Source organism: Pogona vitticeps, chromosome 1 (assembly GCF_051106095.1).
Source record: "Pogona vitticeps strain Pit_001003342236 chromosome 1, PviZW2.1, whole genome shotgun sequence".
NCBI classification, from domain to species: Eukaryota; Metazoa; Chordata; class Lepidosauria; order Squamata; family Agamidae; genus Pogona; species Pogona vitticeps.
This window is the reverse complement of record NC_135783.1, coordinates 60,009,250-61,149,152: the sequence shown is the minus strand read 5'-3', so window position 1 is coordinate 61,149,152 and position 1,139,903 is coordinate 60,009,250. Positions and strand designations below refer to the sequence as shown.

At 41.2% G+C, this 1,139,903-nt stretch overlaps 11 protein-coding genes and 4 long non-coding RNA genes across 25 annotated transcripts; 7 read left to right on the top strand and 8 right to left on the bottom strand.

Moving 5' to 3' along the window:
- Positions 1–17,508: 17,508 nt before the first annotated feature.
- On the top strand, positions 17,509–35,492 carry CCSAP (centriole, cilia and spindle associated protein). 2 transcript variants are annotated; one of them, XR_002299954.3, is made up of 4 exons: positions 17,509–17,985; positions 23,067–23,353; positions 25,283–25,467; positions 31,315–35,492. XR_002299954.3 is itself a non-coding variant. In XM_020786582.3 (3 exons), exons 1-3 carry the CDS (start codon positions 17,625–17,627, stop codon positions 31,486–31,488), a joined length of 822 nt encoding a protein of 273 aa, XP_020642241.3. In that variant the 5' UTR covers positions 17,514–17,624; the 3' UTR covers positions 31,489–35,492. The 2 variants fall into 2 exon arrangements, 1 of the variants encoding a protein (XP_020642241.3); XM_020786582.3 differs by lacking the exon at positions 25,283–25,467 and having other exon boundaries at positions 17,514–17,985.
- Positions 35,493–36,817: 1,325 nt separating this feature from the next.
- RAB4A (RAB4A, member RAS oncogene family) lies at positions 36,818–56,845 on the bottom strand. 3 transcript variants are annotated; one of them, XR_013540490.1, is made up of 10 exons: positions 56,578–56,845; positions 52,898–52,978; positions 51,466–51,580; positions 50,649–50,711; positions 49,291–49,445; positions 48,431–48,526; positions 47,279–47,425; positions 46,550–46,579; positions 45,625–45,661; positions 36,818–41,678 (listed from the first exon to the last, which is right to left on the bottom strand). XR_013540490.1 is itself a non-coding variant. In XM_020786613.3 (8 exons), exons 1-7 carry the CDS (start codon positions 56,606–56,608, stop codon positions 47,310–47,312), a joined length of 657 nt encoding a protein of 218 aa, XP_020642272.2. In that variant the 5' UTR covers positions 56,609–56,832; the 3' UTR covers positions 36,818–41,678; positions 47,279–47,309. The 3 variants fall into 3 exon arrangements, 1 of the variants encoding a protein (XP_020642272.2); XR_013540489.1 differs by having other exon boundaries at positions 45,625–46,579; XM_020786613.3 differs by lacking the exons at positions 45,625–45,661; positions 46,550–46,579 and having other exon boundaries at positions 56,578–56,832.
- A 50-nt stretch (positions 56,846–56,895) lies between these two features.
- Positions 56,896–58,207, top strand: LOC140705588 (uncharacterized). The gene is made up of 2 exons (XR_012084975.2): positions 56,896–56,993; positions 57,708–58,207. It is a non-coding gene; the product is annotated as an uncharacterized LOC140705588 (long non-coding RNA).
- A 253,465-nt stretch (positions 58,208–311,672) lies between these two features.
- On the bottom strand, positions 311,673–323,576 carry RHOU (ras homolog family member U). Its single transcript, XM_072993609.2, has 3 exons — positions 322,821–323,576; positions 320,010–320,068; positions 311,673–316,768 (listed from the first exon to the last, which is right to left on the bottom strand). Exons 1-3 carry the CDS (start codon positions 323,113–323,115, stop codon positions 316,313–316,315), a joined length of 810 nt encoding a protein of 269 aa, XP_072849710.1. The 5' UTR covers positions 323,116–323,576; the 3' UTR covers positions 311,673–316,312.
- A 36,365-nt stretch (positions 323,577–359,941) lies between these two features.
- Positions 359,942–366,201, bottom strand: EXOC8 (exocyst complex component 8). Its single transcript, XM_020786627.3, has 2 exons — positions 364,522–366,201; positions 359,942–363,034 (listed from the first exon to the last, which is right to left on the bottom strand). Exons 1-2 carry the CDS (start codon positions 366,091–366,093, stop codon positions 362,426–362,428), a joined length of 2,181 nt encoding a protein of 726 aa, XP_020642286.3. The 5' UTR covers positions 366,094–366,201; the 3' UTR covers positions 359,942–362,425.
- Positions 366,202–366,242: 41 nt separating this feature from the next.
- On the top strand, positions 366,243–374,108 carry SPRTN (SprT-like N-terminal domain). Of its 2 annotated transcripts, none has more exons than XM_078383158.1 (5): positions 366,243–366,328; positions 368,425–368,524; positions 370,470–370,598; positions 371,234–371,492; positions 371,911–374,108. In XM_078383158.1, the coding sequence occupies exons 1-5, from the start codon at positions 366,258–366,260 to the stop codon at positions 372,630–372,632; spliced, it is 1,281 nt and encodes a 426-aa protein (XP_078239284.1). In that variant the 5' UTR covers positions 366,243–366,257; the 3' UTR covers positions 372,633–374,108. The 2 variants fall into 2 exon arrangements, with proteins under 2 accessions (XP_078239284.1, XP_020642299.2); XM_020786640.3 differs by lacking the exon at positions 366,243–366,328 and adding an exon at positions 366,346–366,742.
- Positions 374,109–388,638: 14,530 nt separating this feature from the next.
- EGLN1 (egl-9 family hypoxia inducible factor 1) lies at positions 388,639–419,107 on the bottom strand. The gene is made up of 5 exons (XM_020786651.3): positions 417,576–419,107; positions 398,485–398,604; positions 394,632–394,768; positions 393,000–393,067; positions 388,639–391,130 (listed from the first exon to the last, which is right to left on the bottom strand). The coding sequence occupies exons 1-5, from the start codon at positions 418,575–418,577 to the stop codon at positions 391,066–391,068; spliced, it is 1,392 nt and encodes a 463-aa protein (XP_020642310.2). The 5' UTR covers positions 418,578–419,107; the 3' UTR covers positions 388,639–391,065.
- Positions 419,108–431,765: 12,658 nt separating this feature from the next.
- LOC140705582 (uncharacterized) lies at positions 431,766–437,052 on the bottom strand. Its single transcript, XM_078383157.1, has 3 exons — positions 436,832–437,052; positions 433,161–433,288; positions 431,766–432,059 (listed from the first exon to the last, which is right to left on the bottom strand). The coding sequence occupies exons 1-3, from the start codon at positions 437,050–437,052 to the stop codon at positions 432,019–432,021; spliced, it is 390 nt and encodes a 129-aa protein (XP_078239283.1). The 3' UTR covers positions 431,766–432,018.
- TSNAX (translin associated factor X) lies at positions 433,283–460,284 on the top strand. 3 transcript variants are annotated; one of them, XM_072993563.2, is made up of 6 exons: positions 433,283–436,884; positions 440,556–440,663; positions 441,238–441,352; positions 444,017–444,147; positions 454,550–454,674; positions 457,803–460,284. In XM_072993563.2, the coding sequence occupies exons 2-6, from the start codon at positions 440,651–440,653 to the stop codon at positions 458,178–458,180; spliced, it is 762 nt and encodes a 253-aa protein (XP_072849664.1). In that variant the 5' UTR covers positions 433,283–436,884; positions 440,556–440,650; the 3' UTR covers positions 458,181–460,284. The 3 variants fall into 3 exon arrangements, with proteins under 3 accessions (XP_072849664.1, XP_020642337.1, XP_020642320.3); XM_020786678.3 differs by having other exon boundaries at positions 433,283–436,917; XM_020786661.3 differs by lacking the exon at positions 433,283–436,884 and adding an exon at positions 436,932–437,066.
- Positions 460,285–464,360: 4,076 nt separating this feature from the next.
- On the top strand, positions 464,361–688,660 carry DISC1 (DISC1 scaffold protein). Of its 3 annotated transcripts, XM_078383154.1 has the most exons (13): positions 464,361–469,577; positions 484,986–485,062; positions 495,117–496,162; positions 498,593–498,662; positions 533,384–533,531; positions 534,867–534,996; positions 538,129–538,364; positions 546,519–546,573; positions 556,958–557,060; positions 565,577–565,765; positions 625,889–625,949; positions 648,809–649,079; positions 687,036–688,660. In XM_078383154.1, exons 1-13 carry the CDS (start codon positions 469,210–469,212, stop codon positions 687,189–687,191), a joined length of 2,910 nt encoding a protein of 969 aa, XP_078239280.1. In that variant the 5' UTR covers positions 464,361–469,209; the 3' UTR covers positions 687,192–688,660. The 3 variants fall into 3 exon arrangements, with proteins under 3 accessions (XP_078239280.1, XP_078239281.1, XP_078239282.1); XM_078383155.1 differs by lacking the exons at positions 648,809–649,079; positions 687,036–688,660 and adding an exon at positions 630,977–635,921; XM_078383156.1 differs by lacking the exon at positions 484,986–485,062 and having other exon boundaries at positions 469,348–469,577.
- Positions 477,555–492,803, bottom strand: LOC144585889 (uncharacterized). Its single transcript, XR_013540487.1, has 2 exons — positions 492,664–492,803; positions 477,555–479,828 (listed from the first exon to the last, which is right to left on the bottom strand). It is a non-coding gene; the product is annotated as an uncharacterized LOC144585889 (long non-coding RNA).
- LOC144585886 (uncharacterized) lies at positions 652,111–1,050,664 on the bottom strand. The gene is made up of 2 exons (XM_078383153.1): positions 1,050,559–1,050,664; positions 652,111–658,308 (listed from the first exon to the last, which is right to left on the bottom strand). Exon 2 carries the CDS (start codon positions 657,334–657,336, stop codon positions 652,918–652,920), a length of 4,419 nt encoding a protein of 1,472 aa, XP_078239279.1. The 5' UTR covers positions 657,337–658,308; positions 1,050,559–1,050,664; the 3' UTR covers positions 652,111–652,917.
- Positions 689,056–704,298, top strand: LOC144585888 (uncharacterized). The gene is made up of 4 exons (XR_013540486.1): positions 689,056–689,514; positions 690,178–690,256; positions 696,220–696,361; positions 700,830–704,298. It is a non-coding gene; the product is annotated as an uncharacterized LOC144585888 (long non-coding RNA).
- On the top strand, positions 726,742–731,703 carry LOC144585887 (uncharacterized). The gene is made up of 2 exons (XR_013540485.1): positions 726,742–727,526; positions 731,429–731,703. It is a non-coding gene; the product is annotated as an uncharacterized LOC144585887 (long non-coding RNA).
- SIPA1L2 (signal induced proliferation associated 1 like 2) lies at positions 1,019,972–1,133,693 on the bottom strand. Of its 3 annotated transcripts, none has more exons than XM_020786762.3 (21): positions 1,132,232–1,133,693; positions 1,111,367–1,111,500; positions 1,108,527–1,108,715; positions 1,105,203–1,105,377; positions 1,102,707–1,102,810; positions 1,092,112–1,092,269; positions 1,089,407–1,089,983; positions 1,081,522–1,081,796; positions 1,065,963–1,066,220; positions 1,060,732–1,060,827; positions 1,060,152–1,060,255; positions 1,058,067–1,058,170; positions 1,043,556–1,043,941; positions 1,040,977–1,041,201; positions 1,038,331–1,038,481; positions 1,036,255–1,036,474; positions 1,033,124–1,033,255; positions 1,030,081–1,030,134; positions 1,029,078–1,029,195; positions 1,025,590–1,025,671; positions 1,019,972–1,021,192 (listed from the first exon to the last, which is right to left on the bottom strand). In XM_020786762.3, exons 1-21 carry the CDS (start codon positions 1,133,691–1,133,693, stop codon positions 1,021,046–1,021,048), a joined length of 5,151 nt encoding a protein of 1,716 aa, XP_020642421.3. In that variant the 3' UTR covers positions 1,019,972–1,021,045. The 3 variants fall into 3 exon arrangements, with proteins under 3 accessions (XP_020642421.3, XP_020642428.3, XP_072849581.2); XM_020786769.3 differs by having other exon boundaries at positions 1,060,732–1,060,815; XM_072993480.2 differs by lacking the exon at positions 1,030,081–1,030,134 and having other exon boundaries at positions 1,060,732–1,060,815.
- Positions 1,133,694–1,139,903: the final 6,210 nt, after the last annotated feature.

Sequence of the window (1,139,903 nt, the reverse complement as noted above, 5' to 3'; positions counted from 1 at the left end):
AGCATCTGCAGGGGTGAGCTTGGAACCAATCCCCCAAAGATGGGGGTGGTGGTCATACAGTATATTGTTTTTCAGATTCCCTAATCCCTGACCATTGCCTATTTTAGTTGGAGCTAATGAGAGGGCACCATATGCACCATTATTGACCCATAACAATATTGTATGTGTCACATATCAGCACATAACAATAGCAATAACCAGATTAGAGTTATCCTCTCTTGAACTGCATGATTGTTGATTGGTAAACAATGATGACAACAAATCACTATGTGGGGTGTGTTACATACAGCACTGATGTTACCTGTCTGTCATGGGTTTGGAGGGAAAGTTCCATCCTATGGGGAGTGGAAGGCGGGACATCAGGAGGAGGGGCTGTATTGTATAAATATGTGATGCCTGTGTGGTGAGAGAAGAGACACTGAGAGATGCTGAGAGACACTGGGATGTGACGAAGCAGCAGCTGGGAAGAAGAAGCTGTTGTGGGAGTCTGTGTGTCAGACAGGGTACTACTGTGTGTCAGAGTACCAACCTGATAGGTTCAGGTGTCTGTTGGTTAGCCAGAACTGATAGGTTCAGGGTCTGTGCTTTAAGTTAAGGTTCTGGGTGAACCAAACTGTATGCTTGTATGAGTGAGAATAAGCCACGTTACTTTATTTTATTCACCTGATTATTTTATTTTCCTGTGTGTATTTAAAATAAACCTTATTCTTTTATTGTTTAAAAATCCATCCCTGGTCTGTGTGACTTCTTACAGGGAATGGTTGGTGGCAGCTTAGTGTAACCTGTGTGGCAGATCCCAGTAGGTCTGGGTTTGTCACATTGATTGGTGTCCAGCGGGTGGGATACGACTGGTCCAGTTGTCCAGTGGTCCAGCAAAGCCTTGGCAAGTGTGCCCAGAGCAAGGGGGGTCTAGTCAGGGACAGTCTGAGGCGCGTAGGTAATCTTCTAGGTGTACCTCACGGGGAGGTGCGCTAGTAGAAGAACGTGCCAACTGGGGAGACTTAGATTAAGGTGCTCTGAGGCAGCCTAGTTTTGGCGGGAAAAAGCTGAGGCAAAACTGGGTAGTAACAGCGAGCTAGCTTGCCAGCTGAGAGGCCCAGCAGAGGGGGGTAGGCTCTGACTCGATACTGTTGCAAGTTAGTGCTGAAGAACAGCAGCAATCTCTAGGGAGAGCTGGTTCTGAGGCAAAAAGGAAAAAAGTGGTCGTTTTATTTTGAGGCTTGACTTTTTAAAGCAGCCTGTTCTGAGGGGGGATTATGCCCTTGACTCGAAGCCAGATGGCAGAAATGAGTGATGTGAAAGACCCCCAGATTGACCAAGGTTCTGAGGATGAATTTGGCTCAGTGCAGGGTGACAGCACAGGAGAGCAGAACCCAGAACTTAGAAAATTGCTCATAGCCCAACAGCATGAACTGAGGATGAGGCAATTTGAAGTGGAGGAAAGATTAGAGAGAGAAAGAAGGGAGGAAAGGGAAAGGCAAATTGAAATGGAGGAAAGGGAAAGAGAGAAACAAAGGCAATTTGAATTAGAGAGAGAGAGAATGGAGAGGGAGGAAAGATTGGAGAGAGAGAGAATGGCGTTTGAATTAAGAAAACTGGAACTGATGAACCAGAACAATAATAATAATAGGGATTCTGAGGGAGGCCAATTGTCTAAGGCTGACCTGAAGAAATTCCCTGTGTACCACAAGGGAGATTGTCCTGAGGTGTTCTTTTCCTTAGTGGAAAGAGCGTTTGTGGACTTCTCAGTGAGGGAAACTGAGAAGATGACCATCATGCGGTCTTTAATCAGTGGTAGCCTGGCTGAGGTTTATGCCGAGATGCCTGAGGAACTGATGAAAGATTTTGCAGAGTTTAAAAAACTGGTGTTTGCCAGACATGGGATAAATGCAGAGCAGCTGAGACAAAGATTCAGGTCCCTCACAAAAAAACCAGAACAGACTTTTACCCAAGTGGGGGCCCAATTGGTGAGGCTGCTTGAGAAATGGCTATCGCAGGAGGGGACAGAGACCTATGAGCAACTTAAAGACTTAATAGCACTGGAACAGTTCTATTCAGTCCTGCAGGGGGAATTGAAATTCCAGGTGAGGGAAAGGAAACCGAAATCTGTGGCAGCAGCCGCAGAGATCGCAGATTTTATTTCCCAAATAAGAAAGCCCTTGGGTGAGGGGAAATCTGTAGGTAAACCCAAAGAAACCTACAGCAAGTACTCTCAGGGACCAGGGAAAAGCCAGCAAGGGGGAGGGGCCCATGGTGAAGGGAAGCCCTCAGACATGAAACAAAGACCTCAGATTTTGGAGGGAAAACCAAAACAAGATGAGAGAGAATCAAAATACACCAGAAAATGTTATTTCTGTCAGGGAAAGGGTCATCTAATCTCAGAGTGTCAGAAATTAAAGCAGCTAAAAGGAATGGTGCCTCAGGAGTCTAGTGGGACCAAGCCAAAAGCTGTGTTCTGTGTCCAGAAAGAGCAAGGCTCAGTGTCACAGAGGGAGCCGGTTGCCATGACTACTCAGTCTGGAACAGCTACCTCTGCTGATCAGGCTGAGGAAAATGGTCCTCTTGTGGGGGTAAAACGCTGCTTGCTGATAAAAACAGATTCTCAGTTGTTTGAGACAGCAGGGGTGGACGTAGGAATACTTGACCGTCAGTATAGGGGGCTGCGGGACACGTGTTCCCAGGTAACCCTGTGCCATCCAGATATCATTCCTAGGGAGTTTATGATCCCAAATGAGAGCATGAAGGTGGCAGGGATTGAGGGGCAGATAATCTCTCTGCCAGTAGCAGAGGTACCTGTCAACTTTCAAGGCTGGAGGGGAGTTTGGCGGCTAGCAATTTCATCGACTCTGCCAGCAGCCGTGCTCGTGGGAAATGACCTGGCTGAACATGTGAAACGGGTGCTAGTGATTACACGCTCACAAGCCACCACAGGGACAGTTCAGGGGGGTAATGATGAGCCAGAGACGGAAGCAGAGGGGAGTTCAGAAGCTGTGGTGGAAACCTTAACCACAGACAGCAGATTTGGACAGGAGCAAAAGGCAGACGCCACTCTCCAAAAGTGTTTTGAACAGGTGACTGACGCCCAGCTAACACCTGAAACCCCAGTGAGATTTCTGGAGAAAAAGGGGATTTTATATAGAGAGACCCTGAGGAATATCTCAAAAGGGGGAGATGGGATCAGAAGTCAGCTGGTGGTACCTGAAAAGTATCGCCCCATGATCTTACAAAGGGGTCACTCTGACATGTTTGCTGCACACTTAGGGGTGAAAGGGCCCCTTGATTTGATCAAGCAAGATTGGGAGCAGATCACCCAGGATGACCCACAAGACGTTGTGACATACATAGACACCTTGATGAATGACCTAAGGAGAAATCTAGAGCTGGCAGCAGAAAACCTGCAAGCTCAGAAGGTCAGACAGAAAACATGGTATGACCAAAAAGCTAGAGAGAGGCACTTTGACCCAGGGGAGGAAGTGCTTTGGCTTAGGCCCTGCAGAGAGAATAAACTGCAGCTCAAATGGGCAGGACCATATAGGGTCATTTCCAAGATGTCAGACCTGAACTACCTAATAGAGCAGGAGGAGAACCAAGCAAGGAGGGTGGTTCATGTGAATGCCCTAAAACCCTACTACAGAGGGGAACAGAGGGTTTTATTCGCGATAAAATCAGCTGAGAGTGAGGAAGCTGAATTACCCTTCTGGGAGGGTAGAGGGGAAATAAAATACAACCCAGAGGAGGTAAAGATCAGTCCTGCACTCACCCAAGACCAGCAGCAAGAACTAAAAATGCTGCTTAGTAAATATCAACAGGTGTTTTCCAACAAGCCGGGGATAGTGAAGGGAGTGATGCATCGGATCCACACAGGGGATGCACCCCCGCAGGCAGTATCCCCATACCGAGTAACGGGACCCTACAGGGACAAGGTGCGGAAGGAGCTGGACGAAATGCTGAGGGAGAACATAATCGTCCCCTCTTCTAGTCCTTGGTCCTCTCCGATAGTCCTTGTGGACAAGCCTGATGGGAGCATTAGGTTTTGTGTCGATTACAGGAAATTAAACCGTGTAACCACTCCTGATGCCTACCCAATGCCCAGGCTAGACAACCTGATTGAAACCATAGGGGGTTGTCGGTTCATCTCATCATTGGACCTGGTAAAGGGATATTGGCAATTAAGAATTGATCCCAGGGATCAAGAAAAGACTGCCTTTTGCAGCCCTTTTGGTCTCTATGAGTTTCGAGTCCTGAGCTTTGGTCTCAGAAATGCACCAGCCACATTCCAAAGGCTGATGGACCAGACCTTGGCAGGGCTCAGTGACTTTACAGTGGCCTACATTGACGACATAGGGATCTTCAGTAATACCTGGGAAGATCACCTGATACACCTGGAGTTAGTGCTGCAGAGGTTAAGTGCAGCAGGGCTAACAGTAAAGGCCAGCAAGTGTCAGCTGGGTAGCCCAGAAATAAAATACTTGGGTCACATGGTAGGGGGAGGAATGATAAAACCCCTGGAGGCCAAAATAGAAGCTGTTCGTGATTGGCCTAGACCCAACACCAAGAAAAAAGTCAAATCATTTCTTGGGTTGGTGGGCTACTACAGAAAGTTCATCCCGAGGTTTAGCGAGATTGCGGCTCCGCTGACCGATCTGACGAGGAAGAAGGCTGATGACCGCATCCCGTGGACCAGCGACTGTGAGGCGGCGTTCCAGAGGTTGAAGGAGGCGTTAATCAACTATCCTGTCCTGCGTGCTCCAGACTTCGACCGGGAGTTCATCATCTACACCGATGCGTCTAACAGCGGGGTAGGAGCAGTTCTGTGCCAGGAGGATGAGAATGGTGACCAGCATCCAGTGTCCTACCTGAGTAGGAAACTTCAAAAAGGTGAGAGACATTTGGCAACCGTGGAGAAGGAGTGTTTGGCCATAGTCTACGCGATCCAGAAGGCCAAGCCTTACATCTGGGGAAGACATTTTATTCTGTGTACTGACCATTCACCATTGCAATGGTTAAAGACAATGAAAACCCACAATAGCAAACTTATGAGGTGGGCTTTAAATCTACAGGACTATGACTTTGAAGTGAAGGTGGTCAGAGGGTCAGTGAACTGTGTTGCTGACGCCTTATCAAGAAGACCTGAAGATTGAAGACGGCGAAAGAACATGGACTATATGTATATAATGATGACAAAAAGTAAAATGTACCTGGTTTTGAATTTGGTTTGTATGAATAAAGGTAAATGGATGTATTGTATATGGTAAATGTTTAAATGCATAATTGCTATGGTTAACTTAGAGTGTAAGTATGAGTAAGTATAATATGGTATGTATAACTGTTGTTGTGTATTTTATACAGGTTGTTTTTTGGTGAAAAGCACGTTAGCTTTCCCCCTACAAAACAACTTATAAAGAGGGGAGGTGTTACATACAGCACTGATGTTACCTGTCTGTCATGGGTTTGGAGGGAAAGTTCCATCCTATGGGGAGTGGAAGGCGGGACATCAGGAGGAGGGGCTGTATTGTATAAATATGTGATGCCTGTGTGGTGAGAGAAGAGACACTGAGAGATGCTGAGAGACACTGGGATGTGACGAAGCAGCAGCTGGGAAGAAGAAGCTGTTGTGGGAGTCTGTGTGTCAGACAGGGTACTACTGTGTGTCAGAGTACCAACCTGATAGGTTCAGGTGTCTGTTGGTTAGCCAGAACTGATAGGTTCAGGGTCTGTGCTTTAAGTTAAGGTTCTGGGTGAACCAAACTGTATGCTTGTATGAGTGAGAATAAGCCACGTTACTTTATTTTATTCACCTGATTATTTTATTTTCCTGTGTGTATTTAAAATAAACCTTATTCTTTTATTGTTTAAAAATCCATCCCTGGTCTGTGTGACTTCTTACAGGGAATGGTTGGTGGCAGCTTAGTGTAACCTGTGTGGCAGATCCCAGTAGGTCTGGGTTTGTCACAGGGTGCTCACAGGTAGTCTAGCTAGTGCTGGAGTTTGGAACTTGGGTACAGTATCTCCAACTCCTCTATGATCAGCTGAAAGTCAAATGGCTGTACTCCCCCCACCCCCACCCCCATGGCATAGTTTGATAAAATCCAGATTTCTACAAAGAATAATTTCATTACAGAGCTTTGTTATAACTCAGGGATAATGACAAGAATCTAAAGGTTAGAGGCTATATCCAGTTGTTAGACTTAACTATAGTAGACCAAATGAACGAATTAGACTTGTTATGTTACCACATATAATTCTCATTGATTCCATGAGTCTTCTCTAGCTGAGAACAACAAGTGGATTTAGGCCTAATAATTCCTCTATTTATACTCTCTCTCGTCTATCAGAGCAAAAGGCTGGGATCTTTGAGGAATGGTCTTCTTCAGGGATTTGCTGGTTGTTGCCTGAAGAGGGGAATGAAACCTATACCTCTGGTATTCCAAAAGCATCCATCAACATAGAACTTCACCAGAGGCAGGGAAAATCTTAAACCCTCCTCTTGCCTGCTATTGTTACACAGAAGTATTCCATCCATTTTTATAATCCATTCCAGGAATTGATATGGAGAGATGAAAGAGGTATTTACTCTTCCTTGGGAGCAAAGAACACTCACTTCAAACAGATGCTATATTTAGAGCCTTGATTTGCTTTTATTGTGTTGATTTACACTTGACTTTGTAAAGAGGCTGTTCATTCTTGAGGGTGACTAAAGAGCCGGGTTAGGCGAGGTAGCACAATTGGGATTGATTGCTAAAAGAGGCAAACCATAGGCAACAGAGCAGCCTCCCCAATCCTGACACTCTTCAAATACGCAGGCAGCGGTTCTCCCACCCTTGATCTGAGTGAATAGAAGAATGAAATTATGCCCCTCCAGCATCAAATGTAATTCCACTCTCAGTAAGTACAAACTGGCTCTAGTTAGGACTTCCTAGACCTCATGCTTAAAAAAAATCTAAGTATTCTGATACTAAATATTATCAAAGATATTGGACACAATACAGAAAATATGAAACTGGTGTTTTAATGCTTTGCACAGTATTTACATCTTGTTGATTTCATTGCTACATGGAAGGAGTCTAATGTTCTTTGAATTGCTGCACTCCCTTCTTCCCCACGAAACATAACCTGCAGCTTCTGATCCCCCAATTGGGCTCTTTTTCAAGAGAGCTATTTGGCCTTTCCCTATTTTAGGCCACCCATCCATGCTTTTCTGTTGCTGACAGAAGCAGCTTGCATTTTGCTAAACCACATGGGGGCATCTCTTTGCCCCACGCCCACTTCCTTCCATACTACCCTTTATGATACAGAACCCAGCTGTTCTCATCGCTTATCCTTTGCACTGCAAGTAGACAAAGCAGGTCATGACTGCAAACCAGCACAATTACATGGAGCCTTCCTAGAAATGTGTGACTCTGAGAAATATGATTTCTTGGGCATTTATTTTCTCCCTGAATGGTTTTGTTTTGTAGGGTGGCTTAGAAAGATGAACAAGTGGGTCTTAGATGAAATTAAACCTGAATTATCTTTGGAGGCAAAATGAATAAATAAATATATGTTGAAACTGAGACTATCCTACTTTGGGCACATCATGAGAAGGCAAGATTCTCTGGAAAATACAGTACAATAATGCTGGGAAATGTGGAATGCAGCAGGAAAAGAGGAAAACCCAACACAAGATGAACTGACTCCCTAAAGGAGTTTACAAGAACTGAGCAGGGTGGTTGAGGACAGGACATTTTGGAGATCACTCATTGATAAGGTCTCCATAAGTTGGAGGTGACTTGAGGGTGCATAACAATGACACATGGCTTTCATGCTTTTTGGGTATAACTGTTTATCATAGTTGGAACTGGAAATGATGTCAATTTCACTGACACTATGAGAATCAGGGTTGTCCCAAGAACTTCTGTCACTGAAGACAGAGTACCAAAGAGAATCCACCTACACAGCAATGAGGATGTATTCTCGAAGGCTTTCACGGCCGGGATCCAATGGTGGTTGTAGGTTTTTCAGGCTGTTTGGCCATGTTCTGAAGATTGTTCTTCCTAACATTTTGCCAGTCTCTGTGGCCGGCATCTTCAGAGGACAGGAGTCAGAATCCTGTCCTCTGAAGATGCCAGCCACAGAGACTGATAAAACGTTAGGAAGAACAATCTTCAGAACATGGCCAAACAGCCAGAAAAACCTACAACAACCAGCAGTGAGAATATTTTGACACAAGGGGCAGAAATTCCCATAAGCCCCCTGGCAGTCAATTCCAATTTATGGCAGCCATTTCTTAGGATTTTAGGTAGCAAATACACAGAAGTGGTTTACCATTCTCTTCTTCCTGGGGGAATCCTGAGACTATGCAGCTTGTCCAAGGCAACGCAGGCTTGCTCTTCTCCCAGGAGGCACAGTGGTGAATCAAACTCCCAATGTCGGGCTCTGGAGCCAGATATGTAAACCACTGAGCTGTCCAGCCAGCTTTTGCTAACCCTTTCAAATTGTCTTGTAATTGTTTTATTATGCAATTCATTGAGAAGTGCTTTGTAATTATAAACCTGAAAAATAAACAGTGAACTGTTGACTTCAGCTAAGTGGATCGTGTCATAAACTTGGTAGAGAAAAAACAGATACCTTGAGCTCCTATTATTTCCTTCAGTACTAGTGACAACACTCTACAGTATAATCCTGAATGCAGCTGTATGTGCTTTGTGGGAAGAAAAGAAAATGAAAGTCTCAAGAGGACCTCAAGTGGTTATGCTTGGAATTGACCACCAATACAAGATGTTGATTTATCCTCAGAGATTTAAATTAAAACAAAACATTCTGTATTGGATGTGGATACTGGCATATTTAATTGAACATTTTAGTACAGTTTAATCTGGATCCAGTCCAATGCTTGCAACAGTTGTACACTGCATAACGATACCTAGAACCTGTTCACTTATAGAAAGCCAAGTCCCAGTATTTGCATTTCACAGGGTTTTATCAATTTCCATGGGTGAACAGGATGCATTATTTCAGTATATTGTGCTGAGAATGTTTTATGGGTATAAATGTCTTAACTGCCCTCACGTTCAGTGTCATTCAGGGAATTTTGAAATGACTCCCAACCCCATTCAATTTATAACTCTCCTCTGGTTTTCTGCTACATTTCTGTCCCCAGCTCCAACACAGAAAATCTACAAATGAAGAAAAGATTCTATAATTGCACAGTGACTTTTGATGCATAGTGCTGGGAGCATGGGAAGCTTATAGACCAGAATGGGGAAGGCGGGTTGCTTCATGTCAAATTTTTGAGGACACCCCCTGTCCTGGTCATGAGCTAAGAGCCCTCTATTTGGAAGCATGCACAACATCCCAGGGTGTGAGTTGGGGGGTGTTATATCTAAGACAGCTCAAATGGTGAACCCGATCATTTGTTGCTGATTCTCCTTCACGTCCTCTGTGAATGCACACTAATGGGTTATTCTGCGCCTGAGCAGGAAAAGTCGGAAGCTTCTATAGCTTTAAGAGCTCTGTGCTGGACCTCCCATGGAGATTACATCACACAAGCATGCCAGTTCCGTTTCCTGCCGCTGCTGTGTTCAGCACGGTCAGAGCTTCTCTCTCTCTCCTGTGTTGTAAAATATATAAAAAATGGTCTGACTGACCTCCCATTTGAATTTTGGCACTGTACTGACTTCTGTTTGGACTGTGAGTTATTGTTCAAGGAAAAGGAACTTCCATTTAAGCGCTGTGCTGTTTGCAATGCGAAGTTCTTGACAAAGGACGGCCATTCCAGCTGCCTCTTTTGTCTGGGGAAGGGCCATAAGCCGGCTTTTTGTGCCCACTGTAAAGCCTTTACAAAGCCTGCTCTTAAGCGCAGGCAGGACAGGATTACAGCCTTCCTCTGGTCCAAATCCTTGGACCCGCCTGCCATGGCCCCCAAGAGCACTGCCGTCTGAGGCATCCTTAGGGCGCTCTCCTTCGAGACTGAGGAAGGCTTTCTCTGGGTCGAGATCAACAGTCTCCACCTCTGCGTCGAGACCTCCCTTGAGCCTGACAAAGACCAAGAAGAAGCACCCAGCTGCATCAGCCACTTCAGCCCCTCCAGCGCTTCTCCTCCCTGCCGTTGAGCTTACGGAATTACCACCTGAGCTCATACCACCGTCGAGCCTGACTGCTCCAGCTTCCCCAGCTGATAGCCTTCCAGCTCTATCTTCCAGGGCTTCCCCTCGAGCTCGTTCGGTAACCCCTGTGCCCGAACCTATGGAGCCTGCCGGGAAGAAAAAGAAGACCAGGCACCTTGAGCCCGAGGCACCTCCACCTCCATTGGCTCCAGCTCAGCCTCTGTTGAGCTCAATAACGGTCGGGCTCAGTGCAGCTAATCTGCCTCCCTTTGATGTCACGTCATTCCTTGCCTTTCAGCAATGGCAAACCTTCTGCAAGCAGTTTCAGCAGTTTTCAACTTATGCTGCAGAAGGCTTCCAAGGACCAGCTCTGCTCTTCCTCAGCCTTTCCAAGTTCATCATCTGCAGGCCACCCAAGGGGCATCTTTGGCTGGTGACACTGCCACTACTTGCCTCTCCGTACAGCGCCCCCGTCTTCCACCATAGTGGAACCTCCTTGTGCTGATCCAAGTGACTTTTTGGACTTTGGCTCAGATGAAGAGTTGGAAGAGGATTCTCCTGGCCCGTCCCCAGGCCGCAGCCCATTCCTACATTCATCCTCGGGCTCTGATGAAGAAGCCAGGCAGAGGCACCTCTGTCAGGCACTCCAGCTACTGGGTCCCCTACAGTTGACAGCCACCCTCCTTCCCTAATCAGAAAACTACAACGCCTATACCCAGCTGGTCAGGCGTATTGCGGAGCTCCTCGACTTGGCTGTGGTACAACATTCTTTACCCAAACCAGACAAGGTGTTTGAGGACATGGTTAAAGACCAGCTTGCGCCTATCAACCTGGCGTTCATCCCCTCCCTTCTCAGTTTGGCAAAGGAGATGTGGTCCAGACCGTTGGCGTCACTGCAGGTTCCTCGACGCATGGAGAATCTTTACAAGATTCATGGAGACGACACGGAATTTCTCCAGTTACATCCCACCCTCAACTCCTGGGTGGTCAATGCGTCTCAACCCACCACTCGAGCCAGAGCGAACCTCATGCCGTCTGACAAAGAAGGCAAAAAGCTTGATATGCTGGGCCACAGGCAGTACTCTTTCGCCACTTTTGCCCTCCGTGTCGCGAACTACCTGGTGGCAATGGCAGCATATCATCGCCACCTGTGGAATTTGGCTCATCCTGCCCTCAATGCAGCTCTGGAAGACCTAAAGACAGCAGCTCTTGCAAGCCACCAGGAAGCTCTCTCCCTTGTGTGCCAGGAAAGGGAGGCGGCGAGGTATTTGGTAGACATCTCCTCCAAGCAGCTGATCACCGCAGTTGCTCTGAGGAGGCATACCTGGCCCAGGTCTGCCAACCTCATGGAGGACATTAAGGCCAAGGTCAAGGATCTTCCTTTCGATGTGAAAGGACTCTTTGACCCCACAACTGATGACATGCTGAAAAGCCTCATTGACCATCGCAAGATGGCCAAGACCATTGCGGCACCGTCCACCTCCAAGGGCACGTGGCGTAGGTCTTACTCTTCCAGACCTTATGATAGATCCAGATACCAGCAGGGCTCTTATTGCAGCCAGTCCCACAGCAGTCCAGACAACCGAAACAGCGCCAACAATCTTGTCAGAAGGACCCCAAACCTAAACAACAGGTTTAACCTGCTGCGGCTACCAGCACCCTTATTGTCAAGTGTTCGTCTAGCACAATTTTTTGATGCCTGGAGGGCTATCACCTCCAACTCTTGGGTTCTCACCATCATCGCCACCAGTTATGCTATTGAGTTTTATTTCTTGCCTTGCACGGGGGTTCTGAGAGACACGGCCTCTTCTCCTATTCTGTGTGAAGAGGTGCAGAAGCTACTCTCTAAGGATGCCATTATGTTGATAGAAAACCTGGACATCCTTGTCAGCTTTTTCTCTTGGTACTTTATTATCCCTAAGAAAGATGGTGGCCTTCAGCCCATCCTAGATTTCAGGCCCTTGAATTTCTACATTATGCCGAAAAGCTTCCAAATGGTCTCTCTAGACGCCACAATCCAGATGCTCAGACAAGGGGACTGGTTTGTGCTCATTGATCTCAAGGATGCTTATTTCCATATTAGTATCTGTCCTGAGTTCCACCAGTTCCTCTGATTTTCTCTAGATGGTGTAACCTATGAGTTCAAGGCTCTCCCATTTGGGGTGTCTATGCCGCCAAGGGTATTTACAAAATGTGTTGCCCTGGTGGCTGCTTACCTCCGACTGCAAGGCATCACAGTCTTCCCCTACTTAGATGATTGATTGCTGGTAGTGTCGTCTGCTGAAAAATTGTGTGTTTATTTGCACATTTGCTATTTTAAACAACAAGTAAACATAATGTTTAATAGAGGCATCTAATTTTAGTTAAACATGGCATATAAATTTATATTCTTGCATTGTCTGGGGAACACCTTGAACATCAATATTAATTTTTGGGTTCAGTTCTAAAACATTTTCTGGGCCATGAAATGGCACTCCTTTCAAATATTAGATCTCCTCTATAGAGAATTAGTGCAGGGAAATCGCCCCAGAGGGAGACCACAGGTGTGATACAAGGATATCTGCAAGCGGGATCTGAAGGCCTTAGGAATGGACCTCAACAGATGGGAAATCTTGACATCTGAGCATTCAGCCTGGAGGCAGGCAGTGCATCTCCCGATCTGAAGAGACACTTTTCCAGCAGGCTGAGGTAAAGAAGCAGTCCCAAAACCAGCAAAATCAATTTGGAGCTGAACAGGAGACAGATTGTATTTGTCTTCAGTGTGAAATGGATTGTCACTCTCGAATTGGACTTCTCAGCCACACTAGATGCTGTTCCAAGTCCTTTATTCAGAGCATGTTACCTTAGTCTCTTGAGGCTTAAGGATGCCTAATCTAATCTAATCAAAGATTATAATGAATGTATGATGAGCTGTGATTAGTATGTACCTACATGCTTAAAAATACAGAACAGTATGTTAAAAAGATCTATACTTGAGGAGATCACATAATTTTTCAATTTTCAGAGCAAAGATGGACTTTCTGTAATCTGACAACAGATGGAAGAGCTGAAGAGGAATTCCACAATTATAATGACTGGATGCTGCTGTTGTTTGGATGCTGTTTTAAAACTGATCTAATAAAACATGCCAGTTTGACATTATATATCCAGTGTGCAAGTATATTAATCTAAACTTGTGTTTCCTGCATTTGTTTCCATTCATCTTTCATTATTTTTTATCTCTTTTTCTTTGTTCTGTTTTGTCCCTGTTTATTTGTTCTTTTATCATACTATAAATTGTAAGCCCTCTGTAGCAGAAACCTCCCATTTCTACTTATGCTGCAAAGCAGAGGCGGCCCATTTGTTGTGCCCGATGGCTAAATTTCCCTTATAAAGTTACTTTGGGCACATCATGAGAAGAAAGGACTTGGCATAAGACAATCACGTGAGGAAAATCTGAAGGCAACAGGAACAGAGGATGAGCAACTATGAGATGGATTGACTTGACAAGATCTCAGTTTGCAAGACCCAAGCAGGGCTGTTTATATCAAGATGTTTTGAATGTCACTCATTCATAAGGTCACTATGAGTTAGAGGTGACTTGACGGCACAGAACAGAACAGCAGCAAACTTGCTAGCAGCCAAAGAATCACTCCCAATAATACTGTTTGGTGGTTCATGATTGGCGAGGTAGGGGAAGTCCATTCTCCCCACTTGAGACTGAAAACCTGATGAAATGTGGTGTTGGAGGAGAGAAGCCTTTACTTCTGCAAAATATTACATTTTCCCTAGAGTACAAAGGCTGGCTGGATAGCTCAGTGGTTTAGGTATCTGGCTGGGGAGCCAGAAGTTGGGAATTGGTTCCCCACTGTGCTTCCTTTGGGTAGAACAAACCTGTGTGGCCGTGGGCTAGCTGCACCATCCCAGGGTGCCTGCAAGAAGAAGGGAATGGTAAACCACTTCTGTGTATTCTCTCCCTAGAAAACCTAAGAAAAGGTTGCCATAAGTTGGAATCTACAACAGCACACAATTATTCTTCTTATTCTTAGAAAAGGGACTGTTTTGTAGCAGTTTTCTCTCCAATTTGTCCTTGCTGTGATGACTGTGGGTGTGTTTCCATGAGCAACAGCGGCACCTACTGCAATGTGAGGAGTGACACAACTCATCACCCGACCCATTGCTTATTTTAGAAAAACATTACTCAAGTAAGCAGTCACACATCAGCAGAGGCAGGTAGGCATTCCCTCACCCAGTGCCTTGTCCCCATGCTATTCATTCTGTCGAGAATGCCTCCAAATCAGGGGGAGGCTAGAGATCAGAAGGAGGGGAATACAGGTGGACCCCTCTAACTCCAGTAATGAGGCAGGGAGGGGAGGGCAGTCTGGATGTCCCCTGTGCTTGAGGTGGGGCAGCTCTGGCCAATGAAGCAGGCTTAAGAAGCAGCCAGCAGCCACAATGATACTAATTGCTTTTGTTGTTTTCTATTTTATAGGCGGTGTAGTCTTTCCTCTCTGGACCATTGCTGACCTTAGCCATTTTTTTAAAAAGTGGGAATTACCATAAGAAGGGTTGTGATTTCCTGCACCATAAAATGAAATATCAAACTCAATAGTGTAAGACAGAGGCTAGAGCAAGTTTGCTCACAAAATGATCCAGTGTTCCTATATGGCTCCTTAACATCCAAATCTCCAGACTGCGCTGATTTTAAAACAAGAAATGTAAAGAAGTGTGTTGTACTTTCAAATCTTTCAAATCTATCAGAAAGATTTGGATATCCTGTACAACCCAGACAATGTAGTTGCTGACCTTGAGCCAGACATCCTGGAGAGTGAAGTCAAGTGGGCCTTAGAAAGCCTGGCTAACAACAAGTCCAGTGGAGGTGATGGCATTCCAGTTGAACTATTTAAAATCTTAAAAGATGATGCTGTTAAGGTGCTACATTCAATATGCCAGCAAGTTTGGAAAACCCAACAGTGGCCAGAGGATTGGAAAAGATCAGTCTACATCCCAATCCCAAAGAAAGGCAGTGCCAAAGAATGCTCCAACTACCGCACAATTGCACTCATTTCACACGCTAGCAAGGTTATGCTCAAAATCCTGCAAGGTAGACTTCAGCAGTATGTGGACCGAGAACTCCCAGAAGTACAAGCTGGATTCCGAAGAGGCAGAGGAACTAGAGACCAAATTGCTAACTTGCGCTGGATTATGGAGAAAGCCAGAGAGTTCCAGAAAAATATCTACTTCTGCTTCATTGACTATGCAAAAGCCTTTGACTGTGTGGACCACAGCAAACTATGGCAAGTTCTTAAAGAAATGGGAGTGCCTGACCACCTTATCTACCTCCTGAGGAACCTATATGTGGGACAGGAAGCAACAGTTAGAACTGGACATGGAACAACTGATTGGTTCAAAATTGGGAAAGGAGTACGACAAGGCTGTATATTGTCCCCCAGCTTATTTAACTTGTATGCAGAATACATCATGCGGAAGGCTGGACTGGAGGAATCCCAAACCGGAATTAAGATTGCCGGAAGAAATATCAACAACCTCAGATATGCAGATGATACCACTCTGACGGCAGAAAGTGAGGAGGAATTAAAGAACCTTGTAATGAGAGTGAAAGAGGAGAGTGCAAAAAACGGTCTGAAACTCAACATCAAAAAAACGAAGATCATGGCCACTGGTCCCATCACCTCCTGGGAAATAGAAGGGGAAGACATGGAGGCAGTGACAGATTTTATTTTCCTGGGCTCCATGATCACTGCAGATGGAGACAGCAGCCACGAAATTAAAAGACGCCTTCTTCTTGGGAGGAAAGCGATGACAAATCTTGACAGCATCTTGAAAAGCAGAGACATCACATTGCCAACAAAAGTCCAAATAGTCAAAGCTATGGTTTTTCCTGTAGTGATGCATGGAAGTGAGAGCTGGACCATAATGAAAGCAGACTGCCGAAGAATTGATGCCTTTGAATTGTGGTACTGGAGGAGGCTCTTGAGAATCCCCTGGACTGCAAGGAGAACAAACCTATCAATTCTAAAGGAAATCAACCCTGAGTGCTCACTGGAAGGACAGATCCTGAAGCTGAGGCTCCAGTACTTTGGCCATCTCATGAGAAGAAAAGACTCCTTGGAAAAAACCTTGATGTTAGGAAAGTGTGACGGCAAGAGGAGAAGGGGACGACTGAGGATGAGATGGCTGGACAGTATCTGCGAAGCAACCAACATGAATTTGACACAACTCCGGGAGGCAGTGGAAGATAGGAGGGCATGGCGTGCTCTAGTCCATGGGGTCACGAAGAGTCGGACACGACTAAACGACGATGATGTGCTGTACTTTCACTTATAACAATGGATTCAAATTTGCTGAATTTAGGCAGGGCTTAAAGAAATGTAGACAGACAGATTGTGAGGTTTAATATATCGCTGGGGTAGCAATACTGTAATCTCTCTCTCCAGGGAATGCAATAATATGCATTGGGGGTATCAGTTTATTTAAAATATAGTGTTGGAGGAGATTTGTGGATGCTATTGACTGTCAGAAAGACAAACAAGTGGGTCCTAGAACAAATCAAGCCTGAACTATCTCTGGCAGCAAAAATGATGAAACTGAGGCTACCCTACTGCGGGCACATCACAAGAAGGCACGACTAGATGGAAAAAATGATGATGCTGGGAAAAATTGAAAGCATCACAGAAAGAAGAGCAAATACTGTGTGAGATGCATGGACAGCAAAGGAATCAGGCCTTAAGTTTCCAAGAGGGGAGTAGAGCTGCTAAAGATAAGACATTTTGGAGATCATTCGTTCCTAGAGTTGCCAATCGCCACGGGTCGGAGACGATTGAGAACAAATAGCAACAACTGGGAATCTTGTTCTATGACTTGGGAATTATCACAGCTGGGCGTCTGCTTCTTTCCACCTCTCTGACCGTTTTAAATAACGGTGCTTTGAATATAGAGCTTCCTTTACTTTACAAGGGAATTGAGAAGACAGAAAGCGAATAACCTCTACGGAAGGAAACCCCCTGTTTTGACGCTTTATTTAAAGGCTCAAAACCGACACCTTGGCTTGGGGAGGGGAGCAACAAACCCACGCAAGCGCGCAAACATCAGCGACCGCGTCTAGTGTGCCTTTTATGCAAGCAGACGACATTACAAGCGGCTACAAGATAGTGGCTGAAAACATCAGTACTACTGTATCGCAGAGAAGCGCCCGCGCAGGGTTTTAAACCAACTCAAACGTCACCCAGCGAAAGAGGTTGGAGCCTAAGGTTGCCGCCTTTGAGCACCGCTCGGCCCCAAGGCACTCCTCCGATAGGTTCGTCGAACAGGGAGGTGCCGCCTTTGATGTTTTTAAAGAGCCTCTGAACCTCGTTTATGACGTACGACAGAGGCTGCAAGTCGCGCACCCATTGGCTGAGGCGGGCGGAGGCGGATATCGAACGTCGCTGTTTGTGTTCAAACGTTCCAGCGGGAGGTGGGGCGAAGGGCGCTCTCCGCTTGGGAGGCCGGCGAGTCCTGGCTGCGGGGCGACGCGCGTGGCCCGAGCGCGCTCCCACCATGGTGCCCTCGCGGTGCGTGAAAAGCGAGTACATGAAGCGCTTCAAGGAGCCGAAATGGGAGGCGTGCGGCCCCTGCTACCAGGAGCTGCTGCGCTACCGCTTGAGCCGGCGCATCTTGGAGCAGACGCACCGGCCTTGGTTCTGGGACGGCTGGGAGCAGGACAGCAGCCTCAGCAGCGGCAGCGCGGGCTCCTCGTCGCCCCCGGGCGCTTCTAGCCCCCAGGCTGCCCAGCAGCGAGAGGAGGAAGCCGCGGTCACCCCTGGGAAAGCGGAGGCGCACGGAGAGCCGGGACAGGACAGGACCGGTGGATCTGCGGAAGCTGGAATATACAGCCCGGTCGGACCTTTGCGCGGATCTGGTATGTTTTCCAGTCCCGCTTGAAAGGGACCGTGCGCGTGTGTGCGGGGGGGTGGCTGGGAGCATATTTCTGGAATGACCTTGAAGGAGTCGCTAGCTTTCCCCTCCGCTGACGCGGGCGGAGGCAGTCGGTTGATGCTGGGAGCCGGCTGGCCCCGTGAGTCGCTGTGGAGCACGCAGGGAGGGAGGGAGGGCGAGCATCGCTGCTTGTCCCTCTTCTGCCCTCGCTGGATCTTGATGTTTCTGCAGCCAAGGCGAGAAAAGAGGGAACTCCTCGTCTTTCCAAGAATCTGAACAGCCGAGAGAGGCTCGGCTTGGCGTCCGGGTTGCTGCTCCAGCGTTTCTGCGCGCCGCTGCTGGTGATAGGAAAGCGGAGGGCGCAAGGACCCAGCGGGCGCGTTTGCACCGTTTTGGCGCCTTAGCCATCTGCCTGGGAACGGGCGAAGGCGGATCTGCCCCCGTTGGTTTCGTCGCCGAGCGCAGGCTTGGTTGCCTCGCCTGCAGCCGGAGGCGACGCGCGTGCCCACCCTCGTTGGCGGAAGCCCCTGGAAGAAGCTCGAGGGGGGGAAAAACACACGCCTTTCTGGGCCGGGGAGGCGGAGAGAGAAAGAGGGAAAAGGCCGGGGAGGCGGCCTCCGCCCGAACTGCTCGCCAGGCCTCCCTGAGCACGAACTGGCAGGTTCTCACGTTCACACCTCGCCTTCTCTCGTGCCGCCTCGAGCAAGGCTCGGAAGGCTTCGCAGCAGGGCGACGTGCCGGGTTTGCTTCTCCCGCGTTCACTCGCCGGCCAGCGAGAGAGAGAGAGCCCCCCCCCGCTCTTGGCACCAGAGTCGCGATTTATTTCAGCAGCTTTCTATTCAGAGGCATTACTCCAGAACAGCTGGCTTAACCCGCAGCCCCATCCTGTGCAGAGTGATGGTTAAAGTCAGTGGAAATCAGTAGGCTTAGCTGTGGGTGATTTTGGATAAAAAATGAGCCTCTGTCTTGATTCACTTCCAGCAGCCTTACAACCTTTCTGCCTTAAAGGAAGCTTTCGATCATAATCTTAGTGAAATATAGGAGCCAGAATCCTACCATACTACGGTATATCAGTCCTCTTCGAATGTTTTGGTTGGTACAGAATGGCTCCATCTCGGGGATTGGAATGTTGATAGTGTATTAGCCAAGTATTGTTAGCTATCATAAGCTTTAGGTAGTGGTTTCCACTGACCTCATCATTAATGTTTTAAAGTCTCTAAACGGGGGTGGCTAAAATGTAGCCCAAGAGCCATGTTTTTCAATCCCTGGACCTTGCTCTGTCTCTCTTTTCATGCCCCTTGGCAAATTGCTCACCCTTTTCCCTACTCCACTGGACCTGTTTCCTGCTGGGCCTCCCCACATCTCCTTTTGCACAGCAGCAGATATTTACTTACAGGTCGTTTAGGTTTTTGGTGATTTATACCCATTTTAGGGGCGATGGCAGCCCAAAGTGGGTCACACATGCAAAAAATTGGCCTCCATGCTCACCAGAGTTACTTTTCCCTGCTCTCATATTATGTACTTTCTGAAAATATGTTTGGGCTCCTTTCAGGATGGAATCTTCTCAAGACAACTTAGAAAAAAGTCCCCTTAAATATCACAGTTTCAACCTTTAAAACTGTACTTTAAAAAATCCAACCTCCATTTATATTACCTATAATTCATCAAGTCAGCACAGTAGCAGTATAAAAAGCAGTAGGCCAGCATCATAATCAGTAAGGTAATCTAAAAGCCTCTCACAGCAGTGGGGAGAAAAAACACAGATGTGCATCTGTTTCAAAAGATGGAAAGTAGATACTTTAAAACATGTTTCCATTTATTCCAGAAAGTATCTTTTGTGTTTTGTTGGCTTTTTTTAATTGACCCATGCAATGGAGGATTTTAATGTCACTAATGTTTTTTTCTATACCACGTACTACTGATAATATTAATAGCAATTCTGCCCTTTAGCTTAGATAATATGGTGAACTACTTAGTAAGCAGCAAACGCAGGCCAGTCACTGCATGACAGCTTGACACAGTTAAGTGTGCTTTTTTCTATGTAGGTAATTCATGGATTTGCAACCAAATTTTGGGATGGTCCCACTTTACTATCACTTCGGTGTGTGTAAAAGGGTTGTGTGACTCTTGCTTTACAAGAATGGTTGGTAGTGACATCCTGTGTATGCTTTGTGTTCAGAAAAGAGTCTCAGTTGTGTTGGTGATTCCCACAGTGATCTACAGCTGCTTACGTAAGTGGTTGCCATGGTGTCAGGCATCTTTAAAATTGCATAAGCTTTTTATTTTCCAGCCAAAAATAAGACAGTGACAGTGGAAATGTCTGTTGCATGCTAACAGGAATTCTATGTGAGGCCCAAGATGTCATTGTTGTACCAGCGGCTGATAGGAGTTGTGTGCGTCTGTAAGATATATGTCATAACCACTCTTGGTCTGTCCTCTTCTAGAGATAAAGCATCACACTTGAATGCTCTATTACAGTGGTTCTCAACCTTGGGTCCCCACATGTTCTTGAACTGCAACTCCCTGAAGCCTTCATCACTGGCCAAGATTTCTGGGAGCTGTAGTCCAGGAACATTTGGGACTCAAGGCTGAGAACCACTGGAGTATTATAGCTCTCTTCACTGATGCACTTCCTTTGTGGGTGTATCAACAGGCCAACGTCACTGTCTGGGTTGATGTCTTTTTAAAGCAGTGCTGCTTCCCAGAGTGTGGTCTTTGAAAGTAGTGACACAATGGAGACCTTAAATCAGATACTCTGTTGAAGATTCATGTGTACTAATCTGCAGTATATGAGGCTACAAGAAATACAGTGGGGCCTCGCTTAACGGCGATAATCCATTCCAGGAAAATCGCAGTTAAGCAAAAACATCGTAAAGCAAAAATAAAAAGCCCATTGAAACGCATTTAAAACCTTTCAATGTGTTCCAATGGGCTTAAAACTCACCGTCCAGCGAAGATCCTCCATACGGCGTTCATTTTCGCTGCCTGTATAGAGAGGAATCCGTCCCTAAACACAGCAGGGAGCCATTTTATTTACCTGGCAGCCATTTTGAAACCATCGATCAGGTGTTGAAAAATCATCGTTTTGCAAAGAATTGGATCCCGAAGCCGGGAACCGATCATCGCAAAGCAAAATTTTCCCATTTAGACCATCATTTTGCGATTGCAAAAAGATCATCGTAAAGCGGATTCGTCGTAATGTGGGGCAATCGTAAAGTGAGGCACCACTGTAGTTGATTTCAGCTACAGAGAAGAACAAGATGGGCACACCATCCCATGGATCCATGATAGTATCTGTGTTTCTAAGACCATTGGCTTTTTAAAAAGTTTATCTTGTGAATTGTTGTGCCTGGGGAGGTATATAGCACCCTAATTGTGTGACCTGTCCACACAAAGCACATGCTACAATGATTCTTCCCCTACCCACTCCTATAATTGATTGCTGAAACCATGGCCAAAGTAACAACAATGGTGGGGCAGGTCTCAACACTTCTATATCTAGAATGCCAGTTGATAAAAAACCTCCCCCTTTCTGTATACCTGAACAAAGGACATACAGATTGAGTGTGACCCACCCTGTACTTCTTAAAGACATTCTTTCCCACACTATCTCTGGTTCTGTGCCATTATATGTGTCTCTGGACCTCCATTTAAAACCAAAAAGGCCAGTGAATGAAGGATGACATTGTAGTGCCCTAATTGTGAGACCTATTTACTGAAAGGTTCATACAGTAATTATCCTTTCACAGTCATACACATGCTCAATCCTAACATTGTGACAATATTACAGTAAAATCTAATCAGGCAGAGTGTGGGAACAAGAAGGCTATTCCAAATCACAAAAAGTCTATCTAAGGAGTGATGACAGTCTGTCTCTTCACCCTACAGCTCCACAAAATGCCTGGCAGAGTAATTGCAAGGGGATATTTATACCTCATGGGATTACCTCAGTCTGATCCTTCCATGGTTGGAGTGGCCAGAGGAGATTTTGGGCTTTATTGTGGGTTCATCTGTCATTTGCCTTTTTCCTTGATTCCAGCAGCCTAGGTAACGGTTCCTGTATTACTTTTGATTTCCTCAGTTCTAATCACCAAACATCATTTTAAGTTTATGAATGCTCCATTCATCTCAAGAAGTGTTCTTAGACACTCAAAAGCTTGTTATTTTATTTGTTTTATTTGCAAGCCACCTTTCTGTTGGTAAGGGGACCCAAAGCAGCTCATAATATGAGAGCAAGTCATACTAAAAACACAATAAATTACAAGGTTAAACAACAAAAAAGCCTACATTGCTACCATATTTTCCCCGTATTTTTCCGTGTATAAGACGATACTGTTCTCTAAAATATTTAGATTGAGGGTCATCTTATACATGGAAGTAAGGGGGAGGAATCAAAGCGCTTTGATTCCTGCTTTCCCCCTCCACTTTTCGTGAAGATAGTGGAGGGGGTAAAGCACTTTCCTTGCAAGAAAGTGGAGGGGGAAACAATCAAAGCACTTTGATCAAAGCACCCCTCCAGAAAACTGGGTGTGGGTGTCTTATACATGGGGGTGTCGTATACATGGAAAAATATAGTAATATAAAATTAATTAACAATACAATTATAAAAAAAGCATTTCAAAACTGTAAAAACACACTTAGAAAAGCAGATTCAGGGTTTAATTGTCATTATTAAAAGCCTACCTGAAGAGGCAGGTCAAAAATAGTCTAATTAGCTTAACATTTTAATTTGTTTTTAATTCTACCTTTATTTCATATCCATCTATAATTTTAAATTCTGCAGTGTTCTGATATGAATAAAGAAAAAATGTGACCCATGGCTTGGGGGGGGGAGCATATGTTGTTAAAGGATCCAAAACCTAAGGGTTTTAATATTGTATTTGAAGATGACTCTTCCTTCTGTTATGATTGTGAATATTTGAGAGTGCTGATCTCCTACAGATTACCCATTTTACTTTCTGTGTTCTTATGGTTTATATCAATCAAAAAACTGATATTGCAGTGATCAGCTGCAAGAGTTGTGTATATTATTGGCAGCCTATCAACCTTCTTCTAATCTTCCAGATGAAGAAGCAAAAGAAAAAGCTGAAGAAAAGCCTGAGGTTGACCAAGAGGAAAGGAAGCCGGCAGTGAAAGAGCCTGACAAGTCAACTAGTCAAGCACAGCGACTCCCTGCAGGTCGGAGTGTTTTAGGTGGACGCACTGACAGAAGACGGCTGAAAAGTCCTCAAAAGACAGATACGACAAAGGAAATACGACACCCATTTGCTTTGTACGCCTGGGGGGAAAAACAGACTAACACAGGCAATCAGAAGACACACAATGTCTGTGCATCTGCTTCAGAGAATGAAGTAAGCCCGTTGAAAGAACACGCTTGGGTTTTGTATCTCCATCTGCCCCCCATATCAGGTTCGGCTAGGTACATTCTGAACATATGCTCCCTGTTTAAACCTCTCTAGGCTCCCAAGATTTGTTTGTTTCCTAAAGTACATTTTTGCCCATAAGTTAAGGTATGGAACCTTTTTCAGTCGAAGGGCTAGAGTTTTTGGAGTGGGTGGGTGGGCATCCTCGTAGTGATAAGGCAAAAGGATGGGACCAATGGTAGCAGTATATTTTAGCAGAGAAGTTTTCCTATCAATGACCAAGCATTAGGAGAAATGATTTAATCTTTTAGAGTGGGAAAGCCTATTTGAAAGCAGGTAACCCACAAAATGATGATGTCGTGAAGGAGGAGGCGGTATGATCTTCTAGGGAAGACTGGGTGGGGCTCCGTGACCTGAGGTTTCCCCTCCTCTGCCTTTTTTCATATGCCTCACAACAGGCATTGACTGGCTCAGCATGTCTTCTTATTTTTTTTAATGTTTCCTCTGAAAGAAGCTTTGGAGTGTATACTCCTTGGCACACATGGGATAACAGTTGAACTAGTTAGCTGCTAAGCTGCCTTCGTGTACCTCTTCCAAAAGAGCGGGCACATTTCTCTCCTCCGTCTAGGTAAGAGGCAACCAGTGGGTGTACCTAGTTTGCTTTTGTGGTTGGGCTGGCCAGAGTTTAGAAAAGTTACTTTTCTTTTTGCCACACCGAGTTCTTCCAAGGTTGGCTGGTGGATTCTGTGGCAATCTTTAAAAAAGCAACTTTCTCCAGCCATGGGCTGGACTTGCCTAATTTTCTGACCCATGTTTATTGGCTGAAATATTATGCCATTATGCAAAAAATTTGGAAGCAACTTTTGGAAGCTAATTGCCTTAAGAAATCTCTGTAGACATCATCTGATACATACTGTCCCATGCAAGTCAGCATGCAATAGGTAAGGTCTATGGAGATGCTTTAAAAAGCGTGCTTTAACCTGTGGCAGTTCACCTCTAAAGGTTACCCTGTTTCCATAGCAGGATTTGAGCCATTATGTTTGCTCAGCTGCCCGTATACTTGCAGAAGAGTAGGTTCTGTTGGCAATTGCACCTCCTCCTCCTTTAGGTTTGTAATTCTCAATCTCGGCATACCCTTCTGGATTATTTTGGTACTTGCGCTGTCCAAACTATTGCGCTTTTTGTAGTTTTCCCTAACTACCAGAGGGCCCTTGCTTCTCTGACCAGTGGTGACATTCTGAGAAGGGGAAGAAAGTGGACTTCCTGTGAAGTAGTTATTCTGGAATAGAGGGGGGGGGGGTAACCTGCCTGCAACACACTCTGTCGTGTTCAGAGAGGGTGAGTCAGGAGTCAGTGATCATCTGTAAATGTCTTCCTGTATTGATTGTAACAAACCATGAAGACTGAAGCCTTTGGTGGAGTGGCAAATGTCTAACTTTTGATATGTTGGCCTTTTGTCAACTGTCTGGTGCTCAGGCATGATGGTAGTTGGTGTTCATAATCATCTGAGGACCATTAGCTCCTGCCTCTGCCGTGCAAGGTAGTTACAAAACATGTCTTCTCCAGCCTTCGTTTCTTAGATGACAATTGTAGAACTGCAGAGCTGGAAGAAGCCTGATGGATCATTGAGTCCAGTCCCTGTCAAGGAGGCACAGCAGGGAATCAAACTCCCAACCTCTGGCTCCTCAGCCAGACGCCTAAACCTCCGAGCAGTCCAGAATGCGTGGTCCCCCAGATGTCAAATCACAACCCCCATACCTCTTACCATGTGCTGTGCTTGCTAGGACTGATGGGAAGAACCATCCAACAACAGCTGGAGAGCCCCAGGTTCACCACCCCAGATGTACAGATTGCACCGAGCAGTACTTGTGAATGTATTGTAATGCTGTTTCTTTTTCTTTCTGGCTGCCATTTTAGTGCTGCTGTGGAAGGAACGCTCGAGGCTAGAAAATGTGACCTGTCCCTTATCAGAGGGAGGGAGAAAGCAATATCTTTATAAAGCGGCAGGCAGTTAGCATCAAGTGTCCCAAGACAGACAGAACCGAGTTTAGGAATGGCACAAAGAGTTGATGTACATCATGGTAGGCTCCTGGAACGAGCTAGTAAGTTCATGCAAAGTGCTGCTGATTTGCAGAATGTGTGATTCCATAGAAAAGTTCATTCCTGTACAGTATTACAGAATGAACCACAGAAACCAAGTTTTTTTTAAAAAAAGCATACAATGCATAGTTGTCAAACTTGAATGCTGTGCTTCAGTAAGAATGCTTACTGAAATGAGCAAAACGATCTGCCTTTTAGAATTGAATATCCAAAAATACATAAAGATGAGGGATAAGAAATGTAGCCCTCCAGATGTTATTGCATCACAATTCATGTTATCCCAGAGAGCATACCAATAGGTGATCATAGATAAAGGTTCCCCTCGACATTTAGTCCAGTCGTGTCCGACTCTAGGGGGCGCTGCTCATCCTCATTTCCAAGCCATGGAGCCAGCGTTTGTCTCTAGGCCGTTTCTGTGGCCAGCGTGACTAGACACGGAATGCCATTACCTTCCCACCGAGGTGGTACCTATTTATCTACTCGCATTTTGCATGCAAAAGGTGCTGGGACAAGCGACGGGAGCTCACTCCGCCATGTGGATTCGATCTTACGACTGCTAGTCTTCTGACCTCGCAGCACAAAGGCTTCTGCGGTTTAACCTGCAGTGCCACCACATCCCTGTGACCATATCATGGCTTACTAAACTAGGACATTAATTGTTTACTAAGAAAAATATCTTTGTGACCAGCCCCAACCCAAGCTTGTCACTTTTTAAAACAACTTTCCATTAATATGTTTGACACTCACCATTAAATACACCAGACCCAGTGGTTAAAGAATGAAAATAATATATATTTTTATTAAAGAGTAACATCAGCTTAGGAATGGACCTAAGCTTCAGTTCTTCAGTTAAAACAACCCAATAACAACCCCCCTCCTTTAGTTACACTCTCCTTCTCATCATATTCCAGCCCTCCAGCTCCTTCCTCCTTCAGGCTCCAGGACAGGCTTGCTACATGCACCACCCAGCCAGTTGCTTTCTTTCCCTGTTACCAAGCAGATTGGTCAGGGTTCCTGTCGCAGACATTAATTAAGGTGGGGCTGTAGCTTAATGCTAGAGCATGTACTTTGAATGCAGATGGCCTGAGATTTGGTCACCAGCATCTCCCAGTAACAATGGGACCGAACCCTGCCCCAAACCCTAGGATACCACTTCTAGTCAGAATTCACAGTACTGAGCTAGATGGACCAATATCTGACTTGGCATAAAGCAGTTTTCCTGTGTTCCTAACAAGTTACCTTTTTGCTTCTGTAGGCAGTCTCTTTGCTTCTCCATTTGCATGAACCAGCAATCAAGCCAGGACATATTCCGTTAACTATGTTTCATTCAAACTTAGGAAACTGATTATTAGTTTCAGAACAAGCCCAGATATTGAACCATGGCCTGAAGTTGGTTGTATAATCTGGTTTGTTCCCAAGCCATAACTTATCCTCTCTTTATAGTTTCCCATTCTAGAGGCAGAAGACTATAGTTAACAGAGACTTCCTGGCTTGTCTGCCTATTTATGCAAAAGAACTGTTGTCAAAAGATAATCCCCATTTTAGCATATTAAGTTGACATGCAACAGAAGTCAGTCTGATACATCATTTTAGAACCTTCATTTGCCATCTTAATGGAAGCAAAAATATCTATAGTTGAGGGCCGCTGACTCTGAATTGGCATTTTTAGTGGTGTTTTATAGGTGTCCTGTTGTCACCAACCCAATGAAAAGCTGATGATTGGATATTTGATATGTGAAATAAATGGACAAATGGATTTACTTAGAAAAGTAGTATATTTTACTTTTCACTCCATAGATCTCTCAAATAGATGTTGCTAAACAGCAGTACCCCTGAATACAAATGTATGAACTTTTAAAAAGTGAACAACAGTATAAACCTGTTCTTAAATAAGACTAGGTAGCAAAAAAGTGCTTAAAAGTTGGCAACCCACAATAAAAGTTAATTGCTAATGCAGACATTGCTAAAATGCAGACAGATTAAAACTGTTTCAACCTAGTGCTGAAACTTTGTCTTGTGACAAGTGAACAATCCTAAAGAGGAAGCCTATAATTGGGACATTATTATACAGCTATATCTCTTTTAAACCACTTATTTAAACTATGAAGGCAGAGGCATGCAGAAAATGATATCAGAAGATATAATGAAGGTGGGTCCATAGGGAAGCAGGCAGCCCTTCTTTGCAGGAAGGATTCCTAATACCCTTCAGAGTCACCGCCAGTCCAAGGTGGAAACACTGGCTTTGAGGGACCATAGATCTGATCCAGTATAGGAATCGCTGTCTTCCTGTAGAATGAGAAATGGCCATTTGCTGCAATAAGAGAGCAAGCAATTAATGCATCTGGATCTATTGCAGGCGCAGTTATCTTCAGCCATGAAAACAGTTTGATTTCTTCAAAACTGCTAATGATGTACCCTATTCTGCCAGAACCTAGTATAATAAAAGGACAGTTTGCACCACGCATAAAGTAACTGAGTAAATTTGGGAGTATAGAAATATTCCTGTAGAGGACAAAGATTTTGCAGTTTAGAATCTTAGCTTCCTACAAGAAATACATTTTTAACAGACACAACCAAAGACTTTATGCTTAAGACTGACATTTTCAGCCTTTTTTTGGCCATGGCCATAAATGCAAAATGCAAATAATATAGGCCGAAACAGGATTCGGTAAATCACATAATGAAACTCATAAGATGGTGTCGGAAAAATTGTTTCCATTTTTTGTGGCCCCCTTCAAATGGCCCTCTGTTGCTTAAGGAGGCAGATGGTACAACTGTCGTGTAGTGAAGGAAGAACACGGACATTGCTTTCTACAGCACAAGGGCAGGGGTGTAGGAGGCTGGGAGATGACGAGCAAGTTATGTTTCCTGTAAAGACTTTTTTGCTTCCATTGAGAGTCATATATTCTCTTGTCCTGCCATGCTGCATCCAGCAAAAGAAAAATGGGCACTTGAAAACTAGCACAATGGATGACATGCATATCATTGGGGAAAAAAGAAAAGAAATGGGAGTGTTCCTGTTGCTTTAGCCCATTTTATAAGCAGTCTTGAATAAAAAACTCTGAAATTACCATATTTTTTCCATGTACAAAACTATACTTTTGTCTAAAATCTTTAAAAATTGAGGGTCATCTTATACATGGAAGTAAGCTAAGGAGAGAAAAAACAAGTAGAGGGGAAAGCAGGGATTAATGCGGTGCAGTGCGTTGATCCCTTTCCCCCTACACTTGCTAAGCCCCACTTAGATTTCTTAATTTTGGGTTAGAAAAGTGGTGGGCGTCTTATACACGGAAAAGTACAGTACATTTTTCTAGTGCTTAATACATGTACCTGGAAAACCCTAGAAAGGTGTCACCATAAAACAGGATTGACTTGATGGCACAGGATAATGATGATTTATCTGTGCAAAATAGGGTTAAAAGTCTGTGTCGCCTTAGAACAGAATCTATCAACATAACTGTCCCTCCAGTTCTAAAGCTTTATTTAAACGTGGGTCTTGAATAACCTGGCTGCAATCAATCGGTAACAATAGTAATAATTTTGAATATCAGTAGTATAGGCATTCAATCCTTGATCTATATTTTTATCTTTAATTTTCATTGCTCAGGGTATGTAAGAGTCTGTTGTTTTTATTGCAGAACATTCAATTGTTTTTGCCTTCATATTCATAAATCACTTTGAGGACTTTACTAGCTGGTGGGAGGTATACAAATATTTGAAATACAGTATTAAATAATAACGACTGTTACTGTTACTGTTACAAACACATTGGATAGTCTCTGTTATAGAGCTGTAAATGGGAGGCAGTCCGATGGCACTAATGAATGTTCACGTTAAAAGGTAATCTGGAACAGACATACAGTCACGGCCAAAAATATTGGCACCCTTGCAATTTTGTCAAAAAATGCAACCCTTCTCTCTGAAAATTGTTGCAGTTGAAAATGTTTTGGTACTCACATGTTCATTTCTTTGGTTTGTGTTGGAACAACACACACACACACACACACACACACACACACACACACACACACACACACACACACACACACACACACACACACACACACACACACACACACACACACACACACACACACACACACACACACACACACACACACACAACAGAAGAAAAGTCAAATCTGATACAATTCAACACAGAAACCCAAAAATGCACTGGCCAAAATTATTGGCACCCTGTCTAAATTGTAAGAAATAATTGCTTTTCAAGCATGTGATGCTCCTTTAATTTGTATTTAGGCACACCTGTGGTCAACTTGTGACCAGTTAAGAGTGAGAAAAGTTGACTCAACCTTTGTGTTGTGTGTGAGCATGGAGAAAAGAATGAAGTGTAAAGAGTTGTCTGTGGATTTGAGAGAAAAATTGTGGAAAAACATTGATAATCTCAAGGCTACAAGTCCATCTCCAGAGATCTTAATGTTCCTGTGTCCACTGTGCGCAATATCAAGAGGTTTACAGCCCATGGCACTGTAGCTAACTTACCTGGACGTGAAGAGCAGAATTACTGAAAAATTACAACGAAGTGTTGTGCAAAAGGTGGATATAGAACCCAGATTAACTTCCCAACAAATTCAAGCTGATCTGCAGACACAGGGTACAACAGTGTCAGCTCTCACTATGCGTCACCATCTGAATGAAAAGGGACGCTATGGTAGGAGACCCAGGAGGACACCACTGCTGACACAAAGGCATAAAAAAGCAAGACTGGAGTGTGTCAAAACTTATGTGACAAAACCACAATTCTTTTGGGAGAACATACTGTGGACAGAGACAAAAGTAGAGCTTTTTGGTAAAGGACATCATGGCACTGTTTACAGAAAAAGAAATGAGGCATTCAAAGAAAAGAACATAGCCCCTACAGTCAAACATGGTGGAGGTTCAAAGATGTTTTGGAGTTGCTTTGCTGCTTCTGGCACTGGATGTCTTGACTGTGTGAATGGTATCATGAAATCTGATGATTGCCAAAGAATTTTGGGGCACAACGTAGTGCCCGGTGTCAGAAAGCTGCACCTCCACCAGAGGTCATGAGTCTTCCTGTAAGACAACGACCCGAAACACACTTCAAAAAGCACTCCAAAATGGTTACAAACAAAGTGCTGGAGAGTTCTGAAATGGCCAGCAATGAGTCCAGATCTGAATTCCATAGAACACCTGTGGAGAGATAGCTGAACAGCAGTTGGGAGAAGGCATCCTTCAAATCTGAAGGTCCTGGAGCAGTTTGCAAAAGAAGAGTGGTCCAGAATTCCAGTAGAGAGGTGTAAGAAGCTCATTCATGGTTACAGGAAGCCATTGATTTCAGTTATTTTTTCCAAACGGGGTGCTACCAAATAATTTTGGCCAGTGCATTTTTGGGTTTCTGTGTGAGATTGTATCAGATTTGACTTTTCTTCAGTTTTTTTGTGTTGTTCCAACGCAAACCAAAGAAATGAACATGTGAGTACCCAAACATTTGCAACTGCAACAATTTTCAGAGAGAAGGGTTGCATTTTCTGACAGAATTGCAAGGGTGCCAATATTTTTGGCCGTGACTGTAGCTATAGATGACCAGAGAAATATAATATCTGTGAACACCCAGGATAGCATATAGACTCGACATATTTTACCTACTGTTGGATTCATGGTGGCCACTGTATAATGCTGGAGCAGTGGTGCTCTGCTTTTAGGTCTGTAAATATAAAGGAAATGTACGTTCTCTCTTGCTATAAAGGCAAACTATATAATGCAAATTACATTGTAACTCAGATAAATCTATGCATCAATCTCATGATCCAAATATCCTGGAGCTTTAAGTTTTATCTCACTGGTTGACACTTCCATGTCTCTGTCAGATTCATGAGTCTGCGTTAAGAGCAAAGAACAAAAGGCAAGTGGAGAAAAGGAAGCTGTCCCAGAGACAGATTCGTTCAACAGAGGTCGAGAGAAACTGGAGAGCGAAACCATCTGGACCAGACAATCCCTGGATGACTGAATACATGAGGTGTTACTCGGCACGAGCCCGGTGATTCAAAACTTGAGCGGACCCCACCTTTTTGTTTTAATTTCAGAAATAGTACTGGGAAACAACTACGACACTGCAGCAAAATTCCAAACTACCTATGCAAGATTTTTACAAAAGGATTTTTTATTAGGTAGTTTGTTACATTTGTTTATATTTTGGCTATTTATATTGGCTGTAGTGCAAAGAACTGGTACCATACTGATGGACGGGAATGGGAACTTTGTTTGCCAGTAGAGATTCCCTCTTACCTTTTTCAAAAACATGTGGGCCAAGAAATTTGCCCGTGGACCTTCAGGTGACAAGCTATAAAAGGTTGTACAGTGAACTGTTTTATTCAAAGAACTCAGAAGGGATTCCTTTACAAATGTTTAAATCTTTGTTGATTACTGAACTCGTCAGTTCTAATCCACAGAAATTTGGTTTCCATAATGACACACTGTGAGTTAGTTACAATTAAAAATGTTCTTGGTTTTGAGGGCCAGGGACATTTTAAAAATCAGGTATGTAAACACCATTATGTTTTCTACTTATTTTAATTAACTTGCAGTGGTTTGTCTGGGTCAGTGCAACTTGTGACCTCACAAGCCAAAAGATACCCCTGAGCCATTGAGTGTGGCTGTCTATATGTTACATCCCAGCTCTCATCAGCACTGCCAGCATAGCTGGTAATGAATGAATGATGTTGGGAGTCATAGCCCAGTAACACCTAGAGGGTCACATTTCCCCATTCTTGCTCCGTGGAGTCCACTCTTGAGCCTCTGTAACTCTGCTGTTGCAAGTCATCCCGAGTCTGCAAAAATGGGGGAGTGATGGTTGGCAAGTCTTAAGCTGTGGAGGCCTGAGTATGCAGGTTATTATACAGCTGTCTGTAAAGTGTTAGAGATCTGAAAATGTTGGGGGGATTTACAGAAAATTCTCTCCAGTTTTTGTTAAATATATGTGACATATTCAGGTTTACATTCCAGTTGTGGATTTCGTGGCCATCTGGAATTGAAGATTTTGGTGCAATAGGTAAGTAATGTGCTATGATTGTATTTTGGAACTGTATTAATTTGCTGTCATGATCTTACTGTACCAAATGAGATAGACAATCATGAATTAAGTAGTGGGAATCAGTTCAGTAATTTGCAGCAAGTAACACAGACTTGGTGCCACTGAACTAAGATTTCTTTTTGTTGTCTTTTGATAATGTTTCATTTTGTAACCAGTTTTGTTTAGTGAGCTTCTGCAATAGTGAACATTTACTAATATTTGTACTTTGAAATGGACTTTTCTACTGGTCTCACCGAACCAGTGTACATTCCTTAATATATGTTGAGTGCTCAGGTTGACAGTACAGATTATATTCTTTTCCAGTCTTAACACATGCCCATGTTTCCCCCCAAACTAAGTCTGTGGAAAAGCAAATAAGCCTTTGATGATCATGAAAATGTTAATAATCTGATACAGTTCAGAGTTTGTTTTGAGAGACTGTCTGCCACGTTTATTGCCAAGCTCTAAAGTGATGTTTTTAAAGCAGCTTTGAATGGCATTTGTGGAGTACAATGGCTATCTGGAGATTTTAAAGAATGTTTTGGCTTCAGTAACAAAACTCCTGCACAACTATGGAATTAATGTCTTAGCAGAACTTCAGTATCTTTTTTTAATGACCAATGCATTGTGTCTTTTCCTGCTGACTATGTTGGATATCCTTACCCATAACTTTTGGTTTCTTTCCAAAAATAGATGGATTTGTTGGAACCCTAGTCTTTCAGCTGATAAAATGAAAGAACTTGACTTTAAAAATAAACCATTCGCTTAATGTTCAGGTGTGAGTTTGGTAGCCAGAATATTACCACCCAACCAAATCAAAGTAGCCATTTGTGAACTCCAAACCATTTTGATAGAGTACCATACAAAAATGTTTAAGAGGGAAATGCCCTATACGAATGCTATTGGGGAAAGAAGCGCAGAACAGCCTGCTGCTCTCTGGAGTCAGTGGCATGGAAAGGATTTAAAATGGAATGGGAGGAGGAATGGGTGACTGGGGACGATACAGAATTTTTATGGATGACTGGGAACAGGAATATCCCAGCCTGCAACATCTGTGGGTCCTATTTTTCAATTTCCCTCCTTTTAGTAGTACATGAAGAACGTTCTTATGGCTTAAAGGCCATTTTTCTTAAGTGGTAGTAGTCTAATTCTACTTAAAGGGAGTGTTCATTTATACATCTAGCCAGTCAGAATAAAGTTCCGCAAACATGACAACCATGATGGGCAGATACTGGAAAAAGGATGGCTTTCTCCTTTTCTAAAGCTTGCTAATTGTTGTGCTGGAGATTTTTTTTTCAAAGTAGAGTTATAATGTGTTAAAACTCTGGCTATGCTCTGTGACTTGATTAATTCAGAGAAACAGTAACAGGTGCTGAAATGATTTGTCTTTCTGGTAAAGGAGCATGTACATATTTCTGTCTCACTTACATTTGGATTATCTGCCTCTCACATCTTTACAGTGGAAAACTACCATCCAAATTCATCAGTGCATAAGCTTTCTTTTAGAGGTAAAGATGAAGGAGAGTGAGTAGAACTACTTGGCTGAGCAAATCTTAAAATTGTGGGCACTGTCACAAAATGAATGGAATGCTTTGTAATAATTCTCTCCTTGGAAGCATGGAAACCTGCATCATCTCTTTGTGTCTTCAATAAATCTGGATCAGTATACCCTTCATTTGCCGAATGCACAATACACCCAAATGCACCAATGACACTTTGCAGTTTCAGCACAGTTGGAGTTTCTGCCAATTTGACAAATTCTTTCTCATATTAATATGTGAGACTGTAAAATAACATTCTGCAATACTTCAGTGTTTGTAGTTTCACATGTACCTCATAGCATGATCAAATGACTTTAATGGCAGCTATCACAGGTGAAAATTTAGATTTCTCTCTTAAAATAAGAGAGCTAATGCCCAACATATTTGTATTTAGGTCCTCCGCTCCCCCAAACATCTTGGCTAGAGAGGGGGATGCTTTTAAAGATAACAACCAGCTAACCTCTCTACTCATAGATACCAACCAATCTTCTCAGTAGGAGACTACCTAGCTGCGCAACTATAGCTTACTGCTGTATAGAGTTGTGCCTTGGATTGGAACATCAACCTGACAACAGTATTAAAGAATTAAAATGGAGCATCTCAGATGTCATCTAAAACTGACCAGCAGGGAAGAAAGTAATGTAACTTCCTATGGTTGGCACAAGAATATTAGTATTAACACTGCCAACCTTCTGCTGGTTGGTTGAAAATGACTCTGGTTGAAACTTTCCTGGAAATTTGTCCCCTTAGCTCTCATACTCCTGCAAGGGCCTTTGCCCTATTTCTTCGAGATTTTAAGCAATAAATATTACTGAGAACCATTTCTGTACAAGACTGGCACTTAAGAGGGTTTCTGTTACATATCAGAAGACTAGATTTTCTGTGCTTCTGTATGTACAGAGAAAAATTATTCTTGTGGTATGAGATACAAAATGGTGAACACATCATGCAAATAACTGCCAACTTCTTAGTAAGTACATGTTTACACCCTCTGCCCCCAACTATGTCAGGTTGTGACTTGAGGTTGGCTAAATCAAGCTATACTGATACTGCATGCTACCTGGAAAAACCCAAAGAATTCATATCGTGGCAATGAACAGCTGAAATCTGACTAAAATCTTGGGAGTGTTGCTGTTTAAACAGGTATTTATTAGCCATTATGGGGATACACAGCAGTAAAGCCATAAATTCAGTTCCTATTCCTACATGTAATCCCTGGAAAACCAAGGGGTTAGGGTATGTCAGAGGTGCATTTCACTTTTGTAAGCACTAGAATCACTTTAGAGAAAAGTGTGGAAAAAATAAAGCTTGAAGCAATATGTGACTTAGAACATGTCTTAAACAGCACTTGCTTTTTCTAATGTTTTGTGTTCTTTATATTTAATTGTACTTGCTATGACTTTGTACAAGTGAATAAAATGGATTTGGAAAGTTAGTTCGACCATTTTTTTGATAAGTGTCATGGGTCTGAACCTAGCTAAACGTAGTGGTTCACAATTACAGGAGGGTGACAGCAGTTTTCATGCATTTTGTAAGATGATACCAGCTAATTTACCTATGTTAAATCTGAAGTTCAGCAGTAAGTAGCTATGGATGTACTTAATGACATTCCAACGTACACATTTTAACAGTGGCTTCATACATGAATGGAAAGCTCCCTAGTGCCAGCAATGTTTGCTAAAAACTTAATAGAAATTACTGCTACTAATATGTTAGCATATTTTACTAAAAAACCTTGGGCAGAACATTCCATCCATAAACAGAAATCATTTTATTAGAACTTCCAATTCTTATACTGGAAAAATTGAAAGTTTGTCGTGGAGGGGTAGCCTTTCATCAGATTTCTTGTCAAGAGCACACTATCTTTTAGTGTGGTGTTTGAGCCGTTTTTAGTATTTGTACTTACTGTTAGCTTTAATATTGTCTTCTAATGATGTAACTTGCTTTGCATCCTTTTAAGGAGCAATGTGAGGTGAAAAATATTTTAAATAATAAATTTACAACTCTTTCTACCGTGTCTTTTAGAAAACAAATTAAGGTGGAGTTTGTTTTTGATTTCCAAAAGGAGAGAGAATTCCCCACAAGGTGGGATTACCTAAAACTGTATACCCGAGATTCATATATTCACAATGGACTAACTCACTACCATCATCCATATAAAAGAGCACAGAAAAATGCCATGTTGTTTGCAGAAATATGCTACACTAACCTACGGCCACCTTTTCTTGCCCTTCTCAGGTGAACTCACATAATTTCTCCGATTCAACACTGCTGTGATACTATCATCATCATCATAACCACCTCTGAAGGGCAGAGCTTAATAATAAAGGAGAGACAAAACAATATGCTTCCTAAATAATCTGACATTATTCCATACAAGATAGAAAATGTGTTACCACCCACAAATAACGTAAAAAGCAACAAAGCTTTTGTAAAACAGGCATGGTAAATAATGAAGCCCTTTAAAGTCCTCAAAAAAAGGAATCTAGAAATGTTATACACATGTTTACATAATTGTCAGGTGTTGCTTCACTGCCCTCAAAGCTTTCCCAAGCCAAAAATCAGAGACTGTGCATATAGTTAAAGATTTTTTCTTAACCTTTGAGGGACTATCTTAGATGTGTGATTTTGCAGAAGGGCACCTTAGCATTCATTTACATATACTTGGACAGGATGACCGTTGGAAAAGGTTAATCAGCTAATCACTCTCTTCATCCACATCACTGCCAAGCTCGCTAGATGGCTGAAAAGAAACCCACATTTAATACATTTAAATAAAACCTTTTATTCATTTCAGTGACATTCCTCTGATGACATAAACCAGCATAGTAAAATCTTTACAGTATAGAAATCATGCAGTTTACTAATGTATACTAATACTACGTAAATGCACTTTTTAGAAGCAGTTAAATGCCCAGGGCATGTATGTATTGTCTTGAGGCTCAACCGTAGTAACACTGTTTAAGCTCCTGGAGTTTCTCTGGGAAACCAAGCCACTACAAGTAGTAACACTTGAATTGCTTTGAAAACCTACATTAACTACTCCAGTGATGTAGCAAGAGTGTGCTGCTAGAGTTTTTAAATCTTTATGGGTGGAACTATATACTTTAAGGGAAATACTGGGTTTCAAATCCTTTTGTCCACCACACAAAGGGGAAAATGAGGCATTTGCAGAGGATTTTTTTTCACAATTTTTTTCTTAAAGTTCCCAAGTTAAGCTCCAGAAAGACACTTAAAGTGAGAGCAATCTGAGGTGAAAATCTGGGGACATGATATGAAGACTTCCCTATAGATTCCTCCCAATCCTGCATTTATGCTAATGTTTAGGAAATGTGTTTGGAGGTATGAGGAGAGCTATCTGCTTTTATAGTTCACTTCTATATGAATTTTCTTAGAAGAAAGCAAAATTACAATCAAGTATTTCCAGTTACACGTGTACAGGATGGCAGACTTATTGTATTAACATTAGATGATGTAGAAAATCTTAGAACTGCTATTCATTAAATCCTAATTAGGTTTTCTCCTCTATATTTCATGGTTTATGAATAACCACTTCTTGCATTAATTTGGGATGAATATGTAGTAAGACTGCTTGTGTCTGACTCTAATGGCAAGCTGAAAAAAAAGGACACCCTCAGAAAGAATATATGCAACCAGATTATGTCTACACAAACAGTAAGGCAAGATCTCCTGAGCTCTCCAGCCTACTGGAAAATAGCAAAAGGGAAGACCAGGTTCAGCATTCATGTTGACATATCTTTTGTTTTTTCACCACCCTCAGTGTTTGGTAATTGCATTTCTCGGCACACAGTCTTTTACAACAGAGGACAGGAGTGTATTTGTTCTAGATCACTGGTTCTTAACCTTGGGTTACTTAGGAGTTTTGGACTGCAACTCCCAGAAGCCTTCACCAGCTGTCCTGACTGGGGTTTCTGGGAGTTGCAGTTCAAAAGCATCCGAATAACGAAGGTTAAGAACCACTGTTCTAGATCCCTACTTTTCATAGAGTGCATTACTATTTCATAGTCTCCATTTAGAGAAGAAAATAATTTGCCAGTATGAAACAGAACAAAATGCAAAGTAAGGTGTAGGAACATTACGGAGTAGCACATTCCTCCACTGTACACAGCTGTGTAAATTTTTTTGTATTTCACCACTAATTAGTGCAACATTCTCCTTTATACAGTGGTGCCTCGCTTAGCGATGTTAATCCGTGCAGCAAAAATCACTGCTAACCGAAAACATTGCTAAGCGATTTTTAAAAGCCCATAGGAATGCATTGAAACCCCTTCAATGTGTTCCTATGGGCAAAAAACTCACCTTTAAGCGAAAATCCTCCATACGGCAGCCATTTTCTCTGCCCAGTATGTGAGGAATCCGTCCCAAAACAGCGGGCGGCCATTTTGGAACCGCCGATCAGCTGTAGGAAAACAATTGCTATGCGATAATTGGTAAGCGAAACAGCTTACCAATCATCGCAAAGCGATTTTTTCCTATTTAAAACATTGCAATGCGATCGCTTTTTCGATCGCAAATTCTTCGTCACTAAGCGGTTTCGTCAAACGGGGTGCTCGTTAAGCAAGGCACCACTGTATTACTGTTTCTAATTTAAGAAGCAAATATAGTATTATGATAGTTACAGAGAGGGAAGAAATAGGAAGCTTCAAGTCATATGTAGGAAAATAACCCGGACTCCAGGAATTGGGCTTTAGGGAAATACTTACCAAGCTTCTTTGGAATTGTTTTTGGCATGGATACATGTAAAATTTAAAAGCACACAATAAAAACACCACACATACACAAGGAAGAATATTCCCTGAAATCACTTCTGATCAACTAAGACATCCATGCAGCATATTTTATATACCCATGCGATACACGTAATACACACCAATAGAGATATTGCATGCTAGCAACTTTCCACTGCTTTAAATTTATGTCCATACAGTACTTCATGTCTCCCCCCCCCCACACACAACACTGTTAATTATTTTACTGGTATCAGTATACTTTATTCTTCAGTGTTGACTTTGAAATGAATTAGCCCCTTCTACTGAAGGTTCTCATTGATTTCAAAGCTCTCCAGTGTCCTTTCTGTGTTCTAATCCATAACCAGCTGCTCATCCCAATCGCACATGTGTGTGTGTGAAAACTCAACCAAGGGCCTACATTGTATTGTGAAAGGGCAAATTAAATAAGAACTTTCAAAAACCATGAGGCGTTTCCCAAGTCTTTTTTGCTGCACTACAACCACAGAAACTATCAGTTTGATAGGCTCTGTATGAACCTCTCTTGTAACAACCTATCCAATAATTAAAACAGTCCTTATATGTTCTGCTTTGGTTATCTCTGCCAGGAAAGCTTAGGTGGGGGGGTAAGCAATATAAAACTGTTTTGTTGTTAGTTCATTGTACCTAGGGAAATCCTCTCTAATTATTATACTTGCCAAAATCGTCTTTGGCACTCAGACTTTTGGCATTTGCCTTTTTTGTTCTTGCATTTTTATTTGCTTTTGTTATTCAGCGTGGTGATTTTTGGCTGGCAATTTTTTTTACTCACAGTATCTGAAGTATTTTATCTGCAATGTAATGATGTTCGTAGTTTTATCTGCTGTTTCTGGTTTTACTGTTTTGTTTCACCAATTTGTTTCCATACCTTCCCTTGAATGTTGATAGTAGAAAAGCATCATACAAATATTTTGATCAAGTATATTTAAATCAGTGCAGCTCTTAAGGAAAGTTTGACTCTTTCCTTGCAGGCCAGTCCCCCCCTCCCAAGTTACTCTGCATATTCTCTGAAGGGTAGAAAACTGCTTGGGATGAGTCAGGCAGTGGTTTTGATTAGAAAAAATAAAATGCAACCAGATTGCAGCCTCTCAGGTACATAAACATACAAAGACAGTTCCTTCAAAATACTACATTCAAATAAGGTTTCCTACTGTATCTGTAAGCCAAATGACTTTATCAGTAGACAATAGTATAAACCCCTGCATTCGTTTCAGTAGGACCCAGGGAAAGAACAGAAACAGCAATCTTTAGCTGAAGATACAAAATATTTTTCCTAGCTGAAATAATCATGCTGCCACCTTGGAATCAATAGCCTGGATCCTGTTCAAACTATTCACATAATGGTCTGCTGCATGAGCTGTTCAACATTTTTCTTCCTTGCTATCAAGGTATGTGGGAACCAGGGAACCAAGGTATGTGGGAACAGCACTGACTCCTACTGGCCCAATGACAAGCTCAGGAATCCAGAATTCTGCTACTGTGGAATTCTGCAGTAGCACAATGTTCTATACCACCAGCAATCAACAGAATTCCAACCATAAATCCCCCATGCAACACAAAAAGCCTATGTGCAGCTTCTGAGTTTCCTTATTGTAGAATTACAGCCATAAATGTTCATATTCTGTTACTGTTGGTTGTTAAACACTATAGCTAAGAAATTTCATAGAGGCCAAGTTACATACAACCCCAATTCAAGGTTTCCAGGTAAACCTCCAGTCCCTGTACTAGGCACAGTGAAAGTCAACGGAATATTTTCTTTCATAGTAGCATGGGATAATTTTCATGAAGAGAGTTCTTTGTGGAAGTTTCAGGTCCATTTATAACATCTCAAACATGGGTTAATTGCTGCCATTTACTGTGTTGCATTTCTAAGATTACAAAATTGTGGAAGCTGACAACACTTTGTAAACACTGTAAATTTTGAAGCAATCTTTTTACACACACACTATATATATATATATATACTACTTTTCAGATTGCTTCTTTCCACAGAGGTTTATAAACTGGAAATTATTTTTCTTTAAAAAAATCAGATAATAGTGATTCACAAGTTCAAATACTGCTCTTGGATGGCAAAACAAGTCGGCATTATCTTTCACTCAAAAAATACAGTTAGTTATCATTTAGGATGTAAAAAGTAAGAATTTACCAAGGCAAGATCAGACAGGAGTAAGCTCTCTGAGTTCAGTATTATTTTTATACACTATCCTTGACAAAGTGACTGAAATACAAATAATAATTATCAGGAAATCAGACAGCTATGTTTCATTTAAAAAACCTATGTCTTCAATATAGCAGATTAAACTTGTGACCTAAGTTTTCCCAAAAAGAAACAAAAACCCAAAACCAAATAAGAATGTGGCAAATAAAACAGTGACAGTCAATGCCAGTAGCATTCAATGTCAACTCAATAAATATAAACTACAATACAAAAAAAAAATTTAAAAAGTATGAAAACATGATAATGCCTACCAAGTAAAAATTTTAGATTTAAAAGTAAACAAACAGCTGTTAGTGCAATATTATGTCAGTATAGCATGTTTTGGAAATTTAATAGTGATGTTAATGAACCAAAATATACAACAGAAAACATATACAGGCATTCTAATTTTAGTATTGTCCACTGAATTACCAGTTTTTCTTTTTTCTTTCTTTCTTTCTTTTTGCAGTCTTGTTGTGCTAAGTGCACACTTCTGGAAGCCATTCTATAGTACTTTTGTTTTTAAAAAAGATATTGTATGTGGTCTTCTTTGTTGAATCAAAAAGGAGTTCTAAGACTGCAAAGTCTTGAAGCCATGACAGTTTTTTAATGAAATTGTTGTTTGGAAAGACAGCTGAAAAAATAAAAAGTATTGATTATTAACCCAGTATGGTATAGTGCACTGGTTCTTAACCTTGAGTTACTCAGGAGTTTTGGACTGCAACTCCCAGAAACCTTCACCACCAGCTGTCCTGACTGGGGTTTCTGGGAGTTGCAGTTCAGAAGCATCCGGGTAACAAAGGTTAAGAACCACTGGTATAGTGGACAGAGTGATGGACTACGACTCTGGGGAACCAGGATTCAAAATCTCCACTTGGCCATGTAAACTCGGTGAGTGAGTGGACCAGGTAAAATAACTCCTTAAATATCTCAATTACCTTGAACTTATTTATTAGGGCTGCTCTAAGTAAGTTCTGACTTGATAGCACATAACTAATTATGAAGTCATTTGACGGGGGACCCCTCTGAACCTATCAGGAATTCCTTCTGAATAAAGCCACAGTGTCATGACATATTTCAAGACTGCCCTTTGGGCTAGGAATAAGGTGGGGCTCAAGGTCATGGTGGCCAATGTATGTCCTTGCAGAAACATGCATGATCTAAAGAGCCTCTACAACAGTTCAGAAAATTCATAACTGTCCTCTGACCATTCAGATTATCAAATATGTAGTACCAATTCAGGTTTTTCCCTTTATTTCTTCAAAACCAGACTGCCTTCTTTTATAGCTGCTATCAGGCTACATCCAGCAGGATTCACCCTCCTCTGGCAGCCTCTAATGTCACTGTGGCATCTGCCCAGGTCATGAATATTTACGTGCTATTTGCATAGACCAATGGGAGTGCTGGGGGTGGAGTTACGAGATACAAGAGACTCACAGAGATAGAAGATTGAGAGAGTTTTGGAGCTTGGGCGGGTAGCAAGGGAAAGTGCCGCACTGCATGAGCAGCAACAGCCTACTTGTGCAATGCTGGATGGAATCCCATAGTGTTCACCACAGTTGTCCCACTGACAGAGTAAAGAAACCCTTTTGTAGAAATAAACAAATAGTACCATTAAATCTGTGGTACAATGTACCATTTTGTGGCACAGGTATACATTCTGTTTAGATACTGTGGCACTCCCACACCCCAGTCTGTACAAACTGAGAATCAACATTTACGTTCAAATAGTGTTTAGGATTATGTTATTCAGCTCGCAAAAACAAAACAACACATCAATATCCAATAGACTTTAAGATCCAATCTAAAAAAGTGACCTAGATTAATTATTTTCCCTTGGAACATACTGTAGTTTTCCATGTGTAAGATGATACTTTTGTCTAAAATCATTAGACTGAAAATTTAGGGTCATCTTATACACAGAAGTAAGCTGAGGAGAGAACAAAATGGCCCATACCTTGCCTTGCAAACAGGGTTCCTTCAGTCACAAGGCTTAGCTTCCTCCAATCATGAGCCTTATGTAACTGACATCAGCTGAACAAACCAACTGGAACACATCTTGTTGGAGGTAGAGCATGTAGGCAGTGCTCAGATGCAACAGGGACAGTACTGGTATGTAAATGTTACCTAATTACTAAATAAAAATGATTCTGTTTTATGTTTAAAATATTGATTTCTTAATTTGGGGTTAGAAGTCTTATACATGGTGGTGTCTTATACATGGAAAATATGGTATGTTTCAAATCCTACCGTCTAATTGTGACTATGCTTGAAATCAGTGGTTCCCGAACTGGGGTCCCCAAATGTTTTTGGACTGCAACTCCCAGAAATCCTGGCCAGCACAGCAAGTGGTGAAGGCTTCTGGGAACTGAGAGGCCGTAGCTGCCAGATGGGTAGTGTGGTGTCTGCCCAAGTCATGAATATTCATATAATATCTGCATGGACCAATGAGAGTACTGAAGAGGTAGAGTCATGAGATATAAGATTCTCTGCAGGAGGAGGGGGAGATTAAATTGGAGTTTTGAAGAGAGTTGAGAAGGAAGGTTTTGGGAATTGGGAGTTTGGAGTGGAGAGAGAGAGGGGGTTGGCAGTTGAGGGTGGATGAAGTGGGATGTTTGGTTAAGAGTTAAAGACATTGATTGTACCTTCATCACCTGTATTAATAGACAACTTCTATTTGGTTCTATTTAAAATGACACATGGCCTGGACCTCTATTACTGTACATTAATAACACTTAATGCTGATGTAATCAACTGGTGGCAACTGAAAGCCACATAGCTTGCACCCTGTGTTTGGTGAAACAATCAAGGGATAGGTGGGCATGTGACAGGTGGTATATAAATCAAATAAACCAACCAACCAACCATGGCTCTAAACTAGTGGCATCTAATATTGGATTTTCAGGAGTTGTAGAACTGTAACTCCCCAAACCTGACTACTGGACATGCTGGCTAGGGAGTTTATTTATTTATATCCTGCCGGTTTAGTGCTAGTGCTCCTCTGGGCAGTTTACAGATTAAAACTAAAACCCCACCAGACCCCATACGTTCAATATTCACAGGTATGGATCTAACATTTATGCCATTAAAATATCAAAAGAGGGGAAAAATTAAAAATCAGTACTAACGGCATCCAAGATATAAGTTATTGAAGACAGCTTTGTAGAATTCTGAATTCAGTAATTTCCTGAACATCAAGGAGGAAGGAGCCTGGTGTATCTCATTTAATAGCTTATTCAAAAGAATGTGGCCACCACCAAAAGTTGAAATTGCTGCATCTCAGCTCCCCAAAGCATCTGCCAGCATGGTTAATCGTCAGAGATTTTGGAAGTTACAATTCAACATCTGGGCACTGCAGTTGGGAACCATTACTCGACAACATGTCAAATTAACCTCACAGATACATAAAAGTGGTAAGACTTACAATGGAGGCAACTATGCCATTGTTGCCACAAGGCAAGCTAAGAAGTGTAGATTTTCCATGTTCAGTTTTTAAAATGCCATGAAGAAACACACTGCATATTTGGAACACTGACAATCCAGTATTTACGACCTGATACTTAACTGAAATGCTAGTACTAAATATGGCTGCCTTGTGTTTACAAATCTGCCCGTTCGCATAGGTAACCAATAGTTCCATACAGTAGGCTGGTAAAAGCAGCACAGATATTTCCATCCTATTTTTCCAGTCTTTTGGGGTTCTGAGAAAGGGAAGACAATGTTCTCTCCTTTGCCTGCTTCAGTAGAAGGCTTCAACAAACAAAACACTACCCTGTATTTCCACAGAGGTATGCATGGTGGCTAGTCAAACCCTTACACAGTTTATAAAAAACAGCAGCAAGAAGTAAGAAATGCAACCAGTATACTTATAGTAATGGTGGGAAGAATGAGGTGGGGGATTGCTTTTCTCAGGCTTCGCTCCTCTTCCGATCCCTGCTCGGGCATAGGAAGAGAAGGGAAGAGGAGGACTCAAGACAGTGGGGGTGGGAGATCGCTTGGGTCCCCCTTCCCTCCTCTTCCTATGCCTGAGCTGGGATAGGAAGAGGAGCAAAGCCTGATCTCAGTGGAAAGAAATAAGGGAGAATAACAAAAGAGGAAAAACAAGAGATCTCTTCCAGACAATCCAAGAAATCAAAGGAAATTTAAGAGTAGGCATATTGGATGATCAACAGGGAAGCACACAATCTAATCAGAAGACAAGAGAAGATAGAAACAGTATGCTAGGACCTGTACAGAAGAGGTAAAAGGATAACAGACTTCTCTGAAGAAGAATCTTATGCTGAACCTGCAGTTCTAGAAAGTAAATTGAAAGCTGCTCTGAAAGCACTAGGAAGAAAATCACCAGGGGTAGACAGAATACTGATAAATCTGTGTCAAGTCACAGAGACTGAATCTGCCAAAATTATAATAAGAATATGTCAACAAATATGAAAAATAAAACAATGGCCTACAGACTGGAAAAATATATATTCCAATCTTCAAGAAAGGAGATGTCAAGGACTGCAATAACTATAGGACTGTTGCTTTAATTTTCCACACAAGCAAAGTGATACTGAACATATTGTAACAAAGGCTTTTACCTTATATTGAGTGAGAAATGCCTGTTCAAGTTGGATTCTGAAAAGGAAGAGTCACTTGAGATCATATTGCAAACATACATTGGCTACTGGAGTGCACCAAAGAATTTCAGAAGAACAGTCTGTGTGTTATAGACTACAGCAAAGTCTTTGACTGTGTGGATCATAAGAAACTATAGGTTGTTCTTTTTTTAAAAGTGTGCCACTTGATCATCCTGGTGCTTAACCTGTATTGTGGACAAGATGCTGCTGTTAGGACAGAATACGGAGAGTCAGAATGGTTTCCTGTAGACAAAGGTGTCAGACAAGGATGTGTTTTATGTCCTTATCTGTTCAATCTGTATGTAGAGCATATCATATAGAAAGCCAGATGGAGGAGTGAAAATTGGTGGAATAACAATAATTAAGATATGCAAATAACACCATCTTACTAGCAGAAAGCAGCAATTACTTGAAATTACTTTAGTAAAAGGGAGAGAAGAAAGTGCCAAAGCAGGACCGCAGTTGAACATTAAGACCAAAACCATCATTACAGAAGAACTACACAACTTACCATAGACAATGAAGGAACTGAAATAGATTTTGTATACCTTGGTTCAACCGCCAAGAGTGTAGCCAAGAAATTAGAAGAAGACTGAGATGCAGAAGAGCAGCAATGAAGTAACTAGAAAAGATCATCAAACATAAGGATGTGCCACTGGAGACCAAGACCACAATCATCCATACTCTTGCATTTCCAATAACCATATATGGGTTGAAAGCAGGACAGTAAAGCAAGCTGACAGAAAAAAATCGATTCATTTGAAATGTTGTGCTGGGGGGGGGGAGAGAGCTTTGAGGATACCCTGAACTGTTAGAAAGACAAATGAGTAAGTTCTAGATCAAATCAAGCCTGAACCATCTCTGGAGGCAAAATGTTGAAACTTACTTTGGGCACATCATGAGAAGATAGGATTCTCTGGAAAAGACAATAAAGCAAAGTATGCAGTGTATATGCTGTACCATAGTAACTGAAGCACTGTCTGGGTGGTTTACAATTTAATTATGCAGGCTACACATTTATCCCACAGTGAGCCGAGTACTCAATTTACTGACCTGGGAAGGATGGAAGGATGGGTCAACTCTGAGTTGGCTACCTGAGCCCATCGGTACTGAACTCAGGTTGTGAGCAGAGTCGTTGACTGCACTACTGCAGTTTAAAAATTGTGTTAAAGCTCCTAATAATGCTGGGAAAGGTTCAGGGTAATAAGAAAAGAGGAAGATCAAATACGAGATGGATTGACTCCATAAACTTTAAAGAAACTACAGCTGTGAGTTTCCAAGAACTGAGTAAGGTTGTTGAGGACAGGACATTCTAAAGATCATTCATTCACCGTCACTGCAGGTCAGAGACAACTTGATGGTACTTAACAGGAGCGGAGACCTGCCATTCCCATACACTGTAACTCACCTAACAACCTGCCCCCCCCCCAAAAAAAACCCTTTATGGACCACAGACTCTTTGAAGAAGTTTTGGGGCAGCTCTAAAGGCTGCAGGGGAGACAAAGTAAAATCTATTGCACTGCTGCCAATGCAAATTTAGACTGTTTTTTTCTAAGCACCATATTGGTCTTTTCTGTAAATGAAAAATAAAGCACTAAAAATTTTGAATACGTACCCTTTTACTTAAAATGAATTGTTCTTTGTTTCTAGCAGCCACATTCTTGAACACTCTGAGCTTGTGTTCTTCGAGGAGATCGCAGCTGTCTCAAGGCAGCATCTCCATACTGAATACCTGAGCCCATCCTTTCTGGATCCAGTTCACCTGATTAAACAGAAAACAATTTCTTCTTTGTCTTCTTAAATAATATCATTAATTACCGATATAACTTAGTTAAAACCTAGTAGAGATCTCTCTTCATACCCATTACAGTTAAATCTGAAGTTTCTGAACAATATTTTTAAAATATACAATTTTATATTCTAATAGCTTTTAGTAACAGAAGCACCATTATTTGTAACCTTTAATATCTTGGCTCTGGTTTTTAAGGATCAATAAGCAAACTGCACCAGCTCAATCTGTAACGCAGGACTACAGTGATTGTGTCACTGTAGCTAAAAGTCAAATAAGAGGCAAGAGTACAGGGGTAGTAAGAGTCAGAGATCAGAGGCAGTGGGAGGTCCAGCTTAAACACAATAATTTTGAAATTTCTTTCAGTTTATCATTAATATTATTAATTATCTCACATACTATAATAATCAATTACTAACAAACCATTTACAGAAATGCCATATATTTGAGACCTATCAAAATGTTTCTACATTATCCACTAGCATTATAAGTAGATAGAAAAAACATTTTTGGGTTAGAGCTTCATAATGACCTCAGGTTTCTTCTGCAATGGAAAACAGGTTGAACAATGAAAACAGCTTTGAAAGGACAGCTTATTAAATCTGAGATTTAAATGTTTTAGTTGATTCATGTATACTTGGATAAACTTATTTCATTAACATATTTGTTAAAAGACATCGGCAAAAACTAGGTGCTACTTTATGATGATGGAAAAAAGCACAGCCAGATCCAAAGCACTTTATAATTAGCTTCTGTATTGTACTAGCCCAATCCTGTTGCTTAGCCCAGTAAATTTCACCAGAGTAGGCCCATTTGAATCAATAAAACTTAGGAGTTAATTCAATAAGTTCCCATTGAGTCAATCGGTCTACTCTAGTATAGTTTACTATACTAAACAAGAAGATTTTGGCCACTGTGCCTACTTATTATTAGTCAAACATATTTCACATTTTTGAAAATTGGATTGTGATTAAGTACCTGACTCAATTTTATTAAGTATTTTTCTTGCACATTGTACAAAGGCCTCTTCGACATTCTCCCCTGTCAATGCACTTGTTTCCAAAAACATCAGCTCTGCAAGAGACAAAAAAGTATACAGCATGTCTGTCTTTAATGTTCAAAATGACGGCTTAAAGAACACTCAGGAAACATGTGACACAGTGCCACTTCTGAAGCTGAAAAACTCTAGTCTTACCTACTTCTATAGTGGGAGACTACCCAGCAATTATATATTAAATTTCTCACCTATTAATGGCTATATAGAGACAGTACATAAGTACACTCTCATCATGCAAGGTGCTTAACACTGTTTCTTAGTGTGCCACTCCTGCTGCTGCTGAACCTCACAATCTATCCCATGAAGGAAGACTGTCCATAATCTGAAGGGATGACTTTTCAAGAAATTACAACAGAGAATAGGAAGCATCTACAGCTTGGGGTAGTCTTCTGCTCATGAAAAATATAGATGCAAGCTGGTGTGTTTAACATAATTCTGGTATACATTTCTAAATTGCTTTAATAATCATTGTTAATAATTATGTGCCGTCAATTCTAACTTATGGCAACCCTTTCCAGTGTTTTCTAGGTAGAGAATACTCAGAAGTGGTTTACCATTCCCTTCTTCTCGAGGTGCCCCAAGTGAAGCTAATTAAAACTCTATGAAACAAATTAAAATATTTATATCCCACCTTGATATAACACTTTTAACAGAGTGTGTGTGAAACACTGCTTATGTCACTGGAAGCCTGGCCAGTAATGAAACCAGCAGGGCAACACATGTGGAAAGGAGGCTAGGGAAAACTAGACATGGGAAAAACCAAACAATTATAAACACTCACCATTTTCTTGAGCAAATCTGGATGCTTCCAAAAAAGTGACTTCCCTATCTCCATCAAGATCCTTTTTGTTTCCACACAGTATTATTACAATATTCTGACTTGCTAGCATCCTTGCATCCGTCAGCCAGTTAGTAAGTGCATTGTAGGTTTCCCGACTGAATCACAAAACACAATTTATCAGATTTTTAATTACAAATGTGCCCTAAATGGTGCTTCAAATCACTCCTGGTCTACAACTATAACTAACTGGATATTCCACAGTGCACCTTCATGTTCGGTTTGAGAGAGAATACAGCGGTAGAAAAAAGTTGCTGCACTTTCTCTTGTACGTGACTAAAGTCTGCAGAGGAGCTACTGTACAGCAGGAGTGGTACAGCTTTGGATTACCTATGACTTGAAGAGGACAGGCTGCAGCTTGGCAGATGACAGGCAAATACTATGGACTGCTATGTGTTTAGTCACACACCTGGCCTGTACCAATTCATCGAGGAACCAAAGGCAAGGGCAAGAGTAATCATTAAGAGTCTAGGCCAAAGTGCACGTTCCTCACAAAGTTATTTCAGTGCTGATCAGAAACCTTGTGAGGACTGAAATACTTATGAAACATATGCATTCTAGGTCATGTTCATAAGTATAAGGGGCACTTTGTTCTGAGGTGTTGACTGCAGTGTGATTGATATGGCTCTAGGACCAGTGCAATGATAAAACTGGGATCTAAGAATAGGAGGAGTTTCTAAAGAGGATCACCAATGTCCAAAGACGAAGGCAAGAAAAAATCTCAATGATAAACAATGTATGGTCCAAGAGATTCCTCATTCTACTATCCGTGCAAGTTTTGATTCCTGCACCTCACTCTTCTAGGAAGCTTGATGTCTCAAGACTCTTGCTAGAGCAAGCACCCTCACCCATTATGTATTGTATATAAATCAGCTGCTATACTAAAGAATACAGAAGCTTGAACATAAATGAATATAAATGAAATTTCTAAGGAAATACAACTTGGGCATTGTGTTGTGGTAGATGAAGTGAGACAGAACCTAATTTCTGTTGCTGGGAATCATCATTGAACCAATCAGTTCTGCTCAGATGATACTAGATCTGTGAAAGTGAACACGTTTATATTTGAGAGGTTTCAAAGTTCATTTCCTTACACTTAACAGACCTCTCTGGTAGCTATAAACTGCAAGAGTAAGAATACAAGTGAGCTTTACATTAGAGAGTTCTGTGTTATTAACTTAGAGCAGAGAAGAGACTATGAAAGCTGAACCTATCTGCATTGTCTCAAAGAAGAATGCCTCAGGAAGAGCAAAATACAGTTTATCTATACTTAAACACTACAGTCATATCTCTTTTTTTACCTGGTAATGTCATAAACAAGCAGGGCACCTGCAGCACCTCTATAGTAGCTTCGTGTTACAGATCTGCAAATACAAGTTTATGCATTATAAGAAAGCAGCAAGCCATGTGTGTGCTGTTTATTTAAATTATTATCGTTCAATGTGTGCCTAAAGATCTTAAGTACAGATAATGAAACAGCACAACTTGTGCACTACTGTATATCAGTGCCCAACAAGTAAGCCTGGATAACTGGACCCCAAAAGTCAAATTACAACCTGGCATATCAAGCAGATTTCGGGGGGGGGGGGAATTCTATAGCTAGAGTACCACAGCAAAGAAGGCCTTCTGTCCGTATCATCAAATTATGTATTGTTCCCTCTGGTGGGACATAGTGGAGGGGCTATGTTCTACACAGTGCTAAAATTATATAGAAACTACTGTGTCCACTTCATATCAGATGAAGGCACGATCGAGCCAAGTTAAGCAGCTTCAAGCCTCATCAGTTTCCACAGGATATATGCTTAATTCTCCAGACAAAAGCAGTACAATTTAAAAATGCTTTCTTGCTGGCTGGGCCATGTCTAGGATTTTATCAATAGCCACAATGTGTCTGCTGTCTTAGAACTTCCGAAATTAGATAAAGTCTGACAGATTTGTTACTCAGGACATTTTAGTTAATAACATTTAAGGATATTAAGAATATTTAAAAATTGCTTAAGAAGGCATCAAGCAACTTCCAAAATACTCTTCATCATATCATGGGTCTGCCTTTAGTTAACTGCATCTCAGCCAACATATTATGCTATAAAATATCAAGCAAATTACATGGGAAAATACCTGAATCGTTCTTGTCCAGCTGTATCCCATATCTGTAATTTTACATATTTACCTCCTACATTTATTATTTTTGAACCAAACTCCACTCCTATGGTATGATTTGAATCATCTTTGACTGCAACAGAGAAAGCCACAATTAGTATTCAAGTGCAATTCAAAGACATGTTTTTATATCATTTGGAATACTAGCATTTTCAGTATCTTCTTTTACCACAATCAAAGCAGTGATTTGCTCATTTATTTGAAAGAGACTTTGCATACCAGAAATGCTTAAAGACATGGCTATAATTAAGGATAGGACTTTTGGAGAAACAAAGACCTCTCAGCCCCACCATTTGGTGGGTGCTATTCTGGCACCACTTCTTTTTGCCCTCTGAAAAGCATCCAGGGTACCTTTGCAAGTCACAAGGAATCCTTGTGAAAAGTACCCGGGGACTACTTTTCAGAAGCAGCAGCACCAGAATGACAGGGAGGCCAGACGGCTGCTCTATCTCCTGCTATTTGAAAGTTCCCAGTCCCATAACTGAGTGTGTGTGGGGGTTCCCACCAAGTTGAAGGACTAAGAATTATTTTCTCCTAAAAGTTTGATCCCTAGCTATCATGCTTTCTTTACAAGCATTTTAACAACAAGGACACACAAATTTAGCACATGGGCTAACTTGTAAATACCATGATCGGATACCATTCTGATTCATTGATTTATATACTTTGTGTTGTAACACAGTTTTGTTCAGCTTGCAGGCAAATCAAGGGAATAATGGTCCAAGCTTCGACAGTGATAGCATGTTCTTATATGACCTTACATAGAAAATTATCTAAGGTAGATCAAATGTAATACAACAGGCAGAATTCTGGTTGCATCGTTCAGTATAAATCAGACTCAGGCACCAGAAATAAGCTATTTAAATAAACTGAAAGCTTCCTCTATACCTCCCCCCCAGTCCCAATCCTTTGCTAAGTCTTCGTTTTGCCCTAGGGAAGCCTTTAAGAGCCTCACAACTGAGAGGGGAACCTTCGATAGTCAAAAATCAATACCAGATTACTGGAAGTGGGATTGGGACCACTAATGGTGATCTGGCAGCAATTTTTTACTATTAAAGGCTCCCCCAGGGCAATGGGGAGCTGACAGGGGAATAAGAAGCTTTAGATTCATTTACATTGATTTTTCCCAGTGCCTAAATCTGGTTCACAGTGGCGTAACTATGTGAACAGGATTTTTCTCAATGGAACTTAAACTGAATTAAATATGCAGAAGATTTCTGCATAACTCCTCAACTATCAGCACTATAGTTTGAGAACAGTTCAGTCAAATAAAGCCCGAAAAACCCACAACCACCATTAAATCTCAAAATGCTTCTAACTACTTTTGTTAAAAATCAATATGGACTACAATAGTTGCAGAAGAAATAAATTGTTCTTTAATCACACTTACATTTCTTTTCAATAAACTGATGAAGCAAACAGGATTTGCCTGTTCCAGCATTTCCAATGACCAAAAATTTAAATAGGAAATCTGAAATAAATAAATACTCAAATAAGTGTATTTAAATATCATGCTATTACTATTTTAAAACAACAAGAAACACCAAATATTAGGGACAGACAACAGTTAAGAAAAGGCCACAACCGGAAAAAGTTGTGAGCACCAGGGATATGTTACTTCTTTTGTTTTTGGTTTGACTCCAAATTCCAGAATTCTCTAGCTTCAATATGGTATTATCTTCTTTTAAGAACTGCTCAAAGTTCTCAGACATATCTAGTATCCGATGATCTGCAGAATAATAATGCATCTCACAATATATCAAACTGATACAATCATCATCTAGTATCCCTTGCTGAAAATAGTTGCAAGATTGATACACAAAATGGAAGGTCAGTCAGCACCTGCAGTGATACATAATGCACTGACTCTTTTAATCATCAAATGTTAGTAAACAATCCGATCACTTGTCATAATTTCCGCAATCCCAAAATTTGCTGCTGCTACCAGTGGGAAAGATTTAAGAGCCAAAAACTAGAAGTGTGTGTAAGAAACAAGTACATATAACCTTTTAAAAATGTGGCTTTTTATTGGCCCAAAGCCCATTCCAGTCCCCATGCTTGCAGTTATATTCATCTGTTCCCAAGCTTTGCCAATACAATCAGAACTTTACTAAAAATGTATCTGACACAACTACAGAAAAAACATCATGGCATTACAATGTGCCAGAGGTTCACATGAATCTTACATTTGTCTAGAAGTAGCACTTCTTGTTCAAAATCACTGTGGGAAAACTTGTTTGTATGTTTTACTTTGCACAGTGAAATGAAAGCAATTCTTACGCCTGTTATCTCTTCACGGTTTAAATGTCTCAACTCTGCTTTCAGCTTCTTCTTTCCAGATGAGAAAAGACAAACGCAAACAAAGCTTTGAAAGGCACTTCATTACAAGGCTTATTCTCTCTTTTTCCCTCACTGACAAAGAAGCTTTGAGCTCCAAGATTCTGGTGAGCTATCTGGTCTCTCACCCTAGAGAAGTCTGTTGTTACTAGGAATGATTCAAGAATAAAAATGCAGGCAAGAAAGACTACTCAGCCAGTCTTAGAACAGTAAGAAATTGGGTCTTCAGACAAGAACCTTACAACAGAGATGTGAATGTCACAAGATGCATAACTATAATATGACACACACCCAAGAATGCAAAAAATGAGCATTAACTGTTTTATTCAGAAATAGCTTTTAAAGAGTAGAGATGTTCGGAAGAAACAAAAACAGATAAAGTACAATCCATTGCCTTTAGAGTGTTTAAAGCATCAGACAAATACATAATGAAATTTATGGGATACTGCCAAAACATAATGGGTCAGTATGCAACTACTGTACTAGGATTTTAGATCTTATTTCTTCCATGCACAAAATGTGTTTGATCAAAACATATTAAGATAAACAAATAAGGCATAAACATTGCAAGGACATCAATATAATCAAAGTCATTATCCAGAAAGACAAAAGTTTTGTAATGAAATCAGGCAAAGTACTGATCAGAGGTTTTAACCATGGTGTGCAGAGAACGAAGTGTATAACCCATTCTTACTAAACCCACAGGGTATTAAAACCTGCCATACAGAGGCAGATCTACTGCCTGCTCTGCAAGGCAAATAAAGGAACTCTGCAATATATTACAGCTAGTTCAGAAAGACACTTGTATTGCATATCCTTATACACTTCAGTGATATTTATGTCTAGCTTTGTCTCTTCACTTGTTCTTACATGTACGTATTAAAAGTACAATGAGATACAGCAGGGCTCATTCAGAGAGTACTGTTTCTAGCTGGGTGAGAAGTTTCAGAGGCAGCCTCAAAATCTGTTGCACTTGGAACCAAACAACACAACCATTATTTCACCAACTTTCTAGATACGGAATAGAATGGTGAATAGAATATTCATTTTGCCCCAGGTGACCCTAGGCAGATGTCTATTCAGACTACATAGTTTATGGCAGTGGGAAAGGAACCTTTGGTTCCTGCATAAGCATATTACAATTTCCACAGTCCTTTATGATTTGCATACTGGATGAGCCTAATGGGGCAGTAAGATAAAACACCTGGAGAATCAAAAGTTTCCCACTCCTGGCTTATTCAAAAGTCACTTTTCAAATATTGTATAATAAAGTAATCTCCTAAATTATGCAACAGATAAAGAGCATCACTAAATGTAGCAAATGATGAGGTGCAAACTGATCAAACTAAGAAAGACTGAAAACTAGGATAATTTAACGATCTCAAACATGAAAGAAACATCACAGTATGTCCAACAATACTCCACCAAACCACCCAAAATAAAGACTGCTTCAACATATTCAGCTGGCTGGATAACTCAGTGAGTTAGCTGTTCCACTAACTCAGTTTCTAGCTGCTGGAGTCTGAGGTTAGGAATTCACTTCCTCACTGTGCCTCTCAGAACAGCCATCCTGTGTGGCCTTGGGTAAGCTGCACAGTCACAGGGCACCCCCAGGAGAAAGAAATGATAACCCACTTCTGAGTACTACTTAGACAGCCTTGCAAAGGGTTGCCATGTCAGATCTTACTTGACGGCATGCAGTTTTTATTATTCAGCACATCCACCCAGACATGATATATAAGATCAAACTTATTTCTAAGCTCAAGCAGACCATTTAAGATTGAGAGCTCTTCTTGAGGGTATCAAAATGACCCACTTCTCCAGATTATTACAGAAAAAGGAACTTCCTCCAAAAAACGTTACTTTATCCAAAGCAAAAACTATCATTTACTGGAGCTATAGTTCTTCATGTAAAGTAGTGATCTTCCACTGGAACATCAGGACCTATAAACTGGTCACTGCCTACTGTAACATGGGTTGCAACAGCAGCACTACTGATATGCAATTAAAAAGTGGAACCTACAAATGCAGGTCTGCACTGAAAATCAACCCAGATCAGAAAAGAGCTTATAGAGAATCAAATCTCTCCCTATGCAGATAACACTGATTTGTCATTCAAGATTGTTAGGAATAATCACACAAATGCAAGAGTAGGTGATGCCTTTTACTGGACCACTAAAAATAAAACAAACAGCAAGTCTGATATCACCTACTCTTCAATTTGTGTAATCTTCGGACCACACTGGCCCTTTCCCTGTTTGTTAGGAATCGTGCATGTGAAGGGGCTGACGTGCTACGGATTATTACTATCCAGGTTACGTGAGTTAATGCTCCCAAGCACGCTCGCCCTTTATCCCCTTTCCTCAAAAATCAGTGACAGCATATGGATACAGCACAAGACGGCCATCATATAAAAACAAGCGGGGTGGTGGTGCGGAGAAGAACAGTTGCAAGACCCTCAAGGCGGCAGGTTTTGAGCAGCTTAGGAATCGCACGGAGAAGAAACGCCAGGTATTCTTCTGTCCAGGATGGGGGAATCTGTATCCCTCGCAAGGCATCCCACGTCCAGCAACGGCAGAAGGGCAGCTTCCCCTCCAGGGCGGAGAGGGGGCCCCCCGCAAGCCCTCCGTTCCCTCCCAGATCAACAGCCCAAGGCAGCCCCGCCTCGGCCCCTTTTTCTCCCAAAGGCCCCCCCTCCCCGCCGAGCCCCACCCTCGGCCAGCCCCTCCCTACCGTAGGTCTCGGACATGGCTGTCTGCGACATTTTGGAAGACGGCGAGGCGGCGGCCGTTCCTCTCCTCCGCCACCGCGGCTCGGGCCAGTAGGGCTTGGGGGGCCCTCCGTCAGGCCACGGCCCTAAAAATGGCAAAAAACCCCCAAACACCGCCGGAGACCCTCCGTTGTAACCAGGCGCTAAAAGCCAAAGGGAAGGAGGAGGAGGAGGAGGGGACGGGGGGGGAGGCAGAAAAGCACCTCAGAGAAGCCGTACGAAAAAGCGCCGCTCTGAGCCTGCGCACATAGCTCCTCCCACTTCGCCCCGCCCTTCGGAGGAAGCAGCCGGCGGGTCTACGCAAGCGCGCCGGCGCGCCAACGGCTCTCCCTCATCAAAACAAACCGCACGTGCAGCGGCGGCGTTGAAGTGGGAAAGGGTATGGGTTTAACCGCACGTGACCGGTGGGGGGGGGGTTTCAACGCGGCATTTGTTTGGCTCGAAAGCAGAAACCAATCTGGGTTTCAGATTTCCTTCAGTGGGAGCTGCTAGATAGAGATCTGGTATTCTGGGCCCATCACGAGAAGACAAGACTCCTGGAGAACAGAATACAGTAAAGCTTTAAAAAGTTGAAGGCAGTAGAAATAGAGGAAGAGACCAGGGATGAGGTGGATTGACTCATGGAAGCCACGGGGTCTTGAACATGGCTGTGAATAATACGAGCTTTTGCTAACAGGTATTTGTAGGATCGCCATGGGTTGGATGCAACTAGACTGTGCATAACATCGGCTGGAAATAGAAAAGATCTAGAAACTAGGACGTTCAGAGCTTTATCATGCTAAAATAAATCTATTAAAGATTTCAGTGAGGTAGCAGTGATAATTTGTTTCAGCATCTATACAAAAATTAAATCAAAAGTAATGTGGCTCCTTAAATTTCTGTTAAAGAGCCACTGAAGACTTCGCAGGACTTTTGATTCTCTCTGCAAAGCTATGGGAGAATGTCTTTCACAGGTGATGGTAAAGTGCTTTCAACTTGGATTACCTACACATCTATTTATATTTATCGTATAGAATAGGTTTTTTTGTTTTCTCTGTGTTCCCACCCTGTTCCTATTTTTAAAGTATGATTTTATTTTTATCCTGTGTTTCAGCCACAGAATCCCTGAAGGTGACTTGTGGGTATGATGTGTCATCAGCTCACTTCCTACTTATGAAAACCCTATGAGTCAACAGCCCTGCTCAGGTGTTGCTGGCAAGGAGGGGACCACAGTGTTCTTGTTGGTGTCAATCCATTTCATATTAGGTTTTTGTCTTACTGCCTTCAACTTTCCTTAACATTAGAGTCTTTCCCAGTAAGTTTTACCTCCTCATGATATTCTTTAAATTTATGTATATATATTTACTTAGTTATTTTACCTCCTAGTCAGAATTCAGGCTTGATTTGTTCTAGAACCACCTTGTATACATAAATGATTTTGAATATGTGTACCAAACTACATTTCTGCTGCTGACACTGTAGCGACAGGATGAGGAATAAGCCTCTTCTGCCAGGTGAACCTTCTTCTGCCTGATAGCCATTTTATGTCTGATGAAGTGGACTTGTCCATGAAAGCTCACATTAAAAAAATAAAGCCTTTAAGGTGCCACCATATCTTGGTGAGGTTTTTTTACTTTTTATTTTGCTTGTACCTATAATAACTTCTTTAGCTAGCTAATCTGAACATCTGTTGACAGAGGGATCTTCCTGCAGAATTTCTTGGCTGATTAAGATCTGTTGGCAGAAGAGCTGAATAGTGAGCAGAGCAAGGAGAGAGCTGAAGTTGTGTCTGATCACACCCCAAACTAAACTGGGTTGGGATTCAGTGCAGTAGCAGCTGGCTAAGTGTTGGCTCAGCTGCTTTCAGTTCCATCACCCTCACAGAAACATTTGGTAGGGACAAAGGAGAGGTTCCTCTCTGTTGCTGCTCTCAAATTCTGGAACTCCCTCTGTGTGGGGAGGGGGGGGAAGCTGGTCCCATCTTTGCTGTCCTTCTGCAAGCAAAGACCTTTCTCTTGAGGCATGCTTTCCTTTAAATCAGGGGTCCCCAACTCCTGGGCCACAGACTGGGACTGGTCTGTGGCCTTGGAAGGACTGTGCCACCGAAACAGATTTTTGAGGGCTGTGTACTCATGCACACCCATGCACACATGACCCACCTGCACAAACACAAACATGAACACAGCTTGCACACATGCACAGATGGACACCCGCCACCCCTACTGATCCTTGGGAGAATGGTCTTCAACTAAACCGGTCCCTGATGTCAAAAAGGTTGGGAGCCCCTGCTTTAAATGACTGGTTGACCAAGGGGATTTTAAAAAGGGATTATTGCATCCTGTTGTTTTACTTGTGTTTTAAATATTGCTTTTGTTTACGAGTTTTAATCTGATCTTTGTTTCAAATATTTCAAAAATTTATTATTTTAGCTATTTAACTTTGTTTCTTTAATTCTGTAAACCACCTTGGATCCTTTAAAACAGGGGTCCTCAACTCCTGGTCTGTAGGCTTGCCAGAAATGGGCCGCGGAGACAGATCTCCGCTCACCTGGCGGGCGTGTTGTGCTTGTGGGTGGGTGTGTTGCACTTGCCCCTCTGCATCCGTGAGTGCGGGGGTACACCCCCCCAACCGGTCCGTGGTTCCAAAAATGTTGGGGCCCGCTGCTTTAAGAGAATGTCGGCATATGAATGGATGGATAAATGAATGAATGAATCTCAGGATAGTACTTATAAAAAATAATAATTACGTGCTGTTAAGTCAAAAGGTGACCCTTTCAGAGTTTTCTGGGTATAGATTACTCTGAAGTGGTTTACCATTCCCTTCTTCTGGGAGCCCGCTGTAACTGGGCAGCTTGCCCAAGGCTATATCTGCAGGCTTTCCTCCTGGGAGGCACAGTGGGCAATCAAATTCTCAATCTCTGGCTACACAGCCAGATGCCTAACTCACTAAGCATCTCTTAAAATAAAACTGGAATTAGAAAGATCATGGATACCAGCTTTTCCTTGCTGCTCCCTTCTGTTTTGGTATGGAAACACTATAGATCAATCACAACTACACTAAAATCTTCAAAATTTTTGGTTGCTGTTAATTTGTTCCCACAAGGGAAGAGTTTAAAATGAATTAAGAAATCCTTCTCCAAACACTGGATGTGTCAATCACTGAGATTACTTCATGGATTAAAACCCCTAAAAGATGGAGATAAACTTGCCAATTACAAAATGGGCAGCTAGAATAGAAACTGTGCATATTGTTGTACATCTAAGCTTCTAGAAGGGCTTGACCCTTTTTAAAACAACGAAGGCTGGATATTTAGAGGCTATGATTTATCTGGGAGGGAAAAAAATCTCTTTTCTGGATGCCCTATTCACATTACTAGAAATTGTTTTTATTACTACAGGAGGCATAGTTTGAAAATATAATGTAATTAATATAAGTCTGTGCTTCTTAAAAAGCAGAGACATCACCTTGTTGACAAAGGTCCGCATAGTCAAAGCTATGGTTTTTCCAGTAGCAATGTATGGAAGTGAGAGCTGGACCATAAAGAAGGCTGCCTGCCAAAGAACTGATGCTTTTGAATTGTGGTGCTGGAGGAGAATCTTGAGAGTCCCCTGGACTGCAAGGAGATCAAACCTATCCATTCTGAAGGAAATCAACCCGGACTGCTCACTGGAAAGACAGATCCTGAAGCTGAGGCTCCAATACTTTGGCCATCTCATGAGAAGAGAAGACTCCCTGGAATAGACCCTGATGTTGGGAAAAGTGTGAAGGCAAGAGGAGAAGAGAACAACAGAGAACAAGATGGATGGACAGTGTCATTGAAGCTACCAACATGAATTTGACCCAACTCCGGGAGGCAGTGGAAGACAGGAGGGTCTGGCGTGCTCTGGTCCATGGGGTCACAAAGAGTCGGACACGACTAAACGACTAAACACAACATGTTTCTTAACTAACTACCAAATATAATACGTTGTTGTCTTCCATTATTTTCCTCCACAATTGTTAGACTCATCTTTAGTACAAGACTCAAACTCAAAGAAAAAAACTGTTAATATTCTCTGTACCAACACACATTATTCTTCTGCTGTCCCCCTTAATCATGGTACTGCTCACAGTTGGTCTTTACAATGCAACAAAAAAACCCTCTCCTTTTAGTTCTTGCTTTATATTCTTTCTCTTGTGGAAATGTTTACAAACCAGACTTCAACAGAACTAAACACCAAACAGGTCGTAAATTACTGTACATGGGTGATTGCAATCACACATTGCTGAGTCAGTGTGGCTATCCAGAATATTAGCCTGGTTGTTTAGAAACAGAAAAAGAGAGAATGTGTTATTGAGTTGTTGTTTGTCTTTGGAAACAGAGAGGGAGGGAGAGAGTATTTTGACTAATTGTGAAATTTTTGCCCTCAGTTCTGTTAGGCTCCAAATTTCCAACTATAGCCTTTTTAAGATTAACATTGTAGGATGCTCCCAAGAGAAAATTCATGTCATGCATCCTGAAGGTGGCACCATAGGGCTGCTTCTAAAAGATACTCTGGCTAGAAAATCTATGGGGATGAGGATTAGCTAGACCAGAGTTTGGAAATGTTAATTTTTTTGGACTGCAAGTCCCAGCTACCCTCTCAGCTATGCCGTTTGGGGGATTCTGGTATTTGTCTAACAAAGTAATATTTCCAAGTTGCAAGCCAGACATTAAAGGAGAATTCCCTACTTTATTTTTCTTGCTGTAATATTAAAGAGAGATGGTCCGGGCATCATATGTAGAATGGGAGAGGGAAGATTTATTACCTGCTGACTTTCTTCTCTAGATTCCTTCCTTGTTACTGGGATATCCAGGAGAGTCTTGTCAGCCTTCCTTCTAGAAGTGGTTTCTTCTAGAAGGAATTGGCATATTTGTGTGTGTATTTCTAAACTTGGCAGCAATTTTCCTCAGGGTCTTAGACACAGCACTTCCATATCAACTTGTACCAGATTACTTTATATTAGACATGTCAGAAATTGAACATGGGGCCTGTGTTTTTGAAAATCGGGTGCTCTTGCTCTGAGCTTGCAAGCTGATATAGAAAGACTGGGAAAGTTTTGCAACAGTACCCCTACATACAGAAATAAAATGTTGCAATATAAGCCTTTTGAAACGCTGGACTGTGGTTCAAACAGTGGACCAAGCCGGCAGGAAAGCTTAGGTTCAGAATAAGTACAGTAGCAATTTGTATCAAAAGCAGAGTTGTTACACTTTGCATTTCTACTTTGTCTCTTGCTTTTTAAAATAAACATTCTCATTTCAACTAAAATTGCCCAGTACTATATTTACATTTCCACATTTGGTTTTTCAATCTTCCGTGTTCATTCTCCGCTCCCCTTTTGAAATTAAACGTCTGACGAGATGTGACTTTTGGATGATAGCCGTTTTCCATAAAGAATGTATGTGGCTGCTTTCCCCCCATGGGGCCTCCTGTAACATATCCTTTGTCCCTTTATAAAGCAAAAGATTGTGCTAATAGGACAGAGCAGCTCTAGGACATAAAACAGCAGTGAAGATGGCCAGTTACTCATCACCAGAAAAAAAGGATATAAGTCACCAGAGAAAGAAAAGGAGTGAGACACAGATCTGAACATATGTATATGTGCTAATATATACACATAACTGTGACATTAGAAATAATTATCTTGGCCAGTTTTAAGGTCTGTTATTATATTTTATTTTTAAAATCATAGCTTGACTGCATGGCCTTTAACATAGTGGACATCTTCAAATAAAGGGCTCTTATGATATTTTGGAAATGTCTCATGATATTCTTGTGGACAGGCTGGGAAAATGTGGACTAGAAGATGCTACCTTTAAGTGGATTTGTAGCTGGTTAATAAGCTGTACTCACTGAGTGCTCACCACTGGTTCCTTGATGAGAAATGATGAGTTGGATGTCAGAAGGGCTCTGTTCAATGTCTATATAAATAACATGGTTGAGAATGTGGAAGGGATGTTTATCAAATTCACAAGGGACATCAGACTGGGAAGGGTAGCTGCTAAGGTGGATAAAAATCAATGATTTTGTAAATTCAAATTGATATAAATCACAATTTTAATTTAAAAGCCTCAGTTTTTTATTTAAATTGTCAAGAAAATCTAATTTTGTAAATATTTAAAACATGATTTAAATCAAATCCACCCTTTTACCTGCTACTCCAGAAGATATAGCTGGGATTCAAGACAACTTTAACAGATTGGAAAACTGAGAAAAAAGGAAAGTCCATTTCAGTGGGGAAAATGTAAAGTTCTACATTTAGGGAGGGAAATTCAGATCCACAAATGCAACACAGCTGACAGTAGTAAATGTGAAATGGATCAAGGGTCTTATCAGACTACAAACTAAATGTGAGACAACAGTGTGACAGTTTGGCAGAAAAAGCGAATGCAGCATTACACTACATCAATTTAAGTATAGTGTCCAGATAAAGGGAAACTAAAATATAATGAACAATTCTGGGGAAACACAATTTAAGAAGGATGTTCAGAGGCTGGTACATGTGTAGAGAAGAGTGACTAGCCCAGTGAAAGAATGGTTGAGGGGGTTAGATACAGAAGACTGAGAGGCAGTATAACTGCCATCATCACGTACCATCATTTCTTCTCTAGCTCCCAGAGGGTAGGACCTGAAGTAATGGATACAAATTATGAGGAAGAAGATTGTGCCTAAATGTTAGGAAGAACATCTTAACAGTAGGAGCTGTTAGACAGTGGAAAGGGACCTTGGAGGCTGGAGGATTCTCTTTCATGGGTGATTTTAAAATAGAAGTTTGCAAGAGATGTTCTAGCTGTGGATTTCCTTCTTTGGAAGGGATTTGCATCCAGGGATCCTTGGGGTCCTTTGCAGCTTATCAATTCTATGATTCTCTGACAGCCTGCCAAATAAAGGACTGTTTAAGATGTCTGTGGGTCATCTTAAAAGCGATGGTTATTATGCGACACTCTTGAGTAACACAGAGTAGTGAGGGGGAAATCTTTTGACCTTTATAAACCAACACCAGTTTATTTATCCACATTAGAGAAACAAAGTGCAACTGTTGGCTAAACTTCAACCTTGACAGACTGTGGGCTGTTACCAGCATTGTAAAAACATCAAGCCCTGCTTTATTTTATGGGAAGGGAGGGAGATTGTATTTCTTTTTTTTCTTTTTCTTTTTTTTTTTTAGTGGTTGGTTTGGGACAATGACCTGCTGGAAGGTTTATTTTCTATTCCTCATGCATATGCACTTTTCTTCTTTTCAGTCAAATTCTGTCCCTTGGGACCTAGTTTTATTTTGGCAAGTTTTTATGCTTTAAAAGGCACGAATGGACAGATTCTTATTAAAACTTGTAAAAAGGTAGCAAAGTGGTGTACGTGCATATGTGCACTGACTGTGAGAAAAGTAAATGAAAGTCCAAACCTCTTTATACTGAAAATGGATGCATCTTCCTTCTCTTTTGAAGGATACAATGATAGCCAACATCAAAGATGGACTGATCCATCTCCTAACCATTTTGCAAAGCTTGTAGTATATCCCACCATATTTCAGTCAATATGGTATAAGAAGTTTGGCCACCTTTTTTTGGAGGGTGGAGAGAAATCACAGGATGTGCTGGCTGCAAGATTTTGTAGTCAAAAAAGGTAACTTTCTCAAAGCACAGGGGGAGAAGAAGCTTTCAAGTTGTGTGGAAGGGCCTATTAGTAAGGCCAAAGAGCCTGTCCAAAACATGGTGATGATGCATAGCAAAAAGGAATTGCTGTCAGGTTTTTAAAATGAGATATATTATTTGAATTAATCGTAACATCTGCAAATGTTGGAGAACTAATGAGTCACTATATCCAGTTTTGCAGCTGGACTTTTTAGCTGCCATCATTTGGAGACAGTTCTCTGAAAGAAAAATTCTGGTAAATCATTTCTAGCCTGTTTTGAACGGCTGCTTCCTAGAAATTGTGGTAAAAGCTTTAGAGTTTGGTTCATATTTTTCTGATGTGGTCAAGGTGATACATATTTTTATCTCTGTAATTCATATCCTATAGTGGGGGCTTCGATTATCAACTCTGTGCATAAAAGAACAGCTCTAGGTATGCTTTAAAGCCTGTGGGACCCCATGTGTCGAGGGGAATGTGCTGCTGCCTGGATCACCACTCTATCAGAGTAACATCACCATCGGAAGAGGAGGAGGCATCTGTAATCTCTAAACATGGGCCAAGAGGTTGTGGCTCACATGGAAAGGGACAGGAGCCTCACTCCTTCAGACAGATGCAATTCCACAGTTATGAAAATAGTGAAAGGGAATGGGGCTGGTGTGTCCCCCTCAACGTGTACGGGCTGCACACATTTTAAAACATGACTGAATAGGGCCATTGTGTCTTACTTGATAAAATTCAGTCAATTTACGGACAAGGGAGCATCGGTTAAGTCCACCCTGCATTCTCATGTGTCACCTTCCCTAATGATAGGCCTTCCACTACAGTGGCCATAATCCCCATGCTGCCGGAGGATGGTGAGAGTTGTAGTTCAAACATAGTAGGGGATACTACATTCTGGAAGGCTGTTCTAGACTCTTACGAATGACCACAACAGTTCTGTGACCAAACGTGAAGCTGCTGCTTTACACAAAAAGTCTTTTCAGGCATTCCAAAGCAAAGTAGGCTAAAAGCAAAGGAAGGGAAGTTCACTCATTCTGCTCCTTATTTGTTGCTTCCTTAGCTCTCCACAACCTTCTGGAGGAGCAAGCTTCCTCTTAAAGAGGTGTCCCATGCAGTTGAAAACACACAGATTTTCCAATATTCCAAATCACATCAGGAACTTCCATGGATAGGAAAGTTCTCCACTTCAGAAAGTTACCCTCTAAGTGCAGAAGGATATAGAACCAGCCATAAAGGTGAGATGGGACTAGCGTGCTGCTGCTTCTCATACCTTGTGGGGAATCTGATCAGAGGCTGGAAATGTTGCTTTTGTTACAGTAAAAGTTCAGTTTAGTTCAGACTGAAACCTGGCGTGGATTAGGTGTCAGGCTTCAGTCATGAAATCAGCTAACCCACTCCGGCTTTTAGTCTGAACTTTGCAGGAGCTGGCAGAGTACTAAAACCTATCCCCCCATGTGTTCTGCATTTTTAAATAACTCCTGTAAAGTTCAGATTAAAATCCAGAACAGAGTCACTGTCGCTGCAATACTAGAATCTGGAGTACAGTACTGCTTCCCAAATTCTTCAGGTGGTATAGCTAGTGTATTTTAGGAGGTATAATCTAAACAGGGCAACATTTCACACTCTTCGGTCAGATTTCTAACAGCAGAAGAGGATTTTAAGGAGACCAGCATTTTCTGTACCAGCAGCAGCTTTCTCCAAGATCAGGGCAGAGATACTATGTCTTTCTAGAGCCTTTTAACTAGATGTTACAGAAGGGATCTTGCACATGGAAAATATGGACTCTATTGCTTCTCAATTGTGCTTGCTGTCTTCTCAACAAACTAGATCTCCTCTATCCCCATAACCAAAATTATGAATACATACTTGGATGTTGTGTACCCTTGTACCCCAACATAATTCCTTTACACCTTTTTCTAGCTCTCTAGCAGTCACAAAAAATAGTTCTGCTTCTTTTGTCAGTCCCACTTGAGTAATAAACCTTATGTTGGGAATCTTCACCGTTGAGGTCTATTATATATTTCAACCCCTGCTGTATTATTTTTCTGTTGCAGGTTTAGAAGTGTGGAACTGGTGCAGTGGTTAATTTAAAAGTTCAAGTGCTCATTGTGACGGTCTCCACAGCCAGTCCTTTCCAAAAAGCATCCTAAAATTCAGGCAGCTGGATTTCATATAAACAAATGATCTTTGGTAACTAAATACTTCTAATTGCCCATTCAAAATCAAACCAGCCTCAAATGCTTTGTAGCAGGACAATATACTGTTGCTGGGAATAACCTTTTTTTCTCTCAGCCATGGTGAGGGTTGCAGCTAAACTCAGGTGGAACATGGAGTTCTAAGGGAGGGGACAGATCCTGTCATAGTTCCTGCTATTCAGAGGTTCCCAGGTCTTCAGTCCAACATGCCCTAGCTCCATTACACCACTGACCTGTAATTATACCTTCCTTTCTTTCAAGGGCACATTTCTTTTTTAAGTTAAAAACCTACATTTAGAAACTTATGCAAGGCTAATGGGGGACTTTTCTGAGATTGTGCCAGTTTTGAGAATATCATTAGAAAGTACGTTTCTCATTTACCTCTTAGATCTCCAATCATCTTTCTGGAAATAAGTGAAAGAATGCTGCTAGAAACTTGCCTCAGTTATGTTCATGTGCTCAGCACACAGGTGAATGCATGCATGCATGCATGCATACACACACAGACATGGGACCATTGGGGGGGGAGGCACTTCCTTAAGTGTTCTGCATCCTATTGCTCTCATGAGTCACGAAAGGAAAATTTTGATTTTCATTCTGAAATTAAATGCTCTATGCTTCTAAAACTATGCTGTGGGCCACAGTGGAGTTTTTCTACCATGCCCCCAGACACCATGCCATTTTAAAATTGTGTTTAACATAACATCCAAGCTGAGAAAAAGTCCTAGAAAGTTGACTGTCTATTGTGTAGCTTTTTAAATTGGTTGTATTGCTGAGTCCCTTATATAACTAGAAGGTCATGGCTCATGAAGCTCTTTCTTGTACATCTCTGCATGAATGGCAAGTGTTCCATGCTTGTGACAAAGAGAGCAAGACTGAAGTTTCTGAAGGAAATATCAACATAGCTTTGCAGATTACTCAGGGGAATGCCCCCTATATTCTTATGTTCAATAACATGCCAGTATAAGCCTTTTGGGACAGCTTATTCTTCCCTTGCACCCATGATTGAGCCTTTCACTTACACAGTCTCTGGACTTGTCCTGAGTCTCTCTCTTTATTTTTCCAGTGCTAACTTGTACAATTATTTCCCAAGCCATTTTGAAATTTGAAGCTAGCAATGCAAACGTTTGATCTTAACCTTTTAAAAAATTGACTTGAGATTAACGCACAGACTAGAAAGCAGCACTTCTGTTGCATGCAGGTCTCCATCACTCAAAGTGCAAAGATGCTCCTGTAGCAACCAACTTTTTAAAATATGTGCTGGCAAACAGCAGCATCATTTCTTCTGCCAGCAACAGTGCTCTGTCCTCCTGTTAAGCTTGGCAGACTGCTGTTACCATCATTTCTCACTACTCATTTTGAAAGGGATACCCAGCTGGTCAAAATAATCCAGGACACACAACTTAATTTGCAAATACGCTTCCAGTCTGACCTATAAAGCTCAAAATGGCTTGGGACCTGTTTATTTGAAGGAGTCCTTCTCCCTATAGAAACCTGCCCAGTCACTAGGATCTGCTGAGGAGGCCCTCTTCTGCATCCAACCATTGAGAAGAGTTAATTATATAGAGACAGAGGGGAGCGTAATTCTTTGCTGTGGCACCATGGCTGTGGAAGTACTGACTGGTGCCAACACTGGCATCATTTCAGCACCACGTCAAAACATGCCTATTTATTGGAGCCTTTGCGGGGTTGAGGATGTTGGCCTGCACAGATTTTAATGCAATGTTTTATTTTAATGTTTTAATTGTATATGTTTTAAACTTTTTAATTCTAATTCTTTAAAGACTTTATTTTTCAAATGGCCTTCTATGGTTCTGTAACCCGCCCTGAGATCTTGTGATATCAAGGAGGTATAAATGTTGTAAACAAACAAACATTTTTAACCTTGAGGGTTTGAATCCACTGTTGGGGGATGGGGGGGCTGCACCATACAAAACTATATGCACACATAACATTCTTCTCCCCCAAATGTTGACACATCTCAGCACACATAAATACATGCAAATCAGCCCCACTGCTACCATCTATGTGATTCAAGAACTAAAGGAAACCAACGGTTGGGACTGAAGGATCACTGGAGGATAGATGAAATTCTATACCACTCCCATTCACCACCAATCTCAAAATCTCAAGGGAGGATCAGATCACCTTTTAAGGCTGTATCTCCTCCTCTTACAAAATTGTGCCTCCAAGCAATGCAAATCTATCAGTGCTAAACGCTTGGCACAACGAGCATGGAAGCATCGCTAGTGAGCTTTGGTCCAAGTGGTATCAGAGTCAAATTCACAATTATATGCAATATGCATATATACCTGTTGCTGAAAATATGGTACTCCATGTGTCTGAAAAAGCCGACGGTAATCCACAAAAACTCACGCCAAAGGCAACCTTAGCCTTGAAGACATTTATTTATTTATTTATTTAAAATATTTTTATCCCACTTTTCTCCTTTAAAAGAACCCAAGATACAAGACTATGGTTTCCTTCCCCCTGCCTTTTAATTAAACAAGTAACAGTACGTGTTCAGTTGATCCATAGTACTGTTTTTTGTTTTTTTATTCTTACACCCCACATGTCTGTTATGTCATGACAATTTTGACCTTGAGAAACAAACTATGAGGATAAAACAAACTGATGATAAAAACCTGTAATGTTGCTGAGACAAGGCTAATGAACCAAGGGACAAGGAAACCAGCTGATGACTTCTGGGAATGACATCTAAATGAAACAAATGTTTTATAAGAGTGCAATTTGCAAGGGGTAGACAGGGGGGTGGGATCAACCATCTCCCTTGGGCCCTGTAATGTCATCAGTACTTCTTGATCTTATTTGGAAATGCCTGTTCTTCTATCTAGTGACACACCACAGCTGGGCTGTTACTGTCACTTTGCTACTGTGCATCTGTTTTGGGAAATAGAAGGTGAGCAGACATACACATTTGCCAAGTTTTATTGGGGGTTCCTTCTTGGCACCCAGTGGCTAGAACAGATGGCTTGTAGATTTTCTATAGCACACATTGGTCTGTGTGATTGGATCTTCACAGCCTGTTTCATAATTGTTGTCTCCCTTGAGATACCAAACACCATTGTGAGCAGACTCCTGGGTTTGTACAAAGATTGATACTATGGTGTAAAGAAAATCATCTCACACTTAACATCAAAAAAACTAAAGAACTCATAATTGATTTTAGGAGGAAGAGAAATATACATTTACCACTGTACATAAACGGTGAGGAAGTGGAGAGAGTTGGTAGTTTTAAATTTCTGGGTACTTACATCTCAGAGGACCTCTCATGGACTATAAATGCCAACATGCTAATAAAGAAGGCACAGAAGAGGCTGTATTTCCTGAGAATGCTCGGGAAGTTAAATTTATCACAGCATTTACTTCTGTCCTACTACCGTAGCACCATTGAGAGTGTCCTAACTTATGGCATTCTGGCATGGTTTGGGAGTAGCTCTGTAGCGGACAAAAAAGCTCTACAGAGAACCATTAAAATTGCCCAGAATATCATCGGGCTCCAGCTACCAACCCTGGATGACATCTTCACATCCCGCTGTCTGAGGAAGTCACACAGCATCCTGAGAGACTCTTCCCATCCTGCTTATAACTTTTTTGAACTTTTACTGTCTGGCAGAAGATATAGAACAATTAAGACTCAGACCACACGTTTTCTGAATAGTTTTTATCCCAGAGCTATAATTGCAATTAATAATGAGCTTAAAGGCCACCAGTAGTGAATAATTAGTTGGACTGTGTTACTTGGCCTGCGGTGTAGATGTTTGTATTTTTAGTGGGGGACTTCTAGTGGGTGGGGAGTGTTTGGGGAATGTTATGTGTGTGCATGTGTCTGGTCTCTGGGTGTCTGTGAATTTCGTTGTATGGTATACTGTGTATATACTTACAATGACAATAAATTATATTATTATTATTATTATTATTATTATTATTATTATTATTATTATTATTATTATTATTATTATTATTATTATTATTATTATTATTATTATTATTATTATTATTATTATTATTATTATTATTAATTTGAGCTCCTCAATATTTTCTGTAGACCTAGAGAATGAACTATCACATTTATTTTACCTTCTGAATTGGGGAACATGACATTCTCCTCAGTGATGTGACTAGGTGATGTGTTGATAGACTGCAGTGGTGATAAATGACCGTCAGAAGACTCAGTTAAAAATAAGCCTTCTGATATGTGGATGGTTGTACACAGCTTATCTATGCCGACCCAGAGGTTTTTGTTCTTTTTTTTTCACTGTTATGGCACCTGAGAGCCTATCAAGGCTATTGCTACCTTTTAGAAATTCCTCCTTCCTTGCACTCTGTCCCCCACCCCAAACAAAATGTTCTTTACTTTAACATGGATCATTCTGCACATGGTATGGGATAACAAACATATAAACATCTCCTTCAAAACAGTTGCGTTCCGAGCAACCAGAAGTCTTTGTCTGCTTCTCTTTGGCAAAAAGAAAACCACAAGATAGCTAGAAGTAGAAACTTTTGACAAAAGTCTTGTCCCTGGGAAAGTCTGGAGAATGAGCTGATACTATTGCCTAATGGTAGGGATGAAAATTGTGATCAGACGGTGAAAAAAGATTGTGTCTTGTTAGACGGGAAAAAGTTGCTTTGCTGGGAGTGGTCTCCCTTAAAGCAAACCTTGCATCTATTTGGGAGTTGCTCCAGCCTGGGTCAAAACAAACAAACAAAACAAACAAACAAACAAACACAGTCACCATGTTGCTGGACCAAAAAGGATCAGGGTGAGGCTGGCTTGTGATCTGCTGTGCATTGTGTGATCACTAGGAAATAGTTTTCACTGGACTGTGCCACAAGTGGTCCAAAATGCAAGATTTTTCTGTGTCTGATCACACCCACAGCTCTGCTTTGACAAGTTCCCAGTCAGGTGCTGAAAATTTTCAGTGCATATGTTTTCATGCTCCTCTCTCAACTCTCATCTTATTCAAGCAGCACTAGGGACTCATAGGAGTGCAATGGACAGAGTGTTCAACTTTGCCTCTCTCCAAAATTCACCGGTGATCAATATTTTTGCCAGGATTGCAAGGAAGAAGGCCTTATTTGCTGGGGGTCACAGGGAAAATGTGCACGGCCCTTGTCCTTCCTTTTTTTCTTTCTTTTAAGGATACAATTGTAAGCAAGAGGATTACTAGTTTGTCTGTTTTGATTCATTACACAAATCACTGTAGTAGGAGGGAATTTTTACTTTTGTTTTGAGAGGCTTGGCACAATAAATAGAAGTGACAGGCTGCAACTCATCAAGTGCTGCTATATGTGTGATAGGCAAGGAAGATATTAGCATAAGACTGGATGAGTGTTAAAATACCTTTCAGCAAAAGGGAGGGAGGAAAGAGAACAGCTTCTGAGACAGAGATACAGTGCAAGGGTCTACCCCAATTCTTCTGCAAGTTTCCATCTTCAAGTAAAGGCATGTTAACTCAGTCGTGTAATTCTCTGTCTGGCTGCATGGATTAAATTGGCCAGGCCACTTTCCACAGGAACTAAGTTTCAATTCAGGAAGTACATTGAAATGGCATGTTTGAAATTAATGGAGGAAGGAGTGATAAGAAGTTTTACTTGAGGCATGGCACAAGGTGAGGTGGCCTGTGCAGTTTCAGGAAACCGTTGCAGAGAGATTGTTGAAGTAAATGTTTGATTATCACCAGAGGACTTTGAATTCCAAAGCCATGTCATTTCTTTCTTCCCTCTCTGGGCCCACACGCCAACTCACACCTGTTTGTAGGTTTCACTCTCTGATATACAGTACATTTTAAAATAAGTGTTGTCTGTTGTGCATACGTTCTAGAATTTTCAAAGCTGGATTTCAGCTGAGCCAATTTGCCAAAACTACATCTAAAAATTGGCAAATCATGGGCTACTACATGCTGTTTTCTGCTGTTGCCTCAGCAGTTTCTTAAGTTTTCTCATGAAGACCATGCCATTGATTTCTCAGGTCCAGTGTTCTTTCTCTGGAGACAGGCAATACTTGATCAGACAAAAGAAAGTGCGAAGAGAATTCCATTTCAATTTATTTCTAGTCAGAATTTGTGAAAACACACAGCATTCAGTGGGAGTAAAATTACAGATTTGCCCAGTCTTACAAGAAAATAGATTTTATTCTTACTTTCTTTACTAATCATTATACTAGGAACATAGAAAAGTTCAGTTTACCAATACTGTAGAAGGAAACAGAAATCTGCTGGTAGATTTTAAAAAATCAGAAATAAGGATTTTTAGCCTTAATCTTATCACCAATCTCTGCACCTTTTTAAAAGAGCTTTATTATCACATTCAGCATTAAACTGAGTTTGAAAATAATGATTTACAAGTGATGTAATTATCTCTAATGGGTTACTTTTTCAGTAATAAGAGTCAATGAAAGTACATTTCAAAAATAATGAAACTAGTGGGTGGAAAGTAAACTATTTCATTGTGTTAAGTTATGTTTTTGACTTTTAAACTCTACATTTAAAATATTTATTTATTTATTTATTTATTTGATTTATACCCCGGCTATCTGGCCCACCGGACCACTCTAGGCGGCTTCCAATATAAAATCAGATAATAAAAACACAGACAAATATATAATAATCAAACAGCAACAGCAGTAAAATAAAGAAGGAAAAGTAAGAGAGAAATCAAGAATTGGCTGGAGGGAAGGCCTGGATAAATAACCATGTTTTTAGTTGGGTTTTAAAGGTGCCCAGCGTGGGGGCCACGCGAATCTCCAGAGGGAGATTGTTCCAGAGGCGAGGAGCCACCGCCGAGAAGGCCCAGTTTCGTGTTTTCTCCTTCTGGGCCTCTCTCGGCATCAGGCTCCTCAGCCTCACCTCCTGACTCGTGCGGGTGATCCGGGTAGACCTTGGTGGGAGGAGTTTTTTTTCAAATTTTATCCCATTCTCTTTGCATTTTAGTTTTTTTTTCAAATAATGAAAAGTAAAAGCAATGTGCAGTACAGGAAGTAAAAAGACTTTTTACATTGCAATGAGTAATGAACAATGAATTTACTTTTAAAACATATAACAAGTAAAGAAAATGAATTACATTTTGAAAGTAACTTTCCAAGTCATTATATTAAACATAATTGCCAGTCTCCTGTTTGCTAAGACTTGTATGTGATATGGCCTGTTCTGTGCACAGTTCCTTATTTCCTATATTAATCCAGGAATTATTTCACAAGTAGGAAGCCCTGTTGTTTTCAACCAGGGGTTCTTCTATATATGTGACTGCAAGCCAGAAATCTCCAGAGCAAACATGTAGTGGTCTGGTCATGGAGCTGTGATGTCTGCATTCGTAAACATGATCATGCCCTTTATAACTGCTTATCTTTCCTAGAATTCAGTGGTACTCCTGAGCAGGACTTGGAAAAGGTCCTTATTTGAACTGCAGCTTCCAGAATCCAGGGGTCATTCTGGCTGCAGAATGATGGGTGTTCTAGTCCAGAAAAGTACAGTAAATTCTTCCAAGCTCCGCTCAGGTACAAATGTTTTTAGGAGCAGACTGTACATGTTCTGGCAATGACTGTAAAATATTTAATTTCCACAGACAGGTATATTGTTATGACATTTAATGGACATATCTTGAAACAACGAAAGAATGGTTGGAAGAACTGGTTGTTGGAAGATAGCTCTCCAGGGGACAATTGTATAGACATGTAGTTGGCATTAGTCACATGGAACTTTGCAGAAGTAGGTATTTGTACAATTGCACTGTTTTTTTCAATTCTAAATGAAAGTCTGCAACAGGCAATAGCCATAGGAATGAACACAACCTGCAGGAATGTGCACTGCAAGACATTGCAAAGAACAGGTCTCATTAAAGTCATTTAATGCCTCCCCCTCCCCTTTAGAAAGCATTAGTAATGGAAAACCTGACACAAAGCTAATATTCAAAGGGGCGGGGGAAGGGGAAGAACTTTAAACATTCAGTGGAACATTCTGCCATCTAAGCCAGAAAAATGGGATGTTAATTAATCATAATAAATCTGGCATACATTGTATACCAAGAATGAAGGAAAGAGAGAGAGAGAGCGAGAGAGTTCCATACGTAATACAGAACTGTAACCATGAAATAGGGTATCATAAAGCAAATCCAAGATGGGGAAAAAAGAACAAACATAATTTTGACATTGGAGAAAGAAGTGTTTGGAAATTTGCTTCTAAAAACTAATCACCACAGTATGATTTTTGAGGGAGAAACATAGAATCGTAGAATTTCAGGGTCTGTAGGAATCTGAAGGGTTATCAAGTCCAAGGCCAGCCAATTCAGGAATCCCTGGCTAAAGCACTGTTGACAGATGATCATCCAAAAGCCCACCAGCTTCCAAAATGGCCCATTCCACTATTTAACAGCTCTTGCCATTTGGAATGTCTTCTCAACGTTTAGTTGGCAACTCTTCTTCTTGTCATTTGAATCCATTGGATCAATTCCAACTTTTGGTGCAGCGGAAAAGAAACTTGCCCCCATCTTCCACGTGGCAAACCTTCAGATATCTAAAGAGCACTTGGACATTTGTAAGTTCTAAGATATGGTTACTGATTTGAGGTGATAACCAAAGTTAATAACATTATGGTCCCAGGATGGTGTATAACAGGACAGGCATCGTCCATCCCTTAGGGGTCCAGTAGACCTGGAGCTTCACAAGACCTCCCCACACCCATATTAATGGGTTTTGGGAGGCTGTTTAGCTCAAAAATATCTTTATGAACAATAGGAGATTTGGGAGACAAGTTTACCATGCTTTAGCAAGTAATGAATGAATGAACAAAATTAAAATTTTAAAAATTGGCTACTAGATGGTACTTTTTTCCAGTTTTAACCCCCCCCCCCCTTTTTAATAAGAAAATATGGATCATGGATACTCTAAGGTCCAAAGGATAGGCATATTCAGCCCCTGGATCTCTTTGCTGCAACTTTACTTGACTCAAGGAAGTGTGTTTGTTCCCTTGTGATACCTTAAAAACTAGCAAATTTGGCATGAGCTTTCATGGACTCCAGCCCACTTTATCCAACATTAGTTGGCTGCAGTACAAGAAAATATATGCCAAGTAACACTTTTTAGTCTTTAAAATACTACAAAACGCTGTGATTTCTGCTGCAGCTGTGTTCCTGGAAAGTGTTGCCTCTTGTAAACAGAGACAGCTGAAGAGGGCTCTGTGTCAGGGTTCACTGTGATTTGAGGACTCAACCAGGGGGAAGCCATTGGACTTGTATCTGATACTCCTCAAAATTTCTGGATTGCTAAATAGGGTTGCTAAAGGCACAGAAAGGATATGACAAGGGGGGGATTAAAGTCTGGCAATGCCTTATAGGGTTCCCATGAGCCCTAAGCCCATGAGCACAAAATAATAAAATGGAATAGGGAGAAGAGACTGAGGGAAGCTGTCTGCAAGAAGGAGGTAGAGCAAGATGGAACTGAATGGAGTGAAAACATTCCTTTTCAAAATCTTGTATTTTAGAAAGAGGAGAGGAGTTAAGCAAAGACACTTCAGCTTAAATTTCCCTTGAGCATGGGTTCCTGCAAAAGTGCAGATTGCAAGAGCTGTTCTGCCTCCTGTGCATGGAAGTGGCTATACCAACCAGGGTATTACATTTCCCAGAATCCCCCAGCTAGCATGAACACTAAGAGTGCAGGCTGGCGATTTTTCAAGTTATAGTCCAGAATCATCCTGTCCTAACCCATTCTGCTTCGAAACAGTATTTAATGCATCAATAAAATGGGGTAGTGCTGTCCTGTAATGTTTTCCCTCTTCAAGACTCTGAATAGAAGTTTCCAGAGTTGATAAATCAGGAGCGTACTTAAAACAGAAGGCAAGCTGAGTTCCTGAGTATCCAGGTATGCAGGTCAAGGTCAGCTTTCTCACTAGAGCTGAATGAATGCATGGCCTCCAGGTGAAACCTTTGATAAGAAACCTGATAAGGAAAACTTCGCATCTTCTGCACATAACTATCTGATGAACTCTTGAGCAATGCAATTATGTAAAAGAAAAATGGATTAGTGACAATTCTGGGCAAGATAGAAAATGCAGGAAATCCTAAGTGAAGGCATGATGAAGAACAGTTTCTGTTTGGTTTCCATAGTTATTAACAATTCTATGCTGTTTTTTAAAATGTACTTTTAGCTTGTCCAATAAATAACATCATCTTATCTCCGTTTTGAAAAGATGTAATTTATTGAGTACCTGTATAATATCAATAACATAAAATGGCCTAATCTATCACACAGAGCTGAACTCGAGTCTCTGAAGGACACAGAAAATGTTAAAAGATTTTTTTTAAAAAAAAAGCAAAACAAAACAAAAACCCAGCAACCTGTACCATATTCATCTTTTACACAGAAGACCCACAATTTCTACAATATGGATTAATCAGAGCACTTTCACAGTCTAAATAATGGAGTACATTTCAATAAATCATTCATGCACAAATGGCTACAATTATAACTGCTGGCCATCAAGTCAATTCTGACTTACAATGCCCCATTCTAGGGTTTTCTGATTACTCAAAAGTGGGTTACCATTTCTTTCTCCCAACCCCTGGCTCTGCAGTTGGATATTTATCCCACTGACCTGTCCAGCCAGCTGTTTTTGTTGTTGTTATATGCCATCAAGTTGCCCCTGACTTATGGCGACCCCATGAATGAGAGATCTCCAATATGTCCTGTAGGTCTTCAATACGCTGTTTCCACCTTCTCTTTATTTTCTCCTGATCAAACAGAGTGCAGCCCTATTCATCATTCAGTATCCTAATCTAGGTTTAAATTTCCCTTTGATTTCTTTTCTTTGGTCTTCTGGAAGCGATTTCTTGTTTTCCCCTTTTGTTGTTCCCTTCTGTTCTTTGTGTTGGTTATTGTAATCATTCTCTTTGTCTCTATGTGACAGGTACAAAAAATGTATTCACGGTTTTGACCCTATTTCTGTCACCTTTTGATTTTGCTTCTTTCCCATCCTTTACAATACAGTATTAAGTATTTCTTCCTATATCCATCTAGGTCTTTCTCTTGTTTTTACCACAGGAATTGCCTTTTTGTATTCTTCCTTAATAGTATTTCTGATTTTATTCCACAGTTCTTCTGGTGCATGGTCAATTGCGTTTAGTGATATAAATCTGTTCTTTGGATTAATCAAGAATGTTGTTTAAATTATATTTAGTGTTCTTTTTCAGCTTTAATGTTGGATAGTAACTGTTTGTGACCTGTTCCAGGTCTTGTTTTGGCAGAGAGAATACAGCTTCTTCATCTCCTGCTTCCAATTATGTAGCTTGTTTGATTTCCATAGTGACCATATGATGTTGACCATGTATACGACTGTCTGTTCAGTTGCTTGAAGCATGCATTGGCAATAAACAGATTGCTATCCTCTTAGAACTCTATGAGGCATTCTCCTGTTTCATTTCTTTCTGCTAGGCCAAAGTTTCAACAAAACATTTGGTTCTGCTTTGTTCCCTATTTTTGCATTCCAGTCACCTATGATTATATGCATGTTTTATTTTGGTATGTGACCAATTTCCTCCTAGATGCATGGATGTAAATAAGTTTGTCTGGAATGCCCCAGTAGGAGAGATGAAAACTTTGAGCCTGGTCAGCTTCTGTGGGAGGAATAGAGGTGTGTGGGTAGTACCACCTTATTCTCAGGTAGCAAAACAGCTGCATCTGGCCCTTCAATTCAGCAAAGTATTTGGGGCTAACTCTGTCTATTAACAATACAACTGAAGACTATTCACGTTTTTGCAAACAGATAGGCAGATCAGTAAAGATTTTTGTGCAATGCATATTCTGCTGAGACCTCCTCTCCCCAAAAATGGGAGTTAGTCTTGATGCAGATGGTAACAAAAACAGCCTGGAAGAGGGAGCTTGCCTAGGACACAAGTAAATGTTTTCGGGTTTTGTTTTTGTGTTTGGCTAATCCTGACATTGCAGTAGTATAGTGAAGGGGATGCCAAGACTGGTTAGAGATGTTCCTGCCACCTGTAACAGGTAATCAGAGAAATGACCATGCTGCCATTAAAGCAGCTCCTATTAATAGAAAAGTAGACTACTATGTGTAGCTGTACAAGTTCCTGTTCCCCACATCCATATGCACAAAGAGATAAAAAGCAGGGCTGGGCATGGCTCTCTTGATTCATTCTGGAGGCCATCTTGGAGCACTGGAACATGTCCCAAGTGAGCGTGGAGAAATTTGTGTTGCATTTGATTGGATCTGTGCTCTTTTACCAAATTCATGTATAAAGCATTGACTTGCACTGGAATCAAAAGCTGCAACTTTTTTTGTTTTGTTTGTTTTTGCACTGATGGATGTAAAATTTAGAAAAATGACATATCCTAAATAGGAATGCAAACTTGCCAAACTTCAGACAGCTAGCATACTAGCCACATTGAAAAATATGTTTGCAAATGTCCCCCCCCCCTTAACTGGTAGGCTAAAAGTATCACAAAAATAGAAGAAAAAAAGAAGAAAGTGTTGTGGCACCTTAACAACTAGCAGATCCCCCCCCCTCAAGTATAAGCTTCCACATGGATTATATAATCCAGTGTCTCAGGTACACACAGTGTAATTGGCTACAGGTTTATATGTAAATAAGACATAGCAATATGGTGGGACCCTCATGAGTTGGGGGGAAAAGATGCCATTTGCACTGTGGCATTATGAATACCAGGTATGAATACCACTAATGAACCTTCAGAGTACTAATTGAACACAGATCCTGCTAACAAGTGAAGTGATCAACTGGTGTATCAATTAGTAGGAGATTTTATTTGCACTTTAGATGGAGTTGTAAGTGTAGATTTATGTCAAGGAAAAGAACTTTTTTGCTACAGTATAACTATGCACAAGATTGTAGATAAAACTAGTTGTGACAATTGCCTTTTCCCCCTGCCTTTTTACCTCCGGAGGTCTCAAAGGGCTTCCTCCGATGTCGGGGGGGGGGGAGCCCTTGGAGACCTCCGAAGGCACCAATTGCTCCATTCGCAAAAATTGGCATCGACTTGCGGACGGAGGCTTGGCCTCCAAAGGCAAAAAGGCAGGGGGAAAGGGCAGGAAATTTGAATTTCCTGCCCTTTTCCCCTGCCTTTTTTCTTTCGTAAGTCGAGACTCCGTTCGCAAGTCGATGCCAACTTTTGCGAATGGAGCCATTCATAAGTCAAAATGTTCGTAGTGGAACGTCCATAAGTCGAGGTCCCACTGTATTATGATGGTGTTTTGTATGAAATGTTCCCTGTATGTTCCATTGTTCATAAAGGCAAAGTGTAAGGTTTTCTGTCATGAAACAATTTTTTTCTTGGGGGGAAGAATGTGATGATTGCCCATGGCACTCATGCTATTCATATTCATGAGCTGATTTGCATAAACCTATGAGAGGACTGGAGAGGTGGAGTCAGCAACTACATGAGGTTTGGTGGGAGAAGGTGGCATCACATAGGGCTGGTTAGTCAGATACTGAGAGAGATAAAGCTGGTTAGGAAATTACGTAGAGAAGGTGGCAATGATATAGCAAGAGAAAAGAAGTCTGTACTAAGAGAACTGTTGATGATTTGCTTGTGTATAATGTTTATCTGAGAAACTTCGGTTATTATTCAATCTGCTTCACTTCAATAAATGTGTTCTGTTTCTGTTCACAAGACAAGTGTCCTGACAAATGTCGTTTATATTGTGGATTGAGGTAATCCACTGGTGGCAGCAAGAGGAAAACGTGATGTGAGCCTTTGTGAGGAAAAGACAATCAGGAGCCACAAGGGCGAACACCACACTAGTATATTAAAAGAGAGAGAGAGAGAGAGAGCTAAGTGTCCCAGTCTTTATTGAATCTTCTTGATATACATTGAAATTTATGAATACAGATCAATTCACTTCTCTATCCATCCATTTATTATTTTTTGTCTCACAATATGCATTTCCCCCCAATATATTGATCTAAGATAGCTTAAGTATTTTAAATACAGATGGAGCTAAAAACACACCCATCCTATGGCCTAAATGCATAGCAGAAGGGCAACTATGTAAGTTTCCCCTTTACACTAGTAGGCTTTCTGGTGCCCAACCAGTGGTGTGACTGATCTCACAACCAGGCATGCAATGCAGAGCTTGCTTGTATGACCACCTTCTACTCTGCATTTGGACAACAAGATAATTAACAATAATAAAGTGTGGTCAAGTTGATTCTGACTTGCAGTGATCTTTTCCAGAGTGTTCTAGGTATAGATTACTTGAAAGTGGTTTACCATTCCTTTCTTTTGCAGGTGCCCTGTGATTGCGTAGTTTGTCCAGGGTGACACAGCCTGGCCCTTTTCCCGGGAGGCACAGTGAGGAATTAAACTCCTTACCTCTGACTCTGCAGCCAGGCACTCCAGCCCAGCAAGCTCCTGGCCACTAAATAATAATATTTAAAAACAATTAGACACATTACCGTTTGGTGCTCTTTGGTTGTTTCTGGTTTATAGAGATCCTATGAATTAATGACTTCGAAGGGTCCTGTCATTAGCACCTCTGCTAATGTCTTGCAAACTTCAGGCCATAGTTTCCCTTGTTGAGTTAATCCGTCTCATGTCAGGTCTTCCTCTTTTCTTACTGCCTCCCAATTTTTCCTAGCATTATTGTCTGTTTCAACGCGAGTTGTCTTCTCATGATGTGTCCAAACTATGATAGTCTTACAGATGCACTCATTTTAAAACAGCCACTGAATTAAAAACAATTAAAAATTACATTAAAGGCACTTTAGAAAGTAAAAACACCACAAACAACAACTTCACTGCATACTCAGCAATGGCTTTGTGCTTTGTACTATAACTCCAAATCAAGTAGGATTTTCCCCAGTATATTTCTGCGGAAAGAAAAGGCTGGAGGGAAAATGATATTCCATCTCTAGCCAGCTTGATCTTTTCCCTCTCCAGCTGCTGAATGAGGGCATTCTTTTTCAATCAGCTTGTTCTCTAAAACAGGGCAATGTATTTGTGGTATCAGGCAGTGGGACGATCTGCTTTGCGATGACTTCAGCGCACAAGGTTGTGTGTGTGGGAGAGAAGGGGTAAGAATGGGAGGGAACCAGGGCAGGCATTCATTCAGTGTTAAGTAAAAATTGCGGCCACACAGATGCAAGTTCTGAAGATCTGATATCACAAAAGGGGAGGACAAGGAGGAAGAGAAAGACGCCCTCCTTCACAAGGGTTTTCAGAGTCTGCACATTCATTTGAATGAGGGCAAGGAGGAGAAGGTGTTCTCCACTCCAATTTTGTGGTGCAATGCCTTGTACCACACCAGACTCTTTCACCCATCGTCCTTGTCCATCTTCATTGGCAGCAGCTTTCCAGTGGTCTCAAGCACAGAGAGAAAAGTCCTTCCTCAGCACCTTCTACCAGATTTTTTTAAACAGAACATGGGAAGGATTGAACCTGGCACCTGAGTTCTGGCTCATCCTTATAAATATTCATTATCCTAGTATATAATCTGTGTAGGCTAGCATAATGTCTGGAAGATAGAAGAACATGTGGAATGTAGAATAGTCCCCACATGGCTTGAGAGTATAAGGCATGCAGAACTAGCATGACCAACACTTGGACTTGAAAACATTCTGTCAAGAAGTATATTTACTTTTGCATTGAATTCAAGGCCCAGTTAACTCAGACCCTCACATTCTGGTGGGTTTAATGGAGGGGGTACCATTTGCTGTTCCACCAGGACTGCCACTAGCAGCAAAACACCACTGGCCAGCCTTCTGGGACTGGGTTCTTTCTCCTTTTGCAACAGGGTTGGGCAAAGAGTGGTTCCCTGGCCTGTGTTTTACATCCCCCTTTCCTCTCAGAAAACTGGGGATGTGGTGGCGCTGCGGGCTAAACCACAGAAGCCTGTGCTGCAGGGTCAGAAGACCAAGCAGTTGTAAGATCGAATCCACGGGACGGAGTGAGCACCCGTCGCTTGTCTCAGCTCCTGCCAACCTAGCGGTTCGAAAGCGTGCAAATGCGAGTAGATAAATAGGGACCACCTCGGTGGGAAGGTAAACGGCGTTCCGTGTCTAAGTCGCACTGGCCATTTGACCACGGAAAATTGTCTTTCTTTCTTTCTTTCTTTCTTTCTTTCTTTCTTTCTTTCTTTCTTTCTTTATTTATTTATTTATTTATTTATTTATTTATTTATTTATTTATTTATATCCCGCCTATCTAGCCAATTAGACCACTCTAGGCGGCTTACAACAAGAAACATTTGGAGGGTGCCATTGTTGTCTTTTGGAACCTTATGCGGATTTTTTTGGCCATGCTATTTCCTCTTCTGCCCTGCCTGCATATTTATAAATTAAACTAGAAATAAAAGGACTGGTATGCTCAGTAAATCTGATTCTGAAAGGAGAAACTGCAGTCTCAGGATGTAAAGAAATTTATCAAAGTTTATTTCCATTTTAAATGTCCCAACGTGTTTCAGCCTGAATTTACAGTCTGCCTTAGGGGCTGTACAAATAAAACAAAAATAAAACATAGAAAAAGACAGCCCATTAACATTTTTACATTTTTGATTTTTTTTACATTAAAATGCATATAGCCATCTAAAACTTTAATACACTGTAAATTATTCACAAAAGAGAATATTTATCCAGCATAAAATTAATTACATTTTATTGACAAATATGGCCATTATATTTTATACATACGGTTAATGTTTTTTTTTCTCTCTTTTTGGTCTGTACCTAGCTCCAATAGATTGCTTAGGCCATAGTGGGAGAAAGGTTTCCTTTTGATAGACATTATTGTACCCAGCTGTTTTTCAGTGTCACTCTGATTAATCCGCATTTACAGTTTTGTGCTGTAGATGCAGTCCAGACATGCAGTGATAGAATTGTGTTAAAAAGGGAGATTGCCTGGATATTGAGAGACTCAGTATATTGGCTCGCAAAGGTTTAAATCTGTGGTGTCCAACCTTGGCCCTCCAGATGTTCTTAGACTACAGCTTCCAGAAGCCTTCACCACCACCTCTGCTGGCCAGGATTTCTGGGAGTTGAAGTCTAAGAACATCTGGAGGGCCAAGGTTGGACACCACTGGTTTAAATGAAGAATTAGTTTCTAGATTAGCACTACCAAGACAGTATAATTCTCTATCCTTCAAAAGAAGTCAGCCCTGGGTCAACAGTGCCAACTCTGGCATATTTCACCACACAAGGGTCTAGAGAGCATTAGCAGGATGAATTAACTTCATTAAACTTTCCTGGAAATTAGAGATTACAGACATTAAGAGGTGTGTGCGTGCATGTATGTGCGTAGGCAACACCAATCTTGTGCTGGGATTTGGGAGGGCCTTGCTCACAGAGACGTGTAGAGATGAACAGCTGAACTCAAGTTAAGGGGGAGGGCTCAGAAGCCCTGTTGGGACTCAAAATGCCACTTGGACAGATGGGGCTGGTGAAAAGAGGCAGCTGTCTCCCAAAGTTGGCATATGTGTGAAAGATGGGCTTTTAACATTTCACTTGGAATCTCAAATGTCTGAAGTGGCATTAAGAATCTCCTCTTCTCCATGGGAAATATTGAAAATAACAAGAGAATATGTTCTTATTCCTGAATGTTTACATATTTACCGGTATTAAAAACATATTTATCCCATCTTTATCTTTAAAAGGACCCATGCCCTTACACATTTTAATTTTAACAATAAACTCCTCTACATACCAGCCTAAATTCAATTGCTCAGTTCAACCACAGTAGACCCAGTGAATTAACTGCTAAATGACACTTTTGTAAATCCCATTTCTTCAGTGGACGTGCTCTAATTGAAAGTAGCATATCAGTGTAGCCCACTGATTCCTGCATTTGCCCCACTAATTTTGACAAACCTTCCTCGGAAGACCACTTATTATATTTGAAATCAAAGTACTTATGGCTTTATTGGAACATTATTCTGAGAAAATGATCACAGAATTAGGCTGAACATAAACAGCAAACAGGAGCAGCATAGTAAAAAGTGTCTTTTCTAAGCCAAATCATTCAAGAAAGCAAAACAACTAGATAAATAGAATAAAAAAGAATTCAAAATTTGGCTGTATTGTCATGAGGTAATGTCCTTTCATTCACCTTCATTGTCCATATAATGACTAGCATTTGTTTCATGAGCTGGCACAAGGGTTAATTTAAACATTTGATTCCTTTTCAAAGTCTGCCCTAGCAGCTTTAAAAATATTTGGTTTGGTTGTGAAGTCATCTATGACTCTTTGTGACCCCATGGACCACAGCACACCAGGCCCTCCAGTCTTCCACTGCCTCCCGGAGTTTGGTCAAATTCATGTTGGTAGCTTCAATGACACTGTCCATTTATCTTGTCCTCTTTTGTCCCTTTCTCCTCTTGCCCTCACACTTTACCAACATCAGGATCTTTTCCAGGGAATCTTTTCTTCTCATGCGATGGCCAAAGTATTGGAGCCTCAGCTTCAGGATTTGTCCTTCCAGTGAGCACTCAGGGTTGATTTCCTTCAAAATGGATAGCTGTGTTCTCCTTGCAGTCCAGGGGACTCTCAAGAGTATCCTCCAGCACCACAATTCAAAAGCATCATTTCTTCAGTGGTCAACCTTCTTTATGGTCCAGCCCTCATTTCCATACATCACTATTGGAAAAAACCATAGCTTTGACTATGCGGACCTTTGTCGGCAAGGTGATGTCTCTGCTTTTTAAGATGTTGTCTAAGTTTGTCATCGCTTTCCTCCCAAGAAGCAGGCGTCTTTTAATCTCGTGGCTGCTGTCACCATCTGCAGTGATCAGGGAGCCCAAGAAAGTAAAATCTGTTACTACCTCCATATCTTCCCCTTCTATTTGCCAGGAGGTGATGGGACCAGTGGCCATGATCTTTTTTTTTTAATGTTGAGCTTCAGACTGTTTTTTGCACTCTCCTCTTTCACCCTCATTACAAGGTTCTTTAATTCCTCCTCACTTTCTGCCATCAGAGTGGTATCATCTGCATATCGGAGGTTGTTGATATTTCTTCCGGCAATCTTAATTCCGGCTTGGGATTCCTCCAGTCCAGCCTCCCGCATGATGTATTCTGCATATAAGTTAAATAAACAGGGAGACAATATACAGTCTTGTCGCACTCCTTTCCCAATTTTGAACCAATCAATTGTTCCATATCCAGTTCTACCTGTTGCTTTCTGTTCCACATATAGATTTCTCAGGAGGTAAATAAGGTGGTCAGGCACTCCCATTTCTTTAAGGACTTGCCATAGTTTGCTGTGGTCCACACAAAGGCTTTTGCATAGTCAATGAAGCAGAAGTAGATATTTTTCTGGAACTCTCTGGCTTTCTCCATCATCCAGCACATGTTAGTAATTTGGTCTCTAGTTCCTCTGTCCCTTCGAAATCCAGCTTCTACTTCTGGGAGTTCTTGGTCCACATACTGCTGAAGCCTACCTTGTAGGATTTTGAGCACAACCTTGCTAGTGTGTGAAATGAGTGCAATTGTGCGGTAGTTGGAGCATTCTTTGGCACTGCCTTTCTTTGGGATTGGGATGTAGACTGATCTTTTCTAATCTTCTGGCCACTGCTGAGTTTTCCAAACTTGCTGGCCTATTGAGTGTAGCACCTTAACAGCATCATCTTTTAAGATTTTAAATAGTTCAACTGGAATGCCATCACCTCCACTGGCCTTGTTGTTAGCCATGCTTTCTAAGGCCCACTTGATTTCACTCTGCAGGATGTCTGGCTCAAGGTCAGCAATCAAACTATCTGGATTGTCCGGGACAGCCAGATCTTTCTGGTATAATTCCTCTGTGTATTCTTGCCACCTTTTCTTGATGTCTTCTGCTTCTGTTAGGTCCCTCCCATTTTTGTCCTTTATCATGTCCATCTTTGCACAAAATGTTCCTTTATGTTTCTATCCATGGAGTTTTCTTGGCAAAGATGCTGGAGTGGCTTGCCAGTTCCTGCTCCAGGTGGATCATGTTCAATCAGAACTCTCCACTATGATCTCTCCGTCTTGGGTGTCCCTGCACGGCATAGCCCATAGCTTCTCTGAATTATTCAAGCCCCTTTGCCACGACGAGGCAGCAATCCATTAAGGGGATCCGTAGTTTACCCCTAGAGTAAATTCTATTTTTCTTGTTGCTAGTAGTTTTGATCTTATGTATTTGTCTCAATACAGAAATAGAGACGTTGCAGTGTGCCTCTAATCCCTTCCTTCTCATTAGAGACATTTAAAAAAAGAAATTAGTGAAATTTCTCAAGCCAGAGGCTGAACAACAAAGAGAATAAAGCTTAGGACAATTATTTCATATTTAACATACTTTCAGATGACATGTTTTTGATTCCAAGCATCAACTTATTTTGGCGTTTGCTGCTTAATCGGCCTCAATGATTGTCAGCACTCAGGCAGCTATTCATTGTTTTCTACAGTGGTTGACCTAAAACGATGGGGAAGCTAGTATGGGGCTGTCAGTTGACATGAATTACAAATGACCACAATAAATCCCCTTGTTTGCTATTGTTGAATGTGCTCTAAACCAGAGATGGCCTAGTTCAATATTCTCCACAGCTGCTGTATCATCCATACAGCTGAGTTACCAAAGATGTATTATTATGACCCTGCCAGACAATCCTCCCAGAGCTTAAACAAGAAGTGAACCGATTCCACAGACCCAGGACCCTCGAGAGTACAGACGCTCGAGCTCTCAAGTATGATCAACACAGCCCTAGAGTTTCACAAAGAGGCTGCCAACCTGCAGCTCTTGGGAGTGAGATTACCTGAAGACTGCTGGCTTAGGTGTGAATCCAGCAAGGGGAGCATATGGATGGCTTCAAGAAATGACTTCTCGTGAATAAGGGCTCTTTGGGAGTAAGAGATCTTCTTGAGTGAAGGATACTCATCCCAGGATTTAATGCTGACATTCCTATACCTGAGGTCTAAAAGGGGTGTGAGAAACATAGATACTTCAGACTTTGCAAAATTAAACTTCTGTAAACCATGTCTACCCTGATCCTTAGAGCTGTTCTGGCCTGATGTCATGGCTCTCCAAGTGAGTTCTATGGTGAGAATTAGCTGAAACCACCAGAATCTGACACGGGGACTGGCGGAAGCTGCTAGGTTGAACAGACCCTGAACCTTCAGAGCGTTAGCTTTTGCACCAATAGATCCTTCTGTTGGCATATTTCTGAGATGAGGCAGCACTATACCTAGAAAACCTTAGAAAGGATCACCTTACCACATTCACTACCGCTTGCATATTTTTCAGTGTGGATTGCATTGAAAGCAAGTAGCTGAGACCAAACTGTAAGTCACAAGTAAGGAACAAGGATTCAGGGCCAAGTCAGAAGCCAAGCAACCAAGTACAGTATATAGGAATATACCAAAGTTTAGGGGAAAAAATCTGCTGGAGAAGCAAGATCCAACTGCAACAGGAAACTTCCTTTAGAGCAGGATTCTCTATCTAAAAGGGATGGACAATGCCAGCTGGAAGGTGTGTGTCTGTAGTTATCTGCAGACACACACCTTCCAGCTGGCATTGTCCATCCCTTTTAGATAGAGAATCCTGCTCTAAAGGAAGTTTCCTGTTGCAGTTGGATCTTGCTTCTCCAGCAGATTTTTTCCCCTAAACTTTGGTATATTCCTATATACTGTACTTGGTTGCTTGGCTTCTGCACGTCAGTGGTTTAAACAGTAGGGAGCTGTTATGTCCTCCATGGGCTACACATCCCTGATTTCGATACTCAAACTGTCCAGTAACTACTTGGTTGAATTGGATTCAATCAAGAATGTTTAGCCAGAGCTCAGGAAAAATTATTTAAACAACAACAAGCTAACTAATTATTTACTAAACAAAAACCTAATTAAAACTCCCAGAATTTTTCCGCCAGGGATTCTGGGAGTGTTAATTTTTAAAAGTAACTTTTCCAAGCTCTTCTTCGAGTTCACGTTGGGCACGTTCTGTGATGCCACACCAGCTCTCAGCACAATCGTGTGCCTTGCGTGCAAGGATGAGGCTCTGTTGTTGTCCTCTTTGTTTATCCATGTGTTCAGGTTTGGGTCTAGCAGCTGTGGTGTCAGGATGATTTTTCCACTGCTCTGCCAGAGGCCTCTGCTATGACCTCAGGGTAAACTTTCCCTGTGAGCACATTTTTGAAAGGTATTGTGAATTGAAGTCGACATCTTACCTGAAATATTTAACCACAAATTACCTGTGAAAAAATCAAGTAGCCACTGGGAAAATCACCCTGTTCCCCTTATCTGGCCAGTCACTGCAGTTAATGACCACTGCCTAACCTGATGTGCTGGCTCCGAACAGCAGCTTTTTTGGTGGGGGTCAATGTGTAGCCTGCATAATTAACTTGTAAACTGCCCAGAGAGTGCTTTAAGCACTACAGGGGTGGTATATAAGCAGCAAACTTTGCTTTCTGCAGTTCTGAGATGATGATGATGATGATGATGATGATGATGATGATGATGATGATGATGATGATGATGATGATGATGATGATGATGATGATGATGATGATGGTTTGGACTACTGAGTTGAGTATTCCACAACCAGCATGGTTAATGGCCATCTTGGTTAGTGTCTTCTGGGAGTTGTTGTGCAAAAAAAAGTAACTTTTAAAGTTATCCTGCTCTCCATGTTCTATCTCTCTTGTTCAAAAGAGCTCCAGTCCTGGGCAAAGCATGGCCCTCTTATATATGTATGTTTTCGTTTACCATATTCAGACCTGGAGAGGCATTGACCTTTCCACTAGTTTTTCCACTAGTTTTTAAAACTGAGAATGCTTAGAACAGGCTTACTAGCAAGAGCATTGTAAAGTAGAAACATTGTTGCGGCTTTGTGGCAAGAAGGAAGATGTTTGCAAGGAATAAAAGCAAACAAGCAGACTTGTTTTAAAGGAAGTAATTGAATCCTCCAGAAAGTGACATTTTGCCATGTATCTCTAAAGAATTAGCATACAGTTTTGTAAGGCGAAATTCAAAGTATTTGTGCATTACAAAAGCACAGAGCAGCTGTGTTTATCCCAGCACTGAGTGCTTTCTGTAAACATTCTCTCAGGATTTCTGAGACCAGGCTGCTCTTGACACAAGTCTTCAAAGGGGAAATCAGTTCCAGGTCTGGGGCAGTTTGAACTTTTGACCCTGTCAGTCAGGACTCAATTAGCTGACTCTCAGGAGGAGAACTTTTAACTTCTTCCTGGCCAAACAGCCATTGGTGCTGGCAAAGGGACTCTGTGTCTGGTTGTAAAAATATTTTAAAATATATTTAAAAATTAATATTTTTTAATTTATTAATTCATTCATCCATTCAATTTGTATCCCGCTCCAATTAGTATCACAGCACTACTCTGGGTGGGTTACAATATATGAAATAGAAAACAAAAATAGAAACAGAGATATTAAAACTAACAGTAACTCTAAAATAGAACAAATATTCAGAAGCTTCCACATTTACGCTACAAAATTACAGTTTTTTTGCTTTGTGGATAGGAATGGTCTTACTCAATGTTAGCAGAGCTTTGGTACCTATATTCTGTCATAGTCTCAACATTCCATCCATCTTTTTACTATACAATTGCCTGGTAATTAAAAAAGAACTCCAAAGATGCTATGTGTCATTAAGTTACTTGGTTCTGATGTGGGGGTGGCTATATGAGTTAATATCCTTAACAGCTCTGCTCAGACATTGCAAACTAACAGATCTCATATTAGGTTGTTCTCTTTTCCTACTGCCTCCTGTCTTCCTAGCAACATTGTTTTTTCTAATACATTCTGCTCAGGTCTTTCAAACGAACAGCTGTGATTCCCTTTATTGAGACAATCTGTCTCATATTAGTTGCTTACTACCATTCACATGTGTAAAAAAACAGCCAACAGCTTTGTGTTTGGGTGAATGGCAGCTGACTGATGAAAAAAGGACTCAGCTTCTGGGATTCTCCCTTGCTTGCTGCCACTTTGTGAATGCTAGTGAGCAGAAGAGATTACCCTGTAGACCAGGGGTCCCCAACCCCTGGTCCATGACCCAGCAGCAGTCTGCAGCCTAGGCAGGACCGGGCTGTGGACACAGATCTCTTGCCCCCTGTGAGCACCACCCCTGCAAGCACACCCCTTGCACGTGCATGAGCATACTCTGCCCCCTGTGAGCACAACATGTCCCCTGCAAGGACGATACCACGCACATGTGTGTGAGTACAACACCTCCCCCACATATGCAACATGGCCCCTGCAAGTGTGACACCCCTGTGAGCACAACACGCTGCTCGCGAGCGCAACACGCCCCCTGCCCAAGAATGCCATGCCCCTTCCAACCGGACTGCAGTTGGGAAAAGCTTGGAGACCACTGCTGTAGACCATCTTGACTGCTGCCATTGGTGTTGTGAACATTCAGGCTGCCCTTTGCTATGTAAAGCTTGGTGTCATTTTTCCTGCTGGCAATGCAGGGCACAATATTTTGCAACAATATTGGGCATTTTTCTGGCTTTTTGAATCGTGGATACAGAAGCAGGACATCCCACATTAATAAATCTGAGGGTGGTTTTTATTTTTAAGAATTACATTTTAAAACTAGTGTTCCTAATATTGAAGCACAGGGACTGCCTAGATGGGAAACTGCCTGCAGCCACAGTTTCAACTGCCACTTTACATAAGAGCAAAGAAAATATTTGTAAAAATGTAATTTAAGCGATTCAGCACCTGAGCCATGGTCTAGCGGGGGGGGGGGAATCACTTCCCTGAACCTTTGCAGATGAGCAGGGGAAGGGTTCAATGTGCCAATATTCTGATGTGGCTCTTTTAGGAAGTTACTTCATGATACTGAAAACTGACAGTGGAAGGCACCTTGCCAGTTTTTGTTGCAGAGTTTTGAATTTTGGTTAAAATCCCTCCAGTTGTGCAGAAGATTTACAGGTCAGCATAGCTTCAAGTTCCCTAGAGTAATCCACTCCTTTTTCTCATAAATTGGCACTGATAATCTTAATAATTCACTCTGAAGCATTACTTGTAGAAAAAAATAAAAACATTTCATTTATGCACAGTTGAACAGATCAAACAGCAAACTGACAAACATGCCTGACTTTCAGCAAACAGACTTCAACAGACTCACTGCTTCCAACAGACAAAGGAGAGGGGGGAAAAGCACTGAGCAGAGAGTCAGGACACTCTTTGAATTCATAGGCAGCAGGGAACAATGGTTACTGCTGGATAGATTTACAGTCAAACCCCCCACCCAGAAATGCTCTTCCCAACTAAATCTGCTAAAGGCAGCATGCAAGGTTGCAAATAGTCCAACAGCCTTGACAGCTGCAAGGTTCAATTTCAGTCTGTTTCCAGGGATTGCATACATTGGAAATGGACCAAACTAGAGCACACCTACCTGCACCATAATAGAAACCCCTGACAGGCACTCTAAAAGGTGCAGGTAAGGGTGCTCTGGGGATGGATTGGTTTGTTGTAGTGATTAGGTTGCCTGTGCTGTTGCGGTCCTACAGAAGCAGGATATTGATTTGTTAGATGTTTTTGAGTGGAGTGTGAAGCTCAAACAGTGCATGATGATATTGACAGGCCACTTTTGTTTAACCTGGATCTGCCACAAACGTACGTAAAGTGGAATCAAAGAACATTCAAAAAATGCCAGGTAAATTAGGGTCTCAGCAGTACTAAGGCGGGGCTGCCCAATATATCATCCACCAAGGCAAACACAATCCATGATCTGCAATAGCAGCTCAGCAGAAGTCAGATTAAACTTCTGTTTCTGCATTTGCCTGCCTGGCACATCTGTTCCTGTGTTCCTACGACTGTCCTGTGTTAATGAGGTCCAGAAGAAGAAATAAGGGTTATACGGTACCATACCATGAGCCATAGATGAATGGGGCTGATAATAAATCAACATAAGGGACCCCTGGTTGAGGATGGCCATGGCACCACTAGACAGATGGTCATAGCTCTAGCATCAGACAAGGCAGCTGGCTTAGGCAGTGGATGCTGAGGAACAACAACGCCAGTCCTCCTAGCAAACCGACAAACACGACTGACTTTCAGCAAACAGGCTTCAACAGACAAAAGGGAGGGAAAAAGCACTGAGCAGAGAGTCAGGGCACTTTGAATTCAGTCCTCCTATCGGCATGCATTAGGACTAGAGAACAGACAGTTATTTCTCCTTCTCTTTTCTCTTGCCAGTTGGGAGATTCTGGGAGTCGTAGTTCAAAGAGTGAAATTTTCTAAGATCTGCCCTGATCTTGCAAATTTTCAGCAGAAATCTTGCTAAGCACATATAAGTGAAATCCTCTCTTCACACACTGAAAGGCATAGTACGTACAGCTGCTCTATTGCCATCTGGTGTGTGTGAATTAGGAAACAGTTGTGAAAATTAGCGGGGGGGGGGATGGTCAGTCAAATCATTTGGCAGAAGGAAAAACCGGAAGTTTGCATGCCCACCCACTCTGAGTATATAGATTTAAAATAAAAAACAACAACCTTCACATTTTCTAATGATATATTTCACGTTATGTTTAGTTTGGTCTTTATATACTGTATGCAGAATGTCGCATCTTTCCAAAGGAATTGGGAAGAAGACTTGAAGATCTTTCTTCAAAGGGGCCATCAACAGGAACTCAACAGGTGCATCTCCTTGTTAAGAAAAAACACACCAGGTGAATTTCTGCTTGTGCTGCTATGAAAAGCACAAAACACCCTCTGAAGCCCATCAGCAATAGGCTGCTCTTTCCAGATCTGTTCACCTTCCAGTTCCCATTGGGCAAGGAGACCCAAATCAAGGTGTTAATTAGGATGCTACTTTGTATGTAGACATTCTTAACTTAGCTGCAGTATGGATTCAAAAGCAGTCTATGAATTTGGGAGAATGTTTTTAGACTTGCTTAAATGATGTGCTAAAAAATAATAATAGCTGAATTGATGTAAAGTTGGCAGAGGACTGAAAGCTTATCTTGTCTCTGCCATCCTTGCTATTCCTCCCCCTTCTGTTTCTATGGTTTCTTTGCATTCAAAGAGACAAGCAAGGAGGAAGGGACACTTCCTAAAGCTTACACTTTACATACAAGCCTTTCAACAATGTTTCCATTGTGACATAGAACAAAAATGGCCAGAGTCTGATACCGTTGAACTGCAGACCTAGATTTTCTACCAGCTTTTATGGATTGCTTTCCAGTGCTTCCTAGGTTTGGCACTGCTTTCTAATCAAACTAATTTATCAACCACTGTGCTTTTGTCTCCCTAATGTGCCAGAGGGTATAACCCAATAGAAAGATGTATTGGGCTGATTAAAATCCACCAAAATGCCATATTTCAGGCATTCAAGGAAGCATGTGGATGGAAATCTTCCCAGGTCTTATCTGGCTCTAGGGCCAAAGAAATACCTAGGCAATCCAGAGAGGGACTCAGGCTGCAAGATACAGGAAGTTACTGCTTTGAGAAAGGTCACCCTTGTTCGGAACCAAAAAAAGTGTTTTTAATGACAACAAAACAGCCATTTAAGAGAGATGCAGCTTCTATAATGGGTATATGATGTGAAGAAAGTTGTCCCTGTTGAATTTTTGCATGCTATTCAAGGAACCGTAGCAACAGCATCTCTTCCAGGCAGGCAGCTTTACCATCAGGCAGAATGAGGTGAGGGGGCCTCCTCTGGCAACAGACTTGAGGCACCAAATTGTTGGTTGCATACTGTGTCGTTTACTCTATTTTTACTACCAGGGAAGTGAAGGAGTGTTGAGAGGAGGTGCTAGAGACATCATCTGCATCAGGAGCAGCCAGCTTGGGGTGTGATGTGCCTTGACATGGCTGAGTTGGGTCACCATTTACTGCTTTGCCTCAGTCAGCAAAATGGCTCCGTCCATTCAGTCCAAAGACTCGAATGCACACATCTTTACCTTTTATACAGGACTTTGTAGAAACCCATGTGTTGAATTAAATGTTGCTAGTATTCAGGGCTATGGGAAAGCACTTGCTCCCTGAGAAAAGGACAAGGTGGTACTCCACTGCTGCTCCCAGAAGCAGACTGATGGTTCCATGCTGTCCTCTGAAGATGCTGGCCACAGAGACTAGCGAAACGTTAGGAAGAACAGCCTTCAGAACACGGCCATAGAGCCCGAAAAACCCACAACAACCATTCCATCTCATTTCCTTATGAGTGACATGACATCCTCCATCACACATGAGACCAACAGGCTAATTTAGGAAATATGTGGCAGGCCATGTGGCGCCCACAGTTCTGTCCTCAAACATCTTGCTAACTCTCCTAGTCTTCCATCTTGCTGTCTCAGGCAAGTGCCTCTGTCTGTCTCATGACAGGCCAGCCCTGTGCTTACCTATAAATACAACCAGACCAGAGACAGACCTATTGCCTCAGTTACAATCATCACCCTGGCAACTTACTGCAAGGCTTGCTCAACATTAGCTGACTTCATCCTCTACTAGGTTTCCAGATTTCCTATCAATCTGCCTGCATCCTTCATAAAACCCTCTTTGAAGAACTGCTTAGTTTCAGACTTTGAGTCAAACTGTACAAGACGGTTAGCACATCACTAGAAATCATTGGCAAGTTTTCCTTCCAGGGATGTCATTCCTTCAGCTCTTCACAGCTAAACAGTCAACTTACAAATGTGCTAAATGTATTATATACTTTGAGACTTAGGCTGTGACTACACTGGCAAGCTGAGTAGCTTTCATTCACAGCCTGGATTATGGTTGAATCCATAGTCAGTGATCACACAGGGCCTGCAGATTGATTTGGGAGTTCAGTGTTCATCCTTGATGCAATGCAATTCACATTTCAGCTCATAGTCCGTCCGTCCGTCCGTCCGTCCTTCCTTCCTTCCTTCCGTCCGTCCGTCCTTCCTTCCTTCCTTCCTTCCTTCCTTCCTTCCTTCCTTCCTTCCTTCCTTCCTTCCTTCCTTCCTTCCTTCCTTCCTTCCTTCCTTCCTTCCTTCCTTCCTTCCTTCCTTCCTTCCTTCCTTCCTTCCTTCCTTCCTTCCTTCCTATGCTCCATCTGTCAAGATGTGAAATTTTATATGCATAATGTGTTAAAATAATTAAGGGTCTGTAAAATAAAAAGCAGCCCTGAAAATGTACATTGTGCTTTTAAAATGTTGTTTCAATGGCTGTAAAAGTCCCTGTAAGACAATCAGCCAGCTCTCCAGCCAAGTCTGGAAGCAAGATCATTGTACAGTAACATTGGCTTGCAAAAGAATCTCCTTCATGGTTGACAGGTGAGAATAAACATAAACAAAGGGTGTGGGGGGGGGGGTTGAAATAACCCTCTTAAGAGTCCTGAGGAGAGAACAGAGTACTTGATACCTCAGTGAGTTAGTCCATCAGCATTTTTAGCCCATAGCATTTTGTCTACCTGGTAAAGTCAGACCCAAGGAGCTTACTTACACCCAGTGCAATCTGCTTCCCTGGCAGATGAACCCATCTGTTGGTGAAAACTAGAGTTCTTACCTGCTATATCCATTATTTGCCTCACCTGTACTTTATGGAAGTCATATTTTGTCATCCCAGGAAAAGCAATAGAAATTTCCATTTTTTTTTTTACCATATAGTGAGCTCCAGTAAGTTACTATACTAGCAAAATTCAGTTGTTTACATTTGAAGGCAAATGTAAACATCTGAAAGAAATAGAAATATAGGGGGGCATTGAATTACAGCTTAAAATATCTGACTGCAACTTAAGTTTAGCTTTCATATATGTTTAAGCATCTGTGCCCACAGTTTTCCATAGCTACAAGATTTTAGGATGTTTTGAACTACTTTGAGGTATTTTTGTGCATATGGAACATAGAAACAATGGAGATAAATAAAGCTTGTTGAATCGGACAAGCTGATGTTGCTTGGAATCATTGCAGCAATGAAAAAAGATTTATACCTTGATGCCCAGATGAATTTTGGTATGATTAAAAATGGTTGTCTGATTTCATTCTGGAATTAACTCCAAATGGGATAACCAGCAGCTGTTAAAAACACAGGCTTCTGATTTTGTTTTTCCCTAGAGGTCTATAAATTTCTATAGTGCTCTTAGGAAGCTGTTCAGGCATCAGACTGTGTGAACTGACATGACCTCTGCTGATGCTTTCATGGCTCACTGTCCAGCCACTTGGTTTTGAAAGGGTTGTACAGTGTTCCAAAAAAGGTGGCAGCATACTTTTTAACATGTACAGGAATTGCATATTTTTGTACGGGAATATCTTTAATTTTGTTTGAGTTGTTTCTGGTGATTTTTGCAATTTGAAAAATATGTTTCTTGTCCAGAGGTGCTCTAGCATTTAACTGGTATATCAATACCAGTAATAAAGTGATAAGGTGATATCGCACTGTGGCATCCACCCTGGTCATGAATATTACTGTGATATCTGCATAGACCAATGGGAGTGATGGAGGGGCGGAGTGATGAGATATAAGAGACGCAGCAGGAGAAGGGGGAGTTTAGTCAGGGAGATTGAGAGTTTAGAGAGTTTTGGAGTTTGGGTGAGGGAGTGGTGGTTGAGAGTGGATGAAGGAGGATGTTAAGAGTTAACAACATTGCTTGAACTATCGTCATCTGTAACAATCAACAATTCCTGTTTGGTTCTTTTAAAATGACACATTGCCTGGACCTTTGTGATTAATAATAAACAATGTTGATGTAATCAACTGGTGGCAGCTGAAAGACACGTAGCGTGAGTTCTTAGTTTGGTGAAACAATCGGGGGCCACGTTGTGGGATCGTGACAAGCACTAATCTCATATATGTAAAAAGATGTGTGGTTTTACTTCATCCTACCACCAGAATGGTGCTCCTGAGGATGGGGATGCATGTCACAACTATCTCAAGTCCTGCCCCTGCCCTCAAGTCCTGGCTCCTTCATGTTTGTGTGCCCATAGTTCAGGACTGGCACTTATACATAGAATGATCACTTTCATTGCAGTTTAAGGAGATAGATGATTCCCTTCTTTTTTTGTTATTTAAAAAAGATGATATAGTGACCTTTGTGGAATTCTTAGGGGTTTATAATCTGACAACACAGACTGGTCTTTTTTTGCTGTTTCCGTAGTAATCACTACCATTTAGTTGAAAGGAATCCTGTTTTTAAAATTAAATTTCCATGTGAAAACAATGGCATAAATGGCAGGGAAAATGTCAGCTCTGTAACATTCCAAGGCTAGTTGGATCTTTGTTTTCCACTGTGGAGCTCTTCTGGATACTGATGAAAGTGTTATCTTGGGTAAACAAAAGCTGCAAATTGTTATTAGAAAGAAGGATCCTTTAAAATATTTTTATTTTCTCACATTTACTTTAAAAAAAAGAACTAAAATTGTTCCCTCTAAGTATGCCGTTAACTTCAGTTCCCTCACAGTCTATCAGCAAAAGCTGAGTTGATTTATCTGCGGATGAAAGTGATTAAGGGGGTTCATACAAGGTAAGATGCCTTCTGAGATATGTCCTAAGAAGTACTTGGTTTGTGAAATATGGTGAGAGGAACAAAAAGAATGAAAGATTGGGGCGGAGGGGGAGAATATTTGAACAGGCACAGTTAATCCTTTCAGCTAGCAATCAATATTGGACTTAAAATGGCAAAAGAGCTTAGAAGTAATTCAAAATTCAATTTCTCTCCATGCCTTTGAAGTCATCACATAACTGTTATTACCAGCTCTGTATGGTCATACAGACTTCCCTTCCAATAATCGTTGTGTTTGTTTTATTTGGTTATTAAATGCTCAAGCTGCAGGCCAAAAGTTTGGGTCTTTGCCTTTAGGATTTTTTAAAAAAATAAAACAAATAAAGAGGAAAGCTTTCAGAGTAGCAGAACCATGCAGACAAACACATTTCCTTTTGTTGATTTATTTAGGTAAAAAACTACTGTTACTATTCTAGTGTTTACTATTTCTATTGCACTAGATCCTGTACAGATACTTATTGAATGATATCAGTGATTACATAAATCCTGTCCTGGAGATGAAATCTCAGAGTAAGTATATACAGTAGTTGGAGCAGATTATTTACTGTAATGTATTATAAAGTTGTTCTAAGTTCTAACCACTGCAGTGTGGTGTAGTGGACAGAGTAATGGGCTTGGTTTCAGGAGGCCTGAATCTGAATCTGCCATGGAAAATCTCTGGTGGGTAGAATTGGTAAAGCCACTCCTTAAATATCTCACTTACCTTGAAAGCCCTATTAGGCTCACTGCAAGTCAGTTCCAACCTGACAGCATAGAACAAAACCACTACGTAGTTATAGTTGATAAGAGGTTTCTATATTACTGCCCCAGTAGAAAGTAATGTCAAGGTGATGGTTTTGATGGTGGTGGTTTTTGTCAACCTTTTCATTATAGCTATTATTCAGTGATGCTGCACTTTTATCTCTCAAATCCTCTGAAAACGTGAAGTAATACTTGTGTCTTTTACTCAAGTGGACAATTTAGAGTGGCAATTATGGGGTAAAATATTTCAAGTCCCCCCCCCATATGAATGGTACTAGCTCTTAGTTAACATAACTGATCCCAGAATTGTAGTTTTAGAAAAGGTAGCCACATTAGTTTCTACAAGCATATAGGCAAAATCCAAAGAAACAAAACAAGACCAAATTATGTGTCAACTTAAAGACTATTACACTTTAATGCAGACCTGGGCAAAGTGCGGCTCGAGGGCCACATACGGCCCGCGAGCTGCTCCTGTCCGGCCCGCGGACAGTTTTGAACATCAAAACCATTTATAGCTTTTTGACTAAAGTTGATCGGTTGCTTATCTTTAGCATATCGCAAAAAAACTCTTTAGTATTTGTGAAGATTAACAAGTTTAAAATAAAAACAATCATAACATCACTGTTTCATTTTATTTTAAAGTAAAGTTGGTTCAGCCCGCGAACACAGTTCAGATTTTTCATGTGGCCCCCCTATAGAAATTAATTGCCCACCCCTGCTTTAATGTGAGCTTTCATGGACAAGTCCACTTCATCAGATGTACGGAAACATTTTTTCCACATGTCTGAAGAAGTAGACTTCTCCACAAAAGCTCACATTAAAATGTAATAGTCATTGCCACATGGTTTTGTTTTGTTTGTTTGGATTTTGCCTGATATGATCCAAGGGGAAAACATTGAACAGTATACAAACAACTCATGAGGAGAAAAACTCATAGTATGCAGAACCAGTCTCTCTGGCAACTCTCTCACCCTTGTAAATGTATATGGTTTCGTCTTAGAGATTCAGCTACAGTTCTGATGTTCTAAAATGTAAGGAAACTTAAAGAACAGGTCAGTCTCTCTTACCCAAAACATGGGCATGTTAATGCTCCCTTCTTGTACTTTAACTTCAATGGCAAGCAGACACTACTGCATAATCCCTCAAGTCACTGCACTGTCCTATATAGCTCAGCATTAGGGGGAGGATTTGTATGACATTTCACATTTTCTCTGCAACCTACATATGAACCAATAAGCAAATTCAAACATGTTTATGTGTAATCTGACCTTTCTCACCAGATTATTCATAAACATGTTCATCATAGGCATCCTTCAGTCTCGAGAGACTATGGTAACATGCTCTGTATCGAGGAGTGTCCTCTCTAGAGCATGAAGCCTGGGTAAAGTAATATGGAGGATAGGCTGTTACCCAAGCAGCAGATCCCCTCTCTCCATGTTGCTGAAATGGTCCAATGGAAAGGCAAGAGCCAATACAACTGGTTCCATTTCAAACTCACCCATAAACTCAAAAATATGCTGAAGGAAAAAAAATCACATCATAGAAATCCTTCCCCTATTCATGGAAAGCTGAAATGAGATACAGCTTTTGAGAGAGTGGATGAAGGACATCTACAACATCTACAAACAACAGATTGTAGCGCAGTTCTATCCACAGTTAAATAATATTTGCTGGTCTAATCCTCGAAGGAAAAAAAGTATACTTTTGTTTAATGAGCTCAATCCTGGGCAAATAGAATTTTCTTTTCTTTAAGAAATCAGTGAGTAGACCCTGCCTCTTGTGTTTACTTGGGATGGAAGTTAAGGTCCAAAGCATGTATCGGTGGCTTTGTTTTGGGGTTCATAATTTGTAGTCTGGATTTCCTTGCTTTGGGGGTATACAGTAGCTTCAACTATAATCTTTTTTTCTTTTAACTGAACCCTCCCTTTTGGAGGAGGGTTACATATGGCTGTTTATATCTGTGCAGAGTGAGCAAACCCCAGCATTGTACATGACTATTAATGGCTATAAAGAATTGTAAAATTTTGGACAGGGTTTTCTGTAAAGGTAAGGCATCATATTAAAGGTAGATGCTGTATATTATGTGTTCGCTTGTTTTTTCTTAAACATTCCCTCTGATCTGATATGTATATAGATTATCACCAGGTCATTCTAAGGAGCATAAAAGAAAAACCAGGTGCCCATAAGTAAAGTGTGCAAGAGAGCACAAAAAGGTCATGTGATTAAGAGCGAGACCTTTTCTTTGTTGTTCACAGATTCCATAAGGTTTAATGCCGGAAGGGGCAATTTATAATTACCTAGCCTGAGCTGCTACATGTCACAGGTCACAGAATTTGACCCACCCATTTTTGCGTCAGCTTCAGCCATTTCAGAAGGAAACCCAGCGTTTCTTTCAAAGATACAGTCCTGTTTTCAGGACTACCAGTTATGAAACTTTCACTAGAAGCTCTGCAAAAAACCCTTTCCATGCTTAATGTTTCATCATTTTCTCCCCCTCTGAGCTGAATTTGGTCTTCTCACATGTTTATCCAAATAAATCCTGTCATCCTGCTCTGCTGACAGATCTTCACAGACTCAAGTACAGGAATTCATGCTGTTAAATGATCATTTTCTGACACATCCTTCAGTATTCCATACATGTTCAGCAATGCGTTTCAGCTATTTATGTAGGATAGTTCCACACAAGAGAACAAACAAATACACACACATACATGAAAATCATAAGGAAATATTCTGAGAAAAACACAAGTATAGAAATAACCCACCTGGTCTAGAGATCCCCGTGAAAGAATGGATAGTCTGAGAAGTTTATCCCAGCATTCTCTGTGACAAAGCTGGGACTCCAGAATGCTGAGTATGTACCTCTCACTCTGTAACTTAAATATTAACTTGATATCAGTTTAGCTGCTAATATCTTCCATGGGAAGAATCCTGGTAATTATAATATGATGAAAGCTCCCAGCCATTGTATTTGTTTATCTGGTTGTGACATTTGTATGCATCCACATATTGTGCAATTCTCCAGGTGGTGGGCGATAAATACATCCACCTCAGATGGTGCCTCAGATGAGGGAATGATGATCAAACAGCTTTATGAGTCTACTGTAAGCTGCAGTTAAGAACAAAGAAGGGTAAGATTCAGAATAAGAAACACTCTAATCAAAATTCCTTTATAAATCCAATACTGCATTTTTCATTTAAACATGGGTGAGGATCTCTGAGTTAGCAGCTATTGTTTAGTGCAAAGAATAAAATATTTCAGAATATAATCTTTGTGTATCTGATTATTCTATTTTGCTACATTTATTGTTTTCTCTAAGTCTTTATTTTCAGAATTGGAGAGGTGTTCCCAGCCACCACCACCCATGGTGCATGCATGTATGCTATATACTTCAGTCTTTTTAGTTTACATCAGGTGCATGATGGTAAGGTACTGCCTATGTAGGCAGTTGTAGAATTCATGTATTTTTGAAGACGTGTTGTTTTGTGCAGTTGACAGGCACTGCTATTTTTCAGAATTTTGCTTTAAAAACTAGATCTCGTTATGTGTTTTGTATTGTACAGATCTATCTTCTTATACAGTCACATCAGCGCAAAAGCCAAGCAGAACGCCACACCAACATTAAGATTAGTTCTGAAGTCAAAATTAAATGAAGTTGTGTGGGATGTTACCACGGTTGGATTATGATGATGTCTGAAGGACAGATGTTTAACCTCAACATTACTTTTGACATGGTATAAACTGTAGCATTGCTCGGCAGCAAAGTCATCTTGAAGGGCAAGATAGTACAATCTCATTCATGACTTTTAGTCTTAGCTAAGGAGCTTGATGTGATTGAGAATGACTCCAGGTCTGTTGTTATAATTAGGAATTAGCCTTTAGCCACAGGCCTTTTTCCTTTGGTGGGGGTTGATGGAAGTCCAGGAAGCCTTACATCTCAGCATGATATTTCCTAAAGCCCCTCCAGTTCCTGCTGTTAAGTTTACACCAAATGATTCTGCGGCTTAAGATGGAACCTGTATTGACACTGCATTTTCTTTCTCCATTATTTTTTATTTATTTATTTATTTATTTGATTTTTACCCCGCCCCTCTAGACCATGTCTACTCGGGGCGGCTTACAAAATAAAACAAAACAGTATAAAAATATATAAAATCATAAAATTACATATTTCAATTTAAAACAATTAATTTAAAGAGAGGATTACCAAGATGGAATAGCCAAAAAAAAGAGAGAGAAACAGAGAAAAAGACTTAATTGACTGGAGGGAAGGCCTTCTTAAATAACCAAGTTTTTAACTGGCTTTTAAAAACACCCAGCGAGGGTGCCAGCCGAATTTCTGTTGGGAGGGCATTCCACAGCCAAGGGGCCACCGCCGAGAAGGCCCGGTTTCTTGTTTTTTCCTTCCGGGCCTCTCTCGGCGTCAGACCCCTCAGCCGCCCCTGCTGGCTATATCGGGTGATCCGGGTAGATCTGGGTGGGAGAAGACGATCTGCCAAATATTGAGGTCCCAAACCGTTTAGGGCTTTATAAGTGATCATTAGCACTTTGAAGTCAATGCGGAAACGGATGGGCAACCAGTGCAAAGCAGCCAGGGTGGGGGAGATATGCTGGTGTTTTCTCACCCCACTAAGGAGCCTGGCTGCTGCATTCTGGACCATCTGAAGTTTCCGCGTCAGCCTCAAAGGCAGCCCCACGTAGAGTGCATTACAATGGTCTAATCTCGAGATTACGAGCACATGGACTAGAGTAGTGAGGGCCCCCCGATCAAGATATGGTCGCAGCTGGGCAATCCGCCATAGATTAGCATAATCACAATATTCAGTTCATAAATATCATGGTGCGCACTTCCCAATACTGAACTTCCATCAATACTGTCTCAGACAGATATCAGATCTTCTTCCTTCAAGTTCATGGATTTAAACGTTGAAGAAAATGTGGTATTATTGGAAGCATAAAATATCCAGTATATGTTTATTGGTTTTCCTGTTTTTAAATTTGTAAACTGCCTAGAGTAGACCTTTTGTCTAGATCGGCAGGGTAGAAGACTAATAAAATAAAATAAATACAGCAACATTACCTTTTTAACTTGCTGTAGCTTGAGATGGGCAGCTTGAGTGGGTGTGGGGACCAATTTTCTACCCTGAGCACATTCTGGGGGCCCCACCGACCATCACAAATTGGAGGACAGGGGCAGAAGCAAAGCAAACCAAACCAAAACAAAAACTAAACCCACAGTGACTTGAAAATGATTTTGGAAAATGAGAGTTTTTAGGTGTTAAATGGTACAGGTGAACTCTGACCTCTTGAAAAGGTGGGCACAAAGCCACTTCTTTTCTGGAAAAAGAGTTATTTAAAGAAGGTCTGAGGACTGATTTTAAAAAGCATCTCAACCAATCCTGGAATACTGGGTAAAATTTTTTGTCATTACAGAAAATCTGTAATAGTAAGAATCCAGTTGCAGAGATAAAAGTAGTAAGAATGTATCTTATCAGCTGGACAGGATTTCCAAAGTGGCTTTTAAAACATGGTTTGGGGCGCAACAGGCATAAAAAAGTTTAAAGAGACCTCACAGAATATTCTGACAAATTAAATAGTTTATTGGATCAAGGTAACAAAATGAAATAATGATATTTTATAGACAGTAAATCTGTGGCTACAAAAACCAAAATACCTGGGGCAGATATATTTTCAAGCAGATTAAGGAGGCTGCTTCAAATAGATCTGCGTGTTATGAAAGAGCAGCAACCTGCTGGTTGTTTAAGTCATTATCATTGCATTTTAACTGATACATTTGAGAAAATGGACTTTTGGGATTTTTCTGCCTCCTGTATCATAATAATTTGCCTGGCCTTGGGTATTATGATTTGGTGAGACAGGAAAGTGACTGGGCCAGTCCTGCAATTTACAAGACAGTACCACGTCACCCATAATATGTTGCTAACAAGAGGGCAACCATATACTGTATATAAAAAAAAGCCACTCTGCTAAATGCCCGAGTGAGCTCGGCTGAGAGTGAAACACACCTTAATAGACTATGTGTGATGGTGGTGCTTCATATGCTGCATTTTTCAGTGCTCCATTAGTTGCATTGTCCTTGAAAGTTAAAAAAGAAATCTTTGATTTTGCAAAAGGGTTTGTTATGACCTTAGTTCGCTTATAATCCTTGGTTGCATTATAGGATTTTGCAGTACTACTTGATGAACACTGTCATAGGCAGTTAAGAGGTCAACAAAGGCCTCTCCTGTGATTTTCCTAGTTTCAAAGCTGTCCTCAGTATGTTGCATTAAATATGTTCTACAGTTCTTCCCAGGTCAAAAGCTAGGCTCTTATAGGATGAGAAGTGGCTCTACTACTTCCTCAAGATAGTTAAGAATCACTGCTGAAATCCTGTTGCTTAGCATAGTAAATTTCAGCTACAGTTGGCCGACTGAATCAGTGGAAATCAAAGAGGAGATGACTTACCAAATCATCACTGATTCAGTGGGTCTACATGTGAGTTACCATGCTAACCAGTAGGATTTCAGCAGTTCCTTCCAGGAATTGACAAAGTAGTGAGGCTGGCCTAATTTTTTTGGATCTCTGAGTTCTTTACTAGGTTTGTCTACATACAAAATACATACATCGGAACACGGATTGCCATAGCGATGGTTTATGTATTTTTCGCATGATGTAACATCCTGGAGGACACATTGCTTTTGTAAACTGAGATGATAAACAGGAGAAGGAGAATTGCCCAGCAATATCTGGGGCAACCTGGGCAGGAACTGATAATCAAGCAAGAAAACAGAGAATTGAAAATCGGAGTGGGCAGGCATGGACTTCACATAAAAGGACTGACACAGGGGAGAAACCACATAAATGCATGTTACATTGGTAGACATCAAAGAAAACATGCAGGGGAGAAACTGTATCCATGTATGGAATGTGGAAACAGCTTCAGTCAGAACAAGAGCCTCCATATATACAAAATAACTCACACTGGGGAGAAACCACATAAATGCATGGAATGTGGAAAGAAGAAAGTTTAAAACTCAACAAAACTTGGCTCCCAGCACTGAAAAATACAGCATGCAAAAGGTCAAAGAACTCAACCCAGCCACAAGGACCGGTGATCACTGCACACAATAGACCAGCTAACGACATCCATCAATCACAGTGACAGATAATCTCTCCTCCTTATCACAACAATACACCCACAACAAAAACACACTGATCACCATAATCACCCATCTCCTGAAAAGGACAAAAGCTGATCTCACAGCCATAAATACTCAACTCCCAAAAAAACTGCACCTGAGCACAGAGTGCTGTCCTCTGAAGATGCCAGCCACAGAGACTGGCGAAATGTTAGGAAGAACAACCTTCAGAATACGGCCAAAGAGCCTGAAAAACCCACAACAACCATTAGATCCCAGCCATGAAAGTCTTCGTGAATACAGTGAATCTGTTTGTTTTTGCAAATTCAAGTAAATGAATACAGCAAATGCAAGTGTAATTGCAAATTATAGTCATTAAGGAACCCTAATAGCTTGAGGGAATCATTAAGGGATGACAGTGTTCCCATGGTAGGGACTAATTATAATTTCAATGCTAGTTTTTATTAATTTCAACGCAGGACACTTTGTACTGTATTACTACAAAACTTTCAAAAATCAGAGCTTCAGAGCTGTTCCTGATATGTAAATTATTTTTAATGGCTCCTAGAGATGCACAGTAGGCACAGACCATGGGAGATAATAGTACCACTCTATTCTGCTTTGTCCAGTCTCACCTGGAACACTGGTCCAGTTCTGAGCCTCACAGCTTAAGAATATTGTCAAGCTGGACCAGAATGACAGAATGTCTGGAAGTGAAACCTTGTGTTTAGCTCTGCAGCTGGGTGCCTAAACCACTGAGCTATCCAGCAGTGTATCTCATTTATCTAGGATAGCACTGCTTTAATAGGAAAATATATTTTAAGAATGTAAAATGATATATTACATGAAAATAGAGGGGAGTTTTCATCATCCCTTTCAATGCCACAACCCACTAAATATGTCACAGGGTTGTCACCACAGATACCACTGACCACAGCTCTATTTTGCTGTGTACTAACCTTCCACACAGACTACAGAATGGGATAATTAGGAATGCTCCAAATCTTGCCAAAAGAACCATAGACCTGGCACTGTGCCAAAAAGGAGTGGGGCAGCTCTAAAAAGGAGCAGGATGGATCCCTCTAAGTCAAAATGTGTGTGGATGCCATAATTTGATTTGAACTAAACAGCACCAAAAGTGATCCAAATAGTGAGCTATATGCCAGTCTGGACATGTTCTGAATTCCCCCCCCCCCCCAATTCCCTAATGGCCACAACGCATCAGAAACAAGTGTGTCTCAACAGATAAATCGTTGTGGTCTTCCCTCAACCAAACAGATTAAATGCATTCATTGATGGGGCAGCTTGCAATCTGAGGTGGGGGATGCCTCACCTGGCAATTTCAGGTTGAGCTGAAACCTATTCAGACTATATGTTGGGCTACTCAAGGGCAGCTCATGGAGCAGGATGTAGGGCATTCCATTACAATATTTTGAGGAGTTTTGCCCTACCTTATTTACAAGTCATCTATCAGACTGGCTGTGCTCACTGGTTAAAATTGCTCCCTCCCCTCAGTTAATCAAATACAACTAATTGAATAATTCACTGACTAATTTATTCATTAAACGAATTAAAGCTTGGACACCTAGTTCCTACAAAAGCTGCTATCTACCCAGGTGTCTGTCTATCTGTGCATGTAAAAACCAGCATTTGAGTGGTTCCTTCCACATTTCCTAGGTTCAAACACACTACTCTTGTTATTGGAAGGGAGGGAAATTGTGACTAGAAGTTTGCATAGCAGGGCGTACTGTGGGATTATTTGTTTCCGGTGAGCTTTGGATACCCTCCCAATGACCTTTATGTGATACAGCTGCAAATAATTGCAATTATTCTAAGGAAAAAGGAGAGGAGCAATGTTCAGTTAGTGCTTTCAGAACTAGAATATGGCTCTGGGGTTAATAGCAGTGCCTTTGCATATACATATTGCTTCACTGTGACATTAAAGTAACAAGATTTCACCAACCTACCCACATCCTCTGTGATCTTTCTGACTGGGATTTCAATTAAACAATGGTCAACTATTTTCTTTTGAAGGGCACAGGGAAAAATCATCTGTTTATTTTTCACTGTGCCACAGTAAGATACTTGATGAGATGAACAGCTGTTTGGTGTATAAAAATGGAAGAGATGGATGCTTCATATAGCATGGCATTACTGTTGGCCTCTAGAATTACACTGGGGGAGAGGTTATAGAAATACATTGCTGCCAGCTTTCTCTTCCTTCCTTCCTTCCTTCCTTCCAGAACAAAAATATGTCCTTTGTATGATATGGCAAGTTGTACTTCCAACTGTGGTTTCTACTGCCATTGTGATTGATGATGAAACCAGTGATAACAATTTTTAAGAAGGTTTTGAGGATAATCCACCCATTTTTAGGAATTAAGCAACAATGAATTGCTGAGTTATTTAAATGTTATTGCTTGTGAATGTCAGTGCCTCTTGCACTCTTAAAGATGCTCACAAGGACGTACTTAGAACTTTGGCCAGAAACTAATTGATGAGTTACACTTGCCTAAGCAAAATAGCATAGGTCACAACAGTGAATTGCCACTACTTTTCAAGATGCTGGTTGTGTTTCTGGGCATGAACAAAATTTTCTGATTTGCTGGATGACCAAGAACATGACCAACCCCCATAAATTAGGAGCAGTCTGCTGCCATAGCATGCACCATTTCACTTGCAAAAGCATATGTCACCAACTAGATTCTGGTTACTAAGTTAGATAACTGAGGTCACAAACCATATGCCATACTTTACTTGCAAAGCAGTGTTGAGAGAGTACAGCTTAAAGCAAAGAACAACCTAAACCTTCTCAGAAAGAAAGCTCCCAGCTATCACTGGAGCAGGAATATGAAGTTTGGTCTAGTTAAACCTCAAAGCGACTTTCTCCCAGTTACATCCCATTCAAGTATTTGTTAGATGCTTCCAAGGCAGGTAGAACTCCCGCAGTGGACAATTATGGTATTTGTAGTCCAGAAAACCCCATCCCTAATACTGTATGATGGGTACAGTTACTCATCTCTGATTCACTTAAGCTGATTACCAGAGATAAGAAGAAAGTTGTAATATCTTGAAAATATCCAACCTCAGTGAAGGTTGGTTCATATTCTGAGCAGAGGCAAAAGTTCTCCCAATCTATACAACATTTGGCAGCTGGTAAGAAGATGCATATAAAATAAATGTCTTGCTTTAAAAATACTCCTGCACACATATTTTAAAATATGATATCTAAGGGAGAAGGCTATGTTAACTCCTCTTTACATACTACTTTTCTGGGTACAGGATTTCAATCAAGTAAGCATATAGCTACATACCTGCAGCAGAAAGCAGTACACTCCAGGAAGATGTTTACTTGAGGGCAGATTGTGACTGGATCTGGGCCACACCTCCCTCAGAGTGATGGGTGGCGCTCACACACCCCCCATCCCAGTCCATAAGCTGCTCCTGTGCTCACAACTTGACTCCTCTGACTGCTGTGTAACAGCTGCACTGGGACCAGGACAGCTTTGGGCTGCCTTTCATGACATGCTGGAAAAACTAGGAGTGTAGTATACCCATGCAAATCTCTATGACCTATAATTTATTGCAGGAGAACTACTCACAACAGACAATTATTTGAGACAGGTGGTAGCAAATGTCTTTTCCTAACAGGCAGAAGCAAAATGATAGCCTCTCATTCTAGAGAAAGAGGAAGAGTTTTTAATGGGCGGAAGAGGGAGTCATACCAGCACTATTTTTTGTAAAGAAATGTTGGCATTTGACAAACTAATTGTATGTTTAACGAATACAGAGATATATTCCCTTTTATAAGGTATTGGGAGGATGGCCTTTGGGAAAAGAATGAAACGAAATGGAGTTATGCATATGCAGAGGCAGAAGGGGCAATCAGAATCATGGAAAAATATCATAGAATTTAAAAATAATTACTGTATTGTAATGACAGTGTTTGCTAATATCAACTGCTCTGCAGCTTTGAGGGGATTACAAATGAAAGTGTGCCAAGCAGTTATTGCAAAATTTGTGGAATCACTTCAGATGCTAGATTAATCTAGTAGCAGAATGAGGTAGTTTTGTCCCAAGTTGACAGATAAGTACCTCAGGTGTTGTAACAGACAACACCTTGATCCAAAGAAAAATCCAAAGGACAACAAAAACCAAAAAGAAAACAACAAAAAAAGATGAAAAGACAAAAATGTGTGGCCCCTTAAAGGCAAACTATTATATTTTAATGTGGGCTTTTGTGGATCATGTCCACTTCTTTGGATGTATGGAATAAAAGAAAGTACTGTATAAGATGAAATATCAAATTCACAAGTAAAATATTCAAAACATCATTGGCTTTAAGATTCTTCAGTGTGCAGCAGTTATTCCTTCCTTCCTTCCTTCCTTCCTTCCTTCCTTCCTTCCTTCCTTCCTTCCTTCCTTATTTATTTATTTATTTATTTATTTATTTATTTATTTATTTATTTATTTATTTATTTATTTATTTATTTATTTATTTATAATGCCACCCAGAGTGGTCGACCAGATTTATTTATTTATTTATTTATTTATTTATTTATTTATTTATTTATTTATTTATTTATTTATTTATTTATTTATTTATTTATTCATTCATTCATTTATTCATTTATTCATTTATTCATTTATTCATTTATTCATTTATTCATTTATTTATTTTTACAACACTTTTCTCCATAAAAAGAATCCAAGGAAGCTTACCACATTGAAAGACAATATTTAAACTTGTAAACAATGAGTATACAACAGTACTTATCATTAAAATGCAACATTTAAAGCTAAGAACAGTGAGTATAAAGAAGCAGCTTCATGGTCTGAGTTCTATTGTAAACATTCCCGCAGGAGACAGATAACCAGGCAAGAGCAAAAAAGAGGAGGCAGACGGGCTGGGGGTTATGTGAGATGTAACACAGACTAAGCTTCAAAAGTAGGATACTTCAACAAGCTGTTTGAACTGAAGTGGTAGAGTTGGCTACTTCACTCCTCTTGCCTATATACTCATACAGAGTGCTAAGGGGCTGAAAGTCAATATTCTGCAGCCTCTGGCCTTGCAGTGTATTAACCATGCTTGAACTTTTCGAACCCAGGGGTTAGAGAGTCACATTTAAAAAGTAATTAGTTGCAGTTATAGGCCTGAGCAGCCTCCCTCACGTGTTAGTTACTGTTATACTTGCAAGTTGAAAGGTGGTCTTTGCTAAATCTTTTCTCAAAAAGTACTAAAAATAATTATTTTCCTTTGAATGCAGCAGCATGACGTATAGCACAGGCCATGTGATGCTCCCACTTCACAATGCAGTGAGTTCACACCTTTATAAACTGTTACAGTTGTACCACAAAAGGAGTGACAGTATCCCTCATTAAGTTATGAATGGTACTGGAACTTAGCTCTACCATTCTTGATATGGGGGAAAAAGTCGAGTGCAACATAACACAACTAATTTCTTCGAAGCCCTGCTTGAACTTCTCCAACAGTAGAGGAATCCATGTGCTTTACTCACTTTGTGATTAAAAAGTACAGAATACCAGCTTTCCAACAAAGCTGTAGTATAGCTATGGAGAACCATTTGTCTTTCTGATGTCTTGGCCTGAGACTCCCATCTACCCCACCCAGCATAGTTAGTGGTAAAGGGTTGAGAAATTGTGGTTCAAAACATTTAGAAAATCAGAGGTTCCTCATTCCTGTGGTAGCCGATGTAAGACTTTGGGCTATATTTCAAGTTCTTACCATAAATTCAGCTTCATCTTTTGTTTCTTTTGAAGTACACAACACTTTAACTTACTGTGGGACCCTGAACAATGTGCAAAGAGATGTTTCTGCACCGTTTTCTCAGTGGGTGCTCTGGTACTAAAATTCACCCCACCTCAAATGTGCAGGCCTGTATTTTCAAACAGTCAGTCAGTCAGTCAGTCAGTCAGTCAGTCAATCAGACAGACAGGCAGGCAGGCAGGCAGGCAGGCAGGCAGGCAGGCAGGCAGGCAGGCAGGCAGACAGACAGACAGACAGACAGACATGTCAATTATGGAATTTCTCAGGGCCACAGCCAGCATCACCATAATTTATTTTATTTATTTATTTAACTTATATGCCACCCACACTACCCAAAAGTCTCTGGGTGGCTTGGAGTTATTCCTTGAGAATGGTTCTTTATAAGCAAAGCTTCAAAAAGTTACCTTTTTGGATGGTAGTCCTCTCAGCCAGCATGGCTACTGGCAACACAACCCTGTCTGAGGGAATGTGGCAATGGGTTCAAAGAAAGAAATTTTTCTGGATGATAGGGATTTGTGGATGAATGTAGGCAGCTTTGTACTGCTTCTTCCTAAGGTGAAAGGTCCCATTGGAGTGGTTTGAATGAGGGTTTGGGATTTGGAAATCTAGCTTGAGATTGCATCACTTTGGTCTTCCACCATGTATACACACAAACACACAATGAGTCAAGTGTTGCATGTCAAAGCATGAGCTTACTTCCCCAGATTTATTACAAGTCACTTCCCGCCAACCTCCTCTGCACATCTTTTATCTTGAGGCTGAAGGATTAAGAGGTCCTCCTACACAAGGCTCTTTCTGGAAATGGGATGCAACCCAGGGGACTTCTGTTGGATTCTACCTGAGACTGACTTTTCAGGTTCATACTTATTGCAAGCAATGGGAACACAATACAGCCCAGCAATATACATTTATATTTTTCTACATCAGGCAGAATGGCTCTAAGCTGTTGAAGCTTTGGCGATAGATGTTCTGGAGCTTGGCATCTCCAGGGCTGGGGTTTGCTCCAGTCTGTCAGATGTGTCACTGTGATAGGAAGATACAGCCAGCAATCCTCTTTAGCCTGAATTGTCAGTAGGGATCAGAGTGATCCTCTTTCTCATATTAATGCCCTGAAAGCAAACTGGTCACTGTCCTGGCCATCAGAGCATAAAACTAGATTAAGAAGGTAGTGCTTCTACAGCTGAAGTCAAAAAGGGGTGGGGGCGGGGGGGGCGGGAAGGGAGAGGCAGCTTGTGTAAATGCGTGAGGCGTAACTCACTTAGGAGACCGCAATTAGATAAGATGCCAGTTTCTACAACAAAATAAGAAAACTAATCCATCTCTCATGCCTTTCAAAAGGATATTTAAATGTTATGATCAGTAAAATAAAACGTGCTTTGACAACTGTAAAATTCTATACCAGTAAAAAACTTCCCCACCTAGTTCCTTTAAAAAACTACACATGAGGCGATGAGTACATCTTTTTATACTTTACATTGACAGCAGGGAGATCTGACCTATGAAATGTGAGGTGAAAATTCGACTGCTATATTATATGAGATGCTTTTGCCCTTAATATGTATTGAGTGGTATGAGCATAAGCTACAGGAAATCTCAGGTTCTCTCTCCCCCTTCCTGTTTCTCTAGGGGTCTGAGATCTGAAGCTTTCATTTCAGCAAAGTTTATTGTGTTGTCTGAACCCTAACTTTTGATTATACTCAACTAAAGTTTGCTGAAGAAAACCAACTTCACATTCAATGATCTGTGTTTGACTTATTTGAACAAATAATAGTTAAATTTAACCACAGTTTTCCTGGGTTCAGACCTAATGACAAGATACTGTACAGTTTATCTAAAATGGAAACAAAAAAAATTTAAGGCCTCATCATCACATTGAAAGAAGAAATAGGAGCATATAAACTGAAGGCTCATTAAACTGATTTTCCTAATGTTAAATCCTACCTTAACATGCTCTCATCACATGCAGAAGAAATATCCAGATGAAATTTTATAGTAAGGTGTTCATTCAAAACTGGGATTACAGGGGAAATGTTGAACTGTGCCCAAATATTCTAAAGCAATACAGATTACAGAGCAATGTATAGTTCTCTAGATTAGAAATGTGCAGTATACCAGAGAGAAGGTACAAGTTTGTTGATTCAAAACTACTATAGCTCAAGCTATAGTATTGCTTGGCTTGTAGTTTCTGTTATCAAAGTCTTTCAACTTCAGCATCATGGCACATTGCACTTTTCTTGCATAAAGTTTACCTCTGTGTAAGAAAATTCAGATATGATGTGTGAAAACAGTTCTTAGTGCCACATGTATAAGGTCAGAGATCATAGAAATGTCTTTCCACTTTTTTCTTTTATATTCCCATATTTAATGCATGTGATTCCTGTTTTGCACATGTAAACTGGTGAAGAAAACCGGTGTTAAATGATGTACTATGTTTTTGATAGTACAGCTAATGTTATATGACTTGCTTTTAGATAAGGCTTTTATCATACAATTATGCTGCCTCAAAATGAAACTTTAGGTTCTGGATGTCACTGTGCTCTGTTGAGAGCCTTTTTATGTTTTCTCACCATTTCTTCTTTCATTTTATTGCCCCATTCACACATACAGAAAAATCAATTAAAGAGGGAAAAGTGGCATAGCACTATGTCTTTTCAATGGTACAGCCAGGAGCTGTGAATGTCTGATGGTACTCCAGCATCTAAAACTGCCTAACTGTGCTACAGGTCACTTTTCAAACGTGAAAGTTTGAAAGTTGAGTACGCTCATGTCTGACACCTATGGTTTAGTATTTGGCCTGTAAACTATGCAGAGAATATTTATCCACTTATATTAAATCGGCGAAGAGAATTGTTGTTCCCCTACCTCATTAATAAAGTTATTGTTCCTTTCTCTGCCATGAAGAATAATTCTCAATGAGTAGCTTTACAAATGAAATAATAATCATGTTAAAACGGACTATGATGCTAGAGTTGGCTGTTTCTATGCAATCAGCGTAATGGATATTATTCCAACCAATAAGGCAGCAAGATGTGCTTGGCCATGGGACATACTCACCACCAAGATTAAATGATTGCTGTTTACAAGTGAGTCATGGTGATGGGAGCAAAGAACAGAAACTTGGCAGAAGCAGGTATCTGCCTAGGGAAGAAGTCAAAAAGGGCCTGCTCTACAGCTGGGAAAACAGATGTTTATCCTGAATATATTTTCCAGATCCTGTTTGTTCTAAGGTGATCATAATTCTCTTATAAGAAGTAGCGTGGTGTAACAATTAAAGCATTAGCCAGTATTGCCTTCCAACCCAGATCCCAGATCAGCCACAGGGAAGATGGGGAGTCTGTGGTAAAAGTCTGGGACAAGGTCTCTGGAGAACTCGCTTGACTTCTCGTCTCCACTTGGCCATGAAGCTCACCTTAGGTCAATCACACTCTCTTACCCTGACAGATTTGTTGTGAGGCTAAAGTAAGCAGGTAAAGTAGATGGTGTAAACTTCCCAGAATATAGCACTGACTTGATATGACTACTGAAGAAAGTTCAAGCATATTAGAAATGTTTTACCTATTTAATTTAGAGATATTTGAAAATATTTTAAAATGATTTTAAGAATTGTTTTTAAAGGTGGTTTTTAATATTGTTGTATGTTTAGTCTTTTAAAATGTTGATTCTCATAGTATTTTAATAGTGATTACTGTGTACTTTTAATTGGATGTGAGCCACCTTGAGTCCTTATGGGAAGAAAGGTGGTGCACAGAAAAAACAAATAAATAAAAAGAAAGTGCAAAAGCAGGATTACAGTTGAACAATAACAGCACTAAAATCATCACTACAGAAGAATATGTGTAATTTCAATAATAACAATGAAGACCTTGCAATTATGAAAGATTTTCTATAACTTCATTCAATCATCAATCCGAATAAATATTGCAGCAAAAAAAATCAGAAGAAGATGAAGACTTTGATGAACAGTTAGGGAGGAACTGGAAAAATCCTGGCCCATAAGAATGTGTTGATGAACAGAAAGGCCAAGATCTCTCATACTATGGTATTTCCACATAAGATCTACAGATGTGAAAAGCAAGACAGTGAAGGAAGGTGACAGCAGACAAATAAAATTTATTTATTCACAATGTGGTTTTGTAGATACTGTGGACTGTCATAAAGACAAATAAGTGGGTTCTGGATGGAATCAAACTTCTCTAGAAGGGAAAGTAAAATCTGAGGTGTTCACACTGTGGACATGCCACAAGAAGGCAAAACGCGCTGGACAAGACAAAAATAAGTTATAATACAAAAAGAGGAGGCTCCAATATGAGATGTACTGGTTTTATTTTAAAAAAGTGCCAGTACTTAGAAAACTCTTGAAAGGGTCACCCTTTGCCAGAAATATGACTTAACTTGTTGTTTTTATTATGCTTATCATTAGTCTCTTTCTACGAGGGACTGGAGATATCTGACAGGTTAATTTTCTCCTGCATACGAACTTGTATGTTTGTGCCATCCAAGAGAGTACAGAGAGTGGAGGAGCTGTCAAACCATTTTTTTTAAAGTTGGGGAAGTTGGGCCCAGAGGAATATAGCTACTGGGGAACCAAGCTTGGACTCCCGTAGTCCACATAGGTGACCCTTTGGCCACCCCTGGCCTGCAAGCGGAAACGTCTAACTGTGCAAGGAAATCCCTCTCCCTAGGTTTTAAAGGGTGGGGGTGCCCCCCCCCAGTTTTGTTTTGTGCCTGTATTTATATGCAACACTTGGCAGTCAGTCTTATCTGTCTTTCTACAAATTGGGCGGAATATGAATGTCAGACTGAGGAGCCCCTCACACCCTTGCTGGTGTATATTGCTGGCATATGGCATACTGAACCCAATTTACGAAGCTTGTTCCAAGAAGCTCGGGGCTGAAAGAGAGCACTGTTCTCAGCCAAGCTGATCTGTTGCAAACACAGCATCATTCTGTTGCATGACCTGGATGCAATGAAGAATGAGTCACCGTTGGGAACATCTGTCCTATCTGTAGGCTTTCTCTTGCAGAACAGGAGCTGATATTTGATATCACCTCTGGCCTTTTTGCTCTCAGAATGGCAATGAGTAAGAGTATACTGGAGCTTCTATTGATCAATGCCTTATTTATTTCGGGCTTTTACTAGTCATTGCGCAAAAGCGGCATCAAAACATGTAAGCCACATTGTCCTTTATTATTAAAACATTCTCTTTTTCTCACTCTCTTCCTAATACTCTTTTTTCTTCCTTGCTTGTTGTCTTTTCTTTCACCATCATTTCCTCATCAGTCATGCATTTTTATCCACAATATTATAGTACTTGATGCCCAGAGAAATAAAAGGGACCAATAATAATAATAAAAAAGATACACTACCAAGTTATTTATTTATTTAAGTTTAATACTGCCCAACTTAGTGTCAAAGCATGACTCTGCACAGGGAGCAAAAGAAAACGTAAGTAACAAACAATCAGACAAAAATATAAAAATTAATAACACAATATAGCAAATAAAAACCAAAGGGGAAAAAAAATCATCTGGCGACAATCCAACATAGGTCCATAATTATTTCCTCAGTGGAAGAATATTTCTAAAGGCTTCTTTGGTAAAGTTCTGCCTTAGCCAGTTTGGCTAAGTGAAGGGGCATTGCACAACGAAGGGGCCACCTCCGAGAAGGCTACGTTTTTAGTAGACGTTCTTTAGGCCTCTCTCAGAGTGACCATCTTAAGAAATGTGGTCTGGGAGGAACTGCTTAATTGGGCAGTTATCCTTTGAGAGAGGTGCTCCAACAGGTAACAAGGTCCCAAATCATTCGGGGCTTTATATGTCAAAACAAAAACCCTTGTTTTATTAGAGATTCAAGGCAAAACTTAGGTGAAACTTACTTAAGCTGGTGGTCATTAGTATAAAGTTGTAGGTATGAAAAGAAAATAGCTGGCCATTTAGTTGAATCTTTCACACTGTTTTTCTCTACCAACAAGGCAGTATCAGGGTTGCTGGTGACATGTGCAGTCTCTCATATGTCTAAGGCACACATACACACCCATTTTTGGCAGTTATTCAACCTTATTGTTGGTTCCGCCTTCAAGTAGGAACCAACTTATAGAGACACTAAAAGGGCTTTCAAGATAAGTGAGATATTTAAGGAGTGCTTGTATGAGTGGTCGAACAAGACCAGATAGGCGGGATAGAAATCAAATAAATAAATAAAATAAATAAATAAATATGAGTTCCACACCACAAGTGAGCTTTCATGGCTGACTGAGGATTTGAACCCAGGTCTCCTGAGTCCTAGTCTGTCACTCTATCCACTATACAACACTTGGTGACCATATTTATCCTTGGTCTACCCTTTTTTCTACGTAGTCTAAGAACCTGCACTTAGATAACATATTGCTGCCAGTTGGGGAGCAAAAATCTAATTTTCTCTCTAATCCCTAATTTTGTACACCTTTTTTTTTTTTTTTTTTTGTATTTGCGTGATATCCCTTCACCAGGAACCCTAGCTTTCACACCCTCCATGACATGGGTAGAAACAGCCCACTGTTGCTGGGAAGGCTGCAATGTAACCTTCTAAATGTGTCTGGATGATTCTGCTGGGCTCTTGGTCTTTATCCAGCCTGAATAGGATTTGCAATTGCCAAGCACCTGGCAATGGACGCACTTCAAACAAAGTAATGTCACAGCTGATGTACCACTGGTGGTCATTTTTATAAGCCCCCAGTCACTGCAGAGGAAGAGAACATTTACGAGTGTCAGCTGTTTGCTATACATTTCTGCTTCCCTGCCTAGTAGCAATATTGACATATGGTCTCTGGATGTTCAATTAATGGAGAAATGTTGGTGTTTCGTTAAGCAGTTTGTCAGTGGGATGCCAGTTGCCTTAATCCAGGTACCTTGTTACCTTAATTAAAACTGAAATTCAGCTTTGATCAAATAGAACTTTATTGCATAAACTGTTTCAATACTCCATTGTCTGGCTCTTTCCCTTTGCTGTGGATGAAAAGGATTTGTATTTCACACTGGGCAGGAAGTCTTATTTAAATGTTTCCTGGTTTTGATCTCCTTAGGGGGAATTAATTTGTATTCTTGCTTGGAAAAAAAAAACTAACAAGGGGCATGGCAATCAGATTATCAAGTCATTTAAACAGCCATAATGTGAGCCATTGGGCTAATGGGTTACACACCGAGATTTTGTGTCCTGACCCATTTTCGTGGAGGTGTGGAAATGTATAGGGAGAATGACATAAAAATAAATTTAATAAAATATTTTTTGTCCTACATGTTATAGAAGTTACCAGGTTCTGCATAGGACATCAGGAAATTGGTTCTAGGCTTTAAAGGCCAGGGATGACTCTGTCCACAGGGTCACAAAAAGAAAAAAAAGGCCCTGTACTGTTATCAGCAGAAAACCTTTAGTGGACTGTGCCACATTTCCACTCAGACAAATGGATAAGAAAGCTGTCATTTCACAGAGTTTTACAGGTCCCCTTGTTTACTTTTTTTTTTGCACTGTTTGTGCCAATCTGTAGCTACTTCTCTCCCTGCACATTACAGTAATTTAGTGGTTTTATTTAAAAGGATTTATTCGTGTGGCGATCCAAGCAATGAAGGTATCACACAGGCAGCATGTCATCATGCAGCAAATCAGATCTGGCAACATAGTGATGATGTCACAAAGCAAAATCAGAATAAAGGCACATCACATTGCCTTCACTTGGAACAGGCTTCTTAATAAGAGTTGCTTGGTACCTAACCTATTTGTGTGATTACAAGACAAATCCATAGCAAAATGAGGATACTTCATCTGCCCTCCCTCCATTCTATGTGCACAAGCTGAAGAGATATTCGAGCACCAGTGATCAAAAAAACCATGCAGCTCCACCGGAGTGAGGGCAGCAGAGGTTAGGGATTGCTGGCAAGAAAGTATGGCATACACAGCTCTAACCTCCAATAGCTTGCTGCAGTTCTCCTCTCTCCACTCTGCCGAGTTGTATGGCCAGCCACACAACTGACATAGAAATGTCATACAGTGACTGTGCCACTCAACACACTCTTTCCTGCCAACCATGGGAAATTGAGGCCCTCTAGGTGTTATCAGACTGCAGTTCCTACCAATCCTAGCTAGCTAGGAGCCACCCCGAGAGAGGTCAAAAGAACATCGACTAGAAACCCAGTGTTCTTGGTGGTGGCCCCTTCATTGTGGAATGCCCTTCCATTGAGTTGCATCAGGTCCCCTCCCCTAGCATCTTCAGAAAACTGGCTAAGGCAGTACTTTACAAAGAAGCCTTTAGAAATATTCTTCCACTGAGGGAATAATTATGGACCTATATTGGATTGTTGCTAGATGATTTTTTCCCTTTAGTTTTTATTTGCTATGTTGTGTTAACCAATTTTTTAAAAATTATCATCATAGTTTATTATCACCAGTGGTGGGAGATCTTGGAACAGGTAGTCCAACAATATCTGGAGGGTCCCAGTTGCCTATCCTTGTTCTTCACTAGTGTTGATTGATAAGAGATGAATGATGAACTAGAAAAAAAGCTTGCTGCACCAAAGGTTGTGCAACTAGCCATCTTGTTTCCTAAATCTTTTTCTTTGCTTCTGAAAAGTCATCAAAAAACAAAGTGAGCAGCTGGCTGGATAGCTCAGTGAGTTGGAGCAGCTGGCCATGTACCCAGGGCTGAGGAATCTGAGGTCCCATACTGCTCTCCAGGTGGTGTGGCTTTGGGTAAGCTGCAAAGACCCACAGAGCCAGCATAAGGAAGGACTGATCAACCACTTCTGAATACCTAGAAAATCCTGGCAAGGATCACAACAAGTTGGAATTGACTTAATAGCACAAGATTAGCTATTAATGCTGTGAGGAATGTGTGGGGAGCTAGATTTGGATTTAGGATTCTGCATTTGAAACAAAATTTGGAGTTAGAAGTTGTAGGGATGGATACTCAATGCATGTTTAGTTTCAACACAGCTGATGAATTCAGCTAAAGCTGTTATCAAGATTAACTGCCTTTACTGAGGAATCTGGTACAGTATTTCCATAAAACAGGTCTATCTGTTAGAGGAGACAGCAGATATAATAGATTTATTTTGAACCAGGCCTATGAGCTGCTGGACATTGTGGTTTTCTGTAGCAGGTTTTGGTGAAGACTTTATTATCAAGTCTTTGAACCATTTTTGTAATCTGTGATGATTTCATTATTAGTCATACACCTAGGTAAGAAGTTTATTTGGGCTCAAAGTTCTGGGGGTGCAATGAAGGAGAACACAACGTTTGGCAAGGGAGAGGCAAAAGGGTGTGATTTTTTAAACAGAGGTTTGAGAGTCACTCTAACTTGGCTAATTTGGTTAGAAGTTATTTACAGAGAAATTTAATCATTAACAGACTCCTAGGCCTCCTATTCAAGCTCCCTCGTACACAGAGACCCTGCTTTTCTGCCTCTAGCCCTGGCACTATCCTCCTACAGTCATGGGCCAAAATACAGAAAATTGTTGCAGTTGCAAATGTTTTCTTTCTCTCTCTCTCTCTCTCTCTCTCTCTCTCTCTCTCTCTCACACACACACACACACACACACACACACACACACACAGGCACAGGCACAGGCACAGACACACAGACACACAGACACACACACACACACCAGAGAAAAAGAGTCAAATCTGATACAATCCCACACAGAAACCCAAAAATGCACTGGCCAAAATTATTGGCACCCTTAACTTAATATTTTGTAGCACACCCTTTGGAAAAAATACCTGAAATCAATTGCTTCCCATAACCATGAATGAGTTTCTTACATTTCTCTACTGGAATTTTGGACCACTCTTCTTTTGCAAACTGCTCCAGGACCTTCATATTTGAAGGATGCCTTCTCCCAACTGCTGTTTGGAGATCTCTCCACAGGTGTTCTATGGAATTCAGATCTGGACTCACTGCTGGCCATTTCAGAACTCTCCAGTGCTTTGTTTGTAACCATTTCTGACTGCTTTTTGAAGTGTGTTTTGGGTCATAATCCTGCTGGTGGAGACGCAGCTTTCTGACACTGGCCACTACGATGCGCCACAAAATTCTTTAGTAATCATCAAATTTCATGATACCGTTCACACAGTCAAGGGCATCCAGTGCCAGAAGCAGCAAAGCAACCCTAAAACATCTTTGAACCTCCACCATGTTTGACTGTAGGGACTGTGTTCTTTTCTTTGAAGGCCTCATTTCTTTTTCTGTAAACAGTGCCATGATGTCCTTTACCAAAAAGCTCTACTTTTGTCTCATCTGTCCACAGTACTTCTCCCAGAAAGATTGTGGTTTTGTCAAATACGTTTTGGCACACTCCAGTCTTGCTTTTTTATGCCTTTGTGTCAGCAGTGGTGTCCTCCTGGGTCTCCTACCATAGTGTCCCTTTTCATTCAGATGGCAATGGATAGTGCGAGCTGACACTGTTGTACTCTGTGTCTGCAGATCAGATTGAATTTGTTGGGAAGTTAATCTGGGTTCTATATCCACCTTTTGCACAACACTTTGTTGTAATTTTTCAGTAATTTTGCTCTTCCGTCCACATCCAGGGAGGTTAGTTACAGTGCCATAGGCTGTAAACCTTTTGATATTGCACACAGTGGATACAGGAACATTAAGATCTCTGGAGATTGACCTATAGCCTTGAGATTGTTGATGTTTTTCCACAATTTTTCACCAAATCCACAGACAACTCTTTATACTTCATTCTTTTCTCCATGCTCAGTGTCACACACAACACAAAGGTTGAGTCAACTTTTCTCCATCTGAACTGGTTGCAAATGTGATTACTATATTGTCCACACCTCTTACTTGTGACAGGTGTGCCAATATACAAATTAAAGGAGCATCACATGTTTGAAAAGCAATTATTTCTTATAATTTAGACAGGGTGCATTTTTGGGTTTCTGTGTGGGATTGTATCAGATTTGACTCTTCTCTGTTTTTTTTGTTGTTGTTGTTCCAACACAAACCAAAGAAATGAACATGTGAGTATCAAAACATTTGCAGCTGCAACAATTTTCTGAGAGAAGGGTTGCATTTTCTGACAGAATTGCAAGGGTGCCAATATTTTTGGCCACGACTGTATGTTTACCTCCCAGAGTGCTTCTTTTCAAATGGTAGCAATTCCTTGAAGCAATATCACCACATAGAGCATGGAAAAGTTACTGTTTTGCACAAGTGCTGCCATCATCTTCCAGTCAAAATGTAGCCGTGCTGACTGGACCTTGTACTTTGAGCTGTAATTTTAAAAAGTAACATTTCCAAGCTCTTTGTGGAGCATGATAGTTGGTATGCCATGAGCATATCTCACATGGTCACTGTTGTGCATTGCTGGTACAACTTTTTTTTAAAAAGTTCTTTCATAACCAAGTTGCTTGTTAAAAGAAAGAAAAAAGCACATGCAATTACTGTTTTGATTGTCCATCAGCTGGGTTTGTTCTGAAGAAGAAAAGGATGCTCTTGAAATACCAATTAATAGTAAGAACAAAGCATGCACAAGTTGAAAGGTTGCATAGGAAGCAATCGTATTCAAATCTTGAATTCTATGTTAATAGGGTAGTTGCTGCTAATTACATAAGAAGTCCCCTGTGAGGATAGCTTGTAAGAAAACAGGAGAAGGATAATGTCTACAAGAATGAAATTGCTTTTTTTGGTGGTGGTGGGGAGGGGTGCTCACTATAGCTCAGTGGGCAATGTATTTGCCTCTAGGCTAGAAAGCCCTAGATTAAGCTCCTGACTGGGAACTTGCATATGCCACTTAAAGTGACCCTTTCAGATCAAGTGGAATCTGGCAGCTGCATTAGTGCCTCTGAGAAAGCTCTGGTGGTGTGTCTTGCAGAGATGACAGGTCTTGCTTTGCCAGAATCAATGAGGTGTGTCTTTTGGGCCGGGGGGGGGGGGGGGGAATGGCTTTGAGCCAGGGTGGTATATCCAGCTACGTTTAGGAGGCAAATGGTACTGTAGCTGTATCCTTTTGGTCTAACTCAACTTTCCTTGGATGGATACAATCAATTGTTTTCAAACTGAATCAACCAGGCATTCTTCCACATACCTTTGAGATGCAGGTGAGCTTCTTTGTTACTAATGCTGATTGTCCTTAAAAGTCCCATGTACCCAGTCAACTAATGCTAGTCATCCTGAATGTTATTGGCAATATTTTATCTCAGTGCCTTTCATAGGTGTTAGTCTGTAAAAACTTTTCATGCAAAACCCAAATGCTAGAATATATATAAAAATTTAAAAAGAGACAAAAAACCATGTCACCTTAAAAACTAATTTTTATATTTTAATATGAGCTTTCATGGACAGGTCCACTCCTTCAGACACATCGAGTGGAATGCAGTAACATATGGACTTCACAAGTAAAAAATTCATGCCGGCTTTGAGAGTCAGTGGTGTTTGGTTGCATCTCACACGTGCAGTAATCACCATAAGCACAAGTTTCTTACAGTATTTGATATTTAGGTGATCAGAGTAGAGCTGACTAGTGCCATAGCTATTTAGCAGGAGTAGGTACGCTGCCAGCTTGTCATTAGGTAACAACAACAACAATAACAACAATAATGTGCTGTCAAGTCAATGTTGGTTATGGTGACCCTTTCAGGGTTTTCCTAGTAGAGAGTACTCAGAAGTGATTTACTATTCCTTTCTTCTGAGGGGTGCCCTGGAACTGTGTAGCTTGCCCTATGTAGCTTTCCCATGCCATGAGCTGCCTCTTCTCTCTGGAGGCACAGTTGTTGAATCAAACTCCCAACCTCTGGCTCTACAGCCAGATACCTAAACCACTGAATTATCCAGCCAGTTCAGGTAAGAATAAAAAAGTATGTTTATTGCTTCAGGTAACGTGTTCAGGGATAGTGCTGGAGAAAGAGTCCTAAAATTCCTTACAAAGACCCATAAAATTGCCTTATGTGTGTGCAGATCTGCGTAGGCATTTTGGAGAAACCTTGAGAGTCTGCCTCTTTGTAGCTGGGAAGAAGAAGAAGCAGGCCTCAAGGAGGAAATCTTCCTAAGAGCAGCAATCTAAATATAGATCAAGAAATACAGATTTTACTTCTATCCCCATCCTCCACCCCCAGTTCAGTTCACTAACTACATGCATTGGTACAATGATGCTGACTATAGCTGATAGGGGTTACTGTTCAACAACATCTGGAGGAACAAATTTTCCAGCCTTGTATGGTCTTCCACTTAGAACAGATGATCAAGCAGAGGCTGATTAATCACACTTTCTTCTCCACAACCTCCAGAAATGTGAGACTGCCAGGGGACTCTGAATGACCTACTGCCCCAGGAGAGAAGGATGCATAAAGATCTCCCAGGCCCTGTAGTCTCTTCTTTAAAACCTTCCTATTTTGGGAGGGATGTTGGACAGGAGAGGAGCCACACTGAAGAACAGCTTATTATGTATTACCTCTTCCTAATCTCGAAAATAGGAGGACAGGAGGGCCTGGCGTGCTCTGGTCCATGAAGAGTCGGACACGACTGAACGACTAAACAACAAATAATCTCGAAAAGGCTATGCATGTGTGAATGGAGTTTGAATAAGAAACATTCTTGCATTCGTGTAAATCCCATACAAGATGGTTTTAAAAAGATCAGTGCAAAATGCATTAAAGTGTTCATGAGGGGAAGGGGAAAAACTTACTAAGAAATGACAGCAGCATTTATTAGTGGGTAGAATGGGGGAATGCCATTTGGGAATAATCAAAAGAAGCCAAGGCACAGCTCAGAAATAACAAACAGATGTCATAAGGTAGGAAACAAGGCATTATTTAGCTAGCAGAATTCATATACCAGCCCTAGTTTAGCACGAAGTACCTATAAAGCACCAGAGTGCTCTCATAAACCTGTGTGACCCATGTAGAGCCCACATGTGTTGAGTGAACCAATTAAATTGTTATAAATCAAGCCTTCGCACTCCAGTGAGACAAAGAAGTCTTAGTGTTCCTGTGGTTTGGAGAACAAAGTGAAACGAAAGCCAACAGTCACACAACAAACTTCACTTTTCCTAATGGGGCCATGGCTGGAAGGTACTTACATGTGCACAGGGAAGGTCACAGTGTGAATAAGCACAATTAAGCTGTGTGTTGGCAGACAAATTACCAGGGCTCGATTTTAAAGGAAAAAGGAAACACACTTCCACAACCGTGTAAGCTTGGAGATAACAATCACACTCTGTTGCTGCTGCTGCTGCTGCTGTTGTTACCTTAGTTGTGGCTGAATCTTATTGAAACCAATGGAACCAAACTGAGGGAAGAAATGGAGAAAGCTGGAACTCAGTGGTACAGTACTCTTTGTGTATATAGGAGGTATCAGGTTTAGTTCCTGGTGTCTATAGATAATACTGGGAAAGATATTTGCAGTGCTGATCCAGCTGGACCAAGAGTTTGACTCAGTAGAAGATGGCTTCCAATACATCCTCATGCTCCCCAAAGCACCAACTATTTGCAGTGTGATTTGGTCATGACACGTTTTAGCTTAGACTAGAGATATGCGAATGCGGCTCTCCAGATTACAGCTGCTTGAGAATTGTGAGAGATGGTTGTTGTGGGTTGCTGTCCTCTGAAGATGCCGGCCACAGAGACTGGCGAAACGTTAGAAAGAACAACCTTCAGAACACGGCCAAAGAGCCCGAAAAACCCACAACAACCATTAGATCCCGGCTGTGAAAGCCTTCGCGAAAACTAAAACTATTTAAAATCAATTAAAATAGTAGTGCAGTTTACAAAAAGCTTCCATTATCAACATTTCATCAGTTAACAATTTCCTGGTTTACCTATGGGCAGTTTCTATCATTATCTACCAGGGTCAACGATCTAAGCAGTGCTGAGGTCTCTTTTTTTCAGATTTTCTGCCAGGCCAATTTTGGCCATACTCCTAAGGGGGCAGGGGGTGAGGCCTATGAAGCTCATTTCCAAAATGCGTGTTTGATTAATTTTAATACAGTGGCTATGTACTATAATAGTTGCTAAAATGTGCTTTTGTTTACCTAAAATGGATTTAACATTTTTTTAAAAAGTCTTCCTTGTGTACTCTGATGGCTAAAATTTAAAAATAAATAAAAAAAACAATGTATGGAATATATGGATTCAATGAACACTGTCCTCTAAAATATAGCCAAATTCCAACCCCCCAACAAGATCCAGGGGATTTTTTTTTTTTAGCTATTCAGTTTATTTTTAAAAGATTTTTTTGCCATGGGAGGCTGGCAGCTTCAGAGCATCAGAGATTCTGAGAAGGGTAAAAATGGCCACAAAGGTGACATGAAGCCCATTGGATTTACACTACCACAGCGTTTTAAGATTCCCTTATGTCTTTATCATTTCAGGCCTTCACCTCAGACCTATTTGATAGGCAGTTTTGCTGTCGTCTTTTCCACAGGACAGTTCTATGATTTTTATCACAGACCAAGGGCAATCTAGACTAATTTTGATTTACACATAAATAACCATAAGGAGGGACATCATGGACCTTGAAGCTTCCTGTCCCCAGTTCATACCTGGACTTCGGGCTAAGCAGGGATCTCAGTCATAGGCCACCTGGACACACTTATTTCATGTACTATAACCCTATGTAAACTATAACAAATATTTCTAATTCTCTGTGGTACATATAAAGTAACATATGTACTTTAATGCAAACTGGTTTCATCTTATTTTTGCTGCATGTCATGTTTTAGGCAACATGTAAGGGGCCAGTCTTTAGGGCAGGACAGGGCAACTGGGGTTGTGCCCCAGGGTGCCTAGATTCAGAAGGTGCAGAAATCTAGGTGCTGTTGTAGAAGAGTTAGCTATGTTAGCCTGTGCCAGCATATCAGGCAAAACAAAAATAAAGAAGACAAAATTGTTGTGAGCCTCGTAGCACAGCGGTTAAACTCCTGTACTGCAGCCAAAACTGTGCTCACGACCTGGGGTTCAATCCCAGGTAGCAGGCTCAAGGTTGACTCAGCCTTCTAGCCTTCCGAGGTTGGTAAAATGAGTACCCAGCTCGCTGTGGGGGCAATGTGTAGCCTGCATAATTAACTTGTAAACCGCCCAGAGAATGCTTGAAGCACTATGGGGCGGTATATAAGCAGCACACTTTGCTTTTTAAAGACTAACTGCTATATTTTAATGTGAGGTTTCCTGGACACGTTTACTGCTTCAGGCATAAGGATCTGAACTCTAGATGTGAATCAACTGGTGAGTGTTAGGAAAATAAACAGCAGTGCCTCCCAGCCCTATTTACTTTCCTTCTCATTGAAAGTAGAAACTCTCTCTTTCTTTGCGGGGCAGAGGAGGGGGAGCACCAAATTCTCTTCCTCCTTTCTTTTGGTGGCAGTTCATGTCCTTAACTCAGCACATAGTGGGTGGGAGACCCTGCCATTTGCCCCGGGTGCCAACATTTCTAGTTACAACTCTGGTAGTAGGTCACTCGTATTTCCATTTTATGGACAGAGAACCCAGGCCCACATGTGGTGCAACTAAATCCAGGAATTGGAAATTGAGCCTCTGTAAAGACAGATGTGCTAAAGTAACCAAAAACCTCCTTTGAGCCTATCTGTTGCCATTCCTGCAAACATGTGGATGGAGTTAATGTTGAACAGAATATGGAAATAAGGCATTTCAAAACTGACAGTTCAGTTTACTGAACGTACGTTTTAGATTTGTATCACAGACATGGGAAATCCCGAGGCTGATTTAAGGCTCATTTGTGAAAAAAATATTCTCAGCTTTATGCCCTCTTTTGTGGACCACCATGTCAGTTCTATCCCACAAGGGTTTGGGGTGTGCCCCCAATCCATTATGATTAAAGATGCCATACTTACATTCTCATGATGATAAAGCTTGTAAGCTGGATCTTTAAATGAGGGCCATCCATGAAGATTCCCCTACAAAAGGGAAGGGAAAATCAAAATATTTCCCAGTCCAGTTTTGGGAGAGTGCCCAGTTCAGCAACTGCTTATCTGGAGCCTGAGATATAAAAACATATACTAGTGTTATGACTAATTTCTTTGCATTGCATCTGTACTATCCAGGGTGCTTTCTTCAGCTGCAAAGATGGCTACCATGTGAGGAACAAAGGCTGTGCTCTATGCTGTGGTGACAACCTGAGCTCCTTCCTGGATGCTTCACATTTTGTTCTTCTGCTCACTCCCTTAATCTGGGTGCTCATGAGAAAGGAGATAAATAAGGTAACTCCTTGCTAAAATTTCTTTGGGGAGTTGGGGAGCCATTGTTGCAATAACTAAGGTATAATTAAGTTGCATTATGATTACATCATGGGGACGTGGTGGCGCTGTGGGCTAAACCGCAGAAGCCTGTGCTGCAGGGTCAGAAGATCCGGCAGTCGTAAGATCGAATCCACGCAACGGAATGAGCACCCGTCGCTTGTCCCAGCTCCCGCCAACCTAGCGGTTCAAAAGCATGCAAATGCGAGTAGATAAATAGGGACCACCTCGGTGGGAAGGTAAACAGCGTTCCGTGTCTAAATCACACTGGCCATGTGACCACGGAAGATTGTCTTTGGACAAAACGCTGGCTCTATGGCTTGAAGAGCGGGATGAGCGCCGCCCCCTAGAGTCGGACACGACTGGACAAAAATTGTCAAGGGGAACCTTTACCTTTTATGATTACATCATGAGAGTAGCTTCATTCTTTCTGGTTTAACTATAACTGTTTTAGTTATATTTGTAGTTATAGAGGATATTTAGCCTCACTACTAAGGCATGTGTTGTATCGCAGTCCAGCAGTTTATTGCATTCTGGTGTTTTAAAATGTAACTAAAAATAATTATTTACTTTTTGATAACAAAAAAGCAAAGTGTTACCTTTTAAAAATGGCAACTAAAATGGCAATTAACTCCTTTCTCAGGCCTTTTGTTGTTTAGTCGTTTAGTTGCGTCCGACTCTTCGTGACCCCATGGACCAGAGCATGCCAGGTCCTCCTGTCTTCCACTGCCTCCCGGAGTTGGGTCAAATTCATGTTGGTAGCTTCAATGACACTGTCAATCCATCTCGTCCTCTGTCGTCCCCTTTTCCTCTTTCCTTCACTCTTTCCCAACATCAGGGTCTTTTCCATGGAGTCCTCTCTTCTTACGAGATGGCCAAAGTATTGGAGCCTCAGCTTCTCAGGCCTTTACATGGTAACTACAACTACAGTGTTATCAACCTTTGTAATGTGCGCCTAATTGTGGGGTAGAAAATGACAGAATGCAGAGATAAATATCCGTATTATGCAGCTGCATCTTTTTTGTACTGCTTTAATTGTTTCATCCTAATTAATATTGAAATTCGTACATTAGAGAGATATTTAGAGTTCTATGCTGTGGGATAACTGAAAGCCAGTGTACTGTCAAGGGTAAAGTATCAGATGGGATGTGGAGGGGGGGGTGAGGGATGAGGCAATTGTAAACTGCTCCTCAAAAAGACTATTAGGTTGGAAGTGATGTGGTGGCACATTACAGCAATAACAAGGGGGATGACCTGGACATCTAGTTGCCTCTCTAGCTGACAGGTCAGAGAAGCACCAATAATAATCTGCATTAATATGGGCAAGGTAAATAAGAAGGAAGCTAATGGGCATGGTGAGATCCAGCTTTTAGGGGGCACTGGGCAAAGTGCTGTTCGGCAGGACCTCTTCTATGGAGTTCTCCCCCTCCAACCAGCAGTCTTTTGTGGTGGAAGTACAAGCAGTAGCAGGCAATGTGTTAATGAAATTTCTATTTCAATATCCCACAGAGGCTCTGATTAAGTAGTGCTATGGGGCAGTGTGGTTATTTTAAGATATTGGTTCTCAAATCCAGCTGCCTGCCATATTTTTCCCCAAAGTAAACACTCATCAGCAGAAGTACAGGCAGTGAAGCCTACTCAGGTGCTGGGACTTCAGCCATTGTCCAAGGACTCTGGGTGCTGAAAATGGTCCTGCTATAGGACAATGACTGCTTTCCCCCCCTCTCACATGGCTTTTTATTTTTAAAACGCACATCCCAATTTCAGGCAAAGCCCAGCTTCCAGTCATGCAAAGATAAAGTGCTGCTTTAATGAGGCCCCCCATCTGTTACCTCAGAGTTAAGAGGGAAAACCAGCCGATGGTAAATGGAACTGACAGCTCCTGAGGAAACCTTGACATCCTTGAAAGTTGGAGAAAACAGTAGAAACATAGCTTACAATTAGTGACTCATGACAGGTCCAACAAACCTCCTTCTATTAACACAATTAGAGTCAATGTCATGAGAGGACCAATGCTTGCATGAACTAAAGGCCTCCATTATACCAAGGAGTTTGTTACAGATTTAGCAGTTGGTAGCATTAAAATGGAGAAAATGGTCAGAATTCCGAGGGGTGGTTTTGCTGCCATGTCTCCTTCTACCAGCAGAACTGGAGAAGGGGCATTTGCCCCCTTCAGCTCCCTCACTGGTGATTCCTCAAAATTTGCTTCAGAGGGCCTTCAGTATTAGTTTTCAGACTGTTTACTGGGAAGGCAGAAAAAGCAAGGAAGGGAAAGAAAATTGAGCTGTACTGTCAGTAAATGGCAATGTTGTCTATAACAACAGATTAAATTAAGTCCCTTATGTGGCAAAGTTAGAAAGGCCTTTAAATCAACTTATGCCTACCTAAGGTATGCAAATTTGTGTTTTTGAAGTATCAGAATTCCTGATGCAGCTGTGTTGCCAATGGAATTCTGGAAAATAATTATCATCACCATCAGGGCCGGACTAGGACCAAAAATCGGCCCTGGCATTTACCGCCTCGCCGCCCCCGCCCCCCGAGCGCCCGCCAAGCCTCTCCCCGGCGGCATCATCGCCCGCGGCCTGGCACCCCCCGAGCCCCTCGCCTGCGCGGGCGGCCGCCACGCCCAGGGAAGGAGCCCCCGCCGCGCCGCCCTTTGCCCCACCGCCGCCGCCACCATGGCCGTGCCCGCCCCGCCCCTGCGCGGCTCCTCCTCCTTCTCCTGGGTGGCCGCCCCCGCCCCGCCCCGCCCCTCCCATCGCAGGCCGCCCCCGAGGAGCCCCCGTTCGCGGCCGAGAAGGGTCGCTCCTGCCCGCCCCAGCTCTCCCGCTCCCGGCAGGCCCGCAGGAGCGCCCCGATGGCGAGGGGGTCCCAGCAGGCGCGCGTCGAGCCCGCCTCAGCTGCCTCCGTCCTCGGCCGGCCGGCCGGCTGAGGTGGCCGCGAGGAGAGCCTTCGCCGGCTCCTTCCTTCCTTCCCCAAACCGGCCATTCTGACCATCGGCCGTTCTGGCATTTGCCAGAACTGCCAGATGGCCAGATGAGATTCTCCATCATCCTAGAACTGAAGCAATGGAAGAGATCCTATGGATCATGGAGTCCAGGAGGCACAGTGGGGAACTGAACTCCCAGTCTCTGGCTCTGCAGTCAGATGCCTAAACCACTGAACTATCCAGCAGTTTTGTTGTCCAAAACCCACAAATCTGTACACCTCTAATACCTTCCTAATTACCATCTGCTGCCTCCTTCCCTTTTTCTCATGCTGTACACAGTGCCCTTCAGTGAAACATATGCTACAAAGGCATGTCCTTGTCTCAGGTTGCTTGGAAGTAACCTTTTGATGGCAGAGAACTCATCAAAGGAGAAGGACAGAAAGGAAGAAGGAATTCAATATAAAAGCTACAGTTCACAAAACTATATTTCAGTTTATATAGTGCTACTCTCTATATAAAAAAACCTACACAAAAGTTAATCCTATTCATTTCAGTGTAATGCATTTCCAGTTAAGTAGATATAAGACTACAGCCTTAGGCTTTCTTTAATTTTGGGAGCAAGGTTTAAACTAGACTTTTCTAATACAGATTGAGGATTATGGCTTAATCTGAAAGCAGTCATTTCGTACCTTGTTAGGCTTTAAATACCTCACCAAAGTCCAGCAAAGATAAACTTTACACACACAAATCACACAGTGGGAAATACTTCGAAGAATTGGAAAGTTTTGCTTGCATCATGCCCTCTATTTTAAAAGATGAACTTCTTTCTTTCTTTCCTTCTTTCCTTCCCTTCCCTTCCTTTGCAGCATATTTTCTGCTAAATAAACATGGTGCAAGCTTATATAATTGGGGAGGGCAAGCTTTCAGAGTAATACTTGTTGGCCCCAAGAACCTGCCCCGCTAGTACCTAGCTTTCTCATTCTGCTCCTCTCCTCCACCCATAACTTACAAGCTACAATATCAGTTACCAGTATTTTTCCATAAACATTTTCTTTAAAACTACGGATGTGTTATGCGATTAAGCCACAGCAAAAATAGGAAGAGATTATATGCATGGGAAAATACTGAACACATCCAAATATCTTTCACTGTACTGTATCTGTAATAAGTTTGAACACTTCATATTCTTCATATTCCTATCAGTTTAATGAAACATATGATCCACCACGACTAGATAGGCGGGATATAAATTAAATAAATAATAAAATAATAATAATTCATTGCCACAGAGCTTTTATACTGTTTTCATAGCAGAAAAAAATCTTGATCAGTGTAAATACAAAAGACACCACAGTTCTATGCATGTATATGCAGGAACATATATTTAATTATACTTTCTGAAATGAGGAAATGCATAAACCAAGAAAAGCAAATAATAGACAAATAAAATCAACATGGCAGAAGAATAACCCTGGGGTGATATATCTTTTAATTTTTTTAAAAAAAGACCTTTAAAAAATGTTTTAAAAGAGCAGTAGGACTCTGATCAAGAGGTAAGCACCTCTTTGTACACAAAATATAAATGCTATTATTCTCTTGCTGCTGGTGGACTGAGGAGATCAGAGATAACAACACTGAAGATAAAAATCCATAGAGTCTTTTTGTAAAAACCAGGAGGGCCTGAATCATAGGAATTTGCTCAGTATGACTCCCAAACAGAGGACACCTCAAACTCCATGTACAAAGATTTCCACTGCACCAGTACAAAAGTGAACCAGGATGCTGAAGGACTCACTCGGGACCTTATGCCATGTTGAAATATGCAGGATGAAGGAAATGCCTTTGGATGTCAGTGAAGCAGCATTGTGCAGAGGGTTGTACTTGGGGGGGGGGTTGCTCAGTGCTTTGGAATGAATATGGAGAACCTGCTGAACAAGCATTAACTTGAAAGTAAATATATTGTTAAACAGTGGAGCAAGCACTTGAAACAACTGAATCTGGGCATGTTCTGAGTTGTTACCTAGGAACAGATCTGAGCTGTGCGGCTGACGGATTCTACGAGTTATATTTTTTTGGGGGGGGGGACTTTCCCAAATCTGTTCAGGATGCTGATCAGATGTAAAACTACTGGTTTCTAAACATTGCACTTAGTTATATAGGCTTCTGACTGCTTTATTCTAATATTTTAAAGAATATTAATTTAAAATTCCATTTTATATTCCATTTTGCAGTCATTTATTTGAATTGATATTTGCACACTACTGCAACTCATCCAGGAAGGATATTCATTCATGTGTGCATTTATTTTTGTAGCTGAAGCTCAGCACTGATACAGATTTACCTTATGTTTTGTTTGCTTGCATGGGGAAGAAGAGTTAACAGGAAATGAAATTTTTTATTAATCATTGACACCAAAGACGACAGTGATAGTATGAAATGAAATACATATATTCAAATAAAACCAGACAGTATCAGAATCAAAATCAAGGGAAACTTTGCAAATTACTTTGGGGGGAAAATCACCACTATTTTGAACACCAAAGAACATTCCCCCCCACCTACCAGAGGAACATTCTGTATCACACAATGTGATACTCAATTACTATATTTTGTTGTTGTTGTTGTTTGAACCTTGTTGCTTTTCTTCCTGGAATTTTCATGAAGGGCAGAATTGAAACAGGAATGGAATAAGTAACAGAAAACTTATTCTCTCAGTGTGACTCCTGATGTAGCCAAAAACAGCAGACAGGTGGGGGGTTGGTTTACAGATATACAAAAATGTATTTAAAGAAAACTTAAGGGTGGAAGTTCCCCATAGAAACAGCTCAGCAGGACTAATGATCTCAGTGGTCTCATAATGACTGTTGAGAGAAATGGAAAATGGGATCAAGCACTGTATCCTAGAAAAGAGCATGGTTGTTTATTTGAATCCTAAACTCCACATTGCATGTGAAAGTGAGGATCATTGAACTCAGTAGGGCTTACTTCTCAGTAGACCTTCGTGGAACACTATTAGCTCTAGGAAGGTCTGCTGCATGATCATTTTGCGCTATTAGAGTACAATGTAAAATTGCCATTTCAGATTTGAATAAGTGGCTCTTTATGGCCTTCCATAAAGCAAAACATCATTTATGACCATGAGTAGAATCCTCTGTTTTCCCCTCTTATGTATGTTTGTTCTTTCCCCAGCTTTTCCACCACAAGGAGGTATTCACTATGCCCTTAGGCATGCAGAAATCCCATTACTTTAAACAGAGCAGTTTCTGGCTCACGGAACTGCATACATGGTGTGCTATGCCTGTGGAGCATCACACTGTCCCAAAGGTTCACTCTGCAGAGCTATGCTGGTAAGGTTTTTTTTTTTAACAAAACCATGACATACGCTGATTGCTCTGCGCCTAGCATTCTGTAATACAGTTGGCAGAAGCCCTAACAAGACAATTAGGCTCTTTTTAGTCCTTCAATGCATTAAGAAAGAATGAACCTGAAACACAGTCTGTAATGACCTGTTGCTTTCCCTGCCATTACGTGTGATTCTTCCACACTCGCCTTGCCTGTATATGTTCCCAAACACAGAATGGCTGGATTTGTGAACCTGGCCTATTCTCTTCTTATCAGAACTGTGATTTTCCGAGGTATAATAGCAGGTCTTGAAATAATGTGGTATGCACAAACACTCAGATTTCAAAATTCTCACGTTTCTTTTTTACCCCGAACCATAACATAATATAAATGTGTGCATTGCACATACATCTTCCTATCATTACAGAAACTACTGGCAGGTGATGTATTTGGGTACCCTGGAAGATTGCAACGATGTTGCAGGTAATGCAGAATGTGCAAGCAACACAGCTCCAAACAACAAAGCAAATGATGTTAATCTTTTTAGCTGCAGAAAAGGCCTTTGATAATGTCAACTGGGAGTTTATGTTGCTGCAATGAAGATGTGAGCAGAAGGGAATTTTCTACAAACAATTAAAGCAATATATACTAAAAAGAAAGGCAAGATTCAAATCAATGGTCAAGTAACCGAAAACATTCAAATTGAACAAGGCACAAGGCAGGGTTGTCCACTCTCCCCATTATTATTTATGCTAATATTTGTTGTTGTTTAGTCATTAAGTTGTGTCTGACTCTTCATATGTGGTGGTCATGAGAAGAAGCAAGAAAAATGTGTATACAGGTTTGGGAAATGGTAAAAGAGATTGTTCAACAAAAATCAAGTTTTAAACCTGAAATGTTATAATTGAATATAGTGCCAGAAATTATTGGTAAGAAAATAAAATACGTCGTTGTTGTTTAGTTGTTAAGTCATGTCTGACTCTTCGTGATCCCATGGACCAGAGCATGCCAGACCCTCCAGTCTTCCACTGCCTCCTGGATTTGGGTCAAATTCATGTGGGTAGCTTCGATGACACTGTCCAACAATCTTGTCCTCTATCGTCCCCTTCTCCTCTTGCCTTCACACTTTCCCAACATCAGGGTCTTTTTCAGGGAGTCTTCTCTTCTCATGAGATGGCCAAAGTATTGGAGCCTCAGCTTCAGGATCTGTCCTTCCAGTGAGCACTCAGGGTTGATTTCCTTAAGAATGGATAGTTTTTTTCTCCTTGCAGTCTAGGGGACTCTCAAGAGTCTCCTCCAGTACCACAATTCAAAGCATAAAATTCTTCGGTGGTCAGCCTTCCTACTGTATATATTTACAGCAGCTAGGTTACTCTGGGCCCAATAATGGAAGAATGTGGAGACACCAACGTTGGATGAGTTATTAAAGAAGCTATTGGATATTGCAGAATTAGATATGCTTTCAGAGGCACTACGGGATCAACCAAGAGACTTTGTAAAGTTGATGTATAGTTGGGCCCAGAAAAAGACAGGAACTTAAGGGGGAATCAGGTTATAGCGAACCAGTGCTCCCCGGAGTCCTTTGAAGATACTCCGATAACCATAAGACAGTGAAATTTCTGATCCATAGGGAAAGGATAGATGTTTAGTTTGTAATGTTTTAGAGTCTTAATGTTTTAAAGTTTATATGAATAAACAAGCAAACAAATAAACAAAAACCAAACAACAACAGCAACAGCAACAACACAGCTCCAAAAAGGGGCATAATTGCTGATAATAAATATGCTGATACTCTGGTATTTAGCTTTTTCTTCCTACAGCATTTTTGGATATGGCCCTAGATTACTTGAGACTTCAGGCTACTTCCTTCAGAATAACACATCTGGGGGGAAAAGTCAGAGCAAGCTGGCTTTTGATGATGTCCCTTGTATACTGAGATGGATAGCTTTGGGTTCATTATTGGAGTACAGTGGGGTCTTGACTTGAGAACTTAATCCGTATTGGAAGGCGGTTCTCAAGTCAAAAAGTCTGTAAGTCAAGTCTCCATTGACCTACAGTGCATTGAAAACCGATTAATCCCGTAACAGGCCGTTTTTGTTCCATTTTGGTTTTTTTCTGGTCTGTAAGTCAAATCTCAGTCTGCAAGTCAAACCTAAATTTTGCGGCCAGAGAAGTCTGTAACTCAAAAAGTCTGTAAGTCAAGCCGTCTGTAAGTCAAGGGTCCACTGTACCCTTATATATGATATCCTGATATATTTGTAGTTTTTAGTATCCTTTCCTTTTATTTGTTTTATTTTCCATGTACTGTATCTGAAAGAATGTCGCTCCCTGCCAATGACTTTTCATCTGATCCAGAAGCTCATCTCATTGTTGTGCCACTGGAGACCAGATTGTCTCAAGATGTTACCTGAAGCAAATGTGGCATCTTCTCTTCTGTGTATGGGAGCTAGTTGGTCAAATACCTCAATATTACTACAAGCCTTGCTCTCCACCACACCTGCCCAAGGTCTTGAAGAGGAACTGTTTAGGCAGCATGACTTGATAACTCCCAATATCTGTTGTCTGAGCTGTTACCTCACTCTGTCTAAGGGTAGAGCCAATCCTGACTATAGAATTACATTGGGTGATGATGCCATTTCTCCAAGGTGCCACCCAGATTTTGAAATGTCTTTTTCGGCATGTTGTATTCTTGGTGAGAACTTTTCTGACCTTTCACAGTCAATCTCACTTAGCTACCTGTAGATTTTACTATAATTTATGAGTATGTTTGCTCAGTTTTATTTTTCTGTTCATTTATTAGTTTTATTGGGTCCTTCTATACTGTATTTGATTGTTTTAATATTCAAATCTGAATTTATTGTGCACTGCACAATTTAAAATAAATGGACATATATGAAATATAGGTAAAGTTAAAAACAAATTATTGACCAGAAGTAGGCTACTTCAATACCATTATCTCGACCATTTGCTAGATCTTCTTTTGTACATGTGATGAGGCATAAATCACATGTACATAAATGCTGTGTTGATTTAATTTCTACAGAGTCATGGAAAATTTATCCTGTATCAAAGCAGTCCCATTTTACTTGATTATTCTTTGACCTTCCTACTTTGCTTCAAAGTCTATTAAGTGATTTCCAGACAGCCCAGCGAGAGTCTTGTACCAGAGGGAAATACTCTTCAGCATTCATCCATATGACAAGGTATGTTGTTTTTGTTCTCTCTAGTTTTTGCTTCCAGTTTATTTTGAGCCTGAGATGTGTGCAGAACACATTTTCTTGATTTTAGCCATCTTCTAGGATGATCTTGGGTCCCCATATGTTCTTGGCCTAAAACTCTCAGAAGCTTTCACCACTAGCTGTGCTGGCCAGGATTTCTGACAGTTGTAGTCCAAGAACATCTAGGGACCCAACATTGGGAAGCACTGGTCTAGGGGGTCGGTGTCCATGAAGTGGTTGGGTTTGGTAAAAAATCATAATGAGCGAGAGAAGCAACAGATATATGACATATATTGTCCATTTTGTTGAAAAGAGAAGCTGCTAGTAAAAGACTGATGTGGAGCTGGCAAAGATCTTCTGGGTTTATTCATTTTTTATTATTTTCATGGCAGTGCAAAGAGACCAGCTGCTCTGTGATTAAATCTTAAGAATTCCTAAGTGAATTTCAAGTGTTGTTTTATTCTGCAATATCTACAGCAATTACCTCTTGTGCCCCAAAACCTACAATATGTCTGTTTCTACTAGAAGTCCATTTAGGTTTGAAGCCTGAAGCACAGAGATATATTTGAAATAATCATCCCCTATACCTAAGGGGGGGAGGAACTATTGGGTCCATGTGCTGACTAGATCATATATATCAAATATGGGCAGTGGTAAATGATAAAAGACAGGAGGAGATAGTCAACGGCCCTTTGTCTGATGGGAAAGGAAGGCATGAATTATACCTACTGAGTAAAGGAAGCTGCTGCTACTCATAAAGAGTTTATACTGAAATAAACAAGAGTGTGCTCGACACATTGATGAGAGTTTGAAGAGAATTTTTGGGACTTTTAAAGGATCCCAGTTGTGATTTTAAGTCCAGTACAAAAGAACAATGAAAGAACAGTGGGGATGTGTCTTGACATGGGGGGGCAAATAAATATGCTAATCTGGGCCACACATTGACATGTTGCTGCCTGAGGCAAATGACAAGAGAGTGTCCTATCACATCTACTCCACATGAATAAGCTGACTTGATCAGTAGTGGAATTAACTCTGGCAAATGGGTCCCTGATGTATCTGAGGGGCATGTGCCTGTTTGGGGGTGCAGGATAGGCTCTGTAGCACAACACCTCTGATCTTCAAAAGATGGAAAGGCCATTGCTGCCTCCCCTCTGCCATCTGCTCTCATTCTGCAGATGGTAGGGCCATTCCTGATGATCACTCAGAAACAGAATGCATCAGTGGAGTATTCAAAAGGTGCTGTAAGGAGTTGAGTAAGGGAAATGCTGGCTTCCTCAGAATCAGCATGAAACTGAGATGTAAATCCTTCCTTGTTTTGTTCACATTTGCGAAAATAAGAAACAGCAACAATTTCATCTGAGATGGTGAGATGTTTTCTGATGTTTAAAAATGAGAGCTCTCACATTTGGAGAAAGATTTTTGTGGCTATTGCACAAATTGAACAAAACTATGACTGTTGTAAAGGTAAAGGTAAAGGTTCCCCTTGACATTTTCAGTCCAATCGTGTCCGACTCGAGGGGGCAGTGCTCATCCCGTTTTCAAGCCGTAGAGCCAGCACTTGTCTGAAGACAGTTTCCCTTGTCACGTGGCCAGCGTGACTTGGGAACGCCTTTTTTTACTCTTCCCACCAAGGTGGTCCCTATTTATCTACTCGCATTTGTATGCTTTCGAACTGCTAGGTTGGCGAGGAGCTGGGACAAAGTGATGGGAGCTCACTCCGTCACGTGGATTCGATCTTATGACTGCTGGTCTTCTGACCCTGCAGCACAGGCTTCTGCGGTTTAGCCCGCAGCACCACCACGGCCCCTATGAGTGTTGTATGGATTGCTAAAAATTGGAAGCACTGAATGGGTGATTTGCATCCATTCAATGAAGCAGTCATATCTATACTTGCTCTCTGTGTGTGTGTGTGTGCACAGAGACATTTTACATAGCTTATAGAAAGCATGGTGATCCCATGCAGCCCCACCTCCTTGCCTTGTTTTTTTTCTCCTATGAAAGAACACTCACAGAGGTTAGGAATTTTGCTGCTTAAGGTGTCGAGAAGGCCTGTATCCATGAGAACAAATCATTTTGTGAGGATTCATTGAATCACTAGCATGACATTTTTGGCATATTCTGTAAGCTCAAGTTCTTCTGCCCATCCCTTGCATGTTGCTTCATCACTTGGAAACCTTTGCAACCAGTTATTGGTGTTCTAGTGGTTTTAAAAACGCCTCTAATCAAAACCGAGTGCTTTTTCAACTTACAGAGAGTGCCAAGACGGAAAGAGACTCAATGGCTTCAAAGTGTGAAATCTGGAGAGGAAAACCAAGCTATAAAGAGCTTAACCTTATAGACAACCATGTTAAATGAGAGGCCGTTGGGAACAGCACTCATGAACACACATTTTGGGAAACCAAGCTAACTCCCAGCTGTGCCCTTATTTCTCTCACCCCTTGAGCAGGCATTCTCTTGCAACTTGGCTTCCTTTATAGAAATCACAGCTGATAATAACTGTTGTTTTGACATATTTCAGGGATTTTATCAAAACATACAATGAAAAGGAAAAGAAAATAAATTAACGAAAATAAACTAGAGGAAACTTAAAAGCCCCGAGTCTAAAATAGAAGTTATTTTTGTAATTATGTAGAATACAAGATTGGGGCCATTTTTTCCTGAAAGAATGAAAACATTATCTATATTTTATTCAAATAAAATTAATTTGATTAATTCAAAATTAATATTATTATTAAAAAAGTCTCAGTTTCCTTTTGGATGTTATTTCCTCTAATGTGAAGTTAACATGTGGGTTCATGGTGATTTTTCCTATTTAAAAAAGCCTTACATACTAATAATAAATACAATAGTTGTACTGCTAGACTCTGCACTGTAATTTATTTTATAATTGTTATTAACTCAACCTAATTTAATTTTTACACAATTCCACTGCATGCAAATATAATGAATTATCTTTGAAATATAATTCAGTTTTATTCAAAATGAGTTGAAAACAGTTTCATTTTTCTTCCCCAGCTTCACAGGGTTGAGGGCTACCTGCTTTTAATTTTTTAAATAACTTAAATTTAATAGAGAACACTGAGATGCAAATTCCTACTGAACACTGAAAAACTTAGGTAAGCTGAAGATATATACTCACAACAGCCTGTTCCCATCCTTCTGCCTCCTAGCCCCAAACCAGTCTCCAGCCTTTTTAAAAAACTTCATAAATTAAAATTGTCCATAGAAAATTTTAATTGACTCCATAGTTAATTTTGAATTAAAATGGAATTACATTAGGTAATTCAGATACCAGTACTCTGTATTTTAAAAGTGTGTTCTGCATATGTGTAGAATCCAAATACTTACTTTTTTTTTCAATAAAGGCTATTTTTACTTGATTCTGTCACTCTTGACAGCTACATTAAACACTGTAAAGGCAAACAACAAGTCTTCTCTGACATGAAGAAAAGTCATCATAACATTGTGGTCAAAATTCCTTAGCTATGCCTGCATAGCTTGTGTGAACAGTTGCAAAATTTGCACCAAGTCATATCCAACAAGCAGTTCTGCAGGTGCAGTTGAGCAACTTAGTGTGCAATCAGTTGTGCAATCAAGCACACACTGTACACTGCCTGGGCATAATTTCCTTTGAATTTCCACTGGCGTAATTTATGCTATGGCAGTGCAATAGCTGGATTTCAGCCTATGAATAGCATATTCTGCCTAGGATAATCTCTGTGTAATAACTGAAGTCAGCACATGTTGATTTTCATCTGAATTCAGATTCTGCATTCTTATTTGATATAATCTCCATACTTGAATGCAATGATTCCCAAACTTGAGGCTTCAGATGTTCTTGGCTTACAGCTCCCCAAAGTTCTACCTAAACAATGGTGCACAGTGATTAAACTGTAGTACTGCAGTCAAGCCTCTTGTGAGACCAGGGGCAAGAGAAAGGAGCCTTTCACTGGAGTGCTGTCTCTTCCACAGAGAATGTAAAGAGAAGTACAGACCTCGCCCACTCCAGCCCCCAGAAGAACAGAACAAAGGGGAACTGACACCAGGGACTTGGAGAGAGAGTTAACAGTTAACAGTAGCAGGAATGGAGAGAAGGAAGAGGGTGGAGATTGAGGTGGGGACAGCAGAAATAAAAGAGAGGGAGAACCTGTTGCCACCAGGTTGGGAATGGGTTTGGCTACAAGACCCGTGGACCAGAGAATGGGAACGTCTGCGATTACCTGAGCAGGAGGCTGATTATTGGCAGAGAAGAGAGATCCCCCCCAGACTATCTTATTGGGGTGAGGCCAAACCCCAAGAGTGGCGGAGGAGACTGGGGGAGGAAAAGGAGAAGGTGGAAAGGGAAAAAAAGAGAAAGGCTAGCATGGAGGGTGGAAGAGATGGGGAGGAGAGATTACCGAGAGGACCCTGGTCGACCGTCTCCCCAACAAGAAGTGCCAGGTGGACCGATCTCACAGAAGACAACACCATTCCCTTATTGGAAGGAGAGGTCAGAGAGGTTCTGAAGGATGAAGCAATGACAGGCTGGCCGGGCCCCTGGAACACTAACGAAACCAATCTATTCCTTAATGACACTTGGGTACCCCTGTCAGACCCGTTGGTGGCAGGAGAGAAGTTCTGGAACAATTTTATGGACACTGATTTCTTGTTGAATACTCCAATAAAACTTTCCCCTGTTTCAAAGATTAAAAAGCCTCCAGATTTCATTGTGGAGATGAGAGACTCGAACCCCGAACCCTCACACCTCTGCTCAATAACTGAGTTCAATCCCAACAGATTCAGATAGCTGGCTCAAGGTTGGGTGAGCCCTCCATCCTTCCAAGGTTGGTAAAATGAGTACCCAGTTCATTTGGGCACAACATGTAAACTGCCCAGAAAATGATTTAGAAACAGCCACCGTCGCCAGCACCAATGGTCAGAGCTCCTGGAAGCTGTAGCCCAAGAGTATAAGGGGCCCCAACTGAGAACCACTGCTTGAATTCATCAGTATGGATTTCCCATCTTTTCAGCTTTTCTTCAAAATAACATGCAATCAAATCCAAATCCACTTTTCCTATTTCATCATAACCAACAGAAAAAGTATTGAACATGTATTTAAAATGAACAGAGAAATTGTCCATATTTTGACTAAAGGAAAAACAAAATCCAACAAGAACAGCTGTGTGCCAAGACAACCAGGCATTAATTTGAATTGTTAATCTGACAGTACAGATTTCTGGCTCTGGCATCTGCATACTGACTCCCATGGACCGTAGAAATTCACCTGCAGAGAGCATCCCCCCCCCACACACATTACTTGCATTCATTTGCGTCATTTCATTTGGAAATATTCATTGCCCCCCCCCCGTTCTCCATATGACAGCAGATTTACAATCCTGTGTATAGTGAAGCCTGTAACCAATGACATCATGCAGAAAGCATTTGAAACACAGTGCAGTGCAAAGGCAGCTGTGCTAGGAGAAATTAGAAGAATGGACCTCCGGAGGTTTCCCTTTTTGCCTTGAGGGCATCATACCCCTATACCTGCCCTCCTTTCGGAGGGCATTTCTGATCACTACTAAATTAAATGGTTTCAAGAGAGGTAATATTCTGCCATTTTCAGACCTGTGCCAAAAGAAATTATCTTCTGGTAGAGAAGCAGGGGTGGGGTTCTAATTTTTAAATGATGAAAAATATCTTGATATAAAAGAAACAGAGGAAAAGATGGTGGCGTATGGAGCTAATGTTTGTATATTATGAAGCAATCATTCTGACAGTAGTATAGGGAAAGTAATTTCAATCAGGATTTGTGTTTAGAAGCTAATCAAGGTTGGGCTTGGTTCCTGTTTTGGTGGGGGACCACCAGAAAATTCCAGGGATCTACAGTTAGGACTAGGAAAGAGTTTTGACTGACACCACAGAAAGTTGCTTCCAATCAGAGGGGAACAGCATTTTATATTGTATCCAAAAATATAGTAAATCAAGGAACAACCCAGTTTTCTCTGGACAACAGCATGATGGCTACAAAGAAGCTTACCCTATGTGTCCTCCTAGACCTGACAACGTCAGGATCTCAAAACTCCGCTTAGTCATCTTTAATGGTACATGCATGTGCAAATACATTGTGACTGCAGAATAGGTGTGTGTGTGGGGGGGATACAAGCAAAGGCAATGACTGTCTCCATAAGAACCTTCACATAATTCTTCCATATTGCATTTTCCCTTTTTATTTCTTCATAGTTTTAATATGCCGGGTAGGTGGGGCTCGTCAGCCATGGAAGGCAGCCCATCTAGGAGAAGGAAAACTCCTATTTCAAACCTCCACTGCCTTGTGGCTATATCCACTCATGGAAAAGGCTTCAGGAGTTAACCTCGAGGCAAAATCCAGAGCTGGAGTCCCGAAGGCAGCATGTGTCGTTCTGCCAACTCCTGCGACATTGCTGGAACCAGTTGTATTGGCTCTTGCCTTTCCATTGGATCATTTCAGCAATGTGGAGAGGGGGGATCTGCTGCTTGGGTAACAGCCTATCCTCCATATTACCTTACCCGGGCTTCATGCTCTGGAGAGGACACTCCTCGATTCAGAGCATGTTACCATAGTCTCTTGAGACTGAAGGATGCCTATACTAGTTTTAATATAAATATCTTCCGGCTGAGTGTCCAGATTAGCCCTCGGATATCCTTGTAACCAAAAGATGGAAGACGATCACTTCTAGATAGTTGAAAACATTTCTGACTAGGTTTTTGTAAATCCAGTTTGTCTTTTGTAATTATCTCTTACGTATTCATTTGAGTAGCACTACATTCCCTCCCTGATCATTTCAATAAACAGTGAACTGTGTATTGACTTCATTATGAATTGCTGATGTAGCATTGTCAGATCTGAGTCTTCTGTGTGTATTTTGGCAGAAACAGAAGTATTTCCACCTCTACATGCATGCTGACTTGCCAAAATACTCAGTGATTCCTTGGGAGCTTGAAACCACTAACAAAATTTAATGTTGAACACCGATTACACACCTGTGTGTGGTCTCTTCCTTTGTTAAGTGACACCTTTGTACAGTATATGGGAAAGCAAATCCACTAAAGTTTGGAGATGCCAATCAGCAAGACATATCACTAAATTAATCAGGTTAAAGGTTTCCAGAGTCTTCTGCTTGTAAGTATTAATATGAGGTTTCTGGCAGGGAAATAAGTCCATTCTCAGCACTTCAGTACTCAAACACAATCAGATTTGAGTGATGAAATTGACTCATAGGTCATTTTGAGATGGGATGCTCAGATAAATTTCTGAATTGCCTATGATTCAAAATCAAGTGTGGGTGGCAGGAGGGAAGGAGCGATATTACATTACTTAGCACCTACATTTCACTGGAAATCTCTTTTCTGGATGAATGTCCTTGAGAAATGCATGCCCAACCAGAAGCTTTCCAACAGAAGACTTGTATAAAGTTTTGTCTAAAGGTAAGTCGAACTGAGTCTCATGTAGCCTACTCCAAGAGAAGCATGCACAGAATGATAGCTTGTTGCGTGTGGAAATATTAGTCATCTTCTTCAGTGACCTGACTCACCCAGCACTCATCAGTGTAAAACTGTGAAAGCTAAGCAGTTTACATTAAATATTATTCATGATTGCTCTGTCCAGGCCTTGGAACACCCTGTTTCAAAGACACCTTATTTCAAAAGCTTCTGTGTTTGTGCAATCAATATGCAAACAAACCCTGGTGTTTACTTCTTGATGACCAGTGATCAAGCAAAAGCAAGTTCTTTACCTTGTGAAGCTGAGAAACGGTGGAGGATAATCCAATGTCCTTTACTTCCTAAAGGAGATATCATGCCTCAGGTGTCCAGCAGCTGCCTGGATATGGAATCAGAGCCTGAGGAGCCAGACTTCAGAGCTATCCTGAACAACTCCCCAAACTTGAGGCCTCCATGCCTGCAACATCTGTGGCATCCTCAGGCCTGACTTCAGTCACTAGGTTAGGTGCCTGCTTCCAGTGGCGCCATGACCCCAGGAGCAGGTACTCCAATGCAGTGGTGTGCTAGGAAGGAGCTCCTGAAGAGGCTAGAGGCTGGGGATCTGTCCCTTGAAGGTTTCTTACTTGGAGGGAAGGGAGATAGAGTTGGGGGTGGGTGGGGGAATATTCTAATTAGCAAGCCAACTGAGAGTGAGATCAGAGACCTGGAAAGGTATTCATCCCATCCCCTCGCAGGGATTGCTTCACAGGGAGCAATCTCCCTTAAAGCAACCCTTCCATCAATCACTCCACCCTTGCCTCCAAAACAGTAGTCCTAGACCTGGACCAAAAAAGGTTCAGCTTGGGCACTGGAGTGCAAACACATCACACAGGACCATTACACAAGTGGTTGAAAAAGTGATTCCACCCTAAGTGCGGGGTGGTTAGAAAAACCATCCCCAGTTCGTTACAGAATTGTACTCAGAGAATCTTTATCAATGGTTCATTCTTGAACTGGGAGGAAGTAATAAGTGCTGCAAGACTCAGTCCTGGGTGCAGTACTCTTCAGTCTTTTTTTATTATTATTATTAATGACTTGGAGGAGGAGATGCAGGAAATCTTTATCAGATCTGCAGATGACATAACACTGGGTGAACTAGCTAACACTCTGAACATCAGAAACAAAACCAAAAAGATCTTGATGGGCTTGAGCACTGGGCTCAAAACAACACAGTAAAATTTAACAGGGATAAGTTCTGCACCTAGCAAGGGAAAACCAAAGGCACAGTTACAAGACGGAGGATACCTGGCTCAGCAAACTATATGTAAGAAGGATCTTTGAATTTTTGTACATTACAAGCTGAGTGTGAGCGAACAGTGAGATACAGCTGCAAAAAAAGGCAAATGCTGTTTTAGGCTGGATTAACAAAAGTGTATTCTCCAAATCCCATGAAGTGGTAGTTCCCATCTATTCAGTTTAGGTTAGGCTTAATCTAGAGTACTGTATCCAGTTCTCAACACCACACTTTAAGAAGGATTCACACAAAACAGGTTCAAAGGAGGGTAACAAGAATGATCAAGGGAGTGGAAACTAAGCCCAGTGACTGAAAGAACTGGGCATGTTTAGACTTGAGAAAAGAAGATTCAGAGTAGATGTGACTGCGCTCTTCAAACACTTTGTATACATCATACAGAGGACAGACTGGCTCTGTCCTCAATTTTTTAAAGAGGCAGGACACTCCAATTGGCTTATGTTACAAGAAGCCAGATTTCAGCTGAGTATCAGGAAAATCTTCCTAACTGTTAGAGCAAGATGACAATGGAACCAATTACCTCAGGAGGTTGTGAAGGCTCTAGCACTGGAGGCATCCAAGAGAATGTTAGACAGCCTTCTGCCACATATACTGTGACTTAGATTCCTGCATTGAACAGGAGGTTTGACTCGATGGCCCTTCCAGCTCCATTATCCTATAATTCTAGGCACGAACCAGCAGTATAGGATGCAGTTCCAATCATCCTTGGAGCAAAGTGCTCATTAAGTGTTGCTGCCTGAATCCTTCAGCCCCACACAAAATACAACGGCAGCTGTGCTTCCTGTTAGAAAACAGTTGTCCTGCCTTGTTTGGCCTGAAGACTGTAATAGCACCATTGCCTCCCTGTGATTTGACCAGGGACTGTCACTGCCTGGTAGAGGTAGAAAGATGCATAAATGGAGAAAGATTGCCGGTCCCCATAAAGACGCACCTAAAGAGGAATGTTTTTTTTTTCTGAGAGATTTCCTGTACTAACTGTTGAATGAATTCCAGAGATGTTATGTATCCTGCAGAAATGAAGAGCTATTTCTGCCCTGGGCATGGATCAATCCAAAAAGCATTTGCAATTATACAGAATGCTTAGAAGAGCAATTTATTTTATTTTTGCCTCTACTGAAGTAAGGAAAAATTCCCAAGAAGGAAACTGACCCAAGTTTCATTCTTGGGAATTTAACCTGGATCTCTTTCCGCCTCCTGTAGTCACTCAGCAGGACATCAACAGATTGGTCTTATTCAAGTGGTATAACACTTATTTTCTGAGTAAACATCGATGGGAGCTCCTTGCTTCATCTCCTCCATCTTTGCTTCCTTCATGCAGTGATGGAGAATAAATCTGAAGGGGAGAAGCTCCTTCTCACATATAGGCTTTCTGCATGGGCAAGAGCCCTGTGGAATCCTGGTTCATGCTCAAGTGTAAAGTCCGCATGTGAGGAAACCAGCATTGTTCCCTTTACCAAAATGCAGAAAATAGAGATGTGAGGGAGGAGCACCACTGAAAAAGCAAAACTTAAAACAGAACAGCAGACCTGATTTCTCCAGAACAGGTTTGCAGCTGCAGACTGCAACATCTGGGACACGTGCCAGCCCAAACTCAGCTTTGTTTCAATTGGCAAGGATCTCTGTATGTTCAGTGTTGGTGTTGTTTAGATAAGGATGCCCTCCCCCTATACAGAAAAACATCAATTCCCCAAATAAACATATTTCTTTCTAAATAAATGCAAAGCACTGAGGAAGTCATGGTTAAAACATCCTTTCTAATACAAAGCAAGGTCATTAGTTGGGAATGAGCTGTAAATGTGACAGTACCAAGGACAGGATTTGAATTAAGCTCCCAAGGCTGTATGAATGAGTTGCTGGAGATTTTTTTTTTTTAATGATCCCTCCTAGGCCATCAACTTTTGTCTGACATGATGTCAGAATGACACATTAATTCTGGAAATCGGAGAAAGTCTACAAAACTAACACTCTTAGAGTCAGTGCAACCTATCTTAAAGGCAGCTTTGGATTGCAAATGAGGTTGGTAGAAGCTTTCTTTAACTCAATCAGCACTACAAGTAACAACAGCAAACTTGCAGGGCTGCAACTCAAGCTATATCAAGATGATTATTCCTTTTAAAAAAAGGCTGGTAATATAAACTGGGTGAAAGATTCAGTAGGTAGCTGTTTCTACAGTTATAGTTATATTTGCTCCTCCTGCAAGGGAAGGATTTTTATCTGAATGTTTGCCTGTATTGTTGTTTTTTATATAAATCCTGCACTAGAAATCAATTGCTTCATTGAGGGATGAACTTTAAAGCCCTAATATATATATATCAGGGCTTTAAAGTTCATTCCCTACATCAATAGATCCCAGAGCTATGACTGGTAAAATAATCATTAAAAAAATCTAACAGTCCAAATATTTTAAAACAATTTAAAACACATTGAAAGCTATCTAAATAGGCTAACTTCATAGGTTAGATTTCCATGTGTTTTGTTTGTTTTGTTTTTATAGGCAAGTTCTCTGTACTCTAAAGAGGAATTGTCTGGAAAAGAATGTACCCCAGGCAGTCCAAGGCCTTGATCACACGAAGGAAATGTTTTCTCTTTCTTCCAATACTTTCCATAATTCTGTTGTACTTATTCTTGGTCACGTGGTATATGTACTGAGGTGAGCGTCCCAATACCTTCCCACACTAATGATTTATGTCCTTTTTGAATCATTATGGCCAGCTACATCATGGTACACATTCATTTTCTCACTTTATATAAAAATCAAGGGGCTGAATTGTGCCTTGATTTATTGATATATTAGGAAGGGGTTTCTGTTTGGGAACATGTCCTCTGTTGTGCTGGCTCTCCTGCAGAATTGCATTGGTCCATCTGCTACCCCTACCATCTCCTCTGCCTTTCAGCTTAATCTGCCATTTCTTCCCCCCCCCCCGCAGCCCCCCCCATATGACTGTCTCTTCACAATGACTGGTGAAAAGTGGTGTGTTGAAATGCTGGTGCTGCTCTGTGACAAACATTTACCAATATATCGATGTACTGGCCTTGAAAAATAATAATAAGAAAATACATGCCACAATAATGGTGGCCACCTTCCTGGCTTCGATTTGAAAAGAAGCAGGGCAGGTCATGTGCATAGGCAATTCCAGTAAAAAAAATGCACCAATACAATAGAGGTACAAAAGAACACAACTTTCCCAGGATGTTGAAAATAAATTGCAGTTACGCCGCTGTCTGGGAAAATGTTTCGAGTGTGCATCATGTGACCAGAAAAAAAAGTGATGATCTAACTGGGGGCTAACTAGAGAATATTTCCCTCGAGTGACCAGGACCAAAGTTCTGTTCATCTAAATTGGCTGTAGTCAGGTGTTTTCTCATGAATCTGCTCATTCTTAATTTTTCTTCCACAATGAGATAAATTCTTTTCCAGTCATTCCTTGTTGAAGAGTTAGGTAGTTCTTCATCTTGTATGAGCCCTTATTAACTGGACAAGCTTAATTTGTACCACAGGCGGAACCATTAATCATTAATAAGTCCCCTTTAGTAAGCTTTCTGTTATATGGTTCCTCTCTTAATACAGGGCCTTAGCTTTGGCACAGTTACTTTCTTGGAGCACATTTCCCAGAATCCCCTGGTCAATATGACCATGGCTGGGGGAATTCTGCAAGCAGTATTCTATAAAAGTAATTTAGTTACATCCCAGTTGGATTACAGTAACACCTTCTACGTGGGGCTGCCTTTGGAAACTGTTCAAAATCTCCAGCAGGTCCAAAGTGCTGCGGCCAGATTATTAACTGGGGAACATATAAATCCCCTGTTACAGCAGCTCCATTGGCTGCCAATCCGTTTCTGGCCACAATTCAAAGTGCTGGTTTTAACATATAAAGCCCTCAATGGCTTAGGTGCACATCTTCCTTTATGAGCCTACTCAGGTGTTCAAGATCATCAGGAGAGTCCTGATCTATCACGGTCTCACCACCTTTATAGGTGGTTTTGGTGGGGACACAGGAGAGGGCCTTTTCTGTTGCTGCTCCCAGACTCTGGAACTCCCTCCCACAGGAGGCCAAGCTGGCCCCATCTGTCCTGTCCTTTTGCAAGCAAAGACCTTTCTCTTCAGACAGGCTTTCCTTTAAATGTCTGGTTGACCAAGTGCATTCTTTAAATATATCATTTTATTCGGTTCTTGTTCTTTTTATGAGTTTTAATATGATATTTATATAAAGCTTTTTTAAATTACTGTAACAATTTATTATTGATTTTTAACTTTGTTTCTTTTAACAGTATTAGCTGCCTTGGATCTTTAGGAGAAAAGCAGCATATAAATAAATAAATAAATTTAGCTGAGCTGAAGACAACCTGACATTATTTACAGTACAATGCAATAGTAATTATGTTTCATCAAGTCGATTTGGACTTACAGTTATTATTCTCAGGGCTTTCTAGACACAAACAGTTCAAAACTGGTTTCATGTCCTCTTCTTCTGGGATTGTGTAGCGTGCCTAAGGCCACAAAAGCTGGCTCCTAGGAGACACAGTTGGTGTAATACCTCAACAATGCCTTGGTACAATAAATGTGATAGAGAAGACTGCCCCGAATATTTGGAAGCTTCTCTCTGTGTAACTGGAGCAGAATGGAGAAATTGGTCTAATGCGCTCTTCACCACTTTTTAACTGCATCAGATTTCTTTTCTGTGCCAATGGATTCCTGGATGGACTTGATCGAAAGCAGAAGCAGGTGCTTCCTGAAATCTCTGTCATCCCTTGAGGTAGGATAGCACAAGGCCCTAAGGGGTTGTGCCTCAGTCCAGACAAATTTGTGGGGTGCTGGAGCAGGTGGAATGCCCAGATTATGCAAATCCATGGATGTTTCAAATGTGCAATGAATATATAATTTTTTCTTCCTCTTTCTTGTGTGCTCAGTTATTGTTATACAGTATATTGATTTCCCCTTTCTTATGAATTTATCTGGCCAGAACTGGATTCCTCATAAAGTCTTATTCATCTCTGGGGCATTTTTGGCAAGCGGTTGATACCAGTATGCTGCCAGAGGCAGAGGCGCATAACTAATCCCTAAACACAATAAACTGGTTTCTTGGTGGATTACGTTCAATATATTAAACACATCTTTGCTGATTGTTTGTCTGTGTAATGAGGCAGCCAGGGCTTTGTATAACATGATCATATTAATAAACATGATTTCCTTTAAATAATGGATAGAGCTAAATGTGCTGTTGACTCAAATAAACACTGACAAGGTAAAATTTGTGTTTTACGAGAATTTGAAGGCTCTACCTACTGACAAAAGTTCTGAATTTTTCTATGCTCTGAACTGATTATGGGCAGAGTTTGGAGATAAATTACTCATTGGTAACAAGTAATGTAACAAAACTTTAATTAACTCACAAAAGTCTAAAATGATATACAGTTGAGAAATATACACACATGGTGAAGATAAAAGATGAAAAAACACATACATTAAAATGCAAACAAAATATGCACTTTTAAGAACTGCAAAACTATTATATTATAGCAGGAATTTTCTTGTAGATAGGGAAAAATTCTTATAACTTGATGCAAAGAAAGCAGTGGAGACTAAATTTAGATTAAATTAAGTGAAATCATGACTAAGAAATTGTCACATTACTAGTCACATTCCTGAAGCAAATCCAACCGAAGCCCCTCCCTACACCTCCTTACTCTGAAAATCATTCCTTTTTATCCAAGGTGATTGTCATAATATAGGCTGGTTGTAACAACAACAACAACAACAGCAGCAGCAGCAGCAGCAGCAGCAGCAGCAGCAACAACAACAACAACAACAGTAATAGTAACAGTAATAGTAACAGTAACAGTAATAGTAATAGTAATAGTAATAGTAATAAAAATAAAGGAATGACTGAAAATGCAGTAGTCCATTTCAACATGCTAAATGTGTGCAACATCAATACCAGAAGAAGAAGAAGAAGAATTACGTAGCTGGCAATGCTGGCAATATTGATTGTAGATTATGAATTATTTCCAGCTTTTCTGGGTCCTTCCATAACAACATCCATAATTTAATAACATTATGAAGGACTAAAATATGCAATATTTTAGGAGAGGCATTTGATTAGGGATGGCATAAAAATTCATTTCAGTTTGGTTTTGATTTCAACATTTATCCATTTTGCTCCCTGGTTCCACAACACTGAGGCCAGAACCACTGCTCCTTTATTGTGCTAGCTAATTAATATTGTTATTTGTCTTCACTGATCCTTTTGCCTATAAGCTTTATATAGAAACAAAGCAAGTCCCTATACTCATTACGTTTATTTAGAATTTACTGGTAGAGTAGAGCAGCCTCATGCTGAGTTTGTTGTGTCTATTAAACAGGAGTGATGATTACTCTGGAGAATGGTAGTAAGACAAAAGAAAAAAAAGAAGAGGAGGAGGGGGGAAAAGAAGAAGAAATGGAAGCCTAAAGAAGACCCATGGAATCAATGGGAGCTTGGTTAAGTCAACACTTATTTTATGAATGCTGAATTGTGTTGTTTCAGCTCATCTACTCTTGGGCCTATGATGGATATACAAGCAGTTGTTCGAGATTCAGCCATGAGCTTGGATACCCAGCTTTTGGAAGCAGCCACAAGTGTGTTTGCACAGTGAACGCTAGTGTACCACTTGTGCCCGTTCCTGGATAAATCTGATCTGGCCATCGTGAGGCATGCTTGACTTGCATTTCACTTGGATTACACATGGTAAAGACATGGGACAGGACCTTCTTGGTAGTGCCCCCTGGGCTATGGAACCTCCAAAAGAGACTAGGTTTGCCCCCCCCTTCCATTGACAGGCAAAGACTTTGGTTTGTATAGCCAGGCCTTTGATCAATTAAATGATGAGGAAGGGACTTTTAATAAGCAGGTGTTTTATTTCTTTGTATTCCCATTGTTTTAAAAAGGTTTTAAAATCATATTATTTCAGTATTGCTTTAATGTGGTACTAGATTTAATAGTGTATCAATGTTGCATGTTTAAAGTATTTATTTATTTATTCTATTTATATCCCACCTATCTGGTCTTGTGACCACTCTAGGCGGCTTACAAACACATGAAACAACAAATAAAAATATAACAAAAAGAAATTATTACGTCAAATAGCAGTACCTCAAGATGGAGGGGGGGAAGGACTTTTAAATGATGATAGCTATCAAAAAGAGTCAGGCTGATTCACAATTGCGAGTGCATTGTGTCATCACCTGAAAATAGATTAAACCTGACCATTCCAAAATAGGCCCAAAGCATGAAATAATGCACAATCTGATCACACCCTTAGTATTGCTTACCCACTGGCCAGCAGTGATTCTCTGGCACATCAGATGGGAATATTTCCCAGTCCTCATTGGAAATGCCAGGGATATGACATTTTGGTTCCAAAGGAATGGTTCTCCCAGGGAGACATGGGGTTTTCCGTCAGAAAACAGTGCAAGGTAACACCACAGAAAGATGGCTTTTGCACCTAAGCAAAAACTACAGCTGAAGCCTTCAGATAATAATACAAAAAAGCTTGCATTTTCTCACTGACCCTCTCTCAAATCTTCCGCCTAAGCTTCTGAAGTTCAACACATTCTTCTTCCACCTTCACCGACCCTCACCCCCATGTGTAATGAGTGTGATACATTAACACAAAAGTTGAAAGCAGCCATGGTCTGGATCCAATCTATTTGTTTGCTCTTGGTGGAAAGAACAGCTTTGGTTCAGGGATTTCCAGCTGGTAAAACTTTCACTCTGTAAATTCAGTGTGAAACAAATGGGCTCCTTGCAATGATGTCCTGGAAAATTTTCAAAGAAGCCGGCATGTCAGATGTATCCAATTAGTAGGGGGTTGTGGCAGGACGCAAAGGTCTGGAGGGAACAGGAGAGGGAATAGTTCAAGTATGTATATGTATGTGCTGGGGGGGGGGTCATGCAGAGTGGACTCATTGAAAGTATCTCTCTCCTCACCTCAACTAAACTTTAATTTGGTTCCATTGTTCTGGTAATAAATAAATTGAAATAAATTGAAGTTACAATGGATAGAACTACAGCACAGTCCTGTGCATGTTTGCTTAGAAGTAAGCCTTAGTGACCCCTTCATGGATTGCTGCCTTGTCGTGGCGAAGCGGCTTGAGTAACTCAGAGAAGCTATGGACTATGCCGTGCAGGGCCACCCAAGACAGACAGGACATAGTGGAGAGTTCAGACTAAACGCAATCCACCTGGAGTTGGAAATGGCAATGCCACTCCAGTATCTTTGCCAAGAACGCCCTATGATCAGAAACAAAAGGCTAAAAGATATGACGCTGGAAGATGGGACCCTCAGGTCGAAAGGCGTCCCACATGCTACTGAGGAAGAGCGGAGGACAAGTACAAGTAGCTCCAGAGCTAATGAAGTGGTTGGGCCAAAGCCGAAAGGACGGTCAGCTGCAGATGTGCCTGGAAGTGAAAGGAAAGTCCAATGCTGCAAAGAAAAATACTGCATAGGAACCTGGAATGTAAGATCTATGAACCTTGGTAAGCTGGATGTGGTCAAACAGGAGACGGCAAGAATAAACATTGACATCCTGGGCATCAGTGAACTAAAATGGACAGGAATGGGCGAATTCAGCTCAGATGATTATCATATCTACTATTGTGGGCAAAAATCCCGTAGAAGGAATGGAGTAGCCCTCATAGTCTACAAAAGAGTGGGAAAAGCTGCAATGGGATACAATCTCAAAAATGATAGAATGATGTCAATACGAATCCAAGGCAGACCTCTCAACATCACAATAATCCAAGTTTATGCACCAACCACCATGGCTGAGAAGACTGAAATTGAACGATTTTAAGAAGATTTACAACACCTTCTAGAACTGACACCAAAGAAAGATGTTCTTCTCATTCTAGGGAACTGGAATGCTAAAGTAGGGAGCCAAGAGATAAAAGGAACAACAGGGAAGTTTGGCCTTGGAGTTCAGAATGAAACAGGGCAAAGGCTAATAGAATTTTGTCAAGAGAAGAATCTGGTCATCACAAACACTGTTTTCCAACAACACAAGAGGCGACTCTATAAATGGAAATCACCAGATGGGCAATATCGAAATCAGATTGATTATATTCTCTGCAGCCAAAGATGGAGAAGCTCTATACAGTCAGCAAAAACAAGACCTGGAGCTGACTGCGGCTCTGATCATCAGCTTCTCATAGCAAAATTCAAGCTTAAACTGAAGAGAGTAGGAAAAACCACTGGGCTACTCAGGTGTACGGTAATCTAAACCAAATCCCTTATGAATATGCAGTGGAAGTAAAAAACAGATTTAAGGAACTAGATTTGGTGGATAGAGTGCCTGAAGAACTTTGGATAGAGACTCGTAACATTGTACAGGAGGCAGCAACAAAAACCATCCCAAAGAAAAGGAAATGCAAGAAAGCAAAGTGGCTGTCCAACAAGGCCTTAGAAATAGTAGAGAGGAGAAGGGAAACAAAATGCAAGGGAGATAGGGAAAGTTACAGAAAATTGAATGCAGATTTCCAAAGAATAGCAAAGAGAGACAAGAGGGCCTTCTTAAATGAACAGTGAAAAGAAATAGAGGAAAATAACAGAAAAGGAAAAACCAGAGATCTGTTCAGGAAAATTGGAGATATTAGAGGAACATTTTGTGCAAAGATGGACATGATAAAGGACAAAAATGGGAGGGACCTAACAGAAGCAGAAGACATCAAGAAGAGGTGGCAAGAATACACAGAGGAATTATATCAGAAAGATTTGGATATCCCGGACAACCCAGACAATGCAGTTGCTGACCTTGAGCCAGACATCCTGGAGAGTGAAGTCAAGTGGGCCTTAGAAAACCTGGCTAACAAGACCAGTGGAGGTGATGACATTCCAGTTGAACTATCTTAAAAGATGATGCTGTTAAGGTGCTACATTCAATATGCCAGCAAGTTTGGAAAACTCAACAGTGGCCAGAGGATTGGAAAAGATCAGTCTACATCCCAATCCCAAAGAAAGACAGTGCCAAAGAATGCTCCAACTACCGTACAATTGCACTCATCTCACACGCTAGCAAGGTTATGCTCAAAATCGTACAAGGTAGGCTTCAGCAGTATGTGGACTGAGAACTCCCATAAGTACAAGCTGGATTCCAAACGGGCAGAGGAACTAGAGACCAAATTGCTAACATGCGCTGGATGATGGAGAAAGCCAGAGAGTTCCAGATAAATATCTACTTCGGTTTCATTGACTATGCAAAAGCCTTTGACGGTGTGGACCACAGCAAACTATGGAAAGTCCTTATAGAAATGGGAGTGCCTGACCACCTTATCCATCTCCTAAGAAACCTATATGTGGGACAGGAAGCAACAGTTAGAACTGGATACGGAACAAATGATTGGTTCAAAATTGGGAAAGGAGTACGACAACGCTGTATATTGTCCCCCAGCTTATTTAACTTATATGCAGAATGCATCATGCGGAAGGCTGGACTGGAGGAATCTCAAGCCGGAATTAAGTTTGCCGGAAGAAGTATCAACAACCTCTGATATGCAGATGATACCACTCTGATGGCAGAAAGTAAGGAGGAATTAAAGAACCTTGTAATGAGGGTGAAAGAGGAGAGTGCAAAAAACGGACTGAAACTCAACATCAAAAAAACTAAGATCATGGCCACTGGTCCCATCATCTCCTGGGAAATAGAAGGGGAAGATATGGAGGCAGTGACAGATTTTACTTTTTTGGGCTCCATGATCACTGCAGATGGAGACAGCAGCCACAAAATTAAAAGACGCTTGCTTCTTGGGAGGAAAGCGATGACAAACCTTGACAGCATCTTAAAAAGCAGAGACATCACCTTGCCAACAAAAGTCCGAATAGTCAAAGTATGGTTTTTCCAGTAGTGATGTATGGAAGTGAGAGCTGGACCATAAAGAAAGCAGACCGCCAAAGAATTTATGCCTTTGAATTGTAGCGCTGGAGGAGGCTCTTGAGAGTCCCCTGGACTGCAAGGAGAACAAACCTATCAATTCTAAAGGAAATCAACCCTGAGTGGTCACTGGAAGGACAGATCCTGAAGCTGAGGCTCCAGTACTTTGGCCATCTCATGAGAAGAGAAGACTCCTTGGAAAAGACCTTGATGTTATGAAAGTGTGATGGCAAGAGGAGAAGGGGACCACCGAGGATGAGATGGCTGGACAGTGTCTGCGAAGCAACCAACATGAATTTGACACAACTACGTTAGGCAGTGGAAGATATGAGTGCCTGGTGTGCTCTGGTCCATGGGGTCACAAAGAGTCGGACACGACTAAACGACTAAACAACGGCAACGACGAAGCCTTAGTGAAAGCAGGAGGAGAAGGGGAGGACAGAGGATGAGATGGTTGAACAGTGTCATTGAAGCAACCATAATGAATTTGACCCAACTCCGGGAGGCAGTGGAAGACAGGAGGGCCTGGTGTTGCTCTGGTCCATGGGGTCATGAAGAGTGGGACACGACTAAACGACTAAACAACAACAACAACAAAGCCTTATTAAGCTGAATGTGGTGTACTCTGAAGTAAATCAACAAGGAACACAAAACAAAAGCAAAAAAAAAAATAAGTGACTTAAGAAGACAAAGATGTTGTATCTCCTTAAAGACTAAGGTAAAGGTAAAGGTTCCCCTTGACAATTTTTGTCCAGTCGTGTTCGACTCTAGGGGGCGGTGCTCATCCCCGTTTCCAAGCCATAGAGCCAGCGTTTTGTCCAAAGACAATCTTCCGTGGTCACATGGCCAGTGCGACTTAGACACGGAATGCTGTTACCTTCCCACCGAAGTGGTCCCTATTTACTTGCATTTGCATGCTTTCGAACCGCTAGGTTGGCGGGAGCTGGGACAAGTGACGGGCGCTCACTCCGTTCCGTGGATTCGATCTTACGACTGCTTGGTCTTCTGACCCTGCAGCACAGACTTCTGCGGTTTAGCCCACAGCGCCACCACGTCCCTCCTTAAAGACTAACTGCTCTGTTTTAATGTGAGCTTTTATGGACAAGTCCACTTCCTCAGACATAAGAATGAAAATACAGAGCTGGTATGGTAAAACAGTCATGCAGGGCTCTAAGATAAATGGATGTGGTGCTTGCTAGATTCAAACTGCATTTCACATTTAGTGATGATATAGCCCCCCTGTTTGGTATTCAGTTTCTTCTTTTTGAGTAAATGTTGCTCTCATTTCATTTCTCTCCATGAATTTAATTGTGATGTACCATTTTTAGTTTTGTTCATGTGTGTCATTTTCTAGAGTTATTTGTTTACATGCCCAAGTTTGTCATATGATGACTTCCTATTTGTAGCTGACAAAAATCATTTTTGCCCTACCCCCTCTTATATGGGAGGGGGTAGAACTGGTAAAACAATTCCTTAAATATCTTAAATATCAGCACTACAGGTAGAATTCTGATGATACGCAATATCCATTATTACTCTTCATGGAGAAGGGAATATATCTTGTGGAAAGGATGCATTCATGCTAATATTTACCATTTTAGATGCTTAAAAAATCCCCTAGGAGTATTCAAACTCACTTGTGGCAGGAACAAATCCTGGGATAGTAGTTCCCATATAAAAGCCAGAGCAGTGATTTCAGTGGTTCCCAATCTTGGGTTCCTAGAGCTTGCTAGACAACAACTCCTAGAATCTCCAGTCTTTGGCCATACCAGTTGTGAACTTTGGGAACTCTAATCCAAGAGGATCTGGGGACTTTACGGAGGAATCACTGGTCTAAAGAGCATTGAGCAATGGTGAAAGGCTGTAACACATGTTCTGTGGCTACAGAAGGTCCTGAGTTCAGTCCCCAACATCTGAAAGCAAAGCACGGAAAAACTCCTACCTACAACTCTAGGGCAATGCTACCAGACCTTCATCAACAGTGGTCTGACTCGGTATACAGAAGCTTCCTGCTTCTCCCAGTTTCTCAGCATCGCATCGTAACAATCATGTGAGGTAATTGAATTGGTGACTGGCCAGATTTGTTACCTAGTTTTCCAGTTTCCTTCCCTTCACAAAAGTCATTTCTATTTTATCTTTCATTGTCAAAACACTTCAAGCTTTTCATAGTATTTTATGAGACAACCACTGGCACTTTAAAATGTTGATGCTTTTGAGTAACACCAGGCTATTTTTCAGGCAGACATGGTGAGAGCAGGATTAAACAGAATGGATTGTTTGTGTGAACTGTCTAATACGTGTTTACAGGATTGTTCTTTCAAGAAAGCTCCACATAATCTATAAATATATCAGCAAGCTTTCATGCCCCACCGCCACCCCACGTCTGGAAAGCTGTACAAGAACTGGTCCAGTCGCAGTTAGTAACCATGTAACTAGGCAGATTAAGCATGCAGAGGTACAACTGTTGCTTCAGCTGCATGAACCAGATGGTTCTCCACAAAACTGGAGTTGTTGCTAGCTTATGAACAAAGCAGGACAGATCATAACAGTTACTAATTTGCTGTAGTTCCTCTGATAAATTTAAACCGGATGCTGCTTCTCAGAGTTAAGTTCTCTTAGCCATCATACTTTGCAGCTGTCTGAGAACTAAGCCAGAGACAAGGAATCAAAGTCTGGGAGTTTTTGGAAAGGATGAACATCAGGGTTTTACATTTTAGATGGGTTTTAGTTTAGGAAAACAATAAAAACCCCAAAGTTTTAATGAAAGATCAGTTTTAAACATCAGTAATCTGGCCAGACAACAGCAGGATAAAGAGAGTGTTTGATGTAAAATCAGGGTCATGCCCTGAAAATCAGAGACAGATTTTTGAGAGGGTTGTGTGTGAGCCATTAAAAACGAAAAAGAAACCTGAGACAGGCTCCTCCAGAGCTTCTAAGGCCTTTGCTCTGCTCCATCTCTCTTCTGTGAACAGTCAAGACCCTCTTGTGTCACGGTCTCAGCGTTGTCAGAGGAAAGAGTGCTCCACAATGTATGGGAAATCAAGGAGATTACTGAAAAAGTTCAATTTGATCATGAATCTCAGATGCACAAAGGAAGTTCCTGTTTTCAAAAGTGCCGTTCTTAGAAGAGATGAAAAGATTGCACACTTAACAGCAATCTTTTTGCCTGCTTCAGACTCAGGGGGCAATCAGAGGAGCATATAGATGAGCTGGAATTATTGTTCAAGTGCAAGAAAAAATAAAGTGCACCAAATATAAAAATCTTTAAATGCAATCTGAATTGTTCTAAATTCCCCTGTCTAACTCAGAGCACAAAAAAGAAACCCACAAATAACAGAACACTAGTCATTCATCGTTCCCTCCCCTGATTATTAGAAGAAGTTGAAAAACATTTGGGAAGAAAAATTAAAATATGATGATATGTGATTGTGAGGGCTCCATGTGCTGTCCTATTAATGGACCTCACAGATCTCCTGCCATGAGACATGTGTCCTCTTCACACACCAGGCCTTCTAGAACAAATGTAATTCCAGTTTTCTGGAAAGCAGACTATGCAAACCAGGAGTCAGCCTTAACCTTTCCTCCCTCTTTCCTTGTTGGATTATAAGCACGTTTAGTATTACTGGTAGAACAATGTTCTGTTTAGTATTATCTGCACAGCCAGGCATGTTAATGTTAACCATAGTCAATAAGAATCCATCTTAAGAAGAAGCTTATTTAAAGCTTTGCTGCAAGTGAGTATTTGTGCTGAAAGAAGAATCTGTCCCCTGATGCAGGGGATTTCCCTTACTGGAATAAGACATTCTTCTTATCTTCTTTCTTTTGCCTACCGTAAGATCTGTATCTCTGCATGAGCTGATTTCCCCACCCTCAGATATTGGAGATGTGCAGAGCTACGTGGGAGGAAAGAAATTATGTACTCTTCCTTTTTTCAGTGAAAACACCTATTTAGATTCTAGCCCTGTTTCCTGATCCTGGTTAACACAGGCATACTAGACTGAAAGGAAGGCCATCTTCCTTTAGTGGGGAAGGAACAGTTACACTAGCAGAGAGCCCGTTTCACTAAAAGTAAGTTGGTGAAACAGTGGTCAGAGGTGAGTATCTGTGGCCCTGCAGATGTTGCTAAAGTGCAACTCCCATCAGACCAAGTCCAAACAGCCTGAGTTGCAGCCTGAGAATACCTGGAAGGACCTCATGGCCCACCCCTGCTTTTAGACTGAGGACATGATTCTACCTCTCCCTCTCCACTTGTCCTGACCATTAATGAATACCTGTTGTTAATGCCCTAAAGGCCTAAATGGCTGCCATTGTCTTCTGTGGAGAAATGAAACCATTCCTTGTTGGATTCTAACATGCACTATGCTTATTCAGGTGGGAAGTTAACAGTGTAGTAAAGTTTGGGAAATGGTGAGCCTTAATGAACAAATGAGCTGGGCTTTGTTTTTGTTTTCAGAAGAGTAACTGGGCTGCACGCTTGCATTCCAAAGATCTTAGTAACAGTTGCAACCACCGGTCTGTCTACTGGGTTTTGGAGCAGTCGTCATGTTATATGGATCATGCCAATTCTATAACACCATGTCAAAATGAATACAGCCAAAACTGACGTGTTCCATAAGCTTAGATCACCAATGGCTTAGATCACTGCATGACAGTTTTCCTATATAAATGCCATCTTTCAGTCAGTTCCATTTCTGCTTCCCCTTCCAAGGCATGGTGCATACTGGCAAGGCCTAGATATTTACCCAGAAATGAACGTGTTAGTTTTTAAAGAACTGAGCAACATGGAAACATATATCTTTAATAAATGAATATCATGGCTCCTCTTTAATCTCAATTGGATTTAATAAGCTTTCCTTGTGACATCTTTTCCTTTGCATTAACAAGCTTTGCATAAGATTTAATCTAGACTGTGATTCCTTTCACCCTCTGGCTGCTGTTTTAGAATATTAATGGCAGGGTAAATACTCAGTTCTTGAGAGCAATTGCTGATGCACCACCTAGCAAAACTCAGTCCCCATTTTTGAACTAGTATGGGAAGTTAATTCTCTGGCTTATTTCATTAAGACTGCCATTTGGCAGGCTTTCATTACAGATTGTCCATTTCTTATTTAAATTAAATTAATATGTATCTGCAGTTTAGTAATCACATCTGCACATCTTTCTCCTTCCCATTCTCTGGGGCACGCTTAATCCCATGGTCCATGGGCATTGTCACTCATTAGGAAATCAATCTCATATTGGCCACAGATCAGGGCCCTGTGCCATGTGAAATGTAATACTAGAGGTGCAAAGACCACCCCATGTCCCACCAAAGATGGGGAACAGCTGGCCTGTGGTTTTCATGTGCTTTGCTGGGGTTTCCTCTGGTGTCAGCTACCCGTGAATAATTGGAACTATTGCAAAGCAGCATCTCACAAACTCCAGCACAGATAGTTTGTCTAGAAAGATACAGTGAATGGCGTTGGAAGAAATCACAGGCCAGTCAACAGAGTTTCACTCTGCTATCGCTCTCTCTCTCCTGGCAAAGTCACCCTTAAGGCAGTTTTCTTGCCAAATCAGGCCCAGAAGCCTACTGAAAGAGCTATGGAAAAGACCTCAGGCAGCAAATTTTGAATGGCAGGAAAGAGCATCAAATGGTTACTTATTTACTATAAGGAAGTAAATGTGTAACTGCCAACAGGTAAATATATTGTTTCAAGGGACTAATGTATTACTGCACTTACTCCTGGGAGGGCTTTTGGGATTTTCTGCCTCGAAAGCCCCATTAGGGTCTCTGTAAATAGATTCCAACTTGGGGCACATAACAAACTCAGGGTTTTATGCAGCTTGAACTGGGTGGAAGCATTTGCTGCACCCACCTCCGTTAATGAAATGTCTTTTACAATTTACATGACCTCAGAACCAGGCTGAATGGGGAGACTGCTGCTGATTTCAGAGCCCCATATGCCCATGCATACCAATTTTAGGTGAAACTGCTCCCATGATGTAGGCCTAAAGGCCTAGAAAATAGGCCCGGTTTAGTTTGTTTAGTTTAGAATTCTGTTGTTTTTGTCACAGGCAAAATTCCCCTCTTACCAACCACAGAGGACTTCAGTCACTTCGTGTGAGAAGCTGAGAGGCCTTGGCTACATGCAAGCATTCTACACAAAGCTTGGGATGGTTACTTTTTTTGGGCTGCAACTCCCAAAATTCCCCTGCCAGCATGGGTACTGTTGTCAAAAAACTAAACTAAACAACACCCCCACCCCACATTTCCAGGTTCTGGTTCTACACAGGTAAAAGGAGTGGCACCCATAAGAATTTTTTTTGGAAAGTCAAGTCAGAGCATACCTTAGTTTTGGTCTCCCAAACTGATATCTCAAATCATGCAATTGTTAATGTAAGTTAGGCTTCATGTGTGGTCCTCTTTTGTTATCTTTCTCTTTAAGGGCTGAGGTGCACATGTGATAAATCTCTACTCCCAACTAGTATTGTTTGCAGACATGTCTGCTGGTGTCATCAGAGTGCATTTGGAGTGCTTTATCTGTTAAACTCATTGAGCAAGTTACTTCCATTCCAGAGCTGGAAAAAGTTATTCCTATTTTCTGAGAGATGTCGTCCTAAAAAGTCATTTCCCAAGCTGCACTAATCTCATTAGACATTGCATGGTTTGTGTTAGTGTCCAGCTAGAGTCCTGGCTTGTAAAAATTAACCGGACATATAATAAATTGCACTTTTAACCAGTACCACCACCACCACCCCCATGATCCACAGACACTAAAATATCCAAATAATAAAAACAAGAATACTGGCAACAAAAATCAAGTTTGCTTCAAAAATAACACTGGTCAGAAGGAAGAGGCTAGTGGTTAGGGAACATTTTTTTGGCATTACAAAGTCAATTTGAAACATGTCTGCCCTGCTTAGACCAACCTTCTGTTACTGTTAGTTATCAATGGCAGCAGCACGCCATTATATTCATTTGTCTTTATAGTAAGCTTCCCAACTTTCCATATATTTTTGAGCAAAATCAGCATGCTGGTAAATGTGTTGTGTTCTCTTTCCACCCCTAGTTTACCACGCTGAAGTTTGCCCCCTTTTCCATCTAGGCTAAGTTCCACAGCTGGAATTTGTGCACTTTTGGGGTGTGTGTGTGTGTGTGTGTGTCTGTGTGTGTCTGTGTGTGTCTGTGTGTGTGTGTGTGTGTGTGTGTATGCACTTTGGTGTAGTGGATACAGCAATGGAAACACAGCTTTGGATTCCTGCTAGGCCATGGAAACCTATATGGGAGGGGGTAGAACTGGTAAAACCATTCCTTAAAAATCTCACTTTGAAGGTCTGACTCAGGTCACTATAAATTTGGTTCTCGCCTCAGGGCACACATATACATAGGGAGGAAAGTGTGAAAAATGAAAAACATATTTTGAACCACAATTCTCAGAAGATACCTGCCAGTACACGTATTAGTCCAAAAGAGTAACTTTTTCTATGTTTATGAGGTGGAGGAGATAGTGAAATTTCAGCTTTCTGGATTCTACATGCCTTTTTAGTTCTGAACATTGGTCTTCTATCCCTCCCCCCCCCCTTTTAAATTTCATTGGGGAAGACCTAAAGTTTTCACAAATATGTCAGGCTTCCTCATGTGTCATCTGTGCTATATTCTCCCAGTAAACAAACCTTTCAAATTTTTAGTGAATTAGAGTTGAATGTTTTGTTTATTGTGAAGCATAAACCAGACATAATTTTCAGGACAATTCAAATTTTATTGTAAATGTGTTTCAGGGATTTAATAAAAAGGATCAATCAGAAAAACACTAGGTCTGTGCTAAAGCAATAAAGAATACAAGCCAGTTGTGAAACTAATTTGGTATAGGAATCCATTCATGGATTCAGCTGAGCTGTCTAGAATAAACTTTTATAGGGGGCTAAAAGAATTGTTCCACAGACTTTAAGAAGAATGTTAGTCATTGATTTATTTGACAGGATAGTCTACAATCCCACAACAGGTACATGTGTATTAGTTTTTTGCTATGAGTAGGCATAATCCATAATGAAATCTTTTTGTAGCTGATTGTTTGAAAATACAAATACATATATAGCACTAATTTCCACCCCCTTTTTGGTAGTTTTATTTTATTCATCCATTCATTTATATATTAGATTTATTTTCCTTCTTTCTCCCAGATGACTTTCATAACAGTTTAATACCATAATAGATCAATGTACAATAAAATGACAAACTTTAAAATGGAATCAAATTCAGGTACACTGTATAGTTAAAATATGCGCAGAATTCTCTTGTGCAAACAGCATAACATTTGAAGACAAATTGTCTGAAGTTAAGAAATCACTGTAGACGCTGTCAGCTGTACACTGAGGCTACAGGCACACTGTCAATAAGAACTGTGTTTAAGTGTCACTTAAATCAATTTACATTTTATCATTCACACAACACAAAGGTGAAATCGATTTGTACGATTTCGTATGGGCTGTAAAGATAGTTTTTTTTTTAGCTGGCCAGCAGCGGCTTTTAAAAATACTTCACTTCTAAAATCTATTCAATTCAATGTGGTTTGGTGGAAATTAGTTGGTTTCAGTGGTGTAGAAGCCAAAACTGGCTTAAATCACCAAAATTAAAACATCCATTCAACGCATGTGAACGCAGCCACCGGTTTAAATACTATATGATTTGAACATGAGTTTTGAAAAGTCTGAACAGAAATTGATTCAAATTGCCAGTGTGACCACAACTTTACTTTTAAAAAACCCTTCAAGAATAGTGTGCTCCGTAAACAGAAAGGAGATGAGATGATTCCAGCAATATAAATACTGACAAGAACTGTTGGCTAGCTCAGTGGTTTAATCTTTGTGGAACCAGAGGTTGGAAGTTTGATTTTCCACCGTGTTTCTTTGACAGGGGCTGGACTCAATGATCCATAGTATCTCTTCCAACTTTGCAGTTCTAAGATTATTATTAAAACCAGTTTAATTCACCAGAATTAAATCTGTTTCAATTTAGTGCATGTGAATGTGGCAACCAGGTTAAATACCTTGTTACTTGAACCAGATTTTTTAAAAGTCTGTACAGAAATCATTTCAAATTGCTAATGTGACCGCAGCTGTAGTCAAACAACTCTGTATGCAATTGGTAGTGTCTAGAGATGTGGGTATTCGTATACAAATACCAATATCCCCATGCAGCTGAAATTAACAAGGGTCCGTCCCCTAGGGCTGGACCGTGCACTCACACATCCAGCGGCAGTGGCCTCGCTCATCCTTCCAATCACTCCCGGAGTCCCACTCTCTTGCTTCTCGGCTAGCCATTCCAGGTAAAGGGAGGGAGGATGAGTCTCCCTGCACGACTCTCAAGTATTTGTATTCGAATACCCCCATCTCTAATAGTGTCTATGGATATCTTAACCTAGGACAATTCTCCTCCAAAAATTATGTGGTTTGCATTGTGTCAGCATAACAAAGTAACAAGAGTTGTGCTAATTAAAACTTGTTTTTCGGGCTCTTTGGCCATGTTCTGAAGGTTGTTCTTCCTAACATTTCGCCAGTCTCTGTGGCCGGCATCTTCAGAGGACAGCAGAAACGTTAGGAAGAACAACCTTCAGAACACGGCCAAAGAACTCGAAATACCCACAACAACCATTAGATCCCGGCCGTGAAAGCCTTCGCGAAAACTAAAACTATTTAAAATCAATTAAAATAGTAGTGCAGTACTAGTTTCATATCCTAATTTTTCTCTAATCAGCTCAAGATAATATAACATCTCTCTTACAGGGCAATCCGATAAAAATGTGGGAAATATTATGGATTTGGGACAGGCTGGTTCACATTTTTTTCTTCTGACCACAAGGCACAAAGGGAAATGTGAATCAGTCTGGAGCTTCCCTTATAAATCTGTAGTTCTCCCGTTCTGCTGCTGGGTGTGTGTGTGTGTGTTCTACTTTTTTTAAAAAAAGAATTCTCTTTCATTGGTTCAGGTCTGTGACCTCTTGAGCCAATGCAGAACAAGGTGAATGAGCCACATGTATACACACAAAAGGGTGCTTTGCTGGTGCTCTCTTTGAATTCAAAGACTGGAAGAAACAATTGGTTAGTGCTGAATAGATAATCACCTCTGTCCAGAAAAGTCCTTCCCTGCAGTCACTCAAAATGCAGTCAGCATGCAAGGTTGCAAATAAAACTTCAACATAATAAAGATCACATTTCTTGCTATCCCAGTTTTAATGCAATTTATCTCTTTCAGGGAACCATAAGAGCATCATTTCATGCACCTCTGGTGCAGCTTTATTGTCATGCGTTTTGTTGAGTTTGGCTAATTTGGCTCAACAGATTAGCACAGCAAGATCCTGTCCATTGTAAAAGGTGGTGTAATAGAGATCTATCAAACAGGACTTCTATTGAGACTTCAGGTCCAAGTCTTTATGCACCCTGTTCCAGGGCTTTCCTGGTCAGAGGCATTTCTCTTCAAAAAACAAAGCTTTCTGAAATGAGCTTTCATTGATCAGAATATAAATCAGACATGCCACAGATATAAAATCCATTAAAATATATGCACTGCCTAGGGAAGAGCCCTGTGGTGAACTAAAAGGATTCTCTGCATAAGCATGTGACCTCTCTAAAACATATATGGGCTGGTGATCTTGCTTCCATCCAAGTCGACAAGAAGAGTATAAGAAATTTTGCAGGTCCTTACTTTTAAAAGAGTGACACCAGCTCTCCCACACTGTCACTTAAAGTGAATAGGAAAAGCTTCCGTTTAGACAAATCTGTTGCATACAAGCTGACGAAAACACTGTTTGTGGCTACCACGGAGCCCAGGAGCAACCTTATTAACGTTTCACCAGTCTCTGTGGCTGGCATCTTCAGAGGACAGGAATAGCACGCTGTGCTCTGGTGCAGTTGGTTGGAGAGTTGAGTATTTATAGCTGTGGGTTCAGCTTTTTTCCTATTCAAGAGATGGGTGATAATGGTGATCAGTGTGTTTTTGTTGTGGGGATACTGTTGTGATATCTGTCACTGGGCTTGATGGGTGTCGTTAGCTGGTCTTTTTTGTGTAGTGATCACCAGTCCTTGTGGCTGGGTAGAGTTCATGACCTTTTGCAGCCTGTATTTTTCAGTGCTGGTAGCCAAGCTTTATTCAGTTTAAAACTTTCTTCTTTTTTGTTGAAACTCTGCTGATGTTTGTGGATTTCAATGGCTTCCCTGTGCAGTCTAATGTAATGATTGCAGGTGTTGTCCAGTATTTCAGTATTTTGACAAGCTGGACATGAAACTCTGTCCTCTGAAGATGCCGGCCACAGAGACTGGCAAAACGTTAGGAAGAACAACCTTCAGAACACAGCCAAAGAACCCAAAATCCCACAACAATCAATAGATCCTGGCCGTGAAAGCCTTCGCGAATACATAATATGTTATGCTTCCTTAAAAATACCTAGGCTGTACTCTTTACGCTCTGACCAAAACATAAAATCAGCAATATTCAGATTCTATGTTGTGATTTACAGGACGTTTACTGGACCACAAAGCACATTCAGCTTTGTGAACTGGAATGAAATGGAGAGAGTTACGTGCATGAAATGCACTAACTTCTACTGCTCCATTTGTGACCACAAGAATTACTGAAGATGGAATTGACTAGATATGACACTAAATATCTCCTACAGGAAACAAGCTGATGATTGATTATTTGCTTGTATTGGTTCACCTAAATGTGAACACTCCTACTGCTTTTAATTTAAAAATAGTGTCAGGATAGGGAACCTTTGGTCCTTCAGATTTTGATGCACTATTATGCCCATCATACCTCATCATTGGCCAAGGTTGCTAGAGCTGATGGAAACTTATCATTCAACAATTTTATTTATTTTATTTAAAATATCTTCTAGTTCACCTTTCTCCTTAAAAAGGACCCAAGATGGCTTATCTCAATAAAGGGCAATATTTTAAAGCTAACAACAAGTATACAATTAGTAAAAAGGACTAAAAATAATACCATATCAAAAAGAATAAGGAACGGCAACTTACTCAAGTCCAAATAGACTGGCTCTGCTCAGAGGAGGAACAGAGGGAAATAACCCTCCCAGTGTCTGGTTGCGCAGCCAGATACCTAAGCCTTTGACCTCTGCAGTCAGCTGACGGTTACAAGCACACCATAAGGTGTCCTAAACAAAGCCCTGTCTTGCAATTGTGCCATCCCATTTCCTTTTAGTACCATCTTTGGGGTGAGCACACCCCTAATTGATTCCAGACCACCCTTGCTCTGATTTTTATAATATGCATGGGCATCCTTTAAAAAGAAATTCAGTATTAATATTGACTGTGCAACTTTTCCTAGTAGAAATTCATGCTAAATCCACCATGAACATAATACATAAACATGAGTCAAACAGAGAGCATGTATTTACGTTCCATTTATCCAGAATTCATAAATGTTTTACATCAGCGTCTTCGCTGTAGTTAGGAATTAAATGCTTATATCAAGGTCAACCCTTCCTCGGGTAGGAAACTGAAGCGGAAGACTTATAGATGTGAGATTATTACTGGGAGGGTTAATTAGCACTTGAATCTGGGTCAAAAGCAGCATATTTGATCCTTCAGCTAATAATATATATGTGCCAAAAGCTTTATTTACAATGAACTGGGATTTTCCCAGTCCTACTAAAATTCAATCAGAATGAAAGACCAACATTTACTCAAGCAGTCATTGATGTCTAACATCCATGTTCACTGATAAAGATTCTGGGAAAACTGAAGAATATTCTAAATAGGCAGGCATAATAGACCAGTTTCAAATTATGATTTAAATAATATTCCTGAAGAATTTAAAGACCATGTAAAGAAGAGATTTGGAATAGTCAACTCAACTGACCGCAGACCAGAAGAACTGTGGACCAAAACCTGAAATACAGGCAGAGAGGACAGTAAGAAAACTCTTCCTGCAGTCAAATGAAAAGAAAAGCCTTGTCACAGGAATGACAAAATGTTTACATTGTTAAGAAGAAAGAGTAAAAGTTGACAAAAAAAGAGAGGGGGCAACATTTAAATGTAGCTTTCTGCAACTTAATAGAGGGATGAAGAAAACTTATACTTGTTGCAAAGAAGAGGGCACCAAAAAGGAAAAACAAGCTGAACATTAAGAAAATAAGAATAATATCTACAGAACTTTAGTGACAACAATAGAAGCAGAAATCATAAAAGACTTTTGCATATCAGTTCAACCATCATTCCAAATGCAAACTGTGGCCATGAAACCAGTTGAAGACTAATGGCTACATTGGGAAATACTGTATTATGGGAAATGGGTTGGGACTGGAATAGTCATATTCATATCATTTCCCATTGACACAACATACAGCCTAGTGTTTCTTCCCATCCAATTTTTTTTCCTTCTGCCACTGGGATACCTGCTTTTTTTTGTAGTGGATGCATTTGCATTGGTTCAGATTGTGTGATCATTTGAGCTGATATGGAGGGGGTTGTAGCTGTTCAGCTTCAAGCCCTTCAGCCAGCTACAGTGGCAGTGAGAGAGACAGGGCAGCAAGAAACTGGCTGTTGGTGCTTTTTTTAAAAAAATCATCTCCCCCACCCACCCACACTCCTGCCTGGGTCTGCTTGTTTTCTTCTTCTCTTCCTTTTCCATTCCAGTCCTTTCTTTCTTTTGTAAGGGTTTGTTGGTGTTGTGCTATGACACCTAAATGACCAGAAGAGAAAAAAGAGCAAGGAATCAGTAGATCATAAGAAGAGCCCTGCTGGATCATCTAGTCCAGCTTCCTGTATCTCACAGTGAGCCCCACCAGATGCCCCTGGGAGCACACAAGACAACTAGATACCTGTCTGCTGATACTACTCCCCTGCATCTGCCATTTTGAAGTACCTTCCTTTTAAGCCTGAGGGTTATATATCCCCATCATGGCTTGTAACCTGCGATGGACTTGCAATGGACTTTTTCCTCCAGCAGAGAGAAGAGGAAATTATTCATCATCTTTGTTTGCAACTTGTTGAAGTAACTCTACCCTGGATTGCAAGAAAGGCAAATAAATGGGTGAACTCTCAGTAGCAGCAAAAATAACTTGATTGAAGTTATCATATATGAATGTACCATGAGAAGACAATACTTACTGAGAGTAATGTTAGGAAAGGTGGATGACAGTAGGAAGAACACAAAACATGAGATGGGTTGAGCCAATAAAGGTAGCCACAGCCCTTGCTTTGCAAAATCTGAACACGACCATTAATGACAGGACAGTTTGTAGTTCATTAACTAAGACTTACCAGCGCACAGCAACAGGGACAACCATAGTAGCCCATTGTGTAACCTCAGTAGTTCATTTTGCAGATGTTCAAAAAGATAAAAATTATATGAAGTTAAACAGCTCAAGCCACCATCCAACCAAATTTTCTATCATTTTGTGCATGCATCATTCACATTGGAGTACAGTAGAGTATACAGGGAACAAACCATAGACTAATACTTGTGGGGATGTCTAAGCATGAAAAACCTGCATAATGAAAGAAGATGTGGGGGAGGATGTCTTTTTGTCTTAATAACACAAGAAGAGATACACCAATAAAAGATTAGCCAGGGAGCTTGACATTTGCTCTGGGAGGCATCTGTGAAATAATTTGAAGGCTCATGATGGAAGAATATACAGGAAAGCCTGGTCTGATTTAAAAAGGCCAGCACACATTAAGCCACAGGGAGGTCAGGTTGTGCTTAAGTAGCTTGCTGGAAGTCTTTGAAGATACCCCTGCCATGATAGATAAGGGGAGTTTAGTGGACTTAGAATATTGTGATTGCCCAGAACCATCAAATAGGATTCTTGGTGGGAGATTAATGGCTATGGCATGCGCATGTTTAAAGGAACAGAACAAGAGACAATACAGTCAGCCCTATGAAAATACGCTTAAAGCAGAAATTAAGAGTGAGGCTCCATAAGGGTTTAAACCGTAAGTTTAAGCTATTGCTCCCATTATACCTTTCCATTGGCCAATCCAGCTGTGGTTGAAGGGAACTGGATAGAGCATCTGGGGAGCCACAGATTTCCCAAGCATGGTTTAAGTTTGCTGGTCTGAAGTTTGGTGGACAGAATTTTGATTCACCTCTTTTTTGTCATCTGGTGATGGAAAATCATGTGATTTACGGAAACCCCTGTCATAATAGTTAACTGTCTATCATCAAACTGCTTTAAGGCAATACTTTCATACTGAAGACTCGTGACCCACTCATTTTGCATTTGCCAACATTCAGAGAATGTCCACTGTTGACTATAACTGGCATGTGTTTCCATGTCCTTTGGTAGCTATTGTAGAACTAATACTTGGGAACCACCATAGTGCTAAACTCTGCCCCAACATACAAAGTAGTACAAAAAAATAAATAAATGTTGCTTTTGCAGTGTAGAAAAAGGCATAGGAACTCATGGGTGAGGGGAGAATGGTACAAAGAGAGCGGAAGGGAAAACCATTTGGCTGTCAGGGAATTTCCGCTAAATATCACTGTACAACACACCCTTTAAGTGAAACGAAAGTTTTGTCTGATAGATTTAATTTTATAATTAACTAAATCAACTCATCTATTAAGCAGAGGTGAGTTTTGCAATTAAGGCTATCTGCCCAATTGTAAAAGGTTTACTCAATAAACCATGCAGTGTTTAATGGGACTTCCCTTTTCGTATATATCCCTAGGATGTTGTGAATTGCCAACTGGTTAAGGCCAGCATATATTTGTATACATGTTTAGACTCTTGTGGGACCAGCTTTCTGTTTGAAAACCAGGATGTTGGGATGATCGCTAAGATTTTTGTTCTTCATTTTTAAAGTCGCAACCAGCAACATGTTCACTTTTTAGCATGCTTGAATTCTATGTTCTCTGTCACAGCATGTTAAAGTTACCCTTTTAGATAGCAGTTTTCAGAATCCCCCAACTAGCATGATCACTGGCTATGTTGGCCAGAGGATTCTGGGAAGTGTACTCCAGAAAAGCAGCTTTACCAACATCTGATAGACAGACACACAGTCACACAGATACACACAGCAATACAAACAAACACAAACAAGCTGGTGTTCTCATTGCCTGACAGGTACTTTGTCAGATCTGTTGATGTAATTGACTTGAACATCAGATACCTTGAAGCTACTTATTTTGTCGCCTTGCTGTATCTCTCAGTTTCAGCTACATTAATTGTCAGAGAGGAGGCCAGTTTGACTGTAATTCACTATTTGAGAGGAATGAAAAGGCTAATTTTCTCCCACAGGCCTTCATTATCTCCCGCAGACCTACAGGAAAAACTCTGCAAAGCATAATTATCACTCCTTTCCAGATCATTTTGCCTGAACGCACTCTCCTCCTTTCTTTACAATAAAGTCTCTTATCAGATGTCATAATGGAGAAATAAGAGAGGACATGTATTGCTTTAAAATGTATTATATGTGTCAAACTGCTCCAAAGACAGTAAGACCCATATGGAAAGAAAAAGGTAGGATTACAGAGGCTGCCTGGCTGGGTGCTTAGTTCCCTTTCCCTCACTCAGTGGGAAGTTCACAGTAGAAATTGCCATATCAGGTTCTCCCAGACAAAAGGGTACAGGTTTGCTGTGGATGTGCTGCTCCATATAAATTTGAATCTTAAATCTGTGTAATCTCAGTTGTGAATGGACTACTCAGTGTTTGCTGTTCAAGTGCTGAATTTCTCTTCCCCCCCCCCCATGAAGCACCTGCTTTTTCTATGCTCCAGGTGTAACCTACAGCCAATCCAAGAACACAAAAGGTACACATGAATAATGTTCAATTGATTTTATTAGCTTCCAAAAGTGGTGAAAAATTCCAGGAGAGCATCTAAATGTAGGTGCAAAACACAGTGCAGGATGAGAATTAATCTTTAACTCATTGATCTACTGTACCTGGTAGCTGAGACTCAACTTTAGTAGGAATAAAGACTAAAGTGTGGGGCCTTATCTGTTAAAATTATACACTCTGTTTATGACTTATGTCTTACTGATTTCTCTTATGGGATTATGATTATTATTATGATAAGAAATATGAAGTTATTTGGTCATTTCCCAAACAATTATGAAAATGGTAAGACAGCCCTGGTTGCCTAATGCAGTGGTTCTTACCATGGGCGATAATGCCCCCCAGGGGGCGATTTCATTTTTCAGGGGGGCGGTAGAACGAAAAGGGGCGGCGTGGGGGCGCTGGAGCAGAAGGGGGGCGGTAGGGGGGCACTGGAGCAAGCCAAACCTGTGAAGATGGCTGCAGCCTTTTTACAGTATGCATGAATATATATTTTCCTCCAATTTAATTTAGTTTCAGACTTTTTGTCTTGAAATTTTTAGTTCCTGCATTTGTTTTTATGCCCTTTTTATATTTCTTTTTGCGTCTTAAAATTCACTTGCAACTAAATCATTAAATGTTACTTTTTGGGGGGCATTTCATTTTCTTGGAATTTAATTTTGTTTTCAGGGGTCATTGGATTTAAGTGTCATAAATAAATAAATAAATAAATAAATAAATAAATAAATAAATAAATAAATAAATAAATAAATAAATAAATCACCGCGGGGAGGGGGGCGATGATAACTTCCTCAATGGCTCAAGGGGGTGTTTCTTTCAAAAAGGTTAAGAACCACTGGCCTAATGCATTGAGCAGTTTTTAAAAATGCCACGAGGATGCACCAATTCACTCAAAGCATTATGTGATTGCTCCAGTTTTATAATAAGAGAGTTTGGCCTTACAATATTGCCACAGGTTCCAATATTTGTGTTTAGAGAAAGTTCCAGAAAAGATGTTTCTGGAAAATGGTCTGTAAATACAGATGGATCAGAAGACAAAATCGTTAACAAAGCAGGGGCCTGTTGCTGAATCCCACTAAAGTCCATTGCAAAACTTCCGTTGACCTCAGTGGTTCTGGGATTGATTTGCTTGAAGTTTGTGTTAGGGAAAATGACACAATGAGCCCTGTAGAGTTCCCAGAATAATTTCACATCTGACTCTTGTAAAGGACTGCTCACAAACACAGCCCAGCCAAATTTACATAGCTGTAGCGTGAGGCAGACATCCATTTATTTATTAACTTACTCTTATTTTTGCTTGTTCTGCAAAAGCAAAGACACAAGAGCCAAATGTCGCCACTCGCAACTAGCAAATCTAGAGGCTCCTTCCAAAGAAGCAGCTGTGTTTATTAGTAGAAGGCACGCATAAAAGTGACACAGAGACCAGCCATTTCTTAATTGCTATTGTTGGGTGGGTGCCTTTCCCTGCTTGTTTCCCCCCCTTCAGCATGTCTTCTCTGCTCTGTTTCACCTAGTCACTTTTGTGTGTCAAGAATGGCTGCAGGATGTGGATAGCAGGTTCACATAGAGAACCATGCAGCAGTACATTAGTTTTAATTGTTTGTTAATTACCATAAAATAAAATGTATCCAAACTGGAGCATGGAATAGCAGAGAACCGAAGAAGCATGGCCCTATTAGCTTCAGAATACCTGAAATGATAGCCCCCAAAACACCTTTTCCCTAATTTCCAAATCATATGGAGACAGGATTCTGTCAAGTCTGGATTCACACCATCAGTCCATCTAGCCTAGTGTTGTCCAATCCATGTGGCAGCAACTTGCCAAAGAAACAGACAGAGAGATGATTTCTCCAGCCCTACTAGCTTGGGGCACAGTGGTTAAACTGCAGTATTGCAGTGAAAACTCTGCTCATGACCTGAATTTGAACCTTGGCTCAGGTAGCTGGCTCAAGGTTGACTCAACTTTCTATCCTTCTAAGGTTGGTATTATGAGTGCCTAGCTCACGGGGGCGGGCGGGCAGAATGGAATATGTAACCTGTATAATTAAAAATGGTAAACTGCCCAGAGAGTGTCTTAAGTGCTATGGGGCAGTATATCAGTAGCACACACATTAACTCCAGGCCAAATAAGATATTTTTAAACAAATAAGTGAATGATTATGTGTCAATGACTGCCCTCTGTAAACATTCTATGATTCTGTGAATAAAATGTGCTTGCTTGCTTTATATTCTCTCTATTGCCCAAAACTGGGACTCACAGTGGTTCAGCAAAATGAACTTTAAAAAAAAGGCCCAGACTAAAACAGCTCAGATTATTATTATTGCACAACTAGAGCAAACCTATTGACTCATCAGTTGACTTACCATTCAGCAATTGATTCCATGAGTATACTTTCTGTTGAGACTAGTAATGGGATTCTCTCCTGTAAGATTAAGACACCGTGAAATGAATTGTAACATTCAAAGTGGATAGAATTAAAAGCAATTCAAAGCACAGGAAATTACCCTTCTGTAGCAACAAGTTAGTTGCCAGAAGGCCCCCATCAATAAAAACAAGTTTAGTCTGTTAGTGGAAAGACAACAAAATTAGACGCAAAATTAGCCACATGTAGAATCCTTGAGTCATGCTGGTTGCACATCTTTGTAGACTGATCTCAGGCACTCACAGTAACTTAGTTATTTCTCAGGGGAATGTTAATTAACATAGAAAGAAAAAGGAAGTGTGGAGGTGGAGTCAGTTTGTTTTCAAGAAACTTTTAATTATACAGTTATGTGAATTCTAGTAGGGAATTATCTGAATCATGTATAATGAACACCCTAATGTTTATTCAACAAATAAAAGGAACAATCAACTGAATAAAATATGAATCCATATGGCAGACTATAATATTACTGGAATGTGTGGTTTCAGAAGTGTTCCTAACATTTAAACAGAGAAGTACTCCGCTGGGAAGACAGTCGGTGGTTCCACAGAGTATGGTGTCTTCTGAAAGACTGCAGTCTGTTTCTCCCACATGACTCGCCTGAGTCTTTGAGATCTTTGGGAGAGGGAGTTTTTTCTCTTGGTTCTGCCACCATCAGAAAATACATTTTCCCAAGCTTTTGTTTTATTAAGTTGTTCCCCAATCCTGATCTTATTCTTCCCTGCACATTTCAGACAAAGCTGCTAGGTGTGCATGCTGCTCAGCACTGGTCAGATCTGAGGAGTGCAACTACATGACACAGTTATACTACCTCCATACCACTTTAATTGTGATGCCTCCATCCTGCAGAATCCTGGGAACTATAGTTTGATGAGATACACTGTCTGCTGGATAGCTCAGTGGTTTAGGTTTCTGGCTATGGAGCCAGAGTTTAAGAGTTCAGTTCCACACTGTGCTTCCTTGATAAGGGTTGGACTCAATGATCCATAGAGTCCCTTCCAGCTCTACAGATCTACCAATACTATTATATTATTAATTTTCAACTGTAGTTCAGAGAAATAAATTTAAGGTTCTTTAACAGAGACGTCTGAGTGTCAAAATACAGAGCCCAAAATTCTGCAGGATGGAGCTAAACTGGTAAAAAACCAACTATAACTAGGCAAGGTAGATATGCTCTTAATCTCAATGTAGATATACTCTACAGTGGGCCAAGATACAGTGGTGCTTTGACTTACGAACACCCCTACATATGAACATTTCAACTTACAAACAGCTCCATTCGCAAAAGTTCGCTTCGACTTGCGAACGGAGCTTTGACTTACAAACAACAAAAAAAGCGGGGAAAGCGGGAAATGGGCTTCGGACTTCCTGGTACTGCCTGGTACTGTAATTTTAAAATGTAAACATTGGTTTAAAAGGTGCTTGGTTTGGTTTAAAGCTGCTTGGTTTTAAAGGTATTTTGTTTAAAAGGTGTTCATTCTCTCACTCCCTCCTTTCCTGCCCTTTTTAAACCTAAGTCCTCTTAGGTTAAAAAAAAATTCTCCCCCTAGTGGTAGAGGACGGATTAACTGGTTTTGCATTAGTTCCTAGGGGAACTAATGCTTCGAGTTACAAATGGCACCTCTACATACAAACAAAAAGCAGCCGGAACGGATTAATCGGTTTTCAATGCATTCCTATGGGAAATGCTGATTTGACTTACGAACTTTTCAATTTACGAACATCTTCTGGGACAGATTAAGTTCGTAAGTCGAGGTACCACTGTACCACAGATTTTTCTAGGTGCACTGCAGCAGCCTGCCAAAGTGTTGCCATCATAATCATCAAACACATTTCTCATAAAATACTCTATGCACTGGACAATAATACTAAATTCAATTAAATGTAAAGATGCGCAACCTCAACATGATAAAGGAAACATAAGCAGAAGTAATAATGTAAGAGCAAAAGCAAATAACCCATTCCAGTGAAAACACTTTCAAATAAGCCACATTTTAAGCCCATTTCCAAGAGTATAGGGTGGTATCATAGTGGCTACCTCAACCTACAGAAAATTGTTTCAGAAATTGAAATGAAAGTGAGCAAGGTGTGGATGGAGCATGCTGCAAAGACACACACAGCATACATTCCTAGTCCTTATCAAATATATCTCAGTTGTTACTGTGGTTTTTGCATTCCATTTTTTTCACCCCACTATCTACAATATTTTCTTCCCTCACCCACCCACATATAAATATAAACCTGCCATCTGAGGGTAAGCCTTCATAAATTTCATGAAAGTCTTTAGTCCAAGAAAATTTACCAATCTATGGTAAATTCTTCATTATTTATCATCCTTATGGTTAAATGAGCTGGCTGGATAGCTCTGTGTTTTAGGTATCTGGCCGTGAAGCCAGTGGTTTAGAAGTTTGATTCCCAACTGTGCTTCCTGTGAGTAGAGACAGTCTGTGTGGCCTTAGACAAGTTGCACACTCCTAGAGTAACCGCAAAAGGGAATGGTAAAGCCCTTCTAAATATTCTCTACCTGGAAAACCCCGAAAAGGGGCACCATAGGTCAGAATGATGATGATGGTTATGGTTAAATCCAGCAGTGTTTTCTGCTAAGATAAGGTGAAAAGGCTCCAAGAGAAAAGTGATCCAGAGAGAGCTAGCTAGTAGTGATGAATTTAGGTTCAAATCCGAACCTCTGCATTTCCTGAGAATTTAATTGAGGGTGTCTGGGCAGATCACAGTCTCTGCTTGTCAATTTCTGTTCCCCCCTTCCCCGCCCAGTGGTCAAAAGGGGAATATTATACAATAATGATCAAGATGATAAGCCTTTAAGACTTGTTTGAAAACTTCAAAGCCAACATTTCAAATAAGATTCCAGAAAAGTAAAAAACCAACCAACTCCCCCCCAAGCCCTCCCCCAAAATCCACAGGTGGGTACATTAGGGTTATAGAAGTGTTTTGCATCATGATAACAAGATATTTATTAATGACAGGATTAATCAGAAAATGGAAAGGGATCATTATGTGGATGTGCTGTTCCCAAAACCGCCTGGGTAGCCTGCCCTAAATATTTCCTAATTGCATAACTTAATGTATTTTAAAAACTAGGTGGCTGGAAAACTGCAGTCCCTTTGTGTTCCTTCACATGATCTACGTAGAAGAAATGGAGTAGCCCTCATAGTCAACAAAAGAGTGAGAAAAGCTGTACTGGGATACAATCTCAAAAATGATAGAATGATTTCAATACAAGTCCAAGGCAGATCTTTCAACATCACAGTAATCCAAGTTTATGCACCAACCACCAATGCTGAAGAGGCTGAAATTGACCAATTCTATGAAGACTTACAACACCTTCTAGAACAGACACCAAAGACGTTCTTGTCATTTTAGTGGATTGGAATGCTAAAGTATGGAGTCAAGAGGTAAAGGGAACAACAGGTAAGTTTGGCTTGGAGTCGAAAACGAAGCAGGGCAAAAGCTAATAGAGTTTTGTCAAGAGAACAAGCTGGTCATCACAAACACTCTTTCCCAACAACACAAGGGGTGACTCTACACATGGACATCACCAGATCGTGCGTTTCGTTTAGTCGTTTAGTCATGTCCGACTCTTCGTGACCCCATGGACCAGAGCACGCCAGGCCCTCCTATCTTCCACTGCCTCCCGGAGTTGGGTCAGATTCATGTTGGTTGCTTCGGTGACACTGTCCAACCATCTCATCCTCTGTCGCCCCCTTCTCCTCTTGCCTTCACACTTTCCCAACATTAAGGTCTTTTCCAGGGAGTCCTCTCTTCTCATGAGATGGCCAAAGTATTGGAGCCTCAGCTTCAGGATCTGTCCTTCCAGTGAGTACTCAGGGTTATTTTCCTTCAAAATGGATAGGTTTCTTCTCCTTGCAGTCTCCTCCAGCACCACAATTCAAAAGCATCAATTCTTCGGCGGTCAGCCTTCTTTATGGTCCAGCTCTCACTTCCATACATCGCTACTGGAAAAACCATAGCTTTCACTATGCGGACCTTTGTTGTCAAGGTGATATCTCTGCTTTTTAAGATGTTGTCTAGGTTTGTCACTGCTTTCCTCCCAAGAAGCAGGTGTCTTTTAATTTCATGGCTGCTGTCACCATCTGCAGTGATCATGGAGCCCAGGTTTTCTCCATAATCCAGCGGATGTTAGCAATTTGGCCTCTAGTTCCTCTGCTCCTTCAAAATCCAGCTTGTACCTCTAGGAGTTCTTGGTCCACATACTGCTGAAGCCTACCTAGTTGGATTTTGAGCATAACCTTGCTAGTGTGTGAAATGAGTGCAACTGTATGGTAGTTGAAGAAACCTATCCATTTTGAAGGAAAATAACCCTGAGTACTCACTGGAAGGACAGATCCTGAAGCTGAGGCTCCAATACTTTGGCCATCTCATGAGTAGAGAAGACTCCCTGGAAAAGACCCTGATGTTGGGAAAGAGTGAAGGCAAGAGGAGAAGGGGATGACAGAGGATGAGATGGTTGGACAGTGTCATCGAAGCAACCAACATGAATTTGACCCAACTCCTGGAGGCAGTGGAAGACAGGAGGGCCTGGCGTGCTCTGTTCCACGGGTCATGAAGAGTCAGACACAACTTAACAACTAAACAAGAGCATGCAAACAGACCTCTCCCTATACTTCTTCCTTACTTCCTTCTCAGACAGAGATAAGACTTTGCATACCACATATTTCTTCCATCTGGAACTTCACAGCAATAAAGGTAGTCATTTGGGTAGATAAAAATTGTGTGCTTACTAAACCTGGACTGCTTGAAACAGAAAGTACTTAGGGGCAAATATGTCAGAATGTGTATATTGTGCGGGCACCAGGAATCAGCAGTCCAAAAGTCAACTGAAAAGCTAGTGGTGCCCCAGAGAAAAAAATTATAGCTATGCAACTGGGTCTTTTCCTGGCTCTTTGAATTGTGGGTACAGAAGCACAGTATACCACATTCATAAACAAGTTTTTTTTTTAAAAAAGTATTGATCTATTTCTAATGTTGCAGGTAGGTGGCCCAGTTATTTTGGTCTTGGGACCCTATATCTGGCCAATTTACATAGATCCATTTTCAGGAAGAACGCTTTGCCTCTAGATATTTGCAAACCTAAATGTGTCTTCCCAGAGTCCAACTGAGCCAAATGCAACTTACTACAGGGTAAGCAGGCACAGGACTGCTTCCGCCCCCCCCAAGAGTGCTTCTGAATTAGGCTTTTAGTACCACCACAAACAAAGATATGTTCTCAGTATAAAAGTTCCAATGATATCAATGAAAGAAGTCTTGTGTATAATAACACCACATACAAATCTTGGCACAGGTCAGGCTTTTGCCCATCAAAGCAAGAATATAGGAAGCTTCTCTCTGTGTTTAGTAAGTTGGCAGCAAATTCAATGGCCCTAGGGCCCAATGAAAATGAAACAACTGTGGCTCAAGAGAAATTAAGCCTTAAATTTATAAACAGCTGTACATTAGGCACACAGAGGCAGCCACTTCCCTCAGGCAGTGTATTTTTGCAGTGCATCCTAGCCATGGATCCGCATGATTTGAATGTAAGATATTCCCCAAACCTCTCCAACTCTAATTCCTCCATTACAGTAGGGGTGTGAGAGGTAAGACGGTAAGCTTCTTTGAGCAGGCATGCTCTCTCTCTCTCTCTCCACTTATATTGTGAAAATAAGTATCCATGGCATGCTGGTAATCATGAGGCTTGTCTCAGAGAATGAGTTGCAGTGCCAGGAATGGTTGTGCTCCCCTGAATCTCCAGACTCAGGGAGATAAACCTCAGGGCCAGTGGTGGAAGGGAAGGAACAGAAGTCTCATTTACTGCTATGGGGTGTCCATAGTGTTTGAGTACACACCTCTGACCCTCTCTGAATTGGCACCAGGGCTCACTGGCTTCCTATACCGCTGACATGTAACATATTTAGGAGGCAGTACAGGGCATCCACAATGCCTCTCACATTCATTAACACATGTATGCATGGACATTATTTTGCCATTGTTAAGACTCCTGCCTTCTGTGACATCACAAGGCCCCACAGCATGAACTCAAAAAATCTACCCCATGCCATTTGGCTCTAAGGGGAAAGATGCTCCCATGACAGCCCAGAAAACACTTGGTAACCATTTCTGAAAAATACTTTTATTGGTTTTTGAAAAGAGGCTAAACAGGATTCCCGGCCCTCAGCAGAGACAGCCTGATTTAGCTCCAGCAGGATGCCCACACTGTGGTCCTTCGCATCATCACCCTGGGGAAGAGGAAGCTCCTGGCCCTGCAAGACAAAGAGAGAGAAAAACACCAACTAAGGGGCGAGCTCATTCACCACCGTCAGCCAGCTTCAAACCAGACACATCCACCGACCAAAGTTCTAGCAACTTCATCCCGAAGTTCCACCTGCCAACATTCACTGGCTTCCACCAGGAATATCCGCCCATTCATCTCTTCCACTCTGCTTCTGAAGCCAGCCTCTGCCAGCTCCCAAATGCTTGGGTCACACACACACCCCGGCGACATCCCCACGGAATGCCAGCCAGCCCCATTCACTCCACCACTCATACACACACACACACACACACACACACACACCCGGGCTTCCATCCACTGATATTCACCAAGCTTCCGCCAGCTGGTTTCAGGAGGCTAATTTCCACTGGCTTCATCCGCCAACCTCTGCCAGCCTCCATCTTGAGACATCAGCCAGCTTCCGCCGGCAGATTCCACCAGCTTCTGTCTGCCAATGTCCACCAGCTTCCCCCTGGTCCATCACCGACATCGGCCAGCTTCAAGCCCAGATCTCCGCCAGCTTCAAGCTGCTGACTCGCAAGCTCCCTTAGCAAGTTCAATAGAGAACTTGCCTGGCTGAGAAGGTCTGTGTCTTCAGCAGCCACTCTCTTGCTGGACTGCTCCCTGGCCGCTGTCCTCTCCTCTGGTCTCCTGCCCTGCTTCTCAAGCCCCTTTTATCTGCAAGCAGAGAGGTGGGTCTCCTGTGATGTCATAAAGGCCCAAGAGCATGTGGTGAGTTGCCAAGGCAGCAGCACCAGCAGCTCCCTCAGGATTGGCCGAGTCCTGGTGATGATGTCAAAAATCTCTCTGAGAGTAAATCTCCCCCTTTTTGGCCTTCGGATATTGTTCTAGGTTGATGTCCCAAAAAATAACTTTTGGGGCCCAACCCCTGAATCTCCCATCCAGCATGTACACCAAAAGGAACATTCCCAGGGTTGAGATAGGGAAAAAATTAAAAATAATAAATGAATAAGGAAAGACACAATCACAGAAATGTAGCCCTGGACCCATGGTTGACTCTTTTCAGATATTTTTTCTTGCCCCTGCTATGAAAAAGATATTATAAGGAGTCATTAATATATAAAAATATATTAGGTATTTTAAACACATAGCAGTATTGTAACAGCATCCAGGAAGTTTTCACTGATGCAGCTGTTTTTCAAAGATGCTCCCAGACTTTGGAACTCCCACCCACCGTTGCACAGGCTGTCCTCATCTTTCCTGTCCTTTCACAAGCAGGTGAAGACCTTTCTCTTCAGGCAACCTTTCCCTCAGTGAATGGTCACCTGACTAGGGTTTTTGAATGGGCTGTTTAGCCTGATTGCTTTGAATGTGTTTTTGGTGTTGCTTTTGTTTATTAATTTTTAGTGTGGTATTTGTCAGCAGTTCCTCCAGACTGCTTTTTAAACTGTGGCTGTCAGGGACTGAACCTGCAACTGCCTGCGCGTCAGCCTTGGAGCCAGCCTCTGAACTGGGTTTCTGCCTTCGTGTTCTCCCTTGCTGATGCCAGCTTTGGATTTACGTGGTTTTAAGTTATGGATTTCAGCCAATAAATGTAACTATTACAGGTGCATGCACACGGGCCCTTGCCTAAGGTCTGTGCAACTTGCCTTGGCTAATTGCAAGGTGCTATGGCATGTCTTGGTCACATCCTTGTTCATGTGCCTGATTGTGCAACCAGGATATACCCCAGCACTTCATCAATTAGCTGCAAGTAGCCAAGGCAAGTTATGCAAACCTTATGCAAGCCCCAATAATAAGATTCCAGCTAAAATGCCTTTAAATAGAAAGTGGTTCCTTTCTGTCTCCCTTTCAGCATTGAGCACATTCTTTCAAAAGTGCTTCAGAGAGTCAGGTAGACATCTCTCTGTCTGGACATACTTTCTGTGACAACCCCAGACCTACTGGAGTATGCCACACTTTAATTAAGCTGCCACCAACCATTCCCTATAAGGAGTCACACAGACCAGGAATGGATTTTTAACAAACAAAAGAACAAGGTTTATTTAAATAACAAACAGGGTAAATAAAAAGATCAAGTAAATAAGATACTGTAACGTGGCTTAGTCTCAATCATACATACAACAGTTTGGTTCACACAGAACACTTTAAAGTAAAGCACAGACCCTGAACCTATCAGTTCTGGCTACCTATAAAGAAACCTGAACCTATCAGGTAGGTACTGACTGACACACAGTTGTACCCAGTCTGACACACAGACTCCAACTCCTAACTCTCCACACAAGCTCCCAAATATATATACAGTACAGCTCCTCCTCCTGATGTCCCGCCTTCCACTCCCCATAGGATGGAACTTTCCCTCCAAACCCATGACAGACAGGTACCATCAGTGCTGTATGTAACACCTCCCCTCTTTATAAGTTGTTTTGCAGGGGAAAAGCTAAAGTGCTTTTCTCCAAAAAAACAACCAGGATCAAAACACACAAAAACAGATATACAATAACACAATCCCATACTTACACTCTAGGTTAAACATATCAATTAGGCATTTAAACATTCATATTTACAATACATTAAGTTACCTTTATTAATACAAACCAAGACTGATCAATAGACAGGTACAATTAACTTTTGGTCACCAAAATATACATAGTCCATATTTCTTCGCCGTCTTCACTCTTCGGGTCTTCTTGACAAGGCGTCAGCAACACAGTTCATTGACCCTCTGACCACCTTCACTTCAAAGTCATAATCTTGCAGATTTAAAGCCCACCTCATAAGTTTACTATTGTGGGTTTTCATTGTCTTTAACCACTGCAGTGGTGAGTGGTCAGTGCACAGAATAAAATGTCTTCCCCAGATGTAAGGCTTGGCCTTCTGGATCGCGTATACTATGGCCAGGCACTCCTTTTCCACGGTTGCCAAATGTCTCTCACCTTTCTGGAGTTTCCTACTCAGGTAGGACACTGGATGCTGGTCACCATTTTCATCCTCCTGGCAAAGAACTGCTCCTACCCCGCTGTTAGACGCATCGGTGTAGATGATGAACTCCCGGTCGAAGTCTGGAGCACGCAGCACTGGATAATTGATGAGCGCCTCCTTCAACCTCCGGAATGCCTCCTCACAGTCGCTGGTCCACGGGATGCGGTCATCAGACTTCTTCCGCGTCAGATCGGTCAGCGGAGTCGCCATCTCGCTAAACCTCGGAATGAACTTTCTGTAGTAGCCCACCAACCCAAGAAATGATTTGACTTTTTCCTTGGTGTTGGGTCTGGTCCAATCACGAACGGCTTCTATCTTGGCCTCTAGGGGTTTGATCACTCCTTTCACTATCCCCGGCTTAATTGAAAAACCCTTATGATATTTAGTGAGCAGCACTTTTAGTTCTTGCTGCTGGTCTTGGGTGAGTGCAGGACTGATCTTCACCTCATCTGGGTTGTATTTCACTTCCCCTCTACCCTCCCAGAAAGGTAATTCAGCTTCCTCACTCTCAGCTGCTTTTATCGCAAATAAAACCCTCTGTTCCCCTCTGTAGTAGGGTTTCAGGGCATTCACATGTACCACCCTCCTTGCTTGGTGTTCCTCCTGCTCTATAAGGTAGTTCAGGTCCGACATCTTGGAAATGACCCTATATGGTCCTGCCCATTTGAGCTGCAGTTTGTTCTCTTTGCAGGGCCTAAGCCAAAGCACTTCCTCCCCTGGGTTAAAGTGCCTCTCCCTGGCTTTCTGCTCATACCAGGTTTTCTGTCTGACCTTCTGAGCTTGCAGGTTTTCTGCTGCTAGTTCTAGATTTCTCTTCAGGTCAATCATTAAAGAGTCTATATATGTCACAACGTCTTGTGGGTCATCCTGGGTGATCTGCTCCCAATTTTGCTTGATTAAATCAAGTGGCCCTTTCACCCTTCTCCCAAACAAAAGTTCAAACGGACTGAACCCGGTACTGGCTTGTGGCACTGATCGATAAGCAAACAAAAGGGATTGCAGCTTCTGGTCCCAATTGTTTGGATTCTCTGCCAAGTAAGCCCTAATCATGCGCATCAGAGTCCCATTGAACTTCTCCGTTAACCCATTACTTTCGGGGTGATAGGCAGTGGTTTCCTTGTATTTAATTCCACAGATTTGCCATAACCGTTTCATGAGCTTTGCTGTAAACGATGTGCCCAAATCTGTGATTATCTCTGAGGCAAATCCCATCCTGGACATATACCCCACCAAGGCATCTGCCACTGTGTTAGTTTCAATGTTAGTCAAGGGAATGGCTTCGGGGTACCTTGTGGCATGGTCCACAATGGTGAGAATGAACCGGTTCCCCCTCTTTGTGGCCTTGGGCAAAGGTCCCACAATATCCACTCCTATACATTTGAACGGGGTGTCAATCACAGGCAAAGGGCACAACTTCGCTTTGGTCCTGTCACGGTTATTCCCCTGCCTCTGACACACATCACATTGTTTACAGAACTCCTTGATCTGCTTCCCTATTTCAGGCCAGTAAAAATTTTGTGTGATTCTCTGCTGGGTTTTGTTCACCCCTAAGTGTGTAGCAAACATGTCAGAGTGCCCCCTTTGTAAGATCATGGGGCGATACTTTTCAGGTACCACTAGCTGACTTCTGATCCCATCTCCCCCTTTTGAGATATTCATCAGGGTCTCTCTATATAAAATTCCCTTTTTCTCACGAAATCTTGCTGGGGTTTCAGGTGTTAACTGGGTGTCTGTCACCTTTTCAAAACACTTTCGGAGAGTGGCGTCTGCCTTTTGCTCTTGGCCAAATTTGCTGTCTGTGGTTAAGGTTTCTACCACAGCTTCGGGACTACCCTCATCTGCTTCAGCCTCGGGCTCTCCAGTACCCCCCTGAACTGTCCCCGTGGTGGCTTGTGAGCGTGTAATCACTAGCACCCGTTTCACATGTTCAGCCAGGTCATTTCCCACGAGCACGGCTGCTGGCAGAGTCGATGAAATCGCTAGCCGCCAAACTCCCCTCCAGCCTTGAAAGCTCACAGGTACCTCAGCTACTGGCAGTGAGATCACCTGTCCCTCAATCCCTGCCACCTTCAAGCTCTCATTTGGGATTATATACTTCCCAGGAATAATGTCTGGATGGCACAGGGTCACCTGGGAACAAGTATCCCTTAGCCCCCTATACTGATGGTCAAGTATTCCTACGTCCACCCCTGCGGTCTCAAACAACTGCGAATCTGTCCTCACTAGTAAGCAGCGCTTGACCTCCACAAGAGGACCAGTTTCCCCAGCCTGATCAGCAGATGTAACTGTTCCAGATTGAGTAGCCATGGCAACAGGCTCCCTCAGTGACAAGGAGCTTTGCTCTGTCTGGACACAGAACACAGCTTTTGGCTTGGTTCCACTCAAATCATGAGGCAAATTTCCCTTTAGCTGCTTTAATTTCTCACACTCTGAGATCAGATGGCCCTTTCCTTGACAGAAATAACATTTTCTGCTGTATTTTGAGTCTTTCTCATCTGTTTTTGGTTTTCCCTCCAAAATCTGAGGTCTTTGTGGTTTCATGTCTGAGGGCTTCCCTTCAACATGGGCCCCTCCCCCTTGCTAGTTTTTCCCTGGTCCCTGAGAGTAGTTGCTGTAGGTTTCTTTGGGTTTACCTACAGATTTCCCCTCAGCACCTAAGGGCTTTCTTATTTGGTAAATAAAATCTGCGATCTCTGCCGCCTCTGTCACAGATTTCGGTTTCCTCTCCCTCACCTGGAACTTCAGTTCCCCATGCAGGACTGAATAAAACTGTTCCAGCGCTATCAGGTCTTTGAGCTGCTGGAAGGTCTCTGTCCCCTCCTGAGACAGCCATTTCTCTAGCAACCTCACCAGTCTTTCTTCTCTTTCCATTCTCTCTGTCTGGACATACTTTCTGATTCATATACTGTGTTTTCCATTTCCAAGATCACTCCCACTGTGGAAGAGTATATATATACACTTCCCACCAGTCCATTGCTGACATTGGCCAGCTTCAAGCCCAGATCTCCGCCAGCTTCAAGCTGCTGACTCACAAGCCCGCTTAGCAAGTTCAATAGAGAACTTGCCTGGTTGAGAAGGTCTGTGTCCCCAGCAGCCACTCTCTTGCTGGACTGCTCTCTGGCCGCTGTCCTCTCCTCTAGTCTCCTGCCCTGCCTCTCAAGACCCTTTTATCTGCAAGCAGAGAGGTGGGGCCCCCTGTGATGTCATAAAGGCCCAAGAGCATGGGGTGAGTTGCCAAGGCAGCAGCAGCAGCAACAGCAGCCCCCTCGGGATTGGCCGAGTCCTGGTGATGATGTCAACAATCCCTCTGATTGTTAGAATAAATCTCCCCTATTTGGCCTTTGGGTTTTGTTCTAGGCTGGTGCTCAGAAGACTTACTTTTGGGTTCACAACCTCCAGAATCCAGCATGTTGGTTAGACTTCTGTTTCTCTCAGTCTGGACATACTCTGTTTTCCAGTTCCAAGATGAATCCCAGTGTGGAAGTGTGTACATATATAGTATGCTATGCATACAGAATGTTTCCAAAATGCTGAAATCAAGCCACACACCTACCCACATAAGAAGGGGAATGTATTATGAGGAGCTGATATTCATAAAGCCTTCCAATTATTCCCTGCACTCCCTCATCCAAGTCATTAATAAAAATGTTGAAGAGCCCAGGACTGAGACTTGGGGAACGTCAGTTGTTACCTTTTGCCAGTTTAGAAAGGAGCCATTGATAAGAACTTCCTGAGTACAATTGTGTTTTCCAGTTTCAAGATGTATTATCAGTAATCTGCAGCCTCCATTTTTTTGTGTTAAATATGACCTGTCCACATAACTTTTTGGATGTAGTGTTTGATGCGTGTTCATTAGTTTCCGTGTTTTTTGATCCAATTCTTCTAATACATTTTGGGTCCAATCTATTATTCCAGCTGGATATCTAATTACTGGAACTGCCCGTGTGTTTATGGCTTTGATTGTATTTCCACCGTTTAATTTTGATTTTAAGATTTTCCACATCTTTTGAAATATTCCCTTTCTGTCAGTTCTTTAACTTTTGTGTGCAGGATATTGTCTGCTTCTAGTATTCCAAGGTATTTATAATTTTCATCACTTGATAGTGATTTTATAATACTGTCATTTTTAAACTCAATTCCATCTAAGTTTTGGATCTTGTCACTGTATATAGACAGAACCGCACATTTGTCAATTCCAAATTGAATATCTTCACTAAATATCCACACTCTGTTTAGCAGTAATTCTATCACCGTGAAACTTTTTGCATATAATTTTAGGTCATCCATGTATAACAGATGATTGATTTTTTTCCTGCTTGTTCTGAAATATGGTAGCCAAATCCAGTTTTATTTAAAATTATTGACATGGGGGTTAGTGAGATGTTAAATGGCAGTGGTGATAGTGAAGCCCCTTCAAGTATGTATTCCTCTTTTGATGCTAACTTCCCCAATTTCTTCACCATAGGCCATTAAGACAGTTTTCCATTTTTCCATGTTTTTCTTGAGGAACTTCTGAATATTTTTACTAATCCAAAAAATGTTTAGGCAGGTGTTAATCCAGCTGTGTGGCAATGAGTCAAATGTCTTTTTTATAGACTATTGAGGCCATGTTAAGATTTGTTCTTTGTCTTTTTGCATTCTTTAGTATTGTTTTATCAATAAGCAGCTGATCTTTCGTGCTTCTTGCCTTTTTAAAGTTTTCTTTCTATTCAGTTGGGTATATGTAGAGAGTTTTCAATTAAATAAGTATTTATTGATTTTGCAAGTACTCCTGTGAAGACCTTGAACATTATTGGAAGGCATGTAATTGGTCAATAATTACTGGGTACATTACCCTTTTGATGATATTTTATTATCAGAAATGTGTGGAACAACAACAACAACAACAACAACAACAACAACAACAACAACAACAACAACAACAATAACAATAATAATAATAATAATAATAATAATAATAATAATAATAATAATAATAATAATAATAATAATAATAATAATAATAATAATAATAATAATAATAATAATAATGATTCACTGAACATGAATGATTGAAATGTGTACCTCCTGCCAAAGCCTTTACTGGTAATTTGGGCATCCAGTCTTGTATTGCCTTAGTAGTATACGATTGACACACACAGGATAGAAGATAGAGGAATAGAGGAGTGGCAGACAAATGTCTAGATCCGAGCAGTACATGGGAATATTGGTCCTGTGGTGAGACACTCCCCCACCCCCCATTTTCATGTTTCTTTCTGTCTAGGGAGATGTGGCTGGAGGTGGTATAAATACTTGGTGAGGCTGGGTTTGTGCCATTCCATTAGCAACTGTCAGTGGATGGGATCATATCCTTCCAGTAGCAACATTTTATGCCTTGTCAATTTCAGTACCCTGGACCACAGCCTGGTTGAACACACACACACCCCGCCCTTGCATCTTGTCAGGACTTTGCCTCCTGATCCAAGAAATCCTCTCCCTGGAGAATGGTCTTTTCTCTGCTCAATATGTTGTTGTTACTGCTGTTGCTGCTGCTGCTGTTCTTGCTGTTGTTCTTGCTGTTGTTGTTGTTGTTGTTGTTGTTGTGATATTCTGCTATTAATTTTGGCAATCATAAATGATACTTTGAAATGCCTGAAATTGTAAAATGATGTAAAAGGAAATTTACAGTGATATTCTGTATAGCCTGGACCATATTACATGCTGACAAGGAATAAAAAATATATGTTCTGAGCAACATACTCAGCCAGGTACATTCCATTTCTTCTCTTTCCATTGTCATTTTCCTCACAGACCGCAATATGAAGATGAGTAGGGGCCTGCTTGTATGTAGACAGGAACCTCACCTCTTCATACATGTCATATTATTATTTATTTATCTAGTTGACTTTTATATCACCCATCTGGCTGCTGGGGCCACTCTGGGTGGTTTACAACAGATAAACAATAATAGAGACAGTAAACACAATAACAATAACAATCAAAATCAAAATTAAACATTAACTAAACATAAACAAGAAACAAAATAAAAACTTTTTTAAAGTAAGGTAGTTTAAAGACAAGAGGGCAGAACAGGTAGTATAAAATGCTGAAACTACCACTGTGTTAAGATATTGAAATTTTAGTATGTTGCCAAGATCCAGGTAAAGTACTGACAGAATATGGATTTAAAGTTACAGAATTCAGAATCAAAGAATGCCCAAATTAACAATGCTAATTTAAAAAAAATTAAAATTCACCATTAGAAAAAATTCTACCTTCCCCTTCAAAAGCTTTCTTCATTTAGCAAGATAATTAAAAGTGAGATATCCAGCATGCACTGGGTACCCAGTATGGTGCAATGCAGTGGTTCTTAACCTTTTCTTTACCATGGGCCCCCTTTTGTTGTCACAGAGCACCAAGACTTGACTCAAGATTTAAAACCCTAAAGTGCATCAAATATTTGTTTTGAACAGGATGCACCCTCATCAACATAATCAGTTCTTTTACATTTCAAATTAAGCCAGTGCTCTATTCTGATGTATTGTTATGAAATTCACTATGATAATATTGAAAGTCATTTTACCTAACAATAACCAAATGGTTTTATCAGCAGAAACTGAAGAAGAAACACAATCATGAAATGTTACATGGTGTCTCTGAGTCACTCAGCATCATTCACTTGCATGTTCTCACCGTGTGCAGAAATATCAAACAGTTATTTGCTATCAAACAGTTATTTTCATAACCAATTTTTACTTTTGTTTGTTTTTAATGGAGATTAGAATAGTTAACTTTTACACACAAACAAGCCAGGGAAATTAAGATTTATTTATTTATTTATTTATTTATTTATTTATTTCTTTCTTTCTTTCTTTCTTTCTTTCTTTCTTTCTTTCTTTCTTTCTTTCTTCCAAATTTCATAACACTTCTTCAAGCCTTCGTGGGCCTCCTATGAGGACATTGTGGCCCCTGGGGGGGGGGTGTCTGTGGACCACAGCTTAGGAACCTATTGGTATAATAGAGTGATGGAGTAGTACTCAGGAGGCCTGGGTTCAAATCCCTGCTGAACCATGGAAACTCACTGGGAGTGTGGAACTGGTAAAACCACTCCTCAGATGTCTCACTTACCTCTAAAGCCGTATTAGAGTTGCTATAAATCAGTTCTGACTTGATGGCAGATAACAGCAACAATTTAGAGGGAGGGAGAATCACTTTGTTGTTGACATGATTAAAAGACTGGAAGTCAGAATTCATTGCCAACTTTTTGCAAATCACCCCATGTTCTCTGGATCTGCTTTTTTGCCAACCATGTTTTAATTAATGATTTGTCTTTGTTTGAGGATTACTGAATGATCTGAGAAACAGACATTCATTTCAGTGTGATTGGTTGAGTTGACAGCAAAATGTGCCAAGATGGGATTCTCAGAAGCAGGAAGCATAGAATGTGACATCAAAGGTGGGATCACAGAGGTAGAAACGGGTTCAAAGCTAGAATGGCAGTGTCATCTTAACAATTAATTGGCAACTATAAATCTGAGATTATATTGCAAAGTTAATTTGCATCACCCAAGAGACAGCATGTCAGAAAATTGCAGACTTGAGGGTTCAGGGAAGATACAACTTATCGGTATATACATACGAAAAAAGCCATGTGACAAGTCTGAATGCATTTCTTATGGATATTTGGGAAAGTCAACATCAGACTAAAGATGGATTAAGCTGCAATCCTATATTCATTTACTTCAGAGTAAGTCTCATATGTAGACACCTGGAAACAATGGTTACATGTTTGGACTAGATGTGTAAATTGGAGCACACTGGAGTGGGCTAAAAAGAGTCACTAAAATCATGTAGAGATGTGATAAGTCATTTGATATGATCTTTGCATCCACATAGCATATGCACCTCAAGTGATCCTACTGTATTTAGCTGGCCTCCCTCCCTTTAAAGAGAGAGAGAGAGAGAGAGAGAGAAAGAAAGAAAGAAAGAAAGAAAGAAAGAAAGAAAGAAAGAAAGAAAGAAAGAAAGAAAGAAAAAGAAAAACCTTCCTTGACCCTTCCTTTCCTCCTCCTTACAAAATAAAGTTCTCACATTTTTAATTTTTTTGTAAAAGATATAGCAAACCAGCACTTCTCTAAACTTCCTCTCCTCCTCCATGAATGTGAAGAAAGAAGAAGCAAAAGGCTTTAAAAAAGAACAAACTTCCTCCCTCTCCCCACCCATAGAAGAGCAGAGGAAGTTTTTAATTTCCCAATTTTGTTAAATCGTTAAGCCTCTTAACGATATTGGGAAACTATCTGCTTTGGTTTACTTCCAGTGATCGTATGTGCTGCAACCAAAGCAAAATAGAACAATCCTACCTGCACCTAAGAAAAAGTAGCCCCTGAAAAGGAACCAAAAAGGTGTGGGTAGGAACGCTCTAGGGACAGGTTGGCCTACGCTGGCACTTACGTTGTGTGGCTTCTGGGAACAAGCACTTTCCTCGAGTGGGCTAAACAGTAGGACAAATAAATCCCTATGCAGTTGTATCCTAAAGCTCTTCTGAGTGTGAGGGGGTTTTATTTTTATTTTTTAAAATAAGACATCTAATTTTGTCCCTTCTGTGGAAAACTAATAGGCTCAAATATTTCCTCCACACACACACACACACACACACACACACAGAGTGCATTTCTACAGACTACCTGTCCCAGACTGCATTTTCTTATCTGTTTTTGCCTATTGGTTCAGGTATGCCTGAAACTGTTGTCCCCCAAAACTGCTGGAGGATAAATTCTGAGAACTAACAACTTCCTTTGTGAAGGAGTGAAGAGAACTGGCAGAGGTTGAGTGTCTCCATTCATTCCCACTGCCTGCCGCACTTGGAAGTGCAGAAGGACCCTGGAGAGCCTTGGCACACTTAAAAGTAGCACCAAGGCTTTGAACCCTGAAAAAAAAGCAGGAGGGTGGAGTTGACCCCTTAACAGGTGGAGGTCCGGGGGGGGGGGAGGTGCTACAGTCAACAGATCAGCAAATAGAGAGCCCATTATTAAACAGAGTTGCTAGGAAGTTCTGGGTACCTATTGCATCAAGACAAGCTCCTTTCGGTCCTCTCAGAAAAGTCAGCTTTAAGTTGGGTCAGCAAGAACTGGCTTGCACTATCTCCAGGCACCTCTGTCATTAGAAAATGAAAGATCACTCCAGCCACTCTTGTCAGACAAGGGCTATGAGTTTGTGTTGAATATATATATTCCGGTTTGTTGTCAGTATCCATGTCAGTCTTAAAATTGCAAAACTGGAAGCGACCGAAAGGATCATCAAGTGCAGTCCCTGTCAAGAAGGTCCAGTGGGGAATTAAACTCCCAACCTCTGGCTCCGCAGCCAGATACCTAAACTATTCAGCAGTTCCTCAGTTCAGTCTCTTTTTTCCATACTCTAGATCCTGACCAGTTTGAAAACTGTTAGTGCTTTCTGGTTACTACCTCACATTTTATGTGGCCAAACAGTAGTCTTATCATCACACCTCCAGCCTCTTGGATACTCACTACAGATGGGCACAAATCAGAAACATTATGATTTTTTGTTTGTTTGTGATTCATCAAGGTTAATGAATCACAAATTACAAATTTCAAAATTTTTTCTCAATTCACTTTTTACTTTAAAACCATATAACTCTCCTCCCCCCTGAACCTAGCGACACTAAATTCCAGGGAAACTTCACTGACTCTCCTCTAAAAGCCCTGAAAGTTTGAAGTTTGGGTTTCAGACATCCAAGTTATATACTCACAAGGAGAGCCCCTGTAGCATTCACCCCTTGTTATGCAAAATAAGTCATGTATTATTCATGTATTAGGGGCAAAGGTGGTTGAGAGGCGGAGCTGAGTTAAAAGGCGGAGCCTGAGAGGAGGAGTCAGTCAAGAGTCAGACAGGAGAGAGTCAGGAGTGACTTAGTCAGAGGCAGAGGCAGAAGAGATAGAGATTGAGTTAGAGACTGGTTAAGATCATTGGATAGAGAAGGTGTAAATTATATAGCAAGATAATAGTATGTACTTCTGAAGAACTTCTATTACTATTAAATTGCCTTAACTTTAATAAATAAGTTTTGTTTGCATTCACAATACAAGTGTCTGATCAAATGTCATTTATTTTGTGGATTGAGGGAATCCACTGGTGGCAGTGAAAGGAAAACACAACTGGAACCTTTGTGAGGACACAAAATGTAGGTGCTTCAAGGAGGTGAACGTCACAGCCCGCCCCCAGGAAAGTTTCTCCCAGGCACTCAGAGACACCAAAACCACAGAGAAATTTCTACTCGCTCTCCTCTACAGTCCCTCCAAGTTTGGTGAAGATTGGTTCCAGACATCTACATTATACATCCACAAAATGGTTCCTCCCCAGAAAAGTGCCCTTTAGCAGTTGGCTTGGGGAAACCCAATCTTTACCAAACTAGGATGGATTGTAGAAGAGAGTAATGGGAAGCTTTTTTGATTTTGATGTCTCTAGGTGCCGGGGGGGGGGGCTTGTATAACTCAAGACATTTCAATCTGTTTTCATGAATTAATAGTCTCAATAGCAGAAGATAACTGAGTGATAACTTGGGGGCACAGAAACTCCTGAAGGTTATCTGGTGGAGGATCTTGTTTGAAATGTGTACCTCTGGACAAGCTTGAGAACAGTAAACCACTTTTCAGTACTTTATACTTAGGAAACCTTACAAAACCATTGTCTTGTTCATATATAATAATTTAATGGTAGTCCGCAACCTTCTGCGTGAGGCAGGGCATCTTTGATCATACACATATGGTATGGTCAGTAAAGAAGGAAGTAATATGGGAGAGGACCCTTTAAAAGGTTCTGTCTCTTTTATGACATGATGTTCCATGAGAACTTCATTGCATGAAGGATGTTGCCTGTGAGTGACAGCTTTGTATGAAGACACAGAATAAATAAATTTGATTTCTCTGAGAGCGGTGGGCTACTTCCTCATAAAGCACATCCTTTTGGACCGCTTCAAACCGGACATGGTGTACTCAAGGCAAGATTTAAAAGGCATTGGGACGGCTGTCTGACACACTTCAGTCTGACTGCCATCAAGTCACCAGATAAGGGGATGTTGGGAGAAAACTGAGTTCAAAAAGTCAGTAAATAAAACCTAAATCAAGCCCCTGAAATGGACCCTTACACTGCTTAATATTAACAATAATAGAAAGAAGGTGGAAGAAGAGAAGGAGGAAGAAACAAAAGGAAAAAACAACATAAAAAACTTTCTTTTTAAAAAAGGATATTGATATGTGGAGGATTTTACAGCAGAGCTAACTCTTATAAAAGCAACCTGCAGAGATTATCGTCGGGCACTATTGGGAAATAAGCAGCTATCCAAGAGAAGTCATTCGATGGAGAAGGTAGAGGGGCTGTGTGCCACCCCTGTCATATGTTTCTGCTGCTTTAGAAATACAGAGGACGTGGAAGGACACTGGGGCTGCTGCCAAGCAATACACAGGTAATCCCTGTGGCTTTCTGAGGTGGAGGAGAGCAGATGGCTCCAGAACCTCTGTTTAAGAGGGACTGGAGAGAGGATCCAGTTTCCTTACTTATTCCAAGATGCCAAAATTCCTAAGGTCATCTTCAGGACAGGAGAAGATGAGGTCAGTGTAACAATATATTTAGAAATCTGCTTTAGAGAAGCAGACTTCACAGTATCATCTGCTGAACAAAATCAGTGGGCTGTTATTACAATTAAAGAAGAAAGTGCATTGGAACAGGATAGTGTTTTTTACCACAGAATACTGGCCATTGGAGCATGTGCTGTGCACACTTCCATGTAAAATGTTCACGTATATCTATTATGTGTCATTAATCGAAACCAATTTATACTGACTCTAATAGGGTTGTCAAAGTGAGATATTTAAGGGGCTGCTTTATGAGTTCCACACACCCCAGTAGGCTTCCATGGTTGAGCGAGGATTCAAATCCAAGTCTCCTCAAATACAAGACTTGCTGGAAAAGTTGAATGCAGTAGGAAAAGATGAAGACCAAATACATATTGTATTAACTCAATAAAAGGAACCATATCCTTGAGTTTGCAGTAGCTGAACAGAGTTGTTAATGATAAGACACTTTGGAAGTCACTTATTCACATGGTCACCAAAATATGGAGACAATTTGATGGCATATAGCAACACAACAGGTGTGCTATCCAACTACTCATTGTGAATGGATACATTTAGGGTCTCTGACTGCCCTCCTGACCTGGTTCTTTATCTTCTAATCAGATTTGGACTGAGTAACCTTTCAAATGGGTGACAGCATTAGAGAAAGATTGACCTCCGGTGGCCCTCCAAATGGAGGACTGTCCTCTCTAAAAGATAGAATGTGGCTAGTCTAACTGCAGTGCCTAAAGATGAAGGTTAACCTCCCCACTACAGTTCCAATGTAAACCACCTTGTCTCCACTCTTGACTCCTCTAGAAGTTGCTCTTAAGCTCAAGAGGACATGAGACATCTGGAATAGTGGAAGATAATGTCCAGGTTCAACTGCATCTCACATACATTCTAGTGGCTTGTTATTATGTATTAATTTCATGAGAAGCTTCAGTATTAGCAAGATCTATCAGTCAACTGAGACATACTTTGATGTATATAGATAATGTTGTTGTGTCCAGTAAACAAACACAAGAAAACTGATGTGTACCTGCCAGTACACCAATCATACACATACCTCTTTGAAGGTAAATTCCAATAACATTGGAGAAATGTCCTCCGAACTAAGTGTTCACAGGCAGGCAGTCTTTCAGACCACACAGAACAGGAGTAGGCCCTTTGTGACCTCTCTGGTGTTTGACTGCAACTCCCATCACTCCTTACCAGCACAGGCAGTAGCCAATAAGAACTACAGACTTGCAGCTTTTGAAGGGCTGCAAGTTGCCTGCCCTTAACACAATCCATTTAGACATGAGAAAAATAAGTATTTTAAATAAAAAGAATGTATGTTCAAAGCCACCTTGAGTCCCAGTCATGGGACAAAAGTGACATATAAATACAATAAATAAATTTTCTTGATTTGTTAAAGTCAACAGCAGAACAAAATTACCACCAAGATCATTGATGTGGGCAGCAGCAGGAGAGATGTCCTCAACCAGAAGTGGACTTATATTGTTTGTCTCTTGTTATTTTTCTGATGAACTGGTGTAGCAACAATATTAAGAACTGAAGTATTTTATGTACATTAGATAACTACAGTTAACTGCCCCCGCTGTGATGTACTTCATTTAATATTCTATGTAATTACCCTAGTCGTAAAGAATGTTATTAGGTATTAATGTGGATATCATATGACATTCCATAGGAAACCCACTATAGCTCAGTAATAATTAATGCACCATTAACACCTTTAGTGTTTCATCATTATTAATTTGACATTAAAATTAATGAGGCTATGTTAAGTAAGCATGTGTCAGCAACTATGCAAAACATCCTTCTCAAGGAAAAAGGAAATGATGAAAACTGATAATTCCCAACTGGCATTTTAAGCCTCACCAAGGAGTTCTTTTATTTATTCTAATACGTTGTGCTTTTTTAAAACCCTGCCTTTCTAGGTCTATGCATCACCCAAGGCTGTTTACTTTAATTAAAATTTATTTCTAATATTTCAGATTGTTGGGCTGTGTTTTGTTTGAATATTAAATTGTTTTTGGAGCATTGTTGAGCATTTTGAGTTTCTTCCAAGGTGATATCATTGATCGTACCCATCCTGAAACCTATTCTTGGACAGAGGTTAGAAACAAACAAACATCCGTAAGATACAACAGTTTCAGATATCATAAATGTCACTGTTAAATGAACTGTGGAAGTACTATGCATCCGGAGCCACCAGCCCTTCCTGGTCTTGTCCACAGTGTTCCCCTGCCAAGGGAAGGAAAACGTCACTGGCCATTACCTCTTTCTTCTCATCCATGTCAAAGAAAATGATACAGCCAGACACAGCCTTCAGCCTACTGCAAGCTACAAGGCTCTGAGGAAAAAGATATTGGGGCACAGGTGGGTTTTCCATCATTACTCCCAGGAAGAGAGACAAGAATACTGGATCAACTAGTTATGCAGATAGTGTTGTCAGGAAAGTTTTGGCTTAGACTGCAGTCTCCACTTCCATGAAGAAGGATTTTTAGCAAGTGAGGGGTTATACTTCACAGGGTCTGGAAAGGACATATTTGCTAAGAGTCCTCCAAGCCTGGTCAGGATGGCTTTGAAATTAATTCTGCTGGGGAGGGAAGGGGTATTCTAGAGGACAGGAAGACAAAAGTTATTGGAAGGTCAGTGATGCATCTATTAAGCTCTAAAGCCCTATAGAACTCCCTATAGAACTGCACCTACCAGGGAGCCTTATGACAGCCAGGCAGCACTGGGGCAGCTTCCTTTAGTAGCATGGACCAATTTATCCAGGTGAGCAAACCTAGGTGTGCCTGTAGTTGTGGGTCTCTGGGCTGGAATTCCTAGATTTCTGTCAGGGGAATTCTTGGAGAATTTTGGGATGTGGAGGAAAAACCAACAAGAAACGGCACATCTCTATTGAGCATGTTTCGTCTGGGGAAGAAAAGACTTGGAGTCAATATGATAGCCATCTTCAAATGTTGGGCAGGGGAGGAAGAAATGGAAAATGGAGAAGATGGTATACTTTTGGCTGGGGTGGCAACAATACATGGAAACCCCGTATGATGGCCCTCACTTCCGTGAATTTATCTTACTTCTCTTTAAAGCTGTCCAAGCTGGCAGTGCTTGCTAGATTTTGTGGCAATGAATTCCACACTTTAACAATTGCTGTATGAAGGCCTACTTCCTTCAATTTGTTCTCAATTTGTCATTCAGCTCCATGGATGATAATGGGCTCTAGATTATGAGAAAGCAAGGAAAACTATTCCATATCTACTTTTCTCACACTGTGCATAATTGGATGAATCTCTATCATGAATCCTCTTACCTCCCTTTTGTCTAAGCAAAAAGCAGTCCAAATGTTAAAACTCCTCTTTTGTCTTTGAGGAGTTGCTCCTCCACACCCTTGACCCATTTTAATTTACTGGAGAATTTACACTTTGCTCACCATGGTTTTTTTTTTCTTTGAAGGAGAGGTTTTTGTTGTTGTTGTTAAATGGCATGTTGCATGGGGGGAACGAGTTGGTGCAGTTCATTTAAATGGCAACTTTCTTCTCCTGAGACTTCCTGGGGTGATAATAAAGTACTGTATTTTTTTGCTGGAGGGACCTTTGACAGGAGGAGGGACATGAGCTGTAAAAGTGGATGTGGGTGGAGGAGTAGCATAAAGCTTCAGGATTGCATTTTGCTGACTCCTACATTACAAGGTGAGAAAAACCCTGTGTTCTTTGGCCAGAATATTGGAAGCTGTGAGAAGACACACTTCTCATTAAACAACTGAGAAAAACATGGCCTTTTTCCTGTCTCTCTTTGAATAAGTAAAATGGTTACAGTCTGCCCTTTTCGAGGTGTCCTTTTCATTTTAAACAAAAGCTAAACATTCAAGGAATATTCCACACAGTTTCTGCTTTCCCCACTGCTATAGCTACCGCTGTAACAGGAGCATTTAGCATTACAATGAAAGAAAATAGCCTTGTTCATTTACCACAGGAGGGGAGGGAGCCTTGAGAAAATCTCCGTGTCTGCTTAATCTACCCCACAGTTTTAGTGTGAGCTTAAAAGAAACCAAAACATCACAGAACTCCTGAGGGTGGAAGAGGAAAGAAATACAAAAGTAAACAGAGGTAAATAAAATTGCTGTACAGTGGTGCCCCGCATAGCGACAATAATCCGTGCAGCAAAAATCGTCGCTATACTGATTCGTCGCTATGCGAAAAAAAGTCCATAGGAATGCATTAAAACCCGTTTAATGCATTCCTATGGGCAAAAAACTCACCTTAAAGTGAAAATCCTCCATACAGCGGCCATTTTCACTGCCCGGTAAGTGAGGAATCTGGGCAAAAACACAGTGGGTGGCCATTTTATTTACCCAACGGCCATTTTGGAACCGCCGATCAGCTGTTCTAAAAACATCGCTATGCGAAAATCGGTAAGCGAAATAGCTTACCGATCATCGCAAAGCAATTTTTTACCATTTTAATCATTGCAATGTGATCGCTTTTGCAATCACAAAAACCAAATCGCTATGCGGATTCGTCGTTAACTGGGGCGCTTGTTAAGCAAAGCACCACTGTATATCTAAATAGGGTCTAAATGAACTGGGCCCTTGATCATCTTTCAAGCATTATTTCTGGCAGAGCAAATCAGACGGGCAGGGGTGGTAGTGGGATGGCAGAAAATGGCACCTAGATTAGCAAATAGCAGCCAGAGGATAATTTTCTATAACAAATATGTACACTTATTCTGAATCAAGAGCATATTAAGGACTGGGGCCCTGCAAGTGTTTTTCCTTCAAAATAAAAAGTCTGAAACTCATTTATAATCTTTTTGTTAGGTTTCGCACATAAATAGACCAATTTAGAGACAGATGTGTCAATGTATATTCTAAGGAAGATATGGTCAGAATTTATATTTTAGTGGAAAATGTGCACAATTTAAAAGATCTTTTCTGGCATTTTAAAAAAATGTACCAAAATTGGAATAGAACAGTTTTATGACTGAGCACCACTGAAAATGATGCAGCTCAAGAATGCGCCTTTCCATCCATAATTCCCGCAATCACTCATAGCTCTGTAGCTTTGTATGACTATATTGTTGGCGTATTGTTCTTTCAAACATCTGGGTTACTAAATGGCAAGCCTACTGAATGTGAGTGTTGAGTGTTCCAGTGAAAAACTCTTCCATGATTTCAAATTTAAAAACATGTTTATAATTAAAACATGCTCAAGCTAGCACAAGTAGTTGTTTCAAGATTCTAAACACTGTGAAAACCAGGATAAGGTTGTACAGTGTGAGCAAATGGACTTCACATTGAATAAACTGAACCTATATACCAAGTTCCTATTGATACAGTAGATCTATTCTAGCAAGGAACTAACAATTGGATTTAAGCCAGTTTTGGGCTGTGCCATCTGGTTGTGGGAATAATTTTTCAGTTATTAATACACGTATAAGAATTGTCTTGCTATAAAAATTGTGTGCTTTAGGAGCAGCTTCTGAATAGCTCTTTAAAAAAACCTTCCCTTGCTAAAGGAGGGAGAGAGATTGCCACTTGTGAAATGAAGAGATGGTTAAATAGTGACAGAAGAAAGTGCTTTGTTATAGTATCAAAGCTTCTCAGGGGAGGTGACAGCTTAACTACCATCTAAACTACCTTCAATTCCTCTCCTCTCTGGTGCAGCTGGCACAGAAAATGTCAGAAACCCCAGGGGGAGATGTTTACTGACACTTTTCCATAGATATAAGTGTCACTAGCAGCGTCAATTACAGAAAAAGCCCAAGAAAACTTATCTTTTGAGGACTAGGCCAGCAAGATTGCCTTCATGCTGGTTTTCAGAACCTTGAAACTATAAAATCTGTAGTTTTATAATATTTATGGGTCAGAACCATTTGCTACATAGGAAGCACTTTTCCTCTCATTTAAGCACTTAGTTGAGAGATTTTCATTCATGCTAGTTTTGATTAGGCAGGTTTGCTTTAAATATAAAATCAGCATATCAGTGCATTATTTATATGTGAAGACAATTTGCAAGGTGGGAAACAGTAATCGCTCTGCTACGAGCAGCTGCCTGTTGCAACAGATTTCATATTTAAAATAAGTCAAGCCTGCTGTGATAATATGCTCTTATAGCTAGGGCCTGAAAAACTTCAACATTCTGCCTGTTTTTCATGTTTATAAACAGTGAGAGAGAATTTCTTTTTAAATTATGCTATTTCAACATTTGTTTTTGTATTATGCTAAGTAGTTTCCTGGCCAAAACATTGGTTATTTTGGGTGTGCTCAGTGCTGAAAGTGGAGGCAAACTGATGTAAAATTACTGTAAAGCTTACTTACTAAGAAGCCAAAGGGTGAAAGCAAAAGCCCATGTCATGTTTCCTGTTTGCTTCTTAACATAGTTTCCCTGATACAGTTAAGCTGAAAGCTGGTCTGACCTTGCAAGTGGGAAGAGATGGGGATCATCAAAAGGCACAATATAATGATGTTAGAATATTAAGAGTATAATTCTAACCAGTCAAAATGGGTGAAGGCCAGCTGAGCTGACATTGAGGTGGTGCTGAATCCAAACCCTACAAGCTGTGTTGGAAATATTCAGGGCTGTCATTGTCCGGGCCTAACTGTGTGCCAATATTGCAGCTACAGTGGGGTCTTGACTTAAGAGCGGCTCGAGTTAAGAACATTTTGACTTAAGAACCACTCTCATAGGAAAATATTGACTTGACTTACATACTTAGATTTGAGTTAAGAACTGAAAAAAAACACGTGGGAGGCAGGGAAAGAGCAAAATTTGAACTTTCAGTTAACTGTTGGCCAGTGAAAAGGGTGCCTGTCTGCTTCCTCACTCCTCCCAGCGTTTAGAGAGTGGATTGGGAGACAGTCTTCAGACTGCCTGGTACTGAACTGCCTGGACTGTATTTTCCCTGCCTTCCCTGAACCTTTCTTGACCTAAGAAAAAAAGAAACAAAATATCCCCCTCTAGTGGTCGAAGGCACAATAGCAGCTTCCCATTAGTTTCTATGGACGGAAAAGAGCAGATACGGATCAAATGGTTTTCAATGTATTCCTATGGGAAATGCAGATTTGACCTGAGAACTTTTTGACTTGAGAACCACCTTCCAATACGGATTAAGGTCTCAAGTCAAGACCCCACTGTATGTCTCTGGGTTGAAAATGGTTTGGATATGGTGTAATTCAGTTTCTCCCTCACCTGCTCATCTCCCTTCTCTCTCTCATTTTGGCTCTTCTTTCAGTTGATGATACATCATCTCTGAGATCAGTCGACACAAGGTTAGTTATGAAAGCACAAGTGCATTTCTGCCAGCCTGAGGAGGTTTCTGTTCTTCTAAACCCTCTAGAGTTGGTGCATCTTTGAGATTTAATTGTATTGTCTGTCAACAGTGCTAAATTATGGGGAAAATCAACATGGCAACACTATGTAACATCTAGCTGAGAGAAACTGAGTGGCACCCAGAAGGTTTCATGAAGGAATGGAGACTTGAATCTTTTGAGTCCTAGTTCAATACCCTAACCAACATACCACAAACTTTAATTTTAAACAGTTTTTGATATGTCAACAACTCAGCAGAGTCATGCTTCGTCTGCATTTGTTACTGAATGGTCCGTGGTTTTCAGGTGCATTAGGAAAATCTGGTTAATAGGCCACTGGAAACAATAGCGGGTTGTGGTCAGGCAGCTGGCACCACAGGTAAGTATTCCTTTGCTGCTCTAGTACTTCAAAACTACAACTGAGAAACTGAACAGCTTTTCCTGTGGCAGAATCGGCCCTCTAATTGTAAGTATATGTGTGTTTTAAGGGAATAGGGTTATTGAAATGTGAAAGTTTCTTATTCGTGTCACAAACTTAACTTGGGGAAAATACTCTTTTTTTTACTATAATTCCCAGTATCTCTTTAACTTTTCAAAGCGCTAGGAATCAGCATCATACAGTCTGGCTCTTGATACAAACTTTCATGTCTGGATTTTGTTTTTGCTAAAGAAGTCAGTTTCACATAGATTTAATGCCTTGGGAACACCCTGTGCTAATATTTAGTGTTAAGTTTTTGTGAGTTTGCACACAGCAGATTGTGAGTTTAAAATACCACATAGATTATGAATAATATTCTCCCCTGATATATACATGTGTGCCAGCAGACAAAAGAATAATCATTCAGTCATTGTAAACTTTAAGAATATTTACTTTAAAGCTAACAATTGTTGAATATTTTGACAGTATAGGCTTGATTTGCGCTTGAAAGACTCAACATCTTCGTTACTAACATACTAACAGCAGAAACCTAGCAGCAGACAGCCCTAACAGAAAACTAGCATAGTAACAGATAAGGCTCATACTAACTGACACTTTTTCATACATCTGACAGTTAACCCTCTAAGCAACTATTCACTGACACTAGACACAATTTGATTCATTACATGTGTTCTCTTATGTAAGCAATACAGCTCATTCATTTTCATATGCACATACACATGCCGGGTGGCATAATTCTTTTTCATATTCTAACACTTAGAACATCCTGTGACTATCTCCTCCTTGAGACTTGGCAATCCTCTTACCAGGAGTTACTGTAGAAGCAGGGTGGGGTGAGGGAGGTGGTGGCCACCACCAGAGATGTAATTAGCCATTTTGACACCTGGGACAAGTGGCACCATCAACCACTCACTCCATTGTGCAGCATGGATGCAAGCCCCCTATGAAAAAGAAAACAATGTAGAGTACCCCCAAAGGAAAATGAAGTTTACGCTTTCAAAATATGTAAAATAAATAGGGCTGGAAGTTGTTGTGGTTTATTTTTCTAACATTCACTATTCAATTCAGTTCTAGACTTTGGTACCCTCTAAGCTTAGATGTGTTGGGGCAAGACCTCAGCTGATCCACCCTTGTTACCACATTACCTATTTAGCAGGATGATTCTCGTGGCTACAAAGCATCTTAAACAAATAGTTTCATTTACTGATTTTGTTTCAAAGTACATTAATCCCCCAGTTGGATTATACTGATATATTTAAAATCAGTTTTTAAGCATACCATCAAGCCAGTGAGTCTAAGCAAAATTAGAATAAAGATAATACTTGCAATATAAGGGCACAAGGTCCAGAGAAGACCATTCCAGATGTCTCTTCTTATCTAAATAAGGTGGAATTATGGCTGAAACATCCTTTCTGGTTTCTTTCAGATCCTAGAATGTATTTCATAAAATGGTCCTTAATCTGAAGTGGGTGATTAGCATTTATGTACTAGATAAGGATATTAAAAGCCAATTTGTTTTAAAGCATGGGAAAGCAAAAGTGGAATTGTTCACATTTCACATTAAATTCAATTTCCAGTCATTTCACAAACACCAATGCATATGTACACACAGGCATATGCCTCTCCAGATAAATAGTGTTTTTTTTCCTATTTATTTACACTGAGAATTCCTGAAAGAAAGAAAAAAGAAGAGAAAAATGCAAATCTCTTGTAATGAAGAAAGAAGGAGTCCATACTTATGGATCACCCTCTTTGGAGAAGCAGGTGATGGTAGCTATTTTAGTGAAGGTTGTTTCCACACACACCACAAAAGTCATATCATTTTTCTCCCTCCCTTGGAAATCAAAGGAAGTAGAAATCCGGCACAAACAGGGCATGAAAAAAGACCCAGCAAACCATCCCCATGACTTTATTCAATTAGATATTAAATGCTTGGAACAATGTTCCATTTCGCCAACAGCTGTATACAATCATTTGCAGTATTGAGGCCAGGATAATTGGCATGTTATAAGTTTTTCCCTCAGCTTTTTGGCATCCCTTTGAATGAAAACCACACTGAAGGAGGAAGTACTTGGAGCAAGGGGAGTAGACATTTTGCATCTTGAGGCAAATTTTAGGGCAATGTGTATTATAATACACACCCAAAGAAGTTTCGGTAAATAAGCAGTTTTGTGGGCAGTTTTAAAGAGAATTCCTGCCAGAAACTGAAGGGGAAAAAACCAATTAATTTGCTCATACCTGCTCTGGGAAAAATTATTAATTCAAATGGGACTACTCTGCCACTTACTGTGCTAAAGTAAGTCACAGAGTAGGCCCATGTGTATCAGTGTTGATTCAGTGGTCCTAGTCTAGTGCAATTTACTACACGGAGTAACAGGATTTTGGCCGATGTTCTTGCAGTTATCTTTTTAGGCAAAACAATAGACATTTTTTCCTGTTCAGTCTTTCCAGCTTTACTATTTGATTCCTTTCTCAGTGTTTTGAATTATTTCACGAATTAAAAGCCTGTGATCATTATATAGAACAAGAGCAAGAAATGAAATTGGGGAGATTGATAAGTATTGAATGCAGAGAAGGCTGTGCTTCTTTTCATGTTTGAGAATCATCGTCATCAATACTATTAAAACAGAACGTCTATCTCTCTATCTTTTTTTTTTACACAATAGTTCCACATGACTTTATCCCAGATCCAGAAAACAACCCAGTCTCTCTCCCAGTTTATTCCTGAAGTGGGACCAGGCCCTGAGGGAAACAATTAGAAGGAAATGGGGAGGAAGAGTACAAAGAAAGAGAAACAGCTGATGGAGTAATTTGTCTCTCTGACCCACACAAAACTGATACTATTGCCAGATACTTGTAAGTGCACCTCAAGTGTTCTGAAGATCCTACAGATATTATCTAAATAACCTTACCAATGTCATACCTTACCTGTAAGGTATGACATTGTTCCTCCCCTCATATAGCAGGTAGTGGAATGAAGCTGAGATAACAAGGGTTTGCTGAAGGTCCCCCTTAAGTTTACTGTATTGATGAGGTGAGCTATGAACCAGGAATCCCTGAATTATGGCTGGCTTATTTGTTTGTTAATACTCTACCGTTCTCTTTAAAAAGAACCCAATGTGGCTTACATCATTAAAAGACAATTTCTGAAGGTAAAAATAAGTATACAAATATTTAAAAGGAGCAAACAAATAAATGGTAAACAAAAGCAGTACTAAATAACCTTTCAAAGCAGTAATGCATAACATTCCATTTAAAAATCCCACTCAGCTACTGACAGATGCTTGCCTGAAAGCTTGTTTAGAACCTATATCCCTTGCTATCAAGCTGAAGTTTTTTTATTTCAGCACTGCTAACAACAATGGTACCCACTGTATTTAACAAAAAAGGCATTTGCCTTTTTTGTAGCCACATCACACTGTTGGCTCATATTTAGCTTGCAATCTATGACAATTCCAAGATCAGAGGGACTGGTGACAGGTGATACATTTATAGGCCACTAATAATATTTTTTTAATCATATAAAATGCAAGCTTTTCTGGGTAAATCACATGATCATAAGGATTGCTGGCATCATCTCCAGGACTCAGCCAATCCCGAGGGGGCTGCTGCTGCCTTGGGAAACCAACTGCATTCTCCTGGGTCTTTGTGACCTCACAGGAGCCCCACCTCTCTGCTGGCAGATAAAAGGGGCTTGGTGGGTAGAGTAGGAGACCAGAGGAGAGGACAGCGGCCAGAGGGCAGTCCAGCAGAGAGAGCAGAGACTGCTGTTGCAGGGGACCCAGCCCTTCTGTGCAAGGCAAGTTCTCTTGCAAAAGCAGATGAACCTGCTAAGTGGGCTTGCGAGTTATCAGCTTGAGGTTGGCGGAGATCCATGGCTTGAAGCTGGCTGATGTCGGTGATGGACCGGGGGAAGTCGGTGGATGTTGGCAGACAGAAGCTGGTGGAATCTACCTGCGGAAGCTGGCTGAGGCCGCAAGGCGGAAGCTTGCAGAGGTTGGCTGATGAAACCAGTGGACGTTAGCCTCCTGAAACCAGCTGGCGGAAGTTTGGTGGATATCGGTGGATGGAAGCTCGGGCGTGTGTGTGAATGGCTGGTGGAGTGAAGGTGTGTGTGTGTGTGTCAGGGGGGTTGGCTTGTGTGTGTGTGTGTGTGAGAGAGAGAATGTGTGAATGTGTATAAATGTGTGTGTTCCATGGGATGTCGCCGGGGCATGTGTGTAACCCAAGCATTCGGGAGCTGGCGGAAGGTGGCTTCAGAAGCAGGGTGGAAGAGATGAATGGATGGATATTCCTGGTGGAAGCCAGTGGATGTTGGCAGGCAGAACTTCGGGATGAAGTTGCCAAAACATTGGTCGGTGGATACGCCTGGGTTAAAGTTGGTTGACAGCCGTGGATGACCTTGCCCCTTAGTTGGTTTTCTCTCTCTCTCTCTCTCTCTCTCTCTCTCTCTCTCTCTTGCAGGGCCAAAAGTGTCCTCTTCCCCAGGGGGATGTGAGGGACCAGAAGGCAGGCATCCTGCTGGAGCTGAGCCAGGCTGTCTCCACTGTGGACTGGGATACCCGTTTAGCCCCTTTTCAAAAACTAAAAAAAGTATTTTTCAGAAATAGTCCTGAAGTGATGTCTAGTTTGTCAGGGGCTCTCATGGGAGCATCTTCGCCATCCCCTCATTATATCTGGGGCCCAATGCCTGGGGTGGATCTTTGTGAAGTCATGGTGTGGGGCCTTGTGATGTCACTCGTTCCACTGTAAGATAAACAGACTGAATAGTCATGTTAATTTTGAAAATGGAGGAAGTTCTAGCTCACTGGCTTGTTTCTTTTCTTTTCCTGAAATCCAAGTCTGGTTTACTCTGCAGCCTTGATCCCTCCCAGCTTTCTTTGGCTGAAGTATGGTCCACACAGCAGTGATTGGGCTTCAGATTCTGGTTAGCTCTTTTGCTGCTTTCTCAGTTTTCACAGTGAGTCTCCTCTCACCCCAGTTGCCTAGCAATTGCAAGAGGCACTCCCATTCCACATCTGACTGGTTTGAAGAGTGGAGGTAAAGGACATTCTGCACTTTATCGGGGAACTGTAAAGGCTGAAAAGAAGGTGCAGGAAAGGGAAAGGGGGCAGGGCACCTTGCAGATAGCAAAATCCCACTTTCAATGCCAAGGCTGTGGACAAATGTCTGCATTGTTCATTGGGCCATCTGGACCTCAGTGTACTGCTCTTGGCAGTTTGCTTCACAAAGCATAGAGTACACAATGCTAAATAGCCAACAGTACAAAATTAAAGAACTGACAAAGCAGAAGTTTGGTTGTAATGCAGTGACTTTGCACTGAGATGCAAATTCCCTAATGGCAAGTCCCCAAGGAAGGCCATTGGGATCAATCACTATACAGTGGTGCCCCGTATAGCGAGGTTAATCCGTTCCGGATTAACCTTCGCTATACGAAAACATCGCTGTGCGGGGCAGGAAAACCTATTGGAACGCATTAAACTTAGTTTAGTGCGTTCCAATAAGTGTAAACTTACCCCCTCCAGCGATGTTTTCGCTCCGGCGGCCATTTTGGAGCCGCCGATCAGCTGATCGGCAGCTCCAAAATGGCCACCGGATGACCCGAAATGGCCCCTATCAGCGTTTTCGCGCCCTCCCCTTGCTTACGGAGGTCGCGAAAACGCTGCGGGGGGGCATATCGGGCCATCCGCGGCCATTTTGGAGCCGCCGATCAGCTGTTCGGCGGCTCCAAAATGGCCGCCGGAGCCCCAATCGTCGCAAAGCGAGTGCGGCGATTGGGGCTGATCCGTATAGCGATCCCCAAAAAGGGATCGCTATATGGATTTTTCGTTAAACGGTGCACTCGTTAAGCGAGGCACCACTGTAAAGGGAATTGAGAAAATTATTGAAGACTATCCATCAATCTAATCAAAATTTCACAAAGGAAGGAAAAGTCTGGATTTCCCCTCCCCAGCTGCATTGATATAAATGTAGATTAATATTAAATGCTTGCACATGACTATTTAGAAGGAAGTCCCATTGAGTACAAAAAGGCTTACAAAATGTATATATACATATAGAATTGTCTCCTAAATTAACAATCACTGACCAGAATCATGTTCATGTTTGCATAACTTGCCACATTCAGTGGCTCAGGAGCACACCTGGTCAAGCCTCCAGCTGCACAACCGAAATGTACTCCAGCACCACAGCAAGTTACATAAACCTTGTGTGAATATCAGCAGGATTCTATCTATCTATCTATCTATCTATCTATCTATCTATCTATCTATCTATCTATCTATCTATCTATCTATCTATCTATCTATCTATCTATCTATCTATCTATCTGTCTATCTGTCTATCTATCTATCTATCTATCTATCTATCTATCTATCTATCTATCTATCTATCTATCTATCTTATCTATCTATCTATCTATCTATCTATCTATCTATCTATCTATCTATCTATTTATTTATTTATTTATTGACTTTGTACCCCGCCCACTTAGTCAACTGACTACTCTGGGTGGCTAACAACATATAAAATAAACAATTTAAAATATAGAACAAGTAATACATCAATAGACAACAACTCAAGATGAAAGAACAAAATAAATCAAGAAGTGGCTAGAGGGAAGGCTTGCCTAAATAGCCAGGTTTCTGGCTGTTTATTCTTCATTGTCACTATATGTTTGTTTGTTCGTTTTCTTTCATTATGAGATCACTATTTTTTGACTTTTACTCCTGTTTCTGTCGGTTTTCCGGCAGAGCTTAGAAAACCTTGTGTGTGTTTTTTTGGACTAGAGCCTCCTAAGCTGTTCTTGCTGGCTGGAGCACTGTGGGAATTGTTCAAACTAGCCATTTTTCTGAATTTTGTATTCTAAGAAACTGACACAATTTCCCCCCCCCCTTTTATACAGAAACTAAAAGGGAGAATCTTTACACAGCATCCATCATGCTCAATTTGCTTAGGATCAAGATGAAAAGCTCTTGAAATTCCAGTTTTCTGAAGCCTTACAGCAAGTGGATGCTAATTTTCTCCAGACCAGACTAATTACTTTTTTTTAAAATGTAACATTGTTGTATCACCTTAATTGTGTTTTTAAGGGGAAAATGTAAACAACCTTTCTTCACTGCAAATTGTGAATCTGGTCAAAATTTATAGGATGAGATTTAAATAATATCAGTATTTCACTTGGTCTCAACAGCCTAAGACTTGCAAAAACATTTCATTTAAGGATGTGATTATACAGCAGAAAAATGTGAGTAGATCTTCTCTGACATCACACCCAGGAGGTCAGGCTTTCTCATATTAATTCCTTCCACACCAACCACATAGCAGAGAGAGGGAAGGAAATTCAAACTCAGCCTTGTTTGCAGCTTATTAAGGTAGCTTTGCTCTGGACATCCAGATTTGCAGGAGGCACAGCTATAGCTGAATTAACTTAATGAGGATTTAAATGGCAGACACCTTCCATACTGCCCTGTCTCACTCTGCTGCTGCTGCTGTAGTTGGGTGGAATGACTTCAAATGAAATAGCTACAAAGCCATATATTGGCTCACGGAATCACTGTTAAAAAAGTATAAACCCCAGTGGTGGAGAAAAAAAACTATTGCTTGGGCGGGGGGGGGGGGGGGGGAGATTCCAGGCTGATTTGTATTGTCTTGTATGTCGTATAGGCAATGGAAAATAATATGCATCTGACCATTCCTATCTCAGAGCATTTCCCACATCAGTGTAGCCCCCTATTATATATATATATATGTTTATATGTGTGATGAGAATATATATTGAAATGCTTATGAATAATTTTAAACCCATGGAGTCCAACACATTGTGTCACTACACCAAACAGGTCTGGGTCTCTCAGGGTGTGGGACCAACATGACTGCAAAATGCCTTGCACAGAAGATATTGCATTACCAAGATCTGTGGGAAACAACACAAAAAGTGGCCTCCTTTCTCAAGGGTGACTGGCCATAGAAAAAACTCTGCATCTCAAAAGGTCTCTGATGTGCAGAATACTCTTTGAGGGAGTATAAATCAACCTTTACACTTTCTCAGGCCCCTGCCCATACCTACCTGAGTGTTACAAAATTACTTTGGTTTAAATAAACATTCTCTCCAGGCCTTTAAGTGACAAAGTGAATTGTTGTTTATGGAAAAAAAGGAAATACCTGCAAAGGGTAAACTTATCTGAGAGATCAGGACATCTTTGCCACCTCTCTGGATTCAAGAATGGCCAGATACAGCCGGGGACAGGGTTCCTGTACCTTTAACAACTGGATCAAAGAGGGAAATTCAGCCCATGAGGCTTGCACATCAACCTGCTGCAACACCTGATTTCACACCACTGTTTAAGGAGCTCTGTCCTCTTTTTGACATGGCCACTGTACTGCAACCTAGACTGGACAAGACCCAGGCACAGGCAAATCATGACAACAGCAAGGGGGCACCCCATGAAATTTCAGGCTTGCCTCCCTGCTTGATCTTTGAGCCATCCTGGGGTATGTATTTATTGATATGATTTGATTTGATATCTGCCCTGCCTTTCTTCCAGTAGAGGGTCCCAGCTTAAACACAAATATTAAAACAATTAAAATGCAATAAATGAAAAGACAGTTGAACATATTCATCATTAGAAGATACTAAATAAAATATTCTTAAAAACAATCTGATTTGTTTCATTTAATTTAATTTCATTTAAGTATGGCAACTCGCTACCAATTTTCATTTACTTGGCTGCAGACCCTCTTCTTTCTCTTCTGGAATCAAAGGTGAGCTTATGTGTGTGATATATTAAAATGATGCACAGACTGTCTAGATGATGCATGTGAATAATGATACAGAGAATATTCTGCAAACCTGAAGCAGATATTCATACACCTTGGGGCTGAATTCAGACAGCAGCTGAATCCAACAGTACATCACAGCTAGAATAAATCCATTAAATCAACACAATTTATGGAGGAGTTGACTCACCAAATCCTCATTGATTCAATGGGCCTACTCTAGTGGCAGCTTACTAATGGATTTCAGCGATTATGTTTCCCATTTGCCAAGCTAAATACATTCAAATTCACAGTCCATTCCCAGTTCCAAACTACGGTCAAGTACGATCACCAATCTCTCGTACAGCATCTTGTTTCTTTATAACACTTCAAAAATCAGATTAATTGGACTCTTTTCAAAAGTGTCTATTATGAACACAAACTGATTTTTCAGCCTTTAAATCAACAAAAAATTAAAGTCAGTAAGCCAAGAGATAAAGAGAAAAATAGTGTAAAAATTAGATAGTACATTGGGTTTGACAGAAAATACTTGGTGATGATAATACAATATACTTTTCACAAGTTAAATTAAGTTTCAACTTATATTGCTTCTGGTGGTCTCTTGCCACTGGATAGAAGAACAAGGTTAAAAGTAAATCCAAAACCAAGAAAACAATACTCAAGAAAGCAGAATAAAATGCAAACAGTGACAACTTGTGCTGTTTCTCTCCATCATTACTTAACAGAGGAGAAAAATAAGCCCTCTACCTTCTCAACATGAATATGCTGGCAAAGAAGACCTTACAGAAGATTTGTGTGTAATTAATTTTTATTTTACTTTGCTCAGTTTTCCTCTCCTCTATGTTTCATCTGTTACTTTCCAGATCCGAGTTTCCTAGCCCTTATTCTGATTCAAAAATTGCCCTGTCTGTGTATGACCCAGCAAAACATCTGCAGAGTTTAAACATATGCTTATTTATCACTTATTTTGCTATTAAGTTCATAACATTCAATGTGTTGAGTTTAGATTCTCAATTGGTGGGCTAGCAGGGGTGAAAGCTTGTGGGCTGAATTATGCAACAGACGTTAGTTCAAATATAATCAATGACATTTTGTGGTTAGGTTGACAGAAGTCAAGTTTAATGTAAGACAATAAAAAGACTGCCCCGAGGACCCAACAGACTGAGGGTCTTTTTATCCTTCCACCACTGTGACACAGATGTGATCTGCAGGACAGAAGACTTTAAAAATCAAATTAGGTATAGCACATCCATCATTTTGACATAACTACGCAATAGCAATGAGGTGCTAAGCTAATATAATGAATAATAATTTTTGAGCAAATCAAGTGGTTCTTGCCACCGGTCACTTTGTTTAGTGACCACTAATAGATTTAGGCCATCCAATGATAATTCATACTGCATGTACAAATGTAAGAAAAAAAGCTATAATAATTAAAACAAATCTTCCTCCCAAGTTATTCGACTGGCTGGGTGGCACACTGGTTAGAATGCTGGACTACGACTCAGAAAGCCTGGATTCAAATCTCCAACTTGGCCATGAGCTAACTTGATGGCCTTGGGTTAGTCACACTTGCTCAACTTGAGCTACCTCATAGGGTTGTTGTGCAGACAAACTGGGGAAGAGAAGAGCCATATATATATATTTTTAGTTCATATAATAGATATAATAAATAAGTCATCCCCTCCTTAAAAAGAAACAACCAAACCCAGTTCAGCTCAATCTGGCAGAAAGCCTCAACACAGACTGCCAGACAAGGTCATCTTTTCTAACTACCCTCACTTGAACAGGACTCTGTTGAAGCAGTAACTTTGCACTGAGAATTAGGATGATGTCAGCACCATTCCATATGAGAAGTTGCAGTATGGTTGTGCCAAGTTTAAGTATGCCAGATTATCTGTCTAAAAGCAGGGATCAGCTGGGATAAGTTTGGTCCACAAAGCCATGCAGCAACTTCATGAAATGTACATCTTAATACATATTTTACCACATCCTGAAGAAAGTGAGTGCAGTGGGGTTGGTGTGAGTGTTGAAAGAGAACTGCAGATACATGTTTTTAAATCTCTGCTCAGCTCTAGTGTTCAGTGGGTGGCTGTGAACCAACTCTTTCTCTGTGCCTTAACTTGCTCCATGGAGTGGTACTATTAAGTGCTATAACCTCATGAACTATTACTAAGCTCTCAGACGATAGAGGAGACAAATGTGTGTGATGTGATAAATATCAAACTGACCACATTTCGGAAATATCCAGAAGGCACTACCTTGCATAGGATCTCCTTCTGGTTATTATGTCCCACAGTAAATTAATTCCCTCTTCCTATTCGTCTTCTCTGCTGTTTTGCAGAGTTCTTTTACCACACATGTCTTGATCTGTCTGTAATTCTGAACTCACATTAGCAGGATGCCAACAGCATGCCATTGTTAGTATACTGAATGTGTAAAACAACCACCACCAAACTGTATCATAACACAGGACAAGCATACTGTACAGGGAATTCATTCCTGTTTCTCGTTGCAGCACACAAGCAGAGAGGTGTGGCTCTCTTTGAAATTAGAGGCAGAAAAGGAATAATTGGTTACTGCTGGATTGACTGACCGTCACAACAGCCCAGAAAGGTCCCTCCCAGCTAAACCTATTGAAGGCAGCATATGAAATTAAAATAGCTCCAATGGTACCTCCTTGCAGGGACCACCAGTATCTATAGGACAAAGCACTCCACCTCTGAAAATTAAAAACAACAATAATTAATACCCATACAAAATAAATTCTTTCTCTTTTTGTGGAGAGACCGACTGCCCTGGTAGTGTAACGTTTATCATTCATGTTGTCAAAGACATCAGCTACTTAAGGAATTATTGACATGACTGTAGAAATAATCCACATTATATTTGCTTCAGAAGATGTACAGCTTACAAATTGGATTGTCCGTCCTTCCTTCCTTCCTTCCTTCCTTCCTTCCTTCCTTCCTTCCTTCCTTCCTTCCTTCCTTCCTTCCTTTCATGAAAACATAAAAAAAAAGTTACCAAAGGCTTCTTTGGAAAGCTCAGCTCTCATCCATTCCCTGAAGGTCAGAGGGAAGGGATGCTGGTGAACATCAACAGGCAAAGCGTTCCATAGTGTTGCAGCCACCATCGAAAAAGCCCAGTTCCTCCAGGGAACTCTCGGGGTGACCACTCACATGCCTGGGTAGACAGAGTGGCCTGGGTAGATGACCTTAGGGAGAGATGCTCGGGCAAGTAGTGAGGCCACAAACCGTGAAGGACTTTGAATTTTAATTTGGCACAGAAGCAAACAGGTAGCCAATGCAGGTGAGCCAAGAGCTGGGAGATGAGATCATCCCTCCTTGCTCCCGATACTAGCCTGGCCACTATATTTTGCACCTGCTGAAACATCAGTGTCACATTCGAAGGCAGCCCCACATACAGAGCATTGCAATAGTTGATCCTAGAGATTAACAATGCACGGAGCAGTGTGATTAGGGAGTTCCTGTCCAGAAAGGGCTACAACTATGCAATCTTCCAATGGATATTTTTGTTTCTGGCAAACCAATTTTATACATAAGCCAATTTTGGGTAATATAAGTTTTATTTGATTCAGGTGGTATGCTCTGCGTGTGTTAAAGCCTAATCTAACCCATTTTCTAAACCTCCCATTGATATTAATGGGTTTGTTCTAATGACCAAACCTAAACCCAGCTCATTATTTAACTCTCCTACAATAATTATGCAACACATGCAACCTCACCCCGCTTCAACGACAACAAAACCTAGTTCATAGAAAGATCTGCAAGTATGCTCTGTGAAATATCCTGCTAGGTTATTCTCTAGTTTGCAGTAATAACTGGGATATTCTGTGTGGTCTAGTAGATAGAGTGACCAACTAGGACTCAGGAAGTCTACATCTGGATCCCCATTCAGCCATGGAAATTCATTGTGGGTGGTTTGGAACTGTTAAAGCCACTCCTGAGGTATCTCACTTACGTTGAAAGACATATTAAGATTATTCTAAGTCAATTCCAATTTGACATAACAACAAATGGCTAACTAGACTGCTCCATTTGTGCTTATCACATCTCCATTTGACACAACTCAGGTAAACACATGAACTTTCTCCAGTGAAAACAATGTGTTTGAGTTAAGGTAGGGAGTTATGAAAGGTTCTGTCTGTGGTGGTGATCTATCAGTGAAGATGACTTATTTACACATTCAAGCCATGGCTGAATCTTGGTTATTACACCTGTGTGAATTGGCCTTCACTATTCTGTGCATTTATAGGAGTATCAGAGAGTGTAAGGCACGGATGATACGTAGATGATGAAAAGATGCTTATGGAAAAGGCATAGCTACAGCTCTTTTCAGTTGTAGTTTCGCTCCAGTGTGAGAAGCACTATATTCATCAAGGTCAATTAACTCATACTACTTCCCTAGCTTAGTTAAAATGCTCTGTCATGAAGACGGGAAGTGACATAATTGTGCAATTCCCCTTGCAAAGTGTCCTCCTTTTACTGGTGGAGCTGACATTCTATCTTACTGAATTTCACTAACTGCCGATTACAAATGACTTGGAATTCAAATGAAGTGCTCTACACGCAAGAAATTTTTTTAGTACAGTATCTCTTTTATTACCTCCCCTAAACTATATTTCTTATCTTGTTACTTTTTAATTTTTTTCCAATGGTATTCAGGAGACAAAGCGTTCACAGAGAGGATGGAAATTAAAAGAAAACACTCAGTGTTGTGAAACAGTCTGAACTAGAAGGAGTGGATGGAGGCCCCAAGAGGTCACTCACTGGACATCATCCATCTGGTGTTCTTCTCATGCACAACACTCATCTAAATCTAACTCAGCAGCATTTGCTCATTAGAAAGGCATGGGTTTTTTTTTTATGGCATCAACTTGTTTTCTTTTAGGCAGATAGTCAGTATCACCATTGGACTGGGAAGCCACCCAAGCGGAAACCCATAAAGCTTAAAGCTCTCATCTTTGTCAGGAGTACAATACTTAATAAATTGCAAGCAACAAAAATGTTAACAGATTATGTTTGTGCTGATTGAAAGAGAAGTAGCTGGCTGAGCATTCAAGGAGAGCGGATGCCACCAGAATGCTCACTGTTGCAAACATTCATGCTGAACAAACTGCTACTTAACCTACTCTTGCATTAACTTTCATACAATTTCAGTAATAGTTACTGTTTTCTGTAAACCCCAACCAAATAAATACTACCTGACTACAGTTATGCTGTAGGGGATGTGGTGGCGCTGCGGGATAAACCGCAGAAGCCTGTGCTGCAGGGTCAGAAGACCAAGCAGTCGTAAGATCGAATCCACGCAACGGAGTGTGTGCCCGTCGCTTGTCCCAGCTCTCGCCAACCTAGCGGTTCGAAAGCATGCAAATGCAAGTAGATAAATAGGGACCACTTCGGTGGGAAGGTAACAGCGTTCCGTGTCTAAGTCGCACTAGCCATGTGACCACGGAAAGATTGTCTTCGGACAAAATGCTGGCTCTATGGCTTGGAAACGGGGATGAGCACCGCCCCCTAGAGTCGAACACGACTGGACAAAAATTGTCAAGGGGGAACCTTTACCTTTACCTTTTTACAGTTATGCTGGAGAACAGGGTGTCCGAGGAGTTGACTTCATGGCACCCCTCTTCCTTCCCCATTATTCACAGACCTCCCAATTCAACTCAGGAGCTCAGTGGCAGAGCACTTGTGTTGGATTCAAAATGTTTCAAGTTTGGTCACTGATGACATGCAGTTGGACTGAAATCCTAGAGAACAAGACTTTCAGCAAGTTCTCCCATGATATCCTTGTGGCCAAGCTGGCCAATATAGGCTCGGTGCTCCTGCTTTTACATAGATTTTCAGCTATTTCACTGGTTAAAGGAAAGAATATTGACCAACAGTTCCTCCTCATCCTGCAGAGGTACAATGTGGTGTGCCAGTATTCTGTCATGAGCCAGATGTTGTTCAATATCTTTATAAGATATTGAAGGCAAAGATAGGTTAAGGCAACTAGAAAATCATAATCACAAGCTAGCATTTGATGCCATATAGATCTTTGTCTGGCTGTGCACCACAGAGCTGAGAACGGAGCTGAAAAAAACCATTAAATGTCGAAAAACATGTTCAGGTCACATTTCTTTGTTGAAGGTAAGTTTCAGAATGGGAAGATTTATGAGAGATCAAAAGCTAGCTTATGATTGTGATTTTTTCTTTCTTTAGCGATTTAATCAAAGTATCACCAACACTGGTTGTTGTAGGCTTTTTGCGCTGTCCACCACACTACACCAGAACACAGACAGAGTTCTAACTCCAGTCCTCTGAAGATGCTGGCCACAGAGACTGGTGAAACATTAGGAAGAAAAACCTCCAGAACATGGCCAAACAGCCCTAAAAACCTACAACAACCATTGGATCCCAGCCATGAAAGCCTTCGAGAATTCTTATCACCAACATTCCATTTAAGTTTCTGTCCCACTGTGCAGGAGCCTCACTTTGTGTGGGGGGGGTGGGTGGGTGGGGCTTCATTCAAAATCAGAAGTAAACAAACTGCCTGCGGGCTGTCTGTGCATAACCCTTATGGATCTCTGGGCAAGTGCCCACAGCTTAGAGGGAACATTAAGTATCACCCATCCTTGTCTTTGGATTTCATACAAAGACCACATAGCTCCCTCTGCTTCTGTTTAAATTGAATGACTAGAGGGGGTGCTCATTAAATCTGCAGATGACATCAAATTACCCCATTAGGAATGATTCCCACTTCAAAAAACAATCTAGGATTCAAGATCACCTTAGCAGATGGGAGAAACAAAATCAAAAGAGGGGAGGGAAAAAAATTCAGATGCATAAATACAGGATGGGTAGCCATTGGCTTGGCAGCAGTGCATGTAGGAATGATCTTTTCCCACTCATTTGAACACTTCCCATCAGAAAGCTCTTGCTCCCTTATTACAAATCCAAATGAACAAAAACTCATCTTATTAGGGCTGATCTAGATGGGGCATTTGTTGCTCAAAATTTACCTGACTAACCCCCCCCAAATTCCCAGGTATTCTCTTGCCATCCAGATTGTGGGTTGATTTTGCACGGTGGCACTTCCCCAGACCCCACCCTCAGTTTTTAAGAGTAAAATAGAAAATGTCAGGAGTTGGTAGCAACAGAGGAGGAGGCATCAAAAGAAACCAAGGCAGAGCAAGGAGCAAGGCAAGCAGGGAGGCCTGAGGGAAGCATGTGCAACAGTGGCGAAGGATGTGGACAGGAAGAGGAGGTGCTGGGAAGCTACAGTGCTCACCATCATCAGCAGAGGAGGCATCAGAGGTGGTGGCAGCATCAACAGCAGTGGGCACAGTGAGAGTTGTCAAGAGGTGGTGGCACAGGGACAAGAGAGGAGGGAGATGCGGGATGCATCAGGATGCAAATACTGGAAATCGCTGGGATAAAAGGAAGTAGAAATTACCAATAATTACCAGAACACCTGGAGAAGCTCTTGGGTAGTTTTTGAAGGAGTAGAGGTTCATGTGACAAACACATTGAATCAAGACAGTCCTCATGTTATCAGAAAAACACTGATAAAATCAGTGCAAAACCTGGCGCAAGTACCAGAACAAAGGCTCTGTGCAGATGAACCCTCAACCATAACACTGTGTGGAAGAATGCCCTATGTGGGATCACAATACTGCATACAAGTGAGAACTGATATTCACCACATTTCCCTGTTTTGACTCCTATCCTCCTCCTGTCTTCCTTGTTATATCCTAACCATCATCTAGCCATGTGGATAAGATTTTTTAAAAGGTGTGGATCTAAATAAAAGCCTCTAACTTGTGGGGAATTGAAAGACCACCCAGGCATTATCATCCTTGGATACAGAAGAAGCTCTCGTGCTGTTTTGTAATAAAAGCACACTTTCCTCCATCCAATTGAAAGGCACTGGGTGGAACCTGGCTTTGGCAGGGATCTGGAATGTTTGCAACAGCAGTATTTTCAACTGTACTATTAGTGTTGCAAAAGACAGATCATCAGCAGTAAACGGTCATTAAATACTGGGGGCTTTGAAAACATTCTGTAAGAATTGTCCTTACTTGGAAATTAACCATTGCAGGGAATAAACTGGTATTTAACAACCCACTCACTGAAAGTTCATAAAGAAACCAAACTGAAACAGGGGTTTATGACCATGGAAATTGAGAGGGTGACCTTTTCAGCAATCTTTTCTATACCTCAGTTGCTAAGAATGTTTCTGTAATGGACACTAATGACCAGAAGATGCTGGGTTAAATGAGTAGTTTAGCTTTAGATTACTAATGTCACTGAGTACTCTGCCCCCAGTTTGAATGGCAGCAAAACAATGTCTGAAAGAGATAGTGAAGGAGACAGATGGTCTTGGAACTGTGAGGAAAAGGTACCAAAGCTATCCTGCTTGCATTTAAGGGACTGCTGCTGTACAGACCAACAGCAGTGCCTGTCTGGATGCTTGTTTATTTCTCCACAGACAGTAAACACCATGCCCTCTCCCTTCACAAAAGGGCATGACCCCTGAGGAAGCCGCCCCTGGACATTTCTCAGGGAACTACAAAGTGTGAAAGACATGGTCTGCAAACCCTGGGAAGATGACCTTTGTCACAATGATACTAGGAAGGTAATGATTATTTTATCTACTGAGGCTATGGATTAATTTGAGATCAAATGGTTGGATTCAAAATTTGGGATAGTTCTCAACAAAGTTCTACCTAGGTAGGATCAAAATCACTCATGAAAATGAAAAGCAGTGTTTCTGCAAATGGTTCCTTGTTGTCCAACAATGGCAGATTAATTAAAGCTCCATACACAATGCATGAATAACAAATATCCTTTAGCACATTAAGAGCCAATAAATTTTAATTGGCATACACTTAAATGGATTTTTGCCCATGTCTTCAAATACACTAACAACTCTGTTGCAACAATATAACGATCTTTAAGGTGCCACAAGGTTTTTGTCTTTTTAATTTTTAATTTTTCTTTTGTTTTTGACTGATACATATTGTTGCAACAGCCTAACATGGCTTAATGGCTTGTTGTTGTTTTTTAATAAGCTGTCAAGTTCCTCCAACCTATGGAGACCCTAATAGGATTTTCAACACAAATGAGATGTTCAAGAATGCCCCTGCAGTCCTCTTGTGAGGTTCCATTCCATAGCCAAGCAAGGATTTGAAGTCAGGTCTCTTGAGTCCTACTCTGGCACTCTGTCCACCTTATCACACTGGCTCCTGTTACGCTCAGCAGCCAGGAAATGTATATCATACATTCTTCTTACACCACCATGTTCATAGAGCTCCTAATCCCCCAAATTAAAAGTGACAGCAATTCTTTCATATAGCATGCCTTGACCCTCAGGCAAGAAAGGGGGAAAATCCAACATATGTTGTTTGATTAGAAGCAAAACCCAATCAAAACATACTTGGAGGAATAGAGGTTAGAAGAGGTGTTTTTTCATTTTTGTTTTACTGCAATGCTCAGAATACCACTACATCCCAAAGAAAAGACAGCCCAACATGTACAGTAAGTATTATTACAGCATGTCACCATGCTGCTGAGGAATTCTGGAATCTGTAGTTCAAATGGTAACTTTTCCAACCTCTAGCAGGGGCTTGAGCATCTGCTTAAAAACAGAGGCACAGGGCTAGGCTGGAAGCATCTCTATGATGCCACCTGTCTTGGCCTCTGACTGGCTGCTGGCATACACAAACGGAATGCCATGGCACTAGCAACCATGATGATACTTAGCCGTATTACTCTCACCTGCCAAATGTTAGGCAGCTGTGGCTCCAAAGCCATCACTTGTGCCAGTGCTATACGTCTTCCATATCTCTTCTCTAATGGAGGAGTTGAATACTGCTAAGTGGCTTTTAAAGAAGTTAGGTTCTGCCTAGCTCACTGAAAAGTTACTTTTTGGACTGCATGCTCTGGTGGCCATCCTGGAGGATTCTGAGAGTTGCAATCTTTAAAAGTAACTTTTCAAAGCTCTAGTTCTGAATAAAGGCACTCTAACATCTAATGAAGAGCACAGAAGGAATTCTAGCATGCCTCGAGATGCAACCCCTCCACCTTACTGGCCCACCTTCTTGCCGTTGAGAACCACCATAACATCAAGCATTTGGTAAGTCTAGTCTTCATGGACTGGTTCTATTGCAAAGGCAAAGGTAAAGGTAAAGGTAAAAGTTCCTCTTGGCATTTAGTCCAGTTGTGTCCGACTCTAGGGCGTGGTGCTCATCCCCGTTTTCAAACCATAGAGCCAGCGTTTGTCCGAAGACAGTTTCCGTGTTCATGTGCATTTGCATACTTTTGAACTGCTAGGTTGGCAGGAGCTGGGACAAGTGACGGGAGCTCACTCTGTCACATTGATTCCATCTTACAACTGTTGGTCTTCTGACCTTGCAGCACAGAGGCTTCTGCGGTTTAACTCGCAGCACCACCACGTCCCTCTTTACTCCACTGCTCAGACTACCACTACATCCCAAAGAAAAGACAGCCCTTCACAAATTTAGAGCTATTTAGATGTTGCTTATCTATGGACATGGTCTGAGAAAATGATCATGCATTAGAGGTCAGTGAACTTTTAATATATAATTGATATTAGGAGCCTAGTGCATGGAAATTAAATTCTTAGGCCATTTCCTGATGCTTACTATCTACAAAAGGCGGGGGGATGTCCATTCAGAGAAGGTCAAGCTGCAGAGCAAGAGAATTTTGCACTATGGTGCAAAAGTGAAAATATTTTAAAAATAAAAAGAAGGAAAACAATGGAACAGCCAATATTTTCTCTGCCTTCCACCTACTGCGCTTTCTCCCCCTTTCCTCTTTGCCACATGCAGATTTTCAACCCAATGCTTTCTAATTTTTAAAATATACTGTATTTTTTACTTTTCCCTTCTGCACTACAGTGCAAAAGTGATAATATTTTAAAAATTAAAAAGCAGAATGAAGTGTCTTCTCTGTCCTCTCCCTGTCTACTTCACTATCCCCTCACTTCTTGTTTTTTAATCCTCATTTCCCCCTCCTAGTTTAAAAAAAACACGAACAAACAGAAAACAGGAACAACTGATAGCCCAGGAAAACTAAATAGGAGCAGCAGGAAATCTGGAGAGGTGAAGACTGACCAGAAAACATGCATAAGTAAACATCACCAAAGCCACCAATTCACAAAGTGCAGAGATCAGCACTCATCAATTCGGCCCTGGGTGTAGCACCCCCATCACATCCTGCAGTGGAACTAATCAAAGCAAGTCGGAACAAAAAGGCACATAACCAAGCAGCAGTCCTTTTAAAAAAAAAAAAAATCTGTAAAGCAAGGACTGTTTTTGGTCCAATGTGGGCCCTGGTGACACTAGTTTTAGCCCTGCATCATGTGGATACTGGGATGCAGTGCTAATATTATGGATGAGACGAAAGTTGAGCAAATGCTTAGTGTCAATGATGGGCCCTTAGTGGGAAATCTGGGAGATAGTTAGGTGAAGAAATAAAACACTTTATGTACTAATTGTGTATAATGCTATAGAATAGTCTCCTCCCAAGTCAACACCCCACTTATGTGTAGGATTACAATTGCTCCCCAAGCCCGGAAATAACGACGCAGACAACTAACTTGGGTTTAAATATGGGCCACACTTTATTAATGCTAAATTAATTCAACCAAGTAAAGAACCAGTTCCAAACTTGAGGGGGCCTGCGGTAGTGTGGGGAAATAACTCCAAATACTTCCTTATTAGTCAATGGGCGAGTCCCAGGCCCCAGGTTCCAGCCATCCGATGACAGAAGGAACCTCTAAGGCCTACTAACACCCCGAACCTCTAGCCATCGCATTTGATGACCTTTGGTTCGAAAGTGTGCAAGCACCTCAGTCGCCTTCGGTCCTGTAATCGCACGATCCGCAGAAACCGTCAGGACTGGGGCGTAGTTAATTTTTAATAATTACCAAAGGGAGACACCGTGACAACCAGTTATTCCCGCACTACCTGCCCGTGTGACCGATTATAAAGATCCATCATCAAAATTTTTGCCCAAATAAGAAACCCCTTTCCAGTGTGGGATAGGCGAAAAATCCCCCCATCCACCAGCCAATCAGGATAGAGGTCAAAAATTCCTATCCGGCCCCAAAAAACAGGCGACCAAAATCACACTAGAAAAAGGGTTGGGCGGGTGGGTGCCAAAAGCGAAAGAGAAAGGCATCCCGGGCTGGCGCTCTTTTATAGCGTCACGGCCCGGGCTTAACATCACGTGGCCCCTGCTGTTGGCTGCGTCCTTCCAGGCCGGGAGAGCAAAAGGGGCGCACGGAGCTCAACGGCGCGAACAGACGCCGTTCGCGCGCGTGCGTACTTCTCATTAACTCTTAGGGGATGAGCTGGAAACAGCCCTTAATCCCAAGGGACAATGAAGTCTAGGGGAAGCAGGAAGTCTAGAAGCCAGACTGGAGAAGGCTGAGGTGACAATCCTCCCCCAAACTCGTTTTAATGGATTTATTAATACAGAGGATACCCTGGAAGAGAGCAGGACACTTTATTGCTTCCAGTAACTGAACAACAGCAATGTGTGGCATTGCAGAAACTGGTGTGTTGCTTAGTTTAAGAGTAAATGGCTGTCTGGGGGAGGGGTATCTGGTTCATTTGTTAAACTTTAAATTATGACTGTTTTATGGCTCTCTTGATTTAACCCAGGCTGGGTATTTGACAGTAGCTAATATAGATTTTCTAATTTCACAAGAGAAAGCACAAATGCACATGGTGATTTTACATCATGTGTGGAAATCCTATTTGACCAGATCCACATTTTAATCTTACTTGGATTTTGTAGCTTCAGAATTAAAACAAGTTAAACACTTACATTCTCACTTTCATATTGTGGCTACATCCTGGTGAAATAATATTTATTTCTTTAGAAATGCTACCAATGAAAATTCCAGAGGGATCTCTCTTGGAGGGCATTGCAAAAGGAGACCAATGACATCACTATGGATTTGTTGTTGTTTGCTCATTTAGTTGTGTCCGACTCTTCGTGACTCCATGGATCAGAGCATGCCAGGCCCTCCTGTCTTCCACTGCCTCACAGGGTTTGGTCAAAGTCATCTTGGTAGCTTTGGTGACACTGTCCAACCATCTCGTCCTCTGTCATCCCCTTCTCCTCTTACCTTCACACTCTCCCAACATCAGGGTCTTTTCCAGGGAGTCGTCTCTCCTCATGAGATGGCCAAAGTACTGGAGCCTCAGCTTCAGGATCTGTCCTTCCAGTGAGCACTCAGAGTTGATTTCCTTCAAAATGGATAGCTGTGTTCTCCTTCCACTCCAGCACCACAATTCAAAAGTATCAATTCTTCGGCGGTCAGCCTTCCTTATGGTCCAGCTCTCATTTCCATACATCGCTATTGGAAAAACCATTGCTTTGAGTCTACGGATCTTTGTCAGCAAGGTGATGTCTTTGCTTTTTAAGATACTGTCTAGGTTTGTCATCGCTTTCCTCCCAAGAAGCAGGCGTCTTTTAATTTCGTGGCTGCTGTCACCATCTGCAGTGATCATGGAGCCCAAGAAAGTAAAATCTGTCACTGCCTCCATATCTTCCCCTTCTATTTCCCAGGAGGTGATGGGACCAGTGGCCATGATCTTAGTTTTTTTGGTGTTGAGCTTCAGACCATTTTTGGCACTCTCCTCTTTCACCCTCATTAAGAGGTTCTTTAATTCCTCCTCACTTTCCGCCATCAGAAATTATACTAGAAAGATCTGGATGTCCTGGACAACCCAGATGGTGTGGTTGCTGAACTTGACTCAGACATCCTGAAGAATGAAGTCAAGTGGGCCCAAGAAAGCCTGGCTAACAATAAGGCCAGTGGAGGTGATGGCATTCCAGTTGAACTATTTAAAATCTTAAAAGATGAAACTATTAAGGTCTTACACTCAATATGCTAGCAAGTATGAAAAACTCAGCAGTGGCCAGAGGATTGGAAGAGATGAGTCTACATCCCAATCCCAAAGAAGGGCAGTGCCAAAGAATGCTCCAACTACCGTACAATTGCACTAATCTCACACGCTAGCAAGGTTATGCTCAAAATCCTACAAGGTAGGCTTCAGCAGTATGTGGACTGAGAACTCCTAGAAGTATAAGCTGCATTTTGAAGGGGCAGAGGAACTAGAGACCACATTACTAATATGCGCTGGATTATGGAAAAAGCCAGAGAGTTCCAGAAAAACATCTACTTCTGCTTCATTGACTACACAAAAGCCTTTGACTGTGTGGATCACCGCAGGCTATGGCAAGTCCTTAAAGAAATGGGAATGCCTGACTGTGGATAGTGCCCCCCAAAGAAGATCCTACGATGATGACCAAGCATGAACCTAATGGAGCAGGAGTTCTTGCAGCTTGATGGGTCCTTAAGACATTTAGTGTTTAAAAGTTCACAAAAACCATTTGAATCCGACTCAGAAAGTGGCTGGCAATCAGCATACTTGACACAGCCCTAAAGTGATGTGGGCAAACCGGTAAGTACCAGTATGCAGTCTATCTTGCACTTATCAGAGTTTCCACACTGTTTTCAAAGGTAGCCCTATATATGATGTATTGCAGTAATCAAGGTAGGAGCTGACAAGTGCAACCGGATAGCTGCAAACCGATTACCTTTGTCTTGGTAGATGGTTTATCGGCCTATGCTGATAAAAGGCACTGGATCCCACTTGGCCCTCCTGAATTACAGAGTCCAAACACTGATTCTGGATAGTCACTGCCTTACCTGCATTAGATAAAAAGGAAAGAGGGCATTGAGGTTCATCTGGAAACAATGTCTCTTTCTCCCTGCTCTCTACAGACAACTTCCTCCAGCTATTTCATGTAGGTATCAAAAGCAAGGGGCACAGAATAGAACCTGGGGGTGGAGGGGACACCAGAACTGTGTTCCCATGGGAGAGAACAACAGTTTCCCAAACTACTGTCTGAATTAGTCATCTAAAATAGGAGAGAGCCACTGTGAAAAAGTGACTCTAACACCCAATTTAGACAGCTTTTACAGAAAGATACCACAGTCACTGTTGGCCAGTGGCCATGTTGAGTGAATTAGTCTGGACTAAACACGGGCACTTTCTATTCATTTCACTGTGGAAATGAATATTAGCCCAATCCTGCCCAGTCCCACCCCCCAGAACTGGCCAGGCCAATTACTGGGCTCCGTGTGGTGCTCAGCTCCATTGTTGTCGTTGTTGCACCAATCACAGAAGCAGCTCAGAGGGTTCTTCCCTGCCTCCCTGTGCAGCTAACCACTCATCAGCTGAGTGGGGAGACTCCTGCCTCCATGCCACAGTGGTCAGCTGCACAGGGAGGCAGAAAAGGGTGGGATTGGGCTGCTGTGTCACCTGTGTGTGACAGTTTGGATTCGTTTCCCCAGGAAAACAAATACAAAGTGCCCATGTCTAGTCTGGACTTACAATGCAAAAACTCAATTTTTCCAGACTCTCTAACCCAGTGTACGTAGGTGACGGTGGTGACAGCTACCAGTATGACATTTTCTTACCATATTCATCACTTTTCTCACACCAAAATCAATGTGAAGTACCTATGCTTATGTAAAGCTGAATCTTGAGCTGCTCCCAATTCACAAAGCAGAATGGGAATGCTACTTTGTGGTGTCTGGTGATTACTTTACAAGATCAAATAATAATCAGTTTGATACGCGATAGCAGTCAGTGAGAGAACCCCACTGTTGATTTCTCACCACCCCAGCTGTGGAGCAAACCATAAAAGATTTAAATGCTGATGCACAGAAATATAAACCAGTCTTCAGCAAACTCAGATCACCTGACTAATGTGTTCTCATTCAAGAATACAATAAACCAAAGCAGCTGGCAAAAAAAAAAGCACATCAAGAGACAGGAAAAGTCTCCTGAGGGGCAGAAGAACTAAATGGTGGTGCGAGATCATCATAATAGTTGCTATTAGACAGAAGAGGCTTATGGGGTGGGGAGGGGAGACAAAGGGGAAGAGGACAATAAAATCTTTATTTTCTATGAATAAAACATGACTTCGTTCAGACTGCAGTGAAAGGAGGATTTCTTATGCCGATTTTGCAGTAGATACTGTATTTGCTTTCATGAAAAGGAGATTTTGCTTTGTGTGTGTATAATTATGAACACAACATTAATGATTTTATCATCGTTAATGCTGTGTGCATAATTACCATTACTGCTTTCATAATCAGATTGTAAATGTCACTACCACTTGGGTGTCATATTTGACCACTCATCTTTTGTCATGAATAGCCGCTGCACCTCAGTTTTCGCAGATATAACCAATGTAACATGCTTTAGGGCAAGGTGCTGTTACCACCTGAAATCAAGAGGACCCTGGAATTCTTATATTTGGCTGCAGTGTGCCCATTTTGTGATGATGAAATGTGAAAGTTGATTAGGGCTTTGCATCCACAATAGCAGCCTAGAGGAATTTCCCTGGGTTCAATTTTTCACACTTTTTCCTCTTGCTCCCAGTTTCTCACTTTGAGTGAAAAGAAGTATCTACAGGTGTCAAATAATTCTGGATACACTGGCTGAAATCCAGTATTAATTTAAGACTAGAATAAGCCCATTAAATTAATGGAACTTGCAAAGGTGTTGATTCACCAGTTCCCTTCTGAGTCAGTCACCCTACACTAGATGCAATTTACTACTGGATTTCATTCAACTACTGTTTCTTTATACTGCAGTCTTACGGATGGAATGCTAACCAAATCAAAAAAGCATTGGAAACAAAACATTTAACTTAAGTAGCAAAATGATTTGGAGCCTCAATAACTTTGTTTTGCTCAGCTGTTCTTCTCCAGAGATTGCTTCAAGCTATTGTGTCACCCTGTTTCAACATCAGCCTTCAGATGTCTCAAAGAGTCCTTTATGCTGTGTGGTCAGGTGGTCCATAAAAATCAACCAAATGACTTTGTCATATCTAGAGTAGGAGTTCCAGTCATAAAGAGTTCCTACCACAATCCGGTGCATGGTCCAGTCTAGGTAACCCAGAACTTATATCTTGGATCTCATGAAGCAGACTATGGTCTATGGAATCTTACCTCATAATAATTGTATTATGTTGATTTTTAATATGCTGTAAATAGCCTCATTTTTATGTAACAACAGATTAGCACAGTCAGCCTCTGGAAGTTAATATCTATGGTGGCTTCCCAAACCCAAATAGTGGCCACAATTCAGCTGCCAAAATTCAAAGATCTGGAATGTCTTCCTATACCTGCACAGCAGATCATATTCAGCCCCTGCCTTGACTTCCCCATCCCAGAATCAGTTTCTAAGCCTTAATCTTGCACGTGCATTAACATTTGGTTTTTCAGTGATTGGAGAGTCCAGGGGAGATGTTAAATGTTGTTGGGGAGTTCAACTGTTACTCGTCATCTTTTCTGGCACCAGCAGCTTGACCTTTTAGAGTTCCTTTTTCCTCAGTCCAAATTGGTAAGAGTCTTTGGTTAAAAACTTTTTAACCTCCTGAATGCCAGATGGATCTGTGAGGGACTCTTTGCTCTGCTCTCTAGACATCTCAGAATAGCATAACTATTTCTGATTCAGTCTGGTTTTGCTCTGTTGTTCTGAAGAGTAATTTGCCACTGTGTGAGCAATTATTACAGCCTTTCATCACAAAGGTCACCTCAGAATAAGTTAACAAGCTGCATGAACTTCACTTAAATTCTTAACAGCTCTCAATCACTCTCATCAGAATGTGTGAACTATTTCCACTGAAAAACATTGTATTTGAATCAGCATCTGGCAATGAAGAATGGAATCAGGCAATCTACAGAGGTTGACTCACACATGCAAGGCACCACTTGATCCTACCATCTGCCAGTGATGCATGAAACCTTCTTCCTATCATTTTTTTTGAATGAATCTCTGTACATTTAGGTGGCCCACTTAATTGTGCCTATTGTGAAATGGTTCTTCTAGCTTGATTAAGGGAAATTTGCACCCTAGACATTTAAAACCATTTGAGGTGTATCCTTTCCCTTTCAGAGGTGACTGACAGGACCCAGCATGAACAAGCCATGTGAATGACTAGGAGAAACATACTCATTTTTGTAACAGAATTGTGTATGAGTAGTTGTGCCAGCACAATCCCCTAAGGACCAGAAAAATCATGGACTTAGTTCAGCAGGAGGCAACCTTTGGTTCAAGGGCTGGATGGAACCTGGGCACACATTTTTACAGCCAATCTTCACTTTTGGAAGCCTTCAGGAGTGGTGATATTTCTTTAAAACAGTGGTTCCCAACCTTGGGTCCCCAGATGTTCTTAGACTGAAACTCTCAGAAGTCTTCACCAGCCAGCCAGGATTTCTGGGAGCTGTAGTCCAAGAACACCCAAGGACCCAAAGTTGGGAGCCACTGCTTTAAAACAAAGTGCAGAATCCCCTGCACCTTCTTTTGTCCCCAAATAGCACTTTTTTTTTCACAATGGAAAGTAGACTTTCAACCATTTTCAGTTTCTTTTTTGGGGCATTGTGTGGTCTATGATGGGTCCAGAGTGATTAAAAATTAGCCTCCCAAACCAACAAAGCTACACACGCTATCTGAGATGGACCAATAACTGGGACAATCCTGAGTAAATTTGCGTGGTGTTTTTGCCTCGTTTTTCCCAAGCAGGTTGGTTATAATAAATATGGCTATTGTGTGCCGTTGTTCCTCATGTTTACTGTCATTCTTGTTCTACTTTATCCTCTGCTCAGTTTTCACAAGGATTTTAATAATCACATTTTATTTCTTCAGTGCAACTATAAACTTTCTGGACAGCTTCCTGACATTTGTTCCCTGCCTGCCTTTTCATTAAGGAGGAAAATGCAACTCTGTTGATTATCTTATGCTAAGTTAATAGAGTGCTCTTTCAAAAAGAGCCCAAGTAGCTTTAAAGAGAGAAACTGGTGACACCCCCCCCTTCTCCCTCCCTCCCATGGCTTCTGTTTTCCCCCAATCCCTTCAGCCTCTTCTGAGATAGCAGCTGCAGGATAGCCTTCCTCACCATGATTCCAACTGTGGCAAATTGTCCTGAAATCATGTATGGTTTCATGATGTGAAAGGCGCAAGCAGGATTAGTGAGAGGTCTGTGCTTCCTGTAACACAAGGCCCCTGTTCTCAGAGGAAAGGGGGCTGGTCCTTCTCTCCTGCCGTGGCTGCCAGCTGCCTGGCCTTACGTAATTCTTTCTGCTGTTCCAGTTTGATGAGGATCACCTACTTCTGACTTTGCTGTGGGATTTCCCACCCACTTACTATCTTTTCTCACTATCCTGCAACCTATGAACACTGTTACATTCAGGAAATAATATACCATCAGAAGAATCTTTTAGTTCTGAGCATGCAGAGTGTTGAAAAATAGTTTTCATTTGGCTCAGAAAAACAGGGGGAACCAAACTGAATTGCTTAGGGGTGGAATTCATCAACCACCATTAGATTAATAAAACTCTTTTGTTAGTCTGCTGCTACAGCAGGCCCACTGAATCAATGAGACTTGCATTGTTATTGGCGTTACAAATCCTGATCATTTGTTGGATCCACTATATTTTGCACTAATGGATGGATTTTGTATTAAAATCTTACCAGTCAGTTATTTCAAAGTATTGTTGTTTATGACACGTCTTGGTCACTCTGTATGATGATCTTTGCCGGGAGAGAGACGGGTGAGTGTGACCCTGTTGATACTCCTGGACTGCTCAGCAGCTTTTGACACCGTCAACCATGGTGTCCTTCTGAATAGGCTGGCTGGGTTGAAAGTTAGGGACACCGCTTTACGGTGGTTCCTCTTCTTCCTGGCTGACCATGTCCAGAAGGTGGTGCTGGGGGAGAGTTGCTCTGCTCCATGATGTTTATGTCATGGGGTTCCTCAGGGCTCGATACTGTCCCCCATGCTGTTTAACATCTACATGGAACTGCTGGGAGAGGTCATCAGGAGGTTTGGACTGAGGAATCAGCGATATGCTGATGACACTCAGCTCTACCTCTCGTTTTCCACCAATCCAGGTGAGGTGGTTTCTGTGCTGAACTCTAGTCTGGACCCGATAACAGACTGGGTCGTTGTTTAGTCATTTAGTCATGTCCGCCATGGACCAGAGCACACCAGGCCCTCCTATCTTCCACTGCCTCCCGGAGTTATGTCAAATTGTCCAACTGTCTCATCCTCTGTTGTCCCCTTCTCCTCTTGCCTTCACACTTTCCCAACATCAAGGTCTTTTCCAAGGAGTCTTCTCTTCTCATAAGAAATGGACTGGATGAGGGTTAATAAATTGAAACCCAATCCAGACAAGACGAAAGTGCTGTTGGTGGATGCTTCGCTGGACAGGCTAGAGGGCAATTTCTCTGCCCTAAATGGGGTTGCACTCCCCCTAAGGGACAGAGTCCACAGCCTGGGGGTGCTCCTGGACCCAGGTTTAACTCTGGAAGCCCAGGTGGACTCGGTGGCCAAGGGCGCCTTCCTTCAGCTCCAGAAATTATACCAGCTACAGCCTACCTGGATGAGTAGAGTCTTATGCCAGTTACACATGCACTGGTAACATCCCGTGTAGATTACTGCAATACGCTCTACATAGGGCTGCCTTTGAAGATGGTCTGGTGACTGGGACTGGTTCAGAATCAAGCTGCATGGCTGGCGAGTGGTGGGGCCACTAAGGAACACATCAGGCCGATTCTGTTCAAATTACATTGGTTACCAAGTGTTTGTTTTGACATATAAAGCCCTAAACGGCTTGGGACCTGGACACCTGAAGGACAGCCTCCTTCCATATGAACCTACCCAGCAATTAAGATCTAGCCAGGGGGCCCTCCTGAAGCCATCCCTCAAGGAGGTAAGAGGAATGGCTTGTAGACAAAGGGCCTTTTTGGCAGCTGCCCCCAGACTATGGAACGCCCTCCCGAGTGAGATTCCTCTGGTGCCAACATTGATAACGTTTTGGTGCCAAGTCAAAACCTTCCTGTCCAAGAATTTTTTTTATTTGAAATAATACCAGCTGTGGCTCCTGGTGGCAATTTTTAGAGTACTGTATTTTAAATTGTATTTTAATTGTTTTATCTTTTTATCTTTTTACTATATTTAAATTGTTGTAAGACGCCCAGAGACCTTTGAGTATTGTGGTATCGTGGATAGAGTGACAGACTATGACTTTGGAGAATAGGATTCAAATCTCTACTCAGCCATAGAAACCAGCTGGGGGAGTTGAACTGGTAAAACCACTCCTTAAATACCTCACTTACCTTGAAAACTCTGTTAGGGTTGCCATAAATTGATTCTGACTGGACAGCAGGTACAACAAGGAGAAAGGTGGGGTAAAAATATTTTGTATGTATGTATGTATGTATGTATGTATGTATGTATGTACGTACTTACGTACTTACGTACTTACGTACTTACGTACTTACGTACTTACGTACGTACGTACAGTGGTGCCTTTCAAAGTAAAGTATTTTATAAATAGTTGTTGTGGGTTTTTCGGGCTCTTTGGCTGTGTTCTGAAGGTTGTTCTTCCTAACGTTTCGCCAGTCTCTGTGGCCAGCATCTTCAGAGGACAGCACTCTGTACAAATTAATCTTTTAATTTAATTTTATTTTATTTTAATTCCATTTTGAAGGAAATCAACACCGAGTGCTCACTGGAAGGACAGATCCTGAAGCTGTGGCTCCAATACTTTGGACATGAGAAGAGAAGGCTCCCTGGAAAAGACCCTGATGTTGGGAAAGTGTGAAGGCAAGAGGAGAAGGGGACGACAGAGGATGAGATGGTTGGACAGTGTCATCGAAGCAACCAACATGAATTTGACCAAACTCCGGGAGGCAGTGGAAGACAGGAGGGCCTGGCGTGCTCTGGTCCATGGGGTCACGAAACGTCGGACATGACCACCTAGAGTGGTCATAAGACCAGATGGGTGGGGCATAAATAAATAAATAAATAAATAAATAAATAAATAAATAAATAAATAAATAAATAAATAAATAAATTCATGGATTTCCTGGGTGGAATACTGGATAGAGTGATGGACCAGGCCTCTGGAGCAGGGTTCAAATATCCACCCAGCCATGGAAGCACACTGGGGGACTGGAACTGGTAAAATCACTCCTTCAATATCTCACTTGCCTTGAAAGTCCTGTCAGGGTTGCTATAAGCTGGTTCTGATTTGACAGCACAGAATGCACACACACAATTATTTCTGCATCTAGGTGTACAAATTAATACATGCTATGATTATGTAATCTATATCCCTTTTTGAGAGATAAATCACGTCTTTGGATAAGAATGCATAAATGCTTACCAAACATATGTGAGAGCAGATGCATGTGTACTAACACTGCCTCTCCACCACCTCCTGTCATCCCCCCCACACACACACTATGAGTTGGAGGGTGAATGTCTGCAGTTTACTGAGGGCAGGAAAATAGAGAAGGACTGCTTCTAATACACCTTGCTGAGCCCTCAGATCCAATTCTGCTTAGCTTGTTCTTCTGCCGTCTCCTCTGTCATGTACTTTTGAATTTCCTGGAGCTTTGGGAACACAGTGAATGCTCTTCAGCAGGGATCTCAGAGATGAAAAGGAGACAGAACCACACTTGTGAAAAGACGCCTAACCACGATCCTTTGTACTGGGGTTTAAGAAACTGCCAGGATTACTACTGGATTACATATGAGCAATCTGCAGTATATACGTTGCAGAGCTTCCATGCACAAAATGGGTCTAAAATAAAAGTAATCTTTACCTAAACAGACATAGAAAGCAAAATAGGGTGCAGAATTAGGCCAGTACATTTTGTTGGAAAAGAACCTCTAGGAAACAGATTGGGATTTTGAAAATACCTTTCTTTGACCTTTGTTAGATGGGAAACATCAAGCTCTAGTTACTGCTGTGAGAAGGGGAGACATAGCAAGGATCTCTGGTTGCTGGTGTGTCCTTGGATACAGTTGTCAGGACTTTTAGGATTACAGATTTAAAAAGACTGTAAGAGTTGCAGTCCTGCAGTTTGAGGAAGGCTGCTGAGCTCAGCTTTTGGTCACTAGAGGAAAATCTGCTATGCCCAGGGGGATCTCTTCCAGTATGAGTCCTACGTCCAGGATTATAGTGGCAACAGCAAGAAGGATTCAAAGGAAAGCATCCAGAATAAAATAGTCAACCTGCCTCTAAACTACTATACAATCAGAAAGCAAAGACATCTTTATAACTTGGCATTTGACAGTTTTTGACAACCCTTGACATTTATTTTCAGGATGGTGGAAATTATGGCAGACATGACTTCCCCTGCCCCTTAAAAGCAAAGAGGTACCATTTTTCTGTTCGGTGTCAAGTGCCATTCTATGTTGCAGCAGGCACATGGCATGCTAACACCCATAAAAATCGCTGTGAACCTGTCAAAGCTCTTCACTGAGTGAAATTGCTTTCTCAGTGTGCATGATTCTCAAATACAAAATATATATGATAATAGTATTGACTGTGTAAAAGCAAGTGTGAAACCCTAAAATGAGTAAATAAAGTACAGAACCAATGTTTAATGTGAAATTTGGGCTGTTGCAACCGCTCATTACTAACCTGCTCATACATTTGTAATTTGCTTTTTTCATTATAAGTGACAACCTCCATGTTGCATTTTATGGTATTTTCAGTGAACCCATCATCATAGCCTTTAGGCATCAAGGTTTATTATATCCTTGGATAATTTAAAAAGAGAAAAGAGAGAAACAAGCCATGCTAGTTTTTTTCTTCCAGAAATGTCATATAGAATTGTATATCCAAGGGGTACAATTCCTATTGTATCTCCATCACAAATAGAGTTATTGACAGAATGTTTGTATGAATGTATTCACATTTTAAATGGTGGTACTGTATGCATTTCAAATCTACATTTTTATGAGTCTGAAAGAATACTTTAATTTGAATTATTCTATACCCATTGCAATTCCTAAATATATCTGTTGGTCAAGAAGAGCAACAGATGATGGTGGCAATGATGATTAATTCTGTAGCAGTCTTAGGGCTAACAAATTTTATTTGACATAAAAGTTCACTAATCCCAGTACATTTCATCAGATGAAAGGATATGTCAGCAAAAGCTGCTGCCAAATGACTCTTTTGTCAGTTTTAAATGGAAGATGTCACAAGGCACTTTCTTGTTTTTACTGCAACAGAAATGGCTACCCCACAACCACTTACTTGTAAAACCAGGCAAACCAACACGGCATGCAGTCAATTGGGCTTTACAATATTCTCCACTGGCATTTAAAATCAAACACATTACTGTATATTTAAACGTTGGTCCATTGTTCAAGATCTATCATGTTGTCAGTCCCACCCCACTATTGATTTACTAAAACCAGAAATATCAAGGACCAAATTATTCAATCTGATTTAGCTGGACATCAACTCCTGGCACCTGTGTTAAGAGGTCACTTCAATTGTGGACATTGCAAGGCTTGCAGCCTCTCACTAAATGTAAAGTGTTTATACATCCGGAAGGATTATATACCATCCACTTAACCATTTCAGTACCTGCTGCACCAATAATGTGATATACGCTCATGCCCCAAAATATACGGTATGCATGGATGAACACTAGACCCCTCAAAGTATGTATTCTTGAACACTGCTCCCGCATTAGGAAAAAAAAATCCAGGAGGCTCTTCTAGTGCAACATTTCCTTACCAAAATCATTCTGACGAGGATCTTAGATTTTGTGTGATTTACAAACATATTAAACATCAATTTTCCCATACTGACATCCACAGAATTTTCTGTCAAAAAGAGGCTTTTTGGATACATAGATTGCACTCACTTAGCCCAGAAGAACTAAACAACAACTTAGACCTTTCAGCATTTTTAGGGAGTTACACAATAAAGAGGAAGGTCCCTATAAGAAATTTTGTAGCCAACAGGGGGTATAAATTACTTTGATTTCTGGGAAGGATTTACAGCAGAGAACTGTAAATACGGTTTATTATCTAACGGTTTATATACGGTTTAAGAGGATGCTAGCATGTGGAACTGAATTATATTGTAAGTAAGATACTGTTTACATTATTTAATAGTGGGAGAGTATGACCACCAAAATGAGGTCTATTATTATTATGTTGGAAAACTATTTTAGGTTCATGAATGTTCCTGTTTCTAGCATCTTGGAGGTCCAAGGGATATCTTCTGAAGAAGTAAAAATACCACAAAACGAGCTTAGTGGACAATTATTTATGCTCGGAGCTCGTCAAATTACCCCAAGGATGCAAGACCTTGACTACATATTTGAACAGACTTTTTATTCAACACTTCCAGACCCTTGACCAGTGATGGCGAACCTATGGCACGTGTGCCACAGCTGGCACACACAACCCTTTCTATGGGCACACGAGCCATTAGTTGCTGGATCACTACTCCCTCCCTGCAGCCAAACCTGCAGAGGCGGCTGCAGCCGTAGTGCTGGCACTTCGACAGGTGGCGGGCCAGAATCTGGAGCAGCTGGTGCTGGTGATGGATCCGTAATGGGGTCTCGAGGCACCCTGGTGCCCCGGATTCCACCTTCCGCTGTCACTGCCCAAGACCTTGATTTTCTATGAGTAGGGACACTATACTGCACACATTTGCATTGGAGAACTTTATCATATTATTTACTTGCTTAGTATTAGTGTTAATATATATTGTTTGATGGTTTGCTATAAGTTGTTGATACAATTTTGTTGATACCTTTATATATCAGATACTAATGCTCTTTGTTCAGCTGCAATACGGAGTTTCCTGTGTTTTGTTTATCTTCTATTCTGTACTCTCTAGATTTTGATAAGGGTTATTTCAGGCAGCAGAATAACTTGGGCCAGCCTTGTTTGGAGCTGCATTCCTATTTAAAGGGCATTTCCTGCAGCTGCCGCACCATTTCTCTTTCCTTCCTGTTTCTTATTAGCTTCATTCAGCTTTAACCATTCATCAATCATTCATTTTCTACCATGGCATGGGAAGGGCACGGTAAAGTGGGCATAATATGGGGTTAAAAAAATGGGACAGCCAGACTGAGTAGAGATGTACTACAGCTAGCCCAAGCCATTTTGCTGCCTGAGGTGGAGAATGAAATAGTGCCTGCCTAGTGGATTCACTCAGGTCAAAGTTCACTTTACCTATGGCCTGCCCAATCATTTGGCACACACAGCAGAAAATCCCACAAGCACTTCCTGTTTTTTACAGTCCTGCCTGCTGCCCATGGTTTGAGTGGCTGGAAAGGACCTTTCTGGGCTGCGTTGACTGTCAGCAGCCTCTATTCTGTTTCATGCAGAAATTGCCAGTACAAATCTCTCTCTCTCTCTCTCTCTCTCTCTCTCTCTCTCTCTCTCTCTCTCTCTCTCTCTCTCTCTCTCACACACACACACACACACACACACACACACACACACACACACACATCAGTGAAACCTTCTGTGCTACATCAAAGTTTGAAAAAATTGAGGGATAAATTAACAATAAAATACCCATGTTTTTAAAGCGCTGCAGTAACAAAGCGTAGACTCCTTATTTTAAGTAATGAATATAAAAATTGCTCTTTGACCCTTGGGAGATTTCTGCCATATCAGTACTGTCCACTTTGTGGAAAGATTAAGTATGCTATAAATCAAGGCTTCTTCAATGCTGAAATCAGGCAACAAAAGCCTAAACAGCACTCTTTGTCTATTTGTTCCCAGTGTCCCTGTTGGTTTGCTCAAGGAATGCTCTAAAACAAACTTCATTGGCAAAGTATTTTATGAAGAGAAGATTAATTTCATACTCTCCTTCAACTGCCTATGATTTGCTTTTGGGGCTAGGAGAATGATAAGCATTTCCATCCAGGGAGTTCAGTCCTGATCTTAATTTAAAAGTTTAGGAAACTCCAATAAAATTAAAATGCACCAAAGAACTGAATACAAGCCCGCACTGTTTGAAGGAGGCTAGCAAATGGCATTGATTAAATACTGAAAACAAGGATTAAAGAACATTGAGAGCCGACACAGGGCAGGCATACACCATACTATTGACCTATTCCATATGTGCCTGCTATTGTTCAGGTCCACTATATGACAATCTGCTGGCTGCTTGCTGGGTATGGCTTCTTTATGCTTTTCTTCCTCTGTGCTGCTGCTGAGATGGTGAGCCTCTAAAACTGAGTATTTACACATGAATTGTGCAAAGCATTCCCTATGTGACTTGGGAAGCTAAGTAGCATATATATATATATACATGTGTGTATAACGCAGCTGTCCAGATATAAGATTGACTGTGATTATTAGCTAGAGCCATGCTGGGGTGACGGGGAAGTGTTTTTATTACACCAGATATTAAGTTCTAGCCACAGGGATAGACCTGACTTAACTCATAAATTGCTGGCTTTGATCTGCTCCCGGATAAGGGATTGTAGCTCTCTGACAGGGCACATGGTTTGCATGCAGATGGTCCTGTGCCGGATGTAATCCTTGGGCTCTCCAGTTAAAAGGGTCAGGTAGGAGTTGAATAGAAGACGTCTGTCCATTGAAGACTTTAGAGAACTCTGGCCAGTCAGAGTAGACGACTTCTACACACAATGGACACATAAACCATTTTAGCAGATAATTTTAATCTTTTTCATGTTTACATGTCTTAATCTTTTAATTGTATTTTAAATCATATACTGTTTAATTTATATCTTAATATTTTTCTTATGTTTTTTAATTGTGTGAATTTTAATGTTGTGAGCCGCTTTGGGTCCCTTGTTGGGAGAAATGCATCATCATCACAACAACAACAACTTCTCTTGTAAAAAGCAACTTCCAAAGTGCTTCCAAAATTATTGAATGTCATAACAAATTGCCATTTCTCTCAATCAGCTCCTGTTTTAAAGGTTAAAAACAAGTAAAAATCATAAAAGACAATTCCAATGAAAACTTGGTTAACAAAGTGGGAATCACCATCTCTCCCTGCTCTTGATTTTACAACTATTATTGTTATAAATCATTTTACATACTTTGCTTTAACAACCCAGTAAGGTTTTATTTTCCCTATGAAATGTAAAGTGGGCTTCCCTGCTTATCTTGAATTGTGCCTCCAGACAAATTAGAAGCCAGCACAGATTTTGTTTAGTTGCAAAGGCTTTACCACAGCTCCTCCTCAGATATTAAAACTAGTCTTTTTCAGTAGGGACGTGGTGGCGATGCAGGTTAAACTGCAGAAGCCTCTGTGCTGTAAGGTCTGTAGATCTTCAGCTGTAAGATTGAATCCACGTGACGGAGTGAGCGCCCGTCGCTTGTCCCAGCTCCCGCCAACCTAGCGGTTCGAAAGCATGCAAATGCAAGGTGATTAATAGGGACCACCTCGGTGGGAAGGTAACAGCGTTCTGTGTCTAAGTCGCACTGGCCATGTGACCACGGAAGATTGTCTTCGGACAAAACGCTGGCTCTATGGCTTGGAAACGGGGATGAGCACCGCCCGCTAGAGTCGAACATGACTGGACAAAAATTGTCAAGGGGAACCTTTACCTTTACCTTTTTCAGTAGCACGATAAACCTCTTCCGGAATTATCAAAATATATCATCTAATGCCAGACAGCTTTAGTAACTCTATGTGTTTTGGTGGGAATGTCCATGAGTTCTCTTCTGCAGATGACAGGCCTTTGTTTGAAGGCTGTTTCCAGATCAAGTTTGATTTAAAGATGGAGAACCATCAAGAGGCTGGGCGAGGACCTTTAAGTTGTCCATCCACAGTGAGCACTGAGACATCAGACTCAGCTGGTACGTGGATCATTGACTGATAGCCTTTCCTGTTTGGTTGAGATGTATAGTAAATGATTTTTATTATTATTATTATTATTTTGCATCTGTACATTTAAATGAGCACATGCAGCTTTCTGGAAATTGCTGTCCTCTTCTTTCCTCCTTGTGTGATGTGTCTGTCCTCTTTCTGGTGGTGTATAAGTGGCCATCCGAACCTCAGGACTATTCCTTTCTTGAAATTTGAGGTAGGCGAACATCACATACAATCAGAAATATGCAGGCAAATCAGGAATAGGCAGGGCACAACTAGTCCCCTGAAAATAAAATAAGCTTGCCCAGTTTCACTATAGCATATGTGGCAGAGGAGTAAAATATTAGGAAGGTAAATGCAGAGCATTGGTTGTGATTATCAAAGGCCCTGTCAGGAAGTGAATAGAGGCTTTGTGTGTCAGCTGCTGCTGTCATAAACCAAGGCCACCCTCAGCCACAGCCCACCCCAAGCACTTTCCTTGATAGCAGCTCTTTAATTGCTTGCTCAGTTGGTGGCTTGGATGCAAATGCAAATGCTGGCTCTTTTGTGCTCCCCTTGGAGAAAGGCTCCCCCATCCCCCACTCTCTTGACTCATAATAAGGGGAGGGACAGAAAAGAGAGTGGGTTTAATGAGGAAGCCAATTGGTGGAAATACAGATTAACCAAAAGCAAGATTCAGGAGGAAACTCTAAGGTTTGAGCCCTCTCCTCCAATAAATGGAGAAGCTTCCCCGCATATCCCATAAACTGCTTTTTGCAAGACCAAATTACTCATCCGTCTCAGGTGTATCTGCTAGGATTAGAAGCAATTCTCTCTCTCTCTCTCTCTCTCTCTCTCTCTCCTGATTTCAGTCTCTTACATAAGGAAGAGGAAAAACAATAGCCATGGAGTCCATGAGTAGAAATAAAATTCTGGGTACACTAACACCTCTATTGGATGACACACAAGTCTACAGAGAAGAGAAGGACTGTAAAACCAACACTGTTGTTTTTCACTGAATGTACAAACTCTCTTGTAAACAGCCTGTCTTCAAGAACAATGATCATTTCATCTGGCCAGATATTTGGGACTTTAAGCCGATATAAGAGTTCTGGAGAATTCAAAAGCTCACTCTGTTTGTAATCTTTCAGTGATCCAATTAAGGTATTATACAAATCCAGATCCCCCACCCCATTAGATAGGGGTTATTGTAGATACTGCACTGAGCAGATGCTAGGTTCAGATTATCTTGAAGCAATATTGGCCTGACTCTTCAGAAGAGTGAGGAAGCTGCCTCGGATGGCAGATGAAGGGGGGGGGCAGTAGTTGTATGCCCCCAGAATTTCTTCCCTTAGTTTTTGGCTTTTCTTGAAACACAGAGCTGTGTGTGATGCATGGAAGATCTTGTGCCCCCCCCCCCAAATTAGTTTGCTGCCCTTACATTTGGTGAGGTGATACTATACAGTCATCAGGGATGAAAAAAAATTGAATTGCCACTCCAGTCAGTTTCTACACATGGAATAGGTGGGGTGCCATTTTGTCAGTTGTCTCAGAAAACAAACTGTCTTGAGCTAGTCATCCTTCCAAGATTCCTTTTAATTCTGAGTTTCTCTGTTTCCGTGGTTCTTTTGTTAAAGAATGTGATCTATCTCAGATCTACAACCCCACCCCAAAGCAAGAATCCTTCCTAGTTTTGGTAGATGGTTACCAGGTCTTACCTAGGAACGTGGTGGCGCTGTGGGCTAAACTGCAGAAGCCTGTGCTGCAGGGTCAGAAGACCAGCAGTCGTAAGATTGAATCCACGTGACAGAGCGAGCTCCTGTCACTTGTCCCAGCTCCTCGCCAACCTAGCAGTTCAAAAGCATGCAAATGTGAGTAGATAAATAGGTACCACCTTGGTGGAAAGGTAAAACGGCGTTCCCTAGTCACGCTGGCCACATGGCAATGGAAACTGTCTTCAGACAAGCGCTGGCTCTACGGCTTGAAAACGGGGATGAGCACTACCCCCTAGAGTCGGACACGACTGGACTAAAAATGTAAAGGGGAACCTTTACCTTTACCTAGCAGGTCTTAGAGCACTGGGTGAGGTTTCAGGTAACTGCTATGCTTCCCAGTGTCACCAAGCAGGGACAGAAGGTTCTGGATAAGCAGCACTGGAGGAGGAGGAGAACATTCCCTTGTTCCTTTGTCTTTAAACTCTGGGTCCCCTTCTTCATCCATTACCATCAGGGGATTACTAGCTTAGTGTGAAGGTGCTTGTATAATGCTTGCTTCCCTATCAGCCTTTGCCTGCCCTGCCTCTGTGACATCACAAACCCTTAGGACATCATAAGGGCCATTCTTGAAATTTAATGGATGCAGTGCGATACTGCAACCTGGCAACCCTAGTTAGAGCTGGGTAACAAAGTGTTTAAGATGATAAGCTGTGTGATATGAAACCCACCCACCCCCAGTTCAAATCTCAGCTTAACCCTGGCTCATAAAATAGCTTTAAGTAAGCTATTCTCTTATCTTTTATCCTCAGCCATCCCTACTTTGACCTGCATGAAGTCGTATTCCAGTAAGACTGGCCCGTGTCTTGCAGAGCTGACAATGGCAATTTGTGTGAAGAATTTCAAGGAGTTAGAAAGGGTGTTAAATAGATGTTGAATATGATTTATGGATCACTTGAATTTCTGTTCTATTTTACACTCAACACTTTCCAATACACATACTAAATGCAAAAAGTGGTGATTCTTCCATTTTTAAACTTCCACACATATGCATGTTTATCAAGTTTGCATGGAAATAGCTTTGAATAACTTCATGCTCTATATATACAAGCAGAATATTAGTGTGATTAGCAGCTGAATGATTGCATGATGGTTGGTGGGTGTGATTAGCATGTAGTGGGGAGGAGGCTGGTCTGTGGACAAGTTTAGAGCAGGGTTCTGAGTTGAGAAGGGACATGGTGGTGCTGTGGATTAAAGCATAGAAGCCTCTGTGCTGCAAGGTCAGAAGACCAGCAATCGTAAGATTGAATACACGCAACGGAGTGAGCTCCCGTCGCTTGTCCCAGCTCCTGTCAATCTAGCAGTTCGAAAGCATGTAAAAATACAAGTAGATAAATAGGTACCACCTCGGTGGGAAGGTAACAGTGTTCCATGTCTAGTCGCGCTGGCAATGTGACCATGGAAACTGTATTCGGACAAATGCTGGCTCTAAGGCTTGGAAATGGGGATGAGCACCGCGCCCTACAGTCAGACACGACTGGACTAAATGTCAAGGGGAACCTTTACTTTTACCTCTGAGTTGAGAATTAGAGACAGAAAGAAGTGTGTTTTTCGAGTCAGTCAAGAGAAATGGTCTGTGCTAACATTTTTTTAAGACAAAGTATTTTAATGAGAGCCTGGAATGTATGTCTCAGAAGTTGTTTTAATCCTGACACATGAAAAGAGTATGTTTATATTTCAATATTGTTTTACCCTTTACCCTGAACCCTAACTTCCCCTTCATACCACTTACCTGTGGTCCATCAATAAAATCCTTTTTTGTTTGTTTAAGCCAAACTCTGCTCCATATTTGTTTCATATTAAACTAAAAATAAGTTAAGCAGACTACAGACAACAGTAAACCCATGTCACACAAAACTGTGGATTACCAGTAGAACAAAAGTTATTAACTAAGACAGAAAAACTCTTTCATTGAATACCTGAATATAAAGGATTGGGACAAGAGGACTCTGGCTAGGGGACAATAGAAGGGGCAACCCCTAAATCCTCAGCAGTGGTTTTGAAGGGTGGTTGTCCTTTCAGATTAATACCTTCCCTGGCGGCATCAAAGAGTGGTAGCCGGGTTTAAGGCAATAGAAGTTGCCAAGGAGGTGCATGCAACTACCAGAGGAGTGTATAACCTGCTAATCTGAAAATTACAGACAGAGGGTGTGACTACATTGCATTATGCTCCTTCAGTTACTCTGGGTTTAACGCAATGAAAATTGATTCAACATTTCCCAACTTCATGCAGCAGAAACTCACGCTTTTCTTAGAGGAATCATTCATTTTTAAAAGAATTTTTAAAAATTGCTTTCCATTGCACTGTTTTTTGACCCAATTTTCATTGCATGAACAGGTGTGTCACTGTATTCTTCCTGTGTGGGCATTAACTGTGCTGATGTCTTGGTGATGTGTTTAGGTGATGCAGGATGCTGCCCCATTGGGAAATCAGTAATAATACCTGCTGTTTGAACTGTTTCTTCTTTTATTTTTATTTTTTTAAAGAAAGTGTTTGACTTTAGTGCTGCATCACATAGCATTGGAGTCTTGCTGGCTTGTTATTGACATGTGGTTTGCGTTCCATCTGGTGACTACAGCTGATCTGTATGAACAATATGCCAGCTCGTTACTTTTCCTTCTTTTTTTCTTTTTCTTAGATCTGCATTCTTTTTGGACTGGCTTGTTTTATTTTTGTAATGGCTTTTTTATTGTTGCATTTGCATGCTCTGCCAACCTTATTGCACAGGCTGGTCTATAGTTAATAGCAAATTGTCAAAGGAGATGAGAGGCAATTTTCAATTGCAGAAAAACACACTATCTGCAATACTGATGCAGCACTATGCCACTTGGAATTTTAAAAAGGAAAAACATTATTGCAAATTTGAAAGCATTGAAAAAAAGAAACTCCTACTGCAAATGTTTGGAAAAGCAGAAACTCCAGACAAGACAGTTATTGACAATGACGGATTGCAATGGGGAGTAGAACAGACTGATGGGTAGAACAAAGTGTATATCTGGATTTGTTTAAGGTTATTTAAAGAGTGGTGTGTTCCCTGCACCAAAACAACCTAGTTCAATTGAGGATGTCTCATGAGGATGGGAACAGCTACACAAAGACCACATGACATGAATCAATACAATAATATCCTGAGACAATTCTCAGATTTTTTAGGAAATACAGAAGCAATCTGAGTGATTGGACGATAAAATAAGTGAAATTTGAATCCAGAATACCCAATGAGCTTTTATCCAGTAGATAAAAGGAACAGGACCAATCCACTCTGTTAATATAGATCAAATTTTCTGAGAGAATTGATATGAGTGGCGAGATGTTTCTAAATTTTTATTTAATGATTGATTGAATAAACACTTTCTCAACATGATTTGAAAGATATAAATGACACAAAGTGCTCGTGCTTAACTTTCTGAGATACTTAGCATTCAGCCCATAACAAAAAACAAAACAAAACAAAATGGTTGATGCAAAAAAGTAATAAATCTAGAATTTCCCATTATATTACAACAGTCTTACCGGCTTGCTAATGATAGAAGTACAGTAGTAGTCTAATACATCTGGAGGTCACCAAGTTGGGGAAGGCTGCATTAAAGTCATGCATCAGTTAACACATATAGAACCTACCAACTGACTGCTATGGAAGGCTATAGATTGAGATTATGTCTTTTATTGTATTGCGCAGCTTGTGCAGAGTTGAGACTTCTTCTTGTACTACAACTGCTGCCATGCTCGCTGAAATATTCTGGGAGACCAAAAAAGAAACATCTCTTCTCCCGGAGTTTGTAGGACAACTTACCATTGCAAGAACACAATGATGTTTAGATTTCCAGTACTTCATGCCTTTTCTCTCTGGGAGTGATATTACACTACAGAAAGGAAAATGCAGTTCCCAAGGGTGTTTTCATGTCTTTTACAAGTAAAATGAGAATGGGACTTAAAGGTTGGATTATTATTTTTTCATATATTCTAGCTACTACTATTCCATAAACATGTGTTCTTTGCTTGGAGTGGCCAAGAACTAATTAGTAAAAAATTATAAATTCCCAGATCTCAGACTTAAGTGAAGTATCCTGATAAGTGGGAGGAAATGGGGTTTTGAAAGATGTAATAGCATGTAGGTCATAAATATAATTTATCATAGAGTTGTCTGTTATTCACTTAATCAAGGGTTACCATGTTCCAGTGCTCCAAATCAATGCAACCTAATCTGTGTAATAATCAAATTCAACAAAATGTGGCTCCCAGCTCTCAAAAATACAGCGTGCAAGAGGTCAAGGAACTCTATGCAGCCACAAGGACAGGGGATCACTACACACAAAAGACCAGCTAATGACACCCATCAACCACAGTGACAGATAATCTCTTCTCCTTATTACAACAATACACCCACAACAAGACACACTAATCACTCATCTATAGAAAAAAGACAAAGCCTATCTCACAGCCATAAATACTGCACTCCCAAGCCAACTACACCAGAGCACAGAGTGCTGTCCTCTGAAGATGCCGGCCACAGAGACTGGTGAAACATTAGGAAGAACAACCTTCAGAACACGGCCAAAGAGCCCGAAAAACCCACAACAACCAGTATGCAAATTGTTGATATTATGTAAATTGGGTGCATTTTTCCTGCCAGTATGTTTCATCCTTGGCACTGTTTATACTGTATAGTGACCATTGGCTAGAGAGAGCCAATATATTGCAAGCATCAGAGTGCTAGATCTGGAACAGAAACCTTGACTCAGTCATAAAGCTTACCTTGCCGTTCTTTGCAACCAGTTTCTTCTCATGACAAAAAGTTTTCCAGATCCATGAGAATTCCATGGGAATCCCCCCCCCCTCAATGGTCTGCTACTGCCTGATATGCAGGGGGGGAAACATACAGTGAAGTGACATCTAACTGTAGACAACACAAGAAAACATCTAATGTGTAGTTTGTTTCATTTGAAATCTAAGATTCAGCTCATTCTTCCCTCTTGCAAACACTGTTGCTGGGAGCAGAATCTTTTTTTTTCAACACTGGAGATAGGACAGTGTCTTCACCACTTATGAAAGCATCTGATTAACTCAGAGATTTGTAGCACCCCTTGCTACTGCCTCCCCAACATGTGCTGCCTGAGGGGGCTGCCTCTATTTGTCTAACAGTAGAACCGGCTATACTGCTGAGGTTTGATTAGCAACAATACACAAATACCAGTGTTTTGCAAGCTGGTACTCACTACCTAGAAAATCCTGGAAAGGGTAGCCGTAAGTCAGAACTGACTTGATGGCACACAATTATTATTATTAATGAAGTGACCTAATTCATACCTCACAGACTAAGATGTAGATTGGAATATAGTCATATTTCTGATGCCACCCTTCTCTGAATTTGCTATAAAATTCTCTGCTCAAATGTTATGTATAAAAACGTACCTGTTAGGGAAAGCTGTACATAAAAATGTGTAGGTTAGAGGAAACTGCATATGAAATGCATGTATTAGGTGAAAGTCTGAACACAAATAATATGCAGAAGTTTTCAGCTTTTTAAAAAAATATATACACTGATGTAAAATTTGAACAGAATGGAGTTATGGTTACAAGTGATGAAATTTGGAAATAGACTTGTTCATGCATCCCTACTTACACATTCCTGCAAAAAGGCCCACCTGCAATGGCAATTATAGTTCATTAGTATAATTTGTAGAACATGCCATATGCAAAGCTGGATTAGATTCTGATGAAGGATGAGTGAATGCTGGTGGAAGAAACATCTGTAATTTAAGATATGCATATGATATTATCTTACTGGCAAAATGCAGTAGTGACTTGAAATGACTCATGATGAAGGTGAAAAAAAGGAAGTGTAGGAAAAAGACTGTAGCCAAAAAATCATGGTTTCAGAAAAAAAATACATAACTTGAAATTGTTAAAGGTTTTGTGTAGCTTGGTTCAATCATCAATCCAAATGGAGACTGTGGGCAAGAAATCAGAAGGCGACTGAGAGTGGCAGCTATGAAGAAACTAGAAAAGACCATCAAGTGTAAGGATGTGCATTGGAGTTGAAGACTTAGATCATCAATACGAATGTATTCCCAATCACCATGCATGGATGTGAAAGGTGGACAGTGAAGGAAGCTGAGGGGGGGAAATGCCTCGTTTGAAATGTGGGGCTGGAGGAGAGCTTTGTGGACACCCTGGACTGCCAGAAAGATAAACAAATGGACCTTATATCAAGCCAGAACGCTCCCTAGAAGCAAAAATGATTGAACTGAGGCTATTCTATGTTGGGTACATCGTGAGAAGACAAGTCTTGATAGAAAAGACAAAATTGCTTTTAAAAGTTGAAAGCACTCGGAAAAGCGAAAGACCAAATAAGAGAAGAATTGATTCAATTTTAAAAGCCATGGGCCTGAGTTTTCAAGATGTGAGCAGGAGGTTTTGGAGATCACTCATTCACAGGGCAGCCATAAATCTGAGGCAATTTGACAGCACATCACAGCAACAGTCTAATGTGCTTTAATTATTTTAACTAGGCCTGCTTTTTAAAGTGCAGGTGCTCATGGCAGCAGTTCCTATAGCCAGCTTTCCCCTTCCCCAAAGGAGAGATTAGAAAATGCAGGCAACTAGGTCATTGAAAATAATTAAAGGAGGAGTAGGTTATTTGTAAAGTTAATGGCTCTTAATTGCCCATTCAAACCACTCTCCTACACTTTGCATTGTAATAGGGGTAACTTGCAGCACTGTACTGTTCCTGGGGAAATCTGTTTCTCTCTTAGCTATGGCAAAGATTGTAGCTAAGCTCTGAGGGATCAGGAAAGCCTGAGAGGGTGGATGCCCTAGTCCTTCCTGCTCAGAACATAATGGGACTTCCATCATGCAAGCTGTGACACCACTACACCAGAAGCAAGACATGGCTGGATCTGAGTCAGCTTCATTGCCCAACAAGCCACAAAACAGAAAAGCACAGGGCTCATAACATTTCCATACCTTTCCCATTATTTGGTTAACAAATAGCTTTAAAACTACAAAATAATTATTTCATCCTGTATTTTAAGAGCCATGAAAGTCCAGGACCTGTTTTTCTTTAAAAACATGCTAAATTAGTTGAAAAGGAGAGTGTGAGAAGAGCATTGTCAAAGCACAGGCACCAGGGAAAGCCTGAAATGTGATCCCCATCAAACGGTCCTGCAAATGTTATTGTGCTTCCTCTTCTCTCACACACATGTGCAAGTTTAAATAAAGCAGGAGCAATTTAAAATACACTCTTCCCTACCAAACCCTTACTGAATGTAAACAAAAGATTAAACCGAAAAGGTCCAGATGTACTTTGTGTCAATTGCTGGATGATTTCTCTCTCTCCCTGAAATGGAAACCCTTATACATTTAAAATAAGCCACATCACTTAAAAAAGCAAGCTAAGATCTTAGCAATTTTTAAAATGAGGAGGGAGATCATGTCCGTACAGAAACTGGTGATCGATTGCTACAGCTATTCTATAGCTGGGTTGGATTGGCTTTAATTATGTGTGGGTTGCTTTAATGGAATAATAAACAAATAAAGTGCAGGTATGTAGACTGCTGTGTGATTAAAAAAAACCACACACAAACTCTAATATAATTCCTTTGGCATGTATTATGTGACTGAAATATTTACTTCCTACCATTTCATTTGGTGAAAAATCTGAAGTGAAGGGTTGAAGAAGCCAAATCATTCATTCCAGGAGAGAATATCCTTCTGCATAATTGGCCAAGTAATCTTGCATTTGTTTGTTTGTTTACTATATGTCCTACCTTTCTCCAATGAGTTCACAGAGTACATAGTTCTCCGTTCCCTAACTTTTAACTTATAGAATGATAGACTAATTGAGTTGGACGTGCTCCATAAGGCCAACCATCGAATCCAACCCCCCCCCCCCCGCTCAACCCCCTTCACCACAGCCCTGTGAGGTGGGTCTGGAGGAGAGGCTGTGAATGGCCCCGTGGCACACAATCAGTTTCATGATTCAGTGGACGTCTGAATCTGATTCTTGTGAGCCTGAATCCAACAGTCTAACCTCTCTTCAAAGAAATACTGCCAGGCTTCCCAGGGCTGGGCATCTGCCTGCTTCTCCATGCTCAGCTTGTAAATCTGTAAGTAAACAGGCCTTGCAAAAAAAAAAAAAAAAAAAGCACTGTGGCCCCAACAGTCTCTCCTGGGAAAGAAAAGAGAAAAACAACAACAACTGAATCTTCCCATTGCTCTTTTGAAGTCATTGAGCTTGAAAGAGTGTTTAAAGCTGAATGCAGAAGGAGAACAAAACAGCTGAAGTGGCCACCTCCCCCATCATCTTGACGAATGTTCTTCAGTTTACAGAACAGAGTGTATGCAAAATATTGGGCTCAATTCCTACAGTATACAAAATAAAAAAGAAAGAGGCAGTTTCCCCTGGCCCAATAAGCAGAAGCACTGTCTGGTTCCCAAACATCTGTGTGTTCTTATTGCTCAAGGAAGTGTCTAATACAATCCAGAAAGTGATTTTTTTTTCTTTTTTAAAAATGTCAGGCTTCTAGCTCCCCTCTCCCCTCCTGTGTCATCTTAGTTCTAATGCTCAGTCTCCTGCCAGATGCTAACAATTAGCTGTGTAAGCCAGGGGTCCATCTAAGGGGTGAAGTGGAAGGAGTAAGCAGAGCCGCCACTTTGGTGCTGGTGACATGGAAAGGCTGGAGAAACTACAAATAGGCAGAAGCTGGGACTGCCTCTCTTTCAGCTGGTTTATTGCAATCAGGAATAGATAGATCACGAGGGTGAAGCCAGAACTCTGAAGAAGCCATTTGGGTAGCGTTTATGTCCTTTCTAGCAGTCTAAACATTCTGAACCCCTGCTTCCCATCCTTCTTGCAAGGGGTGTTGCTCTGCAGACATATTTTAGGGCAGGCCAGGAACGCTACAACCTATCCAAAAAGCTATTAAATATGAAGGGTCGGGGGGGGGGGAAGGCTTCCTTCTGAAAAGTCTCGCTCAGACAAAAACAACAAAAAGGAACACATGCTTGCACAAAGCAAATTGACAGGGCCAATTAGTTAGGTGGAAAGGTTTTCTGAGGCCCATATCACAATAACATGAAGACTCACCAGCATAAGGTGCCTCTGTGCCTAGAAGCAAACAATGGAATCGTACGAAAAGGAAGCAGGCCTAGGGTGCTTGTATCCTTCACATGTTTATTTTATAATAACTGAATGGGGTATGCCCTAATCAAGCAAAGCTAAGTGTGCTACTTATATACCACCCCATAGTGCTTAAAATATTCTCTGGGCAGTTTTCAGTTTATTTATGCAGGCTGCACATTGCCGCCACTGCCCTCCCCCCCGCCAGCTGGGTACTTATTTATCAACCTTGGAAGGGTGGAAGGCTGAGTAAACCCGGAGCCAGGTACTTGAACCCATTGGGATCAAACTCAGGTCGTGAGCAGAGGCTTGACTGCAGTACTGCAATTTAACCACTGGGCCACAAGGCTCCTCCAAGAATACCATCCAAGGATCATTCACTGAAGTTGGATGGTGAGGGATTCAGGAAATACAGAAGGGAGTACAGTACATCTTTGTTCTCTATCAGGGCATGAAAAGTTCCTTTTGATGCTTTTTTGTAAATAAGGTAATAGTCCATATAATTGTTATTTCTCCCATATAATGAACTACATTTATTCATTTATCATTGCTGCTTTATGGCTAAGAATGCTTTCTTGCAGCATTTTGAGAGGATTTCCCCCATCCATGGTTGTTACAATTTTGGGAAGTTTCCTCTGCAAAAAAAAAAAGTGCACTAAGAATGAAATCCTTTTCTGAAGATTATCTGGAAAGAATTCCAAGTTAAAATCCTTGTTTCCTCATGACACTGACTTGGCTTTGACCAAGTCACTGAGAACTGAATCTGGCATAATATGAAATAATTGTTTTAAGTGCTATCAGGTCACTTCTGATTTACAGCAACCCTAATACTGTATCTGAGATACATGAGACATACAACGAGGGGTTTGCCACCCCCACTGCCACTGCCACCACTTCATGAATCTCCATGACTGCGCGTGGATTTCCACCCAGGCTTCCTGAGTCCTTGCCTGACACTTTATTCACGACACCACACTGTCTTTCAATAAAATATGTTAAAACTTATTGCGCCAGTAGAGACAATGCTCTTTAAACAAACACTTGACTCTGCTGTTGCTAACTTTTATTTAATTGCAGTTTTGTGTGTGTGTGTGTGTGTGTGTGTGTGTGTGTGTGTGTGTGTGTGTGTGTGTGTGTGTGTGTGTGTGTGTGTGTGAGAGAGAGAGAGAGAGAGAGAGAGAGAGAGAGAGAGAGAGAGAGATCTGCTGTATTTAGCTTCTTAAACCATTTTTAATTATTGCTGTATTCAGTTTTAATATATATTGTGCAGCTGCTGAATACTTAGTGTGCTAGCTTTTTTCTTCTAAACAAGAACCACAGGCTGGAGGCTTAAATCACATTGGAGCTATGTTGCATGCGTTTTACTATTCCCTTCACCCTGTGATATTAAAGATGCACAGACACACACATATTCCAGCCCGTATTTGCCCCAGATTCTGGGTTTCCATTGCCTACCTTAATATCTTACTGGACTGTTGCACAGGCAAAATGAGAAAAAAAAAAGCAGTGAAACAAGCCCTGAGGTGGGAAATAAATACAAACGCATTGATAAGGGACATAAATAAATATTCTACCGCAGCTCCTTCGTCTTTATGTTCAGGAAATGATTGAAAACAGAAATATTCAAAGCTGCCTTCAATAACTGAGTCTCCCAGATGCAGTTAATATTAATATTTTATTCTTTTCTTTTTCTCTTTTCTTTTTGTATGGCTTTTGTTTAACCACCACATTGTTGTATGTATTGTTATGAGGGGTCTGTGAGATTTTTAACTGCTAACTTGTAAAATGCCCAGAGTAGTGCTTGTCTTAATGGGATAGTATATAAATCAAATAAATAAATAAATGTCCCTTGAGCTACCCAAGCTAATTTCTATGCAAAGTGCTGAAGTCCCTTCAACTTGTGGTGCTGGGGGACCTCAACGTAGGACCAGTTCAGCACTTCACATCCTTTTTATATTTAAAATGCTTATATCAAGTTTTGAACTGGCATAGTACTATGTACTTCAATGGAGCACTAAAATAGAAACAAAAAAGGAAGAGTTTGGACTATAGGACTTTCTGCAATCTAAAGCCCATTGTACTCGGCAAACCTTGCTGACCGTACAGACACTCTTTGCTGTGACCCAGGTGATCACATATGCCAAATTGAATAAAATAAAGTGCAACCAGAATCAATTCAAAATAAAACAACTCCCAAGTGGGCACCCCTCCCCAGCCAAAAAATAAAAATAGAAAAATGTACATTTAGGGATACCTCATGTATTTTAAATTCAATTTCAATCATGCCAAACCGAACACAAAAACAGTATTTAGTATAGCTGCACCCTCATTTATAGAAAGCTTCAATGTGCCATTACAATCGTACTACTCAAAAATAGTTCTCCAAGCTCTGCTCGCAGTGGCTCTGGATACCATGGCCAGATTGGAGAAGGATGCTGTATGTCACAAGAAGCCCGTAAAGGACTGCGAGATTACACGGTGATAATGGGACAGTGGCAGGTAATATCTATACAAAACAGCTGTTCATCTCATTCAGAAGACTCACCACCTGCAACATTTTTAAAGGAAACCTTCTCATGTGGTGGATTTCTCTCTAGAGATTGTCCTTCCCCATGTGTCTGTGGAAGTTCCTCAAGGGAGGGAGGTATTAATTCTTGTTTTACAAAGCTCAAAATACCTTTAGGTTGCAAGACATGCTGCAGTTCTCTACTGGTGTGTGCCTCTTAGATCACAGTGAATCCATACTGCTGAATATGAATGAGGTCTCTGTGGGGATGGGGTGGAGGGAGGGGAATCCTTAGCTGCCAGGTAACTTTCAGTTCCTGACCCCCTTCCATAACCATTATTTGGAGCAGTCCTGCTTCCTTTGAGAATGTATGAGCATACTATTTACCACATTTGGACCTCAAAAAAAGTCCTATTCGGGTGCCCTACAGCCTGGTGCTATTACTCCATGTAGAGGGGAGCACCAAGCCCTGATGATGCCATCATCATGGTCCTAGTGGTTATAGTACTAGTACTGAAGAGCAGAGGTTCTAGCCTTTGTGAAGTGTCTAAAAGTGAGGAAGGATCCCGGAAAAAACTATACAGGAACAAGACTATTTTCCTCTGCAGACCTGATACTGCAACTGTGAAGAATGTGACAAGGGACTGCGTGGGGCTTAGCATACTCCTCTCAGTTTGCTCACGATGTCAGATAATAGAACTTTGAGTAGGGTTGAAGTCTCAGCTTTCTTCTGAAAATGTCCTTCCCAATCTCAGAGTGCAGAAAAGTAACTTTTTTGGTGGTAGAAGGTTCCCCCCCTAAAGATCTCAAAGGCCAGGGAGGGGGATCATATGGGGAGACATGGTCCTTCCGTTCTTTCTCCCTTTTAGGATTAAGAACAGATTTTTTTTTGCTTAAATATAATCATACTATAAAATCAATACTTCAATTGTACTACTACATCCTATTGTTCTGTGGATAACATAGTAATAATATAAAACAGAAGTATTCTCATGTGCAACCCTCTCCGCCCCCAAAATACCAAAGAATCCTGCCCCAATCCTTATTAACAAATACAGTACTTATGGTAGTGTGGCATGTAAAAAAATATTGTTTATGCAATAAATTGCTACATTTTATGTAAAGCCTGCTCATACTTGCCATACTGTCTGCTTGTTAAAACCAAGTTCCACCATTCTTCCCTGCAACTGTTGCAGGAATCGTCATAGAATTGGAGAATAATTGAGTTGGAAGGGGCCTGTGAGGCCATCAAGTCCAACCCCTTGCTCAATGAAGAAATCCAAACCAAAGCAGATCTGACAAATGCTTGACCAATTTTCTCTTGAATGCCTCCAGCATTGTAGCACTTCCCACTTCCCAAGGTAATTGTGTCCATTCTAGTACTACTCTAACAGTTAAGATGTTTTTTTCCTGATATTCAGCCTAAATCTGGCTTCCTATAACTCGAGCCCATTATTACATGTCCTGCACTCTGGGATGATTGAGAACAGATACTGACCCTCCTCTGTATGACTACCTTTCAAGTATTTTTCGGTTCCATGGCTAGACTCTTTCTTTTTGAGATGTTTCTGAAAGACATAGGATCACCTATGAAAACAGTGTCTATATATCTAGGTGTCCTGGCTAACAACTGTGAAAAGATTTGAAGACCACTGCCTGATGCATTTTTCTTCTGGACAAGTTGGTGGTGAGTCTGTGGTTAATGAGTGAACAGTGATCTGAATGAGTCACTACCATATAAAGATGTAAAATGAAGGAATAAGTTCCTTGAATAAAGTGACACATCTACATGTTGAAAATATCATCTGTACAGTTTGGGCAGCCCATTGACTTCAACAGGGCATGCTACCATATACTGTATGTATGCACTGAATCATAACCTCAGTCTGCAAGTTCTCAAAATGTATGAATCTCATTTGCATTCTATTATACACCTCCCAATGTAAATGCATATAAATATATGCACATATAAAAATAACTGCAATAAAATTGCATCCCAATATATAAAAATAGTGGGTCACTTTCTGGGAACCATCTATTTGTGCTTCTGGATTGAGTTTCTTTGAATTGAAACACAGCTTCATAAGAAGGATTTTAAAAACATTGCTTTGAAACAAAGACTTGATATATATCTGTAAGCCTCTTCTTTAATGAAGAATTTTTTAGGTTTGGTAGCCTGCGAATAAGCCAGCTGCTTCTGAAGGAAGTTTATTGTGGAAGATTAATTGAGACCCTTAGCTGAAACAAATCGCTTGACTGTTTATTGAAACTTCCAGCCAGGGAGAACAAAAGGCAACTCTTTCAGAGAACTGTAGTAGAAGATGAAATCTAAATGTCTCCCAGTGTATCAGCTACATCAAGGGCAGGGTTTACATGCCTCTGAATCACCCCCATCCCATTTCCATCCTGAATTGAAGAAATTCTTCCTCCCATCAAATTATTCCAAACCAAGAAAATCCCTAGCAAAATAACAAACCCAAAATCCTACCCTTTTAAATGAAAACTGCCTTTGATTTATTACCTGTGGTTTGGCAAATCTGTTTCAGCAAGCTACAGGCAATTGTAAGTCAACACTATGTTGGTTATATTAATGAAGGTGGCTCATATGTGCTTGATAGCAGCCCGCAGACCACCATGAATGAAGCAAAGAAGAAAGAATGCCAAATTAACCCTTTGGACTACTCTTCAGACAAAAATATAATTAGGGTGTATCAGAATCTGCTCCCACGTATTTATTGACAAATACATAGTATAATTTGAGTGATAAAGAAGATTGTGCTTGCTCTGGAGAAAGTATGTTTAGGACTGGGAAGAGCCTTATTAATATCCCCTGTGCCAGTTGTTGCCTTCAGTTTGTTTTTTGTTACACTTCCTACTGTGTCTTTAACATGAGGATGACAAATTGAAAGGAAATAGTTGACATTTTCCCCATTAGTTGTTCTTTATGTCAGATCATCCTATATCCTACAAGAGCAGGATCAGGTTTTTGTTTTACTAAAAGACCACCAGCCTGAGTTTTTAAAAATAATTTTTCTTTTACTGTAGTTTAGAAGAAAGCTCCTTCATCCTAACAGTGTTGTCCATTTAGTTCTGTTCTGTTTAAGGGTGATGGCATCTCTTCAACTGATAGTCACCTCTTTCTGTTCCTCACAAATTTCCTGCTGATGACTAGACAGAAAGCTCCAGGAAAATCAACTTGTCTGTTTGTCTCTGTTTGTTTGTTTTCAGTTTTAGGATGTTGTTGTTTTGGGTCTCATCTTGGTTGTCAGCTTAGCAATGGAGGGTCTTACTAATTCATACAACCAAAGGCAGCTCCTCACTCTCCTAGGTAGATACATTGGCAGTGGGGTGGGTGGACTCTCATAGACAACCTGTTTCTCTCAGCAGGCTGCAGTCCTTAAGCCTTTTTTTGTCAATAAATCCACTTAAATCAAGCAAAATATGAGTGTCTCATGGTATTAAATGAAAGTATCTGCCAAGTATATTAAGCCAAGTATCTGAATTTATTTTCAGGCCTTTACAAGGCAATGGAAAATAGATACTGCAATTCAGCAGTAAATGAAATCTAATATGAGGCAATACAATTGTATTAGGGGAATTGCCTTAGTACAAAATCCTATATTTATTTGTTGGCAGCATTTCCACTGTGAAACCGGTGCAGCACCTAAAGGTTAAGGTTTATAAATATCACTGGAGCCATACTCATTTCTCACCTGCAGAATCCATGAAGCCAAACTTCAGGATATGAAATTCACAGATTTTGGTTGGCTTTCCAGCAGTTCTTTTGAAAGGACGTTTGGGGTGATAGAAAGCAGAAGTTTTTGTGTGAGTGGGGGATCAGTGATAGGACTCTCTGGAGCAATATCTCAGTAAAGTAAAATAAGTGGGAAAGGAGGAACAAGCAAGATGGTCATCTTAAAATATGCAACTTAATAAAAGAAAACCACGATCGCCCCCAAATAAATCTGAAATGTGGTCAGCTGCCATGTTTCAGATTTATTGGGGGGAGGCAATTTTCTCTCACTAAATTGTTTATATTTTAAAATGACCATTTAGCTTGTTCCTCCTTTCCCGCTTATTTTAATGGCTGTGCTGGCTGAGATTTTGTGGAAGCAGTCAACTGAAAAAGTAAGTTTTCCACGCTTGGTATTTCAGTGACTTTCAGCATTCACCAATGTGTCTGTGAGTCTTTACATTCACTATGACTGATTGGTTGGTTGGTTTTAAAATATTCCATGCCTCCCATGGCAAAGGAGTTCCACCAAATCTGTGTTAAGGATGACTTACCTGGGACTTACCTGTACACTTGCCTTGCCATTTGTGAATACAATGACTGCCGCTGATAAGACTTATCTCGTACAGCTCAGGCATACCTTTTGCCCTGTATACATTTATGTATACAGTCGCCTGAATAGATTTATGTCCAGAATACCACTCTTCTCTCATTTACATCAGTACAAATCCAAAGGAATGCCAATGCATAGCTGACCCATAGCCATGTTAGAAGAACAGTCTCCTGGTGTATTCTTGCTATCTAAAACAACTGGTACCAAGTGTCACTACGTAAACAATCAGGGCAAAGGAGAAGGGGGTGGGCCAAGGTTAAATATCTCTTTCCCTTTACAAGACCACCTACATAACATTGCAAAGGCTCTGCAACAAAAATAATCTGTCACAATTTCCAGTGCTGGGGAAAATATAAACAAGTTAAGTGTGCTGTTAAAAAGAACATCTGGGGGAACACCAGGCAGGGATGTCAGCTGTTTTTGCAAGCTGCTTTTCAGGCAGGAGCCTCCCTGCTGAGTTTCGTGTCTCTTCTGTCTTCTTCTGCCTTGATTCTGTTGACTAAGGACTGATACAAACACATCTAAATGGCTATTGAAGCCCTTTCTGTGTATTATTAATTTGGAATTGAAAGAAGGCCGATAGCAGCTTTCAGTGTGATACAAGCAGATATACATGCCATCAGAGACGTCATTGCTTTCAAAATCCCTGGTAGGCTTTGCACAAACATTTGTGTGCTTTTGATGTTGATTGAGTTGGCTTCATGCCATTGCCAAAAAAAACAGAAAGAAAAAGAAGAGAACATTGTTATAGCAATTCATAATATAAAATGAGGAGTGGATAGTAGAAACCCATAATCAGCGCACAAGACTTATTGAAGACGTGAGCTATACACTATGGAAATCATGCTGTGTATATATTTAAATATGTACCTATTATATCTAACATTTATATTAGATATGTGTGTTTGTATGTATAACAGATTAGAAGTAAGTAGGTACAATTAATATAATTACCCATACCATTTTTTTTGTCATGGGTCATGTGACAAGTAGTTATCAAATCACAGTAGCATGTATTTTTTTCCCATTCAGGTAAATGTGTGTGGCCCCATTCCAGATCAGAATCATCATATACAAGCAGGAAGGGTTTAAACCTTCACCAGCTGGATTTAACTTAAAAAGTAACCCTCATCCCAATGGTGGTTGTGGGGGAAAAAAGAGGTTACTAACCTGTAACCATGGTTCTTCAAGTGGTCCTCTATGAATCCACATGAATGGATTAATCTGCACCTGCGCAGGACCTTTTGGAACTTTCTAGAGCTTAAAAATTTGTGATTAGTAGGACATTCCCCATGGAGTGCATGCTCCAATCACCTGAAGTCCTCTCAGTTCCTAAAATGTCCACCACTGTCAGAAAGGTAAATAGAGGTAACAATGTGACAGGTGGAACATGTGCATTCGCAGAGGACCACTTGAAGAACCATGGTTGCAGGTAAGTAACCTCTATTTCTTCTTCATGGTCTCTGTGAATGCACACGAATGGGTGACTAGCAAGCTCACTTACTGGTTGGTGGGACATCACATCAAAAGTGAAGTAAGAACAGCTCTGCCGAAACCAAGATCATTCTTGGCCCTGACGTCCAGCCGATAGTGAATGACAAATGCTGAGGGTGTAGACCAGGTGGCAGTTCAACAAATGATAGAGACATCAATACCATGAAGAAAGGTGGTAGAGGTAGAGACAGCCCTGGTGGAATGAGCTTTAATCGTGTCTGGTGGTGGTTTACCTGCTAGCTCATAGGTCAAAGAAATAGTCTGAACTATCCATCCGGACAGAGTCTGTGATGAGGCTGGGGAATCCTTGTGTGAGCCCTGATGACAGATGAAAAGACGGGGAGACTTCCTGAAAGTCTTTGTTCTGGGCACATAAAAGGCTAGGGAGTGTCTGACATCCAGAGTATGAAGCAAGTGCTCTAGATCTGATGTCAGAGAAGGGAAGAGAGAAGGGAGGATGAGAGGTTGATTGAGGTGAAAGTCAGAAACAACCTTAGGTAGGAAGGAAACATCTGGATACAGAGTAACTTTGTCAGGATGAAATTATAGGCAAGGGGCATCAGCTCTGAGAGCTGCCAACTTGCTAGCTCTTCTAGCAGATGTAATGGCAACCAGGAACAGAGGTTTGAAGAAGAGAAGCTTGAAATTGGTAGTGGCAAGTGACTCGAAAGGAAGGTGAGTAAGAGCATGGAGGATGATTTGGAGTGACCATTGTGGTAGTGATGGTCTCTGAGGAGGACGAATGTTGTGGAGGCCCCGGATAAATCTTTGTTTTGTTTCTTTTATCTTCCCAACTGGAAGCTGAATGCTATACTGGGAGTGTGTTTTGACACCTCAACTGTATAACAACATGCATTTACTCTAGCCAAGATAATTACCTAGACTTAGCTGTTTTTATTTTGATTAGAAATTGTAAAGTTATTTAAACATTGTAATCATCTGAAAATACTAATACTTAAGCATAAAAGCTACAACTGTATCCTAATGAAACTTTATTTTCTTAATAAAACAAATATAATTCTTCAACACAGGACTAGTCTCTTGATACAGCAGGACTATAACTAAATCCAGGGTGGATGAAAGAAGATTAACAGTGGCTACTGTAAATAGAGGTCCTACTGTCCTGATTTATAAAGCTGGTGTGTATTCTAAGGAAACACATAGCCTATGTTTTATTGCTTTGGAAGCAATCAAGATTACTTTTAAGGTTCAGGCTTGTCTATGGGGCTTACTACACACCTCTGAGGCCTACAGCAGTGGTCCCCAACCTTGGGCCTCCAGATGTTCTTGGACTTCAACTCCCAGAAATTCTGGCCAACAGAGGTGGTGGTGAAGGCTTCTGGGAGTTGTAGTCCAAGAACATCTGGAGGCCCAAAGTTGGGGACCACTGGCCTACATGACCTATCTCGGGAAATAACGGTTTTGCACCCACAGTGACTCCCTGACCAAGATCATTGTCTCTTTAGGGAGACAGGATCGTTACACTTGGTAACAAAAGGCACAAAATGGTGGGGGGAGGTGGGAGGGAACAAAATGACTGGCTTCAGCTCCTAGGGCAATGGTTGAGTAGCCAAGGTGTTCTTGAACAGCAACTCCCAGAAACCTCCCCAGCAGAACTAGTGGTGAAGGCTTCTGGGGAATACAGACCAGGAACACCTGGGTTACCCAAGGGTAGGAAACCATCCTAGAGTGTAGGTGGCCTGCAGAAATCTTAAAACAGGAGCATTCTAGCTAGGTGATGAGGATACACTGCGAAACATGGCTACAGGTTCCAGACATTCTCTGTAGAACTTTCAAGCGAGCCGTATTTGATTAAGTCGAAGGCGAAAGTAAGAGATAAAAGTAAGGATAAAATATAAGCCCATTGAAACACTGAGATTTGAACTAGGCAGAGGAGATTGAACATATGACCGGTTAATTGCACTTTGTACATGGAAATTGTTTTTCCTCCATTTAATCTTTCAGCCCACTGCTGCAGGAAACAGTTGTGTGTTTTTTAATTGTTAGGCGCCCAATGGTCCATGGACATTAGTCAGAGAATGCTGGCCATCTTGTTCAGCTATGGAGGTAACTGTTCATAAACGCACATACACCCGCCCACCCCATTCAATGGAAGCTGAGAGCACTGGTGCAGGCAGGGGTGCACCCTCTGAGGTGTGAAGAGCAGCACTGTGGCAACAAGCCCAATGCCATCCTGTTACAACACTCATGGGGGAGGGAGGAGATGCAGAAGGAGGGCCAAAAGTGTACTTTCCCCCTACTGCTGCCTGCCTGAAAACTCTAGCTGCTCCTCAGCATTTATATAACTAACCGAGGTAAATCTGGGGTGTGCAGGCAGGTGGCAGCAATAGCCAGTTCAGGCATTAGAGAGTCCCCCTTCCTTTACTCCATCCCCTAAACTGACTGACTGACAATTGGCTGATGGCTAGGATGGCCCTGGAGGCTGCTACCCATTGTTGCTGGTCAGGTGAAATTCATAGCGGTCAGGGGCAAGCTATCTCAAGGACTGCATCTCCCATGATGAGCCTGCTCAAAAGTTAAAATAATCAGTAAAGGCCTTTCTCTTGGTCTTATCACCTTCACAGATACGTTTGATGGGGCCCTCTCCTGTGACTCCACACTTAGGATGGTTTATTGAGCCAGTCAGAAAGCTCAGTGCCACACACAGGGACACCTGCGTTTTAGCCATGCAGAAGGCTAATCTGAACTGGAGCAATCTACAGGGGTGCCTAAGGATTCCTCTTTCGTGCCACCTGAATATGTACAATATATTGCATACAAATTCCAGTCGTGCAAAAGCAAAGGATGTCCAATCATATTAAGTTCCTTTAAAATTCTTTATTTCTCCACCAAGGGAAACCAAGAAGTTCCAGCTGGAGATAATTGGTTTCTTCCTCTTCCTCTTCCTCTTCCTCTTCCTCTTCCTCTTCCTCTTCCTCTTCCTCTTCCTCTTCCTCTTCCTCTTCCTCTTCTTCTTCTTCTTCTTCTTCTTCTTCTTCTTCTTCCTCTTCCTCTTCCTCTTCCTCTTCCTCTTCCTCTTCCTCTTCCTCTTCTTCTTCTTCTGGTGTGAATGATGGAGCAGATGGCTAGTGCTTCTACCAGTTGCAATGCTGGAGGTGGAGATTGCAATGGACTGTTCCAGCCATGTCAAACTCTTCTCTTCACTCTCACCAGCTGTCAACTCCCTTCTGCCGTTAGTGGCTGCAGGCAGGCAGTAGATATATATTGCAAGCACTGACGTTGCTGATCTGTAAGAATTCCTACACTTCCCTGCTGAGGACTAAGTCCTGGCAATTAATGACATAGTGGCACTGAATTTTTTAACAGCAATCTGGCTGGAGACAAAGATGGAATTTGCTTGCTACAACAAGAAAACATTTGCCTTTGTGGCCTGACCCATCACCAGGAGTATACTAAAAACTACCACAGTGGAAGGCAATGAGGAACAAAGGTGGGAAGCAGATGACAGAAAGGCATTTGCTCTGGGATCAGCTGATGATGGGAACAAAGGAAGAGAGGCTCTAGGCTAGGCTATGTTATGGATCAAACCTCATCAGACTGAGGGGCCAGTGTGGACACTGACACCAAAGCAATTTGCAGTCTCTCTGTGATCAGCTAATCCAAACAGAAGCAAAGTCCCAGTAAATGAGAAATATAAAAGTGAAAAGATCTTTTATTACACAGAGAGATGTCAGTGGCCAAGATGGGTGTGATATTCTGGAGGGTGTCTAAAAATGAAACATTTTCAAGCTCTTGTATCATGCAAAATTATGTTGTGCCTGATCTGCAGCCCACGTGGTTACCTAAGAATGTACACCACCTGCAGGAATTATTATTGGGGAAAATGTAATTTTTCCATAAAGGTGACTGATAAAACTGAAAGACGAGGATGCATTTATTGTGCATCAAAACTAACATTTGGTAAAAGTTCTTAAGCCCTCATAGTCAACAAAAGAGTCGGAAAACCTGTACTGGGATACAATCTCAAAAATGATAGAATGATTTCAATACGAATCCACGGCAGACCTTTCAACATCACAGTAATGCAAATTTATGCACCAACCACCAATGCTGAAGAGGCTGAAACTGACCAATTTTAGGAAGACTTACAACACCTTCTAGAACTGATACCAAAGAAAGATGTTCTTGTCATTATAGGGGACTGGAATGCTAAAGTAGGGAGTCAAGAGAAAAAAGGAAGAACAGGGAAGTTTGGCTTTGGAGTTCAAAATGAAGCAGGGCAAAGGCTAATATTTATTTGTTTGTTTGTTTGTTTGTTTGTTTGTTTGTTTGTTTGTTTGTTTGTTTGTTTGTTTGTTTGTTTGTTTGTTTGTTTGTTTTACTAGATTTATACCCCGCCCATCTAGACTGGGTCTACTCTGGGCAGCATTACAAAATTTTAAAACAATAGAACCAATAAATATGTAAAAATCCAAGATGTAAAAATGTAAATATTAAGATGCAGCAGGAGGGAAAGCCTGCCTGAATAATCATGTCTTATCTCTAAAGATGCCCAGAGAGGGAGCTAGGCGGATCTCTACGGGCAAGTTGTTCCAGAGGCGAGGGGCCACTGCCGAGAAGGCCCAGTTCCTCGTTCTTTCCTTCCGGGCCTCCCTCGGAGTTAGGCCCCTCAGTCGCCCAGCCTGGCTGGAATCAGTGTCTCTGGCAGAACTGGGTGGGAGAAGGCGCTCTGCCAGATATTGAGGTCCTAAACTGTTTAGGGCTTTATAAGTAATCCTAAGAACTTTGAAATCAATACTGTCAAGAGAACAAGCTGGTCATCATAAACACTCTTTTCCAACAACACAAAAGGCGACTCTACACATGGACATCACCAGATGAGCAGTACCAAAACCAGATTGATTATGTTCTCTGCAGCCAAAGATGGAGAAGCTCTATACAGTCAGCAAAAACAAGACCTGGAGCTGATTGTGGCTCTGATAATCAGCTTTTTATAACAAAACTCAAGCTTAAATTGAAGAAAAGTAGTGAAAACCACTGGGCTAGTCAGGTATAATCTAAACCAAATCGCTTATGAATACACAGTGGAAGTAAAGAACAGATTTAAGGAAGTCAATTTGGTGGACAGAGTGCCTGAAGAACTGTGGATGGAGACTCGTAACATTGTACAGGAGGCAGCAAGAAAAATCATCCCAAAGAAAAGGAAATGCAAGAAAGCAAAGTGGCTGTCCAATGAGGCCTTACAAATAGCAGAGAAGAGAAGGGAAAGAAAATGCAAGGGAGATAGGGAAAGTTACAGAAAATGGAATGCTGGCTTCCAAAGAATAGCAAGGAGAGACAAGACGGCCTTCTTAAATTAACAGTGCAAAGAAATAGAGGAAAATAACAGAAAAGGAAAAACCAGAGATCTGTTCAAGAAAATTGGAGATATTAAAGGAACCTTTTGTGCAAAGATGGACATGATAAAGGACTAAAATGGGAGGGACCTAACAGAAGCAGAAGACATCAAGAAGAGGTAGCAAAAATGCACAGATGAATTATACCAGAAAGATCTGGATGTCCCAGACAACCCAGATAGTGTGGTTGCTGACCTTGAGCCAGACATCCTGGAGAGGGAAGTCAAGTGGATCTTAGAAAGCATGGCTAACAACAAGGCCAGTGGAGGTGATGGCATTCCAGTGGAACTATTTAAAATCTGAAAAGATGAAACTATTAAGGTGCTACACTCAATATGCCAGCAAGTGTGGGAAACTCAGCAGTGGCCAGAGGATTGGAAAAGATCAGTCTACATCCCAATCCCAAAGAAGGGCAGTGCCAAAGAATGCTCCAACTACCGTACAATTGCACTCATTTCACACGTTAGCAAGGTTATGAATCCCAAGGTGGAATTAAGATTGCTGGGAAAAATATCAACAACCTCAGATATGCAGATGGTACCACTCTGGTGGCAGAAAGTGAGGAGGAATTAAAGAACCTCTTAATGAGGGTGAAAGAGGAGAGTGCCAAAAATGGTCTGAAGCTCAACATAAAAAAACCCTAAGATCATGGCCACTGGTCCCATCACCTCCTGGGAAATAGAAGGGGAAGATATGGAGGCAGTGACAGATTTTACTTTCTTGGGCTCCATGATCACTGCAGATGATGACAGCAGCCACAAAATTAAAAGACACCTGCTTCTTGGGAGGAAAGCAATGACAAACCTCGACAGCATCTTAAAAAGCAGAGACATCACCTTGCCGACAAAGGTCCGCATAGTCAAAGCTATGGTTTTTCCAGTAGCAATGTATGGAAGTGAGAGCTGGACTATAAAGAAGGCTGACTGCTGAAGAATTGATACTTTTGAATTCTGGGGCTGGAGGAGACTCTTGAGAGTCCCCTGGACTGCATAGAGAACAAACCTATCTATTTTGATGGAAATCAATCCTGAGTGCTCACTGGAAGGACAGATCCTGAAGGTGAGGCTCCAATACTTTGGCCATCTCATGAGAAGACTCCCTGGAAAAGACCCTGATGCTGGGCAAGTGTGACGGCAAGAGGAGAAGGGGACTACAGAGGACGAGATGGTTGGACAGTGTCATCAAAACTACCAACATGAATTTGACTCCACTCTGGGAGGCAGTGGGGAGGCAGTGGAAGACAGGTGTGCCTGACCTGCTCTGGTCCATGGAATCATGAAGAGTTGGACATGACTTAATTACGAAACAAAAAAAGTTCTTAAAGGAACAATAGCTATTAAATAAGGAAATATGTACTTTGAACTAATGTCTTGTCACTGTTGTTGAAGCAACTGCCACATCACCAGAGGTCACTGAAAGGACCTCTATAACCTGATTTACATATTGTTGTACAGCTCTCCCTTCTCTGACCAGGTTCATTTATTACTTAATTGGGTGTTGTAAAAAAAAAAGGCTGAGCAGTTAGGTTGTGCTCTTTTCTTTCCTGAATACCCCTTTCCCTCTGTGTGAGTCATTCTGACCACAGCTGTTCTGAGCAGTGTGTTGGGCTAACCCCCTCTCAAGTAAAGCTGAGGTCAAAAGTTGGAAAACACTGTTAATCTTCACTGCTGTTTAAAGTCTACAAGAGAGAGAGAAAAAAGAACTGGCTGTATTTGTTAATCTCTACCTTGAAGTCTTAAGAGAATATGTTATATTAATTATAATCCTCAAAATGTGGTATTCCTCAAAACCTACACTGAAGTTTTATAGTGTGCTTAACTTTTGGCACAATCTTAATTGTGTAACCAACAGATAAAAAAGTTAATACCCAAATAATAAAACAATATAGGATTGCTAGAAAAGCAGGAGATAGGCTTAGGGAAATGGACAATATTGGATCTGAGGTAGATGTAATAGGAATCTTGACTTAATCTAAAGCAGGCCCTGGGACAGACTAACATGGCTACTCTTTTGGAAATTGACTCTTTTGGAAATCTGGCAGTTATATTGCTGTGGTACCACTATAACATTTGAGGACTGTACAGCAAAATTTTATCAAACATTTTTGGAGGGACATCAAACTTCTAGGTTCTCAGTTTACTCTGAGAGGACCAAGCTGGATCTGCGCATAACAAAGAACAAGTACTCGCAGAGGTAGAGGACTCTAAAGAAAATGTGGGCAGAAGGCTGTTAAGAAAATCTGTACTCTCAGTGGCAATCACACATGGGTTTTAATTCTCCAGCAGGCTGTCTTTTACATAAGGGGTCATGCACTCAGTTTCACAGCTAGTGTGTGATCATGCAAAGGAGAGCTCATCAGAAGGAGGGGGCAGACACTGGTGTGATTGCTCTACCATATTTGCATAAACCAAAAGGACTCTAAGATATACCGTTTCTGCAGGAGAGCCCAAATTATGAAATTCATATCTTAGATTCGACATGGACCGCTACAGAATGGATTTATGCACGCTATTCCTACCTGCTTTGGTTTTATTGTTTTATGCCCTGTTATCTGTGGATGAATTCAGATGGAATGATATCCCCCACCCCATATCATAACTGATGCTTCTTGGAATCAGGAGAGGACAGATCTTCCAAGAGTTTCTAACCACACTTATTCGCAAAATGCCACTTTGCTCTAAGAAGTCAGCATCTTTAAAAAAATTATTCCAAATTATTTCAAAAACCTTGAATAAATTATTTGAAATTATCTTCTCTGCTGGACTGTTGTTGTTTACAGTAGATTAGTGAAATCACTGAAAGTTTCTGATCTGAGCCCTTTATGGTAGAGGCTTAATCCACTGCTATTCTGCTTTGAAACTCCTCTGTCTTTCACAATAGCCTTTTCAGAAATAAGGAAGAGTCTCTTTAATCCTTAAAGGAAAGATCTTCTATGCTGGATTTTCATTTTGGTTGGTTGATCAGATGCTTGGTTAATGAATTAGCCCTAATCTTCTGGCCCAAGAAGTTCTTGCCTCCTGGGGTGAACAGAAAAAGAAGAGGACAGGTTTCCTCTGCCTTTAATAGTTGTATGAAGGAAGAAATTTCAGTATATATCGCTTGCATTAAAAGCTGGTGTTGTGCCTTCAAGTCAGATCCAAATTACAGTAAATAGGGGTTTTAAGGAAAGCAAGATATTTAAGGCATGGTATTACCAGTTTCATACACTCAGCGAATTACTGTGGCTGAGTGGGGATTCAAACCCAGGCCTCGCAGTGGGCATTCCATTAAAAGCTGTACCTGCTGAAATTTCCTCTTTTAGGAAAATATTAAGGAATTCTTTCCTTGTTTTGATCTAGTCAACCTATTGCCACCTGAATTCTACCCTAGTAGGGGACACCAATAGGGGGCATTTCTTTACAAAATCAAACCAGGATTTATGTCACTGTTTGTCACTGCTGATATTGATTAATCATGTGTGCCATCTGGACAGCAGGAAAATACTGATACAATCAATGCATAGTATATATAGGGGAACAAATGCTCTTTCTGGATTATCCCTCAGTTTCACGTATATTATACTGCATGAGGTAACACTTTTTGGGCTTCGCATGTTGTAAAAATGTTAATGTTACCCTTCAACATAACTCTCCAGTCTTCCTTATACAATAGATAACACACGCACAATAACACAGCAACGATATCAATAATTATCAGAAGAAGGCAGTTTAATTAGAAAGATTTAAAGAAACCTAAGAGATTCAATCTGTGAAGAGGTCACTGGAGGTGGCCCAACAGGCTCTATACAGTAGATTAGTACATACTGTATGGTACAGAGGGAAAGGCAGCTACGAACACCTTATAGGCAATGAAATGTTGCCCCTGCTCCTGGATCTGTTCCCTCTGCTAGCTGGGTTGCCAAAAATAAGCACTGTCAAACTGTCAAACACAAATAGGATAACTGTGGAAGTTTTGAAGCAGAATTTGGAATGGTAAATTAATTCCTTCCCCCAAACAGGTCCCAGAATGCCCTCCATCATGCCCACAGCCAAGTTCTTTTTGAAAGTGCCAACTCACCTACAGCATCTTTGAAACCGGAGCTCAGATTTGTTTGGATGGAATGTAAAAAGACTGGGCAACACACCTATGAAGACAAAGCACTCTGCCCACAACTGGGATGGAGCAGGTTTACAAAAGAAATCCCCCATCACCACCTTTACGTTTCCCTGTTCCTCACGTTGGGAAATTTGTAAATGCAGCTGGAGACCTATGTAAAATATTGATCTGGAGTCTTGTGCTTCTTGCATCTCTGCCGTTTCCATTTCATTTTGTAGCCCAGGGCCTTCCATCCTGATTAGAAGTGTCCCTCGAGACTGAGATTCACTGACTGGTCATTGATCTAGAAATGAAACTCATTGACTCATAAATATAATTCACTAAAAATAAAAGCAGTGCCCTCTTTGATGGAATTCTATTTGTTTGTTCTGCCTAGCTGTCCAAGCTGAGGTCCCATTTTGCCAGATGTGACTCCAACAAAACAAAAGGCAAGAAAAGTGGGGGGGGGGATAGTTCTACGTTGCAACATGTTCATTTTCTAACAATGTATTCAGGCTGAAGAAACACACTAGAATTACTCATTTAGATCATGTCATTTCAGATTAATTGCCTCAACGTTCCCTTCTGCAGAGCTGGATTGGTCAATATGTCAAACCAGCCAAAAGTATTCATTACAACGATGGGCTAACAATAGCCCTTGAGACTACAGCAACTTTCCTCTTGAACAACCGCCAGGTGATTTTCGCCAAGAAAAGATGGGCAGAAATCCAGAGCCATGGCAAAAGAAACAGAATAAACAAGAATTCCCATGCCATTTGCCATGTCCGCAGATAAAATTAATGGGCATGTCCCAGCCAAAGCGTTTCTAAGCTTCAGTGACTTCAAGGGAGAAAGAATTAAGCATCTGCTTACATCTCCCACACTAAAACCAATTGTATCAGAGGAAGTTGTGTACGAGGTGACCAATTAACATGTGTGAAAACTGATCATTGTGCATTTTCACCATGTATCATGGAAAATGTACGCACAACATGTCCATGAAGATGAATGGTAAACATTTCCCCATTGATATGGGTACTCTTCTACAGGCTTTGAAAGGTATGCATATGCATATCTCAACAAAATTCTGTAAAATTATCCAGGCTTTATGCATGATCTCTGACAGGCCTTGGGGAATGTGATGTGCTTATCTTGACAGGGCTCTGCATAATCTCTGCATAATGTGCACAGTTTCCACCAGGCTAGGAGGCATATTCATATTTCAACAGTTTTTTCTAAATCATTCACCTAACATTATCAAAACACAAACACACCTCAAAGTGCCTAAGATAAGTGTGTTTAAGTTCAAGTCACCTTTAAAATGTAATGGCTAAGACTGAGAAGACAGTTGAACATGGGCCTTCCTGAGCTAATGCTCTAATCAGCAAAACAAACTACAGTTATGTTTGCTACAGAACCAAAATGCATAAAATTGTATCTGAAGTTGTTAAGTTTTGCTAGAACAAGACCCATAAAGCTATGGACACTCTGGTCCTCTTCTGTCTCTCCCCACTTAATAAAATAGTTACATAGCTCTCTAGTACGTGAAATGTACATTTCTAAAAAGACCTGAGCATTTCACTGTTCTCTTTCTGCAACAGAGCTGTGTGTTACACAATGTACTTGCGAAGTTCACATATTATAAATACATGTATGAAAACAGCAGCCACTCATCTCCTCCACCACTTAGCATAAGACAACAAAGACTGAATAAGGTTCTTGTTGTTTAAATATGTCCCCCCCCCCATATTTACTAGATCTATTTTTAGATTCCTACTCATAGATGCTCTATCTTCTTCCCTAATCTTGGTTACTTCTTCCTGCTTCTTGCCCTGCTATCTTCACTAGGGAGAGCAACAGATCTGCAAGCACATATGCCAGTTCTAAGCACTTCCATTATTATTCTCCCCCTGCATGATCCTTCAAATGGATTCTTTGCCATAATAAAGAGTAAACTGGGATTGTTGGAGGGGGCTTGCTCCAGCTCCCTCTTGAGCTTGACAAGGTTCAGGAGCTTGAATCTCTAGACTAGCTATTTCTATTGAATAGTCACATATCCTTTATTAGGCCACTGCACTTTGTCCCTCAAATACTAAATGGTTCTATCATTTATGCGACTGTGTCTGAAATTCCCCTGGCCCTGCAGGCAGCTGCCAATGAAGATGCGTGAATGAGAAAACTCAAGAGTGCAAGGAAAACAAACCAGACATTACTAGGGGGAAAGGGAAGGAGAGACATGATATGACTAATTTCAACAACAGTAGCAGAGAATTGTGTTGCGTGCTTACCTGTACAAGAGAAGGGCAACCAAGTCTGCTAAAATGCAGCAATCTAAGTAAGCCCTTATGCCCAGTGTGGTATAAAGTAACAGGTTAGAACTCAGAAGGCCTGAGTTTTATTTCCCATTCAACCATGGAAGCTCACTGGGAGTGTGGAACTGGTAAAAAAAAAAAAAAAAAAAAACTCTTCTTAAATATCTCAGTTACCTATTTGGGTTGCTGGAAGTCAGTTCCAACTTGACAGCACACAACAACAAAATACAGTGGTGCCTCAACTTACGAACTTAATTGGTTCTAACTCGAAATTGGTCATAACTCGAAATGGTCATAAGTCGAAGCACCATTTCCCATAGGAATGCACTGAAATGCAATTAGTCCATTCTGGCCGAAGAAGAAATCACCAACCCCCCCCCCCCCGAAACACTGCAAGACCCATCGGAAATGTGATTCATCCATTCCGGCCAAAGGGGGGGGGGGAAGAGAAATGCAAGCAAAGTGTGCAAAAGCCATCGGAAACTCCCAAAAAAGCAATGCAGAAAGCAAGCAAACCGTGCAAGACCCATCGGAAATGCAAAAAAAGCTAAGCAAAAAGCAAACAACCCCCCAAGGCCCATCAGAAATGGGGGGGGCAAAAAGCAATAAATCCCCCAAGACCTATCGGGAATCGGGGGAAAACCCAAAAAGCAAACAAACCCTCCAAGACCCATTGGAAATGGGGGGGCTCCAAAAAGCAAACAAACCCCCAAGATGGGGGGAAAACACACACCAAAAAAACCCACAAACCCCACAACACCCATCACAGCATAGAAACATAATCCCACCACCCAGCCCAAAACCACACTGCAAAACCCACCCAGAACAGTTTTTAAAAAGCAGAAAGCAGCACCTTACCATACTAGGAAGTCTGAGGCCTCCTCCGATTGCACTCACTCTAACCTTTGGGGTGAAAGAGCTACAAAGAAGCAGCCTCTTCGCCTACCAGCAGTTAGCAATTTGAATTCCCCGCCTTTCCCCTCCCCCCTGCCTTTTGTTGTTGTTGTTGTTGTTGTTGTTGTTGTAACTCGACGCTCCAGCCGCAAGTCAAAGCAATATTTTGCGACCGGAGCTGGTTGTAACTCGAAATGGTCATAAGTCGGGATGTTCTTAAATTGAGGCACCACTGTAAGCTCTAAGCCGTGGGAAAAAGGTAAGACAATGTGTTTGGGCTGGCCAGCCTATGATGGCATACGTATATGCAAACACTTGGTTTTTTTCAGAGGAAGCATGACTATTGCCAAGCAGTTTAGGGAACATGTGGCAAACATTTTAATCACAAACCACTCTGGATAGCGATATCTGGAAAGCAACCGCAGATCATTGACACAGTAAATCAGAACTGAAGCACATTTTAAAAGCAATTTTGATTGTTTTGAATGGGCTCTGAAATCAGCTGCACAAACACCACTCCTTTATGGGACCAAAGCCAGATTCAAAGACTGTTTGAATGGTTGTATTTTACAAATCCTTCAACATGTGGGAGGAATTATAAGAACAATAACAAGAGATTAAATTCAGTTTTGGCTAGCAGTGCTCAAATGGTCTTCAAACAGGCAAGTCTCAGACTCACAATTCTATTACAATTTTCAGCTGAGGGTCTCCAAAGGCATTTATAGGTCTGAACATATCACAGAGCTTGGGGCATCCCATGGCCCAATGATAAATGGTAAAAGCTGAAGTACAGGAAAGTTTAGTGGCTTGCTAGAGGCCACACAAGAAGTGTTTGCTCAGCCAAAAATTATGATTTATAGGTCAACTCTAGGCCAACTCCACACTGCGGCAATGTTTCCCTAATTTTTTACTTTATAGTAAGCATAAATATATAATCATGAGTCAATGCTAATCAAATAAGTATGTTCTTAGAAAACCTGCAGATGCACCCTTGTGTTCCATTCGTCATGTCTAATCCAGGGGTTGGTTTCAGCATGATGATGTCTTTTCAGTCCTCTCTAACTTTGAATGATGGAAGAGACAAGAAATGGTAGGAAATCTTTGGTCGTATTTAAAGTAACCTCTCCAAAGTTGGACCACAGTTTCCACAATCCAAGACAGCATGCCCAGTAATCAGAATGATTGGAGTTGTAGTCCAAACAACTAATGCATTACATTAGAAATGTCAGGCAGATTTGAAAGAGGGGAAAAATGGTGCCTTATACAACTGTTTTAGATCACTACAATTAAGTAGCGATTTCTAATTCATTCATTCACTTATTCATTCATTCATCCAATATTTGATCTTGCCTTCATGTAGGACTCAAGGTTATTCACAACATAAATTAAAACAGATGAAGTTAAAAGGACAAGTTATAATATTAGAAAATAATTCACTAAGTCATCAATTTTTAAAAAAACATTGAGTTAAAACAATTTAAAATCCATTTAACAAGAACAAAAAAAGGAGTAACATGCACCTTCCTCAACAACCAGTGAACGGCCAAATTGCTATTTGTGTGACAAGGCTTTTACCTGCCCATGGAAGGAGAGAAGGAAGGGTGGCAGCCTAGCCTCTTTTGGAATGAAGTGCCACTGCCTGAGAGCAGTCACCAAAAAGGCCCTCTCTTGTCTTCTCACCAAACAGTCCTAAGAGGTTGGCAGGACTGAGGAAAATGCTCCCCCCAAAGATCTCAAGAGCACATGGGAAGACAAATGTCCTTCAGAAAGAATAGCCTTAGCTGTGGGCATGATGGTGATTACAAATTCTTCCCTGACTTATGCTCATTCAGTTGATTACTTGAAGAGATCCCATATGCATACAGCTCACTTTCTGAGAATTACCTAACAGTATACACTGAGCCTGCAGATGTACATTTTTCCAAGTACACAGAATCTGTTGATGTCTAACTATACAGTACATGTAGGTCAGGTCAGGAGAGGGCCTGCTTCTACAAGGTGGTACTCTAGTCTGTACACCTTCCTTATACATGGTCACATCATCTGACCAAAGGGTTTATGATAATCTATTTATCCACATAAGTACAAGCTGAGCTGCTACTGGGTGTAAGGAAGAAAATTAAAGGCAGATAGTACTAGAACCATAGTAACCCCATTCCAACATTTCTAGTAAAAACTGCTCTTCAGCCAGAAGTCTTTTAGCTACCTGATAGTCTAAATGCCTTTATGTGCCCTTATCTTCAATCTTCCTTTGTCTCTTCGCAGGGACAAAAGCAGGTAACTTTTGTTCCAGATACTTTGATTACCTGATGTCCCATTTTTAACTTCATGGGACCACACCAAGGGGAGCAGTTTTGCATAAATAATAGAATGATATGTCTGCAACAGTATGAAAAGGCAGACTGGTCTGCTGGAGTTCAATGCTAGACATAAAGATGGAATAGAATTGTATCAATGCAATTTTGGAAGAATTTTTTATTCATTCATGTGAAATGCTGAGATATTACTCTGTACAGAGGCACCTCAAGCATAATATACACTCTTCCCAAGGATTCTTATCCAGTTAGAGTTGTTCCTTCTGAAACTATAGAGATGGCCTGCCAGAAACTCTTATGTCACAGCAATGTCATTTTTTTTCTTTTGCAACTTCTTCTTTCTTTGATGTTTGCCATATTCTGCAAAATAGTACTATTTTTCAGACTAAAAGATGTTCACATGGACAAGCATCCTGTGAGCTTTCAGTTCGCATAGAATTCTATTATAAGGTAGATCAGAGATTTCCAACCTTGGGGTAATCAAGGTGTTCTTAGACTGCAACTCCCAGAAATTCCAGCCAGCATAGCTGGTGGTAAAGGCTTCTGGGAATGGTAGTTCAAAAACACCTGGGTTACCCAAGGTTGGGAACCACTGAGCTAGATGTTCCCTTAAAAGTGTGAAGGGATGTTGATGTTGCAACAGTTGTATGACATTAAGCCATTACATGCAGCTTGTTTGAGTCTTATGATTCTACTAGAGGCAGTTTTTATAAATATACTTACTACAGAATTGTGTCCTATCTTAAAATCTCAGGTAATCCACACTGGGACAGAAAAAATACAGAAAACCTACCAAGCACTATAATAGAAAACAGAGCTTCACTTCTTTGGCTAAATCTGAGAGCTTATGGAACGAGACATCAATAAACTGACATGGGTATTTAAACATAGTAGTTCTGTCATTTTCGAAAAGCTCTAGAGGGATGAAGCTGGTGGTTTAAAGGACAGATCCCATCTATTGTTCAGCTCAGCTATAATTTAGTGGTCAGGAAATATAGCGGAGAGACCAAACTTCATCTTCAAGATGCTAACAACCCAGGACTTTGGAAAATTACTTTTTTAGACACAAATATATATATCTCCCTATCACCTTATTGCTAGGTCCTTGTTATTATTTCCCACAATTATTTCCCATAAAAAGATTAGCAGAGGCTGGACCAGAGAAAGAAGGAAGGATTGGCAGAGGTGGGACCAGAGGAAGGAAGGAAAGAAGGGGGGTTGTGGGCTGGAATACTGTACAAATCACATCACATCCAGCATGAATGGAGATCCCCCCAAATCAATCTGCAACCCCTGTGTGAACACTAAATGCAATTTCAAATGTAATATAGCCTGCAAATCAAACTGTAATAATTTTTTCTATGGAGTGGCACCCACAGTAGAAGCTGCAGGAAAAGCCAGTTAAAAGTGAATGAAATGGGAGCCAATATCACTGAAGAAACTATTATCTCTTGCCCTTTTCCAAAACTGCCTTCATTTCTGTACACGCAGAACTTAAAAATATTTTAAAGGCAAGATAATTGAGTGAACAGCATTTGATTGGCTGATAGAACATCTGATGTTTGTATTTCAAGCATGGGAAGAAATAATGACCTCATTCCAAGGAAAGGGAAACATGTATTGTGATTCTGGATTTGTTTGTTTGTTTGTCTGTAAAATGTGGAGCCTAAGGGACAGAAAAAGCAGGGAACAGGATAAGAGACTTAAATTGATCAATCATTTATGTAAATAAAAAAAAAGTATGTTGCCTAAAATGATACAAAATTTCTGCCCTGATTCCGTCAAATGTTAATACATAACACAAATTAAAAAGAGAAATTGAAATATCCTTTCAGGGGAGTCTGGCCCTATTCTCATTATACATAAAATAGATTTAGCTGTGAAGCTTGTCCCCAAGTAAATGTGTAGTTTTTAATATATGTTTTTGTTTCAATTACTGTACATCTAGCTTTCCTCAATATATGGCTTGCTTCTTCCCCATTTTGTCTCATAGCAATCCCATGGGCTGCTCACACTGCTTACACAATGTGTAATTGGTCCAAGGTCACCTTGTGGTGTTCAGTCCCAGGTGTCTGAGGAAATGGACTCATCCATGGAAGTTCACATTAAAACATAGCAGATAAGGTTTAAAGCGTCACAATGTTTTTGTTTTCTTTATTTTTTTTCATTTGTTTTAGCCTGATGGCCAGGTGGGGAATTTCATGTTCTCCCGAGTTCTACTCCAAAACTCTAATCACTATACCACACAAATTATCTTCAATATGCATAGTTTCTGCTTGGTCTTATTTACGTTCATTTGAACATCACTTCCCTTGTATTCCCTAGGTTATATACATAGGGAAGTGTCAGAGGCACAGTTACTTAGACATAAGCATTACAAATTCACTTCTGAGTGAACTGCGTAGGACTGATTCTGACGATTCTACTATTTATAATGGATATATATTCTCTGTCTTGTCTACTAGAGGCAATGTACCTCAATAATGATTCAACAGAACTCAACTGTAGCTTAGAAGGTAAGAAAAACATAGATTTCCTAACTGGAAAATGAAGTTGATTTGACTACTAAACCAGGGAAAGGAGTTAATCTCCTGTCCTACTCATTGTTACACATATATGTCACACAAGACGATAGAATAAGAAGGATTCACTGCTGAAATCCTGTTGGCACAGATCAACATGCACAAGGCTGATGATAGTGTCAGCAATGGCCTTTTATTGCTAATTAAAAGTTTTCATTCCATTGCCCCCCCCAAGGTACCTTCTTGGAATCCCTTTTATCCTGGGGAAGACCTTGGAAATCTCAGGACTGAAAATCACCACTGCTAGGATCAGAACTGTTTGCATAGATTTTAATATATTGAGGATTTCCCACTCCTGTCTCAAGGCTGCAAAGGTTTCCTTGGGATGAAAAGGATCCTTAGGGAGCCACAGAACTGGGCTCATGGGGGATTGGAAACTGCAGCAATAAAAGTCTGCAGCTGATGACATCACCAATCTTGTAGGGCAGAGCTGCACCAATAGGATTTCAACCACTAACACTCACAAGTAGACCCAGCAATGAATGTTGCTGTGCAGTTACCGTGTTTCCCTGAAAGTAAGATTGGATCTTATATTAAGTTTTGCTCTAAAAAACGCATTAGGGCTTATTTTCAGGATATGTTTTATTTATTTTTTTCATGTACAACAATCTACATTTATTCAAATAGTCATGTCATCTTCTTCTGGTTGCTGCACAGTGGTGGAGGGCAGGATTTCACTTAACTGGGGCTTATTTTGGGATTAGGGCTTCTATCATGAGCATCCTGAAAAATCATGCTAGGGCTTATTTTCAGGTTAGGTCTTATTTTCAGGGAAACAGGGTATGCTCTATTTCTATTTATTTAACTTATATGCCACCCACACTACCTAAAGGTCTCTGGGTGGGTTACAACATTTAAAATACAATAAAAAGACAAAATACTTAAAATGCAATTAAAATATATACTCTAAAAATGCCATCAGGACCCACAGCTGATATTATTTCAATTAAAAGTCTTCTGGAACAGAAAGGTTTTGACCTGGTGCCGAAATGTCATCAGCGTCAGCGCCAGACGAATCTCAGTTGGGATGGCATTCCATAGTCTGGGGGCAGCTGCCGAAAAGGCCCTTTCTCTACAAGCCATCCCTCTTACCTCCTTGAGGGATGGCTCTTTGAAAAGGGCCCCCTGGCTGGATCTTAACTGCCGGGTAGGCTCATATGGAAGGAGGCCGTCCTTCAGATATCCAGGTTGATATCCTTCAGGTATCCAGGATGGAAGCAAATGGTTGAAAGCTCTTTATTGCTTCCATCTCCTCTTCCCACCTCCTTTTCCCATTTTCTCCCTGATAACATTGCATTCCATGAACATACTTAGTTTTATGTATTGGCGAAGGCTTTCACGGCCGGGATCTAATGGTTGTTGTGGGTTTTTCGGGCTCTTTGGCCGTGTTCTTAAGGTTGTTCTTCCTAACGTTTCGCCAGTCTCTGTGGCTGGCATCTTCAGAGGACAGCACTCCCAAGCCAACTACACCAGAGCACAGAGTGCTGTCCTCTGAAGATGCCAGCCACAGAGACTGGCGAAACGTTAGGGAGAACAACCTTCAGAACACAGCCAAAGAGCCCGAAAAACCCACAACAACCATACTTAGTTTTCCTTAGACTGACCCAAATTCTCTTTAGGACTACCTTCCACAGTTCTATCATCATCATCATCGTGATTATCATCATCACTATTTATTTAATAACGATTATTATTGTTTGCTCTTCTGGAAACTCTGGGGTTTCCCCAAGCATGTTGGCATTTCCACCTCACATTAAAATTTTGCCCTGAGGATTATTTTTTAGGGATTAATTTGTTATTGATATACTGTATACACTACATATGACATAGAAATAAGTGTACTAACCAATGTGTACCCTTCCAGATGCTGTTGGGCTGAAACTCCCATGAGCCCTAGACAATGGAATGAATGTCAAGAGACAGCAGAATTGTCTAGAAACATCTGGAGGACCACTAGTTGTCCACTCCTGAACTAAAGTAACAGTAGAAGCCAGCCATTGAAAATGTATCTGGTGGTTGCAGAACAGCACACATTTGCTTCCTAGGCAAGTCCCACCATTTGATGGGTAAAAGGACATCTTTGCTCATCCCCTGATCTGTGTTGTATCCCTGCTCACTGCTAGATTAGCACAACAAGCACTGCCAGTATTTAAACAAAGGCTTAAATGCTACTGGCATTTGATGTTACAAACAGATATTAAATCCACAATAGCCATGTGTCTTCCCTGCTGCCTCTACACCAAAGAAGTACAATTGTCCTTTTGTAGAAGTTTTTTTGGTGTTGTTTTCTCATGATTGTATGATAATATGTGTAAAGGACTTAGACAAATAAAAGCAACTGTGTTTGCTTTTCACAGAGAATGGCTTTAGATGTGTCCCAAGGAGACACCAAGTGATAATTGGATCCCCTGGCCTGTCTGTAAATTAATCTAATTAAAAATAGAAACAATGCATTTCTATAGGTGATGCTAGTCTGAATAGTTTCTGGATCATGATCTGTTGGGTCTTACAAAAACTCATTTGCTATCCTTTGCTGTAATCAGTAAAAGTCTTAATAAAGGACACACAGAAGAAAAGGTCACAAAAGAAGTCATTCTTTTGTTGAGCTAATTAGAGTTCCAAGTGCTGGAAATGAACTTTTTCACAACACAGAATCCTTCATTAATATTTTTAAAAACCAGAACTGTAAAATGATGGTACATGCTCAGGAGAATGTTACCCAGATTAGAAACAGTGCTCTTTTCAAGAGGATTCAACTGAAATGAGTCTATAAATATGGTACATCTCTCTGCATTACTGAATAAACAGGGACTTCAATGAGGGGCATATATAGGATACAGAAGAAGATGTGGCTTCCCAATTTTAGCATATCTTTCTCTTCTCTCCCCCCCTTTCCCAAATCCTGTGATTGTTTTATAAATTGTTTTATACAGTAATCCTGTAGCCATGCCTATGTTCATTTGATGATTTTCCTCTGCTGATTGTGATCTGGGAGCATTCCTATGGTTTTGTAATCAAATGCTGTCCCATAGGCTGTGCTAAGTCATAGCCTTCTCGTGGGGAGAAGAAGCAGGAATTATTTAGAGCAAATAAATGTACCTTATTAAAAATATATATATATACTTTATAGGAAAAAATAAGCACTAGCCATACACTTGCAAAATAATAATAATGGGGTTGAGTGTGTAATAGCACTTCATATTTAAAGTTGGGCCCTTTGTGTGAGGAAAGTTATCTAGGGACACAATTTGCAACACAAAAGCAGGTGACTGCTTTTGTTTCATCATGGACACAGAGGCATGGCCCTCTCAGACTCCTTCCCTGAGGCCTGTAATTGGAGCCCAGTGGCTATCTCAGTGCTGATAGCCATACAGCCTTAGTTCCTCCTGGCCTGGCCAAACTGCACGTCCTCCATGTCACCGTGTCAAGAGCTATTTGTGTAGAAGCAGCTGTCTGCAGCAGCTTCGCTAGGAGCACTCATCTCCTGCCCATCTCCTGCTCCCTTGGGTTAGATGAGTCACAACAACCGCCATTAACTACGTAAGTGACCTCTTTGGGTTTTTCTTTATCATAGTTTCAGTACCTCAGGAGTTTCTCACCTCTTGTGAAAAATTATCTTCTCAGGATAAGAGCTAGTCCAGAGAGATGCTTATCTTTCCCTGCACTAAGGTCCTTGGCATTTGCCCAATAAAATAGCAGTAACAGAAATACATTTTTTTCCTGATATCAACCAACATAGAGTCCTCTAGTCCTTAAAGACCAGAAATGTTTATCTGGCATAAGCTTTCAGAGATTACAGCATAGCCCAGGTTTTCAGATTTCTGGGCCAGAGTCCATGAAAGTTGCCTCTTTAAGGTGCCACAAGACACTGTGCTGTTTTAATGTCTTGATATTTAAACATCCAAGATCTATACTAATGAAGTACTTCTTCATTTAAAAGTGGTTAATATTTTTAACAACATTGAGACAAGATGTATTATTATTATTATTATTATTATTATTATTATTATTATTATTATTATTATTATTATTATTATTATTATTATTATTATTATTATTATTATTATTATTATTATTATTATTATTATTATTATTATTATTATTATTATTATTATTAATTTGATTTACATCCCACCCATCTGGTATATCATACCACTATATGAAGCTGGAGATTCCTGTTTGAATGTCTCCTCACTCTCCCTCCCCACCTGCAATATGTGATAACAGTGGTCTATTAGACAAAGCTGTGCTAGAGTTACTGAGGTAAAATATGCAGTGCAAATTCTGAAATGTTATAAACATATATAACGTAAGTCTAACTAACCTGACTTCTACCATAAAGAAAGATTACGTTTTCACAAAACCTTCACTACAGTCATGTATCCAATTTTATAGAGGACAGTCCTCTATATGAAATGAACAGTATGAAAAGAGACACTGGACACAACCTGAAATGATTGTACTTGTTGGGAGGAAACAGGAACAGAGTGGGTAGCATCACACACAGCTTCAGCCCTAGGAGACAGAGACCATAGCAAACGAGAGTTCTGTTACACTCCTTATTAAAATAAACTTAAAATTTGGTTTGAAACTGACCTTGTTTGATTTTCCACAAAGAAAAGCAAAGAAGTTTCCATTGGTACAAGCAAAAGAAATCCAAAGAGCAAATGGAGGGCCTGAACCACTAGATAGATTAAGCCTGCAAACTTAGATCCTTGCCTGGCCTGGACAACCTAGGAAGAGTATTATAATGTAAACATTTCAGTGGCAGATAAAGAAGAAGATGTCAAAATTTGAACTATTTTTATATATGATTGGAGAAAGCAGGGAAGAAATAAGGAAGTCACCATGTGCAAATTCCTGAAGCATACTGTCAAAACAACATTGGATACATTAATGGGTTGTTTTGATGTACTGGAATAATGAAACCATGGAAAGATACAGTTCTAGTTTTAACCTGGAACTAAGTACCGTGTTTCCCTGAAAATAAGGCAGGGTCTTATATTAATTTTTGCTCCAAAAAACGCATTAGGACATATTTTCAGGGGATGCACAACAATCTACATTTATTCAAATACAGTCATGTCATCTTCTTCTGGTTGCTACAGAATGGTGGAGGGCAGGTTTTCAACTAGGGCTTATTTTGGGGGTAGGGCTTATATTACGAGCATCCTGAAAAATCATACTAGGGCTTATTTTCAGGGAAACAGGGTAACAGGAGCACAAAAGAATATTGTACCAGTTTAAAGATGTTAGAAGGCAGATCCATTTTTGAAGAATACAGAGACTCTCTAATAAGGAATCAACTAATATGGCAAGTGAAAGAGGGGTTGTTGAGGGAAGCTGACCTGAGTTTAGAGAGAAACTTGGACATTTGCATGGCAGCTGAATTGTCCAAAGGTGGGGAGAGATCCCTGGAAAGGTTGAAAATGGAGCCCAGTGGTGCAATACTGAAGAAAGAGAGGGAGAAACAAACACAAGGACAATAGTGTGAACATAATATAGCAATGAATAGTATTATGGGAGGGTACATGCCAAGGGGGGAAAGAGACTTAGAATATGGAAAGAAATGCTACAACCATGACAGATTTAATCACTTTGCATTCAATTCTGTCAAAACAGAAAGAGCTCAGAACTAGCTTGTGAGCTATAAATAAAAGAGGTGACAGTAAATGTGAAGACTTTAGTATATAAGTAACAGCTGATATAATAAATACATTATAGGAAAAGCCGACAGGGCCTCAGGCAGAACTCTATGCACCCATGTGCTTGAGGGATAAAGCAGTGCCCTTCCAATTAGAGTGTGAATCCACTTGCAACATTATCCCCATTTGCCCAGTGAAACCCAATATACAAACAGAATAATCTAACCAGCTTCTAAGAACATGTGATAATCTATTAAATAAATTTAAATAATATATTGACTGTGAACCAGAAGAACTGAGGAATGAAACAAAATATACTAGAAAAGACTATTCATATGTACTGTATTCTATAAGAAATGGGTGTTCCTCAATACTGCATTATCTGTGTTATGGACAAGAAAGTACTGTTATGACAGAATATGGAGAAACAGATTTTTTTTCCGCACAAGGGGGTATTTCATCTCCCTATCTGTTTAATGGAAATGATACCAGATTACTGGCATTAAGCAGCAATGACCTGAAACAAATTCTGATTAAAGTAAAAGAAGAAGTGCAAAAGCAGGACTTCATTTGAAGAAGAAGAAAAATCATGATTACAGAAAAATTAAACTACTTTAATGTTGACCATGAAGAAAGTGAAGTTGTTAAAGATTGTATAGGTACATATAAGGCTGGCACAGATTAACATGGTTACTTCTTCTACAACTACAGCTGTGTGAAAGATTTTGTATACAGTACTTTAGTTAAATAATCAATCCAAACAAAGATTGTAGCCAAGAAATCAGAAGGCTGAAATTGAGAAGGTTAGCAATAGAGGAACTAGAAAAGGTGAACAAATGTAAGGACATTTCATTAGTGAGCAAAGCCAAAATTATCCAAACTACTGCATTCCCAATCACTGTGTATGGAGGTGAAAGCTGGACAGTGAAGAAGGAAAAAACCGATTCATTTGAAATACGGTGCTGGAGGAGAGCTTTGCAGATATGCTGGACTGCCAGAAAGATGAACAAGTAGTTCTCAGATCAAATCAAATCTGAATTCTGCCTACAAGCAAAAATGATGAAATGGAGGCTGTCATGCTTTCAACACATCATGAGGAAACAAGACTTATTGGAAAAGACAATAATGCTTGGGGGACGGTGGAATTAAAGGCATAAAGAAAAGAGGCAGACCAAACAGTAGATGGGTTGACGCCATAAAGGATGCCACAGCTTTGAGTCTACAAGAGCTGAGCAGGGCTGTTAATGACAGGACATTTTGGCAGTCAATATTTCATAGGATCACCATAAGGTAGAGAAGACTTGGTGACACATAACAACTACAAATCATACTATATCAGAACTAATGGGAAAATGCAGATTCAAAATTGATGATAAATAAATTGATGACCAAGAAGCAGCACTATATTTGGGCCTTAAGGCAGTGCAGGTAATGAAAAGTGGAATTAAGAAATTATTCAGAGGGAATTCAGAAATGTGTTTGAGGGAGATGGAAAGCTAGATCGCATTTGTATAATTCAGATTAATTCAAGTGTGAAGCCAATCAAGTTGTGAAACAGGAAAGTGCCAATAACCTTGGTAGAACCTCAGAAAGAAGAACTGCAGAGCTAAAAAGGTAGTTCATTATACAGTTAAGGGAGAAAAGCACAGACTAGCTAAGCAGTAAAATCATAATGTACATACATCCAAAGTATTTAAATAAAGCCCTGGAAAGAAGCCACTTTCCATTACCTACTATTGAAGAAATACTGCCAGATTTCACTAAAGAAAGCTAATCCTCAGTCTATGATGTCAAAAATGGATTCCAGTGCTCAGAGCTTGATGAAGAATCTAATTATTGGCCAACAGTTGCCACACTCTTTGGAATAGATCACTGGCTGAGAATGCCAGTTTGTATCAGTTTTGTTCCCGGGGTCTTCCAGAGCAGATTGATGCATAATTAGGAAGGGCCATTAAGAGTCTGGACAAGAGCAGATAACATGATAGTGGGAGTGAGACAATGACCTATAGCAAGTACAGCAGGACCATGACTGTGAGTTACGATTTATGAACAGATGCATGAAAAATTAATATTGAACAAGATGGGAGGAACAAAAGAAAGCAAAGCATGCTGCTTATAGAACCATACCATACCAACCTCAGAGTGTCAGTAAGTAGTTCCAGAGACTAGTAAGAGCAGTATAAAAAAGCCAGGACCCCAGAATGTCAAGAAAATCAGAGATCTCTGGGAATTACCAATCACACAGCTAAGTTTCCTAGCTACCTTTCTGAGCATTGTGATTTCCTGAGACAGCTGATATATTGAGTCCTCACGAGGAGAAAGGTGGCTTGAAGCCACTCATACCTCAGTATGATGCATCAGATACAGGTCTAGAAGCTACTATGTTGGACAGTCAGTTGTCTTTGACAGCAGAACCTTGTGAAACCCAGAATGGGTTATGTCCAAACTTAAAAAAGAACTGCTTGCATTATTATTATTATTATTATTATTATTATTATTATTATTATTATTATTATTATTATTATTATTATTATTATTATTATTATTATTATTATTATTATTATTATTATTATTATTATAAATGAAGAAATGAAGAAATGTCCTTAGTACACATATGGACTCACGATAGACTTCCAGACAGATCACAATCCTCTGAAAAAATAAAAAGAGAAAGAACATAATTCAGTGTACTGAAACGTCGACACTACATGACAATGCACCTACAGGACTATGACCATCAACTCAACTACATATTGTCCTGACAAAGACAACATGTTCCAAGGAATAAAACAAATGGCCCAGAGAAAAAGAACCGATAGCATAATTCTTGCAGATACAGCATGAACTGTGAGTACAGATAGGATTATGGTTGAAGGAGGAAGAGCAGCTATATAGGAAACTCTTCAGACAAAAATCACGCACAAAGTACAGTATACAAATCATCGTTGGGATTGAAGGATATCTGCAATAGGCCAGGAAAGCAGTATACTGACCAGGAATGAATGGATGATTGAAAACCTTCATGAAGAAATGTGAAGTCAAGTGTGTCTTGGAATGATATCTATGCTCCTCCATCACCAACTTTGTAGGACTGACCCCAGCCCTTCAGACCTGAGCATTAGCCCTGCTCAAAGAGGCTTGAATGAGGTGAGCCTGCAGTGCATGCTGGGAATTGAAAAGCCTTTTGCTCCACCTGACTCTCCTGCTCATCCCAGTGTGGCACTGGTGGCACATTGAAGGGAGAGGGGACCTGGGTGGGAAGATGCCTCTGGGCCTCACCTGAGGCATGGAGGGGGAAGGCAAGAAGGGCAAAGAAAGGAGAGGGAGGGGAACTGGGGAGTGTGAGGGGCACAGGGGGCCTGTGGGAGGAAATGTTTATTTGGGCTTGAGGGGAGGGGCTCTTCACTGAGGACACATGAAGGGAGGGTCATTTCCACCCCAAAAAAAGTAAATTAAACTCAAAATATATTGACTTTTTTCCTTCTCAAGTTTTATCTGGTAGAGACATATTTAAACACACACCCCATAATTATGTATTATTACATTTATATTAATATATTAGGTTAGAATTACATTATGAAAAATCTATATTTAATTTGTTTTGTTTACCCCATTAAAATGCCTTTTATGCAAACATGACGGGTGTCACAGGTTATTTGGCTTTATAAAATGGGGTCACAACTTGAAAAAGTCTGGGAGACATTGGCCTAACTAGACAACAATACTAAAATAAGATAACCCATGATCACATCAGTTACAGCTGCACACTGAAAAAATCCAGCTTGATTTAATAGAAGGCATCAGACACAGCAGTTGATTACATAAATTTCAATAAATCTCAACCTAACCTATCTCACACATTACTATGGGCATAAAAAAGAAGAGTGTTTACCAACTTGAGCTCCTCAGAGGACTAAATACTGAATTGGATATTGGAAATAAATTTAAGGGAAGAGACATCCTGTTGTATTTCTAATTTACTATAGAGAATTGATACTATGTGCTTGTTGTACAACCTGTAACTCACATAGAACATAATTTATGGAACATAAAATAACTATTGTTTTCTACTGGTGAAAGACCAGGGTAAATAAGACAGATATTTGGATTAAGATGCAGAATGTGATCAAATGTGCAGTACTTGCATGGCCAAATTTATTTGATGGACAGCACTTAATATACTTTTCTTAATTTGCGAGCAGATTAGATCAGTATTGTCAGGAGCCACTGGGAGAACCACATTTATCACAGTCCTACAACCCATGGCTTAGACATGGTAAAGAGGAGCAAGAGAACCTCCCTTCTTTCTGAACTCTTCCCTCCAACTGTCTGTTCCAATTGCTGCTCATCTTTAAGAAGAGGAAAGAGAAGAACAAAACATAGGAAATTGTTGTTGTTGTTGTTGTTGTTGTTGTTGTTGTTGTTGTTGTTGTTGTTGTTGTTGTTAGTACTAGTTCCAGAATTCTGGGAAATATAGTAAAAAATAAATAAATTTCCCAAGCTGTGGAGAAGGAGTGTGCTACTCATGGGAGGGAAACAAACTGGCAGCCTGATACATTTGTAAGTTTGTCTTTTCTTTCACCTATGAAATTTGTCCTAATTAAACAAAACAAAACAGAAAGCACTTATACTTTAGGTCAATGAACAAAGCTGCGCACATTTCCATAAGATCTGATATGTTGCCTCATCCAAGACATTCAAGACGTTTATGGACCCTCTGCCTTACAGATGATGTACAAGGCGAAAACCTTGTATGATGAAAATAACATAATGGAAAATTAGGATAGTCAAACAGAACTCTCTCATCTGAACTACTCTCAGATAGAAAACAAAATTTGGGCTTTTTCCCCTTCCAAAGGCCGAAGCAGAGTATCATAGGTCCTAATTAATACCATCACTTCTGAGGACTGAGTGATACATAGAAATATCACTACATTACAGTACTTTGTTCAGTGTAAAAGCTGAATCACATAGTAAATTTATGGGAGTTGCTACAGCATATCCACGATGGAAGAAGAGGCCTCTGGTATTGTTAATATTTGATGAGATATTCTGAAGGCTGAAGAGATTCATGAACTCCATTTCACTCATTTGGGTTTTCTAAGTGTCTCTTTCCCCTCAAATAGAAAAAGAGACTCTAGCATCAAATAGAAATTGTTTAGCTAACACTGGACCAAGGAGAGAGAAGGCTATGCAGCTGAAAGGTGTACCTTCTCTCGCTGCCCATCCTGTATGTTTTCAGCCACAAAATATTACCAGAAGGTGTGTGCTTCAGGAAAACAAACAGGGTCCAAATAAAACAAGAAGTAAGCATAGAGGGAAGTCATTGCCCATTCGTTTTTAAAGGACTAGGTGAGAGGTCCTTCTCCGGATGGGTAAAGAAGGGAAATGTGAACCTCTAAAGGTAATAGGTCTAACATTTAAAAGCATGTAGCAGATTTCAGTGTTATTTGGAGCATGTAGCTCAGTAGTAGAGCATGTGCTTAGCATGTAGAAGATCCAGGTTCAACCTCCAGCAACAACATTTTGCAGATACACATGTCAATTAGCATATGCAATTTTTATACAGAGCAGTGTCCCTTTCTGCTTTCTTTTATAGTTCTATGTAAGTGGCTACTCTACTGGTTGTCCGGCTCCTGTTTTTCAGGTCTTCTTGCTTACAAATCACTGACAAAGAATCCCTCCGTCCCTCACTCCCTTTGTATCTCTCTTCCCCCTCCCCCATGCTCTGGAATGTTTCAAATAAAAGTTGTCAAAAAAACTAACATTAATTTTTTTAAAAATGTGAAATTAAAATTATAGGTAGCATCAGGTACAGAAGACAGTATCCATGGGTGCAGTGGCATCCGTGGCCACCGTGTTGTCCCATGTAGATATACAGAGCCAGATGGGCTGAGGGTCTGTTTTAAAACAACTGCCTTTCTTCCTATGACCTCATTGCAATCAGTTGAAACATATTGTCAGGAGCCCTTGGGAAAACTGCATCTTTCATATATTCCAAGCCAAATCATACTGTTAACCATCTGAGAAGAGTTTTAAAGAGCTCTCCCATTTCTTCTTATACTTCCCGACCCCCATCTCCATCCTTGTGCAATGCCTACCCAATCCTTCAAGGATCTTACACTTATATGCACCCAAAGAGCTAAAACACACTGGAAAGAAATAATGCTTCCATTGGACAAATTAGACCCTCGTATAATGTTTATGATCATACGGAGCTACACTGAGTCAAATGTTTTGCTAATATAATCAGGCAGCACTTCACATGATTTCCAGCCAGATTGTAAGAATGGAGAATCTGCCTGTTATTTTTTAGTACTGTACGTATGTAGCTTTTCCATATTCTGTCTCCTACCCCAGTCTTTTACAGTGTTTCCTTCTTCTTTTTTTCTTTAGAACAATTTAAATAAATAAGCTTGTTTTGCAGTTTTTTGGAATAGGATTTAGATTATGTTTCTGATGTCATGGTATGAGCAATATTGGAGATGCAAAGCTTATACTACATGAATGGTATTATCCTGTGACATGTATATCATTAAAATGCAGTTGGAGTGGGCCTATGAGGTCATTGAGACCAACCCCCTGCTCAATACAGTAATCCAAATCAAAATATATCTGACAGATCATTCTCAAATTTTCTCTTGAATGCCATTGGAGCACTCACCACTTTCCAAGACAATTGCCTCTGTTGTAGTAGTGCTGTAACAGTTAGAATGTTCATCCTGATATTCAACTGAAATCTGGCTTCTTGCAACCTGAGCCCATTATTACATGTCTTGCATTCTGGGATGATTGAGAGCAGATCCTGCCTCTCCTCTGTATGACTAACAGTGGGGACAGAAGGCAGAGGGCAGCAGGTGCAGCTTTGGAAGCCCCGGATTTTTTTTCTTTGGCTGGAACAAATTAAATGGTTTTCAATACATTCCCATGGGAAATGGACCCTCAACCTACAGAATTTTCAACCTGTGGCCACAGTTCCAATACGGATTAATTCCATAAATCGAGGGTCCATTGTACCCCCCATCTCTAGTAGATAGTGGTTCTGAGAATTCTTCAGCCAGCTTCTTCAATACTGTACTCATATAGTTCATCTGGCCCTGAAGATTTTAGCTTGTTCAAAGCAATGTATTCTATCCCCTCCACTTGTATTTCACATTTTGCCTGAAGAACCATAGTCTGTCATTTGGAAAAAGACTGAGCTACAGTAGAAATGTAGCCATTTGAAGAGACCCTTGTCCAGCAGCCGAGGCAAAGAGGCAGTCACAAAAGCAGCAAAATCAGGGAGTTGGATGGGGTACAGATTGTATTTGTCTTCCGTGTGGGATTGTCACTCGAATTGGCCTCCTCAGCCACACTAGACGCTTTTCCAAGACCTCTATTCAGAGCAGGTTACCATAGTCTCTAGAGACTGAAGGATGCCTAACTAACAGTAGGAATAAAGCAAATCTGTCTTTTCTTTATCATCTGTTATCATTGGTGTGGTTTCTAGTCCCTTGAGCAGTTGAGCCACTATTTCTTTTCTCTGTCTTTTGCTATGCAAGTACCTGAAGAATGCTTTTTGGTGTTGTTGCTTTTAGTATCTCTTACTAACCTCATCTCATTCCTAACACCATCCCTGCAATTCTTTGTTACTTGTCTGTACTCTTCTTTGTGGCCTGGCCTTCCTTCTACTCCATAATCTCTTCTCTTCACAATACCTGTTACCTTTTTACTTCTTTCTCTTTGCCTATGAGTGCTCTTTCCTTTGCCTTGTCTGCCTTCAAGGATGCTGGGAAAGTCCACTAATACATAATTGAGAAAGTGGACTTTTCCACGAAAGCTCACATTAAAATATAGCAGTTAGTCTATAAAGTGCCACAACATTATTTTTTTTCTTTTGTTTTTGCCTGATATGCTAGCACAGGCTAACACAGCTATCACATTTAATATATAAATATGTTCAGAAACCAAAACTTTTGTTAGGGGCCTCCCCCACTGAACTGCCCCATCAAACCCCTGCTCATTTGCTCCCTGGGGTCTGTTTCAGCTTTATTCCTTTGTTGCACTTTGTTATGAGTCAGCAAACAGAATGGTATGTGAACATCCTAAATTTTGTTGCTTTTGATTGCTGATGATCTCAGATAAACAATATTGTAAATGTTTCAAAGGAGGCTGTACAATCCTGCTTTTCAGACATACAGCAGTGAAAGCTGACAAAAAAGGTCTTAAAGTATTTAGCCTAATAAATGTGTCACCTTTATATGGCATTTGGACCTTGAATTAGATTTCTATTTCTGGGATTGTTTACTACTGTATTTCTAGATATTTACATAACATTTTTGTAAGACTGTCAGCATTCACTTACCTCCATACAAAGGATTGTGATACCATGTATGAACTCACATGGCAATGTTTTTTTATTAGAGATCAGCTGAAATCCTGTTGGCATAACTTATACCAAAAAAGGCTGATAACATCAACAGCAAGTGGTGACTCCTCAGAACATTTTCAATTTCTGTACTAAAATTCCTGTCCTGGGGACTGTGGGATGAGATGAGATGGGAAGACTTTAACTATCAAAAACTAACAAAAACCAGCATCAGTAAAATCATTGAGCAAGCAGTGACTTTCCATGATTCCACTGACTGCTCAGACCTCACTAAAGGTTACTGGCAGATACCTTTAAGGGAGGAGGACATGGAGAAGACCTCCTTTGTAACACCTAAAGGGTTGTTTTAATTCAAAAAAATGCCGTTCAGATTACATGATCCAGTCGAGTTGAGTGTACATTCAAATAAAGCAGTTAATATGGAAGAAATGGACTCCCCTCCTTGTCTCTTTCCCGCCTTTACCACCCAACCCCCCCCCCCGGCTGAAGACGGACCTTGTCACAACAGCAGATGTTATATTTATATTTCTGCCCATTTCCCACTACTTCTGCCTATCTATCTGCCTTTCCTCCAAGTCTGCTATTTATATCATGGTATCATGACTCCATTAGGTGTATCTTAATTGGATATCCTAATTCCACCTGTCTCTTTGTACACATTTCATGTGGTAGCAATAGACTCCACTGTATGGACAATGCAGTGATAGCAAAAAGGTTGCTTAGCATGGTAAATCAGACTAGAGTAGGCCTACTGAATCAATGGAAATCTGGTAAATTAACTCCTCCATAAGTTCTATTGTTTCAAATGAGCCTGCTCTATGACTTGCTCTAGCATAGTAAGTGGCAGTTCGAGCAGGCCAATCTGAACCAATGGAATTTATGGATGAGTTAACTCACCAAATACCCATTGATTAAATGGGCTCACTTTAGAGTGATTTACTATGCAAAGCAACAAATTTTTGGCCATTGTGCTACCTCTATAGGCTTGCCATTTAATGCACTAATGACACTGAACTAGATTAACTGTCATCTGATTAACAAAATGTTATTATCTAAATGAGCTTAACCCATGATAAAGCAGCCTTCAGCAGAAAGTACCACGTTTCTGAGTTTTGTATGAAATCTTTTTCTGCATTTCTGAGCTACAACATGAGTGTGTCATGCTTTCTCCCTTTGGGAAGAGATCAGGAATAAGATCTGAATAAGGCAGATGTTTGTCATCTTGACTAATGAACATTGAGAAGCACTTGCATACCACAGAGCTGAGCACAGAATTAAAATCTAAATAAAAGTTTCCAATAGATACTATTTGATGAAGCATAAGCTTACTTCAGTTTGAAAACATGCTGAATTTTGTGCAGACTTTTTTGTTGTTGCTGGAAAGCAAATGTGATTTTTTGATACCACTTCTGCAAAATATAAAAATGCCACTACTGTATATGGATAAAAATCTCAAAGAAAAAACATGCCCATTATAAAAATAAAGTACCCTAAGATAAAAGGTAGTAGGCAAAGAGGAAGACTTAATATGAGGTGGATTTATTATGTAAAGGAAGCCACAGCCTTGAGTTTGCAATATGAGCTGGGCTGCTGATGGTAGGACATTTTGAAGTAATTCGTACATAGGGTCAGCATTAAGTTGGAAACAATTTGAAAACACATAACAATAATAAGGTAAAAAGCCACCACTATGAAAATATTCTCATGATTTTGTAAAAAATTGCACACATGCATTTACTCTCAAATACCAATATGCATAATTTTTTTAAAAAAAGTTCTCCTTATTTTCAGAAGAACCACTGCATGTTTGGATTTGTCAAGGGCAGTTGTTTCAAATCTGCAGAAAAAATCTGTTATTCAGCCATTCATCTGCCTGCCAGTATTTTCACCCTTAAAAGTAGGAACGCCCCACATACATACCACCCAAGGGTTCTTTAGGGATAAATGGTAACACGACTATGGGCCAGCCTCCAAGAAACCTGGCTAGAAATCTCTGCCTTCCTTCAAACGATATAGACATTGGCTATCATCTATGCTGTATATCATAACTAAGACAGAAATATCAGCAATAAAATACAACTGAGGTATTGCCTAAGAGAACTATGGCAAGTCTTGGAGACACTCTGAGGGAGGGAGACTAAAAGGGCAAAATCCAGTGTTACACCTACTGACACATTCGAATTAATTGGAGTTATTTATTTTATATCCTGTCATTTTCCATAGTGCAGCACTCAAGGTGGCTCACAATATAAATTAAATCCAGTAGAGGTAAAAACACAACAGCTGAAATCCTGTTGCACAGTTATACAAATGGCGTAACTTGTGGAAGTGAATTTCCATAATTAAGAAATCTCTACGGATGACTCATTGTTCAATAGGTAAGGTCCATAGAGATTACTTAACTTACAGCAATTCAATTCCAAAAGTCATACCATTTGTGTAACTGTGCAACAGGATTTCAGCCAATATGTTAAAACACATTAAAATAAGTTAACAAAAAAACACTCAGCAAAAAGGTGGGTCTCTCTTTGGATTTCAAAACTGGAAGGAACAATTGGGTAGTGTGGACAGATAGACAATCAGTCCAGGCAGAAATATCACTCTGTATGATGTGCTGTAATAGTTATCATTTTTTAAAAAACTTTTTTTTTCCTCATCTTAAAGGGCCTGCAGTCGAATCCACTGGCATGAATTCAGTTGCTTGTAGTTTCTTGACCATCTTTTTAAGATGAGGCAAAGAAGAGATTTTTTAAAAAAATGCAACTGATGCAGCACTTCAGTAATAGTAACAGTCTTAATTTTTTTTTTTAACTTCCTTAGCCCCTCTGTGGAACAGAAGTGGTTGTGGCATCCGCCCAGGTCATGAATATTCATATGCTATTTGCATAGGCCAATGGGAGTGCAGGAGGGACAAGTCACTAGATATAAGAGACTAAGCAGGAGGAAGAGGCATTGAGATAGGGTTTTTGAGATAGAGAGATTTGGAGTTTGGGCTGGAGAGTGGGGGTTGAGAGTGGATGAAGGAGAATGTTTGTTTAAGAGTTAACAACATTGCTTGTTCTGTGAACACCTGTATCAATAAATAATTTCTATTTGGTTCTTTTAAAATGACATATGGCCTGGATCTTGATTATTAATAATAGGTATTGTTGATGAAATCAAGTCGTGGCACCTGAAGGACACGTAGTGTGAGCTCTTTGTTTGGTGAAACAATCAGGGGCCACATGGGAATCGTGACAGTGATTAATTACCCAATATCCTGAAATGGCTCACTTTTATTAAGCCACTTCACAATATTGGCAAATTCAAACTAAAAGGCTCGCTTTGGGTCAGTTCTAGCAACCACACACTGAAACAGATCCAAACCAGGGCGATCCCAACCACACAAAAAAATAGAAGCCTCTGACAGGGGTTCAGAAAAGTATGGATAGAACCACCCTTGAGAGCAGACTGGTTCACTTCAATAAAGAGATTGTCTGATTGCCGTCTTAAAGAACAAAGCATCCCATTCCTGCAGTGGACAAAACAGCAGGCTAAATGCCCATGTACTCAGCCTCTAGGATTCAATAAACCTGGATTCGAATTTCTGCTCAGCCACAAAAACTCACTGGGAGAGGGTAGAACAGATAAAACTGCTTCTTAAATATCTCACTTGCCTGGAAAGACCTGTTGGAAGCCCTGGTTGCTTTAGATGGATTTCAACTTGATGGTGCATAACACAAACACAATCAGGGTATTACTCCAGAATGGATTGGGGGGGGGTGTTTGATAGTGTACACAGGTTTATAGTTTTGCTAGCTTAGCAGAGTTGCACAGGAGTAGCTCTGTATTTTCAGCACAAATGAGACCTTCAATTTCACCTAAACTTGCCAGATTGCATAAGGGAGGCTTCCCCCACTGATTGTTTAGAAGAGGAAGCAAATGGCAAATGACATCAGGGCCTTTGTTATCCAACTGGCTACTTGCAGAACAAGGCTATCTATCCCAGCTCAGTTACTGAATGGCTAATAAATGAGCCTTTTACTTAGCTAATGAGGGTTACATGCCGCTGAGAATGACCCAGCACTAGCTAATCTTTATCAGCTGCAGCGAGCAGGAAGGGGCTGGGGAAAAGGGATATCAAATTGCTCCGGCAAAGCTGTTAATGGAAAAAATTAAAACACCAGAACAGAAGGCAGAACAATTTTTTATGGATGTAATTTCTACTCCTTCTTCTCCCTTTAATATTGTATTATCTGTCTTTCTATAAATCTTGTTAAATAGTTGTAGCTTGGGAAGCACTACCTCTTCTCCCCCCCTCTCTCATTCTCTCTCTCCCCCCTCCCTCTCCCTCCCTCCCTCTCTCTCTCTCACACACACACACCCCAGAGGGAGTAAGGAACAAATATCATAATCCAGTGGTGGTGTTTCCCAAGAAAGCCATTGTGGTATAGTGGCGGGAGTGTTGGACTAGGATTTGGGGGATTTGGGATGAAATTCCCACTCCGGTATCTGTAATGTAGTTCCACTGAGATCCACTAGTGTTCCAAAGAATTGATGCAGGCAGACCGAACAATCACATTTGCAAAAGTGCAAGGACTGATCACAAAATAGAACAGCCTAATTTGAAAACAGGATATATGCAAATACTTTGCATCATGTAAGGAATTTCCTCTTTTAATGATGAGTAGTTTCTAAGTCATGAGTAGTTTGGACCTCACTTGACTGACTTTAGGCAAGAAACTCCCTCTTCGCTGTACCTACCTCAGAGGGCTGTTGTGAGGATTAAACGGAAGAAAGGAGACCCAAGTATGCTGCCTTGAGCTTCTTAGAGGAAAATCAGTATAAAGGAATAACTAACAAATAACAAGTAATGTAATGTGGTAAAACCAGTTTTAAAAGATTTGTTGGAGACAGTGCAGAAATACCAGAACTAGCTTCAGCGGATGAATGGCAAAGTACTTTGGAGTACATGAATCAAATGGAAGAGCTGATCTCCTTTTCTAAATGAGCAACATGAAGGTGGCAGTGTTATTTAATATGCTGTTTCCTTATCAAGAGCTGGCACACCTCATTGAGCTAGAGCTCCTGGCTGCAGAGCCAATGGCTGGGAGTTTGAATCCCCACAGTGCCTCTTGCAAAAAGGGCCAACTGAGACCATCCAGAGCATGTATGGTTTAAGACCACTTCTGAGTAGTTTATACCATAAAAAAACTCTGGAAGGGTCACCATACATTGGAATTTACTTGATGACATGTAATCGTTATTATTTCTTATCAAGTGGTAGGTTAGGAAATGAGTGCTTGCTAATGGCAAAAGCTAGGGAATAAACGGAATATTATTTCAGGCAGAAATAGCAATCTGCTCGTAGAACCGTGGACAATTATCAGTCCCTGGCACTGCTTCAGGGAATAATAATGCTACAAAGCACACCACCAGCACATGCAAAATGGAACAAAACTCTTACTACCTTAAAGATTCCTAAAGTCCACAAATTTGCACCAGATTTCATCAGTGAGACAACAGGTGTTTCCAGACAGGTCCTCACTGTGTAGCTGTTCTATATTTTTCTCTGTAGCAGATTTGTGTGGGCCCGAAGTGCCTTCAACCACGAGCTTGTCAATTTTCCTTCTAATGTTAAAATGTTAATGTGATATTGCGATGAAGAGCAAAATCAACTATTCTGTGCACATGCTATTAAATGTGTTGTGCATGCACACCATGCAGAATCTTTTTCCCTTAAAAAAGAAGGGAGAAATTAAAATCTCAGAAGCGGCTCCAGTTGAGCCAGTAGTGCTGTGTTGCTGCATTTAATTTGTTGTCATTGTCGTTGTGTGCAGTTGTAACCCCCATGAAATATTGGTTCAGCCCAAAAGAATGAGACAAAAAAAGAGCAGGGGTACGAGTAAGTTATTTGAATCAAAAAGAGCAGGAGAGGTGAAGAAGCCAGAGCTGCTGTTGCCACTTAGACTGCTAAGGCCCTTGTCACTTTGATCTAGGTATAATTCCTATCTGTTTGTGTTGGAGGAGTGCATCCACGTAGTAAATACATGTGGATGCAATTCAATTGACCTTTTATCCTAGGGTTTTGAAGACTGTTCATGTTGAGCTGATTTTTCTCTGATAGGGATACCCAACCCAGTTGAGGATGATATCTTGGATTTTTGTCTGAATTTAGATTCAAAAGTACCCTTGAACTTTGCAATTCTATAAGCAGCTTCTGTGTAAGTGCTGTTGCCAAGGCCTTGGGTGCACAAATTGTAGCATATCGTTGTTACAATTGTTTGTGCTATCTGTTATATAACTGTAAATAATAGACTAATTTTGTGAAATTGTGTTTTCAAGCTTCGTCAATAGATATCTAAGTAAACGAACAGCCCCATAGAACTCAAAAGTGTTACATAGTCAAATCACCTCGGACTTAATGGTGATCCTACCAATCCGTGATCTTCAAAATCCCTGTTTTTTTTAACAGCCTTGCTTAGCTATTGAAAGGTCAGTTAATGAGACATGGCTCAATGTAAACATCTGTCATTACATTTTGAAAAGACATGTGAATATGGTTCTTGAATGCCTAGTCTATAAGGATTTTTTTTTTAAAAAAAGAATGTAGAGAGGTGGTCTCAAGACAACATCTCTACCTCCTGTGGATCTTGTGCTTTGCGTAGACAGCTTGGTAAGAACAAGGTGAGCGATATCGCACAGTCTGGGAGACTAAACATGCTGTTATGTACAGCCAGGGGAGATACACACAATACTTGACTTGTAAACAGAAAGATACAGATACAGGAGGTCTGGCTACATTATGTTTTGCTGTGTTACTTCACTTTTCTACTCTGTCTAACATTTCCTTCATCTCCTTTGTGGGTCACACATCTGGGCCTCGTTTTCTGTCTGGCAACTAGAGTTAAGCAGCTGAGATAAATACATAACTGTTTTCTGAAAGAATGGCTCCTTCCTCTCTTTGTCATTTGTTATCTTCTGGAGAAGAAAGTTAATTCAGAAGTTACTTCAAAAGTCTTTTGAAAAGGGCCAGGATTCTATCTCAATTAGGACAGAGAGAGATCTGTGCTGTTTCTTCAAGATGTCAGCAATTGTTACTTCTGCATATGCATTTGGGGCCTTCTTATCAGGCCTGCACTGGAGGCTTCACCTCTCAGCTAGCTTGTCCCATTTTTTATCAGTGTCAGCAAAAGTCACCCCAGATGATTGCTGCTGAGGGGGTGAGAAATGAAAATATATGCATATAGGGTTCATTTTGAAGAGGAGGGGAAAAAACAGCATGCTGCTGTTATGGCAAGGTTAGGCCAAGCAAGAAATACATGCAGACTGCGTGAAAGCCATACGAGAGGGACAAAATGCCACTTTTAATTACACATAAACATAACCAGGCCTTGAAATAGCAAGTTGGAGAGAGTGAGACAAACAAATCCTACTGAGAGAAGAGGGGAAAAGGAAGTGGGGCAGCTCGGAGTACACATTTGCTACTAACACATTAATAATAATAATAATAATAATAATAATAATAATAATAATAATAATAATAATAATAATAATAATAATAATAATAATAATAATAATAATAATAATAATAATAATAATAATAATAATAATAATAATAATAATAGTGTGTACTCAAGTCAATTCTGACTTATGACCTTTTTCATGATTTTCTAGGTAGAGAGTGTTGCAGAGTTTTGAATTTTGGTTAAATTTCTCTAGATGCACTGCAGGAGTGCAGGGATTCATAGAGCAGAATACCTTTAAGTTCCCCAGCTTAGGCCACTCCTATTTCTCATCTACTAGCACTTACAGTTTCAGTAACTCTGAGACTGAGACATTAATCTCTGAATGTCTCTGAATCTGAGACATTAATAGTAGAAAGAATAAAAACCACTTTCTTTATATACACAGAAAACTGACAAAACATGGCTGCCTTCAACAAACAGACCTCAACAAACTCACTGCTTCCAACAGACAAAGGAGCCGGGTTGCGGGGGGTGGGGGGCTCTTAGCAGAGAACTGTTCTCTCTCTTTGAATTCAGAGGCAGAGAAGGAATGATTGATTAGTGCTGGATAGATTAACCGCCACCCCAGCCCAGAAAGGTCCCTCCCAGCTATATCTACTAGAGGCAACATGCAAAGTTGCAAAAACTTCAACAGAGAGTACTCAGAAGTGGTTTGCCATTCCCTTCTTCTGGGGACATCCTGGGACTGTGCAGCTTGACCAAGGCTGGCTCTTCTGGGATGCACAGTGGGGAACTAAACTCCCAAGTTCCGGCTCTGCAGGCAGATACCTAATTCGCTGAGCTATCCAGCCAACAAAAACACAATAATGCTATTTAAAAGCACTAGGATCCACTGAGGTTAAATAATAATTTGCAGATGACATTGGTAGACTATCAGCATGTTGTCCATAGTTGATGGAAGAGTCACAACAGGGTTCTATACATTTGACTTCCGCATAGCAATGGAGTAGCCCTGTATCCATCCTCTGCCTTTCACTGCCTTTTGCCTAGCTATTTACATTTCCCCCCTCTTTCTTTGTGCTAGTTGTGTAGTGGTATAAGTTGGAGTACAATTGTTCATTGTGACAATTGCCATAGTATGGCCTCCAAGAAGAATCCAGAAATCCTGGGCAGCTGTAGTGATCCATATCAACAAATCATTCAAACAGTTTTCATCTCCACCAAAAGCAGGTCTTTTGTCAAGCTAATGAGTCTTAGTTAAGCATTCAAGACCAAGACACACCAAAATACTTTGAAAGGATAATTCACAACAATACAGTGATCCTGGGGAAATCAACATCTTATCTCTCACACATTATGAGAGTACAGAGAAGCCTGATGTGATGGAGGTAAGAAATGATATCTCATCAAAAGGTCCCAGGGTTGTGATTATATGAGCCTTAACTCTGCTACAAGTACTGCTTATTACCCAGGGATATATATATTTGCTCATTTATGAAGGTTTATACTGAAATAAACAGACATCTGTTGAACGCTTATACCACTAAGGTTATATGGAGTAGTCTGACTCTGAGGCTGGGCTCCTACTCCTACAGAGGAACTCTCCATCAGCATAACAATGCTGGATTCTGAGGCTTCCTCACAGGCAAACATAAACTGGGCTGCTGTATATCTCATTACACAAGGGAGAAAACAGCCTGGTCACATGCACAACTGCCCCTCCTTAAGCAAGTAGTTTGACTGAGAAGGATTCCAGGATGTGTGAATCAGGTTTCTGCCTGATCACACTGCTTCAATGGGAGCAACCGCCCTGAAAGCAGCCCTTTCGTCTTTCGGGGAGTCACTCCAGCCTGGTCCCCAAAAAAGTAAGAGTCCTACAGCTGGACCAAATAGTTCCAGCTTGGGCATGAATCATGGTTGGGATGGAGTGCGTTTCCCTGTACATAATGTGATTGCTGGGAAGTAGATTGCACCATACCATTCCCCAGGAGGCCCAAATTGCGATCTGTTTCCCTGTGTAATCTCACCCTCAGTAAAAGAGCATAATTTCTAAGTAAACCATAGTTCAGGTAGACCTTGCAACATTGTCTACTTGAAAACCCTTACCCTCAAACTTAAATCTGCCTGAACGAACTGTTAACTTACTCAGTGGTAATGGAAATGCATTCTGCATATGCTCAAGATCATCTCTTTGGTGAGTCATACATAGGGCAGTCAAGGTATTATCGAAGACAGTGGTTCTTAACGTGGGTGATAATGCCCCCCAGGGGGCGATTTCATTTTTCAGGGGGGCAGTAGAACGAAAAGGGGCGGCGTGGGGGCGCTGGAGCAGAAGGGGGGCAGTAGGGGGGCACTGGAGCAAACCAAACCTGTGAAGATGGCTACAGCCTTTTTACAGTGTGCATGAATATATATTTTCCTCCAATCTTAATTTAGTTTAGAGTTTTTGTCTTGAAAGTTTTAGTTCCTGCACTGCAGTTTGTTTTTATGCCCTTTTTAATATTTCTTTTTGCGTCTTAAAATTCGCTTGCAACTAAATCATTAAATGTTACTTTTTTGGGGCATTTCATTTTCTTGGAATTGAATTTTGTTTTCAGGGGTCATTGGATTTAAGTGTCATAAATAAATAAATAAATAAATAAATAAATAAACAAACAAACAAACAAACAAACAAACAAACAAACAAATAAATAAATAAATAAAAAGATATCACCGTGGGGAGGGGGGCGATGATAACTTCCTCAATGGCTCAAGGGGGCGTTTCTTTCAAAAAGGTTAAGAACCACTGATCGAAGACACAGGGAATCTTATTGTAGAAGACATTACTCATACATTGTAAGGTGAAGATAAAGGTTCCCCGTGACATTTAGTCCAGCCATGTCTGGCTCTAGGGGGCAGTGCTCATCCCCGTTTCCAGGCCACAGAGCCAGCGTTTGTTTGTAGACAGTTTCCGTACTCAAATGGCCAGTGTGACTAGACACGGAATGGCGTTAGCTTCCCACCGAGGTGGTACCTATTTATCTACTTGCATTTTTAGATGCTTTCGAACTGCTAGGTTGGCAGGAGCTGGGACCCGTGACGGGAGCTCACTCCGTAGTGTGGATTCAATCTTATGACTGCTGGTCTTCTGACCTTGCAGTACAGAGGCTTCTGTCGTTTAATCCGCAGCGTCACCACGTCCCGTACATTGTACTTCTATGCAATATTTGGGTTTAAAAGAGAGAGAGAATGAAGAAGAATTTTCCACTAGGTCATGCTCAGAAAGATGTTTGGTCTAACCCGCCCAGAGGATCCAACCAAACAACAATAAAAATAATTATATTAATCATAATGGTGTAGGATAAATAGAAACGACTTTAATCTGATTTTTCAATTGTCTACACTTTTGACATTCTCTTGCAAAGCGACAGCATGGGTTTTATTTAGCCCAAGACAGTACAGGCAGGGCACGGAAAGGCTTCAGGCCATAATAACAAAGGCATAATAACAGTTTCCGATTCTCATTAGCCAGGCATTTCACTCGTATAACCCACAAAACAAATAATGGTGCCATATAATGTGTTTGAGGGTTGTCGTGTTTTTTTAAAAACCACTCGATGTAGCTGTCGTTGTTGCTGATTTATGGGACTTACGTAACTGAATGAGGAAAAAATAAAATCCGTGCTGCATATTGAAGCTTCAGCACTGGCTTTTTTTGCCCTTCAGTCAGAAACCTTTATCCTGAAATGGTGAAGGAGATCAGAGCAGCAAATGCCATCTGGGCCAAGCAGGCAGCTCAGCTCTCCTTCTCCTGCTATGCTTTTTGAAGATGAGCAACAACTAATGAGAAACAAACTAGGTACTCTTCTCCTGAAATGTGAAGACAAGTGTCTGTGTTCCTGTTCAAAGCCTTTACCGTCTAAGCTAGCGAAGCAGCAGCAGAAATCTCCCTCGTTCCAATATTATTTTTCTCAAGCACAAAGCCAGTAATGCTACAATATTAAACAAAACTAAGCCCAAGGAAGGATGACGCATGTTCCCCTCCTTCCACACTTCAGTATCATTCAAGTCCTTGGAGAGGTCTGCCACAGAGTCTGAGAGCCCTCAATCAAGGATAGAGTGGTGAATCTTGAACTGTAGTTACTCGGGGATGATAGTCCCCAAAGCCATGCCCCAAAGAAAAGCGCCCAGATGCAAACAACATATATAAACCTGGGTGGATTCTGAATCCCTTCCCTACATGCATTGATTTAACATCCCTTTCACAATCTGTCTTATATCCTGTTTCTGCCCCAACTAAAACAGACCCATTGACTTACCGTGTTGACTTACGGTGCAGCAGTTGATTCAACAACTCTATTCTTAGTTGGGGCTAGCAATAGGATACCATCCTTTGTATTTAGCAAACACAATTTGCAGTTCAATGTATATGCATAAGCATACATAGGTGTAACAGCCACCAGTTTCTTAATATTTTCTTAAAAAAAACCCCACAACACTTGCTGTTGCCATGATGGTCCCTTTGAGAGAGAGCAACACACACAACCCTGCCCCCAAGCAGGGCTTTAAAAAGAACCAGTGCTATAAAGTCATGAATGAGGAAGCTGAAGAAGCTGAGCATTTTGTTGACAAATGCAACCATGATCTACATGTTTGCTCACTCTTTCACACCCACACATTGTTTTAAACCATTATTCTGACTTGATCACCTGTAAAAAAAAAAAGATTTAGGTGCTGAGCTCCCATATCAGCAGCAGATGATTCCTAGCAACTCCTTGGCCATATGTGCTGATAGAGAGAGGCCTCTGGGTCTCACTCCCTTCTCCTTTTCAGACTCGTTCGTTCGTTTAGTCGTTTAGTTGTGTCCGACCCTTCGTGACCCCCTTGGACCAGAGCACGCCAGGCCCTCCTATCTTCCACTGCCTCCCGGAGTTGGGTCAGATTCATGTTGGTTGCTTCGGTGACACTGTCCAACCATCTCATCCTCTGTCGTCCCCTTCTCCTCTTGCCTTCACACTACAAGCAGCTTTCAGACTACAAGCAGCTTTCTAACATAGGCCTATATGAGAAGGTGGACTAGCCAACATCATCATGAGATGGAAACTTTGCAGGGTGCAATTCTTTGCAAGATGGATCTTCGCATCCTCTCTTATATAGACCTTCCTTGGTTGGAAAGGCTCCTCCTACCTAAACTGCTGTTTGGCAAGTCTTAAAGGCAGGATGTGTATTTCTGACTTAGACATTCTCCTCTCAAGGTCTATTTGGTAAGACATGTTAGACGGTTGCCTGAGGGGCCAGATACACGGAGGTAGCCACAAAATATCTGAGAGAAGTGCCCCAAAGCTTGCTCTGCACCCCAAGCCAAAAATCAAAGCTTTTCTCAGCTCTGATGGGAGAAGTTATGGTGCTTCCAACTGCTCCGTTATCCTAACAACAAGGCTTAAGTACTAGGGATGGGTAAAATTGTTATTTGGGTGGATTTTTGTCACACTTTCCCGAAATTTTCAAGATTCAAATTGGGAAAAAGCAAAAAGTGCAAATTTGCTTGTTTGTTGGGTTGAGTAAAAAGTATCACAATTTATCAAAATTTATAAGATCTGAATGTGAGAAAAAGCTATTTTTTCATTCTTATTAAATACTGGTCTTGCCAGTTCGAACTTGATATGAAAGAGGGCAGTGGATGCCTTATCAGACATGGAATTCTATCACAAGCACATGTGTTTTGTTTTGAAGCAGTAACCCAAAAGTCACCTTGGGGCAAGACAATACTCCTGAGAATCAAAAGCTAGCCATGTCCCTCCTTCCTGGTTACTGCTTCTCAAAGCACGTGGTTTTAATATAAAATGCCAGCTCAAGAATGTTCATCCATCACAAAATGACAAAGGCTTTAGTGTTCCTGGGAAACCTTATTTACAATGGACTTACTTCAATGCATTCTTATCAGCCTCAGCTCCCATTTCACCCAATATTTCAGCCATGGCGGCTGAAAAGGTCTTTTGATCACACCACCATGCACATGTACAAAGCTACCACAGGGCAGAACACAGCCAGGCCTCACTAATCCAAACCTGGTAAAGTCCAGATGTTATACTGATGCACATCTGAGCAGCTCTTACACTTTTGCAAAAGAGATGGGGGAAATGTCAGAAGTATATTGTTAGCCTTTGAATGAAAACAGAGTTGGCTGGAAGTTCACAGGGAAATAGGAATGTGGACTTTCTGACCAAGGCCTGATCACATTTCAAAGATGTAGAGATCACCAATTATTTGCGTGAGTTAAGTTGAAACATGTAAATCATGTCCAATATGATTCAGTAGCAGGTATATGCCAGAAATGAAAGAGATTGTTTACACTTCAAACATCCACCTATCTGTGTTTTCTTTGGACAAAGTGCCAAGGTAAACACCATGCCTTCCTGGGGCCTTCGCTTTCTGTCATATCCATAGAAAGTCTAACAAACAGCAAGCTTGGCTAGGTCAAGATAAAATATTGTTCAGCTCTCCCCAAAAGAAATGTTAGGCAAAGAGTTGAAGTCTACAAGAGAAGAGGGGAAGTTGACAGAAAGAGAATTCCCATTCCCTACATTTCTTGAGAGTCCCCTGGACTCCAAGGAGAACAAACATCCATTCTAAAGGAAATCAACCCTGAGTGCTCACTGGAAGGACAGATCCTGAAGCTGAGGCTCCAATACTTTGGCCATCTGATGAGAAGAGAAGACTCCCTGGAAAAGACTCTGATGTTGGGAAAGTGTGACGACAGAGGATGAGATGGTTGGACAGTGTCATTGAAGCGACCAACATGAATTTGACACAACTTCGGGAGGCAGTGGAAGACAGGAGGGCCTGGCGTGCTCTGGTCCATGGGGCCACAGAGTCGGACACAACTAAACAACTAAACAACAACAACACCCTGGTGGTGTCCCCTGGAAAACCTCTCTGGAAGGGCAGGTAGGAGCCTTTAGAACAAACTGAGATAAAGAATGTGGTGAAGGAGTAATTGTCTAGAAACAGATCAAGATGCTCCTCGTGATTTTGACTGACTTTCTCTTGTTACTCCTCTGTCTTGCATACAGGGGAGAGTTGATGAGGAGAACAGGTATGTATATGAAAAAGGAAGAGGAATGGTTCAGTTCAAGTGTGTACAATAGGGAGGGAGAGAGGCAGCCAGGTAGAATTTATTCAGTTCTGGAGACTCAGAGTCCTTGAGTTCTAGGGTCTTGATAACAATAGTGTATAGTAATAGTAGAATGGTCACATGTCCTCTTCAGAAAACAGTCCTCCATTTGAAGGGCTGCCAGAGACATGTCCTTCTTTTGAATGTGTCCTCCTTTTCAATGGCTGCAGAGTCCAAGTCTGATATGAAGACCAAGAACTGTAAGCAAGGAAAGAGATCTGATACCTTGAGGTTACCCATCTGCAGTTGGCAATTCAGCAGTAGGCTCAGCAGCCACACAAGCTGCCTGATCACAGTCTCCCCTACTCAAGTAAGATCCATTGCAGTTCTGCCTAAATGATAAAAATTGTTTCCAATTTGCACATATTAATTAGCATATTCATTTTTATGCAGATCATTGACCTTTTTGTGTTCTTCTTTGGATTGCCCATCCTAACAGAGAGCTAACACGATTTTTCAAGGATGATTCCTCACATGGCTACAAGGTCCACCGAAATAAAGTATGTATTGGCAAGTTTTGAGGTACTCAAAGGTTTTCTAAAGAACCCTCCCCCAGCAAAAAAGATCCTAAGGGGAAGAATCTTTGATACAAGCAAATAGGGACTGAGCATGTTTAATTACCTAAGAAAACTGGAACTGTTTATGGAGTAGTATAGAAACCAAACTCATTTCACACGTTAGCAAGGTTATGCTCAAAATCCTACAAGGTAGGCTTCAACCTTATCCATCTCTCAGGAGACCACCTTATCCATCTCCTGAGAAATCTATATGTGGGACAGGAAGCAATAGTTAGAACTGGATATGGAACAACTGATTGGTTCAAAATTGGGAAAGGAGTACAAGGCTGTATATTGTCTCCCTGTTTATTTAATTTATATGCAGAATACATCATGCGAAAGGCCGGACTGGAAGAATCCCAAGACGGAATTAAGATTGCCAGAAGATATATCAACAACCTCCGATATGCAGATGATACCACTCTGATGGCAGAAAGTGAGGAGGAATTAAAGAACCTCTTAATGAGGGTGAAAGAGGAGAGTGCAAAAAGCGGTCTGAAGCTCAACATAAAAAAAAAAACAACCCTAAGATCATGGCCAATGGTCCAAACACCGCCTGGTAAATAGAAGGGGAAGATATAGAGGCAGTGACAGATTTTACTTTCTTGGGCTCCATGATCACTGCAGATGGTGACAGCAGCTACAAAATTAAGAGACGCCTGCTTTTTGAAAGTGATGACAAACCTAGACAACATCTTAAAAAGCAGAGACATCACCTTGCCGACAAAAGTCCGCATAGTCAAAGCAATCAAAAGTTTACTTGACCATGGACATTTGAGACTCAGGCTGATGCGAGATTGGGTCCCTCACATTCCATAACTACAAGAAACTTTCTAATCAACTGCATCATATCAGCTTAAGAAGAGAAATTAAGCATTCAGATGGAAGAGACCGATTTGGAAGTAGAGACTATCCCAGACCGCAGTTCTGAAGGAAACATGCCTTTCCATTTCTGCTACAAATTGGAGAGCTGATAGTGCAATCGGCACAAACCTATTTTAAGATTTTAAGAACAGGAAACACTGTGTACGATTCTAAGTAGCAACAATGAAAGTGACAGCAGCCCGTGAAATGCACCCCTCAGGACATACAAGTAGGCTCACACTGGCTGAGGGTTATGTAAGCAGAGATCACCAGACTGTGTCTGCAGCAGAGGGGGCACAATCTGTAAAACTGGCAGACAATCAGGATTTATTGGGCCAAACGAATCATTTATATTGTTCTCACCAAGAGCTTCTGTGTATAAGTTACACTTGTGAAAAAAAATGTACATAAGGCACATAGGATTACAGACTACAAGCTGAGATCTCCTCCAAGGAACTTCTCACATTTGCAGAATTATTGGCAAATTTTGAAAAGGAAAATTCCTTCTAAGTCTAGAAAAGATGCAATGGGTCCTGTAGCACAGAAGTCCACAACCCCTGGTCAGCAGCCTGGTGCCAGTCCATGGGCTGAGCCAAACTGGGCCACAGAGACAGACCTTCCGCCCCATCCCCCTGCACTCACCCCTGCAGAGCTGATTTGCGCATGCGCACATGCTCGACCGTGCCCATGCAAGCCCCATACTGCCATTTGTGCATGCACACAAGCGCCCACACAAGCACTGCGCCACTGTTTGCACATGCAGCATGCACTCGTTCATGCATGCGCACGAGGGTGCCCTGCCTTCCCCAGCCAGTCCACGGGGTGAAAAAGATTGGGACCCCTGCTGTAGCATATCTACAGTGTTATTACTGTATTTTTCCATCTATAAGACGCCCCCATGCATAAGATGCCCCCCCTTTCTAACCAAAAATTAAAACAATTTAGCTGAGTATTCAGCCTCTGGGCTTAGAACGCTCAGACATTACGAGTCCCTGTTGAATCTGAGCCTACAGGCTCCACCTCCAACGAGGTGTGTTTCAATTGGTTTGCACAGCATCAGTTGGCATCAGTTACATAAGGCTTGTGATTGGAGGAAATTAAGTCTCCTGACTGTAGGAAGCTAAGCCTCCTGATTGGAGGCAGCCTGTTTGCAGAGGCAAGGTATGGGCTGTTTTGTTCTCTCCTCAGCTTACTTCGTTGTATAAGACGACCCTCAATTTTTGTGTAATGATTTTAGACAAAAGTATAGTCTTATACAAAGAAAAATACAGTAAATCATGTTATTTCTACGTACCAAGAAACAAAGCTTATTAAAAGTTATAGTGCTTTTTTTCAAACCCAGAACTGTTGCTATGTTTAAAAACAGTGGTTTCCAGACCTTATGAAACTGGCTTCTTATTTATGGAATACATGGTTCTGAGTCCTGCACTTTGTGCCCCTGCATTTCAAATAAAAGCAAGATCTGGAAAGATTCTTTACAATTATGCATGTTTTCAACTTCTGATTATCTTCTTTAAAAAGACCATATTTCATTCCCGTGTTACAGAGGCACAGCAAAGAGGCATGGGGAGGGATATTGGACTTTATATTCATAGTAGTATCCATACACATAGAGATAATATAAAAGTACTGGATGTAGGATTCAGAAAAACAGATGTTAACTCATAGCCATAATGCATTTATTGTTGACCAAATGTAACCAAGTTAATGTACATACAATTGCTGTGCAAATGAGGAAATGATTTTCCAGGCTGTGGCACTGCCTGAGCCAACTTATTTTTATTGATCAAGGCTCGTTTGAATCCAGTAATGGTTTCCACTACAATTTAAAGGTTTCAGCAGATACTGCTTGTAACACTCGAGTCCCACACATTCAAAAAAATATATCAATATTAATTTACTCAGCTCTCTTGTGGGGAACAGTGTAGTGAATTTTATCAACAATTTTATCACTATTTTTGTATCTCCCAGAATCCTCCAGTACAGCTACTGGCCATGTTGGCTGGGAATTCTGGGAAATGTAGTCCTTGTTGTTGTTTAGTCGTTTCTGACTCTTCATGACCCCATGGACCAGAGCACGCCAGGCCCTCCTATCTTCCACTGTCTCCTGGAGTTGTGTCAAATTCATGTTGGTTCCTTTGAGGACACTGTCCAACCATCTCCCCCAATTTCTATTTTGCCTGCTTTATTTTTTATTTACTCTCTTGTTTATACCTGTCTTTCAATGAGTTCAAGGCAATGTACACAACTCTCCTCCGCCTACTTTGTCCTCACCAGGCTTCTGCAGGATAGGCCAGGTTAAGAGACTCCAAGTCACCATAGTGAGCTCATGGCTTCATGGAACTAGAACCCAGATTTCCTGGTCCCAGTCTGGCACTCCAGCCTATACAATAGTGGTTCTCCTTATGAGATCATTAGATGAATACACTTGATTTGGTCGCAGGTTTGGGGAATGTAGTAGTATGAACTTTTAAAAAACCTTTTACTATCAGATTATCTATGATTGTTGCCAATGGTAAAACGTCTGGATATGCGTTCCCATCTATGCACCCAAGGGCCTAATCTAAATATAGATATTTTTCCTAATGAATGAATGAATCCTTTATTACGGTCAAAGACCAGTTGGTTTTGATTCATTTTATGTACCTCGATCAAAATGTCATTAATGATATTAAACTTGACGCAGAAGCATGATAATACTCTTTTAACACATGGTAGGAAGTGCAGATTTTAGGAAGAAATGTCAACAAAATAAGCACTATTTTAGAATTTGAGCTTTTCCTTTTTTATCCCTGACTTTTCCCTGTCACTCTCTTGAGGGCCCTCCCCCCACCATTTTTTTATCATTTATATGAGGCTTTAAAGTCACATTTATAAAGATGGAAGACCTTAACATAAAGTATAAGCTCTAGGCAAGACTGGAGATAAACAGACTTGTCTCTCTCCAATTCCATCTGAAAGAACCGTGTGCATTGTGGATTATTCTTTTTTTATTATTTACATTTATCTGTGAACTGCAGCCAGTACTCCATTGCTAGAGTAAGGCCATTGACTTAATGAGATTCACATAAAATGCTGCTTTATCATTCAGCAATTGATTCAGCAGGACTAATCTAGCTGGGACTAGCAACAGCAGTATTTGCCGATATGTTTACTATATGCCTAAAGATAAAAAAAGTTATGTTACCACTTTAGTCAGGCAGGAGAGGGGTGGGGCAATTTAAAGTTACTATCAAACATTAAAAATTGAGAAGACATTCCATCTGGGCTAGAACAAAAAAATAAGTGCCAGCAACACATTTGAAGACGGCGCCCACACTCTCAACTCATTCTTTTCTATTTCAATATCAGAGTACCAAAATTGCATCCACGGGACCACGTGAGGCCCCCCCAAAGGCTGATTTTTACATTGACAGCCTCCTTTTGTCTAGCCATAAAAGATGAATGTCACCTCCTGGAACCCTCTGGGAGCGGTGATTCACTTTTCCAAGAGGCCACAGGATCCTTACTATACCATTTAACATCACCAAATACCCATTCCTCATGACGTGTTTCAGTTTAGTGGGGGTTTTGTTTTTGGCCTTTTTGAGCAGTCTGTATATAGTACTTGGAGGGCATCACGTCAACCCCTGAACTCACCAATGCATCCCCAACTCCTGTTCTACATGCAAGAGCCATGATCAATCTTGAACTTATGGTGCTTCCCCTTTCCCTGCATGGATGAGGTAATGAACCGTAGTTTTTGAACCATCTACAATTTGTGTAATCTAAGACAATTATAATTCCAAAAAAAAAGATAGCAAGTGATAAGAAGCCACTGTGGTTTGATCCTTGCTTAGTCTCTCTAGCCAGGATTTAAAAGTGAAAGTCCCCAAGTTCAGATGCAACAGGAAACTGTGGCTAGTTTTGAAGAAACTTCGAGTAACTTCTGGTTTCATTTGTGTACCCCTACTTTCACTTTTCCAAGTTTTTGTGGGGCTGCCAGAGAATCTCAGGAATAGAAAACTGGCTTCTGGACCTGCCAAACTTGCCCATGCTTGGTATAAAATCTAAAAGACATTTGTGATATTTGCTTAGCACACAGAAAGATGAGGAGAACAGAGGGAATCCACGAGGCCAACACTTTCCATAGCCTGTTCACCCAGCAAAAAAAACAATGGCTTCTCATTATGGCTGTACCAAGCGCACCAATGCAAAAGAACCATGGAATAAAATGGGAAAGCAACATTAAAATTAAGAACAGGAAAATCAGACTTAAAAAAAAAACACAAAACTTAAAATTCCCAGATTGCAAAGATCAAGGTTCAGGTTTCAGTCCCATTTAGGCCTACCTGCGTTAAGCATAATTCAGTTTTGCATTACTTGATATAGAACAGGAATTAACATGGAGAAATATGTGAGTAGATAATTTTCTGCATTTCAGATCCACCTCAGTTTATCTACTACAAGGGGAGACAATTTAGCCAAAATTCAATTTTTATTCTTTGAATGATCTGAGAAGGGATTCAAGCCAGCAAAAAAAGTACTGCAAGTCAACCAGTGTCCATTTTGTTCAACACAGCATGGAAGACCGTATGAAACCTACACCAACCATATTGTCCCGGCCATTATGACTACTGGCAGCCTGCCTTCTTCACCTCTTTTTAAACATTTTAACTACTATATGAAAACTGGCAGAAAAGGATTTCACATGTTATGAATCATCGCCCATTCATAACCATGGAATTAAGACACTCCAGTACAGTACGCTTTTTACTTAGAAGAAATCTCCACTGACTTCAGTGGATGGCTTTCCTCGTATTTAAGACTAATCATGTTTTCACATTCCACCTTTCCCTACATTGACAAGTAGCACAATGGCTCCATTTCGAATGCATAATTGTGCAGTATTGGGCTATGGGAGGAAAGATAATGCAATTAACTGGAAGGCTTTCACAGAAAACATGATTACATGGAATTAAATCAGCCTCACCCAACCTGATGCCCTGCAGATGTTTTGGACTACAACTACAGTCATTCATATTTGCTATGCCTGGTGGGACTGATGGCTGGGGAAAGGCTGACTTCAACTACTGTATTTTATATATATACAGTGGTGCCTCGCTTAACGAGCGCACTGTAGAATGACGAATCCGCATAGCGAGGGTTTTTTTTCGATCGCAACTGCGATCGCAAAGCAATGGCCCCAATGGGCGAAACTCGCATAGCGAAGGTCGGTAAGCGTTTCGCTTACCAACCTTCGCTTTGCGACCCACGGATCAGCTGTTCGGCAGCTCCAAAATGGCCGCCGGAAGCCCCGAAATGGCAGCGTGCAGCGTTTTCGCGCCCTCGGTAAGCGAGGGGAGGGCGCGAAAATGGCTGCCGGCCACAGGAAAACATCGCTGAACGGTGAGTTTTCGGCCCATTTGGAACGCATTAAACATCGTGGGTTTTCTTGATCCGTTCAGCGATGTTTTCACATAGCGAGGGTTAATCCGGAACGGATTAACCTCGCTATGCGAGGCACCACTGTATATATATATATATATATATAAAGGATGCCCATCATTTTGTTAAACTGATTTTAAAATGAACTGTCATGGGGTCTCTATAAATAGAAAAGCAGCCAATTACTATTGAAAATATATCTTTTATAAGGAACCAGACATGCATATTATACCACGTAAGAGATCTGTTAAGTCAGGGGGTCTACAAAGAAGATGCAGTTATGTAAGCAACTCACTGTATTAAGACATCCCTACACTGTGCATGAAGTAGGCATCTCACTGTAAATAAAATACATAGGATTTACGTGCAGAATCTTGCTACTGCAGCAACGTTATAAATGTTTCTGGAATGCGCTGGACAATTTCTGAAGACCACAAGATTGAAAAGGCAGATGGGAAGCACTTTTCCAAGCAAAATGTCATAAGAGGCACACATGTTCTAAAGTCACTTTGCAGATATCCGTCCTTCAATAGCCCTTTACCATTCTCCAGGTCGCTTTTGTAAGAAAACTCCAGTGTTCTGGTTTTGCACATAGTTTTATGCCTCTGTACAGCTTTAAGTTTCACAAAGAGCTGGGCCAGCTACCCTTGACAAAAAAAGAAACTCTATTGCTAGTGGTGAAAACCCTCTGCCTGACAAAAAGCAAGCCACTACCTCTCCCATCTCCACTGAAAACGGATGCCTTTAGCAGCATGTATGATGTTGGAATGTAGTCCACACACTCTGGAATATAGAGATTTTTGAGCTAATATAGCTTCAAAACTGCTCTTAGTATCAGACTGCCTTTTCTCCCCCCTAGGCCTTTGCAACAACTACTATACAAAACAGCAGTACTTCTTCCACCAGGATTTGGAAAGGTTTTTCATTTTGTCCGGAGTCCTGCTTTTTGATTTCTTTGGCTGCTGTTGGGTATCCGAGTACTGGATGCCGGCAACAATGGCTGCATCAAAGACTTCTTTGAGGTTTTTCTGAGTCAGAGCGGAGCACTCAATGTAAGAGGCGGCTTTTATTTCCTCGGCACAGAGCCTTGCCGTCTCCTCCGCCACCGGCTTCTCTTTGCATTTGTCCAGTTCAATGAGGACTTTGACGTCCTCCCGGAGGTCCGACTGAGTCCCGACAAGGATAATCGGTGCTTTGGGGCAGTGGCAGCGGATTTCAGGGACCCACTTTTCACTCACATTCTGGAAGGAAGATGGACTCATGACACTGAAGCACAGCAAAAAGATGTCTGCATTGGTGTAGCAAAGTGGCCGAAGCTTGTCAAACTCATCCTGCATGAAAAAAAGGAAAAGTAATGTGAATATCCAGAGGCAAGTTTGTTCAGCTGGAAGAGGATGTTCAAAGCTCTACAGTGCAAATCTGGGGAGAGAAAAGTCTATCTCCCTCACCTACTGAGAAATTATTGTTAATTCCTCAAAATTCTGCACTTAAGAATATCCAGTTTTTAAGGAAATCCCATTTGCCATCAATGCTAAAAAGTGTATCAGATTTTTAAAAAAAGAAAAGTAAATTAAACAAGCTGGTGATTGCAGCTATTTTTAAAGCACTGTCCAAGTTGCTATGCTGGACTCACGCTATTCCCAGCCAACATGGACAATGCTGGTGTGGGAGTGATGGGACTTAAAAAGTCCAAAGCATCCTGACCACAACAAATGAGCGAAATTGCTATTTAGCATAAAGACAACAGACCTACAGAGGGGAACTACACCATATGGGACATCACCTGGGATTACACTAGTGCAGAATGCAGTAGGGGGCTACACAGACAAATGCTACCCTGTGTTGCTGTTCTTTACAAACCCACCAACAAATAGCTAATCAGGAAGAAAACAATGGCTGGAAACCATATTTCAAGAGGCAAGCTTTCCAAAGGCAAAGAGGGAGTCGTACCAGGAGACATGATCTGTCAATCATCTGATTCACCTCCTATATGTATGGCACAGCCCTAGAAGATCTGTCCCACAGAAATGATGATATAGTAAACTATTGCAGCACATGGAGGTAGAAGAGAAGCAACAAGCACAAAGGAGAAATGTGAGCAGCTCAAGGCAATGGGATTGCTAAAAGGTAACTTTCATTTTTCTGCGGTGGAAATCTTCAGAAAGGATGGTGGGTTTTTATTTCACTTAGTGTTTGCATTAATGAGAGCATACTGAATGAAACCTATAAATCAGTGCTTCCCAACCTAGGGCCCCCAGATGTTCTTAGACTACAACTCCAAAAATCCTGGCCAGTACAGCTAGTGGTGAAGGCTTCCGGGTGTTTTAGTTCAAGAACATTTGGGAACTTCCCCTCAGTGACTGGCTGCCAGAGTGGGGTTTATAAACTGATTGTTGTGCCTTACTGCCTTGAATGTGTTTTTGGTGTTGCCTTTGTTTACCATTTCTTAGAATGGTGTTTGTTTGATCCTTTTAAATATTTCTATACTCATTTTTAATCTTTAAATACTGTCTTTTAATGATGTCAGCCCCCTTGGATCCTTTTTAAGGAGAACGGCGGGGCAAAAATATTTTAAAAATAAATCTTATAATGTGACACATTTGCAAAGGGTAAAATGCAGCTCTCTGATGGACAAGGCAGGGCCAAAAACTCTGACATACTGGCCATCATCTAGCCGCCTAAGATACTGATAGCACTGCAGTACAGTTTCAGTAGGATGATAAAATAGTTTTTAGATTCATATTTGTTATGCCATGTAATCATCACCTGCCTTTTCTAAGAGAAACTCGGGAAGGTTCAGAATGCTTTACAGACCACCTGAATAAAGAGCATCTTTCCTCCTCACTCCCTTTTGTGTTGCCTCTGCCCCACCTCTTGCCCTAAGCTACTTATCTTTTCTGGTAACTCTTTCTACAAAGCACTGTTTCTATTCTTCCATGTTTGTTTGTTTTCAGTTGGTGCCTTCAACTAAATAATGCTCAACCAAATTAAAAGCAAGAACATTGGCTGCCAGGGAAGCAAAGATTAACTCCAGGATAAAAACATGGCAGCCCTGACTTCCTTAACAGATAGGATTTGCCTCAACGGTGGTGGCATTTTAGTGAGAATTCAGCCAGTTTCTCAGTCTTAAACTGACAAGCACAAAGAGCAAACAGAATCTAACATGCCTCTTCCAGTGCCAACACCCTGTCGACAAACTAATGCTTATGTGTTCATTTGTACTGCAGGATCTGAGATGATGTTTTGGGATGTTTTTGAAGGGGTAAACCGTGCAATTCTTCTATATGCATTTAAGAAACTGCCACAGATTCCTCTTCCACTTGAATAAATTTCTTTTCTGGTGCATTGGCAAAGAGAGATGCTGGTTCACGAGGCAACTATCACAAAAACAGGCCTAATTAGCTCCCTTCTTTCAGAAACTTAAGCCCCTCAGGAAGCAAGCGCAAGCCAAAGACTGCTGCCACTTGGCTGAGGAAGCCGACGTGGAATTCAAACATGCTGTACCCAGGCCACAGCTGTGTGTTTTCTCCAAGAACTGATGTTAAAATTATTTGCCCAACTAAGAGCTTGCTCGTATGATCTCGTAACAGCCAAAACTCACAGTCCATGCTAGACCTGACAATATTCTTTTGCCTGAAATAGGAATGAGTTTGCATGGCTGAAGACTGCCTTCTCCCTGGAATCTACTGAAGATGGTCTCACCACCAAAATTCAGCAGACAACCCCAACCTTGCCGCCACCACAGCTGCTAGTAACATTTTGTGGCAACTACAGTAGCCGTCTATGGTGCAAAAGGATGGCTGGATGACTACTGGCATCACAGAGTCCTAAGAGACCACAGGGCAGAGGGTCTTTTCTCTGCTCAAATCAAGATAAAAGAAGAAGGGGGGGGGAGGAACAGAAGACATACATCAAATTAAATTGTAGATGGTTCTCCCATTACCACCCTGACAAATGTATAGTTACACTCTGCTCTTTCCTGTGCCATGCAGTTAAGCAGAAGCTGCAAAATGGAGTATTTATCACCAGTAGGAAATGGCCTCAGGAAAGGAAGACTAGGCCATTTTCATCAGTGAGCAGGATCAACAATGAAACTCTCTGGATCTAATTAAGATATGAGAGAAATCTAGCAAAATCACACACAACTTGTTGAAAATTATAAATTAGTGAAACAGAGATAAGGGGAAACTGATCCTCTTTTTTACAGAAAGCTAAACGAGGATTTAACAGCCTGGGCACTGTATTAATTAATTAATTAATTGATTTATACCCCACCCATCTGGTTTATAATCATACCCAGTGTGATGCAGTGAATAGAGTAATGGACTCGGGAGACCTGTGTTCAAATCCTTACTTTGTCATGGAAGCTCAAAAGGATGGGGGTTAGGGACTGGGAAAACCAATGCTTAAATATCTCACTTGCTTTGAAATCCATATTAGGGTCACTATAAGTTGGTTCTGACTTAACTATTTCAAAAAGGCCCAAAATTATTTTCTATTAAAACACTGAATACAACTTAAGACAACAACATTTAAATTAAGGTCATGCTTAAAATAGACAGTTTTACTGACCTGGCCAGCTGTGTCACAAAGCTGGAGCCTCACCGGTCGGCCATCTACAGATACAACCGCTGAAATTAAAGAAGAAGGGGGGAAAAACGAATGAAACTTTTACCCATTAATGAAAAGTTAAGTCCTTCCTCACCCTGTTTCTCATTTACCTTTTAAGCATCTCCAATTTAACAGTCTATGGAACTCAAAGCAGCCTCTCCCTCAACTTCTCTGGCCAAAAATTTTTTACACTCCAACTGACAAGCAGAAGATCGCTGAACCATTCCTGGCACACACACAAAAAAGAGAGTTGACCCTAAGAACCAAGCTGGGTTTCCCCCCACACTCTAACCTTAACTTACTCAAAGATTAGTTTTCTTGTCACGTTTCTGTTTTTAAAGCCCTGGCACAAAGGCAACCCTGGAAACCTCCCCTTGCTTTAAATCACAGGGAAGACAATGCAAATATTTACATGTTTCCCCTCAGGGAAGTGCTTCTCCTTTTCTCACTCCTTTGAATTCTGACTAGGGAATTTATCATTCCAGAAAAAAAAGCTTGCTACATAACCACCTACAAGCACAGTGTGCCAAGCAGGGCATTGTTAGGGCCTTTGCATTAGTGAACAGTGAATTTCATGGTTTGTTTTAATTTTTCTTTTCTGGGTTTGTTTGGTTCTCTGATAAGACCACAACAGCTACTGTCCAAAAGGTATGATTTATCCGTTTTCAAGAGTGCTGGAAAATTGTGCCCCCAGGGACGTAAAAACATCAATGTTTAGCTTCAGATTCAAACCACTTGCTGTTCACACACAGCAACAAGATGCCCCCAAACAAATGAAGCCAAGCGTTCTCTCATAACCTTGCCCCCTCCCCACATATCCAAGTCCCCTAACTAGCACCTACTTGCTTTGGAATAGTTCTCATTAATCACAATAGAAATATACTTGCAGGATTGGATTGCACATCAGACTGGTGTAAGCTACTTTATAGGAGGGATAGACCACCCTCAGGTGGCCTGAGGCTTAAAGATCTTGCCTGTCCCTCAAAGCTTAATGTCTCAGTCTTTCGCATTATAGCAAACAAGTCCTTGCATCTCCTCTGCAGCTTAACTCAGTAATGCTTGAAGGACAGCTACATGTACAAACACAAAACAGTCAAGACTGGACTGGGGCTCCCAATTCCATGGATGGGTTGCCCATTTTATCATGTGTTTTTAGAAGAGTTTGAAAATGTTACTTTTTGTACTACAACTTCCAGAATTCTCCAGCCAGATGGCTGGGGAATTATGGGAATGGTAGTCCAAAAAGTAACATTTCCAGATCTCTGCTTTTCAGTCAGATGGAGGCCCTTCAGTTATTGCAGAAATATACTGTCACCACAGGCCTATCTTTTCTACAAAATGCGAAGTGACACTGAAATTTCTGTCCCAAAGAGAAATGACCAGAACGAGGATCCAGCAGTTTCCCACGTCATGCTCACCAACTTTACTTGAATAATCTGGAAGTGACAGGGATATTTAATGAAAACTAGAGCAAAAGGCCATCGTTCCACATGGAGGGGATGAGGTGGGAATCAGCAGAGATCTAAACTAAAGGGGAGGAGGGGGAGCAGCCTTGGAGAAGAGACTTACTTTCCCCCCTTCTAAACCCATCTAAAAGGATAAGGATTATGAGGCAACCAAGAGGATTTGCAAGACGACAGGAAAGTGTGATGTCCTGGGAAAACGAAGAACCGCTTTATCCATGGACACACAGCACACTCAGCACAGTTCCTCTGTTCCTGGGATAAACTGAATCCCTACAAGCTATGCATGCTCTGCCCCCAAAGAAGTGCATAGGAGACAAGACAATCTGTGCCCTGTTTCCACCAGCACTAATAAGAATTTTGAAGATCTCAGTTATTCTTCTCTCCAAGTTTCTAGCCCTCATGACCAGAAACTGTTGGGAAATATGAAAATAAGCGGTGGATGTTAGGAAATCACCCAGGAAGGAAGACAAGAAAAGGGAAAAAGCTGCAGTCCTACACTCACTTACCTGAACACATTGGGACTTTATTTCACAAAAAAATATGCAAAAGCTTATGCTTCACACTTCTATTGTTTCAAAGTTCCCGTGAATGCCTGCAAGAGGCTTTTCGCCCTGTCCTCGGAATAAGCCCAGGGTGGCCAGCTCTCTAGGCTCAGCTATACGTGGGACACACAGGCGCCTACTATGGAACGTGCAAGACCTTCCGTCCTATTGTTAGGGAGTCACTAAGGGACATGAGACCGGTAGGAGAGGTGGAAAGATTAGCCCGGGTTTCTCTGATCCTGGCATCCCTTTTCTTCCTCCCGAAAAGGGGGCCAAAGACTGAACTGCTTTCCGTATCATATTTCCCGCTCAGAGCAAAAAACGTCAATTTGATCTACTGGGATCTTTGACGCGCCCTTCCACCTGCCCACCTCCCACACACACACACCCCTTCCCTTCGGTGGCAAGCCCCTTCCTTCCCTCGCCGTCAGCTTCCCCTCTTGCGGATCCAAGGGAGATTTAAGCCCGGCCGTTCCCCGTACGGGACTTCCAACCGACGGGTCGCCGCCCCTTCCAGAGCTGGAAGATCGAAATCAACCACCGGAGAGGCGCCGGGGGGGGAGGGAGGAAGGGCTCTGAAGCGAGGGGCTCCCCCGGGAACGATCCTGGACCAGCGCTCGAGGGTAAGAGGAGGAGGGGGGGCGCTTCTCCGCCTTCCAGGAGCAGCGCTCAAGGCTCAGTTCCACGGAGTCCCTAAGATCTAGCCACGCGTGAAATTCTCCCTCGCGGGAAGCCCCTTCCGCCGCCCCCCCCCGATCCCTTACCTGAAAAATTGTCGAAGGCGGTGGGGATATACTCCGTGGGGTAGCCGTTGGTGGTGTAGCTCACCACCAGGCTGGTCTTGCCCACCGCGCCGTCGCCCACCAGCACACACTTGAGGCTGCGCCGGGGGTCGGCGCCCGCGCCCCCACCAGCTCCGCCGGCCCGGCAGCGGCCGCCCAAAGCGGCCCCGAACGCCGCTGCCCGGCTGCTGCGGACCCGGCGCGGCGGCACCGGCGGCACCTCGCCCGGCAGCGGCTTGCTGATGTAGCCGCTTTCTCCTTCTTGTTGCGGCGGCATCCGCCCGGCCTCCCCGGCCCCGGCGCGGGCGCGGGAGACCCCCGAGGACCACAACGGGAGCCGCGGAGGCTGAGCCACCGGGGGCCGCGGTGGGGGGCGCGGCGAGGAGACGGGGGCGCGCCCCAGATGGACGGTGGCAGTCTTTGCAGAAGGGGCGCCCAGCTCCCTCCTCCTCCTCTCAGCTTTAGGTCCACCGGCGGCGCCGGGCGCTCGACGAGGCTGCTTCTCCTCCGGCGCGATGGCGCTCTCCGCCCCACACTTGCAGGCGGCCACGGCGGAGGCTGCGGCTGCTGCTGCTGCTGCTCCTGCTCCTGCTGCTGCCGCCGCCGCTACGACTCCCGCCTGCCAGGCGGTCCGCCGCGAGATGACATAATCCAGAAGGCGGCAGCGGGAGAGCGAGCCGAAGAGGGTGGAGCAGGCTGGCAGGGGGCGGGGCCCGGCGGGGAGGAGGCGCCCGGCAGGCGGTGCTCGTGGACGGCCGGAGCCAATCTGCCCCGGCGAGCGCCTGGTACCAGGCTCCAGGAGACGCCGCCAATTGTGGACGGCACATGGCGGGGCTTCTCATTGGTCGATCTACTTCCCTTTCGAATGCTAGGGGGACCAATGCGGTCTTATCGATTGCGCGGAAGGCGAGCCCGCCCCCTGCCGGAGGATGCTGGTCATACTTAGGACGCCGCTGGTCTTTTCTGTGCGAAGCGCTGCTCCTTGTTGGGTCTCCTAAAACTTTCATAAACGCAACAAAGCGTCTTCGTCAAGACTAAAAAGTCTTTTGAGTTGCCTGAGGTGGTTCCAAATAAAATGCAGTCTAAAAGGTTTTTTTCTCCAAAAGTCAGACCAAGATGGATCTGCCCTACCAAGATTAAAAGTTGTCCCAGTAGACAGAGAATTCATATTTCCAATGGTGATGGGACAGGAAAACTCACGAAGGCAGGTATGGGGCACAGTAGTAACTGAAGGTAACACTGCCAGAGAATGTTTCACGGTCGCCAGCTGTGACACTCAAGCGAATACTTGTTAGTACTATGCAGCACGCAGCAATGCTAAATTGTCTCTGAATATTTCTTACTTCAAAAATCCTATGATGAGACAATCCAAAATGTAGCCAGAGAGTACTGGAAGGTGAGACTTCCAGATCAAAAGCCTCTCAGTCCAACACTGGGGAAGCGCAAAGGTCACGTATGTATTATTAGCACTGTCAGTAATGAACTCTGGGAGGAAACTTTTGAGCCCACTGAGAACCAACTAACTTTTGCATTAAATGTTCTCCTTATATTAATTTTTTTAAATAAAAAGTTGAGACAAAACCCTTAAAAAACACTGGTCTGTGCTTTCCACTTAAAGAACAGAGAAAAAGAGAGGATGCTCCAACTTAGCTGGAAATGCAAAATATTTGAGTTTCACTCTAAAATCAAATCTTGAACTACAAAAAAAAAACATTGTCTAGAGGCCAAAGAAGAAAGTTGCTTCCAGAAATAAAATACTTAGGAAACTGGGTGGGTTAAAATGGGGTGCACACCTACCCTGTTTCCCTGAAAATAAGACCTAACCTGAAAATAAGCTCTAGTATGATTTTTCAGGATGCTCATAATATAAGCCCTACCCCTCTAAACCCCAGTTAAGTGAAATTCTGCCCTCCGCCACTGTGCAACAACCAGAAGAAGATGACATGACTGCATTTGAATAAATGTAGATTGTTGCACACGAAAAAACAATAAAACATCCCCTGAAAATAAGCCCTAATACATTTTGGAGCAAAATTTAATATAAGACCTTGTCTTATTTTTGGAAACATGGTACAAACAATAAGAACATCTTTGTCACTGTGCTACTGCACCACAGAATATGCTAGCACTGCATGGAATAAATAAGCATATGTCAAACAAGTGGATGTAGCTCTTAATAAACCATGCAGGATTATTACTGGCTGCTTGAAACCTACTCCCATAAAATCTGTTATTTGGCTGGCATTGCCCCTCTGAGAGTACGTTGAGAAGTGCTAACAAATAATTAATGAAATAAGGTAATACAGAACCAAACCCATCCATTTAATGGACACCAACACTCTAGATCAGAGCCCCCCAACTCCTGGTCCACGGACCAGTCCCTGTCCATGGCCTTGCGAGGACTGGGCCACAGAGATAAATCTCCTGCCCCTCCCCCACATGCACGGATACACACACAGCCCCTCCCATGCACGCCCCCTCCCACTAACATACGGACACACCCACGCCCCCATACGCATGCCCCCCACGAATGCCCACACAGCCGCTCCCATGCACGCACAGATGGATGCACGCATGGCCCCTCCCACGCACACATGGACACCTCCACGTCCACATGCCTGCATGCTAAACCAGTCCGTGGAGGCAAAAAGGTTGTGGACCACTGCTCTAGACAACAGTTAAAATCAAGGAAAAGTTTTCTGCACATGTCTCAAGCTCCACAAGAGACTAGGCTGAACCTATGGAGAACAAACACAATACACTTTGCCAAATGGATGAATGCTGAAGAGTGTCTCCCACGAAGACAGGACTCTAGAGCTGGATCATCTGTTAAGTCATTTGATAGACTTCAAAGTGAAGTAGAAAGATCAAAGAATAATCAAGTAAAAGGGGACAACTTGGATACAGGACAAATTTTCTGTGACTGTGGAGAAATTCAATCAATGCCTCACTTGTGTACAAGCAATTTTTGCTTTACCATGTGTATAAAAGAAATGGCCAAGATAACACTATTGAAGTAGCCTGTTTCTTGTAAAAAAACAGTCTAATTATCCAAACACGTTAATTTGTTTTAAATTTTACCTTTATTTCATATATGTCTATATTTTAAATTGTGCAACGCTCTAATACGAATAAAGCAAGCTAGCAACCACATAGATTAAAGCCAATGAGACTTCTAGTGGTCAATGAGTGTGGAGGTGAAAGGAAAATCAGATGCTGCACCACATTTAATTGGAAGTATGAATTGAGGTAAACCCAAAAACATAAAGCGAGAATGTTCAAACATTGCAGTACCTGGTGGCCTGGAATAGGGCAGTTGGATTATTACAGTTGGAGTGTTTTACTCTGGCAATGACAAAATTGCAGAAGAAATGTTGTGGCTCTTATACTGAGGCATGATGTAACACATGTAGTTAGGGGCTATAATACAAAGTTTGATCAGATAATACTTGTCAGACGTTTTGTAAAACATATGACCACAATCATCATTCAGGTCTGTGATTCAACTACAGTTTTGAGTACTCTATACTAGAGATGGGCATGAACTTTAGTACCAGTTCAACAGGCAAACCTACGCTCCTGCTGGGGATTGGTTGAACAACTGAAAAGGAGGAGGAGAGGAGAGTGCTCTGACTGGTAAGTGGGTCATTCGCTGGGGAGGTAGTGGAAGGGAACATGGGGAACCTGTGGTGCCACACATACAAATCAGATCTATCTACCTAGAAAACTCTGGAATGGGTCTCCATAAGTCAGAATTGACTTGATGGCACATTGTTGTTGTCATCAGAAGACTGTGATAGTACAAATTGTTCTGAGCTACAGAGACTGGAGCTGGCTGGATAGATCCGTGATTTAGGTATCTGGGGTTCGGACTTTGATTCCCCACTGTGTTTCCCAGGGGAAAGGTAACCCTGTGTAACCTTGGAAAGGCTACACTGTCCCTGAGAGCCCCCAAAAGAAGGGACTGGTAAACAACTTCTGAGTACTCTGTACCTCAAAAACCCTGTAAAGGGTTAGGATTGGCTTGACACCTCATTGCTATTGCTATTACAGAGGCTGAATCTATCAAAATCCTAACAAGAATATGCCAATATATATGGAAAATAAAACAATGTTTTACAGACTGGAAACATTAAATTACATTCCAGTCCTCAAGAAAAGACATGCCAAAATAGCTATAAGACCATTGTATTAATCTCCTATGTGAGCAAAATAATGCTCACCATTTTGAAACAAATGCTTTTATGATGTATGGAATGAGCAATGCAAGATTTTCAAGCTGGATTCTAAAAAGGAAGAGGCATTAGATATATTATAAATATACATTAGCTAATGGAGAGTGCCAAAGAATTTCAGAAAAACATCAGTCTATGTCTTATGAATTACAGCAAAGCTTTTTCTTGTGGGAATAATTAAAATGTGGATGTTTTTTGTTTTTGTTTTTTTAATGTCAGTGAAAAAAGCCGACAGGAAAAAATTGATTCATTTGAAATGTGATGGTGGTGGAGAGCTTTGCAGATACGTAGATGGCTAAAAAGACAAGGAAAACGCCCGATTCTCTCTACAGGCAAAAAATGATAAAACTGAAGCTGTCCTACTTTGAGGACATAATGAGAAGGCAAGAGTCACTGGAAAAGACCACAATGCCAGGAAAAATGTTAGGCAACAGGAAAAGAAGAAGATCAAATATGAGCTGGATCAACTCCATAAAGGAAGCCACATCTTTGAGCTTACAAGACCTGAGCAGGACTGTTAATGGCAGGGCATACTGGAGTTCACTCATTCATAGGATCACCCTAAGTCAGAAGTGATTTGATAGCACATGACAACGTTAGTTGTCCATATCTGCAGATCTTCTCCTGCTTTGGCACCTTCTGTTCTATCTTCATGGACTTCCCAAACTGGCAATCTTTGCCTTGACAGAAAAATAACAAAATGTTTTGTGACATCTTGATGACCAACACCTTATGGGTGACATACGTGTTGCAAATGGCTAGTTTCCGATAACTAATGCTTATAATTCATCACTTTATCCAATAAGGGGAAAGACTTCACTGTGTTGTAACTCAACAGAGAATAATGTAATACATAGTCCAGAGTTTGGCCTCACTAAATCACTGATAAGGAGTATTCCATGGTTCAGGTGTTGGCTTTTGTTCTTGCATCCTGCTCTGTTGCGGATTTGGAGACAACAGTGAGGTGAATGGGAACAGAATGTGGTTTTATTACAGGCCAGTAGCTTGCAGCATTCAGATTCGTTTTTAAATAACTACAAGTAGCAATTTCAGTTACCTTGGGGAAATAGGAAAGTGTTTTTTAAATTGCAACCATAAAGGTAATGAATTACTATCCCAGGCTTTGGTGCTATCATGGTAATTAATTACTTTTTAAAAGTTACTTTTCAGGTTCTGGACTACATGTTAGAGTATTTTCTTGGAGTAGCTGAGTTTTGGGAGGTATCTAAACAATTTTAGTAAGGAATTGGCCATTTGTCTACAAAATTTGATGCCACACTGAACATAACAGGGCATCTTTGGAGGTGCCACAAGATTCTTTGCCATCTTTGTAGACACATATTAAAATCTTGAATATGTTTTCTGAGAACTAAAATCCCTTGCCCTTACTCTTTGGGGTGTGCCACATTGCAGAAGTGTGAGATATTCTAAAATAAATGGACAACATAAGAAAAAAAAGTGTCATTACAACAAAAGGCAACTGGCAAACCCCCACCACCACCACCACCACCATCTGCACATATGTAGTGTGCCGGAGTGAAATGCTTTTTTTCATCTTCGTTTTCCAGGCCATTTCCACTTCTTATCATCCTTTTCTTCTCCCCCACTCCTCAAGGCTTAGCAGTGAAGCTGTCTAATCTTATCAAAATTCAGCCTGTTTCACAGAGGAAAAGCAAGTTTCTTAGCCAGTTTATCAGCATTAATGAGACAAATATATGAAGCAATGTGCTTTAGTGCAGAAGACATTTTTTAAAAATGGGGGCAGGGAGGGGGATCACAGTGGTTTTATTTTTTCATATACTTTTCCCTCTCTATTTCCAGACGTTATGGGGAGGGCTCCCTGGCTTGCTACAGAACAATAAGGATGTCACCTACAACTGTCAGCTATGTTTTCAGAAGATGGGAGACAATTTATTATGGTTGACTTTTACCCAGAAGAGGAAAAACCATGATGACTTTGCATGTGATATATGAATGCTCAGGAAAACATAAACGTTCCAGGATATAATATAAATATTTTATAAGGGCTGAAATCCTGTCATGTAGGTATGCCTGCATAACTCAAGGTTGTACAAGCAGCAGCGAAATTTGTGCCAGGGCAGAGGTCTATCCAACAAGCAGCTCTGCAGGTCCATTACACAACCAGATGTACAGTGAATTGTGCAGACTGATGCACAATCAGGTATGCATAGTAGACTGTCCAAGCATAACCCCTTGCAACCTTCTGCAGGTGTAACTTTATGTGATAAGTACAATAAGATTTTAGCCAAAATTTATTATTAACAAACTGCCATCGTCACTTGATCCCATATTTTCAACCTATGCAGCAACTGCTCTTGAGGCCTGTGTGTGCCTTTGTGTCTGTCAAGATATGACAGAAAAATGTGCAGTTGATATACTGCGGAAAGCAGGGTTTTGTTTCCTGTAATGTGAAACAAAGCCCTCAGGGATGATGATATTAGTGCTGTGGGAACATTTCTCCCGTGTTGATTTTGACCCTTTTCAAATCAGTTTGGTAGGAGAGAAATTCTCTTTTTAAAAGAATTTGAAAGGAGGGGAAATTTCAGAGAAATTTATGAGGTGGGTCAGTGTCTCCGTTTGCCTTGGCTGTTATAGTACAATCACCTCGGTGGCAACCAACAGTCCCCCTACCCCCAACCCACCCCTGCCTCCCACATTTCGATTAAAGCCCAGGACAAGACTTCATATGATAACTCTGTCCACTGGACTTTTTTTTTCAATTCAGGAAGTGTGGGCAGCCAAGGAAATTGCAGAGGAATGATGAGATGGGTAATAGGAAAAACAAATGCAGGACCCTGGCCTTCTTGCATTCTTAAGGCAAGCTCAAAAATACAGTATAACCAAAAGAAATTCTAAAGGGCACAAAGAAGGAGGAAGAAAAATTGACGTTTCTTTCATGAGGAAATAAAGCTTTGAGGAAACTGATTGAAGAGGTTGATCCAGACAGGATATATATATTTTTAAGGATTTCAAGGCAGCACTAAAACAGACTATTGCTAGGTCACTTAGGAAATATAACTTAAAAAAAAAAAAACCAGAAGAGGTGCAAATTGCCAGTTAGCACCTTGTTAGCAACTTAAGGCAGCTGCTGACTCCTGCAAATTGCCAGCTAGACAAACACAGTAATTTCACCCAGGGAAACCTGATTTGATAAATTGCTAATCATAGCTGATCAAAGCATATTTTCTCCCTTGTGTAGCCACAGTTACTCACTGTATGGGGAATCCAAACAAAACACTTCCCTTTTGTATTCCTCCACTACTTCTTCCGTCTTTCTTCTTAACACAGAAAATCCATCAAGAAAGAAAAGATATAACTACTGCTTCATGGGCTGCCATGTTTCATGTGTTCCTCCCTCTGGAAGCAACATTTATATAAGGCCAACCCAATGGTTTATTCCTGTGACTGGCTGGTGCCTTGTGTTCTCTGCATATGCTATGCAGCAATTTTGGGGTGTGCAGGGAGGGATCCTCAGGTAGGCCTCTGTGGGTTGTTCCCAAATAGAGTGCTCCTTGTCCTCTCCACCTGTTGCTTTGCCAGTTTAACGTATGTGTACTTTTTTTGGAGCTGAAACTCCACATTACTGCAAGCAATCCATTATGCTTTCTCTATACAGTATACCACTGACAAAATGTTGAACTCTTCGGCTCCTTTCCCTCACGTCCCACACTAGGTACTTTCTAATACAGTATATATACAATATATATATTATATATATATGTGACCATGCATTGTGTCATTTCATTTGCTCCCACAGGAATCTTCTAGTTCAAATGTCTTCTTTGACTGATCAACCTCGTGTAGTCTGTCCCATTAAGCTTTTTGTCTGGTTTTCCTTGCTTGTTACTTTTTCTGAGTATCAATAGAGTACTTTGTCTCTTCTAATTATTTTTTGCATTTCCCTTCTCCCCCAAACCTCCTCCTTCTGTGCATTTCAGTTTTATTTTTCCAGCTGCTGTTTTTCTCTACTTCAGTTTTCCATTTTTCTTAATGTTTGAGGTTTTTATTCTTCCCAAGCCCTCCCATCACTTAAGATCAGTTTTCTTTGTATACCTTTCCTCCCTTCCACTGAATGTGGGGCATCTTCTTCTTCCTTCTTGAAGTCTTGAGAGATATCTCACATTTAGCAGCACACTGCAGTGGTTACAGACTTGGCCTTGGGCCCAGGCAATCTGGTTCAAATCTCTACTTCAAGTGTGACTGCATGGTCAATTACTGCAGGATTTGCTCCACTTATAAACTAGGCGAAGTCAACGTATTTTTTACTGACGGCATGACACAAAGGCGAATTTGAATTGGTCCATCCTTTTTTCTCTGCTGTTGGGAGGCTTTGAAATTTTCAAGCATGAATGATTTGAATAGGCTTTTTTCTCTGTGGTTAGTTGTGATACTAACCACCGTCTTGTATAGACGGGTGCATGTCTGTGGGTAGTGTATAGGTGACACAGGCAGTTGGGGTCCCCAGGCCTGAGGGGACATGCAAAAGCAAAGCACCATAATTAGAATCTGAGAGTTCATATTCCTAAATCTTGCCAAATACAGTAAACTTCAAATAATGTGAGAAGGTCCTTTTGTTGTGAATCAAAAGCATAGTGCTCTTATTTACTTAATTGAGAGATGTTTTGTTGTGAATCAAAAGCATAGTGCTCTTATTTACTTAATTGAGAGATGTGAAAGTGGACTTTAAAAATTTATCATGCCAATAGTTTTAAAAGCGTATGTGACCAGAGATGAGGTAATGTCTGCATGCCTTACTTGAAAGATAAGGAAAAGAGGTACAGATGGGAAGTGGAAGTGGTAATCCCTGTTATGGAATCATTCTGATGTGTGAATCATGATGTATTTTGCAAAATAACTCTTCAAACCTTTGATGTTCTGTACTCTTAGATTGTTAAGTACCTTTCCATGTTATTTTTTATTGAAAAGTTTTTAAGAAATGCAGTAGTCTGAAGCTTTATAGGAGAAAGTGGCTTCACAGCGAACCATAAAAGGGTCAGCAGAGGAAGGAAAGATCAGCAGAGGTGAGACCACAGCAAGGAGAGGAAGAAGGGGGGCTGTGGGCTGGAATGCAACTCACAGGACATTCAGTAAGAATAGTGAACTCCCAAATCAATTATGTGAGCACTAGAACTGGGAACAAATATAAAAATGAATTGTAATATTGGTTGAATATTGCCGATTCATCAGATATTTGTCCCTTTGTATTTGTCCATTCCAAAGACCCTGACAAATATAACTTATATCCATCTATTCATAGTGGATTCCATGCCTGCCTATGTCCCATGGATCAGCTGTTCCTCGGGGGCACAGGCAGAGAGGGAAGGCTAGGCTTCTAGAAGAGAAACCTTAGCTGATGTTTGCAAAAACAGCAGAGTCAGCCGGCTGCCCGAAGGGAAGTCGCTCAATATCTTTGCAAAGCGGGGATGTGTGTGTTTCCCTTTCGGCAGCAAGGCTTGTCCTGTCTACTTATGCGCCTGCAGATCAGCTGTTCGACTGGCGCTACAGAATGGAACCTAGGCTGCCAGAATGGAAACTACTGTTCCAGCAGCCTAGCTTCAGTTCCAGCAGAGGTGGCAAGAGGAAGAGGCAGAGACGGCAGTGGTGGCGGCGGCAGCAGGACAAGGTAGGCAGGCAGGGGCAGTGGGAAAGGAGTGGGAGGGCAGGCTGTGGGGATGGGGGGGGGGTCAGCTTTATTTTCCCCAGACAGCCATGGGCCAATTCATGGTTCATCAGTTCACCATGGGAAAGTTCATGGTTCCACCATTTTGGCAGTTTGTCCCTATCTCTACCTTGTTTCCCTGAAAATAAGACCTAACATGAAAATAAGCCCTAGTATGATTTTTTTCAGGATGCTTGTAATATAAGCCCTACCCCCAAAATAAGCCCCAGTTAAGTGAAACACTGCCCTCCACCACTGTGCAGCAACCAGAAGATGACATCACTGTATTTGAATAAATGTAGATTGTTGTCCATGGGGGAAAAAACATCCCCTGGAAATAAGCCCTAATATCTTTTTTTGGAGCAAAAGTTAATATAAGACCCTGTCTTATTTTCGGACAAATACAGTAGTGAGCACTGATTGCGATTACAAACATAATACAGGCCACAAATCAAACTGCAGAAAGCCAAATCAGAACACTTGCCTGAGCCTTTCTAGTATAGTCACACCCTGAGACATGAAACTTACTGTGGGGTGTTTCACCAATCACGGTCTCTCAATCTGAACTACTTCACAGGCTTGTTATTAGGAGGAGGGAGAAGAGGGGATCCACAGCTTGTTTGAGGATGTCAGGAGAAAGCTGACACAGCTCACAACTGTACCATGTTTATTCTCCCTCTCCTCCACCCAAATTTCATTTTCTCAGACTGTAATTGTTCAATTACTCAGTCATAGTGTCTTTAATTTATCTTGTTTTCTTCTTCTCCGCAAGCCTTCTTTGCTCTCTGCATCCGAACTTGCTTCCAACCACCAATGCCAACACCTGTTTTCACTGTTTTCTTCAGCTCACACTTTCCATTCCTGTGTGCATTGGGGATTTTAATTACTTTCTAACCTCTGCCCTTCTTTCCAAATCAGATTTCCCTGTGGCCACACACTGAACATGGAACATCTCTCATTCTCCTCTAAAGTCTTGTTTCTCTATCACACAGTACTTCAAGGAGGAATGAAAGATGTTTCACATTCAATGTGGTGTGCAACCCCCAAAATGAAAATGAATTTCACAGTTCAGCCTCCTTCAGCAACCTCTTCGCTCCTACACCAGCCATTCTATGCTGCTTGCATCACTCCACAAACTCTTAACAGACCAGACCAGGAATGGCAAAAGTATGTGACACTATGAGAAAGGGGTGTGGCTGTAGAACACAACTCTGAAAGGTAGTTTGACAAGTGAGCACAACTCCACCACTTGAAAAGGCATGCTAATAGCACCAGGCTTATGGGGCTGTTTGCTGTATAAAGTGTGTATAAGCACACACCTGCCACCCTCTGAGGGTGTTTGTCTGCATGTCCCATCATCTTCAGCCAGCACTACCATGGTTGGAGATGGCATACACAGGGGCACTCGGTTAGTGTAAGCAGATTAATTAGTGTTTTCACTATTTTTAAATGTATTTTAAGCCTTCCACAACCTAAAATAACTCTACAACATTAAGAGTTTCAGTGACCGTTTTTATCTGCTTAAAACCTTGGCTGCTGCTCTCTGTTGTGCTACTGTATTCTGTCATTCCCTTCTTCACTTCTATATACTTTCATGTGCAGTTCCTTCAACTGCTGTTAGCAACCCCTGGTTTCATAAAATCTAGTGGGGGCATGCCACAAAGAGCTACCTTGTTCAGCTCCAGAGGGGTGAAGGCATCCATCTGCCCCCCCCACACACACACACCAAAATCAGTCTATACAGTTTCTTCAGTGTAAACTTTTTTGGGGGAAAGATGACACATATCCCAATGGAGATATTCTATCCTGTCTTGCATTAATGTTAACTTGTGAACAAAATGGCCATAATCCAACAGAGAATGAGGAAACTCCTAATGCTCCTTGCAATTCTATCAGGAGAAGCAAGAGAGCAATTGTACCTCTTTCTAGGACTGTCCAGAGTGTGCCTGGCTTGTCTTCCCAACTACACCGTTATTCATCTACCTGGGAAAAATGGGCAGCCCAAGAAACACTAAAGCACTCCTTTTGGCATGCAGGAAAACACCATAGAACTTTGGCCATTGGGTTGGATCTGGCCTTTCGTCAGACTTTGCAGTACGACTCACTGAAGTGCCATTGTTTTCAGGGGGCTTCTTAAATCCGCACTGCCATTATGAAATGTGGCTTTCCAGACATTGTTAGACTGGAACTCCCATCCACTCCAGTTTACACAGCCTATTGTGAGGAATGCTAGACATTGCAGTCCAACAGCATCCAGAAGGACACACTTTGGCTGCCATTTAAAATTTAAAAAGCCAATGTTGTGCAGCAGCATGAATGAAATCAAAACAGAGGAAGAGGAATACAAAGGACAGAAAATCATATCATTGTAAGCTAAATTTAAAGTGTAAGGAAAGAAACAGAAGAATAAGGATGATAGATTAGAAATTTAGTGCTAAAAAATTAATTAGCGATAGAAATAATATACGCAAAATGAAATATCATTGGACAAAATATCTGGAAAAATAAAGCTGAAGGTCATTTTTAAAATGTAATGTATTAAATTGTTTGAGAATAGCTGCAGGGGGAGGGGGAAGGATAGGAAGAAGGAACCCCAGGGAATTCGCGAAGGCTTTCACAGCTGGGATCTAATGGTTGTTGTGGGTTTTTCGGGCTCTTTGGGCATGTTCTGAAGGTTGTTCTTCCTAACATTTTGCCAGTCTCTGTGGCCGGCATCTTCAGTGCTGTCCTCTGAAGATGCCGGCCACAGAGACTGGCGAAACGTTAGGAAGAACAACCTTCAGAACACGGCCAAAGAGCCCGAAAAACCCACAACAACAACCCCAGGGAACTTCAACAGAATGAGAGGAGAGCGAAGGAAGAAAGACACATAGAGAGAGAGATGAAAGAAAAACCAAGATCTAGCCTGTGAAAACTGAAAAGTTCAAAGCAAAAAGAATAGTACTGAAGATAAAAAATTATAGTCACTAAATTTACTCCAAATAAGATAATGTTAATATGAGCAAGAGCAGTCTGTGTTGAATGATTAGAACAAAAGTTATTTTAAAAGAATTCAGATACCATTTACTTGATTGTTACTATTTTTTTTAAAGAAAAACTGTATGTTAGATCATAAAACTGCGATGGGTGGCATCCAGTTTGAATGCTTAAAGTAACATCAGGAAACAAGCAAACAAAACTAACCAAAGTTGATATCTAAATGACACATTCTCTGCACTGAGTGACTTCATTTAATCTCTTTTAGAAATCTTTTTGGTCCTTATTAAGCCCCTTATATTGCCAGGGTTGATGTTTCAAAGTATCACCGTCTTGTATTTTCATGTCTTATTTTTTGAATGTGGGTAAATGCTTTGCAATGACCTTCTCTCATGGACGTTGTCTGATGAGAAGACGTGGCTGGTAGCGATAATCATGGTAACAGGAGGGAAGAAACTTTGTGCTCAATCATTGAACAGGGGGAAAAGAGGAGGATGGAGCAGGGTGAATGGAGTGGGGTTAGGGAAGAGAAGGTAAACAAAAGGGGTGGGCGAGCAATGTGAATCAGGAGCAAAATGTTCAGTGACAATACAAAACATGTCTGCACAAGACATACTGGTACATCTTAATACATCCAGCAGCAATTGGACACAAATACTGGGGTGATCAATTTAAAACAATTCAACTCAACAATAACCCCAGCCCCTCCGCCCAGGAATGCACCAGGTTGAATGGAAAAAACATCTATACCTGGACATATTCTCATAATACTTTCAAGGCAAACCTCCCCTTCCCTCTCAAGTCTCTCTCTATACATTCAAAATCAAAAATATATTTATTTCACACGTTTTATTCCTATGGTAACCCCAGAGTGGATGACAATCAAAACAATGCAATCCTCAAAGGAATTGAAATTGCTTAATAAAAAATTAATCACCAGCAGTAATAACAAAAAGACAAAGCAACTGCCATACTAACAAAGCAAAGCAGTTCAAGTTAGCCAGTGTTTCCATGAAATCCACACTTTTAACTGAAATGTTTTGGCTTGCTGCCAAAGGGTGGTAAATCATTTGTAAACTGGGTCTCCCAGGGCAGAGAACAAAAATTAGGTAAAAGAAAGAAAAAGGCACCAAGAAGGGACATATTTGAGAAATGACAGGAAGCAGGGAAATGAGTCAATCAAGAGGAGAAGCCTAAAGACCTAAAGAATTTTTTTGAGAACAATCACAAACTCAAAAGGCCCAGGGAAAGAGGCCTGAAACATTGAAAATGAAAGCATCAGAAAAAGAAATGGAAATGCTGGAAATATGAAGAAGACCAAGCATGGAAGTTTTAACAAAAAAAAAAAAATGGAATTAAGAAAGTTGTAATATTAGGAGACTGTAGAAGGTGTAGTTTTGAAGTATAACAACAACAATTACAATTGTGTGCCATTAAGTCTGTTCTGACTTTTAGTGACCCTTTTGCATGATTTTATAGATATAGAATACTCAGAAGTGGTTTACCAGTCTCTTCTTCTGGGGTGCTCTCAAACTGCCATTTGCCCAAGACTACAGAGGCTGGTTCTTCTCCTAGGACACACATTGGGGAACTGAACTCCCAACCTCTGGCTCTGAAGCCAGATACCTAGCTGACTGAGTAAGAGGCTGACTACACAGGTGTTCAGCCCACCCTTTGGCCCAGGCTGTTTCACTCCTAAAGGGTGAATGATGTCTTTGCTGGAGCAAACTAACCCACCTCAAGAGCAATCCTACCTGCACCTTTACTGTGGGCAGGACTGCTTTCTTTTGGTCCATTTCCAAAGCATGTGATCACAGGAAATAAAACAAGCCTTCCTCTTTTAACTTGCCAATATTAGGAAGAGATGAGTAACAAGAAGGAAAGCTACCTTACTGAAATGAAAGTTAGACAAAGCTAAAGAGAAAAACATAAAATTGGAGGATTGTATCTATTTATGGCTTTCTCCATCCCCCTCATAACGTGGACCTCTCATTTCTTTGTTTCTCCTCTTAATCCAGGACATGCCCCACATTTTAACTTCTCATCGGCAAGCCTGGACTCATTTTGAGCTTTTCCCTTCCTAACCTTCTCTACAATATTATTGGTTGCTTGTTTGCACTCTTTCATGGTGAACTGGAGCCCCTTCCATTAGCTCATCTGAAAGCTCTTTATTTTTTTTAAAAAAATCTTTTTTAAAAAAATATTTCCCACTTTCCTTTCTCATAAGAATTGTTTGTGATTCTGCCTTTGGCATCTCTCCCCTAAGAAACTCCCATGAATTATGGACTCCCTTTTCTTTGGGTGTTTATAACCAAGAAGTTTGACCAAGTATTTCTCTAAGCTTATAGAAATCAGCTTTCCTAAAGTTTGGAACACTTGTTATACCATTCTTGGCTTCTCCTTTTCTCAGCATAACAAATCCCAAGTGGGTGTAGTCATTTCCACGCAAAGTTACCACTGTTTCTACCTCATTGACAAATTCTTCCTTGCTAGTTGGACCAGATACAGGACAGCTGATTTTCTTGCTGGTGCTTCCACCTTCTGGAGGATGAAGCAGTCAACAAGGCTACTGAAGAATGTGTTGACCCTTAGAGCCCTGGTAGAGCTGGGCTTTTAACAGATACCAAGATATTTGAAGTAACTATGACAAAATCCAAAGAAACAAAACAAGATAAAAAATAAATGGCATCTTAAAATATTATATTTTAATGTGAGCTTTCGTGGACATGTCCACGAAATACTATGTTTCTCCTATCTGAATGTTTCATAATCTGATGTAGGAGAGCATTACCAGATCCGCAATCTGGAATCTCCTCACATTTGTACAGACCATTGACACAAAATGTTTTTTGTCCTCGCTTCCTGTTTATATTCCTTTTTGAATAAGTTGTACCCTTCAGTCACTACATTCCAGTCATACATATCATCCCACCAGGTTTTGGTAATTCCTGCTTGATCGTATATGCCTTCCCATGCTAAGAGTTCAAGCTTACTTTGTTTCTCATGCACTGTGCACTGATAGGCAGGCATCCAAAACTGGTAAAAAGAAAAAAGAAAGTTGATACAGCCGGGAAAGAAGACAGAGATGGACTGACTAAATAAAGGAAACCATGGCTTGAATTTTGCAAGATCTGAACAGGGGTGTTAATAACAGAAGGACGCTAGATATTAGGGTCACTATAAGTCTGAAGCAATCTGACATAACAAAAACTTGATTAAACAGAGTACATTTGAAGAGATGGTGATCCAACAGAAGAAGAGGATAAATAGAATGATTCCAAAGAGAACACAAGGAATCATAAGGTGATCAAAACTGAGACCTGCAAGCAGAGCAAGTAGGAGGGCAGAGAACAAAGCGACCAAAAGAGAAAGGTTGTTTCTTTGTACCCACCATTAACAGCAAGATAATTAAAAACAGAATGACAATGTAAATTCAGGCAGAAAGAAAGAAATGGATCCAGGCACATGATAAATAACTCCTTGGTAAATATTAAATATAAGGAATGTCAAGGAGAAAAGAAAGGTGCTGATAATGGTAGGCGAGTCCTTTCTTGCTCAGCCACTAAGGGAGAGAAAGGCCACTTTGGAAAGCAGCAGGAAGAAGAGAACCTGGACAGTGCATCCTTTTCTAGTAAGAGCAAGCAAACAAAAAACAAGAATATAATGCAGAATGGCAACTTTGATACTCAAAAGCAGACTATTTAATTACTTCAAACCAAAGAGTTTAGACTAAATGGAAAGAAGAGTCACTTTTTTCTTAAGTGAAGTGTGAAATTGAAATGAAGAAGAACATGAATAAATTGAAAGGATTAGGGAAATGAAAGTAATACCAGAGGAAGTAATACTCACTGCCTAAATCCACCCTCAAGCTGCGGGAGGAGCATTTTGATGCTTGTAAGAGCAGTGGAGTTGCCACAATCTACAGTTCATGCTTTGCCAACATAATGCTGTCTCAGGGCAGCTGAAGCTACCTTGTCAATGGTCCTTTTTGTCTAAGATTGCCAGGTCTGCAGCATTGTGTTCCCTGAGATTCGAAGGTCAAAACCTGAGATTTTGGGGTGGATACATGTGATACAATGGGGTGGCCCCTTCTGATGCTATGCAGTTGTGGTAGATAAAGACTGCCTGGGCATGGATAACAAGAAATCTTCTGAATTTTGATGCTGGTGCTCCATTGCTTGCCTTTCCCAAATAGTTAGAGATGTTGTTGTAGCGATTACCCTGCTTTTGCATATGTATGAGGGTATTTGCATACGCCAATGGGAGTTGTTGAGAAGTGGAGCCATAGAAACGTGGAGGGAGGGGTGAGGCTGATAGAGCAGTTAGTGCATGAGATAGCCAGGGAGAGTCTGAAGTGAGAAGTCAGTTAAAGCAGCGGTCCCCAACTGTTTTGGGACTGTAGACCAGTTGGGGGGTGCGGGCTCCATCTGTGGGGGGGCATCCCCATGCTCGTAGATGGGCGTGTCATGCTTGTGGATGAGCATGTCGTGCTTGCAGAGGGACATGTCATGCTTGCAGGTGGGTGTGTTGCATTTGTGGTGGAGTGTGTCACGCTCATGGGTGGACGTGTTGTGCTCATGGAGGGACATGACGCACTGACACGCGCACCCACAGGCGTGACACACCCCTCCGCAAGCGCAACACACCCACTGTGCGCGCATGTGGGGGGGCTGAGATCTGTGTCCACAGTCCGGTTCAAGGAAACCTACAAACCGGCACCGGGCCGCGGTCCGTGGATTGGGGACCCCTGAGTTAAAGAGTCAGAGAGAGGAGTTCATCTGTGAGGAGTGAAGCAAGACAGTTGAGAGTGTGGAACTTAGAGTTACATGTGAAATAAGTTAGTACAAATCTACTGAATAGTTTGAAGTCTTTTAGGAACCTATTTATGTGAACTGCATCCAATAAACCTGTTTTGTTATCATTTACATGTAGTATGGACCTCAATCTTCCTAAGCAAATATTGTTAATTGAGATCAACTGGTGGCAGCATAAAAGGGAATGTGGTGTGGGCCTTAGGCTAGTGAAATAATCTGGTGACACGCCAGAGGCACATCACAGTTGTATACCTTGGTTGAATCATCATTCCAAATGGAGACTGCAGACAAGAAATCAGAAGAAGACCGAAGGCTAGGAAGGGCAACAATGAAGAAACTAGAAAAGATAGTCAAATGTAAAAATGTGTCACTGGAAAACAAGATGATCCAAAATGTTGTGTTTCCGATCACCATTCATGGATGTGAAAGCTGGAAGTTAAGAAAGCTGAAAGGGGGGAAATGTAGTGCTGGAGGAGAGCTTAGCAAATACCCTGGACTGCCAGAAAGTTGAATGAATGGACCTTATACCAAATCAAGCCAGAACTCTGGAGGCAAAAATGATTAAACTGAGGCTACCTTGTGTTCTACCTTGGGCACATCACAAGAAGGCAGGATTCTCAGGGGGGGGGGAAACAATAATGCTGGGAAAGTTGGAAGGCTAGAGGAAAAGAGGAAGTCCAAATATGAGATGGACCAACTCCCTAAAGGAAGCCACAGGCTTGAGTTTACAACTGAGCAGGGCGGTTGTGGACAGGACATTTTGGTGATCACTCATTCATAGGACTGCCATAAGTTGGATGTGGCTTAACAGTACACAGCAACAACAACCCAAAGGACAGAATTGGCCCTATGGTGGCAGGCCAAAAAGCCAGGAGATAGGGAGGGAAGTGGGAAGAGAGGCAAGGGTGAATGCAACGGGGTCCATCATGCCATTTGAGCAACATCTTCTCAATGAGGTATGGAGTTCTGGTGCCAGCAGGGAACTGCTGGAGATGGGAGCCCAAGGCTCTAAGGCCACCTCATGCATAACCGCATCGCATCCCTTTTCTCTTTACTGCTGATACAGATTTCCCATCAACTCTCTGGCAGCTACAGAAAGTTATTTTTATGATAGTAGCTGAGCATTCTGTTTATCGTGGACACAGATGCTGGGATCTTTACTGCCAATGCTAGGAAATTATATTAATGTCATTTGATTCTCACATGTCCCTTATAAATGCCAGGATAATCTATTATCTTCAGGGAAAATCAACCCTTCCAAAAGAGAGAAACACCATTGACACAAAAAAGAAGATAAGACCCTGAAAGTAAATAATCATTTACTAAACACAGGCCTTCTGTGTATAGCAAATGATTATTATGGAGGAGTAAAATAAACTAATACGACTGCTGCGGGCTGTACAAAAATGTTGCCTGAGAAACTTTTTCTTTGCCTTTTTTTTTAAACTGATTTCAGTTTTAGAAGTATAAACAATTGATCTGCTCCTGTCTTTGAAGGATTCTGTTTTTCAGGAGAAAAAAACTACTACCTTTGAAAGAATTTGTACTATGATGGCAAATCAAAAGAGAACTTGGTATCAAAACCTTCCAATACTGTTCAAGACATATTGATGTAACACCAAGAGGAGCTTTGAAGGTATGTCTCTTCTTGATCAGTAATTCCCAGTGTTCCAGGTCAGTTTGACATGTCTTGCACTAGACTTCTGGTCAAGATGGCTGAGTGATCAGAGTAGTTAAATACTGCCTTCCTCTTTTCATTTTGCTTATTGAATTCTGATAAACGGCAGTTAAGTGGTTCAAGCCAGTTCGGCGCAGCACCCACACAGGTGTTCTGTGGGCATAACACACTCTCCTCTCCCACCCCCTCTACCCACTTGCCCATTCCCTAACTGAAGCACACTTCCTGCCCCCTTGGTACTACTGCCCACTCACCTACCTGATCCTAGCACATGCTTCCCTTCTCTGCTTCCTCTAATTGCTGCCTACTCAGACGAGGAGGTGGGGCAGGGAAGCCCACAGTGGTGCAGCCACCTGAGGAGGCCAAGGAGGGAAGTACACACTGCAATCAGTGAGTGGTAACCACACTGAGGAGGCGGGGGAGGGAACCGCACTTCAGCCAGGGAATGGGCAAGCACACAGAGGAGGCAGGAGAGGGGAGTGCACGGTGCCCCTGGAACACCTGTGCAGGCATCACACAGAGCTGGGCTGAAGTGCCGAACTGTGGTTCGTGCCCATCTCTACTTCCTACCTTTCCCTTCCCTTCCTACCATTTACCTGAATAAATTCCCTTTGTTCAGAATCAGAGGCTTATGGTTTAATGTTATGAGCAACTTAGAAGATACTAAGCAGTCTATACCGTAAATAGAAAACATTACACCCATGCCACACAAGGCTACATAATACCAGAGGAAAGAGAAGAGATTGTAGCAGAAAGGGAAACCTTTCCAGCTCAGCATTTGAATATAGAATAGATACTAGCTTGGGTCAGGGAGGCTCTGGGTGAGGCACCGTAAAAGGAGCAACCCCAAATTCTTGGCAGAGGGTTTGGGGGTGGTTATCCTAGTGGCACTAAAGAGTGTAGCTAAGGTTAAGGTGAAGATACAAAAGAGGTGCCTGTGACTACCTGGGGGGTATGTGTGACCCACTAATGTGAAAGTGTGATTATAACACATCACAGTCTAATTTTCAAGACTATTTTTTTTCTAACATAAATGCTGACTTACAGCTTTTCGTTGCTCTTTTTCACTATTTTCTCACACACCTTGCAATATATGTAACAAAGCCCATAATTCACAGTATTAGGTATTTTCATCGAAAAGATACTGATTGTTATTACCATTGCATCAAATATTTTGTATGAAAAATATAAAAATACCAAAAGTCTTGCTAAAATTAAAGCTGCAAAGTCACATTGTTCTTTTTTTAAAAACTTACTGAAGAAGGGGGGAGGAATCAAATCAGCCAGTGTGATCAACAGTTTTCTATGACATCTCATTACATTTTATTCATTTGTTGTTTCTGGAGGTCTTAAATACCACTGAAATAAAACAAAATGGTTTTTGTACGAGACAGTTACATATGTACTTTATTTCATACTGGTGTTCTGTTTGCTATTTTTTATTCAAGTACTTCTCCAGAGGCAGTGATTCACAAGCTGTTTTAAAATGCCAGTTCTCTTAGTATTGTCCGGTGGGAGATGATTGTGGTCCAGTAGATTTAAATATGTTAAAAGATTTAAGTTGCAGCTACTAAAAGCATAACTTCTATTGTTCCACATACATTTATCTCAGACATCCTTTGTTCAGCGTTATTTGGTAAAAACGTAGACTAGGACTACATTGACAAGTCAAATTGCTGCGACTTGATTTGCATCCCATTTTATGCTTTTGCTCAAGATTACATAATCACACAGAGATTGCAGGTTCTTTTGGTTCCCCTCAATTCCATGTGGTTTAATCTGCACCACAATCCACAGCCCCATTCCTTTGATCCCACCATCTGGGTGCTCCCTGGCACTCATTTTAAGATTCATTGTAAAGCCAATGGACTGTTTAAAGTATTTTATCGCGCTAGAGAAAAGGGACAGTTTTCCAAAGTTCTTCATAATGTATGAACACTTTTACACATGTAGCAGAAACATAGTAATTGGCTGTAGTTCTTCAGTCTTGTTACTATTTCATACTGATGTTATTTTTATTTTTTTGATCCATGCAGAGGTGATATAGTGCTAAACTGGTATACGTATCAATAAGATGATCTAGTGTTAAACTCAGTGGAAAAATTACAGGGATGAGTGTTCCTGCTACATTCAACTTAGTACAGTATATGATCATCATACCACCCACAGTCATGCCTCCTGTCTCTATATCAGGAGGAAAAAGATCTGGACTAATTCAAATTCGCCTTTACATCATGTGATAAGTTTTTTTTTTAAATGAAGATTCATCTGTTTTACATTCACAGTAAATTCTGCAGTATTTAGCCATGCAGTCGCAGCCTCAAACAAACCTAGTTTATATATCAGTGGTTCCCAACCTTGGGATCTCAGATGTTCTTGGACTACAACTCCCAGAAATCCTGGCCAGCACAGCTAGTGGTGAAGGCTTCTGGGAACTGCAGTCCAAGAACATCTTGGGAGCTGAGTTAGGAACCACTGTTATACAGCATATTCATGGATAAAGCCTATGTTATGGGAAAGCAAGTGTGAAAGACACTTAGAACTGGCTTAGCACCAAATGTTATACAGAAAGGCATTCACCTTATCTTATTTCTATATGTTAGGCAAACATTGGTCCTAGCGTAAATGACAGAGAACGGAAATTATTTTATCAGGACATGAAATGGCCCATTGTTAGCATCTACATATTATCATATTCATTCATACGAGAGCGCAAATGCTTGATAACGTAGAATGGAAACACACAGGCACCAGGACTAGAAATGTTAGAGTAGTAACACAATACTAATAAATCCCTAATGTATGGGCAAAGTAGAATTTCAATTCCTTTATTAATTATGATCAACAGATCAGATAAAAATTAGTAACAGAATTACATAATAATGGGAATTATTAAATACAGATTAAATATACACTGCATATGATTAAATATTAAAAACAGAAATTTCATAAGATGAACATTATAACATTTTTATTGTACCATTTCTCACCAGCAAGCTACTGCCACTGCGTAAAGGCTGGCTACTTTAATACTGTAGTTACCGATAGGAGCTGGTCTGCCAGCAGGTAGCACATATAGTGACATAATCTCTTCCAGGGATGCTCTGCAGAACTGGAAGAATAACAGTGTTCATGCTGCCTCCAAATAGCAGGAGTTACAGCACAACACATCTGGAAAACATGAGGTTACGGAAAGGTATTGTTGACACAGCCTGTTGTACCTCGCTGTGTGTTGCCGGGGGAATTCTGGGAGTTGTCATCCAAAAACACAGGTCTATACACCTCTGCGGGGAACCATTTCAAATGTGATGAAAGGGAGAGAACCAGATGTGCACCTGGTTTGGCTTTCCGCCTCAAGTACAGTAATTGTCCTGTGTTAACTTTCACAAGGAAACATGAAAGATGGACCGAGAATGGATGCTTTCCGGGTTCTTGCTCAGTACAATGCACTTGATTTCATATAGGCAAGCTGGAAATGTGAGGAATTAGAAGCTCAAATAATTGGCATATTTCTTTCTTCTCCTTCCCACCTCTCTTCATGGCTAAAATGGTTCTAAGATGCCTATAGTACCCAGGAAGAACGTGGAAATATCCTTGCTTACACCTCTCTACAGTGGCAGCATTACCCTTCATCTGCTTAGCTGTGTATCTAGAATCATACAGTTAAGATATAATGATGATTTTGTAAAAAGGAATATCCTGCCTCCTAATGCATCTTGGGGACTAAATTTGAGCTCAGTCTGATGCTGAACTTTGTTTTAAGTTGCAGTGCTTTATACGTTTACTGGAAAGTAAATCCCACTGAGTTTAATATGAGTTACTCCCAAGTAAGTGATTATGGGAGTCTTAATCTGATCTGTGTCATATCTGTAACTGATTCCTTCTATACAGTATATCACAGAGGTGAGTACACCCCCTCAAATTTCATAAATATTTTAGTATATCTTTTCATGTGACAACACTGAAGGAATAACACTTGGCTACAATGTAAAGCAGTGAGTATACAACTTGTATAACAGTGTAAATGTGCTGTCCCTTCAAAATAACACAACACACAGCCATTAATGTCCAAACCTCTGGCAACAAAAGTGAGTATACCCCGAAGTGACAATGTCCAAATTGGGCCCAAGTAGCTGCTTTCCCTCCCTGGTGTCATGAGACCCGTTAGTGTCACAAGTCTCATTTGTGAAGGGGGAGCAGGTGTTATTGCTCTCACTCTCTCAGACTGGTCACTGGAAGTTCCACATGGCACCTCATGGTAATGAATTATCTGGGGATCTGAAAAAACTAATTGTTGCTCTACATAAAGATGGCCTAGGCCAGTGATGGTGAACCTTTTAGTGCTTGCGTGCCAGACTTTGGGGGGGGCAGCGGGTGACGTGCCGCAGCGGTGGAACCAGAAGTGGCAGCAGAAGGGGGAATCCAGCATAGAGTTGCCTCAAGAGCCCACTCCAGATCCGCTGCCAGTGCCAGCTGCTCTGGATCTGCCTGCCGAATTGGCAGCACTGTGGCTGCCGCTGCTTTCTCAGGTTTGGCTGTGCGGGGGTGGGGTAGCAATCCAGTGATTTATGGCTTGCATGCCAGCAGAAAGGGCTCTGTGTGCCAGCTGTGGCAGCCGTGCCATAGGTTCACCATCGCTGGCCTAGGCTATAAGAAGATTGCCAAAACCCTGAAGCTGAGCTGCAGCATGGTGGCCAAGACCATACAGCAGTTTAACAGGACCACTCAGAACAGGCCTCGCCATGGCTGACCAAAGAAGTTGAGTGCATGTGTTCAGCGTCATAACCAAAGGCTGGCTTTGGGAAATAGATGTATGAGTGCTGGCAGCATTGCTGAAGAGGTTCAAGGGATGGGGTGGGGGTCAGCCTGTCAGTGCTCAAACCATACACCGCACACTGCATCAAATTGATCTCCAGGGCTGTCGCCCTAGAAGGAACCCTCTTCTAAAGGTGATGCACAAGAAAGCCTTCATACGGTTTGCTGCAGACAAGCAGACTAAGGCCATGGATTTCTGGAACCATGTCCTGTGGTCCAATAAAACCAAGATAAACATATTTGGTTCAGATGGTGTGAAGCGTGTGTGGTGGCAACCAGATGAGGAGTACAAAGACAAGTGTGTTGTGCCTATAGTCAAGCATGGGAGTGGTGGGAGTGTCATGGTCTGGGGCTGCATGAGTGCTGCCGGCACTGGGGAGCTACAGTTCATTGAGGGAACCATGAATGCCAACATGTACTGTGACATACTGAAGCGGAGCATGATCCCCTTCCTTTGGAGACTGGGCCGCAGGGCAGTATTCCAACATGAGAACGACCCCAAACACACCTCCAAAACAACCACTGACTTGCTAAAGAAGCTGAGGGTAAAGGTGATGGACTGGCCAAGCATGTCTCCAGACCTAAACCCTATTGAGCAATGCTTCACATTGTAGCCAAGTGTCATTTCTTCAGTGTTGTCACATGAAAAGATACACTAAAACACTTATGAAATGTGATGGGGTGTACTCACTATATATATTCAATCTGTGTGCTGAGAAACTGCAAAGAGGTGTATAGACATTGAGATAAAGCAAAGAAATAAAGTTAAAAGAGGAACTGTTATTGGAAGAAAGGTATTTTGGTTCTGTGCAGCATGCTGCTGATGAAAATGGCAGACCTGTTTGATTACTCATTGCAGATGGTGGACACAGGGCTCCAGGGAATAAGGGTCCTAGCAAATAATGGGAAAAACAGATATGTCATATCTCTTACCTATGATGTAATGCATACCAGCCTGGTGAACTTCTCATATAGGAATTCCAAGTGCTAAACTCCTACTATTCTTTTCTACAATAAGAGTCCACTTCCATGAGAAATATGACCACTTATTCTGAGCTGCTGCTAAATCTCTAGTGGAGGAGCCTGCTTCTTTTAGACCGGAACAATGTTGAAAGGGAACTGATGGTGCTAGACTCCATTTCACAAATGACAAAACTGCTGCCCATAAATCATTTCCAGCATTGGCATGAAACCCATATGCAGCTTGCAACATGGATTGATCTATCACTGCTGTGTAGTATTTTGACCCCATGAAGTCTTGGACGTGGAGCAACAGTGCTTGTAACAACAGCGAGAAAGATAGATAAACACAGATATATTCCCTCCTCCTATCTTTTTAAAGTGCATGTGGAATATATGCTGCTTTTCTTAGTCTCTGCTTCTTCCCTATTTTTTCTCCAAAACATTTAGTAACTTTTCTTTCTTCGTCATAGAAAAGGGGACACAGACCGTTGCAGTGGTTTCAAGCACACTTCAACAAAGCCAACTCTAGATGGCTTTGTAAACTTTGTTAGGAATTTTCTTCTTTCCTATTTCTGAATGAATTTCCAGACATGAAAGAAAATACATATTTTTAAGACCTCAGAAAGTATTTTCTTACTTTAAATACACTCCGTGTCCCAGACAACATGCCCTGCATGTCCTAATTAGTTGCCCTGAGGTGAGATAGAGACCCTTGTACTCCCATCACTAGCATTGAGGTAAGAGTGCAACTAGACTGCAGAAAGAATATAAAGTGATGTGCTGTGGCAGAATACATCATGCGAAAGGCTGGACTGCAGGAATCCCAAGCCGGAATCAAGATTGCCGGAAGAAATATCAACAACCTCCGATATGCAGATGATACCACTCTGATGGCAGAAAGTGAGGAGGAATTAAAGAACCTTGTAATGAGGGTGAAAGAGGAGAGTGCAAAAAACGGTCTGAAGCTCAACATCAAAAAAACTTAGATCATGGCCACTGGTCCCATCACCTCCTGGGAAATAGAAGGGGAAGATATGGAGGCAGTGACAGATTTTACTTTCTTGGGCTCCATGATCACTGCAGATGGAGACAGCAGCCACGAAATTAAAAGACGCTTCTTGGGAGGAAAGCGATGACAAACCTTGAGCAGAGACATCACCTTGCCAATGAAAGTCCACATAGTCAAAGCTATGGTTTTTCCTATTGTGATGTATGGAAGTGAGAGCTGGACCATAAAGAAAGCTGACCCCCGAGGAATTGATGCTTTTGAATTGTGGTGCTGGAGGAGGCTCTTGAGAGTCCCCTGGATGCAAGGAGAACCAACCTATCAATTCTAAAGGAAATCAACCCTGAGTGCTCACTGGAAGGAGAGATCCTGAAGCTGAGGCTCCAATACTTTGGCCATCTCATGAGAAGAGAAGACTCCTTGGAAAAGACCTTGATGTTAGGAAAGTGTAAAGGCAAGAGGAGAAGGGGACGACAGAGGATGAGATGGTTGGACAGTGTCTGCGAAGCTACCAGAATGAATTTGACATAACTCCGGAAGGCAGTGGAAGATAGGAGGGCCTGGCGTGCTCTGGTCCATGGGGTCACAAACGACGATGAGGTGCTGTAAAGTTGTACTTGGGAAGTCAGATTTCCCTGGGTGAATTCACTTTAGCAGATCACAAAGGAGTTAACAGAAACAATGGAGGAAACTGTGAGTCTTGAACTTGTTATTACCTTGTTAAAGTGGCTTTGCTGCAGCCATCCAGATTTGCAGGAGATATGGCTACCAAGGATCTACCTTATAACAAGCAGCAGTCAAAGGCTGGCTGCCCAGTTCTTCCTGTCTGCCAGTTTCCTCTTTGCTCGCTTTCCCAGCCCCTTGGTCTCCAGCTGCTCTAGCACACCAGCTCTGACACCAAGCCTTTGGGGGTGAAAATGATTTGGAGACAAATGGGTGCTCAGTTGAGGGGAACTGATGTCCACCTCAATAATTCTTGGCTTCTTCTTTCCCCATCTTAAACTAGGAAGCTGGGAGAGCCAGCTTCTGGTTATCCTTTTAGCCACTAAGGTGCATCAGCTCAAGCAATCACACTGCCTGGGCCAATGCAAATGCATTTAATTCTTTTAAAAATATATAGAGGGAAAAGGTATGGGGGAGGCTATGACCGGGTTCGCACACCCCTTGGACAATTTTTGTCCAGTCGTGTCCGACTCTAGGGGGCGGCGCTCATCCCGCTCTTCAAGCCATAGAGCCAGCGTTTGTCCAAAGACAATCTTTCCGTGGTCACATGGCCAGTGTGATTTAGACACGGAACGCTGTTTACCTTCCCACCAAGATGGTACCTATTTATCTACTCGCATTTGCATGCTTTCGAACCGCTAGGTTGGTGGGAGCTGGGACAAGCAACGGGCGCTCACTCCGTCGCGTGGATTCGATCTTACGACTGCTTGGTCTTCTGACCCTGCAGCACAGGCTTCTGCGGTTTAGCCCACAGCGCCACCACGTCCCCTCTTGGATTAATGTCAATTTGCTGCATTTTCTTTCTACCAGCCATGCTATAGTTAACTGAATAAATGGCCACAGAAATTTTTCCAGGTCCAGAATCTATTTAATATGAAGTCGCATAGAATGGTAGAGTGGAAATGCTAACTAATCATCTAGTCTAACTCCCTGCCAATGCACAAATGGGGGGAAAAACATGAGGATCCACTGCAGCTACCTTGTTGCTCTTTTGATTCGCCCACACTAGGTAATTACTAAGCAGGCACTTTTGAGAGCTCACCAGGACAAGGAAATATCCAGGTACATCTAGGAAGAAATGCGCTGAAACTTCTGCAAGGATGCTTTCCTGACCACAGGCAAACCCGGTGGGAAAGACAGCTGAAGAGAGCAAGAAAGTCTCGCAACACGTGCACAGAAATAGCTGTTTATCTACAGCAGAACGTACAAAGGTAGGAAGCCAAGGACAAAATGTTACGGGATGTGCGTGCACTCTCCGTGTTTGTGTGTGTTTTTAGAGCATCAATATTTACACATAGGCTGGCTGCTTAAAGTACATCATAAAAGGGCTGCAAAAAAGTATGAATTATTGGTTATTTTTCTTTTACTCTGTGGTGGTATGTTTGCATGAATAACCCCTGTCTTACTGCATTCTGCTGTCAACCCAGAAATGATCGATTAAAGTGGTTCGAAATGCAGCTGTGATAATTACCCTAGCATATAGCCTGATTTCCCAGGAAATGGGCCTCTGGGGAGCCAGGACCTCAGTATTAAAGGATAATAAGAAGTACCTGTGATTACTTTTTCTCTTTTCCTCCTCCATACCCCTTACCCCCAAAAAGCAGCCTGTCCCAGCTCTGTAAATGATAATAATTTACTGTATTGCACTTCCATGTATGCATGTTCTAAAATCATGCTAGTTAACAGAACAAAGAGGGGGGGGCTCCTTCTCCTCCCCTTTCCCCTGATTTCAGGTAAATGACAGCAGCTAGGCAGTACGGACTGACCATGATGAGATCTCAGATCAAACAAAGTCTGGAAATTCACAGGTCCCTCAACTTTAATCTTGCCAGTGGGCCCTCTGGATATTCTTGGGACATAGTTGCGAACATCTTTTACCACTGGTCATGCTGGTCAGGATCAGAACACAAAAAGGGTCGCTTTTGTGGGACTGCACCAGTCAGAATCAATCAGCTATCATGGCCACTGACTCAGCTCTTGCTGGGGCTGGTGGGATTTGCAGTCCTATAAATTCTGGAGGTTCACACATTATCCAGCCCTAATCTAAATATCCCCTCCTCCACACACATGTGCCCATTGAATCCACAATCCGAAACATTACCTTTCTCCATCACTGCCTTCTTCTTCACACTCTGTTACTTTTAAGAGAAACCTAGGATGTGGAGATAGGAAATGTTTGTCATCTGGTCAAGACGTCCCAGAAAAACCAGTGGCTGTGCCAGCTGGGGAATTCTAGCAGCCACAGCTTTAAAGGACAAAGGTTTTCTCTCTCTACTATAACAGGAATGCCAAGTGAGCTCTGCTTCTTTGGAGGCTGGAGAAGAGTCTGTCAAGCTAAAAGAAAGGAGGAAATCCTGCTTCTGTCTTTTGGAGTTCTAAGGCTCTTTGGGATAGAGAAAGGAACGGGTGTGCCACGTGGTGTCTGGCTCCATTACTTCCCTGATCTCTTCATCTCCTGACATTCTGCATGCAATAACAATCAGAATAGTTGTCCAGGCATGTGCCAGAGGGTAGGGACACCTGCCTGGGTCAGATCCTGAACTAAAGGAAAGAGAGATTTGAGAGTGACATTTTAAAACATCTTGCAGGAAAAAGTGCCTGTGTTCATCCTTCCTAGTATTCTATAGTTCCTCAAAGCCATGCTGGCTGTGGGGGATTCTGGGAACTGGTAAAACAAAGTGTGGCACTTATATACCACCCCATAGCACTTAAAGCACTCTCCGTGCGGTTGACAATTTAATTATGCAAGCTACATTCACAAATTTTTGCACTGTGACGTAAGCTTAAATGAACATTACTTAAATAAAGCATATTTCGTGCACAAAAGACCAGTCACTGATAAGGTGCTGGGCTTTCCCTCCCTTTTGGTGACGTTTTGTGTCAAACCACCATCCATTCAAGTAGTCAAAGTGTCAACAGTGGTATGATAAGTGAACATCTATAATAGGATATAACAATATTGCTCTGGCTGACAATATTTTTCCAATTAATCATTCCCATTTAAGCTTTAATCTCTCTCTCCTTCATCCTTACCTATCGCTTGTTCACACATTGACAAGGCAATGAATGGCTCATAATGGAATTGATATTTAACGTTGTCTCTTTGCCCACATGGTTACAATTTCTATCCTGCTACACATCACTTCTATAATCCCACTGAGAAGTCAAAGATCAAGCAGAGAGATATTTCCTGGTTATCTCCTATTAACATACTGTTCAGGGCTGATTAACTGGCTGTATCTGCTTCTTGCATTCCAGTTTAAATCCCCACCTCCTGAAGAAAGGCTGACCACCAGCAAACATCTCAGGCTGAATCCATGATCCTTTCTTGGCCTCATCAGACATCAGTGGGGCAAAACTGGCTTTAAAAAAGTAAATTGTGACCCTAACCATACTCAGTGGGGTGTAGTGAACAGAGTCTGAGCTGAGACAGAGCTGGCCATGAAAATTCATTTGGGTGGGGGCAGTAAATCAGGATTTCAATATCTCACACACCTTAAAAGCCCGATCAGCGTTGCTCTTAGTTGGAAGTGACTTGGCCACACATAACAGCAATAGTGAACAGAGTTTCGCTAAGTATGATTACAACCGGAGTGTGCAAGTGGAGAGTGTGCACGGTAGTTGTTTCTGGGACAAACCCGTGGCAAAACAAGATCCCGTCACATTTCAGTCCACTGTAAAACATTTATTTATTTATTTATTTCAATTTTTATCTCACCCATTTAGTGGCCAGGCTGCTACTCTGGGCTGCTTACAATAAGAGCATCAACAACATCGCATAAAATTCAATAATAAACAACAAATAAACCTTAAACAGGAGAGCGAACAAACTCCAGTTTAAATCAAACCTAAACGAAAGATGCAAGATGGTGACAGACCAAACAATCAGCCATATATATGGGAGTTGGCATTCTTGACAGTCTTTCCCTCATCTTTTCCTAAATTCTTTGGTACTGTAGCAGAGCCCTCACACAACTGAAAAGTTGCTGGAAATACAGCCTCTAAGTGCATAATGGTGACTTTCCTTCAAAGGAAGGTAACAGCACAGCAGCAGAGACTGTGGTTTGTACTGGAAAGGCTTCAGATTTAATCCTTGGCATCTCTGAGTAAGGTTGAGAAAGGCTCCTGCTGAAACTTTGGCAAAACCTCTTCTAATCCCCGTAGAGAAGAGAGTGAAACCATGAGAAGGCCTGAGGACGCTCCTACTCCAGCCTGCCTTTAAAGCCCGCTGCAGGGAGTTTTCCTACAGTGACTGAAGATGTAGGTTTGGAGCATCTTAGCTGGGACAGTGAGTAGCATGTGGGAAAGCATGTGGTACATGAGTTGTAACCCCTGATTTGCGAAGACCCCGTGAATGAGCAATCTCCAAAATGTCCTGTCCTCCACAGCCCTGCTCAGCTTTTGCAAACACAAGCCTGTGGGTGCCTTTAGGGAGTCAGTCCATCTCCTATTTGGCCATCCTCTTTCCCTGCTGCCTTCTACCTTTCCCAGCATTGTCCACACGTTGAGAAGCCAAAGGTTGGGGAGTTCAGTTCCCCTCTGTGCCTCCTTGATAGGGGCTGGACTCGATGATCCATAGGGTCCCTTCCAGCTCTGCAGTTCTAAGATTATTAATTTACTGTATTATTTAGAACTGTCAGTGGTTCAAGACCAAAGCAGAGCCTGGACAAAATTTTGCCTGATAATCTACAGCTATCCAAAGACACCACCCAGTGGCAAATGGCTGTCATGGTACCAGAATCCCATTATTACACAGCTCATGAACTCACCAATCTGAACAAAATAAAATACAAATGCAAAAATAGGTGATAACTTAATAGACCACTAAAACACAATCATACAAAAAACAAGCTTTTGTTAATTAAAGCACTACTTCATCAGGTTTGTTTCTTAGGCATCCTTCAGTCTTGAAAGACCATGGTAACGCGCTCTGTATGAATGTCCTCTCCAGAGCACGAAGCCTGGGTAGAATAATATGGAGGATAGGCTTTTACCCAAGCAGCAAATTCCCCCTCTCCACATCGCTGAAATAGTCCAATGGAAAGGCAAGAGCCAATACAACTGGTTCCAGCAATGTCGCAGGAGTTGCCAGAATGACACGAACTGCCTCCGGGACTCCAGCTCCGGATTTTGCCTCTAGGTTAACTCCTGAAGCCTTTCCATGAGTGGATATAGCCACAAGGCAGTGGAGGTTTGAAATCGGAGTTTTCCTTCTCCTAGATGGGCTGCCTTCCAAGACTGATGAGCCCCACCTACCCGGTCCAGGTGGATCGCGTTTAGTCAGAACTCTCCACTATGACCTGTCCGTCCTGAGTGTCCCTGCACGGCATAGCCCATAGCTTCCCTGAATTACTCAAGCCCCTTCGCCACAACAAGGCAGCAATCCGTGAAGGTGTGTACCAGTGTGAAAAACTTAAAGTCCAAAACTTAAAGTCCAAAACTTAAAGTCCAAAACTTAAAGCCCAAAAGTACATGGCAAGATGGATTTTGCCAGGCATGTTTCTCAGATGGAAACTGGGAGTCAGGTTGCTGTTTTATGGTTACAGTTTAGGCAGCTGTGGATTGAGTGTAACAACCCAGTTCTCCAAACAAAGTACAGACTACGCCTCTCCGTTTGGGCTTTATGCAAAACAGAAATGTTCCTGCTTGGCCGTGTGGGGAATGACACAGAGAGCCTGAGTCCTCCATCTGGGAATCGGGGTGATAATTTAGTAAACTCATGGGGTCAGGTTAAAACTAAATTGATATTGCCCAGCGGTTGCAGTCCTGCTCTGAACAAAGTCCATCATCCATAGCTGTTTGTATTTGTGGTTTGCTAGGGATTACTGCAGTATTGAGCTGTGGAGACACTGCTGGCAGGATCAAAGGACCTTTGCATTAGCAAAGAGTGATGCTCGTGGACATCACCTGCCACCTTTCCCCCACTCAGCTTCTTGGTTCCCTTTGAACTTTGCCACAATCCTCACAATAACTAGGAGGCAGGGATAGGCAGATTTCCAAGCAGCAAGGTATTACTGTAAACTCTCCCTGGTGTCATGCAAAGTATTTGGGGAGTGGCTTGATCCTGAATGGGCCTGCAAGAACCTTTAGCTTGACAAAAAGCCGCCTCCACTGTTCTAGTCAAAAACTTCTGCAACAGGTTTGTTGCAGTGACTCCCTCTTACAGTTTTGGACAGTGCTCCGGGATGTGGCCCCCAAAACTTTCCCAAAGTCTTGCTCCTGGTGGAGATGGAAATGGCTAAACTGGTTTGTTGGTATGTGTCAAGCCTTTATTTCAAACACTCCTTTGGCACTCTGTGTGGGAACATGATAAGCACCTGTATGTGAAAACTGCTACCACACCTCTGTGAGCAGGTGAGTGTTGAGCACCTAGCAGGTCATTTGCAGTTGGTTTGAATCATCAGATACTGCAGGTCTACTTTATTGAGGTGAGTGTGAGTGAGCTCTAGTCCTAACAGCCCGAAACAAATGGAGGAATTCTAGTGGCCTGGGAAATTTTTTTCAGATCTTGACATTTTAAAGAGTCAGATAGAAAAGGAGAAACTGAGAAGACAACTGTTGGCCTTTAGCTAAAATTCAGTGACAAAATGTTATCAGGGACAAAGTATTTCTCTCCCATCAAATCTTATTCCAGGCCTGGGGGAATTTCCAGTCCCCAGATGTTTCAAGTTACAACTTACGCAGTTCCTTGCCATTAGCCATGGTAGTGGTGGGAGTCCCAGTCTAAAATACCTGAGGAATGACATTTTCCCCATCTCTGTACCAATCTCAGTAACTCTCCTAAACATACTAAAAAATCACATGTTGCCCTACTATAGTTGCTGTTGATAAAGTGGCCCTAGTAGTTTCTTGCCCATGTTTTTAAAACTTTTCTATTTTGGACAACTATCAGAAGCCTCCCTCTCCACCCCTCATGGTGTCTAGGAGATTCTGGGAGCTGGTGGCCAAAATAGTCCTGATTATCCTTGTCTCATGCTCAGGGTTAGCCCTGAAGGCTAGCTAATGCTAGCTAGACAATGCTGCCACCTATTGCACAGACTGCACTATTGCATCTGTTCATCAATCTCTCAAGCCAAGGTGCCCTAGGTTAGTGGTTCTTAACCTTTGTTACTAGGATACTTTTGAAATGCAACTCCCAGAAACCCCAGTCAGCACAGCTGGTGGTGAAGGCTTCTGGGAGTTGCAGTCCAAAACTCCTGAGTAACTCAAGGTTAAGAACCAGTGCCCTAGGTCAGAATTTGAAAAATAGGGGACACTGCACCTATGTTGTTCAAAATCAGGCAGCTAATATTCTGTGAAAGGGTGCTTAGGGGAAAAGGACAGGCTTTTCACAATAAGCTTTCTATAAAATTAAGTTGCAGTCTAACCTAACTCCGTGTAGATTCTAGAGACTAGCCTACGCAATGATCTTAGCTTGAGTAAATAATTTTATCCTCGCAAGCTATTCTGAGCTGGTTCTACACCCCCACCCTGCATTATACAACACTAATGTTGTGTTGTATTGTATTGTTTTTTCTCCTCTTTTGCTTCTTGGTTAGTGCCTGTCAAAAACATTTTGTCCCCTGAAACAAGCAGCCAGCCACCCAAAACACTCACCCAAAGTTGTACCAAAAGCCCATCCCATTCCTGTGGCACAGGAGGCAGAACATTTATTTATTTATTTATTTATTTATTTATTTATTTATTTATTTATTTATTTATTTATTTATTTATTTATTTATTCATTCATTCATTCATTCATTCATTCATTCATTCATTCATTTATTTTACCCCACCTTTCTCCTTAAAAAGGCCCAAGGCGGGTCCTTCATTAAAAGACAATATTTATAGCTAAAATAGTAAGTATACAAATATTTTAAAATAATCAAATAAAGTAAATACCACACTAAAACAATAAACAAAACCAACACCAAAAACTTATTTGAAGTAACAAGGCACAACAGTCCATTTAAAGGACCCTCTCCGACAGCCAGTCATAAAGGGAAATCCTATGTGAAGAGAAAGGTCTTTGTCTGCTTCTGGAAGGGCAGCATAGATGGGGCCAGCCGAGCTTCCCGCAGGAGGGAGTTCCAGAGTCTGGATGCAGCTACAGAGCTGTGGGGAAAAAAGTTCTCAGGGATTCTTTCCACACTTTAATGTATACACACCCATATAGTCAGCAAATGTGACTAAAAGAGACATTTCTCCCTCCTATGGGTGTATTTGTGCAAGCGTGTGTATGCATGTATGTCCAGATGTTAAATTTTCTAAATGAAATATATTCTCATTTGCATTATCTGCTAGCATTTCTGTTTTATTTTGCAAGCACTCTTCATGTTTTGGGCTTCCATAAATGAAACATAAGCAAGCCTAGATCATATATAAGGACCATACCTGTGCATCAGGGGGAAATGCAGCCATCGCTGCAGCCACTCCTGGGATCAACCTGCTGCCATGAGCAAAGTCTGCCTTTACATTTTATCCAAGGCTGGAGAAAATAAATTATACTATTCTCTGACTGGTCTCTGATTTTTATGGTCGTGGATGGGCTGGGAGAGAGGTGTGTATGCTTGTACGTGCGTATTCAACCAGCCCCAGACATTTTAAGGGCAGCTTAGGTATTTAGGGCAGGCCGTGTAGCACACATCGTACTCCTTCAACTATCTCACAGCTATTTCTCTCTCACCCATGCAGCCACCCCCATCTCAGGAACCACTTCACACAACCTGACAGCAGGGCCAACACACGCTATCAAAGAAGGGCGCCTGCTCTCCCTGCAAATCCTAAATTTATCTGCTAAAACACATGGAAGGACACACTGTATTGTACCAGCATGTGGTGCACATATGGATTATGCTAACTTACCACCATTAGAAATGAGCACAGAACCACCGCTTCCGTGGTGTTATCAGATCACTGTTATCAAAGGGTTGGGTTTTTGATCAGGGGAATAAATTGTTCTTGCATTTTACATGGCAAATATGAGAGAAATTCAAATTTTTATTGGGTGAGAAGAAAAGAACATTTAAAAATCTGCAATGTTTTTCTCTGTTTATACTTCAACAGATTTAAAAAGACCTCTTGGCCTTTTGAGAATGGTCAGAAATATTACAATTAATGCTGTGCCCTGCAGCAACACATTCAGTAAGGATCTTCTCCATAGAAAAGAAGGCAAATACAAATCATATTCCAATTAACAATTCCTCCAAGCAAATATGCCGATCCAATAGGTGATAGGTGATGGGCACATGGTAGGCACAGCTAATTTTATTCATTTGGAGGTTATAAAACTGTCTACAAGCACTTAATGTGTCATTTCAAGCTTCAGTGAGAAACATTAATACAATTGTTAGCTGCAATATGGAAGGCTGTGTGTGTAGCCACTTAATCAATAGTTGATGCTTGAAATGACTTTTTTTGCCTTCATCCTGTTGAATCATGCTGGCACAAGGTCATCTCTACCCTACCCCTCCCGCCATTGGAGTTTATTCAGCACAGAATCTCACGGCATTAATTTCTATGGGCATAAGAATTCCTATGCTAGCTCAGTTGTCTCCAATCTAGTTCCTGACATACAGTGATTATCCCTAGTGTACTCTATTTGGAGATACAGTACACAACTTCTGGACTTGGCAGCTCCACTTAACTAGCAGGGCTACCAACAACTAGAAAATTGAGCTTTATAGAGGAGACTCCTTGTGACTATCCAAGCAAGTGGAATCTATCAACACTTCTTCTAAGCCATCTATTTTGTATGGATCCTTTATCCGCATACAGTTTAAATAGGCGTGCAGATATAAATGTCAAGTGTGCAGGTGGTAGGCTATATAACCTACATCAATATTTTTGCTGATTATACCACTAAAAATAAATGAGGCATCCTATTGTCTTCAACTGTAATCAGGCCAAATCACTGATGAGGAATGATGGAAGCTGTACTTCAATAACAACCAGAGATCCACAAGACAGAGAACCTGTATCTCTGTTATAAGTAGCAGAATTAGAGGATTCTGCCTTATTTCTAGATAATACTAGATGTTCATGAGGAAACCCTCATGTCCACCATATGTTCCACCACCATACATATGTCTGTATTTAACAGAAAAACCAGGGATGAACCTTGTGTCTGCAAAGCATTGTTCTGCCATCTGACCTGTCACCTGACTGCTGTTGGTAATATATTGTAGACAAGCTAAATAGCAGAGTCAACCATTAAAACCAGCATCCATCAAAATTCTGTTAGATAATTTTAATTAAAAAAAAACAACAAAAAAAACCTTTCCAGACTTCTTGTTCATGTACATACACAGGCTTAAGATAACAAAACATTATTTCAAAAGATGCTCTGGGCACGCCTATTTAAACCAGTTCTTTGCATGACGTACAACTGCAAGTTAGTCTGCATGTTGAAGTATATATCATAGTTCTCATTCTTAAAGAATTTGACCTCCATATACTCTTGGGTGGCATAAAAAAATTAAAATATTACTAAGCAAGACTATTTAGATACCCATAACTGTTCTATAAAGAAAGTTAACTGGGGCCACCTTCAGAAAACTACTGAATGCCAGATTAATATAGTGCTGTTTAAGATTATAAGCTACACAGTCACGAGGGAAATTTTCTTCCATAAGGAAAACTGTTGAGCTCAAAGAGACAAACAACTCCCAGAGACTGGGAAACAGCCTTTTGTGTTTATCTTCCCTACTTCAGCAAATAAACTGATAATTTTTTACATAATCTCCTTCAGTGTAAATGCTCCAGTGTTACCACTGCATACTGAACTGAACACATGTGAAACATTTTCTACATCAATGCTCTTTTGGAGTTCAGGCCAAAGACAAAGAAATTCAGCTATAAATGTGCTGTCCTGAGGTTGGGTTCCTGTGACCCGCAAGACATTAGATGTGACTCTCAACCCCATACATCTCATTAAGCAAGACTCTGAACTAAAAATCTGTGGACCCTGGTAAAAGAAAAAGCTATTGCCCATGTCTCTCTTTTTTTGGAGCAATTTATCAATATTCTTGAAATTATGTTGGCTCTACTATCAGTTCCCAGTACCAGATGCAACAGAGTTCCACTATGCATATCTAAAGCCTCCCAACAATGAATTAAGACCTTTAGTATTTTCAGTATACAATCCAGACATTTCACCTTTTTACACCTCTAGTGAACAAAACTGACAGCAAGGCTCTTTTTACAGGCAATCAGTAAGTGCCCTTTAGTGTAATTTAACCTGATCTTAGTATCAATGCGCCAATCTCAGCAGAAAACATTGTGAGGAGGCCTCCATACAAGACGTCTGTCTTCCCCAGCCTTGTGCCCTCCAGATTATGTTGAACAGCAAATTTTATTATCCTCCAGTGAGCATTGGGATGATGGCGATTGCAGACCACCACATCAGGATAGCTCAAGACTGAGGAAGGCTGCAACAGGCTTGAAGACGGAACCTTATATGTTCATGCAAAAATGAAAAACAACAAAATAAACCCTCTACCCAGTTTACACACCACTCAATTGTGAGCAGAGTTATTGACAAGGCTATGGTAAGCCCTTTGCTACAGACCTTAGGGCTTTTTATTCCCTCATCTCAGGCGTGCCTCCATCCCATTTTCCCAGTGTGGTAAGGCTTTTACATATAGAAACCACTTCTCAAGCCGTTACACATCTGTCATCACTCATTTGCTAAAGGACAGTTTTTCACACCACAAAATCTTCAGCAGCCAATCTTCAGCAGCCCCTCTAACACGTACTGATATACGCCTTCATTTACATTTTCAGAACATCATTCCTGTTTATTAGATTAGCAAACAATCAACCTGGACACGAGTATACACCTTTCCTTTCCAGCACTGGCAGCAGTCCAAAACAAATACAGCACAAAGGAAATGTACACCATATGCATGGACATGTGTACATGGGTGCTGAAGAACTGAGTGCTGCATCACAACTTTTCTTCCTGTTTTCAACAGTTAAGCAGCCAATTTTGAAAACTGAACAAAGAGATGTAGCATTGCAAAGTGGCTGTAGCAAAACTGCCAAACAATTCTCAGGAGCCTGCTCCACAGGAAGCCAGTCTCTATGTTATTTGCATTCATTTAATTCTCAAGAGCTGCAAACTTCAGTCCCTTAAATTGATAACAGTGTTCCCTGTTGCTGAGAATCACCATACATACTGGAAATGCTACTTGCAAGAGCAGAGATTCCACATTACTGTTAAGTATGACTTTTCAACGAAATTTAGGCTGGGTCTTTCTGAAACAAAATATGTGCTATAGTTTTTACTATCTTTTCTCAAGTTATGTGAGAGACAGTTATGGAAACCTGGCATAATGGAATCATGAGGTGCACCCTATTATTTATACTCCTACAACCAGCTAATGCCTGTTAGTGGTTATCTTTGATCCTACTATAATTACTATAGTTATATTTAAATAATTCATTAGCTTTCATACCAAAACACATTGTGTAACCTGGTGGCTTCCATACACTTAAAATGCCAGAGCCATATTTTTGGAGGTAATGTGCCTGCTCAATGACAGTATTTACTTTTAAATCCCCCTCCTCCTTTTCTTTTCCTTCCAACTAATTTGCAAGGCATAATCAGCTAAATGGGCTGTTCCTGGGTTTGGCTACTGGCAAGGTTGTTGAAAAAGGGTTATGAGCATACATGTATATACAGTATTTTATATGAAAAGGATTGAGGCATAACGTTTCACACCACCGAGGTAGTACTTTCAGGATTAACACGCATCAGTCTTGAAGCATTCCTCAGATCTTGCAGCTGCTTAGCTGGCTTTCCAACCCCTTCTTCAAACCTCTTTTCCACAACAGGAAGGACAGTTTCATACAGGAAAGACGCGTTCTGCCTAATGAATGCTTTCTTCTCAGGGTCCTGTTCACACCGTAAACTGTAATCAACATGCTGAACAGCCACGAGGATAATCTCCAACAGGCTTTCCAGCAGGACCATATGCAGCTCAGGAAAATACAGTCTGAGAGCCTCCTCCAAGAAACCCATGGTCTGTTTAGTGAAAGCCACAACTGTGTAACTAAGATTCACCCAGCAGTCATCGCCAGTGTACTGGTCAAAACTTGTCACACCACAGCTTCTCATCTCTTCTCTAAGTTTTCCTAAAGCTTCTGGTGTCATCAGATTCATTCTTCTCCACATCTCCTCGGAGTTACGATGCTTCGTGGCCTCAATTATGATATCTTTGTAGCTCTGCAAAGCATCTTTGATGTCCTTTACTAGTAGAGCATGAATGATGAAGGTGAGGTCCAGACCAATCTCGCTGAGCTGCTTGCAGTGTTCCTTTGCCACCTTCAATAACAAGTTACATTATTAATTTTAGCACACCTTGTTTAGTTTCACAACACAAACATTGCAACACTCTAAAAACAGATAATCATCATCCCATGAAGAAAGGAACGAAGACACATATTAATTAAGTCTTTTAAAAACTTCTGGATATAAAAAATGGCAACATACATTTTGTAAGTTTGGAAATATTTTGCTTGAGATTATAGCACCTACTTTTTTGGAGTTTAAAAGGAAAACTTGATGTAACCTTTCAAAAATACATTATATGAGCATTGTGTTTTGTCACATATTTCCCCTGGAATAGGTATCAATTATCCCAAAACATGCAAGTGGAAAAGTTTTTCTGATTTGGATATGGAGAGAAGGAAGAAAGGAAAATAACCCAACCCAAATCACATGAGTTTCGACTATGTTCCATAGAAAAGAACAGAAATGGATACTTGTTGCCTATTTTATTTACACCTGGGGCCTAAATTAGTTGCAACTAACTGGTTCTATTTGTTTCTGAAGAAAAGAGTCACAAATTAACTTCAGCCAGTTCAGGACCATAGTCTTTAACATTAGTAGAGAAAGAAAAAAAAAACCTTGCAAGTTGCAATGAAAGTAGAAAATTGTATGATCAAAATTTATTTCTCCTGCTGGTAATGCTAGCTACCATACCTTGCTGAGTTAGGCTGAGAGTCTGATTCCTCAATATACTTCTCAAAAGAAGAGCCAGACTATGTAGCCCTGGGCTAGCTGCACAGTTCCACAGAGCTCCCAGAAGGGCATGATAAACCATTACAGAGTATTATAAAACTCATGCATAGTCCATAACCAGAGTGCATAAAATGTGTCCAGACTACTTTTTCCTGGCAGCAGAGAATAGCTGTTTTACCACTGGTGTGATCATACAATTTTGATCATACAATTTTCTACTTTCTTCAGAAACACCAGAGCACAGGTTGCTGTCCTCTGAAGATGCTGGCCACAGAGACTGGCAAAACGTTAGGAAGAACAACCTTCAGAACACGGCCAAAGAGCCTGAAAAACCCAGAACAACCAAATTTGTATTTTGGCAGATGAGCAGATCTGTAATGAAATAAAATTGAGTTACAAAGGCAGGACTCATAACTAGCCCTCTCCTTGCCAATTGTAAGAGGGAGGAGTTCTTTAATGCCAGAAGAGCAAGAAATGCAGGTTTTATTCTCTCAGGATTAAACCCTGTGATAGAACCAAAATGTAGGAGAGGCTTCAGTGACAGGCAAGGAGTTCACATGATATTTAAGGGGAACCTGTTAGATAAGTGCTTACAAATGGAATACTGAGTCTTAACCAGAAGAATGGACTATACAGATCACTATATTTCTTCCATATTTTCTATTATATGGCATGCTATTAACAGAAAAACCAAAGAAATGTCTGCTATAGCGCAGCAGCCACATGGAGTATGTATAGCATAACACACAGCTTTGATTCATTTCTCTCCTTTAGAACTTTATTCTTACCTTAACACATTCAGCAGCAGTAGATAAACTCTCCTTACTGTCAAACACCTGCTTACTGAACGCATCCACGAACATCCTCACAGCAGATCGGGCCCAGACTACAAAAGCAGAATAACACCCACTGTTGCCAGCAAAGTCCGTCTCAAACTCTCTGGCGGTCTCTAACAAGCTGGTGAAGAAGACATGGCAGAGCTTGTGAATGTACAGCAGTGTGGCCCCTTCAATACGCAACTGGCGGATGGCTGTGCGGACAGCCGCTTCCCTGTTCCTCAGGAAAAGTTCACATGCCTTGGTTGACTGACCTAATCGAATGAGTTGAGAAACAGCTCGGCGGGTTGCTCTCGGCCCACCTCGCAAGGACCTATCTGGAGACAGCTCAAAGACAAGCACACGCGTGAGCTGCCTGACTCTTTCATCCACTTTTGTTCGTAGCTCCCTGACTAACTGGGTCATGGGTTTATCGCTCAAGTACTCATTCAGCTTATCCAACAGGTCAACGGCTCCTTCAAAGTCTCTCTGAGCAATACAGACATCCAGGTCTTCAGGCAGCTCCTGAATCCACTCTAAGGATAGATCCACCACTTCTTCTTCGGGAGTTGCTTCCTCTTCTTCATCCTCTTCCTCAAACGGATTGGTGGGCTCTGGAGGGGGTGGGGGAGGGGCCCTCACCGGGACCTCTTGCTCCAGCCTTCGCTTCTCACTCAGGACACGGTTCCTCTTGGTCTCCTCCAGCACTTCCAGCCACTCCTTCTTGATCTTGGCGTTCTCAGCTTGGAAGAGGCGACTTTCCGGGAACATAAGCAACTTGAACATATCCTTCATGGGCGGGTTGTCCTTGACATTGACCACCGCCAGCCCGTCAAGCGGGTAGACGGCATCGTAACGGTAGGTACCCCGCCGGTTGGGCAGCCAGGCGGCCACCAGCAGGCAGTCGTTCAGAAGGAAAGTGTGGACTTTCTGGATCTGGACCATGTGGTCCGCGTCGTACTCCACGAGGTCCCCGTTGTAGACCAGGTACTTGCCGGGGCTCTCCCGGAGCAGGTCGCGGCAGCCTTCCACTTTCTCCAGCAGGGTGGTGAGGGTCCGCTGGCGGCCTTCCTCGTTGGCCGAGGCTTCTTTGGCCGACAAGGGCAGGAAGGGGTCGGCGGCGGCGGCGGCGGCGGCCACTCGCCGGGCGTTGGCCAGCGCCGGGTCATCGCGGTCGGCCTGCAGCAGCAGCGCCTGGTTGACGGCTTCCATGATCCCCTTCTGCTCCGTGAGGATGTGGCTGAGCTGGTACATCTCGCTCTCCAGGTAGCTGATCTCGCGGGCCGTCTCGATGAACTGCCGGTAGTTCTGGTAGACGTTGCGCTTGAGGCTCTGCGCCGTCTCCTCGCTCAGCGCCTGGATGCACTGCCGGTGCTCCTGCAAGTCCCGGTCGCCGTCCGACTGCTGGGAGAGCTGCTTCACGTACTCCTCCGCCACGTAGTTCCCGGACTCCAGCTGGAGCCTCAGCCGGCTGCTGCCGCTGCCGCCGCTGCCGGCTCCTCCACCGCCACCCGCCGGGGCCGCCTCGCCCAGAGACAGCGCCATGTCCGAAGCGGAGCAACGAGAGACCGAGGGCCAGAGAGGAAGGAAGACCTGCTGGGCCAGTGGCCACGCCTCCGCAAGCCGCAAAGAGCGCCGGGTAAACGTACGGCGTCGAGCAGCGACGGGTCGCGGGCGCGGTACACGCACGGCGCAGACGTCTTTCAAGGATGACCATAGACGCCGGAACTAGAGTGGCAACACAAGGTTTCGCTTCCCGGTTATTCGGCAAGTGGCGCAGGTGAGTCGCGTAAAAAACACAAAAGCAAAACAAAGAAAGGAGGAAGCGCGAGGGGTTCGCCCCTAGTGTGTTGTTCTGCGCAGGCGCCAGTGTTTGAAGTTTGCGGCAGGGGACCGGCCGGCCGGCGGGCGGGCTGCAGTATCTCTGGGGCGCGATGGACGAAGACTTTTTGCTGGCGCTCCGGCTACAGGAGGAATGGGAGGCTCAGGACGGCGACGACGGCCTGGTGGAGGCGGTGGAGGACGGCGCCGTCAGCAGCAGCAGCGCTCCGCGGCCGCTCTCAGTGGTGGACGAAGCCTGGGAGCTGCTGGATCCCAACCCCGACATACGAGGCCTTTTCCTGCAGTTCAACGAGACCCTTTTCTGGGGGCGCCTGGCGGCCGTGGAAGTGAAGTGGAGCCCGCGCATGACGCTGTACGGGGATCGGGGCGATGAGGGGCCGAAGGGCGGTGGGTGGGGGAGCCCCCTGGCCGAGATGGCCTCCCTAGAGGCCCGCCGCGTAATAGGGTCTGGAGGCGGTTGATCGCCTACGGGGGAGAAAGGCAGGGCTCGGAAAAGTTAGACCAAAAAACGAAAGCAAAGCGTCCTGCTGATACGCCGTCCCCTAGCGCTCAAAGCACTCTCTGGACGGTTTACAAGTTAATTATGCAGGCTACATATTGCCCCCCCCCCCGCGAGCTGGTTACTCGTGATAATATTTTGTGGCCCAGAAAAGTTCTTTCCAAGCTGTTGCAAAAAAAGCAAAAAGATTCCTCCTCTCCACCCTCAAAAGCCCCATAGCATGCATGCATGAATGCATTTATTCATTTATTTTATATCCTGCCTATCTGGTCTTGCGACCACTCAGACAGTACTTGTAGCAGATTGTTGCAAAGTGGTGAGCTTGGCAGTAAAAGACTCTGGCTCTTACTCTGTAACGTTAGTGCACTAACAATAACGTTAGTGCAGTGCTGACAATCAAGGAAAGGCAGAGTTAGATATTGTACTGATCTCTGGATGTTGCCTTATTATAACCCATGACCCACTTGAATCTATTGTTGGACGCTGTCCAAAGTTAGCAGAATTGAGATGCCAGTGTAAATTTTTACTCTGGATCGGAGTGTGTGCATGCAATTTTTGAATGCCCCCTGTTGGGAAAAAAAAGTGGTGCAAATAGAAAGCCAGCAAGTTCTGGCCTGCGCTCTGCTTTGTCAACTTTAAATGTCTGTGGGAAGGTTCGGAGTAAGGTTTATTGCTGTTTTTAACACAAGGGGACTTTTAAGGTTTTTGATGCTACTGTTTCTGTCTTAGGTGGTATAGCATGTTTTACCACTTAATTCTGCTGCATACTAAAGTAAAGCCTGTGGCTTAAATTTGTAAATATACTATAACTCTTTTCTAGATATAAGACCAACCTGTTGCCAATCCGTAGTTGTGGTTGTCCCATAATTGCTTCAGGTATGCTATGCTTTGCTTTAGAGGAAGCAAGCAAATAACCTCCTGGCTTTTCTGCTGCTTCTGATAAGCTTGTTGATGTTTAGCAGAGTATGCCCACAGGCATATAAAAACTGCTGTAACTCAGAAAGAGAGTGAGGAAAACAAAACAAAAATGGTCTGTGTTTTAAAATGCAGCTGTAAATCAGAAATGGTATCATTCAAAGCAGAAATTGTCAGAAACTGCCATTATGCAAATGTTTTAAATAAATATAAGATGTGGAGTTCATAGTATGAGAATAGCCATATGGTTCATTATGCTATGATAAAAGTCCAGTTGCATTATTAGGAGGCTCATGTCCCTTATCTTTTTATGTTGATGTGGCCCAATGATGTTTACTCGCATATAGAGTGGCATGTGTTCTGTAACTTACCTGACCCTATGAAGGGTACAATCACTGTATTCTTTTTGTATTGCTTGCAATTTTTGAGATGTTGAATTAATTGGGGGTGCGTGAAGTATTTGACTTTGGAAATTTGTTGACACTAATTATAAGATAAGTAAGAAAGCTCTTCATTGCTTATTTCATCTTTCCCTTGAGTCAAGTGAGGAGGTATACCTGTTGTTGAACAAGGACATAACAGGCTGCCATTGAAAATAAACATTGTGCTTTGTCTTCTAGATGTGCAGGAGTTTGCTGCTATGAAAGACATGGTGGAATGTGCTCTATTCGACTTAGTGAACCCCTTTTAAAATTGCGGCCAAGGAAGGATCTTGTAGAGGTAGGATGGACATGGACGACCATGTGCAAATTTGTTTCATCTCACAGGCTTGATTGACTCACTAAAGGGAGCCAAAACTTTTAGTTTGCAAGACCTGGGCAAGGCTGGTAATGATAGGCCTTGTGGTGGTCATCATGTAATTGGGCTGCCGTCTTGAAGTGTCTTGATGGCACAAACAGCAACGACAACATACTTGTGTACCCACATAAGCAGACATATCATGTATGCAGCAAAACATGTTTTGGATAAATCTTTAGCACTTTGGAATGAAAGGCTATGCCACATTCTCAAAACTCCTCGAAAAGATATGCAGTTACTGTAATGTATATTTGGCAAAAACCAAAGAAAAATAAAGACAAACATATTATGGCACCTTAAAGACTAACTGATGTATTTTGATGTGAGTTTTTGTGGACAAGGCCACTTCCTCAGACAATGATGCCATGCAATAGGCAAGTCATGATGGCAGTTACTATGATGAGACATGTGGCTGCCTTATAGCATCAGCTTGATCCATGGTGAGCAGGACAGGTCTCAGGATGGGAAGAAAGAGACTGTTTAAGCATTGCACTTATCCTGTAGCTTTCTCTATGCCCAGGGAAACTCTTGGGTTGGCAAGTAATGAAAGAGAGCTTATCGAGGCACCCTCCTGTAAGATGAGATAGATTTGATGCAAGTCTTCTAGCCACTGCTCAAAAACTGGGAAGTATGGAGCATTGATGAAGCAGGGAGAGGTTTCTGAGGCTTCTCTGCACTCTTTTTGGGTTGCAGCAATACCTTATTTTCTCCACTTTTTCCACTGTTATGTTCATTTATATTGTGAGAGGAAGTACCTCCTTGAAGTGTTGTGGGATGCATCTATATGTACAGTGTGGTCTCTACTTAAGAACTTAATCCGTATTGGAAGGTGGTTCTCAAGTTTAAAAGTTCTTATGTTGAATCTGCATTTCCCATAGGAATGCATTGAAAACCATTTGATCCGTATCTGCTCTTTTCCGTCCATAGAAACTACAGTGGAACCTCTACTTAAGAACTTAATCGGTTTTGGAATGGTGTTCTTAAGTTGAAACGTTCTTAAGTTGAAGCAAAATTTCCCATAGGAATGGACTGAAAACCAATTAATCCGTTCTGGCTGTTTTTTTTGTTATGTAGAGGTGCGTTCGTACATTGAAGCATTAGTTCCCATAGGAACTAATGCAAAGCTGGTTAATACGTACTCTACCACTAGGGGGAGAATATTTTTTTAACCTAAGATGACCTAAGGTTAAAAAAAGAGCAGGAAAGGTTTTTTTTCCTGTTCTTATCTTGGATTTCTGTTCTCAAGTAGAAGCAAAATTTAGCAAATGGAGCTGTTCTTAAGTTGGATTGTTCTTAAGTAGGGACATTCTTAAGTAGAGACCCCACTGTACCTTACTGCCAGTGGTAAATGCTCCCAATTTCCTTCCCTCTGGTGTGCCCACAAATCTGCTACTCAGATTTGTGGTGCCTACTCAGAAATTCCTATTGTGCAAGTGAAAATCTAATTGTGCAGCCTTCAGTTTAGTCCTATATAAGGCTTACTTATACATATGTAAATTTAAACATGTGTCTAATTGCCTGCTCGTACAACTTGAGAAAGAACTATTACAGCTTTTTCAGATATTGATATGTCCTCTTTTTTCTTTTTTGAGGTAATTTTGAAGTAATTTTCTCATTTTGAGGTAATGTGCTGCATTCAGAAGTGTCCAAAATTTTAAAAATCTGGCTCTGATGTTTGAAATCAGTAAAGACTAAAGGACTGTAACAACCCAACAGTTCCAAATAAAGGGGGGAAGTGAAAACTAAAAGTTTTGAAAATTGATTTGTATGGGTTATACCCGTTTCTGGTAGAGGCCAGTCTGGTTGTAAACAATTATCCATTAAGAAAGGAAGCATGGAAATAATTCAATAATTGTTTTATTTTCAGACTCTCTTGCATGAAATGATCCATGCCCTGCTGTTTGTAACTAATAATGACAAAGATCATGATTCTCATGGCCCAGAGTTCTGCAAACATATGCACCGGATAAATCGCTTAACGGGTGCCAATATTACGGTAAACATTCTTGTGATACACTGTAATCTATGAAGACATGAATACTTCAAGGGCAACAGAAGAGTAGGTGGCATGCTGTTGGCATGCTATTGGCAAGTAGCGATGGCAGATGTAACCGGAGTTGTATAACAAGATGTGGGTGAATTAAGTGACAGAAAGGACTGGGATCATGAAAGTGACAATAACTCAAACTGAAATACATTAAAGGTACTATAAAGAATATGACAAAACCATCTGTGGGCTTGCTGTCTCCAGAATTAAGGTAATTCTTAAGTTATATATAGATATAGAGATACACACACTTAGATATAGATATAGACACACACACACACACAAATATAGAGACACACATGGGCATGTGTGTGTAGTTAAATAAAGATACTTAAACTAGCCATATATTTTTGACAGTAGCATGTATGGTTCTGTTTATAGTCAGACAATACTTTGAACTGAAAATACTTACACAAAACTCTTCTGTAGTGACTAAGGGATCTTTTTTATACTTAAGATCTCTCTGTGTACATAATCCCTCGTGTCTGCACTGGCAGCTATGGATCAGTTGGTGTCTGTTGTTAAAGTGAAGAAGAATGTTTTACATAATTTTTTTTTTCATTTTCATTTTTGGTTGATCTTAGATCTATCATGAGTTTCATGATGAGGTGGATTCCTATCGTCAGCACTGGTGGCGTTGTAATGGGCCTTGTCAACATAGAAAGCCATATTATGGCTATGTGAAGCGTGCAATGAATAGAGCTCCATCTGCAAATGATACCTGGTGGTCTGAGCACCAACAGACCTGTGGGGGTACATTCACCAAGATCAAAGAGCCAGAAAACTACTGCAAGAAGGGCAAAGATAAGAACCAGCAACCGCAGTTCCTTGCCGATGACAAAGGTATTTTGTTTCATTCTCTATCAGCTTAGTAATTACTGTAACTATAATAGATTTAAATATGTTTCTTAAGAGCAGATGAATGAATAATGCTAACTTGGAAATTAGCTGAATTTTTTTTCTTCTGCTAGATAATGCTGTATTTCACTGTCCTTTGAAATGTTGTGAAAAAATTTCTGAGTTGATACTTCTCTAGATTTAATAACTCATATCTTAACCTCAGTAATATCTGTTCTGAAAGCTGTTTGTTTTTTATGTTTTTGCCTCTGTGAAAGCTGCCTTGTAAAGAAGAGGCGTGCCTTGTTAACAATCAAATGTATAAAACTAGCTAAAGTGTAAATCATGTTGGGCTGGTGCAAAGCAATTGTATGTTAAAATAGTTGACATTGCCATTTGAACTGAAAGTATTCCTTTTTTGCAGGGAGAACTCCTGGATGCAGTATACAAAGCATAATTCCTTTCAGTGGGAAAGGATATGTCCTTGGAGGAAAAACCAGTGTGTCATCATCCTTAGACAAACCCACCAGTGCAAGCTACTCCAAGGACAGAGAGCTCCTCAGATCACCACATCATTCATCCCCTACTTTGCCTAGACCAAATCCTAGGAATGAACAAAATATTTCCTGTAAAACTAATTCCCTTCCGTTTTTTTGTAGTGGTGATAAAAATAACTTTGATTCCAGCCTTACACTTCCTAAAGTTTCTGTTGCTAATAAAAAAGCTTACACTAATGTCAATGGCTCACCACTTAAAAATGTTTCATTTAATATAGGAAGATCAAATAAAACTACTGCATGGGATTTACCACGAAAAGGAACATCAAGAAAAAGCATTTCGCAGCCAGTTGCGTCAGCTCATAAATCCCCAACTCCAAAGTCTCAAGGAAACAGCCCTACACAGAGTGGTGTGCCACCCAAACGAGCAAGAATGGAAAACACAGTTGCCTTTGAAAACTACTTTCTAAAGCAAAAGGATTCAGGAGGGACTACCCCTCCTGTAAAGAGCAAGGCTGAACCAGTGGCCTTGGTAACTGCTAGTGTCAATGATGAAGAGAGAAAGGTTTGCTGCCCTGTCTGCCAGTCTGAAGTTTTGGAGGCTAAAATTAATGAACACCTAGACTGTTGTCTTTCAGGTTTTGTTTAATGTGTTTCTAATCTTAAGAAAGCTGTTTCGCTTGGGATTGGCTCATCTGAGTGTTCCATGTATGTTTGTTGTCTCTTTCTTTTTGTGGCATCATCTTTATATGCAGTGGTGTGGAAGGAATGAGGAACATGTCACTGCAGATATTATTAATCTGGGAAAAGCAGATACGCAGATATTATTAATCTGGGAAAAGTTGATAGTAGTTACAACCCAGCAGCTAGGAGGTATACAGTTTTTTCAGTCTGGATAAGTATCTCTTTTATAAACTTTTATACATACTAGCAGTGCAGCAAGTTCTGAACATTCCTATGTAGACATGAGTAAAATACGTGTGATAGGAATTTTAAAGAAATTACTATGCATGTAAGGTTTTAAGTGCATAATTTAAAGAAAAAGCAATATATAAAATTCTATTACAATTGAAAAAAAGTAGTACATGTTTGGTTTCAAGGAGGATGATTTAAGTACCTGTTCTTCCTTTACAAGTAGCAACGCTTTTGAACTCCAAAAGGCTTCGGACTGTTTATCAATAGGATAAAAATCAATGTGAATTCATTTATTCACCCTATCAGGTAGGAGGATGAGATCAGAGTACTGATCCTAAAACTTTTTATTGGCCCAGTTCATCATAGTCCTCCTAAGTGCATCAACCCAAATCAAATAACTGTCTGGAATATACATATTGGGAGAGGAAGTTTCAAGAGATATTAGATGCCATTAATGCAACTTGCTTAAACTGAGCAGGTGGGTTTCTTTTATTGGACCCAGTTCATAAGTTTGGCTCTGATCAAGATGGATGTTTCCTGCTTCTTGGAGTGTGTGCTTTTCATAGGGAAACACTGCAATAATTCTCTTAAGACACTCCAGTGATCTGAATTGATCAATTAATTTCAAGATTAAGTGAGAGACAGCCAGAGTTGTCACTCAAATTTAGTTCTTTATCAGAATCATATTTAGATTGTAAGATCTTAATGTTTAAAAAACGTTATAAGTCTTAACCTTTTAAAGTGATTCAGAGGAGTCATTTGCTACTGTGGAAGAATCTTTTTTTAAGACCAATTCCTGTTCTGTTTAAATATCCTACCCAATTCTGACATAAGGGAAGAGTTGGGATATCCTCAAATTCATGATGATTATAGTGTTTATGCATAAGCTGATTATATGTATGACTGAGCCCCAAGAGGAAAAAAATATGCCCCATTTGTACCACCCAATTGCTCCAATGAGTTCAGAAAAATCATAAGGTGTTTGTCATTATTGTTAGCCAGACAACTTCTGGCTAATAGCTGTTTTTGCACAAGAGATAAGCTGCTGTCTGTTTCACCTGAAAAGTGCCTACAAATGAAGCCATTGATGATATGTATATATTTGTTCATGTAAAATGAATGGCTCACTCTTGCTGAAGTACTTGAAATGAGCATTTGATAACTGTTAGATTTTGACATATAAAATAAAACATCTCTTCAGAAACAGTAATTGAAATACCGAGTTCTGTTTTAGAATAAAAAATTTCAAAATAAATCTAAGTATGATAGAAAATTCAATAGAAAATAAGTTAGATTTCATATTTTACATTTTCTTATGAAATAAAACTAAAAGCCACATTGTTTTTGCAGATTCAATCCATATGTTTAGCTGTTAACAAGTAATTTGCTAGTGTTAAAGACCCTGTGTTCTACTGAGTTTTATTTCATATTGTTGAATGAGCAATCTTGCTGAGTAAAGTTTCATTACAAATCTGTTGTCAGTGAATTTCGTGAAGCATCTGCTCAGGCTCTTGAAAAGGAGGTTAGCTACCTGTAACCATAGTTCTTCTAGTGATCCTCTGTAAATTCACACAAATGGGTTGTTTTGCGCCTGCACTGAACGTCTCAGAAGATTTTAGAGCTAAAAGTAACAATTTAGTGAGATGTTCCCCCGTGGGGCACATGCTCCTCCCACCCAAGATTTCCCTCAATTTCTAAAATTTGTCCACCGGGCAGAAGAGCCATTTAAGATAACCCATGACAGACAGAGGGGAGGATGGGTGGGATGTGTGAATTCAGAGGACCACTAGAAGAGCTATGGTTGCAGGTAGGTAATCTCTTTTTCTTCTTCATGGCCTCTGTGAATGCACACTAATGGGTGACTAGCAAGCTTCACTTACTGGATGGTGGGACGTCACGGTAGGAAGTATGCCATAACAGCTCTGCCAAATCCAGCATCGTTGCATGCTCTCACATCCAGGTGGTAGTGCCTGACAAAGGTCGATGGGGTAGACCATGTTGCAGCACGACAGATGTTAGGTACCGCAACCCCACACTGGAAGGCAATAGATGTTGACAGCACTCTAGCGGAATGTGCAGTCAGGTAGTCAGGAGGTGGCTTGCCTGACAGTTCATAAGCCAAAGAAATGGTTTGGATGATTGAGAGCAGGCTGGACCTCCCTTATGAGGACCATGAAAACATAGGAAACGTCTTGGTTTTCCTGAAGGCTTTGGTTCTATCGATGTAAAAGGCAAGAGCATCTTATGTCAAGCATGTGGAGCATGCACTCTAAAGGAGTTGATGGAAATGTGAAGAACGATGGTAATATGATCGGTTGATTTAGATGAAATTCCAAAACAATTTTGGGTAGAAAGGACACATCAAAATAAGTCACTTTATCCAGATGGAACTGAATAAAAGATGGATCAGAACGTAGAGAGGCAAGTTCACTGGTTCTTTTAGCAGATGGTATAGCTATTAGAAAAGATGTCTTCAAAATAAGTAATTTAAGGTTTGAAGATGCCATAAGTTTGAATGGTGGTCGCATCAGAGCATTAAGGACAATTTGTAATGACCACTGGGGAATAATACGTTGGCGTGGTGGACGAATGTTATTAAGTCCCTTGAGGAATCTTTTAACAGGGTGAGATAGAAGTTTTGCTGCTTTTGAATTACAGTGGTGCCTCGCATAATGGGTGCCCCATTTAACGACGAATCCGCATAGTGACGATGTTTTTGCGATCGCTTTTCTTATGGGGGAAAATCGCTTTGCGATGATTGGTAAGCTGTTTCGCTTACTGATTTTCGCATAGCGATGATTTTTCCCCAGCTGATCGGTGGTTCCAAAATGGTTGCCGGGTAAAACAGGGATGGATTCCTCGCTTACCGGGCAGCTAAAATAGCCGCCGTATGGAGGATTTTCGCTTAAAATGTAAGTTTTAAGCCCATAGGAATGCATTGAAGGGGTTTGAATGCATTCCTATGGACTTTTTAATGTCACATAGCGACGAATTCGCATAGCAACGATTTTTGCTGCACGGATTATCATCGCTATGCGGGGCACCACTGTATCTGATTAATGGGCAACGATGGCTGAAATATAGACCTTTAAAGTGGAATGAGCAAATCCAAATTCAAAGACACGTAGTAAAAAGGTAAGTAGTGTTTTCAGAGTTATTTGTTTCAGTGTACTTTAGAAAGGCTTTCCATTTATTCGAATACAGGAGCTGAGTTGAAGGCTTTCGAGCTCAATCTAGGACTCACTTCAAGGCAGGAGTATCCTCCAAGCTATCATCTTCAATGATGGGAGGTCTGGATGGTAGACCATCCTGTCGTCCTGTGTTAGGAAGTCTGGAACCAGAGGGAGTCGAAATAAGTCCATTGACATCGACCTAAGGTGAGTAAACCATGGTTGCCTTGGCCACCAGGGAGCTAGGAGGATCGTGTTCGATTGGAAGTGCTGAATGTGGATGATTGTTCGTTGAACAATTGGTGGGAATAGGTAAAGCAACCCCCTGTTCCAATCTGTCATGAACATGTCCCTGATGGAGTTCTTGTCTGCTCCAGTTCGAGAGCAATAGACACTGCAATTGGCGTTCACACCCGAGGCAAATATATCGATGGTTGGAACTCCCCATCGGCGATAGAGTTGATTGAAAATGGCACATTTGAGGGACCACTTGTGAATTCTTGATGTCATACGGCTGAGGTGATCTGCCATATAATTGTTGTCCATGGAGATGTACAGTGCAATAGGGAAGATGTGATGTTGGCAACACCATTCCCACAGGTCAATGGCCAGGTACAAGAGGGACAAGGAATGTGTTCGACCCTGTTTGTTTATGTAATATAAGGCAGTTGTATTGTCCATTGCAAGTTGCACAACTCAACCCTCGATGATTGAGAGAAAGGCATGAAAAGCTCTGATGATAGCTAGGAGCTCGAGATGATTGATGCGGAGTAATTGCTCTTGTCTTGTCCATAGACCATGTATTCTGTAATGAAGACAATGTGTTTCCCAGCCAGATGGGCTGGCATAGGTGGTGACCTGCACAGTCGGCTGGAAAGGCATTAAGGGTCATCCAACCAGGAAGTTCGGCATCAATTTCCACCAGGCAAGTTGTTTGGCTAACTCTGTTGTTACTGTTGACCTCATAGATGGGTGGTCTGTCATTGGGTTGAACAGGGACAGATACCATGAGTGGAGTGACCTCATTTTGAGCTGTGCATACTGGATTACCGATGTTGTGGAAGCCATGAGCCCAAGGAGGTGTTGGACATGATGGACTGGTATGGACGATCGAGATTGAAAGGGCTGAGTTGCCTTCTTTATCTTTGTAATTCATTGTGAGGGAATGAAAGCCCTGGCTTGAAGTGAGTAGAAGAGAGCTCCAATGTAAGTGACTGACTGTGTTGGTTCTAGGTGAGATTTTGTGTAGTTCACCTTGAGACCGAGGCTTTGAAGTGTGTTGAGTGTGATGGTTGTAGCTCTCATGGCGTTGTGGTACAATGTCACAACTATCAGTCAGTCACCTATATAAGGATAGATGTTTATGCCCTGAAGGTGGAGATATGCTGCGACCGGTGCCATGCACTTCATGAAAGTCCTCGATGTCATGGAAAGTCCGAATGGCAGGGACCAGAATTGAAATTGCTTCTCCATCAGTCTATTGCTGTTCCTTATCATGGGGTCAGAAAATGGAGAAAGTAAATTGAAGTGAAAGTGACTGGAAGTGTAAGCATCTCTAGCAACAAAGATTTGAAGATCATTTCTGGCCAGGTTACAAGTACATGGCAGCTGAGAGCAAGGAAGAAGGTAACTGTTTTCCTTTGTTGCCCACCCTTCTAAACAACCAGATAAGAGAAAATTTGCTGTTGCTATTTTAAGGGGCATCTTGCCCAACTGTCTCTCCCCCACCCCCATTGACAGAACCCATACATTGCCAAATTAAACACTCTTTCTCACTGAAGAGATCACACATACACACCAGGTATTATCCCTTTGGGGGGGGGATTTTAAAGCATGGACATGAGAATGTAAAAGAATCCAGGATTGTTGGATCAGCCCAAAAACTTGTCCATTAATCTATTCCCACAATATTTTATTTATTTGATTTTTATACCACCTATCTGGCTACCAAAGCCACTCTGTTTTGTTGTTGTTTAGTCGTTAAGTCATGTCTGACTCTTTGTGACCCCGCTCTGGGCAGTGTAAAAGTAAGATAAAACAATGAATTGACAACAAGGGTACTCAACAACAACCAGGCAAAATATAAAAAGTGCTAAACAAATTATGGTAAAAAACCACATAAGACTTAGGAAAATAAAATGAAAATATGGCAGTGTATTGGATGTTAATTATTAAAGGCACTATTGCATCAGGATGTATTCAAATCTGGGAAGGCCTGTCTGAAAAGCCACATTTTTAGTTTTTTAAAGGTTCCCAATGAAGGGTCCAGGCAGAGTTCAGGCAGGAGACTGTTCTGCAATTGTGGGGTGACCACCAAGAAGGCCCGATTTCTGGTCATTTCTCAGGCATTTCTTGGGTTCAGGACTCTCAACTGTGAGAGATCTTATAGGACAGGCAGATTTGATCAGAAGGAGATGTTCTGTCAGATAACAAGGTCCTAAACCATTTAGGGCCTTGTAGGTTAACACCATCAGCTTGAAGCTGGCCCAGAAGTGAACACGTAACCAGTGCAAAGCAGCCAGTGTGGGGGAAATATATTGGTATCTCCTAACCCCACTCAAAAATCTGCTCACCAAGTTCTGGAACCATTGGGAGTCGCTGCAACAGCCCCAAAGGTAGCCCCACAAAAAGAGTATTGTGGTAGTCTAATCTCGAGACTACCAGTGCATGAATCAGCATGGTGAGGGACCCGGTGTCAAGATAGGGACACAACTGGGCAATCTGCCTTAGATGGAAATAGGCAGAATGGACCACAGACGCTATCTGGGATTCCACTGACAGCGCCGGGGCCAGGAGTATGCCCAAATTGCATACTTCATCCTTCACAGAAAGAGTAGGCAAGTAGGCAAACATGCCTGTGGGGAACTCACCAGCACAGACATTTGCACATATGGTAGCCTTTACTGCATTGATAACTTTTGAGACTGCAGGGAGACAATGTCATTTCTTTCATTGAAGAAAACACCTAAAAGGAATCCAGTTGACTATCTGCCGTGTTCTGTTCTGAGTTTTTCTGTAATGGCCTCTTGCTTAATTGCACATCACAGCAGTACTTTGCTTTATCAAGGAGTGTAAGAGGACCAAATGGAAAGCTAGCTCTTATGCAGCTGTAGTGAGCTTCAGATGATACTGTTTGAGGATAGGAGGTGAGGCTGAGGAGCCTAACGCCGAGGGAGGCCCGGAAGGAGAAGACAAGAAATCGGGCCTTCTCGGCAGTGGTTCCTCGCCTCTGGAACAATCTACCTCCTGGGATTCGCGGGGCTCCCTCACTGGGTATCTTTAAGAAGCAATTGAAGGCATGGATGTTTCGGCAGGCCTTCCCTCCAGACAATCCCTGATGTTTCTTTTCTTTTCCGCTCCACTTGGTTTCTATTTTTGTAAAGTTTTTATTATTTACGTTGTTGTATGTATGTATGTATACTTTTATTACCTGATGTTAGCCGCCTAGAGTGGTCCTGAGTTGGCTAGATAGGCGGGATATAAATAAAATAAATAATAATAATAATAGGTTTTGTATATTGACACATGAAATCAAAGCTCAGGCATTATGAACTAAAGGAAAGTAAAATTACTAAAAATTAATATTCCACAGCAATTCTCAGCAGTGCTGGCCTATACTCATTTATTCAGAGCTTGAAAAAGGAATTCTTCAAATTTTTTTGGTAATTATGAGTTTTCCAGCCTGTGTTAATGATACGCCTCTATTTTATACATTGAGACTAAGTAAGAAACCCAAGGATGTCTGTGACTACACATTATTATTCTAATCCTTACAAACTATCTCAAAGACCATATCTCCCTTTATGAACCTGCCCAGATAATCAGAGGAGGCTCACCATTCTGGTGGTGACACAAGGGAGGTCCTTCTCTGTCACTGCTCCCAGACTCTGGAACTCCACCCCTGCCATGGGAGGCCAGGTTGGCCCCATTGTTGCTGTCCTTCCGCAAGCAGGCAAAGACTTTTCTTTTCAGGCAGGCTTTTCCTTAGTGACAGACTAAGAGAGGTTTTAAAATGAGATGGTTTGCATTTTGTTGCTTCTGTATCTGTTTTAGTAATGCTTTACCTAGCATTACTAAATAGATATTATTAATTTATTTAATATTTGAATAATGAACTGTTTTTAAATTTAATCTTGGATCTTTTCGTAGGGTAAAGATGTGATAAAGGAAGGAAGGAAGGAAGGAAGGAAGAGTATCTCCAAGAGAATGATTTATATATGGAATAGCAAAGAATGGTTAGGATGAATGGAACATTGAATGGGCTCTGGGTATTTAGAGGCAAGGATGCATGAACTTGAGGTTTATCAAACAAGCTAAGGTAGAGAAGAGAGGGCAGACTTGGTCTGTTGCTCAAAAGGCTAGTTTTGTACTAAAGAGTAGAAATTGCAAGGAAGCAGAGTTGGGTTTTTGATGGGGAGACCTGTTCTGACATTGGAACATCCTGTCTTGGAAGGCGACGGGCTGTCTCAAGCTATTTTTGGAAAGATTTGACAGCAATCTGTTACATAGACTATAATCACATCCTGTCCTGCAGTGCACACCTCTGGTCATTGTCTGGACTAGATGACCTCCAAGGTTATTCTGTCATACTTCATGACTGCTGTTGGATTGCATGGATCCACCTTTGTGTTAAGCTTTAGCTAGGATGGGCAATATTTTCAAATATCTTTTGGGCATTTCTCACAGTAAGTCCCTGACTGCTTAATTTGAAAATGTGCATTTAAAAATGTTAAATGTACCACATTGGAATTCTGAGGAAGTGACTTGATTTTGTGTTCAAGGCCTTGTTTGTCAGGACTGGAGTTTCAGGATAGCTACTGGAAGAAGTCTTGCAATGCAACCATTATTTTATTTGAAAAGTGTTCTGCCTGCCTGATGTCGATCTTCATGGCAGCTGATAATAGGAAAACATCAATACATAGTAAGTGTTCCTTCTGCTTAAAGGTAGTGGGGATTGATGAAAAATTGGCATCTCCACTCCCTGGATGTTGCAGTTCTATTTTAGCTACAGGTAAACACTATTCCCCCCCACCCACCTGCCCAGTGGTAATACTCAAGCAGCATTGTTTTGTTTTCCAAAACAGACACTAGATGGTGCTCTAGCCAGGGCAGAACTGAAATTCTAAAATGCTGTGTGTATCTCATTACAGAATTTTATATCATTACTGTAAATCTGATATATGGGCATGTAATTTGGAACATTTAAAAAAAGAGTCAATAACATAACAGCCATGTCATAGGAAAGCAAAAGCCAACCTGGTCCCCTTTCCGTTGCCCAGTGGCTAACCAGATTCCTCTGAATAAAACCCAAGAAGAGCAGGAGGGCAACTGTAGGTGTGAGCCTAGATTTCCCTCTCCCATAATATTGGAACACAGTAGTGCAAGGAAATGGTGGGTGGTTTAGGGGAGAGAAAAGCAGTGGTTCCTGCTTGCTTTAGTTGTAAATGACTGCAATACTAGTTGACGTTTGTGAATTTTTAACAGGATTAGACAGCTTTATAGAAGGTGCTGTGTTCCCCAGCAACTGGGATGTTGCCTCTGATCCTGAAAATAGCATATACCGGTAGTCATCATGTTTCATCATTTTGACTGCCTAACATTCTTAAGGGTTATTAAGGAACTGAGAAATGAAGTTATTGATCTCTTAAATAAAATACACAATTTATATCTTAAAATGGCCACAGTGCCAGAGGACTGGAGGATAGCATGTCTCACCAATCTTTAAAAAGGGAAGAAGGGGGACCCAGGAAACTACAGGAAACTGCAGAGCCTAACGTCTCTTCCAGGGAAGATGGTGGAAAACCTCATCAAGATAAAATCTTAAAACACATAGAATAACAAGCTTTGCTTAGGGAAAATCACCATGGCTTCTATAAGAGTAAGTCTTGCCTCACAAACCTTTTAGAATTCTTTGAAAAAGTCAACAGGCATTTGGATGCGGGTGAACCAGTGGATATTGTCTATCTGGGTTTTCAGAAGGTGTTTGACACGGTCCCTTACCAAAGGCTGCTGAGAAAACTCCACAGTCAAGGGGATAAGAGGGCAGATCCTCTTATGGACTGAGAATTGGTTGAGAACCAGGAAACAGTAAGTATCAATTGGCAATTTTTACAGTAGAGAGAGGTGAAAAGCGGTGTGCCCCAGGGATCTACCCTGGGACCAATGCTTTTCAATCTGTTCATAAATGACCTGGAGACTGGGATGGGCACTGAGGTGGCCAAGTTTGCAGATGATACAAAACTTTTCTGGGTGGTGAAGACCAGAAGGGATTGTGAAGAGCTCCAGAAGGATCTCTCCAAACTGGGAGAATGGGCAGCAAAATGGCAAATGTGTTTCAATATATAAAAAAATTCAGTAATGCACATTGGGCCAAAAAATCAAAACTTTAGTTATCAACTAATGGGCTTTGAACTGTCCATGATGTATCGGGAAAGAAATCTTGGTGTGCTGGTGGACAGCTTGATGAAAGTGTCAACCCAGTGTGCAGCAGCAGTGAAGAAGGCCAATTCCATGCTAGGTATCATGAAAAAGGGAATTGAAAATAAAACAGCCAACATTATAACACCATTGTACAAAATGATGGTAAGGCCGCATGTGGAATACTGCATACAGTTCTGGTTGCCAAACCTCATAAATATTAGAACTGGAAAAGATGCAGAAGAGAGCAATTAAAAGGATTTCTGGACTGTGACACCTCCCTTATGAGGAAAGGCTAATTTTGGGGGCTCTTTAGTCTAGAGAAAAGGCCCCTGAGGGGGACATGATTGAGATGGATACAATTATGCAGGGGATGGATAAAGTGGAGAGAGGGAAGCTCTTTTCCCTCTCATGCAATACTAGAACCAGGGGACATCCACTCCAATTGAGTGTTGGGAGAGTGAGAACAGACAAAAGAAAATATTTCTTCACCCAGCATGTTGTTAGTCTGTGGAACTCCTTGCCACAGGATGTTGTGATGGCATCTGGCCTAGATGCCTTTAAAAGGGGTGTGGCGATCCCCCTGGTTGCCCCTTTATTTCTTTGGGCTCCACAAAGGTAAACACGCCTTTTTTTCTTCTTTTCACTGCCACCAGGTATTTCTCCTAGTACCACTACAATTCCCACACACAGGAGCTGCTCATATAACTTAGGAAGCAGGGGTTTGATCAAATATTCTTTTATTAATGAACAAAATCATGAGGAGAATCAAATATATAACTGTTTCAGGTGTGCATATATTAGATCATGGATTCAATCACTGGTATTTCTCATGTTATGCTTATGTGTTCATTCCTGCTTGTTCAATATGTTTTACTTTTCAATATTCCTTTCTTAACCCCTTTTTATCTATTCCTAAACCCTAGCTCTCTCCACATCTTCTTGTCCCTAATTCTCTCTATCCCTATCTGATTCCAACTGTCCTTAACTGTCTCCTCCAGCTGTCTTTCTGACTCCGCCCCTCCTGCTCTATCCTCTGAGTGACATGCAGGAATGACATTTTTTTTTGTTCCGCCACAAGGGGATTGGACAGATTCCTGGAAGAAAAGTCCATTGCAGGTTACAAGCCATGATGGGAATGTACAGTCTCCAGGCTTCAAAGGAAGGTACCTCCAAATGGCAGTTGCAGAGGAGGGGTTATTAGGAGACAGGTATCTATTTGTCTCATGTGCTCCCAGAGGCATCTGGTGGGGCCAGAGAGATACAGGAAGCTGGACTAGATGAGTCCTCTGCCTGATCCAGCAGGACTCTTCTTATGTTCTTAAGCTAAGTTTAAAATTTTTGATTCTTCCTTTTCTCTTTTTCACAGAAACGGTTCCGAAATGCTTTTTACTCTTTTGTGTCAGAATTGGTTTTGCCAACTTTGCCTGAAAAATCTCGGAGTGGGTGGGTGGACATTCATCGGCTAAATGACCATTCTCATCACAATTCTAGCAGGAATGTGGTTGGCTCTGAGGAGTGGCTTTCCTATTGTCCTTTCCATTCACTAGGTAATTTGAGTCATTTTGGTCTGAATATCTCAGGAAAGTTCCTTTGTTTGATGTATTCCTGTCTAATTCAATTCAGAGCATCTTCCAAGTTTGATTCCTGTTTACTATCCAGAGCAGGTATAAAATCATCAAAATTTTCATCCAGTATTCCTGCAAGGATGCCCTTTTTGTTTATCATTGAAGTTAAATTCAGTCAGACTTATCAATATAGTTAACAAAGCATTTATGTATGCTTCACAGTCCTTCTTAGAATAATGTCTCCATCTCAGGAATCCCCTGATCCAGACAGCTTGTGATTTAAAAGTGATAAAATAAGAGGATTTCTCTAGGGCATTTAACATGTCTTTAGCAGATTCACATTCATTTACATAATTTGCTGGTCTGATGAGCTTTCACCGATCACTGCTTCTGCTATGGAATCAATGTTTTTCCATATTATCCTAGAGCTTGCTTCTGCTTCTCTTTCTCCTGGTTCATTATTTTCAATACAGTAATGGACTTGCAGGACCCTATCTGTAGTCCTAATCTTCAGTCTAATCTTCCACTGAGAAAAAATAGCAGAAAGTTCAGTCTAATCTTCCACTGAGAAAAAATAGCAGAAAGAAGCCTTGAAAGTTCTATTAAAGTTTCAGTATAACTTCTATTTTGATCAAAATTCATCTTTATATTTATGAGTGAGTTTGGTTACTGATATCAGAAAAAAAGGAGTTCAGAAAAAAGAATTTATTTTATTTATTTATTCCATTTATACCCCGCCTATCTGGTCATTGCGACCTCTCTAAGCGGCTCTAGAACAAAAACAACTCTAGAACAAAAACAACTCTCTTCAGCTAGCGTGTGATTCAGTTGGGGATGGTGGGAGAGAGGGAAAAATCACAGCACTTAGAAAACAGTAACACCTGAAAAATACTGGTCAGCTATCTCTCTAAGACAAGCTACTTTTGATTGTTCTTTTAGTTAGCAGAGTATGAGGTAGAAAAGAAGTCACAGAAATGTGGGGAGATCAGCTCAGTCTCAACACTAGTGCTCTACATAGTAAAACACTCTAGAAGCATTTAAAGTAGTAAAATGCATCTTTACTTACAGTTACCATTTAGTTAAAGTCAGAAAGGAAAAGAGAGGGAAAGGGAGTCTCTATCCCATGGATAAACCCTCTATACTTGCTGCTTGGAGAAAGGCCAGAGAAAGAGTGATATCAACAACAAAAGCAAAACAAGCAAGCAGGCAAACAGGAAGAGGGTGCATGGGTTTGCCTCAAATGCCAAAAGAATTTTATCAATCAAGTTAGTGGCAGAAGACAATCACATTAGGTTGTAAAGCTCCCTGCCTCAGATACCAAGTATTAGTGCATGCAGGATTGCTATAATCCCAGCAGGGAAATGGGATGTAGACTTTTAGCAATATGGTAAAGGCTTTGCTGGTTTGTTGCCATGGTCAGGAACTCAGGGAAGGAGGGCACAATTCAGAGTAAGAGCAACACGTTTCTTTTAAAAGGACTCAACTATGTTGAGTACATTATGAAGCCCCTACCTGATGGTGACAAAGTTTGCATACATTACGGGCCACCTAGATACATTTGTAGACAGTGCAAGGTAAGAGTTACCACTAATATTGTAATTTGATGAAATGTGGTTATATGTCTCTGAAACCAACATTTTGGCTTCTGTGGAGGATGTTGAACTCAAAGAACCTCATGATAACATTCATAGAAATACCACCTGTTCCACAGACAGGCACATGCGATAATCAAACTTGAGAGCTCTCAAAGTATAAGACACTGACATCATACACATCTAAATGCTGCACAGTGATTTGGGAGAAGATGATACTGTACAAATGGAACACATTCAGTTTATACAGAAATGGAACCAGACTGTGGGTACTTAATATAGAAAAGGTGACAAAGCAGCTTTTTAATTATCTCCTGGAAAGATCTAAGACAGTTTCTAGGAGGAGCACCTCTCTAATGAGACAACTAATCCCTAGGAATTAAGGCATAAATGTTCCCAGTCATTCAACCAGGGAACATGCAGCAGGACATGACTGCCAGAGAAGCCAAAGTGCATTAAAAGAACACATTGGCATATTTTACATACTAACGCCAGAAGACCCTCTGTCAAGAAAAGGAAGTTGGAATACATAGTGTCAAGCAAGAACACGGATGTCTCTTTGGATAAATGCTCAGTGGTCCCCAACCTTTTTGACACCAGGGCCAGTTTAGTTGAAGACCATTCTCCCGCAGGCTGTCATGAGCAGTTCGTCCCCTCTTCTGCAAGGAGTGCGCATCTCAGCCGAGAAGAAGGTGGCGAGTCAGCCCTCGGGGAGCCTTGCTGAAGGGCGGACCGGCAGCCCACCTGCTCAGCCGCCCACCCAGCTGCTAACTCTCCCATGGGCACACACTCCATGGCCGACTGCCACCGTCGTCTCCCCTTGGCACAGGCAGGAATGTCCGAGGACCTGACTGGACCAGGTGAGCTTTCCTTCCTTGGCCCCCTCTGTGTCCCTTCAGTTTTTTCAGCAGCGGGGGCTTCCTTCCCTCCCAGGACAACTCCAGTCCACTACTCTCTCCCTCTGGTGACCAGAGCTCCCCTGTCCCTTCTGTCCAAGTTGCACCAGCAGGCAGGGAAGACCCAGAGGATGGAGGAGGCAGCTTACTTCAGCGGTTATCTTCGTTGCTCAGAAGCTGCCGGCGCCAAAGATCACTTAGTGAAGGGAAGCATTGCGCTCCCCACCGCCTCTGGCTTGTGTGCTCTAAATTTCCTACTTGCCGCTCATCTGTCCTGGTGGCCCGGTCCTTCCAAGGCCACGGATCAGACCCGGTCCAGGGCCCAGGGGTTGGGGATCCCTGCTCTACAGAAGTACATCCAGATGATTTCGCAACAGTGTACTGTATTTTTTCTGGACTTGAAGAAATTAGAATATAAAAAAGCAGCTAATTCTCTACTGAACCGCTTGGGTGGACAGAGTATACCTCTGGAGATCTGGGTTCATTCCTTGCTTGGCCATAGAAACTCACTGAGGAATAGCAAGAGTAAAACCACTGTTTAGAGCTGTTGTAAGTCAGAAGTGAATTGATGGCATTTAGCACAATGTTAACTAATCCTGTTTTGCACTTTCTCCTTTAGCCCTCTCCTGCAGCAATTTTGAGTCATTGCTGCTTTCCATTAGTAATACAGTCATCATCTGCATATCTGAAACTACTGACAGTTCCTCCACTTTATTCACTCCATCCAGTTTTTCATGTTCTACATATATATTTCAAAGATAGGGAGATAAATACACTGTTCTCTGAGCAACTTACCTATAGCAAACTATTGCGTTTCTCCATTATTCTGTCCTAACAGCATTCTTTTGCCCAGAGCACAGGATGATCAAATGTTGTGGCATAGCCATTTCTTTTAGAGCAATCCATAGCTCCTCTGGTCCAGTCAAAGGTTTGGCTGTGATTTATAAAGCACTACTGTTTTTCTTTTGCAATTCTTTGGTATGCTCCATTACTTGACCACACATTTGCAGTATGATCTCCAATGCTTCTTGTCTTGGTCTATCAACAGTAAAAATGTTTCCTGCAAAATCTTAAGCATCACTTTGCTTGCATGGGGAATTAATCACTGGTTCTATACTTACTATAATCTTTGGCATCATTTTCCTTTGGAAAGTGACATTTCTAGTTTGCAGCCCATTGTTTTGTTTTTACATACTTGTTGGCATATTTTTGTTGGGGTTTTGATAGATTCCGTTTCTTTCCACTAATTAAAATTATACAAACACAGCAAAACATAGCCTGGAGATGTTTTTGAAATTATACAATACTACTAAGTTTATCTGTGTATTGTCTTTCAAAAAGAAATAAATAGCAAGAACACAAATGTGTCCCTTTAATATTTAAAAGTAGTTATTTCTCATAGTGAACTATATGTCTGTTTAAGTATGATCAAGCTAAAATCACTGAAGACACAGAGAACCTAATTTTGCTTTAGAGTTATTAGTATCAGTCAGCAGAAGATAGTGTGTAGCCAAGAAGCAGCAGCACAGTAAACAAGAGTAGTCTTTGCAGGCAATTAAGTAAATCCTTAGAGCTTTCTAACTGGTAAATATTTTTCTTGCCCAGGAGAGTAAGCCAATCCTGTCATGAATATGTATTTCACAGTACAGTACATTAGCAACAATCTGAAGACAGGACCTTACCAGAAATATCCAGGTATTTATACCAGAGGGATCCAACAATCAGAAACAATTTTTCTTAGGCCTGAATTCAGTCCATATGTATGATGTCTAAATGCTGTGCTTAAAAAAACATACCAAGGCCTGACTTTGTTTACAGCAGGAAAAAGAGCAATGGACCATTTCCATGTGATCAGAGATAAAATGTTCACAATTGGCTATCCGTCCACCGCTGCCCTCAACTCTTCTCTTTTAAAAACAATCACAGCTAGATAATTAAAAACAGGGTTTACAAATGAAGCTAACAAGAGACCCTTGACTGCAGCTATAATGCCACTGACAGCTAAAAACAGATCCACACACTCCCTTTATCAGATTACTAATTAGTTGCTGTGGAGTAGGCTTTAAAAATGCTACATAATTACAAATCACCACCACATTGTTTCAAGAACCTTTATACATCTTTTAATTAGATTAGCTTTACAAGCAACTTGAGAGCTCTTTCAGTAATGAACACTGCTTTTCAAAAGTTACATGACTTCATAGGAAATCTGAAAACGTATCCTGAATTTCTTTGCCTGCTAGATAAAAGTCTTGTGTTTTACAGCTGGCTAATGTCATGAAATAAAAATAGCATTATGAAGCTTTATCTTTAACCAAGATGAAACACATATACAGGCTGTAAGACAGTTTAAAAATAGTCTGAAACAGGTTCCTGCTTGGTGATGCCCAAGGCTGAAGATTTAACTGATACAAACAGTTTCTAAATGGACATTATAAGATCCAGTTTGATGACCTTTTGTAAATAACAAACTGAGAGATTTAAGTACATTTTATATCTCCCCAGCAAGCACTGCTATCTTGAATCAAGGGACAAATAAAAATGTAAAGGCTTATGTTGTGAATTTCTAGCACATTAAACGTAATACAAAAGCAGTTAAAAGTTAGAAATGATGTTACTTAGGCCTAAAACAGTGCATTGCACTGCAGACCAAATATTAAAGATTTACACTCCTTGGTCAGGCTTGCAGAGGCACTTACAGTAGACATGTTTTCTTCTGATTTATCAGGATGAAGAGAAAAATAAAACTATTAGTCATTTGGAGGGGATGGGGGGACCAAAAATTCATGAAGACTCTCATTGTAAGTTTCCCTAATTATGCTTTCACAAAACTCAATTTCCCCCCTCCTGTCAGTTGTCACTAAACACAATGCTTGTTCATGTTTTACATGAATAGTAAGCTTTTTTTTAAAATAAAAATTACTGAGCTTTCCATAGAAAAGGTCTCTAAGAGTACAAACTATACAGATGCTAAAATTGTCCAAGTACACTCACATTGTTCTGATTGAATGAGGGGATCAAGGAATAAACAATTTAACGTGTAAGTGAGGAGGCTTGTATTTATAAGGCTGGTAGAATGTGAAAGCTTCTCTTCAGGGGATTCCTTCTGACCATACATGCTCCCATCCAAATAAAAAATTCCTAATACCTGGTGAAAGAACTTTTCTCTCTACTGCTTCCTCACCTTAAAGAAAGTATTTTCCCCCTTTGTTAAACATAACTTTGTATTATCAGAGGCCAATGTTAAACTTCTGCAACAATATAAAAATCTCTACATTATTAAGGCTGTAGCAATGCACTTCAGTCTTAATGCGTTTAGTGCACCCCTGACACTATGTAGGAGAACTGAGGGATTAAACTGCAAATGAAAAGGAACACTATTGCTTTAAGAGAAAACATTATCTCTGGTTTTCAGTTGTACTACCTTTCACACACAGTAGCAAAAAGCTTTTAAAATGAGTCACAAAAGATCTCCCATCAAGGTAGCAGAAGGGGTGTTTGTCAATACATCTAAAAGCCTAGAAAAGCCCTTACAGGGATCTAATGGCATGACATGGGCAGAGTCCACCTAGCAGTTCATCTGCACAGGCCCTGTTCAAAGAATTGGAACCGTGTTAAGTTCCGATTCTTGAATGCTCTTGAATGTGCTCTTGAATGATTTTTATTTCTAATGGCTTTTACAGATGAAGCTCCCAGTAAACTGCACCCAGTTTTCAGTTCCAAGGACAGTACGGGTAGTGTCAAATTCACGTGGTGCAAACCAGTCACTCAGAAAACCCAAATGCAACAGAGAATGCTTGCCCTCTGTATTCAACATATAAAACCACAATTTAACAAAATTGACAGCAAAATAGGCATCTGTTTCAGTTTTTTTAAAAAATTCAGAGAACATAACACAGCAGCAATCTTTTTTAAAAAGTTCAAATTAGTGTAAGATATGAAAATAAAAACAATCAGGGTTCAGATGGTAATTAAAGTGCTCCTTTTTGGACTTTATGTGAAAAGACAAAGTGAAAATCAGTTACTGGCAATTCTTGTTTAAATTAGATTTTACAGAGTAGGATAACAGAAGAGCAGACTGACAAAAATAGGTAATGGTATTTTGGAAAAAGTGTTTTTCTTAATCTTGAACAGTTGAACCTGGTTATACAAAAAGCTGAACATCAAACATTTACCACTTTTTCTGAAAAAAGAGGAAATGAAAGCATTGAGTCAGAGGACTGAATGGCAAAATATGGATAAAAACTTCTATGTAGGGCACTTCATGTGTAAGCTGTTTCTTCTCAGTGCTTATCTTCACATAAGCAGTCACAGGACTGGAGTCACAATCATGTAATATGATGCTTCAGCAGTTAGAGATTCACTTGATGTAATATTGAAATTCATCATTTATTTATTCCAAATGTCAATTTGGCGTTGATTTTCCTTTATCCTATTATTCACATTCAAAAATTAACAGACAGCGCCAAACACAGTTTGGGTGGACAGAATGGAGAAGAGCCGGAGAGCTGATAGATCAAGGCTTTATAGAAGGTCTTTCCCATTTGAATCAGAAGGTTTATTAAGTTCAACCCTCACACCCTTTTCACCTACAAAGAAGTGAGAAGCTATTAAACATAAGAACATTATACATAGAAATATTACACACAGAGAGAATAGATATACATTTTAATTTAGACTGAACACATTTATCTTTGATCAGTTAATGAACTAATACCTCAAAATCTTATTTTTAGTACAAAGATATTATACATCGGAAAATGAATGCAGCAATTATAAAAAGCCCTACAATGAACAGCATATGGCATTTCTGTAGGAATGTGCTACCCCAGCTACTCATGTCACTGAACTTTAGCAGCAGAACATCCTGTAGTCCTCATTTTTACCCTTCCTTTCGGAAGGAAAAGTATTGCTCTATCCTCTATGGAGTGAGAAGGAATTCTGACATCCTTTTCGATTAAAAGACTACCAGACTTCACTGGAAACTGCAAGAGTTGGTGGGAAGCTCCAAATTATGCACAGCTACGTACATTTTTGTGTGTTTTGTAGTCAGTGCAGCCAACTATCACCAGGAAGCTCTCCATCACTGAAGGTGATCACAGAATCATAGAATAATTGAGTTGGAAGGAACCTGTAAGGTCATGAAATCTAATCCCCTGCTCAATGCAGGAATCCAAGTCAAAGCAGATCTGACAAATGGATGTCCAATTTTCACTTCAATGCCCCCAGTGTTGGGAGTGCTCACCATCTCTCAGGGTAATTGGTTCCATTGTTGTACTGATTTAACAGTTAAGACATTTTTCCTGTGCTGTTAATTCTAGGAATGGGTATAGTGGAAGTATGTGCTTGACTGAATCCATTCTGTTGGTTCTCCAGCACAATAACACTATTCTAACACTACTGCCAGTGCTTGGCAATTATGGCCTTCCAGATATTGCCAGACGGCCACCCCTAGCAGCCCTAGCCAATGATAAGGGATCATGGTTCAATAAAATCTAGAGGGACACAGTTGCCCACCCTGCTCTAGTCTCTGAAGCCACTGGCAATGGTGTGGCTAAAAAATATTGTAAATAAATAAATAAATGTCATCTCTTTACAAATGTACCACAAACTGTATCCAACACAGCAGATGATCCTGATACTAGTTGGATTTGAAGTGAGGGAAAGGGTGGAAGTATATAATTGACAGAATTTTACTACCATGTTTGCATGACACAAATCACCTTCTAGTGTATTTTCTGTGTGCCTACCAAGTTGTCCTGCATGAGGCTAGTGCAATGATGAACAACATGTAAGAAGAACAAGGTGCACAAGGAGTATGGACCTTTTCAAAAACAAGCTGGAGCACTTTTCCAGAAGCTTCATGGAAACTCTTATAGGCTTTGGAACAAGGCACACACCTCCTGTGTACCTTGTTCTTAAAGAAAAATGTAGTTTCAATGACACTGTAGTACCAAAATTTGACAGCAAATTCAGCAGCATGGGGTGAACAGGGTGGCCCTGACAGCATCAATGTGATGTCCTTGAAGTTGCCTTGGACTGGTCCATTTTTAAGTAGTTGTATCTTTTTATTTTTCTCAGTACTGATAAAACTGTTAATGCCAAGGAAACCACTAAATTTCAAAATACTTTGTAATCAAATCATTTGTTCTCAATCTTAATTTTAAATTATAATTAATAATAGTATTTCAGTACATTGCTACATGTTTGACTGTACAGTATTGGGTGCAAGTAATAAGGGATTCCAGAAAAAGGCTTAGCTTTGGGGGTTGGGGGAGGAAGAACACAAAAAGAAACTGTGGATGTACCTATTTCACTGTTAAAGGTATAGGTTTTATGTTGGATCATTTGCTACATAGAGGTGTAACACAGCACCTTTATGTAGTGTTGTTAGTTATTTTCTCAGTTGTATTTAACAAAACAAAACATTCTTTTGAAAAGAAAAGAAACAAGCATACCTGTTGAATATTTTACTTTAGCGCGGGCTCGTTCATCTGCATCAAAATACCACACTGTTATTGCGTACCTTTAAAAAAAGAATGAAAAAGATGAAGTGGTAACATTAAAAACAAATAAAAATTACATTAAAAACAAATAAAATATTTGAACAATCCCTGAAATTCCTTCTTCAAGTGGCATTTGACAAAGCATTATGCCATGAGCAATTCTTGGTTTGTACAATTTGCTGGCTTCTCCAGTGCGGTGCTTGTAGGCATCATAGCTTCTGCAGAGATCTCTCATGGCACCTGAACGATGCTGTCCCTTCCAAGACATTTACTTCCCTCCCTCTTATTTTTTAGAAACATTTAAACCAGGAATATAGATTTCAAAGCAAAGCACTAGCAAGGTGCTGACAAATTTGAACCTGCCCTGAATGCTTTGGGACCGTAAGAGACAATGTTTGGGAGAGGAGGATGGCAAACAGATCCAATTTCACAAAGATTAAAGCACGCTTAGCAGAAATGTTCACAGGAAAAGGAACCACCATCAACAAAGTAGGCTTCTAGAGGGAGTGTTGTATGAAGTAAGTGGAGGGGCAGAAGAGGTCAGGAGAGAGATGGCACAGGAAACATAAGAAAGGGATAGATGTAAGAGAGAACAAGGCGCCAGGGAAAGAAACTAAGGGTGCACATGCACATCTACACACAAAAGCTGGACCTATAAAACAAATCCTCCTAAGTTTTCAAATATGTTTATATGAGATCAGCATCACCCCTGAAAAGCCACTATCAAACAATAGAGTGTGACTATCTCCACAGATTGTAAAAATTAGATTTTTAGTATCTGTTCATACTCTGTAGACACCAGAGTCAGATTGTTAACTGGGGCTGGTCACAGGGATCACTTAACCCCCTTGTTACAGCACCTGGTTGCCGATCCATTTCAGCCACAATTCAACGTGCTGGTTTTAGCCTATAAAACCCCCTTAAACAGCTTGGGCCCAAGCTATCTGAAGGACCTAATCTCACTTTATGAGCCTGGTCAGGTAATCTGGGGAAGTCTTTCTCCAGTGTGTTTGGTGGGGACATGGAAGAGGACCTTCTCTAATGCAGCTCCCTGGTTCTGGAATTTCCTCTCACTAGAGGCCAGGCTGGTCTCATTTTTGCTGTCCTTCCACAAGCAAAGACTTTTCTCTTCAGGCAGGCTTTCCTTTACTGTCTGTCTGAGAGACGTTTTTAAATGGATTGTTGCACTTTCTTGCTTTGGATATATTTTCAGTGTTGATTTTGTTTACTGCTTTAATGTGGTATTTGTTCAGTTCCTTTAAAGTATCTGTATACTTACTGTTTTTAGCTTTTAAATATTGTCATTCAATGATGTAAGTCACCTTGGGTCCTTTTTAAGGAGAAAGGCGGGGTAAAAATATTTTAAATAAATAGATACAACCCACCCACCCCACCCCTAACAACTGGAAAAGCAAAAAAGTACATGTTCTGCTATGAGCACCCAGGGAAGTCATGAATCCCTTTGTTACTTTCCAGGGAGAAATCCATCTATTTTTCAAAGCTGAACAATAAGAAAGTTCACAGGTTTCCAATTTCCAACCATTTACTTTGCAAATCTACAAAATCTGAATGGAAATATCTCACCTTGTAGCAAATGCAGGCTGTACTTCATGAGGGTTCCGGCGATCCGACCAGAAAAATAGCAGTCTATCAAATTTAGGTTCAATGTCAGCAAACTGAGCTTTGCCTTCTGGAAATATTCGAAGGATTCCTCCACTTACCTTAAAAAATAACATAATAGTGCTTTGTGTTCGTAGCAGCAGTAACAACAGACAGCTTCCCTGAAACCCAAGAACATCTAGAACAGCTAAAGATCAAACAAGCCAAACATAAGCCATCTATGAAGTTCACATACTGGCTCCACAAGTATGCACCTTATCAATTCCCTAATTTAAGACATTTTAAACTACTATGTTTTAATGCACGTTTACATATGAAATATGTAATATTCACAGTATCAATTCCTTCAGTATCACAAACCTGTGTTTTAAGACATGGAGAGAAAGTGAAAGATAAGGGTGTGACAGATTGCCATTGTTCATAAAAACCACTGATGCCTATCCTTTTTTTCTCACACATGTGGGAACAAATTATACAGCCACAAGGAGCTATAAAGCTCAGACTCTGAACCACTAGGAAGGAAACCCGAGGATTTTGAGGTCCAGATAGTCTTCTTGTACATCCTACTAGTATTCAGAAGAGGAATAAAAAGGGGAAAAAATATTCTGTGTGAACAACTGGCTATGAAGATGATGCTGACATAAGGGTATTGGATTTTAGGACAATGGGCTACGATTCCTGGAAGACTGTCTGCTGACAAGTGAGAGGTTGCACATCGCACAGACTGGGAAGAATGTGTTTATCCGCAGGAAGAACTTCATCGGACAGGCTTTAAATTGAATTGAAAGGGGAGACACAAACTCAGAGGTAAAGACAGATGCAGGCTTATTCACAATAAAAGGAAAAGAACAAATAGCTCTAATGGGGCCTAATAATAGTCTTCTTGTACAAATTAAAGCAGGCCACAATCATACAGTCTCCTGTGCCTATATACAAATGCTAGGAGTACAGGAAATGAAAAAGAAAAATTAGAAATCCTAGTTCAGGAGCATAAATATGACTTGATAGGGATAAATGAAACTTGATGACTGGGCTGGGTCTCCTCCCCTATGAGGAAAGGCTACAGTGTTTGGGGGCTCTTTAGCCTAGAGAAAAGGTGCCTGAGGGGGACATGATTGAGACGTATAAAATTATGCAGGGGATGGATAAAGTGGATAGAAAGAAGCTCTTTTCCTTCTTACACAATACTGGAACCGGGGGACATACACTCAAATTGAGTGTTGGGAGAGTGAGAACAGACAAAAGAAAATATTTCTTTACCCAGCATGTTGTTAGTTTGCGGAACTCCTTTCCACAAATGTGGTGATGGCATCTGGCCTAAATGCCTTTACAAAGGGATTGGACAGATTCCTGAAGGAGTCTATTGCAGATTACAAGCCATGATGGGGATGTATAATCTCCAGTCTTCAAAGGAAGGTACCTCCAAATGCCATATGTGTGTGGGGGGTATCTGGTATCTATTTTTCTCATGTGCTCCCAGAGGCATCTGGTGGGGCCATTATGAGATACAGGAAGCTGGACTAGACGGGCCCTTCGCCTGATCCAGCAGGGCTCTTCTTCTTAAATATCTGAAGGATTGTCATACAGAAGATGGGCAGGATCTGTTCTCAATCATCCCATATAATAATGGGCTCAAGTTACAAGAAACCACATTTCAGTTGAATATCAAGGATAATTTCCTAACTGTTAAAGTAATACTATAATGGAGCCAATTACCTCAGGAGGTGCTGGGTCCTACAATGCTGAAGAGATTGAAGATAAAATTAGAGAACTATTTGTCAGACATACTTTGAATTGGATTCCTGCACTAAGCAGGGGTTTGGACACTACGTCCTTATAGGTTCATTCCAGCTCCAATACTCTAAGAGTCTATGAGCCAAAATGCTGGATCATGGTGATTATAAGGTTTCTGCTCTGTACAGGAAAGGAAGTGATTGATCAAAACATCCGTACTAATATTGTTGACAAATAACTAATACCACCTGAATATTAGTCCACCATTGTCCACCAAACTGACAGAAGTTCTAGTTTTTATAATATACTTTTTAATCTTTATATTTGTTTGAGAGGCAACTAGCATATCCACATTTCAATGGAAAACTGCCAACCAACAGTTTCTCTATTTTTCTCAGTGCCCCCCCTCCAATCTTTAAAGAGAAAAACCAGGGTACAATGAAGAACTGTTACACTAATGGACACAAATTAAGTACTGGTGTTTTTTCAACAAAAGCATGCTGATCAGTGAATGATGTATACAGTCTATTCTGACTACAATAGTAGAAGGCAATATGGCTGAACTCTCACAATCTTAGTTTTGCTGAGGAATTTTCCCATATGTATATCTCAGGGACTTAACAGATTTCATACTACCAATGTCACATAGATGTTTGATAGCTTAAAATGTCAGGTGGTGTTCAAAGAGTTACTAGAGACACACTCAAAGACTGCAGCATGCTTAGTGTAACATGGACACTTTTTCTTTCAACAGCATAATTGGACAAGTATATTTTGGATCTTAGCTGAAGAGTATGAAAAGGTGTACCTGTACCTCTGTGAGGGGGACACTGGCCAGGGGGCTTCTGGTGAGCCATCTGACCCCAGCCCAGCCCCCCAGGAGAGAAGTGTGCCCTGGGAAAGCAGTGTGCCCACCTTGACAGGGAGGTAGAGCAGGAGGAGCCCATGGCTGAGGACTGTGAAACTCAAATGGAGGTGTTGCCAGTAAGGTTCCTTTCAACACACACAACTCTGCCTTCCTCCATGTAGCTTTCCTCCTCCTCCGCACAGTGATTATTCAGCCCCATTGATTCCAGTCATGACAGAACCCTAGGCGTGAGGGGGGCAGAGTCATGTGCGTACTCAGGGGCAAAGTTATATGTGTGAGAGGTAGAGCCCTGCCCGGCTGAAAATTAGAGGGTATGCTGGTTGCTGGCCAAAATGGCAGGGTAAGCCCTGGAGGGTGCATATGATTTAGGAACCTTAGAGTTCCCCCTGGAGGAGGAGGGGGAACTATGTGGTTAAGGAAGATCCCCGGCTCTGGTAGAACTATAGATGCCTAAGGGAAAAGATATGAAGCAGTACCCATAGCCTTCCTGTCGCCTGAGGTAGGGCTCTCAACAACTGGCAGGGAGCAGCCAAGGAATAGAGACCCTTCCTCAGCTGCAGTACTGGAGGCAGAGATGACAGAAAGAACATCTGTGTTGTCTTCAGCAAGACCAGCCTTGGGCAATGATCTCAATCCACACAGCACCTGGACCCCAAGTATACCATATGTCCTGCCCCCACTGCAGGCACATTGGACCTCACATTTGTGGGCCTCCAGTTTCAGCGTGTCATAGTGCCCACTTCTGAGGAGAACTATGGACTCTTCCCTCTCCCCCGTGTAGACAAATTGGGGAACAGAACTGAGAAGGACCAAGGTTGGGCTAGTGTGTCTTACAAGCCCTGAAAAAAGCCAGCTGCCATAATACCTGGTTTAAAAACCCTGCCCAAGATGTTATTAAACTGCATTGTTTGAAACACCTTGTGTTGGGTCCATGAGATTGGAGGAGGGCCTCCCACCGATCCAGGTAGGGCTGGTGGGGCTCATAATCTCCAAACACAATATACCCTGAGACCTAGGATTTGCAATTAATTTATATGCCTAGGATTTGCTTCCAAACATGTCTTTATAAAGCATTCCTAAGAGATTCTCTTAAAGAGTCATAAAAGGCACTGAGTACATTATTCTTCAGTGACTAAGCATAAACATACTCAAATCAATTAAAAACTCAATCTCTACTGCTTCAAGCATGCAAAACCTTCTTGAAACCAAAAATACCTTGGCATCCCAGTCTTTATTAAGATAATATATACATGTGACACATCTTCCGTCTCCATTTGGATTATCAACATGACGAACATATCCTGTTCCATTGCCTGGATAGCAAGCCACCATTGCCTGCAATTAAAAAAACATGAGCAAAAAGTGAGTTTTCCTTCCATCTCTGAGTGTAAATTTCTAAACTCTCAATTATCTCAGTTTGGATTCAAGGGATTTACTTATTCCATTTCTCTTTAGTACCCATACTCAAGAAGAAAAATGTCGAACTTATATGACTATGAAATCCAGAACTTATTTTAGAATAGTTACATAATAAAACAGCAAGCAACACTGTAAAGTTCAATCTGAACAAAAACATTTAATAAACATCCAAGCAAATAAATGGTTTGTGACAACTTCATAAAGATATTAAAGATGTGCTGGGGGGGCTCCCTCTAGATCTATATTCTAAAAATACAGACTTTTTCAGAGTCAACACAGCTGTCAGATTGCTCTATTTCCACAAATCTTGCAATAGGAAGCATTATTTTCGGCTTTGACAACTGTGGAATATTTATATGCCACCAGTGATATAAGAAAAAGACAAACATCTGTCTGAAGTAGTAAAGAAAGGCTTTTTGAGATCACTGTCCTCCAAAACATTATTACATTTGAAGCATATTGTGACATGTGCATGCTCTTATTTTACTGGATGAAGCTATCTTGTCTACCAAGCACCAATCTGAACTCACAGCTTTTCTTTTCAGATATTATTTCCAATATAGAAACCCCTCTCTTATTCTGACACTTTCCACACATAGGAGAAACTGTTGACCAACTGTTCTACAGAAGTCAAAATCAAATTCTCAAGTCATTTACTAAATCAGCAATCAGCAAAAACAGAAAACCATCCATCACTGTTTGCCAGATTCCCTTATTTATCTAAAATTACTTTTAGGTCATCAAACTGATAGAAGCAACAGCACAACAATAAAATAATGGAAATCAACAAAAGCAATGGCCTAAATACAACTTCACCTATAACCTAACCCTAAGTATGGCAGGACTTTCCTTACTTCCCTTCTTAATCATTTTCTTCACCCACTTGAAAGTCTGCTCCAGAAGATTTTCCAGCCCTTCAGAAGGGGCTCTGAGGGTACAGGAAGACTGCAAGGGGGATTGCCCCCTTTTGTTTCTATAGGATTCTCTTTCAAAAAATGTCAGCAATAAAAACAACAAAAACTTAGTCCAAATAAATACAATTACAAGTAAAGCTGTCCACCTAAAATACAATTCAGGGATGAAAACTATCAGGTCTTAACAGCTACAGTATCTGAAATCTGATGTATCCTAAACAATAAATAAAACATGTCTAGTTCTTTTCCTGAACACTGATTTTGTGTGCCTTCTCTTCCTAGTGCTTTTTAGTTTTCAGGGGGCGGGAGACAAAGTCGTTAAGTATTATGTCTTTATGTATTCCGGATCAATCTAGTTGGGGCAAAAAACAAAAGGAACTTGGTAGCTGGAGTTTACTACCGACCACCTGATCAAAGAGAGGGAGCGAACAAAACTTTTGAAAAACAAACGGCAGGGTTTTCAAAGAGACACAATATTGTAGTGATAGGAGATTTCAATTATCCAAATATATGTTGAGATGCAAATTCTGCCAAGTATAGCCCATCCAACAAATTTCACAACTTGGGGTTCAATCCCAGGTAGCTCAAGGTTGACTCAGCCTTCTATCTTTCCAAGGTCAGTAAAATGAGTACCCACCTCGCTGGGGCGGGGGGCAATGTGTAGCCTGCATAATTAACTTGTAAACCGCCCAGAGTGCTTGAAGCACTATGGGGCGGTATATAAGCAGCACACTTTGATTTGCTTTGTGTGGCTGATAATTTTCTCCTACAAAAAATGGAGAAAGAAACTAGAGGATTTGCTATCCTTGACTTGATTCTGACCAATAGAGATGACTTGGTGGGTGAAGTGACAATAAGGGGAACTCTAGGCGAGAGTGACCATGCCCTTGATTTCAAAGGAAACTAAAGGCAGAGTGTTGCCACATACTTCTGCTGGATTTTTTAAAATCCAATTTTTATAATCTCAGAACAAGCATAAGTGAGGTCCCATGGCAGGAGGTCCTAACAAGAAAATGAGTCCAAGAAGGGTGGGAGCTTCTAAAACAAGAAATTCTAAAGGCACAACTCCAAACAATTCCAACAAGAAAAAAAGGTGGCAAGTGGCAAAAAAGGCCAGTATGGCTTCACAAAAATCTCAGAGATGACCTGAAAACAAACAAACAAACAAACAAACAAAAAAGACGTGTACAGGAAGTGGAAAGAAGGCCGGGCCACCAAGGACAAGTACAGGCAAGTAGAAAGGAAATGCAGAGATGGTTTTTTGTTCACCCCCCATATCCGATGAGTCCTGCAGGGTTTGTTTGTTTTTTGGAGGTTCCCCCCCATTTCTGATGGGTCTTGTAGGGTCCGTTTGCTTTTTGCTTTGCTTTTTTTTTGGTATTTCCAATGGGTCTTGCAGTGTATGTTTGCGTTTTGCTGTTTTGTTTTTTTTTGAAATTCCGAAGGGTCTTGCACAGTTTGTTTGCTTTTCCCCCGCCTTCGGCTGGAACCGATTAATCGTGTTTCCGATGGGTCTTGCAGTGCTGTGGGGGTTTTTTGGTGATTTTTTTTCTTCAGCTGGAACGGATTAATTGCCTTTCAATGCATTCCTACAAGAAAGGGTGCTTCAACTTATAACCCTTTTGAGTTACGACTGGATTTCTGGAACCAATACATTCGTAAGTCAAGGCACCACTGTATTCTGGAGTATTCTTAAAAACAAGTGTATTTCAAGCAATGTTCCCCCTAATTTTCTACCAGCACTGAGTGGAAACCCTGTCTCATACATGCAAAGTTTCACCTGCGACCACAAACAAATGAGTGGCAACAGTAACTGCTGGTGCGTGGCACCAATACAGCACTGTGCAGCCATGTACAGTGGACCCTTGACTTACAGACGGCTTGACTTACAGACTTTTTGAGTTGCAGACTTCTCTGGCCGCAAAATTTAGATTTGACTTGCAGCCTGAGAATTAACTTACAGACCAGAAAAAAACCAAAATGGAACAAAAACGGCCTGTTACGGGATTAATCGGTTTTCAATGCACTGTAGGTCAATGGAGACTTGACCTACAGACTTTTTGACTTGAGAACCGCCTTCCAATACGGATTAAGTTCTCAAGTCAAGACCCCACTGTACCCACACAGCTTAGAGGGAATGATAATTTCAAGCCAGGCCACTTGCTTTAACAAATTACCTAATGAATTTCAAAACTTTTGAAATGGCTACCAGGAAACTGTTACAAACACATAAACAAATACATAGAGATATACATTTCAAACAGAAAGATCCCTTATCGCAACCATTGCATCTCTGTAAAGTAATGGAGTCATACTAACTGCAATTCTCAATATGTCTGGGGGGTTATTAAAACCTCAGCACTTCATACGAACAGTGGTGCACTTTCACACACATACAAAAAAACACAACTTGTGGCCATGTAAGATATTGTTATTGCCTTTACAACCACTGCTTTTTGAACAGTTTTTATCCTAGAGCTATAATTGAACTTAACAAGGAACATAAGAATCACCAGCAGTGAGTTGTTGGACTGTACGTATTACTATTACTTGGTCTGTTGTGCTGTATGTTATGTGGATACTATATGATATTAGGCAGGGTTCTGGGTTTTAGGATTGTTATGAGTGTGTGTGTGTTTTGATCTGTTCTCTGAGTGTTCTTTCAGTTTCGCTGTATGTGTATACGGTGTGTATACGTTCAATGACAATAAATTATTATTATTATTATTATTATTATTATTATTATTATTATTATTATTATTAGTAGTAGTAGTAGTAGTAGTAGTAGTAGTAGTATTTAAAAAATCAGAACAAAAACAACCAAGAACAGTTTCAGATGAAGAATATGTGTCCCATACCAAGCTGTTATCCTGTAGACTTTCCACAGCCAGATACTGAGCTATGTTATCAAACAAGAGATTTATTGAAGTTGGGGAAGGATACAAATAAACAAGAACAAGCTATAAACACCACCTACTATTGACTCATGGCTGCCTTGACCATCCTCTGGGGAAGGGTCAGGCTGCACTTGAAGGATGCCTTGGTGTGCGAGGCAGGGAGTCCCACAGCATGGATAATATATGGCCAGGCTGAGCCCTCTCTGGACCATAGTCTCCCAATGTCCTTCTTCTCTGGAAGTTAGAGGTACGTGCCATGGCAGTGGGTGTGGAATGTGGTCTCTTCAAGCATCAGGGTAGGCACTCTAGTCTACATGACCTTTGATGTAAAGCCTGTCTTCTTTCCCAGCTGATCTAGGTTCCTGCAACATATCTTCCACTACTCACGTTCTCCCCAAAAGGAAAGTTTCTTGGGGGTTTGGGATTTCATCCTCGTCTGGGGGGACACACATAGCTAGACAATCTCTCCTGTCCAAGAGTTCTCCCCCTCACTGAGTTCCCAGACATCAGGGGGATCTGCCTCCATTTTGTCCCCTGCCTCTGCCTGGCACGTTTCCCATTATGGCTCCTCTTGCACCTGCTGCCAATGATCTTTCAACACTCCCTCCTTCTCCCATTTATCTTCTTCCACTAGGGGTACCCCTGCTCTCTCCAGAATGTTCTTCCCAAGCCTTCTCTCTTCTGTCTTCTGAAGATGCTGGCCACAGAGACTGGCGAAACGTTAGGAAGAACCACCTTCAGAACACGGCCAAAGAGCCCGAAAAACCCACAATAACCTTTTCTCTTCTCTTCTATCATTCCACAGCTCCTCATCAGCTCCTCCCCAGTCCACTGATGAGGTGCATGTTGGGAAGTCCTTCTAAGGTGTGGAGAGATGACATGGCCTGCTGGTGTTGACAGGAAAATTTGGCATGTCCCTTTCCATCCTCACAGTGTAATAAGCAACAAGAAATTAACCTTGAGAATGCACCCAGTACAATACTGTACTATGTATTATCAATTCTACTATATCACATGGACTCTTGTACTTTAATACAGGCCACTATTAAAAAAGAAAAAAAGAACCACTTGAAATGTAGATTTAGAGGGTGATCAACAAAGAAGTATAAAAACAAATGAATAAAGATAAGAAATCCTGTAGCACGAGAAGGAGGAAGCTACAATACTTTGGTCACCATAATAAAAAATGAAAAAGAAACATTATCAGTGGCAATAATCCAAGGTAAAATAAATTGGCTGAAGGACTTTGGAGAGTGGTTTGGATGCAACAGAAAATAACTGTTCAGAGGTACCACATCCCATGATCAGAGTGGCCATGATGCTCAACCCTTCACATGAGAAGATGTGACACTGCTTTACTTAGTCAAAATGCTAACTTATGCAGAACTCACCATGTTCCCTAACTACGTATGTCCCCCAAATGTTCCATTCCTTGTCATGAGTCTCACTGTAATCAGACTCAGCGGGTGGGGATGGAGGACGTAGCAGAATCACTTTCACAGAGAATCTGTGTTATTAAGTGATATTCCACTGTTTGTTGGGTTTAAATGAAACAATAAGCTGTGGTTAGTAAGAAATGGAAGTTAATCATTCATGCTTTACCTTCTTACCTATATTAGAGAAGAATGACAAGTCAGAACCCAAGCCAAAGTCTTTGCAGTTTGTTCCAGTCATGATAAAGGAATGTTTATTATGATGTTTGAAGCAGTTTATAATGTTCACATCCTCCTAAATGTGTCAGACATAGCTTGGTTTTATACTCTGTGAAATATATTAGTATAAAAGAACACAGAAGTAATTCTAGTATCTCAGATGTTTTTCCACACATACAATTCTGAATTTGTTTTAAAAGTACAATTTTACCTTGCATGCTTGTGTAAGTACTATATATATAAAAGTACTGCACTTCCTTTAATATCCACATCTGCTACCACACCCCCTTTATGTCAAAATAAGCGGGTTTCCTTCCCTGTAGAGGAAAAGCTACAAGGCCTTTTCCTGTCAAAAACTGAGCAAGCAAAGTAATTATTTAACAAGAATATACCGGTAAAATCTGATTAGCAGTGCAGAGCTAAAAGAGCCAACTGCAAAGTGAACTGCAGATAAAATAGTATTAATGCCTGTGAAATCAACAAAACCTTCCTGATTCACACTTATGCCCCAGAAAAATATCCCCTTCTTCACTCTAAGAAAACAGAAGTAACTGAATTCCAACCAGTAAAACAATCAGAATTTTCTGTAACAAAATTGAGTCGTCTATGTAACATCATGACAGCTATTTTCAATAACTTAAAATTGTTGTTGTTTAGTCGTTAAGTCATGTCCGACTCTTTGTGACCCCATGGACCAGAGGACACCAGGCTCTCCTGTCTTCTAACTTAAAATAAAAATATATAAATGATCACTTAAAATACTGCGGCTTTCATAACTCAACCAGTTCACAAGTGAAATTGATCTGAATAGGTACATAGCGATATATAGCTACTAAAAAAGAAATCAACTGCAACAAAAATTGCCTTAAGGGTTTAAATATTCCCCTTCATACTTCTAGAGCCCTCTCTGATGACAGCTATCTTCTAATGGTTTTTAATTAAACCACAGGTCATAAGACAAAACTGCTACAGAAATAGAAAAAAAAACTTTATCAAGCCAGGCAAACAAGACTGAACTCACTTGAAGAATGTAGATAAAGCAGAAACATTAGCAAACGAAGGCTGAAATCCTGTTGCAGTTACACAAGTGTTGAATTTAGTCTGGAATTGTCATCATTTTAAAAATCTCTGTAGATTTTATCTGTTGGATACAGAGCTGTACGACTCAGTATGCAACAGACAATGTTTATTGAGACCTCTTAGTTTACAGTAATCTGCATGAAAGTTAAAGCATTTAAAGCAAATCAAAATGTGTTGCTTATAAGCTGCCCCAGAGTGCTTAAAACACTTTCTGGGCGGTTTACAATTTAATTATGCAGGCTATATACTACCTCCCTCCCCCAATCCAGCAGGCTGGTCACCCAATTTACAACTACAGAAGGACAGAACGTTGAGTGAACCTCGAGCCTGGGTTCAAACTCAGGTTGTGAGCAGTGCAGTACTGCAGTTTAACCACTGTGCCGCAAAGCTCTCTCTTGCAACAGTTACAGTAGGACCCCTATACTTGCTGGATCAATATCCACTGGTTCAGTTAACCATGATCTGAAAATATTAAATCTTTAAAATGAAAATACCTAGATACTGTATATAGATAATAAAATGTAGTTATAAAAACTGACCACTAGAGGGAACCAGACAATATACTCATAGGCAGATTACATTGTCCAGAGAGAGCAGTGTAGTCATAAAACTCAGAGCTGGGTTGGCTGGTGAGGCCAGAAAAGAAGTGCAAACCTTAAGCCAAACTGTCTCATGGGAGAGATTTCCAACCTCCTTCCCCTTCCAGCCAGCCTCAAGACTCCCAGTCAAAGGGGGAAATGGATTGTCTTTGGACAAAAAATGCCACAGAGCCACTGAGATTGAGTCTGTGTGTGAGTGAGGAAAAAAGAGAGAGAGAAAAGGTCAATTTTCAGTCTTCAGTATTTATTTTATTATTTTATTTTATTAGACTTATATACAGGTTAATAAAGGAGAGAAAACTTCATCTTGGCTTAGAGATTCCATTGAGATAAAAATTACAGGTACAGTACTGGGTCCAGCAGACTATATTATTGCATTTGCTATAAACTGCGTTTTTCACCATTCATTTGGGGGGGGGGGGGAGGAGGCTTGGAACCAATTATCCACAAATACAGGGGACCTACTACACTTAACCTGCCTGGTATTCTCCATTTTCTCCCTTTCTTTCCTTCTTCTTTCCTCCCTTGTATGTGCCCTAATTATTTATGTGAATATCTTAATACGTATGCCATAACAACAAATTAAAACAAAAATCTAGATTAAAATATCTTTAAAAACATACCGATTATTTATTAATATGCAGGGCAGCTCTTTTGCTGACAACTCTAGAAATAGGGCAAGTACTAATTAAGCTATTCTGTGAACCGTTGTATTGGAAAACTAGGAAGACAATGTTCTGAATTCTATCTATCCAACACAGGGTAATCAAGATAGTAATACTTTTCCTCTTTTCTGATTTATGTTTTATGTGTGGCCACTAGGAATCCAATTAGGCCCCCTCAAACCGTGATAAGAACATTCAGGTTCTCATTATTATGTAATTTCCTAAAAATACTCTGAAGTGTTTAAAACTGATGTCAGACATAACAAAAAACCCAAAACAGCCCAGACCATAAAACCAAAATCTGCAAAATCTCTGCATGCAGTGAAAGTGTATGGTGGAACATGATTCTAATTCATTAAACAGAACTTTTTTAACGGAAGCAGCTTTATCATAATAGAAGTTATTTTCCATCCAAGTTTGTAATACCTGCATGTAAGGCAGTCATTGTATAAAACAATATATAATTAATGTTAATAAACATTACTACCCCAAAAATAAGACCTCACCTGAAAATAAGCCCTAGTATGATTTTTCAGGATGCTCGTAATATAAGCCCTACCCCAAAAATAAGCCCCAATTAAGTGAAACCCCACCGTCCACCATTGTGCAGCAACCAGAAGATAACATGACTGTATTTGAATAAATGTAGATTGTTGTACAAGAAAAAAATAAAACATCCCCCCGAAAATAAGCCCTAATGATTTTTTTGGAGCAAACATTAATACGTTTGAAGCATTTTCAGGGAAACCCAGTATTAAAACTTTTACAGTACTTATTTTAAACATGCTATTAGATATAAATATAAAATACTATATGAATTTCAGTCATAGGATAACTCCCTAGATTAGATCACCATTTTACACTTCTCATAATGAAAGAACTCTTCCTCAAAAAATAACTCATTTCACTTAAGCTCCCACCCAATGTTTAAAATTCACTTAAGCTCCCACCCAATGTTTAAAATTCAACTGCATCTTCATCACCATGAAAGGGCAAGACTCTGTTCCTATAGCTACAACTTAATATATTTACCTATACGTAATAAGTTTGCTATTAATTTTCTATGCTGCTTTTACATACCCTTTCAAATATATCCATTAAGACAGCTAAGTTTTCAGAAGAACCTAAAGTTGGCAATTTGATGAAGATTTTTTCCCAAAGCACCCGACATATTCAAACTTCTCAGTGAAATGTCTCTCTTCTCATCTTCAATACATCATTCTACACATCACTTCTACACTTAAACGTATTTAGGATCAGTGACAATCTTCTTTAAATTCTTGAAGTCACATCCAATGAGCGCTGAAGGGTACAATCCTATACACTCGTCTGAAAGTAGCTCCCCAGGAAGAGAAAGTACTGTAGTATCATGCAGGCAGCTCATTTCATTTTATTGGGTATATAGCAGTAGTCCCAACCCTTCTTGGTTGGGGGGCGGGCTCCGTGCGTGGGGGAGCACCCCACACTTGGGGGGGTTGTCGCACTCGCGCGCAAGCACGACATTCCTCTGCGCGAGCGTGACACCCCCACCGTGCACGCGAACGTGGGGTGGAGATCCATCTCCACGGCCCAATTCCGGCAAGCCCACATACTGGCACCGGGCCACGGACTGGGGGTTGGGGACCCCTGGTATACAGTATACAACTACTTTGAGTTACAACCAGCTCCGGGCGCAAAATTTTGCGTCGACTTGCGACCGGAGCTTCAAGTTCAAAAAAAGGCAGGGAAAAAAGGCAGGGAATTCAAATTGCTAACCACTGATGGCGAAGAGGCTGCTTCTTTGTAGCTCTTTCACCCCAGCAGTTAGAGAGTGTGCTATCAGAGGAGGCTTCAGACAGCATGGTAAGGTCAGGTGCTGCTTTCTAAAAACTGTTCTGGGTAGGTTTTGCAGCATAGTTTTGGGCTGGGAGGTTATGTTTCTATGTTGTGATAGGTCTTGTAGGGTTTGTTTGCTTTTCTGGGTTTTTCCCCCATTTCCGATGGGTCTTGCAGGGTTTGTTTGCTTGCTTTTTGGTTTTCTTTCTTTCTTTCTTTCTTTCTCTTTTTTTGCATTTCCGAAGGGTCTTGCAGGGTCTGTTTGCTTTTTTTTTTTTTTTTTTTTTTTGCATTTCCGAAGGGTCTTGCATGGTTTGTTTGCTTTTCTTTTTTCCCTGAGCCAGAATGGATTAATCATGTTTCTGATAGGTCTTGCAGTGTTATTGTGTTTTTTTGGTGATTTTTTCCCCTTCGGCCAGAATGGTTTAATTGCATTTCAATGTATTCCTATGGGAAATGGTGCTTTGATTTACGACCATTTCAAGTTACGACCGGAGGTCCGGAACCAATTAAGTTCGTAAGTCGGGGCACCACTGTATGCTCCATCCATCTGGCAAAGGTATTCTTGCAGAAAGACTGAGTCTACTGGATATATATATATATTTTAAAAATTTTACCACTTTACAGCACTGGAACTGTTCCTTCATTCAGATAAAGAAGACATATATACTTTGAAAGGACGCAAGCACCATGGACTTTTCATTCTTTGGATGCTAAGCGTTTATTAACTTCAAAATACGGAACATTTTCAAATCAACAGTCTTCAGAAAGAAAGAAACACTACATTCACAATGTTATTTCTACCCCATTTGCATCTTTAGTTTAAAATCAAAATTTTGGCTTACCCTGTGCTTTATTAATTAGTGCCAGTTAAGTTAGATCCAGCTTTCATAATGTGAAAAATTTGATGTCATAAATGGGCATATTCGTTCAGTCGTTTAGTTGTGTCTGACTCTTCGTGACCCCATGGACCAGAACACGCCAGGCCCTCCTATCTTCCACCCCCTCCCGGAGTTGTGTCAAATTCATGTTGGTTGCTTCGATGACACTGTCCAACCATCTCATCCTCGGTCGTCCCCTTCTCCTCTTGCCTTCACACTTTCCCAACATCAAAGTCTTTTCCAAGGAGTCTTCTCTTCTCATGAGATGGCCAAAGTACTGGAGCCTCAGCTTCAGGATCTGTCCTTCCAGTGAGCACTCAGGGTTGATTTCCTTTAGAATTGATAGGTTGGTTCTCTTTGCAGTCCAGGGAACTCTCAAGAGTCTCCTCCAGCACCACAATTCAAAGGCATCAATTCTTCGGCGGTCAGCTTTCTTTATGGTCCAGCTCTCACTTCTATACAACACTACAGGAAAAACCATAGCTTTGACTATTCGGACTTTTGTTGGCAAGGTGATGTCTCTGCTTTTTAAGATGCTGTCAAGGTTTGTCATTGCTTTCCTCCCAAGAAGCAGGTGTCTTTTAATTTCGGGGCTGCTGTCTCCATCTGCAGTGATCATGGAGCCCAGGAAAGTAAAATCTGTCACTGCCTCCATATCTTCCCCTTCTATTTCCCAGGAGGTGATGGGACCAGTGGCCATGATCTTAGTTTTTTTGATGTTGAGTTTCAGACCGTTTTTTGCACTCTCGTCTTTCACCCTCATTACAAGGTTCTTTAGTTCCTCCTCACTTTCCGCCATCAAAGTGGTATCATCTACATATCGGAGTTTGTTGATATTTCTTCCTGCAGTCTTAATTCCAGTTTGGGATTCCGCCAGTCCAGCCTTCCGCATGATGTATTCTGCATATAAGTTAAATAAGCAGGGTGACAATATACAGCCTTGTCGTACTCCTTTCCCAATTTTGAACCAATCCGTTGTTCCATATCCAGTTCTAACTGTTGCTTCCTGTCCCACATATAGGTTTCTCAGGAGATGGATAAGGTGGTCAGGTACGCCCATTTCTTTTAGGACTTGCCATAGTTTGCTGTGGTCCACACAGACAAAGGCTTTTGCATAGTCAATGCAGAAGTAGATGTTTTTCTGGAACTCTCTGGCTTTCTCCATAATCCAGCACAGTGGTTCTTAACTTTTTTAAAAGAAATGCCCCCTTGAGCCATTGAGGAAGTTATCATCACCCCTCTCCCCGCGGTGATATTTATTTTATTTTATTTTATTTTATTTTATTTTATTTTATTTTATTTATTTATTTATTTATTTATTTAATTATTTATTTATTTATTTATTTATTTATTTATTTAAGACACTTAAATCCAATGACCCCTGAAAACAAAATTAAATTCCAAGAAAATGAAATGCCCCCCAAAAAGTAACATTTAATGATTTAGTTGCAAGTGAATTTTAAGACGCAAAAAGAAATATAAAAAGGGCATAAAAACAAATGCAGGAACTAAAAATTTCAAGACAAAAAGTCTGAAACTAAATTAAAATTGGAGGAAAATATATATTCATTCACACTGTAAAAAGGCTGCAACCATCTTCACAGGTTTGGCTTGCTCCAGCGCCCCCCTACCGCCCCCCTTCTGCTCCAGCGCCCCCACGCCGCCCCTTTTTGTTCTACCGCCTCCCTGAAAAATGAAATCGCCCCCTGGGGGGCATTATCGCCCACGTTAAGAACCACTGATCCAGCGCATGTTGGCAATTTGGTCTCTAGTTCCTCTGCCCCTTCGGAATCCCGCTTGTACTTCTGGGAGTTCTCGGTCCACATACTGCTGAAGCCTACCTTGTATGATTTTGAACATAACCTTGCTGGCATGTGAGATGAGTGCAATTGTCCGGTAGTTGGAGCATTCTTTGGCACTGCCCTTCTTTGGTATTGGGATGTAGACTGATCTTTTCCAGTCCTCTGGCCACTGTTGAGTTTTCCAAACTTGTTGGCATATTGAATGTAGCACCTTAACAGCATCATCCTTTAAGATTTTAAATAGTTCAACTGGAATGCCATCACCTCCAATGGGCATATAAATCTGCTAAAAGACTCACAGACATTATTACCAACAAAGAGCCTCATCTATTTTTCCTAAATACTATCAACAATTGCCAATTTTCATCCTGCTGTACAACACTGGATCTGTATACCCATCCCAATCCATTAGCTATAAACTTCAGAAAACATTTCTGATTCATGCCAGGTATACTGGCAGCAAGAAATACCATAACATCCTCTGCCAACATTCTTCATTCTTAGCACAGCAACACTCCTTCTGTTCTATTTCTGTCTTTCATCAAAGAAACAATATCTAATAGAAGCAAATTCCTGCATCACTTTTTTAACAGAAATAAGCCAATGATGACCTAAAACACCCACAAAGCAACCAGATACTCTTTTCTTTATGTATACAGTAACATGCAAAGCCTTATAAGCAAACATTTGTGCTTTTATAAGTCTCATGGCCCAAGTGCCTGCATAACCAGTATGTGTAACAATTAGTGTGTGAACCTGCTAGTTTTCCTACCCCCTTCTCCAACACTTGTTCTTTTTACTTAAGGAGCATTACAAGTTGTTGACACATATTTTTATACAATGCCAGATGTTTGACACTTTGAAAATACAAATCTTCCATTCTTTCTATGACAGCTAATAAAAACCAAGTCAATTACAATTTCATAACTATTATTTATCTTCTGAATGAGAAATGAAATGTGAAAAATGTAAACCAAGCTAGGATTCTGAAAATGTGTTCTCACTCTATCTGCAAAGTGGCATACCCTGATCTCACTCTTACACACCCACACCTAAAGAGAAATACAGTTCTATAAAAACACAAACAACAGTTGTGCCAATAAAATATGTAGTGGTACCATGACTTACAAACGTCCCTACTTGCGAACAATTCGAGTTACAAACGGCTCCGTTCGCAAAAAGTTGCTTCGACCTGTAAACGGAGCCTGGACTTACGAACCAAAAAGAAGAGGGGAAAAAAAAACACCTTTCCTGCCCTTTTTTGACCTAAGTTCACTTTAGGTCAAAAGAAGAAAAATTTAAAAAATTCACCCCCTAGTGGTAGAGTATGGATTAACCGGCTTTGCATTAGTTCCTATGGGAACTAATGCCTCTACCTACAAACAGCGCCTCGACGTACGAATGAAAAACAGCAGATACAGATTAAATGGTTTTCAATGCATTCCTATGGAAAAGTTTGCCTCAATTTATGAACTTTTCGACGTACGAACTTAATTCCAATACGGATTAAGTTCATAAATCGAGGTACCAATCTATGCAGTTTAACCACATAATCAATGATGAAGTGTTCTGATGAAGTCACACTGGTAACCAGGAACAGGGCTTTTGTATTTATTGGACTGTAGCCCCCAGAATTCACCAGGAATTCCTCCAGCCAAAATTCATAATTAGCCAAGAAATCAGTCCTCACAGGAGCACTGATTTCTCAAAGGCAAGGAACGAAGGCCCTGTCAGCCATTTTGTTCCTGTGAAGATGTAGGCAATGGGTGGCAATGGCTAAGTTCTGTAGAAGGTGCAAGGGTTAGGAGAATAGTGGAGTTTTTTTGCTATTGTTTGTTTTTGAGAGAGGTTCAGAACCTAATGGGCAGAAGTCTGAAAAAATAAAAAGTCCAATGCCTATTGGTAACCTGTTCATAATGTGCAAACACACATATGTACCTTGTAACTTAATCTAGTATTTTCTATGGTGTGGCTGAGGCCCTACTCTATAACTTCAATCAGAAGTTAACCATACTCTTACCCAGAAAGTTCTTATCTACAGTAACCTCAAGCTCCTCCTGCTCAAAAGAGTCAACCAGCACAAAGACCGGTTAATATTTTATAGAGCACAGTACAGTATGGCATTTGAAATTATATCAGCTTAATTTGTGAATTTTCCACATTCATTCCTAAACCATTTAGTGTTCTATTAGAAAAAAGGCAGAGAACCAAGATTACTATTCTAACTGGCTGGCTGGACAGCTAAATGGAGTGGGTTGGAGTAATGGCCAGAGGTTCAGCTCCCACTGTGCCTCTAGGAAAAAGCCGTCTTGTATGGCCTCAGGCAGGCTGCACTGTCCCAGAGAGCCACCAGAAGGGCAGATTTGTAAACTACCTGCTTACTCCAATCTAGAAAAAGCTGGGGAAAGTTACCATAAATCAGAACTAACAACATGTGATTAATTAATACATCTAACTTTAATAGTCTTTTACTAACCATCTATTCTTTTATTAAAACTGGGGTTTCAAAACAATTCCTAATCCCTATGTAATCAAGCAGGTAACATCTTCTAGCTAGTGCACTATAGATGATTCTATGGACTCGTGATCTAGCAACATCTGCATATTTTATTTGTCAGACTCTTAAAAACATGAGTTTGGTTCTTTTTATAGACCAACAACACTAATAAACATCCCTGTATATTTTCCTCACCTCTGTAACTCTAAGCACAAATATTTCATGATCAATATTTCTGTTTCAATTTCCTTGTATTCATGTTTTACTGCAGCCTGAAATTTTTACTGCAGCCAAGAAAGTTGTTCTTGGGTCTGTCCAATAACACCAACATCATTGGTTGGCATGTCCTCAAGGAAGGCAAAGTGGTCTGTCAAATAAGCTATAATATTTACAAACCAGCAATGTTACACTATATACAATCAGCACATTTTTATCCAGCATCTCCTAAATGGCTACTTCAACCAGTATTTTGTTTATTTCCATATGTCTGACAAAGTGGATTTGTCCATGAAAGCTCAAAGTAAAATAGTCATTAAGGTGCCATGTTCTTGTCTTTTTTTTTCCTTGATAGGCTTGAACAGACTAACAAAGCTACATCTTTCAAAACTACTACTATATATGTGTATGTCTGGAAACATGTATGGATCAAGTCCCACAAACCTCAGCATGACAGAATTCATGTGTGCATGTGCAAAAGAAAGAAAATAGTCCCCAAAATCATGCCCAAATATATGGGCCAGGCTCTCTTGCTTAAAGCTACAGTAGTTCCCAAATGAAGACTGTAGAAATGTAGCACTAGTTTTGAGGTGACAGTTTCATGTTCAGATAGATGTTATTGCCTACCCCAGTTTTTGAACTGGGATTACATTGCTTTTTTTAAAAAGAAAAATGAGACTAGGTAGTGACTCTAATATATCTTTAGGACTGCTGGGATGAGGATACATACAATGGCTGACCCCTCATTTTTGAACATACAGAAACCGTTATTTGAAACTGTCTCTTTCTATGGGCAGTTACAAAGATGCCCTGTTAAGTAGCCAGCACAAGTAGCCAGAAACTAGACAGGTTTTGTATTAATTGAGTGACATATTGATTTCCAAGTGGTTGGTATATTACCTTAAAAACAAACTCAGTACAAGCCAAACTGGGTAGCTTTATGTAATTCAGTGAGGGTTCTCACAACAAGTGATCCTAGGCTTCCAAACCATCAGAAACAAAAATGCCCTTTCATGCCACAAAGAGAAACCACATTTCTGTAAATCAGTGACCTGAAGCAAGATTTCTGAGACCAGCTGTCTCCTCCTCCACTACATACAAACACCTAGAGTGGTCGAAATGACTAGATAGGTGGGGTATAAATACAATGAACAAACAAACAAACAAACAAATAAATGTCATCACTAGAGGAAGGATTTCTATGACATGTCACAATTTCTCTGGAACCTACATTTGAACCCATAATAAAGTTCAAACATGTTTATGAGTAATCTGATCTTTTTCACCAGATTACTCATAAACATGTTCAATCCCACCCATAAACGCAAACATTGGTCACAGGAAAAAATATGACATGTCACAGAAATCCTCCCCCAGTCATAACATACCCTACAAACATTTTTACATAATTCAGAAGAAAATACCAAGCCCAAAGAGCGTCAGAATAACCAAAATCTTTTTCAGTCCTTTCCTTCAAACAGGCACTTAACTGAAAACCTGCACTGCCGTTCTGGTAAGAACAAGAGGTCCCCCTTTAAAGAAAAACTTGTAAACTACTGTAAGAACTGTTGAAAAGCAGCACACACATGAAAAAATAAAAAATTAATCCTGCTCCCGCTGGCTCTTGACATAATGCAGGAATTTCAAAAATATGCTCAAAGCACAGCAAGTAGTTAAGGACGATCTCCAACTCCTTCCCAGCCCCAAGGTCAGTACAAGCAGGATAGAGATTCCCTTGTCCCTAATGCTGAAACTGTCATGCTTAGGATGTTCAGTACTTCTGCTCTCAAACCCTGTATTTACATATGAAATATATTGAGTTTCATAACAAAATTGCAGCACAGTTATGTTAATTTATACATCTGGCTAACCAGCTTACCTTACATGACTGAAATGTAGTCAGACATATTACATTTGACATGAAGTTGAAACCTAGGAAGAATTTCATTCGAGTTTAATGACATGCCATTCTTTCTAACATTGGTGTATACAGTTAGAAAGTCTTCCTACATACTAAATGTTTTCAAAATAATTTTAGTAATTTGAATTGTTAATATTCACTAACGAAACTTGGTAAAGGGCAACCTTACATACCCTGAAAACCCCATTATGGTTATCAACATTCCAATGTGACTTGACAGCATGTAATGCACAAAAAAGTTGGTACATCTCATTAAGAGCACAAACTATCATATACTGGATTCCTAAGATTAATCCTTTTGGTTTTATCATTTTGGTTACATGTAGAGTGGGACAACTGTAAAACAGTGTCAGATACTACAAAAAGTTTCTACAAACCCAACCGTGCTGTACACAGCCTATCTTGTAATGGTCTGGTTAACAAATTAGCATGTACTTGAACATACAACTGCAGTACAGATGATTTATGTGACAATAATCACAAAGTAAAATTGAAATGATCTTGATAGCATTAGAAACTCTGTTTCTTCATGCTTAGATTATATATCCTACCCCAAATAAAATTAATGATTAATGGTTACAGTTTTACATCCACTCACCAAACGTAATCTTAGTTTAGTATTACAACTACATTATTTACAAAGCACAAAAAACTTGACTTGTGCAAGCATTTCAGGCATCAACAACTGCAATATGGAACACATAATGTATTTCTATAAACACTGCTCTACTGCATGAATAACAGCCAAGGGGATGTGTATGTGCCTGAGCATTCACATGCTCAGTATTAAAGTTCTGATGATCCAAGTAGTAGAAAAGCTCTGATCACCAGCATAGCTTATTTTGGTACTGAATTTATGTGTTTGTTGACATTTTTGAACTTATGTGCAGTAGATCTAAAAATCCAACGATTCTCTGTATTTCTTATTTCAATGCTGATTCACCACACACTGTAACACGGAAAGCAATTTGGCATGATTGAAACTATGATTCTGAAAAGTATCACAAAATCAGCAATTTCTCAGACTGCACTATATCCCTAATTGACTAAGACCATAATTTCTATGATTTATGCTCCTGGACTCCAAAATTTTATCACTGCCAGTTAAGCTTTTACTGTAAATAAAATAAAAAAGTAACAGGGAATAACAAAATAACTTACTTCCACTGCTGCCAAGGCAAAAATGCAAACAACAAAATCAACTGTCAGTATTAATACAGGCTCATTATTAGGACTCCCTTCAAGTATTTTAAAGACTGCATGCTACAGCTGTGAATGGCAGACTGACAAGAGAGTACAGTAATTGGTTCTTGTGATCAATAGGATCTTACTTCACTGTCTTCCTAACTTCACTATTATGATTTTTTTCTTCTGACTATGAAGTGGAATATTAACTTACAAGGGGTATCCTTTCAATCACTGCAGCAGACAGCCTGTGTAGCACAACCACAGAATTAATTAGCTGTATGATGAAACTGATAGAAAAGCTATTGATTTCTGCAAGCTTGCTTGGCTTCTCAATATTCAGTGTGGGTGTGTGCTTAAAAACATGAGGCTAAGGCTGAACTGATGTGGCCCTTCAGTTTAGGTCTGGATTTGCTCAACTGAATATTTGTCATTAAGCCTGCTCATTATGAAGCAAGTCCCACTAAATTCATTTGGGTCTGGTCTCAAACAAACATAAGCTAACAGCCGTAAAGAATCTGAGAAACTATTCTGGGCTATCTCCAAATCCCTCTCCCCTCATGTGCCACTGACCCACAATTTCTGAATGTCGACTTGTAAACTGCCCTGAAAGACCGTCCTCGGCCATAGGTTTGCTTAGGGGCCTCAAATCAGGAAACCAATACGTACAAGTAGAGCCAGTTAAATTTAAGCCGCAAACTTTCTGCGGCAGATGCCCCACAGTGGTATGTGTCGGAAAGGGGGAGAGAAAGGGGTCACTCACTTTCGTCCTGCCGTTGATTTTGTAGTTGCCCAGCTTGCCATTGCAGTGGCGAATGAGATCGTCCATACTGTTCATGAGCTTTCCGATGGTTTTGCACCCGGGCTCCTTGCCTTCCACCCAGGTGATTTTGTCGCCGCGGATGTCCCTGGAGGAGTCGCTCTTCTGGCTGACGAGCTGCCCGTCGGTGAAGCGTCCGGTGTGGTGCAAAGCTCGCACCTCCTGCTCGATCTGCCCGCCCAGCTCCTTCCCCAGGAATTCGTCCACCACGCAGATGCCATGCTTGTTCATGCAGGGCACGATGTACTCGAGGGCCAGCCGCTGAGGCACCCGCGACTTCATCTGCCCATTCGGACGCAAGGACGCCTCTCCGGTCAAGTTGGATTTATCCCGGTAGAGGAGCCCCGCCTCCCTGGCGGGAGCTGCCGCAGCCACTGCGGCTTCCTTCTCCTCCCCTTCCCGCTCTCGGGCCTCTGGCGCCACTTTGGCAACGTGGTTATTCGTTACCGCGCTCTCCTCCGAGTTGGTGCCGGCCTGGGCCTTGGCAGGCTGGGACGTTACCTTCTTGGTTGCGGTCGTGGTCGCTGCTCCGGCCGCCGCTCCTCCGTCTCCTCCTCCTCCTCCTCCCCCTGCGGCATGGGGGCGGATGTGGCTGTGGCCTTGGTGGTCGCCGCCGCCGCCGCCGCCACTGCGGTGCTCGGCAGCGCCCCCTCCGGCGGCTGAGGCGCCGCTCCCGCTTCCCCGGCAGATGAGCTTGTGCTTCTTCCAGTCTTGGCGTTGGTGCTCCTTGCTACAGTAGAAGGAGCTGCGGCAGCGCCCGCAACGCAGCAGGTTCTCCATCTTCCCGCACAGCTCGCAGTACTGCCGGTCCCGCTCGCTGTTGGCGTTGTTGTTGTTGCCGCCGCCTCCACCACTCCCACCGCCACCGCCACCGCCGCCGCCACTTTGGCCGGCTCCCGCGCCGCCGTTGGTAATGCCGCCACTCCCACCGCTGTCATTGGCCATGTTGCCGCGTCCCCTTCTTCCGTCGCCCCGGATCCTCAGCGGCCTTAGGCAGGGCAAGAGACGAGTGGCTCACTTCATCATGGCCGACCCCCGTCAACGCTGCGCTGCGGCCCCCGCTGCCTCGCCCGCCCGCCTCCCGCGCTCCGCGTAGTGGGCGGACGACAGCTGCCAAATCCTGCCGCCGCCTCAGAGATTCACTTCTTTTGCCGCCGTCGCCCCCCCATAGCCGCCTCGGTGGCCGAGAGGGGAAGCGCCGCTCCCGCCGATACTTTTCTGTTCCCCCACCCCCCTCAGGCAGCGGGGAAGCCAGTCGCCGCCGCCGCCGCCGCTCCTCCCGCTTGCTGCCGCTGCCGACGCCGCCCGCCGGCGGTAGTCTCCCTCCCTCTCCCCTCAGCTCTGGTTGTTCCCTGAGCCGAAGGGGAGGAGCTTGCGCCGCCACTCTCCAGCTCCGCTTTGCACGTACGCCACTTCCAGCCCGCCCGCCCGTCAGCCAGCTAGCGAGGGAACGGGGCTTGGCCGGGGGCGCGCGGGCAGGCAGGCAGGCAGGCAGGCAGGCGCGCCTCCGCAGCTTGACGCGGGCGGGGCAGCAGGAGCGGGTGGGCGTTGGAGCCTCTTCGCAAGCGGTGGGCCGGCCTGGAGCAGTTACCGCGCGTGGTGAGGGGTGGGCGGATGGCTTTCCCCCCCTTCCCTCTTTAAGGGCCGTGTGAGTGCGGCCGTTCGGCCCAGGCGTTTTGAGTGCCTCCCCTCTTCATCACGGTGGCTTAAACCTATAGGCGACTCCAAATCCAGCGTCGCACAAGGCCTACAAATGGCCTTTTTTAAAAAAGCTCTCCCTCCCAAGGGGCGGAGAAACCGTCTCGCGTGGCGCACGTGGTTGGCCGAGGCTGCGGCGCAGCAGCCCATTGTTTTCACGCTCTTCGGTCCGCTGCCTCCAGAGCCGTGTTCCCTCTCCCCAAAAAAGAGCCTTACGGACGTGCTACACGCTTGCACTTAAGCTGATGGGCTGGCACTTGAGGAGAACAGCCGGTTAAATTTAAAAGGTCCGCTGAATTCCTTATTAACAACAAACCCCTGGGAGGCTGACAAGGGCATCACTTCCGAGGACTGTAGTTCAGTTTTCCAGATGCAGCTGAATCTGAACATGTGGGCCAGAATCCACAAAAGCATATTCCGAATTTAATGTTAGTCTTTCAGATGCCTCAAGACTCCTTGTAGCTTTTGCTGCAGCAAATTAACACACTTATTGCCCCTCGTGGATTTCCCAGTTGCTTGCCCCACAGTTCAACCCTATGCCCCCAAATAAATTATATTAATTTAGAATTGTTCCGTTTCCTTTGCTAACAAGAACTTCTGTTACGGTAATATCCAGTGGACATAGTGTATATGGAAATAAATTCTAGTGAATTTTCTCAGCCTTCTGACAATAAAACATGCATCTATTTTGATGGGCAGGCAGTAATTTCATGTACACTTAGCTAGAACATGAACATTGGAATTTCATTTTGAATTTGCAAGTATAAGATCTGTTGTAAGCACATATAGAATAGTAAGCACAAATAAAAACGATTTTAACAGTAGAATTAATTTTTCCCTCTTAAGTAGCAAATTCTCTGGAGCATGAAGTAATAGAATCCTGACGCAGAGAATTACACAACTTCATGGTTTAAGATGACTGCACCTTGTGTAGAGCAAGATGGGGGAAAGAAACAAAAATCAAGCCTACAAGTAAAAAAATAGCAAAAGTGGGGAAGGCTCTCAAACAGTTTATTTAGTACTACTTTCGTCCTTGGAGACAGTTGTTTGTACAGTGCAACCAGGAAACCCACAGCCTGCAGGCCAAGGTGCTTGGCACACCCTGCTGCATACAGCCAACCCTGTTGTTATTGTGTGCCATTAAGTTACTTCCAATTTATGGCAACCTTAATAGGGTTCATGGAATGATTTACTGTTGCCATTCCCCAGTGAGTTTCCAAGTCTGATTGGAGACTTGAACTCAAGTTGCCTGAATCCTAGTCCAGCAACTTATCTGTTACATCACACCTTGTTGTTGTTTAGTTGTTAAGTCATGCCCGACTCTTTGTGACTCCATGGACCAGAGCATGTCAGGCTCTCCTGTCTTCCACTGCCTCCCAGAATTTGATTAAATTCATGTTGATAGCTTCAATGACACTGTCCAACCATCTCGTCCTCTGTCATGCCCTTCTCCTCTTGCCTTCACTCTTTTCCAACATCAGGGGCTTTTCCAGGGAGTCTTCTCATGAGATAGCCAAAATATTGAAGCCTCAGCTTCAGGATCTGTCCTTCCAGTGAGTACTCAGGGATGATTTCCTTCAAAATGGATAGGTTTGTTCTCCCTGCAGTCCAGGGGACTTTCAAGAATCTCCTCCAGTACCACAATTCAAAAGCATCAATTCTTTGGCGGTCAGCCTTTATGGTCCAGCTCTCGCTTCCATATATTGCTGCTGGAAAGCCATAGCTTTGACTATGCAAGGTAAAGTCTCTGCTTTTTAAGATGCTGTCTGGGTTTGTCATTGCTTTCCTCCCCTTTTAATTTTGTGGCTGCTGTCACCATCTGCAGTGATCATGGAGCCCAAGAAAGTAAAATCTGTCGCTCCCTCCATATCTTCCCCTTCTATTTGCCAGGAGGTGATGGGACCAGTGGCCACGATCTTAGTTTTTTTAATGTTGATCTTCAGACCATTTTTTGCACTCTTTCACCCTCATTAAGAGGTTCTTTAATTCCTCCTCACTTTCTGCCATCAGAGTGGTATCATCTGAATATCTGAGGTTGTTGATATTTCTTCCGACAATCTTAATTCTGGTTTGGGATTCCTCCAGTCTAGCCTTTCACATGATGTATTCTGCATATAAGTTAAATAAGCAGGGAGACAATATACAGCCTTGTCGTACTCCTTTCCCAATTTTGAACCAATCAGTCTAATTTTGAACCAATCACCACTACATCACACTAGTTTTCCTTATATCTCCAAAGATTCTCAGTCATCCAAGTGAGGTTATCTGGAAGATGAGTCATGGGAATTTGACTTCTTTTTAGGTTGAAACATTTCACTACTCATTCAAGTAGCTTCAGTCTGAGGAGAGTTGGTAGGAAATCCCTGATATGTCCTCCACGTTAGTTACACTTCCTCCTGGTCATATATATAGATTAGAATATACACATGTGCATATAGAAAATCCCTCAGGGATTATACACATGTGCATATAGAAAATCCCTTCAGGTCTCCCTGACCCCTCTCTCCAAGGACCTATCTTCTCTGTCCAAAATGAGAACATCTTGGCCATCAAATGAGTGTCCTTTGTCCTTCAAATTAAGGAACACACTTGATGGCAAAGATGTATTCATTTTGGATGAGAAGATAGGTGGTAGGAGAGAGGGGTCAGGGAGGTCATACATGTACATATAGAAAATCCCTCACTCAACAGGGGTGGAAGCCTTAGATATACTCTATTTAACATGCTGCCCTTTTATCCGTCCCCAGAAGGATTAGAACCACCAGAAAGACCACTGTTAATGATCCATGTCAATGGGTCGAGAAGGATTGCAGAAGTGGGATTATCCCTCACCCCCAATCCTTTGTCCTTCTAAGGAGCCTACTGAGACCAGGGGGAAGTGAAACCAAGGTGGAGGAAATATTAGGGGTCTCCTACCAACTCTCCTCAGACTCAAGTAGCTACTTGGATGAGCAAAACGTTTCAACCTAACAAGAAAGAAGCCCCGTTGCCATTACTCAACTGGTTTTCCTTCTAATGACCCTGCTGTTAGAAAGAAGGAAACGGCTACCTTAGGAGCCAGACATTGGAGCTGGATGGGCAATGGCATTGAGATGTGGCAGGACAGGCCTACCCAGTGTCCCCTAAAATTACCAGTGGTCCTCAACTTGGGCCTCCAGATGTTCTTGGACTTCGACTCCCAGAAATCCTGGCCAGAAGAGGTGGTGTAGGCTTCTGGGAGTGGTAGTCCAAGAACATCTGGAGGCCCAAGGTTGGGGACCACTGCCCTAAACTACCCTCAGTTTCAGGACTCCTCTCAGGACAGTGCTGTGTTATAATCAGTGTCAAAAGTAAAAAAAAATCAATTACCAATTAAGTTTGCTTTTGTATTTGGAAAGGAGAGGCACTAGTTAGTCCTTTGCCTGAGGCAAAAATTGTCCTGGGCCAACTATTGATATACAGCAGGGAGAAATTACCTGTTTCATCTGGCACCTTGAGCGGAAGATAGATAAGAACAAGGATTAGCAACAAGGTGGTGCAACAAGACTTCAAAGTGTGAGTTACTGAGAAGAGGGAGTGCCAGTTGACATGCATTTATAATCTGGCTGCTCAGAGTCCTCTTGAAATTATGTGAACAGTCATGTAAATAATCTTTTACTATTTATATATGCATATGTATGTATTTACTGATTTGATTTATATATCACTTCTTCAGTGCAAGCACTCTGGGAGGTTTACAGATGAAAACTCCAGAAAACACAATACATTCAAAATTCTGGTTCACAGATAGGGGTCTAAAATATACTGCTCCTTAGATTTTTAGATTCACTGCTCAGAAGCAGTGGGTATACAAATGGAAAGGAGTGATCACAGAGCCCAGGCACTCCCTTAACTAGAGGCCCACAAAAGGTGTCTTGAGAGGGGACAAGGGTTTGAGGACTATCAGAAGAGGAAAGCAGGACAGGAACAAACTGCAAGGAATGCCTAGATGGCGGAGAAAGACAATGATATTCAGCAAGCGATGCCTTGAATGTGGAGAACACGCCCACTTCAACTATGGGATGAGACAGAACACATTGCTCCTTTACATGTTGCCATCCTTAAATCTAACCCTAGATGTTGAGCAAGGGAAGACTCCAGTGTCTGAAGAGTTTCTTCTGGGAAAGGCAGCTGCCTGCTAAAACTCTCAAGTCATGAATGATTTAGTTTGCCTGTTCTCTCCCTTGCTGAAACGGGTAGGAGGCCCATTCTTTGGTAGCAAAACATATGATCAAACCACAACTGCAAGTCAATTAACTTTACTAAGATTAATAGAAATCAGGAAAGTCATCCTGAGAAAAAAATGTAATTTTTAAAACTACCTTACGCTAAGATTACAGAGGATTTTGTCTGTTGTGTATTTAGCTCCATATTTAGCATCACCCATGTACTTTGGCCATCCATCCATTTTTGTTCTGAGGGAGGTGGGAAGAACAAGAAGCAATGAAGGTTGGAATGATAGAGATCTAGATAACAGCAGGAGGGGCTAAAAGCTATTAATCAGGAAAGAACACACCTATGTGAGCCCTTTGCTGATTGCATTAAGAAGGCTTTGCCCTAGGGAATTCCAGATACATGCAGTTTTTTGTGCTTACAAAGTTATTTCAGATGTAAACCAATCGGGTATTTTAAATATGATCAATCCAAAATTTTGACAGGAGCTATTTCTCAGTTGCAAAACACATTCCCCCCAAAATACACCAGGATAAATGAAAGGACCTCAAGAGAGCATTCCTGGCCATGTGCTTTTGTTCTGTGTATCTGTCCTTGTCTCCCAGATGCATGGTTTATGGTCAATCCCTCAATTGGCTGGCTTTAACTCAGACAAGCAGCCAGCAACCTCGTTCTCTTTCATTTCCTAGAGTCCAGCTATTGACTTCTTTGTTCTCAGGATAGTCTGAGTTCAGCCTGCACCCACAGAACATTTTTTATTTTTAGTTTTGAAGCCTGTAACTGCCCTTGAGTGAAGAACTGAAGGATGTTCTTTCATCATAGGATCCTGTGTGAGCAGACTATCTGCACAGTCCCAGAACTGTCCAGGTTTGTTTGATTCTCAAGCCTGTGCCTCATAATTTTTTTCCGAACACTCTCCCTTTCTTATTTGGCTGCCTAATTCATATTTCCAGTACCACAGTTCCTTCCACTTTCTGCCTGAATGGCATTGTTCCTAGTTATGCCCATTCTACTGCTTTACCAATATCAAGCTTTGTGTCTGGTGAAGCACCCCTTGTGGCTTTCAAGACTGCAGTCCACACCAAACTGCAGGCACAGTACCTGTCCAACTGGGAACCCATGTCTCACAGGAGACTCTGCTGAGTCTAACTACAGTATTTGTTTGATGGACAAGTTAAGGGGCTTGAGGATTGTCCTGGCCTTCTTGGACTTTCCCAAGTCAACGGCGAGCATCTGGCTAGTCTCCTCCTGAGTCCTTTCCGCAGTTTCCTTGCTTCTCTCTGAATTTGTTATTTACCTCTGAATGATCATGCTTTGAGGAGAGGCTTCATGTTAGACTCTCCATTCCAAATTTTATTGTTTGAACCAATTTGTTTTAGCTTCAGGTTAGCCACCCCAGAATTTCAAAATTGTTTTTGTGACAGGACACTGCCAAACAGTCCAAAAAACTTACAACCATTGGATCCCAGCTGTGAAAGCCTTCGAGAATACACTCTGGTGTTTGGTTCTCACTTTGGAATGGGTGCATTCTCTCTCCCACCAACCCATAGCATTGTCCTAGCCAGCTCTCCTGGCTTTAGAGTGCTGAGGGTCCAACACAGTATGGTGTTTTTTCTTTTTGTGCTGATGAGAACAAATGGACATTCCATGCAGGATTGCCCAGAGGCATCCATTTTATCACCACTTGGTAAGGCTGAATAAATTTGCTTTCATGGAAAAATGTCTGAAAGCTGAGCCCTACAAATAATATATAAGGAAGAAAATCCCTTAGATGGCATTACCTTGAATGTAGCAAAGTTTTCTCAAACATTTTAGTAATATTGCTTAATCTTTGTTAAATTGGCTTGATGTTTGTGTTAATCTGCATTAGCCCCTCCTTAAATGAGAGTCTACTTTCTGTGGGAGGCCTGATGTCTTAATATATCTGAGGTTTGGAACATAGTAGTAAACTAATTATTAAAACTGGCAATTAATTGGGTGATCCATTACATTGCTGAGACCCATTGATGTGGGCAGAGAGAGGAGAACTGGCTCCGCACACAAAGCCAATAATTGCACATTCCTTTGAGGTTTTTGTCAGAGAAAATCAAACCACTCAGCTCTGGGGGACAGGAGCCCTCTAAATATTGCTACATTATTATTCTCCATAGAAAAGAGTAGGCAATTCTGTTTGTTTCAATAGGGGGTTGTCATTGCTTGCCCAGGTTCTGCATTCTGTAAAATAAGAGCTTGGAAAGTCACTTTTTAAAGATGACAGCTCCCAGAATTCACTTGCAGTTGTGCAAGCCCATATCCTTTTGAGGGGAGATGAGTTGATGGAGCTACAGCTTGTTTTCAAGGATAGTAACAACTGCAGGAGGCTTCCAGACGTAGCCTTTTTTTTTCTGTCAAGGAGGGATCTAGAGTCATGTTTCACTGTTGCACAAAACAATCCTGATGTAGAAAGGAGACACAAGCAGAGGGCTAGAAATAAAAAAACCACAAAAATTATTCCAGGACATTCCCTGAAACTTTCACATAATTATCACAACCTCTTTTAGCATGTTATTTCTATCTGATCTTACTGTTTATCTTTTGTTTTAGATATATAAATATCCCTGTTGACTAAGGATTATCTTTCCTCCATCTGGTGAAGTAGACTCTGGTCTAAAAAAACCTGTACCATTATAAAAGTATTAGTCTTTAGTATCTTCCTTTTTTTTTTTTGCTTTATCAGGTGAACAGGGACTATCCCTCTGGAAACTGACTGTTAAGAGCATGACGATGCTGGGAATTGGCTTTTATGGAATAGTATGCAGCAATTATTTTGACCTGGGACTGATTACATAGTGCTGCTACACCAGTGAAATGGATGCCATGTTCCCTGAGTGCTTATCCTGGAAAAACACACAGGCAGACCATTTTAAAGATGGCATTAAAATGGAAGACTCAGTTCCAGCACTGCCTGAATCCATCAGTCAGAGATTATGCTGGCAGTGATGCCCTTAAAGCACAGAGACAGAGAGGCAGCCAACCTTCATAGACTGACCTGGGGCATCGCCCTCAATGTGTATGTGTTACAGAAAACTAGACAGCTCCATGGCTCTATGTGTTAAAACAGCCAAAAATGTGATTTATTCTCTCCCTAGGAAAACCATTTTAACCTTCCTCCCTATCTCAGTGGAAGAAAGTCATAAAACCAGATATTGGCAGTATTTAGCAGAAGTTATTGCACAATTTATAGCCACAGAAACATATGGTTATTTGAGAAGTTCCACCCACGCTTGGCAGGGTGGGGCACCTGCCTCTGATAGCACGACATGAGGGTGTGGTTAATCACATCAGTCTCACCAGGAGAAATGGGCCACCGCCATTCTCTGGGACCTGCCTGGCTGTACTCCAGCTGGGGTAAATGCTGTCGCTAGCCTCTCTCCACCTCGGTGGGGAGTGACACACTCCATAAATCCATGCTAGCAATGTTTCTGCTGCAACATTCCAGAGCTTGCCAGACTCCAGGTACATGGTTCTCTGGAGACAGTCTGTGTCGTGACTTTTAAAGTCATGATTGTAGGGTATTAATAAAACATTTAAGACACTGTGTATAATGATACAGTATGTTCTCTGGAATTAATTAACTGGTTGGCTATATCTACAAAACAAAAACATGGGCCCAAAGCTTGTTGCAAAAGGGTGATGGCATAATCTGTTGTGGCAGATTACCATTAATTAATGAAGCTCTGCTTGATTCCTAGTTATGTACAAAGTCACCTGATCAGAATATGATGAGGAATCTGAATGGAGATGTGTTCGTGGCATAACTATGAGTTACATCATTTCTTCTCTGCTGGTGTGACTCCACAACAGGATTTTAGCCAAAGCTATAGATTAGAATCCCTTTCATGGATTGCTGCCTTGTCGTGGCGAAGGGGCTTGAGTAACTCTGAGAAGCTATGGGCCATGCCGTGCAGGGACACCCAAGACGGACAGGTCATAGTGGAGAGTTCTGACTAAATGCGATCCACCTGGAGGAGGAACTGGCAAGCCACTCCAGTATCTTTGCCAAGAAAACTTCATGGACAGAAAGAAAAGGATAAAAGACATGATGCTGGAAGATGAGCTCCTCAGATCAGAAGGCATCCAAGTGGCTAATGAGGAAGAATGAAGGACAAGTACAAGTAGCTCCAGAGCTAATGAAGTGGTTGGGCCAAAGCCAAAAGGACGCTTAGCTGTGGACGCACCTGGAAGTGAAAGGAAAATCCGATGCTGCAAAGAAAAATAGTGCATAGGAACCTGGAATGTAAAATCTATGAACCTTGGGAAGCTGGATATGGTCAAACTTGAGATGGCAAGAATAAAAATTGATATCCTGGGCGTCAGTGAACTAAAATGGATGGGAATGGGCAAATTCAATTCAGACGATTATCATATCTACTGCTGTGGGCAAGAATCCCGTAGAAGAAATGGAGTAGCCCTCCTAGTCAACAAAAGAGTCGGAAAAGCTGTACTGGGACTCAATCTCAAAAATGATAGAATTATTTCAATACGAATCCAAGGCAGACCTTTCAACACCACAGCAATCCAAGTTTATGCACCAACCACCAATGCTGAAGAAGCTGAAATTGACCAGTTCTATGAAGACTCACAACACCTTCTAGAACTGACACCAAAGAAAGATGTTCTTCTCATTATAGGGGACTGGAATGCTAAAGTAGGGAGTCAAGAGATAAAATGAACAACAGGTAAGTTTGGCCTTGGAATTCAAAATGAAACAGGGCAAAGGCTAATAGAGTTTTGTCAAGAGAACAAGCTGTTCATCACAACCAATCTGTCCTGACAGCACAAGAGGCGACTCTACACATGGACCTCACCAGATGGGCAATACCAAAATCTGATTGATTATGTTCTCTGCAGCCAAAAATGGAGAAGCTCTATACAGTTAGCAAAAACAAGACCTGGAGCTGATTGTGGCTCTGACCACCAGCTTCTTATAGCAAAACTCAAGCTTAAACTGAAGAAAGTAGGAAAAGCCACTGGGCTAGTCAGGTATAATCTAAACCAAATCCCTCAAGAAAACACAGTAAAAGTGAAGAACAGATTTAAGGAACTAGATTTGGTGGACAGAGTGCCTGAAGAACTATGGATGGAGGCTCATAACATTGTATATGTTCAGCAACAAAACATTGCAACATAACATTGTACTATATGTTCAGCAACAAAAACCATCCCAAAGAAAAGGAAATGCAAGAAAGCAAAGTGGCTGTCCAACGAGGCCCTACAAATAGCAGAGAAGGGAAGGGAGACAAAATGCAAGGGAGATAGGGAAAGTTACAGAAAATTGAACACAGGCTTCCAAAGAATAGCAAGGAGAGATAAGAGGGCCTTCTTAAATGAACAGTGCAAAGAAATAGAGGAAAATAATAGGGAAAAACCAGAGATCTGTTCAAGAAAATTGGAGATATTAAAGGAACATTTTGTGAAAGGATGGACATGATAAAGGACGAAAATGGCCGGGACCTCACAGAAGCAGAAGACATCAAGAAGAGGTGGAAAGAATACACAGAGGAATTATACCAGGAAGATCTGGATGTCCCAGACAACCCAGATAGTGTGGCTGTTGACCTTGAGCCAGACATCCTGGAGAGTGAAGTCAAGTGGGCCCTAGAAAGCTTGTCTAACAACAAGACCAGTGGAGGTGATGGCATTCCAGTTGAACTATTTAAAATCTTAAAAGATGACACTACACTCAACATGCTACACTCAACATGCCAGCAAGTTTGGAAAACTCAGCAGTGGCCAGAGGACTGGAAAATATCAGTCTACATCCCAATCCCAAAGAAGGGCAGTTGCAAAGAATGCTCCAACTACCATACAATTGCACTCATTTCACACACTAGCAAGGTTAAGCTCAAAATCCTACAAGGTAGGCTTCAGCAGTACTGTATTTCAAAGGGGCAGAGGAACTAGAGACCAAATTGCTAACATGCGCTGGATTATGGAGAAAGCCAGAGACTTCCAGAAAAATCTACTTCTGCTTCATTGACTACGCAAAAGCCTTGGACTGTGTGGACCACAGCAAACTATGGCAAATCCTTAAAGAAATGGGAGTGCCTGACCACCTTATATATCTCCTGAGAAATCTATATGTGGGACAGGAAGCAACAGTCAAAACTGGATATGGAACAACTGATTGGTTCAAAATTGGGAAAGGAGTACGACAAGGCTGTATATTGTCTCCCTGCTTATTTAACTTATATACAGAATACATCATGCGGAAAGCTGGACTGGAGGAATCCCAAATTAAGTTTGCCGGACTCTTCGTGACCCCATGGAACCAGAGCACACCAGGCCCTCCTGTCTTCCACTGCCTCCTGGAGTTTGATCAAGTTCATGTTGGTAGCTTCGATGACACTATGCAAGCATCTCATCCTCTGTCATCCCCTTCTCCTCTTGCCTTCAGTTTCCTAACATCTCGATCTTTTCTAGGGAGTCTTCTCTTCTCATGAGATGGCCAAAGTATTGGAGCCTCAGCTTCAGGGTCTGTCCTTCCAGTGAGCAATCGTAATGCAGGACAATTGGTCCTTGCACCATACTCAATGTCACACTGGTGTCAGGTAATAGTAATATGACCAACCATGTTCTCTTCCCAGTAGAAAGAAAAGTGATTTGTGTGCCCTATAACAATGATTTACTTAGAAAGTCATGTGATTTGGAAACCTAGCTACTCTCTAAACCACCACATTTCATCTGTACAAGCCTAAGTACTATGCTAACTCTCTCTCTCTCTCTGTGTGTGTGTATGTCTGTGTGTCTGTGTACACACATATGACTTTTTTTAAAAGCAGTACTTGCAGGGATAACACATGTTTAAAAATAAATCTGATTCTGTGTACTGTACATCCTGGGACAACCCAGTAACAATTTCCAAAATCTTAAAAGAATCTCTTTTACAGTAAACCATTTTCCAGAAAGGCAAAAAGTAATCGTAACATAACCTTCTCACTTTGGATTGTGGTGTTTACTTAATACAATTGCATCATCATGACTCAGCATAATGCCATGTTGATAGCTCATCTTGTGAAAACAACATCAGAACACCAGACCCTGTTCTGATTTTTTCCTTTCTGCATAAATCTGGTAGATGTTGATCTAGTTTCTCCCAGGCTCCACTTCTTCCTATAGTGACACTTATTCTTATGTTTTATTTTACAGTGGTGAATGAGGTGTTGCAAAGATTATATATATCTTTATCCACTCTTCCCCACTGGAGAGAAAAAGGGAATGAACCTGATGTACTAAACTGTTCACTTAACAGTTCCTGTGTCTAAAAAGGTTGTGTGATATGAAAAGTTGTACTTACATCCCAGTAATAGTGTAGCAAAGCTACACAGTCAATGACACTATTTTCCCAGTCCATGGATCCTTCTTTGAACATTCAACGTCCCCCAGACAGGGTTGGAGTGCTGGGCTCTGTTCCGTAAAAGGAATGGTGGCACCATCTGCACCTCCCCTTTCCCAGTTGCCACACAGCTCAGCTGCAGTTTTCAGAGTAGCTGGCAAGAAGGGATCATTAATGGACAAAAGGGTGGCAGAGAAATTTGTTTGGTTTGTATTTTAATATGGCCTAAATTGATCATCTTCCTCACTTAACTTCCTCACTTAACAATATGAATATCCTTCAGTTTTCACAGTGCTTTGATATCTATGATGTAGTTTTCCAATTTAAACAAGGTAGAAAAATAATGTTTCTCTGAATGCTTGCACTAAGGGTGCATACTTTTTACAAATACACACAGAAAGCTGAATCTTTCAGAAAAGGCTTACCTTTGGGGGAAAGGACACAAAAATGGACATCTTTTTGTGTAGATTTTTCTCTAATTTCCCTCCACAAATTGTCTGAATGTCATTGAAAAAGTTTGGCAATTTCAGAAACTGATATGGGGGAAAATAACTTGTCTACTTTGCATATTTTGTCTAGTAACCTGTTAAAGACAAGCTTACAAGCTAACGCCTTGGAAGAAACTGTGATCCTAAGGACTAAATGTCTGCCCTTTATAGTATCATTATGTTTGAACTTCTCCTCAGAACAGTACTTCAGCATGTAAACATTTGATCTGGGAATTTGTTTAAAGGACAATGAACAGATTCTGAATGATAAACATCTTATGCGAAACATGGAGGGTCAAAAATGAAGAAGGAAAGACACAAATGTTGCAGACATTAAAGCTGAAAGCATGTTAGTAGTGGAGAAAGCTTACTGAGGTTGTCTTTTAGATTTTGGGAGGTGAGAGAAGCTCCTGTTTGTAATTCTCTCCAGCTGGATGCGTAGGAGTCTCTTCTTCCATTTCTTGTTCCATAAACAAAGAAGCTTTCTTAATACAACAATCAGCTTTTACTGGATGGGCATGAAACTTGGTAACAGGCACAACATCTGCACTTTCTAAACTGTCCTTCAACTCTGTCTCTTTAACATCTATTCCCTTTTCTCTTCCCTGAAGCTTGTGTTGAGGACTTTCCTCATCTAATCATAGGCTTTCTGTAATACAGTATCTGTTTCTGTCCCTGTTTTCAGTAGAAAAGTGAATGAAAGAAAATGGGTCCATCATACAAGTCAAGATAGGCAATCTCTTTCAGCTCAAGGGCTCAACTGAATTTCACAGATGTTTTCAAGAGCGGAATACCAAAAGGATGGGGGCAACAATGTGAGCTTATTTTGATTTAAGCCCACACTAGCCCTAATTAAGCCTTAAGAGGGGCAGAATCCAGCTTTCCAGAATGAGGAAAAATGTGCAAAAGATGGAAAACCAACCACAATGCAAAGGGATGTGGCCTTTTGGGAAACTCCAGAGGGGTATAGTCCCAGGAAGGCTGAATTTGGGGATAAGGTTTCCCACCCCTTTTGCAAGGCAACCTCGTCATGTAAAAAAACAAAAAACAAAAACAAAAAGGAACGTCTCAACTCTTGTTTTAAATATGTTTGAACTCCTCCTTCTAAGCTGCCTGAAATATCCAAGCAGTCATTTTAAAGAACAGCCAAAAGGCTTTAAGCTTTTGTTTTTCACTTGCAAGGTTCTTGCCAGGCATGTTTCAACCTTGAACTGAGCTGTGTTTTTTTAAACAGTTTACCTAACTGCCATGTGATCGCATCATAAACATCTTGTATGCAAAATTGTTCTCAGCTGGGTTACCTTATGTGACTCTCACTCTTAAACCCCTGTTCCTTTACACTACTCCATGGAAACCACCTTGTATTCTTTCTGCCTCTCTCTCTCTCTCTCAAATTGCAGCATTGGTTATTAGCCTTTCGTTCTTCAAATATTTTAGTTTTCAGTTTCCAAAATCTCTGACCATTCACCATGCTGTCTGAATTTTCTGGGAACTGATATCCAAAACATCTATAGTACCAAAGATTAGGAATCAGTGCTGCACTGGATCTTCTTGTATTAGCGCATGCATTGCTTTCATTCTGTTCAGTATCATTAGTGAATGTGGAGCCAAAAAGCAATCGTGCAGGCATTCCTTCTACTCTGTTAGGCCCCCTATCATGCGTCAGCTCGTGTGACTGATTTCACAACCAGTGCAAGACAGAAGATATGACAGGAAAGCTGTTGGAGCAGGGGGAAATGCTTACATGATTCCCTTTCAGCTGAATAGGATACTGACCTCTGTGTCTGGAATAGCCCTTGCCAGGATGTCTATTGAATTCCCTCTGTCCAGATCCTATGAGCCTTGATTCTTTAAATGACATGACTCTGCTTCCAGAACACAGCCAGGCTTGACCTTGCTTGAACCTGAAAAATAAGAAAAGTTATAGACATTACGGTAGAGACATACATATACAGTCATGTGAAAAATAAAGTACACTTTATTTGAATTCTATGGTTTTACATATCAGGACATAATAAAAATCATCTGGTTCTTAGCAGGTTTGAAAATTAGGTAAATAAGAACATAAGAACACAATAAGAGCCCTGCTGGATCAGGCCAAGGGCCCATCTAGTCCAGTTTCCTGTATCTCACAGTGGGCCTCACCAGATGCCTCTGGGAGCACACAAGACAACTAGATAGCTGTCTCCTGATACCCTTCCTCTGCATCTGGCATTTTGAGTTACAGTACTTTCCTTTGAAGCCTGGAGATTATACAGCCCCATCATGGCTTGTAACCCGCAATGGACTTTTCCTCCAGGAATCTGTCCAATCCCCTTTAAAAGGCATCTAGGCCAGATGCCATCACCACATCCTGTGGCAAGGAGTTCCACAGACTAACAACATGCTGGGTAAAGAAATATTTTCTTTACTCTGTTCTCACTCTCCCAACTCTCAATTGGAGTGGATGTCTCCTAGTTATGGTATTGCATGAGAGAGAAAAGAGCTTCCCTCTATCCACTTGATCCATCTGCATAATTTTGTATATCTCAGTTATGTCTCCCTCAGGTGCCTTTCCTCTAGACTAAAGAGCCCCAAACGCTGTAGCCTTTCCTCATGAGGAAGGTGCCCCAGCCCAGTAATCCTTTTAGTCACTCTCTTCTGCACCTTTTCCAGTTCCACTATGTCTTTTTTGAGGTGCAGTGACCAACTGTATGCAATACTCCAGGTGCAGCTTTACCATTGTTTTGTACTGTACAATGGCATTATAATGCTGGTTGTTTAATTTTTAATACAACCTCAAATCAGCAACAGCTCATGACATGGTGTCATGATTTATGTAACAAAAATAAATCCAAAAGGGAGAAGCAATTTGTGAAAAACTAAGTACACCTTATGATTCACTAGCCTGAAGAACCACCTTTAGAGGTAATAACTTGAAGTAATTGGTTTCCATATGACTTTTTCAGTCTTTCACAACATTGTGGAGGAATTTTGGACTTAATTGAGGTTTGCAGGGATTTGTTTATGCATAGCTCCCTGAAGGTCCTGCCACAGTATTTCAATCGGCTTGAGGTCTGGACTTTGACTGGGCCATTGCAGCACCTTTATTCTTTTCTTTTTTTTCAGCCACTCTGTTGTAGAGCTGCTACTGTGCTTGGGATCATTGTCCTGTTGCATGACTCAATTTTAGCCAAGCTTGATCTGTCAGACAAGATGGCCTCACATTTGACTCTAGAATACTTTGGTATACAGAGTTCATGGTCAACTCAACAATCTGAATGCTCCAGATCAGCAAACTGTTAAAACTTCAGCTTTTATAGAGGTGATGAGTTACTCAAGGGCACCTGACTGCTACTTATGGAAACTACCTATGGAAACAGTAAGGGTATACTTACTTTTTCACACATGGCTTCTCCATTTTGGCTTTATTTTTGTTAAATAAATCATGGTACTGTATAATATGTTATGTCTTATTGTTCACCTGACGTTGTATTTACCTAATTTTCAGACCTCCTAAGGACCAGATGATTTTTATTATGTCTTGATACGTAAAACCATAAAATTCAAACACAAAAAATATTTTTCACATGACTGTAACTTAATGCTTTGCCCTTGGGAGACTGGACAGGTAAAATACATACAGAATAGAGATTGCATGTGATTGCTGGAACTGATCCAAAACAAGCCTTTCTTTTTCAATTTGCCAATACTGTGCATTGGCTTAATAAGTGAGTCAATTTATGATATTGAGAAATTAATACAGTAATTTCCCCTCTTGACAGAGGGAAGGGAAAGTGATTTAAAAAATCATATAACTATTGATGGTGTGCTGCATCAGTTCCCTTCTCATATTAAAGAGCCAGTTGAGAATGGCCTCTAATTGAATCTGCACCAACAGCTCTGTTGGCAGGTGGTTCCTCCACCAGCCCTTTAAGAGAAAACGTTTTAAAAATAACTGATGCAGTGCATCTGCAACAGTCTATATACAGTAAAAAAAATTCCCACTTCCCTTGCCCTCAGCCAACTGGGAGAAGTAATTTGCCAATACTGTATCCTGAAGTGGCTCACTTATTAAGCCATTTTACAATATTGGCAGGAGCCATTTCCACGTGAAGGGTTCTTGATTATATCATTCTAATCATGCCCGGCCGTTCCAAAGGAGCCCACACTAGTTTGCTCCCTGCTGCTAGTGTAGCTGTACCATCAGTTTTCAAACTTCCACACTACAAGTAGAACCTGAGAAGCCTGACAAGAGTAGATGGGTGACTGAAATGACACATATGTCTCTTCCAAACATTTTAGCTCTTTAGGTTTGATGACAAAGAATAACTACTTTTGTTTCAGTAATAAAATAAAATAAAAATAAAGAAGATATAATGGTGCCTTAAAGGTAGTGAGCTTTTTGTGGAAAACTCCAGTTCCTCAGACATAAGAATAGGACTGCCTGGGAAATATTTATACCAGGCGTCCCAAACCCCCGGTCCATGACCCAGCAGCACTCTGCAGCCTAGGCAGGACCAGGCCACAAACATAGATCTCCTGTGAGCTTCCCCTCCCAACCCTGTCTTATTTTCTGGGAAACTTGATGCTGTGGCATTTCACACCTGGCAGTGTGAAATGACCCTTTTGATATTTAGTTCCCCTCTCTGAAAGCAATATAAAAGGAAACAATGACAATGATTGGTGGCTTAGTTGATGCCAAGCTATAGATAAGAGATGAACAACGTGGTAATAAGTATCATAATCCCTGATGAGCCTTGTGAGGTGGGTTTTAGGGTTATTTTAGGATTGAAGTGTTATGTCCTGTCACTTTTGGGGGTTGAAGTGCTGTCCAACTGGAATCGATGTATAATGATCCCAATAGGACTTTCAAGATAAGTGAGATATTTCAGGAGGGTTTCTACCAGTTGTACACAGGCACACAAGCGCGATCATGGCCGAATAGCGACTGGAACCCAAGTCTTCAGAGTCCTAGTTTGTCACTGTACCCACTAAACCACACCGGCCCTAGAGGAGAGATTCCTTTAAGTTTTCTGTCTGTTCTAGATGAGACAATCACCACGTCCTCCTTTTATGGAAGTAAGAACCACTGGTTGAAAATACAGGGAGACTGGTATCCAGGTAGAAATAACGCAGGCTGGAGGCAAGCCACGCTTCAGGCCTCAAAAGAGTTTAAAGTAGGAGCTCCACTTCAAATTCTTCTCGTGCCCATGAGCGGGAAACTGTTTCCCTGCCTTTTCAGGGCCAAAGACTACACTTCCCACAACGCCCTGCTCCGGCTGAAGCGGCGTTGCTTCGTACAGGATATAGGTCGCCTTGCAATGCCTGTTTTCCCCCACCCAAAAAAAATCCATTTCCTTCGCCGCAAAACAACTCAATATTTGTTGGCAAGAAAAGCGGTCTCTTTTTTTCTGGCAGGGCCAGAGCGGAAGGAACAGCCCGGAGTGGGCTCGGGTGAAGCTCACCGGTTGTCCAGGACCGTGAGGCAGATCCCGAAGGGCCAGGGGTCCTGATACGTGTGGGTGACCTGACCCAGCCCGGGTGGAAGGCGGTTCGTCAAGCCCTGCTCCGAGGCAGCCACGCGGGAATAGTGACGCGCGGGGGGGGTGGTGGCGGGGGAAGCTGCTGCTCTCGTCGCCGCCGCCGCCGCCGCCGCTGCTTCCCCGGCCGTGAGCTCGGGCATCATGAGCGGCAAAGAAGGTGGCGGCAGGGAGCGGTGGTGTGGGGAGGGCAGGCGGGGGCTTTCTCTGAGGGAACGGGGAAGGGGCGGGAGAGACAAGTGCGGGGGGGGGCCTTCCCACCGCCGACGGCTACCTGCACCCCCCGCCCGCCCGCTTTCTTTGCAAGGCCCTTCTTTTCCTTCTAATGGCTTCGTTGTCCCGCCCTCGCCTCTCTCCGGCTGCTTCACCCCCTCCACCCCCTTCCATGTCTTTTAGGCCCCAAAAGCGACAGGGCAAGAAAGGAAAACGCTTCCTCGGCGCTAGAACTTCACTCTCCTCCCATTGCCTTCGGTCGGTCGGGGGTGGGTGGGTGCCGGCGATGTCTTTTAGCGCCTTGGGGGTGGCCGTCGAGGGTGGTAGGGCAGTCGCGGCGATGAGAGCCAGGCAGAAAGCCAACAGGTCCTGCTGCTGCCTGCGTCTGTGCGACAAATCTTGCCGGAAGCAGTGGCGGCTTTACCCTGGAGCCGCCGCCTGTACAGTGAACTTGTGGTTCCCTAAAATAATAAAAGCTCGTAACCTATGCTTCTGGCCGTGAAGACTGGAAGTCCGGCCATTTCCCGATTGACTGATGAAGTGACATTATCGTGTTCTTTTACTTTGTGCCCTGTTGTGCTAAAGTGCTACAAGCTGCACGAAAGAGGGCTTGCAACACGTTGAAAGACACAAGATTTGTTATGCTACTGAGCTTTCGTGGACATCAGATCGTGGTGTTATCCCTATCTATGCGGTGGTATATATACTGTACCTTGGGAGGGTGATCATTGTGTTCAAATCCTGCGCGTGCCTTTTATATTGAGGCATCCAGTGCTGGTCTGGAGAGATACTTCCTCTGATGCAGCCAGGATCTTTTTATGTTCTTACATACACAGGATAAGCCCTTAAAGGGAATACAGTACAGTTGACCCAAAACATCATGAAATGCAAGAGATGTCACCCCCGCGATTTCTGTGTGTCAGAGATTGCTATTTTGAAATAATGGTGATCAATCTGTCTTGGTTGCTTTCTTCAGGATAGGTTTCTAGTGCAACAGCATCATATTTCTTGTTACCCATTTCTTGCCTGTGGGTGTAATTCACCTATGTAGTGTATTTCCCCATTTATGGAATATCACTCACAGTTCTAGGTGTATCATATTTATGCTTGGGGAGAAGACAGTCCTTGTCTAAGACAGGGTATCCTTTGTTACTGCAGTTGCGTTGTGGGTAGTGTGTGCATATTGCTGACCTCCGTAGGGCACGTTAGCATGTACTGTGTAGCATGTTTAGCCCTTTCCATGCCCTTCTCCTTTGGTGGACTTTTATCATGCTCCAAGACAAGGTTTAATGACATAACCATGTGCCTACTTGAACCTTACCTTTGTCTTGGGTGAAGAATAGCAAAAGTGCCTGACATATGTTGCATTTTTCTTTTACCTGTGTTTGCTTTGGCTAAGTGTTCGGTCTCTTACTTCAAACTAGATTATTACTAGGTTATTCATACAGATGTTTGTGTGCTGAAAATCAAAACAGTAGCATGGCTATCACCATAATAAACGTCTACTTTATCTTTTTAAATTTTGTTTTATAACTATAACATAAACATAAAATACAGAAACCAAAATAGAATTTAACCATGTTCCCCACCACCATACTGTAGATGGGACCTCTTTCAGTAATCTTCTTCTTCATCTATATTCTTATTCTTCTTTTATTGTCCTCTTCTCCAGAACTGCATTGATTCTTGATTTGCTTTCCCTTTTCCTCTTGCTAACACATATTCCAAAAATCTGCCCTATATTTCATAAAAATTACTCTTTTTCAACTCTCCTTTCTTAACCTTTAAATTACAAGTTAGTTTATCATTTATAGCTATATTGCATATTTCATTGTACCATTCGTCGATTTGAAATTCAGATTTTTCTTTCCATTGCATAGCTATTATCAGTCTAGCTGCTGTTAATAAATTGGTTATCAATTATTTTATCTCTTAGCATGTGAAAAGAAATTGATATTGCACTATTGCTCTAGACTGGGCATTGGGAGATTAATGTTCCAACTTCAGCATGTTCCTTTTATATATGTGTATATATGTACACACACACGTATTTCATTATGCAGAGTGGTCTTTAGGTGTCATTTTACCTTATGAAAGACACTACTCTTGAGAGCAACAAAAAGGACTACGTAATGATAGTTATACCAGTCTCTACACCCCAGTTTTATTTATGCCACTGAGTCCAGTGGATTGCTAGATGCACAACTCTATCATCACGAGTCACAATCATTTGCCCAGTTAATTGGGAATATTTTGTGTTGAAAACTGATAGGATTTCTGAATAACTTGTAGGGCACTAAATCGTTACAGTCAGTGTTCCAGTAAACTATACCTGTCATGTATTCTGTACTAGACATAACTAGAACAAAGCTTTGTGTGTTAAGGCTGAATTTCTCTCCCCCCCCCCCACCTGAGGTGTTTCTGGCTCAGCAAACGGCACAGCCTTCACTCAAGTCACAGTACTCAGAGCACATGTTGTTCTCAATTTCAATAGACCCATTTGGTGCATGACAGTAGACTGAATACAGCATTTCTTGTATCATCATTACCATATAATATTAGGAAAAAACAGTCTATAAATAAGATTTATAACAAAAATTATAAATAAATAAATAAATACATATAATCGGGACAGTATTTTTAGCTCATGAAATTAATATGATGTAATAGTGGTGCTCAGTTGTAAGCATGACAGTAAATCTGAATAAAAAGTGCTGTTAGTTTTGACAGTTTCACAATTGTCCTTCGTCCTGGCAGGCACATTTATAATTTGATGCAATTTCACCACCCTTCTCTTAAACCTTGAGAAAAAGCGAGAAAGTTGTCCTACAAGAAGGAGCCTCCATATCATGTGCCAGGTGTTGGAGAGCACAATAAAGCCTTGCCCCTTAATCAGGTGGCCCAACTTGCTGTGTTTAGGATCCTTTCTGGATAGGAATTTGCATCATTAGATGATAATGACAAGAGGAAGTTGCAATGCAGCAACATTCGGAGGGTTGCATTTTGCCCAACCCTTGCTTTAGAATAAGGGTGATGAATCTAAGCATTGTTGGGATCCAGTTCTTATTATCATGGCCAGTGGTTGGGATCCTAGAAGTTACAGTCCCGTGTAAGGGGACTGCAGGTTCTTCACCATTACCTAGACCAGTGCTTCCCAACCTTGGGACCCCAGATGTTCCTGGATGGTAGTTTTAGTCCAAGAATATCTGGGGATCTAAGGTTAGAAATTATTGCCCTGGACTGTTCTATTAATCTTTAGAGATGTTCTGAGTGTTAGAAATTCAGCATTATATCACAGCCAAGATACTACCTTTCAGTGAGGAGCAGGGGTGCTAGAGAGTACCATTTTGACCAAGATTTGTGGACCTCTGATTCTTTGAAAAATTTACTATTATTTGGAAAAAACTTTCTGATTGGCTTTCCTTCACCATTATAGGAGCAGGTGGTTTCAGGAAAAGAAAGCATGACAATTTTCCTTATAGTCATCGGAGAGAAGAAAAAGATGGCATTAATTCATCTTCAACTGTGATTATGGCTTTCAAATGTAAGTAACAGTTTAAAGGCCTAAGAAGTGGTTTATACCTCAAAAATGACTGCCTTTTGTCCAGTAAGTCCCACATTGGCTATGAGGGAAACATTCTGTGGTTATTTCCACAGTTGTGCTACTGTGGTGATAGATATGGTTTTATACCTATCTGGGTTTGATTCAAACTTGGGTGAGGGCCATTGTCACACATGTGAAAAGTTTCATGGAGAAGGAAAAAAGTGTTTTGCATCTGACCCAAATGGAGTTTTTAAAGATTCTGAGTTAGCTGAATTAAAGGTGTATTAAAGGGAAAAAACATGAGCTCATCTCTGTTAGTTATACAGAACAAGTCAAGTTTGAAAAATATTTTTTCCCCAGTTTTTTAAAAAAATCTGTCAAGGATAGATCTGTGTACTGTAATTTGTATTGCATCAGTAGTATTTTAAATATTGATCCATTGAAAGTAATACAGTAATTCATTGCTGGTTCATTGGACTGTAACTTGGCGAACTCCTTACCCTTCCCTTTCCCCATATATATATTCAGTTTGTCTTTGAATGAATTGTTCTTGTCTACCTTCTATTCCTTTCAGCATTTCAGCTGGAGCTTGATACAAGACATGATAAATATGAGCGGCTTGTGAAACTTAGTCGGGATATAACTATTGAAAGTAAGAGGACCATATTCTTATTGCATAGGATTACCAGGTGAGTGATTTGAGTGGTTTCTAAAATGTATTTTATTGTGATTAACAACATGGAAGGAAAGAATTCCCTTTTTAAAAAAAATGTTGACTGAAGATCAAGAGTTTGATTAGGAGTCTGTTATTGTGCAGGAGTGAAGAAACTGAATGTTCTCTTCCTACACCACTGATGAAGGTGCAAGAGTTGCAATTTCTGTTTCTTAGTCTTGCATTTTTTTTATTTGTTTCTGCTGGATCAGTGGAACATCTTATTTTGTTGTGTCTGATCTATCAGAATAACTGCATACACTGACTATGTTGTTTCAGGGGAAAATCCTAGCTGTAGGGAAGCTCATTATAGCAAAAGTAGAGGAGAACTCATTTGGAGTTTTACAGTGATAAATCTGGAGATAATTAGATCAAAGGAAGGGCTGGGAAATGAGGAACCAGCATCATCCAAGAATTCCTTTAAGAAAGACAGGAAGGAAAAGGGGATGCAGTTCCACTCATTCCTGCTTCAGTCTTGTTATGAGCAAGAAGGAGAGAGATTTATGGAAAAACTATGTAAATTAATAACAGATGGGCTTGTGGGCATCTCTTGGGCTGTGGTGTGAAGAGAATGCTGGATTAGGGTGGCCATTGGTTGGATCCCTTAGGGCTTCTCTTACATTTTATTTCCCATTGTGTTGACTGACAAATACTGCAGAGGCATATGTTCAGTACAGATGCATATGCATCTGGTTCCTAACTGTTGAAAACCAGGGCTTGTTGGGATAAGGAAACACAAGAGATAAGAATCATTATAGTGTGCCCCCATTTTGGGAAGCATGTGACTCTCCAAATTTAAAATACATGACAGAAAAGAACATGCATATTAGGAAAGTAGTTAACTGCATACCACTAAAATACTAGGCTTTGCAGAAAAACATGTTCTTTCAATTCTTCTGCCTTCCTGTTTCCTTTTAGTAGTGCTGCTATAAGTAGTTGTAGCCTCTGATTTAACAGTAGCAGTCTCTAGTCTATCTTATAAACTGTTAGACAGACAATGTGCTGATTATAGTGAAAATGAGCATCACTTCTGTGGCTACATTGAGGCAGCAGCCATTGCAGCTGCTGATGTAGCTCCACAGATGATGGTGTTAAGAAGTCTAGACAAATAAAAGCTTGTCTTACAATCTGTTAGATGTCACCATATTGCATCCATATCACCATTCTTGTGTTTTAATAATGGTGCTTCTGTGTTCTGTCAGATTAAACAATTCACTCTCCATCAGCCGGCTTGTCTGAAATATGTAGTTTAAAAATGTTTACTTTATAATGTGCCTCTTAAACTGCCTGGAATGCTGTGTAATAATACTATGATGTAGTTCACACTTCAGATATGGATTACTTTATTATGGCATGTGTTTTTGAAGGTCCAATTCTTTTTTCTCACTTGCATTTGCCAAACTTGATTGTGGCCCACATAGGCCGATGTTAATCTGTGAGTTGTTATAGGACTTTTTCTTTCTTTTTCCTTTTTTTTCTATGATTGATGCATCTAATTTACTGGCATTTGTTTAGAAAAAATCTTCTGTAATGAAGAATTTTAGATTTCTTATCTGATATGTCTCATATTTAGATTAAGTGGGATGTAGGTGGGATATCCTACGAAATGTGGGACGTGGAATGCTCTCCATTGCTGTTCCAGTTAGTGATTAATAACCCCACCTGAATATTCTTCTCCCAGTCATTTCACAATTATTTCTGCTCTTTTTTTGAAGTTGTTTTTCAGAAGAGTCAAATGATTTTGAAAGCCCTGGGATTTATTCAGCTCTGTTGATACATACCTCTTCTGTAGTTGCTTCAGCTACATGAGCACCACCACTTCTGAATTTTTAATTAGAATGTCAATTTCCCAATAATTATATTTTATATTTTTTTTTGTGCAGATTTAGGGTATATATTTATGAGTAATGCCATTTTCATTTTGGATTAATAATTTAGAATAATTACTACTTTCTGTTTTCAAAATCATATGGACAAATTTTATTAAGAAACATGTTTACTGCTTTATGTACCACGGTAAGGTAAAGGTAAAGGTTCCCCTTGACAAATTGTCCAGTCGTGTCTGACTCTAGGGGACGCTGCTCATCCCCATTTCCAACCCATAGAGCCAGCGTTTGTCTGAAGACAGTTTCCGTGGTCATGTGGCCAGCGTGACTAGACACGGAACACCGTTACCTTCCCACCATGGTGATACATATTTATCTACTCAAATTTGTATGCTTTCAAACTGCTAGGTTGGCAGGAGCTGGGACAAGCGACAGGACCTCACTCCGTCAGGTGGATTTGATCTTATGACTGCTGGTATTCTGACCTTGCAGCACGGAGGCTTCTGCAGTTTAACCCGCAGTGCCACCATGTCTCTTGTACAATGGTAGTTAGTATAAAATGGCAAAGTGACAATCAAACTATCATGATCCTGAGTATGACCTCTTGAGTTGCCTACCTCTGTTCATTAGACCTGGTTGTATATCTATAGGTGTTCTGTGTCTTGTGTAGTGCAGAATGATGAATTTTCAGTGCTGATCATTTTACATGTGTTTTACACAAACTAGTTTAACACAGAATGGATTGTAAGCAATGGCTATAATAAAATTGCTTCTTTGTTGACGTTCCAATTGTAATTTGTTTTGTGTGATCACAGTGCTCCCAGTGGGGAAGAAATACTTGTAGAATCTGAGGCCAAATTAGATGCTGTAAGACAGAAGATAAAGCAAGTAGCACAAGAATTGATGGGAGAGGATTTGTATCAGTTCCACAGAGCCATCTCTCCAGGTATGTATAAAAATAAGGGAAGGAAAATTGAGAACAGGTACAACTCAGGATACTTCAGTCTGATTCTGTTTCATGATTTGGTACGAGAATATTAGTTTTTGATTCTCTCCACAGTGGCTGATTGGTTAATGTCCTCTTGGTTTTCCTAGTATTTGATTATGTTAGTCCAGTGTGCAGATCTAATAGGACAGATTTCATACTGTAGAAAATTAAAGTAGAAATTTTCATGTATGATGTTTGTGTCATATTGTTCTGTTCATGGTTGCTGACATAGGCTTCTCTAATAAGAAGAACCTGCATGTATAATATTTGGGGAGGGACTATAGCTCACTGGTAGAACTTGTGCATTTCCTGCTGAAGGTTCAATTCCAAGTGTCTCCAGGACTGAAGAAACTCTTGGCTATGTTAGCAGAATAAGCAGCTGACGTGGATTCAGGCTTTGAAAATCAGCTTGATTAGCAGAGTATACATTCTTAATCGGAAAAAAATCACATCTACACTTTTTTTAAAGATGCATTTGTGTTAGTATATAGTAAAGAGATCCACTGAGATTGGGAAAAGAATAGGAATCCTAGTTCTAACTAAGAAGTAGATGCAGAGAGCCATAGCTAGAGAACAAAGGCAAGATGTGTCTTCTGACCTTCCAAGAGAGGATCAAGGCAGAATTATGAGAAGAGACATCAGCAACCTAGGAATATCAGTCCTGTTTGAAAGAAAGTCAGCATAGGTAAGAGCAGGTAAAGGATGGTCTAGGGAACCTGAGGAGCTACTTCTCCTCCACAAAGGCATATATATGCTTTCATCAGTGTAAGTGGAATTGCATCCAGTCACCCCTGAGAGCCTGAAACCCTGTAATACTGTTGTCAGTCTGTGTTGTCAGTATTGGGCTAAATGGTCAATCTTCACATAAGGCGGCTTCATATGTTCCTGTGTATATAAGGAATACATGTTCACAGTTGTTCCGCAGCGTTTCTCTGTTTGGTGGTTCATGCAGGAAGCAGTTCTGAAGCAGATTTGAATGGACAAGTGTGGGGATTGGTTTTTCACATTTTTATTTTTCTAAATCAGTGGTTTCTACTTGGGATAAGCCAGGTGTTCTTGAACTGCAACTCCCAGAAATCCTGGCCAGCACAGGTGGTGGGGAAGTCTGGGAATTGCAGTCCAGGACCACCTGGGTAACCCAAAGTTGGAACAACTGTTCTAGATAGATTTGCCAATTAGACAATAAAATATATATCAAGTTTCATTGGTCAAACCCTTGTGAAATACCTAGACAAGTAACTAAGATGACCTGCTGAGTCTTCATTGCAGAAAAAAGAATAGCTGCTGGGGCAATTTATTCCTGAATCAGTGGACCCCAAGTGTAATAGATGGCACAGTTTTTGTTCATCTTTGTTCTAATTTTTGCCTATCTTGGAAAACCAAGAAAAAGCAAAGGAGGGTACCGTATTTGCTGGCGTACAAGATGACATTTTGGCCCTGAAAAACATGCCTCCAAGTGGGGGGGTCATCTTATATGCCGGGTGCACTTCCAGCAAACCCTCCCTCCCAGCGAAGTCACTTACCTGGTAGTAAGACCGAGTAGACCGAGGTCCTCGGTAGCCTGGGAACAGCCTGACTCTAGTGCCGAACAGCTGACTGTTAGGAACCAGCAGAGAGGCGGCAGCCATTTTGAGATGCGACCACATGGCTGCTGCCTCTCCAAAATGGCTGCCGCCTCTCTGCTGGTTCCCGACAGTCAGCTGTTCGGCGCCGATGCTGTCCTTCTTCCAGCAAACCCTCGCTCTCTCCCAGTGAAAGGAACCAAAAGCGGCAAAACGCACTCTCCCCATGATGCAGCCAAAGCAGGATCATGCATGCGGAAGAGGGTGTAGTCTTATATGGCAAGTATATAACAAACTCTACATTTTGAGTGGAAATGTTCGGGGCATCGTCTTATATGCCCAGTCGCCTTATACGCCGGCAAATACGGTATTAATTTGTTATATATGTTTTGAAAATCAGTGTATAGAAAGAATATGCCAATACTGTATCTGCTTGTGCAGTAAGTGATCTATTAGTAAGATTATTGTGTTTTCTGAAGAGTTTATGCATCTGCTTTCCATGACATTGAAATGTACTGTTGTCTGTTAAGTACTGCCTTCTGCTCCTTCATCATTCTAGCCATCTGTATGTACAAACACACATCTACAGTCATTCTCAAGTCTGACAGTAGTGCTCTGTAATGTGAAATAAAAACCTCAGATTCTGTATCTCAAAAGAAACTAGTTTAATTAGCTCAGATCTTCCTAAAATACTATCTGCTGGCTTGAAACTATACATGAAATGTTCACTTCTCTCTGTGTTCTACATAATCTTTTTCATGGTGATCCAGATCCTCATTCTTGTGGAAAATGTTTATTTAATAATAATAAAAAAGAATTACAGTAGTGACTCCATTTACATAAAAACAGTACTGTTAGGGATGTGCATGTATTTAATGTAACAACTGTATATCTATAAATAGAACTGCTACAAGTTTGATTCTTGGGAATATTGTTTGCCATTTGTAGTTGTGAAATGCTTTTTTTGGGGTTACTCCAAGCCGTTGTTCTTTTGACTTAAAGATAAAACAATTCTGGCAGAGCACAAAAGAAGTTTCATGCTTTCCCTCATTAAGAATAGTGCTAGTGGCACGCAGAACATTTCCCCAAAGGATGCTTGTTTGAGCTCAGATGCTGAGTATGGTAGTAATAATTGAACAATAACAAAAATGATGCCTGTTTTCTACACGTTCTTTAACAGTACAGATTGTCCCAAGGGATGATTAAATAAGCAAACAAAGAGATACTGAAATAACTAGTTAAAAAAAACACGTAGAGCCACTCTGGCACATTGTTATGAATACAGTACTGTTCTTTTGGATTACTTTTGAAGTTGAAATAATTGTGACATAGAATCCGTCTCTTAGTATATATACTTCCTATAACATATAGGAAACATTCTGATTGCTCTCCTCATTGGAAAAGCAAGCAGAAAGATATCCCCATGTAATATTCAGTCAACTGACTGGAGATAAAATACAGGATTACACTCCACCCTGCTCCTCTTTCCGGTTGGGAAGGCAAGCAGGGATGGGTAGGGGGATACTCAATGTAGGCTTTCCTCTCTCCCATCTAGAAAAGCACAGAGGAGAGCAAAACTGGGTGTGTTGAGCTGCGCTTAACATGTGGTGTGGCTGCATGTGGGATGGGAATCTGGCTGTCACACCAAAATGGTTGTCTACCCCTGCTTTTGAGGATATGAGTCACTTGTTTTTAAAACTGATGAAGTGGATGCTTGGAGGTGTCAAGTGATAATAAATGTCTTCCTTAGTCTCATTGTATTTGACTGCAATGTTGCTAATATGCAAATTCCGTTTTGTATATGAAGGATAATGAAATCCTTAGAATTGTGCAGTGGTGGGGTAGGAGAATAATTAAAGGTCATTCATTTCAGTGTCTTTGCATCCAAAACATTTTTATGTATGAGCTTGTAGCATGAAATATTGTGTATGAGTAGAAGTTTGAAGTGAGAGCAGTTAAGATCAAGGTGATTTTTAATGTATTCCATCTTTGCTCGTTTCTTACGATAGGCATACAGTATTTACTTAGAACAAAGTCCTGTTACTTTCAGTAGGACTTGTTTTCTAGAAAATGATCATAGGACTGCATTCTTGATTTCTTTCAGTCTTACAGTTTAGTACTTTATTATTTATATTTATTTATTAATTTATTTATTAAATTTATACCCCGCCCCTCTAGACCATGTGTACTATATGCATAATTGGTGTGCACAGGGCATTACAGAATACTGTATAAGAGGACAGGTCCTTGCCCAAGGAATATACAGTCTAAAATTTACCGCAGGAGAAACAATAGAAGAGAAAGAGTAGCACAGATAAAAAGGGGAAGCAGTTTGCAGGTTCAGTTGCATGTAAGAGTTAGTTGCTGATTGGATTGTAGTAGATTCAGATGGCTTACTACTCAAGTGTGTGAGGTGTGGAGTGCTACACCTTGTGTTTTTGCTGCTGCATCATATTTTGATGGTAGGGACAAATGTAACACCATGCTTCTTTTTAAAATTGCTTCCAAAGGTACCACTCCAATTTTCTTTAAAAATGAAGCATAAAAAACCTTGATTTTAAAGAAAATGTCACTTTTTTTTTTGCTCCTTCAAAGTATAGTGGTGTGGCAGCTCTTGAAACAGTGGAAGAGTTTTGGAAGTTGCAAGACAAGCTACAGTACATGCAGTTCCCCACAGTAGAACCTGGGAAGTGGAAGGTTGTACCAGAGATCTCAGGGAACAGTGGATTTTGAGGAGCGATTTAAAAATAGTAAGAAGGATGGAATCATTCAGAGTTCTGGGTGGCAATTTATGGGATATAGAGAAAAGGGGGTATTTTGGGGGGGGAGGGACAGGAGACCTTCATATGATGGTGCAGTTGTTGGAGTGTCTGTGGCGGGCAAGGATGTATTCGTATGTATATGAAAGCAGAGGATCAGAAGGTGGCTGGCTATGGATGATTTTGTGTTGAGTGCAGCATAAAGTGATGAGAAAAGGGAAGGAGTTCTAGGGCAGACTCCTTGATAGGCATGGATTAATTCTGAAAGGACAATAGGAATTTACAGAGTAGAAGATTGTGGCAGTCCTTGTGAGAGGTGATCAAGCCATGACACAGAATTTTACTAAGGGCATAAAAGAAGGGCTATAGCTTTACAGTGTTGTGAGAGGTAATGCTACCCAACTTGAGTGGCTATGAGGAGAAAGGAGTGAAGCTAAGGAGAAAGAAAGAGAGGTATCAGAGATCAAACCGTCCTCTTCAGCAAGTTGGCTAGTAACATATTCAGTGGATAAGACAAATGTGTAGAACAGGAGGGCTTGAGAGGAAAGATAAGAAATGTGATTTTGGGTGCACTGAGTTCATGCTGATGATAGCATGCATGGGGCTGCTTTCTGAAAATGGTACCTTGGTCTGGGAACTTTAGCTGATGTGAAACTTAGTAGCTAGACAGCTAATGAGAACGGCTTGTATTTTGCCTGTTCTATTTTCAGGTATATATTTCAAGGTGTTTTTACCTGTGAAGCAAGCTCTACATGGTTTTGAAGTCCTGCTTGAAGAAATATTTTCTTGTATATTTCGTTACCCAGATCCTAAGGTTATTATCATAAATTAAAGGTGTTGTGAGTGAATTAAAATAAAAGTGTTCTTGCTAGAATTACTGTTAAGACTTTTTTTATCCACATGATACACAAATGAAATTGTATGGCTGTGATTATTTAGCTATTGGTGAATACTGTGATTTTGTAGGTGCCTTTCTTATGGACTTCCAGTACAATAATCAGCCTTATGGTTTTCCATTGCTCCGCCCTGCCTCTAACTTTAATTATCAGTAGTGTAATGAAGAAAACAGTAATAAAGCTTATTATAATTATTGTCAAAGTTGCAGTGAACATGACAGTAGTTATTGATTGGCTGCCTTGACAGGACAGAGTATGCAGAAGTTCCTAAGAATGAAAGGAGGTTACACTGAATTGGAAGAGGAAAAGCTCTGAAAGAACGTGAGGAAGAAGAGAAGGCAGCAGATAAGAGTCTGCTATGAGAGAAGAAGCCCAGAAGAAGGAATATAATAGAAATGCACTGGCAATAAAGAGAGAATTGCACATTAATTTGAGATAATCAGATCTTTGCTTTGTAGGCCTATACAGTATAAGCTTTACAACAGGTACTGTGTGTGTTGAAGACAGTTGCTCATAGTAGTCTTCATGTATTAACGGTCTAGAAATGAATGTTTAAGGAACACTAGTTGCAAGCAGTAGCATGACATTGAAAATATTTAGTGGGAAGTAAGATATCCTCATAAATTTCATAAGAAGGAAGTGGGCAAAGCCATTGGGTTGCTGAGCAAAATAAAACAGCTGAATAACACAGGAACAGGATATAGCTGAAAAATTACACGAGTTCATCCCTTTGTTGTTTTTGAAAACAAGAGATGGAACTCCAAAGGTGGAAGTGAAGTTTCCTGATAAGACTACTGATGAGGCTAATTTCATCCCTGTCCAGATTTTCTAAAAAAAATTTTTTTTAAAATCATTTACCCTAAAATAGTTAGATTTTTGATTTGGGATAGTTATTCACTTTTTTCTATTGTTGTAATTTTGGAAGAGGTACCCATGTTAGTCTGTATAAGCATACTAGACAATGCCATTGTGTTGATGATGGACCACGTCTGTCCGTAATAGATGTCAACTTGTTTCCTTCAAATAGATTTAGGTTCCAACTACAGTACTCTGTTTGCACTCCCCTGAAAAATCAACATTTAGTTTCTGTTTGATTCTGTAGTGAGATTGTAAATTAGCACATAATTCCCACTTTGGATATAGATTCTGCAGTGTAGAACTGAAAACAATTATAAAATTAAAATGCTGAGCCTAGTCAGCATTTCCTTTTCAGTGGCAAAATGGTGAAATCCAGCAAATTTTAAGTGCATCTTGTAAGTCCTGAGTTAACACGTCCTGTTAAGTGGGGTTCAGTGGGTCTACTCTAGTTGGGCCTGACACTTGGATATCAGCTCTTAACATTTTATGCAAAAAAATTTAAAAATTATTTGCTTTAAAACAGTAAGGCATTTGTTAAGGAAGCTAAACAACAAAAGTACTGCAGACTTCAACAAGTGAGAAATAGTAGCTTCTTATTCTAGGACTTGAGAGACATTTCTTATTTGCCAGGACTGTCTTGAATGCTGCCTTTAGGGCAGTGGTCCCCAGCCTTTTCCCAACTGCGGACCGGTTGTGTGTATGTGTGTGTATGTGTGTGTGTGTGGTGCGGCTGCAGGGGGTGGAGCTCGCACGCATGCACATGTCACGGTAGGGGCGCTTGCGTGCATGCGCACAGCTCACTCATGGGGCGGAATGCACTCATGCGCATGCACATGATAGCACTCGGGGGTGGCTCACGCTCATGCACACAGCGCACGCAGGGGTGGAACGCGCTCATGTGTGACGCTGCTTGTGGAGGAGCACTCACAGGGGTGGGTAGGAGATCTGTGTCTGCTGCCTGGTCCTAGATAGGCTGCAGGCCGCTGCCGGGGTGCGGACTGGGCGGTTGGGGTCCTCTGCTTTAGGGTACAGGTTGCTGAACTGCCTGTGTAGGTTCCAGACATGCCAACAGGGCTGAATCCAGTTACTCCTACCTAGAGTAAACCTGCTGCAGATTGGTCACAAATAACTTCTAAATGTACTGTACCAGTTTTAATGTATAAAGGCCTTTCCTGGTAGTGGAAAAGCAACAAGGAGGAGTGAGCCAAATCTCCCTTTGTAGAGAGCTTAGTTCTACAGTGGGATCAGCCACTGCAAAAGCCTTCATGTGAACCTTTCCTATAGTTTGGGGTTTGTTACTGTGACTCAGATCACTTAGGATGGGGTATTTTTGCATTGATGTTTGTTTCAACTCCTTGGAGTTTGTGGGGCTAATGTAATTTAAACATAATCATGGCCCTATTACTGTAGATTGTTTCTCCAGACTCTTGCTCTTTTAGCATTTGCATTTTTGGGTAGATCTAATGGAAATTAGTTTGGGAGGAAAAGGCAAGTCTTTTTTTCTTTAATGCATTTTCCTAATCAAGCAGAGGATTTTTAAAAAATAACCATTACCAGATGATAGCAGACACACATTTGTTATTTGTTGCATAAATTACCTGTCCTTCTTCAAGAAGCTCATAGCAGTGCTAACTTGACTATATCAGATACTTTGCCCAGCGTTGCTTGGTCAGCTTTATAGCCAAGTAACAGTTTGAACCTCAGTTTCTTGCTTCCAAACACTCTGGCCTCTGCAGAGAACTACCGTATTTTTCGCTCTATAAGACGCACCTTTCCATAAGACGCACCATTTTTTTAGGAGAAGAAAACAGGAAAATATGATCTGTTTTCTTCGCTCCATAAGATGCACAGACTTTCCACCCCCCTGTTTTGTGGGAAAAAAGTGAGTCTTATGGTGCAAAAAATACAGTAAATTTTAAAAGGAAACATTTGAGGCAGGGAATCTTCAAATACTAAGAGAAGGTCAAGAACAAAATAGTTTACAGATAATAGATTATTCATTCCTGAATATTTTTAAGAACGAACTGCTTTGTTATATTTTGAAGATGCTTTAGTTCACTGGATTGACTAGTGAACATGCTCCCAGACCTCTGATGCTTCAATCAATTTTCTGAAGACTACTTCTTTTTTTTAATTTCTCCTTGTTTAGGATCCTTTTTTTAAAACATTAAGAAAACTTTCTTAAAACACTAAAGAAACTAGCTTTTCATGTGTTTTATAGTGTCTATGAAGTTCAAATGGTTTCTGGAAGAAACTAAGACATTCAAACCATCTTATATTGGCCAATTTTCTGTGATATACTTTGGAACCTAACCCCAGTGGAATTGGAACTCCCCCCCTTCCCTACTGCTTTAGCCCTCTTTATTGCCAAAATTCTGCCCCTAAGGGTTTTCTAGGCCCCACTTCCACTGGATCCTGCTTCTTAAACCATTCATTCCTGGCCATGGAGTAGAATCAAAGGGAAAAATACCAGTATGAAAGAGTATGAAATTGCTGTTGGGGACTGTAACAGTAACATTGACATAATACGAGTAGGATGAATCTTGAGAGTTCTTGGGCAAAATGTCAGCATTTCTCTACTATTGTGCTAGCCTGTCTGAATATCAGAGGAAGTGCTGGCAGATGTAGTCACAGATTTTTAATTGGGCCTCCCAATGTTCACTCCAGGAAAACAAAAGCAGTCTTATAAACTATTCCTTTGCTGGCAGCATGGTCTTTAAGTAACCGTTTTCTTGGAAAAGACCCAAAACTGAGAGGAGAAGGAGGAAAATATTTTTGGATGGAACAGTGAAATGGGATGGAGATTTTTTTTTCACCTTGGGGATTATTTGCTGAAAGTAACGGATGTCCTCCATTAAGTTACAATATAATATATTTAAACATCCTTTTACCTTCTTATTAAAAACATCTTATGTCAAGGTCTTGGGTCATTTTAAATGTCATTTTCAGACTGTTTTTTGTGGAGGACTTCTGAAAGGCACGTATTTCATGTCAAGTATATTTGACTCTAATGAGGAAAACACAGTTCAGTGTTCATTAGTTAGAGCCTAGAATTGCTGTGTTTAGGACATGGAAACCAATTTTTATTTAATCAGTATCCTGCCTTTCTGTTTTGAAGATCTTAAAGCAACCATGACTCTAAAATTAGGGTAAAAATGTTATTTAGCCAGTGAACCAGTCACTTTCTGAAGATACAAATGATGTCTTCAAACAATGGAGGCACTTCAAGCAGGGGTAAATAACCACATTTTGAATATTTATTTGCAAGATGGTAACACTGAGAAAATGCAAAGTGTGCATATGGAACTAAATAGAATAATAATCTTGATTTATATTATTAATGTTGCCTCTACAGTAGTGCCTTGCTTAACGATTTTAATTGGTTCCAAAAAAATCATCGCTATGGGAAAACATTGCTAAGCGAAACGTGGTTTCCCATTGAAATGCATTGAAAACCGAATAATCCGTTCCAATGGGAACGGATTGCCGTCTTTAAGTGAAAATCGCCATAGGAAACATCGCTAAGTGAAACACAGTTCCCCAATTGAAATGCATTGAAACCTATTCAATGCATCTCAGTGGGGGAAAAAATTACAACAAATTTAAAAAGAGTCGGAACAAAGTCAAATTAAACAAAGGGTTTATTAAGTGCACTTATGATTTCAAGCATTCTAAACATTTTTTAAACATTTTTAAACATATAAAAAACAACCAACATGAGGCTGTCAAAACCATCGTTAAGCAAAACAGGGGGACCCAAACTGTCATCACTATGCGAAGCATGGTCCCAAATATCGTTATGCGAAAATCGCCCATAGGGAACATTGTTAAACGGAGCGCAAGATCGCTCCAAAAAAAGTCATCGCTAAGCAAATTCGTTGTTAAACGAAGCGCTCGTTAAGCGAGGCACCACTGTATTTTATTATATTGCTTTTATTTTTATTTTTTATTGTTAGGCAGCCAGAGTAGACTTCAGTCTACATGGGCGGGATATAAATTGAAATAATATTAATATTAATATTAATATTAATAATATTAATAAACCAGATGTTATTTTAAGTGACTTATAGTCCAACATATCTGAGAGTACCAAATTGGAAAAGGCTGTTGTCTATGATAAGTAATCTTTGACTTACTAAATGTTCATCCATATCCCTATTTTGAGCTCGAGGATTGCCTTTCTTTTGCCAGGTGCCCTTAAAACATTTGTTTAAAAAATTATAAAATCTACTATGAATGATGAGAGTAAAAGATCATTTATTTTATTATGTTTCAACTCATTCAGGTCTTCAGGAATATGTGGAAGCTGTCTCATTTCAGTATTTTATCAAAACCCGATCATTAATTAGCATAGAGGAGATCAACAGGCAGCTGATATTTACAGAAGATGATAAAGAGGAACAAACAAAGGTAATAAAAGAACATGAACTACTAATTAACCATGACTTAATCACTGCTGTCTTTTACAGAACTTGTGTTCTCTGGTGAAATTTCTGTCTTATTTAGTGTGGGCTGTGTCTGGTGTTAACTTTGTGGTCTTCCTCTTGTATAATTGACATTCTCTTTTCTTTGCAGTAGCCCCCTGGATGTCCACAAAATGTATTCTTTACTCTCCAGAGCAGATTTGTGGGCTGCTGAGAGGAGGCAGAGTTCACTCTGTGGTTATCGTTCCACTGACAAAAGGACTTGGCTGGCTATAGGAACATTTTAATAGATAATACAGCTGGTTTTAACTTAGAACAATATTACTCTGCTACCAAAATTTTTAAATCTGGAAGCAGGTTATTTCCCCCCGCCCCACCTCATTCCATTTCTAGAATGTTTAGTACACTCTCTAGCAGCATATTTTTATGTACTGTACCATATTTTTCCGTTTATAAGACAATACCCACTTTTCTAACTTCAAATTAGAAAATTTGATCGCTGCTTTCCCTGCCACTTCCTAAGCCTGGGGCTTAGCAAAAGGAGGGGGAAAGCAGAGATCAAAGGGCTGCAGGACCACTTTGCTTGCTGCTTTCTGCATCCTTTTACTAAGCCCTGTGGGGCTTAGGAAGTGGCAGGGAAAGCAGTGGTCAAAAGTGATCCTGCAGCCCTTTGCTCGCTGCTCTCCCCTCCTTTTGCTAAGTCCCGTGAGGCTTGGCAAATGGAGGGGAAAAACAGCAATCAAAGCGCAGCAGCATCACTTTGGACTAGATCAGATGGAAAGCTCTTTAATCTCTCTAGATTGAGAGTGAAGACCAAAATCCATCTGAAATGCATGCGGGATTTCTTCTTCACCGATGATGCAGCCATTGTTGCCCAACTAATGAATTGTTTTAGTAAGGCCTGCCAAGATTTTGGATTAACAATCAGCCTGAAGAAAACACAAGTCATGGGCCAGAGCGTGGAGTCACCTCCCTCTATTACCATCTCCACGCAAGAACTGGAGGTTGTTCATGATTTCATGTACTTTGGCTCAACGATTTCTGATACTGTCTCTCTAGATGTTGAGCTGGATAAATGCATTAGCAAAGCAGCTACCATGTTGTCTAGACTCACAAAGAGAGTGTGGCTCAGTAAGAAGCTGACAGCATATAACAAGATCCAGGTCTACAGAGCCTGTGTCCTGAGCACACTCCTGTACTGCAGTGAGTCCTGGACCCTTTGTGCACGGCAGGAGAGGAAGTTGAACACATTCCATACGTGTTTTCTTCAGTGCATTTTTGGTATCATCTGGCAGGACAAAGTTCCAAATAAGAGTAGTCCTAGAACGAGCTGGAATGTTTAGCATGAAACAGCAATGTCTGCATTGGCTTGGGCATGTCGTGAGATGGTTGGATTCCAAAAGATCTCCTGTATGGAGAATTAGTGCAGGGAAATCGCCCCAGAGGGAGACCACAGCTGCGATACAAGGATATCTGCAAGCGGGATCTGAAGGCCTTAGGAATGGACCTCAACAGATGGAAAACCTCAACATCTGAGTGTTCAGCCTGGAGGCAGGCGATGCATCATGGCCTCTCCCAATTTGAAGAGACACTTGTCCAGCGGGCCGAAGCAAAGAGGCAGTCCCGAAACAAGCAAAACTAGGGAGCTGGACAGGGGACAGGTTGTATTTGTCTTCAATGTGGAAGAGATTGTCACTCTCAAATTGGCCTTCTCTGCTACACGAGATGCTGTTCCAAGACTTCTGTTCAGAGCACGTTACCATAGTTTGTCGAGACTGTAGGATGCCTACAAAGACTTTAATAATTTTTAAACTATTTTATCATTTCAGGAACTTTCTATACTCTCTTAAACTTTTTTATGCCCAGTATAAAAAAATGAAAAGAAAATATCACTTTTAAAAAAGCCTAGAAATGTGCCGCTTCTTAAAGACAAGCTTGGGGCTTTACCTTTGGTAGTCACCACTTTTTTGCTGCATAATAATGCAGTGTTACAGAAGAAACCTCAAGTCTTTTAATTTGCATATTTACAAAGGAAATCCAGTGAATCTTGCAGATCTTTCACATATTTTACCCACGATTAAGATAAATGGATTAAAGTTGATTGATTCACAAATGCCTGTTGTGAAAAAAAAACTTCTAAAAGTTCAGTTTCTCAACAAGTGGTTGCACAATGCAACAACTGAGCAATTCATATGTACAGTAAGCAGTCTTGTGTCATCTAAGGCCCTGATATGTTTTATTTATTTATTTATTTATTTAACTTATATTTTGATGTTTTCATAATGATCATGCTTCACTCTAAATATTCATCATAATGTTTGCCCAATTTGAGCTGTTGACAGAGGACTTGTACTAGAAACAGCAATGCACCAAGTTTTGTTCTTCCAGATGACTGATGATGAATACTTGAATTTAGTTTTGTAAACTCAGATATGTTCCGAGGAAAAATGGTTCATATATTTGCAGCTTAATATAATACGTCTCAGACTGTGGAGATTGCATTTGGAAGTTGTAGCAAAATACAGTGGGGCTTTTAAATCACTGTACTGTAACTCATGAAAAATATCTTCTGGTGTTGCTCAAACTTGAGGAAAGGTGTACCATATGAGAGGGAAGAAGGTTGGGCAATGGCAGCTTGTAAAGGAGGAGTTCTGCTTCTGTTACATCACTTCTGTCTGATGTTCAGCCATTTCCCTGCATTGCCAGCTCCTCAAAAGAAGGTTTTCAGATTCGATGGAAAGCCCCGTTTTGGGAGTGGCCTTCTGCTTGCATAACTTTGGGATACAATCATGTACTGGAAATTTCCATCCTTAGAATGGACAAAGAATAACTTAGACATTCTGACAACTGTGTCTCACTCTTTAAGGTTTGCTAGGAATAGAAGTGGGGAAACTTATTATTTAGCAACAGGAACAACATAAAGATTTAATACTTGACTTCATGGAAATAATTGGGTGACCTTTATCAACTGTGGCCATGGATTAATTAGCTCAAAAGCAAGATTATATGCTTTCTGAAAAGATATTTATCAGATTGGTTTTCCTCATGAACTGTGTTTAATCAGTTGTAATTTCCTTCTTTTCTAAACTGTGTTGCACTCTGTTTTACTGATAGCTGTCATCAGGCTGTGACAATGAGCAAGAATGTGTTTGGAACCTGAAGGTGACCCCTGTGGATTATCTTCTGGGAGTGGCTGATCTAACCGGAGAGCTGATGCGGATGTGCATCAACAGTGTTGGTAATGGTGACATAGACACCCCATTTGAGCTGAGCCAGTTCTTGCGGCAAATATATGACGGCTTTTCCTACATAGGCAACACTGGACCTTATGAAGTTTCTAAAAAACTCTATACCTTGAAACAGAGTTTGGCAAAAGTGGAGAATGCCTGCTACACTTTGAAAGTCAGGGGGTCTGAGATACCAAAGCATATGTTAGCTGATGTGTTCTCCACCAAAGCAGAGATAATTGACCAAGAAGATGGGCTTTCTTAAAACTTGTGGAAACCTCATGACCCAAAAGGAACTGTAGAATCAAAATAAAGCATTTCCATGTTTAGGATTTGCTTATTAGAAATACTATATGTTTATTTTAACCTGGCCACATTTAGGGGCCAGATGAAGAAGCAGGATAATATGTATCCTCACATATTTCCTGCATAATGGCTTAATATGTCACTTAGACTGGTTTGACAGTGACAGATCGGCTTTCCCCTGTTTGCGGTCAGAAATGTCACTGCTTATGTTATGTATTTTAATGTTATGGACCCACTTCAATCTGTCTGGGTCACTTGCAGCATAATCTGCTCAGTGTTGTAAAGTGTTTTTTTTACCTGTACTATTGTGTTTCACTATCTGAACCATCCACATTTATAAGGGGAGATAAACAAAATGTTATGGTGTTATAATCAATGCACAGAACAGCAAAGGATTGAAAAGAAGTAACAGCTATTTGGTTGTGGGAAAATGTACTTGGGAAAGGTTTGTGACCTAAGTCTGTTCGTTCCTCTTTTGGGCCTCTAATCCATCTATTAAAATGTTTTGCCTCAATGCTGGCTTCTGTTGTTTAGCTGGTTTTTATTCAGGAATTGAGAATAAAGCCATGATAGGACTGGAAAAACCTGCTATAATTTAGCATGCATATGTTTGCAGTAGAGGCAACTGTTTTTCATTCTGAATAAAATCATTATGCTCATAAAAGTAATATACAGTTTTTATTCAGCTGACTACAATACAGTATGGTCACAGAGATGCCCTTTACAATGGCTGGGGATGATGTTTTACATCCCCTGGACCTCTTCTCTCCTCACTCCCCCCCCAAAAAGATAAAGAATTAAATTCCCATTGCTGGAGATCTCCAGGAACAATGCCTTAAAAGAAAGTGCAGCCCTCTGCATCTCATTTTGTCCCAAAGGGCTTTTTGTACAACCAGAAGTGAATTACTCTTTTGGGACTGGTGTAGCCACAAAGCCTCCTCTGGAGCTTGCTCAAATCTGGCTTAAAGAAGTGAAGTTTTATTTCCTTAACCCTCTAGAACTTGCCTACCTCTGGCTTAATGCGTGGTGGGTCTTTTCTTTATTGTGGGTTAGATGACATCAGAAGACTCAGCCACCCCCCAGTGTCATCTGCTCACTCCCTTCATCCAGGTCAGTGGGCTCACTGTGCAAGCTTTCCCCTACTACTGCAAAGCACAGGTAAACGGACATTCTGTGGTTAACTTCAGTCATTGAGATAACAGCAGGAATCCCCTTGGCTTTCTCAATTGGAAGGGTGAGCCACTATGATCGATATGGAAAAATCATATTTCCTCAGTAGAATTTAATAAACTAGGAAGACATGTTTAAATGCACAGGCTTTGCAGTAAGATTGAATGAAGGTAAATCTACCTTGAAAGCCCTGTTAGGGTCACTCGAATCCAGTTCTGGCTTGAGAGAGAACATTTTGAAGTATGTTTGAAAGACAAAATAAAATTGGATTTCCCAGTATCTATAAGGCATATGTTCATGCTTGTGCATGTTTACTGAATCTCTAGTTTCTCATTAGTAATTTTTCATGATCTTCCTTCTTGATTATTCATGTTAGCTTGGATCCTGACTTTCTGTCTGAAAAAGCAGTTATATTCATGGAAAGAGGCCTTCTTTCCTTTTTAAAACACACTGTTTACCACAGAACTCTGCTTCTGAAGATGGAGGAATCTTTGGGAACTATGTAGGATAGGTTCGGGTGGTGCCACTGAGAGAAGGAAAGAGGAGAAATCTATTATCATCTTGTAAAAATGGATGAATAAGCTAGAATCCAAGTCAATATGTGGAAACAGTTGATCAATCCAGATTGTCAATGGCATAGGGAAACATAGTGGCCTTCCCACCTACTTGATGCTTCTGTACTACAAATGCTTACCCTTTTACCATGGCATGCCTACTTTCAGATGCATGATATGATGATCAGAACAAATTTTTGTACTAGGTAAGCATCACACGTTTTCCCGTGTTGTAAAAGTGTATAAGAGATGTGCCCTCTCCTATTATTGAATGTAATATGTGCTAGTGTTTTTACATCCTTTTATACAATAAATTAATTAAAATAGCCTTGTAATAAATGCTATTCTTTTACTATCCATTTTATTTGACAAGATGGTTGATCTTGTGTGCATATAATCCAATGCTTCAATTAAATGAATTATTTGCCCTGACATTCTTGCAACATGGTGATTCTACGCATCACAGAATACAGAATTTTTTTTAATGGATTGCTTAATTCAGGTTTTGGGTTTCTAGCCTCACAGTTGTACTGAACACTCATAGTTTCAACTCAGGTTGTCAAGGTGAAGGGAATAACCTTTTCTGCAGTTTGCTTGTATGTACTTCAGAGGTGTAACAGTGATCTCCCATTCCTCAAGGTGGCATTAAGCAGAAGCTTCTTTTGCGTGATCTGATAACTGTGAGGTCAAGGGTTTGTTTAAAATCTTGTGGTGCTCTTTAAAGAAACAAAACTGGTTTATGATAAGTCTAGTGTCTAGGTTTCTTCACAAAGGGGATTGTGCAATTCAAATTATTCTATTAACAAATTTATTTATTTATTAAATTTATACCCCGCCCTTCTAGACCATGTCTACAAACAAGTGCATTGATTAAAAGATTCCCATCCAGGTGTGAATATCTTGCTCTTTTTGAAGAAAGTGGCAGTGGCAACAATGCATAATTACTTGTAAATTCTGCACACAAAATACTGATTATTGTATTGTGGTGAACAGTGCAAGCCCATGGTTGGGGGAACCTTCAGGGTTGCTGTTCTCTCATCATGTATTTGTTTTCCTAACCATGCTGACTTTTGGTGCTAATGATAGAGGTGCAGTTTGTTTATTATTTTATTGATTACATTGACTTATATACCTCTCCCCATTAGTGTAGAAGCACTGTTTTGGGTGGTTTATAGATAATTAAAACAAACTACAGAAAAGTAAATATAACATAAATAACAAAAAGACAAGTTCTATTTGTGCAACTTGAGGCAGAAAAAGTACTGAATGTTTCTAAAACTCCATCCACCTCTCTGACATTTGTTGTTGTTGTTTAGTCGTGTCTGACTCTTCATGACCCCATGGACCCTCCTGTATTCCACTGCCTCATGGAGTTTGGTCAAATTCATGTTGGTAGCTTTGATGATACTGTCCAACCTTCTCATCCTCTGTCGTTCCCTTCTCCTCTTGCCTTCCCATTTCCCAACATCAGGGTCTTTTCCAGGGAGTCTTCTCATGAGATGGCCAAAGTATTGGAGACTCTGTCCTTCCAGTGAGCACTCAGGATTGATTTCCTTTAGAATTGATAGGTTTGTTCTTGTTGCAGTCCATGGGACTCTCAAGAGTCTCTTCCAGCAGCACAATTCAAAAGCATCAATTCTTCGGCGGTCAGCCTTCTTTATGGTACAGCTCTGAGTTCCATATATCACTACTGGAAAAACCATAGCTTTGACTATGAGGACCTTTGTTGGCAAGGTGATGTCTCTGCTTTTTAAGATGCTGTGTAGGTTTGTCATTGCTTTCCTTCCAAGAAGCAGGCGTCTTTTAATTTTGTGGCTGCTGTCACCATTTGCAGTGATCATGGAGCCCAAGAAAGTAAAATCTGTCACTGCCCCTATATCTTCCCCTTCTATTTGCCAGGAGGTGATGGGACCAGTGGCCATGATCTTAGTTTTGTTTGTTTGTTTGTTTGTTTTTTGATGTTGAGCTTCAGGCCTCTTTCACCGTCATTAAGAGGTTCTTTAATTCCTCCTCACTTTCTGCCATCAGAGTGGTATTATCTGCATATCTGAGGTTGCTGATATTCCAGCTGTCTTAATTCCGGCTTGGGATTCCCCCAGTCCAGCCTTTCGCATGATGTATTCTGCATATAAGTTAAATAAGCAGGGGGAGAATATATAGCCTTGTCGTACTCCTTTCCCAATTTTGAACCAATCAGTTGTTCCATATCCAGTTCTAACTGTTGCTTCCTGTCCCACGTATAGATTTCTCAGGAAATAGATAAGGTGGTCAGGCGCTCCCATTTCTTTAAGGATTTGACGTAGTTTGCTATGATCCACACAGTCAAAGGCTTTTGTGTAGTCAATGAAACAGAAGTAGATGTTTTTCTGAAACGCTCTGGCTTTTTCCATAATCCAGTGCATGTTAGCAATTTGGTCTCTAGTTCCTCTGCCCCTTCGAAATCCAGCTTGTACTTCTGGGAGTTCTCTATCCACATACTGCTGAAGCCTACCTTGTAGGATTTTGAGCTTAAACTTGCTAGCATGTGAAATGAGTGCAATTGTACGGTAGTTGGAGCATTATTTGGCACTGCCTTTCTTTGGGTTTGGGATGTAGACTGATCTTTTCCAATCCTTTGGCCACTGCTGAGTTTTCCAAACTTGCTGGCATATTGAGTGTAGCACCTTAACAGCGTCATCTTTTAACATTTTAAATATACTTTTTATACATCATGAATCCAGCAGCAACTCTGTAACAGCTATCATTTTCTGTATACACTTTTTCAATATTAATATCTGTGGGTATGATAATAACTTCCTATATGGACTATGACTATGATGCAAGGGAGCTGTTATTCTGCTTCCATTGCTCGAGTGTTGCAAAAGGAAAATACTATATTAAGTAGGTGGTGTACATACATGATAATGATCTAATATAAAATGTGCTGATTGCATCATTAAATTTGCTCTCCTAAATTAAGAGAACTCTATCGCTCCATGTTAATAGCTGTACTTGAAAGGAAGATACTTCCCATATACAGAACTTTACAAACAGTAGATTATATCGGAGGGCAAGACAATCTTTGCAGAACATCTGTTTTAATGATGCTTTGTTTTTTGGCCTAATACCAAGCACATGACTGACACCAGGCTTACAGGCTTAAAAAACAGGCATCCTGCCATTGATTGTTTTGCGGATAAATGTCACTTTCCCAAATATCCACAGCAATCATGCAAATACACTTAATCTTTTTGCAACCTGTGTTTCCTTGGAAGAAATGGCCAAATTAAAGGAGACATTGTCATTTCATGACAACATGCAGGTCAGTTTGGAAGGGAGGTATGTGCCATTTTCCTGAGGTTTTGCCTCTGTTAGAGAAAACTATGTTTTACGTAGTGTATTGCAGATAACTGACCACTAGGTATTTCCACCCACCCTGTTTCCCCAGAAATAAGACCTAACCTGAAAATAAGCCCTTGTATGATTTTTTTAGGATACTCACTAGCTACTGTTTGTAAACATGAAGATCTACTTCTAGCCACCTCAACTGTCTCCCCAACTCTTTGGCATCACCATACCTGAAAAAGTAGGCTGTAGCCCACAAAATAGCAACTGTGCGCTGTCAATTCAGTTCTGACTTATGGTGACCCTTTTCAGGGTTTTCTAGGTAGAGTGTATTCAGAAATAGTTTACCATTCTCGTCTTGTGGGGCACGCTGGGACTGTGCAGCTTGCCCAAGGTCACACAGGCTGGCTTTTCTGGGATGCACAGCGATGAACTGAATTCCCAACCCCTGCCTTTGCAGCCAGATACTGTACCTAACTCACTTAGCTATCCAGCCAGTAGTCCACAAAAGCTTTCGACAAAAAAGCTTTGCCAAAAACAAAACAAAACAAAACAAAAACCTCTTGCTAAGTCTATAAGATTTCACAAGACTGTTCTTTTGGCTGCAGCAGATTATAGTTATCCTTCCAGGAATTGTCTGTGCCTGGGACAATATAGAGGGTTAATGTTATTTTGCAAATATATTTTCCAAAGATGCTCTACTTGCAGCCCTCAGAATTATTTGCTTCAATCTCAAATGTCAATCCTTTTCATGGATTGCTGCCTTGTCGCGGCGAAGGGGCTTGAGTCATTCAGAGAAGCTATGGGCTATGCCATGCAGGGCCACCCAAGACGGACAGGTCATAGTGGAGAGTTCTGACTAAATGCGATCCATCTGGAGCAGGAATTGGCAAGCCACGCCAGTATCTTTGCCAAGAAAACTCCATGGACAGAAACAAAAGGCTAAAAGGTATGGCTCTGGAAGATGAGCGCCTCAGGTCGGAAGGCATCCAACATGCTACTGAGGAAGAGTGGAGGACAAGTACAAGTAGCTCGAGAGCTAATTGAGTGGTTCGGCCAAAGCTGAAAGGACGCTTAGCTGCGGACGTGCCTGGAAATGAAAGGAACATCCCATGCGGTAAAGAAAAATACTGGAAAGAAGACACAGAGGAATTATACCATATTTGGATATCCCAGACAACCCAGATAATGTGGTTGCTGACCTTGAGCCAGACATCCTAGAGAGTGAAGTCAAGTGGGCCTTAGAAAGCATGGCTAACAGCAAGGCCAGTGGAGGTGATGGCATTTCAGTTGAACTATTTAAAATCTTAAAAGATGACGCTATTAAGGTGCTACATTCAATACGCCAACAAGTTTGGAAAACTCAACAGTGGCCAGAGGACTGGAAAAGATCAGTCTACATCCCATTCCCAAAGAAGGGCAGTGCCAAAGAATGCTCCAACTACCGTACAATTGCACTCATTTCACACGCTAGCAAGGTTATGCTCAAAATCCTCCAAGGCAGGCTTCAGCAGAATGTGGACCGAGAACTCCCAGAAGTACAAGCTGGATTCCGAAGGGGCAGAGGAACTAGAGACCAAATTGCTAACATGCGCCCAGGATGTCAATGTTTATTCTTGCCATCTCCTGTTTGACCACATCCAGCCTACCAAGATTCATAGATCTTACATTCCAGGTTCCTATGCAGTATTTTTCTTTGCAGCATCAGGCTTTCCTTTCACTTTCAGGTGCTTCTGCAGCTGAGCGTCCTTTCAGCTTTGACCCAACCACTTCATTAGCCCTCGAGCTACTTGTACTTGTCCTCTGCTCTTCCTCAGTAGCATGTTGGACGCCTTCTGACCTGAGGGTCCCATCTTCCAGCGTCATATCTTATAGCCTTTTTTTTTCTGTTCATGTCAATGATGCTGGAGTGGCTTGCCAATTCCTGCTCCAGGTGGATTGTGTTTAGTCAGAACTCTCCACTATGACCTGTCCGTCTTGGGTGTCCCTGCATGGCATAGCTCATAGCTTCTCTGAATTACTCAAGCCCCTTTGCCATGACAAGGCAGCAATCTGTGAAGGGGAGCTCTGTTTAGCAAAAACCAAACAGCACATCAGCACAAATATCTCATACTAATTATCAATCACAGTGGTGGGGTGATGATTTGGGCTTGTTTTGCAGTCACAGGACCTGGGCACCATACAGTCATTGAGTTGACTATGAACTAATCTGTAAACCAAAGTACTCTAGAGTCAAATGTGAGGCCATCTCTTTGACTGCTAAAGCATGGACAAAATTGGCGCATGCAACAGGACAGTGATCCCAAGCACACCAACAAATCTACAACAGAATGGCTGAAAATAAAAGAATCAAGGCGTTACAATGGCCCAGTCAAAGTCCAGACTTCAACCTGATGGAAATGTTGTGCTGGGACCTTCACAGAGCTGTGAATAAACAAAGCCTCAATGAAGTGAATGAAGCAACCCTGTAAGGATGACAAGGATGTAAATATGACAAAGATGCATTCTCGTGTCTTAGATGTTGGCCTTGATATTTCAAGAGGATCTGTTTCGCTGGCCTAGCAACCCACAACAATTTTTCGTTTGTTCAGGCATTGTCTGCATTTTAGCCTCATTCCCCTCCTCCCATAGAAATGATTTTGGAGCATGGACAAAGCCTCTCTGGATCTCTGGGCTCCAATGATGGGTACCCTCTTATCAGACTACATGGTTGTCATCAAGGGTGCTGGTGAATCTTGAGACATGATGCATTGCACCTTTCTGAACATTCAGGAAAAAAAATCAGTTTCTGCATGAAAGACACTAATAAAGTGTGTACTCACAGGAGTGGTGCAAAAGCACATGATTATTCATACAACCCCTTCTAGTATTAAAACAACCAAGCCAAGCCAAATCAAATCCCCAATGAAGAACTGGTTGTATTTATAAAACTATTCTAAGGGCAATTGAAAATATGAGGGGAATAGTTTTAATTCTTGAGCTTAATGGCTATCTAGTAAATTTTGCAGGTAGTGTTTTACCCAAAGAGTGTAAGTAATTACTTTTTGGGAGAAATGCCAAGATTATATAGTATCAGGGTGGGAGCAGACTGCCTCATGAAACTCCCCCCCCTTTTCTATTTTTTTCACAGGTCACGTAAGTGCTTGTATGTAATAGAATTGAAGCAATTCAACAGTGACATCTTGTGGGCATGTCCTTTGTTGCCTCAAGTTCTAGGGACTCATTTGTGCGGTCACAGGAATAATTTCACATAAAATCAAAGTGATTTCTTGCGGAGACTGGTGCATTATCCACAACCCATACATGAATGGAAGATACCAGGGAGACGAGTCAGCCTATGAGGCCTTGAGGGAGCTGCACAGTCCGAAGGCACCCCCAGAAGAAGGGAATGGTAGACCACTTCTGAATATTCTCTATCTGGAAAACCGTAAAAAGGGTTACCATGAGTCAGAATTGACTTGGCAGGATGTCTTCTTCTTCTTCTTCTTCTTCTTCTTCTTCTTCTTCTTCTTCTTCTTCATCATCATCATCATCATCATCATCATCATCATTGTTGTTGTTATTATTATTATATTATATTATATTATATTATATTATATTATATTATATTATATTATATTATATTATATTATTAATCTAGGTGTTCTAACACTAGCTTTCTGGTTTCCTAGCAGAACAATTCTAATACGCGTGTGAATGCTGGGAGGGCTTGGGGAGGATCAAGACAGAACAGCTTGCACTTCCCAAGTGCTGTTGGCTTCGTGCCTTCCCACACCAACCTCAGGCAGTCTACATGCACAGCAAAACCCATTCAAATAAATCTAAAAGTCAGACTTGGTTATATAGTGAGCAATGTTTTCTATGATTTGGGGGAGCAGTTTTAATGGGACCTCTACATGGAGAGGTGAAGTTTGATACTCATATCCCCAGCTACAATGTTACTATTACTCTGTCCCCTCTCCCCATAGGATGGCAGGGTATAAAACAAACTTCAGCACTGGGACCACTAGGGATTTATTTTCTAACTCATAAAACTCTATGAGACCTCTGTTATAGTGATATTGTGAGTGGGAAGGAAAATATTAAATCTTAGTATCAGAAAAATTAAAAGTTAGTTGTGGTTGAAATCCAAAGAGGCCATTCTGTTCTTGTTTTCAAAGAGGTTGCCATGTTAATCTGTTTCATCATATGTTAAAATAAACAAGAATAGGAAAAGAAAGGAAACATATACTGTATGAGAAAATGTAATTCATGGACGTTTGTGGTGAAATAAATCTGTTATTTCTTCAAAGTGCCACAACACGTTGTATGGGTATACTGTGTATATACTTACAATGACAATAAATTATTATTATTATCACCTTGGTGCCCTCAAAGCCTAGTCCAGAGAGTTGGGAGTGGATGTATGCCCTGAAAGCTAATGCTGAAATTTTATGTTATGTCAAGACGCTTTGTGTCCTTTTAAAGAGAAAGGTAGGGTAAAAATATTTTGAATAAATAAATAAAATAAATAAGTCAGAACTAACTTGTACTGACCCTACTATGACTTTCAAGGTGAGATATTTAAGGAGTGATTTTACCAGTTCTACAGCACCAAAGAGTTTTTATGCCTGAGCTGGGATTTGAACCCATGCCTCCTGAGTTCTAGGATGTTACTTTATCCACTACACCACACTGGGCATGTAATTATAATATACTAGCTTATTTTTATGGTGCTCTTGTTTGGTATATTGGTTGTTCCAGCTGTGGTGATATCCTGACTCTTCCTGGGAACACCTTTGTGGATTGGATTCTGTGATGTCAAGGAACCCTGGCCATCACTGAATGTTGACTGGTGCTTTCTATGCATAGTGTCATCAGTGAGTTTCCACTATGATTAGTGGCTGGCAAGAGAGTTGCCAGAAGCTCTGTAGGAGCAGCTGTGGAGTTCATAGGCTCTTACTGCACTTTTTACTTTAGTTTTTACTTTATTGCTGGGACTGAATAGGATTATCACTAAATTATGTGGGCTCTACACTAAGGCAGTAGCTTTTTCCTTTAGCAAGACCACAGGCCTAGTAATTTAGAAAAACATGGGCATTGTTGCTGCAGCATAGATTGGGTGTGGGGAGTTTGAAAATATGACAACCATTTTAGAAACATGGAGAAAGCAGCTCCACAACTACAAATTCATATTGATTACAGCAGAAATGAACTGGAGTAAATGATCCACAGAGTCCCATTTTTCTCTTTAAAACATATGTGTACAAATTGTAAAATGTTATATATAAAATGATGACATTTTTATATTTAATTCCATATTGTTACAATCAATTCTTCCTTTTTGGGGGTATCCTTTTAATACATTTGAGGCACTGGGTATTGATCTAAGCTATTTTCAACGTCAGCACCAAACTTTCTTGATGCTCACAGCAAGCAGCACTGTAGGCTGAGAATTAAGAGCTTCTGGGTGGGCTTCTCTCTTTTCAAATAATCAGGTCATTCAGAGTACAGTATGTCTCAGTGTCCCTAATAGAAATTGGTTATTTTTCTCTGTGGTGTATTTTTTTAAAAAAGCTAGGAATCTGGGATGTGGTTCTACATGACAGCCATCTCCTGAGATCTGCAGGTCCATGTCCTTTATTCTTCTCATGTTCAGGCGCTCAGTTTAGTTCTGCAAATGACATGATGGTGTCCAAGTTGCCCGAAGGGATTCTAAGGTTGAGCACAAGCTCTCGACTTTCAGTCTGCTTTAACTCCCAGTTCTGGGGAGGCTTCTGCACTCTGTTTGAATACAGTATGCGGGAGGTGGAGGCCGAAGAATGTCAAGGGCGGGAGTGTCGCATTGTCACATTTCAAGGCTGAGACAGGTCCTGTGTCCCTTCTGCTTTTAGGAGTGAGAGGGAAGGCAAGAACTCAACAGGTGGAGTCCCCTTTGGCAGAAAAACTTCGCGAAAGGAAATGCTCCTGAATGGTCTTGCATCACTAAAGATACTGGAGGCCGGGCGAGGAGAGAGAGAGAGAGAGAGAGAGAGAGAGGAAGAAAAGGCGAAAGCGTCCAGTCCGGGGAACGGATGCGACCCCCAGCGAGGTCCCCTCAGTCGTCGCCAGCCCGGCGGCGACGGCCTGGGCGGCCTCCACGTTTGGGTCCACCCGCTGACTCTCCGGCGGAGGCGAGCCCCGGGCTGGGGGCGGGGAAGGAGCTGCGGCCGAGAGAGTGGGGAGGCCGCCGGCGGGGAGGATGTGGAGCGACGGAGCCGTGGGAGAGCCCGAGTCGCGGCCCCCACGCAGCCCCCACGGCTCGGGCCGGCAGGAGCTGCAGCAGCCAGGTGAGGCTTCGAGGCGTCTGGAGGGGGCGCGGGGACCGCACACCCGGGAGCCCTCCGTGGGCGGGAAAATACAGGCGGGCTCGGGTGGTGAGGGGAACCAAGCGCTGCCTCGCTTTCTCGTCCAGCCCCGGCAGCGACCAGCGGCGCCCCTCCTTCCCTCCCTTCTCGCTTCGTCCCGAAAGAGGCGAGGGAGCCATCAAGCAGTGTTTTCGCCGCCGCCGTGAAGTTTCCTGACTCCCCTCCGGGTTTTTCCTCCAAGACTCTCTGCTAGACGCAGGACGTCTGGCAGGTCCCGGAGTTTTCTCAATGCTCACGGCTGCCTTGGTGCTTCGGGGAGTTGAAGTCCTAGGAAGCCAGTTTTCTTACCCTTGTTCTAGACCAGTGGTTTCCAACCTTGGGTCCCCAGATGTTCTTGAACTGCAGCTCCCAGAAGCCTTCATCATTAGCTGTGCTGGCCAGGATTTCTGGGAGTTGTAGTCCAACAACATCTGTGGACCCAAGGCTGGGAAACACTGGTTTAGACTGAGGTTGATCAAATAGAAGGAAGGCAGTCGCAGTGGTTGCAACCTGCGACTCTGCTTCAGGGACCCAGTTTCCAGTGTGGGAGACTCAAGAAGAGCCATGGAGAAAAAGGGGGCAACTGAGGAAAAATAAATGTACATGATGACATCATATGCTGCAAGTGGGCATATTGCTGTATGTAGTGGAAATAACTACGGCCTCAGTTATTTAGGGCTGAGGCTTCTGCTGTAAAAGATAAAAACCCTCCTGTGTTGTTAGCCTGACATTTTTGTGTTCGTATAAAATTTAAGCAGTAAATGGTCCTCCAGATGTGGTTCCGTTAACTGTTGTCAGTTCCTCACCACTGGCTGTTCTGATTAGGGCTTTTGTTCCAAGAACATCTCGCAGGTCACAAGATGCCCTCCTTAAAAAGGGCCTAACCTCTGGAGGCATTCTTCTGACTTTCTTCTGTTTCCCACAATACAGTTGTCTTTCAAGTACTTTAATAGTTCATAATGCTTGAACTGGTTGTTTTGGTTATTGTGACCTATAATAACAAAAATCCACATTTCTGAAGCCAGTGCACCCAATTCAAGAGAGGACTCAGGCTGCTTGATCGGTTGACATGGGCGAAATCTTGCAACCTAACCTCGCCTTCCTTCAGCCAATCAACAAAAAATAGCTGAGGATACCATGTAAACAAACAAACAGACAAATAGTACACATGAGAACTGTTGACTTCCTTTTGAGTGCAAGAAGGGATATATGTCTGAGCGCAGAAACACAGAAAAGCATTTTGAGTATCTAAGTGTTTCCTCTTTCAGAACTAACTTCAGTTTGGTTGAGGGAGTGATTTTGATGAAGGAAATGACATTGTGGGGGAAGGAATATTTAAACACCCTGTCTGTGAAGACCACTTCCCCTTCATAGAAGCCATGTGGGATTTTTAATTCAGAAAAGGAAATGGGAGATCTGAGCCAGGATTCTCATGACTTGGTTCGTTATACCCAAACCAAGAGCATGCAAACTGGGGTCAACCTTTCTCAGGGGACATCCTGTCTCACTCTGTCTCTGAGTCCACAACTAGGAGTAGGTTCTTTTGTGTTTATGGATGGCTACTCCTGGACCTCTCTAAGAATTCTGGGAATGTCACAGGCCACGAAGCTGACTCTTCATACTCATTGTTTTTAGCTTTAAATGTTGGCTTTTAATGATGTAAACCACTGTTGTATAGTTGTTTTCAGCTTTAAATATTGTCTTTCAGTGATGTAAGCTGCCTTGGGTCCTCTGGATAAATTCCATACCCCTTCTCTAGAGGGATGAAACCTACGGGTGTGCTTTTTGGGTCTGTGGGCTGCAGTTGTGAATTGCAGTCCAAAAACAAACAAACAAACAAACAAACAACAAACAACAAAACAAAACAAAGGAACACATTCCTATCAATGTAATTATTAATGCTATTATTTCTGGATCTTGAGTGTAGTGGCAGATTTCTGGATCAGACTGAGGTTACAGTGCTAAGGACAGGAATTTTAACCCTTTCCCCTTGTGCTGGTTTTCCGATCTAAATGAAATTGCTCTGAAGTGGATATTTGCCCAATAAAGGAATTCTTGCAGGTGCCAGTTTGACAGGACTAGGGATGAGGCTAGCGGCAACACTATAATGAAAAGTTCCCTATTAAGGTTCTGCCTTTTAGATGAATAAAAGTTTGTGCAACTTTGTGGTATGAGCTGGGGTATAAATAGATTCCTTGTGCTTTATAATAAAAACCTAATGTAATACTATAGCTGTGTTTGATTCCATTCTTGGTTAGCAAGGTATTTGACCTGCATTTATAAAACTAACTGTACTTTGAAGACTTTCTTAGATCTTGCAGAGGCTGACTGACCCTGTCAAATTCCTTGGTGAGATCATCAGGCCAAGCAGAATGGCTCACATTATTCTCTGCATTGTTTCGGTCTACCTTATCTTCGACTCTTGCTTAGAGTACAGGAAGGTAGTTAACTATAACTCTTATTAAGATCAGCTCTTCTAGTGTCAGGCTATAAACTAGAAAGACAGACAGAAAGAAAGAAAGAAAGAAAGAAAGAAAGAAAGAAAGAAAGAAAGAAAGAAAGAAAGAAAGAAAGAAAGAAAGAAAGAAAGAAAGAAAGAAAGAAAGAAAGAAAGAAAACTGTTGTAAACTAATATACTCATTAGGTATATGATAATATATTGTTCATCAAATTTATCTTAATTTTTCTGAAAGTGATATCTGGTATAGTATATAAATTACTTCTACTGTTCTTGGTCCTAAAATGTATCTGTTTCCCCAGAACTTTGATTATTGGGCATTTAACAATTTAATAAAATACAATTATTGACAGTATCTTTTGAATAAAGCAAAACAGAAAAAAAATCCAAAAACGTGATGGCACCTGAAAGACTAAGTTTTATATTTTTTAATGTGATTTTTTGTGAACAAGTCCACTTCATCAGACATAAGCGTTCTGGATAGTAGATAGAGTGATAGACTAGGACTCTGGAAAACAGAATTTGAATTCCTGCTTGACTAGGAAAACTTACCAGGGGAGTGGAACTGGTAAAACCACTTATCTTGAAAGCTCTATTAGGGTTGTTGTAAATCAGTTCTGACTTAATGGCACAGAACACACAAAAATAGTCTAAAAAAGAGCGAAGGAAATTTAATTAATTTCCATATTTTATAACATGCCTAGTAGCCAAAGAACAGGAGTCCCATGTCCATTAATGTATAATATGACTTGCAGGCTAGTGAGCAGTCTAGTTCCCTTCTTTTCCTGCTAGCCTTGGAGTAACATGGACCAACATAGAGATGAAGCAGGCTACCAAAAGAGAGGCGATTGCTCCATATTTTCTCTGCCAGTTTGATTGACAGAGGTCAGGGTTGCTCTCTTACTAGCTTGCTAAGAAACTGGTTAACATGCCTGTCCATGCTAGATGCTGAAGTCTGTGCTTTGCTTCTGCAGCCAGCATGAAACCCTGGCTACTAGAGCTACTTATTTAAAGATTTCTAGACTATATTTTAGGACATTAAAGGCCATACAAGGTGGTGAGAAAATTCAAAGGCATTCATTTGAATGAATCAATTTTGGAGGGCTCTCCCACCCTCCTCATGGCTACATCTTTCTTTCTTTCTTTCTTTCTTTCTTTCTTTCTTTCTTTCTTTCTTTCTTTCTTTCTTTCTTTCTTTCTTTCTTTCTTTCTTTCTTTCTTTCTTTCTTTCTTTCTTTTCTTTCTTTCTTTTTTTTCTTTCTTTCTTTCTTTCTTTCTCTCTCTCTCTCTCTCTCTCTCTCTCTCTCTCTCTCTCTCTCTCTCTCTCTCTCTTTCTTTCTTTCTTTCCTCCCTCTATTTGTTCCCTACTATCCTCCATTCCTTTGGTTTCCATCTGAATGAAATTGGTCCTCGGGTTGCAGTTTGCCCACTTTTCTTAAAAAATGCCGCCTCCTTCCTCTATGATAGTTTCCATAGTATTTCACAACTGATATGGCAAAATATACTTCTGAATAGTTATTCAGCTAACTGGTACAAAACCAGAGTAGCATCCGAAACTTATACTTCTTTGGTAGTAATATAATACAATTCATTTCTAGTTTTCACTAAAACCAACATTTATGAAGCAACGATATGCCAGAATTGAAACCACTGATGATAGAAGAGCTAAAACAGGTAGTTTGTGGGAGTTGTTTAGAAAGTTTTGAAAGTCTTCATATTACAGTACAGTACTCAGGTTCCTAAACAGGTTTCACACAAAAGTGATGGTGAAAATACATTTATACTGATGCCTGGCTAAATGGACATGTTGTTAACAATTCATTTGTACTCAACTCTTACCTATTTCAGAATGTGAATGTGTAGAGTTACTTTCTTTCCCCCTATATTCCTTGTGTTTCTTCTTCTTTTGTTGTATAAAACATGTGGTTTATTTGCAGAAAATTCGCCATCTCTGTGAGTTGTGCTGGCACAGTCCTACAGAGGGCATTCTAACCTTACACTTGTTCTGAATTCTGCAGGATCTGTGTCTGGGTCATATTTTCTGTGTTAGGCAACTTGGATATTCATTCAATACAGTATTTGAGTGCAAAGGGAAAAAGTGATCACATGTCATACCTTTTATGGAAAAAGACTTATTTTTTTTTACTCAAGAAGACGTTGGTACAGCGGCAGCAACCTTAGCTCATACAGTACCTTCTCAAGATATCAAGGAATTGTTACAATTTCACATATCTTCTTGTCTGTGTTTCTGTAGTCATGTGAACTTTGCTCAGCAAAAGAAGAATTTTTTAAATAGTGGAGTCTTTGCAACCCATTTTAAACCTCCTTTGCATGTTCCCTTTTCAGTTTCATTCATAGTTCCCCAAAGAGTCAAAAGGCTTTCAGTTGCAGGATAATGCCTGCACTGTTCTACTGGCATTTAAAACATCTCTATGAAAAGGCCTCTTTGTCTCTTTAGTGGAAGAAGCCCCAGGAAGACCTTAAGTTAGACAGACTTTATTAAATATCCCTGATACGATCTGATGTCTAATCTAGTAAGTGGCACTGAGACTTTTTTCTGTGGGCATTGTCATAGCAAAAATTGTGTGACCAAGGAACCATACTAGTTAATGACCTGGACGTTTCCATGTTTTCCTAGAAGGAAATGCTACTGAATTCACTGCAGGCTTACTCTTAGTCATGTAAGCCTGCATATAGGATAGTCTGCATCAAGAATTGCATGATGTACATGTCTACTACAAAGTATCCAAATTGTATTTGTTTAGCTTCTTGTTTGTCTTAATAACATTGTTATGAAATAGGCCATTGTGTTTTGATATTGACAGGGAACAGGGACTGCATCCTTTATGACTTCTTAGGTGAGAGATGGAGAACCATGTCATATGTAGAAGGTTTTCTAACTGAGAATGGGGAAAATCCATTTGTATCATTAGTGAATATTGTACAGTATTAGTTTCTGTTTTGATGCACAGCTAGAGAAGGATAAATGGGTACTTGCACAATTGCCTCTTTTTACTCATCTATACAGGAAATGATATTATGCAGAAAGGCCCCTGCAAATAATTGAATCCAGAACTTCATAAGTAATTAACATATTATGAGCTGGATGAAAAAATACTGAAGACATAAAGGGGAAATGATTTTTAAAGATTTTCCCAAGTTTTAGCACAAAACTGCTCTATGCCATTGATATGCTGTTCTCTGTTCAAGATTTTCTCAATGGTGCTTCCTGCCAGCTGAATTCCTTTCTGCTTGAGATTTATCAGTCAAATAAAATAGTCCGCATTTCTAACAACAAAAGGACCCAAGGTGGCTCACATTAAAATTCACAGTTAAAACACAATGTTAAATATTAAAAGACAAAATATGATTTAAAATAAAATAAAAAAAAATTAAAACATGAAAATAGGATAAAGATTAAAATTATCTGCTGAAATGGGGTTCAGGGATTCAGTTGTAATTGTTAAAAGCCTGCCTGAAGAGATGGGTCTTTAGCTTTTTTTGGAAGGATAAAAGGGAAGAGGCCGTCCTGATCTCTGGAGGGGGAGCATTCCATAGCCTGGGAGCTGCCACAGAGAAGACCCTCTCCCGTGTCCCCGTGAGCTGTGCTTGTGCTGACAATGGGACCAAGAGGAGGGCCTCCTCTGCTGATCTTAATGATACCTGGCATGCTACTTAATTAACAAGTCAATGCTTGTCATATGCAATGACATAAACTGCAACAGTGGATCATTTCAAGTTAAGGTCTGATTGCTTATATTCCTTATCATGTGCCAGCTCTGTGACTTGATGCATAACAAGGAATACAAGCATTGACTTGTTAACTAGTAGCAATTTGCTGCTGCTATTTTTGCCATTGTATATACGCCAGTGTACATAAGTGGCAGAAATCTAACCATTGTTTTATTTCTGTTGTTTTTAATTTTGGTCACTCTAAACACCCTTTTTGATTGAAAAACGGATTATGGATTGGCTGAATAAACTAAATTGAGCTATTGCACAGTGGTGTTTTTTATTCTAGAAACTTTACTTCAAAGCTTTTTATGTTGTCAGAGAAAATGAGTAGTATATTTGCAATCCCATAATGGAAGATTTCCTTGCCATACATAATTTCTCATAGATTAGTGCAACTGGTAAAGTAGGAAGGCGACTAGAAATCCATATCTACAAATGATGAAAGCTGTGTTTATCCAGTCGTTCCATAGTCTCTTTTGCAGAGATTGGAAGTAATTATTTACCAGTAACCCATTACAAACAGCTGCTCTTGGTGCATGTGAGGGGCAAAAGGCACTTGTGAGTGATGAGAAATTCAACTAATAGTTATAAAGTTACTTTCTAGGTATAATGAGCAACACCAAGCTACTTAAATGTAACGAGCAACATCTCGTTACTTTTAAAGGACCTTTTAAGGCATTTTAGGATATATTGTGACACGAATTTTCTGATTTTTATGTCATACTCTTATCAATCCTAAAAGGGCAAATCCTTTTGATAAATACAGTATTTCTAAGATGTAATATTAGAATTGGCCACTAGAGAGTTCCAGAGAGTATTTCTTATATTTTTATGGGCTTCTGGCAACTTGTGTCCTTGGAGCAAAGATAAGGGCAGCCTGGCTGCCAAGAAGCAGGGAATAACCCAGCAAAATATTTTTTTAAATGGGGTGTTCAAAGTTCTACTTCTGTTAAAGCCAAACTAAACATTATAAACCATATGTAATTTGGTATTATACTAATTTTTTTGTTAAACAAACTCTCTCTCTCTCTCTCTCTCTCTCTCTCTCTCTGTGTGTGTGTGTGTGTGTGTGTGTGTGTGAGGTCTTTAACTCTTTGTTCCTACTGTCATTTTGCTCAAAATCATGTCCCCAACATGCACATAAACTAGCTATTTTCAGTGGATGTGGAGCCCCCATTGGCAACAGAAAACTTACATCATTGTCTTTGTAGTGGGATCCTATGGTGAGCAAACATAAGTGATGCAAAAGTGCCAAGAGATTTTCAGCACTGCTCTTGAGACTGTCTAGGGCAGGAACAAGATGGAAAGGTTTATATGTTTCAGGCTATGCCCAGACCTATCAGAATCTTCTGTGTGCTTAAGAGCCTAATATGTGTAGTGGATGCAGCGCTGGATTAATAAACACAAGAATTTTCAGTCTTTATCTTGGCGCATGTTTCTGGGTTAATGCTTCTATTTTTGCCATAGTTTATCCAATCAAATTTGATTGACCTTGCTAGCTTAGAGCTATATTTGGCTCATGGTTGTTGTGGGTTTTTTGGGCTCTTTGGCCGTGTTCTGAAGGTTGTTCTTCCTAACATTTCACCAGTCTCTGTGGCCAGCCAGAGTATAGAGTGCTGTCCTCTGAAGATGCCGGCCACAGAGACTGGCAAAACATTAGGAAGAACAGCCTCCAGAACACGGCCAAAGAGCCCAAAAAACCCACAACAATCATTAGATCCCGGATGTGAAAGCCTTTGTGAATACATTATATTTGGCTCAGATTCTCTGTTGCTTCTGCAGTTTTTGAGAACTAGTCTGCCTCTCTTCTGATAACACTGGAAGAAGATGGCTACTTCTTTTTGTGTGTGTGTGTGATGAAAACAAATAATTAGTCTGACATAGGATTCTTTTTCTTGTCTTTGACGTGAGGTTGTTTGTTAGACTTTTCTGTTCTTCTATGATGGTGGTTGAAATGTCATACTATTAAATACAACTAATAGCCAAGAAAGAGAGTGTACGTATTTTTCTTTGGTACCTGGTTTTTCATCCTCAGTTCCATCATTTTTAATTTGACTTCTGTCCTGCACATTTGACAAAACAGTCATCTTTTAAATTCAGACTTCCTTTACTTGCTCTTATAGGTTAAGTATACAAAGCTGGCTGGATAGCTCAATGAGATGGATCACCTGGAGTTTGATCCCCTCTGTGCCTCCAAGGAGAAAAGCCAGCCTATGTGGCTTTGGGCAAGCTGCATAGTTCCAGAATACCCCTTGAAGAAAGGAATGAGAAACCAGTTCTGAGTACTTTCTACCTAAGAAGCCCTGTCACCTTATTTTGGAATTGACTTCATGACGTGGAATTATTAAAAAGCACATGAAAGACAACTCAATGGTTACTTGAATTCTCAGTTAATTCACTTGGTATTTTTGATGGCTATATATTGGTGTGATGAGACCCTCATTTGTCCCCAGGTTGTTTCACTAGCCTGATGCCCACAACGTGTTCTCTCCTTTACGCTGCCACCACTTGACCTCTGTCAACACCCTTTAATTAGAAAGACTGAGGTCCAATCTGAGTACAAAGTTGAACAACAGAGGTTTATTGATTACAGTTCGCTTAAACAGATTCTTCACAGACTTTAATGTATTCATTAGGTTAGTAATAACTTGTTTCACTCTTAACTCTCTTAGCTCTCTACAAGTTCCTCACTCTTAACTCCTGACTCTGCCACACTCTCTAACTCCCACAGAAAAAATTCTTACTTCAGACTCTCCTCTCTGACTCTCACTGACTGAACTGACTAAACTCTGGCTCACCCTTCCCTTCTAGTTTCTCTGGCTCCACTTCCCAACAGCTTCCATTGGTGTATGCAAATAGCCTCCTACATGAGCCAAAGCAAGGTGATCACCACAATTGGTTTAACTAGGCTTCACATAGCAATTTGCTATGTATCCATTAAAATCAAACAGTCAAAGTGACCACAGGGATATCAGACAAACCACTTCCATGAGGCCATATTTGCCAAGTCCTAGTCCATGAACTCTTAACAGGTTTAGTCGAGAACAATTTTTAATAACATGGAAAGTAAATATCTGATAACAGTAATTCACTTTGCAACTGATAATTTGCACAATTATAAGTGCAATACTGTTTATAATGCTAGAACTCAGATGTCATATAATTTTGCAAATCATTAAATGTTGTGCCTGAGAAAGTTAAATAAAATTACATGGAAAGGCAGGTTTTCTGGGTTGTGTGTTTTTTTTAAAGAAAGGCTTATTGGTTTTGTTTGTATTACATTGGTTTTAATTTTGATTTTGTTCAGCTTCCATGAATTGTATACTGTAGTATGACTGAAATAGAAAAATAAAAAAATAAAACTGCTTTTTAAAAAAACATAACTTGCTATGTTGGTTCATCTTAGCGAGTCCAACAGTACGGTGTGATACCATTGCAAAATAGTAAGGGGGATGGAAATTAAACACAGGCATTGGAAAGTTAGGAGCTTCTGTCTGAGTGAAAATCTATTGAGGCAGCAAGCAGAGCAGTGAAAAAAAACCACAACAGCAGGCTAGGAAAGATCAGACCATCATAGGAAATCAAATATTGAACCTGAGATCCCAGGCATAAAAATCAATGAGAAAGAGTGACTTTGTCAACCAGAATGATTTTCAATGAAAGGAGTCAGTCTATTGGATGTGAAGGAATAACAGAGTATACTTCAGAACATTTATTTATTTACTCATTTGGTTAATTAAAATGAGTTATTGCTATGCTTTTGCATATGCCATATATATTTCCAAGGTAGGGAATTTATAAGGAACAACTTTGTTTAAAAAACACAGTAAGTAATGTCAACTTTTTAAAAAGTTACCAAACTTCTTTTCTCAGGGCTGGTGGTGGTAAACAGGGTGGCCACAGGTCCTGTTTTTCGGAGGTCAGTCCTCTGTTGGAAGGGTTACTAGAGGACAATCTTCTTTTGCGGGCATTCTGTGTTTGATGTGTTATCCAGCCCAAGTCTATTTAAAGACAAAGAACAGTAAGGTGGAAAAGCAGGGTCTGTGAAATTGCTCACCCATAGTTAATACCTCAGCAGCAAATTCAGCAGACACATAGGTCATGCCATCATGAGTCTTCCACTCTTATGTGAGATGAATTATATTTCTCTTCCTTTATAAAATTATTTTCTAGTTTTGGATCCTTTTATACCGTGCGTTTTTATTCAAAAACAGTGACCACCCAGAACAATGTCATATGTTGTCCTTTCTTGTGTGGTGGTGCATATCCTTTTTTTGTGTGGTGTGTAACTAGGCCACCTTAGCCATAGATAGCCTGGTGGGGGAAGGGGACAATTCTGCTGAAACAGGATCAGACACTTAATTATATCTTAGCGGTCCCTTTCACCTCCCTCCAAATGTCAGACATTCTGCAATCCATTCTGAAGTGCTGACTGGACTAAATGCTATGAAGCACTGTTTAACTGGGAATACCAAGCAAAAAACCAAAGTGTGCTGCTGGGCGGTTTACAAGTTAATTGTGCAGGCTATACATTGCCCCCTGAGCAAGCTGGGTACTCATTTTACCGACCTCGGAAGGATAGAAGGCGGAGTGAACCTTGAGCCAGCTACCTAGGATTGAACTGTGGATTGTGAGCATGGTTTTGGCTGCAGTACAGCATAGTATAGAGCAGAACTTCCAGTAGAGGAGTTAAGACTTGCAGGAATATTTAGCCTTCAACATCTCTAGCTTTAGAAGGTAATCACTGATCTTCCCTGCTACCAAGCCCTCTTCAACAGCATTTCCTGACTTGGCTATGGAAAATAATGAGCGAGCAAATAAGCTGTAGTTTAAGGTAATTTCATGGGGGTGGCTCAAAGTCTCTAAGTTAGAAAAAGGCCAAGATGGATATTGGATTGTAAAGGGAAATAAAATGTATTAACAGCATTGCTGGCAACTGAGCTCCTTTGAGGATGAGGAGCAGGCATCAGAGTAGGTTGGACATTACAACATACTTTGGGGAATAAATCAGTGAAACGCAAGAAAAAAGGTTGGAGGGAGAGATTACTGTAGCAGTTGGTGAATACTAGGATGGAAGAGACAATTGGGTAGGGGACAGAATGGGCAGCATTGACAAAGAATGGAGGTAGTCTTTTGGATACCTTTTTATAGCTCAGTGTATTTGAGGTTGAGTGTTTGGTTCCACACTGTGCCTTCTGTGAAGCAGAGTCACCCTGTGTGACCTTGGGCAAGCTGCGCAGTCTCAGGGCACCCCCAGATGAAGGGAATGGAAAACCACATCTGAGTACTCCTTATCTGAAAACGGTTGCCATAAGTCAGAACTGACATCGCAGCACGTTTAATAATAATAATAATAATAATAATAATAATAATAATAATAATAATAATAATAATAATAATAATTATTATTATTATTATTATTATTACTATTACTATTACTATTACTATTACTATTACTATTGCACCACGCAACCCTATGCATGTCTACTCAGAAGTAAACTCCGCTGAATGCCCTGAGGCAATTTTTTCAGGAAAGCGTTATAAGACTGCAACCATAGAAGTGGATCCAGTGCACGGAAAATATTTGTCATTAATTTTTCCATTACATATTTATTCATTTAATGAATTCATATGCCTTCCTTTGGCATAAAATGCCCACAGTGGTATTCATGTCAAATTACAGGGATAAGAAAACTACTTGTAATGATTAGAATAAAACTCAGTGTTCAAATCACAGAAAACTGTAGGCATGACCAATCAATAAAATCAAGCAGAGCAGTAAAACAGCCACCAAAACCAGCAACAAAATATGCTGAAAGGTATTATTGTCAAGTTCTTACAGTCCCCTAGTTAATTTAGAATCATTCCACGTTTGTATTCAAAATCATTTAATGAATGTGAGTCAAAAATTTGTATTCTTAAAAGTCATTTTTTTCCTTGCCTAGTCTTACAAGTAGCTTTCACAACTTTATTGATCTGTGCCTCTTACTAGAAATGATTTCCAATTAACCAGCACTCATGAGTAGTTGAAACTGGAATAATTTCACAGCACTTAAATATATTTAAGATAAGTCTTGGTGTGAAGGGGTGGGAAGAAAACATCAATATATAAATGGGTCTTCTGTGGATAATAGTATGTGTAAACAAAAAGTACTAATTAATTCCTGTTTTCCCAGCAGATGCATTTCTTCCTTCCTTCCTTTCCTTCCCATCTCCAGGTGTCTGGATCTGATTTTATCACATGATCTGACAGTGACAGCTCGCATTGTAAAGTAACTCTGAATATGAAATAAATATCCTGGGAGAGCCAAGGGGGGTGGTTTTTAATTGCGAGACGGCCACCACAGTAACAATATTTGAGATCAGGATTTTTTGTTCCTTGAACTGCCAAACATCAGGCCTATCTGACTTTTCATTTTTCTGGAGTGGTGGCTATTATCTGTGTCTTATTTGTCTGTGTCTTAATTGTGGGCAATATTTAGTGAAATGCTAAGAGAAGATTTTATTCTATTTCAGTAGACTCAAATTGTGCTTCCAAATGGATACTTAATTTACAATATATTCCCTTGGTGAAATTAAAAATTCAAATAGGTGATCTGGAACATTCAAACTGTGCTTGCTTCTTAAATTGGCTGATGTCAGTGGGTTGTCACGCTGCCCTTTATCTGCCTGATGATTCTTAGATTGAAGCACTCCCCAGGAGTTTAGACAGGAGAAGGGAGTGATGCTGAGGCCAAAGATTTATCGTGGAGCAGAAAGAATGAGATACATGTAGCTTATTAAATAGTCCCTCAGAAAGGACAAGCATACAAGCTGCTGAATTATGTCAAGCATATTTTTAATGTTCTCATTCATGGCAATGCTGTCATTTAACATATTGTTAAAAGCCCATTTAGAGCTTCAGCAAAATGAATTATTCAGGCATGTATACAGTACATGATTAGACTTGGAACAAATATGAATCAGCCTAAAAATCTATCTTTGGAATAACTAGAAAGACCTGCATTTTCAGGTCATCTTCTTTTCTAAACAGGAGTGTTAATGACCCAAGGAGATCAAGTCACTGATTTGGAATCACAGTTGGAATCTCTTTGTTTTTATTAGGGTTACACATTTGAATACACACACATACGTGCATGGAGGAAAGTGATGCTTTTATTCACTTTTGTTCCTCTCCTTTGTATGTGGTAGCTCTAAGTGATTATGTGCTGCATTTAAACCAGTCTTCCAGTTTCTTCAGCCAACATGTTCTTCGCTTTCCTGTAGAATTTTTCTCATTATTTTACTTTGAATGATCCACTGTAATAATCTCCACTTTTCAGTTCTCATTACATGACTAAAATTTTCTAGAATTCTTCATTTTATATGCTTTACCTTTTCTTGGTATTTATTCAGTTGCTTTTGTACTTCTTCATAAGCCACCTTTATCATTCAAGAAATTCTTAACTTCCTGTGATAAATCCATATTTCAAGATCATCTATCTTTTTAACAGCTTCTTCTGGTAAAGTTCATCACTCCATGCTGTACAGCAGAATGGAGGGGTGACCACATTAGCAAAAATGTGGGAAACACCACAGATTTGGGACAGACTGATTTGCATTTTTTTTCTGTTGATCTCTTGATGCAATGGAAAATATGAATCAATCCCCATAAGTAGCCTTTCCTCCCCACTAGAGAGGCTTCTACTTTTTAAAACTATGAATCCTTTCTCGTTGGTTCAAGTGTGTGTTTGCTTGAACTGATGTAGAAAGGGCAAACCAGCTGTGCACATGCATGCACACACAAAGCATCCTCCTGCTCACCTCTTACCTCATGAACACACACAGACACACACACACACACACAGACAGACAGACAGACAGACAGACACGGCGGCAGCAGCACATGCTCTCCTCAGCAAAGCCTTTTCCCAAGACTCTTCTTTACTATTATTTTTTAAATTTTCTTTTCCTGGGCAACAAATCCAGTATATTTTCTCTTTGTAACAATTTAACAGCTTAATAATGGAGAGAAAAGCTTGGTGTGGGAAGCTGACAATTGAGGAATTTGAGACGGAAGAAGCCTTATCACAGTTTTTTAATCCAGGTCACTGAATAGCACCGCTTTCAGGGCTGTAAGTAGAACTACAAGCAGTTTGATTCAAATGTGAGCACTTAAATTGAATGGACCCGAATTTCTTGGTGTGACTTCACAGCAATTGAATTCACATTTCACTTGCTGTGTATAGATGAACCCTGAGAGTTGAGAGAGTAAGAACAGACTAAAGAAAATATTTCTTTACCCAGCGTGTTGTTAATCTGTGGAACTCCTTGCCACAGGATGTGGTGATGCCATCTGGCCTAGATGCCTTTAAAAGGGGATTGGACAGATTCCTGGAGGAAAAGTCTATCGCAGGTTACAAGCCATGATGGGCATGTATAATCTCCAGGCTTCAAAGGAAGGTACCTCAAAATGCCAGATGCAGAGGAAGGGTATCAAGAGACAGGAATCTAGTTGTCTCGTGTGCTCCCAGAGGCATCTGGTAGGGCCCACTGTGAGATACAGGAACCTGGACTAGATGGTCCCTTGGCCTGATCCAGCAGGGCTCTTCTTATGTTCTTATATATAGCTTAGTTCTAGAAACTAGATTTCTTTCTTTCTTTCTTTTTTGCACGATTAGGTAGGGAGGTTCATGACAAATGAAGAAATAAAAATGGTTGTGGGTTTTTCCGGCTCTTTGGCCGTGTTCTGAAGGCTGTTCTTCCTAATGTTTCGCCAGTCTCTGTGGCCGGCATCTTCAGAGGACAGCACTCTGTACTCTGGCTGGCCACAGAGACTGGTGAAATGTTAGGAAGAACAACCTTCAGAACACGGCCAAAGAGCCCCAAAAACCCACAACAACCATGAGCCAAATATAGCTCTAAGCTAGCAAGGTCAATCAAATTTGATTGGATAAACTATGGCAAAAATAAAAGCATTTAATAACAAGACTGAATGCATAGCTCTCTGATTCTGTGTATAATAGCAGAATCTGCAGGAGCCGATTCATTAAATTTCAGAGCTGTAAGTAGAACTACAAGCAGTTTGATTTAAATGTGGCCACTTAAATCGAACGGTGTGACTTCACAGCAAATGAATTCTTAGCACTGAACTCAACCATCTGAATTGGGCCCTACAGGCAAATGGCTGCTCCAAAAATGAAATCACAGGAGCCATCAAACCAAGAAAACAACACCGAACTGAAGAAGAAAAAAGGTAAAGGTAAAGGTTCCCCTTGACATTTTAGTCAGTCGTGTTTGACTCTAGGGGGCGGTGCTCATCCCCGTTTCCAAGCGGTACAGCCAGCGTTTGTCCGAAGACAGTTTCCGTTGTCACGTGGCCAGCACAACTTAGATTCGGAACGCTGTTTACCTTCCCACCGATATGGTACCTATTTATCTACTCGCATTTACATGCTTTCGAACTGTTAGGTTGGCGAGGAGCTGGGACAAAGCGACGGGAGCTCACTCCGTCACGTGGATTCGATCTTACGATTGCTGGTCTTCTGACCCTGCAGCACACAAAGGCTTCTGCGGTTTAGCCCGCAGCACCACCACGTCCCTGAAGAAGAAAAACAACCACCCAAAATAAAGTATTTCTGCCATACATCAAAAGGGTCAAGGACCGCATGGGGAAACTTTTGAAAAAACACAACCTACAAACAGTATTCAAACCCACTACAAAAATACAACAAATGTTACGGTCAGCAAAGGACAGAAGGGACCCTCTCACCACTGCAGGAGTATATAGGATACCTTGCAGTTGTAGCCAAGTATATATTGGAACCACAAAACGAAGCATCCACACCAGAATCAAAGAACATGAGAGACACTGCAGACTAAAAGAACCAGAAAAATCTGCAGTAGTTGAACATGCCCTGAAACAAAATGGACATGAAATTCTATTCCAAAATACTGAAATACTGGACAACACCAGCAATCATTACGTCAGACTGCACAGGGAAGCCATTGAAATCCACAAGCACCAACAAAACTTCAACAAAAAAGAGGAAAGTGTGAAGCTCAACAAAACTTGGCTCCCAGCTCTCAAAAATACAGCATGCGAAAGGTCAACAAACTCTACCCAGCCACAAGGACAGGGGATCACTACACACAAAAGACCAGCTAATGACACCCATCAACCACAGGAATGGATAATCTCTTCTCCTTAGCACAACAATACACCCACAACAATACACACTAATCACACATCTACAGAAAAAGACAAAGGCCTATCTCACAGCCATAAATACTGCACTCCCAAAGCTAACTACACCAGAGCACAGAGTGCTATCCTCTGAAGATGCCAGCCACAGAGACTGGCGAAACGTTAGGAAGAACAACCTTCAGAACATGGCCAAAGTGCCCAAAAAACCCACAACAACCAATTCATGTTTCACTTGCTGTGTATAGTTGTACCCTGAGAATGCAATGCATATTCTCAAAGACAGTTTGTTATTGCAGATTAGCCTTCTTATCTTAAGGAAGCTGGCCCAGGCCATTTCTGTTCTTTTGTTGCATGGGTATGATCCCACTGCTTATTCAACCAAATTCTAGGACACTTTATTTTGCCACACTTTCTGATATTGGCTTTAGAACTTCTTTGAAAACATCATTGTTTCCAGAAGCTTTTTCAAATGTTGGATGTCTGTGTTTCTATCCATCATTGACATCGGGCACAATAGGTTTAGTTTGTCTATTATCTTCAAACAGCGCTTTACTGTACTCAACACACAGTAGGATTTCAGCTTTCCTGTCAAGTTTCAGAGAATTATTACTTGCAAACAATAGCAGGTGTTGTTTTTCACACATCTGTCGTATTTTAATATACCAGAAGGATTTGTACATATTTTCAATTTTTTTCTTTTTTCTTTTTTTTGCACATCATGTGGACCACCATTTTTGGGGGGAGGGGGGCTTTCCTAATTTTGTTTGAGATGCTCTTGTGTAATTCTTTTTATTTAATATAATTGTTTTCCAATTTTTCTTCCATTAGCACTGATATTTTTTCTATAATCCAATTCTTTTTCCCTTTACATTTCTACTTATGATGCTGTGACCGGACACATGTATTAATTCACACTCTGTCAGTTGAAAGCAAGTAGCATTTGTATTTGCATTATTTGTCTGTGTTATCTTATTGATGTCTTCATAAATCCCTCCTTGACAACAGCATGCACGGTTCAATCATTAAGCTATGCGACTTCTCTGCTTTTGCTTTTGCTTTTTTGTATTTTCTTCAATTTGAGATGAACTACAGCAAGGACTGGATAATGATCTAAATTTACAGCTGCCTTGGGATAAGCTTTCACTAACTTAACACTGTTTTGGTACCTCTGATTACAAATGTAATGTTTCGGTTACCTAATTTTGTTCCAATTACCATCAAGGACTATGTACAAGAAAATACTTGTAAGATGGCACAAACAGCAATATAGTCCTTGATGGTAACTGGAACATAATTCATAATTTAAGAGAGGTTTAATTTCAGTTTATGAGTACAGCCTGATTGGCTATGAATAAAGCAAACCAGAGTAGTGCTTTTGCACTAATGGAGCAGTACACAAATGAAATGAAATGAAATCAATCAATCAATCAATCAATCAATTTCTCATATTTGGAACATAATGTTGTTGGTGACTGCTGGTTGTTTTTCTTCACAAAAATGTATCATTTTCCATGTTCATCTCTTGTTTCTGTTCTGTGTTTTCCAAAAAGATCTTAGCAGGAGTTATGTTTGTGTTAAAATCCTTCATTATGAAAATTGAGTGTTTCTTTTTTGTATGTTAAATAGCAATAGGAAGTGTTTATTTATCAACTATAAGTCATTAAAATACGTTAAAATAAAATAATAAGCAGCAGGTGAGATAGTTAATTAAAAAGAAAATACAATAAGGCGTAAGCAGGAATCAAAGAGACAAATGTACAGGGAACAAGCGAGCTCGAATGTTAATTGCAGCCAAGGCAAAGTTTGCCACGTTTAAGGTGGTATTGACGTTAATGTCAGCCAGGAGCCAACAGACCTGGGCGAGATTAGGTCTGTCTTGGATGGAAGTCAGAGAACTTGCCAAAAACCTTGATCTAGGGGAGTGGTAATATGGACATCTCAAAAGGTAGTGAGTGATGTCTTCGACTTCTCCAAGGTGGCAAGGACAGATTCTTAGGTGATAGGGCAGATTCTCGTGTCTGCCCTCTAACACTCTTGAAGGCATACATTGAAAACGTAGAGCGGTAAAGGCCTTGCGAAGGGCAAATGTAGTTATCCAGGTCAAATAGTTTTCCATGACAAAAGTTGACTTATAGAGTGGGAGTGAAGAGGAATAGGGCGAGCTAGAGATGATGCAAAGGTCACTTCTGATATGAAAAAGGCGAATTGTATCCTTGAGACTAGCTTTCACACATTTGGGCGGAAGAGCGGTTAAAGAATCTAAGTCGATGCCATAGGAGTCAGTTATTTGTTTCACAGCACTCACCCAGGATTTAAGAGAGGGGTTGGCCAGTTGTTCTCTAAGGCAGATCTTAGGTAAACTGGTATCATTCATTTGGGACAGTTTATGCCAGTACCGGACTAGTGCTGAATGGCAGGTGGCAGCTACAGAGATAAGGCCTACTTCTGCCCTAAGTAAGGAGGCTGGAGTACTCCGCGGGACACACAAGATGGAGCGAATGAAGGTGTTCTGTGCGGCGTCTAGGGTCGAAATGTTTGTGTATCCCCAGATTTCGGCCCCAAAGGTCATTTGGGGAATCAGTTTCTTGGCAAAAATTTCAGTAGCGGGGGGAACCAAGTTGCCTCCTTTAGACCTTGTAAAGTGTAGGAGGGCTTGGATGGCATGGGCGGCTTTAAGCCTTGCTGAGTCCAGGTGTTTTGACCAGGAAAGATGAGGGCCAAAAATAATACCCAAGTAACGAAAGGCTGACACTTGCTCGATTGGGAAGTCCCCAAGCCTCCAGGTATGTTTTCTGCGGTGGTTCCCAAAGGTCATCACTTTGGTTTTTGCGTGATTTATTGTTAGTTTTTCATGGCTGCAGTAAGTACTTAATTTGGCCAGTAGTCTACGTAGCCCAACCGGGGTGAGTGAAAAAAGGGCAATGTCATCGGCATATAATAATATTGGAAGTTTTATGTCCCCAATTGTCGGAGGAAAGAAATCAAGGCCTTGGAGCTCAGATACAATGTTGTTTATGTAAAAGTTGAAAAGAAACGGAGCCAGCAAGCAACCTTGGCGGACCCCCTTTTCGGTAGTAATTTCCTCTGAAAGCATACCATGTGGGCCGAGTCTGACTCTGAGATTGGTGTTTGTGTGGAGCTTTATAAGAAGAAGGAGGAGTCTTTTGTCAATGTTGGTTTCTGCAAGTTTCCGCCATAGACGGGATCTATTTATTGTATCAAAGGCCAAGGATAGGTCGACAAAGGCAGCGTACAATTTTTTCCTCCCCACCTGGGTGTATTTACGGACCAAATGGTGGATAACAAAGGAATGATCCAGCGTTGATTTCCCTTTTTGAAAGCCAGCCTGTTCTTTAGCGATAATAGAGTTCTCTGATGCCCATTTCTCCAGCTTAAGGAGCAGGAACTTCGTGTATAGTTTGGAGACCACACAAAGAAGACTTATGGGACGGTAGTTTTTAGGGTCCAATTTGGATCCTTTTTTGTGAATGGGGGAGACGATACTGTCTAACCACACCGGGGGAAATTCACCTGAGTGGTTAATAAAGGAGAACACTTTGGATAAAACATCAGACCACCAGTCTGGGTTACATTTGAAAAGTTCACCTGGCAGCATGTCAGGTCCAGGGGCTTTGTTGTTAGCAATGGCGGTAATAAGTTCGTTTAATTCTTCCTTAGAAACTGGGTCCCATTCAGGTAGCAAGTGAAGTGAGGGAACATTCAGCTCGAGTAAGTGAGTGAGCGAATTGGTATAATCCTTTTCCCGATAGATGGCGGAAAAGTGCTGGTGCCATTGGAAAGAAGAAATCTGATGGTCCAAGGGCTCAAATGAAGACTTCATACCTCTGTTGACCAGGGCCCAGAATTTGGCAGGTTCCTTGTGTAAGGCGGCCGAGGATAAGGCCTGCCATGACTTTTTAGTGTGTTCGTCTTTCTTCCTTCTGAGCAGGTTTTTGTAGTCCCTCCTCAATCGAGTGAAGGCATAATAGTTGGCAGTAGAACCCCACTTGCGGAGTCTTCTGAGGGCTGTTAAAAGTACGCGCTTCTGGATTAGACAGTCTTTGTCAAACCAGCCGGCTGCTGTAGAAGAGTCATATTGCGGGGGTTTAGAAGAGACAAGGAGAGGCTTAATTGCTGCTGTGATTTCATTAAAGGTATCCAAGGGGTTTAAAGTATCGGAAACAGAATCTCTTAAGGCGAGCATATTAGGAGAGTCAAGTAGAAGTAAAACCTGGTTTTGAATTTTCTCATTCCATGGAAGCCTTCTTAGGCAGTAGGGTGGGGTGGGAGCACATTGTTTATTAGATGTTGGGTTGTGGCCTGGAGGTAAGCAAAGAGTCAAAGAAATTGGCATGTGGTCGCTTTCAGGTCTGCATAGGACTTTAAAAGATCGAAAATAGGTCGAGAGGGGGAAAGAAAGAAGCATGAAATCTATCACACTGTTGCCCCTTGGACCGTAGAATGTAAATGAGGAGGCATCCAAGTCAGTGGTTGATCCATTGCAAATAAATAAATGAAATTTAAAAATCAGGCTGAAAAGGGCTCTACCCGCAGAATTCACAACCAAATCAGGAGAGACTCTATTAGGGAGGAATAGAAGATCTTCAGAGGATAGGCCCAGAGAGTTTCCGATATTGGTGTTGTTTGGTCCCAATCTGGCATTCATATCGCCGGCAATCAGTATTCTAGTGTCCGGGTATTTCTCATACAAAATTGACAGGGCTTGATTTAATTCCAGGAACATTGGCGATCCTAGACGAAGAGGATCCAAAGGAGGACAGTATATATTAAGCAGGAGAAATTTAAGGGAAGATGTGTGTGTTACACATAAAACCATAAGATTTGAACTGTTGGAGATATCTAAGACCTCGTATTTGTGGAATTTATTGTTTGAGATCAAAGTAGCCAGGCCCAGTTGTATGTAAGTAGCCAGTTGTATGTAAGTAGCCAGTTGTATGTTTTATAACAACTTTTTATGTCTTCACATAGATTTTATATGGTGCTCTTCATCTTTATCAGCAGTTAGAGCATATTATTGTATGATTATGATGTCTGTGGGACTTTTCCTTTGTTGGTTAAACATTGGAAAGTCTCTACATGGACCACATTTATAACTGTTGAATTTAGCATCTTTTGTTGCTATGACTGCAACTCCGTAAGTGCTGTGTGTCATTACAGTACTGATAAAACACAGTATGCCCTATGCTTGATTGGATCCTGGCGAACAACCTCACTTACTCCAAAAATATGAATGTTCATACTTCCCATTTCTTTCTCTGTATTACTTCATTCCTGTTCCAGTCCTAACTCTGTATGTGGAGAATTGGCTCCTGGATCATAAAAAGTACACCCCCTACTGTCCTAACTGGAATTATGGGCATTCCTAATGCTATTGAAGCAAAAGGTGAAACATATTTACTGTACTGTGTATTTTAATGAAAAATTAAAGCTTTCAAGTCACTGAACTGGGCACATATAATGAGAGACCACACCTTTCTTCCGCCCTAGTCCTGTGTCATTTTATTTTGTCTTTCTTGCTATTTTTTATGCATTCTTCTTTTCTGCCAAAAAGTCTACCAGGTATTTCATTATCTATTTGTATCACTTTTCATACTGCGTCGCACAAGGTTAGCTATATGTTCTTTTGTCTGGCAGTAGTGATAGTTCATTTCAGAGTAACAACCTTTCAATCTCCTGAGAAAATGAGATGAATCCTAGGTATGGTACACCTGAGCGCATCCTTCCCTCCCTTCTTGCCTCCACATTTTTGTGACTTACGTTTATAAGGAAGGTTTGCCCTGTTGAAGTCCCTACCTCTGGTTTTGTCCTGTCAGATTATTGTGTGGCTTCAGAAGTGCTCTCATCTTGCCTTTCAGATAGGAATGTACCATAGGGAACAACAGAAACACCTGTACTCTTGCTAGTCAATTAGGTCAGCAAAAGATCTCCTGTATGGAGAATTAGTGAAGGGAAGCCGCCCCCGAGGGAGACCACAGCTGCGTTACAAGGACATTGCAAGCGGGATCTGAAGGCCTTAGGAATGGACCTCAACAGATGGGAAACCTTGACGTCTGAGCGTTCAGCCTGGAGGCAGGCGGTGCATCATGGCCTCTCCCAATTTGAAGAGACACTTGTACAGCAGACCGAGGCAAAGAGGCAGTCCCAAAACAAGCAAAACCAGGGAGCTGGACAGGAGACAGATTGGATTTGTCTCCAGTGTGGAAGGGATTGTCACTCTCGAATTGGCCTTCTCAGCCACACAAGACACTGTTCCAAGACCTCCATACAGAGCACGATACCATAGTCTCTCGAGACTGAAGGATGCCTACACAGGTCAGCAATGTGTTTGAAATAGCTACTAGTTAATGATAGAAATGGAATCATGAAAACAGAGTTGTTCCACATCATTCTGGAGGAGGACTTCTGTTTGGACATTTCTGTTCATTCCCCTGAATTCTTGCAGTTCATTGCTGCTTCCTTCCTACCAGACACTAAAACTCTTTCCTCTCTGTCATGAGCCGCCTTGGGTCCCCTATGGGGAGAAAGGCAGCATATAAATAAAGGAAGCAAGCAAACAAACAAACATTGGAAGAAGAACAATGTAAAAGAAAGGGGGAAAAAATAGGACGAATTATCCAAATATGCCATACCAGCTCCCAGTGCAGATATTCTTTCCTGCTGAAGTCCTACACTGTGAATCCCTTTAGGTGTCCAGGGTTCAGCAAAGTAAAATGAGCTCACAAATTAAAGGAACAACACAAACAGCTTTTAAGTGGCTTGCTTAAACCAAAGCTAATTACAGCAGATGGTATCATCTGGGAATAGGAAACTTATGAGTTAGAGTAATGTGAATAACAGGAAGCTACTTGCCAGCTGGTGTTCCTCCTGTTTTCAAATGTGTCCAAAGTTGTTGCCTTCTGAATATGCACTTCTGCTGCCGCAGTGTGACATAAGGACATGGTTCAAAGGAACCAAAACAAAACAAGCCAAGGACTTTTTAAGTACCCTAAAGCTATAGCTTCTTATATTTCACAGTTATTGAAGAAAGCTTTGTTACATATTTTGCACGTGCTGCTTTAGAAAAATAAAATTGGTATTAGTCTTTGTAATATTGCCTGCACATTGAAATGTAGTAAAACTGCCAGTGCCTTTGGGAAAAAAAGGAATCAGTTATGAGACTCCAATTGAGATAATTCAGGAACCCAGATTTTGCTAAGTACATAAGCAAATATTTGCCAATAAAAAATTCTGAAAGTCAGCCAAACATTTTCCTTAGCTTTTCCTTACCCTATGATAGAGGTATCATATATTTTGGCTGTGGTTTGTGTGAGGAAATCACAACTATCACTTACTGTCTTCTTATAGTAAAGGAAATGAGCGATGTCTAAACTTTTTATATAATATTGAATGGTTGAAAGTCATGAGATTTTGCAAAGTCAAGGAAAGGGTAGGCATAATTCTTTTAAAACCAAAGCCAAACCAAAGACATATGTAAATGTGCTGTCACAGTCACACTAGGAGGGAGGACAAAGAAGGGAAGTAACATCTGTTTGTCACCTGTTTATTGTTGCTTACAGACATTTAGTCCTTCAGACTTGGAAAAAGCAAGGCTGAATTTTGTCCTTGCAACTTTAGCAGTTAGAGGGTGGAATAACACAGGATCTTGGCATCTGTGGGGGCTAAAGGAGAAAAGGGATGAAACAGAATGATAAGAGGGACTGGTGTTATGATGGAGAACTTGGCAGGACAAGATCTGTGTAAAGTGGAAAGGATATGAGTTGACCTTGGTTTGGTTGGGGATCTAGAAAGACTAAAGTCACTGACATTCAGATTAGGCAGTACTTAGCTGAACTAGTAGTCTGATTCAGAAAGAGGCCAATCACAGCTCAGAAAAGTTACTTTTTTTGACTGCAATTTACAGACCACCTCAGCCCTGTCAGCAGGGCTACTGACAGTCCTGGTTGGCAAATTCTGAGAACTTCGGTGCATATAACTAACATGTCTGATTTTTGAGATTCATGGTCATATACGCAGAGGTTATGGAAAAGCATGGGCTCTAGATTATAGGCAATGTGATAACCTGAGGTCTTGGATGGAAGTTGTATTATAACTTACGTTTGAGGGAAGTGGCTATCGTTGCTTGTGTGAAGCATTAATGTAGGTCACACCGTTGTTTGCTTGAAAAGAAAGCCAGGCTATTAATAGAAGCTAAACTGCTGTGCATTAAGAATCTTTCAAAGACAAATGTAATGCAATGTACATGCAGTAGCAGCTGGACCATGCAGCACAAAAGGAACTGAAACTGTCACAGAAGCAGGTTTCAAGTTTCTTGAAATAATTTTTTTTCCTGACAGGCAGCCTGAGCTTTACTATTGGATTTTCAGAATAAGGAACTGCTTTGATAAAATGGTTGAAACGGCTCGAGAATATTTCCCTGTTCTTCTGAATAGTCATAGTTGCCTAAAGTTCTCTGCTTTCTCACTGTGTATCTAAAACCTTGTTATGGCAAGGCATTCCTGAATGTGCCCACGCGTAAGAGAAGGTCAGTAATTAATAGCTCAGAATGACCCATGCTTGCAGGGCTTTATCTAGAAAATGTATCTTGACAGGACCTAATGCATTCTGATGGGATGGAGTATTTGAGGACAGGATGCAGACATGTTTGTGCATAGTCCTGAATACAAAATCTGAGTGGAGTCACGATAGAGGTTGCGTCTGATAAGCCCCCCATCTGTAATCAAAGTGTTCAATCGTTCTTGGTGCTAGGAATGAAGGATTAATTCATTCAATTCACATTTTAATAAGAATTTGGAAAGTATGCATTTCCAAAACTTCCTTAATTTGCATGTCCCAAACAGCATACAAACCAGAATACAGTTGTCCTGCACTTTTGCACATTTTGTAATCAAGTTCTCTGTTCAGTGAGTACAGAAGGTGAATGTAGAAAATTATATATTTATAATAGTAGAATAATCTGTGACGGATTTATATATATTTGGTTATTTGGCTATTATAAAAGGGGGTCACAACTCAAAAAAGGTTGAGAACCAATGTATTAGGGTGACATCCTTCAGTAACTATATTGTCTTTTTCTGTATTTTAGAGGTACAGGATTGCTCATCACCTGCAGCATCACTTTGGAAAAAGAAGGTGGCAAAGCGTCCAGGATACATGAGAGCAGATGTGGTGCAACAGACAGAATTTCTGCCTCATCCTGGCTGTGAAACATTCAACTCAAAAGGTCTTGAGCATCATGGCAGAACCCACTACAGGCACTATAAGAACTGCTCCTGGCAGAGACAATATAATACTGAACTGACATCATTCCAGTTTGACACATCTGTAAACAGGATCCAAGATTCTTTAAATGTGTCTAGTGGATCACAGACTGCTAGAGATATAGCAGAAGGTCTCAATCCCCTCTCAAATTTTGGAATTCTACAGTCAGATAATCAAATTGTGCCAGCTAATCCTGTGATAGCTGTCCATAAAGGAGATACCCTGCCCGGTTGCACTCCCTATTCACAGCAGACCAATTTACTAGAAAATGTAAAAGAGATGAATTACAGTAGGAGATCACAGGAGAAAGAAAGAATGTATGCATTGGATTGCAAAGAAGTGAACAACAATAACCAGGAGTCTGAAAACAAGCACAGTGTTTGTAACTTTTCCAGTACTCAAGACCACTTTAATTCACATTTTAGCTTCATACAACAGTCATTATATTCTGCTTCTGAGACAAGTGATGTCAGACACCCATCAAACTGTAGTGAGAAAAAAATATTTATGCAAACATGTGGAGTGGAAAAAGCAGAAAATGCCAGTTTGCATCCTCTTGTGAAGGAACAGAGAACTTCAAGGACTGAATTGTGGGCTTCATCAAACTGCATGAATGACGAGAACTGTAAGTGCCCACAAGGGACTGCAAAGGATGATCAATTGCAGGACTGTGAGAGGCTCTCACTTTTACATGCAAATACCTCCTGTTGCTGTTCCACTGATTCTTTGGATGCAGCATCTGCTGTTTCTTCTGTGACTTCTGGCTATGAAAGCAGTAACACTGTTGGTGATCACAACTGGGATTCTCTGATGAAGAAGTATGAACCTGTATTACAGGAATGCTTACAGGGCAACCAAAATGTATTAAAGGTGGGAGTAGTCTTTGTGCTTATTTTGGTATGTGTGGAAAATGTTAAACAAATCAAGCCATGGGTAGAAATTCAAGATATGGAGTAGCCATAGTAGCCCATATTTGTGACATTTTTGCTGTGGATTCCACAAGATAAGGTTAATAAAATGTTGCTGATTAGTTTCAATCAATGGGTAAGATTCACCCCCATTGCTAGCCTGCAACTACCCTTTGGACTTTGTACCCTCAGTTCCTAGCTGCACATATTTGCCTGTCTTCTGTACAGTACAGTGGTGCCTCCATTAACAAGCGCACCGTACATTGACGAATCCGCATAACGATCCCCTTTTCGGGATCGCTAATGCGGAGGCATACCGATCATTCCAATGGGCAAAACTCGCATAGCGATGATCGGTAAGCGTTTTGCTTACCGATCTTCGCTTTGCGATGCCCGCAGATCAGCTGTTCGGCGGTTCTAAAATGGCCGCCGGATGCCCGAAATGGCCACACGCAGCATTTTTGCGCCCTCCCCTCGCTTACCGAGGGTGCAAAAATGGCTGCCGCTATGGAGGAAACTTCGCTGAACGGTAAGTTTAGGGCCCATATGTTCCATTTAGCGATGTTTTCACATAGCAAGGGTTAATCCGGAACCGATTAACCTCGCTATGCGAGGCACCACTGTATATTGTTAGTCTGACTACTTGCTTTCTGACTATAGCAAACAGTCTCTTCTGCCACCAGAATAGTCTTTCTGCCTTGTTCTGCCCACCAGTCCTATCTTTATAGCTTCCTCTATATCTCTTCTGTCTTGCTTTCTCAGTGGTTTTACTCAGGTTCTTGCTTCTTGTCTGCCTGATTCGTTGAAACAGAAAAGGTATGAGATGAATAAAACAAGTGACTTGGGCTTGCTTTAGGTTTTCATATACAGTGGTGCCTCGCTTAGCGATTGCCTCGTTTAACAATGTATTCACTTAGCGATGACGTTTTTGGAGCAATCTTGCGCTCTGTTTAACGATGGATCCTATGGGGAAATTTCGCATAGTGATGTTCGGGACCTTGCCTCGCTTAGTGATGACAGTTTAGGTCCCCCTGTTTCACTTAGCGATGTCTGTTTTTGCTATTTTTAAAGTGTCTTAAAATGTTCAAAAACTATTTTAAATGCTTGGGATCGTTAGTGCACCTTGTTAAACGTTTGCAAACTTAACAGCTGTCAAACCTACAGTTCAATGCATTCCAATGGGGGGGGAATTCACCAAAAATTAACGAAGAGTCAGAACAAAGCCAAATTAAGTTTGTAAAGGTTTCACAGGGTGCGCTAACAATCCCAAGCATTTAAAACAGTTTTTAAACATTTTAAGACACTTTAAAAATAGGGAAAATGGACCTGTCAAAACCATTGGAATGCATTGAATAGGCTTCAATGCATTCCAATGGGGGAAACATTGTTTCGCTTAGCGATATTTCCTATGGCAATTTTCGCTTAAGGACGGTAATCCGTTCCCATTAGAACGGATTAACCGGTTTTCAATGCATTCCTTTGGGTAATGGTGTTTCGCTTAGCGATGTTTTCCCATAGCAATGTTTTTTTTGGGAACCAATTAACATCATTAAGTGAGGCACCATTGTACTTTGCCCATGGTCTGGGAAGAGGGGATGCTTTCTCCTGAAATTTTGGGTTGAGTTACTTCCCTTAGACTATGAGTAACCAATGTATTTTCAGGATTTCAAGTAAGTTGATGTTGTCACACTGCAGTACATAAAACCCATCTAGTTTACAGCTTGAGGTATGCTCTTCTAGTGCAGTGATTCCTATTGGGTCCCCAAATGTTCGTGGACCACAACTCCCAGAAATCCTGGCCATCACAGCTAGTGGTGGAGACTTCTGGAAGTTTTAGTCTAAGAACATCTGGAAACCTGATGTTGGGAGCCACTGTTCTAGTTTATTTACATATATATCCTGCCCAACTATTAGCTGGGCTACTACTCTGGGTGGTTAACAAAGGACACAGTCATAGGCAATACTGATAATGATAAAAACAATAAAACAATAGGGAAAATGGGTTTCCAGACAGGAAACCATAAAATATAATATATAATATATATTTATATTTTATATTATTAGATCTTATACATAATGTAGATCAGCCTTTCCTTTGGCAATAAACACAATATAAAAAAATAATAGTCAGAATCAGAATTGTTTAAGTTGCATAACAAACCTTATAAGGTGGTATGTGAAAAATTGTTTCCAGTTTGTAGCTCCCTTTAAATGTGTCATGCCCCCCCTTGAGAATGGCTGCTGTAGATGATGAAAGCATTCAGAAATTTGAAAGTAAATTTGGTGAAATAGATACATATGAGCTATTACGGTCACAAAACCCATTTTAATCTGTGTATATCCAAAGCAACAGGTACGTGGGAATTATGCTAATTTTCTTTTAATTACGCAGATGAAATTGTTAATAAGGAAGCTCCAAAGACTTCAAGAGAAAGCTGTAGCTGAGGATGACTATGAGAGAGGTGAGCTTTTTCTTTGTACTACTTTATACTTTCAGAAATTAAAATGTTTTACATTTAAATAATAATTTCCTTTTCTAGTTTCTTAGGGATAGCTGATTAATCATTTATTACTCCATCTAGGGAGTAATAAATTATTATTATTATTATTTTATTATTATTAAAAATTATTGCCCTCACAACAACCTCATGGAGTAGGTTAAAGAGAGGAGAATATGATTTGTTCAAATTCACCCACTTGATCTTTATGAAAAGCAGGAATTTTAGTCTGTATTCTCTGACACCCTTAGAAAACAGAAGAATTAGTAAGTGATAAGGCAATTATATGCCCTATCTCATGGGACTAGCCATGTTACATGCAAATTTCTGTAGTGAAGCCTTGACTTTTTTATTTTTTGAACTAAAGAAAAACAGTTTGAGAGAAGAATTTAGAGGCAAGAAATAGCAGGAAGATTGTGTGCTTTATCTCTTTCTTGCCTGCCACTTCTGCATTTTCCATTGCTTTCTGCCAAAGTAGCCATTCTTTATGTTATTTTTAAAACAGTTTCCTTTGGATTTTAAAATGTTTTTGAGTTCTGTTACATGTGTTTGTATATAATATGTAGCTATTCCTAGTAATGTTGTGGGAAGAGCCAACTGTTGTTAACAGTAAACTAGAGAAAGTTTGCCCTAAAGACGATGGCCAAAATCCTGTTGCTGATTCACATTTGTGTAAGAGAATTTGTATAACTATTTGCAGCAAGTTGCTGCTCATTAGCAAAGCACTGATCACATTTGTGAGGTTGTGTCTGATTGCACAACCAGAACCTTGTTAACGAGTGGCAATTTGCTGCTGAGATCCCAGCATTTTCCTTTATACAAAGAAAAAACTGGCAAGAGGACGCTGACCACTGTTTCTTCTACCATGCATAACTATGGAGCCAAAATTAGAAATATAGTCCAAAACAGGATTAAAGGACATGTGAGAACCCGGTGTGAAATCATAGTCTGTGCACTTGAAAATGTCTGAGGGTACATGCTTTTGGGGTTTGATGAGTTTCTCGACTTACGAACTTAATCCATATTGGAAGGCGGTTCTCAGGTCAAAAAGTTCGTAAGTCGAATCTGCATTTCCCATAGGAATGCATTGAAAACCATTTAATCTGTATCTGCTCTTTTCCGTCCATAGAAACTAATGGGAAGCTGCTATTCCGCCTTCTGCCACTGTGTGTGTGTTTAGTCGTTTAGTCGTGTCCGACTCTTCGTGACCCCATGGACCAGAGCACGCCAGGCCCTCCTGTCTTCTACTGCCTCCCGGAGTTGTGTCAGGTTCATGTTGGTTGCTTCGCAGACACTGTCCAGCCATCTCATCCTCGGTCGTCCCCTTCTCCTCTTGCCGTCACACTTTCCCAACATCAGGGTCTTTTCCAGGGAGTCTTTTCTTCTCATTAGATGGCCAAAGTACTGGAGCCTCAGCTTCAGGATCTGTCCTTCCAGTGAGCACTCAGGGTTGATTTCCTTTAGAACTGATAGGTTTGTTCTCCTTGCAGTCCAGGGGATTCTCAAAAGCCTCCTCCAGCACCACAATTCAAAGGCATCAATTCTTCGGCGGTCTGCTTTCTTTATGGTCCAGCTCTCACTTCCATACATCACGACAGGAAAAACCATAGCTTTGACTATTCGGACTTTTGTTGGCAAGGTGATGTCTCTGCTTTTCAAGATGCTGTCCAGATTTGTCATCGCTTTCCTCCCAAGAAGAAGGCGCCTTTTAATTTCAGGGCTGCTGTCTCCATCTGCAGTGATCATGGAGCCCAGGAAGATAAAATTTGACACTGCCTCCATATCTTCCCCTTCTATTTCCCAGGAGGTGATGGGACCAGTGGCCATGATCTTAGTTTTTTTGATGTTGAGTTTCAGACCGTTTTTTGCACTCTCCTCTTTCACTCTCATTACAAGGTTCTTTAATTCCTCCTCACTTTCTGCCATCAGAGTGGTATCATCTGCATATCGGAGGTTGTTGATATTTCTTCCGGCAATCTTAATTCCGGCTTGGGTTTCTTCCAGTCCAGCCTTCCGCATGATGTATTCTGCATATAAGTTAAATAAGCTGGGGGACAATATACAGCCTTGCCGTACTCCTTTCCCAATTTTGAACCACTCAGTTGTTCCATGACCAGTTCTAACTGTTGCTTCCTGTCCCACATATAGGTTTCTCAGGAGACAGATAAAGTGGTCAGGCACTCCCATTTCTTTAAGAACTTGCCATAGTTTGCTGTGGTCCACACAGTCAAAGGCTTTCGCATAGTCAATGAAGCAGAAGTAGATATTTTTCTGGAACTCTCTGGCTTTCTCCATAATCCAGCGCAAGTTAGCAATTTGGTCTCGAGTTCCTCTGCCTCTTCGGAATCCAGCTTGTACTTCTGGGAGTTCTCGGTCCACATACTGCTGAAGCCTACCTTGGAGGATTTTGAGCATAACCTTGCTAGCGTGTGAAATGAGTGCAATTGTACGGTAGTTGGAGCATTCTTTGGCACTGCCTTTCTTTGGGATTGGGATGTAGACTGATCTTTTCCAATCCTCTGGCCACTGTTGAGTTTTCCAAATTTGCTGGCATATTGAATGTAGCACCTTAACAGCATCATCTTTCAAGATTTTAAATAGTTCAACTGGAATGCCATCACCTCCACTGGCCTTGTTGTTAGCCAGGCTTTCTAAGGCCCACTTGACTTCGCTCTCCAGGATGTCTGGCTCAAGGTCAGCAACTACATTGTCTGGGTTGTCCGGGATATCCACATCTTTCTGATATAATTCCTCCGTGTATTCTTGCCACCTCTTCTTGACGTCTTCTGCTTCTGTTAGGTCCCTCCCATTTTTGTCTTTTATCATGTTCATCTTTGCGCAAAATGTTCCTCTAATATGTCCAATTTTCCTGAACAGATCTCTGGTCTTTCCTTTTCTGTTATCTTCCTCTATTTCTTTGCATTGTTCATTTAAGAAGGCCCTCTTGTCTCTCCTTGCTATTCTTTGGAAGTCTGCATTCAAGTTTCTGTAACTTTCCCTATCTCCCTTGCATTTTGCTTCCCTTCTCCTCTCTGCTATTTCTAAGGCCTCGTTGGACAGCCACTTTGCTTTCTTGCATTTCCTTTTCTTTGGGAAGGTTTTCGTTGCTGCCTCCTGGGCAATGTTACGAGCCTCTATCCAAAGTTCTTCAGGCACTCTGTCCACCAAATCTAGTTCCTTAAATCTGTTCTTTACTTCCACTGTGTATTCATAAGGGATTTGGTTTAGATTATACCTGAGTGGCCCAGTGGTTTTTCCTAATCTCTTCAGTCTAAGCTTGAATTTTGCTATGAGAAGCTGATGATCAGAACCGCAGTCAGCTCCAGGTCTTGTTTTTGCTGACTGTATAGAGCTTCTCCATCTTTGGCTGCAGAGAATATAATCAATCTGATTTCTGCCACTAGAGTGGGATATTTTTTCTTTTTTCCTTTTAACCTAAGATGACTTAGATTTTTTTAAAAAGGAAAGAAAAGAGTTTGTAACTCGAATCTAAGTTCGCAAGTCGAGTCCATATATTCCTATGAGAGCGGTTTGTAAGTCAAAAAGTTCATATGTAGAACCATTCATATGTCGAGACCCCACTGTAATACAGCAAGACTTTCAGAAAGCATAGGGTTCCCTATTTTCTTCTAGTGTTGCCCAACTTTCCAGTGCATACTTGTAGGTGAAGCTGGGATTCTAATCTGTGCTAAGATTAGAATGAGCATGTGATCACTATCCTGAATAAATGCAGAACAGAAGGTTTTAGCCTTGTTTTGGTGGAACTACTCGTCATCCTTCCTACAATGTCTTCATTCATTCAGATATCCAACTTATTGATTGACCCTGTTCCATTGTCATCCTTGCACTGAGGAATCTCAAGATGAAAATGTCACATGGGATTGGTTTATTGCCCATCACAGCCATGGAGGGGTGGGAGGGCAGATGCAATGTTAATATTTGTTCAGGGCTGAGAAATGTGTGGCCCTCCAGATGGTACTGGACAACAATTCCCGCCTTTCATCACTATTGGCTGTGCTGCCCTAGGCTGGTTGGGGCTGCAGTATTATAACACCTGGAATGCCACATATTCCTTGTCACTGATTTAGTTCTTCCTAAATTCTTATTGCCTGACCTACTTCTTTTCCGTCTCTTCCCCTCCATGATGCTATTCTGAAGCAAGGTTGGAGAACTGTGGCTTTTTATTATTATTTTATTTCATACGAGCGGACTTCTCAAAATCTTTTGTGCAATCCACATTGTTCATCTCAAGGGAAAGCTTATGATCTTGAAAGCTGAGAACCGCAACATGAATTAGAATCCTGACCTTCTTTTCCCTTTGCTGTCATACGAGTTTCAGTTTTCTCTGCAGAAAACACTTTGTAGTTTGGGGAAAACAGCAAAGTCACACCTGATGGAAAGTTAAGTTTTTAAACTAGGTGAAGTACAGAAAAAGAACTTGTTGCCAGTCTTTGCAAAATAGCTGCTTATTTGTAAAGATACTTTTGTGATGAGAAGAAGAGACCATAAAATGGGCTAAAGAGGAAGTAGATTGGAGGAATTTGTGGGACTCAGATGAGCAGGCAGTGGGTGGACAATCAGGGAGGTGATCGAGGAGGGGGGGCACGAGTGATTCTGCTGCTGGGGGGTGGTGGTTGAATGGGCCCCAGGGGAAGAGGCAAGCATGGTGCTTTAATATTTTTTAATTCCTGCTATCTGGTATAGCACTGTATTAGATAGTAGGATTATTACTATTTATTTTTTTAAGCAGCAGGGGCATACCACACATGTATGTGCCAGGGGAGCGCATTTTTCTGTTTCTCTGGCAGAGTTCCATTATTTTGAGGCCAATGAGGAATCAGTTCATTGGATTCTATTTATGTTTGTCCTGTCAAACATTATTTTCAAGCTGTAAGAAAAGCAGAAAAATGTGCTTCCCTGGGACAATAGTCCACACATGCGTGTGCCTAAAATCTGAACTGAGTTGTTTTCAGCCCAACACGATAAAAAAGAGGGATTTAAAAAAAAAATCACTGGGACTAAGCTCTAATTCTGGGAAGGAAGCAGAGAAAAGGAAAACAGGCGAAGGATGGGTCACAAGAGGTACCTGTGTTCAGCTAAAAACAACAAGGAGACTTGTGGCACCTGAAAAACTAGAAAGGTTAATTTTACATAAATTTACATGGATTATATATTTAAATAGCTTTTTTCATTCTGCTGAAACAGACAGATGTGGCAACTCTCCGTTGACTTTTTTTTAAAAAAAGTTATTTATTTTCATTGTAACTGTTTACAGTACCAGAACCAGGGGACATCCACTCCAATTGAGAGTTGGGAGAGTGAGAACAGAGTAAAGAAAATATTTCTTTACCCAGCATGTTGTTAATCTGTGGAACTCCTTGCCACAGGATGTGGTGATGGCATCTGGCCTAGACCCCTTTAAAAGTGGATTGGACAGATTCCTGGAGGAAAAGTCCATCGCAGGTTACAAGCCATGATGGGGATGTATAATCTCCAAGCTTCAAAGGAAGGTACCTCAAAATGCCAGATACAGGGGAGGGGTATCAGGAGACAGGTATCTAGTTGTCTCGTGTGCTCCCAGAGGCATCTAGTGGGGCCACTGTGAGATACAGGAAGCTGAACTAGATGGGCCCTTGGCCTGATCCAGCAGGGCTCTTCTTATGTAGCTTAGTTCTAGAAACTGGATTTTTTCCCCACTTGATTAGGTAGGGAGGTTCATGACAAAAGAAGAAATAAAAATACTGGTGAGCCATTTTATGATTTCCTGAATCAGGACAATTGATTGTGGATCAATATGGTAAATGTGATGTCATTTTTAAAATGAGGAATTGTTTTTAATCACAAGACCAAATGCATGGCTCTCTGATTCTGTGTATAATAGCAGAATCTGCAGGAGCTGATTCATTAAATTCCATAGTGCCTTAATTTAAGATTTATTTATTTTACTGTATATGATGGAGAATCATTCTTGCCAGGTAATAGGCGTTTCTTCCTCATAGTTCATGCACATCTGGTAATTTCTCTTGGCAATGTAGCTAGTTTCATTATTCCCTGCTAATTCACCAGATCATTCTGAACTAAAGCTTAGTCTTTGTGTTAGAATACCTTTCAAATCCAGACGCACACATTCATTGCCTCCCAGTGGTGGAAGATCATGTATGTTTGCTTTTCTTGATTAAGGAAGATGGATGAATTAAAATTAAAAAAACAAACATTGTTTTCACCTGGCTGAAACAGGGAAACCTTTTTACATTTCTCCATCTGTTAGAGATGTCTGTATTGTATTTAAGGGGTCTGATTAATTATTAACTTTTCTGGGAAGAGTTTTCAGAGAATATAGTGGTGCCTCGCCACGACTGTAATAGATTTGGGAAGTGCTTAATACTGATTGCTTGGACATTCAGATTGATAACTACAGAGAAGTAGTACATTCTGATGGATCTATACAACTGTTTCTGATTAGCAGATAGTTTTTTTTGCTCACATTACATGCTTGAATAGGTATTTCCCCAAAGGCCTTGTTTTCATTATTATGCATTTGGATTGGTATTTCCCAGTGAGCCAAGTTATGTTCACTCTATATTCATTCTGGAGTTTATGCCATACATAACATATTTCTGCTAAAGATGGACATGAACCACCAAAATGGTTCAGCTGGGAGGCGAGTACATATATATAAAAATTATATATAATTTTTTATATAAAATTAATTACAGTGGTGCCTCACTTAACGATGATAATTGGTTTCCAAAAAATCGCTGTTAAGCAATTTCATCGCTAAGCGAAACACGGTTCCCCAATTGAAATGCACTGAAACCTATTCAATGCATCTCAATGGGGGAAGAAAATTACAACAAATTTAAAAAGAGTCGTAACAAAGTCAAATTGGTTTATTAAGTGCACTTATGATTTCAAGCATTCTAAACATTTTTTAAACATTTTTAAACATTTAAAAAACAACCAACATGAGGCTGTCAAAACCATTTTTAAGCGAAACAGGGGGACCCAAACTGTCATCGCTATGTGAAGCATGGTCCCAAACATCGCTATGCAAAAATCGCCCATAGGAACCATCGTTAAACGGAGCGCAAGATCGCTCCGAAAAGTCATCTCTAAGCGATTTCGTTAAACAAAGCAATCGCTAAGCGAGGCACCACTGTAATTATTTTTGGTTAATTGTCAGCTGGCTTGTTGGTATCTGCATATGTCCTTGCCTCTCATGAATGAGCAGAGGCTGCCGGACTGCAGTGGGCCTCTCAAGGTGGCGGCCGTGGAGGAAGACAAGGCGGCATACAGGTGCTCCTGTTTGGACGAACCTGAACCAATCTGAATGAACAAATTAGTGAATTTTAATTAATTTCTTGGTTCATTTTTAACTTTGTGCCCATCTCTAATTTCTGACATAACAAAAGGATAGTAATTAACTCTTATACTTCCAGTCCTTACTCCACTCTGTCTCCCAAGCTCTCTAGGTGCATTTGAGAAAGATTTGTTTTGTGACTAAAGAAACTCTGTTTGCTGTTGCTAATGGATTGGTAATAAAACCTCATGATAATGAATGATTAATTAATTGGAATGGATGTCTATCAAAGTCAAAGTGGTAATAGTAGCATGCTGATATCAATTGCCTGGGTTAAAATGCGATGGACTTAACAGATAACATCAAGCAAATAAACTATATCCAGTCCAAGTAATCTACTTTTTCCTGTTGTTGAATGCTGTCAAGTCACTTCTGTGTTACTGTGACCCTACAAATTAATGACCTCCAAAGAAAGGGTCATTAAGAATCAAACCATCTCATGTTAGGGCTTCCTTTTTTTTAATTACCTTTAATTTTTCCTAACATTATTATCTTTTCCAATGTGTCTTTTCTTATCATAGGTGCAAAGTGATATAGTTTTCATTAAGTCATTTTAGATTCTAGTGTAATATCTGGCATGATTTGGTTTACAGTCCATTTATTTTGTGTAAAGTTTTTCTCTAACATCACATTTCAAATGCAAGAACAGGCAATACCTTTAATCGACCATTAAAAATCTAAAACAAAACAAAACAACCTCCCAAAAAACAAACAAACAAACAAAAACTCAGCGAGCTTTCAATGATAAATCATCTTGTTCAAGGTTGTGCATCAAGTTCTTATGGGTAGCTCCAAAATTATATGCTGTTATTAATGTTCCAAAGACACATGGCTGATGTTGAGGCCATGCCAGTTTCTTAGCTGGAAATGGGTGCAGTCTGAAAAAGGCCTAGGGAGGGGACCATGGTGGTTTGTTTGTTTGTTTGTTTGTTTGTTTGTTTTTTTGTTTATTGATTGATTGGTTGGTTGGTTGATTGATTGATTGCATTTATACCCCGCCTATCTAGTCATTTCGATCACTCTAGGCAGCTTACAACATAAAGGATAACAAGTTCAAAAAAAATTTATAACAATTAATTAAATGGTTTCCCTCACATGTTCTCTTCCGGTCAGTTTTCTTGATTGCCCACCTTTCATACTGGTACAGAGTGATCAAGAATAGCATAGTATGGATGATTTTAGATTATCATTTTGTAGATGACCTATTTGGTCCTACTGAGCCTTGTGGCGCAGTGGCTAAAACGCTGTACGGCAGCTAAAACTGTGCTCACGACCTGGGGTTCAAATCCCAGGTAGCCGGCTCAAGGTTGACTCAGCCTTCCATCCTTCCGAGGTCGGTAAAATGAGTACCCAGCTTGCTGGGGGGGGGGGGGGGGCAATGTGTAGCCTGTATAATTAAATTGTAAACCGCCCGGAGAGTGCTTGTAGTGCTATGGGGCGGTATATAAGTCCAATAAATAAATAATAAATACTGCTTCTTCTTTTCTTTCTCTTATTGCTTGATTTGACTAAGTCTTGATTTGATTTTTTTTATCCATATTGGCAACCAATCCCTTTACCTTGATTTCATAATGCTGCTGATTTCATGTCAAATCACTATGTTATTTCTTTTAGTGTCACATATTCCACTTCACTGGCATTCTGTTTCTCTTTGTTTTGGTAGATACAGAGGGTTCTTCAGAGGCATTGTCCTGTTCTTTGTTTTCTGTCACCTCTGTTGTTTCTTTGGATTCTGCTGTTTCTTAATTTAATTCCATTCTCTCATCTTTTTCTAATAGATCTGCACCACTTTCTACACATTCTGCTCTCTTCATTCTCAAGTCTGGTTTATTCCCTGTATTCAGTGGCTGACAACCTGTTGCTTAGTGTAGTAAATTGCATTGGAATAGGTATACAGAAGAGTGGGTGTGTTAACTCCTCCCAAAGTTCAGTTGATTCAAATGGGCCTACTCTATTTTTGAGTTACTTTAGCATGGTATCATGCTCAGATGGCTGAACACCTCTGGGGGAGGACTAAGTAATGGGTTGATTATAGTCATTATAAATTTATTCTTTCTTCTTTTTCTCTTTCTTTAGCTACGTAGCAATATTATTATTCTTTAGGGATGGGATGTTCAGATTTTTTTAGACTAGAAACCGCATAATTCTTCATTCTGGGAATTCTACCTGATAGATAAACACCTCAGTGTAGCTCACCTGGGAAAAAAGGCCTAAACAGGAAGGCTGTGAGACCTAGTTTCCCCTACTTCCTGTCCAGAAAGAAAGCTCCCAGTTACCACTGGGACAGAAACAGGAAGCTTTGGTGGGGCTAGGCCTCAAAGCGTTCTAGTTTAGCATTTTTCAGTGAACAGGTGCAAACAATATACTGTACAAGAGTGTTTCAAGTTGTTTGTTTTTTCAGCATATAGCTATAAAGCCTTCAGTTTTCTTCTTTATCATTTACACATTCTGTTCTGTCTCTCCATCCATCCCATCTACATTTGCTTTAAAACAAGTACTGTACTAACAAGACCATACTCATTGTCACTCCCCCCCCCCGTATTCCTCCCCACTATAGTACTCTAACTAAACTAGCTCTCTCTTTCAAATTATATATGCTATATTTTTTCACCTTTTATTGTGAACTTAGATGGGTAAGACCATAGAAAGAAGTAAAGAAATGCTGCAGTAGCTTTCAGAGAGCACATTGTTTTGTTTTAAATAATGAACTCGAATAGTTAATACAGTTCATAGCCTTGCAAGCCTCACTCAGGTGATTGATTGCATCCCTACTAAACAATTGAAAGTTAATTGGATTTTGAAACTTACCTTATCAGGAGCTCCACAAGAGTGATAATCCATTCTTTAAGCTTGCTCTTTTAATCACAGTTCTTTCTTATGATAAGTAATGTTCGGTGCACTATGTACATAATGATTTTAATATCAATTAAATTGGATTCTCTCTGTTGATAGCTGCATAACACATTCCTCTGAGTGTCAGTCACTGTGTTCCTCATGCTCTTTGCTTACCACTGCCTGCAAATTAACATAAATGGAATACTTTGCTAGTGGTTTTGCAACTGAGAAGTATCTGCTTTTTAAATAACCATGGGAATATTATTTCCAAAGAATTAGCAATTTTAGTCTGCTTTAGCTAGCTAACAAAAAATTAGGAAAAGGAAAATTAGGGACAGGAAAATAGAGAAAATGGAAAAATACAGTAGCACTTTAAAAAATTCAATCCACTTCTTCAGGTACAATCTATATATTTCTGAAGAAGTGGATTTTGATCCACAAAAGCTCAATCTGAGATCAATCTGTTAGTCTTTAATCTGTTAGTTCCCTGCTGATGTTATATTGCTTATAGATTAAATTGGTGTGAACTATGAATATTTATAACAGTGGAAGTGGGGTTATATCATTATCAGGCTTGAATTATTTTAATAGCTAGCCTGGTTGATTAGGGAGCAGTAATGGTTTAATTGATGTAGTTTAAGAACAGATGTCTTATTTTCCATAAACACATAGAACACAGTCTGCTACAGGCTTTTCTTTGGCAAGCCTAATTAAAATGAATGGGAATTGCACATAATCCTGTTGGTTAGTGCCCATGAACACATCGTCCAAAATTGTTAGTCCAAACTAGAGTTGACCTACTGAATCAATGGGATTTACATAAGTGTTTGACTTACCATTCAATAATTGATTGACACACTGGATATGCACTAGGTGGGACTAGCAATTTTGTTTATTCAATAGTTTTGAACCTTCTCCATAGGCTTTGCTCCTTTTGAATACAGGTACAGGTTTTATTTTGCAGATGTTTCTACCCTATGGCATATGTAGTTGAGTACTTATCAGAGGAAATGGACTTTCTTTTCTTCTCCTTAAATTAATTTTAATGTAACATGTTTTAGGTGTTCAGATTTATAACAGTGTGTGTGATGAAGCATAATAAAGTTGTCACATTTGTCTTATTATTTACTAGTAATCTCCTCTTGATGGCCACATTACCATTTGTTTGCCTAATAGGTAGAATGGTATGGGAAAGGTTATAGCTACATTTGGCCTTGTATAGAATAGGGGAGAAAAAATTCTGTTCTCCAAGGATGTTTAGAATATTGTCATGGGTCATTATTCATTCATTTGACAACTCCAAGTTGATTTTTTTTTCCTTTTTAAAGAAGGATATCTATGGGATGTAGTTGGAAAATGTAAGTTATATACTTGTATAAACATTCGTGTTTCTGGAGAATTTTTAGAAGGCACAAACATTTTGATTTTTCTTTCCATTAGGGCCACATGGAGCATGTAGAGGTGGAATGATGTAAGCATATGGGTTCCAGTTAGATGTGCAAAGAACTTCAAACCTTATATTTTGGATGCTGGGAAGGATGGCTTGATTCCTGTTATATAATTGTGTGTTAGATGCTGTTGAGTTGGAACTGACTTATAGCGACCCTAATAAGGAAGGAAATGGAAATGGAATTTGACTGGAGCAAAGAGTATAGAAGAGCAGCCAGGAGAAAGCAAAGAGTATAGAAACAGAAGGTAAAACTGCCAGGAGAGAAGGACGTTGGATGGGAGGGGCAATAAAAAAGATAACAGGAATTGGGAAAGAAAGGAGAAAAGAAAAAATGGGGGAAGACAAAGGGAAGGGGAGCAGGAAGGCAGAGCATGAGGAGGAGCAAAGCTGTGGGATGTGCACAATAAGGGCAGGAGCGGGCCCTTGCCAGTGCCCAGGCTGTGGGCACGCACTTTGTCTCTCATTTGCCCGCTTGCAGAACATTATCAATGGTGCCTGTCCCCATCAGGTGGGTGCCTCTGTGGAAGGGGAGCTCCTTGGTGATGGTGGCACTGGCTAGGTCACCCGGAGCCAGCAGGGGAGTAGAGTCAGGCACTTCTTCTTGTCCTCTGTGTGTCAAAAAGAATGCATGCTCTACTGCTGGGCCAGAAAGGTGTGTGACAGTTGTTAAATGGGAAGGATGGCTTGTTTAAAATGGAAATATAAGCGGACACAAAATGCAAACTATGTCCTCAGTGATTTATGTACAATATATATGTGTCAGTGTGGACAGGCCCCTACTATGTGCCTCTGTCCACGTCATGACACTGGTAACTCATCATTGTTTATCATTTGCAAAATAAATTGAACCTATGAAGCAAGAAGTGACAAAAACTTGAAATAAAACATTAATTTTGTTATTTGTAACAATCTTAGAACGATTTGTACTACTATATATTGTTTATTTTCTTCTCTATTTTCTTCTTCTTTTTGCATGAGAAAGATGGCCGATAAAGTGTTTTCTGATATAAGCCTTTTATGTGTTATAGATAGATTAATATTGTGTATTGTTAATTTTTAAAAAATATTTTTTTCTCCTATGCATCAGTGGTAGATGTTCAGAATAATAAAATAAATCTATCTTGCAAGAAGATCCATTGAGGAAGAAATATTGTCTCATGCATTCGGCCTTAACTTAACTATGGCACAATCTGTGTAGGACCTTGGAAACAATCTTTAAATTTCTCTGTGATAGTAGAAAAAGAAATACAGTACTGTCAAAGAAGACTGGTAGGCTACAGAACAATGTGTAATTTTTTTGTTTCTTTATTATGATCTCTCCAGTTGTCTTGTGAATCACCTTTTCTTTAATTGCTGAAGAAAATATTTACAGGAGCTCTTTTGCTGAGTTTAAAACTGTGCTCCTTCATGGGATTTGATCTATCTAAAACGAGTTTTCTGATGGGTTGATGCCTTGCCAAGAATATTTCTCATTCAACAAAGCTGTTAGCATGAGAAATTAACTCCATACAAACATCTTTAGAATGGGAAGGCATACTGCTACAATAATTATTTTATTCTCTATCTAACAGATTTTTATTTAGGACCTTCTGATTTGCGCAGTCATGCAAATGTGCATGATGAAGCCCCTATGGTTTTAAAGATGAAAATTGGCTTCAGAACAGAATGCTGTGATTTTCACACACAGAAGTGATGCAGAAGGGCGAAGCTTACGTAACCTTTCCCCTTCTGCTAGCTTCCCCTGCCTCCCAACTGCTCCCCCAAGTTTCCTTCCCCTCATAGGATTTCAGGAATGCAGAGGAATGCTTAATTGTTTCCCCACGGTCTCTGTGTTTCTCCATTCAGCATGGCTCCCACATGCTGCTTCCTTCTTTCACAGGGACAGGCCTGTAGAACTGATGGGGGGAAATGTAGGGAGGGTGGTGGTATAGAAAGATGCCTTGCAGGGCAAGGATTAACCACACCAGTCTCCTCTGCATAACATTGTAATCTTTCTACCCTGGTTTTTCCTCCCCTCCCCCTTTATTTTCTTTTCAAACTACTGTAGAGTTTCATTACCTGTCTCTGCAGTAACCATTTGGCTACTTTCCCCCTTCATATCTGTTTGAATATTATACTGTATTAGATTACCATTTATCTGTTGCAGGACGGAGCTGTCCTGTATGTATTGGTGGTGTATTTTGGCCTCCTTTATCTAGGTCTGGAAAACGTTAGTTTGGTCCACTATTTCCTCCTTCTCAGTCAAGCAAATAGAGAAGGTGTGGTGGAACCAAACCCCTCAAGTCCCCCCCCCCTTCATGGGCTGTGTCATCACAAGGCCGAACATACTGGTGAACATGCATACATCACTCAAGCCTCATGGGAAAGAGATTAGATATTGTCCCTATATAAACTGCAGTTTCAGAGAATCTCATTTTGGCCAATCTATAATAACTGTGGTTACATTAAAAAGAATGTAATTCCAATTTGAAAATATTTTTATAGTGCTTTTCATCTTGTTGGTACCAGGGTAAGTGTAATTCTAAAAAACCCTAATAAGGGTATCAGAAGAAAGATGTAGAAAATACACATTCAGCTTTATTGCACACCTACATAAACCAGATTGAAATGCGCAGCAAAATAGGTAGGGTTTGACCTGGCAGAAAAAGAGTGTAATCATAGTGTTAGTTACATCCTGTGGTGTAAGTGTTCCATAATCAGAGCACCCAACAGAGGTCTTTGTCATATTATAGTGCACCCATAAGCACTTGGAGAAGGTTTTCAGGCACAGGCAGAGTGGTTCAAAGACAGCAAAGCAAAAAGTGTGCTGCTTATATACTGCCCCATAGTGGGGCAGTTAATTATGCAATTAAATGCCCCATAGTGGGGCAGTTAATTATTACAAGTTTATTATGCAAGCTACACATTGCCCCTCCCCCCAGCGAGCTCAATACTCATTTTACTGACCTCTGAAGGATGGAAGGCTGAGTCGACCTTGAGCCGGCTACCTGGGATTGAACTCCAGGTCGTGAGCACAGTTTTGGCTGCAGTACAGCGGTTTAACCACTGCACCACGAGAAAGGTGCTCCTTCAAATAGTTTATCTCTGACTACTGTTACTTAAGATGTACAGTAATAGATATTAGATACTCAGTAGAGTGCTGTCCAGTTCTTGGATGCACATCATAAAGTGATGATGGGGTTTGAGTGTATCAGAGAAGCTGAGTGCAATGCTGTTAGGAGGCTAGACTCCATTACAAGCCTGACTCCTAGCAGGGTCGTCAAAAGGAGAATGTTCACAGCTGAAGCACCCGACTAAGATGCATCCACCCTTTCAGGACTAGCAGTCACATCAGCAGAAGAGAACGAATAGTTTCAATGGGGATGGGGATGGAGAAACTTCTAGAGGTTAGATACTGGATGGCAGCAGCTGCTAAAGTTGATTCTGGTGAGGATCTTTCATAAACAACAGAAGTTATACTCAAGTTAATTTTTGTTAGTACTTTGCAGAAGGAGGCAATGGTAAGCCACTGCTGAACCTTTCTTTCCTTGAAAACCCTATGATAAGACAGTCCAGTATAAAACAACAGATGGTACTAAAAGATGAGAATCGCAGGTTAGAATGTACTCAGTCAGCCACTGGGAAGAACAAAGGACAAATACGAAAAGAGCTGTTGCTAATAATGCAACTAGATTAAAGCTGAAAAGATGTCTATGGGCTGAGATGCACAGAGGTGAAAGGAAAGTCCAATGTTGCTCAACACACACAACTGGAACATGATATGTGAGAAGTATGAATCAAGGTAAACTGGAAACCTTAAAGCAAGAAATGAAAGGTAGGGATAAAATTGGTGAAAGAAACAATAATTTAAGATATACAGATAACACATCTTACTGGCAGAAAGCAGCAATGACTTAAAGTGACTGTTAGGGAAAGTGGGGGGAAAAGTGCCAAAGCAGTTGAACATTAAGCAGTTGAACATTAAGAATGCAAAAATCATGACCACAAAAGAACTACACAACTTTAAAATTGATAATGAAGAAATTGAAATTGTTGAAGATTCTATAATCCTTGGTTCATTCATCAGCCCAAATGGAGCCACAAAATCAGCAGAAGACTGAGACTCAGAAGGGCAGCAATGAAGGAATTAGAAAAAATCCTCAAGTGTAAGGATGTGTCACTGGAGAGCAAGACCAAGATCACCTGCATTGTTGTCTCCCAAATTACCATGGATGTGTGTGAATGCTGAACAGTGAAAAAAAAAACTGAACGGAAAAAAAATCACTTGAAATGTGGTGCTGGAGGAGAGCTTTGTGGATACCCTGGGTTTCCAGAAAGACAAACAAGTGGGTCCTAGTTCAAGTCTGAACTGTCTTTGGAGACAAAAATGACAAAATTAAGGCTGTCCTACTTTGGCACATCACGAGAAGGTGGGTTTCACTGTAAAAAACATTAATACTGGGAAAAGTTGAGGGCAAGAGGAAAAGAGAAAGACAAAATACTAAATGGATTGACACCATAAAGGAAGTTACAACCTTGAGTTTTCAGGACCTGAGCAGGGATGTTGAGGATAGGATAATTTGGAGATCACTCATTCATAGGGTTGCCAGAGGTGACTTGTTGGCATGTAACAACAAGAGTGCTATAATAACTCAAGGTAGAGATGCTTGGCCCAGTTTGTTTCAAAATGTATTTTCTGTTGGCGGTGAAAGGGTTACGGGGAGAAAGTTCAGGCTTACGGGGAGACATATCTGTTAAGTGGCTGTAGTTGTAGGCTTATTTCTACATCTTTTGTTCACATTGTTACAACTCCAGATAACTGGATGCCGATGCATTATGCCAAGGATGGGCAACTTTGATGGGTCTTTGGGCCATTTTTCTGCCCTTGGGTGTGTGTGTTTGTTTCAACATAAATTACAGAAATGTTTAAAGACTTACGCACATGCTATGTCAGTGTAAACTCATTGGAAGTTTCTCCTATGTATTCATATTAATGTGAATTCAGCAAAGGAGATATTATGATTATGTAGTTTCAAAAATAAATGTGGCTTTGTGAATTAAAACAAACATTTAGCTGTATTGCATAACTTCATAAACCAGGTTAAACAGCACAGTAAAATAAATAGGTAAAACTAGCTTCCTGATTTTAGTTTTCGAGAGCGAACAATCCTTTGTTACCTGCAATCTGCTCGGCCCATAACGTCTTGGTTAAGTTTCATTTTTAAACAGTTTTTTCAAATTATGCTGGGGAGAGCACAGAGGACCTTTCAAATGACCTATTTTAGATAGCACATTTTATAATTCTCTGATGGTTTTTTCTTATTTTCTGTAATTTAATAAAATTATTATGCTACATTTGATAAGAGATGAATCTAAGCATGATAAACAAGCAAATTCTTCAAGCCATGCACAAGTGATTGGACAATTTATGAAAGCGGATTAAGAGGTGAGACTGAGAAATGAGCAAATTAGAAAGCAGGATTGGTGGTGCTTTGTAGCAGTGGAGGTAAAGACATTTGGCAAGTATTAGTTGATTTTAAAAAACAAATGTATTGAAGATACATAGAACTTCGAGTTTGTAAGTGTTCGCTTACTAAGCCATTGTCATATAGGCTGTTTCTGACTTCGTAGTCTACACATTTAACATAACACTATATCAGAGGAGGTTGTCTACATAATTTTCTTTTTGATGTTCCTCTTTGTTCAAGTTGTACTTAAGATGTAAAAAAGGGTAGAATGGATTGCTCTAAATCAAAACATGTAGATGCCATAAACCAAACAGCACAAAAAGTGATCCAAATACAGTGGTGCCTCCATTTATGACCATAATCTGTTCCACAAGATGGACATAACTCGAAATGGTTGTAAGTCGAAGCACCATTTCCCATAGGAATGCTTTGAAATGCAATTAATCCGTTCTGGCGGAAGAAAAATAAAAGAAAAATAAATCACTGCAAGACTCATTGGAAATGCGATTAATCCCTTCCAGCTGAAGGGGTGGGGGAGAGAAAAGCAACCAAGTGTGCAAGACCCATTGGAAATGCACAGAAAACAAACGGAACAGATCGGAAATGCACAGAGAACAAAGGGGGCAGGTCAGAAATGCAAAGAAAACAAAGGAAAAACCAAGGGGAGCATGCAGGACCCATTGGAAATGGGGAAAAACACTCCAAACAACAACAACCCCCCAAGACCCATCGGAAGTGGGGGGGAACCAAAAAACAAACAAAACCCCAAGACCCATCACAGCACAGAAACATAACCCTCCCAGCTCAAAACCACACTGTAAAAACACCCAGAACAGTTTTTAAAAAGCAGAAAACAGCACCTTACCTTACCAGGCAGCCCAAAGCCTCACTGCAAACACACACACATGCTTTCAGAAGCAGAAGGAGCAGTCCGAAGCCACCGATGCACACTCTCTAACTGCTGGAGCAAAAGAGCGACAAAGCAGCAGCCTCCTCACCACCTACAGTTAGAAATTTGAATTTCCTGCCGTTTTCCCCTGCCCTTTTCTGTTCGTAAATGGAAGCTCGAGTCGCAAGTAGAAGCAAAGTGTTGTGGCCAGAGCTGGTCGTAACTCGAAATGGTCATAAGTAGGGATGTTCATAAGTAGAGGCACCACTGTAGCAAGCTATTCTGCCAGTGTGGATGCGCCCTGGTACCTAGTTTTATGCTCTAAATGGGCCTGGTGTTCTATTATTTTTAGGGGCTAATTTCTTATAATGGGCGTTTTGTTTCAACCTATGAAAACTATAGGAGCACACTCCTTTGCATTTGCTCACCTTACTGAGAGTTAAAATGAATACTGTAACTGTTGTTTCCCAAGGATAATTGGTTAAGTTTAAAATATAGGCTTCTCTGTAAATATGGCATACTGGGTTCACTTGCACCTATAAGGAATTAAACAGACTTCAGAACTAATAAAGGGGCATCACTTTGCAAAACAGGGCCTTCATTTTCCATATGCGCTAAAAGTAGTTTAAATTGTTTCTCAAAGGAATAATGAATAAAGATCCAGATTAAACTCTTTCACACTGTGATAAAGGATTATCTAAAGCGCTCCGAGGTGTAGATGAAAATTTAACAAGAAGGTATTGGGAAGAGTATTGACAAAGGGTGTTCTTAGACTGTCAGTGGTACATTGTTAGGAGTTAAATCCAAGAAAGCAGAGCTCTAATTACTTTTCCTATTTTAAAACAGTGCCTTGAGGAATATTTTGAATCCCACTTGAAAACCCTTCTCATCTGTATAATCATTACAATAATAGACTAGGTCGCCAGAGTCATCCTTATATATTTACAGCTTTACTATACTAGTTAGCACTGAGTGATTTTTATCTGTGTATATTGATTTTTATGATATTAAAGCAGTACTGCATATGTGGATAGATATTCCATAAAATTTGATATATTGTCTTACAAAATAGGAGAAAAAGCAGGTAGAGCCATACTGTTGTTGCACTTAATTTTCTCCTTGCTGGAAAGACCACTTTGGGCTACTCTGATTGCCTTTCCATGTTTTAAAACAGTTAAAGACAGGGAGATGGGATGGTAACAAGCTGCCCTCAGCTGAGGGTGCCGTTTGCCAGTAACCTACTAATCTAGGAGGAGTTGTGATTGTGACTCAACATAGGTGAAAAGTATGTGGCAGCTTTGTTGCAGTCATTGCATGGAGGATATAATCAAGTTGGCCTCAAAGGCTAGATGCATCATTTTACAAAACTGGCAATCTCCATATTGGATGCTGGATAGAAGACTTCATGGGTATGGCCATAAAATTAAAACTAGTATCTCATGGAAAGGGAGGTGGGCAGAAGATATCCAAATACATGGACTGCTTTCCAAGACTTGTTCAGTGGTTGACTGAAACAGATAAGAGACTGAAAGCCACTGGACTGAGGTCACCTTCCATGTCTCCACATGTATTTCCTTCCCCTTCCCTGTCCTGACCTGTTAAGTGTTTTGTCCTTTCTGTTCTTGTATGATTGAAAGTGTCAATGACCTGTATGGTACAGAATATTTTGGAATATATCATCACACAAAGTTAATTACTTTTTCTTATATATGTCGATTCCTCCACTATGGTACAGCGTGCTTGGATTCTTGTTTTGATATTTCCAGATCATAATTCAGGATGTCAACTCACAACCTGGAAGGGGTTTAGAATGAAATTCCCACTGCTGGCATCACATAAAACACGAGACAAGGAGAATAATTTAATAGCTGACATGGATTCCCTTGCTTTTCTTAGGAAATACTGAAAAATCAGAACATACAATTTATTGCTTCAGGCAGGATGCAGAACTGGAGTGATCCATGAACTGATTTGGAATGGCATCTTCTGTCATTTTAAGACTAGGATTTTGATCTTGTCATTGTGTAAATACTTACACTCATTTTTGTCTATTTTTATGCATTGAGCTATACCTATCGTAAAAACAGTGGTAGTTCTTGCATTCTAATAAGCTTATTTTACAAAAATGAAGAATTTTTGAATTAAATGTCATAAATGACCATCAACATAGATTGTTTAAACCCAATTGAAATGAATGACAGGGGCAGATTTTATTTAAAAGTAATGTTGATTTTTATATTCACAAAATTAGAGGTATGTGGTGTTCTTTTTTCAGACATGTGAGCAATATGTCTATATCCTTATTTAGATTTGTGGATCTTAACAATGCTAGGCACTCTGAAATATTGTTGAATATACTGGAAATCTTGTGTGCTCAGCAGCTATAAAATGTTAAAGTTGAATGTTTAATTAGGTATTATAGTTGCCAGCCTGAAGTATACAAATTTTACAATGTTTTCCCAAGGGAAATTTTCTTTATTTGGAAATGTACTTTATTTAATTCTGTTCCCTGAGTTTGCAGCCAGAATGCAGAACAAGGGTTTTCTATAGAGGCAATATCACTGCTATAAGCTGCTCCCCTCCCAGTGCAATGTCCACAGGGAAATTTTGCAAATGCAATTATCAAGGTTCCTAAAAATCTGAGAGTTTCTCATGAAAATTCCATTCATGATCCAGCCTTGCTAAGTCAAAGGAAGAAACAATAGGGATGTTAATTTTGCAGATGCTGGTTCTGATGTTTTTCTTCCTAATCAAATGAATCAGTTCATAGAGCTGTCAAAAAGGATGGGAAAAGCTAGCTTCTTTTTGTGATCTAACTGCATATCCATGTTGCTGTAGATGAAAACTGTGGAGACAATTAATTAACTGGACCTAGTAATCAACAGAGATGTCAGAGGACCAAACCTCCTGCACTAATATAGTTCTTCTAATGGTGACAATGTATTTTGCTAAAGAAAAATTCTAGTTTGGCTTCTCACAGCAGTGCTTTTAGATATGTTGCTCCTATTTTCCTGAAAGAAAGAAAGAAAGAAAGAAAGAAAGAAAGAAAGAAAGAAAGAAAGAAAGAAAGAAAGAAAGAAAGAAAGAAAGAAAGAAAGAAAGAAAGAAAGAAAGAAAGAAAGAAAGAAGCGCTTCAGTTTCATTAAACACTGGGAAATCCAGATGCATGAACGGGACACTAAGCTGACAAAAATCTTGGCACTTCATGATTTATCAGAGGAAACAGTATAATTTACAGAACAATATTAAATGGATTGGGAGTGGGAGTGTGCCCATAAAAGCATGCTTGATCATCTGTGGTATTTTTAATTCCTTGCTATTAAATCCAATGAGATGGAGTTGAATGTGACAGATTCAAGATAATGTAATCACTGGGTTTGACATTGCAGTCCTTCAGGGGAGATGAATGACGTTTGGGTACAACTGTCATGTTCCTGTAATCCAGCAGTGATCTGGACTCAGGGGCTGAGGAGCCAACAGAGAAGATACCTGGCCTGATGAACGAGACCCCAGGCTGATGAGACTGGCCAGATGACATCCGTGCAGTTGAGGCCTCCATCCTTGCAACAACTAAAGCACTTTTGGAACTTGGCCCCAACACTAAGACTGGCTGCCCTATTCCAGGAATTCCCAAGTCATGGGGACCAGTATGCTAATGCCAGCAGTGTGCCTAGCAGGAGGTGACACTGTTCAGCTTTAGACCAAGAAGCTTCAGGCCATCCCTTAAAAGGGTCCTACTTGAAAAGAAGTGATAGAGCCTAGAGTCAGAAATATACAAGGCCTCAGCCTAGTGCCGGATGTTGCTGGAACAAGGCTCATTGGGAGCTGTCCTAGGCATCTTGTTGCCCCATAGACTTTCCCGCTCAATCTGGACACAACAATAGTGGATCAAAGGATGCCCTTTAAAGTTAGTATTCCATTGGAAGTTCTCTTACACCCTTTGGACTTTTTCTATACAAGTGTTGCTAAACCAACAGTGTTCCATCTGTGTCCCACCTGCATAAAGGCTGCTCTATCCCATTGTATCTTCCCTGCATCAACTGGCATTTGGCAGGAATTAGGAACTAAAAGATAGGTCCTACCCAAGTTTATTTTATTTATGTATTTATTTATTTGGCTTTTATACCACCCATCTAGACAAATCTACTCTGGGAGGTATACTTTATACTTTAAAGTTATACTTTATTTTATTTATTTATTTATTTATTAAATTTATATCCTGCCCATTTAGGCAGCGTCTACTCTGGGTGGCTAACAATAACAAAAACTAAAAACAATCTAATATATCAAACAACAATTTAACAACAAATACAATATCATTCAAGATGGGAAAATAAAAATCAAGTGGTGACAGGAGGGAAGGCCTGCCTAAATAGCCAGGTCTTGAGTTGACTTTATACTTTAAAGTTATATTTTAGCCATTCTCTGTAGTGCTTTTGAAAGTTTTATGTTGGCAACTACAATTTAGCTGTAATGTTTTCTTAAGCTTTTTCCAGTATCACTTGTTAAAATCAGCAGATTTTGGTGTAATATAGATTTCGGCCATGTTTCAGCGGAAATCAAATGTTCATTTTCCAGGCAAAATCAGGCATGGGCTTACTTACTGTTTAATTGTAAGAATGAAACGGCATTTTACAACTTGGAAATATTCAGTGCCTTTATTAAAATATATCAGCTATTGGCTTTTATGTGTTCAGTAGTATTTAGTACAGTGGTGTCTTGACTTATGAATGCCCCGCTTATCACCAGTTCGAGTTATGACCAGCTCTGGTCGTAAAATTTTGCTTCTACTTGCGACTGGAGCTTCCACTTACGAACAGAAAAAGGCAGGGAAAAAAGGTGGGAAATTCAAATTTCTAACTATAGGTGGCGAAAAGGCTGCTTCTTTGTAGTTCTTTTGCCCCAGCGGTTAGCGAGTGGGGGTCGTCGCTGGAGGCTTCGGACTGCTTTTTTCTGCTTCTGAGAGCGTGTGTGTGTGTTTGCAGTGAGGCTTCGGGCTGCCTTGTAAGGAAAGGTGCTGTTTTCTGCTTTTAAAAAAACTGTTCTGGGTGTTTTTGCAGCGTGGTTTTGAGCTGGGGGGGTTATGTTTCGGGGGGGTCCTTGTTTTTTGGATTCCCCCCCATTTCCGATGGGTCTTGGGGAGTTTGTGTGCTTTTTAGTCCCTCCCCCCCTGCATTTCCGATCTTGCGCAATCTACTTGATTGCTTTTTGCTTTCTCCTGTTTGCATTTGCAATGGGTCTTGCATGGGAGATAGGTTTTTGGTTTGTTTTCTTTGCAATAGGTCTTCCACGCCTAATTGCTTTTTGCCTTCTCTTGTTTGTATTTGCAATGGGTCTTGCATGGTTGATTACTCCCCCCCTTTGGCTGGAAGGAATTAATTGCGTTTCCCACCGGTCTTGCAGTGATTTTTTTTTTGGTGATTTTTTTTTCTTCAGCTGGAATGGATTAATTGTATTTCAAAACATTCCTATGGGAAATGGTGCTTCGACTTAACAACCATTTTGAGTTATGACCATCTTCTGGAATGGATTATGGTCGTATGTCAAGGCACCACTGTATAGACCCAGTGTATATGCAGACGTATAGTGTGCAGCTCACTTCTTAATGCTTGAAGTGCTTCATGTTCATGGGCCCTGTTGAGAGAGGTTGGGAAGCCCCTTTTTTCCCAGTGTCAAGACTGCACCACAGTGAGTGTGCTTTTCCTTCCACATTTACCGTTTCTTCTTATTCTTTTCATCAATCTTTAGTTTCTTGTTGCATCTGAATAGCTGGAGCTGTGGTTCTGTTTAGGTACAGTTACTTAACAAAATATAGCGTGGAATCAGTTTTGATCGTACATTGTTTTAACTAACTGTAACAAAACTATTCCTCATATTTGACAAAATTTTAGAAATTGAAATTTGCTCTAAACTTTAAAAAGCTTTGATTTTTTTTCTCTTTATATGTCAAAGATGAAAAAGGAGGCGAGGCAAGGGAACTGAATCTTGATATGACACTTTTTGTTAATGGAAAACCAGGCTCACTGTCTCATTGTGCAATGCTTATACAAACCCAAGGTGACCCAATTTTGTTGAATTAATACATTAATACATTGCTGCCTTTCAGCTAAGGCATCTAAGGTTGTTTACAGTACTGAAAATGCTAAAACAAACAAATGTTAGCGAGCCATCCCCACTCCAGAAAACGACAGATCGCTAGTCTCTGGAGTCAACTGAAGGTGTCTACTGGAGTGGGTTTTCCTGCTCCTTCTACAGGAGTGAATGACTAGAACTCCTTGGCCTTGTGTACAGTACCTCCCCTCAGGGCAGAGAGGTTCAGGTATGAATAGTCTGGCCTGGAATGAAGAGCAGGCAGTGCATGTCTTAAATTTCATGTTTAAAAGCCCCTTTCAACTTTATCTGATTTCAGAAATTGTTGTTTATTTTTATGCAAAGGTAGAAGCGCTGGTTATGATGGAATTCTCGTTTGAAACATTACTTAGGATTTGTTTTTAAAAATCTCAGAATAATAGACTAATTCACAAGTATACTGTGAGATTTTGAGGCTCTCAAGTCCTTTTGCAACCACTGTAAGAATGAATCTAGAGTTATGAAAATTTTTGTTACTGCTGGTTTGGTGACTAAACATACCGTATTCTGCATCCATACCTTATAAGAAAAAGAAATCTTTGTATACATTATGAGATTTCCATAGTAGTGACCCCCCCTGCCCCAATCACTTGTGTATCCATAGCCCTGAGTATTCACCTGGACCTTTATGTGCACATCACTATGTGCAAAGGGAGGAAAGAATTGTTCTCCTAATCTCTAGAAATGCATTGATTGGTGTATGCATGAGCTCACTGAGTAGACGAAAACTTTGACATCCTGTGAAATGCTTGCTGAAATATTAAATATGTTAGTTGCAATCTGTTCTATACAGATTTCATGCTGTAATTAATTATGTGAAAAAGAAATGGGAATGTCGACCTGACCCTGAAGAAACTCTGAGTGAGACAAAAGGTTCTGGGGTGTTTCTTTGCCATGCAGCCTTTGTTTTCTATAGCAGCAAGTACTGGATTTAATGACCTTTACGGACTGAGGATGAAGTGAAAGGGACATTTTTCCACTTGACCTTTATATAATGTGTCATCTTGTCCTGTAGCACAAAAAAGGGATACAACTGACAGATTTGATGGAATGCTAACCTGACAGAAGCTTATTGTTTGGAAGGATATATGTGTTGAAATGTAGACCCTCTAGCCATAACATGACAAGCTTTCCATGTTCCATTGCAAGGGGATTGATGACATAGAAATGAGTACTAGATTTATCACTGTTAAGGCCTTTTACTTTAATTGATGGGTTCTCGCTTTCTGTTTTTAATTGGACAGTACAGTAATTGTTTCACAGAATGGGCTTGACAGTGCCTGTTCCAGCTGTCCCCGGTCTAGCACTTTCTAGATGTCTAGATCTACAGTCTGTCTGGCCATTTTGGTTAGGGGTGATAAGAACTGCAGAACAACATGCCTAGATGGTTTCAAGTTGAAGGAGCTTCTTCATTTTATTATGGGTTTTAAGAGGTGTGGGCCATTCATGGTAAATTAGTCCAATTCTGTGGCAAATTCCCCAACTTCCTAGTTGGTTTATAGGTCCAATTCAAAGTGCTACTTTTCATCTTTAAAAGCGAAATTATCTTGGACTAGAGTATCTTAGAAGCAGTCTTGTCTGTTGTGAAATTATCTAAATATCAAAGTCATCAAAGTCCAGCTTTGTTTTCCATATCCTGCTTCTCAAGACTCCGCTGCCTTACTGTCTGATGTAAGACAGGTGGTTTTGCAAACTGGATCTTTTCAGCAGGGACACCAAGACTGGGAAAGGTTGGTTTCCTTCCTATTACTTACCGGTAGCTTTTTTACTCCAGATTTAAGCAGGGTTTCTTCAGTAGGGTTTTAAGACTGTTTGAGACATTATAGCAGTGAGGACACCATACTTTGAGTATGTGAGATCTGATATATCCAGAGATTAAGTTGCAGCTGGAGCATCTGAAGACTGCGGGAGCTTCTTGAGATGAACTTTGTGGAGGTGTCCCAGCCAGGTGGGATTACTGTGAATGTGATGGTGGCAAAATGTAGCCACAATAAGGGCTGGGCATTCTATATGGCGCTCATTCTGACTTGTCAAGAATGAGCATGAGCTCTGGCTCTTTCAGTAGACAAGGGTCTGTGCTTTATGTTATAAATTTCATCAACAGTCAGTTTGCAAGGGCTTTGCCAAGAATGTGATTGCAATGCTAATTGTACTGTGAATCAAATTTTAGTTTTCCTCCTTTAAATTGTAAGAAAACACTTGCAATTGGACGAGAAATAAAGATAGAAGAAGGAGCAATGCTGCTGAAGCATTTTCCACACCATATTGTTGGCTTTTTCTGAACCAAGCTTAGGCAGCAATTTTCAGCCTTTTATATTTTACATGTCCTCAATCATTCTGTCAAATGACTTCAGTCTCATGATGACAGAAATAAAAGGCTAACTTTTTCGGAGAAGGAGATGCATATGTTACAGGCATTGTATTATTATATTTATTATTTACAGGAAATTGTCCACATGTCCAAAGTTACTGCTAACATGCCCCAAAGGTCACAGGTGGATAGTCCATGTCAGGCTGGGTTGGTAAGAAACAACACTTTCCCACTGCAGTAGGAAATGGGGGAGGAGGGAGAAAATTCCTAGTAATTCTTATGAAAACCTTGTGCTCCAGTACTTTGAAAATAAATAAAATGATATTCTGCATCTCAGTGACTGAAATATTTATTTCAGTGTCAGCTCGCACTGAAATAAATCTGCTGATTTCAGAGATACCACAATACAGTACTTTTGTTTTATTCCTGTTATATATGCTGAAGCAAACTTAATGGCTACCTCTTTGAAACCTAGAGTACTACTCTGACCCACTGGTGATGCACATGCTTCTGGTTGAGAACCCATAAACCAAAGGACATATGAGCAGTATTCTGATTAAAAACACACATGAAAATACAGCTTCAGTCAATCAGAACTGATAAGTGAAGGGCAGTCCATTTAAGTACTGTATTTCCATGCAGACTGCTTTTCTGAGCAGTATATTCTTCTTGTACGAAAAATGGTACCTGGGTTTGGTATTTTTCTCCTACACAGAGAAAAAGACATGGTGGACGCAAGGAATGTTATTGGGAAAATGTATTTCAGGGAAAGGGTTGTGAAGCACCCCTTTCCCCACCACTGCCTCGATGAAATGTGCATCTCCTCCACTATGACTACATTTAAGGTGTGAAAAAAGAAGTTGGCTGACAGAAAGCCCATTTAATGTTTTTCCCCCCATATTATGTCTAGTTTAGCTCCCTACTTTTAGGTGGACACGTTTGTTCCCTTTTGCAATGGCTGCCTCAATATTTGGGGCACTTTGTGCAACTGATGAAAATGCTCACAGACTGTGTCACTGTCTCAACTTAGATTCTTGTCTTTCCCCCTGAGCACCTGGCCACATTTTCCTCTAAAGAATGTAACAATCGTTCTCACAAGTGCAGAGCTGAGCTGATAAGCTATTCTCAAATGAAAACGGAGTTATTGTGGTTGTAAGTGATGAAAGAACGGGAGGCTCTTTTGTTGCACAGAGAGGAAAAAGAAACTGGTATTACTTTTGTTTGAAAGGAGTATATTAAAATGTACTCTACGAAATTATAAAGCCTCTACAAAAGAACAAAAAGGGCACTCATTTTTAAAAGTGTCATTTACTAAAGGAAAATAGGCACTTTCTTTGTACAATGGAACATGAATATCATTTTCAAGTATGCTTTTTATTCAGGTTCTCAAAGTGTCACCAATGTTAATTCAGTCTCTGAGATAAATTGCCTAAATGAGAAGTATTCAAATGGGGAATTTAGAGCTGGCTTACTCCAAGAGAGGTGACATAGCTAGATGAGGGTCAGGGCAGAGAACAGATCATGTGATAGAGGACAAAAAGATGATGGAGTAATTCACTTCACTCACACAAACTTATCAAACACTTAAAACTTCCTACAGTATTAAGATCATTATTGCAGCATTAATAACTAGTAAGGTGGAATTAGAGCTCCAGGAGCAGACCTACCAGAATTATTGACTATTATACAGAGCTTAAGAGGTACTGTTATGTAGTGGATGGAGAGTATTGGATTCAGGAGATCTGTGGTTAAATCCCTACTGGGCCATGGAAACTGGAGAAACTGGAGAATGACAATGACAATGGTAAACCGCTCCTTGAACATCTCATATGTTTTGAATATCTTAGTATCTAACAACAAACCAAGGATGTGCACTAACACCAAAATTCAGATTTGGAATTAAGATTCAGAATTTAGAATTTTTTTAAAAAATTGCATTTTTTGAATGTTTGGAAGTCCGCTACAGACAATACTACATCGTAATTATTTCCCACTTCGAAATAACACAGACAGAACATTTTAAAAGGATTTCCCTGTGTCCTCTTGACACCTTCCCAGTGATTGTGCCAAACAAGAAGAGTCCACACCAGTAGCCGGCAGTGCCTAGATAATAATTGACATACTGACTGAACCCTCAATATTGGGAATGCCAGCAGCATTAAGGAAGCAGAGGACAGGTTGAACTGAGGGGTGGACAAATACCCTCAGCAGCACTGACAGGCAGATTGGAGCAGCAGATAACCTGTGGTGGCTGAGAACTGTGCCAACAGCGTGGGACACAGCAAAGTTGTGTAAGTCCAGTCTTCAGCTTTGTGGTACAGTGGCTAAACTGCTGTACTACAGCCAGAACTCTACTCAGGACCTGAGTTTAATCCCAGGTAGCTGGCTCAAGGTTCACTCTGCCTTCCATCCTTCCAAGGGCAGTAAACTGGTACCCAGCTTGCTGGGGGTGAGATGTGCAACCTACATAATTAAATTGTAAACTGCCCAGAGAGAACTTTAAGCACTATGGGGTAGTATTTAAGTAGCAGACATGCTTTGAAGTAGCAGTTGGAAGAATGAAAGAGGCAGAAGGAGGGAGCAGCAGACTTAAGCCTGGCATATCTAGTTCTATGAGCAGAATGTGCCATTCTCTCTTATTTAACAGAGACTCCAGGGAAGCCCAGCAATGATTGGTTGACTTTAAAGAAAATATGTTTTTCTACAGAACCAGGTTCCAGGTGTGAGCAATTTGGCAGTGTCTCTGGCCTGAGAGAACGCTCTTGCACTGGGCACACTAACTGTTGGGCAAGACAGCAGTTTCACCACCACCTTGGTTAGACCTCAGAGAGACTCCTTCTCGGCCCAGAAGGAAAGGCTTGCAGGGCTCCTGCATGTATGCCTCTGCCTCTGCCTCTGCCCTTCCTCTCAATTGATGTCTCCAGAGGACATGCCCCTGTCACACTTGTCAGGACAGTGTCCCAGACTTGGACTCAAGAATACACCTGCTGGTGATGAACACTGCTAGTTTCTTCCTGCTCTCTGTGTGACCCCCTCAGTGCTAGCCAGATTTTTTTTTCACTAGCTACTCCTGCATATGATGTAAAGTTGGCTGCCTTTGCACACACACCCTTTGCTGCTGCTTTATAGTCACTGACTGCTGTTTAATTTGAGGGTCCAAGAATATATTCCTCCTTCTTCCACAAGAAGGCACACCTTTAGTGAAGCAGGTCCTTTAGCTTGCTGGTCAGGGCCACGACTTCAAGCTGCTGCTATATCAGTTGGCTGGCACCTCAACATGAATCTGGCACCACCATACTGTGGCTAAGAGTTGTTCAGGATGGCAGTTGGTAATGGGGTGCCAGTTCTACTACAAACCTATAGAAACTGGAAAGAATTCCAGGTCATCCAGAACGACCACCTCCCCTAGGATATGAGCAATCCTGGCAGTTTTACATTCGCAGAAGGCCTTTTCTTGTGCCCTTCCAGGCTCTTTTAGGGTAACCTGAAAGTTCTTCTTGAGATGTGAGTCTGGCATTTGCTGCCTCCCACCTCTTGCTATTTGCCCATCTACTACCCTGCTTCCCTGGACCCATGGGTCAACCTCTGCCCTCTAACGACTCTAACCCTTCACAATAAGGAAGCCACTTGTTCCCACAGTACCGACTTCCTTTACCAGGAGGTAATGCCTTGTGCTGATCTTGAGTGACTGAGAGAATGTAGTAACCGAAGAAGCATTAAATAACATTGAGTGCCTGCCTGTCTGGACAGCAGCTGGACAGCAAACCAACCTTAGCAGAAATAAAAGCGGCCTTGGATTCCCTCGCCTTCAGCAAGGCACCTGGAAGAGACAACATCCCTGTTGAAGTGCTGAAATGCGGAAAGGAGATCATCACCACCGAACTGTATGAAATCTTTTGTCTCTGCTGGAGGGAAGGTGGAGTACCACAGGACATGAAGGATGCAAACATCATCACATTGTACAAGAACAAAGGAGACAGGGGCGACTGCAATAACTACCGTGGCATCTCTCTTCTTAGTGTTGTAGGGAAGCTGCTTGCCCGTGTTGTGCTGAAGAGGCTCCAGGTGCTTGCAGACAGAGTCTATCCAGAATCACAGTGTGGATTTCGAGCTAATAGATCCACCACTGACATGGTATTCTCCCTCCAACAGTTGCAGGAGAAATGCAGGGAACAACAACAGCCACTCTTAGTGGCCTTCATAGACTTTACAAAAGCATTTGATTTGTTTAGCAGGGGTGGCCTTTTTAAAATACTTCCCAAGATTGGATGTCCACCTCGTCTCCTTAACATTATCAGATCCTTCCATGAGGGAATGAAAGGCACTGTAGTTTTTGACGGCTCAACATCAGATCCCTTTGACATCCGAAGCAGAGTGAAACAGGGCTGTGTCCTCACACCAACCCTTTTTGGGATCTTTTTTGCTGTCATGCTGAGGCATGCCTTTGGAACTGCAACAGAAGGTGTCTATCTCCGGACTAGATCAGACGGAAAGCTCTTTAATCTCTCCAGATTGAGAGCAAAGACCAAAGTCCAACTGAAATGCATGCGGGACTTCCTCTTCGCAGATGATGCACCCATTGTTGCCCACTCTGCTGAAGACCTCCAAAAACTCATGAATCGTTTCAGCAAGGCCTGCCAAGACTTTGGACTAACAATCAGCCTGAAGAAAACACAAGTCATGGGCCAGGGCGTGGACTCACCTCCTTCTGTTACCATCTCCACACAAGAATTGGAGGTTGTTCATGACTTTGTGTACCTTGGCTCAACCATCTCTGACACCCTGTCCCTGGATGTCGAGCTGGATAAACGCATTGGCAAAGCAGCTACCATGTTCTCTAGACTCATAAAGAGAGTATGGCTCAATAAGAAGCTGACGACACATACCAAGATCCAGGTCTATAGAGCCTGTGTCCTGCACACACTCCTGTACTGCAGTGAGTCCTGGACCCTTTGTGCACGGCAGGAGAGGAAGCTGAACACCTTCCATATGCGTTGCCTCCAACGGATTTTTGGCATCACCTGGCAGGACAAAGTCCCAAACAGAGTAGTCCTAGAATGAGCCGGAATAATCAGCATGTATACATTACTGAAACAGCGACGTCTACGTTGGCTTGGGCACGTCGTGAGAATGGCTGATGGTCGGATCCCAAAGGATCTCCTGTATGGAGAATTAGTGAAGTGAAATCGCCCCAGAGGGAGACCACAGCTGCGATACCAAGATATCTACAAGCGGGATCTGAAGGCCTTAGGAATAGACCTCAACAGATGGGAAACCCTGACATCTGAGCTTTCAGCCTGAAGGCAGGCAGTGCATCGTGGCCTCTCCCAATTTGAAGCGACCCTTGCCCAGCAGGCCAAGGCAAAGAGGAAGTCCCAAAAGTAGCAAAACCAGGCAGCTGGACAGGGGACAGATTGGATTTGTCTTCAGTGTGTAAGAGATTGTCACTCTCGAATTGGCCTCTTTAGCCACACTAGACGCTGCTCCAAGTCCTCAATACAGAGCACGTCACCATAGTCTTTCGAGACTGAAGGATGCCTAACTGTTCCCACAGTACCGACTTCCTTTGCCAGGAAGTAATGCCTCGTGCTGATCTTGAGTGACTGAGCATGCTACTATTGGAGAGATGGCCCACGTCCTGCCCGCACTTAAGCACCTTCTTGTAGTGCATGCACTCAGACATGTGAGTATGTGAAAAGGGCCTTCTTCACCACCTTTTTTGGCATCTTGCCCTGGCTGGATTACACAAAGATGTCACAGGAACACGTCTGAGATTCACTTCTCTCTGTCCCACCTTGAAGCAGAGGCTTCTCTACCACCTCCTTGGTAGACAGACAGACACAACACACACACACACCATACTGCTGCCGATACTTAGTAACATGACAGACTTTGTTGGAGGGGGTTTATATTTATTTATTTATTTATTTATTTATTTATTTATTTATTTATTTATTTATTTATTTATTTATTTATACCCTGCCTATCTAGTCATTTCGACCACTCTAGGCGGCTAATAATAATAACAGTAGCAGCTGTTACAGTGGTCGCAGACAGCATTTCTGTAGTCTTCCCCAAGTATCTAGTTCTCCTACCCCACCCATGTTTTATACTGCCTTCACTGTTTTCCCAAAGAACGGTATCTGATTCTGCTACAGTAGAACACAAATATTTCCACATGCATACATACATACATACAGGCAGGTAATCTATTAACTGTATATATCTGTTTATATACTGTATAACAAAATCTTATTTTTCTGCCTGATATACCTCAAATGAGCCTAAACATAATATATTTCCCCTGTTGATTTATAGTTTATTAATTGATAATCTACAAATCCTAATTCTATTCCTAATTATATTAAGTAAACAATATGCAATGAGATGTAGAGGATGTACATGTAAGTGGATGTTTCAGAAAAGGATACAGAGAAAACTGCTGCAGTGCAGGCTTGCATTAGTGCATATCTTAATAGCAAATGTTCAGGTAATTTATAAGCAGCTATGCCCACCTTTCAACTGGAAATAACCAATGTGAAAAAATACTTTCTGGTGTGTGCGTCGGCTTCTAGATTTCATTGGTGCTCAAAGACATTATTTACGGGTTTGCTCTCACTCTAGCCCCCCTCCTTCGGGAAACCCATGGCAACTACAATTAAGAGACTCTGAGTTCTCTCCTCACACTACCATTGGTGCCTGAGTAATTTTATGTTTCATTTCTCAAGAAATCACTCCAGGATGCCTGAGAAATAGGTTTCACTTTCACATCTTCCTCAAGGAAGTAGAAACCTAATATTTTATTTTCTAACTCTAATTATTCCATACTACAGTATATCCAAATATGGTATTATTCTGTGAGTTCTAAATGTTTCAAAATAAAAAGACTGATCCCTACAACAAACACAGGCTTTGGCGTGTCCTGCATAGATTCTAATAGAAATAGGACTGTATGTTTCCTGTACTAGCTTCAGGTTTCAGGGGATGGGGGATTAAGGAAAGGAAACTCATTGCCCAGCCCCCCTGCACCTGCACCTGCAAGAGGCAGGATGTGTAAACTGAGGATTCTCTGCCACTTTTTCTAATCTTCATGGGTGCAAACAGAAATGAAAAGTGCATATGATGGAATAGGATGGGACTGCCACTACTTAATTTTTTCTCTGGTTTTTGGCTTGTTTTAGTCTTTTTATTGATGATTTTAATTTTATTGCCTTTTTAATTGCCTGTTAATGTTATTGCCTTTTTTGGACTGTAAACTGCCCAGAGTAGATTGGTCTATATGGGTGGTATAAAAGCATGCATAAACAAACAAACAAACAAACAAACAAACAAACAAACAAATAAATAAATAAATAAAGGTCAGCTTTTCTTCCTCAGGCAAATAGTGTCACACTAGACATGGACTGTAACAGAAGTAGATGGTTAAACCCCCACTTCATACTGCAGTCCGTGTTACATTTCAGAACATCAGCTATACACTGAAGGAATTGCTGTGCTTCTCTGTGTTTCCACGCAAGGAGAATTAAAAGAAATGTTTCTGGAGGAGAAAATTTAATTTTGTGTGTGTGTGAGAATGGTGACTTTAAAGCCTGAGCATCTCTCTTTGTCTATTCTTAAGTGCAGCCAGGAGTCATTGGATCAGTGTAAATATGTGTGTTGTTGTTGTGCAATTGCAGTCTATCCAAAAGCCATGAGGAAGGGGAAGAGATTGAGAAGACAGCTGGTGGGTTCATGTATGTGGATTTATTCTTTGGAGTAAGGCAAGGAGTGGAGAAGTTTCTTGCAACTCATGAGCCATTTTGCTACACAAACTCATGCAAGACCTGGAAATATCATCTTGACTTGACGGTGAAATTACAGGGAATTTTGTGCTGCTGATCTGGCAACCCTAGTCCTTTCTGAGATCACTCCCTACACTGGCTATTTAGTAAAGAAAAAACATGTCTGAGACAGGGGGTGGACTTGACGATTCATAGGGACCCGTCCAGCTCTGCATTGACCCTAACAGTTTATCTGTTTATGTCTATGAAACAAAAATTTTCTGTTACACTACAAATCTTTCAGATTTCTAAATTAGTGGTAATATTTGTGATAAAATAACCTTAGAGTTTCAAAAGATGACTCTCTATTTGTTTTATATATATATGCATAAAAGAGGTTTCATTTCACAGTGAATTTTGATCAATCATGATGGGGATAAAAATCCACCAAAGAAATCTCACTCTGTATTATTTGATAATTTGCTTTCTCCCCTGTTTTCCTAGCTAATAAATTTAGGAAAAAACTGCAAGAACTGGAGAAAGAGAAGAGGCCACTAAAATTTCAACTTCCTTCACGGCATCCTTCAGTTAGCAGCTTTTTGAACAGATTCCGAACGCAGCTTCAAATAACATTGAATGGGGATAGTCATAGGTAAGCTTTCTGGATCCTAAAGGCCTTGTAAAAAGTTCTGTAATTTTGCAGTGCTTATTTCCAAAGTAAGGTCCATTTGACTTTTATAAAAGGCTTCAGCTGAAATGTTGTCTGTTGTTGAAAAAAAATACATTTTTACTACCTTTACAGTAGTATTGGCTTGAAAAAGATTGAGAATACTTGGAACAGATGGGTGCTAGTGCTATTGACTGAAAGATACTGTCTAGTTACTCTTTCTCCTTTCATAATAGTTTTTCTGTGGTAAGGAAAAACAAAATAAGGCAAAACAAAGAAGGGAGGTAGCATTACAAATGGAAAATAATCAAGTCACCTTGACTTTTTGTAAATATATGGGAATGTTGGATATCATATTTAAATGCTGTGCACACGTGTCCATGAATAGTGGCACCTGTGTGTCCGGTGGATAGGATCAAAAGGAGAAATTCACTGTTCAGCAAAGTGCAAAGGATAGATCAGAAAGATTATCTGGCATGGCTGCCTTACCTTAGACTTAGGCTCCTACATGAGGGACATATGATAGGAGATTCAGGAAAGATACAGGGAGGTGCTTGTTCACATACTGTAGTACATAATTTCATTGCAGAATTGGCTATTTCAAGACATTGCCAATGGTTTTAAAAGGGAAATGGACCAATCCATGGGAGGCAGGAACGACAGATAGTTATTGCGTATTTATTCTCCCCAGCAAGCATGGAAGTATGACTGTGTATCATTTGTATACTATGTTAATTGAATAAAAGAGATGATAGGCTTTTGGCGTGATCCACCATGAACCTTCCCGTGTACTTAGATATTTCCTTACATGGTGGCCTCTTCTCAATTAAAAAGGCAAACACAACTCAGTGAGTACAATTGTGATATTTGGCACCTACATATAAAGTACCAATGACTTCAGTTAAGACTATATGCAGGTCATTAAATATAGTTGTGCAACCTGTCTGTCTCTCAAAAAGCCTGTATTGCAGGACAAGGCAGTAGCAATGGCATTCTACTCTGTTGGTTTATAGGTGGAGAGATGGCTTAGTGCAAAAACTGTGGAATGGGGTGCTACTTACTAAAGGAAATTTTCTCATTTAATTTAGACATTCATATGTGGTGCTAACAGACACGTTCTAGACAAACAAAAGTTGCATAATGTACAAGGAGAACAGTCCTTTAAGGGCACATTATGGCTTACTTGTTTCATCAACACATCACATTAACACTCTTGTAAGCTTAGCATGAATTTGTTCTTGCATGCTCAGGAAATGACTGCCAACTTTTTATTACAACAAATGTCAATGTGCTGTATGTACTGGCTATTGTTTCTGAAAGGTTTAACACTGAAGAAAACCACCCTTTGGAGAAAAGCAAACAGAAGATTTCAAGTCTTCCTTATTGTGAAAAGATACAGGTTCCATCCACAAAGCGAGATCAGCTTTTTGAAGAAAAGGAATGGATACAGGTAAGGACAACATGATGCACCAGTGCATGGGATAGCATGGTTGTGGACATTTACGTATAGGCAAAAGGTTGGTGAAGTCAGATGATTTTCCTACTGTGCAATAGTTAGAAATAACACAATGTATCACATATTTTATGACTTGACATAATAATAATAAAAAATTACATCTCTCATTTTTAATTTATTCCTTCTCCTATCACATGGTAATGTGTAACACATCGTCTCAGATGTATTATTATTTTTTAACTGAAGACTATTGAATTTCAATCAGTAGGTACTGAAAACATGGATGTTTAGGCAACAACTGAAACAACTGAAAATATGTTTAGGCAGCCCCCCCCCCCCCAAGTTAATCCCTGACCTTCTTCCTTGCCTTCTTTATCATGTTTCTCCTTTTCCATCTTATTGAATTTTTATGTACAAATTCCTTTTTATTCATATATCCTTGCTCTTTATGTGTTGTAAGCCGCATTCCAGTTGAACTATTTAAAATCTTGAAAGATGATGCTGTTAAGGTGCTACATTCAATATGCCAGCAAGTTTGGAAAACTCAACAGTGGCCAGAGGATTGGAAAAGATCAGTCTACATCCCAATCCCAAAGAAAGGCAGTGCCAAAGAATGCTCCAACTACCGTACAATTGCACTCATTTCGCACGCTAGCAAGGTTATGCTCAAAATCCTACAAGGTAGGCTTCAGCAGTATGTGGACCGAGAACTCCCAGAAGTACAAGCTGGATTCCGAAGAGGCAGAGGAACTCGAGACCAAATTGCTAACTTGTGCTGGATTATGGAGAAAGCCAGAGAGTTCCAGAAAAATATCTACTTCTGCTTCATTGACTATGCGAAAGCCTTTGACTGTGTGGACCACAGCAAACTATGGCAAGTTCTTAAAGAAATGGGAGTGCCTGACCACTTTATCTGTCTCCTGAGAAACCTATATGTGGGACAGGAAGCAACAGTTAGAACTGGTCATGGAACAACTGAGTGGTTCAAAATTGGGAAAGGAGTACGGCAAGGCTGTATATTGTCCCCCAGCTTATTTAACTTATATGCAGAATACATCATGCGGAAGGCTGGACTGGAAGAAACCCAAGCCGGAATTAAGATTGCCGGAAGAAATATCAACAACCTCCGATATGCAGATGATACCACTCTGATGGCAGAAAGTGAGGAGGAATTAAAGAACCTTGTAATGAGAGTGAAAGAGGAGAGTGCAAAAAACGGTCTGAAACTCAACATCAAAAAAACTAAGATCATGGCCACTGGTCCCATCAGCTCCTGGGAAATAGAAGGGGAAGATATGGAGGCAGTGTCAAATTTTATCTTCCTGGGCTCCATGATTACTTCAGATGGAGACAGCAGCCCTGAAATTAAAAGGCGCCTTCTTCTTGGGAGGAAAGCGATGACAAATCTTGACAGCATCTTGAAAAGCAGAGACATCACCTTGCCAACAAAAGTCCGAATAGTCAAAGCTATGGTTTTTCCTGTCGTGATGTATGGAAGTGAGAGCTGGACCATAAAGAAAGCAGACCGCCGAAGAATTGATGCCTTTGAATTGTGGTGCTGGAGGAGGCTCTTGAGAATCCCCTGGACTGCAAGGAGAACAAACCTATCAGTTCTAAAGGAAATCAACCCTGAGTGCTCACTGGAAGGACAGATCCTGAAGCTGAGGCTCCAGTACTTTGGCCATCTAATGAGAAGAAAAGACTCCCTGGAAAAGACCCTGATGTTGGGAAAGTGTGATGGCAAGAGGAGAAGGGGACGACCGAGGATGAGATGGCTGGACAGTGTCTGCGAAGCAACCAACATGAACCTGACACAACTCCGGGAGGCAGTAGAAGACAGGAGGGCCTGGCGTGCTCTGGTCCATGGGGTCACGAAGAGTCGGACACGACTAAACGACTAAACACACACGCACACAAGCCGCCTAGAGTGGTCAAAATGACCAGATAGACGGGGTATAAATGGAATAAATAAATAAATAAATAAATAAATAGATAGATAGATAGATAGATAGATAGATAGATAGATAGATAGATAGATAGATAGATAGATAGATAGATAGATAGACAGACAGACAGACAGACAGACAGACAGACAGACAGACAGACAGACAGACAGACAGACAGACAGACAGACAGACAGATAGATAGATAGATAGATAGATAGATAGATAGATAGATAGATAGATAGATAGATAGATAGATAGATAGATAGATAGATAGATAGTACAGAGAATGAATTGTTTGTGCTACGAGCCTGTTTTTCTACTCAAAGTAAAAGATCTGATCTGGTCCTGATGGCCTTTGTTACCTCTTTGATAGATCTCAGTGTGTGTTGAAACATGGGCAACCCTCTTCTTGTTGTTTAATCTTAGAGCAGGAGTACCTAAATAACAAGTAACATATCTTTCAAGCAACAGCAGTGTAAATTGAATTTATTTAACCTTTTTTTTCCAGTCCAGGAAGAGGACTGTTTCTTCCAAAGCTAATGAGTGCTACAGCAAAGCTAAATGAGCTATTAAATTTTGGCATATCTTCAGAACTGTATTTCTGAGGACTGACTGTTGTTGCCTTGAATTCTTGCTGTTTGGTTGCATTTATTTATCAGTGGCTTCAGTCCCATCAAATTAAGTCAGATGGAGTTTTTGTGAAAATCGATGAGGCTAATAAAATCCCATTCAACTGAATTCATAGGGACAAAATGCAGATTCAGTCTTTTTCACATGTGCTGAATCGTAGAACAGGACCTTTCTCCATAGTGCGGTCCGATATGGCTGTGATCTAGTGCAGTTGTTCTTAACCTTTGTTAGGTGTTTTTGAACTGCAACTCCCAGAAACCTCAGCCAGCAGAGCTGATGGTGGAGGCTTCTGGGAGTTGCAGTCCAAAAACACCTGAGTAACCCAAGATTAAGAACCAGTGAGCACAACCATCTGGGTCGAGGTGCTCTCGTGGGAAACGTGTGGCTCATTTGATTAAGAGGTTTTAAGCATAAACGTGTGTGTGTATGTTTGTGTGTGTGTATCAAAAGGACTTGAATTTCTCTGGATCTTGGCCATTTTGTATCATTCATTCTAACATAGTTTTTCTTAAAAAGGATAAACAAATAATTTTGTCCCCTCTTTGTGCAGAAAGAAATGGAAGCTCTTAAAGCAAGATTGGTTTTTCTGGAAGCTAAAGACCAACAATTAAGCAAAGAAATTGAGGAACAGGATAAGTTGATTCAGGCAGAGGATTCTGAACTGTCTGCTTTGCTCAGCTGGCTGCCGCTTCATGAACTGCAAGCAATAGGCAAAGCTTTGGCTGTTATTTCAGAGGCATCACATAACATCCCATGCAGTTTGGATCTTCCAGAGTCCATAAAAAGGTACTTGTTGGATGATGCTTTGAAATCTTTCTACCATTTCTGAATCATTGCTTTGCTCTAATTTATATTTCTCCTTTGTTCTTACAGAGCTTCTCACCTCATACAGAACCATATATAGGGAAAACATTGGCATACAGTTTTAGAGTCTGATGCTTAAAGAAACTGTTTGGTGCCCTAGCATGATGTTGGTGCTTAAATTGTGTTTTACTAGGAACTCAGATTTCTGAAGCTGTAGCTCCCATGATGCATTTATTAATTAGATTATTATTATTTATAACATGTATACCCTATATCTCTACTAGTAGTAGTCTTCATTCACAAAACCTAGTAACTAACCCTATTGACAAACACCAAGTATAATGGCTCAGTGAGCGGAATGTTCTACATTTTTTCTGGCATTCCTTGTTGTGCACTTATGTAAGCCAGAGACTGCTCTGTTGGAAACAATGAGGTTTCTCATTTGTGCAAGGGGTCATTTTATTTATTCAGTTATATTTTCATCTTGCCCAACTAGTGGCAGGGCCACTACTCTGAGTGGCATACAAACGATATCATATAGACATGCAGAAGCCAAAATAAAATTGACATAAAACAGCAACAAAAAACATAATCTATAAAAAATTAGGAACATTAATACTAAAGCAACACCAAGGGGAAAAATTAAGTGCAGTATATTATAATCTTAAGGAGCAGGAAACAACATGTTCATAGGAAAAAAAGAAAAACAAACACCTATTACTGGATACAGGATTAATCTGGATTTAGCCCAGAAAAGGCTTGTGAGAACAGTCAGGTTTTTAATCTGTCTCCTAAAATCAAGGTGGGACAGGGCTAATCACACCTTTGATGGGAGTGACATGGGTTAGTGAATTATGCATTTAGACAGCGTTCCGTGTCTAAATCACACTGGCCATGTGACCACGGAAAGATTGTCTTCGGACAAACGCTGGCTCTATGGCTTGAAGAGCGGGATGAGCGCCGCCCCCTAAAGTCGGAAACGACTGGACAAAAATTGTCAAGGGGAACCTTTATCTTTACCTTTAAATAAAAAGATAAATGCATGTGGAACAGGCTATGCCATACCTGGAAAAATCAAGCAGGCTACTGGGCATTTAAAGACAACAAGGATGGATTCAACCATAAAATAAAATAAAATAAAATAAAACAAAGCAAAACAAAACAAAAAAGTCTGTTAAAATGAAATAAATCTACAAACAATTAACATCCCAATAAATTAGACAGCATCAATAATCAAGATTGAAAATATACATCTTCACACTTTTCCTAAATAACAGTGAGAACAGAAATGGTTTGCAACTCTGACAAGAGTGCATTCGAAATCTTGGAGCAGCATATGGGAAACTTCTTCCCCATGTGCCTTTCAAACAGCCCTATGCAGCTATATTTTCAAGAGGGCATCTCTTGAAGATATTAACGTCTGGCTAGGTTCATATCAAAACAGGTGGTTGCTTAGATAGCCTGGCCCCAAACCATTTGGAGCTTTGAAGGTCAAAACCAGCATTTAAAACTGACTCTCTGGTAAACAGTTAGCAACCAGATATTTCAGCACTGGGGACATGTGATCTCAATATCCATGCAACCATGATGGCATGGTAGAAACTGTCAGTATTGAGAGTTGCTTCACATTAATGCTCTGGTTTCTCTTCAGGTCGTATAAGTCTTTCAACTTTAATGCCTTCCCAGATGGAACAGTTTCCATGTGGCTTTGTTTTTAAGAGGCTTCCTTATTGTAAATTATTTAATGCAAAGATAGCTAATCTTTTGTTTCCATGCTCTTCATTCCTCCTGGTTCTTGTTCCATATTCAAGGGCAAGGGATTATTATTTACACACATAATCAACCAACCAACGAACCAACCATATATTCAAGGCCAGTCTTTCATGATCATCTAGATTTCTAGACCTTTCTGTTCACTATGCAGAAAAATGGAGAAAATTGCTTTTTAAAAAAATAGATGAAATTGTCGAGCTTCAGATGGATCAGTTGCATAAAGTATTGGCATTTATCGATGGTTTTGATTACCGTTTCTTGACATTTTTACGAGGACGTGGAGGTAAATGCTGGGAACGAACTAGCAGCTTATAGATCAGTCAGTTGCTGTTGGTGCTATCATGCCTGTCATTGATAACAGGCAAATTTAGCAAAGAGTAAATCTTTCCTTTCGTTGATGAAAAAGATCCATTTTCTACAATCATTGTGGGGTTACTCTTTGGATTAAGAAAGTTATGTCTATTAAAACAAAATGAAACAGCCAAGCCTATCACTTCGGTTCTCTGAAAGTATCTTGCTTAGTTGTTACTGCTCTTGCTGAATATATTCTTTTCCTCTTGCCTTCCTTATAGTGTATGCAGATTTAATGCCAAAACTCTGACTTCCAGTTGAGTGATGGAGTAGGAAGCTAAATGGCAGTTTTAAATGGTGCTGAGCGGGTTGGATTATTGGGTTTTAAAGAACCTAAACACCTTGCTTTCATTTCTACATTTATCTTAAGTGAAGCCCTTGCTAGTTAAAAACGGCTCTTATAAACATTTTCTTTTGTAATTAAAATTAATATTGTCATTTGGCAATGTAATTTTACCTTGACGTTCCTGGTAACCAACCAGCAGCAATAGCACTTGTGGGCTTCTCTGGTAGAATTTAATTCAAACAGAAGAGGAAATGTTCAGGGCCCCAAAGTCTTCCTAATTAGAATATTGTTCTGCCATTTAGCAATCTGGGGTTGATGACATAGGCTTTCCGAGTGAAATTGTTTCATAATTTTGACATAGAGCTTCTTACAGAAATTAGAAAGAAGAAAAAACTTTGATTCTTTAATATATTCATCAGACCTGTGAAAATAAAACCAGAAAATAGATCTATAAAACAAGGAATGAAACATGGAAACATAATAGTATTCACTGTGGGTAAACTGAATGGACTAGAATAAGATATTTTCAATCAGATAATTATAAAAGGCTTTGTTCTGGAAATGGCCAACTCAGAAAAAACAGGATCTCTAATAGTGTGCCATTTTATAACACAATCACTAATGGACTGCAATGTGAGGTCTGACTGATTAACATCAATCAGACTTCATGGAAAACCTATCAGCATAACTATCATTCAAGTATATGTCTAAACTGTAGATGGTGAAGATGGGGCTGAAAGGCTCTGTGCAAGTGTCCAGGAGGAAACTGATCACACACCAAAACAGGATGTGTTGATAATCATAGATGACTTGAAGCAAAAGTAGAAAAGAAATCAGAACCAAACATTATGGGAGGAAATTCAGTATATATATCCTGGTTTTTATCTTAAAGATGTAGTCAACTTCAACAGTAGCATAATGGGCAAGTGTGAACACATTAAATAGAATATTGCCTGTAAACTCAGCTTTATGTGGTGACTGCCCTGGGTCCCGTGTGTTGAGAAAACAACATACAAACAAGTGATTACAAAATGCCAGGAATGTTAGTTTAGAGCAATGATGGCAAACCTGTTTGAGCCCGAGTGCCCAAACTGCAAAAAGCCAAAAACTAACCCAGCGAGCGGCAGTGGCAGAAGCGGAAGTGACAGCGGAAGTGGGAATCCCAGGCATGGAGCTGCCTCCAGGCCCCTTTCTGGATCCGCCTCCAGTCGTGCCCAACCCCACCACTACCTACAGTTGGGCCGGCACCAGCTGCTCCAGATCCTGGCCCGCCACCTGTCGGGGCTCTAGCACCGTGGCTGCAGCCTCCACCTCAGGTTTGGCTGCCAGGGGTAGCGATCCAGTGACTTATGGCTCTGCGTGCCCACAGAGAGGGCTCTGTGTGCCAGCTGTGGCATGCATGCCATAGGTTCGCCATCACTGGCTTGGAGAATCACAAGCTTGCATACTCGGACATAGTTCTTAAAGAAAAACTATTTGCTCCTCAGATGCAGGTAGAAGAAGCTTTGAAGACATACAGCCCAGCAAGTAACACTGTATTATCTTAACTTGGATAGTAATTATATACTCTATTGCCTGCACTTTTGATTCTGTTCTAAACATTTCTTATACTTCCTCTTATCTTCCTAACAATTCTTTGCGTTCTTAGAATTCTAAGAAGCTTCTCACACTCTCTCCCAGTACCTTTTAGAGGTCACATAGATTTGTGTTACTGCCAGAGTTAAAAGCAGCACCGTTTAACAGCATAATTTTATTTGTTTTCCTATTCATTAATTTATACATAGAAATTTGTGTTGATTGGCTGACTGAATCTTGCTAAAAACCAGAGCCCAAGTTTTGTTATTATGTATTCACTTCATATATTTTCTAAAAGTTCACAGTTAGATTGTGCTATTGGGATTAAAGGGCAACTTTTTAAACATTAAAATGTTTGGTAGAATGGAAACATCTGCATACAATTCAGTATGATTTTACATCATGCATGCTGTTTTTTTGCAGTACAAATTTTGTTCAAGAAGCACTCTAGTTGATCTAATTAATCAACTACAAAGTACACCAAATGGTATATAAGTTCACAATACAACTTTAATGGTAGCGATGGGTAGTCCATTTCCTTCTTAAAAGATTGCAAGATAGCACATTGAGAGATTCATAGACTGGAACTGTACCAGTGCCAAGAAAGTATTGATTGCCAGATTGATTTGTATTGTGCAGACTGTGCTGAAGGGCAAAGAAATCACTCTGTTTCAAACTTTTAATAGAATTTGTTATATATTTTCCATTGATGTAAGCTTCAGCAGATATAATCCCCTAGAGTATTGCACTTGTCTACTTTAAAAGGAGTTTGGATTAGATCTATTTTGAAGGTCATGGCTTTCAAAATGCCATTTCTGGAAAGACTTCAAAAGACTTTGGTAGAACCTGCACACTGCTCTATTTTGGAGTCTCTTGAACAAGTAAAATCTAATCTCCCTCAGTCGTCTATATTTGTCTGTTCTTGTTTCATCAGCTGCTCATGCTAGTGGCAGAGGACTTAGCTGTAATTGGCCAAAACCCACTGTTTTTGCTATCTGTCCCTCTCATATCTCTCCTCAGTTTTATGTGGAAATGGGATGCTAGAAGATTAGATACTACTATGCTAGACCTCACTGGGGAGAAGAGGGGATGGGAAGCCCCATGAGGAGGGCAAATACAAGAATGAAGAGGTTTCCTTCTTCTTCTCCTTCTCCTTCTCCTTCTTCTTCTTCTTCTTCCTCTTCTTCTTCTTCCTCCTCCTCCTCCTCCTCCTCCTTCTGCTGCTTGCATTTTCCCCAACTTTTGACTACAGAGTGGTAAGTGTAAAGATCAGCAGCTTAACTGCTGCAGTTTTGACCAGTTGAAGCTCCTAATGCCCTTCAAGTATGCCCTAAGACAGAGCACACTGCAGTAGCCTAGACATTATGTAACTGAAGCATAGATCATGATGACCAAGTCATACCAGCCAGGGAAGATCATTGTGGCATGCTAAACAGGGTTGTACACTTTGGTTCAGTCATCAGTCCAAATGGAGACTGCAGCCAATAAATCAGAAGAGGACTGAGACTCAGAAGGACAGCAATGGAGGAGTTAGAAAAGATCCTCAAGTGTAAGGATGTGCTACTAGAGACCAAGACTAAGATAATCTACACTAGTGCCCTCCAATCTTTTTGACACCAGGGATGGGTTTAATTGAAGACCTTTCTCCCAAGGACTGGGGGGGGGGGAGAGGGATACTTTGAATCAAGCTCATTACATGTATTGTTCTGGGACAGATGAACGGTGAGCAGGAGCAGGAGGTGAGCTACAACTGAAGCTCCGCCTCCTGTTAGTTCAGCACCAGCTTAGAACCTAATAGGAGCGCAGACTCCTATTAGATTCTAATGCCACAGGCACAGCTGATCTAGCAGCAGCAGGAGGGGAGCAGGGAGCAAATCTCTGCCTCCTGTCAGATCAGCAGCGGCATTAGAACCTAATAAGAGCATGCTAACAGAAGGCAGAGCTTTGCTTGCTGCTCAACTCCTGCTCGCCGCTCATCTGTCCCAGCAGCCCAGTCCTTCAAAAGCCATGGACGGTACTGGTCCGCTGCCCGGGGGTTGGGGACCCTGATCTACATGACTGTATTTCCCATCATCATGTATGGATGATGATGACAGGGAAAAATGGATTCATTTGAAAGGTGGTGTTGGAGGGAAGCTTTGCAGATTCCCTGGACTGCTAGAAAGACGAACAGGCCAGTTCTAGATCAAATGAAGCCTGAACAATCTCTGGAGGCAGAAATGTTGGATCTGAGGCTATTCTGCTTTGAGCACATCACATGAGGGCAGGATTCTCTGGAAAAGATAATAATGCTGGGAAAGGTGGAAGGCAGTAAGCAAAGAGACCAAATATGAGATACATTCGGTCTCTAAAAGAAGTCTCAAGCTCAAATTTACAAGAGCTGAGTAAAGCAGTTGAGGACAGGCTCATTCATAGGGTCACCATAAATCAGAGGTGACTTGACAGCACATAACAACAACAAATGTTGTTTTGCAAAGGCAATCTTCATCACTCTTGCCATGTGAAAATCCAAAAGCAGCTTAGGCTCAAGGAGGAATCTCAACTAACAAACCTCATTTTTCAAGAGGACACAAACTTTCTACAATATATTGAATTCCAGCCCCTGCGTCAGACTTTCTATTAACTATCAACTTATTGGAGTTTAATTTCAACTTGTTCTTTATCACCCAGCTCAGTATTGAACCTGGACAATGTTCAAAGCTATTGTCTCTCTCTTTGGTGTTAAATGACAAGGAGCAATACAACTGTCATCAACATATTGCGGCACCTCAGTCCAGAACTCCAGGTGGCTTCCCCTATAGTTTCACATAGATATCGATTAACGTGAGAGACAGGGTAGGCCCCTCTCCATCTCCATATGCCAAAGACCTTAGTGTTAAATAAACAGCACCACCTGCTGGACACAACTCAACAAGAAAGACTGGAACAACTGCAATATAGTCTCCCCCAATGCTTTACCCAGCCAGAGAATCCAGGAAGATACTTGGCTGATAGTAGTGAGAGACACTAAGAGATCCAGGAAAACTAATAGGGCCGCAGGCACAGTCCTTGGGCACAGGTCATTGCCTAGAGCATCCTGTCCCATATCTCAGCCAGAAGTCCATGCAAAATTGATTTGGTAGGAAAATGCCTGATTATGGTGAATTCTCAGGGATAAGAACAGGAAATAGCCTGTGCTTACTCCATTTGTATTCTGCTCTTGCACTGAAGAAGCCTGTGAAGTGTAGAAGAAGTACAGAAGAGGCTGTAGGATGCTTTCACTGCCAGGTAGAAGTAGTGAGGCCCAGATCTGCTTAACGTCAATGAGGAATTTGACCCATAACTCTACTGGCTGCAAGTGAAGTGAACACTCAAGTCATTGCAACCTATGTCTGAACAGATGTCTATAGGATTAAATCTGTAAGACCTTTGGATATGGATGTAGAAAAGATGTGTCTGAAACTTTCTGTTCCTAATAGTTTTCAGTCTAAATGTTGTAACTCCACATAGAGATCACCCAAACTATTTCACTGTGACAACATCATTATGTCTTCACTGAAAGTCTATTTTGAAAAATTTTCCATTCCAGTCTCATCTTATCTTTTCTATCTTGGCCATAAAATATTTATTGATCAGTGTCCCTATAGAGTTTATTTGGGAATTCTTTTTTTGAAGAGGTAATATTTTCTTGTTATTATTTTTTGAAAAAAAATTGTTTAAAAATGTAGCCTGCTCCAGCCCAATGATTCTGCATGGGAAAGAACAATTAAACACCCAATTAAACTAATTTAAATAACAATTTAAAAATAATTTAATTAATGTGTAAAATATAAAATGTTTATTAACAAGGTGTGTGTGTATGTGTGTGGAATGAAGCACATGCATATCTTTCTTATATAAAGCACAGTGCATTAGAGCCCTGAAACAGGATATTAATAATTCTGTGCACAGATATATTTTTTAAAGCATGCTGAGATTTGTTTTAATTTTGGGTTTTAGATATTAACACAGATTACTAGGCTATCAGGAACAACAAGTGAAACAGATGTATTTTAAAGGTTTCAAACGTCTCCTTGGAGTTAAACATGTGAGACCAGTTGAATTCTGTACTATTCTACTGACCTTGATGATCGGATCATGACAACCATTTAATATTAATTTAATCTTTCTAGGCTTCAAGAAAAAGAACATTCACTCAATATGTCTATTAAAGATACTGTTGCTAAAGTAAGTGCACTTTAAATTATATTATGTTAATGTATTCAGTGGGTGAAGAAACTGAGAGAAGGGGGAAGTTCAGCTTTCTCTGTCAGTACATGGGAACAGATGACTGGAAATACGAAGGGCAGTGTTTGCTCAGTAAGGAGAAAGAAACAAAATGTGCAGTTTATCTTTTGTAAGCAAAGTCTTCAAGGCCAAGTCAGCTTGTTCCCAGGTACTGTGCTAATTTGACCATAAATTCAGCTGTGTGAATAGGGGGGTGGGACAGAATGTGCTCTTGTTTTCATGAATATTAGGGGGAACTCAATACCTGATTGGCAGACTGTGTGAAAGGATGCAGATTTTGACATTTAATTATTTTAAAAGGATTCAGAAGTTTATTTGGCCTAGCTTACCTCTCAGGAGATGCTGTGCTCAGTAGCTGTCTTGTTATGCTGTGCCTGGAAAGATTTACTCTGTGTGTGCTCCAGGATTTTGCTTACTCTTCGCTAATGTGTGAATATTAGCTTTTTTATTTTCTGGTGCTCTCTTGATTGCTCAGTTTTTCTCTCAAATTGTCTTTTTTTGTGGGGGCTTTAAATGCATTTTGAAGCCTTTTTGAAACTTTTTGGAACCTGGACCGTTTTACTCTCTTTAAAACAATATTTAAAAAATTCTTAGATGGTTTGTGGTACTAAAATCAGGTGCTGCCTTGACCAGGCACTAGAAGTTTGGGCATTTTCGTGGGTGTGGTGGGAGTTCTACCTTGCAAGGTGGGTGCAGTGCTGCTGAGGGTCTAGACTGGAAGATTTTTAGACTCTCTGGCATCATTGCCAAGTCTTGCTACATAGGCTCAAGCTGCAGGAACTAAAATTTAGGATGAATATAAGGAAAAACATCTTAACTGTTAGAGCAGTACAACAATGGAACCACTTACCTTGTGAGTTGGTGAGTGCTTCAAAGCTGGAGGCATTCAAGAGGAAATTAGACAAGCATCTGTCAGATCTGCTTTAATTTTGATTCCTGCATTGAGCAGAGAGCCTCATCATGAGCAAATTCCAATTCAATTATTCTGTTATTCTATGGATAAACTCGAGTGTTGAGAGACACCAATTCTAAGCTGATTATCTGGTTATCATCACATTGGACTCTCTTGGGTTCAACCACTACAGGACAAACAGGGTAATGTGGCTGAGTGGCTAGAGAGAGACTCCCTGAACCTAGTATTCTGTCACATAGTGTATTACACTGAAATGCATTAGGTGGGAGTGTGAAATAGTACATTAAATTTCTTATGTTTGTTGGCTCATACTGAAGAGAAGAGCTGATCAATAACCTTCATGTCAGAAAAATGTTTATCAGCTGTATGAAATAGAAGCATTGAAATATTTTTACCTGCTTTTCAGTTGATAAGGCTTCCAGAGCAGCTTATGGCTTAGTTGGTTGGATAGCTCAGTGAATTAGGCATCTAACTTGCAGAGCCAAAGATTGGGAGTTCATTTCCGCGCCATGCCCCCTGTGAGAAGAGTCAGTCTGTGTAACCATGAGTGAGTTGCACTGTCCCAGTAGGGCCCCAGAAGAAGGGAATGGCAAGCCACTTCTGAGTATTATCTACCTGGAAAACCCTGAAAAGTTTCTCTATAAGTCAGAATTTACTTGACAGTGCCCACATCACCACCACCAAAAATGCTGACAGATACAACAGTCCTTGCCTGTTTGTTTTCTGTTTGAAAGACAACTCACAAAAGGGGAAAAAGAATGGAGAGAGAGGAAGTAAACAAACCCAACTCAGGCACTAGTTTTAAAAGTTACAAAATGTGAGTGGAACTAGTTCAAGAAGAGTCAGAGCCAGATGGAGCTAGTCTGTCAGGCAAATCAATGCATTGGTCTCTGCTGTTCTGTCTCTCCATCTGCTGCAAATTGAGCAAAATGTAGGATTCTGATTGATGCCATTGCATCACGGGTTAATGCCATCTGGAATATGAAAAACACAACTGAACAGCACTGTCTCGTCTTTCTGCAAATATATTAGAAAGCCTCATTGTTGTAGCTCCTAACTTGTAACACACATGCACTAATATTAGGAGCTCCAAACTGTCCTTGCACCTGGAACACTACCACCATCTGCAAGCTCTGTCTCCTGTTCGTTGTCAGGCATTAAGAACATAACATAAGAAGATCCCTGCTGGATCAGGCTAAGGGTGCATCTAGTCCAGCTTCCTGTATCTCACAGTGGGCCCCACCAGATGCCTCTGGGAGCACATGAGACAACTAGATACCTGTCTCCTGATACCCCTCCCCTGCCACTGGCATTTGGAGGTACCTTCCTTTTAAGCCTGGAGATTATACATCCCCATCATGGCTTGTAACCTGCAATGGACTTTTCCTCCAGGAATCTGTCTAATCCACTTTTAAAGGCATCTAGGCCAGATGCCATCACCACATTCTGTGGCAAGGAGTTCCACAGACTAACAACACGCTGGGTGAAGAAATAGTTTCTTTTGTCTATTCTCAGTCTCCCAACATTCAATTGGAGTGGATGTCCCCTGGTTCTGGTATTGCACGAGAGTGAAAAGAACTTCCCTCTATCCACTTAATCTATCCCCTGCATAATTTTGTATGTCTCAATCATGTCCCCCCTCAGGCTAAAGAGCCCCAAATGCTGTAGCCTTTCCTCATAAGGGAGGTGCCCCAGCCCAGTAATCCTTTTTTTCAGTCTCTTCTGCACCTTTTCCAGTTCCACTATGTTTATATTTTTTGAGGTGCAGTGACCAGAATTGTATGCAATACTCCAGCTGTGGCCTTACTATTGTTTTGTACAATGGTGTTATAATGTTGGCTGTTCTATTTTCAGTTCCCTTATTAATGATACCTAGCATGGAATTGGCATTCTTCACTGGCACCGTGTTCTGGGTTAACATTTTCATCGAGCTGTCCACCAGCACATCAAGATTTTTTTTCCTGATCCATCACGGACAGCTCAGAACCCATTAGCTGATAATTAAAGTTTTGATTTTCTGCCCCAATGTGCATGGCATTACATTTTCTTATATTGAAACACATTTGCCATCTTGCCGCCCATTCTCCCAGTTTGGAGAGATTCTTCTGGAGCTCTTCACAATCCCTTCTGGTCTTCACCACCCAGAAAAGTTTTGTATCATCTGCAAACCTGGCCACCTCAGTGCCTATCCCAGTCTCCAGGTCATTTATGAACAGATTGAAAACCGCCATTCCCAGGACAGATCCCTGAGGCACACCGTTCTTCACCTCTCTCCATTGTGAAAACTGCCCATTGACACCTACTCTCTGTTTCCTGGTTCTCAACCAATTCTCAGTCCATAAGAGGATCTGCCCTCTTATCCTGTGACTGTGGAGTTTTCTCAGCAGCCTTTGGTAAGGGACCATGTCAAACACCTTCTGAAAACCCAGATAGACAATATCCACTGGTTCACCCGCATTCACATGCCTGTTGACCTTTTCAAAGAATTCTAAAAGGTTTGTGAGGCAAGACTTACTCTTATAGAAGCCATGCTGATTTTCCCTAAGCAAAGCTTGTTATTCTATGTGTTTTAAGATTTTATCTTGATGAGGTTTTCCACCATCTTCCCTGGAAGAGACGTTAGGCTCTGCAGTTTCCTGTAGTTTCCTGGGTCCCCCTTCTTCCCTTTTTAAAGATTGGTGTGACATGCTGTCCTCCAGTCCTCTGGCACTGTGGCCATTTTAAGAGATAAATTGTGTATTTTATTTAAGAGATCGGTAACTTCATTTCTCAGTTCCTTAATAACCCTTGGGTGGATGCCATCTGGGCCCCAGTTACTTATTGATCTTCAGTTTATCGATTAGATCTAAAACATCCTCTCTTTTAACCTGTATCTGATTTAATTCATTAGTCAGGAAGGAGCATTTTTATTAAATCCTCATTATTTGAGGAGAAGGCTGCAGAGTTAGCAGTTCAGGGAAAAAGGTAAGTCATGAGGTGTCTTCATGAAGCTTCCATTGCCCAAGATTCAGTTCTTTTTAAGTCCCAAAGATTAGGTTTCATATACGTATCCAGAAGAGGTTCCATTACTAATCTCTGACTTGGAAGACTCAGCCCAAGAGTCCATTGGTCTATCTCAGTCGCCCTCACTTTGTCACGGTTTGAAGCTGATAAAACAGGCTGGGTCCCTTTAAGAGGCAAGGCTTCCAGTAGTGTGGATAGAAAACCGAGCACAGTGATAGGGCTAACTTCCTCTTTAAGATTCAGTCTGGAGCTGATTCTCATTGGAACAAGAAGTCTTATCTGGCTTTCAGGATTCAGCACTAGAGATGGGGGTATTCTTATACGAATATCCCTGCACAAGTGGTGTTAACGAGGGTCCAGCCCCATGGGGGCAGACGGTCCACTCACTGATCTGCCACAGACAGTGTGATTCTATGAATGGTTCTGCAGTGCATGATCCGTTTGCTACTCCTGGCAGGAGGCGGGAGAACAAGCCTCGCTGCAAGGTCAAAGAGTGGAGAGCGGATCGTGCACTGCGGCACTATTTGTAGAATCACACTGTCCGCAGTGGATCGGTGAGTGGACCGCCCGGCCCCATGGGGCTGGACCCTCGTTAATGCCACATGTGCGGGGATATTCATATTTGTATACGAATACCCTCATCTCTATTCAGCACTGCTTGGAATGATCTGTGATGCTGATTTATGTGTTCCTACATGCATCTTGCCCTATTCATATCTCTCCCCAAGATTGGGCTTGTGGCAGATGCTGCAAATTGAGAACCTGGAAGAAGGCTACAGAGCATGTGACACTTGACTCTGAGTGGTTATGTGTAATCTAGAAGGAGCTCTTTCACATAATCTGCTGGCAAGTCTTGTATGGGTTTGAAACACTAGTGATTGGAATTGGGCCCAGTGTAGGTCCCAAAACACCAGGCTAATATACAGTGGTGCCCCGCATAGCGAGGTTAATCCGTTCCGGATTAACCTTCGCTGTGGGGAAACATCGCTAAACGGAACGGAAAAGCCCATTGTTCCAAATGGCCCAAAAGTTCCAAATGGGCCCAAAACTCACCATTTTGCGATGTTTCCCCATGTTCCGGCGGCCATTTTGGGTGTTCCGGCACCCATTTTGGGTGTTCCGGTGGCCATTTTGGGTGTTCCAGCGGCCATTTTGGGTGTTCCGGCGGCCATTTTGGAACCGCCGAACAGCTGTTCCCCCATCGCAATGCGATAAAACATCGGTATGCAATCGCATTAGCGATCGCAAAATCCGCATCGCTATGCAGATTCATCATTAAACGGTGCGCTCGTTATGCGAGGCACCACTGTAATTGTATTGATCATTCACAGTAAAGAATCTGGCTGCCTTGTTCTTATTTAGCTGAAGTTTCCAGACTCTTTTCAACTGCAACCCCACATACAGTCCACTGCTGTAGTCCAGCAGCAAGGTTACCAGAACATGGGCAATTGTAGCAAGTGTCTCTCTCTCCAGATGCAGTCATACGCCTAAGCTGATGAAGAGCATTCTTCGTCATGGAAGCTGTTTGAATCTGCAGTGACAATGCTGGATTCTGTTGGGATATGGCAAGATCCAATATTCTACCCATTGTGGGTTAATGTGCTTAAAGACCTCACCTGTCCCTTTTTTCAGTGAGGCTCTGTAAAAGGGGATTACCATATTTTTCTGTGTATAAGATGATACTTTTATTTAAAATATTTAGATTAAAAATTGAGGGTCAACTTATACATGGAAGTAAGGAGGGGGTGGGATCAAAGTGCTTTGATTCCTGCTTTCCCCCTCCACTTTCTTACGAGGAAAGTGCTTTCCTCCTCCACTTTTTGTGAAGAAAGTGGAGGGGGAAAGCAGGAATCAAAGCACTTTCTTGTGAGGAAATTGGAGGGGGAAAGCAGGAATTAAAGCGCTTTGATCTATGCCTTCCCCCTCCACTTTCTTTCGAAGAAAGAAATTTTGGTTTAGAAAAATGTGTGGGGGTATCTTATACATGAGGGCCTCTTATACATGGAAAAATATAATTGTTTTTGCCTCTATCTCTCAAACCCACACTTCACTGGTGCTGACTGGCTGAGCGAGGCAGAGACCTTGTGTGCTTGCCTGTTTGTGGGCGTTGCCTGAGCTGCGGCCGCCCTACTTGCTTTTACTGCTTGGTATGTTTTGTTATGTAGCTTTAGTACTTTTATTGTTTTCTTAGGCTGTCCCATTTACCTTTTCTTAAGAGAATTAGATAAAGATTATTACTTAAATTTTGTCCCAGTGTCTCAGATTTCTCTCCCTCAGATTCAAGAGCACTGTGAAGCTAAGAATCTGATTCTTTACATTCCTTCCTTTAGGAGGAATGTAAATGGGAGAAGTTTAACATCTAGCCAGGTCGATGAACCATCTACTGACAGACCCTCCAGTTTATTTGGCTTCAGATTCAGTTTATTGGCTCTGAAACAACTATTTATCAAGAGCTCAGAAAAGTGTTTTTGTTTTTGTTTTTTTGAATGGTAACTCTGAGAATCCCCCAGCTAAACTTTGCCCTCACTGTGCTCTGACACCAGTTTGGAGATCCAGTGCCACTATGAAATCAGCAGAAGAGGAAAGGCAGAGTTCATTTTAATTTGCATTGATTATATCTGAGTGCACATCTGTGGATAACAGTCTCCCTTGGCAGTTTCTTGTACGACAAGGCAAAGCATTAATTGCCAGTACCTCTAAGTCAAGGCATTCTACCGGGAGCTCCTCCATAGTCAATGATGTTGAAGCCCCCTGAGAACTGCAAGAGAACCAACAGGGTTTCACTCCCCTTGTATCTCCCCTTGTATCTCTCTTTCTCAGCCTTTCTTCATTGCAATCAAAGCAACATCTCTTCTAAAATCAGACTTAAAGGCATATGAAATGAATCTAGAAATCATTTTTCTTCTGAAGATGGTTGGAGCTGGCTAGTGACAACTTGCTAAAACACCTTGTCTAGGAAGATGGTGCTAGGGATACCACAGCTCCAAAAATATTATGAAGCTTTACATATAAACCAAATTATTAAACTTATACAATTGATGAGACTTGTATGAATTCTGATTGGTCAAAATGGAAAGTGAAATGAAAATGGACATAGTAAATAAGTATATTTACACCACTAAAATAATTAGAAAAGGAGAACAAATACAGAACCCATTCATTTCTGAAACATTAAGGATATGGAGAAACCCCCCCCCCCCCCCAGTATCCCCTTTATATCCCCTTTTGGATCACCCAGATTTTAAGTCTAAAGAGAAATATGCACAATTTAAGGAGTGGAAACAAATTGAAATATATAGAATTACTGACTTATTTGATTCCAGGGAACCAATCACTATTAGGCAAACAGAAGAGGAAACAAAGCAAATAAAAATCAATTGGCTACAAATAAAACAAATAAGAAGTTTTGCTGTTCACTTACAACAAAAAAACTGGCTCTCTAAGAACATTATCTGAATTTGAACAATATTGTATTCAAAAAGATAAAAATAAAAAGAGAGTACTAACCTCACTAATATATAAAAGCATTATTGAGAAAGAATATGGAAAAGGTGGAGGATCTAAAACAGTGTGGGAAACAAATTTAAATATTAATATATCTGAGGAAATTTGGACAGGAATTTGGAAAAAAATACCTATATAAATCTATATCAGCAAATGTGAAAGAAATGGTTCTGAAGGTAGTGCATTGGTGGCATTTATACCCTACAAAGTTACATAATACATAATACATATATCCGATAAATGATATATATAAATGTTGGAGGAACTGTGGACAAAAAGGATCTCTTTTTGTAAATTTCTTGCCCCAAACATTTTGGCACAAGGTAATTAGATGGATAAATTTATTTATTTATTTATTTATTTATTTATTTATTTATTTATTTATTTATTTATTTATTTATTTGATTTATACCCCGCCTATCTGGTCTACTCAACCAGTCTAGGCGGCTAGAGACACTGACTAATCAAAAAATAGATATTAATGAAACATTATTGCTGTTTTCATTATTCACAGGGGGAAATGAGAAACTAGAAAATAAAGAATTAGTTGCAAATCTTATAGGCACCGCAAGATCTGAAATCACTAGAAATTGGAAAAAAGCCCAAGATCTCTCATTGCAAGCATTCACCAGTAAAATATGGTATACAATGCTGATGGAGAAATGACTAATAAAGTTAGATTACATAGAGGAGAAATAAGCACAGTCAATTCACTGAAAATTGGAAGCCTTTATTAAAATATGCCAACAAAATAGACTTTGAGATATGTGGTTTGGAAAACAATTAAGATTGTTGGTCGATATTTCTTTAAAAGGTGACGGGGAATGGTATAAATGTAATTTGGAGAATTGTGGGAAATATCTTTGTATTTATTATTTGTAATATGATGGATTGTCTTTTCATTCTTTAGAAATATAAATAAATAAATTTTAAAAAACTACAAAAAAGGTATTACTATTTGCCATCATGCTTGAGTACAAGAACAAGGGAAGACCAGCAACAAAATATTACTGTATCTTCAGGGCATAATCGAATGCTCTTGTGTAAGGCTAGGCCCTGGAATAGGAGTGCCTCTTAGTATGTATGTGTGGGGCTCCGATGGGAGGATAGAAAAAAAAATATTACCTTCTTCTTCTGTGCCATATAATGTTAAGAGGTAAGGTTTAGGATTTACTGACAACCCTAAACTGCAGTGCTGTACATGTGTCTGTTTGTTACATTTGTATCCTGTCTTTAGGCTAACACAGGAAGGCATATGTGGGTCTTCCAGGCAGAGAAAGTATGATTGGAATTGTTACGCTTCTGGCGCAGAGTAAATGAAGACACTTTACCAGCTCTTCTTTGACGGTTATATTTACATATATGTACACTTATATACAGGCAGGTCTCTACAGCACATCTAGAAGTCTTCACACAGTCCGACAGCATGCGTGGCAGAAAATCACATCAGAAGAAGAGGACATTCTACAGACACAGTCCATATTTATACATAATCTTGTCTCTGTCCAGTCCAATCGGGTTCCAGGTGACCTCATCTCTGCACCTGGGCTCTTTCTGGTTTCACCTCATTGCATCAGCTTAGGATGATTCAGCTTTTCTCTCATCTGCACATAATGGCAGCTCGTTAATGAAACGTATATGGGTTCAGGCCTATAAAATTCTATACCCTGACAGGAATAAAGTTAAATGAACAGTTATCACTGTCTGGAGATTTGAACTTGGTCTCACTAGTCCTAATCCAGTACTCCAACTATGTACTACATTGTATGAAAAGGGTTAGGAGATGTTTCAAATGGGTAGGAAATTTTTAAAAGTATATGAGCATATTTCTAAAATATGCTTATATAGTTTATAGAGAAGATTTTTTAAAAAAAAGCAGCTTATAGCATACATGTCCTTGACCCCAAAACCCCCTAAAAACTGTCAGAACTTGAAGAAAACCAACCTGTCCTCCATTATATAACCCCCATCAGTTAACACACTCAACATTCAGTAGCATGTGGCAGAAACTGAACACAGTTATTTGTTGGGTCGTTTTATTGGGTTTTAAAATATACTTAGGAAGTCCCCTTATCTATCATGTTTTGGCTGTCCCGATTTAATTTCCAAACTGATAGGCATTGAGCCACCCAAGTTTGGTATCGGGAAAAATTAGATCTTATACAAGCATTGCCTTTTATGATGAAATGCTACTTGCATTTTTATTCTGTGCTTGGCTCCCAGCTCTGCAGGCATTGTGCATGGCATCTCAAGGGCCGTTTAAGGACAGTAGTTCCCTAGCAATAGTAAATATCTGTGCCAGACAAAGAACTGGGCTGCATTTCAAGAAACAGTGGCCCAGTTGGCTATGTCTAGGGATAAGTGAAAACCTCAGTCAGAATCCGCTAGCATTTGAATGGGGAAAATAAGATGGGCAGATGCGTCTGTCTCTAACTCTGCCCCATTACTTTAACATGCAGTTATTTTAGTTGTTCCATCATGGCAACTGAAGTAGGCAAGCAGGTCTAGATTCTTAATCTGAATCAATCCTTTATGTTTTGATACTTATCAGTTACTGACTGTCCAAAGGATTCTTACACAGAGATCAAACAACAGCTTACTAGTTTTGACCTTTTCCCTGCAACACATTTTCACCGTGTCTGCTCCTCTGCTTTGTTTTTTATTTTTTTCCTGTTTAGCCAATTGCTAAACAAGTTGCTATTTCTGTGGATATTATGGCACAGCCACTGAGTTGAGGAATAAATATCTTGCAGCAACATCGCACATCACTTTTTATTAACCTTTGTTGTCTTGCTACGTAATGATATGTCATGTCTGTTAACCAAGGCAATTTGAAGTGCTTTTATATTTCCTTATCTTTTTACATGGATGAATTATACATCATGGCTGTCTATCTCAATGTAGGTGTGTAACAGTCAGAAGCTGTGCAGCACTCTAAGGAGGAAAGTGAGCAATATTGAGACTCAACTACCAGCTCTTCTTGAAACCAAAATGCTTGCTGTATCAGGTAATTGTTGGTGGAATTGAAAAAATGCAATACTATTTCATGGTTGTGAAGTTTTCATTGTAACCTGAATGTGTAAAGGCATCAACTGTGATTTTTGTTAGCTCAAAACGGCATTGTTCTGTAAACAAAGGAAGAGAAAGAGGTATAAGAATTAACATGTCTCTGCTTTAAATGACATTTCCCAGTGGAATACAAGAGTTGGCAGCTTCTGCTTATTCAGATCAATAAACAGCTAATGCTGGCACCATTAAGAGCTATTTATCTTTGGAATGACTATACGTATTTATAGTACGCAAAACACTGCTATGTGAATATAAAGTTCACAGCATATTATGCTATTATATATGTATTCATAACAGCTTTTTAATGCCATGAACTCTTTGAGTTACTATAGTCCCTGCTTAAAAAAAGAAGAGGGGAGGGGAAAGAAAGAATTATATGCACACTTGTGTTGCTAATTTGAAGAGCTGAGGAGTAGAAAACCTTTCTATTAGGCAGGGAGCCAGTACTGTGAATGGATATGTGATTGAAAAAGAAACAGTTCTGTAATGTATTTTATGCATGGAGAGAGGTTATGCGTGTGTGCTTTTTGTGCTAACCAGCTTATACAGTCTTGTGCAGTAGAGCTTTGCAATTTGAGATGAAATAAGGACTTCTGAGGGTATATCAAAAAGTGTGTTTGCCTGTTAACAAACTGATATGGCTTTGGTATGAGGGTATGGATGAGTATGATGATGTAGCCAGTTCCTCTCTATGTGTTCCCATATTTAATGGCAATGTGCTGCCATTTGCATTTTGGAAACTAAATACTAGAAAATGGGCACAAAGACATTTCAATGTACCCTCATATAGTTATCAACCTTGGGGATAATTTGAAGGGATTTTTACCTAACTCACTACTAAACTGGGATTCTCACACTCCTTTTCTCTTGTCATTCATCTGTAACCTATTTGGCTTTGGCCCACATCTGACTAATTTACTGGGCAATTACATTTTTCTTGCCCTTCAAGTGACTTTTGCCTCTGCTGTGGAGAGATGTTCTTGCATTCTTAAGGGGAGCTCTGTATTTTGAGCCTGATGTAAACTGGAATAAATATAATGTGTACCTAGGACCTCACTATAATAGTTCTGCAGAGCAGGCCCATATTGCTGATGGAGCTGGCAATTGGGAGTAGGGAGTCATCTCTGATTATGATCTTTTTTTTAAAAAAACTAAAATGTCTTCACCCTGTGTGGTTCAAGGAATAATTCACAGAAGATATACATTGCCTTGCCAAAGTTACCATAATCTTTCACTTCTATAATTCTTCCTGATGGGGGCTTTCCAGTATGGACACATGTAGCTGATTCTAAATCTAGGCTACTGTGGTCACGTCACAGGCTGGGTAGGCAGCTTATGGCCTTTCAGAGGTTATTGGAATTCATATCCCAACAGTCTTGGCTAATTTAGGCTGTGGTGACAACTGGTGTGTGTTACAATCCAACAACATATGAAAATCTACAAGTTATCCTTGCTTGCATTATGGCCACCATGAAGGGTAGATTTAATATTTGGTATACCCTGTTTTCTCAAAAATAAGACCTAACCTGAAAATAAGCCCTAGTATGCTCGTAATATAAGCCCTACCCCCCCAGATAAGCCCCAGTTAAGTGAAACCCTGCCCTCCACCATTGTGTAGCAACGAGAAGAAGATGACATAACTGTATTTGAATAAATGTAGATTGTTGTACATGAAACAAAAACATCCCCTGAAAATAATCCCTAATGCGTTTTTTGGAGCAAAAATTAATATAAGTCCCTGTCTTATTTTGAGGGAAAGATGGTGAAAAAATGAAGATTCCGCTGGTGATGAAAGGTCTTAATTGCAACAGAATCTGGTCATATTTGTGATTTGCTCATGGATATATGTTTGTTTTCCTTTTCATATTTTGAAAAGCAGCTGGACACTATCTGTATTGTGTATCTTATTATTTAGTGCCCTTTAATATAATTTCTCTTTTAAAATATTTACATTTTTTGTTTCCTATAGCTATTTTATTATTTTTACAAGATACCTTCTGCACCACACTATATAGTTTGTTATATGTATAAAAATAGTCTTATTATTATGACTGGATAGCTGATTAGGAGTGAAATTAGACAGAAGACAGTTTGCCACGTAACTGTTTACCTAGGAGTAGGTGCTGTTTTGTTCCAAGAAGTCTGCCAGGTGTTAAGTTGCATGGTTGAACCTTCCTGTTTGCACAGTTCATATGTGGGCTGACACTAGTACCTACTTTTAATGATGTAGATTGATTATTGACTAACTGATGGTGGTTTACCTATCTCTGCATTAGTTTTATAAATGGAATTGAGCCTAAGAATCTTGCGTCCAGTTGTACTGCCCTATTCATCATGCCTTAAATCTGTTGTTTTCAAAACTTCATTATTAACTCTGTTTAGATCAGGGGTCAGGGAACTTTTTTACCTTTTTACCCCCCCAAAATTTATATACGCCGACATTACACCCTTGATTTGAAAGGAAAGATCTCAGTCACGTGCGGCCAGTCAAGTGCCGCCGCCGAAGCCTCGCTGCCTGTATCTGGGTGCCACTGCCTCCTCCTGTTGGGGCCGCGCTCAGTCCTTGGCCCCGTGGGGGCGGCTCCTCTTCTCTGCTGATGGGTGGCTCCTGGGCAGCTGTCAAAGGGCAGCAGGTGGCTCGTCCGCCAGGGGCACCCAACGCCACCTACTGCTCTGGCACCAGCAGCAGCTCGCCAGGCCACCTTTTCAGGCACTGGAAGGAGAGGCTTCTCCTGGCCGGGGTGCTCCGGCTGCTCACCATGGCCTCACCCTCCGCCCTGGCCAGCCCCGCCGCTGCCGCCTCGGCTGCCCTACACCACCATCCAGGACCCATTGCCATCCGCCATTTGCCGTGGCTCGGTTGCAGCCAGGCTGGAGAAGGGGGCAGTAAGGGGGCGATCAGGCAGCTGGGGACCCCCCCCTTCAGGCAGAAGAGGAGGAGGAGGGAAGGGGTTAGGGTTGCGTCCTCATTACCCCCAGGATTTTCATTTTTACCCCATTTGGGGTAATTCACACCTGTTCCCTGACCACTGGTTTAGATCTTTTGCACTACCTATCCCTAAAAAGTACCCACAATGTCTACAAGCACAGTGAAAATAACAAATAAAAAGATCAACATGATATTTTTAATCTGTGAGCTCTTCTATGCCTGTTATACTTCAAGTGTTTAGGATCACAAAGGGAGAAATCATGGGTTTTGTGCAGAGATATTTAGTGCAAAATGCAGAAAACTCGATTAAAAATTCTAGTATTCTTGTCCTTGTGCTGGAATTAAGAAAATTAAAAGAAAATACAAACATGATGTCCTCCACCTCCTCCTTCTGTTGAAATAGTTTAACCTGAGTTACACCAAACAGAATTGTTTTCATTTGCTGTCTAGAAGAGACCAGAAGTTCAGATAGATGTTAAAGTATGAACACTGGGGTGCTATTGATGCCATATTGGCATTCAAGTACACAATTTATGTACAGTGGAAGGATTTTTCTACTATTTTATGCAATGGAAATATGAGTGTATTTTAGAATAGGTCTATCTGATATTAATATTTACAGTATATAATAAATCAATTTGTTCTTGTTTGTAATTTAGATAATAGTTTTGGTAATATCTAATAATTAGATAATAATTTAGTTAACATGTTACTGTTATTTGCCACAAGTGGCAACCAACTTATAGCAACTCTAATATAGCTTTCAAGGTGTGAGATATTTAAGGAATGGCTTTACCAATACCACTTCCCCAGTGAGTTTCCATAGCTGGGCTGGGATTTAAACTCAGGTCTTCTGGGTCCTAGTCCATCATTCTATCCTTAGATAAGACACACCCAGACACCAGTAATACAACATTTATATGAGCACTGTCTTCTAGTAGAGTCGAGTTCTGATGGTTGTAATTAAAGGGTCATATATGTGGAAAGGATTTGGTTTACTGCTTGATCAGTAGCCTGGAACTAAATACATCCAAATATACATATTCATGAAAAGTCATGCCATCTCAACCGTCATCTCCATGGCTATCTGTCAATATAGATATATTTAGTTTTCTCTCAACCATTAGAGCTAGAGTAACTGACAGACAATTGTTTCTTATGGTATGACAGGGCAAAAGAAAAATTGCAGGGCCCTATTATATAGATATTTTAAATGAAATTGGCTAATGCTGCTAGGAGTTTCTATCAGTTTCTATACAAATATCAAAGGAAGGATAAATAGGGAAACTACTATCTCCCCCATCTCAAAACTATTTATAACATGACACTTAAAAAACAAAAACAACCAAGAAAACAGGGTTGCTTTTTTGTGTGTGGGGGGAAGGGATCTTCTTTTCAAATGCTGAAAAAGACTGACTAATTATATACTTAACAAGATTTGGCAGGTATTATCTGAGGCAATACAATGCAGAAATGGATAAACATGAAAGATAAAAAATTAGTAATGTGCATTTTACATAAAACAATTCTGTCACATAAATGAAGAACTATAATAATTAATAGTTCTCCTATTAGGGAGCAGGACGGGTAGGTGGGGCTGATCAGCCTTGGAAGGCAGCCCATCTAGGAGAAGGAAAACTCCGATTTCAAACCTCCACTGCCTTGTGGCTATATCCACTGATGGAAAAGGCTTCGGGAGTTACCCTCGAGGCAGAATCCGGAACCGGAGTCCTGGAGGCAGTTTGTGTCGTTCTGGCAACTCCTGCGATGTCGCTGGAACCAGTTGTATTGACCGCTGGGTGTAGCACTACTCTGAGCTATATTCCAGAGAGAATGTAGTAACCGAAGAAGCATTAAATAACATCGAGTGCCTGCCTGTCTTGGAAGAGTTGGACAGCGAACCAATCTTAGCAGAAATAAAAGCGGACTTGGATTTCCTCGCCTCCAGCAAGGCACCTGGAAAGGATAACATCCCTGTTGAAGTGCTGAAGTGCTGTAAAGAGACCATCATCACCCAACTGTATGAAGTCTTTTGTCTTTGCTGGAGGGAAGGTGGAGTACCACAGGACATGAAGGATGCAAACATCATCACACTGTACAAGAACAAAGGAGACAGACACGACTGCAATAACTACCGTGGCATCTCTCTTCTGAACGTTGTAGGGAAGCTGCTTGCCCATGTGGTCCTGAAGAGGCTCCAGGTGCTTGCAGACAGAGTCTATCCAGAATCACAGTGTGGATTTCGAGCTAATAGATCCACCACTTACATGATATTAGCTTATACAGTTACTCTTATACATTTGGAGGAGAAATGCAGGGAACAACAACAGCCGCTCTTTGTGGCCTTCATAGATCTCACAAAGGCCTTTGATTTGGTTAGCAGGGACGGCCTTTTTAAAATACTTCCCAAGATTGGATGTCCACCTCGACTCCTTAGCATCATCAGGTCATGAGGGAATGAAGGGCACTGTAGTTTCTGATGGCTCAACATCAGATCCCTTTGACGTCCGAAGCTGAGTGAAACAGGGCTGTGTCCTCACGCTGACCCTGTTTGGGATCTTTTTTGCTGTCATGCTGAAGTACGCCTTTGGAATTGCAACAGAAGGTGTCTATCTCTGGACTAGATCAGACGGAAAGCTCTTTAATCTCTCTAGATTGAGAGCAAATACCAAAGTCCAACTGAAATGCATGCGGGACTTCCTCTTCGCTGATGATGCAGCCATTGTTGCCCACTCTGCTGAAGACCTCCAACAACTCATGAATTGTTTTAGCAAGGCCTGCCACGACTTTGGACTAACAATCAGCCTGAAGAAGACACACATCATGGGCCAGGGCATGGACTCACCTCTCTCTATTACCATCTCCATGCAAGAATTGAAGGTTGTTCATGAATTTGTCAGAGATTGCTCAGTGATCTCTGAGACTCTCTCCCTAGATGTCGAGCTGGATAAATGCATTGGCAAAGCAGCTACCATGTTTTCAAGACTCGCAAAGAGAGTATGGCTGAATAAGAAGCTGATGACATACACCAAGATCCAGGTCTATAGAGCCTGTGTCTTGAGCACACTCCTGTACTGCAGTGAGTCCTGGACCCTTCATGCACGGCAGGAGAGGAAGTGAACACGTTCCATATGAGTTGTCTCCAACACATTTTTGGTATCACCTGGCAGGACAAAGTTCCAAACTGAGTAGTCCTAGAATGAGCTGGAATTTTTAGCAGGTATACATTACTGAAACAGTGACGCCTACGTTGGGTTGGGCATGTTGTAAGAATGGCTGATGGTTGGACTCCGAAAGATCTCCTGTATGGAGAATTAGTGCAGGGAAAGCGCCCCCGAGGGAGACCACAGCTGCAATACAAGGATATCTGCAAGCGGGATCTGAAGGCCTTGGAAATGGATCTCAACAGATGGGAAACCCTGACATCTGAGCGTTCAGCCTGGAGACAGGCAGTGCATCACAGCCTCTCCCAATTTGAAGATACACTTGTACAGCAGGCCGAGGCAAAGAGGCAGTCCCGAAACCAGCAAAATCAGGGAGCTAGATGGGGTACAGATTTTATTTGTCTTCAGTGTGGAAGGGATTGTCACTCTTGAATTGGCCTTCTCAGCCACACTAGACACTGTTCCAAGTCCTCCATGCAGAGCACGATACCATACTCAAGACTGAAGGATGCCTAATCTAATATACGTAATCTAGTAATTAACTTTATTAACTAATTATTTTCCATAAGGAATATATTTTTCATCCATCAAAAACTATAATGAAAAATTACTATTAACTATTTTTTAAAAGTAATCCAGGACACCAGGATTATTTAGTGATTTTTGACATAGTGACAGATTTATTTGTATGTTTAGAAAGCAACTTCCTTGTGGCATTTACAAAGTGCCAGTTTTAGTTACTCTGATTGGGGTCAGAAGTTCACAGCTGGCAGTTTAAGAGTGTGGTGTGTTGATCTCTTGATGAATTCTTAATATTTCATCTCAAACTTCTATTCCCTCTGTCAGGAAAAAAAGGTGCAACATTGGCCAGATGTGCATCGTGGGCATATATTACATGCAAAAATGCTTATAAATTATTAACTGAGAGACAGTGTTTATTTCATCACAGCTTCAAGTTTTGTTATTAACCATTAATCTGGGAACTAGCATCATTCAGTAGGCTTAAAACTTTAATAGATAGACAGGGTGCGGTTTTCACTTTCATTTTTAAAAGAATAAGAATAATTAGATTGCTATTTATGAATCTTTTAATTGTCATATGATCCAATGGAGAAAATCCTTGTGCTGGTAAGGTGTGTGGCCCAGGATTACTGAGGAGGTGAGTGGCCAAGGAAATACAAGCACAGCTTTCCTCCTCTCCAGTAGCAAGAACAGTTGCTGGACAGGACAATTCTGAAATCGCCTTTGCTGCATCTTGAGATTAATGCTGGAGGCAGCAGCATCCAAATGGACACTTGATCTACTCAAATTGTGGATACACCCCCAGAGACCTGGAGCACCCAAGGTTCATGGGGCCAGGCCAAGATATCCTTTGGTGTAACAGTCCCCAACCCTGTCCACGGTCTTGGCAGGACCAGGCCATGGAGACAGATCTCCCACCCTCTGCATGGATGGACGGATGTACATCTCCCCACATACATGCACGGATGCACGCACGCCTTCGCCCATGGACACACATACACACACACGCTCCCCCACATGCATGCACAGATGCCCTGCCCACCCATGCACGGACACATGTAGAGATGCATGCACGGCCTGCCCACGCACACATGGACACACAGATGCCCCACCCCCACATGCCTGGACACACACGTGTCCCACCCACGGATGCCCCCCCACCCGCTAAACCGGTTCGTAGTTCGAAAAAAGTTGGGGACCACTGCTTTGGTGTCCTTAATCAATGATGTACTGGCAGGAGTAAGGGCAAAGAAATTAGAAGGTTTTATTGAGCATGTTTTCATATTTATGAATCCCTTGTTCTCTTCCCCCCATTTTAAAGGTAACCATTGTAGCACATAACATAGCGTATTGAGGGATAATGATAATTATTTTTTAATTAATGTTTTAAAGTGTACAGATTGGTGTCATAAAATAAAGTATCAATTGCTGTTGCTTTTGTTTACTGCCTGTTAGTGGGGATATCTGTTTGATTATTTTCAGTAATTGTACACTTACTGTTTTAACTTTTAATATTGTCCTTTAATGATATAAGCCACCTTGGGCCCTTCTCAAGGAGAAAGGCAGGGTAAAATATTTTAAATAAATAAATACAATAAAATAAGTGTCAGTTTGGTAATCTGAATGAGCAAAAGTAATGCAGACTTATATTTAATTATATAGGCTGTAATGGTTTCATATAACAAAAGTCTGTGGAAAATAAGTTTCTTCCATTTCCATTTTTCAGGTTTTACCTCCTGTACAAATAAGTGTCTTAATTTTCACGTGGTAACTTACTTCAAAACTGATTTATTTTCTTTTTGTTTTCCCTCTGTAATGTTCTTTTAACTGAATTTACAGGAGCTAATTTTTGTACCGCCAAGGACCTGGCAGAAGAAATAAAATCATTGAGGGCTGAAAAAGAATGGCTGGAGGAACTTCTCAATGAATGGTCAGCACTGAGTGCCAAAAATGTGAAAAAATTAGAGAAAATGAAAGAGAGTTACAAGAAACTCAAGGAAGAAATGGAGCAAGAGGAATCCGTTTTTGGTAAGCAGAACAATTTTCCAGCAATTGGGATGACAGGATCCTGGCATTTTCCATGCTGTGTGCCATCTAGTACTCTGCCTGATTGGATTATCATCCATCCAATTTATATGACATATAAAAATAGTTATTTGATGGGCAGTTCTGACAGACCTTTCGATACATACTATGCTGAGAACGCTGTCAGCCCCAGTCTTCATCATTCCTGAGTGGCATTTCCCCCCCTTTGCTTTGCTTTATCTCTTTTGGTTCATTTTCTCTTTGCCCCCTGTAGAGAAGTCTGCTGTTTGACACCGAGAATGGCCAGAGCCTTCAGAGTTCTTGCAAAACATAATAGTACTCTGTACCTATAATCACACATGTGCTAATCCTTAGAAAGGGCAATATGACCATAATAGTAGGCAGCCAGGCAAGAAAATTTTAGAGTTATTGGGATTTTGTTCTCTGAGCATGTTGTGTAAGACTTTAATCCACAGCATGTGTAATGTTTTGAAAGCAGTAAGTCTTTATTTACATGGAAGATTAAGGTGGATTTAGTCAGTTTAGGTACTAGATCTATCCTGAAAAAAGGATATATTTATCTATAATCTTATGGACAGGGCAAGGTATGAAGTAGAAAATCTCTTTTTATGTTTTTCCTGGAGTCAGTATGGATTTAAGTGCTACAGAAGGCTTCATCTGGGAGGTTGCCGGGATTGCCACATCAGACTGGAGGGGGAAACAATAAGACTGTGGTAACTGAAAATGACTCAGCCATCCACAGGGGAGGTGGAGGTAGCAGCTGAAATCCAAGAACAAAGCTCTTCATAGGTTTAGATGGCAGGTATCTTACCTCATGTGAAACCACCTAAGTTCCTAATGAGCCAAAAAAATGATAATGATATGGCTTCATTTACTTTTTATAAGCTATAATGGTGAGTTTAATTATCATATCTTCTGTGAGATTCAAGCAGGGACAACTCATCTCCTAGACGTCTTGATGTGAGTTGTCTTCTTTGGCTGAACAAAGTATGGCTTGCAGTTGTGGTGCCGAATGGAAAGAAATAATGGATCTGCTTTTAAGAAAAGATTGGTTCATACTTTGCAGGTTGGTTCAGGTAGAGAGGTCACCTATGCAAAAGGTGACTTCCCTGTTTTTAGACATCCTAGATGGTTTGTTGTATGGGGAATAGATGGTACTCTATGAAGAATTCTGTTTCCTAAGTGACTGAACTGGACAAACAATGCAGTACTAATTCAAAGATGCATTGCCTATAGGAACAATGGTGACAGACAGGCTTTTCCGCTAGCTGGTTCCTCATATCTGTCAATTGATAATGTGTGATCTCCGAGCAGAACTGCTCACCAAGAAAGAGGTATTGAAAGCATGAGGGAAGGAAGGAGCAACATTAAACCAAATCTAAATATTCACCAGCCCAGGGATGCAATCACAACGCCAGAACATTAGATCAAAACAAGAGTAGTCCTAAGCAATTTCCAAAACCCCTAGACTGGGAGGCATTTTAGCTGGCCTACTTTTGGATCACCCAACATTCAGCCATCTTGGCCACTTAGAACTGCAGAACAAAGACAATTTCATTCACTACTAAAAATATGTGAAATCCCTCGACCTGCATCATTATTGTAGTCACTCTGTTCTTTCTGTCTACTTTCTGTCTTTCACATAAATAATGCATGTATGTACGTTTCTGCCTATGTATTAACACAGAGAAACTTTTGGATGTGAACAGTATGTGTGCCAGTTTGGATCTGATATCCCCTATTGAAATATCACAAGTTTTTGTTGGTTGCAGTGTAAACAAATAACACAAAACAATGTCTCTTTTTTGCGGGAGGAGATGAAACTTGCATTTCTTGTGATTCTCAGATTGACTGTGGAGAGTATAACAACAACAACAATCCCCCAAGGGTCCCCCAATCCAAACAGGTCTCAGCTGAGAAGCCAGACCAACTGTGTCGACCAACCATTAATTATGATGAGAGGAAATAAACAGAAATCTATACTGGATTGGTTGTTGCCCAGGTCAATGAGGATCACATCAATGAGGACCACATCAGATGCTATAATCCCTGGGCTTCTGGTGACAAACGGGCTACAAGGCTCAGCAGACCGAATTGAGGAACCAGGACAGGCTGCTGCAAAGCTACTGGAACAACGTAAATGCAAAACTTGGATTCCCATTGAAAATTGGAAAATCATGAAATGTTATTATGAGGCAAGCCCAACAGCCCATGGTTTTCAAAAAAGAATGATAGAAATTTAGAAAAGAAAACACCCAAGTAGTGACATAACTGAACAATGATTAATGGGCCAGAGAAGGTTTATCATCCGGAGTAAAGTATTTTCGAAACTAGAATTGCAAGAACTAGAAAATGTGGCAAATGCAGAGAAATCAACACATAAAAATGACCATAGTATTGAAGACATAGAGGGTAGAGATAGCTGCAATAGTGGAAGAAAATGTATCAATAGAGGAACAATTTATGGAGTAACCCAGAAATTATGAGTTGACAGAAAGGCAGAAATCACTGAGGGAAAAAATAGTAAACCACATTATCTAGAACAGAGAAAGACAAAGTCTACCTGCTTTGCTCCAATTACAAAACAAACCAATAAAAGAACTACTGAATGATGCAAATATAGTCATCAGAACAATCCCAACCAACATGCTAAAGGAAACTGAAAAATTGGAGTGCACCTGGTCCAGAGGAGTTGTACAGATTTTGGTTAAAGCATTTAATAAGTCTTCATGAACATATAGCACTGCAATTCAATCACTTACTTTAACATTCTACAGCTGAAGATTGGATGACTACAGGCTGCACATTTCTGATAATAAAAGATCATCAAAAGGGCAATGAAAGTCATTATCGATGAATTACATGCCTTCCAACAATGTTCAGGCTCCTCACAGAAGTACTTGCAAGATCAATATATAATTATTTAATTGAAAACTCCCTAACTGAACAGAAAGAGAACTTTAAAAAGTCAAGAGGCACAAAAGAAGAGCTGCTTATTGATAAAATGATACTAAAGAATGCATAAAGATGAAAAAACAAATCCTAACATGGTCTGGATGCTAAAGGGCATTTGACTCATTGCTACACAGCTGGATTAACACCTGCCTAAAATGTTTGGGACTAGTAAAAATATCCAGAAGTTCCTCAAGAAAAACATGGGAAAATGGAACTGTTCTAATGAGCTATGGTGAAGAAATTGGGGAGGTTAGCATCAAAAGAGGAATATTTGAAGGAGATTTTTTGTCACTACTGCTGTTTAACGTCTCACTAATCCGCATGTCAATGATTTTAAATAAAACTGGATTGGGCTACCATATTTCAGAACAGGCAGGAAAAATCAATCATATGTTATAAATAGAGTTCCACAGAGATAGAATCACTGCTAAACAAACTGCAATTATTTAATGAACATATCCAAATGAAATATGGAATTGACAAATGTGCAGCTCTGTCTATAAACTGTAGCAAAATCAAAAAGTAGATGAAATAGAATGAAAAAAGAGCAATATTATAAAATCACTATTGAGTAATGAAAATTATAAATACAATGGAATACTAGAAGTAGACAACATTGTGCACACAAAAGTTAAAGAACTGATGGTAAGGGGATATATCAAAAGACTGCAGAAAATCTTAAAATCCAAATAAATTGTTGGAAATGCAATCAGAGCCATAAACACATGGGCAGATCCAGTAATTAGATGCCCGGCTGGAATAATAGATTGGATCCAAAATGAATTAGAAGAATTGGATTGAAAAAGATGGTAACTAATAAACATGGATCGTACACTACATCCAAAAAATGATGTGGACAAATTGTATTTATCACAAAAAACTGGAGGCTGTGGATTACTGCAAATACAGCAGGTAGTAGAGGAGGAAAAAAGAAGTCTAAATGATCATACCAGTACAAGCAGAGAAAAATTACTTAAGGCAATGAAAATGGAGAATATTTTGAAAACTACAGAAACAAAGGATCAATACAAGAAAAAACAAGTTGAAAATAAATTAAACAGCTGGGAAAAAAACCAATACATGCACAACACGTAAGAAATATTGATGGAAAACATGATAATTCAACATGGACATGGCTAAAACTGGGGACCCTTAAGAAAGAAACTGAAGGCTTGGTTTTTGCTGCACAAGAACAAGCACTCCAAACCAATGTGATGAAAGATAAATATTCAAGTAGTTAGTGCTAACAGTAAATGTCGATTCTACCAAAGAAAAAATGAAACTGTGTTGTACCTCATCTGTGAATGTCCAAAGATTGCACAATCAGATTAGAAAAATACACATGATAGAATGGAAAAATTAATGCATTGGTCATTGTGCAAAAAATATAACTTGCGAGCCTCAAAAAACCCATGGAAACATCAGGTAGAGGTGTCAGAAAATGACGAAGTCAAGATCTTGTGAGATTTCTGGATCCAAACTGACAACCACCTTGAACATAACACACAAGACAAAGTAGTAGTAGAACAAAGAAATGTCTGGATCATTGACATTGCAATTCCAGGGGATGCCAGAGATGAAAATGAAGAACTGGAAAAACTAACAAAATACAGAGACCTGGCAATTGAAACATCTCGCTTGTGGATGAAACAAACTTCAGTGGTCCCTGCAGTCATTGGGGTTTTGGGAACAATATCAAGAAATTTCACACGGTACTATAAGCAGTTGCTGATCTCAGAAATAACACCATCAGAGCTACAAAAAACAGCAGTATTAGGAACAGTATACATATTGTGCCAATATTTAACAGATACTTAGGTTTTTGGTTAAAATGTTTTTTTAATTTTGATTGACTGTATCTGGTGTTTCTGATTAGCGACGATGACAATGACAGCAACAACAATGTCTAGTACAGTAGAGCAGTGGTTCTTAACCTTGGGCTACTCAGGTGTTTTTGAATGCAACTTCTAGAAACCCCAGCCAGCACAGCTGGTGGTGAAGGCTTCTGGGAGTTACAGTCCAAAAGCACCTGAGTAACCCAAGGTTAAGAACCACTGCAGTAGAAGTTGCTTCAAGCAGTATAAATAATTAAACTATGTTATGTCCTCCCCCAACTGTTCTGTTACCATGTCATCTTCAGCATCTCTCTCTTTCTTAAGGCTATGGTAATTTCTTGAGGTCTGATTACATCAAGGATGTGACAAGTGCCTGTGGATGAAGACCTGTCTTTTAAAGCTGCCTCTCTTACCATCTGAAATGGTTGCAAAGAACTCTCTCTCTCTCTCTCTCTCTCTCTCTCTCTCTCTCTCTCTCTCTCTGTGTGTGTGTGTGTGTGTGTGTGTGTGTGTGTGCGAGCGAGCAAGCGAGCCAGAGAGACAGAAAAGATTAAGAGACTGAATTTTCTGGTTTTCTGTTACTGATGTTTTACTGCTACTCAAACAGGAGAAAGCAGAAGTCAAGGACAGAGATTGAATCACATAGTAATCAGAGGTGGAATTTTAAATGGGACACATAATTAACATGCTAATGAGTTATTTTTTTCCCCTCTCATTGCAGACTGTTAGGTAAAATGACTGCAAGACTAGTAACAAGATGTAGCTTTGCAACAGTGTTTGGCTGCTGAACTGTATATGTTTTATGAAAAATCCAGCAGGAAGTTTTTTTTTAAACTTCCATTTGAATAGGCATGGTGTCAACTCATGATTTAAAAATACAGGACACAACCATGACACTCAGTTAAAAGCATACATCAGACTGGCTCAACTGAGCGAGCACTTCTCTTGTAACAGCACTGCTAAAATAAATAAGGAGCTGTTTTCATTTCCAAAGGATTGCACAGGAAATATTACTGTTGTATTGTGCTTATTAATATCCACAGATATATCAAGGCATTTCATGTACAATTCAGTGCACAGAATAGGCCTTCAAATGGGCTCTAACTCATGTTCAATTGGATTCATTCTGAGTTTTCCGCCATCTTTGCTCTAGTCTCTGCCCTACTCATTTAATCACTGCCAGCTCCCTGGTGAACCAGAGGGCTTGCTTGGCTCTATTTCATGGGAGAGGATGCTTAGGAGCGATTGTGTCCACCGCCCTGGCCATTTTCCCATTCCAGAGATCAACCAGAGCTTTGACAGGATCGCCTGCCGAGGCAACAGAAAACTCCCCAAGAGCCCTTAGAAAACCACTTGGATCCATCAGTCTCCTGGGGCGGATCATCCTAATAGGTCCTCCACCCTTGCAGAGATTCACATTGACCTTTGCATCGTGTGTTTATTGAAAAATATTTTTAATTCTCCTGTGCCAATTCTGGAGCCACTTGCAAAGTACAGTATTTTCCAATGTAGTTGTACACTCAGAGGCTCTGTCTATAATCTCTGAGAATTCTTGGTGAACAGGTGAGGTTCCTGAAGACTAGAGGCCCAGAAATGTCATCCCCATTTTCAGAAAGGAGAAAGAAGGTCTAGGCAGCTGCTGACTGGTCGGCTCGACACCATTACCACGAAAGGCTCTAGATCCAATTTGTGAACACTTAGAAAAGGACACTGTGATTTCTAAGAAGGAGAAACAAGTCATGCCAGACTAATCTTACCTATTTTTATTGTTTTTTAGTTTTTATTTTGTAGAGTGATAAGCTTGGTAGGTAAAGAGAATGTTGTAGATTTAATGTATCTAGATTTTAGCTTTTGGCAAGACCCCTCATGATATTCTTATGGCCAAGTTGGTAAAATGTGGTCTGGATTCTAGATGATGTTTTGGTTGGGTAGATCTGTAGCTGGTTGACAGGCCTCACCCAAAGAGTGCTTACCAATGGCTTCTTATTATTCTGGAGGAGAGTGACAAATAGGGAGTTACAGGGTTCTGTCCTAGGTGCGGTTTTATTCAGTATCTGTATATATGACTTAGGTGAGGGCATGGAGGAGATGCTCATTAAATGTGTACATGCCACCAAACTCAGATGGGTAGCTAATACATCAGACAGAAGACAGCACTAGGATTTAAAATGTCCGTAAAAGATTAGAGAACTGAGTCAACGCAAACAAAAGCACTTTTGGCAGGGAAAATATAAAGTGATGTACTTAGACAGAAAAAAGATCAGATGCACAAATATAGGATGAGTGAAAATGACTTAGAAATAGTGCATGTGAAAAGGATCTAGAGGTCTTAGTAGATCATAAGCTAAATGTGAGCTAACAGTATAATGCAGTGGTAGCAGCAGCAGCAAAAAAGGTGAATGCTATACTAGGGCCACTAGAGTAGTAAACAGCTCAGAGGAGAGAGGAAGACAATTCTGTACAATTTCTGCCAGAGCTGGGGTGTTTGCTTACTCCGAACAACTCTTGTTGCTTTTCTGCCCCTGGTGGACTGCAGTCTGTTGAGTGCCATCTGGCTGCAGGACTGGGCCCCACTCTGTCCAGCTGTGAGTCACTGCTTGGCAGCTCCTCTCTCCCTCTCTCCAGCCCTGACATGCAACACCTGTCAAGCATAGAGAAGGAGGACATGGGTGGAACTTTCTAGGCTCCATGGCAACTGCAAAACATTAGGGGCCTCAGGAGCAGAGACTAACATCCTCCAATGCTTTGCAGTCTTTCTTCATGTATAATGGCATTTGCTGCAGAAAGAGCCTTGCAATGACATAGCTATGTATAGCTGAATTCTGGCTGGAGAAATTTCTGGTGAATTATGGTAGTTATGGTGAAAGAAAATCCAAAAACCCCATCCAGGGTGATAAGGAACTATTGATTAGCACTCTTTGGGTATGGCTTGTAGTTATATTGAAAAAAATTGGATCATTTCAAATAGTCATGTAGGATATCACTATATCTCTCTTAGCTTTTGGCAAGATCCCTCATGATATTCTCAGGACCAAGTTGGTAAAATGTAGTCTAGATTCTAGATGATGTTTCTTCACCATTTCTTCATCTTTTTTCATTCCAAACATCTCTTTTATTGCTGCTTCTGAATCCTCATTAACATAACTGTGATTTTAAATGTTGCACTGGTATAGCTATTTATAGAGCTGTCAGACTTTTCCTTCTAATGCTTGCAGTAGGACATAACTGTTCTTAATTTTCTGTGAATTGCATTTTGGGCCTACAGTTTTTCACCAGTTATATACAGTATTCCTGATCCCTTTGAAGTCAGTGAAATTAAATACATTTTTTGCATGCTGCATTGCAACCTAAGGCTATTTTACTGCATTAGAGTGATTTCCTTCTTTGTAGTGTGCCTCTAAATGGGATACCAGCCATCACTTTATGTCCTGGAATATAAACTTCCCTCATGGTTTGATAGTTGTGTTAAGATTTCTTTTGAAAACCCGGAGTTGATCTTTCATGACATTTTATAAGCTTGTGAAATAATTGTGGTTACTGTCAAAAAAGAAAAAAGAAGGTTTAGATTGAAAACAAAGTTTCATTAAAATATTGCCCAAGAGAAATGGCATCTGAGTTTATGGTCAGTTTATATATTATTGTTTCATTAGCTCTTCTTTGTGGTCTGTGTGAATCACCAATATAGGTTTTCTGCCCCTGGGCAGAACGTCCTGTGAACCTTTCAGAGTTTTGTGGCGCTAATGTTTTCCCTGATCTTCCAAGACATATGCTTTAGCTGACTCCTCCTCAGTTCTTTTTTTGCAGATATTTTCATTTGTATGGGGTCTACAGTGAAGTGAATCTGACTCTCAGCAAAGTTCTTCATTTTTGCCATGCAGCTATAAATCGTTATGAGCAGTGGCTTTAAGCAGAATATGTACCTATGGTGTCTGGGAGGGGCAAGAAAGGCACTGCCTTTGCACTTAATCTAAACGTATCTATTATTTTGATGGACTCAGGATGGTGTTGTAGTTGTGGTGGATGTTGTTGCCCAGAAAAATCGCTGCAGATACTTTTGTCTGCACCAGCATCACAGTGGGCTTCCATGTGCTACATGCTTATTGCTGAAGATTGTGTAATATTTATTGCCTCATTTTGTTCTGCCTCATTTCAGCCAGGACTCTGAGAAATTTCTAGACATTGAGGTTGTCAGCAGCATCCTATTCCCTGAGATTTCAGGACCATCACCTGAGAGCAGGTTGTGTGTCCATGTGATGTCATAGAGTGGTCTCTTCTGACTTCATAGAGGCAGGATAAGGAAGAGGCACCGGAACTAATTCTGGGCCAGCTGATAGTGGAAACAAGCAGGAAGTTAATCTGGGTAAATAGGCCTAGATTTTGGATAAAAAAGCAGTTGACCAGCTAATGTAGCAAGCCACCATTGGAGGATTTTCTCCCTCCCCCCCTTTTTTTAAAAAAATTTGGTAAGCAGCAAAATTTGACCAGCAGCTGCAGCAATTACTAACATTCTTGCAAAGGTTGACATTCTGCACAGTCTTACCTGCTGGACACATGATGTGCTTAATGTCAGCCCACAGAGCTCCTCCAATGCCCCTGCTGCCATTACTTGTGTAAAAAGGGGGGGGGCACAACTTATAATGCTGGCCCTCTGCTTTTTACCTTACTCCAAATGGTAGAATGCATCCACTAATGAACAAAAAGATTACCATCCCTTAAGATCATCCATGGCATCTCTTTTGCCCTTAATCACACACTGTTTAGGGCTTTGTGGGTCATAATCAGCAGCACTTGAGGTGGTGCCTGCAACTGAATGGAGAAACAGCCACATGTTCCCCTACAACTGGTCTGAGTCAAAATCCCAATTGTCGCATTCCTTTCCTCTCCCTCCCTCCGATATGCTTCTAAGGATCATTTGATGGGAGTATTAGAAAGAGCCTTCCCCATGTTATGGAGCTCCCTCCCTAAGAAATTAGTGATGAAGTATGAATAGTGCTTTAGGTAGACAAGACTCTTGGCCTGTTAAAGTTCCTTGGCTTTTTAATTTATGGCTTGTCCCTAATATGCAGGAGCCTATTAGCAATCAGGATGTGCACCTGTTCCTCAGACGTAACTCCAGTATTGGTTCCAGCAATCTCCAGTTATGCAAGTTGGAGATAACTCCATTGAAAATATCAGGTCTGACACATAAAATTGGCATAAAATTGGGTTCTTTTAAAGAAGAAAGGCAGGATAAAAATATTTTGGATAAATAAATAAAATAAAAAGACAATAAATAACATAAAAAGACCTGTGTCTTCACCAGGCTATTGTGCACTTGGAAGGGAAAAAACACGATTCTGGCCAATATTGTTTAATTTGGTGTCTCTCATTATCTGTTTTTTTTTTAATTTTATAATTATGAACTTTAAAAATGTCTGCTGCAGGCTCACTATAGCTAGTGCTGTAAGCTACTTTGAGCATTGTGTGAAGAAAGGTGGGGTGCACATTTAAGTAACAATTGGAGATGTGCACAAACTGCTAGTTTAGCAGTTTGTGCTGATTTGTTTAGTGACTGAACAGATGCAAAGTCTCCTCTCCTCTGGTGGGCGCCCACTCAGAGGCAGCGCCTGGAGGAGGTAGGGCAGGGAAGCCAGGCAGGTGCCTCCAAGTGAGCGCCCGTCGGAGGAGGCAGAGGTTTGGAGCACTGAACAACCACTAAACAAACTGGTGCAAATTGCTGAACCATCAGTTTGTGCCCATCTTTAGTAACAATGTATAACAAAAATTGCAAGTTAATTTTTTGCATTTAATTTTGTTTTAGGTTCATGTCATTTTCACAAAAGCACAGTTGTTCTCTGAAGAAGTTTGTGTCCCTAGGAAATATTTCAGGGTGTGATGTTTTGGATTCTTTAAATTGTAGGAAAATCTGATTTTTCTCTCATCTGTGGCATATTCAATCAGGATTGTTCCAATAGTCGCTGTTTATATGAATGAAGAAGTCAAGAATAGCATTTAGATTCAAAATTCAGAGGGGTGGCGCTTGTCCAAGAATAACTTTGCCAAGGTATGATTTTACTGAAGAAAATGCAATAAAAACTTCAGCTGTTTGCTAGTCAGAATTCCCAGTTCAGATGGGATTAATTTTAAATGCTGATATAAAATGAATTAGCTACTGAAGATACCAATAGTAGCATAATCTTAGATTTCAGTTGCATGTGCTCTGTTAGCCAAAGGGTAAGAGGATTATCTTCCTGCATTCTTTGAAAGGGTAGTTGTTAGAACAACTTTTGTACTTTTATACCTGCAGAAACGTGTTCACACCAGGAACATACATATCTGCACAGAAATCGTAAGGCAGTTATATACTATTTATTTATTTAAACTATTTTACCACACCTTTCTCCTTAAGAAGGACACAAGTTTACTTACATCATTAAAAGTCAATATTAAAAGCTAAAAAGAGTAAGTATCTAAAAAGAATCAAGCAGATACCACCACTAAAAAACAGTATATAAAAGCAACACTAAAACCACATTCAAAGCAGTAAGGCACTATCTTCCATTTAAAAGCCCACTGAGGCAGCCAGTCATTAAGGGAAAGCTTGCCTGAAGAAAAAGGTTTTTGCCTGCTTGCAAAAGGACAGCAAAGATGGACCCAGACTGGCTTCCTGTGGGAAGGAGTTCAAAAGTCTGGGAGCAGCAACAGAGAAGGTTCCAATTCCCTGTCTGATCCAATCACACCTTTGGAACCTGGTGAGACTGAGAGAAAGGCCTCCCTTGATGATTCTTAATATCCAGGCAGGTTGATAAAGAGAAACACGGTGCTTTAAATATCTTCAACCTATAAAGCCCTCATTTAGGGCTTTATAGGGTAAAATGATAGCACACCATTTAGTGTGGCTAAATGTTAGTGACTAGAAATTGTATTTCTGTGGTTTTAGGGTTAAATCTAATTTTAAGGCCCACTTAGAAAGACCTGTTGAACCAATGAGCTTTATGTAAATACTGATTCATTGGCCAAAGTCTTGTGCAAAAAGGTGGAAGTTTTGGAAAGGAATGGCCTAAATTATCTCTGTATGCATTTTCTACTGCATGCCAAGTTGCATCACTCAGCTTGTAACAGATAGTTTAGGCATACTTCAGTCTCGAGAGACTATGATAACATGCTCTGAATAGAGGACTTAGAACAGCATCTAGTGTGTCTGAGGAGGCCAATTTGAGAGTGACAATCCCTTCCACATTGAAGTCAAATACAGTCTGTCCCCTCTCCAGCTCCCTGATTTTGCTGTTTTCAAGACTGCCTCTTTGCCTTTGCCTGCTGGACAAGTGTCTGATCAAATTGGGAGAGGCCATGCTGCACCGCCTGCCTCCAGGCTGAACACTCGGATGTCGAGGTTTTCCATCTGTTGAGGTCCATTCCTAAGGCCTTCAGGTCCCACTTGCAGATATCCTTGTATCACAGCTGTGGTCTCCCCCTGGGGTGCTTTCCCTGCACTAATTCTCCATACAGGAGATCTTTTGGAATCCAGCTGCCAGCCATTCTCACAACATGCCCAAGCAAATGTAGACAGCGCTGTTTCAGTAATGTATACATGCTAAAAATTCCAGCTCATTCTAGGACTATTCTATTTGGAACTTTGTCCTGCCAAGTGATACCAAAATGTGTTGGAGACAACCCATATGGAACATGTTCAACTTCCACTCCTGCCGTGCACAAAGGGTCCAGGACTCACTGCAGTACAGGAGTGTGCTCAGGACACAGGCTCTATAGACCTGGATCTTGGTATATGCCATCAGCTTCTTATTAAGCCATACTCTCTTTGTGAGTCTAGACAACATGGTACAGTAGCTGCTTTGCCAATGCGTTTATCCAGCTCGACAACTAGAGAGAGAGTGTCAGAGATTATTGAGCCAAGGTACACGAAATCATGAACAACCTCCAATTCTTGTGTGGAGATGGTAATAGAGGTAGGTAAGTCCATGCCCTTGCCCATGACATGTCTTAATTTTTGGCAGTTCACATCCAATAATGTGCAACAGGATTTCTACCAATAAGTCAGAGTCTAGTTAGAACCAACAACTATATTTAGGTCTCCGTGGTTCGTCTTTCTTTGATTTTGAATTGCTTCAGTGTTTTTGGTAGGTGGACATATGCCCATAGCTTCTGCCACAGTCTATTCTTTTCAGAATAAAAATGATGTGCTGGGGGAATCTTGTGCATATGTTGAATTCTATTTTTATGCTGCAGCTCCATTTTTGCGTGCAGAAAGTGGACATGGTTCATGTGTGTTACCACATCTAAAATATTCATTATGACTATAGAGCTTTATGACCATGGAAGCATTTTTAGTAGAACAGGTGCAAATATGGATGATAATGATTAAAATAAAGTCGAGACATATAAGAAGTCAGCAGTTTGATTGTACTGATGCCGAGCAAGCATGTGTGCCTTTTGGTAGTATTTTTTCTGTTTGTATAAACATTTTTAAAGTAATTTATTAAATGCCTCCTGATAACGAACAATGAAATTCTTGGTGCCGTAATAGTTATTAAAGCGAGGGTACTTGCAAATCAGTTTTCAGTTATGGATAATATGGAATGATATAAACACATTGGATCCTTTCTTCACCAGAGCTAAAAATGTTGAAATTCCAAATGAGACTTCTAAAAATCGTGTAACTTTCATTTTATTATACCCTCTATGCACTCCAGAAGTACCCAGCTTAACCTTCCTGAAAGGTGGTAATGAATCCACAATTAAAGTAATAACAGGTTTTCAGAGGAGGGGACAGAAATGCCACAGTCATCTTTTGTGCACCAGAGGGCACTGTTGTAGCACAGTAAATTAAAATAGACTTGTAAAGTAGAGATGAGTTTGATCATACCAAACTTCAAAGGAGCAGCTCATTTATTAAGTTCACATAGCTAGCTTTGATTCTTGCAGAATGGGGGTGGGAAAAGAGAGAAATAACAGATACATCTTCACAGTTGCATTTGGCTTTGATAGTAAGACTCTCCTTGGAGAGCCCATTTTCAGAACAACGATCTTTTTTTTCAGATTCTAGGTCAATGCTTGCCTTGCTGTTATACTATCATTTCAACAATAATAGATAAGAAGGGCAACAGATTTATATTTAAATCTTTAAATACATATGCTATCCATTTGCAGTTTCATGCATGGAACCTGTACATGCAAGTAAAGAGACAACCAATTCAATAACAGGATGTTGTATTGTGAGACATTTCAGAAACTACTGAAGGGTAGACATTTTGAGATAGTGAAGAGAGGAAACTTCTATTAATTCAAAAATATGATGCATAATCTTGTTGTGCCACCAATAGTGATTTATAACTGGATGCAGCCACGTTAGTCTTTGACAGGCCACTCTAGACCAGTGTTTCCCAAACTTTTTCAGATTGTCACCCCCTTTTATAATAGCCATGTAACCTTCAAACCCCCCACCACCACATTTGCATAAACAGGCTTTTTAATGGAGTAAGGAAAGCACATTAAAAAAGATTTTTCAGAATATAATTCTAATTTAATATATTACTATAGTAATTCGTAGTTATACCAAGCTGTAAATCTACCAATTTAAAATTTGAGAAGGAAAAAAAATGTCAATACAGTTCATGTTTAATTTACTTTTTGAGGGGTGGAAATGACCCTCGGTTCATGTCTCCTTCCCCAAAAAAGGCCCCAAACTGAAGAGCCTCTCCATCTCGAGCCCAAATAAACACTTCCCCCCACTGCCCCTCCCCCTCCCTTCCCTGGTTCTCTTCCTTCACCTTTTTGCCGTCTTGCCTTCTTCCTTCATGACTTAGACTAAGGCCCAGGGTCATCTCCCCACCCAGGTCCCTTCCTCCCTCACTGCGTGGCCAACACTGCAGTCAGAAGAGCGAGAGACTCAAACGGAGTGAAAGGTGCTTGCCGCCCCTGCTGTCGCAACACCTTTTGAGTTCTACCACCATCTTTAGCATCAGCATTCCCACTATGCACCACGTGCTTGCCTCATTCAGGCCTGAGCTGGGCTAATGCTCAGAATTTAAGGGCTGCCACCAGTCCTCTAAAAGTGGATGTGAAGGAGCATAGAAAAGCAGGAATAACTAAGTGGTACCGGAATAACTAAGAATTTTAAAAATTGCTAATTCATCAGTTTGTATCCATATGAATCAATGCCATGATGAGTACAAATCAATGCATTTTTATCAGTTTTTGATTTGCTGATTTGTTTGGCTATAACCCCCCCCCCCGCGGCACCTAGAGATGCCAAAACAACAGAGAAGCTTCTACTAACTCTCCTCTACAGTCTCTCAGAGTTTGGTGACGATTCGGGTCCCCTCAGGAAAAGTGGGTCCCCTCAGGAAAATGCCCTTTAGCTGCTGGCTTGGGGAAGCCCAATCTTCTACGAACTCAGGGAAGCCCAATCTTCTATGAGAATGTAGAAGAGCGTCATGCAAAGCTTCTCTGTGATTTTGGTGTCTCTAGGTGTCTGGGGGGAACTTTTCAGGGTGGGCCTCCTTGTGAATGTATAACTCAGACATATGAAACCCAAACATCACCAAACTTGGAGAGATTATATAGGAATGTCAAAGGAAGCTTCCCTCAATATGTGGTGTCTCTAGGTGCTTGGGCAGATGTTTTATAGGATTTTAAACTTAAGAATTGATGAAACGATTCATTGATTTGTCACAAAAATGTAAATTTGTAATTTGTGATTCATCAATCTTGACAAACCATGAATCAAAATGAATCAAAATGAATCCCTGTTTTCTGATTCATACCCAAGACGATTAAAATAAAGCAGCTTTAATTATATGTAATATGTGTAATATTTTACATATATATAAATCTAACAGATATATTAATCTAACAGATCCAAGTTATAGCCACTGGCCTATTCACCCTTTCTTCGGAGACATAATAAAGGCTTTCACCTTGATCTATTTCAGAGGGCTGGGGTAGCCATATTAAGTGGAAAAGGCATTGTGGATGGCTGGCAGTGTAGATAGGGTTGCTTAAATGACTGCCAACTGGCACTGCACTAATCCAGCAAGAGTTTGCCCAATATTTCTATGATTAACAAATATATCTGCAGTTGTGTTACCCTCATGTTTACTCTGGTAAGCTGTTCTGTAGGGTTGAAACTAAACATGAAAGAGAGAGGAATGACACAATTAAAATGATTAATAATATCCATAAGTCTGGGAAAGTTTTGTTCTAGCAATACAGATAGATTTAATTTAAAAATTATTCTAACAGTTCCAGGCATCATGTCAGCATGAAAGGAAAATAATGCTCTTGGGATCAATTTAGATTTTATATCTTTGACATCTGCTTGTTGTCTAGTTTCTGGGTTTGACAGTTGTATGGTGTGCTCATGTAGCTCCCAGGCTGGGTAAACTGATTCTTGCCCTCTCCTGATCAAGGAGTGATGACATGAAATATGTTGCAGATGAAGGATTATTTTCTGTAAGAATCAATATAGCTGCAATACAGAAATGTTGGACAGTCATTTGTTTTTAAGTTTATTTGACACAATACATTGAATTATACACCTGTTTGTCCTTGCAGTTTGGCCCTTTATTTTGTTTGCTAGCAATAAAAAAGTGTCATATTAGTCCTGATTATAAAGCTATAGTTTCATCTATTTCCAGATACAATGTGTTGATCTTACTGTATCAGAGCTGTAAAAATGCTGGTCATTGATTCAGTGTTATCTATTGTAGCCACTTCTTGCAAGCTGAGATCGCTTTGATTTTTATCTTTCTTGACTTTGATTGTAAGAGCTTTTTCTGCAGCTGACAGGAGATGAAGTATAGTAATCTGTTTTTAAAACAAATGATCTATCCCAGTTCTAAGGCTGTAATACAAATACTTTGAGGTTATTCTCTTTGGAAAACTCCTACAAGCTTTCATTTCTAAACCTTTAGCATGGACTGTATAATGTTTCCAAATATCTCGTTGGTAAGGCTAGAAAAGTATAATCTATGGGGAAAATAGAAATTATTGTTCTTCATAATACTGTGGCTTGGACACAGCTGATGTAGTTAGTAGTTTTCAGGTTTCCCCCTTCCTTATTTATTTTTGTAATGCAGAAATAAACTATTTATTTATTTATTTTTATTCATTCATTCATTCATAATATTTCTACCCTGCCTTTCTCCTTAAAATGACCCAGGGCAGCTCACATCATTAAAATAAATATTTAAAAGCTAAAAAGAGTAATTATACAAATATTAAAAATAATTAAACAAAAGAATTGAAAAGGATAAATAAAATCAATAGTAAAAAGATATTTAAAAGCAACAAGGCACAAGAATCCATTAAACACTTCCAGACAGCCAGTCACTAAGGGAAAGCCTGTCTGAAGAGGTTGGATTGTGGAAGGACAGCCCCATCCTGTACAGTATGAATCCCTGCTCCTTGCCCTGCCTTTGGACTGCCCAGGACCACCACTTTTTTGTCTGGATTAAGTTTCAGTTTATTCACCCTCATGCAGTACATTACTGACACCAGACACCGATCTAGAGCTGAAACAGCTTCCTTGGATTTAGATAGAGGGATAGCTTTGGGTGTTATCCAACTGGCACCCAGACAAATGGGCCTTTAATCTGTAGCCATAAGGCAGTTTTTAAATAGCGTTGCTTAATTGCTGGACAAGCTCTTTAAAATCAGTCACTGAAAGTACTTGAGCAAAGATATATACGGTAATATATTATTCATAGCTGGTTTTCAGAAGTTGCAGAAAAGACTCCATGATAACAAAGCAAAACAAGCGAACACTATTATGATTTGGATAATCCATACTTTACAATTTGCTGCCTTTTCAGAGCCCAGAGAAAATGTGGGAAGATCAGACAGACCAGTATATAGAGATGGGAGTGATAGATTGTAACTTAGCAAGAGAGGTCAGCAAAAGCTTGGGAAATATTGTTTTGCCTAGAGCTGAGAACTAAGCAACCAAGCCATAGGCTTCATGAAAAATGTGAATTTTAAAGATGTAAGTTAAAGAGATTTTTAAAGTTAAAGTGATTAAAATATTTTAAAAGAGGAATTAAGGAAACAAGCCAACAATGAGGGAAAATGTAGTAAACTAACAGTACTGTGGAGGCTTGTACAGTGTTTTGTATAGATTGCCATATTTATGCCTATGTGCCTGCTATGCAGGTCATAGGTATGGACTGTGGTAAATCACTAATAACAGTAGGAAATGTTGCTGTGTGTTTTAGGAAGCCAGATTTAGGTTGCTAAGGCAGAAAACTGAAAGCCAGGACATCAAGGTAACTTTCTCTGGAATGCTACCTGTTTATGGTCATGGCTACCTAGACAGGTAAAAGTGAGCAGTTTTTATAGGTGAATGAGACAGTGGCAAAGGAAGGAAGGACTTGGATCTATCTACCATTTAGGATAAGTTGGACCTTTACAACAAGCTGGGCTCCATTTGCTGTAGAATGGAGCCAAAATGCCAAGATGTAACATCAGAAAGGTAGCAGGGCAGCTTTTAACATCATGTCTGGGAAAACCAGCAGGACCTGGGCACATTTTGTTTGGAATGGGTCACAGCAAAGAAGCAGTAGTGCAAATGGTCTTGATTACCCAAATTATGGAAGAACATTATTGATGATCAGCTGAAGCAGGTTGTGATGATAAAAGAGGATCTTCTAGATTTCACTGTCAGTCTAAAAAAACAAACCGAACACTAATCTGAGCTGGTAGTGATTGACCAAGAAAGGGATCCTGTGGTTCTGTTGGACCCCTCATGGGCACATTAGCCATCTGTATAGCTGCTGTGAAAAATCTATCCCATGTTGGGGATCAATAAGAAAAGTATTGAAAATAAATCTCACAAGAGCATCCCTTTTAGGGATGGGGGTATTCGTATATGAATATGAATATCCCTGTACAGGTGGTGTTAATGAGGGTCCAGCCCCATGGGGCCAGATGGTCCACTCACTGATCTGACGCAGCTGCAGATGGCACGATTTTATGAATGGTGCCGCAGCGCGCGATCCGCTCACCACTCTTCGACCTTGCAGCAAGGCTTGTCCCACTGCCTCCCGCCAGGAGTAGCAAGCAGATCGCGCACTGCGGCGCCATTCGTAGAATCATGTTGTCCTTGTCCATGGTGGATCAGTGAGTGGACCCTCATTAACGCCACCTGTGTGGGGATATTCATATTTGAATACAAATACCCCTATTCATATACAAATACCACCATCTCTAATCCCTTTATACAAATCAGTGGCACAATTGTAAGAGGAAAATTAAAGAATTCATCATTGTATGTCACAAGTGATATTATTGAATTGGGAAGAATACAGAAAGGGGCAGCCAAAATGACAAAGGTATTAGAGGAGTTCCCTTTACAGAATGTAGAGCTTTGGAGGATTTCCCCTTAAAGAAAATGTAGTGACATTTGCAATTTTGACACATGAAAAAAAATTAGTAAAGCAGCATATGATTAAGGCTGTAAAATCACTCATAATGCATATATAAAGTGTGCAACTTTATTTTTTCTTCATTTCTCATCATAATACTAGGACCTGGCATCATTTAGTGAAACTAAGTAGTAGATCTGGAGCAGATCACACTTCACAGAGCACGTTGTTGAATTATGGAAATCACTATTCCAGCTTGTAGTGAAGACTAGCAATTTGGATGGCTTTGTCATTAGATAAAAAGTGGAATCTAGACTCCTGAGTACAGATCAAAGTTATCTCCGTTGTTAAGCCCTGTGAAATAACTGTGTTACATAAGATTAAAATGTACTCGTCTCTACTTTTTCAAACTTATGATCTCTGCTTTTCTCTTCTCCCACAAGCAGATGTTTTTGGAGTTTTCAATGAAAACATCTCATCATCATGAAAATTAAAGTTACAAAGAATGTTCATATCACTGTCATGGACGTTTGCTAGCTGTTTTTTTAAAAAAAACATTTTCGGTTCTTAGGATAAATTCTAGGTTGTTATTGCTCTTTTGTCAGATAGAGACTACAGCTGTAAAACTATGTGCAGAGCCCTCTGGAATTTGAAATGTCATTAACTTTCCCCTTGTGAAAGAGTTCATGGCATATATTTATTGCAAGAAATTTAAGGAGTCACCAGCCCTTGGTTTGGGGAAAGTGAAACAATTATAATTGGGGTTAAGTTATATTCTGGTCACCAGGACTGTTGTCATACTCAAGTTGAAAGGAATGTTTCTGTTCCTCAGGAATAGTGGCATGTGTGTGGGCTTAATCTTTTTTTTACATGTATTATAAACCATGGTTTATTTCTCAAAAAATGCTTGGTGATCTAGCAATTTCTGTCATCTTCTTTATCCTGTTCTAAGAGGACTATTAAGAATTAACATCTTCTGGATTGATTAGGTTATAGCAGTAAAACTAGAGCAGTTGTATCTAGCAAATATTACCATAGTTTTTGAAAAAACAACAGAGCTTGCAAGTTGAGTAAATATGTACTCTCATTCCAGTTTCATAAATTACATTTTATGATCCTAGAAATCAGGATATGTTTCCCTTCAGCATTCTTTGCTTAGCATTTCTAGGTTAGGACAGAAGGCATTGTATATCATTGCCTAAACTACTGATCCATCTAACACTGCACAGCGTGTTCTGATTGATGATTGTCCAATATTCTGTGTAGCTATCTTTTCTTGCCTTACCACTGGGGAGACCATGTAAAAAATTAAAAAGCAAACAGTGATGAAGATTGATTCTGTGGCTTTAAGAGTGTTTTCTACCACTAGCATATCCCTTGTTATATATCTCCTTAAAAGTCTTTATAATACTTGTGTGCCAGAGCTTTCTAGTTATAAAGTTCTCAAAAGTGGATTACCAATACTTGATTACTGCAAACACACTTAGGGTGATTTTCTGAGAGAGATTTGAACTTCTGGCCATTGATGCTTCCACTCACTTTGCTATATTAGTTCTTAAGTCTTTACTGACCATTGAGAATGGTAGTTATTACTGATGCTGTTTGGTTACCACTAAATGGATCAAGTGTGCATGAAGGAGTTCATAGAGAACACCCTACATTAGAATGGCTGGGAAAAAAATCAAAATATCAGCAAAACAGAGGGAATGCTTTATCTAGAAAGAACTTAAGAAGGCATTAATTTGCCGCCAAATTTTCCAAAGCTGATTTATATGCATTGATATAGATTTGGAAACAATGACTAGAATCCTCTTTGTTTTCCATCTACTGGTGGGAATACCTATTTTCAGTGGCAAATTGCTGAATGCTAAGAAGCTAGTGGAAGCACGTCTTATTACACACCACTGGTGTGACTTGGTATGTGATAGGAAATGCCTGCTCTGACATCTTAACTTCTAATTCACTGCTGAAAGTTATGGTTTTTGGCATTAATGCTGGTAGAAATATAGAATAGGCTTCTGGCCAATAATTATAATATAAATAGAAATAGCAATGCATGTCATTGCGGAGAAGACTGACCAGGTAGCTTTTATGCCTGCTCAATCAACTGTCCAACTCTTAAATAAGGTTGAATAACCTCAAAGCCCTAGATTTCCCATCATATCACCTTTTATCTTTAAACCAGGAAGCTCTTGAAACAAAGGACAGTTTCAAAGAACTGCTGCTGTCTGACAGACCTTCAAAAAAGGACTGCTCTTGGTTAGTGTAGAAAACATAGCCACCCAGTGTAAGCTTCCTTTGTGTTGAAAGAAATGGTGCAGACTTTTCTCCAAAAGGACAGCAAGGGAGAAGTAATACATTGTTGTTTGTGGCAAATGCTTACTTCTTTTTGTCAGAAGTGGGGAGTTCTCTATGTTTTATTTTGCTGACAAGTATTATAGGGCCATAGTTCATAGGGTATGTTTGCACGTGTTTGGTTTAAACTGATTTAATTTTATACCAATCCTCCTTTGCTGACAGGCAAGTGGAAATAACCTGCCATAAAACCCTTTTCCCTGTTAGCTGGTTCCCTATCACCCCTTTATAAAGAAAAAGATTGCAAAGAGGACATTGTAAAGAGAAGATCTCCTGCTTGTGGAATCTTTTGGCATATGGTGGAGTTTCTGACCAAAGGAAGGAGGCCAGGTAGTGATATTTACTAGTTTAAACTTTTCCCTGAAGTCCCCACCAGTAGATGAGAAACCACAATCATTCTGTTGGTAGGACGGATGGGTTTCTACTGCATTGTATTCCCAGCAATCTTAATATAGATGGCTACTTCTCTACCATTGATACTGACAAAGAAATAGCACCCATCCTGAAGAATTTCCAAAGAGGTGGCCATTTTAGAATACTGGAGTAGAAAAGAAACTTAAGGCTCATTGAAGCTCAATGAGTGTTGTTTATCATAAAGGTTTTGTGGCCTGTAGCCCATTCCTTCAGCAGTATCTGAAAAAGTGGACTACAGCCTGTGAGATTTGCTAGTCTTCAAGAAGTCACACAGTGGTGCCCAAGCCTCCCTAAGGAGTGCTTAGCACTCGGTCAGAGAGTTCCACAGGCCACTTACTTACCACCTTTGTGCTGAGGCAAGTCCTAAGACCTCAGCAGTGCGTAGCGTAAGCCCCTTGAACAAGTCTGACCTTAAAAGAACACTTTACTTTTACCCAGTACTTTGCAAGTACAGACATATGGGCTTTGTGATTCCTTAGAACTCTCAACAGCTCAGTTAGGTAGGACTCTTAAAGATAGCTAGTTTGTGGCCCTCTCCACCTTCCTGGATTTAGCCAGACCCTGCTGTTGAAGAGACCAGTCCTTTTGTAAGAATTTTTATAATTAATTTTTATTAGAAAAATAGAGTTTAATAGAATCAGTTTATATTGCTCAAGATTTGGCATAGAGAACATATTCAAAGATCATTACAGTTAAATAAAATAACTAATCCGCATTAAAATAATAAAACACTGCTAAGCTGGGCTAAAGTGAGCTAGCCCCACCTCCTTCTTTCTCTTTAATTAGATTCTTTCCCCTTCAAGCCACATACTAAAACCATCAAGTTCTTTTTCTCTCTCATCATCATGGAATAGAACTTCTGAACCACTTCCACATAACCCATTGTCCATTTTCTACATTCTCTGACTCCTCCCTTCTTCTTGACACTTCATGGCTGTTAACCAATTAGCCTCAAGGAGCTGTAACACCTTCCTCTTCCCTCAATTCCCATGAAAATCCAGGTGTTTTATCTCTTCTCCAATTAGCTCGGAATGTTGAGTCTTTCACGGGCTCCTTCAGCTTTCTCTCAAACCACGCAGTACAGGTCCTCAGAAAACACTCTCACAGCACTTAGAAAAATACATGTCTTTTAAACCATCTTCACACAGAACCTGTCTGACTCCATCTTACATTTCTCTGATTACATATCCCATACTGCCTCAACTCCATGACACATACAAAATACTGGAAGCTGAATCTATGAGCAGTCTAGAACCTCTAGTTAGCTGTCATCAGATTATTTAGTTTTACTCACATTATTTTGAGGGCCTATACAAATGTCTTCTACAATTTACTGTAGCCACAAACCAATTCGTATAGATATAAGTGCTTGTGTGGTTTTATGCTTTTGTACACAGCATCTTTCTAGGGACGTCGTGGTGCTTGGGCTAAACTGCAGAAGCCTGTGCTGCAGGGTCAGAAGACCAGCAGTCATAAGATCGAATCCATGCGACGGAGTGAGCTCCCGTCACTTTGTGTCACTTTTTCCTTGCCAACCTAGCAGTTCGAAAGCATGTAAATGCGAGTAGATAAATAGGTACCACCTCGGTGGGAAGGTAAAACGGCACTCCCTAGTCACGCTGGCCACGTGACAACGGAAACTGCCTTTGGACAAGCGCTGGCTCTATGGCTTGAAAAACGGGATGAGCACTGCCCCCTAGAGTTGGACACGACTAGACTAAAAAATGTCAAGGGGAACCTTTAGCTTTACACAATATCTTTATCTTTAAAAAGGTGTTTGTAATTGTGTTCTTGGTAGGGAACTCTACATGTACATCTGCTTAAGACTGTAAATTCCAGCTCCTAGGGGCCCTAGCCATGGGCCCTTAAATGTACCTTGAGTTTTAAAGGTGTGATCTGCTTTAGAGGTGCTGGTAACAGGGAGACGGAATTTTTACCTTGGGGAAATGAAAGCCAATTTCCAGAGATCCAGAAAGGGGGCTGGACAGCTTCTGTGCGTATCCATCCAGCTCAGGGTGAGGAATCAGTCTTGATAATTTTCCTCTTAAATGAATAACATTTCCATAATTTTTAATTTATATATGCTTAAATTATTGTTGATTTTGCTTTTGTAAATAATAAATTAATTTCATCTGGAAAAGTAACTTGTTCTGTAGCTTCTACCTTGGATTTAGTTTGATAAATGGCAATCTTTAAAAGATGAACTGCTAAAATTTAGCACATGTCACAAAGCCATTTATGTGTGGGCCATTTGGAATGAATTTTTGCCTGATTATTCCAACTGTAGCAGAGTTCGAACATAAGAACACCAGTACTAGATTTCAACTCCTTGCAAAGATATTACTTATATTTTCAGAAGTAACAGGCAATGAAATAGTTAAGTATGAAATTACAGAAAATAAAAAAGGTACTGTGATCAGGCAGAAAAAGATGTGATTGCCTGTATGTGTGAAGTGGAAAATACATTAAGGGGTGTGGAGGCTTCCCCTTCCCCCAAATAAAATGTCACTGTTGGAATGAAAAGTGTGTTCATTCACCAGTGATTTTTGATTACTTTCTAGTGAACTGCACAGCGTAATGTCTTTCTTTTTCTCTCTCGTGGATTATCCTCTTTTTACTAATGATCATGTGCTCAGCATTTTTATGTCTTTGTTCCAGTCCTCTTAGCAATTTTTCTCTGCTGCCCAGTGATTTGTCCTATTAGGCTATGAGCTGCAAGGGCAATCTCAGCATCTCTGTGTCTCCCAATCCCTGGTAAGTCATGGTACATTTTAAAAATACTCTTTGTGATCTGCTGCTACAGTAACTACACGTACAAAGCCTGATGTAGGAATAGATGGAACTACCTATTCTTTGTCAATATCACTTTTGCATTTCACTTTTCCTAAATCTGTTCCATCTTATTACCTTATTAGTATTTTCTCACAAAATCCATATTTCTAAACATATGTTAAAGCTTGGATTTTGTTACCTACTTTGGCATTATCCTTAAAGATGTAAATTACATAGCAAAATTCAGAGAATTGACAAATGTCTGTGATAATTATGTTGCAGTCTGTATATTAGTCTTCAAGGTGCAGATCTAGATCACTATGAACTCCCCAGCTATGCTTCCTTCTTCAATATGGAACTTACAATTTGCTGTTCATTCCATTGCAAAAGTATTTATTACAGCTGACAGGTGAAAATGTTTCACTGCCCAATAACAAATGTTACCATCATACGAATCAGTCCTTACCCAACCCAATAGGGTGCACAAAGAGCCATCTGGGATAACAAAGTTCTGAGATGATGCGGCTGATCAATAAAGTCCTCAAGGGAGAACATAGTTTTCTTATCCCCAAACAAAGGAGCAACACACCATTTTACCTCTTTGATTTCCCCCCCCAGGTATTGCAAGGGAAAGGATGATCCTCAAAAAAGAAATGCAACATTGCACCCAGCTGTAGGTAGGGGCTAAGGGGGAAAATATAAGTAATTTTTGCTTAGAGAAGCAAAACCAATCCCCTGTTCTCAAATCTCACACGCCACAATCTGTTTTAAAACAGAAAGGGAAAGAATGTGTTGATGGATTACAGAGAAAGAGATTTAAATTATGCAATATTCATCATAAATATATTTGATTTAGTGACAGGATTAGAAAAAAGTAGGAAAGCTAAATTGCAAAAGGATCAAAGTGCATTTAGCTAGTGGAGGTTGAGAAGCTACTTGTGGATTGTGGGTAGAGAGACACATTGTAGTGTTCCCAAGTACTAGTCATGTGAAAAAGAAAGTACAAACTACAGTATTTGAATTCTATGCTTTTACGTATCTGGACATAATAAAAATCATCTGGTCCTTAGCAGGTCTGAAAATTAGGTAACCTCTGATGAACAACAACACATGACTGTATTATCTCTTATGTCCTTGTGGATGAATTCTGGCCCACTCTTCTTTATGACATTGCTTGAGTTCATTGTGGTTTGTGGGCAATAGTTTATGCAAAGCTCTCAGAAGGTCCCATCACAGTGCTTCAATCAGGTTGAGGTCTGGACTTTGACTGGGCCATTGCAACAACTTGATTTTTTTTCCCAGCTATTCTGTTGTAGATATGTTCATGTGCTTGGGATCATTGTCCTGTAGCATGACACAATTTTGGCCAAATTTTAGCTGTCAGACAGACCACCTCAAGAATACTTTGGTATACAGAGAAGTTCATGGTCGACTCAATGACTGCAAAGTGCCCAAGCCCTGGGGCTGCAAAACAAGCCCAAATCATCACCCCTCCACCACGACGCTTGACGATCTGACCATCTCTACCCAGGCTAATCACATTTGACCTGCTCTTATTTTTACTAGGCTTGCTTTCAGTCTAAACACATGTGAGCCCAAGTGGTTTTAAGGATAAAACATAAAATATGTTCTTTATTATAACAACTGGTTAAACTAAACAAAGTTCAACTTCAGGTTACACTGCATCACATGTTAGCTTTCAAACATCCAACATCCCTCCTCAGATACAAAGTAATTATCTCACATTCTCGCCCACTCTTGAAATATGACCTCCCTCATCCCAGATACTCTTTAACTCTTCTCCCCTTGTTCTCTTCAACTCTTCTTTTTATACCTCATGCCTGCTCTTCTGGATTGGCTCTTGTCCTGCTTTCTTCCAGCCAATCACCTTATTTATATTGTTGCTGGGTGGAATGGGTATTTATATTGTTGCTGGGTGGAATGGGTGAGGGTTCCATCACAGTTGGTATGAGGTATTTATGCTGATATGCTGTGTTTAGTTTTCACCAAACATGGCACTGTTCATTATGGCCAAACATCTCCACTGTGGTCTAGGACATTGTTCCAGAAGTCTTATGGTTTAACCAGATGCAATTTTGGAAGCTTTGCAAACCTAAGCTGTGCTGCCATGTTCTTTTTAGAGAGAACAAGCTTTCTCCTGGCAACCTTTTCAAACAAACCATGGTTGTTCAGTCTTTTTCTAATTGTATCATTATTCATGAACTTTAACATTTAACATGCTGACTGAGGCCCATAGAATCTGAGATGTACGTAACTCTTGGGTTTTTTAATAACTTCTCTGAGCATTGTACAGTCTGAACTTGGGGTGAATTCGCTTGGAATTCGTTTGGACATCTACTCTAGGGAATATTGGCAACTGTTTTGAATGTTTTCCACTTGTGAATAATCTTCTTCACTGTAGAATAATGAACTTTAAATTGTTTGGAAATGGACTTATAACCCTTCCTAGATTGATGGGCAGTAACAATTGATTCTGTGTGATCATTGCTGATGTGTTCTCTCTTTGGCATTGTGTTAGCACACACCTGAATGCTCCAGATCAGCAAACTGCTAACACTTTGGCTTTTATAGAGGTCACACTTGCTGATGATCAATTACTCAAGGGCATTTGGTTAGCAACCTGGCTGCTACTTAGTCTCTTCATTCCTATGGAAGCAGTCACTTTGTACTTAGTTTTTCATACATGGCTTTTCCATTTTGGCATTATTTTTACTTAATAAATCATGAAATGGTGTAATATGTCATGTGTTGTTTTTCATCTGAGGTTGTATTTACTTAATTTTCAAAACTGCTCAAAATCAGATGATTTTTTTATTATGTCCTGATACATAAAACCATAGAATTCAAAGAGGGTGTACTTTCTTTTTTAAATTACAGTACTTCATATAGGGAACTGAAAGCTGGACAGTGAAGAAAGTTGTCAGAAAAAGAATTGACTCATTTGAAATGTGGTGTTAGAGGCAAGCTTTCCAGATACCATGGACTGTCAAAAATACAAATAAATCTCAGATGAAGACAAGCCAGAACACTCTCTAGAAGCAAAAATGAATTTACTGAGGCTATTGTACATTGGGTATCTCATGTGAAGACGAGACTCACTGGAAAAGATAGCAATGCTGGGGAAAGCTGAAGGGAAAAGGAAAAGAGGAAGACCACACCTCAAAAAAGACATACTGGAACTGGAAAAGGTGCAGAAGAGAGTGACTAAAAAGATTACTGGGCTGGGGCACCTCCCTTATGAGGAAAGGCTACAGTGTCTGGGGCTCTTTAGTCTAGAGAAAAGGCATATGTGGGGGAACATGACTGAGACATCAAAAATTATGCAGGGGATGGATCAAGTAGATAGAAGGAAGCTCTTTTCCCTCTCACACAATACCAGAACCAGGGGACATCCACTCCAATTGAGTGTTGGGAGAGTGAGAACAGACAGAAGAAAATATTTCTTTATCCAGAGTGTTGTTAGTCTGTGGAACTCCTTGCCACAGAATGTGGTGATGGCATCTGGCCTAGATGGACAGATTTCTGGAGGAAATGCCCATTGCAGGTTACAAGTTATGATGGCGATGTATAATCTTCAAGCTTAAAAGAAGGTACCTCCGAGTAATAGATGTAGAGGAGGAGTTTCAAGAGACAGCTATCTAGTTGTCTCATGTGCTCCCAGAGGAAGTTGGACTAGATAGTCCCTTGGCCTGATCCAACAGCGTTCGTCTTATGTTTTTATGTTCTTAAATAAGATCTGGATTGTTTCAGAGGAAACCACAGGCTTGAGAATGCAGGAGCTGAGCAGAGATGTTGATGATAGGACCTTTTGCAGGCTGCTCATTTATAAGACTGCCATAAGCTAATTGACAGCACATAACTACAGTGTAGATCAGTGGTTCTTAACGTGGGCGATAATGCCCCCCAGTGGGCGATTTCATTTTTCAGGGGGGCAGTAGAACGAAAAGGGGCGGCGTGGGGGCGCTGGAGCAGAAGGGGGCGGTAGGGGGGTGCTGGAGCAAGCCAAACATGTGAAGATGGCTGCAGCCTTTTTACAGTGTGCATGAATATATATTTTTCTCCAATTTTAATTTAGTTTCAGACTTTTTGTCTTGAAATTTTTAGTTCCTGCATTTGTTTTTATGCCCTTTTTATATTTCTTTTTGCGTCTTAAAATTCACTTGCAACTAAATCATTAAATGTTACTTTTTGGGGGGCATTTCATTTTCTTGGAATTGAATTCTGTTTTCAGGGGTCATTGGATTTAAGTGTCTTAAATAAACAAATAAATAAATAGATAGATAGATAGATAGATAGATAGATAGATAGATAGATAGATAGATAGATAGATAGATAGATAGATAGATAGATAGATAGATAGATAGATAGATAGATAGATAGATAGATAGATAGATAGATAGATAGATAGATAAGATATCATCATCACGGGGAGGGGGGCGATGATAACTTCCTCAATGGCTCAAGGGGGCGTTTCTTTCAAAAAGGTTAACAACCACTGGTGTAGATTGTCGATAAAAATAGAGGGGTGCTGAGTTTTTGGCAGAGCATGGAAGTAACAAGTTATGAGTAACATAGTTATTCAGCTAATTGCTTCTTGGGTAACAAAAGTCCAACTAAGCTATATTTTGAAAGAAATAGTAACTAAAATCTTCTTGCTTAGTGTAGTAAATTGCATTGGAGTAAGTCCATTGAATCAGTAGGGATTTGGTGAGTGAACTTCCTAACTTCCATTTATTCAAATACACCTACTCTAGCTGTGCTCTAGTGAGATTTACTAGATTTTGGTCAATGATTACTACCATTTCTTCTAGGCATGTTGATTATCTTGTGGCTCCAAACAATAGATACCTGGAGAACTTGTTGAAAAACAGCCTTGACAATTGTGTTGTATTTGGATGAGAAGTGGTTAAGGGATGAAAAAAAAAAGAGGAGTCAGCTTCTGGGTTTTCCCCTTGTGTTTTGTCACTTTGTGAATGGTAGTGAGCAGAAGAGGGTATCCTGTATACCATTTTGACTGCCCAATCAAGGAGAGGAAGCCGATGAAACTTTTGAAGAACACATTGTAAGGATTTCAGAAACACAATGTAGTAGTGATGGGAGATTTCAGTTATCCAGATATATATTGGGAGGCATATACTGCCAAGTATGGCCCTTCCAAGAAACTCCTGGCTTGTATGGCTAATAATTTTCTCCTATAAAAAGTGGAGAAAGAAACTAGACGACTTGATTCTAACCAATACAGAGAACTTGGTGGAGGAAGTGGCAGTAAGGAGAACTCTAGGCGAGAGTGACCATGCCCTTCTAAAATTCTTGATTTCAAAGGAAACCAAAGCAGAGTGTAATCACACACATGAGCTGGATTTTTAAAAAGCCATTTTAATAATCTCAGAGCAACGATGAGTAAGGTCCCATGGCACAAGATCTTAACAAGAAAAGGACTCCAAGGGTGGGAATTTCTAAAAATATAATAATAATAAAAAATTGAACAACTATAAACAATTCCAACAAGAAAAAAAAGGTGGGAGGAGGCATAAAAAGCCAGTGTGGTTTCACAAAAAGCTCAGGGAGGACCTGAAAACAAACAAAAAAGGACATGTATGGGAAGTGGAAAAAAGGCCAGATTATCAAGGAAGAGTACAGAGAAGTCTCAAGAGAATACAGGGATGGTATTAGGATAAAAGCTGACAATGAGATGAGGCTAGCTAGAGGCACTAAAGGCATCAAAAAAGCATTCTTCAGATGTGTGCATAGCAAAAGACAAAGAAAAGAGTGACACAGCTACTCAGTGGAGATTGAAAAATAATAACAGATGACAAGGAAAAGACAGAGGTGCTCAATTCCTATTTTACCTCAGTCTCTTCCTATAGGACAGTCTATGAACTTCCAGATAAATGTAGCTGGAGATTGAAACATAAATTGTCAAGGTATACGTATCATCTTGAACAAGTTCAAATCTCCAGGGCCGTATGAACTGCTAACACCCTGGAAGACAGAAACAAAATTCAAAATGATCTGGATAGGTTTGAGCACATGGCCGAAAACAACAGAATGAAATTCAACAGGGATAAGTGTAAAGAACTGCACCTCGGAAAAAGAAACCAAATGCACAGTTACAAGATGGGAGATAACTTGGCTCAGCCATACTGTAAGAGAGAAGGGTCTTGGAATTGTTGTAGATCACAAGCTGAATATGAGCCAACAGTGTGATGTGGGTACAAAAAAAGGCCGATGCTATTTTAAATTTCATTAACAGAAGTATAGTTTCTTAATCCTGCAAAGTGCTAGTTCCCCTCTATTCAGCACTGGGTAGGCCTCACCTTGAGTATTGTGTCCAGTTCTGGACAACACTCTCTAAGTAGGATGCTAGCAAACTGGAAGAAGTTCAGAGGAGGGCAACAGGGATGATCCCTGGAAACCAAACTCTATGAGGAAAGACTGAAATAATTGGACATATTTAGCCTTGAGAAGAGAAGGTGGAGGGCTGATATAACACTTTTCAAATACTTGAAATGCTGTCATACTGAGGAGGGGCAGGATCTGTTCTCAATCATCTTAGACTGCAGGACACGCAACAATGGACTCAAGTTACAGGAAGCCAGATTTCAACTGAATATCAGAAAAAATCTTCCTAACTGTTAGAGCAGTAAGACAGTGGAACCAATTCCCTCGAGAGGTGGTGAATGCTCCAACACTGTGGGCATTCAAGAGAGACAACCACCTGGGAGATATCCTTGGATTTGTATTCCTGAATCGAGCAGGGGGTTGGACTTAATGGTCTTATAGGCCCCTTCCAACTTCACTATTCTATGTTTCTATGATTCTGTGAAGTAATATATTCACCACACATCAAAAGTGACTTGATGGCATATAACATCTTTTTATTTTTAAAAAAATACCACTATGGTGACAACATGGGTGGAATGGAGACTTTGACAGGAAAGTATGACAGGATTCAGGGACCAAAGTTCTGCTAAGATCAAGTAAGAGCACCCCAACCACAAAACAAGAAATACTAATTTCACAGCTTAACTGAGGGCCTAATCATACCTGCCAAAAGAACCCAGTTATACAGATTCTTTCTGTACCTCTCTTATACCAATACATTTATTTTTGCAGCCACATGGTTGTATACAGGCAGGAGTGTTCCCATTGTTTTTACTGTATCAATTCAATTCTTTCAGTTTGAACCATTATAGCAGGCTACACTGCTCTTAATTTGGTATTTCTGAAGGGGGGAAACATTTTTTATTTTTTAAAAAACTCATAACATGGAAATTCTTTACCCAAATTCTCCAAAATTTGGCACAGGGTAAGAGTGAACTGTCTGCTGCAACTGGGCCAAATTTGGTGCTGATCTGAAGCCATGTTTAAAATGTAGAATTATTTAGTCTGTCCCCGTTTTTGGAATTACCTTATAGAATGTGGATTTGCTCTGCCAGCAGAACATAATTTCTGCACTCTCGTGCAGCAATAATCCAAGAAGAGTTTGTTGTGATCAAAGCCATATAAATGTTTCTAATTTGAGGGAAGTCATTCTAGTTTGCACTTCTCATGAGATAAATTTTGTAACATTGCTCAGAGAGTTTGACTAAGGACATTCAGAAGAGCTCCTAATATTGTCAAAAAACCTTGCAGACTTATTCCACTATTCTACCTGAAGAACAAAGAAGAAATGATAGTAAAGCTGAAGAGTTATCAGAACACACTCCATAAATTTCTCTATTTGAAACAAAGTGTCAGCAGGATTAAATGCATACCTGGGGATATATCCCTTTACATCCTTATCTGGGAGTAGATTTCACTGAACATAGTGGTGCTTTTGAATTCTTCACATTAAGGCATATACACATAGTAGTTCATGGGAAACTGCTTTATTATATTTCAGAAAAGTTTTAAAGCAATTTTTTAAAAAAAGGAATGATTTCCTCTTTATGTGTATGTGTGTGTCAGTGAATTTCCCTGTATTATTAGCTTTAACATTCCTGCTCTGGAGGTAGCAGGAACCTTTTTGTGGTTTGTTTGTTTGTTCTGAAGAATGAAAATAAAATATATTTGGACTCAGTTCTAGTGCTTAGTCTTGCATACAATATGCTGATTCATTTAATATTTTCCCAATCCCCCTTAGTCTTTTATTCCTCAGACATCAGCAAATTTGTATTATCCAAGAAAAAAAAACTTCCTTGCCATGCATTTTCTTTTCATTTACTTTCCCCTTTGCAGAAGTTCATTATGTAATCCCTTTTCTTGAGCTTTTGTTAGCGTTCTTCATCCAACATTTTAATCTTCTGTAGTGACTTTGACATTGTTGTTTTAAATAGTCCCATTTCTTTTATAAATGTTATATTTCCTCCAGTCAAGTGGAGCAAGAAGAAAAACAGATATTTTAATTATTCCCGTTGTAGGAATTAGAACTTCACATGAGTTTAAAAATGTCTAGAAGTGCAACATAGAGCTATAATGCAGCCTATTAAATCGTCCCTATCCCTAGCATTCTTCTTTCTCTAACAGAGAAAGTAACAAATACACTGTTTTTACATATTGGATAAGAATAATTATTTATATAGATTGTCATAGCAGACTCCTTCTGATGCTTGGGCTGGGATTGAATGTCAATCAATCCAGTAACAGCCAATAGCATTCGTTCCACGTCAGATTCTTTCCCCCACCTTTTTCCGGTCAAGGTTCTAGCAGTGTTACCAATGATGTCTGTCAGACATAGATAATTAGAGTATGTGTTCTGTCAGCTCTGTAGTCAGTTAATCAGTAATGTAACAAATTCACATTTTATACAATATGAAGAATTATAAGTAAACAAACATTTTATTCTTCCTCATTACCAATGTCTCTGAGTGAAAGTGTTGAGACAGTAAGTGCCAACTGAGGTAAACTAGCATAAGGGGTGGTCTGCTGAGGGATACTTGTAGCTCAATCTGCCCTGTATTTTCCTGTCTGAACCATTTTATCTACTGCATAATTAGGAGGAAATTTTATTTTAATTTTTAAGTCACACTCAATTTCCTCACATACTCTGCCCCCAAGACTATTTGGGCGCAAATTAACCATCTGCACCAGTTACATAGCAGGATAATTAGGAACATGCTGAATTGTACAAAAAAAGTAGAAGCCCCTAGCACTGTGCCAGAAAACAGTGGGCTTAATGGGGTAGTATGCCACTACTGAAATGCCGGAAAGACTTGTCAAATGGCCCATTGTAGTGTTGACAGCCACTGGGTCCATAGGCAATCCAATAAGCCACATCATCAGCAGAGAAATTGAGCCACAACCCTGGATCTTTTGCTACATTGTGATTTATTTCATCTTTTGCAGACAGAATAATGTCATCACCATCACCATGGTCCACTAAACTTTCATTTTCAGCAATTATTTCAGCCCAAGAATGTATTCTAAAGTAACTTGATTCAACATTTGCAGTAGAGGTATCAAGAGAATTTACAGGCAAAGTGAGATCAGTAATGAGGCATGTGTTAGATGAACCTGCTTGTGACACCTCAGTGATTCTAACGTCATTATATTCTGATTCTGAAGTGATCAAAGTGGTATTTACTGTATTTGTGTCCACTTCTGATTATAGAGATTGGTTTTGACCCAGAATAGGTATATTATGCTGTGGAACTTGTGTGAAGAAATCAGGCACCTTTGCTGTCTTGGATTCTAAATGCAAAGTCTTCTCTTGTTTCTTTTTTGATAGTTTTCGCTTTTGTGCACCACTTAACTGAACATGTTTCATCTTGGTTCTTGGGGTTGGCTGTCCAGCTGTCACACCCATACATGGTGGTAAAAAATACAAGAATGTGGATGATCTTGGTCTTGGTCTACAATGACACATCTTTTGTTGTTTAGTCGTTTAGTCGTGTCCGACTCTTCGTGACCCCATGGACCAGAGCACGCCAGGCCCTCCTATCTTCCACTGCCTCCCGGAGGTCTGTCAATTTCATGTTGGTTGCTTCGCAGACACTGTCCAGCCATCTCATCCTCGGTCGTCCCCTTCTCCTCTTGCCGTCACACTTTCGTAACATCAAGGTCTTTTCCAAGGAGTCTTCTCTTCTAATCAGATGGCCAAAGTACTGGAGCCTCAGCTTCAGGATCTGTCCTTCCAGTGAGCACTCAGGGTTGATTTCCTTTAGAATTGATAGGTTTGTTCTCCTTGCAGTCCAGGGGACTCTCAAGAGCCTCCTCCAGCACCACAATTCAAAGGCATCAATTCTTCGGCGGTCTGCTTTCTTTATGGTCCAGCTCTCACATCCATACATCACAACAGGAAAAACCATAGCTTTGACTATTCGGACTTTTGTTGGCAAGGTGATGTCTCTGCTTTTTAAGATGCTGTCAAGGTTTGTCATCGCTTTCCTCCCCAGAAGTAGGCGTCTTTTAATTTTGTGGCTGCTGTCTCCATCTGCAGTGATCATGGAGCCCAAGAAAGTAAAATCTGTCACTGCCTCCAAATCTGTCCACACATCTTTACTTTTGACAATCTTTTCTGAATGCTTCATTGCTGCCCATCCTAGCCTCAGTCTTCTTCTGATATCTTGGCTGCTGTATCCATTTGGATTGATGACTCAATCGAGATACACAAAAATCTCTGGCTAGAGAGCAGGAAACACCCATGCACTTTACCCCACAGTGCTTGCTGTATACAATGCTAAGGCCAGCAACTCCTTCACAAAATTATAATACAGTACTGTAGAAATGAAAAAAATCAGAGTCATAATGTCAAGACTCCTGACAAAGCAGAAGTTTCCACTTTCACATAGATTTCCACAATACATTACTATAGAAGCCATGGCAGAAAATGAAGTGAAGGAACAGTGCTCAGATTTTCAGCTTGCACTTCTTACATAAAGATTTGAGGTCACAGTGACTACTTTCCTGTCATACATAGTCACTTACTGGGATAGTCACCATAACTGAAACCTATTGCATCCAGCTTCCCATAAATAAATAAAAGACAAGTTGGAAGCCTTTTGGGGTTTTGCAATGTGAACTTTCAATTTCTGCACTGTTTGATAAATATAGCTGTCTACTTCCTGCTCCACTTGAAGGACAGGGGTTTGTCCATTTCTTTCTCATGTTTATTTAGTAGCTATTGCTGCCTGTCAAGCATTGATGATGGCAAGTGGTTTTCCGGTTTTCAACAGTCCCCTTGTTTACCAGGATTTTTTTTTAAGGACTGCATAATACTTACCCTCCTGTCAATGTGTCCTCTGTTTGAAATCCTGACTATGGTAGACCTTATTTACTTGCCATCAAAACTGCACCTTTGCAAGGAGACTAGGTGACCTGTGTGCTCTTTGGGCTGATACACTTTGCCTGACTTTTCACAGAGAAAGGTTGTGTTATGAACTGATATTTCCTTTCTTCCAAAGGCATTTCATCTCAGTCAAAAATTGTTCAATCTACTTTTCTACGCAACCCTCTATATTGTTAGAGATTTTTTTTTTTTTGCATATTCAGGATGCCTCCCCCACACAGTGTCACACACAATGTTCACAGAGCTGCATCCTGCAGGAAGGCTCTTCCTTTGCTACCTGTGCCTTTACAAGAATATGCTACTTTCCGCACAATCATTTGTTAAACAGGCTGTTAAATCTAGACTTCTGATATGTGAATGGATTTGCTTGACTTCCCTTCCTGGGGTTCAAAGCCACTCTAAGAGGACAGTGGCATCTTCTGCTGCCTCCTTTGACATATTTTATAATATGGTAGCAATAACAATCATCTTTGAATTGCAGAGCTGGAAGGGACCCTATGGATCATTGAGTCCAGCTCCTAGCAAGGAGGCACAGTGGGGAATTGAACTCCCAACTTCTGGCTCAACCGCCAGATCCCTAAACCAGTGAGCTATCTAGTAATTCTTTATTGTTTTGCATATGTAAAGTAGCAGCATGATCCCATTCTCTTATCATTGTACAACATTACAGAATTGATGCCTGAGCCTGAACTGATGGCCAGTCTGGATGAAGAGTATTTCCTTATATGAGAAATATAGAAATATTACCACAAGTAAATGAGTTGACCAATCATGCATATGCATGAGTCAGAAGAAGAAGAAGATGCAGAAGAAAATGAATAATAGAGTTGCTTATTTGCAGTTGTGGTTCTTTGGGCAGTCATCTAGCAACCTGTACAACCCATTAACCTATTAAGTTCTATTGCAACAGGCATGGAACACAAGTAAACGTTAGGGTGCACCTCAACATGCATGTTGGAGAGGGGTTCCTACCAAGAACTATTCAGATCTAAAATGTTCTCATCATAGTTCTGCATAGGCGCAAGACCCATATGCTGTATGGGAGTTCACAGATTACCACTCAGAGGATGAGAGTTACAGGTAAGCAACCTGTTCTATTTCAATTTGCTGCTGTTGTATTTTTATTGCTGGGTTTTGGGAGAAGTGGTTGTGGATTTTTCATGTGCCAAAAGAGGGTTGTTGACTTTGGATTCTCTATACCTTGAAAAGTGTGTGTGTGTGTGTGTGTGTGTGTGTGTGTGTGTGTGTGTGTGTGTGTGTGTGTGTGTGTGTGTGTGTGTGTGTGTGTGTGTGTGTGTGTGTGTGTGTGTGTGTGTGTGTGTGTGTGTGTGTGTGTGTGTGTGTGTGTCTCTTGGGCCAGTCCTGCTCACTGGATTACCTTGGTCCATTCTTTCTGAGCCTGAAGTATTTCATAGGATTGTTATGAAGATCACATGGGAAAAAGGAAAGCTGTGTTTGCTGGCTTGAGTTCTTTGTAGGGAAGGTGGGATACAGAAGTTTTTAATTAATTTGGTGGGGGAAGGTTTTGCTACCCTTTACTTGTCCACCCTTCTGGCTGTAAGAAAAGATATTTTTTCCACAATTCTCATACTTTCTGTGACATTGTGGCATGCCCATGTTTTGACCTTCAGATCTGCTACTCCAAAAACACTCATTTGAATTTTAATCTCTGCACATTTTTTCTCCCTGAAATTTTTTGGTCTAGCTGCTAATTGACTTGATATTGTAGTTTTAGATGTGTGGCTGTAATCCACTGAACTAATTTATGCACTGTGCTTTGAACAGAACATTTCAATGCAAATATAATGTCCTATTAGCAAACTATGAATAGTTACTTATGGTTTTGTACAATGATTTGAGTTCATTATTAGTCCCATTCAATATTGCAGATGAACGGAGGAGAAAAATAATTAAGCAAAATATCAGAATAATCCCATAAGGAACATCAAATCAACACAGATTAAGTCCTAGCAGGCTTAACTTGTGTTTAATATATATGATCCTTTGGGACAGAGAACAAATGAATATATGTATGTATAGAACATAGCTGCCAATTTAATTGGGTAAAAAAATTGCCAGTTCGGGAGTAATTTCTCTGCAACTGTTCCTCTTTTGCATAAAATTTAATATGTAAGATTACAATGAAAATCATTTTAAAAATGTTTCTCTGTAACAGTGCCTTAAATATATGTTCGATTTCTGAACAGCTCATTGGAGATTTAGCCATATTATGACATTTGAATGTACTGAGAATTTCATACCTATAATTCACACAGTGATCTGGAAGTGCATTTATTTTCAGCGAGATAGCACTGTGTGCCATGATATATAAAATGAATAATTTTAAAAATAATAATTAAGAATAGATGTGTATGCATTTAACAATTGAAATACCCCGTTTCCTTGAAAATAAGACCTAATCTGAAAATAAGCCCTAGTAGGATTTTTCAGGAAGCTCGTAATATAAGCCCTACCCCAAAAATAAGCCCCAGTTAAGTGAAATCCCACTCTCCACCATTGTGCAGCAACCAGAAGATGACATGACTGTATTTGAATAAACGTAGATGGTTGTACATGAAAAAAAAAAACATCCCCTGAAAATCAGCCCTAATGTGTTTTTTTGGAACAAAAATTAATATAAGGCCCTGTCTTATTTTCGGGGAAACACGGTATCTATTGAGCATAGATAGATGTATTTTTCTTTTCTTTTCTTTGTTCATGTCAGAAGCACCACAGTGCAATTAGCAAATGTATCAGATATTTTTTACCAATTAAAGGGCAATATCAGGAGGACTTGGGGCAGCTAACATGAAGTCATCCATAGTGCATTTTGAAGGGCATAGAATATGCGGACATAGGTATGAAGTTCTTTTTCTTCTCTGTATTTGTCAAGAGCTGTGTTGGTGGAAAAAAACCCTCATTTTCTTAGGTTCCTTTGGTTCTGCCAGCTCCATAGCCTATTAAGTGACTTTGGAGTAACCCAGTTCTCCATGTGACCAGGGGCTAAAGTATCCTGGTATACCATCCATTTTAAGAGGTGAGTAATTCTCCCCCTCGCCCACCATTAAACAAAGAGGCAGGACACAAAAGATGGATTCAAACCCGGACCACAACTTTATTGACTATATAAATCCCTGAACCTTGGTGGGTCCTAGGTTAATGCATCCAACTTAGGAGCAGGAGCAGGTGTTCTCTCCGGTCCAGGCCGGATGACTCCTTTGCCCTGAGGCAGTGCTGGACCTGGTCAGCCTTTCCCTCAGCCAGCACAAGTTGGGGACACATCCTTGGGCCTGGCTCCACCCTGATTCTCATGAATCAAGATTGGTCATTGCCTGAGGCTGCCACAGAAGGCCATTCCTGTTTGCATACCTGAATCACATGCTTTGTGGCACCCATTCAGGGGGGACCTAATGGCCAAAAGGTGTCCTGTAGGGCCCACCACTACAACCCCTCTCCTTGCTCAGCAGTCGGAAAGAGAGGCAGGCCTTGGGGCAGGGCTTGCTATAAGAGCTCCCCGCCCACTCCAAAAGTGTGACAACACTGCAATGTACTTGCACCGTACACTGGTACTGACCTCTTTTCACCATAGAGGGGAAGCGCCCCCCCTCTCACCAGCTTTGCCGCAATGTGTCCAGAGGTGGCATTCTTTCCACATTGGAGTCCTGCCATTCTTTGATGTCCCTTCCAGATTCACAGATATTCTAAAAAACAACAACCCAGCTTTCCTTGATTTTAATCTAGGAGGGGCAATATGGTAGCAACAGAGAATATTTGCATTTGATGTGGATGCTTTACGTCTTTCATTGTTTCTGCTACTCTTTCCATATGTCACTGGGTGCAGTGCCTGCTAGGTTAATCACTAGAGTTTGGCTTCAGGAATCTAGCAATTGCTGGAATTCCTGCAGCTGAATGTTGCATTTAAGAGGTTTTGCTGGGAGGGGCCTTTCTGGATTGGGGTGAGTTTCAATTCATCCAGTAGTAGCCAGTTGTTTTTTTCTTTCCCTCAAAGTTTAAAGAGAGCCACACCTCTCTCCTAAGAGTCTTTTCCCACACTTATTTTAGTCAGGCAAGCTTAAGATAGTTGGAGCAATGTATTTTAGTCAGACAGTTTGTGTTCATGTAGCCAGTATGTAGTCATGAAGCTTGTTAACCATTTAAACTCTGTTCGTGTGACCATCACTATTTTTCTACATAATGCTGTTTGTTTTAATCTATGCAGATTTGCGAGTAAAATGGAACCTTTTATTCTTTTTTTCTTACCAGTGTCTCTGAGTAAGTTATTGAGAGAATAAGTGGCAGTTAAGCAGAAGAAACAAAAAGGGGTGGTATATTGAGGGGACTCATGAAGCTAATTGTGCTTTGTATTTCCCTGAACCATTATCTGCTTCATAGACAGAGGTTTTTAAGACATAAAATTTCCCCATTCTGATGATAATAATCCCGTAATGACTCTACAGCTTTAATTGAATCCTGTGGTTGCCTATTTCACATGGGCTGAACTATGGTTCCCTATTTCGCATGGGCTGAACTATACCACACTGGCCTGACATATTCACTTGCAGAATAGCATTGGGCCATGACAACAGTTCCTTGTGGTTGTTTTCCCCAAATGGTTCCTAGTAGTTTTCAAAGAATATTGCTCCCTTTGGCTTCTATTTAGCCAGTGTTTCTGATGGGTCAGTGTATGATCCAGAGTAAAATACTTTGGATAGCTGTGTGTATGATGCAGAGTAACACCTAGATATTTGGGGGCAAAAGGATCTAGTTGGATGCCTTTCCAGGTAACCTGAAGTTTCTGAGATGCCTGCTTGCTTCTCACATGAAAAGCGCATACAGTATTTGAATATTAGAGCCTGATTATATTGACAATATAGCTTAGAGTATGCCATGGTGTTGACAAAATCAATTTATAATCATGCCGTATTCACGTGGTCTTTGAATCATGGCACACATCTCCTGGGTAACTGCTTATCTGAGGTTTTTATAAAAAGGAGCCAGCACATTAGTGCTTTGCTGGCATTAGCACCTTTCCTGGTGGCTCTGATGGGGAGAGTCAGTACTGGCTGGTCCTTTGCTGTAGGTGGTGGTGGCTGCTGGTAGCAATGCCTTTCCCAGTGGTTCCATTGTGAGTGGCAGCCCCTTTCCCATTGGGGTTCCAATGGGACGAGTCGCAATCCTGCTTGTGGTGGTGGGAAATCTTTCCCTCTTCCTCCTCCTTCCCAAGACTAGAAGCTCAATTTCCCCTTGCAAAGGAAGGAATGATTTCCCCCAGCAAACCTTTCTCTCTCTACTGGCTTATAAATTTCTACTCACTTCCCCTTTTGCCAGCCTAGCAGTCATTATTACTATCCCAATAGGAAAGAAGTTTTAAAAAATTAAAAATGTCCTACAGCAGGAGCAGGAGTGGCTGTGGGAGGCAGCCATTGCAAGGCAGTTTACATGAACAGAGACATTCACATATGCCAAAATGCTTACAAATAAAGCACTTTTACATCCGTGCTAAAATAAACAATCCTCTGCAGGCACAGTAAAATACATCACTTCCATTTTAAAAAACATGATTCCTCAGCAAAAAAAAATTTCTGCATTTCTGTTCACGTTGTATAGCTGGGATTTTAAAAACTGATTTTACGAAAGAAAAACCTGATTCTACAGCGGTTCTTATTAGCAGTGTAGCCACACCCTTAGTAGGGTTGGGTTCAAGTCAATTTCTATCATAACATGCACCATGTTCTCCTAATGCATCTGTTAGATGTTATATAATCTGAGCAACAAGTGCAAAGTTGTCACCATAAGTAAAACTGTTGGTGCCTTGAGGAAGTGGTTGGTGTGGATGTTTAACAAAACAGGAGCCACTACACTGCTGTAGGGTGGACTCTTCTTTTGAATTCTCTGTCAGTTTTGTTGTCCTTAAAAATTGGTGATTTTGCAGAAGATGTGCTATTACTTTAGTTAGCTTATAATATTTGCCTAGATGATAGATTTTTTACAAAGCTACATGATAATGAGTGCCTTAGGCAGCTAAGAGGTCAACAAAAGCTATCCTTGTCATCTTCCTAGTTTCAAAGTATTAAATGTAGAATTTGTACTGGACTAAAGCCAGCTTACTGTGTTCCACCACTTCTGTTAGAAGGCTAATAAGAATCTGTATTTCCAGGACTTTATAAAGATGTCAAGTAGTGAGATCGACCTGAAGCTTTTTGGATCTATGAGTTCTTTACTAGGTTTCAAAATAGCCACCACTTACTGCCTTCTCCAAATTTTTGGAATCAATGAAGGAGTTAAAGAAACAAAGGAGGCACTTTCTTGTTACTGTGCCAAAATGTTTTATCTATTCTATGCAGAATCCAGGCCTGCTGTCTTGCCATTTTTGGAGCTACAAATAGCTTTTCCAGTTGACTGAAACTGAATGGTCTTATAAGGTCATTTGTCTTCAGTAGCTTGTTTCTTTCAAGTTTAAGTTCTAATTTCCTATACTGAGGTTCAGATTTACTGTTAATGAGGAGGTTCTGGGCCTTAATAACCTCCAGGCTTTTTGACTGCTTCTTGACATGTGTATTTGCTCCATGGGTCTAATCCAACAATCTCTTAGTTTCTGAGTCTGAAGAAATTAATAGCTGTTGAGCCAAACTAGCTTTTTTTTCCGCTCAAGGGATTTTGGTCAAATAGTGAAAAATAATTATTCATTTGGATGATTGCTTCTGATGTTACAACTGGGAAGTAGTTAGTTCTGCATCCTCGAGGCATGGGTAGTCGGGATAATCTTTTCTTTACCTCAATTAACTGGTCATAGGCTTCTGGAACAAGGCAAAGGTTACTATAATTCCTCCAATATTATAATGAACCTCTGCAAATCGGCTTTGTAAAAATTGTATGTCTTGGACAATGGTGCCACTGCCTGTAGCCATGGGTTGGCACAAAATGGGCTGGTGCTGTGTGTTTGGAATTGGTGTACAGACTGACGTCACACACTGTTGGGGAATAAGATCAGTAGTAAAAGTCCAGGTTATACCAAGTGGCCATCTTCCATTATTGAAAAATGGAGAAGCTAGCGCTGCTTCTCTGTTGTCACCATCTAGTCCAGTGGTTCTTAACCTTGGGTTACTCAAGTGTTTTTGGACTTCAACTCCCAGAAACTCCAGCCAGCACAGCTGGTGGTGAAGACTTCTGGGAGTTGTAGTCCAAAAACACCAGAGTAACCCAAGGTTAAGAACCACTGATCTAGTCCATATCACCAGACACTGCTATGGGAGTTGAACCCTCCAATTATAAAATTTACTTTTTGCTTTTGAAAATTATCTAGGATTTTAAAGGGAAAGATTGCATTAGATAGTTTATAGAAGAGACTGACGTTTTATTTTTGCAGTTACATAAAACATTAACATAAATTTGCACGTGGGGGAAGAGTTGCCTTCAAGAACCTAGATAACTGTAGAAGGGTTCATAGTTGCAGTTTTCAGAGACATTTCTATAGTACAGTAGGACCCCCGTATCTGCTTCACTTGTCCATGGTTTGAAAATACAAACAATATTAAATGAAAATACCTAGGAATACAGATTTTCTAGGTGTAATTACCAGACTAGCCACTAGAGGGAACCAAACACTTTGCTATATAGGTAAGCCACTGCCATTTTGCCTAGTCTCCCACCAGCTTGAATCAGCTTCCTCTGCCTTCCAAAATAGCATCATTGTAAAACTCAGAGCTGGGTTGCCTGGTGAGGCAGGAGGAGGGACGCTAACTTAGGCCGAACTGCCTCCTGCAAGAAGTTTCCCACCTTCAGCCACCCCCTTCCTCAACTATCCTGGGCAAACAAGGAAATGAATTCTTAACTGTCTTCAAAGAAAACCTGCAGACCCTTTGAAATTGTGTGTGTGTGAGAGAGAGAACTAGACAAAGAGGATTGTTTTCAGTCTTCAGCATGTTGAAGGAATGAGAGAAAATTTCAATTCGGCTCTTACTCATTGAGATAAAAATTACAGGTACAAGGGAGTCCTGGGTTCAACACATTATGTTATAATCCATGCTTTTCAGTATCCACAGGGGTGGGGGGGTGGGTTTGGAACTGATCCCCTGTGGAAATCCCCTAACGCAGAGAGAGGTCCGGAACGAAAGAACTAGAAACCGGGCCTTCTCGGCAGTGGCCCCTCAACTGTGGACTAGTCTTCCAACAGAGATCCACCTGGCACCCTCGCTGGGTGTTTTTAAGAGCCATTTAAAGACTTGGCTCTTTAGGCAGGCCTTCCCTTCTGTCAATCCTTGCATTCTACCTTTTTTTCCTATCATTCCCATCTTGAACACACTATATTATTGATTTAATTGTTTAATGATTATGTTGTTTTATTGTATTTTGTATCGTACTGTATTGTATTTTATAATATTTTATGACATTTGTAAGCCGCCCCGAGTAGACGCTGTCTGGGGAGGTGGGTAAAAATTTAATAAATAAATAAATAAATAAATATGGAGGTCCTACTGTGTTCTATTGCAGCAGAAACGGATGCTAGATTATTATAAACACATATTTATTATAAAGAAGTATGATGCTAGATTACTATAAACACATATTTATGTGGACTTTAATGGGGGCATTCATTCTCCTTCATTTTCTGCTACTCTGTCCATTTTTCATTCCTTCACTTTCTCCCGTTCTTAGCAAAAGCTTGAATGGATCAATTCCACAGGGCTTGTCACATCCATGTCTCCATTGCTCTGCTGATCTGGGCTTTCCTTATCATTCCTCCTCTCCTGCCTTTCACTTGGACTTGTTTGGGAAACTCCTCAAAGGAATCCCTTTGGAACTTCTCCACTTCTTTCCTTCTAGAGAGGTGCCCTCAAGGCTATGCTGCTAATCGCTGTGTTTGTAGGAGTAAGATCACTATGTTGATCACTATGAAACACTTTTGCATTCAATGGGAAACGGTCCAGCTTATTAGGACAATATAAAGATCACAGTACTTGTCTAATGTATTTTCAAATTATTTTCATATGGACTGATAAGGACTAAACATTCAGATATTGTTTTAAAAATATGATTTTAATGATCCTTTAATGATTTTCTGGGTATGAAGAACTATTTCTCTTTTAGCCTTTATTCCTGGAAGCACATAAAATATATATTCTAGTTCATTCAAATCTGTCTAATATTGCCTTCAGGATCCATATGGATTCTTCTGTTTTCCTAAGTGCTCACAAGAAAGTAAAACAATTCAGCTTGCAATTAAATGAGATGCCTTGAGAAAATAAAAGAAAAGGAAGCCATAAAACAATTTAAAGAGAAGCAAGTCTCACATCCTTACTGTTGATTCTTTAGCAAATTACTCTTAAGGAATCACTCTTTTGTCATCAGCATATTAGATAGATAATATATGAGATAGTTGTTTTGGGTTTTTTGGGCTCTTTGGCCGTGTTCTGAAGGTTGTTCTTCCTGACGTTTCGCCAGTCTCTGTGGCCGGCATCATCAGAAGACAGCAACCACAGAGACTGGCGAAACGTCAGGAAGAACAACCTTCAGAACACGGCCAAAGAGCCCGAAAAACCCAGAACAACCATTAGATCGCGGCCATGAAAGCCTTCACGAATATATTAGATAATTGCACCACAGGTCTTAGAATTCCAGTCCTGTTTCAGGAGTATGTTGTTATGCCAACATTATATAGGAACAAAGAAAGGTTGGTCACCAAATATGCATTCAATAAGAAGTTGAAAGTAGTTACAACTTCTTGTTGTTCAGCATACAACCTATATAATACATGTACTGCACTTATACCTCACATTATCATTATAAAGTGAAGAGCAGTCATTTCAGAAGGCAAGCTATGTTAAAGACCCATATGGAAGAACAAAGCATTTTGCACACAAGTCAGGTTCAGTGTCTTCATATACAGTGGTGCCTCGCTAGACAGTTACCCCACATGACAGCTTTTTCGCTAGACATTGACTTTTTACAATCGCTATAGCGATTCGCAAAACAGTGATTTCTATGGGGGAATTTCGCTGGACAATATTTGGTCCCTGCTTCGCAAACCGATTTTAGCTAGACAATGATTTTGACAGTTCCCTCTGCACTCACAAAATGGGTGTTTTTGGGATCTAAGCTTCACAAGACAGCTATTTAAACAGCTGATCAGCGGTTCGCAAAGTGGCTTTCCCATGGCCAATCTTTGCTAGACAACGACAATTCTTCCCCATTGGAACGCATTAAACAGGTTTCAATGGATTCTGATGGGGAAATGCTTTCGCTAGACAATGATTTCTCTAAACAGCGATTTCAGTGGAACGGATTATCATCGTCTAGCGAGGCACCACTGTATTATGTTGGAGATGTATATCCGTGTTACAGAAGAAACAGCAGTGTTGGTAATATGCAGGGATGGTTCATAACAGCAAGTGACTTTATCAACTGGCTGCCCTTGACACAATATTAAGGGCAAGGTTTCATTTTCCAGTCTCAATTTCCTTTCCCCCCTGGATTTGTTCATCTTCTGGATATTACTGTAAGAGAGCTTTTGTGGTATAATTCAAATAAATGATTTTCACCAGGCCCTGAAACTGTCTGTTACAATCTAGAATGAGATCCCTTTTTGGAACTTGTAATAGGATTGCTTCTTCCACTATCTCTTTAAGGCCAAACATTATTAGTTACCCCTCCTTTTCTGTGAGTGTGTCAGAAAGGTTACCAAGCAGCTCAAATATTTCTTCCCTCCAAGATAAGGAGAAACTTCAAACTGGTGATGGTAGGAAAGTGTATCAGGAAGGGAAAACTTCAGTTGCCGTGGGACAATCTAGATTGAAATTAACTGTAGGCAATTAAATGTAACTAGTTCTATCTTCTGTTAAAATAGTTTCTTTTCTGGTACATGCTGCATATGACATCTAGGCTTCCACTTTGAAGAATGCTTTTTGATCTTAGCAGAAATTCCTACACTGTCATTACTTTAAGCTTTTTCATATTAAAGTGTTCATATTCAGTCTATAAGTGCATAATGTGGAATATGTGTACAGTACTGGGGTATCATTCTAAATCAGCTGATACTGCACATACATTAACATGCTTGAAAAGCAGTTTGTAGATTGAATATTTACATATGTGAACCCCAGATCTGCAAACCATTGTTAATGTTTTTGCAAAGTATGAATACAGTCACATCTTATTAGAGAATGCATTTTCCAGCAGTGTGTCATGCTGGTATTACCGTATTTTTCTGTGTATAAGACACCCCATGTATAAGATGCTCTCCACTTTTCTAATGCAAAATTAAGAAATCTTAACTTAGCTTTGAGTATTCAGCCTCTGGGCTCAGAACACTCGGACATTATGACTCCCCGTTGCATCTGAACCTACAGGTTCCACCTCCAATGAGGTGCGTTCCAATTGGTTGTTGTGGCACTCTGTGCTCTGGTGTGAGAGTGCTGTCCTCTGAAGATGCCAGCCATAGAGACTGGTGAAAGGTTAGGAAGAACAGCCTTCAGAACACGGCCAAAGAACCCAAAAAACCCACAACAACCATTAGATCCCGGCTGTGAAAGCCTTCGCGAATATAGTGTTCCAGTTAGTTTGTTCAGCATTAGCTGATGTCAGTTCCATAAGGCTTGTGATTGGTGGAAGCTAAGTCTCCTGACTGTAGGAAGCTAAGCCTCGTGATCAAAGAAAGCCTATTCACAGAGGCAAGATATGGGCAGTTTTGTTCTCTCCTCAGCTTACTTCTGTGTATAAGACACCTTTCAATTTTTATTGTAATGATTTTAGGAAAAAGTAGTGTCTTATACATGAAAAAATATGGTATATAGCAAAAACAATACAGAATCTTGAGCGATACTAAGGAGACACAAATATATTGCAATGTATGTTTTTATGAACTTGAGTCTATTTGAAAATCATAAACTGCAGTCCCTGGTTGGCAAGAAATTCTATATGGATTGGTTCAGAGAAAATGAACTGTTTAGTAAGAAAAAAGGCCAGGAAATGCAAAAGATAGCAGTAGGCCTGTCACATTTCTGTGTAGAGCCAAATGTATGTGAAGAGAGATCTAAGTTACCCTTTAGGATACTTGTTACACTAGTGGGTACAAGTCACTACTGCTTTGTTCATTTTATTGACAACCAACAGGTAGCATTTCCAAAAGGCAGAACTAGAGATGGGCACAAATCTGTTTGCAAGTTTGTGCCAGTTTGTCAGAACAGCACCATAAGTGCCACATGTCCCCTCCTCCCCTGCTGGCTCCCCCACTCACTAGCCGGTGTGTGCTGCTCTTCCCCTCCTCTTTGTGTGTCCAACCAGTCTGAGCAGGAGTGTGTGTTTCCCTCCTCTGCCTCCTGCAGTGGCTGCCCACTCAATTCCTGCCCCACCTTCTCATCTGAGTGAGTGGCTGCTGGAGGAGGCGGAGGAGGGAAGCACACACTCCTGATGGGACTGGTCAGATACACGAAGAGGAGGGGAAGAGCAGCACACACCGGCTGGTGAGTGGGGGAGCCAGCAGGGGAGGAGGGGACATGTGGCACTTATGGTGCTGTTCTGACAAACTGGCACAAACTTGCAAACAGATTTGTGCCCATCTCTAGTTATGCCTTTTGGAAATGCTACCTGTTGGTTGTCAATAAAATGAACAAAGCAGTAGTGACTTGTACCCACTAGTGTAACAAATATGCTCAGGTTCATGTGCTACTCTTCCCCTCCTCTTCGTGTATCTGACCAGTCCCATCAGGAGTGTGTGCTTCCCTCCTCCGCCTCCTCCAGCAGCCACTCACTCAGATGAGGAGGTGGGGCAGGAACTGAGAGGGCAGCCACTGCAGAAGGCAGAGGAGGGAAGCACACACTCCTGATGGGACTGGTCAGATGCACGAAGAGGAGGGGAAGAGCAGCACATGTTGGCTGGTGAGTAGGGGAGCTCGTGTGAGGGCAGGGACCACACAGTACCTGTGGTGCCATTCCCATGAACCAGCACAAACCTTTGAACCAAAGTTCATACCTGTTTCTAGACAGAACCAATATTACATTCCTTTGGCTGGTTTTTCATTTCAGTATTAACATGACAAAAATGTTCTAGTGACTGTTTTCACCTATGATTTGTAAAAAACAGAATGTACCATATCTGTAAAAATTGTTGCAATGTTCTTTTCTATGTGCACACAGAACATTCCCTCCCTCCCTCCCTCTTGGGCACTCACAACTGGCACCAATTCACTGGTTGTCCACTTTTGGTAGGCACTAACCACTGCATATCAGAAACACCCCACAAGACTTGCTGTTTTGGAGATGCTCTCACTCAGTTGTCTAGCCATAATTATTTGGTCTACATTACTGAGATCATTTTGCTTCTCTCTCTCTCTCTCTCTCTCTCTCTCTCTCTCTCACACACACACACACACACACACACACACACACCACACAAACTTTAAAAATGTTTTTATATATGCATATATCACAACACAATGACAACAGTGATATAACACAGCTTAAAACCAGATGCAACCATTTGTACTTCCAAATTCTTTGCACCAGCACCGGAACAGGAGTTGCTGGTAGAAACAAGGAAGAATGCGAATGTGTCTTTGAAGCCAAACAAAACCAACTCCCAGATATATTTATCAACAGAGATAAAACATCCACAACATAAAGAAACTTAGTATAGTCTATACAAATTCAAATGCAAATACACAAAATCACGGTGTGGAGTCACCCTTCCAATGCCCCTCTTGAACCAACATGTTAAAATTTTGCTACCTAAACCAAGTTCCTGTCCCTCCGGCTCTTCTGCTCTTTCTAATTGAAATATAGAATTGCAGCCCCTTCCTAGGATTTCCCAACGAGCATTGAGCTGAATCAAATACAGTGGTGCCTCGCTTAGCGATTGCTCTGTTTAACGACAAAATCGCTTAGCGATGACTTTTCCGGAGTGTTTTTGTGCTTCGTTTAACAATGGTCCCTATGGGCAATTTTCGCTTAGCGATGGTTGGGACCATGCTTCGGATAGCGATTAAATTTTGGGTCCCTGTTTTGCTTAACGATGGTTTAAACAGCCTCATGTTTGCTGTTTTTTAAATGTTTTCCTCTTATTTATAAAGTTAGAGTTTACTGTTTAAAATGTTTGAAATCATAAAGTGCACTTAATAAACCCTTTGTTAACCAAATGTGACTTTGTTCTGACTCTTTTTTAATTTATTGTTGTATTTCTCCCCCCCCCCCCCCCATTGAGATGCATTGAATAGGTTTCAGTGCATTTCAATTGGGGAACCGCGTTTTACTTAGCGATGAAATCGCTTAGCAGTAATTTTTTGGGAACGAATTAACATTGCTAAGCGAGGCACCACTGTAGTCCATAGGGATTACACTCACAGACTGACTTTTCCTAATATTGATGTTAAACTGACTAATTAGTAATTGTCGAGATCCTCTTTCTTTCCCTTTGGAAGATTTGCCAATCTCCAGTCCTCAAGTATCACACTTCTTCTCAAAAGGTTCAAAGATTATAATCAAGGACTCTGAAATTACACCTGCATGTTTCTTTAGTACTCCTGAATGCAGTTTGTCTAGCCTTGACCTGAATTCATTGAAAGTCTGCTAGGGACCTCAGTACCTCTTCTTTATGTAATGGGCAGAGAGAGAGAGCGTCGCTTGAACTCTTTTCTCCGAGCCCTGTCTCTCTGAATTGAACAGCCTGCTCACCACCTTCTCCAATGGTCATCAAGTCAGGTCATCAACACCTGATTTTAAAGGCAATTGCAGAATTAACAGACTGTAGCAGTTTTAAATCCTGTTGCTGGGCCTTCGTGTAGATTGAAAGACTTAATGCCCTGCTGCTGTGTCTGGATTTTAAACAAACAAACAAAAAGAAACCTTCCTCCCAAACATTTACATGTCTTTAAGATTCTCCGTAAAATAGTTGTGAGGAAGAGTTGATGCTTTTTGAAGCCTATTCAGCTGCTCACATAACACTGGTTCAGCTCAACCTGATAAGGTTTAAAGTTAAACGTCATAAACCACAGCTTTGTCCTTTGTCACTGAATTACAATTTTACAGTTCAGTCTACTTGAACATATTAATGTTGATGCTTAGATGCATGAAATGCATTTTAAATCTGAATAGAAATTCAATTCAGATTCATTATTCTGTATTGTATTGTATTGTATTGTTTATGTTAGGCATTTTGCCATATCTGATGCCTATTCAGCATAAATTGCTTCTGAATACGTAGGCAGGATTGCCATTACTCCCAATGACAGGGATAGCATTACCACTCTTGTTAGTAATAGCACAGATTGGCTAATTTTGCCATCCCAGGGCAAAATCTGTTTTGAAAAATGCTGCTGTAAAAAAGTAGACACCCCTTTAGCTATTTTTGACTGTCGATTTGCATTTCTAGTCATCCACAATACCGGTTGGTGTTCACCTAATGATTGTGCACCTCCCAAAATAGATTAATTTCACTCTCAGTTCAGCAGGATAGCTTTGCTTGTACTTTTCAGACCCTTTGGGAGAAATAATTTAAAAATTTAATAGCCAAACTGAGTTTATGTACCTGATATTTTGATTGGTCTTACTGTGCTCTGTTTTATGGTTATTGAACTTTTCATGGTTATCTTGTGCGGGTCTTGTGTTTTAATCAGTGTTGTAGACTGCTCTAGGGATGTTTGAGGCTGGGAAGTAGGATGCAAATATATTAAATAAGAGAGGGGGAAGCATGAAAGAGAGGGGGGAGTGCATTTACCTGTAAATAATGAACATTGTTGAGGTGGTTGATGCAGTCTTTGAATTAAAGGTGAGAAAGCAGGAGGTTAATACATTTCATTGGGCTGGCCCCTTAGTGTCTCTGGTTTTAGCCAATCCATGGTACCTGGAACAGTCTCAAAATAGTAGCTAACGAGGTAGTCATGAAAATTAAGGGGCTGAACAGGTTCCACCACCGCCCGTAATATGAGTAGTGTTTTGATCGCACCTTAATGGTATAGTTTACCTCTGTGCCCAAGTAATTAGTAATATTTAAAGTTCTTTTATTTCTCTGTCTGAAATTAGTAGTATTTAATGTGTTTGTTATGGTCTTGAGAGATGTACCTCATTGCAACTGCTATTATTTCTAACTTTCAATATACATTTTTGAGAGTTTCTGTTCCTTGTTTAAAATAACCCCAGGGGACAGTGGGTTTTTTGTTTTGTGTATGTGTGTTTTTTGGTCACAGCCTTCTCTCTTTGGGCAAGGACAAGTAAGTGTCAGTTTTTTTCGCCATCTGACAGTGACAACATTGCCTTTTTCAATTTCTTGTATGCTATGATTGTGCTCAACCCTTGAATAGCTAGGATTTCAAAAGGAGAGCACTATCAGTTTCTTTCACACATTTCTTATTGGTGTCATCATTCTTGGCAAGACTCAGTAATGAGTTAAGATCTTCTGGATGAGTAATATGACTGCAGAAAATTTCCTGTTCGCTTGGATGAAAAGGAGACTTTGAGTGCTTGGAATCGTCTCAAGTATATAAACAAGAATAGCCAACTCAGTGAACAGCAGTACAAGTCCCATGAGGGGAAAAAGAGCTTGGCATGGGACTCTGCCAGTTGACTTTTTCATTTCAGTGAATATCCAGAGGAGATGTTTCTGACTGCAATCTGTACTTATCAGACAGGCTGCCGTGCAGTCATTCATTTGTGTAACAGTGCAGTCCAGGATTGAAGCCAACATAGTACTCAGGTTGCCACCCTTGTTCTACAGGCACAGCTGGCCCACCAATAAGCACCTAAAACACATATGCAGAATAGGCATGAAGATGAGAGGGTTCCAAGGTTTAAAAAGATCTAAGGCAGCCACTGATTTGCTTATGAAAACTTACACAGCAGCTATGATCGCTAAAGAGGCAAGCTGCTTTTCAATATGACTGGAATGTGTTTTTAGTATTAAAGCATTTGCATCAGAAAAAAATTAAATAATGATATGTCTAGGCTTGTGTTTCTCAACCACCAAATTATCTTGGTTGCCCTTCATGATAGCTTTTTATGATTAATTAAATGGGTAACTGCTCCTAAAAGGGACCATTGTGCATTTAGACATAAAGTTTGGTCATATTGTTATAGAACGTTTAACTGGACAACGACTTGTTTTTGTTTATTTTCTGTTTCTTCTTCTTGTTTGTCTCTCTCTGCAACTTTTCCTGCACATCTGGATGGCCAATTCATTGGCCATCTAGAGCTGTTTGCTTTGCACTCATGTCCCTGTTTCTTGTATACCTTGATCTGAATTCCATAGGAGGAAAGACTGACAAAGATGGGGTAGTGACTAGACAGCTAAAATGTGGGATAGATGATGTTTCCATTAAGTGGATGTAGCTGCTTGATGGGTCATACCCAAAGACCACTTGGCAATGGATCCTCATTATTCTGGAGAAATGTGACCAGTGAGGTGCAAAAGGGATCTGTCCTAGGCCTGATGTTGTTCACCATTTCCCTAAACAGATGAAGTTCTAGGGAGGATATTCCTTAAATTTGAAAATGACCCATAGCTGGGAGGCGTAGCTAACACTTCAGAAGACAAAAGATATAGAATGTAGTCACAGTCCAATAACAACTAGAAAGCCACAGATAGTTCCCCACTAGAGTCTGGCCAGGATGAAAGTAGATGCCAAATACTTTTTCATTGGCACACAAATGGTATGCCTTTTAGAGGGTTTCAGACCCTCTGTTTGTGGAGAGTTATACATCCACAAACTGGGTCCCCCAGGAAAGTGCCCTTTAGCAGCTGGCTTGGAGGAAACCCAGTCTGCACCAAACTTGGAGGGATTGTAGAGGAAAGTTAGGGGAAGCTTCTATTTGGGGTGTATAACTCAGACGCCAGAAGCCCAGTCTTGACCAAACCTGGAGGGACAATCAGAGGAACCATCTCTATGATTTTGATGTCTCTAGGTGCCTAGGTGTGTGTGTCATTTTATAGTCCAATGAATTATTGAATCAAAAATCACTAAAAATTCATTGATCCATTTTCGTCTGGGTCATTGCTTTGGACAAATATGAATTAATGAATTAGTGATTTTTGACAAATTTTGCAATTGTTTTTTAATTTATACCCATCTCTAGTTGTAACTTACTGTACTAGGCAACAGGATTTTACCCACTGAATGTATTTGAAAATAAACCCTTTTATCCATTTACAGAATATGTGTAGTTGCATAATTTGTGTGTGGGTAGGAAAGAACAACTCTTGGGATTCTGCAGGTGTATAAAGGAAAGTGACCAAATGCATAAACTGTAAATTAAGGGAGGGAATATATACTCCATGTAAGTACAAAGGATAATTTGATGTCCTTTTAATCTAATGAAAAATGTTTGATAGGAGATAAGTGTCTATGCCCTGCCTGTCTTTTCCAGCTTATAGGTGACCTACTTTTGCCCAGTGGTGATCTCTTCTCCTTTACATTTTTTTTCTCATTGAAGAGGGCTGATTTTTTAAAAGCTATGTGCTTCAAGGGCATTGCAAAATTGCACACATGGAAAGGACTACAACTGTGAAAAGTAAGAATTACTGTATCAGATAATATCCAATTAAAATCTAGCCAGCACAGCAGGAGAAACTGAAACTAGGGTTTATCATTCATGTAACATAATACACTGTGGCATTAGCTGGAAACAAAGTAAGTGTGAAACAGATCTTCCTGCCTTCCCTTCCAATTATTAATATCTATTGACATTTTATAGGAAGATGAGAAGGACTCCCAAGTTGGAAAGTGTCACATTCGAAGGCCATGTAATGATGAGATTGAGATGAAGAGCAATAAAAGCAGGAGCACAAAGCTACTCATTATCATAGAACGTATCCTATGTTTAACGAAAAATGTTTGCAACTGTCACATAAATACAGGCTGACAAATTACTTTTTACTTTTGTGCAACAACTCCCTGTGATTCAAGAGCATGATTATATTCTAGCTATGTCTCTGTTCTCCTTCATGGATTGCTGCCTTGTCGTGGCGAAGGGGCTTGAGTAACTCAGAGAAGCTATGGGCTATGCCGTGCAGGGACACCCAAGACGGACAGGACATAGTGGAGAGTTCCGACTAAACGCAATCCACCTGGAGTAGGAAATGGCAAGCCACTCCAGTATCTTTGCCAAGAACGCCCCATGATCAGAAACAAAAGGCTAAAAGATATGACGCTGGAAGATGGGCCCCTCAGGTCGGAAGGCGTCCAACATGCTACTGAGGAAGAGTGGAGGACAAGTACAAGTAGCTCCAGAGCTAATGAAGTGGTTGGGCCAAAGCCGAAAGGACGCTCAGCTGTGGACGTGCCTGGAAGTGAAAGGAAAATCCAATGCTGCAAAGAAAAATACTGCATAGGAACCTGGAATGTAAGATCTATGAACGTTGGGAAGCTGGAGGTGGTCAAACAGGAGATGGCAAGAATAAACATCGACATCCTGGGCATCAGTGAACTAAAATGGACAGGAATGGGCGAATTCAGCTCAGATGATTATCATATCTACTGTTGTGGGCAAGAATCCCGTAGAAGGAATGGAGTAGCCCTCATAGTCAACAAAAGAGTGGGAAAAGCTGTAATGGGATGCAATCTCAAAAATGATAGAATGATGTCAATACGAATCCAAGGCAGACCATTCAACATCACAATAATCCAGGTTTATGCACCAACCAGCATTGCTGAGGAGACTGAAATTGAACAATTCTATGAAGATTTACAACACCTTCTAGAACTGACACCAAAGAAAGATGTTCTTCTCATTCTAGGGGACTGGAATGCTAAAGTAGGGAGCCAAGAGATAAAAGGAACAACAGGGAAGTTTGGCCTTGGAGTTCAGAACGAAGCAGGACAAAGGCTAATAGAGTTTTGTCAAGAGAATAAGCTGGTCATCACAAACACTCTTTTCCAACAACACAAGAGGCGACTCTATACATGGAAATCACCAGATGGGCAATATCGAAATCAGATTGATTATATTCTCTGCAGCCAAAGATGGAGAAGCTCTATACAGTCAGCAAAAACAAGACCTGGAGCTGACTGCGGTTCTGATCATCAGCTTCTCATAGCAAAATTCAAGCTTAGACTGAAGAGATTAGGAAAAACCACTGGGCCACTCAGGTATAATCTAAACCAAATCCCTTATGAATACACAGTGGAAGTAAAGAACAGATTTAAGGAACTAGATTTGGTGGACAGAGTGCCTGAAGAACTTTGGATAGAGGCTCGTAACATTGTCCAGGAGGCAACAACGAAAACCATCCCAAAGAAAAGGAAATGCAAGAAAGCAAAGTGGCTGTCCAACGAGGCCTTAGAAATAGCAGAGAGAAGAAGGGAAGCAAAATGCAAGGGAGATAGGGAAAGTTACAGAAACTTGAATGCAGACTTCCAAAGAATAGCAAGGAGAGACAAGAGGGCCTTCTTAAATGAACAATGCAAAGAAATAGAGGAAGATAACAGAAAAGGAAAGACCAGAGATCTGTTCAGGAAAATTGGACATATTAGAGGAACATGTTGCGCAAAGATGAACATGATAAAAGACAAAAATGGGAGGGACCTAACAGAAGCAGAAGACGTCAAGAAGAGGTGGCAAGAATACACAGAGGAATTATATCAGAAAGATTTGGATATCCCGGACAACCCAGACAATGTAGTTGCTGACCTTGAGCCAGACATCCTGGAGAGCGAAGTCAAGTGGGCCTTAGAAAGCCTGGCTAACAACAAGGCCAGTGGAGGTGATGGCATTCCAGTTGAACTATTTAAAATCTTGAAAGATGATGCTGTTAAGGTGCTACATTCAATATGCCAGCAAGTTTGGAAAACTCAACAGTGGCCAGAGGATTGGAAAAGATCAGTCTACATCCCAATCCCAAAGAAAGGCAGTGCCAAAGAATGCTCCAACTACCGTACAATTGCACTCATTTCACACGCTAGCAAGGTTATGCTCAAAATCCTACAAGGTAGGCTTCAGCAGTATGTGGACCGAGAACTCCCAGAAGTACAAGCTGGATTCCAAAGAGGCAGAGGAACTCGAGACCAAATTGCTAACTTGCGCTGGATTATGGAGAAAGCCAGAGAGTTCCAGAAAAATATCTACTTCTGCTTCATTGACTATGCAAAAGCCTTTGACTGTGTGGACCACAGCAAACTATGGCAAGTTCTTAAAGAAATGGGAGTGCCTGACCACTTTATCTGTCTCCTGAGAAACCTATATGTGGGACAGGAAGCAACAGTTAGAACTGGTCATGGAACAACTGAGTGGTTCAAAATTGGGAAAGGAGTACTGCAAGGCTGTATATTGTCCCCCAGCTTGTTTAACTTATATGCAGAATACATCATGCGGAAGGCTGGACTGGAAGAAACCCAAGCCGGAATTAAGATTGCCGGAAGAAATATCAACAACCTCCAATATGCAGATGACACCACTCTGATGGCAGAAAGTGAGGAGGAATTAAGGAACCTTGTAATGAGAGTGAAAGAGGAGAGTGCAAAAAACGGTCTGAAACTCAACATCAAAAAAACTAAGATCATGGCCACTGGTCCCATCACCTCCTGGGAAATAGAAGGGGAAGATATGGAGGCAGTGTCAAATTTTATCTTCCTGGGCTCCATGATCACTGCAGATGGAGACAGCAGCCCTGAAATTAAAAGGCGCCTTCTTCTTGGGAGGAAAGCGATGACAAATCTTGACAGCATCTTGAAAAGCAGAGACATCACCTTGCCAACAAAAGTCCGAATAGTCAAAGCTATGGTTTTTCCTGTCATGATGTATGGAAGTGAGAGCTCGACCATAAAGAAAGCAGACCGCCGAAGAATTGATGCCTTTGAATTGTGGTGCTGGAGGAGGCTCTTGAGAATCCCCTGGACTGCAAGGAGAACAAACCTATCAGTTCTAAAGGAAATCAACCCTGAATGCTCACTGGAAGGACAGATCCTGAAGCTGAGGCTCCAGTACTTTGGCCATCTCATGAGAAGAAAAGAGTCCTTGGAAAAAACCTTGATGTTAGGAAGGTGTGATGGCAAGAGGAGAAGGGGACGACCGAGGATGAGATGGCTGGACGGTGTCTGCGAAGCAACCAACATGAACCTGACACAACTCCGGGAGGCAGTAGAAGACAGGAGGGCCTGGCGTGCTCTGGTCCATGGGGTCACGAAGAGTCGGACACGACTAAACGACTAAACACACACACACATGTCTCTGTTTCTATTGAACTGAACTGCAGAAAATAAGCAATTATTGAAAAGAATTAGGGACAGCTTACATGTGACTCCAGGACAAAGATGGTGCCAAAGGAGGATGTGAGAATCAGTTTTTAGTGTGTGGCCTTGTGTGTAAACATGTCCTGTTGTTTGTGTAAATGTATTTGGATGCAGATCTCCAGTATGCTATTGATTCATCTCCTTTTTTTATTGGTTGGTGTATCATATGGATGATGTAAGCTTGTGTATGAATCCATGGGGGAGGGAGGACTGCAACTCAGTGGTAGAGTTCATGCTATGTTCAAATGGAAGGAGAGGGAGCATGAGCTCGCGGTTTGCACTGTATATCCTACAATTCAACCTATGCTTAAACCTGCTCTGTCCTCAGTTCTTGTCTTTAAATGTGCGGAACAAAAGGAATTTGTTGGTGAATGGCTGAGATCAAGTGACTGTTGACCCGTTAAGGCAGCTAAGTCAAATGCTATTTGTTTGTATACAGTGAATGGAACTGTATGTGCATCAAAGAGCTGATACATCTGCAGCGAATTTGCTTCCAACTGTGTCTACTTATGTCTCCAACAATTCTTTGTGTATCTGAGTGGGGTTAGAAAATAACATATTTCCCCCACCCTGGCCGCCTTACACTGGCTTCCTGTTCGCTTCCGTACCAGTTTCAAGGTAATGGTACTAAACTATAAGGCCCTAAATGGTTTCGGCCCTCAATATCTAGCCTAGTGCCTCTTTCCAGTTAGATCTGCCTGCCCTACAAGATCATCCCAGGCAGGGCGGTTGAGAGCTCTGACCCCCGAGAGAGGCCTGGAAGACGAACACTAGAAATCAGGTCTTCTCAGCGGTAGCACCACAACTATGGAACTCTTCCTTCTGAAGTCCGCCTGGCCCTTTCGCTGGGCACATTAAAAAAACTAATAAAAACCTGGCTTTTTAGACAGGCATTCCCTGAACAAAGTACACTCTGATAGAACAGTGTATAATAATATATCATATTGCCATGCTCTATGTTTTTATATTTTTCTACACTTTTAATTGCATTTATTGTATTGCAATTTTATTTTCATTGCACTTTATGATTTTTTATTTTTGCCCCATGTATTGAGGTTGTTATTTGCTATTTTGTTACTTTGTTGTTTTATGTTATATGTAAAGTACGCAGAGTGGCCTTTGCTGCCAGATAGTCAGTCTATAAATCAAATAAATAAATATTTGCTGTGCATAGAATCCCCCCCTAAAAATTGGCTTTTTAAAGCATTTTTAGAGAGAATGATGTTGAAATATGCAAAAATACACTTTCTATTAGTGTATCTTTTTAGTTCTTAGATTCAGTCCATATAAGATGTATTTTAATTTCATTTCTTCTTTTTATTTTATTATTTTATTTTTCTTATAATCAGGGGGTATTCTTAGATTCAGTCTGCTCTTTTCATGCCATTCTAAATATCATGCCCCATAGTTGGATTCTCCAACCAGCTATGTGTTTGGAGAATGATCTTGACTTATCCTCTCTTTTGCTCTTCAGGAAATTTTACTTTTTGGACCAGTGCTTCCAAGCTCTCCCAGCCAGCATAGCCAGCAGTAATGCTGGCTGAGCGGTTCTCGTACTTACGGTCAAACTAATTAAGTATTACAATCCCCTCTGTATCCATTTTGTCTCTAGTGTCCGACAACCAGTTATTTTTGAAGCAGATCTTTATTATACACATCCTAGTAACCTGTTTATTTTCTCTATGTGTAACTGCATAGCTCATTTTGTGACTTCTTGCACAACAAGGCAGGGGACTGCACTTCGCCACACAGTTGCAGCCAATTTCACTTTGAGAATTATGCACATGGAAAATTGAACAGGATACTGGCAACAATAAATCTGTTTGCATCAGAAAGCCCCCAAAAAGGAAAAATTGAATGAAGCATGCAGTTTTCTTCAATGAGAAGAACTCATATTGTATTCTATTTTCTTATAGAGAAAAAGCTGATGGAAAATGCTTTCAAATACATGGAAGTGCTGGAGGAAAAACTGCAAAGGTAAAAGCAGAAAGAATCTTAATTTATAAAAATACCATTTTAGTAGAAGGCAAAAACATTTATATGATCTGAAGAGAAACCAGAGTACAGCTATCTCAGAGAAAGAAACAACTTTAAAAGCTCTCAATAGGACAAGTAAAAAATTCATTTTGGAATTGGCCAAGATTGGTTTTTAAGACTCTTTGATTGTTATAATGCATGCTGTATTTTAAAAAAGGGCTCAAGGCTCCACGAAGAAGTGGCATTTGGACACAGATGTGAAGAATATTTAATGTGGATGATCTTGAGATTGGTTTATATATTTTTATTAGATAAATATGATGGGACTATAAGTTCAATAATCGATTCTTAACAAATTTGTGGATGAATAATAAGCTGGATAGCTCAGTGGTTTAGGCATCTGGTTGTGGAGCCACAGTTTGATTCCCCACTATGCCTCCTTAAGAGGGCTGGACTTGATGACCCATACGGTCCTTTCCAGCAATGCCATTCTAAGATTTTATTAGCAGTAATTCAAGGGGGACGTTGTATTAAAAGGGAAATGGAAAAAGGGGAAAGGAATATGAACTGTCAAATCAAAGTTCTTCATAAGTTGCAAGGTTCTGCCCATAAAAACAATTTACTTACTTACTTACTTACTTACTTACTTACTTACTTACTTACTTACTTACTTACTTACTTACTTACTTACTTACTTACTTACTTATCTATTTATTTATTTATTTATTTATTTATTTATTTATTTATTTATTTATTTATTTATTTATTTATTTATTTATATCCCACCTATCTAGTTGAACAACCACTCTAGGTGGCTTCCAATGCATAAAACAACAATCTAACAGAATTACAATATAACAAAATTTTTAAACATCAGTATAAACGAATTATCAAGAAGAAAAAAGGGGAAAAAAGAAAAAACGGAAAAAAACAAGTATTAACTGGAGGGAAGGCCTGCGTAAGCATCCAAGTTTCAGTTGTTTTTTAAAGATGCCCAGCAAATGGGCCGCACGAATCTCCGGAAGAAGGTTATTCCATAGGCAAGGAGGCACCGCTGAGAAGGTCCGGTTTCTAGTTTTTTTTCCTTCCGGGCCTCCCTTGGCATCAGGCTCCTCAGCCTCACCTCCAGACACAATCGGGTGATATGGGTAAATTTTGGTGGGAGTAGGCGTTCCGCCAGGTATCGAGGCCCTAAACCGTTTAGGGTTTTATATGTAAGCATTAAAACATTGAAGTCAATGTGGAATTGAATGGGCACCCAATGCAAAGCAGCCAGAGTGGGAGAGAGATGCTGATATTTTCTCACTCCACCAAGAAGTCTGGCTGCCGCATTCTGCACCACTTGAAGTTTCCGCATCAACCTCAAAGGTAGCCCCATGTAGACCGCGTTACAGTGATCTAATCTCGAGATTACAAGCACATGTACCAAGGTGGTGAGCGCCCCAACACCAAGATAGGGACGCAGCTGGGCTATCCGCCAAAGATGAAAAAAGGCGGTACGGACCATCAACACCACCTGAGTCTCCATGGTGAATGCCAGGATGTTATCCACCATTGTACAATGTAAAAAAAATTAGAGTGGATAGCATAATTAAAAGATACTATTTAAAAATTGTGAAAAATGAATAAGGATGCATCTTACCTCAATTAACAGGAAATATTAAGGCAGTGATCAAAAAGTATTCAAAATTTTTAAAAAATGTCATTCAAAATGGAAAACACAGAAATGGAAAACACAAGTAGTGCTAGAAAATCCAGTCAAAGCAGTAATGCATAATAATATTTCTAAAAATCACACAGAATAGCTGGTTACTGAGGAAAGGCTTGCCTGAAGGAGAAAGGTATTTGCCTGCTTGCAGAAAGATAGCAAAGATGGGGCCAGTCTGGCCTCCTGTGTATGGAAGGTGAGAGGGAAGAGATTAGATAAGGGAAGCATTCAAATAAAAGTCTGGAAGTAACTGCAGATAAAACAAAGGAAGGGATCGTTAAACAACATTGAGATGAGTTACAGTTTAAATATTTCAGAGGCTTAGAGGGCACATGTCAGTTAAATAAACTAAGATTTTAGCAAAAGAGTTACCCCAAAAGCATTACTATACATAAATTTAGCTTTTGCTAATAGCTAGGCCAGAAGTTGGATTTGATGCATGAGCATTAGATTAGGAAAAGGTATAGACAAGATGGGACATCACTTAAAGATATGGGGTACATGGGGGAAGAAACATAGAATAGTAGTACATTTAAAAGCTCTTGGAGATCGTAAAAGTAGTGTGGCAGTAAGAAATTAAGATGGGACAGCTGTTGGTGTGGGAACTATGGACAGATCTACCATGGCTTGTTGTTTGGGAACAGGCAGAGTCTGAGGTGAGGGATCTATGGCAGATGAAAAGGAGCAAGAAGATTTTGTGTGAGAGTTTGGAGTTATTTAATTTTTTGTTTGGAGGTTTTGGAAGGCTTTTCATTATGTGGTTAATAAATTAAGAATATAAACTTTAAATGTGAAGGGCCTGGTGAGTGTTATAAAGAGGAGAAGAACATAGGTGTTATTGAATAAAGATAAAGCAGATGCAGTCTTCTTTTTACAAGAAACTCATCAAGCAAAAAAAAAAAAAAAGAAAGAGGTTAATGACAGTAAATTAAATTGGACTGATATTTATGAAAAGCATGTGGATGTTTAAGATCAAGAGGGGTTGTAATTATTATTTAATTTATTTATACTGAAATGTTGACAATTGGTTTTCAAAGAAATAAATAAAACAAGCAATCTAAAATTACTTGTATGTCCTAAAATAGCACTTTTATCAATATTGGAAAAGGAGGCAAGTAATTGGGCCACTACATAACCAGTTTCAAAATTTCTAACAGCAGTGATTGTCAGGGTTCAGTAGAAAAGGCACCAGGACCCAGTCCAGAGCAAGGCTACAGGAACAAGTTAAAAACAACCCCACAGCCCAAGCAGAGACCAACCAGCTAAGGTTTTGAGTCCAAACAGCAGCCAAGTAGAAGGACTGGACCCTGCTGCCTTGATACTGACTGACTCCTGGACTGTCTGGCCACAATTCACATCATCCTTCTGAATGAATGATAGGGAAGTGTGGAATATAGCAATTAATGATAAATTAATGATTGTTCTGTTGCACAGTGCCCATAAGGCAGGGTTTATAGCCTCTCTCTTGACTCTTAGCTGTTTGTTGGTGAAGGGTTCTGGAGCCGGTAAGACTTATGCATCATTAAAAGCAATGACAAAAAAAAAGGGCCAGGTGTGTCCCCTGGGCTCCCAAAGTTTCCCCGGATCCACACACCAGGTATTTTTGGAGTCCTCTTGGCCCTTTAAATAAGATCAGTTTAGAAGTAGTTGATTTTCTCTTTAGGAAAGAACTAGATGTAGGCCTAAGGGATCCATGTACTGAAAAATTCACCAAGTTTACTTCCCCTTCATTTTACACTCCGCATATTTCAGTTGAACTTTTCTGTGGTTCATTGGTTGTAGCAGATCATAATTCCTCTTTTGATTCTGGAAAACTTCAGAATTGGAGGAGACTCCTGGTCTTTGTATTCCAGCTCAAAAATGGAAAAGAAGGGGAAAAATATCATTGTTTAATCCTTATTCAGAATTCTGCTCCTTTTCTCCCCCTTCCCCTTTTGAGCTGCTGCCAAGATTAATGTTTAATCTTCTCGCTTTGAAGAGCTCTGTTGCTTCCCTCAAGGCTTTGGTTGCCTGTTAAAAGGCTTATCACTTGGTGTTGTGTTGCTTTTATAACAGGATAATCTAAGTATTTACATTTTTAAACTGTTCCTTGGATGCTAATATTTATATTTTGGAAGGGCTCAATAACCGAAATGCATCTCCACTAGTAAATGGAAGAGTGTTGACACAACTTTGGGTGGCCACACTATTTTTGGCTTGTCTACACTAAATGTTCAGCGGAGTTTACTGCTGATCTTTTGGTAACTGAAGGATGGCTTTTCCGTATAGCTATTATTATAATATTACGTGTAGTCAAAATTCTGTGGTTTAACATAGAAAATCCTCTTGAGAGTTTGTGTGAATGTTAATACTTTGAGTAGGTTGGCTTGACAGTGGCACCTGTTGATGAGGGCAGTGGGTGCTCCCTGCTTTAATTAAATTTGCCACCCAGAGTAGACTATCTGTCTCGATGGGCGGGGTATAAATCTAATAAAATAAATAAATAAAATAAATGAATTATAATCCTGCCTAGAGCAGCTCCCACATTATTAAAGTAGTATCAGAAGTGGTGCAACTGTTCTCTGTAGCTTATTTAGGAAAGAACTGTGTGAATCTGTGTAATAGGTTTCTATTTGTCCTAAAGGTGTTAGTAATATATTAGTTCCGGCTGTTTATAATTTGCTTTTAATGTTAAACTCTTGTTTGTATTTGCATTGTTCTTACATGTCTTGCAAACTTCCTTCTGAGGGTTCTCCCTGTAAATTGGAATAAATGTATGAAATGAATAAGACACTAGCTTATACTGAGCCCTGCATCCACCTGTAGGAAACAATATTGTAACTTGACTTCTGATTGTTTTATCTAGTTTAATATACCTGAATTTAACTCTCACCTTGCTTGATACTGTGATTACCATGAAGTTACACACGCTTGTTCTCCATACCAACACCAAAACACTGAGGCCATATTTTGACTAAGATACAATGAAATAACAGTTTCCTGGGTTCCTGAAATTCCATTTTTCTATAAAGATGGAAGGTGTGACTACACAGAGGGAAAAATTTGAATGGATATGCTGTGTAGTCATACTCAGGAAGTTGGATTTTCCCAATTAATTCGCTTCAGCCAATCACACAGGAGTCAGCAGAAAGAGGAGAGGAAACTGGTGCTTAAAAATAATGCTTGCATCTCAAATTTGGATGGCCAGAGCACAGATACTTTAACAAGCTGGAAACATGGCTGACTGAAAAACTTCTCTGTGTGACTATTCCTTTCTCTCTCTCTCTCTCTCTCTCTCTCTCTCTCTGGTCACTTTGCTGTCTTTTTTTTTTAAAAAAAGGAAAAGAAAGAAACAGAATGACAGGGAAGGAAAGAGAGAAACAAGCAGATCCAAGTACCGGTGTGTACCAGGTGTGGGGAGAAGAGGATTCAAAGGCGACCAGTTTCTCTGCTGCCCTGCCTCTCACTGCTGCTGTAGCTGAGTGGAATGGCTTCAGATAGAACAACTACCAACCCCTCCACATTGGATCAAGCAAGCACATAATCTGAACCAGTACAAAGGCATTTGATTTCAAAAAAGTGGAAACCCGAGTGGTGGAGGAAGAAATTATGGGGGGGGGGGGGGAATTTCCAGACTTACTCATGCTCATTTTTACACTGTACAGTCAACCCTCGACTTACAAACGGCCCTAGTTGCAAACATTTCAACTTACAAACTGCTCTGATAGAAAAATATTGACTCAACTTGCAAACTTAGATTCGAGTTACGAACAAAAAAACGCACAGGTGGTGGGGAAAGCGCAACATTTGAACTTTCAGTTAACCGTTGGCCAGTGAAGAGGGTGCCTATCTGCTTCCTTGCTCTTCCCAGTGTTTTGAGAGTGGATTTGGAGACAGTCTTCAGATTGCTGGTATTGGTACTGCCTGGTATTGCCTGGTACAGTGCTGTACGGACTGTATTTTTATTTTTTGGCTTTTTAAAAAATTTGATTTTTGGATTTTTAAAAGGTGTTCCCTCCCTCCTTTGCTTCCCTGTTTCCCTCCAAAAGGTGCTTGTCTTGCTTGAAAAGGTGCTTTTCAAGGTGATTTGTTGTCTGAAAGGTGCTTGGTTTTTCCCAGAAGGTGCTTGTCTTGGCTGAAAAGGTGCTTTTCAAGGTGTTCTGTTGAAAAGGTGTCTGTTCCCACCTTCCCTCCCTCTTTTCTTTCCTTTTTTTAAAACCTAAGTCATCTTAGGTTAAAAGGAAAAAAAGAAAAAATTCTGCCCCTAGTGGTAGGAACGGATTAACCGGCTTTGCATTAGTTCCTATGGGAACTAATGATTCGAGTTACAAACCGCCCCTTGACCTAAGAACCAAAAACAGCCGGAATGGATTAATTGGTTTTCAATGCATTCCTATGGGAAATGCTGATTTGACTTATGAACTTTTCGACTTACAAACTTCCTTCCGGAATGAATTAAGTTTGTAAGTCGAGGGTTGACTGTATAGTCAACATTGGACTAAAAAGCTATTGGTATTGTGGGTACAGGCCTTTAGCTTTCTAGACTTGATATCAGAAACGGCATTTTCCCCCACAAATGTGAAAAATCCAAACTTCTCTGATACTAAAACTTGCACAGCAGATCCTTTTAAGGAGAAAGACAGAACAAACATATTTTAAATAAAGAAATAATTTAAAAAATTTAATTTACTGACATATTGCTAATATGAATTAAGCTTTGAAATCTTTGCTATTCATATTTTCCTTTTGCTAAAGCAGGTATTTGATTATTTCCTGCATTTCCCCTAATTTGCTTGTGAGCGACCACCAACAGTTTTACTTCTCCCTGCATATGTAAAATCCTTGGTGTCTGTCACCCAAACGTGATTACTCTTGGGTAGTGTAAAGCCTCTGAATAATCAACAGGCTTAGTTGTTTATCTTAAGCATCCATATGAGTGTTGTTGATTAGGATGGCTCCAGTGTTTAAAGCTCTGAATACATACATTTTCCTCTCTATCCTCCAAAAATAATCTACTGTATTTAGTACTCTTCATGAATTTACAAATCTTGAAAGTGATATTTGTCAGGTGAGCCAAGGACTAGGAAATTCTTTCATGCATCAAATATAGCTCAACCTACATTTCAAGATAATCCAGTATGAGTGAATAATATTCACATCCTCCGGCTACTGTAGGCATGACTAATCAAAGGTGCTAATTGCAATTATCAGCTCCTCCAACGTATATGTGAGTGTGATACATCTGATACACATGAATTAAGTGCTTGAATAACCCATATAAAACAGAAGTAAATTTCTTAGTTATAAAAAGTAATGTTCTGCAGAGAAAAAAGTATATATTGGTAAACAAGTTGATGGAACTGTAAATCTTTTGTGCTAAGTCAGCTGTCCGATTTATTGTTTCAGTCTCTTTCTGTGCACAATCTTTTGAACTTTATTATTTAAGGAAAATATATGCGACCTTTCAGAACAAAGCCCTTTCATGGCAACATACAAACATAATTAAAATAATATACACAGCAATTTAATTATGCACAAAACAATTTCATTACAAAACTAACAAGATTTTTTTAAAGTGCAATTCTTGTTAGTTTTGTAATGAGATTGTTATTGCCTAGCATAACACTTTTAGTAAGGTGTTGAATCTTAAACCAAGCCAAAGTGTTTTAAGATTGTTTAAAAGAAGAAGAAAAGCTATGCTTTTACTGAGGAGATAAATCCACAGATATAAAGCAATTACTGGAGGGGGGTAGTATTCTTCTTTTTATTGTTTGCTAATTAGACCTTCATTATTGGTGAACTGTTTTGTTTTGTGCTTTTTGTATTTATACTATAAGAAGCCGCCTTTGAAAAGCATTAACTTTTAAAAATAACAAGCATTTAAGAGGAATCCATAAAAACAGTAATGTAAGTACACATATGATAGAAACTGTTCTGTGAATTAAGAATAATTTAGTTTGGTTTAACACTTTAAATCATATGTTTAGTTATTGGTTAATGGTGTTATCCTAAAATGGTACACATGTATAAATGTGATAAAATTACTTCCGTAAACATTAAGTATTAGTGAAATGCGAACAACTGAACTTTACTAAAGTTCATAACAGAAAGACACATTTGTCTAAGGTTGGTTGATCTAGTGTTTACTCAGATTGGTTTGAAATGTTAAATTACAGTCTTTAGAAAGAAAAGCTATATAACTTACTTTTAAATTGACTATTTATTTATTATTTATTTATTTAAACCCCATTTAAAATTTTTTAAATTTGACTTTTTATTTTTGTTTTTATTTAATTTTTTTAGCATGTCAGCAGAACTAATGTAACAACATGGTTACAACCATAAGAAGACTTGTGTAGGATCAAATAAAAATCTTATAAAATCCAGCATTGTCCTTCCACAGTGGCCAAGGCTCACAAGAAGGACATAAGAACAATAAAATCCAGTTATTCCTTAGTGACTGGTATTAGAAGCTCTTGCTGCCTTTAATCCTGGAGGTGGCATGTAGCCATCCACATGATTAGTAGCAGTAGCCCTTACAGATTTCACCATTCATGAATCTGTCTAATACATTCTCAAAGCCATTTGTGTTGGTGACTGTCCCCACATCTCATGCAAACAATTTCCACCAATAGATTTATCCACATTATGAAGAAATGCTGCCTTTTGTCTCTCCTGAGTTCCCTGGCAATCATTTCCCCAATCATTGTAAGAGATGGGAAAATATATAAAGCTGCGTCAGAATTACTCCTATGTAGAATAGAGCCACTGGACTCAAGTTATAATAAGCCCCGTTCTTTGCAGTGGGTCTCCTCTGAGTAAGATGTAAATTGGATTTAGTCCATAAGGTTTATGACTGTAGTCAATTTTTTTTTAAAAGTTCTTCCCTTCAATTTACCTGGTGCCACCCTAACTGTTACCCTAACTATTGTCCATTGTAAGATGCTGGAATGGGAAAGTTAAAAATCCTAATTAATAATTATTATTTATTTAGATTTTTGGCTATACTTGCCAAAGCTAAAAAAGACTCTCAAAACTCTTCAGAATTAATAGCATAGAAAGAAATTCATCATCATAACCAACAACAATAATAGTTGCATCTCAGTCATTCCTAGCTGGAAGACTGCAATGCGAGTACAGTATTAGACACAAAACAGGTACTGTACAGTATCAGGATTCACTCTATATGCTGTTAACTGCAGTCTGTTGGGCTACATGGTGATTGGTCCTAAGTCCATTATCACTATTGCCTCAGGCTCTAAACTACTTTTTATTTCTATCCATCAATGTAAAGATTACTGGTTTTTTTGAGCTGAAGAAATGTAATGTGATTATGTTCCACCCCAAAACTCAACAAGATTATTCTGCAGTTTCCATTCACTGTAAAATAGAGGAGGAAAGAATAAAGCAGGCAATGGGGGCAGGTGTGTGTGCATTGAGTTGCTCTTCTTAATTCCCAGACAGAAACCATACAGTTATTGTATTTAGGAGGGTGACATACTTGAAAGGATGATAACTAGTAACAATTCACAAAGGAACCTTACTTTATCTTTCCATTTTAGAATTGGATAAGTGAGAAAATAAATAAATTAGGTTCTAATATGCTTTAGCACTGTGATATACAGTTGCACTGCTGCTGCAGATCTACAAGGACACAGTATATATCCTTGAACTGTTTTCTTTTTCATTACTTGTCTTTATTATTTCTATTCAGCTTTATGTTTACAGTATTCAATTTGACTGGTGTATTTGCCACTTGTTCAGTGAATAGCAAAACGGGTCAGTTTTAAACTAAGACAACGAGTGGATGCACACTTTATAAAACATAAAAACTTGGGTACTTTTTCCAAGACACCTTATCTTCAGATTTGCAAAACAAGCATTAGTTTAAGTTCCAGACTATCTTTTTTATTAAGTCACTTGCATCTTTGTTCAATTAAAAGATAATTGGCTCAATAGCTGAGCTGCTTGAGCATATAAGATCTTAGATTTCATATCTGGCATCCTGTTGATGAATCTGAGGTAGCAGAATCAGAAGGGACATATGCTTGAGCCCCTGGAGAACCCCATCAATGTTGACAACAGCAGACAAGACTGTCAATTGAAGTGTGTTAGCATATGGTGATTCTTTGTATTATTTGGGCTTTAAGGAGGTACCTGTAATGTAACCAGTTTGACATAAATCTGATTAAACCACTTTGGCTTTTTTCAGGAGCAGCAGTTGGCAATCCCCTTTTTCAGAACTTCAGTCCTCTGCCCTATGGCTCACTTGAATCAGAAATAAATCCATCCCCACAAAACACAAATACATTTCTTTTCTTCCTATGTCTGCTTTACCGTCATAGTTTCAGTTTCACCACAACCACCAATCTAAAGCCATACTGTCTAGAACACGTCATCTGAATTCCAGGTTTGTACCACAAAATCAAGGTCTATGACTCCTTAGCAGCCCTTCTCTACTGTCACCTGGGCATACAACATAGTAACTCCTGCAGTTTTTGTGTGTAAAAAGACAGTGTAGGAAGTACAGGGCAAGCAGTGAAATCAGTATTATGGGTTTTTTAAATTCTGTGTGTATGTAGATCTTCATTCATGACAAGACACATTTATGGTGGACAGTAGCCATACTCAACCTTTTTTTTTTTTTGGCCATGGCCATAAAGACAATATGAAAGAAATATTGGTCAAATCGGGATTGTGTAAGTCACACAACAAACCTCACATGGTGGTATATGAAGAATTGTTTCCAGTCTGTGGTCCACTTCAAATGTCCAAGGGCCCCCCAGGAGGCCACATGGCCTCCATTGAGCATGGCTGGTGTAGAGAACAAGACAATCTGTCTTACACTCAATTCCAAATATTCTAAGAATAGAGTCCAGCCAACTCTATCTGGTATTGGTGCCTCCAGAACCAGGGTGGCCCTGCCATTAGCTAAACTCAAGTGTCAAAAATGTCATGGCAGGGAATCTGCTGCAACACAACTTTTGCTGTGCCTCTCCATGCCACCGAAAGAAGTTGTGGCCCCATTCTCCCGATTCCATACTGCTTTGCTTGGCATCAGTGTGAGTTCTATAGACTTATATATATATACAGGCAGATCTGGTTGAAGAAGCCAGACAGAGTTATAGGAATTGCACCCCTGAGAGGTTCCTGAAGACCTTGATCCAGACATTAGTAATCTTGAGAACTGAGTACATACTGTAATGCTCTTTATGTGGAGCATCCCTTAAAGATGATATGGAAGCTGCAACTGGTCCAGAATGCAGCAACAAGGTTAATTTCAGGGGCTAGGAGTTTTGGTCATGTTTCCCTGATCCTGTTCCTGTTGGCTTCTGTTTCAGATTTAAGGAGTTAGCAATGACTTATAAAACCCTAAAGGGTTTGGGACCTTGTTGCCTATCAGAGTCCCTCTCCCCAAGAACATCTACTCATTCAAACTACTCCTCTCAGACTGCATTATTGAGGATGCCCACTTTGATGGAAATAAAGAAAAATAATACTAGGAATCATCAGCATTGGCCCCTTGCTATGGAACAAATGTCCATTAGAAATTAGACAGGCCTCCTCCCTACAGATCTTCAGAAGGTTAGCTGTTTGAAGAGGCCCTTGCCAACATCTCAGGTTAATCTGTGAGACCCATATGTTATATTTGTAATTAGTTATTGATTATTTTTATTATACTAGTGTATGCATTATTTTGTTTATTATGTTATTTTTCATGTAATTTGGTTCGATTTAGTTTACCGGGTGTCAATCTTAGGTTGCTTTTTCTGTTTTAGTTTGTAATCTTATGCTTTCTGATTTCTTTTGGAATAGGGTGTGTGTGGGGTGGAACTAGTGGTTTTGGGAGGGGGAGCAGTACAATGGTGACACTAGCATATACATGATGCACAGTGGTGATGTCTAGTTTTCTACCTCAGGCACTGGGAAACGAGCAACTGTGCCTGTCAGGAAGCTTGGCAAATAGTAATGGATATCTTTATTCCATTCCCCTGTGTTTTCTGGTACCCACTGGGTATCATACATCAAGTGCATAGGTGCGGACTGACACCTTTCCTTTAAAGTCAGTTGGGTTCCCAGATCCATCTTTAGACAACTGATGTGCAGAATACTAGAAATATGGGGAGCAGGTAAAGGCTACCTGCGACTTTTCTTAGTGAATGTCTTGTAAAGTCTGGAAGGCTGCTCAGGTATCGTGAGACTTTATTACCTTTAAGCAAATTCACTTTTGTTTCCAAAAGAATTAAAAGGACAGTTCTGTCCCTCTTCATCTCTTGCAATAACCCTCCTGCTCTGGCAGATTTTCTGTGGGAATCACTGAACTATAAACTCCATATGGTAAAAAATAAAACATGACTTTGATTATTACTCCCCCACTGTTCCAAATTCATGAATACTGGTCAGGCATCATTGATTATCCTGAAAATGAAAAAGAGTACTAAAGTGCCTCAGTGCTAGAAAATCTATACTGCTTATACATTCTTGGCAACTATACCAGTCTTTTTATTGATACAAGAAGTAGGTCAGCTTTTTGGACTCACTGCCCTTGACGGTGTCCTTTGAAGTTTATGAGGAAGCAAAACCACAGTCACCTAATTCTTACTTAACTCTGTATTATTCAAAATTGGTCCAAGGTTAGCTTTATTCAGGTTGCTGAATTGAGCTTTGCTCCTTTTTATCTTTGTTTTGTGATCTCCCAAGAAGTACTGCGCACTTCAGAGATAGTGCTTTGGGATGTGAGGTTTTTTTTCACTTGTGAAATTGAAGTATTTTCCCCCCTTAGGTCATTTTGAAATCCAAAGTGCTGCTGAGCAGCAGCAAGCACATCTTCTCCTTGTGTGGGAACTGATACATTTTCTCTCACCATGCACCTTCTTTAGGGAATGTAGCAATTGTAAGTTAAAGGGGAAATGATGACACAAGAGGATTAGGTCAAACGTCCAGAAGTATCATAGAATCATAGAATAGTGAAGTTGGAAGGGGCCTATAAGGCCATCAAGTCCAACCCCCTGCTCATTTCAACAATAAAAGTCAAAGGATATCTGCCAGGTGGTTGTCTACGTTTCTCTTGAATGCCTCCAATGTTGGAGCAGTCGCCACCTCTGAAGGGAATTGGTTCCACTGCCTTAATGCTCTAACATTTAGGAAGTTTTCCTGATATTCAGTCAAAATCTGGCTTGCTGTAAGTTGTATGTCCTGCACTCTGGGAAGATGGAGAATAGATCCTGCCCCTCCTCTGTATGACAGCCTTTCAAGTATTTGAAAATTTCTATGATATCACCCCTCCATCTTCTTGTCTCAAAGCTGAACATGCCATTCAGTCAGTATTTCCTCATGGGGCTTGGTTCCCAGCTTTGTTGCCCTCCTCTGAACTTGTTCCAATTTGTCATTATCCTCCTTGAAGTGTGATGTCTAGAAGTGGACACAGTACACAAAGTGAGGCCTACCCGGTGCTGAATAGAGGGGAACTAGCACCTCTTGGGATTTGGAAACTATGCTTCTGTTAATGCAGCTTAAAATAGCATTTGCCTTTTTTGTAGCCACATCACACTGTTGGCTCATATTTAGCTTGTGATCTATGACAATTCCAAGACCCTTCTCGCTCGTAGTATTGCTGAGCCAGGTATCCCCTATCTTCTAACTGTGCGTTTGGTTTCTTTTTCCCAGGTGCAGTACTTTGCACTTATCTCTGTTGAATTTCATTCTGTTGTTTTCAGCCCAGTGCTCCATCCTATCATGGTCATTTTGAATTTTGTTTCTGTCTTCCAAGGTATTAGGTATTCCTTCCAGGGTATTAAATATACCCTGATACCAATTTTGTATCATCCACACAAAAGTAGGGTGCTCAAGGCATTAGCAAGGGTCTTTTGGAACAGTTTCATCTGGCCAAAGGACATTACTAGAATGAACGTGAAAAGTACAGTTGAGATGTGTTGAGTATTGGCATAGCAACCTGCCCTGTACTACAGTGTTCAAATGGATCTGGCTCCAGCAGCCCTTTTGTTTTTAATGTTATCCTTACTCATATGTCACAGAAACCAAACCTTCCCAGAAGCCAAACAGCCTTTTGAGCTTCTGTTAAACTCCAAGGGACTATATCAGCGGAACTCTGGTGAAACAAAGTTGAGAAGATGAGCTTGTCTCATAGCAGCTCCTACCAAAAACCCAATAGCCAACCCAAATGAATCATTGCACACAGCAGTGTGTTGACAGTACTAGTTTCTGTGGGGAACCATCCTATATACAAGTAGCAAGCTCATATTCTGAATGGCAATCTTTTTTATGCCAAAATCCGCCATGTGCAAGAGGATGCTTGTCAGCAGGCTGTAGGGAAATCCTAAGATCTGGAGGCTATGCAAGCTTAACATAAACATTGAGAACTGCATTTCTGGAAGATCCAGGAACTGTGGTTTGCCTTCAAAACAATGTGCACAGCCCATATGTGACTGGTTTTGCTAAAGAAGGAGAGAAAATTTGAAACTGGATGTAGACTTCTGGACACCTTGGATTTATTGGATGGGAGTGACATGGGCCAGAGTCACTCCCCATAGGCAAATGTGTTTAGTCGTTTAGTCGTGTCCGACTCTTCGTGACCCCATGGACCAGAGCACGCCAGGCCCTCCTGTCTTCTACTGCCTCCCGGAGTTGTGTCAGGTTCATGTTGGTTGCTTCGCAGACACTGTCCAGCCATCTCATCCTCGGTCGTCCCCTTCTCCTCTTGCCATCACACCTTCCTAACATCAAGGTTTTTTCCAAGGACTCTTTTCTTCTCCTGAGATGGCCAAAGTACTGGAGCCTCAGCTTCAGGATCTGTCCTTCAAGTGAGCATTCAGGGTTGATTTCCTTTAGAACTGATAGGTTTGTTCTCCTTGCAGTCCAGGGGATTCTCAAGAGCCTCCTCCAGCACCACAATTCAAAGGCATCAATTCTTCGGCGGTCTGCTTTCTTTATGGTCCAGCTCTCACTTCCATACATCACGACAGGAAAAACCATAGCTTTGACTATTCGGACTTTTGTTGGCAAGGTGATGTCTCTGCTTTTCAAGATGCTGTCAAGATTTGTCATCGCTTTCCTCCCAAGAAGAAGGCGCCTTTTAATTTCAGGGCTGCTGTCTCCATCTGCAGTGATCATGGAGCCCAGGAAGATAAAATTTGACACTGCCTCCATATCTTCCCCTTCTATTTCCCAGGAGGTGATGGGACCAGTGGCCATGATCTTAGTTTTTTTGATGTTGAGTTTCAGACCGTTTTTTGCACTCTCCTCTTTCACTCTCATTACAAGGTTCTTTAATTCCTCCTCACTTTCTGCCATCAGAGTGGTATCATCTGCATATCGGAGGTTGTTGATATTTCTTCCGGCAATCTTAATTCCGGCTTGGGTTTCTTCCAGTCCAGCCTTCCGCATGATGTATTCTGCATATAAGTTAAATAAGCTGGGGGACAATATACAGCCTTGCCGTACTCCTTTCCCAATTTTGAACCACTCAGTTGTTCCATGACCAGTTCTAACTGTTGCTTCCTGTCCCACATATAGGCAAAACTGATCCCTTTATCCACAAATGTTGCCTATTCATACCCATGCAGCAGGGCTCAGAAAACCCAGTGAAGGCTAAGTGTGGTCAAAGCCCACAGAATATGAGACATCTGATGCATGGGATGAAGAACTAAGAAGCAGAAGGGTGGAAGGGACTATGCTGGTATAGGTTAAGAGTTTTGTTGCCTGGAAACAACAGACACTCCACAAAGAAACATTTATGTGAGTTCCACTTGTAATCCTCTGTATTTTTTAATGTTTATGATGGTTTAGAAAAGCTCTGTGTGAAATAATAATGTACATTATAATTAGGTAATATCCTTTTTTTAAAAAAAGATACAGTATATCAAATAAACCAATTAGAAAGCAGGCTCATACAAGATGCCTTGCTGATTTCCTCGTAAATTAGTTAATTTTCTGCCTTTGATAAATCAGCTCCGCAAGCTTGTATTCGTCACCTTAGAAAGAAATCAAAGGAAAAACAATCAACTACAGCAGTCTGTCATTTTGTGTTTCCCATGGAGATAATTTAACTATAACACAGTGACATTGAACATTGATAGGAAAATGACAGGCAGTGATTAAAGTTTTGTCCTAGTTGAAAATGAATGTCTGGATGATGAAAAGAATATATATACTAATTCCCATCCCTGACTCCTGTTCAAATGCTTTTTTTTATTACTGTTATTGCCTAGTATTATGTGGTATGTTGTTTTTAATAACGGTAATCAGACATCCATTATTAGTTTTCAGCAATAGAAAAATTGTCCTTCCTCTTTTATTTTCTCAAATGGCCTTACTGCGCATAAAGGATGGTTACATAACCTGCACGCTCACATATAATCCAAGGAGCCTGCTCTGCCCTCAAGCTATAGATGTCAGGTTGTTCCCCTTCATTCTTTTGAGGGCAAGAGAAAGAATGAAAGAATTTTGTGCAGCTATTTTTAGATTTCTGTATTTCTATCTATGGGTACAGAAGTCGCTTTTTATTATAAGTGTGCAAATTGAAGACCCGGTGCTTGATATACTCAATGTTCAATAAGGAGAGAAAACATGGTTTCTCTTTCCCTCCCACCACCACACACTTGTAACATTTCATGCATCTGATAGAGTTTAGTCCACAGAATCATGTATCATAGTGGCTGAAATGGTGTGGCACAGCTCAGTCTGTGCAGTAGGAATGATGATGTCAGCAGCAGGACATCACTGTGGTTGAAGGCTTCCTTTGGCGATTTTAGGTTGCATGCTGCTCCATGACATTGTGGCTGAAGAGATACATCCTGTTGTTACAGATGCATGTATGCAAGGCTGATGACACCATCATCTGCAGCCTTCTATTGCTAATCAAAAGTTTCCAGTTCCCCTCAGGTTCTGATGGTTTATAGGAATATTTTGTCCTGATGAAATGTTTGGGGGTCTCGGGATGGGGCCTCTCTTTAATATCTGAAAGTGTCCATCGTGATCCTGGCCAAGTTTCTTGCAAGAGGGGAGGAACTGGAAACTTTTAGTTACCAATAAAAGGCTGCAGCTAAAGACAACATTGTGTGTTGTGCGTGCAGCTTTGCGGGCAGAGGTGGACCAACATGATTTTAGCCTCTATGAGAATTTCATGAACACTGAAATCACCAAGGGGAACCTTTAATAAGCAACAGTTTCCTCTTCCTGATGATGTCATTTCCATTGGGCACATGGAGTTAGCTGTGCTACAGTGTTTCAACCAGTATATTTCTTAGTCTTTAATGTTCCACAAACATTGTGTTCTTGTCGCCATCAAATATATTCAGGAGAGGAAGTTTTGTATAGAAAGCTGTTCGCAAGAGCATTCTTGATTGTACCCCATCTAATTTCTCACATGCCACTCAGTGATTCCTACTTTCTTTGTCTCAGTGACTTTAGAATGAAGGGTTAGGCAACTTTGGAACCCAAGGTTACATAATCTGCACTCTCACATCAAATCCAAGGAGTTTACTCTGCCCTCAAGCTATAGATGTCAGTGATCCAATGGAGTCTTCCTACTGATGGCACTGCTTCTATCACTGGCACAGGAAGAAGATGACTTCCTGTTACTAATATAGATCATTGGGGAAAGTCCTACAAAGTTACATAGAATTAATAAAGATATATCCGATAAATGTTGGAGGAACTGTGAACAAAAAGGAACTCTGGAATATATGTGGATTTCTTGCCCCAAAATAGTAGCATTCTCGCACGAGGTAATTAGATGGATAGAGACACTGACTAATCAAAAATAGATATTAATGAAACATTATTGTTATTTTCATTATTCACAGGGGAAAACGAGGAACTAGAAAATAATTAGTGGCAAATCTTATAGGCACCGCAAGATCTGAAATTGCTAGGTATTGGAAAAAAGCCCAAGATCTCTCATTACAAGCATTCACGAGTAAGAGATGGCATGCAATGTTGATGGAAAAAATGACTAATAAAATTAGATTACATAGCAGAGAAATAAGCCACAGTCATTTCACTGAAAATTGGAAGCCTTTATTAAAATATGCCAACAAAATAAACTTTTGAGACATGTGGTTTGGAAAAAAATTTGGAGCATTTAGATTGTTGGTTGATATTTCTTTAAAAGGTGATGGGTAATAGTATAAATGTGATTTAGAGAATTGTGGGGAATAGCTTTGTATTTAATATTTGTAATATGATGGATTGTCTTTTCATTTCTTTAGAAATATAAATAAATAAATTTATAATTATTTTTAATAAAGATCACTGAGGAAGGTGGAAATAGAGCACCAATGCCTGCAGCACAAGAATAGGTAAAAGGCAGCATGCCACATCCATGTACTTCCCTGATACATGCACACCACTCTATTCCTTTTGACTTTAAAAGGTCCCTTTCCCCTTGGGGGGCAGTTTCACTGTGTCTTGGGTCCCCTCAACCAGAAAAGGGATGCACAGAAATAAAACAACAAATAAATAATACGTTATGAGTGGAGGGGGTGACTTCTTTTACTCCTCAGAGGACCTTTTTTCAAAATCAGTATTGAAGAAAAGGTCCCTTGGGCTCAAAAATTCCCCTTGTAGCCTAAGAGGGTGCAGGGGAATCTGTTTAAGAGAAAATAAAAATGGGGCCACAAGGATGGCCCATCAAGGGCCCAGATGGGGTTGTGTGCAGCCTCCAGAACTTTGGAAGTTGACCAAATGCTCTGAACTAATGGGAGACATTAGGCAGATACAGTGGTGCCTCACATAGCGAGGTTAATCCGTTCCGGATTAACTCTTGCTATGTGAAAACATTGCTAAACGGAACATAAAAACCCATTGGAACGCATTAAACATTGTTTAATGCGTTCCAATGGGCCCTAAACTTACCGTTCAGCAAAGTTTCCTCCATAGTGGCAGCCATTTTCACGCCCTCGGTAAGCGAGGGGAGTGCGCGAAAATGCTGCGCGTGGCCATTTCGGGCGTCCGGCGGCCATTTTAGAACCGCCGAACAGCTGATCCGCGGGCATCGCAAAGCGAAGATCGGTAAGCAAAACGCATTAGCGGTATGCCTCCGCATTAGCAATCGCGAAAAGGGGATCGCTATGCGGATTCGTCGTTGTACGGTGCGCTCGTTAAGCGAGGCACCACTGTACAAGGGTAGGTGCTTCCCTCTCTAGTCTTGTCTCAGGGCTTAACTTTCTGCATCATTACTTGTAGGCTTACCTCCCTGGTCCTTCCTACAATTTCTTCTCCAGTTATTTCCGCCTCCTTCTTCTTGAAGCTAGGAAAAAGCAGCCACATTGTATAAGCCCCGAATAATGGCTGCCTAAGCAGACCTTCTTATGCAGAAGCCAGCTCTAGGGGTCTATGTAAATATATTTAGAAATCTCTTCCAAAATCTTTAAAGAGGAAACAGTAAGGATTTTTGTTTTGTTTCGTTTCTTTGCTTTCCTTATGAAAGAAACGATAGGACCAGAATGATTGCTTTTCTATAGTCATTGCATGCTCAGTGCAAGGTTGCTGTGCTCTGATGGTCCAAATGCTAAATCATCTTTCCAAGGGAGTTCTCTGGATAAAATTTGGGCTGCAGAAGGTGGAACACAGGTGGAAGAAGGCATGTTGCCTGGGCAGGCTTCTGACTGTGTAGCATTGGATTTTACTCTAACTATATAAAAGAAAAGCAAAAACTGATATTTTTTTAAAAGGTGAGATAATTAAAAGTCTAAGATTGTTCAAATGCCCAGATGGAAAGATATCTACAATTCTCAGTATGGATTAATATTGTAACATTAATGTAGGAATGGTGAAATTTGAAAGAATATAGGACTTTCTGCTTTAAAAAAATATTATCTTTGCTTTAGGTTGAAGTTGCTACCATTTCAGAGGCATTTATTAAATAATGTGAATTAGATTTTCAACAAAAAATTGCTCATTGATTCAGGCACACTGCATTAATGATGAATCTATAACATGATCAGACAGTTTCATTCTGTTTACACATTTCACAGTGTTTTAACAACTGATTTGTTCTAGCTATTTAGAACATACCTTGGAAAATCAATATTTAATTGTACAGCAGTTATGGAATAGTATTGTGTAGGTTGTTTGGCTCTAGAAGTTAATCTCATTATGTGAAACAATATGGTTGATGAATGAATTTCTTTCAGTGCTGCATGTTTGTGTATGACCATTTATGCATGTCTCCCTTTATATACATTGCTAGCACAAAGCTTGTTATAAGAATGATAAAAGAATCCAATTAAAAGTTCTGACAAATAAAGCATTCTTAAGATCAATATGTGTTGTATAATTTAGATCTCATAAAAACTAGTTAAAAACATAATAAAAAGTGTTTGATGCACCATTTTTATACTAATATAATTTCAGTTTTAGGGGGAAATAATCAAACAATGATGGATATTGGATAAGAAACATGTTTTAGGAAGGATTTTGCTCTGAATAATAAATCATATAGTGGAAGGAACCAGAGCAATAAAGAGGTGCAATGTCTTTGTCCTGGGACAAAAACAACTACATTTTAAAAATTCAGAGCTATTTTCAGATCCCAATGTGAGTCCTAGTGTATTGTGTGGAATTCATATGCCTGTGTTCACCTAAGGGTACCCAGTGTGGTGTAGTGATGAATGAGGACTCTGGAGAACAAGGTTCAAATCCCCACTTCGCCATGGAAGCCACTGGGGGTGTGGAACTGGTAAAAACCACTCCTTAAATATCTCATTTACTTTGAAAGCCCTATTAGGTTTGCTGTACATTGGTTCCAACTTGATGGCACATACTGTAACAACATTTCACCTAAAATCCCAGAGCTGCAAGCAGCTATAATAAAATTAAAATATAAAATAATTAAAAGGTAGGCATCTTAGATATACAATATTCTCTGATTCCAGTGAATTCCAGAGCCCCCCCCCCCATTTCAGTTTCCCTAAGTGGGAGCCAACTTTCTGCCAATCTGAGTATGCTACTTCTGCTTCACTGCATTATGATAGACTGAAACATGGGATAGGATTTTGTTTGTTTGTTTGTTTGTCCCAATATGTTATATTGCTGGGACCAAAAACTTACCAAATAGCACAAATCAATAGATTGGTAGGCACATTTTTGGTCCTGATCTTTAGATAAGAAAAAAATGTGCATGCCAAATGGCTGAAATGGGGGATATACTGTTTTCGAGTGCCAGTGTTGTAGATGTGCATCTGTGCAGATTCCTCAACAAAACATGATCTGGGGGACTAAAAAGTCAAATTGTAGTGCTTGAGGATTAAGACACAAATTTCTCTATATCACTCACATTCATATTGGTAGCAGGTACGTTTCTCTGTCTTGCTTGCTCACTCTCATGCGCACATAGACATACATCCCTGTGGATTAACTTCTGTCAGCGGTATGTGATCAGTATATCAAATAACAGTGTGAGCAACTTGTGCAGCAGAGTGTGACCTCAAGAAAATGTCATTGTTAAACATGTTGTTTTCCCCTTAGAGTAGCTGGCCAATCCTTCAAAATAAGTAACAATGTCCCACGATTCCAAGGAAACATCCAGTGAAATGTTTGCCATTATGAGCATCAGCCCACCTCACCTGAGATAAAAATGTTTGTAGATCTAGTAATTAATTATATTGGAGTGGGGGGAATCCATCACCCACTGCATCACGGTTATGGTTACGTTTCTTGGTCTTTGAGCCACTTTCCCATTGTGCCTCATGCAGTACTTTGCTCCCTGTAGCTTTGCTGCTCCTGTTTTTGGGGAGCAGGCAGTAAGAGGGAATATTCTTCATTCTGTTGATGCACTCCAGAGCTCCAGAGGGCTTGAAACTCACAATTGCACCCACTAGTTGGCATAGAGCAGGCTGCTTTTCTGTTTGTGAGCTAGATGGGATAGCAATATACAGTATGTTACCAAGCCATTGCATAGATTTGAAAAGAGTTATCCAATATCAAGAGCCTGGTGTGTCAGAAGACAGAGCAGATATAATTCAGAAGCACACTGGATACCTCTAGATCATGGCAGGGAGCTGCCAGCTGTCCCAGAGTTTGAGATTTCACCTCCTAGAAGCCCCAGTAAGCATGTCCAGTGGTAACAGATCATGGGTGTTGTGGTGCAAAGCCTTGATAGATGATCCGAGGAAACAGTTTGTAGACATTGAACTGTGTACCATCTTTAGAGGAGGAAGAACGATGCTGAACCACGGTAGTACTTCATGGAATTACTGTATACAAAATAGTAGAATGTAAATTTTCTTGACAAGTTTTAGTTGTATGTGCTGCAGTTCAAGAAAGGATTAGTAACAAATAACTACTAGGTAATATGATACTGTATGCATATCCTCAGAGAAAAAGCTGTTTAAATAAATGGTATTTGACACAGCCATAAAGGCGTGCTTCTCAGTTTTAAAACAATTATTTTTGTCAGTAGTTAAATATGCAGAAATTAAGTTGTAACAAGGTTTGGCTGCAGTCCCATCCTTTCAAAGCTCCTCAGTTTATTTTGAAATCAGGATATCTCATTTGTTTCTGCCCAACACCTTCACAGTGCTCAGATAAGAAGTCAGAACAGTGTAAGGAACAGACAAAGGCAGACAGAACTATGTATAGAATTGTGGCATTGCACCTAAACTAGCTGCTGCAATATGCACGGAGAGACAACTATATGTATAATGCTCCTTACAAGAGAGTCAACTCTGTTTTGCACATGTTACCTTTACAGTGAAGTGAAAGTGGGAGTTCTTGCTTCAGTGAAGTTCCTTGTACATGTCTCAGTGTTATGGCATTGGCTCTTAGTCATACTGTAGGCAAGGGAAAACAGCATTGTTCCACATTATAACACTATGGAACTCATTGAATCCTATGAGTCAATGGGCATAAAATTCTTAAAATAACTCTAGACTAACAGACTAAAAGCTGACTGATAACACAATAATAAGCAGCAGTTAAGACATCATGTTGTTTTCAAAAGAGACCTTGCCATAGGTCTGATAGTAAGCAAATTAACTACCACCCTGATTACAATATTTTGTTACTTGGGGATCTGCTAAATTCTGTATGACAGTTACCATTTTTGCCTCATCAGAAAACAACAGGGAGAAAGAAATGTTCAAAGCATTACATAAAGTAAGATCTCTTGTCCCTGAAGGGAGTTCTTATTTTCTTTTGGCTTTTATTTCAGCTGTGGGAGCCAGTTTCTTGAAAGAGTGTGGGAAGTGGACTTAGAGGCCTGCCAGCTGTTGATCCAACAGTTTCATTTGAAAGAAGGTGGTGGTTGTGCTTCTGATGGAGAAGAGAGCCAAACAGATGAAGTGGAGGATGCTGATGATGCTTCTTGGAGCACCAAGTGGGAACAATCCAAACACTTTCCAATTAAGGACTCCCAGCGGAGTGTTCTCCAGTGCCCTGTCATCCAAAGCAAACACCCAAGTACACACTGGGAACGAAAAGAGGTATCAAGATTTTTGTTTTGCTTTGCTTTGCACTTTGTTTTCCCTCTGATGTCATTTCAGTTTTCACAGGGGAAAGGCTTGCTTGGGTTTAAACATTAGAAGTCCTAATAGGGAGTGAAAGTCACTCTTGCAGTTGGATTGATGGAGCAAAAAAGGGTGGTGTCACACATTACCTCTTTCCTACATATAACATGTTACCTCGGGATAAATCACAATGCAGTAGGACAGTCCTGCCTAGATGTAACCCATCTCACAGCTGAAGGTGCCTTTCAGAGTAGTGCTGCAAGTGGTATCGTGTTCTTCTTGCTGAGGGGCAGCGTAAGTCATATGAGGTTTTGAGTGAACACAGGAAAAGAAACCAACTGCTATCTCAGTTTGGAATGGCTGAGGGATTTCAAGCTTTCTCAGAGACGTCTTTGGAAGACTTTGGGGGCTATTCCAAATGATTTTGTGCCAGCTATTGTTATTCCCAGCCTACCATGGGGCTAGCTTTCCTCTTCCCCCTTTAATCATGCAGAGAAATGCATGCTGGTCGGGGAGAGAAATCTCCTGCAGGCAGGACCACTCGGAGGTATTCCTTCTCAAGTGATAAGCCACCTGGTCTTGGACTGTCTCCTCTTTCTTTCTTTCTTTCTTTCTTTCTTTCTTTCTTTCTTTCTTTCTTTCTTTCTTTCTTTCTTTCTTTCTTTCTTTCAATCCAGCTTTGATGCAGGCCAAGTGGTTACCTGTGTCTTCCAAGGTAAAAGTGACAAACACGATGAAGTGAAGCACTGATTGTACGTGGATTACAGACTGTCCCATGCTTGCCATAAACATCTTTAAAAGCAAGATTGCTTTCTGCTTGAAAGTAGTCTGAATATGTTCATCCTGTTACTAGGGATCACATCTCACCCTCATGTAAGCAAAACACTCCTTAATTTTTCTAAGAGTGAAAAATAGCTTGCAATGTATTGAGAGCAGAAAACTAGCTGAATACCTTGTAGGACAATTTAATGGTTGCCTGTACTCTAGGAGTTAACTTATGGGAAGCTGATAGCTAGCTAGTTGTACATATGAGATATGAGTTAGACATAGATACTCTTGTGGTACATTACAATGGAATAATTCGCTGATAAAGATGGAAAGTTGTAACCTAACTACTAACCTGGTGATGGGGTGAAGAGATTGAGAAAGAATTATGAGGAGTTTGTGAGACTTAATGAACCAGATTTTTCAGTTCAATTTTGTCAATTAAGTCTTTAGTTCGCCTTTGGTATTAATTACTTTGCGGAACTGTAAGGATAACTGTAAGCTAGTTTCTATTACTTTTAATGCCTTTGTATCTTGTTCACAAAAAATAAATGGATGCTTAATTCAATTTTACACAGGGTTAATACAAATGGATTCAGGATTGTTTAATGGTGCTTAATTGCACATTAACAGCAAATTGAGACTTACAGAAGGCATGTCACTAAAATACTTTGTTTCTGACCTGCCTAATAAATCGTACAGAATTGAATGGCCAATGGTAAATTCAACCTTTCAGCAAACAAAGATGTTCACTACACAGATGACATTTTCATTTATTGTGCCTAATGACGGTTCTTTCTTCTATCTGTGGTTCTCTATGAATCTTCAAACAGTGATAATGTTGCTGGACATCTTAAGCATGGAGCAAATGTTCCAGATAAGTGTTGTAAAGACACTTATAGAATGGGTCTGGAAAGGAAAGCCCCATTATGGCTTGCATGTATGACCCTGCATTATTACCACCTCTCTTCCCTCTCCTTCTAGCTACTTGTCTACATGTTTGTGTAAATATATGACATTCTGCTGCTAGCAAAGCAGTAGAAAATTACAGTGGTTAGAAGCTGTTTATTCCTTCTTGTTGTTTGAATGTACAACTAGGGCTGTTGGACTACATTCAGACTATTTGCTATGGGGACTCTTTTAAATACTTCTGGCAAACCACTTCAGCTCAGACTGAGGTCTAAACATAAACCTCAGCCAGCACACGATTCCATGAATTCCCTGTTGGCAATTAGAAACATCATGTGTTATGATCAGCATACTAGGGATGCTTGGAATGTGCTCCATCTAGAAAGCCTTGTGTGAACAACAGCATCTGTTCATAACTAAAGACAAAAACAATTATAATGTTTGAAAGAGACCACCAGATCAACTATGGTGCATATGGCAAGAAGAACATCTGTTGGAGGTTCTTCTTGGTTATAGTTCTTACCTCAAATAAGGACTTGGGGTGCCTCAAGAATCCAGTATATTTAGTTTCAGTGCCAAGTACTCAAGAGGGCAACTATTCTTCCAATACTGGATAGAACATTTAGGAAGCAAACATAGTTTTCTTTTTTCATTCAACCAGAAAGAACATTATGAAAATAGTAGTCCATCATCCCTGACAATAGGAGCCAATTACTTCTTTATTCATTGATGACTTAACACCTCCTTAGAGCCCCGACCACAATAGTGTTATTCTAAAGTTTCTCATGAACAGCAACATTTTGTTTTATATTATCTCATGATATTATGTGCCTGGGCCATGCCTTCAACATATTCTTCTGAAAGAAGAAAGAAAGTGTCCTGTTGTTATTAAACTACTGAGAAGTAAACTATCTTTGAATGACACAAATAAGCCCTATAAGATACAAAACATGTTTCACATTTTGCTTGACTCTGCTTTGTGTCACACTCCTTTCTAATTATTGAGACTGACAAGAAAGAATGGTCACCCAAAACATATGAAATGGCATATTTTCTTTTTGGAAATAAGTTGCCAGTTTCACAGAGACTGATTTTAGCAAGTATTTTTCCATGTATAAGACTATACTGTTGTCTAAAATCTTTAGACTAAAAATTGAGGGTCGTCTTATACACGGAAATAAGCTGAAGAGAGAAAAAACAAGTGGAGGGGAAAGCAGGGATCAAAGTGATCCTGCAGGGCTTTGATCTCTGCTTTCCCCTCCACTTGCTAAGCCTTAGCAAAAGGAAAGCAGAGATCAAAGTGCTGCAGGATGCTTTGATCCTTGCTTTCCCCTTGTGACAAACCCAGACCTACTGGGATATGTCACACAGTTACACTAAGCTGCCACCAACCATTCCCTTTAAGAAGTCACACAGACTAGGGATGGATTTTTAAACAATAAAAAGAATAAGGTTTATTTAAATACACACAGGGAAAAATAAAACGATCAGGTTAATAACATAAAGTAACGTGGCTTATTCTCACTCATACAAGCATACAGTTTGGTTCACCCAGAACCTTAACTTGAAGCACAGACCCTGAACCTATCAGTTCTGGCTAACCAACAGACACCTGAACCTATCAGGTTGGTACTCTGACACACAGTAGTACCCTGTCTGACACACTGACTCCCACAACAGCTTCTTCTTCCCAGCTGCTGCTTCGTTACATCCCAGTGTCTCTCAGCGTCTTCTCTCTTCACCACACAGGCATCACATATTTATACAGTACAGCCCCTCCTCCTGATGTCCCGCCTTCCACTCCCCATAGGATGGAACTTTCCCTCCAAACCCATGACAGACAGGTAACATCAGTGCTGTATGTAACACCTCCCCTCTTTATAAGTTGTTTTGTAGGGGGAAAGCTAACGTGCTTTTCACCAAAAAACAACCTGTATAAAATACACAACAACAGTTATACATACCATATTATACTTACTTATACTTACATTCTAAGTTAAACCATAGCAAATAGGCATTCAAACATTTACCATATATATTACATCAATTTACCTTTATTCATACAAACCAATTTCAGAACCAGGTACATTTTACTTTTTGTCATCATTATATACACATAGTCCATGTTCTTTCGCCGTCTTCATTCTTCAGGTCTTCTTGATAAGGCGTCAGCAACACAGTTCACTGACCCTCTGACCACCTTCACTTCAAAGTCATAGTCCTGTAGGTTTAAAGCCCACCTCATAAGTTTGCTATTGTGGGTTTTCATTGTCTTTAACCATTGCAATGGTGAATGGTCAGTACACAGAATAAAATGTCTTCCCCAGATGTAAGGCTTGGCCTTCTGGATCGCGTAGACTATGGCCAAACACTCCTTCTCCACGGTTGCCAAATGTCTCTCACCTTTTTGAAGTTTCCTACTCAGGTAGGACACTGGATGCTGGTCACCATTCTCATCCTCTTGGCACAGAACTGCTCCTACCCCGCTGTTAGACGCATCGGTGTAGATGATGAACTCCCGGTCGAAGTCTGGAGCACGCAGGACAGGATAGTTGATTAACGCCTCCTTCAACCTCTGGAACGCCGCCTCACAGTCGCTGGTCCACGGGATGCGGTCATCAGCCGTCTTCCTCGTCAGATCAGTCAGCGGAGCCGCAATCTCGCTAAACCTCGGGATGAACTTTCTGTAGTAGCCCACCAACCCAAGAAATGATTTGACCTTTTTCTTGGTGTTGGGTCTAGGCCAATCACGAACAGCTTCTATTTTGGCCTCCAGGGGTTTTATCATTCCTCCCCCTACCATGTGACCCAAGTATTTTATTTCTGGGCTACCCAGCTGACACTTGCTGGCCTTTACTGTTAGCCCTGCTGCACTTAACCTCTGCAGCACTAACTCCAGGTGTATCAGGTGATCTTCCCAGGTATTACTGAAGATCCCTATGTCGTCAATGTAGGCCACTGTAAAGTCACTGAGCCCTGCCAAGGTCTGGTCCATCAGCCTTTGGAATGTGGCTGGTGCATTTCTGAGACCAAAGCTCAGGACTCGAAACTCATAGAGACCAAAAGGGCTGCAAAAGGCAGTCTTTTCTTGATCCCTGGGATCAATTCTTAATTGCCAATATCCCTTTACCAGGTCCAATGATGAGATGAACCGACAACCCCCTATGGTTTCAATCAGGTTGTCTAGCCTGGGCATTGGGTAGGCATCAGGAGTGGTTACACGGTTTAATTTCCTGTAATCAACACAAAACCTAATGCTCCCATCAGGCTTGTCCACAAGGACTATCGGAGAGGACCAAGGACTAGAAGAGGGGACGATTATGTTCTCCCTCAGCATCTCGTCCAGCTCCTTCCGCACCTTGTCCCTATAGGGTCCCGTTACTCGGTATGGGGATACTGCCTGCGGGGGTGCATCCCCTGTGTGGATCCGATGCATCACTCCCTTCACTATCCCCGGCTTGTTGGAAAACACCTGTTGATATTTACTAAGCAGCATTTTTAGTTCTTGCTGCTGGTCTTGGGTGAGTGCAGGACTGATCTTTACCTCCTCTGGGTTGTATTTTACTTCCCCTCTACCCTCCCAGAAGGGTAATTCAGCTTCCTCACTCTCAGCTGCTTTTATCGCGAATAAAACCCTCTGTTCCCCTCTGTAGTAGGGTTTTAGGGCATTCACATGAACCACTCTCCTTGCTTGGTTCTCCTCCTGCTCTATAAGGTAGTTCAGGTCTGACATCTTGGAAATGACCCTATATGGTCCTGCCCATTTGAGCTGCAGTTTGTTCTCTCTGCAGGGCCTAAGCCAAAGCACTTCCTCCCCTGGGTCAAAGTGCCTCTCTCTAGCTTTGTGGTCATACCATGTTTTCTGTCTGACCTTCTGAGCTTGCAGGTTTTCTGCTGCCAGCTCTAGATTTCTCTTTAGGTCATTCATCAAGGTGTCTATGTATGTCACAACGTCTTGTGGGTCATCCTGGGTGATCTGCTCCCAATTTTGTTTGATCAAATCAAGGGGCCCTTTCACCCTTCTCCCAAATAAAAGTTCAAATGGACTGAACCCGGTACTGGCTTGTGGCACTGATCGATAAGCAAACAAAAGGGATTGCAGCTTCTGGTCCCAATTGTTTGGATTCTCTGCCAGGTAAGCCCTAATCATGCGCATTAGAGTCCCATTGAACTTCTCAGTTAACCCATTACTTTCCGGATGATAAGCAGTGGTTTCCTTGTGCTTAATTCCACAGATTTGCCATAAGCGTTTCATGAGCTTTGATGTGAACGATGCGCCCAAATCTGTGATTATCTCTGAGGCAAATCCCATCCTGGACATATACCCCACCAAAGCATCGGCCACTGTGTTAGTTTCAATGTTAGTCAAGGGTATGGCTTCAGGATACCTTGTGGCATGGTCCACAATTGTTAGAATGAATCTGTTCCCCCTCTTTGTGGCCTTGGGCAAAGGTCCCACAATATCCACCCCTATGCATTTGAACGGAGTGTCAATCACAGGCAAAGGGCACAACTTTGCTTTGGTCCTGTCGCGGTTATTCCCCTGCCTTTGACACACATCACATTGTTTACAGAACTCCCTGATCTGCTTCCCTATGTCAGGCCAGTAGAAATTCTGTGTGATTCTCTGCTGTGTTTTGTTTACCCCTAAGTGTGCAGCAAACATGTCAGAGTGCCCCCTTTGTAAGATCATGGGGCGATACTTTTCAGGTACCACCAGCTGACTTCTGATCCCATCTCCCCCTTTTGAGATATTCCTCAGGGTTTCTCTATATAAAATCCCCTTTTTCTCCAGAAATCTCACTGGGGTTTCAGGTGTTAGCTGGGCGTCAGTCACCTGTTCAAAACACTTTTGGAGAGTGGCGTCTGCCTTTTGCTCCTGTCCAAATCTGCTGTCTGTGGTTAAGGTTTCCACCACAGCTTCTGAACTCCCCTCTGCTTCCGTCTCTGGCTCATCATTACCCCCCTGAACTGTCCCTGTGGTGTCTTGTGAGAGTGTAATCACTAGCACCCGTTTCACATGTTCAGCCAGGTCATTTCCCACGAGCACGGCTGCTGGCAGAGTCGATGAAATCGCTAGCCGCCAAGCTCCCCTCCAGCCTTGAAAGTTGACAGGTACCTCTGCTACTGGCAGAGAGATTACCTGCCCCTCAATCCCTGCTACCTTCATGCTCTCATTTGGGATTATAAACTCCCTAGGGATGATATCTGGATGGCACAGGGTTACCTGGGAACAAGTGTCCCGCAGCCCCCTATACTGACGGTCAAGTATTCCTACGTCCACCCCTGCTGTCTCAAACAACTGAGAATCTGTTTTTATCAGCAAGCAGCGCTTTACCTCCACAAGAGGACCATTTTCCTCAGCCTGATCAGCAGAGGTAGCTGTTCCAGACTGAGTAGCCATGGCAACAGGCTCCCTCAGTGACACTGAGCCTTGCTCTTTCTGGACACAGAACACAGCTTTTGGCTTGGTCCCACTAGAATTCTGAGGCACCATTCCTTTTAGCTGCTTTAATTTCTCACACTCTGAGATTAGATGACCCTTTCCCTGACAGAAATAGCATTTTCTGGTGTATTTTGATTCTCTCTCATCTTGTTTTGGTTTTCCCTCCAAAATCTGAGGTCTTAGTTTCATGTCTGAGGGCTTCCCTTCACCATGGGCCCCTCCCCCTTGCTGGCTTTTCCCTGGTCCCTGAGAGTACTTGCTGTAGGTTTCTTTGGGTTTACCCACAGATTTCCCCTCACCCAAGGGCTTTCTTATTTGGGAAATAAAATCCGCGATCTCTGCGGCTGCTGCCACAGATTTCGGTTTCCTTTCCCTCACCTGGAATTTCAATTCCCCATGCAGGACTGAATAGAACTGTTCCAGGGCTATCAAGTCTTTAAGCTGTTCATAGGTCTCTGTCCCCTCCTGCGATAGCCATTTCTCAAGCAGCCTCACCAATTGGGCCCCCACTTGGGTAAAAGTCTGCTCTGGCTTCTTGGTGAGGGACCTGAATCTTTGTCTCAGCTGCTCTGCATTTATCCCATGTCTGGCAAACACCAGTTTTTTAAACTCTGCAAAATCTTTCATCAGTTCCTCAGGCATCTCGGCATAAACCTCAGCCAGGCTACCACTGATTAAAGATCGCATGATGGTCATCTTCTCAGTTTCCCTCACTGAGAAGTCCACAAACGCTCTTTCCACTAAGGAAAAGAACACCTCAGGACAATCTCCCTTGTGGTACACAGGGAATTTCTTCAGGTCAGCTTTAGACAGTTGGCCTCCCTCAGAATCCCTATTATTGTTATTGTTCTGATTCATCAGTTCCAATTTTTTTAATTCAAACGCCATTTTCTCTCTCTGCAATTCCAATTCAATTCTCTGTCTCTCTAATCTTTCTTCCTTTTCCCTCACCCTCAGTTCATGCTGTTGGGCTATGAGTATTTTTCTGAGTTCTGGGTCTTGCTCTCCTGTGCTGTCACCTTGCACTGAGCCAAATTCCTCCTCAGAACCTTGGTCAATTTGGGGGTCTTTCACTTCACTCATTTCGGCCATCTGGCTTCGAGTCAAGGGCATAATCCCCCCTCAGGACAGGCTGCTTTAAAAAGTCAAGCCTCAAAATAAAACGACCACTTTTTTCCTTTTGCCTCAGAACCAGCTCTCCCTAGAGATTGCTGCTGTTCTTCAGCACTACTTGCAACAGTATCGAGTCAGAGCCTACCCCCCTCTGCTGGGCCTCTCAGCTGGCAAGCTAGCTCACTGTTGCTACGCAGTTTCGCCTCAGCTTTTTCCCGCCAAAACTAGGCTGCCTCAGAGCACCTTAATCTAAGTCTCCCCAGTTGGCACGTTCTTCTACTAGCGCACCTCCCCGTGAGGTACACCTAGAAGATTACCTACGCGCCTCAGACTGTCCCTGACTAGACCCCCCTTGCTCTGGGCACACTTGCCAAGGCTTTGCTGGACCACTGGACAACTGGACCAGTCGTATCCCACACGCTGGACACCAATCAATGTGACAAACCCAGACCTACTGGGATATGTCACACAGTTACACTAAGCTGCCACCAACCATTCCCTTTAAGAAGTCACACAGACTAGGGATGGATTTTTAAACAATAAAAAGAATAAGGTTTATTTAAATACACACAGGGAAAAATAAAACGATCAGGTTAATAACATAAAGTAACGTGGCTTATTCTCACTCATACAAGCATACAGTTTGGTTCACCCAGAACCTTAACTTGAAGCACAGACCCTGAACCTATCAGTTCTGGCTAACCAACAGACACCTGAACCTATCAGGTTGGTACTCTGACACACAGTAGTACCCTGTCTGACACACTGACTCCCACAACAGCTTCTTCTTCCCAGCTGCTGCTTCGTTACATCCCAGTGTCTCTCAGCGTCTTCTCTCTTCACCACACAGGCATCACATATTTATACAGTACAGCCCCTCCTCCTGATGTCCCGCCTTCCACTCCCCATAGGATGGAACTTTCCCTCCAAACCCATGACAGACAGGTAACATCAGTGCTGTATGTAACACCCCTCTGCTTACTAAGTCCCATGGGGCTTCACAAGTGTAGGGGGAAAGGATCAAAGCAATCCCATGGCTGCATAAGTGGGAAAGGGATCAAAACAATCATGCCGTTGCAGGATTGCTTTGATCCCTTTCCCCCTCCTTTTGCTAAGCCCTGTGGGGCTTAGCACGAAGGGAGGAAGCAGCCATCAAAGCGATCCTGCAGTGCTTTGATCCTTTCCCCTACACTTGCTAAGCCCCACTTAGATTTCTTAATTTTGGATTAGAAAAGTGGGGGGGGGCGTCTTATACACAGAAAAATACGGTGGGTTGGTTAGGAGGACTGCCTTCAGCAGTCTTTTATCCAGCATTGAATGCCCTCTGCTGCTTCAATGGCATCTTTACATGGTGGAAAACACTTGAACAGAAAACATGTTGCTTGAGTTTTGATGACGTCAGTTGTTGAGTACAATGAAATTTCTGTTGTGGTCCATTTTAATGATAATTCATTATTGCTAGTTAGATGTGGCAAGGATACTTGTTTATGAATCCATTGCTGTTCAGGATGCTCTATATTACAATTTGTCATTATAGAGTAGTGCAAAATTTTATTTCATACCAACCTGGGTCAAAACATTTTGGTTCATGAAATGAAGAGCAAGGTACTATCCTATCCAATTCCACATTTAACAGCTGAGCAAATCAGCAGTTGAATTTTTCTTTCTTTCTTTTCTGTCCATGGGACAATGTCCTTTGGTGCACCTGAAGATAGGAACCTAAGTAAGGTGATGCAGAGCAGGCAGTGGTGTATACAGTTTTCTCCTCCAGCAACTTTGTCACTTGAGGTGACTGCTTTACTCTTGCTAGTGTTAAGGACAGTTTTGCTTGATGTTAAGCACAAACTAAATGTCATACAGGAGGCTTGTGATTAGGATCTCCTATAGGTAATCTTTGCTTATTCACTATTTGCAGGCTGTTCTCTCTTCCCTCGTCCCAAATTTGGGAGACCCTCTAGAAGATTGGGGTTGGTAGTACTGGGGTAGCAAACAAAATGAATTGTTCAATTCCCCCTTCCCATTTATATCAAGAGGGATAAAAGCCATTCAGGAATACTTCTGTTAGTGGAATAAAACTCTGGATCCAAGCCACTGTGAACTGTAGCTTAGTTTTTGGACAAGCAACTTTACAAACAGTTTTGTTACTTAAAACTCAAATAATTTAAAGTTTGTTTTCAACTTAATATTATTCAGAAAATAATATTACTGTAATAATGCTCTAAGTGTCATACCAGCAGATACCTCTTATTTGCTAATTTATTTATTTTCATATAATAGTGTAGCATTCTAGGATTATTAAATGTATTTATTTATGTTCTTGAATTTATGTTATGTTAGATCATATCACATCACATCACATTACCTTATGTTATGTTTCTACCTCCCTTTTCCAGTAGAATGTAGCACTCAAGGCAGCTTACAGTCTTCATGAAAGAAAAAAACTGTTAAACCACATACAACTATAAAATCATAAAATCAATTAAAGATGGTCCTACTATTAAAACTATTAAAAATAAGTGAATATATTAAAACCTTAAAATTAATGAAGTATGCAATAACATAATTTTAGTTCTGCATGTACTGAATGTTGAATATCTCCCATGTTTCTATTTCCTCTAGCTTTAAAATCTTGATTATGAGGTGTAAAGTGATACCGTCTGAATACCATCATATCTCCTAAGAATAATTTGTTTAAAGGCCAGGGGAACAGCCTGGTGTACATACATTGCAAAATTATTTCTCTTTCTCTTCTTTCTATTAAATGTTCATTGGTGTTTAATAATTGTTTGATCAGAATACCTTTTATTGGAGAGTATTTTACCTTATTCATTTAATTCTAGCATTATTACTGCCGTTATAATTTTCTAGCCTCAGTTATGCTTTAATCGATGAAAGTTTTGTTTCCTGGAATGTTTCTCTCAGTTGGGACAATTGCCCCACCACACTTACAGTATATTATATTCTATTGTACAAAAAAGTGCATAACATGTCTGCTTTATAGCTTCCTTTTAACATACACACCAGCAGAGTCTAATTCTTTTCTTGACTGTGTATTGTCAGAGGGATAGATCCAGTTTAAACATGTAGGAACTCTGGTTATTTAACTCATTTAACATTATATTTCATACAGAAGAATCTGTTCCTGAGTACAAAAATGTTTCATATATATGACATCTAGCACATGTTAAGATTTTTCCTGGCTTCTTGTTGTAGTTTAGTCGTTAAGTCGTGTTTGACTCTTCATGACCCCATGGACCAGAGCATTCGAGGCCCTCCTGTCTTCCACTGCCTCCCTTTTCCTGGCTACATGAGTGTATACCTTTCATATTTAGCATTCATTCATATCTGCCTCTACATGTATTTATTTATTTTATTTATTTATTTGATTTATATCCTGCCCATCTGGTATATCATACCACTCTGTACTTTCACTTTTCTATAACTCAATGGCTAGAATCCTGTTGGCATAATAACACAGGCATAAATGGCAATGATGTAATCAATTCATGATGTTAATCTTTAATTTAATTTAATTTAAAGCTTCTTGTCCTCACTTTGGTTTTAAGGCTCCCCTCAGATCTATTTTGACTTGGGGAATCCTCTGGGAGCCTTGGGATGGAGACAGAGACTTCAGTATATGAATATCTCTCTCAAACCAGTGCTGACGGTCCCAATCCAATCAGCAGGTTTCGGACTCACAAAGGCTTTCACAAGTGAAAAGGGATCCCTAGAAAGCCTTGGAACTGGGTGAGGGAAGAGTGAGGGGAAAGGAAGCTTTAAATTAAATTAAAGATTAACTACACAGGATGATGATATCATTGCCATTTATGCCTGTTTAGCTACATAAGAAGATTTCAGATGTCAGTTTACACACACTGACACAGACACAGACACACACACTCACACACACACACACACATATATGTGTGTGCACCCCCCATACATCATATTTTAAATATCAATTATAAAAGTCCTTGTTATCTTCTTTTTTCATTTATACAGCTATAAACAGATGTTTCCAGGAATCTGCACAAGAACACCATTTGATGGGCATTAACTATTCATGTTTTATTTAAATATTTTACTGCCTGCTGAGGAATGTTTCAACTCTTCCTCAGCATTCTCTCTCAGCGCCTAGCAATGTATTCCAAGAAATGTCTGAGCAGGCCCATTTTGATAAAGTCATAAAGAAGCTGTGAAACAAATTGTGGTAATATGAATGTACTAACCATGATGGCATAATATTTGAACATGCAGTTTTACTAAATTCACTCTCCATGAAAGACTGCAGTGGAGCTAGTCGATGAAACACAGTTGTCCCTGGATATAAAATCTATAGAAAGGACAGAAAGAGATACATTAATAGGAGTGTTGTTCTATATGTCCAGGAGTTCATAGAGCCCAAGAGTTCACAGAAAAAGCAAAAAACAAGAAAATTTAAGAACAACCTCTCCACAGAATTACTGGATGTGGAAACATCTGGACTGGAAACTGGTCAGTATAATGGCAGAGCTTGAAAGCAACTAGTTACAAATAACTAGCTTCCTTGATGTTTTTTTGCCTTTAACAAAGGTATGAATACATCACGTTGTGATTGAAAGTTAATGAGGGTCAATTTCATGTTTGTACTGTAACCAACTGTTGACTGCTTCTATAGCGGCACTAAATGAAGGAGTAAGAATATTATATGGTTCCAGGAGCTCCCTCATGCCACTGTGTGTCTTGATGTGGCCTCATCAGCCTGTTGGGGTGTTGCAGTGATGGTGAGGAATGTGAAACAGGAAAGTGAAGGCCAACTGTAATGGTTACTAATGAAAAAGGACGCTTTGGAACTATAGCCGCAATGAATTAATTTTTATAAAAAACTTTCCAGGTTCTGACACTGAGAAAATTCTGTAATCCTTTCAACTCTTTGACCAAACTTTATTCATATCGTGAGAGAGGATGAAAACTGAGATCCACAAGGATAATAATATAATATCTCTGACTTGTTTTAACCAATATATCTTTACAAATGTACATCTTTGCTATTTGATGTGCCTTTTTTGTGTGAAAATAGGGTGATTGATTAGTTTCAAACTTTAAATATTCCAGTTTTATTAATCAGAAAAAGAAGTACAGTGGTTCCCCCTTTGAACTACTGAAGCTAGTTTGAGGAGAAACAGATACTACAAAAAAGCTCGTAAGTTTGGAACTGCCCATAAGAATTTGATACACAGCCTTGAGGAAGATAATTTATCATTGAAAGCTTGCTATTATTGTTCTTTAATATATATATTCTTAAAGGTCAATTAAAGGTATCACCTGCTCCTGCATTTGTATTGTTTCTACAGCCATGCAGCCTTTTCTTGATTTTTACTAATAATTTGTCATTGCATGTGGGGCCGTCTTAACTGCTGAAAGCAAACGCACAGCAGGAGTTATCACTTCCTCATGGACCTCCCAGAAGTTGCAAATTAGCTTTGTTTGTTCTGGTGATTGGTCTTCAGGATTTAAGCATGGGGATCCCTTTGAAATCTGATTTCTCAAACACAGAGGTCTGCAAGTCTGCTTCAGTCATTTTTATGGGTTATCTGTCACATCTGTTTCTGTTCCTTTGCTTCCCCTGGATCTGATAGCATTGAATAGAGGAGACTGAGCTCAGGTAATGTTGAGGTATATGCACAATTTATCAACAAGAGACAGAAAATATAACAAAAGTAGAAAGAAAGAAAGAAAGAAAGAAAGAAAGAAAGAAAGAAAGAAAGAAAGAAAGAAAGAAAGAAAGAAAGAAAGAAAGAAAGATGTGGTACCTTAAAGACTATCTTTAACTTAATTGCATAATATATTATGCAAAACTTACTATAAATTATTAATAAATTATGCATAATTTATTATAATTTATTATAATGTAATATATAAAACTGCATAATAAATTAATTGCATAATTTAGTCTCAGAAAACTTCAGTGGGAGGAATAGAGAGAGAATTAAACTCCAGCCTCTTTTTCACTAGCACAGGCTTTGGGCTGGATGTCCAGCTTATTGAACATCCCACCAGAAGTCAGGTTTTCATAGCATGAGCAAAGGGAAGACTATAAAAAACCCTTTAATGCTCCTCTAGTGTGTGTGTTTGTTAAACTCCTACATCCTAATCTGGAGCAGAATATTTAGACAGTTGGAGCATTTTCCCATTCTGCAAAGGAAGAAGAGCACAGCATAGAATGGGTGGAACCTACATTGTATGCAAATGCAGTATGTGAGACTGTGGGCATAAGCAGTCATTATGACAGATAAGCTGTAATGAGAACAGGAAGATACTTAAGGTCTAGTTGTACGTGAGAGTCATAACAGGAGATTCTTGTAACTCCTGGAGGGACAAAATAGCTCTCCCCGCCCATTCCCCAAACTGGCCTTAAGGATTTCAGCAGAGGATTCTTTTAAGTCTGATTTCTGCATATAAAATAGCAAAGAAACAAACAAAATAAAAATAAACATGGGCTTCTCTAACTAAAACTTTACAAAGCTTCAGTTCTTAATGGTTTATATTATCCATCAACAGTGTCTGAATCACATCTCTTCAACATAAATAACTTTATTCTTTTAAATGGCATGTTATATCTCCCTTAGCCTTCAAGTTCCATATTCTGAATGTGTACAAGATTCAGCTCAGTAACTTGTACAATTTATAAAACAGAAACTCCTTTTGGTCCAGCACTGAAAATACCCGCCCATAGGATTCATAGGTACAGCTCTAAATGTCTGCCTGTTTGATGGGAGTTTCTTGTTTGCCACCGTCTCTGACTGTCTTTTTCCCCTAGTGATGTACAGCAGTGGTCCCCAACCTTGGGCCTCCAGATGTTCTTGGACTTCAAATTCCAGAAATCCTGGCCAGCAGAAGTGGTGGCAAAGGTTTCTGGGAGTTGTAGTTCAGTAACATCTGGAGACCCAATGTTGAGGACCACTGATGTACAGCAGACAATTTCACGTTTCTGACAGTCTGACGTGTGTTTTAGTAAAACAAGTCTGGTAATGTAAGAAAGTGAATGAAACTGCATGCAACAAGAAAAGAAAAAGAAGAGCCACCATCTAGTTGGCCGTGTGGCTCAGAGTGCATTTCATGGTGAGAAATGTATTTTCATCCTCGGGAAAAAGAGATGGGCTGAAACAAGCCTGGAGCCCCTGAAGGTTTTGATGTGACTTTTGTTCCTCTCTGCAAAGAAACCTGTTGCAACACTTAGTAGTTATTAGCTTGCTGTAGTGCTTTTGTCAGCAGACTGCGCCACATTCCTGTAGATTAAAATAGTCCTTCAACCATGGTATAAAGGGCAAAGCATTTAAGGAATCCATGCACTTTTTTTGTTTAATTAAATTTCATATTTATGGAACACCAAATAATTGTGTTGAGGCTGTACATTTATTGCTTTATTAAATGTCAGCATCAAGCACCATTGAAGGTCAGCAACTAAATAGGATTTCAACACCCATAATCCTGGGTTGTAAAGGGATTTGGTAAGAAGGCGCTTGGCTTGTGTCCTGTAGTGGGGAGTCACTATAAAGCCAAATGCTGTGAGTTCCATCATCACTGTCATACTGAAAAAGCTATTTTCACCCCTTGTTCATACCACATAGAGAGCCTCCTGGATGCCAACCACCCTCAGAAATACAAACATCATTTCCCACTTAATTCTTGAGTAATAGGTTTTTAAAAATTCTCCTCTGTTATATATATTGACTAGAGATGGGGACAACTCACCATTTTGGTGAGTCGTCCTGCTTTGTGAGTTGTCAAAAGCTGACCCCATGAACCAACGAAACATGAATTTATTCGTCAATTCATGGGGGGGTTACTAAAAAAATCCTGACCCCCCCCACCGGCCCTGTGCCCCCACCACCACCACTGACCCCCCCACCCCTGCAAATGCCCCCACCCCTACCGGCACCCACTCACCGTAATTGTCGCCGCCACTGCCATCGCTGCTGTCTCCAGCTGGCCTCCACATCCATGGCTTGGAGAAAGGGAGATTGGCTGCCTTTTGCAAAGGTGGCAGCTGTGGCTTCATTTAGGATAGGGAAGCTGCAGCTGCCATCTTTGCAAAGGGCAGCCTGGATTCCTTTAAGACAGCAGTGGCGGCGATTACGGTGGGTGTTGTCGGATGAGGTGGGGGTGGTGGAGCGGCAGGAGGGTGGTGGAGTGGTGGTGAGGTGGCGGGAGAGTAGCGGCTAAGGTAGGGAGAGGAAGGGGTTGTGGGATAGACTGTAGGGGTGGGTTGCTGCCTATCGGCTCACTGATCAATTGATCTGCGGGCTGGTAGGCAGATGGGAAAGCCATAGGAAGAGAGGGAAGGCTAACCTTCCCTCTCTTCATATGGGAGATAAATAAAAATGGGGCAATATTTGTCCCTTTGTATTTGTCGGGGTCTCTGAAACCCACAAATATGAAGGGATGAATATTTAATGGATCAGCAATTTCTGACAAATATCGCAATCCATTTTTTATTCATCCCCATGTCTAATATTGACACAGGAAGCAAATCATGTTTTAAAAATAACTGTAGTGTAGACTGTCTAGGCCAGGGTTGGGGAAAAAAAACTGTCATGTGAGTCACACATGTGGCCCAAGGTTATTTTTATGCCTTCACAAACATCTGAAGCCTTCACTGAAAAATAAATTGTGAGTTATGAATGAATACAGGAAAGCAGCAGCAGACAAGCAGATAGACAAACAGGTGAGGTAGAACAGAGCAGGAAACTGAGGGTTCAGAATGGGGGTTCAGAAGACTGAGGGTTCAGAATGGCTTTGGTTTTACCCAATTGGTATCACTTTTATCCATGACTGCTAGAAACACTCTACCTCTATTCTGAGTAACAACAGTTGGCACTATTAAGGTGCATGTAGAGGCTATTGGTGCTGTAATGAATAATAATAATTACATGCCGTCAGGTCGATAAGCAAACTTATGATGACCCTTGCCAAGGTTTTCTGGTTTAGATACTAATATGTGGTTTATCATTCCCTTCTTCTGGGAGTGCTCTAGGTCCATGCAGCTTTCCCATGGCCACACAAGCTGGCTTTTCTCTTAGGGGTATGGTGAGGAATCAAACTTTCAACCTCTGGCTCTGCAGCCAAGTATGTAACTCACTGAGCTATTCAACCAGTGTTGCTGTTGTAGTGTCCTGATAACTCATCTCTGGCCATCTGCTATCTACCAGGAAGGCAGTAGCAAGTTTGGGATTCTCTCTCACAACAAAGTGGTCTGAGACAATGTTCTGCCTTTTTTTTTTATGCTGGTGACCCAAAAAGATTACCTTCTTTCTTACTCAACAGCTGTGTCTCTTAGGGGGGTGGTGATGCCTCCTGCTTGTTTCTAATCTTCATACTCAAATATAGCCCTTCTGACAGTGGGAGTGGCCTTTCTACCCTACATCTGGGGCTGAAAGCCAAACAGTCCTACTTCTTTCTGGCACTAGGAATATTTGTGATACTGCTGTGGAGTGGTAACTCATGAGGGATTAAGTTAAACTAGTGGTCAGATATAATAGCGATAGAATAGTATCTGTTGAGTTGAAACAGTAAACGGTATATGTATATTGAAGAAATTATGGAAATGGATTAGAAATCAAATGCTAACCAACGGTTATTGGTTTGAAGTGACCATATTAGGTCTGTGCAAATGCACCTCGTTATTTAAACAGTTCTAAAATGGTAAAAGAGTGGATTAAGCACTAGAGGTGGGCACAAACTGCTGGTTTTGTGGTTCCTGACAGTTTATTAGGTGTTTGGTGCTTCCCAGCCTCACCTCCTTTGGTGGGTGTCCACTCAGTAGCAGCATCCAGAAGAGGTGGGGCCAGGAAGTGCCAAAAGGGAAATGGCTCTGGCTCCTTCTTGCTTCTTTGCTTTGTGCTCCACACAGCCCCCCCCCTCACCACTCTTCCTGCACTGCTGCTGCCACCATTCAGGGGAGCTGCGAGCGGAAAAAGTTTGGGAACCACTGTCCTAGCTTCAAGGAATACCACAGAAACCATACCAGCCTGGCAGTCTGTGTGGAGCAGAAGGTGACACCACAGTTATTATGCTTAAAGGAATAATAGCTACTTGCTTTCTCAAAGATATTTTCCTCATCCCCATCAATTCTAATGTGGTGCCAGTGTTGCTGCTGACATGTCATCAGTGTCACTCAGATAATAAAAACATATAAACATTGAGTTTCTTCAGGTACCTTCCAAGTCTCAGTGATAATGTTGTAAGAATCATCCAAACTGAGGTTCTTAATTTTGTTGTATCCCCATGCAGTTTTAGTTATGCGCGTGATATATTGTTCAAACTGTTTGACATACATTATTTCTTAAAGGACATTTTCATAAATACAATGGTTTCCCCAAACCGCAGCTATGTTTTTTTTCTTCACTTACTCTTGCACTGCCCTATTGACATTGACATTAATTTGGTATAAGTGGCTTGAAAAAAAATCAACCTAAGCTTATAAAAAATAGACCTGAATTAGATCTGAATTTTTTTTAAAGGTGGGTTGAGACGAATCTTATTTAACCATGTGAGGTGTTGCTGGCTGGATTGCTCAGTGAGACAGGTATGTCTAGCTGTGGAGCCAGAGGTTGGGAGTTTGATTCCCCACTGTGCCTCCAGGGAGAAGAACCAACCTATGTGGCCTTGGGCAAGCTGCACAGCCCCAGGACACCTCAGAAGAAAGGAATGGCAAACCACATCTGAATATTCCTACCTAGAAAACCCTGAAAAGAGTTGCCAGAATTGATTTGGTGGCACATGAGGGTGATTATTAAGTGAGGCATATTAATTTGTATAAATTATATTAATAAATAATAAATGCAAGAGTAATACAGATTTGTTGTGACAATCTGGAATTGAAGAATGTGTAAGTAATATTTTATATCCACCATAGCATGCATTTTTGTTGTTAACTCAAGACACACTCCTTAATTACAACTGTTGATATTAGCAATTATATTTGTCATAGTTGTTTATTGGTTTTGTTAGATAATTTTATTACCGTAAGTCACCATAATGTGCCCTAAAGTTGCTCATACAGGACAGGCTTAAATGTTGTTTTAAATAGATAAAATATTTTAAATAAATAGAACATGGATACTGGTGAAATCTGCCAGATTTCAATGTAAATTAACTCAGCCCTTTTAAATTAAATTTGCAGATGCTTAAAGTTCTACACTGTTCATCATTTATCCATTTGTAAGATTTTTATTTCCCAGCTCCTGGGAAGTCCTCTACCTGAGAAATATAGCTTTTCGTTAGGCTCAATGTAGCTTTAGTTCATGAGCAGGATGTAAGCTTAGAATCTCACTGTCCAGTGAAACAATCTACCTGTCATTTTTTTTTTAAAAAAAAGCTCATCTGTATGCATTTTAGAAAGCTATGTTGTGAGCAGTAATGTTTTTGAGTCTAGGGTGGAAAGATGAACACAAGAGGAACAAACAGCATGGCTGGCTCCTGTGAAGAGGCAAGGATGCTTATCAACTGTGCTGAACCACAAGGGAAGAGTCTCCATGATCCCATGAGCATCAAGATAATGGAAACACCTGTAGTCAGAGAAGAATGAGATGGGTTCATGGACGGTGTCCAGCCATCAGCTACTGGCAGCTGCCAAGAGAGTATGGACTGCAGGAGGTAACAGGGAGACAGCATATGGTGTCCAAGACAAAGAACATCAAACCTGCCCAGGAAACTAGTGCCCATCTGTGAAATTCTCAGAAAACAGCAGGACAGTTCAGGAGCACAGTGGGGCCAATCAGGTCATCCTCACTATAAAACAAATCGGTTTGTCAGACACAGCCCATGAGATGCTGATCTGTTGCAAGTAAGCAAAACTGAAGGGCCAACCTGTCTCTGAAAAGTTGTTATCTCTACAACTTCCTGAGCTTTTCTCTTTATGAAACAGTACTCTTTGCAGCCTGAACCATCACTGCTGTTAAGCTGGCTAGTTCTTATGCCATGGCAAAGAAAAGATCTAAAAAGAAATGACAGTGTGTATGGCTTGTTTGTATGATAGTATGGAATACTTGATTTCTTAAAAACTTCAGTATATGTAAAATATGTTTCAATTTACAAAAGAAACAGACTCTTCCTAATTATATAAAGATAGGGGACTCTAACCAGTACTTCCTTGATTAGGAAAGACTTGATCAGCTTGCAGCTCCCTGACTTTAAGAAGAACATAAGAAGATCCCTGGTGTCATATCTTCGGTTAGGGTTGGACCCGAAAGGGACATGTTGCTCCAGACTTGCATGTGTGCTAGGGATGCCAGCCTTTTCAAACTTTCAGAAAGGTTCAGTGTGGATAGAAATTTGCATGAATTTCCTCCTCATCCTGTAGACTGAGGTATGATTAGCTGGGGGCTGTGCTGGGGCCCCTGAAGCTTATGGGTTGAAGAGCTGTCTCCTTTGGTTGATACTATCTTCGGTCTGGCAGGATGCTAATCAGAGACAGCTAGGAAATAAAAATAATGGAAGTGTTTGACTGGGGCTTGGGAGATCTACTCAGACATGAAACTCCCTGTATAACTTTGGGTTAGTCATACATTCTCAGTCTGACCTACCTCAGAATGTTATTCTTGTGTGAATAAAGCTGGGAAGAGGATTGATCCAAGAGCGCATTGCTCCAATAGCACATTGGTGTTAAAATGGATATATAAATATAGCAATTGTTCCTGCCACTACTCCTCATTCTTGTTACAATAGCTGACCCCACATTTTTCCTATTCACACGTTGAAAAGGTGGTGAAAAGCTCCCATCAGTTTTCATTTGCTGACCCCCAAGTTCTAGCTTTATGTAATGGGGGGGGGGAAATAATGTCCCAGTTGCAGAAAATACATCTTTTATCTATCTATTGTCTCTGTGCCACATACATTCTTTAAACCTCTATCGTGGCTGGGAAAGGTTTTTCAGCCTGAGGTCTTCATTCCCTTGTGGATAACTTTCCATGTGGTACATATCAGTGAGGTACAGTGCCAAAGCAAAGGTGAATGAGTGGAACATATTTCTCACCTGATAAATGTATAATAAAAATGCAATATTGAATAAAATAAAAATAGACCAATATAATCCAGCAGTTCAAATTAAACAGAAGTGAGATTAAAGCCTAGTTTAGATGCTTAGATGACATATATTAGAGGCAAGCCCCAAAGCGTCATAATTACATTATTGTGGCATGGGGCTCTACACCGTTACTCTGCATACTTTGGAGGCAGCCACTCTCACACTTGTGTGTCAGGCAATCAATAAACAGACAAACAAAACAAAAATGTTGTGGCACCTTAAAGACTAGCTGGTATATTTTAATATGAGTTTTTGTGGACAAGGACTCTCACTTGTGACACTGTTCCTCCCAGCTGCCATTGTGGTTTTGCTTTTCAGTCCTTCCCCCGTCTTGCACGCGCTGCATTAAAACTGGTTAGTCCTCCTTCAAGTCCTCCATTCACTCATATGTCATACCAGTCTCTCTCACGGGAAGTGGGTGGGGTGGAAAGCCAGATGGAGAATGATCAGCCCTTTGAGCCCAATATCTCTACCTTTCCAGCACTCTCTCCCCTTAACTCCTTTTCCTGTTCTAGTAAGCTTCAATTATTAAAATGGCCATTAGGTCCCATCTCTGGCAAGGCCTTCTCTTCATAGTACTGTTTTGAACTTCTCTTCCCATTGCTCCCAATGGAATGAGAATAAACTGAGCCAGCTCTTTTGCCAGTTACATCGGGACTACAGGGCGGCAACTTTGGAGCCAGTAGATTCATAGCCTCTCCCAGTCTGTCTCTACAATACCTCTGATCTCTCCCTGCCTGAGCCCCATTGTTTCAACAGCAGAGAAGCAGTGGCAGCACATCATCCTACAGCTGCACAGAGAGGCCATTGAGAGTGAGCTGCTTTATCCAGGAGGGGACCTAGGAAACCTTCCCAAGCGGGCCCAGGTGGTGGCTTTAGCCCTTTGCTGTAGTGCATGAGCAAATAAGAATGGGTGATGTTTGGGAAAGACAGATAGGATTTTCTTCTATGTTGGCACCAAAATACCTCTGCAATGCCCATTTCACGGGTACGTCACTCCCAAGTCCCCACCTCCTTCTGCGCTTGCACCCGTATTCCCTTGTGCCACTGCAATTTTTACCAAAAATTTTTCCATAACCTAATATTTTGGAAACATGGACATTGGATGTGGAATAAACCTGCTTGTGAATTCAAATACACAACACCCGCATAAATGATTTTGTGCACCACATTTTAAATGATTTGACACAGAATGTATGAGACGTTAGCTGCATCTTTTTATTAACTGGCAACATGACACCCAAGCTTCAGAGTACTCTGCCTGAGTAGGCATTCTTGGCCCCTTCCATGACAGTCGAGGGATGATGGTCGACCAAAAATGTGCATGGCAGGATATGTGTCCCTCAACCAAGTGAGGTCACGAATCACATCAATGATGAGGGCCCTCCCACGATACCGTGTCAAATCATTGCCACCCAGGTGTATCACCAACAGCTCTGGTGGGTGGTGCCCAAAGGCAGCCACATGGCAAATCTGGTTCCAAAGCATACCTCAGCGCCCTCTCCATTTGATAAGGGTCCGCGCTTCTAGACCAAGACTACTCCCCCATGGGGATGCAGCAACATACCGCGCTGCCCAAAAACCGTAGCTGTGGCCCACGATCATGATGTGTCTTCTCCTGGCCACCACTACACTACCTGCAAGACATAAACAAAACAGGCCCCTGCCTAGACATTAGGAAGTGCCCTAACGTACCTACGATAAGAGGACAAAGCCCATCGTCCTAACTGTTTGAGATCCTCTGGGTGCTAACCGAGGGCCGCTGCCATGGATGCTGCACCAATTTTGAAGGAATGTGTACCAAATCTAAGACCCTGAACTCTTTCCTTTTGAAGGGCCAAATCTGTTAACTTCCAGAACTGGTACTTTGTCAAAGGGGAACCATCCCTATGTATAAAGAGGCATCCTGGGTTTGGTCCCCTAAGTTTTAAATATGCTTCCATGGCCTTGACAGGGCAGATTATCTTAATGTGACAACATGACAGAGTAATACCCAATCCTTTGCCCCATTGATCGGCCTTGGATCGACATATGTGCAGCTGCACTGTCCCATCCACTACTTTAACATCTTGTAATTGTAGAGCTACCTTAGTTTTGTCCCCCTTTCCTGAGGCAACTACTTCACTAATCCTGAGGGTGCCAAAAATGTTAACAAAGACACTGCCCTAAATAAAGCAACTTCAAACTCATCCCTACAAAGAACCTCCCATTTCCTACAAATACCTTCCAACAGCTCATGTGATATGGGAGATCTCGAGTCTTTAACCCTTTTCTTAGACCAACCTTCAATCATTTTTCGAACATGGTAGTTTGATGAATAGTCTCGGTAACCATTAATTTTTGCATAAAAAGCCAGCGCCGATAACTTGTCCTGTATAGTTCCCAGCACCAAACCTTGCCTATTTAAATACACTATAAACTGCTGAAGATGGTCGACTGATACTGGCCACAAAGGATCCAAGCCCACTAATTCTCTAAATTTCTGAAACTCTATACTCACTGCAGAGTACCCTTTTCTCATCCTTGGAGCCAGGGCCAGACCTATTGCCTTTTCCTCATCTTCAAACTAATTTCCCAGACCTCTGTGAGAAGAGTCTCTGGGAATTCTTGACTTCTGGATCTAACTCTCTGAACCGCTCAATCTGTTGGCGTGATAATGCATCCGCTAAGCTGTTGTCAATGCTGGGAACATGTCTGGCCTGTGCCAGAACATTAAATTTCAGGGCATGTAATTGAATGCCCTAACTAAAGCCATGACCCTCTCTGACTGGGATGTGAGGTTGTTAACGATATGGACCACCGCCTGGTTATCACACCAGAAGCGTACCACTGAGTTGGCCCATTCGCTTGCCCAAAGCCATAAAGCACCGACTATGGGAAAAAAGTCAAGAAATGTGATCTCTGGTGATACCGGCATGGTGCCATTCCTCCGGCCACTTGCCAGCACACCACCTGCCTCTAAAATAAATACCGAAACTTGAGGAGCCTGCAGCATCCGAATGGACCTGAAATTCAGCCCTAAGCATCATCTGACCTCTCCAAAAGGAAATGCTATTGAAATCATCCAGAAACTGCCTCCAAACTTCCAAATCCTCTCTTATACCAAACCTAATCCTGGTCCTATGGAACCAACAGTGCAGCCCCCGCATTGCATTACAAAGCTGACGCAGAAAGGCGCGATCCAGCACCACAACTCTGCAGGCAAAATTTAGATGTCCAACCATCTCCTGTAACTCCCTCAGGGTCACTTTTTTCCTTTGTAGCATTGAGGCTACCCTGACTTTAAGGTCAGCTAATTTGTCTTGTGGCAACTTAGATATTTGCTGAACTGTGTCCAATTCAATACCTAAAAATGTCAGGGTCGAAGTGAGCCCTTCCAATTTTTTTTCTTCAGCTAGGGGTAGATCTAATTCATCCACCATTGTTCGGAAAGTATCTAAGATTTCTTGTGTTCCTTTCACCACAAAAAATATAATCATCTAGGTCAGTGGTTCCTAACCTTTGTTACTCGGATGTTTTTGAACTGCAACTCCCAGAAACCCCAGCCAGCACAGTTGGTGGTGAAGGCTTCTGGGAGTTGCAGTCCAAAACACCGGAGTAACCCAAGGTTAAGAACCAGTGATCTAGGTAATGGGCTGTGCTTTTAAATCCCACTCTAATCCTAAGCTTCTATTCAAGAAAAGAATTAAAGCATTCAAAAGCTGCACATGAAACGGAGCAGCCCATAGGCAATGCTCTATCTATATAGAAAAAACCTTGAAAATAAAATCTTAACAGGTCAAAAACCTGTAGGTGGACTGGCAAAATCCAAAATGCAGATTTTATGTCACATTTTGCCAATTCTGTCCCCACACCGCACCTTTGAACCATGCTAGCAGCCTCATCAAATGAGGTATAGCAGACAGTACAGAGCTCCTGAGGGATGGAATTGTTAACCGAGCCCCCTTCAGGATAAGACAGGTGGTGTATCAACCTAAAGTCGCTGGATGCTTTCTTTGGTATGATTTCAAAATGTGAGACCTGTAATGTCTTCAAAGGAGGTGTTGTGAATGGTTCGAACACTCCCCTCACATACTTCTTAGCTTTCTTTTCTTTAACTACTCCTTCCATACCGTGTATGGATTTAAGGTTTCTTGCAAAAAATGCCTTACATTCCCCTCCCGCTGGTATCCTAAAGCCTTCTTTAAAACCTAATAATAGATAACTGGCATCATCCCTTCTGGGATAGTCACACAGCCATGTTTCTAAGACTAGAATTTTAATTGGACTGGGCCCCTTTACCAGGGTTGCCCCCTCCACCATTGGGTTTCTTCCCACCTCTGGGGCCTTTTGCCTGTCTCGGAGCACCAGCTCCGAAGCATGTGGCACTGGGGTGTTGTCCCCCACATACCGTGCATTCATGCCTAAACCTACACGGTTTATTGGAGCACACACCCCTTGAGTTGTACTCCCAGCAGAGCAGGCAGGGTCAAACCACCTGCCCCGTGCTTGCATGGGGAGTCATATTCACCACTGCCTTTCTAATCAAATGACCACTGTCCATCCTGTTACCTAAATTGGGCCTGGCTGGGGTCATTGGCTATAACCAAAGGCTGGTCAGTGGCTCATCCCAACGTAAATTGGGGTGAATGGCACTTCTCATACGGAACATCTTGTCATAAGAAAGCCATGCCTGCCCTGCAAAATCCACCTATGCCCTATAAATATTGGAATAGGGACAATGCCCGCTAAGGCTGGGCTCATACAACCACCCCCGCGTAAATTAAGAAATCTGGCACCTAATTGGACCAAATCCTATCTGGCCTCTTGCACCTATGTCTCTCCTTGTCCCTCTCATCTTCCTAATCCAGCTCCTTCTTTTCTACATTTCTATTCAATAACTCAAACAAATCCACATACTTTTCTTCTTAAATCTTTGGTCGCTGGTGTCAAGTGGTCGCCCAGCAACATTGCATGGTCCCCAAATGGTAAAGCTTGTAAGGGCATGGTATTATAACCCGTGTCCGGAACTGAAGGGTACGGCCAAACACACACACACCAGTAGCTAAACTTACCGGGGCTGGTACTGTAGGTTGTGTGAATGGCGCAACCCAGCCACCTAAGTGGGCACTCGTATAGGGCCATGAGGCACTAGAAGCCCCAAAAGTCTGTGTATTATATGTTGTATAGGGCTGTGAAGTGAATTGGCCACTACCAGGCCAAGGCCATGCCGGCAGTGTTGATAACGAGCTGGACATAGTGGCTAAACTGCTGCCTGGCCAAGGCAAAGCCAGAAATGGTATGGACGTGTCAGGTGTAGGTGCTTGCCCAATGCTCAGCCTGGGCCATACAGGGAACTGTGGTGAAGTGTCATGTGCAATAGGGGACTCATCCGACAAAGCCATCGTGACAGGCATGTCCCTGTTCTCTCTGCCATCCCAACCAGCTTCCCCCGTTGTCTCCTGCCTGCCCAAGGCCGGGGTACTGGACACTACTGTAATTGGAGTAGACCTGTAGTTGTCTGCATCCTGGTGTGATGCCTGCACTGTTGTCCCCTCAGCTTCCTGGCCAGGTGTGCCTTCTTTGTGCTGTTCTGCTTCTAAAACAGCAAGCCTAGTCATTAAATTGTCTGCCAGAGCCCTAAGCTTAGCTCTACGGTGACCTTTGGAGTCCCTAGCCAACCGGCGTGGCTGTGCCTTGCTAGATTTGAAGGGTTGCCCTAGTGGATCTTGTGGCTTCAAGAGCAGTCTTGGAGTTGTTGCCAGATGGGACAAGACCTCGTCTGAAGAAGACTGTGGCGGCGAAATCTGAGGTACCAGCCATTTTTTTTGGCTGGCTGTTTTCCCTTCTTATTCCCTTGACCCTTCTTGGGGCCATTTTGTGTCCTAAATTTACTTCTGACCACTGGAAACCCAAACCTCAGAATCCCAGCCTCTAGTATGTGAAGTATGTGAAGCAACTTCCGGCTTACCCAGGCACCACTGAGAAATGATAAATCTTGCTATTAATTCTTTTATTTTATAATTATGCATATATTATTATTATTAGTTATTTATTAATTTTTAATTAATCAATGCAATCAATGAATTATAATTGATTAATTAACTACTCACTATTTGCGTATCCCCTAGTAACCCCCACTTTCTAAAATCAAATTAATCAATTAGCCTGCCACCTATATGCTCAATCAATTCAATTACTGAATTATTAAGTTAATAAAATGTTATTAATGCTTCAGCACTTTAATTGATTACTACCTACAATTGCTCCAAAAATTCTACCATTTTTTTAGCTTAATCAGTGCCTGTAAGGATCAAAAATCAATTTAAACGTATCACTAATTATTTAACGAATCCTAAAAATCACCTCAAACAAACTGTCCCAAAACAAAGGAGCCTACTAGACAACTAAATTGTCTTAACAACTCTCCCCTATAAATCGTCTATGTCCAACCACCTAACAGACTTAATTCAAAAACAGGCAGCCGATAGACGATTAGAAAAAAAGGGGAAAGTGCCCTGCTCGCTAAAGAGCCTAATGGCTGAAATGCGCCGCCTCCTATTCCACAGCTAAGTGCCTAGGGACTATATAAATAAATTTATTTTTGTCAGTTAATTGCTCCAATGCCCACTTTTGGTGGATGAACAGCAATTGAATCAGTATTTATCCCCAAAAGGCTGCTTATGTGGCTGCGTGGCTCGCACGAGCATCGCTGCCACACCCCCCCCTTTAGTACAGTGGACTCAACCAAATCAGTAAGAATTAATTAATGAAATATAATGCAAAGAACAATTAGGTCAAATGTTAAAAGCTGTTAACAGGGTAAACAAAATTAAATCAAAACCAATCTGTATAAATACCTGCCAAACTGAGGGGGGGAGCTGATGCTACCCCCCCAATCCACACGATAAGCTGCGAGGACCTTGCATTACACAAGATCTGAACAGCCAGTCTCCTTCTTTAGCAAATGCCAGCAAGAAAGAGGAAGAGAAGAGTGGGGGAACAGTCCTTAAATAACCTATTGTTCCCCCCTCTTCTTGAATCTGTTTGCGCGAGACTTAAGAGATGTCACATCCTCCAGGGAAGACGGCAAAGGTAAGCCGTGCTGCTGAAGCCCAGCTCTGCAGCGGCTTATTCAGTCTCCCTGAACTGGGAATTTTAAAATGTATCAGCAATGGTTTTGTGGTTATTTCATGTTTATTATTCTGGCATTTATGCTACTATTTAGTGGTATGCTATTGTGAAAACTCATATGATGATTAAATGTGTTTCTAAAGAACGTAATTTTGCGTATTAAAAGCTGAAGAAGTCGGGGGAGAACGAACCCAGGTAGAAGAAACTGGTTTTCCACTGCATAATCTGCTTGAATATGAGCACAGAGTTTGTGAATATGCTGGGATATGCCAGCAGCAGTTGGGATGAATTGTTTTAAAAATGCAGTGAAGACTGTGGTGCGTGTGAAGAAAAAAGTTGGGAATGCCCATTGCATAGTGGGAAGCAGAGAGCATCTTTCCGTTGCTAAGTCTTTACCCCAACAAATTTCCAATAGTTTCTACTGTCTGTGGATAATACAAAGCTGTCAGAAGGTCGCCTTTCATGAAAAGCTAACTTCCAGCTTTCCCACAGCACACCAGGCTCCCCCTAGCATTCAGCTTCCTCAAACTGCTGTCGCTACAAAAATATTGTTTTTAACGAACCAGACAAAAACTGAAAATTCTTCCACATTGACAGATAGTTGCTTACAGCACTGGACCAACCTGCCAGTTTCACACTGCCAGACTGGTGAATGCCTTGCGCTAGAGGCAGGGTCGATTTTTTCCCCAGATACAGATTCCATTTCTTAATATTTGCTGAATGGCTCTGCAACCAGGAAGTGTTTAAAATAGTTTCTGTGTCACTGGCAGTGTTTTGCCTGCTTCCATTTATGTGTCAGACAAAAATATTAACAGTGACATTAATAGGCATCAAAGATGCTGAGAGGCATTTTCTCTCTCCATTTTTTTTAAAGTTAAGGAGATCTGTTATCCTTTTCTTTTTTCCTTTAGAAAAGAGAAAATTATAGGGCAATGCAAAAATGTAAAATTGTCACCTTTTAATTAGAGCTGTTTATCCAGTTAGGTGTGGGAGTTTTAATTGATCTTATGAATTAGTTGATTAAATCAGTGCCTATTTGTAAATGAATAAAACAGTAGTTCTGCAGGAAGAAAAAGCCTGCTGTTTTGAAATGATGCATGCTAGATTTTAGGGCATCAGTTGAAGTCTGAGGAAATTGCTGTGCTCTTCCTGGTCTTCTGGTGGGGAGACAAATCTCAGGAAAAGTGGTACGGAAAAGATAAAAATGTGATTTAAGAGCGTCTTATTAGGTATCTGGCTACAGAGCCAGCGGCTGAGAGTTCACTTAACCACTGTGCATCACAGAACTTCCACTCTGCTATCCTGTGGAAAAGCATTGCATCCCCAGGAGCAGCCACTGAAAAGGCCTCTCTTCATGTTGTCATCAGGTGTTCCCGTGTAGGCAACAGGACCAAGAGAAAGGCCTCCCACAAGGATCTTAAAACATGAGGAAGCTCTATGGCAAGATAAACTCCTTCAGCAAGATAAACTCCTACAGTTGTATAGGGCTTTATTGGTCAAAACCAGCATTTTGAGTTGTGGCTGCAGATGAATCAGTAGCCAGTAGTGCTGTTTTAACAAGGAACTTCTGTTCTCCCTATAACCATCTCCAGTCTGGAAGTAGCATCCTATACCTGATAACGTTTCTGAGCACCTTCCAAAGGCACTGGATGTACATTACATTCATAGATTCAAAGAATTGTGAAGTTGGAAGGGGCCTATAAGGCCATCAAGTCCAACCCCCTGCTTGATGCAAGAATATAGATCAAAGGGTATCTGCCAGGTGGTTGTCTAAGTTTTCCTTGAATGCTTCCAGTGTTGGAGCATTCGTCACCTCTGGAGGGAATTGGTACCACTGTCATACTTCTCTAATAGTTAGAAAGATTTCCTGATAATCAATCAAAATCTGGCTTCCTGTAAGTTGAGCCCATTGTTGCATGTCCTGCACTCTGGGATGATTGAGAATAGATCCTGTCCCTCCTCTGTATGACAGTCTTTCAAGTACAGCGGTGCCTCACAAGACGGGCGCTCCATTTAACAATGAAATCACATTACAATGAGGTTTTTGCAATCACAAAATGACGTTTTGAATGGGGGGATTTCGCTGCGTGATGATCGGTTCCCTGTTTCGGGAACCGATTTTCGGTTCCCGATGATCAAAACAGCTGATCATGGGGTTTCCAAAATGGCCGCTGGATGCTCAAAATGGCTCCCCGCTGTGTTTAGGAGTCATTTTTCGCTGCACAGACACCCGAAAATGGCTGCCCCTATGGAGGATCTTCGCTGGACGGTGAGTTCTTAGCCGATTGGAACGCATTAACCAGGTTTTAATGCATTCAATGGCTTTTTTATTTTCGCTTTACGTTTTCATTCTACAGCGATTTCGCTGGAACGAATTAACATCGTAATGCGAGGCACCACTGTATTTGAAAAGTGTTATGATATAACCCCTCCATCTTCTTTTCTCAAGGCTAAACATGCCATTCATTCAGTCTTTCTTCATGTGGCTTGGTTCCTACACTCCTGATTATTCTTGTTGCCCTCTGAACTTGCTCTAGATTGTCAGCATCCTTCTTGAAGTATGGTGTCCAGAACTGGACATAATACTCAAGATGAGGCCTGTCCAGTGCTGAATAGAGGGGAACTAGCACCTCATGGGATTTGGAAACTATACTTCTGTTAATGCAGCCTAAAATAGCATTTGTCTTTTTTTGGGAGGGGGGTATCCCCATCTTGTAACTGTGCATTTGGTTTCTTTTTCTGAGGTGGCAGTCCTGTCCACTTATCTCTGTTGAATTTCATTCTGTTGCTTTCAGCCCAAGGCTCCAGCCTATCAAGATCATCTTGAATTTTGCTTCTGTCTTCCCAGGTATTAGTTATTCCATCCAATTTTGTGTAATCTGCAAGTTTGATTAGCATTCCCTGCACTCCCTCATCCAAGTCATTAATTAAAATGTTGAAGAGCACCAGACCTGGGACTGAACCTTGTGGTACCCCATTTGTTATCTTGCCCTAGTTGGAGAAGGAGCCATTAATCATCACCCTCTGAGTACAATTCAGTAGCCAATTGTGTATCCATCTTACACTTGATATATATAGGATATCATGGGCTACTTTGTCAAAAGCTTTGCTGAAGTCAAGATATACTATGTCTATAGCACTCCCTCTGTCTATCCAGGAGGTTACCCAATTAAAAAATGATATCAAATTAGTCTGGCAGGATTTGTTCTTGACAAATCAGGGCTTCTAATTACTGCATTGTTTTCTAGGTGCTTGCATAGTGACCATTTTATAATTTGTTCCAGAATTTTCCCTGGGATTGATGTCAGGCTGACTGGTCTGTAGTTCCCAGGTTCCTCATTTTTGCCCTTTTTGAAAATAGGGACACTATTAACCCTCCTCCTATCCTCTGGCACCTCCCCCGTTTCCCATGAGTTCAAGAAAATAGTGGATAGTGGTTCTTTCAGTACTCTTGGATTCAGTTCATTCGGACCTGTAGATTTAAACTTGTTCAAGGTGATAAGGTATTCCTTGACTGTTTATTAATCTCCAGATGCAATTGTGATCCCTCCACTTGCATTTCTCGTTTGTCTGGAGGTTCATAGTCTGTCCTATGGGAAAATACTGAGCTGAAATATGAATTGAGCACCTCTGCATTTTCTTTGTCATCTGTTATCATTATAGCAGACTGAACAGGATGAAACTAAGGCAGTTCACTGTGATCAGATCAGACGTCTCAAGGCTTGGGCCCAATTGGTACACTAATTTTCACGGCGGAAATGTGCTCTTGGCCACCATTCCCTGGGCCTCTAGGCTCAGTCCAAGCATGACAAGGAGCCTCTCTGTCTTATCTGCATTTGGCTTCTTTCAGTCTATTGCTGGTAGAGCCAAAACAACTTCCCTAGAACTGAATGGAAAGGAGAAACAGTATTACAGTATTATGTATTACAGTAAAGCCTTTGATTGGGTAGGTCATAAAAATCTGTGCATCATTCTGAAAAAAATGGGTGTGCCCCAACATTTGATTGTCCTGATGTATAACTATATTCTGAACAAGACGCTACTGTTAAGATAGGATATGGAGAAACAGAATGACTTCCCATTGGTCATTAAAGGGTGCATTTTATCTCCCTATTTGTTCAGAGCATAATATAAAAATGATTAGAGCCAGATGAAGTAGGAGTGAAAATTGGTGAAAGAAACATCATTGAGATACACAGATAACACCATATTATTGGCAATTAATGGCAGCAACTTGAAATTGCTTCTGATGAAGATGAAAGAAAATGATATTTCAGGTGACATTGAAAGGACAAGCGTCCTAACTGCAGAAAAAATTCCATAACTTTAACATTGACAATGAAGAAATTGTTAAATATTTTCTGTACTGTACTTCAATTATCACTCAAAATGAAAACTGCATAGAGAATCAGAGGCAGTATATGACTCTGACAGTTCAGATGCAGGAATCCATCTTTTCACTTTGCTAAGTTTAGCAAATCGTACCATTTAATTTTTTTCTTATCAGGTATTGTTTCTTCACTTGAAAAAAAAAAAGAGATAGGTCAGGATGGCTAATTTATGATTAAGTGCCTTGTGTGATCCTTGAGCTCTGATCTTACATGGCCCTTTAATTTAGTTTCAGTAACACCCTCCTCAAGTGACCTGTTCCGATCCAAATTTGCTGGCTGGAGAGGACAAGAAAAGGCTAAAGAACAGAGAGATAGAAACAGAAGGAAAGAGATGGACTCTCCTGCTTTAGGTTCTGTCCCCATCCATTATTGGCTTCATCCCCACCCGCAGCCAGAATGAAGTCCCTGACAAGTTACCTTTGCCTGGAAATGGTTTGGAGAGCACTGTTTCCCTGCCCTTTCCTTAGAAGAATGTCTGCATTCTAGCCACCTGCATTTTGTATTACTTCCACATTTTGGAGATTAGCATCTTGGCCTTGTTTTCATAATATGAGTAGACAAGTATAGTGTTAGTAACTGCACTATGGCTGTCATCTTAAAATGTCATTTTGCAGACAGAAACAGAAAGCTATTGGGAAAAGGAGGAGGCAACCATCAGAAAAGCAGAATGGCAAAGATGTATAGATGTTTTGGGCCATCCATTTGCTCGTGACTCCTAGTGACCCTAAAAATTAATGATTTTGAAAATATCTCATCATTCATATCTCTGCTCAGTTTTGCAAACTAAGATCTGTGAGTTCCTTTACTGAATCAGTCCATCAGATTTTCTTTTCATGTCTTTGCACCTCACAAACTGAATGCCCTTTTGAAATTGATCCAATAACTTCATGAAGAACAGGGCTACTCACACTTGGCCTTTGTCCTCCTATAGTAGGTAATGAAGTCCTCTCAGACTTGGGAGTCTCATCTTCCAGCACTGTCTCTATCACACATGTTTGAATCATCCTCACAAGTAGTGTGAGTGATCACAGTAGGAGTCCAAAGTAGAACGTGGTATATTAAAAGCTCTCGATTACAATAGTACACTTCAGTTAGAGTCAGCTAAACTACTTCATCAATGAACACAGACATTGCAACATGCTGTTCTTGTTGTTTATAGGAAAAGACAGCACCCCTTCACACATTTTGAATTGTGATAGTTCTACTTTAATAAATGGTGACTAGATTTGGAGATACTTTTGTAGCATTCATCAGTCTGTGTGCCACAGGTAGCTTTTTCCACCAAAATGGACGGAATAATTTTTATTAAGCTATATAAGGGTTTTACTCAGCATTCTTGTTACTTTGTACTTTGAAATGAAAACAAAACATGAAACATGCACACATAGTGGAAAAAATGGCTGTATCCAACTGTAACTTTTCCACGGTGGATAGTGAGCATCTTGGAAAATGAAATTGCTGTTCTGAATTTGATACCCCAGTTGGTAACCAGACATTTTCAGAGCAAATATATGGCTTGATGATTGTGCAACTTACAAGCCTGCAAGACAACAAAGTTTGCTTATATTGTTGTCCCCTCTTCTTGTATGCCAGTCACAAAGGTGTTTTCAACAGCTTTCCAATCTTGTTATTTGCTCAGGTGTTTTGTTTTTTCTCTCCCTAAAATATGCAGGATCCTGCTGGGGTATTGAATAACAATTTAACAGCTTGATGGATGAGTTGTTCTTCATTGTTTTCTTTCACCACATGCAGGCACAAGGACATATGCAGCCAATATAAGGAAGTCTCCCCCCCCCCCCCAGTATGACTGCCCATGGTTTTAAATGCTTCTGCCACATTGATCCCTGGTGGAGACTTACTATTTTTTAATAGAGATTTGCAGTCAGGCTTTCTGTCAAATACAATTATTGTAAAATTCTACAAGAACACTTTGTTGGGGTGTGTGTGTGGACAGAATACTGAATGTTTTACCTGGGTCTATTAATGCTTCTTCCAGACGACAACGATATCCTTCCTTTCCTTCTGTGTTACTTCAGATACAGGAGTTGAAATTTCCCCACATGTCAACTATTAACTGCTCATTTCAGTGTACAAGATTTTTAATTATTTATTACCATAACTATATTACCATAACAATGAGAATGAACTGTATAACTATTGGATTTTGAATTATAATTGCACTGGAAAAAATGAGAAAAGGAAAAAGGAGAGAAAAATATGTAGGATATATGAATCTGGGTGTGTGTATTAATGTAAACTGACAATGTGTAAAAACACACATAGATGTGCACATTTGAAAACACTGGCCTGGAGTTGGCATCTGTAAAACTCACATTCATGTGTAGCTAAAGTAGTAAAATCTTCTGACCATTGTACAATAGATTGGGTTTATTTCTCTTTCTAACTTCTGAATGTGAGTCTTTTAAGCAATAGTACGACTAAGAGATGATCAAACCACATTGATCACCATTTAAATTCCATCTCACAACAATATAATTTAAAAATAGATATATGTCTACAAATATCAAAGATTTTTCTAATAAAAAAGCAATATGCTTCAATATATCCTGCCAAGAAGGAGTTACCACTGGACATGGGCATATCATATGCCATATGGAAATGTTATCTGTATTATATTGAGATCTAATATTTCAGTTTCCATTACAACTTGCATAGTAGCTAAAGAGAAAGTTAGTAATTAAAAGGACAATGAAAAATAGACAAATTATCCCTTTGGGTAGGAGAAAAGCTTTTTGGAAGGGGAAGTGGTTCTAAAAATTCTACCGTGGTTCTATTATTACAGTCTCTGATGTTATTAAAAATCCATTTATAGTTAGTTAAAAGAAAGATGAGCATAAGATGAGCAAGATAACAGGATGGTGCGAGATGGAGAGGAAAGGTGTTTTTTTTATGTGTCAGCTGGGCAAGGAGCTATATGATCAGATCACAACAATTACTATTTTGGGATAGTGTTGACATCAAAGCACTCGGGAAGGCATTCCATCTGTCTTTAAACTTGGGTAAGATACTCCTTTGTATATATGTCACTCACTTGCAAGATGTCACTTCTAAAAGTTCCGCTACCCAGTTGCCAGTGTCATGGATTTCCAGACCTATAACGTCAGTATCTTATTTTAGCGCTCTGAATGTAACCCAGCACCAAGCAAACAAATGAAAATCCACAGACAATAACCTGTGTAAGGCTGCTTTTTTCTTTGACATATTTTCCAAACCACAAGTTACCTTGCAGCTCCAATAGATGTTTGTAAGAGTAGCTCTGTCAACTATTTAAACAAGCAGAGCTATCAGTGTAATTTAATTTGACAAGCATGAAATAGAAATTGCAGCAATACTTTTTGCTATATTAACTTAAGTCTTTGACTAGGTTGGCCATGTGTTCTCTTTTATCTAAGACAATTGCCCGTTTGAAGGGCTGCCAAGGGATAGCCCTCTTTTTTGAAAGAGGGCTATATTTGAAGTACTATCATCTCTGTGTTACATATAAATATACATAACAGAGAAGATCAAGAACCTGATCCTGAAGTCACCTAGCCAAAATGACCATGTGTACAGCAGATTGCACAGCATACAGGTCATTTGGTCAGTCTTCATCACCCAGGGAAGATGTACTATAGTTTTGTTGAAATTATCAAAAACTCTGATTTTGCATTTGCATATATGAATTTGCACGTGCGATTTTATGTAAACTGGCATCTTCTTTTGTTGGATACACATGTTCTCTTGTGGTGGTATGTAAGTGGCTGCCCTGTCTGAGTTACAAATAAAGAGAGTTTTTGGTTTCTCCAAAAGCTCTTTATCAGGCAAAGATGGTATAACACTTGGGGTTCAGACAGAATGCCAAAAATCTGTACCAAATGAGGTGCTCCAGGCTTGTGTAGTCATGTCTCCCAGCTGTGCCAGAAAGACAAAACTGAGTTTTAGATTCTGCAAGATACATAGGTCGTGAAGGTGTCAGTTCACAATTTGTTATCTTTGCCTGATGGAAAATTCTGGAGAAGTCAAATACTCATCTTCTTTGTATTTTTTTTTGTGATGTGACCTAACAAACGGTATTACCCAACTTAGAACTTTGATTCTATGAATGGATTACACTTCTCCTTTTTGTGTCAAGTCATAACATAACCATCTTGGTTTGGTTGGTTCCACCTTGGCTCCAGAAAGCTGTGTAATCCACGACTCTGAGAGATATAGTGTCAGGTAGGGTTTGGGGGCAATCCAAAATGCAGGATCCTAAGGAGGTCAAGCACAGTCAGTCTGTCTAAAGGTTGGTGCTTTCTAGCAATAGAACTGTTAACATAAAGCCAAGGCCAGACATAGTGGAACAGCCCAAAGAGAGGCAGGGTACAAAAAGTAGTGTATTAGCTCATATCCAGAGATCAAGGACCTTGAGGACAATGGTTACTGACAGCAACTAACAACCCTCATCAGCCTGGTCCCCTAGCCTTAACCAAGTGGTTGGCCACTTTCCAGTGCTCCCTACTCCTAAAGACTCATTTATTCATGAGGCTCCTCTTAGTTAAAAGGAATCTTGTTCTCTTGAGCCTTGGGGAACACATTCCATTGACAGAATAGTGCCAGTGCCTGCCCTCTTCTGACCTCAGACACTTCTGGGACTGGAAATTTCTTTGACTTCCCCCTCCATAATCAGAGGCAAGGTGGTGTACGGTGTACCATCCACAGATTGCTTCAGGCCTTACACTGCAGACAGGCCTGGTGTACTTTCAGAAATGTCAAGAACCAATAGGTTCTTCAGACTCTGTAATGTGTTGGTCATGATCCAACGGGCAACCATCCTGGGTGAGGCATGACACTAGCCCAGATACAGGTTGCCATGACCTCAGTGAGAAGGCCTTGTTATCCTGTGACAAAAGGTTCTAACTACACATAAATGCCATAGACCATCTGCCTGGTCACATATGACGGACAGGTGGGAGGCCTGTTTTAGATGTTCAAGTGTCCTGCCATTATATTAACTTTGCCCCTGATGAATAAAATATTATTAAAATGCTTAATTGTATTATAGTTAGCATCATGTTGAACCAAGCTAATAGAAAGCTAATGAATATATACTTTATTGCGTGTGTGTGTGTGTGTTTATCTGCTTGTAGGAATCCCATATACTTCCTGCAGAACTTGATGAAAAATGTGAAAAAATAAGTGAGAAACTGATGCATGTGGAAGATCAACTTCAGAGAGCAGTCTGCAGCTGTGATGAGGCCCTTGTTGATATCCTTTTTGAGATATTGTGTTGGCGCTATAGCTAAAGAACCAGGTTTCATTGACACAGTTCTGAAACTGTCATTGTGTGAATATGGCTAAAAAGAACTATGTTATGAGTGGTTCAGAACCATTAACTTTTCAGATGTTTGGGACTGCAATTCCCACAGTCCTTTACTACTGTCAGTACTGTGTGTGGATTCCATGGATCGAAACCTGTAATAGGCAGAAGGCCAGCAGTTCTCTAATTCTGATGCTATAGTAGAGCAAAGGATGGTACCAAGAAGCCTTCATATGTTGGACTGGATGCGACTTCAAGTTCTTCAGCCAACATAGTTGATGGTGAAGGGAAGTGAAATTCAGTCCAACAGGGGAGTCATATATTCCTCACTCTTGTAGTGGACCATTGTTCTAAATACATTTTATAAGGATAAAATAAACAAACAATAATTCAGTAGATAAAAGCTTAGGGCAGACTGCACTTGGCTTCCTATATTTTTTTCTTATATTATAGTGCAGTGCCTTTTTTAATTTTATTTTTTGCCTGTGAGAATTCCAGACATTCTCAATCAGTGTGATAGAAAAGGAACTTATCTCAAAAAGAATTTCAAAACCAGAGATTTGGGAGGAATTCTAATGGATAGGGATTCTTGTGTTTACCTTTCTTTTGAGGTCACTGAGGAGTATGAGTGACTGTCACGTCTTTCACTGTACGTAGAATCATTGCTGCTACAACCACCAGCTCTCCCCTCTACCCCACTTTCCACACATCAGTTAAAGTTCATGAAGATGCAGTTAGGTAACCTTTTCCATAGCGCTTTTTCAGTTCAAGACTTATGGGTAGCCAAGGAAGCTGCATAGGGATACTGAGATGATGAAAAAGCAGATACAAATGAAGCACCCTCAGGCAATGTTACGATTAGTTCATATATATGAACTAATCATAACTCTCTCTCTCTCTCTCTCTCTCTCTCTCTCTCTCTGTGTATGTGTGTGCGCGCGCGCAAAACAAAATGGATGCAGAGAGTGATGCAGAAGAATGGAGCTTCTTTCATGGGGAAATAAAACTTTTGAGAAACCAGAGGACAATTTATGGCACAGTAGAGTCTTCCCCCTTTTTCTTAAATTAGATATAACACTGCCCTCTCTTATACCTACTACAGCAAGTATAGGGAAAGAGCTACAGTATACTATAAGCATTTGCAATAGAGACAAAACTATCTGCAGTGCTCCTTCAAAAATGTACCAATTGGAATGCCTGGAAGAGGTGCTGAACCCTAAAGAATGACAACATGTGCCGAGCTAAAATTTCTCAGAAGGCATTTTTTCCTGAGAAGCATTCTGAGCTTTTCTTTTTATTCCCTCCCTCCTTGGAAACAGAAGGCCACATGAAGAATTTTTTCTAAAATATCTCAACTTTTTGAGCAGGTTGTGTGCCTGTCTCCCTGCCACCACCATCACAGTACCTTAGAATGACACTTGGTAAAGGGCATTCCATAAAAAACAAAATAATGGGGAGTGATAAGGGAGTGGGCATCTGTGTCTTTATCTTGTCTTCAGCAGAGTAAAGCGCAGATAAACGAACACAAGCAGTGTATTTACAAAATATATACAGGATATACATACATACAGCACTTCAATGGCTCAGTATTCAAACCAGCAGCATGACATGCAGACATCAGTATACAGGAGAAGAGAGAGACTGTACAGTGTTCATTTCTTATATACAATCCTGGTATCAGTCTGGTCCAATCCCGTCTGAGGTGATCTCATGCACACAGGTGTGGCAGTCCTCATATTGCAGTGGATTGCATCAGCCAGGGATGAAGGAATGATGTCATCTTATTCTTGTTCTGCACACACACATATTATGTTCAGGCTATATAAAAATTATATACCTTAACAGGGAGGGAGAGAACAAAGTTGTGCTACTACCACAGCTTATGGTGAGTCCTACCTCTGAGGAATTATTGGAGAATAACTCCTTCCCCTGGAGAAATTCAGTGAAATTATCCCTCTAGTTTCTCTTCTCCCAAACAGGGTGGAGAATTTCAAAAGGTCATTTGTACTCAGCTATGTTTTCCGGAGTTCTCTGTCAGTCCCCTCATTTAGTGCTAAATTATCAAATGGATATCATGGAACACTTGTGTGCAGACAAGCCCCCAGAGAATAGCCAGTGAACCATTTATGTCATGCTCAGTGAAACTGAGAATTGTCTTTGCCTTGATCCAAAATTAGATCGGATTGACTAAGATATATTTTTTCATGTGTTCCATGAAAAAGTATGTTTAGCATCTTTCATGCAATTTGTGCCGTATGCCAATGCAGGAGAGAACACAGAATGGAAAATGAAGACACATTCTTTCTAATGTAAGTGTTATATTCAATTTAGGAGCATGTAAACAAGCAAAGGGACGTGGTGGCGCTGTGGGTTAAACCGCAGAAACCTCTGTGCTGCAAGGTCAGTAGACCAGCAGTCCTGTTACTTAATGTCGCAAATCAGAATAGAGTAGGCCCATTGAATTAATAAGGATTTGGCAAGTCAAGCCTACCATTCCATTGATTCAAATGGGCCTACTCTAACTGTAACATACGATGCTAAAGTAAGTTTTAGCTTGAGAAGGTCCATTTGAATCAATGGAACTTACAGAAGATTTGACTCAACAAATCCCCACTGATTCAATGGGCATACTCTAATGCAATTTATTATTCTTAGCAACAGGTATTTAAGCAATGTTTTGACTTCAAAGTAGCTATGTATAGGATTGCACTGTTGGTGAATTATTATCGGCAGCCATATCTTAGCATATATTTTTCATTTAAAATACTCAGTAACTATTTATTATGAGATACTACCTTGGATTTTTTTCCTGTGGACAATGCTGTATGGTGCAAACAGCTATAACAAGGACACAGTTTGATTCTCTTCTGGATAAAATCTTTTGAATGAGGAAGCAGAAGGAATTAATAGGCTGCTGAAACCAAGTGGAATTGAGCTAAAACTTGCTGATTCTTCATGCCATTCTCTGTTAGACCGATGTTAATGGAATGGTGCTAAATGAAAAAAGAAGAGGAATCATTGTTGTCTTTTTCTCCCAGGATTCTTTCACAGGTAATTTGCGTCTCCCAGGACAGATCTTGCTTAAATTAGATTCATGCAGGAATGTAGAAGAAGGTAGGCAAAGCAAGGGGAGGAAAAGTTGTGTGGGGGGGGGGGAAGCAAAGGATTGGAAAGAATATGGTTAGGAAACAAAAGGCAGGAAAAGACATATGTAATTTGTAATCAAATCCTGTTTCAAAGACTCAGGACAGATTTAGAGTTTGGAAATGTTACTAAAAAGTTAATGCAGTGTTCATTAGCATTACACACATGTACTAAGTAAAGCAATGTGTTACTAACATGTTACTGCCAATGTTATGTTAAAATCAGCCAACTGTCCCCACCATGGCAACCCCTTCCATTGCATTTTTCTTTTACTGAGCAGATTTTCCTTGCACTGTGCAGAAATGTAAAACACTTGTGATTTTTGTTTAAAAATTTAATTAATGAAATGGTATTTTATTATTGAAAAAAGTAATGTACTTCATTGCATTCAATATGTGACAATATTTTGGGGATCAGAAGGAAAAAACAACTTCCAGTAGGACAGACTTGGGCAAAGTGCGGCCCGAGGGCCACATATGGCCCACAAGCCGCTCCTGTCTGGCCCGCCGGTCATCGCTCCAGTTCAAGCACTTGTTCAAGCCCAAGACAGACTGGATTTCTCTCACTGAACAACTTAAACATCAAAAACATTTTTAGCTTTTTGTCTAAAGTTGATAAGTTGCTTATCTTAACATACCACAAAAAACCTCTTTAGTATTTGTGAAGATTAACAAGTTGAAAATAAAAGCAATCATAGCATCACGGTTTCATTTATTTTTAAGTAAAGTTGCTTTGGCCCCCGAACACAGTTCAGATTTTTCATGTGGCCCCCTATAGAAATTAATTGTTCGCCCCCTGCAGTAGGACTTCTGAATATTTAACAGTCATCTCTCAGTGTATTTTTCTTCCTTTTTCCAGTCATGTCTTTATCTTTGTAACATAATATGTGATGCATCTTTGTCACACCATGCATTGTCTCAGGGTGTCTTCGATGTAATGCTGAGTACAGTGGGGTCTCTACTTAAGAACTTAATCCGTATTGGAAGGTGGTTCTCAAGTTGAAAAGTTCTTATGTTGAATCTGCATTTCCCATAGGAATGCATTGAAAACCATTTAATCCGTATCTGCTCTTTTCCGTCCATAGAAACTACAGTGGAACCTCTACTTAAGAACTTAATCCATTTTGGAATGGTGTTCTTAAGTTGAAACGTTCTTAAGTTGAAGCAAAATTTCCCATAGGAATGGACTGAAAACCAATTAATCCGTTCTGGCTGTTTTTTTGTTATGTAGAGGTGCGTTCGTACACTGAAGAATTAGTTCCCATAGGAACTAATGCAAAGCTGGTTAATACGTACTCTACCACTAGGGGGAGAAATTTTTTTTAACCTAAGACGACCTAAGGTTAAAAAAAGAGCAGGAAAGGTTTTTTTTCCTGTTCTTATCTTGGATTTCTGTTCTCAAGTAGAAGCAAAATTTAGCAAATGGAGCTGTTCTTAAGTTGGATTGTTCTTAAGTAGAGACGTTCTTAAGTAGAGACCCCACTGTATACCACAGAATTTTTTTTTAAAAAAAGACATAGGGAGTAGTAATGCTTCCATGTGTCTTTTTAGGTCTGGTGGGAAGTATCATGGTAAAAAAAACTCCAGCAGGGTACATAGAATTAAGGTTCAGTTTACATAGTTAGAGTGCTGCAACAGAGCACCTGTTTGAGACCGTGCTGCATGTTTGTTATTTAGTATATTTATGCAGCCCACTTTTTCTTTGCAGAACCAAAAGGAGCTCCCAGGCAATCTCCTGGTCATGCACCAAAAGGATGGCATAATATCATAATCTGCCCTAAAGATATTCCCTGGCCACGGATATTAGATCTGCACAATTCTGCTGTGAATAGGAATAGTTTCATACTGGGGGCAAATAGGCTAGGCATGATCTCTCTGCACCCCTATGGAATGGATAAATGGAGAAGAGGCATTGGATTATATAGGGCAATTATCATGGCTGACAAGGGCTGCTCCACACCTGTTTACGTTGCATCTGTATGAATCTTAGAGTTGGTTCAGATATTATTATCACTTGAACTCTTGCCTAAGCAGTGTAACATAGACAGAAGGGATGCATAATTCAACAGATCAACTTCCACGAGCATGGGTTTCCTGTTTCAGAGCACAACCTGGCTTTGGAAGCTGATCTGTAAAATGCCATCTGCCAGTTCTATTCTTTTCACACCATGACTTGCACGAGCGGTTAAATGTCTATAAGAACTGGCAAACATAACGTCTGAACTGGCTCTTTGCTGGAGCAGCTGCTTACTTTTTAAAATGAAGAAGCATTAACTATGCTAACAACTCTTCTGGTGGCATCTAAATTGATTCTTAGATATTGTCATGTTTCAATCATCCATTAAAGTGGATAAATCCTAATGGCCAAGAGCCATTGTGGTGTATGGTGGGACAGGTTGACCTGGCCACTAAGCAATGGGGAGTACTCACCATTTTGGGAAGTTGTCCTGCTTCGTGACTCACAAAGCATGAAGTTGCCCCCATGAAGCAACAAATAACAAAATTATTCGTCGATTCGTGGGGGGTATTAAAAACACACACCGCCGCCCTCCTTTGTATTACCAAAAAAACACAAAACACCATTCCCCCACAGCCACTCAACCCCACAGCCTGCCCCCACCCGCCTTCCTTTCCCCACCTTAGCCCTCCCCCACCCCTACCGACACTCCCTTCCTATTAAAAAAGAAACAAAAATACAATTCTGCCTCCAGTATCATTTGATCGGCGGCCAATAGGCAGCCAAACCCCCCACAGCCAGCTACTCCAACAGCCTAACCCCACCACCCCCTTCCTCTCCCTACCTTAGCCCCACTCCATCCCCACCGACACCCACTTAACTTAATTGCTGCTGCCGGGGTCTTCATCTGGCCTCCCAGTCGCAGCATGTAAAAAGGGAGACTGGCTGCCCTTTGCAAAGATGGTGGCTGCAGCTTCCCTACCCTAAATGAAGCCACAGCTGCCATCTTTGCAAAGGACAGCCAGTTTCCCTTTTTACATGCCATGGCTGGGAGGCCAGACGGAGACCTCAGCCGCAGACATTAAGGTAAGGAGGTGTTGGTGAGGGTGAGGTGGGGGCTAAGGTAGGGAAAGGAAGGGGCTGGGGGGTAGGCTGTGGAGTTGGGTGGCTGTGGGGGGTTGGCTGCCTATCTGCCGCCGATCAGCTGATCGGTAGCCGGTAGGCAGAATGGTGTTTTGTTTTGTTTTTTGTAATATGAAGGATGAATAAAAACGGGTAAATATTCATCCCTCCATATTCATGGGGGGCTCTGGAACCCATGAATATGAATGGACGAATATTTAACGAATCAGCTATTTTCATCAAAAAATCAGATCCGTTTTTATATTTGTCCACATCTCTACATGAAACTCAAAGAATTGTAGAGTTAGAAGAGACTCTAGGGTCATTCTAGTTCAACCTGCTGCCAACACAGGAAATCCACAGCTAAAGCACCCCTGATAGATGGTGACCCAATATTTATTTAAAATTCTCCAGAGAAGGAAAGTCCGTCACATTCTGAGGTAGTCCATTCTACTATATTACTATTAGGAAGCTGTTCCTAATGTTTAGTCAAAACTTACTTTTTTGTAATTTTAAGTCATTAGATCAGGTCCTTACCCCTGGAAGGCACAAAAAAGCAAGGTTATTCCATCTTTCCACATGCCAACCCTTTAAGTGTATGAAGGTGGTTTCTGTTTCCCAGGCAAACCAATACTAGTTCCCTCAGCTGTTTCTCATAGAGTTTGGTTTCCACACTTTTTATTATGTTGATCATTTCCATCTAGATCCATTGCAACTTGTCAGTATTAATCTTGAACTGTGGTACCCAGAACTGGACACAGTAGGCCAGGTGAAATCTGACCAAAGCACAATAGAGTGGCCTTATTACTTCCCTTGATCTGGATACTATGCTTCAGTTGATGAAGTCTAGAATTGCATTTGCTTTTCGTTTTTTTCTTATTATGTCGCTATGTTGTTCACTCATGTTTGGGTTGTGGTCTATTAAGACCTCTAGATCCTTTTCATATGTTCTACTGCCAAGCCAGATATCACTCATTCCATACTTCTACATCTAACTTCTCTTGCCTAAATTTGAAACTCTACATGTTCCCTGTTGAATCTCATTTTGTTTGTTTTGGTCCAGTTCTCCAGTCTATTAAGGTCATCTTAAATTCTGATTCTGCCTTCTGAGAATGCCTCCCAATTTGATGCCATCGGCAAATTTGATAAGCATCCCCTTTATTGCTTTATCTAAGTCATTTATAAAGATTTTGAACAAAACTGGGCTTAGGGCAAAGACAGAGAGAGTTTTATCTGGCATGACTTGTTTTTAAGAAGTCTGTGCTGATTCTTAACAATTACTGTACAATGTTCTTTTCTAAGTGCTCACACACCAACCGTTTAATGATCTGTACTAGATGTTTTCCTGGTGTCCAGCTGACAGGTCAGTAGTTGTCCAGATCTCCACTCCCCCTCTAAATGCTGGGCAACATTTTCTTTGCCAGTTTTCCAGGAATTCTCAAATATTTTCAAGAGAGTCACTGAGATTTCACTTGCCATTTCCTTTAGTACCATTGAATCCAGTTCATTTGGCCCTAGGCACTGCAGTACATTTATGGCGTCTGGGTTTTTCCATACCTTCTTGTTACCTATTTTGGGCAACCATCCCCTCACTGCTTCCTTGCTGTGGGGGGATGTTAGCCCCAAAGTAGGTGTTGAGCACTTGCCAACATGTTGTCAGCAAGGCAAGTGAGGGATTTATAGGATTTTACATTCTTGGCAGAGTTGGACTTGCAGAAGATATCATAAATGTTTAAATCTTCCATTACAACTATACAGTATGTCTCCCCTTTGAATATTTGGTAATCTGATCAAGGAGGCATCATCCAAGATCCAGATCCCATTTTTTTTTTCCTGTGTGGATTATACAGAAACACTATAGCTGTCAATAGGATACATGGAGCTTGTGTAACTGCAATCCAGAGACTGTGAGGGGCAAAGACAGAACACTCTTCTTGTGAAATTATTACATATTGCCTGACACCTAGTAGCAAGTTGCAACTGGAGAAGGCCCATTGAGTCACTGGGGATTTGGTGAGTCAACTCCTCCATAAATTCCATTGATTCAATGGGCCTCCTCTAGTTGTGGCTACTGGATTTCAGCCTTCATGTTTCTATCAGGATTCTTGCTCAAGTCTTCAGGCTGGTTTGGAGTTTTGTAGCAGTTCCCTAAAGTAGCATCTTTCTTATTTACCTCTCCTTGATTTATACATAGATGCTTTCCATGAGCCTTCAGCACTCAAAGTCATTGATCTCCTTGTAGGTCTATTCACCCTTTATGTATAATGTTATTCCTCTTCCTTTCCTGTCTGATCTATGTCTTTTGAATAAGTTATATCTATCAGTTACCACATTCCAGTGTGAAATCTACACTAACCAGGCCTACCAAATCATATCTGCCTTCCTGAATTAGGAATTCAAACTCATCTTGTCCCATTCCATCTTGCTCCCTATACTCTGTGTATTAGTATGGAGACATTAGAAACCTTAGGTCATTGCCTTCAGCTGCTGTGTAGTTGTCTTTTCCCATGCGTTGGTAGATTCCTGTACTACCATCCCATCTTCTAGTGCATCACTGAAACACACAGTTCCAGTGTTTAGTGTCCCCTGGCTCCTGAAATGCCACTTCCCTCCCTAGAAGGATTTAAAAGAAAGGCCCCCTGATTAGGTCTGCAAGACATTGAGGAAACACATTTTTCCCTACTCCTGCAGAGCATAACACATCACCTGCGTGTGCTTCAACAAGCCAGCACATCACTGATGACACCATGTGGCAGCCTGTTATTTACTTCTAGTGTTCTTTCTCTTTTGAGTCCTCAGCTCTCAACATGAAGGAGTAATGAAATAATGTATCCCAAGATCCTTCACCTTCCTTAGAATCTTCAGTATTTTGCAATATGTTGATGACTGTGTCTGGTGATTATCATTTGTTCCTGCATGGATCAGAAGGAAGAGGTAATGATCTTTGGTCTTGATGAGTCTTGGAAATCTTGGATCTTTGCATGTCCAAGAAGTAGCATACCTCCCAAGACATCCTTCCGGATCCTTAAAGTGCTGCCTCTGCCCCTTTCCCCCAAGTCAACCTTACTCAGTGACCTTAAGGCAGTCACTCTCCCTTACCCAAAGGTACCTCGCAGGGTTGCTGTGAGGAGAAAGTGAGGAGAAGGAGAATCTTGAGCTTCTTGGAAGAAAAGCAGTACTGAATGTACATGCAATTGATAAATGATAACATAATTAGGGGCAAATTCAGTGACCTGCAATTTGATTTTCCAAAAACCTGCAGGCAGAGCTATGGCTATTTTTGTATAATGGGTTGCAGCCATTGTTCCCTTAATAAAGAAAGAGAGACAGGGAGATTAAAAGGTTCCTTCTTAGAGATCTAACTTCCTGGTACTGTCGAGCAAGCAGTTCTGCCAATATTTAAACACACATTGTGGCTTTGATTAATAATTAAACTTCTGTTAGAAAAAATAAATCCCAGATGCTATTGTTTTTTATTATACGATTTTATGACAGAGTATATTGGAATCAGCCAGCCTACTAGGAGATGATGAGTAACACACAACAGAGATGAAGCCAGAAGCCAGCACTAATGCTTAGCACTGAATATTTACACAAGCCCACTAGGGATTTTTATTTAATATTGTAGCTTCTCAGAGCAAATATTAGGCAGCAGGTTTTGTATTTGGTAGATGGATGAGAAAGCAACCATCCAAACTAAAGCATGAATCTTATACTCCACTTACTTAGATGTAAACCCAGTGAATGTCATGGGTCTTACTTTTAAGTAGACTTGTAGCTGTGTACAATGCAATGGTGAAATTCATGTGTATCTGTCTATCTGATGAATTTGTCAAATATAATGTACCAGAGTAAAGCAAACCCATAGAAAACCCAGATACTGTTAATCAGTAGCAGGCATATGAAAATAATCTGAATTGTTAATTGGAAAAACCAAAGGCAAGAGGTGACGCATTGCTGGTGTCTGAGAAGTTGATGAGAGGTGTTACTTTACTGACAGGAAAGCTGGAGCACTCCCAGTAAAATTAAATGGATTTTATATTGCAATTTCACAGTCATTTTGGGTCTTAATTAGCAGTTATGGTTTTGACAGACAATTTGAATGCCTACAGTAGTTTGTCTGAGAAAAAAAAAGCCTTTTTGTCGCTGTTGCAAGAAATGGGTGCTTATTTTAATCCTGAATGCATAAAATAACACCTTTATTTTCTACACCCTTCCAAAAACAAGCTTTCATGATTGATTTTGAATCTTTCACTAGTCAGAAATGCTTTTTGCATAAGCAAAAAAACACATGCATTTTAGCTCTTTAAACCTCCCCACTTCTCCAGAGATGTTCTTCCACACCATAAGGAGTAAGGGCCAGCATCTGCAGTCGAAGGTGCTTAGCCATGTTGCTTCTCCTCCTTGCTATCACCACTTGTCTATCTGCTCTTTTTTTAATGAGGAGGCAGTGATGGGAGCAAAGAGAAAGAGGAACAGCCTCTGCTTCTCCCTCTTCTAGATGGAAGAAGGAAAGTGGTGGGGTACTGGTGACAGCTGGGAGGCAGAAAGAAAGTGGCTTAACCATCACTATCAAATGGGACTGAACACAACAAAATTGTTCCCAAAATTGCACCTCACCATCAACACCAAGCTGTCAATACTGGGAAAGTGCTCTCAAAAATTAAAAAAACATTCAAAAGAAAAGAAAAGAAGAACATCGAAAAGAGAAATATCAAAAGTCACTCACAATTTCAGTACTTGACACGACTCAAGTGGCATCTGTGGCACTTTTGGAAAAAGAAACATGAAAGATTATTTCAGAGGATCAAAATTCTTCAGATTCTGAAATAGATAACAGATCCTCATATACAATGTGCATGATAAGGAGTCGAGTTTCCTCCTAAAGCATCCTCAGCCTAATTCAGTAATAGTGGAAGCATCTTACAGTGGGTCCAAAGAGTGAACAATGTAACACCTATCATTAAGGAAGGTAGAAAGATGGATTCAATTGGAAGGAGAATATATTCCATGTCAGTGTTAGGCATCAGAGTAGCAAACTACCAAGCAGCCATAGCTGCTTATCATCTGTTCTTATGGGAAAAACCCAACCTCTCCTGCTAAGTTTACTGTAGTAATATTATGTATGACCTTTACAAAAAGAGAAATACATTTAAAAGAATGGAACTTTAATCACAATATCAGTACTGGTTGCCTGTGGCGTCCTGGATCAGGTTCAGGGTTTTGACCCTCCACAGTTTGGCCCCATGTTACTTGTCTGAGCATCTTTCCTTAAGGTCATTTGCCCGAACAACAAGATCCTCCCAGTCAAGACTCCCCCAGGTGGCCACCCTGAGAGATGCCCATAAATACTCTACAAGAAGTAGGGACTTCTTCATGGTGACTCCAACTTTATAGAACCAGATTCTGGAGAATCTCCGCCTAGCCCTCTCCCTGTGGATATTTAGGAAGCAATTAAAGACATTGATTTTCAGGGAGGATTTCCACACCGACCCCAGCTGACCACCTCCCCCCTTTCTTTCCCCTCCTCTTTTCCACTCCTCTCTTTTCCTCTGGGGATTACACAGCTGTGAAGCTGTGAGAAGAATGGGCAAAAGCAATTTTGATTATGCCATGGTGGCCACATCAGCCATGGTTTGCAAACCTACTTCAGATGGCACCATATTTTTGGCAGTTACCAGTGACACCAGATCTAATAATCCAGGAAGAAGGTTTGGTTCATGACCCAGATCTCTGACTGAGACTAACAGCATGGAGAATTCTCCAGCAATAAAAAGAGCAATATATTCGCGAAGGCTTTCATAGCCGGGATCTAATGGTTTTTGTGGGTTTTTCGGGCTTTTTGGCCGTGTTCTGAAGGTTGTTCTTCCTAACGTTTCACCAGTCTCTGTGGCCGGCATCTTCAGAGGACAGCAACCTGTGCTCTGGTGTAGTTGGCTTGGGAGTGCAGTATTTATGGCGGTGAGATAGGCTTTTGTGTTTTCTGTAGATGGGTGATTAGTGTGTATCGGAACTGTGAAGCTCAGTTTCTCAGCACTGAACTCAGCCATCTGAATTGGGCCCTACAGGGAAATGGCTACTCCAAAAATGAAATCACAAGAGCCATCAAACCAAGAGAACAACACCTAACTGAAGAAGAAAAACAGCCACCCACAAATAAAGTATTTCTGCCATACATCAAAGGGGTCACAGACCACATGGGGAAACTTTTGAAAAAACACAACTTATAAAAGTATTCAAGCCCACCACAAAAATGCAACAAATGTTACGGTCAGCAAAGGACAGAAGGGACCCCCTCATCACTGCAGGAGTATATCGGATACCTTGCAGTTGTGGCCAGGTATACATTGGAACCACAAAACGAAGCATCCACACCAGAATCAAAGAACATGAGAGACACTGCAGACTAAAACAACCAGAAAAATCTGCAGTACAGTAGCTGAACATGCCCTAGAACAAATTGGACATGAAATTCTATTCCAAAATACTGAAATACTGGACAACACCAGCAATCATTACGTAATACTGCACAGGGAAGCCATTGAAATCCACAAGCACCAGAAAAACTTCAACAAAAAAGAGGAAAGTTTGAAACTCAACAAAACTTGGCTCCCAGCTCTCAAAAATACAGCATGCAAAAGGTCATGAGCTCTACCCAACCACAAGGTCAAGGGGATCACCACCATCAACCACAGTGACTGATAATCTCCTTATCACAACAATACACCCACAACAAAACACACTAATCACCTATCCACAGAAAACAATACACCCACAACAATACACACTAATCATCCCATCTCACAGCCATAAATACTCCACGCCCTAGCCAAACTACACCAGAGCAGTTTGCTGTCCTCTGAAGATGCCGGCCACAGAGACTGGCAAAACGTTAGGAAAAACCACCTTCAGAACACGGCCAAGAAGCCCGAAAAACCCACAACAACCAAAATTTGATGCATTTACAAGGTTGGTGGGGGGAGGGTACTAGCTTCCTATGTTTCACACTGTTCTTTGTTTCTTACTAAACTTAAGAGAGAAGAGTTTGTCATAGTTTTTCAAAACTCTGGTGTTGAAGAGTTTCTTGAAAGGTTTAAGAAACCTGTACCCTGACATCAGTACCTCAATGGTCACTTTGGATTGTTTTGCATTAGTTAATGAAGCCACCATTCAAATCTATGGCTATGTCTCTTTTCCATGTTCTTTCATATAAGATTATGTTTTAGTATCAATTATATCAGCTAGGAGAACGAATGAATTGGCCATGATCCCCCATTTCTACAGTTTTACAAAGATAAAGTGACCCTGTTTTTGGATGTATACTTTTTGTCAAAAGTTGTCTTGGATTTTCATTTGAACCAGCTTTTACTGTTACCAATGTTTTTCCTGTCACCTTCAACAGAGTTGGAAAGAAGATTGCACACACGAGATAATCATAGAGCATTGGTTTTCTTCGTATCAAGAAATAAACACTTGTATTAAAGAAATACATTGTTTGTGTGGTACTAAGGCAATCAGAAAGGTAGCCAAGTCTGTTTGCAAAGACTGTCCAAGTGACTACTGCAGTGGTTCCCAATCTTGGGTACTCAGATATTCTTGGACTAAAACGCCCAGACACTTTCACCAATAGCTATGCTGGTGAGGATGTCTGGGAGCTGTAGTCCAAGAAGACCTGGAGACCCAAGGCCGGGAACCACTTTCCTAGTGAATACTATTGTTTTTTCATATCAGTTGACAAAAACCCAATACCCAGTTCAGTGAAGGGTCATTCCACTAGGGTGGTTGCTGATTCAACAGCTTTCCTAAAGAGATCCCAGATGCAGGAAATTTATTCATTTGTATAATTAAACAACATCCAGATAGATAGATAGATAGTTATATAGATAGCATATTAGTTTCCTTTAAAGTAAAAAGGCGGAAAATGAAATATGACAGCAAATGTATGTATGTAAATTATGGGGGGGGATCTTGAGGAAGCTTCAGTAGAAGCTGCCAAAAGGCTTTTCAAATTGGTATGTGCAACAGTCTGGCACTGAAGTTATTTGCATAACTTTCCCATGATTTGCTGCACTTTTTCCCCCTCTAAAGAAATTCATCTACTTCATAACCTAAGGATGCCTTTTCATCTTGACATTGTTTTGGGGTAAGGCAGCATTTCCTAATGGATCAGAAGCCTGAAGAAAGGTAAAACACTGAGAAGAACATCAGTGACTGCTTGTACTTTGCCCTCATTTGGTGTGTAGCGTTATAAAAGATTTTGTTCCAAACTGAGACATGTTAATTTTACTTGAAGTAGAATCTCTTATTATTATTTCATCTATGTTTGAAATGTAAAATAGTCATTATTTGACTGTTCCCTTAGTGAAATAATCTGGAGCTTTTAGATCCAATTTGCATTTTGTTCCATAATGAGGATCCTGGGTTTTTTTTTTTGGGGGGGGGGTATTATTTTGTACATATTGACCCAGCTACAGAAATGGGGCTGCAGAGTATCTAATTCTTCTTTCCAAGTTAGTCTATAAGACTCAGCACTCCTAATTGGGATTTATAATTTCAGTTATACAGACTGAAATTGTTTACGTGCAAATAAGTATGTTTAGCAAAATTTGAGTATAAGCTTATATACTGTTTTTCCTTTTTGTAAATAAAAAGCATGGCGTGTCAATTCATTGTATGTGTGTGGAGGGGAGGGGAGGAAAGAGAGAAAGAATATTCTAGCCTCAGATAGAAGTGGGAGCACTATATATGTGAACTCAGAGGGGGGATCTGTTCTAATGTTAGTGGGAATTACCATCCATGACCTGAAGTTTTGGCACGGTGACAAAAAAAAAGCTCTTTATATTCATTTATATTCCTCTCAAGCTGAGATCTAAGATTATACCCTCTGAAGAGCAACTGCAATATTCTCTTTGTGTAACACATTGGGATTTACAAGAGCCACTCACACTTACATATGCTCATCCCTCCCCCCCCATGTGATGCTCATTTCATACCCCTCAAGTGAAATGCTACATAAAGCTGTTTGTTGCCTACAGGCCTGAGAAGACAAGAGAGGCCAGGGAGCTGTGGGGTGGGGGATGTGAGTGTGAAATATGTATTAATATTTAATCCAAGCAGTTTAGATGAACTTGATGCTACAATTAGCTAGCAATGCCCATCTGCTGTGCACAGTACAACAACGACTTATTAAATAACTTGGAGATGGGGAGGGAGCTGCCAATTATCTTTCAATTTATTCCTTAATAAAGCATATACAGTCTCTACAGAGAGAGATCCAGATGGTGAAGGAAACTCTCCAGGCCATGCTGGTGCAGCTCCAGCCAGCTAAGGAGGCGGAAGATGATGCTGCCACAGCCCTCCTCGCTGACAGCTGGTATCCAGGAAGGCAAGGCGTAAGAGAATAATGAGGAAGAAGATGGAGGAGAGATGTTTAATGCATAGGGGTTGCTTTTGAGAAGGAAAGCCCTTCTTTCCAGGCCTGAAAGATCCTGCCCATTTAATAACAACTGAATCAATTATAGGGAAAGAATATGGATCCTGTATAGATCTCACCTGAGAAGTGGAGTAGTTGACATGTTCCACTGGTCCTGATCTAGAAACAAGTTCGTCCCACTCACTCCCAACGGTGGCAATTTCAAGCCGACACATTTTGAATGGTTCCTGACAGTGAGATAGTTGCAAAAACCAAACAAACAATCAAACCAGCCCACCCAGGATGACCTTCCTGTAGGTTTTAACATCTGATTTTCCATTCCATTATGGACCGGTTTTATCATTCAGAGAACTTGGGCCTTGCCTGTGTAAGCTAAAGAGCAATGGCTATCACAGATGCTGAAGCAGCTTTTGCTCTGATCTTGTCCCAGTGGCAGATGGAGAGGAGGGGCAGCTATTTGCTGCCTGGAGCTGAGCAAAAAAAAGGGGTCCACCCCACCCAAGTCAAGGGGCGTGGCATCCCAAATCCAGCCAAATGGTTTTGGTCAGGACAAAGGCAACCCCACAATTATTTCTTCCCCTCTCTGGCTGAAAAAAAAAATGTGATTATGATGATGGCAACAACAAAAAGAGTAGTAAGTAATTAAACAACCTTTCATGGCACTCCAGATCTGGTTGTGCTATCATGACCTGCCAGGAGACAGATTTTTTTTTCCTTGTAAGGGCAGAGTTGAATGAGGCGGGATGACGTGTCCATACACAATTCAGGGAAAAGTGAGTAGGAACAAATAAAAAATTAAGATTCAGTACATTCTGAGGTCTTCAGAACAATGCAAAAGGGACTACCCGGTGACACTGACCTTTAAGAGATATTTGTGAGACTTGCACAATGACTTATCCAGGTCATTATGCTAGTAGCTTGCAGGGGCAGGAAAAATGTACTTGCATTTTCAAAGCAACATAATAGTACTTCCTTAAAGGAAGGAAAACACTATTTCCCAAGAATGGGTGCTCTTGCTGGCAAAATGTCAGTGTGTTCCTCCCCCACAGCGCAATGTGCAAAACCTCTTTTTAAAAGGGGGGAAATGAATTCTGGTGCATCCTTTTGTAAAATATTTCTCTTCAACTTATGTTTGAGAGAAGGAAACCACTGGGTTGAAAGTGAAGCTAATAACTGAATTTTCTTCAATGAATTGAGGACTGCACATATGCACTGGCATTCAATACAACTGTGATAATTAACATCAAAGGATAGCTTAATTATTTTTCAATTTATTTTTATTTAGCGTTACAAAGCGAGAGCAAATGCTTGTTAATTCTAAGGGCAGTATTTTTTAAAAGCAATTACTAATGATTAAAGAAAACCTTGACATTCTTGATGATGCTTAGTGTAATTAAAAACCTCAATAAATGCTGCAGTGATTTCTAAAACATAACAACTGGCTTCCAATAGTGCAATTCTTCTGATGTCTTTTACAAATAATATTTGTTGGAGGGAGGATATAGTATTGAATGGAACAGGGTGGTTTTTTTTTTTGCCATGTTGATGAAATCTGGATTGATTTACCTGTAAATATAGTTAGTTTATTCTAGGATAAAAGGAATGTTGTATTTAAAAAACAGAAACATAGGACCAATAAGCAGGAAATGACTATTATGTAACTGGCCTTTTAAAATGTTGGTTTGTCTTTCCTGATAGAGGATAGAGATTTAGCCACAGTCTTGCATGCCTTGACCATTTTGTAACAACCACAGTTCTCTTCATAGGATAGTGCAGAGGGAATCCTGGTTGGAGGAAACTATTGGCCTTGACCTTGAAGTGATACTGAACTTTAACACCACTGTCCTAGCCCATTGGAGCTAAAGAGAGTTGGAGTCTAACAAAATTTTAGGATGGTGCCATGATAGCTAAAGTCATATCAATATATTGGAAAAACGCTAAACATGGAAAACATAGGCATGGGATTAGATTTTTTAAAAAATGTTTGTACTGGTTTGTTATGGAAAGGGTACAGAACTGGAATATGACTTAGCAAAATACTTTTAACCGTCTTTCCCTCTGCAGTTGTCGACTGCCCTCTTAGATTGCTCCGTGTTGTGTAGGCTAGCTAGCATTACAAGCAAGAGCCTTAACACATCATATTAAACTGTTGTGAGGGGAAAGTACCTCTATAATTCAGAGAAAGAAGCCAGACCACAAACAATACAAAGCAAGGCAAGGTTTGCTGTAATCAGAACCAGGAAAATTACATTCTGGACTTTTTTGTTTGCTATGTCTCTACAAGTCAAAACAGACTTATAGGGATCCTAAAAGGCCTTTCAAGGTAAGCAAGATGTTTTTGGATTGGTTTTACTTGGTTACATACCTGCCATGAGTTTCCATGGCAGAGTTGGGAATTCAGACCCAGAATTCCTGAGTTTTAGTCCAACACACGTAGCACTGTGCATCCCGTATGCCTTAGCTTGCATGACCAGTAGCCAAGCTGCCTGGGGAATTTTTGGGGACTGTAGCAGAAAAAGTAACTTTTCTGAGCTTTGTGTATGGTAAATTTAAACGTGGGTGGCAGTAGTCCCATAACATCAAAGAAGCTTGCATAGAAATTCCCCACAGATTATAGTCCAGTGAACTAAGACTGTAGAAAAATAGTCCTGGGTACATTACAGTCTCATGAGTTTCAAAATACTTTTCCAGACTCAGCTGTATTGAAAGTGCTTGTAGAAGTGGAGCAGTTTGAAAAATGGACCATTACTTAATGAGTGATACTCTGAGACTTGGAAAAGCTCCTACATGTACTCAACATTCCTTTAAACATCATTTTAAATGACATATATACAATTTTTAATGAGATGAGTTAATCCCCAGACCTTATTATAAGTGGAAAACTTCCAAAATTCAAAACGTTTTTAAAGTTGCTCAGTCTTTATTAGTTGAAACAAATTATACTTAGTAGCAGTGTATGATTTTATTTGAATCTCAAGTCCTTCACATTTAATTTTATTATTCACGGGTGGGGTGAAAATCACTTGCAGCACTGGGATGTCATGCTTTGCAAACGTGGGGTTCACATTACCACTGTCTTAATTGCTGTGCACAGAAGTGGTAAAGGTTTTCTGTCCTCACTTTTTAAAGTCAACCTTGATTCCAGCACAATGTCTTCCACCTTACGGAATCGATTGGAAAAGGGTGCCAAGCTGTGTACTGGGTGAGTTACTGTTCTACCCAGGGATGTCAAATTATAAGGGCAAAGCTCAAGTGGTTTGTGAAGTCATCCATTCCTCTGGGTGAAATTAAAGCCCTGTAATGTAACTGGTTGGTATCTGTGCAAAATATATGTTGCGGCACACACAAGAACCTTGGCTTGATGCCTAACTGGGCCCCATAGTTTGTCTGCTTTTCTTTTCCTCCCACATTATCTAGCTAGTGTTTCTTTCTGCTGCCTGTTTAAACTGCCAATGCCTTCATTTTTCAACTCCTCCAGGGTTTCGACACTTTTTGTGATGAACCCGGTGGCTAACAGCTGGTTATTTGTAGACATTTGTTTATGTCTGGCCACAGTGTGTTTAAATGCTGGTGTCTGGCATCAGCTGTTGTATTCCTCTGATTTTTGGAACTAGTTCTGGAGTACTTTTGCCCATTGATATTGGACTTAATTTCACCCAAAATTACATAGGATATTCTCAGCATTGGGATACCCAGATTAACCTTAGCTAGTGCTGGTTGAGTTGGTCTTCACAGATGGCTGGACTGCAGTCTGAACAGAAACCAGTGTATTATCAATCATATGTGACCTCAGATAACGGATGACATTCGAAAGGAAAAACAAGGTCCAGAAGTTTGTTGGTAACACCAGCTGTATCCTCATTAGTACTTGGTGAAAATGTTGGGTAGTGAAGTCACTCCTTTCAGCCCCTTTATAAGAAGAGCACCTAGAGTTCAGTGGGAACAGCACCATCATCTAAGGCACTTTTGTTGACAGAGGGCAGTCCTAACTGGCCCAGATGGCTAAAGGCCAGCTGAACTGATGCTGATACCAGCTGAAGCAGAGCTGAATCCAAACCTCTCCCAGCCTGTTGGAAATTACTTAGGACTACCCTTATCCCGGTCTAGCTGTCCTGGCATTGTGGGTATCACCTAAGGCTAGAGAAGATCTGGATGGGACATAACTTATATGCTATTTAATATCTATATGAGGCTGCTGGGGGAGGTCATCAGGAGTTTTGGAGCTTTGTGTCACCAATACGCAGATGACATTCAGCTCTATCTCTCCTTCCATCCTTCCACAGTGGATGCTGTCCCATCCCTTGAACGCTGCCTGGATGCGATGCTGGGATGGATGAGCAAGAACAGACTGAGGCTGAACCCAGACAGGACGGAAATCCTGCGGAGAGGGGCCTCTAGTGTCTGTGGTCTGGGTGTCTCCTTATCTTTTGGGAGGGGCACTCTTTCCATGAAGGATGAGGTTCATAACTTGGGGGTGCTTTTGGACCCATCACTATCAATGACATCTCAAATATCATCTGTGGTCCCATCTGCTTATTTCCACCTAAAGTGGGTCACCCAGCTGCGCCCCTACCTTAACATTGGGTCCCTCACCACGCTGGTCCATGCGCTAGTAGTCTCGAGATTAGACTACTGTAATGCCCTCTACATGGGGCTGCCCTTGGGACTACTACGGAGACTGCAACAGGTCCAGAATGCGGCTGCCAGACTACTGAGTGGGGTTAGAAAATACTGTTAACCCTGAAAATCAGGTCGATTCTCCGGCAGAGGCAGCAGACTAAGACACGAAACAACCAGCTGTATAGGATGCCAATTATTTATTAAATTACACAGCTAGGGCCCAGCCATATACAATGCAACAATAAACAAAATGACAGAGATAACGAATATCTGGGTACTGTCAAATCAGACACATAGTCGCCATCTGAGTAATTCATAACCTTAAGGCCAAGGGGGCATGCGTATCATATGCACATTCAGGTATAGCCAATAAGTATATCAACATATTTCCCCCACTTTGACTGCCTTACACTGCTTACCTCTTCGCTTCTGTACCAGTTTCAAAGTGATGGTATTAACCTATAAGGCCTTAAACGGTTTGGGACCTCAATATCTAGCTGAGCGCCTCCTTTCAGTTAGGTCTGCCCGTCCAGTAAGATATTTTATTTTTATTTTTATTTATTTTATTTATATCCCGCCTATCTAGTCGATAGACCACTCTAGGCGGCTTACAGCAAGGGATGCAACAATAAAAACAACAGAATTACATAAAAGAAAACTTTCAACAATTGGGTTAAACATTAGGAAAGAAAAGAGGAGGGGATCAGGAATTAACTAGGAGGGAAGGCCTGCTGAAACATCAATGTTTTTAATTGCTTTTTGAAAATACCCAGCGAGGGGCCGCGCGAATATCAGGGGGAAGGTTGTTCCAGAGGCGAGGAGCCACCGCCGAGAAGGCCCGATTTCTTGTCTTTTCCTTCCGGGCCTCCCTTGGCGTTAGGCTCCTCAGCTTCACCTCCTGGCTCGCGCGAGTGACACGGGTAGATCTTGGTGGTAGAAGATCATCACAGGTAGGGTGGCTAAGTTTTGACCCTGAGAGAGGCCCAGAAAACAGCCACCAGAAATCAGGCCTTCTTGATGGCAGCCCCACAACTGTGGAATACCCTCCCGCCTGAAGTTCACCTGCCCCCCCCACCAGGCATTTTTCCTATTAAAAACCCGGCTATTTAGACAGGTCTTCCCAGATCAAATAACATCCTGATGGAACAATGCTTCTGATAACGTAATATTTAATTTACCACCATGTTTTTATGTTATTTAATATATGTCTCCCACTGTATTTTGTGGTATTTTGTTTTGCACTTTTTAATTTGATGTTGTCATATTTTGTTATTCTATTGTTCCTCTGTTTAGTTGTTGCAAACCACCCAGAGTGACCTTGGCTGCCAGATTTATTAATAAACAAACAAACAAACAAATCCCGCCCATGCCCTAGCCCTTAGTCCAACTCTGTCTGTCTCTCTTTTGGCTTCTTCCCCTGCAGGCATTAATCAGCAGAGCAATTCTGCCAGCAGATTGCACCACAGGTGGATCTCAGAAGTGAGCCATCAGAAGAGCGTTCTGCCAGCAGAAGGGGTTTCTGCTGGTAGATGCAGTTTATGGCTAATCCTAATCTCCTGCAATTGGCATGTCTCTGAATTGGGATTGTATTGCCTGTGTAGAGAAAAATCTTATTATATGGTGTTTCTGGCATATTCAGAAAATTCAGAAAAAGGGGCTGCAGCCGGCCGACCAAGGAAGGCAAATAGTACAGGCTGAATTATAGGTAAGAAGTCATCTTAATAATGAAGACAAGTATGCCAGAGTCAGCTGCGGATAAATCTGCAGTTTACCATCTATGCAAATTTACATGATATAACTCCCTGCTGTTGAACAGAATTTATTTTCAGTAGAGTTGCAGCATTGATTTTCAGGTTCCCTTTTCTTCCTATGCACTGGGTAAATTATTATTTGATGTCAGTAACTCAGGCACTGAACAGTACATGACTACAAGGCTACCTTGAAAGCTAAGGACAAAATTAAATCTGATATGGGAGGTGAGTGAATGCATCTTACAGCATATCCCCCCCCCCCACACACACACTAAAAGCCAGGCTGGCAGCTCCTGATTTACATTATGTGCAATACTTAGAGAAATTATAGGAATCACAGCCCCAAAAGTAACTTTTCTAAGCTCTAATGTCCGGTGGTAGGTCTAAGCCTTCCTGTTGTGCCATAGGGCTAATCAAGAATCATCCTCTGAGGCTGCTTTTAGCTGTGGGGACAGAAACTATACAGGCACAAGAACAGCATGGTGAGGAGAGGGGTCAGGCTTTAGAAGCTGCATCTACAAGTCATGAATTTCCATGATTCTCTTCAGAGCACACAACAGAAACGAGAAAGATACCATGTGAATGTGGTTTAAGAACAGTGAGTTACTGAAAACAAATCATCTGTGGTTATATAAAGGCTGAAGGATTCCTTCCCAAGCAACTGCTGATATATGGGCATCTTGATCCAGGGTTGCTAAGAGATGGGGATCAGACAGATGGCTAGGATTAACTTGTGGGGAAAAATCATTGGTTCCATTGCATTTATTTAATGCATTAAACCACTACTGAAACGAGGATTTCCAGAAGTTTAAAATATTTGCAGTCCATATTTTAATCCTATTTAATGTTATCTTTTTCTGAGTTAATAATTTCAGCAGTTGACATGTTTTTATTAATTTTTCTCATTTGATTTCTTCTTCGTTGAAAGGAGTTAGTAGCCAAAGCAGAAGTTATTCTTTTCATAACTCTCTAGATAACAAATGTAATTTTAAAATGCACAATCTTTAGAAAAATATCTGCTTGTTTCAAAAAGAAAAAAAATCAGATATTTCTCTGTTGGGTAAGATTATAAGAATTTTTATACAGGTTGCTGTCCTCTGAAGATGCCGGCCACAGAGACTGGCGAAACATCAGGAAGAACAACCTTCAGAACACGGCCAAATAGCCCGAAAACCCCATAACAACCAATTTTTATACATGTTTGTTTTATCTATTACCTTTCTGACCTTATAGGGGCAAAGAGTTGCTTGAATGAAAATAGGGAAGTGTTTTGTGTTGGCAAACCTCGCATTTTGCAAGAGTTTGGGTTTGGATTTTGTTTTTTTTGGTGCAGCCTTATTCCCCATGTTTTGCTAATTTTGCCATTGATGGGGGGGATACTGGTATTTCCACTCTCCCTCAAGAGCACAAAGCTCACAGTGGTTAACCATTTTTTCAATGAGGTGTTTCAATGTGTAGAGATATACCCTTTTTATAAAGGACAAAAGCATTTGTAATTATTCATTACAGTCTTCTTTATTACTTTTCAGCTATTTTCCTTGTACTTTGCATAACTTAACACATTCCTGAGTGAAGAATTTTTGTATTAAAACAGAGGTGTAAATGTTTTCATCCATATTCATTATTATTGGAGAGAATCCATCAAGAATTAACATTTGGGGAAGGATAAATGGTGACTTACTTGGCAATCCTGTAGTTAAGTCATTGTACTTTAAGATCAAGCATCCCAGCTTATTCAAAGCTTGGTATGCTCCTGCCAGAAGGGACAGAAAGGGGGAAGAACAATATCTGCTGTTCTGCCTGCCTGCCTGCTTAATCAGTTTGTTGTTTGACATTAAGAGGAGAATCATTTGCAGCAACTCCAGATTCTACAGCTCCTCATACTGGAGGGGTGATCAGGGCTGGGAAAGCATGTGGTTGTGTGAATCCAAGACTCTGCCAGTCTGCCCATATTATGTCTCTGCTTCCTTTTTAATTCCCCTGACAAGCAGACCTTCACATAGGGGCAAAGGTTGCTGAATATTCTGCAGAAGCAAGAAGAGGAAGGTCAAGATCAGCTCTCTTTTGAGGCTGGAGCAAGGCCTCTGAGCTCACAGGGCAAGATCTGTTAAAGGAGCTGATGCCCTTTGAACATCCATCTTTCTTTCTTCCTTTCTTCCTTTCTTCCTCCCTCCCTCCCTCCCTCCCTTCCTTTTCCTTCCTTTTCCTTCCTTCCTTCCTTCCTTCCTTCCTTCCTTCCTTCCTTCCTTCCTTCCTTCCTTCCTTCCTTCCTTCCTTATAGGTCACCTTCCTCTCCATAGGGGATTCAAGCCAACTTATAGTCAATTATAACAACAATAAGCACTATTAGGAACACAGTAAGATGCACTAAAAAGTTTAAACATAGAATAATATTAAAAAACACAATTAGAAGCTCTTTTTAAACATTGTAAAAATCTCTAGATTCCAGAAACACAGTATTCCTATATGGATTCCTTATTGCATAAAAGCCTGCTTGAGAAGGAAAGTCTATACCTGACATCAGGACAAGAGAGCAGGGGCCAACCTGGCTTTGGGGGGCAGTTCATTCCTTAGCCTGGGAGCGGCCCCAGAGAAAGCCCGCACTCACATCCTCACCAAATAAGACAGGCTTCCCAACATTGCCTAGTTTAGATGCAGCTTGATATTTTTTAAAGGACAGAGAGAGAGAGAGAGAGAGAGAGAGAGAGAGAGAGAGAATGCTTTGTAAAAATATCTCTCTTAAATGCATCTTCAGGCTGATTCTGGACATAGGATCTCTACAATACTGAAATGTAAAACATCTCGGGTAAAAGATAATAAGTTCTAAGATTGCACTATATACTATAATAAATACAGTACTTCTAATAGCCATCTAAAACATTACAAATTGCAGGAAAAGTGCTGCTTAAAAAGGGAAGTTGGTTGGTCACTGGATTTTTTTGTAGCAGACTTTGGCTTGTCATTGTGTGGAGGAGACATCAGCTGACGAGGCTTTTTTTGCTTCTCTTTTATTTTGTCCATGGCCATCTATGAGTGTGTCTATCAGTAACTACTTTGTATCTCCCTTCACTCACTTACTACAGCCTGCCAATTCCAGCCTTATCATAAACATCCCATGCTTTAAAAATTATATTTATATCAATATTATCACAAGGAAACCTCTGCCACTCAAAACCTTTGGGTACAATGGGAACATCAAGAAGCTTCATTTGATGCCTTGTTATATTTAAGTGTATTGTGATGGTAAATGTATTGCTTAAAAAGTGCACTGGTTTGGTATGTATTTTTGCAGAGTTTTGAATTTCTGGTAAAATTCCTTTTGCTATGTAGTAGATATTTCTCATTAACTGGCACCTAAAGTCTCATTAACTCACTCTGAGACATTTGGAGGAGAAATAATAATAAAAAAACATTACTTATAGTTGCTGGAAAATTACAGGTTTACAGAGAATTCCAGGCTCTACTTTCATTACTGCAGTCATATGTAGCAATGAACTCAACTGATCAACAGCAAACAAAACAACTGCTTCCAATAGACTAAAGAGAGGGGAGAAATAGTTTAAATAGTTCAACTGGAATGCCATCACCTCCACTGGCCTTGTTGTTAGCCATGCTTTCTAAGGCCCACTTGACTTCACTCTCCGGTATGTCTGGCTCAAGATCAGCAACCACACTACAGTGGGGTCTCAACTTATGACCATAATCCATTCTAGATGATGTGCATAACTTGAAATGGTCGTAAATCAAAGCACCAATTCCCATAGGAATACATAGAAACCTCATTGATCCGTTCTGGCTGGAAAAAAATACAAAAAATAAATACATAAAATAAAAATAAAACACTGGAAGCCCCATAGAAATGCTCTGGGGCCAAAAAAACAAGCACACCAAAACAAACAAACAAAAAACACAGCCAGTCCCAGCGGAACACCATGAAGCTGGGGGGGGGAGAACACAATGCCCCCAAACACAGTGGAACGTGATGGGGCTGGGGAAAAAAAACACCCCCCACACACAGCCAGCCTCAGCAGAACACTACGGGGCTGGGAAAAAGCACTCAGAAACAACCCCCCACACACAAAGCCAGCCCCAGCAGAATGCAATGGGTCTCGGGGGAAAAACACAACCCCCCCACACACAGCCAGTCCCAGTGGAACACCATGGAGCTGGGGGGGGGAACACAAAAACACCCCCCACATACACACAGCCACCAGGAACGTGATGGGGCTGGGGAAAAACCACACCAAAACACAAAAAACATCACAGCACAGGAGGGAAGGCAGTAAAACTGGAAAAAATAAAACCAGTTTTGATCTCTTACCTAGTCGGTGTCTTGGGCTGTATAAGGAGGGAAGGTGGTAAAAATGGAAAAAATAAACCAAAATTAGGTTTGATCTCCTACCTGGTTCGTGTCTTGGGCTGTATAAGGAGGCAAGGTTGTGAAAATGGGAAAAAACAAAAAAACAAAATTAGATTTGATCTCTTACCTGGTCTGTGCCTAACCATAAGATATGTTGTTTTACCTAGAAGATAGTTATATGATATGTATTAACATTTATAAACCACTATCTCTTTAAACGTTGCGCAAGTAATTAACACTATGAATATGGAGATAAATACAAGAGAAATCAACCTAGAAAGAGAACTATTAAGCTGAACAAGTCAATAGATCCTGGCATATTAACACATTAAATGGGTAAATATTTCAGACACAATAATCTTTGGAAACTTTCAGACTGGGAAACAATACGTGAAGAGGTCTGTTGTTCATTTCTGAACAACATAAACAAAAACTTTTTTTCTAATTATGGTTACAAAGGAAGGAGATTAACCGAATACAATCTAATGAATGCTAGGGATGAAATACACAGATTAATCATTCAGAGTGGGCAAATGTTTCAGAAATGAAACATTTCTGTTTCATTTCTAACAACTACACCCATGGCTCCATCAGAAAGGGGGTACCCAGAAAATGATCCCCACAAATGCTACTCTTTCCGATCTGTGTGAGAAGTCCATTATTGAAATCCAGTTTACATCTGGCTGCCCCCTAACAAACCCATTTATCTCCATTAAAAAACAACAGCAACCTCTCAAAAGGACCACATCAACTGCCCTGCCAGACCAAACCACATTATACCTACACTACCCAGGCAACACCTTAATGTACTTTCCAGAGCTATAGACAAAACAGGAAGCAATCCTGTCCATTGATACAGAGTACATCTCTATAAACTATGAACCTGAATGGCTGAGAAAATCCATGGTTAAGCCCGGATGAAAGATAAATGTAAGTAATTTTGAAAAGCTAAGGTCTCTCTAACTCACTCTGCTCCCAATGGCTGTTGAGGCAGGAAAGCAGCAAGTGGGCAAAGACCAACTGTCAAGAACTTAGAGCATTGTTGCTCCAGCAATCATGTGACCTCAGAGGTCATGTGACACCATCCCTCATTATGACCTCAGCGGTATGTCAATAGTTATTTGAATGTCTCTCACACTCTTAAGCCCAACCAGGCTGCTTGCAAGAGTGAAATAAAAGTCTTGTCCTGTGGATCATAAATACTTCTGCATGGGCTGCTGTTGGGCTGTTTTGTTTTTGCTTTTCTTATAAGCTCATAAATGATAAGTGGTATCTACAAATGAGCATCCATTAACTGTCTTAGTTAATGACGTGGAGCTATTTACCTACTCCTTTTTAGGTCAAGAGTAAAGAATGGAATATAAGAAGATGCTGGAGAACTAATTGCCATTCAAAGCACTATTTATGTCACAGAACCCTAGTCCAAGTTCAGAAAATGTTAGCACTACAATAAATCTTTCTTTCTTGTTCTCATCCTGACTTAGGGAACAATCCTAACTAGCTAGGTTGGCCTTAGGCTGGCTGAACCAGACCCTCACAATTAAGAGGGAGATGCCTGTTAAAGGTACAGTGTGCAAATGCAAGTCCTTTCTGCAGCTGCCATGAAACCCATTGCAACACCAGTTTGTGCCATAGAAGGCTAAGCCCCTCCTAGTGCATCTGGTGCAGTCAGAGTGCCCTCATGACATCTGCCTTTCTCTCATTTAAACGTCCACCCACCCCACTGTCTGAGAGAACCACACAAGGCAACCAAAGAAAACTTCTGATTATTGATCTATAGGATGGCCTCACATTACTCCCTCTTCCCCCTGCACTAGCTCATGATTAGTGGCAAGGTTAGTGACTGGAACTGTGTAAAGTTATACTTCAGACAAGAATTCTTAGGCTGTGCTTTCCAGGGATCCTATAATCTGTTGTCCATCTGACACAACTCTACACAACTCTACACAACTCTACACAGTTCAAGGCCTGGCCCTTTCACTGTCCATCTTCCTGCTCTCCTTCCTGGTTGGATAATGTTGAGTTTGCACTTGGACTCTCCCTTCTGTTTTTACTCATGATTGGGCAGCTTGGGTCCCTTCTTCAATACTAAATTTGTGGCTTATGATTGGAGGGCCAGCTTGAATCCCTACCACTGCCAATCCACCTGCCCCTTACCTCCTTGGTTCATGATGGGTGGGGGAGCAATTTGAATCCCTCCTACCTTTGCCTCTTGGCTCATGATTGGTGGGGCCAGCTTGTATCCATCCCAGTGATATCTTGCCCACCCCCTACCTCCTGACTGATGATTAGGGCACCAGCCTGTATCCATGCCAGTGTCTTCCCAGCCCCCTCAGCCTCATGAATCATCCCATTCACACAGCTCCTGATTGGCAAACCATGCATTCCTTCCATCCTTCCCATTATTATCAATTAAAATGGGGTTTGTGTCCCTCCTTTTTTCCTGCAATAACCTTCCCTGGAAGCATGGCCCTGAGCTAACTTATCTAATAAAGAAACTTGACTCAGAGTTGTTGTACATAGCATTTTATTGAGCAGGTATCTCTCCTCAGAAGCACCCTTGTATCTTAGACAATGAGTAGACAAACAGCAGAGAGACATGTGCAAAGTGCTTTTTTGTAGCTGTGCTACAGCTGATGCATAGCTGTCTGACCAGACCAGCTGCAAGACTCAGGCTGTTCAGTGGCTGCAGTCACACATGGCTGGGTGCTTTTGGAGCTGCACCTGTAGCACAGCTCGCTGTTGATTCCAAATCTGGATCAAGGTGAGTGTACCGGCAAAAACCATCCTTGAGCCTCATCAGGAATTCATTTGGGGATTCTGTGGTGTTTTTTTTTAAAAAACTATCTCATATACTCTGTGAAGGTTTCACAACCTTTGGCACTCCTAGTTTAAGACCATGAATTACAGCATTTCTTGCTGCTTTCAGCAGGCGGGCCCCAGCAAGCTTATTAGGATTGGGATCAATAACGTGGGTTATGAGGGCTGCTGCTCCAGACCAATCAACTGTTCCATTTCCATCCGCTATTTGTTGAACCATATGAGTAGTATACAAGGCGTAGGTATTAGCAAGAGCCTGCCATTTCTCATCTTCACTTAGGAGGCTGCTCAGAAGAGTGGTGAGTAGTAACGATCCTTTGGATCAAGTCCAGGTATTTCCGAAGGGCCTTTCAATATGGTGGAAGATCTTGTTTCCATTTAAATAAATCAGCAGTGGGGAATGGGGTATGGGTCAGAACTAATTTATTTCCCATTGGAAGCTCCATTAAGGGGAGAACTTTCTCCACAGGTTTAGGTGTAAAGCGATCTGGGGGAACTCCCTGTGTGGTTTGTTTAGATCAGGGGTCCCCAACCCCCGGTCCACGGCCCGATGCCGGGCCATGGAATTCCTTCAACTGGACCGCGGACACGGATCTCCATCCACCCCCTGCCTGCATGCATGGGGGCATGTCACACTTGCAGAGGGGTGTGTCACACTCACGGGTAGGTGTGTTGCACTCACGGGTGGGCGTGTTGCACTTTCGCAACTCCCCATTGACTGGCGGGCGGGTCAGTGGTGTCTGCTACTGGCCGCTTTGTTCTCTCGGATGGAACGTTCATTCCCCCTTGTTGGTCGCAGCTCTTCGGCCCTGGCAGAGGCGGCGGCAAACAAGCAGCAACAGGAAAGGAAAAGGAAAAAGACAGAGGGAGGGAATGAGCAACAAACCATCAAGATCAACGGACAGACGGGTGCAAGCTCTCTGTGGCAGGCTGTGAATAGAAACCAGGGGGGAGGGGAGCGCATGTGAGAAGGCTGTTCTCTCGGCATTACCCCCTCCCTTGGCATGTCTGGGCAGGGAGCGGAGGAGCGCCAGGCGGGAGGAAGGAGAAGCACGCGGCCAGGTTTCAAGCAGGGCCCCTCCTTCACCTCAGCCGCAGAGAGGATGAGGTGGCAGCAGCGGCGGCGGTAGTGGTACCGGCACCCGGAGAGATAGCCCAATGAGGCACTCGAGGTAAGGGCTCCATGTCACCCCCTCCTTCCCTCCCTCCTTGGCATATTGCCGGAGCGCTTCAGAGTGCCTCGCCAGGTGACCCACGAAAATCGGCAGGGGGGAGAGAGAGACCTAAAACCAGAAGCCCCATGGGCGCCAAACCCCTGACCCACGAGCTCCGCTGCTTCGGAGGGAGAAGACTGCTGGGTAGGGAGAGGGTTCCCCTTCTGGACGTGTGGGCACTTCGGGGGGGGGCAGGCGGGACCCAGTCCTACGAGGTGGGGAGGGTCGGCGGAGTTGCTCCTGTGCCTTCCAGGACCAGGGAGACAACTCTGAAGCAGGGCGCTTCTGGGAGCCCCGATGAGAAAGCCTCACACTCACCAAGAGATGCCACTGCTGCTGCTCCCGCTCCCGGTTGGGCTGAAATTAGAAGCCAGGCAGATTTTGAGAGTGAGTGGGCATGTTGGGCTTGCGGGTGGGCATGTTGTGCTCGTGTGCATGCACGCAAGCATGACACGCCCTTCCGCGAGTGTGACATGCCCACCCGTGAGCACAGGGGTGCGCCCGCCCCCCCAACTGGTCTGCGCACGTAGCCTGCACCCCCCCCGACGGGCCACTGTCCCAAAAAAGTTGGGGACCGCTGATATAGAGTCTTCTCCATCCTCTCCAGAAAAGAAGAACTTTCCTTGATTTAACAAGCAATTATAGGACAGTAAAATATATGAATTGTGTATTGTATATGATAACATTGATTCTTTTAATGTGATCCCTTAAATTTCCTTTCTTTCCTCACCCCAATAAAAATGGGTCTTGAAGAGTATGTACGTTGTGACAGTAAAGAATTTTGGTTTGAAAATTCTTAATCACTTTAACAACCAGTTACCCAAGAAAAGGGGGAAAGCCTTAAAGGGGAGCATGCCTATCAAATAAATTATGAACACTGTAAACAAATTGTTTGCTTTAAGCAGTAGAAAAGAGAGGATGAACTTGCCTGAGAGTGCTTGTGATCCGTCCTAATATTTTTGTTCTCAATCAATTAGCTAATCCTGTTTTGCTGGGACTTGGCAATTCAGTATTTTACTGTCCTATAATTGCTTGTTAAATCAAGATAAACACTTCTTTTCTGGAGAGGATGGAGAAGACCCTATATAATAGGTACCTAAATATACTACGGTTTTCAGAGAGAACTACTGGGCAGGATTAGAATAATCCTTGTGTATCCTCTTAGTTTACTATCCTATTAAAAGTGAGAGTGGGACCTGATGATTTTTAGTTTCGGAGATTAGCATTTACTAAAAGAAGCTCTGAAAATATAAGCAGGGAGATGGGGATTTTTCTTGTGCTGTCAAGAAGGATAGATTTTTTTTTAAAAAAGAATTAAGAATAAAAAGATGAAGGATGAGAAATATGCTTTCTCTATCTATGAGCTAGTCAGTTCAAAGCCATCTCTGTGAGAAATCTGCTATGAAATCCTATACATCACATGTCATCAGCTAAGCAGTCGTCCGTTCTTCATAGTGTGCCTTCTCTTCAGCTAAACTGCTGTGTGGTGTGAGAGATAGGGAGCAACTGGTATGGAATTGGATTAGATCAATTATGAAAAGAGCTCATACTTGATAAGGCACAATACCACGACAAACACATTGAATCCATAATGGCTTGTGGGAGATGGGAGGGGAGCAAAATCAAAGGGCAAAATGAAATAATAAGCAAGTTATCACAGAGGAGCCATGTTGGGATTTGCAGGGGAGAAGAGCAAATAAACAAACACTGGCAGAAAGACAAGGTCTGAATGCCAAGAAAACAATTGCTGATTTAATTCCCCTTTGGATTGGCCACCAACAGCAAGAGGCTGAGTTCCCTTTTGAAATGGCAAGGGGTGTAACAAGCCACAACCGAAACAGTGAAGCATGTGGGATACTTTTCAGGCTCCAAATCCATCAGGAAGGGAAATCTTTCAGTTTAGTCACTCATTCCTGTAAATCATTTTTTTAAAAAAAAGAGAGAGAAAGCTCTCAAGGCACACCAGTTTAAGCAGAACACAAAAGGAATTACCCTTTTCATAAACAAATTGAAAGGGCACCATAAAGCCATGCCATTCCTTCCCAATAAGGAAACCATCTCTGGCAAAAACTGCCTCAGTTTCCTGATTTTTTTTTTAAGTGGGGGCATGAAATGCCTGGCTGTCCAATCTATCTGCACTCTATATGCTATTTTTCAACAAACCATTTGGGGGTGGGTGGTGGGTGGGGGAGTTACCTATGGCCCTGTGGATGCATCTGTTGCAAAATCTCTGTCAAATATGTTCACACTGAATTGCCCATCATTCTAAACCTGTTTCCCTGCATTAAGGGAGGACAACAGAAATAATACAGAGTCTCCTCATACCCAGCTACCTACCTTACCTTGGTGGTATGGGATGTGAAGGGCTCTGGATGCATTCATATTGCACCCCTCCTCACAGTGGTATTAAGTTTTTGGAAACCAAGTCAACACTAGCATAAGAAGGAAATACAGTTTGATCCTTTGGTGTTACCCCAGCACTTTGATCAGATCCTGGGCAAGCTGAGAGTATAGAGTGTTAATTACAGAGACAGAAGATCGGTTCTTTTGGACTCTAACTCCCGGAACCCTGTATTCTGAGAGTTCTAGTCCCTTTGCATAGGCATACAGTGGTGCCCCGCATGATGACAATAATCTGTCCTGGAAAAATCGCTGTTTAGAGAAATCGTCGTCATACGAAATCCTTTCCCCATTGGAATGCATTGAAACCTGGTTTAATGCGTTCCAATGGGGAAAATACCTCGTCATCCAGTGAAGATGGCCCATAGGGAAGCCATTTTGCGAGCACCGATCAGCTGTAAGAATGGCTGCACTGCGAAGCATAGGTCCGGAAAACACAGGGCAGCCATTTTGCGGAGCCGAAAAAATTGTCGTCTTGCGAACAAATAGTTTGCGAAGCACATACCTAATCAACGTCCAGCGAAAATCCCCCATAGGAATGACTGTTTTGCGAATCGCTATAGCGATCACAAAAAGTCATCGTCATGCGGATTTGTCATTTAGCGGGGTGGTCGTTTAGTGAGGTACCACTGTACTCACTTTGTCAAGGCCAATTTTCACGGTATACTACTTCAATTGTAATTGACCACACTGCATTAATTCTGTTACAGCAGGAGTTGGCAAAATGCAGGCTGCAGGCCACATGCATACTCTCATGGGCATTTTTGCAGGCCCCTATCACCACAGTCCCTCCCCCAGTACCCAACTCCAAACTTTAAAAATATTCTGTTTCTCTGTGTGTATGCATATATACTCATAAAGGCCCCATGTATTCCATAAAGAGTGGTGGACAATTTTACCATGTTTTGAAGGATACCCCCATACACCCTCGGCTTTTATTTTTTAACTTTTTTAGCCACTGGGGAGCACGGTGGAGTTGCTGTTTAAGTTTTTAAAAAATACGTTTTCTGAAAAGTTAACCCCATACTATAATCTATAAAAATCCACGGGGGTGTCTTTACAATTTTGAAGAATTAAATATGCAAATTAGCCTTTTAGTCACATCTGTCTTTCTTTTGCCCACTCCATGCCAGGAACTGCAGCCTTCAGGAAATTTCTGACCTCTCCCTTACAGTGAAGATGCTCCACTTCTCTTTTGGTACTATTACATTTTTCTATTCCCCACCCCTTCTTCCTGCAAGCATCTAGTCCACCATTACCTTGAACCTATTGAACTATTTGAGCTTTCAAACCTTCACAGGACATAAGGAGAAACAAGCACATTGTAGTAACTGCTTGCCGTGGAAAAACAGCATCTCTAGGAAACCATATGGCTTCCCCAAAGTAGCTCTTTCCTCTGACTGTTTCATACACGTTTCTCAGCAGCATGGGAGTTACGGTATTGATCAGCTCTGCTAGGATGTCCATGTTTAATAACCCCATTAAGGATCAAATTGAATTTATGTAGTGGAAGAAATTGAAGGCTGCCTCCTGGATGATGGATTAATCACTATTTCTAATTACCCCCTCCACTCCTTATGCAGTCTTAATATACAAGGCAAACAGTGCTTTGAATAGTCTGGGGAAGAGCTACTGAAAGGAGATGCTAATAGCCTTCAGTGTCACTAGTTATTTTTCCTACCGATATTCCTGGCAGGGTATCTGTCATTCAAAAAGCCACTTTGTCCCACCAGACAAAACCCATCCAACCCTTGTTCTTACTAGTAAACTGTAATCAGGATGACAGATGTAAAGTTTACAGAAGAGGGTAAGAGCAATCTGGAAGTCACTTTATCTCATCCAGTGTTGTATTTAAATGGTATTACAGTGCTGCCTCACTTAACGATATTAATTCGTTCAAGCAAAATCGCTGTAGAGCGAAAACATCGTAAAGCGGAATTTAAAAAACCATTGAAACGCATTAAAACCCGGTTAATGAGTTCCAATGGGCTAAAAACTCACAGTCCAGCGAAGATCCTCCATATGGTGGCCGTTTTCGGTGCCTGTATAGTGAGGAATCCGTCCCTAAGCACAGCAGGGAGCTATTTGGACCACCCGGTGGCCATTTTGAAAACCCGGCAATCAGCTGTCTTGATCGTCGTAATGTGAAGAATCAGTTCCCGAAGCAAGGAACCGATCTTCGCAAAGCAATTGCGATTGCAAAAACATCGTCGTGAAGCGGATTCATCGTACTGCAGGGTAATTGTTAAGCAGGGCACAACTGTATTTATCATAGCTACAGGGGTGACCCTTTCTTTTTAAAGTGTGCAGCCAGATGCATATCCAGCTAGGCCTGGTTTTTTTTTAATTATCTTGGCTTTTTCATACATGAAGCATGCAATCAGTGGCAGCATTACTTTGCTTTGTTTCAGTTGGAAAAGTTCATCTCCCAGTGAAGTGAGTCACGGTTCTGAGTGTCAGTGAAGGTAGTGCAATAATGACCTGACTCCTGCTGAAAGACTGGAGTGGCATACCTACAGCCATATGTGGTGGTCCTCATTCTCTCTCTGAGCCCTTCTTAACCAAGACCAAAAATGCTTCCCATTAGGAGAAGGGTAGGATTTTTGGCAAGCACTGCCTTGGGCTGGCTACCAAGGCCAGCCAAAAGATACTAACTCCTGATCTGCAGATAGCTGACTGTTGGGACCAACCTTATGCCTGAGTGCAGAAAGCTGTCAAAAAGAGCGAACATTTGTTTTGACCGGTGGGCGAGGGCCCCGCCTGCTCCACTTGGAACTCAGAAGTGACACCATTTTCACAGAGCCAAATGTTTTGCTTAGATTTTTATTCAGGCAGCTCACAGCCACTTACTAAAAATAGTTGCAGGGCAGCTTCTTTTGTGCATATGCCCAACAGCTGTTGAGCATGTAAGGTATGCCTTTAGGGCAGCGTACACAGCCATCCGATCCTTGAGGGCAATGGTATGGCCATATGCTACGCTGCTTGCTTCCTTTGGTCACTATTTACTCACAGTGGGTGGCACACATGTAATGGGAGAGATCACACTGCGTTTTAAGATACCGTAGCAGCATTGTTGGGGAGCAGATGCAGTCACTCTAATGTCTTAGATTTATGGCTTCCTCCAAAAGATCTCTCTGTGGATACAAGGGGCTGTGGGTGTGGAAAAGCAGCAACTGGTCTATAATTCTGCAACTCAAAGCAGCCTTACCAAAGGGCAAGTCCTAGTGAAATAAACAGGCCATTTTCTAATTCAATAGACAAAGGGCCAGGCTGAGAGTAGAAGTCTAATTTCTTGGGGGAGAAAAATGGGTTTTAATAAGAACCTGGAACTTAAAAGTAGCTACATAATTAGCAATAACCAGTTACTTTGGGGACAATGAGGAATGTAACCAATCATTACAAGTTATAGTAAAAATAATCTAGTAAGTAGTTACAATATTTCTTTAACAAGATTGAAATAGGTTTAGCAAATACTATCTTATAATTACTTTTGAAGGACATTTTAATGCAGTTTTAGATGTATTTTGCAGGATTTTTTTCAGGTTTTATGTCATTCTTTCAGCAATGCTACATGGCAGGGGAAATATTCTTTTGTTTTCTCTTTGTATGTTTCTGCAAAGCCCAAGGTTTAATATTAGACTTGAACCAAAGAAAATTTCCCTCTTTGCTTCTAATCTTCTGGCAATGACTCTGCAACATATCAATAACACAGAAAATGCATACAGAAAAAAATATGCCTTGCTTGATTGGTGCAACAGCAATGAAAATGGCAAATTATTTGCCAAGAAATAATGGACAATGCAACAGGTTCCTTATGAAAAATAACATTACAAGCACTAGTTTGAATCTATTGCTCTGCATATCCTGTCCAGAGAATTAACACTGAGGTTGATGTACATCAGAGAGGGCAACCTCAAGGAGTCAACGGGGGGGGGGGGGGGTGAAATCACTGCCTTTCCATCCTCCAACCCATTTGTACATTGAATGTACATTGGTGCTGCTCTGCTGCTGAATTTTTCTAGTGGCAAACACAAACAAGAAACAAAACAAAACAATCCCACAAAATTCTATAAAAGGTACTTCTGCTGTAAAAAAAAAAGCTCCCAGGAGGCTTCGTGGAGCATTGGCTGGCTTTTGGAAAAGCATTGGCAGCAAGTGAAAAGAAAAATGGTACTTTATTTTGCCAGTGGACCCTCAAAGATCTGTAAAGGCAGATGGTCGGACTTGCAAGAATGACACTTACTCTACATAAAAGCTGTGCTTTATGCTTTGTAAGGTACCCAGTGGTGATATAGTCGATAGAGTGATGGACTAGGAGATCTGGATTCAAATCCCTACTTAGCCATGGAAATGTACAGGGGCTGCATGGAACTGGTAATAATTATGTGCCATGAAGTCATTTCTGACTTATGGCAACCCTTTTCAGGGTTTTCTAGGTGCAGAGTGCTTTATAGATTGATGATGATGATGATGATGATGATGTTGTCTAGAAAGCATATTATTTGGTTGGAAAGGGAAGTATTTTACTTGGCTGCAAGAGAGTTGATTATTTTAAATTGCTTGTGGAATCAATTTGTTTTGAATCATTTTAGCATACCTGAACACCCATGTTGGTGTAAATTGTGTTCCCTCTTTCTCCACCCCCCCTCTCTCTGTAAGTTTTCCCAAGAGGATGTGCACACTGACCTAAAAACCATGTGACTTTAAACCAACTTTTAAAACCATGATCCCCCAATTCATTTTTATAGTGTAACTGTGCCTTCACTGAGTTAACTCACTACTCCTTAAATATTTAATTTGCTTTGTAAGCCATATTAGGGTTGCTATAAGTGAAATGGAACTTGACAGCATATCACACAAACCCATACACTGTCACTGTTTATCTACTGAAATACATGTTTAAATAGCCTTTCTGCATAAGGCAGCTTCCTAGGTTCCCCCATTGTTTCTTTGAGTGCTGTTAACTGTCACAAGTAGCCCTTCTGATTCATCATTGTTCAGAAACATCTGAAGAGTCACATACAGTACTGTATTTTACAATGTATAAGATGCTACTTTCCCCTAAAACCATTACACTAAAAATTGAGGTGCATCTTATACACGGAAGTAAGCTGAGATTGCTGAGGAGAGAAAAGGGCACATAGCTTGCCTCTGTAAACAGGCTTCCTTCAGTCATGAGGCTTAGCTTCCTCCAATCATGAGCCTTATAGAACTGATGTCAGCTGATGATGAACAAACCAATTGGGACACAACTTGTTGGAGGTGGAGCCTGTAGACTCTGATTCAACAGGGACTCAAAATGTCTGACCATTCTGAGCCCAGAGGCTGAAACTAGATTATTTCCTTGGTTTCCTTTACTTTCCTTTGTGGCCTCCAATGCAACCATCTAATAATGCTCAACACTGTAACTTAAATGATGACAAATGGTTGCCAAAAAGGAATGTGTGACCTGGGTCCTAATATATAAAGTTGTGTATTACTGTATTTTATTTTAGGTCTCTGGCTTTGTGCCTTCGTGTGAGAGGCTGAACTTGATGGTTCACAGGGTCTCTTCCAGCTCTGCAAGTTCTAAGACGATTAGAAGGTTGAGCAACCAAAGAAAGGAAAGGAAAACCAAGGAAATACTCTCTAGTTCCTTTTTGAGATGTACAACCATCTTCTCCTTAAGCACCAATGTTGAAGGCACTCCATTCAATTAGATTTGCTGCTTAATGAGAGGACGATAAAGCAGAGCTACCGAATTAAAGGCCTTAACCTGCAGGCACTTTTTGTGTGCATTTCATTTTCTTCTTTTCCTACCGCAAAAACATTGCATGGGTTTTGACGAGCACGTGGAACTCGACGAGGAAAGAATGAAGCACCTCCCTTGACTCTGAGCCCAGAATGAGTGTAAATAATTGTGCAGCATTCCAGCAGGTGCCGTTCGCATCAATTAGTTTGGCAGGTGGCTCTCCCTTCCCCCGGTTGCCTGGCTCACTTGCTGATTGTCTGCAGTTGACTTCCTGCTGTATTTCCCATCTGCCAGCTACCTTCTGTTGCCTTTCTCCTACCTAGTCCACTCTTTCGCCTGGAAAAACAGCCCACTCTCCAAGAGACTGCACTCTCTGAGAGATCCCTCCCTGAGCAGAGCCTATAGATGAGGGATCGGCCATCTTGCAGATAACTGTTCGGCGAACAGGCTTCACCACCAAATAAGAAAATAAGAAAGGATAGCATGATGTCGATGGAGGGGGGGAGAGGAAGAGGATGAGTTTCTGGGCTTATAAGAATGGATTTATAAGAAACCGGAGAGTAAGTTCAGGTTGTTCACAAACTATAACCTAGCTTGAATTTCAACATGTTCTAACTGATGGGCAGTTAACTTGAAAAGCAGATATACTTTCAGAATTTCAGAATAATGGCAGAAATGGTTGGATGCATTTTTTAAATTAACTGCTTAATTGGAAGTATATTCAATTTCAGTGTTAATAATAGATTTCAGACTGAAGAAATCAAACAATGGAGAATATAGAACAAAATAACTGTCTAGCACAATATCCACAGTGCCAAAGTAATAATAGAATAACTGTGGTCACTGCACAACCCAAGTCTCATTATATAAATCCCCTGCAGCTTGTTCGTACCTCCAGGAACTATTATATGGTGGTAACTTCTGCATATTTATTTAAAATATTTTTTTGCTCCCACCTTGTTATTACAGACATGTTAGCAATGTGATAGAAGTAAAAGTTTGACTTATTCAATTAAGGCAATTGCCTCATAAAAGATTGTTCTTACTTGAAAAAGAAAAACAAGTTGTTTGGTGTGTGTGTGTGTGTATTCAGAAGAGATTAGCCAGCCTTGTAAAAACAGGCTCCTCGACCCCCCCTTTCTCCTTGCTTTTTCTTCTCTGTTCAAGGTCTCACGCTTTTCTGAGATAAGCATGGAATGTTGAGACAAAGGCCCAATTTAGGGAAAGTGAATTGTTCTGCGCATGTCTAAAATGTGTTTTCACTAATCCAATGAATTGTTGCTAACTAACTTAATGACCTCAAAGGCCCACCCCTCTCGCCCTGAGGGGACAGCTATAAGACTGTACCAATTCCTTTGTTCTTTGAATAAATCCTAATCACCCACAATTAAGGTGAAATTGGTTTTTCTTCCCACCAACTGCAGTGGTGTTCTGTTTGTTTTGTTCTCATGTAAATAAAATGAACTTCAATAGAAAAGCCTTCGTGTCTCAGTCTTTTGTTTAAGGTAAATTGTTTGGCATAACAATTTGGGGGCTCGTCCGGGATCCCTAAACGCCCCGATTGGGGCTGGATTTTGATCCAGTTGAGGTCAGGCAGAACAGGCGGTGGTGAAGTGAATCGGAAGGCGCCCCTGCCTTCTTTTAAGGCAGCCGCTTCCTTGCCGACGCTTTGGCTGCTTGGCATCAAGAACTCGGAAAGAGGCACGAACGCGAGAGTTTTTTTAAGCCGGCCGGCCAACGAATCAACGAGCCAGCAGATCAACGGACCTGGTAAGTCGTAGTGGGAAACTCTGAAAGGGTTGGTTGTTGTTGTGTGAATGAAGAGTGAGTGACCTTGCGGTTCCCAGAGGTGGCCGTTGAAGTAGTCCGGGACCCTGGGCCAAGGTGTGCGACTGTTGTCTGTACCCTCCTTGTGTCTGCGTCAGAGAGACCCCTTACTCTCTACGCAACCTCCCTATCCTTATGTCTTTGTCTCCCGTGGGATGGGAATACAGACTTCCAAAAAGGGCCCGCGGGGGTCCAGAAGGTCCAGAGGGGACCGAGGTAGGAATTCCGAGGGGGACGCCCCGACTCCAGGCCCTTGTGGGGGTGGTAATGAGTTAGGAATTCCTGGCAACAGTGCGGTGGGCAAGCTGTTGCTGCATTGGGAGTCTGTAAAAAGGTACAGGAGTTTCAGACAGAGAAGGAAATGGTCCGTGTGCTCTGGAGTTTAGACACAATTTGATATTCGTTCTAAAGGGCCAAAATTTGGCCCATCCGCCCCGTGTCCCTTATGTAGATTTTTGGATATGGTACCTAATCAAATTTGGAGAAGAAATAAAACTGGCAGTAAATAGAGACTTGATAGGTTCTAAGTTACAAGGTGAGGAAATGACAAAATTGGAGTTTGTAAATTGGACTGCTCCACCTCAGTAAAAGAAAAGGAGGGGGATGGCGAAAATAAAGACGGGACGCTGTCCGAGGGACCAGTGACCCGTTCTAAGGCACGGCAGATGAAAGAGCAGGGAGTTAGTGCCCAGTATCCACTCAGAGAAGTCTCAGAGATGCTTTAGGGATTATGATTTACAAGCCCACAGAGCTGCTGCACATTTGTAAGCAGCTGGCCGGAGTCACATAGGAGACTCTGGCAATTGCCGCTCGAACAGAACAGGCGGCCGGGGAATCCCTTCCAGAAGTAACCCCTGGAGATTGGGATTTCCAGGATGAAAATATCAGAGGGCGAAGTGCAGAAATGAAAGAGTTCTTGTTGAAAGGGTTGGAGGCAACAGTCCCTAAGACTGTTAGCATGAAATTGGCTTTTTGGTCAACCCTAAGGAAAAGAATATCAGTTGAATATCTGGAAAGGCTAAAACGCAATATGCGAAGGAACACTGGGCTGGACCCAGAAGATTCAGGAAATGAAAATATTCTGAGATTGGAATTTGTGTCAGGGTGTTACCCGGATATAAAGTCCAAGTTACAGAAAAGAAACTGGAGGAGTTTTTCTCTGCCCTACCCGCTCAGAAGAGAAGGGAAAGAGAAAGGGGGGCAAGGGGCCCTGACTGTGTTCACTTTTAAGGTGGCTCAGGAAATACTTAGGTGAAGCTAGGCAAAGAGAGAGAGTATATTGTAAAGAAGGCAAGGAAAGTTGTTGCAAGATCAGGTAAAGAGTTTTGAGGGGAAATGGGAAAGGAAAGGCTAGAAATGAGGGAAAAATAAGTGGGTATCAACAAGCGATGCAGCTAGAGGAGGAAGGAGATTCAGGAAAGGAGTCCTTAACAAAACTAATAGTGCATGCCAGCTCGGACAGCAGAACTGTTTGCTCTAAGCTGAGCACTACAGTTAGCTGAAAGGAAAAAGGATTAAAAAGAGAAGAAGGAACGTAACTTTCTCAAAGTTCATGAAAAACACAGAGAATGTTATCCAAAAGTGTATATGAAATGGAATCCTCAGGAGGAGTCCTAAGAGAAATAGGAGCGAATGGAGAACAGGGAGTGAGAAAAAGCTCTTTTGGCTTGTTAAACTTACTGGGGTATAAAGGGTTAAGAGTAGGCACAGAGTTTAAAAAAAAATAAAATCGCCTGGTGTTGAGGGAGGGAGATCCCGGCCAAGGTTAGGACTGTATAAACACATGCAGACTTTAGTGATTAACAGGGTAATTCTTTTCCATCTAAAGGGGCTGTAAAAGCCTACTGGAAAGCTAAGGGAATGGGTTTAAAAAAAAAAAAAGGGAAAATCACGCACACACACACAAAAGACACTAGGGGAATTGTTGACTATGGAATCCCACAGAAAAACATGCAGGAAAATGACAGATGCAGTATGTGGATTGATTGGCAGAAGTACGTGTTTAATAGCTAAAAAGAAAAAGGAGGCTTGATTTCACACCAGGAATGGTTTGCCTGTTTTACATAGGCACTTTCTGTGGGAATTCCTTAGAAGTCACTTTTGCATTCAGGGGTCACTACCAGTTTTAAGAGATTAAAATGTGTAGTATTTTTATTGAGAGTGAATTATCCAGAAGCCACAGAGGATCTAATCATTGGCATGGATGCCTTGCAAACTATGGGTTATGGTTTAATTCCTATAACAAACAACTACATCGAGCCTAAATCCGGAAATTGTTAGGAGAATATATTTCAGTTTTAAGGTGAAGAATTTGAGAACAGGAGTAAATGCAACATAGGAACAAAGGAAGTGATTGTCCTGCATTTTTCACACCAGCATAGGACTATCCTTGGCGGTGGATGATGGTCAGTAGGCTGCTACAGATCGAGGCTATTCTCCTTGAAAAACTCGATCTAATACTGAGGGTTTATCAGAAACTGTCAGGAAGGAACTGTGTAATGAACATGATGGTATTGCCCTGACTGGTCTACAGATAAAGTTTAGGGAAGACCTACAGGAAGAGGCAATAGAGGGAGGGAATATGGAACTTGTACACTGACGGTTCCTCTAGAGTAATGAATGGGAAAAGAATAACGGGATATGCAGTGGTAGAGAGGATAAGGGGTTCGAAGTTGAATCTGGACCCCTTCCCCCGTCCATGTCAGCTTAGACAGCAGAATTATATGCCCTAAAAGAGCTTTAGAAATAAGCACAGGAAAATCTGTAAATATCTGGACAGACTCTAAGTATGCATGTGGAGTAGTCCACGTTTTTGGAAAAAAAATTTGGAGTGAAAGAGGACTACTTACAAGAATCTGGCTCACCATCAGTTGGTACTGGACACTTTAGAAGCGTTGAGCCTCCAGTTCGAGGTAGCTATTATCCACATTTCAGGGCACCAGAAGGGAAACTCCCCGGAGGTAGTAGGAAACCGGCTGGCTGACGAGGTAGCAAGAAAGGCGGCAGGAAAAGAATTGAATCCCGCCCTCTTAGCAGCCCTTATTCCTACCAGTAAAGAGATCACTGCCCCTTTGGTGTATTCACAAAGGAGCTTGAATTGACAGAGGAGCAGGGAGCTACAATGGTGAATGGCACGCTAAAGTTGAGAGATGGAAGACAATGGCTGCCCGAGGGGGTGGTCAGGGAAGTCCTCAAGGCATTGTATGAGGGAGGACACTGGGGAGTTAAGGCTCTGGTCTCAGCCTTTCTGCAAAAATATACAGGGAAGAAAAGTGTGGTCACACGCCAACACCATTTTAGCCCACTGCATTCCTTGCCAGAGAGTAAATAAGAATAACCCGAGAAAAACAGAAATGGGAGGACGACTTCTGGCCATCCACCCCTTTGAACATTTGCAATGTGATTTTATTGATATGCCAAAGTCAGGACTTTGGAATCAGTGTTTGATAATAACTGATCAGCTCACTGGCTGGGTAGAGGCATACCCTACGGCTCGGGCAACGGCAGGGACAGTTTGTAAAATCTTATTGGAACAAATTATTTGTAGATATGGGTTAATCCAATCAATGGTTAGCAACAGGGGTAAAAACTGAAAGGATGAACCAGACTTTGAAAGAGCAAATTAATAGTTGATGCAACAAGCGCAGTTGCCCTGACCGAAGGGTTTGCCCCTAGCAGCTGCATAGCATCACAGGACTCTCGCCCTTTGAAGCCTGTGCAGAATGGAAATTTGGGATGTTAATGCACAGAGATACACAGAGAGTGAGCCTTAATTTAGATTTGTTCAAGGATGCCTTTATAAGAAAGTATTTGCTGGCCCTATTCTCTATTTTCTCCGATAACAGGGAGCGAGGCATTTCAGTGCAACGGACGCTATTGGAGGTAGCAGTGCATTCCTTCCACCCCGGGGATTGGGCTTATATCAAGGCATGGGAGAGTGAACCGCTCGCCCCAAGATGGCTTGGTCCGTTCCAGATATTGTTGACAACAGAGACTGTCATCCAAACTGAGGAAGCTGGTTGGACTCACTATACCAGAGCCAAGCGCGCAGTCGACCCTGAGGGACGGTGAAAAGTTGTGCCTGTGTCCAAGGACGGACTAAAAGACTATTTTTAAATGACATATGTAATGTCCATTAGTCGGTTAGCGCATAAATATTGTCCTTTCTTTAGTGTGTATATAGAAGTAAGAAAAGTTAATAATCTGATCCAAACTTGGCAGGTACATTTGAGAATAGACAGGAGTCTTAGGGGACTCTATTTCTTAAAAAGATATTCAATTGGTGATCAAGTAGTGTTGGAGGACGAGGGGACCACTGATTGGGAGGAGGAAAGGAAAATCTTTAACGGAGTTTTTACAGATTTGTGGGGTTCTCGGTGGTAATGAGGATTGTCGGATTTCATTGTCCTGCCCAGGTTACCACTATTTGGGTACAAAGGGTTGGCCTGTGGTAACCAATTGATGGTACGCAAAGAGGTACGAGGTAAGGGCCGTGGAACTTTGTATACTAGCACTGAGTTGGCTTCAAGTCTAGAGTTCTGGCATAACCGAGATTGCAAGCAGTGCCCCCTCATTAAAATCAGAGATAGCAACATCTGCCCTGGATCAGAGTCAGACTCCGACTAGGTCATTCCCCGAAGAAAGTGGTCTTTCTACTCTCATACTTTCACCTCCCGGCAGTTTACTCGGAGTATCAGGTGATATCTGAAACTTAAAGACCCCCTGATAGGATTGGATCCTTTTGAGCCTTACTGTTTATTGTATTCCATTTTTGCCCTCACCATTGGAGTGCCAGAATAACTAAATTTGACGAAAACCCGGCTTTGAGGTGGTATGTGCTTAAGCTTGTAGGCTGTAAAAACGCCAATTGCAAGCTGTCCGTGGAGAATTCAATCTGATAGCTCGGCGCAGGCAGAGACCAATTCCCAAGGGATGGCTCCGTTACGCATCTTCGGTGCACCACGAAACGTGTTAGAAGTGCAAGAACGCAAGCCCCTGGTCAGTGCCCAGTCTAGATTCAGAGGACGAGGAATGGAATTCCCACTACAAGCGGAGGTAAAGCCCACCCCTCTAATGTCTTGGAGAAATATCAGGCAATTGTTTATTGGCAGACCACGGGTTGATGGCAAAATAAGGATAGTGTTAGGGCTCTTCTTGAGCCTTGTGCTACAAGCTACAGGATCCACCTGCCCCTGTGTAATAACGACAAGGCAGGGAAGCAGGGAACAGCAGACCTTAACCTATAAGTCCATCTTTAATTGTGTTGATAATATTGCCTCCTGTGCATTTGGCAAGGTAGAGTACAAAATTTGTCAGCTCAAACTTGTTATGACCCTAGAGAAAACCCCGAGAGAATTTGGATTGAATTCCGTGTTACAGTAATTAGTAATGGAGGCTGGACTAGAATTAAATGTGGTGGAATAGGCTGGGTTCAGCACCACATGGTATGATGAAACTGTGTGAAGTTAGCCACCTGATCTACCACGCCCTGCAAGCCTCAGGAAGGTGCCTGTAAAGTTCGATTGTACCTGGGGCTCCTATGAAAACTGTCCAAGTGAAAGACACCTTAGGTTGGTTTGGGGGGGGGAAATTTTCATAATAGTGAATAAGTCAAAAGAAATTATAAAAAGAAAAACGGGGGAATAATTGATAGAAGTAAAAGTTTGACTTATTCAATTAAGGCAATTGCCTCATAAAAGATTGTTCTTACTTGAAAAAGAAAAACAAGTTGTTTGGTGTGTGTGTGTGTGTATTCAGAAGAGATTAGCCAGCCTTGTAAAAACAGGCTCCTCGACCCCCCCTTTCTCCTTGCTTTTTCTTCTCTGTTCAAGGTCTCACGCTTTTCTGAGATAAGCATGGAATGTTGAGACAAAGGCCCAATTTAGGGAAAGTGAATTGTTCTGCGCATGTCTAAAATGTGTTTTCACTAATCCAATGAATTGTTGCTAACTAACTTAATGACCTCAAAGGCCCACCCCTCTCGCCCTGAGGGGACAGCTATAAGACTGTACCAATTCCTTTGTTCTTTGAAGAAATCCTAATCACCCACAATTAAGGTGAAATTGGTTTTTCTTCCCACCAACTGCAGTGGTGTTCTGTTTGTTTTGTTCTCATGTAAATAAAATGAACTTCAATAGAAAAGCCTTCATGTCTCAGTCTTTTGTTTAAGGTAAATTGTTTGGCATAACAAATGTAATAAATAATGAAGAAGCAATAGGAAGCACCAACATTTTAAAAATTAAAAATGGAAGCAATTAATGTGTGTAGAGAGATTGCAACTTAGCAGCCAAAAGTCTGCCAAAGAAAATAAAATGTTTTCATGCAGGAGTGAAAAATCATTCATAGTAGGTAAGGCAAGATGGACTCCTGTCCAGGAAGACCACTCTAAAGCCTTAACCCATTTATCAGCAAGGGCTTCTTATATGTTTCAATCAACTACAATTCAAATGCTTCAGAAGTTGGAAAAGCTATGTTTTCAAGAAGCCATACTGGCTGGGGGAGTGATTTCAAACAAACAAACAAACAAAAAACCCACAGCTTTTCCAGTCGGTTTGACTAGTATCCAATGAGGTTGACGGCAGATTTCCTAAAAGGAGAATATAACTCACTGAAAATCATCATCTTAGAACTAGAGTGCTGGAAGGGACCCTATGGATTATCGAATCCAGTCCCTGTCAAGAAAAGAAAGAGGGAAGGCATATACAATATGTGTGTGTGTGTGTGTGTGTGTGTGTGTGTGTGTGTGTGTGTGTGTGTGTGTGTGTGTGTGTGTGTGTGTGTGTGTGCGTGTGTGTGCGCGCGTTTATTCAGATGCAAAATACATTGCCATTAAAATACAGTGCGTCTCACTGCAGTGATGGACATTGTGACCAGGTGACCTGGGTGCCGGCTTGGTTTGCTGCTGTCCAGGTGCAAACCGTGGATGGCCATGGTCAATGCCCTAGCTCTCCTTTCTGATGGTTCTTCATCTTTAAACTGGACTTAGACTAGGCAGCCCTTCAAGGAGAAGATTCTCTTATGTAAAGCAGGACATGTAAAGCAATCCTGTTTCAAAACAACACTCTTCTGTGTCTCACACAAGTCTTATTTTCCAGGTGGCCATGCACTTCTACTCTTTTCTTTTGATTATCTTCTCTTTTCTTGATCACATATTTATTTTATTTTATTTATTTGATTTATACCCCGCCCATCTGGCCTTCCGACCACATTCTTTCCAAGTTCTCTTCCATCATATGTTGGATGATCTGGCATCCCTTCCAGTGTCATCTAATACTTTTCAGCTAACCTTTCTACATAGTTAAGTCCATTATTATCACCACATTTCAGAAATCTCAGACGTTTCTTTTCTTTCCTGCTTCTCAAATGTGTTGAGTAGACTGGGTCCTCAGATGTTCTTGGGCTAAAACTTCCAGAAATCCAGCTAATGGCTAGAAGGCTTCTGGAAGTTTTGGTCCATGATTGTCTGGAGCCTCAAGATTGGCAATCACTGCTCTAGAAGAAAAATATTTGGGGCCAGTTTTGTCAGTTGAGGTCCTCAGAGAATGTCACCTAAAGCTCTGCCTCCCTTTTCCTGTTTGTTTGTTTGTTTGTTTGTTTGCTTGCTTGCTTGCTTGCTTACTTCCATTATATTGTTGATAGCCCTTCTTTTTACTCTGACCTCTGATCAAGCAACAAGCATGGGAGGCTCTTCCAAATGACTGAGAGTCCATTTCCCACTTTTAAATTCTTCTGATTGTAACTACAAATGGTAACTGGAAGTAAATATACTTTTTTATGCCTGAAATGTTTCTAGAGTACCTTTATCATGCAAGTGCTACTTTTTTTGTGGGAAAGAAACCAAAGAGGTGGGCAAAGGTTTAGAATGAGCTGATTTCTCCACATTTTCTGCCCTGTTGTTTTTAATATCTCACACTCTGCTAACGAAAAAGGAATAATCAAAATTCCCCAGTAATTTTACTTGGGACATTTTTTAGAATCAAATCAATGTGAAGGCTGTATAAAGTCAGGGATTTGAAAGGCTGTCCTGGTGTTTGTTTCTGAGGGAAGAAATAGGTGTAGAATGCAGTTTAGAGTACAACTAGATGTGTATTAGTCCTGCTCTTTGTGCTGTATTTCTCAGCATTTATTTTGATACTTATTCCACTGACTACGGGTTGTAAATTGCAATTGTAAGTAGATCTGCTATTTTGATATGAGTATGCAGTGCATTTGTTCAGATGATAGAGCTTGTGGAATTTTTTGGGAGGAGGGTAGCATATATCCATGTGTACTATTATTTCTTGCTTTTAGATTGCATGATCATGAATATCAGTCCTTTAGGGCCATTGGTGGGCATGGCCAGGTGACTTCACTGATGATGCCATGGTGTGTGAGTGAATTCTATTCCTTTTGCCTGTCCTCTGCACTCTTAAGGACTACAATTTGTAAATTGCCTTTTTAAAACTATTTTTCCTGCTAGTTTGGTGATATGACATTAAATTGCTACAGAGCTAATACAAATGAAAGGGACATGGTGGCACTGCAGGTTAAATCGCAGAAGCCTGTGTGCTGCAAGGTCGGAAGACCAACAGTCGTAAGATCGAAACCATGCGACGGAGTGAGGTCCCATCGCTTGTCCCAGCTCCTGCCAAACTAATAGTTCGAAAGCATGTATATTCAAGTAGATAAATACGTATCACCTCGGTGGAAAGGTAACGGCGTTCCATGTCTAGTCGTGCTGGCCACGTGACTGTGGAAACTGTCTATGGACAAACACTGGCTCTATGGCTTGGAGACGGGGATGAGCACCGCCTCCTAGAGTCGGACACGACTGGACTAAATGTTGAGGGGAACGTTTACCTTTACCTTTACCTAATTCAAATGATAACCATGTCATGTCAGTTCAGTGCTGTTTCACTTGTTAAACATTTAAAGAAAAAACAAAAAAAGGGATTTGAATTCCAGAAAAAGTGGTGGATAAAGAGGTTGATGGTAATAGAAAAGAAGGGTAAGGGAGAATGGGGCAAAGCTAAAAATGAGGTTGCGTGGTTAGTGACAGAGATTGGACTCCCTCCTGCTCATATTGGCTTGGGGAGGTCTTGGAGGGATAATCTAAAAAAAAAAAACTTTTCCACATCTCCTTTGGTTTGTAGCCATCAGGTACCCACCCATGGAAAAATACTAAGTCAGTTTGGTTTTATAAGGTATAGACACACTTTAACTTTTGGTCTTGCCAAGGTCACAATGAGAATTGAACCTTATTGTGTCTTCTGTTTGCATGGGAAGAAAACTCCCATTGGTTTTCTAATTCTCTTAGATTTAGGGAAGGTGTGGTGGCTTAAATCCATTCCTGCCTCACCATGCCATAATCCTGAGCTATCTCCTTCTCCACATATCAGTTGTTTGTTTTTTAAATGCCAACAAAAGGCCTTGAACAGCTTGACACCTAGTTTGACCCTCAATGCACACACAGAACCTGGGAGTTGTCCAGAGCTATTTCAGAGGAGCAAGAATTAGCTGTTAGCACACACAGGCAGAATGTCTTCCATCATTCCCACGAGATGCCCTGATAAAGTGCTCTCCATGTACAGTATCTGGTTTTCAGAGCTTTAAGATGGGGCCACTGACATTTGTCCCATGGCACCAATTTTAGAGGGCCTCATAATCAGGAGGTGAATCTTCTAGCATGCTTTGGAAAAATCTCCCAACCCTGTCCTTTTTCCAAAAAAGCATACACTTTTTCTTTCCAAGAGGGACAACAATCTCCTTTCTCTTGGTGAGGGTGTGTGTGCATGCTTCAGGGCAAAGTGGGCAGGGGATGGTACAGCTTGCCTCAGGCACCAACATTGCTAGTTACAGTTCCATTGGTTTCTATGTACCCACAGCAATCAGCAAGTAGTATTTTAATGCCACTCCCAACCACCACCACCCTCCCCAGAGAATGAACTGATTTGTTTTACTATGGAAAAGAAACACAGCAGTAGCACAACGCCTGGCTTCATCGTTCACTGCATGATTCAATATAACTCTTAGAACCTTCAATAAAAGCAGAGGGCAGAAAAGCAAAAGGAATCTATGTTCCCTGAGACACCTGGTAGACCTGGTCCCAGGAGGTCAGAAGTTCATGGACTATACTAATCCGTACAAATGTAATTATCCATCTTTATGGGTCTCTAAAATCTTTGCACATTAGCTCCACAGAGTAGTACAATCACGACTCTAATCCCATTATTCTGATCTTTGCAGAGGATATCACTGGGGGGATTGCTGAGAACAAAATTTGATACTTTTTATCAGGGCAGAATTAGACTTAACTAATTCTAACTGGTTGATGTTGTGTATTTCAAGGTCAGTGCATGGCTTTCTCTCAGTTTATATAGGGAGACACATGAGAAAGGGAACTGGGACATAGAGCATAAACAACAGGTGTACAGTATAAGAAATTGATCAGATATTAACTATACCTCTCCCTCCCTCTGTAACCATCTAATGCCCATTTCATGTGCATCTCTTTAAGTACAGGAGCCAAGGAACACTTTGGTGCCAAATGTTAATAGAACAGAGCTTGGCCTTTAAGACTGACCATAGCGTGCAAGAATGGCACAAAGTGATGGGACAATCTCGGCTTCTATGCTCCACCCCTGCCCTGCCCATGTTGCAGTCACCTTATTAGTCCCAGTGCCTCACTGTGAAGGTTATTGCCTGAAAGCAAAGCACGATGGGTCAGGTGATGACCTTGGAGACTGTTTGTGCTGTGGTGGCAAAGGAAATCCATAGGAACGGTTCCTAAGCACTGGCATTTCCTGCAGCTGGAGAGGATCTTTGGAGTAATGGCTTTAACCCTCCCAGTGAATACAGTGGACCCTTGACTTACAGATGGCTTGACTTACAGACTTTTTGAGTTACAGACTTCTCTGGCCGCAAAATTTAGGTTTGACTTGCAGACTGAGATTTGACTTACAGACCAGAAAAAAACCAAAATGGAACAAAAACGGCCTGTTACGGGATTAATCGGTTTTCAATGCACTGTAGGTCAATGGAGACTTGACTTACAGACTTTTTGACTTGAGAACCACCTTCCAATACGGATTAAGTTCTCAAGTCAAGACCCCACTGTATGTGGAAGACAATTTGCCACCCCTCACACTCTGCCACCTGAGAAGAATGCCTGGACTGGCCAGATGGAAATCCAGTCATTATAAAATGTGCTTTCGAACCTGTCCTAGCCCCTCTTGTTGGTCACTTAGGAGATAGGAAATATTTCCCATACATCTTATATTGTATAAAATCCTGGTTTACTCATGTATGGAAAGGCTGTTTATTGAAATTGTGTGATCATATAGATTAAATTGATACCCCCCCCGGGGGAGGGAGACTGCGGGGGGAGAAGATATATCAGAATGGATAGAAACATTATGGCTGTAATTTACTTTTCAGTGGAATGAGAATGGGAGTCCTCTTTGTTACGCATTAATAGTGGGTTGTGGCCTAAGCAATGGGGTAGGGGGCAGCTGAGGAGGAAGGGCCACATGGATGGTACATTTTGTGTTGCCTCTTTCTGTAGAGAAGGCATTGTATAGGAAACAAGAAGGAAGATGAGAAGAGAGGAGGAACCCTGGGAAAGTGAGAGCAAGTAACTGAGTAGTAATAAATAGCAAGGTCAGCACAAAATGCAGAAATTCATTGCAGCTGAAATTCTGTAAAAAAATTACCTTTAAAGGAAGCTAATTTCTTTTGGAGTTCAGGGGATGAAAAGAAAAGAGAAAAACCACCGTGGGGGGAGAGAGAGAAACAGAGAGACAGTGTAGTATGATGGACAGAATGACGCACTAGGACTCTGGAGATCTGGGTTCGAATTCATGCTCAGTCATGAAAACTCACTTGAGTGTGTGTGGCATTGGTGAAACCAGTTTTTAACTATCTTACATATCTTGAAAGGCCCGCTGGGGTGATTATAGGTTGGAGGTGACTTCTTGACATATAACAGGGAGAGAAATGTAAACAGAGATGGACTTCTTTATCTCCTTCCCAATCATGGCTGGGACTAAGGGATATTGTTTCAGGCATTGAGAGTTGGCTCCTTCCTCAGCCTCTTCCCCACATTTTGTGCTATATTTGTAGGTAGGTAACAGGAACAATAATCTTCTGGTGATCCAAAGTAACAGAATAGGACCTTTTTTAAAAAAGGAACATTCTGAGCTCTGCAATGTTCATTACAACACTTGTGTCCAAAACTGCACCCTGAAGAGTCTAAAAGTGGAAGGAAGTCACATTTGATGTATACCAGCAAAGCAGTTCTGCTCACTTTCATCATGAAAAGGAGCAGATCTCTGTTGAAACAAATGGGCCTTAATTGGAAATTCAAGACCAAGCCGCTCGAAAATACTTTGCAATGTCAACAGGAATAGCTCATTGCAATTCATTTTTAATTGCAAAATCCTTCCCTGCTCCCATTACTGTGAGGATTACTGCTAACTTGCAAGGAATAGGAGGGGAAGAAGACATAGCTGCTTACAAATGTGTATATTCAGTAATATTGCGTGCAAAAATATGTGCATTAAGAGAAATGCATTATAGAAGAATACAAATTTTCATGCAAAAGTGAAAGAAATATTCTCAAATTCGGGACAAACTTTATTTATTTATTTATTATTGTTGTTGCTGTTGTTGTTGTTGTTGGTTTTTCGGGCTGTCTGGCTGTGTTCTTGAGGTTTTTCTTCCTAACGTTTCACCAGTCTCTGTGGCTAGCATCTTCAGAGGACAGGAGTCAGAATTCTGCCTGTGCTCTGGTGCAGTTTTGTGGGATAGTTGAGTATTTATAGCTACAACAACCATCAGATCCCAGCCGTGAAAACCTTCGAGATTATTTGTTTGTTTGTTTGATTTCTAGACCACTCATTTGGCTGGATGGTCACTCTGGCTGGTGCACAACAATAGAAACCACAGCACGACGCATATACAGATAAAAACCAATATACTAAACATGATTGTTGTGAGTTTTCCAGGCTGTTTGGCCGTGTTCATAAGGTTGTTCTTCCTAATGTTTTTTTTAAAAGCTGGTCCCTTTAAAAATCCCCTTTTAAAGGGATCAGCTTTTGTCTTTTTCAGGAGATTGGGTGATTATGGTGATCAGCATTTTTTTGTTGTGGGTGTATTGTTGTGATAAGGGGGAGAGATTGTCTGTCACAACAATACACCCACAACAAAAAACATGCTGATCACCATAATCACCCAATCTCCTGAAAAGGACAAAAGCTGATCCCACAGCTATAAATACTCAACTATCCAACAAGCTGCACCACAGCACAGAGTTCTGACTCCTGTCCTCTGTAGATGCCGGCCATAGAGACTGTAGAAAAGTTAGGAAGAAAAACCTTAAGAACACGGCCAAACAGCCTGGAAAACTCACAACAACCATTGGATCCCAGCCGTGAAAGCCTTCAAGAATACAATACACTAAACAGCATACAAAAAATTTATACTTAAATTAATCAGATGGCCTCAGGATGTTAAACTCAGACTCAGAGTGGAAATTCAGTGATGGCACGATTTAAAAGGCCTGCCAGAAAGAAACGTTTTTAAAGGATTTTTAAAAACATCTCCAGAGAGGGAGGGGGCTAGATGGATCTTGGGTGGTAGTTCATTCCAAAACAAGGCAGTGACTTCCAAGAAGGCACAGTTTCTTGTTTTCTCCTTCTGGGCTTCCTGCAGGGTAAGCAACCTCAGCCGTCCAGCCTGAGATGCACAGGTAGCTTGGGTTTGCCATGTTTTTATGTGCCTCTGTTCAAAGTAAAAAAAAAAAAGAACCATGTTTTTCAATATGTGTGTGGGCAGGGGAGGAGGGATTCTAGGTGCTTGGCACCTCTTTGTACAACACAGTGGTTCCCAACTTTGTGTCCCCAGATGTTTTTGGACTACAACTCCCAGAAATCCTGGTCAGCATAGCTAATGGTGAAAGCTCCTGGGAGATTTAGTGGAAGAACATCTGGGAACCTGACTAGATATAGCAAGATTAGGAGGCATATACTAATCTACATTGCCAGAGGTAAAATTTAAAATCTGCCGCTTCTCAGCTGACCCTGCAAGTCTCTGTTTTGGACCTTGCTTTAAACAAAGGGACCTGGCCCATGTAGTGGGTCACGATTTTTGGAATGTTTATGTTTCTTTCATACTACCCTGGCTCTGTGATGCCCAGCCTAATAAAGACTCCTGCTGGAGTTGAAAACTTACAAATTTATTTATACTTCATGTTAATCCACTACTGGTACATATAGTGGTGCCTCGCTTGACGATGTTAATTTGTTCCAGCGAAATCGCTATAGAGCGAAAACATCGTCAAACTAAATGAAAAAAACCATTGAAATGCATTGAAAACTGTTCAATGCGTTCCAATGGGCTGAATACCTGCTCATCCAGCGAAGATCCTCCATACGGCGGCCATTTTCCGTGCCTGTATAGTGAAGAATCTGTCCTAGAAAACAGCGGGGGGGGGGCATTTTGAAAGCTGGTGGCCATTTTGAAACCCGACGATCAGCTGTTTGCTGATCATTGTAAAGCAAAAAATTGGTTCCTGAAGCAGGGAACCGATCATCGCAAAAGCGATCGCAAAAACATCAATGTAATGCGGATTCATCGTAGAGCAGTGTAATCATCCAGCGGGGCATGACTGTACACGGAAACAGTTTTTGTATGTGTTTGAGGTGATGTGAGATAACAGTCTGATACTTATGGCATTTGATTTGTGGTGGGTGCTTCATATCAGCTTATACTGTACTTCCTGAAGGTGGAGTAAGCATGTGTGAACCCATTCGTTGGGCCAAACCAGGCCTGAAATGAATTGTGTGAATGTACAAAATGTAAACAGAAGCTGAAGATAGCCTGTCATTGGAGGGATTCTTGCCCATTGTTTCTCTGCCAGATATCCTTCCCTTCCCATTGTCATTATGTGCCCTCAAGTCATTTCAGACTCTGTCAATAAATGACCTGGGTGACACAGAAGGAACCTCCCCAAAAAATGACAGTGGACACATTTGTGCACCCCCTTGACAATGACAACACCCTGTCAACTCATCCAACACCGTTGGATTGCTTCCAGCATAAAATAAGAAGAAACAAAATTAATGGTGTGCAAAAGTTCCTCTCATTAAAGGTCTTTCTCTGATTCTTCTCACAGGTGCCTTTACTGAGTCAGTCTATCTCATGTTTTCTTCTTTTCCTCCTGCCTTCAACTTTTCTTAGCATTATTGTCTTTCCTACTGATTCTCATTTTTCATTGTACATCCAAGTTCCCATTCTCACTGCTGCTTGCCTCAGCAGAGAAGCCTCTGTTTCTGTCTATGGGCACTGTTACAGAAGTGGCAAAGAATAACTTCTCAGAGACCATTTTTGTATTAGGACACTAGGATCAAACTCTTTTGCCTTCTGTGATTTTAGGGTTCTTTGGGGCTCTTATGACCATTGTTTATATACACAGAGAGAGAGAGAGAGAGAGAGATAAGTGTGTGTGTGTAAGAGAGAGAGAGAGTGAGGACTGGGGCCATGCTGGAACCATCCATGCTGGAACCATGCAATCTTAGTGTACGCAGGATTGGCCCCATCCCTCAGGGAAGAACTGCTCTAGAGATTGCAGGACTTGGCCCCTTCCCTGCAGCTGTTGCCCTCAGGAGTGCCACCTGTGGGATCTGAGGACTGGGCTATATGAGAGCAGGCTTTCCCTACAGACCTTTGCCTGAGCAATGAAGGTCTCTGGCTGTGTTGTGATTCCTGCCTTGCCTCTCCTTCCATCTCTGGACCCTGCTGCCTTGACACTGTTCCTCCTGACTTTGACTCCTGGACTGTCTGACCACAATTCACATCATCCTTCTATTTGGCTGCTGTTTGGACTCGAAACCTTAGCTGGCTGGTCTCTGCTTGGGCTGTGGGGTTGTTTGTAACTTGTTCCTGTAGTCTTGCTCTGGACTGGGTCCTGGTGCCTTTTCTATTGAACCCTGACAGTGTGTTTGTGTGTGCGTGTGCTCCTTTTGTTCACATAATTAAGGTAATACCTTATTTGACTCTTAGTCTCCTGAAGGGAAGTAGGATCAAGCCCCAGCACAATTTATTTGCTTCCCCTTCACAGGTGCCTCCTAATTTCTCCCTAAGAGATGATGCTTAATGCTGAGGCAGCACTTCTCTAGAAGTCAGTCTTGCAGAGTCAGAGCGTCCCATGACTTCTGCCAACAGATGGTCTTTTCCCCTTGAAGTGCCAGAATAACAGCATGACCAAATGGTTGAAAGCTTTGCATAGGACAGTCTCATCTTTGAACCCTAAGAGTGGGAAAGAAGCTTTCCATTATTCCTCTTGATAACAAACCTGGAATCATGAAGTTTCATACTACTTTCTACTGTATTTCACTGTACATCAAAAGTAATACAGTTTAATTTCAAACATAATATCAGAACCTGAGTTTGGTTTAAAATTCTTTTTTTTTTAAGTTGACACATTCAGTATATCATGGTCCTCCTATTTTCAGAAGGAATGCAATCAAAACAAAATATGAGGTGTGGATTAAAACTAATAAATTAATTAGAATTTTTAAAAACAGGATCATGGTGCTGTTTTGTCCTCCCCAATACCAAAACCTGATCCAGATCTGAATCTACATTCTCTTGGAAGGTTTTCATCAGGCAGGATAGACATACACACTGTTTTCAAGTGGCTATTCTCACACTGCTGCGCATAATTGTATAGGCTGGGGGAAAACAAACTGAAAGTGACCCATCATGTACTGTATCTGGAGATTTATTCTCCTGGATAGATTTGTGAGGTTATATTTCACCTTTGCCCTTGAAAATTCATAGATGGAGGTTCCAGGATAATAAACCTCAACAGCACTCCTGAGTCTGGGTCTATAAATGGCTGCAATTACCCATGCTCTGGTAACATCTTTTTTTTCTAGGTATTGTACATTGGTCTGTCTTTGGAAATGGTCCAGAAGTTGATGTTTCACTAAAATAGGATGAAAGATTGCTAACTTGCTGTGGGCAATTTGTATTATACTATTATTTTACCAGCTTCTCTGACTTTCACCCTATTTCTGGTCCCAAATCAAGGTGGATGGGTTTAAAGTACATGGGAAGAGATGCCCCATAGATTGCATGCAGTCGGTACCAATTTTTGCAACACCACCTCTTCCTCCCATGTAGCACTGTGACCCCACACAGAATGTAATTTTAAAACAAGGAGCATATCCACCATGCAATTAAATTGAAATATAGGTATGAGGGATGGAAGTATCATTGCTGCCACCATCAACACAGAAGTAGATTTGGTACTTTGACAGTGATATAGGTTGGGTATGGCCTCCAGTGGAATTGGAAAGGCAATGTGGACTCCTGTTTCCTGAAAGTAATGATCCTCTTCTTCCATATAAACAGTCCTTGATCCTCTTCAGGGATACTAGTCAGTGGGACAAAACTAGACAGTGCATGTAGAGTGTGATTGGGAGAGGTGCTCCCTCAAGTAGTAAGAGATGTTTGTTTCAAATCCACAAACACCAGCAGAGCTTCAACAGAAAAGAAGGAAGTCTAAAACTGAACAAAGCCTGGCTCCCAGCATTGAAAAATACAGCATGCACTCTACCCAGCCACAAGGACCAGTGATCACTGCATGCAAAGAATAGCTAATGACACTGATCAATCACAGTGACAGATCATCTCCTCCCTTATCACAACAATATACCCATAAGAAAAAACACCCTGATCACCATAATCACCCAATCTCCTGAAAAGAATAAAACGCTGATCCCACAGCTATAAATACTCAACTATCCCACACATTACACCAGAACACAGACAGTTCTAACTCTTGGTCTCTGAAGTTGTCAGCCACAGAGACTGGCGAAACGTTGGGAAGAAAAACCTTCAGAACATGTCCAAACAGCCCGAAAAACCTACAACAACCAGATTTTTGATTGTTAGAGTATGTGATTGTCCTCAGCTATATATTTTGTAATTTGTCACTGGAAGCTCAATGCTTGTTTCATTTGCAAGACTGATTCTCAAAGAATGTATCTCTGAAGAAAATCCTTTGTAATATGAAAAACAGATTAACTGGAGGGAATATACATTTACCATAAGGCTAGGGTTGCCAAATGTCAGGCATTTGCCTAATGCCTAATGTTCTCTGTCTAGCAGGCAAAGATAAAAACCTTTAAAATGTCCGGCTTTTGTATATTTTATGTTATAATTTTGGATGGGAGGGGGAGAGGTTGAAGGACTCCCTCCGCCTGTCTTTCCCTGCCCCCACCTGCCCGCCTCCATTACCTGCCGCCGGTGCCAGAGCACAGCCCTCACCCCCTCCCACCGCAGCTGCTCGGTGATCTGCCATGCCCGCCCAGCCCATGTGCAGCCCAGAAAGGCAGCATCAGCAGAGCACTGCCCGCCAAGCCAGGCAAGAGCAAGCAGCGCCCAAGCGCACTGATGGGAAGGCGAGCGCCTGGACTGAGTGTGTTCAAAGTCCCTTTTAGGGACTCCAACTCCCACACTCCTCAGCCTTGAACTTATGACTCTCGGGGGAGGGGAGGCTGCTTCATTTGGTTTTGCCTGGCTCCGCTTTCCCCCACGTGCACCAGAGCCTTGTTTGGGCATCCAGATTAGCAAGTTTGCCTCTGAGCCTGTGCAGAGTGCCAGCAGCTGGGGGATCCCGCAGCCGGGCCAGGGTGGGTTTGGGCACAATTGGCTGTTTAAATAATGTTGTTTGGTATTTTTTTTTTAAAAAAGCCTCAATTGAATTTATTTTTATTTTTTAACATGACTGTTTCTTGGTCGGTTCACTAATAGACATTTATTGGCAGATATTGTAATAAAATTGCATTGATCGCGGGTTTAATCTGGAACAATTCAAATCAAACATTCAATACGTCCTCCTCTGTCCTGTTTTTTGTCTTTCTATCTCCTCCTTTTTTGGTACCCATGTATTTGGCAATGCTACATAAGGCTTAGTTTGAGCCTGTAGAGTGCAGTGGGCCCCTACAAGGAGAAGACCTTCCTAGTAGTGACACCCTAGTTGCACTGTGGGGTATCTTCCCCAGAGAGGCTCATTTGATGCCTTCTGTAGCGTCATTCCTATACCAGGTGAAGACATTCTTCTCCTTCCATGCCTTTTAAAACCTTGCTATTGTGGTTCATGGTCATCTTTATTCATTTTCTCTCCAATGGCTGTGGAATCAGAGAGCAAGTTATATTAATTCCCCCTCATCTGCAAGACACCTTATGAAAACTATATCAATACAGAACATTTGTAAACTTGTTCTTTATTGTGTTCTGATGCTGGGCTAATAGTCAGCTGCAAAGGGAATGGGATTTTCACTCCTCCACCACCATTTTGTATCATCTGAAAACCTGCTCCAGAGGATTCCACAACCCTTCAGAGTAAGTTCTGAGGATGCCTTGATGGTTGCAGGGAGGGAGAGGGAATCACTCCCCTTGTTCCTTCAGAACAATCCTGCTGGATGCTGGCCATAAACGTCTGATATGCCATGTAATTACTCACTTGAATGATCCATAAAAAAAACCACAGTCTTTTAATTCCCACTCACTTCCATTTATCTCCATTTGTTCAGGCCAAAATTTAGTCTGCAATCTCATTTAATAGCAATACAGTTTACAAAGCAGAAATAAAGTAGCATGATCTTCTGGACCATTTAATATTTCAGCAGGTGGATGCAAGATCACAATGCTCCCCAAATACCAAGTATTCCCAATTCCTGCAATGCTCTGTTTCATGAGGAAGATTTCTGGCCTGGTCTGAATGTTTCATCTTCTTCAGTGCCCTTGTCATTTTGCACATAATCTGGAATAAAACATAAAGGAAACATTTGGATTACAGAATTTTGTTCCTTTGTTCTTCCTCTGACTGTTACCTGACACATGCTGTGTAGGTGTAGAAAAGCTGCTTTTGTGGCTTTGCAAAATGTCAATATTTGAATCCCTTCTTAAGTATTGATTTTCTATATGGATTTCAGGACAACAGAAAAGTTGGTTTCCCGTGTGGCTTTTCTGCTCTTTTCTGAACGCCATATTTGCCTATAACTGCCTTCAGTCCCACTGAACCTGGCTTGTAGATTTTAGGGTTAAGAAACTTGTGGTGCAGTGTATATGTGAAGATTCTCAGTCATCTAGTTGAGGTTATCTGGAAGTTGAGTCATGGCAACTAAATTTCTTTCTTATTAGGTTGAATCATTTCGCTACTCATCCAGGTAGCTTCTTCAGTCCCAGGAGAGTTGGCAGGAGACCCCAAATATATCCTCCATGTTCGTTTCATTTTCCCCTGGACTGAAGAGGCTTGTTAGATGGGCCCAGGAGGACAATAGAACGGTCTGAGACCCAGAGCTAATAGAAGAACCTGGTCATTCCTTACATGGAGGGTACATCAGAAAAGCTCATTTTGGTAAACACCTATGTATTTCAAACCCATAAACACACTAAAACAGAGACTTGTCCACTCAAAAGACCAGACAACAAAACACAATAGAAGCAATATAGTATATGCAGTCCAATGCAAAGAGGAGTGTTCGGAGCTCTATACCGAAGAAACCAAACAGCCACTAAACAGGACAATAGCCCAGCACAGGACGACAATCAGCAGTGTTCCTTCATTTGAAGGACAAAGGATACTCATTTGATGACCGAGATGTACTCATTTTGGACTGAGAATATAGGTGGTTTGAGAGACGGGTCAGGGAGGCCATACATGTTCATATATAAAACCCCTCACTGGACAGGAGTGGAGGCCTTAGATACAATCTGTCTCCCATTTATCATACTGCCCTTTTATCCGTCCCCAGAAAGATCAGGACCACACCCATCAGAAAAACCACGGTTAATGGCTGTGGTTAATGACCCACGATAATGGGTGAGGAAGGACTGCAGAAGTGGGATTTCCACTCATCCCCGTCCTTTGTCCATTTAAGGAGCCTATTCAGACCGGGGGGGGGGGGAATGAAACCAACTTGGAGGATATATCAGGAGTCTCCTAGCAACTCTCCTCAGACTGAAGAAGCTACTTGGATGAGTAGCGAAATGTTTCAACCTAATAAGAAAGAAGTCCAATTGCCATGACTCAATCTCCAGGTATTGTGGTGCAGTGATTAAACTGCAGTACTACAGCCAAAACTCTGCTCACAGCCCAAATCAATCCTAGGCAGCCTGCTGGAGGTTGACTCAGCCTTCCATCCTTCCAAGGTCAATAAATTGAGTACCCAGATCACTGGTGGGGTGTGTGGCAATGTGTAGCCTGCATAATTAAATTGTAAACTGCCCAGAGACTGGTTTAAGTGCTATGGGGTGGCATATAAGCAGTACGCTTTATAACAAGAGCTTTATTGAGATCTGTAGTGCAAAACCTTTGAAGGGGCAGTTGCTCCCTACCCCTGCATCACAGAGTTGTGATGACTTTCAAAGGCAGCTAATTTAATAGATAATTTGGCTACCTGGACAGAAGTGAAAAAATGACACCTCTCTCTCCTGTTACATGCAATCAAAACTAATAGTTGAGTCTAATGTTAGCTCTAGTGCAGCATCTTTTAATAAACCGGAGTGGATTGTCAGTTGTTTCTTTTTTGGGGGGGAGGAGCAATCCACGTTGCACAAACAGATCTGCCCTCCAATACGGGAATACGTAGTTGGGGGGCTTAGGAGAAGTGGCCAAATTAGAGGGTGCCACAAGTCCCTTTTTACATCCTTTGGCATCTGCCATCAAAAATATTGGTCAGCTTTATAGGTCAAAGCAGATATTATGGGAATGCATATTCCCTGCTATTCCCCTGCTGCTCCCACAGTGGAATTTCCTTAGAAATAATGCTTCAGCAATATTTGCAACCTACCGTAAGTTCCATGTTTACTTTCCAAACACCAATCATAAAATATAGTATAATAAATGCCAGATAGGAAAGTGAGGGGAAGATGTGTCATGACAAACAAGTTGAGGGAGCACTTATCCTAAATATATGCTAAACCTACTGTATTATATCTACTTTGACCCTCACTTTGCTGGAGCGTAGGGCTAAGCTCAGAAATATTTATTAGGTCTTGAAGTGTGTAAAGGTTTCTTCTAAATTATCTAATCTGCAAATAACTATTAAAAGTAAATGTAAAATGTGTGCCACATAATTATAGAAAGCCACATTTCCAGAGTAATTATTCATTGAACTGCTTATTCATAACTCTGATCTTTCCTTTTTAATAAGTAAAGCACATTCAATGCCCAGAGATCCTTGTTTTTGAAAAGCAGCACTAAGAACCAAATCACACAGGCTTTCGAATTTTATGGCACCTTTTTTCTTTCTTTCTCCCCTCTTTTTGGAGACAAGAAAAAAACACAGAAACTTGGATTAAGATGGACTCCCTGTCAGCCTTTCCACAGGACATGGCTGCTAGAAATGTTAGCCCTCGGTTGGATGCAGATAATCCACTGGAGCACGCCATGACGTTAAGCTACTACAAAAAAAAAATATAGCTTTAGGTCCAAACTTCAGAGCAGATGTCAGCCTTTGAAGATCCTTTCAAGTACGAAGTGAATGGCTCAAATCAATCTCACATAAACAAGAAAATAAACTACAAACACAAAGCAGACCTACACTGCTGACCCCAGGTAGGGGGACATCAAGCAAGCCTTTCAATTCGTTTAAATGTCCACCTCTGACAGCACAGTATATACACAAATATGTCATTCCTCTTTTGTTTGGACTTCTCATTTAATTTCTCTTTGTCTGTGGCTCAGCAGTAAAATGCCAAGGGGAGGCCGAGAAAGGCACCTCCAGTTGTTTGCCCCTCAGAATGTGCATGTTTGAAAAGGAAAAATCCAAGCCACCCACAATGGGAAACACAGATCTAAACAATGTTTCATAATGGAACACTTTAGACTATGCCAGTAGACTTCCAAAGAGGCCTGATATTTGAGAATCCTTTAAAAATAGAGTTTTAACGTATTCTGGAAGTGGTACAAAAAAATCTTCATATAGTGTATCAAATATATTGTGTTAAGGCACCTGCTTTACTATCAAAAAGGATTATTTAGAAGGAAAAACATTTGAGGTCAAGCATTGTAGGTATGACATACAATCGCTCATATAGGTATGACATATAAAGTAGGCCATTTATGTTATTTATCATTGTGCTAATTATTGGTGCCAGAGGATAGGAGGAGGGCTAATATTGTTCTTGCCTTCAAAAAGGGGAAAAAAAAGAGAGGAACCTGGGAACTACAGGGCAGTCAATCCCAGGCAAAATTCTGGAACAGGTCATAAAGCACTAATTATGCAAGCACCTAGAAAACAAGGCAGTAATAACAAGAAGCCAACACGGATTTATCAAGAACAAATCCTGCCAGACTAATTTGATATCATTTTTTAATCAGGTAACCTCCTGGATAGACAGAGGGAATTCTGTAGACATAGTATATCTTGACTTCAGCAAAGCTTTTGACAAAGTGCCCCATAATATCCTATTAGCAAGCTAACTAGGTGTGGGCTGGATATATCAAGTGTAAGGTGGATACACAATTGGCTAAAGAATTGTACTCAGAGGGTGATGATTAATGGCTCCTTCTCCAACTAGGACGAGATAACAAATGGGTTACCCCAAGGTTCAGTCCTGGGTCTGGTGCTCTTCAACATTTTAATTAATGACTTGGTTGAGGGAGTCAGGGAATGCTAATGAAATTTGAATATGATACCAAATTGGGCGGAAGAGCTAATACCCTAGAAGACAGGAAAAAAAATGACCTTGATAGGATGGAGCACTGGGCCGAAAGCAACATAATTAAATTCTACAGGGAAAAGGGCAAAGTACTGCACCTAGGAAAGAGAAAACAATTGCACAGTTACAGAATGGGGGATACCTGGCTCAGCAAAACTATGAGCGAGAAGGATCTTGGAATTGTCACAGATCACAAGCTAATTATGAGCCAACAGTGTGACATGGCTACAAAAAAGGCAAATGCTGTTTTAGGCTGCATTAACAGAAGTATAGTTTCCAAATCCCGCAAAGTGCTAGTCCCCCTCTATTGAGCACTGGGTAGGCCTCACCTTGAATATTGTGTCCAGTTCTGGACACCACATTTCAAGAAGAATGCTAACAAATTGGAGCAAGTTCAGAAGAGGGCGACAAGGAGGACCAGGCGGCTGGAAACCAAGCCTTATGAGGAAAGGCTGAAAGAATTGGGCATGTTTAGTCTTGAGAAAAGAAGACTGAGGGGGTGATATGATAGCACTTTCCAAATATTTGAAAGGCTGTCATACAAAGGAGGGCTAAGATTTGTTCTCAATCATCCCAGAGTGCAGGACACGCAACAATGGGCTCAAGTTAAGGGAAGCCAGATATCGGTTGAATATCAGGAAAAACTTCCTAATTGTTAGAGCAGTACGACAGTGGAACGAGTTACATTGGGAGTTGGTGAGTGTTCCAAAACTGGAGGCATTCAAGAAAAACATAGATAATCACCTGGCAGATACAGTATGTTGTGATTGTATTTCTGCATTGAGCAGGGGTTTGGACTTGATGGCCTTGTTAGGCCCCTTCCAACTTCACTTTTCTATGATTCTATGAAATTGTTATAACACAAATGAGCAAGCATGCTTAGGTAAAAGAAACATGGAAACTTGACTTCAGTTAATGATTTTAATTCACTTTTTTTTTGCGTTAATTTTTTAAATGGCCTTGAAATGACCCCAGTCTATCCTCTGTGCTTCTGTGCATGTGCTGCAGCTCAGCTGGATGGTAGAAATGCTAGATAGGTTTCTTGAATACCCTATAGGCTCCAACACAGAATCCAGAACTAGCACAAACAGTACAATTCGAAGCATGTCTCCTTAGGAACAGGTTTCATTTATTCTAGGAAGATTTAGTGTCATGCCAAAGGCTTCCACAAAGGGATCTAAATCTTCCCTTATTTTATTCTCACAGATGTAAATGAGGAATACTCAAAGTTTTTCCTCCTGCTAATTGAGATTCTGACTATTTTAATGCATTTTTGTCATTTCAGCCCCTTGTGGAAAAATTTGCAAAAGCATTTGCACATATATTTGCATTTTGCTTTTTAAGATTTCCATTTTGCACAAAATTTAAAGTCACCCCCCAAGTAACTTCATCTTTCAAAAAACAGAATTTCGTCATTAAAAAAGTATGTTTGTGTGGTTTTGGGCTGATGCTAAAAATTTTGTGCTGTTCTTTTTTGATCTTGGGTAGGAGTGAAAAAAATCTCAGTGGTTGACCCCCTTTTTGACAGAGTCTCTTAGGATGTCGAGGCACCTTTTATGATCAGGGAGGAGAAAATTTGTGAGTCTTAATTAACAGCCTTACCTCCACACATTCCCCACTCCTAGTCCTCCATATCATTATTTAGTTTGTCCACTAAGTTCGAATGCAACGTGATCTTATCATGCTGAGTCCTTAAGAGATCTTCTTGTTCATTCACAGGTAAAAGAAGCCAAAAGCCTATAGATAGAATGAAATCTGGTAACTTTCTGTTAAGGCAAAGTTTTCATTGTTCCCAAATGGGATCTGAGAAGCTAGCCCAGATTCTGAAGATGAGAAACATGGACGGCTACATTCTGTCACTCTGATGTGCTCAATAGATGTCCCAGTGGCCATACATGTTGGAGGAATAACTGCAAAAAGAGAGAGCAGAGGAATTAATTCATAAGTCACATCTATAATTCTTTTGTTATGGTAAAGGCTATTGATTTATTGACCTCATACTTTTTAATTTAAGACTAATTCTTCAGAATACTCCCTGTTACCCTTTGGTTATCTACATACAGGATTTTCCAACTGGTCGTATTTCTTAAGGCTGAACAGTCACCCTTTACGCTAAGTTCACTTTTATTTTCCTAGATCAGCATTTTTAGAGGACATACAAAGTTTGAACTGCAATTTCTTGGCAAAGTGACTCTTCTCAACTTTTTATAATACATTTATGCTAAAACTGTGCATTAAGAATCCTGATATTGGTACAGCTAGATTACCAGAGAGGTGGTTCCCTCGCTAAGGCTGCAATCTTATGCACATTACATGGGAATAAGGTGTATTAAACAAATGCATTTTTGAGTAAACATGGATAGGATTGGGCTTCATTTGCAATGGACACCTTTGCCCAAGTCCTTAAAAGTGTTTTGTGGAGTCAGCTCAGCCTGAGATTTATGCTCAGGATAGAAGCAGTTCTTAATTTATGGTTGGATATTCCATTTACGAAATTGAAGGTACAAGCGGAACAGGGTCATTTTTTGTTCCCTCTATTTCTAAATCCTCCACAATATCCGATGCTGTTACTCCAGCATGGCACAGAGTTGATCCTGGACTCTCAGAGCAGAGATGGGTCATGACCAGGGTAGGGGAGGTGCTGATCCCCCAAAATTTGGGGTGAGCACTCCCAGTCTTTAAGCCTCCCTTGCCTTGAATGCCCTACCAGTGGAATGCAATTTCGACCAAGTCCTATGAAGTTGGGGAGGCAGTCCACAAGCTGGCCACAGAAGCACACAGTGTGTTTTTGTCATCCAAGGACCAGCCTAGCTAAGTATGGAAAGCCTTGTGGCCAAAGGGAAAGCCAGCAGGTGACAGATTGACCACAGCAACTGTGCTACAACAGCTACATTCTGAACTGGCCAAGAGGCCACCTGCACTGAGGCAATCATGGACATTCAAGACATGCAGGGGCTTGTTAAGTAATTGGGAGTTAGAAATCATTGATGAACAACCAAAAAACCAGAAATTGAGGTCCAATAAAAACTGATACAACTAATATATAATTTGTAATATAAAAACACAAAAAAAGTAAAACTGCCAAATAGAACATTTAATTCAGATCTGTTTCAACAAAAGAAATGAAAGAGCAAATGATAATTACAATAATGAAACATTGTTTTGTCTTGTTCTACTATAGATATGTGATTTATGTACATATATACAACGGACAGGAGGTACACCATAAACATGCATAACCATACTAAAATAAAATAATAATGATTATTATGTATTGACTCCAATCTATGTCAACCTTTTCCAGGGTTTTCTAGGTGTAGATACAGAGAGGTTATTTACCATTCTCTTCTTCTGGGGTGCCCTGGGACTGTGCTGCTTGCCTAAGGCTACACAGGATGGCTTTGCTCCCAACGGGGAATTGAACTCCCAGTCTCCAACTCCACAGCCAGATGCCTAAGCTATACCACTGGAAAAATGCTGGCCACATTGTGACCTTTGTCTTCTTCTGTGGTCCTATTTTTTTCAAGGCATGAAATGATAAATCAGACACCCCCCCCCGTTCCCACCCCTGCCCCCCAAGCAGACTCTCCAGCAGAGGTTATGGAGCTGATGGGAAATACAGTCCTGCAAGTGTTCAGATTGTGACTAGCAACCTAGAATAATGATTGTCTATGAACTTTTTCTGCTTCCTTCAAGCCTCTTATGAAAGTAATTTACATTAGTGGGTTTTCCAGCATTCAGGCTTTTAACAATATTCCATTTCAACTGAGTCAGAAGTCCGATCAACTGCAAACCAGCAACCAACCTGCTTACTACTGTTTTAAAATCCACTGCTGTTAATTTTTCCCAGCAAGTGCCATGTGTGTAATGTAATGGTGGATGTATATACTTACAGTAGTATAGTGATGTGGATTATGGGCTTCAGAACAACAGAGTTTAACCAGCATTCAAACCTTTGCTATGTCATGAAGCTCACCAGGGAATTTGAAGCCACGTGCACACATTTATCTAATTTACTTTACAGCATTGTTATAAAAATGGAATGATAGCTTTCCTCTCCCCTCCTTATACGTACTGCACTGAACTCATTTGAAAAAGGATTGGATATAAACATGAGAACATTGACCTGGATTGAGATTTGTCTCCTCTAAAATAAAAGGTGCCTCCTGTGTTACAGAGGGAATTGAGATCTGGCAGAGACTTCCCACTGGAAGAAGCTTGCTTTGTCTCCAGTTGGAGTCTGACAATTACAGTAGGCTTAGATTCTGATGGTGAGAAACATGGTCATTGATCTGCTCCAGTGCCCCCTTTGCCCTGCAGCCCCAGCCTCATTCTGCTTTCCATGCTGTTCCAGAAGGTCCCTCAACCTTCCAGGACATCTTGGAGGCAGCACTGGAAATGGGGAGGGGGGCGAATGGAAGCTCAAGAGAAAATAGACACCCCATATCTTTGCTCCAGCACTAATGTAACCCCACTGAGCATAATTCTGGTTCTAGTCCAAGATAAAGAAGAAAGGAGCTGAATTAAGGAAGTCAGTCATTGTGATGCTGATGGTCCCCACAGAGATTTCTTGAGCTTTCCTCCCAGTTTGGTTGGATTTCTTTATTGAGAGGGAAGTGAATTATAAATAAAATGAAGGAAGGAGTAAACAATGAATGGCAATCCCAACTTCCTTCATGTACTGTTTGAGCAACACATCTGCCACTTTCCCATTACTTCATTCAGCTCTGTTCTGATGATATTTGAAAGACTCGATCCAAAGCTCGGTAAATGGGACTAAAACTTTCAGAATCCTTTCAGGGACTAAATTGGAAAGAATCACAAACACAGAAGAGTTTGGGAGCTGTAGTCCAGGCTCTTAATAAATCATATAGGATCACAAGGACCATACTGGTACTACTAGACCACTGACACTGACTTAGTTATTATTAATCCTGTAATTCATCTAATCTCTTATCCATTGTGACTTAAATTTGTGCCACACAACCTTCAGATGAGATCTGTCTTTGAGATGAATGCTGGCGGAATTAACAATATAAAGAAAGCTGACTGCCAAAGAAGTGATGCTTTTGAATTGTGGTGCTGGAGGAGGCTCTTGAGAGTCCCCTGGACTGCAAGAACAAACCTATCCATTCTGAAGGAAATCAACCTCGAGTGCTCACTGGAAGGACAGATCCTGAAGCTGTGGCTCCAATACTTTGGACATGAGAAGAGAAGGCTCCCTGGAAAAGACCCTGATGTTGGGAAAGTGCGAAGGAAAGAGTAGAAGGGGACAACAGAGGACAAGATGGCTGGACAGTGTCTGCGAAGCAACCAACATGAATTTGACCCAACTCCGGGAGGCAGTGGAAGACAGGAGGTCTGGCGCGCTCTGGTCCATGGGGTCACCAAGAAACGGACATGAATAAACGACTAAACAACAACAAGAGAAGATTTCTCAGCCTTAAAATGTGTTCAGAATTTCCCAGTTAAAATTAGGGGGAAAGTACTTTCTTACACTCGCTAAGAGCAAGTACAGACATGTGAGTGACTACAGAAAGAGGTGTGCTAGAATGAGCCAGCTTAACATGCTTATAAATTAGTTTTTGTTTGATTTGGTTGTGGACATGAAAGGAAATCTCAAACTTTCTGTAACAAAGGGTGGTTTTGCCCAATAAATCTCTGATGGATGGACTGCCTCAGCACACCATTCATAATTATGGAATCACCCGTCACTTACGTGACTCAGAGAAATGATTTGAGAAAGTATCACGGTCTCTGAGGAAAGAAAACAAGGATTACCCAAGAACCAAAGCAGTCTAGACAAAACTCCTCCCTACAGCTACAGTGCAATCCTATGCATGACCAGCTAGAAGTAAGCCCTGATGACTGAAAGGGGCCTTTCTCCTAGGAGTTTGCATACTGGCTTGCAGCCTTGGTTTTCTGCATGCAGGAACAAATGAGATTGAGCCACAGAACATCCATTCATTGCAAAACTATTGCATGATTTTCTCAGAACTCCCAGAAGCCATGTGTCATGTTTCTGACAGCACAATCTGGCATGTTATAACCTGAAGGGTCAACCTTTAGCTGTTATGCAGTCCTGGTTTTTTTCTTTTTTCTGAAGAGACTCCCATAGATCTTTGGGAAATATTTTGCTTGCAAAAGCAACTTAGCATTTGACTCCAGATATTTTAGAATCATGGTGTGCCTGAGAGGAGACATCCCTGCTCTCCTCCAAGTGAAATGCTGTCATTCATAAATTCTTGATTGGAAAACAACATTTCAAAGTTGTTGCACTACACTCTTGGAAATATAGTTTTGCATTTTCTGTACAGGAAAACATGGACTTTTGAATGGATGAATCTTTTGCCTTCTCCAATGTACACTTTAAAAAAATCTGAACTTTATTTTCCATTTGAAAGAAATTTGCAACACATTGTAAATTCCTATTTTAAAAATAGATTTCTCATCCACATGCACTGGCCAGATTCAATAGATATTCACAGCATGGGGAAGTCCATGTTGTCCCTAACTGCTCCACAGCTGTTACAGGTAAGCAGGTAAGCTGTTAAAGGGGGGGAACTTAAATTTTCCTGCCTCAATGCAGAAATGTGCCCGTTTTTCTTTCTCACCCATCTGTGTGTTCCATTCTGCACAGGAGAAAATTTGCAAATCATAGTACGAGTAAGTGCTCCCTTGAGGTGTGGTGACCTGTCGTTTTGTTTTGAAATCTGAAGATCAAGCTAAATGCTTTGAAGAAAATATTGGCCTGAATTCTGGAAATTGTAGTCCAAAACCATATCTACCAGCACTTACAAACAACAACAACCACAGTAAAACTCTCACTCATTCCCAGCAAAGAGTTTGACACAAGATGCACCTGGCTGGAAAGATTATGTGTGGAATGAACTCTGCTTGTTCCACACCTCACCACAGGGGAGAAAAAATAGGATTAGGATAGTTTCTCTTTGTCCTTCAGATAGTCTGGTAAGGGGAGAAAGAGTCCTCCTGCTCCTGTAATACTTGTGAAAAAGGGAGTATTGCAGCAGGCGCAATGTGTCACGTATACCAATGACAATTTCTGAAATTCAGTACAACTCTTCAAGGGACTGTTCTCTTTTGCATCTAGCCAGCATTGTTGCTGTATAAATTTAGAAGAAACAACCACATTTACAGAGAAAAATATAATGGCATTTAACTGTGGCCTGGAACAAAGATGAATATTGATTTTCCACACTACAGGATCATCATTTTGCACTCTGTCAATGCAAGTGCTCAGTTTTCTTTTCCCTAGAGAAAGGAATGACCCTCACATATCACACAATCATTTGCTCCACTGTGCTCTGAAGAAGCAACTACAGTCAGAGCCTTCACTCTGGACCAGTCATTGCCTATCTGTCTAAAGCCAATTCTAAGAACAGAGCATCGTTTGAAAATCCTGCATCCCTTTTCATGCAGACGGACAAAGCTTCGTTTAGAAAAGGCATCAATATGAGGAACAGTATGTCTATCAGTTAGTAATACTGGGGTATTTGACCAAACTCCGGGAGGCAGTGGAAGACAGGAGGGCTCTGGTCCATGGGGTCATGAAGAGTCGGACACGACTTAACGATTAAACAATAACAACAATTACTTTGTAAACAGAAATTAGCCACTGGGCACAGAGATTACAATGCCTCCTGTAGCACCTGTCTTCTTTTACCAAAGCCATTTGCAAGTTTAGGGCAGAGCTAGCCCTACTATTACACAAAACGGAGTAACTGCCTCAGATGACAGTGCCAGTCTTTTGCTTCTCCTGAACTTCCTAGATGGTTCCTTCTGCTCATGTACAGAAATGGAAGTAAGAATCAATGAGTCCAGAAGCATAATCTTTTCCCATGCCACGCTCAGTAAGAGGGCTTGGGCTGGGGCCAGCTCTGTTTTCTCTCCCCCCCCCACTTAAGGAGACTTTCTTCTAGGGTGTTATTTTTCAGACGTCTTGCTCTCTAGCAGCAGTAGTCAAAACGTATGCTGATTCAATAAGGAGATTACTGAGACTTACTTGTAACCACAGCCATCAAAGAAATGGAAAGAACGGTTATTACTCTTCTGCTAATGTCAGTTCCTCAGAAGGTATATGCAAACTTAAAATTGCTTTCTTAGCAATGAGGCAGTGCTTTTGGGCTGGAGGTGGAATCACCTAGAAACCCCTCACACATTTTCAGCTCACTTTAAGCTTGGGATGATGCATGATTATGTGGTCGTGACTCTAATACTTCTCATCTTCTTAATAGTTAGCCAATAGTTTCTTCAGTACAAAAGCATTTTTCTCCTTGGATGTCAGTTGCCAGGATTTTACTCGTACCACTGCAAAATCAACATCCCACACACTGGGAGGGTAGTTCTCCCCCATCTTCCATTGAAGATGAAAAAATGTTTCATCACCATGACGAAATACAGTATACAGATTGATCTTGGGCATTTTATGAATCTCCTCTTCCACTCCACCGGAAAAGCCATCCCTGCTTTTGTGTCACTTCACTGAGGCATTGAAGGCTAAGCTTTCTCATCCCAGGGTAACTTGATCAACTGCAACATTCTGTCAAGAAGGAGTTGTGGACTTAATTTTTTTAAAACACACCTGTTTATCAAGTACAGCTGTGTGATAAAATGCCTAGTACAATGTATGCTGCAGTGGCCATCAAGGAATGACTGTTGCAGCAAATTGTGCTCTCTGTGCCCAGTTAATGATAGACTTTACTGTCAATAAGGACAGCGGCGGAACTTGCAGTTAAAAGGCACAAAACACATTTACACTAACTTCTATCCATCTAAAAGGAATTTAAAGTAGAGGAAATTATACATAAACACACAGTAATGCTCTTTTATTCCATTTTGTAGCTGTAAACCATGTTAATGTCATGGCAAGCTGGCCTTACAGGGATGCCATCCATGAATTAATTAAGATGGTTTCAAATGCATACATATTTCTCTTATGGAACTCAAGTTTTGGATGGGGATTACAACTCACAGACTACCCCAAGCAATATAACCATGCTGGCTGAGGTACTGAGGAGTGGCAGTCCAAAAAGATAATGTTTTTGATCTCTGTTCAGGCATTATCAGGTAATATAGCCATTTCCTTCAAAATGTTTGATAAATGTAGGGCCATTGGGCCTGGGCCCATTTAGCCTCAATCTCAAATCCATTTCTCAGCATCCTGGATCTATTCCTGCAGGAAAAAATATGAATATTGTGTGTCCTACGGGCCCTATCACCATATGTGTTAGAGCACAGCAATGCCCTGAATGTGTGATATATATTTGATCCACTAAGTCATGACTTCATGTGGCAGGATATCCATGCATGATCATAACTGAGTTGATATTTCCTTCCTTCTTCACATCTGAGAGCCCAATATACACTTGTGTCAACATTTTGCAGAAACAGAATTATCCGTAGTAGTAGCTGTGTTAGTGCATTGCAGAAAGGCAGCAAACAGAAAAATGGTAGATAGATTGGTGTGTGTGTGTGTGTGTGTGTGTGTGTGTGTGTGTGAGAGAGAGAGAGAGAGAGAGAGAGATGGTTGAAGGTACTTTAACAGTCCTTGGGAGGTGACAAACACAGTGCTTAATCATGGTGACTGAGAGTGTTTCAAAGATTGCTGATGAGTGACAGGTACAGCCAAGCCTAGACAAGCATATTAACACATATATGGTAGAGAAAGGCATGAAGTGTTAAGAGGAGAGTTTGACCTACTGATATGTACAAATCAGAAGAGTCAGAAAGAACAGTAATGCAAACATTACAAATACAAATATTATCCAGACAATTGTGATAAAACTTACAACACCTGGTTTGGTAATACAGAGGCACCTGCATAGATTTGCTGGTCTACATATGTTGAGACAAGATTAGATGTTTCTCTCTGACCATTCTGGGTAAGGTTGTAGAGATATATACAGGATAAGGATATCTTTAAATTCCCTATTTACAGCTTGGCTTGAGTCAGGTTGTTGGATCACACCAACAAAGGAGAGAATTTGACTCACTCTCATTTGCAACCTTTTAAATTCCTAACTACACAATTTCATCTGCAATTATAATGGGTTCCTTTCCTTAATAACATTCCAGAATGGTCCTGCTCCTCCCCCCCCGCCCATCAGTTTTCTCCCACATGTACCTCACTTTGTAGGTTAGTTTTTAACTGTGCTGGATATAAATGTCATCTTGGTCAAAGCCCTCTCCGTCCCCCTCCCCCCCTCTCTCCACAAGCTTGCTTTTCTATGCCAGGCGGGTGGCTTCATGAAAGCCAACCACAAAATTGGAGGTGCCGACAGCAGAAGCAGGCAGGCTGTTTGAGAAGCCAACACAAACACAGAAGGAATGAACAATCTTGAATCTGCACAGGAGGCAGCGTTCATTGATATAAAAATGCAGGAAGACACCTGATAGCAGAAGTGGATTAGATTTAAGCCCCACTTAGCATCCCCCAGCCTGAAAAAAAGGGAGGAGGGGGGAAAATCAAGCTTTATTTCTTCATAGGCTTCAGGTCACAGAATTTGTTTCTCCCTTTATTGATGCAGTCATTTGATCCTCCAGAAATTCTCTTTGTTCTGTTGGTAAGGAGTTTTTTTTTCTGATGCAAGGAAAAAAGTCTCCTCAAATCTTTGCCCATGTTGAGAACCAACGGGGAAACCGGCCTTTATGAGGAGAAATCATGGAGATATAGAACATGTCATGTTTGTTTGGTTGTTTAAAATATTTTTAATCCGCCTTTCTCCTTAAAACGGACCCAAAGTGGCATACATCATTAAAAGTAATAATGAAAGCTAACAACAGTGATTATACAAACACTAAAGAAGACCAAACAAATACTATACTAAACAGCAACAACAAAAACATACAGAGCAAAAAAGTACAACAATCCATTAAAAAAACCCCCCACTAAGGTAGCCAGTCACTCAGGGAAAGCTTGCCTAAGGAGGAAGTCCTTCACTTGCTTGTGGAAGGACAACAAAGACCAGCCTAGCCTCCTGTGGGAGGGAGTTCCAAAGGCTGAGAGCTGCAACAGAGAAGGCCCCTGCTACCAGTTCTCATGGGGACTGGAGTTTCAAGGAATTGATATACTTATCTGGGTCTCCAGGTTGGAAGACAAATGTCTTAACACTAGAGCACAAGGAGAAAGGGGTTTGATTTTTGGTCAAGAATTAGCTTTAATCCTAGGCACCCATCTTTATTGGTTCTAGCTGTAGAGATGAGATGTTTGGATTTCTTGTACTACATATCCCATAGATCTCCATTGTGGGAGTTCTACCTGTCTTACACACACTGTACAGACACCTAAATGTGAGTCACCCAGGAGAAAAGGCCTAAACGGGAAAGCTTTGAGGTTTAGTGAAGTCTGGCTCCACCCAAGCAGGATAGAGGGAAGCTCTTTTCCCTCTCACACAATACTAGAACCAGGGGACATCCACTCCAGGTATCTAGTTGTCTCATATAGATACTAAACAGCATTGGAGAGATGATCGAGCCCTGCGGCACCCCGCAATTGAGGAGCCACGGGGCCGAGACACTCTCTCCAAGCTGAGTTCTCTGGGACTGGTCCTCCAAGAAGGACAGGAGCCAGGCAAGAGCCAGGTCACTGATCCCCAACTCAGAAAGCCGTCCCAGGAGGATATCATGGTCAACAGTATCAAAGGCGGCTGAGATATCAAGGAGAAGCAACAAGGAGATTTTACCCCTATCGGCTTCCCTTAATAGGGTGACCAATGTTGTTTCCATGCCGTGACATGGCCTAAAGCCTGACTGGAATGGATCCAGGGCATTGGTTTCATCCAAGAGAGCCTGAAGCTGATCGGCCACCACCCTCTCTACAACCTTGCTAAGGAAGGAAACATTGGCAATGGGGCTATTATTGCCAGTGTTATCTGCCACCAAGCTCGGTTTCTTCCTGTTTGTATTTTGTATTTTATTATAATTTGTTTGCTACACAGAGTAATTTATATTAATAAAAAAATAAAAGGGACTTGACTCATTCTGCCATTTTGAGAAATGGCTGGGAGTAAGCGATAGCACCATTAACCATGATCGTTATGATTATATATCTTTGGTGGCAGCAGTGCAAGGTCTAGCAAGCTCCTCCCTGTGGGCTCACAATGACCATTCCACAAACCTCAGCAACTTTGTAGGGCCTGGAAGAAATCCCAAATGGTCATATGTAGCTTAGGTTGTCTTAGTCAGTGGGCATGATGACCGCCACGGCAGCTTATGGGCTTCAGCTGACTCAGAAGCATCTTCAGCCTCCTCCAAACCATGTCTGGTTTGCCTCTGTGACATCGCATGACACCACCCTATGATATCATAAGGACCCATGCCCCACCTCAGGTTTTGGCCCTGAGTTTCAGGACACGGGTTGCTGCTAATCTGGCAGCCTTATTCATCAGAACTCTAGGAAATTCAGAAGAAGGAGCTTGACAGACAGATCACTACCAAACAGGATAATTACTCAGAAATAAGCCCCATTGTAGAGTTGGCCTAAAATGCCAAAATGGCAGTTCATCTTAGTTCGTGGTTTGTCAAGGTTGTTGAACCATGAATTTTGAGATACTTTACCGATGAATCATGAAATTGTCCATTGGTTTATTGGGGCTTTTGTTTTAGATAACCCCTGTCTGTCTGTCTGTCTGTCTGTCTGTCTGTCTGTCTGTCTGTCTGTCTGTCTGTTTCTTTGTTTTCAGCAAGCTGAGTACCCTCCCACCACCACAGGCTGTCCCCCACCCCCTTCCCACTCTCCCTGTCGCCTACCTACCTTCTCCTCCTCCTCCTTCACCACCTCCTCCTCCTCTGCTGCTGATGCCTTCGCAAACAGCGGCCAGCTTCCCTTTTGGCAGCCTAGCCTGTCCTCTCTGCCTAGGGCCCGCTGGATAGGCAGACATGATCCCTACCCAGTATGGCCAGTTAGAATCAAGAGAGTTGCAATCAAAGAACGACATGTGTGGGGTTTACATGGTCTCCATTCCTGATATATGGCGGTGGGCTTGTGTTTGTGTACTCTGGCTCCCTTCCCTACCTTGTAGTTTGTGGTAACTGTCTAGAGTTTCAGAGCCAAACTGAGGCAAAACAAAAAGTAGTCTTTTGTCAGAAGCATTTTACAATGTCAAAATAGTAAAATAATTCCCTTTATCTCATTGCCAGACATATTTTAAAAAGTGGTGTAATTAAATAAAGGGAAAGGAATTTCTGCTGAAGGCACAAATAAACTGTGCATGAACGCCCACAAATGTATGGCACCGAAGACAGACAAATTTAGATCTATAGCTTCCCCATTGATTTCAAGCTATCAATACATGTAGGGCACTCTAATCTCATACCTTAGAATTTGCAACAAGAATGTCCAGGTATTAATCTACCTGACCGCTCAGTTAGTTTAATAATTGCATCATAATATGCGTATCAGTACTGCAGTACTGATATGCTGTAAAATTGCCAGTTTTCTTTCCTGGCAGGATTCCAGCGCATCTAGCAGATGTGCAACAGTGTGAAATTCAGCAGGCAAAGCTTTTCCTAACTTGGAGTACAATTGCTATGAGAAATTGTTAGAAATAGCATGTCTGTGAATGCCACTTTTGAGGAGAATGTTGTTGCGCTCATGGTCTGCCTGCTTGTGAACATTTCATGATTGCATCGTTGGCTGCAATGAGAACAAAATTCTAGACCAGATGAGCATTAGGCCTTTTGGCTGATGTTCTTACAATCCCTTTTTGAATTTATGCTGCCCACACAGCTGTTAAAGACACAAGAAGCCTTATTTTTGCAGGCGTGAAGAGCAAGTCCTAATGCATTTCTAGAAACAGATACTGTACATGATATGAGTGTTTCATGTATCTGGATGATATCAGCCAATCAAAGCATCCACTGGAAAGCAACACTTGAGTCAAGTAGCACTTGAGCTGAGTTGATTGTCATGGCAAGCATGTTTGAACATGCCTCTAATGGGCTTTCTCATTTGTGTGTGAATAGTTCATCCTATCTCTAAAGATCACAGGATGAGCTACAGGCTCAAAAATCATAAAACGATTTAAAACAATTCTGCAGGATAAATTAATGAATAGAAAGCCACATCGTAGCTGAAGAGAGTCACACTTGGTCCAGAAACTTGGGCCAAGAACCAGCTTTTATCCAGGCTCTGAAAATGAGGCCACCCTTCGGGCTTTGGATGGGAGGGCATTTCGCAAAACAGCCATTTTATAACCTTTGAAGATTGTTATATGGAGGTCAAAGGATGACAAGATGATCCAGATTGCAGCAACAGATTTGCAAATCATCATCTCTTTGCACTCCCAGTTGAGTAATAAATCATACAAAACAGATCTAATAGTTAATTACTGTAGGTAGGAAACACTGCTTCAGTGTCACCTTCCTCCCACACATTTCAAACCTTGTTCTCTAAACATTTACATACAGCAACTCCCTATTAGGCACAGCATTGTATGATTACAGAGGATTCTGTTCTAAACAGATGGCAGCAATGTTTCAGTTTGCAGCATCATATATTTTTATATTCCATAGACTTTGCCCATGAAATCAGACTCAGACTCAGCAAGATGCAGACCTCCTCACTTCCCACTGGGATGATGGCCAGGCCCACAGCACCCAAGTAAACCAGCCGACTTCAAAAACGAACATGAAAAGCAGCAGCAGCAACAAAGGTCATGCTTTAAATCATGGTTAGTAGTAGCGAGGAACAAGCTCTTCTAGAGTTCAAATGAGATACAAGAGAAGCCTTTTAAAAAGTCTTAATGCTGGAATAGGGTTTGATCTTGACTGAAAGCACATTGCAATCTCAATGAACTACAAAGGCAAAAGGATTAGGCTGGCCCAGATTGAATTTATTAAAAACAGCTTCAGGGTTCAGTGACAAGTATCTTTGTTGGCAATCTCCCATTTTAAAAGGAAAAGGAATTGGGGCACAATACTAATTTCACACCAGCTGGAAACGAGATGAGAACGGAGGCTACACTGAAGTTCACAAAGTTACAAGACCTAAAAATAGGGTATGAATTGCCCACTGGTTGCCCAGCAAATCCATGGCCTCTTCCAGTGTGGCAAGTTGGCCTCTTGACTGCTCCATTTTCCAGCTACACCAATTCTTGAACTGAGTGGCTTTGTCACAACATAGCTTAGATCAATAGTGGCTTGCCTGTGGCTTTTTCCTGCAGAAAATCCACATTTCAGTATTTGGGGAAGTTTGGCAATGGGGGTGTGACTCATGAGCTGATTGGTTCACTTTGTGAACTTAAAGCTGCAAGTATGATACCTGAAGCTACAGACTTTGTAAACAAATGCCACAGGAGAGGAGATTGGAGTAGGTAGAAAACAAACAAACAAACAAAAAACATTTCTCAATATGTTACAATCCTTTCTGTGACTACTAGACTCAAAATGGTTGCTGCCTCAAGTTTCTGGGTCTCTGTTGGTGTCCCCTTTAAAAATTAACTCATATGTTTTGGTTTTTACTGTCATTATCATGATATAAAACTTGTCAGGTCCCTAAGAGGAAGCAGGACATTGAGGCCGAAGGAGAATTTGCCACTGTGGTTCCTTGCTCTTACATATGTTCCCTGAATCCATTTGTTTCCTTCATCTGTTATGGAGCAAAATCTTAGTGCTATTTGCTTCAGTGAAGTACATAAATAGTACTCTCTCTTTCCCTTTCACACACACATGCAGAGAGAGCATGAGAGCAGAAATACTCTTTGAACATTTTGTTCTACAACATGAGCATATGAAAATAGGGACTGCGCTACCTATATGAGGAGCACTCAAAGGTTTGCCAACATCTCTTCGGAAAACACTCCCAAGACACAGTGCAGGCTGGATCCAGACTTAGCTGTATTGCTTTGACACAGTTGAAGCCTCTACAAGACCAATATCATTTTGTTTAAAGCAGTATGTTATCTCATTATTAGGATTTCACTGGACTGTTGGATTTTAAGTTTTTAGTTGTAAGATACTGTTCTTTGTTGAGATTTAGTGCTCTGCTGAGTGGAAGGATGAGGCAGGAATTTTAAAATAAAAATTAAAGAATTGTGGGACTACTTTGGCACAGTGGAGGTGTAGCCTTGATAATGTTCAACCCTTACCCCAACTGATATTGCAGCAGAGTTTAGAGAAGTTACTTTTTAAGGACCACAACCTCTGGAATGCCATCCTCACCTATCATGCTAGCCGGGAGATTCTCAGAATTGTTCTCTAAAAATGAATGTTTCCAAGTTCTGGTTCCCATGGAATGTTTTTTGCCCCTTGTTTTCCCCAGGTTATCTGGTGGATGCATCACTTCTTGTTTTGGTAGTGGGAGTGCTCACTGTATCTCATGAAAGACCTAACAGGCTTCCCTGTAAGCCTGTGATATGTGGACAGGGTGTTAATGCACAAAAGTAAATCTGCATTAGACACTCAATGTAGACATCCCAAGCTGCTTCCCCTGCTCCAAGTAGCACATTAATTTTGTGCTCACTAATTTTGTGCTGGCATTTACATATATGTTCACCCAGAGTTATGTACGAGGAACTGGTACAAAGCTGAGCTAAAAGGCTGATGTCGCATTCCCCTTGATTGTTTCACCAAACAAAGGCTCATGCCGCAAGCTGTTCAGCTACCACCAGTTGTTCACAACAACTTTCAATGTTTATGACAGAGATCCAGACAACATGTCATTTTATATAAAGCAGAAATTGTTTCTTGTAACAAAGAATAAAAGGTTAGGCCAACATCTTTTCTTCTGAACTAAACAGTCCTTAAAGGTCTTCATCGGTTCATTACACATCAGCTCTTGCTTAGCAATCTGTCTCGCCTCAAAATCCCAATTCACCATCCTCTCGTCTCCTCCTGCTGCAGAGATTCTTATATCTTGTGACTCCGCTTCTCCAGCATTAATATTCATGACCTGGCTGAAATTATCAGAGATAGCTTGAGAACGTCTTTATACCACAGTTCCCAAAATCCTCAACCAGTGGCTTTAACCATGTAGGCTAAAGAATTTTGGGAGATATATTCCCCCCCCCCAAAGTAACACTTCCAAGATCTAACTTATCTGTACACATTATAACCCCACAGACAAATCACATCCCTTGTTGTGTGTGCAGTACACACAAGAGTCTAATCTGCCTTTTAAAAAAAATTATTAGGCTGTATACCAACAGGAAGCAACAGTTACAACTGGATATGGAACAACTGATTCATTCAAAATTGGGAGAGGAGTACGACAAGGCTGTACATTGTCCCCCAGCTTCTTTAACTTATATGCAAAATGGATCATGCGAAAGGCTGGACTGGATGAATCCCAAGCTGGAATCAAGATTACCAGAAGAAATATCAACAACCTCCGATATGCAGGTGATAGCACTCTGATGGCAGAAAGCGAGGAGGAATTAAAGAACCTCGTAATGAGGGTGAAAGAGGAGAGCGCAAAAAAAGGTCTGAAGCTCAACATCAAAAAAACTAATGGCCATTGGTCCCATCACCTCCTGGGAAATAGAAGGGGAAGATATGGAGGCAGTGACAGATTTTACTTTCCTGGGCTCCATGATCACTGTAGATGGTGACAGCAGCCACGAAATTAAAAGACCCCTGCTTCTTGGGAGGAAAGCGATGATAAACCTCGACAACATCTTAAAAAGCAGAGACATCACCTTGCCAACAAAGGTCCGCATAGTTAAAGCTATGGTTTTTCCAGTAGCGATGTACGGAAGTGAGAGCTGCACCATAAAGAAGGCTGACCGCCGAAGAATTGATGCCTTTGAATTGTGGTGCTGGAGGAGACTCTTGAGAATCCCCTGGACTGCAAGGAGATCAAACCTATCCATTCTGAAGAAAATCAACCCTGAGTGCTCACTGAAAGGACAGATCCTGAAGCTGAGGCTCCAATACTTTGGCCATCTCATGAGAAGAGAAGACTCCCTGGAAAAGACCCTGATGTTGGGAGCGTGTGAAGGCAAGAGGAGAAGGGGAAGAGATGGCTGGACAGTGTCATCGAAGCTACCAACATGAATTTGACCAAACTCTGGGAGGCAATGCAAGACAGGAGGGCCTGGCGTGCTCTCGTCCATGGGGTCATGAAGAGTCAGACACGACTTAACGAATAAACAACAACATACCAATTCTGGGCTGTCATACTTTGTGGGGAAATTAGACATTTCTGTCTATCCAGCTGTTCCATACAGAACCACTCCTTTTGAAATGTAACAGTTTGAACATACTTCAAAGCCTCTGTTAGGACAATTTCAGGCCTTCCTGTCATCTGGCAAATTTTCTGAGACCTCACTGCTGTCTTGATGTCATCTTTTTGTTATACAGCTGGCCTGCTATTCTTGCTATTTTTGTTTTGCAATGCAAAACCAGGGACCACAAAGAAGAATAAATGAACATTGAGAAGTTTATGGGTCCACAAAGCTGTCTCCTGTGGGAAAATACTGAGGTTGAGAAGGGAGCAAAAGTGTTGTGTTCGTGCAAAAACATTTAAAATAGTGATGACATTATTACCAGCCCTAATAACAATAATATTCCCGTAAAGGTTAGTAAAATAAGCTGAGTGAGAAAACAAAGAAAAATAATGTTTCAGAATGCAAACAAAAAGGTTATCTCTTAACCTACTTCAAGAAATAGCTGGTGGAGCCATTGCAAAAGAATATAGATATACAGTACTGTACAGCGCCCTCACTCTGCCCTTTAGATACCCTGAAACCACACAGATACCCATGATTCAGTCCTACAGATTATGTCTATGGTGCTGTTTATCTTTGGATAGAAGACAGAAGAGCTACACAAGTTTATCATTGACAATAAAAAAATTGAAATAGAGATTTTGCATATAGTTGTTGTAGATTATTTGGGCTGTTTGGCCGTGTTCTGGAGGTTTTTCTTCCTAATGTTTCACCAGTCTCCGTGGCCAGCGTCTTCGGAGGACAAGAGTTAAAACTCTGTCTGTATTCTGGTTCTAACTCCTGTCCTCTGAAGATGCCGGCCCCAAAGACTGGCGAAACGTTAGGAAGTAAAACCTCCAGAACATGGACAAGCAGCCCAAAAAACTTACAACAACCATCAGATCCCGGCCATGAAAGCCTTCGAGAATACATTTTGCATATATCAAACATCAATCCAAATGGAGACTGCAGCCAAGAAATCAGAAGACTGAGATTTGTAAGGGCAGCAATGAATTAGGAAAGATAGTCAAATGTAAGGAACTGTCACAAGAGACCAAGATCATCCACATTCTTGTATTTCCGATCACCATGTATGGGTGTGAAAGCTGGATAGTTAAGAAAGCTGATAGGAAAATATTTAACTCATTTGAAATCTGGAACTGGAGGAGAGCTTTGCAGATACAGTGGGGTCTTGACTTGCGAACTTAATCCGTATTGGAAGGCGGTTCGCAAGTCAAAAAGTTCGCAGGTCAAAATCTGCATTCCCATAGGAATGCATTGAAAACCATTTGATCCGTATTTGCACCCCCGCCGCCTCCTCCGTACCTTTGTGCCGGCTGCTCTTCTTCCAGTCCTTGGTGGTCTCCCGGCTGCTGACGAACTGGAACTTGTTGGGCGGCCTCCGGGAGAGGGTGCAGGTGGGAGTGGGGGGCCTGGGGGTTTGTTGCGTGAAGTCCAGGTAGGCGCGCGGGTGCGGGTGTGGGTGATGGGCAGCGGCAGCCGTGGCGGCGGCAGCAGCGAAGAGCTGCTCGTAGGCCGGCGGGTGCTGGGTCACCACGGGGATGGCGGGATGGCGGCGGCCAGAGGCGGGGGAGGGAGCTGTTGCTGCTCCTCCATGCCCTCCCTCCACCCCGATCTTCCCGGCTTTTTCCTCGAGCTCCACAGAGCTCAGGGCAGGGGACAGGCCGAGCAGCCAGAGGCGGGGGAGGGAGCTGTTGCTGCACCTCCATGCCCTCCCTCCACCGCAGGTCCTCCCGGTCCGGCCGCTCCCGCTTGATGGTTGACATTCTGGCGGTGGCAGCGGCAGCCGCGGGAGACGTGGAGGAGGAGCACGCGGCGGTGGCGTGCACCGGCTTCCCTGCCCAGGCTCCAAGTTGCCCACCCGGAGGCTTCCGCCTGCAAACACAGCAGCACCACCAGCCAGAGCACAGGCAGGAACAGCCGCAGCCACAGGAGCAGCAGGCACTGCCCTGGCCAATGGACGAACGACAGTTTCCCCGCCTCTCCCGCCCCTTCCCCCCCCACTTTTTGGTTCGTACATCAATTCTCCGTTCGCAAGTCAAAATGGATTTTTGCGGACGGAGAAGTACGTAACTCAAAAAGTTCGCATGTCAAGCCATTCGCAAGTCAAGACCCCACTGTACCCCACTGCTGAAAAAGACGAACAAGTGGGTCCTAGAGCAAATTAAGCCTGAACTATCTCCAGAAGCAAAAATGTTGAAACTTGAGTCTGTCCTACTTCGAGCGCATCATGAGAAGGCAGTGTTCTCTGGGGAAAAAGTAATGCTGGGAAAGGTGGAGGGCAACAGGAAAAGAGGAAGGCCAAATGGATTGACTCCCTAAAGTAGCAATGGTGAATCTATGGCACACGTGCCACAGCTGGCACACAGAGCCCTCTCTGTGGGCACTCAAACCATAAGTCACCATTGAGAAATACTTGCCCATCTTCTGATCCCAGATTTTGGCATTCCCCTCTGCTGGTGCAGTGGTCTAGCGGAGGGGTGCAATGGCAACCATTAGGGGATTGGAGGACCGGTAAGTATTTCTTTGTTAATACCCCCATAGGAAAACAACAACAACCACAAGCATTTAATCCTTGCAGCGCAGGAGCAGTTATTTTTTTTTCTAAACTAAAACCTCAGCATTCGGGTTTCAATTGCAATTTTGGCACTTTGAAATAAATAAGTTGATTTTGTGTTGCAGTTTGGGCACTGGGGCTCAAAAAAGGTTCACCATCACTGCCCTAAAGGAAGTCACAGGCAAGTGTTTGCAAGACCTGAGCAGTGCTGTTGAGAACTGGACATTTTGGTGATTGCTCATTCACGGGGTTGCCATAAGTTGAGGGCAACTTGGTGGCACATAACAAACAACATAGTATCTTTGGAGAGGGAAAAAAATCGACTGCTCACGTAGTCATGTATAGTGCTACAAGGGCATGGAAAGCCCAGTAAAGCTTTCTACTAACCGTCTCTTTCATTGCTTTTTTCCCTTGAGAAGTGTGTGTTCTGCAAAGGAGGACCGAAGAGTGTTGCCTGAAATTTTGCTGCAGATGTTTGTGTGTGCAACATTGATGAGATCGTCATTAGTGGCAAATCACTGCTGATTAAAGGCTTTCTTTAGCAACTTTGGAGTGCAGGTGACTTTGTTACATTATGTATGAATCGTGTGCACTCCAAAATAGCCTTTAGTCAGCTGCAGTTTGCCTTTAATCAGCAGTAATTTGCCACTGACGATGACACCATTACTGTTGCACACATGGAGCTATGCAGCAGAATTCAGCCAATATATCAAATGCATGGCATGCAAGTGAGCCCTCTTGCCTATAACTGAATATGCAAGGCCCCATTCTGAATCAAGATCCCCATCAGTGCGTGGGAAGTTTAAATATATTTTCCCCCAATTTTTCTAAGTTGCCCTGTGCTGCTAAAAAATGAAAATGAAACAAAAAACGTCTATTGGTGCAAATTTTAGAGGGAAATTTTACAAACTGATGGTAGATGGAATTATCTAACTACTTTAAATTTAAACAAAATATCTGCTGATGTAAGTGATCAGTGTTGGGGAAGCAATTTTCAATTTTTTAAAAAAGAAACACCTCTCACATCCCAGCCCACAGATCTGTTAAACCAAACTTCCTGAAAATACTAGCATTGCCAGTTTAAATCTCGAATATCTGTCTTTAACATCTGTGTTTTTTTAGTGAACTACTCCAGAAATATTCTGGAATCCAGCATTTTATATGTTTTATGATTTCTTGGTCTTTAATCAGTGGTGGGATTCAAATAAATTAACAACAGGTTCTATGTCCTAATGATAAATAAATAAATAAATAAATAAATAAATAAATAAATAAATAAATAAATAAATAAATAAATAAATACCCAGGACATTTAAAAAAAAGGTACCACATAAGCAACAGTCTTATGTGGTACCTTTAACTTGAAAAAAATCATAGTAAAATGAGGACGGTTGGGTGTTTGACTGAAGCGGTCTCACCCCAAAACCTTTTCCCTCTGTGTCCTGCCTTCATGCCTTGTCAATCACCCCCCCTCTCTGCCTCAAAGCCATGAGCTTTCCTCCAGTGACGTCAAGGACTCATCGTCGCCCCCCCTTTCCCCCATTGACACCTCTGCTCTTTCCAGGGCTTTATCTCTCTCACCCACACCCCACCTCAGCCGGCTCAGTGTGGCACAGGAAGGGAGGCAGCTAATTGTGCCCCCCTCACCCCACTCGTCGCTGGTCACCTGGCCCCTCCTCCTTCATTCATCTCAGGCCAGCAAACGGTTCTAAGAACCAATAGTACATTTAGGAATCGGTTCTATAGAATAGGTGCGAACCTGCTGAATCCCACCTCTGTCTTTAATTAATTCTCCTTACTATTTCACTGGTCACACTCTCAGTTCAGAAATCTTAGCATCTATCTTTTTTAGCACAGTCCATGCTAAAAGTCAACAGTTCCAAGTTGAACTGAAATTTCATGGCATCATGAAATGTGCATCCTTGAAGCCAGTTCTAAGTTTTTGTTGCATCATCCCTACTCATCAAAACATGTCACGGCTTTAACCAGTGAGCCCTGGTTGGGTTTGAGTCAGTAACTTGCTCAGTTCTCAGTACAGTTACTTAGCCACTGTATTAAACAAGGTACTGCTATAACCAAGGATCTACAGAAAATGGGCTTCTCCACTTTGCAGCCAAGTTGGACTTTTTCTCCAATGGCCATTTCATGTCCTTTCCTAGATGGCTTCCAGATCAGTCAGTGGCAACACAGATCACTGTTGCTAAATTGGAGTTTGCATATACAGGCGAGTGAATAACTGAATGCAACATTTTGGAACTACAATAGGCAATAAATGAGATGGGATCACTGGTGAAGCCTGATTCTGTTTAAAGGCTCTTTACACAACTTGTTATTGTGTGTGGGGGGGGAGAGAAAAACACGGCATGCTGCCCTTATTAGTCACACATTTCCTGCAAGAAACAGAGCCTTAATTACAATAACGAGGTTTTCATCCCTAACATATACAACCCCCACCTATTTTTCTTTAAAACCTGTTATTTTCAATCATGCGTCCAAAAGAAGCATCTAATTATTAGAACTGTGTTGTTTCTTCACAGAATGTCATGGACTTTCTTTCTTTTTTTTCCCTACCAGGCTGGAAGGGATTGAGAGAATTTTTTTAAAAAAGTGTTTAGCACGGCCTTTTCCCTGTTCTTTTAACACAGTAGTTTCCTTGTTCTCCTTTTATATGGCAAAGTAGAATTATGAACAATTCAAACATAAAACAAAATGATGCTAGAACAACCTTCTCAGCTGTTTGGGGGGATTTTTAGGCTTGAGAAGAGCTGGAAATGACAATGAAAATCCAGATACAGTAGTTTTGTGTTCTAATTAGACGATAAGCAATAAATCTATTCATACACAAAACCTGGGGGTGCTTGGAAGTGTTTTTGCATTTAGAAAACTACTTTATTAGTGTTATAATTTCTACCACCCACTAAGACATGCAAACTATTTCCCCCTCATTAGCACCACTTCTGTGCTCTTTATGCTGACTTGTCACATATATTTGCAAAAATGCAAATAAAAAATAAAATAAAATTCCAGGATTTAACTCCAAATACCCAGGACCAATTTCTCATAGCTATCTTTTTACTACTGTGTATTTCCAACTTTTTCCTGACCTTGTTTATCAAGTAGTTGTCAAGGAAACATGCTCAATCTGTTTCACTATGCTCTTTCTCTGCTATCATTGATGAGCAGTTTCTAAATCTGCAGTTCTGAAAGAAATGGAGGATGGCTCATTCATTCCTGACCTTAGTTTCTCTCCTACAAGTCTCTGGGCTTTTGGAAAGAAATTCTAAGCTTAACAAGACTGCCCCAGAACCAGGTAGCTTCAACATTAAGCAAAGCAAACAGAGGCTTTAGACAGCGGAACTGATATGGCTTGAAAGCACAGTTAGTTGTTTAATGTCTTGTATTGTATGCGTTATGAGGAAAAATTATCCCTCGAGTATTTTGACCATTTTCATTTAATTTGATAGAAAAGAAACTGCATTCAAAAAGAATTTTGAAGGAAAATTTTCAGTGAAATTGTCATGGGTGGGGTACAAGAATATTGTGCTTGTCCTAGTTAATTTTGTGTGTATGTGTGTTTGTGTGTGTCTGTGTCTGTGTCTGTGTATGCATGTCATATCATTTAGTTTGCAGTCACCCCAGAGGTAGCAAATCACCTCCCCAGCTTCCCACACTAGAATTAAAACCCAGAAGAAGATGTTATAAAGTAATTTCTCCTGCAAGGCTCTTCATGGTCAGGAAGAATGGGAAGCCAAGGAAGTTTAAAGATATATGTAACAGAAGACACACACAGAGAGACAAACAGCACATTTGGCTACCTTGCAAGTTACATTAATTTTGAAGATCTAAAGAATTTTTTTTTAAAGAGCCTTGAGAATGAAGAAAAAAATAAAGTCCTCTTTCATAGGGAAATAAAACCTGAATGGAGTTGGAGAATAAATTACAATACAGCACTAGGTTTGTCTTTTTTCTGTAACTGGCCAGAGCCATGACTAGCAATTTAGGCACCCCAGGGAGCAGTGCAAAGTGTGTCCTCAAATCAGTGTTGTAATTCATGATGTGAGAATAATACAAATAATTACAGCACTGAACACCCTGCCAACATCTCCCCTCCTCTATAAGGGATCAGCAGTACTGTGCACAGCTATAAAACCAAATCAAAAGTGTGTGTGTCTCTCTGTGTGTGTTAGAGAGACTTTAGCGTTCCATATATACTAATAGGACTAGGAGTATAGCTCAGTGACTTAGGTATCTGGTGGGGAGCCAGAGGCTGGGAGTTCAATTCCCCACTGGTGCATCCCAGAAAAGCCAGCAACCTACACAGTCCCAGGGTGCCCCCAGAAGATGGGAATGGTGGTGAACCACTTGTGAGCACCTGAGGCACTCTCTACCTAGGAACCCCTGAAAGGGGTCACCATAAGCCAGAATTGATGGCGCACAATTATTGTTATTTACTCAAAGGCACACTTTCTGTACTCTCCAGCCCACAGCCAGTAGCCAGGCACACCTGCCTTCCACTGCCTCAGAGCTAGCCTGATGTACCAACCACCTTTCCTCTGCTCTCCTTCATCAGCTTAGTCTACTGAGTGTTCACCCCATTCTTTCTTTTCTCTCTTCTGGTAGACCAGGTGGCCCATCAAGTCTTTGGATGTCTGGGGAAAGGGACGTGGTCTTTAAATGTGGGCATCCTGAAGCAAAGCTCTGGTTGCGTGCCCTCATTGAGGCCCTGCTGGACATAGCACTGCCCCTCTTCATGCCTGTTACAGAGCTTCCAGAGAAGGAAAAGTACTATAAACATCTGCAACAGAGACAAAATGAATACTATGACTCATCAAAGACAAAACTGTGGAGAACAAGAAGGTGCTGAATCTTGAAAAATGATTGAAATACAAATACTAAAAAAAACACCCCAAAGGTGTGTAAAGCAGGGATCCCCAACCCCTGGTCCGCAGGCCAATGCTGGTCCATGGCCTAGGCTGGACTGGGTTGTGGAGACAAATCTCCCACCCATCCCTCACACACTCGCCCCTGCATAACCTCTTCATGCATGTGTGTGAGTGCACGTGCGTCTGCATGAGCACCCCCACCCCTTTGCACATGTGCATGAGTGCCCCCCAAGCACCCCCACCCTTCGCGAGCACACTCCTGCCCCTTCGCGTATGCGTGTGAGCATGGCGGTGTCCTGCCTTCCCCAACAGGTCCACAATGTTAAGAAGGTTGGGGGCCACTGGTAAAGAGCCTTATTTCCCACAAATAAGGTGAAGAATTCCAAAAGCCATTTGTGCATAGCTATAATTTTTATTGCCAGAAAAGGAAAGAGATGAACGTGTCATGGCTGGTTTTGGCCTTTGGGTACTTTATACCTTGTCTTTAGTGGGTGAGCAAAGCATCGTTTGATCTTCTGCCACAGGCTCTAAGATGTCAGGAGCCGGTTTTGCCCCCACAGCTTTGTTGCTCCCAGTGCCCAACATTTTTATCAGTTTAATCTCACTGACACCCCTGAAACCACTGATGCTCTGGAGCGACGGAGGAATGTTTGCAGAATGAGATTGGCCCTCTGCCAAGCAGTAGCGTGGGTTCTGGTTGCAGTGATTCAGAGAGCCTTCCCTGGAATTCCTTAAAAACCCAAGAATAGTTGCAATGTTTGCTCCCACATCCTCCCACCACCTTGTTATTCTTGACCTTGTGCTTAGAGTGTTTTTATATAGCCAAGTGCTTTTTCTTTTCATATCTTCTACAGCTCATTCTTGAAGATACAAGTATGTGGCAAGACATGTAATGCTCCTTGTCAATAGTCCTTTTTATTCCTTTTTGGAGCAGCAATTAGCAGAGAGAGAGAGAGAGAGAGAGAGAGAGAGAGAGAGAGAGAGAGAGTCCAGCTCCCAGTACCTCGAGGAAGCATACTGGGGCCTCTTATAAGAACCCTCCCCCACAATGATATTAAATGTATTTTGGAGTCTAGCTGTTAAATTATGTGCACGAATTGTTTTTATCCATGAAGTTTAAAATAGTAACAATAAAACAGCAGCAGACAGTTTCCCAGGGGCCACTGCCATTAATACCAAGAATAACTGGTAAGGCAATTACCATAGCCATGTGGGAAATGTGAAGACTGAAACTGATTTAGAAGTCTGTGAATATTTTTGCTGGCTTTCCAGACGGTTCATAACATGTCCCTGAATTAAGAGAAGTCTCAGCGGAAGTCAAATATAAGACTCTCTCAAAATGTATTATTGGCCTGGCATGTGAATATTCTTTTATTCATTTTAACATAAGAACCGTAAAAAATTTTATGACTGGTCTGATTGTTACTCTCTTCCGGTATGAGGTAAAGAAAGTTACTAAAGTTGTGTTAGATACAATTTTGATATTGTTGCTTATAATTTTGGTGGTACATCCATTTTGGATTCTGCAGGCAGATGCCATTTTCTTACAGACCTAGATGCCCTCTAGCATGCTACACATCCAAGGATCTCTTGGTCTTGGGTGTGAAAAAGAAAATCACTTTTAAGAAGCAGGGGACAAGTGATAATGAGGATGGTGATATGATGTGATAATAAATACACCAGTGCCTCCATTGTATGATAATACTTTTTTTCTCAGCTGTTGGCTGCTGCCGTCACTACTGCTAATGAGTATGGTGGTGACAACTACAATATAAATTAGTGCCTGCAAAGATTTGATAATTATTTTTCTTTCCCGTGTAGTGTTGTGTACTTTCAGAGTAGACTGATTCTCTGTTGACTTGTCTCTGCTTTTTACGAGCAGTTTTCCTGAGGCCTTTTAGATTGCTGGGGCAAAATGGGGAAACATGAAAGGGGAAAGCAACATAGGCTTCCCATTTCATGTAAAATGAAATAATCACTACACAAAAAATATGAAGAGTAGGAGACATCCCCCCAAAGGAACCAAAAATGAAAGAAATATGAAAATCTCCAGTGTGCACATCCCTACATATCACTACACTGTCTGAGTGTTGGTAGGAAGAGGATGTGAAAGCCACATTGTTCTGGTCAGATGTGCTTATAATACATAAGTACAGTAATATAAAACATTCTGATGATCATCATCATATTCATTGAAAGCTGCTGTTTTATGGTGAAAAGTTGTTTGCGGTAACTTCAGGAAAATATTGCATAATACAAAACAACATTTCCAGATAATTCACCAGCTATTGATTGATTGACTGATTGATTGATTGATTGATGTTTGATTGATTGACTACAGCTCAAGACTTGTAATTACAATTCTCCCAGGGTCTTCTAGCTATAAAGCATTCAGAAGAGGCTGCTAGTCCATCCTTCTGGTGGTGCTGTGGGACTATGCAGTTTGTTCAGGGTTGCACAGATGACAGGGAACATAACCACATGAGCCACATATGGTTGTGATTTTTGATTCCTTACCAATATGTTTCTGAATTCTCCAAAACTGTAAGTGTTACTAACATTTTTAAATAGATGCAATATTTTTGCCTGTTTCTTGGTCCTGGCTGGGATTTCCCCCCCTATTTTTCCATTCTTCCTAGAGGTGCTGTACATATTAAAACAACTGATCCATTTAGCCAGTGTATACAATCTAAAGAGAAATCATAGTGTATCCAATGAATGCTGAACTTGTGGGATATTTGTGCAGAGGATCTTGCTTATTGTTGTCTTCCTTTCTCAAATCAGGAGAACATGAAATGTTCATTTTCAGAGCTTCTTCTTTATCTACCATTATAATGTCCACGTAGTACTCAATTCAACTTTCTAGTTTTCTAGGCCTGCATCATGCCCTGACTTTCCAAGTTTAATATACCTGGTGGTTTCAGGCCCTTAATTTTTTGGGTTGTTTTGCAGTTCGATTTTCTTTTTACAGTTGTTTTGTTGGTGGAATTCAGTCACTGTTGCCAGTACAATTTATTGAATAATACTCGTTCTGCTATCAAACTACACTTCTTCCTTCAAGAACGCTGGAGTTAGTGATGCTGGATTCGCATCTAGTTCTAAATCCATGTATAGCTCTGCTGCTGCACTACCAACAACAGGGTTGTAGGTAAGCCCGAGACCCACCTTTTTCAGGCTACTTCCAAGAGATGAATAGCAGCACTGTATTTATTTATTAGGGAAAGCTCATGTATGACCAAACCAGGGCTGCTCAGATCCATGCAATTCAAGGAATAAGTGTAATTTTAAATTAACACGTCTCTCTTTTTGCTGGGGCTGCTCTTTCCTTGACCTGCAGCAATATGTGGTGCTCCAGTCCAGTTAGTGTCTCTTTTGATATTGTTACTGTACAACACTGAGTAATGCAAAAGTAATTAGTATGAGTCTTAGTGATATGTTAGTAATTCATTTAGTCGTATTAAGATGCTAAAGTCAAGCTGTCTTCTAATCATTCACACGAAGGCCTAACAAAAAATAAATACTAAAAAGAAAACAAAGAAAAGAAAAGCCAAACAACAATTTTAAAAAGAAGTACGTTTTGCTCAAAGCTTCATGTGACCCCAGCTATGAGCTCTAAAGAACGCCCTGCCCTCATAGTCTCTGGGCTCCTTCAGCCGCCACCTCCCATTACTACTGCCTTTATAGCTATGTAGGATTAATTGGGTGCCCACTTTCCTAGGCCAGTTGGAAAGGGGCCAGATAGAGAAATAGCAACCAGACCTTGCAGGACTCAAAGCAAGATGGTCTCATCATAAATCTCCTTTATAAGGAGAGGTTGACCCTTGATATATTTCCTACCATATGTTATATGTTATTCTTTTATATATTATCCTTTAATTTTCCTATAAAAACTCTTTGGGATTTCCCCCTTTTTAGTAAAAATGTAGTTTAGAAAAACCAAAAGTACACCCAAGGACATTTGTTTAGTTTCTGATTTCTCAGTAAGTCATTGATTGGCATACATACATATATAAATCTCTGATTTTGTGACTCAGATGGCTCACAAAAGCCAGTGAAACCTGAACAAAATTGAGCAAAATATGAACAAAACAGACCACAAAGACTGTAAAGAGTGCTTTTTTTGGTTTACACAATAGAAACAATGCAATGCCTAACAATCAAATAAAGAAAAATGTTTAACCGGACCCCAGGCAATTATTTTGCTTCAATGATGTGGTTATTGCAGAGGTATAAAGGCCATCTCAAAATTCCCTTGATAGACTACCAGGTGGAACAATGGCAATAGATAAAAAAAAATTCAGGGAACTGCTCTAGCCTATGATATTAAATTCTGTGGAGGACATAAATTTCTGTGGCTGAAGGGAAGTCCTCCTACAACTCCGTATGATATTTTGACATAGTATAAGAAACGATATTATATTTTTACAGTATTTTACACGAATGAAATGCTAAGGTGTCCTATAGTGTTAGCACACTGAACATGAAACAGGGAGAGCTGACTTCAAACCCTTACCCAACTATGAAGCTCATGAGAAGACACTGAACTAGTCACCCTCTTTCTGCCTGACCTATTTCACAAGGTTCTTGGAAAAGTCTAGGCCATGTTGAATGGCTGGCAAGGTAAAAATGCAGTAAATAAACAAGTACATGCCATAAGTATGCTGGGACACAGATGTGTAAAGAATGCTCATCACATTCTTTGCTGTTGTCAGTTGGGGAGAAACCTTGAGAAGGCATTTAGAAGTGATGCAACTTTCTTCATTGGCAGGTGAGAGTAAAAGAAAAAGTACTGCCATGTTTTTCTGTTTATAAGACGACCCGAGGTATAAGACAACCCCCACTTTTCTAACCCCAAATTAGAAAATTTGATCGCTGCTTTCCCTGCCACTTCCTAAGCCTGGGGCTTAGCAAAAGGAAGGGGGGGAGGCAGGAGTCAAAGGGCTGCATGATCACTGAGCCCACAACCAGTGGTGGAGGGGGCAGCAGCAGGAGGCAGAGATGGAGGCAAAGGAGCAGTGGCGCTCGCTCGCCTCTCATGGCTGCCCATTGACTGCTGCCACCGCCGTCCAATCACACCCCCCCTTCAGCACTACTGCAGAGAGTTTACCTCCAGGTCACGTTGCTGCCTTGTCCCCTGCCTGAAGGAGATGACCGCTGGAGGGGGCGATCTGTGAGAGGCGGCCAAGCAGCGGCCAAGTGGGGCTGCTTCTTTGCCTCAGTCTCTGCCTCCTGCTGCTGCCTTCTATGTATAAAATGACCCTCAATATTTCTTCTACATATTTGAGGAAAAAGTGTTGTTTTATACAAGGAAAAATACAGTATTTGTTCCTTTCCACGTATCTGTAATATGCACAAACTCTCTCTTCATAAGGTTCATGTCTTTTCTATCTGCAAAGCAGTGCACACAAACATAGTAACCACTGAGAGTCTGATGGATGGTCAACCTTCACCCCCTAACAGAGAAAAACCCACCAGTTTTGTGATGGAAAATCCATGGAAAAAGCAGCAGCTATCATCATTTTATACATGCTTATTAATGGAAGGGTGTGAAGTGGGGTCCTCCAAGGCCATTTTTATGGTCCTGGAGATTCCCCCTTCCTGCCTTAAATGGCAAAGTCCTGGAAATCACCACAAGTGGGGGTTTTACAATACAGCAGGAGGCACAGTCCTCATGAATCCAAAAGTAATACTGGTCATGAGCATCAAACAATATTTTCCTCTTCCTTTTTTTGCCTGTCCTCAATAATGATGTGGCCTCTGAAGGATGCTGGGGACCTCCAGAAATTGCCCATTCTTTTGTTAAGGAATTATTTGGCTGATTTCTCTTAAGTTGCTTGGAAAGGACTCTTATCTCCTCTTTTCTTGCCAGGAGCAGCACAAAATACTTAAATCCTTTATAGCAGCAGTCTCCAACCTTTCTAACCCTGTGGACTGGCTGGGGAATGCGGGGCACCCCCCTGTGCTCATGCGCATGCGCAAAAGAGTGGTGTACTCTCACGTGGGTGCATGCATGCATGCATGAAGGAGCGGGAGGGTGCTTGTATGGGCGCACGGATGCTCGTGTGCATACACAACATAGCGGGAGGGTGCTCGTGCAGGCGCATGGGCGCTTGTGTACATGCGCGAAGAGGTGGGTGAACATTTGTTCAGGCACACACCCTTGCACAAAGGGGCTGTGCTGGAGGGGAGTGTGTGGCGTGGGTGGGGGGAGGTCTGTCTCCGTGGTGGATCTATGTTTTATAGAACAAGGAGGATAGTTTTGCAGTTCCACATCGTCCCATTCAAAGATGAGACCAGGGAGGAGTTACATCCACTATGACATGATCTCTCTTCCATCAAGATGGGAACATTTCTTGCCCAAAGTGGAGAATGCCAAGGGCATTCTCTTCACGGAGTTGGTAGAGAAACCCCAGGCCCTTGGATTGTGATCAGTGCTAAAAAAAGAGAACAACTGCATTTCTGGAAAGCTTTTTGCCTTCTTGGCCTGCATGGGACCAAATTCCCTTTCTTGTTTCTAATTTGGCATTTTTGAATACACACAATAGAAACATCTGTTTATTACTATGAACTCTTTTAATTGAATTCTGTGGATGACAACAGAACAATCCTAAAGATTAATGACTTAATTTGGGAGACAACAGACAATGCAAAGCGAAATTGATTGCATTAATTGCTCCTTTGGCAGCTGATCTTGTTCAGCCATATCCCAGAGTGTATTCTTACGCCGGAACCTCTATGGTGGTCTGGTCTGGTTACGTGTTTATTTTGAAGCTTTGGCACTTTGGCATTATATTAGATTTACATTGAAAATAATTGCTAAGTCTCTGGCTGGCAATAATTATGCAGAGATTATGACAGAGAAAATGACAAATGGGTAGGGTTTTTGGAGTGGAAATGCTGGTTTTTATTATATCATTCAGGAGAAAGAGATGGAGCATGAAATAGAGGATGAAAATGACCCGTCACATTGGCCTTCAATGTAGAGCACCACATCTGCTTTCTACCTAAATATGCCAGAATTTACAGCCACCTAAACTGTCCCACCTAAAGTAGGGAGACAGTCAATTTAAAAGCAAAGGGAGATCTGACACTTTGCTTTTGGTCTCAGATACATTTCATTTCTGAATGCATTTATTACATTTCTATCTTGTCTTTTTCCATGATGAAGCTCAGGTTGACAGACATACACATAAGATATCCCTGCACACTGTAGATTTGCTCAACACCAGTTGCCCCGTTGATTGCCTTCACGACCAACCCCATCTAGGTCTAGTCTATTACATTTAGCTGTGTATCCATTCAGGCTGCAGGACTGGGCTTTGATTTCTATAGCTGTAAAGGAGTATGAGAGCTGGCTGGATAGCTCAGTGGTTTAGGTATCTGGCTGTGGAGCCAGAGGTTGGGAGTTTGATTTCTGTGCCTTGCCTGAGAAGAGGCTAATCATAAGTCAGAACTGGCTGGATGGCACACAATTATTATTTAACATAGTGTGGATACTTATCACAGAAAACAAAAGTAAAATTTGGCCAAAAAGCCATATTCTGAATCTATGTATCTGTATTTCAGAGACAACCAGTCATAGATGATCTGGTCCACAGATATGGCCAGTTTGAAATGCCATTTTCTGTGTTTGTACCCTTCTTCTCTGGGTCCCCAGCCCCCCCCCATATATACTTGTACATAAAGCTGTGACTAAATATTTCATTCTACATTTTTGGAGATGTTGATTGCAACTCAAAGGAGCTCACACTGAAATAAATCCATTAGTATTCAAGCAATCATCTTTGTTTTACATACTGAAACAGACTAATCTGTTTGAAAATGGCTAAAAATGGTATATGAGAATTGGTATTGTTGTTGTTATGTGTCATCAAGTCACCTCCAACTCATGGCAACCCTATGAATGAGCGATTTTCAAAATTTCCTGCCCTCTACAGCTCTTCCAAACTCATGTCTGTGGTTTCCTTTACGGAGTCAATCTGTCTTGTATTTGGTCTTCCTCCTGCTGCTTTCAACCTTTGACAGCATCATCATCTTTCCCAGAGAACCTTTCCTTCTTATGATGTGCTCAAATTATGAAAGCACTCCTGGCTTCCATAGCTAGAATATTAAAATATTGGAGAGTCTGAAACGCTGATTTATTTTAGCTTGTGCAGGAGGGAAGAATGTGACTGCGTGTGTAGGAAAAATAGTGTGCATTTTTAGTAGAGAGAGTGTGCTTCTATGTTGGGGGAGGCGTGTGTGGGGGTACACATGCTTGTATGGGTGTGCACAAGTCTGTGTTCTAATGCAAGCCACCAGGTGGGGTGGGCGGACACCAAGCAGAGGAGGGTTGGTTCAGCCTTAACATAGCTTTATCTGATGGGAATTAAATATCTGAAACTGTTACAGTATAGGTTAAAAATACAAATTATATGTTCCAAATTAAGTTTATTGGTGTTTAAACAACACAGATTAGAAATGGCACAACCAAGGTGAACCTGAGAGTGGTGTCACACTGACACAGGTTTTTGTGAGTGTGGAGAAGAACAGGCAACTTCACACTTTCCTCTTTGTACCTTCTGTACTATGGAATCTTAGATGTCTGTTACTCCAAATGCTCTTGATGTTGCATGTTACATGTTACATGGCAAAAATTACCTGATATATTTCTTAATTGTACAGAGTTGGTGTCTGACATAAAGAAAGAAAGAGTTAACTGGTCTGAATGGGGCAGCACTCCCTATAGCAAGCACATAAAGAATGCCATATCCAGCTACACCCATCTTGAATGGGCTTCAATTGAAGAGTACAACTGACCCCTGAAGGGTGAATTGCAGCACTGTTCCCACAAACATAGGCAGTGCTTGAAACCAAATATTATCTCTCTCTCTCTCTCTCTCTAAACTAGCAAATAAGTGGTTCTGACACAGTTTGAAGGCAGGGCACTCTGAATTAATTCTACCTGGTGCAGAAATGTAACATCAAGAGGTTTCCCACTGTAAAGTCCCTACTGGAGTACAGCTTTAATAAAAATGGTGATAGCCCACATTTAAAGCCAAACAATTGTATAAGAAGCTGGGTTTTATTGTGATGGGAATGAAAGTGATCTAATTAGAAATACAGTTTCCATCATTATTCTAAAAGACATCAATGACAGCACTGACAGCTACAACTTTAATTTTTCTTTAGTATAATTCCAGATGTACCTTAAACAGCAAAACAGCAAGTTATATATATGTACATGTGTGTTCATATGGCAGCTCCTTTGGAATGCTTCTACCAAGCTTGCTGTTTCTTTGAAAATAAACATGTGAAATACAAACATCTCAGCAATCTACTCTGCCACCTCTTGTTCCATTTAATATAGGTGTAGAGCAGTGGTCCCCAACTGCTTTCACACCAGGGACCGGTTTAGTTGAAGACCATTCTCCCAAGGGGCAGGGGTGGGGGTGGGGTACTTGTTATGCAGTACAATAATTTATATTCTTACATTACATGACTTCAAATGCAATACTGTGGATCCATTATTGTGGATCAAATGTCACCATGGATTGACATGATGACTAGGGTATAAAAAGAATGGCCTGTTGCAGGAGACTGTAATGCTGTGGAGGACAGCTTCCTTTCCATACTCAGTTGTGCACTAGTATATTTGTCAGTAAACTCTTAACTTGGGCCATTAATTGTGCCAGCTGAGCCACCACTCTCTAATTTAGTCACCTCGAGAGTGAGATCATGAACCCTATCCAGCTGTTTAATCAAGATTATTTGATTCAATTAAATCTATGAGGAAATGTTAAATATGCAGACGGTGATGACCCAGTTGGAGATTAGCCAAGGCAGAGTTGCCTTTACCCTCATAACTGTTTGTAATGAATGATATGGGACGTTTAATTTCTCTAAGCAATAAAATTGACAATCTCAGTTTTATGGCCCATTAAAAAGACAGTATGCTGACAAAATACTGCACCTATTAGTAGAGTGCCAGAGAGACTGGCTGCACATCTTCAAAACTGTCATACTTTCACCCCTGCTCCAGTGAAGTATAAATATTCAGCTGGTGCTCTACAACAATTCCAAGATCCTTTTCACTCATATTATTACTGAGCCAGGTAATGCCCCCATCTTGTGACTGTTTGGTTCCCCCCCCCAAGGTATACAACTCTGCACTTATCTGTGTTCTGTTGTTTTCAGCCCAGTGCTTGAGCCTATCAAGACCTCTTTGAATTTTGCTTCTTATTTATTTAAAGCTTTGATAAGATACTTTTCTAGACTCTTAACTTCCAAGATCCCTTAGCCAGCATGACCAATGTACATGCTGGCTGGCCTTTCTTGGAGATGTGTTCCAAAAAGTAACTTCCCCAAGGTCTATGTATCAAAAAATGTATGCATAACTTATTTCTCACCAAGCTAAGTGTAGTCAGCCAGTCATGAATTGCCACGAGCGGGTGGATGTTTGATGATACCCTTGTTTTTGCTTGGTGGGTCACCAGGTAAGTCAGTCAGTCCAGACCACTGCATTATGGCTTTGGGGGGGTCATGCTTTGAGTTCTGAAGTAGGCTACAAATATAACTGCAAATAACATTTGTTACAGATCCAGTCCACAACCATAGTTCATTTTTAGAGCATCCTGAATAATTGCAGGTTGATTTGTCCCAGGACATAAAATTTACTAAAAAACAGGGACATTTGGGGAAGAAGAACCTGGGACTGGCATGGCTGCATGTATGTGAATTGCCTTGAGTCACTAAAACTTGGAGCTGTTGCTGAAAAGTTTTAGATACTGAGTTTCAGTTACAGTAAAACAAAACAAAATTAAACCAGTATGTTTTCCATTAGTGGAAATGGTCATAGAATGTCTTCTTGCAAATGACTGCAGGGTCAGTCCTTGGTACCTGTACTTAAGGCTAGGAAAGATCCCTGTTCAAAAGCCTTCACAAGTTATATTTCAGCTAGGAATTGCCACAGGTTCCCTGATCTCATTTGGAGTCTGAGTCAGGGATCTGGAATACAGTATATCACAGAAGTGAGTACAAAATTATGTTTCCATGGATTTTTTTCACTTAACGTCGATTCGGTCCCTGCTTCGGGAACTGTTTTCTTCGCAAAACGACAATTAGAAACAGCTGATCAGCGGTTCGCAAAATGACTCCCCGCTGTTTTTTGGACTGATTGCAAGACAGGGATCCCAAAATGGTTGCCCTATGGAGGATCTTCGCTGCACGAGCAGGTATTTCCCCCATTGAAACGCATTGACCAGTTTTCAATGCATTCCGATTGGGTTTTTCCCCCGGTTGATGACGATTTCACTTAGCAGCGATTTTCCTGGAATGCATTATTGCCGTCAAGCGGGACACCACTGTATTTTTTCATGTGATAACACTGAAGAAATAACACTTGCTACAATGTAAATTAGGGAGTATTCAACTTGTATAAGAGTGTAAATGTGCTTTCCCCTCAAAATAATGCAATACACAGCCATTAATGTCTAAACCGCCAGCAACAAAAGTGAGTACACCCCTAAGTGACAATGTCCAAATTGGGCACAAAGTGTCAGTATTTTCTGTGGCCACCATTATTTCCCAGCATTGCCTTAACCCTCTTGGGCATAGAGTTCACCGGAACTTCACAGGTTGCCACTGGATTCCTCTTCCACTCCACCGTTATGACATCACAGAGCTGGCGGATGTTAGAGACCTTGCGCACCTCCACCTTCTGTTTCAGAATGTCCCACAGATGCTCAATAGTGTTTAGGTCTGGCAACATGCTTGGCCAGTCAATCACCTTTACCCTCAACTGCTTTAGCAAGGCAATGGTCGTTTTGGAGGTGTGTTTGGGGTTGTTATCATGTTGGAATACTGCCTTGTGGCCCAGTATCCAAAGGGAGGGGATCATGCTCTGCTTCTGTATGTCACAGTACATGTTGGCATTCATGGTTCCCTCAATGAACTGTAGCTCCCCAGTGCCGGCAGCACTCATGCAACCCCAGACCATGACACTCCCACCACCATGCTTGACAGTAGGAACAACACACTTGTCTTTGTACGCCTCACCTGGTTGCCGTCACATACGCTTGACACCAAATATGAACCAAATATGAACCAAATAAATTTATCTTGGTCTCATCGGACCACAGGACATGGTTCCAGAAATCCATGTTCTTAGTCTGCTTGTCCGCAGCAAACCATATGCGGGCTTTCTTGTGCATCATCTTTAGAAGAGGCTTCCTTCTGGAATGACAGCCCTGGAGACCAAGTTGATGCAGTGTGTGGTGTATGGTCTGAGCACTGACAGGCTGACCCCCCCTTCAACCTCTGCAGAAATGCTGCCAGCACTCATACATCTATTTCCCAAAGCCAGCCTCTGGATATGACGCTGAGCAGAGGCACTCAACTTCTTTGGTTGACCATGGCGAGACCTGTTCTGAGTGCAACCTGTCCTGTTAAACTGCTGTATGGTGTTGGCCACCGTGCTCCAGCTCAGTTTCAGGGTTTTGGCAATCTTCTTATAGACTAGGCCATTTTGATGTACAGAAACAATTCATTTTTTCAGATCCTCAGATAGTTCATTACCATGAGGTGCCAGTGACCAGTCTGAGAAAGTGAAAGCGATAACACCTGCTCTCCTTTCACACCTGAGACTTGTGACACTTAATGGGTCTCATGACATCACAGAGGGGAAATGGCTACTTGGGTCCAATTTGGACATTGTCACTTATGGGGGTACTCACTTTTGTTGCCAGTGGTTTAGACATGAATGGCTGTGTGTTGAGTTATTTTGAGGGGACAGCACATTTTCAGTGTTATACAAGCTGTATACTCACTGCTTTACATTGTAGCCAAGTGTCATTTCTTCAGTGTTGTCACATGGAATATATACTAAAATATTTATGAAAGGTGAGGGGTTGTACTCACTTCTGTGATATAATGTAGATCCAATACAGTCCAGACTACCCCATTCAATTTCATTCCTTCCCTGGATCCAGACTGCTCTCTAAGCTTCCTATAGACTTGTACTGGAAAACCATAACAGCTATGACTTTTTTTGCCTTTGCAGTGACACCCATGACATTCGAAGACATCACAGATCATAAAGAGAGGAGTAAATCTACTACATTTCAGACAGAGAAATTCAGAAGTTTGCATAGTAGGCACTGGAAAGTTTGCTTTATTTTATTTTTTTTAAGGGAAAAAGAAAAAGGCAGATATGATTTGTGTTCCATTCGACCTGATCTGTGCTCCACACAGAAACTGGCTCAACAATTAGATTTTTTTTTTCATTCTGGAATGAAATCTGGCTACTCTGCTTCAATCGAAACCTCACAGAAATTGGTTTGAATGAGGTCATTTTGATTAGCAGTCCAAGATTTGTCCAAATCTGACACACAGTCCTAATTGCAGGCATTACCCCTTGGTTTTTGTGGTGCTGACAGGGACTATCACCAGTCTAGTGATACTACAGAGATGGGGATGGCCTGCCCTGTACCCTTTTTGTGTCACTTTGACTTGACCCTTGTCTGGATCACAGATGGGTTTTGTACATTTCCAGCTCTGTGTGACAACCCTCTGACCACCAATGGTAAGATCGAGTCACAACCAAAAGGGGACCGGCAACAGTCAGCCCAGCCAGGTGTGCTGTTTTATTTTTATATTCCCTCCTTTTTCCAACCACAGAAAGATGTTCCAAGTGGCTTCCAAAAGGAACCCCCAGGAAGAAGTTGAAGGAAGGATTTTACAAGGGCAATGAATACAATTATCATCTTCCTTAATTTTTCTTTCTCCCTTCACCACTTCTGATCGTGACATGTTCATGCTGGATCTAACATGAGAGATCTATAAGGGCCCAGCAGTGCTCCATTAATTGTCCTTGAGCTCTTTGCTCCGACTCTGGTCGCCTTACAAATGCAGAAATCTCCCCTAACTCTGCCCATACATTCACGCTAGTCCAAAGACAACGCCATCCTTTCTATTGTGTTTTCTGCCCACTCCAAAATCTTTGAAGGTCCAGTGTTTCAACATCTTTTGCTTCTCAGCAAAGCTTTGAGTAGCTTTTGCAATGTGATAGTCTGCTTCTTCAGAGCAGTCTATTGAGCCTCTGATGTTATTTGTTCACCTCTTAATGAAAACAAGACATAGCTCACACCAGAGGAAAATGCATGCTGACAATAAATTCTTAACCCTTATGAATTACAGCACACATACTGTTACAACATATGCCAAAACATATGGTTTAAGGATTGTTTGGGCATATTTGAAGGGCAAATGATGGGTGGGCAAGATTCTATTGAAGCTTTCTCAGCAAAAGAGATCAGGGAGAGACCAATGAAGATAAAGCGGTGAAAGTTTCAGAGACAAATGAAAGGAATGGAACAATATAAAAGCCTGAGGGCTTCCCCTTCAATGACTAACATCAATATCAAAACATCAACCAACTTTCATAAAAGCAGAAATGGGCCCTGGAGAGCAGAGAGGCAGGAGAATGAATAGCATTGATACTATCTGTGCTCTCTGAAACAGAAGGGGAACAGAAAGGTTAGACTACAAAAACAAAATATGTGTGACACATTGGAGCACTGAATCTCCTGCCCATTTGGCAAAGTTCACTGGTCTTCTCCTGCCCTCCCTTGGTGACAGGAACAGGGATGGAGTGACTAGTTGCTAAGTTCCATGTTCTTGTTGATTTAGGCTGTCTGGACACAACAAAACATTTCCACTGGGCATTTTAAGGTCCTTGAGAGTCTTTCCCTCTATGCTGAGTGAGATGTAGAGCTTCATAAGGTCTTTTCAATTTGCATAAAATGTTCCTCTGAGAAGCAAAGCATAAACACAGATAGAGGAAACACAGAAGGAGTAACTGTTGGTTAAGCAAGAGGCCGAAAACCCATCTGCTGCTTCATATTATTAAACAGAACAGTCGTCAACCTGGCTTGGAATAACTTGTGTTGATCATGCTGTTGTATAACTTGTGCAATTCCAGGAAAAAACAGGCAATCTATTGCACAGTTTATTATTCTCACTATCTTTATGGGTGAGAAAAATGATGCAATTGCTTAAAAAAAAAAAAAAAGGACAAGACAAAGAACGATTTATGTCCCCAGACAAGCACCATGCAGAGTTTGCAAAAATTACTTTTTTGGGCAGCAGCAATTGGCCAACCAGGATTTTTATAGGTGAAATCCAAAAGAGTAACTTTTACAAGATCCAGAATTATGCAGGTGCAATCAGGTACAGGCAAACTTGTTTCATATTGTGAAAGTAGGACCTGAGCAGATTCTTTGGTCAGAATATAGAATGGGATGGAGCATATTTAAAGATGGGCAATTACTCATTACCGAGAGAGAGAGAGAGAGAGAGAGAGAGAGAGAGAGACAGAATGCACCCTCAAAGAAAAGGCAAAATAATGCAGATTTGCATACAATTTGTATTATTTATATGTATTTTTATATGGTTTACTTACAAATAAAGATACTACAGGTGTATAGCAACCAAAAGCTTTATTTTGAGATCTGATTGGGAAGTTTGGAAAACATCCTGGTTCAGCTCAGAGTGAGTTAGAGGTCAATTTAGAAATCCAGATCTTTGTCTGTCTCACTGATTATCGTTTGGAGCCTGGATCCTCACTTGCTTGCTTCTGTGGCAAGTCTAGGCAAGGAGAGAGGAGATGCAGGTAGCTAATAGTGGCAGCAGGCTGCTGAACATGGGCTATTGGCTACCTGCACTGCCTCTCTTCTTGCCTAGATCTGGGATAGACTAAGATTTAGATTTCTAAATTAAGATGCAGATTTAGACGGATCAAATTTAATGACCTTCTAATTCTTCTAAATTATTGAATGTGGACTGGACAGCACTTCAAATAAAGGACGTTTTTCAAACAGAAGTCTACCTTCTGTATCCATGGCCATCCTGTTGACAGTTCAGATAACAGGCCTAGCTAGCTTCATGAGTATTGTCATCTTTCCATTGACCAATTGTCAGCTTACTTTACCATAAAACTATTTAAACTGATGAAAGGTGCCTCTTCGTGTTTGTTCTTTCTCACAGTGTTTTGCGGTCCCTTTTGTGCTGTTGTGTAATAAAGCAGAAGAAGGTTCACACTAAAATAGTGTCTTAATACACAACTTGGTGAACTTCTCAACATTGTTATCTCATATTGCCACATACATACTTACATAGTAAGATAGCATCAAGGAATTTGTGTGGATAAGGCCAACAGTAACGGTTGCTTCCTGTATAAATTTTACCCTCTTTCTCAGCTGAGCAACCTCTGTATGAGAAGGATGCACTGGATTTGTCTCTCCCATAAGGGTTCCTTGGTGGGCATGTGTCTTAATTGGTCTGCAAGGTCACACAGCTCCCTCCTAACAGGCTCCAAAATGCTTGAGGAAGAACCACACCATTTGTGTGCACCACCTTATGCTTGGTAAAGGAATATGAACGTAATGAATAAATAATAAAAATGAGATGAATAATAAATGGAACAAGAACACAGAGTGAAGCTGCTCTCACATTTCAGCAGGCCAGTTTGAACTGGCGCTTAGATTTCACCAACATGACAGGTGAAGCAGGTGTGTGTGTATTTGTATATGAGAGAGAGAGGGAGAGAGGGAGAGGGAGAGAGGGGGGAGGGGGAGAGGAGAGGGAGCGAGATCTGCTCCCACTGACTTTTTTTCCTATCTTCCTTTTTTTGTTTTTACTCTCATTTGCAAGATTTCTCATGCAAAAAGTTTTAATAGTTAATATGAGTGTTTTAAAAATGTAAATAGCATATGTAGGGCTCCGTGTGCAGGTTCAAGACTGTAACTACTGTTATTATTATTAGTAGTACTTATTACATTTATATCCTGCCCTTCTACTACAAAATAATGTTCGTGGGCTAACCACTTTCACACACAATTAAAAGAAGTAAAGAAATTTAATCATAAAATCATTAAAATGAAATAAAACCAACACTGCCATAAAACTATTAAATTGTTTAAGTGTACAAACAGTTTTTTAAAAGACTGTACGTTACCATATATGTCAATTTTAGAAGATGTGTCCTTCCACCCTTCATAAAAGTAATGATAGTGGGAAATGATTGCAATTCAGAGTGGGAGTGCATTCCACAGTCTGGGAACCATGCAGGAGAAAGCCATTAGAGGCCCAGGCTTCCCTTGTCATGTAGATAGCCTGTCCGTAGCACCCAGTTCATCATCTAACACTTGCCACTCAAGTGAAACCCCCTTACAAGTTGTCTTAAAAATGAATCAAATTCAAGCTATGGACAGCAAGAGTCCAAGACTTCATTGGCACAAAAAAAGCCTTCAGACGACACTCCTTTACTCCATTTGCTGTGCCCTTCTTGAGGTATTTCCAAACATGCCTTTTTATACCACTTTTGGAAGCATGCCTTGAACTTGCCAGGGCAAACTGGACTGGAATAATGTACTGTACTTAATTCCTGATTGGAGTAATTTACCTCATTATTTATTTATTTGTTTATTTGATTTGTGTTCTGACTGTTTTCTAAAATGGTTTAATCTTCTTTCTTCTATCTTCCACTCTCCACTTTGCTCCATTTGACCAAGGAGATAAAAACGCTGGGCTTCTCCATTCTGACTGTCTATTACAAGAATATGCTGATGTTCGCCGTAGTTCATTGATTTTCTTTAGGAACCCTGGTGCCTGATCAGGGTGAAAGATCTTTTAGAAATCATGCCTTCGTACAATGTGATTCTCAATTACCTCAGGATCCTAACAGTTAATGTTTAACCCATACCCACAAGAATGCTTATATATTTTATTCTATATAAGACTGTAATAATATTTCACATTTCAGTTTCAAATTTCATTCCCAAGAAAAGAATAAGAGTTAGAATAATAAAACTTCTTCGGGATCAGAGTCCATTTCCCCCCAGGTCGTTGGAATCTGGTAGTTCAAGACAAAACAAAAACTAAATTTTTTAAAGAAACAATGATGTAGCAAGTATGCAGATGCCCCCCCTTTCCCCTTGACAATTTTTGTCCAGTTGTGTTCGACTCTAGGGAGCGGTGCTCATCCCCGTTTCCAAGCCATAGAGCCAGCGTTTTGTCTGAAGACAATCTTCCGTGGTCACATGGCCAGTGCAACTTAGACACGGAACGCTGTTACCTTCCCACCAAGGTGGTCCCTATTTATCTACTTGCATTTGCATGCTGTCGAACCGCTAGGTTGGCGGGAGCTGGGACAAGTGACGGGCGCTCACTCCATCGCATGGATTCGATCTTACGACTGCTTGGTCTTCTGACCCTGCAGCACAGGCTTCTGTGGTTTAGCCCGCAGCGCCACCACGTCCCTGAGTCTGCCTTACCTTTGTGGTAATTTGCTGAAGTGAGGTGGGGGAATCATAGGCTGGCTGTGGGTAAAGCTGATGCCAACAGTGGAGAGGCCAGAACTCCAAACTCTTCTTCTAGCATTCCCCTTTCCTGTCTTCTTACAGGCATGGCTCTTCCTGTGTGTCTTTCTCTCTCATGCACACAAACCCCAACACACATTTTTCTTGTCTAGAAGGCTATTAAGAGGTGGACAAAATATTCTTGCTAGAGGTGTGAACCACAGCAAGAAGAACTCTGACAACAGAGGTCAGAATCCCTCATGGCCACTGGGTGATGAGGTTCAGGAAATATTGCAGTTTCTTTGCACTATAACCTCTGGTCTGAACTGAGTTTCTGCAGAAGATTTTTGGGATTGGCCTACCAGCTACAAGTTGCTTGTTGTTATTGTTGCTTCTTGTTGTTGTGTACTAGCAAATGACTTCTGTGACATGAACTACATGTTTGTAAACAAGTATGCTTTTTACTGTGGGTTTTCTGCAAAAAATAGGGACGTGATGGCGCTGCGGGCTAAACCGCAGAAGCCTTTGTATGCTGCAGGGTCAGAAGACCAGCAGTCGTAAGATCGAATCCACACGATGGAGTGAGCTCCCGTCGCTTTGTCCCAGCTCCTCGCCAATCTAGCAGTTCGAAAGCATGTAAATGCGAGTAGATAAATAGGTACCATCTCGGTGGGAAGGTAAAATGGCGTTCCCTAGTCACACTGGCCACGTGACAATGGAAACTGTCTTCGGACAGGCACTGGCTCTATGGCTTGAAAAGTGGGATGAGCATCGCCCCTTAGAGTCGGACATGACTGGACTAAAAATGTCAAGGGGAACTTTTACCTTTACCTTTTTTCTGAAAACAGGAGTAAAACCATTCCAGACACATGTCCTCTTTTAATGTGGCAAAAACTGAGCTGCTGGCTGCTCCCAAACCAGCAAGAACCAACTGTTACATACAGCACTGATGTTACCTGTCTGTCATGGGTTTGGAGGGAAAGTTCCAACCTATGGGGAGTGGGAGGCGGGACATCAGGAGGAGGGGCTGTACTGTATATATATGTGATGCGTGTGTGGAGAAGAGGAGACGCTGGGATGTGACGAAGCAGCAGCTGGGAAGAACAAGCTGGTGTGGGAGTCTGTGTGTCAGACAGGGTACTACTGTGTGTCAGAGTACCAACCTGATAGGTTCAGGTGTCTGTTGGTTAGCCAGAACTGATAGGTTCAGGGTCTGTGCTTCAAGTTAAGGGTTCTGTGTGAACCAAACTGTGTGTATGTATGAGTGAAACTAAGCCACGTTACTTTATCTTATTCACCTGATTATTTTATTTTCCCTGTGTGTATTTAAATAAACCTTATTCTTTATTTGTTTGAAAATCCATCCCTGGTCTGTGTGACTTCTTATAGGGAATGGTTGGTGGCAGCTTAGTGTAACGTGTGGCAGATCCCAGTAGGTCTGGGTTTGTCACATTGATTGGTGTCCAGCGTGTGGGATACGACTGGTCCAGTTGTCCAGTGGTCCAGCAAAGCCTTGGCAAGTGTGCCCAGAGCAAGGGGGGTCTAGTCAGGGACAATCTGAGGCGCGTAGGTAATCTTCTAGGTGTACCTCACGGGGAGGTGCGCTAGTAGAAGAACGTGCCAACTGGGGAGACTAGATTAGAGTGCTCTGAGGCAGCCTGGTTTTGGCGGGAAAAAAGCTGAGGCAAAACTGTGAAATAGAAGTGAGCTAGCTTGCCAGCTGAGAGGCCCAGCAGAGGGGGGTAGACTCTGGCTCGCAACTGTTGCAAGTTAAGTGCTGAAGAACAGCAGCAATCTATAGAAAGCTGGTTCTGAGGCAAAAGAGAAAAAAAGTGGTCGTTTTATTTTGAGGCTTGACTTTTAAAGCAGCCTGTTCTGGGGGGGGAAGTATGCCCTTGACTCGAAGCCAGATGGCAGAAATGGGTGAAGTGAAAGACCCCCAGATTGACCAAGGTTCTGAGGATGAATTTGGCTCAGTGCAGGGTGACAGCACAGGAGAGCAGAACCCAGAACTCAGAAAATTACTCCTAGCCCAACAGCATGAACTGAGGGTGAGGGAAATGGAGGAAAGATTAGAGAGAGAAAGAAGGCAATTTGAGATTGAGAGAATGGAAAGAGAAGAAAGAATGGAGAGAGAGAAAATGGCGTTTGAGCTAAGAAAATTGGAACTGATGAATCAGAATAATAATAACAATAGGGATTCTGAGGGAGGCCAATTGTCTAAGGCTGACCTGAAGAAATTCCCTGTGTACCACAAGGGAGATTGTCCTGAGGTGTTCTTTTCCTTAGTGGAAAGAGCGTTTGTGGACTTCTCAGTGAGGGAAACTGAGAAGATGACCATCATGCGATCTTTAATCAGTGGTAGCCTGGCTGAGGTCTATGCCGAGATGCCTGAGGAACTGATGAGAGATTTTGCAGAGTTTAAAAAACTGGTGTTTGCCAGACATGGGATAAATGCGGAGCAGCTGAGACAAAGATTCAGGTCCCTCACAAAAAAACCAGAGCAGACTTTTACCCAAGTGGGGGCCCAATTGGTGAGGCTGCTTGAGAAATGGCTATCTCAGGAGGGGACAGAGACCTACGAGCAGCTTAAAGACTTGATAGCACTGGAACAGTTCTATTCAGTCCTGCATGGGGAATTGAAATTCCAGGTGAGGGAAAGGAAACCAAAATCTGTGGCAGAAGCAGCCGAGATCGCAGATTTTATTTCCCAAATAAGAAAGCCCTTGGGTGAGGGGAAATCTGTAGGTAAACCCAAAGAAACCTACAGCAAGTACTCTCAGGGACCAGGGAAAAGCCAGCAAGGGGGAGGGGCCCATGGTGAAGGGAAGCCCTCAGACATGAAACCAAGACCTCAGATTTTGGAGGGAAAACCAAAACAAGATGAGAGAGAATCAAAATACCCCAGAAAATGTTATTTCTGTCAGGGAAAGGGCCATCTAATCTCAGAGTGTGAGAAATTAAAGCAGCTAAAAGGAATTGTGCCTCAGGATTCTAGTGGAACCAAGCCAAAAGCTGTGTTCTGTGTCCAGAGAGAGCAAGGCTCATTGTCACTGAGGGAGTCTGTTGCCATGGCTGCTCAGTCTGGAACGGCTGCATCTGCTGATCAGGCTGAGGAAGGTGGTCCTCTTGTGGAGGTCAAGCGATGCTTGCTCGTGAGAACAGATTCTCAGTTGTTTGAGACAGCAGGGGTGGACGTAGGAATACTTGGCCGTCAGTATCGGGGGCTGCGGGACACTTGTTCCCAGGTGACCCTGTGCCATCCAGATATTATTCCTAGGGAATATGTAATCCCAAATGAGAGCATGAAGGTGGCAGGGATTGAGGGGCAGGTAATCTCACTGCCAGTCGCGGAGGTACCTGTCAACTTTCAAGGCTGGAGGGGAGTTTGGCGGCTAGCAATTTCATCGACTCTGCCAGCAGCCGTGCTCGTGGGAAATGACCTGGCTGAACATGTGAAACGGGTGCTAGTGATTACACGTTCACAAGCCACCAAGGGGACAGTTCAGGGGGGTAATGATGAGCCAGAGACGGAAGCAGAGGGGAGTTCAGAAGCTGTGGTGGAAACCTTAACCACAGACAGCAGATTTGGACAAGAGCAAAAGGCAGACGCCACTCTCCAAAAGTGTTTTGAACAGGTGACTGACGCCCAGCTAACACCTGAAACCCCAGTGAGATTTCTGGAGAAAAAGGGGATTTTATATAGAGAGACCCTGAGGAATATCTCAAAAGGGGGAGATGGGATCAGAAGTCAGCTGGTGGTACCTGAAAAGTATCGCCCCATGATCTTACAAAGGGGGCACTCTGACATGTTTGCTGCACACTTAGGGGTGAACAAAACACAGCAGAGAATCACACAGAATTTTTACTGGCCTGACATAGGGAAGCAGATCAGGGAGTTCTGTAAACAATGTGATGTGTGTCAAAGGCAGGGGAATAACCGCGACAGGACCAAAGCAAAGTTGTGCCCTTTGCCTGTGATTGACACTCCGTTCAAATGCATAGGGGTGGATATTGTGGGACCTTTGCCCAAGGCCACAAAGAGGGGGAACAGGTTCATTCTCACAATTGTGGACCATGCCACAAGGTACCCTGAAGCCATACCCTTGACTAACATTGAAACTAACACAGTGGCAGATGCTTTGGTGGGGTATATGTCCAGGATGGGATTTGCCTCAGAAATAATCACAGATTTGGGCGCATCGTTCACATCAAAGCTCATGAAACGCTTATGGCAAATCTGTGGAATTAAGCACAAGGAAACCACTGCCTATCACCCTGAAAGTAATGGGTTAACTGAGAAGTTCAATGGGACTCTAATGCGCATGATTAGGGCTTACTTGGCCGAGAATCCAAACAATTGGGACCAGAAGCTGCAATCCCTTTTGTTTGCTTATCGATCAGTGCCACAAGCCAGTACCGGGTTCAGTCCATTTGAACTTTTATTTGGGAGAAGGGTGAAAGGGCCCCTTGATTTGATCAAACAAAATTGGGAGCAGATCACCCAGGATGACCCACAAGACGTTGTGACATACATAGACACCTTGATGAATGACCTAAAGAGAAATCTAGAGCTGGCAGCAGAAAACCTGCAAGCTCAGAAGGTCAGACAGAAAACATGGTATGACCACAAAGCTAGAGAGAGGCACTTTGACCCAGGGGAGGAAGTGCTTTGGCCTAGGCCCTGCAAAGAGAACAAACTGCAGCTGGGTAGCCCAGAAATAAAAGACTTGGGTCACATGGTAGGGGGAAGAGTGATAAAACCCCTAGAGGCCAAAATAGAAGCAGTTCGTGATTGGCCTAGACCCAACACCAAGAGAAAAGTCAAATCATTTCTTGGGTTGGTGGGCTACTACAGAAAGTTCATCCCGAGGTTTAGCGAGATTGCGGCTCCGCTGACCGATCTGACGAGGAAGAAGACTGATGACCGCATCCCGTGGACCAGCGACTGTGAGGAGGCGTTCCAGAGGTTGAAGGAGGCGCTCGTCCAGTATCCAGTGCTGCGGGCTCCAGACTTCGACCGGGAGTTCATCGTCTACACCGATGCGTCTAACAGCGGGGTAGGAGCAGTTCTGTGCCAGGAGGATGAGAATGGTGACCAGCATCCAGTGTCCTACCTAAGTAGGAAACTTCAAAAAGGTGAGAGACATTTGGCAACCGTGGAGAAGGAGTGTTTGGCCATAGTCTACGCGATCCAGAAGGCCAAGCCTTACATCTGCGGAAGACATTTTGTTCTGTGCACTGACCATTCACCACTGCAATGGTTAAAGACAATGAAAACCCACAATAGCAAACTTATGAGGTGGGCTTTAAACCTACAGGACTATGACTTTGAAGGGAAGGTGGTCAGAGGGTCAGTGAACTATGTTGCTGACGCCTTGTCAAGAAGACCTGAAGAATGAAGACGGCGAAAGAAACATGGACTATGTATATATATTGATGACCAAAGGTTAAATGTACCTGTTTTTTGAATTTGGTTTGTATGAATAAAGGTAACTTGATGTATTGTTAATGGTAAATGTTTAAATGCCTAATTGCTATGGTTAACTTAGAATGTAAGTGTAAGTAAGTATGATATGGTATGTATAACTGTTGTTGTGTGTTTTATCCAGGTTGTTTTTTGGGAAAAAGCACCTTAGCTTTCCCCCTACAAAACAACTTATAAAGAGGGGAGGTGTTACATACAGCACTGATGTTACCTGTCTGTCATGGGTTTGGAGGGAAAGTTCCAACCTATGGGGAGTGGGAGGCGGGACATCAGGAGGAGGGGCTGTACTGTATATATATGTGATGCGTGTGTGGAGAAGAGGAGACGCTGGGATGTGACGAAGCAGCAGCTGGGAAGAACAAGCTGGTGTGGGAGTCTGTGTGTCAGACAGGGTACTACTGTGTGTCAGAGTACCAACCTGATAGGTTCAGGTGTCTGTTGGTTAGCCAGAACTGATAGGTTCAGGGTCTGTGCTTCAAGTTAAGGGTTCTGTGTGAACCAAACTGTGTGTATGTATGAGTGAAACTAAGCCACGTTACTTTATCTTATTCACCTGATTATTTTATTTTCCCTGTGTGTATTTAAATAAACCTTATTCTTTATTTGTTTGAAAATCCATCCCTGGTCTGTGTGACTTCTTATAGGGAATGGTTGGTGGCAGCTTAGTGTAACGTGTGGCAGATCCCAGTAGGTCTGGGTTTGTCACATTGATTGGTGTCCAGCGTGTGGGATACGACTGGTCCAGTTGTCCAGTGGTCCAGCAAAGCCTTGGCAAGTGTGCCCAGAGCAAGGGGGGTCTAGTCAGGGACAATCTGAGGCGCGTAGGTAATCTTCTAGGTGTACCTCACGGGGAGGTGCGCTAGTAGAAGAACGTGCCAACTGGGGAGACTAGATTAGAGTGCTCTGAGGCAGCCTGGTTTTGGCGGGAAAAAAGCTGAGGCAAAACTGTGAAATAGAAGTGAGCTAGCTTGCCAGCTGAGAGGCCCAGCAGAGGGGGGTAGACTCTGGCTCGCAACTGTTGCAAGTTAAGTGCTGAAGAACAGCAGCAATCTATAGAAAGCTGGTTCTGAGGCAAAAGAGAAAAAAAGTGGTCGTTTTATTTTGAGGCTTGACTTTTAAAGCAGCCTGTTCTGGGGGGGGAAGTATGCCCTTGACTCGAAGCCAGATGGCAGAAATGGGTGAAGTGAAAGACCCCCAGATTGACCAAGGTTCTGAGGATGAATTTGGCTCAGTGCAGGGTGACAGCACAGGAGAGCAGAACCCAGAACTCAGAAAATTACTCCTAGCCCAACAGCATGAACTGAGGGTGAGGGAAATGGAGGAAAGATTAGAGAGAGAAAGAAGGCAATTTGAGATTGAGAGAATGGAAAGAGAAGAAAGAATGGAGAGAGAGAAAATGGCGTTTGAGCTAAGAAAATTGGAACTGATGAATCAGAATAATAATAACAATAGGGATTCTGAGGGAGGCCAATTGTCTAAGGCTGACCTGAAGAAATTCCCTGTGTACCACAAGGGAGATTGTCCTGAGGTGTTCTTTTCCTTAGTGGAAAGAGCGTTTGTGGACTTCTCAGTGAGGGAAACTGAGAAGATGACCATCATGCGATCTTTAATCAGTGGTAGCCTGGCTGAGGTCTATGCCGAGATGCCTGAGGAACTGATGAGAGATTTTGCAGAGTTTAAAAAACTGGTGTTTGCCAGACATGGGATAAATGCGGAGCAGCTGAGACAAAGATTCAGGTCCCTCACAAAAAAACCAGAGCAGACTTTTACCCAAGTGGGGGCCCAATTGGTGAGGCTGCTTGAGAAATGGCTATCTCAGGAGGGGACAGAGACCTACGAGCAGCTTAAAGACTTGATAGCACTGGAACAGTTCTATTCAGTCCTGCATGGGGAATTGAAATTCCAGGTGAGGGAAAGGAAACCAAAATCTGTGGCAGAAGCAGCCGAGATCGCAGATTTTATTTCCCAAATAAGAAAGCCCTTGGGTGAGGGGAAATCTGTAGGTAAACCCAAAGAAACCTACAGCAAGTACTCTCAGGGACCAGGGAAAAGCCAGCAAGGGGGAGGGGCCCATGGTGAAGGGAAGCCCTCAGACATGAAACCAAGACCTCAGATTTTGGAGGGAAAACCAAAACAAGATGAGAGAGAATCAAAATACCCCAGAAAATGTTATTTCTGTCAGGGAAAGGGCCATCTAATCTCAGAGTGTGAGAAATTAAAGCAGCTAAAAGGAATTGTGCCTCAGGATTCTAGTGGAACCAAGCCAAAAGCTGTGTTCTGTGTCCAGAGAGAGCAAGGCTCATTGTCACTGAGGGAGTCTGTTGCCATGGCTGCTCAGTCTGGAACGGCTGCATCTGCTGATCAGGCTGAGGAAGGTGGTCCTCTTGTGGAGGTCAAGCGATGCTTGCTCGTGAGAACAGATTCTCAGTTGTTTGAGACAGCAGGGGTGGACGTAGGAATACTTGGCCGTCAGTATCGGGGGCTGCGGGACACTTGTTCCCAGGTGACCCTGTGCCATCCAGATATTATTCCTAGGGAATATGTAATCCCAAATGAGAGCATGAAGGTGGCAGGGATTGAGGGGCAGGTAATCTCACTGCCAGTCGCGGAGGTACCTGTCAACTTTCAAGGCTGGAGGGGAGTTTGGCGGCTAGCAATTTCATCGACTCTGCCAGCAGCCGTGCTCGTGGGAAATGACCTGGCTGAACATGTGAAACGGGTGCTAGTGATTACACGTTCACAAGCCACCAAGGGGACAGTTCAGGGGGGTAATGATGAGCCAGAGACGGAAGCAGAGGGGAGTTCAGAAGCTGTGGTGGAAACCTTAACCACAGACAGCAGATTTGGACAAGAGCAAAAGGCAGACGCCACTCTCCAAAAGTGTTTTGAACAGGTGACTGACGCCCAGCTAACACCTGAAACCCCAGTGAGATTTCTGGAGAAAAAGGGGATTTTATATAGAGAGACCCTGAGGAATATCTCAAAAGGGGGAGATGGGATCAGAAGTCAGCTGGTGGTACCTGAAAAGTATCGCCCCATGATCTTACAAAGGGGGCACTCTGACATGTTTGCTGCACACTTAGGGGTGAACAAAACACAGCAGAGAATCACACAGAATTTTTACTGGCCTGACATAGGGAAGCAGATCAGGGAGTTCTGTAAACAATGTGATGTGTGTCAAAGGCAGGGGAATAACCGCGACAGGACCAAAGCAAAGTTGTGCCCTTTGCCTGTGATTGACACTCCGTTCAAATGCATAGGGGTGGATATTGTGGGACCTTTGCCCAAGGCCACAAAGAGGGGGAACAGGTTCATTCTCACAATTGTGGACCATGCCACAAGGTACCCTGAAGCCATACCCTTGACTAACATTGAAACTAACACAGTGGCAGATGCTTTGGTGGGGTATATGTCCAGGATGGGATTTGCCTCAGAAATAATCACAGATTTGGGCGCATCGTTCACATCAAAGCTCATGAAACGCTTATGGCAAATCTGTGGAATTAAGCACAAGGAAACCACTGCCTATCACCCTGAAAGTAATGGGTTAACTGAGAAGTTCAATGGGACTCTAATGCGCATGATTAGGGCTTACTTGGCCGAGAATCCAAACAATTGGGACCAGAAGCTGCAATCCCTTTTGTTTGCTTATCGATCAGTGCCACAAGCCAGTACCGGGTTCAGTCCATTTGAACTTTTATTTGGGAGAAGGGTGAAAGGGCCCCTTGATTTGATCAAACAAAATTGGGAGCAGATCACCCAGGATGACCCACAAGACGTTGTGACATACATAGACACCTTGATGAATGACCTAAAGAGAAATCTAGAGCTGGCAGCAGAAAACCTGCAAGCTCAGAAGGTCAGACAGAAAACATGGTATGACCACAAAGCTAGAGAGAGGCACTTTGACCCAGGGGAGGAAGTGCTTTGGCCTAGGCCCTGCAAAGAGAACAAACTGCAGCTGGGTAGCCCAGAAATAAAAGACTTGGGTCACATGGTAGGGGGAAGAGTGATAAAACCCCTAGAGGCCAAAATAGAAGCAGTTCGTGATTGGCCTAGACCCAACACCAAGAGAAAAGTCAAATCATTTCTTGGGTTGGTGGGCTACTACAGAAAGTTCATCCCGAGGTTTAGCGAGATTGCGGCTCCGCTGACCGATCTGACGAGGAAGAAGACTGATGACCGCATCCCGTGGACCAGCGACTGTGAGGAGGCGTTCCAGAGGTTGAAGGAGGCGCTCGTCCAGTATCCAGTGCTGCGGGCTCCAGACTTCGACCGGGAGTTCATCGTCTACACCGATGCGTCTAACAGCGGGGTAGGAGCAGTTCTGTGCCAGGAGGATGAGAATGGTGACCAGCATCCAGTGTCCTACCTAAGTAGGAAACTTCAAAAAGGTGAGAGACATTTGGCAACCGTGGAGAAGGAGTGTTTGGCCATAGTCTACGCGATCCAGAAGGCCAAGCCTTACATCTGCGGAAGACATTTTGTTCTGTGCACTGACCATTCACCACTGCAATGGTTAAAGACAATGAAAACCCACAATAGCAAACTTATGAGGTGGGCTTTAAACCTACAGGACTATGACTTTGAAGGGAAGGTGGTCAGAGGGTCAGTGAACTATGTTGCTGACGCCTTGTCAAGAAGACCTGAAGAATGAAGACGGCGAAAGAAACATGGACTATGTATATATATTGATGACCAAAGGTTAAATGTACCTGTTTTTTGAATTTGGTTTGTATGAATAAAGGTAACTTGATGTATTGTTAATGGTAAATGTTTAAATGCCTAATTGCTATGGTTAACTTAGAATGTAAGTGTAAGTAAGTATGATATGGTATGTATAACTGTTGTTGTGTGTTTTATCCAGGTTGTTTTTTGGGAAAAAGCACCTTAGCTTTCCCCCTACAAAACAACTTATAAAGAGGGGAGGTGTTACATACAGCACTGATGTTACCTGTCTGTCATGGGTTTGGAGGGAAAGTTCCAACCTATGGGGAGTGGGAGGCGGGACATCAGGAGGAGGGGCTGTACTGTATATATATGTGATGCGTGTGTGGAGAAGAGGAGACGCTGGGATGTGACGAAGCAGCAGCTGGGAAGAACAAGCTGGTGTGGGAGTCTGTGTGTCAGACAGGGTACTACTGTGTGTCAGAGTACCAACCTGATAGGTTCAGGTGTCTGTTGGTTAGCCAGAACTGATAGGTTCAGGGTCTGTGCTTCAAGTTAAGGGTTCTGTGTGAACCAAACTGTGTGTATGTATGAGTGAAACTAAGCCACGTTACTTTATCTTATTCACCTGATTATTTTATTTTCCCTGTGTGTATTTAAATAAACCTTATTCTTTATTTGTTTGAAAATCCATCCCTGGTCTGTGTGACTTCTTATAGGGAATGGTTGGTGGCAGCTTAGTGTAACGTGTGGCAGATCCCAGTAGGTCTGGGTTTGTCACACCAACTGACCAAAGTAGCTGGGAAGCCTCCCAGCACTGGGCGCCCAGCAACATTGTCCTTCTCTCCGGGTGGCAGCTCCAGCAGCTGCGTTTTCACCACATGTGAAGTAGGCAAGGTGTCAGCTGACGACTGTCCTGCCTTTCCTTCCTTGCAGGGGTTGCTTATCTCATGGGCACCTGGTTTGTAGTAGCAGTGGGGTGTGTGTCTCCTTTTCCACCAAAGACGCCACTGCCACTGCACTCCCTGCCCCCCCATTCCACCACTTGCCAGACAAGCAAGCCCTGCAGAGAAGGAAGTGCTCTCTCTCTCTCACCCTGGCTGATCACAAAGGAAACCCTGCTGTGCTTTGGGCACCTTTTTGAAGCATAGAAGGTTTTACAGCAGGGGAAGCAATGAAACTTCATCTTTCACCAGGATTTTTCTGGCAGGGTCATTGACATAATGACGACTCTATGAATGAGTGACTTCCAACAAGTCCTCTCTTTGGCAGCCCTGCAAACTTAAGGCTGTGGCTTCCTTTATGGAGTCAGTCCATCTTGTATTTGGTTTTTCTCTTTTCCTGCTTCCTTCCACCTTTCCCAGATTATTGTCTTTTCCAGAGAATCCTGTCTTCTCATGATGCGCCCCAAACAGGACAGCCTCAATTTTAATATTTTTGCCTCCAGGGATTGTTCAGTTTTGATTTGATCTAGGACCTACTTGTTTCTCTTTTTGGTAGTCCATGGTGTCAATAAAACTCTCATCTAGCAGCACATTTCAAATGAATTGATTTTTTTCCCTTGTCCACCTTCTTTGCTGCCCAACTTTCACATTCAGACACAGGAATACAACAATGCAGATGAGGTTGTTTATCCCAGTGTGGACTCCACCATATTCAGTACATGTACTTTTTATACATGATTGTGCTAGTTGAATGCCTTCCAACTACAACCATAGAAGGTCCAGAACTTAGGTAACAAGGCCAAGGTCATGCAGCAAAGCAGTGGCAAGATTTTTCTGTGTTCGTTTAAAGAATATTTGGCAAGATAATACAGCCATCAAGAGTTTCATTGCCTTTTTTGAATCTGTTTCAAGGTATTTAAGTGCTGATGGGCTTTCACCTGGCTGTTATTTTATGCATAGCCAAGGTAACTATGAATAGTAAAATACGAAAGTCTAATCTGGTTTACTAACACATAATAACCACTTCTTGTATGTGACCTCGTACATTCATCCACTCAGCAAGAACAGGCTAAAGATTGCCTTCTAAGTCTTAATTCAACTTCCCATACTGTGTGTGAAATCTCACAGAACAATAAGAATATCTTTCTAAAGGGAACAGACCATAAAGCTGTCCTTGATGAGTTGTTTGATTTTGGATTCATGCAATCTCTGCAGACGCTCTCTTCGGATCAGCTGGGGATTTGAGTTCCGTACAGACAACGTTGCTGCATTTCTGCACAAATGAAAACACCTTTTTCCCCCTTGAGTAAGCTTTCATTATTTTCTGTTGGTGAACATTACAGAATGATATAAAAAGTTTCTATTTAAATAAAGAGAAAATAGTTTTACTTTTGTCCCAATACTGACAAAATGATCACCACAACATTCTTAGATAGTACAATTGCCAGATAGCGAGATATATATGCTGATATTTCAATGGAAAGAATAAATAATTAAATCCATATATGTGCACTCAATGTCTCACCAGGTGATCAAATATGATCCCTCCAAAATCAATAAGATGTACTTGGTTGAGCTCCAGTCACTTTAACTAAAGCCTGCAGTCCTAATACATACAAAACCAATGCATTTTTAAAAGGCTGTCTATAAGTTTACAACATGGCATCCTTCTATCTACTGTGCTATGCAGCTTCTCCAGTCAGGAAGTGTTAACATGATGCATGTGATTTGTAAGATGTTGCCACTGAAATTCATGACCTGTGTTTCTCTGTAGAGTGAACAATCATGCTGCAGTTTGTATATAATCTAATTCTCTCAAAACTAACAAAGGACTAACAATAACAAATTAGACACTTGTAAAACATTAAACATGTAAGGGTAGCACTAAAACTATTGCATTTATTTCTCTGATTATCTCTCCCTTGAACAGCCTCGAAAATTCACTCACTTTTGCTGAACAGTCAGAAACATGAAAGTCATTTGTGGGTTCCCGTGATAATATGTGGGTCAAATTAGAAGAAACACTTAGTATGATTTTAGAAGAGGTGATCTCTCACATAGTGAAATATGTTTATTTGTCATAGCATGTAATTCTCCTCACCTACTTTTCTTACATCTAGCATGCTTTGAGTCATGATTGGTTATTGGAAGAGAAACTGATTTAACTGGCAATTCTGGCTGCTGAGACAAGTATCTCAGAGGAATGCCACTGTGGGGTGGAAAGGGGGTTAACTGTGGGGAATATGCAGTTCTTACAATGTCTAATTTAACCCTGGGCAGCATACAACTTTGGATTTCCAAATCCTGCTTCATTTGGTATATCTTTCTTTCCAAACTGTCAAATCTAGGCTCAAACCAAATATTGTGTATGATGCACATACCTAATAAGAATGCAAATTTTATAATAAAATTCATACAGACACAATGCACTTAACATTGTTGCTTTTTAAAAAATCCAGTTTGCTGCAGGAATGGAAAGCAACAGACTGATGAAGAATTTTGGGGAGTAACATAAATCGGATTATCACATCTGCTTATCTGCAAAACTGACAGAGATCAAATAATACTAATCCATTCCTGTCTTAAGATTCACTGATAGGAATGGACAGGGAGATGGTGTTTCAAAACAAGCAGTCACTACTCAGACAAAATAATGTCAAGACAAGGTTGCCTCATTTCCTCTTTGTCATGTACATTTCTTGTTAAATAGATTTTTACAATTTCCTAGGGGGAAAACCCCTCTCATAATGATATTTTTTACAGGTAGGAAATAAGTGCTAGAATGTTATTTATAACTTCACAATATTTGATATTGTTTCCAAGATACCATGCTGTACAGAGACACCTTGAATACAGTGATAGGATAAGATACGGTCTACCAAGATGAAATCGGTATGTTAAAACCTTACCTCAGACGGACACATTCTAATCGAAGTGGTTTCTTTCTGCTTGAAAGATGCTGATGACTTTCATTTGACCTTACCAACAAAAATTTGACATTAAATATTAGTGCCACTGTGAAAAGTAGTGCTTGTATTTAAAAGAAACCAATAAACCTGCAATGGCCTACTTTATTCTTATGTTTAAATTATTTTCATTTGAATATATTCTCAAGATCTATTTCAGTCATTTACATGCCACAAAACTACCTTATAAAAGCCCTATTCAGGTGTTATATTACAAGTGATGAATGGCGCATTCTAGTTCTACTTCTCAGTCACCATTATTGTCAGCTTCCTGCACCTGGAGAAAAAAAAGTCTGAAGAGGGAGAGTTGTGGTGATTGCATATGCTCTTCACATGAGTCTGAATTCTGGAAAATAATGGAGCTCTCCTTTTTCAGACCCACCATCTTTTAAGATGGAGGTGGGGAGGGAAGACTTTAGCTTTTGCATGATGAGTATACCCAAAATATAATGAAGCTTGAAAAGAGCTAAAGGATTAGGAATGGGCCAGAGGAGTTGTAAGCCCCTGCTTCTCAGTTTCTGCAAGAAAGAAAGCTATCAGTTGCAATAGCTCTCTCCAGAGTATAGACTCAGTGATTGCTCAGTATATACTTTTGATTTGCTTCTGTGTCATATCTGCAATTGTTCCATGTTTAGGGACTAACTATGGTACTTGCTTATTTTTTTTCTTCACATGGGGAGAGGATGGTAATCTAGACTTCACAGCTAAGGGGACAGAGGTGGGATTGAGTGACCGATTTCTACATCCACCTTCACCTCTTAGGCCACAATCACACAAGAAAAATGCCCCCTTCTTTCTCACATCTTCTGCTTCCTGTATTGTTGTGCATTGTGATCATTTGGCATATATCACAGAATCATAGAAAAGTGAAGTTGGAAGGGGCCTACAAGGCCATCAAGTCCAACCACGTGCTCAGTGCAGGAATATAACCAAGCATTTGGACACTATCCTGTGATAGTGGTTCATACTTTTTCTTTTCTTGTGCCTTTCTCTGTCCCCTCCCGTTTTCATCTTCTTTCCCTCCCTCCCTCCCTCCCTCCCTCCCTCTCTCTCTCTCTCTCTGTGTACATCAATGTGTTGACAAAATGTTCTTGCTGGCCACATACCAATCTGGAATGTCTCTTCTTATTTTCATGCTTTGTTACCTTCTGTGGAGGAGAACCCACAGCACACTGCAGTGGTGGTCAAAAGACAGTAAGGGGACTGATGCACTGTATTTGGCAGAAGTATACCAACACACCAACATTCCCGCTTGAAAATTAATTAAAACAAAATTAAGGGAGTCAAATGACAGCAGGTGAGGGAGGTGGAACTGCACACCAGATGCATAGGAAATGAATCTGTTTTGGAGTACAAACTCAATGAGACGTTGGTTGTACTGTGCAATGAAATGCAGAACAAATATAGCAGTAGCCTCCCAGTGGGCTGGATTTGATGCGGAGATACCATGGACAGGGGACAAAAGACAAAAGATAGTGGTCTTGCATTGTCTGTAAACACCCCCCCCAAAATAATTCACAAGGAGTAACTGAAAAATATTTTGCTAGTGTGACTGCAGCCTTAGAGAGATGGCAAATGTAAAACACAGACTGGAACAGAAGTGACAGTGGAATAATTTGAGTGCATGTGGTTCTTTTCCTGTCCAGTTCATTGAATTAGCCTTCCCCTTTGGAAAAATGAAATATTTATAGCTTCCCATAATCAGCAGTTTGAATGTGTAGGGTTCATATTTATGCTGTTTTCTTGGAATTGATTGACAAGGGAGGTCAATTGTTTTATATTTATTATTCGGATTCAGTGGTAAATCTTGTCAAATTTACTCATGTCAGAAAAATTACATTTTGGATTATAGCTTCAAGAATCCCCATAGCATCTGGAGACTCTTGAGGTTGTAGTCCAAACTGTAACTCCTCCAGGCTCTTATGTGGTTCCCGTGACCACCTCAGTCTAGCATAGCCCTATCTACAAATCCCTCCTCTAGAAGAGCCCAGAGACAGACAAAAGGAGGGGAAAAGGTATTAGCAAGGAAACAAGGCATTTTGTGTCTGTCTGTCTGTGTGTGTGTGTTGATTTAGCAGCAGAAACAAAGGGTGAAAATTGGTGGTAGGAAGGCAAATGATTGGCAAGAGAGGAGAGATGGAAGGAAGTAGCATAGTGAGAGAGGGTGATGGAGACGGCAACAAGAGATGAGAGAAAAAGTGAAGGAAAAAGATAGGATGGCTGAGAGAAGGGGAATGAAATGGAAGTGGGTGACAGGATGTGGGGGCAGTCCTAGTACGTCTACCCAGTTTTGTTACTACACTCGTCCCACTCATTGCTGAGTATAGCTACCAATTTACTTTCCCCTTGGAGTTAACAAACTTTTATAGGGGAACAAAAACCCTACCTTTGACTGTTCTAAGGAAGAGACCCATTGGGAAGAGGGTCTCTGCTTGGGCTACTCTTGGCCCTACTAGAAGATTTCCTCCCTGTAAATGTCTGATAAGGATTAATGCAAGGAATAATGCTACAGTTTGGCTTTCTAGAAACATTTTTTTAGACAGCTATATGTAACATTTTAGATACTAATGCCAAAGTGTGGCTTCAGATATGAATTACCATCTTAGAACTCTTAGAATTATTTAACACATCCACCTGTGGTGTTGAATAAACACATAGCAAAAATTTCTGCCCCTGCCAAAAATGTCTCAGAAATGTAGACAACAGGGAAATATACAAAAGCCACTGTGAAGTCTCCAGCTAAAGGCCTGTGTAGGCATGTAGTTAGTGAGCATAGAAACAGAAAACCCTGTAACATGGCAGAGCTGCCTCTGGCGCTTCTCCTGGAACAAACTCTAAAATAACAGCTCTGCTTTGTTTGTTCAATCCATGGCACTACAGACAGTTCAAAGGTAGAAGAGCCATAAGCACAATGAAAATGAAACTTTGAAGGCTGCTATTTACACCAAGCCTGGCTAATCTGAACATATCATTCTGCCTGCCAATAGGAAAGACTGATATTGCACTGCATTATTTCCTGTTCCTACAAAGGCTTGACCAAATCCAGTACCTAATTTCTCATTAGACTGGGCCACTAAATGTTGGGGTTCCTACATCCTGCTAACTTGGACCTTGAGTTGTAATAAAACAAAGCTCAAATCTTGACTTGGATCGTGACACCGTGATGATGAGAACAATGACACAGAAAGATATATTTAAGCCTGGGGCCTTGTATGCCCCTAACAGCCAGTTGATTAAACAAACTAGATCTAATGACAGTAAATGTAAAATGGGGACATTCCAAGAGTGGTCATGGTTGTGGATGAACCAAAGGCTGAAAAAAGCCAAATAGAGCTATACTAATTAGCTTTCAATTCAAAAGCACACTTCTGCTATTTCGCTAGCAACAGTTGCTATGTAGGGCAAATAGTCTAAACTGAATTAGTACAGCAACATCAGAGTAAGAGAGAGTCCAATGACTGAAAGTTTTGGGAAACTGAAAGACGGGTTACTGAATTTGGGTTACTAAAAGATGACAAAACATTTCTAGGAAATCCATAGTCTAGACAGCAGGAATTTAAGCATTTGAAGAAGAGGGCTACAGCCCACAGAGGCTTATGTCAAATAAAGCTTGCTAGTCTTAAAGTGTCCCAAAACAATTCTGTTTCCTTCAAATCAAAATATAATGTAACCTGTGTAGACTTGGCTGAGTTGCATGCTTTTGGAGCATTGCTAGAAGGAAGGACTGGTAAACCACTTCTGAGTACTTCATACCTAAGAAAGGCCTAGGAAGGCTATCATAAGTGGTAATCAATTTGTTTTTGTTATGTGCCATCACATCACCTCTGATTTTAGTTGACTCTATGAATGAGCAATTTTCAAAATGTCCTGTCCCCAACGGCCCTGCTCAGTTCTCGTAAACTGTGGAGTTAGTCCATCTCATATTTAGTCTTCAACCTTTCCCAACATTATTGTCTTCTCCTGCCACCACATCAGCCGGTCCAAAATACAGCAGCCAGATTGCTGACTGGGGCTGGTTACAAAGATTACATAACCTTCATGTTACAGCAGCTCCACTGGCTGTCAGTCCATTTCCAGGCTGAATTCAAAGTACTAGTTCTAACTTATAAAGGCCTAAGCACCTTTGGCCCAAACGGTCTCGAGGACAGCATCTCTCCCTTTATGAACTTGCTCCACTGTTAAGATCATTCAGGAGGTCAGATCATTCTCTGAGTCCCACGACCTTCACACATGCACTGGGGGGGGTACATGGGAGAGGGCCCTCTTTGTTGCTGCTTTGTTGCTGCAGGAACAAGGCATGTGATTGTGTGAGCATGCGTGGCTCCATCCCCTCCACACATATTTACTCCTCCCCTGTGCACCCACAATGATAGTTTCCAACCCCTTTTGTTCCAGTTGTAATGGGGGAACGGATTCATATGTGTATCAGGACAGACTTGGGACAGACTTATGCACAGACAGAATGGAGCCTTGCACAGCAGGGTTGAAAATCAGAGGGAATGTTGATCTGAAAGGGGTTTCTGTCTAGGGAAGTGTCCTCGGTTGCACCGACTGCTCCTGCAGAAATGCATTGCACACAATGGGCATGGGATATCCGCGGGGCCCTACTGGAGATCACCCCTGGCCCCAGTGACACTTGCCTACCAACAGTTCAATGTATCTTCCCATAGAAATAAAAAATATTACTACTCACCAGTAATTTAATGGTGCCGGCCCACCGGTGACCTACTTTTACCAATGTATTGATGTGTCAGACATGAATTTATTTATTTTTTAAAGCTCACTGCAGTCATGACAGCCATCTTCCTGGCTTTGATTCTGAAAAGAAGCAGGGCAAGTCATGGACACAGGCAATCCCAGTAAGGAATGCACCAGTTCAGCAAAGGCACAAAATAACACAACCCTCCTTATATGACAGCAGTAAAGACGGTTAACAGTAAAATAAATTACACCAAATACAATAAACATATTTTACAAATATTAATAGAAATGTACCATCAGAATCGATCAAAAAGAAAACACCTATTTTGCTGAAAGATGGCATATTCATAGACCTGTAAAGTAAAATTAAAGTACACACATGATAATAACTGCTAAAACCTGAAATAATTAACTCCCAAATGTTCTTTACTGTTGGTAATCACGTCTGCATTCCATTTGGGATTTTTACTTTTCTGATTAATTCTCAGACACTGACTCTTTAAACAAAGTGATGCAGCATTAAGATAATTTAGTGGTGCTATTTATTCCATTGCTATTTGTGTCTGAGCAAAACCACTCTCATGTGGTGAGAATAAGATGCTGGCTAGACAAGGTAATCTAAGCATAAGAAATCACCTTAAAGGGACAGGTAGAATACAGCAAATAAGCCACTGCCTTCCTGAGCATTTCCTATACTGCTTTACTTTGCAACCTCACATAGTGAACCCTCTATTTTGGCTAAAATGGATCTCTGAACAAATAGATGAAAGGGGTGTCATGTATATCACTTTACATTGCCACAATATTCGATATGAAATGCACACATGTTAGGAGGTTTTTTTCCCTACAACATAGGATCAAGTATTAAGGAGTCTAGGACATGTTCCCTGCCTTGACACATTAAATTATAAATGGGAAAGGAATAGAACCGAGACAAACACAAGCTAAGACCAATTTCTGAAAAACACTTATTCAGATATTAAAAATTACAATATGTTCTACACCTTTCTTAGCCCCCTTGGAATTAAGCATGGAAGTTAAACATGGAACATAATTTTGTATCCTGATGACACACAATTGTTATTACAATTATTTCAGGCTTGAAGTGAAGCATCACGTGGTGGTGTGATTCAGTTATTTCTCAGTTTTCTGGAAAATTTTTGTAGATGCCAAACCATGATTCAAATTTCAGACAGAATGCTGTTCTGAACAGGCACAGGCATACCAACATTAATTCCAGCCTTTGAGGCAAATATCTGATTACAATGTATGTTGTCTTTTCTTTCTGCTCTTAGAACCAGTGTATGGGAGATGTAACTTGCTTGATATGCCATGGTGTGAATAGGGTCCTTTGGCCTCTTCAGACAGCAGGATGAATCTCCTTTGATGCCGTTCCAGTTCTGGTATGTTATCAGATCCACTTCATATTCAGCAAGCCTGACATCTCATGAACACAAGGCTACTTAATTCATGATGCCTCTACCACATCTCAAGAGCTTTTAGTGTTTAGGAAATCTTGTGAGAAGGCATTGGGAGTCTGGAACTTTCAACACTTACATCAGATCTTGCATCCAGGCAGGTCGAAGGCACTGGCATTTGGAAGAATGAGACTGAATTTCTAGCAGAGGTTCAGGTTTGTACTATCATCATTCTACATCAGTTCTGTGCACCAGGGGTGGTCCAGATTAGCAAGGCTGCTGCAGCCACTACTGGGGAAGCAGGCCAAACGTTTATTGATTTTTGCCATATTTATCTGCCCATCAGCCAAGACAACACCACTTGTCCAATAGGTATTTGCATTACTAGTTTAAATTAATTTTCTATTCATAGAACGGTAGGCATTTTAGTGTCACAGAATCACAACCTAGATTGACATGAAATTAGAAATGGAAAATTTTAGTTTTTTGGTCTACACTTCCCAGAATACTTCGCTGGCTGAGATATTCTGTCATCCAGAGGGAAAAAAGTTATCATTTTAGACCTTATTGTCTATGACCTTGTAAAGTTTCTTCCCACAGACATTCACAGGTAATTGTAGAACACTCCTGATTTGCTCTACGAATCATGTTTGAAAAATACTATAAAAATTACAGGCCCAAATCCTGTTGTTTACTGTAGTAAATTACACTAGAGCAGGCCCACTAATCAATGGGGATTTAGTGGGTCAGTTCCTCTGTAGGTTCCATTGATTCAAATGGCTTTACTCTAATTGTGTCTTAGAATGTTAAAGTAAGTTGCTGTTAGGCCCTTTTGAATCAATGGAATTTAAGGAGTTGACTCACCAAATTCCCATTGATTGGTCTACTCTAGTGTGATTTACTATGCAAAGCAACAGGATTTTGGTCATCTTTCTAAAATGGACTCTGAGACAATCTTTCATTGTGTGTGCCTGGTGGATAATTGAACTGGAGGGGTTTGCCATACCTACACTTGGAGACAATGCCTAGATCTTTACATGCTTTAATGGGGGTGGGGAGGAGACATCTATTGCTACAGCACTTTCTGCCCTAATTTTCTTTCTATTATACCAACATGCACTGTGCTAGCAAAATTTGTCCCCTCCCCCATTAACGTATGTAAAACTCTAGGGCTGGGGACATTATTTTCACATTGTGCACTTTTTATGATTGTTGTACACTTCTGCGTGTTTATATATGATCATTAGATGTAAAATGAAGCCAATCAAAAACAAGCATTGGCAACTGATGAATCCAAAACATACAAAGAGAAATAGTTCTGAAGGGGACACATGTGATGTTTGTTGCTTTCCAAAATGCTTAATGATGCAGCACTTTACAGGCATGCAATGGAGCTTGGTACAAATAATCAGTCACACGAAAGAGGATTATGGTTGGTAATAACTCACTATGCATATAATAAATTGTCCTGATTGTGGGGCCTCTAGACATTTCTCATAGCAAAAACAGTTGCATATGCATAAAAGTATGAGCAACCCCATTTGTCTCAATTCTTTTGCAGCCCCCAAGAGAGTTATTGAAAAGAAAACTCAAGACAGACGTTGGGATGGCTGGAATACACAAAAAGATGCTACTCTAGTTTCCCCAATATGAATTTTGTTGGTTCAACTTCTGGGGAAGAGGGAGTCACTTAAAGGTTCCTGGACCTCTACAGTAATACCCTGGTTAGCGCTCTGGATTACTTTCCTAGAATATGGAATGCTAACCAAAACAGTGATGAGGAGGGTCACTCTAACATTATGCTTCACTGGGTAGGTGAATATGCAAATCAAAGTCACTAGTTTGTGGCACAAGTTTGTGACACTAGCAGAAGAAAAGGAGGGGGAGGAGGACATGGTTGGGGAAAACAGTGGAAAGAGAAATGTGGAAAAGGGAATGTGTGTTGTGTGAGAGAGAAAAGTGGGGTGCAGAAAAGGAAAGGAGAGAGAGAAGGAGCTGCCACAGCCACCCCATGCCCTCACATTTACTGCCTGAGGAGAAGCAGGCAAGTGAGGAGGGGATGAGCGAGAGCTCCCTGCTGACCAACTGGCTGCTTGCCTGACTGCTTGCTTGTGCACATACAGGTGTGCAGAGAGCACATGCCTTTCTGCCTGGAATAATGTGTGTGAAAGGAAGCTGAGGGAATGGGGAGAAGGGGGGGAGGGAGGGACGGACAGAGAAACACAGAGAAAAAGTTGGGGGTGGGCGGGAATTGGGGGCAGCTTGCTCCAACCAAAGGGCAACTGACAGACAAACAGACTGACTGCCTCTTGAGAGAATAGTGAAAAGCATGTTATAACAAAACAGTGTTAAATGAGGCAGTGCTAAGTGAAATATTACTGTAATTAGCAGTAGTTAGCATGTGTGGGAGTCCAGTCCTTCTTGCCTTCTATGGAATAGAAGAATGGTACAATTGCCAATCTTTGCTTCATGTATACTCTTTTGACTGATTTGGAGATTTCTAGGCAGGGATGACTCAACCATTAGGCCAAGATAGGAATACGTTTCTTCTTTCGAGGATAGCATTCTTGTAGGGGCAATCTGTTGAGTGTCCAAAATGGCAGGAGTCAGAACAAGCAGTGCCTAGAGTCTCTCTTTCTCACTTCCACTGCTTTTTTTCTTTCCTCTTTGCCTTTAGTCCTACTGAGATGTTTACAAAATGGCTTAAAGTAGACATAGGAGATACAAACATGTTAGCTCCACCCCTCTGTCCTTCTGTGGAGATGATCATTCTGAAGAGAACAGTTTCCTCTATTTGTGCAGGACACAGAAAGCTTAACCAGCTTCTCCATATAGTGAGGAATCCTGTTTCCAGGTTTCTGATCAGGAGGAGTGACTTACTACATTATACTAGAGGCTCTCACATTTACACTTTTGCTGATAATTCCTCCCATTTTGCTTTTTTGTGAAAGCTTGAGCAGAATAAATTTGTGGATCTGACATTCTCTGTCTGTGGTGGCGTGGTGGCACTGTGGGTTAAACCAATGAAGCCTCTGTGCTGCAAGGTCAGAAGACCTGCAGTCGCAAGATCGAATCCATGCGATGGACTGAGCCCCCGTCGCTTGTCCCAGCTCCTGCCAACCTAGCAGTTCGAAAGCATAGAAAATGCAAAAATGGGAGTAGATAAATAGGTACCACCTCGGTGGGAAGGTAAACAACATTCTGTGTCTAGTCACGCTAGCCATGTGACCACGGAGGATTGTCTGCAGACAAATGTTAGCTCTAGGGGTTGGAAATGGAGATGAGCACCGCCGCCTAGAGTTGGACACGACTGGACAAAATTGTCAAGGGGAACCTTTACCTTTACCTCTCTCTCTGTGGCTTTCTCACTCACTACCTAGCTGGCTGCTTAGGAGAATCACAGATTGCTTTTTCCATGGGCCTGAATGGATAATTAGTGGAGGGCTTTTGAGATCAGACCAATGCGTACAGGTTACCCACCTGCGCATTAGACAAAGTAAGACAATTACCTCAAGCAACAGATGTTGGAAAGCAATTGGAGCACCCATTGTAGTTTTTCATCTGTGTAATCTGTCATGCGTCCCCAAAACTACCCTGCTGCCTTTCCAATGGACCCTTTCCCCCGGGGCTCAAAGCAAAATCAGCTACAAATCCTGTTAATTTCTGCACACAGTATGGCATATCACAGTATGGTAGGGGGACATACCCTTTGACTCATACAGCAAAATTCCTTGTTTTGGGAAGCACTTTCTTGTTCCTATATTGGGAAAGCAAATTCTTCCTCCTCAGGGACAGTCTATGGATACCCAGCCCAGGTAGCTGGGGTCTAGGTCTGGTCCTAGACTTTTCAAGTCATGCACTCTTAAACATAAACAGTTCAGCCCAGCCCTCCTGAGTCTCTTTTGCAGATGGAATATGCTTCATCTGGAGGCAAAACAATCAGAACTGAGGTGTGTGATCTCCAAGGCTTAATTTGCACAATAGCAAACAAGAAACACACACAGCTCCTACAAGGATCCCATACAGTCCACAAAATGTGCATGTGCTAAACTCACATTTCAGTGGTTTTGCGCCCTCTGCAAAATTGCCCCTATAATACATTATCTTATTATCACTACATCAACATTAGTTTCCAGCACCAACTTAAATGTAAATTTTGGTCTGAGTTAAACTGATTAGGAAGCCAAAATATAAAATTTATTTGAGAACTGCTATGTGGTGTTGCCTGCACAAGCAGATATGAAAAATAATGGAAAATAATATGCATGATTTAAATACCATTACCACCATCATCATAATTCCAATTGTTTTTTCTTTCTTTTTCTTTTGAAGCTAATTTATTCCTGATGATGATTTTTTTTATAAAACCAAACAAAATAAGGATGCAATCCTGTACCCACTCAGCAGAGGTGTATAAAATTGAACTTATAGGAATGGTTGAGGAACCATGTGGTTCAACACAGTCATTGAAATATTGCATTCGACCTCTGTTTTAAACAATGGAAACACTGCCATTCCTGCCACATTATTATTATTATTCATGTCCTTTACATTTCCTACCAAACTCACCTTTCCCCTTATTCTTACTTCTTCTCTCTTTCTCATTCTTTCTATGTATATTCTACAAATATCAGGAAATAGGTGTTAGAGTCAGTGCTGGGTGGTGATGATGATCTAGTCTCACACATCTGTGTTGCAATAGAGTACCAACACATGTAAGAAGTGGGGTAAATAGGCAGATAGCTTAGGGAGGTCTTGTATTTTTTTTTAATTTGGATTCAGATGGCTACTGTTAGAATCATTTGCTACTCCATCCTTTGACAACCTTTGTATTTATTCCTCTCCAAAGAGAGGAAGAGAGAGGTAGCAGCAGACATATTTTCTGTAATGGCTGGAAGCAGACCTTGTACAGATGAAAAACAGCTCTAGGGCATTCTCCCCCCCCCACACACACCCTGTTCTATTTACAAATTGACTATCTCTAATTAATAAATAATAAAGATTTTGTTTTTATTTTACAGACTAATTATTCCTGTTCAAAAGGCACTAGCTCTTCATTAGTCCTCTAATAATGATAATTGTGTGCTGTTAAGTTAATTCCAACTTATGGTGACCCTTTTCAGGGTTTTCTAAGCAGTGAATATATGAAAGTGATCGACTATTCCCTTATCCAGAGGGCACTCTGATTCTCTGCAGCTTGCCCATGGCTAAACAGGCTGACTCTTCTCCCATAAGGTACACTGGAGAATTGATTTCCCAATGTATGGCTCCACAGCAGATACCTAAACCACTGAGCTGTCCAGCCAGCTGCATCAGGCCTCTGCACCCTGCTGATTCTAAAGAATCCTAACTGTCTACAGTAAACAAGAATGGAGAAACTTGTTTCTAGTGTGGTGGTAGAACTCTACAACTGCCTCTGCCTTGGTTATCACCTGACCAGAGCACCACAGATAACTATACTTTTGGAAATGTTTTTGGATACATTGGTACATCTGCTCCAAGGGAAACAATTTTGGTTAGAATAGCCAGAGATAGTTTGGGCCACAGGGCCACTTGGGAACTCAGATGATCTGTAGTCACTGTATGAGAAAGCAACCCTAACTTTTTTTTAAAAAGCTTTAGGTGGTTAAGATTATGCTCAAGCCTCTTCTGTGTGCAGCAGTTCACTTTCTGCCAGCAGGAATGCTCTTCTGTTTTGCCAGCTGATGTCAGAGACTAGCAATCTGCTGGCAAAAATGTCTTGTTGACTAAGATCTGCTGGGAGGTGAAACTGAAAAAGGAGGGGCTCAAAGAAGGAGCAATATGGGGGTGGGGAATGACTCTAGCTGCAAAGGTACTCCAGCCGAAGGACACATCCATGATGCTACCACAAACCTAAGGCAAAACTACTTCTAAATTGCTTCAAATAACCGTGGGCTAGGAGGGCTTTGGGTTCAGCACCGCTTCCACTGACCTTGTGTCAGCTCCACTGCCCCTGAATTGTCTCAGCCACATAGGATTGCCCTTCTGGTCGACAAGCCATCGGGAAAAATGTTAAAGGCAAGCACAGCTGCCCTCCCATGAGCAAAGAATATTTATTGTAAATGGTTCAGAGAAGCAATGGTTTAACATCCAGGTGCCTTCTGAAGGTCTCAAGGACGGCGAACGTCTGCAGCAACAATAACAACAACAACAACAACAGTGGCAAAAAGAATTAGGCTTGCAGTACTTTGAAAGGACTCAGCAAATCTTATAAACTGCTATTGATTCTTCTCCCTGCCACATAAATTCTATTATAGAGAAGTTCCCGTGGGCATTCATACATAAATGAAATGTCGATACTGTATAAAGCTTAGAATGTACACCACTGCAGAAAAGAACCTAGTTAATGAGAGCCACAACAACGGGCATGGAGCTTTACAAAACGCACAGCAAGGACAAGGGCCTGTTCCAGAGAGTTTGGAATCTAAAATGTGACCCAAGAATGAGGGTGGGATGGGAGCAGGGGTAGATGTAGAAGTCATGGGGACAAATGGCATCATTGTTGACTGGGGTTTGGTCTCTCTCTCTCTCTCTCACACACACACACACACAGAGAGAGAGAGAGAGAGAGAGAGAGAGAGAGAGAGAGAGAGAGAGAGATGGTTACAGTAGCTTCACTGGCTGTTGATCCATTTCCAGGCTGGATTCAACGTACTGGTTCTAACCTATAAAGCCCTAAATGGCTTGGGCCTAAGCTGTCTCAAGGACTACATCTCCCTTTATGAGCTTGCTGGGGAGTTAAGATCCTTCAGGAGAGGCCTTGCTCTGGGTCCCACCACCCTCACAGGTGCACTTGGGGGTCACAGGGGAAAAGGCCTTCTCTGTTGATGTCCTCAGACTTTGGAACTCCCTCCCACAGGAGGCCAGGCTGGCCTTATCTTTACTGTCACTCGGCAAGCAGGCAAATACCTTTCTCATTAGGCAAGCCTTCCCGTAATGACTGGCTGCCTGAGTGGAGGTTTTAAATGGATTGTTGTACTTCACTGCTTTGAATGTGTTTTGTTGTTGCTTCTGTTTTTAAATGGATTGTTGTCACTTGCTGTTTACAGACTGCTTTTCAGGGGACTGGAAAGCTCTCACTGACATCTCAGTGGAGATGGAAGTTAGGGATGGCACTCATGCCTTTACCATGGTTACAGTCATTCCCTTAGGGCTACCCTGAAGTGAACATATTTCTCCCATGACCTCCACAAGGGAAGGCTGAGGGGAGACAGGATTTGCATGTGCATCCATCCCTTACCGTGACTAGATCTTCCCGTGGTTTGGTGCATAATGCTGGAGCATGGCAAACATCATTGTTGGTTTATTTCCTCTAATCTCACCCTCCACCAACTGCACAGGGACTTAACAGAATGGTAGGAACTCAATTGATACCTAGAGTTCCCCTGCCCTCTGGCCTCCACATAGGGGGTGAATTAGGATGAGAAAAATGGCTGGGGGTGGGGAACCCAGAAGCACTGGTTCCGATCTACAGTGGGACTCTACCCAGTTATTTGGAAACAAAAAGGAAATTGACTCTCTACTGCACTAAGAGCAATGTTTGTTTAACCTTCAGAGAACAGAATTTAGGTGGGGAATTTCCAATGGGTATAAACTGGAAAGTAAAGTACTCTGTAGAGCGATGACTAGAGTGTTGGACTAGGACTCAAGTTTAAATCCCAGCTCGGACATGGAAACTTTCTGGGTCTGTGTGTGAGTGGGAAAAGTAAACCACTTCTTGAACATCTCATATCTTGAAAACCCTGTTAGGGTCACTGTAAGTTAGAAGTGACTTGATGGCACATAGCAGCAAGAACAAAATAATTCTATAGTTTTGCGTGAAGAACTTATTGAAATGTCCTCAGATTACCCCACAAATTTACAATTTGTTTATCTCGAAAATCAATGATAGCTGTAATTTCCAGCAACATGCTCCAGTACTTGGTTATACACATACTTTCTAGAGTCCTGGTGGGCTTGAAACATAAATGTCTGTGGCTTTCCGCAAGTGATTTCCACTTTAACGCTAGCTCTTTTAACAACACATCTGTGGTTTATATACAGTACTTCAATTTATATTACGGCAATTGCCTGGGCCCTTTAGATATGGAGCAGGGCTGCACTGAACCATCAATTACAATTAGTGTAGAAACCAAGGCTCTGGCCTATGTTAACCTACTTACTACATAAGTAAGCAATATTATTCTTTTGTTTACATCCAAAGGCTGAAGTCTCTCTCTCACTCACTCACGCTCACACACTTTTACACTGAAATCAATCACAGCTTCAGTGGTGCAGAGTGGCTTGCCTTAAGGATTCTGTTGTGACCACTACCTGTCCTGCTGTGTTCTTTTCACTTGCACAAGCTTTTACTGAGGTGAAAGCAATAAGGTCAGCTGCCAGGAGCCTGGCAGTATACAGCATATATAAATGGCAACTGGGCATGCAATGAGCACTCAGCAAAATGCCTCCCACTTCTTCAAGGCAAAGTATTAAAAGTCCAGATATTCGAGGCAAGATGGATTTTGCCAGGCACTTTTAGATGTAAAGTCCAAAACTTCTTGGCAAGATGGATTTTACCAGGCAGTCTTAGAAATAAGCAGGAAGCAGTTATGTTGTTTAAAGTTACAGCTCAGGCTGCTGTGGATTGGATTTCACGCACACCCACTTCTTCAAACAAAGGGGCACAGACACATGTGGGCACACACACACACACACACACACACACACACACACACACACATACAAATCTCTCACCATTTGGCTTTTCTTCGAAACTGACATGTTCCTCCTTGGCCTGGGAGGTGGGGTGATGCAGAAAACCTACTCACTAGGTCTAGCCAATTGGGGTCAGATTGAAGTAAAAAGAATATTACCCAGTGCACTTTTGGACTTCAAAACTGAATGTTTTGGTCAGAGAATTCTAAGCACCATCAAACTATAAACCCTTGACTTCCCTAGGATGGAGTCTTGCCAGCTAGTTGTATCAAATTGCCAAATAATAATAATAATAATAATAATAATAATAATAATAATAATAATAATAATAATAATAATAATAATAATAATAATAATAATAGAGATAAACTACTTCAGAGAACGATACGACTATTTAGGAGACTTAATTATGTTTTTTATATGGATATGAATGTAGGGGTTGCAATGGGGAGAATTCATGGAACTATGAAACAGAAGAGTCCTTTTCCGTTCATTATATATCATGGCATTTCTGCCCCAGTGGTTTTGTCTCTTCTCTGTAACCATGTATGCGAGTTCATGCATATGTGCCAACACACACTAGTTTGCCAACTGTGGTCAATTCTCTGTACATTTGACAAAATGGGCTCTAGTCTGGGAAAGGTTATGTCACAACACATCTACTAGCTTTTAAGATGCCACAAGACTCCTTGCTGATCCTGTTAACTGCAAATTTAAAGGCTAGTTAAGGATCTGTGTGAAAACACATTTCTTCCTATATTTTTCTCCCTCATAACTGCTTGACTGAATACCTCTATGGGAGAGAATCAATAGAAGGAGGCGGAAAAGCAATTTAAAGTTGGTAAATAAAAAGTATAAAAAGCTGACTTTGAAGATTGGATTTGAAGTTTTGTGCAGCACATCTGCCTCTCACTAGGAGATCTTGAAAAGCAATTTGTGACAACTGTGCACTGCTTTTCAAGGCTAAAGGGTCTTCCCAGAACAGGTCCAGCTGATGGAGCATTTGAAGGCTAAAAGGACAGGATGGAGCTGACTGTAGCCTTCTCACAAATAAAACACCCGCATTGCGAGGGACCTGAACGCTTCCAGTGTGAAGTATGCTTGACTTTGCTCCCAGGGAAAAAAATAGTAAATAATTGCTTGCCTCTTCAAGTTACTTAATCTCTTTGAGTTATTTTATCCACCAGAAAAACTGACTCTATATTGCATTGACCTTATGGCTGTAAGCCTCTGATACTGATTGGCTGAGCAGACATCAGGGATCAGAAATTTCAGTTTCTTGAGGAATAAGATCCAGTTTCTGTGAGGGAACGGGGAAATTGTCCCTATAGCTGGGATTAAAACACTTTACAGAAATACAAATAGGACTGGAAAGGTGAGGAGTTGTGAGACCTGAAGCAAGGGTGTCCTCTCGTCCTTGCAAGCAGAATCAAGGAAGACACACAGCAGGCCTACCCTCCCCAGTGTTAGTTGCTGTCTTCTCTTCAACTCCCAGCAAGCAAAGAAATCACTTTGAGTCAGAACTGAGGTTGCAATTGATGGAGAATTCCCTCAAAGTGGGGCCCTTTCCTCAACTTTTTTTGAACTACATAGCAATGACATCGTTGCAGTAGGACTGCATTCATATTCATAATGAGTCAGTGCCAGAGTCTTTCTTTGTCTGAGGACCCGTCCACATGGGATAAGTTGGACCAGCCTGGTGCGCACTTGAATGGTTCATACCTTTAGTGTGGTCTATTTTATCTCTCACTTGAGTGATCCTTCCATTCACACTGAGGATATTTCTTCTCCTGTGAGAAGAGTCCAGACAGGTCTTTGAATTACTCCAATTTGTATCCCTTTTGATTAATGACATTTGTCTCTCCCCCCATCCCTGCCTTTCCTGTGGCCATCATTCAGTGGGCCAAGGCAACTGCTTTTGTTGTTGCTGTTGTTAAATAATGTAATTCAAATAGCACAACAGCAATGCATCTACTTCCTATGGCACACATAAGGCTGCCAATGTATCTCATTTATCTAGAATAGTACTGCATCAATAGGAAAATATAATGTATTTTAAAAATTTTAAATGGTAGAATAATGAAGATAGAGGAGGGTTCTGTGCCATCCCTTCTAGTGCCACAACTCACCCAATACGTCACAGGGCTGTCTGAGATAATGCCACCCACAGCTCTATTTTGATGCGAACTAACCATCTGCATGGGTTATAGAACAGGATAACCAGGAATGCTTCAAACTGCACCAAAAAACTGTAGCCCTGACAATGTACCAAAAAGGATTGTGACAGTTTTGAAAAGGGGCAGGATGGATAATTCGAAGTCAAAAGATGTGTGGACACTGTAATTTGATTAAAACCAAACAGTACCAAAAGCAGACCAAATAGAAAACTATACTGTATATGCGTCTGGATATGCCATTTGATATTATTGCCTCTGCTATCTACAATACTAGCTTCTATCAACCTTCTGCCAAGTTCATTCCCCCCCTCCCTTCACAGCTAGGAACAGTGAGCAGCAAAGGAAATTGACCCCTGCAAACAGTCATCCTCCCAATCCCACAATTTATTTATTTATTTATTTATTTATTTGATTTTTACCCCGCCCCTCTAGACCATGTCTACTTGGGGCAGCTTACAAAATAAAACAAAACAGTATAAAAATATATAAAATCATAAAATTACAAATTTCAATTTAAAACAATTAATTTAAAGAAAGGATTACCAAGATGGAATAACCAAAAAAAAAAGAGAGAGAGAGAGAGAGAGAGAAAGAGAGAGAGAGAGAGAGAATTTCTGGCATTTTGGTGTCACACTCAAAGGGAAAATTTCCTCTCTTATTTTGGTGGCACAAGTCTCTAGGAAGGAGGAAACCTAAGGAAGAGAGAAATCAAAGGCCGGGAAGCTGCTCCCACATTACCAGCCAAAATGTCTTTTTATTGTGGGTAGCTGTTGACCGGCTGCTGAGCGAGGACCTTTTTTTTTTCAGGGCAGTGACACTGTAAGGATGTTACTGATTAACTTTTAATAGGACTTTAAATCAACTGTATTTTAATATTAGAAGATGTTTTATTTGTACTTATTTTTGTTGTCAGCTGCCCTGAATCCCTATTTTGGGAGGGAGGGATGAATGAATGAATGAATGAATGAAGATGTAGAATAGGTCTGCAGTGCAACCCAAATAGAGATTTCTGGAGAGTGAGACTTAAGGAGAAAGCAGAAGAAACAGGCAGGGAAGTAACTCACAAAAGGAGGAAGTTGTAAAGTAGGTTTTCAGATTAGTACAAGTGTCCATGAACTGAATGGCTCTATACCTCACATGTTTAGTACTGTTTGTAGAGTAATCAGATAAAAACATCTGGGGTGCAGATAAGGTAATGTGTTCTGTAGTCCTTGTTGTTATTGTTGTTTAGTGTCCGACTCTTCATGACCCCATGGACCAGAGCATGCCAGGCCCTCCTGTCTTCATTTGTATCTCCATAGTTCAAAGGCTGGTGTAAAAAGAAAATAATGAAAGATCCAAGACAATATCTTATTGCTAGTCCTAACTAGAGTAGACTCATTGGTTCAATGGGATTTACATAAATGATGCTTTATATGTCAGTAATTAATTCAGTGGGTTTACTCACAACTGGAACTCGAATAATTTACCAGCCTGAATCATCCATTGTTGTGTTCCTTCTTCCTTTTGGCTTCAAACTTCTATTAGGTGTAACTGATCTTCAAAGAGAGCCTGCTGACTGTGGGTAGCTGGCTGTTTTTCTTCTTGCATCTCCCTTCCTGTTTCAGAGGTGCAAACAGGGAAAGAAAAACATTGGAGCCACCCTTTCTAAGCTGGTGATCACAAAGAGGTGCCACAGCCGGCTGGAAAGTCATCCTGGCTGCTATGCAAAGTAATTAAATGAGGCGTGGGGGGGGAATGCTCTGTCAAACAACCAAATGTTATGTAGAGTTGTCCTTGTATCAATTCTTTATCACATTATTTGGATATGTAGAGGTAGGACTTTCTGTTCCTCAGGTGTCCACTTGTACTTCTTGCTGACAAAACTGTGACTTTGCACACATCCTCCTTGCAGTCAGGAAAGGAAAGAGACAGCATCCCGGTGTCAAGATTGATATTTCAGCAGGAATCTCAGCAGGAGGCCCACACCCTCTTGCCCTTTCTTCATCAGCTACCAACTGAGAGCAAGCAACGGGGTCACTGACTCGGAGATGGTAGACAGGCAGTAGCTGTGCTCATGGTTTCCTCAATATTGAAGTATAATCACTGCATTTCACACTATGAAAGAGTGACTAAATGGGAAAAAATATAGGAATTACTGCAGGCTTGGGGCCAGCTGATTCACATTTTTTCCCACTGATCACATACGCAATGGGACATGCAATTCAGTCCCGAGTTCCACATCCCCAATCCATGGATTTCCCTCCCAATCAGAGATCCTTCTATATTTCAAAAACTCAAATCCTTTCGCACAGACACACAGAGCAAGCACCTTCTCCCTCACCTCTTATCTCATGAGCTGCACACACATGCATGCACACAAAATCAGCACACACTTAGGCTGCAACTACACTGCTGAACAAACCTAATCACTCTGATTCAGCTTTGCTGCAATTGATTCACAGCCTGTATTACAGTAGAATTCACAGTCAGTGATCGTACAGAGGTTGCAGATTGATTCAACTGTTCAGTGTTCACACTCAGTGTAGTGACATTCGCATTTCAGCCCCCCTCGTTTCTTTCTTTCTTCTGGCCCCACCTATGCCAGTCCTTTTATGGTTCGTTGTCAACTCACTCGGTTTTGAAAAGGTTGTATTGTGTTCTGAATAAGGTGACAGCATTCCAAAGTTCTTGTTAAACGGCAACATGTACAGAAATGCAACATGGAACATATTTTCTTCACCTGGGTTGTTTCTGTTTTGTTTGCAATGTTTTACTTTTTTCCCCTCATTCTCAGGTGATCTAGCACTAAACTAATATATCAGACCTAGTGATCTAGTGCTAATCTTACATAAAAATAAAAACAAATTTCAGAGGAAAATCGGAAGAAGTAATGCAGGGGTAGGTGTTCCTGTTACAGAGTTTTGAATTTCTGGTTAATCTCCCCCCCTCCATGCAGTAGAAGTGCAGAGACTCACAGAGAAGAATAACTTCCAAGTCTCAATAATTCACTCTGAGACATTTGTAGGAGAAAGAATAAAAATCATTACTTAACAGTTGCGAACAAATCAACAGCAAATAAACTGCTTTCAACAAACTAAAGAAGGGAAGAGGAACTCTCAGCAGAATGGGAGTCACTCCAGACTAGAAAGGTCCTTCCCAGTCTCTCAAGCCACAGGCAACATATGAGTTTGCAAATAAAATCCCAACAATTCCTGAAGCCTGAACATTACACCCTAAATGCTTACATCCCCAAAATGCCATCCACAGACACACATCCTGTCTTTACAAGAAAAGAAAATCAAATAATCACACAGGGAAAAGTCCATTTGAATTATTACAGCTTGAAAAAATATATGCCCCCAGCAACAGAGGGGGAAAAAAGCTGCATTGGGAGCAAAAGGACCCAGACCGATTTGAATCAGCCTTGTGGCAAGTAAGTAAGCATATAAAATTCATCCATTTTAAAAGTGGAGCAAATCTTGCCATATTTGACTGCATAGTCACAATCTATGCAAGGGAGCAAAACCTCTTTCCCAAGATGATTCTTCTTCTTCTTCTTCTTCTTCTTCTTCTTCTTCTTCTTCTTCTTCTTCTTCTTCTTCTTCTTCTTCTTCTTCTTCTTCTTCTTCTTCTTCTCCTCCTCCTCCTCCTCCTCCTCCTCCTCCTCCTCCTCCTCCTCCTTCTTTACTGCTATTCTCCTGGTATCACTCCTGGGATTTATTATTGTTCTTCAGGTTAAGAATTGAGCTTGTATTCAAGGGAAAAAGATTTTTTTTAAAAAAAGCTAATGAGATGAGCATATGAGGAAATTGAAGTAGAAAGCCTTGTACTCTTTGTGGGGCAGTTCTTTGTAATGGCACCCCCCTGCAGGGCTATACTCAGAACTGCAAGCAAACAGGGAAGAATGGAAGAAAGAGTCTCGTTCCTGTTTTATAGTATTCTCAACTGAAATTGCACAGAACTGAATCCCTTGGTGTAACTTCACAGAGAGTGAATCTGAGTGAATTTCAATCACCCTCACTGTGTAGTCACACCCTCCTTCTTGGCTGCCAGGTATAAATTTGAGTTTTATGAGATTTCTTTGCTCTGCAAATAAAGTATTTCCTGTTAGGAGTTTAGTTAAGGCCATGAATAGCTGATGGTCAGAAATATCCATATATCACCCTCAGCATGAGAGGCAGCCCTCTTCTAAGGAAGGTGAGATGTTGTACTCACATGTGGCTTATGGGCTTCTCACAGGCTACTGTTTGGCCAGTATGTGAATGGAGTATTGGACTAAATGGGCATTCAGTCTCATCCAGTATGGCTGTTTTTATATTCTGATGAGAAAAGTAGGAATTAAATACGTGAGCAGTTTCTCCAGCTACAGTAATGCCCTAAAAGGGCCTGATGGCAGGATAGACGCACTTCCTTAGGGGTATTCTTAAAAGCACAAAAACAAAGAGGAAGTAAGACTTCTCATAAATCATTTGGAAAGAAAATCTGTAAAATTGCCAATCCCAATTAAAAGTATATGTGTGCGTATGTATACTTCCTGTGACTTTGCCTGTAAATCTACTATGAATATGGTGGCCAGAGCATTTTGAGAGGTGTAGTGCAGGGAAGGATCTCTTCCAACAACCTGGGGTGAGCTTGAATACATGGAACAGCAAGGAGACTTGAAGGACAAACCAGGGGACAGGTCTGAGGACCACAGGTGGAATGTCATTTTCAAGAAGGAGAAATATAATGATCAGATGAAGCCGTCTATAACTGAGCAGTTGTAGGATGATCCTCACAGACAAGGTACAAGCCAAAAATCTTAAAAAGGACAAACTAAAGAATGCAGGTTGTGGGTATGGGAGTTTGGGATTTATTTATTTTTTGGACTACAGATCCCATAACTGTCCATTCTGGAAGTTTTCCTTGACAGACAGACACTTACTGACATCTAATTAAAGCTCATCTAGAAGAAAGGCTTCATTTTATTGGAAGGCTTTGAGGTTTAGCTAGGTTCAGAAAAAACATTCCCAGCCAACACTAGGACAGGAACAGGACGCTTGAATGGAGCAAGTCCTAGCTAGGCCACTTTATATTTTTCTTCCAGGTGATCCACATTTAGGTTTCTGCATGTTAGGTACAACTCTTCCCCTGACTGTAAGGCCAGAGCTTTTTTTCGGTTTTCACAGTTTCACAGGGGTAATCGTGTCAGTTAGGTTCTACATTACTAATAGAGATGGGGATATTCTGCACAGCTGGACCTCACGCATCTTGCTGCGGCACCAGTCCTGCTCATCCTTCCAATAGCACCCGGAACTCTGCTGTATTCCTGCTTGGCTGGCCACTCCAGGGAAGGGGTGGGAGGACAAGTCTCCCCACATGGCTGCTGCTATTTTTAATTTAAAGGAAGTATGAGCAGTTAGCCACTGACATAAGAAGGAGGATCATTCAATATTAGGTTTCAACTTCTGCTTTTGTAGAACACAGTTTGTAGGTATGATGTATAGTAAAGCTTACGGAGTATGTTTTTAAGAACAGCCCTATCCAGTTATATATAGTTCATCTTCTTGCCAAACATTTGACTGTAATGCAATTTGTGTTGTTCTGTCCAATGCAACTTCAACAGTGCTATTAAATGAATGAGCCCTGCTTTCCCTTGAGATATTAGTTCACATTTTAATGGATTTTGCTGTCAGATCAAATTTTTCCCTGATAACTTAGTTTACGTTTTCTACTTCATCTTTTCAACATGTTAACTAGGTCTTACCACTTTATATCAATCTAAAACTTTCTTTTCTTCAAAAGCCCAGCAGAGGCCCATGAGGTTTTATTATTACATTTTGAATGTTTTATTTAGCCATGCCTTTGTCTTACAGATTACTTCACAGTATATGACTTGCCCTATCATTCTTTGGATTATATTTATTTAAATATATCTCCCAGGCCTGTTGGTATCATTGGAAGTACTAGAATTCTGGATAATATGAATAAGAGCTCATCCACATTGAACAATTGCTCAACTTTCCTTGCACCCCTGATACTGGTACTGCATTTCAATGTCCAGAGAATATAGGGCTGAAACTAGAGTCAATAGAGTCAAAGCGGAGTTAAAACAACAACAACAACCCTTGCTTGCTGGCATCTTTTACAGCACTACAGATTAGATTAGGCATCCTTCAGTCTTGAGAGACCATGGTAACGTGCTCTGTATGGAGGACTTGGAACAGCGTCTAGTGTGGCTGAGAAGGCCAATTCGAGAGTGAAAATCCCTTCCACACTGAAGACAAATACCATCTGTCCCCTGTCCAGCTCCCTGATTTTGCTGGTTTCGGGATTGCCTCGGCCTGCTGGACAAGTGTCTCATCAAAATGGGAGAGGCCATGATGCAGTGCCTGCCTCTAGGCTGAACACTCAGATGTCAAGGTTTTCCATCTGTTGAGGTCCATTCCTAAGGCCTTCAGATCCCGCCTGCAGATATCCTTGTATCGCAGTTGTGGTCTCCCTCTGGGGCGATTTCCCTGCACTAATTCTCCATACAGGAGAACTTTCAGAATCCAACCATCAGCCATTCTCGCAACATGCCCAAGCCAACGTAGATGTCGCTGTTTCAGTAATGTATAGGTAAAGGTAAAGGTTCCCCCTGACATTTAATCCAGTCGTGTCTGACTCTAGGGTGCAGTGCTCATCCCTGTCTCCAAGCTGTAGAGCCAGTGTTTGTCCATAGACAGTTTCCATGGTCACGTGGCCAGCCCAACTAGACATGAAATGCCGTTACCTTCCCACCATGGTGCTACCTATTTATCTACTCACATTTACATGCTTTTGAACTGCTAGGTTGGCAGGAGTAATGTATACATGCTAAAAATTCCAGCTCGTTCTAGGACTACTCTGTTTGGAACTTTGTCCTGCCAGGTGATACCAAAAATGCGTCGGAGGCAATGCATATGGAAAGTGTTCAGCTTCCTCTCCTGCCATGCACAAAGGGTCCAGGACTCACTGCAGTACAGGAGTGTGCTCAGGACACAGGATCTATAGACCTGGATCCTGGTATATGCCGTCAGCTTCTTATTAAGCCATACTTTCTTTGTGAGTCTAGAGAACATGGTAGCTGCTTTGCCAATGCGTTTATCCAGCTCAACATCTAGGGAGAGAGTGTCAGAGATCATTGAGCCAAGGTACACAAAGTCATAAACAACCTCCAATTCTTGTGTGGAGATGGTAATAGAGGGAGCTAAGTTCACACCCTGGCCTCTGACTTGTGTTTTCTTCAGGCTGATTGTTAATCCAAAATCTTGGCAGGCCTTGCTAAAATGATTCATGAGTTGTTGGAGGTCTTCAGCAGAGTGGGCAACAATGGCTGCATCATCTGCGAAGAGGAAGCCCTGCTTGCATTTCAGCTGGATTTTGGTCTTTGCTCTCAATCTAGAGAGATTAAAGATCTTTCCATCTGATCTAGTCCAGAGATAGATACCTACAGCACTGCAAGTAGTGATGTATTTATGTTTGCTTTGCTCTATTTTTTCTGTTCTGATCTGCTCACTTTGTGGATATGTGTTTGATGACGTTTCCTTATGGGTGTCTCTGTCTCTCCACACCCCATGGGCAGGTAAAACAGGGAAGGAAAAGGAGGAGACAGTGAAGCAGGCAGGGAGAGGGTGAAGAAAATAGGCAAAAGGAGAGGGGAACCTGTGTTGGGAATGAGATGTCCAGGAGTAATTTTGGGCATGTGTATAGAAAGGCAGTATCAGGACAATCAAGAGCGTCCTAGTACACCCAGTAACAAATATTATGTGAGTGGATGCAAATATTTGGATAATCTATGAAAATCTGCAACAACAGAAATATACCAGAACACACCAAAATAATCCCAGAATGACTGGAGACAACACTACAATATGAAACGAGCCCTACCTCAGTTGTGCCTTTCCTTTCAGTCTATTAACTTCTTTCTTACAATTATATCCCACTTCTCCTTCCCTCAAAATGGCATATATTGCTCTCCCTATGAACAAAACAAATGAAAACAGCCAGGCTGAGAGAAAATGGCAGGTCCACAGTCACACAGCTAGCTGGAATCATTTTCCAAATTATGATTAAAGTTTATAGATGACGAGATTGGAAGCTTGGGGTTTGTTTCATTAACTTATCTAGCTTCTGAAGTTTTTCTGAACAGTTAGACTCCAGTATTAGGCCCTGCTCAAATACATCTTTGGCTAGATCAGTGGTTCTTAACCTTTGTTACTCAGATGCTTTTGAACTGCAACTCCCAGAAACCCCAGCCAACACAGCAGGTGGTGAAGGCTTCTGGGAGTTGCAGTCCAAAACTCTTGCCACTGACATGACACTGTTTAGCCCGATCAAGATCTTCTTTTCCTTTAAAAGGAAAGAATATTTCTTTTTAATAGGAACAATTTCTCAAGATAGTTGAACGGCTAACTGGCTGCCCTTTTGTAGAAGCCCCTTAGTAATTTTAAGTAGTTTTCCTGTAAACAATCTTGAGAAACTGAAAACTTCCAGCTTTCCATTGGGGGGCAGGAGAGGGGAAGTTTTGCATTTCTTTTTAATGGGTGTTAACTGAGTGCATCAGTGATGCTTTGATAGAGCTTAGAAAACCCTTACAAAGCACTTATATTATGATAGCAAGATTTTTTTTAAAAAAAGCAAAACTTCCCTTCCTTTGCCCTCCAAAGGAGAAACAAGGGTTTTCCATTTCTCAAGATCATTAAGAGGCAAGTTTGTTAAGATTGTTAAGAGGCTTTTCCAAAGGCGCAGCCAGCCAGACTGACATGAGATGGCTGTTTCAGGTTATTTATTTATTACTGTGATATTTTTAATGACAGGGAGGGGGGAGGAGGCATTAGTGGAATTTTTCTACCCAAGTGGCAGAATAAGACTATCCTTGGGTATCGTGGACCTTGGTTTTAAGAGAAGTGGGCACAGTTTCCTGTTGTGCCCCGGCAGCAAAGATAAAGCCAAAATGTTTTCCATTTCTTAAGACCATTAAGAGGCAAGATCGTTAAGATCGTTAAGAGGCTTCTCCAAAGGCACATCTAGGCGGACACTTTGGTTCAGTCTTTGTGATCACACAACCTGGAATCAAACCAAAATGAAGTGATCCTGCCTGTATCTAAAAAAACAGTTACCTCTGACAGGGGACCAGAAAGGTGCAGGTAGGAACACTCTGGGGATGGATGGGTTTACTTCAGCATTTATGTTATCAGGTCATTCACAAAAAGAGCATAGCAGCCATTCCCAAACAATGGGACAAATGCTTGTGGACTGGAAATAATTTCATGCATTACCGTGGCAGGGAAGAGAAATTTGTTTCTTCCTGATGTTGTTGGATTACAATTCCCATCAGTTTAAACTAACACTGCTGAAAAGAAACATTCATAAGCATTGCAAACCAGTGACTTCTCAAATGTCACCAGACCCTGCCCCCAGCCTCCTATGTTATATGTGAGGTTGGTAACCTGATACTAGTTGAACCAGAAGTGCTTAACTTGTCTGGGTTGTACACATTCTTGGTTAGCTAGCTCACTGTATTTTTATCATATTTAACACAGGGAGAGAATCAGAGAGATTGCGCTGAGGATCCAGATAACTTGTTGTGGAAAAAACTGTTAAACATATGACAGAAAAGGCAGAGCAGATCTTGAGAAAATTGTTTTCTTATTCAACAAGTTTCCAAATAATCCAGCAAGCGTATCTTTGATGGTAGAAATTTCTGGGAGTTGTAGTTCAAAAAGGACAGTTTTGCAACTCTGATGAAGAGGGGGATGTGTGTGTATCCTAGATCTGAGGAGATGAAGCCTGACATCCCAAAATATCTCTATAATCTAGCTTCACAATGTTCCAAAATAATAATAATAATAAAAAAGGTGAAGGTTTAGTTCCTCACCACCACCTGTGCCTGCCCAGACAGGATGTTTTGAAAAATGAAGACAAAAATGAAAACAAAATTATCTGTGACAAAGTTGGCACCTTTCTGTTTGGTGGAAATGAAGAAAAAAATTGAAATATATGAGTGAATCTCTTTTCAGGCTAGTTTGGTTTGTTTCTGTCGATATGTAAGAAGAAATGTTATAAAATTCATTTTATAACATTTTATACCTGAGATTTAAAATAAGGACACTAAATCATATCCAAAGGTAGTTCCTAGATCTTTCATGGGGAAAAGTGCTTACTATCATTTAAAATTCAGAGTGGCGGAGGGAAACCGATAGTATGCTTCCCCTCTAAAGGTGCAAAATGATGGTTTGCAGTATTGCATCTTTGATAGACTATTGTTATTTCAGTTTTGTTTTTAATCCACACACTGGTTTAGAGTTGTTAAAGCCTCCGGAAAGTGTTACAAATTCACACAAAGTTTCTGCATGCTCCATCTTGCATTTGGTACTCTTATTTAAATGATAGATGTGTACAGTCATAAGTAACAGCCAGACGTCTCCCTGTTGACTTTGTTTGAAAACATTCAGGAGGGCAAGTTATTCCAGCTAAGGTCAGTACTAACGTAAGCTCAAAAATATCCCTACCACATCCACCTGTTTCTTACAGAAGCATTTGGAAAAAAAGAGAGAGGAAACAAAGTGGACATGTGAGGTGGTGGGTGGTGGTGGGGAAATAACTCGTTTGTGCTTTGAGGCTCATTCCTTCCCTGTTCTCCCTTTCGCAGCCTTTTTTAGAATTCCTGCTGTCACAGATGTAACTTTCAATCTGACACAGGATTTGCTTACAGCTCTGGAAGGAAAACTGTAGTTCTTCATACATGGTGGAAAAATATTATTAAATATGCCTGAGCACAGCCCATGATAAATCCAGATACGTTGTACTAAGTCATTATGCAAGCATAGCAAGCAAGCAAACAAACAAACAAGCAACAGCAACAAAAAAACCCACCAAACAGAACGAACGCTGCCTTCCCTTGTGAAATTATCTCTGAATAATTGAAACTCTTGGGTCCTTTTGTGCTTGTAAACATATAGTCATGCTTTCTCCATTATTCTTTACAGACAGTGGGATGGCCATGGTCTATGAATCATCCTTGTGTTCAAAAGACCATAAAACTGTCTTTTTGAAAGAGGCTCAGAAATATTTCTTCCCCCTCCCCACATGAGTCTAATACTGTGAAAGTCTGCAGAGGAAAAAACATGACTTCAGCAGTCCCAGCTTGCCACCCACCCAGATATGCTACAAGTGAGAAGGTTTTATTTGTTGCTTGTCATTGTTTCTTCCAGAAAAAGGCTCATGTTCTTAAAAGAGGCCACCACTAGTTAGATAGTTTTACACAGATGATCAGAATCCTGTTGTTTGACGTAATAAGTCACATTAGAGTAAGCCCATTGAATTAGTGGGAATTTATTGAACCCCAACTAGAGTAGGCACATTTTAATCAATAGAACTTATGGAGGAGTTGACTCATCAAATTCCCACTGATTTACTGCACCTGCTTGAGTGCAACTTATTATAATAAGCAACAGGATTTCAGCCATTTTGTATGAAGTGCTTTGAACACTTGGAAAACATTATTGTTTTTTTCACTGCCTGACACCTCTACGGGGAATTAGTTGACCTTGTGTTGGCCTTATTCCTCATGCAGGTGAAATATTTCCTGTTAGGACAATATATTATTATCTCCCTAATTTCTGAATGTAGAAAGTCTATTATATAGAGGCCAAATGTAGGTGGCAGATGTACTGAATGATTTGTTTTAAAATTAGTTAATAATTATGTACCATCAAGTTGAGTCTGACTTATGGCAACTCCTTTCAAGTTTTTCCAGATAAAGAGTACTCAGAACGTGTTTCCCATTCCCTTTTTCTGGGGGTGCCCTGGGACTGCGCAGCTTGCCAAAGACTACATAGACTGGCTCTTCTCTCACAAGGCACAGTGGAGAACGGATGCCCTGACCCCTGGCTCTGCAGACAAGTGCTCCAACTCACTATTATTGGTATTTTATTTTTGTCATTTTTGGAAGGATTATTTTTAATTGAACGACTCTGAGCAGGCTGTTTGTAGGATATAAATATATGGATTTACTGAGAGGGGAACATAGAGAAGTCATTTTGTATTTTTAAAGGCAGTCATTATTCTCAGATTTTCTATGCCTTTGTTAGAGATGCAGCCATTCCAGGCAGTTGTGGGCAAAGTGCTGTGGTCATTCCGTGGTGTCAGCTTTTCAACCAGCCACTTCTCTTGTATCTTAAATAGGATGCTGAAACATGGTTAATAGATAATATTCTCTTTGTGTCTTTATGTATGGAAAACCCTTGCTCAATATGTCTGCACATCAGGGTGTTGCTAAAGGCCCAGGAGCATGTAGGTCTTTCTCAAGGCCATCAGGGGAACCCTAAGTCACTTGCTTCATGAAAGGTCTGGGTTTTTTTGAAAGAGAAAGCTGGAAGCTGGAGGAAGTGCATCATCGCCACCCAGTCACCACCGGCTTGTCTTCCGCAGAAGAAACTGAACAGCTATTATGTGCTTGTCAAGGGATTATTGGGTGCCTATGAAGATGTGTGTACTTTTAAACATCCCAAATGAATCCAGATAGCTAGGAAGTAGCAGGTTAAACCAAATGAGTTACTAGCAATTAATTTCGTTCTTCAACAATGAATACATGACTATTAGGATTGTAACTTATGAAAGGAAATGGTCAATATTTTTTGTGATATAATAACTTTTAAGTTCCCTCTATTTTTATAGAGGCGTAGTCTCAACAAACAATGGCGGAAGAATGTCACATGGTTGATGTCACCCTAAAGTGCAGTGGTTAAACTGCAGTGCTGCAGCCAAAACTCTGCTCAGGTTCAATCCCAGGTAGCCAGTTCAAGTTTCATTCAGCCTTCCATTTTTCTGAGATCAGTAAACTGAGTAAACAGCTTGCTCTCTCTCTCTCTCTCTCTCTCTCTCTCTCTGTGTGTGTGTGTGTGTGAGAGAGAGAATGCTTTAAATACTATGGAGCAGTACACTTTGCTTTGCTTTTTGCTTTGATATGTTGTTGTCTCATTCTGTGATGCAGGTGTTGAGATGACAGCAAAATGGATGAGAGGAAACGTACAGGTACCACAGGACAGAGTAGATGACCACAAGCGAGCAATCAGAAACCTGTTTTTAAAAAGTAAACTAAACTAAAAGCAATTTCCCCATTATTTCTAGAAAATGGAAAAGTAATTAATTTTTTAAAAATTGTAAATATAGTGGCAAATTCCTAAATTTCGGACTTCCAAACTGAAACTGTAATTATTTGTTAAAACAAACTCTCCAAGCTCTGGAGAGAACACTTAAGCAATGTATATCTGTGAAGATTCTCAGTCATCCAGGTGAGGTTATCTGGAAGTTGAATCATAGCAACTGGACGTCTTTCTTATTAGGCTGAAATGTTTCAAACGATTTAAGAAAGAGGTTCAGTTGCTATGACTCAACTTCCAGTTAAGCAATAGATGTTTGTTAAAATAATGTCCCGGTGAACGTACAGCCGTGAATCAACCATGCTGCTTCTTCAGAACTATTTGACATGCAGTTATCACCCTGAACTACTTTGGTTCTATCGCCACAGAGACCATTTTGTACAGAACTGAAGGCCAAGCACCATCATAGTAATTTCTCACAAATGTTTCTCTCTGGCTGGGTCTTGAGAAATCAAATGCCATGATAGCTGTAACAATAACAAAGAGAACTGTGTGTCTCCTTCACAGTAGGAAAATATTCCTTGCAAGTGGGCAGTCATTGTGATAAGAAAAGCACTGTTCCAATTAGGAAGCTCGCCAATTAGTTGTCCTGGCAGAAAGCCCTCTTCGGATTCTCTGTACAAACTTCTCTTTGAGCTTTGTGAATGGCACAGTCTTTCTTCCTCCTAGACCTAACTGTAAATTGATTGCCTGTGGCTTTCGGCTGAACCTGATGTACAGGAGCCGCAACCCAACTTCCTGACAGGCTGCGATACTGGCTGCTCTGGGAAACAGCAACTTAAAACAGAAACAGAGAGACAAAAACATATGAAGGAAATCAGGTAGACAAGCACTAAGGTTAACTTGGAGAGACACATGAGATGAATTCCTGCCATAGTGGCAGCCACCCGCAGGAAACTAAACTTCCGATCTGACATTTTGTTTTTAAGGCTGAGGACTAGTTCATACAATGTGTTGAAAGAGGATGGTCTTTATCAAAGGTAAAAGCTGTGGGCAGTCATCTTCTAAGATACCATCTTTTGGGACCAGCTTTGTCGTTAGTCAGAATGGTGAGGACTCCTAGGTAGTCAATTGTGAGTGTCATTGGAAGAGCTAGGGATTGCCAGTTGCTCTATTAAAGCTTGACTCCTCCCCTGCCATACATAAACAGCAAGATGCCTTAGACCAAACCTGGCTTTTCCTGTGAGTTTACTTGGAATGGCTGTTGTATACTACTACCAAGCCATCATGTGATAACTGAAGACATGAAATGGGTGTTAGTTCACATTTTACAGGTAGGTAACTATGTTTGGCCTTTCACTTTCCAGAGTGTGTCAGTTTCGAGATGATGATGATGATGATGATGATGATGATGATGAGCAACACTGACTGACACAAATGTCAGTGGATTGCACTGTAGATTACAAAACCAGTTCTGCAAGTTCAATAAGGTCTGAAGTTTCAGTTTGAATAATAGCATGACATATTTTCAGAAATAATATCATGACATATTTTCAGAAAAAATAAATACCATTCTTAATGGGAAATGATTAGCTGCACTTTTACTTTGCAGCCTGTGGCACCACAAGAAATTGTGCCCACTTTCCTTAAAATCAAGGTGCCCTGTACCCAAGGCTAGTCCTCACATTTGGACACTCGAGGCAGAAAAATTCTGCTCCTTCCCTGTCATTAAAATCATAACAGTAATAAATAAATAACAATTTATTATTGTTTGAAGACACCAAAGGCTGACCTGCCTGAGCCTGAAACAGCCACCTCATGTCTGTCCTGACATTATTTTGGCTTCGTTTGGCCCAGTGACCCAATATGTTCTTACTTTTCCTTTCCTTATGATAAGTGGTCCAATCAGGGTCAGACTTTGGGGCAGATGCCCAGAGTTTTACTTAATAGAATGAGAAGAAGGACTCCAAAACCCAGCAGAATCCATTTATCATATTTTCATATAAGTGAAGCAACAAATATTTACCATCTAAAGAGCAACAGGCAACACTACTAAGTCTAAAGGCTAAAATAATCTGATTGTACTGTTGCTGCTTTGAGAAGTGGGAATGTCTGCTTGGAAATGGTAGGGGGAGCCACCTTAAGAATGAGGTTAATGGGTGAGCCTGGAATTCTTGTCCTGTTCTAGATTTTGCTTCCAGTTCAAAGAGAAAAAAAAGTCAGAGTATGTAAAGTTCTCTTCCTACTATGAGGCAGACTCTATAGTCCCAACATTCATTTATGGCTCTGGCTCATTGAACTCTGCGGGCACTTAAATTTTTAAAAGGCATTTATGAATATTTTAAAATTGCACATTGTTTTTAGGGACCCCTAGAAGGTAAAAAAAAAGCAGAAATCATCACCACCACCATTTTGTTTTTACTACTGCTTTTACAGTATCTATCTATCATATTTGCTTAATTCTTTTAATATTGTACTAACTTATTGCTTCTTTATTATACTGTAAGCGGCTTTGGATCCTTTTTAGGAGAAAGGAGGCATATACATATTTTAAATAAATAAACCATCTCTACTTATCAGTTACACAGCCTTTTTGTGCTCCAAGATAGTCTCTATCTATTTTTGATAATATATGCCTATTATGGAGCAAGGAGGGAGGCAACATTGGGCTCTTCAGATATTCCCTTCAACTTCCTAAAACTCCAACCAAGATATCTAATGTTAAGGGAGTTTAAAGCTGAAATATTGTTCCTTGGTGTAGTTAGTTGCAACTGAAGTAGATCCATTGAATAAATAGAACACACCTCACCAAATCCCCACTGATTAATTGGCCTTTCTTCAGTTGTGATTTGCTTTGTGAAGCAACAGGATTTCACATAAGTGTCACAGCACCCGTGGGACCAAAGATTTGTCCACTTTTCTGTTGGATGCCTCATTTTCTTGAGAATGTTTATTGAAAGAATTAACTTCTGTGATGCATTTTGTCCTTGTCTCACAAGAGTTCAGAAGTTGTGCATGAATGCAGTTGTTCTCAGTGAAATCAAGCTCCTTGTGAGTTTACACCTCGGTTTGCAAAGCAACTGGAAAGCATGGTTAGCTGTGACATGATAAATGTAGATCAACTTGCAAGCTGAATCAACAAAGCATCTATTTGCCATCAATGTCAAACAATATCTCCATTTTATCCTCTGACATTCACAGCCAATGTGGTCACAAAGATTGGCTCCTGCATGGAAACTAATGTGTATCATAAATGTAGTCAAACAAATCTCTATGCCAAGCAGAGATATGATAAGAGCAGTGGTGAAACTACAGTAGTGCACTCAAGCCTCTGCTCAGAACCTGAGTTTGATCCCAATGGATGCAGGATGCTGGCTCAAAGTTAACTCAATCTTTTATCCTTCACAAGTGGGTAAAATAAGTATACAGCTCGCTTGGGGGCAAAGTGTTCCTTTCATTGTAAACCATCCAGGGAGTGCTCTAGCACACTGGTTCTTAACCTTGGGTTACTCAGGGGTTTTGGACTGCAACTCCCAGAAGCCTTCACCACCAGCTGTCCTGACTGGGGTTTCTGGGAGTTGCAGTTCAAAAGCATCCGAGTAACAAAGGTTAAGAACCACTGCTCTAGCACAATGAGGTCATATATAAATCAAAACAGAAACAGAATTGTGGATGGCTGAGGAAAACAAACAAATAAATCTCTGATTCTACTTCCCCTTCTTATGAAAGCTTTCTCTAAAGCTGAATGACTGATCACGAGGGGGGGTGGTTGTTGGTGATTACTTTGAATTACAAAAAAGATGGGAGGATGTAGAAAAGTGAGGAACTGTAGGAAAAATAATGGATTCAAAAATCATAGAAAACATGGAAAAATGTAGGAAAATTAAAGACAAAGGGCTCAATGAGTGCTAAGTTGTGTCAAGCCAGGCGAATGCAGCAGAGAGCTTTTGCTTGAGGTTGCTAAGCAAAGGTGTGAAATTAGTAAAAAGAAATCCCGAGAGAACCAAGAAATAACACTGGAACAGTGGGAAGTAGATTGGATACCTGTTATATATAATTATGTCTGAATCTCTTGTGGTGCAATACCATTACATTTGTGCCATCAGTGCTAAACACATATGCTCACACAATATATTTCCTACACTTTTTTTCCCAACCTTTTCTTTGCAGAGTGTTCAGGTTTTAATAGGCATCCTTTAAAAAGATGGAATGCATTTCCTTTTCGAATTTGTACTTAAAGGCCTTGGGCTGTGGGGAAATCCCCCATAGTTTTGGTGTGAAGTGCTATTTTCAGCACCTGTAGCTCAATAATCAGTCCCACCTCAGAGATGGGAAAGTAGTCTCACAGTGGGGGGAATACTTCCAAGTGTATGGGGATGACTATTTTGCTGTTTTGTTTTTTTTTAAAAAAAATGATTCCTTCCTGAAACTCTTTCTACCGTGTCCATTTCAAAAGGCTCTTCAAGACTCTTCAGCTAATACAAGACCTTTTAGTCACCCAGAGTCATGCTTTGTGACTAAGTCTGTGCAGAATGTAACCCACAGCATTTGTCAACCATGTCCTGAAATTTCAGCCACCTGCCAGATACAAGGTCTTATTTTTCCATAAATGAAAGAAGCCTAGGATGCAAAATACGGAATAAATCTGTTGACTTTTACCACTGAAGTCCCTTTTTTTGCCTCAACCAGTAACATGCATTGAATTCAAAAGTGTTCTGTGCCAAATGTTGATGAACCATGTTGCGGCAAAGCAGAAGAATTCACCAAGGTCAGGAAATATGCCGTGAGATAAATGCCACACATTTATTGATGGCATTTCCTAAACTAGTGGTGTTTGAGTGCTCCCGCATGGGCATGCATGCCTTTTAGGGATACATGGATATATAGGTACGAAGGCCAAGAGAAAACCAGTTCACAGATTTGCTTACAAATTGGTGGAAGCACAATAGGGGAAAATAGGAGAATCAAAGTTCTTCTTGGGGATGTCTAATAAGTACCTCTGCAACATGCCAGGATTCTGTAACACTTAAACAGGCGATATCCAACCTCCAGCAGAGGAGAAGGAGGAAGAGGACAAGCAGCCAGTGCTGTAGCATGACAAGTATTGTCATGGACCAGTGGATCTGTGCCCCTCCCCTCTGTTCTCAATGGGAGTGCCCCTGAGGCACCCTCCTCCTCCAGCAACATCATCCTTCCTTTCCCCAGCTTCTTCTCGCCTATCTTGCACTGGGCTCAGTCAGGGCAAGGAAGGGGCTGGTGTGTCTCCAGCTCCTGCTGCTATGCTGCTACCGCCACCTGCTACATTCTGCTCCTGCCACTGGCAGAGCAGGAAGACATTGCCAGCCAAGCTCAGCCAGGAAGAGGCACAGCGGTGCACCCTCTCCACCAGCCTTGCTCAGATGGAGGGTTCCGTCATGCTCTCCTCAATGGGGCGGTTGACTCCCTTTCATCACCTGCCATTGCACTTTGTGCTGGTCTGGGAGTGGCTGACGGGGGGGGGGCAGTAGCAGGAGGGAAGGAAGGGAGGACAGACAGACGGAGCCTCCCAGGCCAGCTCATTGGCAAGATGGAACACGGGTGGCATGAAAGGACAGTGGTTGCACCCCTAACAAGGTTATGCCCTGGGGCGACCACTCCTCTGCCCCCCCACTACACCACTGCTAGGTGCCTCGGTCTCAGTAGTGGACTCTTCAATGGACGGGTTGTGGATAAGAAAAGAGCCTTCCAGCCTTTGCGTTTGAGAGGGAATGCAAGCAGCTCTTCGTTTCCAGCAACTGAAAATAACATTTCAATTGCTACCAAAATACAACTCTCTTGAAATAGTTTCATAATACAGTGTGATACTATTTAGATTTTTTCCAATAATTTGGCAACAGAGGTACATTTTATGATCTGGATTCCTGGGAGGGGTGTGTGTGGAAAGACGTGCTGTATCAGTAGAGCTACACTGGCTTCATCCCTGCTGGATCTAGTGTAAAATTACTTATTCAGAAAAGCAAAGCAAACAGAAATCTGAGTTAGCAAACAGAATCTAATCTTCACTGGTCACTTTGCATGTTTTATCTGGACATTGTCAGTGATGCACTTGTGGATGAAATGAGGAAAAGCCTTTGTATGTTGTCCTTGGCATTTTGAACTGGTACATAAATAATTGTATCCTGTTTCACATAATGTACTGACACAAAGGAAGCTGGAGTCTCTTCTCCTTTCCATTTCAGCAGAATGAAAACAAGCAACAGAAAGGATCACAGCAAGAAACTCCAGCTCTTCTTTTAACGATCTGTACTGAGGATGGAGATGGACTCATCTGTTGCCGGTGAAAGTGATTTTGCAGGATAGATGATAAAAGAGGCTTATAGCCCTTGAAGTAAAATAAACATAGCAGAAAGGTTTGTGGACTAAAGCAGTGGTCTCCAACCTTGGGCCTCCAGATGTTCTTGGACTACAACTCCCAGAAACGTTCACCACCACCTCTGCTGACCAGGATTTCTGGGATTTGAAGTCCAAGAACAGCTGGAGGCCCAAGGTTGGGGACCACTGGACTAGAGCACTGGTTCTTAACCTTGGGTTACTCAGGAGTTTTGGACTGCAACTCCCAGAAGCCTTCACCACCAACTGTGCTGGCTGGGGTTTCTGGGAGTTGCAGTTCAAAAACATCCGAGTAACAAAGGTTAAGAACCACTGGACTAGAGGAGAGCTTGAAAAAATGTTATTGTTGAGTGACAGTTCTCCAAATCTCCCAATCAGCTTGGCTAGCTAGGGGATTCTGCTGCCTTAAAAGTAACTTTTCCAGCCATTGGGCCAATGCCACCTTTGTGCTTCATATACATATTTGCATAACAAGAGGAGACAGAATGGTTGCCTGAGGTTTGTTCAAGGTCAAGCAATGGATCAGAGTGTCATATTAATAACATACAGATTACAAATAAATAAAATAATCACGTAAAACCAAGGGTCATTCTAAATTAATATTTCTCACATTTATCGAAGTGGATTCTTCTTATCTTTCAGCAACTCATATAGAGCAGGTTGAACTTTCCACTTTTTATAGTTTGGAAACTTGCAAAATTCCATCTGTTTACCTGGCAACTATCTTGATCATGTGAACAATGATGCAGGGTGAGCAAAACAGTGGCAGAGAGACAACATGTGGATTCAGCCCTTTGAACTGTGACTAATTACCTGAGCACACTCCTCTCTTGATAAAGGAATCACATCTACATTGCTTTCTAAGAAAATAAAAAAGCTTTGATTAATAAAAACATTGGGATGACATGAGGAGCTGCATGTAGCATTTCCTCTTGTAAGAACAACCACATCGCACTTAATGGGGCCTTTTTAACTTTTACCACATTTTTCCTATGCAAATGTCCCAGACCTAGATTTTAAAAGCTGTACACAGCTGCTTAAAATTCATATACAGTATTCAGAGGCTGGCAGTGCTGGCAAAAACCTTGGGAACAGATTTTTTTTTTTATTTGAAGGATTGGCAAAGTTGTAGTGTATTTAAAATTTGGAAAAAAAAAGAAGACAACCATGAAATTATTGGGCTCCAATAATGAATACATGTTGTTGCTTCGAAGGCAACCAAGAGTCAAGGAAATTCCCACATAAATCTAAGCGACGTGAATCCATTTAAAAAAGAGAGACTCTTAAATGTTTGAAAGATTTATTGTAGACCTCACCAAGGACTAATTCCCCCTCTGCTATTTTATCAGAATAAGATCAGCCTTGTTATACTTTCCTAATCAAATGCTATATAGCCTCTTTTTTTAAACAAACAAATATTGCTGGTCCTTTTATAAACAGTCTCTTCTTACTCCCTTGGGGTTGATGTTAGTTGACTGATGAATGGAAATGAGTGCTAGTGACTGTGCACAGCTATGTTCTCACAAAGGCATCAACCATGTGTACCAGCTGATGGTACTCATAAGAGAAAAAAAGGGTAACACTTCCCTTTTATTAGGCATAGAGAGACGTCTGCAGCATTGCACAGATAATAGTCTATTCTCCAAATAACTGGCCAATGTGCACTCTGTTGAATACTTCATACTCTTTTCTTCATATCAGAATCATCTTGATGGAACATAATTATTATTATGGGTAACAGGCCTCTGAAAAATCCCATCATTAACATTCTACTCATATCAGCTACAACATATGTATCTCTCTCCTCTCCCCATCCAGCCTTTGTAGAGTTGCTTATCAGTATTTCTTAAAAGCAGGAAGAGAGGGTTCTCTTTCCTCACATGCATTCGTTAGAGCCCTTTTTAACCTCTTATGGGTTTTGTAGTCTTTTGGGTTGCTGTGTGTCAATGTTCTGTTGCAATTGTTTCCATTTTTTAAATAAGAAATAATCTAAAATAAGCTTGATTCAAACATGTGTGCTTACTGTGCCATTTGATTAGGTAAGAGATGTAGTGCTTTTTCAGGTTAGGCCTGTGTGGAAGACCTAATATTCAGCATGGCTGAATAAAGAACTTAAACCTAACCCTAAACTTACTGACTTGGGAATAAGCGACATTAAAATGTGTATTTCTACAGATTCTTTCTTATAGATTGATATTACCTGGTGGCTCATTCCCTGATGTACCTGGTACTTCTCCTCAGATGTGTTACATCCCCATCCAGTGGGGATTGTGAGAGATTTTTTGTACACATCTGGAGGGCAACAGGTTGGGGAACAGAATCTTTGTTCCCTTACATTTTTTGTACTGCGAGAACAAGGACCAACACCTACCGTCAGAAGCAGAGTTGAAACAACTGAGTTTTGCTTCTGAGGTGCAGTGGTGGATAAAGCTGTACCTATAGCATTTTAGTCTGCAGTCATGCAGCTATGAAATGTCCCTCAATATTTAGCTGCCATATTTAAAAAAAACACTAAAATAGAAATAAATAAAATAGAAATGAAAGGACTGTAACCTACAAGATATTGCTCATTAAGCTTTCATTCATCACTGATTGTGGTCGAGCATTTGCTGCAGGAATATTGTTAGACCCAGATGGTGGCATGAAATGAGCTGAGTGTTACTTGAAAAAAACAAAGCAAAACAAAACACCATGACATATTAACTCTGAAAGGCAATGAATGCTGTCATCAGTAGCAATGTTTCAATTATATCTCTTCTGGTCAGAGTGGCTCCTGGTCTAAGTCGGAATGTCACAAGTGGGATTTCCCACCACCCCACGTTCCAGTCATGAGATTCCTGCGTTTCTGCTCAATGACATTTAGATTTGAACTGATGTGCTTAGCTTGCACATAACCAAACATTCACACTCCTACTTACAGAGGTGATAATAGCCTTATTACGTTTCAACCTTATGAAGAATCCTAGTCACTCCATTTCAGGGCTGCACCATATGCAGTCGTCGTTAGTACAGGAAAATCCTTCACAGACAAAAAGCATCTAATTGTCACAGCAGGAGTTTTTTCTCATCTCTCCTTCAGTTTGCAAATCACCTTGATTTTTGTCTGATTAATTTTAGAAAAATAAGTATAGGAATCATTTGTAAGTCTGGTTTCTCAGCCTTAAAAATCTGCTGGAATTACCTATCTGGAAATCTAATGTGATTTCAACTCTAATGAAGGACTATCTGTGATTATTTGGCTCTCAGTGACAATATCATAGGGCTGGAAAATGTGCAGAAAGTGGCTAGTTTAGGAATCATTTTCAGAAGTGTGTGGGTTACAATGTGTAGAATGTTTAAAAGTTGAGAACAATGTCCAGACTCCATTATGAGCTTGGACTTCTAGCAGAGTCACCTAAGGCAGAAGGGTTGAGCTGAAACATCACATCAATCATCCACTCTCTTCAGGGGTAACAGCAGCATCAGCAGAAAATGGATGGTTCCAAGGGGGATGGGGATGGTAGCTACAGGACAGCATCTTCAGTTGTTTTACTGCCTTTGTTTAGTGTGAGAATCTTTTTTGGGACACCAAAAGGAAGGATGTTCTTTTGAGTTTCTCCTGTCCTTCTATCCACCATTTCCCTATCAGCTATATGGCCCAAAAGAAGCCACCTTTTGTTTTTACTATTTTAACCTCTTTTTTTCCCCTTCATTCCTTCTATCGACATTTGAAGCCTCTGCACTGTACTTTGTTGAAGTCTTCTGTGACCAAGTTCAAGCCTGCAACTTGCAGCCTCAATGAGTAATAAGTGATTTTTAAATCTTAAAATCAGTGTCTGAGTAATTAATTAAGCTGGTTAAGTGCAGTGGTGCCTGTATGTTTGGGAACTTGCTACTCAATTTTAACTCCTAAACTTACTAGTTTTTCTGTTGTGCAATTAAGGAAATTAAAAATATTCCTCTCTGCTGGTACTACAGAGCCCATCCCTCTAATAGGATAGAACCCTCCAGGATGATGAAGAACCATTACTGAGTACTCTTGGGGTTCAATAAGTTAATTGGCTGATTCCACCCAGTGATGCTATCTTTCCTTCTGCCACTACATCACAAAATTTGAAATCAATGTCTAAATTCTGCACACATTTTAACCTCAGGAAAAGCCATAAAAAACCTATCTGAGCCATGGAGGAATCCTAGCATGTTTGCCATCACCTCCTCCTCTTCCTTCTTGCCTAATTTGTTTTGAATGTAGAAATTTTAGCGTCTTGGGCTCTTAATGCGGAATTTGGATTTTGGGTAGTACAGGATTTGGCACAAGATATGAAGGTCATTGTCTACACAGCACACAAGTGTAAGGCATTTGGCAGGATGATGTTCCCATACTCATAAAGCTAGATTTGTTATGAGTGCAGATGTTTCTATGATTATTTCAGAGAATGAAACATCACATGATTGATGCAACAGCACTGAAGTTAGTTGCCAAAATATTGCCTCAGCTTTGTAACATCTTGCTGCTGCTGCAATATACATTTCCAATGTCAGATATCTGCTTATACCAAGGATAGAACAGATATGTCTCTAATGAAGACTGTGTCTAAATCTTGGTATGGTTTTATATGTGTCTTTGGGCTATTCTTCAACAGGATGGTTATTAAGTGCCTGATTAATCCCCCTAAAAGCTAGTATCATTAATGGAACTGCAGGCGTTTGGCACATAAATTTTATTGACTAGATGAAGCAACAGCAGTTTTCCCAGCTTGGATGAGGCCAGATGTTGCTGAATCAGATGTTGTAATGAGATGTTGCCATGAGTAGGATGGATGGAAAAACTGGTGTTATCAATGGCTCAGGTCAACAGCACTGGAGCTTTGGTGTCATTTTTAAAGGCGTGGTGAGTCAGGAGTGGAGAGATGAAGAGACAAAAATATGAGTCACACCAGCAGACCGTCTCCGTCCCATCATTTACAACAGCAGCAACAAAATATTTCCCCTCCTTTCCTCAGTGTTATGTGGATGCCCAACAGATAGGAATTCATGTTTCAAGGCTTGCCTAAGATACTTTGCTACCTGGGTAAATGGCACCCTCACTAGCTCCAAGTCAATATTGCTCCCAGACTCAGGAACTCCCTTGCAGAAGAAGCCAGGCTGGCCCCAATTTTGCTGTCCTTCCACAAGCGAGCAAAGAACGTTCATACCAGACAGGATTTTCCTTCCTGACAGACTCACTAGAAGACAATACTCACTCGGCCAGTCCCTCTATGACAGGTTTTGTTGCTTCTAAATCTGTCTTTTTGTAAAGCTTCAACTTAACATTTTAAAAATAATGTTATTAATTTTCGTTTGTTGTAGGTTTTTCGGGCTGTTTGGCCGTATTCTGGAGGTTTTTCTTCCTAACGTTTTGACAGTCTCTGTGGCCGGCAGGTCTAGCTCCTGCCGGCCACAGAGACTGGTGAAACGTTAGGAAGAAAAACCTCCAGAACATGGCCAAACAGCCCAAAAAATCTATAACAACCATCAGATCCTGGCCTTTGAGAATACATTATTAATTTTTCTTTAATATTTTGAATAATTTTACTGTTTTTAACTTTTAATATTGGGTTCTTTTTTTGGCAAAAGGTGAGGTAAAACTATTTTAAATAAATAAATATTGTGCAAGAATGGGCAAGAGGTTTTGTCACTGGAGGCATGAAATCTCCATAGTATTTCTCTCCCATAAATGAAAGCATAGTATTTATAATACATTAAGTAATTTATAAAACTTGCTGCCATTTCAGGACAGCCAAAACTTGCAGCCTGAAGTAGCCACATCACTTTATCTAGGGGGGGGGGGCTAGCCTTCAGAGATCAGTCTTTTCATAATATTTGACTAGTTCCTAGTAGTCATCTACTAGTTCCTACATATCCTTCTGCTGAGAGAGGCGCACGGATGAACCACATCCCTTGCTTTAGAGTCGCACGTCAATCATGCGTATACTGCAGTCTCCAGCCAGTGTGACTCACAACCCCAACAAACCCACATATTTGGGTTTAAGCTGATGGTGTGTCCTTGAAAGAGATTGTACTAAATTAGTTTTAATACAGATGTTCTTAAATGCAAGATGCAGGTGGGTGGAGAGGAGATTGGACTAGTCTGAATGACAGGATCCAGTTAAGAGTTGAGACTATTGTCCCTTCATTTTATAAAAATCCCATTGTTCTCCTCTGCATTTTTTGGCCGTACATTCTTAGACATCCATCCTCAATCCACCCCAGATCCATCCCCATACTGAAGTTTAAGCACCATGAAATCAGCATGTGGCTGCTATTGTAGGACTTTGTCTGTAACAACTGTGAGTCATTACTGCCTTGCTGGAAACTTTTAGACTGTCACACTATATACAAAAATGGACCTTTCCTTTCCTTTGAACTCTGATCTTCAATGCCAATCAAAAAGACTTGCAAATGCAGGACTTCTTGACTAGCAGATGTCTTTGGATGTTGCCGTAACATATGCTTACCAACAGGAAAGGGTAGCGGGATATGCCATTATTCCCTTTTCGGATATTTTTGTAGAAAGATGATCTTCAAATCATTAAGGTTGCACCCCCCAGTAAAAGCACTCCTTAAATCCACACCTTTGACTGTTTAGATGAAAGATTTCCCAGCATACCCAAACTACCTTGCTTAATTCTGGAGAAATAGCCCTGTTCGTTATCACTATCTTACTTTGCTCAGTAGTTTTTTATAACACTTTTTCCTTTCAATATAAGGACTCAAGATGACTTCCAAAGTTATTAAATAAACAGACACAGCTATAAACACAGCTAGCTATAACATTAAAATTAAACCTAACATATATTTTGCTTTAAAATAGCCAGTGAATGAAAATATATTAAAATAATTCAAAAACACTTTCAAAAAAGTAACTTTTTAAAAGGGTAGTGTCCCCTCTTTAAGAGCTCCTTCCTTAGTCAGTCACCCAAAGCCTGACAGAATAGAAAGGTATTTTCCTGCTGACAGAAGGACAACATGAAAAACACCAACCCACCCTCTCTTGGGAGGGAGTTCCCAGCCTGGGAGCAGCCACTGAGAAGGCCTTCTCTCATGTCCTCACCATACATTCTTCTGAGGGCAGCCACACTGGAAGGAAGGGCCACTCCTGAAGCTCTCAAAAGTCACGTATGAGAGATGCACTCCTTCAGCCTGGTACAAATATTATTCTGTCTTATTTTTAGGTCAGACTAGAAAATATATTTTATTACATTTGTGCAGATGTGTTGCCAAGTTGTGAAGAACATCTGTTTGTAGCATCATATAAAACAGGAAAGTCATGCAGAACATACATTCTGCTTAATGTCTGTTTACTTTGATGCATTGTCATTAATATTAAACTGCTATGATCGTATCCCTGTCGCGGATCCTTATTAACCCTTTATATTCAGTTTGTAGGATGCCATATTTCACTTCTTCAAATCTAAGTGAGCTGATCTGCATATTAAGTAAATTAAGTGACTATCTGCATATTATGAAAAACTGCATCTTGTACAAATTAAGCATATCATTAGTTGCATTGTTCTTCTGCCAAGATATGGGTGGGAGATTTCAGAAGTTGTAGTCTCCCCCCCCCCCCCGCCCTCCCAAATTATAACAATTCCAAGCTTTCCTTATGGACATTTCATGAACTTAGCAAGACAGCTGGGATAACACCTTCTGATGGTTTCCGAGGTGGGCAGTGTTAACATTCATAGAATCCTAGAATAGTGAAGTTGGACAACAACATTCTGGGGATGGACAACACCAGCTTTGCTCCAAGCATTTGATAAGCTAGTAATTGTCCTTCTTTTCCTGCTCACCTCAGATTGCTTCATCCTGCCCTCATTTTACTCCTTTGCATAGGATGAAGACGCTGGAGCTGATGGCAGGTAATTGTTTCATCATGGCAGTTCATCATGGCAGTGACCAAAACCAGCACTAGTCCCTGGCCATTATTCCTGTGGAGGAAATGCTTTCGTAAGAACCCTTCCCTATAATAAAATGATAGGGGGTTGAGCAAAGGGAATTCTTCAGTGTGTCCCAGTTAGGCAGAACCTAAGGATCAAAAACAAGGATTAAGAGGAGAGGATAAACAGCGTGTGAGGAAATTAGCTGTCTTCAGTACTCCTACTGGGGATGATACCTCAAGCACACCAAAGACAAGGGTGGGTGATCCTCTTGGTAGGCCACTAAAAATCATGAACATAACCAAGGTTTTAGTTGTACATAAGTCTTCATCAGGCTGGGCATTACAGAGCTAGGGATGTAGAAACATAAAGTTTGCCTGAATCATCCTGAGAAAACTTCACATATATCACTAAACTTACAGATCTTAGGATCCCATTGGCTAAGCCATGAAAGTTAATGGGGTGTCAAATGGTTGTAACTGTGCAGAGCAGAAAGACTCTGGGGCCTTCTGTGTAGCTGACCTCACTCTGGTAAAATGAAGGACTCTGCATATAGGCAACTATTGATCAGTCTGTCATGCTAGAATATGAATCCCCAATATCTGTGTCTGTAGATCATGATATCATCTGCACTGAACTGAGGGGACAAATCTGTTAGCAGGCACCTCATTGCCTGGTCAGAGGAAGGGATGAACTAGGAAGGTGCTGGTCACTAGTGGTTCAATTTCACTTAATGTGCAGGGACTTTAAGACCAGGAGTCTTCACATGTCAACCCTTCTTATCCCAAGCTTGTATGGTGTGTGGTACTTTTTACCCCAATTCCTCACCTTCTGAGAACTGGTATCATTAATAGCTACATTACTAGCTAAATAAATAAAATTAAAATAGAGAAGGACGATCACCTGCTGGGAAAGATTTCATTAGATAATTTCGGCTTCTCCAGCTGCTTTTAAATGTACAGAATCTTTGTCTGCAAGAAGTGACAGTCTTGGAACCTGATCCAATATCCCAACACTTCTGAACTCGTGTTTTAGATGTTAAAATGCTCGTCCTGCTTGCTTCAGTATTCCCAAAGCAGCACTTCAGATGACTCAACTGTATAGCTCTCCTGTGCAAATTATTTGGCCTCATCCAAATGTCTGCAGAAAATGGTTGAACTCAGAGTGAAATTGTTGGCAATGGGTAAAAATAACATTTATTATGTATTTGTGCTCACTCTTCACATATGCTGTTCTCCCTCCATTCCTATAAGAAGTTTATGTACCAGTCATAGCTTAGTAACTTAGAAAATATTAAGTCTAATACATGCATGTGATCCAAGAGTAAATATCAGGTATCTATCAGGACTGGGTGTTCTTGCATTAATTAGTCATGTAGAACATCAGAACATGCCACATAAAGTAGATTTTCAAATAAAAATATCCATGTAGCTCAAATCCTTTTCTATCAATTAAACCTCTAAGAGAACTACAGTGGTGCCTCGCTTAACGATTGCCTCGTTTAGCGATGAATTCGCATAACGATGTGTTTTTTAAGAAAATAATATGCATCGCATAATGATGTTTCCTATGGGCGATTTTCGCTTAGCGAAGTTTGGGACCATGCTTCGCATAATGAATGCGATTTTAGGTCCCCTGCTTCACTTAACGATGTTTTTTTTCCAATTAAAAAAGTGTCTTAGAAGGGTCAAAAACGGTTCTAAATGCTTGGATTCGTTAGAGGACCCCTTAAGTCATGTGCAAACCTGATTTGGCTTTGATCTGACTTTTCGTTAATTTTTTGTGAATTTTTTTTTTGGCCCATAGGAACCAATGGACCTGTCAAAATCTGACAGCTCCATGCTTTCCTATGGGGGAGAAAACAATTTACAAAAAATTAACGAAAGTTCAGATCAAAGCCAAATCAGGTTTGCACACGACTTAGGGGGTCCTCTAACGAACCCAAGAATTTAGAACAGTTGCTGAGTCTTCATTAATTTCTTGTGAATTTTTTCTTCCCCCATAGGAAATAATGGAGCTGTCAGATTTTGACAGCTGTCAAAAGTTGGGGGGAAAAATTCACCATAAATTAATGAAAAGTCAGATCAAAGCCAAATTAACTTTTGCATCCGTTTTAGAGGGTGCAGAAGCTAATCCAAGCATTTAAAACCATTTTTGACCCTTTATGACACACTTAATTTTGCAAAAATTGACTTCGCAAAGCCATTAAAATGTATTGAGTCGGCTTCAATACATTCCAATGGAGGATACATTGTTTCGCTTAGCGATGTTTCCTATGGGTTTTTTCGCTTAACAACGGCAATCCGTTCCAATTGGAACGGATTAACCGGTTTCCAATGCATTCCTATGGGAAATGGTGTTTCGCATAGCGATGGTTTCACATAGCGATGTTTTTTTTGGAACCAATTAACATCGCTATGCGAGGCACCACTGTATTAAATTTTGTATGAAAACTGGGCATGAGTTTCCACTATGTAGGAATTATATATATTTTTATCCCAAATGGTGATGAGAAACAGAGGCTCCCAGTAGAAGTGAGTATATAACCACAGCTGGAATGTGTGGCAGCAAAAAAGAGCAAAATGAGGGAGGGTAGCTGGGTTGTCACGTAATAAACTGAAGCATCCAAAACTCATGTTTATGTGTTCCTCTTCCTCCACAGTTACTGCCTCCACCCTTCATAAAAGATCTTGTGGACTTCAAAGACAGAAGAAGGTAAGGAAGGAATATTATATACTGTATGTCAAACATTATTTAAAGTGAACTCATGAACAGCATTTGTCATTCAGACACATGCTGCCCATGAAAACAATCTGGGGGAAAAAACCCAAAACAGTTCAGTCTGTCTAGGATAATTAGGATATTCTGTCAGAACCAGACCAAATAAAACAGAACAAACTGCCCTAACGTCCTAAGAATAAGAAAAGACTAGTTGTTCAGGTGACGGAACAAATGCAGGACTTCTCTATTGATTTGTAAACAGTGCCAAATAATGTATTACTTGAGTGCTTAGCAACCCCACAGTGTGAAAAAGTACTAGTACTGTGAACAGGAAGATCAGATTTCACTTGGACAAAAGGAAGGGGAGGAATAACACTTCCCACTCCGGCTACCCAGCCAGCTTATTAAATTAGCACCATCAAGTTGATTCCAACTTACAGTGACCCCTTCCAGGGTTTCTTAGATAGAGAACACACCGTTGTTTAATAGTCCCTTCTTCTTGGTGATGTGGTGGCACTGCGGATTAAACCACAGAAGCCTCTGTGCTGCAAGGTCAGAAGACCAGCAGTCGTAAGATCGAATCCACACGATGGAGTGAGTTCCCGACGCTTGTCCCAGCTCTCGCCAACCTAGCAGTTCGAAAGCATATGAAAATGTGAGTAGGTAAATAGGTGCCACCTCGGTGGGAAGGTAACGGTCTTCCATGTCTAGTTGTGCTGACCACATGACCACGGAAACTGCCTTCGGACAAACGCTGGCTCTATGGCCTGGAAAGGGGGATGAGCACCACGCCCTAGACTTGGACACGACTGGACTAAATTTCAAGGGGAATCTTTACCTTTACTTCTTCTTGGGGTGCCCTGGAACTGTGCAGCTAACCCATGACCACACACGCTGGCTCTTCTCAAAGATGCACAGTGGGGAACCAGATTCCCAACTTCTGCCTCTGGAGCCAGATACCTAACCACTGGAGTATTATTTTTGTATTTATTTTGTGGTTACATGCCACTAGGCCTATGACTAGAGATGGGATATTTGTATTTGTAAACAAATATGAATATCCTGGGCCCAAGTGGCCGAGATCCCCTATCTCACCTCTACAAACCAACTCATCCACTGATGAGTCACCACACATCATGCAAGGCTGGCATCCTGCTCATTGGGCCAATCTCTGACAAAGCCCAGCTGCCACTTCTCTGCCTTCCTGCTCTTTGACTGCTCAGCAGCTGAGTGGGAAGATTTGGAGTGGTCAGGAGAGCAGGATGGTGGAGAAGTGGCATCCAGGCTTCACTGGAGATTGACCCTACAAGCAGTACTCCGGCCGTGTGCATTGAGTGGTGACCCATAAGTGGATGGATCAGTTCAAGGAGGCAGGACTGGGGATCTAAGCCACCTGGCCCACGATATTTGTATTCATTTACAAATACTGTATGAATATCCCATCTCTGCCTCTGACTTATTATGTATTGTATACTTACACCTATATACATGTATATCCAGAACTCCAATGCACAAATATTTCCAGTGATGGAAATGCTGGGAACTCCTTTTTCTTATTCTTCATCACAGGAGCCCCTCTGTTTCAAACCAACTTTAGCACTATTGCTGCAAGGCGTGTTTAAAAAACAACATTAGAGAAATGGGAAAAAATGCACACTTCTTGGCTAACTGATGAATTGTCACTTTTGAGATAAACTTTCTACCAAAATCCTGAAAAAATACAAATATATTTTTTCTCCTCTCACTATTCCTTCATTGGATCCAATAGGTGTAACTTAGGCCATATATGATTGGCTGCGAAACGCTAACCATATGAAAACACAGCCATGGGCATCAACATTGATGTAGAAGAGAATGGGCTTGGTTTTCTTTGCGACCTGACTTTGTGTCTAGCAGGATACCCTGCAATGCCTGATCTAGAAGCCTGAGAAGCAAGCTGACCTACAAGGGCATGTTTCAGAAATAAGTTGTTGCAAGGCTTTACGGATTCATCATAGTTTTCCCTTTCCTCTTGTGTATTTAACAACTGTTTCCCAGTGCTCTCTATCACATACAATATTTTGTGAGGCTGTAGCTGTAAGAAGGAGGAAAAGGGATTAAAGGATGGGGAGTTTATGTAGGAAACAAAACACAGGGAGAATAATTGTAGTTATTAAGCTATCTCTCCACCATTCTGAATTCTTCCATGGGGAAATTATATTTATGAGTATGAAAAGTATGAGTCCTAGTTAATCCACAAATTAAATATTTCAGTAGAAAAACTATTCTTTCTGAAGAATCCCCTTGAGTTCAAGCAACTATCCTTGCCCCAGTGAATACTGAAATAAATTCCTAGCAGCATAAAAAGCCATAAATAATCCAAATGTCACTGTATAAAAGAAGACTCAGATGCAAAGTATGCATTTGATTCACAAATGCAAAGTTCATTCAAAATGCCAACTAAAAAATCCAGAAGAAATGCATTTTCCATCTCTCCAAATTCCGATTGCAAATATTCTCTGAATACATAGATAAATATACACAAAGAGTCCCTTCAACATCCAGATTCAATACAACAACAATAACAATAATAACAATAACAATAGCAATAGCAATAGCAATAATAGCAATAGCAGCAGCAACAACAACAACAACAACAACAACAACAACAACAACAACAACAACAACAACAACCATCATCATCATCTTAGAACTGTAGAGTCAGAATGTGACCCTATGGATCATCAAATCCAGCCCATGTCAAGGAGGTGCAGTGGCAAGTCAAACCAGATACCTAAACCAGTGAGCTATTCAGCAGTTATGCAAGTAACTGAGATGGGTAATCAACATTTTGTATTTACAGTAGTACCTCGCAAGACGATTACCCCACAAAATGATGAATCCGCATGATGATGAGGTTTTGCGATCACCATTGCGCTTCACAAAACAGTGTTTCCTATGGACGATTTTCGCTGGATGTTATTTCGGTCCATGCTTCGCAAGACGGTTTTTTCGGGACCGATGCTTCGCAAGACGATGATTTCTACAGCTGATCGGCTGTTCTGCAAAATGGCTTCCCTATGGGCAATCTTCGCAAAACGACAACTATTTTCCCCATTGGAACGCGTTAAACGGATTTCAATGCATTCCAATAGGGAAACGCTTTTCGCAAGACGATGTTTTCGCTAAACAGCTATTTCAATGGAACATGTTATCATCATCTTGCAGGTCACCACTATATATTTTAATAGACATTGCCTTTCATAAACATGACATCACTAACAAATCCTGCTGGCATTAGTAGCAGGCATGCCCCCACAGTATTGAGTTGGTAGTAACTAGTTGGAAAGCAACATTAAGTTAAATAAATGTTTTATTTCTGTCCAGATCATAACAGGAGAAAATTCAGGCATGAATGGACAAATACTTACATCAATGAGTTCTTCTTCACTGGATAGCATGTATCTACTGAGTGTTCTTAGGTTATGCTGAGGCTGAATTCATACAGTATTCCTGTATCTGAACTTTGATCCATGAGAGTTGCGTCACTCATGCAGATGACAATTTTGGGTTACAACAATCCCTGAGCCTGAATGATGAACGTGTTGTATGTAAACTTCTCCTGTTCTGTTTTGGGAGTTTTTAGTGCATAGATGACTTGTCATCCCTTTCCTTGCCTGTCATATCAGCTTGACACAAGAGTGCAATTATATAAGAGAGAGTTAGCATACTCCAGGCTATTTCCTTATCTAAAGACATGAAGAAGCTTCCCAGCTGCTTTGGGATTTCACAGAGCACTTAGCTGGAGACAGTGATTAAAAGCCTTACTCTCCGTCAGAGAGCTGTTTTTCAAATTGTGTCTGCTTGAACTGTAAGAATGTAATGTTCACCATTTAATATCATGAAATGCACAGGGAGGGTAGAAGAGGATCATACTAAATCTACTCCTCTTGTTAGCTTTGAATATTTTCTTCTTTTCACTGTTTTCAAGGAACCACTAGTTGAAACATTTTATTGGGACTCAAAAGAAAAACATGCTCATAATAATGGACTAGCCTTGTTCCATGTGAATAAATACAGCCCTTGGTTGTTGTGGTTTTTCAGGCTCTTTGGCCATGTTCTGAAGGTTGTTCTTCCTAATGTTTCACTCTGTGCTCTGGTGATGTCCTCTGAAGATGCTGGCCACAGAGACTGGTGAAACGTTAGGAAGAACGACCTTCCGAACACGGCCAAAGAGCCCAAAAAACTCACAACAACCATTAGATCCTGGCCGTGAAAGCCTTTGCGAATACATTAAATACAGCCCTATTCAGCAGTTACCTAATCCAGTGCTATCAATGCAGTAAGAAGAAGTTGACTAGCCCTGCTTCCTCCCTTTTTGCTTTCTCTGTGCAGGTAGGGAGAAGTCTGTAGAAGAGGAAAGGTTCGTACTGACACGTAAGCTTTATGTGCAATCAAGAACCTAGATTTTCCAGGGTTCTAGCTTGCTTGCAGAACTATATGCAAGCAGGAATAACAACATAGCATTTTCAGATTTGTTCCTGCATGCATGGAGAAACTGATAACAGGAGAACAGAACTACCTACTCCTCTGCAATGCCATTGACAAAACTGAATTGGTAAGCCAAAAACTTATCCCGTATATGAATGAGTCCTTCTTAGATTCTAACCCTAGTCCTAACCTTAAGCCTGAGAAGAAACACAACCCATTCCTAAGTAAATCCAAAGAACTTAAGTCATGGAGAAAATGTTGAATATAAATAGAGAGGAATGTTATTTTGTCCTTACAAGCATACCACAGGGTTTCTTAATTGCTAAGTTCTAGAATGTGGAAAAGAGAAAATGAGCACAGTGCCTTGCTGCTTTCAATTATTTCAGGAAGGCACAGCAAGATGTGGGACGTCCAGAATGAATGAGCATCATTTCACAAAGAGAAGAGAACAACCATGAAGAAAAAACATTAGCTTTTCTTCCTGCCTCCTTCTCCCCTATATCACTAAACTGATTTTTTTATTCACATTTGATATCATAACTCAGTGGGTAAGGGCAAGCTTAACAAGTCTCAATTTTTAATTGCAGGGGATCATCCCATATATAGAATTTTCTTAAGGGCTGTAAGCAGGCACTGGGCACAAGAGAGTTAGGGCAACTTCTGTGATTTCCCCACCTCCTGAATACAACTCTTCTGAGGAAGGCAGCAACATGATGGTGATGTTGACCTCCCAACCCAAGGACCATACCCTTGGAAGGTCAGCACCCTGAGCCCAGAGGCAACTTTCGCTCCATCAATGCCTCGAGCAGTCCAAGATAAGGGCCAGAGAGGATGACCCAGGAACACAAGGGGGAATGACAGACGGAAGCAGGATCAGACAGGGAGAAAGTGGGGTAGCCATTTTCAACCATTCCTGGGGAGGCATGTGATGGGCCTGTGGGTACAGGTGTTGCAATAAGCCCTGCCTCTGCCTGTCAGCAAAATTGGAGACTGAACTTAAATACCACAGCAGGCCAAAGAAATCCAATACCCAAGTTTTATACCAGCTTCCACTAGAGTTTTGCAGAATTTCTTCCTTGGCTCGGGTCCTTCTTGAAGGGCCATCCCCAGAGAGCCCAGCTTGGGGAGAATGTATCGGCCCCATTGTCCGTCATTTGTGAGGTTCCACAGGGTTCAATCATCTCCCCAATGCTGTTTAACATTTATATGAGGCCGCTGGGGGAGGGTATCATCCGGGGATGTGGAGCTTCATGTCACCAATATGCTGATAACACCCAGCTCTGCATCTCCTTTTTTCCATCTGCAGTAGATGCTGTTCCATCCCTTGGGCACTGCCTGGAGGCCGTTATGCAATGGATGCAGTCTAATGGACTGAGGTTGAACCTGGACAAGACAGAAGTCTTGTGGATGGGTGGCAATGATGTCAGTGGTTTGGGGAGCTCCCTCTCTTTTTTTGGGGGGGTGACTCTCACCACAAAGAATTCAGTTTGCAGTCTGGGGGTCCATCTTGACCCAGTGCTTACCATGGAGACCCAGGTAGTGTCCGTGGTTTGGTCTGCCCACTTACATCTTTGGTGGATCACCCAGCAGCACCCCTATGTAGATGCGGGGGCACTCACCACACTGGTCCATGGGTTCGTAGTCTCAAGAATAGACTACTGTAACATTCTCTACGTGGGGCTTCCTTTGAGACTGATGTGGAAGCTTCAGATGGCCCAGAACACAGCGGCCAGGTTATTAACAGGGTGAAAAGATTTCACCATATTTCCCCCACCCTGGCCACCTTACACTGGCTACCTATCTGCTTCCATATCGATTTCAAGGTGTTAACTATTACATATAAAGCCATAAACAGTTTGGGCCCTCAATACCTGGCAGAGCACCTTCTTCCGCCTAGTTCTACCTGTATCACCCATTCCAGTCAGGTTGGGTGGCTGAGGGGCCTAATACCAAGAGAGGTCTGAAGGGAAAAAACTAAAAATCAGGCCTTCTCTGCAGTGGCCACTTGCCTCTGGAACAACTTACTTGCAGAGATCCACTTGGCCCCCTTGCCGAGGACCTTCAAGACCAATCTGAAGACATGGCTATACAGGCAGGCCTTGCCTACAGCCATCACCTAACCTATTTCTTTTCCTTTTCTCTCTCTTTCTTTTTCCATCTTGGACTCTGCAATTAATTTGGATTTTACCTTTAGGGTTTTTTTTATGCTTTATATAAACTGCCCAAAGTAGACACATTCTAGATGGGTGGTATACAAGTTAAATAAATAAATAAATAAATAAATAAATAAATAAATAAATAAATAAATAAATAAATAAATAAATAAATAAAGTAAGTAAGTAAGTAAGTAAGTAAGTAAGTAAGTAAGTAAGTAAGTAAGTAAGTAAGTAAGTAAGTAAGTTAGTTGTGGGTTTTTCGGGCTCTTTGGCTGTGTTCTGAAGGTTGTTCTTCCTAACGTTTCACCAGTCTTTGTGGCCGGCATCTTCACTCTGTGCTGTCCTCTGAAGATGCCGGCCACAGAGACTGGTGAAACATTAGGAAGAACAACCTTCAGAACACGGCCAAAGAGCCCGAAAAACCCACAACAACCATTAGATCCCATCCGTGAAAGCCTTCACGAAATAAATAAATAAATAAATAAATAAATAAATAAATAAATAAATAAATAAATAAATAAATAAATTTGAAAGCTCACCTTCCTGATAGCTTAGTAATCCATAATGGTTTTGCCCAACTAGGGACTTTGCTTCAAGAATGGATCACGTGGCTATTCTGTTGCACTTGCCCCATACTGAGTCACTTTTGAAAAATTCTGCTAGCATAGGAAGATAATTTTCCATGAGACTCCACTCCACTGAGGTTTCCTTTTTTCTGACCACTAGGTATGATTATTAATGTGACTGCAATTTAGGCCTACTGTGATATGTACATTTATTTGTGTATTTCAGAAGAGTTCAAAAAGAGAGAGAAGAATTTCCATAGGTCTTTAAAAAAACACATGAAGGGGCAGAGATAGGCCAGAAAAAAACTTAATGCAGGATGAATAAGAAACCAGGTGTACTCAGATTTAATAGATTTGTTGGTTCCTAGGCTGAGGTCATTCAAAGAATGAAAATTCAGCATACATGTGCTCTTAAGGAAAATTGCCTATAATTCACACAGATTGCCTCTGATTAGCACAGAAGTAGCATGCATGCAAATAGCTTTAACAGTTTTTTTAAAAAAGCACACACAAGCTTTTATTTCCCCCCACTACCACCATCATGTTACAGGCATACTGGCAGGAGAATAGAATTCACAGTAGCACCCATTTGACATTGTTCTGTATTGTAGCTAGTATGGCTTATGTGTTACAGCCATCAGCTTTGGGAGATGGCATTAAACAGTGGCTGTTGTCACTTGGTGGATCTCAGTGCAGAGCACTTTATGACAGACATCAACTGATTGTCACACAAGCAGTGAAAACTCTTTCTTGTGGATGTTTGCAATGTTTGGCTCATGAAGTTGCTGCACAACAGCATCTCACACATGGTAGCACTCCAAGGGATGTCAAGGGTCCTCCATGCAGTGCAGCCAGGGGCTAAACTAGAGATGGACAAGGAGCTTAGCAAGGAGTTGAGGTTGAGTGAGGAGCCACATGTATAGGGAAGGATAACCATCGCCTCTGCTGTGACTCTAATCAAGCAATATGTTGGCAATGCAATGCACATATTTGTGGTCTAGAAAACACAATGGTCTAGAAAACACAATGTTCACTAAATGTATGTCTGACAGAAATATATGCGAAAATATTATTTATTTGTTTGTTTGTTTATTTATTTATTTGTTTGTTTGTTTAACTTATATGTCGCCCACACTACCCAAAGGTCTCTGGGCGGCTTACAATTAAAATACAATAAAAAGACAAAATAATTAAAATGCAATTTAAAATATATACTCTAAAAATTGCCATCGGACCCACAGCTGATATTATTTCAATTAAAAGCCTTCTGGAACAGGAAGGTTTTGACTTGGCACCAAAATGTCATCAGCGTTGGTGCCAGGCGGATCTCAGTTGGGAGGGCCTTCCATAGTCTGGGGGCAGCTGCCGAAAAGGCCCTTTGTCTACAAGCCATCCCTCTTACCTCCTTGAGTCTTTCAAAAGGGCCCCCTGGCTAGATCTTAACTGCCGGGTAGGCTCATATGGAAGGAGGCGGTCCTTCAGGTATCGAGGGCCCAAGCCGTTTAGGGCTTTATATGTCAAAACAAGCACAAAACAAGATGGAGCTTTCTCTAGTGGTGGCTGGTGCCCATCGGCAATGTAGGGACAGGAAGCTAAAGTCAGTGATAGATGGAGCTAGTTTCTGGTTTGTTTGTTTTTTCCTTTCCTCTTCACTTGCAATAACACTGCAGTCCAAATCTTTTGTATTTAACATATAACCGAACTGAACAAGAGTCTTTTATTTTTGCTCAGTAGGCTTCCATACTACTTTATCTGATTCTCTATGGGGGGTGGGTGGGCAGCATGGCAGCTTTCATGACCATTTTCAGCAGGAGGGCAGTGCCCCCCTTCCCTTAATGAACCAGTCTCAACTGCCCTTCTACCACCGAATGTACAAAATCTGATTGGGTTGACAGTGGAATCTTCCACAGTGGAGAGGAGACAGTCTCCTGAACCACACCTCAAAGGTTGTGTGGCTCCTAACCCTCTCCTCCAGCACGTTGCTGCTTCCTTCCAGCATCTGTCACCTGAGGCGCATACCTCACTCTACCTAATGATTGGGCCGGCACTGATGATTATATTTCCTGCCACCTTTCCCTAAGAGTGTGAGAGAATCTGTCCATCAGTAAATAGTAAACCAGTTTCAATGTGTGGAAACTGAGAGAACAGCTGTTTTTGTGGTAATTGCTATCATATGTTCTTAACAGGAGATGTATAAAGGTCTGACCATAAATACAGGACAGCATGAAATGAACCCTGGCAGAGCATCGTTAGATATAACCTCCTGAAAGCAGCAGAGCAAAGCAAAACAACAGAACTTCCTGTGGGAATCCATTTATTTTGCAGCTTAGGGACTTTTCTTCTTTTATCACTCTCTGATTTTTGGTTCTCTGGAGGCTCAACCATTGTGCTTCCTCTATTTGCTACTGGGCCCTATGTGCAAAATTATTAATAGATGGAAAACAACCCTGGGTCTGGAGAAAAATAGCACAGCATAAAAGCATCAAGACACCCCTGAGACAAATTCATTTTCTGTTAGTATCCCAGGGCATATTTACAGATCTTCTCAGTATTTTCACTAAGATTTGTTTTCCATTTCGGAGGTAAGAGAGAGAACACAATGTAACCCATGAGGGAGCTACTTCAGCCAAAGCTAACAGCATCAATTGATACATGTTAGAATTAGCAGTGAACCACACTGCCAGCTTGATATACTGGGAGAACATGCTTTTTTAGTCAGGTACATGATTAAAGAGTGAAACTACACAGGAAATTCACCATTGTAGAATGCATGTATCAATATAGTTTTAGAAGAGGTAGCCATCTTTGTGCTAGCATATTAGGCAAACATGAAAGAAAAAGAGAAAGGAAAAAAGTGGCACCTTAAAGACTAATCACTATATTTTAATGTGAGCTTTTGTGAACAAGTCCACTTCCTCAGACAATATATTAGCCAAAATCCTATTGGTGATTTATACCTGTGCAAGGGAAATCACACAAGTCTTGGTGGCAAATTGCTGCCCATTAACAGGGTGCTGGTTGTTTTTCCTCCTTCATGGATTGCTGCCTTGTCATGGCGAAGGGGCTTGAGTAACTCAGAGAAGTTATGGCCTATGCCGCGCAGGGACACCCAAGACGGACAGGACATAGGGGAGAGTTCTGACTAAACGCAATCCACCTGGAGTAGGACCTGGCAATGCCACTCCAGTACCTTTGCCAAGAACACCCCATGAGCAGAAACAAAAGGATAAAAGATATGACGCTGGAAGATGGGCCCCTCAGGTCGGAAGGCGTCCAACATGCTACTGAGGAAGAGCGGAGGACAAGTACAAGTAGCTCCAGAGCTAATGAAGTGGTTGGGCCAAAGCCGAAAGGATGCTCAGCTGTGGACGTACCTGGAAGTGAAAGGAAAGTCCAATGCTGCAAAGAAAAATACTGCATAGGAACCTGGAATGTAAGATCTATGAAGCTGGAAGTGGTCAAACAGGAGATGGCAAGAATAAACATCGACATATTGGGCATCAGCGAACTAAAATGGACAGGAATGGGCGAATTCAGCTCAGATGATTATCATATCTACTATTGTGGACAAGAATCCCGTAGAAGGAATGGAGTAGCCCTCATAGTCAACAAAAGAGTGGGAAAAGCTGTAATGGGATACAATCTCAAAAATGATAGAATGATGTCAATACGAATCCAAGGCAGACCATTCAACATCACAATAATCCAAGTTTATGCACCAACCAGCATTGCTGAGGAGACTGAAATTGAACAATTCTATGAAGATTTACAACACCTTCTAGAACTGACACCAAAGAAAGATGTTCTTCTCATTCTAGGGGACTGGAATGCTAAAGTAGGGAGCCAAGAGATAAAAGGAACAACAGGGAAGTTTGTCCTTGGAGTTCAGAACGAAGCAGGACAAAGGCTAATAGAGTTTTGTCAAGAGAATAAGCTGGTCATCACAAACACTCTTTTCCAACAACACAAGAGGCGACTCTATACATGGAAATCACCAGATGGGCAATATCGAAATCAGATTGATTATATTCTCTGCAGCCAAAGATGGAGAAGCTCTATACAGTCAGCAAAAACAAGACCTGGAGCTGATTGTGGCTCTGATCATCAACTTCTCATAGCAAAATTCAAGCTTAGACTGAAGAGAGTAGGAAAAACCACTGGGCCACTCAGGTATAATCTAAACCAAATCCCTTATGAATACACAGTGGAAGTAAAGAACAGATTTAAGGAACTCGATTTGGTGGACAGAGTGCCTGAAGAACTTTGGATAGAGGCTCGTAACATTGTATAGGAGGCAGCAACAAAAACCATCCCAAAGAAAAGGAAATGCAAGAAAGCAAAGTGGCTGTCCAACGAGGCCTTACAAATAGCAGAGAAGAGAAGGGAAACAAAATGCAAGGGAGATAGGGAAAGCTACAGAAAATTGAATGCAGACTTCCAAAGAATAGCAAGGAGAGACAAGAGGGCCTTCTTAAATGAACAATGCAGAGAAATAGAGGAAAATAACAGAAAAGGAAAAACCAGAGATCTGTTCAGGAAAATTGGAGATACTCGAGGAACATTTCATGGAAAGATGAACATGATAAAGGACAAAAATGGGAGGGACCTAACAGAAGCAGAAGACATCAAGAAGAGGTGGCAAGAATACACAGAGGAATTATATCAGAAAGAGTTGGATATCCCGGACAACCCAGACAATGTAGTTGCTGACCTTGAGCCAGACATCCTGGAGAGCGAAGTCAAGTGGGCCTTAGAAAGCCTGGCTAACAACAAGGCCAGTGGAGGTGATGACATTCCAGTTGAACTATTTAAAATCTTAAAAGATGATGCTGTTAAGGTACTACATTCAATATGCCAGCAAGTTTGGAAAACTCAACGGTGGCCAGAGGATTGGAAAAGACCAGTCTACATCCCAATCCCAAAGAAAGGCAGTGCCAAAGAATGCTCCAACTACCGCACAATTGCACTCATTTCACACACTAGCAAGGTTATGCTCAAAATCCTCCAAGGTAGGCTTCAGCAGTATGTGGACCGAGAACTCCCAGAAGTACAAGTTGGATTCCAAAGGGGCAGAGGAACTCGAGACCAAATTGCTAACATGCGCTGGATTATGGAGAAAGCCAGAGAGTTCCAGAAAAATATCTACTTCTGCTTCATTGACTATGCAAAAGTCTTTGACTGTGTGGACCACAGGAAACTATGGCAAGTCCTTAAAGAAATGGGAGTGCCTGACCACCTTGTCTATCTCCTGAGAAACCTATATGTGGGACAGGAAGCAACAGTGAGAACTGGATATGGAACAACTGACTGGTTCAAAATTGGGAAAGGAGTACGACAAAGCTGTATATTGTCCCCTGGCTTATTTAACTTATATGCAGAATACATAATGCGGAAGGCTGGACTGGAGGAATCCCAAGCCGGAATTAAGATTGCTGGAAGAAATATCAACAATCTCAGATATGCAGATGATACCACTCTGATGGCAGAAAGTGAGGAGAAATTAAAGAACCTTATAATGAGGGTGAAAGAGGAGAGTGCAAAAAATGGCCTGAAACTCAACATCAAAAAAACTAAGATCATGGCCACTGGTCCTATCACCTCCTGGCAAATAGAAGGGGAGGATATGGAGGCAGTGACAGATTTTACTTTCTTGGGCTCCATGATCACTGCAGATGGAGACAGCAGCCACGAAATTAAAAGACGCCTGCTTGTGGGGAGGAAAGCGATGACAAACCTTGACAGCATCTTAAAAAGCAGAGACATCACCTTGCCAACAAAAGTCCGAATAGTCAAAGCTATGGTTTTTCCAGTAGTGATGTATGGAAGTGAGAGCTGGACCATAAAGAAAGCAGACCGCCGAAAAATTGATGCCTTTGAACTGTGGTGCTGGAGGAGGCTCTTGAGAGTCCCCTGGACTGCAAGGAGGACAAACCTATCAATTCTAAAGGAAATCAACCGTGAGTGGTCACTGGAAGGACAGATCCTGAAGCTGAGCCTCCAGTACTTTGGCCATCTGATGAGAAGAGAAGACTCCCTGGAAAAGACCTTGATGCTAGGAAAGTGTGACGGCAAGAGGAGAAGGGGACGACAGAGGATGAGATGGCTGGACAGTGTCTGCGAAGCAACCAACATGAAATTGACAGAACTCCGGGTGGCAGTGGAAGATAGGAGGGCCTGGCGTGCTCTGGTCCATGGGGTCACGAAGAGTCGGACACGACTAAACGACTAGACGACGGTTGTGTTTCTGGCCACACACACACACACACACAACCATGCAATTAGACAAGCATGGAGGATTGCAAGCAGTACCTCATTCATGAGTGACAATTAGCCTCCAAGACACGCACAATTTCCCTTAAACAAGCATAAACTGCCAATACCATTCCAGCCATTGGCTAGTGAGAGTATTTTGCATTTTAAAAAGGATGCTTCATGGTAATAATATCCTCAGGATTAATAGCTCCTAAGTAAATGTATTAATTAAATGGCTTGATTTAGAGAATTCCCCAGAGGCAATTTTTGAGACAAGAAAGTATCTGTGTTATGTAATGGGAAAAGACGGCTTTCTTCATTTACATCAAACAGCTTTAAAATGCAGTTTGGAAAAACAGGTAATGTGAGGGATGGGGAATACCATCGTTGCTGCATGCAAGGGAATGAAACATCCACAGACATATTCTCTGGCATAAAGTTCTTAATAGCTAAGATCAGACCCATATGTGTATATAAACCGGACACATGGAAGACAGAGCCCGGAAATGTTACTTTGGGAATGGGGGTGCACCTCCCAGAATCCCCTTACGAACAGAAGAAATGCTACCGTGGGGTGCAGCAGCTAAGAGTGTTGGCACAGGACCCCAAAGACTGAGCCACGAAACTCAGCAACTTTAGGACAGCCGTTGTCTCACAATCAGACCTACCTCACAGGGTTCTCATTAGGATGCAGTGGGAAGGAGGCAAGCAAGTTAGTTAAGGGGAAAAGAAGGCCAAATACCCGGGCCTTTCATTGGTCAATACTTGTCATGTCAGCAACATTGGCTGAAGGCTTCTCGCCAGCTGTTAAAAGGTGCAGTAGCTCTGTTCCCCTTGGCATTGGCTTCCCTCAAGGCCAGCCACATACACGGCCTTGAGCTCGTTGATAGAAAGAAAGGGTGTAAATGTCATAATTAATTAGCCCCCAATTAATTTTTCTAAGCTGTGAAGGAGGGGGTTTGGAATTTTACCAAAATCATATGGAATTTTATGGGTCTGGCTTTTCTCCCTGTGCATTTATCTAGCCTGTTATATTGAATGTCCTTCCAGAGAGCCTCTGTTTGCGTGTTTCTGCCCAAAGGGTCAGGTGAATACACGGAGATTGGGATCAGCACCTGTGGATGTGGCTTCTCCCCCCTCCCGGTTCTTGTTCAGCGATCTATACTGTTTTGGCTGTGCAGAGGTGGCGTGTGCTGATTTACTAAGTTCCATTTTTCACCACCTTTACCAGATAAGTGTACAGATAAGTGCAGATAAGATACACATGATAAGTACAAGATAAGTGGAGGTAAAATACACAGGTTGCTACAGCCCGCACTGAAGCAGACAGAAAACTCCACATTGTTATCCTGTTCCTGAGAGGGCACATTGTTATCTGAACTGATTTTTCATAATAGCAGTGCTTTTTTCATTATCTTTGCCCTTGCCACGGCTTTTCATAATAGACGTTTCCTAAGAAGAAAAAAACAGAATTTGTAAAGTTAATACAACAGAGATGCCTTAAAGTAAACTAAGCTATTCAGATGTTGTGTGAATCATAAATAATATATTCAGGTAGAGGATTGGGGAAGGAGGTGTTTGGAAATGCTATCTGCATTTTGTACTAAGGAAGCTCATAGAACTGCACGCTTAACTGAATGTCTGGGACCAAACTGAAAAATGTCTCTTGGGTGAAAGACCCTTGATTTACACAGTGGAGCTGATTGACAGTGGGGATAAGTTATTTCTGTGGCTACACCTCCCAAAATCCACCCAATAGTATGGATAGTGTATATGACCGCTGAGGGATTCTGAGAACTGGAATCCAAACAAGGAAACTTTTCCAAGCACTGGATGTACTTGAAACAGAGTCTATGGAGCAACTGGGGCACAGCTTATGAGGGTGAGCTAAGTGGTCATGTTGTAAATGCCAGTGTAAGTAGTGGCACTCCTGGGAAACCTTTCAAGCTAAAATAAGCACAGCAAATACACAGGTAAACAATAGAAAGTTTGGGTATTTCTTGGCTAATCAAACAGCCAATGCAGTAAGGCATCTGGATGCAGATGGACATCTCAGGAATTATTTATTCCTTGCTGAAGCACTCAGATGTACCTGCCACAGATAAAAAGAAACATCTTTTCAGGCGTGGTTAGTAGCATGCAGCTAAACACTACAAGCCTTTGAACAGTATAACTGGATAGTTATACTGCCAGCTCACAATGCAGTCTTCCTTTGGGCTGAAGATTGAACTACAGTAATTATTTCAATTATCATTTCAATTATCAATAATAATCTCTTCATTATCAACATTAAAGTTGTGTAGTTCTGTAGTCATGATTTTTGCCTTCTTAATGTTTAACTATAGTTCTGCTTTGGCTCTTGGACATTTGGTATAAATGCCACACAACATCCATATCCTAACACCCTCCAAGTGTGTTAGACTACAGCTATCATCATCCCCAACAAATATGGCCATTCTGCTGGCTAGGAGTGACAACAGCTATAGTATGCTTCTGAAGGGTACAGCAAGGGGTGAAGATTCTGTGTTATTCAAAAAGCTCAAAGCCAAGAGTTTAGAAAAGTTACTTTCTGAACTATTTTTCCTAGAACCCTCAGCTGCTATGAGCTACTTACTGGCCATGGTGACTGGAGGATTTTGAGAGCAGTAGTCCAAAAAATAACTTTTCTTAGCTGTGGTAACTGTCTTCTTTGTTACTTTGTTAATTTGCTGAAGCAAATTAAGCCCCATATACTTGTCCTCATCAGATTTTGAGGGTCGCTTCCCTAACTTGTGTTTGTTGGCCATGGTAGTCCTGCTTTCAAGCTGTGAATCCAGTTTGATGGTTTTTTACATGTCTGTTAGCTATAAAATGTTCATACGTAGGTTAAATGCAGGAGAATTCCATCCCAAGGTCACATATACATATACTGATATATGGGGTGGTGGTGGTGTTGGACTTCAGCTCCCAGAATTCTCCAAGAATCTGTCTGACAAAATTCTGGGAATTCCAGTCTGCAAACCTACAGCTTCACATCCCTATATATATGGATCTAGGTGGGAATATATACCGTATATATGTATTCCCACCTGGATCCAGGCCTAGACCTCTGAAGCTGTATTCTAGCCATCGTTTCCTGCTGCAATGTTTCCTGGGCATTGTAATCTTGCTGCTGTTTAGGCCCTTTACAGAATGACTCCCAAAGAACCATGACATGGCTGCTTGAGATACTCTGGAAGTTTGTACCTCTTAAAAATGAACATTTCTGAGCTCGGGTTTAAAATATTGAGTCTAATGACCCAAGACACATCTGTATTGTCCACATACTTCAGGTGACTATGGCAGAGCTTGCTGTTGTTATTTTAGTAAACTTCCTTGCAAGGCCATCACCCTGTGGGCTGTTCAACAAATAAATCATGCAGAATTGACCTGCCATATGTCTTGAACATTATGTAATGATTATCACTTTCACCCACGTCAATTGATCAGTGGTATTAATTTCAAGGCTAGAAACCTAGGCATGTTTACATGACATCAATTCCCATGAGGATCACTAGGCATAAATGCACAGAACATTGGATTTTGCAATTGTTTCCATAATAACTGCCGATTTTCTGTAACTGAAACTACTGGAGCAACAAGTCTTCAATAGTTAGCTATCTCTAACAAAAAAATTGTACTATTGCCTCTCATTCAGCTTAAGAAAGCCAAGAAACGGTAGCTAAATCTCAGCATAGTTAATTTTGTTTCGTTTTTTCCTCTTTGGGTAAGTCTTTTTTCCCTATTTCACTTTAACAATAAAGCATCAGTTACAATAAATGAATTTCTACTGCCTGGAATGGTCAGCGATTATTCCCAATTATACTGAACTGAATTGTGACACCAGCCCTTAGATAAAGAAGTTTTAATATTTGCATTTTCTTTCAAGCTGCCTGCTGAATGATAGTAAATGTTCTCTTCATCCTATTTTTGATAACAAAATATGAAAGCTGGCTTCTCTGTCATATCATTTAAAGCACTTCCCAGGCTGAAAATCACTTCTCTTCGTCTGTGCATTAAGAAAGATACACTTAAATATGTGTGGTGATACTGGAGTGTGTAATTGCTTAGGCTGTATAGTGAGAAATAGGATGCGTTTATTACTGATATCAAAGCTTGAGAATATCCAATTTCACTGTTTCAGTTCCACAGCAAATGGCTTCCATAGCTACTGTATATGGAGCTTGGATTCCCCCATATTCCTACCTGCATGTAACTGAAAGTCCAAGACTTCCTTGGCTGCTGGTACTCTCCCTTGCTGTTAATTAAGTCTTCAGGCTTCTTTTCCTCTGCCGGATTTCCCTCAAAGTGAAAATGGGAAATAATCTGCTCCACCTTGAGGAGGGCACGAGCACTCTGAAGTCCGGCATTCATCCATTAAAGAATAATTATACAGTCAGGTACCCCCCAGAACTTCTGACAGAGCTTTGGCCCTTTGGGATCGCTTATCCTTTTATAAATCAGGGATTTCACCTGCATATTCAAAATGTTCCCAAGCCTAGCCACTCAACAAATCTTAACTTGCCATGGTGTGCTGTTGAGATCCAGTATGGTCATCATGTACCCCCGTTCATACTGTTTGGTACATCAAATATTTTTGAGGTGGTGACATTCAAGATGGTTTCAAATCATCATCTTAGAACTGCAGAGCTACAAATCATCACGTCTAGCCCCTGTCAAGGAAGCAGTGAGGAAAATACCTCCTGGGAGAAAAGTATTAAGTGTAGTTCTGTGGAACATGCAAATTGTCTAAAACCTATACAATCCATTTCCTTAGACAAGCATAAATCTTATTTACTTCCAGGCGCTTAAGCACTAAACTGTATTATTATTATTATTATTATTATTATTATTATTATTATTATTATTATTATTATTATTATTATTATTATTATTATTATTATTATTATTATTATTATTATTAAACTTATATGCCACCCACCCTACCCAAAGGTCTCTGGGCGGCTTACAGCAATTTAACTACAGTAAAAAAGATAAAACAATTAAAATACAATTTAAATATATACTCTAAAAGTTGCCATCAGGACCCACCACTGATATTATTTCAATTAAAAGCCTTCTGGAACAGGAAGGTTTTGACCTGGCACCAAAATGTCATCAGCGTCAGCACCAGACAAATCTCAGTCAGGACGGCGTTCCATAGTCTGGGGGCAGCTGCCGAAAAGGCCCTTTGTCTACAAGCCATCCCTCTTACCTCCTTGAGGGATGGCTCTTTCAAAAGGGCCCCCTGGCTAGATCTTCACTGCTGAGTAGGTTCATATGGAAGGAGGCGGTCCTTCAGGTATCCAGGGCCCAAGCCATTTAGGGCTTTATATGTCAAAACAAGCACTTTGAATTGGGCCCGGGCAGCAACTGGTAGCCAATGTAATTTAAACAGAATCGGCTTCCCGTGTCCCCTAGCGCCCTCACCACTCGCCAGCCGTGCAGCTCAAATCTGGACCAGTTGCAGTCGCTGGACCATCTTCAAAGGCAGCCCCACGTAGAGCGTATTGCAGTAATCTATACGAGATGTTACCACTGCGTGTGTAACTGTCATGAGACTCCACTCATCAAGGTAGGGCCATAGCTGGCATAATTTCCGCAGCTGAAGGAAGGCGCTCCTGGCCATCGAGTCCACCTGGGCTTCCAGTGTTAGACTGGGGTCCAGGAGCACCCCCAAGCTGTGGACCCTGTCCCTTAGGGGGAGTGTAACCCCATTCAGGGCAGGGAAATGGCCCTCCAGCCTGTCCAGTGAAGTACCCACTAACAGCACTTCTGTCTTGTCTGGATTGAGTTTCAATTTATTAACCCCCATCCAGTCCATTATCTGGTCCAGACATGAGTTCAGCACAGAAACTGCCTCGCCTGGATTGGTGGAAAATGAGAGGTAGAACTGAGAGGTGTCGTCAGCATATTGCTGACTCGTCAACCCAAACCTCCTGATGACCTCTCCCAGCGGTTCCATGTAGATGTTAAACAGCACGGGGGACAGTATCGAGGCCTGAGGAACTTCATGACATAAACGCCATGGGACAGAGCAACTGTCCCCCAGCACCACCCTCTGGACACGGTCAGCCAGGAAGGAGCGGAACCACCGTAAAGCGGTGCCCCCAACTCCCAACCCAGCCAGCCTATCCAGAAGGACACCATAGTCGATGGTGTCGAAAGCTGCTGAGAGGTCCAGGAGTATCAACAGGGTCACACTCCCCCTATCTCTGTCTTGGAAAAGATCATCATACAGGGCAACCAAGGCAGTCTGCATACCAAAGCCTGGCCTGAAACCCGATTGAAATGGATCCAGAAAATCCATTTCATCCAGCAGCACCTGGAGTTGTTCGACCACAACCCGCTCCAACACTTTGCCCAAATAAGGGGGGTTCGCCACTGGTCAGTAGTTAACCACCAGCCTTGGGTCCAGGTTAGGCTTTTTAAGGAGTGGCCGAATTACCACCTCTTTCAAGGTGGTAGGGACCACTCCCTCTCTGAAAGAGGCGTTCATAGCCTCCTGGACCCAGGTGCGAACCCCCCCCCCGGCAGATCTTCCAATTAGCCAAGATGGGCAAGGCTCGAGCAGAGTGGTGGCAGAATGGACAGATCCAAGCACCCTGTCCGCATCCTCAGGTCTCAATAATTGATACTCAACCACTAATACTTGACCTAAGCACGGCACACTGGACACATCCTCTGATTCTGCAGTAATGGTGGAGTCCAACCCACTGCGAATCTGAGTTATTTTTACCTCAAAATGAATGGCAAACTCATCACAGCAAGCTGATGAGTAGTCCGGGACCTCCACCGGATTTCCCGGTAGAAGAAGATCCCGGACCACCAAAACAGCTCTGCTGGACGACATTCCAAGGAAGCAATATGGCAGGAAAATCTTGCCATTTTGCCAGCTGTATTGTCACAAAATAGGCCCGATAATGGGCTCTATGTCGTGTCCAATCGGACTCCCAGCAGGATTTCCTCCACCTGCGCTCCAGCCGTCTCCCCTCTTGCTTCATCATCCGCAGTTCGAATCTATACCAAGGGGCTGTCTGGGCTCTGTGTGCAGGGAGAGGGCGCTTAGCGTAATCATGTCACTGCCTATTCCATAGGGTGACCTGAGCTTCAACAGGAGTGCCGACCATATCAAATGGATTATTCCCCAGAGCATTCAGGAAACCATCCGGATCCATTAGTCTCCGAGGGGAGATCATCTTAATAGATTCCCCACCTTTGCAGAGGGAAGAAGAGGGGATAGATGTAAGATATCTAACCTCTCTTCTCCTATGTGGGCATGTTCTACCCCCATGGTCTAGAGGGGCGGGGTAAAAATCAAATAAATAAATAAATAAATAAATTCCTTCCCCTACCCACCACCACCTCAACGGCTGCCCCCTCCAATGCCCTCCCCCCTTTCTGTTCCCTCAGATCTACTTTGGGTTTCTACCTACGTAACCTCATGGCAATCACAATAAAAACCTCTTTTAAAGCCCTTTCTCCCCTCCCAGCCAGGTGGCTGATGTTGAGGAGGGGGTGGGGCAGCCAGAGGCAGCAAGGGCCCAGTCCCGCAAGGCCGAGGGAGTCCAAGCCAAACTCCCCCAGGAAGGCTGGCAACCGGCAGCAGTACAGCCACACTGTGTCTCTCTCTCTCAGTGCCTGAGGGAAGGCAGATGATGGACTCCCCCGAAGCCAGGAATGCTGATATTAGCTCTTATTAGCGACATGTCTAATGGAAATATTGGCCATAATAGCAGGAGCCCTCCAGTTTAAACACAGAAACTCCTGCTTAGTTAATTATAGCAGAACAAATGCTTTTCGAACACTTTCCTGCTTTTTTATGCTTTTAATTTTAAGTTTATTCATTAAAAGCAGTTACACTGTCCATTTCAGTTCAAATGACTCTGCAGAACAACTTAACAATGATTTACCCTTGAAGTGTAAGAAATTAGGGGAAGGAGAAGCTGGCTCCTGCTACCGGCTGGAGGAACAAGGGCTGCTGGGACCTTGTATCTCTGATCCTACCCAGGAAAAACATCACAATAAGCACAGAATCAGCACTGCTCACACTAGTGCATTTGTCAGAGCCCACAGGCCTCAGCAGGATTGATGCTTTGCCTGTTCCCAGCACCACCACCACTTGAACTGCATAGTGGCAGCACAAGGGCAGCCAATTACAACATCACCCAGAAAAGAGGATATTGATTAGTATAAAAGCACACATGCTAATTAATATGTACAAATGCAAATTTTAGACTATACAGTGGACCCTTGACTTACAGACGGCTTGACTTACAGACTTTTTGAGTTACAGACTTCTCTGGCCGCAAAATTTAGGTTTGACTTGCAGACTGAGATTTGACTTACAGACCAGAAAAAAACCAAAACGGAACAAAAACGGCCTGTTACGGGATTAATCGGTTTTCAATGCACTGTAGGTCAATGGAGACTTGACTTACAGACTTTTTGACTTGAGAACCGCCTTCCAATACGGATTTTCTCAAGTCAAGACCCCACTGTATATGATTTAAGCAGAATTACAATTCTTCTCAGTCAGGTGGAGAAGACCATGAGCAGGGACTTGTGAGCCTGCTGACTGTGCTGTCCAAGTGCTTCTCATGGTAAGAGGGCAACTTCAAGGTCCCTGATCGCTCTCCTTACAGTTTGTTGTCATTAACCCAGAATTGGGTTGATCAACCCTTCAAATGAGGACATCTTCAACAATTCTTGTTGTTTAGTTGTTAAGTCATGTCCAACTCTTCGTGACCCCATGGACCAGAGCACGCCAGACCCTCCTGTCTTCCACTGCCTCCCAGAGTTTGGTCAAATTCATGTTGGTAGCTTTGGTGACACTGTCCAACCGTCTCGTCCTCTGTCGTCCCCTTCTTCTCTTGCCTTCACACTTTCCCAACATCAAGGTCTTTTCCAGGGAGTATTCTGGAGTCTCATCAACAATAGGACTGTCCTTTAGCAGCCCTTTTACATATTCCTTGCATTGTCCATACATCTGCATTTCAATACAGGACCTGCTTGTCTTGCTCCTCTTTCATCAGCCCACTCCGAGTTCCCCTATGCCTCACAGACAATAGAACTGGTTCCTGCAGCATCTGTCACAGTCACATTGGACGGGTCCTCCAGTGAAGATAATGAGCCAGGAACTCAACACATGAGAATGCTGAAGGATAAAGGTACACATCTTTACAAATTAAGCAAATAAACAAATAAGGAGCCTTGCTAGAAGCCCTCAGGCAAAGTGGTTGCAGGGAAAGACCCCTCAGGAGAAGAGGCCTTCCCAAGACTAGGGGTCTCCTTGAGTGAAGTTCTTCCTCCCAGCTGTGTTTCTTTCCCAGCTGGTGAAATACCTACAGCTCAGTTTTGGATAGAACTCCAGCAGCTCAGCTATATAAACTTCAAGTTGGGATTAGAGTTTGGTTGAAATAATCTTTCTTCTCAGTGTAGACTCTTCCCGCCACGTATCTTAACTTTTGGTGCTGATTCATGGTTGTGTATAACCTTTGGATTCCTTGGCCAAGCTTCTCAAATGCTCCCTGTTTCTTCCAAGTGACTACTGGACTGCCTTGACTTTTGCATTGTTCTTTGACTTTGGCTTTTGATCTCACCTTCTTCCTTTATTTGAATGTCTGGTAAGATGCTGATTGTTTGGTCTCTCCCTATTGCTACATGTGCCTCCACATGCAAAGACTTTGCTGCTGGGCCCAACTAGTCCGGGAACAGAGCAGCATCAAGATTTGAGGGTCAACTCTGCAAACTGCCCTCCAACCCTTCATGTTGCTTTCCAAGGGGCATGAGGAGGGGGGAAGGGAGGCAAAAAGCTTCTCGTCACTCCATCTCCACCCCAATGATGGAGTTCCATGCACCAGTCACTGGCAATTAGGGGCAACTCTTTGAGATCTCCTCCCATAAGTTCCAGAGGTACTTGTTATTAGTGGGGGGAGGTGAGAAACATCTGATTGTCCCACCAATGATGCAGCTCACTTTACTAGGCACAAAATGAAAACTCATATTGATCCTCACTGGAGCTGTGTGGGAACGTTTGGCTGCTGCAGCAATAGTAGAGGCTGGTGACTCCACGGAGAGGCAGCAGTAGATGAAGAAAAAATCAATGGGGGGGGGGGCAGGGAATGGCAGCCGGCAAATCACAGAGTCACCAAAGGGAGACCGCGGGTAAGCAGGAGGTGGAGAGGAGCAAGTCAGGAGCAGCAAATGAATACTGGAAGTGGCTGCACAGCTGGCAAAAGGCATAGGAACCCCCACAGGTCACATGCGGATAGTTGTTGGACCAGGACATCTGGTCCCAATGTGCTGCTCCCACCATTCCATCCAACTTTATAAATGGGCTGACTCTGCTCTCTCCTGCCACTATACCAGCTGCCCAACCCTACCACAAAAGAAAAAGCAGGCACACGCAGCACCGTTAAAATCCCTCTTGCATACACATGTCCCTTTTAAATACCCCAAATAATGTTAAGTACCGCAGTCTGTTTTAGCCACCTTGTATTCTTACTACTTACATTCTTGTTTCTATTGCTGCTGCCACCATGCCTGTGCAATCTTTTTCTCCCATTTATCCCACACATGTACTCCATCCTTTGAGTCTGGCACTGGTTCAGGAATGGGGAGGAAATCTGGATGGGTGAATGACTGGATTCCCTTGGCAAGTCATCATGCCCCCTCCTCAGAGGGCAGAGGTACATCCTCACCGTTCCGGAACTGGTAATCTAGAGTTTAAACTCTCATTTGACACTTGGCTTGGGCAAAAACGTCCCCTCACCACAGCGGTGTTGAACTGCTTCATTTGTGGTTGAGTGTACGTGTCACCATCCACAGACTGTTATCCTACTCTTCTTAACAACCACAAGCAAGACCCTCTTCATGCTAGTATGCTCCCATTGCATTTATCCTTCTACTCCCACACTTGTGTGTGTCTGCTGATTTAGATTGCACTCCACATATCTGAAGAACTGTGCTGCCTTCTGTGAAAGTGTAAGTTAAATAAATCTTGTTGTTAATCTTTAAGCTGCCCCAAGATCCTTTGTTGTTTTTCCAGAAACGGACTAACACGACTCCCATAATGGAAATTATTGCTCTTCATGTAACTGCATAATTTCAGGAACCCGCCTTTGCAATCACTGCTCAGTTCTCCTTTTGTCACTGTGGGAAGGCAAATTTCCCTCCTCCCAATGCAATCCTCTCTCCTCCTGTGTTGTCTCTTTCTGATTGTGTACTTGAGGGCAGGGACTGCGGAATCATGTAAGTTGTTTTGAGAGCCTTTCCTCAATGAGCAGAACTGGTTTTGTTTTGTTTAAAAAAACCAATTAAAACAAATATATAGATGCACTGGGTTTTTTAAGTAAACAAGATGGGGTAAGCCCACACTGGTGGCACATCACACAAGCAGGGTTGTACATGTCCAGTGTCTAGCCTCACCATAAATTGTTGTGCCAGACTCAGAGCCTTTGAGGTACTTGTAATTAATTCCTTTTCCTCAGAACAAAATTATGGTTACATTATGATTATAACTTCATGAGGGATAACTCCAATATTTTTGTGGTATAAACATAATGTTTTAGTTTTATAGTTACAGGGCATGCATGGTCTTGCTATACGATTGAGAAGAGATAGCGCACAGTTCAAGTTGCTGCGTGCTGCTCCTGCCTTGTGTCCTGTTGTTGGAATGGATGCAACAAGATGAGTGGGAGGAGATTATATTTTGTACCCTGGGCTGGTGACCTACAGTAACTATCCTAGTTGGAATGCCCCCCCGACTGAAATTCGTCTGGCGCCGACATTGATGACATTTCGGCGCCAGGTCAAAACCTTCCTGTTCCAGAAGGCTTTTAATTAAAATAACATCAACTGTGGGTCCTGATGGCAATTTTTAGATTGTATTTTAATCATTTTATCTTTTATTGTATTTTAGTTGAGTTTTAATTGTTGTAAGCCGTCCAGAGACCTTTGGGTAGAGTGGGTAGCATATGAGTTAAATCAATCAATCAATCAATCAATCAATCAATCAATCAATCAATCAATCAATCAATCAATAAACAAACAAACAAACAAATAAATGCAAGAAACAGGAAAGTGGGGAAATACTTGTTAAAGTTTTCACTACAAGCACAATTATTTTACAGGCCATTGGAACTATTGTATAATTCAAAAGTGGTTTGTGGTCCAAGCAGGGCAACACCACAACCAAGTATTTGCAGGTTGAGACAAGCCCACACACAGGGCCCACAGCACATGTATGGTATAACTGTAATTAACTACAATTTAAAAGTAACTTTCCAAGTTCTGGGTGGTACTAAAAAAACAGGGAGACAGGAAAGCAGGGCAGAAGCTAACACAATGTGTTCTGCCAGATGCAAGATTTGTTTTGCTTGATTTCATACCCTTCCTGTTGCTTGCTGATGCAAAAGTGCAGCATCTACTGGGGTTAGTCTCCTAACTAATCACTCTGTGCTGCTTACTTTGATACCCAGTATGATTTAGCGGGTAGAGTGACAGACTAGGACTCAAGAGGCCTGGGTTCAAATTTCTGCTCAGCCATGGAAATTCACTGGGGGAATGGAACAGGTAAAAGCACTCTTTAAATATCTCACTTACCTTGAAAGCCCTGGTAGGGTCACTATAAACCAGTTCCAACTTGAAGGCATGACTGCATTTCCAATAACTATGTACAGATGTAAAAGCTGGACAGTGAAGAAAGCTGACAGGAAACAATTTGATTTGTTTGAAATATGGTGTTGTAGGAGAGCTTTGTGGATACCCTGGAAAGACGTACAAGTGGCTGTTAGATCTACTCAAACCTTAACTCTGTCTAGAGTAAAAAAAATGACAAAACTATTGCTTTGGCACATCATGAGAAGTCTAGACTCTCTGGAAAAAGACTCTAATGCTAGAAAAAGTTGAAGGTAGCAGAAAAAGAGGAAGACCAAATATAAGAGGGATTGAGTTTGAAAGAGCTGAGGAGGGCTGTTGAGGAAAGGGTACGCTGGAGGTCATTCATTCATAGGGTCACCCTAAGCCGAAGACAACTTGATGAGACATAATCACCACCACAAAGCTAAATAAGATGAATATCATCTGGATATCAGGAAAAAAAAATTCAGGTAAGATCAGTGTGGAACTGAAAACAGGGTGGAACAAGTGCTGCAACTGGAAAGGTCCTAAGCCAAAATTTCTTTCTCCTTTCCTTTCCTTTCCTTTCCTTTGTTCAAAGGCCACTTGAGAAGGTTGGCACTTACTACTGGGAGTTACTATAGTAATGCAATGTGAAAGGCATCTGTTGTGGCATATTATTGTTCTATTTTGTTTTGAACAACTCTCTGCATGTGCTTGATGGTCTGAACACAAAAGTACAGCTTCAGCTTGCTGTTTGGCTTGTCCATGGTACATTATTAATCAATATCCTACCAAGCATTTCAGCTGAAAAAAGTAATAATTTATTTGGTCACTAAGCAGGGGTTGTGTAATCCTTACAAATAATTTTAAAATGGAAAAAAGCCTCATTCTGTAAGACACTTGCCTCTGCTGTGTGCATGTGTTTTGAAGTATTAGAGATTCATATACAAAAGAATTCATACATACAGTATAGTGTATGGATTCATGCTTGTGGTATCAAAGATTCATAGACCAAAGCATGTTTTTAAAAAAACTGAACAAGGTTGAAGGGCACAGGGGGCTCAAAAGAGCATTGCCCCTGGTGTGAAGCTTGCCTGCATCAGCACACTTGGCACATAATGCAACACTTGAGCAACGCAAGAACAACAAATAAAGGGGTGGAATGACAAACTGCTAGCCTGACAGAATATGATTCAGAGAATGGATGTGACACTGTGAATACCAGATGTAGGATGACCCACATTTCTACACATATTAACAACTCTCGCTGACCTGCTTGTTGATTCACTGTCACCAGCAGATGCATCACATCAAAACTAAGGACTGAATGCTAATATCCCCGTTCTTCCTGTTTTCTATCTCTCAGGGCTGACTGATAGCTGCCATGGGCCACTATGATAAAGGTCTAGGGCCCCAAAAGGGCTCAAGAGCTTTCTCACCCACCTTAATTTGTGGCATGATTAAATAATGGCACTTTTGAAAAATTGAAACTATTCAGCTCCCCATTATGACAGCTACCCACCATCTGAAATTATATGTTGTTGAATCAGGTCAGGCATTGGAGGTTATCAAAGATGGCAGACAGCTTGCATGGAACAACTAGCCACTCATCTCCCTGGTCCTCCCCATGAAGGTTTCCCCAGCAAACAGCAGCATGGAAACCCAGCCAACACTGGGCTCTGCTCCTCTGTCCATTTAGAAAAATAGAGTTTTTGGATGGTGAGTGATGTGAGCAGGTGGGAACAGAAGTCAGAAGAAGAAGAAGAAGAAGAAGAAGGAAGTTTGCTGTCCCACCCATTCACAACGACATGGTTGAAAGCCAAGCAAAATCTATCTCTGGGTTAATTAACAGCAAGCTTTTTAAATGCACATTTACTTGCAGTGTCATATGCGAATATGGGTAGCCAGCAGTCCAGCACAAAGCTTCCTTATCATTGTTTTAAGGTGTAATCTTAGCGCTGAATGATGAGCATGTAAAAGCATTCAAAGAGTACTGATGAATTTGTGCAGGGAAGATAAGTGGTTTTGTTGAACTGAACATTTCCAGTATCCCACAGCTTGGAGTCTGTTAGTTCTTCCTTACAGCCATCAACATGTGATATTGGTTGTCATTTCTGTCCACCTGCTTCTTTATAATATTAAGCTTTAGTATATTAAAGCAAGCTGACTGTTACATATGTAAGAGTGACCTGTGGGATGCAGTCCTCAGGTTGTGTGAAATATGCTCAAAATGTCAGGAACAATATGACAGTGTCTCCTAGACTTCTATCATGGGCTGAAGAAAGGAGATCGAATCGCACTGCAATTTCTTGAAATTCTGTCATAACATTGTGCTTCAGCATTTACATGAAGGCTGTCAAACCTTCCCTGTACTCTTGTTGCAGTGGCTGTCAGACCCGAGCTTCATTATTGAAGTGAAGCACCAGCACAAATTTCCTCTCACTCTACGACCAGGCTGCTTTAGGAGCAGGCAAGCGCCCACCTCTTTCCCAGCTCTCTCTCGATCTCTGTGTATGTAAATGAAAGAAAGCTTGCTCAAAACTAGCTACAGTACTTCTTGCTCAGCCCAGGAACCATAACCCAGCCATAGCCATCTCTTCTCACATTTCTTGTTTTGAGGGCTAGAGAATCTCACCCTGGGAGACCAAGTGTTCAACTTTACAAAGAACCAAGTTCCATTTTAAGGGCTTTCAGACCATTGTTTGAAAAAAAATGTCCAAGTCAGATTTAAAGATGAAGAACCATCAAAAGGGAAAGCAAAGGGCTGTGAATTTGCCCATCAATATTTAGCATTAGGACAGCAGTCTGAGCTGGCATACAGATCGCTTTGCAAAAATCTGCTTCACTGTGATGCAATGCATTTCTCTTTAAACTGTACTGGTTATTTTTGAATTTTCATCTGTACTTAAAAACACCTTGTGAACAAGGCAATATTTTCATCTTTTTTCTACCATTTAGGCAGCTGTAGCAAGCAGAATGAATGAATGGATGAATCCTTCCAATACATATATGCAAGTTTTATGCAGATAGATATTCTCTTTTGTCTCTACGCTGCCCCCCCATCCTTTTTTGGGGGGGGGTGATGCCAAAGTGGCCACAAAGATTCCATTTTGTTCTCACAGGAAAGGAAAGAAAGAGAACCCTATTCAGCCATTCTGGAAGTGCGTGAAGAACACACAGAATAAGGGAACTGAATTTCCCTACCTCCCCATCACCACTATAACTATGAGAAAGCAGCAGAGGAGGCTGCCCAATCCATATGGGGTTCCCATACAAGCCAGAACAGGCCCCAACTCATGTGGAAGGTCTACATGGACGTAACAACACCCCTCAGCTCAGACAATTGCTTTCTTGTGATAAAAGCAATGGTAGAGGGGGCAGGTTTTAGTGCACCCTCTTCATTGCCTGTACCCTCTGCACACTTTCAGAACAACTGAATAATGCTGGAGTTTTGCAACTGAGCAAAGCTCTGAATCGTGTCTTCTTCTGTTGAAATATAACTCCCTATTTACTGCTCCACAATGGCTCATGATGACCATGAATTGTTTTCCCACTGGAGCACGTAGTATCGGTGCCAGTGCTGGTAGCTATCCTTTGCCATGCTGACTGATCAAGCCACAGTGAATGTTTTCAGTCCGGGATAGTGCAAAACATATCAGTGATCCGTACATATGGGTTGGCGTCTGGTAAGGGCATTGCCACGCCATGCCCAAATGATAGCAAAAACAACAACAAAAAAACCCAACAACATTTGAAACCATCCCCATGAGTATTGTGCAACCTGATGTTGAAAATGACAGCAGTGGTGATGATGGATCAGAGGTGCAGGTGCAAACAGGCTCCTTCTGCAAAATCTGTATTTGCCCTTTACAAACATGTTTTGCCTGTCTCAGGGCATGACTAACTGGAGCTCTCCTGGTTTTGCCGTCTGCCACCAACTCAGCATTTAGAAACCTTGGGAACAATTGTCAGCATACTTGCCACATATATAAAAGGCAGTGTACCTTGGAAGGCTGAATGTCTTATACCCTTCAGTGTTTCCACGTTATCTGTCATTATGTAATGTGTCTTCTGCATTGGTGAACGAGATCTCAGCTAAAGGGGTTCACGGAAATGTGAGAGGAACAAGCATGAGGGTGACCATGGGAAATATGGCACATTCCTCTTTATAGATGATGCTCAGACCAACAAAAACTTTTGCCACAATAAACCTCATATTCTTCAAAGTATGATAAGATGCCTTGGTTCTTTCTTCTGCAAGAAACTAACATGCACTCTTTCTCCTTTTATCTTTCCCCATTAAGGAAGTCATCCAATGTGATTTCACAAAAACAATCTTCATAATGCTTGGCAGGGATAGAGGAAATAACTAAGAAAAGAATCATCCATATTTCCCCCCCTTATATAGGGACCTCCTACCTAGATCCTCAAAGGCTGATCACACAATGTATCAGTGCTCATCCTTTCCCCCTCATCTCTCTTTTTCCTAGTCTAACTTCACAACAAGAGAGAGCATTATGTCTGCTTTTGTGAGGTACAGATCTAACCCAAGAAAGCTCTGGATAGCTTTCTGGAGACAGGCAAGCTCCCAAATATAAAGTTTGAAGAGCCCCAGTTCAGTCACCCACAACGTTGTTGATGAGAGTGTCACTCATGCATCACTGTATAATTTAATATTCTTGTTTCCCCTGCTTGAAGATCCATCCAAATAGATAACCCCTACATTACAAAGAAAAGCAACCAGATTTAAAAAAATTAAAGACTGCTCTCATGCATTGTTCCTGTCCAGCTGTGGCTTTGCTGAACTCTGTTTCACTCTTAGTAACAAATTTAAGCCTTTTTCAATGGGCATAAAGATTCAATAGGCTTTTTAAAAAAATTCAGTAATCTTTTATTCGCTTATGCATACTCAATTACCATATGGGTGACAATGTTGTAGTAAGAAAATCTTTCTCCCAGCATTCAATACATAATCTCTCCTTTCTGTGTCAATTTTCACAGCATGATGCATCTCAAATAATGAAAATGTGACTTAATTTTCAGTCTGTCCTTGATCAGCATCCAGTAAGTCCTTTTAAATGAAACATACTTGTCTGAATTCCTTGTGGAATTAAGGCTGTACCTCTTCAATGTTACATTTTTAAATAAAAATGTGTTATTCTTGTTGAACATTAAAAACAAGTAATGTATTGATTTTTAAAATCAAATTTCAGTGTCAAATTCTAGACAGAGTTTAATCCAAGTACTGTACTAGTTTCGTTTCATAGACAAATTACTTCTTTCACACACTTGCCCGGTAATTCTCAATTCCTTTCAGCCTGTGATGCCAGATTTGGTGGACAAGGCACTTGATCGCTGTTGGGCCTCCACCTCTTCTCTCAACCCTTGCCCGGCCTGGCTAATCAAAGCAGCCAGTCCTGTAACAACAGAATGGGCCACTGCAATAATTAATGGGTCTCTCCAGGAGGGCAAGGTTCCCCTTGCCCTCAAGGAGACACTCATTAGGCCCATTAGGAAGAAACCAAACTTGGCGACAGACGACATTGGAAACTATAGGCCCATCGCCAACGTTTCTTTCCTTAGCAAGGTGGTTGAGAGGGTGGTGGCAGATCAGCTCCAGGCGCTTCTGGACGAAACCAATGCTCTGGACCCATTCCAGTCGGGTTTCAGGCCGCGCTATGGTACGGAAACGGCACTGGTCGCACTGATGGATGACCTGTTGAGGGAGGCCGATGGGGGCAATATCTCCTTGTTGGTCCTCCTTGACATCTCAGCGGCCTTTGATACCATTGACCACGGTATCCTCCTGGGGAGGCTCTCTGAGTTAGGAATAGGTGCCTAGCGCTTGCTTGGCTCCGTTCCTTCTTGGAGGATCGGCCCCAGAGAGTACAGCTTGGAGAAAGGGGTTCGACCCCATGGAGCCTCAATTGCGGGGTTCCACAGGGGTCGATCATCTCTCCAATGCTGTTTAACATCTACATGAGGCCGCTGGGGGGGGGTAATCAGGGGGTGTGGAGCCTCGTGTCACCAGTTTGCTGATGACACGCAGCTCTACATCTCCTTTTTATCTACCTCAGTGGATGCCGTTCTGTCCCTCCAGCGCTGCCTGGAGACTGTACTGGAATGGATGCAGTCGAATGGGTTGAGGCTGAACCTGGACAAGACGGAGGTCTTGAGGGTGGGTGGTCCTTCCGTCAGTGGTATAGGTAACTCCCTTTCTTTCGGGGGGACGACCCTTGCCACAAAGAATGAGGTTCGCAGCTTGGGGGTACATCTGGACCCGGCGCTTACCATGGAAACACAGGTGGCATCCGTGGTCCGCTCCGCCTATTTTCATCTATGGCAGATTGCCCAGCTGCATCCATATCTTGATCAGGGGGCCCTCACTACTCTAGTACATGCGCTCGTAATCTCAAGATTAGACCATTGTAACGCACTCTACGTGGGGCTGCCTTTGAGGCTGATGCGGAAATTTCAGATGGTCCAGAATGTGGCAGCCAGGCTTATTAGTGGGGTGAGAAAACACCAACACATTTCCCCCACTCTGGCTGCTTTGCACTGGTTGCCCATCCGTTTCCACGTCGACTTCAAAATGCTAATGATCACTTATAAAGCCCTAAATGGTTTGGGACCTCAATATTTGGCAGATCGTCTTCTCCCACCCAGATCTACCCGGATCACCCATCATAGCCAGCAGGAACGGCTGAGGAGTCTGATGCCAAGAGAGACTCGGAAGGAAAAAAAACTAGAAACCAGGCCTTCTCAGCGGTGGCCCCTTGGCTGTGGAGCACCCTTCCAACAGAAATTCGGCTGGCACCCTCGCTGGGTGTTTTTAAAAGACAGTTAAAAACTTGGCTATTTTGGCAGGCCTTCCCTCCAGTCAGCTAAGTCTCTTTTTTTAATTTCTTCTTTCCTTATCCTTCCCCATCTTGGTAATCCTTTCTTAAATTAATTGTTTTAACTAATATAGTAAATGTATTTTTTATGATTATATATATATATTATTTGATATAGTTTATGTTGTAAGCCGCCCCGAGTAGACATGATCTAGAGGGGCGGGGTATAAATTAAATAAATAAATAAATAAATAAATAAATAAATAAATAAATAAATAAATAAATAAATAAATAAATAAATAAATAAATAAATAAATGGTATAGACCAGAGACTCATGCAAATCCCAACCTTGTGAATGGTTCATGGGACATCTACAGATTGTGATCCTGCACAAATCTGACCAGAGTCTGGAAATATTGCTTTCTGGGACTATATCTGCAAAAATCGTCCGGTCAGCAATGATGGTGCGATTTGAGGAGTTTTGTCTAAAATATAAAGCAACTTTTCCAAGCTTTGAATCTGACAGTTACTGAATTTATGATGACTAAGGATCACATTGTTCCCACGACTAAGGTGCATATTGTGACTGAAAATTTATTAATGTAAAAAAAAAAGGTAGTGTGGCAAAACCAGTTATGATGCCTCGCCTCCCAAGGGATGAGATTATTTTTACTCAGGATAAAGCAGCATCTGAAATGAGTTATATTTCTTTCTTTTTTTCTGTGACACATTTGTGAGATATGGATACACCAGACAAGTCTCAGGCTTGCATTCAATGAGATGCTCACACCCAGTGGCCATCAGACAGCTCTTTAATTTTAGATTCGTTTGAGCCTGATTAGCACATTAATGAGAATGTATTCATTTCTTTTTTCATTAGTATTACACAATCTATCTTCCTGTAACTTAAGCGTGTTATATCTTGTCCTATCCTCTGGGCTGGGTCACCCTTACCATTAGACAAAGTAAGGCAGTCATATCATAAAGTTCATAAAGTTGATGATGTAGACGAGGGCAGCAGTGGGGCACCAATTTTTTATCATCATCATCATCATCATTACAGTATTATTATTATTATTATTATTATTATTATTATTATTATTATTATTATTATTATTATTATTATTATTATTATTATTATTACTACTACTACTACTACTACTACTACTACTACTAGTACTAGTACTACTACTACTACTACTACTACTACATTTTTTGTGAGGTGATCATGTACAATTAGTCTCGCTGTAAAGGAAAGGAAAAGTATTTCCCCCCTTTGATATTTGCCCCATGTGGGGAGAGAACATGCTTTCTCTTTCAGGAATGTAATTTTTTATAATCTGCATGGGAGACGAATCTAGCAACTGAGGTTTTACCTTTAGGACAGGGTGTTCTTTGTCTGTTAACAAGTCAATAGAAGCCTTCACAAAGGAGAAGAACATACCAACTGAAAGCCCAAAATTCTCAACTGAAAGCCCAAAATTCTCATTTCAGCTCCTTCCATTACCCCCACCCTAAATTTAGAGGTCATTTCCTGGGGGGGGGGGTGATCCGTGTTGAAAATCATTAACCTACATCTTCAAGGTTTAGGGGATGACTCTAGGCCTGCCATAGGGATGTGGTGGCACTGTGGGTTAAACCGCAGAAGCTTCTGTGCTGCAAGGTCAGAAGACCAGCAGTCGTAAGATCAAATCCATGCAACGGAGTGAGCTCCCGTTGCTAGTCCCAGCTCCTGCCAACCTAGCAGTTCGAAAGCATGCAAATGCGAGTAGATAAATAGGTACCACCACAGTGGGAAGGTAACAGCATTCCATTTCTAGTCGTGCTGGCTACGTGACCACAGAAGATTTCTATAGACAAATGCTGGCTCTACAGCTTGAAGATGGGGATGAGCGCCGCGCCCTAGAGTCGGACACGACTGGACTAAATGTCAAGGGGAACCTTTACCTTTACCGAGGCCTGCCTGAGAATATCTGCAAGAGAGGAAGTGTGTGTGTGTGTGTGTGTGTGTGTGTGTGTGTGTGTGTGTGTGTGTGTGCTCACAAATATATATGCAAAAGAGTATACACACACACACTTTTGCAAAACTTTTGAAATTATCTTTAACATGAGGATCTCCCACACATTTTGTCATTGTTGCCCCATTATGTAGTAATATTTCTGATTGCAAGATCTTATCTTATTGCACCGAGTGGGTGACTTCTTTTTCCCACAGGGTGTGTATTCACTCAGCCACTCATTCTGAATGAAATGTCCTCGATTAAGCAACCAGAGACTGTGCCATGTAATGTTCTGCTTTTCCAGCAGCCAGTGCGTCAAGGCATTGTGTGATGAGAAGGGGGGGGGAGGGGATGCTGTCATCCTTAGAAAACTGTTATTAAGCTAAGGTGTCATTTTATACACACCACAGCAGTTTAGAGAATCACAGAACCATAAAGGTTACAACAAGGTCACTTAATCTTGGGGCAGGCATAACATAACCTCTAAACCACCTCTTGACTGATATTTTCTCATTAATGGTTGTTGTTTTTTAAATGTAAGCTTCAAGTCCAAACCTTTCAGCCAACAACCATGTTAAGTAATTTCCTTTTGGCAATATTAAAGACCTACTTACTCTTCTGTAAGTCTTTTTTCTTAAAAAAAACAACAATAACAACAACAGCAACATCACATTTATAGTTTAGAAACATTATTCTGACTCTGAGGGCAAGGGCCAGCCCTGCCATGAGAGAGAAGGAGGTAAACCTGTCAGGGGGGCAGATGTAGATGGACAAATCTGTCACATTTGCTTTCTCTGTATTTTGTGATTTTTTTAGGTTCTGATATAAAATGAACTGAAATGGATTTACCCACCTCTAGCTCAAAGCATCCACAACAGCACTTCAAATGTTTCTTTTGAAACCAATCTGGTCATAATGCCAGGGCTGTTTTCCAACAAGTTCTCTAGGTATCTTTTGCTTGGAAAAAATTGGATGATCATCAAGTGCTTTGATGACACCTCTGCTTTGGGGGGGGGGGGGAGGCAAGTAACAGGGGCTTCTACATCCAGATGATCTGTCACGCTCATGGCAGAAGTGGTCCTTGAACCAACTGCATATGGAGAAAGAGGACTTTGACTTCATATATCAGATCTTGGGTTTTGTTGATTCAGAGGATGGAGGTCTTTCTGCTTTCTTCTGCATCAGGAATCTTCCTTTTCTTTGCTGATACATGGCACCAGCTGAACTTGATCTTTGCTACTGCTCTTGCTTTCTGAATCTGCCAATGCTGCCAATGTTTCAATCACAAGATTATGATTTATAAATTCTGTTATGAAGGAAGGGGCTGAGATAATAGTTTAAAATATTTACTGCTCCATTTACTGTAGAGCAACAACTCAGCTTATACTGAAAGGCATATTTGGGTTGGGTGTTGAACTTAGTTTAATATAATTTTTTCAGTTCAAAAGAGACTGAATCAGATCCCATTTCACTTCCCTCCTAAAGATTCAAGTAAATCCCCAATAAGTATGATTTTGCAAATAAGGTCCTGCCACTCTGCACACCCCTGAGAGTGATTTGAAATGAGATTTTGTAACAAATATCCATAGTTTTCCCTCAGCCTTCTCTCAAATTCCGGATGTGTTGTGCTCCATTCTGGAGCATAAAAGTACCTTGGCCTTGAAGGAACATGGCAGAGATGTCTTTCTCAATACACATGGCTGGGAGCGCTCTGCACCAGGTAGCATGGGGGCAAAACCACTCCAAATTCCTGTAAAATCCTTGAGGGTTAACAATCCAGTACCTTCCAACTGCCCACATGCTCCTGAGTACACACAGTTAATCTGAAAGACATATTTCTTAAAGGCGTTTGATGAATTTGTGTTTCCAAGCAATAGATAATAAACGTAAATAAACCGAAAGAAAAACAGCCCTGATAATTGCTTTGTGTTTGGGTGGAAAGTGGTTAACTGGTGAAAAAGGAGTCAGGTTCTGGGATTTTCCCTTGCTTGGTATCTCTTTGTGAATGAATGTGAGCAAGAAAGAGTGTCCTGTAGACCAGAGGTTCCCAACTTTGGGTCCCCAAATGTTCTTGGACTAAAACTCCCATAAACATTTACCACAAATTGTGCCGGCCAGGATTTCTGGGAGCTGTAGTCCAAGAACATCTGGAGACCCAAGGTTGGGAACCACTGCTATAGATCACCTTAACCGCTGACATGGATGTCATCAATATTCAGACTGCCCTTTGCTATGTAGGTTTGGCAACCTTTTCCTGCTGGCAATGAAGGGAACATTATTTTGTGTAGCAGTATCAAGCCATTTCCAGGCTTTTTGAACTGTGGATCCAGAAGCATAATATCCCATATTTATAAACCAGTGTGTGTGTGTTTTTTTTTAAAAAAACAAGGATTGAATTAGTCTACAACTTAAGAATCAATGGACAAGACTTAATAATAGAGTCAAGCATGCAGGAGCCAAGTTCCAGCACTTTAATTGCTGCAGGAGCTCAGTGTAGACATTTATTTTCTTAAATGCTTTCCCCAACAAAGAAAACAAAATTCATCAAACAAATTGAGAGGTTGGTGGATAATTGTCTGTGTGTGTGTGTGCTCGCACGTGCACATGCATGCATTTGTTACAGGGAGAAGAGAATGAGTAACTTCACAGGAAAATCAGAATAGTTTGGCAATATATTTACTCCACAGTTGGGGCAGATCGGAAGAAACATTTTCATATTGTACAGCTACCTTTCCCTAACAAACTGCTAAATAGTTCAGTGGTTAAGGCATCTGGCTGCGGAGCAAGAGGTTGGGGGGTTGATTCCCCCACTGTGCCTCCTTGACAGGGGCTGGACTTGATGATCAGCAGGATCCCACCCAGCTCTGAAGTTCTAAGATTACAATTATAATGCAAATCTCAATCAGTGGCAGTTGCAGCAAGTAGAAGAAGAATCATTGGGGAGCACCACAGTAGGGTCATGGGTGGTCTATAACTTATCACCCTTTTGTGGTCTATAACTTACAAGGCAAATGGAATCCAGAATGTGCCATGTTCAGAGTAGACCCACTGAAATCAGTAGGACCTAAGACAATTACAACTAAATTAAACCTCACTGATTTTATCATTATGTCTACTCTGTTCAGATTCAAACCCCATCCATCTTGGTGTTGCTTAGATGGCAGCCAAAGCAGACAGAGAAATCACAGTAGTGTGCATTTGTGTTCTGTTTAGCTTTTGGTGCAGGTTGTTTTAACGTTACACCTGCATTTTTCCCTTCAAGGAATTGTTATGGACCCTCTCAGCATTGCATACTCTGCCCCCCTTGGCCAGATTTAGAGACATGTATTGGAATGCATGTTTATTTCCTTGGGATCAACAGCAGGTCAGGTCAGGTAATGGCATGCAACTGTCATTTAGGTCCACTATCCTACTGAAACATCCTGCCAAAAGGTTCAGACTGCTTGTGAGATTACCTTTGCATGCAACAAGACACTGTCCTATGATCTGTAAGTGATGTTTACAGTCAAAATGTGATATGCTGAGCTCTGAGGACCCAATCTGCTGTGTATGCCTATCACAGTCTTCCTCAATCTAGCATTGTTCAGATGTGCTAGACTATACTTTTTAAAATCCTTGGCTAGAAGGCTAGTGTAGCATATTTTTTGCTGGTAGCTATCATCCTATAATCATTTAATCCCTCAGGTTTTAGTGCTCTGTAGACTTGGCTGCAGTAAAGAAAATCAATCAATTGAATCAATAGTCCCTTTCCAAAGAAAAAACTTCTTTCCTTTATAGTAAACTGAATATCTTTCCTTAGAAATTTGAGAACATATATTTTCTAATGCATATTTCAAAATCTGAGCAAAAGTCTCACAGAAAGACCAAATAAATCTGGAGACAATACTGTGTCCTGTAACCAAATCAAAGAAAAAAAGACTTTGTTTCTGTGTTTATTTGATTGAAAGATCTATATATCATCATTCTGTAGAGCTTCCAGGCAGGGAAGTTAAAAATTTAAAATGTTGGTGTTATTTGCCACCAAGTTGCTTCCAATGTATGGCAACACTATGAATTAGTGAAGTCCAAAAAGTCCTATCATCAACAGCTCAGCTCTTGCAAACTCAAGACTGTGGGTTCGTTTATTAAGTCAATCTATCTCTTACTTGGTCTTTCTTCTTTCTTTCCTGTTGCCTTCACGTTTACCTAGCATTGTTGTCTTCTCCAATGAGTCTTGTCTTCTTGTGGTGTGCCCATAGTAAGGTTCACAGAATGACTTGGTTCCAGAGCACAGATCAAATTGGATAGGGCACAGTATCCCCAGCCTCAGTAGGGATAGATCTCAAAGTCCTGTACTGGCTTACAAATGAGATGAAGGGACCCATGCACTCCTCTAGAACTGAGAAACTGAAATACAGTATACAAATTTATTGATGTACAATAAACAGGTTGTTAAAGTGATGGGAATAGAAAGGTAAAAAAGCAAATAACAGTAGTAATATAATCTATCAATCCCAATTCCAAGTAATAATGAAGATGCATATTAAAAATGCAGAGTTTGGTTTAGGACTTCATCTGTGAATAGTATCATAGTAAATGTGTATGGTCCATGAACACATCCTCTGAGAGCTCAGATGAGCACGAGGTCTTTTTATATTCTGAGGCCCCCTCATTGTTTGGGAAGAAGAGTAAAAAAATATTTTAATGTAAAGAATGACATGTAAGATTTATTGCTAACATTATGATAGTATAATTTTATTTAACTTCAAATTTAGACTGTAGACTAAATAGAGCTCAGCTTAACAGGAGGGTTAAGCAAGGCCCACATAATCCTGCCCCACCCCTCGTAGGGCCTATCCATCAACAAAATCCTAAAACAGAGGTGGACAACTCCTTTGTTGGAGCACTGACATATAAGAAAATCCTCCATGGCTATGGTGGAGCCTTGGAGACCTGGCAGCCATTGGTGTGCCTTCAGAAAAATAAAAATAAAAAATCATGCTGGGTAGACACTGAAAGTAGAGGATCTGGTAAATTTAGGAAAATTCTATTTTCTTCAGCTTTTCTGTATAGACATTGCCCTGTTTCTGGAAGCTTTTTCCAGATAGTATGGGTGCCAGGAAATAATGGAGACTCAACATTTCCGTTTCTGTGACAGGCAATCACCTGCAGAGGAAAGATTCTGCATTTTCTCAGGTGAAGCTTGCTTTTGCCACATTTCAAATAGATTCTTAACATCTGTAGTTTTGATCTTGGAATTTTAGTTTAATTTCACATCCTGCCAATTTAGCATCAATCAAGGATAGATTTCTGACTTCATTTCTCTTATTGCCATCATGGTTTGCATTGCCTGGAGTGATGAAGCCTCCTAAAAAAGGTTAAGGAAAGCGAGAAGTAAGGCAATGAGATTATAAGAGGGGAGGAATGGGAAATAAGAGGGTGACTACATGGTCAAATACCATGGATTATAAAATGGGTGAATTCTAAGTGGGTTTCCCCCCCCCCGTCCCCATGCCATTCAAGGCCAAAGTGAGTTAGTCTTTTTTATGTCAACCCAGTTTTCCCCCCTGTCTGTAGAGGGCTGTGATTTTTCATGTCAGGAGGTTTCAATTAGGCTTTCCCCCTGCAGACATTGGTGTAAAGACATTGTCAAGATGGGGGCATGTCTGTAATACCAGCATTCACCTCTCCTTCCCCAAGGTACTTGGGATCCCCAAAGAGGATACTTGTCTGAGAGCCAAGGAAACAATGCCTGGTACATTTGTGCTGGCACTCCCCTCTTTTTTTTGGCTCCTCCTGAACCATATCAGGGGACACTTGCAACTCTTCTCTCCCCTCCCCCACCCACATCCTGGTATCCAGCCAGTACATCCACCAACCTCTCCTGTGGCTCTTTCCTGGCTGAACGTATATCCTACCCCATCTGGGTGATTTCTGAGATACTTCAGTTGGGGTTTCAGCAAACGGCCATACCACATTCTCTGTTCTCTCCCTAATTATCTTCTGGTTTTTAAATTTTTATTTTGTTGCCTTTGAGTTTAGTGCTGGCTCACTCTGCACATGTATTTTTTTGAAGGGGACAAAAAAAGAAGGAAGCAAGTTGAAATGAAAGAAGATGCCACAGAATGTATGTATTTGAAAACCAAGCTGCTTTACAACAAATCATAAAAGGAAAGCCAGAAGTGGGGCTAGAGGAAGGAAGGGGAAAAATGTGATTGACATTCCAGGCTGTGGACTGGAATGCCATCTGCAAAGTGTCCCGTGCAAACACTAAATTCCGAAAATGTTCCGCAACCCCTGTGTGAACACTGGTTACAATTTTAATTGCAATACAGTCTTTGGAGCAAAGCCAGGCCCTTCTGATTTGGTTTTTCAATGTTGTCTTGCCTTTAGAGAAGTTTTTTTGGGGGGGGGTGGAGTGGCCAAGAGATGGGGGTTCCCAAAAAGGTCTTGCCCTGTTTGGATCTATTCAAAGTTCAAAAGAGAGGAAGGGGCATAGGAGGAGTAAAATTATATAGGAGGGTTTTTAAAATTTTCATCCTGATTGGACAGTAGTGTAATGTAGCGTAAAGTTAAACCCCCAATTAACATAAATAATTAATACACCCCCTTTTGATATAAAACCTATTAATGATGAACATATTATGTTGCCACTTCCCCTTATTTTCTCCATCTGTACAAGGACACAAACCCAGATATATGTGAGAAGCAGGCATACCATGATCTTCCTTTACCACTGTTATCTCTCAGGTGAAAACTGAAAAAGTTTAATGCTAGACTTCGAATATAATTAATTGCACAACTAGATCAATCAATGACAGTTAAGGGTATGGGGTAGTAAAGAGGTGGCAAAGGGGGAGCAGGAATGCTGAGAAAGAAAGGGAAAAACCACCTTGCAATCCGTTATACTTTCTATAATATGCATCGCATTTCATCTGTTCCCTGGTAATGATGGCCAGAGGCAAGGTCTAATGATACACTCTTTGCTAGTGAGCTCTCTCTCTCTCTCTCTCTCTCTCTCTCTCTCTCTGTGTGTGTGTGTGTGTGTGTGTGTGTGTGTGTGTGTGTGTGTTTGTGTAAAAGAAAGGCAACATGAGAGAAAAAGAGAGAGAAATAGCGCTGGTCACATAAATGTTTTATCTACTACGAATCTACCTGAGAATAATGACTTCTTTTGAGCAAAGTAATATGAGCAAATGAAATATGTGCATCAAATAAGCAGAAATGGCTGGACACAGGAGATAACCGACACCAACCAACACCTTCTATTCCCCGGGACACACCATCCTGTGCTTGGACTATATGGGATGAACCCTAGTGGCACCTCAGGGATATATGCCTACATGTCTTGCATGGCTTCACTTCAAGCATTTATCTCACAGGGTTACAGGCTAGGCAGACTCCCAGCCCAGTATGGAATTGTAAATGGAAAAGGTGTGATTGTCTAGATGCCAGCAGAATAAGCAGGAAAGCTCCTGGGTTTTGTTTTTTTTTTAAAGACAAAAATAGTCTTCAGCTCTGTGTGGTGAGCTATTTTCCAGCCCCCCCACCCCCCCAAGTTTGGAAGGTGGGGAAAACAAATTATACTGCAGCAGCAGGATGGCTTTCATGCTCTCCAAGAGGATAATAAAAGGGGGGAAACCCCAAGAGGCAAACGAAAAATGTTCTCAGTAAGAAATTAAAGCAGATCTTGACAAATAACAACAATAACCTACAATGCAGGTATAATTCGAGACACGAATGAATGAATAGAAAACGTACGTTAGCGGAGCCTGAAGCAAAGACACCTTGGAAACACAAAAGAAGGGAGAGGGGCTGTGCAGCACCCACCGAAACAAATTCCAAACAATATGCATACTAATGAACTTGAAACGCCACTTAGGTTTGCATCCATTATTCATTGTTTGGCTTTACAGAAAAATGCAACCTTACAATGAAGTGATTACAGGGAGCATCACTGGAAGTGGTGATAACAGGGAAGAAAGTGGTGCTAGCATCTGTTCCTTCAGCTTCCAGTCCCTGGGTAGGAAAATTAGCATAACACTGGCAATTAGAAGTGTGTGTATGTGCATGTTGGGGGAGAGCCTGGACCACAAAATCCTCCTGAAGGAATACAGGGTGACCTATTGTTCTGTTCTAAGAGATATCAAGGTGATGCTGCTGAATCCTTCATTTTGGTCCTTCACTGTAAAAAGAAGTTGAAAGGCATGCTCAAAGACAGATGACCCCATATAATTAATTGTCCATGACCCATCCTTGGGGTGGCAGACTGAACTGGGATTGGATCTGTAGAGGCAGAAGTGAAGAGGGAGTATGCAAGCAAGAAACTGGAACAATTCTTCAGAAGAACAATTTTTGAAGGAGCCTAGTTCAGGGAAGAGGGACTGATGTTGACCAGAGCAGCATATGCAGATATCCTCTTTATTGGCAAGCTGATGGAGAGACTGGTGGTTGATCAGCTTCAGGCTCTCCTGGAGGAGACTAATGCCCTTGATCCATTCCAGTCTGGGTTCAGTCCGTATCATGGCACAGAGACAGCACTGGTTGCCCTGCAAGATGACCTCTTGAGGGAGGCAGACAGGCAAAATGTCCTTGCTGGTACTCCTTGACCTCTCAGCAGCCTTTGATACCATCAACCACAGTATCCTCCTGGGGAGGCTCTCAGGGTTGGGGATTGGTGGTTAAGCTTTGACCTGGCTCTGATCCTTCCTGGAGGACCATCTTTAGAGAGTTCAGCTTGGGGAGATATTGTCTGCTCCGTGAACTCTAAATTGTGGGGTCCTGCAGGGTTCAATCATTTCCCCAATGCTATTTAATATACATATGAGGCCACTGGAGGAGGTAATCAGCAGTTTTGGAGCTTTGTGTCAACAATACGCAGATGACACTCAGCTCTATCTCTCCTTCCACCCTTCTTCAGTGGATGCTGTCCTGTCCCTTGAATGCTTCCTGGATGCAATGCTGGGATGGATGAGGAGCACCAGACTGAGGCTGAATCCAGACAGGATGGAAATCCTGTGGACGGGGGCCTCTAGTGTCTGTGGTCTGGGTGCCTCCCTGTATTTGGGGGAGGGGCACTCTTTTCATGAAAGATGAAGTTTGTAGCTTGAGCATGCTTTTGGAACCATTGCTATCAATGAGATCTCAAATAGCGTCTGTGGTCCGATCCGCTTATTTCCACCTAAAGTGGGTTGCCCAGCTGCGCCCCTACCTTAACACTGGGTCCATGCGCTGGTAGTCTCGAGATTAGACTGTGTGTTTAGTCGTTTAGTCGTGTCCGACTCTTCGTGACCCCATGGACCAGAGCACGCCAGGCCCTCCTGTCTTCTACTGCCTCCCGGAGTTGTGTCAGGTTCATGTTGGTTGCTTCGCAGACACTGTCCAGCCATCTCATCCTCGGTCGTCCCCTTCTCCTCTTGCCATCACACCTTCCTAGCATCAAGGTTTTTTCCAAGGACTCTTTTCTTCTCATGAGATGGCCAAAGTACTGGAGCCTCAGCTTCAGGATCTGTCCTTCAAGTGAGCATTCAGGGTTGATTTCCTTTAGAACTGATAGGTTTGTTCTCCTTGCAGTCCAGGGGATTCTCAAGAGTCTCCTCCAGCACCACAATTCAAAGGCATCAATTCTTCGGCGGTCTGCTTTCTTTATGGTCCAGCTCTCACTTCCATACATCACGACAGGAAAAACCATAGCTTTGACCATTCGGACTTTTGTTGGCAAGGTGATGTCTCTGCTTTTCAAGATGCTGTCAAGATTTGTCATCGCTTTCCTCCCAAGAAGAAGGCGCCTTTTAATTTCAGGGCTGCTGTCTCCATCTGCAGTGATCATGGAGCCCAGGAAGATAAAATTTGACACTGCCTCCATATCTTCCCCTTCTATTTCCCAGGAGGTGATGGGACCAGTGGCCATGATCTTAGTTTTTTTGATGTTGAGTTTCAGACCATTTTTGCACTCTCCTCTTTCACTCTCATTACAAGAGATTAGACTACTAGTTGGGAATTATTGAATGAATTCAGACACAATGCTGTTCCTCTGATATTTTTCCGCCTTCTTTCATATCCCACTGTCTTGATCATCCCCAGGTATGGACTTGCCCTTTGGCCTGTTTCTAATTTGAGATATTTGTTCACTTTGTCTCCAAAACCTATCTTTGGAATCAAATTCCAGGTTCCAGCACCAGGTGGATTAAAAATACTAAAGCAGTTCTTGTATTACACAGGCTTCCACTTGGTCAGGTAAATTTAGCTTAGAGGATATAGGGTATTTTCACAGCTCATTGCACAATTTTGCAGCCAGCAAGGCCACTGGCCAAACAGCTATTATTTTCCTGAAAGAGAACTGCTGGAGAGCTCAGTGGTTTAGGCAGAGGTTGAGAGTTCGATTCCCCACTATCCCTCCTTGACAGGGGCTGGACTCAATTATCCATAGGGTCCATTTCAGCCCTTCTAAGATTACAGATTATTATTATTTTAAGAAGGATCATGACTTTGTATATGCCTATCTCATTCTGTTCTATTAGTTTGCTATCAATGAGCTTTTGGGTGTTTACAATTGATCTGTTTACTTCTTGTTATTTGTATTCTTTCCAACTGTACATTGAAAAGAACATTTTTTAAAAAAATGAATAGTGCTATGTAAATTTTGAGAACATGCCTAAATTAGAAACCAGTAACAAGTTCTATGCAGCACAATATTCTTAGCCTTTGGCCTGGCTAAGTTGGCCTGTAAGATGCTCATAAATATGAGAGTAAAGACAACCCAATATGCAGAGCAAAGCTGGCAGTTTCAGGGCTGGGTTACGTGATCAGCAGAACCACATTGGTAAACATTGGATGAACTGTTCAAATTGAACATGAGGGTCAGGTTCATATGGCTGGATGATTGCTCATATCCAATCTTCTTCTGCATAGCAGGAATGTAAGGGTTATGCCTTTGGGCAAAATGGTGCATTGTTCACTTCACACCTATCCCACAAGGAATCCATAGCCACACCACGTGAAGATATATCCATGTTTTGTGATATACACTTAAATAAGCTAATGGGTACCCACATATTACAGCAGTTAGTATCTTTCCTCCTCTGGGAGTGCCTTTGTTGTAGAGGTTCTCATCCTGCTCAGCAGGCAGAGCCAGAACACAGCTTTGAGGGCTCACCACAGTCGGAAGGAAGTGAGGTTCCCGCAGCTGGAAATCTTTCTCAGACACAGCTCATAGAATTCCCCAACCATAATACCACTGTGTGGCTAGTGGAAGGAGGAAGGAAAGGTGGGGGGGCACTTTGGGATTTTTCTCAGAGGAGTTACCCAGATACTATGACAGTCTCCTTGCAGGGTGCAGCTACATGTAGAGGAACACCTGGGTTAAACTCATTTGCTTCAAAGGTTGTTCTAAACTGGGTTCCTTGGTGTTTCTGCCACTGCAATCGCAGTACGTCATCCACACAAAATATGATTAGTTATCCTGTTGCAAGAGTCCCCACAGCACTTCCCAATTTGGTTCTGTGGCTCAGTGGCTGAACTGCACTATTGTAGTCACGCCTCTATGCAGGAAGGAAAACAGGCTGAGAAAGCCCACTGATGGAGAGAAAACCATTAAGAATGTGAAATTTCTCAAATATTATTCACCTGCCTACCATAGGCCTGTGGCTTTAGATGAGGTCCTGCATTTCATAATTTACTGCTACACCACCTATAAATATGATCAAAATTGGAGGCACCCCTATGACCTCTGACGAAAACTACATAACAGCACCACAGGACCAGTGATACTTTAAAGGTGCTGATACACTGCAACAAAGTAAAATTTGGGAAAAAAATTAGTGTTGGTGCCAAAAGGGAGAAATTGTGAAGCAGTGAGAGTGTAATTAGATGGCGAGAAAGGAGTGGGTCTGATTGTGCCAGAAACTGTTGCTTTCCCAGAAGTGATTTCCCTTAAAGTGACTTTTCCATCCATCAAGGAATCCCTCTACCCCAATCCCAAAAAGTAAAAGCCTGACAACTGGACCAAAAAGGGCCAGCTTGGGCATGGATTGGGGTCAGGCTAGAGTTCTATTCCCCATACATAGGGTTGCCAGATACATGGATACCAAAAGGAGGACATAGAAAGACCAAAAAATAGGACAGTGGAGGATGCATTGAATGTTTCATTTAACAAACAAGAAGGGGGCCTACCAAGAAACACCGGCTTCCAATTGGGAGTGAAGCAAACAAACCCGAATCTACCCCGGCCCGGCTGTGGGATCCCCGGCCACTCTACACAAGCTCAGAGGCAACCTTGCTAATATGAGGGCTGTTTTCTGGCAACAGGTAATGGGGGCGGGGACAGGAGGAGGGGGGTCCTTCCACCTCTCCCATCCAAAATTATAACATAAAATATACAAAAGCTGGAAATTTTAAAGGTTTTTATCTTTGCCTGCTGGACAGAGGACATTATAAAAAGGAGGACATGTGTTCCTTTTGCTGGACATCTGGCAACCCTACCTGTGCATCATGTGATTGCCAGGAAACATCTTGCACATGGCCCTGCCAGAAGTGGACCAACATGCAAGTTACATAGCCATGTGATCACACCATGAGTTATACAAGAGAAATATTTAGTGGATGGTGTTATCTTGATTTTGTTTCATTGCCAGAAATCAGGTTCAGGATAGAAACGATTGTTAGAGATCACTCGTAAATATTGCTGAAAGCAATGCCGAAGGCACGTTAAGTAAACTTTGCAAAAAGAGGACTGAGGCAGTTAAGTTGGTTTTGTGAAATCACACTTCAAAGGAGCTTGAGTCCTGAAGACCAAACAAAGCAAACACCAAACAAAGCAACCTAATTTACATACTCTCAGAGGTGAGAGAAGCTTCTGCGGCTGGCACAGTTTCATTAATTAAAGATTTTCTATTTCTAGTCACAGGTTATCTGTAACATCTATTTCTGCTGAAGAAACAAAGGATAGTACAATAAGAAAAATTGATTTCATAGATACACAAGAACCTGTGTTTATATTTGCCTTTATTACAAAGAAGCTATCAGGTATCAATAAATTAGGAAGAGTAAATAAGCCTCCTTAGATAGCACCCTGGTGTTGGGGGACAGGAGCTTAGATAGGGAGATTAGGGATGAGGCTGGGAAATCCATAATGGACAGGCCTTAAAGGCAAAATTGTCTGCTGTATCTGTGCAGCAATTTTTGTTTTATTCCATGACTAAGGTCATTTGCTCTGTTGTTAATTAGCTGTGTCCTTACTAAGAGGCATAAAAGTCAAACAATGAGAGTAAAGAACTTGCATGCAACACAGGATAAAATTACTGTCATGCAAGTATTGTAGCTCATGTTCCTTACATGACAAAAGCCAAACAAGACTAAAAACAGGCAGTTTTGTGGCACTTTAAAGACTAAGAGATCTTACAGCACAAACATTCATGGAACAGATACCTCTAAGAAGCAAGCCTGGCACAACAACCTTTCATGAATTTTTGGGAATCTCATTTTTCTGTATTATCCACAAAATACTGGTGCATGGCCTGAGGAAGTGGAGTTGATGCATGAAAGTCTGCTGATGGTTTGACTTTTAAATGGTCTAATAAAGGTATCACCTGCTCCTGCATTCCCAAGTGTGGTGTAGACTGATGGACTAGGATTTCCTCTTTGCCATGGAAACTGACAGGTGTGTGTATGGGTGTGAGGGGAGGAGACGTAAAACCATTCCTTAAATATCTCTGTTACCTTGAAAGCTCTATTAGGGTCCAAATAGGACTACTCCTATTTGGCTGATATTCAGAATGAGCGGGAATTTTTAGCCTGTATACATTACAACAGCGATGTCTAAGCTGGCTCGGGCATGTCATGAGAATGGCTGATGGTCGAATTCCTAAAGATCTCCTGTATGAAGAATTAGTGCAGTGCCCCAGAGGGAGACTACAGCTGCGATACAAGGACATCTGCAAGCGGGATCTGAAGGCCTTAGGAATGAATTCAACAGATGGGAAACTAATATCTGAGCGTTCAGCCTGGAGGCAGGTGGTGCATCATGGCCTCTCCCAATTTGAAGAGACTCTTGTCCAGCAGGCTGAGGCCAAGAGGCAGTCCTGAAACCAGCAAAGTCAGGGAGCTGGACGGGGGACAGATTGTATTTGTCATCAGTGTGGAAGGGACTGTCACTCTCAAATTGGCCTCTTCAGCCACACTAGACGCTTTTCCAAGACCTCTATTCAGAGCAGGTTACCATAGTCTCTCGAGACTGAAGGATGCCTACTACTATTAGGGTCAATGCTAGTTCTGACTTCACAGAATATCACACATACAGAGGAAAAAAAACAGAGGAAGTTACAACAATGAAAACACAACTTTTCCCTGTTCTGCTTTTGAATAGAGGTATATAGGCACACAAATGTCCACATGCAGAATGAGGAAATGGGCTAGGAATACTGGTGCTGCTGAGAGACAATGACATTGGTCTGAAACACAGCAGAGTGGATGACACCTCAACAGTTTAAAGGCATCCCTGTCTTTCTGCAGCAAAAATGTGATAGAATCACCTCAGGGGAGAGAAGGAGACGGCCACACCTCCATTTCTGACATGCAAGTGCTATATGATACAGCTTTCAATATCAATCCCCCTTTTTGTGATGATGTCTTATGAATTTTTGTATGTTGCTGCCTTTTTGTTTTAAATTCCTGGTAGCGATTCCTCACACATGGAAGGGGAGCCATGCTGGTAACAGTGTTTCCACATTTGGTGTCATTTATCACTGTCACGGGCTATTTATAGCCAGGTTTCCTGGGAAAGCAGTGAGAGCAATTTGTGAAACGGCACAACAATGCTGACAGCAGTTTATCTTGGTGAGATTATTACTGCATGTACATGACTGACTAATGGTACCCGAATGTTTTATAACCACCACATTTCTTATACATTTCTTATGTCCTCTTCCCTCACCCCCCAAAAACACACTGTTTTCCAAAGCTTCAAGTGTAACGGCTTTATTGGCGTTGACAAGAGATAGAAAGGTAAAAATGGAGAACAGCCTAAAGAAACAATAAAGCTGAAAGTGTTCAAGGAAATGCCTGCTCTTTTTTCTTTTTTAAGCTACTTCTGGCATTGCCCCATATGGCATGCAGATGATCCATGGGTCTTTTCATGTAGAGATAGGTGGGGTGTGTATGCATGCACATGCACATTTCAAGCATGAACGACACTTCCACGAGAAAAGCCCTACAGAAATGCAATGGAAGATCTCTCACCATTAGCTGTACCCAGTAAAATCAGGCCATGGCTCGCAGTCAGCCCTTGGACAAAAATAGTTTTGCATCTCCCACAAGCATTCGCACATTAGATGTAATAGTGTCTTGTGTTGTGATCCCAGGGTTTTGAGAAAAGGGTACATGCATAATGGGATCATTTGTAGTCATCCTCGGGTGGCTATTGTCTTTGCATTCTCTAACAACACTGAGTTCAATAGCTCTCAGGATGCGCATTACTGTCTTGTCAATGGGCAGTGGTGGTACTCAGTTATAGAATTAAAACAACCAAGAAAAGAGGCCAACGCAGGTTGTTAAGCCTAGGAAAGGGAAATGGAGTGGGCCCTGCTATTCAGCTGGGGAGCGTGTTCTCAAGGGAAGCTGTTTGAAGCTACCTTGCCTGAGGAGGTTCAGACAAGGCCAGACAGAACCCAAGAGACTCCGAAGGAAGAATTCCGACTCTGCTTGCCTTACAGATATATATCCCTGTTTTCCAACTGCTGCTAAACAAAACAGCCGTCATTTGATGGGAGGGCAGATTCTGCTTGGTGACCGTGAAAGCTTCTACTTTGGTCAGGCAAGGCAGAACAACGCAGATACATGGGGCTCTTCCCCCCCCCCCCCCGCATATGGCAGTCAGCCCCAGAGCTCTAAAACTGCATCAATCTGGCATAAAGCTCAAGCAGGCCTGTCTATCAGTATTATCACTGATCCATGGATGCAGCAAGCGAGCGAGCGGCACAGCTTACACATCCGTGAGACCTCTTCAGCAGCTCTGATGGAGTTGATCAGGTTCGCTGCTAGCTACGTATGAGCCACACCGACTTTGCCTTTCCCAACAATAACAAAAACAGAAATGTAATGGTTAAAGAAGTACAACTTGTAGAAATGGGGGGGGCGAGGGGGCGGGATCCAAATGAATTTGCAAAATAGTTGTGGGGGGCAAATGTGGGAATCTGAATGGCTGACTGTCAGCACCCTTGCTAAGGCTAGATTTCAATGTATGAATGTAAGAATTGCTTTCCGGATCATATTACATACAGTATTTATTCACTTATAATCTGTATAGATGTGTGTCATGTATCTTGGTGTTAAACATAGGCCAGTTCTCTGGCCTATGTTGGAACCAGATAAAGCAAAAAGCAAAAGTGTGCTGCTTGTACTGTATACCACTGCATAGCACTTAACACACTCTCTGGGCAGTTTATAATTTTAATTATGCAGGCTGCACATTGCCCTCCCCTCCCAGTAACCTGGGTAATCAATTCACCAGCTTCAGAAGGATAGAAGGCTGTCAGCCTCAGACTGGCTACCTGGGAATGAGCACAGCCTTGGCTACAGTACTGCAGTTTAACCACTGCACCACAAGACTCTTACTAGATACTTCTAGAAAATTCACAAAATGGCATAACAAGCTGCCCATCAATATACATCCCGAGCATTTAACAAGTAAACACATTTCTGTTATCTGTCTTGTAACAATTCTATTTTTCACTTATAATTAATAACCACTGATAGACTTGTATCTATAAATTTGTGTTGTTGGCCCAATATTTTTTCTCATTACAAGTGAGGATTTTGCTTTCGTTTTATTTGTGGGAACAATGCTGGGAGATTGACAGTAAGAAATAGACGCACCCCAGCACTGTATGAACTTTTAGCTTCACTGTTTTTCTCAATTGTGTCATTAGAGCAGAGCTACACCTTTTAGGGAACTATGTGGTAAGTATGTCAAGTTACACATGACTTACAGAGACCCTAGTAGAATTTTCAAGGTACAGTAAGTGGGCTATTTAAGGTATGGCTTTACCAGTTTTACTCCTGAGCCCAGTGAATCTCTATGGCCAAGAGGGATTCAAACCCATGTCTCTTGAATCCTAATTTGTTGCTCTGTCTGCTACACCACACTGGGTGTAGGAAATTGCTTGGATTTAATTCCATGTTATGTATTCACCAGCTTATATCAACAGCTATAGAGTCATTAGATTATTCCAACCGTGAGTTAAGCAATGTCCTCAGCTGTAGCAGCAAGACATATACAGAATCTTTCCTGTAAATTTAAAATCTATCTGGGAAAGATTTAATGTCCCACTATTTCTATTAAAGATGTATGTGCATTTCTTAGGTTACTCTACATTCTTTGAATACAAGTCCATTCTGTAATTTCAAATTACATTTTACACGATCCAGTAAGAACGAGGTACAGGCAAAAGCTGGGGGTGATGTATTCTAAATAATGATTTTCCATGGAACAGATTAGTTTTGGGGGCAATGTGGAAATAATGATTTCAGGCAGAATCCTGTTCATTCCTTCTGCTTGCACCACACTCCATTGCACAAGCGGCTCCAGGGCTTACATAGAAATAGTCATTCTCTCACTGTATGACCATAAACTCAATTCATTACAACATGTGGATCTCCTGCTTACACAACAGCAAGCTGGATGTCATGTAGAACCCCACTAGATAGCAAGATTCTGGCTATAATTTTAAAAAGAATTACGATAATGATGGCATTAATGAGTTGCTTTTTAAAATAAAAAGCAATGGATAATGATTAAGCTTTTAAAATGAATTTTTAAGCTCTGCACACAGCTTATTAGAGCACAGCCTTTGCATGCAGGTATTTAAGGATTTTTTTCAAATTTGTTTTCAAATTTGTTATGATTTTAAAACCAATAAAAGATCAGACAAAACATTCTGATGAAATCACAATAATAGAAAAGATATTTAAAGAACACTACCATTGAAGTATCCATTTTCAGGGCCTCCACCAGCTTTTCTCAATCCAGCAAATGTCCTTCTACAAAAGGAACATTTTTATGAAGTGACTGAATCCTAGAAGAGAGTTGACCTTCTTGTAAAGTGGATGAAGAAAGCGTTTTATCTGATGCCACTAATCTACTGAACCTCCAACTCTCAGGGTGATTTAAAAAAAAAACACAAAACACAAAATCTCTTAGGCTGCTCTTAGGACATGAACAGGATGATGGTCAATTTTCTTTTTAGAAATTCTAAAGTGCCCTACATGCAGCCTATTTCAGGGCAGCATCCAACAGTAAAAGAAAAATACTTCCTTGTGAAAAGAATACAGTATCTTTATGGAGAGTGTCCTGTATAAAAGTTATTTAGACAGTAGTCAAGGTCTCAGCAGATATTCCTGCACTGCATGGACTAATCCCCAGACCCATTATGAGGCAGAGCTTGGAATAGCTACATTTTTTGTTTGCAACTCTCAGAATCCCAAAGTAGCATGGTCACTTCAGAAGCCAAAGGGGAAGCCATTTTGTCACTGCCGATGGCCCTGTGAGGCCAATCCACCAGGATTTCCCTTTCCCTTTTCCAAAATTCCTTCTGGCAGTCAGATTAATGCCAGTCTCCCACCCACAAGAAACAGGAGCTTCCATAGGGCTCAGGGGCAACAAAGAAGAAGTGATTACTTGAGAAGGAGCAGCTTCAAATAACAACAGAGGGATAATGCTAACAATGATGAATGTGAGAATGTGCACTGTTCTTTTTTAAAGGGCCAGTTTAGAACAAAAAATATAGGGGAAACACTGATATGTCACAGATTGATAACTCTTTTACCTGCTCTTCCTGTAAAACAATTTGAGAAAGAATAGCTAGTACAGACTGAACAGCTACTCTAAACCTAGCCGTAATCCTAGGTGTTGTTTTTTAAATAGATTTTGCAAGCAGGATGCTGTTGCTATAAAGTACCTGCAGGTGAAATAGCTACTGCCTATTTTAGGAAAGATACTCAGTGTGGTGTAGTGGACAGAAGCTCTAACTAGAACTCAGGAGGCCTAGATTTGAATTGCAGTCGAGTCATGGAACTCACAATGGAACTAGGAAAGGTAAATGTAAAGGTTCCCCTTGACAATTTTGTCCAGTCGTGTTCGACTCTAGGGGGTGGTGCTCATCCCCGTTTCCAAACCATAGAGCCAGCGTTTTAGTCTGAAGACAATCTTCCGTGGTCACATGGCCAGTGTGACTTAGACACGGAATGCTGTTACCTTCCCACCGAGATGGTCCCTATTTATCTACTTGCATTTGCATGCTTTCGAACCGCTAGGTTGGCGGGAGCTGGGGCAAGTGACAGGCACTCACTCCATCACGTGGATTCGATCTTATGACTGCTGGTCTTCTGACCCTACAGCACAGGCTTCTGCGGTTTAGCCCACAGCGCCACCACGTCCCGGAACTAGGAAAACCAGTCCTTAATTATATCACTTGTTGGCCTGGCCCTCTTAAAAAACCTTTGAGTGATGATAGTCACAGCCGGTCCACTTTTGGAGGAAAAAGACACAACTTCATTGATTCCATCAGCAGTTTTTCTGGCCCAGCATTTGGAAAGAATCCAGTGCATCAGGAGATGCAAGTGCCTCCCAATGTCACCACCACCCATCAGCAGTTTGCTGGGGTTACTAAGAGGAACGGCAGTTCTTTGGAGGCCATGCGGGCATATGCCACTCTGGGGCTCCATGCCACTTGGGAACAGGGCCGGGGTCCCTCAGCCCCCAAGCTAGGCTGGTCAAAACCTGTCCCCAGCAAACATTAAAGGGATCCCTCCGTACCCCAACACCACCTAGATCAACCCCAATGCTTCAACTACCAATGGAACTGTACCACGGCGCAATGAAAGGAACAAGATACCAGTTACAACTACTACAGGACTGTTACAACCTCCCAATAAACCTGAACATCTTACAATAACGCACTGTATAAGACCACAAAACAACAACAACAGGGAGGGAAGGCCAGCAAGCAGCAAACAGGCTGGAGAGTCTCAGAGCTCTCACTCTTAAGCCAACTGATCAGAGGCTTTCCAAGGTAGCTGGCCTCCCGTCATTCCCCATGTCTGCAACCAGAATGAGGCATGCAGGTACCACCATCTTACCAATGATGCAACCTGGGCCACCACTCTGGCCTCAAGTGGACAACCCAGTAAGGTGGGTCCCCCTATTATCTTAAGTGCCCTATTAGGATTGCTATAAGTCAGTTTTGACATGCCAGCACATAACAACAATTTAAAGAAAGCTGTAATATGGGGAGAGGGGTGGAGCAACAGGCAGGGAGAACAGGGGAAATTCCAGGGCTCTGGATTCTCCTGGGTTTACTCCGAGTCAGCGGATCCCCCAGGGAAAGGGGGGTCAAGTTTCCTACAGGAGAGTGGACTTGCAGCAAGTGGGGCTTGGAAACGCCGAATTTCAGATGGCGGTCTGTCTTTTGGAAGAGTTTCCCTTCCTGCATGCAACTGTGTCAAGAAGTCGCCATGATGGTGAGTTAGCTGCCCGGAGAGGGGGAGATATGAAGATTTATTATCTGACTGCATGAACAGAGATTAATGATCTGCTACTAAGCTACAGCAACTTTGGTAATGCCTGTAACACTGGAGTTTTTCTTACTGAGTCACAGCTGGCAGAACTCAGAAAATGAAACCAGCTTTGTCTTTTCTCTCTTAACTCTTCCTCCCCGAGAACTGGCTTTTCATAAATTCAGGACTTAAGAACTTTAAATAACTGTGCACAATTTAATCGATGTGATTCTACATTGAGCTACAAGGAGCTACAAAGTGGATTGTAAATCAAATAACATCCTTAACACGGCTGGAGTTACGATTAGAGTCTCCTTTGCAGGACTTTAATTGTGGACAGGCTAATAAATCCTGAGGGAAATCTGAGTAATTAACCTGCTAACTGTTACAACCATGGATGGAGGGGGAGACTCATTATTGGAACCCACAATGGAGATTTATTTCAAGAGATTTCTTCAAGAATTCCAGTTGGATATTATCAGTCAAATCAAGGCTCAGTTTTTAGAAGTGAGGGCAGAAATTAAGATGACACTTCTTGGATTGCATGATAAGATGGAGAGTGAAGACAAACAGTTTAAACAAACCACTGAATTTGATGAACAACTACCATCATCAGAGAGAGAGAGAGAGAGAGAGACCATCTTAAAACAGGATGAAATGTCTGCATCAAAGAGAAAGAGACTGTCTTAAAACAGGATGCAATGTTTGCATCAGAGAGAAAGAGAGAGACTGTCTTAAAGCAGTATGAAAATTTTGAACAAACCATTGAACTTACTCAAAAACTACTGTCGCCAGAGAGAGAGAGAGAGAGAGACTGTTTTTCTCAAAATGCTGGATGAGATGCTTTAAAAGGGGAGGTTGGAAAGAGGGGGGAAAGCATATTGAGATCGTCCCGACGGGAAAGAACGTAAAAGGGGAGAAATGGGCAAATTTGGGGGCAGAAATTTATGATCAGAGATCGGATCGATATATGTTGCTCCAAAACTGACTATATTGGGATGAAATTAGTAAACCGGATAGAAAATGCCTTAAAGAGATATTATAGATGGCATTTTAAAACTGGCAAAAAAGAAGCAAGAGGCCAATCTTGGATTGATAACACTGGAGCTGATAAGCAAAAATGAAAAGGGAGAAAGTTACTTGCTGAATAAATAATAGAAATCATTGGTTTAAGAGAGATATATTTACATATAAAGTAACATGAGTAATATACTATAAGCAATTCTGGCTAGGTATGAATCTTAATGGTAGACAAGCATACGGTATGTAATGCTTTTGTTTTTGAGGCATGTATATTGAGATATCAAATATGTATGAATTATAATAGTGACTATGTTGACAAGATTATTTATTTATTTATTTATTTATTTATTTATTTATTTATTTATTTATTTATTTATTTATTTGATTTATTTGATTTATTTGATTTGATTTGATTTGATTTGATTTGATTTGATTTGATTTGTATCCCGCCCATCTGGTCTGGTCAACCACTCTGGGTGGCTTCCAATAAAAGTATTTGTCATAAAACATACAATATTACAATCTACTAAAACACATACAATAATAGAACAATAAGGAAAGGGGAAAAGAAGAGAGAGAGAGTTAAATATTGACAGGAGGGAAGGCCTGAATATATAACCATGTTTTTAGATATATAGTATCCTTTTGTCTATAAGAATGGAGATCTTTGATGAATGAACTGGCCTTGTGTGGATTTTATTGGTGGATAAGTAATCTTAAAGATGAAATGAGAAATGTTTATGATGAGAATTGGATAGATGGAAATGCAGGTGAGAGAATTCATAAAATTTATTATAAATTTAGGATGTTAGAACAATTAGATATACAAAATAGGGATGTGAAATATAAAATGTGTAGATACACATGGATATACTATGATGTAGTATGGGAATAGGGCATAAGATCTGCTGTAGTCAGAATTTATATAATGGGTAAGTTGGTATGGGAAATATCTCCCCGCTTATATGTTTTGTTTGTCTTATGTGTTCTTGATTGTTTTGTAGGTTTTTGTTTGGTTTGTATGTATGTATGTCCCAAAAATAATAAAATTTAAAAAAAGAAAGCTGTAATATGTATCAGCACACTTGTGTATCATGCTTTAGAGTATTTCATATCTCTTTCTGTTTGTCTTTAAGGTCTTGTACCTTTATGTTTTTTAAAAGTACTTATTTTAACTACCCTGTCCTCAGTGCCCCTGCAGTTTATTTTGGATGGTGGCAAGAGCGAAACACATGATTAACCTGCTCACCCTCACTGACACTTCAGTTGCTTCTTTCATGTAAAATTCCTAATTGGCACAATGCCTCAACTCAGGAGTTTCTGAACAGGTATGTAACAGATAACACTCATTAACACTGACAAGCACTAGAGGTCTAAGACACTTTGGGGTTTTGCAGAAATAATCAGCCTCAGTATATTTGCAGTTCCTTTTTTCCTTCTGTTTTCATCCTCTTTCTCTATTAAATGCTGGACAGTTGTAGAATACCGCCATTCCAGTCCTTGGAAACCATCTTTTTATATAAAAGTGTTTGTTTGAACTGTTTGATGCAAGTGTGCAAGGCAAGCACAAACTGGAAGATCAACAGATCTTGAAGTGTGACTCAATCTTCTTAAGGTAACGATTTACTGTTTTAGTAAAGGACCCACATACGTGACCTCTGGGGAATAACACTGAATTATGACTTCTCTCCATATGGTGATTTGCAACTATTCTCTTCTGCCTGAGAAGAACATTGAACAGAACAGATTGCATGACTATCATGCCTGATGCTTATCCAAAAACAATAACCCCTCCTTAAAGAAGCTTTGTCAAGAAATTAATTATGACCTTTTTAGCCCAAATCTATAGATGAAAACAGTACTCGCTACATTCAATTTAGGTCAGTGGTTCCCAGCCTTGGGACTACAACTCCCAGAAATCCTGGCCAGCACAGGTAGTGGTGAAGGCTTTGGGGAGTTGTACTCCAAGAACTTCTGGGGACCCCATTGGGAACTACTGCTTTAGGTTGTCTTGACATGAAAAGATATATGAGCAAGAAATTTTGAAGCTCTATGAGCTTTCTTCACCTCTAGCTAAAAGCAAGACAAGAGGATCTTCTACTCCTAGGTTCTCTACAATTTGTGTAAAATGTATGGAAGCAAACCAGCCAGTGCTTTGCAGTCAAACAAAGCAAGAATCATTCTAGTTTTGGAGAATTCACACAATTCATGCACGTCTGTGAATTTTGCAATTTTCTACAAAAATGTGCAGCTGCATGCAAAAATGGGCTAAACATCAATCTCACTAATGCAAGAGCTGTAACAATCATTCTTCTTCAAAAAAACAAAAAGATTCAAGACTATTAAGGAATTACATACCTAACTACAATGAGTTTCTAGCTTCATTAAATGAATAGCACTTGTTAATTCAATACTTATCTGCGCTCCATTGATTCTGTAGGTCTACTCCAGTTTGGAGTTAACAACTGGATTTAGCCCTTAATCTTCAGTGATGGACAATTTTTGTACATGGAGGCCATCTTAAGAAATCCTATACTTGATTTTCATGTTCCATATACTGAATTTGCTTAAACGAATCCAATTTAATGATTTTCTACATGGTTTTCTAAATTAATGGGGACGTGGTGGCGCTGTGGGCTAAACCGCAGAAGCCTGTGCTGCAGGGTCAGAAGACCAAGCAGTCGTAAGATCGAATCCACGTGACGGAGTGAGCTCCCTTCGCTTGTCCCAGCTCCCGCCAACCTAGCGGTTTGAAAGCATGCAAATGCAAGTAGATAAATAGGGACCACCTCGGTAGGAAGGTAACTGTGTTCCGTGTTTAAGTCGCACTGGCCATGTGACCACGGAAAGATTGTCTTCGGACAAACGCTGGCTCTATGGCTTGGAAACGGGGATGAGCACTGCCCCCTAGAGTCGAAAATTGTCAAGGGGAACCTTTACCTTTACCTTTTCTAACTTAAATTCTCCAAGAAATGTTATTGCTTGATTGACTGATTGCTTGTTTAGAAGCAAACAATATCTGAGGAGAAACATTTCCTCTGTGTCATTCCTCCCCCTACTCCTGATGCTGCTATTTGCTCCATGGGAAGAAACCATGAAGTACCATGCAGCTGCTCTTATACCTTCCGGCAGTTATTTTGCCCTCTTCACGTTCATGTCCATTTCACAGGGCAGACACATCTAGCTTAGCAACAGCCTTGAGGGGTCCAGTTAGGGGACAGTGTCTTGAGGACTGCCAGCTAGGTGTCTTTGGGTTCTGAATCCTCAAAATGTCTCCAAGGGCCCTTGACTCTAGGGGCATTATGTGAGATTAAATTGGTGTCCAGACCTTACCCATGGTCAGGTGCTGTTCAAAACAGGAGAGAAGAGGGTACTACAACAGTTGCCCTTGCTTGGATCTTGCCTGAAATTACCAGGTGTAGACCCCAGTGGTTAGTCAAAGGAGAATCCTGATGCACAGCTATTCAGCTTATTATTCCACTGCACATTTCCCAGGTGGAAAGCATTCATTCATATCCTGTCATTGATGTTGGTGCATTTTTAATAAAGCTGTATTTGCAGTGCTGACCTCCTAGTGCTATTGCCTGTAGCGAATAATGAATGACAGTCTGCTGAAGCACTGAACCCTGTTATGTCCAGAGGATGTATCCATGCTTCCCTTTTAACCTCTGCTCACATTTCTTCCCATTTAAAAACCTGTCAAGAATCAGAGGATATGTCAGCTTGCCCTTGAATCTGCTGTACCTCGATCAATCAGCTGAATATCAGAACTTGTGCCTGCTTCTGACATCACCACCATTTCTCCAAATCCCATCTGCTGACAAGCTAATCGTTCTGACTTTTACAGACATCTGTGCAAGGAAAGTAGATTGGGAAGTACACTCCATTTCGGAAACTTATTAGCAGAGGCAGAACTCTCTGGCTGTGACCTTTGCAGACTACAAGGGGGCGGGGAGGACCTCCTTCCCACACAGCACAGTTCCTTAGAAACAGCTCCCCTGCTGCTGATAACAATACCAAGTATGCGATACAAAAAGAAAATGTGAGTTACTGTAACTCAGTCATTCATACCACCTACCGTTTAGCCTACTTGGTGCTGCCCTGCCTACCTTTGGTGACTGTCTAGTGCTGCCTTCACACTGATCTAGCTATCTATTTGTCTCCCCATATATATCCTCTGGCCACTTTTTATTTCTTTATTTTAAACAAATGCTTTGCTTTAATGAGAAGAAACAACTATTTTATGAGGCAGACTATACAAGCATTCAGCCTTCTTTGATTCGCTGCAAAGATGGGCTGGTTCACTCCTAAAGATGGCGATCAGACAATGCCTTTCCGGGAGTGAACCAGTCCACACTCAATTTGGTCCTACACCTTTCTGGACCCTATCAGAGACTTCTACTTTTTTTGATGTAGGTAGGATTGCTCTGTTTTGGTTTGTTTCCAGTGCATACGAATGCTGGAAACAAACTAAAAGTGTGGCTCCTGTCAATTGCCAATATCATAAAGTGGCTTAAGAAGAGATTCAAGATACAGTATTGGCAAATTAAACACTTCCTCTGTTCTGGGATGGGTGGGTGAGGAAATGAATTTTTTTAAAATTCTATTATGGCATTGCACATGTGCCGCAACCCCCTTTTTTAAAACAAACAAATGAAAAACCCTCCCAAAAGAAAGAGGAGATGGGGGATTTTTGTTTACTTTTCTCTTCCAGATGATAACTGGAAAAGTGAACAAAAATCCCTTCCATTGTCCCCTTCTGCCTCCTCTTGCTTCTGAGAAGAAGTTTTCCGCTTGGCTTTTATTATATTTTTATAGTGATGCAGTGCACCTGTGATGCCCTAGTTCATGGAAAAATACATTCCATTTCCTTCGCCCTCCACAGATAGGATATTTCCAAATATCCTGAAGTGGCTCTCTTCTTAAGTCATTTCACAAAATTGGCAAATTGATGGTGGGTCAAATAGGGTTGCTTGAGTCCTGTATGCCATTTAGATGAAAGGATTGTAGTCAATACCATACAGCACCTCCTGGTTATCCTATTTAGCTCAATCCAGCTCACTTCAAGATGGGTATGTGGGCAAGCACTATCTGTACTATTTTGTAACTATCTGGACTTGATCCCAGCACTAGCATTTTTGGTAGTGGCTTCTGTATGACATTGGCCTGGCAGCACAGCCACCATGTCAACCAGTGGTCAGAGAATACAGTAGTGCCTCAACTTAACGAACGTTCCCACTTACAACCATTTTGAGTTACGACCAGCTCCGGCCACAAAATTTTGCTTCTACTTGCGACCGGAGCTTCCACTTATGAACAGAAAAGGGCAGGTAAAAAGGTGGGAAATTCAAATTTCTAACTGTAGGTGGTAGCGAGGCTGCTTCTTTGTAGCTCTTTCACCCCAGCAGTTAGAGAGTGTGAGTCAGAGGAGGCATCGGAACTGCCTGGTAAGGTAAGGGTGCTGTTTTCTGCTTTTAAAAACTGTTCTGGGTGTTTTTGCAGCGTGGTTTTGAGCTGGGGGGAGTTATGTTTCTGTGCTGTGATGTTGGGGGGTTTGTTTGTCTATTGGGTTTTCCCCCCATTTCCGATGGGTCTTGGGGTTTTTTGTTGCTTTATGGAGTGCTTTTTCCCATTTCCGATGGGTCTTGGGGGGTTTGTTTGTTTGTTTGTTTTTGTTCTCCCCCCATTTCCCATGGGTCTTAGGTGGTTTTGTTGCTTTTTGAAGTGTTTTTTCCCATTTCTGATGGGTCTTGGAGGGGTTGTTTGTTTTTTGGTTCCGCCCCATTTCCAATGGGTCTTGGGGGGTTTGGTTGCTTTTTGGGTTTCCCCCCCATTTCTGACGGATCCTGCATGCTTCCCTTGCCTCCTGAGTCTTATTTCCTAAAGTGCTAGGTGAGGGTGGATACCAAGAACAATTGGGTAGAAGGGAACTTCTACAGCTAATTCTAACCTTAAAGAGCTGGCCTTCCACTGTGCATTTTATTGGAACTTAAGCAAGTTCCCAGAACTCTCAACACTAAGAGGCAACACTTGGATGATTTGGATGACTCCAGGCCAACAAGACAAAGGCTTGCAGTTCTAATCCAGATCATATACAGCTTCTATGGCTGCTGTTTGTTTTAGAAACAGCAGGGGATCCAACTGTGTGGCTAAAGTCATATGTATGGTGAAGCTAGACTGTAGATATATTTGAAAGCAGTGGTCCTTCAAGCAATATGAGATGTCTGCTTTTCATAGCATGTGCATTCTATCATCTTTTTAGCTTTTATTTCAGTGGATCTTGCTTTTGAATGGATCAGTGGAAAGGAAACACCACCTTAATTTGCTAGTCTGATTGTCCAGGCACATATCTCTGGGGAAACAATGTCTGGGTAAAAAACAAGCTGATTGCAGGAAATACACATTTCTTCTAAAGTTTAGTCTGACCCCCAGACGTGGCGTGCTTCAGTATGGACTGGGAGTGTACTGTGGATTAGTACACAGAGATAGCACTACCAATCAAAAAGCAAGGCACAGCTGGCCGACTTTGTCTCCGCGACACTGTTGGGATCCCCGAGGCTTCTTGTCCTGGGCGATTTCAACGTGCAGGCGGGGGCAGAGGTCTCCGGGCCAGCTCTTGAGTTCCTGGAAACCATGGCTTCCTTGAACATGTCCCAACATGTCAACGGCCACACCCACGTGGGTGGCCATACGCTGGACCTGTTTTTTTCCACCAATTGGAGCGAGTGTGGTCTGATGGTGACTGACCTCGTGTCGGTCTCCTTGCCATGGTCAGATCACCATCTGGTAAAGTGTAACCTCACAGTGGCTCTCCCCCCTTGCAGGGAGCAGGGGCCTATTGTCATGGTCCGCCCTTGAAGGCTGCTGGATCCGGTTGGATTCCAGGACGCCATGAGAGGTGTTACGGCTGACCTGGCTAGCGCTCCTGTCGTCGCTCTGGTGGATAGCTGGTCCACGGCTGCCACCAGGGTCATAGACACGATCGCACCTAAACGCCCTCTCTGGCGCAGAACCCGCCCGGCGCCCTGGTTTAACCAGGAGCTTCGAGCGATGAAGCGAATAAGGAGAAGGCTGGAGCGTAGATGGAGGAAGAACCCGACGGATCATAACTGGATAGCTGTTTGGTCGCAACTAACCTTTACCTGAATAAGGTAAAGACTGTATGTCGATCATTCTTCGCTAACCGGATAAGCGAAGCGTCCAACCAGCAGGCGGAATTATTGCGTATAGTGCGCGACCTATCCGGAACTGGTTCAGGTGATAGGTCTCCCCCTAGTTTTTCACCTGACCAGTTTGCAGCCTTCTTTAAATCTAAAGTGGAGGCCATCCGCTGGGAGCTCTCTCCTTTTTTAAATACAGTGAGCCGAGCAGAGATGTCCAGCGCTCCATCTTACCCGGTGGCTTTCGACTCCTTTCAGCCAGTAACGCCTGATTCTGTGGCCAGGGTGCTTGGTCACTGTCGGGCCACCAACACCTCCCTTGACCCTTGCCCGGCCTGGCTAATCAAAGCAGCCAGGCTGATAACAACAGAATGGGCCACTGCAATAATAAATGGGTCTTTCCTTGAGGGCAGGTTTCCATCTGCCCTCAAGGAGACACTCATTAGGCCCATAAGAAAGAAACCTAGTTTGGCAGCAGACGAAATTGGCAATTATAGGCCCGTCGCCAATGTTTCTTTCATGAGCAAAGTGGTCGAGAGGGTGGTGGCCGATCAGCTCCAAGCCCACTTGGATGAAACAGATGAACTGGATCCATTTCAGTCGGGCTTCAGGCCGTGCCATGGTACAGAGACGGCATTGGTTGCCCTGTACGATGACCTGTTGAGGGAGGCTGACAGGGGCAAAATGTCTCTGCTGGTCCTCCTCAACATTTCGGCAGCCTTTGATACCATCGACCACGGTATCCTCCTGGGCAGGCTCTCGGAGTTGGGAAATGGTGGCTCGGCACTCACCTGGCTCCATTCCTTCTTGGAGGACCGTCCTCAGAGAGTACAGCTTGGGGAGAGTGTCTCGGCCCCGTGGAGTCTCAATAGTGGGGTTCCACAGGGGTCGATCATCTCCCCAATACTGTTTAACATCTATATGAGGCCACTGGGTGGGGTCATCAGGGGATGTGGAGCTTCATGTCATCAATATGCTGATGGCACCCAGCTCTACATCTCCTTTTCACCAACTGCAGGTGATGCCGTCCTGTCCCTTCAGCGCTGCGTGGGGGCCATACTGCAATGGATGCAGGAGAATGGGCTGAGGCTGAACCCGGACAAGACAGAAGTTCTAAGGGTGAGTGCCCCCGTGGTAGGCGGCTTGGGTGACTCTCTCACGTTTGGGGGGGTTGCCCTAGCCGCCAAGAGTGGGGTCCGCAGCCTGGGCATATTTTTGGACCCAACACTCACCATGGAAACGCAGGTGGCGTCGGTAGCCCACACCGCCTTTTTCCATCTTTGGCGGATTGCCCGGCTGCGACCCTATCTTGACACGGGGGCGCTCACTACCTTGGTGCATGTGCTCGTAATCTCAAGATTAGACCACTGTAGAGCGCTCTACGTGGGGCTGCCTTTGAGGCTGATACGGAAACTTCAGGTGGTGCAGAATGCGGCGTCCAGACTCCTTACTGGAGTAAGAAAATACCATCATATTTCTCCAAAGCTGGCCACATTGCATTGGCTGCCCATTCGTTTCCGTGTTGACTTCAAAGTTTTAATGCTTACTTACAAGGCCCTAAATGGTTTAGGACCTCGATATTTGGCAGAACGCCTGCTTCCACCAAGGTCTACCCGGATCACCCGCGCGAGTCAGGAGGTGAGGCTGAGGAGCCTGACGCCAAGAGAGGCCCGGAAGGAGAAGACACGAAAACGGGCCTTCTCGGTGGTGGCTCCTCGCCTCTGGAACAATCTCCCTCCTGAGATTCCCGTGTCCCCTATGCTGGGCACCTTTAAAACCCAATTAAAAACATGGTTGTTTATTCAGGGCTTCCCTCCAGCCAATTCTTAAATTATTTATTTTTTCTTCTCTATTTTTTCTTTCTCTTACTTTCCCTATATTTTTATTTCATTTTATTGTACTTGTTATTGAATTAGTATGCCCTTGCCTGTGTTTTATTGTTCAACTTTGTATTGGAAGCCGCTTAGAGTGGACTGGTAGTCCAGATAGGTGGGGTATAAATCAAATAAATAAATAAATAAATTTTGTCTTCCTCCTTTTTGTGGCAAGAAAAAGAAAGAGTATTTATTTACTTATTTAATTTGTTTACAAGATTTTTTAGCTGTACCATTACCAGTGGTCTCTGAGCGGTGTACAACAATATTAAAACTTTAAAAACATTAAAACTATTAAAAATAGGCTAAACTATAATAATATCCTATATTAAAAACAATCATTAAAACATTAATATTAATAAATCCTGCTGCTCATATGGCTAAAAAATACTATTTAATTAAAATGCTGGCTAAACAGCATAGAGACAACAGGAAAACAGAAGGTGGTTGTGAGCAGACTGACAGTATATCTTGCCCAATGCCATGCTACTAACCAGCTAGCCAGGGAATGCAGCCAGGGATGAAAAAGATGAGGAAAAAGTAGTGAGGAAAAAGAAGGACAGCACACTGTGACTAGAGGGCAAGCTTTATTTTTCGTTCTTTATTGAAGCCCTATGTCAGTACAAAGAAACGCAGATGGAATGATTGTGCCAATATTGTGCCCAATAAAGGACTGCGGACCAGATTCAGACAAATCCCAAATCCCAAACCAAATTGGCCTGGTGGGGCCAGTGTCTTTGAGGTTCTGATCGAAGCAGAATGGCCAATTCAGTTTTAGGGTGAACTGAAGCAAGTTGGTTTGTGGACCAAGTGCAAGTCAAATCAGAGAGGGCACGAAAGCCTTCAGCCCATCCCTCACACTCCTACAAAATAAAAAAAATATATAGCCATCTTGGTTTCCAAATGCAAATAAACTGCAAACTTACAAATTCACTCAGAACTGGAGTGGAAATTGAATTGGATAGGACACTGCTTCATCCAGATCATCCTATCTCCACTCACCAGGAGAAAGGTGACCTACAAATGATACAAATAAAAATGAAAAAAATGTTGCAAATAAAAATAAGTAAAATAAATATTCTCTGGTATATTACCGGACATGAATTTATTTGATCCATTTTTATATGTTTTTACCCATAAAAGAAATCTGCCAATGGAATAAATGCTACCGGATCCAAAAAGGACTAAGGAAATTTATTTTGATTCACTGTTATGTATATTGGCTTAAAGCCTTTATAGAATTAGCTTATTGTTTTTTTAAAAAAGCTCTATAATTGTGAGCATTTAAAATGTCAGCTTGCAGTTTGCGTATTTTTAGGACATTTTTCATTTCATTCTAACATACCTAATTTGCTAAAATCACCATCTGTCACAATAACAGAAACTTTACAGTGGATTATTTTTCCCCTGAGAATGTTATTACACTCCTCAAATATCAATTTGGCATCATGTCATCCATGTTGTATTGAAAAGAAGGAAACCTTGAGGTATCATTGGGGCACAGAATGGAATACAAAAGAGGACTATGAATGGAAGATTGTTATGGTGTTGCGGGAGAGGAGAAAAGAGGTGAGTGTTGTTGTTGTGTGCCGTCAAGTTGCCTTGGACTTACGGCTACCCTAGCAATGCTCTTTCCTTAACTCATCTCTTGTAAAGCCTATGGGTTCCTTTAGGGAATCAATCCATTTTACATTTGTTCTTCCTCTTTTCCAACTGCCTTCTACCTTTCCCAGCATTATTGTCTTTTCCAGAGAATCCTGCCTTCTCATGATGTGCCCAAAGTAGGACAGCGTACTTTAAGGCTTGTGTTGCTCTAGGACTCACTTGTTTGTCTTTCTGGCAGTCCAGGATCATCAATGTCCAGAAGTTGACTCTGAAAATGGCTCTTTCTCAATTGCACTTCGGCTACTGCCAAAGTGCAGACAGACAGACAGACAGACAGACAGACAGACAGACAGACAGACAGACAGACAGACAGACATCTTTTTCATAAAAAATGGGTCCCAATGCGCTCCCAATGTTTCATTATTTTATAAAACTAATACACACCTATAGAATATTATTTGCCATCTGGAGATTTCTTTCTAAAAATAGCAGCTGCAGAAATAACAAGTAGCATTTTTTAAAAAAAGAAATAAAAATGAAAAAAAAGGAGGAGACAATCAAATAACCTAAAGCTATTTTCTGCACACTGAAATGCTCCAGTAAAGGGTAAATCATTCAGCGGGGAAGGAGCAAGAAAGCTTATTTTTAATGAGTTACTTGAGATGATGTCATAGACATTGCAGTTGCTCACTAATCTAGAGAAAAAGAATATCGGAATATGTTATCATGATGTTTAGAACTATCTCAGCAAGAGACGGATACCTGCTGCTTTATAAATATTTGCCATCCTACCTGTAGATTGAGTTGTTGTGTTTGGTTGACTAAAAAAAAAAAAAGGAAGAAAAATGATAGCAAGGCTTGCGCAGTGAGAAAAAGAGGTTGAGTTCATTCTGTAAATTGATTATGTCTTTCTGTGTGGATAGCTTTCCTGTCCATATTTGCTTGTATCTTTGCCACAACTCAGATCTAACAAGGGGCATATTCTTTCACCAGATGAATCATATGCTACCATTTGAAGGTGTAAGGAAGTAATTGGTTAACTGAAAGTGGTTCTGGAGATTTTCCTGCCATGTCCAGACATCTCTTGCAAGCAAATAGAGAAATTATGGAAATGTCATGTTGGACCAAACGTGGAATCTTCATTGTTTTGGATGAAAATTCCCAATATTGGCCAGCATGGTGAGTAGCTCTGATAGTTGAAGTCTAATGGTAACATTTCTAATTCTCACTATAGACTAGTGAGGAGCATTCCATATATGTTACAGTGACCTTTGAACAAATGTGTTAGCATTTCAGGTACAACAAGACATCCCCCCGCACCCATGTTGAGATGGCTGATAGTTATCATTTTGTCTACTACTTGCTGTGAATGAATCTGGAATTTAAATAAAATGCACCAGAACAATTGACAAGTGGTCATTAGTAGCCAGTTACAAAGTCATGGCATGGAAGCCCTATATTCTGTTAAGGAAATTATGGGTAAATAATGAAAGTGGGCTTACTGTGATTTATTATGCTAAGGTTAGTCTGAAGTAAAGTAGACCCATTTGAATAAATGGAACTTACAGAGGAGATGACTCACCCAATGCCCACAGATTAAATGGTCCTATGCTAGTGTGACTTACTAAGCTAAACAACAAAATTTCAGCCATCATATTTCCATTGAAATTATATTAATTACAGTGGTGCCTCGCTTAGCGATTGCCTCGTTTAACGATGTATTCGTTCAGCAATGAGGTTTTGGAGCGATTTTGCGCTCCGTTTAGCGATGTTCCCTATGGGGAAATTTTGCATAGCGATGTTCGGGACCTTGCCTCACTTAGCGATGACAGTTTAGGTCCCCCTGTTTCGCTTAGCGATCTCCACTTAACTGTCAACCCTACGGTTCAATGCATTCCAATGGGGGGGGAAATTCACCAAAAATTAACGAAGTCTCAGAACAAAGCCAAATTAAGTTTGCAAAGGTTTTACAAGGTGCGCTAACGATCCCAAGCATTTAAAACAGTTTTTGAACATTTTAAGACACACTTATTTTATTTATTTATTATTTTATTTTATTTATTTTATTTATATTCCGCCTATCTGGTCTGATTGAGACCACTCTAGGCGGCTTACAAAACATATAAAACAGCATATATAAGAACAATTCTACGTTAAGAGAGGGTTAAAATAGCAAAAACGGACCTGTCAAAACCATTGAAATGCATTGAATAGGCTTCAATGCATTCCAATGGGGGAAACATTGTTTCGCTTAGCAATGTTTCCTATGGCGATTTCCGCTTAAGGACGGTAATCCGTTCCCATTGGAACAGATTATCCAGTTTTCAATGCATTCCTATGGGAAACGGTGTTTCGCTTAGCGATGTTTTCCCATAGCAATGTTTTTTTGGGAACCAATTAACATCGTTAAGCGAGGCACCACTGTATTTCTAAATTTGCTCCTACAGAAATAAATTAGCAAATGTGAATGTTGTGTGAATTGGTATCTCTTTCATCACTTTTTTTTCCTTTTCCCTTCTTCCTTTTTTCATTAATGTCTTTTCTTTTCTCTTCCTTTTTCCCCCTTTCTGTTTTGGCATTGTGTAAGTGGCCGCCTTGGCCAGAGGTTTGATTTGAGAGTGGCCCAGGATATCTGCCTTTACCACTGAGCACTGCCTTTACCACTGTGTTTCCCATTTCTTCTGAGAACTAGCAGCTGTCATATTTACCTCAGTTCTCCTTGTTACTTGCAGAAAAGCCGAGGATTGAAAGGTGATGCATAATTCATAGTTTTTATATGCCTAATCTTCTACTGGAACATTTAAAATTAAATTGTGACTTCAAAATAGGGTGGCCTTATTTTCTCTTTTAGCGAGGACTGTCCCCTATCTGAAGCTGCCCTCTGTTTGAAAGGCTGTCCAGTCTAAATCCAGTTTAGAGATAAAGAATCACAAAGAGGAGATCCCACCCAGGCATACAAGTCATCTGTTAATTATCTTCCCCCAATTAAATATATAATTTGGTTTAAATTATATTTTAAAAAATCATTTCTAAATTTGCAGATACGAGCATATTCAGTTTTAAGCAATCAATTTTCTTTTTTTTTAACCTCACTTTTGGTGATGTATATGTAGGCACTCTTAACATGATATGAAGATTTGGCAGAAGAAAGAAACAAAAGCATTGGCTGGGAGGAAAGGCACATGCACAGTGAACCAAATGAAAGGAGTGCCTTAGACCCCCATGCCATTGCCCAGATAGTACCCACAAGCGTCCTATTAATTTAAACAGTCTTTAAACTGCCTATTAAGTAGCTGCCACATGTGAGGCATAATTTTAAGGGAGACTACCAATCAGATCCAAAGTTCTTCCTGTTCTTATTATTATTTCACATCTTCACAGAAGGCTACATGATTATTGGTTTTGTGGCATTAAAATGCAAATGATAGAGGGAGCAATAGATATTTAAATGTACAGTGTCAGCTCAGCACAAAAGATCTTCTGGAACAAAATCATAGTATTTCCCTCTGAGTAGGTGATTTTTTTAAAAAAGAGAGAAAGGAAATGTGAACACACACACACACTGAGACACACACACACACACACACAAAGAAAGACATATATCAGGAAAGATCCTAGGTTTATTTCTGCCTGTACTTTGATACTCATCCTGAATGGAAATGCTCTGTTAGCTTAGGAGAAGAATGGTGAAACAGTTATTAGGGTAAATGCAACCCACAGGTCACTTCTGACTTGGTAGATGGCAGGATACTGCAGTAATAGGACCAATACCTTCCTTTTTTAGAATGAGAAAAGCACACCAAAGCAGAGCATTGCCTTCTTTAGCTTTTGTCATTTAGAGCAATGACATCTTTTGCACATAATGACAGAGTGGAGGTGTAAGGAGAGAGAAACATGGCCACAATATGTAATACCTTCCACCCACCCACCCACCTCTATGTGAAATGCAGGTGTTTTCCTTCCCAGTTTGATTTAAGGCTGCTTCACATGACCATTAGGTTAGGCCTGTTGACAAACCTGTCTATTTTGTATTGGCTCCCGGCCTGCCACTGTAGAGTTGAGTGCAGGCAGGTGCCAATTTTTGATACCGTATGCTGACCAAAACTGACTCCCACTCACTAATGTGGCGGCAGACTCAGGTCATCATGGCCAGGAAGCCAGTGCTTTTCAAGGGAAGTGCTTTTCAAGGGATTCAAAGCTCACACTCAGATGGCTGGTATGATTTGCCATCTTCAGTGGAGTTAAAGATGTAATAATAGTGCAATCAATGTCCTTTGCACCCTGTTCAACATTTATGGGGTAAAAAAGAGGACCAGTGATTTGAATTTGAAGGTGTCAGAATATCTCCTAAAGGGAACAGAAGGTGTTTGCCTCAATTCTATGTCTTTTACTCAGGCAGAGAGCACACTGGGGAGTTTTTGCACACACACACACACACACACACACACACACACACTTGCCCCATTCAAATGGCATGTCTCAGGTAGTATTTATTTATTTATTCTATTTACACTCCGCCTATCTGATCATTTCGACCACTCTAGGGTATACACAACCACTCAAGTCTCAGGCCATGTGTGGAAGACCCCGCAGGACAGTGCTTATGATATTAATGGGAGTATCCCTAGAATGGGACGGAGGCATTCTTGTTTCTTTTTTAAAAGTAAAGCAGTTTTTGACTATGGTGTATGGAGGGTGTGTCACCATATGGCATGTGGACCACACTCTGCCCATTCTGTAGTAAATGAATGACCTGAGAAGGGCCTGGCTTCCCTTCCTTCTCTTCCCTTTAAAACCTGCCTGCGGGAAGCTCTCTTCCAGGAAAGCTTGCCTGCCACTCACTGAAGCAGACACAGGCCAAAATGTTCCATTCTGGCCTCTTTCAGGCCCTCATCTATACGGTGCGGGTTTGGTACTGGCTACGGAGAAATGTTGGTCAGACTCACACACATGCACACACCATCAGTGTTACTGAACTGAAACCTGATTACGGCTCTTTGAGTTCTTTTCCCTTCCTAAAAGTCACTTGTTTTCTAAACTGACCTAAGATAGCACAGAGAGGTTTAGACTGTCTGAGAAGCTGAGTGATGACAGTGTTAAACAATTATGAATATGACATGAAACCTTTTAAATTACAAAAGCACCAAGGTCAGTGAAACAAACAAACAAACAAACAAAGAAAACAAGATGCACCCAAAAGCAAAATTAACCCTGGAGTCTGTGTGCTGGCACACCTCTGAGGCATTCGCCATAGCTATGGGCTAACAGATGCTCTGTTTAATTATAACTGTGATTTCTGGGTAGAAAAACAGAGTAGTAGAAAAAATGCTTTGAGAGAAATCTGCTTTTGTTATGAATCACATTTAACTTTGTCCCCTCAACTGTTCAGAAGTTACAGGTGGTATGCCTATAATACTGTGATAAAATGTTGCTGTATGGCATACTCTTGCTTCTGATACTTGATAGTCAATTGGCCAGCCATGGCTTCTTTCATAGTCATTTGGCTTTCTTTGCCCATTGAACTTTTTCAGTCGTAAAAAAAAATCTGTTTTCATGTGGGTTTATCTTTTCAGCCCCCTGAGTTATTATTTTACAAAATTGCTTAATATTTCTGTAGGGTCACGAAATGAGAAGGCTGATAGGCTAAGTGATCACCAGATAATTAGGATAGCAAATAGTTTTAGAGAGAGAAGTTAAAGAAGTCAGCCACACACACAAGGATGTCTGCCAGCAGTGCTCCTGATGGGCGACTAGTAGAAGAAGACTACTGCGCCGCCCCCAGGAGGACTCTCTTTTATTAACCTTACAAGCTCACAGATAGTTGACAGTATGCAAATAGTTGACAGAGTTCAGATAGGACAATGATTACATTATGCCATTAGGATTGGCCAAAGAAAGGCTTTGGAGATAGCTCTCTATCCCTATGAGAAAGGAGGCAGAATGGGTAGTAGCTCCTCCTCTCAGAAGCAGCTATGACACCATCCAGGAGAGTTTTCTCTAATACTGTAGAATCAGCCAACAGATTAGCAACCTTGGGAAGACGCGTTCCCCCACATATCTGTACATATTCAAAGCTTTCCTGAAGCCTAACAATATTGGATAATAATATTTTAACTATGAAAAGATCTACAGTTAGATCATGAGTTCTCCATTAGTTTATAGTATCACCAGTTTCAAACCTCGTGAACAGGCGAACTTCCTTGAGAGTCTGAAGAGCCAAACATCCATCATTTGGGGGAAGGGATTCATCTCTCACTTCTGAATAAAAATCAACTGGCCGTGAAAACAGACACACTGCACTTTGCATAAAGATTTGACATATCAGCCCATATCACAAAAACAAAAGTATTGTGGCATCTGTGAGGCTGATTTATTTCATGTGAGGTCTCACAGACTGCAACTAGAGACAAAAATGGTGGTTTGTGGCTACTCGTGAACCATCTGAATTTTTTTTTTAAAGAACAAACCACAAACTTCTTCATTTTTTAAAAAAGTTGTGCCTGGGTGGAGGTGAAACTAACCTCCACCCAACCTCACAGCCTGCCCTTGACTCCTTCCCTCCTTCCCAATGCCCCCCACTACCTCCCTACCTGGGCCTGCTGCCTCCTCCTCCTCCTCCTCCTCCTCCTCCTCCTCCTCCTCCTTCTCCTCTTCTGCATGCCCAGAGCTCCCAGACGGGAAACTAGGCCGCTATCTCTCAAGATGGCAGCAGTGGCAGATGACAAGGAGGAGGAGGAGGCAGCAGGACCAGGTAGGGAGGCAATGGGGGGCATTGGGAAGGAGGGAAGGAGACAGGCTGTGGGGGCAGGGGGGAGTGAAATGAACCAGAAGGTTTGTAAATTACAAAAAAAGTTCATGATTTTGATGAACCTGAACCAATCCAAAACTATGAATCAGTGAATTTTCCATGAACTTCCTGGTTCGTTTTTCAGTTCGTGCACACCTCTAATTGCAATCCACTTCTTTAAACACAACCTGCCACTGTATTTGTTTGTTTGTTTATATATATATATGTGTGTATGTATATATGTATGTATATGTATGTATATATATATATATATGTATATGTATGTATGTGTATATATATGTGTATATATTTATATATGTATATATGTATATATATGTATATATGTATATATATGTATATATATGTGTGTATTATATATATATGTATATATATATATATATATACACACAAATACAATATACATACAATATATACATTTATAATATATATACAATTTATTATCTATATATATCTATATATATATATATATTCTTTGTTTGTTTGTTTGTTTGTTTGTTTATATGTCACCTTATTCCTAAAAGATCGAAGGCAGTTTACAGTATTAAAAGAAACAAAGATAAAAGCTAAAATAATAGATTATTACAATATTTTTTAAAAAAACATTAAATGGATAACAAACTAAAATCCATAAATAAAAGCAATGGCGGCGACACCTACTTGGTGAGTGTGGGGCTTCCTCCCCGCCTCATAGGGGCTGGGTCCCACCTGCCCCCTGAAGCGCCGACATGTCCAGAAGGGGTGGCTGTTATTGTTTGAATCTCATTATTTATGTCTTTGTGGGTTGGGGGTGGATAGTTGTGTTTCTTTTTATTGCTATTAGTAGCCCAGAGTAGTGCCTGGCTACTAGATGAGCGGAATAGAAATGTAATTAATAAAATAAATAATAAATAAATAAATACTAAAAGCTCAAGTAGAGCAATAGAATAAAACAATTCCTTTAAAAAATCCATTTGGTCAACCAGTTATTTAAAGCAAAGCATGGCTGAAGATAAAGATCTTCTGCTCGAGGGAGTTCCAGAGTCTGGGAGCAGCAACAGAGAAGGCTCTGGGCCTCAGAGAAAGGCCTCTCTTGATGATCTTATCACTTGCACAAACTCATAAAGGGCCTTTTAGACTCTCTCTCTCTCTCTCTCTCATATATATATACTGTATAATCCAGGTCTAAACTGCCTAAGTAGAAAGCCTACCTCTCTAATACTGGTCTATGTTCAACTTATTAAAATCTCTCCTCTTTTCACTTTTATCTCATAAATTTTCAATTTTCTGTGAATTGTTTGTAGACATCAGCAATTTTTCTCCTAAATTACTACCCCACAAGGTGCATCCTTATGAAAAGCGAAGGTTGCAACATAATCTAGCATTACTGCAAGGGGGAATGTGGTGTGGCTGAGTGACTCAGAACCATCAGTCTTGAGTCACAACATGGTTTTATTTAGTGGTTTCTTAACAAGATAAAACCCAGATCCATGGTTTATTTGTCTATATACCTACAGTTCCACAAAACAGGGAAAATGTCTGGCATCAGAAAGCCAGGGGACATGTATGTGGGTACATATATATATAATGCAGCTGGTTGCTCATGAAATCCTATACAGTGGTTTGATTTTCCTGGGAAAACACATCTCTTATAAAGTTGGCTAGAAAGCAAAACACGTTTAGGAAGATAACATTACATTTGTATCAATTATTGGAGTTCCAGAGGTTGGTTTTGACCTCTCCATTTGCATCTTTCAAACATGTGTAGTAAAGGAAGAAGGAAATGGCCAAAGATCAGAGACTGTGTAATGATGGAGAGGCCAGACATAAATCTGCATAGGCAGCCACTGGAGAAGCTCAGAGAAGCTTTACCATCTGTAGTCTTCACTCTCACATCTGATGAGTCTAACATTTCAAAGGTTTCCTCCTTCAGCTGTTTTCTCTTGGCTTCTTTACCTTTAAAATCTCAGCAGGAAAAACTGAAGAAAAGAACTGGACATCTGGAAGAGGATCCTAAAGATCCATCCCATTGGTTCCCATGGGCAAACTTTAATGCAGGGCCAACCCTACCATGAGGCTGGTGGCATAGGCACTTTCGGTAGCAAATGCTGGAGAGAGATAGAGGTGGCGAAGTGTTGGAGGACACGGCCGTGTGTGTCAAGCAATCTGTGCCTGGAATGGAGTTGACAGCTTGAACCCCCACCAGATGGAAGAAGCATCTGGAACCCCCCATTTTCCAAGAGTTGGATCTGTGATCTATTCTGTACCGCTTATCTGAGCTGTCTGCTCACATAATCTGCTAAATGGGCCTGTCAGTAGTCCAAAATAAAGTAAGCATTAAATCTGAGTGTACATAAAATGTTGCCTGAAATATTATAAAACAAGCCATCACAAATTGTTCAAAATAGGTTACATTTCCACCACAATTAATGTAAAAACAAGAAAGATAGAAAGTAAATACAGGTCTATCCCCACATGTTTACCTCTGTGGAAACCAAAGTTCAGCTTCATAGTGCCGATGGAAAGCCAGCGCAGTTTCAGGTGAGTGCTGTGGCCCTCCACCACTGGATGATCAGTTGTGGCAAGTTCCATAGTGACTTTCTGTGAATTTGTCATTATTTCTTTCTACTTTAACTCGGTAGTTTTCTTTACTCCCTTGCTGCTTTAGTTTCAGGTGTTCATCTAGGTTAGTTTATTTAAATTTTATTCAGTGTTGTGTTGTAGATACTGCCCTGGTTCCTCTGGGCATGGCCTCTGAGTGGATGCCCACCAGAGGAGGCAGGGCTGGGAATGGCCAAGCACCTTGTTCAACAACAACAACAACAAAAACAAATAAGTACAAACTACCAGTTTGACGGTTCATGCCCATCTCTCTGAGTTACTTGTAACTGTTCCTATTATTTATACATACCCCAAATATTATGGGCTGCTTTGGGCATAATTACTGGACATCCATGATGCAAATAAATAGACAGATGAAAATAAATTATGACAGTGCTTCCCAAACTTTTGGACTCACGGTTCCTCTGAGCAGCAGCGGCGGTGGCAGAGCAGGAGGAGCGGCAAGGGGCGTGCGGCAGAACAGGAAGCAGAGAAGCCCCGAAGAGCTGGAACTGGAGGCAGAAGAGCCGCAGAGTACCATCGCTGCCACCAGTGGCTTGGCGAAAAAGCAAAGAGAAACCTCCACAATGTTCCTGGCTGGCTTGGTGGCACACCAGGGAGCCACAAGGGCCATGGGGAGCTATGACACACACTCTGGGAACCCTTGGATTCTCCCTGCATGCAGTAGCGAAACTACCTGGGCCATTTCATTATCAACATGGTATGGTTTCAGCACCTGGGCAGATGTTGGGCTAGTGTCTCAACACTGCATATGTGGTGATCAGAGTATGGAAGTAACAAGTTAAAAAGTTACCTTTAATCAGGTACAAGTTAGCTTTAATGAATTACTTGGTTATTTGATGACTTTTAATGAGGAGGGGGTGTTTTATGGAAGAACTCAACATAATGAGAAGGAATGAGGTTCCTTTATTAATGGAGCAAGCAAGGTTCTCTAGTTACTTTTAAACATTACTTCTAAAAGGCATTTTAGATACGTTTTGAGCAGGAGTTATGGTATTCTCTGATCAATCTCAATATGCTTTTTTAAAGAAATGAAATGCAACAAGCAACATAATACGCACTGCAGCACATTATAGTAAACACTGTAATATCAGTGAATCATATTCAAAACACTATCATGGGTTACAGGGTCCAGACAATTATTCAAAAAGAACTTCTCAAGCTTTGGCAATGACTGACAGCCCAGTTTCAGAAGAGGCTGCGGTGCATGTAAGGACGTAAGGGCAAGCCATGCTTGCTCTTATTATAACATTCCAGTTGGGACTTAATACAAACTTGGTAGGGTGTTCATTGAAGAGTTGATGTTAATGAAGAAGTTCAGGACTTGTTATCCACTTGGAACTTGCTATCCAGCATGTTTTTCTTGCGAAAGCTGTGTCAGCTCTAGCCCATTGCGTCATGCAACCAAAATTCACAGAAACAATTAATTCTACATTAATATTTTTCACATGTATAGAGCTCTACGGGAACAATTCCAAACATTACTGTGAAAGGGGACATTATGCTGTTGGCAGAGCTGCTAATGCCTTCCATGAAATTTTAGTTGGCTCTAGTTGTCAGCTGTGTTCATGGAGCCAGTGGTTTGCGATCTGGGCATTGTACAGCTAATACATCTCTCTCTCCGCCCCCCCCCCATCCCGCTTTTCTTTTTCCTGGTTAAGAAAAAAAGACTGAAGAAATGGTAGGAAAACATGGAAGGGTATGGACTGAAAATGACAACATCGGGACCTCTCATAAAATTCTGCAAATGAGTAAGTGGGTTTACACAATAAAAAGACGCATCTGGAAGCATACCTGATCAACAAAGATGGAAAATGTAATATTTTTAAAGCTTTTGTGTCTTTGGTGTAAAAAGATTGGCATGTACAAAAATGCAAATGTAAAACTTGAATAACTAAAAATAATACTTTTTTTGCAGCCTCAGGTTTCATTTTTATATTTCTTTGTTCAACCCAAGATATATACAGTACCAGTGATGGCAAACCTATGGCACGCGTGCCACAGCTGGCACATGGAAGCAGATCGCTACTCTGCCCGCCCCCATGCAGCCAAACCTGAGAAGGCGGCTGCAGCTGTGGTGCTGGTGCTTCGGCAGGCGGATTCGGAGCAGCTTGTGCTGGAAGCGGATCCAGAGTGGGGTCTCGAGGCACCTCCAGGCCTGGGATTCCAGCTTCTGCCACCACTTCTGTTTCTGCCACCGGCACTTCCGGCACACTGCCCGCTGTTTTTTTTTTTCTCCCCAGTTTGAGCATGCGACTGATATATACAGTCACTCGGATGAATTTATTTCTATCTGTTGCTATTGACAGTGGTATGACCTTATGCAATCTCTCTCTCTCTCTCTCTCTCTCTCTCTCTCTCTCTCTGTGTGTGTGTGTGTGTGTGTGTGTATCATCTGCTATACGTTAAACAAGCAGTTGTATTTCAGGTCCCTCTGAATCTCCCTTCCTCTGATCCTGCTCTTTATGTCATGAAAGACACGATTTTCTTGTCAGAGGGAGCAGTCTTCAGGTCTTGAACAAAAAGAGTTTCAAAGGAGAATATGTGAAGATCTACATTAGGCAGAAAAAAAATCAGATGCATAAATATAGGATGGGTAACTCCTGGCATAGTAGCAGTACTCTTGAAAAGGAACCTTAAGGTGAGATTACAGAGCAGGATAAATGTGAATGGATCCATTGTGAAGTTACACCTGGGAAGTTGGGTTTGTCCAGGTCAAATTCTCTTCGGCCAACCACACAGGAATGCTAGGACAGCAAGCGGAAGGAAAGATGAAAGCAAACTCAGGCACCAACTGTAGGGAGGAAAGGGTTCAAACGGCAGCCAGTTTCCCTGCTGCTCTGCCTCTCTCACTGCTGCACGACCTGGCTGGAATAACTTTAAATACAATGAAGACCAGAGTCTCCTGTGGCTGCCTTTTCCCTCAGTGCCCCGATGGGGCCAAAAGAGCCTGCTTTCTGGCACCTGAGTGCCTGATGGGGCAACACACTCTACGTTGCTGCTGCCAACTTACCTCAGTGCCCCGATGGAGCCCAAAAGCCTGTCCAGGCATCGCCCCATCGCACGGTTTGAGACTGCAGAGTTTATCTTGTGCCATCAACAACCACCATCCCTTTTCTTCATCAATAACAAAACAAACAACACCATCGCACGTCTTCAGAGTCAGACTGCAGAGCTGATCCTTTGGTTTTCCAAAGCTGTCCTCCTGGCTTCCCTGTGCCAATAGAGCTGGGCCGACCTAAAGCCCTTCCTGGTAGTCAAAAACAGCATACTTGACTAAATAATTAATTTTTTTCTGGAGGCTTGTGTTTCATATGCCACCTTGATGGCAAACGCTACCCTCTTGCTCATTGATGTTGAAGATTTCTGCCACTACACACCCAATGGGCAAAGCCTACTTTGCTGCCAATTGCCTCGGTGCCCAATGCCTATTAAGACAAGCTTTCCCGCCTACTTTGGAGCCAACAACCTCAGTGCTTGATGCAGCAACACACTCTACATTGCTGCTGCCAAGTTCCTCAGTGCCTGAGGGGGCAAGACACTCTGCTTTCAGTCCCATGCCAGCTCAGTAGGTAGGCAGAAGCTGGAACAAACTACCCAAATGAATTAGCTCAGCTCACCAGCAACCCAGCGAATTAATCACTGGAGTAGCAGCGTGGCCAGGCTCTGCCCCACCCAAAGTCTGTCTGCGCTTCACCCAAACATGCCAAGAGAGCCATCTAACCCTTTTGGCTGGCACACCCAGAGCTGGCCTGGCATCCCCAACAGGTGAAGTAGGCCATCCAGTTCTCTTGGCAGACCCAGACTGAGCAGTAAGAAAAATGAATAAATAGTTGCTCTTGTACAACTAAAGTGTACAAGAGCAATGTGTTGGGTGACGCCCATAATGTGCCAAGACAGAGGGCTGTCCGGCCATGTTGGGACACCCAAAGCCGGGCTCTGCCCCATCCAAGCTTGTCCAGGCGTCACCCTATCGCCCGGCTTCAGATGGCAGAGCTCGTCTGGTTTTCAACCTGAGCATCTTTCTTTCTTTGAAGCTTGTCAGCAAGTCTAGTGAGACGTTGGTGGACAGATGAGTCTCCTAGGCCAGGCTCTGCCCCACCCAAGGTGTGTCTGGGCATCTCCCGTGCCAAAGAGGGCCTGTCTCAGCCCCACCCAAAGCCTGTCCAGGCACCGTCCTATCGCCCCATTGCCCGGCTTCAGACGGCAGAGCTCATCTGGTTTTCAACCCGTGCCAAGGGGGCCGGCCTGTCTAAGCCCCCCCCCATACGTCCTAGGGCTACCTTTATCATATCCAGACGGTCTCAGCAGCCATGTTGCAAGCAATCCCTAACTTTCTAGTTCTAAATGAGCATCTTTGTCACCCCATCACCCAGCTTCAGATTGCAGAACTGATCTGTTTCTGACAGCCCCGTGGCCCCGTGGATTAACCACTATTAGTAGCACTGACCCTGTTCATCTGATGGTGCTGCTGGTGGAAGTTGCAAGCAACCTCTGCTGCCTCCTGGAGGCAAAAACCTTTCCTTTGCAGGCAAATCTGATGTTGCTGAAGAAGACCAGAGTCTGCTCTGCTGCCTTTTGCCTCAGTGCCCTGATGGGGCAAGACACGGTACTTTGCTTCTGCCAACTACCTCAGTGCCCGATATGGCCAAAAAAAGCCTGCTTTCCTGTTGCCTTTTCCCAGAGTGCCCGATGGGGCCAAAAGAGCCTGTTTTCCTGGTGCCAACTTCCTCAGTGCCTGACGGAGCCAAAAAGCCTACTGTGCTGCCAAATACCTCCTTGCCTCCAGTCCTCCTGAGGGCAAACTCTCCTTCACTTGCAAATGTAATGTGCTGAACTGAAGACAAACTCGATGCCTTATGCATGCCTCTGCCAAAGGGACCTCTCATTCTGCTGGGGCTAAATATAACTCCCTCAATGCCATGGGTTTCTGTGCCGTGTGGTAAACTCTGCTGGGGGGACCCAATTTGTGGGTGAATAACTTGGAATTACGATATCCAATCTTCTGCAAAGTTGGCAGGCATGTTGGGGAAAGACATAGGAAGCTCTGTTGTGATTCTGGAGTCTCTAAATACCTGGGGGAAGCTTTCCTGGGGGGGTCCTCTTTGTGACTATATAACCTGAGAGTCCATGATCCAATGTTCACCAACTTTTTAGGAGTTGTAGAAACATGTCCGAGGAAGCTTTCCTGTAAATGTGGTGTCTCTAGGTTGTCGTGGGACAGTGTTATAGCTATTTAAAGTGCAGACAAATCAACAGATCGATTTGTTGATTTGTCAAAGAATATTCACATATTTGTATTTGTGGATTTGTTAACCTTGATGAATAATGGATCAAAACCAATTGCCATTTTTTAATTCATCCCCATCTCTTCTTATAACCAGTAACTGCTACTTCCCCTGTTGTTTTGACACTGTAAGCAAAGCTGGAGTGTCTTCTCCAGAGCACGAAGCGTGGGTAAAATAATATGGAGGATAGGCTGTTATCCAAGCAGCAAAGTCTCCTTGGATAACAGCAAAAATTCTCCACATCACTGAAATAGTCCAATGGAAATGCAAGAGCCAATACAACTGGTTCCAGCAATGTCGCAGGAGTTGCTAGAACAACACAAACTGCCTCCGGGACTCCGGCTCTGGATTTTGCTTTTAGGTTAACTCCTGAAGCCTTTTCCATCAGTGGATGTAGCCACAAGGCAGTGGAGGCTTGAAATTGGAGTTTTCCTTCTCCTAGATGGGCTTCCAAGGCTGACGAGCCCCACCTACCCAGAATAGTAATAGTACAGTCACAAATTATTAGCACAATTGCATCTAGTCATAGAACATGTGGACAGTACACCTCTGAATTCTCTGTTTGAAGCACTCCTTTATATTCATTTCCAAAGAAGGTTAGCAATAATCTCCATCTGCCTATCTCTAGAAAATAAATAGATTTGAGTTGAAATATGGCAACTGCCTGCATTTTTCCAAGCATATAAATTACAAATCCAACTCCCAGTGCTGTCCCATTGCTCCCATTTGTTTTGCAACAACTTCAATCCAAGCTCACCACTGGATTTTGCACCCATGCCACAAACCTAGCAGGTCCACATTCACGGAAGATGCAGCTGCATTGGTGCGTTCCATTAGTGAAAAGGGTAGAGGGAAACTCTTCTTACTCCTCCCTAGGGAGTCAAGTTGCTTAGAGAAGGAAAGAAAAGATTTCGCTACATCCCTTCTCACAAACCAAAGGCATGTCCTATGAGCTTCCCTCCCACAGTTTTCTGTTTAATTAAGATGGTGCTGTGCACTCTACAATAAGCAGTGCTACATCAAGGCGGCTGCCATGGCTACTGAGGAATGGGGAAGACATTAGCAAGGCAAAAGCAGCTGCCTCCACTTGCTACCCTACCGGTTTGCTCCCCCCTGCCTGCCCAGCTGTAACTCTAGATTTCTCTTCCTTCGTTTGTTTAACAAGCCATATGTAGTGTTCTTTTGCCTCCTCCAAAGTTAGATTTTCTTGAAAGTCTGGCAGCATTCTGCATTGTCTGTAAGAACAGAAAGACAGGGAAGGAAGAGTCTCTTCTGTTCCAAGGCCAAATAATGGGAAATGTCAACATCCTCCTTTCCATTTCCCCTCCTCTCTGCGCTCTGTTGAGTGAAGATGTTGGTGCTAATTATGGAACCAACTGAAGTCCCTGTGGATGACACCATCTGCATGAAAGCTGATGAATTAGATTCTTAGCACCACTGGCAGGAACCACAGAGAGCATCCTGCAAATGAGATCGACACGGAGGTAATGATGGGGGATGAGATTTTTCTTAGTTTATAATTATTCCCTTTTTTAGACCAAATTCCTGCCAACATTCCTCCCTCTCCCTCCTCTCAGTGTTTTTTTATAGTAGGTCAGCCTATCAGACAATTCAGTAGATGTGGTTGGCACACATCTGTAACACAACACAAAGGCTTTATTAGTCTCTCTCACAGACATGGTGTCTAATTCATAGAAATTCTCGTGCAAGGGTTTGCTGCATCTCAAGAAATGGGCCTGTTGTTGGTAGAACATAATATTGCATGCTCCTACTTTGACATTAGGGTTTTATGGGGAGCATGCTCCAGATATATAAATTTTGAATGTTTTTCCACATATTTCAGAATCATTGAGACCACCCCTTCCTTTCTGTTCCTTCCTTTGTTAGCTTCCTTTCCTCTCTCCTCCATTTTCTGCTCTCTCTCTATAAGAACAAAGACATGGACTTTGAGTAAAAAAATTTGTTTCCTTTAAACAAGAAGCATCCAAACTGATCATTTGTTCCTTGTTCCTTCCACAATGGAAAGAGGTGAGACTAGGTAGATCTCTTCATGTTTTCGTCTCCACTAAAAGGCAAACACCAAAATTCCAAATCCCTTCAACACCACTCACATGTACTCTTGGCTTGGTCATTAGTTGTGATTAGCAAACAGATATATATCCCTCTAGATCTAAATATATTTATATGAGGGATTCTACAGGAAAAACATACACACAAACATATTCCCTGTTGGAAGGACTGTAAAATATTTATTCCCTTTTTGGTGAGAAGAAAAGCATGGAGAGATCTGCCCAGTCTCACCCCTTCCCTTGAAAAGGGGGGGAAATGATGGATGCTTCTTGGTGAAAAGAAACAAAAAATTCTCCTTACAAATGAGTGCCCATTTTCTTACTTAATATATAATGTGGAACTATTTCTCCACACATTCATTCATTCATTCATTCATTCATTCATTCATTCATTCATTCATTCATTCATTCACTGCCCATCTAGCAATCACTAATCTGGGCGATGTACAGCCAAAGATTTAATCATGGATTAATTGGGTCTTATTTTGTGCTGACCTGGCATCATACAACAAAAGGATCAAATCGGGGAGTGGGGGTGGAGGCCAAGCTGTTTACCTTGCTCTTGTCTGATGACAGGACAGCTAGAGCAAGGGACAGATATCAGACATCTGGGCCTAGCTCTTCTGCAACAACCAGCTTCCATGTGCACATTATATCTGCCTCTTTGAGAACAGAAAATGGCAGAGAGAGGAAAGGCAGCCAACAGGAAGAGCAGGAAGGAAAGGGCAGTCTCATGGGGAAAACCTCTATAGTTAAATTTAAAGGAAGCACATGGCGTGTTTCCCCTAACACCCAGTATTAAAGGAGAAGAATGCAAGGTTGTATTTTTGTCCCCAACATTCCCAGCACAAGGGTTGTTAGGGTTTGTTACACTGTTCTTCATCTTGTACAATATCTTGGAGAACTGCCCCATGAGACAAGCACAAAGCATAACGTTCCTTTCTTTATAAAATGTTGAAAGATGTGATTGATTCTCCAATACCTAGGGAAGAAACTGTTTTCAGGTGCTTTTTTAAAATGCTCTTCATCTTGGTTACATGACATGTTGAGTGCTTTATCTTCATATGGAAGAAAGAAAGACTATTTTTGTTTAATACCAGCTGTTTTGTGGTTACTGCAGTCCAGAAGTAGATGTGATGTAGTTTACTGCATCTTTTCATAGAACTATTGCTGCTATAAATAAAACTAGAAAACAACAATTCTTCATCTTTCTCAATTATGCTTTTTGACATGAGAGTAATAAAAGAAAAACGCAACACCCACCCCAATGATCAGACAGACAAATATGAATAGCACTGAATAGATTCTTGCTTGTTTGCCCTCTGCAAACTCACATCCAAATATGCAGACTGGCAGCAATAGCATTTGCAGGACATGTGGCTCTAGAGAGCAAGGAAAATCCAACGTGTCTCCTTTATGGAGATGCTTAACCTTCAGGCTAATGCTGCGCCATTTGCTCAACTGACCTCTAAGGTCTTCCCATGATTTCACAACATTGGGGCTATGAACGAATTAAGACATCCTTTGCAGTAGGCACTCCCGCTGCTATTGCTACAATTTAAATAGCTACTTAGCAAGGAAGGCCCCATGCATTCTAAGACCTGAAGCAATTTCTCTGCACAGCACAGTCTGAGAGATGCATTCTTTAATTTCTTGCAAAATGGATTCCCAGTGTACCCCAACATGCAGTACCATAAAGTATTAGGAAGTAGTGTTCCTCTCAGATTCCATTCGCATTTATTGACCAGTCTGTGGAATATTCACATGTTACACTGTACTCACATGTTACATTGTTTTTGTGAAGCCTCATAAACACATCTTTATGTGTTGTTTTTCCCTGTGGAATCAACATATGACAAGGACAGTGCTGGTTCCCAACTCTGTCATCACCTTTCTCAGGTAGAAAATCATACACACATCTGAAGACGAAAGGTTCCTGTTTGTGTGGAAGCCTATGTCCATAGTTTCTAGAAAGTCTTGCTCAAATGAGAGGGAAAAGGGAACACAAACAACTTGGGAGGGGGAAAAAGCAAACAGAAGGGATGAGAAAAAGAATAATGTGATAATTTCAAATTATTTGCAGCCAGTATCAGTTTCAAAGACCTCTGAGAGTCAATATCTACAATAGGCAAAGGGACAAAAAAAAGGTAAATATGTTCAACTATAATTAACACGAAATTGATCACACTGGGGCTAAAATTCGACTTAATATACAGTATGTGTCCTCTACAGCAGAAACAATTCTGGTGGATAGCATAATGAAAACATTGACTCAATGCACGGTGGCTGAGGAGAAGGTGATTTCCTTGCTAGGGATCATTAGCGGAGGATCTGAAAATTAATTTTTTAAAAATTAATACCCTTCTGCAAATGTTGGTGTGTACATTGTAATATCATGTATAATACTGTTGACTGCATTCCCAGAGGGGACTGTAGAGATGCAGGAAGTGAAGCCAAAAATGCTCAGGAAACTAGAGCAGCTTCTCTGTTAGCAAAGGTACAGTATCTGGAACCTTCTCAGTTTGCAAAAAGGGTGATGAACCAGAAAACTGATTGGCGTTTGTAAAAGAATGCACAGTGTTTGAAAACATAGGGAGATAAGTTTTCCTAATTCTTTCCTAATGTTAGATTCCAGTTGAAAAGGAATGGTTGGAGATTCTAGACAGACAAACATAAATACTTCTTCATACAACTGATAACTTAGGTATCTTTAAAACTAGGTTTTGTAATTTCAAGGGCAAAAGTCATCACTGGATGATACCTACAGCACATGGGGCAGCATGTCTCTGAATCACAGTCATTGGGTCAACAACAGAAAGAAATTTATAGCTTTCATGGACTACTTGAATGTTCCCTTGGGAATCTTGCAGGCCACCATGGGAAACAAGATGCTGGGTCTTTGATCCAATGGACCTCTTCTTATCCTCTTAAGCTTACAAGCAGAACATGAAAGCACCATCCTCATCCAGCTATTACCCACCCACTCAACATTTGATGGACTCTGTCGTACATGGTGGCTGCATAAAAATGGCTAATATCACAGCTGGCACAATGGCTGACCCTCTCATTGTCACTGATGGAAAAAAAATGAATTGTCTCATCTTTCAAGGTGAAAATGTCCCATGTGTCTTCCTAAAAGAATGTATATGGGATGCACAGTTACAGCATAGATCAAAATGGGAGTATTTGTGAAAAGTAAATTATGAAGGCTACAGCTTCTAGGATCTCCAAGCCAGCAGTCAATGTGCTGCTGGTTTAGGTTTCTGGGAAGTAAGAGAATAATTCCTCTTAGTGGTAGTTTTCATCTTGGGACATAAAGGGCAATCCCAAAGACTAACCTCAAAAACAAAAAAGAAATCCCCCAAAGAAGAGGGAAGAGCCCAGCCATCCACGTCCAGTTAGTTAGTTAGTTAGTTAGTTAGTTAGTTAGTTAGTTAGTTTGTTTGTTTGTTTGTTTGTTTGTTTGTTTGTTTGTTTGTTTAAAATTGCAGTTTGTCATGCCGTACCTGTCTAACTCCTTTTCAGAGGATGAAAACCAGAAGAACCCATCCCAGCAAGAGAAAACCAGGACAACAGTGCAAACGATTCAGAGTATTTGAGCAAAAAACACAAAACACGAGAACAAGTGTCTACAAGGCCAATGACTGATAGCTGACAATGAAATGAAGACTGGAGCTACAAGGAGCGCATAGAAAGGCCATAAGTGCAGTTATCTCTGTCATTCTGTGAAAGACAACAGAGATATTTCCTCATGACTCACTCAGCATCTGCACTCTTGAGCTATGTCTGCCTGAACTCTCTCTACCTAACTTGGATTGTCTTTCCACTGTCCTTTTGCCTGCTGCCTGTCTGACCTGATATATATGGACTAACTGCTCAGTTTTGGACTCACGACTCTTCTTGTGTGACTCCCTGATTGTTAAGTGTGTGAAAACAGAGTGGCCTCGACTACTCAATTTCTGGCACCTGCTGTCTGCAAACATGAGACCATTTTTGCCCATTTGGGAGCCGGATGCAGCCTGGGGCTAGAATTTGGCTCTTAGAAGCCCAGAGATTTCCCACCCCCCCTAGCATATGTATGCAATTAGGTGTCTGAATGGAAGAAAAATGGAAATTTGGAACTCCAGTCCAGTGTAATATAACTAAATTGGTCAGGCAAACCTGTACCCCACTGACCAGTTTGTTGGCTGATCGGCCACATCCACAAATGTCTGTGGCCTCCCCAGCCTGTGGCTCAGAGCTTCTCAATGGTGAGAGAAAACATTTGTCTAGTGACCCCCCTAAGTTCCTAGGAGATAAAACAATGCTTAATGCCTCTACCGTGGCTTTATTAATGGAGGCAAATCTTTTAGGCTTTGCATCCTAAAAGGTACGGTATATGTACGTGATGCCTAAAAGCTATTCCTGTTCTACAGGGTAGCTACACACGACTTTCCTTCAGTTTCTAATCTGCGCCCAGTGTTTAAAAACATGTCTGTGCTGAAAAGCTGTTGCTTTACGTTTCCCAGATGCTTCCTTCATATGCACCAAGCTGGGTAATCCCTTTCAAAGGCAGCAGGCAGCTAATTTATGACAGGTAATTGAAGCAGTGGCCTCCCAGGCCTTTCTATGTATAGAAGAAGCCATTCATAATACATGTGCAGAACAGGAAGACATTCTAAGAACACCAGCTGAGTATGAATAATTAACACATCAAAATTCCACTCTTGTTATTGGATTCCATATGAAATATCCTGCCTTTTTCTTAGGGGCTGTGATTCCAGGATTAGATTAAAGTGCTTTGTTTCAGCAAAGCATCAGAGTTAATACTTGACCTGTGATGGACCAACTAATAACCAAAAGATAAGCCAGTTTATGAACCAAAGGGAATAGAACTGTCCTCAATTAATACCAGATGCTATCATACCATTAGGTTGGAAGATCCCATTTTCTCACAAAATCCAAGGTTTCATCCCTGGACACAGGTGGATTTGCATAAAAATGCTATGGAAATGCCTGTGTTCAAAAAGGGGAAACTTCTCTTGGCTTTGAAGGTAGACATGGAGACCATCTCTGTACTGTACAACAAAAATCATAACCAGGAGAAGGAAATATTGGATGATGGCTTTCTCATTTCTGCCAATGTGAAGTAAAACCCTTTCTAGCCTTACAGAAATAGCAGCATAGAATCAAGCTTGGTTTAGAACGGTCACGTTTCTGGGTCAAGCTATCAGTCATGCGAGATGCATCATTTCAATTGCTGTGATTTTTTGCTTTTTGAATTATTAATAGCTACTGTACATACACATAGGGGCAGGATTGCCACTGATATTATGGGACATGGGGAGGGCTAAGTAGCTGGGAAACATTCCTTTGCAAGGGGGGGTGCAACCCCCAGAATGCTCAGCCAACAAGGCCAGAGGTCATGCTGGATAAGGTGTTCCAGAAGCTGTAGTCCAATAATTAATTTTGCTGCCCTGCTCCTGTTATGCTGAAATTTCAATATGCCCACTTAGTGTTAGCCTTACAAGGCAAACTCCCTTAGAGCAGAAATAGAAGAGATAGATAGCCCATAATTAGAGCGGAAAGCACACTAAAATTGAAGTGACAGAAGCAGCCTATAGGGTTTAGGAAATCAGACCTTAAGGGAATCACTAAGTCCTGAAGGCCATGTCACTGGGTAATGCCTAAGATCCTGTTCCACAGCTCGATGTCTACAACAATAATGACATCAGCAGCAGCAAATTGCCATGATTAAAGGAAAATTGCTACTCATTAAAGGCAATGTTGTGGCACATATGGTACCTGATAAAAGTTGTGTGTGCACCAAAATCTCCAATGTGTGTGTGTTCAGTCGTTTAGTTGTCTCCGACTCTTCGTGACCCCATGGACCAGAGCACGCCAGACCCTCCTATCTTCCACCGCCTCCCGGAGTTGTGTCAAATTCATGTTGGTTGCTTCGATGACACTGTCTAACCATCTCATCCTCAGTCGTCCCCTTCTCCTCTTGCCTTCACACTTTCCCAACATCAAAGTCTTTTCCAAGGAGTCTTCTCATCAGATGGCCAAAGTACTGGAGCCTCAGCTTCAGGATCTGTCCTTCCAATGAGCACTCGGGGTTGATTTCCTTTAGAATTGATAGGTTTGTTCTCTTTGCAGACCAAGGAACTCTCAAGAGTCTCCTCCAGCACCACAATTCAAAGGCATCAATTCTTCGGTGGTCAGCTTTTTTTATGGTCCAACTCTCACTTCCATACATCGCTACTGTAAAAACTATCGCTTTGACTATTCGGACTTTTGTTGGCAAGGTGATGTCTCTGCTTTTTAAGATGCTATCAAGGTTTGTCATTGCTATCCTCCCAAGAAGCAGGCGTCTTTTAATTTCGGGGCTGCTGTCTCCATCTGCAGTGATCATGGAGCCCAAGAAAGTAAAATCTGTCACTGCCTCCATATCTTCCCCTTCTATTTCCCAGGAGGTGATGGGACCAGTGGCCATGATCTTAGTTTTTTTGATGTTGAGTTTCAGACAGTTTTTTGCACTCTCGTCTTTCACCCTCATTACAAGGTTCTTTAGTTCCTCCTCACTTTCCACCATCAGAGTGGTATCATCTGCATATCGGAGGTTGTTGATATTTCTTCCTGCAGTCTTAATTCCAGCTTGGGATTCCTCCAGTCCAGCCTTCTGCATGATGTATTCTGCATATAAGTTAAATAAGCAGGGTGACAATATACAGCCTTGTCGTACTCCTTTCCCAATTTTGAACCAATCCGTTGTTCCATATCCAGTTCTAACTGTTGCTTCCTGTCCCACATATAGGTTTCTCAGGAGATGGATAAGGTGGTCAGGCACGCCCATTTCTTTTAGGACTTGCCATAGTTTGCTGTGGTCCACACAGTCAAAGGCTTTTGCATAGTCAATGAAGCAGAAGTAGATGTTTTTCTGGAACTCTCTGGCTTTCTCCATAATCCAGTGCATGTTGGCAATTTGGTCTTGAGTTCCTCTGCCCCATTGGAATCCCGCTTGTACTTCTGGGAGTTCTCGGTCCACATACTGCTGAAGCCTACCTTGTATGATTTTGAGCATAACCTTGCTAGCGTGTGAGATGAGTGCAATTGTCTGGTAGTTGGAGCATTCTTTGGCACTGCCCTTCTTTGGTATTGGGATGTAGACTGATCTTTTCCAGTCCTCTGGCCACTGTTGAGTTTTCCAAACTTGTTGGCATATTGAATGTAGCACCTTTACAGCATCATCCTTTAAGATTTTAAATAGTTCAACTGGAATGCCATCACCTCCACTGGCCTTGTTGTTAGCCAGGCTTTCTAAGGCCCACTTGACCTCACTCTCCAGGATGTCTGGCTCTAGGTCAGCAACTATATTGTCTGGGTTGTCCGGGATATCCAAAACTTTCTGATATAATTCCTCTGTGTATTCTTGCCACCTCTTCTTGATGTCTTCTGCTTCTGTGAGGTCCCTTCCATTTTTGTCTCTTATCATGTCCATCTTTGCACAAAATTTTCCTCTAATATCTCCAATTTTCCTGAGCAGATCTCTGTTTTTTCTTTTTCTGTTATTTTCCTCTATTTCTTTGCATTGTTCATCAGATGGGCGGGATATAAATCAAATAAATAAATAAATAAATAAATAATAAATAAATAAAATAAATAAGAAGGCCCTCTTGTCTCTCCTTGCTATTCTTTGGAAGTCTGCATTCAATTTTCTGTAACTTTCCCTATCTCCCCTGCATTTTGTTTCCCTTCTCTTTTCTGCTATTTGTAAGGCCTCGTTGGACAGCCACTTTGAATTCTTGCATTTCCTTTTCTTTGGGATGGTTTTTGTTGCTGCCTCCCGTACAATGTTACGAGCCTCTATCCAAAGTTCTTCAGGCACTCTGTCCACCAAATCTAGTTCCTTAAATCTGTTCTTCACTTCTGGAGGCGGGGCTTTGTTGCGGTGCTGCCAGCAACTCCAGAGAAGAGCTCTCTGGAAAAAACTGGAACCCTCCGGTCCAGGATCCCCCTTTTGAAATGGGGATCAAAGGAGAGTCTAGAAGAAGTCTCTCTGAAGCAGATGGTGAGCAGCAGAAGGAGAAGAAAGGGAGGCAGACCCAGACTTTTTTCTTTTGAAGAAATCACCGTGCACGGACTGGAGCGGGCGCCATTTTTTGGCACTGAGCCGCGAGGAACCCTTTACCGGGGGAGAGGAGAGCAATCAATATAAACTAATAATATATAACAAGTAAGTAAGCCGAAGCCTCTGATTTATGAAACAGCCTCATTAAGCTGAAATAAGAATGAAAATATTTTGCTGAAAGAATAAATGCAGCGGCAGGTTTATCTTATCAGTCTGACTCAAAAGCGAAACTAAGCTTCTCCAAGTGAACTCTTAAAACACCAGGCTGATTCTAAAGCCGAGAGTCTGAGATGGAAAAATAAATCTTATGTTTCTGGAAAAGAATCCCAGACAGCAACACCGTCTGACTGGATTTAAGAGACTTCGGTGGATGCAGTGTGGCTGGGATACGTTACTCTTTGCCTTCTCTGGACTTTGGGAACTATAAATAATAGAATCTGGTGGTTTTTGGGAGAAGGAGCAGACGTGGCCGACTGGACTAAGGAGCATTAAGGGGTTAATGAAGATCACAAGACGAGCTCCAAGGACAATCTACTGGACAGTTTGAGACTTTATGATTGTTGTTTTGTTTGTCGGACTGCAGACCACGTGTGTCTAATAACAGAAGCTTGCTGAACCCAGGAGAAGAAGAAATAACTGCGTCACGGTTCTATTTGATATTGTATTTGCTGGGCTAAAAGTTGATTTTTATATTACAATATTTGGATAAAGATTGGAGGGAGATCTAAGGGGAGGATTATGATGAGGGGTTTGAATTGTTGATAAAATTGTGGAAACTGTGGAAGGATTTCTAGGGGGTGATTATTGTGGTATTTATACAAACCCCAAAGCCTGAGATGGACCCCAAAAATTCAAAAGAACAAATGGAGACTTGGTCTGTTCAATCCCAAAGTTCTGGAATAGTGGTGCAAGAAATAGAAAAGGAATGGCAGATCAATTTACAAAGGCTAATATTAACAGGTTTCCAGCGAGTGAATGCAGGTCTTAGCAAAATAGAAGATTTGATGAAAGGGACGAAAGAGGGGACAGTAGATGCCAAACAAAACTTAAATGAAGTTGTACAAACTTTAGAATCGTCTGTATTAGACATGACACCAGGTAATATGAATGCAGTAGAGAGTTATCCAGTGACCCATGCAGCTTCCAAAATTAAAAAGCATTATGACAAAAATCTTAAGGAGGCAGAGATACTGAAACCAGACAATCTTATGGTGAAAATATGGGAAGTGAAAAAAAATGGATATTCTGTCAGATGGGCTGAAAGACTGTTCAATTCAAAAAGAAACTGAACGATGGGATGTATTGTATAAATGGCAGCAGCTACCAGACAATGTTGGAATAACATAGAATAAAATTAAAATTAAATGATAAGATAAAAGCAGGAGGGTAATCAAACTGTGAAAAAGCAAAAAGTTGATATGTATTAGTAATATGAATTGATTGGATGATGTTATACTTTATGCTCTCCTATCCCCCAAAACCATTTTTCCTTCTCTATCCCCTCTTTATTTTTGTACCCTTTATCCCTGTTCCTAAATAAATATATAAAAAAGGAGAAAAAAAATCTGTTCTTCACTTCTGCTGTGTATTCGTAAGGGATTTGGTTTAGATTATACCTGAGTGGCCCAGTGGTTTTTCCTACTCTCTTCAGTTTAAGCTTGAATTTTGCTATGAGAAGCTGATGATCAGAGCCACAATCAGCTCCAGGTCTTGTTTTTGCTGACTGTATAGAGCTTCTCCATCTTTGGCTGCAGAGAATATAGTCAATCTGATTTCGATGTTGCCCATCTGGTGATTTCCATGTGTAGAGTCACCTCTTGTGTTGTTGGAAAAGGGTGTTTGTGATGACCAGCTTGTTCTCTTGACCAAACTCTATTAGCCTTTGCCCTGCTTCGTTTTGAACTCCAAGGCCAAACTTCCCTGTTGTTCCTTTTATCTCTTGACTCCCTACCTTAGCATTCCAGTCCCCCAGAATGAGAAGAACATCCTTCTTCGGTGTCAGTTCTAGAAGGTGTTGTAAATCTTCATAAAATTGTTCAATTTCAGTCTCCTCAGCAATGGAGGTTGGTTCATAAACTTGGATTATTGTGATGTTGAAAGGTCTGCCTTGGATACGTATTGACATCATTCTATCATTTTTGAGATTATATCCCATTACGGCTTTTCCCACTCTTCTGCTGACTATGAGGGCTACTCCATTCCTTCTATGGGATTCTTGCCCACAATAGTAGACATGATAATCATCTGAGTTGAAATCACCCATTCCCATCCATTTTAGTTCACTGATGCCCAGAATGTCGATGTTTATTCTTGCCATCTCCTGTTTGACCACCTCCAGCTTCCCAAGGTTCATAGATCTTACATTCCAGGTTCCTATGCAGTATTTTTCTTTCCAGCATCGGACTTTCCTTTCACTTCCAGGCATGTCCACAGCTGAGCGTCCTTTCGGCTTTGGCCCATCCACTTCATCAGCTCTGGAGCTACTTGTACTTGTCCTCCGCTCTTCCTCAGTAGCATGTTGGACGCCTTTTGACCTGAGGGTCCCATCTTCCAGCGTCATATCTTTTAGCCTTTTGTTTCTGATCATGGGGCATTCTTGGCAAAGATACCGGAGCGGAATTGCCGGTTCCTATCCCAGGTGGATTGCGTTTAGTCAGAACTCTCCACTATGACCTGTCCGTCTTGGGTGGCCCTGCACGGCATAGCCCATAGCTTCTCTGAGTTACTCAAGCCCCCTCGCCACGACAAGGCAGCATAATTAGTGACAATTTGTCATTGCTGCTGACATTCTTACCATTGCTCACATGGAGCTAAATGGCATAATTCTTCCTGTGACACTAAGATTCTTTCATTAGTTAAGGATTTTTCTCTTCCAATCACAGGCTATATGTAACATCTGATTTTGCCCTTAGAGTCAAAAGACACAAAACATTTAGAAGCAAAACTACCTTAAGTGGCAAAAGACCTTTGTCTATTATAGCACAATTCTTTTCCAATTTGTACATCTTACAAAACAACTTCCTTTGCTTTGTGATTGATCACCAGGAAGTAAATAGGCTTTCTATGAATATCTAATTACACAGTCACTTAGCTCTGATGGAATCACATCACTGGAGGATGAGTATGTCATTAGCTCCTAAATGCAAGCTGAGTACCTTGTGTAATTTGACCTTTAGATATCTATGAAAAACTGCTATTATGGTTTTACGGCTACCATGATACGAGACCACTTTCACTGTAATGACCCTCCTCCCCCATGCATCTGATACTTGTGAAAATTACCTCCCTATGCTTGCTGTGCCTTTTAATAATTTTTTTATTTAAAAATAACTAAGTGCTTCAAAATTTCAATTTCTCAAAGCATCTTGTTTTGCCCCTAGAAACCATGCTTGCATTTTGACGGTGTATTCATAAGGAACCATCCCCTCATTCCCTTGGTTTTTACAGAAGAATGTTTCAAAGCAGGTTTTGGGAGACAGTGAGAGATATAGCTGAAATTCCTAACACGTAGAGTGGAAGAGGATGTTTCTAGCCTTGAAAATGGGTATCTCAGTGTCAGTCAGAAAAGCATCCTCCATGTTGAAAAAAGGTACCACGCAAAGTGGGCCAGTGAACGGAACGGAACTTGTATGGTAGATCATTTATCTTCTGGATGGCCAACAGGCAGTATAGATATCTCAAGGAAATTGACAAGCTAAGAATTTCAAAGCTCAGGGCAGGCTTGTGGCAGATAGTGCACTGCATTCATGCTCCATTTCCAGCTTCATAAATCAGAAGCAAAGCCACATCAGCAAAGCATGGGTTGGAGTGCCCTTCTCTCATTCTTTGGGCATAATTCATGGCATTGCTGCCCAAAAGGCTGGCCACTGCTGATTAAATGTACATCTCATATGGCACCTAAGGGGCTTGCAGAGATTACAATCTACTTCCTTGAGAAAGCTCACACTGAAATAGATTTGTTAGTCCTTAAAGTGCTACCATTCTTTTAATTTTGCTTTTGTTTTCTTTTTGTTATACATGCTGAAACAGCTTAACATAGCTGCCTATTTGGAAAAATATTCTACAGTTGATTTAAGTAGGTTGCTTGTTAATATGGTTGGAAAGAATTGGGTTTTTAATCTTTGTTTCCAAACAAATAAACAAGAGGTGCCAATGAAGTGAGGCACCTTATCATCATCCAGGAACCTAAGTAAATTCGAAAGAATCATAATTATTGCATCTGGCAACCAATCTCTGTGAAGTGGTAATGAAGACCGTAAACCTTGTAGCTCATTAGTCAAAGCTTCTACTACTTGGATAGGAGGCCCCACTTTCTCCTGCACACTGAAGGTGGACATTCAACATCTTTCAAGGGTGACAGAGCCATAACAGGCTGTTTTGGCACTCAGGGTAAGGGCATTGTTTTCTATCCACTCTAGCTGCAAGGTATGGTCATGAGAACCACCCATGAAAAACAGAGAAGAGAATGTGGTGTCCAACCTACCTCCAAAAGTGGAATGTTACACTTTCAACTAAAAAGGGAAAGGAAAGAGTATGTGACACAGCACAACAAAGTTGTGTGTACCTGAAATCGCTGAAAGAAGCTTCTAATAGATGGCAATTAGTTGCTGCACGCTGAGCTGCACAACAGGATTTCAACCAATATATCACACCATAACTGGGGAATATGTGACTAGCTGGCCTATATGCCTACTCAGACTGCTATCCAGGTGCTAAAGGTTGATGGGGGGACTTGAAGCCCCTCCTTTCCCTTCTGATTACTCTTTACCTATAAATCATATTTAAAGGTAAGGACTAAAATAAACCTGCCCAGTCACTAAGAAGTGCTAGGGAGGCCCTCCTCTGTGTCCCACCATTAAGAACAGAACATTATGTGGAGACACAGGCAAGGGCTGTTTCTGATCTAGCAGCCCAACTGTGGGATGCCCTTCCCTTGGAGACTTGATTGGCAGTGACACTGGTATCAGTTCAGCACCAAGCACTTATTTATTAGAGCCTTTGGGGGTTGAGGTCTGTAGCCTGCATAGGTTTTAATGCTATGTTTTTAATGTCTGAGTGTTTTAATTTTGTGCTGTTTGATTATAAATTGTTTAAAATATCTTGTTCTTTCAGATATGCAGCTTTGTAACTGACCCTGAGATCCTATGGGTAATGAATGAATGAATGAATGAATGAATGAATGAATGAATGAATGAATGAATGAATGAATGAATGAATGACGGACTGACTGACTAACTAACTAACTAACTAACTAACTAACTAACTAACTAACTAACTAACTAACTAAATAAATAAATAAATAAATAAATAAATAAATGAATGAATGAATGAATGAATGAATGAATGAATGAATGAATGAATGAATGAATGAATGAATGAATGAATGAATAAGAGTTGGCTTGCCTTCTCTTCCTGTAGAGGAGCCTTCCCCTCTTCACTTCCTTTCAGCAATATCTGCTACAAAGTGCGAATTTATGGGACAGTTGCTCAGTGTAAATTATTGATTATAATGCAAAATTAAATATACTGCAGCTTGTTCAGTAAGAAGGATGACTCTTACATAATTTGTATGTTCTCCTAAATGCCTTAGTGATAGTGTGCTTCAGTCTTGAGTTAATTTTTTTTTAAAAAAAGAATCAGTTTGGAGATAATAGACTTCCACACATTGAGTTTTACATCAAGAAGTCACTGGGTTTTAATTTGAATTCATCTTTGACCAGTCTGATGCAAGTCACAGGGAAAATGGCCAATATACTCACCCTCTTACTTAGAAAGAAGTTCACTTAAGATTACACTGTGGTTTATAGGAATCAATATATTTAGGATCAAGGTATTAAGCTGCTGGACTTAAGATTTTGCTCATACTTGCTGTCCATGTAGTTGAAGACTGTGGAAAAGTTCACCCTTCAAATAATAAATTATCTCTCTAGCCAGGAGCTACTGAATAGTTTTCCCAACAGACATGTGGATAAGTTAAGGGATGCTTTTAAAAGTACAACCTCTGAGCTCAGATTAAACCCAATTGTTTTACTGCCCATACAAATTATGTAAGGTTCATCCTTTTTACTGAACAAACTGCAGTATATTTAATTTTACATTGCAGTCAATAATTTACACAGAGCAACTGTCCCATAAATGACAAAAGCCCATTTTATAATGCATTGTTCTTGATTTAGTACACTGAGTTGCTTTACTTCGTTGCATCTGAAGTGGAAGAGTAAGAAAGTGGAGCACTGTCATTGCTCAAAGTTGCCCAAATATATTTACATTCATCAGAGGAGCTCCTCCCATGCCCCTCCCCCTTGTGGGTGAACTGTATGCCTCTCAACATGTACTATGGAAAATTTGGTGTTAGCTGCACCAAATGCTCTTGGATGTTGCCTATTACTGGACAAAACATTAATCTGATATACTTATTTGGGATTTACAATTTCATTTTTGCAAGCCAGACTGTATTTTATATGTGTGTCTATAGAGAGACAGGCAACTGCCTAATTTTATATCACATTCTGTTATTTTTATTGTAGTGTTTCTGACAAGAATAAAGAAAAGAAAGAGTTCTATGTCTCCATTATCCGGTGTTCAAACAGTTTATACCTTCACTAAAAGCATTTTACAAAGAAGCCAGCAGAAAATAAAGAACGGAAAGACAACAGATTTTTATTCTGGCTTTAAAAACAAATTGTTATTGTTGCATGCTACCATGGGATATATTTTAATGAAGAGTAGTATATCAATGTTTCACCATCTACCACAGGAGAAAAGACTCAGTATTTAGATTATATATTTGGACACAACGAAGATTCTAAGTTGCACAAGTACACTGTTTTTTACTCAGCTTTTCCCATAGACTCTAGGGAGGTAATTAGCCCCACCACACTATCCTAAAGACATAGATCTTGTCTTTTCTTCAGAAACTAAGCAGGGTTGGATCTGTTCATTACTTGAATGGATGACTATGAGGGAATACTGAAGATCTCCAGGGCTTGGTGGAAAAAATCCTCTCTGAAGCTCTGAAGAGCTTCTTGCAGGAGGAATAGATAATACTCAACTAGATGGCATAAGGCAGCTGCCTGTGCTCCTAAGTCAATAACATTTTAAAACCAGAAAGAAAATATAAACTACATGAACTGTAAACATCACAATTAAACAATACTAAACAAATCCCTGGCCTGGCTACACTTACATAAATAACTGCAAAATTCATAAATTCCAGAGCATGCCAAAAAGATGAAATATCAACCAGTGATTCTTAGCACATTATATATATTAATTAAGGGTTCTCCCAATAATCTTGTATAGACTGAATCATTCACCCTAAGCAGATGCTGACTCTGGAAATTGATCAACTGCTGCTGCATTGTACAAAGAAGCAGACTCTCTAAGAGTTCATTCCTCATTGAAGCTCCTCTACTTCACACTTTATTGGAAGTATGAGAATATACATTGAAACCAAGATGGGTATATGAACAACATTGTTACTGATATTACTTGTGTCTATGACTCTATTGTTACCTTATTAATCAATTTCCTGTGCCAACACTTTATATCATCAGTGGTTTTGCTTCGATTTAATATGTCCAAAGAAGTGGGTGCATCCATGAAAGCTCATGCTGAAATGAACACAATGTCTTGATTATTTTTAAAAAATTTTGTCTGGAATGCTTGCGCTGGCCAACACAACTATTTCTTCATAAAAAGATCCACCTATGTGACAGTACCAGGATCCACCCCTTGATTTCAGATTTTGTTCCTGAACTTTTGGGAGTGCTGTACTGTAATCTGGCAAGCATAATGAAAAAAGTATTTCAGTTGGGCTTGAAAGACTCTGGGACATAAGTCTTCTAATGGTTTTGGAAGAAGGAACTCTGAAATTTGTAAGGCATGTCTGAGCATCTTCTCCATTTCTTCCTTCCTTAAGAACAGAAACTCCCAATGTTTTGCTGATGCTTACTGCCACTCAAATATGGCCAAATTTCATACTCTTTAGTAAATCCAAGGGGATTTTCTGAACTCAGCTTCCTCCCCCCAAAAAATTTTTGAAAAAGTTTGGGGTTTCTAATTGTTGGAGGGAGGCATTAGGGTGGGGTACATTTAATTTTTTTTAAATTCAGAGTCATGTCTGATGGCACATGTTACTCTGGGTCTTCAGTTCCAACATGGTATGTATGAAGGTCAAAGCAGATCTCCCTATGGACTCCATGAAGAGCCTAGATTTGGTTTTGAGTTTTTTTTAATTGTAATATGAGCTTTCTCAGTTCCACAATGTACAAATTTGCTTACTTGTGTTTCGAGATGGTGATTAAGAGAGAAACATGAACTTAATATACAGGCTGATTGTGCAAAAACAACAGCTTTGAAGGACAGTGTTTTTGGAGAGAAAATGATTGAATACCTTCTTCCTGGGATGCTTGCATCTCATCTGGGTCAGCCCTCAGATGGGGTTAGGAACCGGTGTGGAACAATGTGCTTGAGAGGAAGCTATTTCTTTTTCAAGCGTAATCCACACAGACATACCTTTATGCAACTCCTACTAGACAATTCCCATTTCTTTTAATGAGGTGTTTATGGGAGCCCTTCCATGTGGAACCCTAGGGTTCTGAGAAAAATTTAAGAAAGTTTCAGCAAATCTTTTTAGATAGCCCTGACAATGTGACACTAATCAACATTCAGCTCAGCCTACCTCACTGCATTTTGAGATAAGGAAATGTGTATATTTTTATTCAAGAATTTCAAGGGGAAATTGGAAAGGAAAGCATGTTTTAATTAAAAAGGTTCAGCTTCAGTACAGACTCCCGTGGAGCAGGACATTGTGTGATGCTTCCTCTCCAGCTGCACACTGAGACTGGCATCAGTTCCAGAGACCAAACTTCAGGGTGCAAGCAGACACCATGATGACTGCCCAGATACTTCATTCCCTTTCCCACTACAACAGGAATCTCTCTAAATTATATGTGTGTGAACATTGCTTCAATTATGAACAAAATATTCAGTGCTTTCAAAAGTATAGATTACATGGCACAAATTTCACAGCTAGGTTAGTGTACGGAGGTTCATGTGTACAGGTTCAGATCAGCAGCAAGTAAATTACTGAATACCAGCTGGTGGGATCAACAACCAGAGGAGATTGTCAGTCATGTTTCCTTCTTGAAGGTTTCTCAGAGTCATCTATTGAGCCACTTTGCAGTTGAGGGGGAGGAGAGTGTACTGTTGGTCTTACCCAGTAGAAAAGGCTCTTGGCTACTGTGTGCAGATCAACTCTTCAATTCTGTGGCTTCCATTTTAAAATAAAATATCTATAGGCTATGCCATTGAATAGAAACTCTGGAGTAATGTACCAGTAGAATAATAATTCTTGTTGAGAGACTGTGTGGGTTCATGGTTAGAATGCTGGTTTAGGATTTGGGACCCTTGAGTTCTAGTTGAACTCAGTTGAATGTAGCCCAACTTTTTAGCATGATCTACATCATAATGTTGTTGTTGTGGGAAAAGTGCTGAAGAAGACAGCTGGGGAAAGAGTTGCCTTGATCTGATTGGCGAATAAGTGGAATATAAATGTAGCTGATAAACAGGTAAATAACTGGTATAAATCTCTCCATCCACCTAGTTCCACCAATCGTCCTCTGCCTATGTGTTGCTTTCTCCAAACACCCTGACTGGGTATGAATCATCCTATGGAACAATGGGTTAGATACAGTATGTTTGTTGCAGAAAAAGCAGCAAAGAGTCTTGTGGCATGATAGAGCTTAACAAAGTTTATTTGGTATAAGTTTTGGGGGACTTCCTGATTTTGTATATTCATCAGATGCAGATGGGCTGGAGTCTATAACCACATATGCCAAATAAAGTTTGCTGTAAGTCCTTAACATGCCCCATATTCTTTGCTGCTCATCCTCTGATGCGCTGTCACAGGGAATAAATGTAGAGAACTCAATGCAGGGGCTAATATGCCAGTAATACCAACAATATGAACTAGCACAGGCTTGGTTAATATCACTGTGATCACATTATTTTCTCAACAATAAATGTCACATTATAACACGAAGTAGGGATGATGTCAGTGTCAATCTGTGTTGCAAGTGGAGACAGGGGGCGAGGCTCATTCTCAAAAGGAGGGATGAGCATCACCATGACCCTGGTTTGGACCATAAGCCACTTACGGATGGTATTTAAACGCCCCCCCCCCCAAAAAAAAACAGTGTAGTTTTCATCTGAATGTACTCTCATGAGCCTTAGAACATAGCTTGGAAAATTTACTTGTTTGAACTACAATACAGTGCACCGTATAACGAAGAATCCGTATAGCGATCCCTTTTTGGGGATCGCTATACATAGCTGCCCCAATCGCTGCACTCGCTTTGCGACGATTGGGGTGTCCAGCGGCCATTTTGGAGCCGCCGAACAGCTGTTCGGCGGCTCCAAAATGGCCGCCGGACCAGCGAAAACATCGCTGGAGGGGTAAGTTTTGGAGCCTATTGGAACGCATTAAACTAAGTTTAATGCGTTCCGATAGGCTTTTCCTGCCCCGTACAGCGATGTTTTCGCATAGCGAAGGTTAATCCGGAACGGTTAATCCGGAACGGATTAACCTCACTATGCGGGGCACCACTGTACCTAGAATCCTCACTTGTTCTGAAAGGATTTTGTAATAATCCCCCACAGTAATCTAAGCAAGCAAATTTCCCAAGCTGAGCCTGACATGCAGGGCTCCCCACAGGTTGCTGGCTATTGAAACTGCTTTCCGAGGCAGCTGCAAGTAATGGAAAAACAACAATAATCACTCTCTTGTGAACCAAAGGAGGCTGTAGTCTATGGCTGTTGATGTATTTGTGTTGAAAATGAAGAACAGGATCTTAAATTGCCCATTGAGGCCAACAAAAACATAGACCCGCATGGTCAAACGTCTGGATGCTTACACTTTGAGCAAAATCAATGGTACTTCCAAGTATTTGACTGAATTGTGTCTGAGAGGAACCATGCATTCAACCAAGATTCCTGCCCTGAAACCATGCGGCTGGAACCACAAGAATTCATTCTTTTTCCTTGGTTGTGTAATAGCCATATGTAATAGTATGAATTTATGAAAGCCCCTGACAGGGATATAGATGGTAACACACCTTTATTGTTTTCTCATCAGCATCTGAGTTAGATTTGTCATTCAGGAGAACTGGTACTTGAAGAAGATTAGATGAGTCATATCATTTTATACCTTCTGTCCCCTGATTCTTTTAGGAGATATTTGTCTGTGAATACAGCAGCATGTCTCTCACTCTGTCTCTCAGCCTAATAATAGGTTGTCAAATAAGTGTGCATATGTGTGTTTTTATCATAGGGACTGATCAGATTGCTGTTTGTCATGTTATCTTTAAACACAATTTAAATCTTGTATTCCTGCCAATTTTACTTTCTTGTGGTATGCACACATTGAAACTCCTGCCCTTTTCAAGCTGTCTACTTGCTAGCAAGCATTCCGTTTCGGTCCACAGACCCCAAGGAAATCAATATCCCAAGTGCATTAGGCATGGAAGCCAGTTCACCTGGCAATACATTTAAGCAGGTGGCAAAATGCTTATAAGGCATTTTTACAATGTTGTCATGGTTTTTTTATGGCTGGTACTCAGTCTTGGTGCAGTGGTATACACCACTGAGCTGGAACATTGAAAGGGTTATGGTTTGCTTTGAGGTCTCTTCCAAAAATGCTTCACTTATACTTTATGTCCCACCAGCCATTCTATCAAAGAATTGTGATCACCTCATGACAGAAGAAAAAGCTCTCTTTCCAAGAAGGATATTTATGTGTTTACAGGCATTCTTATTTACTGAAATTTAAAGGGCATAAAAATTACAGTAGTATTGGTGGGAGCAAGGGGAACTTCATGGGCTGGGGAAGCCTTACCCCAAAATTGCAAGGGGGCATAAGCCTTCCATGGTTGGGGGTAAACCAAGGCAACAGAAGTAACACTTCCATTAGTAGTTGAAAATTTTAATTACACTGTTGAACGGGGCCAAAATCCAGTGGCACTGGATCCTAACAGTTCTGCCAAAACCAGTGAAGCTACCTTTTCCTTGCAGCCCCCTGGATGCCCTAAAATCCTGATCTGGAAAGCTAGGAAAACATTTTTTTTGGGGGGGGGGGGAATTGACACCACAGAGAACTGAAGGAGGAAAAGTCCCAATTCCAATGGTATTGCATATCAAAGTATACCTTTACATTTTGGCCTACAAATTTTACAATGATGATGCACAGGGAAAGATGGAGAAAGAAAAGGAAAAACTCAAAGTGTCCAAATTTACTATGAACAAATAATAATTTGTTGATGCAACTGAATTAAGAATATTAGAAATAGAATATGGAACACTTACCGTATTTTTCCATGTATAAGATGCCCCCATGTACGAGACACCCCCCCCCACTTTTCTAATCCAAAATTAAGAAATTTAAATGGGGCTTAGCAAGGGTTGGGGGAAAGGGATCAAAGTACTGCAGGATAGTCTTGATCCCTGCTTTCCCCTTCACTTCTTTTTGTTCTCTCCTCAGCTTACTTCCACATATAAAATGACCCTCAAATTTTAGTCTACAATTTTTAAACAAAAGTATAGTCTTATACATAGAAAATATGGTACTTCTTTGAAATAACATATTTCAGAATCCCCAGTAGGGGATTCTGGCAGTCATAGTCCAAAGAGAGTAGACCTTTGGTCTAGATGGGCGGGATAGAAATCAATCAATCAATCAATCAATCAATCAATCAATCAATCAATCAATCAATCAATCAAATAAATAAATAAATAAATAAATAAATAAATAAATAAATAAATAAATAAATAAATAAATAAATAAATAAATAAATAAATAAAATTGCAAATCTTCCTGTACATACTTAATATACCTTAATAACCAATAGCCCAACAGCAAGTCCTAATAACCACCATTGGAAATATGGTGGTTTGTCAGGCCATTCCCAAAGCTTGGAAAGTTACTTTTTTTAAACCACAACTCCCCAAACCATTTGTCCAAGATAGCCAGAAGTCATGACCTCGTTTGTAGCTGAGGTGGGGTGTTCTAGATTGTAGAGGATGTCTTTCATAGCTCTCAAGCATATAATAGCATAATACGTGCCAGTACTACAGTCTTTTTTGCCATAAAGCAGAAGCTCAGAACAGAAGCAAATGCTTTACCCATAAGGTAGATATTAGATCATTTACTCATGTCCCAAGAAGTGAGGCCTGGATTGATCACAAATTAGATCAAACAATCTGGTGTAAACACAACTGTAGGGGACACATAAAAATTGGGTTCATCTAGTAAAATATTTAGAATCTCAGAAATTAAAGGTGTGAAAATCAAGAGAGCAAACATGTCTTCCCCACAAATATATTTATACAAAAACACGATCCTGTACTATGCATATTGAAATCATGTATGCCATAGGAATTGCCAGATTTCCATCATTCAAAATTAATCTAAATATTTTTCTATCATATGGTCCAGAAAATAAAATAAAAAACAAAAGAAGCAACCCCCACCCTGCAATCAAATAGGTGAAGATCAAAGGAGACAAGTGGGCAGCTTTGGAACCAGAAGCAAAATGGGTCTAAGCAATAACGTATGCGAGATTATCCTCTAAAGACTTCCATAACTCTGGAAGTTGCAATTTAGCTGGCTGATCTTTGAGAGGAAACAATAACCTCTCCTTAAGTTGATTTTGCAAACATAACAACTCTGAACATGGATCGCCTAATATGCTATCACCTCCAATTGCACAGCTGCTTGGTCATTTATTTTGGCCTTGATTCTCCTGCTAAGCATGTCAGAAAATTCTGAGACAGGAAGGTACACAGATGGAACAGGAAGTGCTATCCACATGTATTAACTCAATTGCCTGTGTTTCTCCACTACTTCAGATATGCTGGCAGACTTGAGAACACTGAATAATTTAATATTTTATTTTCCACTATCCATTCCTCTGAGCAATAGGAAAACTCAGATCATGTTTGCATCAGCTTAGTTTCTTTCTGAAGGACAAAGAACACTAAAGTGTTTGTCCTCCAGTTTAGAATTTTTTGGAGAGCTGTTTACCTGAGCACATTAGGCCTATGCGTGGCAATTTGTATGCTTTGTTAGGTTTGCATTTGTTTACGTGGTAAGGGACTGGACTTGATTAACAGTTGTATGGGGGCTATGTGCCTGAACTGAGAGTGATGGCAGATGAGGAGTGTAAAAGAATGTCTGTAAATGGAGTTGCGGCCTGATTGGCCTGTGGGAGGTTTTGTTTTTGCATATACCGTAAGTTTGTGTGCACATGAGAGGAAGTTAGAATTAGTGCTATAAAGAGTTTAGGAGTTAGAATAAAAACAGAGAATGAGCCTAGTTTGTTTTGTGGAGAAGCTGCATGTTGGTATTTGTGTCAAAGCAAGTGTCCGTATAAAAAGAACACATATTGTTTAAGCTCTGAAGGGAAATAAGTAAAGGTTAACAGCTTGAAATATTATTGTACTTACATTATTTACTTATATTACTTATTTACTTTTTTATTTCTTTGTAGTTTTTTGAAAATAAAATTTTTCGTATTTTATAAATAGCACGAGATATTATACTTGTGTGTAGTGCTGATCAGTGCTATGATACATGATTTACATAGTGTCACTAAAGTAAAAAAAAAGCTTTGTTTCACCAAACACATATTAAATTTAAAAGGGATGTGTAAGATCAGCCGTTAGTTGTAGTAGTATTGTTGCAGAGTATAAAGAGAACACTGACTGTTTAGCTGGGTGGGTGATCGAGATAATAAAGGTCTCTATTTACAAGTTTAACTGTGAACCCCACTTAATGCAGGGATTTGGGGCTGATCTCTGTTTTCATGGCAGCATATACAGGTATAGAAGTGGTGTGAGTACTGTACCCTGTTTGTTTTCTGACAACCAATCTGATAACCAATCACAAAATAAGTCAGGGTATAGAGATGAGGAACGTTTGGGCTAGTACAAACTAAGGGTGTAACTATAGGGCCCCTTTTGAAGCAGCCTGATGCAGGCTAAATAGGGTCACTTGGGGTAAGATGTAGGTGAAATATGTTGGTGCAATTCTAAGATCCAAGTGGCATGTCAAAGCTCAAGCAACCCTTTTTGGTCTGGGTCCTTTGATTGTCAATATCATAAAGTAGCATAATAAATCGCTTCAGGGCATCAGAAATTGAACATTTTCCTGCTCCTCAGTGGAGGGACAAGGGAAGTGGGGTTGGGAAGAATGTAAGACTGTGTAATAGACTGATTAAAAAAAATATTTTCTGTACCTTGTCTTAAAGGACTGGTTGAGAAAGTGCCAGCAGCTGAATCCGAAGTGGTGGATCTGACTATGGGCAGTTTCTCAACCAGCCCTGTAGGATAAGGCAAAGAAAATATTTTTTTTATAACTGATGCAGTGCATCAATAATGGTCTATGACACAGACGTTTTTAAAAAACACAACAACACACTTTTCCTGTCCGTCTGCCACTTCCAACATTGGCAAATTGAAAGCGGAAGCCTTGCTTTGGATCAGTTTCAGCAATCACATGTGCTGGAACAATCCTAATCAGAGAGCTGTCCTACCCACACCAACGAAGTAGAAGCCCCTGACCAGAGCTCAGAAAGATATGGATAGGAGCAGTATATGGGAGAGCTGGTTCATTCAAAATAAAAATTAAAACGTCATCTGATCACTGTCTTTAAGAGCAAAGCAGTCCCTTCCTGCAGCAGACCAAACAACAGGCTAAATGCCAGTGTAGTCTGCCTCCAAGAGAGTTTCACTTCTAAATACAAATCAAGGGTGTTGCGCTAAGGGAAGACAAGGAGCAAAGCCAAGGTTTATTAACTTGCTCAGGTTTTGGCTATGTCTTTTATCACATTTCAGTATCTGCAAGCTTATATTTGGAGTTCTGAGATATTGTGTGCTGTATGTAGTATAGAAATTGATTAGATACTATTAAGAAAAAAATGCTACTTACAGTACTGGTCAGATCTGCTGCATTGGCCAAACTAAAGAAGCCAGCCAGCCTGGAGCATCACATTCCATTGCTTTCTATTAAAGCTACTTTTCAGAGAGAGGGGGAGAGATGTGATCTACAGTACATTTTTGGAAAAGGTAACTGGAGAGCCCATTGGCTGAATAGCATAGATCTGCCTTCCTGGACATATGCCTCAGAGCTTTTTGGTTTCAACAGGCTGCCCTTTTCAGCTATAAAGGAAGATTAGGAAGCAAAAAAATGAGGGACATTAGAATAGAAAAGATTCCAAGAAGTATCCCACACTATTTTAGATACAGTTGTCGATCTGTCTACTGAACCAGTCTACAGCTTCTAGCAGTCAGCGGCCACATTGGCATACACAAGCCAACTAGGAAATGTACATCCTATGAATTTGCCATAGTGGGAATGACAAAAAAAGCACTACAATTCACTTAAGCAAAATGTGAGCTTTGTTTTCAAATAGAAGCACATTTCTGGGATTTCACTAGAAACATTTCCACCTGTAAACCTTCCCTGGCTTAGAGCCAGATAAAATCTTGATGTCGCCTCAGTTCTGGTGTGATAGCTTAAATGCATAACTTAACCTCTAAGATAGGTTAGGAAATGATTATTTTCCAATCCACGGTATCTTTTTAAAACAAATGTGAGAGACAGGTAGGTAAATGATAAAGGAAGCACTGAGGCAGAAATTAAATGTTCCATTTCTACATCACTGTATGATCTGATAAAACCTTAAACTCTACAGAATTTTACAGTTTTTTTCTGGTGTGTGGATACATATACATGCCTGAATCATTAAAGCGCTGCTTGCTGCAGAATAATCTGCAAAGGAACCCAGTTTGCCCTTCAGTGTCTCTTTTGTAGGAATTCCATTCAGATGCACCAAGTAGAATCCTCCATTATTTAGTTAAATCTAAAATGGCATCCAGCATTCACCCAGCATGCTCAAACAACATTCTTTGAGTCAGGAGTGGATTTAAAAATAAATAAATAAATACAGTACCGATTCCATTCACAGGATTGTGTATTTCATTCTCACATCAGATACAACTGTGTAAAATATTTTCATATTTATGGATCCATGGGAAGAAAGAGCCAAAGCTTGGAAAGGAACAACGAAGGAAAGTCAGATATTTCAAGGGTTTGTGTTGAATGACCAGGGTCAGGAATGTTTATGGCAAAGTCTGATACTTCTGTATTTGTGTACCATATCTCACTTTATTGGGTGTAACCTGACACAAAGGCATACAGTATGTCTGGAGTGCAGGGGCAAACACGAATATTTTTATTAGTATTCTAGTCTTTTCTACAGCAAATTCATAAAGCACTGACTATGTCTCTATCTCTTAAGAATGTTGGCTCTGCCGGCGCTTGTTGCTGTGTGGAGTTCCTTTGCCCGCCCCTTCGGATAGCGCAAGACATGCTATTCTCGTAGTTACCCAGGGGTGGGGGGAGCATCCTCAAAAGGACACTCCCCCATGTGCTGGGCCTCTTTCAAGGCTTGCGTTCCCTGGCAACGGCTGTGTTCAGCGCTGCAGGGATTTTTTTGCTGCTTAGCAGCCAACGACGTTGAGGGGGCTGTGGGAGGTGCATCGGCACTTCCCAAGGTTGGAGTGTAGTGTTGGGGAACAACGACATTTCTTTTGTATAGATAGATAGATAGATAGATAGATAGATAGATAGATAGATAGATAGATAGATAGATAGATAGATAGATAGATAGATAGATAGATAGATAGATAGATAGATAGATAGATAGATAGATAGAAGGACGGACGGACGGACGGACGGACGGACGGATTGATGGATGGATGGAGTGATTTAAATAAAATCATAAATAGGAGCAAGTGGGAAAAGGGTTTCATAAGCTTCAGGACTAAGGGGATGGTAACCCCCCCATTGGGCTCGGCCCTTGGGTTGAGAGGCAGTTGGGGATAGGGCAAACACCCCCCCACAAACACACTAAAGGCAGCTGGAGGACAGAGTTATGCCCCCCATACACACAGTTAATTACATGATTGTGTGTTTGTCGGGGTTTCTTTAAATTTAATTGGAAGTGGTGCACTTACAGAGACGTGCATATGCACATTCAAAATAAAAATTTATTTATTTATTTATTTATTTATTTATTTATTTATTTATTTATTTATTTATTTATTTATTTAATTTATATGCCGCCCACACTACCCAAAGGTAAAAATAATAAAAATAAATAAAGAAGTTCAAATTAAAATTAAATAAGATAATAATAACAACAGGAATAGTTGCATTGTAGCAACTACCAGTTGTTGGTTAGCTAGTCCTGAGGGCTTGTATATAAAAAATTATTATTATAGAATAATACCTAAATAAATAGGAAAACAATAAGGTTATAATGTAGTGTGTTTTTTTTTTAACCATTGGGGCACTTTAGAAAGGGTTGGCTACCTGGCTAGCAGGTAGATTATTTAGTAAGAGCTTTTGTTAGGAGCCATGGCCCCCCAAAAAAGTCAGGGCCATAGCAAAGGCGAACAACCTGCAAAGCGCAGGGCCCCCAGGGTGTTCCCTCCAGTTGTATCATCATCATCAGAGGGGGAGGTGTGGCCTGTGTGGGAGGAAATATGGACTAAAATAGCAGCTTTGGATCAGCAGAAGGCTAGCCAAGCACATAAGGGGGCTAAGGACAATCAGCCTATGTGCTCAGTAAGGGAATCCAAGGCACACAAGTATGCTAAACAGAAAGTCCTTGCTGATAATCTTTTGTCCCATTTTGTTGCTTTAGAGGCTGTTGTGCAGGGTGTGTCGGGAGTTGCAGATTCATCAAGGGAACGCCAGCCAGCCAGAATTGACCAGTCAGGTCAAGAGCAAAGCTGAACACGCACGTGCATACCTGGGCAGTAACAGGGTCCAGAGGTAGGAAGTGGTCGAGGACAGCAGGTCAGATGGTGAAACGCCTTCAACCAGCTGGGATGCAGCCACTATTCAAACGTCAGGTGAGCTCACTGCTGCACCAGACAATAGCGGAGTCCTGCCAGATGTGGTCATGGGGGTTGGGAACACAAGTGCAGGAACAGTCGACCATGGGCACACAGGGTTGGTTGGCAAGTCAGGTGCCTTTGGGTTCACCCGCTGGTGCCTGGCGGACCCCTTATCCCCCAACATCTTTCCCCACCCCTACAGGGGCATTGGTGGGAGCTGGGGTTTGGCCATACCCTTCTGGACCTGACACTGGGTATAATTCTGTTCACCTTAGGGCCTTGCCCTTCAGAGATTATGCTCTCCCTATAGGTGATCATTTGACACCAGTTACGAAGGAGTGTATATGGAAGGATTTTTGTTACACTTTTGTTGGTTAACTACCCTTTAAAGGAAGTAGTAGCATATTTACTTGATGGGTTTCAGTTAGGTTTCCATAGCCCAGTTAGGTTTTCATATGCCTTGGGGAGACACAAGGCAATGTTTGCCAAAAATTAGAAGTCTGTTCAAGGTATGGAGGAAATAGTTAGACAAAAAATTGAGAAGGGGGTCCAAGAGGGCAGAGTGTTAGGTCTGTTCATTAAGCCATCGGTCCCGCATCTCCAGGTGTCTCCTTTGGGGATTGTACCTTAAAAAGGCCCCAGGTGAATTCAGGTTCATACACCACCTCTCTTACCTCGAAGGTTACTCTGTCAATGATGGCATACCACAGGAGCTTTGCACTGTGCATTATACGTCGTTTGCCGAAGCTGTGTGCACGATTAGGGCATGTGGCATAGCGGCAGAGATGGCCAAGGCTGATGCAAAATCAGCTTTTCATCTGCTGCCAGTTCACCCAGAGGATTTTGAGTTGTTAGGGTTTTTCCTTTGAGGGTGCCTTTTACATGGATAGAGCATTACCCATGGATTGCTCAGTATCCTGTGCAGCACTTGAGTGCTTTAGCTCCTTTTCGGAATGGGAACTTAGACATAGGGTGGGGCTGTGTAGCATGGCCCATTATTTAGATGCTTTTCTTTTTTGTGGTGCAAAGGATTCTGGGAATTGTAGGCACTTGATGGAGACTTTTGAGAAATTGGTTCAGGAGATTGGGCTTCCTTCGGCTGAGGAGAATATGGAAGAGCCAACACCTAACATCACATTCTTGGGTATAGAATTGGATACCTGCCACCAATACTGCAAGCTTCCTGACAAAAAGCTGGTTGACTTGTGGGCCAGATTGGGGCAGAAGAAGATCACTCTAAGAGAGTTACAGTAGACAGTGTGCCATTTGAATTTTGCTTGTAGGGTAGTTGCCCCAGGTAGGGCCTTTTTGCGCAGACTCTGTGCAGCCACAAAGGGTCTCCACAAACTGCTCCATAGAACTAGGATCCCAGCAGGCATGAGACAAAATCTGAAAATGTGGCAACAATTTTTAGACAATTTTAATGGAGTTTTGTTCTGGAGAGCAGAATTACGCCTCCAGAATAAATTCCAAGTTCAAACAGATGCTGCAGGGTCATTAGGTCTTGGCATCTATTTCCGGGGTCACTGGTGTAGATGGACTTGGTCTGAGACAAAGGTCAGGTCTGACCAGGGACTTGACATTCCTGGAGGTTTTTTTTTTTTTTTCCATTCTTGGTGCAATATGGTTATGGGCTGAGGAATAGGCCAATTCAGTAGTCAGATTCTGGTGCGATAATATGGCAGTGGAGCATGCCATTAATAACATGTCATCCAGATCTGAATGGGTCATGAGGCTTGTGAAGGCACTTGTAATCCACACTTTACAATTTAATATAGTATTTCATGCAAGGCACATCCCCGGCATAGACAACAATATAGCTGACACCTTGTCCTGTCAACAGATGGATCGGTTCAGGGCGTTGACTCCAGGAGCTTGCAGGTGGCCAGATGTCCTCCCACAAGAGGCATGGCAGATTGGAGGCAGGATGCACTATGAGAAATAGGGCTGGCTCTTGCCCCGAGTACTTTGCAGTTTGTAAAGAGTTTAGACAATTTAGAGTTCACAAGCAGTTGGAACAGGTTGATCACCTACAACAATTCAGTGTTCTTTTTTGAAATGCCATGGCACCTAGCTCTATTCAGGGCAAGATGTCGGCGTTGGCATTCCAGGACAAGGCTCTTGGAGTAGCTGATTCCACAGAGGACTTTAGAATTCATAAGATGATTGAAGGCTGGAATAAGGAAAGAATTAGAATGCCTGATGATAAGTCCCCTTTTTCTCCAGCCATACTGATGAGGTTTCGTGAATCATGGGGTAGCATTTGTAGTGATAGGTACAAAGCTTCCCTCTTTCAGGCAGCAACACTTTTGACATTTTTGGAGCATTCCGTATTAGTGAAGTTGTGGCAGCTGGCAAGCATGACATGTCACAAATGGTGTTACAACTTGCAGATGTCACAATGGGCAAAGACAGGTTACAATTGCATATCCGGAGATCTAAAACAGATCAGTTAGGGAAAGGAGCCTTTATCTCACTAGAGGCTTGCTCCATTTTAGAAATATGCCCAGTTAGGGCATCAGAGATTAGCTTAAGAAAAAGGGGGAAGATCAGGTTACTTATTTTGTTGTAGGGATGGCACCCCACTGACAAAATACCAATTTTGGAAGGTAACTTGGAACGAGTGGGTTTGGCTGGATGGTGCTTTGGAACCCACTCATTTTGCATTGGGGCAGTGTCTACTGCCGCCATGTTAGGGTATGGCCCAGAGGAGATCAGGAAGTGGGGAGATGGTCCTCCCATAGATACAAACTTTACGTGCAGGACTTGCCACAATTGTAGGCTGCTGCCGGGCTCTTTGTCTCTTTCAGATGCAGAGAGACCCAAACAGAAATTGAGGATCCTGTTGCTGGGTCACAGTTTCATTCACTGGGCAGCAGATTATGCTGCCAGGATGGCATGGGGCTGAGGTTTGGGACTGCAACCAGCAGCAAGCTTGAAATGGCTTGGCTGGAGGGGCATGCTTTGGGTGGATTTTTTTTTTCTTTGGCATGGTAGATGCAGCGGCAGCTGTTGTACCCCCAGATGTGCTGTTGGTTCATCTGGGGTGCAATGACGTGGCCAGGAGAAGTGGCAAATCCCTTGTGCTGGGCATTCTGGCTGATTTGAGGAGCTGGAAGTCAAAGTTCCCATTTTCAAGAATAGTTTGGTCCATGATTATTCCTTGGCATGGTTGGAGAGCCGACTGCAATGCCAATTGCATAAATAGAGCACATAGAAAAGTTAATAAGGAAGATTGCAGAATAATGGTTAATGGCTTAGGATCACCTGGAGATGTGATTGGACCGACCGGAGCTTTATAGAGGTGATGGGGTTCATTTATCTGAGGCTGGTTTAGAAATTTTCTTGAGGGATCTTTTTAGGGGCCTGCGTGCTGAAATTTTCAGCTGGATGGGGGGGGGAATGGAGCATAGCAAGCTTTCCCATTCCATGGCAGGGAGTGTAGAAGGAAACTGAATTGGTGAGTGCCCATGGAGTTCAAGCAGTGCATAACGGGTCTGAACTTTCAATGCTGTGGATTGTGAGGCTACATTACTGGGAGGAAATACCTGCTGGGGCCCTACCTGGGCTGAGACACCAAAGGCTGGGGGCTTGCATGCCTGGGGGGGGGCTTGAAATTTCACTGGCTGGGGTCATACTGTCTTAGGGACAGCATGACAACGGGGTGTGGGACTCACCTATACAGGTTGGTGAGGGGTACAGTGAGACCTTCAGCACCAAACCTGATACCGCACTATCGCAGGCCCCTGCTTTCTAAGCCATAAGTTATGGCATGTTGATTTAACAAAGTGTGGCCCTATGTATACCCATCACCTGAGTCTCACCTCATTATTCCAGAGTGGATGGGCAAAGCCATCTTACTCATGAAAGGAAGCAATGTTGGGAATAAAGCTTCACACACAGTATACTAAGGAGTGATCAAGGTCTCTAAATAGGCAGAACAATTTCCATCTGTATCTACCTGCAATTGCCAAGGGAGGAAGAGCAAGCAAGAGAGAGAGAGAGAGAGAGAGAGAGAGAGAGAAGTGAAGGTGTTATCCGTGTAAAAAGAGTCCAGCTAGATCAGTTAAAGCGCCATTTAATCCAGAGTCCTGTTTCCTACAGTGGACATATAAATGCTTCTTGGGAAGCTCACAGCCCCAGCTTTGGCAAACACCTAGATAAAAAGCAAGACGCTGAGAGTGATGGATCGTGTACATACACGTTTCATGTCTTGTGGTTTTTTCCCCCCCTTGCTTTACTTGGAAAAGCATATGTGCTTTTCTAAGATATCTAAAACAAGTCTGTATGGAAAAAACAGATGATATAAAAATCTTTCCTGCAAAGAAACTATTCAGTCTGCAAAGTATCCTATGGCAAAACTGGAAATTAATCCACAATCTGCTTCAAACCCCATCTCCTTAGAGGAATATTGGTTTCTGTCACTAAAAGCATATAACTCGTCCTCAGAAGGATAGCTTGGTTAAACCCATTAAAGAAGAGATGACAGAGAAGCTTATGACTAAGGGAGGGACAAAAGGTGCCCAGCCGCCTGAGTCCATCGCAATCTCTAGCTGAGGTGGGCGTGTTAATTCCAGAGCTTTTTTAAAAAATGTTACTTTTTCAGACTATGGCTCCCAGAATCTTCTGGGCAATGTGTCTAGGATAAAAGAAAAGGTTTTGAGCACTGGTACAGACTCCTGCCCAGTTTCTTAATTTAGGAATATCTCTAGCTGCTGGAGGCAGCTACAGATTCTCTCACTTCCTGAGAGAATGCATTGGGAGAGACCATTAACATAGCTGAGCAGGCAATTTGCAAAGCAGCAATATACCTACATTTTGTGAGAAAAGGGTTACAAGGTTAAAGTAATTATTTAATTATTTGTGTAAAGTATTATTTGTGTAAAGTATACTGCCTTGAAGGCCTAAATGTAATTCATCTTTGGCTAAATGTCTTGGATGATTTTTAATAAACACACCCAGTTCCTTTTAAAATTGCATTTCTCTTTTGGTATCGCTTTTAATTCATGTGCCTCCTCTCTCTCTCTCTCTCTCTCTCTCTCTCTCTCTCTCTCAGACTTGTTTAACAGCATGAGTAGACATGGTTTTCCTGTAGAAAGTTTTTATAGGCTTTGGTAATTACATATTGGAAACATGCTGAATCTATATGTTGATGGAATGTGATACACAGACCTCATTTTTTCACTCTGTGTATCACTTTGTTTTGTAGTTTTAGAAGAGGTAGCCGTGTTAGTGCAAGCAAATCAGGCAAAACTCAAAGAAAAATTAAAAATAAAAAAAGATAACAAGCTGGTGTGACACCTTAAAGACTAGCTGTTATAATCTCAATGTGAGCTTTTGTGGGCAAGTCCACTTCTTCAGACATAAGGAGAAAAATACAGAGTTCACAAGGAAAGCATTCATGCCAACTTTAAGAGTCAGTTGTGTGTGGCTGCATTGCACCTGTACAATAATTTATGGCCTATGTTTGGTGTTCAGGTCTTTTCTAGTCTAGCATTTTTAAAAAAAAACAAGGCAAGAACAAAAAAAGGGGAGAGGAAAGGGATTTTTGTGGTGCTGTAAAGACCAATTGCGAGCAGTGACATAATCAAAGGAGAGCAGTTTTGGAGGAGGTAGCTATGTCAGTCTGTGCAAGTGTATTACAAAATGTAATACTTCTGCTGCTATCTACTGCCATTGTTATTTCCTTCATAACTGCTAAGCCCATCTCTCATGACAAGGCTCAAAGGTAAAAACTGTCAATATTACCTACATTGACACATGTGATTCCTCTGCTATCTTCTTTCACTTTCATATTTACCTTTATATATTCTTTTTCCCCTCTAGAGTTTTAACTGAATCCCCATTTTTTGAACTACCACCACCCACACCCCTTCTCTCTCTTCCCCCTCATCTTTGCTCAGGCCTGGTGTCTGTTTTCTGTCTCCTGGAGGAAAGCTTACAACAGTGCCCAAAAACAACATGGGCCATAAATTATTGCATATAGATGTACAGTACCATACACCCAGGAACCAATGAATATTTAGAATGTTCTACTTGTGAAACTGATATTTCTTTCAACATTCTATTCTTTTTCCGTATGTCTGACACACTGAACATGTCCATGGCAGCTTACATTAAATATATAATAGTGGTTAAGGTGCCACATATTTTTTGTTTTGTTTTGTTTCTTTGGATTTTGCCTAGTATGATTAAAGGAGACATCAGAACGGTAATGTCTGTTTCTATAGAGAATATTAACAGTTTTTACCTTTGACCTTTGTACTAAAAGTGTGTGAAACACAGGTAACAGTGGCCTATTAGGCCATGTTTCTAGGTAAGGCGTGGAGTGGCAAGGCACATATGTTGCATCAGAGCAATCCCATTGAGGCTGCTTCAGGAAGCAGAAGAGCCTCCACATACCCCGGGGAATGAAAGAGAGAGAGGTTCTGTTTAGATGGATTTCTATTTCTATAAGTCATTCCCGAACAAGACTTTAATCCTGGCATAGGTCTAAGAGAACAGGGAGAAACATCAACAAAGCTACTATTAATTAATAGTAAATGACACCTTAAGAAAACATTTGGTAGAGCACCATCTGCTCAAAGCTGCAGAAGTGGGGCAGCACAGGGAGCAGCACAGCACAAATGTCACTGAATAAGCCCAAGCTGTCCCACAGCAGCAGCTTGAACCAGGTGCCCTTTAGTCTGTAAAAGGGTATCTTTGAAGGAGATAAGCATTCACTAATTAAAACATTAGATCCACTCTCTTTTGCTACTGTGGCAGATTTTTCATTGCTGCTCCCTTAGTGAAAATAGCATGCAGGAGCTTGGCATTTAGCATAAGGGCACTATTTACATTTCAAACAGCAAAGCCCCTTGGCTGCAACATAATGCCGGGCTTCTCCTTGTGCGCTTCCATAAACTAATGAAGTCCACTGTAGAATTGCCTACCAGCCACAACAGAGAGACCACAGTTTCCGTAAGCTGGATTTCTAGTTGGTTTATAGATGGGCTTTCAGAAGGTGAGTGATTCTGTCAATACTCAAATCTATAAGACCACAGGAAAACAGAGTCAAAGGCTGCCTTCATAATAAATCTGGTTTTCCTAGAGGAGACTCACATCTGTACAAAATCTCTGTGTGTCTGTTCGCTGTATTTATCTTCCAAAAATATAATAAAAAATTAGGCAGAAAAATAAATAGAGCAAGTATGAAACTGGCTTCAGTTTAAAGAAGACAAAATCCCTCTTCTCCCAATCGGTGTGGGCTGATCTGAATATTATGTAAATTATGTGTCTACTTTGCATATTGAGCAAATTAAGAATATTATTAGTTCCTTCTTCTTCTGCCAAGATTTTAACAGTTCTGACATAATTTATATAGTAACCACTAATCTGAGAGAGTCAGTAGAACATAATGGTTAGAATCAGAGATAGGCATGAACTGCCAGTTTGGTGGTTCATACTGGTTCGTCCTTTGGATGAACAGGTTTCATAACTTCCCAGTCCCACCTTCTCCAATGGATGTCCACTCAGAAGCAGTGCCCTGGCTTCCCTGTCCTGCCTCCTAGTTTAAAATACCTAACCCAGCCAGGCAGTATTTCGGGATGGCATCATCAATGATGACCAGAAGGTCATCAAAAGCTCAGAAAATGAGCAGGATTGTGGTCCCCTTATCCAGTTCCTGGATAAAAGGAAACCAAAGGAAACTTAGGCCTTGATTACACAGGCAAAAGAAATCTATTTTAAATTACATTTACCTTCAAATGAATCAACATTTAATTAGTTGCACATCTGGCTGAACCCTTACATGAAAAGGGCCCAGATAAGCAGTGTAATTCAGCAATATCTAGAGTTCTACTGCCACCAAAATCTCAACTACCTTAGCCAGAAATCACTTTACAAGGTGAACAAGGGCAACAACCATAGAGAGGAAATATTTTTTTGGAGGGCACATCCCACAAGATCAGTTGGATGTGCTGGTTGGGGTATTCTGGGAGCTGTTATTCAAAAAAGTAGCATTTCCTATCTTCTGAGCAACCATATATTTATTGTAATGTATAGTTGTGTTCCTGTGTTATATTATGAAGGCTTCATGCCTTTACCTTAAGCTTTACGTAGGACAACTATAGATTACTGCAACTACTGTTTAAAAGGATCATGGAAGTAGACATTGCAGCCTGGAACTCTGAACAACAACAACAAAAACCCCACAATGATCAGTATTAAAAAACGTTCCTGTGACAAACCCAGACCTACTGGGATATGTCACACAGTTACACTAAGCTGCCACCAACCATTCCCTATAAAAAGTCACACAGACCAGGGATGGATTTTTAAACAATAAAAAGAATAAGGTTTATTTTAAATACACACAGGGTAAATAAAACAATCAGGTGAATAAAATAAAGTAACGTGGCTTATTCTCACACACACAAGCATACAGTTTGGTTCACCTAGAACCTTTAACTTAAAGCACAGACCCTGAACCCATCAGTTCTGGCTAACCAACAGACCCCTGAACCTTTCAGGCTGGTACTCTGACACACAGTAGTACCCTGTCAGACACCCAGACTCCCACAACAGCCTCTTCTTCCCCAGCTGCTGCTTCGTCCCAACCCAGTGTCTCACAGTCTGTCTCAGCATCTCCTCTTCACCACACAGGCATCACATATTTATACAGTACAGCCCCTCCTCCTGATGTCCCGCCTTCCACTCCCCATAGGATGGAACTTTCCCTCCAAACCCATGACAGACAGGTAACATCAGTGCTGTTATGTAACACCTCCCCTCTTTATAAGTTGTTTTGTAGGGGGAAAGCTAAAAGTGCTTTTCACCAAAAAACAACCTGTATAAAATACACAAAAACAGTTATACATACCATATTATATTTACTCATACTTACACTCCAAGTTAACCATAGCAAATATGCATTTAAACATTTTACCATATACAGTACATCAATTTACCTTTATTAATACAAACCAAATTCAAAACCAGGTACATTTTACTTTTTATCAGCATTATATACACATAGTCCATGTTCTTTCGCCGTCTTCATTCTTCAGGTCTTCTTGATAAGGCGTCAGCAACACAGTTCACTGACCCTCTGACCACCTTCACTTCAAAGTCATAGTCCTGTAGGTTTAAAGCCCACCTCATAAGTTTGCTATTGTGGGTTTTCATTGTCTTTAACCATTGCAATGGTGAATGGTCAGTACACAGAATAAAATGTCTTCCCCAGATGTAAGGCTTGGCCTTCTGGATCGCGTAGACTATGGCCAAACACTCCTTCTCCACGGTTGCCAAATGTCTCTCACCTTTTTGAAGTTTCCTACTCAGGTAGGACACTGGATGCTGGTCACCATTCTCATCCTCTTGGCACAGAACTGCTCCTACCCCGCTGTTAGACGCATCGGTGTAGATGATGAACTCCCGGTCGAAGTCTGGAGCACGCAGGACAGGATAGTTGATTAACGCCTCCTTCAACCTCTGGAACGCCGCCTCACAGTCGCTGGTCCACGGGATGCGGTCATCAGCCTTCTTCTTCGTCAGATCGGTCAGCGGAGCCGCAATCTCGCTAAACCTCGGGATGAACTTTCTGTAGTAGCCCACCAACCCAAGAAATGATTTGACTTTTTTCTTGGTGTTGGGTCTAGGCCAATCACGAACAGCTTCTATTTTGGCCTCCAGGGGTTTTATCATTCCTCCCCCTACCATGTGACCCAAGTATTTTATTTCTGGGCTACCCAGCTGACACTTGCTGGCCTTTACTGTTAGCCCTGCTGCACTTAACCTCTGCAGCACTAACTCCAGGTGTATCAGGTGATCTTCCCAGGTATTACTGAAGATCCCTATGTCGTCAATATAGGCCACTGTAAAGTCACTGAGCCCTGCCAAGGTCTGGTCCATCAGCCTTTGGAATGTGGCTGGTGCATTTCTGAGACCAAAGCTCAGGACTCGAAACTCATAGAGACCAAAAGGGCTGCAAAAGGCAGTCTTTTCTTGATCCCTGGGATCAATTCTTAATTGCCAATATCCCTTTACCAGGTCCAATGATGAGATGAACCGACAACCCCCTATGGTTTCAATCAGGTTGTCTAGCCTGGGCATTGGGTAGGCATCAGGAGTGGTTACACGGTTTAATTTCCTGTAATCAACACAAAACCTAATGCTCCCATCAGGCTTGTCCACAAGGACTATTGGAGAGGACCAAGGACTAGAAGAGGGGACGATTATGTTCTCCCTCAGCATTTCGTCCAGCTCCTTCCGCACCTTGTCCCTATAGGGTCCCGTTACTCGGTATGGGGATACTGCCTGCGGGGGTGCATCCCCTGTATGGATCCGATGCATCACTCCCTTCACTATCCCCGGCTTGTTGGAAAACACCTGTTGATATTTACCAAGCAGCATTTTTAGTTCTTGCTGCTGGTCTTGGGTGAGTGCAGGACTGATCTTTACCTCCCCTGGGTTGTATTTTACTTCCCCTCTACCCTCCCAGAAGGGTAATTCAGCTTCCTCACTCTCAGCTGCTTTTATCGCGAATAAAACCCTCTGTTCCCCTCTGTAGTAGGGTTTTAGGGCATTCACATGAACCACCCTCCTTGCTTGGTTCTCCTCCTGCTCTATTAGGTAGTTCAGGTCTGACATCTTGGAAATGACCCTATATGGTCCCGCCCATTTGAGCTGCAGTTTATTCTCTCTGCAGGGCCTAAGCCAAAGCACTTCCTCCCCTGGGTCAAAGTGCCTCTCTCTAGCTTTGTGGTCATACCATGTTTTCTGTCTGACCTTCTGAGCTTGCAGGTTTTCTGCTGCCAGCTCTAGATTTCTCCTTAGGTCATTCATCAAGGTGTCTATGTAAGTCACAACGTCTTGTGGGTCATCCTGGGTGATCTGCTCCCAATTTTGTTTGATCAAATCAAGGGGCCCTTTCACCCTTCTTCCAAATAAAAGTTCAAATGGACTGAACCCGGTACTGGCTTGTGGCACTGATCGATAAGCAAACAAAAGGGATTGCAGCTTCTGGTCCCAATTGTTTGGATTCTCTGCCAAGTAAGCCCTAATCATGCGCATTAGAGTCCCATTGAACTTCTCAGTTAACCCATTACTTTCCGGATGATAGGCAGTGGTTTCCTTGTGCTTAATTCCACAGATTTGCCATAAGCGTTTCATGAGCTTTGATGTGAACGATGCGCCCAAATCTGTGATTATCTCTGAGGCAAATCCCATCCTGGACATATACCCCACCAAAGCATCGGCCACTGTGTTAGTTTCAATGTTAGTCAAGGGTATGGCTTCAGGATACCTTGTGGCATGGTCCACAATGGTTAGAATGAACCTATTCCCCCTCTTTGTGGCCTTGGGCAAAGGTCCCACAATATCCACCCCTATGCATTTGAACGGAGTGTCAATCACAGGCAAAGGGCACAACTTTGCTTTGGTCCTGTCGCGGTTATTCCCCTGCCTTTGACACACATCACATTGTTTACAGAACTCCCTGATCTGCTTCCCTATGTCAGGCCAGTAGAAATTCTGTGTGATTCTCTGCTGTGTTTTGTTCACTCCTAAGTGTGCAGCAAACATGTCAGAGTGACCCCTTTGTAAGATCATGGGGCGATACTTTTCAGGTACCACCAGCTGACTTCTGATCCCATCTCCCCCTTTTGAGATATTCCTCAGGGTTTCTCTATATAAAATCCCCTTTTTCTCCAGGAATCTCACTGGGGTTTCAGGTGTTAGCTGGGCGTCAGTCACCTGTTCAAAACACTTTTGGAGAGTGGCGTCTGCCTTTTGCTCCTGTCCAAATCTGCTGTCTGTGGTTAAGGTTTCCACCACAGCTTCTGAACTCCCCTCTGCTACCGTCTCTGGCTCATCATTACCCCCCTGAACTGTCCCTGTGGTGGCTTGTGAGCGTGTAATCACTAGCACCCGTTTCACATGTTCAGCCAGGTCATTTCCCACGAGCACGGCTGCTGGCAGAGTCGATGAAATCGCTAGCCGCCAATCTCCCCTCCAGCCTTGAAAGTTGACAGGTACCTCTGCTACTGGCAGAGAGATCACCTGCCCTTCAATCCCTGCCACCTTTATGCTCTCATTTGGGATTATATACTCCCTAGGAATGATATCTGGATGGCACAGGGTTACCTGGGAACACGTGTCCCGCAGCCCCCTATACTGACGGTCAAGTATTCCTACGTCCACCCCTGCTGTCTCAAACAACTGAGAATCTGTTTTCACCAGCAAGCAGCGCTTTACTTCCACAAGAGGACCATTTTCCTCAGCCTGATCAGCAGCGGTAGCTGTTCCAGACTGAGTAGCCATAGCAACAGGCTCCCTCAGTGACACTGAGCCTTGCTCTTTCTGGACACAGAACACAGCTTTTGGCTTGGTTCCACTAGCATTCTGAGGCACCATTCCTTTTAGCTGCTTTAATTTCTCACACTCTGAGATTAGATGACCCTTTCCCTGACAGAAATAGCATTTTCTGGTGTATTTTGATTCTCTCTCATCTTGTTTTGGTTTTCCCTCCAAAATCTGAGGTCTTAGTTTCATGTCTGAGGGCTTCCCTTCACCATGGGCCCCTCCCCCTTGCTGGCTTTTCCCTTTTATTCTCAAATCCAGCTCCTTTTGCTTGGCCTCAAACTCAGCCCTGATCTGTAAAATTTCTTCCTCAGCCCTTGCTTTTATCTCTTTTACTTTTTCTTCAGTCTTATCTCTGATTTCTTTTAATTTAATGTCTTTTTGCTGAGTATATTTTTCAAGATCTTGCTCACTTTGTCTGACCTGAGCCTCATACTTTTCCTTCTTTGACATTTCTTCCACTGATAAATTGTTAATAAACTTATTTAGGAACTTCAATTCCAATTGTACCAGTCTAATTTGGTGTTTCAGTTCCATCTCTTTTATCCTCATGGCCATTCCCCTTTTCTTGGCATCTGCCTCTGCCTGACAGATTTCAGCTCTTTCTTTTCTTCTGATTTCCATTTCCCTCACCCTCAGTTCATGCTGTTGGGCTAGGAGCAATTTTCTGAGTTCTGGGTCTTGCTCTCCTGTGCTGTCACCTTGCACTGAGCCAAATTCCTCCTCAGAACCTTGGTCAATCTGGGGGTCTTTCACTTCACTCATGTCTGCTACTTGGCTTCGAGTCAAGGGCATAATCCCCCCTCAGAACAGGCTGCTTTAAAAAGTCAAGCCTCAAAATAAAACGACCACTTTTTTCCTTCTTGCCTCAGAACCAGCTCTCCTAGAGATTGCTGCTGTTCTTCAGCACTAAATTTGCAACAGTATCGAGTCAGAGCCTACCCCCCTCTGCTGGGCCTCTCAGCTGGCAAGCTAGCTCGCTGTTGCTACGCAGTTTTTCCTCAGCTTTTCCCGCCAAAACTAGGCTGCCTCAGAGCACCTTAATCTAAGTCTCCCCAGTTGGCACGTTCTTCTACTAGCGCACCTCCCCGTGAGGTACACCTAGAAGATTACCTACGCGCCTCAGACTGTCCCTGACTAGACCCCCCTTGCTCTGGGCACACTTGCCAAGGCTTTGCTGGACCGCTGGACAACTGGACCAGTCGTATCCCACACGCTGGACACCAATCAATGTGACAAACCCAGACCTACTGGGATATGTCACACAGTTACACTAAGCTGCCACCAACCATTCCCTATAAAAAGTCACACAGACCAGGGATGGATTTTTAAACAATAAAAAGAATAAGGTTTATTTTAAATACACACAGGGTAAATAAAACAATCAGGTGAATAAAATAAAGTAACGTGGCTTATTCTCACACACACAAGCATACAGTTTGGTTCACCTAGAACCTTTAACTTAAAGCACAGACCCTGAACCCATCAGTTCTGGCTAACCAACAGACCCCTGAACCTTTCAGGCTGGTACTCTGACACACAGTAGTACCCTGTCAGACACCCAGACTCCCACAACAGCCTCTTCTTCCCCAGCTGCTGCTTCGTCCCAACCCAGTGTCTCACAGTCTGTCTCAGCATCTCCTCTTCACCACACAGGCATCACATATTTATACAGTACAGCCCCTCCTCCTGATGTCCCGCCTTCCACTCCCCATAGGATGGAACTTTCCCTCCAAACCCATGACAGACAGGTAACATCAGTGCTGTTATGTAACAGTTCCTTCTGGGAATTATAGACTGTATTTCATGTCAAAACCAGAACTATAAAATGGTTCAGAAAGAAAAGGTGAAATAGAGCAGGGAAGAAATGATCCTAGCCGATATTATATTGGTGTGCTATCAACCACACATGAAAACAGTTAATGAAGATTTACGATGCAATAAAATAAGAAGGAATTAGGAAATATAGCAAAGGGATGAAATAGAAACAGAAGGTAAGAATAACTTTATATAGAAATGTCAAGGAAACAGAGAGATTATAATGTGACAGAATTGGAATTGAGAAGGCAGAATGATTAAACAAGAAACTGAACATTTCGTATAATACAATTCAGTGACAGGAAGCACAGACACGGTATCAAAGGCAGACAATGGTGAAATGGACAAGATTACAGTGCAGCTATAGATAATGTTATATGCAGCTGATGATGGATAATGTTAATGAAAGGAGGAAAACCATTTTTAAAAGACCCTGGGCAAGTAGTACAATTTTGCCACTTTCTACATAATTTTGCTGCTTAGATATATGGGATTCCTTTCCCCAAATCATATAAGAAATATCATTTGTTCTAAAAAAGGCCTAAACTCTGGAAAACATAAGCAGAAGTTTGTAGGAGGCCTAAATGCTTTCATAGATACATCTTTAAAAATTAATAGCCGAGATGCATTCAGCTAAATCAACTGAGACAGCCCTTCTGCCAGGACCAACTGTTTTTGGAGGATGAAGAATGAAAGAGGGAAATGGAAAAGGAGAAGGGGAGGGGTGAGGAAGGGAAAAGAGAGAGAGAAGAGGAGACAGAGAAAGGCAAAGAAGGCTTGTTGAAGCAATGTTCACACCCTTTGTTTCTTGCCTCAGTCCCCCCTGTCTGCAGTTGGGAGGTCCCATAAGCTTAAAATGTTCTAAGCAGATGACACTGTTTTTTGTCCCTTTGGATCTGTCTGCTGAGGAGCAGTGGCATAACAGATCTCTTGGCCTTTTTCTGAGAATGGGAAACCCAACATCCTCTGCTGATCCTTATTCACTCATTCGAAATTGTGTTTACTTACAATAGCAATCGTGTTTACTTAGCACAGCTCTGCCCCTTTCTGATTTTGGTGTTAGTGTTCTCCTACACGCAGACGATAGCAAATCTGGAGGAGAGTATTTCCATTATCTAGGGGTTCTCTATAGCAGTGGTTCTCAACCTTGGGCCTCCAGATGTTCTTGGACTTCAACTCCCAAAAATCCTAGCCAGCAGAGGTGGTGGTGAAGGCTTCTAGGAGTTGGAGTCCAAAAACATCTGGAGGCCCAAGGTTGGGGAACACTGCTCTATAGGAGGTGGGAGGTGGATATTCCCAGGCCTCAGTTCACATAGAGAGTTCCCATGAATGAAACAGGCACTCCTCTTCAGACTCATCATTCTCAGGTGTAGAGGAGCACCAGCTCTAGAAACAGAGACGGCAAGTTTGGAGTGCTCCCTGGACCCCAGGGAAATAAACAGTATGTCCAAATGACTGGATAGAAGCCCTGGAATGCCCGGATAATTGATGGACCTTGCACTCTCAGAGGAGTAATCATGTAATAATGAGGCTTTCGAGTACGACAGTTGTTTCTGACAAATTAACAGAGAAGTAGTCAGAGAATGAGGGAAATATAAATTAGTGCTCTGCCCAAAATTTCTCCCATGAGAATTTCAACCATTCTTAATCAATGTAACAGAAGAGAATGATCTCTAAAAACAATTTCAAAGGAGGTGAAATTTCAGATAATTTCTCAGGGATGAGATTGAGGAGTCCTATGTGTGTTTGGTTTATGAGGTGCTAAAGGTGTGTGTCTATGTTTGTCTAGACCTTCACTGTACAATAATCACAGTAGGAGCCAAATGTGCCCCCAGCTCCCCACATTAAAGCCTCGGGGAAATGTGACAAAGTAACATTTTCCGCAGGGCTTTTTCAGACTGGGAAATATGGGAAGCGATGGAAACTGCAAAAGAATGATGACATTTTAAACAGGAAAAACAAATGCAACACTTGCAATCTGATAAACTAAAAAATATAACTTAAATTCTATGATACCTTCTCTCTACCTCAGCCACTACAATCATATTAGGCAAGGGGCACTTTGAGGATTTAAGATGGCAGCCAATAGGCCAGCACCCATTGTTGTTGCCATATACAACAACGGGGGGAGGGGGCACAAAAATCTTTGGGGGAGAGAGTGGGGGGAGTTAAGCAACAACAGCATTAATTGTGAGCCCTACCTCTGAAAAATTGTTGTAGAATTCTTCCTTTTATGAAGAAAATCAGTGGTATTCCCCACCCCTCTTCCAATTTCTCTTCCAGCAAACAGCTGAGTTGCTGCTTTTGGCCTTGCAAGATGGTTTACATTTCTAATGAAAAGCTAAAGGTTGCATTTTAGCTCTCTGGAGGCATATTATTCAAACTTTGTGTATTTTGTATTCTGAAATTTTACAAGCTACTATGCCATAGGAAATGTGCATGTTTTCTCCCAGGAAACTATGCATAAAATTGCAGTCATGCCCTGTAAATTTAATTGTGAGATATTAATATGTGGTGCCTTCCTTCCTTTTGGAAGGAAGGAACCCCATCTTATGCTAGAGTCTTTAATTAGTATAAATACTCAAAAAGCAGGATATATGTATATGTATATAAAATACTCAAAAAGCAGGATATATTTATATAAAAATATAGGTTCCTAACCTGGGAGTGGTGGTGTGTGACTACGGTAAGTGGCCAAGACGAAATTCCAAAGGAAGCATAAGAATGAGTGTTCCTAAATGAAAGAAAGGTTTTATCAGCTTGAACCACATTTTGTGACAGACATCATCGCTAGAATTTAGGATATCTTTCTTTTTTAAAAAAACAACACCACCTGTTTGTGTTTTTTTGTAACAAAAAATAATTATTTTTTCCTGTGGATTTTAACATTTAAGTGATGAATTGATATTTTTTTGTCAACATAGAGTTGGGTGATGATGAGAGGTGTGGAGATTCTCAGAAATCAAAAAACGTGTGATGCCAAAAAGTTTTGGAACCACTGATACCGATTCTTGAGTCATGGTTGTGGATATTCCTTGGAGGTGTGCCAGATGTTAAGATGCATTCTTTGCTCTTCAAAACCTTTTTTTGCCAAGTAAAAAGAAACTCAATGGTGCTTCCAGAGTGGAAGGATCAGCTGACAGTGCCCTATAGCTCTTGGACATAGCTTGGGAAATTTACTGTTGAACACCGACTCCAAGAATTCCTCTGCCAGCATGGCTACCATGGTAGCTCGGAACTGTAGGAGTTGAAGTCTTAAAAAGTAACTTTGACAAACTCTGGCTCTGTGAAATACATTAACCAAGACTGAACCCAGGCAGACATTCAAATAACACCACCTTGTCACCTCGCAAATGGTGGAGCCAACCGCTTGTTCAGAGTGGTTCCGATTTCAAGGCTCAGGTTTCTTTTCTTAGTGGTTAAGCCTTCTGTTGTTCCCAGTAGGTTTATTTTTCTGTCTTTTATGCTGCCCTTTTTGCCACTTGCCAAGTTCCTTTGCTTTAAGACTGTCTGTGAAGGTGCGATTCACACAGCACTAAAAATATTGCTCTGTGAGAGATATACCCTCTGTGCCCTGGCACAGGCTGACCTTCCTCACCACAGAGCTTTTCCTTCCATGGTGTTGAGAGAACTTTCTGACAGTGAACTAAAAATACTACTCTTAACACAATAATGTAAGTTCTCTTATATACATTCAATATTAAATACATATTAAATACATATTAATTCCATCATAATCTTATGTTATATGTAGATGTTAATTATGATATTGCAGTCAATTATCTAATTAGAATCCCTTATAAAAATCTATGGAATTATCCTAACGTATAAAATCAGTCTGGAGGAAAAAAGACAGACACACTGGGGGTTATTATTTTCTAAACTAGCAGTTTAGTTAACATCACATTTTGTCCAGGCTTAACTGGCCTGAACAAAATGAGATGTTAATTTAGAGACCTACATAAGAATAGCTTTCCGAGTTTGTATTTTAGATGAATAAAATAAAGTTTGTATTATTATTATTTTGTTGATCCTGACACTATTATATCTGGAATGAATAGATATGAGTAAAATGTTACGCTGTCCAAAGTGAACTGTTTTGTTCAATAATATATTTATACTACTTTTCTGAAAATGTATTGGAAGGAGCCAGAAAATTGTTGGGTATGGACCCAGCAGAAACATTCTGCAGGTGATGCAAGATAAATGGGAGAAAGGAGTAGTGGTAATCACCACCACCATCTTAGAACTGAAGAATTGGAAGAGGTCTATGGATCATTGAGTCCCTAGGCTCCTGTGTAGTCCTTTTCATCATCAAGAAGCCATGCAAACTGCAGGACAGTTTAATAACAAAAAAAATTTGCTGCAGCCAGGGTGACTTTACCATCAGTGCTGCTGTTCAGCAACTCCAACTCCTGTCTTGGCAGTACCTATGGATTTATGATGATGAAAAGCATTACATGGGAGCCATGGGACCTTCAGCAGGGAAGCTGGAAATGCTCAGTTTACAAAAAAAGCACAGCTGCTGCTGATGTCATTAGTCTCATGATGTCTGTCATGGCAACAGGATTTCAGCATTTTTCTGCCAGAAACATGGTTCAGTCCAGTAATTTCAGCTCATGAATGTCTGTGCCAGCGGTGACAAAGCAGAGGTGTGAAATGCAGACATTTGTGGCAAGTTTGTTAGCAGAATGTTGTGGGTCAGTAAGGTGAGCTTCTGGCTATGAATTAGAAGTAATCACTTGGGATGTATGTGATTAGAGGAAAGATATATGTTTATGGTTCCAAGAAATCTATTCAGGATAAAATAGAACACCACTTGTTCTTGAATCCAAAGCTGGTTTCTTTTAATACTAGCCTGTTGCCTAAACAGAAGGAAAATTGTGTAAATGTCCCCTTATACTCTGGCAAGTTCAGTGTTGCATGACCGGTTGTGTGACTGGCCTTGCAACCATTGTAAGAATACACACGGGGATGAGTTTACATTATTTTTCTTATACATTTCATTTCAGTGACATGATAATTAGCCTATCTGTGTTAAGTGTGCTGAAAGCCAACATGGACTTGCTTTCATGGCTGGGGTTCCATTGCAGAAGTATGGAAACAAGGAACAAAGCTATTTTCATGAAGAATGGGGGAGTAACATCAAAGGATAGGCCCTAAAAATGCCAGTCTACAAGTGGACACTCGCAGAAATCAAGACATGCCAGAATGCCCAACCCCAGTTGGCTATCTGGCTGATGTCCCACTGGTTTTTCTTTAATTACGTTTTTGCTGCACTTACTTTAGAAGAAAATATCTCTATTATGTATTATTATTATTAATTCTTTCAGTGCTACAGAAGGTGCTGGTGAGACAGCCAGGATAAACCAATAAATAAAATAAATAACAAAAAAAATTTAATTGATGTTTACCACATGTAGCTGGAAAATGGCAACAGCAACACATTTTCACTCAAGTGGAAGAGTGAAGCAAGAATTGAGAAGAATCTGCTTCATTTCTTTCTGCTAGAGCAGATACCTCTGTAAAAGAGGTGGGACTTTTGGCCAATGGGGTTAGCAAAAAAGCTGCGACTGGCAACTGCAGCCTGTAGGCTGCATGCATTCCAAGGTCATTTTCAAGGGCTCCAGCCTTCTGTAGAGCCCTCTCAATATACTTTGTGCTGAACTTTATTTCTTTTTTGAGAGAGAGAGAAAATTGTGCTCAAATCCAAACATATGTTTAGTTTGACAATTGTTCACAGTGGAGTTTAGTCATTTGGGGTCTTGGCATGGCATGTGGCAAATGCTGAGAGAAAATTTTTGGCCCCAGAGGTGCCAACATTGCTCACCTCTGAGTTAGAAAGACAGTCTCTTATTTAAAGGTGTTTATGAGAAACTGCCTCTCAGCCATTCAGAAATATGCCTCATCATAAGCTCTTGTATTAGAAATAAGAGCTTGAAAAAGTTACTTTATTTGCTGCCTCTCTCAGAATCCCGAGCCAGCACAGACTCCAGTGGCTACCCAGACTAGCTATAAAACTCTAGGCTTTGAATTCCAGACAAAACAAAAACAAACAAAAAAAGACCTTCCCAAAATCTGGAAGATGTAGCCGTCCCTCATTTCTATTCAGAGATCTAGCTTCAACAGAGATGAAGAAGGAAACTTAGCCAAGAAAATGTGAAACATTAGCTGTAATACTCAGTGTATGGAATAAGCCCTCAAAACAGAGGAGAAAAGTGGCCATGGTGTGTGTGGGATGATAGCTTTTGCTGGAATGGCAGACACCATTGCAGCTGTTGGGCACATTTTGTTTGTGGTCTGGTCCACCAAATAGACTGTTCTTCCTTCCAGGCTCTGGGCTGTCCATTTATCAAATTCCCTTCAAGCCCATTTCCACAGTCAACTGGTCCAGAGGCAGTTCTGGCTCCATGCTCAAGCCTTGCTTGTCCTAACCCTTGTGACATCCATCACACAGGCCTGACTCCCTTAGGAGTGAATTAATTTCACCCTTTAATTTTAGTAATGGCATCTCGGGGCAACCGACACATAACTATGAGGCATTTATTTAAATACAGTACTAAAATTCTCCCAGAGAAAATGTTACTGAGGGTAGCACCACTATTTGCATCAACATCAGGCTGACTTTAGTGACTCTACAGGGTAATCAGAGGAGGACACTTTCTAAATTGCAAGGGCCTAGAAGTCAACTTGTATTACTTCAGACACTTGTGATCCAAACTAGGCCTTTTTAATGGCTGGAAACTCAGGGTCTTCTCTCACCAAAACCATGCATTTCCTGAGGAGCAAATTCAAGGTGTGTGAGAAGAGGGCTGCCACTCCTGACAGAACCTATTTCTGAGGCAATATATTTTACCAGAAAATGCAACCCACTCCACCACAGAAATACCTTGTATTGAAATTGTTGCAGTGCTGTGCAGCTTGGCTACTTTTTCACATCAGCTGACTTGATTTAACGACTGGACATCATCCTGAATTATATAAACAGATGTGACTAGGTGCCAAGTTGATGCTTTCAGCTCAAGGGGAGCTACATAGAGGGGGAGGGGGTGAGCAGGTCTAAACATTCGGAATGAAAAGCAGGCTCACGGCAACTGAGCTCTGAACAGAGGTCACACAAGGGAATTTCACCGGAGGGAAAACACTGCAAGAGGCAGTGTAGTGTGTTTAATGTCTGAGAGACCTGTGTCCTCCTCAGACCAGAGAGAGAAGGTGCTGTGTAACTGTAGTAATACATGAGCAAGTGGGAGAGAAAGAATCCAGTTTTGTTTTGTTTCTGGAAACAACGAAGGCTAGCTTGTACGTTTTGTTAGTTCTAAAGGTGACTTATGAATAAACTACCATATTACCAGAATCCTTTTGGGGTTTTACTTCAAATACTCTAATTTGTTGTGACAAATTTCAGCTAAATAAGAAGACCTCAGTCATGTCTTGCAAACCTGGTCATATGCCAGCCACACAGTCAGGCACATGACCAGCACCTGGTTTATTAGCGGCAGTTCACATTATGATTTATGCTATTTCACTTGCTTTAGCGTAACATTCCAGCGGGATTCTGCTCAATAAAATAAATGTTTTAAAACTGCATAGTGTTTGGAAAGTATATTTGAATGTACAGTGAGAAGATGTAAAATTTGCATTTACTCAACCACTGAGTCTTATGATGCACAGGAAGGCATACCGATAGTTATTTATTTATTTCAGGTTGTATGCCACCTTTCATAAAAATCCCAGTGCAGTGGCTTTGGGGAAAAGTGTCAAAATGGGGCAAAGCAGGGACACTTGTATGTTACTGGAGCAGATACGGATGAGTTCAAGAAGCCCTCATTTGGACTTGGTTCAAATAAGACACTCTTACAAATCACTAAAAAAATTTTTCAGTGGGTGAGATTCGAGCAAAATTGCTTGGCAGCAATTACTGCAGCAAAAGAAAGAAGAGCCACAGTGGAAGGGTAGTGTCAGAGACCGCAGTTGCTGAACCTCTTGGGGATGGTTCAGATTGTCCTGACCAGACTTTGCTTATTCTCCTGCAATCCAACAGCAACTGCTATGCATCAAGATGTGGTGAAAGGAGGATGGTATTTCACTTCTTAGAGCAGCCATGTTGTTGAATTTTCATGCTTTTTATTTTAGATAGCTGCACTGAGTCTTCATTACACTCAAGACTGAGCTTATGTGCAAGTGTAGAATTGGTAACCAACTTTCTTGTCCGGGTTTGCTTGGGTAGTTCAAAGCACAGCTAGGGACAATTGTTCTCCAATCTCCCCTGACCACCACTTTGTACTTCCAATTTTTTAATGACTGCTGCTGACCAATATTTGCAGAATCATTTTAAATTTTAATTATGTAATTAATTTGCTATGCGTACTTGTCTAGGTTCCGAAGTGGGCAAGTGCCACACACTCAGCACTCTGATCTGGGGAACACAGGGACAAGGTACACTTCAGTAAGCCAGACTACTGAGTGGCGACACTAAGGGGACATTTTCTATACCTCCACCAGATATTTTCCATGAGCATTTATCTCCAGGAGCCAGGAGAGGCAGGAGGAAGGAATAAAGATGGAGACAAGCAAGCAAGCTGATAGGAGCTTCACGCTGCAACAATACGTATCAGGGTTGCCCAGATGCCGTGCTGAGAGAACCTGTGACTAGTAGAATTAAATAAGTAAGCAGATTTAAATGTATTGCATTGTTTTTTCTTTTTTTCTTTTGCCCAATCCTCTCCATATTTCCACACTGCGCAGGTATGTCAGTTTGATAGCACTTTGGGTATCATAGTTCCACCCTGTGTAATCTTGGGGTTTGTAGTTTGTTGATTTACTTGGAATTCTGCACTAGGGAGCTGTAGTCGACATTCCCTTACAATATCTCCAAATTTCAATGTTTTTTAAGATGAAAATTTAGTAGGTGACATGCTATCAGACGAATGCTACTTCTGTTAAAATCACGAGAAGAGATAACATGTACTGGAGTAGTTTAGCATGTGAAACCTCTTTTCACAACCTCCAATTTAGCACACACAACCTATTTTGGATATACCTCAAAACGTTTTCTTATTTAAATATTTTTCAAAGAGTGAAAAATTTCTGATGAAGCAAAATTTGCTTCCACGTTCAATTCAGTGCTTGAACAATGTGACTATCAATCCACAGAATAAAATCAGACAGATTTGTCTATAAGCTACTTCACCCAGCCATATGTGGTCACAACACAGAATATTCATTTTAAACAGGGCTGTATCTAGGGCAGGGCAGCAAGGTCTTTGCTCCAAGGTTGTCAAAACTGATTTTGGTGTGGTTATGGCTCTGATTTTAAAGGTGCTCAGTATCATGAGTTTAAGCACTTGTAGTATAGAAATCTATGGATGATTATACAAGCAGAGACTTGGTGAATGAAAAACACATACCAGTATTTGCTTTTCCCAAATTTATATTTGGGAAAAGCAGAATTATAAATTTGTTGGTATGTTTAAAAATTTTCAGTTCTTCTAAGGAATCTTGAGAAAAAGAATAGCTGGAAACAATAATCAGAAATTAATCTTTCAGTTGTTTTTCAAAACTTCTTGTCTATAATTGGTTATACAGATTCTTGATCCCAATTACTGCTTATGTTGCTATGTTGTCTAAACATTGTGTCCTGGTTAACATTTCTCCTTTAACACAAAATGTTTTCTAATGTCTCCTCTAAAGCAGAACCACAAAATCATGAGAAACATGGATCTTCATGGTATTGGGATTTTGCTGGGTTACCGTGCTCTCCGTGACCCAGCCACTTCCCTACCGGAGCTGGCCGACTTTGTCTCCGTGGCACTGTTGGGCCCCCCGAGGCTTTTGGTCTTGGGTGACTTCAACGTGCATGCGGGCAGAGACTACAGGGCCAGCTCTTGAGTTCTTGGAAACCATGGCTTCCTTGAACATGTCCCAACATGTTATTGGCCCCACCCACGTGGGTGGCCATACTCTGGACCCGGCTTTTTCCACCAATAGGAGTGAGTGTGGTCTGGTGGTGACTGACCTCGCGTCGGTCCCCTTGTCATGGTCAGATCACCACCTAATAAAATGTAACCTCTCAGTGGCACTCCCGCCTCGTGGGGAGCAGGGACCTATTTCTATGGTCCGCCCTCGAAGGCTACTGGATCCTGTTGGATTCCAGGAGGCCATGAGAGGTGTTTCAGCTGACCTGGCTGGCGCTCCTGTTGAGGCTCTGGTTGACAGCTGGTCCACTGCTGCCACCAGGGCTATAGACACAATCGCACCTAAGCGCCCTCTCCGGCTCAGAGCTCGGCCTGCGCCCTGGTTCAACCAGGATCTCCGAGCAATGAAGGGATACAGGTGAAGGCTAGAGCGTAAGTGGAGGAAGAACCCGACAGATTATAATTGGATAGCTGTTAGGGTCGCAACTAACCTTTACCTAACTAAGGTAAAGGCTGCATGTAGATCATTCTTCGCTAACCGGATAAGCGAAGCGTCCAATCAGCAGGTGGAATTATTCCGTATAGTTCGCGACCTATCCGGAACTGGTTCAGATTATAGGCCTCCCCCTAGTTTTTCACCTGACCAGTTTGCAGCTTTTTAAAAAACCAAAGTGGATGCCATCCGCCGGGAGCTCTCTCCTTTTTTAAATACAGTGAGTCGAGCAGAGATGTCCAGCGCTCCGTCTTTCCCAGTGACTTTTGATTCCTTTCAGCCTGTAACGCCTGATACTGTGGCCAGGGTGCTTGATCGCTGTCGAGCCACCACCTCCTCCCTTGACCCTTGCCTGGCCTGGCTAATCAAAGCAGCCAGGCCGATAAGAACAGAATGGGCCACGGTAATAATTAATGGGTCTTTCCTGGAGGGCAGATTTCCATCTGCCCTCAAGGAGACACTCATTAGGCCCATAAGAAAGAAACCTAGTTTGACGGTGGACGAAATTGGCAATTATAGGCCCATTGCCAACGTTTCTTTCATGAGCAAAGTGGTTGAGAGGGTGGTGGCCGATCATCTTCAAGCATACCTGGATGAATCAGATGCCCTGTATCCATTTCAGTGGGGCTTCAGGCCGCGCCACGGTACAGAGACAGCATTGGTTGCCCTGTATGATGACCTGTTGAGGGAGGCCGACAGGGGTAAAATCTCTCTGCTGGTCCTCCTCGACATCTCGGTCGACCATGGTATCCTCCTGGGGAGGCTCTCCGAGTTGGGAATTGGTGGCTCGGCACTTCCCTGGCTCTGTTCCTTCTTGGGGGACAATCCCCAGAGAGTACAGCTTGGGGAGAGTGTCTCGGCCCCGTGGAGTCTCAATTGTGGGGTTCCACAGGGGTCGATCATTTCCCCCATGCTGTTTAACATCTATATGAGGCCGCTGGCTGGGGTCATCAGGGGATGTGGGGCTTCATGTCATCAATAAGCTGATGACACCCAGCTCTACATCTCCTTTTCACCAACTGCAGGTGATGCTGTCCTGTCACTGCAGCGCTGCCTGGGGGCCGTACTGCAATGGATGCAGGAGAACGGGCTGAGGCTGAACCCGGATAAGACAGAAGTACTGAGGGTGGGTGCCCCCGCGGCGGGCGGCTTGGGTGACTCTCTCACATTCGGGGGGGGTCACCTTGGCTGCAAAGAGTGAGGTTCGCAGCCTAGACATACATCTGGACCTGATGCTAACTATGGAGACCCAGGTGGCGTCGGTATTCCACACCGCCTTTTTTCATCTCTGGAGGATTGCCCGGCTGCGACCCTATCTCGACACGGGGCGCTCACTACCTTGGTGCATGCGCTCATAATCTCAAGATTAGACCACTGTAACGCGCTCTACGTGGGGCTGCCTTTGAGGCTGATGCGGAGACTTCAGGTGGTGCAGAATGCGGCGGCCAGACTCCTTACCAGAGTGAGAAAATTCCAACACATCTCTCCAACGCCAGCCGCACTGCACTGGCTGCCCATCTCTTTCCGCGTCAACTTCAAAGTTTTAATGCTTACTTATAAGGCCCTAAACGGCTTAGGACCTCGATATTTGGCAGAACGCCTGCTTCCACCAAGGTCTACCCGGATCACCCACGCGAGCCAGATAGGCGGGATAAAAATCAATCAATCAATCAATCAATCAAACAAACAAACAAACAAACAAACAAACAAATAAATAAATAAGGTATTTCTCAGGTTGATTCCCTGAATCTTGTAATAATACAGAACAATTTTGCTGCTAGACTAGACCCAAAGTCCCTCTGATTTAGCACCCTGCTTCCTACACTGGCCAACCATGGCCTTCTAAAGTTCTCATCAGATTGCAGAAGGCAAGATGTATTGGTCTTGGTAAGTGCTTGGAGAAAGACCACTGGAATCTCCAGGGAGTTCTAGGTAAGGTTAGAAAAGAACCATGCCTGAAACCAGACCCCCCCCCCCCCGTGCTAATCAGGCTTGACTATTCAGACTTGACCATGTGCGGTTATATGGACCAATAGTCTGACACAGTGCCCATGTTCCCGTTGTCTCTTCCCCTCCCCCATTACATCCAAGTAATTGTATTCATAGCATATTGCCTTTGACTCTGGATAATAATGTATAAGTAATATTGCAAATATGGTGGTAGCTAACCCAGAAACTGAGACAGCACCCAGAAGATAACAGAGAATATGCAAGTTTTGGTGTGTTATGTGTACTGACTTCACAACACCAAGCATTATTCCATTCTTCACCACTGGCTGTTTCTGGAAAGGGAATGGCCAACACTTCAGTTGAAATATTGTACGTATTACAAAGGGGAGGAAGAAATTCCAACAATGTGCAGTTCTGTCTGGAAGCCAGCACCCTGCAAGTGAGTCACATAATTATCTCATTCTGATTGCCTCTTCCCTTTTGTCTTTCAAACATATGAGAACCGAATCAGAACTTCACAGCAAGATTCTGTCCCCTTCCTTTACGGAATATGCCCATAAGCCCTTTATCATTGTTTCTACAGACCCCTCTCCTAAAGAAAATACATTTTAAACACAGGTATAATTTTTCTGTGGGTGGATTTTATCCACATTTATTAAAATCTGCCAGAATGAAATGAAAGAAAAGGCACTAGCAATTCAAAAAACAATGATTATTTTTTAAACCCACTGACTTCCCTTTTAGAGAGACATGGGAATCTTCTTATCTTTTCTGCCAGAATGTCATGAAGCTGTTTTATAGATGTTATCTTGGAAATGACAGAGAGGTGTATTAATCAAGAAAATTGAGAATCTAGGGCTTTGAAAACATCAGTTGGTGCTTTATAAGTGACTGGAAGATTGTAATCAATTGAATTTTATGACTTACCCTAAGTCATGTTTTTCTACAATTCAGAGGACAGCCAGGATGAGCATTTCATTACAGCAAACTCCAGTCATTTGAGCAGAACTTACTCTCTTTCATGTCTGATGGGAGATGACTCACGGGCTGAGTTCTCCCTGATGACTGCAGACTGCACTATGACGAAAAACTCTGGCAAGCTATAATGCTTGGAGCAATTTTCTGAGTGAGAATTTGTTCCTGTTGAATGAGGCAGTTTGATGACACCTGACACACACATGTTCACATGCACAGGTAATGAGGAATCTTGCCCAGTTAAAATCAAACAACATTTATTTCCTTTGCCAGTTATTTTATTGCTGTAACAGATTTACATTTTCCATCTCATCTCAGCTGCCTGGTGAGTTCTTGCTAGGCTTGCCAAGTGAAGTGGGGGGGGCAGGACCACTTTCTGCAAGGGGTGGGGGCACATTCTCTGTCCTCAGCTGGCTGCTGCGGTTTTGTTTTCCAAGTAGAGAGCAGAATTAATGCTTTCTGGTACTAAACACATTAACCACTCAGCCCTTACAGTGACATACAGTCCTACAGTCCTTACTTTATCACCATCAACTTGTTTGTATATATTTAGTCCACCTGTTTATAGCCTATGAGCATCAGTATTTGATAATGGAATGCCTACAACTGCGTTGCTTTCCCTAGCCCTTTTATGGGCAAAACCCAAGTTCAGTGGTGCCTCGCTTAACGATTACCTCTTTAAACGATGAATCTGCTTGACGCTGAGGTTTTTGCGATCGCTTTTGTGATCACAAAATGATGTTTTAATGGGCAAAATTCGCTTCCCAACGATTGTTTCCCTGCTTCGGGGACCGATTCTTCGCATTACGACAATCAAAACAGCTGATCGTTGGGTTTCAAAATGGTACCTGCTGTGTAAAATAGCTCCCTGCTGTGCTTTAGGATGGATTTTTCGCTGCACAGGCATTGGAAAATGGCCACCCTGTGGAGGATCTTCGCTGGACGCTGAGGTATTTAGCCCATTGGAACGCATTGACCGGTTTTCAATGCGTTTCAATGGGCTTTTTTATTTCGCTTGACGAGGATTTCACTCTACAGTGATTTCACTGGAATGGATTATCCTTGTCAAGAGAGGCACCACTGTTAATACAAGACAACTGTAGAAAGATGGCAGAATGGTACTAGTTGATAGAACTCAGTGGATGACATGAAAACAAAATGCACAACCCTACAAGGAAGATAGTGTTCAGTGTATTACTGATTAACAGAAAACTGCCTTTACAGAGGTGTTTCCTCATTGGGAATGACTTTGCTTTTGCCTTGATCTCTAACTTTTATTATTTTACCCAAGTCATCAGGCTGCCAGACCTGGTTATGTGGGGAAATTTTGATCAATGATTGATTTCTGTATCTGCTATGTTTCTACCTGTTCAGATAGCTTTATGACTCCCTAGCATTTACGATATACTTTGATCCATATCTAAGTATAAAATGGATACATTTGTATCATTGAGTTTCTCTTTTACCTTTCTGACATTTCTCATACTATTCCTGATCTTTGCTAAGCAATACATTAATTAAAATATCAGACATTTGTAAGTCTTAAAATCTTTCATCTCTATATATTTATATATATCTGTATCTATATATTGTAGACCTCACATGTTTTCCATATACATATTACACCCAGCCTCTTATGATAGTCAAATATTTACTGAGGTGGGCTCAGTCTCTGGATATTGAAAGACTGTTGGATTTTGTTCTAGATTCAAAACACTTTGATTTTCATCCATTATAATGAAGTCTATAATGGCTTCAGAAAACGTTTTCTTTTGTCATTAAATAACTGGTGCTATTCAAATCTTTTTTTTCTACAGTGCTGGATGAGAACAAAATTTCAGACTCCTATGGCTAACTGTGCTGTGGGTTCTTTGGACATGATATTCCTAATCATTTTTGGTTTGTTTTTATGGGGAATGTTGGTATACAAGGCCTCAACATTCATGGTGGCCAAGATGTTGTTTTCTGGAAGTCTGTAAATGGATTTGAAGGCTATGTTTTCTGTCAGTCTGAAGATGATTCTTATAAATACAGTGGTGAGCTGGGGTCTGCAAAATTTTATGCCTTAAAAAGCATCAGTCTTATGCCATAAGACTATGTTGTTTTTCCTATAATAGACTTACATAGCTACTTCCTTGCCCTGTAGCTGTATAGCAAATTCTATAAACTGCCTTTTGATTCATATTTGGGTATACTGTATGTCACTATATATTGTGTAAAAACAGAACTTCAAACCACCAATGTACGCTATGTAAAAACCTATCCACCAAATGGTTGCATCAATCTATATTGCAGATATTGGTGAGTGCCAGCATTCATATACTTTCAGATTAAATTTGCAAATATTTCAAAATTGATCTTCCTTCCTTCCTTCCTTCCTTCCTTCCTTCCTTCCTTCCTTCCTTCCTTCCTTCCTTCCTTCCTTCCTTCCTTCCTTCCTTCCTTCCTTCCTTCCTTCCTTCTACAAGGTAACAGTAACATGGCTGTCATGTTTAAATAATATATGCAAATGGACAGTGATCACTTGTGGGACGGTTTCTATGACATGTCATATTTTTTTCTGTAACCTATGTTTGAGATTATGGGTGGATTTGAACATGTTGATGAGTAATCTGGGGAGAAATGCCAAACTTCTTATAAACATGTTTGAACTTGTTTATGGGTTCAAATGGTTGCAGAGAAAATGTGAAATGTCATAGAAATCCTTTCCTTAGAATAATATAGCAGCCATATTTTGAGATTTTGGAGTTCAGATAGACTGTCACAAAATGCATGAATTATGGATATTCACAACATGTTTAATCATCATCATCATCATCTTATAACTGCAAAACTTGAAGTGACCCTATGAATTTTGAGTCCAGCCCCATCAAGGAAGCACACTGGGGAACTGAACTTCCAATCTCTGGCTCCAGAGCCAGGTACCAAAACCACTGAGTTATCTAGTAGCTATTTACAGCAGATGAAAAAATGTTTTGCATTCCAGTGCTTACTACCACCCTGATGTGTGGAACATGGGACTGAACTGAGATCACAATGGTTTTCTTCAGACTGCAGTCTGAACAACTGAAGCTGCTTCATTCAAAACTGAATTTTTTATCTTCGTTGCATAATATTTTGTGTTGCAATTATCAAAAACTCTTGAAGATCTCAAGCAGGGCTCCCTCTTCCTTGTGTTGTTTCAAATCCTTTTAACTGGAGATGCCAGGAACCTTATGCAGGCAGACATTCATAAGTGAAGAGGCCAACTACCAACATCAATGCATTTAGATAGTCTGATTGATTTTGGCTTCCACAGACTACACAGAACCAGATTTACCTCTTGTAAACATGTATTAGTTTCAATTGAGGTATACTTATAACAGAAACATATTTGTATTATGTGTACTATTATGGTAATCAAATATGTTGTAAATGGGGAAAATGTGTTCAGTGTACGCTGGGGAAGTCTATTACTGCTATCTAATAGTTGAACAGATGGAGTTCTTCACACACTGACTGATGCATTTAGAAGAATTGCTTAACAATGCTAATATCACAGTATCATTGATAGGCTATTCACTGTTGAACATTTTCGCCTGAGAGTTACCAAGAAGAGGAGGGACTCATTGTCTATAGCTACTAAAAATAACATTTTACCAGCATATAAGGGGAGGAGTTGAATAAATAAAGATATATTATTGTCCTTAAACAGTAACATTTCAGATCATCTTCCCCAATATTTACCTGTGCAATCATTAAGCTCTTCAGAGAAAGACTTTCTGGTTGCTTGGCAACCTGTGTATTACCGTCCAGTGGCAACCTGGAAAAAGGTTACCTCCATGGTAGCCCTCACAGCTCAAAGAGGTGTGTTCAGCCACCTGCTAAAGATCAACCTGTGCACCCAAATCTTCCCCCATTATCTCTGCTATCCATTTTGAGAAACATGGTCAAGTTTCCCTTCCCACATTGACCCTGTACACCTTTAACATTGGGCATTGAAGAAAAGGACATTGTCATTCTCTTCATTCATGCCAGCTCTCTTCATCACCTGCAATTCTGCTGTGAAGTGTTTTCCAGCCTTCTGGAGCAAATATTGAGAGTATGCAGAGGGACTGGATGTAGAAAAGGAAATGCTTCTTTCTAGATACCTTAATGGCGCTTCTTCTACAGTCCACTGTTATTACCATCCTCCTTTACTATAAGGTGCTGTCAATGATTGCTATGAATGACCTACAAAAATAACATGAAGCAACTATAGCTGTTTTGACAGAATATCAAAAAGTTTTTGTTTCTTTGACTGGTTAGCAACTCCAGTCAGTGGGATAATCTCACATATTAAAAGGAATGTGTATTTCCTGCTCTTTCTCCTCTGGGAACTCAGTTCATTGAAACCACAATAAGACTTGCAGATGAAGCCCATATTTACCTCTCCTAGACCAATCACAAAACACAAGAAAGCTGATCTGAAGAGGATATAGAAGTGCTGGGGTTGGAGCTGCTGTCCAAAGATGGCCTCTGCTACTCAGATGCTATAGAAGTGAAAAGTGAATGAAAGCGAAGGCTGAGAAAGTTACTTGTTGGGGCATGCGTAACAGCAAATCCTCTAGCCAACATGGGAATCGCAGTCCAAAAGAAATTCTGGGAATTACAGCTCCAAAAAGTAGCTTTCCAAGCTCTGAATCATATGGCCACCAACTTTGGCCCTCCAGTGCTCCAGCCATCATTAAAATCCCACCACATCCATATTTTCTCTTTTCTAGTACTTATTTGTGTTCCTCAGGCAATGACTGGTGTGACATGTTATATACTATGTCTGTACGTTGCTGAGTGCATGTTTGTTTCACTTTTTCCCCATATGGCTAAAATCATGGTCTAAGCCCTGGAGATGTTTCTCTTCAAACTGGCTGGCTGTGCCTTTGATTTGGACCGGTACCAGATTACCACCATTGTGGAGGTTATAGATTTATCTGGATCCTCCCCCCCCCCCAGCTACCAACAAAGTTAGGTGCCTTTCATATGACTGTGCTGGTGATGGTACTATTCACCAGTTGTATGTGGTGCTCTCTCCTCCCCTACACACAAGGACTTGCACAACCTGACCTCTTTTAGCTCTCTCACGAAACACAGACCCACTGTGCCTAGTCATGTGACTCAGTTGTCTTGAGTTGCTGAAGGCAAGATTCTCTTTAGAATCAATATGTTACCGCACTCTGGAATCTTGGCAGCCCAAATGAAACTTGATATTCATCGCTCACGGGTAAGTCATTCAAAGGTGTGAAGGGTTTAACAGAGACATCAAGTATGAAAAGAAACTTCTTCAATAAGAATTGTGTAACGTTGCTAAGAGGCTGTCAGGGCTGCTATACTAATGCAGCACTTCCACAACTGTTTAAATAGCTATGAATGAGTAGAAATACCTAATAATTTGCACTCTGCAAAGCAGCGTGCAAAGTATTACACTGGGTATGGAAATTTGGCCTCCAAGTTGTTGGTGAACAGCTACTCACATCTAGCACTACCTTTGTCCTGAGTGACTATGATCAATGGAAATCTAAACTGAACACCATATGGAGAGCTGTGGTTTCCCCAACCCTGCTGTAAAGCAAATGAAAGACAAATGGCATATAAAAATAGTGTCCTGGATCACAGCCATTACAGGGTCTGCCTTAGTTTTTTTCTGAAGCAAAAAGTTGTGACTAGTGTATTATAATTAGGAGGGTAAAACAAATGAGAGAATAGCCTTTATAAATATTCACCGTGCATTTTATAGTGTTTCAAGGACCAAATCCATGTTGACACATACAGTTCTATCCTGTCCTGTGAGGAAGATTCTTCTCTTAGTTGACCCCTATTTTTCCAAATACCACCAGAGGAGAAAGAAACCCACTTGATACTGCCCATTGTTGAAAGGGAAACACTCTAATAGTCACATATTGGCCACTGGCACTGCCAGATGAATAATGCACCCTCCCCCCCCCCCCATTCAGAAGGGTAAGAAACAGGAACAGAATATAAAAAGTTGGTCCAGCAATGAAGAGATGCACTAAGTTAACATGTCTGAATTCTGCAAGATGATACATAGAGCTCCACCATTAGTCATACTTACTTGGGCTCCCTCGAATAGTGACATTTCAATCACAGAACAGAGTTGGAAGGGGCACTCTGGGTCTTTCAGTTTGATTTCTGCCAGTAAGGAAACCCATGACTAAAGCACCATCTACCCTCTGTTTAAAACTCTTAAGTCATGGACTGCCTCACCTTCTGTTTCACCGTTGAACAATGTATACTGTCTGCAAATATTTACTTTCCCCAAACTTCTTTCACCTATTGATTATAAAACTGAGCAGACTATCATATGCATGAAAAACTAAATACTGTATTAGTTTCAATACTGAGGCATGGACACTTCCATTTTCTACATGGATCTGAGAAAGGCTGTCTTAATATTAATTCATTTTCATTCATTTGGTTATGGATATTTGGTCATTAAGCTTTTTTTCAGCTGACTACCAACAATGTCTTCTCAAAAGGTGAGCAGCTTGAGTAGCTTGCCTTCTTATTACGAGACAGAAAATTGGTTAGCCCAGTGGCCTTGAAGTACTATTCAATTGTTAATTCTTTTAAGAGATACAGTGCAAAAAATAAGCTAGTTTTGTCTTCCTTACATCATTCAGCACATTGATTCAACAAAATATACACTCTGGCTTTCAAGAGGCGAATAAAGGAATTTGCAAAATGCTATACATTCTCCTACATGTGCAGAAAAATTGAGACTATTTGGACATCCTGGACAATATACCTGAAATCCACACAATTAAACACATACATGTGTACTGGCAACATGTTTTATGTTACACCACCTTGGTGTCACAGCTATGTTTCTAAATCTCATTTGGAAAGCATTCAAAAGTATGTTTCAAAGCATGGAGGAACCAGAGAGAAAACATGTCTGTATCATTACCAAAGATGTAATGTATAGGAGATTCGGGAATATTCAGATAAAAGGCTTCCGGGCAGAACCATAGCTAGCAGTGTTGGCACCAGGGCAACTGTCATCATCTTCTCTCCCCCACCCAAACTGTGCACTCAAGCATGGGTGCAAGACGTCCCCATCCATGAAAGAGACGCAGAGAATGTGACATCCCTCCCAAAACAGAATAATGTTTATGCGTTCAAAAGGAAAGTGAATAGGGCCAGCAATAGAGTTAATTTCATTTATTCAAATACGCCTGCTCTGTGGTGGCTTACTTTAGCATAGTAAACTAGAGTAGAGTAATTTGAATAAATAGAATGTACAGAGAAATTGACTCACTAAATTCCCACTGATTCAATGAGCCTACTCTAGTTTGACTTACTACAGTAAGCAAAAGGATTTCAGCCATTGTTTACAAGTCTGGTGCAACCCAAAATCAAAGGAGGCTCCCTTTAATTAGAGGCTATCTACCCTTGCCAGTGATGTCATTCTTGCAATGGCAGCAGCACTGTGAAAGAGGACACAGGCCAAAAACCCTTTTCGTCTTGTATTCCAATATACAGTATATCACAGAAGTGAGTGCATCCTCTCACAGTTCATAAATGTTTTAGTATATCTTTTCATGTGACAACACTGAAGAAATGACACTTGGCTACAATATAAAGCAGTGAGTATACAATGTATTCTCGAAGGCTTTCATGGCCGGGATCTGATGGTTGTTGTAGGTTTTCAGCCTGTTTGGCCATGTTCTTAAGGTTTTTTCTCTAATGTTTCACCAGTCTCAGTAGCTGGCATCTTCAGAGGACAGTTAGGAAGAACACGGCCAAACAGCCCAAAAAACCTACAACAACCAAGTGAGTATACAGCTTGTATAAAAGTGTAAATGTGCCCAAGTAGCCATTTTCCCTCTGTGATGTCATGAGACCCGTTAAGTGTCACAAGTCTCTGTTTTACAGGTGGCATATGACCCCAGAAAATTTGTCAAAGATGTATACTGATGTATCAAATAAGTGTTGGAAATGTGAAATACAAGTGGGAAGTTATTATCATATGTGGTGGTCATGTGGAGTAGTGAAAAAATATTGGAAAAGAGTACATGCTATGTTACAACAAATTTTGCTCTGTAAGGTGCCACTAATCCCAGAATTGTTTTTACTAAGTATGATACCCGATAATATAGATAAGTCAAAGGAACACATAGTTATATACATTATTATGGCAGCCAGAATTATGTATGCTAGAAATTGGAAAAGTTTGATGGTACTGAATCAAGAAGATCTTATTGAAAAGATACGGCAAATAGCCGAAATGGATATCCTATCAGAAGTTATGAAAGACCAACCTTTGCAAAAGGCAACAGAAAGATGGGACTTATTCAACAAATGGACTACAGTAAATCAATAGGCAGTAGATGAACAATATATATGGAAATGAGAACTGTATATACAAGGCAGAAAAGAGTAAATAGAATGACTCAAAATTTGACATGGCAATAGGTATAGATTGGATATTAGTATGTAATTGTCTACCCTCTTCCTCATAAATCCCAACTCCCCCTTTCCCTTGTCACCCCTATGCTAAAAAATAAAAAAAATGTATTATTATTTTTTTAAAGTGTCACAAGTCTCAGGTGTGAAAGGAGAGCAGGTGTTATCGCTTTCACTTTCTCAGACTGGTCACTGGAAGTTCCACATGGCACCTCATGGTAATGAACTATCTGAGGATCTGAAAAGATGAATTGTTGCTCTACATCAAGATGGCCTAGTCTATAAGAAGATTGCCAAAACCCTGAAACTGAGCTGCAGCATGGTGCCCAAGACCATACAGTGGTTTAACAGGACAGGTTCCACTCAGAACAGGCTTCGCCATGGTCGACCAAAGAAGTTGAGTGCCTCTGCTCGGCGTCATATCCAGAGACTGGCTTTGGGAAATAGATGTATGAGTGCTGGCAGCATTTCTGCAGAGGTTGAAGGGGTGGGGGGGTCAGCCTATCAGTGCTAAGACCATACACCGCACACTGCATCAAACTGGTCTCCAGGGCTGTTGTCCCAGAAGGAAGCCTCTTCTAAAGATGATGCACAAGAAAGCCCGCATATGGTTTGCTGAAGACAAGCAGACTAAGGACATGGATTTCTGGAACCATGTTCTGTGGTCCAATGAGACCAAAGTAAAATTATTTGGTTCAGAGGGTGTCAAGCATATGTGTTGGCAACCAGGTGATGAGTACAAAGACAAGTGTGTCCTGCCTACAGTCAAGCATGATGGTGGGAATGTCATGGTCTGGGGGATGCATGAGTGCTGCTGGCTTTGGGGAGCTACAGTTCATTGAGGGAACCATGGATGCCAACATGTTGTAGAAAAGTGTCTGAGGAAGCTTCCTTGCAAATTTGGTGTCTTTAGGAGCTTAGGGGCCAGTTTTATAGCCATTTAAAGTGAGGATGAACTGATGAATCGATTTGTCGAAGACTATTCATATACAGTGGTGCCTCGCAAGACGAGCGCCATTATTAACGACGAAATCGCATTACGACGAAGGTTTTGCGATCGCAAAAGCAATTGCAAAACGATGTTTCCAATGGGGTTTTTTCGCTTTGCGGTGATCGGTTCCCTGCTTCGGGAATCAATTCTCGCAAAACGACAATTTTCCTATAGCTGATCGGCGGTTTCAAAATGGCCATCGGGTAAGAAAAATGGCTCCCCGCTCTTTTCTGGGACAGGTTCCTCGCTGCACAGGCAGCAAAAATGGCCGCGCTATGGAGGATCTTCGCTGGATGGTGAGTTTCAAGCCCATAGGAATGCATTAATTGGGTTTTAATGCGTTTCTATGGGCTTTTTTATTTTGCATTATGATGTTTTCGTTCTACAGCGATTTCGCTGGAACGAATTAACGTCGTAATGTGAGGCACCACTGTATTTGTATTTATTGAGTCATTAACCTTGATTAATAATGAATCAAAACATATTACAATTTTTTTATTTGTCCCCATCTCTAGTCATCACCATCAGCTTGTAGCATGAACTGCACAAGTTTATCTTTAATGTAAAGAAAAATATGTATATAAATATGTTACTCAAATTCACACATATCATTTGAGAATTCCATGACAGTATGCAAACGTGTCAAAAGCTCATGTCCATGGCAACAACATCCTCTCCGACCCCTTTCCCATTACAAATTGCGGAAAACATGGCTATGTTTTTGCATCATCTCTTCCAGTTTCAGGTTTTCTGTGATGCTCTGGGATGCTTACAAGGAAGACAATGCTGGTGTTGATCGATATCTCACTGACGGGAAACTGTTCAATCTGCAAAATTTACAGGTTGTAACTAAAATCTTTTGCACAGTGCATGAGCTTTTATTTGCCAATGACTACACCCTTCTCTGCCTGCAACAGTTTTGGCCTGAAGATCAGTACGGATAAGACTGGGGGGATGTACCAACCTGCTTGATGTGTACTTTTTGAGGAACCAGTTCTTGAGCTATATGAACACCCCCTTATTGCAGTGGGTAAGTTCATGTACTTTGGCAGCACTGTCTCCCATTGCATTTTAATTGACGATGAAGTGAACTCACAAATCTCTAAACCAAGCACTGCCTTCAATAGACTTTGATCCTCTGTGTGGAACTGATGTGGAATCAATCTTTCTGTTCTCCCTGACACTGAAGTCTCACAGCCAACACAGATGACAAGTATTTTTACAATCTTGAAACAACTTCAATGAGTGAGTCGTGTCATCAGAATGTCAGATAACTAACTCCCAAATGTACGCATTTTCTATAGAGAGCTTTTTGCAAGTGCTCAGTTGCACAGTGGACAAAAGAAGCAATTCAAGGACCTGAAGACAATATTGGAAGATTTTTATACTGACCATCTCAATTAGGAAGCTCTCACTCAAAACTAAACTAAATACTTTTTCCATCTTGGTCGATATTAAAATTACTGATTTAAATTGTTGTTTTTAATTGTTTTATGATATTCCTATTATAAGCCACCCAGAGTTTGGTAAATGGGGGAGGGGATATAAATTTAATAAATAAATAAAGTGCCTGATGAAACATTGTCAAACAAGGGGCTAAATAATTTTTTAAAAAATCAAGGATGCACAAAGGAAAAAAGAAGCAAGAAATCAAGAGTGTAACTTCTTTACAGCAAATGTGTCCACTATGTATATATCTTCCAGGCTGGTGTTGGGCTAGTTAGTCATCTCTGTGTGCATCAACATGCTACTATTCAACCTTAATCACTTATTTTTCCCTTCCCTCACTAAATAATGAATCTGATGGAACTGGTCATCTTCAAAAATTAAGGACAACCTATGATAGTTTATGTAAATAAGTATGCCATTCTGCCTGATCAGTCAATCAACTTTATTGAGTGATTATAAGTCATTCAAAAGTGAACAAAGTAAAAACCAGAATATTCCATATCTTTAGCTTTAAAGTGTCAGCAGAAACTTTCTCCTTATGAAGGCTTGGACCAGACTCTCCAGCATAGTAAATCACACAAAAGACAGCAGGAATAGGTGCAGAAAATATATTTTACATGCTGTACAAATTTACATAGTACTCACAGGAACATAACATTCAGCAGAAACGGACAGAACTTAACCATGACAATCAAATATGAACTGTAAAGAAAACATTAGCTAGTCCCTTAACTTATACTTCCTTCAATCAATCAAATTAGTGGTTTACTTCAGGGTAGCTTATTTCACACAACTGTGTTCTACTAGTCACACAGGCAGTGACTAATTAACTCTACCTGTACTAACCAATTGCTAATTACAACATTTCTTCTTAAAGACCTAACAATCCAGTCTTTTCACACCACTCATAATTTCACAAATTTTTAGTCCTGTCTCAAATTCTTACAGTAAAAGGGACTTCCACTGCTCTTAACAGTATATTTCAGTCTTCTCCAATATGATGTCCAGATGTTTTAACATTCTGATTCCCATCAGTCCCAGCCAGCCTGGGGAGGGAGAGCTGTTGAATGGACTTGGAGACATTGATACTATATTTAATCATATTCCAGTTTTGCGGTCCTAGATGAAAAAGTTGCCAATTTCCTTTAACCTCTTGAGAATTTTAGTTATCTGAGCTATCACTACTTCAATATGTTTTGCTTTCCATCTAACACATAGACACATTTATCCATAATAATGAGAAACATTACTCTTGAAGGTACATTTTTATGGACAGTTTGTTCACATTGCAGAGCTTGGCATTTGGCAAGCCCTACGGACAGATGGGCTTAAGCTAATGCTTTTTGCAAGGTATTTGAAATCAGGACTTAGTGGAACATGCATCTGCCATGTTTAATTACTTTCAATTATTGGAACTGGGTTTTTTTTAATTTTTGGCAAGACATTGCTCAGAATGCTAGAACTTAGTCGTACAAATGCAACATTTTTGCAATCCTTTTTCTTCTGCAAGGGCAATTGACAGCAAATTGATAATAGGCTATTGGCTAAAGTTTAATCTTTCATTTACACGGTTCTTCCCATGTATGAGCACCTACAAGGAAATATTTTTCTTACATCAGCTGATGAAATTTTACACAGATTGTATTTGCATTTCCATGTTTTCATCTGACACCTGCAATTCTAATAAAGCTTTTTACTGAATTTATTTTGAGTAAGAATGCATCAAATACATCCAAAAGCAGGAATGCATCAAATAAATTCAAAAGGATGGTTGCTATGAGCCTGACACAAACTTCTTTAGGCTATAGAGCTCATATACATAATAATTGTGAACTGGGAGTATGCCTCCGTCTCACTGAATAAAATAAAACTGCTGAAAAAAAATCACATTATCCAATATGCAGCTAAGGGCTTCTTAAAAACATTATTGTTAAGAAGATGGGGGGAATCAATTTAAAGTCACTGTGCAAAAAATGTCAATCTACATTCAAACAAGTAGGTGCTGAAGGAAAATATTGAGAGGTTTTTTCCCTACTGGGTAAGATTGTGAATGAGCTTGTGTGCATTTTTCACATTTTGGCAAAGCAGGAGGTGGATCTGAAGGCTTTTTATAGCACAAAATTTTATTTTGGCAGAATACCAGGTATCTCCACAGAAAAGCTTTAATTTTGTGGTAAATACAAGTTTTTAAAACAAAAATTACTTTTTTCTGCAATATCTTCTTTCTTCCCTTCCTTCCTTCCATAATTTTTTTAAAACTAAAGCTGCTGCTGACCAGAGAATGAGAAGAATGGAGGGAAGGAAGGAGAGAGCGCATCTTTTCACTCTTGTCCAGGAGTGAAATATCTTGCTGTGATAGACTATTTTTTTCACAGGATGTCTCAATGTGTAAAGACACCCTTTTTTTTGTCAAAGATGAGAAAATTTGCAAGCATTCATTACACCCCTAACACAAAGAGCCCACTGCTGTAGAAAGCTGAGGGAGATTTATGCATCATTATAGATTAGCTAATTGTTAATATTTCAATTCTGTTTGTAGCATGAATTCTGCCTCCCTAATCATGTGGCTGATGCCAACACACTTCTATGACCCTCCATAAAGACTTATTTAAATGACCAAAAGTCAGATCATTTATTGAATAATAAATAAGTAAATAAATAAATACAATAAAATGAAACAAATAAAACAAATAAATGAAATAAAATAACAATAAGGGGTAGAGAAAAACAGCAAGCCAAGCCAAGGAGAGTGGGCAGCCACCCCCTGGGGCTTGGGGTAGGAGTCCTGGACCCCACAGGGCTGGATTATAGGACCTTTGGTAAGGGGAGGGATCTGGTAGTGGTCCCCCCCAGACCTGAATGACATACATACATACATACATACATACATACATACATACATACATACATACATACATACATACATACATGTTTTGTTTGTTTGTTCAGTCATTTAGTCGTGTCTGACTCTTCGTGACCCCATGGACCAAAGCACGCCAGGCCCTCCTATCTTCCACCGCCTCCCGGAGTTGTGTCAAATTCATGTTGGTTGCTTCGATGACACTGTCCAACCATCTCATCCTCGGTCGTCCCCTTCTCCTCTTGCCTTCACACTTTCCCAACATCAAAGTCTTTTCCAAGGAGTCTTCTCTTCTCATGAGATGGCCAAAGTACTGGAGCCTCAGCTTCAGGATCTGTCCTTCCAATGAGCACTCGGGGTTGATTTCCTTTAGAACTGATAGGTTTGTTCTCTTTGCAGTCCAGGGAACTCTCAAGAGTCTCCTCCAGCACCTCAATTCAAAGGCATCAGTTCTTCGGCGGTCAGCTTTCTTTATGGTCCAGCTCTCACTTCCATACAACACTACAGGAAAAACCATAGCTCTGACTATTCGGACTTTTGTTGGCAAGGTGATGTCTCTGCTTTTTAAGATGCTGTCAAGGTTTGTCATTGTTTTCCTCCCAAGAAGCAGGCGTCTTTTAATTTCGGGGCTGCTGTCTTCATCTGCAGTGATCATGGAGCCCAAGAAAGTAAAATCTGTCACTGCCTCCATATCTTCCCCTTCTATTTCCCAGGAGGTGATGGGACCAGTGGCCATGATCTTAGTTTTTTTGATGTTGAGTTTCAGACCGTTTTTTGCACTCTCGTCTTTCACCCTCATTACAAGGTTCTTTAGTTCCTCCTCAATTTCCGCCATCAGAGTGGTATCATCTGCATATCGGAGGTTGTTGATATTTCTTCCTGCAATCTTAATTCCAGTTTGGGATTCCTCCAGTCCAGCCTTCCGCATGATGTATTCTGCATATAAGTTAAATAAGCAGGGTGACAATATACAGCCTTGTCGTACTCCTTTCCCAATTTTGAACCAATCCGTTGTTCCATATCCAGTTCTAACTGTTGCTTCCTGTCCCACATATAGGTTTCTCAGGAGATAGATAAAGTGGTCAAGTACGCCCATTTCTTTTAGGACTTGCCATAGTTTGCTGTGGTCCACACAGTCAAAGGCTTTTGCATAGTCAATGAAGCAGAAGTAAATGTTTTTCTGGAACTCTCTGGCTTTCTCCATAATCCAGCGCATGTTGGCAATTTGGTCTCGAGTTCCTCTGCCCCTTCGGAATCCCGCTTGTACTTCTGGGAGTTCTCGGTCCACATACATACATACATACATACATACATACATACATACATACATACATACATACATACATACATACATACATACATACATACATACATACATACATACATACATACATACATACATACAAAAAGGAGTTTTGAAAAAAGAAAAGAGAGAAAAGAGGAAGGGAGGAAAGAAAATGTTGTGGGAGAGGGCTATAGTAAAGGGCTTGTGCCTCATGTTAATTAAAAGGAAAAAGGAAAAAAGGGGGGGGGAGTCCAAGGCTCACAAGTTGGCTAAACCAAATGGGGGACATCATGCTTTCCCATATTGCTGTTTAAGAAGGGGAGCAACCCAGCCCTTCAGAGATGTCTTCAGGGAAGGGTACTCCCTCGACCCAGCAGTCTGGCTCACTGGTGGTAACAAGGTAGCCAAGTGGGCTTCAGATGGCATCAACCAGCATCCAGACACAGGTGGATGCCCAAGCGGAGCAAGCAAGCACCCCAGAAGAAGTAGCAGTGGCACAGCAAAGTGGAATGGAAGGGTTCAACACAGGCTTGCCAGAGCAGAAGGAATCCAGCTCCACAAGTGTTCCCTCAGTGACTTCAAGACGGACACAGCCAGGAGAGAATGTTGCACCGGGCACAACATTGCTTGTGAGTGCTTGGTTCTGGGGCACCAGGATCCACATGGTGCCAGTCTCTCTGACCATGTCCGCAGGCGACATGGGCTGGAATGCAGGCACTGACAGAAGTCACTACTAGTACAACATTGGCCCCTGTGGGCACCCCTCAGACTAGCACAGTTTCAGGACCTCAGGCAGCCCAACCAGTTGTACCATATACTGGGTAGAACTCGGTTGTCTACTATACCCTTCTGAATGGAGACCAGTCCTTGCCACTGGGAGACCATTTCCTGCCAGGAATGGTGGGAAAAATTGGCTGTACGAGTATGTTGATGCATTTGAGCTATTAAATAGAAAAACTGGGGGGAAAAGGACAAGGAGAAAGTGCGTGGGTACAAGCCACACAGTTGTTGGGCAAATTGGTTGCCAGGATTCTTCATTTATTTATTTATTTATTTATTTATTTATTTATTTATTTATTTATTTATTTATTTATTTATTTATACCCCCCAGACAACGTCTACTCGGGGCGGCTTACAAAATCATAAAATATCAATTAAACAATTAAACAATCATAAAATAACAATTAAAACTGAACAATCAAATAAACAACATTCATAATCAAAAAAACATTTGAACATTAATATAGCGTGATCAAGATGGGGAATAAAAGAACAGAAAAGATAGAATTCAAGAATTGACATGAGGGAAAGCCTGCCTGAAGAGCCAAGTTTTTAAATGGCTCTTTAAAACACCCAGCGAGGGAGCCAGGCGGATCTCTGATGGAAGGCTGTTCCATAGTCAAGGGGCCACTGCCGAGAAAGCCCGGTTTCTTGTTTTCTTTCCAGGCCTCTCTCGGCGTTAGGCCCCTCAACCAACCCTCCTAGCTGTACTGAGTAATTTGGGTAGATCTGGGCGGGAGAAGGCAATCTGCCAAATACCGAGGTCCCAAACCGTTTAGGGCTTTATACATCATCATTAACACTTTGAGGTTGATGCGGAAGCAAATGGCCAGCCAGTGTAGGGCAGCCAGAGTGGGAGAGATATGCTGGTGTTTTCTCACCACACTCAGAAGTCTGGCCGCCATGTTCTGCACCATTTGAAGCTTCCACATCAATCTCAAAGGTAGCCCCACATAGAGTGCATTGCAGTGGTTTAATCGCGAGATTACGAGCATGTGAACGAGAGTAGTGATGGACACCCCCCCATCAAGGTAGGGTCGCAGTTGGGCGATCCGCCACAGATGAAAATAGGCGGAGCGGGCCACGGACGCCACGTGGGTTTCCATGGTAAGCACCGGGTCCAGATGTATCCCCAAGCTGTGGACCTGACTCCGTGTGGTGAGAGACACACCCAAAAAGAGAGGGAGTCTCCCAAACCGCCAATGGGGGGCCACACACCCTCAAGACCTCTGTCTTGTCCGGGTTCAGCCTCAACCCATTCAGCTGTATCCATTGCAGTACAGTCTCCAGGCAGTGCTGAAGGGACAGAACAGCATCCACTGAAGTAGGTGAAAAGGAGATGTAAACCTGGGTGTCATCAGCATACTGATGGCACGAAGCCCCACACTCCCTGATGACCCCGCCCAGCGGCCTCATATCGATATGAAACAGCATTGGGGAGATAATCAACCCCTGTGGAACCCCACAATTGAGACTCCACGGGGCTGAGACACTCTCCCCAAGTTGTACTCTCTGGGGACAGTCCTCCAAGAAGGAATGGAGCCAGGCAAGCGCCAGGCCACCAATTCCCAGGTCAGAGAGCCTCCCCAGGAGAATACCGTGGTCGACGGTATCAAAGGCGGCTGAGATATCGAGGAGGACCAACAAGGACATATTGCCCCTGTCAGCCTCCCTCAGCACGTCATCTAACAGTGCAACCAGTACCATTTCTGTACCGTGGCGCAGCCTGAATCCTGACTGAAATGGATCCAGAGCATTAGTTTCATCCAGAAGCGCCTGAAGCTGATCAGGCACCACCTTCTCTACCACTTTGCTAAGGAAAGAAACATTGGAGACGGGCCTATAATTGCCAATTTCATCTGCTACCAAATTTGGTTTCTTCCTAATGGGCCTAATGAGTGTCTCCTTGAGTGTCTCATTGCTTTGGGCCATTTCGTTGTTATAGGCGTGGCTGCTTTGATTAGCCAGGCCGGGCAAGGGTCAAGAGAGGAAGTGGTGGCCCGACATCGATCAAGCGCTTTGTCCACTGTATCTGGTGTCACAGGCTGAAAGCGCTCGAGTGTCACCGGGCAAGGCAGAGCGCTAGTCATCTCAACTCGATCCACTGTATTTAAAGAAGGAGGGAGATCCCAGCAGATGGCCTCCACTTTTGATTTAAAAAATGCTGCAAATTGGTCAGGTGAGATATTAGAGGGAGGCCCATCACCCAGACCAATTCCGGATAGATCGCGAACTATACGGAATAATTCCGCCTGCTGATTAGAAGCAAAGTGTGATCGTTTAGCAGCCTTCACCTTAGCCAGGTAATGGTTAGTTGTGATCCTGACACCTGTCAGTTCCTCTCTCCAGATGCACTCTAGCCGTCTCCTGTTTCGCTTCATTGCTCGTGGTGTGAGCTCAGCCAGAGAGAGCTTTCTCCTTGATCCAGTATATGGATCTAATTTAAAGGGCATATGTGGATTTTCCAGGGCATATATGTCTTCTTTATGATGGATTTCGTATGCACACAGCACTACACCCCAATATGCGCTGGGACTTCCCCCATGACACGTTGTGGCTTCGGCTGATGACGCTATCTCAGTCTATTTTAGGTGACAAGTTTGATAGTGGACATCTGGTGCACAGAGCATCACAGGCCAGCACTTCCTGTGCAATAGCAGGCCAGGTGGTTCATTCCTGCTTGATCTGCTGGGAATTTAATGCACACGGATCTTGTGGTTGAAGACCATGTAAATTTAAGCACCAGTGTTTCATATGTGGTGCACCTCGTGCATCAGTGGCATGTCCGAAGGGCTGGTCAGGAGGTGCTGGAGGCAGGGAGCTGGAAGAGGGGCACAAGCCCCATCCCAGCCCCTCCAATAATCAAAAAGGGACACAGTCCAATTAAGGTACCTGTTTTAGAGCAGTTGCCAAAAGACTAACCAGACAGAGTAGCGGCTAGGTTTTTGAGTGAGAGGTTTCAGTTTTGCTTTGGTATTCCAGCATTTGGGGACAGAATGGCATGGCCACTTGGGCTGATAACCTAAAGTCAGTCAGAGGACAGGAGGACATTGTTTATGTGAAAATCTGCAAGGAAGTTTTAGAGGGCAGAGTATTGGGTCCATTTTTGGCATCACTGGTGGAGCATTTATGTGTGTCTCCACTGGGGGTAGTACCAAAAAAGACACCTCGTGAGTTTAGATTGATTCACCATCTGTCCTTCCCAGCAGGGGACTCTGTTAACGATAGAAACCCTCAGGAACTGTGCAGTGTGCGATACTCATCGTTCAGCACCACAGTACATATGGTGAGGAGTTGCAGAAAGGGGGCAGAGCTTGTGAAGTGTGACATTAAGTTTGTCTTCCAGCTACTCCCAGTACATCCAGATGATTGTGACCTGCTACGTTTTGCCTTTGAAGGCAACTACTGTGTTTCCCTTAAAATAAGACAGGGCCTTATATTAATTTTTGCTCCAAAAACGCATTAGGGCTTATTTTCAGGGGATGTTTTTTTTTTCATGTACAACAATCTACACTTATCCAAATACAGTCACTTCTTCTTCTTCTGGTTGCTGCACAATGGTGGAGGGTAGGGTTTCACTTAAGTGGGGCTTATTTTTGTGGTAGGGTTTATATGCGGCGGCCAGACTCCTAAGTGGAGCTCGAAGATACCATCACATTTCTCCTATTCTGGCCGCGCTGCATTGGCTGCCCATTCGGTTCCGCGTTGACTTCAAAGTTCTGACGCTTACGTTTAAAGCCCTAAACGGTTTAGGGCCTCGATACTTGGCGGAACGCTTACTCCCACCCAGTTCTACCCGTGTCACCCGAGCGAGTCAGGAGGTGAGGCTGAGGAGCCTGACGCCGAGGGAGGCCCGGAAGGAAAAGACAAGAAACCGGGCCTTCTCGGCGGTGGCTCCTCGCCTCTGGAACAACTTACCTCCTGACATTCGCGCAGCTCCCTCGCTGGGTATTTTCAAGAAACAACTGAAAACATGGATGTTTAGGCAGGCCTTCCCCCTTTCTACCTAACACTTTCTTTTTCTGTTATAATATATCCCGTTTCTCGCCATCTTTGGGAAAAAAATTTTTTTTAAATTCTATCTTAATTTATGTAAATTATTATTTGTGATGTGGTTTGTTATATGTTTCTTTTTAAAATGCATGTTGTAAGCCGCCTAGAGTGGTCACAACTGACTAGATAGGCGGGGTATAAATGAAATAAATAAATAAATAAATAAATAAATATGAGCATCCTGAAAAATCATTATTGGCCTTATTTTTAGGTTTTATCTTATTTCCGGGAAAACAGGGTACTATGTAGATAGGTCTTTACCTATAGGGTGTTCAGTGTCTTATTCAACATTTGAGCAATGGGCACTTAGGCACTGGGTGGGTCTAGCACAAGTAGTCTATGATTATTTGTTTTGTGGAGTATATGGCACTTCACAATGTAGGTACCTGGTGGATGCCTTCCAGGAGATAACACAAGAACTTGGTGATTCATTGGTGGAAGAAAGGGCCTTTGTCAAGTTTTAACATCTAGGAATAGAAGGCAAGAGGACAGGGGGACGACAGAGGATGAGATGGTTGGACAGTATCATTGAAGCTACCAACATCAATTTGACCCAACTAGGGGAGGCAGCGGAAGACAGGAGGGCCTGGTGTGCTCTGGTCCATGGGGTCACAAAGAGTCGGACATGACTAAACAAAAGCAACAAGAATAGAACTGGATACTAATCAGCAATCCAGCTATTTACCAGAAGCAAGTATGCTTACACAGGCTAAGGTTATCTTGAAGGAGTTGCAGGAGGTGCTCGGGCACCTGAATTTCACCTGTAAGGTAGTCGCACCAGGCAGAGCCTTCTTATGTGATGCCATGAAAGGACTCACCAAGCCGCATCACCGGAGAAGGCTGTCTCATGGGATGAAGAGAGTGTGGTTGAGATTCCTGGAAGGCTTTAACACCTCTTTTTGGAGGGAGGAGTTGTGTTGAAGGTCTGAATTTCAAGTACAGATGATACAGCAGGATCGTTAGGTTATGGCATTTATTTTAAGGGAAGAGGGTGTGCTGGGACCTGGCTACCTGAATGGTAAGCAGCTGGTGTGGTAAGGAATCTTACCTTTTTTGAGCTTTTCCCAATAGTGGGGACCCTGTGGCTGTGGGCAGAAATATGGGCCAACTCGGTCATTACCTTCTGGTGCAACAAACAGGCGATGATGTATGTGGTTAACTCTCTAACGTCTAGGTCTCAGAGAGTAATAGGTTTAATCAGGGCTATACTAAACTGCTGTGCTGCCTGCAGTTTAATATAGTTTTCCTGGCCCGCCATGTTCCTGGAGTTGACAATGCTTTGCTGACACCTTGTCCCATCAAAAGATGGACCAGTTCAGGGCGTTGGAACTGGGAGCACAGGTTCAACCAGACATCCTACCAGGAGAGGTATGGAGGACTGGAGATTTGAAGCCAATAGGGCCATGAGTTTAGCGGTTGTCCCCAGCACTCACCTCAGCTACTCGGCGGCATGTGCCAAGTTCTTTATGTTTTGGGAAGAAGATGGTCTAGGGCATGCATGACCTGTCCCACCTGAACATTTGATGTAATTTGCTGTTCATTTACATAGGAGAGGATTGGCACCTAGGTTTAAACAAGGAAAAATATCCCTTTTAGCCTTTTATGCTAAGGCACAGGGGTGCAGGGACCACACGATTGACTTCCACATTCAGATAATTGAAGGATGGAGTAAGCAGCACGGCTGCACAAAAGACATCCACGAGCCTATATCGCCAGCTATCTGGTGTAAATTGGGGAATGCATGGGACATGGTTTATATAGTTTTGAAGCATGCCTTTTAAAGGCAGCAACATTATAGCCTCTTTTGGGGCCCTTCGGGTGAGCGAGCTGGTGGCTGCAGTGAAAATGGATGCATCTGTATCCTCTTTGCAGAGGAAGGATCTAGTAGTCTCAGATGAGCAGATTCACTTACAAAGGTCAAAGACAGATCAGTGGGGAAAGGGACAGGTTACTCTGTCAGGTCGGTGTTCTGTTGAGATTTGCCCTGTGAAGGCCACAATGGAATACCTATGCCTCAAGGGAGATGAAGAAAGGGGGCTTTTGCAGCATAAGGATGGGTCACCACTCATGAGATACCAATTCTGGACTTCTCAAGCTTTGTGACTTCTCAAGATTTGTGCAAGGCCGAGATACAGGGATGGCGATTTGGGACTCATTCCTTTCGTGTAGGCATCGCGTCTACAGTGGCTGCCCCAGGTTATGGAGTGAAGGGTTGGGAGGTGGTCATCTCATAGGTATTGTTCATATGTTTGATCCCTCCCAGTTTTAGGTACTGTCTTGTGTTCTTCATTGCAGGTCCTGAGATGCCAGTGTTCAAAGTTATGCTATGTGGCCACAGTTACATGTTCTGGGCAGAAAAGTATGCCAGTCTGACCAGTTGGGGTCAGAATTTAGGCCTCTGAGTGTGGGCTGCACTTGAATGAAGGAGACGGAAAGGCATGCTCTGGGATAGGTTCATTGAATTGGCGTCCCAGGGTACTCCGGATGTGACCTGATATGTTGATTAATCTTGGAAGTAATAACTTGGACCGAACATCGGGCAAGTATTTGATTGTACATGTCACTGACCTGAAAGGTTTTGCAAAATGCTATCCAGCAACATGCACTGTGTGGTCGGTGATTACTCCGTGGCTCATGTAGAAGGGGAGTCGTAACAGAGAGGCTGGCAAAGCCATTAAGGAGGGCCTAGGATCCATTATAACACATCCTGACATCAAATTTAGCCAGCCTGGATTATACAGGGCAGATGGCATACATTTACCAGATACGGGGTTATTTATTTATTTATATTTATTTATTTATTGGATTTATATACCGCCCCATAGCGCTACAAGCACTCTCCGGGCGGTTTACAATTTTAATTATAAAGGCTACACATTGCCCCCCCAGCAAGCTGGGTACTCATTTTACCGACCTCGGAAGGATGGAAGGCTGAGTCAACCTTGAGCCGGCTACCTGGGATTTGAACCCCAGGTCGTGAGCACAGTTTTAGCTGCAGTACAGCGTTTTAACCACTGCGCCACGAGGCTCATTAGACATTTTCTTAAGGGATTTACAAGGGGGCCATTGGGCAAAAATTTTCAGCTTGGTGGGGGGCATAGGGCATACTTTGTAGGCCTTATGCCATGGCAGGTAGTGCAAAAGAAACAGGTGCAGGTAAGTTAAAAAAAGGAGGCACCCAGTGGGTGTAAGGCACCCCTCCTCTTGGAAAGACATTAGCAGAGGTTTAGATCAGTGGTTCTTAACCTTTGTTACTCAGATGCTTTTGAACTGCAACTCCCAGAAACCCCAGTCAGCACAGCAGGTGGTGAAGGCTTCTGGGAGTTGCAGTCCAAAACTCCTGAGTAACCCAAGGTTAAGAACCAGTGGTTTAGATCAGGGATGTCCAACCTTTCACCTTCCCTGGGCCACATTAGAAGATGAAAATTTGGTTTGGGCCGCACGTACATTTGGTTTGGGCCACATGAGGGGGCAGCCCTAGCTGTCCTCCGCAGCCCCGCTCCAAGCGCGCTTACTGGCAGCTGCGATCTCAAGACAGCAGAGGCTGCCAGCTTCGACTCCGGTGGCTTTATGGGGCCGGGAGGGGGTCCACCTATTGACGGGGACGGCACAATGCAGTCATGCAGCCCCCCCGTCCCCTACCCTCCCCCTCCTTCCTTCCCTCTCTCTCCCTCTACTGTTATGACATGCCTCGGCCACATTCCGGCCGCAAGTGCTGGCAGTGTATCTTGAAACTTTGGAATATCTTAAAAAAAAAAAAAATTGCACTGGGCCGCATTACGAGCTGACCTGGGCCGCATGCGGCTCTTGGGCTGCGGGTTGGACAAGCCTGGTTTAGATGAAGGGAGGGTAAGCAAGGGGACCCGGTGGAAGCTAGGCACTCAAGGCCAGGAGGACCACCTTCGGGTAATCCGGCTATCGGAGGACCGAAAGTGTGCTGTTTAGTAGGACAGCATGATTTTGCAATAGGAACTTCCTAGGGTGAGGTCTGGACTGGAAGAGCAAAGCAGACTCCGGTCGCAGACCTGTTTGCACTATGGTAGGCCCTCCCATGAAAAGGAAAGTTAAAGTTAATGAAGTTGTGGTGCTAGTTAACCCATACACGGTGTCTCGTCTCATTATTCTGGGCTGGGCAGGCAATGAGCCCTTTTGGAATCAAATTTATATTCACAATTTTCTAATTTCAACGAAGTAGTTTTCTCATAGATTTCACATTTCTGACTGAATGTGTGCCATTCATATGCTATGACCTGATTCATATTTCAAAATAGAGGTCTCTACACTGCATATATTAAAAATGTAATTAGACTCATAAGGAATTCTGCATAGCAGCATCCTTCTGCTAGTGGGCTGATGAATGAAATGGCCCATCCACTAATTTGTGCTGAAGAGTTGGGGATCTTCTGAAGTAGCTTTGCCTGTCATGCTGCGATTGTAGGGAAGAGGAGAGGGAAAAAAAATTCCCCTTGTGAGAGTGGAAATCCCTCATGTAACACTTGATGTAACTCAAGATGTTGAAGTCACCTCTTTTCAATGAAGTTTTGCCTGTAACCATATACAGTGGTGCCTCGCTTAGTGATGTTAATCCATGCAGCAAAAATCGCGATTTCATCGCTAAGCGATATTAAAAAGCCCATAGAAACGCATTAAAACCTGATTAATGCGTTCCTATGGGCTAAAAACTAACCTTAAAGCGAAGATCCTCCATAGGGGCAGCCATTTTCGTTGCCTCTAAAACGAGGCAAAACAGCGGGTGGCCATTTTGTTTACCTGGAGGCCATTTTGAAACCGCCGATCAGCTGGCCGAAAATGGGGGCTTTGCGATGATCGCTTCCCTGCGATCATCGCAAAGCGAATTTTCCCCATAGGGACCATTGCAAAGCAATCGCTCTTGCGATGGCAAAAAGTCTATCGCAAAGCGATTCATCGCTATGCGGAGCGATCACTATGCGAGGCACCACTATGTCTATATCAATACATGGGTAGGTAATCTTGAATCCAGTGCAATCCTATGCAAGTTTACTCAGAGGTATATCTCACTGTGTTCAACAGGTGTGCATGGGACTACTGCCATGTTTATTAAGTTCTTGTTTGCAGATATGGCCCAAAGTTATTAAATTAAATATTGCAAATAAAAACCTAATTATATATCAGAACTTGAAACCAGAATACTTTACAAACAACATGTGTAAGTGTGACTTTTCTTTTGGAATGAAAATCATGCAGTATGTAGCCATATACATTTACAAAAGAAAGACCGCTTCTTTGTGGTTGATATTTTTAACATTTATTTAAAAAAGCAAAATGTATGTTCATTTCAAATGAATCTGTTAAAAATGTTAAAGCATACAAACACAAATTGTGTCCTAGCAGCATCCAATAATTAGATTTTTCTAGAAGTCTGCAGTGTCATTTTGGCAAGCTAAAACACACAGTAGCTTGCAACCCACTGACCTCATCATAGTGCAGATAAAACAAAAACTTTATAAAATTAACAGGTTAAATAGCTTAAATAAAGGTGTTAAATACATGTCACTCACTCAAAGCTCCTGTACAAAGATAAACAAATCTGGCATTATACAAATGATTGGCTGGCTCGCACCACATATGGTTTTAATAGTTAGTTTCTCTATAACCATCTTAGCTGAAGACAAACTATACAAAGTCACTGACATTGGAGTGAACTGATAAGTGAGCCATGTACAAGGCATGTGTCTCTTTAGAAAAAACAGAACACTGTTTAAATTCAGGCACAATTTTTTCTGCAAATAAATAATCCTAATATATCTGCATCCAAACTAGTGTTAAATTCATCAGCACTAATTTTTTATAAAGACAGCTTGGTGACTATTCATTTCTACCTCCATTATTGCTATGACAATGTGACTGTGGAAATATCTACTGTACATACAAAAAATAGAGCACCTTTAAACATGAAAGTATATGTCTAGTTATTTATTTTTATCTTACAGTATTGAAATCAAAGCTACCATAAATTGCTTTACCATCTGCACTGGAGCACCTGAAGTAGAGAAAATAAAAATCACCTTATTCCTCTCCAGGAAAACTCAAGCCAGAAGTATACTCTAAAATGTCTAAAATGACACCAGGATTTGTACATTCATTTTCACAAAAACAAATGTCTGCCATTCTTTCTGTTTTATTTAGATGAATATGAATCTAATTCCTAACAGTCCACAGCCTTGTTCAAATGAGCAGGGCTACACAGAAATTATAGCAGTATATATAAAATGGGCTGTGAATATAGTGAAATTATATTAGGCTACTTCAAAATTACTGGTGTTTATGTGGTTTCAGTGATGCTTTTTCAAATATTAGGACTTTTTGTCTATCGTATTAAAAAACCATTCAGTAAATTTTCTTAGTTGAGCAGCTGCTGTTTGGGATTCTTCCTGAAGTCTCATGTTATCCTGCCTCAGATGCTGGACTTCAGCCTGGAGAACAGCTTTGTCTTGTTTTTCCTAAATCATAGAAAGAGATTGAATGATGTTTGTAACCACTATTTTTGCTGCTGATGTTTCTGAGTAAGCTAACAGACCTCAGTTTATTTCAACTCCCTACTGATAATGAAAGCACTAGAACTCTGATCCAAATCCCTGAATTTGCCTTAGTCTATTGTTTTAAAGTAGATGATCTTGCAGGCTAAACAAAGATAAGTTAGATGGTATAACCAAGTTTCCATATTTTAGCTACATATAGGCCTAGGTTATATGCAGCATGCTTCCTCATAGGAGCAGGGACATAAATCAGAAATACTGACTTAAAGGGCTTGCAAACAATACAAAAAGAACAATATAGCTGGGAGCAACTATGCAGCTAGACATGCATTAAATAGTACTTTACAAAAAATACAGGTCAGCAACTGTGAAAGGAAAATAATGGACTTCAGAGGAGGGAATTGTCTCCAAACGCTATATAAAGGCATCAAAATTAGTTTCAACAAGAAGAGGCACCGGTTTTTCTGCAACATCAGATACTAGTCAGCAGCGAAGTTTTAAAGATTGTGAGCATAATCCAACAAATCTACACCACTTGCTCCTGCAGCTCATGGACACCCAGAAACCACCTCCAGAGGGCTGGGAAACTCTGTGCAGCAAAATTTTGGTACCATAGAGCAAGGGTCCCCAACCCCTGGTCGACGGTCTGGTGGTGGTGTGTGAGTTTCCTGGAAATGGGCCGCGGACACGGATCTCCGCCCCCCAATGGGTGTGCTACTCTCGTTGAGGGGCGTGTTGTGCTTTGCCTGACACCCCCTTCTCAGCTGGCTTGCTCACTCGTTCCCCCCGTCCGCCTTCCCTTACCTGCTCCCAGGACAATCAGAAGGAAGCCAAGCAAGCCAAAGGGCACCGCGCAGCCACCTCGGGGAGAACCCATGGGCTCTGCAGATGGGCAACGGGGGTGACAGCCATCCGTGAGCAAGAGCCTTGAACCCCCCCTCCGTGCTCGGACCACCCGCCTGGGTCATGAGACACTCCCAAACTCTCGCTCCTGTTCCCAGCCCCAGCAAAGTGGGTGGCAGCAGCGCAGGTGTGGCGACGGTCGCCCCAGCACACAAAGCGCACCTGCGCCCAGTGATCGCCAGCCAGAGGGCTTGACTTTCCTCACTTGCCTCGGGCGGGAAGCAGTGTTGCACTGGCCGAAGTTCGCCCAAGCCCAGCGAAACCGGTGCTGGGCACCTTGGTGGGGCGAAGCTGGTGGGTGGACCTGGGGTGGCAGCGGGGGGATGGATCAGTCAAGTGGGGAGACAGGTGCCAACATGCAGTTGCCCCTTCCGCACCCCTGGCTTTTGTGCACTTGCTTGTTTGGCTGTTGCTGCAGAGTTTTGCCTTTTACACTTACACGTGCAAGCATGACACACACTCCTGTGAGCGCGGGGTGCCCCACCCCGGCACACAAACCCCGCAGCCCCCAACCAATCCACAGTCCCAAAAATTGGGGGCTGTTGCCATAGAGGGCTGGGGCAAGGAGTGTTAATACTACATGGATTTAACCCATGCGATCTAGTTACACAGCGAAGAAAGAAAATCATGTTCATGAATGAATCAAGTCAATAAAAAAGGCAGTTACAGACATATAGACAGAGTAACAGACATAAGGAGATATGATTAGCTACAATATAGGCAGATACCAAATCATTATGCATAGGACCATCTTAATGGCCTAGAAAGCAGTAAGGTCAGTACTATAGCTATCTCATCTGATTTACCAACCTATTCTCAGAAAACAATGGGTCCTTCCTTCCTTCCTACTCTCCTACTAACATATTAAGTTTAACAGACTAGAAAAGGTTTCCTCAACACCAGAGCTCCAGTGATGTATGTGTTTTCACTAAAATATTTTTAAATCCACCATCATCATAAAAAAACAACAGGGCCAGTAATTGAAAGGGTAGTCATATAGGGTGCAACAGTAACTAGCCAAGATGGTTGAGGGCTAGCTGAAGCTGTACTGAATTGCTCCTAACCTAGAGATATTTGAAATATTTAGAACTACCCTCATAACGGCCTAATTTTGAGCTGGAGCATCCCTGGGCTGCAGGAGGTTTCAATCTGCTGTAACTCAGCTCCTCCCTCATCTCATCAATTCTCTGTTAGCGGCCGGTATTATCAAGCATGGCAGTTTTTTGTTTTTTTTTTTTTGGCTGATTCTTTCAATGGCACATCTCTAAGATTAGGTAGGGCAAAGGCTGTGTTGGCACAAGGGGAGTTGTGCCAGTGCAGGAGGCTGCCCACTTCAAATCCACTATAACCAGTATAGCTTTGAGTTAGAGTTTTATTTTAGTTTGTAGTCTGTGTCAAAAAAAAAAAAAAAAAAAGGAGCCTCGTAACAAATTAGAAACAACCATGTTTTATTTGGCATATTTTGGCAGTCCACATCTAGAGACATAATGTTGCAGTGTTGTTCAAATCTTTGTTGATCCCATTAACACAAGTGCTAGACTTTATGGTACCATAATACTTTTTTGCTGTTGCAATTTTTGATGCACTTTTATGGGAAAGTTATTCCATATAGTTGAGCTGTCATAACCAAGAAGCCTCTTTCTATTGTCTAGACATAATGTACTCAAGGCTCCTGGAGAACAGCCTTTGCTTAAAGGCAAAAGATGAGTACAAGGAGTTCAACACTTTCTTTCATTGTACCTTTTCACACTGTCTCTCCAAGCGATAATATTTATGAAGTTAAGAGGTTTGTTTAAAATTGTTTAGCAGTTCTGCCATTTGGAACTGCCCCCCTTTTTTTCTAAAAGAAAAAGAGGAAAAAAATCCCACTCCCTTTTTCATTCATTCAAGATTGGTGAGATCTATACATAATAAAGTGGGTCTGCTGCTGTCACATGTAGTTTGAAACTTAAGAAGCTGTTTCTCATTGCAAGGGGTAAAGTATTCTAGGAGGCACAATAAGCTCTAAATTTCAGAGTACTCTGGAAAAAGTAGCCATGTCCACCTAACCAGAGGCTATGTAATTAATCCTTACAGTTAGATACAAGAAACATTTATGTAAGCAAATCTTACATAAGAAAACAAAACTGAAACAGTGAGAAAGTGTCATCTACACTGGTTCTTAACCTTGGGTTACTCAGGAGTTTTGGACTGCAACTCCCAGAAGCCTTCACCACCAACTGTGCTGACTGGGGTTTCTGGGAGTTGCAGTTCAAAAGCATCTGAGTAACAAAGGTTAAGAACCACTGATCTAGACTTCGAATACAATCTAACTCCTCAAATGTGAAGTAAACAAGTTCATTGGTACTTTCAGACTTTACTCTTCAAGTCTTTCTGAACATGATGAAATTTTATTTGTCCCCTTAATTTAGTTCCCATGATAGAAAAGTTCATGAATTACCTGAAGGAAAAATAATGCAGTTAAAGTTTTTCCCTAGTTAATGTTCAAGTATAAATTTGGCATAAAATATTTTATTCTACTGGAATTTTAATGTGTAAGAGGAATCATGGAAGTTGCTGGGGCTAATGGCAGCTAACTGGAGAGGTGTCAAGAGCATAATCAGGTACACAATCAGGCACATGACCAACAAGCTACCGACACCTCATCAGTTAGTTGCAGCAGATTCCATTATTTCTCTTGCATGCACATAAAATCCCAGTAGTATTTTGGTTAAAAAACTGAGATAGTTTTAATTGACTAATCCACTACTTCAGCAAGTTAAGTCAAATGTTTTGTTGTTTACTGGCTGGTCTATAAATTGGTATCTGAATGTATGAAGTTGTCTTCTAATGGTAAGTCCTACCATTAGTTTGTCCAGGCCAGGACAAGCACTCTGATTCTAAATTGAGCTTCCACTACCTTTCATTCAACTTCCATTGAGATACCAGAGATGTTGTACACTGAGGAAGCAAGTAGATTGGACGACAGATTTGCTATGGGACCCACTCTCATACAAACATTTTAAAATATCTAAATTTATTTATTTATTTATTTATTTGATTTTTACCCTGCCCCTCTAGACCATGTCTACTCGGGGCGGCTTACAAAATAAAACAGAACAGTATAAAAATATATAAAATCATAAAATTACAATTACAATTTCAATTTAACAATTAATTTAAAGAAAGGATTACCAAGATGGAATAGCAAAGAAAAGAAAAAAGGAGAATGCAGCTGCTCAGGGCTTGATCTGACATGAGCGCTGGTAGATGCAAGGTTACAGGTTACCTCCTGAGCAATTTTCCCTGTCTGAATCAAGTCCCCCCTCTCCCCTACCAATTTGTTCAATGTGGCGAAAACAAAAATCTAATGTAAGTAAAACCTTCCAGTAGTAGCTCCTGAGTTGTCCAGTAGCTCCTGAGTTGTCTTAGAAGGAAACCATATATGCACTGATAACTCTAATAAGTAACATGTTTACCTTACGAAGATCAGTTTGCAATTGTCGAAGAATCACTTCAAGCTGGTTTACTTTTCCAGTCAGAGTAGTAGGGCTGTCCTCCCTACAAAATTAAATTATATTTTGAAATTCTTGAAATGTCTCAAGCCTATTCCCTAGTAAATTAGGTCCAGATAAAATGCAGAAGTCACTGAAGCAACAGATGCAATAGTAGCAATAAGCTGTTATTCAGATACAAGTCCAGTCATGTGATATTTAATCAAAAATCAAATGCTAACAAATGTGTCTGAGATATCCCTTCCAATTTCCCTTGCTTATAATGCATTTTGTTAAGAAAGAAAATGAGACTGAAACAAGTTTATTTACACAAAATTAGTGTTCAAGTGTGTCAAACTGTACAACTGCTGGACTATGAAGCAGGGTGGGAAACAGTCAGAAAAAATGAGAGAGGTTAGGATAAAGACTTGGATTTAATTCATCCTTTCCCCGTTTGGGAAACCAAAACTTTGAAATGAGATGTCACAACAAGTGCACAGAGAACAATTTGGAGAGACCACTGAGGGAGTGGAGGACGTATAGGTGGATCAATGTTCCGCAAACCTCTAAGAAACCTCTTCAGAGTTGGGTGAGAGAATAAATGAGAAGCCTCAGATCCCACAGGCGGATATGAGACTACAACAGAAATGTAAACTTTTCGCATTGAGTGGGACTAACCTTGATTAAACAGATAACGAAGGAACTTGAGGAGGGTCTTCAGCGAAACTGGAACCGCAAGTAAACCCCCTGATGCAACAAATTTGGAGAAAATATTCAATTTACAGTGGTGCCTCGCTTAACAATTACCTTGTTAAACGACGAATCTGCTTGACGATGAGTTTTTTGCTATCGCTTTTGCGATCGCAAAACAATGTTTTAATGGGCAACAACGATCGGTTCCCTGCTTCGGGAACCAGTTCTTCGCATTACGATGATCAAAACAGCTGATTGTCGGGTTTCAAAATGGCCACCCGCTGTGTAAAATGGCTCCCCGCTGTGCTTTAGGATGGATTTTTTGCTGCACAGACATCGGAAAATGGCCGCCCTATGGAGGATCTTCGCTGGACATTGAGGTATTTAGCCCATTGGAATGTATTGAGCGGTTTTCAATGCGTTTCAATGGGCTTTTTTATTTCTCTTGACGACGATTTCGCTCTACAGCGATTTCGCTGCAACAGATTATCCTTGTCAAGTGAGGCACCACTATATAAGAATATAACAATTTAGTAGAAGGCTTTCTAGCCTTATCTAACACCTATGCTATGGTGGAGAATCCTCCATGCTGTGAGGTATAGAGAGTCCAAGTTGGGATGACAAATCCGGCCTCTGTCCTGCATCAGAACGGACGGCTGGAGAGGTAACCTCAGGAATTCGGAAGCCATGGTTCTGAGAGGGCTAAACCATGGTTACCGAGGCCACCATGGGGCTATTAGGATAGCATTGGCTCGCAGCTGATGGAGCTTGACTATCGTCTGCTGGATGAGAGGAATGGGAATTGACCTGCAGGCCGACATCTGCCAGAATCTGAAGAACAAAGCTAGAGTCCCTTTGGGTTGCGTGTAGGACCCTGCCACTATCAACCAGTCTATATATGGAAAAAACATGATATTGTGTAGAGGAAGGTAGGCAGCCAGAGGGGCCAGACACTTCATGTAAGTTCTTGGAGCAGTTTAAAGTCCAAAGGGGAGAGTGCAGAATTGGTAAGCTGTGCCCTGAAAAGAAACCTGCAAGATTTGAAGTGACGTTCATGAATGGAAATATAGAAGTATGCGTCCTGAAGATCTATAACTACAAACCAGTCACCTGGAGAAAGGAGTGGGATAACGGATTTGAGGGTGACCATGCGAAAACGCCTGGGTTGAATGCAGGTATTGAGAAGTCGCAGGTCTAGGATGGGTTTTGTTTGGGGACTGTAAAGTAATGAGAATAAAAACTGTTTAGAACATCTTGGGAAGGTACTCTTTGAATAGTGTGCTTCTGGATGAGAAGAGGTATTTCATCCTCTAGAGCAGGTGAGTAAACCATGTGTCAGAGATGACCAAGAGGAAGAAGTTCCATGAACTCTAACTGGTAACTGTAATGTATGATAGCGAGCACCCAAGTGTTCTTGGCGATGATGGACCACTTGTTGAGAAAAGGGGCTAGTTGGGGATGATAGGGACAGTCAGGAATCAGATTCAAGGAAGGAAAGTCAAAGATATTGTTTGTTTTTCCTTGCCGGATGACAGAAAGCTTGTCTATGCTGGGCTGGGGCCTGGGACCGGAAAGGAGCAGCAGTAGAAGAAGACTGAGGAAAATTGGATCTCTCAGGAGCTGGAGCGAGAGGTTTGTAAGGGCGGTAGGGCTGTTAGTATGACTGTTGGAATGTAAAAGGCCTATGCCTAGAATATTCCAAGGAGTCCTGCGCAGGCATAGTCTAATCCATTTGTGTGCATCCACAGAGGCAATGAAGAATATCAAATTTGGGTTTGGATTTATTGAGAACTATCTAAATATGGCATTATTCAGTGAATTCCAAATATTTCCAAATGCACATTCCTAATATGATAAACAGTATTGTTTATCAAGACAGATCCTGACAGACAGCAAAACTGTTTGGACTACCCATACCGATCTCAGTAGTACTTAAATAGCTTTATTAGCGACCAATCTTTTTGAAAACAGAATTTAAAATGTTGATTTTAATATTTAAAGGCAATATGGTTTAGGATCTGGGTATGGTGGCCTACCTATGTCTGGATGAAGTGCCCCCATGCTAAACCCATCCTTTGATGTGATCTCCTTGTTTCCCTTGCTTTCAGAAAATGACTAGATGAAGAGTGTTTCATCTGGCACTTATTTAGCTTGAAAATACATTGAGGATCTTTCCATCCAGCCATGCTTTAAACTAGTTTAATCTGGTATTAATCTCATTGAAATGTGAAATGCTTATGCTGTTTTACTATTTGAATCGCTCTACATTATTCTAAAGTGAACTTTGGTTATTGATTTAATGCTTTTTCTTCTCCAGTACTGAAGGCTACCTTATAAGCAATTCAAATTCCAATACACAGAGTGACAGCAGGATGACCAGAATGTCATCCTTAGCCATTTATGTAACCAGAAACACACAATATGGGTTTGAGAGCTTTGGAGAGTGAATGTCACTTAATTCCCACTCTATAACCCACTTAATGCCACTCTATAACCCTCTGCACTGGTAGCTTCTGAATGACAGTTAAGGGAAAGACTGCAGAATGTGGCATTCCTTGTGGCCCTCCAGGTGTTTCTGGATTGCAAACACATGTTCTTTTAATAATTGAAGATATTTATTTCAAATACAGTAAGCTGTTTAAATTGATTACAAAAATGAACTCCCATCATTTCTCACCACTTGTCATACTATCTGAAGCTGACTGGAGTTGTTTCTCATGCCTGCTGAAAAGGAAGCTTTTGTTTCATTTTTGGTAAAGAGTACCATTTGATTTACATACCCAGTAGCATCAATAAAATCTTTTCCATTTGTCGGATTTGTGCCTAAGGATTGATTACTGTCCAAACTCTGTACATGCTGCATGTCATTCAAGGTACAAAAAGATGCCACTCTTTGATCTGAAAAGACAAATACATTAAACATTTAAGATAAGGTGGATGAAAAATACTTCCAGTAAATATTGCTGATGAAGAATTCAAATATCCTTTTTATTTGGATGCACAGTAAAAGAAAGTCTCTGTATCAAAACCCTTCCTTCCATCCCTTCCAATGTAACTGAAAAGCAAGCTCATGATAGCCTCAGTTTTGCATGTAACTGACATTTGCTTTCATGGTCTGCTATTAATTTAGTTCTGCCCAAATTTTCAGAAAACACTGAGATCATGAGCAGCTTCAAACAAACTAACAGTAAATGCAGGCAACTCAGAAAATAACAGCTAATTCCATAAATAACTATGGAATCCAGTATAGCAGAGCATATTTATTGTACCACTATACTTGAACATAATAACTGATTATCTGTGCACTTGAAGTCCAATATGCTAGAGTTCCTGTTTATGATCTTTATCACAGGTTTACCAATTTAATGGACAAAAATTTATGTTTCCTCTTAGATTTTCAAGTAACTTCTTACCCCCATGATTCTTAGAATACATGCTTGGCTTGTTTGGAAGATGATTTTTTTCTCACTGAAGAACATGCAGTGTGGCAGACAAAAATATACTCAGATGCCGAACACACTATTTCTATAGAAAATGAGAAAACCACACTTTGCTCTTTTTCCATGCAAACGGTTTATTCTGTAACTACAGGGCTTATTCATGTGAATAAATTAGTTTTCCTAGAATCTACCAATTTTTATTGGTCCTGGCCATAGCATGCCTTCCCCTATCATCTTGCAAAGTCCCAAAGCTTGCATATGATCATGCAACCGTGCAAACATATAGCAATATAAAGATACATTTTAAAAAATTAAGATCCAATAGTCAACCCCAGATCATCACCTAGAAACGCAGTGTGATGACAGACTGGCCCAAGTTCTTCGTCAGAGTCAAAATCTGAAATAAGATTCAGAATGTTCCTATAAACAATAGAATCTACTGAACTAAATTCTGAATAATGTATTTGCGATCCTTCTGAGAGGCAACATAGCTGGACTACTTCTTAACATCAATAATATTAGCTCTCACCATGGGATCTTCTTACAAATACCTTTAAACAGTAATATTTTTCATTAGATTACTACTATCATATCATCATCTATGTATTCCATGTATTTTTAATGAAATGGAAACTTAAGTACTACTTTAAATGGTTATAACAAATATGGACAAATATGTGGCAGTGAAAAGATTGATACATAATCTTCATGTATCTGAGTTCATTTTCTATTAAATTTCCATACCATTACAGAAAGAACAGCAAGCATCTGCTAAATATACCTATATTTGCAGTTTGGAGATTGTTTTTGAACAGCATGTCCACATGCATTGTGAAGACAAGACATGATTCTACACTTGAGCGGCAGCGTATAGCCAGAACTCATAATGGCAACATAATACAGTACAATAATATCATGAAATTCATAAGTGAATTCAACATACTGAAAGACTGAGGTATCTATAGTACAGAACATTCATGGCAAATATATGTACTAAAATATGGGATAGAAATAAAATTGCAGGTTGATACCTATTTATCCGTTTCACTTTGACACTTTATTTTAAAAATATGAATAAAAATGAAATTAAAATAAATATTATGCCCTTTTATGTATCACTTTTCACTAGTTTAGGATGAGAATTGGTAACAGAAGACACAGTAGTTCAATTAAAAACATTCATTAGTAAGATGAACTCATAATTTCATACTGTATGCATGCTATAGTGAGTCTTGGGCAAAACCTCTTGTGCAAATATCTGCACAAGAGGTTTTGGTGGAACCCTGTTGTGCTAGGTAGCACAATGCAAGCTAATATTCAGATATGATCAAATGTGACAGAATATAATCTAAATAAAAGTTGTCACTATATGACTGGAATGCTATCCTAGATAGACCTTCAGTCTAATCCACCATTATCTCCTTATTTGTTATCATATTCTAACATACTAGATTATGGCTGACATCGTTTCCAGAATTACACAGTGTAAGGCTGATGATGTCATCAACTGCAAAGATTTTCCAGAATTTTTTTCCTATTTCCCTTGAATGTTCTAAGGCTCTCTTAGGGTTCCCTTAATTTCAAAAACCTGCCACCACAGATTTTTAGAAACTGAAGACTTCCCCGTCCTCTGGCCCCCAATGGTTTACCCATGGTAAATGGGATTCTAATGGAGCCTCACGCCGTTTAGGGAGCAAGTGAGGAATTTTTAATTTCTAAAAAATTACCACAGCTGATTACTTTGCCAGCCTTACACAGTGTAACTTCTGGCAACAGGATTTTGGCCAGTATATAAAACAATGTTTTGTCCTCAATATTTGCATCCATTTATTTTATATTATTTATGGATTTCTGGAGTTCCTTTCTGGACAAATTGCCAAATTTTCTGAATGTGAAGAAACTGAGAAATTGGGGGAGCATGGAATCCATCTGGAAAATTTAGGCTTCTTTGTCAGTGCCTGAGAAAGTAGAGAGCAGTGTTTTCCCAGTAATGAGAAGGGAGTAATACCTGCAGTTTATCTCTTGGGAGTAAGTATTTCAAGCCCAAGTTGGCTTGTTCCCTGGTGCTGCACTAATTGGAAAATGCTTTCAGGTGTGTGAAGGGAGGAGTGCACAAAGTGCTCTTTTTCATGAATATTTGAGTGAAGTTGAAGTCAGAATGACAAACCATCTGGAGGGGCCAAGAATGTGATGTTTAATATATATAAATAATTTCAAAAATTGATTAGTCTACCCATCAGGAGATGCTACAGTGGACCCTCGACGTACACATGGCTCGACGTGTGTACTTTTCGACATCCGGACTTCTCCAGCCACAAGATTTCCAATCGACTTATGGCCAGAGAATCGATCTACGGACCAGAAGGGGGAAGCGGGGAAAGTGCCAAACTCAAATTTGGTGCTTTCCCTGCCTCCCCATTCCAGTCCGTAGGCCGCCGATCATGCCTCCGGATGCCTTCCAGGGCTTTTCTGCTGCCATGGGAGGCATTTCAGAGCCACCCCGCCGCTGATCGAGCCTCCAAAGCATAATTGGCGGTGGGGGGGGGACCTCTGAGAGGCATCTCATGGTGGCGGGGAAGGCCTACGAAGGTCTCCCTCACTGCCAGTCGTGCTTTGGAGGCTCGATCAGTGGCAAGGGGGGGCCTCCGGAGGCCTTCCCCACCGCCGTGGGAGGCTCTCGGAGTTCCCCCGCCAACGCAGGCTTTCCCAGGGTGGTCCAGGCCTACCAGGGGAGGGCTTCTCCTGGTAGGCCTGGTCTACTCCTTGGGAAAGCCTGGAGAGTAGACTGGGCCTACTGGGGGAAGCCCTCCCCTGGTAGGCCCAGTCTACCAGGCTTTCCCGGGCAGTAGACTGGGCCTCCCAGGGAAGCCCTCCCCTGGTAGGCCCGGTACACCCTGGGAAAGCCTGCGTCGATGGGGGTGAGGGACCTCTGAAAGGCCTCCGGCAGCAGTGGGGAAGCCCTCAGAGGCCTCGGGCAGCAGTGATGGCGGTGGTGGGGGACCCCTGGAAGGCTTCAGAAAGGTAAGGTCTTTTCATGTGGCTTATTTTCATTTTTTGTTTCTGTGTGGGGTTTTTTTCTTGGGCCAGTTACGGATTAAATGGTTTTCAATGCATTCCTATGGGAAATGCATATTTCTTCAGCCTTCTTAGCCTAGTCCTAGGTCACAGAACTCATCTGCAATCTGATCCCACTAACAAAGGTGGCTCTAAGCTTGTCTGTCAACTGCAAGTGACTCAATGGGCATATGAGAAAACGGATCAGTCTGAAGTGAAGAGAAGTTAGGAATGAGATACATGTGATTCTTATCTTACTAGTAATGATGCAAGCACCAAGCTTTAAGCTGGACACTTAAACTCATAGTTATTATACTGATTCTTACAATTACCTTCAAATGCTTGTGCAGCATCAACCAGATGAGACCAATCTAATCCTGTTGCTGTATCTGGAAGGGGCATGAGGCCAGGATCATTGAATCTTGATTTGTCAGATAAAGATCCATCTGAGAACCATAGCTCATCTAAGTAAAAACCAATATAAATAAAAAGTCTTTGCAAATATCTTAATATGTTAGAAAGGAAATAAAGTTTAAAACTTTTCAAACTGAATTCAGAATTCATTTACTGTTTTTGCTACAATTTCTGACTTATGACAACCCTTTGCATCAGAGTGATATACAAAAGGTCCTGTAATTTAGTTTGCTCAGCTCTTGCAAACTACAACTTGTGGCTTTATTCACTGAATCAATCCATCTCATGCTAGGTCATTCAGCTTTCCTATTTCCTCCAACTTTTCCCAGTATTACGTATTTTCTTGACTTCTCATGGTACATCCACAATATGTCAGTTTAGTCATTTTAGTTTCTAGTGAGAGTTTGCCCTTGATTTGATCTTGTTGTTGTTTAGTCGTTTAGTTGTGTCCGACTCTTCGTGACCCCATGAACCAGAGCACACCAGGCCCTCCTGTCATCCACTGCCTCCCAGAGTTGGGTCAAATTCATGTTGGTAGCTTCAATAACACTGTCCAACCATTTCATCCTCTGCCGTTCCTTTCACCTATTGCCTTCACACTTTTCGAACATAAGGGTCTTTTCCAGGGAGTCTTCTCATGAGATGGCCAAAGTATTGGAGCCTCAGCTTCAAGATCTGTCCTTCCAGTGAGCACTCAGAGTTGATTTCCTTTAGAATGATATGTTTATTCTTCTTGCAGTTCAGGGGACTCTCAAGAGTCTCCTCCAGCACCACAATTCAAAAGCATCCATTCTTCGGCAGTCAGCTTTCTTTATGGTCCAGCACTCACTTCCATACATCACGACAGGAAAAACCATAGCTTTGACTATGCGGACTTTTGCTGGCAAGGTGATGTCTCTGCTTTTTAAGATGCAGTCGAGGTTTGTCATCGCTTTCCTCCCAAGAAGCAGGCATCTTTTAATTTTGTGGCTGTTGTCACCATCTGCAGTGATCATGGAGCCCAAGAAAGTAAAATCTGTAACTGCTTCCATCTCTTCCACTTCTATTTGCCAGGAGGTGATGGGACCAGTAGCCATGATCTTGTTTTTTTTTTTTTTTTTGATGTTGAGCTTCAGACCATTTTTTGCACTCTCCTCTTTCACCCTCATTAAGAGGTTCTTTAATTCATTGTCACTTTCTGCCATCAGAGTGGTATCATCTGTGTATCAGAGGTTGTTGATATTTCTTCTGGCAATCTTAATTCTGGCTTGGGATTCCTCCAGTCCGGCCTTTTGCATGATGTATTCTGCATATAAGTTAAATAAGCCAGGAAACAATATACAGCCTTGTCGTACTCCTTTCCTAATTTTCAACCAATCAGTTGTTCCATAGCCAGTTATATCTGCTGCTTCCTGTCCCACGTATAGGTTTCTCAGTGGATAGATAAGGTGATCAGGCACTCTCATTTCTTTTAGGACTTGCCATAGTTTGCTGTGGTCCGCACAGTCAAAGCCTTTTGAACAAGAAGTAGATGTTTTTCTGGAACTCTCTGGCTTTTTCCACAATCCAGTGCATGTTAGCAATTTGGTCTCCAATTCCTCTGCCCCTTTGAAATCCAGCTTGTACTTCTGGGAGCTCTAAGTGCACATAGTGCTGAAGCCTGCTGTGGAGGATTTTGAGCATAACCTTGCTAGCGTGTGAAATGAGTGCAATTGTGCGGTAGTTGGAGCTTTCTTTGACACTGCCCTTCTTTGGGATTGGGATATAGACTGATCTTTTCCAGTCCTCTGGCCACTGTTGAATTTTCCAAACTTGCTGGCATATTGAATGTAGCACCTTAACAGCATCCTCTTTTAAGATTTTAAACAGTTCAACTGGAATGCCATCACCTCCAAGAGCCTTGTTGTTAGTCATGCTTTCTAAGGCCCACTTCACTCTCCAGGATGTCTGGCTCAAGGTCAGCAACCACACTATCTGGGTTGTCCAGGATATCCAAATCTTTCTGGTATAATTCCTCTGTGTATTCTTGCCACCTTGATATCTTCTGCTTCTGATCTGTCCGTCTTGGGTGTCCCTGCATGGCATAGTCCATAGCTTCTCTGAGACTCAAGCCCCTTCGCCATGACAAGGCAGCAATCCACGAAGGGGTGATTTGATCTAGAAACCATTTATTTGTCTCTTTGGTGATCCACAGTATTCTTAACACTTTCTTTCATTAGTACATGTCCTCTTTTTTTTCCCTGTCAGTGTCCTTCACTAACCAGCTTGCCTTCACCTGTATCTAGATTATACATTTTGGTGTTGACTTAAAACTAGAAATAGCAGCCAAGATTGATAGTGACTTTTTTACAACATAAACTTACCTGGAAGCCTATTTTGAGAAGTAGAATTTTGAGAGCCAACTAATATTAGGGTTAAAATTTATGTGAGATGTTTTTAGAAGCCTAAGATGAAAATTACAAAGTGGTGGCCAAACAGTATTCACTTTGGACAACAATGCAAAATCTGAACAATCTATGTTTTGAAACCAAATATGACAGCTCTACCGCAAAAATTTTTACCACAGTTTGCTGTTTACCCCAAAACTAGCAAAAAAGGAGAAAAAACCCTCAAAAATCCAAATGAAAACTGAAAAGTATAAATGCTTTGAAAACAAAAAAGAAAGGCTTACAACAATAGAAATGGTATATGATACTACCTGAAATCAACGTTTTATTACTTCCAGTTGTTTCAATTATAGAATACTTATTTAAATTCAAAATACAGAAGAAGCAAAATAGTAGAACTCCTTCATAATTTATATGTAAGTCAAACAGCTGCTTATTCAAGCTCATTGTATTTGAAACGGAGAATCTGAATTGGATGAATGGATGATCATGCTGGCAATCATTAGGCAGAGCTGAAAAAGATTCTTCTCTGAAATAATGGAGAGCGGCCACCAGTTGTGACAGACAGTACTGAGCTAGATCAAGCACTTGTTTGATTTGGTAAAAAGCAGCTTCCCATATGACAAATATTTCCTTCCAACTGCAAACTCAGTATCAGCTCAGAAGGTTTCTAAGATACTTACGTCGTAAGTTTCCAATACCACTAGTTAAGCTTGTTCTAGGAGGTAAGGTGCTGTGATATGGTGGTGTAGTGCTGAACAAAATATCATTCGGCAGAGCCTGGTCCAGCATTGAACTACGTGAACTAGCATATGATGATCCTCTCCTATTGCTGCAGATGCTCTCATCAGAAAGAGTACGATATATTGTCCTCCTTGGAGATAGGTTGCCATAAAACGAAAACTAAACATTATAGAAAAGTACATAAATAAATAAATATACTCAAATTTTTATCATAATGGCAATTATCCTCCTATGGTATAGCAGACTGCAACCTGTAAACTTCAGCCTTATCAATGATTCTGGATCTACTAAAAGTGAAGTTATTGGATTATCAGATTCTACCCTCCCTCTAAGATAAGTTACCTCAAAGTGACTCAATAGAAACTAAAATTATATAAACTCTTCCGCTAAATAAAAGCTCTAGCTTACTCTTATCAAAAGTTGCAAAAATTCTCAATCACCACCATAGGAAATATTTACTCAAAGCAAGGAATATGCTGTTAAAACTATGCTTGATTAATCACCAATTGAATTCCTCAGCTCTACATGACGTACAGTCTAAAACAATATGGATAACTTCAGTATAACAGTCTGTTTTTCACAGTTAAAGAACTACATCACAAGATTGGATTTAAAGCCTGTCTTCAGCAAATGAAAGACCATCTAGTCGCAAAAGGGTCTCATTGGCAGAATAATGGAAAGAGGCAACTGGTTACCACTCTTCTTTTCTTTGCAACCCTTGAACTTCCCCAAAATGTTTCAGAGGGTACAGAGAAAGACTGGAAAAAATCTCTTCCTTGAAAGACAATCTGTTCAAGGGAACCCAGGCCAATGTACTTTAAGGCACCACCTTACTATCATTTCAAAGAAAAAGGCAAATCAAATAGTATTGAGTCCCAATTACATACATTTGTATATCCAACATTTGCTCTACATCACTATTTCTCATAACTAAAAATGCCTGTCCTTCCTCTGTTGTTGTTAGGTTCTGCCAAGTCACCTCAAACGTATGGCGACCCTATGAATAAGCATTCTCTAAAATCTCCTCAACAGTCCTAGTCAGCTCTTGTAAACACAAGGTTGTAGCTTCCTTTATGGAGTCAATGCATCTCAGATTTGCTCTTCTTTTCCTAGCAGCCCTTTCTCTGACATATTTGGAAATTTAAAAAGGAACTTTAGTTCTGAACTGGAGGATTTAAGTAAATGCTGAAGTTCACAGTCCCAAACTGCACAGTTAATCCCCACTCTCCCCTACAACTTGTAATATGAACAATGCAATAAATATCAGGTTTTTTGGTGTATACCCCAGTCCAATATAATGTTAAGCCTAGATGTGGACACCCTTTGGTATTTAAAAGTTGGTTGGAGATGGGAAAATAAGACTACCTTACTATCCAGCTCCCCATAAGAAAAACAATATTTTTAGAAAATATACACTTTTCTTGGACTAGTTAATAAATAATGATCAAAATTAAAATGTAGAATTTATATGATAACGTAAGTCATCCCTGTGTAAGCTGGATCAAACACTGATAGACTGTAGGCCAACAGTAGTCTAGTTCTTATTTTATACACCTGACTACCTGGAGAGAAGGATTTTCTTTAGGGAACAGGAAAATACATTTATACTTCAATAAGATATGTTTGCTAGTATAACAGCTAAAACCAAAGCTAAATTTGATGTTCTTATGAAGCAGATTTCCAGACCTCTGATACTATTCCTTTATGAACCCACTGGGAGTACATAAACACTGTACAAATATGATGTTGGGGTCCTTAGCTAACTTGCTTATTTAGCAACTGCTTAAAAAGTGCAAAATTTTCAGGATCAAACAACCATATCCACATTAGTTTCATAGCATACATGGATGGATGCTTCTTATCTGAAATATTCTTCCTATTTATTTTTGATAACTCTTTTCCAAACTGATCTAAATCAAGCTCAATGGATACAGTGGATTCTGCATCTCATTCCCACAATACATGCCATTCCCATAATTATCTGTGATAGTTGTAGAGAAAAAACAAGGACTAACCTTTCTTCTGCCTTCCTCCACAGAGATGCTGTCTGGCATCATCAGCTTCAGAAACTCTTCTTTTGACAAGACTCGCTGACTTTCAGGAACTGTACTTCTTACAGAGGCTTGAAGTTGACTTGAAGATAGGCCATCAGTATCATTATACATTCTGCAAGAACAATTGTTTTTTTCTTTTTTTACAGTTCACAAACATCTTTGCAATGTTTCTTTCACCTAAAATGCCTGTACACATACCTTTTTTCACAATAATTTGCTACGTTCATTCTGATCTCTTAGCTATTTTAAATGTTTGATTATAGTTAGAGATGGGGGTATTCATATACGAATACTCCAGCACAGGTGGACATAACGAGGGTCCAGCCCCATGGGGCCATCCACCGCGGAGCCTTCCAATGGCTCTGGAGATCGCATTCAGCTCACCATTCCTGGCAGGAGGTGGGACAACAAGCCTCTCTGCTAGATCAAAGAGTGGCTTGCCGAATGTGATCTCTGGAGCCACTGGAAGGCTCCACGACGCCCATGGCGGATTAGTAGTGGACCGTCCAGCCTCATGGAGCTGGACCCTTGTTATGTCCACTTGTGCAGGAGTATTCATATATGAATACCCCCATCCATAATTATAGTTTTAAGGTGATATTTAAAAATATGTTTATTTAAAATGTTAATACAACAGTTTTTAGGTGAAGACTTCCACAAATAAAGTTTTTTTAAAAAGCAAGCAGCCCGTCAGCAACAAAATACCAATGATTAAAATAGATACTGAAACCACAATAGTAACATTATCCAATGTAACAGTTTTTTTCAAGCCAGTAAAATGCTTAAGTGAAAATTCACTTCTGTGTCAGTTGACTTTTCCTTGCTCAATGGGATTACCCCTGTTCTCTCCAACTCCTGCAATCCATCCACCCAAATCAATTCTGGAAGACCCATCATGTGTAAGAATAGATTCTGAAAGCATAAGGTGGGAAAATATTGCCTCCTCCCTGACGAAAGCTACTCTATGTGTTGTTGTTTTTTAATTCATGACTGGAAATATTGGCTTTCTTCATGTTACATGTTTCAACTGTCATTCTTGAATTTAGATTAGCAATTAGGGATGTGCCATTCAATTGTTTTTGTATTCCAACTTCAACTCCCAAAATTATCCAAGAATTCCCCAGGCAGAATTTTGAGGGTTCTAGCACACAGACTCACATCTACAGACATCTTAATTCACTCACCTATTTCACTCATCTGGTGAAGGACCTAGTCCTCCCAGGCTGCACAGTATTCTAGGCCTTTATTTCCTGCTGCGAAGCTTCCTGTGAATAAACTGCTCTAAACCTTCCTAGGATTGGTACCTCTTTGTAAAGTACATACAGCCCAAAGGGCGGTGAGATTACCAATCCCAGGAAGAACTAAGGCAAGAAAAAAAAGCATACAACACTACTGTAGTCTCAGAATGACTATTTCACTCACTTAGTGCAAGTGAGTGAAATATACAGTATTTATTTAAATGTACCTGTAGGAGCAGGTCTATGGGATTGGAACTCCCAGAATTCTGCCTGAGGAATTATCTGGGAATTCTGGAAGCTGCAGTGCAAAAAATGCAAACGATGCACACTTATTAGCAATTTCATAAAACAAAATTCAAAATATGAAGCATATGGATATAACAAATGTAGACGATGATGATGATAATCAACAGTGGTAAGCTGAGTTAAGTGCTCAAGTGCAATCAAGTGCAATAATCTAATATAATGTTGAAATGTTGGACATTTCAGAATCCTGTTTGGAATAACTGTTCACTAAGAAAAATAAGCAGCATATAAAAGGAATACAACAAATTCAATTTTTGTTTTCTCAATGAGACACCCTCTTAAAAATCTTAATAAAAACATAATTTTTTACAGATGCTTTCCTTATTTTAACTTTTAAAATACATTTCCTGGATATGTGGTTGTCCTGATGCTTATTAATATGTGTATTTTGTCACTCATAAATATTCAAAACTACTGAGGCTCAGTCTTATTTTATGTTGAACATAATGTACATAATGAACATCATGTACATAAAAGTACAAAACGTTCCAATGGACACTCAAGATTTTTCTTAAATATTTGAAAGGTTTTCAAGGAAAAGATTGGTTTAAAATAACTATGATCAAAATTTTATATAGCTCCGTTCTGGAAAAACGCCCCATTAATGTCTGCCTGATTCTTTAAAAAGAATGGGACATGTCAAAATTATGAAACTGACCTAATATATAAGGACTAGAGATAACTGAATATTTTAAAGTAGTTTTACCAAGAAATGGAATAATGTTGAGGGGAAAAAATCCCCCCAAATAAGCAGTTTCCCTCATATTTTCCTTAATGGTTTTTAAAGAGAAAGATAACGGAAGAAGTAATGGGAAAATATAGGAGACAGAAGTAGAAACCTGAATCTAGTCATTTCCCAGAATCACATGAATGAGACATGGTCACTGCATGATAAAAGCCTTGTCTGGAAACACCAATAAACAGGATGCTGGAGGTCACTTTGCCATGCAAGATTCTTCCAAAGCCCCAGGATTCAACATTATCCACTTGCATTTTCTTTGCTTTTATGACTCAAACCCTCTTCCCTCCCAGTCATAAAAAAAATGAAAAAACAGTCCCTTACTCTTGGCATTCAGAAGTTTCAGATTCTTCAGGTGTAGGACTATCTTCTGATTTTTTCCAGCCAATGACATACTTGCTTATTGCTCCTTGTCGAGGATAACATTTTGCTATGGATCCAGAGATCTGTTGACCACAGTTTTGTGACACTATATATACTTTGGATGTATCTAATGATCCACTGCTTTTAGGAGCATGTGCTGAAGGACTTCCTGAGTGATATGACCCACTAGAAAAGGGGGGAAAAACACACACAAAATATGCCATGCAGTAGTATATGAGGAAACTTGACTCAGGAAATATTAGTCTTCTTTAAGTCTTCTTCAAGCCAGCAATATTTAATTATATTTATATCCTTAGTAAAAAGGGAACATTGCATCTAATACAATGCTGAATATTCAAGTCTGCAATGTTCATGCAAACCCACATTAAAAAATAGAAGATTGGCTGGATTGTGCCTAATCAACTGAAGCACATATCTTGTTATAGACTGAAAAGCACCACACCTATTAATTACATGTATAATGGTGCCCCGCTTGACGATGATAATCCGTTTCAGAAAAAAACCATTAAACAATATCATCGTCAAGCAAAAAAAAAACAAAAAAAAAACCAGTCAATGCATTCCAATAGGGAAATACCTCATTGTCCAGCGAAGATTGCCCATAGAGAACCGCCAATCAGCTGTTAAAAATCACTGTAATGCAAAGCTTCCCTCTGGAAAGCAGCCATTTTGAGAAGGGAGGGGAAAATTCTTTAACATCTCAACAGCCTGACAAGTATTAAAACCTTAAAAACTTCACCGTTTGGAATACCTCTGCTGAACTCAGTGAAGTTATTTTTCTGATTAAAATTGGCCAGACATTTATCTGCAAATCTCAGCCAATATACTCTACAAGAAAAAGCACAACTAAAGATAGAAAGTTTCATATTTTTTCAGTGTAGTGATCACTCTATTATGCACATATATATTCAATACAGATGAAAATGAAAGTAGTTTTACTTACGCAGAACTCTGTCCAACTTTATGGCTCATGGCATACAGAAGCTATTCTAAAATTTTTATTTCTATACAGGGCTTACCAAGTGGGCCTTGCAGAGGCACACTTCTTGGATTACAGCTTTGCCTTAGGCATCCTGGCTATAGTCACAAGACACAGTAAGCCAAGGATGCAGTGGAACCCTGGCTTACTCAGAACAAGAAGAATGCTAATACACACTACTCAACTGGGATAGGCTCAAAAAACCAATACAGTTTATCATGTTCTGTGATTCCAAACACAACTGCTGCTTTAGTTTATTTCTCTCTCAGAAAATAACAGAGATGGAGAGAAATAAACCAGAATGTTAGTTGTGCCCAGGTTCACAGAATAAACAAATCAAGCTACTGTATGCACCTCATGTGGCACAGGAAATAATAATATAAATTTAGCCATTACTTTAGAACCCAATGCAGTTTTCTCATATATGTATAAATACATCTGACATGAAACACAGAAAAACCTATGGCATGCAGTATTGATTACAGCTAGTAATGATAGAAGATATTCTTATTTGTTTTATTTTTTGCTAACATGATCCAAACATGTTACAGATGAAAAGGTTCAAAGTACCTATAATCCCTGTTTTCTCGGGATCTGCCAGAAATTTTCAATTCTCTCTCTAACCAAATCTGCTCCAGAAGATTTAAAGATTAGGGATGGGAATTCTGAAATTCTGGAACTTCCAGAGGTCACCTAGAAATCCCCAGCCAGACCTCTGAGATAGGGAAGGAGAAACAAGAAGGCAAAAGAGATGTATTTCTACTATGTCTGTTTCATTCCACATGTAAAAGCTGAGAAGAAGGTAACACTCCCTCAGGCCACAGCTTCATAAGAGTCACCTCGGTGTTCAATGGAAAGAGTAATCTTGCTACCCATTAGACTCTATAGAGGAAGGATTTTACTGGGATACACTTCCCATGGAGCACTTGGGTGAGTCCCAGGAAGTTGTGAGACTTGAGGGGGCACTCTCTTCTTCTTCTCAGTTGATACATGTGGAATAAAGCAGACAGTGGTGATTTCTTTTGCTACCTGGCTATTTATCTCCCTATCTGGGTGTTTCTAGGAATTTCTGGGACTGGAAGCAAGCAGAAACATTCTGGGAGAATTATTTTTAAGAAAAAAATGTGGCTCCAACTCATCATCTACAGATAAAACAATTTTATCTAAAGTATATTATTCAATTGGCTGGTATGCTAGAAGACAAGCAAATGCATGCTATTATATAATATAGAATATATACAGCGTTGCTGCAAATATTTTCTACCTTCTACAATTTTATGTGTGGAAGGATTTGGACTCAGTTCTGAAATACTGCAAAAACTAAGCATAATTGCACAAAAATATATCAGGAGTGAAAATAGCATGAACCAGGTTTGTTCTTTGCAAAGAACAAAACATTTCTTCATATCTTCTGATATGCAACACTGTTGAAATAAGGTTAAAAATACTCATGATATTTAATGTTAGCCATATAAAGTAATCTTTACAGTATTTACTCAGAACTATTAATCTGGTCCCCCATATTAAGAATATCACCCACCTGGAATGAGAAGAGATTTCACTGAGGTCTCCCATGCTGCCATCACCTGTATGACTGCTAGATATGGCAGAAGCATAACTGTGAACAGCATATATTTTAGTCTCATCATCTTGTCCTGGGGTGTCAGAAGACCCAGCCCATTGATCAGTTCGACTGTGCATTCCAGACCGGCCTCCAGCAAGGTGCAAAGGGGCCAAAATTGGAGCAGGCATACAAGGAGCAGTATCAATGCCACTGTCAGTAGAAGCCCCTTTAATGTACGTTAATCCAAGCGAGTCAGATTCCATCAGGTCTTCAGAGCCAAAGTGCTTATCGTCACTGTTGCTAGATGTGTTACTGGACAGTGTATTACTACTAGAATGGCTGGAACAGTTTTTGTCTCCAATCTTAAAAAAAAATTACAGTATAATTTTAATTTTTCTTCAGAATTTCATCAGTAGAAGAGGCAAATACTGCTACTTGTTAGAAGTATCAAATAAAAATGAAGCCAAGATGAGGTTAAATTGCTAGAATTATTCATTAGTCATATGGACAGAATTAGTCATTAGCATTTCTAACACTAAAACGTGTGGGAAATAATTTAATTATTACATATGAGTTCACATTAAATGGTATACAGTGAATTATGTTTAAAGTCTGAAATTGTATACAAGGCACTTCATATTATAACAGTTCCATAAAGTCCATCTTGCATATGAATCTTGAGCAAATTGTAACTGATGGCAGCCTATTGTATTAGACAAACAAATGCTTTCATCTAACATGTGATATTCTGTCTGAGTCTGGTTGAGACAGTAATTTATACTTCAATCTCTGACAGAAATATATCTGTCTATGTAAGTTATAGAAATGGGTTAAATATTAAGTCTGGATTACATATCATCCATTCTAGCAATGTTAGCAGTCTAAGATGAATCTCCATATGCAAGTACAGTTTAAGCCAAGGATGATAATAAACTATTGCTGGACTCCCACACAAAGAGCTACTGGCTAATCCTAAATCTGTAGTTGTGTTTTGTTTTATTTAGCCTCTATGAAATGCATGTTGTGTTTCACTAGTAAGTTCTGTGATTCCCCTTTTCTATAAGGCAGCCATTTTGTGGCAGTTCCACTTTCTCAAAAGTTCAGATATATCCACGGGCTCAAACAGTGTGAGATTCCTGGGACAATTATTTGGCTTTAGTAAGAATTTAAATGATGTGTCTCAAAGGGCAGCAGTCAAATTATACAAACTACTTTCGTTATACAACATTTCAAAAGTTGCTTGGGATGTGGTGATGTACTAGTTGGCAACTCCACAGGGAAAAGGGTTATATACTATACATGTATAGTAGTGTTTTGTGACTTTGAAGAAAAATAATAATAATAATAATATAATTTATTGTCATTGTAAGTATATACACAGTATACCATACAACGAAATTCACAGACACCCAGAGACCAGACACATGCACACACATAACATTCCCCAAACACTCCCCACCCACTAGAAGTCCCCCACTAAAAATACAAACATCTACACCTCAGGCCAAGTAACACAGTCCAACTAATTATTCACTACTGGTGATCTTTAAGCTCATTATTAATTGCAATTATAGCTCTAGGATAAAAACTATTTAGAAAACGTGTGGTCCGAGTCTTAATTGTTCTATATCTTCTGCCAGACGGTAACAGTTCAAAAAAGTTATAAGCAGGATGGGAAGAGTCTCTCAGGATGCTGTGTGACTTCCTCAGACAGCGGGATGTGAAGATGTCATCCAGGGTTGGTAGCTGGAGCCCGATGATATTCTGGGCAATTTTAATGGTTCTCTGTAGAGCTTTTTTGTCCGCTACAGAGCTACTCCCAAACCATGCCAGAATGCCATAGGTTAGGACACTCTCAATGGTGCTACGGTAGTAGGACAGAAGTAAATGCTGTGATAAATTTAACTTCCCGAGCATTCTCAGGAAATACAGCCTCTTCTGTGCCTTCTTTATTAGCATGTTGGCATTTATAGTCCATGAGAGGTCCTCTGAGATGTAAGTACCCAGAAATTTAAAACTACCAACTCTCTCCACTTCCTCACCGTTTATGTACAGTGGTAAATGTACATTTCTCTTCCTCCTAAAATCAATTATGAGTTCTTTAGTTTTTTTGATGTTAAGTGTGAGATGATTTTCTTTACACCATAGTATCAATCTTTGTACTTCCTTTCTATAAGCAGACTCATTGTTCTTATTTATGAGTCCCACCACTGTCGTATCATCCGCAAATTTAATAATTGCATTGGTGTTATATAGTGGGGTGCAATCATGTGTGTACAGGGAATAGAGGAAGGGACTTAGCACGCAGCCCTGGGGAGCTCCTGTACTTAGTACCAGGGTAGAAGAATGGTGGGATCCCATCCTTACTGACTGTGGCCTATCTGTCAGAAAATCTTTTATCCACATGCAGATCTCCTGAGGTAATACCAGGTTGATCATTTTTAAAAACAACCTATTTGGTAGAATGGTGTTAAAAGCAGAGCTATAATCCACAAACAACAGCCTCGCATAAGTTCCCTGTTGTTCTAAGTGGCTCAATACAGTATGGAGTACGATGGACACAGCATCATCAGTAGATCTATTTCTCCTGTATGCAAATTGCCATGGATCCAAAGAAGGTGGAAGACTAGCCTTAATGTAATCCAGCACCAATCTCTCAAAACATTTCATAATAACAGATGTTAAAGCTACTGGTCTATAATCATTGGGAGATACCACAGCTGACTGCTTCGGGACTGGCACTATAATAGATGTCTTCAGGCAAGTGGGGACAGAACACTGCAACAAGGATAGATTGAAAATATCCGTAAAAACTCCAGCTAATTCTGCAGCACGGCCCCTAACAACTCGTCCCATGATTCCATCTGGTCCAGCTGCCTTTCGAATATTAATATTCTGGAAAGCGCGTCTCACATCTGAAATCTGCAGTACTAGTGGTTGTCTGTCGATGGTAGATTCTAGTGATGTATTTTATGTAGTCTATAATAAAAATTATCAACATGCAGTATTATATTTATCATGTTATAAGTTCTGATGAGAATTTAAATTGGAGGTGATACTTAAGAAAATTCTTATGGTACTTAAAAGCAGAAGCAAAACCAGTTCTCCATAATTGGCTGTCAAGGGGACCCACCACATTTGGGCATGTCAGAATACAGTGATTCTCCACAGCACTGTTGCCAGTGTAATTTTGTAAATAATAAACAACAACCGAAAACCAAATTGGCTGTTTTACTTTTCCTCCAATGGTTTGTCTTAACTTGCAGATGTTGTGAGATTTAAAAATCAAGGACTGCCAACAAAATCAACAGCACCAGTGGCTCCTCAAAGAAGACTCAGTGTTTAAAGTTTGTGAAAGTGTATAGAGTATGAGATAAAGGGTCTTTGTCAAATTCAAATCATCTTTCAAATACAAGAGATACAGGATGTATCTATAAACATATATAGTAGTAGTAGGCATCCTTCAGTCTCGAAAGACTATGGTATCGTGCTCTGTATGGAGGACTTGGAACAGCGTCTAGTGTGGCTGAGGAGGCCAATTCGAGAGTGACAATCCCTTCCACACTGGAGACAAATCCAATCTGTCCCCTGTCCAGCTCCCTGGTTTTGCTTCCTTTGTGACTTCCTCTTTGCCTCAGCCTGCTGGACAAGGGTCTCTTCGAATTGGGAGAGGCCGTGATGTACTGCCTGCCTCCAGGCTGAACGATCAGATGTCAGAGTTTCCCATCTGTTGAGGTCTATTCCTAAGGCCTTCAGATCCCGCTTGCAGATGTCCTTGTATCGCAGCTGTGGTCTCCCTCTGGGGCGATTTCCCTGCACTAATTCTCCATATAGGAGATCCTTTGGAATCCGACCATCAGCCATTCTCACAACGTGCCCAAGCCAGCATAGACGTCGCTGTTTCAGTAATGTATGCATGCTGAAAATTCCAGCTCGTTCTAGGACTACTCTATTTGGAACTCTGTCCTGCCAGGTGATACCAAAAATCCGTCGTAGGCAACGCATATGGAAGGTGTTCAGCTTCCTCTCCTGCCGGGCACAAAGTGTCCAGGACTCGCTGCAGTACAGGAGTGTGCTCAGGACACAGGCTCTATAGACCTGGATCTTGGTATGTGTTGTCAGTTTCTTATTGAGCCATACTCTCTTTGTGAGTCTAGAGAACATGGTGGCTGCTTTCCCAATGCGTTTATCCAGCTCGACATCTAGAGAGAGGGTGTCAGAGATGGTTGAGCCAAGGTACACAAAGTCATGAACAACCTCCAATTCTTGTGTGGAGATGGTAATAGAGGGAGGTGAGTCCACACCCTGGCCCATGACTTGTGTTTTCTTCAGGCTGATTGTTAGTCCAAAGTCTTGGCAGGCCTTGCTGAAACGGTTCATGAGTTGTTGGAGGTCTTCAGCAGAGTGGGCAACAATGGCTGCATCGTCTGCAAAGAGGAAGTCCCTCATGCATTTCAGTTGGACTTTGGTCTTCGCTCTCAATCTAGAGAGATTAAAGAGCTTTCCATCTGATCTAGTCCGGAGATAGACACCTTCTGTTGCAGTTCCAAAGGCATGCTTCAGCATGACAGCAAAAAAGATCCCAAAAAGTGTTGGTGCGAGGACACAGCCCTGTTTCACTCCGCTTCGGATGTCAAAGGGATCTGATGTTGAGCCGTCAAAAACTACAGTGCCTTTCATTCCATCGTGGAAGGACCTGATGATGTTAAGGAGACGAGGTGGACATCCAATCTTGGGAAGTATTTTGAAAAGGCCATCCCTGCTAACCAAGTCAAATGCTTTTGTAAGGTCTATGAAGGCCACTAAGAGTGGCTGTTGTTGTTCCCTGCATTTCTCCTGCAACTGTCGGAGGGAGAATACCATGTCAGTGGTGGATCTATTTGCTCGAAATCCACACTGTGATTCCGGATAGACTCTGTCTGCAAGCACCTGGAGCCTCTTCAGCACAACACGGGCAAGCAGCTTCCCTACAACGCTAAGAAGAGAGATACCACGGTAGTTATTGCAGTCACCCCTGTCACCTTTGTTCTTGTACAACGTGACAATGTTTGCGTCCTTCATGTCCTGTGGTACTCCACCTTCCCTCCAGCAGAGACAAAAGATTTCATACAGTTCGGTGATGATGATCTCCTTACCGCATTTCAGCACTTCAACAGGGATGTTGTCCCTTCCAGGTGCCTTGCCAGAGGTGAGGGAATCCAAGGCCGCATTTATTTCTGCTAGGGTTGGTTCGCTGTCCAGCTCTTCCAAGACAGGCAGGCACTCAATGTTATTTAATGCTTCTTCGGTTACTACATTCTTTCTGGAATATAGCTCGGAGTAGTGCTGCACCCAGCGTTCCATCTGCTGTGCTCGGTCCTGGATGATCACACCTGTAGTAGACTTTAAGGGAGCAGATTTCTTCTGTAATGGACCTAAGGCCTGCTTGATACCATCATACATTCCTTTGATGTTACCTGTGTCCGCTGCTATCTGTATCTGAGAGCAAAGCTGAAGCCAATAGTCATTGGAGCATCTCCTGGCAGCCTGTTGGACTTGGCTACGAGCGGCTCGAAGAGCTTGCAGGTTGTACTCGCTAGGACAGGCTTTGTATGCTGCTAGAGCTCTTCTCTTATCCTCAATGGCTGGCATTAACTCCTCCGAATGGGCTTCGAACCAGTCAGCCATCTTTCTGGTCTTCTTGCCGAAGGTGGACAAGGCGGTGTTGTAGACAGTGTTCTTGAAGTGTTCCCATCGTTCAGGTGCATTTACATTAGCTGGACCTGGAAGGGTTTCCTCGAGTGCTTGGGCAAATTCCTTCACTTTTCTTTGATCGCGAGTCTTGTTGATGTCAATACGTGGTCTTCCTTCCTTTTTCATGTGATACAATTTCTTTGTTCGCAGTTTTACTCTACTACACACCAGGGAGTGATCAGTATCGCAATCAGCACTCTGGTAGCTGCGTGTGATCGTAACACTAGGAAGGCTAGAACGTCTAGTGAGGATCAAATCGAGCTGATGCCAATGCTTGGATCTTGGATGTCTCCAGGAAACTCTGTGTTGCAGCTTCGTATTAAAGAATGTGTTGCTGACACAGAGACCATAGTAACAGCAAAACTCCAGTAAGCGTTGGCCATTTTCGTTCATCTTTCCAATGCCAAAACGGCCTAGACAAGTGGGCCAAGAATTGTGATCAGCACCAACTCTAGCATTAAAGTCTCCAAGAATGAACAGTGACTCTCTTTCAGGGACTTTTTTGATAGTAGCTGCCAGATCGTCGTAGAATTTGTCTTTCACTTCTGGAGTGGATGACAGTGTTGGTGCATATGCACTAATGAGGGTTACTGGTCCTGCTGATGAGTGGAGCTGCAGAGACAGGATTCTTTCACTCCCCACAGTGGGTGGAACAATGCATCTCAGGAGAGTGTTTCTGACTGCAAAGCCAACACCATATTCCCTGGTCTCATTCGATGGTTTTCCCTGCCAGAAGAATGAGAAGTTTTTTTCTTTGACAGATCCCGAGTCTGGCAGTCTTGTCTCTTGCAGGGCAACAATGTCCATCTGCAGTCTACTCAGTTCCATGTCAATGACAGCTGTCTTGCGCACATCGTCTATTTCTTGCAGGTCGTTAGGAAAGCCGTAGTCAGGAAAGCCAGGGGTCATTGTCCGTACATTCCAGGTGCCCAGCTTTAGGGCAGAAGTTTTCTTATGATTGTTGCATGGTGCACGGTTGTCGATCTGCTTGTCGGGTTTCACCCTAAACCCCACGCACCCCGTGAGGTTAACAGACCGTGGCGAGGTAGCACCTTACTGGCTGGGGGCTGCCCAGCTTAAGGCGGGCGGTATCTACCTAGTGAGGTGCAATGACCTCTCCCACCGTCAGAAGTAGCCCCTGGCGTCCTGCTCTACGCCAATTCAGCAGAGACTTATAACCGGTAACTGCTACTTCCCGTGTTGTTTCGACGCTGTATGCGAAGCTGGAGTGTCCTCTCCAGAGCACGAAGCCTGGGTAAAATAGTATGGAGGATAGGCTGTTACCCAAGCAGCAAATCCCCCCTCTCCACGTTGCTGAAATGGTCCAGTGGAAAGGCAAGAGCCAATACAACTGGTTCCAGCAACGTCGCAGGAGTTGGCAGAGTGAAAGAAAATGCCTCCGGGACTCCGGCTCCGGATTTTGCCTCGAGGTTATATCCTGAAGCCCTTTCCATAAGTGGATATAGCCACAAGGCAGTGGAGGTTAAAATTTGGAGTTTTCCTTCTCCTAGATGGGCTGCCTTCCAGGGCTGACGAGTCCCACCTACCCGGCCTGCTCTCTTTTACCAAATTAAGTAAGAGATAGGATTAGGGAATTTCATGTGACACACTCTCTTCCTCATTCTCTTTTTAAAGCTGAAATTCTGCCCTCCTTCAGGACATCCATATTCAGCATATTGGGGTTGGAGATAGAGTTAGAGTATTTCGCGCGCCGTTAGGCGCGCGGTCCAATAAAATCAGGATTCAAACTACTAGGCCCTCCCACTAGACCATGTGATGAGCCAGAACAAAGAGACAGGAAAAAAACAGACTTCTCCACAAAAAGCCTACCTTTCGCGTCCTTCCCAGCCAAAACCCTTAAGGAAAATGGAAACAGGCTCCAGTAAAATCAGGATTCAAACTACTAGGCCCTCCCACTAGACCATGTGATGAGCCAGAACAAAGAGACAGGAAAAAAACAGACTTCTCCACAAAAAGCCTACCTTTCGCGTCCTTCCCAGCCAGAACCCTTAAGGAAAATGGAAACAGGCTCCAGTAAAATCAGGATTCAAACTACTAGGCCCTCCCACTAGACCATGTGATGAGCCAGAACAAAGAGACAGGAAAAAACAGACTTCTCCACAAAAAGCCTACCTTTCGCGTCCTTCCCAGCCAAAACCCTTAAGGAAAATGGAAACAGGCTCCAGTAAAATCAGGATTCAAACTACTAGGCCCTCCCACTAGACCATGTGATGAGCCAGAACAAAGAGACAGGAAAAAAACAGACTTCTCCACAAAAAGCCTACCTTTCGCGTCCTTCCCAGCCAGAACCCTTAAGGAAAATGGAAACAGGCTCCAGTAAAATCAGGATTCAAACTACTAGGCCCTCCCACTAGACCATGTGATGAGCCAGAACAAAGAGACAGGAAAAAACAGACTTCTCCACAAAAAGCCTACCTTTCGCGTCCTTCCCAGCCAAAACCCTTAAGGAAAATGGAAACAGGCTCCAGTAAAATCAGGATTCAAACTACTAGGCCCTCCCACTAGACCATGTGATGAGCCAGAACAAAGAGACAGGAAAAAAACAGACTTCTCCACAAAAAGCCTACCTTTCGCGTCCTTCCCAGCCAGAACCCTTAAGGAAAATGGAAACAGGCTCCAGTAAAATCAGGATTCAAACTACTAGGCCCTCCCACTAGACCATGTGATGAGCCAGAACAAAGAGACAGGAAAAAAACAGACTTCTCCACAAAAAGCCTACCTTTCGCGTCCTTCCCAGCCAGAACCCTTAAGGAAAATGGAAACAGGCTCCAGTAAAATCAGGATTCAAACTACTAGGCCCTCCCACTAGACCATGTGATGAGCCAGAACAAAGAGACAGGAAAAAACAGACTTCTCCACAAAAAGCCTACCTTTCGCGTCCTTCCCAGCCAAAACCCTTAAGGAAAATGGAAACAGGCTCCAATAAAATCAGGATTCAAACTACTAGGCCCTCCCACTAGACCATGTGATGAGCCAGAACAAAGAGACAGGAAAAAAACAGACTTCTCCACAAAAAGCCTACCTTTCGCGTCCTTCCCAGCCAGAACCCTTAAGGAAAATGGAAACAGGCTCCAGTAAAATCAGGATTCAAACTACTAGGCCCTCCCACTAGACCATGTGATGAGCCAGAACAAAGAGACAGGAAAAAACAGACTTCTCCACAAAAAGCCTACCTTTCGCGTCCTTCCCAGCCAAAACCCTTAAGGAAAATGGAAACAGGCTCCAGTAAAATCAGGATTCAAACTACTAGGCCCTCCCACTAGACCATGTGATGAGCCAGAACAAAGAGACAGGAAAAAAACAGACTTCTCCACAAAAAGCCTACCTTTCGCGTCCTTCCCAGCCAGAACCCTTAAGGAAAATGGAAACAGGCTCCAGTAAAATCAGGATTCAAACTACTAGGCCCTCCCACTAGACCATGTGATGAGCCAGAACAAAGAGACAGGAAAAAACAGACTTCTCCACAAAAAGCCTACCTTTCGCGTCCTTCCCAGCCAGAACCCTTAAGGAAAATGGAAACAGGCTCCAGTAAAATCAGGATTCAAACTACTAGGCCCTCCCACTAGACCATGTGATGAGCCAGAACAAAGAGACAGGAAAAAAACAGACTTCTCCACAAAAAGCCTACCTTTCGCGTCCTTCCCAGCCAGAACCCTTAAGGAAAATGGAAACAGGCTCCAGTAAAATCAGGATTCAAACTACTAGGCCCTCCCACTAGACCATGTGATGAGCCAGAACAAAGAGACAGGAAAAAACAGACTTCTCCACAAAAAGCCTACCTTTCGCGTCCTTCCCAGCCAGAACCCTTAAGGAAAATGGAAACAGGCTCCAGTAAAATCAGGATTCAAACTACTAGGCCCTCCCACTAGACCATGTGATGAGCCAGAACAAAGAGACAGGAAAAAAACAGACTTCTCCACAAAAAGCCTACCTTTCGCGTCCTTCCCAGCCAGAACCCTTAAGGAAAATGGAAACAGGCTCCAGTAAAATCAGGATTCAAACTACTAGGCCCTCCCACTAGACCATGTGATGAGCCAGAACAAAGAGACAGGAAAAAACAGACTTCTCCACAAAAAGCCTACCTTTCGCGTCCTTCCCAGCCAGAACCCTTAAGGAAAATGGAAACAGGCTCCAGTAAAATCAGGATTCAAACTACTAGGCCCTCCCACTAGACCATGTGATGAGCCAGAACAAAGAGACAGGAAAAAACAGACTTCTCCACAAAAAGCCTACCTTTCGCGTCCTTCCCAGCCAGAACCCTTAAGGAAAATGGAAACAGGCTCCAGTAAAATCAGGATTCAAACTACTAGGCCCTCCCACTAGACCATGTGATGAGCCAGAACAAAGAGACAGGAAAAAACAGACTTCTCCACAAAAAGCCTACCTTTCGCGTCCTTCCCAGCCAGAACCCTTAAGGAAAATGGAAACAGGCTCCAGTAAAATCAGGATTCAAACTACTAGGCCCTCCCACTAGACCATGTGATGAGCCAGAACAAAGAGACAGGAAAAAAACAGACTTCTCCACAAAAAGCCTACCTTTCGCGTCCTTCCCAGCCAGAACCCTTAAGGAAAATGGAAACAGGCTCCAGTAAAATCAGGATTCAAACTACTAGGCCCTCCCACTAGACCATGTGATGAGCCAGAACAAAGAGACAGGAAAAAACAGACTTCTCCACAAAAAGCCTACCTTTCGCGTCCTTCCCAGCCAGAACCCTTAAGGAAAATGGAAACAGGCTCCAGTAAAATCAGGATTCAAACTACTAGGCCCTCCCACTAGACCATGTGATGAGCCAGAACAAAGAGACAGGAAAAAAACAGACTTCTCCACAAAAAGCCTACCTTTCGCGTCCTTCCCAGCCAGAACCCTTAAGGAAAATGGAAACAGGCTCCAGTAAAATCAGGATTCAAACTACTAGGCCCTCCCACTAGACCATGTGATGAGCCAGAACAAAGAGACAGGAAAAAACAGACTTCTCCACAAAAAGCCTACCTTTCGCGTCCTTCCCAGCCAGAACCCTTAAGGAAAATGGAAACAGGCTCCAGTAAAATCAGGATTCAAACTACTAGGCCCTCCCACTAGACCATGTGATGAGCCAGAACAAAGAGACAGGAAAAAACAGACTTCTCCACAAAAAGCCTACCTTTCGCGTCCTTCCCAGCCAGAACCCTTAAGGAAAATGGAAACAGGCTCCAGTAAAATCAGGATTCAAACTACTAGGCCCTCCCACTAGACCATGTGATGAGCCAGAACAAAGAGACAGGAAAAAACAGACTTCTCCACAAAAAGCCTACCTTTCGCGTCCTTCCCAGCCAGAACCCTTAAGGAAAATGGAAACAGGCTCCAGTAAAATCAGGATTCAAACTACTAGGCCCTCCCACTAGACCATGTGATGAGCCAGAACAAAGAGACAGGAAAAAAACAGACTTCTCCACAAAAAGCCTACCTTTCGCGTCCTTCCCAGCCAGAACCCTTAAGGAAGATGGAAACAGGCTCCAGTAAAATCAGGATTCAAACTACTAGGCCCTCCCACTAGACCATGTGATGAGCCAGAACAAAGAGACAGGAAAAAACAGACTTCTCCACAAAAAGCCTACCTTTCGCGTCCTTCCCAGCCAGAACCCTTAAGGAAAATGGAAACAGGCTCCAGTAAAATCAGGATTCAAACTACTAGGCCCTCCCACTAGACCATGTGATGAGCCAGAACAAAGAGACAGGAAAAAACAGACTTCTCCACAAAAAGCCTACCTTTCGCGTCCTTCCCAGCCAGAACCCTTAAGGAAAATGGAAACAGGCTCCAGTAAAATCAGGATTCAAACTACTAGGCCCTCCCACTAGACCATGTGATGAGCCAGAACAAAGAGACAGGAAAAAACAGACTTCTCCACAAAAAGCCTACCTTTCGCGTCCTTCCCAGCCAGAACCCTTAAGGAAAATGGAAACAGGCTCCAGTAAAATCAGGATTCAAACTACTAGGCCCTCCCACTAGACCATGTGATGAGCCAGAACAAAGAGACAGGAAAAAACAGACTTCTCCACAAAAAGCCTACCTTTCGCGTCCTTCCCAGCCAGAACCCTTAAGGAAAATGGAAACAGGCTCCAGTAAAATCAGGATTCAAACTACTAGGCCCTCCCACTAGACCATGTGATGAGCCAGAACAAAGAGACAGGAAAAAACAGACTTCTCCACAAAAAGCCTACCTTTCGCCTCCTTCCCAGCCAAAACCCTTAAGGAAAATGGACACAGGCTCCAGTAAAATCAGGATTCAAACTACTAGGCCCTCCCACTAGACCATGTGATGAGCCAGAACAAAGAGACAGGAAAAAACAGACTTCTCCACAAAAAGCCTACCTTTCGCGTCCTTCCCAGCCAAAACCCTTAAGGAAAATGGACACAGGCTCCAGTAAAATCAGGATTCAAACTACTAGGCCCTCCCACTAGACCATGTGATGAGCCAGAACAAAGAGACAGGAAAAAACAGACTTCTCCACAAAAAGCCTACCTTTCGCCTCCTTCCCAGCCAAAACCCTTAAGGAAAATGGACACAGGCTCCAGTAAAATCAGGATTCAAACTACTAGGCCCTCCCACTAGACCATGTGATGAGCCAGAACAAAGAGACAGGAAAAAACAGACTTCTCCACAAAAAGCCTACCTTTCGCGTCCTTCCCAGCCAAAACCCTTAAGGAAAATGGACACAGGCTCCAGTAAAATCAGGATTCAAACTACTAGGCCCTCCCACTAGACCATGTGATGAGCCAGAACAAAGAGACAGGAAAAAACAGACTTCTCCACAAAAAGCCTACCTTTCGCCTCCTTCCCAGCCAAAACCCTTAAGGAAAATGGACACAGGCTCCAGTAAAATCAGGATTCAAACTACTAGGCCCTCCCACTAGACCATGTGATGAGCCAGAACAAAGAGACAGGAAAAAACAGACTTCTCCACAAAAAGCCTACCTTTCGCGTCCTTCCCAGCCGAAACCCTTAAGGAAAATGGACACAGGCTCCAGTAAAATCAGGATTCAAACTACTAGGCCCTCCCACTAGACCATGTGATGAGCCAGAACAAAGAGACAGGAAAAAACAGACTTCTCCACAAAAAGCCTACCTTTCGCGTCCTTCCCAGCCGAAACCCTTAAGGAACCCTTATGGTGAAATAAAGAGTATAAGGTGCAACAAAGTCTGCTGTCAAAATCATTCTCTTTAAGTGGTTTTGATATGGCTGTCCTACTGTGATATACAACACCCAGAATCTGATTACTTGAGCCCAGTGGACTAAGTCCAACAGTGTAGATATCAGTGGCAAACTGCTGCAACTTGAGAAATCAGCAATAAGAAATATGACCTTTCACTACTTAACAGTAGGCAACTTGCAAATTAAATTTATGTTGTTGCACTTACACAGGCATAACTAAAGAATAAAATCTGGCCATCAAGTCATAAAGATGACATAAGATAATACTGATTTTGGTCAAATGGGGTGTAGCAATCAAATATACTAAATAAATATATTTGATGGAAACTCTTTTGAATTGGCGTCAAAATCCCTTGTTTATGCCCTACCCTATTTCCCGGAAAATAAGACCTAACTTGAAAATGTGCCCTAGTATGATTTTTCAGGATGCTCGCAATAAAAACCCTACCCACAAAATAAGCCCCAGTTAAGTGAAACCCCGCCGTCCACCATTGTGCAGCAACCAGAAGAAGATGACATGACTGCATTTGAATAAATATAGATTTTTGTAAATGGAAAAAATTAAAGCATCCCGTGAAAATAAGCCCTAATACGTTTTTTGGAGCAAAAATTAATATAAGACCCTGTCTTATTTTCAGGGAAACACGGTACATGCAGCAAAAGAGAAAGAGACACTGCCCATGTAAATGAACTAGGGTAAAGATCAGAACTACACTTGACATAATTCTTCATCTTTTAATTTATCATATATGTATGCAACAGGCACTATATTCCAATTTTCACAATGTCTGACTCAATTCGAAGTAATTGTTTCTTAATGTTGGAACATCACTGCTGCCTTCCCCCCATTAACAGGAATAAGAACAAGATATTCTAATTACATGCATTCTTTAAAGGTTGAAACTGTTGGTAATTAAAACAGATGTTTATTCCTGACAATATGACAAGAGATGGCAAAGTATGGGTGTTACTTGAATACAATAGGACATGTACTCAGGACTGTGGAAGCCAATGCAACTCAAGTTCTAATCAGACATCACATTAGTGAGGCTTTAATCCACTCACTGCCCTAGAAACCAGCACATGCCCTCTATAATGCGCTTGTCTGATGTCACTGCCAGTTAGAATACTTGAATCCAATTATGCATCAGAGATGCTTGTTACTTGCGCATACTATTTAAAAAAGGTCAGATCCTATCATTCACTCCACACCTAGGTTTTTAATGCTGGCAAATAAAAACTGGATGACCTCTTTTGTCCTCAAATAATTTATCTTGAAGTTATTCCAAGGCAGAATAATGTGCAAAATAATGCTAGATAGAACTGCTGGATAAAGAAATATACAACAAAGAAATTTATCAATAATAGCGGTTCATTTATCATGAAACAGAAACTACCCTCTATAATTTCTGCTTGCCCTTTCTTTAGAGAAGGGACCGTAACAAAACAGACTTTGAACCAAGTTGGTGACTTTCAGTCAAGTTCTCGCATACATGTGAGAAAGATTCGTAATTTGGGAAACCCTAAGTAAAAAGACTTACATGAGAAAATTTGTTTGGTGAATCCTTGCCACTGCTCTCTTTCTGTAAAGCCCGGTCTTTATAGGAACTCAAGACTTTGGTTGATGGTGCATGCCACTTGGTTTCTGCCATAAATAATTATGTGTTTTAATTTCTATATACACAAAACATACTACAGAAGGAAAAAAAGGCTCACAGCTTAATGCTATATGCATCAGGTTAGAAACAGTGTTGTTTCTTGGAAATGTCACTAACAGAAAATTTTGTCTTGCCCTTCACTCTTCAGATGTAATTAAATTTAGATAATATGTTGGTTAAAATCTATTAAAGTTATGGGTGAGAGGAATAGATGTTTATGTATCTTCTAGCTATATCTTCTCTATGGAACATGAATGCAAGCAGAATGCAAGACCAATATGCACATCCTTACTCTATTTGTAAGCACCTGTTCAGAGTGCAAGGAAGCAAAGAAAAGTACTTAACAGTGGCAGAGATGCATGGTTTTGTTTGAAATAAAATATCCAGTGATTTTCAGAAATAAATATTTATAAAGGAAAAAATCATTTCCATCTCAAATCAAATAAGTTGTGGAATCCTTAAATAGTGAGAGTAGGGATGGACTGGACATGGGCTAACAAACTAAAACTTAATCTGAACAAGAATTTTTTTTTCTTGGCTGAGAAGATTGCTGAGGTCCATTTAAGCCAACACTGGTTAGGAAATAATGAAATTCACTGTTTGAAGGTGTTCCTAAACCAGTGGCGGCAAATCTTTTTGGGCCTGAGTGGCCAAACTTGGGGGGGAGAGAAAACTCAGCAGGCAGTGTGCCGCGGTGGCTGCAGAACCGGAAGTGGTGGCAGAAGGGGGAATCCCAGGCACGGAGGTGCCTCAAGACCCCACTCCAGATCTGCCACCAGCACCAGTTGCTCCAGATCCTGGACCGCTGCCTGCTGAAGTGCCAGCACTGTGGCTGCAGCCACCGCCTGAAGTTTGGCTGCCAGGGGGAATAGCGATCCAGCGACTTATGGCTCGTTTGCCCGCAGAATGGGCTCTGTGTGCAAGCTGTGGCACGCATGACATAGGTTCGCCATTGCTGTCCTATACAGTACTAAGCTTTGCTCCTCGATGCTCAGGTGGAATCTGTATTTTGGAACACTGCTTTATCTTAAGTTTATACAGCTCTGACAACGGTCACTCATTGCTTTAGACTGGACTACTGTGGTGCCCTTAACATGGGCTATGCTGAAAATCCTCAGGAAACTTTAGCAGCAAGAATTCTGAATGGCCATATTTACAAGGAGCACATTACTCCATTGTTGTACCATTTGCACTAGGTAGCCAGTCAATTTTTCGCCATAATTCAGATTATGAAAGTACTAAACATTTATTACAGACTATGTAAAAGGACTATATATATATCTCAACATGAAGCAATCTAGCCACTATGACAGATAGTATTGCTCTCTTGCACATCATACTAGCTTCTGTGTTGTGATGAGGTTACACTAGAGGAGTGTTTCTACTACTGCACCTAAAGCATGGACTCTCTTATTCTGAGAAAGCCATCTTATTCCTTTGGGGTTGTTTTTCTTTTTTAACTAACAAAGCTTTGCCTTAGCCAATCTTTTGATTTTTCTAATCTTGCCAACTTCCTATTATTGATTTGCTTCTCAGTGTTAGATGCTTTTATCTATTTCTTCTGTGTTAATGTTTTTATTATTTTATTAGGGGGGTGCCACTTTTGGCAATCTAACAGAAGAAACGTGGGATAAAAATGTCTTCATAATAACTAATATAGAAGTTAAAATTGGAAAGTCAGAATAAAGCTTCAGAAATCAAACTTCATCCTCCTCATCCCCTCAAGGTGCTTCACCATCTCAAGGAAAATGAGAGGAACATGATTGATCTGGATTTTGTATTGTTTACTCAGTTCTGCTCTATGTGTCATTTTGCTTATGCTCTCTGCTTTTGCTAAAACTGTGCAGTCCTGCATGCTTCAAATAAAAAATAATTAGGGCCTTTAAGACCTTTGCTGATGGAGAATATTAAATAGGAGGAAGGTAAAATCAGCAATTATAGCAACTTGATTAAGATAATATTCATTACCACTCATATGTCTGGGCCCTTCCAAGGATTCTTCATGTTCTCTGCTTCCTTCACTCTCCAGTGGACCTGCACCTTGGTGGTCATGAAGTAAAGGGGACTGGCACCTTTTAAAAGAAACATAATAGTGATTTTCCTGCTCGCTGTGAAAGTTGCTTATCACACTTAATACTGTTCCTCCATTTTAAATGGCAAGATTATAAATTTAGGGTATTTTTCAGATGATGAGTAAATAGAACAAAGAAATTTCACAGTGATTATTACATCTTTAATTTCTTACAATAATTTTAAGATACTGTTTTTTCTAATGACATGCACAAACAAGTGAAATATTCCTCAAATTTTTAAAATACAATTTTTGATGTCTCTTTATATATTCAACCCATAGTTTGAGGATTTCTTAAGTAGGTCTTGTCCCTAACCCATCAAAGATAGGGCAGTTTGAAATTTAAAACTCATAAAAACAATTAACTATGATTTTCTACAAAGCTCTAACCTTCAGCAATAGAACACTCAATAACAGCTTCAGATAACAACTCTGCTAACTTTGAGTATATCAAAAAGAGATAGGAAAGTAAAGTACCCGTCATAGCCAACTTGCTGCCTCCATTGACTACTCCCACTTGGTCCTGGGTCACTGGAGGATGACTGGTTGCTTGGTGAACTTCTGAAATATTGACTAGAGTAATTTAAGATGTACTAAGATCTGTGGTGTTTCAACAACTACCTTACTATTTTAATATAAATCCTTTAGTAATTATTTTTTTCACTGACTTGAGGAATACAAACAATACAAATACATTGGAAATATCTATTTTCAAAATAGATAAAAAAGCTGTACATGTTACAAATAATTATAATAATTCACCACTGACTAAAGTATACACATGGCTCTCTGAAAATCAATGTTGTTTAATGTAAGCATTTCATGTTCTGCTCATACTCATGGCAATTGTTCCCTCCCAAAATATAGCTATAACTTTCACTTGGGGACATCATAATAAATGAAGGAAACTATGTTCAATTACTCCCTGAATCTGGTTTTAAATATCACCAGTGGAGTATTCTTTGTGAAATTGCTATGTAAGAAGTGATGATAGTGTACAGATCAGACAGATAACATACTACAGTAATTGTGTAAAAATATTATAATACAAACTGGCTGATCCAAGTAGTGTCCAAGTAGCATGTAAAAGTTCTATGGTCAAAGGAAGCATTTTTTCTTCCAGAGTCACCACACAATGCAGATAATGTCCTCAAACCAAGGAAATATACAGTAGCCATGGTACACAGCAGTGTTTATGCTTTTCCTTGCTTTAGGGCATAAATGCTGAAGGATAGGTACAGAGAGAGTTTGCAGAGGCTCAAAGCAACTTGCTTCCTTACAAAGAAAAACACACTCATCTATGGCTCTATACATGCTCAGATTTGGAGTTATGTTTAGATAAAATATATCATACAAAACCCCAACACAACTGCCATCTAATATATTCTGAAAGTAAAGCAAAATCCAGCTGTATAAAAGCAGCAGATTTCCAAGAAGAAACACCAGTAAAGTATCACAAAAGTGCTGCATAAGAAAGCAATGTTACTTACTTTTAGAGAAGTTAATAAGTGGTTTGGATGGAAAGAAATGCTAATACCATTAAGTTTTTAAAATGAATCTTGAAAAAGTTGTCAAGAATAAAGTTAGCGCTATATTGCAAAAAGTATAAATATATTTATGAAAAAAATCTGCACATAAAAATGAGATGTAATTTAAGTATAGCAGCAATCTGAGCAGCTAGCAAAATCTCAGCACTATTAAACTGATTGCTATTGCAGAAAGACTGAACTCAAAAGCATAAAATGAATATATTTTTGATTTGTGAAAAGGAAATGATCACAGTATAATGAGTAATTCAGACATTTTGATGAAAAAAGACACTGAGAGAGAGAGAGAGAGAGAGAGAGAGAGAGAGAGAGATTTGGCCTTGTATAGCTCATTAGTCTCCAAGAAACAGAAAGGGTATTAGTGGTTTACTTATTTATTTAACATAACGTATATACCGCCCACTCTACCCAAAGGTCTCTGGGCGGTTTACAACAATTAAAATACAATAAATAGATAAAAGAATTAAAATACAATTAAAATTAAATTAAATTGAGAAATTTAGCCTTTAAGAAAATGAGTTGAGGGAGAAGGTACAGAAATAAAACCATAGAACATGTTCTATGAATAGTGGGAAACAAAAACTTTGTAATAAATAGAAAGTAAGTGATCAAAATGAATAATGAGGAGAAGACACTGCTGAAAGAAATGTGTTATTATACAAAAGGCTTGTAGGCTAAGCTTTACAGTATGTATTGTTTGTAGATAGAGATTTAGGCATATGTGTGTACATATATGTCTATGTAAGTGTATGTATATGTGTATACTGTATATATTAAAATTAAAAATTTAAAAAAAAAGAAATAAAACCTTAAGATGCCAAATCTGCACATGGCATTACGGTAGGTTGACTATGTTGCCTATGTTTCTGAAGAGAAATTTTCATTTTTTAAAATGTGTAGCCCCTTAAAATTCAGTATGATAGGTAATATTTGATAATTCAAATTTGCAAATGTTTTATTACTTAATAGTGATAGGGAAACAAATTGCAGAATTATTTTTTGCAACAGCTCCATGCTTTTGAAATCAATTTGCATTTTACCACTTGATTCAACAGAAGTGGACAGTGCTGAGGACCTACGATGAGCAGAGCTTGCAATACTGCTTCTAAGTAAGCCGTTAAGCTACTCATTTGAAGCATATGTATCTTTTCCCCCTTTAAAGAAGTGTTCCATATTGTTCAAACAGACGGGAAACTCTGCTACAGTGTAACTCCACAGTATTATTCTGAACTAGATAGAAGCATAAAGGAACAGGGTCATGAACTGTTTTGTGCATGTAGTGCCTTGCTTAAAATTTTTAAAATAGACCACACAATTAAAGAAAAATGAATGGGAAACACTCTCCCAGTCTCACCTCCAAATATAAAGCCTAATAATACTTTTATGCTGGTCTCATAGTAATGCCTTTTTCAGTCCTTACATTACACTGTTTTAGAAGAACATCATTATGAGCTCATTAAGACAAAAAACTAATTCTGTTTTACTTACAACCTGTTACATAAAAATTCTGACAATGATATGAAAAGCTCTCAATCTGTGGATTTCAAAAAACATTGTTCTTTATTTTTCTGAAGTGGCTCCTGTAGTATTGTATTGGTCAGTCCTCATGTGATGGCAATAGGTTTTTATATTCCACTATGACCAGACAGCAAGATGTAAATTTATCTTTCCATTATCATCATCACTAGTGCTGGCTTTTGGTTTTGTTTTAAGAAACATTAATAGAGGGAAACTATTGTATCAGGATGCTGACAGAACCGTTTCAAGCTACAGAGACTGAGTCTATCAAAATCCAAATAAGAATATTCCATCAAGTATGGAAAATAAAATAATGACCCATGGACTGGAAACATTCAATATATGTTACAACCCTGAAGAAAGGAGATGCCATAGAGTACAGTAACTATAGGACCATCACTCTAATTTCCCATGCAAGCAAAATGATGCTTGAGGACTTATAAGAAAAACATTTAGCCTATATGGTGTGAGAAATGATGAATGTTCAAACTGAATTCCAAAAATGAAGAGGTACTCAAGATCATATTGTAAATATACACCAGCTACTGGATTGCAGCAAAGAACTTTAGAAAAATATCAGTCTGTGCTTTATAGACTACAGCAAAGCCTTTGACTGTGTGGATCATGAGAAGCTCTGGGTGTTTCTAAAAGAAAGAGGGGTGCCTCAACACTTGATTTTCCTGATTTTTAAGCTATATTGTGGACACAAAGCTACTGTTAGGCTATAATAGGGAGAAACAAATTGGTGTCATAAAAGGCTGTATTTTATCACAATTTATTCAATATGTATGCAGAATGTATATGGAAAGCTGGATTGGATATAGATGAAAGAGTGAAAATTGATGCAGGAAAAACTTTAAGATATGCAGATTATGCCATTTTACTGGCAGAAAACAGCAGCGATAAAGGTGAAAGAATAAAGTGCAAACGCAGGACTACAGTTGAAGATTAAGAAGACAAAATCATTACAGAAGAATTTAACAATGTTGACAATGATGACATTGAAATTATAAAATATAATTTCTGTATATCTAGGTTCAATAATCAAGAGAAATTGAGATTCTAGCCAAGAAATCAAAAGAAGACTAATACTTGAAAAGGTAGGTATGAAGGAACTAGAAAAGATCCTCAAACGTAAGGATTTGTCACTGGAGACTAAAGCCAAGTTTATTTACACTGCTGCATTCCTGATTACTGTTTATAGATGAGAAAGCTGGCAAGTGAAGAAAGAAGAGAACAAAACAATTGATTAGACATGGGCTCTTCACATTTGTATTAGATATGAAGTGTGGCACCACAGCTGGTGTGGATTCCATTCTTTCCCTTGGGCCATCCAGGCTACTAACTGTGTTTTGTGCATTGCTGGGGTCCTGGCCAAGCTGAGGAGGAGAATGGAATCAGCACCACCATCATATCTAATAGAAATACAAAGCTGCCATGTCTACAATTGATTCATTCAAAATATGGTGCTGGAGGACAACTATGCTGATAACACGGATGGCCAGAAAGACAAATGAGTAAATCCTAGATAAAATGAAGCCTAATTGCTTTCTAGAAGCAAAAATAATGAAACTAAGGGAAAACTGACTACTCTGCAAATGGCATCAGATTATGTACAGATGAAATTGAATTAATAACTGGTGACTATCTGCTTTTTCTTTGCTTTCTGCTGTGTGTGACTGCCTAATTGAAAGCAAAGGGGCACTCCTGTTGTGTCCAATGTGTTTTTTTCTCCTTCTTCTTCTAAGTCTTTCAAGTCAGTAGTACAACAGATTATCACTAGGTCAATGTATTTGCGAAGGCTTTCACGGCCGGGATCTAATGGTTGCTGTGGGAAAAACCCACAACAACCATTATCACTAGGTCACTTACGAAAAATATTTTTTAAGAGGTAGAAATTGCCAGTTAGGATCTCATTAGATCAAAGGCAGCTTCTCCTTTTGCTATTGGAGCTTCATGCAAACATAGCTTCAGCCGCAGAAACTAGCAGGGATCTAATTTGAAAACTTTGGATCAAAGTGTACTTTCCCCACTCTATAGTTGCAGCCTCAAGCTATTGTACTTTGAGCACATCATGAGAAGAAAAGACTCACTGGAGAAATCAATAATGGTAGGAAAGTGGAAGGCAGCACGAAAATAGGAATAACAAATATGAAATGGATTAACTTCATAAAGGAAACCATGGCCTTGGGCTGAGCTGAGTTAATGATAGGACATTTTGGAGTTCAGGCATTCGCAGGGGTGCAATAAATCAAAGGCAACTTGATAGCGTATAGCAGTCATTTTCAGTCTTCTTTTGGCCATGGCCATAAACACAATATCAAAGAAATGCAGGCCGAATTAGGAGTGTACAAGTTGCATAATATACTTTATAAGGTGGTGTGTGAAGAACTGTTTCCAGTTTGTGTCCCTTTTCAAATGTGCCAAGGCCCCGAGGGGGCCATATGGCCCCCATTGAGAAAGGCTGACATATAGCAGCAACAACATAATCTTCAGTTCTGTTAAAACCCTGCAGAATAGTGTATGAATGTTTTTACTTCCTTGTTTATTTAAAAGCTTTGAAAAATCACTTCATACCAAGGACCAGAAAGGCTTACTAGCAAACCACTGAGAAAAGACAGGAATTAATATAGAGTGCATTACCTTGCACCATCTGGCAGCTTTCTGTCGAATGAAGTGCTGCGAGGGATGCCTGTTTGTGCCTGCTGGAGGAGTTGCTGGCACTGCAATCTGTCAGAAGTTCCTAGGATTGGAGAGGCACGAGAGAGAGGCTGCCCAGCAGGAGTTGGCACCCGATGCCAAGTCGTATTCCTCCGGAAAGGGGTTTTATATTCACATGGGGTGCCTTCACTGTCGAGTTTATACTCCACCATAGGAATTCGACACAGTTCTGAGCAACCCCTGTAATAAACATAATAATCCTTCTATGAGAACTACAGGTACTTCTCACTGGAACAATTCTGTCTTATATATAATATAGTACTGCCTGTTGCATGCTGAAAGAACTAGCTGGATAACACTTTTAATACTGTTTGAAATTATGCCCCTCACAAGAGTGGAAGAAATGTGTATTTTTAAAAAATGATGTCCAAACAAGTAACTTTTACATAATGCAACAGTCATATTCCAAAATTTGGCTAGAAGGCTCAGTAATCCAAAAGCATGGAATTTAAACTGCATAAACATCAAATGCTTATTCTATGTCACATAAGCCAGAGGGCCCCAACCCCCGGTATGCGGCCTGATGCCAGTCTGTGGCCTGAGCCGGATCGGGCAGCGGAGACAGACCTCCCCCCACCCCTGCATGTACTCCCCCTTGCACAGCCCCTTTGCGCCTGTGTGTCTGAACCCATGCGAACACTCCCCCACCCCTTCGTGCATGCACACGAGTGGCCCCGAGTGCTGTGCCACCCTTCGTGCATGTGCACGCCTGCACAAGCACCATGCCGCCCTTCATGCATGCGCATGCACACCCTCCTGCTCCTTTGCACATGTGCACGAGCACACCCACCTGCGTGCTCCTTCATGTATGCGCATGAGCACGGGGGGTGCCCCGCCTTCCCCAACTGGTCCGTGGAGTTAAAAAGGTTGGGGAGCACTGATAAGCAATCCGTATACTATCTTTTTTTTTAATTGTATTTTTCAGTGGAATCTCTCTTTCCACACAACCAACTTATTCACAGTTCAAATTAAAGTGTGGACTCTCTTTTAGGCAAGGGCCAAATTCAATTTCAGATATACTTCTGTGGGTTGCATTCCAATGGTGGGCAAGGCCAAATGCAATAGAAAGAGAGACCAAAAGGCATATTTTAGCTTAAAGTTCTTACTGTCAGTAACCATCCCCACCCTTCATGAAAGTAAAAAAAAACCCAAATGCTGGGAAACCACAGAGGATGGTATCATGTGGAAAAGGGCAACATCTTATGCGGAACTCCGTCAGAACTGATTTGGATACGAGTCAGCCCGAATTTAGCTCCAAGGGCTGATGTCCACCACCAGTGGTGTAAATCAATAAAATAAGAGAACAATAGAAATATTAAAAAGCCTATATAAAAATAAAGATTGTTTGTATCAAAAAAGGCCAACCACAACTATCAGAACCAATGCTCTCTCCTTTCCTGCAGCTTACATAATTGTATAACTTACATAATTGTATAAGGGCACAAGGTAAAGAGGGTAAAGTGAAAAAGCAGAATCAAAATGATCACAAATATATGGATAATAAGGAGTATTTTGCCACAAAATGATCTAAAAAAAAAGATGAAGGCAGGAACGGAGGACAAGGATTCAACAGAGTGGTGCCTCGACTTACAACCATAGGTCGTAAGTCGAAGCACCATTTCCCATAGGAATACATTGAAACCCATTAATCCGTTCCAGCCGGAAAAAAAATCCCAATAAAATAAAACAAAAATAAAACACTGCAAGCCCCATAAGAACGTGATGGGGCCGAAAAACAACCCCCCCCCCAAAAAAAACCACAGCCAGCCCCAGCAGAATGTTTTGGGGCTGGGGGAAAACACTCAAGCCCTCCATACACACAGCCAGCCCCAGCGGAATGCCATTGGGCTGGGGGAAAAAACATACAGTGGTGCCTCGCTTAACGAGCGCCCATTTAACGATGAATCCGCAAAGTGATGGAGTTTTTACGATTGCAAAAGCGATCGCATTGCGATGTTTCAAATGGGGGAAATCGCTTTGTGATGATCGTGGGGAAGCGCTTCCCCACGATCATCCCAAAGGCCCCGCTGATCAGCTGTGTTGCGAGGGGTGGAGAGAGAGAGCCCCGAAGCACAGCTGATGGGCGGGGGTTTGCAAAGATCATGGGGAAGCCAGCTTCGCAAACCCCCGCCGACCAGCTGTACTTTGGCATTTTCTCTCCCCTTGCAACTCCTGCCTGGGCAGGGAGACTGAGGCACTGCGCCGCCACCCTGGCTGTGGCGGCACAGTGCCTCAGTCTCCCTGCCCAGGCTGGACCTGCAAGGGGTGGAGAGAGAGCAAGAGAGCGTTGAAGCACAGCTGATCGCGGTTCCAAAATGGCCGCCCGCTGTGTTGCCTCACTTTAGAGGCACTGAAAATGGCGGCTGGATGGAGGATTTTTGCTTTAAAGATGAGTTTTTTTCCCCATAGGAACGCATTAAACATGTTTTAATGCGTTCCTATGGGTTTTTTTGCCCCGCATAGCGACGAATCCGTATAGCGACGATTTTTTTGGAATGGATTATTGTCACTATGTGGGGCACCACTGTACAACCCCACACACACAGCCAGCTGCATTGGAATGCCATGAGGCTAGGGGGAAACAACCCCCCCACACACAGCCAGCCCCAGCAAAATGCTATGGGGCTGGGGGAAAACACAACTCCCCCCACAGCCAGCTCCAGAGGAACACCATGGGGCTGGGGGGAAAACACAACCCCCCTACACAACCAGCCCGAAAAACACGCCCCCAAACCACAAAAAAACACCACAGTACAGAAACATAACCCGCCCCCCAAACCCAAACCACCCTGCAAAACAAAGTAAATGTACTTGCTCAGGAGCAGAAAGCAGCACCAGGCAGTCCAAAGCCTCCTCTGACCACTCACTCTAACTGTTGGGGCAAAAGAGCTACAAAGAAGCAGCCTCTTCGCCTACCAATGGTTAGCAAATCTGAATTCCCCGCCTTTTCCCCCTGCCTTTTTCCTGTCACAACTCAAAGTTCTGGCTGCAAGTCGAAGCAAAATTTTGCAGCTGGAGCTGCTCGCAACTCGAAATGGTCGTTAAGTTGGGACGTTCATAAGTCGAGGCACCACTGTATTACATCCAGAGTCCCTCAAATATTTTATAATTAGTCTCATTAAAAATAACCCATCAGTTCAAAACTCTTACAAAAGTCAAACATATTTTGACCAAGTTTCCATAATAATGCATTACAAATGGTCATATATATCATGAAAATTAAAAGGTACACTATTACAGTGGTGCCTTGACTTACAAACTTAATCTGTCCCAGAAGATGCTCATAAGTCAAAACGTTCGTAAGTCAAATCAGCATTTCCCATAGGAATGCACTGAAACCCCGATTAATCTGTTCCGGCTGTTTTTTGTTCATATGTAGAGCCACCGTTTGTAAGTCAAAGCATTAGTTCCCATAGGAACAAATGCAAAACCGGTTAATCTGTCCTCTACCACTAGGGGGAGAAATTTTTTTAACCTAAGATGACTTAGGTTAAAAAAAAGGGCAGGAAAGGATGGAGGGATGGAACAAACACGTTTTAAACAGAATACCTTTAAAACCAAGCGGCTTTAAACCAAACCAAGCACCTTTTAAACCAATTTTTACATTTTAAAATTACAGTACCAGGCAGTAAAAAGTCCATTTCCCACTTTCCCTGCATTTTTTTGTTCGTAAGCCAAAGATCTGTTAGCGAATCAAAGCAAAATTTTGCGAATGGAGCTGTTCATAAGTCAAAATGTTCGTACATCGGGGTGTTCGTAAGTCAAGGCACCACTGTACATGGCATGTACTGAAAAGCATGGAACACTCTACTGGTTTATTTTCCAAATGTTGCAGTTTGAAATACACTTTTTCCAACACATTTTCTAAAACCTTTAAAACAAAGATATCTGAAGAAATTCAGAAAGGTGAATTCTTAAAGAAAAGGAGACATTACTCATGTTTATATGGAAGCAAACAGGTATTGCAGACTATGCATCTTTCCCTCTTTTTTCTGTTTTGTGAAAACAAATACAAATACAATTTTGTATTTATTTATATTTGTTTATTTATGGACCACCTGATTTAGTGAAATCACTCGTTGGGGTGGTTTACAAAATATAGGTACAGTGGTGGCCCGCATGATGACGACCCCGCATGATGACGAAATCGCTTGACAAAGACTTTTTTTGATATCGCAATAGCAATTGCAGAACGATGGTTCCAATGGCTTTTTTTTTGCTTTACGTTGATTAGGTCCCTGCTTCGCGAACCATTTGTTCGCAAAATGGCTTCCCTTCGCAAAATGGCTTCCCTCCCTTCGCAAAATGGCTGTTTTCCAGAGAGAAGCTTCGCAAAACAGCAATTCCAAACAGCTGATTGGTGGTTCTCTATGGGCGATCTTCGCTGAACGATGAGGCATTTCCCCATTGGAATGATTAACCGGTTTTCAATGCATTCCAATGGGGTTTTTTCCCGCATGATGGTGATTTCGCTGTACAGCGATTTTGACAGAACAATTATCAAAAAAGAAGGAAAAAATCCCACATCCCAATCAAATTAACAGAAAGTTGACCACCACCAACTGGCACCAGCAACAAACACCAAACAATTTAGAATAGATAAAAAGTAAATAAATATAATACAACAATAAATATGAGAACATTTTGTACTGATCTGTAGCAATTTACTTAAATTATAATCTGTTTCTGTTTAGTACAGTATGATTAAGGGTATGACTTGACAAGGATTTGTCTTGCTCTTTGATCCACTCTGTAGACAGGCTGGTTCCCTCCTTTTTCCAGTGATCACAAAAGATACTTGTAATTGTGAATCCTATCCCTGATGCATGCTTACTCAGACTGTTCTGGCTCCCTATCAGGGGCTCCTCGTTTTTTTGTTTTGGGTACAGATAGGATCTTGGTTCAGTTCCAGCATATGTGATCGCTGGAACGAAACCAACGAGAATAGCTTAAGTTTCTTAAGCCACTTAATGATATTGGGAAATTGAAAGATTCCTCCACTTCTCCCTGGAGATGGAGAGAAAGGAAGCAAAACAATTTTAAAAGCCTTGTAGAGCTTGTGAATGTTCAGCCCCAAACTGAGGCAAGGGAAAGTACTGCACACACAAAGAAGATGGGATTAACTTACTTTCCCTATTTTGTGTTCCTTCTGGGTCCTCACTTTTGCTAGCCATAATGTTTAAATCCACATAATGCCCCTGAATGATGCCTTGCCACAACGTGGAGTTATGCTGCATGCATTATGGGAATATAATCACAGCATCCAGCAACAGTGACAATTGGAATTTGAGCTCATGAGCCCTGATCACAAAGTTTTCTCTGTCCTTTGAAAATAGCTAAAATTCCATGTACATTCTCACCATCCACAAGTGCCAAAAAGAGAGAGGGAGGTATTTTAGCTCATCTCTGCTTTCAGTACTACATTCCTGAACTGGAATCCTTCAAGGCCACTACACTTTGTGTTTTCTTCTTCAACTTTTTTTGCTTTCTAAATAAAACTTCAGTAAGATTAAAATTTTAACAGCTAGTAATTTTTCTTAAATTTTTTTTAAAAGATCAGCTGATTGCTGTTTCAGAGTATGAAATCATGAAAAGATCCCAGACCAGAATTTGCCATGAAACTATTTCCCCCTACGACAAGACTGTATATTGTCCCCCGGCTTATTTAACTTATATGCAGAATACATCATGTGGAAGGCTGGACTGGAGGAATCCCAAGCCGGAATTAAGATTGCCGGAAGAAATATCAACAATCTCAGATATGCAGATGATACCACTCTGCTGGCAGAAAGTGAGGAGGAATTAAAGAACCTTGTAATGAGGGTGAAAGACGAGAGTGCAAAAAACGGCCTGAAACTCAACATCAAAAAAACTAAGATAATGGCCACTGGTCCCATCACCTCCTGGCAAATAGAAGGGGAAGATATGGAGGCAGTGACAGATTTTACTTTCTTGGGCTCCATGATCACTGCAGATGGAGACAGCAGCCACAAAATTAAAAGACGCCTGCTTCTGGGGAGGAAAGCGATGACAAACCTTGACAGCATCTTAAAAAGCAGAGACATCACCTTGCCAACAAAAATCCGAATAGTCAAAGCTATGGTTTTTCCTGTTGTGATGTATGGATGTGAGAGCTGGACCATAAAGAAAGCAGACCGCCGAAGAATTGATGCCTTTGAACTGTGGTGCTGGAGGAGGATCTTGAGAGTCCCCTGGACTGCAAGGAGAACAAACCTATCAATTCTAAAGGAAATCAACCCTGAGTGCTCACTGGAAGGACAGATCCTGAAGCTGAGGCTCCAGTACTTTGGCCATCTGATGAGAAGAGAAGACTCCTTGGAAAAGACCTTGATGTTAGGAAAGTGTGACGGCAAGAGGAGAAGGGGACGACCAAGGATGAGATGGCTGGACAGTGTCTGCGAAGCAACCAACATGAAATTGACAGACCTCCGGGAGGCAGTGGAAGATGGGAGGGCCTGGCGTGCTCTGGTCCATGGGGTCACGAAGAGTCGGACACGACTAAACGACTAAACAACAACAACAACAAAAACAGTTTTAAAGTTACAATGGTTGAAGGAGATAACAATATGGGATACACACTGCTAGTGTCCTCCACTTGGCTGACATTTGAAGTTGAAAAACTTTCAGTTTGAAAACAATGAAAAACAGGAAGTTGCCTCAATACTTTTTTCATTCCTTTTTTAGAAAATGCTGGGTGAAAGACAACAGGGTGAAAGACAACAGCAGACAACAGTTTTGTGCTATCGGAAAATTAGATCAAAGAAAAGACCAAACCAAGAATTTCCCTAGCTTATTCAGAATGGGGCACATTCTCTCAATCGAACTTCCAATCTCTAAAAGCACAGAGCTATCCAGCCAGTTAAAACTCAAAGGTAACCACTATTTAAAGTATATCTGTAGAACTCAACAGGAATCAAGAGCCCAAATCTTGGTACTTTAGACCTAACATAGAGAATTAGTGCAGAGACTGAAGAAGCTACAATACTTGGATGAGTAGTGAAACGTTCCAACCTAATAAGAAAGAAGTCCAGTTGCCATGACTCAACTTCCAGATAGTGCGGGGATGTTTTCCTAGCAATTTGCAACAGCACACAGAATCCAGGTTACCACCCAATATATTTTCTAGGTATGTGAATGTGTCACTAATGCTGGCATTTAGTTGCTCTTTTTTCTCTCTCTCCTTCTTTTCCCCATAGCTTCCTTTTATACACATTCTCCCAGGCAGAAAACACACAAAGTATCCAGTTACACATGCATGCACAAACAGGAAGACAAGTGGTCAGTAAGAGAGCCGTCTCACATTTGCTAGCCCTTTCCCACATGGTAAAGGTGGCAAAGGCACTGAATTTTTTCCTCACTTTTTGCCCCATTTTTTTTCACTCAAAACACACATACTCTTTCATGTTTCTCCTTCTGTTCTTTTCTCTTTACTGCCCCATCTCCTCTAGTTCCACAGACATTGCACTGGTTCAAACATTCATTTGCATTTTAATCTATTGAATATAATATAATATAATAATAACTCTGTTTACCACTGTTTCAGTCAGCAATCCACAATCAAGGAATGTATCCAAAGCACTAATCGGGGTATTCCTATATTAAAATTTGTTTCAAAATACCAGAATTATACACATCTATACAGTATACAAAGAAAATGTTCATCCTTAATCCTGCTTCTGAATAGGAACACTCTTAGGCTTCCTTCTCCCTTTCACCTAGCTGTTCAGGAATCAATAGGTGAGGAAGGAGACCTTTAAGCCCCTCACACTATTGACTTTTTTTACCCAGAAGAGATAAATGAAATTAAATCATAACAACCGATGCAAAAGCAGTCAGGGAAAAAAAGGCATGAAGACTGAAGAATAAGAATTGGATTGAAGTGAACTGAGGATAACAGAAGGACAGTTCATTCCTAAGGAACTATCTGACTGTCCTCTTTTTTTATTTCTGGTAGCGTGTTATAACAAAACAGTGGCATTTGCCAAGGAAGGAAGGAGAGATCAGTCCAAGCAAAACCACCTGAATTCAAACCTATAATAATAATAATAATAATAATAATAATAATAATAATAATAATAATAATGATGATGATGATGATGATGATGATGATGATGATGATGATGATGATGATGATGATGATGATGATGAAGAAGAAGAAGAAGAAGAAGAAGAAGAAGAAGAAGAAGAAGAAGAAGAAGAAGAAAATAAAAAAACCTTTCTGGTTTACGAATGTTAGCTATTGATCTTCTACATCCACTACTAAAAATCCTAGGAAATGAGCTGATACTGCTGCAGAATATTAACCCTGTGCTGCCAACAGAAAAAAGAATGCCAAGTTTTACCTAGCAAAGAGCAACCTAAATGTCGACAACAGCAATGTCAGCAGCCAAGATGGTGTACAGCAGGGGTCCCCAACCCCCTGGCAGCGGACCAATACCGTCCATGGCTTTTGAAGGACTGGGCTGCTGGGACAGATGAGCGGCAAGCAGGAGTTGAGCAGCGAGCAAAGCTGCTCTTATTAGGTTCTAATGCCGCTGCTGATCTGACAGGAGGCAGAGATTTGCTCCCTGCTCCCCTCCTGCTGCTGCTAGATCAGCTGTGCCTGTGGCATTAGAATCTAATAGGAGTCTGCGCTCCTATTAGGTTCTAAGCTGCTCTTGATCTAACAGGAGGCAGAGCTTCAATTGTAGCTCACCTCCTGCTTGCCGCTCATCTGTCCTGGCACGAAATTAAAAGGTGCCTGCTTCTTGGGAATAAAGCAATGACAAACCTAGACAGCATCTTAAAAATCAGAGACATCACCTTGCCGACAAAGGTCCACATAGTCAAAGCTATGGTTTTTCCAGTAGCGATGTATGGAAGTGCGAGCTGGCCCATAAAGAAGGCTGACCGCCAAAGAATTAATGCTTTTGAATTGTGATGCTGGAGGAGGCTCTTGAGAGTCCCCTGGACTGCAAGGAGAACAAACAGATCCATTCTGAAGGAAATCAACCCTGAGTGCTCACTGGAAGGACAGATCCAATACTTTGGCCCTCTCATGAGAAGGGAAGACTCTCTGGAAATGACCCTGATGTTGGGAAAGTGTGAGGGCAAGAGGAGAAGGGGACGACAGAGGATGAGATGGTTGAAGCTACCAAAATTTTTGACCAAACTCAGGGAGGCAGTGGAAGATAGGAGGGCCTGGTGTGCTCTGGTCCACAGGGTCTCAAAGAGTCGGACACGACTTAGCAACTAAATAACAACATTTATAAAGCTTATTAAGTAAACTGAAATCCTGGACATGTTTCCTCCAAAGTAAACCACCCTCAGAAAAGCAGCTATATATAGGAGTGCAGACTTTTAATACACATTTTATACACTACATAAAGTGTAGACAGTGGTGCCTCACTTAACGACGTTAATTCATTCCAGCGAAATAGCTGTAGAGCAAAAAAGTCATAAAGCGAAATTAAAAAGCCCATTGAAACGCATTGAAAACTGTTCAATGTGTTCCAATGGGCTGAAAAACTCACTGTCCAACGAAGATCTTCCATAGGGGCAGCCATTTTCGGTGCCTGTAGAGTGAGGAATCCGTCTAAAAACACAGCAGGGAGCCATTTTGAGCACACAGTGGCCATTTTGAAAACCCGACAATCAGATGTTTTGATTGTCGTAATGCGAAGAATTGGTTCCCGAAGCACGGAACCAATCTTTGCAAAGTGAAAAAAAAAAACCCATTTAAAACATCGTTTTGTGGTCGCAATTGCGATCGCAAAAACATCGTGAAGCGGATTCGTCATTATATGGGGTAATCGTTAAGTGGGGCATGACTGTAAACACATTTCACCTGTTTGAAATGTATTGTTGGAAAAGAGTTTTACAGATAGCATGACTTGCCAGAGAGATAAGTAAAGCAAATTAAGTGTAGATTCTCACTAGAAGCGAAATGCAGTAGAGATTAAATATTGAAGGTTACTTTTTTCATGGTTTTATGAAAGAGTCAAGTCAGTCTCTCTGTCTCTGTTTCTGTCTCTCTCTCACACACACACACACACACACAGAGGCACACAGACAGGCACGCATGCACAAGCTCACCTTTAAATAAGCTTGATGAATCCACCCTTCCCTTTTTGGCACCTTCCTTCCCGCCTTATTCAGCTCCAGCAGTAGTCATTCACAAGCCGGCTAGAGTGCCTCGGGCTGTTCTACAGCCCTAAACAATAAAGCTGGCTTATCTCCAATCTGTGAAAGAACTACAACTGCAGGAACCAAGGAAGGTAGTAGGCAGAGGTGGCTTAGAGTCTGAGGTTCAGCTGCATGGGTGGGGGATGGGGATGGGCAGGTAGAGCTCTGCTCATTACCCCCAGGATTTTCATTTTTACCCAATTTGGGGTTAATTACCCCTGGTCTCCAACCACTGCTATAATTAGACTGACCCAGTGAGTGGGTGTGATCAGGTTCCACTTCAAATTTTGGCAACTCTTCATTTTGTGCGGGAAATATCACAGGATACGTTTTCTTTACTTTAACAACTTCCTCTTTATTGATTACATTTATTTATTTATTTATTTACAATATTTTTTAGCCGCACCATTGCCAATGGCTGTTCTATTCCGTTTATACAGTGGTGCCCCGCATAGCGAGGTTAATCCGAAACGGATTAACCTTCGCTAAGGGGGAAACATCGCTATACGGATCAAAAAACCCCAATGGGCCCAAAACTCACCGTTCTGCGATGTTTCCCCATGTTCCGGCGGCCATTTTGGGTGGTTCCGGCGGCCATTTTGGGTGTTCCGGCCACCGCCAAACAGCTGTTCCCCCTCGCAATGCGAAGAAACATCGGTATGTGATCGCATTAGCGATCGCAAAATCCACATCAGTATGCGGATTCATCATTAAACGGTGCCCTCGTTATGCGAGGCACCACTGTAATTGGGTCAAATAAACTTAACTCCGGCAACGTGCCATAACTGTCTAATACAATTTTACCCCCACCATCCTTTCCTTCTTCTGGGGACAGCTGGCAGCAAGAGAAGAACCTTTTGCCCTGGCTGAAACTGCCTCGGTCTAACATTCTTGTCATACCTCCTCTTTTGCCCCTGCTGTGCAGCCGCCAAGTCTGTCTTGGCCAATTGTGCCACCTTATTCAGGTGTTCTCTCATATACATCATATGTTTCACCACTTCTGAGCCTCGTCCTTACCGCTCTGCCATTTCTCTTTTACCAAGTCAAGTATTCCTCTAGGGTTCCACCCATACATCATTTCGAAAGGGGAAACCCCGTAGACGCCTGTGAGACCTCCCATACTGCAAACATAAGAGGTGCTACCAGCAAATGCCACCTTTTGGGCTTGTCTATAACTAATTTCCTCAGCATCCCTTTCAGAGTCTTGTTGAACCTCTCAACTAGCCCACTGGTCTGAGGATAAACCGCTGTACGTACAGACTGAACCTCTAACAACTTCCACCTCTTTCAAGGTTTGACTAATGAAATTTGTGCTCTGATCAGTCAACACCTCCTGCGGGAATCCTAGCCTCATGAAAACTTGCATAAGTTCCTTAGCTATTGCTGTTGACATGGTTGACTGCAGGGGAATAACCTCTGGATATCTTGTGGCATAGTCTATCAACACTAGGATGTGGGTGTGGCCTCCAGCGGACCTCAGCAGGGGTCGCACTATGTCAATTCCTACTCTATCAAAGGGATGGTCTACTGGGGCATAGAATAAGTGGGGCTCCTGGCCTTGGTTTCCCCTGAGTGATCTGGCATTGCTTGCATATATTGCAATAATCTTCAATCTCCTTTGCCATAATTGGCCACCAAAACCTCTATAATATCCTCCCTCTCGTTTTCTCTACAGCCAGGTGTCTAGCCATAGGGGTAGCGTGAGCCAACTGCAATATCTCCCTTCACCACTTAGATGGCACCACTAATTGTTTGTTACTCTCTTGGGCCACATGGTACAAAAGTCCCTCCACCATTTCTAACTCTGCTTCTCCAGTTTTAACACTCCCTACCTCTCCCGCTTCTTGTAACATTTCTTGCAACGTCGCATCATCTTGTTGCCACATTCTGGTTTGTTCTCGCAATGTCTCCTGCAGAAAATCAGTTTCAATTTCTTTCTCAGTCTCTTCCCCTGTAACCCTTCTTTGAGCGGTAAGAACTTATGAGCATCTGCCCAATCTCATCCCAACGACATCTCCCTGGAAAACCCTGGTACAATTCCCATTTTAAGTCATTGTCTTTCTGCCCCAATGCTCACCTCTGCCCATGCGGTTTTATAAGTCTTAGAGTCTCTGTGAATGCACTGTACAGAAAATTCATCTCCCAGGGTCACCCCCTCCAAGTTTCGCACCAAGGTTCTCCTGCAGCCTGTGACCATGAGCACCTTTTTCTTCTCTCCATTTACCCAAGCCAACACCTGCCATTGATCTCTTTCAGATCTCTATACTTGCACAGCCTCACACTCAGTGCCTACCCAAGCGCAATCCATGCCAGGGCAATCACATTTCACATGTCCAGGACGCCCACAGTCAAAGCAAACAGGGTGTCCGTCCTTTCCTGGCTTGAGCCCCATGCCACTCTCGAAAAATCGGTGGTCGAATGTGATGGGGTGCACTGGCTTGGGTCTCATCGGCTCAAAGGGGTGCCCTTTGTTAAGGTTGGATGAGCTAAAAACTCCTTGTGGCTCAGCTCCATTGCCTCCTGTTGCCATCTTCTCCCGTGGTCGTGCCTTTTCCTACATCGTGAAGTTGTCTCGGATGCCCTCTTCAGCTAAGCAAAAATCCTCTATTAACCGAACTTCACCCTCCAACCTTGTCAGGTGATTCCTCTGCACCGTTCTTTAGACTACTCCTGAGGGTCGTGATCAATTGCTCCATTACCAATATTTCCAAAATGTTTTCATTTGTCTTTTTGTTGGGTTTCAGCCACCTTACTAAATTTGCTCTCATCCTCTGCATCAACGGTCTTCGGTGCACTCCCGCCTTTAACCGTAGTTCCCGAAATCTCTTCCGATATGCTTTCTTTGTCAAGTTCAATGTTTTCAAAATAGCAATTTTTACTGTTTCATATTAAGATGCTTCTACGATGGACAATGTGTCCACCACCTCTTAAAGCACTCCCATTAGACAAGGAATCAGAATTAATGTCCATTGTTCTTTTGGCCACCCCGCCACGGTCGCCACCTTCTCAAAGTTAAGCAAATCCGCCTCAGGATCATCTGCGAACCCCATCTTCTGCATCCTTATCGGGGCTTGCCCTGCAACCAGGGGTTCCTAACTCCTTCCAAACCTTTCTTTTTCCCTCCTCGTCTCTCCAGCAACTGCCTGGTCAATAAAGTTTGTTGTTCTGTCAGATTCTCAATCTACTTCTCTTGTCTCTCGATCATCTGCTGCAATTTCAAAAGTTCCCAATTTCCTGCAGTAGGAGTTGCCCCACACTGGGCGCCACTGTGATCGGGTTCAGCTTCAAATTTTGGCAACTATTCATTTTGTGCAGGAAATATCACCGGAGACGTTTTCTTTAACAACTTCTTTATTGATTACATGCTGCTCTATTCCATTTATAACTGGATCAAATAAACTTAACTCCGGCAACCTGCCATAACTGTCTAATACAAATTCTCGTCCCAAATCAGCTGAACTCAACAGGGGTCCTGGGCCAAACTTCTCCGCATCGGTGGGTTTCCGAAGAGGTGCGCTCCTCACTGCGCAAATGGTGTCGCAGCATGGATGCCGAGCCCAGTCTCCTTCAGGCGGAGGAGTGTTGTACCGGGAATCTGGGTGAATCACCTGACGTCCTCTACCCTTGTTCTTGGGGAAGACTATCACTGACCATTCTGATGTCTCTTGTCGCACCTCTCCCACTTCCTTTGAGATGGGGTCGGGTAACAGCCCTCCTAACTTGAGGTTAGGGAAATCATGCAGTAACTCTTGGGTCTTCACCCTCTCATACTCTCTCAGTCTCTCCAGCTCTCTTGCACTTCCACAATTCCAGCTCTACCTCGAACCGCCGTTCTCCTTGGTTACTTATACCCTCTTCCCAGACTGACAGCTCCTGCTCCTCCCCTTTCTTGTTCCCGCACTCCTCCACTAGGCTTACTTCAAATTTCTCGCCTCGCTCCGTTGTCCCCTCTTCTGAAGCTAAGTTCTCCCTTTGGTCCGCCTGTTCTTTCTCACTCTCGGGTTTTTCCCCACCCTTCATTCCTTCTTCCTCTGGGGATGGCACACTCTCCTCTGGACCTCCTTCACAGTGGGTTTAAAACATTTAAATTAAATTGTAGGAATTAGTAAAACAAAGATTTAAAACATAACCGTGACCATTGTAATCATGTATCCACATCTGAAACACTACATAAGTGTAATTTGCCCAATCTCGAGAAGAATATTGTTAAATAGTAAAACGAACAGAAAGAGACAGCAAAGGGGAGGATCATACAGAGGTTTACTCAGTTACAAACAATATACAGAGTGCTAGGAAGTGGTGTCTTTCAGTGACACTGACTGACAGAATATCTGAAAAGACTGAAAGAAAAAGATAGAGAACTTCTTCACAATACACACAATAAATTTATGGAAATCACTGCCAAAAGATGTGGTCATAGTCGCTAGCTTGGATAGAACTAAAAGAGGTTTGGACACATTAATAGCTACTAGTCATCATGTCATATGTGCAGTCCCAAAGTCAGGCTAGAAACAGTTCACAGCACAATAACAGAAACTCTGAAAGTCTAGGGCTAAACTGCTACTCGTGATGAAGCTCAGAAGACAACGAAACCCAGCTGTAGCACTAAGTAAGGAGGATAGGCCCAGGAAACACACATGAAGTTACTAGTACACATGTATTAATTAAAATGGCAAACTACACAGGCCAGAGCTCCACTTGATGCTGGGAGAGGAGCTTACCCATGGCCCTACAAGATCCAGAAACTTGCTCTTTCTTGATTCAAAGGCTAAATCACTGAATACCAACTGGTGGGGAACAACAGATAGTACTATGCATTCATGCCTAGATTGTAGCCTTCAAAGAGGCATTTGGTTGATAAATATAAGATACAGGTCACTGGGATGGATAGATATCTGGTATGATTCAGCAGCGCAGTTCTGGCATATTTAAACAGCAAAATGCTAAATAATAATTGTAAATTAATTAATGGGCAATAATAAATTTTAATTGAATCATTTTCGAATTCAACATATTAAACATATTACAGCTTGAGGTATCATCAAATACAATGCATTGTGGGGAATGTGTTTCTCCAATACATTAAGCTAAAATACATAAAGTGTTATTAAATAGTCAATTTGCTGCTGTACAAGAATTAGGTTAATTATTATAATATAGTGCCCCCACTTCCTCTGAATAATTTATATCATCAATTTTCAAAGAACAATAACAAAGAAAACTATCTGTTAAATTGTAAAAAATAATATTAAATAGCAAAGGCACTTATGATATATGAACCATTGTTACTTCTTACCTTCTAGGTGATCCATCATCATGTGGCTGGATAATCACCACTTTGACTGTCACAGAAGTGCGCAGCAGGTCAATCATTTGTTCATGAGTCAGGGTTGCTACTGCTACTTTGCAGATCTCTACTAGGCGACTGCCTTGACGTAGTCCTGCTTTCCATGCAAAACCAAATGGCTCCACATCTGCCACAATGCCTTCAAAGTTAACATGGAATCCAAGTTGTCCTAAGCCATTTCTCCTCAGTGTCATTTCTGTTGTTTCACATCCTCTGGTTGCTGTCTAAAGAAGTATCAGATCAATGAGATTACAGCATAATATAAGATTTCCAGACAGTAAGATTTCCATAAATGGGAGGAAATGTTTTTCAATGTTTGTAATGCACACTTTGGGGAAGTGGAAATATTTCAGTTCTTTAACAAATATTCTTAACAAAACATAAAATGTACCATGTATAATTTCTTAAATAAAACTTACTGTTTTATATGTTTGTTACATTTGAAAGCATACACATAATTAAGAGTTTAGTGGAGTTATAAGCCATCATATATATGAGTGCAATCTTATACACATGTACGCAAAAGTAAACCTCAGGAATCAGAGCTGTAGCAAATTTGGCACCCAGAGCAAGTGGTGCTATTTCCTACCCACTCTGCCCTGAGGTGTGGCCATGAATTCCCCCTTATGAAACAGGAGAAGGAGAAATTGGTGTCACCCTAAGAGAAGGTTTCCAACGAGCTGAAAGTTAATTAAGGTAGGAGGAGACGTTCCTGATTACTTTCTGAACAATCACCAGTAGATTCACCTTTAAATTTTGATGCCTTCTAAATTCTGGCACCCTTGAACAAAAGCTCAGCTGCTTTACCCTCATTACAGCCTTGCCATACTCCCAGATATGCATTGCACCATAACATTACAATTCCACTGAACTGTGACATCACAATTCTACATTCATTTATCTAGAAATCAGTACAAGAGGATTGGTGACACTTGTTTCTAGGACACCTAGTTACACTGTAAACAATCTAAACTGCTAAATTTATATTTATAATTAGAGTTGGAAAAAGTGTGTGTTTTGTGCTTGTGTGTTTTGTGTGTGTGTGTGTGTGTGTGTGTGTGTGTGTGTGTGTGTGTGTGTGTGTGTGTGTGTGTGTGTGTGTGTGTGTGTGTGTGTGTGTGTGTGTAAAACAAAAGCAATAATACAGCTGTATCATTGTGAAGGAGCTGAGAATGTGAGTGTGCCGTCCCTAGTCGTGGAGTATATAAGAGGAGAAGAAGAAACAAACAAAGGGGAGTCAAAGATGAACAAAGTGACAGTTAAAGAAAATGCGGGAGAATCAGAAGTAGAGGAAAGAGTGGGAAAGACGGAGGTCTGTTTAACTGAGGAATTGATAGAGGGGGAATGGGCAGAGTAAGAGGTGTCTGGGTGGAAAGAGGATAAAATGAGGAAGGGATGAGATGGTTCAGTTCAGTGGCGGTGAATATGAGCAGAAAAGGAAAGAAGAGTGTAGAGAGGTGTTTGAGAAGCTGAGAACTCGACTTATAAAAGACTTTCCTAACTTCCAAGTTGGGGGGCTTCTGCCAGATCCCGAGATGAAGAGAGACCTACCCGATTTGTGACCCATGAATGGACTGTGATAGTGGCTCCACGTGAACTGGAACTACAACGTGAGTTGGCGACCTCCCATAAACAATATTACGAGAAACTTGATGAGAGAGGCTGGGTGAGACACGCATGCTGTGGGATGATCTGCGCCCTGCGGAGTACTCCTCCCCAGAGACCAGAGTACAAAGAATGGCGTGGGGAGTCTCCCCGTTGAGTCCCTGGGACTATGAAAAGAGTTTTGGTTCGCACAGTTGTGGCTTGTTGCCCGAGTTAAAAAGTTTTGACCCAATAAGTAATGTGCTGGTGGATGTAGGTGAAAAAAAAGAAGAAAGTTTGAAAGTTATCAAAATGACTCTGTTGTTATTTCCCGCCGAAATTGAGGGGCTGCCCCAAAATGTAAAAGAACCTAATCATAATCATGGCCATTTTTTTTTAATGAAAGCTAGTATATAAATATTCTAAACTCCAGCTTCCACCATCAACAGACTATTAGAATCAACTGTCCACAGCGATGCCCTGAGATATAATCAGATCTGCTCAGATCGACAAGGTTCACATTCATGAACCTACAAAAGACATTTCTAAGATTACAGTACCCACCAAACATGAGGACAGAACAAATTAACAGGGCAAGATGGACACAAAAACAACCAATTACTAGACAAACCCAGAACAATGGATAATGGAACACCATCAGCTGCCACACATCATGAACAATCTACAACCCATCTGGACAACAGTACAGTGGTGCCCCGCTAGACGCTTATCTCGTTACATGACAAAATCGCTTGACAATGCCTTTTTTGTGATCGCTATAGCGATAGCAAAATGATGTTTCCTATGGGTTTTTTCATTTAACTACTCTTAGGTCCCTGCTTCGCAAACCGATTGTTCACAAGACGACGATTTAAAACAGCTGATCGGCAGTTCACAAAATGGCTCCCCACTGTTTTCCGGACCTATTTCCACAAGACAGGGATCACAAAATGGCTGCCCTATGGAGGATCTTCTCTGTACGAGCAGGTATTTCCCCCATTGGAACGCATTAACCGGTTTTCAATGCATTCCAATGGGGTTTTTATTTTTGCGTGACGACGATTTCGCTGTACAGAGATTTTAACGGAATGCATTATCGTCATCATGCGGGGCACCACTGTACTGCACCAACTGCTTACAAACAACTCTTCAGTCTCAAACAACTACAGTACTGGGACACAATGGACTGCACAATGCAACAAGATCCTTCTGCAAATCTAGATACCAACTCTGTCCCCACATTTACTCTAGGAAGCATGATTACAGGCCCCAACAGTGTCAACCTCAACATCACAACGTCACAGGAACAATTTACTTATTCATCTGCTAACATTATCTTTGTGTGACGCCTGTCTGTACCCTACATAGGACAAACAGCACAATCTCACTGCAAGAGAATTAAGAGACATATATCTGGCATCAGAAATGGCACCACACAAAACTTCTGTTTCAGTCTCCCTAGAACACTCTATATATGACTGTGGTAGATAACAAGTACAAAATGAACCTGGAAAGAGAAACAGCTGAGATAAGATACGTACATATGTTCTACAGTGCATCAAAAAGATTAAACATAACCAGAGATCATTAGCTCTCTCTCTCATTCTCTCTCTCTCTTTCTGTTAACAGTTCCCACAGTCTTGTATATGGTCCAGACTTTGGGAAATGATTAGCTGCTACTTGATTGTACAGAATAAGAGAATCTCCAAGTGTTGCTTCTGGATTGGGGTTCTTGCTTATAAACTGATGGGTACTGCAAATAGAAGAGGCAGTAGTGACTTTTACATTTTTTCCCTCCACCCTGCGTACCCAGTGCTTTAGAAAATCTACTCCATGAGGATCTGGATCCCACACAATATTTCTTTGAAAATACTGAGGTTTATTTCTCAAGCAAAATTACTAGTGAATTTCATATGCAACATCAGACCATGTTTATCAGTGCAAAGCAAGCCTTGGACTTCCCCACAATTGCTCCTCTTCTCAGTCCTACTTTTCCATATATGCAGCCTGTTTAAATAGTTCCTTTTCGGTTTCTACAACTGACTATTATATTCTAATAAGCAAATTATATTTTTAAAGCAAAAATATTTGCACCTGCCTTGCACTTCTGGTTCATTGTTGCCTTCCAACCCCACTCCTGCTTTTAAATATAAGCATACAGCATTTTAAAGCTAGTGACAAACTGTGACCTGAGGTAAACCAGGAAGGAAGGAAGCAAATAGGAAAAGCGAGTGAAGAGAGAACTTTGTCACATATTTCCAACCCATGGTTTGATATTACATGCAAACAGATTCAGTGTCTGAAGATCCATAGCTTCTAATGGGAAAAATGTGGGCACTGAACTATATTTTAAAAAAAATTAAAAAGGAAGGCGTGAATGAATTGAAACAATCCCCTTAGCATTTCTCAAGTTAGTTTTGTGGGCCAAATCCAATATTGGCTCCACTTATAGGAGACAAGCTGAAATTAATAGGATTTACTACTCATTCTTTATGTAAATCCTGTTTATTTCAATGGTCTATGCTAGGTGGGACTAACATCGGATTTAGCCACATGTGCAATCTCAGCTTGCACACATGGCTAAATCCAACGTTACAAGAATACACTAATGAACAAAATAATACACTAATGGACAAAAGGGTCTTTTAAGATGCTTTCTGCAACATTTAGAAGTATTGTGCCAACATCAAAAAGTCCTAAATTCTTCATTTAATAATCTAGCCCAGATATGTTTCAGTTCTATTACCAGTAATATTCAATATTTTCAAATCTTGAAGCTAAACATTTGCAACAGTGTGAATTGCCTATAGCAGTGTCATTCTTATATGTTACTTTAATTAGTATTTTACATTTTGAAAGTATTTCAGATACTTTTAAGTTTTAAATACATTTTCCACTTTTACATATAATGCTCAATACTTTTTCTTTGTTCCCTAGGCCAGGGGACAGCTAATGGTGAAGGATGATAGGAATTGTAGTAGAACATCTGGAGGACCAAATTTCCCTACCCTGCAGCAGGCTTTTATATTTCTGCACAAGAGACATGTCTTTGGAAAGATGTGAGAAATCATTTCCAAGCTCTGTGATGTCATGGATACCACATTTTACCCTTCAGATGAAGAGACTGCTAATAGTCATCCTGTCATTCATGGTTCACTACTGGCCTCTGAATAAAGATGCTTTTCTCAAACCTCTAACATTTGATGCCCCTGCAGCAACCATCTGTCTTTTGGCCAATTTCTATCACAGTATATTTCTTTGAATGATTATTATAACCATGCAAAGACAGCTATGTTTGTTGAATATTTAGCAGCTGTCTTATATCAGAACAATGGGCAAGCAAAAAATAGACATTTACTTAAGTCCTTGCAGGTGCAGAGGATTTTCTTTGTTAGTACAATACTCCTAAATTATTATAACCTGACTCATTTGAACGGGCCAGGCTATACATTTTGAATACATTTACAGAATCCTAACAAAGTGAAAATTCTTAGTTCTGTTCACCAGATTCCCACAATTTCTTTCGTGAACAGAAATTTGCCTTTGAAAAGTAGAATATTTTTTTTTTAAAAAAACCCGACAAACCAAAACAGTTCTGCCAAGTACAAACAGAAATCTGGACTGTTTTATTTCTGTTTTAAAAACTGCATCATGGTTTCTGTTCCTTCTGTAACCTACATAAGAAGTACTTAAGACAGCACAAAAGTATATCAAATAAATAATTTCTACTTGAGAATAAACTATAAGAAAGAAATGTCAATGCAGTACTGCTGACGTAACACTTAGAAAAAAGTTCTGGGTGCAAAGGTCTAAAGGAAGAAAGCCACACTGTGTTATTTTCATCGCTGTTCCCATTCACACATGATATGCTTTTGCCACTAATAAGGACTATTGTTGTTGGCATGGTTATTTTTACTTCATGTTCAGTTCAGTGGATATTTCACACCATGAAAATGTTTGTGCAACTGTCTGTACTTCCATCACCCATTTTTCTTTATTTGGAAAAAACTAAGACATACAGGGAATTGGGAAGAGAAGGCAGAAAAGCTAGAGCCAAGGGAATAGGTAGACAAGTCTGTTTCAAAGAGTAATTGTATTTAAACATTCCTCTCCAAGGTTTGTGTATTCCAAGCCAAGAAAAAAATGGGGCAGCAAAAATCCCAGTCATTAGCTAGATTTCTTGAAACAGCTGTTTGGTAAGTCTGCGTAGCTTTCATCCTCCCTTAGATTTATTGTGAAGGTTCAAATAAATGTTTTGGACAGAAATAATGACTAGACCATCAAAAATATTGGTTTTCTTCAAGTTGATTAGGGCTACTCATTTTTTTAAATCAGTAACTATCAAAAAGCCCATTAATAATGGAATTAACAAGGGATGTGGTTAACAAAGTCTCCACTAACTTGTTACTGTTAATGCTTTCAACAAATTTCATGACTCCTTGACCAGAATCTTGTTGGTTTGTTTTCTGCTGTCTGTAGATGGGAAACCACAGAAGCTGCAGTCAATAATTGATGTGGTGCTGGTTGCATATTGGTTACATGTCTGCTTGTGTGCCCAACATATACTTGACATCTCATCAATCATCTGCAGCAGTTTCTGTGATTGCGCTTTCAAGCATGGTAAAAAACAATCAGATTCTGACCACAATCTTGCCACTCTTCTGTTCATTTCAGTTTCTTTTTTAAAAGGAAGAAAACAACAACAACAAAACCCAGAGAAAATTAATTTTGCTGATTGCATCTCCTTAATGCAGCCTGCTATATAACCAAGGTCTGAATGGAAGGTTGGGGAATTGTCTCAAACAGTGTCTGAGGTGGGTTTGAGAACATTAGAAAGATGGAAAAATCAGCCAAAAATGACCCCCTGTTCCTCTGCTGGATCCAACAAAGGAGGATATCTTTCTGTTTCTGCAGATGCAACTTTAAAGTCAGATCACCCTGTCTAACGTTCTCTGAGTATAGTACCATTGCAGTAATGCTACTGACAATTCAAAAGCTGTAGCATAAAGATGTCTAAATGGCCCTTTCAATTACACCCATACATTCCTGGCTTTATGGTTATTTCCAGCTAATTTATAGTTTTCACTTTCCATATTCAATATTATATCTATTTATACAGACATCTCTAAAAGATAAAGGAGACAAACATAAAACAAATGTATGACTCAGAGGTAAAAATAAGATTGGCATAAAATAACTAGATTAGGCATCCTTCAGTCTCGAGAGACTATGGTAATGTGCTCTGAACAGAAGACTTGGAACAGCATCTAGTGTGGCTGAGGAGGCCAATCCGAGTGACAATCCCTTCCATACTGACGACAAATACCATCTGTCCCTTGTCCAGCTCCCTGATTTTGATAGTTTCGGGACTGCCTCTTTGCCTCGGCCATAAAATAACATTGCTACAGTATTACAGACAACTCACTTCCATAAACTTAAATAATTACAAATAAAACTTGGCAAATAAAAACCAAACTCTACGTGCCAATTTATACTTATGAGTAAAGGAAATCAAATTAAGTCTTGGGACAAGCTGCACCTCATTAGTGAGGCAATGGCTGCATGCCTGAGCATGCACCCAGGAGTACAACCAGTACCTCTTTCATGAGCAGCAGTTTGCCACTAATATTTACATTATGTGATGTCCCTTACACAAGCATAAATTGGTCATAAGATTTCGGCAAACATTACCAAAAAGAAACAATTATCTGCCCTTACAAAGTGACTGGGACAAGCATTATCAAGTTTTCCTTAAAAGCCGCTTTACTGGTGAAACCATTGGTGAAACTATGAAACCATATTCATCGGTGAAGATGATGATTCCAGAGTCCCTATTCTGAGTAAAGTTATTAGATTCATGACAATTTTTAATACAGTTGCCAACTGGACCAGTTGGCAAAAATTCTTACTTTTAAAATTCTATAGTCAGGTAATATATTTATCCATCTTTCACAATATTGTGAAAAACCAGCACAGCTTGGTGTCTGAGCTCAGGGCTTGGCTATAGAAGGAAGTGGTCACACTATAGAGCTCTACTGTGATATGAGAATGACATTAAGGTCCAGTCAGCAGCCTTGGATTATTCCTGGGGGTTGGAAGAGGAACATAGAAGAGTGATTTCTCTCTCTGGTCTGCTGTTGAAACATATGTGAGGCCTCTATATGGCTTTGGCCCTTCAGCTGCCCAGATCTCTATGTATCCTGCAAATTAATAACTTAAGAATGAAAATACTAAAAGAAACCATACTTACTTCTAGTCTTTGTACTATTTCTCTGATGTCATCAGCACAGTTATCCAATGCAGACAAAAGAACACATTCTCCTCTTTCATAAAAGACTTTTACACTCATTAATCCAGATGTCCATCCAATGACATCTCTGCAGGAGCAGTTAAACACAACATTTCTTGATTCCTTTTCAATCAATACGATAAACTCATTTGAGATACCTAGGAGACATTCAATGTCAAGGGACTGACCAAAGTCTCGTGCTATCACATTCCATATCACTGCTCCAATGCTGAATAAGTGGGCATCCTTTCTTGGTTTAACTCTTTCTTTTTTCTTTGCTCCCAGTGTAATAAAACTAAACTTAGCAGATGTATCCACTGTAGCTGTAGTAGCAAAATTTTCTGCTAGATCTTTCAAGTACTCTTGGCGTGTTCTGGTTGCCATTGCTCGAAATTTTTCAGATTTGTGTGCCGCATTTTCTGCATTAATAACCTTAGCCAAAAGGAAGTCCCGGAAAACTGCTGATTTGGGGAAAGTTACTCCTTTTGGGATTGGTGGCCCAAATGGTGGTACATCTTTTGATCTTGAAACTCCAACACTAGAAAGTAAAGCAGAGATGTCAGGAAGCAATACAATTGTAACATCATAATTCTGTAATTTACTGGGATTTTGCCATTAGTGGTGACATAACTTCTACTGCAAAGGCACAGCATGGCAATAGGATGTCTGTCACTGAATATAAAAGTTCATTTTTAATAAACGAGATATACACATATGGAAGAAGTACAAAGCATAAGATGTTCTTCCATTGTAAAGCCCCTCAGTGCTTTTCAGCAGTGGACATACACTGGATTAGTGGAGCAGCAAAGAAAAGTTCTGTCCATTGCTAGCAAATGCTAAAAAGCTGAATCAGCAAGTTAAGAGGTGGTAGCAGAAAAATGTCCTGTTGTACATTAACATAAGATGCCATGTTTCTCAAAACCACAGTTTTCTGATTATATGAACTCACAAGCAATGCTTTTGATTCACGGTAGGCACACAATTTTTTTATTTGTTGTGACGGCCTTCCTCACGACTCACAAAGGGAGGCCGTCACGTCACTTTAAAACACTTTACTCCACTTTACTGCCACCAACCATTCCTTAATAAAATAAATAACTCATCAGGCCAGTATAATTTTCAAATATAAAAACTTGGTTTATTGAATACAAACATAAAGGAATGGTAAATCACTATTAAAGAAATAATCAATTACTGTTTCTCAGACACTAGCTCTCACAGACTCTTTCACACTGACACTAAGATTACTTTAACTCGCAGCTCAGACACTCATCTCTCATCTATCTGCTATCTCCTATCTGACCCACTCACACACACCTTCTATATCACAGCTCCTCCCGCCTCTCCACCACCCTCAGCCCTCTCATTGGCTGAGATTTTCCCTCCCAGCTGTGACGGACAGGTAATGCTATGGCTGACCGTAACATTTGTGTTATAGCAAACTATAACTATGTGCATGTGCTGAAGTTAAAAAGATGGATTAAGCCTTTTGTTATGCAAAAGATTAAGTAGTAATTGTTTAACAGGGTAAAATCTGGGGGACTATTAACCTACAAACAAATCATTTTTCTGGTACTGCTTCTTTATCAAAGCAAGTTTGTCAAAGGAAGCTAGAATCCAATTAAGTTTTTACATTGATATAAGTGCAGTGGCATAACTTGGAGCAGCAAACTGCTTCGTATTGTCTCCAACTGAATACCTAGTCCTGTGACAAATCATGCAACTGGTATGTGACTATAAATTTACAGTATTTGGGACTTGTTAATTAGTTGTTATGCACTTCTCCAAGTCACATTACTGCACATATGCCAGAATAAATATGTAAATGGATTTTGGCCAATGAGATAAAAATTAGTGAATGAACATTATTAATATATTATAACTTAACCTATCAGTCTGAACTAAAGGATATGATTTCTACAGAATAAATATTATTTTATGAGATAAAAATAGAATTTTACTCTTAAAAATATATTCTATTCATCCTATATTAAATAGTATATGTGCACTTTCGGTCTGAAAATTCATGAACAATATAAAATTAATTAATGTAAGTAATAAAGTTTAATGAAAAAGCAATTTCATAAAATAAGTATCATGAACTACAATTTTATTAAACATTTCTATATACATTACACATATACATTAAATGCACATACTACATGCATAATTTTATATACTACTTTTTAATAATGCATATTATTTCGCATATTATAGCAACCTTCACATATTTTTAGATTCCATAGAAGTGCTGAAATACTGTCATTAATTCCATATTTTTTATTAGAAAAGGAAATTAGCTAAATAAAATTTTTGGCCATGCCCCTCTCCACCTTGATCATACAGACTTAAAAGTATGGCCTATATAGTGTAGAGCTGACCAAGCTGTAAAATGGCCCTTGGTTCTGCTGAAGTAGTGAACACCATTTTAGTCAATTAAACTACTTTATACCCTTTTTCATGAATAATCCATGTCTCTAAGCAGGATTACAAACCACCACAACAATTGTTCTTATTGAATAATCTAGCAGACTCCCTAAATTCTGCTACTAAAACTGTGTAGCTTGTTCAATTAATTGGAAAATGCTAACAATGAAAGAAAAGCAAAGAAGTAAAACCATCACAATAAGAACTAAGAAGCAAAGTCAATCAGCAAGTGTACTTACCTATAGCACACATTTTCAGTACAAGGATTGTGGACTTTAACAATGACAAACACATGTTGAAAATGAGAACGGATATTTTTTGGAGTAAAAGGAAGTGCTCCTGGCTCTTGGAAGACAATAGTAACAATGTCATTTCCTATATGCCTTTTCCTTAGGAGCTAAATGCAAAATATAAAAAATGAAAGAGATTAAATTGTTACTTGTGGCTGCAACTCTACTTAGTTTATTTTTAATAGAAAAACCAGCAACAGTTTAAAAAATAAGGAGTCACTTAAAAAAGTTCCATACAATGGTTTAGCTGTAATGCTCATGTTTAATATTACAACTGTAGAAGACAGAGATGAATTAGTAGTGGTGGACAAAGCTAAACGTATCGCATCGTTTTTCAGAACAATTCTAATTTCAGTTGATTTTGATGATGCACCAATGGGAAAGACCAGGAAGATCTATGTCTGGATACTGAAATGATTCATTTGTCTGCCAAGGTTTAGGCAATTTTATTCCCAGTGGCAGTTTTACACAATGTTATACAGCAACTGCACAACATACACACATCTAAGACTTTGAAGGGAATTTCTCTGGGAGGTGCAGACAACTAATGTAAAACACTTAAATGTACACATAGTCTTTCATGTGGTCCTCTGAAAAATGTGCAACATACATGTTTGGAACCATTCCAAATGCTGATAAAGAAACTTTATGGCAAACATTATTGGTTAAATTCTTAGGTAACCTAACATATCAACGATAATACTGTACAAATCAAAGCAACAAAATAACAACAATGCAAATAAAAAGAGATGTTTATCATTTTTTAAATCATCTTACAGAAAAAAGATATTTGAAATAATGGTGCTATCCAAGATTTCCTTGGACATATTCCTGGTGTATTTGTAATTCAGCACTAAAACCAGAAGGAGCTTAAATCTGGCCCCCTCCCCATGACTTTGAAAGCAGAAAAACGCAATAAAGAGGCTGCTGCAGAAAAACACAATCACTTGATGTCCTTTATTTAATTTTTTAAAACCAACCTAAGCCAGAATTTTGGAGGCATTTCAACAACCGGGGTGGTCAGGATTACAATGGTAGAAATCTCAAGGTACAACCTGGGTTGTGTTTGGAATTGCTTTACTTGAATTTTATTTAATATTATCTTTCTCAAACTTTTGAGGTGAGATGGGCTAGTAGAGATGTATGTAAAAAGAAGGGGAAGTAAACAACCATATGCATCTGGTACACACAATTACTATGGCCAAAGGATGTAACTCTGGACATTATAACCAGTAGCTGCAATCCATCCTAGGGTGTGTTCCAGGACCCTTTAGAGCCTCCCCCTCCCCCCCAGGGGTCAGAGAGGGCGAAATCGCCACCTTCTGAGACTCTTTTGAGGCTTGGGAAGCTTCAGAAGAGTCCCAGAAGGTGGTGATTTCATCCCCTCTGCCCCCCGGGGGTCAGAGGGGGCGAAATCGCTACCTTCTGGGACTCTTCTGAGGCTTCCCAAGCCTCAAAAGAGTCTCAGAAGGTGGAGATTTCGCCCGCGCTGGCCCCGTGGGGGGTGGAGGGAGCGTCGCAAGGGTCCAGGAAGGCTCACTCAGACCCTTGCAACGCTCCCTCCACCTGGAAGCTGGCGATTTCGCCCATGCTGGCCCCATGGGTGTGGGGGGAGTGTCGCAAGGGTCCAGGAAGGCTCACTCAGACCCTTGCAATGCTCCCTCCACCCCCCATGAGGCCAGCGGGGGCGAAATCGCCACCTTTGCCCCATAAGATGCACAGACTTCCCCCATACACATTTTGGGGGGAATGCGTCTTATGGAGCAAAAATATGGTAAATTAATCTACAGTTAGTTTACTGTCAGCATATCTTGATGAATACAGAAAAATATATCATGTAGTAGCAAAAAAGCAACAAGGGAAAAACCTATGACAGTTCATATTGTAATATGAAAACATCTGTATAATGCTAAGAAAATGCAAGAAAAGTCATGAAGCAAAGGAGTGTCCATGCTTAGAAGAAATTGTGCTGCTCTTTTTCCACATTGAGGACAAATTGTGCTGTTTTTCCGACACTAAACTTATTCTGTCAGTCTCAGTGGGTGGCACAGAATAAGGGGCTTCAGATGGACCAGCAAAACAGTCTACTGATATTTGGTCTCAAAGACGTGACTTCAATGAAACATGAACAATGAAATCATTAGGCATATGATCATAAAACTGAACAATCCCTGTTACCACTGAAAGAAGTAAAAACAAAAAGTGAAGCAGAAGATAGATATTTCAGGCTCTAAAGTGCCCAAAGAAACAAACCAAATGCTCAAAGAAACAAACCAAATGCTGTTAAAAAGATGAATGCTCTAAAACAGTGGTCCCCAACCTTTTTCGGTCAGCGGGCTGTTTGGGGGTTGTTGGCTCCGTGACTGGAATGGTTGGGGGTGGGGGCACCCCTGTGCTTGCGAGTGGGCATGTCATTCTCACGGAGAGGCGTGTCACGCTCACAGAGGGGTGTGCTGCCCTTATGCGCATGTGCACGAGCACAACACAGCCACCCGCAAGTGCGACACACCTACCCACTCTCAAAATCTGCCTGGCTTCTAATTTCAACCCAACCTGGAGTGGGAGCAGCAGCAGCAGCACCTACTTGGTGACCTCATAGGGGCTGGGTCCTGCCTGCCCCCCCGAAGCACCCACGGGTCCAGAAGGGGAGCCCTCTCCCTGCCCAGCAGCAGGGACCCCACAAGAAGGCTGTTCTCTCAGCATCACCCCCTCCCGTGGCACGTCTGGGCAGGGAGCGGAAGATTGCCAAATGGGAGGAAGAAGAAGTGTGCAGCCAGGTTGCGAGCGGGGTCCCTCCTTCACCTCAGCTGCAGAGAGGATGAGGTGACAGTAGCAGCAGCCTCGCCAGGTGACCCATGAAGAGCAGGGGAGAAGGGAGTGAGAGAGACCTAAAAGCAGAAGCCCCGGTGGCATCAAATCCCTGAGGGAGAAGACTGCCAGGCAGGGAGAGGGCTTCCCTTCTGGATGCATGGGTGCTTCGGGGGGACAGGGGGGACCCAGCCCCTACAAGGCGGGAAGGAAGACCTGTGCCCACCAAGTAGGTGCCGGTGCTGCTGCTTCCACTCCAGGTTGGACTGAAATTAGAATTTTGAGAGTGGGAGGGCGTGTTGCGCTTGCGGGTGGCTATGTTGTGCTCATGTACATGTGCACAAGCGCGACACGCTCCTCCACAAGTGCGACATGCTCCTCCATAAGCGCAACACCCCCCCACTGTGCGTGCATGGGGGATGGAGATCCATGTCCGCGGCCCAGTTAAAGGAAGCCCACGGACCGGCACCAGGCCACAGACCGGGGGTTGATGGCCCCTACTGTACAAAGACAAAGGCAAGTCCTGACTTTCCTGTAGGAACAGAAAATTGGAAAATGTAACGAATGGGTCAAAAAATAAATAAATTGTAAAATGGAGGTGATATCTTGCAGTGGATCTCTAAAAGGTTTTGTATGTGGGCTGCAGAGATGCAACTCACATTGTGAAGAAGTAGACCAGAATTCAGTATGAATAGTGTATGCTTTGTATGCAAAATATCCCAGGTACCATCCCTGCTATTTCTAGTTCATTTATGAAGTAATCCACCCCGACGAATTACAGTGGTGCCTTGACTTATGAACTTACTCTGTATTGGAATGGTGGCCGTAAGTCAAACGTTCGTAAGTCAAAGCACCATTTCTCACAGGAATGCACTGAAAACCGATTAATCTGTTCCAGCTGTTTTTTGTCCTTATGTCAAGGCATGGTTCTTAAGTCAAAGCATTGGTTCCCATAGGAATGAATGCAAAGCTCATTAATCCGTACTCTACCACTAGGGGGAGATTTTTTCTCTTTTCTTCTTTTAACCTAAGATGAACTTAATTTTTGTTTTTTGTTCTTCTTCCATCTTGGATCATTATGGGTTTTTTTAGTAATATATTGTCATTTTAATTGTAAATTGTTATATGTCATGCTGTTACCCGCCCAGAGTAGTCTATATGACTAGATGGATGGCCTATAAATGTAATAAAAATAAAATAAATAAATAAATAAATAAATAAATAAATAAATAAATAAATAAATAAATAAATAAATAAGGTAAAAAAGGGCAGGAAAGGGTTTTTTTCATTCATAAGTCGAAGCTCAGTTTGTAACTCAAAGCAATACTATATTTAGCATCCGGAGCTGTTTGTAACTCAAATCGTTTGTAGGTCAAGGCGTTCGTACGTCAAGGCAACACTTCACTGCCACATTGTGTTGACTAAATCAAGTATGACTCAGTTTAAGGCAGCTTTTAATGTTCTTTTTATGCACAGAATCCCACAAAATAATTTTTATGCTCATTGCAAGTAGCTCATGTAAATAATAATAATAATAATAATAATAACAACAACAACAACAACAACAACAACAACAACAACAACAACAACAACAATAATAATAATAATAATAATAATAATAATAATAATAATAATAATAATAATAATAATAATAATAATAATAATAATAATAATAATAATAATAATAATAATAATAATAATAATAAATCAATTGCTGTCAATAAATTTGTCAATAAATTTTACCCAACTACTTTTTCCTGATTATTTTAATTTGGATGTATTTTTGTAACCTGTAAAGGAAGCTCGCTGAAAGGTGGAATATAAATATTTTAAGTAAACACAGAAAATAGATTTGTAATATCTCCATGGATATTCAAATAGGCAAAAATGTGTATATAAAACTAGTTTTTTTATATAAAGCTAATTAACTTTATCTTTTGCAACTTTGCAAAACATAGAATTACCTTGTGCAACCCAAAATCAAATGACAAGTCAAAATGTAGTTATGTAGCAGAGTTTCACTGAATAGTCATCAGTTGTGGAGGAAAACACTTGCATTTGCAATAAGTTTTCTGTATGCATCAGCAGGTACTTAAATGAATATGAACTCTGTACGGAAAGCATGTTAATTACAACACATTCATTCATTCTTAAAGGTCTTACCAGATTGCATGGGGTCCAAGACACTGCCAACATTTTATCAAAATCAACACAAAAAAGTACTATAGTGCCATAAAGGTAAGCATAATATTAAACAGGCAAATCAGTGATCAAAAAAGGGAATTTAGATGCAAGGAAGAGAAAAGGAGAGTTAAACTGTTTATGAATGGCAATATGGAAGACACTGATTCTGGGAGGGTTGAAAAAATGGAATACAATTGAATGGAGAAAAAGTAATGGAGCACGTATTTTAAAACAGTAAAAAAAAAAAAAGAGAGAGGCTGAAAACTGAGAAAACAGAATATTCCAACCCAGACTACTATCCATCCATCCATCTACATCTTGTTTTCAAAGCTCTTCATTTTCCTTTCCGCTCTCATTTCAAGCATGCTTAATCAACCATGCTTTTATAAATGTGAGCAAGCAAAACTACAATAGGAATTTTTCTATTGTACCGAACACAAATCACTACACAAAAAAGCATTTGAATAATAAAGCAAGATCCTAATATATACTGAGAATATACCTCAGCCCTAACCTAGGCTTTACTTAGAAGCTCTTTCCAGTGATCCTCATAGAACTTACCTTATAACTTATATTCCTATAGATAAATATTGATCATGGTCCTGAATGGCTTTATGTATATAAATATAAACCCAATAAAACACTAAGATTAATCAATTTTAGCAGGAGAGTTCAGTTTGCCATGGAAGAGTATGCAGTTAATATAAAGTTAGAAAAGGAGTATTGACACATTTTAAAAGGGCTGTTCTAGATATCATCTAGTCTCAGTCGTGTGTTTTCATCTTTCCTCTTTGATTTTGTTCTCCTTAACATTCAGGCCAACCAACCATCAGTGCTTCATTTAATTTTTTTTATCTGCCAGTGATCATCAGCTAGAATCAACTCTAACTGTGCAGCTGAGACTATTCAGCTAGTCAGATCGTTTGGCATATAAAGAGATGTTAGTTCCAGTATTTCTGTGTTGCCCAAGGTAATCTGACCATTACTAGATAGCTAAAGGCATTGTAGCCTCTGAAGGGAGGGAAAACTGAACCATTGGGTCAAGATAAAGCAACGAAACTATCTGTCATATACTACAAAGCAGCTTTCTTCATTCAATTTAATGGACCGGGGAATGAATAGACATCACAGTGAAACCTTCTGCTTATTTTAATGTTGATATAAAATAAGTGGTTTCATAAGAGGTTTGAAGAATAACTTAATATTTTACACATAAAGATGTTATATGTTTTGACCAGATCTGGTTAAAAGTGGACAAATTCCAAACAACAGAATTCTGATTAGTTTTATATATTGAACCAATATATTATTTTCTTTTGTTTTTCAATTAAATATATATAAAAATACATCTGGAGCAGAGATTTATATTAATCAGATCTGACCAAAGATAACAAAAGCAAATGGCAAAAGTGTGAAGGAAAATCTTATGAGGAAATGATCTGGGAAGGGTGTTTGTAGGGGTAAAGGTTCAACAGGGAAAGCCTTTAATTATGATTTGTAAGGAAAGCCAATACAAGGAGGTGGTATGGGCCACAGCAGAGTGGGTAGCTTCCTCCGTTCTGATCAGAATACAGAGTGAAAGCTTCCCACCCTATTTTGTAGCCAAAGTGAAAAATTACCTTAGTGTTTGGATCTCCTGCTGACTCTAAAACTAGAGGGATGTCCTGATCATTGACCAAGCAGGGCGTAGTTATTTCCTGGAAAAAGCAACAGACAATTCTGGTGTGGCCTATTTCTGGCTCACAGGTAAGTGGATGCTAAGAAATGTTCAGCCCTTGCTTACTGAATGGTCACAGTAATGGGCTATATACCTTGCCAGTAAATTTACAAACACAGAACCAACGTATAAACCTATTCACACAATAACTTAAGTGGAAGAAGATTGGGCTTCTAGATGCCATTTGAAACTAGAATGAGAAGTTCCCACAACTTAGCAACTTGAGAAAATAAAACAAGCTTTGTATGCAAAGTAGAATTTATATACCACAGGGCTGATTAGGAGTGCCCTTGAGGATACATGCAACTGAAAAGTTGTTTCTCAGCCACCTCTGCGCCTCAGAAGGAAAGGATTGTTATATTATCTGAATTCTTACTATCATGCCACAAATCCGTGTGTACATTCTATATTAACATATCACGGCGACTAGATAGCAACAGATAGTCAAATTAAACATTCATTGCCTATTTCTTCTACACATTAAGGCTGGCTAAATGCAGGTTATTTAAGTGTGCTTATCACATCTTACAAATAAGTGTTCATGCTGTGCAAATATCACTGCAGTCCAATATAACAAAATAATGTGGTGGCCTTTAGCTCTCAGTATTGCTTACATATGGAAAAATTCCACATTATTTTTGTCAAAAGAAAGCCATGAAACATATTGTGATATAACTACTAGATCTACCAAGACTGTCCAAGGTACAAAGACTGATGAGTGTTCACTAAAACATTGTGGAAGGGTGTGATTTGTTATTAGGAAAATAATGGAATTAGAGCTAGAGTATTTTGGGGATAAACCAAGAACAGGCTTTACTTTCTGTAGAAAGGAAGACACTTCAGGGAATATTTTAAAAAGAGACAGATGGGAAGGGAAGAAAATGAAGTTGTGGTATGACTGGCTAACCAAACAGAACAGTGAAGATGACAGAGACCTTACAATTTTGGGAGAAGTGAATCAGGGTAGAAGGCTGTTTTCTATGCTTATGAACTGGACAAAGCCAAGACAAAGACAAACAACATTCAACATTAAGTAAGGCTGTTATTTATTGCCATTGCCTGTGAAACTCAAATACTGTATTTCAAATCAATATTACTCAAGTATGAAACCTGCAGCTTAAACCATCCACAGATAGATTACTGTTCCTGAAATGTCCTATTATTCCAGTATATTCTGCATTTGTGGCATAACAAATGAATTAAAATCCTTATAAATAAACACTTATTTAAGCAAGGAACACTTCCACATCAATTCTCAAAATGGCAACTTACTTTTATCACCTTTGACGTTTGAAGTGGGAGATGACACAAATCTCTATTTTAATTTGTGTGATTTGAAACCTGATTATTTTCATATGAATTATGAAATGGGTTTAGTGTCATAATGAGTCAGAGGATTCCAAAAATCGTAAGCATAGAAAATATTTCTGCTCATATAATTCTTCTAGCACTGGTTTTAGTGGTGAAACTATAACACGTTATCACTCAAGTATAGTTTCTCATTTCTTCAATGATATTTCCTATTAAGACAACTTCTCACTTTATTACACTTCAGTTTTAGTGACTAGGAGTCAGTCTCTTTGAAAATGCACCCACATCTGAACAAGTATAGTACATAACAGGGTGCAGGAATACTGACTACAGTGCAAAATAATAAAACCAAAGGTGTTGACATTTATTAAACAACTCTAATAAAAGATTAGTCACTTTTAGATAACTGATTAACTGCAATTCTACTGCTGTGAAGTCCCATAATTTATTGCCACAACAAACTGTGACTGATTGATAAGATGTCATTGCACATCTCTGTGACAATCAGGTGTGTGACTAAACACATGATCAAGACATGTCCATGCCTTACCACCTTGTCAATTAGCTGTAGCAAATTATACAAACACCAACTGGACTGTGTTGTTATGTGCTATAAAATTATCTCCAATTTATGGCGACCCTATGAAGGAGTGGCTTCCAAAATGTCCTATCATTAATAGCTCAAACTCAAGCCTTTTGCTTCCTTTATAAAGTCAATCCACCTCTTATTTGGTCTTCCTTTTTTCTTACTGCCTTCATGTTTTCCCAGCAAACTAGATTCTAAGGTAAAGGTAAAGGTTCCCCTTGACATTTAGTCCAGTTATGTCTGATTATAGGGTGCGGGTGCTCATCCCAGTTTCCAAGCCGTAGAGCCAGCATTTGTCTGTAGACAATTTCTGTGGTCACATGGCCACGCAACTAGACACAGAACAGTATTATCTTCTCACCATGGTAGTACCTATTTATCTACTCGCATTTTTACATGCTTTCGAACTGCTAGGTTGGCAGGAGCTGGGACAAGTAACGGGAGCTCACTCCATCACATCGATTCAATCTTACGACTGATGGTCTTCCGACCTTGCAGTACAGAGGCTTCTGAGGTTTAACCCACAGCGCCACCACATTCCTGTAAACTGGATTCTAGCTAATACCTAAGTGGTAGTCTTCATAAAATTGTGGATCTCACTCCTGTCAATCCCTAGTTCTTCAAATTCTACCAAATTTCCATACCACACATTAGAAGTTTGAGATCACTTTGTTCTTATACCTTAATAAGAGATCTATATATTTTTAATACCATTTCAAGTAAACCCACTACCAAAAAGGGACTAGAATTTATAGTCTTCCAAGTAAGTCTGAAAACAAGTGTAAGGATATTGTTAGGGAGGGAGAGTATTTCTTCTTTCATCTATACCCACATAATGATATGCAGAATGTTAATACTTTAATCAGTAATCTCATTTGTGAATGGTTCTTTTATTTACCATAATAAATTCACAGCTTTGGGAATATATTGTACAATATCATTATTTTAAGCCTTCAATCCAATGGCTCCCTGCATGTGCAAAAACTTGGGTCACTGGAATATCTTCAACTCAGCATACTTCTTCATTAAGATTTTATTTGTATCAACTAGTACAGGCAAAGACAAGATTAACCTTACCAAAAATGGTAACCCTAGTACCAGTGAAGTTAATGGCAAATGCCATTAATTTCAGTCAAACAAAATTGCAACCCCAAATAATCTATAAAACCTAAAATGCTGTTATTTTAGCCATCCTTAATGCTATAAGATATAAGGAAATAAAATATATATGTATATTTTACACATTACATTTTGTGCATAATATGACATTTTCTATTAGTGTAAGTTAACATACAAAGTTAAGAAACCAATGTAAAAAAATGAAATCACACATTCTGCGTTTTTCAGCATATACTCCTATGAAGCAGGAGAGTAGATCATTTCACTTCATTATGCACCAAAAGTATTTGTATCACTAAATAAAATAATACTGAAAATAATTTTATTCTCCTATTTTCGCATTTTAAAAAGAAATTATGTCACTTCCATTGAATTTTTTTAACAGAAAGACAAAATACATTGACAAATGTATTGACAAAAATACATCTGTCATACATACTTATGATAAACAGAACTTCCTAAATCATAACACAAATAAACTATGAACCTTAAGCACTTTAATCCCTAGATAATACAAATGTATCAGGGCAAAAAAAAAATTGCAGACCAGAATTCAACTGCTTGCGTACAATGGCATAAATGCAATGACAGAAATCACAATAGTGAATTGTCACTATTTAAGAAGCTGCTACTTGCATACCCTCTTGAACACCAACTCACATGCCAGAGTATGTAAGGTATAGGATTCTGATCAATGTTTCTGAAAGCTATTCATAACAATTTGACAGAAAAGATACAAAAAAAACCCCTATCATGGGAGTTCCAAATTCTCTGTCAGGAAAATACACAATTCCAAAAATCTGATTTAAAGGAACATACCTGTTGCCTATTACTGGGCATATATGGAAGCATAGTTGAGACATGAAACATTATTTCATAGTCTTTGTACGTTGTATAAAGGGAATGAGTTCCAGTTGAATCAGCTGAAAATAAAGCCCAACATTTGGTAAGTGAATAGACTGAAGCACAAACAAAGCATACTATTCTGTCCCAATTGAAACAAATATATTCGATCCTTACTAAGCCTTCCTCAATCTTGTTATCATGTTTCAGTTGTAACTGGGGCACCTGACTCAACACCTGTGACAAGTAATAATTGTCTACTGTTATTTAGGTACAATTTCATCACTGCGACAGAGTACAAACCAACACCAGCCCACTGCAAAATCCCTTACTTTCCTAGCCAATGAGCAGTTTGCTGCTACTGTTCTGATAACTCTGCAGGGTAGAAGTGAGAAGCTTTTATCTTATAAGAGGATGTTACAAGTAGTAACCTATAATTGCTTAAGAAGGAAAAGCAGCTTCATTGTCATAGATCTTGTATAAACTCTCAATGCATCTGGATGTGGGTTGCATTGTTGATAGTTTGGTTCATGCTTCTTTGACCAGGTCAAATAGAGTATAAAGCATGCTAGTTTTATACCAGAGTAGGAATATGTTTGTTTATCTGATCATAAACAGGACCAGATTCGGGTGGAGTTGGTTTCTGAATTTCTAAGCTCAGCAATTTTGCTAATGTGAGGATGAGATCAGAACATGAATGGAAGTCCATTAATGGTGATGATGGGTTTATATATCCCACATCTGCATCCAGGATGATAGCCAGCACTGATGTAGATCACCTGATGATTCAGTTTCATAGACAGAAAATTAGACTGAGTCCAGAGTGAGGACAGATGGTTTTCTCTCTGTAGTACACCTTGAAAGTTTAAAACTTTTCTCAACAGGGGCAAGGGAGGCAGCAGCCAATTCTTCTTCATATGCCTTCTTAGATTTGGACCCATATGTATGTCTTTGATATACTCTGGAAGGAAGGCAGGTAGAGCCAAACCACCCTGGACTATACATAAAAATGAGTGCTCTGTCTCTATGTGCATCGTCCGACTGTGTCTTAAAAAGGACAATGGGAACCTTGAAGACTTGTTCAACTTTCCTGGTCTCATTGATTCTTATATTGGTGGCAAAAGGCGCTATTGCGCTGACATTGGACTTCAGCATCAATATATTTTGGAAGAGTACAGTGGGATGTCAGCCAGAGATCAACAACTTTACTTAGTGAAGTAGTCTTCAATGAAGGCATCAAGGGTGAATTAAGGAGGAGGGTTATCAGACTCAAGTAGACTCCAGGGTCCTCAACATTGGATCAGATGTCCTATGTTTGTGTAGTAGCAGGGTCAGTGAAACTGACTGGGGCTGCTTACTAGTAGACAACCTTGATTCCAAGCATCTCTGAGTGCCAGCAGCTGGAGTCTTAAGAGGTGCACATTTATGGTTTGAAATTGACAAATTTTTGTACACCCATGGTTGTGCTCCAGCAACCTTAAGGCCAAGCCTCCACACCAGCTGGGCACGGGGGAGAGCCAAAGAACACCTCTGAATGAACTCTGATGTTCCTCTTTGACTATTCCTGGAAATTCCAGAAATGAAAGCAAGTGCCACTTTGATCTTGGACATGTCCATAATAGAGCTGGGTCATAGTGGCACAATACAGGGGTGGAGGAGCTCTCAATTGTGATATACCAGTTTCACGATAATGGTGCAATTTCTGGAAACTCTTCTCCAGAATTTTTAAGGTGGGGATTCGCAAAGGAAAGGCAGGAGGTGAAGAACTGGATGGAAAAAGGTAATGATTTCTCAAAAGGTAAAATGAGGGACAAAATTAGCTCTACCAAATGTTCCTCAGTGGTGGCTCAAGAGAACTAACAGATGACAGTTGGGCACTGGACATATGCCCTAGGGAAGGCTAATCTGATGGCTCGCTTTTTAAGCTCCAGAACATTCCAGTTTTGCACAGCTGTAGAAACACTCATGTGTATGATTCATGGAGACCATGAAGACGTTCTAGTACCATAACGGCAGAAAGTACAGTATGGATGCTGGCTCTGTAGTTTTCTTACGCAGAAAAAATTTATCATAACCGGTCTAGGGCAGCCTTCTTCAGTTCCTTTCCTCTTGGCATAGTGTGTTGTGATCCTGATATTGCACTGTTTTATGAGATAATCCCTGATTGCAGCTGCTCATATGGAAAATGAGAGGATCCAAGGGCCCAAAGACAGCAAAGTCCTCAATTCTATGATTCTAATAAACCTCTTGAGACAATTCTTGAAATCATACACCCACATTAACATATAGATCCGTGTATGCATACTCAGAAATGGTTTACTATTCCCTTCTTCTGGGAGTGTCCTGGGATTGTACAGCTTGCCCAAGGCCACACAGGATGGCTATACCCAAATAGGAAATTATAAAAGATACTTTATTAGAACAAAATCTTTTTATTTTTTAGTTTTATTCCACTATGTTATTCAAACTTACTTTTATTATCTAGTTGAGCTCGGTATTTATTGAAGCCTTTTAGCCGTACTCTCTGACCTAAAAGATCAAGGAATTCTTCAAAAGCAGGTCCTGCTGTCTCATTATTATACATCTCTTCTTCAGTACTTTGGCCTGCTTTGCAGTACAATATCCCAATCTTGTGCTGAAAACTCAACTACAATTACGAAAGACAAATTAACATAAGAAATCTTGCTCAAAACAGCACTTGACATCTCTTAAAGCTCTATTTTTTTATAATTACCAATGAATGTAGTATAAAAAATTAATTACATTTTACTTTGACTTCAAGATGAAGGATATACAGTCGTGCCCCACTTAACGATTACCCTGTATAACGACGAATCCGCTTCACAATGTTTTTACGATCGCAATTGTGATCACAAAATGATGTTTTAATGTGGTTTTTTCGCTTTGGGACAATCTGTTCCCTGCTTCGGGAACCGATTCTTTGCATTACTACGATCAAAACAGCTGATCATCGGGTTTTCAAAATGGCCGCCGGCTGCTCAAAATGGCTCCCCGCTGTTTTTAGGAGCCATTTTTCGCTTAACAGGCACCCAAAAATGGCCGCCATATGGAGGATCTTTGCTGGACAAGCAAGTATTCAGCCCATTGGAACGCATTGGATGGTTTTCGATGCATTTCAATGGGCTTTTTTATTTCGCTTGACGTTTTCGCTCTACAGCGATTTCGCTGGAACGAATTAACATCATCAAGTGAGGCACCACTGTAGCAGATTTTCAATAGTTGCCTACTTACACTGTAACCTATAGACAAAGTATCCTTATTCTCTAGAGGTAAGGCTTATTAATTACCCTCCAAAATTGCTTTATGCCTTCTTAAATTACCACTGAGGTTAAATGTGATGCAAGATTTTTAGATCACTTTGTACACTGGAGTACTGCCCTATTACCCTCAAGCAAAATGGCATTTATTTATTTTTTACTTCAATGAAAATTCATCCAGACTGATTTAAGATATGGCTAACATCAACAATAATCTTAGTATTGCTGCCATCTGGGCAAAGGAACTTTCATTTCGTTCCCTCCAAGCAGCCACACTGTAAAGAATATGAAGTACAGCACACATGGAAGATACCACTAATTAAAGCTCCAGACTACAAAGTAATGGCTACATGCGTTAGTCATTCTTGCTTTAGGAATGTCTTTTTTTCATACACTTTCAACTTAAATTTCAGCTACTGAAATCTGACAGGCTCCTTGATAATAACTGTATGCTATCCAGTCAATTCTGACTTATGGGGATCCTCTTCATGGTTTTCTACGTGTAGATTACACAGAGGTTATTTGCCATTATCTTCTCAAGGCTTTATGGGATTAAGCAGCTTGCCCAAGGCTACAAATGTTGGCTCTTCTTCCATGAGGCACAGTGGAAACTGAACTTCTGACCTCAGGCTCTACAACCAGACACCTAACTTACTGAGCTATCCAGGCAGCTATGACAGGCTCCTTGCCGCAGTAATATAATCCATACTCTTTACTTTCCTAATTATACAGCACATATTGGAAACTGGCCAGAATCCTATTACATATACTACCAGTGTAAGTCAAAAATAGTATAAATCACAGTGGCAGGTTTATGCTATTTAAGAAAACAACACTCATATTTCTCATTGCAAACTAGGCACATGTATTAGCATTCAACAAGGAATATAAGTATTGACTTCTAAACTAGTGGAAGCTTTTTACTGCACCCCTACAGCTTGACTTATGTTAGCATACATATGTACTGTAAAACGATTCTGGTCTCTAAGTTTACAAAGGTTTCTTTCACCTCCTTAAGCTTAGAAATTTTGCAAATGAATCCTGCTTATATCTCACAGTGGTCATAAGTTAAATCACCTCTAACTTGTGTGTAGTACAAATTAGCAAATAATTATGAATTATAATCATTGTCTTGCCATGCATATTGACTGAACCTGTTCAACCTTATTCAAAACAACAAAGTCAACATAGGATGACTCCAGTACTGACATGTCAGTTCTTTTTACTTATTCACCCACTATTTAAACTTTATTAAATGACAGAAAAAAGTCTGCTCTTAAGTCATTCATTTATGTACAGGGATCTCCAAACTTTTTACAGTGAGGGCCACACTGGATATTAGGTTTTTGAGGGTTTGAAGGAACAGGAATATGCACGTGCACGTAAACTGCTAGCCCACCCACCTCCACCACCATACATGATCCCCCTGCATGGACACCCACTTGCACCCCTGCCCACAGACGCACGTGCACAGGTTGAAGGCAGCAGGCCTGACAAAACGGCAATGTGGGTTGGATGTGGCCTGCGGGGTGTAGTTTGGAGACCTGATCTATGTATGTACAGGGCTCATAATCATATACTGTATGCTCAAACATACTTGGTCTTCCTGATACAGTGGGACGCCTCCACTGAGGATTTGTTCCAAGAGACCATGCAATGTATTCTTCACCAACAAGTATTCATAGCATGGTCTCTGGCTCCCTCTATTGGCTCATTCTAGTAATACAACTGAAAATAGTTTTTTTCTGGATTTTTTCTTTTACTATTTTTAATATTTTCAGACCATGGATAAGTGAATCAGTGGATACTGATTCCATGGATAAGGGGGTCCTACTATGCTGTGGATATAGACCCAAGGTCCACCATGCAATTCACAAGAGTGACCAGCCTAAGATCACTTAACCTGCCTGCCACAGTAATTGTGAAGATAGAATTGGACAATCCCCAGTATAATATAGTCCTTCAGAAGATAGCTAATGTACAAATATGATGCAAGTATATTTTTTCATATATGTATAACTACACTCATATTTACACAAATACATTTTCATTTCAGATGAGTAAATATACCTTTTAATTGTGTAGAAAAGCAGATATAAAGCTAGATAATCTCAACATTATTCACTCTGAATTTAAAGCATACATTAATTTTGTTGGTTATGCAGTATTTGTTTATTAAATCATCCCAATTAGGATTTTACATTCTAGGAAGAATACTGTTGTGAATGAAGTATCTAGAAAGGTGAGATAGTAAGCCAATGCTTTTCTTCTTTTATCCAATTAGCAGCTCTCCAATGCTGAATGTTTACTTGAAACTGCTTATTAAACCACACAGTTTTCATGATGCTATAGAAATATAAATATGTAAATAGCTTATTGAAGCTCCTTAAAAGAACTAAGCATAAGTAAGTAAGTAAACATCTTCTGTTTCTCAGACAACCCAGATTATGAATTAAGGCTTGTTTATCACAAGACAACACATGTGCAAACAAGTTTAAGAAAAACATGCAATACCTACCCCTTGTTCATCCAGTTTAAGCAGCTGTTCAGAGACTTTGGGTGAACTGGAAGCTTGCCTTAAACACTGAATGCTCAGTTCTGGAATTACATATTCTAATACTTCTTTCAGAGGTAAGCCTCGTGCCGTGCCATGTCTAGCAGTGGATGGAATGGCATCTTCTAAAATTGCTCCTCTCAATGTTGTAAGCTAAAGTAAGAGTGGAAGTCTTACTGAATATTTTTACACAGTCTACAACAAGTAAAATTGGAGCCTCGCTTATGTCTGTACTGAATCAATGGTAATTAACATTTTATACTAACCTTTCTATTGCTCATCACTTCAACTGGTCTATATTCAGCATTTGAGCTTGTTACTGAAGTTATCATCAAACCTCTACATATTGATTCTTTCTCAGAGCAAGTTTTCAATAAGTAACTATTGTGGCCCTCTAGATGGCCCTCATTTCTGTCCAATTGGTGACTGAAAGCTAATGATGAGACATGTTGGGGGTATGTACTTGTAGTACATAAACAAACTGTCTAAACTATATCAGAAATCTCTTTCGAGGAATAAAACTTTAATTCTGTATGTGTTAGCCATGGTAAGATTTGAGAGGAATACATTCATCATAAAAACCATTCTAAGTCTGCCATTCCCTTGATTCACTAATAAAAGCAGGGGGGAAAGCTCAACAAAAAACACTATAATAGAAGTTTATGTTGGAGAACCAGATTTAAAATATACAATTTGTCAAATTCATCTAAGAAAAGAACAAATCATAATGTTATCTCACTTGCTATTTTAGGTGCCATTTTTAAACCATGAACACAACATCATTTCCTTTTGGCAGTAAAGCAGCCCAATAGCTTACCCAGAATGTACAGTAAAACAGCCAGAATTTACAGCATCACTAACATATTAATAAACGTTCAGCAGTAACTGAAAGTCACAATCACCTTCTCCCTTCCTTCTCTCACTTTTCTCTGCAAGTATTCTTCCTTCGAATGCAGTTCCTAAACCAGTTTATACTTCTATAATCCTCTTCTGCCAAGCATCTGCAACCATACTTATTGTCTGCCTGTTTGTTACCTCAAATCTTGCAGGCTCACCATCTGTTTGTCTTTGGAGAGTACATCAATTTCACCTAAATCTATTCCTTAGTAGCTTATGACTAAGGTGAAAATGAATGACTGAACTAAGAATGGCTAGAACTAGAGATGGGGGTAATGCCCCCGGCATAGCTGGACATGACAATGGGCCGGACTGTCCACTCATCTGTCTGCACCAGCTCCACTCTCTCTTCCAATCACTCTGGAGCTCCCAGTCGGCTATTCACTCATCAGCTTGGCATGGAGATTCTTCCTCCCTTTTCCTGCTAGGAGTGGATAGTCGATCAGGAGCTCCGGAGCAACTGGAAGGGAGAGCGTAGTCAGTGTTGGCTGAGTGAGTGGATGGTCAAGCCCCAGGGGGCTGGACCCTCATTACATCTACCTGTCTCTAGCTAGAATCTTTCTATATATTCTTTGTCAGCCACCCAATTGTTAATTATCATTAGGTTTTTATATCTGAAGGTCACATAATTTCATCCATGAGACTCTCCACAGAAAGAAATTAAAATAACTTATACGTAAAAGAAAAGAAAGACTACTATCATATATACACACTACATGGGAATGAGCCACAAATAACTCACTAGGGCTTATTTCCAAGAAAACATAGGGTTCTGTGTAAGTGTAGTTCTCAACACAGCAAGGTTTTAGTAAAAGCCAGACAACTTAAAAATGACACTCAAAATGAAATAAAATGAATAGTTGTTACAAGACAGAATCATTTGATATGAATAGTAAGAGAGCAGCAAAAGGCACAAAAATCCTAGAATATCAAAGCCAAGTGAAGTACAAACATAGCAACCGTAAATAGGAGGCACATTCACAGATAAGACTGGGATCAAGGAGGGATAGATGGAATAACTGGCATATGCTGGGAAGAGGCACACATCTGAAATTTCTTCCCCTGTCCCCTCTGCAAAAAGAGAGACTTGGTATCAAACTTTCTGCCTGAATACTAATACATTCAAGGACTGCACAATGGATAGGGATTGCCTGAAAAATCATCTGGCCAAACCAATCTCATTCCTCTGCTTACAGTAATAAAAATATATTGCATGAATTGGTGTCTAGCAGGAATTCCCATAATTTAGGCTAGCTGGAGAAAGTGTACCAACGTCATTATTACCATATCTTTCTGCGCATGAGCTCCTGAGGACCAGTTGATATTCCTTATGTGCACACATACAATATGAAATGAACTTGCCCCACAGAGTAATCTGGAAATCGGAAATGGGCACAAATCAGAATGTTATTCAACTATCAAGAGATCTAAGGGCTGAAGATACCTAAAACAAAGCCATGGAATAAAAAGTGATATTTTTTTTTCTTCTTGCTTAGCAGTCTGGTTTGAATCAGCCAGATATATTCTATTTTAGCTCTGCAAGCAAGGCAGACAGGCAGGTGCATGTGCCTTTTTCTTTGTCTCATTTCTGCTTGATAGCACCTTGCCCTTCTGAATGAAAGGTTACCTTTTCTTCCCCAGTCTAAGCTTTCAGAAGTGCAGATATTTTACACCTAGGTACTGTGCTTTTGTGTGACCAAATTTTTGAGATACCTATAACATGGGCAATAAAAGGTAAATTTCTATGCCTCTATTGCTGGTATCTAAAGTTCTTCTTGAAATTGCCTGTATGTGAATCAGGAATATCTACAAGTACAAAGAGAAATCAGACGTGGAATGCAAATAGCTTTGTTGATATATTATTTTTCTTTCATCATCCTAATTCTGGAGCAGTGCAGAAACCCTACCTCACTTGTTCTGAACACTATACGGTAGTTGAACTGTGAACCTTCTTTTTCTTTTGCATCTTCAAACTTCTCCCTTCGGATGCTGACTGCTACTGGTCCTAAATTTTCATCTATTCCAAAGTAGTTTTGATGCTCTGTAGTACATAAATAGAAGACAACAATGAAACATTAGACGAACAGAGTCTTACATATTTCTGGGACAAATATTATTGGCAGAGATGAGAAAATCCCTCTTTCCCATTTGTCTTATATTTTTATAATGCCTAATAAGCAAGCAAGACAGTCTTATCTAAATGCATGATGAGTCTATTCACATCAGGACATCTGTTCAACATAGCTGGATGTTGGAAACTAAGAGCAAATTGAATGACTAAGGAGTTTCATTTATCGTATGCTATGCATTTATAAATACTCTTGAATTGTACCTATTTCTATCTCTCCACTGACTGGAGGCTTTTGATCTCTTGGAGGGTTCCATCAGTAGAGGGGGAAGACAGGAATTCTTGCTGAAGGAACCCTTCAAAAACATGGGAAGTGGGAAGGTAGAGGGGGAAGACAGAGTTAGTGAAAATTGTCTTCTTTCCTGTTCTATTAATAGAAACCTGTGCTGGATCAAAGAACATGTGGCACTAAGTATACAACCAATTCTGAACAATGTTTCCATTCTGGACCATAATGGAACACCTGAGTGTTCATTGGCACATAATATATTTTATGCTATTATATTTTCGTATTATTTCTCTATTATGTTTCTTTAATTTTTAATACAAGTATGTTTTTCAAATCTGTCCCACAGTTAACAGTAAGCACCTGGAATTCTTATGATTATTCTTGGCATTTATTATATATATATATATTATTTATATGTCCACTGAAGACTTTCCTATATTGGTGCCTTTCAGAAGTGTTTGACTTTGATGTCTATCATTTTCAAGCCTGTTTTATGCAAATTAGAAATGCCTCTTGTTCTCTCAATCCAGATACAGTCCTCAGGTTATAAAGAGAAATACTGTATACTCAAAAACAGAGCTTTTCAACATTACGTCTTTTTAATGTAAAAAAAAGTGGAAGCTCCAAGTTTAAAAAAAGGTAAATATTGCCCAGCTGTGAATCGCTCCTTCTCTCCTCATCCGTCCTAAATTTCACTCCTGATAAGATGCTGGGTAGAGAGGGAAAGAAGTAATGTGTGAGAGAAAGGCAGGGGTACTGCTTGCCTCATGATGGTGGTGAAGGTCATATTATTTATAGTCTGCAGTGGAAGTCAGGTTTTGTACCTTTTGCTGGCGCACTGCAATTGCAGCAGTTAATTTCGTCCCACATAAGTGAAGAGATTTTTTTCATTCATTTCAAGCAACATAAGGTATGTACAGAGGGAGACAACTGCTATAAGAGAACAGTCAAAACTTTCAATATGCTAAAATAGGGAAGTTCTAGGGACTTTATACTACTAAGGACAAACCTCAGGCTTCTAGAATCTATTTTGTTTTCACGAGAACTCCAAGATCCACTAACTGCTGTGAGAAATGAAAAATATGCACCTATAATTAAGAAATGCTCAATACCAGAACTCAATCAAACTTGAATTAAACTAATTACACTTCCATTCAAAATCCACTCCTGCCTACTCCACATTTGATAGATACAAATGGCATGCCGGAACAGAGAACAGAATTGTTAGTTTTTGGACTACAATTCCCAGAACACTCCACTGCAGCCTGGCCACCAGCCATGCTGGCTGTGGTATACTGGGAACTGTAACCCAAATAAGTAGTTTTGCCTTTCTCCGTGGCTAAATACTTTACAATTTCTGTCAAGGAAATATATGTTGACTTGTTCTCTTTACACCAATCCATCTTAAATTAAAAGATGTTTACGCCAGAATAATTCATCTAACTTTAAGTAACTTTACCTTCTAAGGAATGATGCAACTAAATGTTTTTCTAGAGCTCTATTTCATGCATGTGTAAGCAAATAAAATACCTATAACCCATACACTAAGCAGCTATTTAATGGCCTTTCTCATTTTGAAAAGTGATTTTAAAAAACTGATTCAACCGTATTTCTAGCTCTATGTTTACCGAATAGATTCAGTGGGATGAATACTTAAAAAGTACAGTATTCCCATTTTCTACTTCTACATTTTTCTTATCTTTAACTTTTAACTGTTTTTAGGGAACAGTATACTTATAGGGCAGCCAACTGAAGGATCTCAGGAGAGAGCATTAGTGCAACTCAGCTGGCAGAGCGGATGGAAACCCAGCAGGAGAGCAAATAAATAAATGTACATCTGTAGAAAATGTAGTGTGGATGTCCTAGCAGTGGCAATTCTGCTGGGAGGAGGGGTGCTGGGCATGGATAGACTATATGAGCTTTAGCCCAACAAGCTCACAGAATCAGTCCAATGATAAGTCTGCCCTAGATGGGACTTGCATAATAAAACATCTTATAAATGGGCAAAAAAGAAGAGGGAAGGACCCTACCACACATTCTGGATACAGCATTTGATAGGTGTTCAAACACAGAATATCTTTTCCTAGCTCATTAAGGGAGGATCAGTCTATCCACTGCTTCGTTTTGTATTGCCCATTCAAAAATGCTGTCTTTAGCTTGTGTTTGTATTTCATGCTATATTTTTTACTTTGAAACTCTATAAGCTGCCACAGGAACATGTTAGAAGAACTGAAATGAAATAAATAGTTCAAAATTTTATCAATTTTCCCTTAAGCTTGCTATTCTGACAAATCATTTCTTCTCATTTGAGCATTCATAATCTCATATCACTTTCAGATGGCTTCCTTTCCTCTTTTAGAGTTCACACAAACCACAGAACAAGAGTGGTACTCAATTAAATTCAGCAAACATTGACTGCAATGTTTTAGGAGATACCACCTGAAGTGATATAAACACACAGGTTATTTACCTGTAACTGTGATTCTTTGAGTGGTCAATTGCAAATTCACACCAATGAGTTCCTTCTGCATCTACACAGACATCTTCTGAACATTCCGGAACCTAAAAAATCTATCAGACAACACCCTCTCCATAGCATAGGCTCCACACCCTGCAGCTAAACCTCAGTTCCCCCAGTCCACTGCTGATGGAAACACGCATGTCCATGACAGACTGAAGGTAGTAGGAAGGGTGGGTTTTGTGAATTCACAGATGACTACTCAAAGAATCAGTAACAGGTAAGCTACCTGTGCTGCTTCTTCATGGTCTCTGTGATTCACACCAATGGGCGACTGACAAGCTCACTTACACGTCAATATTTGTAGAATAGATCACTGCTCTGCAAAAAGAAGCATCATGTTTAGGCCTGATCTCAAACTTGTAGTGCTTAACAAATGTCCAAGGTTGGGACTATGATGCACCTCTACACATATCAGGCGGCTGTATTCCCCTCACAAATGCTATAGATGTAATAGTACTAAGGTACTGGCCTTTTTGTTGATTGGTAAGATGAGGTAACAGATTGCACTCTTCACTTATAATCCTGTGAAAAAGACAGTACACCCTCTTTGAATTATATGGTTTTATGTATCAGGACATAATAAAAATCATCAGGTTCTTAGCAGGTCTGAAAATTAGATAAATACATGTCAGATGAACAACAACACATGCCAAATTACACTGTGTCATGATATATTTAAGAAAAATAAAGCCAAAATGGAGAATCCATGTGTGAAAAACTAAGTACACCCTTACTGCTTCCATAGCAATTAAGAGGCTAAGTAGCAGCCAGGTGCTGCTAACCAAATGCCCTTGAGTAATTTATCATCAGCAAGTGTGACCATCTTTACAAAAGCCAACATTTTAGCAGTTTTCTGGTCTACAGCATTCTGGTAGGTTTTAACATAATGCCAAGGAGGAAACATATCAGCAATGATCACAGAGAAACAATTGTTGCTGCCCATCAATCTGGGAAGTGTTATAAAGCTACAGTATTTCCAAACAATTTGAAGTCTATCATTCTACAATGAGGAAATTATTCAGAAGTGGAAAACATTCAAGACTGTCACCAATCCTTCAGAAGTGGACATCCAAGCAAATTTACCTCAAGGTCAGACCATGGAATGCTCAGATAAATTGCAAAAAACCCAAGAGTTACATCTCAAACTCTACCGACCTTTAACATACTAAATGTTAAAGTTCATGACAGTACAATTAGAAAAAGACTGAACAAGTATGATTTGTTTGGAAGGGTTGCCAGGAGAAAGCGTCTTTGCTCTAAAAAGAACATAGCTGCATGGCTTAGGTTTGCAAAGTTGCATCTGGACAAACTACAAGACTTCTGGATCAATGTCTTTTGAGCAGAAAAGACTGTCTGGCTATAATGCAAAAAACAAACACAGCACATCAGCACAAACACCTGATACCAACTGTCAAGCACAGTAGTGATGGAGGGGTGATGATTTGGATTTGCTTTGCAGCCACAGGACCTGGGCACCTTGCAGTCATTGAGTCGACCATGAACTCCTCTATATACCAAAGTATTCTAGAGTCAAATGTGAGGCCATTTGTCCAATAGCTAAAGCTTTGCTGAAACTGGGTCATGCAACAGGACTATATTGCACACCAGCAAATGTACAACAGAATGGCTGAAAAAGAAAAAAAATCAAGCTGTTGCAATGGCCCAATTAAAGTCCAGCTTTCAACCCAATTGGAATGCTGTGGCAGAATCTTCTGAGAGCAGTGCATAAACAAATACCTGCAAACCTCAATTAAGTGAAGCAACGTTGTAAAGAAGAGTGGCCTAAAATTCCTCCACAAGAGACTGATAAAGTCATACAAAAAAAATTACTTGAAGTTACTGCTGCTAAAGGTGGTTGAATCATACAATATTCCTTGTTTTTCACATGTGGCTTCCCCATTTTGGCTTTATTTTTGTTAAATAAATCATGACATAGTATAATATGTTATGTGTTGTCATTCATCTGAGTTTGTATTTACCTAATTTTCAGACCTACTAAGGACCAGATTATTTTTATTACGTTGTAAAACCAAAGAATTCAAAGAAGGTGTACTTTCTTTTTCACATGACTGGATTAAACATTGAGGCATAATCAGTTTGACTTTTTTGTTGTTCCTGATAACTAATTAACAGTTTATTAGACTTCTATAATTGTGAAGTACATAAGGCCACAGCCCTCTTCACATCCAGCATATGCAATGGCTTTTCCAGGTCTGTCTGACATTGGTGAAAGAAAACGGTTAGGTAGTACTACGGATTGATTAAGGTGGAAGATCAAAACTATTTTCTGCAGAAAGGACAAGTCTAGAAAGAATGTCACTTTGTCTGTGAAATTATAGAAATTATAGAAAAGGTGCCTCTTGCCTAAGGGCACGTAACTCACTTGCCCTCCTAGCTGAGACAAGATACAGTCTTATATGACAGAAGTGCCAAGTTCAAAGTTGTCATTGGTTCTAATGATGACTTCATTAGCTGGTTGAGCACCAAGGCAAGGGACCACTATAGCAATGGAGGGCTCACATCAGAGTACATGTTTCTGAAACCTCTCAAGAACCTTTTGGGGATGGGGTTCTTGAAAAAACATGATGCAGCAGAATCGTGATGCTGATGTGCAACTATAGTTGATAGGTATACTTTCAGAGATGAATAAATCTTTTTCTTTAAGTTGCCACAAGAACCAGAATGCAAGGTGAGCAGTTGGTAACACTGTTTTAATGACTTGGTGAAACCTACAAATATATTCCACTCATAGTTCCACATAGTTGATTGTTTCCTGGCTTCCATCTTAATTCTGTTTAATTATAGTTAATTATCCATGCTGTCAATTTCAGCCTGGCTATGCCTGTCAGAGGAATGAAGTCCCTGTTCTGAGTTAGAAGGTCTGGGATCGCTGACAGTTGGTAAATGTCTACTGCCATCAGTTTTAATGTGGTGAACCAAGTTTGGAGTGGCCACTATGAAGCAATGAGTGTTGCTCTGGGTGTCTCTTAGTAGAGTTTTATTGCTGTCCTGTGTAGCAGAGGAACTGGGGGAAATAGATAAAGGAGTTCCTTGACCAGTGAATTATAAAGGCATTGAGAATCTTTTCTCCGCAATCTCTGAGAATCTTTTCCCCACAAGCTGCCCACAAGCAACAGTTCTTGCATTTCTTGGTTTTTTGCATTTGCAAACAGGTCTACTTTTGGACAGCCCCAAAAAGTACAAATGACCTGGAACATCTGTCCTCCGATGGGAGGATACATGCCCCCAATATATGACTAAATGAGTGGTTATTAAGATGAATTGTCAGGGAAATCATTATCTGAGTCCAAATTTTGGGAGGGAGAATTGCCACTCACAGGTTTCTTTCTCTAGATCCACAGGGGGCTTACTGTATCTTTCCCTTTGTCATAATGGAGGTTGATTTGGTAAGTATTTGCTGTGTTTTGTCAATTTTCTTTGATATATATTTTAACTATTCTTACATTTAGGTAATAACTGTTCGGTATATAAGCCATGGTGCTGTTTGTGTTTGGCTTTTTTGGCTGTATCTGTAACCTGGGTAGTGAGTACTGGAGAACATTCTTGGGTGCTTTGATTTCAACCATATTTGTGAGTTGGACTCTTGGGGTCGAATGTTCCCGAGATCTTGGATATCAGTGTTGTTTTTCCTTAGGGATTCTGATAGTGAGTGTCCTCAGGATCTTCAATTATGAGTGGGCTCCAGTGTTGGTAATTTGCCTGGTGAGGAAGGGAACACTGAAACAGACTTGTGTTTGCATGTTGACAGTTTCGGAGACAACACCAAGGATCCTGTCTGTGATCCTGTCTGCTCTTCCCTTGATGTCACTGATCTGGAAGGACAATACCCTACTTTCCAACAGTTGATGGTTGAGGCTAGAAACCTCGAAACAATCATAGAACATGCTTGGTATGGTGTAACTACTGACAAGGTATCTGGATTCAGGGGATTTCAATACTGAACATCTGTAAGGTCTCTCCAACTGCCACAGTTTCAACACCAGCATTCCCTAGGGCCAAAACTGATGAGCAAATGGTACTGACATTGGTGAATGTACAGCTGTGCCTCGCTTAACGATTGCCCCACATTACGAATCTGCTTTACGACGATCTTTTTGCGATCACAAAACAATGGTCTAAATGGGGGAATTTTGCTTAGCGATGATCGGTTCCCTGCTTCGGGAACCGATTTTTGCTTTATAACGATAAAAAACAGCTGATTGTCAGGTTTTCAAAATGGCCACTGGGTGCTTAAAATGGCTCCCCGCTGTGATTAGAGACGGATTCCTCACTATACAGGCAGCAAAAATGGCCGTCGTATGGAGGATCTTCACTGGATGGTGAGTTTTTACCCCACTGGAACGCATTGAATGGGTTTCAATGCGTTTCAATGGGTTTTTTTATTTCGCTTTACGATGTTTTCGCTTAACAGTGATTTTCCTGGAATGGATTATCATCGTTAAGCAAGGCACCACTGTATAGGCCAACCATGGAAAGAGCAAAAATGCTGTTATCCCTGCACCCCCTGCATTCCAGGAAGGGTGGCGGAAAATGCCACTCTAGACCAGAGTAAAAATGTGGCATGTCACCAAAGTAGTAGGGCAGACTATATATGGTATCCCTTGCTGCCCTTTGTAAGTGGTGAGACTTATGCAGCCTTTTCAACTTTGGAGACTTCTCCTTCAGTGTTGATGTGGACTCAGAAGATGAATGTAGTTTATCCCTAAAGGAAGGCAGGTTCTCCTTTTGTTTAGTTCTGGGGCTCTCGCTGAGTGGTAACAGTTGACGTAGGGCCTGCTGAATTAGTTGGTTCCATTCTGAGGAGTGACTGAAGGCCAGTGAGGAGGCCGGTGCTTGTGATATCTCTCTCTCTCTAAAATGGATCTGAAACAAAGTCCTTGTGCTCCCTATCTTGCTGGGGAGCATTGCTGGGGTGAAGTTTAAGAAGCTTGTGAGGTCAGAGCAGAAAGTGAGCCGTCCCCTCGTGAACAGGACACAGAACAGACGAGAGAAATAAAAACAGCAGGAAAAAAGACAGAAGTAGAACAGGGAAAAGATCAAACAAGTGATGTACGCGAGGAGGAAGAGAAGGAGAGAAGTCGCGCGGAAGAACAAGACAGAGGGATGGAGAGAGAGAGAGGAGCGAGGAAAGATGAGAGAGAAGGCGCGTGGAAGAGCAAGAGATGGGGGAAAGAATAGGGAGGCACGAGGAAAGTGAACCGTTAAGGCAGTTAAGAGACGGAGAGAGAGGCAAGAGGAGGTATTGCAGAGATGACCAAGAGAGGGTAGATGTGTTTTTAACAACAGAGGAAGGAAACACATCAACAGAAACAGAAAAGGTCTCAGTATTTGAAGAAACAGATGATTTAGTTGAAGAAGGCATGTTCGCTTACAAAGTACCAAGAAAGAGATTAGCCGGGAGTGTTAGAGAGGGAAGAGACGAATGGTCTTGTGAAGAGAAAATACGTCCCATAATATCAGGTCTTTCCAAGGGGTCAAGGTCCAGAGCAACAGGTCTATCCAGCAGACCTGATCTACATGAGGGAGAAACAACCAGAGGGGCAATGGGCTCGCCACCCGTGCTGGCGGACTTTATGCCATGGACCAAGCAACAACTGAGAGAGCCGATCGAGAAAGAGAAATAGAGCAAAATTTATTGTTAAAGGACATTAACCAAGAAAAGTCATTGTTATGGATGTGGGACAATTCCCCACCTCAGTTATCTGTTTGATGTTCTAACGAGTTGGACAAAGTTTTTTTTAAAACATTTTTTATTAATTTTCCAATCTATCTACATTGTTTGTGCTTGTCAAACATCGTGTTACATACTTGCTTACAATTATTTGTTTTTTACACCTCAGTGTCTTCCCGATTATCCCCCCAAATTCCAACCATCTTTCAAACCATTCATATACAGATTTTAGTATATAATATAACTACTATCATAATATTACTCTCATATTATATAAAGTTCTCAGGATCTTCTAATAACATTCTTATTGAAAGTGGTTCCAGATCCATGACCCAGCTTTATATCTAGTTTAGTTTGCCTAAAAAAAAAAATCACCATATTACATCTTTACCCTGATTCGGGCTCCCTTATTTCAATTTAGTTCTCCTTTTAATATATAGAATATACCCTTTTACAGATCCAGATGATAAATATAAACATGTTTCCAATATTAAGGGGCCCTTCCTTGTTTTCCCTTTTTTCATCTTTCTAGGTAATTCCCTCTCTGATTCCTCTTTTTTCATTCCCTGCTATATCTCTAAACATTCTGTCATCTTTCATGTCCTCTGAAACCATTTTGTAGTTCTGATTTATGTCCACTGACTTCTTTTGTACTTGGTCTATCTTCAATGAGTCTTCCAGGCTTTTTTTGGTTAATTTTGCTGTTTTTTTCCCTTTGTCTTCCCCTGGTACTCTCCTCTGGTCCAAGACTGATGTTTCTCTTAAGTTAACTTTCTCAAGCTGCTGCTTGGTTTGGCATACATCATCTGTGATACTCCCATTTCCTTCCTTGTTGTTTCCTGTTGCTTGTGGACTATAGTCCTTCTGATGTTGATTAGATAATTTTGCCTCTTGATAATGAGATCTCACGGTCGTTAATATTTTTTTGAAGCATAGATTTTATTTCATTCGAAAATTGTCCTTGTTGTGCCATTCTGTTTCTGCTGCCTAGATGCTTATAAACAGATATTCCAAATTTCCAGAGTCATTTCAAGAGTTCCGCTTTGGCTATGTAAAGTTGAACCAAATTCGACCCAAGGAACAGTTTTTGAAAAGTCCACTTTAGGGTTAATTCCAGCCAGAAGCTCACGAGGAAATAAACAGTTTTTCAGACTTAAGCAACAACAGTATATTCAAGGTCACATCTTCTGGGAATCATTCCAAATGCTCTGGATAGTCAAAACAATGTCCGCACTTAATTTGCAGGAAGGTCTCTTAAGCTTATAACGCCAGGTTGTAAATATTCTTAAAGTATAATTTTAAAAAGTTACTTTCTTCAGCTATCCCTCTCACCAGATTTTCTGCCGCTTTAAAAAGTTACTGAGATAACATAGCAATTCTTTTTTTCCATATGTAGGGGTACGTAGGCAATTAGTTGTAAAAAGATTCTCACCCGATGGAAAAACAGCGATGCCAGGTGCTGTTCCTTGCTTCTCTCAGCCGGCTGCCAGCGACTTGGAAGCTCGCCGAAGCTGCTTATTTCTGCCCGTTGGCTGATTAGGGAGTTTCCTGGATCGAACCGGGGTGGCCGCCCCCCCCGTGATCAACAGGCTTTCTCCCCCAGTTCACCACCCCTCCAGGGTGGTTCCGACACCCTACGGTGTCCCAAAACAGGTCAGAATGCAGCCCAGGGGACAGAGCTCTGCCCCCCTGCCGCTGTCTCGTCGCGACGTCAAGACGGAAGTCACGAGGTGAACAAAGTTGAAGCAATAGGTTCTGTTAATAAAAGTTCTTTTATTCAAAATGATGATTCATCTTTTACAGTACAGAAAAGGGAACAGGCTCAGGGAAAGAACAAACCTTTTTACAAAGCTGTTGTCTTACAAGTCTTAGGCATTTCAGATTTGGTTTTTGTTTTGTTTTCTTAATCTGGCTAGTCACAGAATTGGTATTTTTTTCCTTTTTCTTCTGAACTGAGAACAAGGTCAGTTACTGAGGTTGACTTTGGTAATGAGACCAATTTCAGCATGGTCAGTCTGTTTTTGGAACGAAGGAAGATGTTGGTTAGGTAGCTTCAACTACAGTACTTGGAATGGTAAATTTGCTGGTGTTTCCAACTGAATTTCCTTAGCTGGCTTGAATGTCAGCTAAGATTCCCTATTCTTTATGGCTACCTTTGTAAATTCCTGACAAATATGGCAGTTCTGCATTTGGAGCCATCCAAACAGTACAGGCACTGGAGTGTCTTTTGGTGAGAGGTATTTTATTAGTGCAAGAGACACATTTCTTAAACTGGCCCACAGGTGCCATTAAAGGTAAGGTCCATACATCCTGTCGTGATGTATGGAAGTGAGGGCTGGACCATAAAGAAAGCTGACCGCCGAAGAATTGATGCCTTTGAATTGTGGTGCTGGAGGAGGCTCTTGAGAGTCCCCTGGACTACAAGGAGAACAAACCGATCCATTCTAAAGGAAATCAACCCTGAGTGCTCACTGGAAGGACAGATCCTGAAGCTGAGGCTCCAGTACTCTGGCCATCTCTGTTGGTTTTGCTAGACCTTTCAGCAGCTGTCAACATTAAAAACACATTACGATATTAAACGCCACAATTAAAAACACTTTGAAAAACATTTTTTAAATCTCTAAATTTAACAAATGCAGAATTTCTAAAACCTCCACTTATTTTCTAAAAGCTTGCCTTAAAAGGAAGCCCTTTGCCTGACAACAGAAAGGCCAAATATTCCAAGGACATTCACCATAGGAGACCAACCTGGCCTCTTGGGGCAGTGCATTCTAATGCTGAGAAGGTCCTTTCTTACAAATTCAACAAAAAAAGCATGTGGGAGTGCTGGGACTGAGACAAAGCTGCTGCCCCCAGAAGATCTTAAGTTCAAGGAGGCTCATATGAGGTAACATATCCTTGACCCAAGCAGTATAGAGCTTTATAGGTCTTAACCAGCACTTTGAATTGGAAACAGACTAGCAGCCAGTGAAGCTATTGTAATCGGGCAGTTATACACTACCGGTAACCAGTGCCAGTCAGCAGTCTGGCTGCAGCATTTTTTCTGAGAGCTGCAGATCTGACTTTTCAGGAGGAGTATAACCCATCTAGTACAAGTTAAATCCATATCCCGTGATCTGCCTTTTTAACTGAGTTTTTACTTCTCTAATTAAATTTGTTTACCCTCATCCTGTCCATTACTGACCACTGACACTGTTCTAGCCCTAGAACAGCTTCCCTTGAATCTGATTGAAAAGATAGAATTGAGTGTCACCCACATATTGATGGCACCATACTCCAGAAAACCTCTTTCAGTGGTTTCATGTAGGCATTTCATAGTATGGGAGACAGAACTGAGCCATGGGGAACCCCATAAGCCAAAGGCCAGGGGGTCAAACAGGATCCCCCCAACATTGGCTTGTGAGCTCAGCTCTCCAAGAATAAGAACCACTCAAAACCAATGCACCCAAAATCTATGCTAGAAAGGTAGCCCAGAAGGATACCATAGTACATGGTATTGACAGCTGCTGAAAGGTCTAGCAAAACCAACAGACGGCAACTCCCCCTGTCTAATTCCCAGCACAGGCCATCGAGCAAGGCAATCACAGCTGTCTCCATTCCACAACCAGGCCCGAATACACATTTAAATGGATCAAGAGGGTCTGCTTTATCTGGGAACCCCTGGATCTGAGAAGCCATCACACCTTCCAATGTATTGCCCACATATGGGATGTTGGAGACTGGCCAATAATAATTCAATACAATGGAACCGAGGTGGGACTTTTTTTAACAATGGCCTTACTACTGTCTCCTTTAGGTATGTTGGTATCTTGCCTTACTGCAAGGATGCCGTCACCACTCTCTACCCATTCAGCCCAACTTCCTTTAACAGTGAAGGGCAAAGCCCAGTCACATGCGGTGGCTTTCACTTCTCCAAGGATCCTGTCCACATTCTCAGACAACACAAACAGAAACACATCCACCCTCAAAAGATAAACAAGGGGCAAAGCTGCATCAACAGGACCTTCAACAACTATAGCATCTGAGTCAAAGAGATCTGAGCAACTTTGCCTGCAAACTGCTGTGCAAAATCTTCACAGCAGGTTGCCAAGTGGTCAGTGTCTCCTTGTAGGCATCTGTGTAGAAGGCCCCTGATCACCCAAAACAGCTCTACTCTTATTGTTCTCTGCACAATGGCAGCAAAGAACAATAATTTCTTCACTGTCACCACTGCCACAGAGCAGGCTTTCTAATAAGCTCAACTGTGTTCAATTGGATCTTTTTCAAGGTTTCCACTATCATCTACTCTCCACTATTTCATCACACCCAGATTCCTAGTAAACCAAGGGGTTAGTCCAGCTCTGCTCCATGAAAGGGACACTTAGGCGTAATTATGTCCATTCCAGAGATCAGCCAAGGCTTCAGTAGGATTACCTGCCAAAACATCAGGAAAGAGCCATCAGGAAATCATCTGAATCCATACGCCTCCCAGGGTGGACTATCTTAACTGGTAGAGACTCAAGAGTTCCAATAAATCTAAATTCCACCAGATAATAAATTTCACCAGGTAAAAATCTGTCCTGGACAATAGAACTAAAGAGTTACTCCAGATCCAGATTATCATCATCCTGATCTGTAAAGAATACATTGACACCCAGCAAACTGTAGGAAAGGGGCTTAGAGAAGCTGCCATTTCTCTTTCCATTCCCAGGTCTGGCCTGATACTACACGGAGAACACATTAGTATCCCAGATATCAACTTTTATTTAAAGATACAATTACAGAGCATGAGACATCAGACTATAAGGTGACTTAGCATTCATGTACACATTCTAATATGCATGTGCATTAGCGATAGGTTGCAGCCATTCATGACCAAGAGATCACAACCAGTAAAAGAGATCCCAGGCAGGATGGTAAATCATGAAAAATGGTGGGAGTAGCTAAAATCCACTGAAAGGGATTAAGGGACTCCATTTGCCCATTAGGTTCTGTATAGGGTGCCTCTAAAAAAACTAATAGCCTTTTACAGCTCCCACAGAAATTAGCCACTCTCACCCATTTCCTCTGTCTTCTTCACAGAAACATAATGTCTGGCAAAGCCTTCATTCTCCACCTGTGTATTACTGAAAATTCCTGTGAGTTAGTTAGTTTCTTTGCTAACATCCTCCAGATTCTGAGCACTGAAATCCAAGGAATCTGGAAGTCCCATGCTTAATCTTTTTTTCATGACACAAATAAGTTCTTATAATACAAGACACTTTAACTTGTAATTTTAGCTGTTTTAAGGATGTTTTTCCTAAGTGCATTTGTACTACGATATAAGTGATTTACATTATGAATGTCCGCTATCACCAAAATTCCAATTCAGATTTTAGAATTTTTTTAAATTTGCAATTTCCAGATGTCCAGAATCAATTTGCAATCAATATGAATATTATAGAGTAATTATTTTTCCCTTAAAAAAACAAATAGGAAAAACATTTAAAAGGATTGCCTTATGTTCTCTAATACCTTCTCACTGATTGTGTCAAACAAAAAGTGCACACCAACAGCTAGTAATGTTTGGGTATTAGCAAATGACTGTAATGAACATACCGATTGAATCCTGAAAAGTGGGAATGTCAGCAGCATTGGGGAAGCAGAGGGAAGGTTACATTGGAGAGTGGTCAAATAACAACCTGAGCAGCACTGGCAGGCAGACTGAAGCAGCAGATAGCCTATGGTGTGTGGGAACTGTACCGACAACATGAGGCACAGAGTAAGCATAATCTTAGAGTAGCGGTTGGAAGAATGAAAGAGGCAGGAGGAGGGGGCAGCCAATTGAAGCATGGCATGCCTAGTACTTAAAGAGGACTTCAGGGAAGCCCAGCAATGGTAGACTGATCTTAAGGAAAACAAGTTTTTCTACAGATTCAGGTTCTGGATGTGAGTAGTGTAGACTGACAATGTCCCCTGACTAAGAAAACATCCTCTTACCAAGAATACTAGTCTATGGGTAAGACAGCAGTTCCACTTCTACCTTGGCCAGATCTCCCTAGACAGACTTTTCCTCAGACAAATAAGAAAAGGTATAGGCCCCTTTTGGTTTGCAAGGCATATATGCCTCTACCTCTGCATGTGTGCCTCTACCTCTGCCATGTCTTTCCCCTGGGGTGGTGTCTCTGGAGGACAGACCCTTGCCATGCGTGCCAAGACAACGTCCCATAAAGCTTGTACTGTTGTTGGAGCGGTGAGGAACATGGACTCTAGAACACAACAGCTGGTATTGTTGTCCTGAGTATTACAGACATTGCTACTTTCTTCCTGCTATGTTTGATCCCCCCCCCCCAGCACTAGCTGGTGACCTTCTTCACTAGCTGGTGCTGTATGTGATGGAAAGTTGACTGGCATGCCCCCCCCCGCTGCTGCTTAACATCCATTGCCCACTGGTTTGTTTGTTTTTAATTTGGGGGCCCAAGAGGGCTGATAGAAAATACTCCTCCTTCTTCCACAAGGATGAAAAAATGCTTTTCTCTCTACTGAATCCCCCATCCACCTAGACTATCCCTTTCATTATAAGATCCAGCATGTCAACCAAGTCCTGAACATTGGGCTCACTTGGCTAAGGATGATTGTTTCCTGTGTTGCACTCTCAAAGCTTCAGAAGACATAGACCACTAGAACCATTATGTCTCACTATTCTCTGCCCAGAGGAGCAGCCATACCAATGGAAGTCTACGGTGGCAAATCATGGAGTGAGTGCCCTTTGGTGCTCCAGCGCTCTTTCAAGGAGACAGAAAGTAGAGTTCCATTGAGTTACCACATCCTGGATTAGGTGGTGCCGTGGCAATTCCAATTTTTCTCACCTCTGCTACAACAGTTCCCTGCCCCAGACACTGTGATGCAAGTGCTCTGCCACCTTTCTGTTCCACTCAATTATATTAGTTATGCATATGTCTTCAATATCCTGCAAAGCACTCTGAATTACTAGAGAGTGTGGGCCATACACCACATCCCTTTCATCTTCCCAGTTTACAGTACTGCCACCATGTTTGCCCCACTATCTCTAACAAACATACCTTGCCTTTCTGTTTCAAATGGCTATTGGTAAAGAGGTGCCAGGTTTGCCACAAACCTATAGAAGCCAGTGTCCTTCATCAGAGAGAATGGCTAGTCATCCAAGACTACCATCTCCCTTGGCAACAAGTAATCCTGGCATTTTTAAACTTGCAGAAGGCCTTTCCTGAACTCAAATGCCTCTAAGTAGATAAATAGGTACCACCACGGTGGGAAGGTAACAGCATTCCGTGTCTAGTCACTCTGGCCATGTGACCACGGAAACTGTCTTCGGACAAACGCTGACTCTATGGCTTGGAGACGGCGATGAGCAGCATGCCCTAGAGTCGGACATGGCTGGACTAAATGTCAAGGGGAACCTATCTCCCTGCTTCCTCATGCCAATAGCTCAACCTCTGCCCTCTGATGATGATGATGATGATGATCGTTATAGATATTCAAAACTATCAAACTTGGATTCAGCTTTATTTGAATAACTACTGGAATATTCATGGAATTCTGAATATTTCTGAATCTGAATGTCCATCCCTAGTTTACACTGCCTTGAAATCCTAAATATGAAAAGGTAACTCACAAATGTTTTAAATGAATAAACAAAATATTATGCTATGTATGAAGATTCTAATGCTTTTGCTCTCCCTTTTTAGAGTATCCTCTAGATCTTTTTTTTTTTGTATTTTCTTCATTTGGATTTTATTCCAAATATCTTAAAACTTTCTAATATTTTTTCTTCCCCTTTTCTTCAATATTCAATATGCTTCTCCCTTTACTTGTCAGGAAAACCCTCAAACTGTATATTTTCTCCTTGACCTTTTCCTTTTGTCAAGTAGGTGCTTTAATAAACCAGCAATACTCCCCTTGCTATAGATTTTTCCTCCATCTCATTTCCCTTCCCTTTGTGACTTTTGCATCCTTTCATTAGACTGCAGGAACATTCAATGTTCCAGTCAAGGAACATTTTAATCTTCACTATACTTTCAAGTGCAATTCAGGATGAACATTTGTAAAACACTGGCTGAAATCCAGTTGTGTATCACAGTAAAATGCACCACAGTAGGCCCATTGAACCAGTAGGGACTTGATGAGCCAACTCCTCCATAAGCTCCATTGATTTAAATGGGCCTACTTTAATCACAATGTACTACAGTCAAGTTGTAATTAGAGAAGACCATTTGAATCACTGGAACTTATAGAGCAACTTACCAAATCCCCACCGATTCAATGGGTCAACCTTAGTGTGACTGACTACACTGAGCACCAGTATTTCAATGATAATTACACAAAAAGCATTGTAACATATCAAAACCTGGATACATCACACTTCCAGCACTGTTTCTCCTAAATTATGTTGGATGTAATTTTTCTTTGCTGTTCACCCTTTTTAATTTTTCAGAATTAAAAGCAGATAGACTAATGAATACAAATATATTTTCATGGTGGTCGTTATATAGTTATGGGATTATTTCTCCTGTTCGAGCACAGGAACCAGTTTGTGCAGAACAACCTCTGTGAGAAGTCAAACAGAATTCTCTTCCCTCTTACAGTACATTGCCCTGCACAGCTACACTGCTGCAGTACCTGGTACATTCATGGAAAACAAGTAACCCCCATTCTTCACATATTAGCATGATATCCTCAAGGAGACCAGTACAGAGACATCTCCTTGGATATTGTGCAATCTAGGAGACAGTCTGCCCAAGGATGCTGCTGAATACAATTATTTAAGGTGTAGGAGATCCTCAGTTGATTTAATCACATGGTTTCCCATTCCAAAAGTGTACTCCTGCTTATTATAACTTTAATATATGTTTTTCACAACATTTTTATCACATCACCTTGGCCAAACTGACTCAACCTCCAATAATACTAAATATCCAAGAATAATGACATAAATGGTGTTTGAAAGCACACAATTTTAGATACCAGAAGTGTGATTGGATATTAGATGGAAAGAGAGTCAATTTGGGTAAGGAAGGTGTGAGAAATAAAGAGTTATAAAAATATGTATTGTGAATATACTGTATATATTAAGGTTTTAGCAAGGAGGACTACATTTTTGGGAGGCTGTTCACATATTTAAATCTAAATATATTCTGTTTCCCTACCGAAGTGTTCATTTTCAGAGAGAGAGGTAAACATTTGACTTTGCCTATGCAAAGTTGCATAGGGAAGACAAAGTGAGTAGCCATCTCAAAGGAATCAGTATCACTCAAGGAAGCTGATGAAAGTAATCTTGGGAATTTTAACATGGCTCTTAAAAATTTCCAATAGTGTATCAGTGAGTCAGGTACCTGGCTGCAGAGCTAGAGTTTCAGAGTTCAATTATCCACTATGCATCCTGGAAGAGCCAGACTGTGTGGCCTTGGACAAGCTGCACAATCCTGGGATACCTCCAGAACAAGGGAATAGTAAACCACTTCTGAGTACTTTTTACCTAGAAAACTCTGAAAAGGGTCGCCATCAGTTAGAATTGACTTGAGAGCATATGACTATTATTATCATGCTGGCACAGTCTACTATCTAATGAGATCTAGTAGACTGAGTACTAAGGGAGACAAATTAATGTAAATAGTTTGTGAAACTCCATAAATATTAGACTCTAATCTAGAACTCTTGGGCCTTATTTAAATAACTTTGAAAAAAATTATATATGTACTTAATACCCCTTTCCCCAAAAATAAGACCTAAACTGAAAATAAGCCCTAGTATGATTTTTCAGGATACTCATAATATAAGCCCTACACCAAAAATAAGGCCCAGTTAAGTGAAACACCGCCCTCCACCATTGTGCAGCAACCAGACGAAGATGACATGACTGTAAAATAAAACATCCCATGAAAATAAGCCCTAATGTGTTTTTAGAGCAAAAATTAATATAAGACTCTGTCTTATTTTCGGGGAAACATGGTAATTTTAAAAAATATATTAAAAACATTCTATTTTAGACAGGCCTTGGACTCTATTCCACCTTGATCCAACTTACATTTCAAGCCTGACATCTTTCCCTTTCCCTTTTTATGTTAATGTTTACCGATTTTATTTTTAATTGTTTCAATTGTATTGATTAATTTATACATTGTTTTGTTATTGTACTGTTTTATTGTGCTGTGTGAACCACCCAGAATGGCCTGGGTTGCAAGATGCATGGTATACAAATAAATAAAATAATATAAAAGTAGACTGTACAATTCTTACACCAAAATGAGACCTTTTAGCTATAACACATTTTAAATTAAAACTTCTGTGAGTCAATCTGGGCAAGGAAGTTGTGAGAAATATGGATTGAGAACACAATCTGAGTACAGTATTTTCCTGGACCTAGCCAGGGAAACCCAGATTGCAGAGTGAGCAGGTCAATCTTTAATCAGGTAAGGCTGATAGCCCAGTTGAGACCTTCCCTGGTGGTAAGATGAAGATCTTGCTGCATGTGCTGGTGATTACAGCAATGAAATACTACAGTACTCTCTTTGTGGGACTTCCCTTGAACCTGAGTCAGAGACTCCAAGAAGGTGCAGAATGCACTGGCCAGACTGTTATTGAACGTGAACAAGCACAAGCACATTTCCCTAGTTCTGGCTAGCCTACACTGGTTGCCTGTGTTGTATCGGGCCTGATTCAAGGTGCTGGTTTTCACATATAAAGCCCTTCACAGTTTGGGACCTCAGTATTTGTTGGAACATTTTCCCCTAAAAAGTATACCTGCGTCATCCATTCCTCTCAGGCCATGCTTCTCCACATGGCCACACTGAGAGAGGCCAGGAAGTCATCAACCAGAAATAGGGCCTTCTTGGTCATGGCCCCTTCCCTTGGGAATGGAATCCCAAGAGGGCTACACCTGGCCTCCTCCTCCCTCACAGCCTTCAAGAGGATGCTCAATACAATGCTGTTTACTGAAGCTTTTGAGAGCATCCTCTCTTAACGTGATATGATTATCCCTATATTGCCTATTCACCATCATTTGAGTTTTATTGATTTATTTGATAGTTATGTATTGATTATATGTCATGTTTGCTTTTATTACATTCTAATTTATTTTATGCCCAGAGTAGTGTTTCTCTCTAATTGATGCCATGTACAAGTTTAATAAATAAATAAATAAATAAATAAATAAATAATATTGTTGTGTAGAATTTAAGAAAAAGGAAAAGAAAATGCATTTTGGCAATGAAAAAAAATTAAAATAATTTATTTCATCCATTCTGGTATGTCCTAGCACTTTAGAACTTGAATAATATATATGATCTAATGATCTCTACGAATATTTTCATGGAGAAAAGTGAACACACTCAAATATATTACTAAAGATGGCTCTGCTTAGTTTAAATTCCTACACTAAAGCACTCATCCCTCATACAGTATTTGGAAGTATATTCTACACAAAGATACACACACACACACATTTTTGTTACATGAATGACAGACACAATGTAAGACCTCAGGGCAACAGAGTCACTGGATCAAAATATAATGGATGACATTCAAAGCTCATGTAACACTTTAAACAGTTAGGAAAAGATCACATTTAAGTGATGTGTTTGAAATATGTTTAAAATTAGCTAGATTAATTATTAGCCTTTTGTATAGGCTTGTGCTATTTAGCACCCTTAAGACTGAATGACAGAACAGAAGCTTGTAACATCACTATATCATATTAGATTCTTACAAATTTGGCTGGCTTTTGTGTGTAACAGACTACTGACTAGAAAAAAAATGCTTACTGACTTATGGGTACCATTTCTTTGTACTTTCTAGACACTTCCACAATAACACTACAACCACTACCAGCAAGATACTCCTCTAAAGAAAATTTTCCCCACAGGAACCTACAAAGAACCATGCTGGATCAAAATGTCTTTATCTATTTCATTATTCTGTTCACACACTGCTCGAGCAATGGGAAGTCTACAAGCAGGGCACAAGCACAACAGCAACCTTCTGCTCATGTAAAATCATTACCCTGAAGATAAAATCCAGGAGCTGAATACCTATAGTAGATTAATAAACAGGTTTGTGTCTTTATAGCTATGCTTTTCTTTAATATGCTTGCAAATTGAAGGTGGTCTTATTTTTCCTTATCACTGCTATCACTTTTTAAAGCTATCTAGAAATTCTGTAAATGTTCTGAACCCTTCGGGACTGATAGATTCTAGAAACAATTGCTTACCTTTTCCATAGAAGAACTTTCGATAGTAATACGCCCCCAGATCAATGTGCTCAATGATGTAACGTTTTACTTTCTCCCTGTGAATTGGTTGATTCTCCCTGGGTACTTCCAGTACAGAGACACCAGCATTTGTGCAATGCGAACTTAGTGAGGATTCAAAGGAACAACTGTCTCCTGAGGAAAAAGATGCTGAATTTGCCCTAGATAGTGCAATCCGTCTATCACCTTCCCCACCAGTTTCATTCCTAAAATAAGGACAACTCAGTACAAGGTCATTACTTTTCCCATCACCTTCATCAGCATCTAGGTTCTCTTTTGAATTGAGATCCTCTTTACTTCCTAAAGGAGATTCACAACTTCCAACCTGTCCTGTCACCATTGAGGTTTGTGATGCAGCAGAAGCTCCAGTAGTTATATTTTTCCTTTTTCCCACATTAATTTTGGTAACCATTGCTTCATTTATGTTAAAAAGAATGCTCTGAACATCATAATGTGCAAAACACTTCTGACAATTCCAAGGATGAATATTTTTCTCAAGTCTACTGTCCTCTAGTTCAGACGAGAATTTAAGAGTTTCGTGTTCACTTTTAGCAGTTCTCAGTTTTCTGAAGAGAGATGTTTCTACAGATTCTGACTTCAGTTTCCACTTAAAAGATTTGTCCTGATCTCTGCCAATAAGTACGGCACCATCCATATAGTCCAGCCCAGCAATTCTGACAAATTCTCCTCTGGAAATCTGTGCTGCAGCATGGAGACTTGGAGAAATTGTGGGGTCACAATGGAAAAACTGAGGGAATCCAAATGGTACCTGTGTTTTATGTTCTAGGTTCTCGACCCTATAGCCTCGAAGCATTGCAAAAAAATTCTCACCAGATAAACCCTGTCTATCAATTGATGAAGTACTTCCATATTCCCTATGAAGAGCTGCTCCTGTATTTGGGTTGACAGCATTCTGGTCCAGAACATCCTCTGTGTCAATATCACTGATTGTAACATCACTGTTGCTTCTTTGCCTTATAGGGTGAAGCCCCCTATGTGGAGAATGCATAAAAATGTCACCTAATGCATACTTGGTTTCTGCAAATTCTAAATCAAGCTGTTCTTTTTGTTGCCCTTCATTCTGGTCACCATTTACTGATCCAACACTCTCATAACTGATCTGAGCCCTATTTTCCCAGAGAGCTTTGTTTAGATCCTTGACACCATCTTTCTTAGGTGGCCATTCAGACACTCTGGCTCGGACACCCATTTTAGGCACAGCTGGAGTACCACTTGCTGTATTACTATTTTCACCTTTGTTGCTTGCACTTAAAGAAGCCGGAGGGCCCATATTACCATTCAGAGCCTTAAATTTTCTGACAAAGTAGTCATCAGACTGCATAATTCTTCTTGATTCCTTGAATTTTGGGGACGCTCTGCTAGGCTTGTGCTTTTCTTCCTGCGAAGATTTCTGATCACTCATATCCAAACAATACCAAGAAAAAACTTGGTATTGTCAAGATCAGTGCAGATGGTCTAACATTTCCATTATTCATAGAATGAAGAAAAAGAGCCACAATGTCTGTACATATCTTTCAAGTTGCCTTTATAGAAGATACTTCCATAAAATTCATTTCTGATTCTGCAGAAATAACTTCAGATGAAATAAAAATTTGGTATGAGTTCACTTTTACTTCTTGTACCTGAAAATTCAAAAGAAAAGGAGAAAATCAATTAACTTTTCTTTTAGGTAAATGTCAAGCGTAATCTATAGAGTTTGTTTTAAAGTTAACAAATTGGACATTTGCAAGCTATACAGAGTAATGCTATGGAAATAAGCAATATTTTAATGATTTTTAAGTGTCTTTCTTGCAATTTTCTAAGTTAGGATTTTACATACTTTGAGTGTTTAGAATAAAATGTTGAATTATCTATTCAGCTACTATGATGATACATGCTGATTCAGTGGGATTCTGTATATCATACAATTAATTCAATGGCTTCCACTAATATACCACATGCCTTGCAAGCTGAACAGATTAACATATCAACCATGCTTACTAGCCTTCCCAAATATCTGAAAGATTTGGATCAAAACCCTCAAAAGTTGTGGCATTTCCCCAGGTCATGAACATTTATATGCTATTTGCATAGGCCAATGGTAGTGCTGGAGGGGCGGAGTCATGAGGTATAAGAGACTCAGCAGCAGCAGGAGGAGTTTAGATAAGGTTTAGAGAGGGCTTTGATATGGAGAATTAGAGAGTTGAGGGAGTTTGGGAAAGAAAATGGTGGTTGAGGGTGGTCCGTTTGGACCAGATAGGCGGGATATAAATCAAATAAATAATAATAATAATAATAAAGAAGAATGTTTGTTTAACAGTTAATAACATTGCTTCTTTGGTCAACACATGTATCAATAAACAATTTCTATTTTGTTATTTTAAAATGACATATGGTCTGGACATCCACCATTAATAATAGGTATTGTTGATGAAATCAACTGGCAGCAGCTGAGGGGCACATAGAGTGAGCTCCTAGTTTGGTGAAACAATCAGGGGCCACATGGAATCGTGACAGGTGTTCTGCCACACCTATACACTGTACAGCTGTAGTACTAAGGAGGTTTATTTGATATTCTAGTACAGCGGTGCCTCGACTTACGAACGTCCCTACTTACGAACATTTTAACTTACGAACAGCTCCGGTTGCAACATTTTGCTTCAACTTGCGAACGGAGCTTCCACTTACAAACAGAAGCAGGCGGGGGAAAAGGCAGGCAATTCAGATTTCTAACTGTAGGTGGCGATGAGGCTGCTTTGTACTGTAGCTCTTTCACTTTCGGCAGTGTGTTGTTGTCGTTGGAGGCTTGTGGCTGCCTCCTGCTTCGGAATGAGCATGTATGTGTGTCTGCAGGGAGGTAAGCTGCTGTTTTCTCCTTTTAAAAAACTGTTCTGGGTGAGTTTTGGCTGGGGCAGGTATGTTTCTGTGCTGTGTTGTTGGTGGCTTTGCTGTTTATTTTTGGAGGTTTTTTTCCTCTTAAACCTCAGCAACGGAGGTGGCTTTACAGTGGGGTCTCGACTTACGAACGGCTCGACATACGAACGTTTCGACTTACGAACTGCTCTCATATGACTATATGGACTCGACTTACGAACTTAGATTCGAGTTACGAACTCTTTCCCCCCCCTTTTTTAAAAGCTAAGTCATCTTAGGTTAAAAGAAAAAAAGAAAAAATATATCCCCCCTCTAGTGGCAGAAGGCAGAATAGCAGCTTCCCATTAGTTTCTATGGACGAAAAGAGCAGATACGGATTAAATGGTTTTCAATGCATTCCTATGGGAAATGCAGATTCGACTTAAGAACTTTTGGACCTGAGAACTGCCTTCCAATACGGATTAAGTTCGTAAGTCGAGACCCCACTGAACTTTTTGTTGATGGACTTTTTTTCTTCTTCTTAAACCTGAGCAACAGATGTGGCTTTAGTGTTTGTTTTTGGAGGTTTTTTTTCTTCTTCTTAAGCCTCAGCAAAGGTGCACATTCTGATTGGGCTTGCTGTGTTCTTTTTATTTTTTGATTATTATTTTTCTTCGGCCAGAACGGATTAATCAGTTTTCAATGCATTCCTATGGGAAATGGTGCTTCAACCTACGAACATTTCGACTTATGACCACCATTCCAATACAGATTAAGTTCGTAAGTTGAGGCACCACTGTAGCTTGAACTATTTCAAATATGTGTGAGAGAAAGCATATAGTAATCCAGATTTACAATTTGTGTGTTACTCCCTGAAAATCTTGAAGATTAACTGTTCTAACAAAAAAGTTTTTTTACATTCAACAGGCATTTGCTCTTGCAAAACACCAAAATTTCCCTGAACAGGTTGCAGCACTGGTTTCTCACTTTCCTGAATATGCTTTTGTATGTCCATTGGAAATCAGTTATGCTTCCCATTAAGAATTACAGAAGTCCAAAAGAAAAGCAGAAAAAACTATGTCTCCTGGTTTAACATGTATAAAATTAACATTAGTTTTAAAAATATAGGACAGGAAATTAAGTTTAATATGACAGTACAGGCTTTCCTTCTAACTGACAACCAAGGTAAGCTGCTAGATAGCTCATGAAGATTTCACTGCAATAATGCTATTAACTTTCACTGAAGGTTTCATACTAATCATGCCATATCACAGTAGTTTTATTAAAGTTGTGTGTTTCAACAAAACAGAGTTACAGTTAGGCATAGTTGGCATGCCAGACATAATGCTGAACTGTGGTTAGTTCAAAAAGAAGCAAACATTTCCAAGCTCCTCCTTGCGTCTGAGTTAAAAGACATGAAACAGAACTGACGCATAATGCTAAACCACTATTTTAAAGGCATCCAACTGCAGCCATCCAAATTCACTCATAATATATGGCTCTGCCTGGTCCATTCACAAAAAATAAAAAATAGTAAACAAATAAGTCTCTCAAAGCTCATAAAATAGAGGGAAGAATTAAGAGAATGACTGTATCCTTGGGTTGTTGTTTTTTAGTTCCTCTCTGCAGATTAACACAGGGGCAACCTTTTTTCAGCCAAACACCTGAAGTGCATATCTGATATACTTCCCTATGTTACCTGTCACTATAACAGGTATATATAACATGGTATGACATACACAATATATACAGCTTCAGAAAAAAACCTTCATTTATTGTTAGTATATGTTTGTTTGTGTTATTTACCATCAGGTAGCAGCCAAATTATAGCAACCCTAATGGGGTTTGCAAGGCAAGCTACACATTTATGTGCTGGTTTTATCAGTGCCACCCTCTAAATGAGTTTCCAAGGCTGAGAAGGAATTTGAACTCGGCTCTCCTGAGTCCTAATGTGTCACTCTATCTATCCTTTACATAATACTGGATATTAGTTAGATTTATATCACACTTTCCCTTCAGTGAGCTACAACTGGCACCTTGCTGCTTACCTCAGCAAACAGGAATACAGTGGTGCCCCGCATAGCGACGATAATCCGTTCCGGAAAAATCGTCGCTATACGGATTCGTCGCTATACGGGGCAAAAAAGCCCATAGAAACACATTAAAACGTAATTAATGCGTTCCTATGGGCTTGAAACTCACCGTTCAGCGAAGATCCTCCATAGCGCGGCCATTTTCGCTGTTCGTTAAGGGAGGAATATGTCCCAGAAACAGCGGGCGGCCATTTTGAAACCACCAGCCAGCTGTTATAAAAGCATTGCTATGATCTGAACCGATCATAGCAAAGCCAAGTTTCACTGCCAGCCAGCCCTGGAGGACGCCCGGCCTCCTTGCTGGGGCTGTCCCGGGGCACAAACAGGTGGGCCGGAGGGTCTTTCTCCGGTGAGCAGCGGGCTGGAGGGATGCAGCCGCCAGGGGTGGGGAAGGGGGGTTGGGAAGGGACACGCCGGCCACCCCTCGCTCGCCAGCTAGCCCAGGAGACACCCGGCTAAGGCAGGCAAGCGAGGGGTTAAAGGGATGCAGCCGCCGGGGAGTGGGGGTGGGGAAGGCACGCGTCGGCCACCCCTCACTCGCCAGCTAGCCCAGGAGACACCCGGCTAAGGCAGGTGAGCGAGGGGTTAAAGCGATGCAGCCGCTGGGGGTGGGGAAGGGGTGGGTGGGAAGGGACGCGCCGGCCACCCCTCGCTCGCCAGCTAGCCCAGGAGACACCCGGCTAAGGCAGGCAAGCGAGGGGTTAAAGGGATGCAGCCGCCGGGGAGTGGGGGTGGGGAAGGGACGCGTCGGCCACCCCTCACTCGCCAGCTAGCTCAGGAGACACCCGGCTAAGGCAGGCGAGCGAGGGGTTAAAGGGATGCAGCCGCCGGGGGGTGGGGAAGGGGTGGGTGGGAAGGGACGTGCCGGCAATCCATCGCTCGCCAGCCAGTCAGCTAGCCCGGGAGAGCAGCGGGCTGGAAGAAGGCAGCCGACCGGGGTGGGAAGGAGGAGAGGGAAGAGGCGCGCCAGCCACCGTCAGTGAGCCAACCCCGCACTCCCGGTCTCCTTGGTGGGCGAGGAGGGGGTCTCTGGTGCACCGCTGCCCCCGTCCAGCCACTGCCACCCTGAGCCCGGTCCCCGGCGGGCGCTTCCTCCTTTGCAGCGCCGCCCGCCGCAACTGCTCTCTGGCTCGGCGCCCCAGGGGTTGCTGTGTGTGGGGATTGGGGCCAGGCCCTTCACCCCTCCTTCCCTCTCTCGGCGCCGATCAGCTGTTTGCTTTGCCATGATCCGTTCCCCAAACAGGGAACCGATCATCGCAAAGCGAAATTTCCCCATAGGGAACATCGGAAAGTGATCGCAAAAGCGATCGCAAAATCTTCATCGCAAAGCGGTTTCATCGTTATACGATGCAATCGCTATGCGAGGCACCACTGTAGTGGTTATAAGGGATAACAAATAGAAAGTTAAATGAAAGAATAAAAATAGTGTATTGCCATGGGAGGAGGTAACAGATTTGTTTTTTTCTGACACATACATGTTGTCTGTCTTGCATAAAGCCAGGCCAAACAAAAAAACCCTGCATCAGTAGTACATCAAACCACTGAATTCATAAAAGGCACAAAGAAAAACACGCTAACAATATAACATTAAATATTATTTCTACAAGCCAGCCACAAGTTACTGTATTTTTCCATGTATAAGATGCCCCCACTTTTCTAACCCCAAATAAAGAAATCAATATTTAGTAATTAGGTAACATTTACATAGCAGTACTGTCCCTGTTGCATCTGAACACTGCCTACATGCTCCACCTCCAACGAGGTGCATTCCAATTGGTTTGTTCAACATCAGCTGACGTCAGCTGAGGCTCGTGATTGGAGGAAGCTACCGTATTTTTCTGTGTAAAAGATGATATTGTTTCCGAAAATCCTTAGAGTAAAAATTGAAGGTCATCTTTTACATGGAAGTAAGCCAAGGAGAAAACCAAAACTGCCTACCGTATGTCACTGCAAACCATCTGCCTCCAGTCACGCTGCCTATACTTTGTCTCTATTTGCAGACTCAATCGCAAGCCTTATGCAAAAGATACAAGCTGATGCCCAGGAGAGCATATAGGCAGCTGCAGGTGTGGAACTGGCACCCCAACAGGGGGTGTGCTAGGATCTGGAGCAGCTGGTATTGGCTGCAGCGGGCCAGCCGTGTTCCTAACAGCCGAGCTATGGACAGTGGCATGGTTGGGCTTGACTGGAGACAGATCCAGAGTGAGGTCTGAAGGAACCTCCATGCCCAAGATTCTCCCCTCCACTTCTAATGCCACTGCCACCACCCGCCAGGTTGGGTTTTTATTTTTTCCAGTTTGGGCACGGGCTCAGCCATCACTGGTATAGGCAGTGCGACAGTGGCCAGTAAGGTTGATGCATAATATCATAGTACTGGCATGTAAATGTTGCCTAATTACTAAATAAAAATGTGTTCCGTTCTAATGTTTAAAATACTGATTTCTGAATTTTGGATTAGAAAATAGAGGGGGTGTCTTATACATAGGGGCTTCTTATACATGGAAAAATACATTAAGTCTCCTGACTGTAGAAAGCTAAGTCTCAGTGACTGGAGGCAGCTAAGCCTCGTGATTGAAGGAAGAATGTTTGCAGAGGCAAGATATGGAACAGTTTTGCAATTGCACAGTTCTCTCCTTGGCTTACTTCTGTGTATAAGATGACCCTCAATTTTAGTCTAAAGATTTTAG

Coding starts and splice junctions, on each gene's coding strand:
- CCSAP (XM_020786582.3), top strand. CDS start 17,625: ATGGTGCCCTCGCGGTGCGTGAAAAGCGAGTACATGAAGCGCTTCAAG. Junction 17,986..23,066: donor CGGACCTTTGCGCGGATCTG/GTATGTTTTCCA, acceptor CTAATCTTCCAG/ATGAAGAAGCAAAAGAAAAA. Junction 23,354..31,314: donor CATCTGCTTCAGAGAATGAA/GTAAGCCCGTTG, acceptor TGTCTCTGTCAG/ATTCATGAGTCTGCGTTAAG.
- RAB4A (XM_020786613.3), bottom strand. CDS start 56,608: ATGTCGCAGACAGCCATGTCCGAGACCTACG. Junction 52,979..56,577: donor AGCCATGTCCGAGACCTACG/GTAGGGAGGGGC, acceptor TATTTATTTCAG/ATTTCCTATTTAAATTTTTG. Junction 51,581..52,897: donor TCAGTTTATTGAAAAGAAAT/GTAAGTGTGATT, acceptor TCTCTGTTGCAG/TCAAAGATGATTCAAATCAT.
- RHOU (XM_072993609.2), bottom strand. CDS start 323,115: ATGCCGCCGCAACAAGAAGGAGAAAGCGGCTACATCAGCAAGCCGCTG. Junction 320,069..322,820: donor CGCCTTCGACAATTTTTCAG/GTAAGGGATCGG, acceptor CTTTAATTTCAG/CGGTTGTATCTGTAGATGGC. Junction 316,769..320,009: donor TTTGTGACACAGCTGGCCAG/GTCAGTAAAACT, acceptor TTTTTCATGCAG/GATGAGTTTGACAAGCTTCG.
- EXOC8 (XM_020786627.3), bottom strand. CDS start 366,093: ATGGCGCTGTCTCTGGGCGAGGCGGCCCCGGCGGGTGGCGGTGGAGGA. Junction 363,035..364,521: donor CTGCTGCTGAATGTGTTAAG/GTAAGAATAAAG, acceptor TTGTTATTGAAG/GTGGCAAAGGAACACTGCAA.
- SPRTN (XM_020786640.3), top strand. CDS start 366,483: ATGGACGAAGACTTTTTGCTGGCGCTCCGGCTACAGGAGGAATGGGAG. Junction 366,743..368,424: donor TGGAGCCCGCGCATGACGCT/GTACGGGGATCG, acceptor TTTGTCTTCTAG/ATGTGCAGGAGTTTGCTGCT. Junction 371,493..371,910: donor GTTCCTTGCCGATGACAAAG/GTATTTTGTTTC, acceptor CCTTTTTTGCAG/GGAGAACTCCTGGATGCAGT.
- EGLN1 (XM_020786651.3), bottom strand. CDS start 418,577: ATGGCCAATGACAGCGGTGGGAGTGGCGGCATTACCAACGGCGGCGCG. Junction 398,605..417,575: donor AAATCAACGGCAGGACGAAA/GTGAGTGACCCC, acceptor TTTTAATTGCAG/GCAATGGTGGCTTGCTATCC. Junction 391,131..392,999: donor TAAAGTAAAATATTCAACAG/GTATGCTTGTTT, acceptor ACTTCTTTGTAG/GTGAAAAGGGTGTGAGGGTT.
- TSNAX (XM_020786661.3), top strand. Junction 441,353..444,016: donor TTATTGCATAGGATTACCAG/GTGAGTGATTTG, acceptor GTGTGATCACAG/TGCTCCCAGTGGGGAAGAAA. Junction 454,675..457,802: donor ATAAAGAGGAACAAACAAAG/GTAATAAAAGAA, acceptor TTTTACTGATAG/CTGTCATCAGGCTGTGACAA.
- LOC140705582 (XM_078383157.1), bottom strand. CDS start 437,052: ATGATGCCCGAGCTCACGGCCGGGGAAGCAGCGGCGGCGGCGGCGGCG. Junction 433,289..436,831: donor CTCACGGTCCTGGACAACCG/GTGAGCTTCACC, acceptor CTTATTTTTCAG/GTTCAAGCAAGGTCAAGCCT. Junction 432,060..433,160: donor GGGCTATTCCAGACACAGAG/GTCAGTATCCTA, acceptor TACTGAAAACAG/GGACAGAAACAGATACTGTA.
- DISC1 (XM_078383154.1), top strand. CDS start 469,210: ATGCTCCTGAATGGTCTTGCATCACTAAAGATACTGGAGGCCGGGCGA. Junction 534,997..538,128: donor AAGAAAAGGAATGGATACAG/GTAAGGACAACA, acceptor CTCTTTGTGCAG/AAAGAAATGGAAGCTCTTAA. Junction 557,061..565,576: donor CAAAATGCTTGCTGTATCAG/GTAATTGTTGGT, acceptor CTGAATTTACAG/GAGCTAATTTTTGTACCGCC.
- LOC144585886 (XM_078383153.1), bottom strand. CDS start 657,336: ATGCCCTTGACTCGAAGCCAGATGGCCGAAATGAGTGAAGTGAAAGAC.
- SIPA1L2 (XM_020786762.3), bottom strand. CDS start 1,133,693: ATGAGTGATCAGAAATCTTCGCAGGAAGAAAAGCACAAGCCTAGCAGA. Junction 1,066,221..1,081,521: donor GATGATGGATCACCTAGAAG/GTAAGAAGTAAC, acceptor TGTTTATTACAG/GGGTTGCTCAGAACTGTGTC. Junction 1,036,475..1,038,330: donor TGGAGGAAGGCAGAAGAAAG/GTTAGTCCTTGT, acceptor TATAATGTTTAG/TTTTCGTTTTATGGCAACCT.